The following is a 1068161-nucleotide window of genomic DNA, read 5'->3' as shown; positions in this document are numbered from 1 at the left end:
CGGCTTCATGCGTCGTCTGAGGGTAATGTAAAGTCCTGTTAGCATGGCGGCGATGCTAGAGCCGACTAGAGGAGGAACCAGGTAAAGACCAGAAGTCGTCGGCGAAGTCTGTCGAACGGCTTGGAGGTAGAGTGGAACATTGAACAAGACCGTATTGGAGATTAAGGAGGCAATAAAATTGCTTCCTATAACATTCGCAATGGGTATCGTCGAGAAAAGTCTGAGAGGGAGGATAGGACGTTCGGCTTTGCGCTCCGCAAAAACCAAGGAGACACCTGCGATGGCAGAGATAACCAGGCTGCTGATGACAAAGGGGTGTGTCCAGATGAACACATTCCCGCCCAGATTTACCCCCAGGATGAGGCCAGAGACTGTGAGGATCATGCCAAACATTCCATAAGTGTCAAAGCTTTTGAATGCTTGGCTCAGTGTCTTCCCTTGGGTCTTTGCAAGATTTGGGCCCAGGTTATCAGGGCAAGAAAAAATAGCGAGGATACCATAAACGGCGATGAAGGGCAGCTGCAAGAAAAAGGCAGCGCGCCAGCCGAAGTAGTCGCAGAGAAAGCCTCCCAAGGCGGCGCCCAGTCCATTGCCTGCTCCGTACGACTGAATTTAATCATGTTAGCAGAAAGAGACATCAGGTATTCAGTGTCGAATCGGCGGTATCAAAGTGGCGGAGGATGATTCACTCTTGAGGCCGGGAAACGTACCAAATTGAAATAACTTTGATAAATCCCCCTGTACTCGATTTTGACAATGTCACTGGTCAAGATCCCTCCAAGGGCAATCACTCCTCCGGCTCCCAGTCCACTTACCGCTCTGGCGGCGATGAAACTGCCAATACTGCCAGCTGCACCGCACCATAGCGTGCTGGCGAAGAACATGATAATGGCGAACAGCAACGCCGGTCGCCGACCGACCGTGTCCGAGACACGGCCGTACACTGGCTGAAATACCGTCGAAGTCAGATAAAAGACAGTGCTAAGCCAGGAAGCAGCATTGGAGGCCTCAAAGTATGAAGTAATGACGGGGTGGGAAGAAGCCATCAATGTGGTGTCAAAAAAAGCAATCGAGCAACCGAAAATTGTGCTCCAGAACAGAAAATGGAACCGAGGGCCCGAGATGCAGTCTCGATAGTGAACACCAGAGCGACTTGTGCGATTCCGATGGGCGAGCAAACTTGTTGTTTCAGTAGGCTGGGCACCCGTACGCTCCTCGATACCGGCTTCAATGTACGGGCCTGGCGTTGCTGTCGTATCGATCAGCGGTCTTTCGTCGTGGCTCTTCATGGTCATGCGCGGTCACTGGGAGGTCCTTCGAGGATCGGATCTGGAGTGTTGGGCACAAAAGCCAGTCACGGCCTCATAGGCAGCATATAACGGCTTTGCCGTTGCGTCAGATGTCATTAAACAGCCTCAGCCGCGGGTTCTTGGTGGCCAGGATGGATTCATAAAGCTGAGGGGCAACAACAGAACGCTTGTTGAGTGAGAGCTAAAGTGCGGCCGAACGAGGGCCTGGGATAATAGAATGCTGACCATGACCCATCTTGTTGTAACCATGATCTCTACCCGCATGGCAAGTTCTTCCTGCAACAACAGAGCCAGGATGCTCTTGCCGAAACCCTGTCGATGTTCTGATGTTCTGATGCTCAGAAATACAAGAGCCTGCGGCTTTTCCAAGACGGGCAGCCGCGAATGGCAATGAGCTGACCACGTCGAATGTGTAGATCCGCCACGGGAAGGCCGGATCCGGTACTGTGCAGAAGATCATCCCGCGGCGCCTCTTGACGCCCCTTGCATCGACTTGACAGCCGAGATTCGCCTCCAGCCAATAAGAGCCAGAACACATTATCAATCAGAGGCGCCAAAGATAGAGAGGATGGAGAAGAGCGATGCGTAAAAACGGCAGACAATGAGGCGATATCGAGAGTCAAATGACGCGACTTGGCTGCCCACACGCTGGAATAATAGTGTGGCTGCTATATCCGCGATTAGATAATGGAAATGTCTCTGACGCCCTTCTCACGGTGCTTGCTGCGGTGCCGGCGGTGAACACCTTGTTGCTTTGATTTTGGCTGAGATACAGTCTGCAGACTCGGGCCCTCACTGCTTGCCCGATGAGGAGGAGAGAAGATGAATCTGAAGGTCCCTCGAACCCTGCGTATCGCAGTCCTCGAATGTGATACCCCGCTGCCGGAGACCAAGAAAAGGTTCCATGGTTATGGTGGTGTGTTTGAGTTCTTGCTCCGATCAGGAGCCAGAGCCTTGGATCGACCTGACTTGGACCCGGATGACAGCCTCCAGTTTTCCGTCTGGCAGGTCGAATTGAATCCAGACCAGTATCCCGATCCTGCAACCATTGACGCCATTTTGATCACCGGTTCCAGTGAGTTTTGTTTGTCCTGCTGCTGTTGAGGAGCTGTTGAGAGAAGGGATTGGGATGTGGACGCTCAGACGAAAGATTCGATGCAATGGTTCTCCTGCGGTCCCAGCGATCCAACAGCAAGTAAATAGTGGAGGAACGGCCAACGCTGATGTATGAGGATCAATACAGGACACGATTCCTTTGCAGACACACCTTGGATCAACAAGTTGGTCGACTACACGGCGAAGATCCTGTCAGAGACGACGGTTCGGGTCATCGGCGTGTGTTTCGGCCACCAGATCGTGGGCCGCGCTTTGAAGGCAGAGGTCGGACGGAATCCTCAGGGCTGGGAGGCAGCAGTGAACGATGTCCAGCTATCGGAAAAGGGAAAGGAAGTCTTTGGTGTCGATAAGATCGTATGTTGTGTAACCTTGACCTGCACGGACCCTGTTCAGATTCCCCCTCTTGCTGACATGATTGCTAAACAGCGCCTCCACCAAATGCACCGTGACTGTGTTTTCTACTACCCGGAAGGCGTCGAGGCCCTTGGATCTTCTCCTGTTTGCAAGGTCCAGGGCATGTATTCACCGAAAAGGCTGCTGACCGTACAGGGCCATCCGGAATTCAACCAGGAGATCATGACAGAAATCATCAGCACGCGACATGCAACAGGTATTTTCGACGACAAGGCATATCAGGAACATATGAACAAGGTGAATCTACCACATGATGGGTTGGTTGTCAGTCAAGCATTTCTAAAGTTCTTGTTGGAATAGTAGAGATGAAGAGTCTCAGGGTTTGTTTGGATTGTGTTGATTTTGCAGTTTGCGCCTTGGTCAACAGAAATAGACCCCTTTGTAGGTGTGCAGCTACTGGTTGTAAACCGCTGCCACCACAGCAATTCTCCATGTCCGTATCCAGTGTCCAGTGTACAAATGTCCCTCGTAGGACTTCACAACTCTGGTTGCCCTTGCGATCCATGTAGAACACCAACCCTAAGAGACCATCCTATCGGCATCTGCTGCACCGGCAGGTATTCTGCCTTCTGCAAGATCTTTCTCAATTCTCTCGATCTCTTGGAAGCTTTTGGCTTTCTGAATCATCATTTCCACTCTCTTCTTCTCCGACTCGGTCAACCGTGTCCGGACACCCTTTTGGGCGGCGGGAGCCTTGCCATTGACGCCGCTTGACGAAGCGTCGAATGTCCGGCTCTTGAGTCCCTTGATCTTCGTGGCCAACTCGGTGGGTGCTTCCGCTGAGCCAAACAACTCCTGTGCCTGCTCTCGTTCTACTTGTCGCACTTTTTGAAAATCGAGGAACCGTAGTGAGGGGATTGACCAGATGAGATAGAGTCTATAGTGCTGTAGGATGATGTCAACACACGGCGCTCTTTTCTGCTTCTCTCCTCCTAGATCCGCGGTCCAGGCTTACCTCTTTCTTCGTTACTGGGTTGTCCAGTAAACTCAAGTGTGTCAACGCCCCGCAGGCCGCCAGACCCTCTAGGTCAGCAAGTTCCTTGACATGGTTTGACGTCAGGACCAGCGTTGTCAGATTCGGTATCTGTTCTGCTATCCTCTTGTCCACGCTCTGTATTCGATTTCGCGCACACAGCAACGTGTTCAACCGCGGGGAAAGAGGGAAGTTGGAGATGGCGGTAATGTCATTGTCGGTGAAGTCGATCGCATCTTGCGGGCCTGCGACGCCCAAGTTCTCGATGGTGGGGATTTTATGGCCTATACAGATTTGCACGAGGAGATGCGTGTGTGGTCAACTATGCTCTTGCAGAAATCAAAGTGTAGCATCTGCTCTTTTCAGACGTACCTCGGAGATCGAGTTCACGCTCTTTGAGGGGGTTCAGATATGACAGGGAGTTGTGGATGAGGTCCGCAGTGAGCCTCATTGCTGCGGCAGCCGTTGTCCTTGAGGTTTGGTTCAATCTAGCGGGAAAGTCGTTGCGGGTTTGGGGGACGTGATGGGAGAAATATCAAGAAATTTGCGACTGACGTGTGATTGGTCAGGAAACCATTCTCAGCCTTGTGAAAAATGACAAGGCTGAGATTTTCCGGGTACCTGTCGCTAACCTTTTGCCCAGGTTCGCTTCAAACATGAACCCATTTCCTGATGTTGTCCTTGCACAAAGATACGATCCTACGTTGCTTCGTTTCTAGGTAAGTAGATGTCCAAACAGGGGACATCAGCCTCGCTCACAAGGCCATGTGTATTTCAAGGTTAAATGCAATTTTTATGACCGGGTAATCATCTCGAAAATCCCCTTACATGGTGACCTCGACAGAAACAGTCTGTGGGAGACCTTCAGTATTCTTCCTGATCCATGGTATACCTTGTACTGTCTGTCATCTCCATGAGTTTCTGCGCACTAATGGAGGGTAAGGACCGAGGTCACCCTGGCAAGTCAGGAACCCCGCGATTGATTCTCCGCACAAGAAGTACGAGGTACAGTAAAGCGATACATATGATTGGAACACCTCGATTGATACCTTCGCCCCTGTCGCTGTACAAATTTATTCCATACAAACAGAACATCTTCCTTACCTCACTTCTCTGCTAGCAACACCCCAACAATGGCCACCGAGACACTGACGACGGAGCAGCAGCGAGCCGCCTATCTCAAAGAGGCGCAGGAAAAAGCCGTCAAACTATTTGATGAGATCGAGGAATCTATAGTCCGGCCCGGCGTCAGCGAGAAGCAACTCAGCGACGAGATCCATGAGCTTGGAGCTAAGCGCTACGATGTCAGAACCCATTGGCACAAGCGAGTCATTCGAAGCGGACCGAACACGCTGTTCCCGTACGCTGAAAACCCTCCGGATCGCATCCTCCAAACAGACGATATCGTCTTCGTGGATCTAGGCCCAGTCTTCGAGGCCTGGGAAGCCGACTTCGGCCGCACGTTTGTGCTTGGAGATGACCCGGTTAAGGCCAGGCTGCGCGACACGTTAGAGCCCTTGTGGAAAAAGGTCAAGTCGCACTTCCAGGACAATCCGGACATAACAGGCGAGGAACTATATCACTTCACCTGTGATTTAGCCAAAGAAGCAGGATGGGAATTCGGTGGCTCCCATGCAGGACACCTCGTCGGCCAGTTCCCGCACGAGCGGATTCCGGGAGATAAAGTCGAATTCTATATAACCACGGGCAGCAAGAAGCCAATGAGGCGCACCGGCAAGGACGGACAGCCATTGCATTGGATTTTAGAGGTCCATCTTGTAGACCGCGAACGCCAGATCGGCGGGTTTATGGAGCAACTCTTGACGGTCGATTGAAAAGCCCGACACCCTGTCCGAGAGCAAAGCCTATACGGGGATAGAGATATGTCACTGTTCACTATACCTACATGTCCAAGGCACGGTTGAAAGAGCTGGAAAATCCTTTGATGGAATGTCCTGTCATTTAATCTGCACCTATAGGAAATATCTGTAGCTCGGCTACGTGCTTGTATGTCCTCGACCTACAGGATATTGGAAAATGGCTGGGATCCAAAAAATTTACTGGAGACCACAAGGCTGGAGCTGTAAGGCTGATGTGGCATGTCGCTTATGTAAGACGGTCGTGGGGGGAACCAGAAAGTCTGGGGTGTTTTTGGGGCAACAGTCGCTTGAACTGCGTCCCTCCAAATATACTCGTTGCATACTTGTACATACTGTGGCATACTGTACATAGGTACTACGCACCTTACGATTGGCTGCTTGGCTGCTTCCTGGCCATCACTGGGCGTTCAAGAGCCTCTGCAAGACGTCCCACAATATCTTTTGCGCAACTGATGCATCGCTGGTCTGACAATCTTTTCTGTCACAAGCCTCATCAATGACTGAGCTCGTCCGGCCCGAGGGTGAGCCCGCCTCGCAAGATGACTTCACCGATCGCAGCATCCTCACGCGCATGCAGCGCTTTCGCACCAACCCATTCACCTTCGCACATGAAATATCACTGTTTGTCCGAGGCGTGGGATGGCGAGCCTATGACAATCCAATCGGACAGCCAGTTTTCTACCCGGGCTACACAGCGAATGTCAAGAACACGGTCATGGCGTCTCCTCTCTTGCGGCAAAAGATCGTCGAGTTGACCGAGGAGCGCTTGAAAGTTGAAGAGAAGGAACATCTCCTGGATACCACCAGCCCGATGTATTTGCCCGAGAGGGAGAAGCGAAGGCATGAAATCACGTCACAACTGATCGAGATCACCGCTGACATGCTGGATAAAATGGTTTGCAAGATGGAAAGCAAGATGTACATTCGGGCAGCTTTCTACGGGACCACGCAGTTGCTCACCAGAGCATACAGTGCGATCCATGTCTCTGAAGCCGAGGTCAGAAGACTCCGTGAAGTTGCAACACTGGCGGCCAAAAAGAAACAATCCATCATATTTCTACCCCGGCATACGAGCCATGTTGACTATGTCACCTTACACCTGGTGTGCTACCGCCTGGGCCTGACCCTTCCGGTTGTCGTCGCTGGCGACAACCTGAATTTCCCACTCGTCGGCAGCTTCTTACAAAACACTGGGGCCATGTGGATTAGGCGAAGCTTCGGGAATGATCAGCTTTATACGACACTCGTACAGTCCTACCTAGATACCCTACTCCAACAGGGACTCAATCTGGAGTGTTTCATTGAAGGCACAAGAAGTCGCACTGGCAAATTACTAGGACCTCGCTTTGGCTTCCTCAGATTCCTCCTCGACTCGGTTATTTCAGGCCGAACGGAAGACGCATATGTTTGCCCGGTGTCCTTGCAGTACGACAAAGTGATTGAGGTCGATTCATACGTCAACGAACTCTTGGGAACCCCCAAACGGAAGGAGAATCTTGCCGACTTCATCTCGGCGTCCTCTGTTCTGTCGCTCAACCTGGGTCGCATCGACTGCAGATTCCACGAGCCTTGGAGCTTGAAAGACTTCATCAAGGAGCAGCAAGCTCGTCAGACCCCGTCCGCTATCGCCGAAGCAGCTTCCTCAAGTTCCAACAGTAGACTTCGGCTGCTACGGACCCTCGGATACAGAGTCCTCTCTGACATTAATGCGGCTTCGGTGATCATGCCCACGGCCCTCGTTGGGACTGTACTATTGACAATACGCGGCCGTGGGGTTGGCAAATCCGAGCTGGTTCGTCGAGTTGACTGGCTCTGCAAACGTATAAGGGCAAACGGTGGTAAAGTGGCCGATTTCAGAGGCATGCCCACCTCTTATGTTGTGGAACGGGCTCTGGATGTTCTTGGGCCGAAGCTCGTCGGTACAGTTGATGGCCTGGCAGAGGAGACCTATTACGCTGTTGACCGCTTTCAGCTGTCATTCTACAGAAATATGACTATCCACCTCTTCATCTCAGAAGCGCTCATTGCGACGGCTCTGTACACCAAGGTGAAACAGGGAGGTGGCAGCGCGAACCAACGAATGCCTGAAGCCGAGTTGACGGACAAAGTTACCTTCTTATCGCAACTGTTTCGAGGAGAATTCATCTTTCCTGCGGGTCAAGGCTTGCGACACAACCTGGAACAGGCTATGCAGGGGTTGGTGCGAGACGATGTCCTCAGAGTTACGGAAGACTCTGAAAGAATGATAGGTCTCTCTGATGCCGAGCGAAAATCAGGCAGAGAGAATTACGACTTGTACTGTTTCCTCATCTGGCCGTTCGTGGATGCTGCGTGGCTCGGTGCCGTCTCTTTACTGGCGTTGGTGCCTCCGGCCTCGTCTGCAGGCTGGGTTGACATGCAAAAAGCTCAAAATATGGCCCAGCTTGCTGGCCGCACGTTGTATCACCAGGGGGATTTGTCTTACTTTGAAGCAGTCAACAAAGAAGCCCTCAAAAACGCCTACAATCGGTTCCAAGAAGAAGGTATTATCGATGTCGCGAAAGGTACGGAGTCAAAGGCAAAAGTCACCGTGCGGCTCGCTCCTGATTGGGCACCTCAAAGAGATCCAAGCACTGGAGAATTGAGTCCATCCGGTCGCTTATGGGACTTCATTGAGAAGATTGCACAATACCGTCGAGAAGGGAAAAACAGGCGCGATGGGGCCGCCGTCTCAACGCGTGTGCTTTCACTGGCGGCGAGACTCAACCAACAAATCTTTGCAGACGAGGCCGAACCCACGCCACACGCTGATCAGACAACCGTCATGGAACGCAGGAGACCTTCGAAATTGTGATTGATTCAGAACATGCGGGCTGGCATCACTCCTTCTCACGGTACCAATGCAAAGGATGCGAATCGATTTTGCAGGGCTGCAAAGCGTCTGCACGAAGTTTCTGCATGCCGGGGCAATACAACAAACACTTGTTTATGATTGGAGTCTTGAGTGGAGGGCCTGTCACCTCCCACCTTATTACAACCGAATACACTTCATCTCATGATCGAGACAAAAATCCCTGTTATCTTTGGGATTGTAAAAGACTCAGAGGGCTGAAATCTGAAGGTTTGCATGTTCGAAGTAATGGTGTGTCTAGACCTGAACTGAACATCCAGGTAGCTAACATGCATGAACAGGGTTGGAGACATGGCCTATGAATATCATATGTGCCAACAAATTGTGCAGCAAGATCGTCCACTTGCCAATACTACAAATGAGCTTCTTCCAATTCAGAGCCAGACCATTAGTCCGGACCATGACGACAGCGCCGGTTCAGAATACGAAGAAGCACATGCCAAAGGGTGTCAAAGGGCTCCTGCAGCGACGAGTGGTGGACCTGAGCGCGGCTTACGATCACAAGATTGGGGATCTGGATCCGCGGTTATCGTCCCTGCGTGCCTCACAGGCCCTGGACACTGCTTCCCGTCTCGAGATCGAGACTTCGCGATGTCAGCATATTACTATCCCTGTCGCGGCAGCCTCGTCTTGCTACAAATTCAGGCACAGGTGATCATATCACCACAAACGCGACGACGCTTATATAACACAGTACGACCGCCCCTAGTATTTTTTGTATACATACATATGTACATATATATAATGTGTTGGAGCTGCGTGTCGAACTCATACTTTTCCGCCTGACTTTTATCAGATTGTCAAATCCATCAAGCTTCAGAGTCCCTCAGAAGTCCAAGACACTTCTATCTCGCGTCTAAGGACATGAGGTGAGGCTTATGTCTGAAGCAAGAATGGAGCTTGACAAGTTCATATGACGCGTTATCCTCCTAAGCCCCGATCGCATCTCTCTCTGTCCCGCTACCTGCATTGACATTTGCTTTCTTATGGTGCACCGAGCAGACTTACAACCAGAGATTCTCCTATAGATGGCCGTCTTCTTTCTCAAGAATACAGCATTCAAGAGGCTAAATGTCAATGATCCAATCATCGGGCCTGCGACGTGCAAACGAGGTTGGGATCTGAGATACACGAACCTCCGAGGAGCATTCACCATATGCCACAAATGGTCTTTAGCGGGACACGATACCGCCATCCCGCGTCTACACGAGCCTTGGCCCCCAGAAGCGAATCCATACCTTGAGGTCTGTCAACCCGCGGAAGTCTCAAGGTGACAGCTGAAGAGGAACCATTAATCAGCACTGCCTCCCAAGCCTCACCAAGCAAAGCCAACCCCGAAAAGGCATTCATCGCCAAGCCGAAATACGAGGCACTTGGGAAGTCGCTTTCCCCCTCGGCTTCAGGAACCAGCGGAGAAATCGACCATCGCAGCCGTCTCTACAAGAGTTACACCGTTTAGCCATCATGTTTTGAGGGATCGCGCCGCCGTCTCATTCCAGATTCGAACCTCTTTGTCCCAGACATTGTCGTAGGTTCGTTTATCTTGATGCATGGAGAGCGCCAATAGCTTCAGCGAATGTCTGTGAAGCTGGCCTTTCGACTAGCCACACAGCAGGACTGCCGTGATGGATCATGAGCATCAAAAGTCCACTGACACCCTCGGACTTGGAGATGGGTGGACTTCATCACATCCTTCACACGTCTACTTCTGCAATATCATTGAAGACGCCGACCACAGTCGACGGGTTCGCCTATCATCTGCGCCTGCTTTCTGCTGTTAATGGTATTCAACAATAAAACATATTCAGGGATGGCGGATAAGCCTCTCATAACGCCGGAGAGCTTCATTACTATCACTCAGCCTGCGGACATGGTCAGTGATGAAACGCGCTTCGCAGTTGCATCTCATACAGCCAAGGCGAGACGTCGGAAAAGGCGCAAGGCGGTCGAATTTGAACCAGGGAGAACCATCCACAAGTTTTTGGCCTGGAAAGCACACAGCGAGCCAACTTCGCGACGCAAGCTACCTAAAGACGCCGAGAATAGAGAGCAGAGTTCTGTTGCGGTCGTGCCATACAAGAGCCCGCAGGATCACCCTGCCAACATTCTCAGCCAGGCGAGGGGAGACCCCTTTGCGCGCTACGCCGTCTCTGATATTCCTGGTCTGGTAGGCGAAGTGGTTGATCATGGTACGTTCCGGTAGTCGTCCTCGGTGATTCAACTCGTGCTTGGGAATGGCTAACCTGGTATACAAGCCGTGAGACTCTTCTGGCCCGGCTTAACTCCCAGCAAAGCACCAAACGTGGTGAATCCGGTTAACGACGCCTATATGGAGTCGATCAGGAGCTCTCCGCTTGCATTCTATGCATATATGGTTGCATCTGCCGAAAACTATGAACTCCTGAGCGGGCCCAATATGAAGACCAAGGCGTTCACCAAGCTCTGCCTCGCTTACCGCGTCGAGATGATCAAACTCGTCAATCAAGAAATTGAGGAGATGACTGGCCCACCCTCTGACGAGCTGCTTGGAGCCATCATCGTGCTTGCTGGCAATTCGGCCGGGTTCATCAACCAGGCGAGAGGGTCGTTTCTTAAAGTGGCGAAACCATCGCGCTTCCATTCACCTCTCAGGACGGCACAGTTTCTGCACGTATACAGCACCAATCCATTCCCCAGTGCGCACTCGGAAGCGTTGGTCCGGCTGGTGATCATGAAAGGCGGATGCTCCCAGATCCAATCGGTCGGGGTTGCCAGCGTGGTTGCTCTGTCAGTTTTCCTTGCGGTCAAGTGTTTGGAAGAGTGCTAATCCTCACGCAGATGCGATTTGGTCATTGCCTCACAGACCAATTCCAGACTCTATGTCCTTCCTATGAGCCCGCCCACCTTTGCGGCCGTGCAAGACCTGTCTCACTTATTGACAAAGTCAGGGATCAAGTGGGATTCTCCATATGCGGTCTGGAGTCAACTACCCCTTCGTCCGTCTGTGAGACCAGAGCTTCTTCAAACTGTTCGGGCAATGCTGGCCGCCAATACTGCACTCGACTGTTATCTGAGCAAGTATGGACCGTCCATGGTCTTTGCCGATATTGTCAACGCCCGCAACGACGCTCAATATCTCCTGCTGAGCCTCTTACCCACCACCGAAGTTGACGATGAGACGCATTCTATTTCCGAGACGTTCTCGGACCACATTTACGACATCGCCCGCATCGCCCTACGCATATATAGTAACCTGATCCTCTTTCCGATGAACCCCAGCGGCGGCACGAGCCGAATTCTCGCGGGGGCACTGCGCGAGGCAATCATGGAGAGCGAGAGGGCGAACCCATGGCAACTCTTCCCGGACACGTGTAAGCGCATGATGCTCTGGGCACTCGTGCTGGGCGGGATCCAAGTCGACGACGGCGTCACCGACGCAAACGCCGAGAGGACGTGGTTCGTGGAGCAACTCGCCGACGTCATGTCGTTCATTGACGTTCTCTCCTGGCACCAAGTCGAAGAGTGTTTGGCGGCGTTTATGTGGTTGGATATTATCCTCAACCCGACCGCCGTGGAGCTTTGGGCTGATGCGAGAAGGACAAGAGATCAGGACTTGGAAGCCCTGGAGATGGAAGGTCTGGCTCTGCGGCCGCGGGAGGGTTTGTGATTTTGTTGAGACTGACGAGTATCAAACAGACAAAAAGGAGCACGGAGTTCACCTTCCGAAAGAGGTTGGAATTGAGACTTTACTTGTTAGCCGGTTTGATTATGGCACAGATGGTTATGGTCACTGGACTGGGATCGGGGTCGGGGTCGGGTCATTGAGTGTTTGATGTTGAGTCGCCGTTAATCTCTGTTGATCTGTCTGGATACCTAAGGTATTGGGGTATCTAGGTATCACTTTCAAGCTATCGTACCTAGTGTTTGTGGGACATGGTATTCTCTTGTCTCTCGTCCCTCGTCCCTCGTCCCTCGTCTCTCTACGATTTTACATGTCCCGAGTACAGAGTAGTAGCCAGTACTAAATCACCGATATTTCATTACCTCTCCCAACACCGCCGAGGCGAGGAACCCACGTCTCTTGAGCTTTGAGCTTTGAGCTTTGACGCTTGAATACTTGGCTGCATCTACTCCGTAGTGGCATCGTGCAGATCCGGACTCGTCAAAGCCTGACTCTCTCTCTCTCTCTCTACATAGATCCCACCCACCCACCCACCTTTCCTCCACCTTCTTTCCTATCCTATCCTTTCCTGTCCTGTCCTGTCCTGTCCTGTCCTTTCCATTCCACCCCCACAATCTTGGAAACGCAAATGGCACGATATATACCCCCGTACCTTGAACCGAGTACCCGAGAATTCGGTTCGGTACGCCCGAGCCAGGTGACAAAACAAGTGGCACAGCGAAGTAATGACCAAAATACTCTGAGGTTATTCTCTCCTTTACTCGAAATTTTAAGTGTAAAACTCTGGATTTTTTCTCCTTGACACAATAACGAGTATATAAGCTATATAATGATACTAATATTAAACAATAATTCCTAATAAATGGTGGTAGAAAAGCATCTCAGGATTCTATTCGGGTAGTATAGTACGGTCTGACTAGGTATTTAGCACAGGATGCTGTGCCCCTTATTTTGTCAACAGGCTCGCGCCCTTCTGTCTGCTTTCTCCAAACCCCCCCAGTCCCCCAACGACGATCTCCTGCCCGACGGTCTACGGTGATAGATCTATTTCCGCCGTGGATCAATTGACCAAACGTTAGTAACCTTACGTACCGACTTGCTGACTTACCCGGTTGACTAACTAACGTGCTACATATCGAGTAAATTAAGTGTCTTGGTGACTGGTGACTGACTCGGCGAGTCGGGTAGAGAGAGTGTAAATAGATGATGGACTCCAACTCCAGTGGCCCACACCCGCCCCCAAAGGGCCATAATCCAGTATATTGCCGAGGGTACGTAGGAAGGTCGATAGGTTGATAGCTAGGTAGGTATGTATGTACATATCAGAAACAGACGATATCGGATTATATTATCAGACTATATTGCGGGGCTACCTACCTACCTACCTGTATCGAGTACGCCACCACCTCGCCGTCCGTGGGGACAGAATACGGGGGTATATACAATAACATTATTACGTCTTACATAATGCATATGATATAATATATACGGTTCTCAGTCAGTCAGTCACCTCTTCTCCTCCCTTGCAAAGCAAGTACGGCTCTCAGGCAAGCACGACAAGCAAGCAAGCAAAGCTTCCTCGTACATGTACCACAAGTCGTGCTTAGGTCGGGTCTTGGTCGCTTGGTGACTTGGTCTCTTGGCAGGTGGCACGTTCTCTTCGGCATATGCACTCTTCTCCTCCCTTTTTTTTCTCGAGGAAGAGATAAATCAAAAGCGAGGGTTGGCTGGCACTCTCACTTGTGAAGCTCCTCAAGAAGGGGGGCCCCCCCAAAAGCCAAGAATGGGGCGTCAAGGCGTCCACCTCCAAGCAGAGTCTTAGACACTCGTTAGAGCCTCTTGGAACTTCTTGTCCATGCAGGGCTTTTACTCGTCTGGCTCAAGGGTGGTCATCTGGAGTTATTTATCCTTGGGTTTCTTGACCCTAGTTACCCCAGTTGTCCCCGATGTCCCCCAGTGTCACCACCCCGGATCTGTATATTGACCCACGTCCACGTCCACAAAGACAAAAAGAGCCCCATCTCTGCGGGGAGGGAGATTATGAGCCATTACCACGGTCATGGTCATACTTCGAGTACCTAGGCAACTAGGGTGCCGTCCACATTTGGAGACAAGGTAGTTATGGCCCCGTCGCGTCGGTATAGTGGGCGCCGATGCTGGTATAGTGGATGTGTGCGTCTTCAAAAATCCCTTGCCTCGCCCACTTTGTTGCGCACTGTAGTGGAGGGGAAAAAAAAGGGAAAAGGGATCTGTCTGTTTGTAACAAAAACAGGCAAGAGAAAGATCCGCGAGTACTGCGTACTATACCTTGCACACTGCACACTGCGCGTTCTGGCCTTTTCTTCCTCTTGAAGATCTATCCCCCCTAAACGATCAGCCATGGGTATCAGCAAAGAGAGGGTTACGCCCATCAAGGCGAACATGAAATGTCTGTTGTTCTGCCTTGCCGTCTCAATGGCAAATTGTCAGTATGGCTTCGACACGGCCACTGTCGGGGGTTTCCAGGCCATGATTGGCGTAAGTGTCCCATCACTCCTGTCCATCTGGGATACAGCTCGGTCCCCGTACTGACACGCTGGTGGCAGTTCCTCGAAATCTTTGGATATCGTGACCCCGATTCCCCGACCGGCTGGGGTATTGACACGCAGACACAGCAGCTGATGACCAGTCTGATCAACGTGGGAACCATCGCCGGTGTCTTTGTCACGGCCCCTTTTGCCCGCTACTTTGGTCGTCGGGAGGGCATCTGGGTGGCCTCGATCATCAACTTCGTGGCCGCGGGTGTCCAGGTCGGCACGACTTCCATCGGCGGGCTCTACGCTGGCAGAGCTCTCATCGGGTTGGCCAACGGATACTTCATCACCTTTGCCAACGTCTGGGTTGCCGAGGTAGCCCCAGCCCATCTTCGTGGCCTGCTGGTCTCTTTCTTCGGAGTCTGGGTCAACATCGGAAGTGTGCTGGGCGCTGTGGCCAACAACTACTCGAAACAGCATGTGAATAAGCTGTGCTACCAGATCCCGTTGGCGACCATGTTTGCAGTGCCGTTTCTTCTGAGCATCTTCATGTTCTTCATCCCAGAGTCTCCAAGGTACCAAAACCCAATAGTCGTTGAACTGTGACAAAGGATATAGCTGAGTTTTCTTACCTCTAGATGGCTGCTCGTGCACAACAAACCCGAGCAGGCGAGACGGGCTCTCGAGAAACTTCGAGGCAGTTCTCTAGCGCCCGAGTTCCTGAACGAAGAGTATGTCGAGATGGTCCGGGGTATTGAGGAGGAAAAGGAACTGGCCTCTTCGGCTTCTTACTTTGACATCTTCAAGGGCACCGACTTGAGGCGGACCATCATCTGCTGGGGCACCATCATGTCGCACTCGGCCGCCGGGCTCTGGCTCATCATCGGCTATGGCACCTTCTTCTTCCAGATCGCCGGCGTGGACAAGCCGTTCGAGGCCTCGATCATCTCGACTTGCGGTAGCTTCGCCGGTGTGCTCGTGGGTCTCTACTTCACCACAAAGGTCATTGGGCGTCGCACCTCGATGCTCTTCGGCTCGGCCATGGCTTCGCTCTGCATGCTGGCTATCGGCGTCGCGTATGTCACGGGTGGCACGTCGAAGCCCGCTGGGTCGGCCATCGTTGCCTTCATGGTCCTCTATGGATTCTTCTACAATGGCTTCTCCGGCACGCTCAGCTGGCCCATCGCCACCGAGGTCTGCAGCTCACGTCTCCGTGTCCTCACCATTGGCCTGTGCACGGGCATCAATTACTTCTTCAACTGTGAGTGTCTTTGTTATCTGTCCATTATCAGCGTCATGTTGAATGTGCGGTGTGTGAGTGCTGATCATTCATGCCTTCCTGGCAGGGCTCACGTCTTATACCGCCCCTTACTTCATCAATCCGACCCAATTGAACTGGGGCGGCAAGTATGCATTTATATGGGCAGGGTCGAATTTTTGTGTCTTCCGTAAGTTGAGCCTGTCCCGGTCCACTTCACATATGTTTTGAATCAATCACAAAGGAAACTTTGACCAATCCCCTACCTCGAGATTTGATCACAATCCGCGGAGTCAAATACGAAAGAGTATGCACCGATCACTGACCGTCATCTCGCTTTTGTGTCGTCTAGTCTTCTTCTTCTTCCTGCTCCCCGAAATGAAAGACCGCTCTCTCGAAGAGTTGGACGAGCTCTTCCAGAACCGCGTCTCTGTCCGCGACTTCAAGAAGTACCAGTGCGTGAGCTCTGAGAGGGCACGGGAGGTCGCACTGAAGGAGACTGGCGGTGATGGGACGAAGACGGATGTTGTCGTCGAGACGGTTGAGGATGCTACTGCTGTGGCGGCGTCGAAAGTCTGACAGATGGAGAAATTTGCCAGAGAGGGGATGACATATAGGGTCGACTGCAGCGGTTCGCGGGAACTTGTCGAAGGTGGGATACCAATGCTGGGCATCATCGATGCTGTGTATTGTTCTGCTTGGTGTAGAAAGCTTGTCCATCCTAACAGGGCTCCTCTAATTGTGTCTGTGCCTGTGCCTGGTGAGTTTGGGGGCGTAGATTGCTGACTAATTAGTGCGGTGACGAGCTTTGGGGTCAATGATGGCGGGGTAAAACACATGCTGAATCGCAGTCTATCCTCGTATTCTGGGAGCCTTGTTTATGTCACTTACTAGGATTAGTGATTCTCGGAAACAACCACTGGTGCCGCCAGTTCGTCGATTTGTAACCCGCGAGCACATCATTGCGGGGCTCGACGATCTTGGAGAACAGTCTTAAAGGTCTCCCCTGAAGCTCGATTGACACGAAAACGTGACTGCATTACTCTTTGTTTGACGATCTCACTCTCTTCGGTCGCCGACTCAAGACTCAATTGAAGTGCCTTGTGCCCGCTACCCTTCCACTTGGGCGTCTCTTCCCGACGTGTATGACAACAGCTGCGAGACAATCTGCTCACAATAGACTTCGCATCGAAGTTCAAAGGTTGACTTCTCCCACGATGGCATCTCAAAAAGCATGGGCTGTGGTTGCCGGTGTTGGCCCTGGCACGTAAGTCTCGACCCCGGAATCCATCAGGAAGCTCACTCAAGTCCCATACTAACCCCGGGACAGAGGTGCCTCTGTCGCTCGTCGCTTCGCACAGCATTATTCCGTCGCCCTCCTCGCTCGAAACCGGGCAAACTTTGAGCCTGTCGTGGACGAGATCAATGCCGCCGGCGGCAAGGCCATTGGCATCAGCACCGATACCTCCGACGGCAAAAGTGTCAAGGCTGCCTTTGAGCAGTTGCAGAAAGAGATAGGAAGTGCATCGATCGCAGCCGCAATCTACAATGTTGGAGGCAGATTTGTGAGGAAGCCGTTCCTGGAGCTGACGGACGAAGAGTTTGAGAGTGGATGGGAAGCCAACGGGTAAGTAAAAGACGGGGGACACTTGATACCTTGGGAAAAGGGGAAAGATTTGCTAATGTGACTTATCATCTGATCAGTCGAGGAGCGTTCCACTTCTCTCAGGCCATCCTCCCTCTCCTTCTCAAAAACACAAACGCAGAGTACCCACCTACCCTCATTTTCACATCTGCCACAGCAGCCATGAAAGGCTCCGCTCTGTGTGCGTCCTTTGCCACTGGCAAATTTGCGATGAGAGCACTGGCCCAGTCTCTGGCAAGAGAGTTTGGGCCCAAGGGCGTGCATGTAGTTCACGCAATCATTGATGGGGTGATTGATATCGAGCGGACGAAGGAGTGGAAGTTCGACCACCCCGAGGCTAAGATCAAGCCAGAGGCCATTGCCGACTCATATTGGTATCTGCATACCCAACCCAGGACTTGCTTCACCAATGAAATCGACATAAGGCCTGCCGTTGAGAAATGGTGAAGGCAACTGTGCACAACTCGGGCCGGGTGGTATTTCGAGTCTGGCTATCTGCTCTCCGGTGGACATGAAGCCCACCTACTGGACCCTCTATGGGGAATTATTTTTTTCTTTGCTTGAGCGGACGGAATTTCGCCCGCTCTCTGCATCCCGAGCTCCTTTTGCTTTTTCAATTTAAAAAAGATTCCACAGACTCGCTCTCTTCGTCCTCCGAGAAGTGTCGGTTCCGAGGGACAGGACAAGTACGTTTCGAGTCCACCGGAGGGGTAGCAACCAGATTCCCTGTAGTGACTGAGGTGGCAATGAAAAATTTATTTATATCTGCCCTAGACTAACAGAACGGACAACATCATTGGCCCTTAGTTGTATAAATTGTGTAGTATGGCTGTTCTTTTCCACAGGGGGTGTGTCGTATTCTCACTACCGATACGCCCAAGCTCATTGTGTGTGTGTGGGTGTGTATGTGTGTGGCATCATCTCCGATCAGGCTAAACCTTTGCAATGCTTCGCTCAGCATTTCCTATAGTCGGGTTTAGCCACCGCTACTCGACATCCAGGAGAATGCAGGGGGCACTCGGAACTTCGGCCAGCGTCCAAGGGCTATACCGGACGGACTCGACCGGAGAGGAGCCGTATGTGGCAGTCGAAGTCCCCTTGCTGGAACTTTCAGACGACTGTGTCTCGGGCCAATTCAAGACGACGATGCATCACCATATTTGAAGGGAGTGGAGTCGAACGGGATGCCGGACCAAATGATACGCAATCAACTCATCTTCCCCTCCACATGGAGACCCCAGCGATCCACGGGGGGGGGGTTCGCATCGAGTGACATTGTTGCAGTCGCATACTCGCTGTTCGCTTTATCTCCGCCTCCGCTCATTCCCATTCCCCCGCCGGTGCCTCGTTCGATTCTGAAGGCTGACGTTGACAGCGACGATGACGCACCCATCAATCTCTTCCGCCGAGGCTGTTTTGTGCGCCACCAGCGCTGGATCTGTTAGGCACCACGAATCATTCAACACCATTGCCGAACAATACCCAACACTCACTTCCACCCGGGCTCCGGGCACCTGAGTCGACCTCTCGCTACCTTCCTCATCGCATCCTAGCCTCGCAGCATTTACCCCTGCCCAAACATGTCCTACCCCATCAGGGAAGGCGACTCGCCGATCTGGAATGGTGGCGTGCAGGCGAAGCTTGTCTCTGGTCAAGCAATGTCCCCTTGTCTGGCGGGAAATCTCTCGTGACAGGTCGAAGAGCTTGCATTGCTTCATCATGACGGCCCAGTGCCCTGTTCTGGTCGGCACGCGTTGCTGATACCGCAACTACCGGCTCCCCTCGTTGCGGTCGCACGCCTCGTCAGTGAATGACCCTCCTGCTCTCTAATCCACAAGTGGATTCGGTTTTCACCCGAGCAGTTCTTGATGCTCGGATTGCGCACCAACGGTAGGTCCGGAAAGCATACTGGTTATGAATCAACGAGGTGGAAACGAAGAACGTGGCATCGAGTGTGCTCGTGGAAGCAGGTCGCGGTCTACTTCTACTGTCACGTCCCCCAGGTTTTGAGAGATTTTAATTTTCCTGATTACTCTTCCATCCCCTCAATTCCCCAGATCGTCCTGCCCCCCAGACTGTGTCAGAGGCAGCATCCCCAGGTTCTTGAATATTAATCACAGTCGGCCCGCAAGCGAAGACGTACAGCAGCCATGGCCAGCAACCATCCGGACCCGCTGGTTCGACAGCATACGCACGACATCGAACTCGGTGTCTCCGATGTGCTCCAGCGCCACATCACTCGCCATGTGGTTGCGCCAAAGGCGGTGTCCCAGCGGAGGCTCAATTTTGAGCACAAACGACCGCGGATTCTGCGAGAAATGATGGCGGAAGCGTGAGTAGTCCCAACCTAGTGCTCGATCGTTTCCCCCAGATATCTTTGACTGGCCGATCTACCCAATTCCGAGTTCGATGTGCTGGGGCTAATAACAGTAATACTAGCACCGGCGTGTTCTTCTACGTGTTCCCTGGTATCGCCTCCGTGGCCTCATTCACCCTTGCTACCACCAATGGCGTCGGGGCGGCCGTGGGAATCCCGGTCTTTGGGACTCTTTTCCAGATTGGTTGTGCATTCGCCTTGGGCATCGCGTTTGCCATCATTACCTGTGCACCCACTAGCGGTGGGCACTTCAACCCGGCTATCACCATTTGTTTCGCTATTTGGCAAGGTAAGTCGAGCTGTCTTTCTCCTTGGTTGCGACCCTCAAGGTGAATTTTGGAGGAGAGTATACTTTCAGGGAGCTAACAACTGTCCAACCATTAGGCTTCCCATGGAAGAAAGTCCCCCACTACATCTTCTCCCAGATCTTTGGCGCGTTCATAGCCGGTCTGTTCCTCATGGCGTGCTACTGGCCGCAGATCCAAGCAGCCAAAGCCATCGATCTCAAAGAGCACGGAACTGCGGTCTACAATGGCGGAGTGGCCAGCATATTCTGCACGTTCCCCAACCCGGACCAGCACAACCAGGGGTACCTGTTCTTCCAGGAATTCTTTGTCGACAGCTACATCGGCATCCTGATCTGGGCGTGTCTCGACCCGGCCAACCCGTTCGTCAGCCCGTCGTCCGCGCCGTTCACCATCGGCCTGGTCTACGCGACCATGGTCTGGGGCTTCGCGGGGAACAGCATCTCGACCAACCTGGCCAGGGACCTGGGGACGCGCATCGTCGCGGCCATCTTCTTCGGCGGCGAGGCCTTTAGCTTCGACAACGGCTACTCGTGGATCTCCATCCTGGTCAACATCCCCGCCACCATCTTCGCCACGGGATACTACGAGTTCCTCATGCGCGACAGTCTGCAGAAGATCCAGAAGGGCCACGCTGAGCACGAGGATGGCGAGGAGGGCCTCCACAGGTATCTTTCCAAGGTTACCGGGATGGATATGCCGGCACCGACGACCGAGCGTGGGACGATGAATGCTGCGAATGGTATCATTGAGAAGCAGTTTTGAGGAATACAACACAAGCGCAAACACCTACGCGCACACGGGGAGGCAGGTCCGTAGATGCCTCTCAGTCATCTAGACCCGGAGGATGTCCCACGACGAACGGGTGTCATTGTCAGTTTGCCAGTTTAGCCTCTGTCGGTGTATTCGGTATTTGTACTGAACGACGAAAAGACTCTTGCATGGTGTTTGCGACTGGGGGTATACAGAACTTACAGTATCTTGGTAGGTAGGGATTTACACAGCGCCAAAAGAATTCAGGTATTGAAATATTCATAATTGTCCTATGTTTATGGAATGTATGCACGTGTGCGACACTTGTAACCTCGCTGAACGCTTCGTAGTATATATGGGTAGGTAGGCAAGTAGCGTTGCTCAGTGGCACGTAATAGTTGTGATTTGTGTGGTTGAGGCCCACAATGCCTTGAAGATTTTGTATGACTGGTGCCAAGAGGTATGAGGTAATAGGTGGTATCCTTTTAGGCGTGGTACTATATGGTGGTGCAGAGTCTCGGCCTCCAGATACTCGTAGTCGCAGCCCTCGACCTACATACCATCCATCCATCCAGGATCCAGCGTCGAATGTCAAGTGTCGAGTGTCGAGTGGCCACCAGTCACCGGTCACCGATACGGTGAGATACGCTCTCCCAATCACCTAGGTACTAGGTATCTGTAAGTAGTATGCTCTTGACTGGGTATCCTACTTGCGGCTCAAGCACGAACAGTTTCGGCATCTTTCTCTTCTCGGTCTGGTTTTAACACGGCCACTACATGTAGACTGTACATAGCTCCTGCACGGAAGGGACACCACAAGGCGAGCACGAATCTCACGGGTGGATCAAGGGAGATAGTTCTACATCATGAGATGAAAGAGGTAAGTCGGGTAGAACAGAACAGGGCACGATCTCAAAAACAAACAAAAGAGCAATGAATTTGTCCCTCGCCATCAAATCCTGCAACTCATTGGAATCGTGTCCTTGTAGACAGTCTGCCGGCGAGCGTTTCCCCCACATCCACTTTTTGTGAATAACAATGGGGGAAAAGGGGTTCAATTTGCGCCAGCCGTATACCTTGGGTAACCACGGGAAGATCGGTAGACAAGGAGATAATACTGGCAAAAACAACAGACAAATAGAATGTTGCAGAAGATTTCTTTCGGGGCAACCACCCGGGCCGCAGATGTGGGAGAGGGGAGAGAGGGAAGGGAAAGGGAAAGGGAAGAAAGGAGCGGAAGAACATGCGTTTCGTGAAGCTCGTTGAGGCGGGTTGACTTCATCCCTAGAAGTGCGAGGGAGGCATGTAGACGAATAGATCGCAAGGGGTATGACTGCCCGCACACTCTTTCCTTTACACATGGTTCTCGTTTTTGTCATTTTTTCTTTTTCCATTCAAGCCACGAATGAGACGTCCAGTCTGCAGGTAATGTGTGACGCCTTTGTCTCTATCAACTCATTGTCGTTGATAACGATCCTCATGGAAACCGTCGAGGAATGTTTCGAGTCCGATTGAATTGTTTTTTCCCCAGCCTCAAACCCCGTGTACATTGGGGACAAGGGCCAAGTTTCGCAAGTTCCGCATGCCCTACGCAACGCTCCAGTTCTTTTCTCCTCTACTCCTTGGACTTCACGGCCTCTCTGCCCTTGCCAATCCTTTCCAGGATTTTTTCCCGGTCCTTGTCGAGCTTGAGCTTCGTCACAACAACCTTGCTGGGATGTACGCCGATCGGGACGGATTGGCCGTTTGACTTCTCTCGGGACACGCGTTCGATGTGGATGAGGTATTTGAGTCGGTAGACCGAGGTGACTTTGCCCTCACGGCCCTTGTTGGAGCCACGCACGATGGTGACTTCGTCGTCCTTGCGGATCGGGATGCTGCGGACCTGTGTATTTCATTAGGATCATGGGTGGACGTCGGCCAGAGGCCACACAGATCACGTTGTGTGCGGGACCATGGGAGCAGTTCGTACATTGTGCTTTTCTCTTAGTTCCTTGCTCAGGGGAGCGCTCATGATCGTTCGTCGCACGCTGGAAGGGGCGCCGAAGTGAAGTTTCCGAGACTTGCGCCTCGACGAGGCAAGACCTGCAGGGAGCCAAGTATTAATTTCGGTTTTCATCTTGGGAGAAATACCACCAGAGGGAGAGGGCGTTCATACCATGGTTCGTCTTCGTCATGGTTGGGCGATTGTTGGCGTGGAAAAGGAATGTCGAACAACAGGCGAGATCTGAAGTCTCAATATGCCGTTGCGAATTTTTGGGGATTTTGCGGTGGTGCGAAACTTGTCGGGTGCCAAGAAATTGATTCGGGCGGATCATACGGTGTGGCTGCGCAGATTCTACAGACCGCGCTTCCGCGGTACTACGGAGGGAGTCTCGTATTCGAGTCCACCCTGTGGCCCACCTGCGCGTCAGTGGGAAGAGCGTACATATCATGCCTCGCACTTCCCGCACACGAATAGTTGCTCTGCCTCACCCCTCTGGATCGCAAGCACTTTAAAAATTAAATCGCATCGGAATCGAGGGCGCTTACCCTAGGAACACGCTCCCCCCTAACAAATAAATTCGACTCCTCTTGTCCCGCGATTCTCGCGAGGACGTGCCAGCACGGTTGGGAGATGCATCTCGGCAAGACGCAACATTTTAGAACAAGTGGTGGGCAGCAAGTCGCTATGAACGACTAGCAGTGGAGGCTCTGTGATGTCCTATCCTTTGCTCACAGTCTACGGAGCCCCCTATGAATCGCAAGAAGAGAACATGAACAAGTCCTATAACCCTGGAAGACATACATCTGCGAACAATCGCTATGCCACGCAAGCGCCCTATTCGGAGGATGTCCGACAACAACACTATGACTCCTCTGCCTACGGGTGGACAGGTCAACCGCAGCAGGACCACCCAGGTGGCACGGGTCAACGGACAACATACAATGGCAATGGGTGGGATACTGGGAGGACACAAATCCCCTCTCGTGATGATCGCACCCAGCATGCCAACTATGCGATTCATACCACACCAGGCGGTGGAGGCGATGGTGGACGCAGTTATTTCATCTCCCCATCCTCAAATATCGCAGGACAGAGCAATTCAGGTTTGAACAACCCGGCGTACGCGTCGGGATTAGGCGATGCAGTTTTACAGCAATACGGGCATCACCAGCAGCACTCAACTACAGCCTCAACTTCAGTTCAACGTTCAACTGCGGTGAACTGGGTGCGGTCCCCGATCACTACGCACAACACCTCACGGCACGATAGCAACCCACCCTCCAATTATGGATTCTGGACTGGCCCTTCCTCTCACAATCAACCGAATTCGCTGTCAGCCTCAGCAACGGCTCTGACTGGGAATGTCGGCGCCCGCTTTCAACAGGCATCCGCCGCAATGAGGGGACATGCGTCAGCTTCGCCAGTAACGGAAGCGTCTGCTTCGGTACAACAGTCGGCTTCACAAAGATCGGCCTCACCGTTCTATCAACCTCAAATCATCACGGCGCAAGGACACGGACATCCGCCCTCCACCACACCTCAGACGAACTATAGGGCTACTAACTCAGCAGCACCTAATACTCAGGAAAAAGCCAGGCAGATTGCCAACACTGGTCAGCATAGACGGCGCCCCAGCCTGGAGGCAGCGCAACGGCACGCGCAACCTCAAGCTCAGTCAGTGAGTAGCATCTCAAACCTCGTTACGCACTCAGCTGAGGAGCCTGCCCGACTTCAAAACACAGCGACACTTGAACCGCAGTCAATGCCGAGTTACATCGACCCTACCCAGGTGTTCAACCCCTTCCACAAAGAACACCAAAGGAGGCGCCAGCAAGTCGCTGCTCGAGAAGAAGCCGAGGCAAAGCGAAAGGCAGAACAAGAAGCTGCCGCAAAAATGAAAGCCGAAGCAGAGGCTATCGCAAAAAAGAAAGCTGAAGAAGCTTTGGCCGCAGCGAAGAATCAAGAGCAAGTGGCTCTTACTGCAGCTGCAGCTGCTCCTGCGACTGGTGCAGCGGAGAAAAAGACTAAGCAGACCCAAAAAGCTCCTCGCCCTTCGCAGGAGCCTCTCTCTGAGAATGAGCCTCAGCATGACAAGCACTCAAGTCCTAGAGACGACGAGGCAGACATGGCAAGTGGACTTCGGGCCATGATGGAAAAGATGCAAGAGTTTCGGAACAGAGATCCCAACCTTTTCCAAAAGCTGTGGGACGACATGCGAAAGACATCCTCAGTCCCGTCGGTAGCAATCCCGTCGCCTTCGCCCTCTCTCCAGACGAGTACTAATGCGGCTCCTCCAAACGGCCAAGATCGTCAGCAACCCTTAACGAATACAGTCGCTTCTGCTCCACTTACATTACCAAAGGCACCTTTCCAACGACCTACACCGATCCCCACTACGGAGACTGCCAGATCAAAGTCAGACGCTCTTTCTGGTTTCTCGCAGGGACCCAGGCTCAACGGATATAGGGTCGTCGTTGAAAACAATCCCGAAGGATTGCCTGACTTGGGTAGTTTCCCTGCAGAACGACGGATCAGAAGTACATACAATGGCAAGCATTCGTCGGAGACAGATGCTACGGGACAGACCACCACAAAACCGAAAACAGGCCCGGCAGCGACAAACGCGCTCCCAAATGGAGTCTTCGCTCCTACTGCGCAACAAACTTCGAACCCCACTTCAACCCCCAAAGTCCCGGCAATCGAGAAGACAGCACCACTGACACAAGGTCTCCCTCCTCGTAAGCCAAGTGGTGAGACTATGTGGCCAGAAAGTAAACGGAATGTTCTTGCAGCCGTTGCTGTCAAGTTCTTGAAGGCCAGCCCAGAGAATGAGAAGGTCGAAATCAGCCCCGAAGACATTCATGGCATGCTTGAGCAGAACCCCAGCTATATCGATTTGTGTCTGATGCTCGAGAACAAGGGCCTCAAGTTTCATAGGGGTCAGTTTGCGCGACAACTCCTCAACGAAATACCACAGCTGAGAGGCCCTTCGAAGACTCCGGTTGTTGCAGCTCCTGCCATACCGGTTCCAGGACCGGTACCAGCTCCCGAAATTTCTGTCGCGCCACGTCTACCAGCTACTGTGCATCCAGAGCCACTGCTGGTGAATGCTTCTACCCTTGCTCCTTCTCCAAACTTCAGCAAAGGTTTTCCGAGACCAAAGCCTCCTGCCTTCCCCGGCCCGCACCCTCAACCACGATACCCTCAAATGCAACGTGCAAGACCCGCTAAACCCCTCCATCAAGCTCGTCCCGAGCCCGCACCTGGTTCGAAGGAAGCAATGGCGCGAAAACGTGATTTCTCCGAGGTGGTCGACCTAACAGCATTGAGCGACAATGAAGACTACGTGATGTCCAGGAAACAAGCCCGGATTGAGAGCCCTCCCCTGGAACCGAAAGATCTATTTCAGCAGTATCAGAATCAACCATCAACTACAAATGCGTCTTCGCTTGCAGTCCCCTTCCGGGCCCCCGGCTACCCAGAGCCTCTCCGGTTCAATCCCAGCCTCCCTCAACACCAACTTGGTCACAATCCGCCTCCTACTCATCCCTCACCTCAACTCGCTCCACCATCGGTTGTGCCGCCACCTGCGCAGCACTCACACCGGTCGATCAGACTACTTGCCAAGCCTATCGATAAGAAGGAAGCTTTGCGGAAAACCTATTACGATGCGAGGACGATAGCTAGGGATATTTTGATCGCTGCCGGAAGGCATCCGACTGAGCGCCCACTCAATGCGCACATGGCAGGTCTGCTTGGGAAATACGTGGAAATGGATTCTGATCTCAGCACCTTTGACTGGAACGCGATCGATCCGGGAGGACCCCCGGTACCTCAAGTTCCTTACGCCGATGTCCCGACTGAGCCTCCACGATTCCGTCTGGGGGAAGCAGGAATTCGACGTTCAAGGGCTCATGTTCCTCCGCCGTCTGCGGCGGGTACTGCACCGAGACACGTATTACCAGATACGGCAAAGCGCAAAATGACCCCGCCCGCGTCCGCACCTGCGCCCACTACCGCGCCCACGACCGCGACCGACAAGGCCAAAGACAAAGTCGTGCCTCCTGTCGCACAAGTCCAGTCAAGACCTCAGCAGCCTCAGCCGCATGTCGCAGTCCCGCAAGTCAGCGTCAGATCACAGGGTTCTCACACTTCCCCACGATCTGAGGCTGCAGACGCGGACGAGCGACCAAAGTCTACTCCGAAGCCAATCACTCCTCTGAAGCGAAAACGAAGCCTTATCCCCTTGGACAGCTCTCCTGTTTCGGAGCGAAGGCGGTCGACTCGATCTACATCTAGTCAAGTGGCTGCCTCGGGGGAATCAAAAACAATGAGCAGTGGGCCGCTATTTCCCAGTGTGAAGAGACGAGGACGCCCTCCTGGAGCTAAAACCCTACATAGCAGTATCGGAGCGATGAAGAGGGCCGCGGTGCAGGATTTCTCTCCAATCGAGGTCTCCATTTCTTCACCTGCTTCGCCAAGCCTTCCTGTTTTCAAATGCCGTTGGCGGCATTGTAAGTCACAGCTTCACAACCTCGAGACACTTCGAAAACATGTCGCAAAAGTCCATCGACCGACCCCCGATCAACTTCGAGAAGAAGGTGGCTATATCTGCTGGTGGAAGCGGTGCGAGTACCTCGTAGATGACGGAGACGGCTCTCTGCATCCGTCTGAGATATTTGACACTCGGAAAGACTGGCTTGCGCACATTGAGGAGCACATGAAGAAAGTCGCGTCTACGCTAGGTGATGGCCCAACAACTAAGACTATTGGTAAGCAAAACAGAACAGCATCAAAACCCTTTGATGTCTCGAGATTTCTCTTTAATCCTCCCACACAACCTTCTTCGACTTCCCTCGCTAGAACTCTTTCTCACACAGATCCTCAGACCCTCCTCCGTGACAAAGCCCGCTTCCTGTCAGACGAACAGGGACGAATAACCACACCTGACGTTTCAGTCAAGTCTGTGCAAGACCACCTGGAACCCGACACGATGACGCTGCTGAGGGCCGAACACAGTGATGCAGAGAAGCATGCACAAAGAAGTTTCATGAAGACACACCGCACCGAGAAGAGCAGTCCGAGGGCTGTCGCTGAGGAAACGTTGAAAGCCATGGCGGCAAGAAAGGCCAAGATTGGACCAGGGCTCGACCGCGGCGGGTGTATCCTGGTGAATGAGGCGAGGAGGTCCACCCTGATACAAAACCCAGGAATTCAGAGGGTGGTTGACGCGGATTATTGAGGACAACTCGCGCAAGAGATCAGAGAGCTATTCATACGCGTTTAATTGCCCTGGTCAACTCCTCGCAATCTGAGACCGTCTAGGAATTCGGTGATTATCTACAACAACTTCAGTGTTGAAGCAGCCTCTTTGACAAATCTACGTCGACAGATGGGCACTACCGAATGAGGTTCTCGGAAGAACAAGTTGGCGCGTCAATCTTTGAATTATCGCTGATCTGAGAATGGGCTTTCTGTGAGCTGTGAGCCACCTAGACGAGCTTGCCGATCAAATTTCAACTTCTTTAACCTGGATCGAATCGGGGTTGACGAGAGTTAGCGAGGTATATCATGACAGACATGGACGGCTGGTACATTGACATGCCGCAAAGCATCAGAGAGCAAAGGTGCCATAGAGCTTCATCAGAGTAAACTGGACTGCAAAACATTGCTCAAGCTTTCTTGTCTCTCTTCTCGACACCCTCTTGTGCCGTCTGAGCGTTTCCGAGCAGTAGCCTTATCCTATCCCAAATCTTATCTTTTGACTCGGGTAACTAGATTTCCAGTAGGCGAGGAGATAGAGCCAGCCAGAAGAGCCCCCAGCATATAGACAGACATGGACCCCCGGGGGGGAGGAGTCCTATTGTGAAGAGACAGCTAAGAGGAGGCAGAGGGCAAAGTGAACGCATCGTGAAGATAACCTGCTTACTTTACAGATCAAATTCGTACGTGCTAGCTACCTAGGTACCTAGGTATATTATATCTACCTAGCTGGTAACTACGTAGGACTCGGTCCATCCGTACTCACTCACTCACTACGAGGCAGTGTAGATAATCCCCAAATAGACATTTCTTTTATTCATGTATTTTCAATCCTGGGTGGATCTCCCAGCGCCGTTAACGATCTCTCAGATAACGTATTATGATACCATTGTGTGTGGTGTGGTTTACATGATTCGGGTAATTTGATCTGGTCCAGACCAAAGCTCGTGGACACCGTGCTTTGCTTGGGGATCTACGCAAGATCGGTTGAGGTCTTTGGCTGTGATTCTGTATTTCGTCCCACGGTGTTTCGCTTGCGCTTTGGCTTCGGTTCTGCTCTGCTCTGCTCGTACACTCGTGCTTTTGTGGTGGATCGATATTTGATGTGGCTTCAGCTGGGGGAGATGGTTGGCGAGGAGGTATCGGGTGAGATTGGTGCCAGTCGGCTATGCTCATGATCAAGGGCCTTGTGAGCCTTTCGTTCTCCATCTCTTTTCCGCACCTCCTTTACATGGGTCTCTTGTGTATAACCTCTCTTTTACCAGTTCACAGTGACCACACACCCATCCTCGAACGCCGCCCTCCGAATCCTTTCATTCCTCTCATTCCGTTCCAACCCAAAGCCAGCCCTTTTGAGGACGAAAACCCATACACCGTGCCTAGTTCCATCCCTCCGAGCATATCTCCCCGCCCCCTTTTTTTTTAAAGTTATAATCGTCACACTCTTTCCGTCTCACCGAGCCTCCTCGCCCACAGCAGCCGGCGGTTTGACAGCACCGACGCCGGCCTTCTCGTCCCTCAGCTCCCCATTCAACTTGTCGTCACCCTCCGCGTTGACCTCGAGGAAGTGGTACAGCACAATCATCAGCATGGCCGCGCTGCCGAGGAAAATGGCCAGGCTGTACAGCTGGGCGTCTGTGATCATTTTTGTTTTCTCTTCTCCCTTGTCCTAGTCTCCGATTAGGGTTTTCTGTTCTCTTGGCTTGGGTTATGTGATCTCTTTCGTTTCTCGAGGTGTGGTTTGTCGCACAGCTCAGCTGGACACGGGGTCTGGTGAAGGTGTAGTAGGTAAAGGTCAAGACTTGGAATGGTTGTCGTAGGGGTATCGCTCGTTTTATTCAGGTGTTATCTTGCGTTCGGAGGGCGTGGGGACAACAGGCGTATGAGTTGCAGTTGGCGATGCGATCGTGAGAGGTGTTCTGGGTCAGACTTTGTAGGAATGCACCGAGCTCACACGGAATGACTGCGAAAGGTGTGTCCTGGATCCTTTTCAAGGACGTGAATATGATCTCCGCCTTGTCGCTCAATTGTGTCTCACTGTACGTTGGAGCGGAGAAATTCTGTCCGAGACAGTAAGTGAGCAAAAGCATTGCGGGCAGGGCAGCGTGGCCATTGAACATTGAAGACAAGGGTCGCTTGCTGATTGGTCAGCCTCGTCTCTCAGGTCGCCGCAAACTTGCCAAGCCAAATCCTATGAGGGAGCGCGATGCCAGCCTTGTACGAGCATCGACGAGTGTAGTACCTGTCCAACCCTCACTTGCTATGAAAAGGAACTACGCCGCATCGCCTGTACTTGTGCTAAAAAGGTACTATCGGTATATTCATCTCTCTCGAGTCGGCCATTGCTTCTACGACCCCTGCGGCAGAAGAGATGTGCAAGTTTCCAAGGAGAATCTACGCCTTACACACCTAAAAGACACTAACATGACAGAGACTATTTGAGGTATCTCAGGGCTGCTCAGATCGTCCGAGGGCTGGAGTTCGCTTGTTGCCCGATTCAAACTGCACATGTTACGGAGCTAACCCTTTGGACATATTCAAGTGTCTTGCTGTGCGTATCAAGCAGGTGTAGAAAGGAATTGATAGTCGTCACAGACGGCTCTGGGCCCGAGAACAATTAGTACCAGTTATCGACGCGGCCAGCTTCTGGAGTTCTGGGACGTGATTGTTGTAGACGCCCCGAGGAGTCGTGTGGTATTTCCTGCACAGGTGCGCAGCCGCGGCCGTTGCAATGGCATGCTGCCCCCCGTTGCCCATGAACTTTGTGTTTGACGACGCAACATGCGTGGCGCTCATGTGTTTGCCTGCCATCATCAGATTCGAGACGTTGGCCGAATAGAGGCACCGGAATGGAATGTCGTAGGGCTTCCCGTCCCTCTCGTCCCATTCCCACCAGCGGAGCCGGAAGTCGTATTTTTCGTCGCCGGGGTAGTGCAGACAGAATGCCCCCTCGTTCTGCACCACGGCATCATGGAATCGCCGGTGGCCGCGAATGTCGTTCTCCGTGAGGACGTGGTCTCCCTTGTACCTCCGGAACTCGCCCTGCGCGGGTACATAGGCGACCCAGTCGAACTCGAGGTTGGCGTAGGTCTTGGGGTCCTTTGTCTTGACGTTGGAAAAGGTGCCGTAAATGGCACGCAGGAGGAAGTCGCGGATATGCTCGCCCTGGGTGTAGGAGTCGAGCCACTGGCCGTACTCCCAAAAGTGCGTCAACGGCTTCGTCATTCGCCTGGGGACTTTTGGCTGGGACGCAGAGTTGGGAGGCGCGATGGCAGGGCCAGGACCGTTTTCAATGCCAGGCCTCGTCAGCTGGCCGCCGAGATTGGAGAAGTCCTTGGCCACCTCTGTAGCCCAGGGGACGTGCGGGAAGGTTGAAGGTGCGTCTGCCATGCGTGTGCGGAAAAACACCGTGTTGCCGTGGTGCATGGCGTTGCCATCCACCGGGGCGAGCTTCTCGCCATACTCGGCCTGCGACTCCTGCCCGAAGAGCGTCTCTGCGCCGGAGAGCAGTCCAACGATGGCTTTGCCGGAGCAATCAATGAAGATCGGCGCCGTCAAGCGCACCTCGCGGCCACTGCGTCCGTGGCGGGCGTCCACGGAGACGATGGTCGATTCGCGTTTCACCACGTTGTAGACCGCGTGTTCCAGGAAGATTGTGGCATTCGTTTCCGCCTCGAGCAGATCTCTGGCGCAGATGTCGCCGTCGGGTTTGCGCTCTGAGATCTCGTCGATCAGCGGGCCCGTCACTCCACGTGGTCGAAGTCCGATTTCCACGCTGGCGTTGCCCCCAAGATAGGGCCGATCGTGGACCAGCGCGACACGGTCTCCTAAGCGGGCAACTGTCAGAGCGGCAGCCACTCCAGGCACACCACCCCCGACAACGACGACGTCGAAGGTGCCCCCATCGACCGGATCCTGTGGCAGTCCACGGAACCTACGTCTCCAAGCGCGAGTTGCGTCGTCAATAGCCCCCGGCGGCGGGATGTCGTCGCGACTGAAGAAGAGGGCATCACAACGTCCGCAGAATCCCGTCAAGTCGTGGAGCGCCAGCCCCGTCGCGCCCGCTGCAAGTTGCACCTTTCCCGCAAACTGCCAGGACCAGTCCAGATCGTTCGCCCCAAAGACCGTGTCCAAGGTGCTCCCGTTGACCGCGAGCGTGAACCTGCCTGGATGATGGCCGGGGACCCAGTCTTTGGCACGCACCCAGACGTTGTACTCGCCCGCGTGTGGGACGGAAATCGTCGTCGTCGCGTCCGCGACCGGTCGACCATTCCCGTGCGCCAACAGGTAAGGCGAGCCCATCTCCAGATCGAACTGTGCGTCGAGGACCCAGCCTCCGTAGTCGTCAAAGCCCTCGGCCTCGACCAAGATGCCTGATTCTGGCAATTTGTCCATCTTCACTTGGTCAATCGCTTGGGCCGGTCCTCCCAGTTCGAGATCGAAGGGCTAAGTATTGATGAGCTCGAGCGATGTTTATTAATCAGCTCTGCATTTCACCAGCTCTTCCTCGCCGCTGCACCCCCCTCCGGAGAAATGAGAAATAATCCCGAGTCCTTGTCCCTTATTAGTTCATTACACGCGATGAAATGGGACTTTGTGTCACGGTATGTGTCACCAAAGAAGAAAGACAGACGTCTCTTAGATGACCAGGTTTGGGTAACTTTGAACACCTCCACCCCCAACCTCAACATCTATGTCATCATCATCATCATCATTACCTAGGCACCAAAAGCGAGAAGTGATACCCTATTGATTTCACAGTGTTTATCCCTCTCTCCTACTCATGTCCCTTGAGCTTGATTGTGATGCCAAATCCGCGAACCTCGTGGCTGGATTGGCGAGCAGTTTCGTCCAGGCGGCGCATGTTGGTTGTAAGCTCCACATTCCGTCGTCTTGAATCGGCTCCGGCTTCGGCCTATTATTCGCTCGGCGGCTAATTACTAAAGCCACGCGACAACACAGCCCTAACGGCCCTGGCACATTTGATAGCTCGGATTTCCGCTTCCCCTAGCCCTCCAATTTCCTGGCAGAAGGTATGCCAGAATATCTTGTCTATGTAGATGCACTGCAGGCAGGGTGAAACTCAAACAATTGACCAAGGACACGTGATCGCCAAATGTGACTGACAGACAAGGGCACCAGGGTTACCAAGCACCCTAGGCAATGTAATGACGAATGGCGATCACGTTACGGCCTCAGCGACCCCTCGACAATACCTAGGTAGGCTACCGGACGGCGCCAGTAGCTCTCGAATAAATATTCGACAGTATATAGTCTAGTTTATCTCCAGGACCTAGTAGAATCTACCGATGTTCCTCCATTGAGTCACAGACTCCCCCTCCCCTTTCCACCCTCTGGATTAGAGTAGAGTAGAGTAGATCCGAGCTCGTCCGTGTTGCGCTGGGAGAGATATCTGGATCTTGATCGGGTAAAAGTCGTCCCATTCCATGGGTCGGTTCAGACACACCGGACGACCTCGTCTCCGGGGCTCCTTGGATAGGCTGGCTGCCTGGGCACTGGGCCACTCTAGTGCCTGATCTGCACCGCGATCCGGTTCGTCATGAACTTGGAGATGTCGCCGATCAAGAGACACCCGATGATGGACAGCACTCCGAACGGGATGCTGACATACCACACGTAGGACAAGGCGTCCGAGTACGCCCAGCGGCTGCCAATGGTCGCGGCCTGGACAATCGCCGGCGTGACGCCCGCGACGGCGGTGGCGTTTGCAGGGACGGTGAGAAACGTCTGGACGAACGTCGCGGCCGAGGACTCGGGGAGACCGGCGTCGAGGGCAAAGGCCAGGACGCGCTCGGGGAGCTTCTTGGCCAGCTTCTCGCTGAAGACGTTGTAGTAGATGGAATAGCCGATGGAGCCGCCGACGAAGCGGATGGTGAGGGTCAGCGCAGTCGCCGTGGCGATCAGCGAGTCGGGGCACGCGGTCATGGCAATCGTCGCAGAGGGGACAATGACGCCGCCGATTCCGAACCCCGCGATTGTGGCCAGACCCACGGCAAGTCCGGCGTTGTTTGGAGTCACCGCAGCCATGCTGCCAGTGAAAGCAGCTGAGAGAGAAAGTGTGTTAGTGTCGCGTGTCGCGGACGTGCAGTTATCACACGGGTTCCACTTACTCATGAGGACGCAGGAGGTCAGAAGGAGCTCACGATTGTTCCCTTTCAGGATGGTGAGCAGGGCGTTCATCACTGACGCACCGACGGTGATGGCAATCGAGTAGCCGAGACCCTTGACGCCAACTTGAATCGGACTTGCGAAGAGTCAGTACAGTCTCGAGAGGTAAACTGCAGAGGGTCCCACATACTCAGGGTCATAGACGGTGCCGTACGTCAGAGGAGCAAAGTTGATCATCGAGTAGAAATTCATGCCCGACACAAAGGCCACTGCGAGCGCGATGGCCACGACTCGCTGGCCGGCAAAGAGATCCCTCGGGACCATGGGATACGTGGCACCTTTCCACTCCCACATGACGAAGCCGAAGATGAGCGCCGCGCCAATGAACAGCATGCACAGGACGTATGCACTCTTCCACGGGTGACTTGAGCCGCCTGACTGCAGCGCAACGAGACTTCACACAGTTAGCTAGGTCTCACCGAGCCATCACCTGCGAACAACTTACAATAGGATCACCCCGGTGATGGAGAGGAAGGCACCGACATAGTCGACTCTCTTCGCGATTTCCATCCGGGTCAGAGTGCCCTTGCGAAGAATGTGCGAATCTGGGAAGTAGAACAGGAGGACTCCGACGAAGAAGACGGCATTATAGATGCTTTGAGCCGGTCAGCACACACAAGGGTCTTCAGACAAAGTTCCCGTTGTTCTTACAAGGTAATCCACAGACCCCATCGCCAGGTCGAGTTGGCCGAGAGCAACTGGGCGTACAAGACGTATGGGAAGAAAGGGCCTTGATGGATAGTCAGTCGGTGTCCAAAAGGATTTTTGTCTCGAGCAGAAAATCCCCACTCACAGATGAAAAAAGTGACGCATGCAAGATAGATGCCACGCTTCTTGACGGGGACCAGCTCCGCAGTGCTAGAAGAGGTCAAATGTTAGAGAATGACCTGCTTCCCAGTCTCTTTTTCGAAACCGCACTCACCCAGCAAGGGCCGTAAGCTCTCCAATGGCAGCACCGCCGCCCGCAACGGCCATGCCGGCAACTCCTTGACCAAATGTCTTTGCTGTTGCGGTGACGATGAGGCCAACCAGGATCATGACGCAGCCCAGGATGGAGATATTCCGTTTGCCGAACATGTCTTGGAGGTAGCCACAGAATGGACAGACGGCGGCGAGCGCCAGGGAGTTGGCGACGGTGAGCCAGCCAGTCGAGGCTGAACCCAAGTCGGCGGCGATGTAGCTGAGAGAGCCTGCCGCTCGTTAGTGCCTCTGAACAAAGGGGGAGAGAATGTCCGAGAGTTGTACCTCCGACGAAGTAGAGAGGAATTTGTGACCCTATAAAGTCGTCTCTGTCAGCGAGCTGTTTCGAATCTTTGGGTGTGTCTGTCGCAACGTGTCAACTTACCCACGTATACGCCACACAGCGAGATGGTGGCAATGATCTGCTTCCACGTCCAGTTGACGTGTCCGTCAGAGTCGTCGCCTTTGGCAACCCGGTCCCTTTCATCTTTCACTTCGACGACGAGTTCGCATCGTGTGACAGACGGGTCGTCTTTCTCCTCCATCCTTGACTCGACGTCTTGCTGGCTGCCCATTATTGTGGGAGTATGGCTCACCGTTCAGCAGATTTCTTGGTGTTGATAGTGCTAGCCTGTTCGAGAGAGAGAGAGAGAGGAATGGGAGTGTTCAGAGATCGAGATATGCCCATATTCTGGGATGGTCCACGTGTATAAGTACATTTCGGTCCAAGCCCTCACCTTGTCGACGCACGTTGTCCCTGGCTTCCCCCATGGGGTCAAGCCCCGGCCATAATAGTTTTTAGGAGGCCTGAGCTCTGGACCGAGAGGCTGGAGCATGATGGGGACAGAACAAAGCCAGGGATCCACCCCAGAAAACACCGATTGTGCATAAATCAACAATTGAAAATTGTGGTTCTCAGAGTAAAGGGCCCTGGACCATTTTGGGTTGCGTAAGCTCAAAAGATTTGACCTCCCCGGGGGGGGGGGGCAATTTCTCTGAAGTCTACCACTGACCAATCATACATGACACGCAATATCATTGTTCCGTTCCTATCCTGCTCCAACCAATGAAATCTAACAGAGTGGATCGAGTCAGAAGTGACTGACACGAGGCACCATATTCAGCGCGAGGCGATCGACAGTGAAATGGCTGACAAACCCCCCAGGCTCCTTCTCCACCGCTGACAGTGAAAAGGCTCACTGGTCCCCCTTCCCCACAAACCATGTGGCTCCGCAAATGTCCCAGGTCTGCCGTTCCGAGGTATTGGTCCAAAGCGCTCTTCCTCTTTCGTATGTGACTCGAGTCAGTGTCATTCCGATCCTGCTCATGCATTCCAGCATGGGGTTACAAATATATCATTGACCGGCTGTGTTCGGTCGCTCAGTCTGTCCCTAGGTTTCCGGGGTTAGAACGCAGTTAGCGCGGACGGACGGACAGAACAGAAAACTTGATAAGCGACATCGCCGAGAAATGGCCAGCTTCACAGGGAAAAACATCGTCGTCACAGGGTCAGCCTCAGGGATTGGCCTCGCCATCACGCTGACTCTTGCACAGCGAGGCGCCGTGGTCTGGACGGTGGATCTATCCCCATCTCCCCTGGATGAGCTGAAGCCATGGATTGAGAAGGGACAAGTGCACTTCCAAGGCGGCATCGACGTTGGTGACCGAGAAACATGTCGGACGTACATGGCCAAGGTCGTCTCAACAGCGGGCAGGATAGACGGTCTTGTCAATAACGCCGGCATCGGGCTGGCTGAAGGTCCTATCGCCTCTGACGAGGCATACGACCGAATGATCCACGTCAATATCGGCGGCGTGTGGAATTACGGCACCGCTGCTCTCCGGGCCATGCAAGAGCAAGAGCCGCAAGGTGAATTTGGCTCGCGAGGCAACATCGTCAACATTGCCAGCGGAGCGGGACTGAGAGGTGTCAGCGGGCTCGCCGTCTACTGTGCTACGAAACACGCGGTCATCGGGTTATCGCGCGCGTGGCAGGAAGACTTTGGAAAGTTTGGCATTCGAACGAACTCTGTCGCCCCGGGTATGTTTGACCTCCTTTGATTCTTGTGGGGGGGAAATTCTATCTAACGAGGATCCCATTTTAGGTGCTACGGCGACCGCTGCCTTTGTGAAGCGGGCAGAGGAGGAGAAAGGCTTCCTCGAGACGCTACCCAGCAATCCTCTTGGGAGAGTCGCCAAACCGTCCGAGATTGCTTCATCAGTGGCATTCCTCCTCTCAGATGAGTCAAGCTATGTCGCCGGGGAAGTACTGGCGGTGACTGGAGGACACGCATAAAGACAGAGAGACGGACGGGGTTTTCGAGAATGACCAGGTCCAGAAGGCTGCTTCCAAAAGTCCATTAACTGGGTAAAACACAATGACACAATAAAAATAGACCCCATGCATTTTGGCCTCCATGTCGCACAACTCTCCCTAAGTGAGTGAATAATCAGCGTACAGCAGCAACACCAGAGCCGAAAGCACGACGTACGTCTCCGTATAGTTCCGAACTTGTCTGTAAAGGTATTGATGTGAACCCCAACCCACCCAAACCTGTAAATTCGGCCCTGCAAGGCTATGTAGGTAGTATGGGGGTCCGCACTGGCCCTACCCTTGTTATTCCCCATGAACTCCGGGATCCCAGAAGTCCCACTACCTCCAGGCTCGGCAGATTTCCTAGGCGAGCCAGCCAGGAGCAGGGATAGTAATCCTTTTCTGACAGCGGAGCACGAGTCAGGGTGTATGACTTGCACGGGGCGGGGGCAGTCAAGGGCCACTTTCACCCCTCACTTGATGGATGGAGATAGACACCCATTTTTATGTTCAAAGTTATATCTCTTGTAGAAGGCCGAGATCTTGGGAGTCGTGAAACCGGGCCTATTGTGGGCGTTTTCAGAAGAACAATTGAGGACCTCATTCCATTCTCTGACGATCTACCCTCCCCCCCGCCAGGTCTTCCGGTCTCGAGTTGTCCAATGACAAACACAGTCTCTCTCCCTACCCGACGGGTGAGGGCGTTTATACAGAGTTGTGCGTAAGCGTGTCGTGTATATTAGTGCAAAAGCATAGCAAAGCTGGCGACGATAATGAACAAAGACCGAGGTAGATCTTTCGTGGTGGCCCGAATGGACCAACCCGTGCCCATACATACATCACGTACCAGAACATAAACCCGAGGGACAAGGGAGTTTTTTGTCGACAGTCATACACACTTAGACATATACACACACATACCATCTCCTGATATCTCATTTCTTTTTAATGGTGGGGTAGAAATCCGAGAGAGACATCTTTCTCGCTTTGGTATATAATTTCCTTTGCTTGCTGGTGAACTCAGGTCTCGAGTATACCTGTATAGGACTTTCTCTTTCTCTCTCTCTCTCCCCCTCCCCGCTCGGCAAGATGATTGCAACCATTACCGACGACGACTACGAGGTCCTCGACCAATACCACTCTCAACCCCGCAAGCTCAAGATCATCCACGTCGGAGCTGGCGCTTCGGGCCTGTTGCTGGCATACAAGGCTGAGAGGCAACTCCGCAATTATGAACTGACATGCTATGAGAAGTAAGTTCCCACCAAGTCCAGTCTTAGACTCTCAGACAGGGTTGAGGGGACGTATTGAATTACTCTGTCCGAATGGAACTGACCTCCCCCCCAAAAGAAATCCAAGTATCGGCGGCACATGGTGGGAGAACAGATACCCCGGGTGTGCGTGCGACATCCCCGCCCACACCTACACCTACACCTTCCGCCCCAACCCAGAGTGGTCGGGCTTCTACTCGCGCTCCGACGAGATCCAGACATACTTTGAAAAGTTTTACGACGAGTACAAGCTGGACCGGTACGTGCGGCTGAACACCGAGGTCGTGAGCGCGACCTGGTTCGAGGACAGCGGCGAGTGTGAGTTTTTGTCACCCTTGTTCTTCTCCTTTCCCTTCCCCGTATCCGAAATGAATGTGAAGACTCTCAAAAAGTCGCTTCGTGTGCTGACAAGATCTGCCGCTTCTCTGGAAAAACAGGGGAGGTTGAGCTCAAAAACGCAGATGGCACCTTCACGGACCGCTGCCACGTCCTGATTAACGGCTCCGGCGTCGTCAACAAGTGGAAATGTGAGTAGTGCCCTGGCCACGCATCCACTCGAACCCGATCGCGGGGCGGACGTGTGATGTGTTCTTGGAGAATCACCATGAGCTAAACAACCCTCTTCTTGACAGGGCCGGCCATCGAGGGCATTTCGTCGTACAAGGGCATCCTCGCCCACAGCGCCAACTGGGACACGTCAATCGACTGGCAGGGCAAGAAGGTGGCCGTGCTGGGGACGGGATCGAGCTCGATTCAGATGGTGCCGCATCTCGCCAAAGGTAATTATCCTGATTCCTCCTTGTCGTCGATATCCTCCAAGGGAGCCTTTTTCGCTGAGACCCATCTGCGTCGTAGGAGCTGAATCCTTGACCGTCTTCGCCCGCAACATGACCTACATCGCCCCGCAGGTCGCGTCGGACGCCCAGAAGATCGACGAGAACTCGCAACCGGCCGCTGCGGTCGGGAAGCACTACTACATCGAGGCCGAGAAGCAGCGGTTCCGCACCGACGCCGAGTTCCACCTGCAGTACCGCAAGCGGCTCGAGTCGGCGCTGACCGAGATGTTCCCCATGTTCCTGCGTGGGACCAAGCTGAACGTGCAGGCGCGCGAGTCGATGCGGGCGAGCATGCTGGCCAAGATCGGCGAGGGCCACGACGAGCTCAAGCAGCGCTTCATCCCGCAGTGGTCGCCGGGCTGTCGTCGCTTGACCCCAGGCGAGGGATACCTCGAGACGCTGGTCCAGGACCACGTGCGCGTCGTGCACGACGAGATTGTGCGCTTCACCGAGACGGGCCTCGTCACCGCCAGCGGCGAGCAACTCGATTTCGACCTGATCGCGTGCGCCACGGGCTTTGACATTGCCTACACGCCGCACTTTCGCATCACGGGCGTCGACGGCGCCGTCATGCAGGACGAGTGGAAGGAGACGCCCAACATCTACCTCAGCATCGCTGCGCCAAAGTTTCCCAATTACTTTGTCGTGAATGGGCCGACGGGGAATTGGGGCCAGGGATGTGCTCTGCCTTCGGTAAGATTTGCCCCTCTGCCTCTTGTTCTGAAGTCCCTTCGTCCGTCTTTTTGAAGCCAAGTGATCAGTATTTCTAACCGTCCTGGTTCGGGGTCCCAACAGCACGAAGTCCAACTCGAATACGCCATCCAATGCTGCCGCAAGATGCAAGAAGAAGGCATCCGGGCCATGGAACCGCGCCAGGGTCCCACCACCCAGATAAACCGGCACCTGGACGCGTGGCACAAAAAGTACAGCGTGTGGGCCGAGGACTGCCGCTCGTGGTACAAGGACAACAAGCCCGACGGCCGCGTCTACATCTGGCCGGGTAGCCTGCTGCACCACCTCAAGACGCTGCGCGTCCCGCGCTACGAGCACTACGACCTGCGGTACGACGACCCGGACAACATCTGGGCGTTTTTGGGCAACGGGCGCACCGATCTCGAGGTCGCGCACGATCAGGGCCAGAACGTCGACTTGGCCCCGTATATTCGCAACGACGATACGCCGTGGTCGTTGGATTTGCCTTTGTCCGTGCCTTTGCCGGTGGCGGCGGCGGAGGAGCAGACAGAGAAGGCGAAGGATGCCGCGGTGGTTCAATAAGTGTGACATGATGTGACATTGAAGATGGAGAATAGTGGAGCTGGAGACTGGTAGATTCTTGATACAGACTTGTCTGATGTTACTTGTTGCCGCTTCTTTTGTCACGTTGTAGTTAGGCCCCTTTTCTTCCCGCGGCCTGAATCCAAACCTGAACGAACCTGTGATGTGAGACATTCATCATCCGTGGGTGTAGGTCATCATGAGTGATTGGCGACGGATAGATGCTCGTCCAGAATGTGCCTTGTGTTGCGTCGTGGTATGTCGTCCTGTATTGGCATCTTTCGTGGTTGACATTGCAGTAAAGTCTGATAGTGAAGAGTGTGAGTGTGTGTGAGAGCGGGAAGATATGTTACATATAAGTTGTACATAACACGAACCAATAGTCAGATTCATTCAAATATCCTCCTAGAAAACATGTCGATCGATAGTCGATAAACCTGCGCCGTAGCCTCACTTATTACATGTCACAGTTGACCACCCTCGAAGCGCGATTGAACTTTGACCACACCTGCTGGGAGCACCATTGCTTGGTGCTTGGTGCTTTTGTAACCCTAGGCGGCCAAACAGCTACGATACCAACTCATGGCCACATCGTCCAAGGGCCGCGGCACGGGCCAGGAATTCCTGTTGCGCGACCGCAGGGGCACACCCTGGGCAATCTTGACGCTCGGCTCGTACAGGTGCGGGTACTTGGCAAATAGGACCGGGTCGAGCAGGTACTCCTCGAGGCCCTGGCCGATCTTGAGCCGGCGGTACAGCTCGTGCGCGTACTCTTTGGTGTGGAGCAGCGTGTAAAGGTCCGGGGCGGGCAGTTTGACGGCGGGCTTGGGCCCGATCAGGGCGGTGGAGGTGGAGTTGTTAGTGTGGGTGTTGTTGGCGTTGGCGTTATCGGCGTCGGCGTCGGCGTCGCTCAGAATCGCCGGGTTCGTCTCCATGCCGAAGATGATGTCGTGGATGTTAAAGTACACCACGAGGGGTTCCGCGCCGAGCACGAACTCGGACAGGTCCGCCTGCACGACGTACGCCATGCCAATGTCGCCGCAGATCTCGTCCAGCGCCGGGTCGGCGCAGTGGTACTGAATCAGCTTGTCCCTCAGAAAGGGGAAGACGCACCAGTCGATGACGGGCGGATGTGGCACCGAGGTCTGCAGCGGCGTGGGCTGTATTGAGGGTGGAATCGCCGCAAATGTTTCGGGCCCGGGCGATACCCGCCACGCGGCCAGTTTGGTGAGCGTGTCCTGTCCGTTGGTCCATTGAACCCAGGATTCCATGGGGCACCAGGCGACCTTGATAAAGGCCGAGACGAGACTCGATACCATGCGATTGAGACTAGTTGCGGTGCCTCTTTGTCAGAAACGCTTGACGCCAAAAGGCCCGGGAGGGTGGTGGTGGTGGGGATTCAAACACGTACCTGATTATATCCGGGTTTCGTCTGTGCCCTAGGTACCGAGTGACTGCGCACATCTCATACGCATGGATATGTTCCGAGTAATTGGACCGTGGCATGATCTGCAGGTTGCGATAGATGGGGGCATGAATCGAGGGTTGAGGGGGAGTGCGTCGCACCGGTGGTGCAGCTGGTGGCGGTGTAGTGGTCGACAATGCCAAAGCCCCCGCGTCGGCGTCCCAGTTGATGTCCTCCGGTAAGGACCCGTCGTTTGACGAGACCGTAGTGTGAGCGTGCCGGTCTGCTGCATACATTTCAGTGGCAGACATTTCGGTGCATGATGAGACGCCAGAGCCTGGAGCCGGGCAAGCCCTGGGATTCAATACCGTGTTGAGTGGCGGGGCTGGCGGTGCTTCGACGTCGACAAGGCCAGCAGGCATGTTGAGGTCGGCCGTCCACGAATGCAGCCCTTCATCGTCGTCGTCGAGGCCACTCCCGCTAGTATGTGCGTCCTATGAAGAAATGTTCCATCAGCCTCGATCAGACGTGGAATGACCAGTCGATGGCTGATGGGCATCCAAACCAGAACTTACAAAGTTGTTCTCCCTACTCTCGACCATGGTATCGAGGATGCCCTTCAACGTGGCCTGGAGACTCCGCAGCTTCTTCTCCGACTGCCATAGCAGCTGTTTGAGTTTGCGGTTCTCTTCCACGAGTCTGCTGTTGCGATCACTCTCGGAACCCGAGAACAGGGCGAGCTGCTGCTTGAGCTCGTTGATTTCCAGTGTCTGCCGCGCCCGAAAGGCTTGCTGAGACAGTCGGTTCCGCAGTTTTCTGCCACCAGCGACAACGTGTCATTGATAAGTTTACCTACCACCACCAACACCACCACCACTGGCAAAAAGATCCAACAGGCAAAAGTCACTTACCGTCTTTCTGTCGCAGCGCTTGACCTCTTCCGCGTTCCGGCGGCAGCAGCAGTAGTGCCGCCCTCCGACTCGTTTAGTGAAGCCATGTAAACTCCGTCAAAGCTCTAGTAAGTGGTGATTGGGCTTCTTTTCTTGTTTTTGTGTAGTGAGAAAAGTCTTTGAGAGCTAAGAAACCGCTGGCCTGGACGTTAGAGAAAAAACACCCGCATTCCCGAAAACAACGAACGCGGGGATTTGCGGAGATGGAGACGGACACGACGGAATCTTTCCAACTTGTACTACTTGTAGGCCAAGCGAATCACATGCTTGAACCTCGGTTTACCGCTTCCGAACTTCTAATTTAGGTTAGTGCGGCTGAAGCCTCACGAGTCGTGCTCTTAAGAGCAGCCAGATTTGTTCCCTGACTCGACATTGAATATCAGGTCTTCTGCAGAGGCAACAGAGGGACAGTTGTAAAATTCAAGTGAAAAACCCAAACCAACAAAAGGCAATCTAACCATGTTCTCTTTTGGGTAATAGGTTCAGTTGTGAGCGATCGGCCGGTGCACATTGTAAAAAGGGTAACTGACGATCCGACAACTTTGTGGCCAGAAATCACATTCACATGAATGCCATATTGCAAATGCCATGGGATCCGGAGATTGCGGATCCAGGGACGGGACATCTTGAGCGCCATTGCAAAGTATAAAGCTTCCCCAATCTCCAACTAACGGAAATGAAGGTGATATGGCCACTAGCTAATCACTTGCACCTTACCTGACTCATTAACCTGCAGAGATCTCCCTCAGACGGGAGCTTTGGGAGCTTCTGCAAAGCTTCGTGACTCTGTAAAGGTAGTCGGTGTCGTCCGATCATCACTGCTGCTTCGAGTAGTAGGTGTTGGGGTAGGGCCACCAGGGCGGTCCATGAAAAAAGGATCACGTAAAAGTCATCAAGGTTCAGTGCGTCTCAGAAACAGAGTTGTACTTTCTCTTGAACTCGATCCGATGTTGGTTTGGACGTGGATGGCACCCCTGGTTCTTATTCCCTGGGCTTCCCACAGCTTTTGCTCCCTGCTGCGGTTTTGTCTCGGATGAGTGGAAGTCCGGCGGCAGGGCAGGTAGCTTTGATGGCAAACAACGTCCCCCTGTGACTGCGGACATGAGGCTTGCCCTGTCCTGCTTGCCTACCTCAGGCTCCAACGGAAACCAGAGCCAAAAGCAAACCCTCGTAACGCCGCACAAGGATGCCTCGCCACTGCAGAACGAAAAACTTGAACTCTGAGATTGTATGACGAAATGGTAAACAGATCCGGATCGGTTGAGGATACCATAAATTGAAAAGCTGGCATGGATGCATGGGTGCATGGGTTTGTTTGTCTCTGATGTCGATGGTTGACATCAACCGAACCAGTTTCGGGCAAATGGTCCGCAGCAATGGTGGCGTCATCATTCGTCACACACTGAAACCTGGACTAAAAGTGGCTGGAGGCTGTGGCGGTGCTAGGTACTGGCACATGATCACGGAGTATTCTCGGCTCGACATTTGGAGTGGCGCATGATGTGGCTGAAGTGGCTGAAACTCCCTGAAAATTGCACATGCAAGGCACTTTTGCAGCATTCCGCGTGTCCTTGTACAAGTACCCGGTACCCAGTAGACTGTTTGCTGTCTGCTGGCGCCGGTACCTAGAGTATCTAGCCTCTACCACCGTAGCAGTCAGTAGAGCAAAAAGAAACAGATACTTCTCACCTCCAGTGTTCCATCTTCCCCCCCTCTCCCAATAAAAATTCTGACCCAGATCGGGTATTCCACTCCTCTGCAGTAGTACTCGGAATGCTTACCAGAGGGTAATTTGCCATGTGGTAATTGAGCGGCCCGATCCCCCTGCATCTTCCTACCTATCTGCCTGACACTGTGCACTGGCACTGGCGTTCGTTACATCCCCTCCCTCCACTTTCACCCACTCTCTCACTCCCACTCACCACCCCCCACTTCTCTCGGATTACTACCCATCTGTGGTTATCCGTCCATGAGGTATCCGTAGATATTTGAGTCATGGAGAACCGCAGAAGCAACGCTGACAATTCAGGGTGTCACATTGCCCATGGCGGTGACGATGGGGGTGACAGGGAACCCCCAATCTCGAAACCCAAACAAGGATTATGAAGTCGTCGGGAAAGGAAAGAAAGACTCTCGGGGTTATTGGGCACCGAAGGCATGAGGGAAGCCTACGAGTATCGGCCAGCACAGCAGCAACTTCACAAGTATCCTCCCTGCTACTACTGGTGCCACCTACCCACTACCCACTAGAATCCCCCCATCGCCATCTGCATGCGCATGCGCATGTAATAATAACAATAATAATTCATACATACTGCAAGAAAGCAAGGCCTCCAAACAGAAGTACGGCATTTGTGTAACCTCCCAGCATCCCCCCCCCCCGGGGCTTACGAGTCCCTTGTAAAGAGGTTCAATACCCGAAAGCCGGACATTTGGCCACATTTTGGGGGGTTGACGAAAATACACCGTAACTCTCTTCAGCCAAAAGACTCGAGAAGAGCTGAATTACCCCAAGCAGCAGCTCCGCAGGGTTTGCCGAAGTTCGGCAGAACTCCGTACGCACTCCCTATGTAGACGATGTGATTGGGCCTTGGACTGAGTGGGTGCTTGGGACGACTCGGAAAGTCTGTTTGAGGGGAATACCCGATCCTCGGAACCGAAACCATTTTTGTGTGCGAGAGAAGGAGAAGGGGAAAAAATCTGCAATGCCACGGATCGCCGTAGAAGTTTACCCAAGCAAAGCTGAAACGGTTTTCTTTTCTTTGCCAAACAGCAGCAGCAGCCAGAAAAGAAAACCATGGGTATGGCAGCCACCCGATCTATCCGTCTAACATGCTTTTTCTTCGTCTTCCTTGTTTGCTTCCACTGAGCACGGGGAGGGGAGAGGGAAATGGAGAAAAGGGGAATTGGTGAGACAGTTGGACCTGGATGGTTCTTTGATGAGTCAAGACACCTCCAAGTCCTCCCTTTGCTGGAACTGGTTGGAAACCCGAGTACCTACCGAAGAATAAACGAGTGGTGATGGTTGTACCTCGTATTCCGGATGTACAGTAGAATGCACCAGTAATCAGCCTGAAACCCCAAGCAAACAACAGGTTAGGAGTTGCCCTCCGAATAATCGAAGGCGACGGTCGCCCTGAGTATGCACTGCCCGCAGACGCTGCTGGTTGATTCTACAAGTCCTGCTCCTTGATACACGGGAACACCATCTCGACATAATCACCCAGAGTCCCGTGAAGGTCTCGAGAAACCATCATGTGAAAGTGGGTTTGGTGGGTAGCGTGGGAGCATCTTCTTCCCAACCCTCGGCTGTTGTCGGCGGATTTGTTTTCCCCAGGATTGATCGGCGGATTCTTTTCCCCCGGGAGTTGTACCGGACACGACGGAGTAGAAGAGAAAGTTGCATAGCTTGGTCCCCTCTCATGTCATGTCTGCCTGCATAGACGTTGGAAACGGTGTGTAGATGCCCCCAGATATGCTTTGGATGCGTCCAGGTCGAGGGTGACAGCGTTGTGTTGTTTAGAGGATTCAATCTTGCTTTTTCCTTCACTGTTGGCCCCAAGAGATCAACCGACCGTACAAGAGATCAGCATCGACATCGAGATCTATGAATCCTTCAGAAAGTGTCCAAGGCACTCAGCAGTGGCACCCCCAAGCTTCACCGCTGCCCTCAACGCTTGTCGTCTGAGGTCAATAAGTCATCCATGGGCACGGCTGTTGTACCAGGAAAACGGAAGGAAACCGGAACAACTTTATGTCTTGAGTAATAGATATATTAAGCTAATAATACTAAGCTAGAGGAACTCTGCACTTGCGAGGTTCCTCAAGAGGTGGAAAGAGGGAGTCATCCAATGGACTCGACCATATTCATATCGTATCCAATCAGCCATGTAGGCGGGGGTATCGTAGACCGTGTCCCATAGTCAAGATATGCAAAACAACTGTCCGAAATGAGGCCAGTATGAAGCCGCTCACTAAAAAACACTGCGCTTGCTAGACAAAAAAACATGGATGGTGTAGTCAGGGCCAGCCCGCGACAACCTGTCCTCATTGAGGGCCGTTCAAACAGCTGGTGCCACGTCGTTGCATGGTCTGACGCCTCTTGAGCGCGCTGGCGCTGGGTCGTCGAGACTTGCTGGCACCATTGCTGTCCGGGTTGGCGAAGCGCACGACTCTGCGCTTTGCGTCGGCGTCCCGTGCATAGTGAGCTGCTGCCTGGGGGAGGTTGGACGCAGCCTCTTTCTCTTGGAGTTCTCGGAGGAAGGCGATTTGCTCCTCGGTGGTCAGCTCCTTCTTTGGTGCCAGTGCCGGGATGGTCTCCACGGGCAGGCTGAGGTCTTCGGCAGGACAAAGCAAGTCATCGTCGGAGAGGTATGAGTTGGGCTCAGCGCCGAACGGTGACATGCATGACCGGTAGGGACTAGGCATCCAGGTTGAATTGCTGCTGTCGCGGCGCATGGCGATGGACTGTGTTTGTGATGACGAGGTCGAGTTGGATGCGGTGCTGTCTGTTCGTGCCAGTGCTTGAGAACTGGGCCACGCCGAAGTGGGTGACGCGCACACCAGTGCCGTGTAGGCAGAAGTAGGCGCGTATGAGTAGGTGTTGGACGTGGTGGAGTCGCGAGAGTCTGAACGCGACATAGCTACCGATGTCATGGCTGGAGTAATGTTGGAGGTGGGCGACGAGAAGAACATTTTGCTGTCTGTGCGAGGTTGGAAGGGACGACGATGTTGATGCAAGACGCGACGGGGGTGTCGAGTTTGATATACAAGCACAGAGTTTGGGGGGCCCGTGATGTTATTATGATGGGGTTTGCTAGTGGTCGCCAGATCCGGGATTCGGGTTCCCAGTTGCGGGAGTGTGGCAACGGATGGATGGTTGCGGGTGGTGATGCAATGTGCGAGTAATGTTTGCGTCGAGTCAATCCCACGGATCAGGATCGGCTAAACGACCTGGAGTTCAGGAGAAGGCCGGAGAACGGTGACTCGGCGTGATGGGGTTTGTGATCGGTCGACTTGCCGCTGTTGCTCGTCTCGGTGGTTGGCCCGGTTCGGTGAGCGTGGATGTTGATGGAATCCCAGTGGCTAATATATGCCTCGTCCAGGGCGGCTGTGCTGGGTGCCAGGTTGCGAACAAAGGTCCTCTTGCGAGTAGGTCCTCTTCTGCGGAAGTGTTTTGAAGATCAAATGGGAAGAAGGGGGAATAATCCTGGTTATTAATGTTTGTTCGTGGACGCGAGGGTGGTAGAAGTAAATTAGTCCGTATCACTGTTTTGCCCCTTCCCCGTGCCCTTTTTCCCTTGTTTTTTCTTTTGGGCTATGGATGGAGAATGGCGAAAACCCGATGGAGCGGTGCGACCTCGGACCTAGGACGGGAAAAGAAGACAAAACCAGGGTTCGGAGAATGGCCCCCTTGGGTCGTATGGGTCGTACTTGGTAGCGTTTGTTGCGACCGGGTTGTGGGGGGGTGGGAGAGCAAGCGGCAAAAAGTTTGTCGCTTTTGGCACCGTGTTGATTCTGTGAGAATTCCGCGAGAGGCTAGCGAATTCGCGTCTGAGTGGCTGGTTTCAGACAGGTCGGAATGAGCGGACCGTTGAAGTGATGGGACGCAGGGGGTTTTCGATAGCGATGTTCGATAGTTGATAGTGTGTGATGCGGTACCGAAGGGACCTCAGGGTTTCGGTGATGGTGATCAAAGGTTGAGTGTTGCTGAGTTTGAAGAGTGTTGTCAAGGACAAGTAGGCAGACGTGGCAGGAAGAGAGGATTATAACAGCAAAGCCTGTCTTGCCCGTTAACAACCAGGAAGAAAAGGCGAAAGCCCCAAATAGGATTGATTTGTTGTCCTTGTCCGCAGCGCTGACTGTCGGTCAGTAGACCGCCTGAATAAGGGTTGGATTCTGATTGTTGTGTGAAGGGTGAATGTGACACCGAGCGCAGTCGAGCCCCCTTCAGCCAGGCAACCGAGGGCGAGTGATGAGCTAGGCTCGAGGCGCAAGCCACGGGGTTAAACGAAAAGCGTCGAATGGGAGGATCGCAAACGAGACCATGAACGTGGGTTGGACGAGAATGTATGTCTTGGAAGCTGAAGACGGAAGACGGGGGAGTGAATCAAATTGGAGCAAAAGGATTTGGCGGTGACAAGGCGGTGACAGGGGGCTGCGAGTAATACTGGTTGGGTGGCCGTGCGGGTGCAGCGGGCTCACGGAATGGGGGAATGGGAAGAGTCAGTGCTTCAAAGCCTAGAGGAGCCGAGATCTGTCCCGATGAAATCCCTAGGTTGAGCCTGGTGAGCCCCGTTGTAGGGCCCATAGAGGCCCGTGGACCCCTACAAAGGACTTTGGTAGGTAGAGTTCCAGGCTTCCAGGCCTGTTATCTTTCCCCCTAGGTCGAGTACCCCACGCCCGTTGCACCCAGTGCCCAAGACCCAGTGCCTGACTCGCCAACAAACAAGTCAATAAGGGGGGTCGCAGCTGCCCTCCACCCCGGCTAAAAGGGCATCATCGGGCCAGTACCACGCGACAAATGCCTGGCCAGGTCGAGATTCGTTCGGGTGGAACATGTCTGGTTCCTCCTATCATCACACAGAGATGCTAATTCAGGAAGTCAATTTGCGACAACCGGCAATGAAGTGATAGTGATTGAGGAGATGGGCCAAGAAGGAATCCCACGGCGATCACGACAACGACTCGTTACACGTAGGTATGAACGAGTAGGTCTCGTCGCTGTCAGACGGACTTTGTTGTCAACATTCTCTCTCACCGAACTAGCCAAAAATGAAGCAAAAGGTGCACTACCAACAAAAGTGCGATGACTCAGGCACACATTTGGGGAGCATTTTGTATGGTTGTCGGTGATGGTATACTGGTAGTATAATGCCGCATTCGGACATCCGTTGATGATGGTGATGATGAGTGCAAACAGGGATCGGGTCATCCTTTGTGCTATGTATGTACAAACGTACTACTTATTATTGTTCGACTGAGTACAGTTGATGCTGATATGCTGCTGATACCGGCCCCGGGTGATACAAGGCGCAGGCATTCTATACTCGTCACCTTGTATCACCCACACCAACACCAAACCCCCAAAATTAGTTCTGTCAACTCATTATTATTATCATTACCATTATGACGATCACAGCCTCTGTCATCTCTTCTTGACCCTTGGTATGCCCTGAGTAAGAAGTTGTCCATTAAATTATTTGCTGGCAGTGGCCGGAAACGATTACTTCAGCAGACAGCGACCTAGCGATGTCTCTCCAAGCTTTGGAATTGCTCGATGCGGAAGGACCTCGACATCTCATAATAATATATCCAAGTAGAAAGGGCCGAGAACATGGCTGAACCGGCCTTGTTCTCCGTGTCGGTTTTTTAGTATGAGTTAAGGCTTGATTATTCTCCCAGAGATGGTGTTGTGTTATACGAGTGAGTGCTTGGGCAATGACGTTGGTGGTTGCTCTTTCTCGTACTTGCTTCATCCCACGTTGCCTGTTGTTTTTCTGCTTTGTTCATTATTCTTCGCATTACGAGATACAGACAGAGTCGGTGGGATCCTTTACATGTGTCCCTCCCACTATGATCCCTCGGCAGATACAACTCTCCTAGTCAACGGCCAACACATTAAGGGAATTATATGTGACTGACTCACTCCAGGCATTCTCCAACTCTGGGGGTGAGGCACACCTCAAAGTTGCTGCCCAACTCGTCCACCCGAATAGCACCTAAAGCCTACCTACTCTAGGGCCAGCCACTCACCGGTACCCCCCAAAACCCCTAGTCGGTCGTTTCCGGGCGCCAGAAAATGAAGCTGGGGACTTAACTAAAGAGAAGGGTGTCGCGGGCAGGGCGGGGCTAGCTAGTAGTGGGTGCGGTGCGTGGGCGCTTCTCGTGGGCAAGGCGACGAAACTTCCCACGAATTCGTAGCCTCAAATGCCTCGGGGAGAGAGGGATGTGGATGCCTGAGGAATATGTGTGCAGGAACCGAAATTGTTACTGCCTGAGATATCACGGATGGGTATACGAGGAATGGAAGAATCAAGATGAGTGCGGAACCGACCACCTGCCGGGTTGGGGGTGGTTGTCGATGGATTGCCGCGCCTCATTTGGCTTCGCAATGTCTCTCTAGGGACCATCTGCGAAACCCGAAGTTTACACGCAATCTGCTACTCCGTACTACTCGTACTCCTCCACACCCACCAGATCGGCAAGGCTTTCGTTGTAGGTACAAACCATTGGGGAAGCATTGAGGTTCCCCGAGTCTAGCCCCAAGTACCTCCGCACCAAAATTTTGCTGGCAAGGTACATTCACCCCCCCTTGGAAATACCTCGGCGAGCCCCGAGCCACATGTCGCAATTTTCCTTTGATTCCTTTTTCTTCCTCTTCTCTCTTTTGCCTCTCGTACGGGGTTTCTTCTTCACTGTAACATGTGCACTCGAGTCCACACTATCGGCTCTCCCCTGCCCGTGATGGCACCAAGGGCACTTGCAGAAGCCGGTCAGAGGAGGCCAATCTTCCAGAAGGATTTTGGAATGTCACTATTTCTACCCAAAGTCGTTGCAACGACACGACGGGGAACGACAATGGTGGATCAACGGCGCAGTGCAATAAAACCCACCTCTTGAACGACGAACCCCATCCAGCCTCCTGGGTAAAGTCCCCATACTCTAACAAAACAACCAAAGGGTCCCTTGACCCATAAGCCGGTTGTACTAAAATGCCCCCAGTGCCACCACTCATCCCCCGTCAGATCCATCTCAAACCCGGTTAGATACTCCACCGCTGCTCGTTGACGGGACCCATCCTGCCCGGCTCTTTGGGAAAGATGGATTGCGTGCCCACTCAATATCGAATCTCGTTTGTTGTCCAATCAACATCTGCACTCTTGTCCTCGAGGCTTCCGAGGCTTCGTCGTGAGGGGCCCGGTTCCGAATTTTCCTCATTCCGACAGAGTTTTGAAGGCTGGAAGTTCCCGATATTATTAGTTCGGATTCTAGGGGTCCTTGCTCGTCGTTGAGACCGAGGTGCCGGACGGCATTGCTCTTCCAAAAAGCCCAGGTCCAGCTCTTCTTACCTCGATTGCGAGTATTCACAGCCTGGTCCGTGGTCGGCGCTTGGCCAGACGGTCACATCCCGCACAGAGTTTTGCACCAATGCACACTGTTTGATCAGCCGTAATCAGCACGGCATATGTGCCGCGAGTTGAACCGTTAGGCAAGCTTGGACCCGGGGACACACACAAAAACACACATGGCCAAGACGAATACGAGGTGGGTTCGCAAGGCAAAAGGCAAAATAGAGCCAGACGACCGAATGGAGAAAACCCTTTTCGGTGTTACTCAGGTTGACCGTGTCGCCATGTCGCAATTGCCCCGTCTGGTTGCCGTCAGCCAGTGCGCAACGCGGCTCGGCACCGAAGAACAGGTGTTGATGACCATTCCGACCTTGAATCACACTTTTGCACCCCAGACAGGAATTGCGAGGGTGACACATGGTGTGCATGCAGCCCATGTTTGTCAGATATGCAGGGTTTGGGGGCATTACATATGGTCCAACATGACTTGACGCGACAGCCCTGCGAGGTGCAGCTGACAGTGGCACGAGCTGAGCTGAGCCTCGTTTGCCAGCCTGTCGGCAAGCATGTGACGGTATACGACTCTGACTTGCAGCAATAACAGCAGCAGCCGGAATAATCAACACCTACCGGTTCAGGCATCATGAACCCTGTCTCGCGCCCAACCCGAGAAATGAAGTGATGCGAGGCGAACAATCATCAATGCTAACATTGGCTGTATTCGCTTTGCTTGTTCGAGTCAGAAGAGCGACCTCGGCGGCCATTTTCCGCAACTCAAAGGGCCGTGTTCGAGGGTGAGGGTGCTTACTCTCTTTCTGACTTGCTTTCGTGCGTACCGAGGCCTGCACCCACATCCATTTGCGCGCCTATTCATCTCTCTCCGGATTATTCTCTTGAAAATGCGGAGGCGCCTTGTGAGATCGAGGGGCCAAGGGAATAATGGCGAGCTCCCCGCTTTTGTTTGCTCGGCTGGTCGACAGACGCTGATAGATCTTTGAAAGAACGCCCCCGCAACTGAACAGCCGCGGACAGCTCGCATTCTCCGCATCGGAAGCAAGGTGGCAAAGTAGTCTACTCTGCATCTCGCAAGTTATGGTCGATAAGACATTTCGCATCGGATGTATGTCGTTCTCGTGATTCTGGGCCCTCATCCGATACAGGTTCGTGCTCACTCCCATTCCGGATGATCAACTTGATACTTCATCTTCGAAAAGTTGGCATCTTGAGAACAAAGAGTTGGAACAAAGAACACTGCGAATATCGGCCGAACATCGCACGGACGACGAGAGTCCAGAACGCGTAGCAAAGATCAGCAGTGATCGACCCATGGAATGCCGAGGATCGTCGTCCCAGGCTGTCCTCGCGTGACTCGGTACATACAAATTTGCCTGAGGAGCAGTGGTCTGGAATGTACCTAGTCTCCCAGCTCAGGTCTGCCCAGAACATCCCCAAGCGGCCTCGGCCTGTCGCATCAGATCGCACCACCTCACGCGATGCCGAATATCCTCTACAGTGGGCAATCGGGCATCTGGCATTCTAGATCTCTGTTCAGGCCTCTCCACGGCGCCTACCGGTACGTACCTAAGGCACAGAGTTCAACGCTCCACGTGCATTTCCACCATACAAATCCACAGATTGTAGATTGCTCCTCTCTTATTGTTTGACTTTCATGCGCGGCTACTCGGCACCTCTCCTCCAGGTCTAGACATTCACTCATTCATTCATTCGAGGTTCTCACAACAAAGGTCGCCGATGTTTGGGGATATCGATCGGTCAGGTCAGGTCAGGTCCAGACCATTATCACTGTTTTATGGGTCCTTGTACTTGTACTTGTCTCGTGGGTTGATATGAAATGAAAGAATACAACACGGCACTACACAAGCCGCTTGCGTGCCGCTTGCTTGCCTGCGAGAGACGCTGCGCGTGATGCTCTCTCCCTCCCTCCCTCTCTTTCTTTGTTTGACATGACACGGCTGGAATATCCGACTCCGGCTCCGGCTCCATCTCCACCTCTACGCTTGCGAAGCATGGGATAGGATGGGATGGGATGGGATCGCCAGGCCATGTTGTGGGAGAGACAGCTAGACAGGCCAGATGTGCCAGAACCTACTATCCTTCCTCTATTGGGTGCGCTACTCCAAGTGCAGTACTTGTAGCGTGGCGGTATGGAGATGGGATGGTCGCAGTAGACGTGTGTGTCTGTTGTGTGGCACAGAATCTGAAAATGAATGCATAACAAATATACGAACGAGCTAAGGTAAGAGGCCAAGATCAGACAAACAGAATCTGTATGGAATGTGCGGATCGAGTCTGTCTGGCCGCCTGGTTTGCTATCTGACTTGACCTACACTGACTGACTGACTGACTGTTCACATTGTTTTCGGATCACTGTCTATTCAGCATATTCAACATTGTTCAGATGGTCAGCCTGGTCCCGTATCTACACATCCAGTACATACGGTCCACAGACACAGATATATACTCGGTACATACACTAGTATATCCGTCTACATACATGCAGTCCATGAGTAAGATCTTGACAGTCAGTCCCGTTCTCTCATTCATGACAACGACAATGACAGCGACAACGACCTGGACGAAAGGATGGAATATGTCTTACACTTTCTCTGCGTGTTTGGAGTGTTCAGTACAAGGAGGGTGCTTGACGGATCCGAAATCGAGCCCTGTCTTGCGAGACACATGAGGTATATGGCTTATTTACCAAGCACTCGGTTGTAAAAGAACGTGATATAACATATTCATCCTGAGTAGTTCCTGACGCCTACATAACTGCCCGAGCTACTTGGTATCTACATAAGTGCCGAGTATCACTAAGGTATATACATACCTGTCCATATATCCTCTTGTTCTTGTGAACTCCCATCCACTTTTCATTATCGTCTATTTGATCTGTCCTGCCACTTTCTGACAAACGCACGAGTCATGGCATTTGCCATTAAAGCAGCGAGAACGCGGGATGTATGGACGCTGCTTTAATGTACCTGCAAGTACCGAGTACTGTAGTTGTACAAGGTACACGCTGTGCCTCTACCGAGCGTGGTTCGCCGCAACTATTTCCAAGGAGTCATCTCACCCACCTCGTTCATATACCGAGTACATGTTTCTATTTATGGCTCTCCGGCTTCCGCAATCATACCGCCTTAAAGAAGGGAAGGGCAGTGGCATAATACACAATATTGCCTTACGTCCGATGCATGTAATAGAAAACCTATTAATAGATCTTCTACCACAGGCCCCGATATCGACGCTTTGGAAGATCACACTCAAGGAGTCCGTTACTCGGCTTGCTCTGGAATTTTCTGGGTGGCGTATCCCACCACCCATGACCCTATTCTGTACTCGTAACGGGATGGCAAATTCCGACATTACATCCACATTCTCACGAGAGGACATCGACCGCTTTCTGAGATCGACTTTAAGCTTGGTGCATCACGGAGCAGAGGACTCAGCCTCGCACCATGACCTAGCGATCGCGCGAAGAGTGAGATTATTGTCGTGGTGTGGCATGTCTTGTCCGAGGTCTCCATCTCACAGAAAAGGCTGTGACAGTAATCGAATCATGGGGTGGTTGCGGAGCCAAAGTCCATTTGAGATCACCGTATCCACAAACGCCGATGGCGCATCGATCTTTAAGACCTGAAATCTTGGGTGCCGCAGTGCAAAAAGGAGCCAAGTTGAGGATCCTTACCAAACGCAGGTGTTGATACAGGTGTTGCTCGCGGTACCATAGTATCCACAAGTCTTCTTCACTGCCGGTCACGAGATGGTGCAGGACACCACCAGTCCACTACAGATTGGTGGCTGAACAGAGGCACGAACCTGCCCAGTCGGTGTCGTTGAATTCGAGCGTGAGCAAGTCTGTCTTCCTGCGCTAGAGCACGGATGCAGCCGCATTTAGATGGTGTCCCCAATTCAAAATAGATAGCAGTCAAAGTCAGCGACCAACAGCGGGTTCGACCGCCTGCCAATACTGTCGAGGAGTCATAGCACTCCTCAGAGGTGTGTATCTTGACACGGGTCCTGTGAAGCGTTGAGAGAGTTCGCGGCCTTCCCAGCACAAGGAACATCTGTCGTGATTTGACGTCTGATCCAACATTAATTCGGCAAAGGAGAGACATATTGTCTTTTGCATTAGGGCGATCAAAGCTTGATTAGTAGTCGTGTGCCTGCTGCTCCCTCGACCAGCCTCATATGTGATATCAACCGTGTCCTCAAGGGCACACAGATAGGAGCGCCCTGGTCTTGCGGGAACAGCATACTGGCGGAACGTACCTAAAGATGAAAGAAGTACATCAACAGCAATGAGCCATTCTTCACAAGTACTAGAGCCGCAGCAGTGATTGCCAGGTATATACGCAATACACCAACCTCCAAATATTTTTCACTTCTATTGCTGCCCAGGGGGAACGTCATGGGGAAAGTCGTGGCGTCAAATGTCTGCAAGTTGCATTCTTGTCAATGTGAGCTACATTCTTTTAAGCTGGGTCCGTAGTCAGAAATGATCTAGAGCGAATACCGTCAGGTCCAGAGGATCGTGAGGACAGAGGGTGCCATCTATTGGGAGTCAAGCCTTCAGCAGAAGTCGAGAGAAGAAGACCTTTGGGGAGAACAGACGGTGGTCACGAATCCGAGAGACATCTGTTGGAAGGATATCGAAGTAGGGAAATACACTGATTTCGAGATTAGCAAAAGGACCCGAAAAGGAGCGTCCAGGATGCGAGGCCTAGTGGTAGGTGAGTTTGTAAAATGGGTCTGAAGGAATATCGTAGTCAGATAAGAAATGGCCCCCTTCCATCATCCATCGCGACACACGCTTATGTTCTGCTAAGACGATACTCTGCTCTCGGTTGGGCACTCAAGGGGAAGAGATTGTAAGAACAACATGGGAGGATAGTGGCACGAAGGTGAAGTGATGATTTTGGTGCTGAATCTGAGCGGAACATGGCGCAGGGCATACAAGGTACCATTGAGGTTGTCCTCTCTCGTCTCGGTCGATAGAAGAACAAGACCTTGCAGTAGACAAGGCTGACGAGCACGTTCGTACCGATGTCTGTAGATCTCCGGATAATACAGACCTTGTGAGTGTTGATGGAGTCCGTGTCCGCATCTTGGAGTTGCACATCTCGGAAAGAAATTCGAGCAAGATACGAACTCACGTGGCCTGTGCTTTCCTAAATGGGATTTTGTGCATGGATAAAGATGGAATAAATTCGGAACACGGAACAAGTGCTACACAAGCGATCCGAGAGTGACGGGAAAATAAGGGGGTCCCTCGGGGTTGGGAAGTGCTTCCTTCCGGGCCACTTTCAAAGTGCTCAAGAGAGGGCAACAGGGGTCATACTTGGTGGTGATGCGCGGTGATGGCGATGAGGGAACCCAACAGATGGTGTTTGCTGGTGCCTGGCGATGCCTAGAACAAAAACCCCACCGCCGAGCCTCCAGGCAGCCTATCATCCTCGGAGCGTATTCGAATACGATCCCTGCTGGCCCCTCAGTGGCTCCTTCAACTGTAGAAGGGCGCCCACAAGCCCGTGGCCTGTCCACTCAGAGCCCTTTGCCACGGAATTCCAGGCGGCGTTAGGCCTCGTATTCCACGTATACCATGCCCAGCTGGTGATGCACTTTGCCTAGAACCGGTAACCTTCAGGTGCACCACGATAGCCTAATGTGCCAATTGCTTCGTTGAGATTGCGACGCACAAAGCTTCCCTCGGAAACTAAACCTTGTCTGATCAAGAGTCTTGCTAGTACCACATTCCCCTTGTCGTCACTGGTACGTTAGCGCATGGAAGTTCAGTGTCCCCTTGTTCCCGCGAGTTCGACCGAGAATCCGACACAAGGGGAAACAGGAACGGACGAGGAGGGAAAAAAATCACACAACATCCAAACAACAACAACTTCATCCATTCATCATTCATCTTCAATCATTTGTGATACATTTCTGCATTAATGTCATTCTCTCGTCATTCCCTTGCCTAGTATTAATCTCACCGGTTTTCCTTATTCCCTTCTGCTAGTTTCGCAAGAGCATTGGGATTTCTTTGCATCCTGCGCCGCTCCTCGACCGCGCCTGTCTCTTATCTCGAAACACTTGCACTCGCATTGCCATTAGTTGCCTATGCCTTGATTTGACCTCCATCAATCATGACGACTCCCATCGTCGGCAACATTCCAACAAACTACGATCGGAGCCGTCGAATGTCCGGTGCCTCTCCTGACAATCAAGTAACAGACTTCCCTTATCTAGACCGAACAATGTCTTCAGGTGGCGGTGCTGTGGTCGACGAGAGCAAGGAAGCCAACAGGGAAATCCAGAACCTCGCTCGCCAGTATTCCCGTATCTCGACCACTTCAGAGCCGGGATACCACCCTTTCGATGAAGCGAGTGTCGGGACAGAGGTCGATCCTAACTCGGAAAACTTCAATGGCAGGGCGTGGACCAAAGCCATGCTGAAGCTCCAGAAGCTGGCAGGCCAGGAGAATATCGGCCGATCCGCTGGTTTCGCCTTTCGTAACCTCTCGGCCTTTGGCTACACCAAGGGCAGTGACTTTCAGAAGACGGTCGACAATTATCCCCTGGCCCTGATGGATATGGCGCGAGGTCTCTTGGGCAATAAAGGTCGACGCGTCGATATTCTACGGAATTTCGAAGGCGTGGTGCAGCCGGGTGAAATGCTCGTCGTTCTTGGACCCCCTGGCTCCGGCTGTTCTACCTTCCTCAAGACCATTACCGGCGAGACGCACGGCTTCAATCTCAGTGAAGATTCTTACATCAACTACCAAGGCATAAGCTACAAACAGATGCACAACGATTTCCGGGGTGAGGCGATCTATACCGCAGAACAGGACGTCCATTTCCCCATGTTGACGGTCGGCGATACTCTACTCTTTGCAGCTCGAGCCCGAACACCGCAGAACTTGAAGCTACCCCCTGGCGTGACTAAAGCCATGTACGCGGCTCACATACGGGACGTGGTCATGGCAGTCTTTGGCATCAGGCACACCATCAACACGAAAGTCGGCAATGACTTTGTTAGGGGTGTCAGTGGCGGTGAAAGAAAGAGAGTGTCGATTGCCGAAGCAACATTGAGCAATGCCCCCCTCCAATGTTGGGATAATAGTACGCGTGGTCTGGATTCGGCCAATGCCATCGAATTTTGCAAGACACTCCGGACCTCAACCGACTTGAATGACACGACTGCTGCTGTTGCCATTTACCAGGCACCACAAAGTGCCTATGACTATTTCGACAAGGTTCTTGTTCTCTATCAAGGTCGCCAGATCTTTTTCGGTCGCACCACTGAAGCTAAGAAATACTTTGAAGATATGGGCTTTGAATGTGCCAAACGCCAAACGGTTCCTGACTTCCTTACCTCCATGACCAATCCGATTGAACGTCTCGTCCGGAAGGGTTACGAGGCGCAGGTGCCTCGCACCCCAGACGAGTTTGCCGAACGATGGCAGCAGAGCGAAGCACGACAGAAGATGTTGCAAGAGCTCGAGGCCTTCGAAGAGGCCAATCCCATTGGGGGACCCAACTTGCAAAGTTTCCAACAATCTCGTCGGATCCAACAGTCAAAAGCTCAACGCAAGTCTTCTCCGTACACATTGTCATATGGAGGTCAGGTTAGATTGTGCTTATGGCGTGGCTTCAAGCGACTTATGGATGATCCTGCCATTACCCTCACACAGCTTTTCGCCAACTGCATCAACGCCCTCGTGGTTTCTTCCTTATTCTACAACCTGCCAGCAGACTCAAATTCACTCCGATCCAGAAGTTCACTTATCTTTTTCGCGGTATTGCTCAATGCGTTTGGTAGCGCTCTTGAGATCCTCACGCTATACGCACAGCGTCCGATTGTTGAGAAACATCAACGATATGCATTGTACCACCCGTCGGCTGAGGCTTTCGCGTCAATGCTCACAGACGTTCCCTCCAAGACCCTCAATTCCATCGGCTTCAATCTGATCCTCTACTTTATGACAAACCTTCGACGGACTCCTGGTGCCTTCTTTTTCTTCTTGTTCACCTCATACATCTTGACATTTACCATGAGCATGTTGTTCCGCGTCATCGCGTCAGTTTCAAGATCTCTGGTAGAGGCTTTGGTTCCGACATCTGTCTTGATGATCGCCATTGTCGTGTATACAGGTGTGTTGATCTGTCCCTTTGAGGCAATCTCACTTCCAGATATGGTCACTAACCCAAGCATCAGGCTTCGTTATCCCTGTAGACTACATGCACGGCTGGGCTCGCTGGATCAATTACATCAATCCGACGGCCTATGGGTTTGAAAGTCTGATGGTGAACGAATTTCACAATCGTAACTATCCATGTTCGTCCTTTGTCCCTCCGGCACCGCAGTTTGGAAATGGTTCAACCACGTCCCAAATTTGTACCGTCATTGGATCTGTAGCTGGTCAGACTTTCGTCGATGGCGACGCTTATATCAACATCTCCTACAAATACTTTGCCTCCCACAAATGGCGGAACATTGGCATCTTGTTCGCATTCACGATCGGGCTCTGTATAGTATACCTGGTTGCTACCGAGACAGTGAGCGCCAAAAAGTCCAAAGGTGAAGTGCTACTATTCCGACGAGGCCACAAACCGGCATTCTTGAAAGAGCAAGCGTCTGATATGGAGACGGGAGGATCTGACCCTAATCTTGTTGCTCTCGAAAGGAGGCAGACCAAGGACGAGCAACTGACACGACAGGTCACTGCTGTGATCCAGAAGCAAACTGCCATTTTCCAGTGGAAGGACGTCTGTTACGACATCAAGATCAAAGGCCAACCCCGCCGCATTCTGGATCATGTTGACGGTTGGGTCAAGCCCGGGACCATGACAGCTCTGATGGTATGATACTTCCTCTGGAAATTTTTTGATCTCTGCTCTAACTTTCGCAACAGGGTGTCTCAGGTGCGGGCAAAACCACCTTACTCGACTGTCTCGCGACACGGGTGACTATGGGTGTGATTACGGGCGAAATGCTAGTCGATGGAAGACAACGTGACGAATCCTTCCAGAGAAAGACAGGTTATGTGCAGCAACAGGACTTGCATCTTGAGACGAGTACCGTACGAGAGGCGTTACGTTTCAGTGCCTTACTACGACAGCCAAGAGATACACCTCGAAAGGAAAAGATTGCTTATGTCGAAGAGGTTATCAAGTTGCTCGACATGCAGGAATACGCTGACGCCGTGGTTGGCGTTCCAGGTGAAGGTATGTACTCGTCAACTCAGTCTTTTCAATTCTGACTCGCATCGTCATAGGTCTCAACGTGGAACAGCGGAAGCGTTTGACAATCGGAGTAGAGCTTGCCGCACGTCCTCAACTTCTTCTCTTCCTTGATGAACCTACGTCCGGCCTTGATTCACAGACATCCTGGTCTATTCTCAACCTTCTCGAGAAGCTCACAAAAGCTGGCCAGGCTATCCTATGCACCATTCACCAACCGTCCGCTATTCTATTCCAGAGATTTGATCGCCTGCTATTCCTTGCAGCCGGTGGTAAAACTGTGTACTTTGGTCCTGTTGGCAAAGACTCTAGTGTCCTGATTGACTATTTCGAAAGAAACGGCGCTCATCAATGTCCAGCTGGTGCTAACCCAGCAGAATATATGCTCGAGGCCATTGGTGCAGCCCCTGGATCGCATTCGGATATTGACTGGTTCCAAGTCTGGCGCAATTCACCAGAGTACCAGGAAGTGCACCGAGAATTGGAAGAGATGAAGACCGAACGATCTCAAATGGTGGCCCCGATTTCAGGGAACAAGGCAGATTATTTCGAATTTGCCGCGCCTTTCATGGTACAATTCTGGGAGACGCAGAAACGGGTTTTCGAGCAATATTGGCGAACCCCGGAGTATATTTACTCCAAGCTGCTGTTGTGTTGCCTCACAGTGTGTATTACCCTTCTGTTTTGATTTGCCTGACGCTGACTGTGTTGTTAGGGTCTTTTTATCGGCTTCTCCCTCTTCAAGGCTCCCAATACTCAACAAGGACTCAATAACCAGCTTTTCGGTATTTTCATGGTGCTGGTCCTCTTCTCGCAGCTGGTGCAACAAATCATGCCTCTCTTCGTCACGCAACGCAGCCTCTATGAAGTTCGTGAGCGTCCTTCAAAGGCCTACTCGTGGAAGGCATTTATGCTATCCAACATCCTCGTCGAGCTCCCTTGGGCGACATTGGGAGCAGTGATCTTGTTCTTCTGTTGGTATTACCCTATCGGGCTGTACCAAAATGCGACATACACCGACTCTGTGGCCTCCCGTGGAGCAACGCAATTCTTATTTGTGTTGGAGTTTCTCCTCTTCAGCAGCACTTTTGCCCATCTGTAAGTATCTCTCTTCAACGAGCGCCTGTTAGGACTTCATCTCCAATTTGGATGCTAATGACCATGCAGGATGATTGCTGGGATTGCAACAGCAGAGACCGCCTCCAACATCGCAAATGTCTTGTTCTCGCTCTGTCTTCTATTCAATGGTGTCTTGGTCGGCCCTAAAGCAATGCCCGGATTTTGGATTTTCATGTACCGAGTGAGGTAAGTGACACGCCGTCCTTCTGCTGGAGTTGGAACCGAAGCTTACTCGTGGACTTTAGTCCTTTTACATACCTAGTCGAAGGACTTCTCAGCGTAGGTATCGCACACGCGCCTGTTGTATGTGCAGCCAACGAATACCTCCATTTCACTGCGCCTGCTGGTCAAACATGTGGCCAGTATCTCGGCCCCTTCATCGAACAAGCTGGCGGCTATCTCCTGGATTCGGACACTTCGCAGTGCCAATTCTGCACCGTCAACAGTACGGACACCTTTTTGTCGTTGGTGAGCATCTCCTTCGACCATAGATGGCGCGATTTCGGTATTTTGTTTGTATATATTGCCTTCAACGTGTTCGCAGCGGTGGTGATTTACTGGTTGGCCAGAGTGCCAAAAGGGAAGAAGTATGCCGGCAAGGACGCAGCCAAGAGCGAAGCGTTGGTGAAAACCCTGAGCAACGCGAGTCAGGGACAACAAGTCACCAGTGGGAATTATGAGAAGAGCCCCGCTGTGCTCGGTGCTCCTGCAGACAAGGACCGTCGCACCACTCCGTCGTCGAACGACTCGGACAGCGAGAGCGATCGATCTACCCGGGAGAAAGACTCCGCTTCCACGACAGAGAAGCGAGAAGAGGCGGTCGAAATAACAGAGCCCGAGAAAGCCCAAGGAAGTCAGAACGACACCATCGTGCCATCTGATGCGGCAGAGAGACCGACGACCGAGCGCTTTACCACGGCACCGCAGTTTTGACCTGTTTTAGCGTGTGAGGTTTAAACTTTTGGTGGATGTACTATCTAGACATTATTGTTATTGCTATTCACTGCCATGACTGCGGGAGCTGGTACAATGTTGTGCTCTGTTGTGGCATGTGTCATGTTGTGTCAGGAGGTGCTGAGACGAGCGGCGTTGGGTTGAGTTGAGTTGAGTTGAATGGAGTTTCACCTCTTGCTACTGGACTACTATCTCATTTGTCTACGCTTGAAGGGGATAGATCATCTGCTAAAGTGGTTCGCTAGTTTTGTATATATGGAAAAGCTGGGACGTCTACACAACACAACTCCTTCTTCAGCAGCTACTCGAATAGAATCCCTTTTGGAGGTATGGGTGGATATACGGTAGATGAAGGAAATGGAATGAAATAGATTAGAAGCTATACAAGGAATTCACGGGGGAGAAGTCAACTGAAGTAAAGTCAAGGACTCGGTAACTCGCTAGACAGGAGGCGGTTCCCCCCCCCTCCCCCCCCTTTCTTCACCATATCCGACCAAACTTACTTTATTGATATATTAGGTACTTACCTACCTGTGCACTCGCCCACTCGCTGACTCGCTCACTTTCTCAAATCTGGCTTACTGGCCAATTAACCAAGCCTGATCCGCGTCCTGGCCCTTGTCAAATCCAGACGCCTGAGGAAACAGGGGTATTCCTTGTCCGGGGTCTCGGCTCTGATGCGCTCACACTCGTCGTCCCAGACGCGTTGGGCGAGGTTGACGAATCCGATGCGCTCTACTACGGCGTCATCACCGGTGCCACCACCTGTCCGCTTGGCAAGGACGACGACGCAAAGATCCGCAAACGGGTTGTCGTAGATGTTGGTTTCTTCCCGGACCCAGCGGTAGTACGCCAGTTGGCCGAGGACCAGGGCGTCGTGGGCGGACGCGCACAACTCCTTGATCCGGCGGGGTCCATCGTCCACGGGGCCGCAGAGCCGGACTGGGGAGTAGATCGCGTAGGAAGGGTGGCATTTCACGAAGAGGCCCGCGCGGGACGCGACGACCGGGGCGTAGGCCCAGGAGTGGCGGGGTGGGTGGTCGAGCCACTCGAAGTGGAGGGAGACGGTGGATGCGTCGAGCTGGAGGAAGTTGGATAGTGGTGGTAGGCGGTCGGCCACGATCAGACGTCGGAATTCCTCCCAGGGGACGAGGGTGCCGTTGGCGAGCTCGACGGAGGCATCCATGTTCTCGGCCTGAAAGGTTGGGTGGTACCAATGCTGCACGCCCCTGAGTTCCAGGTAGGCCACCTCGCCGGACCAGCCGGCCCAGGACCAGCTGGGGAATCCCGGTCGTCGCGTGGACGTTGCGATGTGGAACCAGAGAAAGCTGTACTGCAGGGCGCCGTCGTCGGAAGGGGCATCCTCTTGCGCGATGACCGCCGGGAGCAAAACGCCCATGTACTGGTACAGCACCTTGGCGCGGGCCATGACGTTGAAGAGGCCCTGCATGGCTTGGATCACGTCCGAGGAGAAGGACAGCTGGCGCCGCGAGTATTCGTTGAGCTTGTAGATCTCGCGGAAGGGACTTGTCAGCGAGGTGTGCGTGTCGATGCGCCCGATATTGCTGAACGGGTACTCTCCCCAGGCTTCGGCGCGGAACACGTTCCCCCGCTGCTCCATGTAGACCTGGAGATCGGTGAAGATCAGCCGCGATCCGGAGAAGACCATCTCCTGGTACGTCCACGCCCGGGTGTTCCATGTCGACTTCAGCACCAGGGCCGGGCCGTCCGGCATGGTCCAGGTGAGCAGGTGCTTGCCGACCTTTGCACAAGGCTGCCGGCTGGGGTCCCTCTTCCTCGAGACGCCCGGGAGGCCGTGGTCTGCGCCGTTGCCTGCCGCGGCAAATATCGTCAAGGACGCGCTGCTGTAGATGGGACCCATTTTCTTGATCTGCGCCGCCTTCTCCACCAGGTTTGTCTGTGAGATGCAGTACCGGTCCACCCACAGGTAAGGGATGCCGACCTTTTTCGCGACCGTGAGAGCATCCTCGATCACGCGTGGGAGCTGCTTCGGCAGCCGGTCGCCGTCCGGGACAGACTCGCCGGATCGTCCCCAGACATAGCTCAGCGTGGCGTAGGGACATCCCTCGGGTGGCTTGACGATACGGCGCGTCGAACAGTCAATGAGCTTAAAGTGGCGATTGTCCTTGAGTGACAGCCCGTCCCATTCTCGAATGTCAGTCATGCCGCCTCTCTCGATCCAGCTCTGGACGAAGGGAAAGTCAACGTACTTCCCAACCAGGCCGACAGAATGGTGTCCCACCGAACTATCAGCTTTCGTCACAGCTCGGGATATAAAGCCTGACGACGCGCAGTCCTCTTCCAACGTGTCGAGTGAAGGCGTCGGAAGGACTGCCAGCCCTGTCGCTCTATATGCCCTGAATGCGCGAAGTGTATAAGGCGTGTTTGCATCATGCTCGGCAAGTTTGTTGTTGTGTATAGTCATGAAGAGGTAGCAAAGAGCACAGTGACTCGGATCCCATGTCGCTGGCGTGCCCAGGACAGCGACCTCCCAATTGGACCCTTTAGACTTGTAATCGTTCTCGATCTTCTTGAGGCGAGCAAGGCTATCGCTAATACCTCTGCGCAGTCCGCGGCATCGACGGCAAAGATCTTGCGCTCCTGGAGGAGTCCCAGAGATGGTTGGGGTTTGGGGATGGGCCTCGCAATAACGGTCCCAGCGTCGATAGGTGCCGTCCATGGCTTCATCGATCTGATCTGTGGCGAGGAGAAGAATCAGTCGTTGTGCCCTTGGGAACTCAGAGGAAACCGAGCGTCCCAAGGGATCATCTCAGCTGGCTCCGAGTCAAGCTGAAGGAGAAGACACAGCAATTGGCCTTCAGTACGTACAATGCGGGGCCAAGCTACCCTATCACTCCGGTCCACGTCAACGGAGCTGATGCTGGGTAGCTAAGGTCGCAACTGTCTTGAAGAGAAATCGCGGAGAACTCTGGGAGTCTCCTTGAAGAGTCGCAGATAGGCTGCACGGCGACCGAGTGAGTCTGTTAACCGGCGACGCCATATTGAGGCTTTTCAGCCAGTCATGGGGGTGGCTCATCCTGGATCTGAATTCATGGGTGTTATTTGGCCGTCATTGGGCGTCATTTGAGTGTCATTTGATCGAATTATAGAGAAGTCTGAGGAGTTGGAGCCGCAGACAACTCTGACACTTGGACATACGGCACCACGGATCAGCTGTTCACCCTACGACCAAGTATACCGCCGCTCCTCTATAAATTCATTATGCCTAGCGAAACCTATTTCCCTCGAGCGCACCCTGATGACTACTCCCTTCACCCAGAACAGCCGAACGAAGATCGAATCACTTCCGACGAGTGACAAGCCATGCCGTTGTCCAAGCTCGGTGCTTGTTCTCCCGACATGTGAGCTTGATCTTCAGATACACTGCCTTCTGCGACGAGCCCCACGGAGGTTGTCGATCACTCGGCTACCCATGTCCATCTTCTCTGTATGGGGATTATCGAAGCGAGAGCGTCGGAACGCGGGGTACAGACCGCCACAACCGTTCTCCATAACCGGGTGAAGAAGATGACGAGGTAGTACTCTTTAGTCGACAGAAATCCGGATCAGAGCCCGAAGATTTATGCGGAGAAGGTTACACTTGTGTGGAATCTAGTTGTTTGTATCCATCATGATCGCCGGCGACCGCAACCTCCAGACCAGTAACATGCTCACCGGGCAGGTACAAATGTCGTTGACATCCACAATGAGTCCGAGAATGTGCGAAGCACGTCCCCAGCCTCCTACGTGTCCAACATGGCATCCTGGTTAGCTCTCTTGTCTTTTGCGCTGGGTTCAGCGACTGCGCAACAATACTATATCCCGGTGTCAGGGACATCAGCGAGACCTCAATGCACGGCAACGCCATCCTACACACAGCCGACGTACTCGCCATACTCTGATTTTGCCTATTCCATGACCGAGACGGTACGGACCGCCACATCAGTTCAGCCAGGTCCTACCACCACCTATGCATCACCGGCTGCTTCGCTGACCAGCCTCCTCTCGTCCCTTTCGTTCACGACCTGGGGCAAATGGGATCCTGATGCCACAGACTCCGCCACGGACACGGACAACCCCTACGGAAATGCTGCGTGGACTGCCTTATGGCAGATGGCCAACCCTCCCAACTTCACCGAGACATCGGTCTTCAGCACGACCGTCTCGCCAACCCCCATCCCAACAAGCGAGCTGGTACTGCCTCCTCCGGACTACTTTGGACCTACGGACTGTTATTACTTCCCATCCGATTTTCAGTTCGGCGTTGCAGGGTCTGCTGCTCAAATCGAAGGAGCAACTGCCGACGAAGGCAAAGGCCCCTCGCTCATGGACATTTTGATCCAGGACGATCGACCAAAGGACTACGTTACGAACGAAAACTACTACTATTACAAGCAAGAAATTGAAAGACTGGCCTCGATGGGCGTCAAATACTACTCGTTCAGTCTTGCGTGGAGTCGAATTCTGCCCTTTGCCCTGCCAGGCACTCCCGTCAATCAGCAGGGCCTCGACCACTATTCTGATTTGATCGACTTTGTGCTCGAGAAAGGCATGACACCCACGGTCACAATTCTACACTTCGACACTCCGGCACAATTCTTCGCAGCCAATTTCTCAGCGGCTCAGGCGAAACCGCTGATAGGCTATTCAAACGGCGGATATCAAAACGAGACGTTTGTAGACGCCTACGTCAACTACGCAAAGATTGTCATGACTTACTATGCAGACCGCGTGCCCGTCTGGTTCACGTTCAACGAGCCATTCATCTATTCCTTCAATGGTCTGTCGGTCGATCATGTGCTCAAGGCCCATGCCCAAGTCTATCACTTCTACAAAGAGTCGATTGGTGGAACCGGCAAAGTCTCACTCAAGTTCAACGACAACTTTGGCGTGCCTCGCGATCCTGCCAATGCCAACGATGTTTACGCCGCCGACCATTTCAACTCGTTCCAGCTGGGGATGTTCTGCAACCCGATCTTTTTGGGACAGGACTATCCGGACAGCTACAAAGAGACGGTTCCAGACTATGTGCCTCTGAGCCCGGAGGATTTGGCCTACATCAACGGCACTGCCGACTTTCTGGGTATTGACCCGTACACGGTGAGTCGAACGCACTTCTTTTTTTGCACCATGTCTATTCAAGAGAACCGTGTGTCGACAGGAAGCTAATCGTACTCGCTCACAAGGCGACCGTCGTCTCTCCACCAGTCGCGGATTCGCTCGACTCGATACACGAGTGCTGCGCCAACTCGTCCAGCACATACTTTCCATACTGCGTGAATCAAAGCACCTTGACGACCACGGGCTGGAACATCGGCTACCGCTCTCAATCGTACGTCTACATCACCCCGCGCTATCTACGCCTGTACCTGTCGTACCTGTACAACACGTTCCACACGCCCATCGTGATCACCGAGTTCGGCTTCCCCGTCTTCGGCGAGGACGACAAGACCGATCTGAGCGACCAGCTCTCCGACCTGCCCCGCTCCATCTACTATCTCTCGTACATGTCCGAGGTGCTCAAGTCCATCTGGGAGGACGGGGTGCACGTCGCGGGGGCCTTTGCCTGGAGCTTTGCCGACAACTGGGAGTTTGGCGACTACACGGCCCACTTTGGCATACAGACCGTCAACCGGACGACGCAGCAGCGGCGCTACAAGAAGAGTTTTTTCGATTTGGTCGACTTTGTCAATTCGCGCACCATGCCCCAGCAACCGCAGTGGTCGGGCTGGTCAGGCTGGTCAGGCCCGCCCAGCGGACGTCACTCCTAAAGACGACCACCCTGGCCATGGCCATCCTCGATGTGTGATGACCAGTGCAAACGAGGAAAATGGAGAGCTATCTACTAGTTATTTGTACATATTACGTACCCACATACGTAGATCTAAGAGCGACTCAAAAAGCCCCCAAAGATTCTCTCCATCTCTCCAACTTTCCATACAGTATCTACCCACATTTAATAGTAAACAAGCTCGAACAGTTTCTTGGTGAGAGGTATGCAGATATCACCAACCACCATCCATGTAGGTGACACCCCTTTACGGTTGAAAAAAAAGAGGAATAACTCTAAATCGTGGTCATATGATATATGAGATGAGATGAGATGAGATGGTATATGATGATATGAGGTGATATATAATATAATATAATATAATATAATACGCGACGAATGCAATTTCCTATGCTAGACTAGCTAAATCCCAAGGACGTTGATGTTTGATGTTTGAAGGGTCAATAATGGATGGATGGATGTACAACCAAATGATACGTTTTTGCCACACACATACACAAACATTCTGCATGCTTCGTTTTCTTGTCCTGGTGTCTCTCCCCCTGGTCCGTTCGCACCTTCGACCAGATCGCCTTTCTCTGCCATGCCCAAAAAAAGAGCACAGTTTGCCCGCACTGTCCGGAACCCTTCGAGGACCCGCCTGATTCAAGGCAAATCTTTGTGTCGTTCGAGAGCTAGAGAATGCCAAGCAAGTTAAGTAGACGGCCCAAAAACCCACCTGCTCGGACCACACAAGACCAGACCAGATCAGATCAGAAGATCGAGTGGACCACAGCCTTGACGTAAGCCATGGCACCCTTCTTTTTCTTCTCCTCCTGCAGCTCAGCGATACTTTCCCTGCGCTGTTCTTCCGAGACACCCGGCCCGCTAATGAGATCGGCCTGGCCCTCGCGCATGCCCGTGTAGATGTCAATGTCCTTGATTTTGATGTACAGCGGGCGATGCTCCTTTTGCATGAACCAGGACCAGATCTTCCAGCCTAGGTAGAGGACGACGAGGAAAGGACCCGCGAGATAGTCCTGGAAGAAGATGGTCGGGTCGAGATTCGGTCCTCCGACCGGGTAGAGGGCCACGTAGAATTGGGCGGCCAAACAGACAAAGTTCATGACAGCGCAGACGTACGAGCCGTAGATACCGAAGGCAGCTTTGAACGGGAGTTCGTCGACGCTGTGTCCCTGAAGTTTCCTGCGAGAGTGCCACTTTTAGCTCGCGGAGCTCAATCACGAAAGAGTTTGCAATCACTTACCACGCAGCCCGGAAGCGAATGTGCGCGATTGCGATGCTGCCGAAGATGAAGAAAGAAGAGAGACCAGACAAGGCCAGAAGCCAGTTGAAAACGTTGCCACCTCCATTCTTGTCCAAATTGAGGAATGCCAAACACCCAAACAGAAGTTGGAGGAGGGTCACGACAACAGGCCGGCCCTTCTTGTCGACATAGGCAAACAGCTTGGGACCCATACCTGTGCCAACAGGTCAGCGGTGGTCAGATTAGACCTCAACATCATGTATCTTACCGTGTTGAGCCAATGCTTGGAAGGTCCGGGTAGAGGCAAATGTGCACGAGTTGGCGACACTCATCACCGAAATCAAAATCATGGCGTTAAATATCGACGGAAGCGCTTTGATGCCCGCCAGTTCGATAGCAATCACAAACGGGGAATGTCGACTTTCGGCGCCGGCCCCGCTGTAGAGCGGACTGTCTGCTGGCACAATAAGGCCGACTAGGAAGAGATTGATGACATAAAAGATACAGATACGCCACACAACTTGTCTCGTAGCCTTGGGGATTTCTCTCCTAGGGTTTTGGGCCTCGGCAGCAGCCAGACCAGTGAGTTCGGTGCCGCCAAAAGCAAACGAGGCTGTGACAAAGACAGTGCAGAAGCCGTGGAAGCCATTAAGGAAACCAGCCCATGGGTGGTGCCTAAAACGAGATAGCCCTGTCAGTATGTTGGTGGTAAGGAGCCTTGGACATGACCTTACCAATATCTGGCTCCGATATAACCTCGATGATCGGTGGGTACGCCGCCACAATCGATTATGATGCCTAGGATCATGAATCCGACGCAAGCAATAACCTTCATTGCGCTGAGGACAAACTCGACCTAATCTGGTGAGCAGCGAACACTGATAACCGCACATGTGGTCACTTACTTCTCCATAGCCCTTCACGCCAAAGTATTGGATGACAGTAAGAGCAAAAAGCAAGGGAATGATCCAGGCGGTATCATTGACGTTCTCTACATCCGTCCAAAAGTGGATGATCTTGCCAGGTGTCAGTGGTGATCCATGGTGGCCAGGAACATTCTCACATTGCAAGCTGCTGAAATCTCAAAAGGAAGCACCGTGAGCCAGCCAATGCCGTATTGCCAACCGCAGGCAAATCCCCACGAAGGGTCAATGAATCTGCAGATGTACATGGTGAATGCTCCATTGATGGGATACATGACGGCCAACTCGGCAAGCGCTTGCATCATGAGGTATCTAAACAAGGTCAGTTAGGACATTCTCATGCCAGAGAGGAAAGTTGATGAACTGTACATCATGCCTCCTGTCGTGAAAGTATTAGACTAGCACATATCATTTACATTGTTTGACACTCACCAATGATCATGAAGCCGATGAGCACAGCACCAGGTCCACCAGTCTGGAAAGCGCTACCACTTCCGATGAAGAGACCTGCACCAATAGCGCCACCACTGAGATCATAATCAGTAAATCCATTGGTACCAGCGAACACCGAGAAGGAGTTGATCCATGACAGGAAGTCAATGGTCGACACCAAGGTGGGACCATAGAAGGAGGATTTCTTAGGTAGAACAGGCTTACATAGCAATCATCTGCATATGTCTCCCTCTCAGATTCCGGTGCAGCTTGCCTTGGTCGGTCTCGACAATGGCTACATCGTGGGCATCGACGCTGAATTGGCGACCACGCAGGTGGTCAGCCAAGCTAGCCGGGTCGACTGCATCGGACTTCGCTCGCTTCTCAGGGTCCTGCAGGGTCAGGCTCTCTCGACGTTCGCTCATCTTGGGACTTGGATTGCTGGCACTGGAAGGTAAGAATCAAACAGAAAGAATGGAAAGGACAAGCCCAGCCATGAGGGCTGGGCCGGCCAAGATAAAGAACGACAAGCATGGAAGCTTGTGGGCAGATAAGCACATCAAGCTCTACCTCCTTTTAGCGATTCCTAGATAGGCGTTCGCGACGGGCGAATGGGCGAAGACTTTAGATTGCTGAACCTGGTCAAGGCAAGAAACTTAGCCTGGGTTTTCGAAGTCACCCCGATCTTTCGTTGGCGAGATTGCTGTCCAAGTGATTGGACACATGCGGCCTCAAAGAAATGGCTCTTCTAGAATGCCATGTGTGACTGGGTGCTATCTGGCGAGAGTGGTATCAGATACCAGGGTGATTGCTTGTAGTTGCGAGATATGGTTAATACCCTCCGACGCCCCGCTAATGTCGATACGGAAGGTACCGTCCATCCGACGAGGTTGTCGTGCCGCCGCCACGACGTGGCCCGCACACGAATGCAACATTGATGATTCTCCTGCAGATAAACGCGTCGACTTGCCGTATCTCAAGAGCAGAGGTGCCATGTGAGGCTCATGTAAGCCATAGCGATAGAACTCGTCAGCAGATGTTCCGGTCGCCGAGGAAATTTGGGTAAGGCTGAGCAGAGGTTGAGCACTTGTACTGATAGGTGTCTGACGCTCGTAACAAGGGGCATGGCCGTGATCCTAAAAGTAGCGGATAAGGCAGGCAGCTAACGGAATAGGGTGATTGGTGTTGATTATTTGCTGCATCTTGCCAAAGCAGTGAGCAATCTACAAGAACTGACGAGTCAAGAGGGATGGAAAGCTGGTAATCTGAAGAAAGGAGAGCTCAAGTGATGAGATTATCATAGAAGCGCCTCCCGTCATTTTATACCATATCATTGAGCAGGTATGTCTTTTGGGTTTATGATATAAGCATAAGGAGAAAGGAGGAAACAGTGATGGTAAGGTTAAATAAAGTACGACGAGACCCAAATAAGCTTAATTGTAAACCACTGTAGCTGTGTTAAGGTTGAAAGTTACGTACTATGGATAAAGTAGCAAGAGGAGCTCTCGGCGCCCCAGTTTATTTCCTTGATCCCTTGGCTGCAGGCGACAGCAACGACAGACTCGTCGTGTTGCTCGCTGACTTCCAACCACAGCACATTGAGTCAATCAATTACCTGCACGACCCGCATTTCATAACGGGCTGAACTTTGACCGGTTTCTCTTTACCACGACCTGACTCTCCGAGTTATTCTCCTTCCCCTTCATCCATCTCCACTCGAATCGTCATAATGGACCCCAGGGGTCTCACGTTGCGGAAGAAGCGTAAAGACCGCCCGACTATCAGCGCACCTCAAAATGCCTCTGGTCCTGGTATCGGCAGACCAGGGCCTCCGCAGAACAAATCTGGCAATACCCTGGCTGTGCCGCGAGAGCGCAACGCGCCAACCGAGACCTCTGACCTCGTCAAACGACGTTATTCGACAAGATATAATCAACTCCCTGACTTCAGCAACCTCGGGGCTCCCGCTGTCCCCGCGCTACCAGGAGCTGGTACCCTGAAGCGTCGCTCTGGAGGCGGTTCTCCACGCCGACCTGGAGCAGGATCAACCTCACGTCCTCTTGTCGTCGATAACGATATCCTCCGAGATCCGAACCTTCAACACGAACGTTATGTCACAGATCTCCTTGCAAATGCCTCAGAACAAGATATTCAGGAATATCAGAACAATCTGCAGCGGCTCAAGCATCACAACTCTCAAGAGCTGAAGCAGAGCGTCTACCAGAACAGAACACAATTCATCAAGATCAGTAAAGAGGCGGAAAAGTTGAAGGCCGAGATGGGTATTCTTCAGGGCCTTATGACCGAGCTGACCGGCACTCTGGGAACGGGGAATGGGGGAACCGCAAGCACACCCATCTCACCCGACCTGAATGGGGGTTCACTATCCAGGAGAAATACAAACAGGACGTCGGTAGCGAATTTGGAGCACATGTGGAACATTCAACTACAATCACTGTGGAAGAATATCGAGAAATCTCAAAAGTTTTTGCCAGCTACTCCTGGCCGGCATATCATTGCGGAGACGGGTGCTTGGATTGAGCTGGACTCGGCTACTTGGAAACCAAAACGGCCTGTTCATATTGTGCTTCTGAACGACCATCTTCTTGTTGCTTCGAAGAAACGTAAGCGGGTAGATCCAAATGCACCTCAACAGGGACCCGCCCCAACGAAATTGGTGGCCGAGGAATGCTGGCCACTTCAGGACATTGAGATCATCGACATGGCGGCGAGCGTAGCGAATGCCGGGGCCACAACACCAGCTGAGGAAAAGGCCATTGCCTCTGCACTGGCAATCAGATCTGGTGGACGGTCGCTCACCTACCGACACGAGAAACGTGACGAAAAGGCCAAAGGCAGTCTATTGATGGCTCTCAGAAAGGCATCCGAGGACGTTCGGAAAGCTGCCAAGACGCAGGAGGAGCAAAGCAACCCACTCCAGTCCGAAAGCCTCAACTACTTTGCAGCCCGCGATCCAGCATCGGCGAAGAACACCGAAATCATCGAAAGCATCAACTCCTCCAAGGACAAGCCCGACATCCTCATAGAAGTTGATGGCCGACAACAGAATTTTCGCTGGGTTGAGGGACAAATAGACGATTTGGACATTGAAATTTCCCTACAACGCTTCGACGAAGCTGTCGAAAAGGTCGAAAAGTTAAGAAAGATTGCCAAGAGCTTGAAGGGCAATTCGATCGCACAAGAGCTCATCAGCGTCAAGGTTGATGAGCGCGCCGGCAAGCTTGCCACTGTGCTCAGCCGGGAACTGATTGAGACTCCATCTTTCATGGAAGCCACGAAACGTAAGGTCGGCTATCTCATCCGCCTCGGATTTGAGGATCGTGCAAGAGAAGCCTACCTCAACGCTCGGAGCGAGACCCTCGTCAAAAGAGCGCGGCAATGCGTTTTCGAGGGTGATCTGCACCGCTATGTCTTTTCCATCTCTTACGTTTATTTTACTATTGTGAAGAACACTGTGCTTATATATCAAGCGGCCTTTTCACCGTTGACCATCAGCGCTTGCGTCAAATGGGCCGACACGCATTTGGAGACGTTCAACACCTTGCTAGTCAGGCAGTTGAGTGCAATTGAGAAGCAAGGAAAGTTGTGGAGAGAATGTATGGACGTGGTGTGGCAGCACGAGCGGGAGATGTTGGGCAATTCTGGTCTGGATTTTAGAGAGGTTATTGGACGCGAGCTGGAGGTCAGGGATCTGCCTAGCACTGCAAAGCCAGGTGGAAACACTCCTGCCGGCACGAAGCAGGGGAGCCGGTCAAAGTCACGGACCAGAGGTGCGACGTGAAGAAATTACATGTTGAGCGGAGAAGGCAAATATATTGGTACTCCTTTCAAATCTACACAATGGTATATGCAAAATTGCACAACTGACTCCCGGCGCTTTTCGCTCATGCTGGAATGGATAAATTTCTTCCGCATTGCCCCCTGTCGCACGGTCGCAAGCTTTGATGTTGACACGCAGGAGTACTGCGATGATGATACATGGTGTACAGATGATGAGTCCGTCCTTTCGATAGTCGTCGAGTAGCGACTTGGGCTTGTCTGAGGAGCAGGGCTCGGAAACTAGGGAGATATCGCAGGTGTGGTTTATTCGTTGATCTTTGCGAGAAGCCTTGATGCCATTAGCACACGATTTGCGTCCCGTCCATAATGTGAATTGCACGTACTCGTGATCCCGGAACAGATGGAATTCCTCTTCTCCCACTTTCACCGGGCTTCCGCCATACTGAGGAATCAACACCTTGTCACCCTCCTGGACGCTCATTGCCATCCTCTTTCCATCCTTGTCGAATCCACCGGGTCCCACGGCGAGGACCTTTGCCTCGTTCAGCTCCTTGACGCTGCTTTCGGGGAGGTAGATGCCAGCAGCTGTTCTTGACTCGGCCTTGATTCGTTGGACGAGAACGCGGTCGAGAAGAGGGACGAGGGATCGGATGCTCTTGATTGCGGTAGTCTGCGCGAGGTTGTTTGTCAGTTAACAATGATTGGGAGGGAGAGCGGCGCAAAGTGTGGTTTTTAGAAGCTTGTCCTTAGGGATGACAACTTACCATATTGACTTGATGGGAGAGATCTAGTCGAGGTCTGAGAGAGGACGGACTATGGTATATGGAAGGAGTAGAATCACACAAAGGTCTGTAAACAGATGGATCACTTTTCAAGAGGTCCTGGGGGGACTTTTTCTCGAACCATCCGCTCGTTAGACTTTCCTCGGCGGAGCTCCGATAATGATTGGACAGGAAACGCCGCAAACTTTCCAAGCTCCATCGCAAAACAAGCAAACGTAACAAACATTCTGCGCGTGTTTCACTCCACCGTCAAATACCAGCCTTGCGACGGCCTGTTTCCCTCCCCCACTTTCGGTGCGCGCATCATCTGGGTCGACAAGATGATGGACTCGGACGAAGACGATATCTACCCGGAGCACGATGAGTCGAACGCCCAGAGGCACCAGAGTGAGGTGAAGATGGAGGATGGTGAGGATGGTGAAGAGGAGGGCGAGGAAGTTGAAGAGGAAGACGACGATGTATGAGATGCGCTTCCAAAGAGACGACAAGGGGACTAACAACATCCAGGACGATGTCGACTTCATCATCGACGTCAAGGATGAGCCTAAACCAGAGCCAGGCTCAGGACAAAGTTCTCAGACGAAGCGGCTTCCTGGTCTAGCACAAACTGGCGCAGATATACGGAAATCGTCATCAACACCGACACCAGCAATGAAAGCAGGCACGCCCGCAGATATCAGAGGTGGATCCCAACCTCCCAATGATCGTCCTGGCACCGACTACCCAGCTCGACACACGTCCAAGATCGATCCGAACGGAAATCCGGTGCACCCAGCCACTGGTAAGCCCATCATGTCTACAGATTTCGATGTTGACTTTCCCTCGGAATCATCAAAACCCTGGCGAAAGCCCGGTGCAGATATAACGGACTACTTCAACTATGGATTTGACGAGTTTACCTGGGCTTCTTACTGCCTGAAACAGCAGCAGATGCCTAAAGAAGTGAAAGAGATCACACAACAAGCAGAACAGATGAAAGCGTTTGTGGAAGGTATCCCCGGAGGTGGCATGCCAGGGATGCCCGCCTTGCCAGGTGCGCCGGCAGCGGATATGTCACAAATGGCGATGCCCAATGAAGCGCAAATGCAGCAGATGTTCGCCGCAATGACGTCTCAAGGGCTGGATCCAACGACTATGGACCCTGCTCAGTTCATGCAGTTCATGGCAGGTGGAGGAGGGCCAATGATGGGACAGCCGCAACCGCCTACTGGTCCCTCTGCTTCGTTTGGAGGGGGCGGAGGAGGTGGTGGATTTGACCAAGGCGGAGGTGGAGGTGGCTTTGGTGGCCGTGGAAGAGGAAAAGGTGGGAGAAGAAATTGGTAGAGACAGTTTCGTCATCCGGACTCGCCTGTGCATTATTGATCACAACCTGCTGTTCAATAAACAGGCGTACAGGACCGGGGCGGCTCACCTGAAAGATCTTGCTTGATCTTATACGGCTCGCCATAAAGTGGAGCGAGACACGATCATCTATGTACGAACAAGAAATCATCAGTGTCAATGACAGTGGAGCCATTATTGGTCGTGTTTTTCTTTTGCGCTTTGTGTTTGAACTCAGCCTTGCGCAGTTTCGAGGCTGCGCTAAGCTACAACCACCGCCTCTGCCTTCCTCCTCGTAGAGCTGTTCACAACACCATGCCTGTAAACCCCAATGCAGCCAGGTATACAAGGCATTCCCTCCTTCAAAGGCACCATCGACTACTTCTCCAGGGGATAAGCCGACCAGGCGCGCCGGTCAGCGATATGTTGCACACCACCAACGCACCACCAGGTCACGGAAAACCCGCGAGGGAGAGGACAATTGAGGCGTCCTGCCCCCAAGAATCCACGTCGACTCTTCTGCAACGCCTGAACTGCTTCATCTAGGCAAGGATAGCGGTCCGCTACACCCGCCCTCTCACGAGCCATGGTTGGACAAAATATGTGCGATGCTGCTGGTGTACAGCCGCATGGGTCAAAACAGATCACGATCTTACCGTGAAGAGTAAAATTCCTTGTAATCAGCACTGCAGTGAGGGATTCAAGAAGCGATAAATGTCCCACGATGTCAGCGCCTTTCAGTCTCCCCCTTCCCAAATCTCACTCTCTAGCAGGCACAAAAGGAAGAAGGTAAAAAGATTCGAACGAGGAGCAAGCAACAAGCGCCCATTTCTACAATCTTCTTTCGTCAAGTCGAGGTGTCGTTTGCAGGCATCATCTCGTCAAACACAATGGCGGAATCTATTACTGGGCAGCTGGACCACCTTCGCTCGCTGCTGTCCGAGCCCGAAGTCATCCTCCCAACATCAGAGCGGTACGACTCACATACTTCGACATGGGCGGCCCAAAAGAACCTGCATCCCCGTCTCGTCGTCCGACCGGGCTCAACACAGTCTCTGTCAAAGGTCCTGCAATACCTGTCGACTTCGGACCTGGACATGGCGGTCCGCAGTTCCGGGTATGGCTCGGCCTCGGCCAGGGACGTGCTCATCAGCATGGAGGCGTTCGACGAGTTCAGCTGGGATCGCGAAAAGGAGATCTTGACACTGGGCGCGGGACAGCTCTGGAGGGATTACTATGAGAAGATGGACCGAGTGGCTCCAGAATATCACGGTATATGACGACGACGTGGAATACCCCACCCCCCTTGTTCCCTCGAAAACAAAAAAACACAATGGTGAAGTGATTGAATCTCGGCTAACTGAACATTCCTGTCTCCCCGTGATGAGGAAAATAGTCGTCGCTGCACGTACACCAGCTCTGGGAATCGGGGGCAGCATCCTCTCGGGAGGCTTCTCCTGGCTGGCCCGCCAATACGGCAACACGTCAGACCCGGCCAACATGCTCGACGCAGAGGTCGTCAAGATGGACGGGACTGTCCTCTGGGCCTCGCAGGATCCCGACCTGCTGTGGACCTTGCGCGGTGCCGGCGCGAGTTTCTGCGTCGTCACCAAGTTCAAGCTGCGTGCCTACCCGTGTCCCCAGGACATCTACGCTGGGCCCATCATCGTCCCGCGGCGCCAGCTCGCCCTCGTGGCCAGGGGCATTGCGTCCATGAACACCCGCTCGGAGATTCTGGCACCCCAGGTCTCGATGGACCTGTACGTGGTGAAGAAAGAACAAGCGGCGCACATGGGCGCGACGGAAGATCTGCTGATCGTGCAGGCGTTCGACGCTCTGGGCCGTGAGCACGGCCGGTCGGAAGAAGGGTTCAAGTGGGCGCTTGATATTCCTGGGGCGATGGACATGACACGAGTCACCAATCTACGCGGTGTCTCGCAGATGCACGGTAAGTTTGTTGGCTCTCTGCGCCCAAAATCCATCTCATAAATGCCTCATCTCGCCCAACACTTTTCTTTGCGGCAGCCCAGATAAAAGACAGGTGCAGCAGAAAGAGATACATGGCTGAGGGGGAAGTCAATCACTACATCGATGCTTTGTAAAAAAAACCCCCAAAGAAAAGAAGAAATACTAACATATCCAACCCCCAACGTGCCACCTCTACGAGGTTGGCCCAGGGGGTTTCGCTGATCAATAGAACAAACCACCGCTCTCAAAGGCCGATTCAAGACACTGTGGCAGCCCCTGATCGTGGAGACACTGAGCGAAGAAACGATCCTGGGCGCGGTGCACTGGTTCGACCACGTCGGCGCCACCGGCGACCGCTCGATCGCCAACAGCGCACAACTCGTCTTCGAGTGTCTCTGCACGCGGGACTCGACGAGCGGCGCCGGGGCATCGGCCTGGCCGCGGCCGCTGGGGATGAAGAACACGATCATCTGCGCGGCGGGGTGTGATGCAACAATTGGTGCTGCTGCTGGGGGCAAAAGCACAAAAGCCGAAGAAGGGAGTAATGGAGGCGGTGGCGGTGATGATGGTGACCACGACGACAGCGACAAACTTACCACAGCGCGACAACTCCTCCACGACGCCCCGCGCATCGTCTTCGACGGACACGGCGACCAGAGGATCCGCTACGCGCCGAACGCGCTGGAAGAGTACCATGACCTGAAAGATGTGAGTGACAATGCCAGACTCATCCCATCCCATCACATAGTTCCCGCGCTCTCTCAACCTGATAATCACACACACACACATACACACATTCATTCCCTCTCTCCACACCTCTCCCTCTTCCTGAATATCCTGAACTTCTCAGGAAACGGATAATAGAAAAAGAGAAGGAGAATCCCCACTGAACAGCACGACGACACTCTCTTCGACATCCTATTTTCCCTTGAGTTTTCCGCTATTATTCCCCCCTGTCCCTCTTTTCCCCTAGAGTACTAAACTACTTGCCTACCGAGCTCCTGAGTACTTGTGATTATTAACCTTCTTTCCGTGTTAACCCACTTCCTAGGTCTACGCCGAACATCTCCCCAAACTGCTCGCACTGAAGAAACTGCACGATCCGCGGAACAAGCTCAAGGGGCCGATCAATTACGTCTCCTGATCTCTCCCTCCAACACAACATGACCGTGACCGTGACCATGACCGTGACCATGACCGTGACCATGACCGTGACCATGACCGTGACCATGTCCCCCACATATCATATCGAAGTGTTGTACTACGAAGGCCAGGGTGAGGGCGAGGGCGAGCGTGGTTTATTGAGTGAGAGTGTATATGACATCTCTATCTCATTCCGAGGTGGACGGTGATTGTCACTGGCACTGGCACTGGCCTGGAACTGTGAATAAGACTAAGACTGGGAACTGAGACTTGACCGAGGCCAAAAAAAAAAAAAAAACAAGAACCACATCAAGACCGCCGGGTTGTTCTACTCTGGTATTTCGGAAAGGGGATAGAGGACCATATCGGAGAAAATATGTTGTTCCAGAGCTTAAGGAAACGACGGACAGAGTTTGAGAGAAAGGAAAGAGACCATCGTCTGATACAATGTCAATGCTTCAATGCTCCAATGTCTCTGAAGCTATCAAGCTATGTACCAAGGCGTTGCTGTCCTCGACTCTCATGGCCTTGTCTTCTTGCCCTGTCACCCGGCTCATGAAGCGCACCTGTCTTGTCTTGTCCAGCCTCGTCTCGTTGTAGTTACCTAAGCAAGGTGGACGCTGTGTTGGACTCCTCAGTAACTTGTAGCTAGACCTCCGAAAGCTCTTCTTGTCCTCATAACTCTCAGACCGCTTCCTCATGCAAGTGCTTCGCCTCCATAGTACACCATGCTAGCGCCGAACCATCACGGAGATTCTCTATTTCCGCCCACACAAGTATCAGCCTCTCTGACTTCTGCCGTCCCGTGCGTTCCTTGAGCATGCACAGCTACCCTCGCCCTGTCAGAGACAATTGGTCGATTGTGGATTCATCATTTTCCCACGTGGAATGTGCCCCGTACACAACGTGCAGAGACGGTACATTCTGTTGTCCCGTTCTTCCTGAGAAATACCACACCAGCTGTCAACAAGCTGATGCCAGTCCTTTCCACAGGGGCAATAGTTGCGACCATATCCGCTCTTGGTGTTGCCCATCTCTAGAACTTGGTAAGGTACACTGTCCGGATAGATGCCCGAGGCTTTGTTTAGCCGGTGCTGCAGGTAAATTAGCACATGGAACATGGCGGCACAGAATGTGCAGAGGTGATAACCATTGCCGGGCGATAGAACCTCGTGACAGTCACATTCGAGATATTTATCGATATTCCTCAAGCCTCGTATATTTTCTGCAATGGATGGCATGCCCTGCGCCTCGAATTTATAGAGCTCTCGGGAGGGATTCTCGGAGCACTCTCGACAGAGTGGAACGATTCGAGCATGATCCCATATACAAACGCTCAGTGAGAGGTAGACATCGAGAGCGCATTTCGAGCAGACCATAAACTCAGAACCGTGTAACCCGTGCAAATCCACCAATACTGGCTGTGGTCCGTCATTCTGTAGCAGCCGTACTGCAGCTCGTATCGAGTTGGTCGAAAGCGAAGATATCTCCATCACAAGCTGCAGCTGGATCAGGCATTCCTCAATATCAGACAGGGGGAGGTCTCGGATTTTCAGCCTGTGGCCAATACATTCGAAGAATTCCAAAGGCCCTTCACGGTGTATGTTAGATTTCGGTGGTAGTCCTTGATCTCGCTCCGTCAAGCCACATCCTTTCCAGCTCATTGCACCTTCGAGTTCTTTGCATCCGCCCTCACTGTGTACGGCATGAGATGATTTTACCGCCATAAGTCGTGGCATTTCTGGTAGCGAATTCTGGCATCTAACTCGCAAGTCCTTGACGCTGAATGCTAAGGTGCCAAAAGGCAAAGGTTGACTCAATGGCTCCCACTTGGGCCATGGTTCGATACCAGGAATGGTAGCTGCAAGTTCTGCAAGCCAGTGATAGTCTTTCCTATCAAAGTTCTGGACGAGCGACGACAACAGGATCGGATTGTTGAAAATGATCTGAAGGCCACTCTGCCTTGGCTTCTGTAACGTTCTCATTTCCAACACCATACCTTTGGTTCCAGATGAGACCGATTGGTTAGAAGGTCTGCCATCCATGTTGACTGTCCTTCTTTTGACAGCCTCGTCGCTTACTGTACCGAGACGAATCGGGTCGACGGCAAATGTATTCTCATGGCTCAAGCAAGATGAAGATAGCCTCGGATCGTGTGTAAAGCTTTCGATCGCTGCTTTCAATAGCTGGGTAGAATATTCTGGCAAATTGGACCTTGCCTCTTAGTGAAATGATTGGTAAAGGTGCAGTTGACAAAAGGTCAACGGATAGATTCTTTTGGACAACTGCTGAGACCATTGAGTGGCACTCAATACGAGTAGAGTGATTCTGGAGAAAAGTAATTGAGGGACCGAGAGGAGATGAGATGAGATAGAGGAGCAAAATCTACCTATTCTGTAAAGAGAATGGCCTATATCTGCTGTCAAGGCAACTTATTATGAATTTCTTTTCTGGTCAGAGCACCTCGTCGCTTGTGTCAACTCAATAACCAGCTGAATATGGCGCAGTCGGGGTCGCATGATCCACACTCTGCTGCGCTGAATGCATGATTTTGTCCATGGGGAGTTAGTTTCGAGCGTACAGCAGGGAAATTAGACATACCAGCGTATTGATTGAACCTTGGACCTAAGTCGATTGACCCAGACGTCCCTGCTCTACCGACTTTCATGCCTGAACTGATGGCACTGTAGCTTTGGGCTGGATTCACGACTTTGCTCGGGCGGTTGTGCTGGCGATGAGATGCTGATCCTGGCAGATGATGACCACCTGCTGAAAGCTGAGAACGTGAAGCTGTTGTTGGCAAACCGGAGTGATTGACACCCAAACTAGGCTGGTTTGGCAAGGCTGTCCGTTGCAAAGGGGTTCCTGAAGTAGCCAGCACATTTGCTGCCGCGGGTTAGCACAAGCAGTATGTTGGGTTCTGGCCACCTACAGATCCTCGATATCCGCGGCCTCTCGAGCGGTAACATGCCCCTCTTTTCGCTGCCACTAAGACTGCTCCCGGACCGTTGGTGTGGATGAAGTCGTTCGTGACCTTCTTGAAAGCGCCCATGTCTAGGAGCTGGCCTTTCTGCTGTCTGGGGAGGGTCTTGTGGGCGAAAGGCTTGTCCCAAGTCAACGACCGACTGCACCCTCTCGGTTTGCGGCAAGGTAGAAAAGGACTGTAATGTCTGAATTACATCGTTCTTGGCGAGTGGCTCCATCTTCTCCAACATGACTTTCTGTTTCAGAGTATCGTAGAGCTTCTGGGTCTGTGCTTGCTTCCTGCTCTTGTCCTGATACTGGTCGTAAAGTTGCGTATACTTTTGTTGCAATGATTGTACATCAGTAGAGAGTTCTGTGCACTGATTAGCGGACTCTTCGTCGGTGGATATATCTAGAGTTTCGTACGCTGATTCTGTGTCTCCAGAGCTTGGATTCGAGAATTGCCATCATTAACAGTCCTTTCAACCTCTGCATTGAGTTGGTGGAACCTGTGCGTCAGGTTTTTAGCAATGTGTTGCTGATATGCACTGTCACTCTCGTCAGAAAGGTCACTTCGCAGATGAAGCATTAAACGTCACAGTTCCTGAGCCTTTTGGTATGTCCAGAAAGAAAGCGCCGTCTGGGCACACTCCATGATGGTTGCGGGGTCGAGGCCACAAAGAAGGCTGGTCTTGAAGTCTTCGGGTGGATTTATCAGATTGCGGACTGCATCGTGGGCATTTGGTAGGGCGGTCTTGCAAACAGGACATCGACGCTGATTCCGGGGTGCTGTCGACAAGCCAGTCTTCTCGGCGCAGGGTATGCAAAAGATGTGCCTGAGACGGATTAGAACGACGGCGAGAAGCAGAATGACTGTAGGAGGAACATGCGCGCAAGTTGTAGCAATTGCCTCCGCCGTGAGTGCAGCTCGACAACTGCCCCCCTGCTGATTGTTGCACCGCAAGTGCTGCTCCATTGCTCTGTGTCGAGGAGACGAGGTATGGTGAATGGCTGAACGGAGAGTAGTTAGATGAGCAGCGGAGATATCGCAGTGTGTATAGGTATGGGTAAAAGACACGGGCTGCCGCGATGTCAGCCACTGCCACGTCTGCGCCAATTGAGCGATGACGATCAGGTTCAGTCTTGTCTGCACTTGCCCCGTGTCCTCACAAAGCACCACTCTATCTTCCATGAGATGTGCATCCTGAAATTTCATTAACGGGTAAAATTGCTTCGATTCATCAGTGGTCATCAGGTCCATATCAACCAAAGAAAAAAGCATTGCCTTGAGCATCCCTTCTGCCTCCCTTTGCGATCTCCTCAAACTCCTTCCCAGCCTTGAACTCCTTCCATACAATCGCGGGATAGATGTGCTTGTTCCTCTCATACCACCTTCGATCCACCACTTTGGTCCGTGTTGGGTCGTCATTATGCCCTTCCAGCACCTCTTGCGTCTTTCCAGGCACTCGTAACAGAGCATTGGTCTCGATGTCTTGTCTGCCTGGGTTAGTCTTTCTGACATCCGCTGTCCCAGAGTACTCGAACAGCAGCTTCCCTTCCCTACTCGGATCGGGAATCTTGTTCGCAATGAAATAGTAGAACTCATAGTGATGGGGAATGATGACTTCGCCTCGCACGAGCATCAAGTCATCGACACCCACGCGTGCCCACTGTTTCCTCGAGTCCTCCCTGCGCCTCTTCTGCATGGCACTGCTCCCACCGCCGACAGATCCTGAGCCAGAACCAGAGACGCCGAGTTGAGCTCCCACCTTTCTACACCTGTCCAAGAACAACCACACATGATCACCCTTTTTGACTCTTACGCTGCCACCTGGCACATTCGCGCCAGCCTCGTAGAATACAAAGGGGATCTCAATCTCCGTCTCCTTTACCCGATCTTGGATTTCAAGGAATTCTTTCCGTAGTCTTTCTCGTTCCAGAGCCTCAGCGGCTAGTGCCGCTTTTGTGATTGCTCGGGGAGGAGGGAGAGTCGAATTGGGGTTGGGGGTTAGTTTGCGAGTGATGGAGGATGGTTCAGGCGACGGTTCGGTTGACGGTCTCGAACTTCGCACTGCGGGCGACGAGACGGTACTTCCGCCCTCTGCGTCCTCGTCTTCGTCGCCCCCAAACGATAATAGCCCTTTGCCTGCAATCTTTTTCTTCTTTAACTTCTTACTCGGAGGTCCGTCCTGGTCGGGTTTTCGTGTCGCCGCTGCACTGTGCTTTGCAAATTAGCCCCGCCCGTGAAGCGCTTGAGAGGAAAGAAACCATGAACCACACGAGACAAGGCGGGGTGGATGGCCAGTGCCTGTGCCTCGAGAATAGCAAGGAACTATTCAACTCACCCGTCACTTTCGGGCGTCCTCGTCCTGGATCCTGCCGCTTCTCTCGCCTCTTTCTCTTTCAGTTCCAACACATCTGCACGCCTCTTACGGAAGTCCGCCAGGTTCACCAGGCCGACAGTTTGCGACTTCAGCAGGTCTTCCGCGGTAGCAGACTGCGCCGCGAAGGCGCGTGGCGTCGAGGTTCCAGAGGGGGGGTTGGACATGTTTGTGATCTGGTGGTGGAATGCGGAGGTGGTAACACATGCCACAATGTCTAGGCAGGAAAAGAGAATGCACAAACAGGTGCGCATCCGGCTCTTCTACTGAAATCTACTGTCGGTCCTTTTTCAGCCAATCAAAAACTACCAAACTCAGCCTTGCACTTTTCCGAGTATTGCGTTGCTTGAATACAACCCCCGACACCATCGATTGATTCTTTCACTTCAGATCTCATGGCGAGAAATATTGATTGATTTTCATCTTCAGAGATAGTGGTAACTATCCGTATCAGTAGTGGATTTACGACCGTGAAACAAAGCTCCCAAAACTTTTCCTACTATACAGTAACCAATTATCCATCATTCCTTCGTCAGAGAGGTTCTGAGATCCTTTACTGCAATGTAATTTGTTACCTCACATAGCATCTGATCTTCCGACATGTTCAATTCTTCTCAGTCCTGTACGTCGCGGTCAGACGACAATATACTCACCCTGGTTTTTCTCCATTCTCATAATAGTCGTAAACCTGAAGCCAGTTTCGTCATCCACATCTCCAAAGGAGTCCGCATACTTGCTGCTGAACAGACTCGGTTTCTTCTTCTCGTCATAATTGCGCCACACCTTCTCCAAAAGCTCCAAGCAGCTCTTGTTGTTAAGGAAGCCACTGTCCTTCTGGATATCAAGGCATCGTTGGCGAATCACGTCACGATCAGGGTCGTCGACGCATTCGCTGCCTGTAATAAACAAGGGCCAGAGAAGGTACACATCCGACTTGACAGCTTTGATGTACTTCAGACATTCTTGTACCCATCCACGGATGGCCAAGTCCGTACTGGGGACTTGTGGATGGGCCAAGCGCTCGGTATATAACAGCGCAGAATATCTGAAGGACTCAGATATATTCCCGAGGTCGACGCGCTGCTCATCGGTCAAGTAAGGCACTCCAAGGTTGGGGCGTTCGTGAAGACTTGAAGCCAACTGCCAAGCTAGCAAGGCCTGTCGAATTTCCCTCCATTCTCGCCAGAACTGTGTCTTCACATCGGGTTCTGTCACTTTGCTGGAGAACAATTCGTCATCCTCAGCGATCCGCATCCATCCATTGCCGTCGAACTTGCTGTAGTCAAAGTGCAGTGCCGAAGACATCGTGGGCACCGGTCGAGACACAATAGCAGGACTTTCCTCAACTGATTTGCCTTGGCTCAACACATTCAGCCTACCCAGTTTGGCGATTATCTTGAACAAATTACCGTCACAACCAGCAAGATTCTCCAGCGCCCATTCTTCGTCTGACAGGGCGGACACGTCCAGGTGGTAGCCCTGGAGCTGTCCCTCGCGATCGTTGACCGTGGCAGTCATTGCATCAAACCAGGTAAACATCCGTGTGAACCATTTCGCCTCCCTCGTATTCAACCCCGAGTCGTTTTTGCGCATGGAAAGAAGTTTTTTGACACCAGCGAATTGTGTGCGGAACTTTGCAATCCCTGAATCACAGATGTGGAATAGACACAGGATAAGCAGTGTGGCCAGAATCGAATCGTCCATCCGTTGAACAGGATCAGCGAGTTGCATATTGAGAGATTGAATAGCAATGCCTTTATGAAGGGATTCCTCACGTGCTTGCTCCTGCGGAGTCAACAGGCCTGCCTCATGCCAGTCCTCTTTCGTAAGGGTGAGGTGGGCCATGGACGACCTCCTCGCTGGATCTGTCTTGCCCGTCGATAATCCAGTTTCCCGCCGCTGTCTTAGGTTACTTGCTGCCAATGCGGCTATCGCGTGTTGAAGCGTTTCGCTCTTCCCCGCCAGCCGCAGAATCTGAGTTCGATATGGGTTGGAAGGGCCGTCAAAGGCCACAATCACAGGCGAGATGACCTCAGTGTAGTATTGTATCAAATATTGCATCCGTGGGGTTGCGCCAATAGCTGTAATACCTGCAAAGGGTGAGAGCGAGAGGCTGTAGTCGTGCAGCGACCACTGAGGAAAGCCAACCGCAGAATCATCTTCCACAATGGCACATTCGTTTTCATACGCGACTCGACGTACTTCTTCAACCTCACCGTCAAGAGCATCGTCAATGCTCTGGGGAAGGACTTGTTCCATTCCTTGTGGTAGAAGTGCCGAAACATCTAGTTCGTTGCTGAAAAGACGGTCGTCCTGTCTCTGGTAAATGGAAAACTGCCCCTGCTCAGGAAACGACCCACCAAATGGGGATGTGACTCGAGGAGACTCGGTATAAGGAGGCAAAGTAGCCGGCACACCCATCGAGTCGTGGTTTAAGACGCGTCCAAAGTATGCTGATTCGGGCGACGGTGGAGAGTGTGACATCGGTGACACTCGATCGCTCCTGCTATATACAGTACTGGGCCGTCGAAGACCGTCACCAACAGGGGCTCCGTGGACAACAGACGGTGCCCAAGACGCAGCCGTATACGGAGAGATTCTCGGCGCTATTTTGACTCCGGGCACTTCTGGTGGAGGGCTCCATGGACTAGTAGCCGTGGCATAAGAGGGCGTAATCGGAGGCGGATGAGATAGACCAAATTGGAAGGCTACGTTGCCGTTGGTGGCTGATTCTGGGGATTGCACTTCCGAGGAGATGGTGGGGCGAGCATCTGGGGAAGCATTAAGAATGTGTTGCAACTGAGGTACGCGGGAAGATGGTGGTGGTAATGTCCTCTTCTTCGGTCTGGGCGGTGAATTGGATGCGGACAACTTCTGAGTGCCAGCAATGGGTAGTGAAAGGCCTCGAAGCTTGCCTCTGCTTGCTACTCCATTGCCCCAGGTTAATTGAGTTTTGTAGCCAGCACAGTCCTTGCCATCGTCCAAGCATCGGGAGCAGTACGGTCTCCGTCGGTCGCATTGAACACTCCGACTTGTACAGGTGAAGCAGTCCACGGCCGCACCAGCAGCAGGTGCGCGTTTCCTCCTCTTCCGTGGGGCAACCACACTTTCGTTGTCTGCCGGCGCTGGCGCAACATCCTGTGGTGTGGCGAACTGAGAGCTTGACATGACCATCAACAGCGGTTGCAGTCTCGACGTGTAAGCTGGCAATTGGGGGAACAAGCAGTAGGAATGGAAGGATGTAAGGACGTCATGCACAGGCTCGAGTTCGTCAGTTCAACCTCGTTCGAATAGTGGGCGAATTCCCAAGATCCGCATTCCGGAGAATATATCGGTCAGGTCATGCGATGATAGGAATATGTGAGATTGGAGCGAAAGTAGCGAGGAAAGGAACAGGAAACAAGAACCAGCGGAAGAGATCATGAATCTAACGGCAGCCGACCCCCCATAAGGCATAGGTGTATGCACCCAGAAGAGATCTACAATGCAGAGAAGGATAACGGCGGCATAGAATCGAAGGCGTCGAATGCGTGGAAGATGGATTGACAATTGAGAGAACTGGAGAGGAGATGGCGAGATGGCTGCGGGAGTGGGTGGTGGACTCGACTCCGAGGCCAATCAAGGTGCCCTTGCGCCCACCCCTAGCAGGCTACTATACCCCTCTGAGGTGCCTCCCCGCAGGTCCCTATCGCCCTTGCGGCCGCCCTGGAGAAAGTATTGATAGGCGGTCCATGCCACCCCAAGCCAGATTTCAGCCAGTCCGCAGTTGTATCACAGCTGACAGGAAGGGAAAGACTGCCGGGGGCGGGGAGACTGTAGGTCAAAATCTCCTCACCACCAAAGTCATGATGCCATTATTACCCATTGAGCCAGTCTTCCTTGTGCGCGCTTTACGCTCTACTCGCCCTTGATATTCTCAATCGATTAGCCCTCTGACATCCTCGGCTAGACCAAGGGAACAGCACAAAACCTCACTGGGTGTGACGCTGTTATCTTGCAGACAACAAATCCGACAGGGCTGCCCAAGTCCTCCACCACTAAGATTAGAGCCTGGACAAGTCACACCACAAGACAAGCATTGGTGGAATCTGCCCTAGGCTCGCTGGCACCTCTCTCGTACAAGGCTATATTCCGTCCTCTGGGAGAGCCTTCTTCCCGCGAGCACCCTCATATTCGAATGTCATCGAGAAGAGGGAAGAACAAAGGCAGCTATTATTGCGAATGACAAACCTCGGATTGAATGAAACCCTGTCCTTGCCACCATCCCCATGTTATTCGAGGCCCGTTGTGTACGAGTAATTTCGGAGGAGCATACATAGCTTCCAGGAAGTGTGGTGGATGTCCTTTCGCGATCTGGTCTTCCTCTAGCAAGCCCCGCCGGCTCTCAGGGCCGTCAAGCCCGTGTGGTGCGTGGTCCACTCGACAAAGACGGGGTTCTCAGACACAATCCACTTCTTGGTACGCTACCCGCACCCAAGGATTCGGCTAATGTCTAGCTTGTACAAGTACAAGTACGAGTACAACATGAGGGAGGACGGAAATCAATTGCGCCGCGTTCCACTCATTTGTAGGTACGAGCAAGGCCCGCGAGAGACATTCATCTTTTTTGTGAGATCGATTACCTAGGAGGAGGAAGCCAGACATTCACTATGGCGATGGCCATTTGTCCACTCTCCACGAGTCTTTGTTGTTTGCTTCCTGCTATTTTCGTACCCCAACTTTCCATATTGGTGCAGCCACAAATGTCTTGGGTCAATCTTCGAAACACCTGGTGTCTGGTTTGCAAACGCCCAATGTAAGCCGCAAGGCCCCGCTACAGCCTCGAGGCCTCATCAATCCCATGGTCCATGCGCCGTCGGTGCCATCAGGCTGTCAGCGCCGGTGCCAAACGTGGTGCGACCGGGGCACGAAATTGCCGTCCGGGGTTTGAGTTGGGCCAACCCCATGTGCAATTCTATTCTTGCAGGGGTCTGCCGGCAAGCCAAAGCCTCGCGGACCTCTCTATTTGCGGTTCGTTGAGGACATTTGTTGGGGTTTCTGTTACATTTGTATGCCTATCCCGTACCGGGTTGTGATATGAAGTCTCATACAGGTCCGAGTGCTGTGAGTGACAGTGCTCACACCGCCTTCGAGGGGTAGGACTTGTACAAGTGGAACATCACTGCCAAGACAGCAAATTCCATATATGATTAGATCTGAGAATTTTAAAGCAGCCCAACAACTAAATGAATTGGGCTAGTGCATATTGGCTTGTATTTTGTGCATGACCGATACTATGTACCGAGTATTCGGATCGCACAGTACATACTTTGACCTTCACACTTCTCTAATGTCCCTTACAAACACCGGCATCCAGATGGAAAGCTATCACCGCTTGACTAATCGCGCATCAGCTGCCTTCATGGATCGTCAATGCCTCAAATTGATTGGCAAAGCCTCCTGTAAACTCACTCCTCTCCTCAGCCATCATCCTCATCTCCCCCTTCCTAGGTTGCCTCACACCAAGCCCGGCCACGGCTGAGACTCGTTCATCCGGCGACGGTGTCTGCTCTTTACCCAGCAAGTCCTCGATTTTCCAAGCAATCCTTTCAGCGCCCTGTCGTGCCCCGGCTAGATTGGCAGCGCCGGGACCAAGCCTCAACCCTGCAAGACCACCAGTCAAGAATAACGGGATGTCGTCGCGCCACATCAAGTCATTGGTAAGAGTAGGTAACCCATTGATGGACTCAACAGGATATTTATGCAGCATGTGCTGCAGACAGGGCACTCTCTCGACGTTCGGAGCAGCTCCGGTAGCATATATGATGTGATCGATGCACAGAGGGTCGTTATCTGGCTCCGATGACAATGTGATGGACCATGTCCGGCTTCCTGCGCACCACAATCCGTCCTTGATACGAGTGTGCGTCAGGATGGCTAGGCGACTGTTTAAGACGTGCCTTTTGAGAATCCTGTCAAACTTGGGTGTTATGCTGCCGCCGTTTCGAGCATCTTTGAGTAGCTCGAAGCGCTCTGTCGGACCGTCAGTGGCTGGTATTCTCGTTCTGATGACAGCTTACCCTGATCACTATCTGCCGACCAGAACACCGACATTTGCTGGTTGCGCACTTTGGACACCCATTCCAGGTCGACATCGAAATGCTTCAACTTATAATCTCCCCTGAGCAACAGCCATACCTTGGTTACGCCACAACAAATGATTAGGTCTGCAATTTGAGCGCTTGTTAGTCCACCACCAACCACCACAACCGAGGTTGGTAACCCTTGCTCGATTTTTTTCAGAAGATGCTCTGGAAGATAGTGTCCGCTTGCTTGGTCGAAGCAGTGGCAAACGCTCCCAACGTCCGCGCTCAGCTGAAGGTTGCTGTCGAGGGGAATGCAAGGCTTACTGCCAGGACCAACAGCGACAACGACGATTCGGGAGAAGATCGCTCCTTGGTCCGTGGTCAAGGTAAATCCTTCTGCGTTAGTCAAGCCGCCGAGATCGCCGTACTCGACATTCTCAACCTTTGCTCGTACCACGAGGTTCCGAAGCCGATATCTATCCACGATGTCGCCGCAAAAATCATTGAAGAGCGCTGCCGAGGGGGTAAAGTAATCTATCCGGTCTCGGTCATCGATCCGGAGGTGCTGTGCGATTCTTCTATAGAGATGTGAGCTCCTAACAATTGTCTCCCAATAAGTTTTCTTCTGGTACAAGCTCACTTCTGCCGCTTCTTCTTTATTCGATGCTTGCTGATCTCTTTGCCGGCCACGTTGGGAATTTCTTGCAACTCGTCCGTGCGGCAGTGGAGGTGGGAGAAGGCCAAGAGCGAATCTCTATCCCTCGGGTCCGGGTGGAAGAACAGTGGACTGCGAAGATGGTCGATCTGCAGCCTGCGGAACCTCTCCTGCCACGCTGACATCCACTCGTGAGAATGCGCGTCGAGCACAATCATCGATCTGGCCGGGACAGTGGACATGTTGCTCCTCCTCATGTTCGACTGGGTGGCTTTGTTCTGGGACCTGCGTTGTTCGTTTTCAATCGTCTCGCGCCGATTGAACCTCCTCCAGTACCGAGCATGCTCATCGTTGGTGAAGAGGGCTGAGGGAGTCGCTTCGCGCAACCGCGCCGCCACGGCCAGTCCGCACGGCCCTGCGCCAATGATGGCTACATCGTACACCATCTTCACACTGCACTTATGTATGGGGAGATGCAATGTCTGGAAAAGATATTCAGAGGAAACAGAGCTGACAAGAGGCAGATCATATCGGATGTGATTGAGGATGTTTAACGGCTGCTCTTTACGGAGCACGTGGCCGATGCCGTCCATCGCCGTGCCCTTAAGGTCCTCAAATCTCATGGTGTGGACAGTTGAGTACTCGTAAAGGCAAAAGTGAGGACCATATAACTTCGTCTCGTGCGCTTTGAATGGTTTGGGGAACTTATTCTAGGTGAAATCCTCGCTATGGCAGGTGAAAAATCCTCTTCCAGAGATTTTGTTATAATTGGACACATATAGACGTATCTATACATAATTATGGGCTTTCTTTCCTTGCGTGTAGCGGCTAACAACCCCCGCGACGGCGAGATGTGCAGTGCGGGTTCATGGCTACAATTCTCCAGGTCGTGGTCACACAAATGCGGCTTGACAACGTGTATACACCACTACACACATAAGTGTTGTTCAAGCTTAGCCACTGAACAGCGCCGCAGTATCCCAAGCTCTCATCACGACTTTGTAGTGCTGATATTGATGTTCGCCTCACCAAGCTGCTCTCCGACACAAGTCATGAACCCCTGCAAGACTGAGGATCTAGGGATGTCGGCACTGATTTCCTTACTCTCGTTGATGCTGCGAAGAAGGCAGACAATCGGTGGGAAAGAGGAGACGTAAGAGTCGGTGAATCGGCGCCGTGCTGCATCGTATCCCGAGGGACATGCTTGACAATTTGCCCTGTTTGCTTATTAGCAGAGTATTGACACCAAAGGTTATTGATCTTCGGGGAGATCCTCGAGAGGCCGGTCGAAGCATTCCACCGCTACTCTGTTAGCGCGCTAGGCAAGTTGAAGACCGGGGGTGTTGGTGAAGTAGAGGTTGCTCGTTGCGTAGAGTCCAATGAGGTCCCATCTTGCAAGGAAGATGTGATCAAGGCTGATTCATGATGGTCGGAAAAGACGACATGCCCTTCGCCTGTGGTCCAGGAGACCAGGATGGTGGTGATCTTGAGCCTCGATAGTCCCTTTCACACCGAGGCTCTACTACATGCAAGATTTAGCGAAAGCCACTAGGTATGCATGAGTTCCCATTTTCCAGGGAGTTCCTAATAGTGGCACAGTTTGCGTGAGTGCCAGGTGAGATCCGAGAAATTTTTACTCATCCTTCATGGTGAAGTCATCGAGTTTTGGGGCTGCATCGTGTCTGCGCGAATTGTACACCAAGTTGCAACTGGCAAAGTCATCCTGCAACCCAACATAGCCTTGGGCGCGCCAGGGTCAGTGCAATTCTGAGGCATCGCAGGACTCAGAATCTTCTGGCAACCCCTTTGAGGCTCCGCCTTGTCGATTTCAAGTGGTTGTGTTGATATCAAGAACAGTCATAACTGCGTCAGTAAATTGTTATTACTGCTCAGTTGATACCCAAAATGGGAGCAGCTAGCGGATCGGGGCGATGCTGGCTTTTAGACCCGAACCCACGCGAGGTTGCCTCATTCCCAACGCAAATGGGTCAATGGGAAGAGTGCCGACAGCGTAGGTGCAGGATGAAGCAGGATGAAGCAGGATGCAGCAGATGGGAATGAGGCGGTAAGAAACGAGGCGCTTAGAGTGGTGGAAGAGCATGACAATGATGCCCGAACCAGCGCCAAGGCTAATGTAAAGCTGGCATGCGCTGGCACTCGCTCACTCGCTCCTTCCACTCAACACCATGGCCAAGACCAACTGGCCTGCAGAGGAACCTGCGCCGTGGTGAAAGGAGTCGGCCACCGACCCAAAGGTATTCAAGAGGTAAGGTAATATTCAGAACTACCGCAATACCGAAGATACAGAATCGTTGAACGTGACCTATCGACTAGCTCTGGCTAGGACTACAGAGACGCTTTTTAGGGACTCCCGATGCCGTGAGAGCCTACCACCATGCAAGGCGCAGACACAGCGAAGAGTGTGGGCGGATGGATAGACTGCTTCTCCAGGTGAGATGTTTGTGGCAAATACGAGTGACTGGTAGACACAACCCGTCGTCCCAGGTCGATTCGAGCTCATTTTACTTCATGCGCACTGCCGTGCCGCTGGGACAGACTCGACACAAGTCACATTCCTCCTAGACATGCTGATCCCCTTTCTCACCGGGTCCTTGATTGAAAGGTTGACTGCAGGACAGGGTGGGGGGATGATGTATGTCGTCTGCACAAGAGTGGGCGGGCAGCACCGCACGACACAGCACAGACACGAGTCACGTTTGTTTGTGCCATGTCAGCTCTTTGAAAAGACGCTTTGCGAGCCAATCGAGGGCTATCATGAAGATATACGAGTACCCATGTACGAGGACTTGGGGCACGCTACGGAAGACATTGGCTGGGAAGTCAGCTTCAGCCTTTCAGCTTTACAGGACAACAAAGCAGGCCTCTGGGTGGGCCTAGCGAGGCCTGACAAGGCTCGATCGTGCATATTCCAAGAACAATTGGATCTGATCACCGTGAATTTCAGCTGGGTTCGAATGACGGTCAAAAAAAATAACCTCATATTAGGACAACAATTGGTTGGCAGGATCACCAATCAGCACAGATTTGGTCAAGAATATGGACCAGGTTAGGGGAGGCGAAAACCTTCACTAGAGATCTTTGATATGGATTGGATGCCGTTGGTTCGCAAAGCAGTTTGCTGGAGAGCTGAGCTTAACCGAGTGACCCGCAGGTGTCTGAGACTCGTTGAGAACTTGATGTCAGGCGTAAACTTGACAAGATCTTGACCTGTCGTTGAACCCTACGGCCCCTTCAAACATTCCGTTGATAATAACTCACAGCCACGAGCCAACAAGAAGGCAAGTAGATAGGTATTGAGAGATAATTGACTACGTCGAGGCACCCATGGCAAGGAGGAGGCGTCGTATACACGGTGATGATGATGACGATGATGAATCCGTTGGATGATGCTATTTCTGCAAGATCTCGGAGGTCGCAAAAAAGAGCAGAGTTGGGTAAAGCGGCGGTCAATGATCGGAAAAACATATGAAGGAAACAGAGGGCGGCACCCAGGCGGACTGTACGGGGTACGAGGTAAGCTTACAATGCAGGGAAGCGGCGCAGTTCCCGTGACCCCTTTTCGGTGTCAATTGATCATATTTGGATGGTAGGAGTGGTCCAGGCATCAAGTAAAGGGCAGCTCTAGGCATGGTTAGCCCCTCCCGAGGCCTTCCAGAATGAAAAAGGACAGCGGGACACGGGCTTAAGCAGCGGCTCCCACGGACGAAGGGGGCAGTGAAGCACGGACTTCCATGACTCCCTAGGTAAAGCGCTGAGGGGTTTTGGGCATGTGCTGCGCTTGGATCATTAACCATGATGGTTAACCTGGTCAACCTGGTTTAACCCAAGCACCCACGATCAGGTAAGCCGGAAGCACCTATCCAAGCACCCACCAAGTACAAGCAGCTACAAAGTACAAGTATGACGCTGAACGAGGCCATTTTACATGCTTTAAGCCCTGGCATCATCATCATCAACCAAGACTCGGAGTGACCATCCTCCGCTCTCTCGGTCTCTATCCCACACTCATTTCCTATTCTTCCAAATCCCCTCATTGATTTTTTTTTTCACAGTCGCTCGCTCGGCTCAAGGTTTTCTCGCCACTATCATCGCTGGCGCTTCCATCATTACTCGTACTCTTCTTGTTTAATCAGCAACAATCGGACCAGGAACATCCGAATTGATTAGGCGACAGTTGTCTAATCCGCAGGCTGTCACAGTGTGATTGTCTGTTGTCCACTCATTCTTCTCAACTCGTCAAGTACAAGTAGTACTTCCACACTTTTTTTCGCCTCGTTCTTCTCACCTCCACCACCTTCGTCTCGTATCAGTATTTACCGTATATTACCTGTACCGAGCACCCCCTCCCTCCCAAGAACTTACCAAGTGGGCATCGCGGTCTCCTCTTGCTCTTTTCCTCTCGTCCTCTCATTCCCCCTCTCCTCTCGCCAGGGGGCGCTCCTTCGCAGCACGCTAGACCGGCCTCAACCCTTGATCCCTGCCACACGAGCCATCACAGTTGGGTTCACGGCACACGCCCAAGCAAGAGCATGGACCAGCCTTAGTGTGGAAAAGCCGTCAAGCCATCCGCTGCATCCACCTCGCAATCCTTCTTTGTCACTTCGACCCCTTCGATACCATCAAACCTAAAAAGGCATCCACTCACACTTGGGCCATCGTCTTCTTCTTCCCAAAAAATCCATTTTAACGTTAATTGCCCCCCCTGATTTCCCTACGCTGCCATCAATTTCCCTTTCAACAACGATCTTTTCAATCCTTTGACCACACGGCTTATTGGCCACTTTTGAGCATTCTGGCTCCAGTTGGTCCCATTCTCTTCTAGCAACTTCGACCCTAGCCCAGCACCGAACGGGCAAAGGCACAGCCGCGTTCATCCACCTTCAGACGCGCGGACACGGATTCCCAGTTTTCAACTAGAACAGCCTTCTCGTTCATCGACCCTAGTGTCCACCGTCGACTCATCGTGGGCGTCGACTCATACCGGCTGCTTTGCTCCGCGACCCCCTAGTCAGAATCCACACAAAACCTTGGGGGCCTGGTCAACCACCTCGACCGAAAAACCAACATATACTCCTCGCACCCAGATCTTTCCAGCCATCGAGTTTTTTCCTCACCTTCACCACATTTTTCGCGTGATCGCAAGAGTCTGCATATTTGCAGCAAAACCAACCTGATCTCATCTTTGCCTGTCCCAAATTGAGTCGCCAGACTCAATTCAGACTTGACCCCCAGCCACCCTGTTCGAGGCCAACCACGCTATGATATTCAGCCAGACCAACATTTTCCGGACACACCTTTTCTCCCACCAACACAACACACGACCAGATCAGTCAGATATAGACCCAGATCGGGGGGAAGATTGTTGCGGACAGGGGCAGGAGTGAGGAGCGAAGAGCGTTGAACGCCCCAAGTCGGAAGCAGAATCTCGTCTATCGAGGGTATCAAAATGAGTTACCACTACGGCGTCCCGCCGTCCCATTACACCAAATACTACGGCACGTCGTCGCCGTACAGCAGCGCCGAATACGTACACTACGCGCCCCAGTACGATTCAACACCCAAAAAACACGCGCGAAGGACCAGCTACACACCCTCCCCTCGGGTCGGAGGCTGGTATTCGCCTGCGGGCTCACCACCACCGCACCATGAGCCCAACGTCCAGTATTCTGCACCGCGGGATGATGTCTATGTGAGTGAGGCAAGGGGCAAGACCCGCAACCAAGAGAGCTACCACACTTTCCCTAGCTCAAGATATCATACCCGTTCCTCATCGCGCAAGCAGAATCAGCCCATCTATGTCTACGACGATGAAGCTGAATATGCACGAATGCAGCCAAACTACGTCTACCGAGAACCAAAGTCCAAGACAAAGCATGCGAGGAAGCCAAGCACTGACACCTACTTTTACTATGGGCAGGAGCAGATCATTGACGAACAGCCAAAGCGATCGAGGGCGCGACGGGCCTCGTCCACCTCGAAACCCACACCCAAGTCCAAGCCCAAGCCAGCACCGCAGGCAACCGAAGAGGACGCCATCCGTGCCGGCATCCCCGCAGGCTACTCTATCAAGCATTGGGATCCTACCGAGCTGCCCATCATTTTGCTGGGTAGTGTCTTCGACGCCAACTCACTTGGCAAATGGATCTACGATTGGACTGTCTTCCACCACGGTGCCTCTACGCCCATCGCCGATATAGCAGGCGAACTGTGGCTCCTCCTTATCAAGTTGGCTGGAAAGATGAAGCGGGCCGAAGAATGTGTGGACCGCATCCGCAACCCTGACAAACAGGAAACCGTCGAGGACTTCATCGTCAGTGGCAAACGCCTCTGGGAGAAGTTCAAGGCACTGCTCAAGGATTGCGAACACTTCATGCTCAAGGCGGCCAAACGAGAGGGTTCCAAGACCATGGGCAAGAAGGCAGGCACCGAGTTTGTCGACTCCATCTTTGGTCGCGATCGCCACCTCGAGGCGACAGAAAAGATCATGAACCAAATCCGTCTCTGGAACATGCGCTTCGATGTCAACTGTGAAGAGACGCTGCGCAGACCCTCGGTTGCCTAGACTTGGACTTGGGCAATGCTTCTCGCATCTATCAAGAGGCATCAACGGTGGCAATTTCCATGCCAACTCCGCCACACTACACACATCCTCACCTCTCATCGCCACACATCAACGGCCAATCATCCAATATTCAACACGACTCACCATCTCTACTACTTAACATCTCCAAGCCATGGCCTCTGCGAGGCCCCTGGCGCTAATGGGTTAGGCAACCTGTAACAACATTGATCTTGGAGCATTGCATCGGAGGGTTTTCACTATGAGTCATTCTTTCTTTTTCTCGGCCCGGTCAGGGCCTAACTGTACACTCGTTGGAGTTTTCTTTCATGGGACATCAAAAGTTCTATCATGAAGCCATGATGGACGAACACATGACCACAGAATGACTCTGATCCCTGTATCAACACGTCACGGACGAGGCAGTCATGGTTCTGTTGGCGTTCTTCCTGTTTTATCGGCACAGAGATACCCCCTCATGTTCGGCTCATCAGTTTTTGGGATTGGTTTATTATTCAACATATTGCGGCTCGTCGGGAGTCTGGGAAGATCCGGGAAGATGTGGGAACTGGTCGCGGGGCTTGATCGATATTTTGCAGACAAGCCACGTGGTTCCCAAGATCAAGATTGCTGGAAGGAGGTTACCGGAATTGGAGTTTTTGAATTATGGGTATTTGCGCAACAACAATGGGGGATACTACTTCAAGGACTCACGGGACCTTGCAAGACTATGGACCACCAGATACATTGGCATTTGTTTTAATCAGGGGCTTCTGTACTAATACCAATACCATTTGATCTTGAGAGTTTTGCCTCTTGTTCCATCGAGCTTGTTCCACATTTGTTTTTTCTATGAGATTGTCGCCTCCAATTGTGCGAGGCTGGGCCAGTGTGCTTGTATCCGTAGTCGAGGGGACCGGCTTGTTATTCCTGTATGTGTTCTGGATACAGTAATGTGTCTTGTGGGAAGTTACTTGATACTCGTTGTTCTCTGTTGGTCAAAGAAGAGCCAACAGGATGGGACCGAGGGACAACGAGCGAGTTTGCTTTCTCATTCATCATCCGGATGCTCACTGCTCAGTCATGTAGCTAGTTGGTGTGTTGATTTACTCAGCAAAGTGAGCAACGCCGCAGATGATGTGGGAGACGGGTTCACCATGCACCATGGCGCCATCCATTTCCTTTCTCGCATGCGCATGTACCTCGTCCGTTGGGTGCGTCGTTTGGACGTATGCACTATGCGCGTACCCTAATGCACGGTGTGTCAGTCACGCGTTGCGGGGGCTGGGATGTGAGGGGGGAGAGGGGGATGGGGGCTACGAGGTTGGTGGTTGGAGAGGATCGAGGCGGGCGGGTATGTGTGTGATGATGAGACAGGTCTAGTTGTTAGTAAGTCAAGTGAGAAGGATGGATGGCTGGCTGGTTGGTTCTGTTCTACTATCTACAGGACTTGGAGGTACTAGGTAATGTCACCGTCATCCATGTACGAGGTATTGACTTGGAGAGTGAGGTTCCCGTGGGGGATGGGGGCTGAACCCTTCTCCTCTAGGTACCTAGGTCCCTTCCCTAGCCCCTACATACATACATATACACATGTCAATGTACATGTACATGTACTTGAATGTCACAGGTGCATTTGACATATATCCACAGTACCCAAACACAACAAGGTCGAGTACCCTGGACACCCTGAGATACAGGGCACGAGAGGCGAGAGGGCAGGAAGGTAGATACCCACATGCCAACCAGGTAATTGTGCGACTGGAGGTTAACTACGGAGAATGTACTGGCGATTGAGTTTACGGGTCATGGGGGCCTCCGGACAAGCCCATGAACTTACTGCGAAGGTATGTACCTACGGACAACAAGAACGAGTACGGAAGTCTTGGAGTTCACTACTTGATTCAGCTCCCCAACTTTGTCGGGAGGGGGCGCGATTGTGTTTAGATCAGTTCGGATCAGTTCAGGTCAATTCACTTCAGCTCGTCCAGGCGCGTGTGGCGAGAAGGGAAGACAGTGAGAGATCAGGTGCAGGAGACGATGTGACGCCTCATACCTACCCAGCTACAATGTCGGGGTGGTTCATTCAGCTACGAGTTCGAAAATATACGAAGATGCAAGTACGTTAGATAGGTAGGCACGGTAGGGTGGTAGGTGGTAGTTCAGCTTTCCCCCGGACGTGGGCATCATCATCAGCATCAGCACATCAGCATCGGCGTCAGCGGTCAGCAGCACCACCACCACCATGAGCGTCCAGCCATGTCCAACTTCCATTACCATTTCGATCAACACCTGGGATCACCATCACATCGCATCACATTACCTCCTCTGAGCGCCCACACCCATACCCAAGCTACTTACCCACCCACCATCGTGCCCCCCTCCCCGCGCGCCGTTCGCGCCGTATCCGCATTCGCCGAAAGTGTAACCAACAAACGGAAAAGTAGACCAGGCCAGGCCAAAACCAAAAGAACGCGCGTTATCCACACACACACACACACACACACACACACACACACTCACAGACACTCAAACACGCCCGCAAACATTGCGACAAACAGACTGCGGCACTGCTGGCCTGAGAGAAGAATAATTGCCTCACGGATCAGGCAGCAGTTTTCAACATGAGCTCATGCACTTCGCAAAGAACAAGCCAAAATCAAGGCAGAATACTGCGGCGAGGGATATCTGGTGGCGAAAAGAGGAAAACTGGGTATCTAACGACGTACTCGGGATAAAAGCCACAAAGGCTAGGCACAGCCACTACGAGTACAAGTACGAGTACACTGTGATAGGAGTCGAATAACAGAGTCTTAGGCGTGGTCGCCACGGGCGTCTAGAGGCAGTGAAGGGCGAGTACCTCATAGTTAGCACACACACACAGTAAAAGACTTGCCCGGATGTGGTGCCCAGGTGTGAAGGCTCTATATCTTCTAGGTATGTACTTGGTAAAGTGGTGGTTTTTGTAAAGTCAAATACCGGCGTCAATACCACGGCCGGAGAAACTCTATCTGGTATCTGGCAAGCTTGCACAGCTGGACATACTTGGACTTAGACTTGGAAAAAGCCTGGCTAGAAGCCGCCATCGCCATCGCCATCGCCATCGCCATCGAGGGTTGGTGCTGGCGAAGCCTGAGGCACATGATCCGAAGAGGGTGTCCTCAAAAGCGGCAAAAACCTCGTTGAAGTTTTGCTTCTTTTGCTTCCTCTGCCCAGTTAGTTAGAGGTATGTAGGTGTGTGTCGAGGTGCGTTCGTGTTGGACCCCTTGTACCCATCCGTCCTGTGAGTCCTCTGTCCTCGTAATGGAGGTGCGGGTGAACACGAAAGGAACATTGGGGCGCTTAGTGAGCCAAAGGCACTCCAAATGCTACCGAGGACGCCCTCTCTCTCTCTCTCTCTTTGTCTGTGTCTCTGCTTCTCAATCTTTCAGCCGGATCAGAGACGGAGACACTACGGAGCAACCTTTCAAGAAAAGCACGGAATCATTCCTTACGAGCGAGTAGAACCGTCGATGAATGAGCGGTTTTTCCCACTTCCCACCTACGCCCCTCAATCCCATTTGCTCTCCCAGTCCCAAGCACATGCAGGCCATCGTCAGCGGCTGCATCGACGATGGAGGGGGTGGAGGGGGCGACACAAAGAACGATTGGATGTCCGTCGAACCCGTTTGTTGCCGTTGGCTCGCTTGCGAGGCCGTGAACTCCGGTGATAGGTCGTCTAGACTCTAGAGGGGAGGAGAAGATGCAAGGGTGCAGGGGGTTCCCGAGAACGGGAGCACATGGCTCATTGTTGCTGGAGTTGTTGGTCAGGATTAATCAGATCTTAGATTCGGGTCCGTGCGGGAATGGATTGGTTTCTGGCATTATCATCATCATCGTCACCATCATGTTGGCGGCTGCACTCGGTAGTTATGGTCACTTGGAAGGTAGAAGCCGCTGAATCCGCGTGACGGGTAAGACCTTCTGGCCGGGCGAGTCCGTACTCGCACAAGGGGTGAAGGGATAGAGAGAGTGAGAGGGGTGACAGGCTGTGGATGGATGATGGGCTTTACCAACCAATACTGAATCACCTGTGACATGCTCCTCTCCTCTAAGTAGAAACTGAAGACTCCAGGCTCGAAGCTTGTGTGACCCCAGCCGGCGCCCTGAACTCCTTGAACCCTCCGGAACCCCTTCCAGCGACGTGCATGAACTACTGATCATGGCTGCTTGCTCGGTCCCAATGGTAGTGTGTGAAAGGGATAATCATCACACATCTTCACATGTTTCGTTGCAAAAAAAGGCAACCTTGGAAAAAGTATCCTTGTGTACTCGTACGGAGTATGCTGCATATAGATCACAAATACATACCTAGTGGCTAGTCCACGCATAATTGGAAAAGGCAATAACGCCCAGTTGGTGTGTGTATATACAAGTCCCCATATTTTGTATCTTCAGGCCGCCCGGGCAGCCTCATAAAGTCACTACGCCCCTACCCGAGTTGATTGGTGTTTTTCGCGCCTCGCACAGTTCAAGGCGTTTGGTGGCAGTCGCTACGAGTAGATAGTCGGGTACGCGAGATGGTGAAACAGTACCGCGTATGTTTAGGACGAGGAGGGCGTTCCTTTCTTCCCCTTGCCGCCCGAACTCCTAGCTTATCTTATGTCTTTGGACTGGATCGCTCGTATACGAATATTGTTGCCTTGGATAGACTCAGAATATCGCCCTCCTTTACTGGGCAAGTGTCAGCCAATCGCTTCCACACACCATCAGATACTTGGTTTTGACACTTGCGCCAGGCAAAAGAGCGGGAGAGGCGCAGAGGCGATGTTTCCCGCTTGAGACTCTTGAAACAAACGCCCCCTGAAGCTAAATTGTTGAGCTAGCATCCACGGACTGCTATTGACTCGTACCTATTATTCCATCAGAAAGGCGGCTCTTCTGCTGCGCACGTCGGTAGGCTGCAGCTCTGCTGCCTGCAACCAGACTGCGACCCGTGCTTGATTTGATGTCCGGTCCAGGCTCTATTTCCCTTGGGAACTTTTGCCCCCTCGCTCCCGTTTGGCTACCAAGTCGTAGTAGATGGAAACCAGGGTTTCACATGTACGGAAGCTGAAGGCCCGAAGAGGAGATCCTGCGCCGTGCCGCCTCACACAACGGCTTGCGTTTTGTCAAACCAAGTCGTAAGTTGACATGTCGCATGAACCTGCTCGGGGCTCACACCGCCAGTAGCGACCGATGCAAGGCTGGGAGGTACCATGCAGGGAAAAAGGGGGGGGGGGCGCCATGGGACGTCAAAACAAGCGGTTGACGCCCCCCGGATGCTTCTGCAGGTACCGCACCGGTATCTTTTTAGGGGTCCCAGGGTCCCCCCAGGGCCCAGGGGGCTTCCCCGTTTGCTGCCTCCCTACAGCCCTTCACCGCTCTTTGCCCTCCAGTCCTGTAAGGGTTTGGTAAGGTATTGGTATTCAAAGGACGTCGTACTCCATACACAACCGAACTGATGGCTTGCTTTGGATCAGGAGAATCTCGTCGGGGAATGCATCTGTCACTTTTCCCGGGTGGACGAATAACGCTCAACTTGCAGCTGAAATCCCTTCCAAAGGCACCATCAACCGCAGTAAGGGGTGGGCAGCACAGGTCGGGTAGCCAGGCCCCTTGCTGTTTGCTCAGTTGAGACCCGAATCATGCGTGGCTTACCTGAAAGAGAGTTGCATTGTCCATCCCTCTTTGCAGAGTTTTGACCCCTTTGCGAGACCAAGGATGCGAGCAGTACAACGCATACTCTTGCTAGAGGGATAAGATTTGTCTGAGGACTGACTTGTCTCATCGAGTGACCAGGTGCTTCCCTGACTGCTGTCGGTATTCTGAAGTGGACTTCGCTGGTATGGTATGAGGAAGTATGCAGCTGAAGAGGTACAGCGTGTGCAATATGGCCTCTGTACTGACCGAACAAAGATTAGACCTCTGCTAGAGATATCCTCAACATTGTGCCCACTGCTTCTCATGCCTCCATAGATCAGGCCGACGAGGCTGGACGAGGCTGAAAGACACAAACGACGCTAACTATAAACGGTGATATTAGCCGGATGCATCACGTGTGTCTACGTAACCTTTGATTGTTGTCTTGTCTGGGGAAACAACGCCGTGCCCATGTGCACGAATTCTCAAACCTGAAATCATCGCTTTCACCTTCTATTGTATCGACAGTGTCTGTTCTCTTCTCTCTCGCTTCAACAACCTATCGGCCACGCTATTCCTCCAATCCCTACACTAGTCTTTCGCAGTTGACTGGTTCAACTCCTTGTTTAATTCCGAACATGAAAGATTGGTTCTCATGATGGGCGACGGGCCTGATAAACGTTACGGTGTGGTCCTGGATGCTGGCTCGTCCGGGACCAGAATTTACATATATCGATGGCTCCCCAACTCGGTCGCTCGACTCGATCACACCTCCCTACATTCGTTGCCGGAATTGGAGACAAAGGACAAGTGGACGAAAAAGGTGCATCCGGGAGTCTCAACCTTTGGCGACACACCCGACTTGGTCGGTCCAGACCACCTAAAACCCCTCCTTGACCACGCCCTCGAACACATCCCCAAAGATGCCGTTCCTGACACACCTATTTTTCTGCTCGCGACGGCGGGCATGCGCCTCCTCCCTGACAGACAACAAAAGAGCCTCCTCCGAAATATCTGTTCTTATATCCAATCCGAGACGAAATTCTCAATACCAGACTGCGATGTTCATGTACAAGTAATTTCCGGCGAGACAGAAGGGCTGTACGGGTGGACTGCGGCGAATTATCTGCTAGGGGGATTTGACGAGCCCGAAGACCACGATCATGGCAAGGGCCACCATACATACGGCTTTTTAGACATGGGTGGCGCGTCCGCACAGATCGCGTTTGCACCAAATGCCACAGAAGCAGAGAAACACGCCAACGATCTCACCCTGTTACGTCTCCGGACCATCGATGGGGTGCCGCAGGAGTACAAGGTCTTTGTCACGACATGGCTGGGGTTTGGCGCCAACGAGGCACGACGGAGATACGTGGAGGACCTGGAAGAATCCTATGCCATTGATGGGATTCTAGAGGTTCCCGATCCATGCTTGCCGACAGGACTGCGAGTAAACTTCGACGGCACCATCATTTCAGACGACGGTCCCTCTCTGTCCAACCACTATCTACGGGGCGTCGGGAACTTTGATGAATGTCTCAGGCGGACATTTCCCTTGCTGGAGAAGGATGTACCCTGCCCAGACGAGCCGTGCCTGGTGCATGGAGTCCACGTCCCTGCCATCGACTTTGATGTTAATCACTTTGTCGGTGTGAGTGAGTACTGGCACACTACGCACGAGATTTTTGAGATGGCGCACAAGGATAAATCATACGACTTTAATACCTACCAGAAGAGGGTCAAGGAGTTCTGTGAGCAAGATTGGTCGGATATTCGGAAGGGTATCGAGGACAACATGTGGGGCAACAAAGTCGACGAAAAGAGCGCACTGGAAGTGTGTTTCAAGGCCAGCTGGCTGATTAATATGCTTCATGATGGCATTGGGATTCCCAGAGTCGGACTCGAAGACACGGACGTCTCATCACATAACGGCACCAAGGAAGTTCTGGAGGGCGCCGAGGATAAGGGGTTCCTCGATCCGTTCCAGGCTGTGAATAAAATCAAATCCACAGAAGTCAGCTGGACAATGGGCAAGATGCTTTTGTATGCGTCTGCAGAGATCCCGCCTGCCTCGGACGGGGACTTACCTGTTGGATTCGGAAGTAATGTGCCTGGGATCCCCAAAGACTTTCAGTATCCTGGTGGAGGCTTGCTTCAAGCCGCTCCAGACCACCACTCCGGAGTACCTGCTACCGACTTGCAAGAGACCAGTGGTAGTGATGACGGTGGCCAGAGTATAACGGACCACATCCACGACACGCTCTTCAACTCTGACACCCCGCACCGCCTGCCGGGATTCATCTTCTTCCTCCTCATCTTGATCATTGCGACATTCTATCTCTGCGGCCGCCAACGGCGTTCGAGGATCTACCTTTCCCTTCGACCCGCCTCCCCGTCTTCGTCCTCTGCTTACTCACCGTCGTCAACTCCGAAACTGAGGACACCGTTGAAGTTTCTCCATGCGCTACTGAGTCGCCGCAAAGGCGCTTACCATCTTGACCGAGACCGCGATCTCGAGGAAGGGACCTCACAGCAGCTCTACGACCCCAACGACTTTGAGCTGGACAACATGTCCGACGAGGACAGCACAGTCCTCGAAGCTGACGTGGCGTTCTCCAAGTCCAACCCGAGCCGACCGACATCACAGGGCAGGAACTCGCCTTTCCAGGGCAAGCGACACGGTCCAGACAGGCTGAAGCCGAACCCGATCGATCGCTCAGGACTGGTGGTCAGGACGGAGAGTCGGGAGAGCCTGGCCGGCGGCGATGCAGGGGTGAATGGACGATCCAAGAGCAGGAACGGGAGTCCGACCAGGATGTTATGACGATGAAAATATTCTGTCCTTTGTTCCGTCACTTGTTTTAACCCAAGAAAAGTTTTTATTGTTGGCTATCTATCCATACAGAACAGAAAAGAAAAGAAAAGAGAAGAAAAGAAACCTTGATCGTCATACTGTGTGTGTGTGTGGATGTATGTACCTAGGTAGGTAGCAATATCTACAGTGCCTATCTAGTATGAGTTAGGTACACATGTGTAATTGATATTTCCAACAACATCGGAACGAGAAAGGGGGTGCAGTTCCTCGTAGTCGGTACTTTGTGCGGTGTGTTGTATTCATATATATATACATATTCATACCCTCGTACACTTTCAAAATCTCACTCACTCACACACATATGTACCTACGTATGGATATCTATGTGTCCACATACATCCACATACACACATAGAGGAGGCGCATAAGTAGGGTAGGTAGGTAGGTAGGTAGGTAGGTAGGTGTACGAACAGGCACATGAACAGGCATGTCAGGATATATATATATATACACTATATGAAACATAAAGCACACATTAAACATACATCCTCACATTTTACATGATACATAATACATGATACATATACACATTATGTAATCACCAACCAACCCTAAATGGAGCATTGTGTGAGCATGCAAACATGGCAATCACGCACACAAGCAAATAAAAGAACTGATTGCAAACGTGACGTAGAAGGGGTCCTTTATCTTCCGTCTTTTATCTCGAGTCCCATCACTGGGGGAGTGGTTCGGTGTGGTGAGGTGAAAAGCTGAGAAATCATGGCGAGAGTAACGAGGATGTCGAGTCTCGAGGGTTCGTGGTCCCGCCAGCTCCGGCGCCAGTACCAGTACCAGTACCAGTACCAGACCCAGGCGCGGATCCAGATACAACGGCAGACACATCCTTCTTCCTAAAACCCATGTTCAACGGGTCCGGAAGTCTGAATTCGGGAATGCCCGTCTCCGACTCGGGCTCCCTGATGGGCCTGAGCAAGCTCGAACCCGTCCCCGCGGTCCTGTATCCCCGATCCTTTGCTCCCAGTGGCCCGTTTCCACCGTACCTCTCGTGTTCTCGGTCGCGCTCGCGCTCTCTCATAGCGGCATGCTGGGCGGGTAACGTCGCTGTGACCTCCTTGTAGAAGGTGTCCAAACGCTCCCTGTCGGCGCAAAAGGCTTCGAGATCGTCTTTGATCTGTTCGGGCGTGACAAAGTGCGAGAATCCCGAGGCGATGAGCGCTCGGCGGGTTCCCAGGACGTCGGCCGTCACCTTTGGTGTCATGGGCGGAGGGGGGACAGCGGTCGATATGGATGTGTTGGCATTTGGTGCCGTGGTCTCTACGCCCATATGGCTGGGAGCGGCAGGAGTCGATGAAAGAGGCCGAATAAGTGGTGATGCATAGGGCCCGGCGTGAGGTGATTGTACATTCAATCCGATGATCCCAGATGCTGCGATGCTCGGTGCAGAATGGGTCGAAGAGAGTGTTTGAGGACGCAGGAGCATGGTGCTGGAGGCATTGGGTGTAAGATCTTTCTTGCCGGCGTCGAACCTTGACGACGAGTCTTTTGCCGACGCTTGACGAGAATTATACAGTCGGTTTGCCAGGAGGAGGATGTCGCCTTCATCAGTGATCTGCGCGAGGACGACTCCGGACCGGTGGACGAATTGCGTGTAGCGATAATCCAGGTCTCCCCAGGAGTACTTGATCTCGACATTCTCTGGAAACTCCGAGGGCGCTTCGAGGTCGAGGACGAAGTTGAAGCGCTTGAGTATCGCTTTCTGGTAGAAGTTCATGTCAGGGGTCAGGGGTGCTTGCGGGCCGAACGACACTGCCGTAAAGTACAGGGTGCTCACCACGCTGCGGCGTGGAGGCTGGAGAGCAAGTTTGATGCGGTAGGCGGCACGAAAAGGTTCATGCTCAGGGACCTTGAACGCTTCTGCAATGGGAACTTCGACAAGCTTCAATCCGTACTTCTCCGCTTGTGTAGACCAGCTCACAATGGCGTCGTCGACCAACTTGGACGTGACATTGAACCAGGCCAACTCGAGATGATAGCAGTTCTCCGGGTTGTGAAGTCTGTCATAATGTAAGTTGATTATTTCGGGTCTGTTGGATCGCTTCCTCGTATCCACGTCGATTCGGATCATCTTGCTCAGAGTCACAGTTCGTCGTTTCTTGTCTCCCAGCGTCTTGGCCAGCTCAGAGGCAACTTGTCCGTGGTTGGCGAGATTTGAACCTGATCGTGACCTGCCACTGATCAACTCCCGGGTTGGATGCTCGGTCGCAGGGGTGGGCGGAATCGATCGATCTGAGCGTCGGCTTGCAGGAAACCATGATTGCCTCGCTTCCATTCGCTGGATGCGAAACTCGGGCTTGATGGAATAAAAATAGTTGCCGTCTTTGAAGTTGTGCTTGCTGTTGACGTGCTCGAAAAGATTCTCCTTCATAAGATCATTGCCCAGCTCAACCGCCTCTTCTCGAGTGTCAATATCCCGAAAGTTATGGACCAGCCAGTTGGTCAAGTCTTCACCCATGAAGCAACTGTAGTAAAGACGCAAGTGCCAGCGTCGAGTCTTGATCTCAATCCCATTTTCGCCTTGTAGGGCTTGGGCTAGCTTAGGAAGGCTGAAGGAGTCCCTCTCAAACTGTTCAGCTTCGGGCAGAAGTTGTGTCGTTTGTACCTCGCCGGCCTCTTCAGCGGCGATCAGCTTATCGAGCTCCGTCGCCACGAGCTCCGATGGATTGAGGGTTTCGAGATTGATCCTGAGCGGGTTTCTATCCTTTCCTTTCGTAGTGGTCGACCGGATATGAGCAGGTCTTCTCTCGTCTGGCGGCACATATCGTGCCTTTTGCCACATCTGCGTCAACGCTCGGATTCCGCGCAAATGAATCTCTTCTTCGCTTTCTTCAGCTTCGGATAGCGTGGGTCTCCAGGAGTTGACTGGTGGCGCGACTGGAATGAGCACAAATCTTGCTCGCCAGAAACGGAGAGCTTTGACATCGACATCGTTTTGCTTTCTAAAGTCAGCCAGGTATCTGTCTGCCGCTTCCCAGGGGTACTGCTCGGAAAACCCGTTGAACCGCATATCTCTTATTTTGTATGCCTCGGAGAGAATGGTTCTTATGTTGGGATAATAGGAAATCTCCTGAGGATATGGAGGCTGGACACTTGGTGGTCTCCGAATATACCTCGTCACTTGAATGCGATTTTTCACCTCAAGAGACAGCTTCTGTATCGTGTTTCCCATTGACATGACAATAAAGGACCCGTCAGGCCGCACAAGATTCGGTGTGAAGAACGACGACGTGTCGCACGTCCCGGGACCAACAGACTCGAGCAGTGATGGACCAACTACGAGCTGGTACCCATGACTAAATCTGAGGGCCAACATCTCCCCGAGGAGGATGTCGCGCGACTCGGGCTCTTCAAGCATCTCGTTCGGATTAGCCAGAATGACATGGTAATTTTCCGTATCATAATCCATTTCGAGTTCATCCTTGGTTGGAAAATCCTCAGTCGTCAGAGGCACCGACGCAGGAGTGCACAGAGATTTCCACTTGACGGTGGCGGCACGTGGTTTCCGAGGATAAAGATGCTGCCATCTGCCGAAGAACGACTCCCTTTCGGGGTGGCGCTTCAAGGGATTTGACGCGTTGACATTGCGTACGTAGGGGAGAGTACTTCTTGGGACCGAGCTGGCGATCGATGTCCCCAGCGGGCTTTCAGCCGGCTCCACGCTGTCCGAGTCGTCTGCTCCTTCGCTTCCTGAAGAGCGTGATGATTCACTGTCTGCCTCTTTGCTATAACCGAGATCATCTTTTGAAGCAGCCATATGGTTTGGAACTCGGCGGGTGGTTGAATTTGATCTCTGTGATTCAGAGAGGAGATCGTCCTGAATCTTTCGCAACGGAGTATTAATGGAGATGGGCTTTGACGGTGTATCATCTGGTCGCGCGGACATTTGAGAGTTGGATCTTTCCACGGAAGCCAGGTTCTCTTTAGGCTTCTCCCCGAGCACACTGTTCGTGGACACGGAGCGTATGCTAGCAGCTGATGTTGCTACACTCGGCCTTGAGTGGCCAAGATTACCAAACGGCGAATGCGCCTCTACATTGGTAATGTTTACTTCGGTACTGGCAATCGCACGGACAGGTGGAGCCAGGCCTCTCAAAGCATAGTTCAGCGTCCGGTTGACCTTGGATATTTCTCGGGCCTTCTTAGTTGTTAACGGAGGGCTTGAAGCATCTGCAGAGACGAGGGACGGGAGCTGTGGTCGGAAAGGCGAATTCAATGATCTGTTGGTCAATACCTTTGTCAATCCGGACCCCGATTTTGGTGCCTCTTCTGGTGCGGGCTTCTTTGGTTGAGTCGAGGAGGCCGTATCGGTCCTCACCAAGCTACTTGTCATCTTTGCGGCCTTGGATTTGGTCTCTGTGGTCGAATGTACTTGAAACAGCAGCGAGTCATATGCATCCATACGGTCGAATATGTCTCCGAGTGCTTTGGCATTCAATGACAGCAACCCCTGGGATATTCGCGTGGGCTCCGGGCCGAGACGGCTCTTGCGTGATAGCGTGGGTGAATGCGACAGACTCCTGCTGCCAGTTGCTCGTCTGCGTTTTGAGCCAGCACGCTTGTGCGAACGCGTGAGTGATACTTGCGTTTCTGCCATGAATGGGATAGTCATGTCTGCCATGCCTAACTCCATAAGCCCCATCATTTGGATCTCATACATCCTCACACGGGGTAAGAAAGGTCCCTTTTTGCGTTTTGAGGTCCCATCCACATCCTTGGCGGCATCCTCCAGAAATTTGATCTCTGCTGACTCGCCCTCGGCAGACCAGTACGAGAGGTCAACCCACTGAGGAATGCCGTAGCTCCACCCTTGAGCACTTTCGCTCCGGCCAGAAATAAAGCTTGCAAAGTACTGTGTGCTGTTTGTGGCCGCAGATGACAGTGCCGGGGAGAGCTTGCGAGGCTGGCTGGAATCGAAAAAGCTTGGACCAGATCCGTATCTGTGCTCAGGAACGGTGACTTCTTCAACGACCGAGGACAGAGATGACTCCTCCACTCCAGAAGTCCGATATTTGAACAGGGGCACCGAGTGTAATGGCATCCTGGAAAGACAAACAATGTCAATCCCAACGCCGTTGTTCGTCAGATTCTGCGAGGTCAGGTTCAACAGATCTCGGTGAACTTCGAAAACGCCGGTTCCTGCTGTGACTACCACGATTGAAACCCCGGTCCGAATCAGATCCCGGTCTTCAAAATCATGAGCAAACTGGCTGCTGGCAATATTGATGGCTTCCAATATGTTGCCCTTGAGCGCGGCGCTGGGTCTGCCAGCAATACGCGTTGGCGGTGCTTTGGCATCTTCTGATATAATTTCCTTAGTGTTCGATGTGTGTAGAGAAATGTCTCTCAAAAACACACGAAAATCCTTCTTCAGTTCGTCCAAAATTGTTGTCCATTGCGCACTGGCCATGTCGGTGACGACCACCCTATAGAAGTCCTGATACTGGCGAGCGGTCATGTTGGGTGATCCTGAGATAGGTGCTGTTTCTAGCCTCCTATCCTTGTTCCGCGCGAGTTCGAAGCGGTCGTATTCCAGACGGCCGAAAAGAACAATGCTGACCAGGTGCCGAACATCCAGGTCGGTCCATCTCTTGAAAAGCTCGGGTAGGAAGCCATTGATGACCCGGTTGAACATGATCTCACCGTTTCCCTCGGAATCAAAGTCCCACATTTCGCTGGACATTTGAATAAAGAGCACGTACCGTGCCGCCTCACTGCGGAAGACTGGGATTGTGGTGCCGGCGAAGAAAGCAGTAGGCACTTTGTGATTCCGGACATGGATAGACTTAACTGTGAGCTTGATGCTCCCCAAGTAGGTAATCTTTTGCCCGACATAAACGGTTGTCCCTGCCAACTCTTGTCCAACCAACCGCCACATGTCCGACCTGGCCAGATACGTATCTCTAAAGCTGAATTCCACATGGGACGCCGTAGAGTCCTCAAAAGACGCAGGAAATATGCGCACATACGAACGTGGTCTAAATCCGAAAGCTGTGGCAATATTACTCTTGATCGAGACTTGTAGGTTGGCCTGCTTTGCCTTGAACTCGGTGGACGCGAACTTGGTTATACAAAGGTAGTAGTCGTCCCTGCCAGATATGTCGCTAGTCTCGTTTAAAGAGCCGGTGTTGCGCCTGGAGTCGACCCGTTCATTGTTGGGCGACTGAAAATCCCGGACATCTGAGCCCTCAGTAACCGGGAAGATCTTGATCAAGCCACCTTCATGGATATCTGAGCCTGCTAGAATGGCTTCGTTGATAAGAACGTCCTCGGATGAGAATGCATCGTCATGAATCCAGAGAGATGCGCGAACTGACACGGTGTTTAGGCTATTCTGGTAGCCGGAGGCTAAGCCTGTTTGTGATGTCCCAGTGGCTCGGACGGTCGAGCCGCTGCTGGTCCTTCGATGTGCTGATATATGATTCATATTGAACGCTGAGTCGAATGTGAGGCTCTAGGGATTTCGGGCTGTTAAACTGCCGTCTTCATGTCCCAAATCGAGTTGCCAGCTCTGACGAGGTGGCCAACTCATCCTCCACGAGCGCAGGCGACAACACATCGGAGCTCCTAGACAAAGTTTTCGATGTCAGAACAGAGAACTCTATGAATAGTCAAGCTCCTCTGTCCGTATTTGTTGAGAAGTGTGTGATGCTAGGTATTGAGAACAAGATGCACAGTAAACTCGATTCGACGTCGAGACAGGAAACTGGGGCCAAGCTTGCCAAGACACCAAAAGGCTGCAAGTAGTTAGCGGCTTAACCTGCTCAAGGAAGGAGATGACGCCGCCCTAAATACAGCTCTGTGCTGACTAAAGCGGCAAGATCAGACATCAGAAACACAGCACTCTGACGCGGTCTGTATATAGAACTCTTGAGCAGTCAAGCAGTCCATGAATTCCTCGAAAGCATTGTGATGAAGCCTCTACCATACGGTCTTCGTGATGGGCTTCCATCAACATTTCGCCTTCTGCGGACCCATCCAAGGGAGAGAGGCTCGATTCTTTCCCTTCTCATTCATGTCAAAAGCCGTTGTTATTGATTGGTACAACCTCTTGTCGCAGGTTCATCTAAATTCTAAGGTACTAATAATACATGCGCTCTAAAGGGTATCGTCGCCGTGGGCAGGGGAATATCGTCACTCATCATATGTCCATCCCTCCTGTTTTCCTACCACACACTCCTCGTTTCAACATTGAGCAGCCATCTCTTGACCCCCTCACGTAACACGTTATCTTGCTTCATTTCTTGATTCAAGGCATCATCATTCATCTTGACATGTCCATCGGCATCTCGGCTTCTGTTATGCCTGGTCAAATCGTCATTGACACTTTTCACGACTTCTTCGAGAGCGCCAACTACTACTTGTCGGCAATCTGATTGGGACAACGTGGTTGGGCGACGCCAGTCTCTCGCCTTGCCGGAGCCCGATATTTCCAGTGGCAGCGACCTCACCGAAGACGTCGTCGCGGTAGACACAGTCCGAGAATGTGTCCTGGTTGGAGCGCCTGACTTCTGCCTTCCCGGCTCTGTCTCGTTTAGGACACGTTCGATTGCATCAGTAAGTGTTGTATCAAAGTCCATGACTATTTCGCTGTCAAACTGCTCCAGCTGAGTCGCTGGCGATCCTAGCTCGGCGCTGGATGATGCTCCGGAACCATGTGGGACATTGTCTGATCCGGACTGGCTCGGAGCACCTGTACCAGTATCGCCGGCGGTACCTCGTTGTGTCAGTCGTCTCAGGGTCAGACGCTGAATGCTGAAGTTCCGTAGGTCAGCAAGTAGTGTTGTGCAAACAGTAACCCATTGTTCTCCATTGTTTTCTGTGTCTGCGGGCAATCGAGACATATCATCAGAAGGGGTTGGTTCTCTTGACATGCTTCTCCTGATTTCGTCTTGAAGCTCAGTGTACGGCTTGACTCCCTGTAGTATGAAGTCTTCATGAAACCGTTTCAGGTAACCGGCAACGTTTGGAGATTTGCACCCTGTCACATCGGCGTGACGCGAATGTGTGCTGTACATTGAGCCCACTTCGTCCACACTCGCAAAAGAAGGGGATCGATGATGTATCCATGAAGGGGGAGAGGCGCCTTTCCCCTCGTTCCAACCGATAAACCCAGGAATATTGATGTCCACATCAACAACTCCATCCCTCTCATCGACTGTTAGCCGGGGGGGATGCGCCTCGCTCGGGAGCGTCGATGGTCGATACAAGCTTGTGGAATCTTCCTCTTGACCTAGCTTACTCTTTCGAAGCCGACCGGCTTCGTCAACCATTGCTTCCAAGCGACTTGGCTGTCTCCCATGGATCTGCACAGATTTAGGGGCGAATCGGCGGCGATCACTCAAGCTTCCAGTGTCAAACGAACTCGTGATCTCACTTGTTGAAGCGGTCGAGTCCTGCCTCTTGTTCCATAGTCCAGATACGTTGCTGATCAACGATCCCCAGTTCATACTCGATTGATGGGACTGTGATTGACTCACGCTGTCGCGTCTCAAGATTCGAGCAAGATCAGCGCTAGCTCCAGTCTCTTCGCTATCCACGACGGCGCCTTCAGGAAAGTAGCTGTCAACAGCCTTTGTCGCAAAGTGTGGCACGGGTGTGCCCAGCCCTGGCGTAGCTGTCGAGCTGGTTGGATTGGTCTTGTGAAAACTACCACCATTATCTCCCGGTGAAAAGACGGAGACCTGTCTCATGCCCAGCGTAAGCTCGGCGTTGGAGATTCGCGACCGAGAACTTCTGCGGAAGGCTCTAGCTATACCACTGGCGCTCTCAGACGAAGAGACACTGCTGGACAACCCAGCACCATCGCGGCGATAGAATGTGACGGTTCCATCTCGCGACTTATTGTGAGCATGGCGACGTAGGGAATCTTCATGGATGATCCTATGGATAGGCGAAGAGGAGCTGATATCAGGCGTGAGTAGCGGGGACATGACCTCGGAGGGGAGCTTCGTGATTGCATTCCGGGGCAGAAATGATGCCAGCAGAAAAATGATGCGGCGAGCCATTGATCGGTTCTCGCAGACTATGACTGTTCGAGAAGCCACGTTAGTGGGTCGAGGCCTCCCCTTGTTCAAAACTCTGAGCTGTCTTCGATACCAGTCTGGTCCTAGCCTTTCGAGCCATTCAGTATGGTTTCCAAGAAATGCAGTCAAGAGGTTGAAAAGAAAAAAGTTTTGCTGTTTATTTCCGCAGAGTCGCACAAGATAGCGTGCTTCGTCAAGCCAGTGACCCCCGTTATCAAGTCCAAGGCCCGTGTACACCCGCGGAATGCGCAGCGCATATGACACTCTCCATAGAGTATGCCTCGCGGCGCGTTGCAGCTCGGCCACCTGCGCCAGTCTGTTTGGAGACCGAAGATAGACATTGCGCTGATTGGTACGTTGTTCTGAAGGGCCTTTTGGTGCCTTTGCTGCGGAGGTGATCAGCGCCAGATTCACCTCCTGCAAAAGCTCGCCAATCTCGGACCGTGCTAGCGCCTCAACAACTGCAAGGCTCCTCAGAATAACTTCCCAGTTTCCCACAATAATATCAATGCCACGGTCAGTTAGCTGGCTGGAGGTGTCGCTAGACCACAAATACTCGGGAATTGCGTTCAGGATTGTCCAGGACGAAAAGGAGTCCGACCCATAGGAATTCGGGGTCGACGACGGCGTAAATGAGGCTCTTGATGAAGGGCGCGCCGACGACGTGTTGGAACGCACGTCACCAGGGCGAGGCAGGTAGAAAAGCAAGCCGATTGCAAAGACAGGAGTCTTTTTCTCTACGAGTTTGGGTTTCTTGCTGTGGAGGGAGCCACCCATCAGATTCTCAGGCCCATGCGACAGCGGGCTGATTGAGGTGGTGGGATCGGCGGAAGACCTTCGTCGCTGCCTCAAATCATCTTGAGCCTCAGGAAGCGTAACCGAAAACATGCGAGTGATCAGAACGGCGTCCCGTGGTTCGGGGTCAGATTCTCTGGCAGGATTGTTTTGACTCTGATTGTTAGCGGTGGTCGTAGCTGTCCTCGCTCTCAAGAGCGGAGCACGAGAAGGCGCTGTGCCAGACAGATTTGAGGTTGGTGCACGCGAACTTAGGTCGCTAGCAGGACTTCGATCGCCTGGGAGGAAGTGCAATTTTGTGCTGGATCCGGATTTGGCAGCACTGCTGACGCCAAACATACAGTCTAGCACATTGCCTAGGTGGTCCGTCGGTTCCGACTCCTTGTGAGGGCGCGCCCACGACGCCGAAGCTCCTGAAATGGTAGAGCTTCGATTCCTCGCATGTCCCAAAATAGGAATCCCCGAGCCTACACGCTGAGGTGCTCCGGCAGCAGCAGGAGAGGGGACAGGGGGGCGTTGACCCAAGTTGGGCTCCTTTGACTCCACAAAGTGGGTGTCATAGAGCAGTAAGGGACGGTCGTTGGTTCCGAAGGCATCCTGGGCAACAATGAGCCTCAAGTCTTTGGACTCGTTCAATTCCAACCCAATTCGATCATCAAAAGGTGAGACACGGGTCGTAGGAGAGCCATATGGAGTACTGGGTGGTGATAGAGAGCTGACACGTCCCTCCGCATGTGATTCCGGCCAAAGGAGACTGCGGGTGTGTGTTTCTTCCGTGGCACTCTCAAGCTGGCCACCTCTGGCATAGCCCTGGATCAGTCTCCCCAGCATTTCAACACAATCTTCAGAGTCTCAAGGGTTCGCAGACGGTTCATCACATAGGGATCAAGGCGCGATAGTAGACTGAATTGGAACAAGGGATATTGAGTGGACGCGCAAGATCGGGTTCGGAGAAAGAAGGGCGAGAGGACGACGGCGTAGACACAGACATCGAGACATGTTGTGGATGACAGAGGACGACCGTGCTCGGGGACGGTGTGAAAGGGGTCAGGGACAGCAAGGCAGCACAGTGCTTTGCTGTTGTAGAAGCTTACTAGGATGTAAGAAGTGAGTTGAACCTGTCCTGTGCCTGTTTGTTCTTTAGGAATTTGGAGAGTGGGCGACGAAGGGGGAACAAAGCGGCGTGACGGCATCATTTTCCAACTTACGGTGAAGAGCCGGAAACCAGCCGGAAGCTAACCATATCGGGTAATCCGCTAAACCGACATTGTCCGTCCCGAAATCTTCCAACCGACTCACTCTCGTCCAAACTGCATACAAGGAGATACATATTATTACCTCGTACCTAGGTACAAGCCGGATACCAGTTCTCTTGGCCCCCAAATGCTTGTGTTTTAATCCCTTGGACACTGAGTGCTATGCTGCTACGTCTGCCGCGGCTATCCAACGATGCAGCTCAACGACAATGCCTCCCTTCTCCTACAAACTGTCCTGTGCACAAAGCTCAAGAACCTCTACGTCTCCTCCGCAAGGACCGTTCCTCACACTAGGAGGAGGAGAGCAAGATGAAGGCCATGGCGCACGCCTGAAGAGCTGGATGCTGTGCTACAGGCAGGCACGGGAGGTGCGCCTGATCCAACCATCTCATTGGAATAACATGGCTACAACGAGCGCTCGACGTTCAATTCAATGGCAAATCCTCAGTGCTCAAACTCCTTTTGTTCTTCTTCTCAACCTCACATTGGTGTCTCCTTTCTTGCCCAAGGCTACCGCCTGAGGAACACAATACCTCACTTCTCTCTTCGTTTCATGATCACCTCCAGGTTTGTTTCTCTTTACTCCATTGCTCTTCGTGGTCTCTAAACCGCATGCATTTCATGGCCCATGTGCGTTCTCATCAATGCTTCACTCTAGAATGAAGGCTGCTCAGTAACCCTGGCATGGTTACTAGTACTGCCTATGACATCGTCTCCAGCGCAAGGCTTTCTGATATCTTACTTCCACCTTCTTGACATCTTCCATCTCTATCATTCTTTTCCTCCTTCCAATCTTTGATCTGAATTATTTTGGCTCTTCTCCTCTTGGTTTCCTTCTGTACTTGGTGTTTCGGCAGAAGATCTTCTATTGTGGAAGCTCGGCCTGCTTCGTACACCCAGGATCGTCGTCGATCACCATGGCTCAGTCGCCCGGCTCCTCTGTCGCCCCAGACAAGGATGTCATCGTCATCTCAGATGACTCAGATAGCGATTCAGGATCTGAATGTCAGCTAGTGTTACCAGAGAAGCCAAGCGTCAAAGCTGAGCCGGATGAGGAAGCAAATAAGACATTTCCCGTCGACTCCAATACCTCGCAGAACGAGATCACGGCGACGAGCCACGACAGTGGGTTCGATGATAAACCCCTCGCGACCTTCACTAGCACCACGACTAAATCTGAGCTTTCTGAGTTATTTCACGAACAAAATGATACCATGGCCCATGAGTCGAATGATGACGAGGAAGATTTCAAGCCGGATAAGCCCAACTCCAATTCTGGACCAATCATGCTAATTGAGCCTAGTGATGGGCAGAAGGATACGCCAGTTGCTCAACCCACGATCGAGAACCTCGACAGGGTGGCAGAAGATGCTGGGTCGCATCACGATGGTGATGCAGATGACAAAATACACAGTGGGAAGCAGGGACTAGCTGAGAGCGCGGTCGAGGACGGACACACTGACGTCGATCTTGTTAAGGCCGCAGATGATGGTTCAAATGTGCCACACCCTGACGCTAGCCAGCTGGCACGCCCCGAGTCTTTCGACGAGTACAAGACTCTCGGTCATCCAGAACAAGTGGATTTGGGAGGACCGTCGGAGCCTCCTTTCCCTCCGGAAGAAGACTTGGAGATGCACGGCCTTGAAGCTCTTCAGCAGTACAACCAGAATAAGACCAACCTTCGTGATATTGAGGATGGTGACGATGCGATTGATGAGTCCGCTTGGAACTCTGTGGGGCCGTCAAACAACCTTGTTGAAGAAAACGGCGACGAGATGGATTGGAACGCCATCATCGACAAGGACCCCGCAGCAGAAGATGCACAAGCAGCTGCGTATTTTGCCCATCGCAAGGCAGAGTATGAGAAAAAGGTGGCCGCAAAGACAAATACTAAAGCAGACGACATGCTATTCGCTACAGAGAAGCTTGCTGAGCACAGACGGCTCCGGGACATTGCAAGAAGGAAGCTTGTAGTAAACAATACTCCCACGCGAGATGACCTCCCTGCAGGTTATGAAGAGGCAGATTCGCTATTCGTTCCAGAGATTCCTACCCTACCAGGTCCTCCACCAAAGGAGGGACCAGCGCCAAAAACTCGCAACCGACTCTCCAAGAAGGAGCTACAAGATGCGATCTCTGCTGGCATTGATGCCGGCTTCGGTGAGGGTCGAAAGCCAAAGAGAAAGGCGGCGGCTTCCACAGAAGATCGTCAGCCAAGGAAGAAACGAGGCACGAACCAGAACGGCGGCGTCCCAAAGTCTTACAAGAAGAGAGGTCGGCCGCGACGGCCGAACCTGAGCAACCTCCAAAGCCTTGGACAGACCAATATCGTGGGCGCTGCACAAGCCAACGCTTCGAGACCGGACATGCCGACCTTCACGTCGTCCAACAAAGCCACGGCACTGAAAGAACTCATTGCGAGCATCCCGTCGGCTGAGCGTGGCTCTGCCAATTCGGATCGAGCGGCTGTCTTGGAGGCCACCAAGAAATTCAAAGGGCGTGGCGCCGTGAGATCAGATAACCACGGCGGGTGGAAGCTTCGAGGCATGGAGTCTTCGCTCTACAACCACCAACTTCTCGGCGCTGCCTTCATGCGAGAACGGGAGACCGGAGAAATAAAACCGAAGGGTGGTCTAGTCTGCGACGAAATGGGGTTTGGAAAAACAATACAGATGATGTGAGTCGAATATCGCAAGCGTTTGTACCGTTGCTAACTTGGGCAGTGCGAACATCCTGGATGGCAAAGCGGACGAGGGAAGTGCTATCAAAACCACGTTGATCATTGCACCGCCTACCCTGCTCAATCAATGGATGCAGGAAATGGACAAGCACGTAAAGGGGAACGCCATGGGTCGAATTCTCCGTTTCCACTCCGGTTCTCGTCTTCAAAGCAACAATATCGTCGCGGACTTGACGGCGTATGATGTGATTCTGACCACCTATGGCGAGGTCCAGAAGAGCTATCCTCTGGCAGAGCCGCCCAAGAATCTGGCGTCCGAAGAGCAAAAGAATAAGTGGTGGAAGGACTACTTCCTCAACAACGTCGGGCCGCTGCACCGGATCAAGTTCCACCGCATCGTCCTAGATGAAGCCCATCACATCAAGAACCATACGTCCAAGACCTCGATTGCCGTGCGTGCTCTCACGGGTATCTACAGATGGTGCATTACAGGGACCCCGATCCTGAACTACATCGAAGAGCTCTTTCCGTACTTCTCTTTCCTCAGGGTTCCTCATACCGGGGACTACGCGACCTTTTGCCACAACTACTGCAACAACCGGATCAATAAAGACCCAGTCAATATGGGCAGGCTTCACAATGTCCTGAGGGGTATCATGTTGAGGAGGACCCACGTGGATACGCTGTTCAACGCTCCCATCGTCAAACTGCCTGGTATCACGCACAACACCGTCCTGGTCGAATTTAACGCCGTGGAGAGGAATATCTACAACATTGTCAAGTCGAGATATATCCAGCGAATCAACACGTACTCGACATCCGGGAACCTCAACAGCAACTACGGCAACATTCTGGGCATGTTGATGCGTCTCCGAATGCTTTGTTCGCACATCATGCTGTGTCAAGACGTGTTGAAGCGCTTGTTCGTGGCGGCAGACATCGAGACTCTGTGGAGGCTGGCGGCCAAAGAAGTGTCGGCCTCTCGCGACAACGTTGCGGTGAACATGATGCGAGCTCTGAGGAAGATGCTCGTTGCCAACGAAAACACGCTCAAGACATTCCAGACCAGGGAGCTCGAAGGGGCTAACGTGACGCCAGATGTCGAAGACGATGAAAACCTTGCCACTGGTTCCGACTACGGGCTTTCCTTCCAGTTCCGAAAGTTCCTTCGGGCGTTGGCTACATCCGAGACCTGGACGGAAGTGCATCTTCGGTCAATCTGTGCCAAATGTCGCCAACCTCCCGACGAACCGGTCTGCACTTCATGCTTCCACGTGTACTGTCAAGAATGCATGACGGCCATGCACGAAGAGCGGACAAAGAGAGGGGAAGAGAAGATGGCGTGCCTCGAATGCCAGACGTTTTTCGAAGAGTCGTCCCCCTGCAGCGGCCTGAAAGAGCTCGGTTTCAACAACCAGGAGATGGCGGCCAAGGTGGAAAAGAAGAAGAGACAGCTGGCCAAGCTGACGCAAAAGGCCACAGGGGGAGCGAGAGGTGCTGGCTTCCGCCATGGTAGTGACACCTTGGATGAAAACAGCGAGGGCGAGGAGGAAGACCTGGACTGGCTGGAAGCGGGTGGCGATCTCCTCCCGTCTGCCAAACTGTTGGCGGCGAAGGCGGCCATCCTCAACTGGAAGAAGCGGGACGAGGGACAAAAGGTGCTCGTCTACACCCAATTCCTCGGGCTCGGGAAGATTTTCAGCAAGGTCTGCTCGGCCGAGGGATGGGGCCATGTGCTCTTCAACGGCAAAATGTCCCTTGATGCGCGAGACCGGGCGATCACCAAATTCCAGCACGATCCCAACATCTTCATCATGATCTGCTCCTTGAAGGCCGGCGGGGTGGGTCTGAACCTGAGCATGGCGAGCAAGGTTATCATTCTGGATCTGTGGTTCAACTCGTCCGTCGAAGCCCAAGCGTACTGCCGTGCGTTTCGGATCGGGCAGGAAAACCGGGTCGATGTGCTCCGCTTCGTGGTCAAGGGTTCCATCGACGAGGATCTGATCCGCATGCAGGAGCGCAAGGACGTCGAGGTCACGAGTGCCATTGGGCCGGACAGCATGGGGAAACGAGCCACGATCCAGCAGTTGCTCGAGTTGTTTGGCGAGGTCAAAGAGCAGGGACAGAACGAGTTCATCTTGGTGGAGGACGAGAACGACGGCCAAGACGACGCCGACGCCGACAATGTCGACCTGACCCATCGGCTGCCCCCTCGACCATTTTGAGGGAGCCTACGGGGGTCTCACGCGTCCTCGCCGAGTGTTTCATCAGTGCCGCGAGTTTGTCATCCATCGTTGATCCAGGATCGAGCACGGAGTGTTTCACGAGTTCACGAGTTCACGAGCTGATTTGGCAGCTGAACGATCACTGCACTTTCTCGGTTGGGGATGATGAATACAACGACCCGGTCTGGTCTGACATTGGCGAGATGAGCTGACGAATCTACCCTCCTCTCCTTTGACGAGCAACGAGCACAGACGAAGAAGAAAAGAAATTGACCCAGAAAAGCCCCCAAAAAAAGGGATTGAGTATTTTCAGAGCAGGGAATGGGTGGGAATTGAAACAAGGACAGAAAAAGATATCAGGGCAGACAGACGAGAGGATCGCGAAGCAGAGCCAGAGCAGAGCCGACCGAACCAGACAGGATAGGACAGGACAGAACAGACTACACGGGTGGATTGGTCGAGCAAAGTATGTCATTCATTCATTCATTATTACACAAAGCACAGCGAGTTGAACGGAATGGGAGATGGGAGATTGGGCACGCATGTGACATACATACCATACCAGGACCATACCATACAACAACACACCATACCTAGGTCGGTAACTGTCCTTGGATACAGACAGCATCACCTTCTTACCTACATAGGTACCTAGGTAGGTAGTCAACCAGTTATGAGTCATGGGAGTATGTAGATGAATGACCCTTTTTCGCTCGGACCTTGGACATCAGACCTCATAAACATTGCTCCAGGGATTGTGTATTGTGAGATGCACGCATACCCTGTACAAGGAACCTAGTACACGTAGCTGATATCTACCGTAGACTACGTCCCGGGTAGACAGAGGGAAGGAGAGAGGGAGGGAAGGAGGGCTGGTGCTGGATACCATAGCGTGCTGTGGAATAGATACGAGCTACGATGGAAACACCAGGCCATGGATGAACTAAAGAATGGAAAGATGAATGAACCAACAGACAAGACTCTCCAACAATCAGCCGAGAATGCATGGTTCAATATATCGACTTCATAATCTAAAACTTTTTTCCCATTTATTCCAGTTTGCATTCTCCAATCCAGCTTGCTCTGTTTCCATACTCGCTTTTTTCTCGCATGGTCGCCCGGGGGTATCATGTAAAGATGCATATATAGCAAACGATAAACGTGCCTGGTAGACAAAAGCAACAAACAGCTGACAACAAAAGAAAAGTCGTTGCCTCTTTTTCAACTCCATTTCCCCTCCTTGTGTGCATCTGATCACTTGGGACTGCCGGTTGTTGTGTCACCTGCGCCCAGACACGCACACCTTCTGATCATTCTTTCTCTTCCTTCATGTCCTTTTAACGATGCAGAATCCAGGAGATGATCAACGTCGCTGGAATCGAAGTCGTTATCCTGATAAGACTCCAAGCTCAAGTTCCAGCCCAAGAACAGCCACTCCCTCATCCCAACTGTTGTATCTTGATCGAGAATTTCGAGAAATTTCTCCTGGTGATTGATTGTATACTTCTTTCGCCTTCTTTTGACCTCAAGTGCTGGTCATGTTTGCTACTCACGGTCCCAACTCTTTGATCGCTTGCTTCCTCCTCTCCAACATTTCCTTTCTTACTATTCTCGTCCTCAACGCCTCACTTGCTTGTACCAGGGCATCAATGCTGATGGCGTGGTTCGTCATGTTGTGGTTGATATACGTATACACCTGCGCCGCGGAGTCGAGTGCGAGGATGGCGTTTTCATTGAGCTTCAGCAAAGCGAGGGCCAATTGAAAGAGGAACGGCGACGATGTCCCATCATGCTCATCCGAGGAGTCGTCTGCGGTGGAGTTAGGTTCGGTTTGGGGGTGTAATGGCGTCACAGGGGTAGATGGGCCACTCGTCAGACCGAGGGATGGCATCTCCACCGAGAGCGCCGTCTTGGGTTGGTTCAAGGCTTGTGGAGGAGCATCGGAACTGTTGAGGCACAGACTGTGGCGGAGAAAATGCGCGATTAGTAGAGCATTCACTGCAGAACGTTCCGAATCGAGTGGCAGACAAAACTCACATGACATCCCAAACGCGATACAAGGCCTCGCCGCCCGTCAAAACGCCCGTATACAACGACAGGAACCAATGAAACGTGCACGCCTCCAACTCAACACCCAACTCATCCAATTTGGCGCTGAGCTTGGGCAGAACTTCCGCAACATACTGCCGAAGAACCACCTGATCAGCCCGAGCCACAAGCAGGGTCGAGCTGAAATATTGACTCGGGAGAATGACATCAATAATGGCAACGAGAAGCCAAAAGCAATCTTCTGCCGTCGCACAAATGAGCAGCAAAGACGCTGTGATGAGATTCATACCTTGACAGTACCCAATGCGGGGATTGTGCAAGGAATAGGCCCTCAGCAACTCCTCCAACCTCTGGACGCCAGGCCCTTGACGGAAGAACACATTGTCGGTGAGTGTCCGGTGAACGTCCGCCTTGATTTGGCTTGCAATGTCAGGGTCGATGTCGGTGCCGTCTTGTGATCGGGCAACGAGGTCTTCATAGTAGCCCGGAATTCTCAAAGCACTTGCCCCCGAACACTCGGCCCAAATCTTTGGCCGGAGGGAGACGGGTATCCCAGCCAGAACCAGTGATTTGAAGTGCATGTACTTTGCCTTCGTCTTTGTCGAGCGCCCGAGGGTTGCTATCCCTATAAGTTCGCCGCTGAGAAGGTCTGCTTCAGGCATGTTGCTGTTGCTAGCGCGGTCGGCGTTGTTTGCCCTTTCCGCTCTGACTCGACGTAGAAAGTCGTTCCACCGGACAGCTCTTTCAGCTTGAAGTGCGTCGTGCAGTTCTGTCAGTTGCTCCAAAAGTAACTTCGCGGGGCCGGAGTCGCCCATAGAGTCGGACTCGGAATCCGGTGTAAAGTCGGCAGAGGTCGCCGTCACTGTGGAGGGCTGCGGTTCCATCACCACACTGGTGGTTGGAAGTGCCTTTTGCGAAGCAGCAGAGACCGAAATGGAGGCCTCCCGGCTTCGACGCGGTGGCGTTGTAGTGCCTGCGGCGTCCACTGAACTGACAGTGACAACAGCTCCAGCAGACGGCGTATGTGAAAGTAATTCCTTAGGCCTTCCCGAAGACAGCGCTGCGGGCACTTTAAGGTACTCTTGCCACGACTTTTTAGGTGCCTCATCATCCACTGAGACGGGCGTGATGGGTCTTTCGGCTGAGAGTTCATCAGCTGGTGCATGTTCGCCAGCTCTAAAACTAGCAATGGTTTCGGCACCGCTCAGCCTGTTTCGTCGGTGTGCTCGGACCGGAAGGCTTTGCCTTTTCCGCCGTTTCTGGTCGTAGATGAACCCGAAGCGGTCCGTCAATAGCCCGGTGCTGTCCACATTCTGTGTTGTCATGGTGGGAGGTAGCTGAGAACTTTCAATCATAGAATCTAGTTCGACAGTCGGAGGAAGGCTGCTTGCGTTTGACCCCTTCCGCACATGATTTGGACTGGCGGACAGTCGCGTGGCAGTAGGTACGCGCTTTGCTGGGGGGCGGCTTTTGACCGTCCCAGTTGTTGGGAGGGAGGCAGACGATTTGGTGGCAACCAGAGGCGGGCCCATGCGTGGTTTCGGTGCAGCCGGCTCTACCTCCCCAGGTGTATTCTGCTGTCCCAGTGACGATGCCCTAGATCGACTAGGCTGGGACTTTCCACCAAAAATTTGTGTCCACGAGGCAAAGGATCGAGTAGACTGACTAGAGCGCACACTGGCTTCATCGCTGGCCTTGGGCTTCTTGACGCTTTTGCCGCCAATGAAGTAGCTCGAGGACTGTGAGGGAGGCTGGAATATACTCTGCAGACCAGACAACTTGGAGGTGGTTGAGCTTGGTACCCGGGGTCGTAACGTGGCTTCCATATCCTGGCTACTGTCGCTCACACTGCTGTTGGCCCTACTGGGGGTTCGGCTTGCCTTGGCTAGACTCGATGCCAGGGAACCAGCCCTACTGCGATTCATGTCCAGGTCAGCGTGTGAGGCTGATGGAGGGCTTCGAGTATCTGAGACATGACCAGCCGGGAAATCAGTGTCCAAGGGACTGTTGACCACAATGCCATCCGCCATGGCTTCGCTCATCATCCCGTCCAGCAACGCAGCTGTCCGATCCACTGAGCCAGAATGGACATTCGAGTCACTTTCTCCCTGTTCCAATCTGAGCAATCTTTTCTCTACCTCTGCCGTAGGGACATTGGCCTCGCGCAGGATCTTCTTTAATTCTCTTTCCCTGTGATCTGCTCGAATTCGTAGAGCAGAAATCTCCGCATCTCTTTGAGCAAGATCGGAGGCATACTGACGGACCAATTTGACAGCACCAGTCCTGGCGATGAGTCTTTCTATGTGCTCGTCGCTAGCCAGATGCAAAGAACCGGGGATCTCCAAAGATGATCGCGGGGAATCGTCAAACAGGGCATTTTGTCTATTGAGCGAAGGGGATGCGCTTGTTAAGCCGGCCAGAGTGGCCTTCCTATCCCTTGCCTTCTGTGATATCGTACGTATGTGTTTGGGCACCGCCTCTTGAGCAACGCTTGCCGATTTTGTTTCTGCCTCTGGAGAAAACGAGGGGAACGAGGTCAGAGAAGGGTCGTCCTCTTCGAAAGATTTGGAGGAGTGTTTCGAGCCATGACGCTTGGGGGCACCCCGGAGGGTCTTGGGTTTCTTGAATTCGGCCGACTGATTGGACGTCTGTGAGGAGGACCGTCTCGACTCATTACTGCCATGTTCGGACATCTTGATGCCGGACCTGGCCCTATCGACTCGTCGATCTCTGCGTTGATCCCCCAAGCACTGCTGCCCGCATCTTCACCGGTCACAAACCAGTTGCGTAGTGTCGGGTTGCGAAAGAAGGGAACGAATGTCAAAGTCTCGGGACAGGAGCTCCGCTCATATTCTGGAGATGCAATGACGGTGGGAGTGATGACGTCTGTCTGCGGTGAGATGAAGAGAAGTCGACCGAGAAGGAGATGGCAACCGCTTTGTCGAAAAAAGAGGCGGTGGTGGACAACACCCCAAAATCCCTGATCTGATCGGACATCAAACGCACACTGCCTGAAGAGTGGTAGTATCGTTGGGCATCTTCTGGCAGCTGGCAGAAACAATTGCTCGTGTGATATGACGAAACCCACAAGTAGGAGCCAGCTGGCGAGCGGGTTGGTGCCGGGTGTTACAGGGGGTGGTGCTTGTTCATGCCACGCACATGCGGCATTGGTGAAGTTTAATCAAGCCAAAGACGTGGGTGGTTCCGGTGGCTCTGATGTGCTTCTAGTGGGCACCAAGGGGGGATGGGCGGGAGGGAGGAGTCGCAGGTGTAGCACGGAGTGGTCGAGCCAGAGAGAGGCAGAAAGCAGCGGGAGACGCAGGCGTGCGCAGGCAAGAGATCCAATCATGTGACTAACTAGCCACGCATATGATCAAGTGCCTGCAAGGGCCCGTTCACTCAAACCATGACCAACACGGGCTGCATGGAGCACACAACTGAGTTCCTTTTCCACCAAGAGAAGACCAAACATCGAGTCGATTAGCCTCACATCCGATCCCGTCCTGTTCGAACTCCTGTCCTTCACCGAGACAATCACATTTACGGTATTCCTTGGCTTGTCTGTACCACCATCAACTCATGATCATCCCCGACACAGTGGCATATCAGGCATCAACCAGACGTCTGGGCGCGCCCGCGCCCTCCAGGACAGATAGATCTAGTATTTGAGTACGGCACGACATCATGGTTGCCGAAACATCTTTAATCACCTCTTAGTCCGACACTTGGACCTGCTCCTGGAGCCTCTTCATTCTTAACCCATCCACAGAGTAACCACTGCTAGGTATCTCGACTGCCACTCTTTCGATATGGGGCAAGGCTACTCCATGACCACCCTCTCCGCGGCATCCCCCAGCATTGATGTCCCTGAGCTTGCCGACCTGGTGCATGAGAAGACCCTGGCCTCTGCCCGTTTCATGAAAAGCGTGCGCGCGAGGAGTCAGCGAGGCTTTGTGTTCGTGAAGGCTGTCATGAAACCGTACTCGTCTTTCCAAGTCCACGAGTACATTCGCCAACTTACAGAAGAGAGGAAAATCTTGGCCGACATCCCCAATGCCCTGGGCTATCAGCGAATCATCGAGGTTCCTAGTGGTGGGTTCCTCGTCCGTCAGTACATGTTCAGCTCGGTCTACGATCGGATGAGCACCCGGCCTTTCTTGGAGGATATTGAGAAGAAATGGCTAGCCTTCCAGCTGCTATGTGCGGTTCGTGATTGCCATGCGCACAACGTATACCATGGCGATATCAAGACAGAAAACATTCTCGTCACCTCCTGGAACTGGCTTTATCTCACCGACTTCTCCTCCTCCTTCAAGCCCGTGAATCTGCCAGAAGACAATCCGGCCGACTTCTCGTTCTACTTTGACACTTCGTCGCGACGGACGTGTTACATTGCTCCGGAAAGATTCACTTCGGTCAATCTGGAAGACACACCTGGAGAACTGAATTGGGCCATGGACATTTTCAGCGTTGGGTGTGTCATTGCCGAAATCTTTTTAGAAGGTCCCATCTTCTCTCTGAGTCAGCTTTTCAAGTATCGATCAGGGGATTATAGCCCCGAGCATACCCATCTCAACAAGATCGAAGACCCTGAAGTGCGAGCAATGATCCTCAACATGATTGAATTGGATCCGGAAAAGCGCTACAATGCAGAACAGCATCTCTCCTTCTACCGATCCAGGATCTTTCCGGAGTACTTTTACAGCTTTCTCCACCAGTATATGCTCGATCTTACCAGGCCTGCCACTGCTCTGAAACCGGTGGAGCTGAATCTAGGGAGCCTAGGCGAATTCGACGAGAAGATAGAACGAGTTTATTATGACTTTGACAAGATCTCTTTCTTTCTTGGCTATGGGCCAAGCTCCACGAAACTGTCTTCGCGTTCGCCTTTGACGATGAAGTCAAGTAACAAGGTCAAAACGCCGGACGCGGACCCTAGCCTTTACGACGGTAGCCTTCTCTTCCTGACGTTGGTCGAGTCCAGCTTGAGGAATACGGCAAAGGCATCAGCACGACTCAAAGCATGTGACCTCCTGGTTGCTTTTGCTGAACGACTTCCGGATGAGGCGAAGCTGGATCGAATACTACCATACATTGTTGGCTTGGTCGCTGATCAATCAGACGTGGTCAGGGCAGCAGCAATTTATGCAATGACCTCCATATTCGAGATGATTGAGGTCGTCTCGCCCATCAATGCGTACATCTTTCCGGAGTATATCCTGCCACGCCTTAAGCATTTCGGATTTGGCCCTTCAGGGGAGCCCAGCATTCTTGTTCGCTCGGCGTATGCGTCATGCCTGGCTTCGTTGGCGTTATCCGCCGAAAGAGTCCTGGACATGGTCCACGCCATCCGGGCCGACGGACGACTGTCTGCATTGCGAGAAGATGAGTTGGCTCCCCAACAGTCGTACAACGCTCTCTATGATTATGGCCGGCGCGAAATCGTGCCTCATTTTGAAGAGTCGACTGTTGCTTTAATAACAGACCCGGAAGCATCTGTCAGGAGAGCATTGCTGGGCTCAATATCCCGACTGTGCGTCTTTTTCGGCAGCCAACAGTCCAGTGATGTGATACTGACACACCTTAACACATATCTCAACGATAAGGATTGGATATTGAGGTGTTCTTTTTTCGAAGCTCTTGTTGGAATCGCCTCGTATATTGGAGCCACGAGCTTGGAAAAGTTCATACTGCCGGTCATGGTTGGGTCTTTGACTGACTCTGAAAACTTTGTCGTGGAGAAAGTCTTCCGATCCTTAGCACGGATGGCTGCGTTAGGTCTATTGCAGAAAAGTACGACTTGGGAACTTGTCGGCATGGCAGCAAGGTTCACGGTTCATCCCAGCATCTGGGTACGGGAGAGCGCGATACAGTTCATCGTCCTGTCTGCCAAGTACATCTCAGCAGCAGACCAGTACTGCATTGTTCTCCCGCTCATACAGCCATTCCTGAAGGGGCCGATCTCCGCTTTGACAGAAGAGCGGATATTGGACAACCTGAAGCGACCGCTGCCAAAGATCGTGTTTGATTCGGCCACCAACTGGGCAGCGAGGAAAGGAAACAGCTTGTTCTGGACAGCTGCAAGTCGAGATGGTGCATTGACCTTGTCCGATCCCACCACGCCGCAAAATCCGGCAGCACTCACAAAACGACTGTTGACCAGGATACCTCCCTCACAAAAAGACAAAGATGATCAAATCTCTCTGGAGAGCCTACGAAATCTCGGAATGACGGCGGATGATGAGATCAAGCTTCTTGCACTTCGAGAGTACATATTGAAAATATCCAGACACAAACCAGCTGAGGATACAGACAAGAGGTATCGGATGTTGAATAACATCATTGCTCTGAATCAGATCGATGTTACTCCGCAGAATGTCTTCTTCGATTCGCGTCAGCCCATCAGAGAGAACACGAGTGGACCTCGGAGGGCACAGAAAAGATCACGAATGGATGAGAGACACAGTCTGGCAGATGCTCTTCTGGACGCATCAACCAGCATTGACGATCATATGTCGAGACGGATCTCGTCTGCAGAGCAGTCCAGCGGAGCGGCAACCCCCTCTACCCAACCCATGGACATCCGAATTCGCAAACCGTCAGAAACAAGGTCTAACGGCACACCCACAATAGCTGTGGAAAGAGCGAGTATATCCTCCAGACCAAGCATTACAAATGGCAACACTTCGATCAATGGCGATGGGCTGTCTCTACGCCGGAACGCCTCTCTCGAACTCCGACATCGAAACAGCGGATTAAACCTGATGAATAGAACCGACTCTGCCAAAGCGGATGCCGAGATCTCGACCATTTCAGAGAACGCATTCGGCAAGGTCGAGGTTGACGGACAACTTCATCGGCGCAGTACGGCAGGTCCCTCGGCGTTGTCAGTGACGGCCAGTGTGGCCGCAAAGTCCAGATCCGTTTCACCGCGCGGCAGTGGTGCGAGGACGCCGCTCTATGAGCCCAATCATTCGTATCAAGGGAATGATGCCAATGTACTACGACTGCTGGACAATCACTTTTTGGAGAACTTCCCTATAGATCAGATGGACTTTGGCGGGAATCGACCACCCGCAGATACCAGAACACCCATCCGAAGAGCTACGGACGTGTTACAACAGAGCAGCGGAAAAGCCGCGCAGCAGGAAGAGAAGTTTCGCAGCGAGCCATGGCGCCCTTCGGGTCAATTGCTGACCCAGTTTTCGGAGCACTCGGCTGCCATCAATCGAGTGTGCGCGGCACCTGACCACGCGTTTTTCGTGACGGCATCAGACGATGGCACCTGCAAGATCTGGGACACGATCAGGTTGGAAAAGAATGTGACGGCCCGTTCACGGTACACACACCGACGCGCCGAGGGAGTCAAGGTCAAGAGCCTCTGCTTCATCGAGGAGACGCACACCTTTCTCAGCGGCGCTGACGACGGAAGCATTCATGCTGTACGAGTCGACTATAGGAGTGTCGAGGGGGGTGAGACATCACGGTATGGGAGACCGAGCCTTGTGCGGGACTATCTGATACCATCTAACCGAGCTGTGAACGATGTCAGTGGTCCTGACGGGAGTGCTGCAGGATTGGTGACGGAATACGCCGTGTGGCTTCATCACTATCGCACGCCCACCTCGCAGTCTATCTTGCTAGCAGCAACCAACAGATGTCGCATTCTCGTGATTGACATGAAGAATATGGAGATGCTCCACAGCATGAATAACCCGGTACATCACGGCACACCAACGACCTTCTGTGTCGACAGGAAACATCACTGGCTGCTCTTGGGAACGAGCCACGGAATTTTGGACTTGTGGGACTTGCGGTTCAAGTTGCATTTGCGGAGTTTCGGGATTCAAACCGACTCTCGCATCGACCGGCTCCTGATCCATCCTGCGAAAGGCCATGGTAGATGGGTTATGGTAAGCGCTGGCGGAGAGGTCAGTGCGTGGGACGTTGAAAAGATGGTCTGCCGAGAAGTTTTGCGACCGAGTACATTCAGTCCCAAGAGTGGGCAGACTCGACCGTATGAAGCTTGGTCTCCAGACGAGGAGAGCAGCGAAAAGATTCTCTCACGGTTTGCCAAGGAGGTTTCTGTGGACGGCAGCCTGATCGGACCGGAGTTCCATGCCTCATCGAACCGTAACGAGGTGTCGGATGGGTCACCTATGAAGAGAACAAGTCCACCGCCCAGTGCAGGGTCGGCTTCAATCTTTCCGATTCTTGCGATGTACATCTTCACCGACTACACTCAAAGCTCGAACCCCGACAGTCCCAACAAGCACTCGATCCTCCTGACTGGTGGTGCTGATCGAGCCTTGCGGTACTGGGATATTGGTCGACCGGAGAACAGCTTCATTGTATCGGGACCGCAATTGCATGATGCGAGCGAGGATAGCTATGCGTCGGCTGGGAGCATCAAGTCTAATTACAGATACGAAGTGTCTCATCCCTTGAGCTTGAGCGCAGGGGCGCAGATCGCCCTCGTCCAGGAAAAGGCCCACGCCAGTGAGGAAGCCAACACATCGGGGCAGTCGCCGAGGAAGACGGCGGCTTATGCACGGGCCTCAAGAGACGGTACGGCCCATATAGCTTCCAGTCCTTCGAAAAGGTCGAGTACACCTGGGCCAAATGCTACAGACAGTCAGCCTGGCACACCAACTGTGCACCGAAACTCTGGTGTCAGCGCTGCATCTGGACCTTCAACGCCCCAAGCCATCAAACCTCCTCGTAACACAATTATCAGCGCGGCACAGCAGCAATTGCTTCGAACACACTTGGACTCCATCACTGATGTGGTGATGCTGAGGAAACCGTACGGGTGCGTGGTCAGTGTGGATCGAGGCGGGAACATTTTCATTTTCCACTGAATCCGACGAAGAGGTGGCGGTGGTCGAGTTATTCTGGGCCCTGAGATGGAGCACATGAAGCCAACATGTATCACGATGCATAGTATTGTCGATGCCAGTAACAGGTCCAAGTCGAGCTGTACGAGTAGGACTACCTAGTAGTCACTTGCATAAAACGATATCTTTCTCCGTTTGTCTCGTTTTCTCGTGTATGCCGCAAATTGGATGGATGGTGTTTGGACGATTTGATGTGATTTGTCATGTCATTTCTCGTATTGTTTCGTCCCCCTCCCAAATCAGGTGAAATATTGCGTGCGACTATATACACACGATAGTTTTGTATAGATGGGTAGGTAGGAGAGCGATAACCATGAGTGTGTTCTTTTTTCCTTCTTTTTACGATTGACTTGGTGAGGATAGGGAACGGGACGGAGACCTTATATGCTTGGTATGTATATACCTAGGTACAATTGCCTGTTGTAGAGTTATATCTCAATCGTCCACGTCCCCACTCTCTACCAATCTTGAATAGCAACTCAGCTCAACTCAACTCAACTTCACCGTGGACAAGACAAGACTAGGCAAGCCGAGACGAAACGAGTTCAAAAAATATACAGCTGTCTGGGCCCATTCTCTCTCTCACTATTCCCTGTACAGCTATACACACAGACTGACCAGCTACGCCTCGACGCCTCGGCCTCGGCATCGGCATCCTGGTTCTCTTCGACCTCAAACATGGCAGATTCTCAACAGCAACAACAGCCCTCGGAGTCGGCGCCACCACATGGATCCGAGCACATCGCCCTCATTGGCGTGGGCGCCATCGGCATCTCCTTTTTGGCTCTGCACTTGACCTACACGGCCGCGCGGGTGTCGGTGTTTGACCCGCGGCCGGACCTGAAGGAGCACGTCGCGGCCATTTTGCCGTTATATCTGCCATCGACATCGCAATCGTCGGCTTCTCCCGAGTCTTCTGGGATATCGGTCGAGCAGCTCACGGTGTCGGGCCGGCTAAGGTTCTGCTCGACGCTACGCGACGCCGTGCAGCACGCGACCATCGTCCAGGAACAGGGGCCCGAGCATCTGCCCTTCAAGCAGCGGACGTGGTCCGAGGTGCTGCGCTACGTGAGCGCCGAGACGCACCTGTGGTCGTCGACGAGCGGGATTCCTGCGAGCCAGCAACTCGCGCACCTTACGACCTCCACCTCCTCCTCCCAAGGGGATGTCGGTACCACGACCACCGCGGCGGCTAGTAACAGCGATCTCTCCGACGAGACCATCGCCTCCGCCCGCTCCCGCCTCCTGATCGTGCACCCCTTCAACCCACCCCACCTGATGCCGCTGCTCGAACTGGTGCCCTCGCCACACACCTCGCCCGCCGCGACGGGCTTTGCAAAGACCTACTTCGGCAGTCTGGGCTCGATCCACCGGCCCATCACGATCCACAAGGAAACGCCCGGCTTCGTGGCCAACCGGCTCTCGTTCATCCTGTTCCGCGAGGCGTGCCGGCTGGTCGCGTCGGGCGTGTGCACGGCGCGGGACCTCGACGAGATCGTGCGCGCCAGCCTGGGTCCGCGCTGGGCCGTCGCGGGGCCCTTCCAGATGTACAACTTCGGCGGCGGCGCGAGGGGCATGCGCGGGTTCCTCGACAATATCGGCGAGGCGATCGACGCGGTGTGGAGCGACGATGCGGAAAAGGTGAGTATGCGCGATGACGATGACAGTGGTTGGAAGGACGTGGTCGTCGAGCAGACCGCGACCGCGTACGGTATGCCCAGCGCAGAGGATATTCGGAGGAGAGATCGCGGGTTGAAGGCCGTCGTGAGGGTTCAGGAGGAGCTGGAGAGGGAGCAAGAGCAAGAGCAGGGACAAGATGCCTGATGATTCGGGGAAGGCATACTGATAATCTATCATACATACATACACGCATACCAGAAGACCAAGGACCCAGAGCTACACAAAAATGCTAACAATGCCGCCACACTACTGCTACATCAGTTGACCGGATAGACCAGCTCCAAACATTGCATTCAAGTTCTGTTATGACATGCTGAAAAATGTAGATAAATACTCCAAACACATTGTTCTGGTTCCCGTTTTCTGGCTCATATCACAAAGATACTGATACTGTCCTTCTTGCTAGGCCAGGCCAGGCCCATCAAAAGGTTTCAAAGTGTCGTGGCCCTCTCGACTCGGCCAATGCAAACTCAGTTCTGTCTCGGTTGTCATGAAAATTTCGGAAAAACAAACAAACTGGTAAATCCAACAAAGCAAATTCCTGCAGGCAAAGCCGCGCCAAAATTACAGATTAACCCCTTCAAAGAAACAAAGTGGGAGACATTGTCCAAACATCGGACAGCGACGACGACAATATCAAACCTCGACACCACCACCAAAATGGCACCGAGATTGTTCTTGCCGCTTGATTCCCCACAAACTTGTTGCGCCAGAGCTCCTTGCCGTCTCAAATTCAATGCAAATCCAAATCCAAATCCAGGGTATGCAAATATCGAATCTTCAGTCTGGTACTTCATGCCTCCAACACACGGCTGAGAACTGGTCCTCGACCGGGGGGCACCTTGATGTTTTCCTCCGACACCGAGTCCCCTTTCACGCTACCAGTGCCGCTGGCAACATTCACGTGGGCTCGTTCGGCATCTTCATCCTCGACGATCTTCGTGCGATCAGGACCGCGAGTGTTGTGGTTGAGAGACTCTCGAGCAGTGTAGTTCGTGGGCGCCGTGCTTGCCATGCTCAAGGCAGTGCTGGATCGTTGGTGCACCAAGTCCGGTGTGGGAGGAATCGAGCTTCGTTCGCTCTGGGGAGTCAAATGACCCGTGCCGGCGCGAGAATCGCTGGCACCGTGGTCGACGGGAGACAAGTTCTCACTGTCTTGTCGAACATGGCCCGTCGAGGTCGACATATTAGTCTCATCGGCCTCGGCCTGCTCTTCCTCCTCGACATCAGCCGCTTCATTGGCGAGCTGAAGCCCTTCAACAGCAGCAGCACACTGTTCACTGATGTTGCGGATGATATCAGCAATAGCATCAGTCTTGTCGCGGAGATGACGATCAGCCACATCAGACATGCTGAGCTCTGAATAGCGTTTGCTAGCTCTCTTGCTGGCGGCCAGGAGCTTGTTCTCCATTTGCGGTGTAACGTCTTGGCCGTCAATAGAGCCAGACCTTGATGGTCGTGCGGTCAGTCCGGCATGCTTAAGACCTTCACCGTCCTCGGCATTTCCATCCTGCTCTTCTTCATCAGGGTTTCCTTCTCCCTCCTCATCTTCCTCCTCCTCGTACCCTTCATTGATGTACTCGGCCAACTCGGAAGCTGACCCGATGGAACGGACAATGTGTTCCATATGGTGGGTTTGGCCGGTAATCAGGGATCGAAGGTGAAGAACAACACGCTGAGCTTCATCACGTTGTCTCTGCAGGGTCTGGTTGGTATGTTGCAGGGCTGCAATCTCCTTCCGATTGCGAGCACGCTCCTTCTCCAGATCTTCGGCAATGCCCTGCTGGAGCACCAATGCCTCCAGGGCGTTGTCACGTTGTCTCTCAGTGCCAGACAGGCGTAGAGCCAGACGAGCAGCATCGTCTTTCTGTTGATCGATGAGACCAGTGAGTCTGCGGTTCTCACGCTTGTGAGACTCAATCTTGACACGCAGTTCAGCCAACTCCTTGTTGAGAGACTCGACAAAGGCCTGGAATTTCTGGAATTGCAGCTTCCACGTCTCCACTTCTTGCTCGAGGTAGTTATTCCTCTTTGCAACCTTGGCAAGCTCTGTATCCATGCGGCCTTTGAGATTGATAAAGTCTTGCCATGCCTCGAGTGCGTCTCTCGAATATTGGTTACGTTCTCGGACAATCTCATTCATGTGCCTCATGGAGATCTTGGTCATCAGGGGTTTCTTCATCGTCCCACCAAAGATGGCCTTGACGCCAGTGTTGCGGCCGAGCTTCTCGCAGACGTGGTCCATGACCGCCATCACGGCATCTTGGTTCCACCATGAGGGATCTTGAACGCTTTCAACCTCACCGCGCAGAACAATGATCTGTCCGGCGGGGATGAGCTTGCCACCTCCATACGCCGACTTGAGATGTTGGGGGACGCCGCTAATCTCGACGTCGCTATTCAGAGCCTGTGTTAGGCGATTGATCATCTTGGTACGTTGGCCAGCGGTCAAGATATTTGGAGGATGATCAGTGATGACGAGATTCCGGTCCAGGTCGACGAGAAGAGCGTCCTTAGGAGGTTGAAAGAGTGATCGGCACTCGGTGGTGATGCCCAGGATGTATGGCCCAGGCTCTTGCACCATCTCGCTGGCATTGCGAGCATGGACAACAGGCACATACAGACCGCTCCACTCGTATACTCGAACACAGAATCTGATGGTCTCAGCTGCAATGGTCAGCATCGCCGGATGGTGGCTGGTGAGGATGATGCGGCGTGTGGGCGAGACTGCTGCTTCAATCAGGCCTACGATATTGGGGATGCTCAAGCAGCAGAAGAGTGGCCACATGTTGAAGTTCTGGAATCCGGTGGGTGAGGAGGGGAATTGATAACAAAGGGCATAATCTTTCATATCGATCCGTACAAGGTCGTTTAGTCGTGGAGCAGGAAAGCTGAGGATTCTCGACACCTCCTCGGCATGAAACAGATTGGTGGCCTTGTTCCAGTGAATCCACATTCCTCGCAGGTAGTCTCCCAAGAGGTTGTACAGGGGATACCTGGAGAGGAAACTCAGGCAGTAGGGAATCCAATAGGTCTCGTCCGCGACGTCTCTATAGTCGGGCTCGGTCTTGCGGCGAAGGTCGCGAATGGTTTCGGCACGTTTCTCGTCAGCCCGTGACCAAACCCGCAGGGCAATGCCGTATAGAGTGTGCTGGGAGTCCTGCTGGAGGACGAAGGAATGGTGAACGCAGTGTGGCTGGCTTCTGCCCGTGCAGATCTCAACGTCGTGCGGAAAGCACGCCTATACGGTGGTCAGTGATTACAGTCACAGCGTGGGAAGTGATATCGACGAACCCTCATTGCGCTGTGTAAAGCTCTTGCAATCTCGTTGTCGCTCTCCAGTCTGGGACTGCTCCCCAAAATCTCCGGAAGCCAAAACTGGCCCACAGCTCCTTTCATATGTTGGATCTTGCCATGCGATGGAGGTGGTGCCTTGACCCATTGCGATGGTTCTCTTCCCACACCACAGACCATGTACGCATGGGTCAATGTCTTCGGCGTAGGCCGGTTATTCGACTTTGCGAGTGTCGAGGGAAGAGGCTGAGTGATTCGTGAATGGAGAGATGAGGTTCGGCTGGGAACCATGGCATTGTCAACTTGCTGTTCTCGAGTAGCAGGGCGATTGGTATCGCGGGTCTGAGGTCGAGCAGCCATTGAAGTCATTGATGTATGACCTCTGAGCGAGGGACCCATGGTGTCGGTTCGAGGGTGGTAGGGATGGAGATTGGTCTCAGCGTCTGAAATGGTATAGGGCCCAGGATATCAATCCTCCAGAACCTCAGCCCAGAACTGATAGGGAGCTCCAGACAACCCAGCACGCGTTGTCTCTGGATATATCCTCGTAGGAAAACCAAACGTTGTTGTTTCTCCTCAGGACGACAAACGGAGGGGATAAAAGACGTGGCACAAGTACAACCCCCGCGGTGTAAAGAAAGGAAGAAAAAATCAACGGGCTCCGACCGTTGGGAGGATAGAAAAGCACCACGGGTACTGGAACAGGCGTAGGTGCCAGGAGAGATTTGTTGCGAGGCACAATTGAAGCTCCATAGATTTCAGGAGTCCATCTGGCATTGGAAGCGAGAGAAAGCGCAACAAGAGGTGTCAGGCCAAGCCGGCCGGAGGCACATCAAGTGCTGGGACTAGCAATTGGTGGACTCCGGATATGCAGCTAACAAGATGAGGCTTGCAAGGGTCAGAAACCACTCTGGGCTGTGGAGCATCATAACCGAGAATGGGTGCCCCCCCCTTCTGTCCTTGTAGGTACCATCACAGTGAAGGCTCTTGGTGAGGTACCTTCACGCCTCATTTCTCTTCCCAGGTCAACCACAACACATACGGAGCCATCCTACTTGGGATGGAGAACTTCTCGTGAGTACCATCTTCTTTCAATACCATCTACTCACACATACAATAGGACTCCCTTTGCTTCTACCTAGCTCGAGCACAAAGTTTCCCCCCAATCCAGGTACACGAATCCGAATGGCGAATCTCTGTGCCCTGCGCCTGCGCCCGCGCCAGTCCGCCTCCTCGTACCTGACCCGTGCCCGTGGGTCTCCCTGGGCGCAAATCCTCCAACAGCCAAAAACGCTATCCTTCCCATCGCCCCCCAGGTTGGGTCTAGCCAGGAGCTGAGAGACACACACCATTCAGGTCGGGCTGTCCGCCACACAAAGAACGAGGCCGTTTTGGGGTGAGCCTACCCCTGGTGCCCTGCAGCACCCTGGCTTGATCTTTTTGCCCAGCGGCCCTCAATTTGGTTGCAACCAAACAATCCTGGCCCACTTGTCTGTGATGAGCCAGCAAAACTTGGTTGATGGCCCAAGTGACGGACGTGTGCCTGGAGCTCCATCCTGTGGCAAGCTGTTTTTGGCCACTTCCATCACCACCTGGCTGAGGCTTTTTGGGTTTTCTGGGGGTGAAGTATTGCCTCCTCCTTTCTCCTCCTCATCGGCGGCCCGAAGTGCTTGTGTTGGCTTTCAGAAAGAGTGGGGGGAGTTTCAACTTCTCTCTGGGTCGCTCTCCCTTGCTTGACTGTAGCTTGCCTTCCTGAGCTTCTCGGCTTTCCTCTGGTGGGTACAGACCACTGGATACCCCTCCTAGCTCTCCGCACTCTACGAGGTACAGGTTCTGTTGCTTTGTCTAGAAAATAGGTTGAGTTCCAGGCGTGTCGCGACATCTGGGCACGGAGTATTCTTTTTAACCCATTTGGTGGGAATTCGCCGCGCACAAGGACGAATACGAACAGTTGACCAAGGTCAATGTCACGCCTTTCGCGTCCTCGCTACTGACCACATGCTCTTTATGTCAAGAACAAGCACGCAATTGGTCTATGCTGCACTCAAGGTTTTTGCTACTCCAGTCCGCATCTTGCCAGCAGTAATGAATCATAGAGTCCGCGCGCCAACGACATAGAGAGTTACACGCCCCATGCAGCAAGGAGATGACTAGGAGAAGATTGCCGTCTGGTTTGCAATTCCAGACCGTGTTCGGATGTGTTTCACGTCAAGGCTGACTATCCAAGCCATCAGCTGCATTTACAATTCCGTCTAGCATGCAAAACATGCTCCTGTTGGTCTGTTACCGCGGATCAAGGTTTCCTGGTTGCCTGGTAATGCTTCCAGAAGTAACGCTGCACGCCTCAGGGGCTGATCTCAGCTCCCAGAACGACTGCTGCTCCATGCAGAAGAGTCCGCGGGGTTGCTGCTTGGGGTGCGTCCAATCGAGCTTCTGGGATGCCATCAACTGGAGCATTACTCGGTACGTGTCCTCGCACGCCAGAAGCCACAGCACATCATCTAGATTTACCAGGATATACTCTTTGTCCGATCCCGCTGCAAGGGAGTGGTAAAGGCAATTCATGTCGGTTGTCGGGTTACCCAATGAATCGCCACTCCAACTCGTCGAATCCCACGTGCGATCTACTTTTGAGTTCTCTGTGCCGTTAGCCAGTCCAGGTGACTACAACACGCACTCACATGGAGAAAAGAATGAGAACCAGAGGGGCACTTCGCTCTATCCGCTTGAAGTTGCTGCTGCCGCCTCTTACCCTGTCAGCAGTCTCGGCCAACTCAAGCCCACTTTTCTCACATGTGCAAGATATCGCCGGTCTCCAAGCCCAGCACTTGGCCTCAATGAACTCTGCTGAAGCCAAGGGAACATATCCCAGGGTAGGTAGGCTTCTGTCATTGACGGCTCGTTCTCTTAGGGAGGATCAAAGTCGAGTCAAGACTGAACTGGTAGCGGTGTGCTTTGAAAGGCCCGAAGGTCTTGTGGTGATTCCAGGAGCCCATTAACAGACAATGTATTTGGAGTCTGGTATGTTCGGTTCAAGAACTGATGCTGGTATGACTCGCTGGGTGGAAAAAAGTGATGAAGCTACCCAGCTCTTCTGGGAATGAATCGTAAAATGGCTGGTCGTCAATATTGTGTGGTTACAGGAATTCAACAGCAGCTATTTCGACCTACATGACTACCGCAGCAGACAATTCCACCCTATGTCTTCCCCAGCGTTCGGGTCATAATAGCGATTGCTCATGCTAGGTGGAAGTCCGCTTACCAGGAACCAACGAGTAGCCGATCTAATTCAAACTACATCGTGCAATGTGTGCGTCACATGCAACCTGACGTCTCTAATTTCATCAACGCATGATTCATTCAAAGCTATTGCTGTGTTGACACGAGCTTTTGGTTATCCTCGTTGCCTGTATTCCATGGGCGCGACTCTTGAACGAGGCTGCAGAGTGACGTCGAGTTTTCCCGGTGTGGAGTGCCACCTTCGTTATCGATAACAAAAAAGAAGACGAAGGAAATCCTGCACCATCTTGGTGATATCCGTCAATAACTTACACATCTACATGCTTCTGCAGTGCTATGCCTTGTTAGTTTTGACGATGCTATGCAGGAAACAGGAAGTGACGTGTTGTTGACCGATCTCTGTGCTATCTGGTAAGCTTGAATCTGCTGCTGTTTTTGGACCACGACTAAATCCTGCATCTTGGACAGCCACATCAATCCCATCAAATACACTTGTCCTCGATGTGGCGTCCACACATGCTCCCTGCCATGCGTCAAGCGCCACAAGACCTGGGCTCAGTGCTCAGGCGTTCGAGACCCTACTGCCTACCGGAAGCGAGCTGATCTGGCCACACCAGCCTCTGTCGATCAAGACTTCAACTTCATCACTACTGTCGAAAGATCCCTGGCACGCGCGGACGAACTTGCGCAGAGCAAGGGCATCGATCTGGTGCCCAGTGGTGTCGTACGGAAGGGGCAAGAGGCCAGACGCAAGTTTGATGTCGAGCTCGAAGAGAGAGGAATATGTTTGATCAAGGCCCCTCAAGGGCTGTCGAGAAACAAACAGAACAAGTCACACTGGGCGGCCCACGGAAAGTGCATCATGTGGACGACGGAATGGCTATGCTACGATGGCGACAAGAGAGTTTGCAACGTGCTCGAGTCGAGGACCGTTGAGGAAGCCTTTCTGAGTGCATTTGGAAAACACGCCGTCAACCGCAAGAAACGCAAGCGAAGTGACGCTGAAACAACGTCCGTCTCAGCCCCTCAGCCTGCCGATCAATCTACTCAACCTGTCACCGCCGGAGCGGTCAACGCGGGAACCCCATGTACTGGGCATGCAAAAGGAGAATCCGAATCACCTGTACATGGACTCGTCACTGATCAGAAGGCTACCGACACGACTCATGGTCCGACACGGGAAAATCCACAACGCACAGAAACTCCGCATTCGTCACATAATCTCAAGTTTTATCTTTTCAAGCCAAACACAATTTCAAAAGTGAAATGTCTGATTCCTGTTGCGCCGGAGTCGAAATTGGTCGACGTTCTCCGCAACCAGACCTTTCTGGAGTTTCCGACTTTTTATGTTCGACAGGAAGCCCCTCAGGATTTGCCTGCTCCATTTATTACCGAGGAAAGGTACAACGAACAATATGGGGCGGAAGTGACGATCAACCTGCCAACCTATTCCCCGGGGAACAAAGTAGATGAGGAAAAGCTTGCAGCTCTGGACAACATTGATGAGACGAAAGTTCTGGAGGTCCTTCAAAAGGACCTGAATGGCTGATTCTACTATGCCAGATCTATGAATTTCAAGCGAGTTTACCAGGAACAAAAGGATGTCCAGCACTCAGCCCACCACACACGGCCCACGCCTGACCATTGACGTAGCTAGCTTCGTCACTCCCCAAGAACAAGGCGACTCTGGCGACCTCATCGGCTACAGCGCCCCTCTGCAACGGATTGAGCTGGCCAATCTTCCTCTCGGTGCCCCGGGTCCGGGCTGCATCATACATGGGTTTGGTCATTCCGGTCTCGATCACACCTGGGCAGATGGCATTCACCCTTACGCCCGTTCCACTTAATTGGTAGGACATGGTCTGCGCCAACGAGACCACTGCACTTTTGCTTGCACTGTAGTCTGTGCCGCCCGCATTCGACCGGAGCCCAGCCACCGACGCAGTGCCGATGATGCTGCCTCCAGGGTACTTCTTCTCGGGACCCGTTTTCTGCATTGCGATGGCGGCATATTTGAAACAGAGGAACACACCCAGTGCATTAACCCTCATTGTGTTCATAAACGCCTCGGCCGAGATATGTTCGAAGGTATTGGGGACACCGGTAATGCCAGCATTTGCAAACATGATGTCCAGTCTGCCGTATTTCGCCAGGCATTGGTCCACCACTGCTTTGACCTGTGATTCCTCTCCGACGTCCATTTTCACGCAGTGCACCTCGCATTTGGGGTACAAGGACGCAATTTCCCGCTTGTGCATTTCCAAATACTTGTCATCATAGTCACAGATGTAGACCGCCTTCGCGCCGTTCTGGGCATATTGGTGCGCAGACGCTCGACCGATGCCGATGGGAGAGTTGCATCCTAAAGATCAGAGAGCATGAGAATTAGTTTCTTAGACACGGCTTGAGCACGTCAAGTGTTGTGTGATTTGGGCGTACCAGTCACGATGGCAACCTTTCCCTTGACTCTTGGGCCTGTTGAGCTTTCTGCGACGTGTCTGACACGAGGAATCTCTTCAAAGGTGCCCTCAGATGGTATGCCTTCCGCCAGTTGCTTGGACAGTGCCGCGAGGCGTCTCTTGGGTGCAGCCGTCATTGTCTTTTATATCTGTGGAAGACTCGAGGACCGAGGAATGGAGAGCGGATTTTCGGGGTCGCAGATTCGGTCGGCGGCGAGATGGGAGTATGGCACAGCAGGAGTTGACCTGGTTCGAGGCGCAGAGGCAGGTGTCGACTCAACTATTATTCTCCTCCTCTAGACAATGTAAAGAGCAAGCACTTTTACCGTCGAAACTAAGCACTCAATTCCGTAGGTATGAAGTGCGGGAGACTTTAGCTGTCTGGAGGATCTCCATATCTGGGGGCGGGCCCTTAGAAGAGCCGAGGCTCATCCTCTATTCGTGGATTAGCCGTCGTGGTTAGGCGGTAAAGAGGCGGCTATGTCTCGACTCTTACCTGGAACTGGGTTTCCACCGGAAGGGCCTCTGGATGCCGGGAGACAAGTACAGTATGAATCTCTGGAGTAACTCACATACACCGTGACACACCTAGAAGCAAAGGTACACGAAGTGTTTGCGCATCAAACGTCCCACCGTTTCACGTGACTATATTACATAAGCATGCTGTTGGAGAAAAAAATAATTTCGATATTCATGTGCGGAGTCCAAAAATGTAGTTCTGCTGAGCCGTTACGACGCATTGCTTCAATTTTTACACCGTGAAGAAATACCCCCAAGGCCCAAGATGTCGAAAAGAAGCGCCGAGAACCAGGAAAACCTAGAGTCCCTCAAGGCAGGGCAACGGCCAGACTCGAGCGCAAACGGTGACCCCACCCTCGACTTTGAAGATGAATTCGAAGATGAATACGAGTCGGAAGACGAGATCATGGAGGCGGGGGTTGACGGGCGACCAGACGCTGAAAGAGAAGCGGAGCAGGCGCAAGATGCTATGGATGTTGACACAAAGGAGCAGACATTTATCCCAGGCCGGTCGATACTACAACCTGGAATGTCGCTGACACCGGATCCTTCCACTTACGAGATGCTTCACCTGATGTCGACGACGTGGCCGTGTCTGTCCTTTGACGTTGTACGAGATAACTTGGGAGATGACCGCAAGCAATATCCAAGAACAGTCTATGCGGTTGCGGGGACTCAGGCTGAGTCGTCACGCGCCAAAGAGAATGAGTTGTACATTTTGCGGTTGAGCAGTCTGTCCAAGATGGATCGTGGCAATCAGACGGACTCGGAGAGCGACAGCGACGATGACGGTGACGATGAGGGCTCCTCTGACCCTGTGCTTGAGTCGAGATCGATACCGCTCCCAAGCACAACCAATAGAATCAGAGCATTCCAGCCAGCGTCTGCCAATGCCGACGTGACTCAAATACCTCAGACATTGACAGCGACATCCCTAGAAAATGGTCAGGTTCTGATTCATGACGTCTCACCATATCTCCATTCCCTCTCCACACCTGGCTACACACTGCCTCCGAACGCCTCGAAGCCGCTCAGTACCCTGCGAATGCACAAAACAGAAGGCTACGCACTAGATTGGGCACCAACTTCCTCTCATCCAAACGGCCGACTTCTGTCCGGTGACAATGCTGGACAAATATTCAGCACACAACGCACCGAGGGTGGTGGCTGGGTAACCGACACCAGGGCATTTGTCGGCCACACCGACGCAGTAGAAGAGCTTCAATGGTCACCTAATGAGAAATTTGTGTTTGCATCTGCAAGCTCCGATGGCACTGTGAAGGTGTGGGATGCGCGGAGTAAGAGTCGCAAGCCAGCTGTGGACGTGAAGATCAGCAACACCGATGTCAACGTCATGTCGTGGTCGCGCCAGACCTTCCATCTACTCGCTACTGGGGCTGATGACGGCGAATGGGCGGTATGGGACTTGCGTCAGTGGAAGCCTCAGTCAGGGGCGCCACCCGGTTCGCAGGTCAAACCAAGTCCCGTTGCCAACTTTCACTTCCACAAGAAACCGATCACTTCGATAGAATGGCACCCAACGGACGACAGCGTGGTGGCTGTTGCTTGCGCCGACAACACTGCAACTCTGTGGGATCTCGCAGTCGAGCTTGATGACGAGGAATATGGTAGAGAAGCAGGCTTGGGCTTGGGCGAAGGTGCCGAAAAGGTCCCTCCGCAATTACTGTTTATTCATCATGTTGAAGACGGCAAAGAACTGCACTGGCATCCACAAATGCCCGGCACGGTCATGGTCACAGGTGGAAGCGGTCTGGGAGTTTTCAAGACAATCAGCGTCTAGAAGCTGGAAGTAACCCAGCAGTTTGACTGTCACTGTTGAATCGATGAGGGATTATTGAGCGCAGCAAATTGGTCATTTTCATCGTGTTGGTTGACACTACAAGCCGGTATTCACTATGTTTCACCTGTCTCTTTAATCAACGGTGTCACTTCAGTCGTCCACACAGCCAGCTTGGAGTAAACATTCCATTTCCGAACTCTACAGCTAACGTTTCTGCCGGTTCCTGATCAACAGCTCGTATCTTTGATGACCCAGACAATATCCGGCCTGAAGGGAGCCTCAACGACACGGTCAGCAGCTCACAGTGACTGTTCCTTGCTGCTGATCTTCCTTTTTTTCAAATCTGCTTTGTCTTTTGTCACCGTCATCGGACCATCGTACCTTGTCGTCTGGACTCTGGACATCCTCCTGGTTGCTTTCTGGAACAGGATTCACTGCGAGCTACAACGGATCTAGCTGGAGACTCTCGATCTTGCAGAAAAAATGGATCGATTTACCCGGACCAGAGAGCACTATCTACGAGGCACGCATCGAGATTGCCCATCCGAAACGCCCTCAACACCTTCAGTGGCGGATCTCGCCTTCGATTTCGACTTCAGGGACTCGAAACTTGACTTGAGCTTTGATGTTGGAAGCCCTGTTGCCCGGGATGATTCGAAGACGAGTTCACTGACTCCAAGTGACACCAACGAGGGTATAGGAATGGCTCTTTCAGATGGATTGCCCTATCAACGCCGAGAGCATCTTGATCATCTCGCCACAAGGGAGGACGGACACAATTGCGGACGGCGACAGAACGAGTGTAGCTCGTCTGGTCCCATAGACCCGAGTGAAACACATATCAAGTTCTCTGGTCGGTGCGAGCGACCGGCCAGAAATCTCCCGCCTTGCTCCATCTACTCGAGGGAGTGGAGGAAGCGGGTTAGACTAACTGCAGCGCCGCCAGAGGAAACTTCTGACCACGTCCCAGCAGAACATGCAAACTCCTCCTTGAAAGAGACCTCCAACGATACGACCACAACCGCACCGCCGCAACAGGTTAACTGGGATGACACAGATCAAGAATCGGTACCAGTACCAGCGCCGGGTCCTAAGGACGTCCACGGGACAAACGAAGGATGGCCGTTTCCTGCCAATACTTCTCTTCAAGCGGACGGCAAGAAGCACAGAAAGCTTTTTTCCTCTACTCAGAAAGTGGCTTTTGCGGCCCAAGAAGCATTCGGACAAGAAAGCCACTCTCTCCAGCGCCGACGCGGGAGTCGAACAGGTGCCTTTAGACACAAATACTTCTTGTGCCGGCTCTTTGCACGACACTCCGAATTCGCAACCATTTCCACGGATTGGTAACGCTCTTCGCAAGCGAGTAGCGCAGAAGCAGGCCGAAGCTCAAGATCAAATTTCTCTACCGCGCCGCCCAACAGGATCGCTCCGTGGAGGAGGTAATCCCAATTGCACCCAAAAAGGTCGCCAGTGGGACAATGATCAGGATGCGCACAACCGTCGCGGACGCGGCGCGGACCACCATGAATCCCAAGGTGGTATCGCTGTTCACAATAGTTTCGTCATGTTTACTGAGGATGAGGAATATCTTGATAACATGCAACCTCCTCATTTGTTCCCAAATTGGCCAGTCCGTTGTCAGCCTCGTCACCCTGAATCCCCCCGAGATCAACCTCGTTGGCCGTATCCTCGATCACCTCAAAACCGGAACCAGCATGGGACTGACGGCTTTCGGCCACCTACGCAATCGCATCCAGACAATTTGCAGACGAGCACTCAGGTACAACGGAGGCCTACCCGGGGCACACCAAGGTATGAAAATGACAGAAAAGGACTGAGACTAGAGCGACAAACACGGGGTCCGGTTATCCAAAGACCTGGACGTCGCCCACAGAAACCAGGTCACGAAGCCTCCCACCCAACTCCCTCGTGCCAGGCAGATGACGCCACTCGTCAAGAACTGTCTGAAGAGTGCATGAGCTCACCGATGCCTTCCTCTCATGGCCCAAGACCTACACATGCATCGATCCCACCGAATCATCCTTGCTCTCTTCGCAGTGCCACCTCAGGACCACCTACGGAACGCATCAAACGATCAGAAACGGAAGATGCTCCATCCCAGACGACTTTGCAAGCAGGGCGGTGGTCTCAATCAGGACCGCGCACCCCTTCCTCGCACGCTCCCTCAATCCGCATCTCATTAGGCGATGGCCGCGTCCTCAACACGACAGAGTACAGGGCTCTGCAGGAGAAGAGGGCAGGCACAAGCGCTGTCAGATACAACGACATGAATGATCCTCGGAAGGAATCTATACCCAAAGCAAAAAGCTCCGTCGAAGAACGGCACCACGAACAATCTCCCTCCAGCAAGGACGAGAGCGGAAAAGACAAGTCCATATTGGCGGAATTTTCTCCGAGGAGGATTGAGACAGGATCTACGAAGCGAGGACTGGCACGGTCGAGTGCCGAGCTGGCGTCACTCGTGGTTCAATCGTCACCTCGTACAACGACCACCGCGCAGGTCAGTCGTCCTTTCCCCGCCGCAGACGAAGGCAAGGAAAACAGTAATGACGCACAGGAAAACAAGGCGGAGATAGATACCCCCACCACCGAAGGGACGTGGAACGAGCACGGGAACGGGAACGCCCAGGCCAAGACTGAGACCGAGTCCGAGACCGAGACAGATAGAGAAACAGAACCTACGTGGAGCTTTGGGAATCTGGGGCTGTAGCTTGAACAGAGCGAGCGCTCGGGCTGACTGTGAATGCTGGATGCTGGATGAAAGTGGGAGGCCTTTAAAGGGTTGAATGTGGCACCGTTACCTTGAAAACATCCAACACGACTTGGGAAGTAGGGCTTTGAAGACAATCAGACAGACAGACAGACAGACAGATAGGACCCTCAGCATTGCATTGTATTGCATGTACGTATGTATGTGCTTGTACATACGTCATCCTTGTCCTTTGCCTCGACGGAGCACTAGGCGCACAGTCCGGCATAGAGACACACACACACACACACACACACACACCCACACACACACACATCGAAACATCAACCCGCGTATACACAGAAACGGATTCAGCCGAGCCGGCTCTAAACCCCAAGTTGGAAGTCTGCGTGTAGGGACATGTTCTGGTCTCTAATGGCCCAAACCGTTCGCTAAAGCGCGATGCACCCACAGTCCACTCATATGCAGTCCGAAAATGAACTGGGGCTCTAGGTCGAAGAGGAGGCGGAGACGCCTGTAATAGTGCTGCAATCGTATGGTGGTCTGGCAGAGGCGGGGAAGTGGCTGATGGATTTCGGGGGAGAGGCTGAAACGATCAAGTGGCTGTAAACCGGTGGTATATATAATGCGGGTTGGCTTATGATTTTTTTGCCTTTTTCTTCCTCCCTGGAAGAATATTTCCAGATGTAAGGGCACGGATGGTGTGCCGTAGTGCTCCGATGGGGGACAAGTAAAAACCCCTTGGGGCACTTCTTCCAACAGTCCCAAGTAGGGGAGGAGGCTCAGAAGACGGTTGCACCAATATAACCACTTCGAGGTCGGTGTTCAACGCCGATCGGTCAGCTGAGTATTGCGTCTCAAAGCTGACCGCCTATGTCGCAGTCATCTCGAAAGCGCTGCTGTTCCATGTCGCGTATAACAATATGTCACTCGGGTTTCTTTGTCGGGATAATTACCAGGCTATCCCACTCCTCATGCAGAAGATGATGGTGAAGCAACAAAGTTCGGATGTGTAGGTAATGTAACGGACTCTGCCCTTTCTTCAGCCATGCTGATCTGTTGTAGACAGCATCATCGAAGCAGTAAATGCTTGATACAGACACTGGTGCCTTGAAATCAAACCAGAGTCTTCATCGATCATTCCACGACACCTGTCAAGATTATCCTCCAGAACTCGAGGTTGCTATGCCATGACCGGCCATATGCTGAAAGTCGGTCGCGATTTTCTGTTGGAGTGGCAGGATCGTCAAAACGTCCGATGTCGAAGGGCTGCGACTGGGTGTCGATTGCGGAAACACAGAGCTTTGGCTTTGGTGCGCCATATCCGTAAGGGAGAGAGTGATCTCATTCCAGAGCTCCGCCAAAGGGTCTGCGAATATGTAGTCCCACCACAAATACGTGGCCATGAGACTGGTGTAAGCATCCCAGCTAATAATATACGGCCATCGGACAATGTATTCCTGCATTTTCTGAACAAAATATCGCCGATGTGGTGTGTTTAGCGCAGCAAGACTTCCAAGTGTCGATGCCCACAGTACCAAACAGGTGTATCCCTCTGTTCCGATGCGTTGGTCAATATAAGCAGTTTCTTCCGCCCGGAATATTTCAAAGTTATCGATAGCAAGACGAAGCTCTCCAGCCAGCCGAGGTTTGACTCCGGTCGTGGGTGGCAGTGGAAACAGGACCAAGTCGCTGTAGATGAGACCAGACACGCGGCAAAGATTCCACAAGTAGTCAGTCTGTTGTGGATCGAGAGTTATCCTGGGCCGGAGACTCAACAGCTTGTGGTGAGTCGCATTCGCCGCATTGACGATATCCGTCAGATCCGGGGCGTTTGGGCGGCGCTCTCGGTAGTGATCAAGAGCAACCGTGATTTCACCTGCTGTCCTCAGGGCATTTGCCAGATCCATATCGATCTGGTCTAATTGCGTAAAGCCGGTGCCGATCACCATTGACATCATCGCAGCTTTGTGGTCAGGTTGATACTTGGCGCCCATGAGGATGGAGGGTGTGGGAAACATCCACGGAAAAGAAGGCGGCATACCGAGCTTCGTGCTGACCATCAGGTCGGCGCTGGCATCAACATTAGCAAGAATCGAACACGAAACGGACGTGTATTTGAACAGACAATTGAAGAAGTTGTACAAGTCCATACTGTTGCATTGCTTGTATCCCGCCACGTTTGATGACCAGTTCCATAAGTGCTTGGATCATAGAAGGTATAACGGTAAGTCTGGCATAGAGATGGAGATTTTGAGCAGTGGCCAAGGGTGACAGCCGATATGTTGCTGGAAATTGGGCCGGGTTGGGGTCGGTCAGGTTTCCCACCATGATCATGGCCATGATCAATGAATCGGAGGCCGGGCCCTTGAGGTTCTGGAGCTCTTTTGTCACCAGAGCTAACCCTCGAGCTTGGTGTTTTAGTCGGAGAACCTCGACGTTGTGAGGGAAAGGCTCGTTATCGGCGCCCGCGCGCACGAGATTTGCCGCAGAAGCCACTTGCAGGTGGAACATCAATGGCCATTCTTGTCCAATACGTCTCCAGGATATTTTGACCGCCGACACATCACTGGCCGAGGCGTTGGTTATTATTTTTGGATGTATACATTCGTAGGCTTTTTGGGCCTTTTGTCAGTCGTGGTGAAGAATCAACTGGCTAGAGTTCAACTCACCATAATCAAGGATTGACTGCAGATACCGCGGTAATGCCGTATGAGGGTTCGATTCAAATGGGTCGACCTTGTCTTGCGAAAGATACGAGAGCGGATTGATCTTGAAATCGGTTATCTGGACCTTGTCTTGCTTGGACTTTGAAGTGGTATTCTCATGAGTCCCTGAGCTCTCAACGATCCATTTGACCACGGTATGTCCGCGCTTTGCTTTTCTCCTCGAATGTGTCACTCGGGCGGCGTGAGCACGTGCTCGAGACTTTTCCAACGACTTCTGGCCCGCAGCCTTCGAAGGATCTTGAAACGCCACGAAGTGAAAGGTATCCTTGTCCTTTTTCTGGTCAGTCATCTCGATGGCTTTAGCAAACGCAGCAGTTTGATGATCCTTTCCGAAATAGTCAAAGAATAAGAATAGGTTGTCGAGTTACGGTAGGTTGAGGCGGTTGCTATATCTGGAACACCATATAGGGCCTAGGCAAGGCACGTGTCGCTAGCGTGGGTGGCTGTCTAGCCGTGGACTGGCTCTTCCAACATTATCTGCCATTGATAAACCCGGTTCTGCTGAGGACTGCGGGAGATTTTGAAGCGACAGAGGAAGGATTGGAAATAGGAATACAGTATCTGCTAGAGCGAGCTAGAAGACAGCTGAGCATTGGCTAGGCCGAAGCTCCTGCAGAGAAACGTGGGTTGTACTCCACGCATTCTGGGGTCGCTGTAACCCCAGTGTGCACCCACAGACCGTTATGCTGGATGCTGTTTATAAACAGAACATGGTATGAGGAGGAAGGGAATGGCGACAAGGGTCGATATGAAAGAATGAAGCCCAGAATGGTCCACACTCAGGCCGTATGAACGAATTGTTCAGTGCTTTATGAACAAGGATACGCAAGCCGCAGCCCACCCCAAGCTTAACAAATCCATTATCTAAGACGTGGAAAGTTAGTGGGTCAGAACATCTTGATGCTAAGGTCGGAGGTGTATATCTTGACTGGATTAATCATATTAATGATTGTGGTACAACCGAAGAATAAAGCCAATGGACAAGGCACAATTCTAGGAAGTGAGAATAGAGTGTAAGTCCAACAAACTGAATCCAACATCAAGATGGCTTGCACAATAGTAGTAGGGAAGGACACAGCGTGTGCCTCTCTGCGAGCCGTAGCCACAGCTTCTACCACCAGACTTCATTTGGCATAACGACCACAGCCACGGGGTACAATATGGTATTTCCCCGACCACGAAACAAGATATATATTGCTTTGCCTCGGAACTGAAGGTCGAGCGGTGATACATACCTTTTCTGGGATGAGGCCCGTTGGGAGCTAGTCTAGGGAATGTGATGGGCCAGGGTCGACCCTTTTAGCATGGCACCAGTTAGAGTGTGCTGTACCGAGGCTTGACGGAGGATTCACAAGAGCGTTTGCTAATCTCCAGTCGCGGCAAGAAAGTGAACAGAGCAGGATTGGACCTGACGAGACATGGGACGAGGATGCGAAGGAATCAAAACCAGAGAAGCAGGATCGAATGAAGGCGGAAAGTGAAATCTCGCTCTTATATGACATGGCTGTACACTAACCTATATTGTAGTAGTGCATTCTCTGTATTGACGTCCCTCGGAATCTGATTGGCCGACGCCTCGCCTCGTCTCATTTCATTCCTGCTCCGCCATTCGATGTTTTCGCGAACGCGTCTCCCTCAACTTCAGGAAACGCTTCGCATCTGGAGCAATTTATTTACAGTTATTTGTCCTTGTACTTATTGCTCCGGTTGGTCAGGACACCGTCGTCCATCACACTCTCTGCGTCCGGCTGATTTACTCCATGCGGAAATGGCTGGCCGATCCAGGCTCCCAACCTTGGTCAATCTGTCCAAACGTGGCAGGCCGAATTCCTTATTTCTACTCGGTCCTTGTTCTTCAAGATTACATTTCCTTCCTCGGTCGTTCGCCCGCAGCTTAAGCATTGAGTACCTGCATTAGCTTCATGCTCGATGCGCAAGCTTTGTGGGGAAGATGCTGAGTCTACGAGTGGTAACAGTGACCTGCATTGCCGTCCCAAAGGCGAAATGTTTCTGGGTATCCGATACTTTAGATGAAGCATCAGCCGCCGGCCTCTTCTCAGTTCAACGGTCATGTCTCTCAGCAACGTGAGGCTTTACTTTCCCGGTCATATTTCGTTTCTTTCATTGCTTTAGCCTTTCATATCGTTGCTTGTCTCGTCGAGGGCTTTCATTCTTCCACTGCTGTGGCTCCTTGGATTCATTCTCTGTGCAGGATCTTTGCCAGACCAAGCCTCCCCTCCTCTGACCACGCCCTTGCTGTTCCAAAACTCTCATTCTTTTGCGCAATATGTCTTTTGCTTCGTTTTGCGCGCCATTGCTTCTGTTTCTGGCCCTGGTAAACGCTGCACCTTTTACACTTCAGAAGAGAGGTATTTGTTGCCACCCGACCGAAAGAGATCCGCACTGATATGTCGCTCCAGCGGTTTCCCAGGATTTGTTGAACCAATTGGCCTTCTTCGAACAATACTCAGCAGCTGCATACTGTCCGGACAATAACGTGCCCTCCTCCTCCGCCAATATTACATGCGAGGCTGGGAACTGTCCTCTTGTTCAAACAGCTGGAGCAGAGTCACTACTAGAGTTCCAAAAGTAGGCCGACATTCAGTCCCCTCCATCTTGTCCTACAGCGGTCGTTAAGCACTACTGACATTATGCTCATAGTGAAGGGCTTGCGGACTCGACTGGATTCGTTGCCGTCGACCACACCAACCAAATGATAGTCATGTCCTTCCGAGGCACCACGTCATTCTCAAACATTCTCGCGGATATCAATTTGGTGATGGTCCCGTGGGACGTTTGTACTTTGTGTACCGCCCATTCTGGCTTCCTCGATTCCTGGAAGGCTGTCAAGCCACAGATTGAGGGAGTTCTCGCCAGCGCCAAAGTGACTTATCCCTCGTATAAGATTGTTGCCACGGGTCACAGCCTGGGCGGTGCAGTGGCGACGCTGGCCGCTGCTGAGCTGCGAGAGTCTGGCAACGACATTGCCTTGGTACGTCGGTAGCCCACCCATGTCCACAATTCCATTTTGTTACTAACTTTGGAACTTGAACAGTACACATACGGTTCTCCGATGGTAGGGAATTACTTTCTCGCGACATTCATCACGGACCAGTCCGGGGGCAACTATCGCGTGACCCATGCCCAGGATATCGTCCCCAAGCTGCCAGGCTACCCGATCTTCGCTCACGTGTCGCCCGAATACTGGATCACGTCGCCCACCAACGTGGCGGTGACGGTCAATGACATCCAACAGAGCTCCGGCGTGATTGATTTGGACGGCAACCAGGGCGAACTGGACAGCAGCATTGACGATCACGGGTGGTATTTTAACAGTATTGCAGCTTGTTCGCCGGGACTGGGATCGGAGCTGGCCAGGTGATTGGTTGATTAGAGCACTGGACTTGTGATGTTGATTTGTACTTGATGCTTCACCAGGGCGTCAGGTGGATTTCTTTCTCATCCAGACCTATCCGCTCCAGACAAGGAAGCAGCATCAGCGGCTGTGGATTAATACGGTCAAAAAACATGGCCACAAAGTTGGAAGTTGGACAAAAGCGACAGCTTGAGAAATGAGACGATATACGATATAATCAGAATATACCCGAACCACTTTTCCCATTGATCCCCACCTCCCCTCCTCCCAATAGCAAGGTATGCAGGCGTGCGTGGAGATGAGAAAATCAAGACTTTTAACTCCAAGCACAGAAAACCACCATCCGCAAAAATAGTGATCAGCTCAACAGCCAGCATGAAGGGATTATTCAGGAATACTAATTATGTCTTTGGATATATGGGTATTTTGGATTCAAGGCCCATAATTCGGTATTGGCTCCGGGTTCTGTTTCTTTCCTGCAGAAACCAAAACCTGCAGTCCAAGTCAAAGACGGGAGGCCAATTACGCAATCCCGGCGGTGTCTTCCATCATCCTTGCAAAACCCTCGTGCCCCTCGTAGCTTGTTGCTTGGTTTCCTTGACTTGGCTTGCATGTACTGAGGTACGTACCGAGTACTTGGTTCGGGAACTTGGGACCTTGGGAGCAATCGGTAAAGTGTGGGGTTGATGCCGGTCGGTCGGTTTTTGTTCTCCTCGCTCGCCTCGTCTCATCGTCTCCTCGTCTGTCCCCGCCGGAAGCTCCCCGCCGGAAGCTCCCCTCTCCCCCTCTGTATACTTCTTATCTCGGATCCGAGGGAGGAGGGAGACGATGAGGAGGAGGAGAAGGACGGGTGAACGGGGAATGATTGCCAATTGTTGGAGCCCTGCTGGGCGTAAAAGCGTAAAGTTCGACAGGGAGGGGGGATCTGAGATGGGGATTAGAAACCCACAGCTACCCCGCCTCGTGTTGCCCGGTGCAGAAAGGGTGATCTATCCGGGTCGACGTCAAGAGTGATGAGTGTATGTATGTGGGAGCGTGGGAGAGTGGGAGAGTGGATATGTGTTGTGTATTGCGTCTAGTCCAGTCTCACTCCTGTCTGTACAGCTGTCCTACGTACATTCACTTCCCCCAAGGTTGCCATCAATACTATCAACCCGCACCGCACAGCAACAAGAAGTGCCCTAGCTCGAAGTCATGGCGTCGTCCAATGTTGCGGCTCAGCTCACGCAGGCTCAAGTGCCAGCATTCAAGTGTCCGCCGGGCACAAAGATGCACTTCTTGGAACTCGGCGTCCTCCAGGCTGATGAAGGATGGTAAGCCTACACAGCCCGATCTTGTGGACGATTCTTACCTGACACATTTTGCGACAGGCTGCTTCGTGGTGGAAACACCAGTACCACAAGCAATAAGAACCCCGAGAACAAGCGTCGCGACTTGATTGTTCTGGCGGCTTTGATCGAATACCCTGGTGTCGGGTTGATTCTCTTTGAGACGGGGTGTGCAGAGGACCTCCAAATCGTATGTATCCCGTTGAAAGCTCTTGTGCTTGATGTGTTTGGGGTATGATGGACGAAACTCACAATCACCCTGGTCGATCTCAGGCATGGCCGGCTCCCCTGACCGATGTTTTCCCCCGGACTGTGTATGAAGAGAAGCACAAGCTCCCTGCGGCCATCAAGGCCACCGGCAACGACATCAAAGACGTGAAAGCCGTTGTGATCGGCCACCTCCACCTGGATCACGCCGGCGGGCTCGAGCACTTTTTGGACACAGATGTCCCCATCTATGTGCACGAAGAAGAGTTCAAGCACGCCTGTTGGGCTGTCGCCACGGGCGCCGACTTGGGTGTCTATCTTCCCGGATATATGAGCCTCGACCGTCTGAAGTGGAACACCTTCACAGAGGACCATCTGGATTTGTACCAGGGCATCACACTCCACCATTCCCCGGGTCATACACCAGGTCTTTGCGTGATGCAGGTCAATCTTGAGCAGAGCGGGACGTGGATTTGGACAACCGATCAGTTCCATATTGCAGAAAACTATGAGCTCAGTCATCCGCACGGCTGGCTGGCCCGGGATCACAACGCCTGGATCAAGAGCTTGAAGATGATCCAGCGGTTGCAGAGACTCTTCAATGCGAAGTTGGTCTTTGGCCATGATACGGATGTTGCAAAGAAGTATATGGGCCAGTCATACGAATGACCTCCATCGATGGGCTGGTTCAAGTTAGCAGCAAATGACCTCGATCGACTCCGCCCGTGTTGTAAAGTGCGAGGACAAGTGACTCCAATGAGACAGGGATGGTGTAGCATCAACATCGGATGTTCGTGAGCTGTAATTCTCTATGAATGGTGGATGAATGGACTTGAATTTGTCCCCTGACCCAAGACAGCTTTTGTCAGATTATCCCCAATTGCTGAGAAGTTCTTGGTGACAGTCTTGTGCTGTAGATTCATCCCTTTCTTGCAGTACCGTGCAGGTCCAGGATATCTGACAGCGGGTGTTGGTGTTTCTGCTGCCCTGCTGTCCTGCTTGAGCTCCAATTGCTACCATCAGCATCTTCTAGGCCCGTAGAGGATGAAACGCCCAGCATTTGATTGCAACGTCGCACGAGGAGGTTGGCAGTTGTCCTTGCAGGGGAAATGGAAAATAATGGGGACCGTCACATGATGTGCATGCGGTGCGGACTTTTGGGATCTTGCGATTCATGCCGATCAAGTTCCTCTGCCACATTTCCCTCGCAAACTCAACATCTCGTTCCAAAGCGGCTGCAGAGGGGCAGCCTTCGGGCGTCGAGGGCCATGAACAATGTCGGAACGGTAGCTCTGCGAATAGCCAGGACTGGCACACAATCCTCTCCTTCTCATACTCTCTTCACGCCCATTTCGCGCACATGGCTCCTCAGGTCCTTTTCCTGTCACTGCCAGGAGTCTCTTGTAATCCAGCGATCGCGCAGTGTTCTACCTCAAGCTCCTCTGCGGAAATTCCAGTCCCGTACCTTCTCGCAGTCTACGACACGCAGCTTCCGCCGGTCTCCCATTGTTCAGAAATTGAAACCCTACGGAGCCGATAACAAACCCGAGAAAGGCCTGAAATTTCAGGATGCCGACCTCAGCAGAGAGCAGATAGTATCTATCTTCGGACGCCATGCACCTCCTACTCGGTTTGCGAATCGATTGCTCCGAGTCCTCCATGGCCGCCGCCATGATGGAACGCTGGACCTCCCACTTCCCAAAGACGTCGAGTCGGAGTTGGCGAAATTTCCTCACGCCTTTGAGGACGGTTTACGTTATCTGAGGCAAGCATATCCGATTGATGAAGATGAGGCGATTCTATACCGCATTGAACGAGAAGAGGACGAACGCGAAAAGGACCATCCCTCGGTACTGATGCAGAAGGGACAAGACATCGGTCTCTACAGAGCACATAAAGCACCAGAAGAAACATACTATGGCCCTCAAAGTGGACACTATCAGGCCGAGCTGAGCGAAAGAGAGAGTGACCCGTATGGAAAGAGTGAACTGGACAGGATCCGCGCAGAAAATGAAGCCAGGCGCGAGAAAGAAGAGGCAGAATTACAGGCACAAATCGACAAGGAAATGGAGAAAGCTCAAAAGGTCCACGATGAGCGGTCTAGAGCCCTTGCCCAACGACCCGAACAAGGACTCGAAACAGCCAAAGAGCTGAGACCGCCCAACAGCTTTGAGAGATGGGTGCTCAGGGCCCGCAACCGAGCCCAGTCTAAGCTGACACTCGAATCGCCAGAGATCGCTCAGATGGGCATACTCCGACGCCTCTTTCCTTCACTCCTCCTGGTGGCCTTGTTATGTGGTGGTTCCTACATGTTCGCCCAAGCCTGGACTCGACCAAAGCAGTCCGACCGACTCTTTCCGGGTGTGTCGCTTTCAGTCGCCACCATTGGCACCCTGATTGCCATGAACGCGGCTGTTTGGCTGGCTTGGAAGTTCCCGCCTTGCTGGTCCCTGCTGAACAAATACTTTTTATTTGTGCCCGCTTACCCTTATGCACTCAGCATGCTTGGGAACCTGTTTAGTCACCAAACGTTGTGGCACTTGACCATGAACATGGGGGCGTTGGCCATCTTTGGTCTTCCTCTTCACGAAGAGGTTGGTCGCGGAAACTTTCTGTCTATTTACTTCACTTCAGGGTTGATTGGAGGGTTTGTGAGTTTTGCCCGCCATCTTGCCCAGCGCAACTTGGCCACTTCTGTTCTTGGGGCGAGTGGCTGTGTCTACGGCATTATATCAGCATATCTTGCCCTTCATTCCCGGTAAGGAAAAGTCCTGCGCTTTTTGAGATCCAGGCTTCGCTGACAGGACTCTCACAGTGACCACTTCTCTCTCATATTCATTCCCCACGAGTGGACGGATAAACTATCTTTCAACGGCCAGACAGTCTTGGTCCTCCTTACCGCAAGTCAAGTTTTTGGAGCCTTGGGCCGTCTGGGCAGATACGATTACGTCGACCATTTAGGAGGAATGGCGGTGGGTTATGTCTACGCTCGATGGCTACAAAGCAATGGACATCGGCGAAAGGAAGATACGACTAGATTGGGTTCGTGGTGGACGAACCTAGTGGGGAAAAAGCCATGAGTATATGTGTGATCTGGCGAAGAAGTTCGACCATCTTTGAGAAGAGAGCCAAAGTCACCGACGGGTGTATCATTCATTCCAGCGAAGGACGCCGAATGTGAAAGGGAGAGATTGAGCACTTCCCCAGGATCCAGAGGTCTTTACCCGGACGAACGATGATGAAACTGGCCTGGGTCTACTCGGAAATATTGGGTCACACGCAGACTTCCCACAAGAACTAGCATCCTGCGCGCCTGTACAGCTCATGGAGAAGTGTTGCTGCAATGTGCTAATCAGCTGCTCAACTCCTGCAGAATACCCACCACCCAAGTTGTGAGAGAACGATTCCACTCATGTACAAGATGTCACTACTAGATACCAACCAAGGGGGCCTGGAACGGAAGCAACTCCTTGCCTAAGGCTTTCTTCTGATTACTATAAATGATCACTGTCAGTCTCGAGCATTCTGTGTGACAGATACACTCGGTAGTCGTAAACATATCCCATTGTCGCCAGTATTTTCCTATGAGTCTTGAAGCCGATAGCGGAGTCTCTAAGGACGTTGAGCATCTCCGCCCCGCCGACGTCACAGTCTCCGATTTGTCAGTCAAGGACATTTGGGCGCAATTTCTCGCCCATTATCGTCAAAACTCCATTTTTGCTCCAAACACCATCTCCAAAGCCCATTATTATTCGCACTTCTCACTTTTTTCTTCCCTCTTGGTAATCCGTGGGCTGCGTCTGGCCCTTGGCGCCCTCGAAGCACCCGGTCCACCAAAAAGATTCAGGCGCCGTCTGTCACGGCAGTCAGTGAGTCAGTCAGTCAAGCCAGGCAGGGCTCGGACTCACACCACCCTCCCTTCTTTTCTTGTCCTACATACCACCGCATAATAAATCTCCTTTTGCTCCTCCAATGGCGGTCAGCTCTCCCTCGCAACCGACACCTACCTTGTCCCTTTTGAAAACCCTCCACCCCCCCGGGTCGGGGGCGAGCCGGGCATGGCAATCGAGCCCGCATCCAGATCCGTCCACACCGCTGCTTGCGACCGGGTCCGCAGATAAATCCGTCAATGTCTGGTCGCTGCGGGATTTCGCCTTGGTCTCGACCATCAGTGGGGGCCACAAGAGGAGCGTGAGGACGGTGGCGTGGAAGGACTTTGGGGGCAGCACCAAGGTCAGGACGAAAACGGAGAGGAGGAAACCCGTCGTGTTGGGCACCGGCAGCTTCGACGCCAACGTCGGCATCTGGGTGTGGAACGATGAGCGCAGGTGGGCGGCTTTTCGGGACGCAGGCGATCACCAACAGAATGGGGACGAGCAAACACTGCAGCAGAATGAGAGGGGAATATCCTCCGACACAGATGAAGTCGACATGACCCACGACCACGCTGGCGACGAAGATGAAGAGTGGCATTTTTCCACGCTGCTCACCGGTCCCGATTCCGAGATCAAGTCCATCGAGTTCTCGCCTCCCCACTACCCGGCCAGTCTGTTGGCAACCAGCTCAAGAGACAAGAGTGTTTGGATCTGGGAAGAAGTGGAGCCCGAAGAGTGGGAAACCATTGCAGTCTTGAGTGAGCATACGGGCGACGTCAAATGCGTCGGTTGGTGTCAAGGAGCAAGAAGAGGGAACGGCCGCAGATCAAAGCGAAGAAAACTCGCAGGTGCGGGAGACCGGGACGGGGATGTCGATATGGGAGACACAATCCCGCGATCAAACGGCGTTGTTCCGGGAACGACGAGAACGCAACAAGATATGGATGTCGATGAAGAAGACGAGGTCGACATTCTTGGCTCTCGCCCTATCCTAGCGAGTGGCTCATACGACGACACCATCCGCCTCTGGCGGGACGTGGAGGAAGAAGGCGACTGGATTTGCGTCGGTGTTATCGACAAGCACAAGGGGACGGTGTGGGACCTCAAGTGGGAAAAACACATCAACTACTCTCTCCTGGACCTGTCGCAGTGTCTCCACGAACATGACCGAGAAGTCGCCACACGGGAATTCGAAGCGGACTGGATGCCTCGCATCGTCTCGTGCTCCGACGACCTTAGCGTGCGTGTGTGGAGACGAGAACTCAGTGAGGCCGAGAAGGAGAAACGGAGAGCCCAGTCGCAAACCCAGTCTGCACCCACAGGCTTTGCGTCATCGCGCATCCCCAGCGTGATCCGCCCGATGAGTGCGATGGAGAAATGGGTCGAGGACGCCACCTTGCCCGCTGTGCATGTCCGGAGTGTGTACGCGGTGGACTGGTCGAAAAGGACGGGAATGGTAGTGAGCTGCGGCGGAGACGGCACGATCGCCGTGTACAGGGAGGTACCTACCACTGCGGCAGCCTCGACAACCGAGAACAACAATACTGCTGTCGCTGGTGGAGACGTGGGAGACGACGTCGTGATGAACGGCATCACATCACAAGCCAGTCACGCAGAGAACACCGCACAGACGGAGGCGCCGTATAAATTGCACGCCTCGAAGTGGGAGATCGTGGCCGTCTTGGAAGCCGCGCACGACGAGTTCGAGATCAACCACGTGTGCTGGGCCGAGCGGCGGGACAAAGACCGACGGTTCGACGGGGAGGAGATGATCGTCTCGACCGGCGATGAGGGCGACGTCCGGATATGGACCTTGCCTGAAGACCTCCTGTCTGCGTCAGGTTCGGTGTCTGAGTCTGACTGAGCTGTCTCGCCTCTTGAGCTACCAACTGAGCAGGGTGTGCTTGTGTGTATCTGCGTGCCGTGGATATGAGATATGAAATATGGGACACGAGAAGATGTCATCTGTCATGTCATATAACCACACAGGCTACATAGACACATAGACACATAGACAACATCTCCCATGAGACAGAGAGAGAGGGAGCTTGGAAATATCTCATGCCGTTGCCACGGGTGTGTATTTTGTCATGCATGTGTCTCCATGGCTAAGATGAGGTACAGAGATCAGAACGGCCGGCGATTTTGGCTTCATGCTATTTGTATATACATATATACCTACCTCTATATACATGTACATACATACATATGTACATAGCTCGTAAACTCATGCTCTCATGCTCTGATATCACATCCTACACCTCTACACGTCGCCCCTATACCTCCTCTGCCCTCCTCTTTCCTTGTATTGTTTACTACCGTTGCCATGAGCGAAGTGAGATATACCCTTCCCTTCCCTCCCCCTCCGCAAACTACTCGACGACCTATTTCCCCCGGTCCTATATTGTCCCAGACGGGGACCATGAGCAGGGCAGGGTTTGTCAGACGCGATCAGACGCAGGGTGTAGAGTCCTCGAGAGGACGCGGACAGATAGGAGGATAGGTGGATGGTAGATAATAGTACAGATTCGGGGTCGTATATGTATACAGGACAGTACAGATATATTGATTGTAGCAGTTCGCCTCCATCTGTTTCCACGCAGGGGACTTGGGTGTCTGAATCTGAGAACAAACCATCGCAAAGACTTGAGATAGACACAGACTCTGCGGTGCGTGATCCTTTCGACGCCAGCCTTGTCGTGTGAAGGCTTCGCAAGGCTGACTGGGCCCACTTCCCCCCCCGAGGTCAGGTTCGATTAAATGCAGACATATTAGTTTTAAACCCGCAATTTCTGTCACACCAAGACCCCCTACCACAACTAGGGCGAGCCGATCCGATTCCCATTCCGATCCCGACGACTAAATCCAGGTCCTGTCAGGTCGAACTGGCACCGGGCCAGCAGGCATCAGGACCTCGATTCGATCCTCCCTTCGAGCAATACCTAATCTAGGTCCTGTCAGGTCAAACTAACACCGGGTTAGCAGGCAGCAGGTCCTCGATTCGAACCTCCCTCCCTCCGATTCAACCCGTATAAATTTGTAGTATAACCGGTCGAGAAAAACCAACCCGAAAGGGCGAGTTTCTCTTATCACGAACCAGCAGGTTGAGCTGTTTCGTGATAAGTTTTTGCACTTTTTGTCACCTGGCATCAACTTATTTTTGTCCAGCCTGGAATGTGTGTTAGGGTTGTGGGAGGACACACTTGGCGAAGGTGTGGCATTAAGCTGATCGCCGCCAAGGTTGGGAGTGAGGCAGAGGCACCTAGTATCTAGTTGTTTCCCTTGTCATGTGCCAAATTCGATCATGGTTCAGTCTGCTTCCAGATAGGCGTCCTTCTTCTGTTGCTTCGCGGCTTTACGGGCTTGATTCATGCTGCCTCCCAAGAACTCCAGTTCCCGAGTCCTCGCAGCCAATGCGTCTTCGGTCACGTCGTCCAACACGAATTTGCCCATGTGCCCACTTCTCCATTTCTGCACAAACTGAAGAGCTGAAGACTCAAAGTCCGGCATCCCTCCCTTCTTCAGGCGACCCTGTTTCCGCGCAAGTCCCTCCAGCACAGCAAAAATATCGTTTGTCGGTTCGGAAAACATATTGTACAAAGTTGGATCTTGAAGGTTGAGGTGGTACAAAAGGTAATCGGCGATGGTCGTTGGTGGGATAATGGTGTCTTTGACATTTCCGCAAAGAGCGAGCTTCAGCATACTCTCGGCGTCAGGGACGTAGGGGACGAAGACACCTGGAGTGTCTAGCACATATACCGCTTCTCGACCATCTTCTGCGTCTATTATTTTGACGTCGCTGCCAATTTTCCTAGTCACTCCGGGTTGGTCTCCGGTTCTTGCAGCCTTCTTTTTGCCCAAGCTGACATTTCGCAACGCATTGAGGAGAGATGACTTGCCGACATTGGGCATGCCCACAACCATAAGACGGGTGCCGAAGAGGGAGGTCGAGGCATTGGCATGCGCCCGAGCAAACTCGAGGACTCGGTTGATGGCAACGCGGGATTTAACATCGGCAAAGAACGAGGTGGATGGAGCATCCCATTTCTTGATTATCTTTTCCCTCTGGTGAATGTCAGAGGACCACGCACAAGATTGTCCCTGGGGCAGCGCATACCTGCTTGTCCTCGTTTGTGAAATTACTCCCCAGATCTTGCTTGGTGTAAACTATCAGTCGTGGCCGTTCGCCGAGGTTGGCCTCGAACAGCGGGTTACGAGATACAAGAGGTGTACGGTAGTCTCGGCACTCAATGACAAGATCGATCTGCGAGATCATGGATTTCATCTTCGACAAGCCGGCCGCATGGTGGCCCAGGTAGTAGGATCTAGGTATCGACCCAAGGTGCGGGTACATTCGGCGAGGGACGAATGCGCCCATGGTGGAGGTCTGTGTTTTGGGGTTGAGGGTATGGGATTGCCGCCATTGCCCTCATCTTACCGGCTCTACGTGGTATTGGAGCATGCTGGAGGACGTTGAAGTGAGGAAAGACTTGGTGGCAGCAAATGAAAAGTGCGCATGGAGTTGGAAAAGCCGCTTACGGTGAATCATTTCGTGGAAAACTGCACTTCTTCCTTCTCCTTCATCAGGCTTCGACCCACTTCATCTTCTGCTTGTCAAACACACGCACCCATTCTTTGAGGCTGCGCCGCGGAATTACATGGACGCCACGGCCGACACTACAGGGCCTAACGATCGCGTCGCCTCTTCTGCAAAATCTGCTTATGCAGAGGGAATGGAGCGAATTTCTGTTACCGGAGGACCGTCTATCGACAACTATTTCGGTCGAGGCGATGTAGACGAGATATGGTCCCAATCCAGCGCGTCAGTGCGGGCTCTGGGACCTAATCAGGTGCGTTGATTGCTGCCTCATCGTCTGAATTGAGCATCAGGGCTGAAGGCCCCTTCCCTGGCGACTCGGCACTCACTTACAGCATGCCTCGACTCAAGCTTGGCCTCAATCAACCACCTCGCTTAATGACGGTTCTTACGGTGTGATTGTGGAAGAGGGGATGAATTACACATCTTCCCGGCATAAAATTGCACTGCATGATTCGCTTTGGACTCTCTGCCCCCTTCATCACAACAAGAGTGTACCACACAGGCTTTGGACGCGACGCCTGTCCTGTACGACAATTCTCTTTTCAGTCTAACAGAATCTTTTGCAGCCTCAGTTACCGCCCATATCGAGCTATTACACTGTCATCAGCTGTCGCGCCGTCCGACTGTGGTTTACCGTGGATAGGCGAACCAGCTTCTTCTGCTTGCCCATCCCTGCTGCCGTGAAATTGAGCCGACGAGGCGTCAACATGTCGAGGACAGCACTTGCCAGCTTTGAATCGCCAAACTTTTCCAGCCTGCATGTTTCGCCGCCTTCTCATCTCTGTTGAAGCGCCAGGTGCTCCGTCCAGCTTTGAATGCTCAGTGGCACTGTCAAACGCACAAGCGTCGTTGCACCAAGACTTTCACTGTGATAAATGCCATCCAATATCCGCACTAAGCAAAAACTTCCTTGCCGCTTGCAGAGTTGCGTTTCAAGGCACCATGTTTGGGCAAACTCCCTCCCTTCAAGGTCCGACGATCATACTGTCGGTTTGCTCGGCAAAGTATAGGGATCCTGTTGAACCGCGCTTCGCGACCGACTATTCACGGAAAAGCTCTTGGAGATTGCTCCGTGTACCGAACATGACGCACTGCAGGCAATGCGATGCGATGGAACAACAGCGCCAGCGGTGTGAGGGAGATAGGACTGGATCAAGAGAGCTATGACGCGCAAATCTAGACTGCTGTCCGCATGAGAGTGAGTTTAGCAAGCATTTTACTTGTTGTTCTTCGCCCATTTTCGAGACTCCGAGTCTCCTCGAGGGTCCCCATGTCAAGATGTGCGTGAATACAGGCTGGTATCGGAGATTCTAATTGATATTGCCGTTGCTATGATCGACTTCTGAGGCGTCGTACCATGAACATGCAACGCGAGCCTCGCTATTGGAATTTTTCAGCGTATTCCGAGTCACACGATCATTTACGCTGTGACGACGGACTACTGTGGTTACTTGTCACACTGGAAGGTAACAAGAGCGTATGTCACTTCATATCAGAATCCAGATGGTCCTGAATTCCTTCCCATGTAAGTCACGAGTGGCGACCGGTACAAAGGGGTTGGAGGTTGAACTCTCTGGGCGGATAGGTCTACAAGGAAGCACGGTCGATCAACTCGGCGTCACGCGCATGATAGGCCGATGGATATGTCCCTTGGGTCGGGAGTTGAGACTGAAGACAGCCCTGCGTTTTAAGACCGGGTAGACGCCTTGCGAGGCTAAAATTCAGATTATTCCAGGAGAAGATGACGGCAACCACCAGCAAGAACGGCCGAACCAGATGGCTGGGTACAAAGCGAAGAAAGTTGTCCTACACCTGGGTTGAGCCAGCAAGTTTGAGCGCCGGCTCCAAGCGAGGATGCGCAGTCGTCGCTGGGGAACGAAGTCTGTGTCTCAACAAACCGCGTCCCTTTGTCCATGTCATTGGGTCTTCTCGGGATCCTCTCCTCATCATAATGTGGCCTCGTAACAGAAGGACCTCGCACGATCAGCAGGCCGGAAGAAAATTGGCAAGCACCCGAGGAGTTGTGACCACGTGTGGACAGATCTGGGTGGTCGCGCGGCTATTAGGAGGATTGTTCCACAGGTCATTGTGCTACAGCATGGCCGTTTCGATCATTGCTTCGAGAACTCGACCAGCCTGATGCTAGAGGCGAAGCAAGCCGACGTCGCACAAGGGGATCAGATACAAGAGTGGTTGGCTGTTGTCGTCCCCCCTGGACAGATATGTGTTGCACCCTGGACCTCAACTGGCTCGCACGGTGAGCGCTGCTGTCGCGACCATTTTGTCTTCTCTTATCCAGCGAGGTTGTCCCTGGCTCCCGGCTCCCAGGACTATCAGGGCACAGAGAGCTTCAGAGGTTGAGGCCGGGAAAGATTTGCCCGAAAGAGGAACAATCGAAGGAAGGCGAAAGTGGGGATCGCGGGGTCAGGCATCCACCAATCATACCCGGCAGGTGGGTCACCTTCCTTATCGCCGTATCAATATCAAGCTAAACCTCTTTTGGCAAGGCTGTCCGTGCAGCCAACCGCTGGCCTTTGCATTCCGACGACCAGCCGTGCCAGCATCGTCTCTCGCTGAATCCCTCGATGGCCAGTCAAGTCGCCTCTGGATCTGGCTTCCTTCTGCCGATCCGTCTTATTCGACTTTCGGGCTCCCGGCATCAATCGAGGCAGAGCTTGTTGCTTGATAACCTGCCACGAACCACTGCAATCACCCTGGCCGGGCATAGGCCCCCCCCCCCGGTACCTGTCAAGCCATTCTACCTTGTTGAGATGTCTGGGCTGATAATAGCTCTATACACCTTTCCGATGAGCAGTGGAGTCCCCAATTGGCCACTGCCCGTCGCGATCCCTGCTTGCTCTACACCCTTTTGAGCTCACTTCTCCCTGCAGCAGACAACATCATCAAATCCCCATTTCTAATTCCCCTCCCATTTCACATCCTTTGCTGCAAGCTCAATCTTTCGTACCTTTTGGCCTGACCTTCCTACGCCTTTGTTCTACGGTTGGGTCGTGTCTTACCGCTATCCTGAGTGTTGCTTAGCCTCGGTGGTGTGACTTGACCCATTATCTTTGGTTTTGCTGGCATTTTGTCCTGTTCGGGAGATCCTCGAGATTCGCGGTCGATATTTATACCAGCGCCATTTCATTGTTCCTGGCATTGATTGTCGACAAGCGGCACTTGGCTTCTGTGCGCTTCCCGTGACCTACGCCACTTGGGCTATTGTTGGTGATTGTGACTTGCACCCTCTCCGAGACTTTGAGACTATTTCACACCCAGCCTTTGTCTGTCAAGGCTCGATCTTTTGACTCAGCCCGGTTGTACATATATTCCACCCCTCCGTTCGGCCTTGCATTTTCCTTTACCAGCTCACCAGCCATGGCGTCATTCAAGGACGAGCGAACCCTGCTCTACCTGGGTCTCGCTGTGTGCCTCGGTGTCATTACCTATCTGAGTCTGAGTCAACGTCAGAAAGAAGTCGTCTTCAGAAGGCTGAGGTTACGGGGTCGTCGTATCTCCAGTGCAGACACGCCGCCTCGTTCCCTCTCGCCGGAGAAGAAGGTGCCCAACAACTCACCACCCAAGGCTTCCGAGTATGTCAACACATTCCCGCCCCTGACCAGAGAGAACATTCCGGCAGCCGCTGCCTCGCTCCCCGAAGACCGCCGCGTGGCCCTGCTCAACTCGACATTCGACGAGAAGAACTGGATGAAAGCCGTTCTGGGATTCGACGAGGATTTTCGCAAGGCCGATGCAGACAAATACGTCTTCACTGGCTACAAGATTGAAGAGATTCGGGCTCTGGGAGATTTCCCCGACTATGCTGCCCTCAGTGGCGTCCCGCTTCCAAAGCCATACCGTGAACACGACATCAACAAAGCCCTCCCACGACCCTACCGACCCTTCAGATGGGCATATCATCAAACCATGTGTCAGTACCTTTGTCCTTAGTGGTTGTACTTCTAACTAACAGCCCGCTGCACAGCCCTCACCAAGCTAGAGCCCGACTGGTGGTTAGAACTGGAAAACACGTACGTGGCACGCATCGCCCAGCGCAAGAAGCTCTACGCCGAACACGGCGAGGCTGTGCTCCAGTGGCTGCCTGGGTCGGAACTGGCGTGCAAAGAACTCATGGAGATGGCGCTCCAGTTCCTCTGCGCTCGCTACCCGCAGTACTTCCGCCTGCACTCTGACAAGAAGACGTTCGAGAACAAGATCCTGGGCACGACACAGGACGTGTCGGCCAAGCACCCTCTGCTGGTCCTGTTGGACAACGTCCCCGAAGACTTTGCCATCACGCTGCGAAACCCGGAGACCGGGTATTACCACTTCCGGGCGGGGATGATCTGCTCGGCGCTGGGCTGGAACGTCGGGACCAAGATCGGGATGCAGTTGGCCCAGATCCACGCCCCGATTCCGGACTACAAGGAGAAGATGCAATTCAGCATGGATCGGTAAGGCTGCCACCCTCCTGGTCACTATAACGAGCTACCAAAAGTGCGACATCTAACTCCTGTCCCCCATAGATTCTTCACCAAGATGCCCTCGCCCAGACCCATCCAGCGTGGCTCGTGGGGTCTCGAAGTCGACCAGCCGCTGTACATGCCGCCCGGCGACCCGCACGAAAAGTACCGCGACTTCCAGTCTCCGGACCTAGACCTATCGCGGATCCACCTGCGGGTCGACTGGCAGACGCTGCGCCGCCTGCCCCTGTCGGGCGGGATCGTGTTCAACTTCAAAGCGCTGTTTACTCCGGTGACCGAGTTCCGCGACGAGCCGTACATCCCCAGCCTGGTGCTCAAGGTTTTGCGGGACGGCAAGGAGAACCTGATGAAGTACAAGAACACGTGGCACGTCGAGCACGTCGTGGTCCCCGCGCTGGAGGAGTACGAGCGCGAGCAGATCCAGCGGGGTCTCGTGGAGAAGGACTGGCAGCACCACACGTTGGACGAGAGTCCGTGGTTTCCCGGCTGGAAGGACAAGTGGGTCAGACAGCAGGGGTTTGGGGATGTCGAGGTGTCGAACTAGGCAGACGAGCCAGACAGACAGACAGACAGACAAGACTGGCACGGCCGCTGCAAACCGCGAGGGGGTGGTTTTTCGAGTGAAAACTATGTACAAAGGAGAGGTGTGCGTTGTTTATGGAGATTAGAAAAGAGTACTCACCACCACCACCACCAGCAAAATGACAAAAGGAGAAGAAAGAGGAGAGAAAAGGATGAAGAAGAGATATATAGCAATGGCCAGAAGGAATGCCAGCCAGGAATGCACAACGCCCCAAGTGCCTAGTTACCATTCCCCCACCGTGATCCAATCTGAAGGTACTCGACTGGCTTACTGGGTATATTCTACCATTTCACGACGCCGCTCCACCTCCACCAAAGAAGATACAAAACAAACCACATACAAATTAAAAAAAAAAAAAAAAGTTTAAGCTGGAACTAACTCGTCAATCCAAGGAATGACAAGAGACTTAAGGGAGGGCTTTTTTTTTGGGCATTCATCACCGATCATTTTTTCCTCAATTTCTCTCACCTCAGCCGGTAGCATGGCATAGCATAGCATAACCAAAGACATACATATATATATATAATCCGCATTGCGATGCGAACAGAGGTTCTCTTCCTATTTCTTTCTGTGCACGCCTTGATCATTGAGTACATACTCGATCCGCAGAGGAAAGATTATCCGCCACCTAGCCCAGCGATGGCAAGCTACAAGTCCCTAAATTAAAACATACACATAATAATAACGAATTTCGAAATCCGCAGCGATGTGGATGGACGGACGGACGGCTCTCCCCTCCGGACCCTATCGCCAGACATCTACTTCGCCATGCCATCAGGCACTCTGATCTGATCTGATCTGCAAGGCAAAAATGCTCGAGCCTTGATTCCAGGCGGTAGTGACGGGGCCCTGTGGTCCCAAGGACGGAAGTGACAAAAGAGCGACGATCGAAAAAAACGTCAGCGATTTTCCTCCCAATTGATTGGTGCCGTCGATATCACAGCGAGAGGAGAAATTGAGCATGTGATAATATTTTCTTTGCGGGTGGACATGTACAGTACATCGCAGCAAGTAGAGCACAAGTAACTCGGTACAGGAGGAGAGATATTGGTCTTTGTCTTATCTTGTCGTCCTGTTCTTCTTCTTCTTCTTCTCGATCACTACGTTCTCCGCGACACACACCACACCACACATATACACAGAGGTATAAATCAAAAGACCTTTGCTCTTGCTCCTGCCGCTTGCTACAATCCCAGTCTCGGCCGGTTTGGACCCTTTCTCAATTCTCGCTATTCCAGTCATATTTTGACCAGCAGCGACAAGCAAACGCACCCACTTCGACTTTATATTACTATACTACAAATCAGGCAGGGTCACCGATCCACCCCTTTGCACCCAAGCGATAAAGCGCACACCCAAGAGACAAGACAATGGCCATCCCCAACGCGCAAGCTCAAGCTCAAGAAAGCATGCTCGACCTACCGGGATCCATCGGGGTCACGGTTGACGATGTGATTTTCGCGAGCGAAGAGGATTCGGCGCCTGACTACAAAAACACGTCAAAGACCACCGGTGCGGGAATCCTCCTCGTGGCCAAGATATGCGACGCCCTGTCAAAATGGGGTGGCTATGGTGACGACGATGTCCGTGGCGTCGGTGACCTGGTGGCTAAAAACTTGATCACCGGCAACTCATCGCACGTCGAGATACAGTCGGGGACAGCAAAGGACATCCCCCAAAAGACGGTCGCCTCGATGCTCAAAGCGCTCCTGGACCCTACCGTCTCGCGTTCACGAAACGTGCACGTAAACTCCAATGAGCCCGTCTTGCTCGTCAATTTCGACCACCCTCCCCTGCCGAAAGACACAGACCGGGTCAACGATGTAATTGATGCAACTGTCCAGGAGCTGCAACATCAGTGGAACATTTGGCCCGTACGTGTGTACGGCTATGCCAGCCCGTTGACACCCCGGACGCAAACGGCATCCGATGCTCCTTTTAGCCAGAAAGACATGCAAAGCGCCGGCTTGTCCATAACATTGCTCAATGTTGTAAATACAAACATCGGCGGCCCGAGCATGCCCCAACTACTCGACGCGCCATGTGATGCTCCTGAATGGAAGAGGTATGTGAGGCGGGAGATATGGAGGGAACAACACCTCGTGAGTCGTGAAGTGGGCAAGGAAATTTGGGATCCGCAGGGTGACTCGCCTGCGCACGACGACAACGCATCCGAGCAATCCTTCGAAAGCGGCAGTGACGCCGAGGACGATAAATCTGTCGGCTCTGATGCTGCCAACTTGGCGACTGAGAGCAACCCGGAACCGGCTGAGGCACCGCAGTGGGATAATGAAGCAGTTGAGGAGCACGAAGATGTAGCTCCTGAGGTCACTGCTCATGGCGAAACTCAACCGCTTGCCCAACCAGAGGAGGATTTGGTCGAAATGCGCATCGACGAGGATGACGGTCAGGATGCGGGTCAAGCCCCGATCCAAGAGGAACCGTTTTCGAGGGAATTAGAGGCGCCTGAGAGACAAGTCAGACATCCAACATGGGAACGCCATGATGACAGCACCTCTCTGATCGATCTCATCAGATCCCAGGCGTCGCTGATTGCGCCTTTCGGGACGGAAGATGCAGGACAGGGCGTCGGTGACAACGAGGGCATCGAATCGCCATCCGCGGGCGAGGACGAGTATATCGTCGTTTGAGGTTCTAGTCAGCAATCTCAGGCTTGATGGCCCGTGTAGCCCGTGTAGTGTGTACTTGTTGCTTCAATCACTGATCGAACGACCCCGACTGCTGCTCCTGCTTCGACTCCTGCTTCTTGACCTGGGACTCTGCCCATTCTCGGACGCCGTCCCATTCCCCGCAGCACGTTCCATGTCGCTGTCCCCATCTCGTCTCTCGCCATTTTCCTCCTCCTCTTCTTCCTCCATAGCATCCAGCTCCGCCTGCAGCGGACTCACCCTCTCGTCCAACTGCTCCAGATCCTCCAACAACTGCCTGGCCGGCAACTTCCACAGACTCGTCCCGCAGACTCGGTCCTTTGTGAGCAGATTGTCCACAAACTCGTCCATGTGGATCAACACATAAGACTCCTTCCTCCGCTGCCTCAGTTTTCTCGAGTCCTCCAGATACGGCTCCAGGGTTTTGTACACGTCGGCCGGCTCAAAGGTCAACCGGACGTAGAACGCCGCCAGCGCCCTCAGGTACTTCCACTCCTCGCCTCCGTTTTGCAGATATTCGAGCACGATCTCCCGGTCGGGCACGAGGGTCAGGAGCTTGAATGCGAGGCAGATGAAAGGCGTAGGTTTCATGGCTACCCCATAGGTGCCGCCGATGTAGGAGAGTTCGACGGCTCGGTCGCACAGAGTCGCGGCGTTGAGTCCGAAACATTGTTCTTTCCAGTAGAGCGAATCGGTGATGCGGTCGCGCATGGCCGTTTCTAGGAGGAGGGCAGGATTCTGGCCGCGCACCAGAGGACCGCTGTAGCCGCGGTTATCGAGCGTGTTGGAGGCATCGGCACGGTGCGTCATGGTAGCCGTCTAGGAGTGAGAGAAGAGTCTATCGCTTGCCAGACAAACCAGACCTCGTGGAAGAGTCGTGTGGCTACAAGTAGATACAGCCAAAAAAGTTCGGGGATTTGCAAAGCCGCATCAACGTCCCCGGGCCAGTAATCCGCTTTTGGATTAGCGTGATGCCGCGCTGTGCCCCTCAGCGATGCACTCTGCACGACTCTGGCTGTCTGGAAGAGGATGCGCTTTCAGGTATAGATAGAGACGAGGAAAACGGAGAAACCAACAGGTATCGTTGAGAATTAAGTTTTTCTACATTGCCCTCTGATCTGCCGTCAATTACGCCTTTTGCTATCATCTCGTTACCCAAAATCCCCACCAAGCAGACAAATCAGTCTCGTATAGACCACGCCTCATACTCTTTCAACACTTGCTCTGACAAGAGTCCGTCGTCCTGCTCCGTATCCGAATCCGTCAGGCTCTCTGTAGTCGACACGCGAGTAATGTTGTATGACGATCTCGAGGCAACGGGTTGGATGGTTGGTGACAGTGGCAAAGAAGCGGCCGCCTCGCTCGCAGCTTCACGACGTCTTGCCAGCTCCTGCACTCGCTTCTGAAGTCTCGACGCTGGAGGTCTGTCAGTCCAACCCGGAATCGAGAGCAAAGATTGCGAGGGTATTGCTTACCATTTCTCTCATTCTCCACAATGAACTTGCGAGGGAAGCCGCTGATCGGATAATCACATGTGTGGACTTTGTTTGGCTTCGAGTTGGGTTGTCTCAGCCGGAGAAGGATGTATACCGATTCTTCACGGTCTCGGAGCTCGATCTCCGCATGGTAAGTCCCTTTAAACACTTTGCGAGTGTACATGTCGTCAAGGAACTTTTTGTCGAGGTCGAAGATCTGTACATTATCAGCTTCCCGTCATTGCGGAAGATAGACCCTCCAAGCCGGAGAAAGCAACTGCGTACCGTGAATTCTTCCGACGAGGTTAAACGCCTCTTCGCAATAAAGCTGGGAACAAAGTTCCCGATGATGTGGTTTTGCAGAAATTCAGCCAGAGTTTTGATGCTCTGGTCCTGGTGAGCGAGCTTGCAGCGAATATGACCTTTGGAACTTGTTAGCTACATCCTTCCCGCCTCATTGACACTCACCTGTGCAAACAAAAGCGCGATTTTGCTTGTCGCCAAAGACATGAGACTCGTCTTTCTTGAAGTAAAAGGTGCTGGCAACGAGAGAGTTTGCAATTTCAATAACCTCGCGGGACAACGGAGGCTGTCTGAGCAGCTTGTTTACCATCCCTCGAAGGTGATCCACGTCATGCTTTGCATCTAGCGGCGGTGGCTTTTGTCTGAGGTCAGGGTTGATGCGGAAATAATGGGACGCGAATTCTGTTGCCCACTGCTCGCCCACCGTGTCGCGGTAGAACTCGTGCCAGGACCATTCGGTGTCGAGGATATTGTCGATCTTATCAACCTAGAGAATCAAGGTCAGAAGAGGTATTCATCGCCGAAGAAGAATGGTGAAATGCCACTTACAAGAACGCTGAAGTAGTTTTTGATGCCTTTCATGGCCCGATAGCGCTTTCGAGAATCCCGCGGTCCTTCAGTCTGCTGCTTTCTCCTCAAATGGTCCTCTCTCGAATGGCCAGACAACTTTTCTAATCTTCGGCTCATCTCAGCGGCATTTTGACCCGTACCAAGGGAGAGAAAGATATCCGGGTGGCGCGATTCGACATCTGGCCATAGCAACCGTCGCTCTCTTTTTGCGACAATCACGGGGTTGTTGTGATTGATGGCCCCATCAAGGTATGTCCTTCCTCGCCTCACAAAAGGTTTGAAGTAGGACGGAGCTGCTGAGGTAGCCGCGGCAGCTTCCCAGACATGAAACGCTTCACTCGGGGTCCGAGCCGTCTCCAAAGTGTATCCAGGATCAGAAGTTTGCTGTCGGTTGTAGTTGGCCATGATCAAGGCTCGGTTCCCGGTGCCCGACGTAGATACCACAGCCACCTTCGTGGAGTATCTCGCAGCATTACTCTTGCCCCCGAAGAGAAGGTCGTCACCGAAGGACTCTTGCAAAACTCTGTGCAATGGGGTCGTCCTGTATTTGCTTCCGTGGTTCAAGGTCGCCAGTTTCTCAAAGATCGTGTCTGCGAATTCCCGCTCGGAGAATGCTGTTTTGCAAAGAGACCTGAATCTGCGCGTGCATTCAGAAACAGACCATTGGGCGGCGACGAGGCCGAGAGCGACAATACCACCGGTGCTAGGCGCGTCAGAATTCGTACCCGAATGGGCGCCGGCTCACTCACCTCGTTCCCACAATCAGATCGAACAGTTGCTGAATTTGAATCCCTGGCGTTGAGTGGTAGTTGTTGATACAATTCTCAATGGCAGCCAGAATCTCAAGTTCCACGATGCCACGGATTCCACCCCTTGGTCCCCAACATCAGCCTCTGACAAGAGTCTCGGGAATTTCACTTACCCGTCCAAGCACAGAATCCTCAGGCCAGCGAACTCGGGCTTTTTGGCGATTTCCCAGTTCATGGATCTCTTTCCGCCATGTAGAGGACAGCTTCCGACTAGAGTGATAAGATCATCTTGTTCCTCTCCGTGTTCTCGAATGCAAGAGTCACAGAGGATGTGGCCACACTCCAACGCATGTTCAGGCGTAGCCATCAGACATCGAAAGCAGCTCACACAACTGATGAAGTCCCGGGAAGACTTGATCTGAGACGAGAAGAACTCGGCGAGCTTCTCGTCATGTAATTTGGACACCAATTTCATGTCTGTCGAGATATGACCTTCATGGTTGCCAGACAAATCTGTTCGCGATTGTTTGTGTAGCGGATACCTTGAACGAAGCTCTTGTATAAAGGTGCTGTTCAACGCCTTCAGATTGTCTTCGATCTTCTTCAGCCAGACCTTTTCGTATGAAGAAGCCATAAGAGAAGATTTGTATGGTCCGATTTCTCTCTTACCCTTCTCGTTCTGGTGGCCCTTGTCGTGGGCGGACTTGACATTGCAGCAGTGCGGAATTCTCTTACTTGTATATTCACAAGGCATTATATCGTTGCAAAACATATGCAAGGCTGTCCGGCAGAAAGGAGCGTAGTCTTTCGGGAAGTAATCAAGCACAGGCCCTGCGAAGCTGTTATTGAGACATTTCGCCACGCCGAACAGCAGCACTTACTTACCCTGCAAGTTATTCCGGACGTAGTCCAACAGAATGCACGATGCTATCAGCGAACATAAGCCACCGAGGAGCATTTTCGGTTGGAGAAGCTCGTGACGAGTACTCTCGTGTATCGTTCTTGCCAACGTCAAAATGTGATCGCCGAAGTCGTGGGCAATGAGTTTATTACGAGTAGAAACCATTCTGAAGTCAAATGGTCGTTCAATGTCATTGGCAAAGTGCTCGAAACCCGCCTGTAGGTATTGCTGCAAGTCATCGGCGTTGGCCAGCCGGCGTTTGATGCTTTTCTCGTAGTGAGCGGTCTGACAGACGCTGACGATTTCCTCTCGGAGCTGCAAGATCTGGTTGTTGATCAAGTTGTACGTCTCGGAGCTCTTCGCGGGAATGCGAATCACGCGAACAGATCGATAGTAGCATTCAAGCAACTCGCGCGCAGACAAGCTGCGGTAATCCCCTTCGGGAGCGAAGTTCCTCGCGAGCTCTCTCAGGTCATGTTCGGTGGTCGTGATGCCTTCAACATCTCGGAAGAAGCTCTTCGTCGCGTCCTCGATCGTCCATCTCTCGTCCTTACCAGCAACCTCAACAGCGTTAAGCACGACTATCGCGCTGGGTAGGATGGGTTGATTCAGGGATTTTTCGACGCTGCGCTTTGCCCAGTCGACAAGGTACTTGTAAGTGATGTGAAGTTGGCTTGCCGCCCGTCAGTAGGCAGTCCCCTCGGCGGAGAACATACTTACTTTGGATTTCTCTGGACGAAAACAATAGCATCAGAAAAGGTATAGAGAAACCTGGGGTAAAGATTGGTGACAGCATATTCTCGAGTGCCCTTGACTGGATCGTTTGCCTTTGTCCATTCAATGGGGACAGACCTCGCAGGCATTTTCTTTCTCACTTTCCTTTGCCCTCCTGACTCTTTTGTTGCCCTTTTGGAATGTGAGGAGTCTTCCACGGCAAAAGGTACCTTTTCACCCGCGTTTAGTCCCTCACAGTCAGCGTAGAGGATCGGCATTGCGACCTCGAGATGCTCCGGATCTGCGTACAAGTGCACGCCTTCCGACGTGGCAGTCCCTTCATTGGCTCTGGAGCCCGGCACTGGGGTGTGGAAGGAAGTGCGGTCGGCTTCGGTAGATACCAAGCCGCCATGAGATACCAGGGCTTTCACAATTGTGCTTTTGCCAGCGTCTTGCCAACGTCAGAGAGCTCTCGATAGCGTATATTGAGATGACCTACAGGTGTCCCCGATGAAGGAGACAAGTTTAGGGTATCTGGCCGCCCCGCCGAGTGGCCGACTGTCCAGCATCATTTGACCGTATCGGCCAAAGTCATAAAACTCTGATTTCCTACCGTCCGAAGATTTGACGACGCCGAACCATCTTGAGTCTTGATCTTTGTCGTGTAGGGTCCTAATCTCTTGAGGATCCATTGGTGGTTCCAGAATTGAGCGTATCATCAATATCGTGGCCCTATCTTCTTTCGTATGCGCGCGGTTACCGAGATTCGTGGTTTTAGCCTTGTGGGCAGCCTGTTTTGGCCAGCAGTCGTCACAGAACGAGATGCCCGAGCAGGCTGAACAGAGCCAGACACGGACATTAGGCCGCTCACAGTCGGCACAAGCATCGCCGTTAGCCATGGTCAACGCAATGAAGAGTCGAGTCTGGTTTCCAGGCTTGACCTCAAGGACTTGCTAGAGAGGAGGAAGGTCTCTGAGAATGAGGGATACAGAAAGATATACCCTTGTTCACAAGGCGAGGGGAAGGGAGGGAGGGAGGGGGGGCTATTACAAAGTCAGGCTTCAGCCTCACTCTGAATACGGGCTGAAGGATACCATTACATTTTCAACCAATAGTGCCATGCACCGTGGTCGGCTAGTTGCAGCCACGGCCGAGTCCAGCCGTCCTCTGAATGAGGCTGACCTCTCATTGCTCAGGAAAAGGCGACCGGAAGGCAGTCGACCCAGACATGCAGACACACTAGTCGTAGCGAGATGGACGTAAAGCCTCAGCAGTCTAGGCATGTGCAGGTCTGAACCCTGCTCGCTTCAGTGTGCCGTGCGAATGTTGGGGCATACCAGGGTCTATTTGCAGGGATATTTCTGAGGCAGGGCGCATTCATGTCACCCACACAGCAGCATGTCATAGGAGCCCGGGGAAACGCTGCATGCAGGTGCGGCTGTACCATTGCCATCTTCTTGTGGTAGGCAAGTGCCTGCAAGGTTGACCGCAGTGCTTGTACCTCGTACTTTTGTTTCCAGCGAAGGACGGGCTGGGGAGAAACTAGACATTCAATCGACGAGGGGAGAGTGCGGAACGGGCCAGATCTGCCGATCGACAAGTTTAGACCTGGGGGCCCTAACTAGAGGAAGGGAGGCCTTGAGAATGTACGCGAGCAAGCTGAGCACATGGAACCAGCGATGTAACTGCGAAGGTAAACGCAAGGGTCGAGGAGCACAATTGAACAGTTGCGGGAGAAGGTGAGTGAGTGTGGCTCACAATGCGCAGAGCCGCAAACCAGTTGACCCAGTTGACTGAACCTAAAAGCGGCGTCGCCACTGTCAGCCTCGTGAGCTCCACCATTGGTTTGCCAAGAAATCAGTTGCTCCTCGCGACGAGGCTGTAAACATTGCCTGCGTAACCGGCTGGACGATGACTCTCTTACTTATGACCGGACTCATTCGAAGCCATCTCAGAAGAAGAGGTCAAAGCCAGTACTCACAAACATATATTAAATTAGGCCCCGACCAAGAATCGTCTTCGTACCACCATCACGGTTCCAATCAGCTGCATGAACATACTTGTTTCTTGGGTCAATTGGAGCCCTGCAGGGCAATGGTCCTCCTAACATCCTCGACCGTCTCGGTCATCATCTCTAGCGGGGTTGTCTGCACGTTCACATTCCTCCTGTTTCTATCGGGATATGTATTACAACAACAATCTGTGCGCTCCATACAAGAAGCCATTCGACGACCACCCGAACGAAGACCTGTGCCAACTCTGCCTCCACAGTTTCGACATGAAGAAAACGATAGCGTTCCGAGAGTGTTGGAAAGCCCCGAAGATGGCTTGCAATCTGTCGTTATCGTCGGGGCTGATCAGAACTCGGACACTGTTCAGGTGCCAGTAATCAACCAGGACCCGAATGAAGCAACGTTGGATTCCTCTCCGGAGCTGTTCAAGTCGGCTTCAAGAGATGAAACACCACTCCAGCGTCTTGCATACATGTTTGCCCTCCTCGAGCCACACCACTTGTGCTCGGCACTCCTTTTTGCGAAACAGGAACGGTCATCTTCACGGCTGTCCAAAGAACCATCCATCATACTCCTCTATCCATCCACCTGGGAGACCGAATCCTCACCCCTCTATACATCAACTTTGAGCTTCATGCGCGACGTTCAGGAACTGTACAGCCTCATCTACCACCCCGTAAGGATATACGACGCATGGGACGTTCGATCACAACTACTTGGGGAATTGCAGTGGGGTCGATGGGAGTACGATCAAGCACTGTTCTTGCGCTCGCCTGGAATGGTTCTCAATAGCCAGGCGCTGGACGCTGCATTGGCCTCTTCCGATACAAGGAAGACATGGACACCGTTGAATCCATCCTCGGGTGATGACCCAGAGCTCCTGCTTATTACTCCTGGTGGCCTTCAGAGTCCGAGGAGGGAGACAAAGAAGCTGGTTCATTCTCTGTCTGCAAACATTCCCGATACCAGCGACAATGCCGAGCACATTGGAGGATCGGATCACGAACCTGCCTATGTGCTGCTCGATAGTCGAGCTGTAAATGACGAAGAAAATGATATGCGGAACGACGAGATAAGGCGCATGTTCGCCAAAGGGACAAGCAATGTCTGTGGAGGTAGTGGGCTCTTGGAAGACAGCTTGAAATTGGCGTTGAACAGGTTGTTGTAGATAATAGGCATGAAGAGCCTTCAAACGATTGATTGAGGAAATAAAAATGCCAGACACCCTGCATGGGGAATCAAAACACTTCCATTCAAATTTCAAGTCTTCCCGTCTTTAGCTAGTGAATTTGAGTGAGTCTCCAAGTCCTCCTAAAGGTGCCTATCCTTAGGTGCCTACCAGTACCTACCTCAGGTACCTGCCCTATGTACCTATCTCAGGTGTCTACTAGTACCATACTAGCGCTAGATAAATATCGTGTATTTTATCAACCCTCCCATTGCCTACATCCATAAAAACCCGCAGAACCACGGGCTGCTCGTCCGCACCGTCACCTACCTCACGAACGCCGAGAAAGATACCTGAAGAGACAGTCGTATGCGGTTGCGGTAATTTCGGCTCAGCGTACTCGTTTGTTGGTTTCCAAATACCTAATATTACGGCCGAGCACGGATGGCCAGCTAGGCGCGCAGGGTGGCAGGCTCGCACTCCAGTGCGGCATTCCAAATAGCAACACATGCATGGCCTCTAATTATTTGGGCTTTGGCTCCGGGCACTATACAAGAGAGGGATGGTTGACAAGACGGGCTGGGCTGGGCTGACTAAGGTTCACTGGAGCTCACAATCACTTCACCACCCCGAGCGCGGTGGCTGGATGCCATTTTGATGAGTAACCAGGTGAAAGTCTCGCTTCTCCATAGGCGCTACCCGATGGATGACAGTTTCTGCAAACCACAGGCCGAGGCATCCCTGGAGCCCTTCCATAATTGGCATCGTCTATGCTTAAAAAACAACGGCCGTGGTGGCGCGGTGTCCACTCAATGCATGACGTTCTGCTCTCTAGCTGTTCGCATTCTTTGAACCATGCGGACCGGGGCAGAAGTCAACCGAATAATGACTTGGTAATGCAAGGCACAACGATGAGAAAAAACCATTGAGTGGAAAACTCGAGACCTGGTATACGAGGACTCTGTGCGAAAAGTATATCATGAGACTTCCCCTGCACCTTCGATCTACTTCTTCCTCTGCATTGCGATCCTGCAGTTCGATAACCTCACAAACAGGTCGAATACCTCTCTAACACAACACCACTTCCTACCTTTACAATGTCTACCGCCAAATCCGCCTCCTCCTTGATACCGCGTGACCCTGCGAAGGTCATGGTCATAAGAGATGTCACTCCTAATATCACGACCCTCAGTGTACCTTTCCTGCGGTTTGGGCATATCAAGATTGGCGGCCGGGGTACTTTGGTCAAGCTACAGACGGGCAACGTGGCCGTCTTTTCACCCGTTGCGCTCACCCCGGACGTCAAGGCCAAAGTCACGTCAATGGGTCCTATCAAATACATCGTCGCGCCGGACATCGAGCATCACATCTTCATCTCTACATGGGCCAAAGAATACCCCGAAGCGGAAGTGATCGGGATGGAAGGGCTGCCAGAGAAGAGAGAGGGCGATCCGGCCACCAAAGGCACAAAATTTGCACACGTTTTCTCGGCAAAGAACAAGCTTGACATGCACATCACTCCCGAATTCGACACCGAGTTCTCCTACGAATACTTTGACTCCCACACCAACAAGGAGCTGGTCTTTCTCCACAAGCCCAGCAGGACCATGATCGAGGCCGATCTGCTCTTCAACCTGCCGGCCACCGAACAATATTCCAAGGCCGGAGTTGCCGCGGGATCCGGAATCTTGACGAAGCTCTTTGCAGGCATAATGAACACCAAGGGCGAGATGACCTGGCAGAAGCGCTTTCTCTGGTACGCCGCCGCCGGCAAGGATAGGAAGGGCTTTGCCGAGTCGGCCAAGAGAATCAAGCAGTGGGATTACGACCGAGTCATTCCCTGTCACGGAGACGTTATCGAGTCTGGCGGCAAGGCCATTGTCGACAGAGCCACCGCGTGGTTCACCGAGGGCAAGCATTGATGAGGTAGCGACGGTGTAAGGTGTATCATGATGGGGCAATTTCGGTGGTGGGAGGGCGAGTTGTTTTTTCGTATTCACCTGCTTTTGCAGCTCAGAGATACCATTATAGCCTTGTTCGTCCGCTTGAAGTTGACAATGCAAAACATTAACTGAATGATTGGTGTATAGTCTGACTAATTGACTACCTGATATATCATGCTTCATGCCTGTGCTATGAGAGTGTGTCCGGCCCTCGGGACGTACACACAAAGAAAATAAAATCGACGAGCAACAGTTTCGCCCTCTAGATGAAGACGTGGTGGTGTAGGGGGTTTGTGATACCTTGTCGCTAGACAAACCGCTATAGAAAGTGAAATCCACCACAGCCACCACCACTGCTCCCTTGTGTGCAGCTAACACTCGATCTTTTAATCGCTCAGTCAGTCCGCCGCAGAGTACCATGTGAGCACTCCATGCAGAGGCTTAACTAGTTCCACAATATCATCTCCCATACCCTCTGCTGCACCTACCCAAGAGATACTTGCTCGGACTCAGTAGTACAGCGATTTCTGCCACCAGCGACAGCGGTCGTTGTCGTTGGGATCAGTAATCACGTTCAAGCCTGTCACATTCAGGTCGAGGATGTGACCCGCCTCCGATGTCATCTGGTGAGAGAAATATGCAGGCATGGTAGTGGCCCCCGCGGCATCGTTCTCGCGATTTGGGTTCCCAGTCAGGGCGAACCGGGTCAAGACCCGCTGCATGAATAGGGCGATGGTGGCGTTCACACTCGGGCCAGCCGTCGAGGGGTTGTAGTACGTATAAGCGACGTCTTGGCCGTGGTAAGCGGGCGGGACACTGAAGCGGTAGCCGTAGCCCGACGACTTGACTTTGCTGAGGGCTCCCGCGGTTTGGAGGAAGAAGGTATTGCAAGTGAAGGCGCTTTCCTGCAGCGTGAGCTCGGCACGCTCGTAGAACGAGCTGTAGGGATAGCTCCCGTTGAAGACAGGAGGGTAGAGGGTCTGGGAAACGTAGTCTGCGACCGGGGCTTGAATGCCTGGGAACGTGCTGGTGATGCTGGACAGGAAGATGGAGTTGTTGGTACTGGCTGGATCGGTGAAGTACAGCGTTTCGTGCGCGTTGAAGCCCGTCAACAGCTCCACCGATGTGTCGTAGTTCCCTTGCGTCAGCAAATTGCCTGGCAGGCCCGGCACGAAATCTCCGTCGACCGCAGGGGCAAATGTAAACGTTCCGTACGGTGAGGTGGCGACGAGCTCTACATTGGCGGCAGAGAGTGTCGCGAAGGGAAGTTCGCGTGCTTCTTGAATTGTCGACACGTTGAGGAGCCCCAGATACCTCTGCAGCAGATGGTCCTGCTCCCAGTGGCTGGGGAATGGCTCGAACCCGGGTGACTGTAGGATCACCCTCTGGAAAGGTGCTGGCCCTTTCAAACCGCCATATGCTGTGATCTGGTGCATAATGGAACCTGCTCCAGCTGATTGTCCGAATACAGTAACCTGCTTCGGGTCGCCTCCGAACAGGTGGATGTACTGTTGCACCCACTCGAGAGCCATGCGCTGATCAAGCAGGCCAGCATTGGCGGTTCCATTGGACTGAATGTTGGGCCCGGACAGAAAACCAAAGGCACCACCCTGGAATCTGCATCAGATGCGTTGAACAAACGTACAAGAACGAAAGCGTACCCTGTAATTGAATGTGACATAGACAACGCCATTGCCACTCACGTCTTCTTCCCGACTTCTCTGGATGAGCCCAGCAGGATTTCCGTCTTCGTATTTTTTACTGAAAGTAAAACCACCTCCGTACACCCAAACCATCACCGGCGCTCCTTTATTATGCTCCTTGCTGGCATTGGCGAATATCTTTCTCGGGACTATGACATCGACGAACAGGCAGTCCTCTTGTTCTGTAGGGTCGGGTTTGGGAATGAGGCTAGCATCGCAGGCATCGGTGGAGTTGATGGAGCCACCGAGCAGAGCCAGCCCACAGAGGTACCAAACAGGGTATGCTTGAGGGCAGGTACCTCCGGAGCTGCCATCCTGCAGAGTTCTGTTTACTAGAGGAGGCTGGGGCGCCGTGAAGCGAAGACTACCCGTCGGAGGCCGAGCGTATCGGATATTGGAGAAGTTATAAACGTCCAAGGTATCCTGCAATGGGTCAGTCGTCTCGTGTTGCGGATGTGCAGGGCATCTTGGCCCACATTGTATCCTATTGCTTGATGTAGTCCATAACCAAGGTCGACGACAGGCAACTTGAGGCCTTGGGCAAGACCCCTGGAGGCAACAATGGATGCCAAAAGTACTGAGAGAAGCATATTATCGACAAACTCAATTGAATCTGAGTTGTCAGCTTGCCTGTGTCTCTCGACTGAGCAATAGCAATCAGTGGTCTTTCGCTGGGCGACATCGTTGATGTCAAAGGGCTGCCGTCTATTTGTAAGAAGCAGAGATTCCTCTCTGGAGACGGACAACGGAATCAAACTCGACAAGTGGATTTCGAGAAGCACATCGTCCTGAGACCAACTGGCGTGCAGCAAGACACAACTGAACACCTCGACTTACTCGTCGCTAGCAACAACGATAGCTATACACAACAAAGGTGACAAATGAGAAAGTCCAGTCCAGGACGGGTTAGCTTTGCGGCGTAGCCAATTAACAGCTGCAGATGGAGACGCTGTAACTGCACGCATCTCAAGATGGTCAACTACTCGGTTCAAATTGGTCCAAGTGGGAAGCTAGATCATTGGTTTTCAGGAGGACGACTTCGGCGTCAGGCATCCGACACAGACCCTCATCAGTCAAGACGATTCAAGGGAGGCCATTCCTGTACATTAGCTTCGTTCAAGGGCAGGCACTTTCGGCCTGGCAATCATCATACGCCCACAGCTCGCTGTGAGAAAATGGGGTTGTGTCCCGCTCGTTGTACATAGCCTGGCTCATTGAAAGCGCCAGTCCAATGCCTAGGTTGGCCCCAATCTGCCTTAGGCGATCCGATATCCACATCCTTCGTGCTGGGCTTGTCGTAGGCAACATTCCAGCCATGAAGAGCGGCCAGATGAGGAGTTCGCCACCAGGGATTGAGGCTGTAACTATTCCTTTCAAGTGGTCAATGGAATCAGGAAACGAGTCATCCGGAATTGGTCTCAGATGGTAGTCGACGCTGAGGCAAATCTCAGTGCTCATCTGGCGCAATAGGTTGATGGTTGGGCATAATTCCTTGTCGTCCGTTATGGCCGTGATGGAAGTGGGAGTTGCGGTGGATAATAGCATTTCGTGAACCAGGATGCGCGCACCACGATAATTGTTCCAAAGTGAGGCGACATATAGATCGGGATAGGCGTCAAAAGGCATGCCTTCAAAATGACTGCGCGAGAAACAGCCCTCACAACGGCAGGCAGGACGAGGTCTGGGTAGCCAGGACGTAGGGAGCTGATTCCGCCAGCTTTGAAGCATCAAGTCGATTGGCAAAAGCAGAGAAGAGATGTCCCCTGTTCCTCGAGTCTTGGGTGCTTTATTAAAGGCCCGGACAGATGCAAGCGTCTCAACTATTTCCGAAAGCCGGTTGGCGAGGTAAACAACCTCGTAATCTTCACCAATACTGGCGTATTCTAGCCAAGCTGACCACTTCTTCAAGGAAAAGGGCACTGGTTGCTGTAGTTGATAGGCGGAGAGGACTATGAGGCGTCGAATCTGCAGGAAGATCTGAACGCTAGATCTGTCGTCAAACTGACCCGGACCACGGAAATCAATTACTGCCGCTGCGCCAAGCATATGCTGACTCCATGTCTTCATGGCTCGTGTCCCTTTGAGGGCAATAGTCTGTCGTTCACGGGGTACTGATTAGGTCTAATCATCCACACTTTGGGGGCGACTCACCTCATAGACGGCTAGCAGCATGATGCTGGCAAGAACCTCATTTGACTTTCTCTCGGCTAGATTTCCAAGTGCATGCCTACATCTCAGGATACCCAGCCCGCACAATCGGTAGCTTTCCAGTGTCCAGTGGGGGACGTTGCCCGCATTGGCATAACTGGCGAGCGCGGCCGCATGGACGATCGGAACCAGAGGTCCATCTGGTCGACTCCGAGCATACAGGGACGGGAGATATTGGAATGACCCAGGTTGAAATTTCCCGCAAGGTGTTGGAGGTTGGTGTACATACTGGGAGAAAAAGAACGACACTGCTCGGGTCACGACGTCCATGTCCAGCTGATAGGGTAACGTGTCTGGGTTTCGGTCGTTCGATTGGGAAGAACATTGCCTGGAGCTTCGATCTGAGAAAGACGGGCAGGAATGGATGGATCGGCACCCCTGATACTTGTGGGTGACACCCTTGGTTTCATCGCGAAGAAAGATGTCGATATCAGGACGATAACCAGGGCAAGGCCAGTCAGCTCTGACGCATTGGGTGCATGCCGGTCTTCTTTGATCACACTGACAAAAGTGTTATGCACGTATCTGACTGTTTGACGGGGTTGGTGGAGTTGGAATCAAGCCTTTTCTTACCTTGATCTTCCTCTTCCGGCAGTTGGTGCATGCTTTGCTGGGATGTCCACTGTTCACCATTGTCTGGGGTCAAGTATTTCAGAAGTTGATCAATCAGATTTGGATACACATCCGACTGTGACTGCTGAAGAATCCTCATGTTCGACTAGACGGTAAAGACGACGCTCTTCCCTTGGGAACAACGAGATAAATCAAGAGCGGCTTTTGAGCCGAGCGACTCGAGCGCACAGAGCTAAGTCGTTGTGGTCCAGCAGTACCCGGCACCTCATTCGACGAGAGTATTGGAGGTCTCATGCACGAGTAGCTATGCTATGGGGGCGGAGTTCCAGGGATGGACAAGCGAGCCCTCGGTTCTGGTGTTGTCCTTGCAGGTGACTTACGGACGTAAGCATTTCTCGTTGAGCAGAAAGTTATAAACCACTTGGATATCTGTAGGTCTCCCGTACTCAGAGAGACCAAGAGTGGTTGTCTGATTTTACTCAAACTGAGTTGTCGCATATTGATCCTGTGGGCTTCCTAGGCGTCCTAGTGGGGTTGGTCAAGGGTTGGTAAAGGCTTATTACATAGTACGAGGTAGAGCGATGCAGGAACGGCAGGAACGCGTCCTCGCGGCGTGGCAAGCGCGAATTGGAGAGCCTGAGGGCTACAGACCTTCTCCTCACCGCTAATTCACCACTCTTGCCACTGATATCGCTGCCGACAAAATTCATGGGAATTGTCTCTTGCCAGCCGCAGACACTCTTCTGCTCGTCTCTGTGCCTTTTGCCTCTCTAGTACTGGACCCGGTGGTCACCCCCACACTCTTTTATCTTCACCAAGTTCAGCATCCACAGATACTAAGACATGAGTGCGCTTCCGTCACCCAAAGAACGCTTCGACTACGCATGCAAACATGCGGCTGTGCTCCGGGCTCTTCTCTCTCACCCAGCTATGCATCTCACGCCTGAAGGCCTTCCTGATCGCGTCAAAACCCCCCCAACTCTCTTCTTTGTGACCGACTTTGGACTAAGAACCTACAATGACTACCTTCTTCCCATCCTTCCTCCCGATGCCGAGAAAACATCACAATCTCTGGCCCTCCAGGCTGTGGATGAAGTGAAAGAGAGCCCAGAGTTGATGAGTGATGATATGTATCCACGCATGGAAGTGGGCGGTTTTAGACAAAAATGGGTCGACGCGCAGGGACGCACAATGATGTTCAAGTCCTGCATTCTGAACACAGCCAGGCACCAATTTTTCGGTGGGTCCTTTGACTTTGGGGACGAGGTCAATGAGAAGGCGAGGGCATTAGCGTGAACAAGTAGGAGATGTGGCTATTGAACAAGGCACGCATGGATCGAGACAAGTATTTGTTTCGCTCACGCGATTGAGATCCTGGAATTCAGATCGGGTCGATCAGCAACCGGGATACGGCAGCTCGCGTGGACTCGGCCACACTTCTGTGATCAAGAGGATAGTGGACTCCCCAGCGATACACAATGGCTATGCAGAACCGCTACGGGCGGGCAAGTGAGCGAGGCTGAGAATGTCAGCCTCGCCTTGGCGTCTGGGTTGACTTTAAACTTGACGTCACAGGAACCTTGTGATGGACTTGATTTCCGGTCTGCAGCTTCTCGCTTACCAGTTTCTGCCTCCAAAACTCTCAGCCTTTCCCATCGTTGTCGCTAGCGTTTTGACTACATTCCCTGCTCTACTTGTCTGCTCCCCCTCATGGGGTTGGTGGATTGGTGAGGCTCAAGCATTCTGCCTGGTTTCGGTAGCATGTTTTCCTATCCAGATTCCCCCTATGACGTCGTGCCATGTTTCTGCAACTCGTTTCTTTGTCACGCGCCCCTTGCCTGTCAATCTCTCATGGCCAACCAGGGTCCAGTAGGACAACACCACTGGTTGGCGTGGCACAAAATCAAGGCAACGCGTGGCCAGGGTTCTCCTGAGCAAGGAATTTAGAAGACCAAGGTGAGGACAGAACGGTGATGTTGGTGGCTGGCAAACAGAGAATCCCCTGTGTCGCCTTGTTAACGCCCTAGTGTCACGGCCTCGCTCTTCATTCTTAAGTCACTGCTTCACCCTCTGCTCCGATCATTGACAGCTAAAGTTCTCCCCATCGACCTTGTTCGTTTTGCTGGCGACAGCACCCGTTCGTCTGCAACGTCCTTTCTATTCTCTCTTCAGGAAAGTCTCTCACCAATCGACCAATCTTCAAAATGCCTGTCATCTCCCGAATTGTATCTATGGGCCTGCGTGTCTGTGAGCTCGCTTTCGCGGGTGTAAGTGCAACTCTGATCGAACTCACTTTTTTTTAGCGTTTCTGATCTTGTGCGCAGGTCGTTGCAGGCATCGTCGGCTCCTACCTAGATGACTACCGCCACGGGAACGGTTGGCCCCTCGCGCGATTCATCTACATTGAGATTGTGGCCGGAATCTCCCTCCTCCTCGGTCTACTCTGGTTGCTCCCGTTCGCCGGCGGCTTCTTCCACTGTACGTTTCAAAGACCGCAATGTAGTGCCAAGGGAATATATGCTGACTCCCTGAAACAGGGCCCATGGATATCATCCTGTCCTTTGCCTGGTTCGCCTCTTTTGGGCTTCTCGTCGAATGGGCCAATGGGACCGGCTGTGATGGAGACACCTTTGACTGGAATCAAATCAGTTTTCATGGGTTCTGTGGTCGCTATCGAGCTGCCGAGGCCTTCTCTTTCTTGTCTGCGATTTTCTGGATCCTGAGCGCCTTGGTTGGCCTCTGGTTTGTCCATCGCGAGAGGCGCAAGACCGTCGCGGCTGCCCCCGTCGCTCAAGGACCGTAAGGTTGACCACCAGATCTGAGAAGGATCAGTGTGTGCTTACCAAAGCTTGCCAGATACGCACGTCGACGCTGGTACCGGCGCAGTCGCGTCTAGATGAAGTGGCTGGTCATCAAGGTGAAATACAGGATCCATCGGGCAACATTCGGATCTTGGTGTCATGCGGAACTAGCTGACGAAATCACGAACAATTTTTGTCCCTTATGTCTCAATGATACCCCCTCATGCAGATTCTGAAGCGCTTGATCCAGGGATGAAGTTCTGCCTGGCAGTTAGTTGGTGGTAATGGTGATCGGAGTGGCGACTTGACGGATGACAATTGATTTTATACTCAGCCATTCTCAAATCATCTCTTGCTGGTTCTCTCCAACTCTTGTTCATGCACTCATCAGGTACTGAAGTTTCTCTTCGCTCCCCGTCAAACGCACTCAATGACAGTTCAAAGGTCCGAGTGATGGCGCCACCGACCGTGAACGTCATGTTTGTAATCACGCCTCGCCTCTTCTCCTTGAATCTTCTCACTTTCTGGCTTCGTTCTTCTTGTCTTTACCTTTGAGCGTTTCCCGCCTCTTGCATTCTTTCCTGTACCATTACACTCTTCAGGATCCTTGTCATCTGGCGCTCAAATTGCCGGAGTCCCGATGCCCGTGTCACACGGAAATTCTTTGACTTCCGATCATCACGTCAGTGATATCGTTTTAACAAGCCACGGAATCATCTGGAGACAGTGCCCCTTTTCTCGCCGTCCCAGCAGAAATACGGATCAAGGTCTATGGCTTCGTCTTCGACCAGATCGAGATCAAGGTCCAAGAGAGGTGGGAGATAGCGATAGGCAGTTGGAGAAAAACCGCCTCAATCTTGAAGGTAACGAGCTCTCTGGCGCTGCTTTGAGTTAGCAAAAAGATCAAAACAGAAGCTCAACCACTGCGAACAAACGCCCTGCCATCTACACGGGCTTCACCCACCCAATCGAAATTCCTTCATTCAACAAGGGGTCGGAGAAGTGGATCCAACGGATTACTTACATCGAAACTTTTCAATTGAGTGGCTGGATCCTCAGGTCGGCCGTTCTATCCGGCACTAAAGCTTGTCGAGTTTGGGTTCTAGGACGATGGTGTCTTTGCAGATGTCAAACGGCCAAGTGCTGACGCCTGAACCAAGCTATACCTTAGATGACTTCGATGGTATCTCAGCATTAGCCAAGACCGACATCCTTGGTGCAGCATTGGGTAAATGCCAACGACTCAGACAGTTGGACGGGGATAAGACCAGGTCATTCGTCAAGCGAACCAATATTACTTTCAAGATTGACTGTGGTATCGCCTTACCACAGTGCACTCCCCCAAGGGGCTCTATAGAGAGTCATCCTGGATGTTTTACTGTCGTCGCATATGGGGTAAGTTATCTTGTCTGACCTCTCCCGTCCATGTCTGGTAGATTCTCTCCTATTTGCCGGGAAGTCATCTGGAACGGAAGCGGCATTGCCTTGACAGAAATTCGAGATCTCAGAGGGGCCAAGAAATGCGGACAGGCTGATGAAACCCGGAGTGATGTGCAGGGATATTCTAATGTGGGCAGTGTGGGTTGGTGATCACAAGGGCTGCCAAAAGGAGGTAAGAGGGTTGAAGATGTAGGACAATTTTTCGCACGATGATACGTCTTGTTCTTGTCCCTCTGGGGAAGGGTGACGTAGTCTTTTGAGTAAAGAAGGCTGATCAGTCTTCACAGGCTGAGGGCCATCGGTTCAATAACCCGTGGGATGCACAGTGCAGATTCCGCCGAGCAAACCAAGATGATCTCCGCCCTTGGCATCCACCCGGCATCTTGGCAAGGCGTTCCCGCTGTTACATTCTTACCCACCTGGGCGACTTCCTTTCCTCCACCGCTGTTCAACCTCCCATGCTCAGTGTTGGTCCAACTTTGACAGTGACTGCCAGGCCTTTTCAGAGTCACTGCTTCATCTCCTCCTTCAAGCGACTCGAGATTCTCTGGTGTTAAATCATCTCTAGCAGCGGGTTTCCATTCAATATTCGCTTCCAAAGGCCGCACTCACCCTCAGCTCTCTAAACGATATCTCTACCCCAGAACCCAAGAATATGCTTGCTTCTGTCTGGGGCACCAAGCACTGTAAGGTTATTGAGACTCGCCTCTGGGCAATGCCAAATGACATCTGCCAAATTCAGCCCGCAGTTCTTGTTCTTGATGAGGTGGAGTTTTCTCCGCTGCCAAGGGCTTTGGTTACAAGTGGGGAGGGCGGTCCACAAGGCTTCCACCAGAGATTCTGCCTTCCAGAAGCACCATCACGTCGATTGAACTGGGCCTATCGCACGCCATCTTCCGGGGTTCTTGAAACGCAAAACTCTCTGCGATGTTTGAGACGATGTCACCCGCACTCCATTGTGCGTTTCTCCGAACTTGATCAGCGCGCGGGGTTTTTGCGGAATGATAGACGGTCGACGTATATGAAAAGGCTGGGACCCAGTGTCCCCCCTTTATGAAAATCTCTAGCCCCGTCGAATTTCTCAGTTACTTTCCTTCACATTGGCTGGCCGGTAACTCATGAACATGTCCGACACCAAGGCTACAGACAGCTTCGACAACAGGCGCAGTACGGACCATGAGAAGTCTTCAGGTCCGGAGCGCCGGCGCTCGTCCATCGCGGATTTGAACAGGAACAAGAACTTGGACGCAAAGTACGCCGCGCTCGCCTTGGTTCTTGGATCTTTTGGCTAAACATTCAACAGGATCTCCAACCCTCTTGCTGATATTCCCCAAGAAGAGTTGTTGGCCAATGTGAGGAACCTCCAATACTCTGTACCAGCCGCAAACTGACGCGGTAGTCTACAGGTTGAAGAATTTGCAAACCGTGCCGGCATGACCTCCGAGGTCGAGCTGATAAAGAAAGGTGCTTTGGTCGCCCAGAACCCAGGCCAATTTGAGAGTCTCTCCTTCCTCACTGAGGATGAGAAGGATGCCCTCCGCATAGAGGTTTCACGCAAATGGAAACATCCAATGAAGCTATACATGACCGTCATAGTCTGTTCCATCGGTGCCGCAGTCCAAGGCTGGGATCAGACCGGAACCAACGGTGCCAATTTGTCGTTCCCGGAAGCCTTTGGTCTGGATACACCAGAAGGACAGCCGGGCTACGAAAGAGATTTCTGGATCATTGGACTTGTCAATTCGGCGCCCTACATCGGCAGCGCTTTCCTGGGCTGCTGGCTCTCTGATCCCTGTAACTATTACTTTGGTCGTCGAGGTACCATCTTCACATCGGCCATCTTTCTGATTGCAACGCCCATTGGTGGAGCGTTCTGCCAGACGTGGGAACAGTTGCTTGCCACACGTGTCCTCATGGGCATCGGTATGGGTTTGAAGGGCGCCACTACACCCGTGTTCGCTGCCGAGAACTCCCCTGCCGCAATTCGAGGGTGAGTATTGGCGTCCCGAGATTGACGCCGTCACGAGAATCCCTTATGCTCGCATCACACATGGCTGACGTTCTTATCGCAGTGCCCTTGTTATGACATGGCAATTTTGGACGGCTTTCGGGATTTTCCTAGGGACTGCCTTCAACCTAGCTGTGTGGAAAGCTGGTGACATTGGCTGGCGTCTTCAGCTCGGTTCCGCCTTTATACCTGCCATTCCCCTGGCTATTTTGGTCTTTCTCTGCCCGTAAGTCTATGCCTCACAGCTGTGTTACTGTTTTCGTTGGATCTCTTTTGCACCATGTCACCAGTTGAAGCCTCCGAGATCTGCACCTTGATGACACCAATCTAACGCTTTGCTTCAAAACAGTGAGAGCCCGAGATGGTATATCAAGCACGACAAAATAGCCAAAGCATATCAATCTCTCCTCAAACTCAGAAACCATCCTCTCCTCGCCGCTAGGGACTTGTACTATATCAGTACTCAGATCGATATCGAACACGACATCGTGGGCGATTCTACCTATATCTCACGATTTATGCAGCTGTTTACCATGCCTCGCGTCCGTCGCGCCACTCTGGCTTCCTTCACAGTCATGATCGCACAACAGATGTGTGGCATCAACATCATGGCCTTTTACTCGTCGACCATCTTTCGGGAGGGTGGAGCGTCCGACTTCGAGGCGCTACTGGGTTCCTTTGGCTTCGGCGCCGTCAATTTCCTCTTTGCCATTCCCGCTTTCCTCACGATTGACACGTTCGGTCGACGTGCCTTGTTGCTGTTCACGTTCCCGAACATGGCCTGGACACTCCTCGCCGGGGGGTTTGCATTCTACATTCCCAAATCGAGCAGTGCCCACTTGGGTGTCATTGCACTGTTTGTGTACCTTTTCGCCGCCTTCTACTCGCCGGGTGAAGGTCCTGTACCATTCACGTACTCGGCCGAGGTCTTCCCGCTGTCTCACCGCGAGGTTGGCATGGGCTGGGCGGTTGCGACGTGCCTCTTCTGGGCCGCAGTACTGGGCTTGACCTTTCCCAAGATTCTCGCAGCATTCACTCCGACAGGTGCCTTTGGCTTCTTTGCCGGCCTGAACATCTTGGCCCTGATCATGATCTTCTTCTGGGTTCCTGAAACCAAGGTAAGCTCCGGCAATATCACCGTTCACCTCAATCTGTGCGTCTGGCTAACATCAGTAACTTTTCCCCCGCAGCAACGTACACTCGAAGAACTAGACTACATCTTCGCAGTCCCGACCCGCAGGTTCATGTCATACCAGACCGGTACCTGGCTTCCGTGGTTCATCAAGCGCTACATCTTCTGGCAGAAGTCGGCCGAGCTGAAGCCGCTGTACACCCTCGACCGCGGCATTGTCAGGGATATTAGCGAGCAGCGACGCGAGATGCATGAACACGAGGAGGCGGAGAGACGCGCGAGTGTCACGCGAGAAGAGATCAAGACGGTGTGAGTCGTCAAGGCAAGAATGGGTAAGGTACCGCCGCGGGGCAGCGGAGATGGTCCCTGCGAAGTGTTAGCGAAAGAGAAGGAGAGTGATGGCGATCTTCATAAACATACATGAACCATATAACTTGGATTGACGCTGGCAGCAATTTGTTGAGGATCTGTTGTGGTTTCTAAGACAATGGTAGCAGTGGTGCATGGGAGCCAAAGCAATTGCTGTCAATTTAGAATGAATGACGAACCATTATATATGCCCCGAACCGTGCTTCATCCATTGATTACTGCTTTCTGATGATTGCAGTTTCACAAAGAATGATTAAGGTTACCACGTTAATTACCAGATTAGGTTTCTCGAATCGACCCAAGTCAATAATTATTGTTTATTATTACCCCGCGAAACGCTTTGCCGTGTCTGAAACATTTCCTCGCGCCCTCTCAAATCCCCAAACTGCTGTTCGTTGCTCTTACGCTCGCACAGGCGCCAATATAATCTCTCCCTGTCTCATGTCTCGACTTTTCTTCCTCGAGTCAACATGCCTCCGAAGCGCACAATTGGCGGTGCGCATAGATCTGCAGCACGTACGTTTCCCCATCTCCTCTTGACCTCCTCAGGTAGCCGCCATTGATAACATTTCAAAGAAACCAGACAATCCGCAGGCGCCAAGAGGAGCAGAAGGGTCGCCGCCTCCCAGCAAGGCCTCCCTGATATGAGCAGCACGCACACCTGATGGACCAATTTTCGATCCCTCTCTGTCCAGAAGGGCCACCCGACCTTCCACCGCAATCGATGCCCTCACCTAAGCCCCCAAGCGTTGAGTCGCTTCCACTCCGGTCTATACATCCAGATTCGACAGCGACTGGAAGCCCCCTGGAGCCTCTGCAACCCACACGAGGAAAACGGAAACGCGAATGCAAAGACGAGAAACTGGACAAGCGACCGCAGGATTGTTCGCAAGGGGTGGCGGAGTTGCCTCCATCCAAGGACCTTCTCAATTGGGAGAATCTGGAAAAGCTCAATAGCGAGACAGCATCGGAGATATGTGAGTGGATGGCAGAAGAAAAGGAAACAGTCTCGCGACGATCGAGCACGGCAGAGATGAACCAGGATACAGCGTCCGTGTCCTCGCAGAAAACATCTCTCTCGCTTTGCAATTACCGCCTGAATTCACTGGACCGTGCTAGAATAGTCTTTCAGCACCGATGTATTCCAGAACACCTCGAGCACAGAGTCAACGCCATCGTCCAGCCTAAGCTCGATAAAGAAAGGGAGAAACTCGTTTTCGCGATTGCAGATGACCTGTGCAATGACTTTCCTGACGTCCTGGAGGTCGCGAGTGGAGAAGATGATTGCGCCGAATTGATATATCAGGCACTGGAAGCAATGAATCGCCAGCTGTTCGGCAAAGCTTTTGCCTTTCGAAGGAAAGCAGGTCCTGTAGACTTTGCGTACCAGCACTATCGTTCTGCTAACTTGAGCTTAGAGTGGGACCCCTGCCCTGAAACCTATGGTTCAACGAAAATCCTACCGCTCCGGTGCTCCGCACAAGTCTCTCAACGACATGGGCTTTTCCGATGACCGCCCGAACAAGCGGCGGCAGGCAGAGACGTCTTACGTTTCGCCAGGGAGTGCCGAGATAACCATGCCGCCACCGCCGTCACCTCCGCCAATGCTTGACAATAACTGTGTCAAGAACGCTCGCCCGGACATTACGATAGGATTTCTCCACGCCGTCGTCGCCAAGAAATTGGTGTCGTTGGGCGCCAACAAGCTGGACGCTGAGGAGATATTGAAGGACCTGCAGTACGAACAGGAGCTTTTGTCCAGTCCCACCCTTCCCGCACTCCATATACGCTTTCCATCCATGGTCGTGGAAGGGAAGTCGTACGCGACTGGCAAGAGCATGTACGAGGCAGAGAACCAGGCCGCTGGGTCCGGAAGCTGCATGCTCGTCATGCAGGGCCGGCTCGCCGAGCTCACGGCACGTCGCTCGCCAGGAACCGACCAAGGCAAGAAGGACCCTCTCGCCTCCTCCATCACCCATGAAGGCCCCATCCTCCTGCTCTGGCTACATTATACCACGTCGCTGGAAAACGCCTGCTTCTACAACTTGCACGTCCTGAGCGTTTGTCACGCGACGATCCGGTCCACGACCAGGGAGTTCTTTAGAGCATTGGCGGGGGTCATGGGCTGGGCCAGCACCGAGCTTTTGGACGACGTCGCCGCGCAATTGGTGTTGATTTGGAAATCTACACAGACACAGAAGAAGCAGACTGTGTAATTCGCTTGAGGCTATGCCCCTTACACCTCGGGGCAGCGTAGACCTATGATAGTCAGGCCGGTTTTCGATCCGGGAAAAGAGGGTTTGTACAGCCGGACTAGATCTTTGTGTTTGTGTGTGGCGCCGACGTGGACAGGATCCTCGTACAATATATATAGATATCGAAATAGATATGTCTGTGTTTTGGAGGGATGAAGCAGTAGAAATGACCTTAAAAAAAACCAAAAGAATCACGCACGAGTTGACTACCTCGATCTCCGGTGCTCCATCTCACCACCACCACCACCACCACCACCACCAATGTATCCCCTTTTGTGCAACGACAAAGTGGGCTGGCTGTTCATCCCGGCATCATCAATCATCATCACCGGCATCCAACATCCCCCGTCCCGTCTCGGCCCATCCCATCCCATCCTATCCCATCTAGTCACCTCCTTCCCCCTCCCCTTCCTTGACGGCATAGACGCTCGCCTCGCCTTTGGCCATGTAATCGAACGACTCCTCGCTGGTCGTGGTGGCTGGCGGACTGGGCGTCTCGTCACCATTTCCGTGTCCTCCGGCTCCGGCTTTCCTGTCATCTCCTAGATGAGTCGCGCGCAGTTCTTGGCCCGCGCGACCGTAAGCGGCGTCACCATCGTCATCGTCATCGCCATCGCCTGCAGCGGCTCGCTGTCTCCCTTCCCACAGGATGCCGTCGCCAAAGCCCCAGCCGAGGCCCTTCTTGGTCCGGCGGACTTCTGACTCCACCAGCCTCAATCCAGAGTGTGCCGTCCCGTGCGATCCAGTTGGGGTTGTTGTCGTCGTCGTACCCGTCTTCGTCTTCAGGGGCAGATACCTCTGGTGCCACTCCCCCAAGAACATGCCCTCGGGGTCGCTGTCGTCGCGGACCTGCATGAACGCACGCATGTCGCTGCCGTACGCCGCGTCGATGTACTCGCCGGCCGTGTCGGAGAAGTTCTTGGCCCAGTGCGGCTTCCCGCCGAGCTCTTTCATGAGATACTCAAAGGCTTCGTAGTACGTGGCGTGGCAGGGCGGGTCGCGGCCGTAGGGCCGGTATAACGTGGCATTCAGGTATAGCGTCGGTCCGTCGGGGACGGTGGGGTCGAGGTACGCGCGCACCCCGGAACGGTTGGGCGTCTCCTGGCCCGTGTGCGTGACGCGCACCTCGACGGGACAATGCACCCAGACTCCCTTGCTGGAGACCGGGATGCGCGCGGTGGCGTCGTCGTGGTTGATCCACGCCGCGAGCCGCGTGATCGCCTCGGGGCCCTTGTCCAGTGGCAAGGCCCACTCGTTCACGAATTGAGAGTAGAGACAGTCCATGAGCAGGCCCTCGCGGGCGGGCTGCACCGCAGACATGACGAAGTTGCCCGGCTTGAAGCCGTATTGCATGCCGAAGACGAACCATTCGATCCACGGCAAGATACGCGGGAAGGTGTTGGACAACCAGAGCAGATTGTGGTAGACATAGTAGCCGAACATACCTCCATAGAAAGTGGTGTTTGGAGGACGAGTCGGGGCGTCAGTCCGCGAGCCGCGCCAGATCACGGCGCGTTGGAGGTAAGGTAGCCACCACACCCGGGTGAATTCGTCCTTGGTCCAGAGGTCAGAGTTCCACGAGTCCAGAACGGAGCTCAGGGTGTGGAGGGACTGGGACCAGGAGATTTTGAAGTCCGGCACGGCCTGGATCGTGATCTCGACGATGATGCCCAGCGCGCCCAGCGAGAGGAGGCCGGCTCGGAAGAGTTCAGGGTTTTTGGCGGCCGAACACGTGACGAACTGCGAATTGGAGAGAAGGATCGTCAGCGAAGTTATCGACTCGGAGATCAGGCCGTGCTTGAGACTCGAGCCGTGCGTGCCGGTCGAGATGACCCCCGCGACCGACTGGACGTCGATGGATCCCAAATTGGGCAGGGTATAACCGTGCTTGGCCAACTCCACGTTCAGATCATGCAGGGATATGCCGGCCTGGATGCGATAGAGGCCAGGAGTCCCGTCGACGTCCTTCTCCAAGACTTGATTGAGCTTGTCGAGGTTGACCAGCCAAGACGAGGTGCATGTCAGGTCGGACGGCGAGTGTCCGAACCCCGTCACGCAAACCCGTCTTCGACATCGTCGCGCTAAAGTGACGACTTTTTGCAGCTCGGGGATTGTCGCGGGCTGAAAATACAGCTCCGGGCGCGAGAAGAACGTCTGCGCCCAGGTGTGATGGAGATAACGAGCTCTGGGGTTGAAGGGGATCGAGTCATCGAGCCGAGACAACTCGCGCTGCAGTTTGGGGTCCAGGTTCAGAGTGGCGGTGGGACCCTGAGAGAGGACAGAGGTGTTGGGTTTCGTCTGAGGGAGATTCGAAGCCGCCCAATCCATGACTGTCAGCACAAGGCGACACGAAGACTTCTGAGCAGTCAGGGACAAGCTGACCAGGTACTGACTGATGCCTGCATCCGAGGTCGGTTTGACGGAGGCGGGCAGAAGGAAAGAAATGGTGCCAAGGAGCCTCGGAATGATCCAGACCCCGATGGTGCTGATGACGAGCGCGGTTACCTAAGCACGCTCCGATTGGCTGACAATTGACGACAATGGCTTCAGTTATACAACTGATACGACTCATACACTCATACGGGCAGTTCAATATCCCTAAATTGGTGTATCAAAGCACATATTCTTCCAGATGGAAACTGGCCCACCCCTCCTTCTTTTTGTGACACCTTGGCCAAGGTTTGCCGAAACCCCTCCATCGTCCAAATGGCCAAATACACATGCACGCCCATGAGCCCAAACCATATTCGTCCGAGTGATCGTCTGCAAAATCCCTGCACAAATCCCAATCATCAGTCCACCGTCATCCCTTTCACAGCGTGATCCCTAATTCCTGTATCACTTCTTCAACCCGTACACACAGTTGGTCGTCTGGAGAAGCTGATCTTTCAGACCTCCATTTTCGGAAGACTGATTTGATGTTTTCAGGAGGATCACCCATCACCACGTAACATGCAGGCAACAGCGGTCTGTCCTGAACCGAGGGAGATAGAACTGCAATCTCCTGAGCGACCTGTACCGCCGTCACAAACTCGGCAGGTTTTTTGGCAGACGCACCGACGAGGCTAACAAACACAATAGACGTCAGCATGACTTTCAATCCGGCGCAAAAGTACAGCTGAACTTACACGTAGAGCTCCCCATAGGTGTCCAGAATGTGGATATGGTTGGCATCGAGGTCTTTCTGAGTGAAGGGGGCAATCTCGTCCACCAAGGCTCTGACCGCTTGTTTCGGGGGCGATGCCGCCCTCAAGCCCCAGAAACCGCCAGACGATTTGGGGCGATCGTGCTCGACACGGTATAATTTGGGTGCATGACCGTGGAATTGGCTCGTCTGTTTGCGTGTTCGAGGAGCCACTCGCTTGCTCGGACGCGAGGGGAAGGCTTCCCAGAAGCTGGCGGGCTCTTCTCCTTCTGAGACTTCTTCAATCTCACCGGTGAGCCCCATGTCCATCCCAATCAATCTCGCACATCCCACATCTTCTGGGTTGCTGTCATTTCCCTTCCAGAGATAGAGCTTCCCAAACTTCGCAGATATCAAAAAGGGGAGTCCAGAAGAGAGGTTATCGGCAGATAGCTCGACCTCGTCAAAAGCCACATGACCAAGGTGTCGTCTGCCACACAGCATATACAAGGCTGCTGACTTACTCTTCCGAACTATGACAATCCCTCCAAGCGCTTGGAAGAACTCGGAACTCTCTTTACCTTGCTTTACTACCTCAAGCTTGGCGTTGTTATCGCGAGCAATCTTTCTGCAGAACAGTTGAGCATCCTCTACCGCAGCTTCGGGCACCTCGTCACCACACCAGAGATATACTTCGGCACATTTTGAGCCGCCAGATGATTCCATTGAATGCACACACAGATACATACAGTCTTCGAAGAGTATGTGTTCTTGTTGGGGAGGCATGGCTGTTCTCTTTCCGTCGCCGGACACTTCCCATATCTGTTTGCCGAGAGTCTTGGGCTTGCCCGAGGTATTCTTCTGAGACGACAAGAATGCCTGGGTGTCAAATTCCGCCTTTTCTCTGGCTTGCGGTAAGACACCAAAAAAGCGTTCAAATTGGGGCCTCAGCAAGCGACCAGACTTCGTGGGTGACGCAGGACCTCTGAAGGACGCCAATTTTCTCGTTGAAGCTTCCGGTTCTGGTGGTGGCGTCAACTCGGGCGTGGCCGCTGGCTTTTTGGAAGCAGACGAGAACTGTAATCCAAGCCCGGTAGCTCTAGAAGAAGCCAGTGAGGACGGCTTGACAGAATTATCCACTTCCAGCTTTGGTTCCTTGGGCGTGTTGATCTTGAATTTATTAGGTGTGAGAGGTGAGTTGACTGCGAGTGGAGGCGAAAGAGGTGCGCTCTTCCTTAGATTCTCGAATTGGGGAGGAGGCGATACAACTTGTGCACGATCGGCCAATACTTCGAATTTCTTCGGCGTAGAAGGCTTTGCTTGAGGCGGCTGATTGGCACGTTTTGGTGGCAATGCAGGGTTTGAAGCCTTTTTCAACTCCGCAGATTTATCGGCCTCGGCGGGAGCAGGTTCGTCCGGAACATGGGTGACCATCCCAGGGTTGGATACTTTTCTCAGCTCCGCCGACTTGCTGGCCACAGCTGGTTTGGATTTTGGATTGGAGTCTGACTCTAATATAGCCCTCGGCTTGGCGGTACTCGACTCCCTGACAACATTTTCCGCTGCTCTGCGCTTTCCAATTTCCAACTTTGGCTGCGATGCTGACTCCTCGACAGAGACACTTGGCTTATTCTCCTCAACTTCCGGTATGAGTTTGCCGGAGGTCGGCCTCGATTCGAACAGCCGCGAAGGAACAGAAGTTTTGTTGTCAGAAATGTTGGCTGTACCAGTGCCAAATTTCGACATGGGCTTCTCAATAGTACTTGCTACGGTCTCCTTTGACGATGGTCCGCTCTTTGGCGCTCTCCTCTTCGGACCCTTAGCCCGAGCCTTGGTCATATGGGTTAGCTCTGAATTTTGGTCATTCGCATTCTCCCGGGACGACAGAGTATCTCGGACTTGTATCGCGCCTCCGCCATTGGATGACGGTTCACCCAAGGGTTTAGGGCTACCACTTCGGGATAAGACGCCAGCAAGTGCAGGATTGAGACGAGCTGCAAGTTTGCTGTTTTCGGGTGCTCTCATCTTGAACGCCGACTCTGTCGCAGGAGGGGCTGCAACCAAAGATGTGTCTGTTTTTGGCCGGTTATTGCCGCTGGTGGTTTGAGGCGCTCCTTTGGTTGGCAGAATAGTCGTCGAGACGGATTCAGTCTTCTCGGGTTTAATCGCAGGCGCCTTCTGTACCGAGATCGGTGCTTGTTGGGTGAGCGTCGAGTCATCCTGCTTGTCAGGGACTGGCTTAGAGGAATAACTCTGGGGTTTCAACGCTGAGACCGCAGGCTTGATAGGCAAATCGACAGCTTTCTTGACTTCGATCTTCTCACTCGACGGGCCAGTTTTGTGCAATGTCATGCGTCTTGCCAGCGCCTCGGGAACAGCCTGAGCAGGCTTTTCAAGTGGACTGGGTGCGTCTGGACGTTTTCCGATCACACTACCCCCAGTCTTCATGGCCTCCTTCTTCTGCAGAATGCTTTCTTTGAATTCATCAACCCGCTTAGTCTTCTGTGGTCCACCCGTGGTATTTAATCCTGCCTTGCCTCTGGTGATGTTGTCTTTCAAGAGATCCGGGGCAACGTAATTCTGGGTTTGCGTCCTCTTCAGTTTTCCGAAGACGGCCCTGAATTCGGGTTCTGCGTCGCTATTGCTCGCTGGCGCTGCTTGACGCGACTTTAAAGTGGCTCTGAAATCGGTTTTTGGAGGAGTCTGTGGTTTAGGCTTCAGCATCGGCGGTTTAGGATCGGGAGAGGCGTTTGCCTGCAATGCCTCAACCGAAACTTCCCTGTCTTCGTTTGATGCTACCGTTGCAGCCTCGGGCTTATTGTCCAAAGTTGTTCCGTGTAAGATTGGCGTGACATTCCTCTTAGAAGGAACAGCAGGTTTCTCTTCCCTTTTTCCACTCCTGGGTTGCTCCGTATCCGACGCAGGTATGTCCCGAGGTTGTGACGACTCTGCTTCAACGCCTTTGGCCGAGTTTACCTCATCCGCCGCCACCGATGATAAGCCTTTCTGAGGTTCAGGCTCACTTATAATGGCCGAGTCCTTGAGAGAAGGCGAAATGAGAGGCTTAGGCCCTACAGTGGGCTTCGCCTGCACATTACCCACAGCTTCGGATGACCGCTGCTGCTGCTCTTGCTTAGCACGCTGCATATTGAGCTTCCAAGCAGGTGTCTCAGATTTAGCTGGAGTAAATTTTGGCGAGTCCGGCTTGTTGAGCGCACTCTCCAGCCAACTGGCCTTGGTGGGACTCCAGCGGCGAGGATCCATGGTTTTGGACGGACTGCGAGACAAGAGCGTCTCAAGCGGTGGTGGTGGCGTGGTTGGGCGGTTCTGATGCTGCGCTTTGGAGGTTTCACGGCCGGCTTGACTGTTCTGCGTAATGGCGGGTTCTGAATTTGCTAAGGTATCGTCTTCTGCGCGGCTCAGTGGACGAGCCTTGCTTAGCGGAATTGGTTCAGTGCCATGACTCGAAACAGGCCTTGAGCTTGACAGCGGGGACGAATTGCCATCTCGCACACCTCTAACATCTCTCGAGGGACCACGGCTGTGTCCGGGACTGAAGCCTGACGCACTAGAAACATGGGGTGGGCGAGATGTGGCAACAGAATCGCCTCGCTTCAAGCCTGCATTCGCCTGTACACTCCATCGCTTGCTCACGCTATCTGATCTCTTCATCATAGCACTCTCAACGAAACCGCCCAAACCCTTGGTGGGTGAAGGAGGACGCCCAGCGGTTGACAAAATGCTCGATGTTCTTCCCAGGCCAGGTGTGTCCGCTGTGAGCGAGGTATTGAGGTCCAAGGGCTTGAAACTTGGAAGATCCAAAGCAGGAGGTTTCGATGGTGACAAAGATACCATGGAGAGCGGCCTCACTGATCTTGGCTCTTCCTGCTTTGACAACTGTTCCTGGTCGAGGGGCTGAGCAAAAGACGATTTTGGAGGGGACGGTGGGCGAGTTGCCTTCTCGGGATCTTCCCTCGAGCGGTCCACGGAAGCATTGGAGTCTTTTGACATGCCTGGGAGTCTCATACCCCGACCCGTAAATGACGGTGCTGTCTCTAAATCTGCCTCATTCTTGCGATATGCAGCTGAACCAACACCACGATCAGCAGTCTGTCGGAACCAAGACGGGTCTTTCGCTCCTAATGAAGCTGCAATATCTTTCCGCGACACGTCATCGGTATCCTTTGGCTGACCGGGATTCTGAGGCAGGGCTGAGTCGGGTATGGAGGCGACAGAGAGCGGCCGTGATCTTGAACCCACTCCCCTAGACGAAGGTCGCTGTTGCCACGATAATGTTCCGCTCCTAGAGAGTGCAGTGGCATTCATAGTCGAGCTGGGCGTGGAGGGTTTGTCGCTTGTTGGTGGAGGTGGGAGTGGTCGAGTGAAGTCCAAGGCGGTGGCTGCAACTCGCTCAGGCCTTGGAGACATCGAGTCGGCGCGGCCAAGTGTACGGGATTGGAGCGGAGGAGGGGTGAGGGCTACAGGAGGGTCAATCCCTTGTGTGGGTTTTCGAGGACTGTCCCCGACCAGACGTGAAGATGGTGTAGGGCCGGTTTTCGAGGGAGACAAAGACCGAGCGCGTTCTGTATGTGATCAGCCTCCCATTTGTATCTTGTGGTGTGAAACTCGACTAATTAATACCTGCTCTTCTCGCCTGTCTCTCTTTTCTCGCCTGCAACATTTCCTCCTCCATCCTCTTTGATCGCTCAGCCTCCTCCTGCCCCTGCTTTGAGCTTAGACTCGCAATCCGTGCAAGGAACTGGTCGACGGACTCGGAGCCATCATTGGACGCGTCCATTTTGACTGTTCGGCAAGCGATCGGGGTTTGAGTGGGTGTCCGGCAGTTCTAAAGGTGAAGATTATGTCGCACGCTGCATTGAGAATATTCGGCTAGGAACGAGTGGCCGCCAGCTAGAACGTGTGAAAGATAAGCGAGTGAAGGCAGAAAAGAACGGTGGTTTAAGCAAGCGACCGGCAAGGGATGGGGGGGAAGTAGTGGTACAGGCCGCACAGGATAATGGTGGATTGTATCAATTGTTGATGTTTGATGCGTGGTTGCGAGAGGCAAAGAGGAGCGGGACTTCGGGAACACGCGCCCAACACGTCTCCGCAGCCAAATCCAAAACCCACCCAACCGTTCGTGGATTATTTGTTTATCTTTTCCCCCTCTTTTTCTCCGGTGACCTTCGGACTCTTGTTCCTTGTCTCTTACTCGGATGTCGTTGTAGCTTGATGGGCCGACGATGAACTGGAGATCTTAAGATGTGGGAATGGAAAAGGGTCTAGGAAGCACCAAGTAGGGCTGATCCTGCGCCCTGTCGTGGTTGGCCTCTTTGGGCTGGCCGGCAAAAGACCAATTTACGGTCTGTGCTTTTTCTCCTGACCCGCAGCTAGGTTCCATGTGGCTTTTGCTTTGCCTGTTTCCGTCGGACACGCGTGGATGGCTCAAAAATATCTCCATAGCTCAACGGCGGCTTCGCTCATGATTCCAGATTTGTTCTAACCATAGCCAGCCGTTATCCAATACTCGGCGGGGTGTGTCAGTACAGGAACAGCCGATCCCGAGCATCTTGCACCACCCAGTCTAAGCCCTTCTCCAGATTCTCACCGGTCATCGCACTGCAAGGAATAACCACCCACCGATGAGTCAATATCCGTGGAAGGTCGAGAAGCTGCGTGACTTCCTCCTTGGTCATCCCACCTGCAACATCGGTCTTGTTCAGGAAGACCAACAGACTTGCTCCAGCTAGCCGCTTGTCCTTGTTAATGAGTGTAATCTCATGGCGAGGGCTGGCATACCTCTTCGAGCAGCAGACCTTTAAGCTCGTCCTTGCAATCATCCATCCGTAGCCGATCTGTCGCGTCCACGACCCAGATGAGTGCGTCAGTCTTCTCAAAATAGTTTCTCCAGTATGATCGTATAGTCTTCTGGCCTCCGACATCCCAGATATTGAGCTTGTAACTGCATGGACGTCCATTAGTGTCTCCGCTGCGCAAACTTGTGGAGCTAGCAGTACCCCTGGAAGTCGATAGTCTTGATGATGAATCCTAGCGTCGGACTGACAGTGTTGACGTCTTCATTCATGATCTTCTTGACTATGGTGGTCTTTCCGGCGTTGTCGAGTCCCCTAGAGCACGAGTTAGACTGTTGGATGCCATGCTTTGAGGAAGATCCCTGTACAGCATCAGGATACGCATCTCTTTGTCCTTCAGCCGAGCTTTGCGCAGTATGGAGAGCATGGCGATCAATTTCCTGCGCCCAGTCGTCGCCACTGGTTGTTGGACTGCGCTTTATTTGATTTCCATGCGACAATGTGGGTGTCTGTCGGCCGCAAACCTCATTGGGCGTGAAATCAATCAGGGGTGTAGACGCCTTGCAGTCAGCTAAACGCTGGTGATTGGACATGGTCCTGTTGCAAGTCCTCTTGTGACAGCCCGTTGCTGCAGTTCCTCTGTGTCTGTGTGGAGATATCCCGCCGCTTTACAAGGACTAGGCGACTACAGATTCAGGAGAGCGACTGTCTATTGGTTCAAGTAGTGACAACCTTCAAAAGAAGGCACCATGAAGCGGTCAAGCGGCAACCCCTCAAAATGCCATGTTGTTGTGATTGTTAGGCCTTCTCTTGAGTGACATAATGTTGGTCCGTCCTTGTCACCTTGAGCGGCCGTCGCCTGTTTCCCAGCCATGGCTGAGAGTCACTCGTCCTCGGCTAGTCCTCTTCCGCCCTGGACGTGTGGTGAAGGGCAGTCTAAGTGTTCATCTGCCGTACATCCACATGATGTGTCGGACTCTGCGGTTTCAAGTCACGAAGGCGTTGCAATATCTGCCCGCGGTCTTGATAAATCAGCCAGTAACACTCCTTTGTCACCAACGCTTCACTTCTGCTTCAATCTTTCACATCCTTCAGCAGGACAGATCACACATGCCAGTGACAGTTCACAGTTAGGAGCACATGTTCAACACCACTCGGAAAAGGTAAGACCCCATGGCCCATTTAAACCCCAATCTACTCATTGTCTCATCTCACGATTTGTCCGTTTGACAATTGCAGTAGTTGTTTATTCCCTGCCAGCTCTGCCCAAGCAGCACCATGGGCTTTCACCCGGAGAAATATGGTTGTCCTACCGCCAAAAGACGATTCAGTGACGAGAGTCAAGATCGACCTGAGCTGGACTGCGATCCAGGTTGGTATCCTCTGCTTATGAGGAACATCAGTCAGCAATCGTCACGCATGTCACGGCAGTCCACACAGAATGGAGTGGTGATTCGTAGCGGAGAAGAGACCACACAGTCAGGAACGAAGGATACGGGGATGTCTTCAAATGTGCAGACAAGCGATGGAACACCGCAAACAGGAAATGTGCCATTGTGTGGACCGAGCGAATCAAAGCCCATTCCGAATGTCAATATGCCTCGTTCGGTGCCAGTGGTCGTTGACATCCCTGGGTTTGACAAGAAGGCCTATGGGCATCCGAGCAGAACAGGCCACGGACTGTCAACTAACGCGACACAAAAAAGAAACTGTGAATCAGGCCTGAACTCTACCGCTCAGGTCAACCCAGAGATTTCAATTGTGTCAGAGGTTCACCCAAAGTTGACCTCCGTGTCTGAATCGCAGTCTGAAGGTCCCCAAGCTTCGCCACCTCACGTCACCACCGCTTTAATTTTGGCTCAGTCCCCTGCCATAGACTCGACAAATGTATCGCGTGCTCAGGACAGAATGATGGGCGAGAAGATGCACGAGCACAGAACTCATAATGTTCCTGCGATAAGTCAGATGAATCCCGCAAAGAAAGCTGTGTCACTTCCTCGTCCTCAGACCTTCGAAACACTCAAGCAGGGGAGCGAGACCCCGGAGCAGGTCATTGCTCGCCTTCAAGCAGCAGGATCCCGCGAGGCATTTCAACGCATTAAACGCAAGGACCATGGTGAGAACGTTACCACCACAGCACTCGTTACCCTGGATCACCTCCGTAAACCCATCCCACTAGAGTCTCATGGACTTCAAGAGAGAGCGGCCATTGTCCCATCGAATCACGTTGCTGAGCTTGATGCAGACCACCTACAGAGCCAATCTATTCGAGTTGAGGGTCGATTGTCTAGCATCAATCCTCCCGAGTTGGTACAGGAGGAAAACATGAAGAGATGGCCGGACATGGTTGAGAAGAATCCTATGCAACAGGACAACGATGAAAATTGTGGAGAACCAGGAAGTGATAATGACTCGACGAAACCTATGGCAACCGGCTTCGGCAGACTGATCCACAGGCGCAACCCTCGAGAGGCTGGTGATGAACTCGTCGGGTGGGACGGGAAGTTCCAGCCGCCGCCGGTCGATTGGGAACACCGCGCTCATTTCTGCAACAACACCCCTGAATATATCAGTGGATTCGACCGCTGGCTTGGTGCAAATACAATGAGGACCATGTCACAGGGCCCAGAGGTCGATTTCTCAGCCATTCCGCAGGAAGAAGTACAGAATGTCGACAACCACGCCGATGGTATTGGATTTGCGCCAAAAGAGACAGTGATCAACCCCACTAATGCCGACCGCTATGGCTTCACAGTCGCCGAGCTGGGAACGGTACTTGCAAGTTGCCCACCGGACTTCGACGGCGACGCAAAATTGGATCTCTCTGATCTCGAAAATGCCCGCTACAAGGACGAAACAGCACAAGAGTTCATTGATAAACGCATGGAATACCTACAACGTGAGCTGAGGGAGTCACAAGCAACCATGATACCGCCAATATCGGTCGAGCCTGCGCATGACGCGGTGGCCAGCGGAGAGGACGCTCAACAAGATGTGCCTGGCCCTATCACGAATAAAAATATCTATCTGCGCCCCGCTGTTAACGCGGACGTTCCGGGTATGAAGGCCATTCTCAATTTGCATATTGCTCACGGCATTCGTCCTTCGGAACTGGCAGAGATTGGCGATGATGACATGTATCAGCGGCTGGAGCATTCAACCCAAGCTCGCTTGCCATTCATCGTTGCGGTCGAACGAAACCGCAAGAATACCCGCTCTAAAGCTCGCAAGAACATGAGAGTCAACCCCAACCATCCCATCCAGAATGTTGACCCTGAGTACATTGGGGTGGTGAAGGACGAACCTATCGTCGGCTGGGCTGCCGCTACAGACTGGTCCGCGTGTGATTACGTTGAAACCATTACAGCGGAGCTGGAGTTGTATGTGGCGCCTACGCACCGTAAAGCAGGTGTGGGACGGTGCTTGATGGATGCTCTGCTTGACGCTACCGACCGCGGATACATGAGGAAAGGCGGCTATGAATTTCGAGTTGCCCCAGAGACGAGGCATTTGTACAGTGCTGGGGGTGGACGAGATCTACACAAGTTGATCTTCCAGGTGCGCAGCTTCACCACTCCCATTGCACCACAACTGCTTGACCGCATTCGGGGATCTGGCCAGACACAGGATGGTGCTGTTGCTGTTCCAATAAATGGCTGGACTCGTCGCAACGGCAAAGGCACCCAAAACAAACCCCTCTTGACGAATGCCCCCAACCAAGAAAAGCGAAAGGACTACTCTATAGCCGCAAAACTCGATGATCGCGAAGATGACTATGAGGTGTGGCTGAAAGACTGGCTCGCGAGCCAGGGCTTCGAGGAAGAAGCGCATCTGAAGAAACTAGGGACGAAGAACGGAAGGTTCGTGGATGTAAGATACTTGACCCGCGAAACATGCTGGCAGCCTACGGATCATCGACTTCCAGACTTCTCCCAAGGTCTCTGACGAGCTCGACGCAAGTTGCAGTATACGACAGTGAAGGAAACGGCTGCAGAGAATTTTGTTTCACTGTCGTCTCCGAGGAGACGCATCACAGGCGCGTCCTTCCTTCCGACAAGCAAACGATCCGTTAGCCCGTTTTCCAACCATGATTTATGACTTCTTTTTCGGATACAGCAGACGTGCAAGGGCGTCACATTGCAGCTGTGCACCCTTTTCGGCGTACCAGATCACAAAGGATTTCTTTCCCACATCTCTCAGCTCGATTCTTGTTTTGAACAAGAATCGACGACATACGTTTCGAGGATGGGGAAGAAACCAAGCGACATAACACTTCACGCACCCATTGGCGCGTCGGATAGACGGATATTCATATCTCGGAGAAACAAAAAAAAAAGGCTCGTTTCACTTTGCAGAATTCACCCACATCGACCATGTCTCAATTTGACGTTCTGGGTTCTGCCCTCGGCCAGAAGAAAAAGGAGTTGAATGAGAAGGCACAACAAAGTCGGGCTGTACAGAGCTGTGGTAAACTACCCCTCAGCCCTCAAAGGACAGGCAGGAATCGTTTTCGGCTATCTTCAGTTTCTTTGATTTTCTTTGACGAACTCATGCACTACCCATGAGTTGAACATTGCACGAACTGGTCAATTGGCAAATCATGACACAGCTGGCAAGGGGTTGATGGGATACGACCTTGCATTGAAGAGAGGTTCGTCAGCTCGCCCTGACAAGATCAATGGGGGAATATGCAAGGGTGATTGCATGGATTCCAAGGCACAATCCAGGGTGACATAGCTTGACTTGCAGACAAAAACAAATTCAAAAGTGTTTATTTGCCACATGAGACTAGATTAAGCTGTCAAGCCGTGCATTAAGAACAGATTTACACGAGATCATGTACAGCAGGCTGTAGAACCAAAAAAAGGGTTGCAGATGGGAGAGTAATTGGCTACGGCTTGAAGCCTGGCCAAACAATTCGGCCATGTAATTCGCCATCACACAAGGAGAGGGGATTTTCTTCAGCCCACCGCTTTCGATGCAAAGGGGGTAAATTGCAGAAAAGGGCAAAACGAGGAGAAAGCACACACCCAAAAACGCGGGATCACGCTGTAGGTACCGTGTTTCCCCCCTACACCATCTTCCCCGATCTTTTCTGTTCAATCAGGACGCTGATCAGGGCATCCGAATAAAGGTGCAACAATATCCGAGCTTCACCCAGGCTGTTTCGGGCAAGGGCCGAAAGCCACCGACGCACGCTCACGACGCCCAAGCGCTATTGGGATCTGCCAAGCGCAGGGGAGGGCCGATATGGCCGGGCGATTGCGGCAAAAAGCGCTCGTAGGGTTCTTAAAGATTCTTGTGGAGAGAGAGCCCTAGCTGAGATAGGGTATGGGTTTTTGTTTTGGTCTAGGATGCCCTGTCTCGTGTCGCGATCAGAGAAAGCTCTTGAGGGGTTCATGCTCAAGCACAACATTTTGTCTAGTTGCCGACGATCTCGTATCCGATATCTCAGTGTATCTTCAGCCGGAAGCTTGGGCCACCACGGGCCACATCCAAAGAACAATTAGGGTGACCCCACCGCGCCCGGATGACAGGCCAAGTTTCTTGCATCAGCGAGCCATTTGCTCGGCAGAGATTTCCGAATGGTTGTTTGGTGCCTTTTCTTGGAGAATGTGAGACCCGTGATCGAGGCTACGCCTTGACCCCTGCGTGCCTGACTTGATGTGGCCTGACAAAACATCCAGATGCGTCAGCCATGGAATCTTTCGAGCCTCAGCATCTGTTTGCTGACACCAAACAATTTTGCCCCAGCATACACTCGACATCGGTGGGGATGAGTTTGGTGTAACCAAGGGATCACCAAGAGGAGGACGGAGTTCGAGATAGGCGAGGCCGGCGGCTGGACGATCGGTCAACTGGATTGTTCGGGTATGCAGGTCATCGCATCAGTTAAGCCGCATGATTGGTGCGCACCAGGGCCTTGGGCATCAACAAACATGCTTCGGGGATGTCTTTGATGTTGCACCAAACCTGGCAATGACAGCTGTCAGCGAACAAATGTCTGTATCCGAACAAAAGAGACAACCAAGAGGGCTCGAGGCCTGCATTTTTGAAGCTGAAGAATCACTAGAGTGCCCTGCCACAGCATCCTCTTGTCTCCCAAGTGTAGATGCTATCCTGGCATGGATTGAGTTTCGGACAGAAGAGGGAATAGACTTTTGTCGATAAGGAGTCCCCAAGCCCGCCGAAGACTGTTTTTGGCCAGAAGTGTTCACTGTAGGCTGCTCGATGGCGCGAGATCAGGGCGTGTGACGCGGCAAGAAGGACAAATGAATGTCGAGAACATGGTCCTTTTTGACAGGACCTTTCATCTGTGGCGTAATCCATGGTCTGCATGGCTAGTATGGTGTCTACTCTTACAGTAGCTAGCAGTCTGGGGCTAGAAGACCTCGGAGCTGAAAGTGGACATGGGTGAATTTGGGGGGGGGGGGGGGGGAGAGGGTTGTTGGTGAGCTGGGGAGCTAGGAGAGGCACGGGGGGATTGTTGATGGTGCAATTCCTCTAAACTGTACAATGTGGGATGAAGTCGAGACAAGGCTGGTCGTTGGCAAAGGCAAACAGAATAAGAAACGGCGCAGTCAGGTAGGTGTTGAGTTAGTACGAGTCGTAGTAGAAGAAAGCCAAACGTTGATGGAGAAGATACTTCTCTCAGTTCTGCGGTCCTGCGGTTCATTATCCTCATGTCATCGAGGGAAGAGTTTTCATGGATTTCCCGTCATCATCTGTTCGCCTAAATATGCCCCCCCCAAGCTTTCAGGCTCACTAGGCTTCCGCCTCCCCCTTCTGGTGCCTCTAAGGCTCCAAGCTCAAACCTTAGCTAGCTGCAACTTTGTCTTCAGTGGCCCTTGGGTGGCCCAGTGGCCCCCGAGTAACCCCTCGCGCCCAACCCACACCCACACCTCAAGGGCCCTGGACGAAGCTCGACCCCCCCGACCCGGTTCTCATGCCTTCCTCTCAGTTGAGTTTTAGTCGTGCTTCCCGCACTTTTCCACTTCGTCTTTCTTCTCTGCCTCACCCCTCCATCTTCTCGACCTCTCTTGTTCCTGCGCGCGTCCCTCTTAATATCGCAGTTCTGCTTCTGCTTTCCTGCTTCCATTGGCGCCTGCTCTTCTCGGAGTTCCTCACGTTTGCGTCTGGTCTGATCTGTGGCTTGCACTGACATTTTTGGCCCCATCTAACCACTGCGCATTTGATCCGGTATGTATAGCAAGTCCTTGATCTGCTTGTGCCTTCACCCCTCCCAGCCTCCCTCACCCCGTGCGCGAAACCCAAGAGACGGATATCGACCAGGTGCCTCGCTGTGTACGAGGCGATGCTTGCTACAAGCTTGGCATGGTTGATGGAGGTTGGAAATCCAAGGGCGACATCAACACCAACGACGACTGAAGAGCATCATCACAGCTCAGGCATCACCTGAGTCGCACTAGTCACAAGAGCCACGGTCGCAAAACCAGCTAGAATCACTGCAATGTTGTTCTTCACAGCTCGGGTGTCAACGAAGTCTCCACCTACTTCACGTCTTTCTCCATCACATCGCATGCGCTGACCTTTTTTTTCTGCCAGACTTCAGAACAACCTTCGATTCCCAAAGACTCCTTGCGATCGCTTTGTACCCTGTTGCCTTGGACATTCGCCGTTCGGGATACTCTTGTGCGACAAAAGTTGGTTCAGTTGTCAAAAAAAGTCCACATAATTTCTCAAATATCCCTTTTCGCGGCAACTTCTCTAGCAAGAGACATCTGTCCAGTCGATCTCGGTATGTCCAGCCCACATCCGCACACCTCCCGATGACCGCGACGACCGCCATAAGACAGCTCGGTGGAAATTTTGCGATAGAGGTCCACCGTCAAAAATTGAGCATAGAATCTGACTCATCTCACAGGAAGTGTACTTTAGCCTTCAAGCTCATCATCTTCATTTTCGTCCTTCAACATGTCTTTCCCTGAATACGGTCAATTTTCAAATCCCCCGCAGGAGGGTGCCCCGGGCCAAGTTCCCACTCAGGATGGAGCTGTTCCAGGGCAGCCAGTCGATGTTCCGAGTCCACAGCAATTCACGCACTCTGATGCTCCAGGTGTAGCACCGCCCGGTGCAAACACCGAGGGAAAAACCACCCTCTGGTGAGTTGGAAGATGGGTTCCACATTATCTCGCGTTGTGTTACTGACAGCACGGCTAGGATGGGAGAGTTGGAACCCTGGATTGACGAGAACTTCATTCGCAGCGTCTGGTTCTCACTTGGTGAGACAGTCAACGTCAAGATGATCCGCGACAAGTATTCAGGGTAAGTTCTGGCAAAGCCAACCCCCTCCCTCGCACGTCTCTGAACTCATGTGGTAGCAGCAGCGCTGGCTATTGCTTTGTCGACTTCACGTCCCATCAAGCTGCGGCCAAGGCCCTTTCGCTTCATGGGACCCAGATACCCAATTCAAACCGCCCCTTCAAACTCAACTGGGCCTCCGGAGGCGGTCTCGCTGATCGACGCGACGACCGTGGACCCGAGTACTCGATTTTCGTCGGTGACCTCGGTCCTGAAGTCAATGAGTTTGTCTTGGTCTCGCTCTTCCAGGGCCGTTTCCCCTCTTGCAAGTCGGCCAAGATCATGACCGACCCTATCTCGGGCATGTCGCGTGGATATGGTTTTGTTCGCTTTTCGGATGAAGGGGACCAGCAGCGCGCTCTCAGCGAGATGCAGGGCGTCTACTGCGGCAACCGTCCCATGCGCATTTCTACTGCGACTCCCAAGAACAAGGGTGGACCGATGGGAAACATGGCTCCAAACCCGGGCATGTACACGATGGGTCAGCCAGCTATGGGGTACTACGGCCAGCAGCAACCCATGAACCAACCCATGAACCAGTTCACCGATCCCAACAACACGACTGTTTTTGTTGGGGGCCTGTCTGGATATGTCACCGAGGATGAACTGCGCTCTTTCTTCCAGGGTTTTGGGGAGATTACCTATGTCAAGATCCCGCCAGGCAAGGGCTGCGGTTTTGTCCAATTCGTCCAACGCCATGCCGCTGAAATGGCCATCAACCAGATGCAAGGCTATCCCATTGGCAATTCGCGGGTCCGCCTGAGCTGGGGACGTAGCCAGAACAACTCTGGTCCAGCGGGCACGCCTTACCGCCCTGCGCCACCTCCTCCGATCTACCCCTCGATGGGCATGGCTCCCAACCACTCGTTTGGGCCCTATGCGCCTTTGAAGGTCGGTCACAGCCCTGTGCCCACTCCTCCCATGGAGCGATACTGACCTCGAGGCAGTGAAAACGTTTTGACAAACCTCGGCGCAGCAGGCGTTTCGTCCATGGGCAATGCTTTTTCCTGTTGGGGAGCGGAAAAAGCAAACGTTTTCATTTGTCAAGTCGTTGAAAGCAGCGCGCAAAATCGAAACCTTAGCGTCGTTTATCGTTGGTATGGGAGGGTGTTTGTCCAAGAACAACAGAAAAGTTTCTTTCATTTCACATTTGCGATGACCCCTGACCACCCGACTGTCCCTTAGCACCGGCAGCCGGCTGTGTACAACATGATCGAACAAACACGGCATTCGCTTTTTGGTTGAGAGTGACGATACGATACCAACGAAAACGAGGCATTAGCATGTGCTTGGGAAGCACTCACGGCAAGGGAGCGGAAGCATGGACGGATCGTTGCAAAAACGGCACCCCGGGTGGTGATGACAATCAGTTGACAGAAATGGTTCTTTCTTTCTTTTTTTCCTTTACTACTCTCCTTTTCTTTTTCAGTCTCTCATACGGGCAAAGAGGTCCTCATGAACTCCCTCAGCTCACATGGCAAAAGAATAGGGAGGTACTAAGCAACGATTGGTATTGGATGGGCTGAGCTGGTATGATGGAAACCATGTGTTGGTTTGAACTGAGTGGACCAAGACCAGACAATCATTGACACTGGCATTCGTTTGCAATATGTTTTGTGTTTTGCCATCGCCCCATTACCCGGTTCTTTCGTCGACTACTTCGTGCTGCCACTAACTAGTCATATTGTTGAAGGCTGGATGTCTCTCGTTTTGCTATGTAAATGGCTAAACTCGGTATACCTAGTGAGGGCCATATCCCGACTCAACAGTCAACCACCCAGCTTGGGTGACAACGGATTCGTTTTCCAGAGCCTCGGCGCTACGTATCAAAGACCTCGGGCTACCGTGGATTTCCCCAACTGGATTGGGGGCCGACTCATCATTTCCCCAGGCCCATTCATGTACGAGCATCACGTATAGAAGTACCGAGTAGTACATAGTCGAGAGAGTTGAGCGGCTGCGGTGGCTATTAATGAATGAACTTTGAGCTTTGACCAAATTATACATCCCTTTGTGGCTTTCTCCCACTCTCTCGATCTGCATTGATTCAAACACCATTCACGGATCCTTACTGTATATTCTACGAGTACAGTACCGAGTACCTACGTACCGAGATAAATACCCCGGCCACTTGGGTATCTGACACTGATACCTCGTACACGTGCTAGTTGGACTCGGTATATTGTATGTTTTGAAGCTTGTTCCCCCGCACGGCAGAAAGGACCAAAAAAAAAAAAAAACTTATAGGCATCAAAGGTCCCGCTTGTGTGTCTCGACATTCTTCGAGGAGAGGGGGTACAGACGCCAGAGACGAGTAACGAGAGGCACGGGAGAGAAAGACTGAGAAATCAGAGAAAACAAGGGAGAGCGAGAAAGAGAAGGCGGTCCAGAAACAACCGTACCATTCCACATCATGGCGTCCAGACCAGTTCGTATAGCAGGCAAGTACTGTCCAATCAATCCAGCAATCAGTCACTCAGTCCATCAAATTCCCCTTTCCTCCTCTTCTTGCACCCTCCACCTGCTAATAATATCTCCTGGGGGCATCGATGAACAGGCGCGTCTGGCTCCGCTTCTGACCGGCGCCATGCCATGGCCGCCTTTGCCAGGGACTACGTCTCGGATCCCATCGACGTCATCATCTCCGATTACATGTCCGAGGTGAACATGGCGATCGGGGCGGGGAGGAAGGTGGACGCGGCGCAGTCGACGGACGGGGGAGCCTCGAGCGACAACCCCCTCGGGGCCGCTGGACCTGCGTTTGAAGCTTCATTCCTCGAGGCCCTGAAGCCGGCGCTGGAAGACCTGGCCAGGCACGGCATCAAAGTCGCCGCCAACGCCGGGAACGCGGATGTGCAGGGCCTGTATAATGTCGTGGTCGAGATGGTGCGGGAAAAAGGGTTGCAGGACAAGATCAAGGTGGCGTGGATCTCGGGCGACGAGGTTCTGCCGGCCATCAACGCAGGATTGAAGAGCGGGACGTCCAAGTTCAAGAACGTCTACACGGGCCAGGTGCTCGAGAGCTGGGAGTTTGAACCCATCTACGCGCACGCCTACCTGGGCGGCATGGGCATCGCCGAGGCGTTTCGGCAGGGCGCCCAGATTGTCGTCTGTGGCCGGGTCGCGGATGCGTCGCCCGTTATTGGCGCCGCGGCGTGGTTCCATCAGTGGTCGCGGGAGAACCTGGATCAGTTGGCCAACGCCTTCGTCGCGGGCCACCTGATCGAGTGCTCGACATATGTCACCGGTGGTAATTTCACTGGCTTCAAAAGTCTCGAGGCCGGGGGTCGGTGGGTCGATATTGGGTACCCCATCGCAGAGATCTCGCAAGATGGCCAGGTGGTCATCACGAAACAGAAGGATACAGGCGGGACGGTGACGGTCCACACATGCTCGTCGCAGTTACTGTACGAGATCCAAGGACCCTGGTACTTCAACAGCGATGTCACCGCCGTCCTGGACCAGCTGTGGTTCGAACAGCTCGGCCCCGACCGTGTCGCATTGCACGGCGTCAAAGCCCTGCCGCCGCCTCCGACGACCAAAGTCGGCATTACCGCTCGCGGCGGATTTCAGGCTGAGGCCTGGTACTTCCTGACTGGATTGAACATTGCCGAAAAGGCGCGCATGACCGAGGCGCAGCTGCGCAAAAGCTTGAGGCCATATTCGGACAAATTCACGACATTGTCCTTCGCCGTCCTGGGAACACCGGCTGTCGACGCCAATAACCAAAATGCCGCCACGTGCATCTTTCGAATATTCGTGCAAGGCAAGAACGCCGGCGACATCTCCGCGCCCAAGTTCCTGAGACCCGTGATTGACAATATCATGCAGGCGTACCCAGGAGGGACATTCCATCTGGATTTTCGTCAGGGTCTTCCCAAACCGTACTTTGAGTATTACGTGACTCTGTTGGACCAAGCAAAGGTGTCACACGTGGTGCATTTCAACGGCCGAGAAACACTTGTGCCACCGCCCACCGTCACCAACGTCTTCGCGGAGAGGCAGCCAAGTCAGCCCGTCACGCAACTCCAGGTCGACCTCTCCAAGTTCGGCCCGACCGAGCGGGCTCCCTTGGGATCCATCGTGAATGCCCGCTCCGGCGACAAGGGTTCGGACTGCAACTGCGGTTTCTGGGTCGCGCGGGAGGACGAATACGTGTGGCTCAAGAACCTGCTCTCCGTCGAGACCGTCAAACTCCTGTTGGGCAAAGAGTGGGATGAGACGCGGGTGCCCAAGCTCGAGATCGAGAGATTCGAACTGCCGAATCTGAGAGGCGTACATTTCTTGTTCCGGAACCTGCTGGATCGAGGCGCCGGAAGTACCAGCACCGTGGACTTTTTGGGCAAGAATTGCGCCGAGTACTTGAGGGCACGATACGTCGATGTCCCCGTGAGGTTTTTGGCTAGAGGGAGGCTGTGAAAGTTTGCGCAACTTCTGATACGAAATCGCGCCCGTCCAGTGTTGGTTGGGAGAGGTTAAACACAACAATAGCTTCAACCCGCTTGAAAAGTCTCGATTGATTGTTCTCACCGATGTAGAATTCGGTTCTGCCGGGTTGTCTCTGTATACTTGTCACTCTTCAAGTACTAGACGCTGTCTCTACCGTCACAGGTGCCGCCCGGGCCCCAAGGTGACAAATTACTTCCCTCCACTCGAAGCGACGCGCCGTTGACGTAGCATGTTCCCGAGGAGCGAAGAGTCCGTTTGTCGGTCCCTTCAGACCTCCTTTTGCCGTACTCATGCCGTACTGATATGCGTGTTCTCTCCAAGTGAACCGGGGACCAATGCACGGACAATGAAATGTCCTGATCTACTCGGGCCCACGGGCGCGAGGCCGCAGGAAAATAGCAACTCTTAGGCCTTCCCCTTCCCGCCCTTCCTCCTCCCACCTTTCTCATTCTTCCCTCCTCCTGCTGCTGCCTGTTGCTGCTGCTGCCCTCTCTGCGGCGGCACAACCTGATATATCTTCCCGTCTTTCCCCACAATGCCCACACTCTTGCCCTGTCCCCCTGCAACGGCGGCAACCGCTTCCTGCTGCTGCCGAAGGTACTCGACCCTGACCCGCGCCTCTTCCTCTCGCCGATCCGGAGTCCCCGTCACCTTGCGGAACAGGGACTCCAGGTGCGGTCGAAAGAGAATGTACGTCGATATGCCGACGATGACGCGCACGACCGCTTGCAGGTTCTGCCGGGTGAAGTACGCTTGTAGCGCCGGGGGGATGTACGGCTCGAGGAGCGTGGGGATGTCCGGGAAGGTGAAGTTGGACATGATGGCTTGGTTGGCCTTGTCTAGTGGCGCGGCCTCTCACAGGTCTGGATGTACGCAGGTTCGTTCTATAACAGGGAGTAGCTGGCGATTGGAAGTACTCGGGGACTGTCTAGACCTGTGGTCCGCAGAGAGTTATTTGGTGTACCGAGTAGAGAGAAGACAATTGAGGTTGGAAATAGTAGCTTTCGTGCAAGCATGACGGGGTACTTGGTACCATAGCACTCCAGAGGTCACCGCAGTCGTTCTGCTCTACCCTTGTACACTCATGGAATATATGGACAACCGTAGTGCTGAACTTGCCTCTTTCGCGTCAGTTTCGCGTTCCACTTTACACGGTGCCACCACGCTGTCAAGCTCGTAAATTGAACGCGTGTACCGACTACTCACTTCACCTCTGTGTCGCCCATTTACTCGTGATGGCCTCATCGAACGATACAGAGGCGGAATCTCTGCAGAAAGTAAGCGCCCCCACCCCCCTCCTCCCAAAAAAAAAAAACTCGCGCCTCATCAAAGCACACCGAGGATTTGATGTCAAGTGGTGGAGTGTCAAGGGCTAACACCGCCCCAGAAACTTCGCTCTGCGCTATGGTTCCAGATCGGAAAAATGGTCGATGAAGAGAGTATCAATCTCGGGGTCAATGCCACACCCCAGTTCATCGGCAGTCTGATGGAGCTCGTGTGGGCACAAATCGGTACGAATCTTTTATTCTCCGGCTGCTGCCTGATGATAAAGAGATCGCTTGACTGAGAAAAAAGCATCGGTCCAGGGAATGCTGCTGTCGACCTCGAAGCGTTTGCCAAACACGCAGGAAGATCTACGATCAAAACGGACGATGTCATGCTGCTTACTCGGCGGAACGAAGGGCTAGAGCAGCTCCTCCGCGATGAATTGAAGCGTCTCGAGCAATCAAAGTCCAAGAATGATAAGGCCGGGTGAAAGAAAACATTATGAAATATTTAAAACGATGGAATGTGCTAGCACCCACCCACAGGACAAGAGGCCGCGGGTATTCGCAGATAATGTCCAGTCGACATAGCAGCATCCTCTAGCCTCTATCGAATGGGAAGGGAAGCGACATTTCCCAGTGTCTCGGGCAACAAAGCGCCTCCAACGGCTCCAAATCATTCTCTCGAGCACGCCCGCGAGGTACCATTCTCGCTGGACACCAGCTCCGGAGATGATCAAAGCAATCTCCCTGGCTTTACTTCATAACCTCGAGGTGGGCGATGAAATGTATGTATACGCGTCAGGTTCGACAAGCTTAAGAAGCCAATCGCGTCCTTTGTGGTTAGCGTATGAGAAGATACTTCCCTCTGGACCTGAAGATTCATAGTCTTCAGGCACATGTTTCGATAACTGCTCTCAAGCCGATGTTGGTCCTCAATTGCCTCTGTTTCGCTGCCTGGGTGGTACCAGGAGCGCTTCCATAAACGGTCATATAATGTCATCTATTTCTTCCACTCCAATTGCATCGATTTCTACTGAAAAGCCGCAGGTATTTCTTCAGAACGACCAGATTGTTCTCTCCTCTCTTGTCCCATTTGCTCCACGTCGTCGCCAGCGACTGCAGGTCATTTCTGCAAAATCGGGGTCTCGTTGGCAGCAGACTGGAAGCTTCGAATGACGAGGTTGAAGTCCGCCTGAAGAGCAGCGAGGATCCTGTCGTCAATGGTGGTGGACGGCATGGCAATGGCAATGATGTTTGTGTAGGTGGGAAGTGATTGTGGACGTGGCACTAGGCTACGGCTGGTGGGGCCGGTGAGCCTCAACTAGCGCCGGTGGCGCCAGGGACTCCCAGTGACGCCATATGGCTGGCCAGCCCCAGGCAGATCCTATTTTAGAATCCCGATTCCTGATACGGTCATCCTCAGCATATGGAAATCAGAAAAAGGTGATTCTCCCTTACTGCCAAGGACACTTGAGTGATTATGTAGGATACAACACTGTCTGAATGAGGCTTGGGAAACCCTTGGTCACCTCGGCTTTGCCTGTTTCCATTTCCATGTGGTGGAAGACTTCTCGGAGGTATCCAATCTGCAGATTTCTCGACCTTGCAGCTCTGACACAGATCCCCCACTGTCTGTACCTGAAGCCAGATGTGGTTGTTTTTGCCGTCCGTTCCTCTTACAGCATCCGGCGGAGCGGTTGAGGACCAATACCACGACAACGATGAAACTCTCTAGTGGAGCAGAAGAGATTTGGTGTTTTGATTCGCAGTCGACCCCAACCATGCTCACTTGGTACCAGGCTCGACCTTGATCCAGGTGAGTTTTTGTTTCTCCTTTGACTGGGTTTTAAGATTGCTCGAGGCCTCGACCAATCCACCAAACATGCACAAGGGGAGGACATCGGCCCTCTCGGCGAGGACCTTTGCCAGCGAAGCGGTGGATCGCTCGGTGACCTTCTGATTACCGGTGGACAGCAGTTGAGGGCCATTCTGAGGTGAGAGGGAACCACTGGAAGGCGAATTTGAGTCGCATGGTGAACTGGAATGCGACGTCGATCTTTGAGGGGAACTCATTCGACCAGGCGTTAGGGGCCAGCGCGGCTTTTGGCCCGATTCCGGAGGATTTGTCGGCACGTTCCACGATCCTACTCAACGGACGAACGCTCTCAGAGTCAGCGGCGAGGCTGAGTGGGACCACCTGTGGGGAAGGCGTGGGATTAGGAGTGGGATTTGGGATTATGGGTATGGGTATGGATATGCCTTGATCACAAATCCTGAGCCCAAAAACCAAGGGACGCAAATATTGTGAAGAGGAAGAGACAATCCTCATGTTGGAAGTTGAGGCCTGGGAAACTCGAAATATACAAGAGAAAAAATTACCATGAATACAGGCAAAGCGAGGGCGGACATGGCGGAGACAGAGTTGGTGTATTGAGCGTATCCTAAATGTATCGACATACACGGGTCTAGACGGGATTTGAATGGCAACGTCCAACAAGCGAGCAGCTGCACGTCTACTCTCTGGATATTCCATCATGTCCTGAGTGGCCCATTGGAGTCTGCTGCCAAATCAAGGCCCTTGTGCAACAAACACCAGCACGGTATACGGTACCTGGCATGCCGACTCCCTTTTTTCGCCAGGATATCTCTGACATCTTTTATTCATGAGGATCGTCGCTCTGTCAATACTTTAGGGGTGTACCTGGGAGTTCGAAGTGATGGAATGGTTTGAGAAGGCCAGAGGAAGAGAGGAGGATACCGCAGGGCGGTTGACGGCGCTGGAGGAGGATATAGAGGTGATTACATGGCATGGGTCGAGGCCGAAGTTGCCCGGCGGGGTCGATCTTGTCGGTTTGCCAATTCCCTCAGTGCGGCTGAGTCTCGTTGGCCCACGGCAGCTCCGCTGTGTGGCGGGCTAACCTTGAGGCTCCTAGTCGCAGCCCTACGGCTTATTAAAGTCGGCCGCGGGTGGGTTCAAGATCACCAGAGATGGGCCGGGAGCCAGTGTCAGCTCGCGTAATGCCTCCGGATGAGGAACAGCGTCGGCGACTGATGATTTGGGCGATACATCGAGTAAAATTCGAGCAGTAGAATACTCATCAGTGACCAAAATTAACACAACCAGCACAATAGAGACTTTGGTACTTGGTTCTCGGCGAGTCGGATCTACTTACCTGCCTAACGAGGAAGGGGGAAGATGAGCGCCAAGCTTTGAAGCGCACGATGATCAGGGGGCAGCCGAATCCCTCTTCTGCACTCTATACTTTGTGACTGCGTCCCCCACACAGACACCAGCCATCACAATCCTCAATTCACTCAGTTGCCCCTGAAAATGCTATCTCTGTCTATAAACACACGCGCAGGCAGTGCAGCAGCTTCACCTCCACCATGTCCTCCTGGTGCTTACGCTCCAGTGACAATTATGGTTTGCTGCCATCATCCCCGCGGACTATACGGCCCGTCACAGATGAGACAAACATCTTATATGCCAGCCAGAATCACCTGTCACGATGCTCGTTACAAGTAGCTGTCCCAGGGTCACATCTCCTCTACCTTCTTCACCTCTCGACCTACAGTTTGAACACAAACAAAACCCCTCTCTCACTGATACAAAACCGCAGTCCATCATGGTCGGACAAAAACAAGAGCAGAGTGGAGCCGACATTGAGCAGAATATTGCCCTCATCAAGGATCCTTCTCTAAAATGGAAGCCATCGACAGCAGAAGCTCTGGTCATGGTGACATTGGCCATCATCTCGTTAATGGTCAGCCTCGACGCCACTGTCATTGTCACAGCCTTGTCGGTATGAACCCTTGTCACCATCTGCAAACACTCCCCGTCTAATCTGTGGCTGCATAGACCATTGTCCAGGCCTTGAATACGACATCCACGCAAGGGTTTTGGATAGGTACCTCCTACCTCCTTGTCGTAGCGGTCACTATGCCATTCACTGCCTCCATCAGTGACATTGTCGGGCGTCCACAGACCCTATTCACTGCCTTGCTGAGTTTTACCGTCGGAACCATTCTTTGCGCCACAGCCCACAGCATCGGCATTATGCTCGTGGGCCGTTGCCTGCAGGGCATCGGTGGTGGCGGTGTCATCATTCTCTCCCTCGTCATCTTTTCCGACATTGTACCCTTGCGATTTCGACCACAATATGTGGGCGTCCTGTAAGTTCTCTGGCCTGACTGCCCCATCCCGAGCAATACCAGATCTTCTGTGCCTTCATACTCTCGTTTACTGACCTCTATCCACTCTAGTCAAGGAGCATGGGCCTTGGGAAGTGTCATTGGGCCCATCATCGGCGGTGCCTTTGCCAGCCCGACTCGCTGGCGCTGGGTCTTCTATCTGATGTTACCATTCTGCGCGGTGGGCTTGGTTTTTGTGCCGCTCTTCGTCCGCCTCAGGCGTCCCGAGGCCACCCTGAGGGAGATGCTGGGCCGTGTCGACTGGATCGGCGGGGTGTTGTTCATCTCTTCCGCTACGAGCTTCCTCATCGCCATCTCTTGGGGCGGCACCACTTATGCTTGGAGCCACTGGAGAACCCTTGTGCCCTTGTTGGTCGGCCTGGCTGGCCTGGTGGCCACCATGGTATGGGAAAGGTTCGGTGCCAAAGAGACTGCCTTCTTGAGACATTCGCTCTTCCACGTGTGGTCAGCCCATGCCATCTATTTCGGTGCCTTCGCTCAAGGCTTGATTGTAAGTTCTTGTCCCATGGCTTTCTCCATAGGTGTGGGTTCCCGTGTTGACCATTTCTACCTCTTAGCTCTATGCACAACTCTACTACATCCCTTTCTTTTTCGAGGCCGCAAAACAGTACTCTCCACTCCGCACCGGCGTCTCCCTCCTGCCCGTGCTGCTGACCCTTGTACCTGCTTCAGTGATTGTCGGCGCCGCCATCACGCGGACCGCCAAGTTCCGCTGGGCCATTACCACTGGCTGGGTGCTGGCGACACTGGGCACGGGCTTGAGCATTTCATGGGACCGGGGCACGCACACGGCCGTGTGGGCGGTGGAGATGATAGTGCTTGGGTTCGGGCACGGATTGAACCTCAACGCACTGAACACGGCATCGCAGGCAGCGTGCAAGCCCGGTGATGAGGGTCGTGCCGTCGGGATGTATGCATTCCTGCGCAGCCTGGGAATGGCTATCGGTGTCGGCGTCGGCGGCTCCGTCTTCCAGAACGTCATGAAGGCCAAACTCGCCAGCCAGGGCCTGCCCACGGACATCGCGCTGCAGGCCGAAGCATACCTCGAGGTCCTCAAGCAGACGCCAGTTGGTGACTCGGCTGCTCAAGCACGCGCCGCTGCCGTGATCGACGCCTACATCGCTGGCTTTCACGGTGTCTTCGCCTTCCTGACTGGTCTGGCCGGGCTAGCCCTGATAATCGGCCTGATCATCCAGCACTTTGAGATCAACAAGGCCCTCATCTCCGAGCACAAGCTCGTTTCCGCCGACGGCTACCACAGCCACAACAACAGCGATAGCTTCCTCAGCTGGGGCCGCGTCAGCCATGGTACCCGCAGCGGCTGGACCACCGCTGACCATTCGCGCCAGCCCAGTCTCGAGCGCGGCGGCCGCACCGGGCATCAGCAACAGCAGCACGAGGGCACCATTGTCACTGCAGAGCAGGTCTGAACGATATCTATGATAACATCACCACTACCACAACCGCCAATATTATGCCCGCGACAGAGTTACTGGCATCCGTGTCGGCAACAGAGAGAGCGATCAAAAGAGAGAGTGTGCGCGGGGGGACAGACGAGCTTCAAACCCCAGGGTCATGACGAATGAATAATGCAATGCAATGATGATACTGTATGAACTTGGACGAATTAGACGGACTCGAGGAAGAAAAGGCAGAAAAAAAGGGCACAAGGTGGAATGGCATCGTGATCCGTCATCACGATCCATTGGTCATCGAGGTTTTGTTCATGATTTAGGTAGCTAGGGCTTTTGATTCATGCTCAGGTGCACATACAAAGACACATACATACATTTCAACACTTGTGTTCCAGGAAGCGAGCCTTTGGCCTTTTCGCCCTTTCTTCTCCACCCTCCTTCTCCAATTCATCCTGCTCTTCCTCTTCCTCTCGGTAGAGAAGATGGACCCCTTGGTAGATTCGTTGATTCGATGGATCCGCCTGCAGTCTTCAGTCTTCAGTCTTCCGAGCCACTTCTTGTGAGGCTCCCTCCTCAAGCGCTCAAACCTCAAACCTCAACGTCAAACCTCGTCAGATCTTCAAATCCCCGCGCCCACGTCGACCAGGATCTTGACGTGGTTCTCCTTGTCCTCGATCAGGGTCTTGAAGCCCTCCTCGGCGACCTGGTCGAGCTTGATCGTCTTGGTGATCATGCCGGCGGGTTTCATGGCGCCTGGGCGGACACAATGTTAGTTGCGTTGCGTTGCGTTGGGCAAGCGAATGCAGGGTCGATGGATGGAATGAAGAGCATCTCGTATGTGAGGGAGAAACGTACCGGTTGAGATGGCCTTGATGACGGCTTCAAAGTCGCCGAGGGCGTAGGTGGCTCTGCGGTGCAGTTGTGGTCAGTCAATCAGCCAGTCAATCACTCGGAAGATGTCATTCCCAAGACCACAGGCGAGCTCGGGGAGGTGGAGGAGAACCACTCTCTCCATTCGCTTTGTCAGGGAGAGAAAAAAAAGGGACAACCAGACTTACACTCCCATATAGCCCCTCTCCCTAAAGACAATGTCGTTCATCTGCAGCGTTGCCCTCTTCTCCCACACGGCGATGTTGACCAGCGTTCCCCTCGCCTTGATGGCCTTGAAGGCCGTATCCACGGCGACCTGCACGCCCGCGGCGTCGAAGCCGACGTCGGCACCCTCGCCACTGGTCAACTTCTCGACCTCCTCCACGACGTCGGCCTTGACGGGGTCGATGACATGGTGCGCGCCAAACTGCTTGGCAAATTCTCGCCGGCGGCCGCTGACCTCGCTGACGATGATGTTTTTGCACCCTCTGCCGACCAGTGCCTGCACGACCGCGAGACCGATGGGGCCGCCGCCCAGCACGAGCACCGAGTCGCCGTCCTTGTATGGGGAAATGTCGACGGCGTGCCAGCCCACGGCGAGCGGCTCGATCAGCGCACCCACCTCCAAGGGGATGTTGTCCGGTAAGGGCTTGACGCAACTCTCGGGCACGACCATGTGCTCACACAGCCCGCCTCCCCAGCCACTCAGGCCCACGAAGCCGTTCTTGTCGCAGCAGTTGACGAGTCCGCGTTTGCAGGCGCGGCAGCTGCCGTCGTAGATGGTGGGCTGCACGCAGACGCGGTCGCCGGGCTTGACTTTCTCGACGCCCTCGCCCACCTCCTCGACCACGCCGCTGAATTCGTGGCCCAGCGTCAGCGGCAGCGTCTCGCCCGTGATCGGGTGCGGGTGTCCTTCTTGGGGTATCAGGTTGGCCCCGCCGAGATACTCGTGCAGATCCGAGCCGCAGATGCCGCAGAACTTGGGCGCGATCTTGACCTGCCCTGGCTTGACGGCGGGGACGGGGATCTGATCGAGCCGGATGTCGCGTTGACCGTAGAAACGGACTGCATTCATTTGCGACATGGTGGGAGGTAAAAAAGCCGGGTGACCTAAGGGGAGCCTGATAGGGAGATGTCTTTGCTTTATGACAGAGATCGATTCCAGCAAGACGGCGAGACTGGAATCTGATATACGAGAGGGGAAGGAAGAACAAGGACGACAGAATCAACAGCAGACTAACTCCTCAACAGTCGTCATCCCCATCTAAGCATCAAAGCGGCAACTCCGCTCTGCTTTCGACCGACCCGATCGACCATTGAAGTGTTTTCAGTCGCTTTCGGAATCCCGCTGGACTCATTCATTTGCCCGTTGTGCTGCAACCCCGCTCATTGCCACCACTTGTAAGACCAACACTGCTTCCGTCCAACTTGTCCCCCAGTTGCACAGTTCCCCGTTGTGTAGCTCCCCACTACTCACGGTTTCTGCCTCCGCGGGATCCTTGATTGGGAAATTCCGAAGTGAGGGGCAAAAAGATGGAGCAGCGGTTCGAGGAGGAGTTCGGGATCGTCGAGTCTGGGGAAGCACAAGGCAGGTTGACCGAGGACAATTGCCATGTGAACGCCGTCGTATTCGTTTCGCAGAGCCCCGTCTCCTTTTCTGGAGGTCGTCACACTGACACTGTCATAGTCTAAGCTAGCAAGGTTCGAGATTGGCTCACTCTAGACGGCGAGATGGTGGTGGAATGGAAAGGATTCCCAAGGTGCTTGATTGGTGGCCTGCAGAGCGAAACCCTGCATCTATTCCCAAGAATTGTTCTGCCTGAGCTTAGTCCTTGATGGTCCTCGAGGGTGGAGGAATGTTATATAAGGATCCAGGATGCTCTGGATGGAGGGTGTGTACATAGCAGCATTGAAACACTGGCAGCAATCATCTCATTGCTCGTTCTTATTTTACGCACAATGGCTCCATCGGCTGGGGAACTGCCTGCTGATTTCCTGGCCGGCAAAACAATCCTCGTATCAGGGGGTGGCATAGCTGGATTGACCTTTGCCGCTGCGATTGCCCAAACATTTCCTGCGAGTTCCTCAGGGAGACAAAGACCCCAAGTCATCATATACGAGCGAGATAGCTATGAGAACCGTATCGGACGTGAAGGGTACAGTCTATCTTTGAGAACAGACAACGATCCCGGTGCTGTTCAGGTCTTGGATTCCCTAGGATTGTACGATCTTGTAAGGGGCGTGAGTGTCAAGCCTGGGAGATCTCCAGAAGAGAGTGGTTTCTTCAACCTTTGGGATCCTCAGTTTCGCCCCTTTTTGCGTCTCGCGACACCACCAATCGGGCCAAAAAAACTCCTCGGCATGAGAATTCGCCGTAACGCTCTGCAGAAAGTTCTCGCCGAAGCCGCTATGGAGTCGGGAGCTCAAATCCACTGGGAAACGACTGTGACGGGGGTAGAGGCGACCGATGACGGTCGAATGCGAGTCACCCTCAACACTGGCGTGACTGTGACGGGCGACATCCTGATAGCCGCTGATGGAGCCCGAAGCAAGGTGCGCTCCCTGTTGAGACCAAATGACTGCCTCGATTATGCTGGTGTGTATCTCTGGTCAGGCACGGCCAAGTTTCCCAGTCACGACGACATCCCCGAGCCTGTGGACCGTGACTGGGGCGGTGTGTTGGGCGCGAATGGGATCGGGCTTTTTGTCGCGCCTGTAGACGACAAGTCTGTGCTTTGGGCCTTGAGTCGTCTTAGCCCTGTAATGAAGGAGCCATTGCGGCACCCTATTCCTCCACGGCGCCTCGACGAATTGCTGAAAGAATCAAGGGAATTGGCAACAAACTTTGCCCCTTTGGTCGAGAATTTGATTTCTGCAACGGACCCAAGAACGATCATGCAATTCAATGCGATGGATCGACCTCCATTCCCAAATCGGCCACTCAGGCATGGAACCGTGATATGGATCGGAGATGCAAACCATGCTGTGAGCCCTTTTGCAGGCAACGGTGCCAACATGGCAATAATGGATGCATGGGACCTTGCCAATTCACTCAAGAATGCTTCAACCCTTGACGAGGCAATTACTGCGTATGACAAGGTGGCCATTCCTCGAGCTTCCAGGGTTCGGAAGACCTCGCGCTGGACAATTGATCTTTTGCATGCCACAGGGGTCAAGCTGTTGGTTTACAAGGTAGTTCTTCGCCTGCTGGGATTTCTAACACGGACCGCCCAGAGCAACGGTTGACAACGTGGTGAGCATCCCGTCATGTTGTGTTGTGGCGGTTGATATGCTTCAGGCGTCAAAGGTCCTTGTCTCTTCTCGATTTAAGGCGAAGGGTCTGAATGGACCTGATCAAGCTGTAGCGGTATGCGTTAAAGGTGACCTTGGAATCCATACTCCACCAGTTCCAATCAATCTGTCCTTCATGGTCGCTCCATCTGTCCGAACTCCCAACCGATGAACAGGGACTCGGTCAATCTGTCTCTGTGTGCTCTGCCTGAAATCGACGTATCGTTCTGTCAAAGATCGATTGGACGACGCCGACTTGATTCGCTCTAATGTGGCATCCGCTGCCCAGGCGGATCGGGCCAAGCTTGCGTTCGTAACGGCGACATCTTTGTAGAAGTCAAACTGTTGTGCTTCAACGTCCGGATCTTGGTTGGACTCTAGCTCTAGAGCTCGCAAGTAACCCATCATCAGTACCGACACTTTAGCGTCCAAGAAGTCGACCGACTGGAAATCATGGATGAGATAAAGTCGAACAGTGTTCTTTTCCACCACACTTCTCCTGCCATAGGGGTCTGGCGAGATGTAAATAATTGCTTGATGCCATTCACTTGAGATGTTCCTCTCTGCAGCAAGTTTGCTGGGAAGGGCTACTGCTGCCCAACCAAAAAACACGCCCGGGTACCGCAAAAGAACATCCTCAGGGACGCCCGTCAAGTTAGCCGTCGGCATGTTCAACGTTGCTCTACTCCTGCCAGTGCCGGCGATCACCTTTCCGTGAAACCGAACAGGAAATGGTGGCACTGGACCGGATGGAGGTCCGACAACGTCTGGGCGACCCAAGGCATCGTACCCATCCAGCTGGGTCCGGGTATAAGACTCATCTCGAGTGGTGTCATACTGCTCATTCATGTTGTCAAAGCGATCCTGGACGCCACTCTGATCGTAAGCGGTGGTAGCAACCTGCTGGGCGACTGCACTTGGTTGATAGACCGAAGTCAGTTGGTTTGTCACTGTTTCCCGCGCAGTTTCAACAAACGGGCCAGCAGTCGCCGTGACGAATTGTCTTCCGACAGCTGCTGCTAATCTGATGCCTGCCTCAAGTGGCATGGTCTTGAGGGACGAGCCTCTGATCACACTAGAGTCCGTCGATGAGGACGCCAGTCGGAACACCGGGCTACCACAGAGCGTCCGCTTTCCATCAGCAGAGCATAGGACCACCCTCAGATAGCCATCGTCGGCATCGCAAGGAATGCGGAGGATATCCGTTTCCCGTGGTCGATGAGCTCGAAGCTCTTTTGGAGCCTTTCTCAAAAACTTTTTAATGTCTCTCTGCCACGCGCGTTCGTCAGTAGGATTGACCTGCTCCGGCGTTGCCCTAGTGGATGGCGTCACATCAATCCAGGTGCTTCTGGCACCTAGTAAGCCTCCGATCTTCAGACCGGTCTTGCCGGAGAAGCCTCTTCGCTGTAACCACAAAGTACGGTCGGGAGGTAGCTCCCTGTCGGAGAAGATTGTGATGGCTAGATTTGTAGACGACCCGCTGTAGTATACTATGCCAAAGGAATGCCGTAGGATCGTGTAGTGCTTGGTGGACTCGTAAGGATGACTGATCAAGCCACCAGCAAAATGTCGTACATCTTGCAAGGCTGATACAAATTTTGACTGAGATGGGGAGGGATTCGTAGCGGCTGGGGAGATAGGTGTGAGAGGGGTTGACGGCGTCGATGTTGTGCCGGGACTTTGGACGCTGTAAGTCGAAAGGCTCGTCGGTGATTGAACAATTCCAGGAGATGGATGAGGAGACTCGAAGCCAGGAGGAGACTCGAGTGACATGGCCTGTAGGATGGCAGTCTGTTCCTCCAAGCTCAGGTCTTCGGCTCCGTGAGCTCCATGAGCTCCGGTGAAGTGATTGAAGTCATCTGTCTGGACTCCTTTGAGCGGAGGTCTATTGCTGCCCTCCGCATCCACTGCTTCGGGACGATGCTTTGTCAATGGCATGTTGAAGGTTCTCAAAACGTATAGACATCAGACAGCTCCACACCATGGCATGATGCCCACTAGTGGGATTGCCAATTCCTGCCCACGATGGGACGAAGGACACTACCACCAAGGGATATGGACACTCTTATCGAAACAGATGAAATAGAACCGACAATGAAGAAGCTGGATGAATCAGGATTGGCGTCAGGCAATCTTTTGGAAGAGGATCACGTGTTCCGAGAATTCCGTGCCACGGTTAAGCACTCGCCCATCCCATTCGTGTCATTTGAGGGACGGTTCTCTCGTAGATTCTACAGGTATAGAGACAAGCAAAGTGTTGGCCATGCGTTCGAGTATCCATTTTCCTCTTTCTGATTCGACGCGGACTGAATCTCAGACTCACTCTCCATCTGTTTACAATACCCCTGCTGTTATGTTCACCCACCGTATCTGTGCCTCCTCAACATGAAGTCTGCAATATTAGGCATAGTGTCTAGGTCGCAGGGAGGCTTATACATAGAGAAATCGCGATGGAGGGCGCGAGGAGAAGGATGGCTCTGTGGCGCCTGCAGAAGGTACACGGCTCGATGGGACTCGTAGAACTCAGTGAGTAGCATTGGGATTGGGACAAGTGTGGCGCAGTCGATGGAGCATACGAGAAGGTGGACTGGGGGGTTTCTCCCATCAAACACCAATGAAACTGGTGGGGCGAATGTAGCGAAAATGTTTGTTGATTGACCCCTTGCATGACGTATCAGGGCGTCACCAAACCGGAAAATTGTGATGCAATCAATTACAAGAGAAACATTTCTGTTGGTCACCAGTGGTCCCCCGGGCTATCCAATGACCTACAACAGCCAAGGCCAGGAGAGTAAGTCACACGAATGCAATTTCAACAGGAAAACAAGGCAGAATAACAAACATGACGCGTGAAAATCTCAATCTTGATCGAGTGTAATTATTATGTACCCAGCTTGTACGCTGGTGAGGTAGTTGGTATGTAACTCGTATTATGATATCGTTGTAAACACCCACAACTCCCCCACGCCATAACATTGTGACAAGCTGTTCATACGCATTGTTATAGAAGCTTTGTGCCCATCTAATCCTCCGCCCGGTTGGCTCCGGAATGTCTTTCACAATATCAGTGGCATAAAGGTTGGAGGCGGCTAGGTTGCCCATGGACTGATTGACAGAAAAAAAATCCGAGGCGCTGTCTCATTGCCTCAAATCGTACACAGCTAGTAGTTGGTCGCAGGAGCTGTATATCCTTGCATACCGTAGCCTGGTTGGCCATACTTCGGCTCAGAAGTAACTGGCACATGGGTACCGTGCATTGTCGAGCCGGTCATACCAGTCTCGTGGCTAGGACGGTAAGCTGCTGCCGGAGTAGTCCCTGTCGCAACTTCTGCGTCACGAGTCGATGCGGTCGCGCGATTACGCTTCCAGAATGGTCGACGACCGATACCTTTGGTGTAGTTGTTGGCGGGGCTAGGTCCGTAGCGTTTTTCTTTCTTGTGGTGACGAGCCAGCAGCATTTGCATGCCTGCAGTGATCAGGAAGAGGAAGATGTTCAAGATAGCCATGGCGAAGCAGGCAGTGTTTAGACTGCACACGTATCCCCAGTCACCAGCACCCGGTGCAGCTTCGGTGTCAAGGCCGAAACCCAGAGGAGTATTGACGAAGCCCTTGCATGAGTTGGCGCCGTGACGGGTGTAGTAGGCAATGGCAGCAAAGCAGCCAACGAAGCAGATATCGAGGACAACCGCAAGGAGCGCGAAGAAAGAGACACCCCCCAGGCAGAGGGTCAAGAGGACGCCGAATATGGTGTACAGAACTGCCGCTCCAGACATGCCTTCAACAGCCTTCTCCCATGTTGGAATGCGGATGTCCTTGTCGGCCATGACGGCTAGGAAGTAGCTGTAGATACCCAGAATGATGGCAGAGGACGCAAACTCGAGAAGTCGCAAGCCTGTTTGGCCGAAGCGAAGGATGACACCGCCGATAGCCATGGTGGGTGGACGTCGATCGAGGGTTTGAGTTTCAAGCGTAGGCTTCGTCGCGCGAATAGAGGGATGATGCGAAGGAGAACAGAACACGACAGAGATATGGGGGCGGCTGGAGCCTCTTGTAGTTTTCAGCAAGGGGTCGAAGGGTCTTCTGTGTACCCTGGTCTGCGATCGTCGTGAGGAACAATAGATGGACAAGTGGGTGACGTGGTGGCGTCGATCACCAGCTGGCACCACCTTGCTCTGCTTTTCCCTCGACGCAGCACAGGGTACCAGAGGCGCTCACAATGGGGATGTGATTGGCTAGAATCGTAGCTGCGCCACAGGTATGACCTCAAAGAGAATCCACTACAATCTTGGCGCCTACGCCCCAGTTCATTTTCCCGTGCCGCCATTCGCCCGATCCTCACCACCTCATTTTCAAGCTGGCTGAAGTCAAGAATTGGCACCTGATCAACACTCCCAAAGGAGAAATGTACGCCACACACCAAAAGACCAGGGTTGAGCCATGACATGAAAACTTTGTTCGGTCAGTTCCTGCCACCCAGCACCTGTACGAGTAAGTACCAACCCCCCGCGAAACAGTTGGATCTCAATGGAAATGGAACAAAAGGTTCGAGTGGTAATAAACGTTCTTCTGGATTCATCTAATCATCAGTATTAGCACGTCTTATGGTGTTTAGACTTCGACCTGCAAAGTCAATTGCAAATATGTCCATGAAGAAGAACGTGAACTATGCCTTTGGTTCCGTGTGAAGATGCACTGGATGAAGCCTGGATTCGAAACACAATCGACGTATGACACGCATTCCATTCCCTGTCCCGTAGTGCCCGGTCACCCTCCAATCACAATTGCATGACGAGACCCGCAGTCAGTGCGCCCAAGATAAGTGACCCAAACTTCATGTCGTCCATCTTTGCCGCTGCGTTGGTGTTGGTAGGCTCGCTGCCGGCCGTCGTGGCACTCGGCGAGGAAGATGGAGTACTCTTGGGTGTGCTGCCGCTTGTGTTGTTACCTGGCAAATTGCTCTGATCATTGGGCAGAATGGTGAGTTGGAGTCCGGTGATTTCTTGACCATCGGCATCATACACAGTCTGTGAAGGCTTGGTGTTTGTGATAGATGAAGTCCCGGTCGGGAATTTGCCAGAGACACCATTCTGGATCAAGTCATCAACACCGTCTGGACGAGCCGGGAGATCGAAGCTGGTGCTAAAGTTTGATCCGCCCAATAAGTTAATTGCACATTTCGGGGGCGTGAGCGAAGTTGCTGTGGCATTGGCTTTCTCGAGCGCATCGACATCTAGTGAATTGAACTGCTCTCGAAGATTGTTGTAGTCTGGAAGAATGCTGACCGTTCCGTTGTCATTGAAGTTGATTAAGCCATAGTTGTTGGGCTCCTCGCTGTACTCGTAGATGAGCCCACCAGAGAAGACGGGTGTCATGTTCTCAGAGTACAGAACGGGGACTTCGGTGAACGTTCGTGGAGTGACCAGGTTGCAGCCGTACTCGGAGAAGAAGACGGGGATTGTGGTATTACCAAAGTCCCCAACCAGGACGTCGTAGCCAGACGACTGGAAAGTGGCATCGCCGCACCAAGAGTAAGAGTTGAGGCCGAAGAAATCAATCTTGGAGCTGGTGTCATTGTCCAATCCACATGACATGTAGTTGAAGGTCCCCATGAGCAGTGGACGGACATCAGCAGCGGAGTAGCCAACGGGGATGGGTCGCGGAGCTTGTTTCGAGATGTAATCTTTGAGGTCTCTAGTAACTGCCCTAATGTAGGCTGGAACCTCCGGGACCGAATCCTCGTTGATGACCTCGTTCCCGCTAAAGAATCCCAAGGTGTTGTTGAAGTTCATGAAGGCTTCCACGACATCGAAAACGCGCTCCAGATAGGTAGAGGAGTACGACTCCCATGGCGCACCGCGGTTCAGAGACTGGTTGGGCAATGGGCTGTTGACGTCAAGGATCATGTAGATGCCGGCGGCATTGAAGATGGAGGCGCAAGCAGAGTGGTCCAAATCCGGATCGAGATTGTAGACGCGGATAGTGTTGACTCCCAGGCGCTGCATGAGCACAGCATCTCGGAGGCAAACATCAGCATCACTCAACGGGTCGATCCCAGAGCCGGGATTGAAGCCCGAAGAACCACCAGGTTGATAGCTGCAAAATTCAGTCAGTGTCTTGCTTGTGCCTCAGCCATGGCAGTGTCTTCTCTTACGCTACACCAATGATCTGGAAACGCGTGCCATCGACACTGTTGACGAAGTCTGACCCTTGAACCACGAGCGGGGAGACAGCCAAGACATAGGACGCGAAGAGGGCGACGAGGGCGAGGAAGGTAGTTTTGAGCTGTCGAGGGGTCAGCATTCGTCTTGTAGGGAGAGGTGCCACTACCTTACCTGAGTCATGGTGACCAAGCAGTTGAGCTTTGGATTATGCAAAAGTGGTAGAGAAGAAAGCGAATGGTCGAACACGATGAGCAATGATTGAAGCGAGGGGACGGCTGGAGATAATTAGGCCAGGCGCAGATGAAGTTTCCGGAACCAGAGACGCGGCTTCAGGGACAGAAGGCGCGGAAGATGAAGAAGTGAATGCACGCCGATCAAACACCTGCAGGCGCGACACTCGTAGAAGAGCAAAGCGAAGGTGGTGGTAAAGAAATCGATAGAGCAGACGAAGAGACGGCACGGAGACGACGTACCCTATTGAGCTCATGTTTCTTTTCTCGACTCGCAATCTGCACGCTCTATCAGCGTCCGCATCCGGAGCCATGCACCTACTACAGTTAGGGTATGGTATGCCAGATTTCATGGGTACCATTCGTGATAGCTGTCTCCACTCTAGGCCTGCTCGCATGAAAAGTCCCGGGCTACCGTGGTCCACGGCTCTAGGTGCTGCCAATCACATCCTCTGCGGGAAAGTGGCGGAGGACACCAATGCTAACGGGCCTTGAGATTACCCGATGAGCGACCTGGCGCGGGAGACATTTGATTGCGTTTTTGGGTCGCAACTGGGCATCAAAAGGAGCGCATTTGTAGTGTGGTGAAAGGTCAAAGACGCAAGCCTACTGTGACACGCAATCTTGTGATACAACAACGGACGTAGCACAACATTCTACAACTGGAAAAGGTGGATGCAGCGAACGTTCAGAATACAAGCAAACACGTCTGGTCTAACAAGATCTGGACATGAGAGGAAGGTCAGCCGATGTCATACTGTGGCTTGCGTGGTCCCGCGGGTGCAGACAGTTTCGCCAAACAAACAAACCAATTCAGCAGGAAATGATGCCACTCTCCCTATGCTTTCGCAGATATTTCTAATATGGCTTCCTCACAGAAGGTGACTGGCTCTGTCCAGCCACGATCGAAGCGCATTGTCTTCTTCCACCCAGACCTCGGGATTGGTGGTGCTGAAAGGCTGATTGTCGATGCAGCAGTTGGTCTACAAGAGCAGGGAAACAAAGTCACAATCTTCACCTCACATTGCGACCCTAACCACTGCTTTGAGGAGGCACGAGATGGTCAGTTGCTATCCCCCGATGTGGTGTGCTTGCCGTAGCTAAATCATTGACAGATTGGTGAGTACAGGCACCCTCGACGTCCGAGTTCGCGGCGACACCCTCTTTCCTCCTTCATTCCTGAATCGCTTTCACATCCTGCTCGCGACCCTGCGCCAGCTTCATCTGGTCCTGTCAATCGCAATATGGAGTAATGAATTGAGCACCCTTCAACCCGATATCTTCGTGGTCGACCAGCTCTCTGCCTGCGTTCCGCTGCTGAGATGGCTATACCCCCATCGCCAACGGACCCTGTTCTATTGCCATTTCCCAGACCAGTTGCTTGCGGATCGCCGAGGTTCTGGCCTGCTCGGGCTTGCAAAAACAATCTACAGATTTCCTTTTGACCTGTTCGAAGGCTGGAGCATGAGCGCAAGCGATCGGGTAGTCGTCAACTCCGAGTTCACGAAATCCGTCGCCTCCAGAGTCTGGCCATCCCTGGCAAAATCACTGGGTGTCATATATCCCTGCGTCAATGATGGAGACAACGAGGCCAGGAAAGATGTAGAGTCACTGTGGGGCGGTCAATTCAAGCTGCTGCTCAGCATAAATCGATATGAACGGAAAAAAGACATCGGCTTGGCTATTCGAGCGTATCATGATCTCTCTCCTGCAGCCCGTCGAGGTACCCGCCTGATCATAGCCGGGGGCTACGACCAAAGGGTCAGTGAAAATGTGGAATATCATAAAGAGCTGGTGGACTTGGCCGAAGGGCTGGGTCTAACCACAGCTACTGCTAAAACAGTACCAACAGCTTTGGGAATTCCAAGCAGCATACAAGTCTTGTTCTTGTTGTCTGTGCCAGGGTTCTTCAAGGAAACTCTCCTGGAAAACGCTCGGCTCTTGTTGTACACCCCTTCGAACGAGCACTTTGGGATCGTACCGGTGGAAGCGATGCAGCACGGTCTACCTGTTCTTGCGTCAAATACTGGTGGACCATTGGAAACCATTGTCGAAAACGAGACAGGTTGGCTGCGTGACTCTGCGAAGGTGGAACAATGGACTGCCGTGATCAACAAAGTCCTGCATGAACTTGACACGGACGAACTCAAGAGGATGGGTCAGAGTGGGCGACAACGAGTCCGTGAGCACTTTACCAGGAGTAGAATGGCGGGTAAGTTCAATGATGAGATGACCCAAATGCTGAAAAGCAAGCGCAGCACTTTTCTAGAGAGGAAAGATATTGTCCTTGCTATTTGGCTCACGGCAGCTTTCGCAGCAGCATTGCTAGCCACTGTCATCAAAGCGAAGTATGGACGAGGGGACAGGAGGGCAAGTGAATTCGCCCGCGCCAGGAGAATGAAACCGGAGGCCGATCCCCAGCTAAAATTGTTTGCTGGCACAGGGCAGTAGATTAGAAATATGTACGAGGTAGACGAATAAAACACTCTACGCGTCGATCGAGAACGACGCGCAACGGGCGGATGCCAAGCTTGTTTAGACTTTTCCCGATCGAGACTTCCTCAATGACAACACTTCCAAGTTGCCACCACCACCACCGTCATTCATCCGGGCTGCCTCCAACACTTGTACGCAGACGATGCACTTTCTCTGTCTGCGCTCATCTTTAGGTCGACGTATTTTGGGCCCAAACCATGACTGAGGTGATTGTGCTATCGTCATCACCACCAAAAAGTTCCCAAGCCTCGAAGGCTGCTTCAAGATCAATAGGCACGGGAACATGGCTGGACGACGAGATTGATTTTGAAATCGACAGCTTTGAATTAGCTGGTTCGATTGGTTTTCGGGTAGACAGGCCCTCGAAGAGGAAACGCACTACTCCGGGTGCGAGTTCGCACTTGAACTCGAAACGTGCAAATGTCACCTACGAACGAAGCTCTTCAGTACCCCTCGAGATCCTTTCTAGTGACGGACCGCAGGCAGTGCTCAGCTTCGATACTTCTGTGGCCCCTGTCTCACACTCGTCGGAGCCGAAGAAGAACTCTGACTTCTTCGACGAACTTACCTTCTCATCATCAGCCCCAGAACCTTTGCCCACAGCCAAGAAGAAGGATGCGGGTGTTTTCTGGGAGCTTCTGTCAGATGGATTGGAAGATGATCCCCTCGGAGACCGCCCGTTGGTTCTGCCACAATCGACGGAGGAAGGCTATGACCACAGGACAAGCAAGCTTCTGGCTACCCTCAATCCTGAGTCTACCGACGAAAGGAGGCTTACATCGAAACCACCCGAAGCACCCAAAGCCAAATCTACGCATCTGTCAAAAGAAGTTGGAGGACCCAGGATTTTTGATGATATTGAATTCTCATCCAGTCCAGTCCTCGTTAAAAGCACCAAACCTCCCAAAATATCTCAAGTTGAAAAGGCTGTGAATGCCGCTGACCGGGCAGGGGAGAAGGCAGCAGCGCGAGATGAACGACGTGCCTTGAAAGAGGCGGAAAAGGAGAAGAAGAAGCTGGAGAGGGAGCAGAAGGCCAAGGAGAAGCAGAAGGCCGCCGACCTTGCCGAGGCCAACAAATCGCGCACGAATAAGAAAGACGCGACCCCAGAGATGATCTTGGATATGTCGAGCTTTCTCAAGGATACAAGTGTCGGCAATCAAGTCGAAGAGCGTATGAAGAACGTCCAGGTCGATGTCAACTACGTGGATGAGCAGTTCATCTTGGTCGAAGAAGGCGAGAAAGTGCGGCATGGAAGCATTGTCACTTGGCGCCGTAAGGTGAAATCGATGTACAACGACGAGGATGATCTGTGGGAACCCACCTCCGGATGTCGGATCGTGAATGAAAAGCATGTTCTAATTCACTTGGCCGCTGCAGACTTTATTGGTATCGCCGCCACGTCGCAGTCAGGGTCCGCCACCTGCGTGGTGCAGGACGAGCCACAGCTCAAGGCCAATCTGGACGCACACGTGTCGTCCATACGCAGGCGTTTCGGCGACTGCGTACCAATCTATCTCATCGAAGGACTCAGGAGCTGGCTTCGGAAGAATGAGAATGCGAAGAATAGAGCATACACTGCTGCTGTCCGTGCTCAGATGTTGGAGGCCGATGGTGGAGACTCGGCGAATATTGATCCTCCTCCATCTCAGGCCAGGAGTCGGAAGCGCAGAAAAGCGCCAACCGAGTCACTGGACTTGTCGGTAGTGACATCCGATATTGTCGATGACCTGCTCCTCCATCTTCAACTCGCCCACCAACCGATACTGATTCAACACACATCGACTCCCGCGGATTCGGCGTTTCAGATATGCGCACTCACTCAACATCTTTCTACGCGGCCTTACCGCCTGGCCCAGCTTGAGTACAATCTCAAATCTGCGTCGTTCTGTATGGATAGCGGACAGGTTCGGACTGGCGATGACCCCAAGGACACATATGTGAAGATGCTGCAAGAGGTGCAGAGGGTCACTCCCAGTATGGCCTACGGCATCGTCGAAGAATATAGGAGTATTCGAAAGCTGGTGAAAGGATTTGACAAACACGGTAACCTGATGCTTGAAGATGTTCGCAAGACTGTGAACAAAGACGGCGGTTGGAGCGATAAGCGATTGGGGCCGCAAATCAGCAAGCGACTGTACACAGTGTTCATGGGCAGAGATCCTTCATCGACGGATGGTATGTCATGATATTATTGCCGACAGTTGTACCTTGTTCTTGTATAAGCAGATGCGCATGGCGACATCAGGATTGTGGATGCGCAAAACATTGGCTATTTGTATAAGATAGCATAGCAGGGCACGATGATGCTTTCCACCTGCAATATCAAGTTGTTCGAAGAAGGCGGCGATGTAAACATGCAACCTTTATATCTGCAATGCGCAACTACCCCAACATAGCTTCGCAACCGGAGAAGAAACATTTATTGGCAAAACCGAAAATGAAAGAAGCAGATGCGACGGTTTTATTTGAGTTTACGGTTCCCGCTCATCGGCTAGGCTTTGAGTATTAGATTCCCCACCTCCACTGTCGGAACACGTCGCTTTTGTCGACGATGCCAATCCTGACGCTAAGATGAAACTGAGGACCTTGAGATGTAAAGTCGTTGCCGGGAAATCCGCCTCCGGTTTAGGCGGCCCGGCCGTTTCGGGTATAGTCGTAAGCTGGGCGCGGCGCCGCTTTTAACGGCTATAAGAACCTCGTCCCCCATCCTAATCCCTCTCCCACTTCCTTCTTCTTCTTCATCAATTCATAGACTGTACCAGCCGCTCTATAAGTTGGATCCCAATCACGTGATACCTGTAGGCAGCACTGCTGCTGCCTACCAGTGTCACGGCTATAAGTAGCCGTGCCTACTTCATCCGTAGTTCATAATCATCACACTCGTTTCCTAGTTCTAAGTTTCAACTTTTCCTGACCCTCCTCGACTTCTGTATGACAATAATCACTCGTCTACGTTATAATTGGAGTACTGTGGACGGTACTGCCCGGAATTGCTCCAGGAGGCCTGTCCTTAATAACATCTTGGCTGATTTGGTCACTATTGACGAGTTATAGAGAACCTGCTTGATGTCCATGCATGGAGTTTTACCCGCCCACATTCGTTGCCGTTCCTCGCACCATGTGCGACATTCCAGGAGAACGTGTCGTACGGTTTGTCGTCCGTGGTCGTAGGGGCACTGGTCGGTGTCGGCTTTATTGATCGAATGTAGATAGGCCAATAGGCCTATTTACCCATTGCGCATTTGTGTAATGACTGAGCTGATCGCTCGGTGGGTGCCCCTATGCGTGGTCAGGGTCCCTTTTCCAGGTCGGACCCCAAGTCGGAAAAGCTCCCGACCGTGTTTAGCCGATTCCCAACTCTGGTCCCATTCGACCTTCATGGTCTGGCGGATGGTGGATTTGGTTGTGGCTATGAGTGTCCGAAGTGTTTCCGGCTCCTGTAGTGGTTTGGCGTTCGTTCGTGCGTGTGGGCTGTAGCCCGCAGCTTCTTTCGCGGCTGCGTCGGCTACTTCGTTGCCTGGCACGCCGATGTGTGCAGGTATCCATCGGAGCTGAACCTCCCATCCTTGGTCTCGGAGCTGATCCAGTGCTCGGATGGCATCGACCAAGATGTATTGGCCAGAGGGCATTTGGGGTTGGCCATCGCTTGGATGGCAGCTTGATTATCAGCAAAGACGGTGCACTTGTCGGGCGTGTTCGTCGTTGCTTGGACGTCGAGTGCAATCTGGAATGCCATCTCGATCCCTTTCAGCTCTGCTGCGTACATGGTGGAGCTGGTTGATGTGCCCATGTATTCGGTTCTCTTTGCCTGGACACCCTGGATTTGCAGCATCGGTGCGACTGCCGCCGCACCAACATGACCGTCAATGCCGCTTCCATCAGTATTCAGCGGCGACAATGCACCTGGTCTTGGCATCCTTTGGGAACGCGGCCTGCCGCCCTAACGCAGGAAACATGTGACCTGGCTCAACTTCGGCCCAGCCTGCTCAGGCCGCCGCTCACTCTCCTCATCCTTCTCATCAACCGTGCTCAGTCCCGTTTCTGGGCCCCGCAGTTATTAGATGATTCACGCCATACTTCAGAGGTTAGGAATGATAACGAAGTCGATTGCGATGAGTCCTCTCCTGGGCCTCATCGTACCTATATAGCTACATTTCTGGCTCTGCTTGCTATGTTACACTCTGCTAATAGAGTTCAACATAGTTAACAGAGTTGGCTTCCTCTTTGTATGGTCAGGTGACTTTGCTCAGCCTTGCCAACGAGGCTGTTTTCTTTCTGCCGACCTTCATTCGCTCTGGCCTGTTCAAGCTTTACCATCCAACAGCCACATAAAGATGGTCTGCTAGGTCCATTTTACCGGGTTGACTGGCACAGTGTAGTATTCCACAAGGTACACATGGTCGGTAAATTTGTCCACGTTTGCCTGGAAACCATATCTCCATTCTGCCTTGCGCCTGAACAGCCTTCTGAATTGGTGCGTTGGAGACGTTTTGTCAATCTCAATTGTTTGTGCACTTCCGGATGTCCACGCAAACCCAACAGGATTGCCATGACCCCAGTTATTAGCCTTAAACGCCAGTGTGAGTTGGATGGGCTGGTCAAAATACCAGTCGGTCTTGGAATACGCAGTGGGATTCGCGCCAAAAAGACCGGCTTTTCGGAACCCCGTTAGCCACACAGTTCGGTCATCATGCTTGAAAAGGTTCAGGAGGGAGATTTATGGTAGCAAAGGACTTACACAATGCATTTCTGTCGCCCTCGACAGAGACAAAATTGTCCTTCGTGTCGCGATTAGTTAGGTTTTCGAGATACGGGGGCTGCTCTAAGTATCTCTTTTTGATCGCATCCGTGTTTTCTTCGAAGGAGAAGTAAGGGTCGTATGCCAGCGCGTCAAATTGCCCTTTGAGCTCGGGCTCTTTGGAAGAACCTTCCTTCTTTTTGGGGGTTACTTTCATGAAAAAGAAGGCACCAGGGAGGGATCTTGGATCGACATCCTTGAATGAGTCAGACAAGGGTTTTCCTTTGGAGTCCTTGATTTTCGGGTTGGCTCGTAGCAACTTCGACGCGGTTGCCCCAAAGGTACGATCTGGATTCTCGTCCTCAGGGTTGGTTGGGATGGTGGGAAAGTTTCCCTCATCATCGACTAAGCTGGGGGGGAGTTCAGTTTCCGACATCTTGTGATAATGGAGTGCTCCGTGATTGTTAGAAAAGGGTGAGGCGAGGCAGACATGACTACTAGATTTAATACTTGTATTCCAGACTCGTGAACATGAAGATGCAATGTAAGCGCTGGAATCAGGTTTCGACCCAGACCGGTCGAGAAGGAGTAAAAGCAAGACTACGCAAGCCACAAGCGTTTGTCACACTTTGATTCAGCTCAATCAGATTTGGTAGATTTCAAAATCTGTCCCTTGTTGCCATCTTTCCACAAGCAAGTCTCCAATAGCCAGAGAAGTGTAAGTGACCGGTATGTGACAAGCTTTGTTGTGGCTGGCTGAAAGCGTGCGGAGGCAGGTTGGTGCATTTGAACAGCTGGGCACATCAAGGGTGTGGATCTCTCGTTCGTTCGTTCAGGTCTGGACCAAGGAAAGTTCCAAGTTCGAAGGCAAGCCCCCGGAAGTATCCTTTCCCATTTCAGAGACCTGACGAACCTACGATTTTTCAGCTGTTATATTCTTACGCCCACATGCAGATTTCAAGCTATGTTCGACACAAGCTGTGACCATACAGAACGCCGCTTCCTGTCAGGTTTCAATCCAGGCTAGAACATGGCACAAGGAGTGCATGCAGCAGCAAAGAAATGCATGTGCCACACACGCAGAGAAGATATCTAATGCAAAGTCTGATGGGGAGACCCAGCTGCCACGTCCAGAATCGAGGCATTTTCCCGTATGCTTTACCATGTTACGTGATGAAGGATCTCATAGAGGAGCTTATAATTCTCGTATAGTTCACTGAGGCTTATCTAGACCATAGAGCTAGTCTTCTACAATGGATGTCATAGAAGCTAGAAGAACCTCATTGTCCAAAAATCTTCTGTTGCTTCAAAGTCCGTAATCCATGCCCAGGGCGCCAAGAACGTTCCATTGTCCAAATAGTCCTCTCCATATGAGCTTTGACATGTCACTCCCTCTTCATCATACCCAATGGCGAGTACTGCGTGGCTCGGGTACTTATGTGGAGGGGTTTTGTGCCTTTCGTCCAACCTAGTCAGCAACCATTTGCCGGACTCCCTCTTCTCGAACTGTTTGTAAGCGTCCTTGGAATAATAATGAATTCCAAATAGCACGGGATAGCCCTCAGTGATGGCCTTGCAGAGCTTCTCCTTCAAAAGCTCTCCATCCCTGTTCTTTTCTTTCGTAGCTTCATCGGCTGAGCGGTTGGCCAATTCTTCCAAAGCGTGCCTTTCTTTGGGGGAGCGTTTCTTGTCAAGTCGTCCGTACCACGCAATTTGATAGGCTTTCGCAGCAGACTTGGCGTCTTCTGACGGTTCCTTGCTGGTTATTTCAACAGCATCTGTTTTATCTGGGTTTTGTGGATACGGGCAGAGGGTTTCTTTGCATACCCCGTCCTTCTGCAAAGCTTTCATCGCACTTCTCGTATGGCAGGTAGCGTTGTCAAATTTGGCTGGTTTCTCGACTTTGCGGGCATTGTACCAGATGAAACTTCGAGAAGGATCTATGGCTGGGGGAGTCTGCCTCTTCGACATTGCCAACTCCTTGTTCAGCTCATATGTAAAAAGAGCTGCTGCTGCATTAGCGACACAGGAGTTAAGGGCAGAACCTTGGTTGTATATTTTCCCCCAATAAGCGCGATATTTGTCGCTGTCACGAAGATTTGCCTGAGGATCTGCCTCGATCCCTGGTGCAGGCTCATAGCAGAAGTCTCTCTCGTCATAATATTCTGCGATCCATCCTCTCTCGCCAAATAGTCCTTGGGGAACCTCCATAGCGGAATCAAGTCTAGTGAATATGTGAGCAAGCTCTTTCAAGATAGAGATTCAAGAACGAGGTAGCATCAATCTTGATCTTATATTTTGTTAGTTGATTATTCTCCCACTAGACCAAGGGAAACCAGTTTTCAGCCACGGCCAGGTGAATTTCCCATAAGGGGGCCTTCAGCCAGCCACGGTGCCAATATCAAAAAATATTTTAATCGGTCCTTCCAGGCCTTCTAAGCACACAGTATTAGGAGTTGATTCGTCCTGCGCCAGACGACTTGCTGCCGCTTGGGATGGTCAGTCTGGAACGCGAAGATGTCGGGTCGGCCAGATGATTGATCCATTGTGGAAACTTTGTTCGAACCCGGTACAGGAGAAATCGAAGCGCTGCCACATGTTCGAAATATGCATGGGGGGACGCAAACCACTCCGAATGTGGTGGCTGCAAGGACGGGAAACTGGGAGGGTTCGCATCTGATGGTCTCGAATTGTGCGGGGAAAGGCACCCTCAGTCTCGTTTACGCAACCAACTTAATTCATTGTTTCAGCTGCCCACAAGACATACGGATGTGCTGCCCCCGGCAGGATTAGGGAAAGCTTGTCCTGGATTGACGGCAGTTTTGATCTACCTACCATAATATTTATCGTTTAATCAGGCCTAGGGTTAACCTTACCTCTCAACGGCACAATTCCAGTGTTCCATTGATGCGATTACACCTTGTTGACTCGTTTCTTCCAGATATCCTGCTTCTCATCCACGACTGGTTGTTCGTCAAGGTCGGCATTGATATTACACCTCTGCAGAGTCTACATTGCATACATTTGCCCAGCCAGAGCTCAACGAAACTAAAATCACTATTAGGGCACAGCTGAAAAAGGTCGAGACCCTGTAAGACCCTAACACCCTTGTGATAACTATGCCTATCACGTATGCGAGCGGGGACGAAGCAACATTTTCGTGTGGCGTAGCTGAAGATCGTTCGTTCGTTACTCTGGCGCATTCTGCACATCGGCACTGAGAAGGAAACACACGAGACATGTAGCCTTGGCTGTGACACACCCTCAACTCGAAATTTTTCACGCACACCTCTGCAGCAAACCTGTCCTCCGAACATTCAAGGAAGGGCTAACTCTACAGCTACAGCGAGCGTCGACGCATATTCACGCATCACGCGCGTCCCCTTGGTCTGGTGTCGATGGTCTGGAAACCAGAATTGTAGAAGAGGAGAGACTCAGAGAACGGAGTACATGTGGCGGGCTCACCGGCCCGAACCTAAATGAGATAATCGTGGAAGCACAACTGCATCAATTCCCCACTACGGAGTAGTGCGAATGCAATTGGTGTGCTCTAGGGGCCTCTCAGCACGCCTATTAGAGAAAAGTAGGCGCTGTAACAGGCCTAGAATGCCTGGAGCTTAACTGAAAGTAGATTTGCACAACCTTCGCTAAAATGTCCGCCGTACAAGTCTTATTTTTGTTCCAGGCTCCGGAAGGCAGTCACTTGCGCAGGTTTCCTTTCTACTTTCCAAGTAGAATCTCCGTGTACATAGCACCTCTGGAGGTAGCGAATCAACCTACTGCAAGTCCTGACACCATATATCAGTGCTGTCCTTTTCCCTTCCAGAACAGTGAGTGAATGTATTTTATTTAACGCAGACGGCTACGTGTGCCATCATTTTGATCCACGCAGCACCTGGCTCAATCACGAGCGCGTCAGTCAATCCTTCAATGGCGCGCTCGAGCTCTGGAGGAAGGCTCTCCACCTCACTATCCGACCATCCCTGCATCTTCAGCATGCCCTCCATCATTCCCACCAACGAATGGCTGAGCGCGGGGACTGATTCTGACGCGTACGAACTTGCTTGTTGGTGCACGTCCACGCTCTGGAAGCCTGCTTGCTCAAAGACATCCTTGATATGTGCGGAGTCGAGCCAAGCCGTGTCAAAGGGAAGGTGCGGCGGTGGGTGATGCGGTCGCACTTGGACGGCCGCCTTCTCTATTGCCTGCATGTAGCCCAGGTCTTTCCAGGAAGTGACGAATGCTCGACCTCCGGGCTTCAGGGTACGATATATGTGCTTCGCAGCCTTTTCAGCGTCTTTGAAGAATAAAAAGCCAAAATTCGTGAAGGAATAGTCGAAGCTGTCAGATGCGATACCATCAAGGTCCTCCGCGGCCAGAGTGAGAGCCGTGACATGATCGGCAGGGATATCCCACTGCGTTCCTATTTTGCTAAGAAGGCACTCAACCATCGGGGCGGCAGCATCAGTAACCGTGAACATGAGAGAATTCCTCACCGCGGCGTCCGAAACACCCGCGAGAAGCTCATCGATGACCACCCCTGTGCCGCATGCGTTGTCCAGAATTTTGGCATCTGCCTTGATGGGTGAAGCCAGCTGCACAAGGTGAGTTGCGACCCTCCGCGTCGCGCCTCCCGTTCCCTTCTCGTAGACCGAGGCAACTTTAGCAAAGTGCTCCTGAGCCGACGACATGACCAACAGCAGGACTGGCGTTTGCGAGATGATCTGTATAGATTGTTATGTTCGAGGTTTAGGGTATCTTGGAGGTGTTCCCCCGCTCAGCTAGGTCTATTCTTATTCCCTTTCGATTCCGAGGACCTTAAATACAGTGGCGCCCACGTGCGCGGCTAAGCAGACATATTGACAGTTGTCTAGGCAGACACGTATTGCAAGAGCGGTACTTCTGGTGTCTCTCGGCATCGCCGTACAATCTTCCACGAGATGTTACGGCATTTCCGGTAGGAGAGAGAATATTCTGCCATCAAAGGAGAGGGTGCTCAAAATGATGCTACCTCCATACGATACCGTGCAGAAATACAAACTTTCCCACATCGAGAAGATCTACTTAGTATCTCCACCTAGAAAATGATCTGCTTCGGTGACAGTCGACAGCGCGACCCAGAGGTCTACGAGGAGATTTTTAGGCGTCACCCACACTGGATCCGCGCTATCTTCATTCGAACAACCAGACAAAATATGTATCACGATAACTCAGAACGATTTCAGAAAGCATTTGTTGGCGTCCCCAGAGAAGTTTGGTATACCTTTGAGAATCCGCTAGAACTCTACAAGAGATTTGATGACCTAAGAGCGCAGACGACAAGAAATCACCGAGGTATATGCTGGAGGAGCTGGTGAATAAAGTCTTCAAAGATCTCTGTCACGGCCTGCCAAGCCTTCCCTGGGACCCCTCACGTGATTCTGGGAAGTCAGCGCACACCCTATTCCTACTTATCGCATGCTGGGAGCTGTCTTACAGAGGACACCCCCAACACTGTAGAGAACTTCTGTGTTACACCTCCTGTAGCTGCCATGTATCAGTTGGCTAGCAACCTATATTCTTATATCTACCGGTGGCCTCTCTAGGAGCCCTACCACGCCGGCTCCGGACTGCAGCTCCTAGTTTGAAAAACCATCGGAGTTGACTAGTTTCCTCCTACTCTGGGAAACTTACAAAGCTTGTCAACTGCTCGTATCTATTTTTTGCTTTATTCCAGGTCTTGTATGTCTTCAGCGACTGGTAAGGGTTGGTCTTTCTTGGTTTTCTTCGCTACTCTATAGTCCACGGAAATTCTGCTCGATTCTGGTTTCCTCTTCGGACCGTGTTGGCTGCTGTTTCGGACACGGTACTCGGCCATTTCGCCGGACATATTGGAAGATACTGAACTTGTTGGATATGCTCGTGTTCGAGGTTATATAGCCCGCAATGTCGGCACACAAGTAGATCTTTGGGCAGGAAGATTTGGGCCAGAGGGGCGAAATCGATTGCTATTGCCACGCAATTCGTGACGTTCACGACCGCATGGTACTGTCTTGGGCGCGTGAACACTAGATCCCCAGGTCCAGCGATATGTATATCAAACCCAATACCGTTTATTCGTAGGTGTCTCTGGACTGATTAGTAATGTACTGTGGTGGACGAATTGATCACAACTGTTACATGGCCAGTTGTTTGTAATAAATTCTTCAGACTTTTGGGAGGAACTCTCTTGGATCAAAATCCGGAATTTTCACCCACCGAGGACCAAATTGTACGACCCCAGGCCTGCATCCTCTCGGTGGAATGCGGTTCCAGAGCCCTGTAGGCCAGCGTGTGACCATGTTGTATCAGCCGGCTCGGTCGGACGCGGCATTGAGAAACTGCCATCATTCCCCTGGGCACTGCTACCCTTGAGTCGGCAGTCTGCTTCCGTGCTGGGCAAGGTTGTGCCACCGTTTCGAATACATTCCAGAGTGTTTGACAGGTCCCCTCCCGTCTTGTGGCTGCTCTGATATTTGTAGTGGGACTTTACAAGCGGCATGTTGCGCCTCGGTTCTCATGATCTGGTTATAACGTCGCCCAGAATCCAACGCCACGACCTCTTCTTGGACATGCTGTAACTTTGTCTCCAGCCCATGTATCATCGATATGAGTTCTTCCTTCCAGCTGTCCTGGTGATCTAGCGCACGCGTCGGCTCGTGCACGCCAAGGCGGCTACTGGCCTCTGCCGAAGCCAAATCCAACGACCACGAAGACCGACTAGTGAATGATGATGAAGTTCTGTAGGCTCCGAAATAGCGTGATGGCATTGCATAAAATAACGTTCCTATAGTACCAAGTCCCAATATCCATATGTTCCCGCGACGTTATGGTCAGAACCACACCTTCTCGCTGTTTGCTGAAGGCACACGGCCGCAGCGTTTGCCATTCTCAGCGCCAGCCACTTCAATTGAGACACCTGGAGAATGGCCCTTCCGACGTATACTCCTACTGAAGCCCAAATGCGAAGCGTTGAAGCCCCCCACGAGACGAATGGAGTCTCTGTGGATGTAAAAGACGTGAATTTCGAGGAGGGTTTCCACTGAAAATATCTTTGGATTGGCCTAATTGGACGGAGTGGCATCCCCATCCACGCCTTTCAATTCCACGAAGATCCCGCCAAAAATGCCAGTCTTCAGGACAACACCCTCGCCGTCGTGAATAACGAGAATATCACCAACCGGGATCTTAAGGGGGTGGGGCTCGAGATTCGAATCCATAACGACACCATAGCACTGCTCCTCGAGCTTTTCGAAGGGAATTGTGGTCGATGGTGTCTGCTTTATCGGCGTCGATTCAGTGGTTTGTTTCGAAGCAGTCTGCTGATGATTTGCGGGGGCTTCCTCAATTTCTGTAGGGTTGGTAGTCGCATGGTCTGGTTGGAGTGGGAGGGGCTCTTTCGTGAAATGTTTAGAGTATTCGGGCTTTCGTGTTATCACTATTACGATCACCTGATCCCGAGCAACAAAACCCTTCGAAAGCCAACCTAATTTCGGCTGGTGTTGGGGGATAAAGTGTCGTCTTTCGCGGCTGCATTCGTCTCTAATTCTAGGGACCTTACCTAGGGTTAGCGGCTGAAGAATCGATGTATATCAACGTACAAATTTTTTAATGAGCTGCCGCAGTACTTCTTTACACTCGGGCCCGACGTTCTTCGAGTCCAGCGAGGTCCATAAGCTCCATTGGTTAAGTAAACGCCCTTCTTTATCGATGTCCTGAACCGTATCTTCGGCCCGTAGAGGGACTTTCTCGACTGCAAGCCGAAAATCATCGTCGGTCGCGATAATTTGCATGTTTTAACTGATTATTATGAAAAGCGCTCGATAAAAAATAAACTCGGAAAGAGGTTCTGATATCTGGGGGTGATGATAGCCTACTTGCTCTTAAATCGGAACTTTTGTGAGCAGTCATCACGAGACTGGAACAGCTCGACGGGGGTTATGATAGGCCGCTGTTGTGATTCTAGCGGCACCACGAATGAGGCCAGGACTAACTACATACCGTATATAATACCTGCTGCTATAGACATGCGCTGGACTTGGCCGGCCCGGGCTTCTTCTTTCCAGAAGTGTTTGACACGAAGTGGCTCTTTTCGTGTGGCTGTATGAGAGAAATCCATGGCTCTCGCCTCCAAGGAAAGACCAACTATATGCCCTTATTCTTGTTCTCGCCACCCAATCCTTTGTCGAGCCAGGTTGTGTTTGAAGGATTGGAGTTGCTGCTGGACATGTTGAAGGAGAAATTCGCAAGAATCCACCGGGAGCAAGAGCTATGAAATAATTTTCAAGATGTCTCAACATCAAAGCCCAATGGCTACAGGTATTAATGTCTCCCGCCCTTCGTTTAAACTAGGGTTCTTTACGTAACAGGCTGCTCTCGATCGCCTCAGAGATTCGCCGATTGAACCATGAAGGAAGAGCTGAAACTGACGCGGCCGTCAAAATAAAACAGGGCATTCTCCTTTGTTTGAACAGCATGTCAATTATTTTCCAATAATTATGCTTATATACTTACCAGTAACTGAAGTCAATGCCCCTGTCAAATCTCCTACCTACGGAAACAAGGACCTTCTCAACTCAGCAGCGGATCCAACATCTAGATATATAATATCGTCACTATAATCCAGCTGAGGAAAGTTCGTACGGACACTCTCGGTTATTCCAAGCCCTTCACTTTTTGCTCACTCGTTTATCCGTCTGGACGTTGCCGATAACTAACTGAATAGCATTTAATTTAGCTGCGTGAAGTACTGATGGGTTGTAGAGAAAAATCTGCTCTTGTAAGCCCTTGCGTGAGAATAATGGTAAGAGCCATACCTGGAGGAAATATTTTCTCTGATTAAGTCAAAGCTTGCTCCTCGACGACGAATGTATCTCGAAGGGACGGCGAATTTCAGCCAGTTTAGTAGTCGGCGATAGAAATCGTGTGCCAGCCGGCGAAGGAGAGGTGGTTGCTCGATGGCAGTAAACCGAGGTGAGTTTAGCGGGTTTATGAAACCCGATTAGTCCTCTTACCCTCTGACCCGTCGAGAGTCTAATCCATATAGGCGAGGGATCGAGACGAACGGACAGTTTTACTGAAGCCAGATGGAGGTGCCAGCCTCGCAACGAAGCTTTTAGTCCGCAGTTTCTGGGCCCCCTACCTTATGAGATAAAGATCGGAATACACAGATTGAAGCTGCCATAAATCCACTCTTCTAGTTCTGATACTTTATATAGTTTGACATTCAATCCAAGATGATGCGCAGCGATTGCACGAAGACCGGTCTGGTTTCGATATAGGTGATTGAAGAACGAGAGATTTACTTATCAGACAGTTGAAGCTTTACCGGCATGATACCACGGGTTACTCCCGTATCGACAGGTGGAGGAAGGGGAAAGCATAACGCAATTAGTATAGATAATAACAGTGGAGTAACCCTACGCAAAAAAGTTCTGACAGTACGTTCAATTCGCCGATTGTCTTTCGGTGCAAGGCGGTTGTGGGCATGTTTGTACCTTTTTCTGCTTGTGATCAAGGGGTCTGAGAAGGTCGCTGGGAATGCTTCGGCTTTCATTGGCTGGGCGAGACCAACTCATAGGTGGGCTCGGCGTCACCTCGGATACAGGATTTTCCTCATGTTCTTTTTGTTGCGGTTCCTGAAAATAACCCCGCTGTGGCTGTGTGTGTGTGGCTACCTATCCCATTCGATTTACTATTGTGTATCTATTTCGCTTTTTACCACCACCAACATCCCAAAGTCCGGGTACTCGAGCCACCGGTCGAAATACCCCGCGGCCACGGGCGTCTTCATGTACCGGTTAATCTCGTCGTAGTTGTCCGGAAGCCACACGGGTTCCCAGCTCAGCGGGCCCGTCATGCCGCCTTGCCGCGCTGCAGCCTCGTGCACGCGCTTCGGCAGGTAGTAGTTCCCAAAGTCGACGGGCGGGACCGTGTCGAAGTATAGGTGGACGTGGTACGCGTGCGGGATGTCGGCGAGGGCCAGCGTCTGGCGGACCTCGATCCCGTACCCGTACCCGAGACGGCGCTGTGCGTTGACATGGTCGATGCAGATCATCGGGTCATCGTCCTCGGGGTGCGGGAGGACGCTGATGAAGCGTCCGTCGGGCCGGAGGTGGTTGGCGATGTTGCGGAACATGGCTGTCATGCTGGCCTGATCTGCCGCGTAGTTAAGCAGCCACGCGGCGAAGACGAGGTCGAAGTCTCCGCCGGTACCGTGGCTGTCGCTGTCGCTGCCGCTGCCATTGGCATTCGCGGAGAACGGCGCGCTACAGTCCGCCACCATGAACCTGTACTTGCCAGCATGCTCGGGCAGCCTCGCCGTCTCGGCCTCCGCCATGTCCACCATCCCCTGCGACACGTCGACGCCCACGACGCTCGCGGCGCCCCAGTCCAGCAGGTGCCGCGTGAAGAAGCCCGTCCCGCACGCGAGTTCCATCACGCGCGCACCCCGGATATACGGCCGGATCAGGCGCTCTACGTTGATGACGATGGCGCGCGATATGGGCAGGTCGTTGACCGAGTCGTACGCCGCGGAGATGGAATTATACTGCGTCGTGGAGAAGTGGGACATTTTGCTTTCTTGATATAGGGGGTCGGAAATTGGGATTGAGTATATCTACAGCACGGAGATTATCGACTTATACGCATGGTATGATAAGGCTGTCAGATGTGCCAAGAAAGAAGCGAAACGACTTATACAGGAATGGTCACGGACCATGGATGGACAAGAAAGAATAATCTACAAGTTTATTGAAAATACATGAATTCTGCTGTTCTCTTCAACCTATCAACATGTCCTGCTGTGAGACCTATGGTACAGTGGTCATAAACCGACCACCATTGAATGCTATGAGACAACCAGCCCGTAATTTCAAACTGTTCACTCCGCTTCTCGGGCATCTTTGATGTAATGCACATTTGCTCGAGTCGGAGGTCCGACTGTCCTTTGTGGAATCGGTCATGCAGATTTCGTGGAATGCGGCCGGCCAGAGCCACAATGGGATCTTGTGCATCACAAACTGACCGTTGGCTTCCTAATGTTGCTTGCGGCAACTACTCCCCAGATCTTGCAGGTTGTTCCTCATCATCAGCAGGCTTTGGCTCATTAAGTGCACGTCCAGTCGTCACTTGATACGAGAAATGTCCCATTCACTGAACCTTTCACGATCTTGGACTCGTCTGGCGTTCTAACATCTGTTAGCGGATCGCGCTTGAAGGAGCATAGCCTTGGTTTACCAAACTTCGACAGTCAATTCCGTCCAAGACGTACCTACACGGTGACAGACTCGGCTACATCGGCTCCTGATGCCCTCCCTCTGTACAGTCCAAAGAATATCCCGCTTGGGAAAGAGATGGCTTTATGTACGGACGATGAATAACGGCTCCAGCAATCGCTGTGAAAACACAAATGCTATCTGACACGACTCGCAGTCGAATTCGCAAGACTACCCCTCGACGAGGCGCAGCAGAGTAGGACTTACAGCATCGAAACCAAAGGAACTCTTTGACTAGAGAGCGTGGTTTCCTCGGCCCACGGGACAAAATGAGCTTTGACCATACTGCCGGCTGGCTGGGCTGCTGAGGTGATATTTTTTTTTCCAGCCTTGATCTCATCGTAGCAGATCGGCCAACGTGCACTACAGCAGCGGAGATTGACATTTCTCTTGGTGGCAACGGTGAGGTACGTGTCGTGGCTGAGCCAAGGCCACTTATCGAACATAATAATTCCTCGAACAAATTTTGTAACAATACATTCTCTGCTCAATGTATTGTTATGCGTCATCACATCAAGCACTTCTCGCCGCTATGTACCCCTTAACATTCGGACGCTCGGAAATGGCAGCCTTCAACGCCTTCAGAGTCTCCGGGAGCGAGGCCTGGGAAAGTGTCAACATGGTAGATGGCTGGGGAAAAGCATTTCTTGACTTACCGGACCCCAACCGAGCACCTCGTCGTTATCCAGTGCCTGGAAAATGGCAAAGTCGGCGTACGTGACTGTGTTCCCCAGGAGATACGGGCCGGGGTGCTGGGAGTAGAACTTGTCCCAGATCCCGTAGTAAAGAGGGACCGTTGTGGTCTTGTACTCGGGCTTGTTCTCGGACAGGTTGGTTACCCACAGGGCCTGCGTCGGGTTTCAGTTCAGATTCACAGCCATGTTGGGGAAATAGCAGAGTCGGCACATACCCTCCAGTCAATGTAAGTGTCGGAAACAGCGTCCACCAGCCACTTCTCATAGTTTGTCGTGCCGTCGTAAGCACCCACGGACCGTGCGAGATATCTCAGGATAGGAACATGCTGGGCTAATGGTTAGGCAGAGACACAGACAAAGCCGTCGTCGTCGATAGCGGGGAACCCAGCAGAGGGCTTTGTCTAGTGTCTGATTTCTCTTACCTGGGACAAAACATGACCGTCGATATCCAGCGACGGCAATTTGCGAGTGATGGTGACGCCCTCAGCTTCGTACTTCTTGCTGAGCTCCCCCCACGTGGCGTCATAAGGATTCCGCTTGTCCTCGTACTCGATGCCGAGTTCGTGCAGGAAGAGCCTGCACTTCAGAGTCAGCAACGGGGACGGTGACGAATATACACTTGACAGAAGGGATCGGGTCCTAGGGATGTGCTTCTACTCCCTACCCACCTGACGACTTCGCCACGGCCTTTGCTGCCGAGGTCGAAATAGTAGAGGACGGGCTTCTTAGCTGCAGCCATTGTGTCAAGAATCTCTGTCGTGTGTGTCGAGTATGGACCTTCCGAACAGAAAAGGAAGCCGAAGAACAGAATGGGAGGCGGGGTTTCTGAGGAATACACTTCTAAAGCTTTGGGGACGCCGACGCGCTTTATGTACGGATCGAATCTCTCCCTCTCTTTCTCTCTCGATAGAGCAATAATTGATTATGGAATCCTCTTGCTCTCACCTGTTCCCCAAACCAATGGTTATCCGCGGACCGGTAGGAACCAAGAAAAAATACTCAAATTGCACCATCCCGCCGAGTCATTGACAACCGACAACCCGTACATATCATAGGGCGGCCCCTTGTCTTCTTGTTTTCGCTGCGGGGAAGCATCCATCAGGCTGCTTTTTGGCAGATTGAAAAAAGCAGCGACGGACCTTAGACAAATGTGGATTGGTGACTTGCCTAGAGTGGAAGGAGGGGTGGGATTTTTGGTAACATGCCCAGCATGGCCTGAACCTATTTTGGGGGAAATGTCCCACTCGGGTAGCCCACTACTCTGGACTTACAGTACCAGAGTACCTACTGCTACGAATAGTGATGGGTAAGATGCTCCGTAATTTGTGCTCGTTTCATTACCTCGTATATCTACCTCGTTTATGATGATGACCAGCTCCGTTGACGAAAGACGACGGGTCCGCGTCATGCGTGAGTGCTCACGCTCCCCTTCCACCGTCCGGCCGGTTCGGATGAACTGCGTGGAATGGTCCCTGTCGACCAGACATGAGCCGTAATTGACAGAAGTGTACGAGGTATTGTCATGGTCAAGTTGTGTACCTACTTCTACTGTTTCGCGACCTTGTCGTCCCGTACATACCTACCTACCAACCAAGATACGAAACACGACCAAAATCCCTTCTCAAACCGAATTCCCCGCAGTGCCAACTGGAACGCCGGGACTTCTGACTGTGCAGCGCAGCACAGCATGCATCCCGGTCTCACAGATACCCTTCCGGCCACCCGGCCAGGTGGTGAAGAGTGACAAGATTATCGCTTGCCCTGCTGTCAATTACTGCTACTGCTACTGCTACTGCTACTGCTACTGCTACTGCTACTGCTACTGCTACTGCTACTGCTACTGCTACTGCTACTGCCACGCCTCGCACCTTGTAATGGGAATCATCCCACACCGCCGCTTTAGGCCATGTCGCGAACCGCCCACCTGAATCGGGCAACCGAGACTTGTCGATTCTAGACATTACTCGTATTACATCGCCTGGACTGGACTGGACAGTGGCCACGACACACTTGGCACGAAAACAGGCAGCTGGGAAAGTGTCTAGCTATAGCCCTGAGAAGGGGGTTTCCTGGTTGCTTCACTGCTGAGTTCTCACTCACTGAGGCCAGGGTAAATGCTTTGGTGGGGGATAGACAACATTTATACGTCATTCCCTGGTTGACGGCTAAGAGAGTGAGAGAGTGGGTAGCCGCGTCATTGATTCTGGCAATGAAATAGAGAGGTATATAAACTCTCTCTCTCTCCCCCTCTCTCCCTCTCTCGCGTGCGGACGGCGAGAGCCAGGTATGGTTGTCACCACAAGGATAACTTTTCGCAGGGCATGGCCGGGGTTGTGTGACACATATACAAGAGGACAAATACAGATTGAGCATGAAGAGTCCGCCATAACCATCGGGATAGACGGGTATGCAATTCAACGTGTTCCTATCCACTTGTGACTGATGCCTGCTCGTTTGTCAATGTCTATCTACCTGCCTGCCTCCGCGCCTGCAGTGACCCTGATCCAACATTGACCACCAACCCCAGGTATCGCCTTTTACGCAGGCGACCCTCCCCCACCACCCGCCGCAACATCGACGGCGATGCCCTTGATGACGTCTGCGGCGCGCTCCGCCACGGCGTACGCCACGGCCTGCAAATGCGCGCCGGGGATGACGGGGAAGAGCGACGTGTCGACAACCCGCAGGTTGCGGGTGCCGTAGACGGTGAGGTTGGGGTCGACCACGCCGCCAAGGTCGAGCGGGAGCATGGCCGCCGTGCCCGAGTAGTGGAATTCGGTGCCGACGCCGTGGCGGAGCACCGACGCGATCTGCTCGCGCGTCATGTCGCGCGCGATGCTCCCGTCGGGGCCCGGGGCGAAGGCCGGCTCCAGCCCCTGCATGGGCGGCGTGGAGAGGATCCTCTGGTTGAATCGCACGGCGAGCAGCAGGATCTCAAAGTCGACGGCGTGGCTGAGCCAGTTGGGGTTGACGGCCGGGTCGTGTCGCTCGTCAGCTGACGTGATGTGCACCGTCCCTCGCGACAGCGGCCGCATGAGCGCCAGGTCCAGGCCACCCGAGTTGTCGTTGAGGATCTCGTACGCCGGCGTGGTGTTGAGCAACAGGGACGCGGCGACCATGTTGTGTTGCATTCCATACCCGACCAGGACGGTCAACCCGCTCCTGTCCGGGCTGGAGTACTCCGGTGGCAAGACAGACGGGACCAGCCCGAAACGCCCCATTGCGTCTTCGAGGAGAGAGATGTACCGGGTGGAGTTTGCCATTTGCGCGAGAGAGGGGAACGCAACTGCAGTCGAAGGTTTCGCTGTCCATGGGCCGGTTCGCGAGGAGAAATAAGTTCGTTCTGCAGCAACATCGAAGCTCGAATTCGTGAGCAGCCAGGCTGGGCGTGGGACAGATGTATTCTGGACTGTGACTGAGTTAGATCAAGTAGCAGGTAATTGCGGGATGGAGTGAACAGCACATTCTGCCACGTCGGGACTTACATGGATATGACAGATGTATCATGGCGTGATCCTGCAAGTTGTTTCCAACCCCTGGTAAATTTTGGACTAGAGGGATACCGAGAGACTGCAGCAAACTGGCGTTGCCGATACCAGATAGCTCGAGAATCTGCGGAGTGTGAATACCACCGGCTGCAAGGATCACCTCGCGAGTAGCTCCAACGAACCGTGTCGTATCGTTGAGTAAATATACGGCCTGTGCAATTGTCAGTTCTGCACGAGCTTTGGCGAATTGAACCTACTTGGACACCCACTGCGCGAACTGCCTCGGATCCTGTTGAGTTGCTGTCGAAGAAAACGCGTCCGACTTGAGCATTCGTGATTAGGTGGTAATTTGGACGACCAGCGGCCATGTCGTGGTATGCCCGTCGCGCATCAGAGCGAGTTTGATTGACAGGATCTATCGACGATGGCAAGAAGTAACTCCCAGCTGATAATCCGTCGTTGGGGTCGAAGCAGTCCGGAATATGTAGGGTATTTAGTGCTTTAAACCAGTTGCCTGTGACCATGTCAGCTTTTGTCCGCAAGGAACGCCGCAAGGCAGTCAATTACCAGTTTGCGGCCAGAAGTATTGCGGATAAGATACGTTGACCGGTCCAGCGAAGCCGTGCATGGATTCGTCGAATGTGACAGGCTGGTTCTGGACGCCATCGTAGTATCGCGGTGTGTATGTCTCGGACTTTTTGAAGTAAGGTAATAGATTCTCCCAATCCCAACCTGGATTGCCTAGTGCGGCCCAGATGTTGAAATCGTTCTGGGTGCCTCGATTCCATATCATGCCGTTGATCAAACTGCCTCCGCCGACGCCCTTGCCCATGACCGTCACACGTGGCTGGCCATCGAGCTGCTTCTGTGGAGTTGTGTTGATGTCCCATTCGTATGCTGCAGGGCGGTCACCGATGTAGACGGGTATCTCGATCGAGTCCTCGTAGTTGTCACTGTCGTCTTGTCAGTCAGCAGTACATGAATTCGGGGAGAGACATACAGAGAGCCAGTTTCGATACACACGACAGAGACGGTTGGATCCTCGCTCAGCCTCGCAGCCACCACCAGACCAGCAATTCCGCAACCCACGACAACGTAGTCATACGTGTCTATGGTGCTGTTGTCTGTATCATGTCCGATGAACGGGAAGCAGGTGACGAAGCGTGCGGTAAGAAGAGACAGCAAAACAAAGAGCTTCATTGTTGAGGATGGCGGTAGCTTTCGCCCAGGTACGAGGACAAGGAGTCAGGCACGGTAAGGGAAAGACAGAAGGGCAAAGGAAACTGGAAAGGGAATCTTGGAAAGGCTTTTGATCTAACTAGCGATATCAAGACTGAGTTCTGCGTGCGTAGAGAAACTGGAACAGTTGCTTGAGAGGGAAGGATCTGGTGGCAAACAAAGATGCAGAGAGGCGCACGGCAGAAAAGAAAAGAGCAAACAATGTACCATGTGTCTCTGGTGTTGTTGGTCATCGCCGTAGCGACAGTCACTAGTCGCGCGATATTGAAAACGCAAGACATCAACGCAGTCAGGAATGGATCCACGACTGATTGTACCTCTGAATGAACAACGAATCTGACTCCTACCACATGAACCCAGAAGTCATCATCCAAAACCAATGGCTGTACCACCTCGCTAGCACGACCGGTGGCCCTTGTGCTTTCTGGCCGCTCTCTCCAGTCGAAACGCGGCACTTTGGTGATCAAACATGCGGAGACGATGAGAAAAATCGATATTGCCCTGCCCTATCGCTGTGGTTGGTATACTCGAAGGCTGCGTATGAGACTCCTGCGGTGTAGAGATGTGCATCCGATGCAGCGCGTCGAGCACGTCAGCTTGATGGGCGGCAGGAATGTAAGTGACTGGAAAACCGTTTGGTGAATTCAATTCATAAGAAGAAACTGTATCACTTGGGCTGATCACAGCATCATTGCCAGCTTGAGAGAAACCCAAGTCTTGCTCGTGCGGACGGCCTAATGTTATCTGCGAAAACTGCGTTGGACGTATGACGGGTGTCTGGGGAGTGTGAATAGGAACAGCATGGTGAAGGGATTGCAATTGCATTGGAATAGTCGGTATATCGAGAGTCTGCACAGTGCTCCTGACTGATGGGGTTGACATGTACGAGGTCGTCCAGCTCGGCACTGCTATCGAGGCATTCCTATCCTCAGGGACATGAGATCTCCCAAAGTCGGGGAGGTTCGGAGAGCTGTGGCGCCATTGTCGTTGCTCCATTCTGTCCATCTCAGCAAAGATAGTGGCCAATCTTGCCTCAAACGCCTGGCGGTTCTTCACACATCGGTTCAGACGTGATCGCTTCTTTCTGATGCTCCTTTTCAAAGAATTTGTCAGCCCATCGGAACTCTTATGTTTTCGAGCTTCCACCAGTCTGTGTTGCGTCTTTGTTATCTCTGCCGTTAGTCGTCTGTACAGGCACTCCGCAGCGGCTATACGCTCCTGGATGTACTCTGCCTCTTGACGGACTTGAGAATGTTGAGCGGTAACCAGTGTTGGTCTCGTCGAGCTGAACGGTGTCAGATGATGGAGAGATGCCATTGCAGAGGTGTGGTAGTACTTGAGCAGGCCTCTTCAAAGACTGTAGGATAGAAGGATTGACCGATTGACTCCGCGTACGGCATTTGTGCTAGGATGCGTCTTTGACCTGTCAACTTCACAAAGAAGTAAGGCTGACCAATAGCAGCTGTGAGCACCAAGGCGGGCCAGATTGTGTATTTTTATGGACAAAGAAGCTCTGACCATGCGGAAGGTTTGTGGGTCTTGACACAATGCCGTGCGCTGCTGCCTTTGCCGAGTGTGAGTGGTGCCGGATGGCTGACTGTTCTGGGTGTATGGCGACAAGAGACTGGCCAGGAACCATGAGCCTGGAACTCAGATATTCCAGCCACCATGTCTCGCCGGCTCAGCAAATCTCCAAAGTCCAGCATCTCTGGCTGCCTTCTGCACCACCCCGACTTCTTCATGGGTAACCGGTCGATTGATTTCCGCATATCTCTTGCTCGAGGCGTCCGACTTCGAGCCTCTTTTCTCCTTGCCGACATGAGCCGTGGGAAAATACTGCTCCATGATATTCACAAAGACATCTTTCCCTAGAGCCTCGGCCAACCAGTTCATGATCTGTATTCCCTCTTGTTCTTTTCCCGGCATGACAAGATGGCGGACCAGGACTCCTTTCTTCGCGATGCCGTCAGCCGTGAAGCACAGATCACCCACCTGCCGATACATCTCTCGAATGCTTTCTCTTGCCGTGTCTGCATATCCGTCGGCTTTTAAAAGCCGCTTGCTCGTCTCATTGTTCCAGACCTTGAAGTCTGGTAAATAGATGTCGACTAAGCCGTCCATCAACTTGAGACTTTCTAAGCTGTCAAATGCGCTAGTGTTGTACACGATGGGTATATTGAGGCCTATCTCCCGGGCAGTCAGGATAGCCAGTGCGACTTGGGGCACGACATGCTCAGGCGTCACCACGTTGATATTATGCACATTTCCCACCTCCTGCAGCTTCACCATCCACTCCGCCAGCTCCTCCGGGGTCAGATCGAAGCCGATTTTCTGGTGGGCAATGTCGTGGTTCTGACAAAACACACACCTCAAGTTACAGCCACTGAAGAATATAGACCCGGATCCATTATGGCCTTGAAGGCATGGCTCTTCCCCAAAATGAGGTGCGATGGTTGATACCTTGACCGTTTCCGCCCCGATCAAGCAGTGGCCGGTAGTCTCGTAACGATTGACATTGCAGAGACGTGGACAGAGATTGCATTGACGGAGGTGGGCATAGGCCGCAGACCGTTTTTTCGCTGCCTCGGCAGAGGAGAGCAGGTGATATCGTGGGATATAGTCGTCGAGGAGGAAAGGGGGAGCCAGATGGAGCCTTCGTTTGGTGGTGTGGTGCAGAGAACCGACTTTGGAGGTGAATCGGGAAAGTATTTCTGGTTGCCTTATAGCAGATCTGGCCAAAAGTGATGTGAACATCGTGCTCCAAGAAGCTCTGGAAAGTGGTATCCCATCCTCGATCTTTTCCAGCGATTGGGATTGACTGCCTGGCGATACCTGTTGAAAGAGATGGAGAGTCTGTGAATTGATAGTCAAATGCGGGAGTGGAAGACCGCAGGACGCCACAGCCAGACGTCATCGCCTGCTTGTCAATCCACAGCGGCCACAGCCTTCTTAGTAACTCAACAACAAAGGCACACATAATCCATATGCAGCTGGAACTGTGCCTGGTGTACAGCTCCTGTGGTGCATATATTTCGTCCCTGTCCTCTTCCTCCCTCCGACGTCTTTCACAACCTCCAAGATGCGTCCCATCATCGCCATTCCCGTAACCCTCCTCCTGGTCACTCGCGCCTACACTCGGCGATCCCTCACACCGCTGGGCATCTTGACCGCAGCACTTACCGCAACGATCCACGCCCTTCATCCGTCTGCCCTCCCGTTCACTTTACTTTGCACATTTTTCCTGCTCGGCACGACGGCCACAAAAGTGAAACATGACGTAAAAGCCACGTTGACAGTGTCAAGTAGTGGAGCTTCAGGCGGAGAAGGGCCTCGCACGAGTCTGCAGGTGGTTGCGAACAGCGGGTGCGCAAGTGCGCTGTGCTTGTTGCATGTCTCGCTATTTGGAGTAGACACGAGCGAAGGCGCAGAATGTTTTGGTGGTAGCCGACAGAGCAGCAACACGTTTGCTGACCTGTTGCTGATGGGGATAATGGCCAACTATGCTGCGGTGGCTGCCGACACTCTGTCTAGCGAGCTGGGAATTCTCTCCAAATCCCAACCAGTGCTCATCACGAACCCGCTGCGAGTTGTCCCACGAGGTACCAACGGCGGGGTGACTCTTGCTGGACTCTTGGCCGGTGTGGGAGGCAGCGCTGCCATTGCTGCTACGAGTGTGGCACTCCTGCGCTTTTGTGCCGGATCGCCTTGTGACGCCCTCACTCTGTTCGCGTTATTGACAGGGCTTGGAACGATTGGCACGCTTCTCGACTCTCTCTTGGGAGCACTGCTGCAAGCCTCGGTCATCGATCGGCGGTCTGGGAAGATCGTTGAAGGACCCGGCGGCCTCAAGGTGCTTACGAGGCCCAAGACGCCCCCTGCACATGTGCAAGGGCATGGCCGAAAGTCCAGTGGTGAAGAGAGCAGCAGGTTGGTCAATTCTGGAAACGACATCTTGGATAACAACCAAATCAACCTCCTCATGGCTTCTATCATGAGTGTTTCTGGGATGATAGCAGGAGATCTTTTGTGCAGATAAAACCATGATTCAAGTTGAAGATGGAAATGATATTGCAACTTGCCACATAAATTGTGCGTTTGTGGTGGTTTTCCACCATTCAGTCCGTACACAGGCACTATTACCATATTTATCTTTCAAACGTATCCGCCTTATTCATTTTCCCAAAGGGCTCTTCACTGGAGCAACTCCAATCAATCAGATCGTCAATGTATTGCGGGTATCATGATCGTCCCAAAGTCCAAGGTCAAACAAATTCCACCATATCCCAGCCATTATTAGGCACTAGACTTTTCCATTTCCAATGTATCAAAAATCTAAAACTCCATCGTATCACGTCATATCGGGTGTTCAAATAACAAGCCATCCCAAAGACAGAACAAATAGACAGCATCGCAGACTGGCTGGTAAAGTCTTGGATAGTGCGTCGTTGGCGACATCTGCAGACTGTGTCGGAGATGTAGTCGCGGATGCGGTTTCTGACTCGGTGGTCGATTTGTGTGACGAGGTTGTTTGTGGAACAATCGTGGTCGAGTCGAGGCCGATTCCCCCGGGACCAAATGACACCGACACTCGTTCCGAACCGATGGTTGTGGTCACCTGGGGAGCGTTGGATCCAATGCGGTAAGTAGTGCCACTGATAACGGCTTCACTACCGTCGACCGAGAAAGTTAATCCTTCAGCGGTGTAGACAACAAAGGGAGAGCCAGTCGGCCCGCCAGGAGTCAACGTAGTGCTTGCCAGTCCAACGCCACCAGGGCCGAGCGATACCGACACATGTTGCGACCCAATGGTCGTAGTGAGCTGGGGAGCGTTCGACCCAATGCGATATGTGGTGCCCCCAACAATAGCCTCGGTACCAGCGATAGAGAAGGTCAGACCTTCTACAGTGTAGACAGTAAACGGCGTCGCACCACCAGGCGCCACAGTAGTGCCGGGCAATCCCACGCCAGCAGAGCCGATGGAGATCCTGGTTCCATCAACGGTGACGGTCGTAGCTGGCGCACCCTGCCCGACCCTGTACGTTGTTCCAGAGATAATCGCGACCGTTGGCCCGACGGTGAGAGTGAGACCGCCAAATGCGGTAGTAATCGTACCCGTTGGAATGGGCGTTACAATCTGCTCATGTGGAAGCTGTGATATTGTTATGGTCGTCGAAGGAGCTATAATCTTGGAGGGCTCCACAGTAAACACAGCACCAGATGCTTGCACAGTAGTGGGGACCGAATTGGGAATCGCGACGGTCTGACTCCCAATGACCACGCTAAAAGGCTGTACAATGATCGGGACACCGTTGACAGTGGTGGTCAAGGGAGCGGCTCCAGAGGCACGACTAGTCGGCGAGGCAGTCGCAAAGGGCGAGTTGAGGATAGAAGCAATGATGTTGCCCAATCGTGTAGTTGTTGGAGCTTCGACAATCAAACTTCCGCCAGTCGGAGCACTGATTGATGGGAAACTACCTCCATTGTTTGTTGCGGGAGTTATGGGTGCGTTGTTGCTGGAAGGGGAGTTTCCACCGCCACCATTGTTGACAGTGTTTTGTCCACTATCACCACTATTGCTGTCACCGTTATTGCCTCCTCCGCTGGGGGGAGGGGTGGGATTCTGCGAGGGGAAATTGAAGTTGATGTCGATAGAAGTGGTTGGCGGGGCTACCACGGGAACCGGGGTCTTCTTTGTGACGACGACAGTACTGGTATAGTCGACACTCGAGTAGACAGCCGATGAAGCTAGCGAAGCGGACACCAATGGTGGTTGAGTACTCGCAAGGGCAGGGGTTTCTCCTGGCACCACGGGCGCAGAGGATTCGGGAGCAAAAAACGGATTATTGGTAGCAAATTGAGGAATAGTCGATGGGCCTGGAATGTTCGACTCTGTTTTACTCCGGTCCTCCCCGCTGGCGGATGATGCAGGGTTATATGACGCAGCAATGGGCATGATCGTTGCTTGACAGGCAGGCAAAGGCGTGATTAAAGTCGGTGTCTCGGTCATGGACGCATTGCTGGCTGTCATCGTCACGTTGAAGCCTTCAGTGACTGTGACGTAGACCGTGGGCGGAACGGAGCCAAAGTAAGTGACTGAGCCAGTGCAAGTTGGGGATGTTGTCGAGGCATTCGTAGTACTGCCGAGATCTATACTCAGGCTCGAGTTTGTGAAAGGTCGTGTGAAAGATGGTAGTGGTGGAGGGGTTTTGAAAACGGGCGGCGCAGGTCCATTGATAGGAGTAACAATGTTGCCGGAGGAAGAAATGGTTGATGTATCAACCGATGTGGTAGCTGTTGTTTCGGGAGGGGTCGATGGACCAAAAATGGGTGGAGGACTGAGTGTAGCGACTGTCAATGAACTGGGACTCGAGCCGCGAGGGTCTTGGACTGGCGGAGGATTGACTGGAACGATTGTGCTTGTGCTGGTAACAATGGGTGGAAGGTTAGGAGGAAAGCTGAACGGGGCGGTTGTAGCAGAGCTCGGGTTCGTGTCGGCGATACTGAGAGGCGACCTAGACTCCGGTAGAGCGATTGTTGGCTCGGTAGACAAGGTCGTCTCACTGAGAACGGGATTAGATGTAGTCGGCGAAGCGATCGTGGTGACCTCTGGTCTGAGGTCTAGCTGGGGCGACGTGGTATTGGAATAAACGATGTCTCTGCGCATGAACCTGAGGGGCAGTCTCTTGTCCAAGCTCAAGGCCAAACTCAGATCCAAGTTCAGTGCACCAGAGAGCGCAACATATAGACAAACGAGCGACCACAGGGTATACATCTCGTCTTCAGAGAATAGTGTCCTTCTCTTGCGTTGGAACCCCAGATTTCAAGCGAGTGTTGGGTCCAAAATTGTATAAGAACGAACGACTGTGCGATTAAGCATTCGATGAGAGGTCCTTCAATTCCTCATGATAGCAAAAGGCGTGCGATTAGTGCTGGCAAGTTGTCCTCCTTGCGATCCACGTGTCCCAGGTCGATCGTGGACGTGGAGTGATAGCGAACGTCGGGGATTCGCAAGGCATGAAGAGATATATTCGTAGATGGTTCAGGGTCACGATAGGACGCAGGTACAAGGGCCGGTTCTCGACTCCTGTCCCCCGGCAGACGAGGAAGCAGTGACTTGTTGTGGTTCAAAACGAAGGACAGGGCCAGACGAAATGGAAGTGGACGTCTGGATTGATGTGCATAGAGTTTTGCGGTTCTGCGGAAGTAGTGGTCGGAAGAGAGGCGGAGATGGACAGACTCGACAGGGGGTGGTCAAAGTGACAGGGCTTTTCAGCCAGTCACTTACAGCCTTGAGCAGTTCGAGGGGCCCTGGTTCCCAGCATGTTCCAGGCTTTGAGAACTGGCAGACCAGGTTTTGTAAATCGCCATCTTGCGGCTTTGGCTGGCTGGAGACCCCATCAACTGTGGTGGTGGAGGACTGGTTGCCGACCAGCCGTCAGGTCAACACACGCGGTCAGTGCTGCAAGGGCACCACAAGATTGGTTGGAGCTTTGGATTGACCTGCAGCCACTGTCGCGAGATGTTAGTGGCTGTGGTGGCCATTGTGAGTCCATTGGGTGCCTATCAATGGAGACGCGAAAGCACCAAAGGGGTCACCCGCAGCTACCGTGAAGCCCGGCAAGGGGAATTTTCTTAGCTAAAAAGTCTCCTAGGTAGTACCTCCTTAAGGGCCAAGGCCCCAGGCCCCGCCAGTAGGTGCGCCGTCGACGCCATCACCATCATCTGTCCGAATGTCTTGCACGAAAGAACCGTGTCCAGGCTGCTCACTGGTTGTAACATGGCTTGTCTCCAAACCATCTTCATCTCCCTGCTTACTGTGTGCGAGGAGTTACGAGTTACAATTGTTCTCTCGGCTTTACGAGTACGAGGACTTCATCATGGTGGTTCCTATTCCGCCCGCACAATCTACCGTGCATGATGATGGTCAAACTCAAACTGTCCAGTCCCTGCACATCATCTCATCCACGCATCCCTGACTTGAGACGCGCCACGGTCCCATCAGATACTGATATACGAGAAGGATTTCCCTCTCACTCTGCTTGTACTCTTGTCTCGTCAAGATACTCTCAAAGAAGTGAGCACATGTTACACTGCTTTTAATAACCCTCCTGAGCCAGGGATCTGGTCTTCGGCGTGTGGAGACCAGAAGCAATGTGCCACATGTTCCGAGGAATTCATGTCCGGCTCCACCTGTCTGCCTTGTGGTATCAGAATCAATCATTTTCCTCGTGTTTGCGGATGCAGGTCCAGCCCAAAACGTCGCACCAGACCCTTTCGTGTGGGACACATGACATGCCCACGATGAGGCTCTCTTTCATTTCAGAAATAACACCAGGTCGCCGATGCAGTCCGCCGTTCAGACATCCCCGAGAGACAGGCTGTGTGTGACTAGATGTCTGCGACAGTCGACGTCTGTTGGGACAGTCGCGATGGCACAAACACCCAGTACCGTAGAGGGAAAGTTGCACATCCCATCTCGGATGATGCAGGGCCAAGCAAGTTTCAAGCGGGAGAATTGGGGCTCTTTCTCTTCGATCGATTCGCTCCGACATTGAGTTGAACTCTCAAGCTCGCGGGAGGCATTATTTCTGGCAAAGCCACTTCGCGCGCCTGGTGACAGACATCGCTCTTGGTAGGGGTTCCCATCAATCGCAAGTGCCGTGCAGATTTCTCGAGGTGCCAAGTCCTATCACCTTGGGCCTAACCCATCGTCTTGGGCTGCTTGTGTCGAGTTGCACCTCGCATGGGTGGGGAGACGCAGCTGTGAAATCGGAACCAGCCCATTGGCACAACGGTAGAATGTCGTTCCCATCAATCTCTCAAACGAAGAGAAACAATATCCCAAGCCTATGTCCGTGTAATTGTACTCTCGAGGAAGTGGATTGAATGCTCTCTGGGAAATTCTGACAGGAGAGGAGAGAGGGGAAAATGGTGCTGCGCATCGTGATTCGTTGTGGTGGGAGGAGCTACTGCCTAGCACCCTAGTTCCTGGTTGTCGCACATGGTTGGTTGATGCCCGGGGCTCTCCTCTCCTGCTTTAAGGCTGGTCTCAAAAAGTCACCCTTCGAGACCTTCCCCGTGGCTAGGCTTAACTCGTAGACATTGGGAGCTGCTGTTCTCTTGTCACCTGTGAATGAGACATTTTGTCCACCTCGTCGTGGTGTCGCCGACGTCCTCTCGTTTTTAGTTGCAGTCGACATCACTCTCGTTAGCAGTTCGCCTCAGTGCCAACTTGTACCACCTGGTCGGAGCCCCTCGTTTAGATCTCCGAGCACAATTGACCTGCAGACCGCGCCGCTAGACCAAGAATCAAGCTATGAAGACTTTCCGAACTATTTGAATTCCAAGCACGATGCGCTCTTCAGATTACAACCGCTTGCGGCCTTGCCCATGGTCATGTCGTCGCGATATCCTCATTATCTTCAGTCTCATACTATCACTTGGCTCTGTTGGAGCCTCAGAACCTATTCCGATTGTTGCGACAACAAGTACTGATTTCTTCGGCTACGATGGCCTGTGGTCTGCCATCAGTATACGAGTGGGATCGCCCGAACAATATCTGTCTGTATTTCCGAGCACACTGAGTCAGGAGACGTGGGTAGTAGGTCCTGCTGGCTGCGACGGCACCTCAATCTGTGAGAATAAAAGAGGAGGGTTGTTTTCGGCAAACGAGTCGTCTTCTTTCAATGCTCGAGGCTTTTTCGAGCTCAACTTCAACCCTGAGCTGGGAGGCAGCGGATATGGATATTATGGCCTGGACACTCTCTCCCTCAACGATGCGATCTCGGTCCCCGATCAAATCATCTCCGTGGTCAATGCTACAGAATATTGGGTTGGAACTTTGGGACTAGGGGTTCAACAGACCAGGTTCAACGGTTCTGAAGACATCTCACCACTCTTATCGAGTCTGATCCAGAAGCGCAATGATATCCCGAGCCGCAGTTATGGCTACACTGCAGGGGCAGCCTACCGTATGTACTCTTTGTCAGCCCTATCCCAAACGCAGTTTGCTAATGCCATTTCCAGGTCTGAAAAGTGTTCCAGCCTCGTTAACGCTTGGAGGCATTGATGCGAATCGATTCGTGCCGAATAACATGAGCTTCACGCTAAGCCAGGACTACTCACCAATTGTTGCCATCAATTCGATTTCGCTTTCATCAGGGGCCGAATCTTTACCGTCTAATTGGGATTCCAACCCCCAAACTCTTCTGGATATATCTCAAGCTGACTTGTTCACCATTGACTCGTCAACTCCATTCCTATGGCTCCCCGAACCAGCGTGCGACGCTTTCGCAAATGCGCTCAACTTGACTTACGACGACACTTTACAACTTTACCTTTTCCCAGACGATAATTCATCGTCACCCAGCGCTCTCAGTGCGTGGAATTTGACTTTCACATTCACATTGAGCAATTTGCCAGGCTCATCCGACGGGATTGAACTTACGCTACCGTACGATGCGTTCAATCTTCAGCTGACATACCCGTTTCCAAATCTGGACGCAAACTTCACCTCTCCTCCCACCAACTATTTTCCCCTACGCAAAGCAGCCAATTCCACACAATATACCATCGGTCGAGCCTTCCTTCAAGAGACCTATCTTACTGTTGACTACGAACGCAACAACTTCTCAATCTCCCAGGCCGTGTTTACATTGGATGCCGTTAGCAATGTCAACCTTCTAGCAATCTCTCGACCCGAAGGCAGCACGTGGCCAGGGCCCCCGGGAAGCGGATTGTCGACGGGCGCCAAAATAGGCATTGGGATAGGAGCTGGAATAGGAGCATTGCTTGCATTGGGAGTGGCTTTGTGGTTCTGTTTCCGGAAGAGGGATGAACCAGGAAACTCTGGCACGGAGAAGGAGAAGCGACGGTCATTCCTTAGTCGCCTACAGAAGCACCCCGACTCAAAGACCTCTGTTTCTGAATTGCTAGGTGACAAACGGCAACCAACCGAGGTTCCTGCAGATCCATCCGTTAGCCGGTTCGAACTCGCAGCCAGCACGCCAATCGAAATGCCGGCTGGCCCTGTCTCTCCGAGTTTTTTCGAGAGCAATGAAGCTCCCCGGGGATCAGCGCTTATGAGGAACGATCCCCGGAGACCGGCAGAGCTCGAACAGCAGCACTCGGCAAACAAGGCGGCTGAAGCAGCAGCTAGCGAGAGATCTGGGTCACCGGTACCCCCGTATTCACCAGCGGAGGTCAACCATCGCTTCAGCAATAGTGTCAGCCCGTATAGTGTCAGGCACAGCCGTGCGTTTGGAACTGTGTCTTCCGGGGACCAGGGTATTAGCCCAGTGGGTGCCAGCCATGATGGTCATTCGCGACAATCCAGCAATACCAATAGCAGGAGCATGTCCAGTCCAATATCACCAGAACTTACATCAAGATCCCAAGCACAACTACTGCCTGGAGGAAGTACCAGCCCGGCAACGAGCACGAGCCGTGGCAGCCTTTTGGTACCACAGCTGAACGGACGTCCTCCATCACGCTCACCCAGTTCTGGAAGCAGATTTGTCGAGGAAGGGCTGACCACCGTGACGGAAGAACGTCCCCCTGGTCCACCTGTGCGATCGAACACCCCGGCTGACAGATTCAGCTGGGAGCAGTGAAACTCGCAACAGGTGGAAGGACTGATGACCTTGTAATGACCCGAGATGCTTGTCACGATATCACTTTTATTCTACTGAGCGCGGATTATTCCAGCTGGTAAAAAGAAAAGTACTGTACAGTACTGGACAGGATACCAGTCTCACATGTACCTAGATAATATGTAAAGCCATTATTTAAGCCCTCAGTATCGAGTAGAATTTGTGCTGAAGAGTGCAAACCCAGCGTGTGGACGCAGCCAGCCCGCCCATCTCAGGCTGCGCTTGTTGCTTCTCCATCTCGACGTCACCTCCGCAACACCAAACACTTAATGGAACAAGCACCACCAGGCATTTTCTCGTCTCACCATCAGCACAATGAGTAACATGTTTTGACTGCCCTGACCGGCCCGTCTCTCCCTGACATGGATTTGTGCGTTTTGCTAGACCGGTCTTTGAGGTGAGGAGTCATGGCGCTCACCAGCTGGAAAGCTTTCCCGTTCTTCGAGGTCTCCCAGATTCCTGTTCCTGCAGACGAAGATGGTTCATATGTCTTCGACGTACGTTCTTGCCCGTCGCATAGACTTGCAGTGACCTTATGGCTGATCTCGACTCCAGAACGACGTCGTGTCACTGACGACCGGCGCGGATTCCTTGTACCTTGGTACTTCGGCCGGATCAGTTCGCATCCTTTCCCGCGCATTGAAGATTGTGCGCACCTTTCAAGCTTCGGACGCGCCCGATGCTTCAGTCACGCACCTCAGACATGTGCCCAACACTCCGTTCCTTGTGACCATTTCAGAGAACCTCTCGTCGGAACCCTCCTTGAAAGTGTGGGCGTTGGACAAGATCGAGAAAAAGACGGGGGCTCCGAGATGTCTTTGTACAATCAGTGTGCAGAATGGCAGGCGGCAATTTCCAGCGTCGGCACTGGTGGTTCTGGATGACTTGACGCAGGTGGCCGTGGGGTTTGCCAATGGATCCGTCACGGTCATTCGGGGGGACTTTATACACGATCGCGGGACCAAGCAAAGGACCGTCTTTGAATCGGAAGACCCCATCACCTGCTTGGAGGTCCGTCAAGGCGCGACAAAGGTCCTATACATTGCAAACACAGCCAAGATCTGCAGCCTGGTTATATCCGGCAAAGGCCAGGGTCAACCGGTGCGCACCGTCGACAATCGAGGTTGCAACGTTGGATGTATGACACAAGACCACGAGACCGGTGACATTGTGGTCGCGCGAGAAGATGCCATCTACTACTACGGCCCCAACGGTCGTGGGCCCAGCTATGCCTTTGAGGGCCCGAAGAAAATCGTCAAGATTTACAAGGAATATGTTGGCGTTGTGTGTCCGCCGCGCGTGGCACAGATGTCCAAGTCCAAAACATTTCGAAGGCTGGGGGGAGAGGAGATTGACGAGCTATTCAGCAGCTCGTCCTTCACACTATTAGACACCGATCTCAAATACCTTGCTCACTCGGAATCATTGCCCGCTCCGGTCAAAGAGGTCTTCGTCGAATGGAACGAACTCTTTCTGCTGACCGTGGATGGAAAGGTCCGTTTTTCAAGCTTGCTGGTTGAGTCGTTATGCTGATATTTAGAATAGCTTTATCGATATCAGGAGAAGACGCTGCAGCAGAAGCTCGAGATTCTATATCAGCGAAACCTCTATATCTACGCCATCAACTTGGCCCAAAAGTTGGGTGCCGACAAGACACAACAGAACATCATCTTCAGAAAGTATGGGGACTATCTGTACCAAAAAGGCGACTACGATACGGCGATGCAGCAGTATTTGAGAGCCATCGACAACACCGAGCCTTCACAAGTCATCCGGCGATTTCTCGACACGCAAAGAATTCACAACTTGATCGACTATCTCGAGGAACTCCATGACCACGACCGAGCAACGGCAGACCACACGACTCTGCTGCTAAACTGCTATGCAAAGCTCAAGGACACAGATAAGCTGGACGCTTTCATCCGCACTCCGGGGACGGCCAAGTTTGACGTTGAAACGGCCATTGCTATGTGTCGACAAGGCGGGTATTTTGACCAGGCAGCTTACCTTGCGACTAAACATGGTGAAAATGAATTGGTGATCGACATATTGGTGGAAGACTCAAAGAAGTACGCGGAAGCCTTACAATACATCTGGCGGCTGGAACCTGACGCAGCATATCCCGTGTTGATGAAATATGCCCGCAGTCTCCTCGAACACTGCCCTGAAGAAACGACCAAGCTGTTTGTGGAATACTACACTGGGAAATATACACCCAAGAAGGATGTCCCCGCGGTGTCCGATGTCCAGGCTCAGACAGGAGGTGGTGCATTCCAAAGTCTCTCAGCTCTCTGGAGTGTACCGTTCATGAATCGGTCTGCCAGTACTGATGCGGCGCCGGCAGCAGAGGAAAAGCCCGAGCACGACGAAGCAGGGTCCAGTGGCGATGTCGAGCCAGCTCCGACGTACACGAAACCGCGTCCGCGCAGCGCCTTTTCCTCGTTCCTTGCCCACCCCTCAGAGTTTATCACCTTCTTGGAGGCGCTGATTCTAGAGGAAAACCTCTCAAAAGAAGACAAATCGGACTTGTCGACCACTTTGTTCGAGATGTATCTCGAGGCCGCAAACACTGCAACAGGCTCGGCAGAGAAAGATAAATGGCAAGTCAAAGCAACCAGTTTAGTCGCCGACAACAAGACCGCATCATTGGATTCGTCCACGATTGACACCTCGAATGTCTTGCTCCTGTCATCACTTTCCAAATTCCCAGCTGGCACGACATTAGTACGAGAACGGGAGAATTTGTACGCCGACATATTTCGGTCGTTCACATCGGCCAAGGACACCTCTGGCGCCATATCTGCACTCAGGAAATACGGATCCAAGGATGAATCGCTCTATCCACTTGCACTTGGCTATTTCTCCTCATGCGAAGAGGTCCTCAACGCACCTGGGGTACGAGAAGAGCTCCAATCTGTGCTCCGCAAGATTGACAGGGAAAATCTCATGGCCCCGCTCCAAGTAGTGAAAGTCCTGTCGCAAGGGGGCTCAGTCACGATGGGAATGGTCAAGGGCTACCTTTCGGACAACATCTCTCGTGAGCGAAAGGAGATCCAGGCTAACCGGCGATTGATCGACTCTTACCGAACTGAAACTGCATCCAAAAAAGCAGAACTGGCGGACCTGAGTACGAAGCCGGTCGTATTCCAAGCGCGGCGGTGCTCGTCGTGTAATCGAAACCTCACTTTACCCACAGTACATTTTATGTGCAAGCACTCGTTCCATCAAGAGTGCTTGAACAAGCCGGGAATTGGCATGGATGAAAATGACAGTAAGGTGGAGTGTCCCCTTTGCAAACCTGGAAACGATACCATTCGGGCAATCCGGCGACAGCAAGTTGAAAGCACGGAGCAGCACGAATTATTCCAGGCGGCGTTGGCAAGAAGTAACAACCGATTCGGAACGGTCAGCGAGTTCTTCGGACGTGGAGTCATGGGGACGGGTCCAGCGGCAGACTGATAGTGTGATCAATATTCATGAGCCTGCAGGAATCAGACACAGCCTGGATGTTCAACGTCACCGAAGACAGGGCGACGAGCATATATAACAAATACCTGAGTGCAGAGGACTCTGATCTGCAGGAAGTGGAGCACGAGCCGGAAATATCAGCCAAGGCCACCAAGGCATTGGAGGAGGATCGAGAGTCAGAAATCGTTGCACTTTTGTGCGATCGGAAAGCTCAAATCCGACCCCTGTCTGACCGTCTGAGACCAGCTTTCAGCCGCATCAAGCGCGACCGCGGTGGGATGCGTCCAAAGCTGCTCGGTCCGATATATGTGTGAGATCAGTGGGCAAAGGGCCTCTTGTAATCAATCCATTTCTCTCGTTTAGTGGACGGTGTGCATTAGCAGAGATTGAGGTTTCTATTTGTAGGTCTTAGGGCTGGACGGAAGTGTGGGCATGCGAGACTAAGGACTGGGTAGGTGGCTGGACAAGGACAGGGCAAGCTTGTACGGCGGGGAGGGAGTTGGCGGGGAGGACGAGGCGTGAATGAGGGGTTGAGCGAGGAGAGAGTCAATTGCCTCAGTCGTAGGAGTTGGAAAGATTGAGCCCATCGACATCAATAAATATGGGCTCTCAGATTGACCAGGACAAGCACTCGACGGTGCTGAAGCGGAGAGGGATTGAATCCTTTGAGGCTCGAAATGGCAAAGATGAGTGACTGCAGCTTTTGTCATTGCAAATTTCCTGTTGGTGACTTTTATATGGTTGATGACGCGAGTGCTGGGCGAGGGGATGCCCAAATGCGAACCCCAGGCACCCCTCGCGTGCTCTACCCTTCCCATAACCCAATTACTTAGGCAGCGCTGTAGCCTTAGAGGCTAGGCTCTTAGGCTCTGGGTGCCCTCGGCGGCCTCTGAGGGGTATGAATAGGCGCAGACCCTGAGTAGAGGAGCGAGAACAAACCCTCCCGGAGGATCGTCGCACTCAAGTTTCACCACCTTTGCTTGTTTATTGTTTCTTTCCTCTAGCAGTGCTACGTCACGCCCAATCACTCTGTGGTGCTTCTATCCATCATTAGTACTCGGTACTTGGTCGCCGTCCCATCCCCCTCTCCCGCCTCTGTACTGTGGCAAAGAACAGAGAAAACACCCGAGACCGGGACGTGACCTGGCCAGGGCGTGGCGGACAGTCTCCTCTTCAGCCCTCGAAGCGCACCGAGCGAAGTGGGCGCAGTCGCAACTGCAGCTGCAGGCGTCTTTTTGCAGTCACCACCAACGGCTCCCGCAAAGCCTGAAAGGTCGGAAAGTCTGAAAGCCTGAAAGCCTGAAAGTCTGAACTTCTGAACCACCCACACAATCCACGCAATAAAGTATCCACCACTCATCACTGTACTGCATGTTTGTCCTCGCTAACACTACAACAACAATCTTAGCCATTATCCTCAAGTCCTGACACTACGTACGATATTGTCCAAGGCCCCGTGAGATTTCCCTCCGCCACCAACGGGAAACACTCTGTCTCTCTCCCTCTCTATTTTTCCGACCGCATTCTTCGCTATCGGCGTGGTCAGACAAATGCCCCTCCGGCCTCGACACGGGCTCGTGACATTGCACTTCTGTTCACTGTGAAGTCTGCAGCTGGCCATAACTCACCCACCACATCTTCCCTTACCGTCTCCCTTGACCCTCTCGTCGCCTCCGTATCACTTCTCTCACAACCATGGCGGACCCTGACCAGGCCATCGCCGAGGTCTATCGCAAGATCGAGCGAGAAAAGGCTCTTATCAATGCCGCCACTCACATGCGACAGTCTACCAACAACGCCGCAGTCCAAGCACGTGTCGACAGCAATATCCGTGATAGTAGGCGGAACATTTCATACTTGGAAGAAAAATTGGCAGAGTTACAACTCAGGCAGCGGGGTCATAATGAGGGCGTCGCTCCCCCTCCACCTGCTCACGGCGGGTCCGGGTACCAGACTCCCTCAGATTCTCGTATGCAGCAGTCACGATTTCAGCACGGCGGGGGACCGACTCCTCCTCCCAAAGACGAGCGAGGCTATTTCTCCAACGAGAGAGGCGACTATGGTGACCCTGGTCCAGGAGGATACAGCCAGGGAGGTACGGGCATGATGCCTCCTCGAGCTCCCTATGGAGACCCTCGTCCTTACAATGCTCCGGTCCCCAAAGCACGCCCGAACTTCTCGAAACTAGGTATTATTACATCCAGGTCCTCGTGAAGGAGTTTCGGGTTTACTAACACAAAATCTTCCTTCCAGACCTGATCAAGTATGACACCCCATATCTCGGTCCCAAGATCCAGCTCATGCTCTCTCAACTCGAGTTCAAACTGTCAGTCGAAAAACAGTACAAAGCAGGCATCGAGAAAATGGTGCGCCTGTACCAAGACGAAGGCGATAGAAAAAGCAGATTGGATGCCGAGGGCCGGCGCATCGAGAGTAATCAGAAAGTTCAGTTGCTCAAGCAGGCCTTGAAGCGATACATGGACTTGCACGTCGACATTGAAACGTCCGATGCTGCTGACGGTGAGTGGGCCAAGTGTTGATGCTTGTATTTCCCCGTGCAAAGCTGACTTGCATCTAGATGACAGTCTCAACGCTCCCAATATGCGAAAACCCCTGACAGGTCACCTCGAAATGCGTATTCATGCCATTAAGGATGTCGACCACGCAGCCTCGTCACGCTTTTCAAGAGGCCCCGAAACGTTCGTCATCATGAAGGTCGAGGACAACATTCGGGCCAAGACTCGGGCGACACGCACAGATAAATGGACAGAGGAAACTCATCACGTTGACATCGACAAGGCTAACGAGATTGAACTCACGGTCTATGACAAGGCGGGTGACCGACCAACTCCAATCGGATTTCTATGGATTCGTATCTCGGATATCGCGGAAGAAATGCGCCGGAAAAAGATTGAGTCGGAATTTCAACAGAATGGCTGGGTGTCTGCAGACAAAATGGCAAACGGTGGAAGCCCGGGCAAACCAGGACCTGACTTTCAATCCACACCATTTATGCCTCCGGGAGACGCTGCTGGCGCCGGCTCTGCCGCTGGTTTCGCCCAAAATTCCCAGCAGCAATTCCAACCCGTGATGATCGATTCTTGGTTTTCTCTCGAACCTGCAGGCAGGATTCATCTCTCAATGAGTTTCCAAAAGCAAACGGGCGGCAAACGGCCATTCGATATCGGCCTCAACCGACAGGGCGCTGTGCGCCAGAAGAAGGAAGAGGTGCACGAGAAACAGGGCCACAAGTTCGTCAAGCAACAGTTCTACAACGTCATGCGCTGTGCGCTTTGTGGAGATTTTCTGAAGTACTCGGCGGGCATGCAATGTGCAGACTGCAAATACACCTGTCACACCAAGTGCTATCCGAAAGTGGTCACCAAGTGCATTAGTAAGGCAAACTACGAAACGGACCCCGACGAAGAGAAGATCAACCACCGCATTCCACATCGCTTCGACAATTTCTCAAATATCGGTGCCAACTGGTGTTGCCATTGTGGTTATCTGCTGCCTCTAGGAAGACGCAACGCGAAAAAGTGTTCGGAATGTGGCCTGACTTGTCATGCCCAGTGTCAGCATTTGGTTCCGGACTTTTGTGGCATGTCAATGATCGTCGCCAATGAAATCTTGGAGACTATTCAGAGAACGAAACATCACAATAAGTCCTCGTCCGTGAGCTCTGGAATGAGCAATCGAACACTGAGACCCAATTCCGCAGCCAGACCGGGTCCCACGTCTCCCACACAGAGCTTCATCTCGGATAGCACGACCCTAACACCGCAGATATCGAACCAATCGTATGATCAGCATCAAGAACAGCCGAAGCCCTCTGCTGCTGCTATGAGCGCTGCACAAAACATGATGTACAACCAACCCCAAGCTAGCCAGTCACAGCCATTCCAACAACAGCAGCAGCAAAGACCATTGCAGCAAAAGGCCGTATCTACCGCGGCAGTGCAAGCAGCCGCCGCCGCCACGAATCGGCCGCCATCTCAACAATACAACCAATCGTTCAATGATTACAGTCCTCAAAAAGTACCTGCAGATCGTTACGCCAACGCTCGACCCCCTGCACCAGAACAGCCACACGCTTCTTACGATCCTCGAGCCTATCAAGGATATGTCCAACCGGCGCAACAACAGGCGCCTCAGCATCAAGCACCACAGCAAGCAATCATCCAATCTCAAAGACCTCAACCTCAAGCAGCGGCAGCAGCGGCAAGCTATGCACCCGCCCCCATTAAACCGGCGCCATCGTCACAACAACAAGTAGCCACGCCTCCCTCTGGGCGCGGATCGGGACCGAGAATTGGCCTTGATCACTTCAATTTCCTCGCAGTACTAGGAAAGGGCAACTTTGGAAAGGTCATGCTTGCAGAGGCTAAGAGCTCAAAGAAACTGTACGCCATCAAAGTCTTGAAGAAGGAATTTATCATTGAGAACGACGAAGTCGAGTCAACTAAATCCGAAAAGCGAGTTTTCCTGATCGCCAACAAAGAGAGACACCCATTCTTACTCAACTTGCATGCTTGCTTCCAGACCGAGACTCGAGTGTATTTTGTGATGGAGTATATTTCGGGCGGTGATCTGATGTTGCACATTCAGCGTGGACAATTCGGCCTTAAGCGTGCTCAGTTCTACGCCGCCGAAGTGTGTTTGGCTCTCAAATACTTCCACGAAAATGGTGTCATATACCGAGATCTGAAATTGGACAACATCCTCCTCACCCTGGACGGTCACATCAAGATCGCTGATTATGGTCTTTGCAAGGAGGACATGTGGTATGGATCGACGACTTCCACATTCTGTGGTACGCCAGAGTTCATGGCTCCTGAAATCCTTTTGGACAAGAAATACGGCCGTGCGGTTGATTGGTGGGCCTTTGGTGTGCTCATCTACCAGATGTTGCTGCAGCAATCTCCGTTCCGTGGGGAGGACGAGGACGAAATCTACGACGCGATCCTTGCGGACGAACCCCTATATCCCATCCACATGCCGCGTGACAGTGTTTCGATCCTACAGAAACTATTGACAAGGGAACCCGAATTACGGCTAGGCAGCGGACCCGGAGACGCGGAAGAAATCATGAACCACGCCTTCTTCAAGGGCATCAACTGGGACGACATCTATCACAAACGGGTTCCCACACCGTTCAAACCGACCATTAAGAACGAGAAGGATACAAGCAATTTCGACCAGGAGTTCACGAGTGTGACGCCGGTGCTCACACCAGTACAAAGTGGTAAGTTTTGGTTCAGTGTCCTTCTGGGTTCGCAGACAGCTGACATTATGTGTTTCCAGTGCTTTCGCCTGCCCACCAGGAGGAATTCCGTGGGTTCTCGTATACCGCCGATTTCATCTAGGAGAAGGAAACAGAAGGAGGAACAAATCCCCTCGATGGCAGTGAGGTTGATCCTAGCACCGAAATTCAATGTTTCGAGGAAACAGTTGATGGCGAGCTTGGCGATCCGCAAGATACGGGAGAAGGTCCAGTTTTGCGGCTTCGTTCAGTCACCTCCAAACCCCCAGCGATTGAAGCACCACGGGAATGGGAAGCAATGCAGTCTGGCGCGGTCGACCCAAATTACTGGCAATCGTAATGCATGCCAGTCGACGAGAAAGTAAGCATTGCTAGCACATCCGCTTCGGCGTCTCTAAGAGGAGCCGTGGTCATCACCAAGGTGTCAGAGCCACGCTCTAGGACCAAGAAAAGTACGGAATGGACTTGCATCTATATCGGGATCCAGGTCACCCATAAGCTGATGGCCCTCTGGAAGCTCTTCAGGTGGGAAAAGGACATGACGCGTGATGAGTTGGCATGAAAGTTGGCATGAGTTGGACTGAGCGTCTAGTAAAGTGGTTGGAATGAAGTGGCTGTGGAACGAGAAACGAAACATGACGGAATGGAATACGCGAACCAAAATTGGAATCGAAGCTTTGGATGACAGGCAGACGAAAACTCCAGACGGGCAATGACTGGGCAGACTTAGAGAGAAGAAAAGGGAGCAAGGCCAGACCAGACAGAAAGAGAATCGAATCGTATCACTTCAACGCAGGATCAAGGATTTGCTCCATGGGTTTGTCCTGTCATCTGCGACGTTCAACATTTGCTTGATCATGGCACCGTCAGGAGGTCTTATATACGCCATGCCTGATACCTCGATTGCGATTGCCTTGACCTTTTGCACAAGCCCAATAGACCATCGACAATAGACTATAGACCAGAGGACCAGAGGACACGACAAATAATCCCTTGGGGAGAGAGAATGAGAGAGAGAGAGAGAGAGAGAGAGAGAGATTGACAGACAGACAGACAGGTCCATCCATCCATTCAAGCCTCTCCCACCTTTAGAGTTGCGTGGAGAACGCCCGTGGCATCTTTCCTCTCCAAAGACTTTTTGACCGGGTGGGGGTCGTTGAAGATTTCGTTGATTTCTTCGAGTGTGCGGCCCTATAGGATTTCATGGTTGGTTAGTTATACCGCGTTGTTTTGATCCTGGTCTGTTCTGGCCGGGAGGGAGAGTGGGCAGGGTGGGGAGGACATGGCAAAGCTGAGAGATGACAGGAGAGAGAGAGAGAGCGGTGATTTGAGAAGTTTGGGGGGAATGAAGAAGAAGAAGAAGAAGAAATAGAAATAGACGGACGGCTAGGATAGGATAGGATAGTAATGTGTAGGCGAATGGTACGTACCTTTGTTTCAGGGAAGAAGAGATACGTGACCAGCACCTCGAAGCAGTCCCAAAAGACAAACACCAGGTAGTAGTAGTAGCCGATGTTGGAGATGGCGACACCCGTCGTGTACTGGCCGACGACGCCGGCGACCGAGGCGACGATCTGGCCGAGCGCGTTGCCCTTGGCGCGGGTCTCGGTGGTCAAACACTCGGAAATGTAAAAGGGCTGGAGAGGCGTGAGGCAGAACGAAAAGACCACGCTGAACAGGTAGATGAAGAAGATGCCCGCGTGGCCCGCCGCAGCGCCGCCGGACGTGACTGAGACCTTGGTCAAGCCCGTCACCACGGCCAGGCACAGCGCGCAGCCGGTGAAGCCTCCCAGCAGCAACGGTCGGCGGCCCACGCGGTCGCTCAGCAACGACCCCAGAATCGCGGCGATCCACGACACCACGGGGTTCAGAGCGTTGAGGAGCAGCTGCGTGTGCGGGTTGGTGATGCCTGTCTGCTCCACGATGACGGGGAAGTAGTACGACACCAGCGCGTTGCCGGAATACTGGCCAAACCAGGCAAACCCAACCACACAGATCAAGCGTCTTCGAGCTGCGGCCGTCATGAACAGGTCGCGGTAGTCCCACCAGCGCTTGTCGGAACCGTCTGAGGAAATCTGGGCGCGCATCTCTGCGAGCTGGAGGCGGACAAACGGGCTCAACCTGGAACCTTCACCGTGGTATGTGGCCAGGACGGCCTCGGCTTCCGAGTAGCGATCTTGCGCCATGAGCCAGCGTGGCGACTCGGGACAGAAGAAGACTCCCAGGACAATGTATCCGGAGCTGACCATCTGCAGCCATACCGGAAGGCGAAATGAAATGGTGCCGGACATGTACGCGGTGCCGTAGGTCACCCAGGAGGCAAGGATACTGCCGACAAAGTAGTTTGTCTCGAGGAAGGCCGAAAGAGGACCCCGCCAGTGAGGGTGAGCCATCTCGCTAACATAGGTGATGCCCGCCACGTTCAAAAACCCCTGGCCAAACCCGACAAAGAATCGGCCGGCCAAAAACATGGCCTTGGACGTCGCGGGAGCCTGGATACAAGTGCTGAAGATGACCAAGGCGGCGCCGGCAAACATCCCCCATCGTCGACCGAAGGTATCATTGAGCGGACCGCTGATTGGCAGAGCTGCAATGGCCCCGATGTTGTAGATCGCAAAGACCAGGCCAGTAGAAGAGCTTGCGGATTTTCTGAAGAGGGGCACATCAGTACAAGATCTAGACAGGGCACATCCAAGAGCCTGTAGTGGAAGGCGCGACAACACGAGTATCGACCATGAAATAAGATAGCCCGAGTACTCACAATCCGTAATAATCGAGATACTGGGGCATCGCATTGATGGCACCCATCAGCGAACCATCATAGCCCTGTAGGATGATACAGAAGTAGCCAATGGACAGTATGAGGTACAGCTTGAACATGGCAGGGGTGGTTGCACTGGGCTTGACATCCTGAATGTCGTTGGCAAGGTCGAGGACGTCGTGCTTGTGTATGATCTCCGAGTCGCCTTTGACGACTTCCACCATGTGCTCCTCAGGAGCGCCCATCTTTGTCGACGACATATCGAAACCAAGAGGGACTTTGGACTGAGTGCTTGAATGGGGACAGTAAGGTTTTGTCAGTGCCAGAACCCCGTATGGTGGTTGAGAATGAAGATCGCGGGGTGAAGTCGCTCTCTTTTGTACTCGTTCCTGCGACGACGTTCCAGACTATATGCATGATGCATTCTCCAGCTTCTCTCCAGATCCAGACTCTCCCATGTGGGGAAACCCCGTCCGTATGTAGCCTTGCATCGTTTCTGGGAAATCGAGGTCGCAGCTCGAGAACAATTCGCTGTTCTTTTCTGCCGACGTTTCTCTTAGGGCGCTCGCCAGTTTGCTTTCGTGGGAGACCCTCCAATCAGGGCAAAGCCGCCCGAAAACCGCCAAAGGCGCATGGTAAACCGCCGCTAGGATTCCCCGACTGGAAAGCCGACAGGAGATCAGAAGACTTTCTCCTTGGTTGTATTGCCCCACCGTAAGACGGTCCGACGAATGGTTCTTGCAGCGGCACTTGTGGCGAAGGGTTGTCTCCGTGCTCGGATGGGTTACGGTAGCATGGTAATAGTAAGAGGTTCGTTGCGCGTTCTGGGGATGCAGTGGATGCTCAATTCAAGCTTGTGGTGGCGGAGAGCCGCCAAGATACACTAGTCCTCTTTAGCGCAGGATAAAGCGGCCCCGGCTAAACTCCAACTTGGTTAGCTCTAATCATGCCATTTTAACCATATCATTTCGATGCTTTCTTTCAACGTCCTTGAATCCTCCTGTGGTGCTGATGGCGCATTTTCATCTGGGTGTGGCAAACGTAGTCGGTCTCCATCATGTTAGTCTTCGTTCAATCATCGCGAATGAGCCGACTTCAGCATGCGACGTTCGACTAGCCGTCCTTTGAAGGCAATCCACTACCATCTGAAGAGAGTCAGTCTACTTCGACATTACGGTGGGACGACTAGATGGCGCCACGAGCGACACATTTATCATGCGATCGCTTCTGTACGAGTACAGTTGACTAATCTAGTTTTTCGTTCCCGCTACTTTGCCCACCTCTCCAGGAGATTCATGCCAGAGAATCGGGTCTGTCCCACAAGCATATTGATTCCTTGACAAGAGAGTCGCTCCCATCATTTCAACGTCAGAATGAACCCAAAACTGGTTGCAGCAGGTTTAACCATGTGCTTCTCCCGCGTTGCCGGGCCACAGGCACCCGTCCCTAGACCGCTGACTGCCGCGTCTAAGCGGAGCAAAGTCACATCTTCCTCAACGAGGTCACAAGGATGGGCGGCTTTCTCGAGCATGTCGGCAGAGTGCCGCGTCGCTGTAAAGTTGAATGGTGGCTGGGGTGCCAACCGGACTTTATTTCTCGGGTTCTGTGCGGTGTCGACGGATTCGAAGGGATATGGCTCGTCAATCCCGCTCACCCTCACTACCGGACCTGTTCCCGAGACGGTCAGCTCTAGCCAGCGAGTGTCCATGCGATTTCCATTCTCCTGGGGGACATCGTATCGAGTCTGTAGTTGAGAAATGTCATCGACATCCCAAATGCCGAGGCGCTGGCTGCTTTTCTTGTCTGGATATGACTCGCCGGGACCACGACCAAACCACTTTACGTGGGTGATGGCTTTTGTCATCGCAACATCCACCCCCATTCGAGGGCAATGTTGAGGAGCATTACCAACCGGCTTCTCCAAGTGCACGAAGACTGACATTGCGGAGCCGTCCGGCTGAATCTGGTATGTGGTGACTGCGTGCCAGCCCCAGCCCAAGGAGGGAGGAGCAATGTATGTCTCCGTTCTCAAGGTCAGGCCGTGGGCTCGGGTCTTCTGGTCGAGAACCATGGAGCGAAGTTGGGAGTTGATCTTGTCTACACCAAAAGAGCGCCAGTGGGGAAGTGCTCTGGGCCTGTCGTTGTCCGTCGGAGGTCGCCAGAAACCGGGGATCAGAGCGTCCTTGGGGTGTGAGGACTCTGGTATTACTGCTCCAGAAGGAGTGGTCCATGATTTAAGCAGACCACGGACTCGACTGAAAGTGAATGTGGACTTTGCTGTGGAGATGGTCAGGGAAGAATTGGTAGAGTAAATTGTCGGGATGGACGGCCCTGAGCGTATAGAGATTGGAAGACGGCATCCGGGACAGAGTTGGTGCTGGAACCACGCAACTTCATACCCCTTCTGCGCCCAGGTCGTATCATCCCTCAGTTGAAAGTTCACAGTGAGTATCACCTCGAACTCAGCCTTTTGCTCAAACACGGCATCAGGAAGGCTAACAGCCCCTTTTGCACCGGGCGTAATGGGGGGAAGCTCCAGTTTTCCAGCCAGGATTATCTCTGCACTGAGAGTCATTGTCAGCAATGTTGGACCTATGAGGAGCCTTGGACAAGGGGCGATGACTCACCTTTCACCGAATCGCTCGACTTTGAATGTCGCCTCCAAATACCCAAGGTCGACAAAGTTGTAGTTATTCTCAACGACCAAGTTTCGACCCTCCAGACGAACAGAGACTGGCTGAAAAACTTTCTTCAATTCTATGAGTCCAGGTGTGGGCTCATGTTCGCTGTTGCAGAGCCCATCCATGACAAATGTCCCGTCATTGACCTTTTGCCCAAAGTCTCCGCCGTGGGCATGGAACGATTTGCCGTCCGGACGAACCTGAGAGAGGCCGTGGTTCGCCCACTCCCAGACGAAGCCGCCCTGGATGCGCGGGTGCGAGCGAAAGACATCTTCGTAGTCCTCAAGCAGACCGGGACCGTTTCCCATGGCGTGTGCGTACTCGCACATGATGACCGGCTTTGTGAAGGTGCCGTCCGCGGCGACGTCCCGGGTCGAGGCCCTCTCTACAAGGGCATCCACCTCCGCGTACATGAATGAGTAGATGTCCGTGGTGCCCATGCCGGTGTCGCCCTCGTAGTGGACCAAGCGGCTCGGGTCAAGGCGCTTGCAGACCTCGTACATTGCGACGTGGTTCTGCCCGCAGAAGGCCTCGTTGCCGAGCGACCAGACGATGACGCTGGCGTGGTTCTTGTCCCGGTGCACCATCTGCACGGCTCGATCGACATAGGCGGCTTTCCACTTCGGATTGTCCGACAAGTACTTTCTCGCCTGCTGGGATACCGTACCTATCCATCGCTCGTAAGAAGCTTCTCCGCCGTCCCAGTCCGCCGTGTTGGTCGCCACGACCTCGGAGAACCCGTGACATTCGAGATCCGCCTCGTCCATGACCCACAGCCCAATCTCGTCGGCGAGGGCATAGAGGCCAGGGTGGGATGGGTAGTGCGAGCAACGCACGGCGTTGATGTTGTGTTTCTTCATCAGCTCTAGGTCGTGACGGACGAATTCCAGTGGTACGGCACGTCCGAGCCGGGGATGGTGGTCGTGCCGGTTCACGCCACGGAATCGAAGGGACTTTCCGTTGACCGTGAGCAAGCCATTCTTGAGCTCGACTTTTCGGAAGCCGGTCGTGTGTTGTACGCTGTCAAAATTGCTGCCATCCATCAGTGTAATTTCGACATCGTACAAATACGGAGTCTCCGCGGTCCACTTGTTGGGACTGTCCATTCGTATCTCAAGGTCGACTTTCGGAGTATTTGCCCCAAATTCAGTTTCTGCATTGGCTATGGCCTTGCCCCCACGATCAGGCCTTTCGCGCAGGACCACTACCATATGCCCGCCTTTGGGGCAGTGGACGTCAGTCGTGACGCGAAGAACACCATGCTCATAGGCAGAATCGAGGTCGCCACGGATGAAAAAGTCGTCAATTCGGCATGTCGTCGGAAATGCTATGAGGTGGACGTCCCGGAAAATGCCTGCATCTCATTAATCTAGCTTTCCCCTTTTGTGTGCCCAGGACATTGTTCATACCAGAGAGCCACCACTGGTCCTGATCTTCGATGTAGGAGCCGTCTGACCACTGATAAACGCGGATCAACAGCTTGTTGGGTTTGTCGCGTTTCACCGCGGTCGTGATGTCAAATTCGACCGGGTTCCGACTGCCTTGGGCGTAGCCAATGAGGTCGCCATTAAGCCAGACGTGATAGGCACTGTCGACGCCGTCGAAGCGTAGTCGCAATTGAGCACTACAGTCCCATCCGGGTGGCACTGAAAAAGTCCGTCGATACGTGCCTGTGGGGTTCTCGTCCGGGAGATATGGCGGACAAGCTGGGAATGGGTAGACGATGTTGGTATACTGAGGTTGACCGTGGCCTTGAAGCTGCCAATGACCTGGCACCTGTATGGTAGTCCACGAGTTGTCTTGTTGACTGAAATCATCGGCTTCAAGGGGACTGCTGGCGTAACAAAAGTCCCAGACACCATTGAGTGACAGGGAGGTCTTTGGGATCCAGTAGGACCGCGGCGGCAAAGTATTTCGGCGGAAGACCGCCTCGTTGGCATAGTCTGGCCTGCATTGTTCTGTCTGCTGCGCGGTCGATGGCCCTCCGAGCCCTAGACCGTCGATTGATTCAAGCATGTCTGTGTCACAAGGAATCTGTCTGGCCGCAGACACAAGAAGAATGTCTGCGCCGGCAGAGGCAAGGAGTTTTATTTAGGGGAGACAGCGAGGGTGAAATGATTTTCGCACACGCCGCTGGCCACTGGCCAGGTGCGAGAGGCAGATCATACCGCAGGATGTCAGAGAACCAATTCGTTGTGACCGGAATGGACGAGGTCAGAGGCGAACGGAGAGGGAGGGGCCTACTGCCGGGGAAGCATTGAGGGACGGTGTGAGTGCCCCCACAGGAGGTGGTTGCATGTTGGTGTGAACAAATGAAAATCGCTGGTAGTCCGCGTCAAAAGCCGACCTGCGGTAATAATGAGTGACCAACCGGAGCAGATTTTTCTCCGCCAGAATTTCCGCCCTCGATCAAGTTAGTTTCCAACCCCGCAAATTACTATAGCAGCCAGATCAGCAACCGTTTTCTGCTAGTACCCTCTTGCTGCCCCAACAGCACCAGCGTAACCAGATCGTTTTCGGCAACTTGTCACCACACGCTCTCTTAAACACATGCCCCCAAGGCCGATATCACCAATGGTGAAAACAATCTGTTAGAGTGGGAACTATCGGGACCCCAAGTCACCGCAGGGTTTGGGCCTCGTCCCGAGCTCCACATGCGGCCCAAATCAGCCTGTGTCATCTGTCGGTAAGTCACCGATGTCCTTTGGTCAAGGACGTCAAATCGCTCATGCGGGTCCGTAGGAGGCGGCGGAGGAAATGTATACGTTCTTACCAGGGAACGACGTGCGATTTCTGCGCCGAGAGGAACTTGCAGTGCGTTTTGAGTCAAGAGACCGATTTCCACGAAGACGGCTACGAGCCCATCGTTCCTCGACGGATACATGCTCTCACACACAAGTCTAAGCTCCTTCCACCTCCAGACCTGTGCGAAGAGCTGATCAATCTCTACTTCCGCTACGTCCATGTTTCATTCCACGTCTTGTTTCACAAGCCGTCCTTCTTGGCCGCCTTCAAGAATGGCTCCCTGCCGAGAATTCTCCTGCTCGCAGTCATCGGCATGTCGGCACGCTTTTCACAGCACGAGAGTCTGATCAAGAAGCCACCGCGAGAGCGAGGTAGACCCTTCACCAAGGAAGCAGAGCGGTTGTTGAATCTACACGACATTTCCCTCACCACTATCCAAGCATGCCTTTTGCTCGGAGCCTCCGCCGTGGTCGAGGGCGAAGGTGCGACAGAATCTGTTTTCTTCAGTATTGCTTGCCGCATGGGGATGCTTCTAGACCTTCCTAACGCGCCGGTCACAACGCGGATCCAGCAGGAGCTCAATTTTAGAGGTTCGGGAACCAATGGCACACCTTTTAGGTTGGCTACAACTGACCAAGCTATAGTGTGGTGGGCGCTGTACGAAACGGACACATGGTCGTCGACGGGAGTGCGACTACCGAAGATGATGCCGCTGCGCAATGTGCCGCTGCCCATGGCCGAGAAGAGATTTCTCGAGCTTTCATCCACGGCGCCACCGAATCGGACCTATATTGCTAGCCGAGGATCCCCGACGGCGAAATCACCCGTGCCACAGGACTCGCTGATAGCGCATTCAGTAGCGGTCAACCAAATTTTCTCTCAGATCGATGCGGTTAACTCACAAGCCGTCTCCGGCGAGCTGCAAGGTGCTGAACTAACACAGGCCGTCGAACGCGTGTCAGCGGAGCTGGACTCCTGGGCCTGTAGCCTTCCCGAGAGGATGGTCAACACGTCCGAGAACCTGTTGTACTGGACAAGGCAGGGTTTCGGCAACATATTCGTCGTCCTCCACATGGACTATTGCCACCTATGCCAGCTCCTATTTTACCAGTTCCTCCACGGCAGCACGAACCACGCGTATCAGCAGCAGGGCCAGGAGCACCATCAACCGAGGAGGAGCCAGTACGCGCAAAAGTGCAGAAAATACTCGACGGACGTGTGCAACCTCATCCACCTGGCGAGCGAGACCGCAGGCGCCGAACTCCTCAACTCGATCGTCGGCCACGTCCTGGCCATCGCCTCGACCGTCCAACTGCACATTCTGCTCTTCAGCGACGACGCCGCGGACATCCAGCGCGCGCGGCGCCTGCTGGAACGCAACTTCGAGCTCCTCACCCGCTTGAAGACATTCTGGCCCTGCATCGACATATCATTTGCCCGGTTCGAGGCCTTTCACAGGGCCTGCCTGCGGTGCCAGGACGACTCGCACTTCCAGATGGACCAGTGGATGCTCAAGTTCATGCTCGAATTTGCGGCCCCTCTCGCGGAGCGGTATGAAGGCGAAGAGGAAGGGAGCCCCGAGGATAGTGTGGCCCACCAGCGCCCGTGGTCTTTGATCAACACTGCGCTTTAGCTAGGTGGGATGTACAGACAGACGCACCAGTGTGCGAAGACAGGTCTCGATGCCTGAAGAAATTTGTATATGACTGGCTGGCTTTTAAGTGTTCAGGTCCTATAACAAGCGTCTTGCTCTACCTGAGCTGGTCACCTAGGCTATGTATGATTCGGTCTCTTTGGTTCGTACAACACACACCACCTCTCGGCCACTTTTCTCCTCCGCCTTAGTACTGTACGCATGATGCGACCCTCGCCCCCTCCGGCATGAGTATGAGTATGAGTGACTAGGAGACCATTCCGCCTCTCGTCAGCGAGATCACACATGCACATGCGCAAAGGGAACAACAACTTCAACGCGGACGGGCAGTGTTGTTTCATTATAGATGACTATATCAGAAAATCCACCCTCCATTTTGCATTTCCTTGCGTTTCCTTTCCTTCCGTTCCAAGCGAGTGTGGTGTCAGATTGCCTTCCTATCTGTACTGCAAGTTAAAAGGAAAAAAGAAAAAACAAAAGAGTGGTTTCCACCCGTCAATCCATCCATCGATCGCGAGCAGCGCTGTTCCATCCCATCCCGCCCTGAAGAAAATTGTGATTTGTGACATTCACAATCATCGATCCATCCTTCCTTCCCCTCCTCCTATCTCCCATCAGCTTGCCCACAGAGACGATAGGTGTTCCGTCAAGACACCCTACAACATAGCAGGCTGGTACATACGTGCATACATCCACATATGCAGACAGACACACAGACGGTACTTCAACCCACGGTCGACGTCAACGTGGCCACAGACTCATTCTGTGGAATAGGGAGAATCGACCGAGCAGTTGTCCCAGGTGTCCCAGGTGATGTTTTTGTTGTTGCTGCTTCTTCTTCCGCCGGTGTCTCTGCTAGTTCCCGGTTCAATCTTAACCTCGACGTCTGGTGTCTTGGCCAATTTCTTGGTCGTTCCCTGCTTGGCCTCTTCTCTGGCCGCCTTTCGTTGGCTCGGTGCCCATGTATGAAGCTCTGTCCGAAGCGCTCGTAGCTCGGCGTGAGTGTTTTCTATGGCTGAGCCCCAGTCGACCACGCAGGTGGTCACTCTGGGGGCTGTCTCTCGAGGACGGCAGGGAGAGAATCGGAGTGGCAGTGTCTGCGCACGTGGAGATGGCGCCGCCGGGGAGACTGTGTTGGGGGATTTGTCCCCACTCGGCAGGGATGGGAGGTCCACCTTCTTCTTCAACGTGTTGGCGCGGCATTTCTCCAAGTCTTCAAATGCCGTTGTCGCAGAGGGTTAGTAAGATACATGAAGAAGGGAGGGGGGGGGGGGGGGGGGGGGTGGTCATATAACAGTGCGAGATGTGGGCAGGGACGGGGACGACATGTGGTGTATATGTGAACGAGATGAGTGTCTTGTGTGGGCAGGGCGGGAAGACAGAACTGCCGCTGAGGGGGATTGTCGGAACTGTACCTGTCCTGGAGAGAGCTAATTCCTGCAGAACGAGCTGGGGTTTTGCGCAAACACCGGTTGGGAACTCCCCTCCAGACTGCTGGAGAGGATCCACCTGCCGCTGGGTGGCCATCCTGGTAGCGGCGACGCACACGTCCTCTGCCACGTCCGCGGGAGGGTTTTGGGATAAGACCCCGCCGTTGTCGTACAGCGCCATGATGGCCTGGACGCACTGCAGGATCTTGTACTGGTGGTCGTAATTGTCCCACTGGCAGGCCGGTCTGGTGAAGTGAGCCGCGCCACCGCCGCGGACCATGAACTTCCAGGCTAGTTGATCCAGCCTGCGGAGACACCCGGGCACGCCGGGGTGGTTGACCACGAATCGCTGGCAGTCGAGGGTGAGTTGCCGTCGAGTTTCTTTGCCCTCCAAGTTGCCTGCTTGGTTGTACGTGTCAATGACGACGTCGAGCTGGTCCATGGCGTTTGTTTTCTTCCTCCAAGGACTGTCTGATGGATGGGGGAGACCAAATGGAAGTAGGCAAGGTGAGAGATACTTGGAGAAGACAGGGAGAGACGAGGCGATCAGATAGACACGGTGAGAGGGAAGATGAAAGAAGGAAGACCAGGCTAGGGAGGGGGGAATGTCCTGCACATATACCTTGACCCTCCCTAGGACCAACAAAACTTAGTCCTCCTCAGCTCACCTGCTCGCATTTCCATGCCAAGGTGGGGAGAGATAGCAAGCCTCGCATTCCCCAGAGTCAACACGTCACGCAGATAGCCGACAAGGTCACATCAGGGCCATTCAAGATAGTGTAACGTATCGCAGAGTCGAGTGGGGGGAACGCTCTGGAGTATGTGGAGTATATCCTGCCAATGACAGCCAGGTGGTCAAAATGCGCTATTGGGTTCGATAAAGCCCAGAGCGCGCTGTAAAACTTGGGTCACCAATCAAGTCATGTGCGCACGGGCCAGTTGAAACCATGGCAGGCGGGTGACAGCTGGATGACCAGCTCAACAAAAACGATCGGACCACGCGGATCGCCGATCAAGAGAAAAAGCGGTGGGAGAGGGAGGTAGAGAGCTGCAAGGGGAATTTGAGGGTGAGTCAGAGGAGCGAGGTATCGAGGCCTGGGGATCGACAACATTGAACAGGGCTGGTCTAGCCATCTCCTGGGTGGCAGTTGGAAGAGACAATGGGTGTCTTCAACACAGCTGAAGGAAAGTCAGTAGGCGGTAAGTGGTAGGTGATGGACGGTGGGTTGTCTCTCGACAAAACTTTTCGATTGCATCGCCAAATGACCGTCTATGCTGAACGCAGTCTTTGTCCTGCTCCTCCAAAGTGCCCCCCTATAGCTTGGCCGATCTCTGGCGCCATTCGCGTCTAGGAACGTCCTGAATCAGCCCGTGGACCCAAACCCTAGCCCATGGTTGGATGCATGGTACGGACGAGAACTTGCTCAGTGGCAGGGGCAATGACTGACAGAGGCCCTTCTGCAAGGGATGTCGAACAAAGGACCCGCCTACCTCGATCTCCCGAAACTTGCCGGCTCAGCGGGCTTGTTGTCCAGGATCTCCTCGATCTCTTGCATGGTCTTGTCGTCCAACTTCTCCAACAGCTTGAGGGCCTTGCAGTTGTCCACAATTTGCTCGACCTTGGTGGCGCCGAGGATGACAGTGCTCACGTTGGGGTTCTTAGCACACCACGCCAGAGCCAGTTGTGACATGTTGCCGCCTAGTCGTTCGGCGATGGCAGTCAATTTCTTGACCTTTTCGATCTTGGCCTTACCTTCGGGCTTCTGGAGCGATTCGATGGTGCTACCAAAGAAGTCTTTGTGGTTGGCAAACCGTGAGCCCTCGGGAATGCCGTCGTTGTACTTGCCCGTTAGGAGACCGGATGCGAGCGGCGACCAAATGGTCGTGCCGTACTTGTACTCCTTGTACAGTGGCGCATACTCAACCTCGAATCGCTGACGGTGGAAGGCGTTGTACTGGGGTTGCTCGGCGATGGGCGCGATCAAGTTGTACTTTTCAGCAATCAAGGTGGCTTCCGTAATCTGGGTAGCTGACCATTCCGACGTCCCCCAATAGTACGCAAGGTTGAGATTACGGATCACCTGAGTGAAGCCTTCGACGATTTCCTTCATCGGCGTAGCATAGTCAGGTCGATGCGCCAGAACGATGTCTACATATGGCTGTTGGAGACGCTCCAGGGAGCTCTTGAGACCTTCGACCACATGTTTCCGCGAAAGGCCACGAGTATTGGGTTCTTTTCGACCGGTGCCAAAGAAGATCTTGGTGGACAAGACATACTCGTCTCGGGGCCAGTTCAGTTCCTTGAGGGCATTGCCCATCTCAATCTCAGATTGGCCATTGGCATATGTCTACGTTTGATGTAAGTGGTACGTCCGCGACTGGCGACAAGTGCTCACCTCTGCAGTGTCAAAGAAGTTGATGCCATGGTCCCAAGCAGCTTGCAGGCATCTGTTCCGGCTTGTTAGCATGGACTTGACGACGTCTTGCACACGACCTACTCTTTCACAATGTTGCCCTTCTGCGTGCCACCATATGTGAGCCAGCCACCTGTTCACGCTGTTAGCCCGCTGAAAACCGTTGTGTCCTATGGTCGTTGATTTGCCTACCCAGTGAGAGAACCGAGACCTTCAACCCAGTAGGGCCGAGGTGACGGAAGACCTAATTGCACAGTGGAAGTCAATTAATCTGCGCAACTCGACGCGACCGACAGAGGAACACGTACCATGTCTTTGGGGTCGAAAGCGGATCGGACAGCCATGTCTGCGAGAGTTCTGGAACGAAACTGCGACTGCGGGTTGAAGATGCTTCTAGCTAAGTTGTTGATGAATCTTGGTGAGCTCGGTCGCCGCGACAATTGCATAAACCGAAGAGCAAGGAAAGTTTTTGGGAAATTCAAAATTGGAGAATGGAAAAGAGAGAGAGAGGGAAAAAAGTTGTCCGCAGGTGGAGGGGCTTCACACTACGTTATCATGACGTTTTCAGATTGGCTCCTTCTGCACATTCTGGCTGTTTACCAATCTACCCCTCGATCCACGTCGACTTGCGCGGACATTAGCTATCTACACTCCATGGTGGAGTTTTCAGTTAGGGTGAGGCGGGCCCTGGTGCCAGATGGAGTGCATTTCCTGAAACTGGTAAGTCGCAACACCAGATCGCGCATTTGCCGGAGCCAATCCCGTACCGAATGATCACTAATTGGCTGGGCCCTGAGTCTGCGCTCGCTTTAGAATTGTCGTGCTCGAGATCGCGTTATTGCCCAGAGCGAGCGAAGCCGGAGTGCGACACACGGCACAACGGCCCCCGACGGTCTATTTTACCGGTGTAAAGACCATTTGACAAGATGTCAACACAAGCATCAAGTCAGGAGTTAGGTCTTAAGGATTGGGTGGAGCTTCAGATCCCTGGTCGCTCTTCGTGCCAGGCTCTAAGAGAAGGAGAACAGTCCGTGAGGACAATGCGATTCCATATTACGAGAGGAACAATTCGGGAAGAGGCCCCTTGCCGTCTATCTCAACTTCTTTGCTGTCCAGCTGGATCGCAAGCAGCCTTACGGGTTGCGAATCGCTGGGGTTCCTCCACATGTGCATTGTCCCTCGCTGGACAAAGATGTCTCCCCGCCTAACAAGCCTTTTCTCGCCAGAATCCAGTTCCAATTCCACCTCGCCCTCCAGCACCACGCCATAGTCGATCGAAATGGTGCGATGCATGGGCGACTTGGCGCCAGGAGCCATGTCCACCACCCGACACACTGATCCGCCCTTGATGGTGATGCCTGGGTGTTTCTGCAGGTACCCGTTGTAGGCGTCCAAATCGGCGTTGCCGTTGAAGTCGGCCGGGATCGTGTCTGTTGCATACGCGAGTCCGAACCCAGACGTTGGAAAATTCGACCACGTAGGGTTGGGGGATAGTGTTCCGGCAGCAGAAGAGCTCGGGTCCGCTGGATCGGCCGTTACGAATCGTGCTACTCCGTTTGCATCGTGCGTGGTGATGTGGCGGGAAAACTTGGGCAGTCCCTCGACTTTGCTCGCTGGCTCGGTCATGGCCTTTAATTGATGTCGAGACTCTCCTCTCGGTGTTCACAATTACAGACAAGACGGTAAAGATAGAGTACAATAAATGCCAATCTATCGAAGCTGTTTGCATTTATGGGGGACAATATTGGACATGCGGGACATTATATGGTCACCCATGTTTGGTTTACAGTAACACGTGTAAAGCTGACTGCCGAACAGTGCCTGTGGACGAGGAGATTTCCGAAAATCGTGGGGCTGCGGACCTTGGGGTTCCTGCGGCAGCTCTACAGTAGCTCACTCCCGGACTGTCTCCGGTAGGTATTCAGCCAACAGTCACTCGTTGGAGTTCCGGGGACGATTACGACTCTGGAATCGAATCCTGTGCGGCGAATAGCACGATCTATCACGCGCGATCTGAGAGGGACCTGTGAGCCGATCTATGCTTGGTTGGTCCTCAATCTATCCCATGCACAAAGTCTTGGTTATTCAACAGGTGAGACTGCTCCCTTTCTAGCTTGGGGGTCCTGCGGCGTCGAGCTCACCGTCCGCTCCAAAGCTGTCCCCGTCTCAAAACACCTATCCAACTCCAGCGTGACACCCATCTAGGCGGGGAGTGGTAAGTCTATCACGAAAGATCTGGGACTCTCCCTCACCACGGTTAGCGCTCAGAGAGCATCTTTGCCCTCATCAACCTTCAGCACTCCATACTGCGGTGCTGCACCAGCGACGCCGACCTCCTTGCAATACTCGTCCCAATGTTTGAGCAGCTCTTGCAGCTTGTCGGGGTGTCTTGCGCCCAGGTCGTCCGTCTCGCCGGGATCTCTCTCCAGGTTATACAGCTGCCACGTCCCAGGGCCAAAGGGCTTGGGGATCATGACGGCTTTCCACTTGCCCTTCCGGAGGGCCTGGCGGTCGAACAGTTCCCAGCCCATGACCGAGTCGTCGCCGTGGATATATTGTTGCACCACAGGGTCTGATAGATACGGAACCCAGGACGTGCCCCGCATGGGAACAACAGCCCGGCCTCTGTAAGTGGTTCCAGGATGCTGGGTGCCTGCCAACTGTAGGAGTGTTGGGGCAATGTCCATCACGGTCGCAAAAGATCGATCCAGCTCCCCAGCCCGGGCGGACGTTAATGGCGGATACCTGAGGATGAACGGCACGCGGATCCCGCCCTCGGACGAAAAGGACTTGTAGAGTCTCAGCGGGGCCATGGCTGCAGATGCCCAGCGTGGTCCGTACCAGATGTAGCTGTTGTATCGCCCCATATTCTCATAACTATTGTCGTAATATCGATCGATGTGGTCGAAGATATTCTCCTTGACCACGGGATACGCCTCCAGCAGCAGACCCTCGGCGCCGTTGTCGGACATGAAGATGACCAAAGTGTTGTCGTACTCGCCGGTCGATTTGAGGTAGGAAATGACGCGTCCGATATTCCGGTCCATGTTCTGCACCATGGCCGCAAAGACCTCCATGGTCCGAGAGGAGAACTTCTTCTCGTCCTCGGTCAAGCTGCGCCACTCTTTGCTCAGGGGTTTATCGAGCGGAAGCGCAAAGACCTCGTGGGCCTGGGTCTCGGGCGAGATGATGCCGAGTTCCTCCAGGCGTCGCAGCCGTCTCTGTCTGAGCACGTCGGGCCCTTCGTCGTATGCCCCTCTGTAGTCTCGACGGTCTTCCTCTGGTGCTTGTAGGGGCCAGTGAGGCGCCGAGAAGGGGAGGTAGGCGAAGAACGGCTGCTCCTTTTGACCCTCGTCTCTGGCGTCAAAGTACTCCAACAGTTTCGACGTGAAGGACTCGGACGAGTAGAAGTCATCCCCCAACTCAGCCACTGGGATTGGCTTGTCGTCTTCGGCGTAAAAGGGGCCATTGCGCTTGAGTAAATCGGGCACTTTCTCGTCAACCTGGGGTTCCCACCCGTAGTGATTCGCACCACCCTGTTAGATCCCAAGAAAATGTTAGCCAGCAATTTGACGGGTTGGCCAGTGACATTCCTCGTACGGGAAGAAGGCTGAAAGACCGGTCGAACCCTCTCTTGGATGGATAACGGTCCGGTGTCATGCCGAGATGCCATTTGCCCGACATCAGGGTGAAGTAGCCGGCATCTCGAAGAAGCTCGGGCAAGGCCGCGACTCGATCATTCAGGTATCCCTCGTAACCAGGCTGGCCGACCTGGAACTCCTTAATGACCTCGATCATGGTGCCTAGCCCGGCAATGTCTGTGTACACACATGTCAGAATGATGCTACCAACCTCACCATATGTCCCGGTGCTAACGAGTCTCCGGGGCGATACTTGCGATTGTCTGTGCCGCTCAACAACATTGACCGCGTCGGCGAACACGCCGCAGCGGCATGGAAATCCGTGAGCCTGATCCCATCGCGGGCGAGACTGTCGATATTGGGCGTCTTGATCTCCCCTCCGAATGCGCCCACGTCTGAGAAGCCCAAGTCATCAGCCACGATGATCAAGAAATTGGGCCGCGTGTCCGTTGCCCGCTTTGCAGTCTTCCCGGCCATGGTGAGGATATCTCCAGGTCGGTGGCAGGTGGTCCCATCCACAGATTGAGATAAGTGGGCGTCTTATAAGATGAAGATCACGAATCCTGGTCGTGTCTGGCGTGCTGGGGCTGTCGAGGGAATCGCGGCATCTCGTTTTTCCGAAGTGGCTTGGCAACCCCTGAACGAATCTCCGCATCCCATGCGATTCAATCATCTGCCATCCGCACTTATTGTGTGGTACATAGACTTACTTGCACCAACTTCCAATGCGCAACGTCTAGGTCGTCAATCGTATTCAGCCTACCCCAAGGCTTTCAGAGAGGGTTCAGGTAGGGCGCGGCGCAGTCTCATTCCGCCCACCCGACTCACTTCCTCTATTTTCGACTAGTTGGACTTCAGCCAGGACTTACAGTTGCTGGCTTTATCTGCAGTATGACGAAGATTGACCTGATTTGGATGGGTAGTGTTGCACCTCTCTCCTTATCCAGGATCGGCGACAAACACTCAGTGAAACACGAACTATCAAGAGAGAGATACTGCGTGGGAATGGGAGGACGCGGACATCGCGGCCGAAACAGGGGCAACAGCCTTACCTTGGCATGTTTTCACTTGACCGGTCTGCTGGTGAGCTGATAGCGGCGTCGGTGGAGTATCTCCCTACCCATATATCAAAGTGGGCTATCGATACTGTGGGACTAAGATAGCCGACCAGCAGTGGTGCGCCTGATCTATCACGATCCAAGATAACGTGCTTACTACTCGCGATTCCCGTCTCCCCGCGAGAACGTCAGGCCATGGACCCTTGGTCCAATCATTGACACAGAGAAGGTGGTTCACATTCACTAAATACCGGCTGACAGACTGCAAATGCGAGACAGGTACAAGAATTGACACAAAGGGTTGCCACGGTTATGAAGCCCGACGTCGAAATCCATCTGGCTCTGATCAACATTCCCCATTAGCTCTCTATTAGATGTCAGCTCCCAGCGTTCTTCGGCCACGGCAAAATTGATGAAAGGGCGCAGTTTTACCTGTCTATGGGGTGGACAAAGCTCCTCGATGCAAACATGCTGCATTCTTTTCATGGAGGCTGTGCTTGTGCACGGACAATTTCATCCAAGCACAAATGGCTCGGTGGTTCTCGCCTCCGCACGAAGCTGATACCAGATGGAACAACCTCAAGGCTCGAGCTATCTATTTCCCGTTACTGTTTCGTCTTCTTGAAATGTTGGTCCGAATTTGCTCCAACTCTAACCTCTTCCTCTCTCTTCTGGTAGCTGGAACAATCAGTTCCTTGAAGAAATGGAACATCTCCTTGGATTTTGGGGTCCACCAACGGGAGAAACCTCTTTGTTACCACGAGGACAAAGAGAGACAATAGTCGCAGCCACAGGCCGATGCAACCCGCAAACGAATCGCCCGTGGTTGTTGTCTTCTTTTATATCGTGTCCACAGCATGAAAAGGCAGAAATCGAAACCCTTTCTGTCAATCGCCTTGCTCTCGACCGGCCCCCCCCCTTTCCACCACAGTTCTACTCTTACCCTGCCTCCAGATTTCCCGCCATGCGCGCATTAGCCTTGGTTTTATCGACCGCCGCCGCTCTTGTGGGCTTCTCAAGCGTTGTCGCAACTCAAGAAGGGCCTGAAATAACCGAGCCCGCCGTGCTGCCATCCATTGATGACGAGGTCGAGACCTTCACCCCTGAATTGACGCCGGAGGATGAGTACTTTGTCGATGAGTCAGAGGGAGCAAGGCTGGCCAAGAGGACTCCGCCTGCGGGAGTGTACATCTGCAACAACAAGAATTGGTTGGCACCATGCAACTGGAACAAGCTCACCGACTCGAAATGCTTGGACTACCCTTCGGATGCTGGTTCTTCTGTCGGGGTACGTGGAATATCCTTGTCTTTCCCCAATGATGATTATCTGTGAAGTGTTGGCTGACCTATGCTCTCATGTCTTCCAGCCACCCAATGGTTGGCAGTGCAAGATCTACTATGCCAAAGGCTGCGCAGCGACCAACGGCATGACGGATGGGAAACTCACGTACCCCGGCACAGCGAACCTGGGTGCTTTGTACAACAACTATGGCAAGCCTGCGTCGATCAAATGCAGGCAATGCCCTCAGGGAACAAATTCGCCTTGGTATGTCATAATGCTTTCCCCTTTGCCGCTTTGCCATTCAATGCTTGTTGCTAGATGGCCTCGCTAACCACGAATTCTACATTCCAGTCTCAACAACAAGGCTCCAGACTGGAATGAGGCCGTGGCTAAAGCTGGATATGGAGGTTCTGACGGACAGTGTTCATCTTGGGTATCCGGAAAGGTTGTCCACTCATCTTGTCTTCCTGCGCCCAAGATTTCCTAGGGATTTGACGTCCAGCGACGTAATGGAGCAGGAAACTAGAGGGGTTGATGACGTGCAATCTGCGTGGTAGCTCTTCTTGTGAAGCAAATCTGCTCTCGAGTAAGAATATAGAAGTCAGTCTCTGTGCATGAATGAGGTCGCTTGGAGCCAAACCTAGGATAACTTGAAGACCAGCTGGTTGCGCCCTAGATTCTTCTAAGCTTTGCGTCTGTGGTATAGCAGCGAGCCTGGCTTCATCCACCATGTGAGCCCCCACCCTTGACACCTCGCCCTCTTTCCTGCCGGACCTTTTCCCTGCCACAGACGAGTCAGCAGTGAGCAGTGAAGAAAGTCCTGTACCCACCCAAAAAAAGGTCTCCTATCAATTACACTCACGAATTCTCTCCCAACAATCCAAGGACAACCCATCCGGGTCCCACAGTTAGGGAGCAGTTCGTCTGACTAACTGATGTCCAAGATTGCCAGTGACCTGAATGCAGTCTGTCTCGGTACCACTTACAACTTCCCAGAGTCTCTGCCCACTCATCCCCTCCCCTTGTGGAGGTGACGAAGGCAGAGAGAGAGGGTAGGGTGAGAAAAGACAGCCATTCAACTTGTACAACCAGTCACGAAAACAAAAAAAAAAAACCTGGGGTTCGAACAGAAACTACCAAGGTTTCTCTCGATGAGAGTTTTTGCTCCGGAGAAGTTTTGGGTGTGCTTTTCTTTGGTTGCTGTTTTTTTTCTTTTTTTCTTTTTCTTCTTCTTTTGGTTTGCGTGTGTGAAGTAGAGTAGTCAGTACGTGCGAATGAGATTGTTAATCTTGGCGAGTGATAGACCATATTGCGACAATCATTCAGCTCGTGTTTATCATGGGAGTATCAGGATCCGAGATTGAGGCCTCGCGGGTACTGCTGAGCAGGCAGAGCCGGCTGTGGCTACGCTTGAGCTCCTCCTCGTTTCATGGCCTGGACCCAAACAATAGTTTCGAGGATGAGTCGGAATGGAGCCGTCTATTGACAGACTTACGGCTCTTTGGCCATTTGGATACACCAAACAAGTTTTAAGCCACCAAACTCTTAGTGCGGTATGGAGCAGACCTTGAACACACCACAACTAACACGGTGGGGAAAATTGTGAAGGCTAGCGAACTGCTGCAAGAATGGTTTGATGAAGACCAGTTCGGCGTGCTCCAGAATATCGTCAGGCGCCGGTCGATCGGACCCAAGCAAAACCAGAACGCACCCAAGCACAGCCACAAGATAATCACGAGCATGAATCATCTCAAGAGGTGGAGGCAGCCTCTCATCTCATCGGGAGAACGAGGCTGGCGAGACTCAAGGATCACATATCCGTGCCACATGTCGACGGCCTCTAAAGCGCCAATCCCGTCCACCCTGACGTCATGTGTCGAATGACGCTGCACCATAGTCCAGCCTTGCCATCGAACCATCAGATATCTCTCGTTACCTCTACCGAATATGCTACATGGGTCGCGATAACCAGACACCATGCCAGTAACCACCAGAAGCAAAGGTAATCAGAAGCAGACACACTTGGAGGACTTTGACTCCAAAGGGGAAAAGAAAGCCAAAGTGCATGATTCCAGGCGCAAGCGCGCACCAAATCGCACGACTGAGAGGGAGAGCGAAGCTCGATCCAAGCGCAAGCGCAAACTGAGCGACGACGACGCGGAAGCAGAAGAAACTGTGCGTCCAGCAAAGAAACCAAATCAGCAACAGAAGCAGACCTCTATTAAGCCTGACGAGGATCTAGCACCCGCCGAAACCAGCGAACCCGTAATAATCAACCGGGCGCCAGTCCTGCAGCTTTGGGGGGCTTGTGTCTCGCAGGCACTCTACCCGGATCTTCCATGGCGCACTCATCTGAGTATTGGCTCTGCGATTTCCACACTGTGCGCCATCTCCAAGGGCCGCGCGATCGGCATGATCGACCAGCCATCCCACGACCCGGCCGAGAGAGCCGAGAAAGAGAGGAAGAAACGGGCCGCCGAGGAAGGCGCCGACGACGAGGTCAACGTCATGCGTTTCAGGCTGTTGTTGAAGGACCAAGCCGCGGTTGTTTCGGGGAAACCGCACAAGGCGAACGAGGAATTGTTGAGGCACAAGTTCGGAGATGGGGACGGGTACGAGAGGATCAAGCGTGCCATGGAGGAGGCGATCAACTCTTGGAAGAACAAGGGTCAAGAGAACGAGCTTAACCTGAAGGCATTCCACATGTACGAAGAGTTCCGTCCCACGGTCCAGGGCGGGCAGGGGGGATGGGGGAGGAAGGGGGAGTTGAGGCCGGAAAAGATCAGGGAGGTGGTGACGAGGGGGTGACGAGGGGGTGATCGATATTATATACAGGATCACGAGGAGGGTTTTGTTTTGTGACCTGGTCTGGGATTCAAAGAGCGCGTTACATGGACACCTGCGGGATTAGTGGTGTATTGATGTACATGTCACTCCCTGTTGGATTGATGATGATGGTAATGACATCTTTTGATCTATCCAATGTCGTCTAACCTCGCCTCTTCCATATGATATATTCCAGAATCTAGCGAATAGTCCTCTATCCCCAACCCACTTTTTTTTGGGCCTGATAGAGGGAAACCGAAATCCTCCATCTTCACATCATCTATCCAGTATGTCACTATCCTCGACAAAAATGGCATTGCTCAGCCAGCCGGCCAGCCAGAGCGAATAGAAAGACGGATATATCGTCTACCATACTCAGCTCGACTTGATCCTCCACTCGACTCAACTGGCCTCGCCTCTTTCATTCATTCATTCTCAAAAACACTCACCAACGTGCCGACATACGGCGAGATCTCGACGTGAAACTCGTCGCCGTGCCGTATCGTGACCTTCGGTTTGCGGACGACTCCCACACCGCCGGGCGTGCCCGTGAGGATCAGTGTTCCGGGCAGCAGCGTCGTGCTTTGGGAGAGAAAACTGACCAGCTGGGCGACGGGGAAGATGAGGTCGTCGGTCCCGCAGTCCTGGAGGACGCGGCCGTTCCTGACGCCGCGGAGACGGAGTTTCGACGGGTCCGTGAGTAGGGTAGATGCAGAAACGAGTGTCGGTCCGATGGGGCACGCGCCGTCAAATCCCTTGGAGAAACACCACTGCGTCTGGGCGAACTGGGCTGTCCGGCTCGACACGTCGTTGCACGCCGTGTATCCCAGCACGTGGGCCATGGCGTCTGCTTCGGAGACGTTTTTGGCGGTTGTCCCAATCACCACGGCCAGTTCGGCTTCGTAGTCGCCGCTGTCGTCGTGTTGGGTCAGTTTCGGGAGGATGGTCGGCGCGGGCCACGGGTCGCCTAGGGAGGTGTTTGGTTTCCTTTCCAGGCGTTCAGCTCAGCTCAGGTTGACGCAGCTCCGCACTCAATGGGTGCAAGACCTCCAAACTCACATAAACACAGTAGGCACTGTCGGCAGGGCCATGTTGACTTCAGCCGCGTGCTGCTTGTACTGTTATCCCCCGAGTAGCCTGGTAAGCATTCATCCTCGGTAGCGGCCGCGGTCACTCACGTTCAACCCGATACATCGAATCGTGCCGACCTCGGACATGGCCAGAGGCGACAGGACACGATCGATGATGGCGCTGGACCCGGTCTCCCGACCTGGCGAGAGGACCGACGAGCCGGAAAAGACATCGACAGGGACATCCTGGCCCTTCCGCAGGGCAATACCGACGTCGACATCGTCGTTTTGGGGTTGTCCAATCAGGACCTTTGAGGGATCTGATCGAGGCACGAACCGGACCAGCCCTTTTGTTCGTGGAGAGAAAAGAAAAAAAGGTGAGCTGATGTGCACAATGTGACCAACCATTCCACAAAGAACTTTTTTTTCGCTTACGTTTCCATGCCCCGTTGGTGGCTGCCTTTCTTAGCATTTTCCTGTCTAGTCCTCCCTCCTCAGGACCCAGTGGCCTGATCCTGGCCTGATATATTATATACAGAAGTACAAAAAAAACAAAAAGGGAGCGACAAAGTATTTGGGCGAGGACGAAACAAAATCGGAAGAGTCTTGTTCCGATCTGATATTGTCGGGTCCGGACTATTGATTCGCCGAGACCGGATTTTGTGGGGTGCCTGGCACCTGGGTGCGTCTTCCGATGGGGATGGACTGACAATGAAGAAATGCTCGCTCACCACCTGCTGCCCCGCCACAAATGACCCTTCGTGGGGAGAGGGAACACGCTATGTATACCATTTCTCGATGACTCGGAGGAATCTACTCACTGACTGAACAAACGGACATCGAGGCGGCGGCGGAAGATATACACAACCAACTTGACTTGAAGCGCAGCTCAGATAAAGCCGGGGGCTCAACTCGTGCTGACGCACATACTTACCTACCTCCCTACATCCACTTCCCCCCCTGGTTTCGTCTGACCAGCCCAGTAGACCAACCATGGCGACCTCCAAGGGCGACAGCAACAGCGAGTACCGGCAATACCTGCCGGACTTGACCATCCCGCGGTTCACGACCATGGCGAAACAAGACGCCCACGTCTACGCCGCGGCGTTCAAGGAGTCTGGGGTCCCGCCCTGGCTGCACGCCCTGTACCTGCACTGGCTGGAACTGCTCAAGGAGCCGTTCAAGGGCGTGACCAACGACGGCACCGTGCGGCGGGACCTGTTCAAGATCCAAGACGAGGGCGTTCCCATCGACCGTATCGTCGAGGCCACGCAGGCGCTCATCCGCCAGCTGACCCCGGCCCAGGTGGCTCGGGTGTCGTACCACATCGACTCGCCCGAGTGGCGCACGTGGTCGAACCCGGAGTTCCTCCTCAGCGACAAGGGCGTGCGGCTGGACGAGCTGTCGCCGGCGGTGCGGGACGGCGTCATGGCGGTGCTCCGCGCGACGCTCTCGCCCGAAGGCTACGACAAGGCCGTGGCGGCGATGCGCATCAACGGCTTCCTGGGCGAGCTGGTGCAGGGCACGGCCGTCATGAACGAGTTCTCGTACAACTTTGTGCTGTTCGGCGAGCCCTCGACCACCAAGCCGTGGGGGTTCAGCTTCTACGGCCACCACCTGTGCCTGAACATCTTCCTGTACCGCACGCAGATGGTCGCGTCACCGTGGTTCACGGGTGCCGAGCCCAACGTCATCGACGACGGGCCCTACAAGGGCACGCGCATCCTGCACGAGGAGGAACGCCTCGGTCTCCAGCTGATGCAGTCACTGTCGCCCGAGCAGCAGCGCACAGCGCAGATCTACAAGGGGATGAAAGACCCGTCCATGCCCGAAGGGCGATGGAACCACGACGACCAGCGCCACCTGTGCGGCGCGTACCGAGACAATCGCGTCGTGCCGTACGAGGGCGTGCCCGTCTCCTCGCTGACACGCGACCAACAGAGCCTCGTCGACCAGATCCTGACCCAATACCTGCTGTACCTGCCCCAACCGGCCCGCTCGATCCGCCTCGACCAGTACCGGGCGTTCTACAACGAGACATACTTCTGCTGGATCGGCGGCTTCGCCGACCCCGACCCGTTCTACTTTCGCATCCAGAGCCCCGTCGTCCTCGTCGAGTTCGACCACCACAGCGGCGTCTTCCTGACGAACGGCGACCCGGCTAAATTCCATATCCATACTCTCCTCAGAACCCCGAATGGTGGGGACTACGGGTTCGCGTTGCGCCCGTTGTGTGAGGCGTCGGTGAGGCAGGAGTTTGTGTGGAAGGGGGATAGGGAGTGAATTATATATGTGTGTGTGTATAGAGAGAGAGAGAGAGAGAGGCAGAGAGAGGGAGAGAGCATGTTCGATGATGGATGGTTGTAGAGTAGGAAAAGTGCCATTGACAAATGACAATGGTGACAACGGTGAAAGGTTGTGCATATATCATATGATATGACATGATACGGTACGGCGAAACAATAACAAAAGAAGCCTGCTTGGGCAGGGTTCACTCAGGAAATGAATATGAAAAACGGAACATGGAATATCTTTTATGGTAGTCTTTGTATTGCACTGTATTGAACGGGGAGTAGTGTTGATGCTCTTTCTTCATGCCCAACCAGAGCACAATAGCGATGGTGTATGGTCACTGGCGTGGTCCTCTGACCCCTTCTCCTGGCTCACTACCACGGACTCTGCTCAATCATGCATGTCCACTTGCGGCGAGGTCGGACTGCAAATCTCTCCGGGCTTTCGCGTCAGACAGCTATACCAATTGATCAAGGAAGCTGGAGAACAAAGGAGGGTACGCAGGTAGCTCGTGTCGTTGTTGCAAGGACTCCCACGTGACGGGAGCATGGTGCAACAGGCCATGATTCGGCTGCATGAGTTGGGCCAGCAAAGAGCACATCGTAGAGTCATTCGCTCATGCACAGCCTTAAATCGCTCCTTGACGACTAGCCAGCTCGCGCGGTTCTTTGAGTGCCCCTCGATGATCCTATCAGCGCACAACTTCGTTCCGCAGGCATTCGATATGTTCGCGTCTCCTGTCACTATCGTCTAAACCACTGCTCCATCGTGCACTCGCCTCAAGAGAAGACGACCCGCACAGCTTGCACGGTATTTGGATGGTTCGTGAAGGTGACCACCAATGTCTTCCCCGTCTCGTCAAAGTAGGGATGAGGCACCGCTGCGTAGATGGAACTGCCCGGCAGGATCGGCGTCGCTTGATACAGCGTGATCGGGTCTGACCAGGGTCCTTCGGGCTGTTGTGCGGTTTTCAGAAGGACCTTGGAATTCATCCAGTTGTCTAACCAACGATAGAACAAAATATCAGAGCCTTCCTCCCTGTAAGGGCATGAATGAGCGTGACTTACCACAATATACAAAGAGAAAGCATCCAAAGTAGTTGGACCAGATCACCTGTCCCTGGTTGATTTGCCAGAACACACTCTCCTTCTCGCCGATACTTTTGCCGTCAAGTTTGTCCTTCTGCCATGTCTCGCCGTTCCAGTACTCGTAACAGGCGACGTTGGTGGCTTCCTCGGCAAGAACTCGAGTCAAATATACCCAGGGATTGCCTTGTGGACCGTGACCGTATGCGTAGACGTGCTCGTTCCACCGCAGTGCGCAGATATCGCCATACCATGGTTCGGATGTAGCGTCCCACCAGTATTGCGGAGGCAGACGGCTTATCTGCGGGACGGGAGGATATGCCGATGTGTCAAGAGTGATCGATGCCACACCAGCGCCCACGAGGTTGTTCGTTCCGTTGGGACGGTGGTTGAGGAGGAAGAACATGACACCTTCGTTCGGCGTGGTGGTCTCAACCACATTGGTGATGCCTAAAGCGCAAGTGGCCGCATCTTCTCCGAAGGAAGATATTAGTGGACAGAACTGTGGCGGGAAACCGTTTGGATCAAGGATGGGATCCACAACCACGAGCGGATTCTGTGTAGCGATCGCGACCGAGTCACTCGTCATCCCCCGCCACGTATCGCTGTAGTTGGCATCACTGTACAGAGTGTCTCCGTAGCTGAGGAGGACATACTGGCCGATTTGGCCCTGAAACCCGAGGTCGCGCTTGACGTAGGTTGTGGAGCTATGGACATCTCCAATAGCGTCGACACAGACAATACCTATAATGGGAGGATAGGATTTGCAAGGGGTTGTTGGGTTTGGCGGATTGACAGAGACTGGCGTAGTGTTTGTCGGCAACGGCGACGCCTGCGATAAAGATGTTAGGTGGGAAAATATGTACATTGCAAATAAGTAGCGGAGATCCATGGGTAGACGGGGGACGCCGATCCTGGCATCGCTGTATTTCCCGGCTTATGAAATATCGATCCAAGAGTTTGGAAAAGAGGGCACGAGAAAAGTGTGCGCGGCTTGGGGATTTGCAAGATCAATATATTGTTGTAGGGACGGCCAACAGCACCAGTAATTGCATATGTGATTGATAGACCCATTGTGAAAAGCAGACAGCAGATCGAGCACAATAGCAAGTGACGCAAATGGATCTGAATAGCGGTCGGTGGGCAACCGTTCATTGTTCATAGTGCATTTAAGTGACGAAACAGGATGCGGCAGAAAAATGTAGCGAGAGTACCACGCACCTTGAACCACAAGCGGTAGTGATCAGATGATGTAGGAGAACTTGAGACGCTATTGCCATCATCGTGCGGTGTGAGTTCCGATGAAGGAGACGTGAAGTCTGTCCCATGACTTGAGGATGAGATGGTTGTAGGCCCCATATCAATGTCAAGCAATTGGTTAACCGCCTCACCGGCCCATTGGTAGAGACGTCTGCGGACTCCCCGAGGTTGTTGTGGCTCCTCTGCTGCGCGTTCCATGGTGCTGGATCTGTTTGGCTGCAATCCTCTGGTCGTGTGTAATACGTGATCGAAGATTGTGTCACCGTGGCTTCAGATGATAGATTGCGTGACGCACCCCACATGTGAGGGTCAAGTGAGATGTTGCTGGGTACAAACTTTGGAATCCGTTTCAGCAGTGTTTTGCATTGTGTGCATGTCCAATGAATGGAAAGGCCTCTTTGCGCCAGAGTCCTTCTCTGGCAAGCGAGAGCCAGTTGATGGTCGAATATAAGCCGGGTGAATCGTAGTCCAATGGCGACTTGGCGAGGTGAATGAAAGGGTGTGTAGGAATATTTGGATGGCCCATGACAATATACTGAATTAGAAATGACGATATTTCACTCCGTCCTCTTCCCAATGCGTGGCAACAGCGCCCAGCTAACTGTCATTGACGCAAAAGAAATCAAAACCACGGGGTGTAGGACGACCGTGCTCAATTTCTGTGCCAATATGCCAGTGATGAAAGGAACTAGTGCGCCACCAGAGCTTCCCATCGACGTCACGACCGACAGACTGCTGATTTGGATGCTCCTGGGCAAGAGTTTGGCAAAGACAGCGGTGGCGCACGGGTAGATTGGTCCAAGGAATACACCGACAATGGACTCGGCCACGGCGTTTTCGATAATGTTTGGTACAAACCAGACTAGAAGTTGGAAAACAGCAGCCCCAATGATCAAGAGGAAGACCGCAACCTTCTCCCCGATCTTGTGAGCGAAATGGGTCAAAACAAACCTTCCCACGGTGATGCCACCCCAGAATCCAGACGTGACGTTACCGACATGGGATGGGTCACCTTTTCGGTAATGGATCAGATAAGAGATGACCCAGCCAGAAATGGCCACCTCTGCCCCCTGATAGAAACTAGGAGTAAACGTCAGGATGATAGGGCTCTACTTGTACTTGAACCAGGAACCACAGGCTACTTACAAGATGAATGTCGCTCCAAGCAGTGTTGTCCTGTTCCTGACAGCCCTTTTGAGAACCTGAACCCTTGTGACTTCACTCTGACGTGAAATGGTGCGTTCGAGAGACGAGAGTAACTGGACTGCAGCATCCTTTTCGAAGCCTCTGAAGGACCAGCCCAGACACAAGACAGAAACAAGAGAGATGGAAAGTGTGATAAAGTAGAAATGAGCCCAGCGAATGCCGCTCGAGACCATCGCTGTCGCGATAAGAGGAGAGACAATACCGCCCAGCTGACAGAAATTAGCATTGTCAGTATCCGTGTCAGGCAGGCCTAACTCACCCCATATGAACCATGGCAAAAGCCTAGGATGACAGTTCCGTTGAGTAGGTTGACAATAAAGGCATTGGTCATGGCCAGGAACAATCCCATCCCGCACCCGAGGAGATAGAAACTGAGCACAACCACAGGAAAGGGTGGAGAGCAGACAATGGCTATGTAACCGATACTCATCAACGAAGTTGCAATCATGTAGGAGCGGGCGCGACCGAGTCGAGACTCGATAAGTTGGATGACTGGCGCCATTGTAATGAAGCCAAGAGCATTGCTGACGAAAATCAAAGACACAACGGCATATCCAATATGGTAGTCTTCCTCGAGGTATGGGATCAAAGCCCCAGTAGCGGCGTCGTTCATGCCCATCAGAAAGAACATGATACTTGCTGCGGCTACCCGCCAACGATTTTGGGATGGATTGGAGATAGACTGAACAAGTGCATCGACCGCCCGATCTTGTTTTGGAGTGGGAGGTTGACTTCGTTCCAATTCGCCCGGGGTTTGAGGAAGAGACTGTCCGACAGGCGACTGATCGTGAGAGGGCAACTTGCATGGGCCGTTCAGGCGGCTTCCCCATTGTATTTCATCGAGCTCGTATGCTGTGGGCGGTACAGCAGTAATATTGTCTCGATGAATGACGGCGGCCGGGCCAGGGACAAAGGAGCGAGGCTCGCTTTCATGGGTGATGAAGGCACCGAATGCTTGTACTGTGGCCATATTCACGAGACGAAATTATGTGACAAAATGGGAGATGTGCACAAAGACTCGCAGGTAACACAGTATGGGGAAGAAGTATAAGATATAACGACTCTCTTGATTCATATAATGTCCACATGTCATCCATACATGGCGATAGTTGCATTGATAAGAGGAGAGTAGCATTTCGGGGATGCGACAATTGCAGCGTGGTGCAGCAGTAGTGTGCGGTAGCTGGACTTGAGGCTTTGGCTCATTGTGGGCCTGGGATATTTTTGACCAAACAGTGAGTCTGCTTCTGCGAATGAGAGACATCAGCCAACGTTGGTCGAGGGTCTTTTTGCAAGCACATGGTTGAAGATGGTTGATGATGAGTTGGCGGGCCGAGTCAATAGAGTTGGGGAGTGCGAATCAAAGAAACCCACCCGCCTGCGGCAAGATTTCCACATTCAACAACAACTCCCGCCCGGGCCGACTTTCATTGAGGACCTGCGCCCACTGAGTGAGGATCCTCAACACCCCGCTCGCCCTGCATAACTCTCCAAAGGAAAAAAGTCACCGCAACTTGCATCCACCAAATCAATCTTGCTCTGCTCACACCTCTGTCACCAAGTCGAACCACTCTGACAAATATTACTCCCTGTCCAGTTTCCTGCCATGTCGCGCCGTAAGACCCGCACTACCGCTGAAGAGACTCTGACTCCTCCGGAGTCTCTAGCTCCCGGCCAACTGATTGCCCGGGTTGTCAAGGCCAACGGCAAAGACCTCTACACTGTCCAGGCCCCCGACTCGTCCACGTTTCTCGTCGAACTCGAGGCCCGTTTCAGATCGACCATCTTCGTCAAGCGCGGTGGCTACGTTTTGGTTGACACGACCACCACGGCTGACCGAGACAACAAGATCCAAGGGGAAATCGTGAACATTGTCGGCGATGAAAAGTCCTGGAGGAAACAACCGTATTGGCCGCAAGAGTTCGTGAAGAAGACTACATTGGTAGACAGCGATGACGAGGACTCGCGGATGGGGAAACTGCCGCCTTCGGATGGTGAAGGCGAAAGCGAATGATTGTCCCCCTCAGCTCCTCAACTCCGCCGCAGTTGCTGGTGGAGGACTAATATGATCCACGGGTGGTGCAACAAGAGCGCACATAACCTGCAGCGCCAATTCGGCCACCACCGCCGCCGAGCTCACGTTGGTGCTCGGATATACCAGCCAGCAGTATTCCTGCACGGCCCAGTTCAGCAGTACCCAGACAGGGCCACCTGCCCTCCACAGAAGATATGGAGTTGCCCAGCCGAGATATGCAAAGAATTGGTAGTGCAGGCTCCGGGCGCACAGCAGCCCTATCACCATGCTTCCCAGCATTGTGTCCATCACAAAGGTTGGGGTGATCTTTTTCGAGATTCTCAGCTCCTCCGCCTCCTTCATGCCACCCAAGTACTTCTTGACAAACCCGGTCAAGTTGGAAGAACTGGGCTTGATCCACTTCGTCTGGCAGAACAAGAGCAGCAAGGAGGCGTGAAGGACCAGGAGGCCGACGGCAAAGTTGCGAGACAGAAAGGTCTCTTTATCCACAAATCTCCAGTTGACCGTCCACTTGTACAGGAATTGTCTCCCAAAGTCGAATGAGCGTTGGATGTAAGAGAGGCCTGTTCCCTCACCGAAGAAGGGCATGGACATGATAACATGGAGGACAAAGACATAGAGACCAGTGAAAATCCCGTCACCTGTACCAAGGGCCTGCAAGATGATAAATCCCACGGCAGGTGCAGCTAGCAATAGAGTCATTTTCACACCTAGTCCCAGTCCCCATATAACAGCTGCGCGTCCAAACTGGCGCCGTTGCATGCAGTAAATCGCGAGCCAAAGCCCCAGCGTAGCCCAACAGTCATTGAACAGCCTCAATAAGAATATAGAATGCATTCTCTTGCTCAACACCAACGGGACCAGAAGCCACGGCGGCGCGCCCACCCGTCTGTAACATGCAATCACCACCGCCAGCGTCACGAGGTATAGCCCGGCAAAGATGATCTGGGCACGGAGGATGTTGGTCCCCTGCTCGGTGAGGACGTAGAGGATTGAGTAGACGTAGAGATGGAGGGCCGGGTAGACGAGAGGGCCCGTTGGACCCGTGATTTTGGCATAGTTGCGCTCGCCCGAGAGGAACATGCGCACCTGGGCCATGTAGGTGGTGAAATCGATCTCGGTGTACGGCACCCGCCAGATGATGAGGCCGCAGAAGCCGACCTCCCCCAGTAGCAACAGGGGTGCTATCCATCTCGTGTGTCGAGGATCGGTGAGGAGGCCGCGGAGGTTCTTTACAGAGAGGTCCATTGGTGGCAGACAGACGAGGCGCGACGAAGCTCAGTCCGTAAGCAAGTCGGCAAGGAAAGGTGTCGAGAAGGGCGATGGAGGATTCCTCTCCACTATAATGAATCTGGTATCATTGCCGCCTCCATCATCATCGTCATCATCGTCATCGCCGTCGAGGGCAACGCGTACACAAAAGGGATTGTGCTCCAGTCTGCAAGAAATCAGGCTATTATCATTTTTTCTTTTTCAATCCGAGACGCGACGCAACATCTTTTCCCCATCGCCGTTCCCGATGTGGAACTCGTTGTCTCCCACCTCTCAATTAGTTCTCCCCGCACTTTTCCTCTCTCTTGGTGCCCTTTTTTCATCTCTACGACGTCATGCTCAAAAGCCTCAGTCCAGGTCGTCGATCGCTGATTTCATAGGCGATAGGGAGCTCCTTAGACCCCAGATCCGACTGCTCATACCGCGTCATCATCATGGATCTCATCTTGAGGAGACCGACTTATGGACAGGTGAGTCTCGTTGATATCGTAAGTTCCCATCAATCCCTCTATATCGGTGTTGGCTTGTCTCTCGCTATAAAGGACTCTGTGTGCATTGCTTCAGTACACACTCTCGCCCATTCAGAGCACCACGACACATCACGTCCCGTCTGTTCGTCCTCTCACGCAAGATGGCCCCAGAGGCCGAGTCCAAACCCGACCCGTCTGCTCCTCGGGCGCCTCAGGCCGAGCCTCACGACCTGAACTGCCTCACGATCTCTGAGCTGGAAGCCCTAGCCTACGAGCGCATGGACAAGCAGACACGAGACTATTACAATGAAGGCGCCGACTGTGGAAGCACCCTGTCCGAGAACATCTCGGCCTACGGAAAATATCGCATCCGTCCGAGGGTATTGCGAGACATTTCACAGATCGATACGACAGTGCAGGTATTCGGACACAAAAGTAGCACGGCTTTCGGCGTCGCACCGACGGCGATGCAACGGTTGGCACATTCGGATGGAGAAATCGCGACGGCACGCGCATGTCGCTCTCGTGGAGTTGTCATGGGCCTCTCGTCCTTTTCGACCAGCACTCTCGAAGATGTCGCCCAAGCTTGCGGGGACAACCCCCACGTCCTTCAACTATACCTGTTCGAAGAGCGCGAGCACTCCCTAAAGCTCATAGACCGCGCCAAGAAGGCAGGGTACAAGGCCGTGCTATTGACAGTCGACACGCCGATGCTTGGCCGCCGCAATCTCGAAATAAGGAACCAATTCAAACTGCCCGCCCACCTATCCATCGCCAATTTCGCGGAACAGGACGACGACACCGACACAGCGGTGGGCAAGGAGCACAGCAGGACCACAACCGCCACGGACGAGAAGAAAACCCCGTCGTCTCGCCGGCCGAAAATGCCACGCCAACGCCGCCCAAGCACGGCAGGCTACCACGACGGCCAGCGTCGCGTCCCGCCCAGCGGCCCCATCACGTTCCACACGCATGCGGCAAATCCGACGCTGTCGTGGGACGAGTCCATCCCGTGGCTGAAAGACGTGTGTGGTCCGGAGATGGAAGTCTGGGTCAAAGGGATAGCGACGGCCGAGGATGCCGAGCTCGCCGTGCGCCACGGATGCGACGGTATCGTTGTCTCGAACCACGGTGGCCGACAACTCAACGGCGCTCTCGCCACCCTCGACGCCCTCCCGGAGGTGGTGGCCGCCGTCAGAAAGCGCGTCCCCGTCCACGTCGACGGCGGCATCCGACACGGCACCGACATCTTCAAGGCGCTCGCCCTCGGCGCCGACTTTTGCTGGGTCGGCCGGCCCATCCTCTGGGGATTGGCGTACAAAGGACAGGAAGGCGTGGACCTCTGTCTGAGATTGCTGAGCGACGAGTTTCGCCTCTGCATGGGCTTGGCCGGCGTCACCAGGGTCGCGGACATTACGAGAGACTACCTCTGCAGAATCGACCGGGATGGGTTTGCGAGTCGATTGTGAAACTTGGGCACGAATCACACGAAATTGGCGGTGAAGAATGGTGAGGGAGAGAGAGTATCCCGAGCAGGTATCTGCGAGTTCATTCGGGAGCGAGCTCTACTGTCTCGACGACCTGGGTGGCAGTCGCCCTTCTCAGCTCTCCAGCAAACACCGCGATTGTCACATTTAACAAAAAACGTAGAATTTGCATGAGGGAAATCCCTAAAGGATGGGAATACCCGAAAGGAGAAAGGGGCTTCGCCATGTCATATGTCCATGTCAGCTACATTAGCCATAGAAACCAAATCCTAATCCCCATCATCTTGGGCAATTCTTGCATAAACCTCTGCCGCCAGCGCTTGTTCTTTCTGCACCGCTTGTTCCCGTAGAGCTAGCTGTCTGTGTTTTTCTGTCTGCATGTCTGCCTGTCTGTGTGTGTGTCTGTATTGCTGTAATTCTAGGAGCACATACGTACATGTCTTGGAAAGAATCTCCTTTCCTCTAATACTCATCTTTGTTGATTTTGTGTGAATTTTGCTCGTCTCGCCGTTTACCGATGGTGAATCAATTGCAGCCACCCACTTTTTTTCTCTTCGTCTTTGTTGCTCGGTCTTCGATTAGGGGTATCATCGATTCCACATCGCATGTTTTCGTTGCGCCAGGTTGTTAAAGCACCCCCCAACTCCGTGTGGCTTCACAAACTCACACAATTGTCCACGCGTCCTAGGCGTGAGGAATAGAATGTAGAGGAGTCAATATTGTCCTGAAAGTCAAGGTAATATCTTGTCCAGGTGAATCAGGACTACAGAAGTCATCATGAGGGTTTTGATAAATTCTGTTCGAGAATCAGGGTGATGCCAAACCCAATATCAGAGAAAAATATCATACCTGGATGGACGTTGCATTGATAAAAGCCACGACGGGCGCCGAGTCGCCTACCAATCTTCAATCTTTGGTGCCACAAACTTGACCGAGCCATTGTCATTGTACCCTTGTGTGCCCAGGAGTCCGCCGGTGAGTTCCCGCATAACCTGGTTGAAGTTGGTACTGTTGCGGATGTCGCAGCGCTTGCTTGCAGAAGAGGTATGGGCCACCCAAGCCGCGGTGGTTGTAAACCTCTTCAAGCACGAGGGGCAGGTGACTTGGCCGCCAATGTGCGCCGAGGACAGAAGATGTGCTTTGAAATCAGCGGGTGTCTTGAACTGACGCTTACATTTGGTGCTGGGACAAGAATACGCTTGTCCGATGGAGTCCCAGTACTTTTCAATCTCCAGCCCATTGCTCGTCGACACGATAGAGTGAGCGGGCATTCGGACGATGTGTTGGAGAGGAGCGCCTGAGTTCGGCCGCACCTTGTAGGCTGGCGGCACTTTGTCAAGCGTTCCAGAGGATGATGCCTTTCTGTCGTACCATGAGCCAACTTCACTAGAGTCGTCGGTCGGCGGTTCGGCCGTGGTAGCAACCGAATTTAGCCACCCTCTGACCAGTCCGGATTGGGTATCCTCTTTTGATGTGCCGACATCTTGTTGCGTGCTCCATGTGGGTTGGGAGATGTGCAACTTCGATATGGCTTCCGCAGCACAGTTATCAAGATCCCCAAGATCCCTTGTGACCTTGACACCGTGGTTGAACTGTTGTGGAGCGGCACTGGCATTGACTGCCTTCGAGTTTGCAGCCTCCGAGAGTGACGGGAAGTGCTCGTGTGACGCGGTCGAGATCGGTCCACCGAGGGCGTTGCTGAGCGATCGTCCTGCTTCATAACTCGCCATGTCCGCTAGAAGATCAGGCCGACTGTTGTTGGTGCCAGAACTCGTCTGGTTCCAGGTAGGTGGGTTGATAGCAAATGGATCCGTCTCTGCCTCCCACGCATCTTTCTGGATCTGACGTTCGGCTCGCTGCATCTGGAAATCCTGGAGTCTGATGACTTCACACTCATCTTTCTCGATATGTTGCATCAGCTCCGATGCCGACCTGCACTTCTGTCCACACCCAGCACACTCCATGCTCTGAGAGGAACGATGGTACTGCCAGCCCTCGTCAGCCACTGTTCAACTCGTATCTGAGAGCTGTACTTACAGTTTCTATATGAGCATCCCTGGCAATTGTACTCTTGAACTGTTTGGGTCAGCCTAGTCGATCTTTTTCTTCCTGCATTTTGTTCCATACCTCGCATGCGCAGACCGGGCAGCAGACTGTGATATCGTCAGTGACTAACGGCATGGGGCGAACAGAGGACAAGCCAACTCACTGTGGGCTGGGCTTCCGAGCTGATGGATGAAGAGGAACATGTCATTAGCACAGTCCACATCACAGAGCTTGCAGTACGAGTGTCTCGGATCTTTTTCCTTGTGCCGTAACATGGCCTGGCGGCTGTCAAAGTGCTTGAAGCAATCTTCAAAGGTGCATTTGATCTTCATGATTGAGGTTGCTGTGCCAGGGAATCACCAGCCGACCGGGTGAGTGAGTAGTGAGACGCAGGGCCACAGCGAGAGTATCCGATTTCGAGCTTGTGATCACAGAAGCAAAGGAAGAGAGAGGGTTGAGCGAAGAAGGACAGAATGGAACAACCCGAAACCAGAAGGTATTTGTATGGAAGAGGTTGATGGCAAGGGGACGGGAAAGTGAAAGAGAGCAAGCGGGGAAGAGAGCAAGCAAATTCCCGATGGCTGCTGGCAAATTGAATGTGGGCATCCAGTAAGGTGAAGCTATCCTTCTGGTCTTAGACACTTGCCTGCGTCTTGCCGACTGGTGGTGGTGCTGCTTTGTCTACATCGCACTCATCTACCAAAAAAAAGGCGTGACAAGTGAGAAAGGGTCTACAGCATCACTGAGGGCCTTGTTGTGCTTGTCTGTGGTGACAGGTTCATAAGACGCGCACTTGCTTCGCCCCATTCTTTCCCACCATAGATTTACGGTCAAGCACAGATTGTCCCTGCGTAGCCCCTTTCTGGAGAGTGGTGGTAAAGAATGTTGTGGTTCATTCATTCATTCATTCAGCCAGTCGTAACTCTTTCACACAGAGTATCCAAATTGAGTGACATCTAATGGTAAAGCTTGCCCGTTCATGTATAGACTTCTTCAGTCAGCGCATTCAAAGTCAGCCCTTCCTTAGCAATGTCTTCATCTGTGATTCGAATCAGTAGACGTCCAAAACAACATAGGGTATACCACTCACTCTGAAGAAAACATAATGGCATCTCCACAAGAGTACCCTTGACCTGACTTAGCAGTTCCTTCAGCTCCTGCACTCCCCCGGGGAAGTCAGCCCGGACTACATGGCCATACTCCACCCGGGGTGGCAGTTTGCTGGGTTTCCCTTGAGCTTCAGCATCGGCGCGCCGGTAGAAGAACTCATAGAACTCCTTGTAATCGGCCCATGTATTCACAAAGTCGTCAGGGACCGCGCGGAACGCCTTCCTGAAGACTTCGGTGTTCGTTCTCGCTCGACTGTTCCACAATGCCTGGAAAGTATCGCTGAGAGGATCTGCCACAACATTGTCTTCGGGTGAACCCCAATCATAAACATTGGGCACCCCGACGGGATCAAAGTTGGGGTCAGGTCTGAAGAAATGTTGTGGTCGGAGCAACCCCAGGTGTTTCCGGACCAGCTGTCTGCGCAGAGAGGCAGCAAAGCTGTTCGCCTGATATGGCTGGCCACTCATGTAGGATTGGATTGGCGTTGAGTCGTTGATCAGCAGAGCGATTTCACTATCGTGTGATCCGAGTTGGCTTCGGTCGTTTAGGTTGGCAGACCCTACAATGACAATTCGATCGTCCGCGATGAGACACTGTGGCCGGTTAGATATCTAATAACCCACTTGACTGGCAATATTTACCTTGGAATGGATGTATAGCTCTTCACTAACAAACGCGTCGAGCTCAGCTTCCGGAGGGCCGTCCCAAGGCACCGTGCGTATATCTTGGCCGCCGAGCATGTAGCATTCCGCCACACTGTCCCACCGACCACTTCCAGGAGTGGTCATTTGCTGGGCGGTGGTCTGGTACTGCTGGTATTGCGGGGCTTGAGATAGTTGAGTGGTCCCCGTCTTCTCACCATATTGTCCATAGCCTGCTCCCACAGCATCATCGTGTTGTTTCCGGGCGTCTTCGTATCTGACTCCGCTTTGCTGTTCGACTTGCTGCATGACATTGCCACAATTGATTCGGTCGTAGTTCCGGAGGTTGTAGAATCGAATATAATCCATGGGGTTGAAACCAGCCTGTGCAATCTTTTCCATGATACTGTGTCCACCACGATTAATGCTGTTATACTGGAACTCCATGATTGCTCGAGTGGCGAGTGAAGAATCGTCCCGCAGGTCGCCTGCAAATGCTGGCACCGCCGGAATGACCACAATGATTTTGTACTTTTCATTATTCCTGGCTGCTCGAATGATTCGTTCAACGATAGCCTGGCCGATCAAATTCTTGACGGGTTTCTGTTGATCGCCGGTGGCGGTGATGAAGAATTGATTTTCAATGTAGACAAAATGCTGACTGTTCCGAATCACATCGATGTATGCATTCTGGATAGATTGCTCGAGGGGAGTTCCATTGCTCCACGTTGTACAGCTCCGAAGGACTTGACAGGTCATGACGGGTCGTGGCTGGTTATATGGGCGCCCATAGGAGTCAGTACCACCAAGGTATTTGCCTTGAAGTTGGTGTGCTTTATCCCCAAGTCCACTTGAAACAACAGTGCCAATCGACGAGAGTTGCTGGCCCAAAAGTTTGCCCTCGGTTTTGTATTGGTCAAATCTGCCTCGGATGCCTCTTTCAGACTCGCTACCCTGTCCGTAATCACCGAAGCCTCTGCTCAACTCTTGCCCATATTCATCAAAACCACGAGCTTGTCCTGCATCGGCCTGCTGGTAAGCTTGATAGGATTGGTGCTGGTACGATGGTGGTGGCGATTGCTGTGACGAAAGTTCCGTCGGGCCTTGGTGATAGGGAGCATAAGCAGGCTCTGCACTGGGCGGTGGCGGATATCCTGGATAGGTCTGAGTCGGTCCGGTTGATGTTTGGGGAGGTGGTCCAGGAGGTGGAGGAGGGAAACTCTGTGGAAAAGCCTGGGTCGGTGGTTGTTGATAGCTCGCCCCAGTGTTCACTGGTTGCTGAACTGAGGGTACTTGCGGTGGGGGACTGGGGACTTGGCCGTAAGTACCTGTGGCTGGTTGTGGAGTTGCCTGTGGTGGAGGGCTGTACACTTGACTGTAGGGGTCAGAAGAAGCTGGATGCGATGCCTGCGAGGGAGGGGGAGAAGTTTGGCTGTAGACCCCAGCGGAAGTCTGCGATGGTGCTTGCGGCGGAGGTGGAGGCACCTGGCCGTAGGTACCTGTAGAGGTCTGAGGCGGAGCTTGGATTGGATTTGGTGGTTGAACTCCTTGGCCAACAGAGGGGGTGGTTTGACCATACTGTCCCTGCGAAGGCTGTTGGTGAACTTGTGTGCCCGAGATAGAAGCAATTGCCGCACCACCATATGCACCGGTGTCTGTTCCCGCTTGGCTTTGGTATTGGCCTGGCGTCGGTGTGTGTGGCCTGCCGGTTGTATGCCACGCCGGTTCCGTGTATGGTTGGCTTCCGGGAGGTGGTGCAAATCCACCAACCGGGGCAGGAGGTTGGGGTTGCCCTTGAGACTGTGGACGTGGTTGAGGTCGCTGACCTGGACCAGTCGGTGGGTGAGGGAAATCGTCAAGTAGTCTGTAGTAGCGTTGGTCTTTGCGGACATTGTATTTCTCGTCGAAGATGAAGTTCCAACGATCGACGAAGTGGTGGCGAAGGTCCTGGACGCAGGCTCCTTGCAGGCAAATGGCAATATCCGACCATCCCATCCTCGAGCTCTTGGTCCTGTCGAGCTTGTTCTGGAACGGTTGTGCAACATCGCTGAAGTCCATGACTCTGGCGTTATTGTAGTCCTGGCCAGGAAAGATGATATCGTTGATGTTCGAAGGATGTGCATCAGCAATTGAGTGCTGATTTGTATCCCATCTACCGAAACAGAGATCCAGGCCGCCCATGAACGCGATCCTGTCGTCAATCAAGCACAACTTCTCATGATGAGCCCAGTAGAGAACGACATCGTCCGTCACGCCATAAATTCCCTTGAGAGTATCTGCGCCAAGCTTAGAAATACCTGCAGCATCAAGCTTTAGAGCTTGGAGAGACGATATCAGGGACGATTGAGCAGTTTGAGCATCTGGGAGATGATCTGGGTGACGAAAGACTGCGATATTGGGATGTAGCTTCTCCAGTTCGTGTTTCGTATGTGCGGACGAAAGAGTCAAAGCTTGAGTGACCTCTTTATATACGATCACTTTGACCTTGACGCCACGTTGTGCTGCCCGCTGCAATGTTCGATCCAGCCTCCACTGTTCATTCTGAGTGGGTGGCCGACGAAGGTACAACTCAGGAGATAGCCACCAATCCAGGATCCAAATCGAGTGCTTTGCTCCTTCGAGTGCTTGACTAACTGCCCAGAAATAGCCACATCCGTCGACATACCACTTGACATCATTACCCGCCTTCTCTGAAGCGAAGCTGTCGTAGCGGTTTGGACCTGACGGGATGCCTTGCGGAACTGCCACACCAGGGTAACCTGCGTAACTGGCCTGTCCTGGGGGCGGCGGTCCATATTGCGTAGGGGGTCGATTGCCAGACCCTAACAAGTTTGTGACATCTGAGCCGATGTTATGAAGAGTACTATGCAACCCATCAAAGAGTTTCGACGTCAAATCAGGCCGACCTTGGGGTTGTTGAGTAGGCGGGCCTCCCGGATAGGCAGATTGACCGACCTGGGGATATCCTGTACCAGGACCTTGTTGCCCATAATACTGCTGGTTCGAGCCGGAGGCGGAGGCCGAGTAGCCATAATTCTGCGAAGAAGAACCACCAGTCTTGTACTTGTCGAGCTCGGATTTGAACTTTTTGAATGTGTCTCCCAGCATTGACCGATCAGTGCCATCTTGTCCACCCCTCCCGCGAGACTGCGAGTAGTCGTCTCCGTATGCGAGGCCGTCGTCATCCGGTTGATTTTGGTAGGACATGGTAACTAGTCGTGTACTTTTACCCGGCACTCGACTCCAAAAGGTGGGAGAGGGAGGAGGTCACAAATGGCGACCACAGGACTACCCTCAAGACTTCGGAAACGCTAGGGGTATCCAGCGGTGAACTCAAACGCGCTGCATTGTCATGGAGGAATTTGTTTCAGTCAGGGCGAGTGACTGAAGTTTCAGCTGATTCATGCCGTGTCAAGCAAGTGAAGCACATGCCAAGCTGGATTTGAGGGTGCCGGGTTCTCTGGGTGCATGGTAGAAGCCCAACCAGGCTGCAGTCAGCGTCCTCGCAACAACTCTCCACAATAACCGTGGCCCCAATAAGAAACTGGTTTCAGAGCTGCTGCGCCTCATGGCCCCGCGAAAACAGAGCACCCCTGACAAAGCTGCCCCTGGCTACAGATGGCAGTTGAAAGATGCTGCTTCTGGGAGCACCAGGCTATTTCCTCCTCGATTCACAGACTCGCGTCCTTCGCATTGGTACAGACACACCCCGAATGAAGCCACATGTCGAATGCTCTCTTCTCTCTTTCAGCGACCCTGCAACACCTGGAAACGCTAGGCGTGATGTACCTTCTCGGACCAACGGTGATGCTAAACCGCGCAATGAGATGACGGCAATTCTCCCGGATGATGGTTGATGCGGGGAGGGCAGCTTCAAGGCCCCTCTACCAAGCAGAAATACAAGTATTGACAGGTGCACATCTCCACAAGAGTCCTTTGTGGATTGGCTATTTAACTGCAGTGTCCTTTGCATCTCATTATGTCTCTGCCTCTGCGTCCTCTACAACGTCTCACTTCCACAGCTTTCAGGTCAAGGCCGAGCACTGTGTTGCGCCACGTCAGACTGACCCCGTCGCAATTGATCCGACCAGCCTCCAACATGTCTCTCGCAACTCTGGATGTGAGCTTTTGTGCCCTGAGGCCAAACGCAGGATAGCAACTGACATAACCAGGTGTCGCAACATCCAAACCTCCCCAAGTCCTCCGTAACTTTGTTCGAAGCCAAGGCGCAAAAGAAGGTGACCTTTGAAACGATTGGCAAGGAAATTGGCCGAGATGAGGTCGCGGTGGCGGCTCTGTTCTATGGGCAAGCAAAGGCATCCCCAGAAGATATCGAGAAGCTCTCGAACTATTTTGGCATTGACCATGCTACCCTTGAGGCACAATTGAGCGGGTTTCCAGACCGCGGAAAGAGCGTGGAGATGCCTCCAAAGGAACCGCTGATCTACCGCCTGTACGAGATTGTGCAGAATTATGGATATGCATATAAAGCAGTTCTGAACGAGAAGTTTGGCGACGGGATCATGAGCGCAATATCTTTCTCCACTCACGTTGAAAAAGAGGTTGACAAGGATGGCGTTACATGGGTAAGATTGATCTCGCACTTTACTCTAGCTCTGGGCTGACTCGACCAAGGCGAAAATTACCCTTCGAGGCAAGTGGCTTCCATTCACTCGCTTTTAGACTCGAAATATGTATGGGCAAAGACAAGAACCGACCTGTTGCAACTCACATACCATTGTGAGAGTGGACGAACCCAGACCACGCCAGAAATCCACGTCGAGACTCCGTTTGTTCTCCTCCTATGCCGGGAATAGCTTGGTTGTGTGTACAGTTCAACATTCCAACGCTTTGTGTGGAAAGAACAATACTAAGGGAGAACAATAATTAAGCCTCGTCCCCTTCTGCTCAGCCTTGCTGCCCGGCCTTTGTGTGGCGGTGATTACCAGCCATCAGCTACCGATTTGGGGTATGAGAGCGTGATCTCTTTCTGCTTGCTTTCAGTATTTTGGTCTTTATGCAGTATATTAGGTACAGTATTTATATTGCATTTCACTCTGATTAATCTGTCTCTGCCATACACACGTTCATTCACGTCCAACTACAAGTCACTCCTTTCAGCTCCTCAGTACCTCCACAAACAAGCCTCAACACTTTCCATCAAACACCATCAAAATGTCTGCCCAAATGTACAGCTGCATCGTCCAGTAGACGGGTGCCATTGCGTTCAATCTTCCCAAACACAGCCCCAAGCTCGATAACGGCAAAAACCCTGGGTCGCATTCTATCAAATACCCATCAAAATGTCCGCTCAAATGTACTCATGCGTCGTTCAATAGCGTGTCCCCTCGCAATGGCGGCGACCAGGGAGGTGCAGGCACCCTCTGACGATATCATCTTCGACATGCCTTCGCGTCGCGGCCGCTGGATCCCAACCAAGGAATCACGCTCTCGCCGGGCGTGAGGAGATCGCTTGCCATCTCCCATGGTTCGAGTGGTGGAGATTGACTTCGCTCGCCGTGCTGCTGAGCAGCGACATGTTCCTCCCTTTCTGTCCGTCGATTTTCAATTCGAAGATAACCCACATTTTTTACCCATATGATTGTCGCAAGACATTTTTTTTGTCAATTCCGTGGCACACTGTATCCTTCCCCTGTGGATTTTGTACGTTCGCCATCATGATTTGTGAAATACAGCGAGCAGAAAGAATTGGTGCTGGGGAGGGGCAACTCCCTCTCCTTCCACCTGTTTGTCCACTCTGCCATTTTCTGTCCTGGCTGGTCGGCTGCCAGGCGAGGTATAGCGAACATGCAAAGACAGTCTCTGTTGGACGCACTGGAGGCTTGCATATGTAGCAAATACCATTCAGTTCTATCTCACCTGTCTCCATCTTCCCTGATCATCTGCGTAGGTCCTGTTGTCATGATTTTGCACTCCATCTCGTTGCCTCCAACCCGTGAATTTGAATATAAATCTTTCCTAGCGCAACTGATCTCAATCACCTCTGTTTCAGGCTCTCGGTAACGGCATGTGGAGGAAAAAAAGAGCATAGCAGGAAATAGGACTTCGCAATGACAAACCAAACAAAAACAAAATCGACAGCTACAGGATTTGAACCTGTGCGGGCGAACCCAGCAGATAACGGAGAGCCTAGAAGGATTTTCAAGAGGCCCGTTCGAGTCTGCCGCCTTAACCACTCGGCCAAACTGTCTGTAACGGCCTGAAAATCTTTGACCCAGACACGTGGACATAATTCTGCTAAAATTTGATCATACAATATTATGATATGAAAATTAAAGCTGCTCCTAATGACATCACACTTGGCCTCATTACAGACCCAGACTCGTCCGTCGGAGCATTCGAGCTGATGGCGAAGAATACTATGATCTGAGCGACTTGCTGAAAATATCATGTGCAATCAGTATGGGATGCAGATGAAGTACGACAGCAGCTGCTAACCCAGCCTTCTCGCACCCCCCGTGCTCCTTTTCGGGATCTTTTCTCCAGCCGTCATGGCACCCTCCGATTCCGGGCCCGAGCAGGATCCTGCCCAGCGCAAGAAACTATTCGACGACTACCAGAGCTTCCTGCACACCTCGACGCTCGCGGCATGTTTCCTCGCACCCGCCCTGATCGCCCTCCCACCGCGCAAATTGGATCTCTATACCTTCTCATTGGCCGGTGCGTTTCTCGGGGCTACGAACTACCAACTCCGTGAGCGCACGGGGCTGGGGTACATGGGTCACGCGTCCAAGAGATTCGACATTGGACGGACTCCCCTCCATGATCTGGAGACTCCTGCTTCAGCACATGGAGAACAGCTTCGACGCCACGAACACATGGTGCCAGAAATAGCAGGGGATAATGGGTCCTCTGCTCTACAAATCAAAGCTCGTGAAGCTTGGGCGAATAGACAAAACGAGGATTGGAAAGAACGCCGGTTGAAAGAAGAACAGGAGAAACTCGAGCAGGGTGAAGGTTATGGGAACATGATTGTCGACCAAATATGGGAAGTCTGGAACCAAGGCGAGAAGAATGCCGACGAGTTGAAAGAGAGGGACGAGGAAGTGGTGCGGAAGCAAAATGACCGGGGCTGAAGGACTTCGATTCTTGCCTTTGTCCTATCTGCCCTGTGGTCTACAACCCGAGGTGCGATTTGATACGAATTCGAGATTCCATCCACAAGTAGGACATCTCCTTTGAGACACGGCGCGAAGCACGAGGTCGGCAGATCGTCTGCGGTACCTCAACATCACCGCCCGGCTCGCAGAAACTCGATACAAGGATCATCCACAACACTGTCTAATCGTGCTTGTAACCCGACATTGGCGTACCCCGACCAGCCTCATGCCCAGCACAGTCTTGGCCGTACCTCCTTGCATCCGCCTCAGCCTGGAAATCACGTACTTTAACGCCGTGTTTCAGTACCTCGTCACGGGCTCTTTCGCTGAGTTCCGTCTGTTCGTGGCGCTGTTTCGCCTCGCCGGCGCTGAGAATGATAGGAACGCGTGCAGCACCGGTCCGTCTGTGGAATGGGGTCATTTGAGGCCTGTTCGCCACATGGCCGGTGGTCACGCTGGCCATATCCACCTTTGGATAGGTGACCTTTATTGGTGGCGGAAAGACGCGGGTTACAAGCCGTGGTTTGTGCACTTCGCTCATATCTGTCGGTGTGTGGTCTGTCTGATTCAAATGGCGTGGATGTCTGTTCTCCGGTGACGGGTTCGGTCAGATTACCGTGTGAAAAGCTCAAGTTTGGTGTCGTGACGATGAGCGTCGATTGTTCCAGTCGACGACAGGGAGAAGGCTTAGGGTTATCGTAGCATGGCCTGAACCGTTGCATGAAAATTGGTGTGTAAATTCAATGCAGTTGATCCTGGACTGTAGTTTTATGGTCGGTGGATGATATCTAGCAACTCGCATGCAAGTTAGAGAAGAGCGGAATTTCGAGCCAGGGTACCTGGTTCAGAATTCAGTTGGGTTGCCTCTGACGTTCCAAACTCGACCGATTCGCCCATTTTATGCCAACTGCTCAGGTCGTACAGAAAAGCGGGAAAACGGAGATTGGCCCGGTTGGGGGTATGGAGGGGATAGTGTCAAGTTCGAGTTGTTCGAGTTGGGCGACACAACATGAATTTATACAGTGTACAGTGAGCCGGAGGCATGCGCAGCGTTTATCGTTGCGATTCTCCGGGAAGAAAAGGCGAAGAAAGTATCAGTATGCAACTGTTCCTCATCCTTGAAGCGTGATACAACATTCTTGGGCAATCTCCTTTCACCTAATGCTTTGACCCTCGGCGTTTCTTCTTGCTCGCTCGTCCGTTTGTACTGTTGTTATTTGACTCGGGTAGAGGTCTCTTGCCCTTCTGCGGCTGTGGATTCTTTGAGGGCGCTGAAGAAGGTGTCGTCGTTACGGGTTTTGGATCGTTGTTTTCCTTCCGTTTTTTGGTCCTGGGGCCCTTGATACTCCCAGTGGAATCACCGCTCTGTCTCTTGCGCTTCTTGTCCGTCTTGGCCTTTTTGCGCTCTTCCTTCGCCCGTGATCGTGCCTCGACTCTCTTCAGGAAAGAATCGTCCTCTTCCTCTTGTACCGGGTTATCTCGCTGGTCCTCGCCATGTTTTGGTCTCTTCCGCATGCGCTCGTTTTCAGATGTTGTGGCTGGTTGTATCTGCTCCCCAGAAACTTTCCGCTTGGGACCGTTCCTCGCCTTTACTGCGACAATAGGCTTCTCTTTGTAGAGTTGTTCGATTGGAGTGGGATTTGTGTCGACTGCGAAAAAGCCGCTGGGATCCAATAGTGGCTCAGCAGGCGTGGGGGCTTTTTGGCCAGCAGTAGAAGTAGGGATTGGGATGTCGAGGATTTCCGGCTCGGGAACCTTTGCATCCTCGGTGACTTGCTCTTCTCGCTTAGTGACTTCGGTCAAGGATTCGGTGGAAAGCTTGAACGTTGCAATCAGACTCTCAGTGGTGTTAAGACGTTCTTGCACCAGGTTCATAGTAGCACTATTGTCAAGACAGAATTTTCGCATCTCCGCCAACAGGGAAGCGTGAGCGTCGAGCAAGGCTAGGAGCGAATTGTGCTGATAGAAGAACTGTGGCCCTGGGTCAGTCTTGTACGCAAAGGCAGTTGTCTGAACTTTCCACCTACTTTTTGCCATGTTTTTTCGCCGACATCTGGGTCCATCCTGAAGGTACAGTCCGGCGCCCAGCTGGAGAGTAAAGTGTATAGACGAGTTTGGCTTTTTGGTAGAGAAAATAGTTCAAACAGTTTGATTTCTCCAATACCGAAAATGTGAGAATGGGACAGTAGATTCACCGTAGTTTTCGGTGAAGTTGCTACGGCAGAGCATACACCCTTCCGCCGTTTGCATGCCTGATCTTTGACTTCACGTCACACCTTTGTCTTCCAACTTACCATCACAGGTTCTTCAGAAGTCAACCCACTCAGAGATGGCAGAATAAAGACATGGGGAAACATTGCCCTGCTCACTCAGACGTGATGTGCACGCGCCCTGCAGGTCCTGTACTCACATAGTCCAGAGGACCTGGCGAAGAAGACACACGCGGTCCTGATGCCCAGAGGGCGCGGTTAAGACTGCAAGGACAAAGGCTAACTGTGGCTCTTGGCCCATGCTGCTCTCAAGATGGGAGAGACACAAGAGAGTCTCTCTTGGCCGTCAGCATGTTTGCATGAGGATGTTGTTGTCGTCTTGTGGAGTCGAATTGATCCAAGAGGTGTGGCAGTATTGAATGGCTCTCTATTGATGCCCTCTAAGGACATGAGTACAATATGCATTGGGGTCCATTCGAATACCGCTACTGCCATTGATCGTGCTGGCCTATTCACCGGTGGAGGCTACCCAGACTATTGTCGTTGCTCCTGCCGCCGAGACCACGGATGCACCCACCTCAACGAGTTTCCCTCCTCCCCTCCTCTTCTATCCACTCGCTTCATTTTCTTCTTCCTCTTCCTCTACTTTCTTCATCTCACTTCTCTTAATACAAAGGCTACAGCTTTGCTTGCTCAAGTTCCCTGCTGTTAGCTTCTCCTCCCTCTTATCATCCATCCTCCACTGCATCTTGGTTGCTCATTCTCATTTCCCCCTTTGCTGCTCTATTCATCGGGCCCCATCCCATTTCTAAACAACACCCTCGGAAGAACCACAAAGAGGCGTGGTCTGAAGCCCCTCTCGTGGTGACAGATTGAAGGCGAGTCTGTCCGTTCAGGAGGCTTCTCCACCGTGATGCCTGTGCCTTACTGTCAGAAGGATACTAATCAGTGAGATCCAGACTGCAGCAGCCATGTCTGACAAGCCCGCAACCCAGTCGGTCTCAAGCAATGCATATGCTGGCTATCATCAGTCAAGAATGCCGTACAATGCATCAGGCTATCCACAGTACAATGGAGGTAAGAGCTGGAGTCACTGTCTGAGGCACAAATTCCTCACCATGCAACAGCCATGAACATGACCAACTCCAATCCCCTTTCCAACATGCAGAACCTCAAGGCCACCCTGCCACCCTCTGCTTCGGTCGAGACTGAGATGAATGCAGTCAATCGTCCCGGATACAACAGCCCTTTGATGATGTTGCCGTCTGGTCAAGCCGTGCCACTCCCCAACTTCTACGGTCAGAACCAGACCTCAGCTGGAGATGCTTCCCAATTGCCCTACGTCCCCACTGGTATGTTTCCGAGCTTCATCGGAAATACCAGCATGGCAACAAGTGCTCTCCCAGGATATGGTTGGCCGTACAATCTTGCCTCCAATGTTGCCGGGTTTGATCCAGGTCGTCGAGGATCCTGGTCTTCCAATGAAGAGAATGCTTCCAACAACCAAAATGTGGCGCCGCAGGGTCAATCGGACTACTACAACTCCATGGCCTACCTGTCGACCACTCCTGCCAGCCAACACTACGTTGCTGGGCCCATTCAACCAATGAAGTGTCAAGACAACAAATCCTACGAGATGGTCAACCTTGATGAGCTCGTCAACCGTGACCCACAGATCCCTCGTGCAGTGCCCGCCATGTGGACCAACCAGGAGGAACTCAGCCTGGCCAAATGTCTTCAGAATCCCGAGGGCATTACCAACGTCTACATTCGTGGCTTCATGCCGGACACCACCGATGAAGATCTTGAACGTTGGGCTTCTCGCTTTGGTGAGATCGAGTCATGCAAGGCCATCATCGAGCAGGACACGGGAAAATGCAAAGGGTATGTTGCCCCGCCCAAGTGTTGTGCTTGCTAACAATGTCCAGCTTTGGGTTCGTCATGTACTATTCTCCCGCTGCTGCAGAGAACTGTATCCGTGGCTTCTTCCATCTTGGGTTTCAAGCCAGCTATGCTCAGGTATGTAGCACTGCCCTACTATGTCGTGGTCCTCTAACAATCCCAGAAATCTCGCAACTCCCGACTCAAGGACTTGGAGGATAAGAACTCTACCAACATTTATTGCACCGGGGTTCCTATTGATTGGAATGAATCAGTTTGAGTTCTCCCACCATGTTTACAGCTTCTACTTACCAACCTATCCAGGATCTGGCCAAACATTTCTTGCCGTATCACGCCGTCTCCACCAAGATCTGCCGCGATGCACCATCCGGAGTCAGCAAGGAAGTTGGCTTTGCAAGGTATTGAAAGATGCTTGGATCCATATGCGTGAACTTGTCTGATTGTCACAGATTCGAAACACGTGAGATCGCAGAACGTGTCATCAAAGAATTCCACTCTGTCCTCAACGAGCGTGATGGCATCAAATTGTTCCTCCGCTTTGCCGACACCAAAGCTCAGAAGCAGCTCAAACAACAGAGTCAAGAACGTCGCAACTGGCGCAGCCGCGAATACAGCTACTCGGTTGAACACACTCCATCTCCAACTCTGTCTCGATTGCAGAACGTGAACAACCACATCAGTCCGAATGGCAGTTGGCAGTCTCCGGCTGGAACTACCAATGGCTTCACTCCAGCGACGTCAGTCTCTCCGCCGTAAGTCTGGCCTTGCTGCCCAAGCTCCTTGGTCCTTCAGCCAACTAACCACGCATCCTGCAGTGAGCTTCCGGGTGTCAACAACAAGACTGCGACCATGATCCGCAACTCCACGTCGACTTGGCCAATGCAGGGGGGACTGCAGTCGATTACCAACTCCACCACTGTTAGGACCAATCTTCCAGCAGCCCATCCTTACATTGAAGTCCCGCCAAAGTCTGCGGCCGCAATTGCAATCATCCCAGACAATGGAAACATCAGCAAGAAGACCAAGACTCCAAGTCCAAAGAAGGTCACCATTAGAATTGAGCCAGCCAGCGGCAAGGAGAACTACACCGCCACCACTCCGCAATCTTGCAAATGAGCCAGCTACGCCAACGCCGCCAAGGACATCTGTTCCCGCATGCTTCCAACAATTTTTGGCGTGCATTTGTTCTTGGTCTGCTGGTACTATCCATCTTGATTCCTTTTGCTCATTCTTGCCTCGAGCATGCGCACTCATTCCCTGAAGCATGCATTTTTGCCACCTCAACATATACAAAGCATGAAAAGAGACGGCATTCATTACTCATGTACAGCAAGACATTCATCATGGTGTATCGATGAAAGGAAAAACATGGGTCAGGCAATATGTTGATAATACAGGTGTAGGAGGAGGAGCTGAGATCGGTCTAAGTCTTGACAGTTTGTATTCGCTAGCTAGCATGTAGTTACTTGAGAGACTGAACTCACAATGCATTCAGTTAACATACGGCCTGTTGCCTGTGTCACTTCCTCTCACATCTCGTTGACAAATAGTGTTGACGACTTCGGAGTGATGTAAATATGTGGTTCTTTCGAAGGATAAACGCTCGCCCAATTTCGCAGCCTTAGACTGTGCCGGTTGTGCGGGGACACGATAGACAGCCAACAGCAGAAGGGAGGGAGGGACAACTCCAGATTGCTCGTCAACTAGCCGTGTCTGCGATATGCCGACAGGTGAGAGGTGCCTGGCTGTGGAAGGTCTTGTGTGATAAACTTATCGCCAGGTTGAGCGTCAGAGGAGACGAGGCTGTGGCGAAAAAGGGGCCGCTTTGTTCCGTACACCACGTGATCATGAGTGACTACAAGCGCAGGACTGGAGTGGAGTGAGCCGAAGTTGGTACTTGTACTCGGTATAGGTATTCAAACTTGGAAGTCATTGTGAGATTTTCATGATTTTGTGTAAATGTACTTTGTTACCTAGGGTATGTAATGTGTATGATATGTACGCAGCGGTGCTACCTCTTGATGCGACGCGTATCTGGCCAGCCTCGTAATGTCACGACACTTCCCTTGTGAAAAGTGCAGCCCCCGATCGGTCGCTTGAAACCGACGCCCTTGATGCTTCCCGCGGTGCAAGAGACCGATAACTTGTTTGTTGCACCTCCGACAAACTAAAAGTGACTAGCTTGTCCTCCTCTACCGCGAAGTCTCAGGGATTGAACAATGCAGGTTCGTCGGCTTCGGCTCCCGCTTCCATTCCCGCTGACGAACTAGGTGTTTGAGCAGGAGAACTGTCCCATGTGTCCGCCTCTCTGGCTTGAGGCCACTCGTTTCCTGTCCTCATCACTGCAGCCCAGTCCAACTCTTCGGGGAACCACTTATCTCTTCTTACTGTTTTCTTGTTCCCGCCTTCCAAGGCTGCCCTTGCTGCTCTTGTACGCCGCTGTCTCTTTATCCCTTGCTGACTTGACCCGTGCAGTTCGTTTCGAACCTGCTCAAGTCGTTGATCGTGAGACACGATGTAGCGGATGTAGGGAGCGACTTCTGTCACAAGTGAGATGGCGGATGGATTATCCAGGGAGGGTGCTCTACGCCCGGGCGAGCTGGGGAGGCCGATACGGGATTCTTCCAAAAGAGGTTCGAACGCTGCGCACATTGATGATTGAAGGGTCGTTGATTCGTTCAGATTACCGAGGTACAGGCGGACGACTTCGTTCCTGTGGAATGTGTGGTCGCTCACAGCGGCAGCAGCTGGATTGGAGCATTTCCATAATGTGCTTGCTATCACGGGTGTTATTGTGTCATCGACCAGATCCATTGCGCTTCTCGCCTCATAGAGGGTGAGCAAGTCCTCCAGCGCTGAGCCATGGTTCGCCTCGGTGCTGATTGAGCACGTATCGTCCCGAACCCAGTCCTGTGCCGGAATATCCAGATTGTCCTGGGAAAAACGAATGAGATCTTCAACGTCGTCAAATTCGGCTGGCAAGAGATCAAGCCCGTTGGTGACAGTGTCTTGACTGACAATTCGTGTGACTGAGCCATCTGACATGACTTGGGACTCGCCGTTAAAAGGAAGCATCCAATCCAGACCTCCCTGTTGAGATCCGACCGTCATTTGGCACCAGAGATTGAGTTCCATGATTGACGCACGGAGATCTTGACCTTTGGTAAGATAGAGGTTCTGCAAGACTTCTTTGCTCAGAAGATGTCCTTCAGCCGCACATATTGATCCCAGAAGCTGTACAGCCAAATCCTGTTGGGGAATGTCATATCGCAAAACGGCAAAGAGGTCTAATTCGGCCATGGGCACGGAATCGACACTGTTGCATGTGAGGATGACAGGTCGCTTGGAGGTCCGGATAAGTGATTGAACGCCACTCCAAAAGGCTTTATCTTCTTCATACAGAATGTCGACCTCTTCAAACAAGACGAGAGATTGTTTCTGCGACTTGGACTTAGTTTCTTTGGTCTCTTTTACTTCGCCAATTTTGGACTGTCTGCCACCCTTTCTGCGACCCATAGTATCTGCTGTGGAATCCTGGCTGTCCGTCAAAGGCCTAGAGGTGGAGAAGACTGCGTCACTGTCCTCCAACGACAAACTTGACCTTCGGCTGGACGTGTCTTGGTGTTGAACCAAGTGGTTTTGTGTCATATCCCCTACCTTGTCTTGGATGTCCTTTGCACTTCGTCGCATACCAGGATGGATCTCAAATACCTCGAACCCAAGTTGTTGTGCCACGGCAAAAACTGAAGCAGTTTTTCCAGAGCCTGGAGGGCCTGTGAGGAGGATCGCATTCTTTCCATTCGCGATCGAACGGGTATCCTCGTCGTCTGAATATGCAATGAAGTCGTCCATCCCTTCCGACTTCCTCTTGCGACGCTTCTTGGGAGTCAGAGGTTTCGCCTTTGGTTGTAATTTGCCAGTCTGAACTTGGTGCACTCTCAGATTACTCAGCCAATCATGTAGAGCTTTTCCTTGTGGTTCTAAGACCTCTTGCCAACAATTCGGTGCATATTCATGGCACCAAAGCTGGGGTCCCGCGGCCATGCCCCTGTCAAAAGAACTGCGCGTCGATTCAACCACTGCTCCTAGCCGGGAAATTGAGGCCGATTGATGTTTTGATTGGTGGTCGATCCCATAGAGCGTTTCAGTGAGTCTAACGAGTTCTTTGCTACCCATGATCTTTCGCTCAGGTATGTGAATGGGCCTACCGTTGACATTCTGCTTCAAGCGCCTTGAAAAATTCCAAAGGATGTCTTCGTCCGCATTGACACGCAAAGAATGTTGTTTGAACTTGGGCCGCGACAGAGAGAGAGTCCAAACCGTGCCTGCACCACGTGGAGCATGACTTGGTAGTACGTGTTGGATGTTGGTCGGAGGCCAAACAGGTAAGAGCACCGGCGCATTTTTGTTGTGAACTGTCCTCCTCGATTCGAAGATAATGTCTTTCCAAGGCTTTGGTGCCTTCGACCTTGAGGTAGTCTCGTCTTCCGAGGGGTTTGCAACAGAGGATGTCTCGCTTTTGAGGTCAGACTGCTTTTGACTATTGCCTGACAGTCTTCCCAGAAAAAATGGGTGCGTTGCCTTACTCACGACAGGGTGGTGGGGTGCTAGCTTTCCCTGAGCTTGCGGGCCTTGAATGCGGCTCTTTTCAGAGTTGTGGGACAAGATGTCGTTGATCTTAGAACCGGAGTCCGGGGCCGAATATGACAACGTAACGCGCAGTGAGGAGACCAATTTTCCCTTCTTCATTTCCAGTTTCTTAGATCGACGGGCAGTCTTTTTTGCGTCACCGCTCTCCCCACCTGTGTCGGTCGTAATACTCCGTGACGCACGCTTAGGCGATTTCTTCGGCGAGAAGATGAGCTTTCCGTGACCACTTCGCATCATCTTGTTCCTTTGAGTAGAGCCGCGTTCGCTCTCCTTGGTTGAGGGGTCGTCCATTGTGTTATCAGGGGGTCGATGGTGACGATCAGGGGATTTTGTGAGGTCGATTTCAGCTGGGTTTGAAGAAGAATTAGGAGAATGTCGACCGTCAGGAGTCGTCCTTTGTGATGTGATACAACCCTCTGCGGACAATGTCGCTTGAGATAACTGAATTCTACTTCCATTGTCGCTCAAGAAAGGTCGATCAGCAACTGTCTGATCCTCAGCACAATCGTGAGGTGGTTCGATATCATCACATGTCTGTGCTGCAGCCTGGAGCTGGTCCTGCCACGTCATCTGGTTTGTGTGTGAAGTCTCTGTTGTCTCGGTGAGTGGATGCACAGAGCTGGCAGACACTCTTCGTCTTTTTATTCTAGTGTTTTCGTGTTCAAGGTCGTCTCCCTCTTCCACACACCATGTTCCACTAGGGGCAGCCTCTGTTGCCTCTGTGCGTATAACATTGCTGGGATTACAATTCTGCTCTTCATTGTTGTTGGGGGGTCCATCTTCGACTGCGCCATCCAACCCTCGAATTCTGGGGAGAGGGCATTGAGATGAGGAATCGTTGGGTGCGGCGGCTATAAACAGCATCAGCATGTGGAATCCCCGGAAGGATATGATCGCGTACCTTTCCTAAAGAACGGATGCATATGGGATCGATGTTCTGGGCCAGCGCCATAGTCAAGCAGAGTTGCCATTGACCTACAAGTCAACTTTTGGAAGACGGTGGTGTCATGAAGTCTAGATTCCGCTCAGACTAGTGAATGGACCGATGAATTCGTCGTCGATGAATCAATGAGCCGTGGCCAGCTCCCCCCTAAGACAACTGAGAGATGGTATAGGATCGAGGTGCGCGTGGTCATGATGTATAACTCGATTACCGGAAGCGCGTCCGTGACGCGATTCCCATGCCCAGAAATGGGGGGTGCACCTGTAAATGCCTTCCAGTCGCTGATAGGCTTGTTTAGGCGGAAGATCGGCCACTAAGCAGGCCCTGGTTAGGGAAGTGCTTAGCGAGACTTATTACCATTTGGGACTTGGACGGAGGAACCTCGCCGCCCTCCGCAAAAATTTTGTGGAGACCATCTCAAAACTTTTTGTCTGCACATCAAGTTCTACCTAGCATCACTACAGTACTCATGCTCCAGCCATGGAAATCTCAACACCCCATGTGCTAGCGAGACTGCCTCGTCCTGCTAGGCATGACGCCAACCCTCGTTTTGGCACTGTGTATGCTGTGCGCGACGGACTGAAGAAGCGCAGGAAAGAGATTTGCGTGGCCGTGGATGGAGACTCCCTCGGGCTGTATGAGGTACCATTACATTGTATCCTTGCACAAAACAAGCTGCTGACAGAGGTTCAGATCCAAAATGGAACGATCCTAGCCTCTTATCCCGTGCCTCCTACCACACGTTATTTTGGCCCACCATGTTCAATTCGCGAAGAATCGCTGGGGCAAATCCGTCGAAGGACATACTGTGCGACAAAGCGAGACACATTACGCATCGAATCTTTCCAGAGCTCAGGGGATGACACAGTCCGCGCCTCACAGTGTGTGAGTGTAGCATTGGATGAACAAGAGTACCCTGTCGTACTGCTTGAAGTTCTGCTTAGAGGTCGAGAAAAAGAGCTGTTGGTGGTCCAACAAAACGGTACCCTAACAAGTTTCTCTGAAGAATTGAACGCCACATTATTCAAGGGCGCTCTTTGTTCCAAACGACATCCAAACATCAAAGTACTTGCTGTTCAACATCTTACTGGTTCGGAAGCCCTGAAGACTGTTCTAAAGCAGAGGCCAGATCTGCTCAGCGAGGTTGCTCCAGCTGGTTCCTACTTGGCGGTCGCATATTGCAAAACCGAGCATTCGGCTAATCCCAACAGCGTGTTCTACGGTGTCTGGTCAGTTGAAACAATCGATCGAAATCTGGCTGCTCATAGGGTATCGATTTATCCATTGTTCGACCACGAACTGTCGTTGGGAGGAAACAACTCCAAGTCACTTTCGCCGAAGGATCGATCTTACACCTTTAACCTCAGGGCATCGCATCTATTCCTTCGTGCCGGAGAATCATTTTACTCGTATGATTTGACCGGCCTAGTACCTTCATTGTCTTCTGCCCTACACACGAGTCTGAACTGCTCTTACGAAATCATGGCCATTTCTCCCGCGTTCGCCATCTGCTCCTTTGATGAGTCAGTTCAGCTTTATGACCTCAAATTTCAGTCCGTTCAGGCTCAAATTGACGCGAGAAAGGGGAATCTCAAGCGGAAACGCATGAGAATGGCCGTCCAAGATCGGAGTGGTCCCATCGAATTTGTCGCATACTATCCCCATACTGCTCGTGTCATCGGATGGAGGCGTCATCAACTCCTTGCAATAGATATTTCTGGTAGCTCATCAAAACGACTACTGGAAACCGGAAGCAAACTTCTCCAAAACGTCGGACGCGGTGTCAGTAACCACGAGACTCTGCCTAGTGCTCTCGATGGGCGGTTGTCTGCGATCGGCTCCGCAACTATCATTCCGGAGTCTCCTGTCGGCTGGCAGCCCGTCAGACAACGCCTTGACCAGCTCGCTGGGACTGGCGATGTCGCCGGCTTCGAAAACGCTGTCATCAACGACATTCGGCAGGCTATCATGCAGTCTTCGGCTCGCGGAGGACCCAGTGAGGACTTGCCTCTGGATCGTATGGCGGTCCCAGACTTCAAGATCAACTATCTTCTGTCGAAGATCTTCCAGGTAGCCGCGACGTCAAATGCGCAAGACAACGCACCCAACCCCACAGAGACGCGATTGGAGATCCGGATACCGTCATTCAAACTCATCCTATGGTTGTGCCGGGTAGGGTTGCTGTCCGCCCAGCACCTGGGGATTGCAATTTCGAGTTCCCCTTCTGGGCCTGGGTTGACGAATGTCGGCGTACATGCGGTTGCACGAGCTCTCCTCGAGGCAGATCCGTCGTATAACTTGCTGGCAGAGTGTCTGGAAAGTGGGTTCAGTCCATATGTGGAGGAGCAAGCGGCGATAGTTCAGCTTCTCATCCAACAGGCTCTGGCTACGTCGTCTGGGGCCGCGGTTCCTGACGCAGACCGCCGAACAGACCCGGTGGAGACTGACACTCCCTTACCTCTCGCCGGCCCGCAGGTTCAGGCACTGGCCGTATCAGCGACAGACACTCCGTGGCTACCTCCTCAACTTCAAAGATCGCTAATCGAAGCGCTGGATAGACTCGGCGTTGCTGCGGCTTCAGTTATTTCCGTCAACTTAAAAGCTTTGCTCTCCCACACCGAAGCGCTGGCTCTCATTCAGTTCTTACGGCAGCAACTCTTCCAAGGCGGTCACACGCGCTCCTTTCAAAACTTGAGTGTGAACGCCGACTCTCTACCAACTGTCAAGCTCACTGCTAGTATCAAGATATTGTCAGCCTGCGTCGACACCATTGGACCTCTCGGCTTCTTTGAGACTCTAGATCACGAAGATTTTATGGGCAATATTATACCCGACTTGGTGACGGAGATTACACATGCCAGACAGAGCCTGGAAGACGTGGCGGAGTTGCAAGGGATTCTCCGCGAGACGTTGAGATACCAGGAATCTATGCGAAAGCAACAAGCTGCCGGCGCCCGTGTGCCTTTCTATGGAACTGGATTACCAGCCCCTAATCAGCGTCCGGGAGCCATCGTGACGCTGTACTCGGAGACTGCCGAGGGGGAAGAAGACCTGCAACCTGGTCCAGGTCTCCCGCTGAGCCTGAAGGTCGAGAATGTAGTCAGCGCAGTGAAGATCAGGAATGGTGGTGGCCAATTAAAACATCGGACCGTCAGGCAGAAAAAGATGCTCGAGAGGAAAAATAAAGGCCGGTACTCGTTTGAGCGACTGGCTTTGTGAGATAGGTACTCGGTAGAGCTTTGAAAATGTGATGGCGGATCCGAGGACTCTGGATAATCATGTCTTATACTCCGTAAACCTTCTGGCCATTTCAGGCTGGACTGTAGTAGAAGCGAGATATCAGATGGCCGAAATGGGACAAAAGCGTATGCAGCGGATTCGGCGTGCCATTGGCCACTGACTATTGACGGGCCTAGCCTCGTTCCAGCCCCATCGCAGCCCCATAGATGCGCATGCTGCGATCCCATGCCCCCCTCGAACCTCTCCTAACGCAGTCTTCCTTCAAATTGAGCACTCGTACCGACGACGAGATATTTCTGCTTAGACGTTTCTTCCTCGCATAGTGCGCAACTAGGCAGCCTCGGCCGTTAGACCAGAAATCCGAGGACCAGAGGGACACCCCCCTTTTGAAAGACCCTGCGCTGAGAGCCTCCTCTGGACTGTCTCCTTCGCATTGGAACGACGGAAGATTCTTCAACGGTCCCAATAGCGGCAAACCTTTGAGTCTGCAATCAGAAAAGCTACCGAGCAAATCCTCATCATATCGCCGGCCGAGTCTCTACCCTGCCCCCAAGCCTCCATGTGGCTGGGGTGTGAGGACTGAAACCTAAACCTGATCCGAGCGCCAAAAAGGCAGTTGGTTCTTGGACGCTATCACCATGGCCTTTCCCAGCGGAACTACATATCACGCCGACTCTGACGCCGATGATGAATACGAGCGAAGCGTCATGACTTCTCCCACTCAGCTACACACCGATTCAGAGACCTCTTCCGAGCCGGCCTCTAACGAACATACCCCCACGACCTTTGACAACTCGGGAGAAGATCCAAGCCTGCCCAGGACGATAATAACAGAATGGACACCAGAAGAGTGCGCTCAGTTTGTGTCTAGTTTGAATCTGAGACAATATTGCCATGCTTTTATCGGTAAGCAGCCTTGCAAGCAGCAACGGTGGGGGATGTCCGCAGGACTGACTGTTCCCAGAACATGGCATTGAAGGAGAAGCACTTGTTGCACTTAAACATGACGAACTCAAAGAGATGGGAATCGCTAGTGTGGGACACCGGTTGACCATACTCAAGAACGTTTACGATTTAAAGGTCAACCAGGACATACCTATCGAACCAGATGACTATGTCCCGCCTAGTAGGCTATCGCCTTACCGTTGGCCAATGTTATATCGCTGATTCCCTTTTTAGCGGCCGAGCAAAACCCACAGTATGAAATGGCAACCAAGGAAGATATCGATCGACTCGCGAGATCAATCCTCCGGTTACGGGACGAGCGAATCGCCCAGGCGGAGGCGCAGTTGACGAGGCTTGCAGATGACTACCGCAAGTTGCGCCAGGAGCTACTACCGGTTTTCAAGATGGCCAAAGAACGATCCGAACCTCTTCCCTATGCCCCTTATCAAGGCAATACCATCAGCCCAGAGGTGTACCAGCAAGATGTCATTTCCCCTCCCCCAGCGACGCAGCCGGTGCCCGAAAAGACGAGCCTTACACGCACATTCTCGAAGAAGCTGGGCCTCAGCTCTACCCCCAAGAACAACTCTCCAACACATATACCCAGTACAATCCATGAGGGTAGGACTTTCGCCGAAAGCAACTCGCTGGACCCTTCGGCAGCAGCAAGTCTAGCCTCAAACTCGCTAACCGCACAAATGTCAGGTGGCGTGTTAGGGCAACACCCTCATCCTTCTCCAGGAGTCCCTTCCCCGACCTCACCGCTCCCCTACCAACATCAACCACTCGCTCCTCGCTCCTACCAACGTGAAGGAGGAACCGTTAGCAGTGCTGTCCCTCGCTACGACGGTGTCGACGACCGGCAAGTTACTATCGAACGCGACCGTGACCCTCCCACTTCTGCGAAATCGGCCTCTGGCAAACTCAACCCTTCAAACAGTACAATCTCTAATGCTTCTACCCTCATCCCCTCGAGAGAACAATCCGCCTCGGTCCCACCCCAGCTCCCCTCGAGCGCCGGTGTGGGCCATACCCCGCATGGCAACAAAGATAGTGGCAGCGGAGGCGACGCTCCTTCCGTGGAAATCTTCAAGTCTTTCCGCGTGGGGCTAGAAGATCCGTGCTACAAAGTTCTCCCAGCCGCTCTCCGAAAATACAATATCCAGGCCGATTGGCGACAATATGCACTTTATATCGTGTATGGCGACCAGGAGAGGTGTGTGGGACTGGAAGAGAAGCCCCTCGCTTTGTTTAAGGATTTGGACAGAGAGGGGAAGAAGCCGATGTTTATGTTGAGAAAGTTGGGGAATGTGATGGTCGGCGACGTGCCACCAACAGCAGGTGTGGGAATGAAGCCACCACTGGGAGGTATAGGTAGCAGCAGTTTAGGGACTGCTACCACAGGAGTCGTTTCTGGAGGTGCACCCAGCGTCAGGGCAATGCCGCCTGCGCAGACGTTGCCAGGCGGAGTTTTATGATCTCGTCGGCTCTTTCATTTAGATATGTCGGCTTTAGCGAGGCTTTCAAAAGCGTCTTTGTTTTGAATCTGAAGAGACAGGTTGTTTCCATTCATGCTACGATGCTTAACAAGCACAACCAGTCGCTCGAGAACCACCTACGACTCCATGTAGAGCAAGGCATTTAATGTCCTGTACCGAGGTCCTTCCACTATCTCTTCCACGTCCAACGCCGTTCGCTATGCCATATGGTACACGAATATCCCAAGCCATCGCCTCGATTACAAGCAGAGACCTTGTCAGTCACTGTCGTCGTTGATCGGCTCGACAACATCCTTGATTTTTTCTTTCAGAAATTCCACTCCCAGCTCAACGGTGACCTCCGGGATCCTTACATCTGGTAGTCCATCTGGGCCGCCCGACCATTCTTTTGACAGTGCAATGGCGTTGTTGTTCACCCCTCCGCCATTCAAGGTTGCCGCAGCAGCTGCGCCTCCAGCTCCAGGTCCAGTTGTTGTCGTCGTCGTAGGTGTACTCGTGCCATTTGTCTTGGCATCTTTGCTTTCCTTATCCCCGGCCTGGTTCTTGCCGTCCTTGGGCATCTTCGCCCGTCGCATAACTTCGCTCATCAGCTCTGGGAAAGTGTCGCATGAGCCATTCCTGAGTAACTCGAGCGCCAATGCGCGGACGCGGTCTGTCCAGCCCGTCCGGGCGAGGCTATCTGCTAGGAGGGCGCTGAGGTCGGGTATAGCGCCCGTCTGTCGGAGGTGTTGAATGAGAGCTTGAGAGGTCGCGGGTGGTAAGGAGGTCGAGGAGCTGGTGAGGGAAGAAGGGATGGAGATTGTAGCCGCGTTGTCAGCTGATGGTCCTGAGGTCGACATTTTGTGGCTATCTCGCTATGTCAAGGCCAGAAGGTGAATGTGCGTGCGCGTCGAGATAATGTGGGCTCTAAATGTGTTTTCGTGGTAGAGAGGGGCTCAGTTGCATTAATTTTCGAGATCGATAGTCTGGCACACCTGGCCGTACGCCGCTGGTCGATCTGGGTAGTAGGAGTTACCGTCCTCCCAGGGCTGTCCAGCAGCACTACTTGAAAGGAAAGTGTGAGTGGCCTGTAGCTGTCTACAAGGAGGCGGACTTGATTCTTGAGAATGTTCCGCTCCGCACTTTGAAAATTGGAGGTGCGGGCGGACATGGGTTGGCGGAGCGGAAGTACGCAAGGTACGCTACGAATCAGAGGGCTTGTTCCCGTGGGCTTGTTGTGGGCGATTCATGGTTGTATAAGGAAGTGAATTGATTGATCATCATGAATGGCTTTCTTCCTATTATTCGTCATGAGAGGCGAAAATGTCAGACATGTGGTATGGACTGCAGGAGGGATACAGAGACATCCGTAAGAGCTGCGGGTCTTAGAGCCGGATGACTCTCAGTACGCAATCTGGCATTACGCCCCCTCGTGGCAAGGCTCAGATTCAGCCTCGCCACCTGGAAGGCAGATCTAGAGCAATACTTGTACAAGTACACGAACGGAATGGGAAGAGAAAGGCATTAAGTCAAGACCTGAAGGATTAAACCTTAGCGTGCTATCAAGCAAGTGTTTGATGCCTATTTCAAGTGCATGTAAAACTCGTGGCAAGGCAATCGTTGGGCGGTATCAGAAGATTCGACCGTCTTCTCTTTCGTAGGCTGCCAGAGGCAACGTATGTTGGTTGGGCTCAAATGACCGTCATTCGAACACGCCAAGACGGGGCTTTCTCCTGCGCTTCAAGTCCTCCAGAGGTTCAACTCATCACTTTCAACAAACGCTTTGCTCACTCTCACCCTTTTGTTACCATCTCCTTTCTGCTCCTCTCAAGGTTCTTCTTATAAGGAGCTCCTTGAACTCATTCCATCCTTTTTCTATCGTCCCGAAAACTATCGTTGCGAAGACCAGCGCTCTTGTCTCTGGTCTCCTAGAAACCACATCAACAAACCTCCGCAATCTCCTTCTCAGACCGTTTTTGATATCTCAAGGACATCAAGATGTCTGCAGAACCTGATCACGCCCATGACAAGAAGAAGGTCAACCTACAGTATGTGTCACCTTCCTCGAAACCGCAAGATGCGCTGCTAACTCAAGCTACAGTGATGCTTCGGGCGCAGAGAAGAAAGAGGTACGGATTTCTCCCGGCAACCTCTACGGTGACGAATCCCAGACTGACAGAGCTATCCAGGAACTTGATACGGCCACAGCCATCCTGAAAAAGAAGAAGAAGCCAAATTCATTGATGTATGTTGAACACTGGCAACGACTTGGTGCAGACCGGCTGACAAATGACGCAGTGTGACCGATGCTACGAACGATGATAACTCCATCATTGCTCTCTCAAACAACACCATGGAGACGTTACAACTGTTCCGAGGCGATACAGTCTTGGTCCGAGGAAAGAAACGAAAGGACACCGTCTTGATTGTCCTAGCCGATGACGACCTCGACGATGGAAGTGCTCGTATCAACAGAGTGGTTCGCCACAACCTCAGAGTCAAGCACGGCGATATCATCACTGTTCACCCTTGTCCTGACATCAAATATGTGAGTACTGTCTCATTGCACTATTTCCAGCACAGTTCTAACTCTTCGTGTAGGCGAAGCGCATCGCGGTTCTTCCCATCGCAGATACCATCGAGGGTCTGACCGGATCTCTCTTCGACGTCTTCCTCGCCCCCTACTTCCGCGAAGCATACCGACCTGTCCGACAAGGAGATCTCTTTACAGTCCGAGCCAGTATGAGACAAGTCGAATTTAAAGTGGTCGAAGTCGATCCCCCGGAGTACGGCATTGTGGCCCAAGATACTGTCATTCACTGCGAAGGAGACCCGATCCAGCGTGAAGACGAGGAAGGAAACTTGAACGAGGTTGGATACGATGATATTGGTGGTTGCAGAAAGCAGATGGCTCAGATCCGCGAATTGGTTGAGTTGCCACTGCGACATCCCCAGCTGTTCAAGTCGATCGGTATCAAACCTCCCCGAGGCATCCTCATGTATGGCCCTCCGGGTACTGGTAAGACCCTAATGGCACGAGCTGTCGCCAACGAAACCGGTGCTTTCTTCTTCCTGATCAACGGCCCCGAAATCATGTCAAAGATGGCTGGTGAATCAGAATCGAACCTGCGGAAAGCTTTCGAGGAAGCTGAGAAGAACTCGCCTGCCATTATCTTCATCGACGAAATCGACTCTATCGCACCAAAGCGAGAGAAGACTAACGGCGAGGTTGAGCGACGTGTTGTTTCGCAACTGCTCACGCTCATGGATGGCATGAAGGCGAGGTCCAACGTGGTTGTGATGGCCGCCACCAACCGACCCAACTCGATCGATCCCGCCCTTAGACGATTTGGTCGATTTGACCGTGAAGTCGACATCGGTATTCCGGACCCGACTGGTCGTCTGGAGATTCTTCAAATCCACACCAAGAACATGAAATTGGCCGAAGATGTTGACCTTGAGTCGATCGCCGCCGAGACTCACGGTTACGTCGGTTCTGATATTGCATCACTCTGCTCCGAAGCCGCCATGCAGCAGATTCGTGAGAAGATGGATTTGATCGACCTGGACGAGGACACAATCGATGCCGAAGTGTTGGATTCGCTGGGAGTCACCATGGAAAACTTCCGGTATGCCCTGGGTGTCTCCAATCCCTCTGCTCTCCGCGAGGTGGCGGTTGTCGAAGTTCCCAACGTTCGCTGGGACGATATCGGTGGTCTCGAGGGTGTCAAGCGCGAACTCATCGAGTCTGTGCAATACCCTGTTGACCATCCCGAGAAATTCCTCAAATTCGGTCTTTCACCATCTCGAGGAGTGTTGTTCTACGGTCCTCCCGGAACTGGTAAAACTATGCTTGCCAAAGCCGTGGCCAACGAATGTGCCGCAAACTTCATCTCCGTCAAGGGTCCTGAGCTTCTGAGTATGTGGTTCGGCGAATCTGAAAGCAATATCCGAGATATCTTCGACAAGGCGCGTGCCGCAGCTCCCTGTGTCGTCTTCCTTGACGAACTTGACTCGATTGCCAAATCCCGTGGTGGTTCCGTGGGTGATGCCGGTGGTGCATCTGACCGGGTTGTTAACCAGCTCCTCACTGAAATGGACGGCATGACCTCGAAGAAGAACGTCTTTGTTATCGGCGCTACCAACCGACCTGAGCAACTCGACAATGCTCTTTGCCGACCCGGACGTCTGGACACTCTTGTCTACGTCCCTCTTCCCGACGAAGCATCCCGTGAATCCATTCTCCGGGCGCAACTGCGCAAGACTCCTGTCGCTGCAGATGTGGATCTTAAATACATTGCCAGCAAGACCCATGGTTTCTCCGGTGCCGATTTGGGCTTCGTCACACAACGGGCTGTCAAACTCGCCATCAAGGAGTCGATTGCCGCAGACATTGAAAGACAGAAGGAACGAGAGGCCGCTGGCGAGGATGCCATGGACGCCGACGAAGGCGAGGATCCCGTCCCAGAACTGACCCGACGACACTTTGAAGAGGCCATGCAAGCTGCCCGGCGGTCCGTTAGCGATGTGGAGATTCGCCGCTATGAAGCCTTTGCACAAGCCATGAAACAGAGCGGTGGTAGTGCTTTCTTCAAATTCCCTTCTGCTGGTCAAGAAGCCGATGCCGCCAACGGTACTGGCTTTGGTGATGCTGGCAATGATGACAGCTTGTACGACTAAGGTGATGGTGACGGCGGCACTTGCAATAAAACTCATCCACACTGAGTTGGGGCCCGGGTGGAAAGCACGATTCTGCAGAGATACGAGGCGCAAAGAAAGTGAACGGCGTCAAGAACCATACCGACATGTGGCTCACCGAACGCATGAACATGGCAGGGGAAAGGGTGTTCTTGATAGCCGTGCTTGAAGTATGTCCCATCGGATTCATCGACTGGCCTGGCAAATTTGTATTCTACCTTCTACCTAGACAGATGAGATTGCATGCAAAATAATAGAATGGCTGACTGAGGAGCCGTGGGGTTATTATAGGTGATTGGTCCTGTCTTTTGTTATATGAAGCCTTTATCTTTTAATGCAGCCTGATGCACATCAACTAAGCCTTGTGCATGATGATGTAAACACCCAACGGCCGTTCCGGGGATGCCGCTTTTGGGTGGCTGTGGGTGGCTCCTTGATTTCTCGCCCTCCACCAACCCGTCAATCCATCTAATTTCCCGCCCTTTGCTGCCATCTCAATTCCTTTTCTCTCGCGCGACTTTTGTCGACGGTAACGATAGTATCTCTTTGGGTTCCTTCCTAGTATTTGCATTGACTATGGCGAATTATGGCATCTCCGCGCGCCTCTTGCGCCTGGGCCGTCCAAAGGTATGCCAACAGTGTCGAAACCTCGAGTTCCTTCAATCCATGCTGACTTGTTCTGCACAGCGCTTCTTCTACACGATGACGCTCTCGACGGGCGCCAGTCTCATTACCCTCTCGATGCTGGTCAATAAACTCGCTGGCCTCTATGGCATTCTTGCGCTCTTCACGGGATACCACCTATCGCCCTTCCAACTGTCCATGTACATTTACTCGACCGTCGCACTCGTCCTGACTGCCTACCTTGCACGACATATCCGAAAACAATCGCCCTTGCAGTGCCTTGCGCTGGCTTGGTTTTACGTCTTGGACAGTATCGTTAACGCCGCATATACCGCCGTCTTCGCTGCGACATGGTTCTTGGTGCTGGCACAGCATGACGCAGGGAAGACGGACAAGAAAGGACCAGGCGCATCGACTATGGACCAAGTATCGGGATTCACGGATCCACAACTCAATGTCTCGAGAGTAGAAGTCGTTGCCACACCCCAGCCTCCCATGACGGGTGGTGGTCAGGACGCTGTCGCCGCTGGGGTCCCTGCCACCAACGCTGCGGGCAGCGGAAGCAACGGCGCCCTGCAATCGGCCGTCTTGGACTCGCAAAACATGAATTCCGTGGGTGTTATTATTGCCATGTGGACCATCCGAGCTTATTTCTGCTTGATCATGCTGGCTTTCGCCCGCATGGTCATCCGACAACATATTGCCTCGAGCGGATCTAAACTGGGCGTCGACTATACCACCGCATCAATAAACTCCCAATTAGCAGAGAATCCGTTCTCTGAGAGCAGACCAGAGGGAAAGGGTTGGGGAGGCAAACTTGGTCGCTTTATGGTCGGCATTGGCCGAAGTTACTGGCTGGGCAGTGACGAAGATGATAGCTGGATGAACGGCATGGGTGGGAAATTCCGAAAGAGTGGTGTTGCTGGGGACGAAAATGGGTTCATGCTCAGTAAAATTGAGAGTGGACCTACGGAGAGGGAAAGGAGAAGACGATCGGGAACGGGACCGCCAGCACCGGCCCCAGGTGTTGTGCCTGGTGTCGCTACGGTGGAGGGAGACAAGATGACTTTGCAAATTCCTCCGCAGAACAACTGATCCTTATACCGGTACTTAACCTGGGTCAGATCTGAAAGAGAAGGGCTTCTACAGCTTGATGAAGGGAGTGGTGGTCTTAAGGGCGACCGAGGAGAAAGGGTACACTCAACACGTTGTATACAAATGGTCCGCGGGCGTTTACCATGAGGGACGGTGTTTGGCTGGCAGAACAACACATGTCGGGATGATTCCAACCTGATGGAGAGACGTGTGGAATGTACATCTATACCGAGTAGATCTAATGATGTCGAGTGCGTATACGGAATCATGGCTCGAACAGCCTGTTGCCAGGAGTGCATGTAGAGCATTTGCCTTGGGGTATCTTCTTTTTAAATCTGTTTATCACGACAAAGCTACATGAAAGTACACAGGGAACGGGGACGGACCATTGGTAGGTCCACAGGTGCAAGAGGGAGGAATAGATCATGGTGTACGAGGTAGGGTGGGTAGTCAGGTACTTGGTGTATATCAGAGCTGTTTGAACATCGATTTCCCATTTTCCTGATGGGCCAATTCTGTCATTTGAATTGATATCCCAGCACTACCAGGTAGGACTTCCTCGCATATTATGTATCGACTCATTATTCCTCCCTGACATCATCCGTGTTTTTCCCATCTGACCCCTGTCCAGAACCGCGACATCCCTATCGAGAGTCCTCTGCCCCATCAGGACCACAGCCGAAGTAATCATGCCTGCCAGCTACGACATTGGCTGCGATGCCTTATCTTACTCGGTACACCCTGCGAATTTCACCAGTCTCCCTGATAGAAGGAGCCGAATCTCCCAGAGCATACAAGAAGCACTCTCGGCAAGCTCTGCATATAGAAGTGCCATCTCTACTGTCATATCTACAGTTTCTCGTCGGAGATGACCACTTTAAAGACATGCCTGCCATCTTTCGCCTTGACTTCATGGACGGTCTCAAATGCCTCCAGACTCTGCTCAAAGGGAAAGACGTGGCTGATCAGTGACTTCGCATCGACAAGGCCTCTGTCAATCAGCGATATGGCGTCTTCGAAACAGTTGGTACTATATCTCCAGGTTCCTGTGATCGTTTTTGTCAGGGCCAAAATAACGGTGGTGCGTCGGGTCTGCAAGCCTCACCTCGCACGTTGAGCTGCTTGGAGCAAATGTCCATTATTGGAAGCCGAGGAAACTGGCCGTTGAGCAGTCCCACTTGGACGTCTATCAGAACACACCTCAGGTTAGTCTGGCAACACTTTGGAAGTGGTTTCCATCTTGAAGACGCTCACAAGTCCCTCCAGGTCTACAGACGTGGAGTCCGATCTGCATGCACTCTTCGGCGCCTGCAGCTTCCACCACAACGTCAAACCCACGGTGGAGCCCATCCACAGAGCTTAGGATGTCTTTGGCAACTCTGCTGGAATATTCTTCTGTCGTCTCGTTGGGGCGGCGGGGTGGATTGACAAATGCCTGATCCGCGCAATATGTCTTTGCGAATTCCGCCCGGTGAGGTTGTACCTCAAAGACGACTACTTTCTTCGCGGCATACCTTCAAGACTGTGGTCAGCATGCACACCAAGTACGAATAGCCTGGTCAGGACTCACGCTTTGGCGATTGCTCCCAGCAGCAACCCGATACAGCCACCCCCGAGGACCAACACAGTTTGGTTCGCCTTCAGTCCAGCTTGTCGAGTCATCTGGATAGCGATGGCAAAAGGCTGTATCGCACCAGCCTCGACCCATGAGATTTTGGGCGTCAGGCGAGCCAGTGCGGTAACCGGGACAATCTTGTAGTTGGTGAGCAAACCATCCTGCCGCCCGGGTCCCGGTACTCCGTAATACTCTATCGAGCTACAGATATTGGAAAAGCCGGTCGTACACTCTTCGCAACTGATCACATTTCAGTACCGTGGCCAAGGTCTTATTCAGGACACTCTTACGCCAAACAGGGAAGAGCCGGTTTGATCGCGGCACGATCACCAGGTGCCCACGATTTGACATCATCAGCGACCTGAATGACTTCCCCAGCAGCTTCATGCCCGATGATGAAAGGTTCTTCGATGATATCAGGGCCTGCACGGCCCTCTTTCCAGAAGTGGATCTATAAATCTCGGTCAACATTTCGATTAGCTCTGTCAAATACTGCGCACCGGTACTTACATCTGAGCCACAGATTCCCGCAGCGCGAATCCGGACAAGGGCTTTACCACTCGGTAGTGGTGAACCGGCAACGTATATCGGGCTATCCCGGTACGAATCCAGCTTCACAGGCCAGTCTTGGACGGTGATATCATTGATCCCTGAAATGACCACAGCACGGTTCTTGCTTATGTCCGCCTTGACCGGAATGGAGCCACCATTGCTTGTCGCTGAGGGAGCCATTGTAGTCAGAAGCAAATGTCCCAGGAGATGGAGGAATGATGGTGCTGGAAAAGCCGCTGGTGTGTGAACTATTTAGCGAGCAAGGATGTGTCGCTACTGCAGGAACCTTTTCTACAAATTCGCGAGGGCCTGTAGTCTTCCAAAAGATTGGGGTTTTCGACTCTTGACAGCAGCGAAGGGCGAGGCTGAAGTATTCGCGAAGTTGCCGGACGGCGTTAGCGCACGACGGGAGCGGGGAAGAAAAGACACAAAAGAGGAAAAGGGGTTGGAGACTCGTCCTTGACCTCGGGAGACTGCGTTGTAACGACGATGCTTATGACTCTCTAACTCTCGCTAGGGGCTATGGCACATGGGTACAGTATGGGTCTTGCTGCCAATGCGGTTGGATGTCCGAGCGCAATCGGAGCTTGCCACCTCGATGTTGACTCCCCTCGGCTCTCCCACTGAGTATTTGACGGGAGTTAGGAAGGATAGCCATCTTGGTAACTACCAACACTACGACTGCTTCGAATCTGCAGCCTGCCTAAAAAAATGGGAGGAGTCAAGAAGTTTCTCGATGCTTGCTGATCAGGCGTCGCTTGCTGTACGACAGCTTGGGACTATCCGACCGCCTTGCTGTGCGAGAAAGCGGGTATAGACCTGGTTCTTGTCGGCGACAGCCTCACAATCGTGGCACTGGGCCACGATGCGACGAACTATGCGACGCTGGACGAGATGATCTATCATTGCAAGGCCGTGGCACGGGGCGCAAAGTCACCCTTGTTGCTCGGCGATATGCCCATGGGCTCATATGAGATCTCGGATGAACAAGGTGAGCGTCGACATATCCAACTCTGCGTTCCATCTTGGAAGAGGCCGCAGTGCTGTGGGGCTACATGTGTCATTCCATGAGCTCTGCTGAGAAAGCACCCATTCAACCGCGACAAATACCATCAAATTGGTCAAAGAAGGCCGGTGCGATGCCATCAAGCTGGAAGGCGGCGCCGACATGGCGTCGCGAGTCAGGGCGATCGTGAAAGCGGGTGTGCCTGTCATCGGACACATTGGCCTGACCCCCCAGACGAACACCTCGGGCGCGAGTGCCGATGGGATCACAGCAGAGGAGAGTGAGAATACCCTGAAAGATGCATTGGCTCTACAAGACGCTGGGGCCTTTGCGGTGGTGCTGGAAACGGTGGCAGGACCGGCGGCCGAGTGGATCACGTCGAACCTGAAGATTCCGACGATTGGGATTGGGTAAGTAGAGCTTGAGGGGGTTTTCATCTTCTTGTGATTTCCGATCCAGTCTACTCGTCCGAACCGCTGTTGTAGGACTGACTGGTTGGCCACATCGCCTTCTCTTAGATGCGGCCCGAATACTTCTGCCCAGATTGGCGTCCAGTCCGAGCTGTTGGGTTACGAAAACTCGCTTTGTGCCGCCATGTGAGTATTCGTTTTCCTGCATCGCCCATCACCCGGGGGAAATTCTCTTTCTCTCTGTTTCTGTCTGTCTAAGAGAGACACAATCTCCTAGGGAGGAAGTGCTAATGACTACACATCTCTCCAGATGGCACAAGAAATAGGCCACCGTGGGCGAGACGTCGATCGAGGCCCTGAAGCAGTACAAACGGGACGTGTCGGCGCGCTCGTTCCCAGAAGCAAAGCATGTAAGCCACGCCACGCCACGTCTCTCCTACACAGTCTATACATGCCAATCCAAGTTCTAATCCCCTTGCTTGCTTGTTTGTTTGTTTGTTTGTCGATCTATCCATCTATCCACCGACCTCATGGACTTTAAGCCTGGCGATCCATTGCGCGAGATACATTTTTGAGATATGCTAACACGATTGGATGGTTCAAACTTGCAGGGATACGACATGCCTCCCGAGGAGGTTGCGAAGATGAAGGCCCTCCAAATCTAGCTGCCCAGTTTTGTGGCAGGGGCAGTGGCACAGTACGAGGAACGATGAGGGAATTTCTTGGAATTCTGAGAGATCAGCGCCGGATTTGTATTGTTCATATACCGTTTCCCTTCTGGTGAATTGACTAACTAATCGACTCTCCATTAGAGCGTGGAATGTAAAGAGGAGTGGATGAATATTCTATGATCCCATATCGCCAGGCTTTGTGTGTAAAAGTCTTGCGATACTATTATACCGCTTGAAATGTAATGAATACCGTTCACGCTTGGCCCGTAATGTATCCCTGCATCCTGCATCCTGCATCCCTGTTACCCTGTTGCTATGCTGCACTGCCTCGCTCAATTATAACTATCTAGCCATCTAGCTCCCTCTAGCTCCCTGGTCCCTCATGTCTCGTGCGTGTTCTTGTCCTCGGTCCTAATTTCCACGTTCAAGATCCTTTCGTGATCACTTGCCACACCAACCAAGAGACATTTTCACTTGGTGCTTGTGTACTGGGTAACTTCCCCACTGGCGTAAATTCCCACTCGTAGCCCCACTGATTCATGTCTTCGTGACTCGATTCGTCTCGTCTCGTTGCGCATTAGTGCTCTGCTCTGCTCTGCTCTATCGGTCCTGTTGTCTCCGGGGTTATACTTCCAAGGTCGGTCCTGGGCGTTGTTCAAGAGCTCAGGACCCTGTCACCCGTGCTCTTCTTATAATAGAGGGCGCCAACACTTTCGGAGAGGGTCCGTTACTGCAGCCGTCCTTCGGGAGAAGTTTGACTAGATCTTGTCGTCGAGGCGCGCGCCTTGGTCCGGCAGCTCTTGAACGGGCTTGTGAGCGCGGAGACACCAGAAGACGCAGTCCTCGAGGGGCAGGAGATTCTTCATAAAGTGGTTGTAGCGTAGGGCGAAGAAGCAGATCATGCCGCCCGCCACGGCGTCCAGGATGAAGTGGTTCGCGGTCGCGATGATGGCGATCAAGATTGAGAATGGATACAAAAAGCCGACGATCTCGCAGAGGAGCTTGGGCAGAGAAGGGATCCGAAGGACAACGCCGGTGCGGTCGGACTTGAGGAGTGGTACCGCGGGAATGGAGATCCTATATCGTTTGGTCGTGGGACCGAAGGGGAGGCGCATGACAGAGACGCCCACCAGTAGCGAGTATCCGAAGTGAAGTGAGGGCATTGCGGCTAGACATAGAATCTCAGCATTCTTCCTGGATATTCACCACATGGATGCAGCGCAGCTCCTACCTAGCTGGTTGGTCCATTTCCTCGTGTTGAAGACGCTGACAGCTCCGTCGCGTGCGTGCACCGTATCGACAAAGGCAAAGCTTCGCGCCAGCTCACCTGGCTCACCAGGCAATTTCGAGTCCGGCAACAGACGGGGAGGCATGCATGGCCAAGTGCTAAAGACACAAAATGCAAAGAGGTTGCACAGCGCCAGCGCCCGACGCCGAGATTCGTAAAGTTCCGGACCGTTGGAACTGACGGCATGATCAGACCAGTTTGAATTGACCGTAGATCGGTTGCGCGTGATGGCAAAGTAGTATAAGCCCACTAGGAAAGTGATCGTCGCAGGAAGATGGATAAAACTGTAGATCCGGTTGATCCACCACATCAACCCGGGATACTGGAGGAAAAACTTCTGGATGCTCAGTTCCCAGAATATGTGGAGCCGCTGTTCTAGTTGAATGACGGCCAGGGCATGATGACAAGCTATATCGACGGTCTGGTCGACGAATCTGACAGCCAACTGGCCCCGACCAAACTGGTAGACCTATAAAATGCATTAGTCGCCTGCGTAGTACCAGGGAGTGTCTTCGACTCAACGCCGTAAATGAGGCCCCAGTAAACGACCTCGATTAAGAAAGGAAAGCGCAAAAGCACTCTGCTGAATATTCTGTCTCGGAAGACAGCCGTGTTCGGTGTTTGAATTGTCGTCTTTAGCCCGAGTAGGGACAATTCTCTTGGACGCCACCGTTCTGCGTTGCGTATTGTCAGTGATGCGTCTCCCGTACGTGTCGAATCTAGAGCCTCGAGCCCCATCTCATGACCGACATCTTCGACGAGGACGATGTCAGACTCTCGAGTCGGCCGTGCAATGGGGGTGGTAAAGTCACGGTTGATCCATGCTCCAAGGAAAATGATAAGAGTCCCCCAGGATGGCTCGCCCAGGCCCAGGAATCCCATTATGTACCCGTGCAAGCTTCGCCGTGCCAGATAGAGTTGCGCACATTGACCGTCTTCGTCCAAAGGCCGGGAAAGGATGGGTCTGGCCTCTGAGTCGTCGCGATCGCCCACGTCCAAGACGGTTCGATGAGACTCGTCAATGAGGTTTCCGGTAACTGCCCAATTCGTGTACGATTAATTAGCACCTCCAAGGGTATCCTCAGATCCCTGCTCTTGTTTGATTGGATAGGCTACCCAGGGGTTCGCTCAGCCAGCTATTGGCCACCTGACCGCTGAAGGATTGTGAACGGCAATAAATGATGCAAAAGACAGGTAGGACAAAGGTGGTGAGCAGAAGAACAAGATCTGTGCGCAACCACCAAACAACAAACAGAATCAATTTGACCAACTTAACGCAGGTGCTCGATAGGCGCCCCTCATGACGGAGGTGCCGGAAACACAGACACTTTGAGTTTGTGAGAGTGGCCTCATCACTCTGGTACATTTGGGACAAGCGAGGCTCCACGAGAAATGCAGATGGGCATCCTCGGGCACGCGACACAAGCCCAAAGGCGATAAGACTTTGTCCATGTCGACGGAATTGCAAGGCTCCGTATGGGCATGGAGCATCCGAGTAAGGCTCGACGATCCACACCACGTCATCTACTTCCCAGGACGTCCGACTGGATGACAGCCGTGGAGCAATTGACAGCAGGGGGCCTCAAAGTCACGAAGACGGGAATGTGGGATGTGTGGTATCCGAGATACGAAGGGATTGGTTGAGGATGGGAGTAAAAGTTGGACAATGATTAGGTTGTGGTGGTGATGGAGGGGGAATTATGCATTCGTGGCACTGCATGATGCGCAGTTGGCCTATTGCCAGATGTGGCCTAGTGTCGCCAAGACGCCAATCGTCTCAGAAGCATCGACTCCGCAAACCTCGACGCCTCTTTTCACTTCCCGATTGTGTCTCTCTCCTCATTCCACACCATCTCAGTAGCTGTCAAATGACTTTGAGCGCGTTCCTCGAACTCTGTAGACACGAGCTTGCTGCAACTGCTTCCTCTCAAAACTGCCTCTGTTGCCACTTGCCAAAAGCTTCGTCGAGTCGCACCTGGGACTTGTCCTGCGCCATCGATCAACTTCGACTCGCTGCAGAAGACAGCTGCTCTCGATGCTCCCTCCTAGCCAAGTGCATTGCGTGCTACGACCCTAGTATTCTCGTTCGTGACGGTTCTTTAGACGGAACGTGGGATTTCTGGTTCGATTTGACATTGGACGGGGATGGAGACCAGTCGGACGACAATCTTCAACTTGACATCTTCACCCCTGGCTGTGAGTACTGTTCCAGCTCTGAGAGCGGGACGTTCTCACGAGCTCTTGGCTGAGTAAATGCCGTGATGTCCGTTGGGAGAGACTAACGCACCAGGTATAACTAGCGGAACCTAGAAAACACCCAGGTTCAAGCAAAACAAGACATCTACTTCCAGGAGATACGTCCTCGGCTGCGAGTTTTGACACGATCAGGGCCTGGATGACAGACTGTCTAACCAACCATCCAAATTGTCCCAAACCCTACGTCGGCAATAGTAGTCATGCCTCACGCCTCCCACGCCGACTATTGGAGGTCACGAACGGCAAAGTAGTGCTCCGTGAAGAAAGTGTGCACAAGAGACACCCATACGCATGCCTGAGCCACTGTTGGGGCCCGTCCCCTCGGCGTCCGGAGAGTACTATTCTCAAAGCAAAACGGACTACGATAGAACAATTCAAGGTGGAAGTGCCGTGGGCAGAACTCACTAAAACGTTTCAAGATGCCATAGACATCTGTCGCCGGCTACACATTGATTTTTTATGGATTGATTCCCTCTGCATTCTTCAAGATAGCAGTGAAGATTGGTCTCTGAACGCCACTGAGGTCGGTTCCATCTACGAAAACGCTCTGATCACCATTGCTGCTTCGAAATCCAAGGAAGGCTGCCAAGGTTGTTACTGTCGCACTGATGCCCGTCACCTTGCGCGTTTGGTTGATGGGAGCAAAGATGTCTATGTACGCTTGAAACCCCCGAGCTACCCAGTGCACGATTTCCACCTGGATCTGGACAACTTCCCCCTGCTAGACCGTGCCTGGGTTTATCAGGAGATGCACTTGTCAGTTCGCGTGCTGCACTTTTGCTCTCAAGAAGTCATGTGGTCGTGCCGATGTATGAGAAGAAGTGAAAGCGGCGTCAGTGATGACGATGCGACAGACCAAGTCGAGTTTTTGTCGGATTTGCACGGCTGGGATCCTTCGTGGAAGACTCTGGGCAAAATAGGACAGGAAGACCCGAGAGCATTGTGGTATCGCACCGTGGAAGAGTATACCCGTCTCCATATTTCCTATCCAAGTGACATCTTCCCAGCGCTGGCTGCCTTGACTCAAAGAATGTATAGGTTAAGACCTCATGATGCGTTTCTAGCAGGACTCTGGAAATCTACTCTCCTCATTGATCTAATGTGGCGGACTCCAGTGGGGCCACAGTCGGCAAGACCAGCCATTTGGAGAGCTCCGAGTTGGTCGTGGGCGTCTGTCCAAGTCCAGGTGGCCTGGGATCTGAGGATAGGGTCCGTTTTTGGAGTGGTGGAACTATTGGGCATCCACTGTGATACCAAAGGCCCGCCGGAGCTGGGCAATTTCTCCTCGAGTCAGGACGAGGTTCGAATTGACCTTCGTGCCCCTGTCCTCAAAGCTACCTGGAAAAGGCCATGGATTCGGAGTCGGTGGCCAGAACTTGTAAGGACCGCAGAGATGAAAGATGGCAAGATGGATGTGAATCGGTACTATCCGGACTACGACTACGACTTGCCAGGAGAGCATCATGTACCATGGGATTCAGAGGTCCTTGTCGTGCCGATTGCGACATCGACCTTGATTCCTGATAGAGTCAACAGAGATGGACCCGATAACAACCTGCATCTAGGGCTGGTCTTGCGAGCAAGAGAAAAACACAGCGTTTATGAACGGATCGGCTACGTCGAAATCGTCGAAGATCATGTCATTGTGGATTGGAGCCGTGAAGGATTCCAGTCTCGGTTTGGCCGAGTGGATGCTATACTGAGAGCGATGCCACGGCAGGAAATTACCATTGTCTGAGGCGGCAATATCCCTTGGTCAATGGCTATTAATAGACTGACTAGAAGTGCAAACTGTCGATGTGGCTAAAGGGTGCACTCATACCCCGTACTTGATATGTGCTGAGCGGTTGTTATTCAGTATGCGCTCTGATCCATGTTCTTGATACTCCAAATACCGAGTAGATGTAAGGTACTTGAACCTGCAGAGCCACGATGATTGGTTTGTCGACATCTGCGCACGCTGATTGGTGCAATGTCTGATTTGTTGATGTTCTCGTCCCCATGGGAATTTGTTCCACCCCTTTCTTTGAACTCAAAAAAAGGTCCCATCTCTTCCCACCAAAAACATCCCCTTCTCTCTCCTTGCTCCGATGTCCCTCCCTGCAGTGGCTGTCTCTGCACCAGGCAAGGTCCTCTTCGCCGGCGGATTCCTGGTCCTGGACCGCCACCACACGGGCCTTGTGTTTGGTCTCAACGCGCGGATCCACGTGGTCGTGCAGCCATGGGTGGACGGGGATCGTGTCTCGATCCCTGTGTCTGCGGCTGACACGCCGAACGGACCACATGTCCTGGTCCAGTCGCCGCAGTTCGTTGATGCCAGGTGGCTGTACCGACTCGACTGCACGGACGGGACGGTCAAGGTCGAGCAAGTCCGGGATCGCGAGGGGTCCGGGTTCACCGCCAGTCCGAACAGGTTCGTTGAGACGACGCTGAGATACGGGCTCACATATCTCTCGCACGTTGCTGGATTGCAGCATCTCTCAAAGGGTGTCAAAGTCACGATATTGGCTGACGACGATTACTATTCACAACCACAGTCACAGTCCAAGTCTTCCGAATCGGTATCGGCCAAGTCGGCGAGGTTTGCAAGCTTCGGGGTCAAGTTGAGCGAAGCACACAAGACTGGGTTGGGATCTTCAGCGGCATTGGTCACGGCGTTCGTTTCCGCAATTCTCTCGTTCTACTTAAAACATGATTCTGCGAGCGGACAACCTCAGCTGAATCACCAAACTATCCACAATCTGGCCCAGGCGGCACACTGCGCAGCTCAAGGGAAAGTTGGCTCAGGGTTCGACGTCGCCGCAGCGGTTTACGGGTCTTGCCTTTATCGCAGGTTCACGCCTTCGATTCTGGAGAATGTGGGCGAACCCACAAGTCCAGGTTTCGGCGAGAGGCTACATCGCTGTGTGGACGACTTGAACTTGGACGCAAAATGGGACGCCGAGATTGCGAGTCGTGCTGTGCAGATTCCAGAGAGCCTCTCCCTCGTCATGTGTGACGTGGATTGCGGATCGGAGACACCGGGCATGGTCAAGAAGATCTTGCAGTGGCGCAAAGAGAATCTCGACGAGGCGACGCTACTGTGGAATGCGCTACAGCAAGGTCAAGAGGAACTATGTCAAGAACTAAGGCGGCTGGTCGAGGTTCAAGGGATCGAGGATGGGTTTACAGCACTGGGGGACATTATTCTCACCATTCGAAGCCTTGTGAGGGAGATGTCGATCAAGTCCGGAGTGCCGGTAGAGCCCCCAGTGATCACAGAGCTATTGGATTTCTGCACCAGCCTCCCTGGAGTGGTGGGAGGAGTTGCCCCGGGCGCAGGCGGGTACGATGCCGTCTCCCTGATAGTGAAGAACGACGGCGAAACTGTCAAGACACTGCAAGCCAAACTGGAAGGATGGAAGAGTCAGGATGCGAGTGGAGCGACAATCGGGCATGTCAGGTTATTGGGCGTCAAGCAGGACAATGAGGGCGTCCGAGTCGAGGACCCCGGACAGTATGAAGCGTGGCTATAGAAGCTGTTGTAATCAGACCTTATTAAGTAATGTCGTCATCCTGCATTGTACCACAGCGTTGCTCTTGGGGAAATAGGAACAGGAACAAGAGGAGACAGGAACCAAAGGCAAAAAGAGGACAAAGTGGGTGGTCTGATACACGTGTGAGAGGAAAGTGTCCGGTCGGAAGTTTGAGGCTGTCACTGTGGATGATGATTGTGAGTGGTGAACCATCAGATCAGCATAGAGAGGCGGACGCCGGTTAGAGACTGCCAGGTGCCAGGAGGGGCATTCGGGGCACCCGGTTAGAGAGTTTAAGCCTAAAAGTTTCTCAGGTGCTTATAAGGGAGATCTAACTGAATTACTAGGCACCTAGGACCTACTGGGTAATTAGATGCTAACTCCTATAACTGCAGGGGCGCGCCTACTCACCGAGTCACCTACTCTAACCGTAGTAGCACCTGGCCATGCTCTCCAAGGACACTACGGGCATCCAATAGGCATCCCCACGAGAACTGGCCTCCCCCGGAATAACCCACTAGCACACGCTCTTCTGCCCTCTTCCCTCTCTTCCGTTTTCTATCCGCCCTTCACCATTCGCTGCGCCCTCTGTTGACTGCTTTACCCGTTCCCAAACAAGCACACGGTGCTGGAGATATTCTTTCCTTACCAGTTCTGTTTGTTGAAGGCCCATCAAACCATCTATGTATTAACCCGAGCCCATTGTGTCTCAGTTTCAGCACATCTCCGGGGTCGTCCGTTCCAGATTCAAGGTCCGAGGCTGCCTGCTCCGTGCTCCGTGGCGGTTTGTTGGTCTGGGCTCCTCGAACGTTACTCTTGCGACACCCACTGCGGCAAAGGCACAGGACAGGCACAGGCACGGGTTCAAGCCGGACTCCCACGCTCCCTCCTACTCCTCCACCCTCTCTCTCCTCAGCTCGCATCAATTCGATCCCCCAGTCAGGACTATCCGTGACCCTGCTTTTGCTCCAGAAACTTGGCATGGTTTTCCCATCCTAGTCACTCGCTTGACTTGGATGCATTGAACTACTTTCCTCATAACACCACCTATCACTTCTGATCAGTCCTCTACTGGCGTATCTGTTGGGTCTTGCCAATCTGTTTGCGCCTCAGATGAGGTGATGATCGTGACCTCCGACAACATCGCCGCCAACCACTCGAGCGCACCCGTCCAGGCCTCTAGTGTGCCAGCCCCAGGTAGTCCTCGGCTGCAACAGCAATCTCGTGCGCAGCAACAAGACCTCTCTTCAACCACACCCGTCGACATGTCCAACGTCTCTTCGGATCCGGCTGCCTCTGCCGATGCTCATGCTCCCTCATCATCTCCAGAGACCACGTCCTCGCCTACCAACGAGACTCAATTGCCACCCTCACTCGGTCCGCAGAGAACCGACACAAACACCGCAATGGTCCAGTCGATGAATCCCCCTTCCCCATCCGCTGCAGTCGCCGAACAAAAAATATCAAGACAGTTTTCTACCGCCATTGGCCCTTCCTCAGACGAGCCGTTGCCTACAGTTCCCGCCAAAGACGAAGCACCAGCAACAACTGCCGCAGGGCCAACTCTGACGGTGACACTACTCCTCACCTCGGGAGCACGACATCCTTTCAAGCTAGACAATAAATATTTCGCGAAGCGCAACGTCGAGGTACCAGAGAACGATCCGTTCAACCTCAGTGTCTACAAACTGAAGGAATTGATTCTGCGCGAATGGCGGGAAGAGTGGGAAGCAAAACCGTCTAGCCCGACTTCGATTCGGCTGATAAGCATGGGCAAGCTGTTGGATGATAAAGCATCCCTCAAAGGTGAGTGCACACCCCAGAAAATAGATGGGGCTATAGCATTCCGCGATCGGCTCTTTTGTATATTTACTTTGTGACTGACTTGATGCCTTCTCGGGTGTGGACAATAGACTACAAGTTCTCAGTTGACGCACCGAATGTGTTGCACATGACGATCAAGCCGCAAGACTACGTCGAAGAAGAAGACACCAAGGGCGGAAAATCCACCTATTCCACCCACCGCGAGGGTGAGACCAGAAGTCCTGGCTGTCGTTGCATCATAATGTGATGTCTGTGCCTCACTTCGTCACATATCATATGGCCCAAACGCCATGTGAAGAGGCTATGTTTATAAAAATATGAATTGGTTAAGTACAGGCTAAGGGAGCGTGCCTGACGTACGGCCAATCTGTGGTGAAAAGGACATTTTGGTCCCTTTTGAGTTTCCGATCAGGGAGGATCTACGCGCTCATCCAACATCAATGGTGGCTCCTTCAGCTTCTCTAAACTTCTTGTGGAAGACATCTTTTTCTTGTCCCGAATTCATGGCGTGGCGTTGGTGGGACAGACGGATTTTTGGCATGTTTTTCTTTACGCTGGGACTGTACAAGGACTGAGATACGGGTCCTTATTTCGTCCAGCATTTTGTCTGCACCTGCGCGCAGATGCGTGTTTGAAATTGCTTGAGACCAAAGACGCCAGTGATATGGATTGAGGAGCAGGAGTGGAGATGGAGAAGCCAACGAGACACTGGGGTGGAAGGTCAGATTGCTCTTGCACAGAGCGATCGAAGGCATCAGAGATGGGGTTGCATCGCGGCATGATAGTTGTCACTTTGCTGTATATAGAAGGGGCACAAATGGCTGTTTGGGGCACTGGGTGTGATGCGTCAAATGTGTGGCAGCCGGGAATTGAGGGACGAGACTCTGGCCGGGGGACAAGGGCGGGCAGGCAGGATCTTGCAGCATTGCAATGGAGTACATATTGCGCCTGGCACGAGGAATACACTTCTTTTCTGCGTCTCTATTTTATTTTGGGTTGAGTTTGAGCTGAAGCTGAAGTGTGAGACCCTCGCTCGTGTGTAGGTACTAGGTCCGGAGTGGCCGTACAGCATGTCACAGAGCTTCTTACTCGGTCACTCACTCATTTTCCCATCTTGTGGACAAGGTCGGGGACTTGGACTGGAATATCTCATCGTGTTGGATATGTACAATAGTACCTATGGATAGCTGGAAAGACAGGATAGACGGTGTCACCCAATGTATTCTCCAAATGAATCCCAGACAGAGAGACGGGCAGACAGGACTGACGAGGAATTGATGAGGAAGAAGTGAGGTATCGTACGATATGGTTATGCAGAGGACTGAATACCTTTCTGTCTGGTATTCCTTCCTATTTGTCTTTTTTCTCGTTCTTTTTTCTTTCTTCTTCTGATTCTCTTTGCCTGCCTGCTCAGTCCAGAGATATCACTAGTCCTCCATGCTAGTAGTGCCAAACGCCGGACTCCGCGAATCTACATACATACAGTAATACCGACTGGTCTTGCGAGAGGGTGGAGAGGGGTGGATGGGTGGATGGTGATGCCTGCGGTTGGCAGGGAGTATGGAGCGCATGGGTCTCAGTTAGCCAGGCTCAGACAGTGTCGAAGGCCGGACGTGAGCCACCAGCTCTGCTCCGTGGGTCGCCATTCTTTCTTGTTCTTCTTCCTCTTCTTGTTCTTGTCCTCGAATCGTAGGACCAGATTAGACGGCACTTGACCGAGATCAAGATCACCACTTGCCCATGCCGACCTTGCGCTCCATCTCCTCCATCCACCCAGTCCCTTGCCCGTCGCCTCCCTGGAAAGCTAACCTCATCCCGTCCTGCCCAGCGTACACATCCTCCCAGGTAATCTCCGCGTCCCGTCCCGTCAAAATCTCTTCGTGAACGCCCGCCGGTCTGCCTAGCACGGACGGCCGAAACGAGTCGGCGTCCCGCACCAGCTTCAACTCCATGCCCCGGCGCAGAGGCTCCGCGATGCCAAAGTTCCGGCGCAGGATCTGCAGCCGCGTCGCCTCCTGTGTCGCTTGCCAGTTCGCCAGGCGGGATTCCAGAGGGTGCGCCGTCGTCACGGTCTGCGTGCTCGCCGTCGACTGGGGGTACAACGAGGCGCGGAGGGTGTCGTGCAGACCGGGGGCCGAGGGAGCGCCGCGGTCAAGGTCATCTTTGGATTTGGTGCTCGTCGTGGCAGAGAGTTTTGAGGCGGTCGTGTTCGAGGTGCTGGTTGGGTGCGCTGCTGGGGGTGCGACACGGAGAGACTGCAAGGAGGAAGAGCACGGGTGTCAGCATAAATGTTTCTTGTAAAATGATATATTCCTCAGTGATCTCTAGACCATAGAGTACGTGGTACTTCTACCCCAGGGAGGTGAAACTCACCATGATGGGTGGTGCGGAATGTCAAGGTAGGTTGATGCAAATTGAGGGTAGGAAAAGGTCGGTGATCTGCTCGAGTAGCAGGTCCTGATGAATGGATTCTGAGATGTTGATTTCGAGGTAGAGGTTGAGTGAAATATGGAGATGATTAGAGAGCTTTGATTTTTCTCCCTGAGCTGAGAAGAGGAGATGCTTATGTTGAGTCTGTAGAAAGAAGCCTCATTGAAGTGAAGGGTTGCGCAGGCATGCACTGGATGTCGCGTTCTTGATACTGCATTAGACCACTTATGCTCCGAAGTACAGAATTGTACGTTGGAGTTTAATGGTGATGGCGCCACTTATCAAACTGATCATCAACAGCCTCATTGCATCGTTCTGTGACATAGAATCCATCTGCGAACAACCCTAATAAAAAACGCGTAGTTAATCGCTTCGCTGGCGTCTTGAGGAGTGCCCAAAGGGTTTACGCCTCACAGTCTATTTTACTAGAGTGGGTACGCTCAAACACAGCACTCGCTCGAAAGCCGACGGCGGCATTGAAGGCGACGAGCGAAATCGATAGCGCTCTCTCGCGGCAAAAGTCTACACCTGCAGCTGAAGAAGACAATCGAGGTTACTCTACATCCACTCAGTTGCCATGTTTAACAATTACAATAACCCTTACTCGTCTACGATCTCGGTCGACCCTATCCCCAAGCGTGGCCACAAGCGACGAGCCAGCCGTAACCCGTCTCCGGAAAGAGGTTGCTCTCCTTTTTCTGTGAACTTCGGGCTGCCAGAGGAGGCTCGAGAAGTGGCCCTCGCCCTATCGCAAGAAAGGGTTCGTCTAAGCAAGATCTCCACCGAGGAGTTATCTGGTGGAACTTCCTCACCTAGCGCACAATCCTACTCCTCGAAGCGACAGAGGCCTTCCGTTATTGATGCCCACTTAGAGCCACCACTTCCTACATACTTTCCTACCAGCAGAAGCAGCTTAACGTACGATCCTATTCGCTCTCTCGATCGTCCGCTCCCACAAGCCTCAACCAAGAGCACATTCCCTGTCGATTCGTATTTCAGCTTTCCCAAGCCCCCTATAACTCCAACTCAAGTTATTCATCTGGGCGAAAAAGCTGTCTGGAGTGAGAATGGATGGCTATCTCCAAATTATGAGTCTAACTCTTTTACAGACAAGAGACCAGGAGAGAGGCCAGGCGCCGCCAAAAGCGCCGCCGACCCTGTAATCTCTCCGCACAATCCATTATCTGGTTCCCTGCAGGCAGAGAGGGAATCAGTGAAATGCCTAAACCAGAAGCCCGGAGCAAGTTCTGCTCTAGGTGCTAGTGGAGTATCTGGGCTTCGGCGTCCAGATAATGCAACAATGAAAAGACTGCTAGGAGGGTCGACGGCAGCTAAACGGCAGACACTCGTTCCGTCTGCGCATTCGGTGCCAGTCCACAAGAAAGATGGCGACAGGGCAAGAAAAAATGAAATACTATGGTCGCCGCATTACATCAATGAAGCCAGAACACACTACTCCGGAGGACCTGGGATCAAAGCGCGAAAATTCAATGACCCATGGCAGGGTCCTACCCCTGCGAGCGCACCTGATACCAAGTTGATGGCCAGCAGGGACTTTGGTGGACTAGAGAGTCATCGTCGTCGTCGATACAATGCGGAATACCCTGCCAGCCTCCGCTACGTGGAGGAGGTCCAGGACATGTCTCCGGACGACTTTCTGTCAAAGTCTCCCGATGACTATAGTATACCGGTTATCTCGATTATGAATAACACAATATCAGAGCGAGGTAAGTTAAACATGAATCAAAGCTCTCAACTCACATCCTCGCCGTATTCTCCAGTAATAGTCCTTCGGAGTTTACAGCCTGATGACAGCAACTAATCATTCGAGTATGACAGCTCCTTCAGTCATGTCAGAACTCCTGTCAAAGCCCCTGTCTCAGAGCATTCCAAATGACGTACCCTGCGAGGACTTTGCTACGTTTCGTATGGACAGTCCGGGCAATCATAGATCGATCGCTTTGGAGGCAGGCCGGCGCGTGAATGGACGGCGGCACATTCTTACAGATTGCAAGTACACGATATCGCAAGACCTGACCGACAGCCACGCTTCAGCGCTAGTCCTCTTATATGCTCTCGCAGAGCGCAAGCCCACACGAAAGCGTCCGCCCGAGTCAAAGAAATTCGGCCTACAGGGGCTGTCGCAAAGGCAAGTTTCTATGCGTATGTCTACGCCTATTCCTATACCACGCCACCGGGATCTCAGTCTGAGTAAAGAAAAACCTCGGTATTCTTCGCTATCCGAACAAGTCATGGCACAGCGCAGTCATTAGGGTGGTAGCACCGGACGTGGCCGAGCCCCAACCGCTACGCTATGGTGGAAGAGGACTCTGACGATGGGAAACACCACGACATTTTGCGTCTGGAGCTAGAAACTCACATGAGCAGCTCAGTAGGCTGAGAGCGCTTGACTGATGGGAGTGCGGTGACTCAGCAATCATTTCCGAGCGAAAAGGTTGCACAGTCAACAACAAGAGTGGTAAGAGCATTCATAAGCGGGTTTTGCACGCTGCGTCTCAGGTTCAACTGTAGAAGTCGTTTGCAAGATGCCAACTTCTGATCCCTACGCGAGCTTGCGCGAGCCAGGCCTCGGCTGTTGCAGCCTAAGCATTTCACCAGAAGCATACACACGCAGGCAAATCCACTGCGCCGCATGAGGCTCGAGTAATCACGTGGTGACGACGAATCAGCCACTTCAGGCTGCGGCACATTATTGCCCTGCTTCTCTTCGTGACTGCGCTGCATTCTCCTTCGCGCATCGCAACCATTTCCGACTTGCAGTGTTCTTGCCAGTTTCTATTTCCTAGACACTGATACACCGCGCGAGCGCCATCCAGAGTGTACCCTCGGCCCCGCTTATAAGGACCCGCCTACCGTCGAAACATAGAGCCTAGCCGTAACAACCCACTCTGCCGCCGAACTGAGTAACGCTCACTATGTCGGTATATTCCACCTGGGAATAATCCGCCATGGTACTCGATCGGAACAGTAAATTTGGTTCCAGATACAAAACGTCCCGGCCGACATTTGACCCCCCAAGATACAGACTTTCGTCCACGAAAACGACATCGTCCTAACGGTCCATTACCCAGTGGTCCAGGCCAGAGCCTCCTCAGTATCAGCAACGAACACGGGCTGCGTCGGGCAGATGATGACACGCTACGACGGGCTCTTGGGAGCCGATCGTGCACAGAAGGTCAAAACAGGAAGAACCACGGTTGCAGCAACGCTCGGGGCTGCGGCGGCAGGAGGATCCAACGGTCAAGGACTGGGGGCTTGCCTTTTCAACGCGCACGCCATCTCCCGTGATAGAGGTATCTGTTACCCTGACAGAGGCTTTCGATGCAGTGCGGTTCCTCCTCAATGCGTTCAACTCCAATGCATCGGCGATCGACTTCGATGCAGTAGCAGCTAAAGTTACCTCTCCTCCTCACCGGCGGCCTCTGCGTCCGGCGATAGTACAAAAGTTACATGATCCGACAATCACGCCCGGAACACTATGTACTAGACTAGGCGAACCTAAAATCGAGGCTAGTGACCTCGACATGGTTTTGCCCTTACCGGCCAGGAATGCACCTCGACAACCAGATCAACCGACACAAACGGACAACAATACTTTAGTCCCATTTACTCAGCGGTATGCGCCCGGAGGATTTCATATTTGGTCTCATCGAGTCGTTAAGTACACAATATCGGAAGACCTGAGCGACCCTAGCGCTGTGTCACGCGCGGAGCTATAGGCTCTAGCAGGGCGTTGCAACTGAAAAGCCGGCAAGACTCAGTTGAAAGCATTTGATCGCACTCTCAACAGATTCTCCGCGTTCCGGAATCGAGGTGATGAGGCTCGAATCAGAACAGACACATCACCTGGAATAACTCCACCAGTCAGTGGCATACGCCCGACCTTCGAAACTCCTGCTGATATGGATGTGGGGTTGCCAACAAGCAACCTCCCAAAAGGAAGAGACTGGCAACTAAGGTCTCCTACGGCCGTTAGGATACTTCAAAAAGACAGAGATGCGGAATCCGGATGGTAGTAGTTCGATCTCCCTTAAAGATGTGACGCTCTGGACTTGACCAGGAATATACCGCGAATCCGTCGCGATCGTGCTTAGATCCATCCCCAGCGAGCATCTCGTACTCAATTGTACCTCGCACTACCTCTACCTCTCGTTCGTCTAACCTTCCTTCGACAGAACATGAGTTCGAGCCCCTCTAAAGACACCGAGAGATCATGTCAGCATGGTTTGAGACCCCGCTGCTACTCTGTCAAGAGTGGACGATTCAACAGAAATTCCTTTGGGTGACATTCGAGTATCTAAGAGAGGACTTGAAGACAGTACACTATTCGACTCGACTATCAGACTGTAGACACGGATGCTCTGTCCGATGAGTTCATCGCCAAAAATTGCGCTTATCCTCCAGCGGGACTGACAAAAGTACCTTTTCAGCATCTCAGGCCCTCGGTCCGGGCAGCCTCGTCGTCATCTTCACCGCGGACTTCTGTGACATACCTCTCAAACTCCATCGTGATGGCTATGACAGACTCAAAGTGACTAAGCTCTAGCCTCTCATTGTGGAACATGGCTAGCTGCATGGCACAGTGGACTGTACTGCGGATCTGCCGGCCGTTCAGCGGCTGCTCCGAGAGCTTCGGTACGTGGAGCTGAAGCTTCTGCAAGTCGAGGCCGACCTGTCCTTCCGGGATGGAGCGAAGCGCACTCAACCACACCTGAGCGCGTCCGTCGCGGTCCAGGGAAGGATAGTGCACGGCCAGCTGGATGCGGCTCTTGAAGGCCTCGTCAAACAAGCCGATGCGGTTTGTGGTCAGAATCAGGATTCCGTCGTAGTATTCGAGGACGCGGAGGAAGACTGAGACGAGGGCGTTGCGCTTGATGTCCTCGGTGGTCCGCCGCTCGAGGAAGATGTCGGCTTCGTCGAGGAGCACCACGCAGTCCCATTCGGTGCCGATATGTAAGACTGACTCGAGATACTTCTCGACGCCCTCGGGGTCAATGCCCATGTCGCCGCACGTGACTCGATAGAGAGGCTTCTTTGCGAGTTCTGCCACGGTCTCAGCCGTCAATGTCTTGCCGGTGCCGGGGCCGCCGTGGAGCAGGATTATCAAGCCATTGCCCTTGCCCTCGATAATATCGACACCCTTCCTCGATGTCAGGTGGACGGAAACGAGCGCCTTCACGAGGTCCTTTTTGCGTTTATCGAGAACCAATTGATCGAAGGCTTCGGTGTTCCATTTCAGCTCATTAATGTGATCCACTTGCAGGGTACCTGTACCGTTCGATTAGCGAAAAATTTGTGCCCAAAATGTGGGGGACATAAGACCACTGACGCCACTTCTTGTCCAGAAAACCAAAGCCTTGGACGTATGCCGGCAGCAGCATCAGCATCTCGTCGTGATCAGTTCCTTCGAGCTGCTCGAGAGTCTCTGATGGGATCTCGCCGGCGTCGGCTCGTCTTTGATGCTCGATGGCTTGCTGTCCTTCTTCTGGCTGATGGATAACACGATACATGTTGTAATCAATCATATATCGGTGTTGTGCCTGTAGTCTCATGTCAACTAGGGAATGCGTTACACCGACAGCATCAGACTCACTGTCCGTGACTCAAACGGCCTGTGAGGCGCGGTGTAATGAATGTATTTCCTGCCGCGACAGTCCCAGAATTTGCGGCCCCGAGAGAGTAGCTGGTCTCTTACACCAGACAGATCGAGCCTGAGTGGAAAAATCTCCAGACTATTGACGCTGACGGGTTCTTTCTCTAAGGGGCGGCGCACGTGGAGTTTGGTCTGGCGCACTTTGAAGGCTCCATTAAAGTCATGGGACCAGCAGTCAAGAGAAAGGCCATCTTGCGCCTCCTGAACTTGCTCAAGCCTGTACGCAAGCAGGATCGTGTCTTTGCGTGTGACGACGAGTTCTCCCACGCGGAACAGCTTGCTGAAATGCGCATCGCTAACAAGTCCCGATGAGAAAAGTGTCTCCGCTTCCGCGTGGTCTTTACTTCCCAGCTCCGCGATACAGCGCAGAAGCAGGCTCGTGTATCTCTGCAGTTCTGGCCCTGCGGACAGACGCACTACCTCCTGAACCTCGGCGGCGTGATGGAAGTAGAACGGAAAGGGAAAGCTCAAGCTCTCTTCATCCTGCCACCTACTGAGGATGTCGGAATTCCCGAGGACAGTAGACAAGTCGTTGACGAAGTCGGTGGATTGCAAATCCAATCTGATCGACTGTGGTAAAGCCTCGGGGCCGTCACATGGAAAGCGAAAGAAGTGTGCTTGGTTTGCGCGCAGGAATGGCTCCTGCAGGTGCGGTAGGGTGACCTGCTCAAAGAGGGCGTCGACTTGCCGAAGGTACGCGTCGCAGGAATACGTCTTGTAGATGACGATGCCGGCTGAAGCCACAAGCTCGTTGTAGTCTTGGATGCGCTTCTTACCGCGAAGCTGGCTGGCCTTGTCGTCGCCCGGGAAGAGCCTTGGAGCGTCGAGATATAGAGCGTTCTTGACGTGGCCAGAGTGGTCGGTTTGACGCCCTCGTTTTTGCTGGCAGTACACTTGGTAGATATCGATCACAGTGTAGTCGTCTTTAGAACCGAAACTATGGCGTGGCCGTTTGAAATCGTGTTCGTGTGACACCTCGGTCGCGCCATCGCTCCGGGCATCGTCGTCGTCGTCGTCGTCTTCAGACAATTCACGTTCTCGCTTGTTGCTGGGGGCGAACCTTGGGTTGGCTATCGGGGCCCCACGTCTGAAATCCATAGCTATGAAGCCTGAGCGTGGATGTGTTTCAATATCCTCTAGTAGTAGGTTGATCCTGTTAGTGAAGGAAAGATATATCAAGCTGAAGTGGCCCTCACCACCTCGAAGTCCTTAGAGCCGTAACTCGCTAAACCGCAAGGCAGACCGCTGGCGTCTCAGGTGGAGGCTGAGCTGGTGGGTGGCTTGGTTAACATGTGCAGGTGAATGCGCCTAGACGCCCGATCAGGGGATCTAGCAGCATCAAATCCCGTTCTCCATTCGACAGCCTGTAGACCTGTCACCTTTAGCCACGGGTGAATGATAGGCGCAGTAGCTGAGCACATGATTCATTGGGTTGAAAGACTGAGGGCAGAGCCTAACCCTGTACTGACAGCCTCAGGCATCCAGGCAACTACTGGCATCGGGAAGCCTTTGATTCGAGTCCTGAAATGACGCTTGTAGCCCGGGCTGGTCAACCCATTTTCAAGCTTCATTTTCTGTAATGGTACGACGGACAGTCATGATACCGATTGAGTCTCTGACGCTATTTGAATACGACGCTCCGTCTCGCTTTTCGGTCAACGGCACGAGCCCGCTTTGTTGCCTTTTTGTTGATGGGTTTAGGGCGGGCAACGAATGCCGTGAATACGCGACCCGAGGCTGAGAGATCCGCCAGTGCTGATCGATCCGAACAATAGCTCGCGATGAGGATTTTGACCACACCTCCCCGAGACGCCACCTCATCCGCAGCGAGTTGAAACATGGAAATGAAATCGCAGACTCGGGCAGGATCGTAGTTAAAGTCCTTAAACACGTCGCTCGCTTCAACCACGACAACACATTTCGACAGCTTCGAAACGACCTGAGAGAACAGAGTCCGCCACTCGCTCTCATGGTGGTGAAGTTTGAACTGTGATGCGCTTAACTTCAAGTCATTCTGGTTTGGCATCGTCGGGTCATGTCGAAGTGCTTGCGCTATCAGCGTCTTCCAGAGTCCTGTTCGATCGGTCGATTGTGGTCGGGACTTCTTACTCTCAGATAACGCCCAGATGGTGCTGGCACCCGCCGCCCGACCATAGTCGACGACGCTGACAGCCAGGTCCTTGAGTTTTGCTTCCGTCAATGGACTGCCTTGAACTACCAGCAAAGCAGAACCGTTGCTAGCTGCCCAACTCCGTATAACATTGACAAGATTGAGTGACTCCTGACCTGCGTGTTTCCAGGGTTGTCGTCGCTTGTAGATAGCTCGACATTGATCTAGTCGCCGGATTGCATCTTCACCAACACCCAACTCGTTGAGTATTTCAGCGAACTGTAAGTCCCGCAGTCTTTCCTTGTTATCAAGCACGTCGCCGGAGATTTGATGGCTCAGTGCGTGGGTGCCTAGTGTGACGTTAGGTAATTGATTGGAATTGGTAGGGTATGGTCCTTACTGCTTGCGACGCAGAACAGGCTATCAATTTTGCCTTCAACCAATGCCAACTGAGAGACAGACTTGGCGAAGGCACCGTGCAACCATTCTAGTTTGCTGTCGACAGCATTCAGACTCGTAACGCTTTGCGTCTGCATCAATGTCACACCACGGAGTTCGACTTTGGCGGCTGAGTCTGCGACCGTATCGAGTGATGCCGTACAGGCCTTGATCTGGTCGACGGTTTCCTTATAGCCAATATCATAGGGCTCTGACACTGACTTCAAAGCTCTCCACCAGCTGCTTTTCTTATACCACTTCACCGCCTTCATCAAGAATAGGATGACATGGCCGTAAAGTCTGGCAATAGTTGGTAGAATCTCCGCCGGGGAATAGAGTTTCGAGTACACCGTCACCCGCTGCAGCGATTCGCCGACAAGCGTCAGCGCTTCCGCAATCTTTGCGAACAGGCGTGCATGATCAATAGCACCCTGCTCATCAGTGAAAGGTCCTGAAGGGTAGGTACAAGTAGAACCCTTACCATGAGAACGAACTTTATGGCTCCCCATGCGAGAGCGGCGTACTCTGGATGCGACTGTGTGAAGACGTCGATCACGGAGCCATAATACATAATCTGATGCGGTAGCCGCGAAACCCATGTCGAAATGGGCCCGCCTTGAGAGTGTGAGGCTTGGTAGTCGCGGTGAGCGTTTTCGGCCACGTTGAGGACATCTTGGAGGGACGTCTGTTTGTCGATCCAGTCCTTCTTGACCTTGTCGTTGGTCACTTCTTTCTTGAAGTATTCGACGCCTTTCTCGAACGCCTCCCGGGCGACATCGTAGGTTCGTGTTGTATCACCAATGTATGCGCTTATTAGCAGCTGTGGGTCGTCTTTCGCTGCCATTGCATATCTAGTCGCCGCCGACGAGGAGGAAATATCTCGAGGGCGGCAATTATAAGCAAGAGTCAATCAACAATGATCAGTAGTCCTCAGGATGCAATCAGAGGGCAACCAGAATGCCCAGCACGTCTCCGTTTGCAGGTGTTGCACAGCCCACTAGCACCGCATACGAGCCTGCATTCACCTGGTTAAAATACTGCAGTTCAGCTACCCCTTCGGGTCGGCCAAGGCGCTGGCTGTTCGCCCATCCACGGCCGCTAAGCCCCCCCCCCCCCCCCCGCGATTCAGCCTCAAGGGCAAAAAGGTCGTGCACGTGGCTGTAATGACTTTGGTCGCTCGCAGAGGCGGATAGCCGAGAGTAATCAAGTCTTTTCATGCCGACCATAAGGGATAATTTCAGTCGTAGGCATCTGAAAGGATGATGCAGCGGATGGGGGACGGGCGTCGAGATTCCGGTCGTGAAACTGAATTTTCTCATATTGATTGTATTTGAATCACCATAGTCGACTATCCAAGAGCGTAACCTGTCTTCTGTGTCTCTCCTCCACGACTTGAGCGCTCTATCCCAGCTCTCCCTCAGCAAACTCGACTCCTTCTAACCCTTCTGTCCTAGATATCGTGTGACGCTCACAGCTCCCGCTCTCATGGTGACCAGACAGACATCCTTCATCCCCGTACATTTGCTTGCTTATCCTTCCGTGCCCAACTCTGAAGGCCCCTCGATCCCTTCCCATCACACTGTCAAGTATGATAGAGCCTGAGAGCAAAACTTCGCGTGCAAGCAAGTTAGTTTCGCCCAAGGTCACTGCCCCGCCCCATTATAGTGCGTTCGAGGACATTAACCAAGCCATCTTCTGCCCTGAGAAGAGGGATGCGTGCACCTGTGCCTGCTTGAGCCGACTCGGGATTCTCAAGGGTACGGGTGGGGTAGAGAGGCGAGTTGTTGGTAAGGCTGGCGCCCTCGTGCTCCTCTTCAACACCATCCTGCTCAAGCTGCTTCTGGATATCCCTCTTGCCATGTCCAGGATCATTCGTCTCCTCGCCCACAAGCGCTTCCAGTGGCTTCTTGACAATGCTGTTCTTCACCAGCTTCGTCGAGACAGCAGGCATGACAACCTCAGAGTCCCCGGTCTCAGTGATATCCTCCACTTTCGCGTTCCTGAGAGGAACGACATCACGTCTATCCACCTGCGTGACACTCCCTATATACGGGTGGAGTTCTTCCGGCTGTGGGCAGCCCACAGTCAGGCATTTGGTGCGTTCGCCGATGGAAGAGGGGTTTTTCACTGGCGCGGCTCCAGCGAAGCAGATGATCACCACCGACGTCGCAGCCAATTTCGTGAAGGTGACCATGGTGAAGTGAGCTGTTCTCAGTTGCGAGATCGAAAACGGCTAAGAAATCTGCGAGCCTTTGATCTGAAGACTACCAGCTTCGAAATGTGAGGATGTCGTTGCAGCAGCACAATGTCGATGGGGGAATCCGGCATGTGAACGTGTCTTGGGTTGATGACGATGCAGGTCTGTAATATTGGAGATGTTGATCGAATATGACCTTTGCTCAGGGAGATCTCTGAAAATACGGACGTTGAGGATTATATGTACATTTGAAGGTCCTCATCCATGTGCGAGGAGGTGTGGATGTCGCGATTCGTGCTCCACCTCGACCAGAGTTGTCTGCATTTTAAGTTCTTGCAGATCAAGAGGTTTCGCTGGCGCTGGCTGGTGTACCGATGGATGTGTTCGCCCCTTGCAGTAACTAGACTTTTCCAGAGTCAGGAGTCTCGGTGACTGGGGCCTGTCGACAGGGATGAATGTCTGGATCAAAGACTGACAGCCTTGGCCCCCGAGATGCGACAAATTGAGGCGATGAAATCCAGCTAACAGCCAAAGTATCTCTCCTCTACCCATCTCTTCTCATTGTCTTCGACGATCCTGGCCACCACCACCTTGATCTTAGGGAAAACTGTCATCAACCTCTTCAGGCCCCGTCGCCCAGCCATACACGTCACAAAGACAATTCTTCCCTCGGCGACCCCATGATCAACCAAAACTTTGACAGCCATCAGGGCAGCTCCACCACTCGACATTTGTGGGTCTAATAGCATGACTGTTTCGTGTTCCGCAAGATCAGGGAAGAGCTTGAGGTAGTGCAGTTCTGGCTCCCCGGTACGAATGTTGGATTGTATAAGCAGTCGTCCTGTCAGGCAGTCTGGAATGGTTCGCTTGAGCCCCGTCTCCATACAGCTTCCACCGCGAAGAATCACCACAGCAGAAACTTTGCCGGCTGATGTGAGTCCAGAATACGTATAGCCTGTTGTGGTTGTAACGTCGGCGGCGATATAGTTGTGGCAGTCAAGAGCTTTCTCGATCAAGAGTGCCGTCAACCTGTCAAAGTAGAAGACGAATTCAACCTGGTCAGTTATCGGGTTTCGGAGGATTGTTGATACCCCGACAATCTGTGGTGTTTCACCTAGGACCATGACATTTTCGGAGAGAGTATAATCCTCGACCTGTTGGCCCAGCTTCTCCAGTTCCGCGTTGTGCCTGATGGACTTCTCCTTCAAGATCTGTCTGGTCTGGTTGACGATCATCTGAATCGCCATCTTATTCTGCATACCACGGGGTACTATCAGGTCGGCAATCTCTCTTTGGGGGTCAACGAATTTCTGAAAGACGGGTTTGACATAACTGAACCACTGTTTGATGGTCCCTTCAATAGTTCGACCCCGCTCTCTCACATCACGCACGATGCGCCTCGACAGACAGACATCTGGATCTGCTTCAACGAAGATCTTCATGTCCAGTAGGTCGAGGACACGCGGGTCGTGCAGGGCTAGAATTCCTTCGAGGATCACAACATGTGGTGAGTATATCGAGACGGTCTTGTCTAATCTCTGATGTTGCTGAAAAGAGTAGATCGGTATGTCGGTTCTCTTCCCTTTCTTGAGATCTATCAGTTTCTCCACAAGGAGGTCAAAGTCGATTGATTCCGGTGAGTCGAGATCGTACTCATTTCGGTGTGCCAGAGCATTTTGTTCAGGGGTTAGCGACTTGTAGAATGAATCGATAGACAGGATGATGACCCAGGGAAGATTCAAGGACTGCACGATTTCCACCGCCAGACTTGTCTTGCCAGAACCTGAAGATCCAGCTATGCCGATTATGCTCATGTCCGCCCATGGTGGGGAATAATGTGCTTTCTGGGGGATCTCGCTGGGAACTTCTGCCTTCCGAGCTGATCCAAGGATGGAGAGATTTGTGGTACCTGTCGAGCCCGACATTCCGTTGCGCAGTGTAGAGAATTGGATTTCAATGTCTCAATGGTAGCTGTAGGCGATTCAAATCCTCTGAGCGGGATAGCTCCTTCAAGGTAGAAGCAAGATAATGATCGTTGTTAAAGCCACAACGACAGAGCCGGTATAAAACGAAACCGTCAACACCAATCGCCAGTCAGATGCAAGCTCCAAGAAGCTATGAAACCACAGATATCCTGTGCAGCGAAGTAGCAGTGAACAAACGCCCAGGTATATCGAGTAGACTTGTGAGCGTCGTTTGAAGAGTGATATCGGGTGGAGGATGAGATATGGTGGATCTCGGAACGGAATTATATTGTTCCATTCCGCCACACCACTTAACGGTGCTCTACACCAGTTTCTCCGCAGTTTTGTTTTCAACCTGCTGTAGTCTGTGTCTTTGCTTATAATGCTTCCTTCCAAACCGCTCTGACGGTCTGCCATGGACCTGGATAACTTGTCAGCAAACTGGAAGAAACTTCAAGCCACTCTAAGCACGAAGACAAGTAGCAACTCCACGAAATTGTCAAACCATGGCGTGAAACGCAAACGGGTAGTCGTGAGGCATACCGCGCCCAAGAACGCAGCAGAATTCGCGGAATCTAGGAAGAGACCACGTATCCGCGGGACTATGGCTACAGGTGGCGGCGTATCTACGAAAACACCGTCTATCCAAGAACTAGAGCAGTCTGACAACGCTCCTCGTCCACGGTTTCTTGCCAACTCATCATCGCAGGTCAATGCTGGGTTGTCTCCCGAGTACGTTTCGCATTCCCCTTGACGTCCTTTGTCCTGACCAGCTGTTAGGGTGGAAATCGGCAGGTACGTTGCTCTAGATTGCGAGATGGTCGGCGTCGGGCCGAATCCAGATAGCGAATCGGCACTTGCTCGTGTCAGCGTTGTCAATTACAATGGCGACCAAGTCTACGACTCCTACGTTCTTCCCCTTGAGCCTGTCACAGACTACCGAACGCATATCAGTGGCATATCACACATTCACATGAAAATTGCACGAGAGTTCAAAGAGGTCCAAGTGGAGGTGGCAAGGATTCTGGAGGATAAAGTTATTGTTGGCCACGCCATACGGCATGATCTGGCAGCCCTGATGATCAGCCACCCTCAACGAGATATTCGGGATACAGCTCGCCATCCACCGTATCGCAAAATAGCTGGAGGTGGATCGCCGCGACTAAAAATTTTGGTGTCAGAATTGCTAGGTTTTGAGATACAGCAGGGCGAGCATTCAAGTGTGGAGGATGCCCGGGCGTGCATGCTACTGTTTCGAAAAGACAAATCGGCTTTCGAACGAGAACATGCCAAGCGATGGCCAGCACCGCCTCCCGAAAGACATCAGGACGTGGAAGGCGAGAAGAAACCTCGTAAACAAAAGAAAAAGAAGAAGAGGAAGCATTGACCCACGCAGCCATTTGCCTAAGCCTGGCACTATGCGTTTCTGCCATGATAGCAGAACAACCCGCTGGTATGACCTCATCCGATTTATGGTGCTTCCTGCTGCTTCCTGGTGACATCGCCAATCTCTTGGTGTTAAATGCAGCCTTACAATAAATGACGAGATACGACAGAACTTAATTAAGGAATCAGAACTGACCCGGCGTATAGCGAATTCGCCTGCCACCTCTGAATCGCCAATGTCTCGATGGCGCAGCACGCGGTCTTCTCGCAGGAGTATGGCAAAGCTCCTCTTCCTATCTCTCTCTCTAAATTCCGGAGTCTTACGTTTCCTGGTCGATCGCCCTGTTTGATACCCGCGTTCAGCACGTCTTTATCCGTAGCTGAGGCATAGGCTTCCTGTTTTACTTACTCCTTACTATATGGGCCATGCCAGGCTTAGACCTCCTTGCATAATAACCCCATGGTCTCACCGTGGTGGTTTTATCAGACATTGTAACGACGTATACGTTCCATTTAATCCTTTGCGCATGCTTCTATACCACACCTACAGTCGACTTAGGTTTTCGGCAATTGGCGTCGGCCAGACATTTATCCGAAAATTATCCGGGTTAATTGGATTCCTCTTTGACGCGTCTTCAGCGACGCGTCGAAGCCTCCCTACAGTTCAAATCCAAGTCTTCCCCATCAACTCCTCACTACAACAACAGGTGACTTTGCGTATCCGGAATCATTTGGAAGTACCTGTGAAAATGTTGGCCTTGCAGCGAAACGCAAACTTTACAGACAAATGTGTTGTCAACATCCTCCCCTGCCGTATCCACCACAATGGTCCGACCAAAGTGACAAAGAGATACTGGTCGCTAGAAGCTGAGAAAGGTACTTGTCGGCACGCGTTCTCAGATATCCCCAAGGAGACGCTAACATTGGCATTCCAAGATGGTACGGCAACTTCATACTTTCGGGGCCGCAAGTTACGAGGCAAACGCATAAATATACCCTCTGGATACCAAGGTAATAAACTCCGAAGCCAGATACTTAAGAAGGCCTTACTGAGAGGGCCGTAGGGGTCGTCGCAAAGGACACCGATCGGTATCTCCCGCAGCCTTCCAAAACGCAGACTGGACCCACGTATACCGTGGTGGATGAAGATATTGAAATTGCCGAAGAAGACGACGACGACGACCCTCCCGAGCCAGTCAAGGTCTTCGAGGAGTTATCCACCTTTGAAGAGGTCATTGTTTGGGGCCATGATGCCGTGCCAACAAATGAAGATACCTTTGTGAAGGGAATCGAAGAATGGATCGCTTTTGCCGAGGCGATCCATGGTCCTTCCACGAAAAACTCCCTGCAGAACAACAGACAGCTGGTCGCCCAGGAAGATAACCAGGACATAAGTACGACCACACAAGTCTCGACTCCCTAGCCTCCTTTATCCTTTAGGTATTGTTGCTTGGCTGTAGACCACTCCTTCTTCAACCGAATATATTCCTCCGAAGCAATACACCGCCTCCAATAGCTCTTGAAGATTTCGCTCGCCTCTTCTTTCTCCTTCCGCTTCCCCTCGACATCGTCTCCGGTCCATTTCTCCAACTGTTCTCCCTCCGCACCATATTTGCGACCGCCTTTATGGTTGGCGTATCGACGGGCGCGCGTCATGCCCATTTGGATGAACTTGCGACTCATGTCCGCCCCCACCAAATCACCACGTTCCACATACGATTCGAAGATGGACCACAAGATTTCTGCTGATTTCTGCGCCAGTGGAACAGTGCGAAAAACCCAGTAAGGCAAGATAAGACTCTTGTATGGTTCAAATGACAAGACGCCCATTTCTCCTCGTGCGATTTCGTATGAGTATCGCAGTTGTAGATCATCCAATGCGGGCGCTTCCAAAGGGTAGCATGGCGGCGCTAGGCTTTCAAGTGTCGTCTTCGGCATGGTTTTCGTGAAGAGCAGGACTTGCTGGGCCTAAGGTCAGAAGCGGTTGGAGGTTGAAGAGGATGGGAACAGAAATGCAGACCACTCATGACGACACTCGACCCCAACGATGCAGGTGGCACCTTATCTGTTCCGTCTAGATCAAAGTTTGTTCCCCCCTAGTCTGTCAGCCAACATTCATCCAGACAGCCACTCTGGCGAACAGAACAGAAAATCAGGGAACATTCAATACATCTGAGAAACAAAATGAACGCGTCAGATCAAGAGATCATTGGTTCCCCCAATTCGCCCCAATGACAGTGATTCGAATGTCTTCTCTGTGCTGTCATTACCATGAGTGGTAATAGGCATCGCCGCAAGACATGCCGAGACCTCACAAAAACAAAAGCTTACCCAATGTTGAATAGAAAGATGGTCCGCTCCTAGAGTCGACGGATGATACAGCCTGAGGTAACTATGCAAGCCACAAATAGCTGTTTTGGGATAGCGACAAAACTCTCAAACTCTCTCTCTACTCCGACCAGAAGGTTTTGAAATCTCGAATTCTCAATCCACTTCGACTCTACTATTACCCTCGTTCGAACAACAACATCTGGGAAGAGGAATAGGAATGCATCAACGACCATAGAGATCACGATAACCACTGCCTAAGCGTTCAATCATGGTCCCCCCCAACCATCCAGCCGGGCAATTCACACCACACTCTTCGCCATTGCCGTCCAAGATATCTGTTGCCTGCTTGTTTGGTCGCTTGCCACAGGGCTGCTATGAGTAAGCACTCGCACCCAGTGGAGTCAGCTAGTCTTGAATGCCTTTCATGTGCTCTGTCAAGCGAGAGAGGCATTTAGCGTCCCTCCAGACCACACTCAACCAATGACAGCCTCCTTGGGTTACCGAATAAGGAACCGGCACTATCGTTTAGTGTCACTTCCTTGAAGCTTCTGCGGAGCGTACCCCACAACCTACCAGTGTTCCCTGGGTTCTGAGGCTGGATCATCGACAGATTTACCAAGGGTAAGTAAACTGAAGACTGCTTTTGTAAGCAAAGAACCTTGGCTGAATCTGCTTAGGAATGAGCAGACGGCGCGACTTGCTAAAGCAGCGAGACCGCCTACAACGCTGCCCGAGAAGCAGTTCGCCCATTTTACACAGTGTGGCATGACTATGGCAGGCACCTGTCACTTTGAGGGTAAGCGAAGCCAAGGACGCCATATCAATCACGCTTATATCACCTGAGTTGCCGTCCAGCTGATGAGAGGCCTGTTGCTTGGCCGGTTGATCGCCCCGGGATGACTCCTCCTGACAGTCATATCTGAAGTCCTTGGCTCTGGAGAGTATTTACACAAGTAACACCTTAAGAAGAGTGTCCATCGCTGACAAAGACTTGGTCGGGACAACGAAGACTTCATCCTACCGATCACGTTCCGTACCTCTCGATCTGCGAAGTTCTCGCACAATGGTGCCCTCAGCAAAATCCAATGGAGCCACTAGACAGGACCATGATCGTGGTTGGAACATGTGATTTGGATACTAGTGGGATGTCTTCTAAGTGGATTCCCGGTCGATGTGCTCCAGCCCATTCTGAAGTTCCATCCTTCTCGGTTATCCACAGCCAACTTTCTTGGTCTTGCACAGTTGCAGCGAGAGAGAAAAGGTGCTCTTCAAGGAATCATACGCGTTATTATTACCGCGTATCCTTTTCGCCGACAGCGCCTCCATGATTAAGCCGCCCAGCACATGCTACATGTGTCCCATGATCATGGCGTACCCGATCTCTCTGATGTATGCCAATACATACTTGAGGGAACAGGGGACATGAAACATGGACTCTCGAGCATTGACGCTGCCTGATCATCCGTTCCATTCGCACTGTGGCTATACAGTTCTTTCAGGATCTGGTTCTCCGCCTCTAGCTGAACAACCGTGGCCTTGAGCCCCTTAACGATTTCGAGAAGCTCGCGGTTATGCTGGGTTAAAGTCTGGAGTTGTGAATTGTTGGCAGCCAAGGTTGACGAGGCAGCCTTCAGCTGAGCTTCCTTGCGTGCCCGATACGCTCGTTGGGCTTTTCGATTCTGTGCACGTCGTCTCTTGGTGACTTTGTCAGCGGCACATCTTGTCGCATCCGTTCAGTACACGTACCTCGCCCCGAGTCTGAACCACTTCACATTCCCTGCCATACTGGTCCACCACAACAATATGCATATCACGGATGGCCCGGTCTCGCGGGGCTACTGGTGTTGAGCATGCTTCGCTCTGATCAGGGGATTCGAGTGGTGTCGAGGGGTTCAAGCCATATGTGTCGAAGGAAAGGGGCGACGCTGTGACAGAGTTCTGAGAAGAAATAATCTGTCAGTCTAGGCCGTTCGCCAGAGAGCAAAGAAGAGACCTACATCGTCCCAGCCAGAAGCGTCAGAGACGCATATCTGATCGAATTCCAGGAGCTCTCCCACCTCCAGGGAGTTGAGGTCTGCCATGTGGTGAACAAGGACGGCTTATGTCGCCTTACTAGGGCGCGTGTCAACCATGGGCGAAGAAGGTCCCTGCTTCGAAGATGCAGATCTCTCAATCTTTTATGGTGCTTGATTCGGTATTTCTACCCTCGGTCCGTGCTCAACGGGACGAGTGGCCTATAGACCAAGTAGCCACCGGTCATCGCGATGACTTAGGCTGAAACCGGTCTCTGCACCCCCTCTTAAAGATCGATCTATACAGAGTTCTTCGATCTCAATGACCGCCTTGGGTTCCTTTGGCGAGGGGCAAAGGCGTTGAGAGTACCTGAGTCTGCCTGCCCTCACTACAGACTCGAAACGAATTGAACCAGCGCACATTCGGCACAACCAGCAACGGCTATGCAGTCGGGGTGGCGTCCGAAGGCAGAGTCTACCGATCTTTTACCCAATGGAGACATGGCGTCTGAGCCAAGAAATGAACTGGGCAGGTTGTGGCCAGGGGCGTGGTGTCTGTGCGTGCATGTGGAAGCGGAGGGCGTTAAAGTGGCAATGTGGTTGTAACATTACTCGGTACTCGTACTCGCTCTTTTGACGAGGCTGGCACGGTGTTGCGTATTTGTACGAGGAAGTTGTACCCTGGCAGCCTGGGCGCTTGGGTCGGTAAGCGACGGCATCTTTGATTGCTGAAAGATATACTGCCTGATCGGGACTAGTACGTGAATGAACACCAGTTGCCAAGACCTTCCAGACACCTTTAAAGCTGAGCTTCTGGGGAATTACAGCAATCAATGGACGACCTTGATGATCTCCACGCCTTTGTTCAAATGTAGTTGTTCGCAGCCGCCATGTGAGTGGCTACGCTGGTCTCGAGCCAACGCGTCGCCAGTATCGATCAGAGATGTCTCACTCCCGCAAATACAAACTATGACAAGCTGTAGGAGCTTAGGTACGGTACCAGTCATGGCAACCGGGTCACCTCACGTCTTCACCTCACGTCTTCCTTGGTATGAATGGTACACAGGCATTGTGTTGATCCCAGCGGACAATACTCCTAAGGGTCGCGTTCCCGCAGACTGACATCCAGACACTACTCGACCTTCTCGGATGAGACGACTATTCTCCTCGGCAGGAATGCACACTACCAAAGCTAGGTGAAACTCACAAACTTCGATAGCCTGAAGTCTTGTCATCAGCCAGCGCGAAACGTCTCGCAGACGCGGTGATGAGTCTGATGAAGCGCGTCCCTCACTTCACTTACCTGGGCCAAGCTTCAAGCGGTATTTGAGTTTCGCCCTGGCGTTATCATACAGCATCATTTGCAATCCGAGATCTCTCGTGGTTGGTATTTGGCGTCTCCAGCCTATCTTGACGAGAAAGCATTCACTTTTTCTCCCGCTCAACTATTAGAGGAAAGCAAGTTTGATGTGGATGTGGTTGGTGATTACCTCGTGGACTGTGGCGAACAGGACAAGGTCCATGTCGGAGACTCTTATCGTTTGAATTCGTGGGGAAGTATACTGAACTACGTGTTTTGCGGCAGCGAAGGACATATCATGCCGATTCTCCTGCGAGGCATTGTTGGACCATCTTCAAAGCCTCGTGGTACACATGACGTGGCAAGACGCTGAAATATAACAAAGTCAGCCCCAATGGCAATCTCGAGTGTCCCACGAGGTCAAGTATTCTTATTGAGAGCATGAGAATGATCCTCGGTCGAAAGAAGGCAGACCTGGGGTTCTATCGGAGATCAGCCAGACATCCCCTGATGCTGCCATAATCAACACATCTGGCCAAACAGCTCAGACTACAAATGATCGATCAGATCAAGGCGGCACACCAAGGGTCATACCGCCGTCCACCGCAAAAACCTGGCCAGTGAGCCACGAGGATTGCTTACTACACAGGAACAAAGCTGTGCCTGCGATATCCTCGACTGTGCCCAGCCGAGGCCAGGGAGTGGCCTTCTTCATGTGCTTGATAATGTCTCCGTCCTCGAAGTTCTTGCGGGCCATACCGGTAGCCACGACGCCTGGGGCTATACAATTGATGTTGATCGAGTCCTGCGCGTGGTCTAGTGCCCCGGCGCGGGTCATGTGGTTGACGGCCGCCTTCGAGGCAGAGTACGCCACCTCGTAGGGGAATGCAATGCTGCCGGCGCAGGACGAGACGTTGACAATCTTACCCCGACTTCCCCATGCCTCGTCGACCTCCTGCTTCAGAAACTGCTGGATGGCCAAGCGATTGCACTTCGAGGTGCCTAGCAAGTTGACGTTGGCCATCTTTTGCCACAGGTCATCGTCCTCGACGGCGAATTTCCGGAACGGTGCCCAGTAGCCTGCGCAGTTGACGACGATATCTAGACGTCCGAATTTCTAAGAGGATCCGCGAGTTAGTTCTTGAATCTATCATGTACAAGTCAATCCAGCAGGGGGGAATGTGGCGTACCGCTATACCCTCGCTAAAGGCTTTTTCAATGTCTGACATGACAGAAATGTCCACTTTGAAAAACACGGCTTGTCCGCCCTGCGCGAGAATCACATCAACCGTGGTCGTCTGCAGGTCCTTTTCGAATCCCTCCGGGTTCGCCTCTGGCTTGAGATCGCAGCAGATGATAGCGACGCCCTGGTTCGCGAGGCCAAGGGCAATTCCTCGACCCATGCCACTGCTCGAGCCGGTGACGAGGGCCACTTTACCCTGCAGCGTCTTTTGCGCCATGATAAACCAACGTCGGTGCGAGTCGTACCCAACTCGATTTGCAGGGTTTGTGAAGTTGGTGGGCGGCTGTTCAAGCTTTTTAGGTATGCCACTCGTCAACGCCTTACAGTTCGACAACCGTTTATCCAGTATCAGGGCAAATGCTGACCTTGATTAACATTGATTCAAGGAAAATAAGTTGACATTCAATTTAAAAAGAGTGCCACAGACTGACAATGTGCCGTCCACGCTTGTATACTCTTGCCATGGCCAAGGGTGGAATGTCCGGGGTTGGACGGTGCCATGTATTCCCCCTGAAGATAGTCCGGTGCCCCGCCGCGGTAACTTTTGGCTGTGTTTCTTTTTAGGTATGAACATATTCGAATCACACCGTGTCATATCATTGCCCGGGGCACCAAAAATAATGGGGTAGATTGGATTTTGTGATTTATGCCGGCGATTTATACAAAAGGTTGCTGTCGATATTTCATAAGGACGAGGACCACCACGCACTGAAAATCGACAAAAGGCACATCGCATCATACCCTGGCCCTGTCCTCATCCGTCCCATACTTCAAAATACCTTCCACTAAACGTCGAGAGTCGACAACGACAGAATGCCCGACATGAAAGGCAAAGTATATGCCGTGACCGGGGCCGGATCAGGCATCGGCAGAGCCACGGCGGTGAGGCTAGCAGAGCTGGGTGCTAAAGGTGTCGCAATCAGCGACGTGAATGAGGCCATGTTGGAGGAAACAAGACAGCAATGTACGCACCCTCACCCTCACCACTGAAATGTCGACGTGAGCCTTTGTCCTCATATATACGTAGTGTTCGAGGCTGATTTGGGTGTTTTCTCAAAGGCAACCGGTATGCGACAAAAGTGACAGTGAAAAAGGTCGACGTGGCCAATCCCGACGAGGTTGATGAGTGGATCCGCGACGTCGTTCGGGATCATGGCACATTGGACGGCGCGGCAAACGTCGCGGGCATTGCGGGCGGCGAAGGGCAGATTACAGAGGAGATAGTAAGTCCTGACCAACAACCGCCACCACCATCACCATCACGACCACCATCCTGTCCCGTCTTTCTCCAGACCTCTCCAGTCCCGTCATGTCCTGACTCCTCCAAGGTCCAAAAAGACTGGGAGCGAATGATCTCGGTGAACCTGACCGGCGTGATGAACTGCATGCGGGCCCAACTCCGAGAGATCTCGCGGCCGGGCGGCTCCATCGTCAACGTGTCCAGCACGTCGGGCCTGCGAGGTCTGCCGCGCAATGCGGCCTACGCCTCGAGCAAATTTGGCGTCGTTGGCCTCACGGAGTCGACGGCCGCAGAATACGGGAAGCTGGGGGTCCGGATCAACGCCTTGTTACCGTACCTCAATCTTCTCCCCCCCTCTCTCTGTGTGGATTATATAATGAGCACAGCGCTAATAATCCGCTTGTAGAGGTCCGATCGACACCAAGATCTTCCGCGACGGAGAAAAGAAAGGCCTCTTTGATTCCGACCTCCTCAGCGCAGGCACCCTGCTGGGCCGGATGGGCCAGGCGGACGAAGTGGCCAAGGTCCTGGTGTTCCTTTTGAGTGATGATGCATCGTACGTGACCGGGGGTGAGTCATTTTCATTCATTTACGCTTTCACAACACTTCTTCCCTATTATCAAGAGCGTTCGGAAGGACTAACAAAGACTGGGAATCAGCACGCTGGACCGTCGACGGTGGGTATTCTGCCTGTGGATTCTACAGGTCTGGATGAGTTGGGCTGTTGTGGATCGATTGATCGACCATGCCGTCGGTCTACCTCCTCAACGGCTGAGGGTAGGTCGCATGAGATAAAACACTGAGCACGCTCTCAAGATCTTCAGACAGGATATACCAGATTTGGGCTGGCTAGTTTTTCCCCAGATGTTTTTCATACCATCTACATCCGGAAACACTCTAGGATTCTAGGACTCTAGGTCCTGAAGTAAATCATCCATCTATAGAGCGCGAGTCAGACAATCCTGGTTGATGTGGCCGATGAATGCCTGTGAACGGTGCTTCTCCGTCTTTGTCGTGATCGGCTTGACATGGTCCAACAGCCGCTGGAAGATATCGGAGGCTTCGAGCGCCTCCCACGCCTCTTGTGATCGAGTCCTAGAAGAACGTCTTGTTAGCATCCTATCCCGTCATATCCTATACTAGGTGTTGTGGCATGGCATGGTATGGGCAACCATGCGGTCTGAACTGTTGGTAGGAACTGCTGGTGCAACGTAACGTACCTGACATAGAGACTGACCAGACTCAAATCATTGACTTCTTTGAGGACGGCGAAACTCTGCACGGCCCCAAAGGGAGCAACCCCATTCCCGGCCGTGGCCTCGACCAAGTCGGCACCATCGGCCGCAATGCCCAAGAGCTGTTTCCTCGCGCCCTCAACGGCCGAGAAATGCACGACGCAGACGAAACTGTCCTGCCTGTCCCGGTCGGGGTCGTCCTTGCGGGTCAAAAACCCGCCGAACAGGTCGTAGTAACGAAGATCGTAGTCCGGGCTGCCGATGCCCTGGACGGTGCGGAGCAGCTTGGCGTCGTCGACCTTGCGCATCTCGGCCTTGAACTCGTCGCTGGAGACGTGGTCGAGGAAGAACCCCGTCGCGTGGTAGTAGCCCTCGAGGCCCCAGAGGGTGTCGGTCTCGCCGTCCAGGTCGTGGCCCCAGTAGTAGGAATTCGAGTACCGCTCCGTTTTGGAGACTTTGCACAGGCCGGCGAGGACTTCGCGCCACTGGGCGATGAGAAAGGAAAGATCATTTAGTACATTTGCGCACTCGATGGGCGTCCTCTCCTTTCTCCGTCCCTAAGGTTATCGGGGAGGGAGAAGGGACAGGGCTAGAGGTGAATGATGAAAGTGTTGAACATTGTTTTACTCACCTTTTCCAACGCCCCGTCTCTGCTCACCACGCGGGCAATGACGAAAAAGAGCGGTGCCCCCATTTCTCTGGTTGTCTGTTGCGCTCGCTCGCTCGCTCGCTCGCTCTTCCGATCTTCCACGTCTTGGGGTCTTTCCTGCAAGGTTATGTATCACTGTGCTGAAATGAGATTGACCTGCAGATCAGTTTGTATGCCGGAGAAAACCGAATGTTTCTATCCAATCTGATCTATAGTTATGATCTATAGTTAGTCTTGAAGACACAAGAAACGAAGATAGTTGAGGTGGCAGGGGTGGGCACAGAACTGCAAGCCTCAGCAACAAATGTCCTGACTCCCTCTAGCACCTCTGAGACACAAGTACCATGTCAATTCTCTCACCTACCTACCTACCTTCCACTGGTGTGTCGAAGATGATCCGTTGGAAACTTTTGGTTCTGATTGGCCGGACTAATTGTGGTCCCCCTGAGGAGGGGGGTTTTCCGCCCGTGAATGATCCATATTCCTCCGGACCCCAACAATCGGTGTAATTCTTTCAATGCTCCGCCAAAAAACTGGGGTGGTGGATCTTGGCTCGAGGAAACGTTTGGGACCTGTGCATATTATAAGACGTGGGGATTCAAAGGGAGGAAAGACGTGGGTTTTTTCGTTTTGTCGCGGAGTGAACGGTCGGGTTGCTTGATCTTAGCGTCACATGTTAAAGGACGTCCTGACATGAATGAAGGAAACATGGAATTGGTCCTACAAATTGACCATGTAGGGCTCGCTGTACGGTGCGGTTGGTGCTTAATCTTCGGCAGGCGATGAATCACGACCCATCTCGCCAGTATGTATGTAGAATCTGGCTCGCTGGGTTCAGGCGATCGTCTCTATAGATCTGAATACAGGAGGAGTGCGGCGACGTCCGTGAGCTCTCCTCTCACAGCCCCTCTTGTATCTCTGTCGGTCTTGGGCCCAAGTTAACACCATTGCGAGCTCTCTTTCTTAGACCCGCTGGTCATAAGAGAGAGCACAACAAGTCCTCTTCCTCTTTGTCCGTCTCAGCCATGCCGATTCGAGAAAAGGTATTCGGTCATGACTGGTCCAGTCTGTCCAGCAGCAGAAACGCATCCGCTTCCCTGCCATCTTTGTCGTAGGCGACCATGTGAAGGCACCAGCAGGGATACAGACTCTTGTCGAATTGCTCAACCTCGTCCAGTATACAAAGGACGTTCTCTCCATTCACGAACCCCTCGGCAACACCACATTTCTTCATAATCTCTCTTCCTCACGCCAAGATGAGATGACAGGTCCAGTGTCACTCTTTGCAGCATGCCCCAGACAAGAATTTTTCCGCCCGCTTTCACTCGTCCATAAGTCGACCCTGGCGATGGCCCAAACATGACGGACCGGGAGGTCGGTTCATCCATTTTTGGATCCTCTTCAACGACACGGTGTTCCAGGACCTCTACCACCGGAACCTTGATAGGGGAATCTTTCAGTCTGGCACTATGGAATAGATCGACTCTGAATGGGGGTTTTTGCAACTCGTCGAGTTCCTTTGTCATCAGCTCACACGTCTGGCATTTCGTTGCTGATTGTGAGAGGAGCAATATGGATCCGTTTTTGTGTTTGTTTGTATATGATATCGAGGCATGCAGAGGATCAAGAGTTGCCCATTGGTTCTCCAATGTCGTCTCATCAGAGAGGATGTCTATGGACAGGTCTTTACAGTGATCGCAAATGTCGTGTTTTGCGCTATTGCTGGTACCCATGCCCTAGGTACGTGATGGGCTCTAAAGGGTTTGCTTGACCTGCTGTAGAAAAGTAGACAAGAGGAATGTTCGAGATACATGAATGGCATCTACAAACGAGGCTGAGCTGACGTAGTGTCACTTGTTGCTTCCTGGCGGCATCCAGATGACTCCCTGGTAGCTGCCTGGTAGCTGCCTGATGGATTCAGATGAGACTCTCGAGTACTTGGTTGATGATTGTTACAGTCCTACATGCCTCGAACTTTTTCTCCAGAATTGTCAATGACCTATTTCATACAGGTATAACGACTCGGCGTTGCTTCCCCCCCCCCTCCCCCCCAATCTCTTAGGGGGGCGTCCACACGATTAAAGATTGTTGCTGGTTAAGAACATGCTACCACGGTGACAACAGAAATTTCTGTGATCGTTCCAGTGGATACCACGACAGGGTTGACGATAGTCGAGGAATAGGTCGTGGCAAAGTGTGCTGTGGTCACCGTGTCGACCTGACCGCAGCGAAACGTGGTATAGTTGTCTTGGTTGTGATTTATTTTGTACGTCATACATTTCGGATAATCCTGATCCTCACCGCTAATGTCGTTAGGATTTATCCGTTAGTATATGGACAGTAGGAAGACCTTGGAAAGGGGGATATTCTACCAGATGGCCGTTTTGCTGGAACATCCAGTCGTGGCACAAGACAAGCTGCTTTCAGCCTGATCGACACATTTGGTTGGGATGGCACAATCGGAAACGAATTCCCCATCGCTATCCACCGCGCAGCAGGCAATTGCCATATTCTTATTGTCGTATGCGCAGTATTGATTGGATGGACAATCGAATTCGCATAAACATGCATTGTTCAAGTCGTCAACAGCTCTGGGGATCAGAGAGGATCCAGGCATGGTGGCGTACAACGGAGGCCAACCTGATAAGCCAGTTGAGGCAATCGTCGCGGTGGCCGTTGAATAAGTCGGAACAGCGCTTGCACTGGCACCAGATACGATGGTCGCAAGAGGAAGGACACCGAAAGACAGCATATCGAACATATTGGTCAAGGTGAGGTTGAGTGCTCGTTATCTCCAAGGGTTCACACAGATGGGAGCACATGCCGGATGGTCTTATACCTTCTCTCACGTCGATTTGCCGCACAGAGGTCGATATTTGCTTGCATTCATGATTGACCTCAGCTTCAGCCTTACTATGTCGCCTCTCTCGCTCCTCACACCACCAACTCTCCAAAAGTCCACCCAATCGATCAAGGCGAAAATTCGTATTCGCTTGCGCTGGCCACAGAGTTGGTCACAATCGAATGCACAAATCGAAAGATGATGCTCGGCCAAGGTGATCTTGTACGACTGAAGGCAGAACTGATAATCAAAAAGAAGCCATCATGCATTTATCTCCTGAGACACGCAGAACTCGTTGCCACGTGGACGTTTGTGTCGAAAAGACCACATGTAAACCGCTGATGCTGGGCACTCGGCCAGTAGGTTCCCTCCTCCTTTCAAAACCAAACATCATATCCTACGGACCACTGCTCGCACGTCTCAAAGGACTTTTGGTGAAAAAGAACTCGCTAGCATCACAAACACTTGGTGACGGACAAGTCTCTATACTTCATTCACAAGCACGTTGGACGTTGGACCGCGGCCATGCCTTCAACAGCTGTCAAGGATAAATTGTTCCACTTTGTCCTGACAGCTGTCACGACAGCATTCTTCATCATGACCGCTCTATTCGGCTCATACTCGACGTCGGCCACCTCGATCTCTCTGGTCGTGAAGAGATTCAGCTCAGCGATCGCCGTTTTGAGAATCTTACAAAGCTTGACCTCTGCCTCAACCTCGTTTCTCCTCAACTATACCCTCGAAGTCATCCAGTGGACCTTGTGCAGTCGAAGAGACGGACTGCGCCTTCTGAGCTTTCTCAGCATTTCCCCAACTACCGGCTTTCCTGGTATGTACCAAGTGATCCGGAGGGGAAGATGGAAAGATTGGGATCGAGTGTGGGTGGTGGTGAGGTCAGTACAGTCCTCTAGGCAGCCCGACACCCCCTTACCCTTACGCTGAACAGGCTCATTCTCATGGCAAGTTCTTGGGTCGCTGGAATCGTCTTATTCAGTTTGTCATCCTCGGCGCATATCTCCCACTGTCCATTTCGCTCACGTCGACTGTCTAGTCAAAACCAAAGTCGCGACAGTCTACGATCCTTACTACACATTCAGTGCTACGGCTGGCGTGGGGCTGTTCAACGGATCATTGGCGAGGCAGATGATAGGTACTTTTCACGGGACCATCACATATCAGGTCCTGGCCTACTCATACAACTTTGTCACCAATACTCAATTCTCCGTAAGGTCGCCGCCCGTGGCATGCTCCGGACATTGCGACTCGTACATCTTTCCAGGCGCACTTTGGTCCTTGCAACCTCCATTCCCAAGGAATGCGCCACTTGACGCCGTCGTCAATATTGGCGTATCACCCGCGATACAATTGGACTTTATGCGCGGTCTAGGTATCGGTGACACATTTTCCCCCCAGGACTGCACCGTTTACCATGAGAACGGGGTCCGATATGGCTTGATGGTGTGTTTGGCAAAGAGCAAGCTGCACCCTGAGTCAACTATTGCTGGTGGGTGTGAAAAAAAACCCCCCCTCGCACCCACAGATCCCTCTCGTGTGCTAATCTGGTCTCGATCTGTGGCTAGGTTTGTTTTTATGCTCCGAGGTCCGTGAGGGAAGTTGTATCACGTCTCGCGTTCCATTCAGCCTCACTACGACCCTGACGGTGTACGGTCTCAGCACTTCGACAGCTTGTTCCAGGGGGAATAACAGCATCCTGTCTATTGCGGATGTCGGAAAGCCGGCAGTGCACGAGGTCGACGTCGGCGCGCTGGGCTCAGCGCTGGATTGGCTTCTGAACTCCACCGCACAGGGGCTGCCACCAGCGTCCTCCCTTATTTTCTTGTTCTCGAATGCGGCACCAGGGGCAAACTACGATGAGTGGTCCATCATCACGTATCCGTCGCTGGAGAGCATCCTCGCCTTCCCGATCTGGCAGTTCAGCATCAAAGGGGGTGGTTCCACGGCAGAATCACTTCCGCCCGAGTTCCACACCTCTGCTTCCCTGTCCAACCCCCTCGACAAGATCGTGCTCAACCAAGCGGCCTTTCTCGTCTACCTTGTCCTCCAAACGACCGTGGTTGCCTTTCTCTGGGTGGTTTTGCTCTGGCGCTGCCTCTGGAAGTCCAGCACTCCCCAATTGTCGGCATATCCCTTGATCGACTTTTCCGCCAAACTGGACACTCAATACAAGATTGGAGAGTTTCGTCCAACGTGTGACCTGAAGAAGGAAGTCGCGACCGACGCGGAGAGCAAGGAAGTCATTGACGCTTTGGTCGGGGTGATGGTACTCGATCGAGCTTTGGGCGAAGAGAAGCTTCTGCGAAATCGGATTTTGATGATGTAGCTTACGAAGCGCGCGGCAACAAAAGCCCAGCGAGGCTGTACGGTTTCGACTGGCCAGTACAAAGGCCGCTCACTCTGCACAGCCCTGAACCGTCGACCTCGCCGTCTGTATGTACTTGTGTACTCGTACAGATATCTCGCGCTTCGGAATGTAGCCCCGGAGAAGAATTATCTCCCAAATTATCTTTGTACAAGCACAAAATGCGTCCTCGGCTCCTGTCCACAGGAGTCGGACTCTCACTATCCCCTGACCATGAGTAAGAAAACTCGGTTGGACGCTTCTTCGAGGTGACCAAGTACTAAAGTCTCGATAGATCCGCTTCTCTTGTTTTCCACAATGGATCCTCAACGAGTGCTGCAATCATTCCTGGGACACCGGGGTACCTGGCTGCAATGATACATCTCTCAAGGATGCGCCCAGACAATGACATGTACAGACCAACTCACCTTCCAATCCCAGGCCCTCCAGAATGCTGATACATGTTATTCAAGACGCTTGGAGCTCAAGACCAGTTAGAAACACGGCATCTTGGATGTCTGTGTGGCGTACATTCTTGCAACAATTCCACTCTCCCACCCCGGCAAACTACCCCACAGAGCGTGTCGCTCAGTCTCGAGCCAATATCAGACTTGATTCGAGTTTTATTCGCCGTTGCGTCTACGATCCACCACATTCAGCATCGCACTGCATTCCCAGACATGGCTGTCCTCTCAGCAAACACGCTCCGCTGCAATGTCAATGGCGCCAGGCAGAGTGTAGAGATGAACGTTGAATTGGGATTATGTTGAGTGAGAGGGTGACCTCGAATTGAATAGTAGTTCGAAGGGTATTGTTGCTTCTCTCACAATGTGATTTCGTCTCATTGTGAGCAACAGATAAACACCAATTCCAAGCCCTTTTTTTTTAAAAAAATTCAGCTAGCTCTTCAAGCCCAAGCGTGCATCGTCTTGTGCCGCTTTCCTTGTCTTTGCAGCCTTCGCGCCATATTTCCTCTTCTTGCTTATCGAATTGCATCACTTCGGTCTCGGACTTTTGAAGCAAACGCTCATTGCAGTCTAAAAGCCAGCCTGCCAGCACGAACGGCTGAAGCGGCACTGCAAGACCAATCGGCATTGCGGAGAATCAACTCCGGTCTTTGAGTGCCTGAGGGTCTATTATTGCGACATGTTTCGACACCCGTCCAAAAGTCCATAATTGGAGACTCGACACTTCCAACCGAGGCTTAATTTGCAGGCTTCATCGTCTCTACCAATCACGACGGTCAGTAAATACCGAGGAAACCCACAGATGGGGGGAAAAAAGGGACACTGACTCTGCATTTCTTTGATCGATACATCAAGCCCAAGACAGGATGGCGCCAGATGGGAAAAACACTGCATGACTCGGTGGGTGGGTTAAGAATGACTTTCTCCCCAAGAAGAAATACGAAGGTCTGTGGGTTGCTGGTGTCGATACACCACCCAGAATGAGAATGACCAAGGCCGAAGGCCAGCCAGACGTCTCTCAGGCCGAATGTCACGATCCCCAAGATGTCCACGCTCTCGGTGTCGCCGCCCCAGACGGCCCCTTCGAATTGCCAGAGAAGGCCGTCGAGGTGCCCGTGGCAGGGACGCCTTCATCACACAACTCGATACCGTTGATGGATTTGGAGAGAGACATTGTCGGCTGGGACGCGGTGGACGATCCTGCTAACCCCAAGTGAGGAGCCGCCCTATACCGCTGAAGTGGGTGGGGGATGGAGTGTTGACCTGAAGTTTGCAGGAATTGGAAACGGAAGAAAAGGGGCTTTTTGATGGTGCAGGTGGCCACCATGGCGACTATCAGGTGTGTTACTCGAGACGGAAAGAGTGTCGACTTCCAGATGGGACAAAGAGCTGTGCTTACCGGTGTCTGCAGTCCCATGGCTTCCTCACTATGCGCTCCAAGTATAGAAAGTACAATGAAAGACCTCCACGAGTCGTCTCGAGTGCTCGGATCTCTCATGATCACCATCTACGTCCTCGGGTACGCCGTAGGCCCCCTGTTCCTGGCACCTCTCTCGGAAATCTACGGTCGATATCCTGTGGTCATGATCTCTTCCTGGATGCTTGTAGCATGGCTCTTGGGATGTGGCTTCGCGCCCGACATGGCGAGTCTCATCGTCATGCGCTTCCTGGCTGGACTAGGCGGATCGGCCATCATCACCATCTCGCCGGCCGTGGTGGGAGATCTCTATCCTGTGGAGAGACGAGCTTTTGGCTCGGCCATCATTGCCGGGAGCCAATCGCTTGGTCCTATCGGTACGAAGCAAATCTCTGCCAGATTCTGCGCGTGGATAATACTGATGCGATTCGCAGTGGGACCAATTTGCGGAGGGTTCATCACCGAGTATCTCACCTGGCGATGGGTATGCTCCCCTAGTCTCTTGCTAAAAGGCTCGGGCACGTTCAATTGACACCGATGCAAGGCATACTGGATCCTGGTGCTTTGTGCCGGATCGACCTCCGCAGTCCTCACCCTCTTTATGCGCGAATCCAACGCTGTCGTCCTCCTGGAGCGAAAGGTCCGAAAGCTGAGGAAGACGCTGGGTCGACCAGAGCTGGTGTCGGCTGTTCAACACCGCATGAGCGCACACGAGCTGTTGAAAGTCAGCCTGATCAGGCCGTTGAAGTTAAGTCGTGTCGAGTTGGTAATTCGATGGCTGGCTGATGGTTGAGTTTAGCTCCTGGTCAAATCCCCGATCGTCTTGTTCATTAGCATCTATGTTGCCACTGCCTATGGCTTGTTATGTGAGTGCTTCAGACTCTGCTGTCGTCGACACATCTCTTGCTTCTTGACTGACCGTGCTGCAGACCTCATGTTCACCACCCTTCCGACTGTATTTCAAGAATCCTACGGCTGGTCTCTTCAGCTCACCGGTCTCTCTTATCTTGGACGTGAGTTTGCCGCTTAATTCCCATACCAATAGCCACGAGCTGGAATCTAACAGTGTGCACAGTTGGATTTGGAACATTTGTGCGCCCCTTGCCCGCTTGACCCTCTATCGAGGTATTCTCCTAACGGCGCCACTGTATAGGCGGCATTGTTTGCTCTGATCAAGTACAACGACGCACAAGTCGTGAAGCTCATGAAGGAAAACAACGGCGTGTTTGAACGTAAGGTCCCTTGCTGCTTCTATACGTGCAGATGCCAGGCTGACCATGTTCAGCTGAAATGCGACTCTCCACGACAACATATTGTGGGATCATGCTGCCGATATCTCTGATCTGGTATGGCTGGGTAACAGACAAACGGGTCCACTGGTACGTTCCACCGAAGAGGAGTAGCGGTGTGTGTGTGTGTGTGCGTGTGCAACGGTGATTCACATTTCTGATCAGGTTCTCGGCCATCGCCGGCACCGTGCCCTTCGGTATTGGCATGTTCGGCATCTTCCTCCCCTTCCAGACCTACATGGTCGACGCCTTCCCCATGCATGCGGCCTCCGCCATTGCCGCTCCGACCGTCATGCGCTCGCTCTTTGCAGCTTTCTTGCCCCTGGCGGCGCCACCGCTCTACCAGAACCTAGGCTTGGGCTGGGGGAATACCCTGTTAGGGTTCGTGGCTCTGGCCATGGTTCCCATTCCGTTGGCGTTTTACAGGTAGAACACTTCTGGAAACACCACGATCGCCTTCGCTAATCTGCTCTTAGGTATGGCGGGAGAATCAGGAGGAAATTCCCGGTTCGTTTGTAACTCGAGGTGGTGGACAGGCGTTGAAAGATGTCGAAACTTCTCCAGAAGGAATGTGAGAGAGTGTTTCGGTATGATGTGAGGCAGCCGAGCAAAGCCTGGGACAAAGTCTCTTTCATCTATAGAAGGTAATGGACGGAAAAGCATTAGATCCGGACAAGAGAATGCGGCGTAGTATGGAATTATAATCTCGCTTTTCCTTTATCGAGACATTACTGAATCACAAATGCCAAATGCCTGTACATAACTTTTTCTCAGCCTCGTAACTCCATCCCTTGCCAAGAAAGCCGTGGAATCAGCCTTGCAGCGACGTCATCATCAGGCTGCGCCTTGCGAGGTCGTTGCTTGGCATCACACCGCCGGGCCCTTTTTCATCTTTGACGACCTCGGAAGGTAACACAGTTTGGCCGGTTTGCGCAAATATCAAACAGCGAAAACATTTGGAGCAATGTCTTGCTTGACCACGACATCTTCCACCATCAAGTCACCCTCGTGTTCCCCGTTGTTGCAGCTCAAGGATTGAAGCAACAATCTGCGTCCCTCGAAGATACCAAAGTCGGTTCAGATCAGATCAGATCCTGGGGCTTTACCCCGTCTTCGTCGAGGGACGGGTGCATGAGCTGTAGCTCTGGAGTGCCGTTATCGAGATATTACTCACCAGGTAATGTGTCATGTCCACGCCGCAGGCGGAAACCAAGGCCGAGGCCGAGGCGCTTGTGCCCCAGTTCCAGCTCGAGAGGGTTCTCAACCAAGGTGAGAGAGAGAGAGAGATGCGCCCAGTTTTCGTCGGCGAGCCGGCATCTGAGTCGGATGCGCTATTGATTTGCTCAACCCTTGACATGTTATTTGCATTCTACTCTCGCGCACATCCGTTCTGACCGAGATCTCGGGCCAGACCAGAATGGACGACGGATCTCTCTGCTCGGCAGCATCGCTGGCCGGCCAGCGCTCATCACGCTTGAACGGGCGGCGTTCCCCACGGAGCCGGAGCTCGTGTCGTCGCTCCTGAAATCTCTCATCAACACCACCAACCTGGGCGCCAACGACATTTACAGGTGGTACATGGCGAACCGGTCAATAGACGCATCATCTCCATCTTCCACCGACGCCTCGTCAACGTCACCATCTACGACCTCATCGCCCCCGATCATCCCAGACTTTAAACTCAACATGATCTACCCGTGCTCGCCACAGCATATACGGAAATACTCGGCGCAGCGTGTGCGCATGGTCACGGAAACACCGCACATCTACGCCACGCACATAAGGCCGTACATAGCCAGCCAACGCGCCGCGGGCCGACTCGACTGGGTGTTCAACATCCTCGAGGGCCGCACGGAGCAAGAAGACGTCATCGCCCGAGTCGACTGGGACTCTCGCGCCAACACGGGCTTCCTCCTGCTGCCGGACCTGAACTGGGACCGCAAAACCGTCGAGGGCATGCACCTGCTCGCGCTCGTGCAGCGACGGGACATCTGGTCCCTGCGCGACCTGAGACGGAAGCACGTCCCCTGGCTCAAGGCCATGCGCGAACAGATCGTCGCGGCCGTGATTGCCAATGTCTTCCCGCCGCGCCAGGGCCACGCCGAGCAGCTCGACCCCGACGAGATCAAGTGCTACCTGCACTACCAGCCCACGTACTACCACCTGCACGTGCACGTGGTGCACGTCATGCTCGAGGCCGGCACGACCCAGAGCGTCGGCAAGGCGTTTGGTCTCGGAAACCTGATTGCCCAGCTGGAGGGGATGCGGGGGGACGACGACGAGGCGGGCATGCACGAGGTGGACCTGCACTACTTTCTGGGCGAGGAGAATGAGCTGTGGAAGAAGTGTTTTGGTCCGCTGAAGAGGGGGGAGGCGGTCGAGTTGGGGGGTTGAACACCAGAAGGAGTTTGTAGGCTGGGCTAAGCTAGGCTAGGCTAGGCTAGGCTCGCGATCATGACATGACATGACTGGGCGTGTTCTCTCTGTACCTACCTATTGTGCCCGTGCACAGTATTGACTATTATGCCCTCATAGTAGATCAAAGGGATAGCAAGCGACAGTCCTGGCTCCCTTTTATCCCAACCCTTTGCCGACTGTTTATCTCTTCCGAAATCATGAAACAGTCTCTAATATACCTCCATCCCCATCTCCCCTTTGTAGGTTCCTCCCCTGGAACCTCACCCACCGTGCCACCCTTCATCGCCCACGCCCCAGATGGGCACGAGTCAATGTTGAGTCAGGGCTAGGTCGGATGAGCGACCACCCACCCGTTCGGTATATTTACCATAGTCATAGCCATCATTCTACGTAGGGTCAAAAGAGATTCCTAACCCCTGCTTACACACGCTCTCTCCCCCCCCCCCCCCCCCTTCTCTCTCTCTCACCCATCCGCATTGACGTCATCTCGCGATATATTATTATTATTATTATTATTATTATTGTTGTTGTTGTTGTTGTTGTTGTTGTTATTGTTATTGTTATTATCATCACTATCAAAAGGGGTTCAGCTTCTCCGTTTCGTCAGTCAGGCTACGTGGCTACGTAGGTACGACTTTGACCAGAGTAGAAGCCGTGCCGATGACCGGATACGGGTGGGGGAAACGCTGAACCTGACGGATACAAGGGGGTCGTCGAGGAGAGGGTATCAATTGGTCTTGCCCGATGAAGGATCTGCTTCGAGGAGGCTTGGAGACGTCAACCCAGTCATACGACCGAATAGGGCTGGACCAACGCCAACCCTCACTGAGCTAAAAGGGGTATTTTCAGCCTCATCGGGCCATCAGACTGACAGACAAGACTGACAGACAGCTCCGAACGACCTCGCCACGGTTGGGCAGCGGAACCTGCATGCAGGGCAACACAGAATTTTTCGCAGAGGTAACACATACGCATGGCTGTGAGACCGTCATGTTATACGACCAGGCAGTCGCCGAATAAGACTGTAGCATCAACATATGCATGCGTTGTACCCATCCTTGCATGCCTTTGCGGATGTGGGTATGTTGCACAGCTTTTGACACGTATTTTACTTTCTCGTACTCCATGCTACACCGCCCCCCCAATGACCAACTCCTCCAGGCCCGTGAGCATTGCATATCCATTAAAGAGTGCAGGGCGGTCGTCGGTATGTAAAAGGAGAGACTCTGTTCCATCCTGAAGAGTTTCGAGCTGGGCCAACTCGAACCTTTTGGAGAAGATTGAATCATGGCGAAAGAAATGAGACTCTATCAGGCTGCCGTCGACCTGGATAAAGTCTTGACAGATAACGGGATCGGATATGGGTGTTTCGGGGGCTGGGCCATCAATGTAATTGGTTGCGATCGTGGCACAAAGGACATTGACTGCCTCGTGGGCGCCGAAAAGGACGACATCGCCCGGGTTTTCTCGGATCAGCCCGGTTGGCATCAAATTCCTGGTCAGAGAGAAGACTACATCGCTTTCCTCGTAGGGGAGAAGACGGAAAATGTCCTGGTGGAGATGTTTCCCTGTAAGCCTGGAGTTTCCAAAGTTGTACCATGTCACTGATTAAGGAAGCAACCACCAAAGCTTCGGTGGGCACCGAGGCCATCAAATCCATGATGCAGAGCATTGCAACTCGAACAGTCCCGGTTCGAGGTTATTCAATGCGCGTGTTGGAAATCGTGTACATTTTCAAGGGAAAGGTCAACGCGGCAGCAAACCGGTCCAAAGTCTCCGACAGCAACGACATCGAGTACGTGCACGCTCATTTCGAGTCGACTCTCCGAGAGCACGTGCATGAAATCAACATTCAGGATGTTGGCAAGGCCATCAAGAGGTACCCTTCGCTGTCCAAGGTGTTTAGCAATCTTGGTATCGATGTCAAAGAGGCAGTCGAACAAGCAGGAAGCCTCGAGATCACCTCCATGCATCCTCCTCCGTTCCTTTGTCAAAAAGCCATGTTGGAATAGTGGCTCGTGTATGACCTATAGGTTGACCGACCTTGTCACCAGGAATTCCTTTTGACTCTGTCTACAGCCACGGGGCAAAATTCTCTTCAGCCAGATCTCATTTTGCGTCTTCAGCTGTTGCGGGACTTGCTGGACTCGCGGGACCCCTCGTTGATTGCTGCAGACGGCGGTGCCACGATACAAAAATTGGGTGGACCAGTGTGTGTGACCAAATATCCAGCATCGAATGCTTTTGGCGCCACTCCAATGAGGAATTTGAGATTTGAGGATGTCGGAACAAAAAGCAGAATTCCAAGGGTTGGACAAATATTTCGGGTCGCATGTGTTTTTGAGGGCTGGAGCATGGTGCGTAACGACAAGGATCTTGCTTTCCGAATTTGCTTGCGTAACGTCCTGTACGCATGTCCTGAGCCATTCAGTATCTCGGTAGTGTTCTGCGTTGTGGCTTTCCACAGTCCAGTCACCGATGTGGCTGAAATCCGCAACTTTCATTCTGACCCACAACTCGGACTCGCTTGGTATAGACGTGTGCAACGTGCATCCGAGGATGGCTATTCTTCGATTCAGGCGGAACATGGTTCTGTTCAAAACCGTCAGTTTGCCCCCTAGACATGGCTCTTGCTCCAACGACCGGGCCGCTTCGAGCCCTTCCTGTCTGAGGATGCCATAGAATTCGTGGTTTCCAAGGACGAGAAAAACCCGCCAAAACCGTTGACATTGTATGGTGAGAAACTCCAGGTATTTGCCATAGTCCTTGAGACGGCCAATATCGCCTGCCAGGACTAAATACGGCGACGCTCGAGGGATCTCAAAGTCGTAAGTTTGCTGGCTCTCCAGATGAAGATCTGACATATATTGAAGTGATACCGAGTGTTTGTGGGGTGCCAGGCGAGATATTGTGCTTCGGAAAAGAGCGAGGGCGACTAAGCAAGCCCGTTGAAAGGCTGATTTCCAAGATCGACCGTTTTGGCTGCTTGTTTCCCGGTCGTGAAGCGGCTCTTGCGTACCTGGGATCTTCATCAATTCTCGTTCATCTTGACAGAGATAATCGCTCTCCAAAAATAGATTTTGACGTTGTGGCCTGGTTCCTATCACGCCGATCACGTATTTCAGCTCTTCTTCTCGACCAGGGTCGAGATGCGTGTTGCACCAGGCTTCACTCAACACCATTCCATCAACCAGTTGCTCCACGCAGACAGCACAGTAGATATCTTCCGTTTCACAAAACCTCCTCAGCAGTCCCTGCAAGAGCGATGACAGACGAGGGATAGGGATCCTGGATAGCTCGGAGATATCGGTGGAGAAGTTGAACTCGTTGCTAAAGAAAGGACGAGCTGAACTGTATGCAGAACGGTCAACTATTGAATGCTTCAGCGGTTGAAGGTGGAAATGCGTGTCAGGAAATATGACAAGAGTCAGGTAGTCTTCTTCAATAAATGCTTCAAAGCGAGGATATGGCTTCTTCCAGTCAGCGTGTTGATCGGTCCATGCTGTGCGTACGAAAACATCGTTGTGGGCATTGATCAGCTTGGTGGCAGCATCTAGCTGCGAATGCGGGACACAAATACCCAGGGTCTAGTATAATAAGTTAAGCTTCTTTTTGTTTCTGTCACATAGGACTCACATTGAGTATCCGAGGCACATTGTAGTAATTCAACGCAACTTCTTCGACAACGCAAAACACAATCTTCTCACGAGCCAAGGCAGCCTGTACGGCCGCTATGACTTGAGATACGATCATGCTAAGTAGACGTCGAACCGCGCACACATTCCTTCTTGTCCTGAACCACGGAAATTTGGGTGATTGGAAGGCAATGTTATGTGGATTCTCGCTCCGCTGGGGATCTCGACAGTCTCAAGTTCCCTTTGCTAGCCTCGGTAGAGAGCACTCGGTAGGTGCACGCAGAAATGGTCGCAGGCCTGGCGGACGATGGAGCTGGTAGAGTTATATAAGAGAGCAAGAAGGGAGAAGGGGAAATTGTCTCAAACACGGTGTAACCATGGGCAAGTCCTGATTGATCCTCTTGGCGCTGACGCTCGAACCAATCAAATACCTCAGATGGCCATTTAAAGTTCCGGAAGGCTGGTCTCCGTCGAGCCAGTTGACAAAATAAGTGACAACATCCTGTGCTAAATACCTAGTCAGACCGTACTATACTACCCGAATAGAATCCTGAGATGCTTTTCTACCACCATTTATTAGGAATTATTGTTTAATATTAGTATCATTATATAGCTTATATACTCGTTATTGTGTCAAGGAGAAAAAATCCAGAGTTTTACACTTAAAATTTCGAGTAAAGGGGAGAATAACCTCAGAGTATTTTGGTCATTACTTCGCTGTGCCACTTGTTTTGTCACCTGGCTCGCCGTCCATTTGGCGACATCATTGCCAAGCAATCGTTACGGGCCGAACCTTTTCATGTTCTCCATCAAAAGGAAACGGAGGCATTCCCGCATCTTTTCAATGCGGCACTTTGCAATGCAAATGCGTCAAGCCAGACGACAGTCAACAATACTCAAGGGCCCGCGACAATCCCAAACCCTGTCCACCACCATCCCAGCCGCCTGCACGATCCTGTCAAATTCGGCCGGCGTCCTCTCCCGCCCGTTCGTCATCATCATCATGTTCAGGTCCATCATGTGCGCGGGCGCCATGGCCACGCCGTAATTAGCCAGCAACGGGGTCGCCGCTGACCTGAATTTGTCCGCGGGGACCGTGGTGCGCATCAGCGTCTCGGCAATCAACACACGAGAGGTTGGAGTCATGGAGTCGGCCACTCGCGAGAGGATCGCGATTGCGTCGTCATCGGCCCAGTCGTGGCTGAGGATGCATGCGTACGAAATAAGTATATGTATCAGCTGCAAGAGAGAGGAAATTGGCACAGTGTGAGAAGTCCTCGGCGCTTGTACTTACATGATATATCGCAACCAGTAGATCTCGGCGCCCACCACGGGGTTCTTCTTAAAAAAGTCATGCGGCGTTAGGTGGACTCTCCCTTCGACAAGCGCAGAGTGATGTTTGGTTTTCCACAGCGCCAGGCCTTGCTGAATCACATGTGGCTTGTCTTGGACGACGAGGTTGAGATGAGCGTGGTGCGCATGGAGTTGCATGCAGAATGAACCTGTCCGCCTCCATCAGCCACCAAGATACACACCTAAAACACCCGCGCACAGGATGGTGAGATTGAATGAAAAACCTACCAATCCCGCCACCAACATCCACGACCGTCGCGCCATTCGGCAGATCCTCCCAGGGGAAGTCCAACACGCAATACTTTTCAGTGCCTCTGACCTGGCCGCTGATTGCGAGGTTGAAGAGATTCTTTTCCGGCCGGGGCACCGTCTTCTGGCCGGATAAGTGCGGTCTGGATGGTCCGTCCTGTCCATCACCGTCCCCCTGTCCCTCCTCGTCGCCTTCAAGGGGATGCCTCTGCCGACTCCGTGGCCGCCAATCCACCTCCGACTCAAGCACCGTTTCGTTCATCCAGTCGAACAGGGACAGTTTCGTGCCGACGGCCTGCTGAAACGCCGTTTTCCGCGGGTCGTAGCTATTCCGAGTAGCAGGGTTCGCCAGAACTTGCGGCAGACACTCGCTGGCGGCGTACTGGAGCTGGCCCCTACATTAAAAGAACGATTAGGAACGGTGTCTAGGTCCGTGCATACCCGGGACGGCCCTCCCAGTCGCCCTGATGCCTTACCAACTGACCTCCTTTTTAAACTCTTTGTCATCCCCCTTCTTTTACGGTTTCCGTAGCTACGAGCAAAGAGTGAAACTGAGAGGACTTACTTGAGGAGGATATTTGCTTGAAACGCCGCGTCTCCAACAAGTGCGTGGGAGATGCGGTTGTTGGCGAACCGACCATCCTCGACCTCTTCAAAGACATGGTGCGACGTCAATGTTCGCATGACTCGGCCTGTTGACGTACTTTTGTTCAGCGAGTCCTTTGTCGTCAATAGATTTGTCCTTCTCTGTCGCGGGTAGACAGAGGCGCAACCCCGGGGGGGGGGGGGGGGGGGGGAGGGATACATACATAACTTCCCTTGCTCAAGGCCGGTCGTCCTCGCGAGGTCTTCGGCGCTGACTCCCCGGGCCTCGGGCTTGTTGTGGTTCAGGGTGAGCAACTCGGCCACGCGATGATCCGCGACGACATGCAACGCTCGCGCGATGAGGTACGACATGGATAGGTTGAGCAGGCGCGTGTGCGGGTCGAGCACGAGGCTCTCTATCGAGCCCAGCGCGGCGAGGATGGTCTTGACGGCGTCGTGCTCGGCATGCGATACGGTGCTGGTATCGGGGACAGCAGTCTCGATATTGGCATCGACAACTCCATTCCCTGAAGGCGACGATTCCCATTCACACGCGAGATTCTCCACCGCGGTGGCGAGGAGTGCCAACACCGCGCGGAGCTGTGCAGCAGACTCGCCAGTATTGAAGGGGGACATGTTTCAAGTACACCAGTTAGGACGAGTATCGCTCTGGCATGAACATGGGTGATCCGATGCTACCTATGTAACCTACCTACCTACCCAGTGATATCATGTATATGACGGCAGAGGGCGGTAGAGTGCGACTGACTGACTGACTGACCGACCGGCTCGCCGATCTCAACAAAGACCTTCGCGCACGGAAACGTCATTACGGGCCACGGCGATCACGCGAATATACCAGGGAGGAGTGTAGGCATGCAAATTTGGAGGCGAGGAGCACTTGGCCAACACCGACACCGACACCTAGACACTTCTACATCTGGTGCCTGGGGCCCGGTGCCTGGTACTCGTGTTGAGCGAACGCCTTGCATGCCTAGAGAATACATACCTACCTGTCGAGTCACGCGCACGAGTGGACACTGGTCCAGATAGACACGCAATGCGAATGCCATGCAGACTCCGCCCTGGGTCTGGACCGGAATCCGGATGGGGGAAGATACGAGTATCGAGTATCGAGGATCGAGGATCGAGCATGCATGCTCGGTAGACAGGGCACCTCCTGTAGGTGGTATTAGAGTGCGGGAACACCTTCCTCAAGGGGACTTACCCAGATACGTACGTACTAGGTATTTACGTACAGTACAGTACGGCATAGTATAGTATAGTACAGTATAGCATGATTTTAGCATGAGAGTACAACAAAGGGCGTACTTTGTAGATGAGTAGCTGACGTCGACAAGCGCAATTACTCGCATACCACTCGCCGCCACACTGCCCAGCTCGCCTTATGCTATTATACACTACACACTAGCCATTAACAGCAGGTGCTTCATGTGCCTCGTGCAGGGATCTAACAGGTATCTACGAGTAAAAAGTACTCGTGTGCTCGCGTGCTCGCACTCCGTGTACCGTTACCCGCGCGTCCAAGGACCCGTATAGCCGTATCGTCACTGCACTATGTTCCACTCCACTCCACTCCACCCCACCCCAACCCCACAAGGCAGAAGATCAGGCGAGGGCTCCTCCATTCCATTCCTTCAATGATATACTCCAGCTCGGCGAATCTCCCGTAAGCTGACGACCACCGACAACCCACGACGACCCACGACGGGGCGACCCAGGATCCAATACCGAGGGACTTTTGATTGCCTGTAAGGGAATGCTGATGATCAATGAGTGACGAGGACCGAGTCACGATTGACGACTGACGGGCTGGCGACTCAATAACTACTGGATCACTTTTGATGGCCGCATCTGACTAGCGGTTGGACAGGTAATTGACTGAGTGGCTAGCTGGTCGAATAACTTTGGGGGCGAGATAACCGGGCGAGCTATAGTCGCAACTCGTTTGTACCTTCAGCAAGCAAGTAGACAGGGACAGTCTATGTAAAAGCAAGTACAATGACGCATTTGCCAGATTGTATACCTATGTAGATGGATTGCGAATCTTTGCGTATTGTCTAGTGTGTATTATGTATGCACCTGTGCATCGTTGGTGGAGAAAAAGCACCAGCCTCGTCTCCTGATCGGGTCATAATCACCTCGCGACTGGCCGAGTACATGTCCCATTCCCGAAATGTCCACCACCTCCGCACACGTACAAGGTACAAGGTAATAGAGAGAAAGATATAAAAGCCGCGCCTGGTCAACCACCCGTGATCCAGGCACCTACGCATCCCGGCAACTGGCAACTAGCCCGCGACGCCCCGGTCCCCGAGTCCCTCCACTCATACATACATACGAGTAAGGCCGATCAAGGCGCGCCACTGGTGCTGCTGACTGCTGGCCAATAGATACTAGCTGCTGGGACCATGTACAAGTATGTGGAGAGAGGGGGCGGTTGACGTCAAACGTGGGTTTCTCTCCAGAGTTACCAGAGTTACGAATGCTCCGTAGAGCTGATGGAAGCATGGTCGAGTCGAAAAAGCCATGTCGGTCAAAATACCTACCTAATATCGGGTCGCACGAATATCCCTTCCGAGTAAACATCGCTTGTCTCCACGAGAGCCACAGAAATAGAGGGTCCCCGAAGCTTTGAATCAGGCCCAGCATCCAATGAAACCTGTTCATCTCGTCTCGTCTCGTCTCGTCTAGTTTCGCCTCGCCTCGTCTCCAACATCCAACATATGCACTCGCAGAAAATCCACCGTCTACTTGTCTGCATTGTCGGGGAAATGGACTGTTCGGGTTGTGAAATGACATCGCCTTTGCCGTCAGTTCCAGGAAGAGCGGTGAAATCTTCTGAACTGAGACGAGGCCCCAGAGAGCCACAACCAAAAGTAACAGACAATGACCGATTGCGGTCGAACCAGGCCAGGAAACCCCATGTGGCTTGGGTAGTCGGCTATGACGGCGCTCCGACAATGTCTTGATTCTCAAGGCCATCCCGACGCTAGCACCGTTGTGTGTGTTCAGCTGCTTTTTGCAGCTCATTGGCTTCTCGCCTTCTTCGAGGCCGTCTTGGAGTTGTGTGGACGACGGGATCGAGTGTCACATCACACGGTCATCGAGGTAGGGTAGGGTAGGACTTGAAACCGGTGTTTCGATATCGCCTCTCCGACGAAGAAAAAAAAAATTTGAGGTCAGGATGATCCCTCCGGGTTCGTTCTACCATTTGCCCCTTTCTCACCCCCTTTCTCGTCTCTTTCTTTCTTTCTTCAAACGGCCTTTCTCTATCCTGTATTTTTTTCCACCGTCTCAACCCCTCTCAGCTCCTGTCGTGCGCAATGGTACGTGTGGTGATTGTAGGCGCAGGCCCCTGCGGCCTCGTGGCCCTGAAAGAGATGGTCGAGAGCGGACACGAGGCGGTCCTGTTTGAGCGGCCGGGACGACTGGGCGGCGTGTTCGCCAGTGCAACGGCATACCCGAACCTGCACCTCACCATCAGCAACTGGGCCATGGCCTTCTCCGACTTCCCCGACCCGACGAGGCTGCATTATTCCACGGCCCAAGAATACCTGTCCTACCTCGACCAATATGCCCGCCACTTCGACCTCGACCGGCATATCAGATACCACGCGGAGGTGCGCAGCGCCACCTTGGGAGAGGACGGGGTGTGGTCGTTGGAGGTCCAGATTCAAAGTTTGACGGACTCGGAGCACTTCACTCTGTGTGTCCAGGCCGACGCCCTGATCGTCGCCACCGGGTCGAATGGACTCCCCAATACACCACCCGCATGTCTGTCGGGGTTCACAGGCCGCATGATCCATTCGTCGCAGTATGATGAAGCCTTCAAGCAAGAGGTGGCGGCGAAGAAGATGAAAGTCCTGGTGGTGGGCGGCGGAGAAAGCGGTGCCGACCTGTCCGCCGAGCTGGGAGAACTGTCGCCTCATGTCACGGTGTGGCTTCGACGGCCCATCTGCGTCGGCCCTCGCTACCTCAACAAGAAGGACGAGATGGAACAGGTGGCCGCAAACATGACGGTCGATTTCCCCGCCAACAGCTTCCTCGAGGCCGCCACGACCAACCGCATGAGCGCCGCACAGAACGTGTTTGCGTACGGCGTCTTCCGCAGGCTTCTCTGGTGCACGCCCGTGCTGAACCGCACCCTCTCACACATGTCGCTGGCCAGCACCGCCTCTGCCCTTCTACGGAACGACCAAGCCACCTATGTCACGAAGAACCAGCGCATGTGTGAGGCGCTACAAGGCGGCAAGATTGAGGTGCTTGTGGCGCCGACCGTCTCGACTCGCGGTCGCAGCTGTGAGTTTCACTCTTGTGCTGTTGTCGACGGCACATTGACGACGCAGCAGCGCGAGTTCGACGTCGTGGTTCTCTGCACCGGCTTCCGCGTCGAGTTCCCTTGGATCCGTCTGCCAGGAAATCAGAGCCTCTCGCCCAACCCTCGCTCGTGGTATCTGCACTGCTTCCCCGAGGGTTTGGGACACTGTCTCTTCTTCGTGGGCTATGCACGACCGCACCAGGGCGGCGTACCCGTCATGGCCGAGATGCTGAGCCGATACATCGCACAGCTGCTTCGGGGCGAGAGAGACTTGCCGCCCGACTACGCTGCCCGGGCCCAGCGAGACGCCGCCGCCTCGCGCGCGTACTACTCCCTCAGCCCGGATCTGCACACGCTTGTCGACTACAACGCGTTCCTGGAGAGCGTGGCACGGCGCATCGGCTGCGAGCCGAGACTGCCCGCGGCCTGCGTGCTGCTGGTCAACCTACACATGGCGACGGTCCTGCTCATGGCTGTCCAGCTATGCTGCCCGACGTCCTCGTCTCCACCACTGCTGCTATCGCTGCCGCTGCCGCTGCCGCTGCTGGCGATGATCTGGGCGGCGTCGACGGCCGGGTTCTTCGTGCTCCACGACGGCCTGCTGATCAAGTGGTGGTTCTACCCACACTGGGCCGTGTGGTATCGCCGACGTGGGCCTGGCGCCAATCCCGCGTTGCTCGACGGCGTCCTGGCCCGCGTGAACCTGTGGAAATCGACCGCCATCACTCCCGGCTTTGTGCTGCTCGTCCTCTGGTCCATCCCGACGTACTATGCCCAGCGCATCCTCTCGATCCCCCTCTTCGCGGTCAATGCGGTTCTCACTCTCCTCGGGTATCGCCTCCCTCCCGCGTGGGTTCGTCTGCTTCGCCCAAAGCTCTTTGCTTTGCACGACTGCCCGTGGCGGCCGTCGGATCTCTACTTGCCATAAACAGGCAGGAGTGGGAACAGTTGTGGAGACCAAGTTTTGTTGTTCGAGTCCCTGTTATACTCGTGAACTGATGAAATGGTGTCTCGATTGTACAAGATAGTGTCGATTCAGAAGGAAAAAGCGCGTCAAAACAGTCACACTCCAGTACCTGCGAGCAGTCCACTCCCATTATACACCGTGCAGATTCTTCCCTCTCGGGATCTCTCGAGTGAGAACCCCAGCATGATCGAGAACAAAAGCTAGTAACGCCGCCACCGTTTATGTGTCTTCTTCTCAATCCTCGCCCCACTCATCTTCCTCGACCGGGATCACGTTTCGAGGGCTTGTCGAGCTTTCCCCCCTTCATCGATGGCGCCAGCATTCAGCAGGACCTCCACCACCTCCCAATTGCCGAATCTCGATGCCCTCTCGAGAGGAGTACCAAATACGCCGCTCACGGCATTGATGTCTGCACCAGTGTTCAACAGTATCTCTACCACTTCGGTAGAGCCAACCATTGCTGCTTCGTGTAATGCAGTACGGGAACTCTCCATGGCGTTGATGTCTGCACCAGCATCCAACAGGACCTCCACCATCTCCCCTTGGCCGGCTCTTGATGCCAAGTGTAGAAGATTCCAATGTCTGAAGTCCAGAATATCTGCTCCAGCGCTTAACAGCATCTTCACCACTTCCACAGAGCCACTGTCCACTGCTTCGTGTAACACAGTAGTTCTGTCACTCTCCTTGGGGTCAACATCTGCGCCAGCATTCAATAGGATTTCTACCCCCTCCGGCCAAGCGTGTCTTGATGCCACCTGTAGAGGGGTACGACGGCTGAGGCTCACGGCATTGACATCTGCTCCAGCGCTTAACAGTACCTGTAACATTTCCGTAGAACAATAACACTCCACTGCTTCTTGTAATGGAGTACAGCGACTAGATACAGCGTTGACATCTGCGCCAGCACTCAAGAGCGACTTGACCACATCCTCATGGCCGTTTCGCGCCGCATGCAATAGCGCAGACTCATCACTGCTTCCCACGGCATTGGCATCTGCCCCAGCGTTGAGCAGTATTTGAACCGCCTCGTTGTCGCCTAGTAATGACGCCCGCACTAGCAGAGTCATATACCCATACACACTGCCATTCGGATCTGCCCCAGCCTCTAGAAGCATCTTCGTAATGTCTTTGTGTGCTGTATGTCGACTTATTGTTTCTTTGAGTGCATCATCTAGCCCTCCTCTATGCGGGTCAGCATCAAGGAGCATTCTGACCACGCTCGTATGGCCATTTTCTGATGCTATCCTCAATGCCCCGTGGCGTCCAGCACTTACATCCGCGCCTGCATCGAGGAGCAACCGCACCAGCTTTTCATGACCATTCCCTGCTGCCACGCCCAAGGCAAAAAGCGGCCGGCGTCAAATCAAGCTATTTATCAGATCTCGCCTGTCTTTAGTCTTCTCTGCAAGGGCCAGTAGTTCTAGTAGAACTCCATCAAACCCGAAAAACGTGGCACAGAGAATTGGTAGAGCTGGGGACCATGGCTCATGCATAAGCTCAGGCCAGATCTCCAAGGAACGTGCCCTGGCTGCGTTATTCAACCTCATCCAGGTGTGGAGAGTGTCTTGTTGGCGAAACAAGCGCAATATCAGTCCGTTCAAGGAGGACATTGCATTTCCAGCGTTTCTGTAGTGGTCGCACCAACACTGAGCAGCTAAAAGAGATAAGGGAAACCTCGTAGTATCCGCCCAATCCAGCGAGAGTCCGAGCTCCAAGAGGTACACCAGGTATATCTGTGCAATCTCTGCGTTGGCAGGACCACTCTGCAATGCAAAAGTCGCTGCCTTTTGCATCGTACTCCGATCAGATTCCAGGTACTCCTGAACAGAGAAGTGAGCCAGGCGGACATTTGGTGTCACTCGGACATTGTCGTATCCCCCGTTCCCCCATGGCCGATGAACCTCCTCGAGTCTTATCTCGATCAGGCCCGGGTAAATAGTGCGAATGTCGTCTGCATCATGTAGACGACGTCGACGATCCAGTCCTGCAGGCTCATTGAGGTTGACAGCAATTCCATCAATAAGCTCTGGTATTTTTAGAGGCCGGGTGGAGAAGCATAGTAGGGTTAGAATTCGCCGGGCGTCCTCCACGCAGTCTTCATCGATGTTATACAGCATGCGCTCGTATGTCTCATCCAAACCTCGTGGTAAGGAGCGGAGGCAGCGATCGAGGTGGTTTTCGCTATGAGGACGTCGCCTGAGAGACTCAAACTGACATTCGACCTACCGGAATCTAACCAAGCCTGTTAACTGGAAGCTGATATTGTCACAGAAAGCGAGTCACTTACACGCCCTGAGCCCGATCAGTGAGCTCACTTTTGATTCGTCCATGATGCTGCTGCCACCTTCGGAGTTTCGGATCGACCTCAAGTTGGCTCGAGATAAAATCGCTGATATCTTGGTCAATTCCGGCATTCTTCATGACCAGCATTTGGTTTTGATCCGGGTTGAGCGAATCGCGAATGTCTGGTTCGTCTCGGCTAGTGACTAGAAGGTGCAATCCTGGCAGTGACCACTTCCTCATCTCCTGCAACGCATTCAAGACCCGGTCCCGTTGAGCGTATCGGGGACACTCGTCCAGAGCGTCCAGCAAGATATAAACATGATGAAACCTTCGTATCAGATCTCGGAGGTGCTCGAGTAAAGAGTCTGTGGGAGGGGTCGCAACCGTGGACGAAGTCCGTATGCGGTCGAGGAGTGCTGGACCGTTGGAAAGCTGACCGGAGAGCTGTAAGAGGAGAGCCCGTAGCATTGCAGACTCGTCTTGCTTAGAATCGTCGCTAAATGTGAAGTAGAAAAAAGCAATGCCCACATTCACCATCGAGTGCTTCTGACGAAAGGTATGTTGAATGGCAGAGGCGCATAACAGCGACTTGCCACATCCCGCCGGACCATTCAGCCAGAGGAAGGATCCATCCTGCCTCAGCCATGTGGTAAAGAACGATCCATTGATGAACCACATGCCGGTGCCTGGGTGGCGCTTCGCGCACGCAGCATTGTGGTTGACACTCGCATCCGGGGCTTTGAGCCACTCGCGGACTGACGTTGAGAGCTGTGATGCACTTACATACCTGAGGAGCAGTTTGAGGTCGGCGATGTCATCTTGGGCCTTCTTTTGATCCTTGAGCTGGAGCACGTCCAGTGCCAGTGACAGGTTATCACGTATCTCGCCAATGTCTTCATCCATTTTCTGTAGCGTACTTTTGCGGAATGGGTAGGCCACTCGTCGCCCTGCGACTTTGAGAGACCCCTTGATATCACCAGCAGAACTTCGGCTTAGTTTCTTGTACTCGTCTTGTAGTTCTCCAATGGCGTCTTTACACGTTTGAATACACGACTCGATATTCTTGACGATGTCCTGCTCGTTCGGCTGAAATGTCCGCTCCCGCAGCACTGCCTCGAGGTTCCGGAATATCGTCAGGAGACCCTCGACCTTTGTGGTAGTGCGAGCCACATCGGCATCTTGACCCTTGAAGGCAGTGTAGAACTCGAAGAGAGATTCAGTCACTTGCAACCCCAATGATACCAGCCCCGCGACTCCGGTAGCAATGGACAACGGGTCTGTCATTGAGGCTGCGCTTGATGAGAACAACAACACTGAATGAGAATGACAGAGAGCGAAGATGGAGAGATGGGGGAGAGGCACAGGCGGGAGAAGAGAGCAATGCGGCGATGAGGCTGAAAAGCACTGCCCCGCGTTGCTCATTTAGCCCAACTGACCAGCCCATTACAGCCTCATCCAACAGTGTCCTTGTAAAATTCCTTTGAGACATACGACAGACTCGATATAATGCTATCCCCGAACGAGGACAGCAACGCCAGTCAAGAGTGAGAGGTCTCGGTAACATACCACGAACTATGCAGGGCCGTCACCGATTCTCTCGCTGTCAACATGGCTCTCATTCCTCCCACTCGGCTTTTGCAAGGCTCGACGACGATCATTTCCTCAGCCTCGAAGGGCAGTCCGGATAAACTCGACTGGGACGCCCACCCACAGCTCTGTTTGAGAAAAGAATCATTGCCGAGACCGCAGGAAGAAGCACACGGACGGCTCGCTCCGCAAACAAGGCACCCCCTCGTCGCACTGGGCACCGCCCGCGCCCACCAGAAAAGCTTGGTTTTAAGAAGAGAGACACGCAGGGAAATTGACGGGGTTGCCACTTCGCTGCCGCATTGCTGTGCTTTGCTCGTTTGCTCGTGGTGGTTGGCGACAAACGACGGCCAAAAGAGGTATTGCGGAGATGGGTTGGGCAATGGAAAACAGACACGATTGCAAGTTATTACCATCTGATGGTTCATTTGGAATAGCCATTGGATCAGTGGCTCTTGCTTTGAATCCACGACAGATGGAAAGGGCGACAGTCCAACAAAGCGGAGTTATATCGGTTCGACCTGTTTCTTGAGGCCTTTCCTGCCTCCCTCAGCCCTTGTCCGTCGGGATAGGTCGAACAAGAGATATCTCGATTCTGTGATTTAGAAGCCTCAAAGGGCCCTTTCACTGAGTCTTAATACCTCGACTCTCTTTAGGGCCATCTTCAGCAAGTCCTTGGATAGTCCCAACGCTCAGCCAGCGGCTAATGTTCCTCCACCGCCCCCACCACCGTCTCCTCGAAATGGTGTTCGGTCTCAGCAGCATAAACATCAATAGCTGCCAGAACAGAACCCCCGACCCTCCTATCATCGACTACCCTGCCCTTCACGTATCGGATGCGTCCTATTCCATCCAGGGTCTCATGCGTCAGCCTCCATGAAAGACGAGAGACGTCGGAGTGACCATTTGTGAGCTGCAGATTGCGGCGTTCATGAAGCTTCCCGGCTAGCGTACTCGCACAAAGATGTCATGTATAGCTCGCTAGCCTGGGCGCTGGCCAAAGACGCCATCCAAAACGGTGGACCAGGTAAGGCATGACCGGATCGACACAGACACAGGCACTGAGTGCGGGCTGCTTGAAGACCATCATCCTCTCCATGCCCAAGCCGTGGCGCGAGTAAGTCCTCCCATTATACGTCTTGTCGCCTCGGAAAAGTCCAATTGTGTTGCCGAAGAGGTTGTCGTGCCTACGAAGCCGGCGGTACCGTGATCGACACAGAGGTCATCGAAGGAGAGGTTGTTTCGATCGAGTTGGCTTCACGGCGAGCCGCTTGGGCCTGTCTCGTGTTTAGAGGCTAGGAGTTGATGCCATGTTCCGACAGGACATCGAGCAGACTGACGCAATTTGCCTCTTCGCGTGGACCAGACGATAGGTCCCCCATGGGAGTTTCCCTTGAGGATTTCTTTTGCACATGTTCTTGACAATCCAGGCTAGGACGCTGGAGACCATTCAAACCATGACTCTGCGCAGCCCGCTTGTGCCGCCGAGGACTCGTCTGCCGGTGACGGCACATCTTCCCTGGCCGCTCTCCCAGCTTCCCTCACGGCTCTTGCGCTCTGCCTTTTTCGACTCATCGCCTGGCCGTCCGTTTGCATCCTCTCCCTCTTCCTCCTCGTCATCGTCGTCTTCCCACTCGCTCATTTTCTCGCCCTTCATAAACGCCTCCTGTCGCTCATGCGTCCCCTCGATCCACTGGAATATGCACTTGTAGTCGAAGACGTAGCCGGTCTGGCATGCCGCCGCCGTGGAAATCGGATGGAGACAGATAGGACACAGGTCGCTGGATGGTGGGGGCGGGACTGTAAAAATTGGAAGGAAAGTGATGCTCGAGACCGGCGGGGTCCGTTTGGCTGGGGTGTTCTTCGTTGTCAATCTGCGCAGGGGACCTTGTGGCTCCGGCGCGGTCTTGCGAGCGAGTTCCATCCCGGAGACAACGGGAGGCGGCAATTCCAACCCTTCGGCGGCTTTGCGGGTCAACTGCCGCGAGAAATCACTGGCGTGCCACCACTCTAGGAATTTCAACGCGAAGATACTCGTTGGCAAGAGGATCCTCAAGCTTGACAGTAACCGGGGATACAGCGTGCGCGGATTCAAGAGGCCACTCAGCCCTTGTCCCGGTCTCCCGGCGGCACTCGCGGCAATGGCCTTATCAGCAGCCTCTCTGGCGGCATCAATAGCCTGCTGATCCGCCGCGCCCATCCTCCTCATCCGCGTGGCCACCATCCAAAGGAATGGGCTGGAGTATTTTGTGCCATCAAACAGGTACCCCAAGCTGAAGGCCAAGATGCTGAAATAGTAGGCGGCATTCAGACTCGGATAGACATGCCGCAAAAACCACTTGTAATACCACATGATCCTTTGTTTTATCGTAGGATTTGGCGGTAGTTCGTCCCGGTCCAGATACCTCCTCCCTTCAACTCCTCCCAGCCCTCCTCCTCCGGCACTGATCAGCAACCCCGCGGACGGGGCGATGTGGATATCATAGCTCTCGTCCAACTTGCGCTTGATATAAGGCACGCCGACCAAGACGGCGAGATTCTTCCAGACATCGCGGCCCTGGAGCTTTAGGCGCTCGCGGACCTCGGCGGGGACGGCGATCTGGGTCCTCTTGACCTCGCCGCCGCGCAGGCTGATGACCTTCTCGCGCTTGAGGCCGTAAAAGTTCTCCGTGAAGCTGCCGCCAAAGTGCTCGAGGTAATACTTTTCGACCGCGAGTGACAGCAGCGCGTACACCTCGTCGTAGTTGTTCAGCACGCGGAGCAGGTAGCGCGGGTATCGGTGCGTGAGGAGGGCGAGGAGGTATCGGATCGTGGGCGGGAGGAGCGCCGACAGCTGTTGCTCCGAGAGCAGTTCGAACAGTGACGGCTTCAGGTCGTCCACGGGCGACTGCAGCGTCGAGAGGTATTCCATGGCGGATCGAGGGTTTCGCTAGAGGCCACTAAAGTGGTAGTGGTAGGAGATGAATGGAGGGTTATATCTCGTTACTTGTGGTGTTTCGATTCAGCCGATGACACCGATATCATCCTTGTAATAATGGCAAGACCAGAAGCAGAATGTTTACGCTCAATGACACGCTGGGAACTAAAACAGATGTTGGTGGAACATGATGTGGAAGACGACCACCAACTGCGCGAGTTTTGATTTTCTGACTTGCGAGGATTCAAGCCTCGGCTCGAACTTCGGCCATAAACTGCCCGAGCCTCGTCCACAATAATACGAGGCAAGATCCATGAATATAAGTACGAATTTTAGTATGAATATATTTAGATGTTCTCTTTCTCCTTCACCTAGGTATATAATTGTCTCAATGCCCTGATAATGCCGCTACTACAACAGATAGAAGTCTTCAAAATAAACCAGGGCCGAAGATGTCCAGATCAAATACAGTCCAACTTTGCACGATTGACACCGTCATACCAGAGGATCGATCAATCAAATCACGCGTAGCTGGTCAGCAAACGTCTTCAACCGCTTGATCCTCTCATTAAGCGCGTTCCTCCTCGCAGTCAAATTCTGGTCTCGCTCGGCGTCTACGGCGCGCGTGAAGACGTCCTTGTCGACACCAAAGTCGCCCTGGAACAGCGTGTGCAGGGGCCTTAGAAGATGCCGCTCGACGACCTGGACAACGACGTTGTCAACAAAGACTTCGCGAGAGATCTGTTCGTGAAAGAGTCAGTTTTATCCGTTTTGTCCCCGTCCGACTAGTGGCCACCAAAGAATGGTTACTCACCTCGTAGTAAATGATCATCCTCTTCCCAATCTCCTCTGCTGACTCGGCGCGGCTGTCCTGGGCCAAAACTCGATCTACATGGGCCGGGGTGAATCGTGTGGCGCTCCCAGGAGTAGCCGGTGGAGGTGGCATATTCTCCCTCTCGTTGACGCTCTCCGTTCTCGCTGGCGACGACGCGTTTGCCATATACGGATACTCCTCTTCCGCCACCCGGTTGACCAAAGCAAAGTTCTTGTTTATTTTCAATTGCCGCGCCAGCTTCTCGAACCGCTTGCTCTGCGTCTGTGCCGGCTGTTTCCGATCCTGTTCGATTGCTCTGAGCTCGTCTTCGGCCTTCTTTTTCTGCTTCTCGAGTGCCTGGTAGAGATGGTCCTTCATGGCTTGCGACACACGCGTCGGCAGTGCAGGAAGCTCCTTACGCAGCACGTTCTCGACAATGTGTTCGACAAACGCAACGCATCGGCGGTGGGCATGGTCCAAATGCATTCTGGCAATGCCGTACCAGGGTTCCGAGTGCTTGCGGAACAGCAGGTTCAGGCGATTGGGATCATAACTATCCTTGAGCTCGCGGCCCCGGGTCGATTCGAGCATTTGCTGGACATAGGTGCGGAAGCCATCCCTGTCCTCGGTGAGGCTCCGCGCTGATTTGGACTGACGCAGACCGTGGCCATTCAGTTCCACTTCACGTGCAAATTCGTCGTGATCCTCTTCAATACGAGATCGCAGATAGTAATCCGGTGCTTCATTCCAGTCAGCCGCACCGTCCAGATAAGTGCCGTCTACACAGCCCTTTGCCTGAACAGCCAGACCGGTCCGCTCTTCACAGAACCTCGTCCAGATCTCATCGGCATCTGCCAGCTTCTCGTTAATCCCGTCCACCTCTCTCATCGCTTTCTGGAGGCGGTGTAAGATGTCGTCCTGGATGATCGGGAGCTGTCTGCGGGTGTGGTCATAGTAGATGCTCCTCAGACGGCCTAGCAGTGACTCAATCCCCCAATATGCTGGGTCGACCTGGCTCCATCTGCGTTCGGGAGACATAAAGAACATACGTTCAGCCTCGTCCCTCTCTGCCGTCGAGGTCTCGTTGCCAGTTTCGCGAACGCCACGATTTCTAAGGACATGCCAACCTTTGGCAAAGTTGAACTCGGCCATGCTCTCAGCGCCATTCTGGGCTTTCTTGACCCAGAAATCCTCCAAGCCGGAAGGTGACTCGACGAGATCTGGCTTCGTGATGATGCCAAAGGTCCGCTCTCCGGTGGGGTCAACCTCTTTGGCGATAGTGAGCACCGACTGCTTCTGCGGGTCGAGGTTGGCCTCTACCACAGCCAGAATCAGGGTCCGTGGCTGCTTGATCCAGTCATCGACGATGCGGCGTACCAGGTCGATATACTCGCGGCCTTCGTTGTGCGAGGCTATCAGACCCGGAGTGTCAATCAGAGTCAGCGGTTGCTGATGAGGCCTCACGACCTCGACCTTGAGCACGTCACGGGCAAATCCTCCACGCCCGCCCAGCAACCATTTCTCGGCTTCCTTGATGATTTGGCCCAACTCGGCCAGTCTCCTGGATTTGAACCGGGCATTTTGGAGGCGTGCCTGGTCGTCAGGATTCCGTCCCGTATCAGGGACTATCTCAATATTGATGGACTCGACATTCCCTGGACGAAAGCGTAGTCTGCAAAGAAATGCCACAGTTAGCTAAGAAGTTCGTTACGTCCACACCGTTTGAGGACCAGGGTTTCAGAAGACAAACCTACTCAGTGACAAATTTGGTACAAGTAAATTCTCCTCTCGGAAATGAAAGACCACTGATAGCCTCGAGGACGGAGCTCTTCCCCGACGACTGGCTCCCACAGACGACAAGCTGGGGCAGTTGGAGTTCCCTATTCACGTCGAGGTCCTTGAGTTTGTCGACCAGGTCAAACAGCCGCCTCTCCTCCTGACTCTGCAGACTCTTCACGCGATCGGTGAAGGGATTCGACACGTCGACATAGCCATTCGCGGTTGGTGTTTGTACTGGATCAGGCACGGACGTACCAAAGCCTTGCTGATAGGCCATTCGAGCGCACAAGAGAGTAGACGATGGTAAAGAAGCACGATAGATCTCGAAACAGATAGGAGATGAAAATGAAAGATTTCTAGTTGTAGGGAGAGAAAGACAGGGCTCAAGTGACGGGGATGAGCCTGAATGGACCAGCCGTGGGAGAACAACCGTTTACACACTGACAGCCTAGTACGAGGTACATGCAGTGCATACATAAACACACGTTTCCAAGGGACTAAGCCACACGTACCGGCTCCAGGTATCTTGCATGTGCCAAGGGGGGCTGATGGCCACTGCAGTTTGTTGTGTTGCCTCGCCTTTGTGAGCCAGAATTCGCCATCTTGCGCGGCCCATGGCGAACCCCATGTCGATCCCACCTTTTTCACACACGCAGAGACGCAAGCCACTTAGTGTGTTGCGTCGATAACAGAGCGACCTGGCCGTCTCCCGAACAGGCTACAGTGAAAAGGCGGAATTGGGGCGAGAAGGGAGATGATCTGCCGCGTGATTGGTGCTTTGTGGCTGATGGATACGAGGATGTGGTGCCCGGTGGCGACAGCGAAACGCTGCAGCCTAACAAATCAACGACAGACGCAGTAGGAGGGGTAGGGCAGAAGGACAAGAAAGAGGATGAGGTGATGGCTGGCGATGCGTTTCTCGATGATCTGGGCCTTTTCGATCGGTGCCTTGTTTGGGACAAAAACACAGGGCTGCTGAGGCTGAAGTGATGCTGAGAAAGAAAAGTTCGTCGAGTTGGATGCGCCCCGGCCTTGCGTTGACTGGTCCGTTGAATGCTGTCTGCCTTGACTCGTTCGGCCATCTGCATACTCGGTACACAGAACCATCTCATCATTGACCGGCTCGGTGTTGTATCCGTCAATCTGATCAGCGTCTGAGTCCTGGAGGCTGAACGTGGCGCATCTCTTGTTTACACTCGGTACAACAAAACAGCCCGACCTAAAGTTTCAATAGTACAAACTGCGCAGCAACAACGCCCTGCCTGATCGCCAAATCCACTCGAGTCTCGATCCGCCCCAACTAAATCGTTTCCAGAAGAAAATAGGCGAAGCAAGGCATAGGTACATACTTGTCTGTTATCGAAACCCCCATCACAGAGGCCTTGAGTTACCTGTGTTATGTATCGCCACCCATCATCCAGTCTCTTTTGTCTGCTTGGCCAAGAATATCGGGAAACTGACTGATTGACTGACAGAATCCCTTGTAATATCCAGCTGCTGCACTCAGTTGCTCAGTGGTGTATCCTACCGTGGTTTGACCTCATTGAAAGGACTACCGTCCATCACGCCGCTTCTTCTACAATCTCGCCAACAGACTCACCATGGTCTCCATTTCCAGCCCCATGGACATCACATACTGCGAAGGGGCACGTCTTCTACAAGACTCACAAGCAGACCTAGAGGCGATCCTGGTTCAACGTCCCAATGGCAACCTCACCTGTAAACATTGTTACCTCGTCATCGCCGACACCGGTAACCTAGGGTCCATCTCGACCGACAAGGACTGGCCACTTGTTGTGAGCTGTCATGTTCAGGCATGTGCCTCGCTGCACGATAGACGTGCTGCATACTCGTGTTATGCCTGCCTTGAGAGAGGGAAGACATCCATCGAGACCTCAGCTGCGGCGCTGAAAACCCACCTTCAATCCTGTGACCTGATCAAAGATATCCAACCTACCAAGCCTCAGCAACGGCAGGCGTCCGGCAGAGAGGAACAGGTCCCAGCTCCAGCTATCCCCGAAAGGCCGAAACGCAGTTCTCGTCCAGCACCAGCGTCGGAGCCGACGGTAGCAACGCCTGAGAGACCAACAGCTCGAAGCAACGTGGAATCAAGCCAAAACCCTAGCAGCCGACGACCTGTGCCCTCGAACCCATTCTGGCCAGCTCCAGCGGCAGCGCCTGCTGTGCCGAACAGCCCTGTCACACCTAGGCAACCTCACTCGAACGATGTGTCGGCGGCAAATTTCCCACCGCCGCGGTCGAGGAGAGAAGTCCCGGCACAATCAGTGAGAGCTAGCCAACCCTCGAATGCGCCGCTACCAGAGCAGACTGAGGCACCCCTCCGTCCTCACGCGGACGTATCAGACGCCTTCAACGTTCCAGGCGGATTTCCGCCTCACGACGCTGCCGGCCATAACGCTCGTAGTCCATTTTTCCAAGACTTTCCACCCACGCCGCCGCCGCACCGAGCGTCCATCTCGATGGACCAAACCGCGTCGCCGATCCGGAGGAAGGACGTGAAATTGGAGCCCAGTTCACTGCCGTTCGCGGAGTCCCGAGAGGATCGATCGATGCCTACGCGACCGACTCGAGCACCTCCTGCGCCACCGGTGTTGTCCGCGCCAGGGCCAGGCTCGGTTCCACGCTCTGACATGCGGCCAGCCCAGTCCGACGTGCCGCCTTTCCAAAACACTGTCAGCAACGGAATGGAACGTGGACAGGGGCAGCAAATCCCGCGCGCTGACCCCGCGATGGTCCAGCAGCTGGCAGCCCTGGGAATCAGCAGAGCCAGAGCCGAGTTTCTGCTCAACCAGACGGGAGGGGACGTCAATGAAGCGGCAGAACTTGGATTCTCGGAGCAGCAAGGTAGTCTGGCCAGTGGTAACCCATGGCTACCAACGGCGGCTACGCAGGCAATGCAGCCCGAGGTCGTTCCTGCATCTCCCGGTGTCGACAGACGAAATAGACGGTCAAAGTAAAAGGATTGGGGTTGAGGATGAGATGCCACGAATGATCTAGACGGAATTTGAGCCTACTTTGCGGAAATTTGTGTCGATATATACATATACCACATGAACGGCGCTTGTTGATGTTAAAGTATTTATTGCCCATCCCCCACGATCCAAAGGGAAGCTCGTCCGAGTGAGTGACTATGTACGAAGAAATAAAATGGTGTTTTCTTCCTTCATCTACGACTTGCTCTATGCTGCATGTTGTATGTGGTAGTCGGCCCAACAGCCCTTGTAGCCTTGTAGTCTCCCTCTATCACTCACCGTCCCTACGTCCAAGAGAGAGAGAGAGAGAGAGAGAGAGAGTGTGTGTGTGTGTGTGTGTGTCTGTGTCTGTGTCAGAGAGTGAGAGAGAGACAGACATTGGCACACCCCTCGCCTACCTACCCACCCGCTCGTCTACCTACTGTATACTGTACCTCGCATGCAGTATACCACATCCTGTATTCCCTCGCCCGCGCACCCCACATGTAGACACCTAGCGTGCCTAGGTAGATACCTTGTATACAGTATACCCCATAAACCCTTGACGTCAGGTCAGGTCAGCCCAACTCAGCTCTTCAGGGGTACGCACCAGGAACACCAGGAGATCCAAGTCCGCTCTTCAATTTTTTCACTTTTCTCTTTCCCCCTCCCTTTCTCGTACACTTTGTGGTGGTGGTGGTGGTGGTAGTGGTGGTGGTGGTGGTGTGGCACTGTGGAACCCAACCCTCCACTCCATCGCCCCAAAGACCTGACGATCATTTCGACAATCGCCGATAGAGTCCTCGAAATGGGACAAATCCCCAGATCGTAGCAAAGTATACCTCGTACAAATGAGATGAGTTCTTACTTGGAGTATAACTCAAAGCCCATCTCCACTCCTCCCTCCGTCCTGTCCCCTCTCCGTCTAAGAAAGAAAGGGGGGAACCGGGAAAGGTCCGATCATGGACTGGATTATCCGTGTCCCGATCAGGATCAGCTTGTCAAGGTTCTTTGTCTATCCTCTCACGTGCCTCTATACTGTCTATTTTGGGGAGGGTTATAGAAGTTGTGTGGTTTGGGTGTGTGGATAGGTGGGTGATCTTCATCCAGGAACTCTCGGGATGGTGGCACCAGGTGGCGTACGTCTAGGTATGTATCCCCTCCCTACCTGTACACTATACCTACCGATCTCATCATCCATACCGGGGATTTCTGTAGTTCAAAATCCCTGCGCAGGATATGTACGTGGAAAGTCACGGGGGGACCTTGAAAGTTGATGAGCCTGAGCATATTTCACCATCGGCAACCAGCTGTCTTACCTATGTACTCGTACCATGAAACTCCTAGAAATTTGTCATTCGTGTCGACCCAACAAGGATGAGTAAGGGCATAGCGAGCACCTATCTGTAGCCATCTACATTCATAGTCAGCCAGGCTGATCCTCTACTCAACCTGGTATACTCAACAACCTTCCCCACGAAAGGATTTGTGTTTGACAAAAGATTTGGAAACAGACCCGAGCAGGTTTTTTCGTGTTTCAAATAAATAAACATAATTTCCTCGACTTACTTGCCTTTCCTGCCTGAACCTTTGCTTCCTTTCCATCAAAAGCTTTCCAAATACACACGTACCGCGTACAACGTACCGCCTTGCGTGGCAGGTAAATGCTGCAAGCCTGATTCGCGGTGGCCGTACGCGCGCACTCTGCAGCCCCATCCCACCATATGGAATGCATGGTAGTGCTTCTGGCCGCATTAATGAGCCAGCCAAGGTCGAGTGCAGTTTGACTTAACCTGTCAATACCTTGTTGACAAAGCTTTGATTCCCTTAGATTCCTTACTTTCCGTCAGAATTCAATGCCGGCACCACCGGATCAGCACAGTACATTACCTGGGCAGCCTAGGCAAGCTGGGGACCTAGACTTCCTAATTGGGCTTTATACTTTATTGATACTTTTGCAGCACAGACACAAATTGCCATCCACAAGCTTGTGCGCAATTGTTGCCTAATATACCGAGTACTAGTTATTCCTCTGTTGCTAATAATTAATAGCTACCATCCATTACATGTCGCATATCCTCAGCACCCGACCATGGTGCACGGCCCGGCACAAATACAAATGCACCTGTGAGCAACAAAAACGTACAGCGACGCAGCGATACTCCACTTTGTGGGAGAATTGCCATTCCCTTCCGGTGGCCTCTGCCTCCTTGACTCTTGTCCCGCTCCTTTCCAGGTATCTGCGTAAACTGCACTACATGTGCAAGCCATGAAACCTAGTTGTGCTGAACCATTCCGTGCTCGTCAACTCGTTGCGAGGCCCAGTCACTAATTGCTAGTGACAGAAACTCCGGAGCAGCAGAACCCGGGTCCAGAAAAATCAAGGACCTTGCCTGGGCACCCATGCATCCTAGACGAGCGCAGCTGAAGTGGCGTTGATAAAACGCCGAATGGCTTCGAGTAGGTGAGCAATTCGGCCACTCACCAATGCGCACCGCCACACGAAGCGGGGCAGAGGCAGCATTCTGAGAATTTCTGACCCCGCCCCGCGACATGCTAAACTGTCTTTGACAGCAACGACTGCACGTCTGATTGACCGAATGGTCCTGCGTGTTCCGCAAAGTAGCTGAAGCCAGACACAAAAATTGCTCTGAGGGGTATCATCGAATAGAAAGCCGCCCTGTTCCGGCAAAGATGAGAAGGACCAGAAGGACCTGCTCGCCTGGGCCGGGGGTCCCCAGGCAGCAAACTGATTCCGCGCTAAGTGGTACATGGACTAAAAACAATGATGATTGGCTGTGGACGCCTAGATTTCTTCTCCTCAGTCGGTGGGCGCCGGAGTGTGCACCTCAAATTCTGCAGACCGGTTGAACTCTGGTAGAGGCGGGTGCAGCATTTCGTCGTCGGTCGACCCTGCAAAGAAGTTGTCGGGCATCACGGGCAGACTGCCAAAGTTCACCGGCGGAAATTCTCCAAAATGCTGACTGGCGAGGGCGAGTTGTTGACTGAAGAAGTCGTTGCCAAGTGCGTTGAGGTGGGCTTGGATCTCCTCGGGGGACTTGCACCCTTCACAATTGGCATGTGCAACGAGGATGGCGTTCATCTGTTGGATTTCATCCTTCATGCGCATCACTTGATCCTTGAGGTAGGCATTCTCGATGGCTTTCTCCTGCGAGTCTCGTTGTAGCCGCTCCGTCCTCTCTTTTTTGTTGATCCGGCACTTTGCCGCAGCCAGTCTGTTCTTCTCCAGCGACTGTTTTCTCTTCTGCTCCTCAGGCGAGTCTCCTTGTTCGATGGTGGTGGATGCCTTCCGTGTCGCCTTTCGCTTACGCCCAGCGGTCGTCTTCGCCGGTGTGGGGTCGGTCTCTGTAGCCTTCGGCCGGCCCTTTCCTCGTCTTCGTGGCTGTGGATCTGCTGGTTGAGATTTGGGCGACAATTTCTCCTCCTTCGAGTCGGTACTGTCAGTCGAGTTCGACCGTGGCGGAGTCATTTGACCATATCTTGCCACTGCCGTCGAGGTCTTTGGCAGTACCGACGTGATAAACTTGTCCATCTCGTAGGCATCGAGATTGATCGGGGTTTCTGTCGAAGGCTTCAAGTCATCTTCCCGCTCAAACTCGGGCCATTGAGACATGGGGTAGTCATTCGGTGGACTGTAAACTTGGTAGTCATTGAGTGCCAGAGGCTTCTGTGGCGGGTCAAAGCCGAAGTCGTCGTCTTCAAGTTGCACGGATGCGAAGTTGGAGCTGGAAGGAAACTGGTAGTCACGGAACGTGTAGCCATCCAAGTCACTGATGCTGGGGGTGGCAGATGAGATGCCTGCCGACGACAGGGCTGAGTGAGTCGCGAGGGTTGCCATGGTTGACTGTCGGAGACTGTTGTCTCTGTGAGGCGCAATACTCTGGAAAGGTTTTAGAGCTCCAATGCTCCAGGGACAATGTGGCTTGTACACGGGTTCCGTTTGGACGAGACCCGATTGGCACCTAGAGGTGTGTCCCTTTAGTTCGCCTGTTTGTCGGATGGAGGTTGTGTTTGTCTTGGACGTATCCAGAATGGTGGCACAGAGGAGGAATATATGATTGCTTTGGTAGGAAGCGGAGGGGGCTTGAAGCTGAAGAATGTTCCAGAGGGAAGAGGGGGGGAGTTTGCAGAGGAAAAAGCTTCCAGGAGACAGGTAGGGCGCGTAGCTTGGTTCGCAAGGGATCGAGTTTTATTTAGGATCAGCAATCGGTGGGTATCAACGGGGGTTGGAATTTGAAGCCAGGTATTTCGACTTGGAAACTGAGGATGGATCGGAGAAACCACAAGGCAGGCTTTCGCTCGCCGTGAACGTGTTGAGGACTGTAGGTGGACGCGGTGGGCTGTCTAGCTACACAGGTGGGCCGCGGCTTGTGGAGCGAGATGGTGAGAGGGAGAAAAGAGAGAGATCGACCGATGGCCCTAGTCGTGGCGGCGGATGCTTGACCCGGTGAGCTGGAGGAACTGCGGGCTGAGAAGTGGCTTTTATTCTTTCTGGAGTGTTTGCTTTCAGCTGGGAAGCGGCCCAAGTGGCTGCAACGCGGCAAGGGTGGAGTGGCTGATTCGAAGTTTGGAAAAACCTGGTAGGGCCCAAAGGAATAAACTTCCAGGAGCGAAACGAAGGAGGGGGGGCTTGAGGGCTGGAGAGGAGAGAGAGGATGGGCAACTGTAGGAGAGCAAATGGGAATCGCGAAGAGAGGCGCAGTTTTCCTGGAACGGCATGTGAAGGAAAAGAGCGGGATTGAGGTGTTTCTCAAGTGCGGGGCAGACCAAAAGATGCAAGGAAAAACAGGTTGGACGCATGGATGAGATGGCGTGTGATGGCCACATTGGGTGACTGACTGGAAACAAAGAGCGCAGGTGGAGAGAAACGGCCATGCAGAGCCACTGTTTGTACATACAGACACATGCAGCCACTGCAGGCCAAGTGATGGCAATAAGCGGTAGTCCGCCCAAACAAAGAAACCTCACCTCCCCCCTGTCTCGCTCTTGTGGTGCCTTGACACTTAGGTTCCTACCTATCTAGGTACTGTTTGCAGTTGGCATGGGCATGGGGCATGTCACCGCTGCAGAAGAGCGAATTACCCGGGTTACGGATCGGGGTGTCTTGATCGAGCATCTGTGCCTGCATCGATGCCGCTTCCCAATGGCCCCTCATCCCCCTCCGCTTCTCTGACCTTCTTTAGCCTCTCTAGCCTCTCTAGGCCCCCCTAGAAACTTCGTTAGGCTGCCCTGGCTCCCCCAGCCCATGGATCGCTTCCCGGCTATGTCATCGACGATCGGGCATGGAGATCGGCAGAGATCCCCCCAGTTTCTGGGTGCGTTTCTGGTCATGGGAATTCATCAAAGTGCCATCTGGCCAGGCTGATCCTCTCGCTACTGGGCGCCACTCGGGCCCTGTCATCCGTCGAATCAACACTCTGTGTAAGCACCAGCAAGGCCCTGACAGGCTCAGTATCGACGATTGCCCCCCTTTGATCGTCCTGCCTACATAAACGTCCATGTCCCATCCTACGACACCCTCGGCTACGTCAACTTGCAACGAATCGCTGGTCCCATCCTCGATCTCGAAAGCCAAAGCCTCGTGGCAGCCAAAGACGAGGAGACGCTAAAGGAGAAAGACTCAGTCGGACATGGGACAACTCCTGGTTTATCCTTTATGGCTTTAGGAGCTCGTATTCTTCGTGACCTGTTGAACAGGGACAGAACAAAGGGCACGGAAAACTCCTGTCGTCGAGGTACGACGAGGGTGACAACAATACGGTGACTTATCGGCCATGTAATCGTGTACGTCATCCTCGCGTCGATGGTGCGCATCTGTCCCGGACATGCGATCCGGACCGTGGCCACCATTTGCGTATCGCGACGCGGACGATTGAGCCGCGCAGGCAAATCAAAGATGGAATCTGCCGTTGATTGTGTCCTTGTTGGGTATCTTATTATTTTATGGTGTTCCTCCAAGTCTCAAGAGTCCCACTATTAGCCAAAGATATGCCGTCATAACTTGCACCAGGATCACCCAGATGGCCCAATTGTTGAATCGCCTTCCCCATGCTCCTTTGCTATGCTTGGACAAATCCGCGCAAACCACCCCATACTTTGTTTTACAACAACATCATCGTCAGCCCGATCAACCCGGCCCCCACCGCGGAAACAAACTCCCAGCGAGCGGCTCCCACGCTTGCGCCACTGTCGCTGTCATTTGTTGCACTGGCACTTCCACTGGCGCTGTTAGACGCCGTACCACTTGTTCCCGATCCCGTTGACGTAGCTGTGGATTCAGTTCCGCTTGCCCCAGTGGTGCCAGCACTAGTATTGTCGCTAGAATCGGCGAACGCGGTGATCGTCACTGGCATGAAAACACTATTTTGCGGTGAGTATAAGCAAGACATCCGAGAACATAAGACTTACATTTCCGACTGCGAAAGGACCGTGACGCTGGTCGTCGTGATGATTTGCGTATCAGTGTCGGTTGCCGTCAATGCATCCGCATCCGTGGCGGTCTGCGCGTTCAGGACATCTGCTGGCCCGATATATGTCTCTGTGCACGTAACGGCTGTTGTTCCTTTCACATTGCAGTCGAGCACCAATGACAAAGGATCGAAAGTCTCCAATGCCTTGAAAGTTGATGGTCCGAAGGTAATGGTAACCGCATCTGGGCCAAATCCGCATTCGCTCATGTCAGCGTTGGTGGGACACGAGATTGCCATTGTGGTCTTGGAAGCATCCTACATTGAAAGGTTAGTCTGTGCATATCCAGCAGATGGCAGAGAATATGGACATACAGAAGCAATGAGGGACCCCAAAAGAGTTTGCTCGTCCGCACCAGGAATGAGAACATTGACGACCGACGATGTTTGAGCGCTGACTGCGGTAGCCATCGCCAGCGCGAGGGCGGATTTCTTCATCGCGACCATCTTTTTTGAGGTTATACACTCTTCAGGGCTTGCTTGGGAGTTGAGTGCTTGTGGAAAGTCTATCAGATGAGGCCCAACAGGAACATATAAAAGTGAAAGACGTTGAATGAATGAAAAAACCCACAGGCGGTTGGAGAAAATGCGCACAACTCATACGAGTAGTTTTTCTCTCCAGGCAAGTTTGACCCTTTTCTCTCCCAGTTCCCGTAGTATGTTGGGGGAAATTGGCATGTGTCAATGGCGTCGGGGCCACTGTTTTCAAACTGCCCCTTTTCGCTTTGGTTCGACCACTCGGCAAGCTGTGCAGGCGCCCAAATCGACCGGAAAGTGCCCTGACCAGTAAAATTAATCGGGAAGCCGATTAGAGAGTCTCCACCAAGAGCGAAAGCGAAACAGATATGCTGCTAGCCCGACAAAACGGTGTTCGTTGGTGCCCCCCCCGGTTTGCTCAGATTCTTTGATTCCATGCTGTTTGACTGCCACTGCCCAGGACGGCGGCTGCTACCGAAAGCTTAGATTCTTGGACTGGCAGTGCGCCGAACGCATCTGTACTCGCTCGTGGGAGATTTGGCAAGACTGACGGCTGTCATTTGAGTCGATATGCTTTCAGGGCAAGCGAAATTTGACAACGGAATGTAAAAGTTGGTAGGCCGTTCAAAAAGAGTGCCGGTGAATCGTGAATTTGTGTCTGCTTGCTCCCGAGACAAGCACTTGGGCTAGACGACCCGGTTGGGTTAGACCAGACGACCGCCGTTGATACCAGGGGTTTAGCTGCAAACTTGACATCGAGGTCAAACGCAGCTATGCCGTTTTTGAATAATTACGATCATGAATAGTACCTACTCCTCGGTCCTCCTGGAGTCGTAGCAGCTAGGAGAAAAGCGCAGTCAAATGCCAAGGTTTCACCGACGATTCAGGAAATGAGGCACTTGACCGTTCCTGGTCATGCTGCTCACGTGCTCTGCCGCCGATGGGCTTCTACTCTCGGGTACAGTTGCCCGCTACCGCAAACAGCCAAGTTCGAGTAGGAATGCTTCGAAAGCTATGGTAAGCTCACTCAGCGCCAGGTTGCCTAGGAAGAGGAGTTGTGGAATCGGTAAATGGCGGGCAACAATCCGGGGGCACCGATCCAGCCGAGCTGAGTCACATGACACTGGCATGAATACCCCTGACTTTCTCTCCAGACACAGAGGTACTGAGTATGAGGCTCTACCGAGTCCCTTGTGCCTAAAAGTCTACTGAGCTACGCCCTTATACGAGCACTGTCAACTGTTGGTGGGAGTTTTTGTTTGTCCTCAATTTTAGGTGGGTATCACCTACAAGTCCTCAGAAGCCGTCCACCCACCGTCGATAAGTGGCACTACTGAGTCACTCCCAATTTCCTGGTTTCGGATGGATTTAACTTGCTGCACTCGGTACTCGGTACTCGCGAATGTCCAGATGGGTTAATGATCGTTCTATCTGACGCTCCTTGGTTTTGCTAGTTGCTGAATCTTAGGAGGCACGGTCATCGCCGGGAGCAATTCCACCTCCTCGACTCAGTAGCAATTCCTCTGCTTCTCCATCTGCTTCACTCAGACTGTGAACTTTCCTCGTGTCGACGTCCTGAGTTCCACTAATGCCTCCGTTTCCATCATGCTTGACCAACGTCTTGGCTCTGATCAATACCTTATCCAGCCATTGCTTAACGTCCTCGCATCCCCATCGGCGCCGGGGGTCTCGTTCGATCATTCCGGATACGCATTGAACAACCATTTCACCTGTACCTATTTCGTGTCCTTCATTGTCGATCTTTTCAGCAAGGCCAGTTGGAGTCCTGCCTTTTTGTAAGTCACGCAATACATGCATCCGTTCTGTACTGGTCAAACATGGCCACAATAGTTCGACAAAAATGACACCAAGCGCAAATACATCAATCTTCTCGTCCACTTGTGCGTTGGCCTTTGCTTTGCCTGTGGAATCAGCCCAGGGCGGAGGTCGATAGTATTCTGTCCCAACCATTCTGTTGGTCTTTCCGCTGCCATTTCTGTTTGTCTCGAGGCCGTCTTCTTTAGCCAACTGTGCAACAAGTCCGAAATCACCAATTCGGGGATTGACGTAATATTCACTGTAATCTTTGCAGCCGAAGCAGGATCCTACATCGTAATATCCGTCCGAGACCAACCCGACCGTGGGAAAGCTCAAGCCAGAGATGAAAATATTGGACGGTTTGATGTCACGATGTATCAGTCCTTTTGCATGGATATACTGCAAGCCGCACAAAATGCCCATGAGCAATCGTAGAGCGGGAACCAGGTGAAAACAGTGTCTGCGGATGGGGTTGCTGGGTGCACTTCTGGCGTTGGCTGGCGCTGGTGCCAGATACTGTGCGAGAGTCATGGGATATACTGACATCTGCACATGCAGTACATACACGGATTCATCCATGGCTGGATCATGTGAAGCGCTCGCCCTTGCGTTGCCATCTGTAAAAATCTCAGAAGCCCGTGCGGAGGATTGGTCATGACTAGTCTCACTGACGGATTGCGTTGGGTTGGCGACACTCTCCACGTCCTGAGCAGGAGTGTTCGGTCTACTGTCGAAACCGAAAATGATACCATCGCCGTGTTCCAAGAATTGTCGTTGGGTCGCGACATTTCGATCAACTGGTCGCGAATGTCTCGGCCGATCGGCAATGAGTCTCCTGCCCTGAACTGTGGGGCTTTGCTTGGTGATCTGGGGTGCTATTGCAGATGTCCCTCTCGGCTCTTCTATCCATGTTGCATGGTAACGGACGACGTTGTTGTGCTCGAGCTGTGCCAGGGCCTGAACTTCTCGGAGTATGTTTTCCAACTCTTGATGTCCCGATTCCCTGTAACGCTGCGACAACCGAGGGCTTAAAGGAATTTTCTTAACGGCGTATTCCTTTTTGTCAAACACGTTGTAAGCATGGTATACTCTACCAAAGCCGCCTTTTCCGAGTAATCTTAGTTGCTGAAAGCTGGACTCGTAGTGGCTGCGATGGGACGTCGGCGTAGATAGGACTAGATCACTGTACGGCGAGATATGAGTCGGGCTGTGCAGAGATAAGTTGATCAGGTCTGATGCGAGCAAGTTGGGAATGAGAGATTGTGGCTGATTGTTGACGTTGGTCGGTGGAACTTGATGTTCGAGCAATGGTCGAGTTGACCCATGGAGGAGATCATGATTCTGAACGCCCCCAAGTGCAACACTCTCGATGCCCGCCAAGTACGCCGCTCTTGTCTGCTCGTTGTCCCTTCCGTTGGCGGTCGGTATGATGCCAGTCAGTGATAACGATTGACTGAGTTGTTCGTAGAGCCTGTCCGCTAATGGCTGGACTTCCGCCGATGTTCTGGTGAATCCGGATCCTGGCCTTGCACTGTTCAGGATCTCGCAAGCTCTGCTCCTGGCAAAATCTTCGAGCAGTGCATTGAGAAGGTTTGTCCGGTGCTGGTCGACGTTGGATAAGGTATTTGTCTGAACATCCACCTCATCTGCGAAGGAGATACTGCCATGACTGGACAGTGATTCAGTGATAATGGTCTGGCCTTCCTCAATGCTTTCGATGACTTGATGTGATGGGGCCTCATCCTCCCCTGACCTATCGCTGTCAGAGCTGGAGCTATCGTCGGTAGGTCTGCGGAAAAAGGCAGAACTCATCCCTTTGATCAGAACCAATCGACCTCCCTGTTAGCAGTTGATCAAGGACAATGATCATGGCACGAAGGTGAAGCAATGCTGAAGGGATTTGGAGATGGTGGGCTTTGTGTGAAGAGACAGACGGCCGTAGATGATCGTAAGAGTTTGCCCAGTCGTCTATACTACACCGTTGATACGACCGTGTTGTAGCCTTACACGCTATGCAGGATACTGGACACCTTGTCGGCAGCCATGCATGGCTTGGCGAAGCGTGCCACGCGATTCGATGCCGTTCGGTCTCGATTGGGAAAACCGAAGGGCGTGCGCACTTTGACAATGTCGATAAGGCAGGCACCAAGAGTGAGAAGTGGTTCAGCCTCGATCTACACCAACTTGCATATGAGAGATAAATTGTACGAATGGAAGACTAAGAAGGCCTTGGATGCTCTAGCCACTTGGTAAATGAGTCGGAGAGCACGGGAGAAAGTTATTAACCATGCGCGCTAGTTATTAGTGGTGCTAGTTGATGTCGTATGATATCATACACAGCACGTGAGAGACAGTTTAGTGGACGAGGCTGTACGAAAGTCCTTGGAGACAACTTATAGACAACTTATTCGATCAACGCATTAAGCCTTTCATCGTCAAAGCAAAATCAGTGCTGCCCGTGGTATCATTGTTCCTCTGTTCGAATGCCTGCATCATTCCTCATCGTTTACGTCGAGGTCTTCAAAGTCATCCAGGAGTTCCTCCATATTGATCTGAGGCACCTCATCCTCACTGGTCTCCCCAGTCATCATGCTCATCTCGTCTGCATCCTTCTTCTTCTGATGCTTCGCTTTGTACAACGCTAATGTTTGTCTGAGCTCCACATCTTCCTCCACATCTCGCAAGAACATTTCATAGTCGGCATCCATCCTATCCTGGTCGGCCTTCTTCGGCAATAGGTCGCCCTCATCTTTGGCCATTCGCTTGAGCCTCCAGTTCCTGCTTTTGGGCTTCTTCTTTCTTGCGTAGAATTTCTTGACCAGCATCACATCTGGAATGGTCGACGAATAGTTGTGACTTTGCTCCAACTCTTCAAACTGCGGATTGTTGAAGTTCGTTCCCGTCAAGTGATAACCAAGCACCGAGTCCCCAGCATGCAAAACTCCACCGAGATGTGTTCTGCAGTAGTAGGTTTTGTCGTTGACACCGAGATCTGAAGCTCTTGCTACCGTGGCTTCTGCCCCAAAAAAGCGACCATTTTGGGTGCCTAGCGGTTCGATGTCAAGTACAACAAATTCCACGAGTTCCTGCACATCTGCAAGGCTTTTGAAAGGCGCTCGCCAGTACGTCGACGTCGGCATGTCTGTTGTCTGTAGTGTAGTCGGATCCAATAGGTTGATTGACGTGCCCACTCGGTAACAAAGGGTCAAAGGTGCAATATTGCCGATGGACTTGGCCATCTTGATGGGTAAAGCAACTAGATCGTCTTTACATATCGGTAATAGTTCGCATGAGTATGTGAATTTGTATGATTTCGTCGAGGTATGGATATCCATGGAAATAAGTTCCTGAGATTTCTTGACTTTGATCGGTGTCGTGGAGGTGAGGAAGTCGACAAACTTTTCTGCATGATTCCGTTGAGAGAAATAGAAATCGAGCCCGTCCTTGACCTCCTTGATGTTGATCGTGTCCTTGTGCGCTTGGTGTTTGAGAACCAGCTGCTCAAGGTACAAAAAGGTTCGTTTATGAGGCACCTTCTGTCGAACTTGGACTGAGGCTCGCCAAACATTGGGTGTATATGATTTCGCGCATTCGGGGCATTGTTGAAAGGCAACCACATACTCCACCTCGAAAGTCTGTTGCAGGATCGTTCCTTCATATGCCTCTTGTTGAACCGTGATCTTTACCTTGATCCGCCTAGAATGGGGTTCCGTCCAGAGGAAATTAGCATCGATGATTCGAACTTTGTTAAGACCCCGGAGTTTCCGCAGACAAAGAGCAAGCAACTCTCTACTCTCTGGAGCTGCCGAAACCCACTGTGAAGGTGGGCTTAGCCATCTTTCACAATCTCGGCAAGTGTGAAGTACACCTTCTCTCTGAATGCCTTCCGATACGTCGATCGTGAGTTTGATACAGTCATAACATAGAGCACCTGCAGACGCAGTCCCATCGATGGGAGCGCCACAGTTACAGCAGAGAATTGTCGCCGCTTGCGGCTTGTTCACTGAAGGCAGTGCGACTGGAGCATCAAGGTCCATCGACATCGTGAAGCCCCTGAATGTTGTCTGGGTACACCGTTGACACAAAATCACAGCCAAGAGAACGAGAGTGGTAAAGAGGGAGGAACAGAGAAGAAAAGGCTGAAGAATGAGAAAAAGTGACTGTCTATTATTCAGAATTCGCCTCCCGCTGGTTGAGCCCGATCGCCGCCAAGAAAATATTCTTGCCACAGCCTTACACGTGACAATCTTCGCTCTACCTTCACTTTTGAGACATCAGGCTGAAAGCTGGGTATGGGAGGAAAGCCTCGGAGGGACGGACAAATCGCCGAGGTTCGTCCTTCGCAGTCCATTACTCAACAAACGGAATTCCCTTGCCCATCTGTGTTCAATGTAATTCTCGTTGTCGCTTTTCGTCGACATGAAAGCCTGTTGTGGGAGATACACAGCCTATCTTGTGGCACCCAGCGCTATTGCCAGAACAACGGCGTTTGCAGCAAGATCCAGAGCCCCATTTTCTCCATTGGCACTGGGCCGTCGAACGGTAGGGTCTGATCAGTAGAAGACAGTCCATTTGAGCTCACAGGCAATGCAGATGTCTTCCACGGCCTTTAAGTACGGCGGATTGCCGAAAGAACTTCCCACAGATGATCCTGACGACGTCCTGTTCAACTCTCTTTACGGCGTGCGAACCATTGAGTTGAATCGACCCAAGAAGCTCAACTCCCTCAACGGCTCAATGGCGAGGAAAATACTCCCTCGACTTCGGGAGTGGGAAAAATCGCAGATGGCCAACGTCGTTTTGATAAGCGGTGCTGGCCCGAAAGCTTTCTGCGCAGGCGGTGATGTTGCAGAACTGGCGTCACAGAATAAACAGGGACCAGAAGGTCAAAAGAAATCTTCGGATTACTTTGCTCTTGAATACAAACTGGACCATCTGATTGCCACATACAGCAAGCCATACATAGCGATCATGGATGGCATAACAATGGGCGGCGGTGTCGGTCTTTCGGTCCATGCACCTTTCCGAATTGCGACTGAGAAGACCGTCTTTGCCATGCCCGAGACCACCATTGGATTCTTCCCTGATGTTGGTGGGAGTTTCTTCTTGTCTCGCCTGGATGGCGAGATTGGTACATACCTAGCCCTGACTTCTGAGCGACTCCATGGTGTGCAGGCCTTCTACGCTGGTATCGCGACGCATTACGTTGACAGCTCTGTCTTGGCACAATTGACAACTCGACTCTCCGAGCTGGTCTTTAAAGACTACGCTGATCTGAACGAACGACTGGAACTTATCAACTCCACGATCTCTGAGTTTTCAAGCTCGCTACCCTCACCTGATTCCTACGAAGCTGCCAAGTATGGGAACCTCACCGGCGCCCTACGAGAAGCTGTCGATCGGGTCTTCAAGTACAACACAGTAGAGGAGATCTTGGGCGCTCTCCAGAAGGAAGCAGAATCAGCAGACGAGAAGACCGCCGAGTGGGCGAAAGCAACCCAGAAGACCATTGCAATCCGATCACCCACGAGTCTGCGTGTCACGCTACGTCAGCTCCGAGAAGGAAAGCACTGGAACATCTCTGAGACCTTTATCAAAGAGCACAAAATGGCCAGCAGATTCATGGCACACCCCGACTTTGTGGAGGGTGTCTCTGCACGCCTGATCAACAAACCGCCCACGAAACCTGTATGGAATCCTGCCACGTTAGCAGAGGTCTCGACGGCCGACGTGGACGAATTCTTTGTCGCTCCTACGGAGCAGGAGGCTCTGCAGTTGGTGGAACCCTATGAAGGAGCACTTGATCAACACTACACAGACCACCCACATGCCAAATTTGCTTTGCCTCGGGAGTCGGATATTGAGGCTGTTGTCAAGGAGGTAGGCCAGGAAGGTTCGAAGAGGGTGATTGATGATGTGTTGAGACTGTGGAAGAACAAAGCTGGTGTGAGAGAGAAAGTCCAGGAAGTAATCGCACGGAAGACTGTCTCCAGTGACGGAAAAGCACTTCGCTGGAAGGGCGAGAGTGCTCGCCTATAGATACCGTACATAGAAGAGCTGATAGAAAATTTGTAGCAATATGAAGAAAATATCTCCCTCAAACCTATTCAGTATGGGGTATGGCTATTGGGACCGGCCACTCAGCCACTGCAAGCCACTCATTCATTATTGACCATCATTCCCGCCAGACTTTCTCCAACCAGAAATTTTTCTCCGCATTCTCATTCACCTCACCACTCACCATTTCAACTCTCACACATGTGAATGGCTTTCCCGCCTTTTTGGTCTCTTCTTCACAAGTACATTTCGCCAAAGAAAATAGCTGCCAAGAGAGAGGTCTTCTTCTTGTCCGTGCCTGCGATTCGACGAGTTTTGGTCGTTTTGACAGTCTGAGACCATGAGTTCCGAGCGGAGGAATACCTATCTCGACGCCGGATTCTCGGACGATTCCGACCAGGATGTAGGCTACGATTCCGAAGCGGCCGAAGTGTCAAAGGCCGGGAGGGCAAGTAAGAGGCGGAAAATCGAGCACGGAAGCACTGACGAGGAGGAAGAACTGGATGCGTACGATCTGAAGCGCAGACGAACCCCGGAGGAGAAGAAGAAAACGGTGAGCGGCCCCTCCGCGACGGCCCAGCCAGAGTTCGACGACCGTGACGATGTACATGAGAATGAGGAGGATGGCGAGGATGGCGAGGATGCCAAGCATGTTGAGAAGCAAGGTCGGGATGCAGAAGCGACCAACGCTACAGCAGAAAACCAAGAACTCCAGTCCGCGTCCGCGACAGGCGGGCCTACAAACCAGAAGAAACCCAAGAAATCCAAACACAAGGAGACAACTCCCGGCGTGGTGTACCTCTCATCCCTCCCCCCGTATCTCAAACCGTCTGCGCTGCGTAAGCTCTTGGAACAGCGCGGCTTCTCTCCAATCAAGCGGCTCTTCCTCTCCCCCGCGTCGAGGCACGCACACAACTCGAAAAAGAACTCGCGCCAACTCTACACGGAAGGCTGGATCGAGTTCTCGTCCAAGAAGGTTGCTCGAAGATGTGCTGAGACTCTGAATGCCACGACCGTGGGCGGGAAGAAGGGCGGCTATTACAGAGACGACCTGTGGAATATGAAGTACTTGAAAGGGATGGCGTGGGAGGAGTTGATGGCTGGCATCAGGGAGGAGAAGAGAGAGGAGGAGGGCAGAAGGGATGAAGAGAGGAGGACCATCGCCCAGGAGACGAAGCGCTTCATCGAGGGCGTGGAGGAAGGGAGGAGGGTCGAGGGAATCAAGAGAAAGAAGGCTGGCAGGAAAGGAGACCGCGAGGAGACGGGAAATTCTGGTGGAGGTGACAGTGCTGTGGATGTCAGGAGGACATGGAGGCAGACTGAGGTCAAGGGCAAGAAGAAGGGCCAGGACTCTGCTGTGCCCGAGAGGATAAGTGATGATGTGAAACAGGTATTGAACAGGATCTTCTAAACGCTTGCGCCACCTCAGAACTACCATCAAACCTCGAAGGACCGGCCCGCAAGATGTCTAACTTTAAGGCAAAAACACGTTCACATAATTCACATCATGTCATCTCTTCTTTGGGAGTCGAAGCGGATGCGCTTCCGTGTTCAAGACGAACTCGTCGAGACTCACAACGCTGGGATCCTCGAATAACAGCCAAAAGTACTTCAGCGTCTCCGCCATCCAGAAGCTTTCCATCTTGTCCGTCTGCCGTGGCTCCGCCTGCGTCACGTCCTCGATGCAAGAATACCCAAACTCTGTGCGCGTGTGCTTGCTGATGGCTTCGAACATTTCCCACGCACCTTCACGTAGGGTCTCCTCCCCAGTGATCCGGTAGAGGACAAAGATCGACTCGATCGCTTCGGGGCGCAGTTCGTAGGCACGGTCGGCGATGGCCGAGACTCCCTTGGGCAAGCGCAGCCGCTGAGACTTCGTGCGAAGGCGTTCGTCTTCCGGAAGCATTTTGTCCTGGGGACTCTCGTCCTGGGTGTTGAGCAGGAGCATGTGCTTGAACCAGGCCTTCTCATCCCATTTGCATAGAGTTTCGTCAGTTGGACACGATATGAGGTGAAACATCTCTGGCATGATGGCCGTCGCAGTCTGCTTGTACGCCCACATGCAGCCGCGGACCAATCTCATAGCCGTCTCCAGATCTTCAGGGGAATTGAAGAGCTTTGCTGCCAAAGCGAACATGCCTCCAGCGAAGCAGGCGAGGTGCTGAGTCTGAGGCGTCACCTCGGTGTGGCCCGGCCTGTAGGCCTTTAATGTACCTGCCATGAGAATGTCTTCGTTGGTAGGAGTCATAGGCTTGAAGAGAATGAACTCCTTTATGGGATCTTTGGCGATTTCATAGAGTCTCTTGTACTGCTGATTGGCGCCGCTGAGCAGCTGATATTCCTTGGGGAAATACTCGTAGACGGAATCAGCAGATGCGCCGATGGAGAAAGAAACCCCGTCACCGAACCAGCATTCTCTCGCATTGACGATGTGCGGGAAAAGGCCCGGTGCCCTTGTGTAGTTCTGCTGGCTCTCTAGGCAGTCCGAGATGCGCTGTACCGCGTCGTAATACTTGGGCTCTCCGGTCAGCTGCGTGAGCCTGGTAAACTCTAGACTCAATGTCCCGAGTTCAGCAACGAGCGTGTGGCCGGATGCACCTTCTACACCAATCTTTGACCACTTCGTGACCGGCATGTGGTTCGGAGTGTCGAAAGCACCGTACAGCATTTCACCAAGCTCTATGGCTTTGTCGAGCAATTCGGGATATCGTCCATTGCTCACGTCGTACGCACCGAGCAGCCCTCCCAGGTGCCGGATCGTTGTCTCGAAGACATTGATGGGCAGTTGGGTGGCAGTGTTGAAGTCAATGCCGACCACAGCATGGACTGCGGCCTCAAACTCGTCTTTCATGCCCATCAGCCAGAGCGTGTCTAAAGCATCTACCAGCGTCAAAGACCAATCCCCGAAAGACCTCCTATAACCTCCCGTGACTGGCGCCAGCTCATCTTGCAGCCACGCCCTCTCTCGATATCCTTTCCACGAGTGCACCATAGCCTCTTTGATAGCCTCTAGACGAGCCAGTCGAGACTCTCTAGCAAGCCCGTCCTCGGCCTTGAACTCATGTTGGATTTTGGGGAGAATTTGAACCCCTGTCGGAAGAGGAATAAAGCTGGCAATGGGGTTGATCAGATGTCCCTTCCCGGGCTTCAATGGGCGATGAGGATGGACTCCTTCAGTCCCAAACGATACCCTGGGCAGAGCGTCTAAGGCTGATCCACGAAGATGCAGGAGGAGGAAGAACAGAGTGCACGCAACAGCCACCACGAGCACCAGCCGTTGCCTGCGAACTGCCATCGCATGGTAGGCGCAACACGGTCCAATATCACTCGTACAGTGTCCCCACTAGGTCATACTGATAGGGGAGGTCTCCTTGTGTTCTCTTGCTTCTTGCCTCGTCAGAATATGTGCAGGTCCGGCCTTGTCATCAACTCTCTGATTGCGCTCTTTCGGCAGATTGAACTGGGGTCAAGAAGGATTTTGGGTCGTGGAGTCTTCATTTCAGGGCACCATGTCAGGGGTTAGACCCATTCAAGTTTAGAGGCAACGGGAAGCGAACGCCCACTTGTCTTGCCGGACCTTCGCCCGACGAGCCGTAGTTGGTGTCCTTGGACGAGAACTCTGCCTCTAAACAGCACTTCAATTCATTCCTCTCTTCATCACAAGACCTAGGCGAGACTGCATCTTCGAGTCCACGAATACGAACACCTCTAATTGCCCGAGGCTGGAAATAAATGTCTCTGTTTTCGTGGGCCACCCGTTGGCAAGACACCCTAGAATCTGGAACCCATTCGTCAACGAGCAGGCCCATTCAATCTCTCAGGCTGCGCTAAGGCAGGTACAGCCACAAGCAACGTACGCTGATCCTGCCCCGGATCGATGGGTCAGTGGCTATCGGCCGGCGGATATAGCGCCCCTTCTTGGTTCTTTCAGGCTTCAATTCTCCACCATGGTAGATGGCGGATAGCAGCCCCGGTCAATGTCTCGTTGGTTGCAAGGGCTAACCTTGAATATTTTGGATCTTGCGTCTGTCGTCGAGGTACATAATATTGTTGCTGGGTTGCACTTTTTATCCTCTTCTTCAACCTCGTCGTTCATGTCACTCGTTTAACCTCCATCAAAAGTCCCTTCGTTTGGCTGCTTCAGTAGCCATAGTCATTCGTTTGTTCTTTTGCTCGCATAATTCTATTCGGTTGCTCCTGGTTACAATAGTCCTCTTACACGGTTTCTCATTGAAGATGAAGACAAGTCAACTATTTGCTCTCACGGCTGCCGCCGTCACCGGAGCTGAGGCATACTACAAAGGATTCAATATCGGGGCCAATCTCGCCAATGGGGCCTGTCGGAGCGAGTCAGATTGGGAATTTGTCTTCAACAAGATCGCCAGCTTTCCGGGAAACTTCAAGAGCGCCCGGCTGTACGCTTCCAGCGATTGCAATACCCTAGCCAACGCGGTCCCTGCCGCCATCAAAACTGGTACCTCGCTGCTTGTTGGCGTCTGGACCGAAGACAATACCCATTACGAGGCAGAAAAACAAGCATTATTGGAAGCCATTCAACAATACGGACACGATTGGATCTTGGCCGTATCGGTGGGCTCTGAAGACCTATACCGGGGCGACACGGATGCAAATACCCTGGCGTCTCAGATCAACGATGTTCGCGGTATGCTCTGGGGTCTTGGAGCTAGCAGCAAGTCTGTTGGACATGTTGATACCTGGACCGCGTGGGTAGACCCTGCCAACACGGCAGTGATCGAAGCCGTTGACTGGCTCGGAAACGATGCATACCCCTACTGGCAGGGCGTTGGCATCGACAATGGTGCTGCTAGTGACGCATACTGGGCTGCAGTCAACCAAGTGCGAGCGGTCGCAGGAGGTCGCGATGTATGGACTACTGAGACGGGCTGGCCAATTTCTGGCGACGCTGTTGGCAGTGCAGTTCCCTCGGTCGACAGTCTGCAAACGTTCTGGTGGCAAGTTTCGTGTGCAAGCTTCAGCAGCCTCAACTACTTCTTTTACGATGTCGACGACTTCACTGCCTCGCCTAGCTTTGCTGTGGTCGACTCTAACTACGACCCTCTCATCGACATGACTTGCGGTTCGTGAGCAGTCGGGCCCTGCATGATTCAAATCTATTCAACGGGCTCATATTGAGCTGTCCAATCCTTGACATGTTTGCATAGCGTGGTGGATAGAGGGTACTTGGGAGCACCCCGGATGGAAAATAGACTCAAATTCTAGAGTATCTCCAAGCAGATACAGTATACATCTAATACCATGGCACATATCACAAGCCACCAAGCATGTATGGTTTCTTCACCGGGACACCGATTCAGCCCACCATTTCTCGACCTAACTCTTCATCCCCAGGATTCCCAACAGCTCGAGGGTCTAGTCATTAAGAAAACAAAACAGAAACCGGTAGTGAAGCAAAAACCAGAGCTCAGATCGGCAAAACTTGTAATTTTCACGAGGGAAGTCAAACGATGTCGGCCGGACAATCGATATAAACATTCGTCATCACTGCTGCTGGACTGTTCACGAAGAACTCTCCAACAGCTGGAGGAAGTTATGCTCCCTTTTAAAGATGCTTGTCATGTTGATTCTGAAGTTGTCGTCGACCATCGAATAACTCTGTCACTGTCGTTGAAATTGTACTGAGTACCGTTCAGGCAAGTGGTAAGAACAGGAGACGACCGACAGCAACATCCCGGTCCTGTCCCTCTGTACGTTTGTGGTATCTGGAAGTCTGTCCGGCCATTGATTATGTGGGGAAGGAAACAGAGGCGGAAGAAACTCTCTCTTGATACATGATTTGTATCCGTCCTTGTACTTGATATGTCCAAGCAGCAAGCGAAAAGGGGAAGTGGCTTCTAGAATTGGCACCTCGGTCCTCCGAATCGAATCGGTTCGATGAAAGGCAGCAGGTTACACCATTTGGTCGGACAGAGCGAGGCGCAGCGTTGTTCACTGTAACGTGATGGTGGAAGAGTGAGTCATTTGTCCGCTGACCAAGAAAATGCTGCTTGTCAGACAAAAAGTCTTGAATCGATTATTGGGGCATCCAAGACAATGAAGCTGCCGTGTCATTGGGTGGTGCATTTGACTTTGCTCCTGTCAGACCGAGCCGCCTGTCCCGGTTACCTCGTTGGGTCTAGATTCATCCGCCTCGGACGACGACAAGCTCAAAGTGGTTTTTCAATGCTTTCATCCCACTTCCCTCTTTCTTCTCTCTCTTCCCTTCCCATACCCGTCCCCTCTCCCCTTCCTGCCTTGCTATCAGGCAAACGAACAGCAAGGCGTCTATCACACTTCCACCTGTCCTGACCGGGGGTCACTTTGGACAGTTGTTCACCATGGTTGTTACCGTTACTACACAACCTACCCGTCAACTCGTCTCACTCTACCCGCCATAAGAACCATCAATGGCACGAGTGGGAGTCTCCGGTTTCACAGAATAATTACGTACGGTCCTATCCTCTGGCTATCAATGATGGCCAGCGAAATGTTCAATCACAATATTACAACTGTCCCATCGGCAACGATGATAACTCTTCGGCGCTCGGGTGGGACAATCTCGACGTCTCTGATGACTGCATCGGCGACGCCTGCCGCGATGAAGATACATATCAGATTCTGAAGGATGCCACGCACCATATGGGCGAGACTGCTCCTCCTCTTTCAGTTGGGGAGGTGGCGCCTCCGAGGGAGGATCCGTCCGACTTGGTGGGCAATGTGCCTCTGAATTTCCCAGAGAGCTTCTTTGCCAACCCATTCGCGGTTTCTTTCCCGGGGGATATCCCGTGCCCAGGAGCACCCAGCAGCCAATTTATGCCTGGATGCACCTCAATCTCAATCCCTAGTCCTTGTGATCTCAGCACCAAATCCTCTCCTATGACACCGGATATCGGTTTCTGCGGGGCTCCGGATGCAAACAACTCGATCAGAACACCAAAGTCGATGGCTTGCACTCCATCTAGTGCACCTGACGCTCGTCTGTCTTCAAAAGGCGTGGCGAGTGCGACGACGAAATACGGACCACAAATCCATTTCGTTGACATGGCCGACAAGAAAGGGGCTCAGCGGATACGTAACACGATCAATTCTCGAAAACATCGCCAAAACAAGCTTGACAAGATACGAGAGCTGGAGAAGAAGTTGGCAACAATTGAAGCGGAGAAGAAAAGGTGGCAAGGACGAGCAACGGAGATGGGATGGAAGCCATCTCAGTAGAAGTTTGACAGTCTATGCTTTGAATTATGCTGGTTCAATACAATTCATTCACAACACTGCCCATTGGCCTTTTTCGAAGCGTGTCTCCTAAAATCTCCAAACGAGAGAAGGGACTAGAGAAGTATCGACTTGAATTGTAGAAGTAGAGACCAGCCCCCAATTCTGATGTGATGCTCGAGGAAGACGGCAGATAGCAGTAGATGAACCTGGTCAAGGGGCATTGAGATGTCTGATCTCAGCACTGCAAGTGGGTTCGTCACGCACGGAGCGGCACAGCGGCATGTCGAAGAGAGGTTTGTGGACGGTGGCCACAGTCTTGCCCAGCCCCGTTCCTTCGACAACTCAACTCGTGGTATCGAGTGATATCACAATTACTTCTCGCCACATGTTCAGTTCCAATTAACACGGACCCACGCCTAAACATCCGTGTGTATGAACCTCTCATCATAGAGAAGATTCTTTGATATCGGTCCATCTTTGAAACTCGAAAGGGGGTATAAATTGGTTCCCCATGTCCAGGGTCAGAATCAGCCCACTTGAGCGAAAACCGATTTTCTCTTTATAAAAATCTAGTAGTATGAGCACTTGTTTAACATTTCGTCGTCAATTTTTCTTTTTGTCTTTCATTTCGGCTTGGCCATTTCTTCACCTCTCTCCTTGATGGTCTTTCGCCGCGCGTACCAGCTCCAAAGGACTTCCCAGGAAGCGACTGTGGCCATGAGAGGCGGGCAGACGAGGAGTAGGAGACTCCACCACCGCGGACTCTGCGACTTGATCTTCGCCATGACGTCCGCGATCTGGAGCTTGAGATCGTCCTTGTCGCCGTCGTTGTAGAGAACGTAGCCTTTGCCCGCGTTCGGCTTGCCGTTGTTTCGACGTTCGCACCGTGCAGCTTTCTCCCGCACGTCCACCTGGCTTTTGACTCTGTTCTCGGCGTCCTCGGGCGAGAGATGCGGGTCGCGTTCTCGGAGGCGTTGCATCTGGATCGCCGGGTCGGACACGGCGACGACGATGACGGTGCTGCAGAAGATGTCCAGGCCGGACTCGAACAGGAGGGGCACGTCGACCAGGACGGCCCAGTACCCGCGGAAATAGTAGTACAGCATTGCGCGGGCCATCAGGAACCGCACCGCGGGGTGGACGATGGCGTTCAGCTTCTTCCGGTCGCGTATCCTCTCCTCCGTGTTGCCAAAGACCCTTCTCCCCAGCGCGGGTCTGTTCAGCGGTCTTCCCTTCCCGTTCGGCCCGTCTTCATTTCCACCACACTGGGGATCCGAGGCCGGGAGGAGGAGATCGGGTGTGGTGGGACCAAAGGTCGCGACTATGCGCCGGTATCCCCATGTACCCGGTTCCACGGCCTTTCGTGCGAGCAGGTCGGCGTCAACCAAGGGCAGCGAGTGTGGAGGGGAGGACAAGATCTGGGCGCAGGTGGATTTGCCCGTTGCGATCGAGCCTGTGAGACCGATCACAAGCATCGTGTGTTTCTCTGGTGCAAAGGGCCAGCGTTACTCGAGCATAGAGCAAGTCTTGGGAAACAAGTTACCACAAACTTCAGATCAAGCGGGCACAAGTTGCGGCTCGACTTCGCTGTATGTAAATGGATGGCACTACAGCGCCTTGTTCACTCGTGAAAGCCGACAATGGCCGAGGTTGACATCGAGATCCGGTGAAACAATATTCCGGTGTCAAACAAAGTGGGCTGGCGAGGCTGATAGTTAGCCTGCAGTGGCCTGGTAAAAATCAAGTGTCAACCACATCGAATGGTGCTGTAGGCCAGCGATGGGAGAGCACTCTCAAACAAACAGCCGAAGAGTGTATTGGTTTTTTTCGATACAACGCATACATTTGGTGTTGTATCTGTCAGGCTAGACCTCCCCGCCTGCACTTTCAGTGACTCATGCTGGTAATACCAATCTTCCCTCCTGTTTGATCAAACACCGTCAAGTGAAATGGGACGCTATCGCCTGGATTGAGATCCATCAAAATCTTGGGGTTGGGTCTCACTTATTATGACCTTTCGACCCCTCATACCCATCCATCGACTTACAAGCTTTCGCCGCAGCACTTCCCAAATAAGGGCTTCATCAAACATGACTACCATCCACTTGCCGTTGACACCGGCGGAGAAATTGTTCCGGCAATGCCTGCTTGACTGCCGCGAGGAGATGAAATCTGTCCCTGGTATGAAGGATCTCGTGTTAAGGTGGACGGGAGGCTGGGTCCGAGATAAACTGCTCGGGGTGCAGAGCCACGACATCGACGTGGCACTGAGTACAATGACCGGGTGGGAGTTTGGTCAAGCTCTGCAGGCCTTCATCAAGAAGCACGGAGCCAAATACGAAGAACAAGCCGCGCAACAAGGTTTCAACTCGCAGGTCAAGGACATCCACAAGATCGCAGCAAATCCCGACAAGTCGAAACACCTGGAAACCATCACCACGAGAATGTTTGGCATCGACGTGGACTTTGTCAACCTCAGGAAAGAGGTCTACAACCACCACAACCGCCATCCACAGGTGGAATTCGGCACTGCAGAGGAAGATGCGCTCCGTCGAGACGCCACCGTCAATGCCCTCTTCTACAACCTCGACACGCAAGAGGTTGAAGACTTTACGCGTCGAGGACTGGAGGACATGAAGAACAAGATCATTCGGACACCTCTTGCACCGTATCAAACATTCAAGGACGATCCGCTACGGGTCCTCCGTCTCATTCGGTTCGCGTGCCGACTTCAGTACGAGATCGAGACGTCTGCGAAAGAGGCGATGAAAGATCAAACCATCCACGAGGCTCTCCGCTTGAAGATCAGTAGAGAGCGTGTGGGGGTAGAGATCGGCAAGATTATGGCTGGACCCGATCCCTTCACAGGATTGAAATACGTCAACGAATTTGATCTGTACTTCACCGTGTTTGCCGATCCGGCAACGTCACCGACAGATGACTCGGTCGATGCTGGACACGCAGTCATCGCTTACGATGGACTTCGAAGGATCCTAGACGAGAAATCCTCCATCTGCCTCAGCCTACGACCAAAAGAGGATCAAGCCCTGAGTTGGTTCCTCGCGGCGTATACGCCGTGGTATAAATCATCTGCAAAAGCATACCAGGCCTCCAGGGAAGGCATCAAGGCCACCAATAGCATGAGCAAGGTCCTGAAAGATGCCATCGACCTACGACCCTCCATTCTCGAAGCGGTGCAGGCAGTAAACGACGAGAAAGCCGTTCGGGGAGACGTGGGCATGACTCTAAGACAGTGTCGAGAGGCGTGGAGATCGCATGTTCTCTTCTCATTGCTGTGTGACATTGTGGAGCAAGGTTTCTCGACCGCGACGGACCGATATCAAAAGTTCGCTGCTTACCTGCACGATCAAGATCTCGAAGCCGCGCATGCCATCACTCCGATCCTCAAGGGGAACGAGATCAAAGAAGCTTTTGGCAACCCCAAGGGAGGTCCGTGGCTCAAGAACGCAGTCGATGAACTGGCACGCTGGCAGTTCAACCATCCAATCGCAACGAGGGAAGAGGCAATCGAGATGATCTCGAGCAAAAAGTCGGAATTCGGTCTCGGTTGAGGCTGCGAAACAAAACAGGCTGGCTAATCAGGGAGGCATCACGGAGCTGGGCAAAGGCGGAACTCCCCTTCTATCTCATGGATCTATCTCCGGCAGGTGTGAGGAACGCCTCCCTCTCATTTCCTTCCGGATCGCCTCGGTTTCCTCTGCACTCAGACACATCCCAGAAATTACTAGATACGTGCAACGTACCTTATTACTGCCACGAACACCACCTAGGAAAAACCCTCCAAGGGCAGCCTCGGCAAGAACCTCGGCAAGAGTTCAATCTCGAAACTAGCCAAAATAGCAGAACCCTCTTCTATACTCAGGAGTTGTAACCAATGATGGCGGAGTTACAGTCTCGCATCGAACCAAGCTCGACGAGCAGTAGCGGCAGCCGAGGAGCCGAGGCGAAGGGATATCGGTCAGGCAGTACCAGAGCAAGTGATGTAGGCAGTCTTGGACTCGTTCCATCAATGGCATCAGCACTGCAATAACAATCTAGCTATTGCTATGTGGCATGGACTTTTGAAGTGGACCTGGACCGTGGAATCGAGCAGCGTCGACTTCTATACTAATCGCCATGGCATGCGGGAGCTCGCATGAGATGAAATGAACAATGAGCTGTACAATTCTCACAACAATCTCTCCTTTACAGCTTCGCGCCCGCAAGCCTAGCAGCTCTCAGCTTGACATCCTTGACCTCTTGACGGACAGCCAGGTCGAGCATGATTTCTTCACTACCACCACCGACAACGTGAACACGCACATCTCGACTGATCTGTTCGATCCGGGCACCTCGCCCCGTCTTTGAGTAGCCGGCTCCACCCATGATCTGCTGTGCCTCTCGACACACTTTTTCCAAGCACCTTGTGCTCATCACCTTTAGCAAGGCTGTCATGCCGCCGATATTGACCGGCTTTCCTGTCACGCGTGAAGTTTCAATGATGTAGCACAGCTGCTCGAGGAATGCGTGGGCGGGTTCAATCAAGAGTCCGAATTTGGCAATCTTTGCCTTGATGGGAGGATGCTCGATCAGTTTCTTGCCAAAGGTCTCGCGATCGCAGGCGTAATTGTACGCATCTTGGGCGCAGACCCGAGCGAGGCGGAGTGAGGCAGTAGCCAGAGAGAGACGCTCTGGGTTGAAGTTGGACATGATCATGGGGAAGCCGCCGCCTTCGCGTCCAATGAGGTGGTCCGCGGGTACTTCGACATCGTCAAAAGTGATGTAGGTTGATCCTAAGAATGTTAGAGTGGGGTGGTAGTCAGAAACAGGATCAAATGTCATACCGCTGGCGTGGACGCCTGTATTCTCCAATCTTCTTAATGTGACGCCCTCGGCCTTGAGTGGGATAACCAACAGGCTGATACCTCCATGGCCTGGTCCACCGGTCCTCACCGCAGCTGTACAATAATCGCACCAGAGAGCGTTGGTGATCCATTTCTTATTGCCATTCACGATATAACGATCTCCCCTCCTCTCCGCGGTGGTCTTGATATTGGCGACGTCGCTTCCTCCGTCTGGCTCGGTGATGCCCAGACAAAATCTGAGCTCTCCTCTGGCGATCTTCGGCAGCCACCTTTGTCTTTGTTCTTTTGTTCCATAGCGCGCAATAGGCGGTGCACCGATGGAGTTGCCGCCTGAAATGCCCCATATTGGACCACACCAGCCCAGACGGCTGACCTCGTCGGTTACGATAACGGAGCACCACGTATCCCATTCGTCGTAAGGTATTCCGGCAGGCAGTTGGACACCGCCCGCATCAGCGGGATCAACGACAGGATGGGTGACCGCGAACCCGAGCTGGCAATATCGTAGACGGACATGCTCCGGCACCTGGCCTGCCTCTTCCCATTCTTGCGCATAGGGAGCGATCTCGGTGTCAATGTAGTTGCGGACAAAGGCACGGAGGCGGTGGTGTTTCTCCGTGTAATACGGATCCCCGAGATCGAGCTGAGGGAGGAGTGGTTCGGAGAAAGGAGCTGGGGCGGTGGGAGCCATTTTTGGAGTTCGATTGTGCAGTTAGGTAGGCAGCGGAGGCTCAAGCTGCCCAATGTTCCACTGGCTACATTTTTATACTTGATCTGGGGCGCCTAGGGTAAGACGCGCCACAACCTTGGAAGAAAGACGCGGGGAGAGGTGAAACTAACGACGAGCCCGAATCGAGCCTCGGCCGGATCAGTCTTGGCGAACTTGGCGAGAGTAAACCCAACTAGGAAACAATATCACGGTGGTGACATCTTTGGTGCATTCGTGTCGGATATCCATCTCCAACAAGGAAAGGCTGCATCATTATAGCCCCTATCATAGCCTCAATCATGTCGACCCTTATGTGCTGACTACTGGGACAGTACTCATCAACTCAGAAAGCGAGTGTCGCCGATGGAGGTGATCAGGTGTTGTTGGTTGCCACCCCAGGCAATGTGAGACGCGGTTTTCAATTATGGAATCTTTCAGAGAGTTCGTCGCCAATCAGGTCTTGGTCAAATCTGGCGATGACTCTGCAGATGCAACTGATGATGCTTCCGCCGATGGTACAGACGGGCAGGGCGGCGGACCCAAAACGCCTGCACAAGACGTTGATGTTGACAACAACAACAACACCCCTCGAGCCCTCGAAGTCAACAAGTCCGATTCGGACGAGACAGAGAAGGTAGTTCCTCAGAAATACCCTCAGCTGTCCAACAATCCTCCGGAGTCGCCGCCTCTTGCGCCAGGGCAGAGAGAGGTTGAGGATGATGAGGACGACTATGATCTGTCCAAGTCTTTCCACCGCACGGCGAGTCCTTCTCCGACGGCGCTGCAACGCAATAGGGGTGCACTTGTCAGCAAAGTGGGAGAGGAAGGCGTCAGCAAAATGCACAAGTTTACCCTCCACGAAACCGCCAACTATTACTATATCGTTGGTTCAGACCTTTTGGACTCGGCATTTCGGATACTGAAGATCGATCGGACGTCAGAACCGGGTGAGCTTAACATTACGGAAGATGACATCGTCTACACCAAAAAGGAAACGCAGCAGATTCTCAATGCTATTGACGAGGGCAATCGAGCAACCGGCGGGCTGAAGATCAAGACTAGCTTTTGGGGTCTCCTGGGATTCATCCGCTTTACAGCCCAGTATTACATGCTGTACGTGACCAAAAGGAGTCAAGTGGCTATGATTGGGGGCCATTACATCTATCAAATCGACAAGACGGAACTCATGCCTCTGGTAACAGCAGCATCCGCACGAACGAAATCGGACCGACACCTTGAAGAAACGCGGTTTATCGGTATTTTGAACAACCTCGATCTTACAAGGTCCTTCTATTTTTGCTATTCGTACGATGTCACCCGAACACTGCAGCACAATATCATGCGCGAACGGCAAGCACTCCAGGAGGGCCTGACAGAGCCTCACAAGCCAGACCACAACGATATGTTTGTCTGGAACCATCACCTCTTGCAACCCGCCAAAGAAGTTCTCAAGAACCCGTACGACTGGTGTCTGTCGGTCGTTCATGGGTACGTCGATCAAAGCTCACTGTCGGTATACTGGGGTAGGGTAGTCTATGTGACAATCATTGCCCGTCGATCGAGATTCTTTGCCGGCGCCAGATTCCTGAAACGTGGTGCCAATGACCTTGGATACGTGGCAAACGATGTGGAAACCGAGCAAATCGTATCAGAAATGCTGACCACTTCATTTCACGCCCCAGGCCCCGTGCTGTTCGCAAACAACAAATACACTTCCTATGTGCAACATCGTGGCAGTATTCCACTGCACTGGACTCAGGACAGCACAGGTGTCTCGCCAAAACCTGACATCCATCTTAACGTGGTGGACCCTTTCTTCAGCGCTGCTGCTCTCCACTTCGACAACCTTTTCAAGCGGTACGGAACACCCATATACGTGCTCAACCTGATAAAGGCCCGCGAACGCACTCCAAGGGAGTCCAAGCTTCTGAAAGAGTACACTCTCGCGGTGAATTACCTCAACCAATTCTTGCCGAAGGACAAGCAGATTGTGTATCATGCATGGGACATGAGTCGAGCATCGAAAAGTAGAGATCAAGATGTCATTGGCAGTCTGGAGGCAATAGCTGAAGATATCCTTCCCAGAACAGGCTTCTTTCAGAACGGCCGCGACGAGGAATCGGGCCTCCGTCTCCAAACCGGTGTCGCAAGAACCAACTGCATCGACTGTCTCGACCGAACCAATGCTGCTCAATTTGTGATTGCGAAGAAGGCTCTCGGGTACCAACTTCAGGCATTGGGAGTGATCGAGCATCCGTCGGTCGAGTACGACTCCGATGCTGTAAACCTGTTCACCCACATGTGGCACGACCACGGCGATACTATAGCCGTACAGTATGGTGGCTCACACCTGGTGAACACCATGGCCACGTACCGAAAGATCAACCAGTGGACGAGCCATTCGCGCGACATGGTCGAGAGTTTCAAGCGGTACTACAACAACTCGTTCATGGACGCGCAGAGGCAGGAAGCGTACAACCTGTTCCTTGGAAATTATGTCTTCTCCCAAGGCCAGCCCATGCTTTGGGATCTCACCACGGACTATTACTTGCACCACTCCGATCCACGATCCATGTTTGGCAAACGGCGGCCGAGTTACCGCCACTGGTACACGGACGAATACCTCGAAACGCCGCAGATGCCGCCATCGCTCTGGCCGCATGAGCTGCGCGACAGACCGTTGACATTTTTTGACGATTATTGGGTCGAATACTACCGGCCTCTATCCATATCGTCATTCCGGAAGCTCTTCTCCTTCAAAATGCGCTCGAATCTACAATATATCCCGATCAGCTCAACTTCGGCCGGAAAATACGATCTCAGCCCGTTTAGGGTGCGGACGGCGAACGACAGCGACGGAGAAGGGCATGAAAAAGGGCAGGGGACTCGCAAGGGCGTCAAGATAGTTGCGCCGTCGGACGATACTGCGTCCACGATCGGGGGAGAAACGATGGTGTCGTCCGCCGACGGACGTTTGAATTCGGCCACCCCATCAGCAATTGAGCCGACTCCGAAGCCCAGCACTCTGGGGCCTTGGCTCGACGCGCAGCAGCAGCTTCACAACGCCCTGAGAGGCCGCCGATACACGGGCATCATCAAGGAACCCTCGTTCGAGGTCCAGTCAACCTCAGTGCCCAAGATCCCAAGACTGCCAACCACCACGAGTAGTGACCTGACCAACAGCTCCCTTCTCCTTGGCCCACCCACAAAAGCCGAGCTTGCCCTTCACGCCTTCACATCCCTCATCGAAAACTCTCTCAACCCTCAGGTGCGCCAGTTGAAAGAGTACCAGCGCTACGTGGCACACCCGTCGACTATCCCGTTGGTGGTGTCCAGTGACATAGACTACTCCTCGGCGCCGCTCGAATTCCTTGAGTACCTGTCCAAGACCTCGTCCGACCCGGCCGATCACAAAGTGCTCCGGCACTTTGACGATGAGCGCGGTGCGGTGACGCTGACGATGGAGGAGAGGGCCGAGGCCAGCATCGATGATTACCTGGAGTATGTGGCGAGTGGGCAGGTGGAGAACCCGCTGACTGTGCTGGAGGAGGACGGTGGGAAGAAGCGATACAAGGCCTACAGGAAGTGGTTGAGAGGGAAGAGTCTGTTCAAACAGCGGCCCGTGGTCGGCGATGAGATGGAGGGGAACGCTGATGGTCCCGTCGTCGGCTAGACGCGTGTGTGTGCATGGTGTTTGATTCTGATGGCCATCATCATTGGGGTGGGGGAATCGACAAGCGACGGCATTTTTCCGGGGGTTGTTAGAATGGACCTTTTCTTTTGTTGTTCTGATCCTTTCGTGATACCCGTATAGATTGACATTCGCCCCTGGAAACGGAGGTTCATAGCGTGAGTTTTTGTTTTGTTCAACAGAGAAGGACCACAGGGCGATATAGTATTGACCACCACAGGAATCGAGCATTCGCCATCTCCATCTTTTCTTCGCACATAGCCAAGTATGCTATGCGCGTATTTGAACCGTCATGCGTGAAGCTTGCAGTGGCCAATTCTTGTAGCCAAACGAAAGCATATGAATCCTCAATTTGATGATACATGCATCCTCTCTAGTCTTCGAATAACCCGGTCAGATCACCCTCCTCGCTCAGCAATTTCTCCTTGATACCCGCCCAGTCCTCCTTCGCCAGGACGTCCCGCAGCATCTTCACCACGTCTTTGGTTTTCTTCATGATCTCTCGCACAGCCGTCGTGGAGGGCACGTCACTCGCGCCGTCTGTCTCGTCCAAACAGTTGCACCAGCACGCGACGCAGGCCCGGAGGATCTCGGCCCACCACTTATCCTTGACGCGCGGTGCGCACACGTCGACAACCGCTTCCAAGACGTTCAGCGAGGCGAGCGCCATCTCCGGCGCCGCCAGGACGAATGGGTCCATCAGGGCCAGACGCATCATGGGCAAGAGCGTCTGGAGATGCTTCACAGCGTAGATTCCCAGTCGCCGGAATATCGGCGGGATCTGGTTGAGCAGCAAGGTCGTGATCGGGCCGGAGATTGTGTTTGAGATGGAATCCGTCGCGGAGGACAGGTGCGACAACGACGCCATGATCCCGTGTCTGTAGAGCTTGGTGAGCAGGGCTTCCCTCGCCATCAGGTCCTCGCCCATGTTCCACGTTGGTCCGGCGTCGGGTTTCTTGCCCGTCGAGATGTCGACTCCCTCGGTGGTGGCCACTTCCAGTCTGATGAAATTTGCGTCCACGAGTGCCAGGTAAGCCGGGTACAGCTCCCTCAGGAGCAGCAAACTGTCGGCCTCGGGCGTCAGACTCGGCAGCAGCAGGAAATTCGTCTTGAGCGCGTCGACGAACACATCCGTCAACCCCGTCCGTTTCAGCATGTCGCTCTGCGTCGAGACGAGTGTCGTGCAAAGCAGACGCAGCAGGAGACACCCGTCGGATTTGTACGTTGGCGATGCGTCGTCGATCATGTTCAGAGTAGGCGGGACGAGGAGGTGGAAGTGGGATTCTATCGTCGACCTGCGCACCGGCTGTGGGAGACGCATATAGCTTTGTAAAACATACTTCAACAGGGGCGCGGTGAAGGGCGCTCGCTTCCATGGTTTCTGGACCTGTTCATCGTCGTCTATAGATGTGAGAAACCTTGCCGCACCTATCGACGGCGGCGGTCCCGGTACGAGAGACTTGCGGCCCGTTGAAGTCAACTGCGGGTGTTTTGTGTTTGTGAACAGCGGTTTGATGACTTGTGTGAGAAGGTCCAGGAGTGCGGCTCGGAGGTGGTCGTGGTCTTCGTTGGATGTGATGCCGGAGATGATGGAGTGAGCTTGTCGGCGAAGAACACCAGTCTGTGGTCGCTCATTCTCCGGCTCGAGTGAGAGGTTCTCTAAGGTTTCACTTCTATCCATGTTTGCAAGGGTCTTTGACAGGGAAGACGAAGATGGAAGATAAATTCAGTTGGCAAGACGCGCAAGGCTGCCATGTTAGGGTTACAGCCAACCAGAGCTCAGAACACACAGCCTCGTCATTGCGGGTTTCCAAGCTTCGTCCGGAGGCAGTTGGCCAGACACATTGACCCATCAACTGGCACATTTAGATGGCGAACTGAATCCCATCGGAGTGAAGCAGTATTCGCTACCCGGCATCCAAACAATTCGCATTCTTCAGATTCTCGGATCACCGCTAGACCTTACCCATGCATTTAGTGGTCAAGGCAATATCCATCTTGCGGTTTAGGCTGCACCGCAGCACGCCCAAATCTCACTCTGATCCTACCCAAAGTACCGAGTACATCCACCTACCTCTGCACATTCGATCCTGACGCCGGTGATGCTTGTCCAACTGGCATCTCTCAGGCGTCATACCAGCCAAGGCCCACAATCCGCGGCAAGATTATCATTGGACTTTCGTTCAAGGTTCCCTTTCCGCCCTCCGCGTCCCCATTTCTCGCTTCTCCCAATCGCAACGAGCCAGATGTGGGCTGAAGATAAGGAAAGGAAAAGCGCTGCAACAATTGGATAATGCAATGGCTTTTGTCAAAGGCTCAAATGCTCAAAGCTTCTACGGCTGCATCATGCTCTAGCTCACTGCATTTACTCACTCTTGATAGGCGTCTCCCCGTTACGTTTTGCCATTTGACATTGGATTCCCAGACGACCCCATCCGACCATCGCCACTGCATCGCTGCTTATGCTGGCCAGCTCGAGGGATGGCAAGCCGTCCAGGCGGTCGGTACCTGGGATGGGGCGTATCATGGATATGTTTCGTCGTTGACTAAGTCCATTTCTCACGTGTTCTTTTGTATTATTTCATAACTAACCCTGTCGGATTTCCCAAATCTAGACATTTCTGTCTTTTTCTCTTCTGAAGATGATGGCGTCAGACTGTTGATATTGATATTAGACCCCCGAGGGAACGTGTATGGCTTTGCCAATCGACGAGTCATGCGAAGATATAGTTCCACCGGTAAGTCTCGAGTCACAAAGTGTCTTCGAAGGGTTTCTGCTCACGAACGCGGTTCTGTAGAAGAGGACCACAACCAGAGACGGCGTTCAGTAGCATTGATGGATGAGGGAATTCAGCCAGAGGTGCCTGATGAACACACGGGGCTTCTCCCCAAGAAGCGCCATAATGAAGAGCAAGCACCCAGTCACCAGGAAGGCGAGCTGCTCGATATCCTTCCCGAAGACGACACCCCGACACAGAGGCTCGTTCTTCATGAATTCTGGGTCTTATTCCGAGGTTCTATACCTGTCATTTTGGCCTACTCGCTCCAGAACTCGCTCCAAACAGTATCAATCTTGATCGTTGGCCGAGCATCGCCACAAGACCTCTCCACTGCTGCCTTTTCCTACATGTTCGCCATGTGTACGGGCTGGCTGATTGGCATGGGAGGATCGACTGCTTTGGATACCCTGGCGAGTTCCACTTTCACCGGAAGCAAGAACAAGCATGACTTGGGCATCCTACTGCAACGGGCCTTCATCGTCCTGACTCTGTTCTATGTCCCCGTCGCCATTCTTTGGCTGTGCTCAGAGCCGGTGTTTAAAGCTCTGGGTCAAAGCCCTCAGTTGTCACACGACAGTTCTAAATTCTTGAGTTGTTTGATCCCCGGGGGACTAGGATACATCTACTTCGAGACGATGAAGAAGTATCTTCAGGCTCAAGAGATCATGCGACCGGGGACCTACGTGCTCCTGATTACTTCTCCAATCAGCGCGTTGTTGAATTACCTGTTTGTCTATGTGGCGGGTTGGGGCATCTTTGCGGCGCCGCTCGCAACTGGCATTGGCTACTGGCTTTCGTTTCTGGGCCTCGTGCTCTATGCCAGATTTGTGGCTGGCGGCGAATGCTGGGGCGGTTGGACCAAGAGATGCCTTCAGAACATGGGTGTCTTTGCCAAGTTGGCCTTCCTTGGGGTGATTCATGTCGGGACCGAGTGGTGGGCTTTCGAGATTGTGGCATTGGCGGCTGGCCGACTTGGAGAAATCCCTCTCGCATCCCAAAGTGTCATCATGACAGCAGACCAAGTCATGAACACCATCCCCTTTGGCATTGGAGTTGCCGCCAGTGCGCGGGTGGGCAACATGCTCGGTTTACGCACTGCCAAGGGCGCAGCACGATCGGCCAACGTGGCTGCCTGGCTGAGCATGCTCATGGGAGCTATCGTGTTGGCCATCTTGATGGGCACGAAGAACGTCTTTGCCAAGATCTTCAACGACGATGAGCGGGTGGTCAAGCTTACCGCCGATGTCCTGCCCTATGTGGCTCTGTTCCAAATTGCAGATGGATTGAATGGCAGCTGCGGCGGATCTCTACGAGGCATGGGCAGACAGCATATTGGAGCTGCCGTCAATCTCGTCAGCTACTATTGCGGCGCTCTTCCCCTGGGCATCTGGCTGGCCTTCCACGGCTGGGGTCTCCCGGGGCTCTGGGTCGGGCAGTGCATTGCGCTGTATCTAGTGGGCATTGCCGAGTGGGCGATTGTCGCCTTCAGCAACTGGGAGCACGAGGTTGACAAGGCTTTTGCCCGGATGGACAAGGACGAGCTAGTGGAAGGCGGCCATGCCACGGCGTCTGTGCCTCCTTCACCTTCGGAAAATGGCGCTCAATGAGTGAATGACAAAATAGTGCATGATAATCAAAAGATAGATAGGGTACCATAGGAAATAGATGATCAAAAGTATTACATAGATCTGGTTTTCTGGTCTTGAGCATAGATATGGAACATGATCCCCATCGCTGGCCCCGCGGGTATGGGCAATACAAGCTTCCTCTTCCGGTTAGCGTCGTTCACATCACTTGAACGTCGGACCAAAAAAAGAACTGCACATGATACGAGATTCTGTCTTCCTTTCATTCCCACTGATAAGCATCCCGCCCCGGACAATGACTTGCGTCACGCCTTCAATAATGACACACAGCATTCGCTCACGGCCTCTCTCTTCTCTTCTGACATACCGCCGGCCAAGTCCACCTGCCATTCCCCTCGCATGGACTTGTGCGCTGTTGCGGCCTTCGACCAGAACCCATCCATGCATGTGGCTCGGTCCTTTGTTCTCCTTCTGCTGATGGGCCAACCAGCCCCGCGATATGGATCGAGAGAAAATGCCCGGGCCAGCTTCCCCCCCCAAAGCCCTGGTCTCGGCCTCGCATGATTGTTCTCATGCTGTCATGATTTGGCAATTCCTCATGTCAACGCTGCGGGGCCTGCATTGATAGGGAAGCTTCTGTCGTGCCCGGAAGACTCCCGCGTCCATTTACATGCTTGGGGGGATTTTAGGTAAGAGGACAGTCCAAGTCTGCATCATTGGACACGGTCCCGAGTAAGGCGCATGGACCTGTCGGAGCTGGGAGCTATCTGCAGGAACTCAATGGGCTGAGAGCTCCTACCTAGCTCGTGGGAAGAGACAACAACAAAAAAAAAAAAAACTGCTTACGCTTGAGCTCCCAATTTCCTGCTTCGTGGGAATTTTTTTGGCTTCTCGAAAAGATCTCTCTTTACTCGTTGCTGCTCGAATCTTCGTTATTGCGTTGGGACGAGATTGACCAACTTGACCATCGAGGCCAAAAGGATGCTAATCAAGGCCTTTGCCCTACTGGCATGTGCCAGCTGCACGCTCGCCCATGGCGACCACGACCACGATCAAGCTCCCATTGAAGGACCGCACAAGTCGCTTTGGTACAACACCCTGCCAGGTGACGGTGGCACACAGGTGAGATTCAGTATGGGGGGAATGCAGCTATAGGACAAGCTCATTGACACTCTCGAAACCCAGGCCGACTCTGTCTTCTCTGGCATCTCGACCTTCGGCCGCCTCCCCTATTTCCCCTGCTTGACCAGCGACGAGGAGAAATATGACATTGCATTTCTTGGTAGGGGCGTCCCCAATCTTTTATTTCTGGGGTTTCTCTCCCCTCCCCCAAAAAAGCGATACAGGAACCTGGAAGAAGGCTAATTTTTTGCGTCGGGGTTGGTGCTTTTTGGTGACAAACAGGCGCACCATTCGACACGGGTACATCGTACCGACCGGGAGCGCGGTTTGGACCCAGCGGGATCAGGCAAGGTTCTCGACGCCTCAATCTCTAGTACGTCCTTTTTTTCGTCCCTGCTCAAAGGCTTACGTTGCGACACCGTATGTCACAAAAGGCTCACGAAAACTGGGGTTTAGCGGCGGGTATAATGTGTACGTGTGGCCAGAAACCCCTTTCCTCTTTCCCCCCCCCCTTTTCGTCCAATGAACCTGGCGGTACTCAGACATGCTGGAAACCGTGGGTTGAAAGACAACGACGGGGATACAGGGTGCTAGCAAGCAAAAATGAGTCCGCAGAAACAAGAAAAAAGAAAAAAGGCTGACAATTTGGGTGGGGGATCAACCCTACACAATACGAACAGACCCATGAAATCCAACCCCTTCAACTTCTGGGGCAAAGTCATTGATTGCGGCGACATCCCAGTCACTTCGTGAGTACAACCCTCCCCTACATTCCAACTGATGGGCCTTTGCCCTGAAAACACCACGAAACTTGTCGGTATGCTTTATTCTTGCGCATGATAACTGACGATGACGTCCAACAAAAAAGGTACGACAACCACTACGCGCTCCAGCAGATCGAGGACGGACACAACACGCTGCTCATGCGCACGCCGTACACGGCGGCGCAGGAACCGGGCATCTCCAAGGCGGGCAAGACGCTGCCGCGGATCATCACGCTCGGGGGCGACCACACGATCACGCTGCCGCTGCTGCGGTCGATCAACAAGGCGTACGGCCCGATCAGCGTGATCCACTTCGACTCGCACCTCGACACGTGGAAGCCCAAGGTGTTTGGCGGGGCGCCGTCCAAGCAGGCGGCCATCAACCACGGGACGTACTTTTACTGGGCGTCCGAGGAAGGCCTGCTGGCCAACGACAGCTCGATCCACGCGGGGATCCGCACGACGCTGTCGGGCCCCTCGGACTACGAGAACGACGGGTACTGCGGGTTCACGCGGGTCGAGGCGCGCGAGATCGACACCATCGGCGTCGAGGGCATCGTGCGCCGCATCCGCGACCGCGTCGGCACCGTCGACCCCGTCTACCTCTCCATCGACATCGACACGCTCGACCCGGCCTTCGCCCCCGCCACCGGCACCCCCGAGACCGGCGGCTGGAGCACCCGCGAGCTGCGCACCATCCTGCGCGGCCTCGAGGGCCTCAACTTCGTCGCCGCCGACATCGTCGAGGTCGCCCCGGCCTACGACACCAACGCTGAGCTGACCACCATGGCCGCCGCGGACGTCCTCTACGAGGTCATGACCATCATGGTCAAGAACGGGCCCTTGACCAAGAAGGCCGCCCAGGGCGACGGCAAGTCCGACGAGTTCGCCCTGCCCGAGCACGCCGAGGAATTGAAATAAGGTGCGAAAGAGGTGAGAGATGCCGTGTCGTGAGCAGACTGGTGTCATGGTGGTGGGCGTTCATCGTGGTGGTAGTGGTGGGCAGAGTTTATACAAGGGGGCAGTGGAGACAAGAGGGGGGATACACACACAGTGGGAGAAGGGAAGCTATATAGATGGACGGGGACATGGCCGGCCGAATAACCCAAGCGTTGATACGCTTTGCTTTGGCACCTGTCTACGTCTACGAGGCACCAAGGAGAATCTCTGCCAATGGAACGAGCTTAGACGGGAAACTCGGCAATGCCAAACGATCAAAAGACAAAACAATAACAGGGCCAGGTCAAACAAGAAGCTCTTTCCCAACCTTTCATTAATGGTCTTGTAATACATCACACAAAAGGCCGAAGCCCTAGCAAAGGCAGTGCGCGCGAAGCAGGGCACCACACCCGTCTGGCAAGTGCATGATCGAAGTTGTATGTCTATCAAACATCGCTTCTTTGTATCTTCTTGGAGGGCAGCCTACTCACGCGCCGCTTGCGTCTCCGTCCACACCCAGCAGGCTCATATTTGGTCTCACCCCTCCTCTCAGCCATGATATCTGAGAGTCACTTTCGCTGGCTGACCAAATGCTTTGTGGATCCTCCTCCTTACACGGTACTTTTTCTTCCCTGGATATTGCCCCTGTGGTCTTTGCTGGGTTGTGTAACACTGATCTATCAAGACGCAATGGATACCACCCACACCGCCCGATGTGTGAGTTCTGGGGGTTAGTTGTGTAAGGCAGGCAAGATTGTGCACCGCTCTCGATTAGAGGAAATAGTCTGGTGTTCTTCGACTGACCATTGGCTCGCCAGCTCGGGGACATGGATCAAATTGCAAGCTGTAGATTTCATTCGTCAGAATAGCAACCGAGAAAAGGGGGGATTTACACTCACAAGGTATACTTCAGATGCTCATCGATCTCCATGATGGCAGCTTGATTACCACATCTGTAGCAGTAATTGGGAGCGCTGAAAATCGTCACCACATTGCGATCCTGACTCCAGTTGTAGCCCTCCATGACCAATTGATGAGCTCTGGCAACCAGCGTCAAGCCATTGTTATGGTTGAACGCTTCTGAGATGTCTTGCCCAAATGTGTATCCAGCTCCTCTAGGACTGATGCCCCATCCGCATCGGTCATCAGGATCGCTCCACAGAAGATCACACATGGGACCTTCATGAGGAACTTCTTGGATTCGGTCAAGTGATCGGATGTTGTCGAGGGTGTCAATACTGGGAGAAAGCCCGCCATGCAGGCAGAAGATCTGGTTGTCGATCAGAGCGGTAAGGGGCAGGTAATCGAAGAGATCGGTGAAGTATTTCCAGACGTTGGCGTTGCCATATTTCCGCAGGCATTCATCGTAGAAACCGTAGACCTGGGTGATCTGCCTGGACTCATGGTTTCCGCGGAGAATGGTGATGCGGGCAGGGTATCGGATTTTGAGCGCGACAAGAAGGGTCACGGTCTCGACGGAGTAATAACCACGATCTACATAGTCTCCTGTTTGTTATTGTTAGTTTGTGTACATCAGTGACAGCATGTCTCAACCCACCCATAAAGAGGTAGTTCGTATCCGGGTTGGGACCCCCGATGCGAAAGAGTTCCATCAAGTCGTGGAACTGACCATGGATGTCGCCGCAGACTGTGACAGGACATTTCTGTTGAAAAGTCAGGCATTTGTCTACAGACTTACGCCGCGAGAAACAAGAACTCACCACTGGCTGTACGTTTGACTCTTCTTGGAGAACTTCTCTGGCCTGCGCGCACACGATCAGTCTTCTGGCGTGCACATGTTCGCAGACAATACTCACTCTGTCGCAAAGTCTTGATACGTCACTCTCCGCCAACTGTTTACAGTCCATCAAGCTCTCGATCCAACCATCGAGGGTCGGTATTGATTGTGGGTCAGTGGCAGGAGATAAGCCATGAGGCTGCGCTGGTTTTCCCACGTCAACGTCCATCTTCGTATCCATGATAGGGCGTAAACCCGTTCAGAAAGTCGAACTGGACGAACAAAGGCAAGGGATGAGGGGTGAGGTGAGGTCTGAAGGGCAATCGGGGATGTCGTGTGCTAAGGTGGGATGGCAGGTTGAGTTGTCAGTCTAGGACAAAGTAACGCAGCAGATTCGAATAGAGGACTAGCGTGTGAGGGAAGGTCGGCGTGGAAGGGATGTTGGGTGAAGTGCAGCCGGCTTCAATATTTGTCGCAGCTGCTCGTTGCACTGAGGATGGTGTTGGGTTTTGGTCAACTTGTTGCGACAATGACATGTCAGTCGAAATCCTGCCTCTCTGTAGGTACTCGGAACCAATAATCCGCTAGCCGCTTAGGTGCTTAGCCAGCTCGGGATACCTGCGAGGACAAGTTTTAAGCTTAGCCACTACGTAATAAACCTGCCTCTATAGGTACCCAGTACCTACGGGTAGATGTTCTCGGAGGTACAGGTGTGACCAAGCCCGACGGTGAATATCTTGAGCACCTTCATTCTCTTGCACCCTCACTGAGTTGCACCTCACCGACTCTATGAAAGTTTGCTCTCGCAGTGGACAAGAAGTCCCGTTTATGCATGAGATGAAAATTGAGCTGATTGGCTCTTCTCAAAACGTTGTCTCCATTCGAGTCCTGACAATCATACAGACAACATCATCGGTTGTGAGTTTTGCTAATTATGTGCCAGTCATCTTCTCGCCCAAGCATTGTCCCACTCATGCTATCGTCTGAGGCCATTTGCACGTAGGCTATATAAAGTCACCACTTCCAAACCCTCCGAACGGATTATTACCCCATCCTCCTCCACCGCCTCCTGGGAATCGTGGGCCTCCTCGAAGATTTGGAGGACCATCCCCTGGGCCGACTGGATCATACCGTGCCCCTGGAGGGACCTGAGGATCAAAAGGTTGTCGACCCCCTTGGCCACCAAACAAGGGATCGTCAAAAGTGGGATGCATGCCTCCCCCACCACGAAAACCGCCTCCAGGGCCTATCCGGAGAGGATCATGTGGGCCTAAGCCTGGAGGATAAAGGTCTCTTTCCCCGATGTTCCCAAATGGCTGGTTACCTGGTAGCATGCCGCGTGGAGGTCGATTGATTTCATATTCATCTTCAAAACCCGGTGGCGGAAAGTCTCCAGGAGGATGAGGTCTTCGAGGGGGTATCGCTAACGGATCGTCGAAAGGGTATGGCCGTGCGGGTGGAGGATGATCGTCTCGTAACGGGTCACGCTCAGGAGGGCGAGTTTCTTCATGTCGTCGTGGCTGTTCGAGGGTGGAAGTTGCTTCCTCGTACCCGGCCTTCTGGATTCCCGGAGCCAACTTCTGGATGATATTAAGTTTGAACAGTGACGCAAGATCTGTGATCCGGCCATTTGATATAAAGACATTTCGAAGTGCAGAGACGGTATTGGCACCCGGGGTTGCCTCTTTTAATGATCCTTCGGAAATGTAGTCATTGGCCTTAACCTCAAAAGAGGCAGTCTTGTCATCGCCCATGCCAACACCAAATATGATAGCCTTGCTTCCTAGTCGATTCACCTTGATAAGATACTCCATGGCTGACTGTGAATGAGCATAGCGGAAAGCGTAGGAGGAGGATTCGTCCCACTGGGAAGGCAAGGGTTGAACATCTTGGGGTTCTGATTGTGCTTCTGCAGATGGTGAGATGTCTAATTCACTGCGAAACGATAGACCCTTACCTATCTTGTGGTCTTCTCCTAAGCCGACGAGACGGAAGCCAACTGCAAGCATGCAGGCATGTGAGAACAGGGCAATGGCGGCATATGGATCTTTGATGAGTCTAGGTTGTTCCGAGGCGGAAGGCGGGGTCGGGAGGCTCTTGACCATGTAGTCGAGGATTGAGTCTGCGCTCAGGGCGCTCACTGAAGCAGGAGCCATGGCAGTGTCAGGTATCAGGGTTGATGTAGTTTTTTGACGAATAGAGAAATGCAATTGACATGTGTTCGTGGAGAGTAGGTAGGTAATCGGGTGATATGTAGCCTAGATTCTGGCCTCCAAGGACATGCGTTGTGGGGGACGCGCCCCGCCGCAAAGACACGCGCAACGCACTGCGGCCTGACATCATTCGGTTGCTGGGGGCAAGTCCTCGGCTAAGTTGCACTTGTTGAAGGGGGGTTCATGTTAACAATTGTAACATCGAAGTCCTGAGTTGACCTTTGAACCAAGATTGATGAAATTTCATTAGAATAAATGAATAATTGACATCTATTATACTTTTCTATATGCTCCCAAGCCTGGTGAGACCATCCATATGTCTACCTTGGTGATATGAGGTGGAAGATTGGTTATAACTAGTCTAACCTGGAGCATGTCGAGATGCCATTTAGGACAGGTGGTTGGGACCAGGGCTAAGAGACTGTAAACCGCAGTGAAAGAGGTTCGGAAGGTTGAAATGCAGCCAACATGGCCAAGCAGCTCTGGAGTATCGATAGGCTGTTGGATACCTTGTAGATGGAATGGAAAAAAGTGCAAGCGGAAACCGAGGCTCTAAGACAAGGCTGAAGGATGGGAGTCGTATGAAGCAACCTAGCCGAGTCTTACGTAACAAGGTTTTTCTGGAATGCGAGAAACAAACTTCAGGATCCCGACCACCACATTTTGACGCGTTCCTCTAAACAAAGGAACCAAATAAGACCCTACAGGGTTTCAACAGTCGACTCGGGTAATATCAAATGGAATGTCTCAATCGCAGTCTTCGACTCGACTTCCTTGATTCTGCTATACACAGCTGACCACATGCGACCAAGTCGATATCTGATCGGGTCAGCCTATCCTCCTCCAAACCAGCCGTACCATCTCGACGCAAATCACACTACTTTTTCACAACTCGGACTCGAGGATTTGATTTTCCCAGAGGCGGGACAGTCTACGGATATCCCTCGCACGAATACCTGCATCTTCTATGCCCGAATCCATGACAAGTTCTAGCTCTGTTGACAGAATACGTGCTGGTGCCTTACGACGAAAGTCGATGACGGGTGGCCTTTGAATCCACTCTCACTTTGCCACTGATGGGACGGAGGGATAGTGAGTGTTTACAGAGACAGTGTGAAAAATTCCCAATTTATTCTGGACCATAACCGTAAAAAATGGCTCCACGTCGATCTACGGCAAGAGGCTCAAGTGCGACGCCGGTACGCGCAGTATCACCGGCGAAACGGTCGACTCGTGCAGGCAGCGCCGCATCACCAGACAATGCTATCCCACGTCGAGTCACTCGTGGTACCTCGCAACAACCGAGTCTTGCGGCAGATGGTATTGTGAACAACCCGAGGCTGCCTGAGGTGCAACTCCAGCAATCTTATGCCTATGGATCAAGCAAGACTCCCGTCCTACCTACCCAGTTGCTCGCGCGAAGTAGGATGAATTTGACAGAGATGGCCGAAACAATCGATGTTGGAGTCGAACAAGCGCAGCAACATCTCCAGAATCATATTGAGGAAACTCAAGCAAATCTACAAAAGGACCCTCGAGCTGAAAGGGCTCGACGAAGAGCTTCTCGTGAGAACTCACGGGAAGCCTCCGTGGCGAGTGATGATGCCGAGAAACACCGCACTCAGCGAGTAGCAGCGTGGGCAAGTTCTCTAGATGACAATCGACTAAACGGGATACCAGAAGAAAGTCAAGAGTCAGTGAGGCTTGAAGCTGAAAACGATGACGGAAGCTATGAGAGCGCGTCTCGAAGTATCCCTGATGATGATTCCAACAAGGGAACAGATCCCTCGAGCTTTCCCAGCGGGATATTTGATCATAGCTACAACTATGAAAGAGGTCTCCGGAAGCCTCAGATCACGATACGAGAACGAAAAGACCCATGGTTTCGAAAGGCCTGGAATGGCAGCAAACATTCCGCCCAAGAACTTCGGCAGAGATCCTCAGACTTTTTTCATTTGATATTGGATTGGTGGATACGGTTGTGGCGGGCCAGCGGCAGGGCGATCAGAAGCATCCTAAACTCGCCCCTTGTGGCCATCTCGATGAGCATTTTCTTCGCATTGGTATTTGTCGGAGGAGCGAGCTTTCTATTATGTCACACCTACACTAATTTTGTTTGCGATCCTTTATCGACTTCCTCAGCCGGATTAACCCTTCAAAAGTTCTGTGGAAGGTGTACGCGGAGCCCCAGTATCGAATCTCTGAATCTTACCGCCGGCAACAGAAACGATCTGTCAAAGCTCACAGCAGCTATACAAAACATCAACCAACAACTCGGGATTCTTGAAACACGATTGACCGACAAACTCGACTCACAGTACGCGACAGTCGGTAAAGATATTGAGAGCCTTAAAAGGCAGTATTCAGAGCTGTCAAACCAGATGGGCGGCTTGAGACCGGGAGACGAATCGGGTACCTTGCCTGGCAATGTCCCGTCCCCCATCATTCGAAAAGTCAACTACTTTGCACCAAGCAACGGAGCCATGATCGACCTAAAATTAACCTCACCGACAATGCAGAAGCCCCGGCCATTCTTGCACCGACTGCTCTTACGGATTCTGCTGTCGGCGCATTATGTGACCAAGCCACCGCTTGAAGCTCTAACTCCATGGCACGATGTGGGAGACTGTTGGTGCGCTGCGGCCGTTGAGGGTAGCGACCCGGGACCCGAGGATGACTTGATGAGGCTTGGTGTGACAGTGACGGAGATGATCTATCCCACTGAAGTGCTTCTGGAGAACTATCCGAGCACTGGTTCACTATTGCCGGGATCGACGCCCAAGACCATCGAACTTTGGGCCGATTTTGAACACCTGGATAGTTTGGAGTGGGAGAAGCTGAACATCCGGTCGATGCAAGGCGTGACGGGAAGCCCCTTAGGGCCGACCTACGCACTCATTGGAAAAATGGAATACGATGTCTCGAACGAGGCTAGTTATACCCAGGCTTTTCCGCTGGATGTGAACCAGGGTTCATTGGCGTACCCAGCACAAAATTTCGTGGTGAGGGTGACTGAAAACTATGGCGCGGAATTCGCCTGCCTGTACAGGGTTCGGCTGCATGGCGTTCCGTTATCTGGCACGAGATCGTCCGCCGACTCGACAAGCTAGATGGTTTTGTCTATTCGCAGAGGGGTTTGGGATTGTGCTGTTTTCTGAGAAAATTGTGTGGGTTTGCCCACCTACCTACCCACCGCAACGCCACGACGTTTTGGCATGGTATGTGCCGACAGCGGAATCGGCGTCTAGAGGGGGTTTTTTGGGCACGATTTGTGGAAGAGATGCCGTGCGGACGGATGTCGTGGGTCGCTTTTGAATCCAAAGAAACGACAAAGTCGCCGCCATACGCTGAGAAGGAGACACCAGGGCAAAATCAAGTCCATGTATGTATATGAATGATAGAGGATCCCCTCCATCGAAGAACTCTGGAATCGATGAATCCAGATTTTCTTTGCCCGAGCGAACCCTTTTTTTTTAATTTCGTTATTATTGCCTTCTCGAAACCTCAATTAGGTGAGGTTGACCCGTATATTGTGTTTCGGTGTATATGCGCATGTAGCTTCTCGTCACTTTCACCTACCGACTTACCTGGGCAGTAGTGGTAGTATTGGAGGAAGTACATAGATACAAGACGGGTGGCGAGGGGATGGATGTGTGGACGTGATGAATTGATTAATGACCCCCTTTCTACTCCAGCCTCAGAGGGCGAGTATTAGTCAGCATCGCTATCACGTCGATTTGATCAGACCAACAAAAAACAAAGGCAAAGAAATACTAGGTGTGTCTAGTCCAATACGAGGTACGTCGCAAGCCACCTTTCGCCTCTGGTGCATGACCTATGAAGGCAAAGTTCGGGTTCATAAGAGTACGAGGTACAGAGACGAATGAATAAATATTTCTTATCGAGGCGCTCGTCGCGACGGCGTGATATTAATGTATAGCGTCAAACAAGGTTTTCAGAAGGCGGAGACATATATCTTCTACCAAAAGACTGTAGTCTCTCCCTTAGTCGAACAGTGGTGACTTCTCTCTTTGTCGGGTTGTGCTGCTGCCCCTCCAGCCTGAGTGTCTGGAACCTTGCAACAAGTCTTCGCGTTCCCTCCCTGCTGCGTCTCCAGCGGATAATGCCAGATCAAGTCGTGCACTTTCCCTTCGAGAGTCTCGCCGGCAGGGCCGCGCTCGACCCAGTCGTCTTTGGTGATGCCTGCTAGGTCGGCTACGGTGTCGAAGCAACGCAGGACGGTGCTCATGGGCGTGATCTGGCCCGGAAGAAGCTTGTCCAAGAAACCCAACGGCAAACCGCCCGTGTCGACGATGGCGGGACAGACCGTGTTGATGCGCACGTTGGCCGCGAGGGCGGCGTCAGATTTACCCAGTGCGCAGACGAGGCCGATGAGAGCGTGCTTGCTGGCTGTATACTGAGGGTTGGATGCGGATGGGACCAGTCCTGCCCCAGACCCGGTGACGACGATCTTACCGCCGGGCCTCGACTTGCCAGCCGCTCCGCTGAGGACTGTCATGTAGTGCGCGGCCAGCTTGATGCCGTAATATCTAACACACCGAAATTAGAAACATTTCGTCACTCTCGAGTCCATTTCCAACTAGGCAGAAGAAAATGAGAGGTGCCGTCCATAGCACAGAGATTGCGTACATTCCAGTGATATTAACAGAGAAAGTGTCCGTATTGGGCTTTTTGGGAGGCTTGTGCATGTCGTATGACAGCGTATTGAATATGTCGTCTCGATCGTCGATTCCTGCATTCAGCGCACAAAAGTCCAGCCGCTTTCCCCAGTCATAGGCCTGTTTGAACATGTGGGCCTGCTGTTCCCAGGAGGACACGTCGGTATGGACATACAAAGTGCCCGGCAGGGAGTGCTTCGGTTGGTGGATATCTGCAATGACCACATTCCATCCTAGGGAGAGGAGGTATTCCACGAGGGCTGCGCCAATGCCAGATGAGCCACCAGTAACGATGGCAATTGGAGGGCTCATGGCAGTGGTGATGGCGACATTGAGTTGAGGAATGATTGATGTACAAGTCTATCGGTTCCCTGAGACGAGCGCAAAGGGCAAAGAGGTGGGAGGAGGAGATATACTTTTCTTATATCCTGTACTTACCTGTTCTTGAAGTACTCCGGCCATCCGTTGCCGTTCCAGCAGGATTGTCAGGCTATTACCGGACCGACTAGGCCGGGTATATAATAGTCAGTCGATTGGGTCTATATTCTAGCGGACAACGGGCCACCCAAGTTGGTGACATTATGGTGGCACGCGCATCAATCTCCTGACTGTTGGCATGGAATTGGTTAGCTTTCGCGGTAGATGTGCTTCTGTGTCTCCGAAGCATCACCATTAGCCGGCTGAGAGAATGGTGATGAGGAGATAGAAGGTAGTTCGCAAGGGCAAGCATTGACATGGTGGGGTCATTTGACTTTGGTACCTGCCGTGCCATATATTTGTATGGGGCTGGCACTGGCTGATCTAAACTCTTTTTGTCAGACTGGGCCACTTGTTTTCGTCCCCGCCAAGCCCAACGAGTCATTCATCCAAAGAGTCATTCCCTCCATGCCCGCCGCCTGCGATGTGAATCTCACGACTCACCAATACTTCACCTCCAGAAATCTATAGACCCCAGCGGAATACGGCAAGAACCGGTCACTGGAGACCGAAAGGACTATACTTGTTCTTTCTTCGCGTGCTAAACAAGAGGTGGACTTGACCGACCTGAAGGACGCGGCAGACCGCGCAACAGTGAATGAAACTCCGCACGCTGCTCTTCACTCCGCAACGCAGTCTTCTCGAAAATTTTGCCAGACAACGAACATCCCGAAGATCTCTACTTCCCACACTCTCTACCCTCAACGCTGGTAAACACTTTCTTGCCGTACCCTCTCGAACCATCACCTCATCAATGACGTCCGAAGTCCCCTCGACTTCGCCGTCAAGCTCTGCTCCCGCACAGCACAAGCCTCTGGTCGTTGGCCGCACCAAACCTCAGTCTGCCACCATGGATAGCTCATCGAGTAGCGGTCCTGTCGACAAAGCCATCCCCGCTGAGGCAAAGGCAGCCCTCAACCATGAAATCGCGGCGAACGTCAAATCCAATACGTCAGCCCCCGCACCAGCAGAGGAGACTGCAACTCCGTCAGGCAACAACAAGAAGAAAGAAAAGGCCCCAAAGCAGCCCAAACAGCCAAAAGCCCCCGCAACGCCCACAGCACCTGTATCTCCCGCCCTCATTGACCTGCGAGTCGGCCACATCCTTCGCGCAATCGCACACCCTAATGCCGACTCCCTCTATGTCTCGACCGTTGCGATGGGCGATCCTGAGGGGACAGAGCATACCCAAGTTGACGAGGAGACAGGCAAGGTTGTGCGGACAGTATGCTCAGGTCTGAATGGACTTATACCGTTGGAGGAAATGCAAAACCGAAAAGTTATAGTAGTCGCAAACCTGAAACCAGTGAACATGCGCAGCATCAAATCCGCGGCCATGGTCCTGGCTGCGTCTCCACCTGCGGAAGAAGGTGCAGATCCACACGCAGCCGATCGTATCGTGGAACTGGTAAATCCTCCCGAAGGCAGCGAAGCAGGTGACAAAGTTTACTTCGAGGGCTGGCCGTATGGTGAGGGCAAGGGACCGGAGAAACAGTTAAACCCGAAGAAGAAAGTGTGGGAAGCCGTGCAACCGGGCTTCTTCACGAGTGAGGAGTGCGTGGTTGGGTTTGATGCGGGCAGGCCGGGCGTTGAGATTGAGGGAGACAAGGAGAGGAAAGGCTGGTTGATTGTGGAAGGGAAGGGAAAGTGCACAGTCCAGACGCTGAAGGGAGCCGTTGTGAGGTGAACATTTTACCAATCTCGAATCGACTCTGCCAATTGAATTACTAGAGGATGCCAGGGGTATCTGATGCGGATGGGCAAGACGGCCTTCTCTTGAGTTTGGGAACTAGGCGTCAAACAATGACCTTTTACGCGGTGGTGCATACGGGGACGAAAAAGTTTGGGCCACTGACTGCCTGCCTGCAGTGAGCTAGAGCATAGAAAGCCATGTACTAAATTCGGCGCAGTGCGATGCATTGCGTTGTATTGCATTGATTGTGTGGTTTTTACATTGACATCGCCCAAACGAGACAGCAGGAGCGTGAACTAATTATGCTCTCTTGCCAGGGAGACTGACTGACTGACTGGCCAGCGTTCAATAGGACCAGATTATCTACCTACCCTCAGGTGACATGGGAGAGCAAGAGTAAGTCTTGACCCGGATTTAAGTCTCGAGATAGACAGGCAAGAAAAGGACGAGGCTGAAGCTCAAGCTATCCGCGGATCTGTCGGTCTGGCACAGGCACCAACGGTATGTCGACGCCATTGTTAGAGAAGTAGTAATGAGCAAGGGCCAAATGATGACTTCCTGGGATATGCCACTGCCAAACTCCTCTCCGCTCCAGCCCGCATCCAACTGTATTCATACCACACATATTAAGTTCATGGGGACCGGAGGACGTGTCGTAGCATACATTTCAAGGCTTCATATGAGCCTCGCTTGGTCTTGTCGGCCCCGCAGATGGGCGAGGCCCCAAGATTCCGGTGGCTATACCAATCTATACATGATCGCTGGGTCTCTTTCCCAGACACAATACAGGTTTCGCTGCGTAAGCGCGCTTCATTTCAACAGCACAATCAGTAACACCAGAATGACAATTAGCACAACGATCGTCGTCATGCCCCAATTCTGCTTTGCCCGCTCCGATACACCCTTTAACCGTCTCTTTGCACCATCAAGCCGACCTTGGTGTCTATCCACACCCCTGTCGACTTCATCCAAGAGAGCGATCTGACCCTCGAGTTCGTCGCCCACCTGCATGGCCAAGTGACGCTGACGGCCAATAGATTCCCCCAGCCGGTCAAGCTGTTCGTCTTGTTCAGCAATCACTTGTTGGTGGTAGACGTGGATCTGTTGGTTGTCCATGCTCTCCGTGGGGTCGGGTGTATGAACGCGAGAATCCTCCTCGTCTGTATACCGGGAAGGAAAGAGCGCAGCCCGGTTCGCCTCGTCTTGGGTATCGAGTGATTCTTGCGAGGGCTCATCGCGGAAACGGACATTTTTGGCACCTTGGTTCTGCGCCGCCGCCGCATCCTGTTTCCGCAGGTTCGAGGCTCTCTGTTGGGCGGCGTCACTATGTTTGCGGGTCTTTGCTCGTTCAAAGTCTTCCTTCAATGCCGGATCATTCGGTGAAGAGAGTGTGTCTTCCGTCGTTGTAGAACTTTCTCCTTGAAACTGCCGTGACAGGTCATTGTATTGACTCCACAGCTGAGACAGTGATTCCTCCTCGGGAGAGCGGCTGGAAAGGGACTCGATGCCTTCTCGAAAGGATTCTAGTGAGCGGGCAATATTTGAGTCTTGGGAAGGATTGACGTCTAGATTTAGCGAGATGGCGCGCTGACGCTCGAGAAGAGAGAGTTTAATGTGGTCGGCGAGAAGCAGGAGCTGCGATGGATTGGACATTGTAGGTTCGGGAGAGGTCGAAGTTTGAGGCGAGTCGTTGCGGGGAGAGGCGGAGGGTCGCAGGAAGTTCCGCAGTTGACGCCAAGACACAAAAGATTGAACGAGAGAGGTTGAATGAAGATTGTAGACGTTCTATGTACGAGTAGAGAGTGTCTCAGAGAGTTGGACGAATCGCATGGACGAAGACGCTCTTTGTATAGAGAGTGCCTGGATGAAGTCAGCTGAAGCCTGGAAGAAAGAACACGAGCGGGACCGGGACGCTAGGCAAGCCAGCAAGAACCGACCTCTACTTGGAGGCGGGAGTCGCACCAGCCAAGCCCCAGGATGGTGAGTGGACGCCCAGATGCCTATACTTGTCATTAGTACATGCAAGGGCCCCCAATAGAGTCTAGGGTCCTCCCACCCGCGAAAGAGCCCTCATTAGCCTGACCTAGGCACTGTTAGGCACTGTTAGGGTCAGATGAGGCAATGGCGGGGCCTGGGCCCAGGAACAACGCATTCTTTCGCCGTCACCATCGTCCATCATGCAAAAGCCACCACATCCCGAGCCCCGAGGCGACGAATCTTGTCTCCACACGTCGTCTTCCGATTCACGTTCAACAACAAAACTGACTTCAACCAACCTGCGTCCTTTTATAAAATATGCCCCTCTGGCTGCCGAATGCGAAGCCCTCCCCTTCTCCTCCCCTAGTCCGACGATTCAACCCCGTCAACTTTCAAAATGGATGAAGATGATGTGAGATACTCTGCGGCAGGTTATGGCTCCCTGCCCTCGCCGAGCCCAATTCAGTCCCAGTTCGATACCCTCTTTGCCGAGTTCGCTCGCTCTCGTCCCCGAGTCTCACCTCCGCGATCGCCTTCCTCCCTGTCTTCCGCGCCAGTGTCGAGACCGCCGGAGAAGAAGACCATAGACCTCCGAGCACTGGACTACGTTACGGACTACGACACGAACTTGATGTGTCCGATCTGCCATGTCCCTTTTATCGAGCCGGTGGTCCTCGAATGCGATCACACATTCTGCGACTCTTGCCTAAAAGAATATCGTGAGGGAGTGTCTAGCGGCTCACGCAATCAATGTCCTTCGTGCCGTTCCTTTCTCTTGTCAACTTCTCACAAGGCTTCTCGCCTAATAGTCAACATGTGCAATGATATCCAGGTCAAGTGTCCCAACGAGGACTGTGAAGAGGTCATCGCACGAGGTTATGTCGAACGCCACGCAACGAAAGAGTGCCCACACGAGCGACTTCCGTGCCCAGACCCAGACTGTGGGAAATTGGTCAAGCGAAAGAACTATGTGGAGGAACAGTGCATCCACTCTTCACACATCGAGTGTGACTGCGGCGCCGTCATCGAGCTGGGCAAGGGTGATTGGTTGAGACACAAGGATGAAGATTGTCCAAATACTGGAGTCAAGTGCAAGCAATGTGGCCAGAGAATTTCAGCGAGGGACTATTTGAATGGCATTACAGGCCATGTTTGTGGGGCCGACGAAGACCAGCGCTGTCCCGGCCGAGGATACGGCTGCACAGAAGAGTTCTACCCCGATGATCGGGATGAACACGTAAAAGCGTGTCCACTGGCACGCATGGCTCCGTACCTCCAAAAACAGTCACAGTTGCTCAAATCTCTTCAGGAACAGCTTGCCATGGTCAAGGTCCGAAACGAGGTGCTCGAGGCTGGGTTTGACAAAATCAACGATATTGTCAACGACCGTGTCCTCCCTCATATTGGTCATTCTGACCAGTCTCAAGCTGGTGAGGCCTCGGACATTGAGGAAATTGAACGAGACCACATTCCGTCGGCCATATCTCACCGCGATCTCCTCATGCCAGCACATCTTCGCGCCTTGACACCTTCGCCAGACCCTGAGGCGTCCTCGATTTCCCAAACACAACAACACCTCCTTGCTTTACACGAGTCCTTGCGCGGGACCGTCTCGAATCTCGAACAGGACATTTCAGCCATGTCCAATGCACTTGCAGATCTCGACGCCCGATCGTCAATGCAGATAATGAACGAGACGTTGAGGATAAAGGAAGAGCTAGCCCATACCAACGCTGCCTTATTCAGTACCAGATCACAAGTGCAATGGCTACTGAACCGCGAACGGGTAGGACAACAGCAACAACAGGCCGGGCTAACACGTGGTCGCGCACCGTCGGCCCAACCCCATCCCTCAAACACAGCGTCATCGGCGAGGAGTTCGGTATCTGAAGGCACTGATGGGTCAGGTCAGGGGTCGAATCTGGAAAGTCAGCCTTCTGGGAGTGCGAATCTAGCAACAAGTCCTAGTTTCCGACCTCAGGTGCGAAGGCTCAGCGGCAGTCAAGAAAGAGTCAAATTGTGACATTGTTGTGACCGATCGTAATAATTTTCCCAACAAGTCGGTATGTCCAGATGCCGATCAGAAGAAACCCATATCAGAGGCTATATAGTGAGATATCCGTCAATCAGCGGGTCAATTCGGTACGCTTCACGCTTTACGTCCACTAGGTCCTGCAAACAGATGCGCTACTCAAATGAAAGAGCGTGTCTGACATTTACATGCGCTGAATGCGCGACGGCGAATGGAAGGGCGCAAGTTTCAAAGCACAGAGTTTCCCCAGGAAACGCCTTATCTTTGCGAGCCTTGCTGATTCGCTTGTTCTCGCTTTATGCTCGGGTGGACCTACTCTTTGTGGGGCGCGGTCTTCTGCGGTCCTCGCTTCAGCAACCAACTTGTATACCGATTACCGTCCAGGTCAACGCAGATTCATCAGGATTGGCCAGCTACATGTGAAAGGGGGAAAAGGGGGCAGTCTACCGCGATCGAGGATGGATGGCTTCAAGCACCAACGTCTGATAAGGCTCCGACAATCTGGCTAAGCACGGTGGTGGAGGATTGGGATTGGGTGGCCAGGGTGCATTAGTATACTCGTACCTCTGAAAGGCGCGGAACGTGGTGGTCCTGCCCATTGAACGAGTTGGTATTGATAATGATGTCTATGAACTAGATATACGCCATATGACTATTATGACCATGACCATGACTATGGCCATTGCCATTGCCATTCCTATGTATATCGCCATGTTTATCTGCCTGGCTTTCTCTTAGGGATCTATCACTATCTCCTACCGTTTTATCCGAATAGGTAAACGAAAGGCACGCACCTGTTGTGTAACAACAATAGAGCCACATTCACTCGTCAACCATCCTCAGCCCCTCGGACGCTAGAAATTTCATTGATTTTTGTTCTGCACTGGATTGCAACTCAGGTTGTGGTTGCTGTTCGAGTCACATACAACACAAACACACAGAGACACGCCCGTTTTGACGGTCTTCACCTCGCCCTCACCACGCGAAAAAGCGCAAAGCTTCATACATCTATATACACCGAAGATAAGTCCACGACGCAGTCAAGATGGGCCACGGCAGGACGCTCGAGTATCCCAAGACGTCGGTGAATAGGGTCAATCGGTATAATCAGCGAGGTGAGTCCGCGCAGCACGTACATAAGGAGAAAATGTTTTGGGAAGAGGGGGGGGGGCGAGCGAGCATTTCCTCTTGGGGCATTTCGCACAGAGCACGCAGAGAGAACAAGCAGATCGGAGAAGAGAAGATAGACTGATTCGATGGTCGTGTTGTGGTTGTGCTTCTTTACAGGAGGACTCCCCCTCTTAATATCTCCCCTTTCCGAGCGCTGAGAAGGGGGATAAGCACCCAAGTTTCGGCGTGATTTCTCCATCTCACTCTTTCTGCTTTTCATCGAGTTTCCCCATGGCCTCCTTATAAAGGAAAGAAAGATGCGCCGGAAAATCAACCAGAAGAAGGAAAAGAAATGGGCAGTCGGGGGAATCTCTCTTTGACCGCGTTTGCTCACAAACCCTGGCATGAAACAAACAGCAACGTACGACCTCGAACAAATCCACTCCATCATCAACACCAGCACCGTCGTCCACGTCTCGTTCAATACGCCCGACCCGTCGAATCCGTTCCCGGTCACATTGCCCATGGTCGGGGTGGCGGCGAGCTTCGAACACCCGTCGGCGTCGCTGGGTGAACCGCTCGACATCTACCTGCACGGCTACGTCAGTTCGCGGCTGATGAACCTGTCGCGCAATACCGCCCAAGCCGCGCCGGATTCGACTTCCCCTCCTGCATCCACGGCTGGCGGAGATGGAGGAGGAGAAGGGACGGCGCAAGGCCTGCCCGTGACCATCTCAGCCACCCTCGTCGACGGCCTCGTTCTGACGCTCACACCCAATACGCACGACGTCAACTACCGCTCCGCCACCCTCTTCGGGTACGCAAACCTGGTGACGTCGCTCGAGGAGAAGGTCTGGGCCATGGAGCAAGTCACGAACTCGGTCGTGCGCGACCGCTGGCGCCACACCCGCGTGCCCCCGGACGGCGCCGAGATGCAGAGCACCAGTATCCTACGGGTCAAGGTCGTCGGGGGCAGCGGCAAGGTCCGCGTCGGCGGGCCGAGAGACGAGCTGAAGGACTTGAAAAGGGACGATATCCGCGACAAGGTCTGGACCGGCGTCATTCCTGTGTGGGAGTGTTTCGGGGATCCTATCGAATACAGAGGCGTCGTGCAAGGGGATGGAAAAGAAAACCGTGTCGACAGTGTGCCCGAGCATGTGAGGGAGTTTGCGAGGGAGATGAGAGAACAGAACGAGAAGTATGCGTTGGCGGCCGTAGTGGACACAAGCCAGGATTGAAGGAGTGGCGACCGCTCGTTTCCTTTCCCACGACTATTTCAATGACTGTCCGGTCCGTTTTCATTCCCACCGAGGTGAAGCGGAGCGAATGAGAGGAGTTTCGAGTTGTCAAGGGATAGTAATACTCGGGTGTTCATCCCGCTTGCTAAGATAGAATGTCCTTGTCTCAAGCAGCGAGTCACTGTCCCTCCCTCATCTAGCAGAAGCGCAACACCAGCGTTGGGATTGACATGATGCCCATCAATCAGAAATTTATCCCTAGAATAGATCCCCCTGTTTATTGAATGCCCCGACAAACTTCCCCTCCCCATCGTTCACATCATGCAAGGGAGGTCCGGGTTCGGTTTTACGGTGTGGCTCGACTATTGAGACGGGTAATCTTCCAGAAGCCCTCCTCTCTGCTGGCTCTGCTGGCTCTGCACATGTCGTGTAACTCGGGGAACCCCGGTAATTGAAGAGATGCCAATCAAGGAGCGGCTGATGGGTGTGCCATGAGCCTGAAAAGGAGCCCGGGCCCGATGCCCACGCCGTGGGATCAACCCGAGGAATGGGAACACGGACATTTGCAGACACGTCTTTGTAAGAGGCGGTAAATGTGTCTCGTTTGTGTCAAAGGTCCCACAGTTTCAGAAGGTGGTGCCATGGGAGAGAGAGAGAGTGTGTGTGTGTGTGTCGTTGGCCCCAGTTGTGTTGGAAATCGTATTATGAGGATCGACTTTGTCCGTCTCGAGCACAGGATTGATATTTGGTCGACCCTGTTCACCGAATAAGAAGACGGGCAAGTTGTGATCCCTTGTGTTTGTGAATGAGCACCACCTCGCAGGCAAGGCATGGCAAGGTCGACGTCCTCTTCAACACCGCAACCCTCCCGTTGTCTCGTTTTGTACGGGGCGTGTGCATCGTGAACAATGGATGGACCCTCGGTTTGACATCTTGAAAGAACTCCGCATACTAGGCATTCTGCCATCGCCTCTCCATCGCAGCTTGTCTTCACCGTTCCTCACCAAGGCAACCTGCGCGCCACGACACCAAGTCATGGCCTGATCTTCTATCCCTCTATTATCTCTTTCCTTTTCGTCGATTCGCCGTTTGTCTTTTCCTTCCTACTCTCATTCACATCCAACTTAGTAGTCACTCCTTTTGTACACGTCTTTGTCGGTGCGCGGTAAACGAAAATTGGTCTCTCTGCTGTTCAAACGAATCGACCAAGTGGACAAACTGGCGCTGTCAGCTCTACCTCACTTGCGTACTTGTATATCTGAACAACTCGATCTCAAAGGCGTCCGTCCGAGCACCAAACAAGGCCATTTCGCTCACAACTCCCGAGAAACCCTCAGTCCTACCCTTTCGCAACCAACTTGTCAATGCCATCACTTCAAAAAGTCAAGACGGCCACAATGGACAAGTTGCGCTTGGCCCGCAAATGGCTCAAAGGAAAGCTGCGAGGACGACTCGAAAAGGCTCCAAAAGAGAGCAAACTCGTCATTGTAAGTTGAGGATGACATGCCTCATGCGGAACGAGTCACTGAACTGATATGTGCCGCCTGAAGGGACATCCAACTGATTTTCGACGCGAGAACATCACCTTGGGAACAGACGTTGACGGGTACAAGTCTCTGAGACGAGCACTTTTCCTACGGAACATTTGCTGATGTGTGATCTCTCAGAAACGCAGTACTCGTGGAACAGGCCCGGGAAGATGCCCAAGCGATGCACGTTGCCTCGAAGACACGGACCACAGACAACACAACAGGATAGAAGTACAACAGGCACAACACACAGGATTCTTCAGCCAAACGAAGAACAGCTATGCTTGAGGTCACGGTGAAAATGAACCCAAGCAACCGACATCTGCGGAGGAGGATAGCAGATTGTAAAGATGCGCATGTACTCGAAGAGCTCGCTGCTGGTCAGCTTGTGGTTTTCTGAGCTGTCATGCCGAGCAAGACCTTGGATAGGCTGATTCAAACAGGATAAGGGTACAAAGTTTTGTGGTGGCACTCAAATGATGAACATGGGCACTTCCTCGAGTCGCGATTTCTTGTCCTGTTCCTTTCCCTTCAACCCGACTTTTCCATTTGACTGTGGCACTGATCTGCGTGCGCCGCTAGAAGACTCATGCACCGTTGCTATTGCGCCAGAATCATCATCCAGATCCACGACAAACTTGCGCGCCGTGGAACGCTCACTTGAGCTGCCGCTAACTACAGCTTGCCTATGCTGTCGGACACTGTGGTGAGAGGTTCGAGACGTCGGTGCAGGTGCCAGACCGTCCTGCAAAGTTCCCTGCTGTTCCATGGACCCCAAGGTCGAGAGGTGACTGGAATTGTCACGTTTTGACCATGTGCGCCGTACGTGTGCATCTTCTTCGACCAGATTGCCAGTGCCGTCTTTGTTGTTCTGAATTCTAGCGAGACCCATGCCAGCCTTTGTACTGCTCGAAATCCCCTCCAAGCCAACGAGCGATTTCTTCTGTTGACTGCCACTGGCCATCAGTGGGGCGAGGCTGGTGCCGGTCCACAAGTCGTCGACGATCTTGTCTTCGTTGTCTTCGTTCTCCTCATCTTCGAGTGTTGGATCTCTCAGGACTCGTCGCAACGTCTTTTTCTGCTTGTTTTGCAAGGCAACCGATTTGAGTCGTCTCTTTGTCCTCTCAGACATGGGCGATGTAGGTTCAGGAAGGGGTTTCGGAGCTGCTTCTCGTGCTTGTTTGATCAATCGCCTGTACTCGGCATGATGCAGATGTGCGGTATATGACTGTGCGACCGTCTGGAACTCGTCTTCCACCATAATGTAGATGTCGTCCCCATCGTACCCTTCCCGCATGAGCCTGGATGGCAGTGAGAATAACGCTCCGCATAAAATCGACTAGCATCACTCACTCTGTGGACGGAGGGCCACGAATAGGAGACGACGAAGGAGCTCTTCCTAAGCATACAAGCATCAGTCACAATCTGTTCTATTCCACCTCAGTTCTCTGTTCTCCCGGGGGGAAACGCACGGCTTGGATCTGTCAAGGGAGTCGGTTTAGGGGATCGGCCCCGGTCAATCGCATGCGCGTTACCGGCTGACGACTGGTCGCTGCGCGATAGGGAAGATGCTCTCTCATGCTTGATCCGAGACGCGCTGGCCACCCGTGCTTTCTTTGCTGGCGGGAGACGGTCATCCGCCCAGGGCAAAGTGCGGGCCATGGTTCTGTGGTTCTGGAGGACTGCAGCCTGCAAAAGACCCTAACACCTGGGAAGCTCAAGGGGGATCTGCCCGTTGCGGATTGCTGTGTCTCAAAAGCAGTCTACCCGTATGCATGTCTGCCTTCTCGGTTGGACGCGAAACTCGGAGGTAGTGAGGACGTCGTCACAGCTAGGAAGTGTGAACAAACCGCATGTGCGAGGTTGGAGGCCACATTGAACGGCGGATGAAACAAAGTGCCCCGCTACACACCCTCACCACACACGTACGGGCTACGTTTCGTCCACCAAACAGTCTCTTTCAAGAGCTGAATGGTACGGCTATACCGAGTGCTCAATACGCAGATGGCTCCTGAGCCCCACCTTAGAGGTGATCGCAAAGAAGTGATTATACAAGAAACTTTGATATTTTGAGATGCCCTTTTTGCAGCCTTGAAACGCATCTAATCAGCCCAGGGTATCATTTTCCACTCACAGAGTGCTCATAACCCATATTGTCGCCACCAACTCCATGTAAACGTGGTCGGTCACGTTCTATCCCGCCCGCCCAAATGCACGTCGTAAGAAGATCTGAAATCTGCATGCGCAACTCGTAATGCACCCCCACCGATAGAACACCGTCGTTGTATGACCAATAACCTAGTTAATCAAAGCTCCTATGCCTCGCCAGGTTTCTTCGAATTGCAGCTGACAATCTTGACTTTGTCCGCGTGGAACTCTTGACCGCCATCACTCTTGAACTTGACGTCCTTAACGAGGAAAGTCCACACATCGTCGCAGAATCGATAGGTCTCCAGGTGACCCTGGGCAACTGTCAGCAGATCCATCATAGATTTGTCAATCTGATGCCGACCTTGAACGTCAATCTCGACTTGACCTTCTCTGCTAGTGTCTCAGCGATTGCGCGATCGAAGTTGCTCAGGATTTTCATAGCCAGTTGTGGTTCGATTCGGCCGTCATTGATGAGATCGTCAATGGTATCGATAAGCGCCTCGCCGATGCTATATAGACTGTCAACATCTTCTCCGGCTGGTTTTCTTGAGTGACTCGCTGGGTAGCGGGGCTATAACAACTCAACAGTCGCTGTGTCGCAAAGGGCAACCTACCTACTGCCGCGGTACAGCTCGTAATACTGCTGCGTCGCCATCCTTTTGCTCTCGTGGTCTCGTCTGTATTGCTCAAACTTTGAATACTCCCTGGAGACTATTATAGACCGAGGGGTTCCTCCTGCAACGAGATAGACCAGAGCTGAGGCGAGAGTGAATGCGGTGGGGATGGACGAGATAGATGAACCAGAGAAGTAGCCTGGATTGCCTGGCAGCCTTGGAGGCGAGGAGGGTCTGATTGGCGAAAATCATTGGCTGGAACATAATCTCCGGACTTGGCATTTACGAGGAATATGATTGGATACTTCCTGCTTCAGTCGTCATCCCCGCAATAACTTCTGGGCCTACCTTGGGCTGCACTACAGTGTAATAGTACTGGGTGAACCTGCGAGTCTCCCATTCTTTCGCAGCCGATCTGGGGCTGAAAGTACCCCCCATCTTGAGTATTTGCGATAATGAAACAACAGGCTCTAGCCCTGTCCACGGCCATCTGCTGTGGCCGGCGACATGTGTTGAAATGTACGACGAGCCAGAATCGCTTGAAGTCTACTGCGACGAGTACTAAGGAATCCGGGGACAAATCAGCTAATGCAGAGGACGTTGCGAGGAAGAAAGAAGCGTTCGACAAGCTGAAGAAGACACACAAGAGTATGGCCGACGCCGATGAGGAGATGCGACAAGCTATGGAGAATCTAGCAGGAGATGGGGGAGAAGCTGGACTCGAGCTCGAGGACGGCAAACCTGTTTCCATGAAGAGGGGTGTGCGAGAGAACATGTTCAGATATATCTGAGTTTGGTGGCTAAAACGGCAAACGACATGATCGCAGTCCTCACAAACGCCATGTGTTTGAGACCAAGTTTGTGATGAAGCTCGGACTCGGGTATCGTACAAGCTGAACAACGGAATCTGCTGAAGCTCAACAACCAGCAAAGAAGCAAAGCGCCACCCTAGCCATACAAGTTATTGATATCACGAACAAGAGCGTCCACGGAACTGCCTCCTGGACAATCGTACCACTGTCCCCCATCACGGATGCATCGAACTTTGTCTGCGAGCCTGACTGTGCAACTCTTTGTCACATTGTTCTCTTGACTCCTTTCGATGCTGGCTCGAAGCAGATCGATCCCTTCTCCCTCGTCACTGATGCATGAATTGAGCTGTTGGAAGTCGAGACCATGTTCCATGGCACAGCTCTGGACAAGGTCTCGTTTTGGGATATCCGGATACTCGGAGATCATGCAGTTGGTAAATCCGAGCCAGAGTTTGACTTCGGGATAGACTTTGGCTGCGCAAAGGAGGATAATGTTGCCCAGGCACTCGCCTGGTCCATGTTTACATGAAACCGCGTCGGAGTGAGGATCGATACTGTGGTAGAGTGAGCGATGGCTCATATCTCAGGCTGAGAGCAGGACGGCATACCTTCCAATGAATGACATTGTTAAATTGACCTTTTCATTCACTTGGATCATCGTGGGCACTATCAGCTCACGCAGGCAATCCCGTGCGTCTGGACATTTGGACATGACATGTATTTCCAGTGCAACTTTGTCTCTTGATGCCCCATCCTCCACGATGTCTGATGATCCTTGGGATAAGGTTGGGTCATAGTGGTGGTGGCAGACGAATGTAGTGCGGAAGAGGGAGAAAATCACCAGTATCGTGAGGATGGCTGGGATGACCCTTCTCACGAAGAAAGGTCGTCGAGGAGCATGTTGGTCGGGCAGAGCATGAGCCTTAGACTCGGCGTGTTTGTGTAGCGGGAGCTTTTCCTCGGAGTGTGGCGGCTGGAGAACCATGATGGGTACAAAGAGCATTCAGTGTACCGAGTATACTATTAGCGTGAGGGATGCGGTCGGGTGCAAGTGGCTTTTGCAGGTATCGTTATGTTGAGAAATGAGGGGGGAATATCGGGCTGCCTTGGCGAATCTGCTCGCCTGCAACCCCGTAGCGGGTGGCCTGCAGGGGCTTGTGCAGTGGAGTGGCAGGTACCGATGCACCATCCGGAGTACTCCGTGGCACCAAAGTGTCATCCAGGCGTCTGCCTGATGCGACAGGTTTGCGAGATGAGGTGACTTCATTTTCTCGATATGATGATATTACAACCCTCCTTGATAGATTACCGTGACAAATACAACAGCCTGTGTACCTAAGTCGTCCCTGTCAGGGTGAGGACAGGGGGGCATATTTCCAAAGGTACATGTCAAGATGTACACGTATATTACGTAGCGAGGTAGGTACATTAAGCATAAGACAGGTACCTACTCTAATTCCCCTACGGAAGGTGCCTAGGTAGGAAAGTGCCGAGTCCTTCCTCCCAAGCTGTCTACCTCCCGTGCACCCCTAATAATAATACCTACGGTGCTAGGTGATCCTTCAGGCCAGAAACCAACCGTGCCGTTATCGCAGCTTCAATTAGGCAAAATAGGTCACCTCGATTCATTTGAGGGGTTTCTTTACGTAGTACCTCCCTCTCTGCGGCCCATAGTGAGCTCCGAAAAGCGGTCGTAGCCCTGCCTTAAGGTAACCTGCCATGTGGCAGCGCAGTCAAGCGCAGTCTACTCGGTAGAGTACGAGGTATAGCAGACAGAATCAATTCGCCGGTCTAGCCCCCCAATTTTCTTCACCACCCACGCATCCGCTCCCAAGCCTCATTCACTAGCCACTGCATCTTATGCACAACAACCTCCTCCTGTTGGTCTCCGCCAAAAGCCTGTGCGCCTAAAGATGCCCTGAAACCTTTTTCAGATGGTTGCTGATTCGCACTCGAAAAAAAAAAAACGAAGCTTGAGGCTGACTTTTCCCCCTTCCCCTTCAAAGTCCCAGGGTCACATTCCGACTCCCCAGCGTCACATCTGAACCACGAGATATAGCGATCGAAACCTGTTCATTACGGGTACAATCTTCTTATTCAGGCCTGTTTCATCCATGAATCTTCACGATCTCGCTCCCGCAGCTTGATTCTCGAATTGACCTTGAAGAATTGAAAGATTTCGACAACCCTGACACCCTGCTGCTACTCGTAGATCGGCCCCGACTCATCCTTCGATGCTGACTTGGTCGCCTCGCACGTGAGTGTACAGGAGTATCAATTTGTGCACTTGTCAGCGATTCGAGCTTGCCAAACCCCCAATCCGCCACCCGACAATGTCGGAGCAAGCCTCACATCGGTCGGCCAGCAATGGAAGCCCGCCCCCTGATGATCTCGAGCACGAACTCGATGCCTTTGTACAACCGCTGCTTATTGACGATAACGTGGTACACAGCCTGGCATATAAGTTCTCCAAGGTATATGGGGAGCTAGCCTTATGCTCCGAAGAGCAATTTCTGCCTACTCCTGTCACCAAGTTGCCCACTGGTCATGAGACTGGTCAGTTCCTGGCCATCGATGTTGGAGGCACCAATCTTCGAGTTGCATTCATCGAATTGCTGGGCGACGCGGAGGAGCTGCTGCCTACAGCCAATGGAGTGGAACGATCACGTGAGACGATTCGGAATGCTCAACGTCCTCGTGTGCGACGGACGCTGGAGAAGGCGTGGCCCATCGGAGAGCATTTGAAGATGGACAAGACAGAGGACCTCTTCGCCTGGATTGGCGACTGTATAGCAGAGGTCGTTGGGGATCGGCTGACCTCAGAGATGGGCAAGGTGGATGTTCCCGACGAGCTCCCAATGGGCATCACTTTCAGCTTTCCCATGATGTAAGTCGAGACGGTGTATGGAAAGATCCAATCACTGACAAGGGACCTAAGGCAAACCGAGTTATCCGCTGCGACGTTGATGCCCATGGGGAAAGGTTTCACTATCAGTTCTGATCTCGACCTTGGATCTACTCTATTACAAGGCTATGCCCGCCACACACGCCGACAATCTCCCACAAGCTCGTCACCAAAAGCAAAGCGGAGAAAGCTCGGCCCCCTTCCCCGGCTCAAGATCACTGCCATCACCAACGACACGATTGCCACTCTCGCCTCTCTAGCATACACTGTCAAATCCCTCCCCAACTCTCGGGTCGTCGCTGGCATCATTGTCGGCACAGGGTGCAACGCTACGATTCCCATGAAGTTCTCAAACTTGGGAGAGGCCAAAGTCGAACCCATCAGAAAGAACAAACCTCATGCTACCGAGACGGTTGTGAATACTGAGATCACAATCGCCGGTGCTTGTGGCCCTTTACAGGATATCACAACGGAGTGGGATCGTCAATTGGACCTGGCGTGCGCGCGGCCGGGCTTTCAACCCCTGGAATACATGACTGGAGGCCGATACATTGGAGAGCTGATTCGCATTATTTTCTTTGACTACATGACGCGTGCCCACAAACCACCGGTGCCAGCAGCTTCTCTTCCCGCCACGGTTGTACACAGCTATAGTTTTAGCACCACCTTTGTGAGTGCCGTCGTTGCTCGAGCCCGGTCAGACTCAGAATTGGCTGGTGAACTAAAGCGTCGCATTCCTCCCCCCGAATCTTCGAACTGGGGATGGACACCGCATTCGGCCGGCGCACTCCGCAAAATTGCGCAGCTGGTTCAGGTTCGGTCTGCTGGGCTTATTGCAGCCGCCACAGTCGGACTTCTGGCTACTGTGGGCGAGATCGCACTGACAGAGCCTGGCAGCCCTGCGTCAGTTCCTGATGCGATGGTCTTGACCGACAGTAAGCCAGCATCGCCCAAGTCAAGCGTACCTTCTCTTCCACAACGTGACGCGAGAGATGGGCTGTCGCCCGCCCCCGGAGTAACAGCGTGGAAGTCAGGACCCGAGGAACTGGTTATCGCTTATACCGGCGGTATCATTCAACACTATCCCAACTTTAAAGAGCAATGCCAACGGTTTATCGACCGGCTGGTAATGAGAGCAGGTCCTCAAGACGGCGGTAAGAGTGTGTTCCTAAGAGAAGCTCGGGATGGCGGCATTATTGGTGCTGGTGTCCTTGCAGGGATGGAGACTCAGGAACGGGGCTTGTCATAACAAGCCTAGGCCTTGACGTGTGCGACATCTTCGTCGCATCTGGATATGCTCTTTTGCGACTTTTAGTTGCGGCCAGCAGGATGTAGGCACTGCCAGCCATTCGATTGAACAGATGAGACGATTGATCGACAGGAGACAAGTCTCGAGGATTCGTGGGAAAACCCCGGTGGTTGAATCATAGGGGAAATTGTGAACTCGAAGCACGCATGACGCAGGGTCAACCCCCTGCGTCTGGGAGGACTGTGAAAGGAGCTGCTGGACCGTTTAAGAAGCCTCGGGTCCAGTAGTACGGTGCACCATTAACGAGGTGGTTCCTCAATCTGTCACGGACCCCTCGTACAAACACTCCGTGCGACGGCGAGTGATGCTGACGCAGACATTCTCGTACCGAGTACTCGCACACGCTTGGAACACTTAGCGAAAGGAAAATTGGCCTCGTGGATTGGTGGCGAGGCAGGTTAGTGGGTTCCAAGGGCGCAGGCACGCAGGCTTCAACCCCGCGAGTATTAACCGAAGGATCCAAGGACCAGGTCAGGATCAGCACCAGCACAGACACCACAATGAAGGGGTCCCACGCAGGACTTGGGAGACCTCAGTGCGCGACCAAGTGTATTTTGAGGAACAAAGGCGGCCCGCTGAGTACATACCTTATCAGTACCAATATACATAGACTTCTAACAAAGGAGAGAGGTCTGGCTGGGTAATCATCGATTTGACTGATGATTACTCGAAAAAGACTCGATGTCATCAGATGAATCATGACCTCCCGATTCTGAAACGGAATGACCCCGGGAGACGATTCGACAACTTTTGGAGATCTCCGGCTGTTCTCAACGGCCAACCAGACATGAGTGGCTGCAGTGCTTGCATCAAGCTTGGACCATCTCTTTTGTGTCTGTGTGTTCATTGCCTTGAACGGGCCATCTCAGCGTCGCCGAAGTGTATCCATCAAACCGCTGCAGGTCTCAGGGTCCAGGCCAAATTGAGGCATTCTGATGGTGCTCAATGGTTGCTCCGGATGAGGTGGAAATATTCCGTCCAAACTGTATGAGGTACTGCTCGGCTGTGTGACCGGACTCGATGCTGTACTGGCTGAGGAAGGAATGCGTGAACCCCGGATGCGCGTGTACTATTAGGCGACTCGGTGAAATCGAAATTTGTGACCATTTTGCATGGGGACATTGTTGTTGGTTGGGATTGAACACGAGGATCGGTACATGTAGACGAGCTCAGCCAGCCCAAGTTGATCGACGTCTCGGAGACACGCGACCAGCACTTGGACAGCAATTCATGCGAGACTCCTGCTCCTGCCCTGTTGGGGTTTTCAGGGCTTTCCGGCTTCCTAGGCTTGATCTTCCCTAGGCACCCTCGGCACCGAGCGAATGTGGTCAGTAGGCTCCATGCTGGATACACGGGCTCTTAGCTCTTGCCCCGTCAGCTCTCGCTTTAACTCAAGAAGGGGCTGATTGACCGAAAAATGGCGTAAGGAGATCAGCCCATCCACCCTCTGGGCAGTGGGCACCACTGGCAACCCGCCCCGACCACCTTCCCCCGGTCGACGCATTTTTGGTTGCGGAATTCCTTTGCCCCCAAATTCCCCCCCAGGAGTCCAGGACCGGGTCTGGGTCTCAGGTGCCGATGGTGTTTTGGCTGGGCCTGGTGCGCATGTCGGTGTGGAGAGGGTCATCCTTTTCACGTTTTCACCTCAAGCAAGAACTGAGTGATGTGCACTGAACGGCCAACGGGCCCTCCACCATTTCCCACTCACCCGCATTTTTTGCTTTGGCTGCATGATCATTACATCGATCCCTCTTTCTTGTCCAAACCACTTACTTGTATACGACACTCGTCTTCTCGACATCGGCTCGGTCAAAGTCGAACTCGTTAACGTCGCTCGTTGCTCCTGCAGCAAAACCATCTCCCGTCGCCCCTCGGAAGCCTCTGTCTCCACCATAGTCGGTGTCGCCCATCGACTTGCTTCAACCTTCTCCGGTGCCTGAGAACCTGACTTGTCTGCTTCCCCCGTCGATTGCGAGAGGCGTACCTTGTCTTCTGCTCTGCTATGCGCAGAGTGTCGCAGAGTATCCAGTCTTAATGGGCGCAGTCGGACTTTCACCCTCTTGCTCGCTGCGCACGGGTTGCTTTACTTGGAAAGCCAGAGAAGAAACATGAGCCCAATTCCAACAATTGAAGATGTCCTTCATGTCTGGGTTAGGCGCGATGAACCAGATAATCCAGAACAGAGACCGAGTGACCCGAACGGACTCGTCCTTGAAGCTTGGGGTGGGTAGTGCCTTGTCTACCAGTCGTCGTACAATCCTCGCATAAGAAGCAGTGGCTGACAAAAAACTTTTCGGAGACAACAGCGCAGGGGTACATGGTCGGGTCACTCATCATCATGTCCTGCATCACATTGGCAAATATGCGGAAAGGTGTTTTGCTGCACAAATTGATTCTGCTCGAGGTAAGTTGGACCGATTGAACCCCTTGGGCGCTTTATGTTCTTGGGACAGTGACTGACCAGTTACGCGGGTTAACAGCTCGTCCTCGGGTATTGGCAAGGCTTCTTTATCCTGTTCAACCCACCTGTGTACGCCTGGTGGCTCTCTGTAGCCGCCATTCCGCTCAATATTTCCTGGTGGTTGCATAATGTCATCGCCTGGATGAAGTTAAAGCCTTTCCTCACCAAGACAGTCAGTCGGCTTTTTATCGGGACCGTAATCTTGGTGATACCGTATTGGATTGTCGAGATATATGCCAACTTCACCTACTTTCACAACGTCAACAAGGTCTTCTTGAAGACACGACCATGGGAAGCGCTGTGCCGGGATCCTTGGTGGATATTGGCAGCCTGCCTCCTGATATACAACATCAAGACCAAGTACGACTTGACACTAACGCAAATTGTTCGCATCTCTCCTCGTTTTGCCGTCATGCTTGGTGCCATGGTGCTCAGTATATGCTTTATTATCCTGGACGTCCTCTCGGTTACCTCGGCCCTCAAGTCTGTGTTACCGGTGGGCATCAACCCATTCTGGAAGCTGTCCTTTGTCTTCAAGTGCTTGACCGACTCGGTTGTCTTGGACGATTTCAAAACAGCTCTAGATCGACTGAGGGCATTCAAAATGAGCCGGCTTGGCAGCTTCGCTATGGATGCTGCAGACTATCGCAACAAAAAGCACACGGAGGACGTGAATGCCGCCAACAATTGGAGCACTCCGCCCCCTCCACCAACCGGGGATAAAGCCCAACCGATCGCCCCTCTGCCCATATTACCTAGCCCTGATAGCGACTATATCAAGCCTCGCTGGGAGGAGCTTAAGCATGGGCGCTCTGCCCATTTAGAAAACCGAGACTCGACAGAGATTGCTCGAAACGGCTCGAGAGATCGCGACCCAGAGGAGAATCCCTTTGACGCGATAGACTATGCCGATCCTCAACGAGAGTCCAGTGACACTCAAATGCTCAAGGCAAATTCCAGTTGGCTGCAACGGCGGTCCTCTGAAGAAACTTCTGACGCCGATATAGAATATGCCATGGCGGTCCGGTCAATGACCAATGACTCCATGGAACAACAACGCAATCGAAGCAAATCAATAGGTATTGCCAAGTGAGCTTCAGAGGTCTGCCCCGGAAGGGCACCACTTGACCATGGTTCTCCCACAGTTGTCACACAGCGCTGAGCGCATCACAGGGTCGTGACAATCTGTATTGGCCACCAAATTGTCCATGCAAAGGGTGAACCTGTCAAAGTCTGCCAGCCCAACACAGCTGTGGCAAGGCTTTGCAGAAAGGGCATGCTGCCTTCACCACCCGCCCGGCTCTGCCGTCACGACGGCAAGAGATAATGTTCAGGCAACGGACAACGCCGAGCAAAGAGCGGTACGCATCAGACCCGGCAACCAGATGCCTGACAGAAGGCAGAGGCATGGACTGAATGGACTGGCCTCGGAGCTCTGAATGAGCACGGAGCACCCAAAGCGGACTCTAAGAATGAGGAACGAAGGAATGGATCTGGGATACATTTTCCAAAATTTTATTGCAAGGATACCCCGTGATGTTGCCGACACGTTCATACATAGCGAACTGGCCTGGACTGGAAAAAAGGTAATTGCATTGGATTTATATGCCTGGACTGTTTCTTGTAGCGTTTATGTGTGGTTGCTTGTACACAAGTAATAAGCATTCAGTACTGTGTCCGTGTCTTTATGATTATGTGTACGAGGTACATGTATGTTTACAGAAGCTCGTGCACGAGTAGCTCGAGCAGGTGTTCGAGCGATACCCCCTGGCCCCGTATGCAGGGTGTCGCAATTTGACTGGTTCGCGGGCACCCAATGAAGCCCCGGCCGTTTTCTTGGCACAAGGACCCTCCCGAGCCACCCTCCAACGCAGCAGAACAAACGCGTCTCCAGGCCTGCGCGATTCCCCAGTTGATACTTTGTACAATTCAGTACTTTCTCTAATTCTTCAAACAACCCCCAACTTTTCTCCCTCGCCACGGAAGTCTGTTCTTGTCAGCATTGCGCTGGCGCTGGAGGACTTCTGATATGCCGGCAAATGTCTCAGTCGTCGAATCTCTTCTTCTGTCAGATCGATAAATCCATCCCCTATGGATGTCCTCTCGACTAGCACCCCCAACGGGGATCCTGGACCTACAGCGATATTAGAGCCCGTGGATCCCCTCGACGTCCTCGAACATATTGCCAATCTGATTGAGACTACACTGGGTGCTGCCAGGAGAGAGCTCGAAGCAGTTGGCAGCCTTTTGTCCAAAGCCAGCCGTCCCGAATCCCTCAACAAGTGTGCTCGATTTGCCACAGATCCTCAGATTACTCTCTATGCGCAAAAGGATGTTCGGGAAGAATTGGTTAATGGTCACGATGACACCCCAAGTCAGTAATGAATCGGGGCCTAAAGATAAACACTGCTAATCCATCAGCAGAAATCGAGCATCGATATACCCTCTCATCCGAGTTGTCCCCTGCACAAACGACTGTTGCCACGATCGCCTTTTTGAAACTCTCCGGCCCTCTCGATGCACGGAAGTCGATAGCCAGTCAGATTCAAGTCTTCAATCTCCCGGGCTCCTACAACATTGGTGGTGAAGCAAACACCGGCGGAGACGTTATCTCACCCTACGAAGTGGTCTACTCGCTCCTACACAACGTTCTCAGCCCATACTTTGAGGCGTACACCCGGCAGCGTGGCTCCATCAACCGAAACTGGTATGACCCCCAGGCGAAAGGGGGTATTCCTGGTGCGAAGAGAAGGATTGCGGAATTGGAAATGAGTCTCCTGCACCTGCAGCAAAACACTGATATCCCGATGATACACTTGCCCATGCATGAAGTGGTGATGGGAGCCGTACAAAATGCCGAAGCACAAGGATTGTCCCCTTCTGTGCAATTGATTCCGGCTCACGTCCTTGAGAATACCACCGTTCTGAACAGCATCCAAAATCATGTGATTGGGTGGATCAAGTCAATACAGAATATCACCAAACTGACCAAAGATGTCAAGGATGCGACACCCGCACAGACCTCTGCCGCGCAGGAAATCAATTTCTGGTTGTCATTGGAGGCTTCGTTGAATAAATTAGTGGAAGAAATAAGTCTCGACCATGTCCGTTTGACGTTGGAGATTCTCAAGAAAGCCAAGCGGCAACAGGCGGTTGTCAGTTTTGAAACCGACACCGGCTGGAGAGACGCCCTCGAAGTCGTGCGGAACTACAACACGCTCATGAGGGACTTTCCCCTGGATGAACTGTCTTCTGCAACGTCATTCCAGAAACTGGCAGAAGCTCTTGTCCTAATCTTCAATCATCTGAACAAGAAATGGAGGGTGTGCAACTACCCCATTCGCCGAGCACTCAGGCTGGTGGAGGGTATCTCGGAAGATATGAACGCTCAGATTCTTCGTCTGCTTCAAGGCCGCTCGATCATGTCACTCAGCTGGGACGAGTTTACCGACCTAATGAACTCAGTCAACCTGGTCTGGGAGACTTGGGATGATCAGATGAAGAGTTTCACAGCTGTTGCCCGGGAGATTACAAGGCGCAAAAACACCGACTTTGTGCCCGTGAAGATAATTCCACGACACGCTCAAACTCAAGAACGACTGCGGTACGTCTACCGCTTTCGGAACGACCACGAACAGCTACGTCGGACGATAATCAACGTTCTTGGATCCAAAGCCCACACAACGGACTCGACTCGACCAGCCGATGATGGTGGAGCTGCTATCATCGAGGAACTAGGAGATGTGGATGCCGTTGAGGAAGTTGCTGGAGCCTATGACATTGTCCGCCATGTGGATGTGTTAGATGTGTCTCCGAAGGGGACAGAAATTTGGGTGCAGGCTGAAATGCAGTATACTGAACGCACATCTCGGGTGGAGGATTCAATCATCACTAGGCTCAGAGATCGGTTAGGCAAAGCGAAGACGGCAAACGAGATGTTTCGAGTGTTTGAAAAATTCAACGCTCTACTGGTCCGCCCCAAGGTTCGGGGCGCTATCGCCGCATATCAGACCCAGCTTCTGGACAATGTCAAGAACGCTATTGCTTCCCTCCACGAGCGATTCAAACAGCAGTACGGTGGCTCCGAAGCACAGATGATGGCTCAACTTCGCGACATCCCTCCTGTAGCAGGGGCAATCCTGTGGGTCCGTCAAATCGAAGCACAGTTAAACAATTATATGTCCAAGGTTCAAGCGGTCCTGGGAGAAGACTGGATGCTACATACCGACGGGGAGAAGCTCGAAGCAGAGAGCAATCTGTTTCGCAAGAAGCTAACAACCAGGGATATCTATGAGGCATGGCTTAGGGATGTTCAAGCGAGGGACATCTCTGTCACCGGCAGACTGTTCTCTATTTCTCGGAGTCGTACAGCTAATGGTGCCATGGAGCTCATTGTGAACTTTGACAATCATGCCATTTCCTTGTTCAAGGAGGTCAGAAATCTGAGTTGGCTAAACTACCAAATTCCACATCGGATAGCGACAACCGCCAAACAAGCTCAGCGTGTATATCCATACGCTTTGAGCCTTATGGAGAGTGTTGCAGGGTACTTTTCCGCAGTCCGAGCCATTCAAGAAATGCCCAATATTGCACCTCTGATGGCCGGGTATGAGAAGGAAGTGCAGAGTCTCTTTGCCACCGGCATCAAACTCCGCTGGGACTCTTTCATTCACTCTTATGAACTCCACATCAAAGGGAAAGCGACTACAAATGACTCGGCTCATGTGCAGTACGTCCGTGATTTGGCTACAGCGGTCACAACTCTGCAAAGCAAGACTGCGACTGTGCGAAGCCTCGACCAAAGCATCCAGGTTGCTCTTTCTGAGATGAAGAGCTGCCCTTATACAGCCAAGAATTTCCAGGCCCAAATGGACATCATCCAGAATGCTGTGGACAAGATGAATCTGGAGAACTATTCAAATCTCTCTAATTGGGTCTCGCAGCTGAACTCGCAGTTGCGCCACATCTTCGAGGAACGACTACGAGCTGCTCTCAGGTACTGGATTACTTCTTTCACCTCCACAGACGAACAATACCCAGTCTCAGAGGAGTCAATCCATCATGTTCAGTTTCCCCTTACACAAATCGAGATCATGATGAATAACCAGACAGTTTTCGTCGATCCACCTCTCAACTTTGTCAAGGCTTCATGGGTGCTCCAGCTAGAAGACTGGTTGGAAGTCTTGTGTCACTTGCCTCAGGTCAGAGCTTCTCGATACTCGGTGACTGCAGATATCGGTTCACCGCAAGCATCCCCTTCATTCACAGATCTACCGCTGCAGAATGTTGAGGTTCTGCAGGCTGCCTACAACGCCATCGACACCAGAATTGAAAATATGGCGGTTTACCTTGAGGAGTGGTACACCTACCAGAATCTGTGGGATCTCCGGAGCGATCAGTTACATGAAACCCTGGGTGATGATCTCGCTCAATGGCACCAGCTCCTACAAGAAGTTCGACATGCACGTTCAACGTTTGACACCTCCGAGGGACGCAAGAGCTTCGGCAGTGTGGTCTTCGATTATGAGCAGGTCCAATCGAAGATTACACAGAAATATGATCAATGGCAATATGAGATAACCAGCAAATTTGGCGGCATTCTCGGCAATCGTATGGCTGAAGTGTACACTGATATGAAACGATCACGTCTCGAGCTCGAAAATCACTCCTTAGAGGCGTCATCCACTGCACAAGCCGTTGCATTCATCACCATTGTCCAACAGTGCAGACGAAATGCTATAATATGGGGTCCTGAAGTCGACATCTTCAGACAAGGCCAGACAACCCTTTCAAGACAGCGGTACAATTTTGCTAGTGACTGGCTTTCTGCAAACCAAGTGAGCGACGAATGGGATGCTTTCGAAGAGATATTGAATCGCAAAAGCAAGATTGTTGAAGATCAGACGGATGCGCTACGGGCCAACATCATTGCAGAAGACCGCGTTATCGGCAGCCGCATAGCTGATGTGGTTGCTCAGTGGACGGAGGAGAAGCCAGTTTCCGGAACAATTCCACCTGCAGAAGCTGCTGAGCTCTTACGTGTCTACCAAACTCGCATGGAGAAGTTGCAAGCGGAAGCTGAAACTGTCTCGAGAGCGAAAGAAGCCCTTGCGCTGCCATCTTCTCGAGATGATTCTTTGACTGCCGCCTTGGAAGAAGTGAACGATTTCAAGTCTGTCTGGTCCGCCCTGTCTACGATATGGGAAAGCATCAACGAGCTCCGAGAGATGCTATGGACTAGCTTACAACCACGAAAGCTTCGTCAATCATTGGACGGATTAGTGAAGATGACGAAAGAGATGCCCAGTCGAATGCGGCAATATGCAGCTTTTGAGCATGTCCAGACGGTTCTCCGCCAGTTGATCAAAGCAAACCCGCTACTGAATGACCTCAAGTCGGATGCCATTCGAGAAAGACATTGGCTAAAGATCTACAAAGCCTTGAAGCCCAACAAGAGATATTCTGAGGTGTCGATGACTCTCGGGGACGTCTGGGATCTTCAGTTAATCACCAGCGAAGCAACTATCCGGGACATCATCGTCCAGGCAAGAGGAGAGCTCGCCCTCGAAGAGTTTGTTAGACAAGTAAGGGAGACTTGGCAAAGCTACCCGCTTGACCTGGTGAATTATCAGAATAAGTGCCGGCTCATTCGGGGCTGGGATGACCTGTTCTCCAAATGCAGTGAGAATTTGAATTCCCTTCAAGCTATGCGGCACTCCCCATATTACAAAGAGTTTGAGGAAGAAGCCTCATCATGGGAGGACAAGCTAAATCGCGTCCATGTTCTGTTCGATATCTGGATCGATGTTCAAAGACAATGGGTTTACTTAGAAGGCGTCTTCACCGGAAACAACGATATCAAACACCTTCTACCCACCGAGTCCAGCCGATTCTCCAACATCAACACAGAGTTTTCTGCCGTCATGAAGAAGGTCTATAAGTCTCCATTTGTCATGGATGTGCTTGCCATTCCTGGTGTACAGAAATCCTTGGAGCGGCTAGCAGAACTCTTGACCAAGATCCAGAAGGCCTTGGGCGAGTACCTCGAACGGGAGCGAGTATCATTCCCTCGATTCTACTTTGTTGGTGATGAAGACCTGCTTGAGATCATTGGCAACAGCAATGATAGCAGCCGCGTCGCAAAGCATTTCAAGAAGATGTTTGCTGGGATATCTGGCGCCGAAGTGACCGATGACAACACGATCGCGGCCATTACTTCAAAGGAAGGCGAGGTCGTCAGGCTGAAGAAGGAGGTTTCTCTCATCAAACTCCCGAAAATCAACGATTGGCTTACAGCTCTCGACACCAATGTTAAGCAGACCTTGGCTGAATTACTTGCCGAAGCGGCCACTGCTTTCAGGCCGTTGTTTACTGCTCCTGAACTAGATGTCAATCAATTCCAAGAGTACATGACGCGATTCCCGGCCCAGATAATGATCCTCGCCGCCCAAGTTGTATGGACCGAACTTGTTCAAGGAGCACTTGAAGGTGGTGGCCAAGAATTACCAAAGCTTCACGAGTATGAAGTCCGTCTGCTCGACGTTCTGGCCGAGAGCGTGTTGCAAGACCTCCCGGCCTTGACTCGCAAGAAATGCGAGCATTTCATTACCGAGGCTGTTCATCAACGAGACGTCATTGCAAAGCTCATAAAAGCGGAAGCAAATACACCGGGACACTATCTCTGGCTTCTGCAAATGCGGTATGTTTATGACCCCAATGCAGATCTAATGAGCCGCCTTCGCATCCAAATGGCGAATGCAGACCTGGATTACGGCTACGAATACCTTGGAGTGCCAGACCGCCTGGTTCGGACACCACTAACTGATCGATGCTTTTTGACACTTACACAAGCACTTTGCCAGCGACTTGGGGGTTCACCATATGGTCCTGCGGGAACTGGGAAAACTGAGTCAGTCAAAGCCCTAGGACTTCAACTGGGGCGCTTCACTTTGGTGTTCTGCTGTGATGACACTTTCGACTTCCAAGCGATGGGCCGCATATTTCTAGGGCTTTGTCAAGTAGGGGCTTGGGGATGTTTTGACGAATTCAATCGTCTTGAAGAAAGAATCCTCTCGGCTGTGTCGCAACAGATCCAAAATATTCAGATTGGTCTCAAAAACACCACCAACGAACAGAAGGCACAAATCGACCTGGTGGGCCGTCGCTTCAGAGTCAACCCAAATTCTGGCTTGTTTATCACAATGAATCCCGGTTATGCTGGCCGTTCTAACCTGCCGGATAACCTGAAGAAGCTCTTTAGAAGTGTCGCAATGTCAAAGCCAGACAAGGAGTTAATCGCTGAGGTCATGCTTTTCTCGCAGGGCTTCAAGCAAGCCAAACATATCTCGCACCAGGTCGTGCCCTTTTTCGATCACTGTGCACAGCGACTTTCGAAGCAACCTCATTACGATTTCGGTCTGAGAGCACTGAAAAGTGTCCTCATTAGCTCCGGCGGTCTCAAGAGAGTGCGTATGCAAACTCCAGAGGGGCTTCCAGGAGACGAGAGCATCATTGAACCGCAAATCATTGTGCAGAGCATTCGAGAAACAGTGTCTCCAAAATTGATCAAGCAAGACGTCGAAACCCTTATTGAAGTCCAGGCAGAAGATTTCCCCGGCGTGGAATATGTCCCTGCAAGCATGACCAAGCTGATGGAGGCAATCAAGCAAGTGATGCAAGAACAGCACCTCACCGAAAGCGAGGCTTGGATGACGAAGATTCTCCAGTTGTATCAAATTCAAAACATCCACCATGGTGTGATGATGGTTGGACAATCTGCCTCTGGTAAATCTGCCATCTGGAGAGTTCTGCTCCAAGCCTTGCAGAAAGTGGAGGGCATTGAAGGTGTGTATCATGTAATTGATCCGAAGGTCATGTCAAAGGAAGCACTCTATGGCAGTCTCGACAGCACGACGCGGGAGTGGACCGATGGCCTGTTCACCGCCATCCTGCGCAAGGTCGTTGACAACCTTCGTGGTGAAGACAGCAAGCGGCATTGGATCGTCTTTGACGGAGACGTCGATCCCGAATGGGTAGAAAACCTGAACAGCGTTCTCGACGACAACAAATTACTCACCCTGCCGAACGGTGAAAGACTGAACTTGCCACCAAATGTTCGAATCATGTTCGAAGTCGAGAGTCTCAAGTATGCCACGCTTGCCACGGTCAGCCGTTGTGGCATGGTGTGGTTCTCCGACGACACAGTTAGCCCGTCCCTCATGATAGACCACTTTCTTCAGAAGCTCGCGGACCGAACGTTTGAGGACCTGGATGATGAGATTAAAGCAGCTGGCCTCAGTACGAAAGCTCAAGAGACACAGCGGGACGTGGTCGAGACCTTGAAAGGGTTGATGCAGCGCGATGATTTTCTTCTGAAAGCACTGTCATCAGCGGCAGGCCACAAGCACATCATGGAGTTTACAACAGCCAGAGCGCTCGGCAGTCTGTTCAGTCTGCTGGCTAAAGGATGCCGCACCATTTTGGAGTACAACATGAATCATCCCGAGTTTCCCCTGGATTTGGAGCAGACAGAGGCTTTCATCTCGAAGAAGCTTCTATTGGCAATTGTCTGGAGTTTCGTGGGCGATGCGTCTCTCAGCATCCGTAAGAACTTCGGAGACTTCCTGTCCTCGATGACGAACGTCGACCTCCCCACCCTCGACAGCTCTACTTCGCTCATCGATTACGACGTGACCCTGCCACATGCTCAATGGGTGCCATGGCAGGCTCAAGTACCGACGGTTGACTTGAACACGCATTCAATCACCCAGACTGATGTTATCATCCCTACGATCGATACTGTCCGCCATGAGGACGTCTTGTATTCGTGGTTATCGGAACACAAACCTTTGATGCTGTGTGGTCCACCTGGTTCTGGTAAAACAATGACTCTCTTCAGTGCCCTCCGCAAACTACCCGACATGGAGGTTGTTGGTCTCAACTTCTCAAGTGCAACGCAGCCAGAGCTTGTCATCAAAACATTTGAGCAATACTGCGAGTACAAAAAGACCCTCAATGGGATGGTACTGTCCCCCACCCAACTGGGGCGGTGGCTGGTCATTTTCTGCGACGAGATCAATCTTCCCGCCCCTGATAAATACGGAACCCAGCGCGCTATCAGTTTCCTGCGACAGCTCGTGGAACAAAATGGGTTTTGGCGCCCTACTGACAGAGTCTGGGTCACCTTGGAGCGTATTCAATTCGTCGGCGCCTGCAATCCACCTGAAGATGTGGGACGTCATCCCATGGGTGACAGATTCCTGCGACACGCGCCCGTGGTCATGGTTGACTATCCCGGCGAGGTCTCCTTGGCCCAGATTTATGGCACCTTCAACAATGCGGTTCTCAAGGTGGTGCCCTCATTGCGAGGATTTGCGGAGGCGCTAACACACGCCATGGTTGAGTTCTACCTGAAGTCTCAAGCTAGATTTACGCCGGACATCCAGCCTCACTATGTTTACTCGCCTCGAGAACTGACCCGATGGGTCCGCGGCATATATGAGGCTATAGCCCCTCTTGAACACCTCTCCCTGGAGGGACTGATTCGAATCTGGGCGCACGAAGCATTGCGGTTGTTCCAAGATCGACTCGTTGAACAAGAGGAGCGGGCATGGACTTCTGATATGATACGACAGACCGCCCTGGAACACTTTCCAACTGCTGATATTGACCAAGCTCTACAGGGGCCAATCCTGTTCTCTAATTGGCTTTCGAAGAACTATGTCTCTGTTGAGCAAGAACAATTACGTGAGTTTGTCAAGGCACGCCTCAAGACATTTTGCGAGGAAGAGGTCGATGTCCCTCTAGTGCTGTTCAATGATGTCCTCGAACATGCTCTGCGCATCGACCGTGTCTTCCGACAACCACAGGGCCATCTCATCCTAATAGGCACCAGCGGTAGTGGCAAGACCACCTTGTCCAGGTTTGTAGCCTGGATGAATGGTTTGACCATCTTCCAGATCAAGGTTCATGGGCGATATTCAGCAGAAGACTTCGATGACGATTTGCGGGGTGTTCTCCGCGCGTGTGGCTGCAGAGGCCAAAAGATTTGCTTCATCATGGACGAATCAAATGTCCTGGACTCTGGTTTCCTAGAGCGGATGAATACTTTGCTTGCCAACGGAGAAGTACCTGGTCTTTTTGAGGGAGATGAGTATTCTGCTCTTATGACAGCCTGCAAGGAAGGCGCTCAACGACAAGGTCTTCTCCTGGATTCGCAAGAAGAGCTTTACAAGTGGTTCACCCAGCAGATTGTGCGCAATCTACACGTCGTGTTCACAATGAACCCCCCACAGGATGGTCTCTCCTCCAAGGCAGCTACTAGCCCTGCCTTGTTCAACAGATGTGTTCTCAACTGGATGGGCGATTGGTCAGATCAAGCTCTCTTCCAAGTCGGCTACGAACTGACACACTCGATCGACCTTGACAAGCCAAATTTCTCCGCCCCTGACAGCATTCCTGTCGCATATCGTGGTCTCTCGCTCCCTGCCTCGCACCGCGACACTATTATCAATGCAATGGTGCACATACACTACTCAGTACAGAAGACCAACGAACGGTTGGAGCGTCAGCAGGGCATCGTTACTTATCTTACTCCTCGGCATTATCTAGATTTCGTTACGCAATTTCGCAAACTCTTCAGGGAAAAACGTGAAGATCTGGAAGAACAACAACGACATCTCAATGTCGGTCTCGATAAGCTTCGAGACACAGTCGATAAAGTACGCGACTTGAGAGCTAGCCTGGACCAGAAGAAGCGTCAGCTGGAGCTCAAGGATGCCGAGGCGAATGAAAAGCTCCAACGAATGGTTGCAGATCAGCGAACCGCGGAATCTCAGAAAACCACCTCCATTGAGATACAAACAGAGCTGGAGAAACAAGAGAAAGAAATCGCGAGCCGGAAGGAGATTGTGCTAGAAGACCTAGCCAAGGCGGAACCCGCGGTCATTGAAGCGCAGCGAAGCGTCAGCAACATCAAGAGACAACATCTCACCGAGGTGAGATCGATGGCCAATCCTCCATCTGGTGTCAAGCTTGCTTTGGAATTGGTTTGCACCTTACTTGGTCACAAAGTCGATAATTGGAAGGCCATTCAAACTGTTGTTCGACGAGACGATTTCATTGCAAACATCGTCAACTACGACAACGAAAAAGATATGACACCAAGCTTACGGCAGAAGATGCGGCACGACTTCCTGTCCAACGATGACTTTACATTCGAGAAGGTTAACCGTGCAAGCAAAGCATGTGGACCTCTGGTACAATGGGTGGAAGCCCAGGTCAATTACTCTGAGATTCTAGACCGCGTGGGACCTTTGCGAGCGGAAGTAGAGCAACTTGAGGACAAAGCTCTCCAAACCAAGGCAGAGGCCAAAGCCATTGAGAACAGGATCCTCAAGCTGGAGGAGAGCATTGCAACCTACAAGACAGAATATGCTGCCCTGATCAGTGAAACCCAAGCAATCAAGAGCGAAATGGCACGAGTTCAGACGAAGGTAGACCGCAGTCTACGTCTGCTCGACAGTCTGTCTTCCGAGCGTGTCAGATGGGAGGCAGCCAGTAAGTCTTTTGAGACGCAAATCCAGACCCTGGTTGGGGACGTGGTCATTGCATCGGCATTCCTGGCGTATGGAGGTCTCTATGACCAACAGTTCAGAAAGACCATGGTCGATGATTGGATGCATCACATGTCGCAGTCTGGCATTTCTTGCAAGACTGATGGCTCAGTTCTTGGATACTTGTCGTCTGCTGACGAACGACTGCAATGGCAGCGCCACTCTTTGCCAGCTGATGACTTGTGCATGGAGAATGCCATCATGCTCAAGCGCTTCAACCGATATCCATTGATCATCGACCCACCCGGCAGGGTGACGGAATTCTTGAAACAAGAGCATCAAGGGCGGAAGCTGACAGTGACAAGCTTCTTGGATGACGCCTTCACCAAGCAACTTGAAAGTGCTTTGCGTTTTGGCAATCCGATCCTGATTCAAGACGCCGAATATCTGGATCCTATCTTAACCCATGTCTTGAACAAGGAATACCAGAAGACTGGTGGACGAGTGCTTATCCAACTTGGCAAACAAGAGATCGACTTTTCAGAGCACTTCCAATTATATCTATCCACTCGGGACCCTTCAGCGGCCTTTGCCCCTGATGTTTGCAGCCGGACTACCTTCATCAACTTCACCGTTACCCGCAGCAGCTTGCGAACACAGTCTTTGAACGAGGTTCTCAAAGCCGAGCGTCCAGATGTCGACAAGCGAAGAACAAACTTGGTCAAAATGCAAGGAGAGTTTGACACAAACCTGCGGCAACTGGAAAAGAGACTTTTGCAAGCTCTCAACGAATCTCGGGGCAATATTCTTGATGATGACAATGTCATTCAAACTCTCGAAACGCTCAAAAAGGAGGCCGCGGTCATCACAAAGAAGGTGGCAGAAACGGAGGGAGTCATGGCAGAAGTCGAGCGCATTACACAAGGCTACAGCCACATTGCCAACGCCTGCAGTGCCATTTTTGCCTTGTTGGAGCAGCTTCACCACCTCAATCATGGGTATCGGTTCTCGCTGCCATACTTCATCGACATATTCAACTCAGTCCTCCATAACAACCCACATCTTGCCAACAAGACAAATCATGAAGAACGTGGCGAGATCATCCTGAAGGACATATTTGTTGAGACTTATCGACGAACGGCCCTATCTCTGTTGCAAAAGGACCGCATCACACTGGCAATGCTGTTGGTCCGCGCCTCCCCATACAGCTTTGATCGATCTGCCATGGAATTGATATTAGAAGACCGACCGCACTCCCGGGGCACTGTACCCACGGACACTCGCGCTGAGGACGTGTTGGCAGCTGTCAAGCGAATTCCCGTTTTCAACAGCGACAAGGTCGACCCCTCAAGCAAGAATTGGTTGCAGTTTCTCTCGGCCGAACGTGCAGAGCACTGTGTTCCCACCATTTGGAACGATACCGACAGCGTGATTGATCAAAACCTCTACAAATTGCTCCTTGTGAAGCTGGTCCGACCGGACAGGTTTTTGCCCGCAGCTCAAACACTAGTCGCAGGTGTTTTTGGACCCGAAATCTTCCAGGGTACTGATGACCTAGCAACGATTGTCAACCAAGTCAATTCCTCGATCCCAATTGCACTCTGCTCCAACCCCGGGTTTGATGCAAGCTACAAAGTCGATGCCCTTGTGGAGAAGCAGAATGCAAACTGCGCCAATGTTGCGATGGGCTCTGATGAAAGCGTTGCAAGTGCTGACAAGGCCATCACCAGTGCCGCCGCAAATGGTACATGGGTTTTGATCAAGAATGTCCATCTCGCGCCTCAATGGCTACAGACTCTAGAGAAGCGCCTCTCGGCACTCAAACCGCATAACGACTTTAGGTTGTTCCTCTCCATGGAGTCAAGCCCCAAAATACCCGTTAACCTGCTCCAAGCCTCCAGAACGCTCGTCTATGAGCAACCAGCGGGCATGAGAGCAAATATGAAAGACACACTGACTGTGGTATCCGACCGAGGCACCCGAACACCTGTCGAGAAGGGCCGGCTTTACCTTCTTCTCTGCTTCCTTCATGCCGTACTTCAAGAGCGACTAAGATATGCCCCAACTCTCGGTTGGAAAGGACTTTGGGAATTCAACGATAGTGATTACGAGTGCTGCGCTTTTATCATCGACGTCTGGATTGATGCAATCGCGCAAGGAAGATCGAATATCGCACCTGTCAAATTACCTTGGGATCTACTTCGAAACTTGATTACCGAAATGTACGGTGGAAAGATCGATGATGAAGGCGACTTCTCATTGCTCCGTGAGATTGTCAGCAAAGTTTTCGACCCTGCAGCATATGAAAGTGACCATGAACTGGTTTCCGCTCCTGACGAGGGCCAGGCACTCAAAGTTCCTTCTGGAACGACTATCCGCGACTTCATGAGCTGGGTGGAGCAACTACCTGAGCGAGAGCCCCCAGCGTATCTAGGGCTACCTGCAAACGCGGAGAAACTATTACTGATGGGCCAAGGAAGAGAAACAATTGGCAACCTTGCCAGGATTACGGATTTACTCGAGGAAGGAGAGCAGACCTTGTCGTAGGAGCATGGCAGCCTTTGAGTCGGCAATTTGGAAAACTGTTGGGCTGAGGTTTGATTTTCATGAAACAGAAGGTTGTTTCAATCATGACCATAGAGTGTCGCTGTCCACATGGACGATTTTCTCCTTTGTTCGAAACGAAACTGGTGTTCGCTTCGTTCATTGCAGCCGCTATTATTGAGCGCATGGCGAGAGGCGTTTGGAGGTTATGGTTTCGGGTATACCCTGTGTCGTTCCGCCGCGCTGCGGTTTCTTGTCGTAGATAGATTCCATGAAGACACTTACTTATTACATATTTTCCCCCTCCCTCGTGCTAGGTATTTGATGAATAGAAGGTTGAGGTTACTATGGTCGAACAAGGCACAACTCCCACGAGGCTGAATATCACGTGGCTATCCGTCCCCGGAAAACCTTCCCAGGCTGAACTGCGGACACTTCATTCAATGTGAACGCTGCGGGGAGATGAAGATCAAATACACCAGGTGGCCACATCTGGTCAGGTATATACGTTTCTGCTGGAGGCTAGTGCAGAAGCCTTGAGCTGAGAATCTTGCATCAATCCGGCAGCAAAAACTCGAGAGGAACGCCGAGAACGCAGACGTGAGACAGAGCCAGGATGAACTCCTCACACCCATAACTCCGACAACTGGAACTCGTCCAACAACGAGCCCGCCATGGCTGCAGTCGATGATACTCGGCGCAGCCATGATGTACACCGACCCAGCGTCGCGATACCTCAGTCTCTTCCTCCACAACCACAGACCATGACGCCAATTGCGCTTGATATGGCCTCTGATCGAACACCGGCGATTTCAATCGACCCAATTGCACTCATTACGCAGGAATGCATAACGATCACGTCTGCCATGCGGAAGCATGCCCGCTGGGCGCAGTCTTCGGTGTCAGCCATTCTGGGGGGAGGGGCCACAAGATTGCAAGAGAAGGACTTTCTACGCTCATCCTCGCAAAGTCGCCGGAGCAGCAAAGGGCCTGTGATACTAGATCCTGGCATGGCCAGGCTGAACGTGCCCAACACCTCGGACGATGAAAATTCCAGCCTGGCCAGTCGATGGGGTCTGCGCGGCCGGAAGGGCAAGAGTCTGCAGGATAACCCCTTGCTGACCGCGTTTGCACGTCTGAGAAGAGATCTGGCTGGCTGTCGAGATGTGACAGCCGTGGATGCTCCCGAATTACTGCACCCTTTTCTACAGGTCATACGCAGTTCTTCGACGAGCGCCGCGATTACTAGTCTGGCGGTGATTTCGATCACAAAGTTCTTCGCATACAACATTATCACGGTCAGATCACCACGAATCTCACAGGGGATGCACCTTCTTAGTGCGGCAATCACCCACTGCCGATTCGAAGCGAGTGACACCGCGGCGGATGAGGTCGTCCTGCTGCGTATCCTGAGGCTCATGGAGTTGATCATATCCAGACCGGAAGGCCAGCTGCTCGGTGACGAGAGTATCTGCGAGATGATGAGTACCGGCTTAAGCATGTGCTGTCAGTCAAGGCTTTCGGAGGTCCTCAGGAGGTCTGCCGAGATGGCCATGGTCACCATGTGTCAAGTGGTGTTTAGCAGATTGAAGTCGTTAAAGGTGGAAGAGATACCAAAGTCAAGGAGTCGGTCGAATACGAGAACAACTCTGCTTAGTGCTACCGAAGAACTAAAGATTGAACCCCCCATGACAGGCAGCGTCATGGGAAATGGTGAGCCAGAACGACCAAGCGTTGACGTTGACGGACGAACCAGTGTGGAAGGCGGCACTGGATCCAAGGTTTCCACGGAACCGCAGAATACGGCCGCGCCAGCGAAGGAAGATGAGTTTGACAACGTGGAGCCATACGCCCTGCCATCAATCAAAGAGCTCTTTCGCGTCCTCATTGATCTCCTTGATCCTCACGACAAAACACATACAGATGCAATGCGAATCATGGCCCTCAGAATCATTGACGTCGCCCTTGAGGTTTCGGGGCCTTCAATAGCGAAACAGCCTGTTTTGGCAGCACTGGTCCAGGACGATCTTTGCCGCCATTTATTCCAACTCGTTCGATCGGACAATATGGTCCTTCTGAACAGCTCTTTACGTGTCGCCGGGACATTACTGGCCACATGTCGACGGCTGCTTAAGCTGCAGCAAGAGCTGTTCCTTTCATACTTGGTGGCTTGTCTGCATCCCCGTGTAGACATCCCCCAGGAACCAGGCATTGATCCGTCGTTGTATGAGGGGGTACCTCAATCTCCCAAATTGGTGAAACCAGCACCGTCGCAGCCGAGCAGCGGTCGGTCAACCCCGGTGCCAATCAAAGACAGGCAGAAGCTGGGACTCGAAGGCGGTACTCGAAGGCCGGAGGCCAGAGAAGCGATGGTTGAAAGCATTGGCACCTTGGTCCGCATCCCTGGATTCATGGTGGAACTTTTTCTCAACTATGACTGCGAAGTCGACCGGCAGGACCTCTGCGAAGATATGGTGGGACTTTTATCGCGGAATGCCTTCCCGGATTCTGCCACTTGGAGCACTACCAATGTGCCTCCACTATGTCTGGATTCGTTGCTGAGCTTCATCCAATTCATGGCCGAGAGGCTTGTCCACGAAACGCCAGCATGGGCACGGGAGCGGATAGACAAGCTGCGTCTGCAACGAGCAAGGAAAAAGATCATCAAAAGTGGTGCATCCAAGTTCAACGACGATCCCAAAGCAGGTGTGGCATATCTGGTGAGGAACGGCATCATAGAGAATCCAGATGATCCCGTCCAGGTGGCTCAGTTTTTGAAAGGCACCTCTCACGTCTCCAAAAAAGTGCTGGGAGAGTTTATAACCAAGAAATCCAATGAACCGCTGCTGGTAGCATTCATCGGGCTGTTTGATTTTGAGGACAAACGCATTGATGAGGCTCTTCGGGAAGTATTGGGATCTTTCCGCCTTCCTGGGGAAGCGGCACTGATCGAACGAATCGTCAACAATTTTACCGAAAAGTACTGCAGAACCGTCTCACCCGAGGAGATCGCCGACAAGGATGCCGCCTTCGTCCTAGCCTATGCGATTATCATGCTGAACACCGATCTTTACAATCCCAACGTTGCGAAGACACAGAAGCGGATGTCGTACGAGGATTTTGCGAGAAACCTGCGGGGTGTCAACGCAGGAAAGGACTTTTCGCCGGAACTGCTGCAGGACATCTACGAAGCCATCAAGGAGAACGAGATCATTCTTCCCGACGAGCACGAGAACAAACATGCCTTTGAATATGCCTGGAAGGAGCTCTTGCTGAAGACACACAACGCCGGATCTCTGGAGCTCTGCGATACCAATGCCTTCGACGCAGAAATGTTCAAGGCAACTTGGAAACCGATCGTGGCAACTCTGTGCTATGTCTTCATGTCAGCCTCTGATGATGCCGTCTTCTCTCGAGTCGTGGTTGGTTTCGATCAATGCGCCCAGATCGCGGCCAAATACGGAGTCACCGAGGCCTTTGACCGCATTGTCTACAGCGTCAGTCACATCAGCGGATTAGCGGCAGAAATTCCTCCGAGCACTTCGTTGAATACGGAAGTTCAGGTTGGAAAGAAGAGAATCATGGTTAGTGAAATGGCCGTGAGGCTTGGAAGAGACTTTCGAGCCCAGTTAGCGACCGTATTGCTTTTCAGGATACTACAGGGTCATGAAGAAGCGGTGGGCGACACTTGGATTTACGTCGTGCGCATTCTAAGAAACCTGTTTGTCAACTCGCTCATCACGTTGCCAAAGTTCGAGCAAGATGGATTTGAAGACCTTGGTCCGATCCCTCTGCAACCACCGTCACAAGTCATCGACCGAGATGGCCGACTGAGCGATAGCGGCATCTTCTCGACGTTTACGTCGTACCTCTCAAGCTATGCCGCTGACGATCCACCGGAGCCTTCGGAGGAAGAGCTCGAGAATACCCTTTCATGTGTTGACTGTGTGAAGGCCTGCCGGCCAGACACTGTCCTGCAGCATATGGCATCACTTCCTGCTTCGCAAATCAAATCCATCGTGTCGGCTCTGCTGTCTCAGATGGAAGAAATGTCACCAGTCGTGACCGTCAAACCTGAACGGCCCATGCCCGTCACCGTCAGGGTCAACGGCCACCGCATGCCCAAAGCCGGGCCCGAGTACGATCCTGGCTCGGTGTTTCTCCTCGAACTTGCCACGCTGCTTACCCTGAGAGACGACAAAACCATCGCTGCAGCCGGAGAGCAACTCACAGGCGCCCTACAGAATGCGGTCAGAGATGCCTCAAATCTGCATCCTCTGGCTGCGTCGAGGGTTGTGCTTTACCTTCTTGAGTTATTGCGGTATAGCTACGTAAGTCTGACAGAGAAGTTCCTGTGAAGAAATCCTACTAACAAAAGGTTCTCATAGACCTACGACTTTATGCGTGCTCCTGTCGTTCTCCATGCCATATCAAGCTTCGACGACACTGTGCTTGACCGAACAGCGTCTACCATAATCCAGGGCTTCGCCAACGCCATTGGTACTTCGTCGGCCTTGCGCAACGAGATTACAAAATCTCCGGACTTTTGGTCGACGTTGCAGCGCCTCCATCAACACAAAACAGAGGCAGAGCGTGTGTTTGACATTCTAGCACGCCTTTCCACCCCTTCCCCAACAAAGTCACAAGATCAGCAAGCTTTGACGGCAGATAACTTCGAATCCGCCATCTCCCTCGCAAACGACATTGCATCCGCCGGCTCGATCGGATCCATTCAAGAAAAACGCCGTGACTTTGCCGCGAAACATGGCCGGCAAGCCAAGCCTGCGAAACCCGAAGACATTGTGGTTGTTCAGCGGGCCACCAAGGCCGTGGGGCTGATCTATCAGTTGTCCGATCGTGTCCCGGGTCTCATTGATCAAAGCCATCTGGAGAGGAATGAAGCTTGGGCTGCATATTGGAGTCCGATCTTCCGAGCCCTATGTGCGCAGTGTGTCAACCCCTGTCGTGAAGTCAGACATCGTGCGTTGTCAGCCCTGCAACGCACACTGCTCTCCGAGACTGTAGCAGACGAAAAGGGTACGGAGCAGGACCAACACACAGAATGGACGGCAATATTCGATGAGGTATTGTTCCCACTTACGCTTAGGTTGTTAAAGCCCGAGATATATCAGTTGGACCCGCCTGGGATGAATGAGACCCGAGCACACATGGGTGGCTTATTGTGCAAGGTTTTCCTGAGATATCTCGACAGGCTCAACGATATCCCACTTCTTCCTCAGAGCGAAGAAGGGGAGAGCGACGATGAACAGGAACCTGAAGGAGATATCGACGAAGGACAGCAGAAGGCGAGCACGGCAAAGGGCCAGGGCAATGGGAACAAAATGACCGATGTCTGGATCAAAATTCTTGAGCTTCTCGACCGCCTCATGAATGCCGGCACCGTGGTTGAGCACCAAGGTGACGCGCTCGCGGAGGCGGTTCGCGAAGGTGTGAAGAACACGCTTCTCGTCATGGACGGGGCGGGCTATCTCGGTCGCCAGGAACAGGCTGCGCTGGCCAGCCAAACTCCTCGCAGCCCACGTTCTCTGGACGAGAAGGGCGAGATCCAAATCTGGCCCGAGACGGTGAGGCGCCTGGATAGGTTCCTCCCGGGCCTGGTGCAGGAACTGTTTCCTCCCGAGCACGATCCGGAAGACGGTGCCCCCGCCGCTGCTACTGCTGACTCCGGCGGTGGTGGTGGTGATGGTGGTGGCGACGAAAATCGCAAACCCGCCCTGACGGTACAACCGGGCAACACCGCCGGGTCACGGCCGCAGACGCGAGACGGCCAAAAGGAGACCAAAAAAGTAGCGAGGGAGGGAGAGAAGTGAATCGGGCTCTACGGGTTCGTCACGAGTTCACGTGGATCGATCTCTGAGATAGAAGGAGAAGAAAGGGGCTGTTTTGGGGCGAAAGATATTATCTTAATTTTCTAGCTAAAATAGGTAAATCAATTTACCTACCTACCTACCTACCTACCTACCTGAACTCTTCCAGCAGGAATCGATCTACATGTAGGGTAGGGAAATAAGGGGCAGAGGAGAGGAGTACATGGACACGCGGGGATTTATTTCATTGACTTTCATTCAACTTCTTTTCCTTAAAAGTTGTTGGAAACAGACTTATTGCGAACAACCTCACTCTGCAGATGCAGGTTCCATGCGTCCAGCAAACTACTTATCATTGCCTCGGCGAGAGTCTTCAGCTTATTTGCTTGCTTGTTTGACCTTTTGGTCCCCTTTTCCCAATCAGCAATTCGGTGGCACTTGTCACGCTGTGATCCGTTGCCTCTGCCCTCGTTGCACAGCCTTGTGTATGCCCCTATTCAATCTAACCCTCGCACTCCGTAGTGCTGGTCCGTTTCCTCGCACAGTCGCAATTCCACCGCCTCCGGAATTCGTCCCCTGTCAATGTGCCCAGCTCCTTCAGAGCCCTCTGGCTCGCTCGGACTCTGACGTATTTCGCTCCTCGTCCTTTGGCCACGGCCACCACGTTCCTATGCACGATCCAAGCTGCGTGCATCACCACCCCAGACACAGCTTCATCGCCATTTGGACCTCTCAATGTGTCGTCTGGGTCGTCGCCTTGTTTCTTGTCTCTCAAGGCGTCTGTGGTGGGCTCCACCGGACTTTCCTGGACAACGAGCGAACTCTTTCGACACTGGAATTTTTGGTCAACCAGACAACGGACGTACGTGGTTGGATGTCGATTTGCAAAGGTATCGTAGGCCTCGATATCCTCAAAGAACCATTTTACATGCTTCTCAAAGAAATTCTCAATTTCGCGATAGTCGAATCCCGAGTCGACGAGCACAGCGCCCAGATAACTCTCGACGAGGTCAGCCAGGACTTTTGGTACGTGGCCTCCAAATGCCACCCGGGTCCAGAAATCGCGGTTCACGTCCTCCTCTTCCCAGGCATTCTGGACTTTGGATGCATAGCGGGCTATAACATCGTGAACACCGATGCTAGAAGCGTAGACCAGTTTGTGGAATCCCAGAACAACCGCCAATGCGGCGAGGAATTTGTTCGACACCATGGCCATTTTGTGCTCGGTCAACCATTGAGGACCACGAGTCGTGTTTGTGGAAAATAACCACCACACGCACACCCAATCCAAGCAAGCGTCACCCAGAAATTCAAGGCGTTGAAGGTCTTGAACTGGTGAGAGCTGGTCCGAGGAGTGAGTAAATGCCGACCGAGCGAGACGTGGCTGTTTGAAACGATAGCCGGTAGCTTCAAAGACTTTGTCCGCAATGTCATTTGCAATTGGGTCGTTCAACTCTGCTACCCACTGCGCCGGCTTGTACATTGGTAGGATCTCTTTCCACGAGGCGATGGCGTGGTCTGGATGTTCCACGAGTCTACTGATGGCCTTGATCCCGAGGTCGAACTTTTCCTCAGCAGGCAAGTGACGACTTGTCATGATACATGCGCCGATAGTGGCTTCGCAGACATCAGCTATGGTCTTTTTTCCCAGCGCATGCTTGCGGTGCCTGTCATTCAGTTTGATGATTCGACCTTTCTCGAGCTCCAAGAATTCAGGGTACCAAGTGTCACGCCAACGCTCATCTGCAGAGCGGATGTAGCGAAAAAGTTCGTAGTGCGGAGAAGATGCAGTGTCATAAAGCCGTTGGTTGGAGAGCAAGTCCATACGTTTACAATGCATTCCTTCTTCGTCACATGTGGTGCGGTTGAAGACTGTGATCGTGGTCATCATCTTGAGGAAGGCGTCACCGATGAATTCCAGTCGTTCATAGTTCATGGCCGCTCCCAATTCCTTCCCGTCGAGCTGTGCTCCAACTTCAGCCTCGTTCAGAGTTGGTAACCCGGTTTCATTCCTGTCACTCAGGGAACCATCCTCCTGAGTGAAAGCTTCCAATGCAAGTTCGAGAGGCACCTGGCCAAGGTCAAGCTTCGCAAGAGCCTCCTGGGCGATCAAATATCCCTCCAGTCGATGCAGGATTGAGGGCCACAGGAGACAAGCTTGGGCCACCGAGAACGAGACTCGGCCCAATTCGAGCGGTTGAGGAGCGACATGGCATATGGCTTGCCGCGTTACACCTTTCCGGGATTTCTCCAAGAAATTGCGACCTGCTATGGCAACCTTAGCGACCAACACGGGCTGATTTGGATCGTACGTCCTGCCGGTTGATTGGCCATCTTTTCTCTTTCCTTTCCATGTGCTGTCGGAGAATTCGATGATGCTGCTCTTTAATCTCTTCTGGACCGATTTTGCACTTTCCGGAATGGGATCCCAGATAGATTTTCCTGGCAAGATGTTCCCTGTGAAATAGCGGTATCGTCCGCTTCTTGGGTCAACGAGAAATGCATTGCACCATCTCTTGGTCTGCTTCTCTGCCTCTGCCGCGCTGATGGTCTTTCCCCAGCGCTGACGGCCTTCGACTTGCCCCGCTAAAAGCCCGTCCATGTCAACAACAGACTCAAAAGTCTCCTTCAACTCTCCTTTCGCTGGAGGTGCTAGCCAGTAGCTCATTGAAGTCGATTTCTCGGCGTAGACTTTGTTGAAAACGTCGTGGAACACACCGCGAAGAGTGAATTTCGTCAGTGCTTCGATCTGAGGCGGCGTCACTGCCACCGGGTCTCTGAGACGATTGAACTGGACCTGTTTCTCGATATCATCGTCTACAAAGACAGGAAATGTGGGAATGTCTGGAAGTGGAGTGCGTGTTAGCAGCAGCAAGCCATCGGTGCACCAGGAGGGTGATTTTGGCCCAACGGAGACATGGGTAACAAAAAGTGCGGTTGGCAGCGTCGGCGAGGTGGCACCACTCTCAATCCAGAAATCCGGTTTTACCTTCCTGTCGTATTCGTGCTTGTCGTGGGGGACGGCGGTTTTGGCATTGAAATTGGCTGGTTTCGCTTTGAAGAAGATGCTGTTGAGATATTCATCCACCAGTTGGGCTTTGCGCAACCTGAAAAGGCAATGCCAGGCAGCGGACCGCTTCGCGAGGGTTTTGTTTGTTCGCGCCTCACCCTTGGCGCCCTTGACGGCAGCGGTTCGCTCATCAGCCGTGGCAGGCAATATAACTTTATACCGAAACATGTTTTCTTCGACGTCGATCATCTCCTCGTAGACCTCTGAAGAGACCGCACCCACCTTTCTCAGAGACTCGGCATACCGACTGAGGAGTAGGAGCGAATTCGAGTAGTTGACAAGGACGCCAGCAGAGGTTTCGAAGCTGCGACAACTTGCATCGTTGGCCATCATCTGCTTCAGTTTCGAGCCCTGACCCAATAGGCGATCGGGTGGAAGCTGTTGACAGAACCTCCTTATATAATCATCTTGATCCAGGGCAAAATTGACCTCTGCTTCCTGGGACTGATTGCCCTTTTCGACCATGTGAACAAAAATAGAGCCCTTCATCCGTGCCCGGCCACGGCTCTGCATGTACTGAATTGGTGTTCTATACAAATCAAACCTGATCACCAAGTTGCATTGAGGTATGTCAATGCCTTCTTCCGCGACACTGGTGGCAAAGATGATGTTGATGATTCCTGTGCGGAACTTCTCCATGACAGCCTCTTGGTCTTTCCACGAACCCCTCATATTCGACTCTGGTGTGACACCCATGAGGACGCCGGGTCGTAGGTTCGGGAGAGCAAGTGATTCGAACAGGCTGCAAAGCAGAATCGCCGTCATCCGTTCCTCAACAAATACGATTGACCGAGTCGTAGCTTCACGGGCGAACCGATCCTTGAGTTCGCCATAAAGCTTCCTCACTTTGGGAGATAGATCACAACCCGAATCGACCTGTGGAGCCTTGAAGCGATGGTTTCGTATGATCGAGACGGCGGCGCCGATTGATTTCAAAGCTGCCACACGGCTCTCGGTGTCAGGCATCACCCTATAAGTCTGGGTTCGTTCAAACTTGCGAAGCATGACGGTGGATTCGTGCTCAGAGGTCGGAATAGCGTGTTGCCAGACTCTATCTGCAGCCCACGCGCCAAGTTTCCGGGAAGCCGTGTACGCGAAACGGAATGCCGGCTGCAAGTCCTCAACAAAGCCGCATAAGGGCACGAGTTGTGAGTATAGGGGAGTTTCAAATTCAGCCTCTAGTGGAGGGTACATCCATATGACATCCTCGGCTCGAGGCGCAAAGTCAAAGACGGACAGGTTATTCGTGGTCACGATCTTGCTCTGCAATAACGACTGTAAGTCCTCAGCAACTTTATCGATGTCCCGCCTCGAGTCGACAGGAGATGCCGTCATGCCGAAGATACGAGGTCTGTCCCCTTTCCACTTAACATAGTAATCTCGAATGATTTTCGAGTACGGGTGGTTCTTCTTGCAGTGGTGGGCTTCGTCGAAGATCAGCAGTGAGATCTGACCTATTTGCAGGTTGGACCTCATGAGGCACGAGTCTAGCACCGAAGCTGTGCACACGACAACACTGTTTTCAGCAAAGATTTTGTCCCATTCAACCCGTTCCCACAGGTTGTCCGAGGCCTCGCCGAACAGGGGGATGACGTTCTGTGACAGGTTGATGGAGAGGAACCGGGCCTGTTGTCGAGCAAGGTGGACGCTGTTGACAAGGAAGAAGACGATCTTTGCTGATTTGCCGTGACTTCGATCGATCAGTTCTTGTTGCAGGTAATGTCTGATCAGCAACGCCGCAATGAGGGTTTTGCCACTCCCAGTGTCGAGGACAGCGATTACGTTCTCTTCCTTTGCCCTTTCAAACAGTTCTTGTTGATATTCACGGGCTCGGTCGATAATCGCGTCAGACTGTTCGCTCTTCTCATGGCTGGAGGTCAGGGTCTGGTCGTCGTTGTTGGCGTGAGCGAGGAGATAGTTGTTGAGAGTTACCATGTTGTCCTCTCGCTCGGCATAGCCATCTAGATCGGTCGACTCAGGGTGGAATTCGTCCTCGGAGTCTGTGAGGTCGGCTGGCTGAGACTGATCCAGATGATGTGTAGAGCTGTGGACCTCCACGACAGCGAGTTCATCGGTCTGCGCCATCCTGTCGAGCGTGAAAGGAGGTTTGAGGATGCAAGAGTTAAGGAGGAAATATGGCCCGAATCGATCTCCCCATGATAGATGAGAAGATGAAAAGTGAATTTTTCCAGGGAGTGCAGGAAGAAAGACACGGTGACAGAGAGTTGGGGATGAAGGGCAACGCGCAGGCAAGCAAACGAATTCACTACATGACTGAAAAATCGGGATGGGTTTGTCTACCCGATGCCATCCTACCTCAATACATCAAATCTATCGTTGTTGTAGCAGTCACACTCCCCCTCTAACATGCACTATATGGAAGGAAGGAAGGGGAAGCGCCCATCTAGATAAAGTCCTCTGGCCCCTTAGTTACTGAGATGCCTCGTCTGTGCCAGGGATCATCCTAGTGCCTTTGAGCCGCACATTTCCGTCTGTTCCGTCTGTCTTTTCTTGCAATTTTCTGCCCCCGGGGGGGGGGGGGGGGGGGACCAAACCAACACCCTCCAGACGCACTCCCTCCAAATCCACTCCGTTCTAACGCACTCCACTCCACCTTAGCCAGGGGCCCCTCCTCAATTCCAACCACGCTCACTAGATTCAGACGAACTTCACAGCTGCAATGGGGGCTATCGTGGCCGCGTTCATTGCGGTTCTCGCTCTGGCCAGTGCTCATGGCTCTCATTCGCAAGAGGAGCTCGCCAATCCTGCGGAAGATTGGGCATTGTACCATATGCAAGAAGAACACCGTACGTGTTATCAATCGCTGGTCGAGTGGACATGGGTTTTTGACAGACACGTACAGATATCTCCAACTTTGATCCGGCCTCATTCTTTGCACTCCATGACTTCAACAACGATGGCGCGTGGACACCCGACGAAGTGCGCCGAACATATGGCCTGGACGACGAGTCTTTGATAGCCACGCCCGCCGACGCCAAAGACAGAGCCGTTCTCGACGTCTTCAAACTCTTTGACCCTCATAGCACCGGCCTTATTACCCGTGACCAGTGGCTCGAGGGCATACGATCCGGCAAGAAACTCCCAGACTCTGGACTAGGCCCAGGCCATCACGGCGACGACGAATACGAGTATGAGATCCACCACTTCGAGAAATACCATGACGAGAACACGAGAGAGGAGGATCTGATCCACCCCGAAGATATAGAGCATTTCAAAAAACACGACATGAGGGAAGATGAGGAATATCGGATACTGAGAGAACAACAACAGAGCATTGTGGAGAGGAACATCCCGCTCAAATTTAGGAGACAGCCCTGAACTTTTGCGCAGGCGTTCCTGGCTGGCTACGTGGCAGCTACGTGGCATGGAAATATCTGTAACAATACGCACAAAATAGAACTGAGGTAGACGGGAAAAAAGAGGTTCAGCCATTGGGTTTGATCTCGACATCGAATACACAATGCATGACCCCGGGCGCATATGTCTTGACTTGTTCAACGTGGACGCCAGAAGTTGCGCAAGGCCGTCGGGCTTCTCGCTGTACCAGTCCATCAATTTCTCTCACAATTCTTTCCCCTATGATGTCGATTTCCCGCATATCGACGTTCTCATGGACATGCAGCCATCCACCTGTTCCATCTTCACTCAGGCCTGTGACGATCTTGACAGCATCCTCCCACCTCGATCGCGCCGAAGGAAGGAGACCTAGATTGGCATGTCTGATGTTGAGCCGTGACGCTGTTCCCTCTCGGTTGTAGCCCATCCTTTCATACTCACATTGCATCTCCTGCAAGATCTTCCGTGCCCACTTGTTGTCTCCTAGGAAGGCTACGCATCTGACGATTGTGTCGGCCCCGCCTGAGCGATCACCCCTGGCAATCTCCTCGACAATACCCTTGATGCCTCCCGGCCCTTGCAGACTCCCTGTCTCATCAACCTGGAGTACCAAGCACCGCCATCCGTTTCTCTCGCATCCCCTCCTCAACCCCTCGATGCTCCACGGATTGATGTCCCAGCCATAGACCCGTCGCACGCCCTTTGACAGGTAGCAAGAGGCAAAGTATCCGATGCCGACGTAGAAATCGACCACATCGACGAGGCCGAGCTGCCCGTGCAGTTCAGCAGTTGTCAGGCCGGGAAACCGGGAGTGCAGGCCCAGAATCCGCGCCTTCTCGGAGATGTTCCCGCGGCTGAACATGGTGTACAACGGTGCCCAGCACTGCACGATGCCGTGGTGCTGGGTCGCGCTCGTCCAGAAAGCGGCGTCAAAGTCCTCGGCCGAAGGGTGAAGGATTCTGCCTCGGTGCTGTCGCTCGTCGAGCACGGGTCCCCAGCGACCGTAAACCGGGACCAGGCCTGAGGGATGGCGAAGGACATTCTGTCCCTTGGTGGTAGCGCTCTGCGTCGTGACGGGACCGCGGAAGTTGGTGGCGTCTTCGACGTCCTCTTCATGCTCGACCTCGGCCGCGATGGGCGCATTGATTGCGATCCGCGAGATCCCCATTCCCTTGAACCCTTTCTCGGCGATACATCGAAACAGCTCCGCCTTGTCGTGCTCGTCAAGCGCGTCGTAGAATGCCGTCCACCGCGGATTCTGCGCCGTGAAGTTTGGTGGGAGGAGCAGGAGCGGCGGGTAGAGTGTATACCGCTTCGGCATGTCTGCGATAGCTAATGCTGCGAGCGGCGGGTCATCTCCTTCACCATGGCGAGGAGCTGGAACGAAAGTCGCGTTGTCGTCTGTGGCAGTCGCAGGATCAATGCGACAACGACGACCTTGCCATTCTGTGTAGAACGCTGAAATACCCCGGACCAGTGGATTGTTCGGGGTCTTCTTGTCTTTCCTCTGCTTGGGTTTACCCTCTTGTTGCGACGGGTGATGTTGGTGCTGGTGCTGTGGTCGAGGGCTTGTCATTTCTGCCATTGGCAAACCTTCCGAAAGGGCTAATATCTTTCTCACGGTGAGGTCGTGGTGCCAATCAATGGCCCAATCTCACGCCTCGAGCCGGAGGCTAAGATCCCAATCGAGTTAATTGTCTGTACACAACACATGTAGCCTCATAGGTTCATGGAATCAAAAATTATGACGGCGGGCCCGTACAGAGCAAGGACCCAGGAAAGTTTGCAGGAGATCGACGAGAGGATGTTGTCCATTTATTAAGATGTTTGAGAAAGACTGTAGCAAATCCATTCAAGTTGCGAGGCCGGGCGTCTGATTGGATGACTGACCAGCCCAGACAGCCATCTATGTAACTACTCGGGCGAGATGCCAACGAACAAATACAACCATAAACACCTACAGGTAATTTCAACGAAGCTCGACATATGTACATGTTTCTATCTCTAGGAGCACATATCTTTCCACAACCTAGCTTACTGCTACAGCTGCCTAAGTCATAGATAGCATGATATGCCTCCAGCAACCCCAGTGCCATCACCATCAACACCACGCACACACCAGTACAACTGCTTCTACGATGTACTCTTTCCCAGACGGACGCCAGAACCCAGAACCCAGAATCTTCCCAGTGAAATCCGAGACGCCGTATTTCCAGCTCAGTAGGTCCCGACGGACTCGTATCCTCCCCCTTCCCAGAACCACTTGGGATATCCGTGTTATGCCATTCCCACCTCTCGACCGAGTGGATGGATGATTCTCAACTTCTCCGTGGAACAAATGACCAAGATAAGAAAGAGGCACTCAACGTGGTGAAGCTTTGTGAAGACGGTCGGTTTGACTGATGACAGGTTGACTCTCAATTCGCCCTGTTCTCTTTGCTTGTGCATCAGGTCGAATACAGGTGCCAAACTGATAACCCGCCGTACCCCGGTTGTGGGCTGTAGGCTGTAGGCTGTAGGCTGCAAAAGGATTTTGTATAACGACACTTTGCTAAATCAAGTTGGTATCTGCGATGTTATAGTATCCCAAAGATCGCATCCAAGAAAAATCATGACGCCCTTCATTAAATGCTTTCTCAAACTCCTTGCAAATGAGTTCGGGGCCTTTCCAACGTGGTGAGTTTTCCAGATATTCTCATCCTGCCGTGACACCGACCTCCTTGGCTTGATTGATCATCATGTTCAATATGTCCTTCTCTTCTGGTGAAAAATCTCGTTTTAGATCTGCGTCCGTGGTCAGACAGCACATATTGCTTTCCTCGAGTTGCCAAGCGCCCGGCTCTCGGATATCCCTGGGTTCAATCAGGTAGTGTTCGAATTTGCCAAACTTCTTCTGTTTCTTGTCGGCGAACTTGTTGTCCAGAAGCCAGCCGTTAAACCAAAGTGGTTTGCCATTCAAGTCCAAATGAAGAAGCTGCGGAGAGCAGATAGTGTAGTTCGAGGGCTCCGGTCGTTCCTCGGGTTCGTGCTCTTCGGGCTCTTCAGCGACCTCGTATTCTTCCGTCATCTCTTGCCCATTCTCGTCCAATTTGGGCTGACCATTTTCGTCCATGACCGGCCTCTTCTTTTTCACCATTCTCGGTTTCCTTTCTTCCTCTTTCGGGTCCTGAACGACGCCCATTGTGCCAGCGTCACCTTGATGGAAGGCATAGTCTTGATCTCCCACAAGCTCCCAACCAAGCCAGAAGGTCTCTTTGTCACCTGCAGAGTTCGTTAGTAAGGGTTACCAGAACAGAATATTAGACAAAGCCTACCGTAGACCATGTCGTAAATGCCGACTCTGCCTTCGTCTTTATTGCCGTCTCGATCAGGTCCATTCATTCTCGTTACCAGGAGAAGAGCGATAAAGTGGCGCCATTTGTCTACCACAATCACACCCGATTCCTGCATGTGACCGCTATCGCCCGTCCAAAACCGGCTCTGCTTCACCTGTCTCGAGATCGGTTTGGGCAAAATCTGCTGCAACCACCGCTTCTTCGATTCAGGCATAATTAGACGATCCCTGAAGAAAAGGGCACCAGCTTTCTGGTACGCAGGATCCTCGAACAAGATTTCCGGGTTGACGAAAAACAGACTGTCAGCATCAATAAAGATGACTTCGCGGAAGCTAGAATATAGGATTGCAAATGGCTTTGCAGCCCAACCCGCCAATTTCCAGCCTTCATCGTTGACCATCTGGGCAATGTCCCGAGTAAGCACGCCATCCAGGCTTTCCAGGTCAGAACGGTAGTCCTCAGAGAGATCCGAGTCACCCAAGTACATGATCTCGATCGGCAGTGTGCACCCCAGTTTTCGAAAGGTGGGGATGATCGTGAGCAGGAAAGGAGCCTGATCATCGCCTGCTGTCAGGACGATACCCCTACCCCCCTTTTTAAAATGGGAGTGGAGGGTCATATGATCAGGGAAGTAAGGCGCTGTCCACGGGAAGAGGAGTTGGCCGAACTTGACCAAAAAGTATCGGTACGCCTCGTAGGAGTGGATGGTCTGAGCTAGAGAGGACTCGCCAATGTCGTCGGCCGAGGGCTGGTGCTGATGGTGTCGCAGATATTGGATAACGTCGTCTCGCACATAGCTGCCACCTTCCTCATCGAACGTGAGGTGAAGCTCTTCCCAAGCCTCAAAGAACTTTTTATATTCGCGAACCCGCAGACCCATTTCTCGTAGTTTCTCCTTCCCAGTACCTTCAACAGCGCGTAGCAAGTCTCTGCCCTCCATCTCACCCGGAAGAAGACTGATGACTCGTGCGAGAGCCTTCTCGAATTTCGGGCGTTCTGAGAATGTGCTCCAGTGAGTAGATGGGTTGGTTGAACCTGAATGGCCGGATCCTTTCGGAGAATATGATTTTGGTTGTGCAGCCACATCATCCTGTTTCGAGAGAACAGGCCCTTCATCCGCGGATTCTGGCTGCAGTCGGGTCTTCGGGTTTTGCACTGGGGCCTCAACCGGAGGAGCCTCAAACCTCATCTCAGGATTTGATTTCGGATCTGTAGGGTCGTGCACAATCACATTGTCTGACGACTGCCCTTGATTGGAGGCCCCGTTTGGAGATGCTCGGAATACGGGATCATGATCTGATGATAGTTCCTTCGATCTATCGGGAGGCGATACGATTTGCGGCTGAATCGTCGAACTTGTGCCTCCAGAGGTGAGAAGATATATTAGGGGAATGCATAGGAGTACTATAATAATAACAAGACCCTGCCGTGATCGTAGACTCCGTCGTGTTGGACCAGCATATGGTAGGCCTGGAAAAGAACGCCCTTCCTTCAAGGGCGCATGCCTTGGAGTAAACATGCCTCCAGGAGATCGCATCGGGAGGGGTTTGTTGTGTTGTAGACTGTTTGAAAAATACCCAATACCCAGGATAGATGTTCAAGCCAGATGTCAACTAAGTCGATATTCCCAAAATAACAAGAAACAATGTCGTCGGTGGCGAAACACGCGTTCCAGACGCGACAAAGGGGCAGCCTTTTACCCCTTTACGCCTTCAGGGCAGACAGCCAATAGAAATAATGGGACTAGTCTATGGAATGAGATTAAAAGATTGCGCAAAGATGATCATGATGGGGACAAATTGTAGGATGCAGAGAGATGCAAAGACGGAATTCGTTGAAATGAATACGAATAATGGACAAGGGGCGTCGAGAATCGTTGGCAAAGAAAAACTTGGTCACGAAGCTGAATATCCCTTGCCTCCCCGTGTTTCCATATTAGGACTAGCGCATCTCGGTTGTCGCTTCCCCTTTCGGCTCCACTTGTTTCACTTTTTGAGGCTGCGCCATTTGCGCCATTTCCCCCTTTTTTCCTCCTTCGCATCTCTTCAAAGTTCTTCAATAATTCCCTGACGGGCAAATGAGGTAGGAGGTGGGTGTATAGGGGATGCTAGATGTACACCGCAAGACCAAACGCCCATCTCGTAATCACGGCGCCTCGAATGCACATTCCTTCCGTCGATGACCTGCATGAGATCCCCGCCATTGGGAGATCTGCGGCTAACCCTATACCAAGTACGCCGCTGCGAAGAGCCGCAGGCACTTTGCTATAAATAGCGGCCTCAATCAAATCGATTTGATTGGAAAGTACCTCCAACAGATCAGGCCATTCTCTGTTTCGGGAGCTTGGGAATCAGCAACCACACAGCCAGGCATAATACCAAGGCAGCCAGAATGATGGGCTGTAGCACCTTGACTCCTTTGGCATTCGCAATCGCTCCAACAGCGAACGGCAAGACACATGCACCACTCGCTCCGAAAGCAGCGGCAAACCCCACAGCGGGTACGTGCAGCTTCTTCGGGAGCAATTTGGTAAGCGCCACAATGGCTGCGGGGAAGAGAGGTCCTAGGAAAAAGCCCAGCAAGCCAACCATGACCGCACTGACGACGAAGTTCGGAATGAGCCAGAACATCAACTGGAGGGCCACGCTGCACAACAAGTACACGGCGACCGCGTGCTTCTCCGATCTGAACAACCGAGCGGTAACGAAACCGAGTACCAATCGACCGACGGCGATCCCGAGCCAGAAGCCCATCGATGTGAGCCCAGAGGCAAACGGCGAGCCTTTCCTGACACGCCACATAAAGGTCACGATCCAACCGCCAACACTGACTTCGACACCCACATATATAAGCAGAAACACCGAGGCAATCAAGGTTACTCTTTGCTTGACCGCCTCCAGAGTCTTGCTCTTGCCCTTTGCTCTTTTGCCACGTGGATTGAGCCTTGAAAAAATGCTTTGTTTCTTGTCGACTTGACTAGCGGCGACCGCATTATCCGAGGTGGTCGGAGTGCTTGATTCTGAGGTATCGAGGTCGGCAGTCTGAGGGTGCTCGGCGTTATAGGCCCGACCATCTGCTTTCCAGAAAGTCCCCACAAGAACTATGACCTCAATAAATGCTGCACCCACCATGAGATAGTAAAATTCGTACCACCGCCAGCCCGCTTGGGTAACTAGTGTTGTCGCAATTAGAGGAGCGAGGGCTGCACCAAGACCGTAAAAGCCATGTAAGAAGCCAAGCACTTCGTTTGGATTGGCCATGTCACCAATCCAGGCATTCCTGTAAACATAATCAGCATTCTTGACCCCAGACGATCAGTGACTTTAGCCCACCATCCGCTGTCGCCCAAGCCGTTGCCAAACCCGGCAAGAATAAACACTATTACCAAAACAGGATAAGGCGGATGAACACATATGATAGCTATGGCGCCAGGTTAGTCATGGACGGCATTTAACATGAGCGTACTCACTATAAGCGCACAAATGGGAGGTGCTCATGATCCACGCAACACCTCTTTGTCCATATATTGTATGAATGTAGTTGTTCAAAAGTGCAGACATCGTATAACCCACTATTGGCGACAGAAAGATGAGACTGATAACTGTGTAATTGACCCCGTAGAATGTTTCGAGGTAGGGTATCAAAGCTCCGTATGCACCATCATTGGCACCTAAGATGATAAAGGAATAGAAGGTCCCGAGACAGCGCCACATGTTGATTCTGGGAGAGTTCCATTTCTGTAATTGAGGCGTAGCAGTCGAGGGAGCGGGCAAGGCTCCGGCTGATATGTCCTCGTAGACAGGCGGGCTCTTTCCTGACTCCTCCGGCTGGTGAGATCTCAAGGGCATCTCCAGGACGACCGTGGAGCTTCCACACGACGAGGAATTATTGACCTGCATTCTGCCGGGTTTCGTATGTCTTGGGGGACTTTCCGAAGAGGATCGAATGGTTTGACGCTCAGCTAGATGTGCCTGAAACACGAAGCTGGGGATTCCGGGACATTTAATGTGACTGAGACATAAGATTTCGATCACAGTCTTCTACTATCTTCAGCGTCCCAAAGAAATATGCGGCAAGGAAAACATCCTTTTCATAGAGAAGAAAACAAGTCTAAGTAGATAGATGATCTCACTTGTCCGAGGATCACCCGAAGGCGGCGCGGCGGCTCGCAGGCCCTGAGGAGATGGCGGGCCGATCTTTGCGAAAGGCATATTGGGCTGAATCAGGAACATGACCTGCTGTACTCGGAATTGCTCAATGGGACGTCGCTGAATTGTTCGGTCGAATTATTCATGTCATCCACTTTGCAGGCGTCACCCAGGCGTAGCACTGGCTGGTGGCTGTGAGGAGTGGAGTGATTCCACCACCGCAGGCTATTTGGATACTTGTCATTCTTGGCATTATTACGTCGAAGCAGAAAAGCGGCCATTAGTCAATTACAGCTTGTGTCCTCATGATCCGCCGTTTGTAGCGCGGCGCTGTGGCTTGGCCCCTCACGTGCCATTTAACAGACGCGTTCGTCCACACGCGTGACGCGTTGATGCCGCTCCTGCCTCTCTCACCAATTCCACTCACCTCTTTCTTCACTAACGCCAACTTCTCAACGTGACCATCGACTCATAAGGTGATTTTTACTGTAAGCACCCTTGGTAGATTTCCGTCTACCTTCATGCCGACTCGAGAGAGTTCAACCTCAGTTCTTCCTCCTTTTCCCTACTGAACCTCGAGATCCTATCGCGAAGGTGAGCCGATTGTGAAATGGTAGCCGAAATTTCATGCCACGCCTAGTCTTGTCTTGGTCTCGTCTCACCTGACATGTATGCACTCGAATCTTTCAGCAGAAACGATATCAATTCTAAACGAGTTGAGGCAACCTCTCCCAAACATAAACTTACAAGCACTGAGAAATCCCTCAACACCACCTCACTAATCAGCCACCATCCTGGTGAGTTGGTTGTCCTCGGAATTCTGCGTGACGAAGTCACTGGTAAAAGAAAGGCCACTGATGCCCTGGTGCACCATGCACTGAAGAAAGTCTGTGGCTGCGCCCCTCAACACGTAAGCGAACAATTGGGAGGCTTGAAACAGATACAGAGCACTAGTCCAGGAAAACAGCCCTCAGAGGAAACACCGCAATCTACACTTGCCTCGCGAGAAAGCAGCATTAACAGCTGCGCACGATTCTTCTCTGCTATCAAGCTCAGTCCTCGCTCATTAAGTCCCAGAACAGAACGTGCGAATCCGCGGTGGGAATCATCTTCCGGTTTCCAGGACAAAATGATCCCTGCCTACAACGGCCCGGCCGACAGTATGTGTCATCGCAGCGATCTTCAAGACAAGCCTCGTTCCCAGGCTTGCGCAACTGCTCGTTTAACTATGTCTGACCTCTTCGATGACCGCACGCCTGAGCAGCTTGAGAAGTGCGTTGAAAAGGGCCAAGAGTTGCTGGAGAAGATCAAGCAAACCCTGGGAGAAGTCTCTGATCCAGACGTAAGCCGAATGTCTCAAGCAACTAAGAATGTCCAATCCCAAGCTATCCCTGCCAAAACGGTCATCGGTATTGTCGGCGCGACTGGCGCAGGCAAAAGCTCTATCATCAATGCCGTGCTCGACGAAGAACGTTTAGTTCCGACCAGCTGCATGCAAGCTTGTACCGCTGTTGTGACAGAAATCAGCTACAACAACGACGGAGGTGCTCCATATAGAGCTGAGATCGAATTTATCTCAAGGGACGACTGGCGGAAAACGTTGAAAGTTCTCTTCCAAGATCTCCGCGATCAGCCGGGCCAGATCAACATGAACGAAGACTCCGACTCTGCTGTCGCCTATGCTCAAGTGAAGGCAATATATCCATGGCTAACTAAAGAGGAAATTGACGAGGCACCCATCGAAACATTGATGGAGCATGAGAACGTTGCCTATCTAGGCGCTAAGCTCAGCATTGAATCGAGCAATGCTGACACGTTCCAAAAGGAATTGCAACCTTTTGTGGACAGTAAGAAGAAGACTGCTGGACTCAAAGAACGGGCAGAGCATGAGAAGGAGGCGGAGTTTTGGCCCTTGATTCGGGTTGTCAAACTTTATGTCATGGCTCCTGCTCTAGCCACTGGTGCAGTGCTCGTCGATCTCCCAGGAGTTCATGATAGCAACCAGGCTCGCGCAGCAGTCGCTAAAGTAAGTCATCGACCAGCGTACCTCGGCTTTCTTACACTTTTCATACGAGGTTTCGTTGATATTGATGTCATCGCAGGAATACATGAAACAGTGTACCGGACTCTTGATTGTTGCACCCATCACAAGAGCAGTTAACGATAAATCTGCAAAGACCCTACTAGGCAACTCTTTCAAACGTCAATTGAAGATGGATGGAGGGCTCAATTCAGTTACTTTTGTCTGCAGTAGGTCCGACGAGATCTCGGTCACTGAGGCTCAGGATTCTCTTGATCTGGCGGAAGAGCAGGCTACCATGTTGGCAGAAGAAGGAGATTTATCAAAGCAGAAGGATGTATCCACAGAGCAGATCACAGATCTTGAACGCCGAAAGGATGAAGTTGATGCTGCTCTAGATTCCGCGGATGATGAACTTGAAGTCTGGGGAACGCTGCGAGACGACGCAAGTGTCACCAGGCCCCCGAGAGAATTTCTGAAGCGAAAATTCTCAGAAATGATCAGCCACAAGGTGAATTGGTCAAAATTCACCGAGCCTGGTCCTGACGGTGACCTTTCCCCTAGCAGCGAGGAGTGTGCCGGCGATATCGGGTCAGAAGACACATCATCAAACCCCAGTGACGGTCATATGCAGCCACTTACAGACCACGATATATCAACCAAGATCGCCGAGATCACAAGAACCAAAAAAGAATTGCGCAGCGAGAAGCGCAAGATTGATAAGGAGATTCAAACACTGAAGGCTCAAATTGGAGAATTCGACTCACAGCAGGAGAGCATTTCCGCAGAGATTCTCGCACAGTGTATCAAAGGTCGGAACGAGTATGCACGACGTGTAATTGCTCGTGATTATGCTGCTGGTATCCGTGAACTAGATCAAGAGCTGGCCGACGAAGATGATCCAGAGAATTTCGACCCCAGCATGGATGCCCGCGATTACGACGAAGTGGCTCGCAATTTACCCGTCTTCTGCGTATCTTCTCGTGCGTATCAGAAGTTGATGGGCAGATTTCAAAGGGACAAAGCTCCTCCAGGGTTTCAGCACATAGAGGAGACGGAAGTTCCGGCCCTGCAAGCTCACTGCGTGCACCTGACAGCTACTGCGCGTCAAGCATCCTCTCGCAAGTTTCTTACCAGCTTGTTTCAATTGCTCAACTCTCTCCGTCTATGGGTTGCGCATGGCAATGTTGCAAATACGCTTGCGGCGATGCGGTTAGACCAAGAAGCCCAAATTCTTGAAGAGAGGCTCAACAGCCTTGATTCGGTAAGTTTTCTGCGTAACCAGTAATCAGCGCCTTTGTGCGCATGGAGATTATTCTTACTGACCGTCGCTAGGCCCTGGAAGATGCATGTGGCACAAGTGTTGATGAATTTTCTGACCAGCTTCAATGCAAAGTCTTTGAAGCGTACGCCAGCGCGACAGCGGCAGCGCAAAATAAAGCAGCCGAAATTGCTCGCAAATGGGGATCGCCTGTCAATCAGGAGAATCCAGCCGCAGGAGGTCTTCACTGGTCGACGTATAGAGCCGTGGTTCGCCGCGATGGATGCTTTACGAACCACCGAGGCTGTCACAACTTCAACGAGCAGTTAATCGAACCACTGATTCGACAACTCGCCAGACCTTGGGAATATGTTTTCAGTCGCAGCCTGCCCATCATCTTCAGGCAACTCCCGCTGATCGTAGCTAACAGGATTACCGTTTTCCACGAAGATGTTGAGGGCCACGCTATCCGCAACGGTGTCTCTGCGCTCATTTTCGAGCTGCTCAAGCAACAGATACCCGTGTATAAAGAAAAGATGAATGTCATAATCAAGGATGCGAATAGTTGGGTAACCCAGCAACAACGCACCTTCAATCGGGAGTTTGAACCCCTGATGTCTAACCGTATGCAAGAAGTTTACAACGCTTGCGCCCGTGAGGAAGGCAGAGGGTGCTTCAAACGGATGAGGGACGCAATGGAGCGGTACGTGGAGGACAAGAAGATGGTCATGTTTGATGATGTCGCCAACGACGTCCGCAAACTAATCACGCAGATGCTGAAGGAGCTGAAAGATACTTTAGTCGGCAGTCTCAAAGGCATTTCTGAAGACATCCGGAGAGAGTATACTAATGTGGTGATACGTCAAGAGATCGGACCTGAAGAGCGGCAAGCGATGCGAGACAAGGTTCTTGACATTGTCGACGGTGCCGAACTTGTTTTCGAGCAAGCCCTTGGTCTCAAAGAGGAGTCGACGCTCGAGGCTGGATTGCCGATTCAATGCCAACCAGAAATCGCCGATATGACCCCCGTGGTGAGAGAGGAGCCGGGATGGGAAATCTCACGAGCAACGCCGAAGATGGACTCGGTAGAGCCTGTACACGGGAAACCCGAACATTACATGGAGCTGGCTAATGCGTGAAGCGTCGGAGGATATCGCAGCCTAGAGGTTGAGTTTTGCGACTGGAAGCGGTGACATATATCCCGGCCAATCGACTCTTTTCCTAAGACCAGGATAGGGGGTTGACGGAATGCCGCTGTTCAACTACCTCAGTTTCCCTGAGGCAGAGAGAAAGTCAGTGAACTTCTACAATATGCTGCTGATTGCGGGACTCGGGTCGAGGTGAAGTTCGCTGGCCCTTTCTTCGTTTGGGATTGGGACTTGGGACTTGTATCCAGCGAATGGCATACAATTGTCGAATACGACCTCAAAAAGGAGGGGCGGCTGTTGGGGCTTGCAGTGCTACTGCTGCCACTGTTGTTGTTGCTGTAAGTTATATCGAGGCTATCAGGCTCCGAGGTGCGCTCCGGCTTGGTCGCGTCAGGGACAACGAGAGGATGGCATTCGAATTTCACTAGGCTGGACGAGCATGTCAGCCAGCCAGAGTCAGAGCGGAAAGGAAAAATCTCTCAAATGAGAATTAGGAGAGTTATGAGAGTGCTAGCTAGCTGGCAGCAAACACACATAGTTACATAGTTGAACTCCTCGATCCACAATCGCATTCACTAGTGCTGTGTTTGATATCTCGTCTGGATTCTCAGGTCAAATCCACCAATTTTCTACGGCGGCTTCACATCGAGTCGAGTCGGAGTGGGCCATTGCATCTCCAGCTCGTTCATCTTTTGAAAAGTAAAACCCATTATCGCTTGCCTGCCCTCCCTTCCCTTCATTCCCGCTCGGTATTATTGCTTTTGCAATAATTAAATGTGCTTCCTTCGTATATCACAACGCCGAAACGCCAGCGCTAAATATCACAAGTTGGGTGCACGTCAATATCTGATCCTTGGCCGACTGTAAAGCCTGCTCTTTATCATCATCATTGCGTGGGTGCAAGTCAAAAATCCATCCCCGATGTCCCCATCTTATCATTTATATCAAGAACCCTAGACTCTGTCAGCACGCTGAAACAAGATAGCGGGAAAAGGTAACCACTCACGAGTATTGCTTCGTCAAAGTCCCTTCACCTCCCTTTGCCAGGTCAATGGTAAACACATAGAAATTCCCCTCGCTCGTTACAACCATGACTTGGGGCGAATTGGCACTCATGGCCACCACGCTGCGTAACTGACTCGGTGGAGCACCCGAGCTGGATCGCGGCAGTCGTATCCACGCAAAGTCTCTTGACGGCTCCCACATCTCAGCGACTCCTTTCGGGAGGTATCCTCCTACTGTAGAGGCCAGATTGATTCCTACATGCTGCGACGTCCTTCGGAGGAGACCCATGAAGGTTCCGTTGGGTTTGCGGTTGGCCATTGCAGTTGGGGATTCCGCACCATCCTCCTCGTCGACCGGTTGGTCTACGAGAGTGTCACTACCTTGACTCAATCTCCGGTTTGCGGTACTGCTCATTTTACTGGGTGAAGCAGGTTCCTCTCCTTCTTCCGTTGCCCGGGTGTGTTGTGGACCCAGTTTGAAAATGTGGACAGTCTCTGTGGCCGAGGACACGCACAGCAAGGTCGAGGTTATGTTGAAGGCCATGCTGTAGATTCTGGAAGGCATGGAGCCCCTTCTAAATTGATAGAGTTTGTGTGCATCTGGAACCGAAAAGACTCGAATAATAGTGCCCTTGTCCGACGCTGTGGCCATCAGAGTTCCTTCGTTGTTGAAGATGACACAAGAAAGTGGAGACCGGTGAGCTTCCACGACGTTGATGGCTTCTAGCTTGACGGCATCGAACAGCAGAACCTCTCCGGTGGTTGGAGGGACGTGTGTGCTGTTGGGTGGAGCGTGTGAAGGTGGAGCAAAGGACGATGCCACCGCTTTTTGAGGCAGCGGGTATGCCAGGTAGCAGTTATCTTGGGAAGGAGAAAGGGCACATATAGCTGCAGGGTTTGGCGAGGTCTCAATCGTGTACAGCAGTTTCATAGTCTGGATATCATAAAGGTAGATTTGATCTTCCAGCACAATCACCAGCCTCTTTCTATTCAAGCGTACGGCGAGGACGGCGTTGGGAAAGGTGAGCTCGCAAATTATCAGGTCTCGTTTCGTGTTTTTGATCTGGAGCCTTCTCGGAGACAGGATGAGGGCCACCAGAGAGGTAGAGAAAAGCATTTCGAGGATAGCAACGTTGCCGGCATCTCGGGATTCGAAGGACTTTGCAAACGGTTCGGTGGTGAAGATGCGAAAACCTCTCGAGGTGCCTAGGGGAGTTAGGTTCATGCACACAGTGACCGAGGAATCATGGCAGTCACGTACCTACAGCCAAATGGCTGTAGTCCTGATTGAACGTCACAAAGTTCATAGCCATGGTGAGTGGTCTACGGGCGGCGCTGCTGCTGCTGCTCGTGCTACCGGTGTTCGTCCATGGGCCAGAGACTCTCTTTCGTGACTTGAGCGGAAGAGGCCGCTCCTCCGGATGTCTTGTTCTCGACCTTGCAGGAGAAACACAGATGGGAGCTCGCAGGATTTCCTTCGACAACAAACCAAAAAAAAAGAGGTCGAGCGCTGTGGATTAGTTGCACTTTTGGGTGCGGTGGAGGAGGGAAGCCTCGCTAAAGATCAGGCTCTATGGTCAGTCCAGGGCATGTGACGTCGCGTTTCCCCCACATTATGCGGCTCGCCTGTATTTACAAGTCCAAGTCCATCTCTCTAGGCAAGCACTATGCCATCTCGAAGTCACCACTTCTCAGCTGACGATGGACTTGTCAGCAAAGCCTAACAGACCCTTCCGCATCTGAGTACTACACACAATGGCCGAGGCTATGGATGTCGACGCAGTCCCCCCGCGAGGTGTCAAGCGCACGGCGGAAGAGGCAGGCTTGCCTCCTGAGGCTCCGCCTCGTATCAAGGCATGTTGGATAGACTCCGGGGCTGGGAGTACGCAATCATGCTGACTTGTGCTCTAAAAGCCTCTTGATCAAGATGTCGTCAACAAAATTGCCGCGGGCGAGATTATCGTCGCCCCCGTGAATGCTCTCAAGGAGTTACTCGAAAACTCCATCGATGCTGGATCCACTTCTATCGAGGTTCTGGTCAAAGATGGCGGCCTCAAGCTGTTGCAGATTACCGACAATGGCCATGGAATCGAGGTGCGGTCCTGAAACTGTACAAGGTTTCGGAAGCTGATATCCAACAGAAAGATGACTTGCCCATTCTCTGTGAAAGGTTTACCACCTCCAAGTTGAAGAACTTCGAGGATCTCATGTCCATTGGCACCTACGGTTTTCGAGGAGAAGCCCTTGCCAGTATCAGCCATATTGCCCACCTCAGAGTAACTACAAGGACTGCGAACTCCAGCTGTGCGTGGCAGGCACATTATCAAGATGGAAAGCTTTCCGCCCCGAAACCTGGTCAATCTTCAGACCCGAAGCCCTGTGCTGGTCGGCCGGGAACACAGATCACTGTCGAAGACCTTTTCTACAATATCCCCAACCGTCGTCGGGCCTTTAGATCGCCGTCGGAAGAATATGCAAAGGTGCTTGATATCATTACCCGATACGCCGTGCACCGCGAAGGTGTTGCGTTTTCCGTCAAAAAGCACGGTGAGACCGGTATAGGCTTCTCAGTAGCCGCTGCCGCCACCAAAATTGACAGACTCAGGCAAGCATATGGGGCAAGTATTGCAAAAGAGATCATGGAGTTCGGCACCGATGATTCACGTTGGGGCTTCAGAGCATCTGGCTATGCGACCAATGCAAACTACCATTCGAAACGAACGATGTTACTTCTCTTCATCAACAACCGGTCGGTCGAATCATCAGCTGTCAAGAAAGCTATCGAGCAAACGTACCAGCTATTTCTTCCTAAAGGTGGACATCCCTTTGTCTACCTCAGCCTGGACATCGATCCTGCTCGAGTTGATGTCAATGTACACCCCACGAAGCGAGAAGTCCACTTCTTGAACGAAGACGAAATCATTGACTTGGTTTGTGCAAACATCCGGGAAAGTCTGGCAAAGGTCGATACTAGCAGGACTTTCAAGACTCAGACACTCCTTCCTGGGGTCACACCCATGACGCCAATGAATCCGAGGTTCACGACCGGGGACCAAACTCCTGCTACGGACGACACCAATTCAAGAAGGACCTCAACCTCGAAAAAGCCCTATGAAAATAATTTAGTACGGACTGATTCAAAAATGCGAAAAATCACTTCGATGCTTCCGCCAGCCTTGCAAACTTCAACATCTCAAGACGAGACTGTGACAACTGCGGGCATACGGTACGCAACAACCGATCGAGAACAAGTCCAAATACGCCTCACATCCGTGAAGGATCTCCGAGCCGAAGTCCGTGATGCAATGCACAACGCACTGACCGAAGTATTCGCCTCTCTAACCTACGTCGGTGTTGTGGATAGCAACAGAAGACTGGCAGCCATCCAGTCGGGCGTCAAGTTGTACCTTGTTGACTACGGAATGACATGTAACGAGTTCTTCTATCAAGTTGGTCTAACTGACTTTGGCAATTTTGGGCTCATCCAGTTGGAGCCTGCGCCTAGCCTGAAGGAGCTTCTAGATATCGCGGCCGAACATCAGATCTCGATCGACCCGACCTGCGCAGGTCTGGACAAAGACCAAGTCGTGGACAAGGTATACGAACAGCTCATGAAAAGCCGAGCCATGCTAGCGGAGTATTTCTCCCTCGAGATTTCCGAGGACGGCCATTTGCAGACGATCCCACTGTTGGTGAAAGGGTATACGCCATGCATGGCCAAATTGCCCACGTTCTTACTGAGGTTGGGCCCTTACGTGAACTGGACCGAGGAGGAAGGCTGTTTCCGCACATTTTTGCGGGAGTTGGCCAGTTTCTACGTGCCCGAGATGCTGCCAGCACCGAAACCGAATCAGCAGCACACGACAAAAGGCCAGGACAAGGCGAAGCGCGGGGAGGACGAGATGCAGGATGGGGGAAGCGAGCCAGAAGCTCCTCACAATTCGCCAGCGCGAGACGACGATAACAACGACAACGATAACGACGGAGACAACCCCGATGAAGCCACAGAGAAGAGAAGGACAGAGCTTGAACACGCGCTCGAGCACGTCCTCTTTCCGGCCTTTCGGTCAAGGATCGTGGCGACACAAGGGATGCTCAAGGGCGTCGTCGAGGTGGCGAACCTCAAGGGCCTGTATCGCGTCTTTGAGCGGTGCTAGAAATATAGAATAGAATCAATTTTGTTCTTTCATTCTCTCTCTCTCTCTCTCTCTGTCTCTCTTTTTCTCCTCTCACCCCTGACGCCTTCCTCGCCCAAACTCCCCACCGTCATCTCCCCTAACACATATAAAAAAGAATCGACTCCACGGATTAAAAAAAGGCTAATTGGTCCCATTATACGAATACCACACATCGCCCAAGACACTGCGGGCGCTCCCGTCGACGTTGAGGAGCATGTTCGTCGTCGGGGTGCCGAAGGTGGTGTAGCCGCCTGGAAAGTTGCCGAACCAGGCATACCGTTCGACCCAGGTCTGGGCGTCCATGAAGCGCGTGGCGTTCTTGAGGAACTGCGCCGTGGTGGGCTGGTCGTAAAAGTCCTGGTCCATGCCGAACTCGGTGACCCAGATGGGGAGGGGGGCGGCAGCACCGGCGGGGGAGTAACTGACGGACAAATTGTAGGCTTGCGCGAGGTAGCTCTCAAAGTAGTCGATGTTGTAGGGCGACGCGTACCAGTGGATGTTGAGGAAGTCGATCGTCAGGTTCTGCTGCGTCGCGTTGCCCAGGAACTGCGCCAGGTACGTGAGCCCGCCGCCGGCGTTGGTCACGGCGGGGGCGCCGATCTTGACCCTCCCCGCGAACGGTTGCATGAAGTCGTGGTAGCCCTGGATGGACTGCGCCACGGGCATGTTGGCCGACTGGCCGTTGAAGTTGGCGTCGGGCTCGTTGAACCCGAAGATGGCGTCGGTGCCGTAGTTGGCAATGGAAAAGTTGACGTTGGCGGCCCAGATGGACGTGAGAGAGTCGGCGTCGTTGTACAAGAGAGGGATGAAGCGGTATTGGGACGAAGGGTAAATACCGACGTCGTCGCTGGCGTTGGGCAGCGAGTAGTAGTTGTACGACCACGAAATGTAGGGTGATGGGGGAGGGTAGAATTGAAGCGTGGTGACATTGCGGTAGGTCAGTCCTCGTTTGGCGGGATACGGAGTGGCTATGGGACTGGAAGACGAGCTCGCCGTTGAGACGCTCCTGGTGCTGGTCCTGCCTGTGGTAGTGATGGTGGAAGAAGACGTGGAGATCGTAGTTGAGCTGATAGTGCCCGGCCTGGACGAAATGTTCGTTACGGATGTGGACTGACTAGCTACCGTGGTTGTTGACTTCGTTGTACTAGACGATGAACTTGGAGAGAGACTAGTAGATGCACTGCTTGAGTCTGTTGGCGGTGCGCTCGATAAGATTGTCGTCGCTAAGGATGAAAGCCTTGACGTTGAGCTGGACATTGACGCCCCTCCCTCAACAGTTACGCTCGTTGTGCTCGATGAGGCTGAGGCTGTCGCCAGGCTGCTTGGAGTATTTGTTGCGTGGCTTGAAGGCGACGAAGTTAAGACAGTAGAAGCTGCTTCACTACTTGTCGTGGCTGAGAGAGACGATACATGAGAGGATGAGGACGGTGGCTGCGCTGCTGAGGACAGTGGCGAGCTTGTGGGTTGTGCCGAAGACTGAGTCGTTAGAGTCGCAGAGACTGATTGCGTTGGCGATGACGAGGAGGTACTCATGCTGGTGGATGTCAATTGTGTGGATTGTGACGAACTTGCAGGTGTTTCCGTCGTCGTCGTCGTCGTCGTCGTCGTCGTAGTGGTGCCAGAGGACGGGTTTGACTCCGTGCTGGTGAGCGACGAGCTGACTATATTGGTCGTAAAGGTGCTTCCGGCAGTCTGTTGCTTAGTCTCGCTCGTTTGTTGCTCGGTTATGCTTGTAGTGCTTGGGCTTGTCGAACTGGCCAGACTTGAGCTCGATGTCGAAACATCAACGAAGTCGGCGGCCATGGTAATTGGTATAGCTCCCTCAAGCGGCTGACTCCCAGGGAAAACCACATACAGCCGCCCATTAGGAGTCGCCGAGAATGTCGTATCCCCAAACATCAATCTTGTCCCGTTGAAAGACCATCTATAATCACTCGGCTGAGTCGAGTCGAAAAACTGGACGAGAGGCAATGTGCCTGTATTTCCGGTGGTGCCAACATCGCCATTCCCAGTTTTCAAGTGGCCATTCACAGTGAGAACAAAAATAGTAGCAACGTCTTCGTCAGGAGAGATATAAGCATTGCCACCGTTGAACGTCACATAGTCCATGGCACGAGCTCTCAGTTTATTGCCGATACCACTGACAGTGATCACGAACGGGTTTGAGGTCGGAGACGGGATTGTTGTGGTTGGCACCGTGGGACTCGTTGTAGTAGAGGGATTGAAAGACGTACTCGAAGAGGAGAATGACGACGAGGCAACACTGCTAGAACCAGATATTGAAGCTCCTGAACTCGTGGATATGGTTGACAGGCCCCCACTGGTAGTGACAGTGCTTGATGTGGTCGTGTTCCCATAGACGATGGACGAGGTAAGGTAACAACCATCGGGCAGAGTCGAAACTGTAGCGCAGTTAGTATTGGAGGATCTCGAGATCATGACCACAGCACTGACCTGATTGAGCAGCAGACAATGCTAGAATGCCCTGTAAGACCAGCAGAACATTGTCCAACCTGACGACACACTTTGTAAGCCGCATCTTGTCGTTTCCACCTCTTGTCCTGCTTCACTCACCTCTAGTTCCCGTATAGAAACAATTACCCGTCTTCGGTCGCGCTTCGACTAGCTCTGTTGTTTGGGTCCCTTGCCTGGAATGTAGGAGTAGGAATGTGGGCGATGGCCAGTGCGCCGTTCAGATGTCCGTGTCTCGTTCATCCAGATTGGCCTGCAAACTTCCTACTAAGAAAGGGGGAACCAGCAAAGAGTCAATTTGGAAGGAAATAGAAGCTTGGGACGAGTTCCAAAGCCTTTGGTTGTGTGAAATGTCTGTCCTTGAGCGCCTGCAACTGCTAAACCTAGTATACACATCCGGCTTTTTTGTCTTCGCATTCGAGAATACCTTTTTGTATATGGTACACAGACACATGGTGGCCGCTGGAAATGCTCAAGAAACGCCCATGATACGTCCTTCATGCTCCATGATGCTCTATTATGGGTATCGTTGTCGTACTGAAAGAAACGGAAATTCGAAACAGAAATCTCACTCCCATATGCCTTCAAAATCCCGGGCTCGCAGTTGGGCTGACGCCGCTCGTATTGGACGCATTGAGATACTCCGCTGGCACTCTTGGAACCCTGGGACTCTGCAACGCCGCCGTCGCTTGTCCCTGTCCTCCGGATTGCCCCCGTAAGCGTGCCAGATCTTTGATCTTGTCTTTCTCCTTTTGGCTTTCACTCTTGCCGCCTGTAAGACGCCGCATGCCTCTTCGCATTCCCTGCAGGCTGAACGCTCCTCCAGTCTCGTTGGCAGATGTTGGCATTGTCTGATATTCGGAGGGCCCTGGACCCGACAAAGATTTGGTCTGGTTGGATATAGTCATGCTTAGCGAGGGAAATGGACTGCTCTCTCCGTCCGACATAACGACCTCATCGTACTGATCAGCATAATCATCCTGAGACCTGAATGATCCGCCTTCAGACATGGGAGTCATTCCATATGAAGTTGGTTGCGATGCCGGAAATTGGTTCGCTGGAGAGGTGATTGATCTGGCATGGAGTCCAGGTCGAGTATGATTGACAGGACTCAGCGCGCTCTGGAGCATCGGCTTCTTGGTAGAATTGGGCAATGACGGTCCCGGGCCTCCCAACTCGTCGATCGAAGAGAAGGATGATTGTGTGGCTGCGGTAGAACTTGGAGACGATAGACTGGGCTGAGTTCGATGAATGATGCCAGGTAGTGGTCCGGCTTCGGTAAACCCATCCTGTACCGTCGTTGTCGATGACGTCCGCGCTAGACTCTGACGAAGAATCGGGGCAGTCTGCTCGTCATACAGTGCTGTGCTGTGTTCGGTAAGAGTGGGAAGCGCAATGGCGGACACGCCAAGCTGACTGGTGCCGGTGGGGGTTAAGACGTCGTCGCCATCCAGATCGTCGAAGAAATCATCGAGGCTGTCAAGTGTGTTGACCAAGTCACTGACATTGGCGTCTGCCGCCACTTCCAGTGACCGGATAGTTTCTGCACGACTCTGGGGGGGAAAGTATGAATCCGTGTAGCCATCATCACCTTGAAACTCAACATCAGGAGTGGTGGTTTCTTGGGTATTCAATAAGTCCGAGTCGCCGCATGTATAGAAAACAGCATGGACATTGTGTCTCGTCATGCTTGAATAGATGGCAGGTGTCGGGATAGACCAGCCGGATGAGTGGGGAATCCCGTACAGGCTTTGTGTCCGCTCATACTCTTTTCTGATAGCCTTTGCTGACCCGGAAGCCATGCTCATCCGCATGTGATGCTTTTCCATGGGCGTAGCTGCTACCTCCATGATATAGTCCATCACTTCCAGAGCTTGTGTGCAGTGCTCCGTCTGCAATAACCGCAGCAGGGGGGAAATGAGATCGGGTCCATGTGTTGTGATGGCATGGCTCTTCATGTTCACAATCGGGATTAACTCGCATAGAATGTCCATCAATTTGACTCGAAACCACGGTGTCTTGTTGGTCAATAGTCCAATCATGAAGATCAAACTTGGGGCGTCGCATGCTGGAAAGTACGCGGCCCTCATGGCTTGAATGGTGGTGGTGAGCATCTCTTGACTCGATGTTATTTCGTTATTGGCGAAACGCTGAAGAGTGGCCGAAAGAAGATCATGGCCAGCTGCGCTCGCCACCTTTGTAAGTCTCTGGGCTGAAGCTATCGTCATAGGTTCGATCTCGTCGAGCTCAAAGCTTCGAAGCCAGCGGGGTAGGTTTGCCAGGACACAGTAGAGGAGGCGATTGTCGTTCCCAACTAGTGGGCAATCCGGCAGGTCTGCGAGTTTGTGGAGAAGGAAAAGCGTCTTGTCCAAGCTGTCGGCCGACTTCAGCCCCTTGTAAAGTAGTGGCTGCAGCCCCTCAAAGCCGCCATCCCATTTTCCGGGGAGCCCCTTCATCATAGCCTCCGTAACGTCCGGAGCGGACAAGTCCAATTTGTCGAGGAACTTCTCGAGCATTCCCAATGTCTCGTAGAACTCCCTTTCATGAATGGTATTGAGGCAGGCGCATGTCGTCCAGAAGAGCTGCGGATATCTCAGGAGATTTTTGGGTTCCAGTGCTCCAATGATGACTTTGAGTGTCGTCAAGATCTCCATCGAAAAGGTCTGGTAGTCCGTGTGCTCATCGGCAATGGTGTTGGAAAGTCGTGCAAGCATATCCGCAAGCATCCTAGCATCCAGGCTGACAGAAATGCAACGAAATACTTGGAACGACCGACATGCCAAATGCCGGACAGGACAGATAGAGGCCCAGTGCAGCGCTTCTTTAGCCCAGCTGTCGCTGAAATTGTCAAACGCGAGATTGAAAATGTTGACAATTTCCGAGGTGAGAACCCCCATTGCCTGCGGTACCCGGCTAGCGCCATCGTCTTCGTCCTTCCTCGTGTTGCTCTCGTAAGTCCAGCTTATCCGAGGACTGTTGCTTCGAATTGCAGCAACAAGGCTTTCAATGTCTGACTTGACAGAGGAGAGGATCTGCGAGTCGATCTTTGTGGTTACCAATTCGTGGACGAGGTGGACCAGCATCTCTCTAGCCTGTTCCTGAACTGACGTTGTGTAGTGGTCCCAAAGGATGAGGACAGTATGAATGAGCTTGATCGCCTCATCTTTGGCCAGGGTCACCGGTGTAACCATGAGGTCGACTAGGAAAATCAGGGAGACTTGTCCCAAGGAAAGACCAACCTATTGACTTGTCAGAATGCAATCCGTTCAAAGATCTGGCGTGTCCTACCTGTTTGTTGCCCATAGGCAAAAGGGAAGTCAAATCAGCCACGTAGGGAAGATTCCTTGTATCAGGCATTACTACATCAGCATGCTTTCTGTCATTAACCATGTTCTTTGGCGCGAGTTGTAACATGAAAAATTCCAGCACTCGTGAACCGGCAGGGGTGGAAGAAAGATATACAACGATCTGCTTTGCGTATTCGACAAAGTTCTGATCGCGGCGATCGAGCGACAGGTAAATAATGAAGTCAAGAATCAGTTGCACATTTCCCGCATGAGGTCCTGTTGACAGGGCTTGCCACAAGGCTTGGACCTCGTTGTGCATTGCGCTGCTTGAGCAAATCGTGATTTCGAACATGTTTGCTAGAAGCATATACGAGGCGGCAGTTGGAGACCCGGTCCCCGGGTCGACCTGGAGCTCGAGAGTCTGCAACCAGGGTAAGATGGCGACGACCATGTTGCGCTGATGATCGTTACGTGCAGATTTATAATGGAGTGAAAACTCGGAGAAGATCATGAACGCGATGTCTGAGTTGGCCTTTGCAAGTCGCTTGGAGTATTCAAATTGGGCCAATTTGTATACAGCACGCGTCTTGTCGGAAATGCTGATGTCAAACTCTTGAAGATTGGTGCTCTTATGTTGGCGTTCATCTAGAGTGCGGATCAGATGCGCCGCCTGCATTCTGATTTCACGATTTTCGTTGCCCAAGGTGAACACAATGATGCTGAGAATTTTCCAAAACGCTAGGGGATAGTCTGGCTGTTCAATGAGAACCTCGCAAACCACAGTAAAATAGCTCTCCAGCGCCATCGAGGATTCCGTCCGGTAGCATTGCTCGATAGCATGTTCGGCAAGGACGAGATGCTCCGGATTGTGCATCAGGAGGAGCTTAAGCGCTCGTCGCCCAATAGTGTGCATCTTGTGATTGTTTGTAGCGAAAATGGTATCGATCCATGACAGCATGCGTTGAAGGTTGAATGACAGGATCGCGTTGCTGTCAGTTTTGATGCTGATCGGCCCAGCGCACAATGTCGCCATTGCGCTCAGGGCAGCTACTCGCAGATTGTTCTTCTCTTTCTCAAGTGCAGCACTCGCGTTCATCCGATCATGCAAGTCGCGGGCATGGCCGTGATTGGGATCCATCAAATTCCGCTCCGCGGAGTAGCCGCACCAGTCTTCCATCAAGGCAAATGCAGACTTCCGCGATTCGAAAGGCATCCAGCGAGACGGCGTTTTCGATCTGTTGACCCCTTCGAAGACCTCCTCGACTAACCCACAGAAATGGTATCTTAGTCTTTGGAATCGCCAATCATTCTGTACGTCATTGTCGCTTAGAAAGATACGCAGATCCCTCGTGTAATTAACGAGGTTATGCAGAATCCAGTCGTCTTCATAGATATCTTCGAAACGCAAGAAGGCCGCTGTGAGCTTGTATACATGCGTAACTTCCGTTCGTAACCGTTCGGTCTGCTGAGATCGCTGTGGGCTGCTTGGAGTCCTCTGATGGTTGATTCTCGCCTTTGCCTCATCATTGCACTTGATCACCGCGTACTGAAGCGATTCGAGAAGCGTCCGGCAAAGTTTGCGATTGATGGAACCGAGAGCAGAGACCACTGCATCACGTATGGCGTCGGGCGCTGCACCAAGCATTGGAATGATGGCAGAGAACAACGCTCTGGCAGAACTCATCTTGTCTTGTGCTGTTGCAGTGCCCTTGGAGGTCTTCCTTGAATGGGCAGCAGCATCGGCAAGCTGGCTTCGAGATTGGCCCCCTGGAGAACTTAGAGTGACGCAGGCCATGATCAGGTACAACTTCCACTGCTCAAAGAGCACCTCTGCAGATGTTGCCGAGCTTCGTCCCTGCAGACGGTACTCATACATTGCCGCATTTGCACCAGTCGTCTCTGAAAACGCCTCAACGTCATTCTGCATCATCATCAATCTGTCCGTGACTGTTCCGCGGCATAAGGCAATGGCATTGGGGCATGCATCAAATACAACGCGGATCAAATTCGGGAAAGCCTTGAACCAAAGGGTCGAATCATAGGACACTTCAGAGCTGCAGATCTCAATCAGTGTGCTTTGGCCAGGACCAGTGCGCTTATCCTTTTGTAAGCGGCTGCGTTCTGCGACATTAAGCGCATCCTCGTGCAAGTCCAAAATTACTGATGACTGGCCTTCAAGAAGTTTGATGATCCTAGATGGCACATCTTGGCCGAGGACCGAATCAAACTGAAGAACAAGTCGAAGGACCTTGACAGCAAATGCTCTCACGCGGCGAGACTGCGAGCAGAGGAAGAACAGGCCATAGGCTTCGATTTCATCCACATGCGGGATGACATTTGTCAGTTCCATCTGCAGAGCTCGCTGAGAGCCTGTGATCGAGCGATCTCTCGTTTCTGAAGAGCTTGCCACTGCCTTCTGCTTGAGCTGCTCTGTCCATATTTGTAACAATTCGAGATATAGTGTCAATGTCGCCTCGATATGCGCCGGTCCCAGACGGCCCTCGTCTGACATCGTAGAGTATTGGGAGTCATAGTGGAAGATGAAACGTGGAAAGGCGATCGCAACAGCTTGAGCGTGGCCCTGCTTTGCAATTGCTTTCAGAGATTGTGTGGCAGAGGCGGCTATATTGGCTTGCACATGAGCAGAGCCTGTGCACAGAAGGTTGATCAATGGGCTCAGGGGAATGTGATCGGTGAAGCAACGAGGAAGAGCTTGAATGGCCACGTGGAGCAGCTCATAGTACAGCTGGCGCTGATCAGTGACAGTCCCGTCCTGGCCGCGAGTTAAAGTGAATGCATCGGCGAGAGGGGTCTTTGGAGTCACGTTTGATGACAGCTTCTCATTCAGAGTAGCTTGTCCGCCAAAAGTATTGTCGCAGAGGATTGTGATCTTGCCCAAAATTTGGCAAAACTGCAAATAGTACTGTCTAGCACTTTCGTCCAGGACTGCCGTATTGACTGGAATTGAGGAGGGACTCTCGTCTTCAAAGCGCGGTCGAAGTGGCGTATCAAGGCCGAGACTAGTCCTCCTGCTCCCAGGCGAGGATGGTAGGCCATCGATGTTCTGCGATGAAACGGTGAACGCAGGGAACGGCGGCCCGCTCGCGCTATTTTTTTCCAAATCGGCCATGACAGCAAGAAATGCTCGTATTCCAATAACCATGCGTTCTGGCTCCATGTTCTCAATCTTGAGACTTCGACTGGTTTGGAACATGTCATAATGGAGGAGGGGAAAGATGATTGAGCGAAAGCAAAGGTCCTGAGCCGCAAAGCCAATGATTCTGATGAACTGGACCAATGGAGCGGCGGTGGACGGCTCAGAGACAACGTGTGTCTTTCTTCCTTGTGGAATTGTGATTTTGATGATGTCTTCCAATCGACGCAATTTGACTTGGGTGGTGTCTGCAACGCGTGTGATGTACGTCCAGACCAGCTGACAGATTGCCTGCAAAGCAAGAGCTCTTGTTGACCTGTCCTTGAGTTTGGGGGCCAGGGTCGAAATCATTGGCAGCCACTGCGCGGAGAACACATCGATAGGCGAAACGCACAAGAGCAGAATCGACACCGGAAAACCCGTATTCCAATGACGAACCTTGGCCAACATATTTCCTAAGCGCGAGTTGACGGTCTCTACAAAATCTTTCCATTTCGGTACCGCCTGAAAACACTCGGGGTTACTCGCCACCGCTGTCAGCATGCGTTCGAAGAGCTGGCAATATGCTTGCTTTACGCGAGGTCCATGCGCGTCGGAGAACAGGGCCGCAAGTGTTCTTAGAAATTCGGCAACACTGAAGGCTGATTCTCTCGTAACAGAAATGTGGAGATGGCGCATACCAAGTAGGAGCAGTTCAAGACGAGATTCGATATCTCTGGCCGTAGCAGTTCCCGGGCTCTTCGAAAAATCCACTTGCCACTGTTCTAGTTGCTGGGTAAACCGGAAAGTGACGTTGACAAAGTCAAGGCGACTCATTTGGCCTAAGACTTCACCATAGATCTTCCAATTGGCAAGTCGAATGGTCGACGTCAAGATCTGCGAGGGCTCAACCTCCCTGATCTGGGTGAACAAGATGTCCTCGAGCTTATTGGCCAGATCTTGGGTTATTGCAGCCAGACTACTTTGTTCAAAAATTGCAATCAGGACTCGGCAGAGGATGTATACTGATATTGTAGCGCGGCGATCCGCCAGCATATACTCCTGCGTGAGAGCATCTTCTGTTGAAGAGGTCTGTTCGGTGCCCACCTGGGGGAGTCCATTCTCTCCTGGAGCCTGGAGTGGTTCTGTGTGACGTCTGGGCAGTGAAGGAGGCACTGACGAATTGGTAAGTCCCATTTGCAGTCTCTGCTGGTAGACTTGCTTCTTCAAATTGGCTGCGGCGTCGCCCTTCCCCTTTCGCCAGAGCATCAAAGAATCCACCAAAGGCTTAGGACCTTGACGAGAGATGTGCCCTAGCGAAGCTATCAATTGGTCAAACCCGACATCAACGCCCGGGCCACAGGCTTGCTCCACTGGTGCAACAACATTGTCTAGCAGAGTAAGACAGTGATTGATCCTCTGGTCGGCCCGCAGCACAAAGGCATGGAAAAGATGGTAGAGAGCGTATTCACCCGGAGTACGCGGTTCCGGCTGCTGGTGGATACTCGATGAGTGATATGCGTGACCCTGATGGCCACGTCTTGTTCGAGACTGCTCCTTACGCCTCCTGTGCTGGGAGGAAGCAGACTCGTGCGCCGATGGGCCGCCATCGATCAAGGAATCAATGGAGTGCCCTTGTGTGTGGCCTGGAAATGGAGATGCTGGGCTGGTATACGTGGAGGTATTCTCTGCATTAGAGTACTGACCACGTCGATTCGCATTCGGATATCTCCCATAGCTGGGGGCGCTCAGCAAAGAGTCCGGGGTCAGAGGGCTCGTGGACGAAGGAGAGTTGAAGCTGGGGCTTCTCGAGTGCTGTAGGCCATGTATAACAGATGTCTGGCGATGATGGCCATAACTGTTCGACGTTCGCCTTTGCAAGGCCGTATCAATTGCGGACCCACCTCTTGAGCTCACAGAGGACTCTGCCCCATGTGATTGGGGTTGCACCGAGCCTGAACGCGATGAAGCCGCGACACTGGAGGGGTATGCTTGAGTCGAGGTCTGCTGAGGCCTGCCTCTCGTCACAGATGCGTCTCTCGAATGAATTGGGGGAGCGAGTTGCGGATGGCCATTAGGCAAGGGTTGGGAAACCTGTTCCGGACCAGGGCCGTCGAGGGGAAAGAGAGAGGGCTCGTTGGAAGCGGATTGAGCATCTGGTAGCATTGGACACGGTCAGAATGGGGTCATGCGCTCATGGCCAGGCTCATCTTGATGCAGAGCATCGATCCCTAGCCAAATCTTGTCGATGTGTGGAGAGGGAGAATCAAGGGTTGGGTGTTGGAATGGCAGCGGAAGAATTCCGAATGGACTTACGGTTATGCAACATTGTGCGCCCCTGTTGGCCGGCGTTGAAAAGAGGGCAGAGGCTTCGTCATTGCGCTTCTGGACCTAGAAGCGCAAAGGTTGGGAGACCGTGGACGCGGTGCTTGGACGGAGAGGGAAGAGGAAAACCGCGATGAGTTGTGGTTGAAGTTGGAATTTTAATTGCCCGCTGCGAAGGAGGAGGTACAACGACGGATACCCACCAATCACAACACACTTACAAGGCCCCTCCAACCTGGAACAGGTCAACGGGATCAAAAGAAAGGGAAATACTTGTATAAAGGAGAGCGCCCATTCTGTTATGTTTGTCTAGCGTGGGCGTAGGACGGTTTGTGAACAGACTGTCGCTGTCAACAAATTGGCCGGATTCAAGTGCTACAACGTGCGATTCGCTGTCACATGGCACAAATGGTCGAATCATAGGAGGTCCGCCTGACGACTTTTGACGATTGATTCGGCCTACGAGCCAGGCACACCAATAGGTATCTCGCGCCATGGAAACAGAACCGACTAAAGGGAGAGCGTGATGTATTTGGATGCGGACTGCAAGCGGGCATGGGATCCTGACGATCCCATTATCACGGTCCTGATGTGCCTGGCTGACTTGCACCGGCGCCAACTGTGGTGTCCTCATCTCCTTCTCTTCGTCCAGCACGAAACATTGACACTCGCGTCTTATGTACGGGGTACAGAAGTCGTAATTTCTTGCCCATGTTTCAGTTATTTTTGGGGCCGGCTCTCAGAGTGTCGTAGGTACGACACGGAGTAGTCCGGGCGGGATTGCGATAGGCTTGTAAGATGTGAAGTCGATATACGAGGGGGCGATCCTTTGCCACGGCGGCGGCGGCTACAGGGTTTGATCAGCGATCAGCCTCAAGGGTGCGAACGTGAGAAGTTAGAGGACGCGTTGAAGGCATCTTCTCAGTTTGTGCTGACTGTGTTGGGAGGCCAGGGAGGCTTACTCGTACACATAGATAAACAAGGAGGCCGCAGGTGTGTGCAGGGGATCTCCTGTGGTAGTCGTGCCAATCAATGTGAGTGGTGTGCGGGATGGATGTGGGGATGAGAAGGTCAGTTTTGTTGCCACCACATGAACCCACAATAATCGTACTTCGTATCCTGCAGTAGTCTTCGAAATTGGTATCTACAAGTGAATATGTTGTTTTTACCGTGTTCGGTTACGAGCATCAGTGGAGGGTTCCTCGATACTAGGTAGTTTCATTCATTCCTATGTGCAGTGTTGTACAAGTACTGTACTCAGTGCAGGATCTACTCGTTGCCATCACAATCAGATGCAGATGGGGCACCGCAGTCAGCCATCACGGGAATGCTACAAGCATTATGTAGTGAGCGGCGGCGAATATTGAATGCACTTACTACCCGTACAAGAGTAGAGGATAGAAATAAAAGGAAGGGCACCGTCGTTCTTCAACCTGTGCTTCGTCCAGGAGAAATTCAACTGCCGTCCTTCACCCGTTTGATCCCGCGGAGGAACCCCTCGAGGCTCCCAACTATCATCACGCCCCCCCCCCCCTTTCACCCCCAATTCCGAGCACTCGTTCCGCCTATTATTGTGCCCGGCAAGTCACCCAGTCACCAACATCACGGGTGCCGAATAGCCACCGAAGTCACTGCGCACTTGCTCGCCGTTGGTTGCTGCCTCGCGCATCGTCGCGATTCATCATCCGAACCCACCAAACAATTCCGCGACCTGACTTTGCCGTTGCACGCAGGCGGCCAAGTTTCTCCAGACCCCAGATCCTCTATATTTCTTCGATTCTCCCAATTGCCGGTTTACAAGCCTTATATTGACCCTAGACATCCTGGTTTCGGTTTAAAATCTCCTGCGCTTTCTCACCTTTATCTTTTTTCTTGCTCTACACCTTTGTGTTTCTTCAAGTCGAACCTCTAGGCGAGAAATTCAGTCGAAGGTTTCCATTTCCAACGGCGACGAACCAACCCCGATAAGGCCTCAACTAGCCCCATCGAGCATCCGCCATACTGACTCATTGGCCTCTATTATCTGAGCGTCCCCTGCTCTCGCACTCTGCTACCCCATCTCGCAGCTGGAACGCGACGCCGCCGAGCCCACACAAAGGCCAAAGCAAAAAAGGAGGAAAACACCTAGCCTGCGCAGTCTACCCCACCAAGCCACCTAACACTCTCAAGGAGGGCCCAGGTGCACACCCTGCACATCTGCGCACCGGAATCTTGGCCACATCAGGCCACATACAGTTCGCGGCAGCCCAAAGTACCCGTCGAGCCCGTATCTCCACGCTGTCCAATTGCTCACCACCGAGCGGGCTGCGGTCGTATATAAGCAGTGTCGCTCTGCTCCTTTAGGACACCTCTTTTTTGCACTTTCCGAACCAATTCGCAGACCTAATGTCAAGTGAGCCTCATCCCATACACATCCCCACCATGGCTCAGGTCGACACCCTGGACATTATTGTCCTCGTTCTGCTACTTCTCGGTAGCGTCGCCTACTTCACCAAAGGCACTTATTGGGGTGTCCCCAAGGACCCTTATGCCACATCTGCCCTCAATGGCAGCGCTTCCAAGAAAGGTTCCCGTAACATCTTGGAGAAGATGGAGGAGTCGGGCAAAAACTGCGTCATCTTCTACGGCTCCCAGACCGGTACCGCCGAAGATTATGCCTCCCGTCTAGCCAAAGAGGGCCATGCTCGCTTCGGACTGGCCACAATGACTGCTGACCTGGAAGACTACGACTATGAAAACCTCGATAAATTCCCCGAGGACAAAGTTGCCTTCTTCGTCATGGCCACCTACGGCGAGGGTGAACCCACCGATAACGCGGTCGAATTCTGGGAGTTTATGAACCAAGACCCTCCTTCCTTCTCCGAAGCCTCCGAAGATAAGCCCTTGGGTAACCTGAAATATGTTGCGTTTGGTCTGGGTAACAACACCTACGAGCACTACAACTCCATGGTCCGAAACTTGGACAAGATTTTGACCAAACTGGGTGCTGAGAGGATCGGGGCTGCGGGTGAAGGAGATGACGGTGCTGGTACCATGGAAGAAGACTTCTTGGCCTGGAAAGAACCCATGTGGGCTGCTCTGGCCGAGAAGATGGGACTGGAAGAACGTGAAGCTGTTTACGAACCAGTATTCAGCGTCGAAGAACGCGATGATCTGTCCCCAGAAAGTGACACTGTTTATCTAGGAGAACCCAACAAGAACCACCTCGAAGGCGCACAGAAGGGCCCCTACAATGCTCACAACCCGTTCATCGCACCGATTGCCGAGTCCAAGGAATTGTTTACTGTCAAAGATCGAAACTGCCTGCATTGCGAGATCGATATATCGGGCTCCGGCATCTCCTACACCACTGGGGACCATATCGCAATTTGGCCCACGAACGCAGGCATGGAAGTGGATCGATTGATCAAGACCTTTGGCTTGGAAGAGAAGAGACACAAGGTTATCAGCATGAAGGGTATGGACGCAACCGCCAAGGTACCCTTCCCAACCCCAACAACTTACGACGCCGCTGTTCGCTATCATATGGAAATCTGCGCCCCTGTCTCGCGTCAGTTCTTAGCCACGCTCGCCGCTTTTGCCCCCAACGAGGATGCAAAGAAGGAAATGACCAAATTGGGTTCCGATGCCGACTACTTCAAGGAAAAGGTTGCCTCGCAGATGCTGAATATTGCCCAGGCCGTTTCGGCCGTCCACCCTGGACCGTGGTCCGCTGTCCCGTTCTCTTGCCTTGTGGAGGGTCTCAACAAGTTGCAGCCTCGGTATTACTCGATCTCTTCGTCTTCACTTGTTCAACCCCAGAAGATCGCCATCACTGCAGTGGTCGAATCAATCCGCGTTCCCGGTGCAGGTCACATTGTTAAGGGCGTCACTACCAATTACCTTTTGGCCTTGAAGCAGAAGCAGAACGGAGATCCGGACCCATCACCTCATGGTCTCACGTACGCCATTACTGGTCCCCGCAACAAGTACGACGGTATTCATGTCCCCGTTCATGTCCGACACTCCAATTTCAAATTGCCGTCAAATCCCAGCAAGCCCATCATCATGGTCGGTCCTGGAACTGGTGTTGCGCCCTTCCGGGGTTTCGTGCAGGAGCGTGCAGAACAAGCCAAAAGAGGGGAGGAGGTCGGGCACACGGTACTCTTCTACGGCTGCCGTCGATCGACAGAAGACTGGCTCTACAAGCAGGAGTGGGAGGTGAGTTTATTACTACCGTTGATCTCAGGAGTGACATTGGTTGCTAAAAGAATATTCCAGGAATACAAGAAGATCTTGGGCGATAAATTGACCATCTTCAATGCCTTTTCCCGCGAGACCTCCAAGAAGGTCTATGTGCAACACCTGCTCAAAGAAAATGGCAAGTTGGTTAATGAACTGCTGCAACAAAAGGCCAATTTCTACGTTTGTGGTGATGCTGCTCATATGGCTCGCGAAGTCAATGAAGTCCTCGCTCAGATCATCGCTGCCGAGCGGGGCGTGGACGAGAAGAAAGCCGAACAAGTGGTCAAGAGCATGCGCAGCAGCGGCGTGTACCAGGAAGACGTTTGGTCATAATCAACTACACTCGGGACAAATAATCTGGCGAACTTGGTGGAGCGTGCAAGTGTTGTGCAGCTGGTCGGAAATGATTACCACGCAGTCGACGTCCGATATGCAGTTCGAGCTTTGGCTTTGCATTCATTCACCAAACAGGTATTCGCACTACCAAAATTCGAGGAGCGATCGGAACCGGGCAGGATAGAACGTGGAGTAGGTGGATGATGCGCACACGAAAAGAAAAAAACCAACCACAAATCGTGTCACCGAGGGGAAGATCTGCCCTCCGGGGGGTATTTCCCCCAATTCTGGGACGAAGATCGGAAGGGCCCCTTGGAAAGAATCGGAAATGTTTGCCTTGTGTGTGTCGGTGTACATCACATGGACACATCTCGCCAATTTGTTGTGGGGTTGGGTTGATTGGAACCGATGTAGTGGGGGTTTCGATGACTTTCCGCGCCTTCGGAGAGAACAGGGTCGCCACAAGAATCCTAATGTGTTCGGGGAGATTCTCTTCCCATCCCGCGGACCAATTCTTACCTCCTCCGGCCTCCGGCCTTCGACCTTGGAAGCATTATCCCTGGAGTCGTGTTCTGCATGTGGGGCTCGGGATCAACAGGACTGCTTGCTTCGCTATCATGACTTGTTTGAACGAACTGGGCGCCGACCGGAGTTTTAGACTATGGGCGAACTAGACAACTTGGGGATCGGACGTTTACTCTTTCGATGCAGAATTTCTTGTTAGTCCCAAGCGACAAGAGACGAGTGGATTTTGTTTTGTTTTTCTGGGGGGTTCCCGGGGAGGGTTGCGTCGAAGTTTGTTCCGTTGGGACTTGCATACATACTCCTCGACCACGCTGAAGGCTGGCTGGCTGGCTTGAAGATTGGTGCAAGCTGGCTTCTGTACCTATGCAATCACACTCTGGCGCAGATTAGATCGCACCAGAGAAGATCGACGGTGCTGATTCAGGCCACCACAGTCACCAGTCACTGTGACACCGTCAAAGACACAAAAAAATTGAAGCCAGACCCCCAAAATCAAATTGAAAAAAAAAAGCCGAAACAGATTCAAGAGACAGACACAGAGAGAGAGAAACATAAATAAGAATGTCCATCTACATACACACTGCTTTTTCTTCCTGGTTTGAGAAATTCATGGTCAAGTCAATCAACGAACAGCCAACAGTCAACAGCCATCGTACTCGGTAGACTCCTGCCTGCACCAGTAGATATTCCCATCTACTACTTACTCGTTCTCTTCAGTCCACGCGGACACCACTCTGTCTCTTTTTCAGTCACGTCTCCTTGACTCCACTGTTCCGGTCTGGAGGCGTACCGGAGATAGAAATCCCACATTTCATCTCATCTGCTCACTTGTCGTTTCTTCACTGTCATATCCCATCGTCGTCGTATGGTCTTCGTCCACCATCATATCATCATCATCATCATCATCATCCATGATTCACCTTCTCCCACACCCCGGTGGCCCTGGCACAGGCATCTTGCAACGCGAATATATCAGCACGCGATTCTTCTAGGAATCCCTCTTGCTCGTCGCCAGCACCTCCTCGCATTCCTCCTTCTCCAGAGGCAGTGGTTGAAGCCGATGTCTGAGCGTGCTCCAGCAACTCAACTACAAAATCCAGCGCCTTGTTCAAGGATGACAGATGAGCAGAAATCCGAGCTTTGAGCATCGAGGTTGGGTGCTGAGATAAAGGTAAATGTGGAAGCACAATGCAGATGAGATTGAGGGTCGAGATGTAGAAGGGCATTGAGAGAAGAAATTCTGACAATTTATCAGGGGATGGTTCTTCGGGCAAAGTCGCAGAAGTTGATGCTGTCGTGGAGGAGGTGGAGGAGACAGTGAACGTGGCTATATCCGGCGGGAAGAGGAGATCGACCAACGCAGCTGTTATGTCGTCCCTATCTTCAGTCGCCTCTGCCTCCGAGGTCGCGTCTTCCGGGGTCATAAGGACTGCCGCAGGATCCAAAGCACCGACCACTGGGGCCCCCTCTTCAGCCAGGCCTTGCGTTCTTGCCCTAATCCATTGTGAAAATTCCTCCTTCAGCCAGTCCACCCCTACAGCCTTCAATGACCCGAGTTGCTGCGGAGGAGCGAGGGGGATCGGATGCGGCTGCAAAGCTGAAGTGCTTCTTGTAAGCCCCGTCTCTTCATCGATCCCTGGAGCTGGAGGTTCGGTCGCCTCCAAGTCATCCTCGATTTCCGCCCAGTTAGTGCTGAGCGTGTCTCCTCGAAGCGTTTGCGCAATGACCTGTAAGCGCACGGTCGGGTCGGGATACGCGTGTAGCAGTCTTGTGGCGATGTAGTGTGCCGAGTCACGGAGAGAAGGGTAAGGTGTGATGGTAAAGAGTTGCGTCAATGTGCTTATCAAAAGGAGGAATTTGGCCGGAGAGGGCTGTGGTGTTGTTGGCGCAGAAGAGACTGCTAGAGATCTTTTGTACAGAAGAGAGAGAAGCGAATCCTGTAGCGGTGGCAGGGGTATTGACGGGGTTGCGCTGAGGGGAAATGAGTGAGCGATGAGTTTTGTCAGCTCAGAGGTGGTGAGCAGCACCTCTGCCTCAGACGGAGTCATATAGGATTGGTAAGCATGGAGGAAGATGACACCGGCTCGAGGGAAGGGAATTTGAGATGGCGTGGTCGGGTATTCCGAAGGTGCATTATCCTTATCATGGTAGGGGTTCCCAACATCTTCGTCCTCGTCTTCATAGACTAGTTTTGTAATCTCTTGGTTTGGGTCGAGTTGCATCTGTTTGCTGATTGAGAGGAACCGCGCCAAAAGGGCGTCGCGTTCCTTCAATTCTGGCGTTTGCTCCCAGACCTCAATCTCTGTCAGTCTACCAGGGACGACTCTTTTGGGCTCGCGATACTCCCGTAGACGAGCGGTCCACGACATGGAGGGATGGTCATGAGCTGCAAGCGAGGACATGTATTCATCTAGAACTTCGAGTAGCACGGCGTCAAGTAGTCGAAAAATGATGGCCTTTTCACCCTGCGAAGGCTCACTGACCCCGGTATCTTCCTCTTCAGCCCTAGCCTCGGGATCTGGCAAAGGTGCTGCGGTCGCAGGCACATCCTGTGGAAGTGTGCTCGACGACGGGCCCTCACCTTGGGTGCTGGTGCGAGGCGGCAAAGGTGGCCGTTTCTTGCCAGATATCTTCTCCAGCATGGTCAAAAATGAGAAAGTAGTCACGGTTGAGATGGGAACCTGCCGATAAGCACCCAGGGCGGCCGGCAGAGACGTGGCAAGGAAGCGACTAGGGTACTGTGTTTTGATCCTAGGGTGGAGAATGCCCAACATATTGAAGAGTGCTTGCAGCTGCAATGCCTTGACCGACACTGTTTCATGGACAGCGCTCGACTCGCCGCTGGCTTTATCAGCAGGAACAGCGGCAGGCATGCCCTGTAGGGTCATCTGTCCAAGGTGCACTCGAGGTGCTTCACCCGGGAACGTCGGTAGCTCGTCTTGGCCATATCTCTCTTCGAAGTCGTCCTCATTGTCAGAGGCCTGGACTGGATCACTCAACTTCTCTAGTTCTTCGGCAACGCGAACAACGACTTCTCTCGGATTGCCCCGTCGAGCAACGATCTCCAAGCATCGATTGGCCTCTTCAGGGGTATCTTTCAACATAGGAAGGAGAAGTTTCAACAGATCCCAACCGATTTCTTCGGCAAGCTTGCCATCATCGTCGCTGAGAAGTCTGCTCAGTGTGGGAAGGTTGTGAGGTGTCAGTTGATACTCCAACAACGTCAGGTAAGTCATGTAATCGGTGGCCGGCGGCAAGGCGGAAACAAGAGGATCGTCTGCGCCAGCTTGAGTAGCCATTATTAGAGGGGATCGTGCCCGCGTTCGGCAGTTGTCCTGGGATTCTACTAGGGTTCGACGACTGACGAGGGGTCGATCAGAGCACGCGACATGTATTGGTAGATGCACAATCAATTCTTGCAGAGGAGCTGAGGAGGCAGTGGGAAGGATAGAAGGGAGACGCAGCTCTGACCACAAGTGATGTGAGCGTAAATGTTGATGGATTTGTCATTCGACAAGCTGATGGAGGAGGGCGAGTTGTTGATGTGAGGTTCAAGTTGACGTTGACTGCCACTTTGGGATTTGTCGTCATTTCATTTCTTGGCAGCCACAAGGAGCATCGCGCACATTGTAGTATAAGTACGCAAGTAATACTTCATCCTCATCTCCCATGGGCAGTAGACTCACTCGTCCATACCTCGAATACTGTCTGCTCACTCGGCTGCCGTCTCGCTTCTCTAAAATCAAAAGGTAGATGTGTCATCGCGGTCAAACGAGTATTGTTTACCTCTCCTGAAACGCCTTGAACGAAATCACCACAATGCACTTACAGTACCTCTTATGCCATCCTGTGTTACGGTCCTGACTCTCAACCCGTGATTGCCTGGCCATGGTGAACGCATCTGTTTTGATCTGGATCCCCAAAATAGCTGAGTTGTGCGGCATTGATACCCATAGAAAGGCAACGCTAGATGCAATTTGGTGCCGTGTTATTAATCAGGTCCATACCTACGAGTACCTAGCTGAGGAGATGGATGGTCTCAACGGGTGCGAAACGTTCAATGCGAGTTCGTTCCTCGCCCTGGAGATTGATTCCCTGAGATATTCTCGGATCAAACAAGAACCTTCTCGCAAAGAGAGCGAACGCCTTCGCCACGACAAGACTCTCGCATCGGAGAATTTCTCTTGTCGCATAGAAATTTCCCGGTGTTCCGGCTGCCTTGAAATTTAATCTCCTTCACTGCCTCATGAGAAAGAAGCAAGGTGGTCTTCCACAGCTGAGATGTCTCAAAAGAAGCATTGGCAGCCCCCAGCACACTTAGCCTCAGCCAGACATGGTGTGATTGCCACGTGGGTTTCCCCAAGAAATCACGAATTGAGATTTGGGTGGCGCAAGACTAGGGGAAATAAATGGCATCTAGTGCAGCCTTCGGGCGGTGCCACACCGACCACTGGATGCGGAAAGCCCGCTCAACCTCCAAATGATACCGAATACGACGCGACGCGGACTGAAAGGGGTATGATTACTCGTACCAGGACACCCAAGCCGCGTGGGAAGATACAGGGTCAGGGGAGTCAGACAAAGTTCCCATTTTCGTCCCGCTGGAATTGGCTCTCACAGACTAATGAACATGTCGACAAAGGTCCAAAATCACATACTCGTACGGTAGGGATCATGAATTGAGTTCCGTCAGGGCCGTTTTCACAGGGGACTCGCTCAAGGAAAAAAGCACCCGGGATCGACGCAACAAACTTGTCAACTTTGTCGCAAGTTCGACGGAACTTTTGCGGAGAATAATTGACGACCCGAAATGTACCCTGGCGGATCGAGCCTCTTTCTCGCTTGTCCGCCGTCATCGATCCTGATTAGGCTTTTGAGGCGCCATCCTCGGAAAACCTGGTGCGCCCGGCCTGGAGTGGGAAGCTTAACGACGATCTCTCCTTCTTTCAGAAACCAATAGTGCCTTGATCGACGGGTGTTCTCCAACACTCCAACTATTGAACACAAAATAAGATGACCGAATTGAAAACATTCGGGTTGAATGCTTGTGGCAGCCAGTCCCCTTTAGGCACACTTGGTACATCCACGCAAGTGCAGAGAGACGTCAGTTAGCTGACATGCTTGAGGGTGGAATGCCAGGGGGTCCTTATACATTCCCGGATATGCCATGTCAACCCCGACACTGTCATGGTGGGCAGGGTCTAGAGATGACCGCTTCCCACAGAATGAGATGAAAACCAAACAAGGATGACCTCCGCTCCGGCTTAGTACCATCATTCCTACCAGCACGAGCAACAGCACGAGGACCGGGTACGAGCTGCAATATTGAACATGTACTCGCTGGACTCAGTAGACAATAATGGGACTTGGCTGATTGGTGAAGGCCTGTCAACTTGTCTCTCAACCCAAGGGGGGGCACGCGACGGTCACTCGCCTACTACCGTGTCCAAATTATTTATGGAACCCTGCTCCAGGACCAGGAGGATATATCCCACATGGCCTAGCACATACTCATACAGAACTCGTACGAGGGTGCCCTGTCTTCCTCCTGGGAGTCCCAAACAGGGAGTTCACAAACAGCCCAGCCGGAGGATTCCCACCAAGCGAGAAACCAGCGCAGTGTGTCTCAACCAACAGGAGATTCCTCTAAGACTTCCGGGTCCATCGGTATTGATCCGAAACCCCTGGTCTGGCTGAAGCATCGTGGACATGGCATTCTGGGCCACTGCCAGTGGCCACCACTGAAGATTGGCGCAGATACCCAATCAACGGCCCAACTTGTAGCAAAGCCGACATCAAGGGCAAATACAAGCGATGAAACCCTCGAGTATCTGTGGCAGAAGCAAGACCGAGATCCGGGCAGCATTAGCCACCCGGACGCACAGGGGCCTGCAAAGCCAACATCACTTGCTTTCCAAGACGACGTCAGCTTGCCTAGGGATGTAGGTAGGACTTTTGGGACGGCATCTGCCGGGAAGGAAAAGAGGCAGAAGTCCAGGGGCAACTCATTTCGACAACCTATGTACGAGGGAAAAATCGAACAAAGATCCTCTTATCGATTGCGTCTATTCCTTCGGTCTGGGGGCCCCCCTGCTACATCCTGGAAATGCAGTGGCTGAAGAAAACATGAAGAATATGACGATGGTCAGAAGAATGAAAGACCCAACAATCATTATTGAACCCACTATCGGGCCCCGCCTCGGATGCCTAAAAGCCAGAGCCCGATTGACGCCAAAACAACAATAAACAAAGAAGTGAGAAGAGGTCTCAGTAACTCCCCAACTTGTCAGTAGGATTTGTGGGACTTAGAGCCCACCGCGGAGGTTCGTAGCTCGTCATCGGGTGGTACAGCTGTGACTATTTCTGGCCAGAGGCAGCCCGATAGTCAACACCTTGAGATTGGCAGAACGACATCAGATCCCCGATCATGCGAGCATGGCTGCTCAGTCTTCACCCCTTTGGACGCTGGTTTGAATAACCCCTGGCTGAATCGCAGCCACTGGTAGGCGAACTACTTCCTACTTCCTCGAAACAAGGCAAAAATCCTGCCAGCCCAAGTCCAGCCTGGATCTCTTGGGGGGGCCAAAAGGCTCTACCCTCTCCTGTTGCATCATGGCAATGCCTGTCAATGATTCGGTCGTTTCGGCCAGAAGCCGTCTGGTCTTGTCTCTCCCCTGTTTCTCCATGTTTGCGAACCTGTCGCCAATCGACGTTGCTATCAAGGCTCCGTTCTCAACGGCCGGCCTTGCCCAATTGCTTTGCCCAATTCAGACTCTGTCCGCCCAATGGTGAGAAACCTTGAGCCCTGAACCTTTGGGGGAATTGGAGCAAAGAAGGCTCTCGATTGGCAGGCCAGAGTGTTTTCTTCCGCGACTTCTGCAAAGCACAACCCAGGTCAAGGAATTTCCCATGACAATCCACCCGGACTGGGCGAAGCTTACCTGTCCAAGTATTTCTTTTTGAGTGCTTGTTACGTTGGCCACCCTTTTTGCGCCTTGCCCCGTGCGTCTCTAAACCCTCTTGGAGCAAAATCAGGCAGTGCTTACCACCCAGGGCAAAAGCCCATTTTGTTCCAGCTGGCCTCATGTTCCCCGCCAGCCTGGGGGGCGGATTGTGGCTGGTGCCATCGCGTCGCTGGCTTGCCGAGACACCACTATCTGGTGCCACCGACCTAGACATGCACACCATGGCACCGTGGCTCTCGCGACGGGCGGCGAAACATTGTCCACACAACCCTGCGGGATTATAGAATGTCGCAATTGACAGCGGAAGACGGGGCCAAGTGTCCGCTCCGACGCAAAAGCTAATGCAGACCTTTTTCAGCTTCTCGGCTTCCTGGATCCCTGGATCTCATGAGGAGTGGGCTTCGTATCCATACCAGGGTGGAGCTGTTAACCGGCACTATTGGGTCAGGTACTCCGTCTACTGCCTCTCAATAGAGCAGATCGCCGTCACGGTTCACGAACATGAGGAAATTTGTCTGCTGCTCAGGTTCCCGCTTTGTCTCTGGATGGCCCAGAGGCGGCTGCCCTTGCATAACAGACGAACACGTCTACGACCGCATTGGCCCGCGTCTCTGACAATTGAGTTTGGTTCTCTGGCCCTGTCATGACTTCCAGATCATATCCACCGAATCTTGATTCTTTCCTACTTGAACTCATCGTGGACCGCGGACCACTCAGTCCAGACGTTCCTTTCTCGATTTGACGCCCAGTGATTCGCTCTGGTGCAGCTGGCGCGCTGTGCCTCTTGGATTTGCCCGAGTTTGACGACCTCCCAACTTCTGTTCAATCGTTGGAACCCTCGACATCAGGCATCTTTACTTGGAATAATTCTGTTTGGTTAATATTGGTTGGATATCAAATTGGGGGCCAGGAGGGAATCTGACAAAACTTGAGCGGGTAGGCAACACAACTCTGGTGGATATGTTGTGTCCAGTTTCCCCTTCAGTCCATTGGGTATTGACGCAGTACACTGACTCGGGCCCCAAGGCACTCGCGGCGGACATCTAAGTAAGCGTCGGAGGTACATTCGGTACCTGGTTGAGCGAGGCAGAGTCACTTTGGAATTCGGAAACGACATCTGAGCACGGACATTTGAAGGAGAAGCGGCATTGCAGTCACCGGGACCATCGTTCCGTCGACAAAAGCTGTGCAAGGGAGAAGGAAAAGGGGAAAACGGGCAGTCTATGCGATCTTCGAACGAGCTCCGTGGGAAACGAACCTGATGCAGCATTCACGCCCACCTCAGTTCGCTCTTTGTCCGTCCTTCAAGAAACACCGGTCCAGCCTCGACAACTCAAGATTCACCATAGAGCACCTCACTCTGCCGAAGCCAGTCGCCGCGCCCATCTGGGCATCTCTCCCCACCCCTCCCATGTCCGGTTCTCCTCCACCGGAACCTCCTGCTGAACCTGCCCAGATAGCTGGTCGAAGAAGAAAGCGATCCCGATCCTACTCTCCTCCAACTACAACATCAACAGTCGCCACGACGGCGGCAGCAGTTGCTCCCCCTGTAGCGCCGTTGGACATCGCTGTCCCTCGGCCAAGTGCGGTATCAAGAGGTGGGGAGACCATTACCGAACTCGCCGTGCAACCAGGGCCGTATGCGCTGAACTATCCGCTACCCCCTGCTCCATATCAATCTGCGTCGAGTTTACCACCGACATCCTTTGGCGGACCTTCGCCACGGTTGGCACTGAGTCCTGTTTCACCACGCGCTACTCGAAAACCTAAGGCGCACGTCGCATCGGCTTGCGTGAATTGCAAGAAGAAGCATCTGCGGTGTGACAGCAGTCGTCCATGTCGGAGATGTGTACAGAGCGGTAAAGAGGTGCGCGGATCGTGGAATTTCCCTGTCTGGTGAACCGAGCTGATGACTATTTCTCTAGGACTCCTGCAAAGATGTCGAGCACAAGAAGAGAGGCCGGCCACCGTTGAAACCAGACGACGCTTCTTCAAGACGGCAGTTTGAGGCAACACTGACTCCTTTGCCCGGGCGTCTAGGAGAAGCCCCGAGGAGATTCGGGGATCCGTCAATGTATGCCGCAGGACCAGGATATCAACCTCTTAGACCGTATAATCCACCAACACCTCGATTAGGGCAGCCGAGATCACCAGCCTTCACTTTACACGGCCCGGCATCAATATCACCGAGTCTGGCAATGGCAGAAGGCACATTTGTGCCTGCCTCGTCGAGACAATATCATGGCAGCATGGCTCCAATGCCAGGACAGGTCTCCTCGTCCTACAGCCCTTCTCAACCAGAATCAGCCTTCCGAACGCTAGGGTATGCCAGTAGCTACAACTACCCGTCCCAGCAACCGCAAATGGGACCTCATGGATATTACGCTTCGAACCCTATCTTTCCACGCCCTTCATCATCCTTGTCCTCCGAACATCTGCCCCCCATGAGCACATCCTCCGGTCTTCAGCTACCACCGATCCTACCAGCACCTCAAGGTCCGATCGACCCAGCGATTGTGCAGCAGCTTCCGCAACAAACTCTGCCGAACCCAAGAGGACAGCAGGGAAACAGAAGTGAAGGAACACAAGAGCCAGATCCAAAAAGACCGAAGATGGACATCCAGGGCATCCTAGGTCCACGAAATGAATGATTCGGACCGCCCCCTTACGTGTATGACGAGACCGGGACACGCACAAGAATCACCATCGCAATGATCGCGCATATCATACGAGGCCCTTTTCCTTTGTCGAATGAAGCAACGAGCACCTGGGTGGTAAAGCTGGAGCATATTCTTCTATTTTTCCTCACAATTTTTAAATTTCTTGTACAACTATTCTTAATCGGGTACAAAAGATGCTCCGTGCAGGACACGGGAACGGATTTGTACCTTTTCTAACGGACGCAAAGAGAATGAGCAACGGCAGAAGAAAAACCTACTTGCCTCTTTTTCCGAAAAGAGGGATAATTCCAACAACGAGACACACCAAGTTGGGCGGCGTCCAAAGTCGATTTTTTTCGACCGCCGGAACGCAACGAATCTCATATCGATGCTTTTTCGATACCCGATCTATACACAAATTGGTCAACAGTACAAGATAGAATCTACATGAAATCGGTCAGCATCGCGAGGCCAGCCCGCCTAGTGTGCCATGAAGCCCAGTTGACGGGGGCCTTTGTCACAATATGATATCCCGGATGCAACGAGCAAAGATCCACGAGCTTTTTTTCCTTTGTGGCAGGATTGTTATTTGTACATAGCCTCACAAGAAGACATTCGCAAACATGGCACCATCGCCAGACCGATCCATCTCGAGTAAATGGCAAGGGAGAAGTCGGTCAAACCACCCATGTCGGGAGACGGTCTGCTACGACAGACCGTTACCCTGAACGAGATCTCGGCCTCTCTGTCGATTGACGGATCCATTATGGCGAAAGAACCGGAGAACGATGATAAAACAGGGTATTTGGCGACTCGGGAACATGGCACGGCATGTGCCATCCCTGGGAACGCAGAGAACATTGGTTGAGGGCCCTTTTTGTCGATTGAATGAAATACGATTGTAACGGCCTCTTTTAATTGGGACGAACAATGATGGGAATGGGCAACGGGGCTTAATCCGCTCGCAGGCGGGCACATAAAGAAAGCAGAAACAGATTTAATTTTCCATTTTGAAAAACCATAAAGGTTGCGTAGCGGGATTTTTTTTTTTTTTCATTCGCTGTGATAATGGATGGGTAGAACATGGATCATCCGGCTTTACTTCAACTTTTACTAGGTGCTAGGTATAGGAAACGGCCATGGAATCGAAGGATACAGCATAGCACGGCACACAAAATATATGTATGTACACGCATACACACATAGGTACTCGCTGAGCTCTCTCTCCTCCGCTTCCCTCCTACCCAGCAGTCGCGAGAAGACCAGTGGCCAAAGCCTCGAGATCCTCCAGCGTCTGTGGTTGCTGATGCTGCTGCGCGGTGGTGCCGCGCTTGTTTTTCTTTGGGCGTTTTGTCTTCTTCTTCTCCCGATTGTGGTACTCATCGTCGTTGTCGGACGTGGACGGCGAGTCTTGGAACCATTTCCTCTGACGTTTCGGTTTGGGTTCAGGTTCGGCAGAGGAGTGAAGTCGAAGAGGTCCATCGTCTTCTGCGTCGACATCGAGATCACCCTCGTACGGAACGAGTTGGACACCGTCTCCCTCGACATCTCCGTCCCTAGTAGACTCCATGCGCTGCTGTTGCTGCTGCTGTCTCTCTCTCTCCTTCCGTTTCTCCTTCTTCTCGCGCCTCTTGCCCTTCGCGATCTCCTTGTCGACTGCATCCGCCTCCCTCGCCCTCTCGGCCTCGCGCTCCAAGAACGCCCGTCTCTCCTCCTCGGCCGCCGTGAACTCGCTTTCGTCGCGGTACGCTTTCTTGTCCTTGGGCGTGTCGCTGTCCGAGTCGAACGTGAGGTGCGCCCCCCTGCCGCGGTACTTGAGGAGCTTCTTCTTCGAGGCGAGCAGCTTCTCACGCCGGTGCGAGTCGATTTTGAGGGCGGGAGCGTCCGGGTTGGTGGAGAGTTTGATGGTTTTTAGTTCGAGGGAAGCTCTGGAGTCTGAGTTTCCTTTCGCCGAGGAAGAGTCGCTGTCGCTATCCTGGTCGAGATCTGAGTCGCCAGCAACGAAGCGGCGTTTCACTGAGAGAAAATCGTCCACCTCGTCACTGGGAGCGGCCTTGTTTTCTGCCTTTATTCTTTCGCCATCGTTGTCGCTGCCGTTGTCATCCTGGTCGTCTTCAATCAGCTTCGTGTAATGCTCCGCCAAGACGTCCTGGTTGCGCCGCTCGAACATCCGGTCGTATTTCGTCCTGACACCACCATTCCGTTTTTGTTTTGACCGCGCCTCGCCTTCAGCATCACTCTCTTCGCTACTCGACTCCAGGGCAGCCAGGAGTTGTCTCGGGGCATTTTTCTTGGCCTTTGCATCCTCTCCCTTGACGAATTTGACGCGAGGTGCGCCGGGAAGGCCCAGGCTCGCCGCAAAGGCTTCCAAGTCGAGCTTTTTCAGGTTGAATGTCTCCTTATCCTTCTGAACGTGGACACTGCGCACGTAGCTGATGAACGCTTTCTGTCCCAAGTACTTCAGTTCGGGATCCTTGAAACACATATTCTGTAACTGGTTCCGGATGGTTTGTTGCATTTTCTTTTGCCGCACATTGATCTTCTCCAAGCTAACTTTCTTTTTTGCTAGCGCATTCAGCATACCGTCTTCTTCGCTCGGGTCAAGGAATAAAACAGCCCGCCCATCGTGCTCAAACCTTGCCGTTCGCCCGACTCGGTGAATATAAGTGTCAGCGTCTTCCGGACAGTCGACCTGGACAACCCAGTCAACAGCAGGAAAGTCCAATCCGCGGGCAGCCACATCTGTTGAGAACAAGCACACATATTTACTGTTTGAGTATTTCGTGGTGATCTCAACCCGCGCCGTCTGTTTTTGCCGCCCATGCAGGTGAAGCAAGGGAATACCAGGCTGAAGGTGCCGGAATGCCTCGTAAACAAAACGAACCTGCTTGCCGCTGCTCAGGAAGACCAGAATCTTCTTTTTGACGTTTGCACGAATGAAGGACCACAAGGTATCGAGCTTATCTGCCAGCGGAGTGACGACATAGTTCTGTTGTAGAGACGTAGGCGTGGCGCTATCGGCGGCTTCGTGGACGGAGACAAATTCGGGGTCTTTCAGATTCAGTCTAGCAAGATCAGAGACCTTCTTAGTCTGGGTAGCGCTGAACATGAGAGTTTGCCTGTCCCGTGGAAGATGCTCGAGGAGAGCGTCGATGGTCTGCTTGAACCCCATGTCCATGATTCTGTCCGCCTCGTCCAATATCAGCATCTGTAAATTTCCAATGTCCAATTCCGCCGTCTGATCCATGTGCTGTAGCATTCTCCCAGGAGTGGCAACCAGAATGTTCATACGTCCCAGTCGTTCTCTCTCCTCCTGTAGACTTTTGCCCCCGATCACCAAACCAGCAGAGAAAGTGTGGTTGCGGCCAACTTTCCGCAGCACCTCGAAGATCTGAATGGCCAATTCTCGGGTGGGAGAGAGTATCAGCGCCCCCAGGCCATCGTATTCGGTCCATCTTTTGCGGTACAAGTTCTCTAGGACAGGTACCAGAAATGCCAGGGTCTTCCCTGAGCCCGTTTTTGCTGCGCCCAGGATATCCGCACCCTGCAATGCCAGCGGGATGGTCCTGCTCTGGATGGTGGTCAAGATTTTGAAGTGAGAAGCTGCGAGACCGTCTTGAGTCGCTTGACATAGTGGGAGGTCGACGAAGTTCTCTGGCGGAGGCGCAGATTTTGGATCGAAGTTGGCTACCCGTTGAGCGAGGGCCTCGAGATCTTCCTCTTCTCGTTTCCGTTTGAGTGCCCTAGGCCTCTGAAAATCTTTCCTCGGGCCCTTTGTCCCCCTCCGATACCCCTGGGACCCCATCGCAGCAATGTGAAAACTTTGGCTGGGACAATTAACGAATGGATTTCTGCCAGGACTGGCTGGGGCTCAAATTATTTTGTGGTCACATGATGAGAGGTGTTATCGATAAACGGGAGAACTTCGGCAACACTTGTCGGAACAGCTTCCTTATCAAGCAGAGCGGAGGAGCGTCTGGTGGCCGCCTTGTCCTGTTGTATTGCTGTCTCTGCGCCATTGTCGCACCTTGTTCCCAACGAAGTAATTACCACTGTAACTGCGCCTGATCAGCATTCCGTGCCGTGGGCAAAATTTCTTCCCCTTCTCATAAAGTCGCTCGCTTTTGCCACTTAGATTGTCACCAAGAGGTGAAGATCCTGATAGTCATTGGTAAGCTACATACTATCAGCCCGCCATGGCTAATGATGAGTCCGATGCTCTCGATGTACTTGAGAAAGAAGCGAAGGAATATGACAAGGTGTGTGTCCTTGACCTACGTAAGGAATATTTGGCTGACATCGGTTACAGGACGCAGAGATCGATCGTATCCTCAATGCCTTTAGACTCGATGCGTAAGTTTTGTGCCATTCCTGGTCCGCTTGTCAGCCGTTGACCCATTCGCAGCTACGCAGTACTAGACCTCCAACCGGGAGTACCTGAATCAGACATCAAGGTCGTTTATCGCAAGAAGTCTTTACTAATTCACCCGGACAAGACCAAAAATCCTTCAGCCCCGGAAGCCTTTGACCGGCTCAAGAAAGCACAAACTGCATTACTGGATGAGAAGCAACGTCAGCACCTTGATGAATGCATCGCAGATGCAAGACAACTGTTGATCAGACAGCACAAGTACACCGTGGACTCTGAGGAGCTAAAAACAGAGGAATTCAAGCAGGAATGGCGAAAAAAGACGGTCGAAGTACTGGTAGAAGCAGAGGCGCGGAGGCGGCGACAGATGAAGGCGAGAATGCAAGAAGAGGGTCGTGAGAAGGCGAAAGAGGACGCGCAGTTGGAGGAGAGAAAGCGAAAGCGTGACCATGAGAAAGATTGGGAGGAAACCAGAGAGCAGCGAATAGGGAGTTGGCGCGATTTCCAGAAGGGCGCCAAAAAGGGCGAGGAGGGCAAGAAGAAAAAGAAGATGAAGGTCCTGGGCTGATGGCTTTGCTCGATGGGGACAGGTTTGTTTATCGGCATGAACATAACGAGGCGGCGGACCTTTGATGTACCACGATTACTGGCGCATGATGGAAGGGTACGGGGAATTGGCGATATTTGCAATCGTGAGAGGCGGAATGAGCATGCCATGCTTGGAATATGAACATTTCAGTCTGGGAAGTGAAGGATGGACGACCTTCCTGACAACCGTACAATTCCATCTGCTACCAATCGTCTGCCGCAACATTGACAAAACAGTGGTTTAAATACAGTTCAACAGTCCAAGCACACAGAGTGCCGACTACGAACCCGTCCCAAGTGTTGAAAAGCGTGGATGAAGTTGCTGATGTCTTGAACGACATTATTGGTAGGATATGAACTTGCCTCGGCGCAGAGAATAGATGGTGGGGCTAAGATTCGAGACGGATCAATGGAAACAAGTCATGGTGGTGAATAGAGGTGGTGACAGAGTCTATTCTACCGGCTTCGGTCAACGACGGGGACGCAGCCTCCCGGCAGCAGTTCGTGTCAGCCTTGGGAACTCGTAACTCGGCAAGGATCATATGAGTACAAACTCTCCTTCGTAAATACCCGTGGCACCCAGGCACCCTTGGGTAATACTTTCAGGGTTCAAAGGCCACAGGCCGGGCCAGAGAAAGCCTCGTACGTATCAAAGCCCCGGGGATTCCCCCACACCATCCATTTTCTCCGATTTCTAGATTTCTTTCGGCTTCTCAAACTTCGAGGCAAAACTCGGTCCCTCCCTCTCTCCCTCTCGCTCTACTCGTCCACTGGACTGTCTCTTTCTTTTCCCGGTCTCTTACCACGTCGTCCTCCTATACATGTCGTCGCCATTATGAACACCACATCGCTGCCGCCCAAAGCCCCCATGACCAATGGAACCCTCGCCTCGGTCTCGGTCAATGGAGAAGCTGATGTACCTTCGTCGCCCGCTCCCGTCTCCCACTCGTTGCAGGAAGTTTGTGCCCTTCTCCATGCACAGGTCGCTTCGTTCCTCTCGGCCGCTCCTGAAGATGATGTGACGAGGAAAACACAAGAGCAAGCGAGAATATCCATGCGAGTTATAGAAAAGGCGCTGGACGAATATGAGTGAGCCATAATTTAGCCCCGCCGACCCTCCGCCTCCGTCTTTATGAGATCTGACCTGTTGTTTGTGCACTATGAACATAGATTTGAGAGCCTGTCTCTCTCCTATAACGGGGGCAAAGATTGCCTGGTTCTTCTCGTCCTGTACCTCGCCGTCATCCATATACATTTCACGCAACCCAAGAACAGGCGGAAAGAGTTCCCCAAGTCCATTCCCTCGATTTACGCAAAACCGCCGGATCCCTTCCCCGCCGTGTCCGACTTTGTCGACTATTCTGCGCGCCTCTACCATCTCGACTTAACCCACATATCCACAAATCCCGGCCCGGACAAGAGACAGAAGTCGCATTCCAATCCGCCCGGCCCACCACTTCCCGTGGACTCATTAGGACTAGAGGGAGGTGGTGGAGGTGATCTCTCAAACAACGGGAAGAAGACCAACGCCAACAACACCAACCACACCAACTCGTACCAAAAGACCCTGGACAAACCAATCATCACCTTCCGCGACGCCTTTGCCCTATACCTCTCATCCAATCCGCACATCAAGGCCATCTTCGTGGGCACCCGGCGCACCGACCCGCACGGGTCTCATTTGACACACTTTGACCCGACCGACCACAATTGGCCGCCGTTCATGCGCATCCACCCGGTGATTGACTGGCACCTTTCGGAGATCTGGTGCTTCCTGCGCTCCCCGCATCTCAGGGACATTGGGTCTTGTTCGAACGGCTGCAGCAGCGCGAGCGAGGGCGGAGGAGCTGCAGAGCCAGGAGCCACCATATGTACCGCGACGACCGCCCCCTTGAGGTACTGTGAAGTGTATGACGCGGGCTACACGAGTCTAGGAGGAGTGAATGACACGGTCAGGAATCCGAAGTTGCGGTACACGGACGAACACGGGAAGGAACGGTACAAGCCCGCATATGAAATGACGGCGGATGACAAAGAGAGACTGGGGAGAGAGTAAGCGGGGAAGCAGAGGTGTTGATCGAGGCTTTATCTGCCATGCCATGTCTCTCGGTTAGCCTCTCAGCCTCAGCCTTTGTGAGATGGGAGGAATGAAATCACTGTGCGGCGCGATAGATCCATCTGCGCAAAGGATACAAGAAGCGTCCTTTCCCATCCCTTCCCAGCGTGCCAGGTAGACAATATACCTCACGCCACAGGATGGAATGTACATGAAATATCACGGACCATAGAACCACCACTTGGGACTCGCAATCTAGACTAAAAGAGAACAAGAAAAAGAAACGACAGAAAGCACGTCTTAGCATTCATTGCACAAAGTAAAGTAAGATAATGTAATGTTTCCGTCTGGGATCCCGCCCAACATCAAGATCATTCATTGATACGATAGCCTTCGGAGCCCTCAACGCGGCGCACACCGTGTGTCTTCGTGATACTAGTCTTGTAGATTCTTTGGTATGGGTATGGAATCAATTCTCTGATGGTGATTCAATTGACTTTATTTTATTGATTTGAAGCCCTCCTATCCCTCCACGCCGCATATCTCAGTAGGGTACGTTGAAGCAGAGTCCCGCCCAAAATTCAAATTGCCTGATCAATGGCCCTCCCATTCCCATGGCCATTCCCTTCCTCGGCGCCGCCCGTCTTAACGTTGTTAAACACGGTTTGTTCCACCACAACGGTGCGGTCCACCAAGCTGGTGGTGATAGACCCTCCCGCCCCCCTCAGCGGGGGTTGCAGGATAATCAATCCGGTTCAGATCAAGACCTGATGAAAGACTTAAATAGGCGTCTAGTCATCGATCTCCTAGTAGGAATATCTTCGGGTGTTGATGACGTCGTCGTTGTCGTCGTAGGGCAATCAAACCTAGCACTCAACACAACTCAACACCCTGGAATGGATTGGTGATCATTCGTGGCCTCACTGGATCCGTTACTCGTCCTTTACTTGGTCTTGGTTCAAAGAGCCAAAGTATGAGTATGAGTGTGAGTATTCGCAAGAGTTTCGACTTTGTGGTCGTGGTTGTGATTCATTTGGTCAAACCTCACGTCTTTCTGAGTAAACGCTTGATCAGACCTCGCGTCTCTCGCGTCTACTTTCGCGTCGACTTGGTCAAATCTCATGTTCAGCAGAGTCGAACTCCTGTTCATTTTGACCAGAACTCCTGTCTATTGTCGCCCTGTAGGCATTTGAGTTGGTCAAATATCACGTTCATCTGAGCAAACCCCTGTCCATTGTTGCACTTTAGGCATTGAGTCCCGCAAATCCAGCATCGAATTTGTCGAGTCCCCGATTCAAAATCTCGTCGCGCTCAGCTCACCGATGGCGGCGCTGAGCCTGTGCGAGGCCGTCCGGGATGGCACTGATTTGTTCAGCCCGCGTACTGGGTACGCTTGGTGGCTTGTTTTAATTCGTCGTCGTTGGCTGCAGTATAGGCGCGAGTGTGGGTATAGGAAGATCCTACCGGGGCAAATATATTTGGCCGTGGCTGTGGCTGTGCTTGTGGACCAGAGGAATTTCGATTTGCCATGTATGTTGATGGTGGTGATAGTGGTGAAAGGGTGATGAAGAGGTATACATCAGTATTTAATTGGTGGAAAAGGATGTGACTGACAGGGCGAGGGTTGACAAAGGCAATGTAATGGCCTCCGAACGGCGCTAGTAACGCCCCTGTAATTAATCGATAATATATAGTCTGACAGGTGCCCCAGGACCGTTGTAGAATTCTTCCTCCATCAATCATTCCTGGCGTAGTCCCTCACCACGGCCGCTTGTCCATAACTTACCACTTTATCACTCTGGAGGACGTCGTGTCTATAACTCAAACTTGTTTCTGGCGTGGTGTTTGATGTCCTAATATGCCTGCTTGGAGCGTTCCCTCTCCAAATGAGCTGGGCTTCTTTGTCTACGAGGTGCACTTCGCCCACACTGAGTGGTCCCCATGCTCCGCCCTGAAAACTGCACTTCACAATCCACCGTACTTGATAACTAAGCAAGGCTGTACATCACATGGCAGGCTGACTTTCCCCACCATCTTCAAAATTTCAGATACATGAATTGTCGGTTCATCAAAAGCTTCACCATTACCCTATTTAGCCAAAAAAAAAAAGAGAACCCCTCTCGGCAGCGCTGCGCTCGCGGGCTGCGCCGCCCACCGGCAAAGCACGTTGGATTCTCCCTAACACTTACATTTATAATCTTCATCACTATCATTAGTTCCCTATACATACAGAAACCCAGCATCGATCGACAGGGTGCTGGATTCTTGTCGAGCCGCTTTGGCGTAAGGAACACCCCCTCGTCATCAGGGCCACTTTGTGCGTCAAAGTGGTGGAGATCCACGGCTGCCCTGGTGGAGAGTATGTCCAAGTAGTTAGACATGTCGAGTCGACTACATGGAAGGGTCTGGAGGTCTCGAAGCACCAGGACCGGTCCCATTGGGGGTGATGTAGGCAAACAGAGCTTCCACCTCAACCTCCGAGCATATAATGACTTGGTATGAGTCGTTCCAGTGGCTGACGTGTGTAGTGGACATGGCTCTTGATGTCATGGTTGAAGCTGACAACCTCTGGGGTCATTACTACCCGCATCATCCCGGTGTACATAGGCAGCTAGCGCGCGTCGGTGTCATGGTTGATGTAGGAGAGCCCCTTGGTGTCAACGTTGATAGCCTCTGGGTTGAAGGCCACCCGCATCATGCCGGTGTAGATCGGCAGTTCCGCTGCCAGGCGGCTGGATGAGTTCACATCCAACTCCTTCTTGGCTGCTAGTTTATGGACAGCTCTGGTGATAGCTATTTCACATCGGGGTGTGTAACATTGAAGGTAGTCTAGCTCTTTCTCTCTCCCTTGCTGCTCACCTGCAGGCTTCTTTGCTGTTGATGGTTTAGTATTTGCGGTACTGGGATCTTGCAGCGCTCTTCTTTGGTTTGGTTACCCTTTCCTTCGTATTGTCCTGGTACGATGCTATCATCTGCTGGTTTAATTCCTTCGCGGGATTTACGAATATGCCGTGCTCTCTGGGAACGGGAAAACGCCTTGTGACACGGTGTACCATATAGGCGGCCGTGGACAATGGTACGGGGTTTGACATCCTCGTGGACATGATAGATTAGGGAGTCGGTTGCTGCCGAAGAAATGGTGTTTGATATCCTTGCGGAGAACATCTGATATAACGACTGAGGTTGGTGGTCCATAGAATGTCATAATGAGAACAGGGTAATAAGTGCTTGAGGAGTCATCTTGGACGATGACTTGACGCATAGGGCGATAGAGGATATGGTAATCTTTGAAGTGTTTATCGTTATAACCTTGATGCAAGGGATATTTTGTTTGGAGTGTTTGCGAACATGAATTTGGTAGGTGTGGACCATTGCCCTCCCATGCATGCCAATGACGCCGAATCCGACTTGTAAAGCAGTTGCTTGATCCCACGTTGTGTCCTGGGTGCCCAGACAACCTGTAATGTAAGAGTATATAAAGGCACCGTTGGTGCAAATGAGACCGACCACATATGATACAACCACGACCCACCAATTCAGAAACCACCACGATGCTGACAATAGCGACAACACCGACATGGCTTCAGTTTCGGGTCGTTACCAGGGCTATGCAGCCCGGTATCGTGGAGCGGGCGTCTTTCGGACATTCTTTGCCTGCTCTTCCTTCCAACTTAGACTGTGGCATCTGCGAGCCAACATTGTCCCTGAGGAGGGAAACTTCACAGGCGCCCTGTTTTTGGGAGGAACAAAAAAAAGGAAACATTGTAGGGAGATCAGTGTTGGCCTTCAACTCTACGAGTTTGGCCAAAACCCGATCCAGGGACTCCGCCAAACATCAACCAATCCCCAGCAACCATTTACTGCGTTCGTAAACATAGAAACTCGTGGCGACCATCGGTATGACTTTGACATAGCCAATGGTCAGACCGACGAAAAACCCTCTCCAGCCTCGTTCCAGCCATATCCGACGCGCCGTTTCGGCAATAGTCAAGCGGTGGCCATCTCCAATGGCACCGCCGACTTGCATCCTCCGTCGGATCACCTCAAGTGGGTAAGAGGAGGTTTGGGAGACCAGGCCAGCTATTGCGCCCGATATCAACTCAGCCGGGGCATTCAATTGGGCGCGCCGGTAGACCTTGACGTTCGACCGGTTTTCCTCTGGTGGCGGGGCTGCAGCCGTAGATGTTGACCGTAGCACTGTGTATGGTGCTAGGATAGGATGTCTGAATATATCGCCAATTGTGTCGTGCGTCAAGAACGACATTCCGGCATATGGCAGCATACCCAGTAAGGTTGGGGAGAACCCGCGGTAGAAGTTGACAAGCCCAGACTTAGGTACGGCTCTTTGCGCCACGTTCGTGGCAGCTGCGACTGGGTTTTGATTAGTGAGATGCTCTGGGTGTGGAGGCTGTTCATGGTAGATTTGTCGACAGATTCGACTCAAAGACGAACGTGAGTCGCGCTTCGTCTCGAAAGCGAGCCGCACCCGGATGACCTCCAGAGGGTAGGTGAAGAAGACAGAGGTAATGCCCGCCAGCGACCCCGATATAAAGCGACGAAAAGGTGTTTCGTGTATTTTGTCCGGAATGATAACTGCTCTTATCTGCTCGTAGGCGAGAAATTTGATCCCGGCATATGGGAAGACCCTCAGAAGAGTCGCCGAATGTCCACGAAATAAACCCCGTACCCCTTCATACTTGTGGATATCGCGCATCGCAGTCACCACGCCGAACCAGCTGCCCGTGTACTTTGCGAACTGAGGATTCGAAGCTTGGAAGAGGATCTTGACGCGGTCCAGAGGGCCGACAACGGTTTTGGCCTAGAATTACATCAATCAGCAATGTCCTAACAAGAGTGGCTAACCCAGCGTTCTCACGTACCGCACATCCTGCCAATCCACCTGCAAGGCCCGAGCGAAGAATATACTCGAGGCTGCGTTTATCCAGCGGCTTCTGCGCCTGGGACGCAGGTCTTTTCAGTGTCATCGACGCATCGTTGTCGGGGAATAATCGTCGGTCCGGGCCCGGAGGTGCCTCGTCGAGCAACCTCGAGGCGCCTCGGCTGTCCATCTCTGGTGATTGTGAGGATTGTAATGATGTTGCTGCATGGCCCAGAGCAGAGAGAGGCATTCACAAGGGCGTTTTAGGAGGTAGTCATAGTCGAAGGGAGGAAGGAATCTGAGGGCAGAGATCAATTGGCAACAGTAGATGGCCGAGCCGAACCTTTCGGGGAGGTGGGATTTTCGTGACGTCGAAAATGGTGCGAGGACCAGCGACCAACGATGGGCGACAACCAGTGATGGCACATGTAATACATACAAGTAATTAATGAGAGAGGCACGAGAGGGAAAGAATTGGGGGCTTGAGGGGGGGAGAAGAGGCCGAGATTCCAGGGCCTCGTGGGCCTCCAGGTTCCGCTTCCGATGCCGGGGACGCTCCAATCTCGGCGATTTTCGCCTCTCGGATCTCGAAATATCACAACGGATACGAGGTATCTCGGTACTTTGACTCTGATTCTGACTCGTAACTTGGACTTGTCCTTGGGTGAGAAATATTATTATTCTAATCAGATATCCCTCCTCACAGCGATGCAATACTCATAACCCAGAAAGGTGTCTTATGAAGACTTCTCCCCTTCGGAACCGACCAAGAGCCATGCAAAAGTCATGTATCTCATGTATAATGCTCGAATGACAAGGGCCGCGCTTATTCACGGCGTAATCCATCACGAAGCCGCCCCTCCACCGCCAAACGGGGCTGTTCTCACCGAGTCGTAACGGCATAACGGTCTATTTTCTTTCTCCGAAATCTGTGTCTGGGGCTTTTAAAAGTACGAAACTTGTGAAGTTGGACTCTCCTGCTCATTCAGACGTTGCTCTGCTTTGCAAGTCAACTCGAGCACTTCCACTAACCCTTCCATTGCCACGGGAGACATCGTCCGCCTTGACGGTGCATCCAGCGGGTCCGTAAAAATGGTCTCAAGCGTGGGCACAAATGCACCTCCCTGCTCAGAACTCCGTGTCCGCGAATGCAAAAGGCTTCTGACCTTTTCTGGACTTCTGGATCGTGCTCGAGTGCTCATAGGGGCAAAGAGGCCGGATAGCCTGCTGGTCCCAAGCCAGACGCTATCGTTGCGCCGGCGGCCCTCGGCCTCCCACCAGTGCGGGTTCTGTCTGGCTGTTGGTTGTGGCATGCCTACTGCGTCTGCAGATGGCCAAGTTTGTTTTGCTGGACGGCCACGTTGTAGTAACGTCTTGCTTTGGCGACGTAGGAAAGGAATAGAGAATTTGGAATTCGAGTCGACTCGCCTCCACGGCTTTTCCGTCCAGGAGAAGAGAATGCTGTCCACACCGGCCTGAAGACTAAGCATGATGGTCTGTACCAAAGATAGCCAGAAAATAGGATGGTTGACGTAGTAGGTACTATAGCTCAGAGCGTGCGATGCGAACGGAAAGCTCCACATGAGGATGTAGACCAGAGGATAGATAAACAAGTACCGCAGCTGCTTGCGTATCGCCAATCTGGTCCTTTTGAGCGGGTCATTGGGCCCGCGGGAAGTCGTCGTCGACGCGTCCGGGTAGACAGCAGGCGTCTCCCGAGTCTCGTCCTTCGAGACCGACAGGGATCGCCGTGCCGCTGAGTTGTCCTGGAGCTCATGGATCGATGGCGGCGGCGGATCTGGAGGCGGTTGGGTTTCACCAGACCACCCACTCCCTCGCGCTTGCATATTCCTCCCTTCGGATGCTTGCTGAGTCTCAATAGCGAGATTCTGTAGCGGTCTTGAAGTAATAAAATTCACGTCATCCCAGGGTTGGCGTTGGTCTGGTGCCACAGCCGCTTCGAAAAACGAATTCTGGGTATGCGATATTGAACCTTGCGAGGGCATGGCCGGTGCCCGGTCAGTCGCCCTCCTCTCGGTCTTGCGACACCTGGTCGAATGATAAGACTGTTGTCTCCCAGACTCGTAGGACGAATCCGATGCGCCGAGGTTATCGAAACCTCGAAATTTGATGTGGACGTAAATGTATATCCAGATATACATGATCAGAATTACAGCTATGATTAGGTATCTGGGGACCCAGGACAGTGCGAGGCGATACCAGAACGGCCGTTTCGGGAGGTAGCAAAATGTTCCAACTGTAATATAGGCGTTCTTACTCTCCAGGAAGGCTAACGATGCTGCCAACAGCGGCGGGCCAAGCCACATGATATAGGTCCAGCGCCGATACCGATAGAGCCCTCCCTCTCCCAAGGTACTACCGGGTCTGAGAATATAGAGGATGGAGTGTAGAGCAATGATGAGAATGGCCATGTCGGATGCCTCGATTGCAAACACGAGCAGGAATCCACTGGCCTGGCAGAAATTCGAATTGCTCTTCACTGGGCCTCTGGCGAATACCACGATTGGAAAGACGAAGTACCATATTGCTTTGAAGGTGTCGCTGATGATGAGATACAAGACCAAGCGATGCCGGAAACTCCTTCGCATGATGAGGAACCATCGTAAGGTGACTAGAACCACGACCAGACTGACACATGCACACGCCAGTGCGGCAACCAAGATAGCATGATTTTGCGCATCGCTCAACGATCCAGTGGTAATTTTGCCAGGTTCGACAGTGTTGACAGGACTGTCTCGCCATGTCAGAGAGTGTGGCGAATGGCTCGTTGGATAAGGATCGAGGATGTCTGATGCTCGCTCCAGTGGAGAATGTCGAACCATGAGAAGAGTTTGTCGTAAGATGACGATATAACCAGCATCACTCATAATATGCTTTCATCAGAAGTCACCAGAACGAGGGTGTGTATGGGGGGGTGTGTGTGGTTTATGCGGAATACAGGGCCAGCTGAAGATATCCAAAGAAAGGGAACAATTGGCAAATCTCGTAAAAAATGGATTCTTGCCATGCGAGTCTTTGAGGTAGACGTTCACTCACACTATAGAGGGGAAGCGTCGATCATAACCAGCAAAAAGGAGATGAACCAAGGGGAAAATACTGTCAAAAAGTCCCTGCATTCTGTGAGCACCGAGCAAAGAGTTTTAGACCCACCAGGAGGAATGTTGTTGTGATACATCTGGCAAACTTTCGGTTGATCGGGAAGGGAGTGGCAGTCCGGGTAACAAGATCGGATAACAGGGTCCATGGGTGTATGAAATGGAAGAAGCTCTCGGCCACAGACCATGACGAGGGCCATGGCGCAATGGCGATCTGTGAGCGATGCTTATGATGGTCTGTGTTTGGGGTTTTCATTGGGAGAATGAAGTAGGATAGAGGAAGTATATGGATTTTACACTCCCCTAAGACCCCCCTTTCTATACACATTCCCAAAAGGGGCTAGCGTCCACATCGCCAAGCCTCGACCTGCGATCCGTGGCTTTGGTGGGTTTTCCAGGTTTCGCTACGGGCGCAGTTCCTCCCCAACCTTCTCCCAAATACCCGAAGACAAAACAGCATCAAAATATCCACGATACCCCACCATGGCGAGCAAATCCCACAGTGCCTTGAGTGCCCAACTCCATTTATTATTTGTTGATGTTTCACATGCACGCCCGACACGCCCACTATGTCGGGGACGATCCTCTACCGCAACCAAGCCGCCACTGTCGCCCTGATCGACATCCCTCAATCTATCCGCGCGGGGCAGCACCTCGCCTACACGCTTAGATCATCTTTGGCTGTGAGAAGCCCCTACCCTAGCACAGAGCCGAAGGGGATCAAGCGAGAGGCTATACTGAACACGACGACTGTCGAGGAGCAACTCTACCATGAATCTCTGCAATACGAGATTCGTGCTGCATTGATCGAGATCCGGACACATTTGCATGGTCGAGGCGAGCTTTGGTGCGGTGCACGACGCGCTTTGACCTCGCATGCTGACACGTCCGTGCCTCCATCCCCAGCCCAACCGAGCAATTTGGAATGGTCTATGAGCACTGGTCCTTCCTCTACCGCGGTACCCGTGGTTTTATCGACCACAGAAAGCCGCACCAAGTTTCATTCGCTTGAGGATCTTCAGGGTACCGTCGTCTACAATATCGTGTCGCAAACTGCGATAGTGCAAGTTCGTCATGTTGGTGACTTTCTTGTTGCCTCAGGATCTGTCTTCCTTTGGGCAAGTCTTGAACAAGGATCTCCCGCTTTCCTCTCAGCCCGTCGAGCACTGCCGCCTGAGAACAGGGCTTTCGACCTCATTTTGATGGACCCTCCTTGGCCCAATCGCTCAGTTCGCAACTCTAATGCTTACAGAACGTCCGAAGCTCAGGCCCGGGATCCGTTTCTACAAGCAGTGTGCCTTACGGGGGATTTCCTCGACCCGCAAGGTATCCTTGCCTTGTGGATCACCAACAAGTCCTCTATCCGCGAGAAGGTATTACAAACATTGCATGCACTAGATCTACACCTACACCAAGAATGGATATGGATCAAGGTCACTGCTCAAGGCGAACCCGTCAGCGAAATTGACGGAGTTTGGCGGAGGCCGTACGAGATTCTGCTGTTGTTTCGCAAAGGTCAACCTCCTAAGGCGCCCGAGCGAAAGGTCATCGCTGCGGTGCCGGACTTGCATTCGCGGAAACCCTGTCTGAAGCCCCTGTTGGAAGAGCAGCTACCTCCAAAGTACAGTGCCCTCGAACTGTTTGCGAGAAACCTGACTACCGGATGGTGGTCATGGGGTGACGAGGTGTTGAAGTTCCAACATGAGAGTCAATGGGATGGTTATGAGGGATCTGAAGTAACTTTTTAGACGGCGCTCTTCGTGCAGCTCTGGCCACTTGTAGTGTAAGCAAACCAAAAAAGGTGTTTCGGATGAGGCATTCGCAGCCTTGCCTGAGGTAAGAGGCCGAGGCTGGCTTCCGCAAGGCTGTGATGGCTTCCGCCAATCAAAATCTTCGGGTGCCTGGATCTCCCCGCCATTGACGCAATCGGCAATTGCCTGTCCCTCCATGTTTGAGTCTCATCGCCTGCGAGCCTCATTCACACACGCACACACCTTTCGCTCTTTCTCTCCCCATCTGCTAATTCTACGTGAGAAGAGACATTACCAGCAGTAACAGCCAAATGGCGACAGCGGCACAGAAAAAGATGTTTGTCCCTCTGGGTAAGTCATCCATCCCTTCGAACCAAAAAAACATCCTCAGACCATCACCTCCCCGTCTCCTAGCGGGGCCTGCTACCGAACGCCACCACTAACTAACTGCCTTGCTGTTACTAGAGAACAATCCAGAGGTGATGAGCAACCTGGTCCACGAACTCGGCCTGTCCCCCTCTCTGCAATTTCACGACGTCTATTCCCTCGACGAACCGGCCCTGCTGGACTTCCTCCCCCGGCCGGCCATCGCCCTGCTCCTCGTCTTCCCCGTGACGGGAACGTACGAGAAGTTTCGAGCAGAAGAGGACTCGGCACGCGACGAGTACACGGGGTCGGGTGACCAGGAGCCCGTGGTTTGGTTCAAGCAGACGATCGGCAACGCGTGCGGGCTAATCGGGCTGCTCCACGCCATCACCAATGGCGAGGCGCGGTCCAACATCGTCGAGGGCAGCGATTTGGAGAAACTCCTCAAAGAGGCCCTCCCGCTCAAGCCCGCCGACCGCGCCGATCTCCTCTACAACAGTCCCACGCTCGAGGCCGCCCACGCGACCGCCGCGGCAAAGGGCGACACCGAGGCTCCCCAGGCCGAGGCGGACGTGGACCTGCACTTTGTCGCGTTCGTCAAGGACAAGGAGGGATATCTGTGGGAGATGGACGGGTCGAGAAAGGGTCCGTTGAAGAGAGGCTTCTTGGGTCCGGACGACGATGTGTTGAGTCCAAAGGGTCAGGAATTGGGTGTCAAGGCTTTTCTGAAGAGAGAGGAAGAGGCGGGCGGCGGGGAGCTGCGGTTTAGTGTTCTCATGCTGGGTCCGAGTTTTGATGGATGACCTGACGACAACGACTCCCGTCGTATACATACCCATCGAGCACTTCTGGTGACGGACCTTCTCGAGTATGTCTGTGGCTGGAGCTTAAAGCATACTGAAGGCGTTTGTGCATTGGTGGACTGGGACAACCGAGAACTCGGGCATATGGGTGGATAGGACAGCACAGGACAGCACAGAAGTAACATGCGCTTGCAAGCACAGCTGACGAATGACTTTCATGACAGCACGAATGAGACTAATGGAGCCAGTCCAGTCCTGGCCGGACTGAGGTGGACGAATAGATTTTTGCGGACTCAGAGGACGTCTTTGTGTCCTTGGCCCTCAACCTCCTTTCTCTCTAATCCTTTCGTTTATATAATGTACAGTAGCGTCCTGATAAAAGCAGCTCCGACGCCGACTCCTCTTTATTGTTCGTGCTGCAATCGTCCCACAGCAGCCTCGGCCTCGACGTTTGCTCTCTCCTCCCTCTGTGCTCGTCTGGTATTTCGCACGTCCCACAACCCCTCCAAATCCATCTCGACCCGCTTGTCCTCGGTGAACATCTGGACGACAATACGTGGCGAGTCGGACCGTGAGCCGAAACCGACGTAGTCGTCTCCAGGATTCTGGTATTCGTCCTCTTCATCCTCGGCGAGCGTCTCCTGCATTTTCCTTGTCATCATTGGCGCGGCGGTAGACGCGGGAGAGACACGTTGTTCGTCTCCCTCGGCACCGTCTGTCCGCATCTGATCTCCATCTTCGTCCTCTTGCATTTCTGGCACGACGGCGTCGTCGACAGCGCCCATGTTTACGCAGATCCACCCCGTGGTGATTCCGTCGTCGGCATCTTTCATGGCAACCGTGTTCCCCACGCTCTGCGCCAGCTTCATCTTCCTCGCCTTTCTCCTCAGCTTCAATTTCAATTCGTTCCTCCCCAACAGTCCGTCTGCGTACGGTCTCAGTTTGTACTCTTTCCTGACCCAACGACAAAATCGATCGGCCGAGACGTTGAGATGTTTGACGGACCGAGCAGTGCCGATGATCATCAGCAGGTTGGAGCCCAGCGCGGGCGGCGGGTCGAGGCGCCGGAGGTCTAGGAGCGTGAGGTTATCGAGCCCGATCTGGGTCGAGAGGTGCGTGAGGACAGGGGAGAGGATCGCGGGTGGATCGTGTGGCAAGGGCGGGATTTCCTGCAGCGCGAGCAAGGGGGATATAGGCGCGGGCGGAGTGGGATCTTCGATCTGAAGGTACCACGGTATCGAAGACGACTCCGCCTGAGTTTCTGACGGGGTTTGCGACGAGCTCTGTACGCCGGACTGTTGCAAAGGCGCAAAGCGAGTAAAATTTCTGCGTGACTGGCCCAACGGCTTAGAAAGTCTCGAAGGGGCGACGGCCTTGACTGGGATCGAAATTCCAGCGAGAGAAGTAAAGGCCTCGAGGATTGACGCCCGGCAGGATGTGCATCGCACCATTGACCGGTGCATTGCTGAACACCGCGAGTTCGCACGATATTCCGACTTTGCAAGGAAAAGGGATAGAATAAGCAAGCCGACAGCGCAAATGTGACGGTCGAGGGAATATAGACTTGGACGCAAGTAATTATTTTTTGGAGAGCAATTCCCGAGAGGTAAATGTCAACGAGGCTTCGGGCTAATATTGATCCAGAGCCGATGTCACTGTCTCCACCCTGCCCCCCCCCCCCCCCATGTTCAGCCTTTCTCAACCTTTCTAGAGACTTTGAACTTGTTTATGTACAAGCACGCGATGGGGAGAAGTGTGATGTGGGCTGTTCATTATGGTATGCAGACCTTTCCAGCCCTGCACAGAAGAAGAGGACGAGGTAGAGAAAGGACGAGTAACGCTTGCAGACACGAGGCTGGCAGGTGATTAATTTGGGATGGATAAACTTCGTCTCCGAAATGGACGTGTTTGTTTCATCGACGTCCCTTCTTCGTTCTTACAAGGCAGTGTCCTGACCCCAAGTCCGTGACCAGATACTCGGTTCAGCCTTGCTATGGGGACATGTGAAAACATATCTCTACTTCTATCAAGTGGCAGACTAAAGATGCTCACGCGTTGTGTCTAGGACATCGCTCTAGGTCTCGGCACGTATGGCACTATTGACACTAGAACCTGAGGAAGAAGAAGTCTGAACTTCTGCAAAGTGGTCAGGATACTCTTGAAGGTATCCAGCTTGGCGATATGATGACTTATCAATCCGGAGTCGTTGGTGCACCCATCATACGCCAAGTGAGGCATTCGCTCAACTAAAGCTGCCCACAAACCATCCACCTTCTGCTCACTTGTATCAGAACCAAAGTTCTCGAGCACCAGAATTCGAGAATGAACAAAAACTCTGCCTCGAAGGCACCCACCCACTTTTGTGGTATTTGGCCTTCGAGGTAAGTGAAACCTTTCGCCTGCGTTGTCGCATTCGAGGGTTTTTCTCAGTTCAGGATTCTACGAGGTGCAGTCATCATTTCAAAGCTCCCATTTAAGTGTGAAAACATGGTGTACTGATGAGTCATGTAGTCAGGGACCGGTTGGCTTCATCCGAATTGCTGGTAAGAAATGCGAGAGACAAAATATATGTGGCACAATTGTGCATACTGGGGAGTGGTGAGGCAGAAGCCTCTTCCCCCGAGAATCTTGATGGAACTCGACACAGATGGACTCGTGTCCGGTAAATATGCTCATGAACAGTCTACCAAGACCACAGCGTGCTGCGCCACTCAATGACTTGCGTAGCATAAGTATACCGCGGGATGCCGTGGCAGCATCACGATAGATATTGTCGCTTTTGAGATTGCTGGTTCATGGCTCAGGTCAAAAGAGGGATTTCAGGTGTGCTTCTCTGTGGAAGTGTTTTCAGCTATAAATCCACATCCTGCCAAAGCATTAGTCCAACCTTCCGATACTCACCTGCGTTGATGAAAGAAAGAACGTCACCGCTATCCATCTTTCCAGCGTCCTGGAACCTCATCTTGCTTTGAGATATCTCTCGATTCTTCCCTTCGGCACTCCGGCTTACCCAGAACATCACCCTTCACTTCTGTCTCTGACTTCATCACAACTTCACGGTCTTGTCGATGACAACACATGTTTGCGGCACCAGCGATAGAAGCAACAATTTAATCTCTGACGAGACTGTCATCTCTGGTCCTGATCCAATCCACCTCTGTTGAGCAAAGGTCTCTAAAAGTGGAGCGAACGACACCATGCACGACACTCTGACAACCTCGTCCCCCACGCGGACCGCCTCTTCCGCGAGCCTACTGAATTCTGTGCTGAGTTCAATCACTTTCCCCGAGGGAACCGCATCGATGACATCCGTTAGGTTGGAATCAGAATACGCACCAGCTTCTGATCGACGGGCACAATATGTCGAGTCTCGTCTTGAGAGGAGAAGCAAGGAGAAAGGAGTGCTTCGCGAAAAATTGGGTTACAAGAGAAGGCGTCTTGGTGATGATCGTACATGCAAATCCAAGCTGCGCGATCGTCTGACGAGCCTAGAACAGGCTCTCTCAGCAGACACGAAGGTCCTCGAAGAGATTGACAAGAAAATGAAGCAACTTCAGGCCGAGTACATCTCGGTACAAGAGAAGGCTGCTTGGCACCAGAAGGATATCAGTTCGCTAAGTGAGCAACTCCAGCATAAAGAGGAAGATATCCGCGCCCAACAGGCCGATATTGATCAGCTGGAGAAGGAGCTGAAAAATGCCTCAGAAGGTGAAATCGCCAAAGTGGCTCGCCAAGCGGAAATCCTGGACATGAGTGACGCAGATCTCACAGCTATGGCGATCCATGCTATGAAAAACCGTGAGTTTGGGAATAAGATTGATAAAGCGGCACAAAAAAAGGCGACTTCAATCATGATTAGGGACATTCAGAGCGAAATATTTAGCAGAATGACGGGCGTCACTCCGGACGAGTTCCAAGAACTGATGCAGCAAATCCAATCGGCCAAAAATGCGTTGTCTAGCGAGAAGAAAGGGGACAAAGATGATGGAAACAGAGACAACACCGAGCACACTGAGAATGATCGCAACAGTGTTGGAGCCCCCGACGGTGAGTGCAACAATGTCGGTAAGCCGCAGGAAAGTCTCGGTGGCGGCGAAGACGAGGACGACGAGTTCATGCACCCAATCCGACGCGCACGCCAGTCATTGAACGAGCACCCCCTCGGAAAAGCAGGAAAAATGTCGGGTCCAGATGTCAGACCTCCACAAATCACCGTTTCGGCAACATGGTCCAGTGGGCAACCAAGCAAACGTGGACACGACAATACTACGGGGCCCGGTTGGTGATAGGGCCTGATGATGGATTTGATCATTGGGCCTGTGTCGAAGCCGAGTTTCCAAGCATCTTTCGGTGAAGATTTCGTTCGCGGAATACATTGACCAAGGAAAGGATTTCGGGGGTTTTGGGGGTCCTCGATTCACACAAGTCCCCGATCCCTGGCATTGATCGAGTCCCTTGGAGAAGAACACAGTGGCTGGAGAGTCCGGACGGCACGGGACGGTGACTGTGCTTTCACACTACCTCCCCTTGACTACCTACCTAGGTACGAGCTTGCTGAAAATGTTTTGGAAAAATACACATACACATCTGGGAGACAGATCGAAACCGGGAGCGGGGGTGGGAGCAGATGTGTGGCCCAGATAGATAGATAGCAATGCTGAAATCATATTCCAACAGCGGCGGCAAAGCAGCAATTCCAATTTGATATGACAATGAAATTGCGAGAATCGAAATCACATATTCGTGTCAATCAATGGTACAGATCTAGGCACAGACACAGACGAGTGGTTTGTCTCGCCGGAAAACAGTAGAATGATTTCCCGCCGCCACGTCACATCGAGTCTACAGGCTAGCTGAGGGCATTCATACATACGGAACAGACAAATAAACAGATAAACAGATAAACAAAGTTCGTCATGTGCGTTTGGTCCCCGTCGAGAGATGGAAATGGAAATACAGATAGACAGACGCTCTCAGACGATATGATATGAGACGATCCGATCCGATCCGATACGATGGTGTGGTTGTCATCAAGGCCCCGTCGTCATGTACACGTCTCCGCCGGCGCCGGCACCAGAGGGTGTTGAGCGCGGGTACTCTGCCGACGAGGCTGGTGGTCCTGTCCTCGCCCCTGGTCCGACACTCGCCCCTGCTACTGCTAGCGTCATCGGTGCTGTCGTCATCGTCTCTGCTGCTGCTGCGAAGGTATTGTTCGCAAATCCCCTGGGTACTTCACCATTGCCTGCGCCGCTTGCACTGTGGAGGTATCCAGTTTCACCAGACTGGGCATATCCACTGCGTGGTGCATCACGGGCAGCCCCCACCACGCCAGGGTCATCGATGGTGTCGCCATCACTCTCCCTCTCTCTCCGTTCCACATCCACATCCTCGCCGACCACGGCCATGGCATTCTCATCCTCGACATCCTCGACATCCTCGACATCCTCGGCATCCTCTTCCTCGGCGGACATCTCGTCCTTGCGCTGGCTCACCTTGTCGAACATCCACTGACAGACCTCCTCCTGGTGTTGCATCATGATTTGATTCAGACCCTCCGCGTCACTCCGCACAAGCCGCCCATATCGCTTGCTCACTCTCCCGCTTTCCTTCTCCTTCTTCCACAGACTGTGCCTGCCACTAACAACCACCAGTGAATTGTTGCGATACCACTGACTCACCCAGTGGTTACCGCCGGGATTGCTGATAGGGCGAATTGGCTCAGTGGAGATGAAACACACGATCCCCACGAGGTTTTGATAGACGTTGTCGTTCACCGACACCAATTTCGCAATGGCGTGAAATGCGTGGCCTGCACCCATCAGGATAATTCCCCAGGGAAAGTCGTATGGCTCGACGTAGTTTTCCCAGATGTACAAGGCAAGTTTCTCGCCTTCTTTTCTTGCAAGGTCGGTCGTTGTGGAAGCGTATTCGACATCTCTCGACGATCCATGTGGATGAGTGGAGGAAAGAAAGTCGGACTTCGTGTTCGGATCGTCGTCGGTGGAAACGGTGATGAACTCGGGCACGTTGATGTCTATGACTCCCATGCCGTGGAAAGCCGCCCAATGGACGTACGACTGTGCGCCGTCAACCTTTTGCATGCGTGAGCAGGTTGAAATAGTCAATCATGAGAAGGAAACCGGGAAGGGGCAGGAAGGGAAAGGAAGACGGAGCAACAGGAAACCGGCACATACAAGCCATGTATCATGAGGCTTCTGTACCGCAGAAAGACCATTGTGGGCGCTGAGAAGATCAGGTCTGCAGCAAATCTTGTCAGCCTTCCTTTTGAGGCGGTCCAGCGAGCCGTTCGGACTTACGAGTCATGGAATATGATCATCAAAGCTTTCTTGGTCTCGTAGTTGGGTCTGTCCTTTATATCAGCAAGGCATTCCTGATCTGCCCCGGGGACTGCGACTCACGTCGCGAGGACCTGCTGGTCAAATGATTTTGACACTGTATCGCGGTAGATATACAGCTGGGTGAACTTGTATTTATCATAGAGGTGCATGGCCTGATACCGGCGAATGATGTCTAGTTAAGACCGAGGGGGTGAGCTTGGTTACGAGGGTGAACGAAGGGCAATGAAAGCGCCTCCAAAGTCGAGCTCTTACCGTGCAATCTTTCTCCACCAAATATTCCACCGATGTGGTCCTTGGGATAGATACTTCTCCAATACTTCGACTGGACATTCCGAACCTTGGCCACGGTGTTCACCGCGTCCTGTGTGGCTGCCGTAGCTTGCAGGCGATCAGGAGGTTCACCCATCAAGGTGCGGGTGACCGCGAGGGCGGATTTTGAGATAGCACGGAAGTTGTAACCCCCTTCCAAGCACACAGCAATCCTCCCTCCAGCGAGGGACATTAGCATGTGTGTCATGTGTGCATAGCAGGGCGGTGAGACGAAACAACCACCCAGCTCATCTCCAGCTGCGGCGTCGAATCCTGCAGCAACGACGACGAAATCCGGGTCGAATTCGTTCGCAATGGGCATGACGACGTTCTGGAACGCGTACATGTAGTCACCATCGCCCATGCCTTTTGTGGGCCAGGGAATATTGACGTTTCTTTCACGGTCGTAAGTGTTGGTCATCAAGGGCCGAGGAGCAAGTTCATGGACTTACCTTCCCTCGCCAGCGCCAACGCCACAGTGATACATGTCACCCTCGTTCCCTGTAGGGTAGAACGTCCCGTTCATGTGTACGTGCAGGGATATGTAGAGAACGTTGGGGTCATCGTAGAAAGCTTGTTGACAGCCATTGCCTGAAACATGTCAGCTTGAACGTGCAAGTTTCAAGAGTGCGAACTTGGCTGACCGTGATGGACATCCCTGAAGTCTTCAGCGTCAGCTCTGTATTCCAATCCAACGAGGTGAGGACAACTGACCAATCCACGACCAGGATTTTCCTGCAATGTTCCCCAAAGTCATTCTGGCAGACCCTAGAAGCAATACAGACATTGTTGAAGAGACAGAACCCCATGGGCCTCCCAATCTCTGCATGATGCCCTGGAGGTCGGATAACGGCGATGGCATTTTTTACCTTCCGTGACATAACCGCTCGACATGTCTCAATCGCCGCGCCTGCAGATAGTTTGGCAGAGAAGAAGGATAGCTGATTAAAGTAGATTGAATCCATGTCTTGACGATCCGAGAGATCAATAAGCTCTTCGTCGGTCATTACTGCAAAGGATTCCCCGGTCATTAGCTCGGGCTCCCAGTGACGAAGTGTGTCATTGTTGAGGGGCTTACCCGCGGTCCCTTTTACTTGTTCATACTGCTCCTTCGTATGGACCAGACGGCACTCGGCCTCCGTGGCTTCACGGGCAGGTATTCGATACAGGGGCATTTCTACCACTGGAGGGTGCTTCTTGTCGTCAACCAATCCGGCTTCACAAAGCTCCTTGTAAATGTAGTATATCCGTCTAGGATCTTCCGGATGCACACCTTCGCCGGTCGTCGTTGCTACTTCGGCATGATATCGCATGCGCTCATCATAACATAGACCAGTCGGAAGCTTGGAAATCGGGAGACCACGCTTAGCTGGTGCTACAGGCTCATGGATTTCAGAAGAGGTGTCGGATAACAAGCTGTCTTCGGACTCTTCGTCCGATGGACTGTCGATTTTCAGGCGGTTGTCCATTTCCGTCGAAACGTCAGGTGTCTCTCTCATAGATGTATCACCTGACGGAAAGGCTGGCCTTTGTACCTGCGGAACGGGGTTGGGAAACTGTGTGCCGACCGAAGAATTAAATCCCTCCTGGCCCGGTGGCGGTACATGAGCCATTCTGAGGGATTTGAGTGGACGGTGAAATTGTAAAAACTGCCTTGACTTTAAGAGGCAAGCAGGAGATTGGTTAGAGAGGCTGCATAGTGGTTGTAAATGCCACGCCAGTGAATGAAAGGTGATCAAGCTTCTTTAGACCGAGCAAAGGCTAAGGCGATGTCAGTCACTCGAGTACACCAGCTATGAATGCCAGTCGACGTGATATCAAGGGGGGGCCTTTGTACATGATGGCGATTTGGTACATGCAAGTACAGCGGCCGCTCTTGGCTAGAAGCGTCAAGCTAATCACATACCTGTACTGGCACTCGAGCGACTTTGTTCTCGGATTTTGAGCTTCGCAAGCTGTGACGAAACCTCCAGCAAGAACAATAAGCCGGTAGATCACAGAAAGATATGTTAATTGACAATGGATGCTGTTTGTTGATCCCGTCACCTTTATTGGGGGCAATCAATACATCTCGAGGTGGAACGTTGCAAACGAAACCGGGCTAGGGAGTGCCAAGAGGCGGCTCACGTGACGACAACAGGAGGCCATGATCACGTGCATGTTCTTTCAAAGACCGTTTAGAATGAGCCAATCCATAGGATGATAATTTGGTTTTTGCTGTCAATACAGGGAGACTCGCATTTTCCTATCTGAGCTAGGTCGGAGTAAGGATACGTATTGGAGCTTCAAAGCAAAGCATATCACCAGATGAGACTTGATCTATGTTGCGCTTCGTCCCGTGTTTCGCCTGATCTTCTTTTTACCTCATGCAACACTAACCTCGATTTCTGAAGCCTCGTTTGGGAAGGAATTATTGGTCTTTGTAGACGATTGGTGGTATTATGGCCCGTCTTTTAAGCCTTGCCAGCATCGACCTTGGCAATGTACGCTAGATTTCCATGTCAGTTTACCAGGTCCCGAATATTCCCGATCGGATAAGGCACTCACCCAAAAGGTCGATGACACGTCGGGAATATCCCCACTCGTTGTCGTACCAGGAAACGAGCTTGACGAAGTGGTCGTTGAGGGCGATACCAGCCTTGGCATCGAAAATGGAAGAGTGGGTGTCGCCGTTCAAATCACTGGAGACGAGATCATCCTCGGAGTATGCCATGATACCTGATCTTGTCAGACGGGCTGAACGAAAGTGTCTCAAATTTGGTCTTACCTTTGAGGGGTCCAGCACAGGCGTCCTTGATAGCTTGCTTGATTTCATCGTACGAGGCTGGCTTTTCCAGGACGCAAGTGAGATCAACCACGGACACATTCGAGGTAGGCACACGCATGGACATGCCAGTGAGCTTGCCATTGAGAGATGGAATGACCTTGCCCACAGCCTTGGCGGCACCGGTGCTGCTGGGGATGATGTTTTGGGCAGCGGCGCGGCCTCCTCGCCAATCCTTGGCGGATGGTCCGTCAACAGTCTTCTGGGTAGCGGTGTATGAGTGAATGGTGGTCATAAGGCCTTCCTTCATGCCGAACTTGTCGTTGACGACCTTGGCGAGAGGTGCCAGGCAGTTGGTTGTGCAGGAGGCATTGGAGATCACGGGGATGTCGGGCTTGTATGATTCGTGATTGACACCCATGACGAACATGGGAGCATCGGCCGAGGGAGCAGAGATGACGACCTTCTTCGCACCACCCTTCAAGTGGGCAGAGGCCTTTTCTGTGGTCGTGAAAACACCGGTCGACTCAACAATGTAATGAGCACCAGTCTCCGCCCACGGGATCTCGGCCGGATCTCTCTTCATGTAGAATGTGACTTTCTTGCCATTGACAATCAAAGCATCTCCCTGGACCTCAATTGTTCCCTTGAAGACACCGTGGGTGCTGTCATACTTGAGCATGTATGCCTGAGAGGTGTCAACAAGGGTTTCGAGATCTGGCAGGATAATGGAGGGTACGTACAGCGTATTTGGGCTCAATGAAGGGGTCGTTGACGGCGACAACATGGACATCGTCGTGCTCGATACTGGAAAGTGCTATGGTTAGAGAGAGGGGAGATTTCGGAGTCCGATGAAAGTGCTGGTGTGACACTCACGCATTTCTGAAGACCTAGCTTGCTGTTAGCCATTTCGACCACGGACAGTGCTAGCTGCGACTCACAATTCTGCCAATGCGGCCAAAGCCGTTGATTCCGACAAGAGTAGCCATGGTCTCGTCAAGATGTGAAGACTACTACAGAATTTGCTAAGTCAGCCTTGATAGGAACAATCTCAATGGGAGCTCCCGGTGAAGTGAAGACGAGACAGGAAGCAAAAGCACTTGAAGGGGAGGACTGCGGACAACTCACATGAAATTTAAAGGAGTATTCGGATGTCCGGATTCAAAAGGTCGTCGAAAGAGCAACTTGATATAACTCGAAGAAAGAGCAAAGTGGTGTGACGGGAGGATGAGGAAAGCTTTTTGTTGTCCCTGCGAGGACCAAGTGGTGAGTTGAGCGATAGGTGAAGAAGAATGGTGGGGCAGATGTTGACGTTGAGGGGCAAAGCTGCCCTCCAAACCATGGGTTTTCTTGGCCGACGACAAATGACCGTCTTCCGGTCTGTCTCGAGCCTTCCGAAGGCCACAAAACGAAAATGATTGCGATGACTTACCTAAGTACCTGATAATTCTCACTTGTCTTTTCGCCCGAGGAACGATAAATAAACGGCGCCTTTCTGGGGTAGCGTGCTGTATCTGTAGATGCTGGTGCTCCTTCACCATCCCCCCAAACCTCTACGGTCCCCGATATTTATAAGATGGTCTATCCTCCTTACCCCCTGTTCAAGCACATCACAGGGTCTCCAGAAAGAAAGGCTCCAGTGGCATATGCATCAGGCATGAGTCAACCCACCGCTGATTATCACATACCTGCTCTGATGGAGAAAAAGCAGCAGCATTCAAACAGAGCTTGTTTTATCCAATCGCCTGTCTTGTCCCTACTGGTTATGCGGCACTCGCTTCGGATCATCCTATTGATCCGTGAAACCCTCCGTCGCAGCCGCGCTCTTTTCGTCCAGACTGGCCACCCACTGGCCTATCGAGCAGGATGCTTACAAGAGCAACTCAAAATATTTTCCCAGGGTCTAGCAAATCGGCTTGGGAATGGCATATTCATGAAATCGCAAAAACAGCGCATACGCAAGGGATGGCCGCCAAACATCTTTGCAGACGGTGAGCATTGATTTGCTGTTCTAATGTCTTTGCTAGAACCAAAACCGTATCTATTCCCTCAGTCCGGTTGGCGCGCCATGGTTTTTATCCGACTCAAGACTGATACGACTATTCTTCCTTCGCTCCGCCCCGACCGGCGCGCTCAGCAGCTTCGATGCTAGCTTTGTCACTCTTTGTCTCGCCCTGTCCCATACCCATCATGCCTCCAGATGCTTTCCACGGCCTCTTCAGTTCACCCACCGCAGGCTTGCCGAAGACGTGAACTTTGATCAAGTTCGACTCCAGTGCGCCCTTCACGGGGATAATGGACTGGATGAGGAGTGGGTTGGTATATTTGAGGTACAAGTGCATGAATGCCATCATGCCGATGCCCATCAACTGGCCCTTGTAAGCTGCCGACAGCTGGGTTTGATCATATTCTTGGATCGTGGTGGTGACAAGCTTGGGCTCTTCTCCAGAGCCCATGGGCGCAGGCTCGACGTATTTCAGGGTCGTGAGGTCTGCCATATAATCATCAGCCTGTATGCCCCTCACGGCACTCGTCTCTTTTGCGCACCTCGCTTCGCCTTGATCTTCAGGCCGATATAGTAGTAGAGGCCGAAGATGACCAAGTTAGACACGACGTAGAGGATCCGTACGCCCATCAGAACTTGAGGGTCATCAAAAGGTATCCGCTTCGAGACCTGCATCATCCCAAGGATGATCACCAGGTTGGTGCTGCAAACTGGTCAGTCACGGGCCTCGGGCTCCAAACTAGGCGGGAGATTCTTTACACTTGAGGATTCATGAAATTCATGGTTGAAAGGCCGTAGGGGCGATGAGATACGAGGAGAGAAAAAGAAAGAAGTGATCACGGGCACGAATCTTCTTGGAACTAAGATATCAGGGAAGAAGTTCAAACTTTTGGGGGGGAGAGGACCTCTTTCCCGCAAGGTAGTGCCAAACGGACAGATTGCTATATCGCAATTTCGTCCGCCAAGCGATTTGGAGACTTGGAGGGAAAGAAAATGAAGTGGGTGGCGGGAGGCCGCCACATCAATTGGCGCCTGGCGCAACGTAACCAGGCACGTGAGCAGAAACTGCATTGGTGCAAGGTTCTCGCTCCCTCTCTCCGCATTTCTGGACCATGATCTCAGCCTCGTGCTCTCAAGCGAGACAGAGGCACAGATTATCTCGTTTTGATTCTTATGCGAACCATGTGTCCTGCGCCTCTAAATTGCTGGAGCTTGAGTCCCAGCCTGCGACCTCCGATCTTCATCCCACACCTACGGATATGAAGTGGGAAGAGCAATCTCTCTTATCCAGTCCTGAAACTGCCGCCGTACAGCTCAGCAAGCGTCCTTCCTTGCCGTAGGATTTACAGTATGTTGCTTGACATAGCAATTGGACCACCTGTCGTGCAAGTTTTGAGCGTCCAATCTTCGAATGTGGTGCGAGATGGCGTGGTCATTGAGCCTGACAGTCATGCGTTCGGATCATCGTAGAGTTCATCTCTTTTGAGGTGCAACTGGGCGCTCAATGGCCATTCTCCATCTTCTCCTCTTTTATCCCCCCGTCGCTCAGGACCTTTACTTCAAATTTCCCGTCCGGCCCCGGTAGGGCGCCTCCGCCGGGCATGACGCTCGCGACATTCCCTTCCTCGTCGACATACTCGAACCGATAGCGCGACAGGTAGTGCGGGATGGCGCTCAACTGCGGCCCGTAGCGTGCGGTATTATCGTACAGCTCGAACAGGGGGACGGCCAGCAGTTTCATGTTTTTGGGCACGCTGAGCACCTTGTTGGGCGGGAGATGGATCAGGTAGAGTTTCTTGAGCTCTTTGGGCCGGGAGACGTGCGCGGGGAGAAATGGGTAGAGAAAGGTTTCGTGGTTCGGGCGCCACCTGGTAGTGTCATGTTAGAATTAATCGTTCATCAAGAGAGACGTCAGGGCGGGAGATGCAAACCATTGTGCGAGACAGTCTCCCACTTCCCATTCCGTGTCCCCCTCTTTCGGATTCGTGGGTGCCAGCCTCTCGTTCAGCCGCAGCTTGAAGCCTTCAATCTCATCCGCATCATGGGGAAGATAGTCCCCAGGCCTGGTCCAAGACGTTTGTTAGTCAGTGATCAAGCTGACATGACACCGAGACGGCCACCAGGAATTTTGCGCCAAAAAAAAGACGTACAGTTTGAAGAAGGCGTTTGCAATCTGCAGCATGAGGACGTGCGGGTGGTTGTGTTCGTGACAGACGAGGATGCCCTCACACGTCCGTCTCATGCCATATTTCTCATAGTGTTCTTCCAATCTCTTTAGCCTGGCCACCACCGACGGGTCTTCCTCTGGTTGGGTCTCTTTGGTTCCAAACGTGTAGTTCGACAGAGGATATAATCTGATCGTCGGTGGTTGGTTGGCCGTGAATGGAGGTGGGAGGATGGGCCTTGAGGGAATAGATTAGTTCTTGGGAATTCATTGGCTGTGGGGTCGGATTTCGTACGGATAGGAAGATTTCAATGTCGTTGTGGTGAGTGTCGACATGGTGGTGGTGTCTTCATCAGACGCAAGATGATTCACACGGATTATTCAAGGTGCGTGGATTTACAAAGGTTCAGACGGCGGGGAAGAGAACAGAAGACAGGAGCATGAGAAGGCGAACACAAATGAAACGATTCCTTGTGAACCCTTGAGATTTTTTGCTGAATCCAAAAAACCCCCGGACGGTCTCTGGCCGTTTGGATGCGCGTACAAAACTGCGCCAATGTCGCGACGCGCCCACACAGAATGCTGCATAAGATCTCTGGGGTACGCAGCCTCGCAGCCTCGCCGCCTCGTCATGACCACAGAGATGCCATCATCAACTAAGAGATGGAAACAAACGCACAAATGTTCTACGAGATCAGCAAGTCATTTTATTGTTTGAAGCGTATCCTATCTTGAGTTTGATTTCTACTATACAGGTGCATACAGGTGTATGGCGACTGTGCTTCTGCTGCCACGACTGCTGCTAGAGCGAAGACAATTATTGGAGAATTGCACTCAGATAAATTTCGGGATATACATAAAACGAGCGTCAGACAATCCAGAGAACCGCAAGATCAACGTTTCATCTTGTTATGAATGTAAGATCATGATGATGCTACATGATTTGAGTCCTGCTCCTGGTCTATAGGTGGGATGCCAAAAGAGAAATCGCTGGGTAGAACTGATACCAGAGACTGAGTGTCGCGACCCTAGACAACCTCATATCTCGGCACTTCGAGGCTGGATTGTCGCATCCGCACCGCTGAGGTCGAATTCGATACCCTGAGACATTCCCCCATACATCCACCACGAAGATTGTAGACTGGTACGTATCTGCGGTCATCAAAGCGACCGTGGACGCATACATATCAGCGGTCTGATTTTATCGTGGTCCAGCTTAATGTTCGAGGGTTTCGCTGTCCTGCGCCGAAGCCCCTTTCTCGGGATGGGTCGCCACCATCGTCACTTGACCAACTGCTGATTTTGATTCCGAGATTGGGGTTTCTCGACGATTTCGGCCGTGGCTTCGAGTCGCTTGGCCTTTGGCGTGATGAGGAACCGGCAGAATGCGGCGATGCTCCTCCGTCCTTCCCATATCGGAAGCAACGTGATGACGGTCGATGCGTAGAAGGCCCAGAGGAAGGTCACGACGATCCAGCCGATGAAGAAGTGCTTGCTGAGCACATAGCGACTACCGTACCTGTGATTTGCGTCTTGGTCAGTTACAAAGTCCTCGTTGTTGCAGAGAGAGCTAGGCAAGAACCAACGAAGGGGGGACCGTACATGGGAATAGGCCATAGGAGCACGTAGGCCAATGTCAAGCCGATGGATGCCCAGATTGCATTCCGCCTTGCTCGAAGGAGCATGGCGTGTTCATCCTCGCGCTGGACCTCCGAGGGACTCCTCATGGTCTCTTCTGCCTCGACGTGAAACTGTGGCGGGGATTCGAGCCCTGCGGTTCACATCGAGCGCGTCTTCTGCCAGTTTGATCTTTTTGAGTAATTCCCAATCATAGTTGTCTGGCTTGATGAAGGTGAACAACGACACCAGCACGACCAGCCCGAGGAGAGACATCATGCTTCCAGCAACGAGGGCGAGATTGCTTGAAAGCGTGGTAATGGAGATATGGCCCGATTCGTGTCGTGCGACCCAGAACCACGCGAGGATACCCGCGATCGACGAGATGATGGGTGAAAGTGTGACGGCGAGGAGGTTTTGTCTACGCCAGAAAATCGAACAGGCCATGGGAATGAAAGCACCGTCGACAAAGACACCGACGGCCGTGACACTAGAAGAATGTTAGGCTGCAAAGGTCCCCCAAGCCACCAAGCATCTGATAAACTCACATGAATGAGACGTTAAACCCTGCATGGTTCAATCCGACTGCAATTGCCGCGGCAAAAACAGCAGAAGCCGGCACCATGAAATGGCCAAACCGAACGAGCTGCTTTCCGGTGGCCTTGTGGTTGATGTAGGCTTGATAGACATCGTATGTCATGAAAGCAGTGACAGCCATGGTCTCGGAGGAAAAGGAGGATGTTACCGCCATGAAGATCATGGTCAGGATAGCAGCTGCACCACCGTTACCCATCACCGCCATGGCACCGTAAGGCATTGCCATGCCAGAAGCAACCTCGAAGGCGTTCATCCGATTTGGATATGTGGGAAAAGCAGGGAGATGTTCGGTCGCCGCGGCGAGAAGACCGTAAGTCGTGGCCAGACAGAATGGAATGGAAAACCACGCGATAACACCGAAGAGATAGCCCATCAGGGTGCTGGCTGGGTTGGCGGCAATGGCTTTCTGGGCGAGTTGAGGGTCGACGCTGCCTCCAAACCCAGCTCCAGCGAAGATCAGGCCCAGGAAACCTCCTTGGACACTTCTCATGGTGAGATATGACCCGTCTTGGTTGCCACCCACGGGATGTAGTTGCGCAGCTTCCGTCAGGAGATCAAACATGACGCTGGGCGAGCCGACCACCTTCGAGGTAGAGTATACCACGAAAGGAGACATCAACATGATCATGTAGATGACCACCGTATGCACCTGAACGAGTGAAAAAAGGGGTCAGAATGCTGGAAACACCCGGCGTCTAAAGAGGTCGAGTCCTTACCCATTCGGTCCAAAAAGGTCGCTTTGAGTCCTCCCGAATTCCCATCAGTCATAGGAGCGTGATAACAGCAGACTTGTGTTCCTTACCGCCAGAGAATATAGTACCACGCCGCATTTTGGTTCATTCCCGTAAGAGTTGCGAACACGACGGAGCCTCCCACGAGGAGATTGATGCCCATGACGCAGATAAAGAAGAGAGAGTAGAAGCCCAGAACGCAATGTGCTGCAGCTCCATAGCGAGTGGGCACAAATTCCAACAGCGTGTGCGTGTTTGGGGCTTTGCGCTTCAGCTCAATGACAGCAACCGAGAAGAGGAGAATTTGCACCGAAGCTCCAGCGCCGTACAGTAATACACAATGTAAGCTGGAATTCAGATTGAATTGGTGACCAAGTGGCTCTATACCCAGAAAGGCCCGGATATGCCAAACAGATAGCCCTCGGTGGTTGATGTGAGCATGGTAGCAGCCGTCGTCCAGGATGAGACGACAGCGGAAGCTGTCAAGCCAATTTTGACCTGGGGAATAGAGAGATCAGCAGGAGAGAATAAACCCAAGGACTTGACCAACTTACCGATCTCTTGCCAGTCATGAACATCTCAGACGTCTGCTTTTCGGCAAAGAAGTGGCTCAACCCCCAGGATACCACACACATGCCTATGGCGAAGAGGGCACCAACACCGATGATGTACCCATAGCCAAAACCCTGACTGAAGGGTGGCTCGATTTGATTGCCCGACATGGCTGCGAGATTCGAGGTGCTATACTTTTGGGTATTGTTCGATCCCAATAGCTATTGATGACTGTGAAAGTGACCGGAATGACCATGGTAGTTTCTTCCATCGGGTCCGGATTATATATAAGGCTTTCATAGACGCCAGACCCTATGGCTTGGATAATTGGCCCGAAAGTCATATCAAACCACAAGGCCATGTGGTACGGGTTGCTTATCGAATACCCGCGCTTATCAGTCGATGCCATATGCCTGAGAAGTCAAATAAAGGCCGAGAGGAATCGGCGCGCTTATGAAGAAAGTTTGATGTTGCTGAGTCTCGATCAGCTGCAGGTCGAGTCGTTAACCCCTACATCGTTGACGGAAAGTGGTTGTTCGTCAGTATATCAATATATCGATCACGTCTTTTCAATCTCCTCGTCTCGATTTCTAGCGAGGTAGACTAGTATCGTCAACAACAGATATGGGCGGCGGCCGGAATACCTAGCCTGTGACTTGACGTGTCGGCATATTCCCCGGCATAGCAATTGATCAGTCTGGGTAGGTGGTTCAAGCCAGCACGGACTCGTCACAACCTACAAGCGGACAGTTTATCACCGCATATCGTCTCGTATCTAGGTAATTATGTGCTGATGTTGCAGTGAGAGCTTGAGGCCGTGGAAAAATCTATTGCTATATTGTAAAAACACCCCTACTTTATGGAATATGACTAAGAACAAACCGGCCTATGTCGTCTATCGCACGCTGGGCCTCGGCCATCCTGCTCGCAAAGATCTGGAAGACGTGGAATTGACGATCGTAGATCTTCAGCTCGACGGGGACGTTGGCCTCCTTGGCCTTGAGTGCGAGGGCACGCGCGTCGTCGAGGAGAGTCTCGTTGCCTTCAATGGGGACGAATAGTGGTGGGAGACCTGTGAGATCGCCATTGAGAGCCGAGAGGAGAGGACTTGTCTTGTCTCCCGAGGGAAGATAGAGGTCGGCACACTTGTCCAGCACGGCCTAGTTGCACATGGGTTCCAGCTCGTCCATGGTCGTCATCGACTCGCTCTCGTGCTCCAGATCGATCCACGGAGAGATGGGCACGGCACACGCTGGAAGAGGGTCACCGGATTCCCTGGCGACAAACATGCTCGCCCGGGTGAGATTGCCGCCGGCCGAGTCGCCCGCAATTGCCATGCGTTGAGGGCTGATACCCTTCAACAGATCGATGCTGGGGTCCACCACAGTACTCGGGAGCGGAGGTTGGTCGTCAATGACGGATCGTCTTGTTGCGTCTGCTCATTCGTACGAGGCTCATGGTCGAGATATCGGATTGCGGCAGCTGCCGACGGTATCAGAGCAAATAATTCCCCGGCGCAGCCGAAAAAGGGCGCCGTCCTCGGGGTCTTGAGCCGCGACAGGGCATCAAATATTACTCGAGCGTCGTCGACAACAGAGGTCTTGGACGTAAAGGATGACAGCGTCAACACGTAGGCATAGCACTCTGTCACAAACAATACCATCTCACGACAACTGACCAACTGCTCTGTGTTGGCCAACATGACGGGGAAGAGCTGTCGGGCCGCACTGAGGTGGTGAAACGAGTTTCGCTCTGTATCGCCTCTGATGCCCTAGTAGTGACGGGTTAGAAGCAAGCAAGCACCATCGTGGTTGACCAGTCAGTTCGTTACCTCGATGAAACACCGTAGAATCGTTGCCAGCACAAAAGCTCCAGTGCGAGATCGGTCTGACCCGACGCGAACCTTGTGAGCCCAATCTTCAGTCCGCGGAGTGCTTGGGCATAATGCCCTATCTTGTTGTATGTACAAATCTGGAAGCGAGCTTGATTGTGGACCCTTGTGGGGTAGCTTCGCTGGCAAATATCGTGATTGGTTCCAGACGGGGTTAGTCAAATCGACCCGTTTAAATCGGGTTTAGAACACGTGGATATACGGGCTGGAATCTGTCCATGGTCCTCATTCTATATGTAGTAGACTATCTAACGAGAATCACAACAATTTCCCCTTATTTGTGTCTACACGCCGCTTACAACGAAGGTGGACGGCACACAGTTCGCAAGTGTGCCACCGCTGGAACTGACTTGGCGATGAGATCCTGATCTAAAAATCAGGCTATCAAGTAGTTTAACTAGAGTTATATTGAAACGGGGTCTAACTAGCTGCACTGTAACTGTGTGGAGCTATCGTGCACACTGGCCACCGGGGGCTGCCCCAGTTTTGTGAATACCTCACTCTCACAAACCAAACTAGACCTTTTGGTCCATGACTTGCGGGTATTGTGCTGTGTGCTATATATATATATGTATGTTGTCGCAATAATTCACTCAAAATCCTCACTCCCGTGAAGCCTCGTGATGTTGGTATATTCCTGGCGGTCGAATAGCTTTCCGATCACCCGAAACATCCAATCTACAGCATTTCGAGCCACTTGGCGGCTCTCGGGGTGTTAAGGAAAACACCGCGGGTCTCTGGCCATTGAGACCTATCTAAAGTTTGCGCTACTCCCATCAGTCTATCGTTCTGAGAGGTCTGAAGATGACTCTCTGAGTTTACGCAGATGCTGTCATACCTGGAGGTCGCTTGTGGACTGCAAGTTTCGAACAATGGCAAAAAATAGAGTGCGTTTCTTATGCGGAAATCGGTGAGGGCTTTCAGGGGATCAGGAAGGCTATAGTCGTTAGAGATCACCTCGTTGTCGCCGTACTTCACACCGATAATGATTTTGTTGTTGAAGGGGGGGGGGGGGTCACTGCCGGTTAGTATATCTTGGACCTCTTGGTCTTCGCCTTGCTTGTTGCTCATGAGAGTGATTGCCTTAGTGATCGAAGCACGGTGTGGGTGGATGTTGCTGCCTGGATAATCTCCATGCCTTGTGCCGAGTCTGCCTTGACAATGACGATTCGCTGGTACGAGTTATTCTTCCAAACCATACAATCACGCATGCCGAGAAGAGGCAGGCATTGAGCGTTGTAGCAGGTGATGATGGCGACTGAGAGCTCCGGGAAGGCGTCGGCATAGGCTTGAGCTAGGTTTGATCGCGGCCTGTACTTTGATCTGGTTCCAAGCGCGACCAGGTTCGCAGTATCTTTCGTGTAGCAGATGTAGCTATACTTGGCCAAGTGAGAATTGTTGACATGGTACCCTAAAGATCAGGCGGGAAGCTGACGGAAGGTAGAGGGCAATGCAGGGCGAGGAAGGATAGATGTCGTCCCGGTAGGCGTTACAGATCGAGAGGAGTAATGGCGGGAGAGGGAAGGTGTTTCCCTAGGTCGTAGAAGATCGTTATGAGACTCGTGGTGGAGGTCGCGGGTGGTGATGGTGTCATAGCGAATGAAAGAGGCGACAAGTTGGCTTCCCCATGTATCTATTCGGGTCCTTGCTTCTACTACGAGCAGGGAACACAGTTTGTTGTCGTCCTCTTTATGCACCCAGGCACTCCAGGAGCGTCCCTACATTTAACTCTAGTCTCGTAACGCAACAATGAAAACGCCGCTTTTGACTTCACGGGCCTCGCCCAAACGCAAGATGAGACCGGCGTAAGGCGAGTCCAACACACTAACCACAGGCGGCTGCGTCCGTCTATTTTCTTAGATACAGGTGCGATGATCCCTTTATCGCTGCGGCCCCCAGTGCTCCAGCCCCTCGAAGGGTGAGCCACGGGTAGCCCTCACCCTGGCTCACCCTTGCGAACGCGAGCAGGGGGTGAGCGCAGGGCGGCATCACCCTTGGCCAAATGGGGGTGGAGCGGCGTGCCGTTTTTACTCACCTTGTCGCAAAGGCAACGTTGGAATCTCCTTCAACCTCACAGTTTGGACTCAAGGTCCTCGAAACTTTGCAGATCTTCAACTGGGACAGGTCCCTTGCTGACTTCCAGGCCGGCTCTCCACATTGCCACATCTTTAATTATGACGGGGGGTGGGATTTGTGCGGCCACCTCAACGACGTTGTTGGCCGACTCCACTGGCTTGATCTTGAGCGCAATCTGCATTTGTGGGATAGCTTCTTTTATCTTTTCGAGGACTTCACCGTTCTTCGAGGCGGGTGCCGACTTTCCAAGGTATTCGTTGATCGCATTCGAGACCGAGGCCAGGTTTGAAAGGTCAACCTTCTCGAATTGAGCCTTCAATCTTCCTTCGTCAACCTCGACACCCAGAGATCTAAGCATTTGTTCAAGGAGCCCCACAAACTGATCCTTTTGTTCGGCAGGCGAAATCTCTGGCACCGAGCTTGTGGCTTGAGCCTCGAGATGAATTGAAAGCTTTCTTCGCTTCGGGGACTCTGGATCGATATACTGAGCATAAAACTGTTTCATATCATCCTTGGTGAGCTGTCGGATGACGGCGACATCTCTATCCACTTGGTAGAAGTTGAGATATTCACCGCTGATGTACGCCCACAACCGGCCGGTCTCGAAGTCGAGATTTTTGAGCTTCTCCAATCGTTTGTTGACAAGGCTTCGTTTGTGGCCCTCGAACTCTTCATTTGACATCGACTCAAGATCTGATTTGAATTTGAGTAAAAAGGCATTGATCCGGGTTTCGAGATAGTCTGGGTCCCGTTCGCTTTGAATTAGCACTCTGTAGCCCATCGTGGCCGCTGCAGGACGGGTCCCGCTCCATACGACGTATCCAAGTTGTTCTTTAGTCCTCAACTGATCGAACGCGGGTTCATCCGTCATCTGGCTGAACAGCTGTGCTTTAGCTCGCAGGTCTAGGTCCATAACATGGCCGATGTCCAGATAATATTCGATCGCATGGTTGATATTATCGGGATCGCCCAACGCTTGTTTGTAAACGAAGTTGCTTCCTTCCGGGATGATGACATTCCTTCGCAATAACCAGTCCGAAGGAGGAAAAGCGCGTGATTTCAACGTTGTCTCGATGAGGTTGCCGATTTTCTTGGCTTCTTCTTTATACAAGTTCCCATGTACCAGCACTTCGAAATGTGCCTGCTGGAGGAGTTCTGGAACAAACGTTCTAATGTCGTCTACCGTGATGTGCGGAAGTTCTTTTGCATAGGCGTCGTTCATCCAAGACCGTTCATTCAATAACCATCTGGTGTAGTCTCCGATCTGATAGTACGGCTGCTGATATGCCCAGTTCTTATATTTCCTGGCCATACGTTCTTTGATGATTTCGAATCGATCGGTTCGGATCTCAATCTCCCGGATCGTCGTCAAGATTTTCTCTAAGAGGACAGCCATCTTGTCGTTGTAGCCATGGACGTGAATATCAAAGCCAAGCATGTTTGGCCCGATCGCGTAGGCGAGGCCAGATATCTCGGCGTCATAAGAGTAGCTCGACAAAGCATCCTTGACGAGGTTGATGAAGAGATTTGTCTTGACGTAATTGGCAGTGTTTGCAGAGGTAACGGTGTTTCGAATCTTGATGTGCAAATTGGCCTTCGGCACCCAAAAGGTATCATCTTTTTTCCACCATAGGCGGACCTTGTCGTCATTTCGAAGCAACTTTGGCGCCTTTGCAGGTACTTTGACGTCCGCCTTCTCCACGTCCAACTTGGTAGGAATGAATTCATTCTTGTGTGGGAGATGGAGTTCCGCTATTGCGCCAGTTTCGGGATCAGTCAAAGCTTTTCGAACGTCTGACAGCACGTCGGTCGGTATTCTCTCCACTTTGTACTCGGTCCCATACCACTTTTCTTTCTGATCCCAGCTACCAGGGTACTCCTGAGACACTATCATAAGCCTGAAGTTGTCTTCGCGGAGATATTGCATAGCTTGCGCAATGGCTTGAGCATCGAACTTTCTGAACTTGCTGGTGCTGCTGAGCAGCCAGTTGCGGGGCAAACCAGGCTTCTGCAACACGCAGCTGATGGCGCTCGTAAATCGGCTTGCAGGAGACTTCTGACGAAACCTGAAATCCACTTCCGCCATATTCTTCATCTCCTCGTGCATCCAGGCAACCGGGGGCGTCGCTTTCATCATCCCAATGTACCGGAAAACAATCTTGACAACCTCGTGATAGTTTTTCAGCCCATCAGGCGTCAATCCGATGTCGATCTCGAAGAAAGCGGATCCTGGGCACACAGGATGGTAGCCAGCAGACAGGGTTTGAGCCAGACCTCTGTCTTTGAGATAAGCCAAGATGCTGCCAGGGCCTTCGTGGCCGATCAAGTGACTGATGTATCGAGCAGGCTGTGTCTCGAACATATCCTCCTCGTCTTGCCAAGGGAAACTTATCTCCAAAGAGCGTGACTCCATGACCGGCTTTGCATAGATCTCGATGGATAACTGATCTTTGCTCAGGACCTCAACATCATCCCAGCGGTTTTCAGGCAAGTTTTTGTTCTTGACTTCGGAGAAAAGCTCCACTACCCAGCTTTCCAGTTCATCAAGGGATTCGCGACCCAACACGACGAGCTTCATTCTGTTTGCAGAGTAATGCTGTTCATAGAAACGAATGAACTCATCACGAATCTTGACACCTTTCTTCTCGGGCTCGTCCCTCAGGGTCTGCAGGTTGCCTGTCGAGAAGTGATGGAACGGGTGCTTGGGATTTGAGAGCGACTTTGCCAGTTGCGATAGACGCCATCCGTCACTTTGTAGGTTCTTCTTGTTCTCCGAGTCCACCGCTCTTAACTCCCTGTCCAAAGTGTTCTCCAGAAAGAGTGGTTTGACGAAGAATTGTGCGAACCGGTCCAACGCTCCGTACAGCGGCCCTCTCGACAAGCCATTCGTTGAGCCTCCGGCAGTCCCATTGACTGCACCGTTGGAAAGGTTGTCATTTGACTCGTGCTGCGCCGCACACTCAAAGAAATAATTTGTCTGTGTGGCGGCCGTGTATGCATTTGAATGCCCAGAGTTCGAGGAGAGGTAGGAACTGTATTCGTTTTCTACGGGGTACTGTTGGGCTGGTCAGCAAGAGAATAAAGAGAGATAAAACAGAGATGGACAGTCTGCGCGTACTTTCTCAGTGCCCATGAAGAGTAGGTGCTCCACGGCATGAGCCATGCCCGGCATATCCTCCTCGTCCGAAAAGTTTCCAACATTGACGTTGAGACTCGCGCTGGCCTTGTCGGTCTCTGCATCGTGGACGAGTAGAGCCTCGAGCTTGTTAGAAAGCTCGATAACTCGGTATGATCGGTCGTCAAGGTCTGGTTTCTCCAAATCGTCTGTTATGCGCCTGACCGAGTTCATGACTGTGGCGAAGGTGCGGGTGGAAGATGCGGGAGAAGATCGAGCGGTCGAGGCCAGAGGCTTCGATGACAGTCGATGGCGGGAAGGGGATGATATGCGAAGAGGGATGAGGACCAGGGATGCCAGGCGAACGGATAATCTCATGTAGAACAACTGTCCCGTTTGAAATGATCCAGGCAGGCACAAAGAATGCGTCACGGGTTGAAGAGAGGCCAGGATCAAGTAATCATGGCGGGATTCCCAAGTTGGTGGTGGTGGTTTGAAGGGACAAGAAGAGCAAACATCTCAAACATTGGCACCTGTGGCTGCACCTGCGCCTGCGCCTGCGCCTTTCCGCCTCTGGCCGCGCATTTCAACTAAGAATCAACTAATTACGCTCCACCTGTGCAGCCTCATGCCAAGCCAAATTGAGGACCTTGGCTAGGATTCTGCCACTATTCTTTGTCCTGACCTTTGCTGGTACGATTGCGCAGAGACAGTCATGCGGCCCCTTTTCCCGGTCTTACCAAGTTCGAGACCGAAGGAACACACCCCAGAAAGGGCATTGTTCGGAAAGGGGCGAGACAAACAGCTTGGTCACGCGTGTGATAAAAGATGCAGAGACAGGACACGCAACGGCGGACACCCCTCTCTTCCTGACCGGCGCAGTGCAACCCGCCGATAACCTCGCATCTCACAGCATCATGATTGATTGAAGGGCGGTCTGTGCGAGTCTGTGTTGCCTGAACAACCCTTTAGGACGTCACTGAAAGGTCGCACAATGCCAGCGCAATGACCATGCATGCATGCCAGTTTCGACTACAATGGAAGCTCCATTTTGTGGGTTGGATCACTCGTTGCAGAAGGCTAATGGGCATTCTTGTGGACAGAATGCAGGTCCTAAATGCAATTCCCAAGCCGATCATGACACCCATGCCAATGCTTGTCGAGCAGAGAAGAGTTAGGGGTCCTGGGGTCCTACCGGGGTGGGAGAGGGCGGTGTAGCTGACGCCATCAATATCTTGTGCTTTGACGGATGAGGCGATCTTATGTTCAGACTCCAGCCACTTCAGCCTTCTCTTCGTGGAAACAGGCTGACACATTCAAAGGGATTACGTGCACTCCTGCACCTACAAACCAAAACACTACAGAAAACATTTGGCCCGAATGTCTGTATGCAAGAACTTAGATAGCAGGACTCAATGCCGCGAATTTGTTGTGCTGGTGCTCCTCAAAGAAGATTACCGGGGAAGGAGAATAGGTTCGGCTTGGCGGTGACCAATTCAACATAGACCCTGCACTTACATAATTCAGCCGTATCCTCATCACTAAACCACGTCTCTTAAATTCGGCTCTGCCACCAGGTCTGAGAGCATTACAGACCAATATGCATGCGCAATTAAGGTTGGGACACTAGCTACGAGGTACTTGGTGAAGGACCCGACATTCGAGTTTCATGATTGTGGGTCATATGATGTGAGTGCGGAGGCGACCACCTTGGTAGCATAATCGAGCAATGAGGATACGACTAGTAGTACCTCGTAATCAGCCGAAGGACGAGGGCGATACACCAAGTACGAGGCACTTGGTATACGAGGCAGTCCTCGTAAACGCCAGTGGAGCCGTCAAGGCTGAAACATCCAGACACCCAGCCTTCGATTGTCAGAGCCCCAGAGTGCGCAACTGCCAGCCACATGAAGAAATCTCTCGTGGCGATTCAAGCTTCAGTGGTTGAACTGAATGACGAGAGTTTTGTTTGCTCACACCGACGTTGAATATGACTTCTGTGAGGTCGTCATGCGAGGAGCAATTCGATCCCTAGGTTCGCACATGTGTACCGAGTAGAAAAAGACAGGTCAGGAAACAGTACCAGGTACAACCTTGTACATTGTCAAATGTTGTGCACGTGACACGGAATTGACGTATGATGCTGTCGTTATCCCGTGTACCGAGTACCGATACCTCGTAGAAAATCTCTCCAGAGTCGAGAATCACGGGACAAGGTTAACTTCGCCACGATAACGATGAACGTATCCCATGCCCAGCCATGAACCAACCATCCAATTTTGTTTACTTTGCTCCAAATAGGACTAGTGCGGGGAGGTTGGAATCTCCACTTACAGATGTTCAGCCAATAGACATAGAGGAAATCGATCTGGAAAAAGCTTGGCATTGCGCAATGTCGACCCGTCCTCCTCCCTGCCTTCTGAATTCCTCCACAACCGCCAATATCTTACATCAGTCCAGATCTGTTTCGGCTTTCTAGCCACCGACTGTCCTAAAGCCTCGTGCTGGTCAAGGCTTAATGCGATCATTCCTCTCATAATGGAGGCTGGGTTGGACAATTCAAGGTCCGGCCTCGTGGGTATATATCGCAGGGTCGCTTGCAGGTCTGTGCACTTTCCCTTTTCATTTATCCAAGACATTGCTGTGGAGGAGCTCTGATCAAATCCTTGGATACACGGCCAACTGCTCTTTCAGTCCTCTTCTGCTTTCACAATACAGTCAACCCTTACACAAGCACTCGTATCTCATCGAACCATGGCCTCATCTCGCACGAGATCCGCTGCCGTCGCGGCCGCCGCTCTCGCTTTGCTGCCATTGTCTTCTGCACTTCCAAAGGCCCAAGAAGCTGCTCCATCTCAGGGGGACTATTTGGCTTCCTGCATTGCCTCAGTCTCTTCGGACCAGAGGGACATCTGCAACCCGGATTCCGTTGCCGCCATTCAATATTGTATCGTTTCAACAGCCCCGCCTCAGTCTGTTGCGGCCGTGATAGGGGCGTTGGTCACATACTGTGCAGAGCAGCACGGACCAGCAACCACCACGTCTAGGAGCAGCACTGCGGGAGGGCGGAGTACTCGGACAAGCACCACTACTTCCCCTGCAAGCACTAGCTCACACTCAGCTCAATGGAACGACTGGTCCAACACAACAACAACAACAACAACGACGACGACTACTAAGCCGCAAGCCACGTCATCTGTTCATTGGGAAGATTGGTCAAACTCGAGCACAACTTCTTGTACATCCTCAGCTTCTCAGTGGATAGATTGGAGTTCAGTTAGCCCCGAGGCCACAGTTACAAGTGAGGCCACAGAGACGTGGTCTGACTGGGCGATCCCAACCTCGCCGGCTCCTGTGGCTCCCGAGATTACAAGCTCCGAATGGGAAGTGTGGGTTTCCGTGTCGTCGACTATCGCGCCGCCTTTAGCTCCGACATCAAGTTGGGAAGATTGGAGTTCTGCGTCGTCGACTGAAGCTCCATCGTCAACTTGGGAAGACTGGAGTTCTGCGATGCCGACTATCGCACCTACTGAAACCTCTACATCAAGTTGGGAAGATTGGAGTTCCGCTTCGTCATCTACCACACCTACTGAGGCTCCAACATCAACGTGGGAAGAATGGACAAGTATGCCCACAATTGCCCCGATCACAACGAGCTCTACAACTTCGGCCTCCAGCCACAGCACACCCACTAAGACATGGACATTTGGAGGGACCTCGTCTACTTCAGCGAGCACTTCGAAAACCACGCAAGCTTCACCTATTGCATCTACTTTTGTGGGCGCTGGCAACCAAATGGGATCGTCCGTTGGTCTACTTGTTGCAGTCGCGGTTGCTGCTGCTCTGCCTATGCTCTAAGGCCACAGCAAAAGCAGCGGCAAAAAGGTGTCAAGTGCAGGGCACTCGGCTCTAACGTCAATGGGGGCCGGCGGGTGTGAGGCACGGGGGAAGGAAGGGCGAAGATTGATTCATCGGCACTTCATTTACACTTGGATTTCGGCAGTTCTCCCACCACGAAATTTGGTTTACGACTTATGACTTGGTAATATTCGATTGAAATGCTTCGATTGTTTGGATATGCATATAATACCCCCCCAAGAGGTTGGGCTGTATGGGACAAGGATGAGAAAACGGCAGGAGAACGGGACTGAAAATGAAGATGTTTTGGGACATGGCATGAAGTTGTACAATGTGAAGGACTGACGGAACAAATATATTGCACATACATACCTCGTACATATGTTGTACTCGGATTTGGCTGTACATAGAAAGATTGATGGATATCTATATCCTCGGCTATATGTAAAGCACTCTTACCAACCAGGTTCGTTCACCACTCACATTTGCTTCCATATCTACTCGGCACATTTCAATCTCCCCTTCACAATCCGGAAATCCTTTTATGTTGTAGCAGCCAGAGCATTACCCGAGTCTATGTACCGAAGACTGTCCATCTGATAGAGAAGGCCCTCCCATTCATTCATTCATTCCCCAACCAAATCAATCAACCAACCGTGTATGGCATGATATGACATGATATGACATGAGATCCATGAGAAACCCCATTTCGGGGAAAGGTCGGGGCTTCATAGCATTACCTGCTGCATCCATCGTTTGTAAATATTTCTCCAGAGCTGGTTGGATCGTTTCTGGTTTTGCTCCAAAGCACGTTCAGGCCCGAAGCCTCGTCAGCTTGATACTGCTTACAGTCTAGTGGGCTGCTCCCGTATCTCCTCAGCTGTTGAGGTGCAACAAATCTTCTTTCTGTTCTTGGAAAATCAATGTCAGAGGACATTTGTCGCCCAATTGCAGCCGGTAAAAGTCTTTCCCTTTTGGAGATTTTGGATTTTTCTCCGGGGCCAAGAGAGGGCATGGAAAAACCAAAGAGTTTGGAGGAGTCGTCGGACGATCTTCGAAATCGACTTTTCTTTTCCCTTCTTCTCCAAATAATTTGAACGCTTTAGCCTGTGCCTGCTCTCTTTTTCTTGGTCGCTTCTTATGTAATACCTAGGTGCCTAGTCCTTCGGTAAAATGGCTACATACAAAAAGGAAGCTGACAAGAACCCGCCGAAACCGGACAAATGCCGGGGTAGAAACCTGGAAATCGTGGTCCTCGATATCAAATGATATCCACCCCCTCACCCACTCCCTCACTCACTCAATCACTCAATGAACTATGTAGGTACTCGTACCTAGGGTGGCCAGATACCGTCAGACTCGGATCGATTTCGCCGCCCCCGGGTGGAGGGGGAGAGGGGTCACCAGGGATTTTGTCCCACAGTGACATAAACATGTCCTCCATTGGCAGTGAATGGGTTTAATTTTCAATCTAGAGGGTTAAGAGATTGCGGGACGGCACCGATAGAGCGGAACCGCAAGTAGTAGAGAAAATGAGGGGAGATGGAGAGAAAAAAGATGGAGAAAACCCAAGTAAAGGGCCCGCGGAAGGATGATGACGGGGGCGGCGGGCGAGTATAAAGACAATTCGTTTTGGATGTTGCTTGGCCTCCAACAAAGTCGAGGTCACAAAAGGTGCGCAGCCAGCAGCAGATAACTTGACGTGTGTCTCTCTCTCCAGAAAAGCCTGCGATAGAGAGTGCTGTCTCTGTCTGCCATCATACTACAGACCAGACTTGACTTGACCTGATCGGATCGGATCCGCAACGAGCCTCAATTCCTACCCAGGAAACCAACCAAGATGCCCAACACCAAGACGGTCCACGTCCCCCACCTGGGCGGCATCGACGCCGCGTACCAGATGCCCTACCCCTACGACGCGTCCAAGCCGACGTTGATCCTCGTCAACAGCTTCACGACCTCGTCCGAGCTGTACCAGAAGCAGTACGCCAACAAGGAACTCACGGACAAGATGAACCTCTTGGCCATCGAGCTGCTCGGCCACGGGCAGACGCGGACCAAGTCGGAGAACTTCACATACTGGGACACGGCCATCATGAACATCCAGGTCATGGACGCGCTCGGCATCAAGAAGGCCTTTGTGCTGGGCACCAGCCAGGGTGGGTGGATCACGGTGCGGATGGCGCTGTTGGCTCCTGAAAAGGTAATGTCACCACACCCATGCCCCCGTCTCTCTCCCGGTGGAAAGTGGAAGGATATAACTGACACACATTTCTACCTCGCAGATCCAAGGTATCATCCCCCTCGGCACCTCGCTGGACTACGAGTCCGAACGCACCCGCAAACTCGGCTGCTGGGACGGCGTGGCCGCCTGCACGGGCCCCATCGACAAATGGACGAGCAAGACCCCGACGCCCGACTTCAAACCCGACCTCGAATACTGCGACTTCCTGATCGACATCGGCTTCGGCAAGGGCTGCACCCAGGAGATGCGCGAGTTCTGGCGCAAGACCATCCAGGCGAATTACCAAGGCGACGACGGCCGACGACGCGCGAGGATGGCGGCTATCAATCTGCGCGAGCGCGACGGCCTGCACGGTCGACTGTTCGACGTCAAGTGTCCAGTTATGTGGTTACATGTACGGCCCTTTCCCCCCTCCCTCTCCCAGTTTCTCCTTCATGTGTATTTGTAAGAGGCGTATCGTTCAACGCTAACACGTTGGGGTTCTGTCTCGTACAGGGCTCAGACGACCTCGTCTACAGCGTCGCCAACGCGAAGGAGGAAATCAAGCTCCTCACCAACTCGCCGTCGGCCGAGCTGATCGTGGTTCCCGGTGGGGCGCACTTCTTGTCAGCATCGCACCCGAAGGAGGTGGATAGTGCCCTCATCGCCTTTGTGGGCAAGTATGCTTGAACTCATGGCCATAAAATATCCCGCGAAGGTCGACATGCTTGTGAAAAAGACATCCAGTCATGTTTGATGCCTCGAGGGCTTTGGTGGCGTGGGCCTCTTGCCCCATCCCCTGTTTGTAGCTTCCCTGTGTCTTCTGACTGCAGGGTCCTTGTCATCGAGGTACACATGTCATCATTGTATGTAGGTGTGTAGGTATGATGTATGTATGTATGTATGTATGTATGTATGTATGTACGCACTTACTCCTAGACCCGTTAAACCCAGTTCGAAAATCAAAGCCTGGGTCCCTATTAGACTTGCACCAGTAGATGTGAATGAACATGGCGATGTTCTGCGCATCTGGAAAGAAACTTATAGCATTGTATCTTACCCTCGTAGATTTTCCTGCTGTTGTCGTTGCGGTTGTTCACCTGTGGGTGGATGGTGGTTTATTCTCGGAGGGACGTTTGTCCGGCCGGCCACCTGGTTATCCACCCACCCCCTTTGCTGTGCCAGCCTCGTGGATGCTGGATCAACGCCACACATAGTCTTTGCACCACCCCCACCGACAAGACACGGGAAAGTAGGTGTATGCAAGCCTGCCCTTTTCAACAGTTTGACGCCCGTGGTGTTTCATCTGTGATTGTCTGTCTCCAAAGTGGTCAGCTGGTGTTGCGGTTTTCAGGTGGGCGCGGTTGACGATGCATGGACTTGTTTGATTGCTGAAATGCAAAGGGTTCGTGTGCCAGTTGATCGGTTGCTTTGTGCCACCATCATCATCCTTTGTCACATCTGAAGTGCACCATATCCTTACGGAGTTGTGCGGTTTGTGTTGTGCCGGGGTATGTAGATGTTGTTGGACAGAACTGCGTTGTGCCGGGGGAATAAACGAATATCTCCTCATTTGTAGGCATTGTTTGTTTCAGGGGTTGTTTGCCTTTGGGATGTACTCTTTCAGTGTGGTTGGATCTGCGAAATGCCGAGATGTGGTGAATAGCAAGGATAGAAAGGAGCCAGATGCTGGAGATGGGAGACAAGCAATCGTGTCGACCTGTCTGAAGCATGATATATGCCATACCAAGCATAGAGAGAACCGTATCCATGGCGTAGATTGAGTACAGGTGATTCAGAAGGTCAATTGTTTGCTCTCGTCTATCGCAGTGCAACAGTAATGCAAGCCGGTGATCCAGTCGCAGCAGTCAAGACTCATGTCATCGGCGCGGCTGGTGCTAATGCGGCCGATGACCACGACAGGCTCCGCTTTTAACCAATGTTTTCCTTCTTTTGAATTCACTTTTGCCCGTCTCTGTTCATTCAGAACTGTTTTCGCCCTCTGAATATCCCTCGACACGATTCGGACCTTCTTTGTTTTCAAACTGACAAGCAGAGCCTTGAAGGCCCCTGCTTGACGACAAATTGCCAGCATCGACGGTGACGAGGTCATCTCAGCTCAGTCCACTTGTTGCCATCGAACCCAGCCATCAACTAGCCTGACCTTGGCCTTGTTGAGAATGCCCAGGAGGCAGACAGCAACCGTCCCATTCTCCAGTAATAAACACGTCTGTGAAACAACATGGAATAAGATCAAGTCCTGAACAATATGTCTGCCCTCTGAACTCACCGTCAAGACTTCCATAGCAAGAGCCCTCAAGAGTGGGACTGGAAAACAGGGACACCTCTATAGTAAGTCTCCGACTCCAGTCCCCAAAACCAATCATTACAACCATGATGAACAAATTGCCCTCTGTCAATATGCACGACGTCTCGAGGTATCGGCATAGATGCGAAGAAAAGCTTATACTTATCTGAACGGACTCTCTCAATCCTTTCCTGCATCCATTTAGCTTTGTCTGGACGTATGCTGACCTGAGGCCTTGACAGCTGCTCCAAGCTCGTGTCTATCCTTGGGAACGCAAGGAGAGCCCTGCAATCTCGTCGACCATTCGCCACTGTGTCGTGCTTCAGACGTCACTCGATGGTAAATAAAGCTTCCTGTCTCCTGATGCATGCCCAGTACTTTTCCTGTGATGAATTTTATCCCATACAATGAATGGAGTTCTTTTGGAACGATGGCATACAACGCTCGATTTGCCCTGACAAGGAGAATCGCGACCACTGTTACCCATTCCCCGAGTTCAAGGGAGGCTGGACCGCTGATTCGACTTTTGTGACCAGAATTGTTGCATCACACGTCACCCAGCCTCGCCGTCCCCGCTTGTTCCTGCATAGCCGAGCCCATGCATGCTGCACGCATAGAGCCGGAGATAGGCTTGCTTCAGCGACCGTCCACCCGCATGTCGCGTCCAAAGGATGACACGAAACCCTTTCGACGTATCTCATTGGACAGCCCTCGACCATCAACCGTGTGGGACATTGGTCGATGCATCGATGCAGGACATGTCGCATGCTGACATATAGCGTTGCGGGTTTAAAGAGACTTTGGCGTTGTGCATACAGGGACCATCTCCAGAGGTTACATGAGTCAGCATCAGGCTGTTCGTGGTACCTTGTGTACAACCGTGGCGGGATATAAAAGAGATGCAGTCTTCTGCGACCTTAGACCCTCGAGAGTAGCATTTGCATCGCCAGTGACCAACTGCCAACGATATCCCACGAACGTCACAATCTTAAATATCTGCAGAGCATTCTCGCAGCTAAAGCGCAATGTCGTTTGGGTTCGAGACAACGGGCGATGAAATAGTGGACCATTTCGAAGACCAAGTCAAGGGCAAAACCTGTAAGACCTAGAGTTTCCCGGAATCGTGTGAAGATAGCCAGCTCATGGGTATCCAGTCCTGATCACCGGTCCAACTCCAGGAGGAATCGGTGCCGAATCGGCACTCTGTCTCGCAAGAGCAAACCCCAGACATCTGCTCCTTGCCGGCCGCTCGCGACAGAAGATCCAACCTCTGATCGACCAACTCCGGGAGACCGGCCCGAACGTGAAGACCAGCTTCGTCCCGCTCGACCTCGGGAGCCAAAAGTCTGTGCGGCAAGCCGTCGAGGATGTCAAGGCACTTCTCGAGGAGGACAAAATCGACTGCGTGATCCTCAACGCCGCCATCATGGCGTGCCCGTACGGGGTGACGGAGGACGGCATCGAGACGCAGTTCGCCACGAACCACCTGGGCCACTTCCTCTTCACCAACCTCCTCCTGAAGAGCGGCCTGATCGGGTCGCGCGTCGTCATCGTCAGCAGCTCAGCATCCGAACGCGCGGCAGAATACGCTTTCCAGCCTCTGAGCGACATATCGTACGGCGGCGGCGCTACCTACGACCCGATGCTAGCGTACACTTTCTCCAAGGCGTGCAGCGTCCTCTACGGAAAGCGACTCGCGAGACTCCTCCACCACAAACACCCGGACGTGGCCGTCTTCAGCCTCAACCCGGGAAGCATCCGCACAAATCTGCAGGGCTACATGAGCGCCGACGTGCGCAGCCGCGCCATCGACGTCGCCCGACGCTACAACCCGGCCTTCACGATACCCGAGCTCAAGACCCTGCAGCAAGGTTGCGCGACTCAGCTGCGTGCGGCGCTGGACCCGACTTTGGCAGTCGACTCGGGCGCCTACCTCGACGACTGCCGGGTGACGAGGGTGGCTGTCCACGAGGGCCACGCGCGGTACACCGACCAAGTTTGGGAGTTGAGCGAGCGGCTTGTGGGAGAGAAATTCGAGTTTTAGACTAGGTCGTAATCGCAGGTTAGTCCTGGTATATACATCCCTTGTCCGGATCGGCTGAAATGGGATATCACGCGGTGTCGTCTGTCGGACTCATTGGTCCTTTACAAGAAAGCGCTTCTCTCACCTGGAGATTGAAACCAGCGGGGCGGCGACGCGTAATATTAATTGGTTTGTTGCATACCAAAGCGTGCAGGCATGTGTTGAGACAACCGATACCTACAAAGTGTTCGAGCCTTTGAAGCTTGGATCAGAAAAGCGGCCTTCGTCACGGATCATTCTTGTTCTGTATCTCCATTGAAGTTTTTTTTTTGACTCATTCAAATTCATTCCGGGGTCATAGACTGTTTCTAACCACGCGAGTGGTCTCTGCACTAAAAACTAATACTCTTTGGACATTCTCATCGCTTAAAGAATACTTGTTGCCCCCTTTGATCACGGATCCTTCCGAAAATAGTCCCATTCCACCTCTGCTTTTTTTTCTACAACGTGGAGAAATGCAGAAAGGGGACCTCACGGACGAGTTCTGGTCGCAAAACGTGAACATGATAACTGCTTCCATCAACGCCACTGCTGGAATTCAACAAGAGATTTCGACAATATGCCGGACGATAGGGCGCCAATGGACAGAGTACGGGATTGACACCGGGCCGCCTCATTAATTCTGGGACTCGATGGGCTGCTGACATTCGCCCAAATTATTTCGAGGGGAGGTGCGGTGTGTAGTTGGTCTCCTCTCGTGGATGTATTCGATTCTGCTCATGACCAGATCCCCGTCGTCCGCATCAGACTCGTTTAGTACATCTTAGAGGGTAGAGGTCAGGTTGCTGCGCTAACGGAGCATTCATTCGCCCCAGCAACGAGTATAACGCGGTGTCACCATATCAGTTGACCGACTGATACAGCAGCAGCGGTTCGCCGACATTTTCAATCTCCGGAATCGTGCATTTCAGATCGAATGCTTTGGAGAGGACAATCTTGAAGATCTTTTGGACATTGATGCTGTGGCTTGTGCTGCTGAAGATGAGACTCGCGCGCATGGCTTTTGCGAATCTTCGAGCCTGTGGAACACACGAGGTCAATATGGCTGTGCTAATCACATGGCCAAAAGTTGCTCCGACTCACCTGGTTGCTGATCTCCTCTTGATCCTCCCTTGGGAAATTAACAAAATGGTCGTACTTTGTACCGATCAAGAAAGGTATGGCAGTCTTGTTAAATCCTCTACCCTGTCTGTACCATTCTTTTATGCTATTGAGCGTTGATTTCCGTGTCAAGTCGAACATGAAAAGGATAGCGACGGCATCGTTGCAGACAAGGGGAAGCATGTTGACAAACTCTCGTTGGCCACCGAGATCCCAGATCGAGAAGGTGATTTCTGTATTGCGTATCGAGATGGTCTTCTCCATGAAGTTGACGCCTAAGGGAGCGTTAGCTGCGGGCGGCTAAATCATCAGAGGGAAGGGGAGCGCACCCAAGGTCTGTATGTAGTCTTCATCCCAGCTACCCTCGACGTATTTGACCATTAGACTCGTCTTGCCGATCTGAGCATCTCCAACCATCCCGACTTTGATGACGACACTGGATTTGCTGGACGGTTGTGACTGTCTGTTCTCTTGATATTGTGTTTGTTGATGTCCGCCCATTCCAGAACCAGGTCTTGAGGTCGGTTGCTGGTAGAGGCTTGGAGAGTTATATCTCTGATTGGAGTCACTGTCCATTGGCGGAGTCGCAGTAGCATTGGAAGTGTGAGATTGATGGCCGTTCTGGATCGCGGTAGTGTCCTCTTGTGGCTGATCCTGGTCATTGACGATGTGAGGACTGTATGCCGAATCGGCGGGGTATTCAGCGGGAGCGGTGGGATCCATGGCTGGAACGACAACGAGCGAAGGACGGACGAGACGGAAAGATGAAAATTAGCTTTGAAAGCCTGCGGATGAAGCCTTGGGTCGACTCATGCAGCGAAGATGAGCGTCGGTCTGAGGCTGCGGATGCGGTCGAAAGATGAAGTTTTGGTGTGTAGGTAAAGTAGGGTCGACAGGGAGCCCTTACATGGCGAATCAACACTCGAGGCACGCTCAACCACCGCAGACGCGTCTACGAACTCCAATCAGCGCCGAGAAAGTTACACTCTCAACCTCCGCAGCTGAGCGTGAGCGCGTTACAGTTTTGAGAGCATCCAGTCCTTCTCAATCGTATGACTATTCGTCATCATCATGAATCAAATACGATATATTACACTCGCGGCAGCGGCAGCCTGCCGTTGTCTCGATGCCTGCACTTCGGCCCCCAAGAATAACGCACAAGCTGCAATAATCGCCGTCGAGACTACCCCAAAGATGATCTGCGTTTTCATCCCCGTCTGGACCAATGCCCGTCGTCTCGCATACTTTGTGACTGTCCGCATGTAGATGCCCAATCCGCTCACCAGACACGCCAGGGAAAGGACCCAGAAGATGATCCCTAGTGGATGAGATAACCGCCTTTCCAGGGAAGTAGGCTGGCTCTTTAGATGGAAGTTGACGAATATGGCGACGGCCACAACGGCCATGTAGATGGATAGCCGGAGCCAGGATAAAAACGTTCTTTCGTTGGCACAATGGTCGCGGGCATCAGATGAAACATTAGAGAACAGAAGGGGTGCATAGAGAGGTCGCAGAAGAAACATCTGGATGGGATTCTCTGGATGGGTGCTGTATGACACGCTGATTAGGCATCTGGCTGTCCCCAGCAACCCCGTGAAGAGACTTACTCGTCAACATTGATGGTAGCACCGAAGGGATTGTAGAGGAGATGCCAGGCATCGTCTGTTGCCGGCGGAGGACTGATGTCTGGGTCCGCGGGAGGAGCCATATCTATTGTCGTTGGACTGGCAAGCACAAATGTTCTGAGTCAGTAACACACATTTAGGAATGGATATGGCTGATGCTGCATAAATACAGGAATACTTGTAAAATGGATGGAGCTCGCTCTGGATGGTTCGCAGGGCTCTAAAATGACGCAACCGATCAATGCGCGATAGCCACCTGCACACCAAGCAGAGATGACCCAGTGGGCCAGTAGCCCAGTGGCCCTAGGCCCCGATGCCTCGGCAGCCCCAAAACCACTTCTAGGCGTTGCCGGGCATGCCTTGAGCGAATAATACGAGGTTCTCCATGCTTCACTTCTTCCAAGCACACGACGGGGTATTGAGCTTGTGAGTGAGCTTGTTAGTTTATCCCAGGTCAAAACCGACCTGGATACTAGGTATTTGCTATCTGAGAGAACAAGTTGATCCCTCACGTTATCCATCTATGCCTTGCCAGATGCACTCGTTCTCAACCTGGTAGCCAGAGCCGGGCGAAGATAATGTCCTTCCCAGCGGTAGGCACCGGGAGGCACCAATAACACCTGAGAAAACAGTCAGAGCCGCCTCCAAGTCCCCAGAAGCAGTTAAGCGCAGGCAAGAACTGGTGCCGGATTTGGTCAGCGTAGCCGATAAACAATTACCATTTGGAGGCCCGTCTTGCTTGCTTGCGCACATCTGCGGAGTAACTAGTTGGCTCACCGAGCTTTATCAGTTGAGCAACCAACGTCGTAGTAATTTCAACCATATCTTCTCAACCTTGATCCAAGGCGGAAACCGTCATGATTTGCGGTGCCATCCTCCTGCCGCAACTTGTTTCTCACTATATAGCTATTCAAAGGTCCTCTGCCACCTGAGCATGCCACTTCGTCTCGTGAGCTAGTCTGTCCCAGTCACCGCCAGAAAGTATTTCTATCTCGTCTACAGGCCGGCCCAACATGGCGACGCCTCCCAAATACATCAGTCCTCTCGAACGTGTCACCAGTGTCACGAACCGAGTCTTCTCCAACTCCCTCCCAGATCCTTCGCCCATCGCCCAGGCCTCACTTGCCCGAGATATCGAGGAAGACACAGACGAGGAAGCCACGGAGACAGAGTCCGAATCAGAAAGTTCTACGCTGCGGCCTTCCACATCTGCTCCAGGAACAGGAGGATATTCATTTGTGGGATCATACCGCAGACCGAGCTTTGCTGGAGCGGGAAACAGAGCTACTCTCCTACCCCGCCTTGCACCAGAACATGAGCGACTCTCCAAGGAAGAGAGACAACGGGCAATGGAGGAGGAACGGTCTCTACTGAGAGACAACAATCTAATACCACCCAAACATCCTCAGACCGCGGGCGACCAAGGCAGTCGCAGGAGAAGCATTTTCCATATACCTGGCGGGGACCGCAAAATCCCTCGAGATGAAGAGGCAGTGCCAGCGGTGGAGGTTAACGCCGGCCTTGCAACTGAGGTCTCGCCGCTGTTAGGTGACCCGGGTCTCCCTTATGGCGGACAAGATGACGCCCAGACCATCAATCAGAAGTGGGAGGAAGCTGTGGCAGCAGGCATGATTCACACAACCTGGCAGCGCGAGGCCAAAGTAATTGCTCGGTACTCTGCGCCGTTGATGGTAACCTTTATGCTCCAGTATTCGCTCACCGTCGCGAGCATTTTCACGGTTGGACATATCGGTACAGTGGAGCTAGGGGCAGTGAGCCTAGCGTCTATGTCTGCCAACATCACCGGCTATGCCATTTACCAAGGTCTAGCCACGTCTCTTGACACCCTCTGCGCGCAAGCCTACGGATCCGGCCGCAAGAAACTGGTCGGCCTGCAAATGCAGCGCATGATCTACTTTCTATGGACCATCACCATACCCATTGCCATCATCTGGCTCTTTGCGGACAAAATTCTCCTTGCCCTGGTCCCCGAACCAGAGGTCGCTAAGCTCGCAGGCCTGTATCTGAAGGTCGTCCTTTTTGGTGCACCTGGCTATGCAGCCTTTGAATCCGGGAAACGCTTTGTCCAGGCTCAGGGGCTCTTCTCAGCCTCTCTCTATGTTCTCCTTTTCTGTGCCCCGTTTAATGCTTTCATGAACTGGCTGTTCGTCTGGAAGCTGGAAATGGGGTTTGTGGGAGCCCCTATCGCTGTTGCCGTCACAGATAATTTGCTCCCGCTAGGTCTGTTCATCTACGTCCGTTTCTTCTCCAAGACCGGTATGTCGTGCTGGAACGGATTCACGAAAAAGGCCTTGCAGAACTGGGGACCCATGGTCAAACTAGCCTTGCCAGGGGTGGTGATGATTGAAGCCGAAGTTCTCGCATTCGAAATTTTGACCTTTGCTGCCTCGTATTTCGGCACGACAGTCCTCGCCGCACAGTCTGTTCTCGCCACACTCACCTCGATCACTTTCCAGATCCCCTTCCCCCTCTCTATTGCTGGCTCCACGCGGGTTGCAAACCTCATCGGCGCCACATTGGCAGATGCCGCAAAAGTGTCCACACGTGTGACCTTCTCCGCTGCCATTGTCGTTGGTATCCTCAACGTGACCCTCCTCTCGGCCTTGAAAGATTACATCCCCCACCTCTTCACTTCAGACCCTGAGGTGGTCCGCATCGTTAGCGAAATTCTCCCTCTGTGCGCAGCGTTCCAACTATTCGATGCTCTTGCCGCCAACTGCAACGGCGTCCTCCGCGGCCTAGGTCGACAAGAATTCGGCGGTTACGTGCAGCTGTTCTGCTACTATGCCTTTGCGATGCCGATCAGTTTTGGCACGGCGTTCGGTGCCGGCTGGGGGCTTTGGGGACTTTGGACCGGTGTGGCCCTGGCGCTAGGGTTGGTGGCTGTGATTGAATTCGTGTACCTCGCACGGACCGACTGGCAGAGGAGCGTCGAGGAAGCGAGGGCCAGGAATCTAGAAAGTGGCCAGTGATTGATGGTTTACGGAACTATAAAAGTCATATTCTCTAAATACACACACACACACACTCAGAAGTGCTGCAGGTATCCTACGAGTACATGGACCTCGTCCCAGCAGATGATGACGATCTCAGTGCACAGGTACCTAGGGCGCTAGGGTAGGTAGATCTATGCTAACGAATGTCCTCTAATGAAATCGACGAAATAAATCTACTGTAAACCTACCATATTGTGCCGTGTATATAAAGCGGCTGCTCTGGTCTAGTATGATCTGATCTGATCTGATCTGATCTGGTATATATGTTGTATATGTCTACTCGGTCTAGAATTCTTGCCACAGCCTTAGCCATATCACAGCCAGACCAGGAAGCTACATACAGGTATACTCAGTATATCTATCATACATGACACTATCGACTTCCGCGTAGCGTGTAGGCTATTGTGGGTATTGTGAGATACCTACTCGCCTGATACATAGACGGTATCTCCCAACTAGCCAGGATAGACAGACAGAAAAGCAAGGGAAAGACAGAGAAAGGGGGGAGGATTAATAATTCCTCGATGCTGGAGCTAGGCAGGTTTCTTTCTCCCAGACTCCCAGGCACCTAGGCTATGGATCTCGATTTGTCTGCAATCAATTACCAGGACTGACTATAACTATCCGTTTCATCATGAGCCCTGGCCCAGTTTTTCCCCGTCCACGCCAGGAACGCCTGATAGTGAGAGAAAATGATGCTGGCTTGTACCAAATAATGCTCTTTATCCCGAGTTGTAGCGCGTTGCCACCCATTCACAAGGGTCTGAGTCCTTGAGTGGACACAATCTGAGGCGATTGCTATGTGGGAGACGTTCAATGTAGCTTGGGTTGTTCACATCCTCCGAATGTGTGTCTCGTTGGCCACTTCGCCCAACTTTCCCTGCACAAGCTGTTCCCACCAGTGGAACAGCATTCCCTCGCAAATCAGCCGGAACCAAGGCGTATACTTCAGAGCCTTGTCCTTGCCGCTCTGAGTCTCCACATCCTTGAACATCTGTCTCAGCTCCTCCGGACTCACCCACCGCGTATCTTTGACTTCGTTCTTGTTGATGTCTAACGTGACGTCGGCTTCGATGAAGAGGATGTAGTCGATTTCGTGCTCGCCCCACGTCCCGTCCGAGGGTGCAAGGTAGTGAATGCGCGCGAGGAAGGAAAAGTCCGAGATAGGCACTTGTGATGACTTGATGCCGAGTTCGTGGTGGAGTTTTCTCTGTGCAGCGCGTTTGGCGCCTTCGATGTTGCTTGCCAGCTCGCCATTGCCGGTCTCTGAAGGGTGCGCGAGAGGGTGTGAACAGCATGTGTTCGTCCACATGTCGGGGAACGTGATCTTTTCACTTGCTCTTTGCTGCAGGAGCAACTTCTTCGTCTGCGGGTCGAAAAGAAACACCGAGAAAGCACGATGTAAGAGGCCCTGGTTGATATTGGTCATTAGGTGGCAAGCCTTTTTGGAGGCGGATCCAATGGGCATGTCGTCGTTGTCGAGGACGATGCAGACCTCGTCCATGAGACGGATTTGTTCTTCATCGTAGCCGGCGAGCATGTCGTCCGGGTTGGCATCTGACGTGCCGTTGGGTATGGAGTTGGGTGCCATATCGGCGCCGATCAACGTCGTGTGGACATCGGGGAACAGAGTCGTGACATTGTCGCGGGTGATTGTTGTCGAAGCCATACTGGCTGTCTGCGAGGTAATGACTATAGGTAGGGAGTGTAGCAGAGCAGCCCGACGGAGGGTTTAGACAGGTTTCGAGGGAGGAATGGCGGGGTTGGGAAAACGGGGCTTTTGTTTGTGAAAGGCTCTTGCGGTTCTCAATGATCTGCTCCAAGGCGGTGAAGTGCGAACAAGGGAAAAGAAAATATTGCCGCAGGGAAAATTCCAGTCACGTGCCAGGGGTAAACTTCGAGATTGCGGGACAGGATGGACCGAAGTGGGCTGACAGGCACGTGATATGATGACTAGGCTGACTTATCAATAACTGTACCGAGCAGTCATCGTTGTCTGTCACTCTCTTCAGACAACTTCCCTATGTGTTCATCTCGCTTGTCATCTGCCTATCTCCCCGTCCCCATATACTGTTTCGCTTCCTTTAGGACTGTGCATTTCCCTGACCATGTCTTCAACTCGCACGATCGAAAGTTAGATCTCACGCCAGTATCCAACATGGCTCCTCACGAGTGCCGGACAGAATGGTGCTTATTGCCCTGTCAGGTCAACTCGTCGCCATGAATATTGAATGGCACGATCCTGTCGTTTGAGACCAAGCACCTAAAAACTCATGCTCTCATCGCCCTCGACTACCCAACGCGATACCTGCATGGCCTCAGGGCAGATTTGCAGTACAAGGCTATTCCGCAGCCTTACTGGTCTGAGGACTTGAATGTGCTTCGACGGCACCAAGCGCTACTGCCCGGGCCCTTGGTTGCTGAACTTCATTGGCAGAATGGTCAAAGCCGCAATGCACTAACCCGTTGCTGGTACCATCGGAAAGCTCACCGTTCTGGAATACAGAATGATCCTCTTCTTTCTTACATTTCACCGTCTGAAGAACGCCATCTCGCTAGCCAGCTTCGTATGCCTCTGTCACAGTCTGCATTCCGTAAGGCAAGTACGACGTCCCTCGCCACACATCCGCTTTTGGGCTCTCTGGTGCGGGGCCCCGCTGCTCAGGCAGCCTTGAAGCGATCTCCTTGTAAGATGTGCGCAGTGAGGACCCCATATTCTCGAGAATATTGAGGAATTTGGTTTTCTTTGAGTTCGGCGACATTTTGTCTGTCTCGCGGTGATTTAGATGTCGTGACTGATATTGCGTGCCGAGTTCTGTTGCAGTCTTATGGAGAAGTTGGTCGTCAAAATGGTTGTTCTCGAAAGTCCGAAGTATTACGACGATGATGTTGGGAATACGCCTGGTGAGTGAAGGCGATATATCCCGTCTTCTAAACACCCTCTCCAGCCCCGCCCCCTGAGACCTCTGCACAAGGTCCTGGACCATCTACCTATTTGCTTAGCTCACCAGACAAGGCCACAGAGACCTGTGGGACAACTCGAAGCCACCGCCGGTAAGGGGGCGGACTCGCTTGTTGGGAACGTCGACCAGACACCGCACTCAACCAACGCCCAAGGTTGGGTCTTAAACCTCATCAGAGGATGACATCCCCTTGAGCAGCGGCAGCCTCTGAACTATACCAACAATGCTATGTTCATTCAGTCATGCATTCATCCTAACCCTTGGACATCTATAGCCTGGAGTGACCGGTGCACTGCATTATTCGTAACACGGTATGAGAACTATCATGGCATCAGCTCAATTCCACCCAGCCCACCTCGTACAGGTTGAAAAGGACATTCCAGACGGGTTCCGAGCTCCATATTCCTCCTCCTGCTTGTCCGATAACAAACACTTGGCCGTTATGGCCCAAGCCTTCCACCCCTAGGTATGTAAACAGTCCCTCTGGCCCAGAACAAAACGTTTGATAACTCCTCACTCCTCGCTAAAGCTCGATAGGGGGTCTGACAAGTTCGGGATTGCCCCGTATTAAATCTAATCCTGGTGCATGCCAGCTCGCCATTCATACGCTGACTTCACCTTCTTCCTCTGGCGTATCGTTCCCGCCATGTGACACGTGGCTAGCGCCTTCATTGTCCGTGGTTAACTCCTCCCTTCCACTTATCTCCTTCTTTTCGTTGTTTTTGATGTCAGCCAGTATGCGTTCGAAGTAGGCCTTCAAAGTCCTTAACCCGCGCAGGTAGCCTCGGTCAATATCATTCGGATGGGCAGGCGGCGCTTGAGCATTGGGGGGAAGTTCATCCTCGCCAGTGATACAGTTTGCAAAATCCACGATCTTGATGTCAATAGGCGGCGGCCACTTTTTGCCCTCCTTTTTCTTTTGCGCCGCGATATCGATGCCGGCCCTTGCCGCCTCTTCAGCTTCTCGAGACTTGTAGGGCTCGGCATCATATAGCATGAGCAGCGAACTCGCATAGAATCTGTATCCTGGCAATCTTCGCACCATGCTCTCGAGCTTGGACAGTTTGTGAAGAATGGTGGGGATATGCCGTGCAACACTGTCGTAGCTGACACCATCATACAAAAATCTCGTGAGCGCGTCCCTGAACTCTCGACCAGCCTTCAGGTCCCGCCCATAGTATTTGTCCTCGTACGATACTTTTTGGGTTTTGGCATTAAACGTTTGCATGCCGCATATTCTGACACCCAGTTGCTGAGAGGTTGTCGACTTGCACTTGCGGCGCTGAGACTCCATCTTCTTTTTGGTGGCTTCAACACCAAATTGCCGTGTTCCCATTTTGAGATCAAGTACACAGGGCCGTCCCATGCCACTGGTAAGATCTTCCAGCAAGATGAAGTATACAACTCGATCGCCGGAAGCATTGTAAGTTTTCTGAGCCTCTTTTGGATTGGACGGGATCAAGCTCTTCGTAGCTGACTCTCTGGGTCTGCCAGTACTGTTTGAGTGAGGATTAGACACGCCGACGTCTCCCGCTTGAGACTGGCTCACGCCGTTGACTGTCGAATGACTTGAGCGGTGCTTCTGAGTATCCCGTGTCTTCTCCTGGTCCATGGCAAAAACATCGCCTCCGGTGTCAGGACCAAAATCGGTTGTATAGGCTTCGTCTTCAAAATACTCCAACCCAGGACTCTGTTTCTCGTTCACCGATTGGCGTCGACGTCGCAGACCCATTCCAGAATGACGCCTTTTCACATGTTGTCTGTTTTCTGCAACAGAGGAGGTGGACACCTCACTTCCATCAGTTTTAACTTGTTCAAGATTGTATTTGAGATCATCAAAGGCAGAGGCAGATGAAGAATACACACTAGCGCCGTCACTGGTCTGTGAGCGTGCTTCACTGGGTGTAGGTATGTGCGGTGTCTTGTTATGCGGCGTCGGTGTTTCATGGTGAACCTTTGACGGAGCAAAATCTTTTGCATCTGCATGGGGGAACGAGTTTGTAGACAGGTTACTCCTCCTCCGAGGGACGTGATGACCTTTGAATCTCGGAACAGAGCTGTGTGAGGGCATATGACGACGGATATACTGGACAGGAGGAGGGCCGAATACTTCGCGTAGAATTTTATCCTTCAAGCCCTCGTTGACAGTAGTATGTCCCCAACTGTTCGAATGTTCGGGCATTGATGGTCTGTTTGGCGATTTCTCTGCCTCTGAAAACTCCTGCGTGGAGGTATCTGGAAGATCGAAATCCTTGCTTCGCCGGCGCCCGTGATTGGGGTCCGCACTTTTGGGCCGCTCTGGCAAAGCGAAGTAATTGGAGGGGATGATATGTTTGTTCTGTTCTAGGATAACCTCAGGAATACTGCCGATTTGCTGCATCGAGTGGCTGACAATTCGTGGTTGGTCTCCAGACGAGGAAATTATTGACCTCGAGCCGATGTCGGACGTGCCTTCTATCTCTCTGGAACGGTCTTCTTGACCAGGATTTTCAGTCCTCGAATTACCATCAGGCTTTGCCTCCGAGTTCTGTGCTTGTTTTGGGATCTTTGAGAAAGTTACATTCAATACGCCAATGTATCTGTCCACCATGTCAGTCATCCCGTCTCTCTTCGATCTTAGTGAAGGATGGAAAGGGTCAGTCGAGCAGGATACATTAGACATACCTGGGAAGAAATTTGAGCATGTCCGGATGTCTTTGCTCGATCCGTTCGTAAAATTCATTCTCCCGATTGTTCAGCTGTTTGCAGACGGCGCGACGAGAAAAGCGAAATATTGTCGAGTGCCCTCCCACTTGATGCTTATAAGGTTCAAGTACAACCTTTCCCTTAGTCCTAGGCGGACCCTGAACTTCAGTTGGTCGCCGAGATAGTGTGCTTCGTTGCGTTGGCGTGGTTGACATATCATCTGTTTGACTTTGCCGGCTGATATCATCACTAGATTCAATCTCCGACTCCGAAGTACTGACGATTGCAGTTGAGGGAGCTTCTTCAAGCGGGGATAGAGCTGGCACATGATAGTCCCCGGTGCCTTCGTCCAAAGGGCGATAATTACCATGGAACATTCTCTTCTCATTCTGCGAGACGACTGATATGTCAATGTGCTCCGTGCCTCCCAACGCTTCGTTTGTTTTGTTGTCGGTTGAGAGAACAATCTCGTCTGTTGGTCTCGGAAGTTGTCGATTGTTGTTCAGATTTGGTGAGGCAACCTCTCCTGGGGAAGTGAAGCGTTCGATCTCTTCAGGCGACGGACCTGGATGTGGGTAGTAGACAGCTGCCGATATATGCTCCTCTTCAGAAGGGTGCTGGTCCTCTTCTCTCTCCTCTTCGGTGACCTCCCCAGGAGTCGCATCACGGACTGTCGCCGTGTAGATTTCCTTGCCATCATCAGATACTCTCCCCTTCACATCTGGTTTCTCTGCAAGATCCTGTTGACGGAAATAAGGATCGAGGTCAGGTCTGAGTGGAGAAGTGGCCTGTGAACTGCGTAGACTCCCTGGGCCTGTGGCATCTTGGGAAGTGGTGACGACAGGGTCAATGCGTTCTCTCGAGGGCCGACGAGCACTCCATGAAAATTTAGCATCTTGAGTAGCCGGGCTTGTTGGTCGTGAAGACGACTTCGAGGGCTCCCTGCTGCCACTAATGTGACTGAACTGGTCACCGACGTTCAACCCTTGAGAATCCGGGCCGGTTCGTGGATCGAAAATACCCATCATATGACTAGCCTTCCTGCTACGTGCTGTACCTCCAACTTCGGGGTTCTTCACTGTAGCTTCTATACTTTTGTCCACATGTGCCCTGCCACGACTGACACTCCGCTCTGTGCGAGGGCCATTCAGGACAGCACGCATGGCATCGCCTCTCTCAACCACTGTATGTTGCCCATTTTCTTCCGAAGCGGTCTCTTTCTCTTGGGCCCCTCCAGTATTCCGATGTTGTCCTGTGCTCCCCGTGTCTTGGTCTTTCCCCTCGTGGCTCTCCATCTTCCCCAATGTTACATGAAACTTCTTAGTCCATGAGTTCGAATCGGAGGCAATCCGTCTGATACCGTGGATCGTGCCAGTTGAAGGATGGGACGGCGAGGGAGGCGTATCTACATCAGTCGAAGAGTCGGATCGTCGAATCCACTCCGGCTTCCGTGGAGAGTGGGTGCGAGGAGTTTTGCTTGTATCGGGAGGAGGGACAGGATGTGTCACCATGGTCGACATATTGAATGGCGCTTTCCGCGAGGGAATGGAAGATGGAGATGTTCTTGCCCCGTCTAGGGGAGTGGAGGGCTCGCTCGGGGGAGAGACATAGTGTTCAGCAAAGATACTATCTCTTTCTGATAATTGAGGAAGATGCTCGCCCAACGTGGCTGCCCGATGAAGACTGTAGAGCGGACCTCTGCCATTGTTTGTATTCGTGGAAGGATATAACCCTTTTGTCCCCCGTGAGATTGGAATAGGCTTGGAACTGGACGAGGGACTCAGACTGGTAACAGTTGAAGTAGAGCCTGGTTCATGGCGGAGCAAAGGGTGTCCATTTACCGTCGAACCTGGCGCGGACGGTCTTCCGGCGGGAGCGCTATTTGACATGGGGAGGACATTGGGCGAGCAGTCTGCGGTCCCAACTGCTCCCTGGGTGAACGGAGGGTGGCAGGGAAGCGGTCGTGCGTGTAACGACGATTCGCTACGAATGGTCCGTGAAGGGGGTGAGAGATGAGAAGCGAGCAGAGGAGCAAACGTCGGGTTGTGCTGAGGAGGCCAACGTGCTGGGAACGAGGGTTGGAGCAGGTACAAGAGCCGGAGGAGGCGGTCAATCTCTGGTGGGACAGGGCACCAAGGAAGGGAGTCGTCCAGCAGACACGTGGAGGAGCGAGAGGCTGAGTGTCGAGAGAGACGATGATTCGGTGAGCGAGTGGCGTCGTGTTGTCTGGAATGGTTGAGGGGTGTAGGGGGGGGCGTCGATCTCGATGATGGATATATCAGATGCACGGTGCCTTATGCCAATGGCCTGATGCGTTATGATGCAGAGTACGAGGTATTATCCTGATGTTTCGTGGTATCCATGCAGAAAGTGGTGTCCTTTGCATCATATCGGAGTCATTTTGAGCGATGAGTAGATCGAAGTTTTGGTAGAGGTAGTTTGTGGTGGCGGGCAACAAACTTTCCAGGCGGCTCTCTCCTCCGTGTCTCTACCTGGGCACCCGTAGGTGTTTTCTGGAGCGCTTAGGGACTCTTAGGGACTCATTCTTGCCTATCCGTTCCCGGCCACCTCTTGGGCTTGCACCCAAGAGCTCCCTTCTTCATATTTTTCTCCTCCGCCCAAATTTTCTGTGCGACCATGACGTTGAATCATCGTCAGGCCCAAGGACTTCCCCGTGTAGAACTGTCCACTCACAGGGAATCTCGTCTCAGCCCACTTTTAGAGGGCGTCGAATGCAATTTCTACTGGTTGTTTTCTATCCGCCATTCGAAATATACTCCCGTACCTACAGTACTACATCCCGAACTTCATCTCCTCGTCCATATTTGTACAGAATCGCTCTCTCATCACGCTTTCTACCACGGCTGCACGTCTTCCACACCGTTCCTTTCTCCAAGAGATTGCCTTGACCCTTGACCCCATCGTCCCAGGGGCCCGCGGCACTTCGATTGACCATGATTTCCTGCACCTTCGCTTCGACCAATCCTCGCGCTCGGTCGTCGCACGTTGCGCTCACATGCATAAAACACTATGACTGCCGGACAGCGGAACGAGCTCTCCGTCTCCCCCCAGCGATGCTCCATCCACCATCGTGAAGCCACGTCGACCGATCCGACACGATGGCACATTTCTCATCTCTCCCTTGGAGCCCGACGTCTGGGCCTTCAGGCTCCGCTGTCCTCGAATCCGCGTCCTGAATCAGCCCAGCCAGTCTTTCCAGCTTCGAGCGATTCTCCGCTGTGGGCCCGCCCTCTGGAAGGACACGAGTACCTGGGAGGGACTTTATTTTCTTCTGTCGAGGCGTATAAGACACAAAGAGATAGAATCGTCCACAGACAACTCACCATTGGTATCCCGCGGATGTCGCATGTGGCATTTCAAGCACTCTTCTGTGTAAGATATCTTCCGCTTCTATCAGGTGGCAAGCGTTCGCAGTCTTGTTTTTCTCTTCCAACCTCAGGTGAAGACGATCAGCCAATAAAGCGAACCCGAGACGTTCCGTGCCGTGTTTTACTGTACCTATATGCGCAATTCTCAGTATTCACGGCCAGACTCCTGACACGATAGCCCTGCACTTGCATTACCGAACGACGAGACAGCAGTGTCATGCAAAAAGTCGTCTGGACCTCTTTGACGTTTCACAATTTCCCCGATTTCTTGGGGTCACTAGCTCGAGGGATTCGTTAAGAAGTCTGGAGACAATGTTTTGTCAAGGAACACAGCCGCAAGCAGCGGAGGCCAAATGATCAAGATCCAATACAGCAACTTTCTTGCGAAGCTCTTGAAGTCAGAGTGTTGAGCCCTCCACCAAACCCCTGTCCTCCAAGCAGTTTCTGCCCGAACTTCTCCACCATGTGCGTTCAGACAGCATTCTGGTTGCCTCCCGGCTGACCAGCTCAAAGTTTGGTATCAGACGAGCGGTAGGTCTAAGCGAAAAACAACATACGTGCCAACTTTTACAGGCGAGGTGGCCGAGGTAAAGTTTGGAATAGTGATTGTCTGTTCTCCACCCCGGTTCTCCTCCCCATAGACCTGATGTTTGCTCGGCTTAATTTTCAATTAGGTCGTTTTTGTTTTTTGGAGACGACTGGACTGGTATAGCAAGGAGGTGAAAACATTCCGCCCGCAAACATATACAGTTCGCGCGGCAGAAACCTCCGCGGATTGCCGTCCGTTCCCCCAGGATGTTTCTCAGGCCATTGTCATCAGGCGCAAGTGAAACCTTGATTGGTTGTGTGTTGGTTGACAATGGGGGTTTTTGCTTGATCCCATCACCACATGATACAGCGCCAGTTAAGATACGTCTCGATGAAGTGCTGAGTGGTGTCTCTGACTGACGCGCGAGGTTGGCGAGATCTATACGATTGTGGCGGAACTTCCCGTACTGTTGGTTCCCGGCCCAAACTTATCAATAATACTTTCAACTTTGACTTGTTGCGATCAGCGAAGATCTGCGAAAGCGAATAGGCACTCCTGTGGCTGTTTCACCTCGACGCTCATAATCCTCGATGATCACGATCGTGTCTCGACAGGGAGTGATTCCTACATCGTTTATATTCTTACTGGCGCATCTGGAGATCTGAAGGACTGTTACCGTCCATTTTGGTTAAGACTCAGGAGTACCTTGCACTCCTCGGTTAGATTTCTGACTGATATTTCCGGGAACCAGGACGAGGCTGTATTTCATGGGTGTTGATATACCATCACTGGTCTACCATCTAGAATAGCTTGCAGATAAATCGGGTCCGGCTGTTAAGTGACTACATGTGCTCAAATTGCAATCGTCACATGAATTGTTTCTTGTAAAGACCACGTTTGTAGTCGTCGCCGCCGATCACCTGGTACAATATTGAAACTCCAGCTGTAAGGCTGATATTCCAAGCCTGGGGCAGGACTAGTCGTAGTTAGCATTCTCGGGTTCCCTTCACCGCATCTCGGATTGCAGTTGTCTTTCCCACAAAAAATGTAACGTCCCCGTACGCCAGATATCTAGCGAGATGTATGCACTTCGCTAATTTGCGGAGTAATCAGTCCACAAGCAGGTAGAGTGAGTGCAGATAAATCCCACTGTGGGACATTGTCACGTGATCACGCGCGTTAAGACGCGTCCTTTGACATGCGCTTGAGCTCGGCACCAACTTCGTGATCCCGAACCGCTTACCGTCGCTCACCAAACATTCCATGGAGACATGGATGACGGGATTGTGGTGAAGCCTGCTGAAATAGCGGATTCGGATGGCGAGTCCGACCTCGCCTCGCCCATCAAACGACCTACCGCTCACGGAGTCGCTCAAGTGAATCCACTCCCAGGCCTGACCTCAGACTTTCACATCGATTTCGATGAGTACCTGCCTACTCAGAAGCTTTCATCCTCTGCCTCACTGCGCCCGGGCGACTTCAACCAATTAGATGGCTCTACGGATGTCATTGTTGCCCAGACAGCGACACTCTTTGGGGAAATGAAGCCAAAGAAGAGAGCTCACACTGCTTTACACGACGGTCTTGGAGAATTACAACACACGAGACCCAGTGAGAACCCGAAAGTGAAGAGGTCAAAAACGTATGGCGCAGCATCCAGGTCTCGCACTACTTCTCACAATGACAATTTGTTTGCTCCGCCCCTTGAATATTCCTCGGAACCTGGGTATTCAGAGTCTACCGATCGGGATGGGAATGCAGCAGTTCAGACAGCGTTGGGCATAGATACTATGTCGCCTCACGTGGTCATGCCGGTTCTGACCGACACAAGCAACAATTCTGGGGCAATCCCGCTTCTCGAACGACCCTTGGCTGACCCGTCCCACTGTATGACCACTTCGATGGCCTCGATGGGACAGTATCAATCCATCAACCTAGACTTCCGGGGCGCAGGTCAGGGCCTAGATGTCAACACAAACCCCTTTGGATCGTTGAGCCAGATCTCCTTTTTGGAAGAACCCAACCAAGCCGGACAGGAAAACCTCGTGAATTTGGTCGAGGTTGTTGAAGCAAGACAAACCCACATTGACGAGAGTCGGGGTATTCACGAGCCATGGCAAGACGAATCATTGCAAATCTTGTCAGAGTTGTCACCAACAAGACCGCTAGGGACTAACCCGGCTCGAATTACTCAGACAGATGGAACGGCCTCTGCGAATGGAGACGGCCTCTTCCAAGTAACTGAGATCACAAACGACATGCCTGCTCCAGCCAGCACTAGGGATATACCTACAATGCCCATGGAGAAGGACTCAGTGGTCAGAAAACGCGGACGCAAAGCGAAGAATTCTAGACTGTCTTCCAAATCTTCTGGTCTTGATGTTAATGACGATCCAGACGATGTGGGTTTCACAATCTTGGCAAACGCGACCAGATCTCGCCGGGGAACAATGGAGTCGTTATCTCAAGCATCTCAAACATCTGCGACAAATGGTTCCAAGAAGCGGAAGAGAAGGAAATCAAATCACATGGGAGAAGAAGCCGCTACAGGAGATGGCGAGTCGTCCCCCTGGAAACAGCCCACAAGCGACATGATTCTGAGCGACGAAGCTGCGATTGGACTTCCGAAAGAAGCATACAAGCCACGACCCAGTCGGTCTCGGTCCAAAATCGTTGTAGAAGACGAGACGGGACAACAGACTACAGAATCTCTCCTCATCAATCAACCGACAAGCGAGCTAAATCTCAGCGACGAGATCATGATCGGGCTACCAAAAGAAGCTTACAAGCCTCGTCCCAGTCGGGCGCGATCCAAGAAGTCCGTTGACGCGGATGAGGCTGTTCTGCCCCCACTGGCAGTTGAAGATGACCATCACACCCCAGCGAAGAGCAACAACAGTGTAGAGCAAGAAACTCCTACCGTCAGTGCAGCAAAGCCCAGCACAAAGAAAGGTAGAAAGAGTAAAGTCAAGCGTGCGAAGACGTCTGCGGCGGCCTTGCTCAAGAAAACCGACCCAATGTTAAGCGATGGTGAAGAAGACGTTGTCTGGATGGACACGAAGCCGGCGCCAGTGAAGCTGGATCTGCCACCTGACTTGAAGGCGTTGAAGAAAGAGCCTGACGTCCCGAAAAGCGAGCAAGAGCACGGACTCGGACAGGACGGCGAAGAAGCAAAAGATGCTAAGAGCAACAACATTACCATTGAGATTTCGAACCCTCCAGAGGTTAAGGACCCTGTAGTGGAGCCTAAGAAACGGGGGAGAAAGCCCAAAAAGTTGGGAGATCAACAACCGGAGCAAACGACCACTGAAGGAAAGGAGGAAGAGCGAGAGTCTCATTCAAACAGTCGTTCACCACTGGCGGAGAAGCCTAGAAACATGCGGACTGGTGTCAGCAACGACTTGGTAGAGAAAGACTTGAGAAAGGCACCCACAGTCTCACCCATCACATCTCCCGAACCAGAGGCGGAGCCGGAGGCCGGGAAAGGGGCGGTGTTGGAAGAAGACGACACCGAAGCTAACACAGGCAGAGGAAAAAAGGCGATCAGCACACCAGCAAAGCCGAAGCCAGCTGCATCGGCGTCGTCTACAGAAAAGGGACCGACCAAGCACTCTCCCATCAACCCTCCAAGTTTCAGCGGTTCGGGGAGAAAGACAATCTACCGCGTCGGTCTGTCTCGAAGGCAAAACATCCCGAGCCTCTTGAGGAAGGTGGACAGAGACAAGCCGCCGCCGAAGAATGTGGTGAGGAAGGAGAAGGAAAGTAAGAAGAAGAAAGACATGGATGCGGAGAATGAGGGCGAAGAAGGGGGAGGGCCCGGAGAGATGAGAGGGCCAGATGGAATGCTGATTGAGTGGGAGTTTTAACCCAGCTGAACGCTCCGGGTGTGGGGGGACTGGAAGTGGCTTCAACCTCGTTGCGGTATGCTCAGATATGATGATGAGACGGACGTGGACATGACGAAATGCTTGCCCTGTGTTATGGTTGAGTATATCATGGCCATGGGGATCGAGATGCGACTTACATGCCTGTGCAAAGCAATGGACTGAGTTTAGAGGACAGGAACACAGACACAGACGCTGACACAGACACTGCGGCTACGGTAGAGGTGTGTCTGTGCTTGGCCCACAAAACCGGGTACTACCACGCTATGTTACCTAGGTAGTATATTAGTTACTATTAATTTACATGACCATTCTGTGATGCGATGAGACGGGTGTCAACAAAAAGTAGATATGGATACCCCTGCCTTGCTGCACTCGTCTTCAAACAGTGCAGTAGATTTCTTTTGGGGAGGGAGGGGGGGGGGGGGTAAATTTGTCTTGTATGGTTTTGCATGGTTTGGTTCTCCGCCATTGAGTAATTGTGGTTCTCTCAAACCACCTAGTAGATAGATGGGTCTGTATCTTCTGTACTGGGTACGAGGTAGAAATGTCTCGAACCACCAACCAGCTTATGCAGGTACACCTGGCCCTACGCCGGATTCTGACTGCGCCTCTCCCTCTCTCCCTATCCTCATCCCTACCCTTGGCCGTATCCCTCTCCCATATCCCCTAGCTCTACCCCCGCCCCTGGCCTTTGTTGTTGTGAGGTCATGCCCTGGTTGCGAGGGGACAACAAGGCCGGAATCTCATCCCACGGACACGCCGCCAAGATCCTGCCCAACGAATACCCCCGGCGATCCAACTCGTCAAAGACGGCGCGACACCACTCGACGATTCGCAGGTGGTGGTGGGGTGTTCCAGCGGTGGTGGTGGTGGCGGCGGCGGCGGCGCGGGAAAACACGTGTGTCGCGACGCGGAGGGCGAAAAACACGTTTTGCGGACCCATGATGCGCGCGTCGTCGGAGAGGAAGAAGTCCATTGACTTGCATATCATGGTTGCGAGGTGGTGGTCTGGGAGGTCTGGAACCTCTGGAGGAGGAGAAGAAGGAGGAGAAGGAGGTGCGGCATCAGTGTCAGTGTCGCTTGGGTACGACTCTCGCAAGGCAAGGGAGAGGATGCTCGTGCGCAGTAAGAGCAGCATGGTCCAGTAGGAGAGATGGAGCCGGGCGATTTCAAAGGTCGGAAACTGTAGTGACGTTGTAAACACGCTCGGGATAGGCAGATGAAACCGTGCCGACACCGGACGCTCCCAGTACAGCGCTCCACACCCGGCGTGCTTGCGGACCAGTCGCTGGTACCAGGTCTGGAGTTGAGAGTGGAATGTCCTCCCTTCCTGGACGAGTGCTGTCCTCTCTGGCACGGCGGCGGCGGTGGTGGTGGTAGAGGCAGTCCTAAGTCGTTCGGCTTTCTCGAGCAGAGTCGCGATTTGAGCCATGATATCCTGTAACCGGTCAAGATCTGACTTGGGGTGTATCTTCCACGGCACGGTCAGCCAGTCGGGTCGGGCGAGAAAGATCGATTTGCGCGTGGCCAGGGCGTGGGTGATCTGTTGGAAATCGTACGAAGTAAGTGAGTGCTGGGGAGTGGTTTTCACTTTGAAGGGGGGCTAACTTACAGCGGTGGATCTGAATCCCAGGAAGAGTCGATGGCTCGATCCCGTCATATGGGACTCGGGTCCTCGAAGCTCGACTAACCTCGCCATGCCTTCGACGTGGCTGACCCATCCGCAGGTGTTCTTCCCGGAGACTTCGAGGAGCTGTGAATCCGGTCAACAATGTACAGTTCTACTCGTGACTCCAAAAGCCCCGGTGTCTGCAAGGGATGATGGACGGGAGAACGGGGGAAAGATTGAGGAGGGGAGAGGAACATGGGAGACATGCCTCGAATATCGACAAGGCCATACAACTGGCCAGAGTCTGCTCCTCCAAAAGCAGACTGTGGTGCGAGAGACTGTCCTGGAGTCGACGCAGCGCTCTCCCGTAGTTGGCCGTGCCCTCACGTCGGAGCCGCTCGTCGCCGTGTCTGCGACCCAGACACGAGAGACTCAATGCCAGGATTGCGAGATCGAGCGAGGCGCTGTTTTCCAACGACGACGGGTCGATGGCTTGGAGCCAGGAAACTTGTTGGGTCTTTTGCTCGTTCTGAAGTCTAGTGTCATGTCCTTCTCCTTCTCCTTCCTCTCCTTCTTCCTTTCTCCTGGGGATGTAGTTGGCGAGAAAGTCGATAAACACCTCCGCAAGCCCGGCGGCGTGTCTTATCCCCTCAATGTTTTGGTCTTGGGGCGTTATCCTCGCGGTCGTTACGGTGGTGCCACCCGTTCCGGAGTCACTGCCCGGCGTGAGCTGGTCAACTGAGCGTGCGTCGCCATCAACAGTGATTTGCCGCCTCAAGTCCGTGAGCGAAACCAACGGCTGCGTCCTCGTCAACAACGTCTCGCGGTCCAAGGCGCTCAGATTCTTAAAGTGTCGTTCCCTCTCATAACCCCCGCAGACACGATTGGTTTTTCGACATCGTGCACACGACGGTCTGTCTCCATCACACTGTTAAGAACCGAACAACACACCTGGCGAGGTTGAGGTTAGGTAAGGCGTGTCTTTGATTCGCGCTTCCGAGGGGTTCCTTGTCGGAGTTCCCCTTGCTACAATGGTTTAAAAAAAAAGATAGGGAATACTTGTTCGCGGGAAAATGGTGAGACGTACGTGGATCTTGCGTTTCCGGCACGTGTTGCAGCCCTTGGAACTTCCTGCGACTCCAACCATTGCTGGTTGTGGTAGAGATATCCGAAAAGGCCGGTAGTGTCAGTGTACGAGTAGACTTGATGGTAGTTTGCTCCCGTGAGATGCTCTGGTTGGGGGAGGTTCGACGCGTGTAACCACCTAGCGATATATGTACGAGGTACCCGGGGATCTTTGGGATGTCAAAGTTAATCCTGGAGCCTGACGACCGGCCTTGATTTTCGTATTATTATGCCAAGGACAAATACGAAAAGGAAGCGACGGTGACATTTAACCGCAAGTATCATTCGTAATCGTAATCGTCTGTGGCTTGGTGCTTGGATTATTGGCATGTTGGGTAAAGGAAGTGGATCTCCAGGTGGATACAAAGATACATACATATTACGAGGTAATGGAGAATTACTCCACCCCGTACCAAGCACACGAAATACTTTCCTGGCAGTAGAAGCATTGAGATTATTCCTACTGCCTGCATGCCCAAGTCACCCAGTCAATCATCCACAATTATCGCTCACTCCAAAGCCATTTCTCCCTGTTCTTCTGTATATCTCCCCTTCCCCTTTTGCGCCCACTCCTTGATACCAACGACGGCCAAACACCACGCCATTAAAACAGCCGTGAGGCCCATCATGACCGAGGCCACTAGCATTGCGTTCAGCTCATTGTCCATCATCGCATCGACCGTGTCTCTGTTCTGTATTCACCGACAAGATATCAGCATTTGACCGCCTTGGGTAGAGTCCTTTCTTACACTGGCCATGAGCATCAGACCTCCGCACATGAGACAAAACGACGTGACGAGCTCGGTTGGTGGTCGTGACGGTGATCGAGATCTCGCAGGGGCAATGTGGAGGAATAGATACGTGAGACTCCTCGCCACCGATGCTGCGGTGAGGAAGTTACCCACCTGCGAGCACGTCAGTTACCGCGTCACATTGCGGCCATAAGAAGCACAGAGCGTGCCGAGAGGCGCGATTACCCATTTGTGCATCATGGTAGATTCCGAGCTGTTTTGATGATGGCCCGCAAGAATTGTGCCTAACAGGAAGATAATCATGGCCGGGATGGGGTTGGTCGACCATCCGGGTGTCAACGTCTGCTTTTCGTTCGAATCGAGAGCGACTCTGTCTGTGCTGGTATTTTGAAACGACGATGTCCAAGATACCGTCCGGGACTCAACCATCATGCCGCACTGTAATATAGTAAGTATACTGCGCAGGCACTCAATAGATGGCGCAAACGGGGCCACTCACCAACCCACCACCAATGAACAAGAGCGATATGGCGACATGTTCGAGATCCTGCGCCGTCCACGCCTCTCCCCACGCAGAGAGATGTTCGAGAAAAACATTGCTGATTCCGTAGATGAAGATGAGTAAGCATTCAAGCCCTTCCATGGTGACGGAGCGATGCCAGTTCCGAGATGAAGCACCCGAGCCTTTGAGATTCCACGCCCAGCCAAGCCCAGACAGGGAGCCAACGAAGCGAAGTAAGGTGATGATGCCGAAGAAGAAGAAGACGCCGCCTTTGATGAAATGAGCCAAGCCGTTCAAGAGATTTTCTCCATGCTATGCATTGTTAGCGAGGTTCAAAGCGAAGTTGACGGGTGAATCTTCTCACAAATATTCCAGCCATGGTGACGATTCCAGTGCAGAAAGCAACAAATGCTAGGACCGTCATTGCCACGGCGAAAAAGCCAGACGTGAGTGCCGCAAGAGGAACAAACCGCTGGGAGGCAATCATCTCGGTCCATCTTTTGGCCCTGATCAAGGAGAAGAGCCGTCCATACCGCCTATCAACTGCGCGGCGGGGAGGACGTAGAGAAAAGTTACGCCGATTGTGCGAGTCGGTTCTTATTGAATTAGTCCCATTTCTTCGAGGCTCCCTCCGTGGTGTGAAATAGTTCTGTTCTATGGCGTGTATGTGGTCGTGATCGAGAGACTCCTCGCTTTCTTGAAAATGTCTGGCAGACGAAACAAGCGGCTGCTCTTCGTGACTCCCACCAAAGGTGGCTTTGACGGACCGAGACCGCGACAAACTTCTCATGATCCTGACAATTGACTCCAACACAGCGAACGCGGTCAAGGTCCAAGCAAGCGCATGATGTGAGCTGTTGCGATACAAGTCAGGTGTCTTGGAATTATATGCCAAACCAAAGACCGTTCCAAGGGCATGCAACCCGAGAAGGAGGATTCGAGCCGGATATACAAGGTTGGAGCGAGCCATTTCCAGCGACGCCACTGCTAGAGATTGTCAGTGTTTGGTTCCTCGGATAGATGGGAGCTACTTGCGAAGAGGAAGAGCTACTATCCAAGCCAGTATCATGAACCCGATATGAAAGTATAAAATACTGGACGAGGTAGGTTCTCTGAAGTAACTCTCCGCCGATGGTGGATGGGACATGGTCGCGTTGCCTTGGTCAACACGGACTTGGAGGTTTTGTACCATGACGGTGATCAAAATGAGGTGGCCACGTTGTTGTGAGGAGTCCTTCAGACGCGTTGGACAGGAAGAGAATCTTCATGTGAGAACTGAGAAAGATGGAATGCCGTTCACATGTAAGAATTGTGGTTGAGCATGAGTATATCTTGGTACACGTTATATATGTTTCGGAGGCAACCATCGCAATTATCCAGTGACCCGTGTCCCGGTAACCCCGGGCCCCATAAACAATGACGGGCGATTCAAAAGTTCGCATTTTGCAACCCTAGAAGGATACAAACACGTGTGCACTCAGGAACACTGGCTTGACTGGATACTGGATGACAGCAAGATGCGGGACGTGCCCAGGCTGGAAGGATCCTTGCCGCAAGGCTGTGATGGTACTAGGCCGAGAAGGGCAACATGTTGCGAAGTGTCTACGTAACTCCGTTGGGTCAAACTTTGATTGATTGATCGCTTCATACACTGTTGGGCAAGGCCAGAACGGCTCAAAACCAAGTCTACTTGGGTTATCGCAGCTTCAATCTTTGTGTCTACTCGCTATGAGAGAGGTGTTGCCGTTGCTTCACGATCCCTAGATAATAATATACCTCGAACGACCTATATAAGTAACCATCTCCGTATTATACAGCTTCAATCGCACCTAGGGCGCTATTCCTCCATCCTCACATTTGATATATCCTAATATATAAGCTAGATTGTAGTCCTTCTCTTTATCCATGTGAATAGTTAAAGATGTTGAATCTCTAGATAATTCGAGTTTATATGTCAAAACCTTTGTACCTCGTAACGGGACAGAAGGTAGGTTCGTCCGGAGACCGCCCTCAGGGGTTGAATCTCGGAATTAATCGCTCGAGGACATGTCCTGTTAGGTTTGAGGGTAGGAATGGGTTCCTTACCGAGTCTGCCATATAGTCCCTATACCGCAGTCAAAAAAGGGAGTTGTCCCCGTGACTCCGGGCCAGAACAGCTTCACGCCTCGCCTGGGGCCGCCATTGGCCCTGGCTCGAGCCTGGAACAGGTTGCGACTTACATTGTGGAAATGTCAATCAAACACTGCGGAAGCCGGGCACACAACGTAAACCATCGATTAGCCCTTGGTATTCCGATGTAGGTGGCTCCTGATCAGGTTCCTGTGCCGGCGCTAGTCACGAGCCATAGCGCGCAACGAGATCTCTGATATCTCCGAGCATCCTGGGCGCATGTATAATCAGCTTATGGGGAGGAAAAAGAGGGAATGCTTCTCACTGTTCTCTCAGAGTTTCATTTTCGGGGAACAGAGCAGACACATGGGTGTTGAATCTCCTATTGTTCACCATCGTTGGTAAGAAGGACTCGTGTGGTCCGAATGTTTGTAGCTCGGGCTCACAACTTATAGAGATCAAGCCGGCCTTGGTAATCCTCCTCCGGACATGATATCTGGACATAAGAGCGATAGGAAGACAAGTACGCAGCACCGAACTTGTTACAAGCGGGCATCCATTGGCCGAATTCATCTGTTAGAATATGCGTTAGACCATGGTCCGTGCGACGGACCAGACACGACGGCTTTCGGGGAAGCACTCACACTCGTTGTGGGCGTAGAAGCAACAAGCGTCAAAAATCAAAGAGGCACCTGTGTCGGCATCGATCGCTGAGTTGGCGTACCAGAGGTCCCCATGCACAAGCGAAGGTTTGACAGATCTGCCTTCACTCTCCAGCGGTCGAAGCAGTCGAGGAATCACCTTTTCGAACAGGGTCGGCACCAGAGTGTCGAATTCTGGATCGTGTCCTCTGACTTGCAGCTCCAGGTTCAGTGCCCACCGCATACTCTTTGTAAAGAATGTCTCCCAGCTGTCCTCCCAGTCGTTCAACTGCGGAAGATTGCCGCCGTAGGTTGTGATGTGAAAGCCAAACTTGCCATTGGGAGACTTGCTGTTCTTGTGCAGCAGAGCGAGCTGTGCACAGAACTTGTCGGGGTCAGGCATATCATCTGTCATTTCCCGGTATTCGCACAGGAAGAAGTGCGTGTCTGGATTGCTCTGATACGTGCCCCAGGCGATCGGCTTGGGTGCAAAGTTGGGAAGTATGCTGTAGATGGCTTTCATGGATTCGAATTCTCCATGTACCATGTTTCTACCCGTCTCATGGGAGAGGATCTTGATGAAAAAGGATACTTTGGTGATCGCATCCGCCAACAAGACGTCAATCCGCCTCGTGTTCGCCCAGAAACTCACGCCATGTTGTTCGGTACGGAGGATGCGACAACCTCGGGGCAGCTCGGCAATGACACTCGCATCGACATCGGGTTTGATTCTTTGATACTCGATTCCTTTTGTGCCCTCGAAATCCATGATGCCGGGTGCAGAGATACGTGCCTGAAGACTCATGCTGCGCATTCGGGAAGATTGAGGGGGGAAATAGGGTGCCGAAGCTTCTGCGACTGTCTCGGGCCGACTCGTAATCTTGCTGTTGACCTGGCAAGCCGGGTTGACTAGCCAGATCAGGGTAATCAGTGCTTATATTTGTATCAGTCTGTAGATGGTTGGTTTCGGGAGCCGCCGGAGCGGGCCAGCTAAGCGCCCAATACCTTATTTCAATTTTACCTTCTCTGCAGACCATCGAAGAAGGGCAAGGGTTTGGCTATCATTGAAACCTAGGTCTCGACATTTGTACTGTAATGGTCTGAATGGGAAAAGAAAGAGCACGGCCACGTGACTGTACAGAGGACATTGGCATGGAGGTTGAGAGGACATCAGTTGAATCATTTTAGGAAGCGCCTATTGTGCCTCTAACCCTCCTGCGTTGCATTCTTGTTGCCGTTACCCCCATAGCTGTGCAATCGCCTGTCGCTGCCCTGAGGGTCGCCTGTGCTGCCCGGCGGCATGACTTGGGCGTTGACCCTGAGGTTTGTGTGTGTTGGTGGTGGAATCCTGACCTAGGCACCCCTCACGATTTCCGACCTGCTAGATGGGCCTCTGTGCGTTGTTGCACATGCACGCCGCCGAACCTCGACCGAACCTCATACAGTATCAAGTTAGTAGTTTTCAGCCAACGAAAGGTGACTTTCATCAGTTCAGCACCGTTCCGTGCTTATCTGTTCTCGCTGCGTCTACAGCCCACTATTGCTCGTGTCCCGCTGTAGAGGCCTTGAGTATCCGGTCACGAAGCTCTTCCTTCTCAATCTGTCTGACCTCGACGCCCGCCTCTTCGAGTCGCTTCCTGCCTTGGTTGAGGCCGATGAACGTCTTCGGCTCCGTGATGCCGACATAGACCAATTTGATAGAATCCTTGAGCGCGAGGATTCTCTCCACGCACGTTCGGTTGCCGCTCAGCCGCTCGTTGCAAGGTTCCATTGTCGTGTAGAGAACCGTATTCTTGGGTAACACTCTGCCGACGTAGTCATCTGGTACGTTGTGTTTCTCAGCAATTTTTATGAGGCAACAGTGCTCGGCGTGTGTCGTGCCAGGGTCTCCAGGTCTATCGCCGGGTAATTCCAACGAGTAGCCCGTGGACAGGATCTCGCCACTGTCACCGTCGATGAGGACTGCTCCGACACAGAACTTTGTGGCTGCTGGAGGTGAAAGTTGTGCCTTCTCGAGGGCGTATTCCATGTAAGCCTCATGATCACCTACTTTGATGGTAGGGTGAGTTTGTTCGCCGGCCATCGTTGGTGAGTGAGGAAGGACTGCGGATACGTTAACAGGTTACCTCAATTGTCAATCGATCGGTACTTCAGGGAATATAGGGTCAGGTAAATGCCACATTCAAAAAGTGGGGGAGGGGGGTTGTGAATCTTCAGGAATGGGTGGACTGACCGCCGAGCCTTTGGACAAAAAAAAACGGCACAGTCTGACAGAAAGTAGACGCCCTCTCGGAATTTAGATGGTCGTTTGACAGCGAATGAGGCGGGCGTCAGAGTAAACATAGATAATATTATTATAAGGATAGCGGTGCTGTTATACCTAATAATAGTTATCTTTAAGTCGATAGTGAATTGCTCCTCGTTACTATTTCTTGTCAAACTGTGCCACTTATCTTTGACATCGGCTCGCCGCTTCTTCAGGCAGGGGCTTGGCGCCCGTGGCTACGTGGAGCCGGAGCAAACATGTAGGTAGCCGCCATCATCACCACCACCCCTGTTGCTAGCCAAAATGTGTCTAAGTACTGGCTGGTTGATTGTAGAATCCAAGCCAATCTTCTTGAGACTCAAACGCCACTCGGACACGCTACTAGAGCCAGCTGATACCCTGCATGACGGCAAGCTCCTCCCCATTCTACTAAAACGCCCAGGCTTCCTGCGACTGACTGGCTTATCCGGAACGCAACACCCGTCGTTGCGAGTGTTCATATCCTCACTTCCTGCTCTGTCGTGATGCTTCCAAAACTTTACTCTCCATACTCACCAAATTGAGTTTGCTCTCTTCTGAAAGCCAGCAATGAGACTCTCCTTCATCCAGAAAGCGTTAATCATCCCACAGTGACCCGGACGAATCAGTTTTTACACCTTAAAAGACTGGGGAAAGATGTGTGGAAGACGTGCGGAAGATGGTATGTTAGTATTCAGCAATCAGTCCCTTCAACTTTGGTATTGACCGATCTGACCATATTTCTGAAGTCAAGCAGAACATCTCATCGGAAGATCAATGAATTTGCTGCTAGCCTTATACTGCCGCAAGGCAAACAACCCTCAGAGAGTCCCTCGGTTCCAAGCACAATCGACTACGACGAGGCAGTTGATGAGAAAGGCCCCCTCGGCCTCAACTTGCTCTACACACCCTCCGAGCCACTCGTCGACTTGATCTTTGTTCATGGCTTGGGGGGTGGCTCGAGAAAGACCTGGAGCCTTGGACCCTCGATTGCGCAGAATTATTGGCCAAAGGAGTGGCTTTCAAAGGATCCTGCCTTCAAGAATGTCCGCATCCACAGCTTTGGGTACAACTCGGACTACGTCAAGCACCGGGATGATTGCTGGACAATACACAGCTTCGGGCAATCCCTGCTAGCAGATTTGAGGACCTCTCCGTATATCAGTTCAACAGATACTCAATTGATCATGATGGGACACAGCATGGGAGGCTTGGTAATAAAGCGGGCGTATATGTTAGCGAAACATGACAAGTCTCTCGATTCCCTGACATCCAGGTTCCGGGCAATATATTTCCTGGCAACACCGCATCAAGGCTCCGACTGGGCTAAAATCCTGGATCGGATGTTGCACGCTCTCTCCCTATCGCCCACTTTTGTGGAGGAGTTGAAGAAAGCTTCCGGAACACTACAGTCCATCAACGAAGAGTTCCGCCACTACTTTGATGGATTTCAGCTGTTTTCATTTTACGAGATGCAACCAATGAAATACCTTCGGTCAAGGGTAGTTGAACCAGAGTCTGCAGTCCTCAATTTGCCAGGGGAAATCCAAACCCCAATGGCCGCCGACCACCGATCGATCTGCAAATTCAAATCAAAAACGGACGGCAACTATACGAAGCTTCGTAATTCACTTGCGATGACGGTTGCAAGCATATTAGGTGAATTGGCGAAAAGAAACAAGGCGCAACAGAAGCACGAACTAGACGATCTCAGCCAACACTTGCGCATACCTCACCAACCTGAAGATGATCTTGAGCTTGCCCAAGGCTCCCAACTGCCTGGAACTTGCGAATGGATTGCACGGAAAGAGAGCTACTTGGCGTGGAGAGACCTTTCCGCAAACACACCACCTATTCTCTGGATCAGTGGGAAACCCGCCACGGGCAAGTCTGTTCTTGCGGGCTATATCATCACGCAACTTCAACAGCAAAAGTCAAACAGCAGCTACTATTTCTTCAGACATGGTGAGAATTCGAAGACTCGGCTCATCAACTGCCTTAAGTCACTAGCCTTCCAAATGGCCTGTAACAATGAACACACTCGGCGCATTTTGAGCGATTTGTACAAGGAAAACACCTATATTGACGGTGATAATGAACGCACTCTTTGGCGCAAAATATTTGTCTCGACAATATTCAGAAGCCATAATGAACCTCACTACTGGATCATCGACGGCTTAGATGAGTGTGAAGCTCCTGAGGTTTTCATCGAAGCCCTCCTTAGCCAGCTCGATTCCGCCACAAAGTTGAGAGTTCTTCTCACAGCTCGGGATATGCCGAAGATCAAGGCTGCATTTCTGAGCCTTGGTTCGCACAGATTTTGTGAATTACCAATTTCGACGCCTGATACTCTTCAAGATATTCAACTCGTCATTGAGGCAAAGTCACATTCTCTCATGGTCAAGAATGATGAGTTTCGGGCTGCGCTACTTGGGAGGGTGCTCGAAAAATCCCAAGGCTCCTTCCTATGGACCCTCCTGGTTTTAGAGGAGCTTGCAAATACCTACGGTGAAGCGGAGCTCAATAAGGTGCTTGATGACGTCCCTCGAGACATGAACTCATTATACCGACGAGTGCTGGACTCAATGGAATTGACGACTGTGGGAAGTGGAAAGAGAGTGGCCAAAGCCATCCTCACCTGGGTGGCTTGTGCTATGAGACCACTAAGCACGAAGGAGCTTACTGATGCGCTGAACTTGGACCTTGGGGACAAGTATGATGCACTCGAAGAAATTATCCCGAAATTGTGTGGCCAACTCGTTGCTATCGATAAGTTCAACAATGTCCAGATTATACACGAGACAGTCCGAGAATATCTCACCAAGGATGGATTACAGTCCGACTTTGCCGTGACCAAGCCTCAGGCGCATAAAAGGATCGCTGTGACATGCTTGAGCTACCTCACAAGTGACAGAATGAGACCTTCCAGGACTCGGAGGCGAGCATCACGCCGGCGGTCAGGTACTACCATCGAGGACTCGAACATCCAATTCTCGACGTATGCCTGCGCAGCCTTCGCATACCACCTTGCCAATGCCGACTGCGAATCACTAGATGTTCTTGTTCTTGTCTCCAGATTTCTGGAAGCCAATGTCATCTCGTGGATTGACAGCATCGCCCAGACAGGGGTTCTTACTCCGATCATTCGAGCAGCGAAAGATCTCCGGATGTATGCCAAACAGTGCAACGCACCCCCAATCTCGAAGGAAATCCAAATGATCAAAGCAGCTTCAATGGATCTTGTCCGCGTCGTCGCAAAGTTTTCTGATGTTCTTGTCAATAACCCAGGCGCTATATACACCCATATTCCCCCTTTCTGCCCCCGCAACTCGACATTGTATAAAGCCTGTCAGAGATGTCGAACAACTACACTGTCGATTAGTGGGATGTCTTACGATCAATGGGACGACCGGTTGACATCTATTGAGCTCCAAGGCGATGATTTCACAAGCATCGCTTACGGAGACGAGCTTTTTGCTGTTGGGACAGCCTCAGGACTCGTCAATCTCTACCATGCAACATCATGTGAGGAACAAAGGGCTCTGGATCATGGAGAAGCTGTTCGGCTATTACATTTCAAGCCTAAGTCTGACATCCTCGTATCCTGTGGCTTGAAGAATGTGACGGTGTGGAATAGCCGCACGGGCGATGCATTACATAGACTGTCCGCTCCCTTTCGACCTATCGCTCTCGAATTTGACAAAGATGTACTTTTGGTGGCGTCAAGGAGAAATTTCCTAACCTCCTGGGATTTGAACAACAATGCCTTACCACAAGCAGACCGACCTTGGAGTCATTCAGATGAGGAAACGGAGCAACCTTCCCCCCTTCAACCATGTGCCATTTCCTTCTCTATCGGACATCAAAAAATGGCCGTGGCATATATTGGCCAACCCGTCACAATCTGGGACCTTCAATATGACGAATACTACGGCAGCTGTGGGCGAATTCTTGCCAATGGTGAGGTCAGTAAGCATCTAGTGACATCGCTCTCCTTTAACCCCAATCCTGACATCCGACTTCTTGCTGTCTCGTACCTTGACGGTCAACTTGCCCTCCTTGATCCTTTCGAAGAGCAGGAAGTGGAATGCTTTCGAGCCAACTGCCGTGCCTTGACTTCGAGCCCGAATGGACGTCTCCTGGGGGGTGTGGCTGCATGTGAGACCATCAATTTATACGAGTTTGATACATTGAGGTTGTTGTACAGGATTAGATCATCCGAGCAGGGTATCAAACAAATAATTTTCAGCCGAGACAACTTCCATTTCGCAGACGTCCGCCGGTCACAATGCAATATTTGGGAGCCTACGATGCTGCTGCGTGACACAGTTGCAGAAAATCTGAGCGAGAGTACTTCAACGTCGGTAATCGAAGCAACTACATCGGATGATAAAGTCAGAATCAGTACCATGGTCCTTCACAGTCAGGACCAGGTAGTCATTTGCGGCAAGGATGATGGTTCTGTCTGTCTGTATGATGCTCGAACAGGCGCCTTTCTGCAACAGATTCACGAACACAAATCTCCAATCCGCACTCTCACTTGGCAGACTCGTGATAATATTACCACGAGTGTGGATGCGTCAAACGGGGTGCTGGCTTCCACTCTGATGAGGGACCATAAAGGAGGATGGATCTCAAACGAGCTTCCCCTTCAACTTCGCCTGGATTGTGGTCATGCTATCGTTCAAGTCCTGAGGTCCGAGACAACCAGTAACCTCATCCTTTCGACGCGGGAGTCGGACTATCTCTGGGACAGCAACGGAAAGCAGATTGCAGCACGGTCATATCTGGAGAAGCCGGGCATTCGACTATGGATACAGCACCCTCAATCCCAACGCCATGTAATATGTATCGAAGGGGAGGATGCCCGCATATTCTGCTGGTGTCACCTGTCGGAAGTTTCACGTCTTCAGCTGGGAGTGGATACCACAAACGTACAGTTGAAGAGCGTCCGAGGATACGATTCAGGCCAACGACGCTGGATGCTTCTGGAATTGTCGGAGCTCAATGGCTCCGCCAGAACCCGCTCCATTTACGTCTTTGACGCAACACCATTCAACCTTGAAGATGGCACGTGCCTAGGCGATAGATTGGAAAGAGAGAAAGCTGGAATCCACGGCCTCGTCGACATGGAAGTCCCAGCAGCTTTAACAAGTGAGTGTGAGAGCTCCTTAAGTGAGCCTTCCATTGGGGAACCAATGCTCCAGACCTACCAACAACACGTTTTAAAGCCTCTCATTGGCCGTCAAATCCTGGCCTTGACTCCCCACGTCTTCCATGTCATCCATCTCACCGACACGGGCAAACTTATCTTCCTAGACACCAACTCCTGGGTCAGCTCCATTGATCTCGACAATTTAGACAGATCTGTCGCGACGGCGGCAGCAGTTTCGACTCCGTGGCCACCTTCACCGCCGATCCAGTACTCCAGACACTTCTTCGTGCCTCACGATTGGTTCTCGGGCACTCGAGACATAGTCTGTGCCACGACGGCACGAGATGTACTCTTTGCACGAAACGGTGAAGTTGCCGTTATCAAAAACGGCTTGGACTATGAGGAGGAGGTTACAGTTCGAGTGTCCTCTTGAGTGATGACGTTGCATACACCCTTTGAGCCGAGAGCCGCATTGATGGATATGCTTAATAGCAAGAGGTGGTCGGGTGTCAAGGTGAGATATGTACAAGCAGGTCTTGAGTTAAACAACATTGGAGGCGCAAGGCGCAGAGCCAACAAACAGGCAGGTAGGCAAGAACAATGCATTTGGCGTCGAAATATTGCATTTGGACTAATGACCTTTTACCCGAGCAAGGAGTGAATATTTGACCTACGTCGATAGATATTGGAGCTTCTTCTAGAGCTCTGAATGCCCTTCCTCCTTCCGCGCTTCACAACACATTCTCCCTAGTTTTGTGTTTCCTGGTGGCGCCACTCCGAGCTCCCTCCCACAACATGATCAACGACTACTTCCCCCCCTTATTGGTGCTGCTGGTTGTACCTGTGCTCCATCGAGACTTTGCACCGGCGACAGAAAAGCCCAGGCCTAGATGCCCGAGTCCGTCTGCAGAGGCTCCTCGCCGGGATCGAGATATCCGCACGGATCCTCCGGGTCGTGCATGTACGGGCTCCAGCGGTCCCAATTCTCGCACATGTCTGCGAACCGCTGCGGCCAGGGCGGAGGGAAGTCGATTTTCTGTCGGTTCTCCATGATCTGGACGGCCAGGCCCGACGAGGCGTGGAAGGCGATGTGGCAGTGCATGATCCACACGCCGGGGTTGTCGGCGCGGAACGCGATGATCAGGTACCCCTTGTCCGGGAGGAAGGCGACGTCCCGGCGTGGTGGGTTCGTCAGCGTCAGGTTCGCCTTGGACACGTCGCACTCGGTGTGGTCGTCCGGGACGCACTGGTCCAGGACCGCAAAGTCGTGCCCGTGCAGGTGGATCGGGTGTTCGCCGGGCACGTACACCCCGGGGACCTTGGGCACCGGGTGCGGCAGGAGCGGGGACTTGGACTTCTTGGGCCCCGAGATGATGGTCAACTGCACCCACTCTTCCTCCCTGTCGTCGGTGTCGACCACCGCCAGCCACCCCTTTTCTGTAAAGTTCTGGTCGAGGTTCCAGAGCGTCGGCCCGCTAAAGTTGAGCCACATGGGGTTGTTGGGCACGAGCTCGAATCTGTTGACCGTCTTGTCGCACGGCCAGTAAGGGTATCCCTTCATTGGCTGGATGTTGAGGTACAGAGGGTCCACGTCTGTTCGAGTTAGCCTTCTATAGACGACCATTATGTGTAGTTTTTTTTTTTTTTGTGGGTGGTCATCTTACGGTGCCTGATACGGCCGACGGTCCAGGGAACTATTGGAGTTATGTTCCGATAGTAGGTCTCGTCCGCACACGTAGCTTCAAAGGGGTGCTTCGTGGTGCTCGGCAACTCGTCGCTGAGAGTATATCGGACGATACCCGTGCGCTCTTCAGGGGTGGGCGCGTTCGGGTCGAACGAACTGCAGTTCTTCGCCGGAGTGGTCCGGATCCAATAGCTGTGGTCGCTGCTGTAACGGTCCGGGTTCGCGTCGACGATGATGTTGTACCGTTGTCCTGGAAGGCGCTCAAGGTTTCAGGACCAGAAATACCTTTAAGCTAATTCGTTGGGGGGATGGCAACACACACTTACCTATCCCTACCACGACATGGTCAGTGTAATATGGCTCAATCGCCACAAAGTCGGTCGAAATGACCCAGAACTTGTGGTCGTCGATCGAGAACACAAACGTCGTGTCGGCAGCGCCGTTGATGAGCCTCATCAGGTACTTGACTCCCTGGTTTCCCGATCAGAAAAATGTGTGACAAGGTGGCGAGGGCGAGGGCGAGACTTGTCATTACCTTTTGGAAGAATACCTCGTTGAACTTTGGTTTTTGTGCCAGTTCGATCTGAGGCGGCCAGTGGCCTGAGGTTGCAGTTAGCCTGGATAGATTCTCTCACTCTGGAGAATAAATATACTTACCAACGCCGTTTTGCAGAATGTTGTCAACGAATATCTGTTTCCCACTCTGTTGGATGGACGCGTCCCATTTCTGATACACACTGGGCACCACTGACGTCAAGGACGTGGATGTGCAAGTCTGATGACAGTGGTTGTCACGTACCTCTTATGCAGCCAGTCGCTCATGATGATAGGATACAATTGATGGTCGTAACTTTTGGACACCGGGCCATAGACGGTGAACGGTCCTAGAGCACCGGCGGCATACTGAACAACAACACCTCAGTCCATCGGCACAGAGGATGGGAAGGGTGATATACAACGTACCTGCAAGGAGTAGTGGCTGTGATACCACGAAGTTCCGTACTGGGTGATGTTGAAAATGTATGTGAAGCTTGTGTTGGGAGCGATGGGACACTGTGTGACTGCGTTGACGCCGTCCATATAGCCGCTGTTCCACTGTCTGAAGCCATGCCAATGAATGGTGGTGCCATTGCCCGGGTTGTCACCTGTGTTGTTGCCCGTCAATTTGTTGTTGACTGTGATATGCACCTGATCACCCCAGCAAGCTTGGATCCGGGGACCAGGAAAGGTTTTGTTGAACAGCTGCACCGGTAGACGCCCAAAGCCATCAGGATCGCAGGTGGATTCTTCAAGCTCCAGGTAGTAATGCCGCACAATACCCCTGGGGCCGTCGTTCTCGTAGTCCGTGTGGATGTCATACCGTTGGCGAGTCTTGACATTCTCGAGCCAACACGTCCTGTCTGTCTTGGTGTTGCATGCTCTCCAGCCGTCCTTCTCCGGATAGTCGGGATATTCGCATCGAAAAGGGATATCTTCGAGGTCGTCTGGGGGATTGAAAATCGGGTATTTGGTGGCTTGTGGCTGAATTGGCTGAACAGTTTGCACCGGGATCTGAAGATCTGGAGTATTCTCTGGAGGATACAGTTGACTTGGGGAGTTTGTCAGATAGTCAAAGAAATAAATAATGCCCGTCCATATCTTCCGTATGGGGGCCATGTCTACAGCTGGTTCTGGCAAAGTCCTACTGTTGACCTTGAAGGAAATTGGAGCCAAAATGCAAAAGAGTGAAAGGGGATATATGAATCAGCTCTCCTACGAGCAAGAGCAAAGCCCTCCCTCTGCTCAGTGCGGTGGGTGCGCGTCAGAGCATTCCGACCCCAGCCCTGGTGGCATTTCGTGCTTCTCCCAGCCTGACGATCAACCTGACAGTCTCCAATGAGCTGTATGTCCTTTGTTCTGTGACCTCAGAGACCCGCCACGAAGGGTGATGAGACCTCCTGTGACCAATGCGACATCATCGTCTCAGACATGGGTAGACATGAGTTTAGATTGAGACAAAGGATATTTTCAGCTCGGAATCGGAGGTCGTTTGCATGAAAGTGGTTTTCAACAGGACGCCTCGACGACGGAAAAGGGTGTGTCACCCAGTCGATTTTGAAAGCGGCTGGCAGCTCCTGGGAGGCCTGATTGGCGATGACTGTAGGAGACTACATCCTCGAAGCACAAAGTGACGACCCTCGATACGAACCTGCAGATTCGGGCGGGCTGAAAAGCTCTCGTATCACATGAGACTCCTCATTACCCCTCCCTTCACAGTCTGGAGATCATCTTGCCTCCCATCTCATCCGGGCTTCGACAAGGGGAAAAGGGCAAGTCAGTGGCTAGCTGACATTAGGACCCTGATCAAGCTAGCTTTCGGGTGCTGCACTCAGCCGTTCAGCTTCTGTGCGGGGTCTCTTTACAGTCATTGCAGAACTTTTCAGAGTCTGAAGCAGAAACATCAAGAATCAACGAGCTGGTGAGCGGCCGAAGGTCTTTGAGAGTACTCGGTACACAGAGTGGCTGGCCAGAAATGCCAAAGGTGCACGTTCAGGTTGACGAAATATCTAGACGGCTATACCCGAGCACTAAGCTTGATTGGGTAAATATCATCACTCTGCAAACCGGAGCTTGGGTAGTGGACGAGCCTCGTAGGCTCGTATCCTGACAGCTCGTCACTTGTAGCTCTAGATATTCTATTTCCTCCTTAGAATCTCGACGCCCATCCACCTCTTATCCTGTAATTTTCTTCTATTCCGACCGGGCAAATAGGATTGGCAGGTGTGTCATATGCCTTGATCCAGAAAAAGAGCGCTGGGAAAGGAGGATGCAACGCATATTTACCGTCGTCAATTGACAATTCGGGACCATGTCCAGATGAGCTAGCAATACACCATTAGCGGATTAAATTTTCTACCACACACGCCCCCCCATTTGCTCCTTGCCAGAGATGTTCCAATACTCCGCCTTCGCCATCGTCCTCCGGCACTTTGCCACCTGCGCCTTCGTCCGCAGTTATACAGCATGAACGTAACTTCATTTGCGTGCCTGGTCCTATAGCCTCCGCACCGGATCGTATGCCCCAGTTGACGTTCTTAATCTTGAGTCTGAATCTTGTGATCACCCCTCACAACTTCTGAATAGCTAGGCGGGGCACCAGGCTCATTGCTTCCCGCACCCACACTTGGTCCAGCAGGCTCATTTCCTTGAGGCTCTTGGTTTGAGGGAGGCGGTGGCGCCGGTCTATTGCTACCCTGGCCGGCAGGCGGGGGAGGGGCAGGTCGATCTTGCGCCTGAGCTTGAGTGCCATAATCCCGCCGAGGGACGGTTTCATGACGGATGTAGTAGTATGTGACTCGCCCACCCTGACCTCCTCGTTCGGAATCGGGAATCACCTCATAATCAAAGTCGCGCTCGGGATGACGTGCGATGATGTACCAGGCGTGCAGAAGACCAGGGACATAGCCGAGCATGCAGAGGAGGATGTTGATGAGGGAATCAACCGAGCAGATGCCCGACTTGATCCAGACTTTAATGAATGAGAATATGAGCAGAGGAATACCACGAGCAAAGTTATGGCTAACATACCTGCAATGGGGGGAAAGAGGACGGCTATCAAAGCCAAGAAGATATCACCACATGTCATGGTAATGGTAGTTTGATTTTCCGAGATGATAATTGGCATCGATTGAAGAGGCAGCAGACGCAAAGAGTGATGGCCGTGAAGATATACCGCTGGAGCTCGGTGAGAATTTTTTCGTGTCTACTTGTACGAGTACAGAAGAAATGAGGTTGCCTGGCGATAGTGAGAGTTTGAGGGCAAAAAGGGCGCAGTCTTGGAGTCGAGTTAGGGCGAGGCTGTGAGAGGCTGAGCAATGACGTCTTTCACGGGCGTGAGGCAGGACTGCGGAGGCGGCCGGGCTGAGTCACGTGCGTCGTACTGCTCGTACTCGACTTCAAGACAGTCCAACAACTGCAGGAACCGGGGCACGGGGATGCCAAGGCTAACGGCTTGGTAAAGCCGAACAAGCCTCGGTTGAAGGGGACCGGAGCCGAATAAGAGAATGAGAATCGAGGAGGAGAAGCAGAACAGGGAAATAGCTTGATTACTTGGATATGTTCCGCCATCCACCTCGACTATTTGCGGTCCCTGGGATCTTAATCTGACTGTAACGGATCTCCTCAGTGCATTTCCTGAGATAGGCAACGCACTTCTAACGTGAGACTGTGGGATTTGTTTGATTACTTTAGGATCTGCAACCACCTCCGATCCCATTGATTTTTATATCAGCGACAACCCCCTTTTCCTCCTCTGTTCAGAGCTCTTTTACACACATTGCAAACATGTCGAGCAGTGAGGCAGCAAATCCAGACCCCAGTGTCGTCCCCCAGGACCCTGCCGAGGCCAGAGGCCAGGTCGAGCCCATCAAGCCTTCCCATCACCCGGCCTTGAACAAGGTGCCCAAGGAGGTCAAAACCACCATCTCCAAGGCCGACGAGATCATTCTGCGCATCAGCAAGTATGTGACATTCGAGATCAATGGAGCAAGGAGCGCGCCTCCACTAACGTGTTGAATACAGGTTGATCAAGACCACCGCAGGCCTGGGAGCAGCTCTGTCGACCCTCAACTATGCCATCTATCTGGCCGCATACCTCCATTCAAAAGCACCTGCTCGCGCTGCTGTCATCGCATATATCTCGCGTCTCATAGGTCGCACACCTTCGAAGCTCCCCGCCGGGGCTCTAGCCCCATCCGCCGCAACGTCGTTTCTCACGCCGCTTGGAGCTCTTATATCGGATACTCGTACCTCGCTGCGCTTGACGGGACTGCTGCCGCTCTACATCTGGATGAAGACGCTCTTGTCGAAGAAAACCTCGGCAGATATGGACCCGGCCCTTCACCGGGTTGCGTTGCTGCAATGTGCCGGATATATCGGTTTCCAGGCCCTAGAAAACGTCTACCACTTGGCCGGCAAAGGTGTCATCCCTCTGTCGGTCATTGAGAAGCGAGGAGGAGTTGCCAAGTGGGTTGCCTGGAGCTGTCGTGCGTGGGCAGTGGGAGTGGCCAGCGACTTCCTCCGCCTGTGGCGCGAGGCAGAGATCGAAAAGGAAAAGCGGGGGAGCAAATCGGTCAAGGAGAGGGAAGATTACGACCGCAAATGGTGGAATGAGTTCATGGTGGCGGCATATTGGATGCCTGTCGCGGTTCACTACAGCCTGTACCCTGCGGGTATTCCAGGCATGAACACTGGTTTGGTCGGCTTCCTTGGCTTGATGGCTGGTCTCAACAACTTCAGAACCCAATGGGCAGCAACCGCCTGAAGACCAGTGGGTGAAGGCATACTGGTGGCAGAAGTCAGTCTTACGGGGGACGGCCGGTCATGGACTGTCTACTCTGGTCGAGGATGTAATACTGCACATTCGGTGAGCACAGATACATGCATGGTATATACTTCTTTGCTGCCCACCAATACCCGGAGTTTGTGCAGGCAAAATGTGGATTATTCTTACAAAACACCATCCATTTTGGTAAACAGTGTTCAAGCCCACATTCTCCGGAACCGACTCTGCTGTCCCATAGGCTGTATTGATCCCTTCTGGAGGAGTTCCCCTGGGTGGTCAAGCGAATTCCCCGGATCCACGACAACGACTTGTCGCTGCATTTTCGGGGTATTTCCTGTTTGGGATTGCGGGCGGTTCTCGCCTCACATACGATGCAAGCCTCTCCGCAATCTACATCTGCCTGATCTTCACATCTCCAGTTTCTTCCATATCGCAAGTAACTCAGCGAGCCATGGGAACTTTATGCATGAACCCCCATCACGCACCCTTTATGCCTGCCTCTGTCTGTGGTTGTTTTGACTGCGAGACGTCGGACCGCACAGAAGTGAGTCAACCTCAAACGAACATGCATACACCATCCACTTCGACAGAGTGGACTTTAGCAAGAGGGACTAAGATGACTGCGGAAAATCAATCGACGATGGCCTGTTATTCATGCAGGAGGTTGTGTACCCGATCACCATGCTGCTGGAAAATGCTAATCTTGAGGCAGACGCAAGGTCAAATGGTCCGTCCTTACCTGAACCATCACAATCACCCTCATGTCCCTTCGTGCCGCACATGTTGCAGGGATTGACTGGTCTACCTAGCGATAAATCCCTCCCTGCTTGCCGTGTCTGCACAAAGTATGCCATGCCATGCTGCTACCCGGAGATCCAACACAAGCCAGGTCCTAAACTGGGTGAGGATGTTTGCGATTCCCTAAAGCGACTCTGTGACTTTGATCTGACTCGTTCTCTGTATTGATTGCAGGCTCGCACTCGTCCAAGCACCGAAAGCGGGTTTGCTGGCATTTGGGAGACCATTCACCAGATAGTCAGGAGGACATCCGGGAGGCAGAGGATAACAACAGCGTCAAGAGAAAGAAAGAACGTCAGAGACGGAACTTGTCCGTATGTCACGATCGTTCCAGCACGACCTCGGATACGTCGAGCCCTGAGTCGACGACGGCGCAATCCTGGGTATTGCACCATTTCCACGAGGATCAATCATACAGCATTTCGCCGCTGACCACCTCTAACAATGCGATACCCAGCGAAAGTCTAACGGTGTATGCATGGCCTGCGCAAGACAACACAAGCTACGTCTGCCGTATTCTCTGCATTTCAAAGGACATGCTCTTTAAACTGTAAGGATATCCGCCGTGAATAAGTGAAAGCCCTTACTGACACTTTTAGAACGAGCACATACTTTGAAAAAGTAACCTTTCTATCTCTCTTTCATCGACCAACATTCGACTCCATGGTATATAACCAGATACAGCAGGGCCCATCCTCAGCTCTACTCGCTGCAGTAAGCGCTATAGCTACACATTATGTGGAAGAAAAGCCCGGACTACGACTCTCTCTCAACTCGCGATATCCAGACATCTCACACGCGCCAAATCATTTCTACAAGCTGGCTTGCACAATAACCAAGGAGCAGCTGGATCAATGTGGTGACGGCAAGCCTCCCCTCGCACTTCTTCAAGCGCTCATTCTTATCACGTTTTATGAGATGATCGTTAGTGCGCGAGGAAGAGCATGGAGATCCCTCGGTACCTGCGTCCGCGTTGCACACGAGCTGAATCTGCATTTGACAGATTCACTGCTTCAAGGAAAATCAAAACTGGAGGAGAACACCTGGACCGAGTCGTGGTCGCGCAAGGAGGAACAACGAAGAGCCTGGTGGCTTCTTTGGGAACTGGACGTCTTTGCTTCGACTGTTCGTAGACGCCCAGCGTCCATACACGATGGAGAATATGCTGTACTCCTCCCAGTGAATGAAAAGTCGTGGTATGAAGGACACTACCAGTCAAGCTGTTTCTTGGACCCTGATCCTCTTCATCGAACTCGGAAGTTACTCGAAAGTGGAAACACTAATGGGAAGGCTTGGTATATTGTGATCAACTCGCTGCTTCGCGATGCGCATACAACTGCCAATCCAACCTCCCACTGCGACCGCGAACGACCCAGGCTGGATGACTCACCTTTGCTGGATTCGGGCCGTGGCAACCCCGTGGACGAACGGAAACTCGCGGTTCTAGACGATTTTATTTTGTACTTCAAAACCACGCTGCCGACGGAGCTCTCATATCAGGGCAAGTACTTGTCATTTTGCCTCTCTGGCGATTCATACGGCGAACCGACGGCGATTGAAGACTGCGACAAGCAACTTATTCACGCCATGATTCATCTGGGTAGACTCATGATTTTACATCACTACTGCATCCGAAACACTGGTTCTTCGGTCCTCAAAGGCAAGAAACTGTCGGCGTATCTGTCGCTCAGTGGTCCTTCGGTGACGCAGAAACTTCGAGCGATACTGGGCTTCACGGAAGATCAAACAGCCTGGGGAAAATATCTCGAGGCTGCTGAGGAGATCATACGCGTCGTCCGAAAAGCTTCACCCAACCACATCGGATACGGCCATCCACTCCTTGCATCTACGTTCTGGATCGCAGCAGCCACCCAGTTATTTAAGAAGGCGTTCGCGCAAGATGAAGCGGAACGAGATCTAGCTCAGTCCAACTTCGACCTCCTGAGGCTCACTCTGGACCATAGCCACAAGTTCTGGACGACGTCCGAGTTGATGGTGAAAAACATAGACACCCTGGCTTCGCGGCTTGGTGAGCTTCGAGCGAGATTGGTTGAATCTCAAGGCGATGGAGCAGACGTTCTTGGCTGTCTTGACGGGGCTGATCTTTGCAGCCTTGACGCGAGTCCGTTCGATGATCCGAATGGTGTTGAGCAGGAGAGGGCTATCCGACGTGATGGCGCTTCCGTCACCACCACGACTGGTCTTGGGAACTTGTCAATGCCAAATAACATTGACTACACCCAAACATGCACAAACCAAATACCTACCACAACCACAGTTTCGGACGACAAGCCCAGCGAGCTTGAACTACAGGCTTTCATGCATGATTTCTGCGGCGACAACTGGGACTTTTGGGGTCAAGATCTAGCCGACTTGTTTCCTGATTGCTCTCAGACATGATACATCTTCTCCGAAAGCCGGGGGAAAGGCGATAAAGACAATTCCCAGATATGCGAAACAGTTTCGCAGAATGAGTTTGGAAACCACTCAACAGGTGTGCTACTACTATTTTGCATAGATAGCCCTGTATCAATGCGATGTGTATCTACTGTCCATGTTATATCTCCGGATGTTGCTTCAGAAAGTCTTGCAGTGTGGTATGCTTGAGATCTGGATACAGCTTGTTGTCCAATGCCTTCATCATGGTTTTGCCACCGAGTTGGCAGATCTGGTAGGTATAGCCCATCCACTCCCAAAACCTGGCCAGACCGAGCTCCTGCTGACTTTTCTCAGCCGTCACAGCGAGATCTTGTAAGGATCCCAGACGGTTCAGCTTGACCGGGATCCCCTTTTCCTCCTGATATATCGCGGCGATCTGCTTGACGCTGTACTCCCAGGAACAGTATCTGTACACTGCACCTTCGCGAGACGGGTCACAGACCAACGCGGCGGTGAAGTCGGCCGCGTCTTGCTCCGTTGTGATCTGCCACTTTTCGGCGCCCGTGCCCCAGTACTCGGCGCACGGGCTGCCGGCCGCTGGGTCCCAGACTCCATGTGTGCTGGGGTCGAATACACCGTGGCCGGGAAGGGAGAAGAAAGTCTCTGCCAAGAAGCCGACGAAGATGTACATTGGCTCGATGCGGGAAGACATGGCGAGTTGGCGCTTGAATGCCAGGAAGAGATCGTAGTATACGATGTCACCGAATGACAGGTTGGACCAGTCCAGGTTCCAAGCGGACGGGACGAATCGCTGCACACAAAAGTCAGCAAATTATATCCAGTTTTCTGCATACCTGAATCGTCGCTGTTCTTGACTTTAAAGGCACGCAACCTCTGGTCGAGAAATTGCTTACTGTTATGCCCTGCTCCTCCATCAACCGCACGAGCAGCAACTGCGCATCCAGGACGAGTTCCGGCACCGGCCCATACGCGCAGATGACGGCGTCCACGCCCACCAGGGCCTTCTTGATTGCCGGCACATCGTACCATGCCTCCATTTCGTGGAAGCTCTCCAGAGCCTGCGCCTTATCCGAGGCGAGCTTGGATCTGTTCCTGGCCAGCCCGCGCACTTGGGCTCCGTGCTCTTGGAGGGGCGTGATGAGCTTGGAACCCACGTTTCCCGTGATGCCGACGATGAGGACCAACATGGTTGTTCTGGGGGGAAGGACTTGGGAGGGATTTAGTTAGTTGTCGGTGTCTGGTATCTCGGTATTGCATCAAGCGTAGCTCTGCTCTCCTGCTCTGCTGGGATGAAGCCATATCTGCCTTTTTCATCCTTTTCACCTTTTTCTCCTTTGTTTTTTTTTTCTCTTCTCCCTTTTCTTTCTGTTAGAAGGAATGAACTGCCGACACGACCTCGTGACAATAGACACGCGGCTATGTTTTGTGCGGATGCTTCGGTGTAATTAATGATCGTCTCAATTTCGCCCCCTTTTCCCCTTTTCAGCCTCAGCCTCGGCGCATGGACGGGGGGACCTTCGGGCCGATTTTTATTTCATCCAACCAACCTTTTCTTTACTAACCGTAACCATTACTGGTAGCAAGACTCACCTTTCATGCACCCATCTACCTCATGTGCTCTTCAGTTAGTTGTGCTGTCTCCCTGTCTCCATGATGCTCACGCACTCAACCTATCAGCTGGTAACCCCGTGAGAAAGTTGGAAGTGATCGATCTGTTGCGGCCGTATAAAGTACGACAAACAAGCTAGAGGCGGAAATGCTGCGCGGCGTGATGACAAATTTTGGCTGCGAACTACATACCTACTCTAGGTAGGATATGTCGTGTCATTTGGTGGCTTTTAGCGAGGAGGGGAGAGGGAGAGGGAGAGACACATGGGAGGTCAGTTGGTACCGTCGTCGCCCTCCATATAGTGTTTTATAAATCTTCATCGATTCCAAGTCAAGTCAGTTCTCCTCCGTTCTGTTCTGTCCAGCTCAGTGGAAAATTCTACTCAAGTAAATGTCAACCGCAATAGGAAAGACCGGAGGTGCCCCCACCTCACACATGTCACAAGTATTGTACTGGGGATGTATTACATATCTACAAACCAAGCTAGGTTCGCGACGAAGCCATACACGTACCTTACCGTACTCGTACTATACACGTACATCGTCACCACTCCACCTGTAGATTCTTGGAGAATGAACGCCCTTCCTTGTACTCATGCTCGGTATATTCTTTTTGGACTCTACCGTTCTAATCTGCGCTGCTCTGCACTCGGTCCCTCGGTACTAATGCCCGGCGCATTTTTGGGGGGATTACAAGGCACAAGGCACGCGCGGTCGACGGTCAGGGGGCGGCGCAAGGACCGATTTCGTCGGTGCCGGCGTACCGAGAGACTCGATCGGGTTGAGATGACCGAGCATGGAATGGGATAGGCCGTTGGTCAGGAGCAGGAGGGATCACTTGTCAGTATGGTATGGAACCATTATGCGATGTGCGGATTTGTGGATGCGTAGATCTGTGGAGAGAGGTAGGGTGACCTTCTGGGGTTGAAGGAGGGAGGAGAGAGGAGGGAGAGTACGAGGATACGCACTTCTGCATCTCTTCTCCCATATAAGACGCTTCAAAAGTCCAGCTTGATCTCTTCTCTTTTTCTTAACTTCTCTTTTGATCTCTGTTTCGCACCCACCTCTTTCTCTCTGCACACATAATATGTCAGGACCAGGATATCTGATCAAGAACGGCCGAGTCCTGACGTGGGACCAGGACCGGAAATCCTCGTTCCCCCAGCTCGACATCCTCGTCGAAGGAGGCCTGATCACTCAGATCGGGCCAGACATCAACGTCGAAGCCAAAGATGCGGCGTCCGTTCAATTCATCGACGCCGCCGACTGCATCGTGACGCCCGGCTTTGTCGACCCCCACCGACACGTCTTCCAGGCCCAGCTGCGGTCGACGGTCAGCAACCACACCCTGCTCGAGTACTGCGCACACCTCCTACAAGGGCGCATGACGTTCCTGGGACCCGAGGACATGTACCTGTCGCAGCTGTCGGGGGCCTGCGAGGCGCTCTTCTGCGGCGTGACCACCGTCATGGACCACTCGCACGTCGTGGTCACTCCAGACCACGCGAGGCGCTGCATCCAGGCCACCATCGAGTCCGGGATCCGGAGCGTGTACTGCGCGTCGCCCTTTGCGATCCCCACGTCGCTCAACCCGATGACGCTGCCGGACATGACGGTGCACCACGCGAAGCAGATCGAGCTGTTCAAGACGCTGTGGCGCCAGCAGCCGCTGGGCGGGCCGGGAAACGACGGCCGGGTCACGCTGGGCCTGGGATTCGACACGATGCACTGGATCCCCGAGGCCGAGGCGCGCGAGATCCTCGCCTTCACACGGGACCATGACGTCCCCGTGACGTGCCACGACGTGCCGCGCTACAACCTCCCCTCACTGGCATTCCTGCGCGACAAGGCCATGCCGCTGCCACCGCAGATGACCCTTTCGCACACGTGCGAGCCGTCGGCGGGGGACATCGAGTTCGTGCGCACCCGCCAGATCGGCATCGTCAGCACGCCCGAGTCCGAGATGGCCATGTCGCACGGCGTCCCGTCGGCCTTCGACTTCCACCGCAGCCCCGGCTGTCGCATCGGGCTGGGCATCGACTCGCCGGCCATCTGCTCGGGGGACCCGTTCTTCGCGATGCGCCTGGCCCTGCAGCAGGAGCGCATGCGGGCCAACGCCGCCTTCCACGCCCGCGGCAAGCTGCCGGACCTGATCCCCGCGCGCACCGACGACGTGCTGTACATGGCGACGCTGGGCGGCGCCGCGGCCATGCACATGGAGGACAAGATCGGCAGTCTCGAGGTCGGCAAGTGCGCCGACATGGTGCTCGTGCGCACCGACTCGCCCTCGATGGCCGGCAGCGTCGACTTCTCGGCCGCGCTGGTCACGCACGCCGCGGCCGCTGACGTCGATACCGTCATGGTCAACGGCGAGATCGTCAAGCGTGCGGGCAAACTCGTCAAGGTCGACTGGGACGACTTGAAGGTCAAGCTGGCCGCGAACCGCGAGGCGCTCGAGCAAAAGTTCCAGGCGGTCGATTGGGAGTGGAACAAGAATGACCTCAAGGACCTGTGGGGGGTGCGCGGTGTTTTAGAGTAGTGAGTTAGAAAGGGCCAGGGGAGATGGCGTAGAGCAAGTCACAGACCTGATGCGCTGTGAGATGGGATTAGAATCGGCTGCCGTGGTGAGCGGAGAGGCGAACGTGTCACTGTCCCTCACTTGACAGCGGTGCGAGGGTAGGAGGTTCAATAAGGAGACTACTCGGTGTAGGGGCACCCGGTCTCTTATAGGTCTCGAAATGTCCGCTATACCTCGTCCATAGGTATGTATTCAAGGAGACTCCAGCCTCGTCGAACACTCCTTAACGAGCCAACTCAACCCCCAGCCTCTTGTACCGAGTATGTACCATCAGGCTCTTCAGTCCTAAGTACGTCAGTCGATCAACTTTTCACTTCCTGTAAATATTACCCGCAAGAGAGAAAGTAGACATCAAAACCCCAAAAGAAATTAGGTATATCATTCATTAGTCTAATTAAATTCGTGATTCAACCATCCAATCCATCCATCTATCCCAAAACCCTCCATGCCAGAATCTTGGACCCCCCCCTCCTTTGATCGCTCACACCCAAATGTCTAATGGCCGGGAGATTCACTGACCACAAGCCACCAGACGCACAACCCTCAACTCGACCGGACTACACTGCGCGGCCCAATTCTCCGTGTACAGGTTATAAAAGTCGCCGCTGAGACATTGCCAGAAGGTGGTGGTCCCGCCGAGCGCGAGCGTCCGTATCCCGTCGTCCTCGTCGACCGTGCTTGTCTCGCCAGCGGGAGTGGGACTAGAACTAGAACGAGGACCCAAGTCATTGTTATTGTTGCTTGTGTCGACGGGACAGATACTCCAGCCGCTGGTCCAGATGGCGCCTGATTGCGGGGGCCCGTCGAATTGGAATTGGTAGTTCGACGCGATGTAGCCGGTCCGGTTGAAGGCGTCGTAGAGGTTGTTGTCGCGAAGGTGCAGGCGCAGGGTCGAGTCTGTGAGGCAGGACACGAGGGATAGGCGTGGCGAGGGGGATGGAGTGGGTGAGGTTGAAGGGGTGATGGAGGTGGTGCTGTCGTTGGGAGAGGGAGAGGTTGATGAGGATGAGGAGGGAGCTGGTATACTAGGTTGTGGTGAAGATGTCGATGGCGACGGTGATGGCAATGGGAAGGTTGGACTGAGGTTCAGCCGCGTCGAGACCCCACAGGCCTGCTCCAGCACTGTAGGCGGCTTTGTCGGTGTTGCGGACTGGTTCGATCCCCGCGGAGGGAAAGGAACCGGGACATTCGACGTCGGCGCCACAACCAGAGACGCTTCTGTCGCGTATGTCCCAGACACAGCGGTAACCGCCGGAGCCTGAATCTGACCGTCACCAATCTGCGACACTGGCGCCATGGACGTCGTCGACATGGTGATGGCCGTGGTGTGCATTCCTCCCTGGACCTGCCCGTCCCCGCTCTGGGACACGGCGCCCATTGTGAAGATTGGCACTGGCGGCACCTCTTGCCTCTCCCGGAGCTTGCCAGCAGGATTGGTTTCTGAAGACGGAGCTGGGGTAGAAGGCGAAGCAGGGACCGAGATATTCGTCAACGCGATACCAAACACGCCTGAAAACGTGCCTGCACACCCCGGCGGTGGTGGCTGTGGCGGAGGTATCACTGCCGTCACCGCCTGAGGTTGTGGTTGCGCTATCGGCGACGCATATGCACAACTGTACAAGACAACCGAGACGCACAAGGACCTGATCATGGTTTCTGTGGGCTGACAATACTCAGAGAAATATGGATCTCCCCTCACACACTGCGGAATAGAGTCGTTGGGAGACACAGAGAGCGAAAGTTGCAAGACGCATTAAATCCTGCCAACAAGTCTCTCTCTATTTGTACCTCAGAGAAATCCATGGTCGGCGGCTCACATTCTCCCACGTCCCGAGTCATCAGGCTGGGACATGCATAGCCTAGCAGCAGATCCAATGCACAAGGCTGGTAGAGGGTCTGTGCGCCGTCTGCAAAACACCGGTAGGAATGCCACCAAGGCCCGACAAGGCTGCCGCGCAAGTCTCGGCAAGGCTGACAAGATCCAGGGGGAGGCCGGCATTCCCTCGTCCAAAGGTCAGAGCTCCTGTGGGTGCCTGGAGACATGAATGTTTGCTAAAGATTCATTATTCGTCCATACTGTACACAATAACACAAAAGCTGTGATCATCGTGCGCTGTTCCAACATTATTCGCTCAACAAGCAACAAAACATGCTCGACCCCCGAGAATTTCCAAAAGAACCCAAACCAACCACGTAACTTTTGAAACCCAACGCACGATCCATCCCATCATTTCCCCAGAAGACGACCTAGACGGCCCTGTTGTACATTCATCAACCATTAAATGCATCCCCGTCATCGCCTGTAACCAGACAACCCCGCCCAAGACCATCCGGAACCTCCGCATTCCCATCATTTCCACCAGCCGCTTCCACAATCGTGGTCGTTGGCTTGACAAGCACTCCCCGGCCCGTCAATTTATTCCATGTCTCATCCTCGGACCTGGACCGCTCACGTGGAAGTTTCAGTCCGTCGAGTTGAACCAAGTTCTTGCAATTCTCAGCAAGCATCAACTCGATTGTGCGTCGTCGTAAACCCGTTATTTCATCAAGCACTTTCATCCAGCAAGCGTCCTCTGTCTCCGACCCCTCAGGCAGGTCGTACCGCGCCGACTCCGAAGGTGCCACTTGACCTGTCGCAGGACTATAAAATCCCACCGTCAAAGGGTTTTCGCGTAGATCAATTTGCTGCAGCGACGGAAGCCTTGACATGACCAGGCAAGTTCGCCTCAGCCTCTGGACGCGGTTCTTCGCCAGGAGCAACGTGTCCAGATGAACCATCTTTCGTAATGGGTCTACCTCCTTGATGGCGTTGAAATTGGCGTTCAGATATCGGCAGTTGGGAAAGAATAGCCCAAACCTTTCGGGAAGCTCCGAAATGCCACATGCAGCAATCTCTAGTTCGCGCAGATTATTTTGAGGCGATGCCGGGAGTTTCAACGTCCCATTTGCCACCAAGTTCGACGAAAGACGGATGTGTCGGCATTCATTAGGTGTAGACAGAACCAAATCAACAATGTCCGATTGTTCTGCCTGTTGCCTGAGCGACAAAAACTCAAGGTGATATGCCGTCTGCACCCCCTGAATGTCCTTGATCTTGTTGTTGTCGAGATCCAGATATCGAAGAGCTCGCATATGCTTCAGAGAGATCACTTCCAGTTCGTTGTGGGCAATTCGCAGTCTCTGCAACGGAATATCCATATCATGGCATGTCATCGGGAACTGCAGAGCATTGTGAGAGACATCAAGTTCTTCTAGAGCAGGCAAGTAGTGGATATTCTGAACCACCTCCAATTGGTTGTGGCTAAGATCCAGTGTCTTCAGTCGTTTCAAATCACTGCCCTCAAAATCAACTTTGGTCAGGTCGTTGTCGCTGAGTTTTAGCTCAAGCAGGCCGTCCAGATCCAGGATTCCGTCAATGTTTGAGATTTGATTGTTGTTTGCACGTAGGCTCCGCAGATGGACAAGGGAACTGAATCCCTCCAAGCTCTCCAACCGATTGCCCGACACATCGAGGTATTGAAGGTTACGGAGATGACTCCAGGAAGTTAGGTCATTAACCAAATTCTTCTCCATGTCAAGGATCCGCAAGGTGGGCGGCAAGCCTCCCAGCTGGGAAATGTTGTTTCCGGACATACTCAACTCTTCCAAGCTGGGACAGTAATCTTTCAGGCCGTGGACTGAAGAAACGCTGCCAGGAGCAAGCGTCATCTGACGGAGCTGGTCCCAAAACAGCTCCTCAGGCGCTGCGTCTGTTATCGCCTTGACTAGCTCATCCACAGCCAATGCTAGCGAGCCATGAGCTTGCCGTAGTGCATTTGGATGTTTTCTTTCATCAACGTAGCTCTGGTCGGGGTCTTTGGCTTTATCGATTTGGTGCACGGAGAAGTCAGACAGCGGAGTCAAACACAGAATGCTGGCCCCCTTGTTGCCTGCCTTTTCAAGTTTGGCGATGGTCTTTGGTGGTGCAGGAGTCACCATATCCGAGTGCTTCATGTGGACAAGACTCATCCGAGGCTGGAACCGTTCTTCATCGTCCTCTACAATAGGCGATATCGTTCGGGGTTGGAAGGTGACTGAACCCTGACTGAGCAGTTGCACTTGATGAATTTTCCTCCAGGAGTCTGTGGATCTAGGCAGCACAGCTGGTTGTGGTAGGTCTTGCTCAACGTGCTCAGCGTCGAAGTCGATCGCCGAATCATCAAGGGGCAGATCTTCTTCGCGGGGAAGGTCATCGAAGTCGTCTTCAGAAAAGTTGGCGTAGTTCACCGCCGACACAACCGGGGACGAAAACGCAATGGTAACTGCTCGAGCTTGCCTTCGGTCGTCTTTGAGCTGACTCGGAGGTTTGGAAGCGATGCCATTGTGGAGCTTCGCTTCGTGCGCTGAAGCCTTGGAGCGAAGGGAACTTCGATCGACTTCCTCGACATCGTCCTCGGCTGCCGGTACATCGCCACTTTGCTCACATGTAGGATTGACGTTGCGGTCCGGAAGCGGGGGTGGAGAGAGTTGAGATGCTTCATTAGCACCGCGTACATTGGCCCGCAACATGTCTCCTTTCTGGTCTACGGCAGTCTTTGAAAGCACCCCATGAGACTGCAACTCCCGCTGTTCGTCAATGCTCAAGTCAGGGATATCCTCAAAAGGGTCATCCTCTGTCATGGTTTTCCGATGCTGTCTGTCCGTACATTTCGAGCCGTCCTCGCTAGATAACTTCTTCACCCACACCTTCTTGTCATGATCGAACGTCATAGTTCCCACGTGGTCGGGAATCGATACGGTACCAGAAGAGATGACTCCTTTCTGGCCGGATGCAGACGACCGCGTAGGAAACGACTGCTGAGTGGAGCTGTTATGGGATTGTTGAGCGTGTGAGAGACGATCCAGTGTCAAATCTTGTTGGCCCCCAATGGTGGAACTTGAGTACTTGCGTTTCCTAACAGTTTCGGTGGCATTCAAAATGCGAATGTTTGGCGGATCGCTCTCCTGAATCTCCTCTAGAGCTGCAGGTTCAGCTTCTGCACTCAAAGACACGGCCTCACGTGCTGGTGGGAGTGTGCCAAACATCGAGGTGCTACCCAGAGCGTCCATGTCGTCTTCACGATATTTCCGCAGATAGCTTGCTGTTCTGGAGTCGTGGCGTGCATGACGACGGTCCTGGGGGTGCCGTTGCACATGCTCTCGAGACGGTGGTCGAGAGAAGTCGTCCTTCGTAGAGTCTGCATCGATATCAAGATCCAGAATGGCATCTGCATTCAGCTCTGACACGTCGGCCGGCTCTGTAATATCTGGCAGAGCAGCAACAGGCTTTGGCTTGCCTCGAGACCGAATGAACTGCATGACCTTGTTGGCTTCCTCCATGTAGTCCTTCGTGGCCAGTGATGGCTTGCGCGAATCATTGTTTACTTGGGCTGCTTCCTGCGCAAATGTGGCCAGCTCTGCAGCCAGAGCTTCTGTGAGGTCTTCATTGACCACTTGGGGTCCCGGTCCTGCTTCAACAACTTCGGCACCTGGTACTACCGTGACCCGACTGATGGAAGAAGATCTTCTCGCCGATTTCGGTCTTAAAAGATCCCGTGAAGCAAGGACTTCTGGATCTGCCTCGAACCCTTCGTCACCAGGCCGGGCATCCTTTCTCTTCTTCCCAGCATATGTGGCTGCTTCTCCCAGCTCGGGAATCTTGACTTCAACCTCGTTGGTTGGTAGCGACACCTGGCCGTCGACAAGTGTCTTTCGTCGTTTGTTTATTCTCTCTTTCTCGGCGTGGGCGATGATTTCTTTCTGCTCTGTGCTTCCCTGATCCACTTCGAGGGCGGTTTCTGTTGCGGCTGCGCCGGGGTTTGATTCAGAGACATGCAACGACTGTGACGAAAGAGATTTGAAGATTCTATCCTCCGGCTTCACTACTGCTTGTTCGACTGGGGATGGTCTGCGAATGTTTTGTTCAAAGCCAAATCCGTCAAGCTCACCCTGCCCAAATTGACTCATGCGAAACTCGGTCTCTTGTGCCTCCTCCGACGACGTAAGTGCAGTCACTTTCTCACGCGATTCGTCAGGCTCTTCAAAATGGCTCAAGATACGCATGAGCTTATTGTTCGTGTACGTGTCTCGATTTCCGAACAACTTCAAGGGGCTTCCAGAGGATGGGGGCCGAAGCTGATTCTCTGTGTGATGAATAACACTCGTATCTTGCGGCGTTGTTGGCGCACTTGCACTGAGCCTGCTTTGATCTATGCTATCATCAAGGGCTCGTGAAGCGGGGGGCGGCGAACTGTAAAACTGAAAATCGGGTCTCTGGTGCGGCTCAATTTGGGAAGGCTCTTGACTGAGGCTGAGACTCTTGCGGAGGAACGATGCTTCATTCGAACGGCCGCCACGTCGCGAATTTATGAAGCCTCCACCTGTAATGAAATCTTGCGTGCCCATAGACAAGTCGTCAGGTAAAGATTGAGAGGTCAGATCAGGCAGTGGTTCATCCTGGAAGTGTTTTTCGGGATCTTTGTTGTCCATATAGCTGATGCGGCTGTCGCTCAAGCTTGAACCCGGCCGGTCATCCTCCCTCGAAGCGGCACTTTGCAATTTACCTTTCAATGCGTGTATATCAATATCTGTGCGTAGCACTGTATCACGGATCGAGTTTTGTTTCGACACCGTGACTGGAGAAATGAACTCGTTTCGCAATTCTTCTTGACCGCTGATCGTTCGCCATCGTGGATCCTGCACATTATAGCCCCTCGGTGATGACGGCGTAGAGCGACTTTTCTCAGCACCCTCGAGGGATTGGACTCGTTGCTTCACCAAGCCTCGGAGAGAACCAGTCCTTACGAGGTCCGATGATACTGCAGACAAGTGTTGATGCTCCGCCTCTTCCTCCTCATTGACCTCTTCCAAAATCTCCAGGTTTAACCGACTTCTGTTGACTCGATAGCTGGAATATTGTTGTTCGGGAAAGGGATTGGTTGCAGGCAGATTGAACGGCTTCCGGACTGAGCCAGTCTCAGGTTGCTCGACCCTATCACTCTGTAACTGCGATGAATTCGGCTGTTTGAAAACGCCCTCTAACTTTGAAGGCGAGAATAGATCGAAGCCGTCGCTATTGATGTCTTCCCCTGCAACCAGCCGTCTCTTCCATTCTGGTGTTTCCGCCAACGAGGGTTTTTCGTGGATGGAGTGATGTTGTACTGAGTTCTGGGAATCAGAGAAAACACTTGATGTTCGGCGCGGCAGGCTTGACTGTTTCTGTGAACTGAGGACATTCGGCAGGTTGAGACTGGAGGCGCTCCGTTCGCGGAGGATGGATTTGCTGCTCTGGCGGGCTTGTCCACGACTTGATCTATGTCTCAGAAAGCTCCCGTTGGACGATTCTTTACGGATGTTGTTGGCGAGGTGCGGGATGCGACTTTGTGAGTGGGATAGTGCAACACTACCATGCTGAGGATTACTTGCGAGAGAAAGCGCAGGGGAGGATGAGCGGTGTTCAGACTTCCAGTCTTCTGACAAGGAATCGAGCCACGGCTCCATTGTGGATGTGGTTGAATGAGATATGAACAATTGGTGCGACTGGGTGTTCGCAATGGGTACCAGGATCGCGACAAGGAGCACCAGGATAATGCTCAAGCCGACGATCTGAATATCGCATACAGAAAAACAATGTAGCCTGTAACCATAGCTGAAGAGGGTGTAGAGGGTGGGTGGACTGTGTGGGAACTATCATAGAGCATGCGGGACATAAGTGGCCGGTGTGTATGAAGAGACTCGCGACGCGGTTCAGAATCATGTGTCGAGCCTCTTCCGACACTTTTGGGTCCGTTTCGGATATTTTTGCTGCCCCCACAATCACACACCGGTTTGTTGCCAGGCAACGGCCATCCTCCAATCTTTGCCAACACTCATCCCCGCCTTTCACTTCAACTGGTTTCATCCATCACTCTTGAAAGAGAGACGATACTCTATGCTCTTAGACAGCCTGGCAAAGACTCTAAAGGCAAGTTCTTACCTGCGTCGGTGCTCGCTAACCTGAACCGTCGCAGCGCACCCTTCCTCACACACCTCTCAGTCACAAGTATTCACGTGGACAAGTTCCTTTGTCGCAAGATGTCGTATCTCCCTAGAGAGGCCGTCAATCTCACTGGCGGCTGCTACTGCCAGGCCATCCGATACACTGTCAGAGTTCCAGCCTGGGACAACCGCCCTGCTGTTCCTGGTGCCCTCGAGACTCCCATCTCGTCAACCGAAAAGATCCAAACGAGACTTCCTTTGATTGACATCGACCATTGTGGTGATTGCCGACGTCAAGCTGGCTGTTTGGTTCAATGTTGGCTCATAATCCCCGTCGACTGGGTGGAATGGGACATGCAACTGAAAGAAACTGCGGGCAATGAGCAAATTCTTCGTTTGTCTACCCGCGACGCTGTTGGTCCTGCCAGTGAGACGGAAAGCTCTTCCTCGAATTATGTATCGCGCTTTTGCTGCACTGATAGCGCAACGAGGGCGTTCTGCTCACGTTGCGGTACAAACCTTACATACCTGAACCACGAATACCTTGATACGCCACAGGCATTTGTCGATATTACTGTCGGTAGCCTCGATCTGGAATTTGTCAAATTGGCAAAGCCAGACCGACATGGCTGGTGGGACTTTGGTGTTGACTGGATCAAGACTCTACTGAGAATGGGAGACGGCGGGTTTCTGATCAGACACCATACAGGTGATGTAACTCGAGCTGTGGAAGACTGAAAGTAGTGCAATAAATAAACGTTCTGGTGGTCCAGGGCGTGAAGACTACATATTTCAATCCTGACCAGGTTCAAACTCTCTTGAGTGTGCCGTATGTTGGTCATGATAGCCTTATACAATGCGAGATACTCGGAGGTGTCTGAGGTTCGGCATGTAAGAAAGGAATAATATAATTGTTAGCATCTCGTGAGGCACGACACATTGCCCGATTCGGACATTGACAGACCGAGAGACCGATCACGGCCCTGTCATTTGAAAATTGTCACCAGCTAAAGTATATTGAACTCCATTTACAAAGTGCTCCTACTTTCCCTCCGCAACGCCGACCTGCAACTCAAGCATCCAAAAGTGAAAGGGCCGCCTCCTGCCTCTCCAAGGCATCGGCACTTCCAGGAATGATCGAGCATGATGTGACCCTGCAAGCAGCTCCCCGAGGGGGAGAAACAGTCGTGAACACGCCATGGACTCGGTCCCTCATCGTAAATCCCTCCTCCTCCCTCCTCCGCATGTCGACCGAGCCATGATTTTCTGACGGCATGGCCATGATGAACAGGCGGGCGCCTTCGCCGGCCTCACGGTCGACTTCTCGCTATATCCTCTCGACACGATCAAGACGCGCCTCCAGTCGAACCTGACGACCAGCAAACATGCGTCCATCCTCCCACGCCATACCCTCCAGGGGACGTTGCGGAGCATGTACGCCGGGCTCCCGTCGGCGCTGCTCGGTTCGATGCCGTCGGCTGCGTCCTTCTTCGTCGTGTATGACGGCGTCAAGAGAGCACTGATTGATCCGACGACGCAGTCTTCTTCGCGGCAGGCCTCGACGCACATGCTGGCCTCGTCGCTCGGAGAGATCGCGGCCTGCGCGATCCGCGTGCCCACCGAGGTCGTCAAGCAACGGGCCCAGGCCGGGCTTTTTGGTGGCTCGGCCCTGCTCGCGCTGCAGGACATACTGGGGTTGAGAAAGACCGATGGCTACGCGACCATGGTCCGGGAGCTCTACAGAGGAGGCGGAGTGACTATCATGCGCGAGATACCCTTCACCATCACCCAGTTCAGCCTGTGGGAATACTTCAAGGCTTCATACTCGGACCGACAGCACAGACTCACCGGACGCCATGAAGGCTTGGTCACCGCGTCCGAGAGCGCAATCTTTGGCAGTGTCGCAGGAGGCATCGCCGCCGGGTTCACGACACCGCTCGACGTGCTGAAGACGCGCATCATGCTCGCTCGCAAGGAGGTAGGCAGTGCCTCTGCTCGTGCCGGCCCCCTCAAAGTACTGCAGCAGATATGGAGGGACGAGGGCGCGGCGGGTCTGTTTCGTGGCTTCGTGCCCCGTGTCGGCTGGATCAGTACGGGCGGCGCAATCTTTCTCGGCACATATCAATATGTCTCGAACCTGCTGGGTCCTGAAGACTCTTGATGGTTCTGACATGGTGCCGCCATCTGCGATCGACCGCACAATTTGGAGGCATCTGGACGGGTTCAATGTCGCGCCCGGAAATTAGAAAGGTTATTCATTCTATATTCAGTCCAGATCCGCCGTGTATACAAGTACTGCAACTTTTCCCTCTTCTTTTTTTCCTTTCTTTTTCTCTTGGTTTTTCTTCTCCTTGAGGACCTTCTTTCCCTACCTCTTCCCCCTTCTTCCCCCTCCCCCCCTCGGAGCAAAACTGTCAACAGCAGCATCCCAATGCACCGCACCCATTTTCATTGTTTGTAGAGATCTCTCCTCTTGTCAAATCCTGGTCTACAAATAATGCATGCATGCATGCAGGCCATCGCCATCTTCCTCACCCTCGCCTTCTCTCTAGTAGTGAACATATGTACCCAAGTCAGTTACCTGCTTGCTTGACTGTGTTTGGTATTTGTTCCTTGTGATGGTCTCCACTTGATTTTGACGCTCCGCTCTGCCATACCCTGCACAGCTACTCAAGGTACAAAAGGCTAGGAACTCCCTGCAGAAGCTCTACCGCACTACACCCGTAGTCTCCTCGCTCTCTACGTCCGTGGGTACCTGTGAAGGATGAGGCAACCTCAACTGCTTCCTGCCGTTGCTTTTATAGTACAGAACCACGTCGCCGCCCGTGCGCCACACGTGCACGCGGAGCGTGGCGAGGGTGGTGTTGGGGTGCACCAGTTGGTTCTGGCAGTAGAGTTCCAGGTACTCCTCGGGCTTCAGCTGAGATTCTGGGCTCTCTTCTGGTTCGACGGCGGCGTGAGGAGGTACATCCAAATGTTCGGTCTCGGTGGACTGCTCGCCTTCTGCTGCTGTCTCGCTAGGAGGAGCTTGTTGTTGGACTGGAGGAGCCTCAATTCTTTCCGCGATGTACGCCATGATCTTCTTCGCGCGGAGCATGCGATTCGCGTTGAGCCGAGCATTGCCATCGGGTGAAGCGATAGGTGGAAGCAAATTCTCATAGGGGTGCAGGACAAAAGAAACCTTGACGGTGTCCTTGTAAGGGATTTGGTTCTGTTTGCAACAAAGGGTCAGTGGCTCGATCCTGGGACAAGTGACACAAGAAAAGACGCGGAGAGACGAGGTAAAGAAACAAACACTATTACGATGGGAACTCACCCGGAGTAACAAGTCTCCCAACCACATCGGAGCAATCTTTTCAAGTGTGTCCACCTCCGCAGGATTTCCCAACTCACTGATCTCACCCCTATATTGGTCTGCTAATCCGCCACTTTCGGGGTTATCCTCCTGGATAATAATGGTGGTGTGCGGTGGCGGATGCAGCACCGGTGTTTCTGTTGGCGGCGGAGGAGTGATGCCTGGTGGCAGCGGTTGATCCGTTTTGGACTCGAGATGCTCATCATACTCTAGACGTATCTTCTGGACGACACCGAAAAAGTTGTCTTCTATGTTGACCTTCTCGACATCTTTCTCTGAAGACCTGACGGAGGCTGTGTCAGAAGACCTCTCCTCTGTCGATGCAACAGGCGCCTTCACTTCTGCAGACGAGCGGCTGGTCATCTTCTTGGGAAAGGACATGCCCATGCCGAACTTCTTGCCAAAGAGGCCCTTTTTCTTCTCCTCGGTAGGTGATGTGGGTGTCGAGACCAGACCGTGAGCGTTACTTTCTGTCGTTGCCGGGCCACCTCCAGGTGTTTTGGGAACCTTTTCGCTTTCCGAAGACGCCTCAGATTGACTATTTCCCGTAGCCGTAGTGGAAGAGAAATAGTCGACATTCTGGGATTCCGTCGCCGATGGCGTTGGTTGCACATGAGGGGTTTGCACTCGCGGGGTTTGCCCTAGAGATGACCGCGAAGGAGCCCCGTTGGGAGTGCGTGTGGGCTCTTCTTCTGCGGTGGGAGGAAGCGTAGCGGTCAATGGCGCAAAGCCTGGTGTAGCGGCGCCAATGGCCAACCCAGGAGTTGCGGGCACCATCGAGTGGCCATTCGATGCACGAGGCGTCACAACTGTCCCGGGCGACACCAAGGGCGTCGCGCCAACAGATTCTGGCAATTTGATGCTGGTTGGTGCACCAGGTCGAACCAGACCGGTAGGAGGAGGAGCACTGACAGAGCTTTGAAGTGTGCGCCTATAGGCTTCATCTCGAGCAACTTCTTCGTCAATGAGCTTCGAGAACAGGTTACGTAGTACCCATTTGCCGAGATTGACTGTTGAGGTTGATTGTCAGCGTCAGCTCATAGCTTTTTCGAGCCGGGATCGACCTACTTCTCTGATCCTCGCGAAAGGCAAGATCGCTGGGCAAGTCCAGCTCATCTGCGTATACTTCAGCATCAAAGCAGTAATTCTCCTCGAGCATAACTGTAATCTTTCCAGTCTTCGTATCCACGCCACACCAATTTGCAACACTTTCAGTTGTATTGACATCGGGGACAACTTCATCGAGATGACGACGGCCAAAGGACTTGATGGGAATGCACTAATTTACGTCAGTGTGCGAATATCACCTTCAGTGAAGGTGTCCCATACCTTGAGAAGATCCCACAATACTACCTCGCCCGCTGTATCCAATGTGAGTATCCTTTTCCTGTCGTTCAGCATCACATGTTTGATGAGTCCATTTTGACCCTCGATAGTCTCAGCAGGTTGGCCCCTGATAGGGACGACCAGACTCAAATCATCGGTGATCATGGCCTCCGAAGCCTTCCTCAAATTTGTCGCCGACACATTCGGGTGTCTTCCCAGGTGCTTCCTACCTGGATGAAGAGCTGTGTTTGACACGCGGAGAATGGCATTGTGAGGGATTCTCTTTTTCTGGTCGACTTCACCGTTTGTGGTGTCATTGGTGGTGCCGTTCGTAGTTGGTAGAGGCGAAGACGCCCGAGGCTCAGGGCTTAAGTGACTTCTCGCCTCTGGGCTCGCGGTCCTTTCTTCGCGAGGGGATGCAGGAGGTGTTTCAACCTCGAGCTCGGTATCGACATCGAGCCAGCGATTGACGCTTGAGCTCGAGGTTGCAGTCCAGACAGAGTCCCCGACAGGAAGCACCCGAGCAATACCATCGTGTTCTTGACACACAGCGACTGACACCCCATCATCAATTTCCATTGCACGTCGAGTATCAGTCTTGGCCACCAGACCTGACTTATCTCCCGAATAAAAGACAGCCAGATTAGGATCGTCCGAGTACATGCACCACACGCTGTCATTGTGCATGGTCAGGGTGTGAATGCATCGACCAGCCGCAATAGACCAGACCTTGATCGTCTGGTCGGAGGAGGCAGTAAGCAGTGTATCACCATCGTCGCTGATCAGGATGTCCCTGACGTTGTCTGTATGTCCAACAAGCTTAGTTATACCTTTGCCGGACTTGATATCCCACAGTCGAACGACACTCTCGGGCCCTCCGCTAGCAAGGAGAGAGCCTCTCGCGCGTAGGCAGTACACTGATCCCTTGACCACGTCCTCTACTTTTCCCAAGTTGATTTCAAGATTTTTGCCACCCCCATTTAAGTCCCAGAGACAAATCCTGTGGTCCAGGCCTCCGGAGGCAACCCAATTGGCAGTTCGATCAGGTGTTGCGAGGCATTTGATATAGTCACTATGGGAGCCGATGGTGTACGCTTGGGATGATTCGTGAGCGTGAGGCCTCCATAGTTTGACAGTGACATCGGATGAGGCAGAAACTAGTCCAAGGTTGTTCTTGACCAGGACAATATCATTGACCCAGTGGGTATGCGCCTGCACCTGCTTGCGGAATGACACAGTGCTTTTCTTGTGCTTTGCTGCGCCCGCCTCTTGTTGATTCACCCTCTGCGCCTCCAGGTCCAGATCCCATGCGCATATGACGCCATCTCTGCCGCCTGTGTATCTGTACCATGGTTCAGTATTCGTTCTCTGCGATCGGTATCAAGGGGGGGGCTGCGCACAGTATGGAACGGTCATCATCGAATGCTAACCCGTTCACCCCGAGTCTATGGCCACCCGGTGTACTAGCCAGAGGCAGTACTGCTCATCATTAGCCAAACGCACTGGAGAAGGGTGAGCAAAGACGACAAACCATAGCTGATCCTCTGGCGCTTCTTCTTGGCCATATGCAGGTGATATACAAAAGCCCCTCGATTCTCTGGCCCTTTGCGACAAACAAAATCGGCGTCTCTCAACTGGCCATTTCTGCAGGATCAAGTCAGAAGAACACTACCGTGGTCACAATTTCGCCTCCGACGTCCTTTACAGAGGTTGCAGAAGTCTGGGAGAGCTACATCGGCAGATCACGTAGCATTTAGCCTGCGGCCGTTGTGAAGTGCGGGCGATGGTGGACTGCGGATGGCACGCCAGTCAGAAGCTAGTCCTGCGAGTGCCTGTTCCAGAAGCTGGGGGCGGGACAAAGCCACAGAGCCACTCTTGGTCTTCGTGATATCAATTGATGGATTAATTAACTAATCAATACGGGCTTACATTGTCCCGAAGCAGTACTCGGTATCTTTACTTCTTTTCTTGCCCCATTGAACTCGTGACTGGCTTCAACATACCTCGAAGAGGTCTGATTTGTGGCTGAACGTTATAAACTGGTATCTACAAATAATATCGAGGCCCTTCGTAGATGAGATTTTCAAACACTCTGGTTCTCTCCAACGCGCATTCAACCCAAAGGCCCTTGGCCATCAAAAAAACAACGTAACCCATCAGCCGTCATGCTCCCAGGACATTTCAATCTTCCCAATGCGACACAATGCGATCCCGTCAAGTACTGCCGTGCGATATACTCGTATCATAGCATAGCCCTTGTTCCATCATCGGTCTCCAGTACTCCTGGCGGTTTTCCGATCCGCCAGCCTTGCCCATTACTTGGCTGGCGGCGGTCCGCCGGAGCCGGCTTCCAAAACGTGGGTGTGGCCTTCTGCATGATGAACAGTCCCATTTTCTTCTTGATAACAGACTCGTGCGTTCAACACCCAGTCGTCCTCGAGAACTTCTTCCATCGTCGCACGTTCGGCTGGGTCGATTTTAAGCATGCGGCCAATGATGTGACGGCTTTCCCGCGGAAGAATGCGGAGGAGCCGCCATGGGCCTTTGATCACTTCCTGTTTATCCCCACCGGACGTCGAAGGCCGCCCTTCATCGACGCTCTCCGAGTGGTGATGGTGATGATGCGACGAATTAGCACTGCCGTTGGCATTATCTTCGCTCGGGCTTAGATGCGAAGCCTTCCTAGGGTGTGAATCTGGGACGGGCGTGCCTGGTGTAGGCGGAGAAGCGAACAGTTTGTAAGAGTTGTCAACAAGCCGTGGCTGTTTCCATGGAAAGCGGCGAAGCGACATGCAGCAGAAAATAATCGCAAGAGACCAGATATCCGTTGCCGTTGGATCGTATTTCTTTTCTTCATACACCTCTGGAGCGAGATAAGGATCCGATCCAACAATACCTGCAAAATAATGTTAGCGCACCTCTTGATATCAAGGACCGGGTGGGTTGTCCACGAACCTGAAGCCAGTACAATTTCGTTCTCGAAAGGATATCTGAACACTGTGGCACTCCCAAAGTCAATCAACTTCATGATGCCGTGCTCGCTTACCACCACATTATCCAGCTTGAGATCGCGATGTGCCAGCCCCATGCTGTGCAGGTAGCTGACTCCGTTGACAATCTGAAGGAATGAACATGCAATCTCCTCTCTGCTCATCTTTCCTGTCATCACGATGGCAAAGAGATCGTACGGTGCATATTCCATCACCTCGTACCACCGGTGATTTTCTTGGATGATGTCCATCGTTTCGATAATGTTGCCATGGTGTAGAGTCGAGCCGATACAAAACTCTGCTGTGACCTTTTTGGAGTAGTCCTTCTCGCTTTCCCAGGAATGTTTCTCCCGGAATTGTTTGACAGCAAACGTGACTCCATCGCTGCTTCGCTTGAGCAATCTTACGGAACCGCCCGCTCCAGAGCCGAGGACCTTGCCAAATTTTCCATACTTGGCCTCAAGGCTGTGGTCATCCATGAATGGAACATTGGATGGTGGAGCTTGGTGGGGAGGTGTCCTTGTTCCCGACCTATGGCTGGACTTGCGCGAGGCTGGTACACTCGATGGTAAAGAGTCTTGCTGGTTATTGTGCTTCTTGTGGCCATGGCCGAGTCTGAAGAATCGTTTCAGTTCAGACATTGACCCATGTTTTCTCCCATCTAAGCCACTCTTCTCGCTACCACTGTCAGTGACGTGAGAATATGGATCTTTCTTGTTCGATCCAAATATCGATCCTCGCTTCTCAGCGAGATCTGTAGAACTTGATTGTCGTGGTATTCGCTCTGCCGCCGCCGCAATGGCCGGGGCCAGGGAGCCTCTTCCCAGGCTTCCGAAATGCCGCGGCTCAGGGGGTTTCTGTTGGGCTCCGAGTTGTGGGGAGGAAGGTCCAAGTTTGGGCGTTCCGACGGGACTCTGATCGGCTGGGGTAGCAGATTCGGATGGGCCTATTTCGAACTTGGCTATACGTCGCTCATGACCTTGTTCTGGCTTCGTTGGCGGCTGATCGGAGGTCCGAGGCGGGGAGACAGGATGAGAAGGTGATATCGACTGAGATAGTCTCTTGCTCTGGGAGTCTGGAGGTGGGGATGTTTGCGGAGTTATTGCGTTTTGGCCTTGCTGGCCACGGCCAGCTGCGATTGAGTCTTGCTTCCCGTCTTTTGAGCCATGTGGTGTCAAGGGAGGCGATTGAAAAGCAGAGGACATGGAGCCGTGTCCTTGTCTTACTGAACTACGAGGTGTACCCGGCGTCTCACTGTCTCTTGAAGGAACCTTGAAACCGTCTTGTCAGCTTTGATACAGTAAGATGAAAGATTCCGCGTACCCGTGAGGGAGGCATGGACACCGTTTCGTAGGCAAAATGTGCCAGGCGGCTCTCCTGCAACCGTGACTTTTGTAGAGACATGGCCAAATTCCTAATCTGTTCGTGTGCCTCGGGGCTGAGCTCTTCATTCTTTACCCCGCTAGCTTCTGAAGGACGCCTCGAATTGTCCAGAGCATCTATCTCTTCATGTTGCGAAGCAAATCGCACAGCCCCTTGCGTTGACTCTGGATTGTCTTTTTTCTGGGTGTTCTGTTGCGGTTCTTGCTGCGCTGTAGCATCTATGGTCGCCGAGTCAGCCACTTGTACCTAGATTCTGCTCTTTCAACATCTCTCCCGTACCTGCGTCTGCTTTAGAATCGTCGCCGGGTAAAAACATCGCGGACAATTTGGAGGTCATGGTTATCGGAAGATCGTGGGCCGCAATAGTGGTGATTACGGTAGAGATCGGAAGCGAGAGTGATCGACTACATTAACGAGTGGTGGTCCCTGATAGACTTTCCTGAGGACAGCAAGAACTGAGATATGGCTAGAAATGAAAGATCTGGCTCAAATGCAGGTTAGAATAGAGGTTAGAATCAGAGAACACTGTGTTGGGGTGGCTCGTCGGGAGGAACAAATGAGCTAATACGGGTAACGAAAAAGCATTGGCCGGGTCAGGACGAGAGATGGAACTCACATGCTTTTCAGTTACGTCGCCTGCGAGATTTTAATTTCTTGCCTCCGATTCATTCAACACAGTCGGAAGGACCGAGAAGAAGCGGATCTGGTGGAGCGACAGGTTCAACAGGTTTGACAGATGGGAAGGTAGGAAGTGAGACAGCAGGAGGCAGGATAGCTGGAAGCCGTCGTGGCCTGGTCTGGCATATGAAAGCGGTGTCCAAAGAACGTCAGGTACAGTAATAACAGCTGTATGCTCACTTAATAACCCAACAAGGTCTTTCGAGAGATGCGGGAGGGCAAGCGGGAGAAGTTTCAGCGACTCAGATGCAGCCACCACCACAATGACCACCACTAGCAACCTAGCGCAACGAGACAAAAAAGGTGGGATGTTCATAAATTGCCCCGCTACGCCGCTACCCAAGCCTATTGCGTCCCTTCTCAGCACATCATTAGTCCTTGCAGCGGGACAGACATTCTACCGGCTGGGTGTTTTCAGAGTTCCCCTGGTGGTCGATACTTGTGTGGTGCACACCTCCCTCCACGGCACCACCACTCGATGGGCCTAGGGAAGAGCAAGGACCCTTTTTCCATTCTGACATATGGGATAATGTCATTTAGGCTGACCAGAGATGCCAGATCGAGCTCATGAGCGCCGGGCTCGCGGGAATCCCAAACCTCAATGATGGCTATCGCAGATAGCCTTCTACCCACCTACTACCACTTCCACGCTATGACCACTCCACGCCTCAACGGACCATAGAGCGGAGCGCAGAAACGACCGACCGGCTTTGGGTTGTGTGACATCCGTTCATTTGCAGAACTGCTTCTTCCATTGCGACTAGGTATTATTATTGCTCGGGTTTTTTGCCTCCAGCTTTCTCATGCGAGGATTCCCTTCCGGCCCAGCCGGAGGAAATAATATGATGACAATGCTGCATATCATATCATACATCCACACCTTAGCTCTTCGCGACTGACGAGTCGTCCCCGTCTGCCTGAACGAGGCACAAGGTTCTTTCAGGCAAGACGTCATCTTCGTTCTCGTATTCTTTTTGCTTCCCGAAAAACGAGTTCAACTTTGTCAGGCCGAGGGACTTTTGATTTGACGATGCGCGTACAGTGACCGTTTTGCATTACATGAGCCACTGGGCCTAATTCTCTTACGCTTTGTGACCCTCCTAATCCACCGGAACCCATCGCACAAGATGACCCTCACCGAGGCAAGTTTGTCCTTGGAATTGACGCTGTCCCCACGGGGTCGCGTGGTTGTTGGATGCAAGATAGTCGAAAAGGAGATAGAGTAGTGTCCAATATCTGTCCCCGGGCTCCTGTCCATACCATCTCGGCTTTCTCTCGGCATAGCCGGAGGCAAATCCTTGTCTCCAAAAGAGATGAAATATGATCATCTTCATGCTGGACGTGCTGTTTGCTCCTGCGACTCCATGCATCTGAACGCGTTGTGGGTAAGGGCGCTCTGCCGCTGCCCATCTGAGGGTTCGGCCGATACCAAAGCAGTCGTCATCCTTGGTTCCATGGTAACTTTCTCCGCCAGTCGTCTAACCTCATACCCAAAGCTTGAGATTGTGTTGTACAAAAAGATATTGCTTTCCCAGACCCCAGTGAGTCCACAATCCTCTAGGTCCCTTTCAGTGGAGGTGCAGGATCTGCCAAATGTAGGTATCGAAGGGATTTGTGAGTATTTCATCGGTAGAATGCTCCGTCATGGGTCGGTGAGCAATGCGGGCTGAAATCACAGCCGCTCCGAGGTTTGATCTGGGTTGGCACGCTGGTATCTGTTCTGTGGTGGCTCGGGTTACGGCACAACTTTAACGCCAATCGACTTGCATTGCCACATGATACATTTGCAGAGACCTTCGAGACTTAATCCAGATAGCCGTGTCTCACTCTGTTTGATTTTTGCAATCTCGTATATGTGTTTGAGTGACACTGTCCCGACACTTTCGTGGCCTGGCCGTTGCGCCCCTTTGATTTTGCCCTTCACCTCTTTCACTCCAGCAGCTTGGAGGAGTAACCAAGATGTGTTGGGCGTGCGAATGTCGAAGCTGAAGGAGCGATCAGGACGGACTGTCACTCGAGCCGGAATGGGTACACCAGGGGTAATATGTGCGGTTCGGGCATTGAATTCCTTCTCCAGCATCAGCAAGACCATTTCTCGGCCACTCGGTCAAATATACGTACCTTGCAGAAGTCGATGCTCTTGACACCTTTGCTACCTAGCGCGGGGCCTACTGGAGGACTTGGACTGGCTTGACCAGCGCCCACAATCAATTTGACAATCTGGTCACGCGCAGGTACCTTCTTCGCCATGATGGAATTGCTATGTGCAGGTTCAATGTGAGGATTGGGTCGTGAACGCAGACGTCGACCGGTGGTAGAGGAGTCTAGCAATTTGAGTGCCAGGAACAACTATGCTCCAAATGGAGAGAAGGATAAATTAATAAGGAGCTTGAGATTGCGACGAGTCTTTTGGAAAATATTGAAGCTCCAGTCTCGATAGAGCAAACTCCGCGTAGCGCCAGCGGTAGGGAGCGCAGTTACTGGCGACTAAGCCCCGAAAGATCTAGCGCAGATTACTGACTGGCGTGCCGTCTGCATCCGCCCAGATGGCCACAAGGCACCTGGGCTTTAAGCCTGCAAAGGGGAAGCCTAGCCTTTAAATTTCTGTTAGTCAGTGGGCGGCTCTTTAAGTGCGACAACCATTTCCCCCCAAGGCACCCCTGGCACCCCATTCGCCTATAGTGACGTCGAGTTTCCCCTGGATGGCTGATGCATCAATTATTATCTAGACCTCCCCGTACATCCACAGGCTTACATTTTGCCTATTGTAACTGATAAACATCCCGTTGGTTTCCCTGCCATTCTCTTCAGACTCTGCAACACAGTACTACAGACAATATGAATTGGTTCAAGCAGCAGTTAGCCAATGTCGTGGGCACCGAGGAACCTGAATATGGGCCCTCCGCAGTCCAACCTGTGACCAAACAGGAAGTGCCCTATTCTATCCTGTCCAAGGATGATTTGCGGTGGAAGGCCATGGACCACACAAATGTCGAGACCGAGACGTTTTATTTCTATGCCGATGATGGGACGACCGCCCTGGCTCAAGTCATTTACAGCAATGTTGGGTAAGGATTGTGCAATCAGAAGGACAGGCCGCTGATGAGTACACCGCTGACCGTCAATTTGTAGTGGACTCCATACCACCGCGCAGTTCAACAGCAAAATCTTCGACTACGAAGGCCCAGGAAAACATCTCTGGTGCTCGGATCCGCTGAAAGACTACGGCTTCGACGAGCCGAAGACAAGCTTCTACGCCGATAATGTGGCTCTGGAAATGAATGAGGCGGGTGACACGTACACAATCAAATCTGCAAGAAATGACAACTGCATTGTCAACTTGACTGTTAAAAAAGCGGCACCGGGATTCCAAGTCGGTAAAGATGGCACAACCTACTTTGGCACTGATCACAAGAATCCGTGGGGCTCAATGCGACACGCTTTCTGGCTGCGGTGTACAGTGACCGGCACCATGCAGACGCCTACTAAGACGTACAATTTGGAGGGTAAAGGCACTTATATCTACGCACTTCAAGGAATGAAGCCACACCACTTGGCAAATAGGTGGAACTTTGCCAACATTCATACAAAGGACTATTCGGCCATTCTGATGGAATATACGACACCTGCCTCTTACGGAAAGACTACAGTTGGGGTTGGCGGTATCGCCAAAGATGGAGAATTGATCTTCGCTGGCGAATGTACCGCCGAACATCTCACGTCGATGCGAGAGACTCCCCACGACTGGCCCGAGCCAAGGACGATATTATGGAAATGGGACGGACAGAAGGATGGCAAAGCTGTTCATGGTGAAATCAGGGGCGATCTACCAGCCAAATCAGATCGGGTGGACGTCCTGGCACATTTGCCCGGCTTCGTCAAGTCTTTCATTGGTCATGCGACTGGCTTGAAGCCACACATCTTCCAGGTAACAAGACCCTGTGGCCTTTCCCGAACTTCTGTACAAATACTAATATGCCGAGCAGTATCTCTCAAATGATCAGCTCGAGCTGAAGATCAAGGTCGGCGACGAGCCCGAGATCTCGGAGCCTGGCAAAGTCTTCAGTGAGGCGACGTTTATCTCATAAAGACAAGAACCCGAATCAGGTTTTTTGTATTCATGACATTGCATGACTGGAATAGAAATTGGATGAGGGCAGGATAGGTAAAGCATGGTTTGAATATGGGAGATGCTTTGTCTTAAACCAGCTGTTTAATGTGTAATTCTTCGACACTCTCGTTCCATTCTTCACTGGTCTCTTTGTTCTTCACTCTGCCTTTGTCCCTCTCGCCTCACTTTCCGTTCTCCTTCTTTAAATTCACTTCACCTCTTCCAGTCGTTGATCTTTTTCAACACATCTCAATTCTGTTTCATCGGCTCATACCACTATCATCATCCACTCGAATCCTCACAACCATCTCCAGTTTCTACCTGCTGATTCCGCTCCCATACTGCCCTCCCTGCCCTTCGCTGTTTTCTCAACAGTCGCTCTCGCTTTCACAGGCACTCAAGAACTCATCATGCCAGCATCTCAACTCACCTTCCGGGGGAAGGGTTTACACGGACACACAGTTCCAAGACGGCACAAGAAAATAATCAAAGACAATATCAACTCGATCAGTAAGTTTTTCGCCCCGTCATTCCTCTAGAGTCTCATCGAATCTCTGCTCCTGTCTGTATCCAGGCTCGAAGATCAGAAAGATCGATTTGGCTGACTAGTCCTTTTTACTCTACCCAACTACCAGCCAGAGGAGATATCAGGTACTTGTCTAGCTCCGACCATCTCACTTCTGTGTCACCCATGCTAACTCGATGATGTTTGATCATACAGACGCCTCGCGCGTAGGGGAGGTATATACCGCATTCAACAAGACATCTACGATGCGACCCGCGAAGTCTTGCAGGCAAGATTGACTGAGGTGAGAGTTCCAAGTGTCCAGAGAAAAAAAGAATGGATGAAAGGAGAGGAAACAAAAGTTTGCTTGATATTCGACGTTTCTGTCTCTGCCACCGATCGTCGAGGTTTCGCTGACACAATGTCTGTCTGTGCCTTTGTTGTTTGAAAATGCAGGTAATCAAAAACCTCACTCTTGTTCTCGGTAACTCGAGTGATCCTAATCACGAGGACGGGCTTCTCGAGGGTGTCCATGGGAGGAGAAGACGGGTAGGTTGGCCACAATCTCGGCGATCCTGAGTTATATGTCGAAATCAGGTGTCAGGTACTGCTTAATTGATCAACTGACTAACTGACTTACTATCAATGGGGAAACATAGACTGTGACCACCAGAGATGTCATCTTTGTCCTTTATCGAGTGAGTTTGCTTCTTCCTCTCTCCCTTCCTTCCAGCCAGCAAGGCAGCGAGGTGAAAAGCTAATCAGACCCGGAAAATACAGATGGGTACCCCGATCTACGGATTCGACGCTCCCTATACGGGCGCCCAAGGAGGGTCGATTGTCCGCTAGAGGTAGCTTCCAACAATGCCTTGGTATCATGTCTGTCAAATGGGCGTGGAGAGTAAAGAGACCGTATGGGAGCTGTATATGTGAGAGAAAACATAAACTCGGTCGAATGGACTGGACTAGGAAACGATCGCGAACGGAGTATGATGTGGTATGAGAGTGCCTGCTGTCACCTGTACCAAATAAAGACAAAGATATCAAGAGTGGCATATCGTGTGGGACAGCGTTGAGAGATAGGGGCTACCTTCTTGCTGAAGGTTACTGTGCGCATGTGATGTGCAGTGCTATGGAGAAGATCTTGGACAGCACACCCGCTCAGAACAGAGAATTGCCGACGAACAGCAGTAATGGCATGAGATGCACTACAAGCAGATTACAGGACGCCAGAGGAGAATACCTGCCACTGGGCTGTCATTGAGGTCGCCAAACATGGTGAGGAAGATCCAATACAAATTGGGACAGTCTCATCCAGATCTGATGCTTTTTGAGGGGATGGCCACTCTTTCCACCCCGTGACTCTGATTCCACACTCACCGGTCCTTTCGACAAGGATGGAGAGGTCGAAATCTGTTCTCCCTCGTCAAAACTCACCATTAACACTTCAACAACAACTTGCCGGTCGTCTTCCGTCCCTCCAAGTCAATGTGCGCCTGCTTGGCCTCGCTGAGCGGATACACCTTGTGGATTTTGATCTTGAGTTTGCCTGACTTGATCAGATCCAGCACGCCGTTTGCGTAGAACTCGAGTTCCTGGCGCGTAACGATATAGTTCATCAGAGTGGAACGCATGATGGAGAGATTCTTCGCCGTTAGGCGAGCGATGTTGATGGGAGGAATGGCGCCCGATGCTGTTCTCGCAGAGTTAGAGACTGTGTTGCCAGTAAAGCAGACGGGAGTGTACAGAATGCAAGAAGTTTGGGGATCGTGAGGCTGGCTTACCGTTACCGTAGTACACAACTTTACTCTTTCTCTTTGCGACTTCCATGCTGCCTTCATAGGTGTCTTTGCCCACTCCGTCAAAGGTGCAGTCCACGCCCTCTCCATTCGTCAACTTCAACACTTGCTCGACCCAACTGGGTCCGCTTGTGGCCTTGTAATCAATCACATGCGTTGCACCATTCTCCTTTGCAAGAGCACACTTCTCGGGGCCCCCGGCCGTGCCAATCACGGTGCAGCCCATATCTCTCAGGATTTGGCAGAGGAGCAGCCCCATCCCTCCCGCAGCAGCGTGGACCAGGATTGTTTCGCCTTTCTTGACTGGATATGACTCTTTGACGAGCGAGAGAGCCGTCATGCCCATGAGGAAACCGCCGACCGCATCTTCATCCGATACACCTTGCGGAATTTTAATCGCTCGATCAGCCGGCACAGCCGTGTACTCGGCATAACCCCCTTGCTTTATCCAAACCACCCGATCACCCTCTTTGAATCCTAGTGAGTTGTCTCCTTGAATCTTTGCCACTGTTCCAGCTGCCTCTTGACCGGGAATCAGGGGATAGGATGCGGGGTACAAGCCAGAGCGGAAGTAGGTATCAATGTAGTTGACGCCGGCAAAGTTATTTTTCACCAGGATCTGGCCGTCCTCGAGCTTGGGTAGTGGTTGGGACTCAGTATATTCAAGAACATCAGGTCCGCCGATTTTGGAGAACGAGACCGCCTTCATTGTAGATGGGAGGGACGACATGTTGCGAGTTGTAACTGTGTTCAAGCTTAAGGGCGACGAGGGATATTGACGAAGGTTTAGGTGAGAAGTGAAATGGCCGAGACGAGTGGACGCTGTCGCTGTAGTGGTTATCTTGGTCAATGCAACTCGAGAGTGTAGAGACATGAAGCTTTTATGAGTTGGGCTTGGGCTAGCTTCGGAGCAAATGTAAATCTGTCAACGGCAATATCGCCTTCTCTGATACCGAGATAGAGGGGTTACTTTCGGGCTGTTTCCGTACGACTCGATGCCTCAGCAGATCAGATCGATACGTACCTATACGCTTATCCTCAACTTTGGCTGAAAACACGGCAATCCTCAAAATCGTCATCCCAAATTTCTAAGCATGAACCGCTCAACTCGACCTTCTCCCCGCAACTTGAGGGAGTTGGGGAGCCCCCAGCCGATATCGCACATTACCTATGTAGCACCGTAAGTAAACAATGATTTTGGTAACAGTTGAAAGTTCCGGTTGACTGGCTCTGGATGCCTTCTGTGCTTACGTTTCGCTGCTTGTATTTAAGAAGCAACGATCTTGTCCGGAATTGTGTCCCTAGATTGACCAAGCCATCCCTACTGACCGGTCGATAAGTACCTCGTACTACTTCGTCGTGTTCGTCCAAGCCAAGTTCTTAGGTACCATTTTACCCCGCGTGCCCCTCACGCCTGTGGTGGCCTGTGGTGGCCTGTGGTGGTGGATGGAATTGCTAGCAGCTTTGACTTGACTTACCGTGCCGGTTCGGACCGTAGGAGCTGCCAGTTCATCCTTGCTAGACTGCAGCTGAGACAAAGGTGCCCATAAGTTGTCCAGCGCCCCAACTCTTTGTAGGTTCCAAGGTGGACATGTTTGATCCCCTGGTTGGCATGTGAGCAAGTGAGTTCGGCCTCCTGCTGTGAAACATGTGTTGAGCAGAAATGGCTGAACGAAGGAGGTAAGTTCCGGGCACGAGGGAAGGGTTGAGGATTGCAGATTGCGCCCCCATTATATCATGCTTGGAGATAGAGCATGGCCAACCTAGCCATTGACCGGTCTTCCTTTAGCCGCTTTTCCGCAAACGACAACGTCGCACAAAAGTTCCAACTTCGCCTCGTCAAGTCAGCATGAGATAAGTGGCATATCCAGGCGGCATCTATACAGTAGACGATTTGCTGTAGTTCGTGAAACTGGACCACAAGGCGATATTCGAAGGAGCAAAAGTGGTGTGAAGGCTTGTGGCATACATTTGTATTGGCTGGACAAAACATCTGGCATGACTGTCGGGCCTTCTCTTCCCACTGTCCGCCCAAAGGTGTGAGCGAAGCTGAGTCATGCTGCACTGGTGAAATCAATCTTCCCAACAAGAAAGGATTCCGTGGCGTTATGTATGGGACAAAAGGCCTGCCATTGATAGATTGCCAACGAGGCTTGGGCAGACACCGCTGTGATGGCAAGCCTCGCCACTGGCTCTCACCAAAGCATTGTGGCCGTGCTCTTATGTGTGGCATTCGTTGCTGGTAGACGATCCATGTCAGGCACCATGCACTCATGAGTGGTTCGCAAAAAAAATGGTCTGTCAAAACAGTTCCATCCAATTGGTCCGAGGGACTAGCAGGGCCTTTTGGTAATGTTGATGGAACTTTTCGAGCATCCCACCTCACATCAGCTTCTTGCGGAAGTACGTTGCAGAGTAAGAGGTCTTCCTCAGACGTCGATGAGAGTATCGGGGGGGCTATGGTGTTGGCCCTGTCAGCCTGTGGTGTGCTAATATGCATGCTAATAATGGTAAAATGAGGAAGCCGGCCGAAGGATCGACGGTTGCGTTCATGGCGGCGTCCGAGTGGTATATCACTGCATCAACCGTCTGCCGGAGTCAAGAAATGGAGGCGAGGAGGAATGCTCGCGCAATCATGCATCGACAAAGCTGGGCCATGGTCTTGTGCCACCCTCGGTATGTCCTCAATGCATCAGTAATGGCTTGCAGACCTCAAGAGGGGTGGCCACATGCCGTACCTAGGCAAGGCGCTGTAAAAGTTCCAGGGGGATGCCAATGGGTTGCGAAGGCTCCCAGGCCAGCAAATGAGGGCAGTGGGAGGCGCAGATGGACGGGCGGCAAGGCCAGGGGAGGCAGCTAGTGCATTGGCCTTCATGCAAGAATGATGATGGTGGCATGCTGGTGGTATTGAGAGTTTGGTTAGTTTCGTGTGGGGTGTTGGTGTGCGTGGGTGCGCAGCTTCACCGTCTCATACTTGTGTGTTTGCAACGCACTCGCTTGGGTGTCCAATGGTCGTTTCAAGCAGATCAAGAGCCCTACCGATCCCAACTGCAATCATCCCTGCACAGAAAAGCCTCGTCTCCGTCCCTTGTTAGCAGAGTCTTTACACTGGATAGACTGGGGGACACCGCCATTTCCCTCGACTCCCTCTCATCTCCACTTCAGGTTTCGCCTCAAACAGAACCTCGCGGGTACCCACCACAGCATGCCCCTCCGGATCGCACGCATTTACGGCCCGCTACCGTTCCCCTCTGCCCAGCTCCATTGTTGTCCGATTTGCTTCCTAATGGCCTTGCCTGACGGACACGAAGGCTTTGTCGACTGAGGTGCACCCGGTTAACACATCTTTCAACGCGGACAATATCTCAGCCACCTGTGTAGCCTTTCGATCAAAACTACCCACGACTTCAAAGCCTTGTAAATCGCCATCTTGTGTCCCGGAATCCCTTGGATCGAGTCGATTGCGTCGCCCGCTGTTCACTGGTTGCGGACCCGGCAAGGGAAAGGTTCATCCGTCTGTTGCATATGATGTGCTGATTTCGATCTGGCCTGCTCTCTTTTTACACGACCTACGCCCACTTGCGACACGATTCGAAACGCAGCCACCCCAACTGCCTGCGCCCTACAATACGGGTTCCCTCAGGTGACGGTGCTTCGTCCAACAACACATGAAAATCGCCGCGTTTGCCCCAACAACATAACAAAGACCGTGTTCAGTAACTTTGATGTGTGGCCTGAGGTGCTTTGAAGATTTGGTATATAAGGCTGGTTGGGCTGCACGTGGGACAGCCTGGCAATGAGCGCATGCTTCTACGTTTGGCTACGAGGTTGAGTTGGTTGAGATGATGCAGACTTGGCCGCCGTCCCCCTGCGTGGAGGACGAAGAAGTGGCATTAGCGAGGGAACACATATCTGACATTACTCTAAATCAACTGAAAAACGAAAATCAACCCGCGAGCAGCAGAGGCTCAGTGGACCAATATCCCATCATCCTCGATAACAAAACTCCCGACCAATCCTGCTCTCCAACAGAGAAAGAGTTTATATCAGAAGCCCTATCTCCAGATTCTCACTCGAAACCAGCGGTCAACAATGAGAAGAGATTCGTCCTCGTGCCTTCTCAGTCTTTGGAGCCCGAGGCCGAAACGCATCTTCGACCTGAGCCATTGCATCGACCCAAATCAACAACTCAGCTCTCGGATCAGGCTGTCCCCAGAGGAAGACCTCATGTCACAAGGATACACACAGACGTCGGGCCCGGCTTGGAGGGCATGCGGACGGGCCACCGCCGTGCTCCTTCTCCCTACGCTCATACCCCTGTGGCGTTGATGGGCAATCTGTCTGCAGAGCCTCAACGTAAAAATACGTTGTTGTCACCAATGCATGCCCACGAACCGAGAAGGTCAGCCTCCGTGCACCCTAGATCGGGAGGTTTTGATCGAGATAGCAGTGACTCCGACGGTAAGTCGAAGACGACCAGAAGAACAGAGCGGAGTCGAAGTCGGGCTGCAAGGGAAAGCTTCTCCCACTCAGATAGGTCAGAATCCGACAAGGTCAAGTCTCCAAAATCATCTACGCGAAACGAAAGCCCCAATGGCAGATTTAGTCGCCGTGCCCATCGATACCGCAGCCCGGCACCGCCACCAGGAGGGTTTACCGGCTATACTTATACGGGTCAAGACCATATTACGCCTCCTCAAACTCCCAAGCTCAACGGCGACTCTGCTCGTTCATCTTTCACTGACCACGCCTCCCTCTCCGAGCAACCTAGCAAGCGCCAGACTTCATCGAGATTGACCGCTGATTCGCCCTACACCTCTTCCGCTGAAGAGAGCCATAGCCGTCGTCCACGACCAATTGAAGAGAGGAAAGTTGATCGTGGGCTCCGGTCGAGACGAAACTCGAGAAATTCTAGCGAAAAGGATGAGAGACCAAAGCTAAGCCGCACCCGATCTCGGCACAATGACATGACACTCAAAGATGAGTCGAACCAAGAGCAGTTCCCGTATGGTGAACGTCCTTACCGTGAGACCCAGCCAGAGCTCTCTGCCCGGACGACGTCAGGTATGGAGGACTTGCTCGAAAAGGCCTTTATGGCGAACAACACCAAACATGTCAACCATGGGGACAGCAGTTCTCGGCATGTATCTCCGCGAGGCTCCCCAGCAACCAGTCCTCCGCAGACACCTCGAGGTGGTGACCCACCACAAAGGGACTATTTTGAACAAACTCATAATGGGTCGAGGTCGTCAAAGCAGCGGTCTCGTCCACAGTCGATTGATGATACACATTTCAAAGACCTTAAGAATGTCACATCCCTGCTGGGAGCCGCCACACTAGGCGCTTCTCTTGCGGCTAAGGCGATCCCTGCCCTGTCTAGATCAAACACTTCGCAGTCGTTGGAGACGCAAAGTAGCGGTTCTCAGAGCAGGCCAGGAAGCGGACAGCGTTCACGAAAGCCTTCTCCAGCCATTGAAGAGTCTCAACCAGCCTATCAGAGTCTGTCTAGAACAAACTCCACAGTAAATCGAAATGACAGCGTAAATACGCGGACAACAACCTACATGATAAACGAAGAGCGCCCAGTGCCCAAAAACGGGTTGTATGCACCGTCGCCACTTGAGCCTCCTCGAACAGCATCGAGATCTTCTTCTTATTCTCATTCTCCGGAGCTGCGGCCTCCTGCGCCCCTCAGAGCCTTCTCTAGCGTGCCTGCTCAAGGGCATCAGCAACCACTTCATTTCGCTGCCCAACCGGCGCTGATGTCGAGTCCAATGAACCTGGAGCCTCCGACAACGTTGGCTCACAACGCACCCAGACCACACTCATTGCCTCCGTGTCCGCGATCGAGACCGGCTATTGGACACCATGATTGGTATACAATCCGAGATATGCCGTTCCTGGATTTCTGTCCATCTTGTATGAGTTTTCTGGGTGGAACTCGCTTTCGTGACCACTTTATACCGAGTCTCCCGAAAGAACCCCGTCGACCCATCGCTTGTGCAATGAGTTACCCCTGGCTTCGGGTTGCTTGGTTGCAATCAATCCGACAGGACAGAAAGGACCTTACGCTTGTCTGGCAAATCGCTAATGGCCCACCGGCCGGTACTAAGCCATGTGCTGGTAATAAAGCAGATGTGAGAAGATGGTATCATCTGACCGATCCTAGAACGAAAAAACCCGTGGACAACTTTGACATTTGCTCGGCGTGCGTCAGGAATATTGACCTGATTTTTCCTACGCTTCAGTTCTGCGTCTTCGATCGACCGCAGGAGAAGAAAGAGCAGGAGAAGATATGCAATCTGAACACAAACAGCCGCCATTTCTTGCCCATATTAAATGAGCTAGAGCGGCTAGCTGAACGCTCGAAGGAGACCATGAGGCACAGGGATTTCCAAGAGTTCGTGGATTTTGTTCGGCGTGTTTCGCGCAATCGGCACTGCGTGAAAGATACCCTACTTGCTACCCAGTCATGGCACTTTATTTCCGATCTTCCGGAGTTTACAATCTGCGAAGAGTGCTTTGAAGAAGTTGTATGGCCTCTCAGAGATCGACCCATTGCAAGAGACGTGTCCAAGACACTCAAACTTGTGCCTGTCTTGCGCAAAAACTCTTCACTTCGGGGAACAAGTTGCCAACTTTACAGTGACCGCATGAGACGAATCTTTCACGACGCTGTGAACCGGAATGACTTTGAGAGCTTGAAATCGGCGGCTAGATACCGCTATAACATGGAGCATCGACTGCAGGAGATGCACAAACTGTACGAAATGGATTTGCAAGCCGGTATCGATCGGAGGGCAGAAATGGAGAAGAATGTCTCCATCTGGAAGTCTATTGAATAATGATTTGATGCGAGCAACGGATTCATGACTTGGGGCACGCGGGAAAAGTAAGACAAAGGCTTCGGATACGGGTTGCTAGAAAGCAACCAAGGGCAGCTAAAAGCTGGATATGAATAACTACACCATTAATCGTTTGAGAACATCAAGACTCGTCTATTCGTGATTGAGACTGTATTCCTTGGTGACCATCTGCGGATTCACCTGTCAATGAGGTATTCGGAATGGTACATAAATGCTCCTTCATAATGGCCCCACACGTGATATTCTCGGCAGTCTCGGTTGACCTTCCCTAGTCCGTTGCCCGCAGGTTTCCCAAGCTGCGGCCTTTTGCTGCATGATGAGCTCGTCCTCCATTTACCTTGCCGCGACTGCGACACATTCAATCACTTTGCAAGCTTTTCTAGATTGGCGGGGGTTCAAGATGAGCCTCATTTACCCTGCAGGAGGCGCCGTAGCCGCATTGGGAGTTGTCGGCCTTTGTAAGATTGTCGACTGATTCTCTGCCATCAAAACCTGTCGCTAACGAGTTGCTTCTAGATATGCTCTTCAATGGCGAGGGCGAACAATTCAATGTAGGCTGCTGACCGCGCAATACTACTCCATCGACGTGCAACAGAGAACTGACTCATGCGACCACAGGTCGGGCAATTCCTCGAGACAGTGTCTCCCTACGTATGGGCAGATCTCGGTATTGGTCTTTGTATAGGCCTATCGGTTGTTGGTGCGGCATGGTAAGAATTATACGGACCTCGCTCTCTGTTTTGCCTCTTATTTCTCTTATACACCGAAGGGGGTTCACGTTTCTTCTACCATCATTGCTGACCCTCGTCTCCTACCTAGGGGCATCTTCATCACCGGCACATCTATTCTCGGCGGCGGCGTAAAAGCTCCACAGATACGGACGAAGAATCTCATCTCGATCATCTTCTGCGAAGTCGTGGCAATATACGGCGTCATCATGTCCATCATCTTTTCCTCCAAAATCAACATGGTACCTGAAGAATCACTATACACGGGACCGAATTACTACACTGGTTACGCCCTATTCTGGGCTGGAGTGACGGTGGGCATGTGTAACTTGATCTGTGGTGTCAGCGTCGGGATCAATGGGAGTAGTGCGGCCCTCGCTGATGCAGCTGATGCGAGCATGTTTGTGAAGGTATTGGTGATTGAGATCTTTTCGAGCGTGTTGGGATTATTTGGATTGATTATTGGGTTGTTGGTAAGTTCAAAGGCTGCCGAGTTCGAGTGACCGCTGGTCCACGTGGTGGCGAGCGAATATGGCAGCGCAAGGCCCCAACGAGGTACCCAGAGAAGCAGGGGATTTGCTGCTACTACCGCGGCAGGCTATCATTTGGACAAGAGCAGCTGTGCTGAAGCAGGCGGGCGAAACAAAGCTCTCGGCAAAAGGTTGAAGCCGGTGTCGCAGATTGAGATAACTCCATCACATTGGCTGGGCGGGGAACACTGGGATGGACTCTGTATATTTACGCTCTGGGAAAGGCATTGCTCTGGGGGCGTTCAAGGCTGAACGTTCAAGCGACCGTGGAGAGGCTGTGTTATGAGGGCGGTTGACAAACGATGAGATGGATTTTGGAGGTTTAAAGCTAGAGATAAACCCAGCCATGGTCAATCATGTCCAGTTGCTTCGAAATCAATGAGCACAATGGAATATGGATGACCACTCTGCCACTATACAATGCAAGTGTCGAGATTGTGGCTTGAGGTTTGGGGAGAAGCACAGTGGCACCAAATGCGGCCTGGTGCAGCCATTTATTAATTACAAACATACGTCACTGTTTTGTTGGCTTTTTTTCGACTCTCGCCGTTGAACCTCCCAGGCTTCAGCCATGTCATACGACATGACAGGTAAGAGGTTTCTGGAAGACCTCCATGTGCTGTTGCTTGCTTTCATGGCCCTTCCTTTTCTTTAGTTCCATTCTGGACAGGCGACTGTCTTCAGATGCTTTGCTGGGGCACAGTAATTTGAATCCGACCTTGTTGCATGTCTCCATGAATTGATCAACTCGACTACATGCAACTGTTTCCACTACAATGGCCCAGCCCGTCCATACGCTGGGACCTACCTGTGCCTTCTATGAGGACGAGCCTGATGACAATTCCAGCGATGGACTAACTCCGTCAAGGGTCAAAGCACAGTTCTTCTACGTCTCGTCGCTCCCAATCGATGATCCTCTCTCTCCGCTGCCGCCAGTCTCGACAGACAAGGCTACCGATCTCCCCCCTCAACCATTTTCCGTTCGAGACAATGCCGCCCTTGAAGAAGCATGGCAGACCTTTCAGAAGGGTTATGGGGCGGTCGAAGGTGAACAAGGAGGAAGCAGGAAGAAGGGGTTTGCAGAAGGAATAGTGTCATTTTCGCAGCTCCGAGATGCACAAGACATAATGGGGGAATCTCAAGCGACAAAGTCTGGCTCGTCTAGAACCAGAGGCATCTCGCGTGGCCGTCCAAAGGCAGCCCCCAAATCACCTTCGTCGGGATCGGAGGTCATGCTGGAACATGCACACAACGGTTCGAAACGTGACGAGACTCCAGTTGATGCTGAAGAGTTACGGGGGAACAACCAACTCCAACAACAACCTAGCAAAGACTCGACCAAACACAAGAGGCGATTTTCGCCCTTTCATCGCCGACACAAAGAAGGGAAAGACGGCCATGATACTCTTCCCAGGCCTGCTAACCTTGACGAGACTGCTGCATGTGCAACGCAACCCTCACAGGACCCTTCCTCTGACATCAGTGGTCGGCCATTTGCGCGGGCGCCTAGCGGGCGCAATATCAGTTCTGCGCTGACCTACGAACCTGGATTTTCGGATGGATCGGAAGCAGAATCCAGAAGTCGTTCTCGAAGCTCTGGTCGTCGTCGGAAGAAGGGCAAGGACAATGAGAAAGCTTATGTCCCTGTGGGTGTGTCTCGTCTGCACTTGGTCGAAATGCCTGACCTTGTCATGAAGCCGATCTATTGGTCCCCCATCAACGACACATCCAGCGTGATCCGGGCCACTTGGTTCTACAAAGACAGCATGTTACCTGTTCCAGCTGATGTGGCGAATCGTCTGGAAGTCGGTTACGAATATATAAAACCCTTTGGTCCTGCTTACCAAGAAGAGCTGCAGGCTTGCATCGACAATGGTGCTTCGGCGGAGATGAAGGTGGTGTACAAGCTGTGGCCTAACGAGCCGAAATCGAGCCGGCCATCCACTGCCACAGACATGAAAGAAAGCAATGAAAATGACAGGCAGCGGAAGGGGAGCAAAGATCTGCCAGAAATCATCCAGAATGCTGCTGCAGACCCTCGGAATACGCCAGACAAACGGCTTTTTGCGACCCATAGCGTCATCTACACGGATGCTCGGAATGCTCAGATATTGAAGCCCAATCTCCTTCCCTCCATCACACAAAATCGCCGACCGTTGAGCTCCCTTCGGAAAGGGAGGCAGATTGGAGTAGCAGTTGTCCGTGGGTTTGACCGCAAAGCGTGGCTGAAGATCCACCCCGACCCTAAAATGGATGTTAAAGCTGCGCACGCGAAGGTCGGAGCATATATGTCTCAGTCAGGGGATGCTACCACTCGGGGACGGCGAATGTCATGTGCAGCTTGCGAACATGACAGCAAAGCACCGAAGGTTACTGACCTTGTCTTTGTCATTCACGGTATTGGGCAAAAGCTATCGGAAAGAGTTGACAGTTTTCATTTCACTCACGCCGTAAATGGTCTTCGGCGGGAATTTAATGTTGAACTGGCAAGCGAAGTTGTCAAAGGGAATTTAAGGCATGGAACAGGCATTATGGTTCTCCCTGTGAACTGGCGATTGACGGTCTCATTCGACGAGGACGTCAAAGCTGCTCCTGAAGGCACTGAGAATAAATACGCCCTGAAGGACATCACTCCTGATACTCTCCCTGCTGTCCGGTCCATTATCAGCGACGTAATGCTGGACATCCCCTACTATATGTCACACCACAAGGAAAAGATGACCTCGGCGGTCATTAGGGAAGCCAACCGAGTCTACCGACTGTGGTGTCGCAATAATCCAGGGTTTGAAGACTATGGCAGGGTGCACCTGGTTGCCCATTCCCTCGGTTCTGTCATGGCTATGGAGATTCTCAGTCAACAGCCCACTCGACTAGGCAAGGACATCAAATTCGATCCCAAAAGGCCAAGTGAGAAGATGTTTGAATTTGACACGACCAATATTTTCAGCTGCGGAAGTCCTTCAGGTTTCTTCCTGCTTCTTCACAACTCCAATCTGATCCCGCGAAAAGGCAGGGGGAAACCCGGTATCAAAGGAGACGATCGTCAACCGGGGATAGCCAGCGAAGCAAAATATGGATGCCTTGCAGTCGACAACATCTACAATATTGTCCACAGAAATGATCCAATCTCCTACCTCCAGAATGCGTCCGTGGATGAACTGTATGCAAAGTCCATCCAGCCGGCAGTTATCCCCAGTGCCAGTGTCGGCTTCATGACACGTATCAGCCACAGCCTCCGGTGGGCCTCTGGCAGCACGGGTGATCCGTACTCTGCCATTGCATCGCCTTCCCGCCCACAACTTACGCAAATGCCTAGCACAGTGGAATTGGAGACACATAATTTCACGCGCGAAGAGGTTGCAGAGAAACGCATGTACCTGCTCAACGACAATGGGCAGATTGACTGGTTCCTCTCAGCGGGCGCCGGTCCCTTGGAGTTCCAATACCTGAACATGCTCAGCGCACACAGCAGCTACTGGATTTTGCAGGACTTTGTCCGATTTTTGGTTGTGGAGATTGGGAGAGAGCCTGGAAGAAGTCATACATTGCCGGCGCTTCGGGCGGTCAAGAGGCGCGAGTATAAGAGAGGGGACATTCCTTGACTTTGGTTGTTGCTTTGCTCTACGGATTGTTTGAAATGAGTTTCGCGTATTACGCTCTCTGTTGGTGTTGATCAAGCACGGTTGGGTTGACTCTCCAGGGCGCTGCGGAATACAGACCACAGCATCATTGCAGAAGGATCTGGGCTAGAGGCTAGAGGCTAAAGGAGCATAAAAATACTTGGACCGATGATAGGTCAGAGGTATGTGTGTGTGTGTGTGTCGCGGCGTGTTATTCTTATGACATTGATACCCCCTCTGTGCATTCTGGTGGCTATAGACAGTTTGGGTACTTGAGGTACATGAGTCTACCGGCGAATACAAGAAAGAGCTTTTGCCTTTCCGTCAATACATATTTGGGCGTGTGCATGTGCATGTGCGTATGTGATCATGATATCCTGGTATATTCCAGTCCAATCCAGTCTTTTGCGTTCCCTTTCCTCCTCCGCCGAATTTAGATCTGGATCTCGAGAAGCAATCAATCAATCAATCAATCAATACCCAAGGACCATCCCGACCAAGAGCGCGTCACACTCGCCGCCATCCTCGATATAGCCTTCTCTCTGCGGGAGGACCAACAGCCCGTTGGCGCTGGCGAGACTGCCGACGCGAGAACTCCTCTGCATGCCGGTGCTGCGCGCCACGAGGCGGCCGCCGTCGCCGGGGTCCGCAGAGATCAGCACACGGTGGTACTCGACGCGGGTCTTGTCGCAGCGCACGCGGCCCTGGACACGCACTTTGACGCGCGGGGCGCCCTGGCCCGGCAAGCCCGTCATGCGCTGGATGCAGGGCAGCACGAAGAGGTTGGCCGTGACGAGCGCGCTGGCCGGGTTTCCGGGGAGTCCGAAGATGAGGCGCTTACTATCGCGCCGGCCGGCGTCGTCTTTGATCGCCACGCTGGCAAACGTGGTGGGTTTGCCGGGCTTCATGTTGACACGGCCAAAGTGCACTTGGCCGCCCAGGGCGCGCTCGATGGTCGGTTTCAGCAGGTCCAGCTCCCCCATGGACACGCCGCCCGTCGTGATGACCACGTCGAGCTCGTGCAGCCGGAACGCGTCGCGCAGTTTCTGCTCGAGCTCGTGGTGCGGCGTGTCCCGCGCAACGCTCAGGTCCACGACCGCCTCGCACATCCGCCACCCGCGCAACAGCGTCAGCAGGGACGGTCGGTTCGAGTCGCGGATCATGCCGCCGCTCAGGGCGCCTTGGTACGTCACGTCCATGACTTCGTCGCCGGTCGACATGACCCCGACCCGGGGTTTGCGGTAGACGGGGATTTGCCTAATGCCGGCTGCCGCGAGCACCCCGATCTCGCCGCCCAATGCGCTGATCGGCGTCCCCTTGGCCACAATCACCTGGCCCAGTTCGATGTCGCTTCCTGGTTCGCGAATGTTTTCACCTTCCACGAGCTCGTCCGTGAGGATTTCCACGGTGGCTTCTTCCTTCCCGTCCGGTGTGAGGGCGGCGATGACGGTGTCCTCCACCATGACCACTGCGTTGGCATTTTCTGGCAGCGGTGCGCCGGTGGTGATTCGCGCTATCTGGCCTTTCTGGAGAGGTGGCGGTAAGGACGAGGCTTGGGCATGTGATACAGAGGCGATGGGGAAGACGCCCTTGATACTTTGCGAGGCGGTCTTGTCGGGGACGATGACAGCGTATCCATCCACTATACTCGCGCGGTAGGCAGGGACAGCCTCTGCCGCCTTGATGTCTTCGGCGGCCACGTAGCCTACCAGGTCAGGTGAGACGTCCCTCAATTCGACTGTGGGAGACGGGGAGTGTTCACAGATGATCGACACGGCGTCTGATACGTCCAGCATTGGATAAGGGGATGACCGATGCCGTGCGGTGGCACCAAGTCTGGGGTCGTTGGATTGTAGTTGAGGTCTCTCAGAGGGACTGGTGTGTGCTTTGGGGATTCTGTGCCCACCATGGCCACCACCACCACCGCCGCCATGGCTGTGATCGTGGTCGTGGCTATGACGGTGATCATGTTGATGGGAGTGATCATGATCGTGTCCGCCGGCTGTAGCACCACCGGAAGTTGACGGGCCAACTCCAGCTTCCTTTTCCAGTTTCTTGACTCCTCCTACATGGGCTGTCCTCGAATCCTGGCCCGCGGCTTGCGAGCACGCATGTGGTAACAGCTTCAACACAGCTTGGAGGTTCTCCTTGGCACCCTTGGGCGACCCGGGCAAGGTGATGATGATGGATTTATTCCTCACACCAGCCACAGGCCGCGACATCATGGCGAAGGGCGTAATCTGGAAAGAAGCAGAAAGCATGCCGTGAACAATACCAGGCGCGTGACGGTGGATCAGAGGCTCAACAGCCTCAGGGGTAAAGTCTCGCCGTGCAAAGCCTGTTCCCCCCGTCGTCACCACCAAGTTGACCACGCCGCCGCCGTTGGTGGTTTCAGTCTCGGAATCCGTCCACCCGCGGACAACCCGCTGGATCTCCAGCACATCGTCCTTGACGATCTCAAAGAGTGGCTCGTCCCATTTTCCGTTGCCGTCTTGTGAGAAGACGTCCTTGAGGATGGGAATGGATTTGTCGGTGGACGGATCGGCTGCCGCAGTGTCGGAGACGACAAGTATCGCTGGGCGGAGGAGGGGCGGAGAGCTCATTGTGATTCTTTTGACTCCTGTGTCAACAGAGGCCGGTAGCCGTCAGATTCAGAGATAATAGAAGGAGCATGGAAGTAGTGATGCCGAGGACGAGTATGACAGAGCCAGTGTGGCCAAGTTCGAGGTTGTTTGTTATATACGAGGCGCTGATGTTGCTGCGTCCAGGATAAATAATGCGGCTCCCGGAAATACAATGATCCGGATTCTCCTCATACAGGCACCAACTGCATCGACTGCCTCACCACCTCCACCACCTCCACCTCTTCGACCCTCTTGCCGGTTGTTCTGTGTATTCCTCTCTACGTGACATAAGCTGTCAGACTTTCTGGGAGGCCTTGCGAATACCCTCGTTTGTGGGTAACGGACACAGTCCATCTCCTCAGAAGCTCTCTGAAACACCCTCCAGCAATTCAACCAACCTCAAGTCTCGCATTGACCAGAGGTAAGCATCTGCCTATATGAGGCACACAACATTCTTCATCTTCTTAGTTCTCTTGCAAGAGTTGCCACTTGATCAGCCATTTGTCAACCTCCGTCATTGGAGCCTTGTCGACTCTCTCACAGGTCTTGTTAGCACCGGCGGGTAGATCCATCCTCACTATGAACTGGCTCACATCCCAAGCTCCTCTGTCCTTCTCCTCCCCTGGCTCGGGACATGCGAACCTGACAGCCGCATGTCTCTCCTCGAGCTTACCCAAACCGACACTATTCGGCGGAGAGATACTCAAGGTAACCTCTTCGCTGGTAAGCAACTATACTGCCCAGTACTGGCAACCACCAAACTTCTTCAACGCAGACCCCCCATTCTACGGCGAAGACACCAACCTAGACTTCTGCAATGTCACCGTGACGTACACACACCCAGGTCAAAATGACACTATCAACGTGCACATATGGCTGCCCCTTTCGGTCTCGGATGAGGTCTATACAAGTTCCAGAGACACCCGACCACATTATCATGGGGAGAGCAGCAATGGAACATCACCGGTTTGGAATGGGAGACTCCTGTCCCAAGGCGGCGGTGGCTTCTCCATGTGTCTTCCAGGGTTCATCTCTCATTCGGCCCTATCGCAAGGCTATGCGATATCGCGCACCGACGGCGGTCATGCACCCCAACTTCTTGAGCCGCCTGAGCCGCCTGACACCGAAACGTGGGCTATGCTCTCCGAGGGAAACGTCAACTTGTATCTCTTCCGGGATTTCGCCTCTGTATGCCTGCACGACATGGCCACCATCTCAAAATCTATTGTCACCTCCTTTTATGGCCTGGCACCAAAGTATAGCTACTTTCAGGGTTGTTCCACAGGCGGCAGACAAGGTCTGATGCTGGCTCAACGTTATCCTCAAGATTACGACGGCATATTGGCGGCCGCCCCGGCAATATACTGGCCCAAGCTGATCGTGATGCACTACTTCGCGCACATGATGATGAATTCGCTCAGTGAGTATCCTCCGGCGTGTGAGCTGGAGGCCATCACGAGAGCCGCGATAGAGGAGTGCGACGAGTTAGATGGTGTCAAGGACGGTGTCATCTCAAACGAAGAAGCGTGCGAATTTGACCCGTTCAAGCTGGTAGGGAGAGAAATCGACTGTGAGATGGTCTACGCAGACGACGAAGGAGGTGCAGAGGGAGAGCAACGCCAGCAGCAGCGATCAAATCACACAATCATCAAGATTGGCTACGCCGCGCCGCATATCGCGTGGCATCTCTGGGGCGCTGCACCAGGCTCGGTCAGAGAACCCGACTGGCATCGCCTGACGCACTCGACGCCGTTGACATCCTTTGCGTCCACGACGTGTTTCCAGGGAAATAACAGCTGCGTCTCAAACCCGAGCTCCTTGGTGCTCGATTGGGTCCGGCTCTTCCTCTACAAGGACCCCAGCCTCACCACCGCCGAGCTCGCCGAACGGATCACACTCTCCGAACTTGTCCGCCTCTTCGACCAGTCCGAGGAGGAATACCACTCGTTCATCTCGACGAGTAACCCGGACCTGAGCGCCTTTCGTGGGCGCGGAGGAAAGATGATTACCTGGCACGGGACGAGCGATGAGGCCATCATGCCAGGCCAGACAGAGCAGTACTATGAAGAAGTACTGCAGCGAGAGCAGCGGCGGCGGCAGCGGCGGCGGCAGTACACGCAGACGTCTCAGTCAGACACCACCAGTGACAACGAAGACGACGACGACGTGAGGGACTTTTACCGTCTATTCCTCGCCCCCGGTGTCCAGCACTGCGGCGGCGGCGAGGGTGCCCTTCCCGTCAACGCGCTAGGCCAGCTGAGGACGTGGGTCGAACAGGGTGTTCCCCCGGAGATACTCCACGGCGAGAGCTTCACCCGGCCCCGCGGGGACAAGATCCGCAGGCCGCTGTGCCAGTATCCCCTTGTGGCGCGGTACAAGGGCCACGGCGACACGAGCGAGGCCGAGAGTTTTGAGTGCGCCGACTCTTTCTGAGCTGAGCCGAGCGGATTGGCTGGCTGGCTGGCTGACCGACTGACTCACTGACTACTCAGGAGGAGTCTGGAGCACCAGAGAGTCTCGAGCAAAAGCAAAATGAGAAAAACAATGAGGCAAGAAACCGAGACCGTTCTGGGAGAACAAGTACAAGTACAAACGAAGTAAACCCGTCCTGTTGCATCGACATCATTCAATTAATCCTGTATTCTCCTTTTTCCCCCTTTAATCGCGGCACGTCGGGTAATAATACTTGGGCACCCACCTACAAGTAGCAGAGTATATACTCAGGCATGCATGCATGCACTTGTGACGTCCTTGGTCAACGACATGACATGACATGGCATGACATGACGAGCAATCAATCGTGCAGTGGGTGGGTGAGCCGGAAACAATACAGTATATACGTATACCCGTATGCCTACCCGGTAGGTATACATACAACATCAATAATGTACCTCCACCACCTCGTATATATATATACGTTTTTGTAATGCTCAGTACGAGGTAGATACCTGAGGTAGGTAGGTAGGTAGGTAGGTAGGTAGGTAGGTAGGTAGGTAGGTAGGTAGGTAGGTAGGTAGGTAGCAATGAAATGTCCCTTTCGGTCCTCGCTCGAACATGCCATACCATGCCATAGACCAGGTAGACCAAGCCCTAGAAGCTGGAACCTACAGTGTATAACAAAGTATCAAAGTATCTTCCTTGTACTATCTCACTTCCCTTCCCAGATCTGATAGGGAGGGCTGGTATATATATATACACATAGACATACACACACACATGTATACGCACTCACGAATACATGTACATTTGTACACTTGAGCAGATAGAAGATGGCTCACATCTGCTCTGTACAGTCCGTTTTCCACCACGCGTCCCTACACCAAGATGCCTGTTCAGAACCCCCATGGTGTACAGGGGACAAACGCCCCTTTTATCACGTATGAGCTTTTTCATGAGCCCTCCTGGGCTCCCCAAACTCCTTGCTGTTATAAATGTCATCTTGGGTGCAACCAGCACCACACAAAAAAGGCGCCTCCTCTTCCACTGGTTTCCAGAATGTAATACAGTCATGAAAAGAAGTACGTGCTGTCCTTCAGCCTCTTAACGTCAAAGTCACCCCTTTTCGGCACTGGCCTGAATTTCATGGGCAACCACAGCCATATTTGGTTGTTCTGGCTCTTCTGCCCAGTCTTCCGCTTTTGTGTTCGGAGTCTCTGGCCAAAGGCATTTACCGCAACTTGATGTGCCTTGGCGACTGGATCAGTTGCGGTTGCATCTCTCATAGTATTGCCGGTTTTGCCGACGTCGATGGTATCGTCGTCATTGTCGTTGGCGACTGAATCTCTGAGCGGATCCAGCGTGCTTGCGAGGTCGACGTCCTCAGACACTTCGCTTGCATCGAGAGCCGCATCCACGATCTCACCTTTGGCTCCCTCCATCGTCTCGGGGATTGCGCCAATGGCTGTCTCTCCCAAAGAATCCCGATGAAACAGATACTTGTCTCCATCATATTGTTCATATAGACTCGCTGCGGTCACCATCATTTGACCTTCTTCCTGTTCTTTGGGATCCTCACTGGCCATCAATTTCTTCTTTCGGATTTCTCGCAATAACTCGGCATGTCGTCTTTGCTGGATGCTCTTCGAGCCATTGCCTGCAGGGAAGACGCCCTCGGCAACCATTTGCTTGCGGTACTCGGTGATGGCCTTGCCAAGCACATTGGACTTATTGATTTGCGCTAAATAGTAGTGACCATCGTATCGCTTGTTGAATTCAGCCGCAAGCCGCCCAATGATGTCGTCGCTATGCATTCGAATGAAAGCATCTCGCAAAAGTTCGCTAAGAGAGTTGACGTCGGCGGCGTGGGTCCAAAAACTGTCGTGTACTGCAGAAAAGCTGAGACCAAGTTCGTTGGCCTTTAAAGCCGAGAGTATCATATGCGTGGCGTCAAGGGAGTGGATGAAGTTTGGAGGGAACGCCTGGAGTTGCTTTCTCTTGTTAACAGAGTCTGCTACGCTCGGTTGAGCCAGTGTGATACTCTGAAGATTTGTCTGGATAGTCAATCCCTTGTTGATGCGATACGGCTGCACCACCGGCAGCTTGAGCGGCGTGGTCCAGATGACGGGAGATCGGAACGCGGCAGATTCCAATACTTCTTTGCCCTTGGCTTTACTTCGGCCTGATCGCTCTTTGGTCTTTGGGATGCCAGAGGCTGCTTTTTCATAAATTTTTTCTTGCTGAGCCGGCGATATCGATGAGCTGATACGGTTGGCGCAATCACCCAACCAGTACTGGATTTCGTGGGCTCCAGTGAACAGTGCACCAAGTCCCCTAAAGATTTTTCTTGCAATATACGTTGATGCTTTGCCTGAAAGCCCAGCAGCTTCGACTTCGGGGATGAGGACTTCAACCTGTTTTCGCACCTGTCGAATCGCACCAAGGAAGGTGACTCCGTAAACATTGGTCATGACTGTCTGCTTGACCACTTTTCGTGTAACTTTGCCGTCAAGCAATTTTGCCAGTGAGTCACCTTTGGCAGCGTCTTCCTTGATCTCGGCCTTGACCAGCTCGCACACGCCGCTGTACACATCGGCAGGCTTGTCACCTGGTTCCAAATTAACTTGCCGGGCTCCAGCGAGATCTCCACCCAAGGCAGCGTAGTGTTGCAGTCCATTGCACGAGCCATCCTGGTGAATCGGTAGCCTCGAGACGAACTTTGTGGGATCGAGGCTTCCGAGAGCACTGGTCAATTCGAAACAAGTGGCCAGGCATTGCCACGGATCCTCTGCGGTCAGCCACCAACGTCTTCCGCTGAGAGGATTTTTAACCGAGTCATAAATGTCGTCGAGGTGGTCCATGGGAAACTGAGCCCGATCAGACAGGCTAGCCTTGTCGTAGCCGTAAACATTGGCGAGATGGATCTTGAGCCAACGCAGTCCGTCAGGACCCAGCTCACGGCCTTTATCGAACAACAAGAGCCCTCGACAATTATCGGCGCCCATTTGGTTGAGATATGGTGGGATGGGATACGCGCGACCACGGAAATCAATATTGTGTGGCAGATAGAACGTCTCGTGGAGGTAAGCCTTTGCGATCTCCATCTGGAAATTTTGGAAACACCGGTTAGAGTGGATGCCTGTTCTCTCGTTGTCCATTGCGCGCATCTTAGAGAACCATTCCCATCGTTCTTTCTGCGTGGCATTCTCACCAGGCCGTTCGATCTCAGGGAAAACTTTGTTCAGAGGTGGGAGGTTGGCGACCTCTTCGCCGCTATTCCAAGCCTCGAGCATGACCGAGAACACATCCTTGTTGATTCGCCAGCCCGTCTTGCCAAGGACGTCAACACCCGCAAAAAGCTGGTCTAGATCACCTCGACTTGCAGCAGTGATGCCGTAGTCCTTTTGCGCAGTTTCATTCTGTTTGATCCTCAGAAAAGGCTGCTTGGACTCTAGAAAGCCCCCGTCAAAGAAGCCTTTCCAGGGCTTTGGCGGGCACACCATGGGCAGTTGCTTGGCAATCAGATGTTCGGCGGGTTCGCTGACAAGGAGCCTGACAAAGTCTTCGTGCAAGGAAACCATTCCCACCTTCCGGCCATTCTGATATGCGGTAGAGTGCAAGAAGACTGGCTGAGGCATCGATAGCGTAGCGCCAGTGTTTTGGTCCTTTCTTTTGATCGTGATCTTGGCTGTCTCAAACATAAGCTCACAAAGTACAGCCCCAACCTTCCCGTGTATTGCCTTGGTCCATTCTTTGTTGTACACAAAAGGTCGAGCTGCGTGGTGTGACGAACGTCTGTGTAGGTGCGAGGAGAGCGTTACATCATGTTCGAACGGGGACTCGATAATTCCTTGTCTCTTCGCCTTGCGCACGGCATTTCTTTCTCGATTGATATTCGTCGCATTGTATTCATTTTCGAGCGTCTGTCCAAGGGACGTGACCAGCCGGACCAGCTTGACCGACTTTGATGCGCCGACTTTGCTCATGATCTGCATCAGGGCGATGGAGGTGACAGCCGCCACATGCTCTGGGGGAAGCAGCTCAAGAAATGGAGAACATTCTGCGCGGAGTTTCTGTTGTGCTGACTTTGGGCCGGGCAGGTCATCCTCTTCCCTAGCAAGTTTGATCTCTTGTTTAATCTTTTCGGCCATGATCTCATGCCACTGCCAGAGCAAAGCTCCAATTTCGCCATGGGCAAGATCCGCCGGCAGAATGCCTATGCTAGCTCTTTTCTGGAATTCGGCCTTCCAACGATCGAGCGCGGATTGAATCGCGTCTCTCTCCAACCGTCGTTGTCTCTGTGTAAGGGGATCTTCTTCTGCTGACCTTGCTTCGACCGTGGTCTCTGTCGGTTCGGTGAAAAGAGACAGCGAGCGTTTGAGCGACGACAAGCCCAGCCCTTTTTGTTCTGTTTCCCGAACATGGACTTGTTCCTTTCCCACAGATCCAACCTGCACGGAATCCAATGGCGCAATGTCGGTAACCTGTTCAGGTAGACGAGTCGAGACTTCGATTGTGCAGATTTCAGAGAGTCTCCCTAGATCTCTATCATCCAGAACATCTCGCAGACTCAGAACTTTGCTCTCCAATTGATATCTTTTTGTCATTTCCCAATAGCGACGCACTGTTCGGTCCCTCTTGGACCCGACCAGGGTTTCCAGGGCCACCTTCAATTTCAGCGCAAAAGTATGAGCGTCTGGTTCGAGGTCCGCTTTTCTCATGTGCACCTCGATCCATTCATTTATTCGTTTTTCATGGTCGGCAGTGCGACTCCATATGACATCGTCCACCATGGCTGCAAGAACGCGATTGAAGGAGTTTCGCAACCGAGAGGGATTGTTTTGACAGAAGAGGCTCAACTGCGACAGGAGTGTGAATGCCCGGTCCCATCGGTGGACTTGCAGACATGCGTCTAGGGTGGCTTCGATTTCGTCAATATTTCGCAGCTTGTTGTTGCCCGCATGATTCTCGGGATAGTCTTCGACAAGATCGGCGGCATCGAGCATCAATATTTGAGAGAGGTCAAAAGGCGACAGGTCACTTCTGGAGTTTCGCTGTGGGTTTCGAGATGTGGGATATTCTCGATTGCCGTAGGTAAAAGGGATATAATCATCGCCGCGGTCAAAGTTCTCGTGTGCGGACGCTGGGGAGGCGAGATGCCTCGATTGGGTGATGGGTGCTGGCAAGGTTTTTGACCGCGACACCGTAGGACGTGTGGTTATTGATCTGTGCCGCTGTCTGGCAGTATAGGTCTGAGCGAGGGCGGGACACAGCCACGGGAGCTGTATCCTTTCTGCCGCCTGTTGGACATACTGAAGGGCATACTTGGAATTGGCCGCAGCTCGCGTGCGCAGCATTGCGCAAACCCAGATGCAAGACCGTGGCTAGAAGCTGCAATGATAGAATTTTCAGACAAATCTATCATCACAGAAGCCCTCCGCTACACTAGATAGATGAGAAAGAAACACAATTGCGGTGATGGTACAACCTCGTTAACAGACAGAAGATGGAGTGACTTGGGAGCGCATGGCAAAAAATCATTTTGGCTTCAGGAGCAGCTGCACCTGCGAGGATTGGAGGGAGCTCTGCCGGTGGGGCCCGGCTCACGTGCCTGATTTCAGCCAGCCAATAGTACTGGAGTCTCAGCCCCACCTGGATGGTGATCAAGGAAAAAGGGATCTCAGGGTCCATCCAGCCTGACACTCTATTGAATACCAACGGTCGAAGTAGTCAGTCTACCTCGTACTCTCCCACAATCTATTGTCAATATGGCCACCAACAAGCTCGTCAAGGTGGGAATCATAGGCTGCGGCGAGATAACACAGGTGGCACACATCTCAACACTGGGTTTCCTCTCCGACTTCTTTACCATCACGTACCTGTGCGACGTGTCAGCAGAATCTCTCAGGCACAATGCTCAAAAAGTCATCAACCACATTCCCAAAACCACACAAGACCCGGTCGAGCTTTGCGCTTCCCCAGATGTTGACCTTGTCTTCATCGCGAGCTCGGATGAGTATCATGCTATGCACGTGATAGAAGGGTTAAGGCATGACAAGGATGTGTTTGTCGAGAAACCGATGGCACTGTGCTTGAGGGATGCTGACACTATTATCGAGGCGGAGGAAAGATCCAAAGGTAAAGTAATGGTGGGCTACATGCGTCGATATGCTGCAGCCTTTCTAGACATGACAAAAGAAATTGGTGGGATGGATAAGATTCTGTACGCTCGAGTCAGAGGTACATAATGCTCTTGTCTCAAGTCATTACGAGCATAAACGCTGAATGGCAGCACCTTTAAACAGATATCATCGGTCCAAACAGCCACTTTGTTGCGCAATCAGGCACATTCCCTAAGGTGTTCACAGACTTCACACCTGAAGTCGTGCAAGACAAAAATGATAGGGCGTCAGAAATAGTACATCAAGCATTGTCGGTCGAATGTGGGATACCCGTCAATCCAGAGTCGACGAGGATGTGGCGACTGCTAGGTGGCTTGGGCTCCCATGACTTATCAGCAATGAGAGAAGCCCTCGGAATGCCAGAACGTGTCATTGGCGCATCCATCAATCTTCCATTCTGGAGGTATGCCTGCTTCCCTAACACAGCCGAACACATTTTGCGTCGAGCAGTAGTTCACTGACATTCTCAGTGCAATGCTGGAATACCCCACCTTTTCGGTGACATATGAATCTGGTATCGACAACGTTCCTCGGTTTGATGCACACATTGAGGTGTACAGCATGACCAAGTCCGTCCGGGTTAAATATGACACCCCTTATATCAAGGGTTTGCCCGTAAGCATGGTGGTGTGTGAAAATGTCGACGGGGTATACAGAGAGTCGACCATCAAGCGGACTTACGAAGATCCTTATACCTTGGAAATGAAGGAACTGTACCAGATGGTTGCCCACGGAAAGGAAGTGAAGACCACGGGGAAGGACGCAAAGAAGGATCTGAAGATTTTTCAAATGATCATCAAGGCAGGGACTGGGACCCAACCTCAGCCTGGATAATCATCTCAAGGGGTATCGTCATTGCCTCGCAAATCTTAGCATCGTTCTTCTCGAGAGCGTGAGAAGGGACCGCAAACACCTCCCTTACCAACTACCAGCAAGCCGCTCGTGGTGGATGGGATGAGCAGATGAGTTCCTGGACTTAGTCTCCAAGGGGTATCGAATCAGTAGGTGGGTTTTTCCTCGGTCGTCCTCTTTTCTTTGGAGGATTGCTTGAACCAGGTTTTGTAGTCGATGGAATTAGGTTCCTCCTAGACTGTGGGAAAGGTGCAGCGGGCTCTTGTTTGATCCGAACCTCATCCACCACGTCCTTTACTCCAGCCACATCTTCTTCTGGAATGTCGTCATCTGTAACCTCTGCGCTGCTCAAGTCGCTGTCGTCGCTCATGCCTATGAGCGCCCCATGGCTGGCTGACTCTGCCCCGCTCGCCTCCTTCTGACGTTGTCGCTTCTCTTCCTCGGCCTTCTTCCTTCGCGCTCGCTCTCGTTCTCGCCCGCGCAACTTGGCCAACAATCCCTTCTTGCCATCTTCTCTGGGCGCACTCATCCTGTCCAACCAGTCGCCGTTGCCGATACAGCTTTGTAACTTAGGAGTGTGCCGTGGATCCGACACAAGACGCATCCGCGAGTCGAATAAGACCTTAGCACTAGGCTCGTCCTCGTCCACCCATTCATATTTCTGCCACTGATCCATTTGGATATCGCGCAGTTGCTTCGCGTTGTCATTCGTTGTACGATCCTTGGTCTCATCCTTGGTGTCTCTGATCTTGATTTCGATGGCTTTCGACTCTACCTTGGGCGCCGGTGGTTCTAAGCCGGGTTTTTGGCGGGATGAACCAGCATTATTGCCACCTGCAAATCGCTTCTGGTTGGTCTCATCTTCAGCATCAATGTGATGAAGCTGAGGGCGCATTTGCACAACAGCATCCAAGTAGGTGAGGTGGATTTGGTTTTGGTGGAGGGACCCAACAAGGTAAATCGGATCACGGGTGCTCTGGTTCGGTATCTTGCCACCCAGTGTCTGGGTCTCAAGCAACGGCGCAGGAACGGTAGGTTGATCATGTACAGGAATATCCTTCAGTCTGGCTTGTGTTGTGCCAGCCCCAAACCCACCAGCCAAACCAAACGAACCTCCAACACTGATCGTGCGGCTCTCGGCCATGGCTTTCCCAAATCTCTCCCCAGCAGTTTCATTGTAGTATTCGTCTTTATTCATGGGGACATCAACTTCTATGAATCCAGCATCTGGTTTAAGACGAAGGGCAGTTGGAGTCTGTCCCACTGAGGCATTGTAAGGATATTTGTACGAGCGGTGGGAGGGATACTGGAGGAGGTACAACTTGGAGGAATCGCTGGCGGCTGCCGAGAAGCTGCTTGTCAAACAAACATCGTAGGAGGCAATGACAGGATCGTCATCGTCGGCCATAGTAGCTGGACTGGCAACAGCGGTTACACGATGTGGTCGTCCGACCAGCAGCCCATCTGTTGCAAAGGAATTATTTTTCGATCCTTCAAACTGCGCAACAAAAATGATCCATGAATGACGCGCGCCAAGGCCGCAGCTTAAATCTAGTAAGGCCTGCAGTGCTGTAAGGCTGCCACACATGTATTATTTTTGGCCTCCGGCACTCGGTGGTGGTCACGTCGACTACCTCACGCACAAAATGCACATGCTACGATGAGCAAACGCTACTGTTCGGCTAGACCAGATCAAAGAACATTTTTCCTCAATCAAGGCTCAGGAACGTAACATCCCCTCCTCCTATCCAGACTACCCGTACTCACGGTCAATACCACGCTCAGCATACTGAAAGCCTTTAAGCCTCTGTACCCGTCGCGTTCTGGCAATGTGCCTTCCTCCACCTTGTCCGCCGCGATAATCCTCCTGATCCACCTCGTTAGACGCTGCCCCGGGGCAGGGAGAATACTCTACGGACATGGGTGCGAAAACTTAGAGCTGGGTTTTGCAGGAAGTCAAAACTAGGTAGTTGGGAATAACCAGGCAGCCTTAATCGGTGGATAGAGCAACGATAGCAATATGATAGAACTGTTCAGGAAGAGGTATGGCTCCGGGGAAAGGATCTGCACAGGAGGAATGGCGTCATGTAAGCGGCAAGCTAGGAAGAGTTAAGGATAGCTAAGGTTTCCCTTTGGCGACTGGCGAAGACTAAAAGTGACCATATTAAATGCTACAAGCACTGGCAGACCTCCATTGCATCCTGTGAATTGTGATCATAGATAAAGTAATCAGACTCTGTCGCGGCGCCTCCTAAACAGTCTCATGAACCGGAAGTCCAAGTTTGGAAATTTCGTATTTCGGCCAGCCCCTCCAGAACCAGCCTGGCAACATGGCTCTTGGCCGCCCTATCCTCCATACTGAAAACCTCTGGTGCCTCCAACCCTTTACTTGACCAGAGTGCTGCCTGGTCCCGCTCCTCCTGGTCCCTGCCACCAGTCTTCGGCTTTGTAATTTGCTTCCCATTAGAAAACGAGAAGTCTTCTGACCGATGGTTGGGACAGTCTCGGTGCCGGACTCTGGATGAGGCTGGATGGACTTGCTCGATGACATGGGTCACATTTTGTCGGCCACAGGAATAGAAGCGCTGAGTAGGAGGCTCGTAATGATAGCACGGAAGATGGCTATTCAGGTTTCTGGCGCAAAATTTGAATTCTCTCGGCGCTGGATGAATATTCTTGCAACCACAGTAGTTCTGGTTGGACATAATGAATAGTGTATGGCTGGCTATAAATATGCGCGAATGGGACAATGTCGCTGGATATACTGAGTGTGCGGGTGGATATAGAGAGATATTGTCGTTTGCGCGGCTGCGCCAGAGCAGATCTTGAGATAAAGGATAGAATCATAGGATCAACTTTTTTTCAACGTTGCCCCCGCACAGTATCTTCATTAGGCCCCGAGTCGGGCGCTCCTGGACTGCATGACAGTCATCAAATGACCAAGCTGTTACATTAAGCCTGTCTTGGCCTGGGAGACCCATCCTAGCCTATCCCTGTCACCCAATACATTCTGAAGTTGGTTTGGGGTTGGTCGATTGGAGCGGACGAAGCGTTCGTGTGGCCTGCCTAGGCACCGGACCTTGTTCCGTTCCCTCATTAGCTTTAGCGCTCAGTCTTCACGGACAATGACCTGTTCCAGCTCTGCTGCGAGGTCATTTGCAGAACTGAAGTCTTGAGTCCAGCACTTTTCGATGATATGGCCGAGCCATACGTTGCTCGTAGTTGGTAGAGTGTCTCGTCTCGGCGAAGTCGTTGGGTCGCCTGCATCCTTCCAGTCCTGCATGGGATCGAATTTGCAACGTTGACCGGTTACAATCTCAAACATTATTGCACCAAATTGCCCAATATCGGTCAAAATTGAGTAGCCATCCCCGTCATCGCCTTGGAGGTCCCAATGAAGGGGCATTAGTGTTGATTCTCCGAAATCAGTAAACTTGATGGTTAATTGGTCATCAACCAACAGATTGTCCAAGCGGATATCGGCGACTATAACACGTCGCTGATGGATATATGCCAGTGTCTGTGCCATGTTGATAAGCCAGGACAGTTGCGTCTTTTTTCCCGGGGGTGTTTCGAGCGCGGCCAAGTAATGTCGAAGATCACCATTCACGATAAGATCCATTTGAATCGAAGGATCAGCCGAGGATAAGTTATAGCATCGCATGATGCTAGGGTGGCTGCCGAGTCGTTTGTAGATGGCGCGCTCGCGCTCCAATGAGCCGACAAGATCAGCCAGTAGGTCATATTCGCCCTCTTTGGGGACCAGGCTTTCGTCTAATGCAACCCCTCCGTCGTCGTCGAATTCCCTGGTGAGTCGAGGAATCTTAATTGCATACTGGCCCTTCTGGATCACAATGCCAGTTCCACCTACTCCGATGATCTTGTCCGTCACTCTTGTTCCGTCCGAATGCACAAACTCGGCTAACGTCACTGATGAGTTTTCATACATCAAGGAGACAAGGAGGAGGGGAGCTGGCGGAGAAGAAAGCTGGCGCAGGCTTATTTGACCCAGAGGGAGGGAGGTTGAGGAGAGGTGTTGTAAAAAGAGTTGGTCGGTAAAAGGAGTTTCCTAGTTAGTAGTAGGTACAAGCGAACAAGTTACTGTCGACATTTTATTGGTTGGGAACTAAATAAGCTTGGCATTAGACCCTGCACCTTTCTGAAAATGCCACTAGGAGGCTATTAGGGATCGTTAAGGGGGTCGAGCCTCCATTTTAGGCCTCGCGGCTGCTTTGGTGGATGTACAACTAGGCAGCATTGCCGACTATGGAATCCCTCCGAGGTAGAAGAGACATGTTACCTACATACATACCTACTCAGTCCTTCTCGAGAAATCCTGAACATCGCTCCTAGTTGCTCACGGTACCCTTGATTATCTTTTTACCGGAGATAACCCCCCCCAAAATGAGTGGAAAATACCAAGATATTGCCCGAATAGTAGTTCGGAGGCACCAGAAAAGTCGAATTAGGATGGCTTCCCAAACGTAGACAGATACACACAAATCACGCTTCCACAAATCTCACCTTTGTATCTGATTTAGGCAAGTCTATCTATTTTGTTAATTGTGACCGATCTCTCCTTCAGACTTTCGCACTCCGTTGGTGCCGTCGCCGTCACGATCCATCGGCACACGATGTCGCAATCGGGAGGCGACCAATCAGAGCCGCGGGAGAGCGAATGACGAGACCGACAGCCGTAGCAGCAAAAATTTGAGAGGCTGCTTTTGCGTACCGGTGGTGATCGAGGCTCTTGTGGAGGCATGAGAAAGCGGAGAATAGTGCGGAAGGGCAAGATTGCTTCAAGTATTACATTTCAGTCGATTCCTCTTCTTCCTGCTCTGCTTTTCTTCGACCTTGAATGCTTCGTTGACTGTCATTCCCTTAGACCATCAAACAAGCGACAAGCGACATGGGGTCCGTTGCCAGCCCCGCAGAAGCTGGTATGTGGTTTTTCCCTGCATTTGTTTCATGGTTCCCCGCTCTGGTTGTCATTGAAGAAACTAACAAGCTCTCATTGTTGGACAGTCGCGAGAATCGCCTACCTCGCCAGCGATGTCGTTCTGTCCGTCCAGCCTTCGCTGAGCACTGATTCCGAGTTTTCATATCATTTCTCCCGATTTATCGCCAACGGCTCGAAGAACTTCGTCTCCAAGTCACTTCCCGAGATCGTTCCTGTGCGCCAGAATGCAGATCCGCTGCTCTCTGCGTACACGCCCCTCCAGGCCGGCAAATTGGTGTCGGTTACGGCTCCTTCGTCGATCCTGTTGAACTCGGTACCTCATTTGTATAAACTCGCCCAATACCCAGTTGTCCTGCATGTCTCGCTGGCAACGCCTCAGCCAGACTTCTCAGAGATCAGCTCAATAAGACAATGCGGCTTTACTTTCCTGCAGTCAGAGACACTACAAGAGGCACAGGATATTGCATTGACGGCTCATGCACTAGCTGTGAGAAGCGGGAAAGGTGTCATTCACTTCTACGACCCCAGCAATTCCGTCCAGGACAATCCAATTGCCGTCGAAAGTCGCGAGCTGGTTGAAGCACTTCTGGATACTGGTGTTAAAGCTTCGCACACGGGTGAAACAGAACAGACGCTGTATGCCAGTAACGGAAGAACTGCCACCGTCACTGATCTTGGTCTGCCAGAAGTTGCTCCTCCACAGGCATCCGAAGCGGCGCCGAGAGAGGTTCTGTCACCTGTTGCTATCCCTGCGTCATCCAACGGTCAGACCGACATATCGTCGGCAGCTTCTTCATCTTCACGACGACAGAGTTCCTCAGGCAGCACCGCACCATCGTCGCTGGCGACTACAGTCGAGACTCCGGTTTCTCGCGCTGTGAGCGCTACCGACATATTTAGCTACGCCAGTGAAATCTGGGCAGCCATCTCTCACCTCACTGGTCGCAGCTATTCGGCAATTGAGTATTCGGGACCTCCTGACGCTGAAGCAGCGCTCTATATCTTTGGCTCAACTGGAGTATTCGTCGATGTCCTTGACGCTGATGATGTCCCAGCCGATCTTTCGAGCCTCGGTATAATCACTGCGCGGTTGTACCGGCCATGGCTTGGAAGTGCTGTCCTTTTGGACTCCATCCCCAAAACCATCAAGAAGATAGCAGTACTGGAACAGATCCGGAGAAAGACTACGAAATGGGGACCTTCGTTCCTGGATTTGCTGTCAAGTTTGAACCCTGGAACTGGCGGGCAAAGTGCAATCTCTCTGGTCCAATACCGACTGGGTCAGATTGATGCGTCGACGGCATTGCAAGCACTCCGTGGCATTTTCCAAAACCTCGCACCTCCTGTCACGCCCCGAAAGCACTCCCGTCGTCGTGGATATTCCCAGGCTGCAGCCATCTCGATTCAGAATCTGAGTATTGGCCACGAGGTGGAACCCACGGTTGACAGCTTCACCCCTGAACAACCCGAGGTGGAGAATGCCTATCTCAAAATCCTTGACCAGTTATTCAGCACCAGACTTTACATTGCCAATTTGCTCGACAAAAAGAACGCAGGCGTCTCCTCTACGATTGCAGCATCACCGGAGTATGGATTTGGATCCCTGCTTGCCCGCACTGAACGCCGACAAGAATTTGTAAAAGAGGTTGAAGGAGCTGCCCGGAGCAATCAGTTTATCACGGAGTCTCCAAAGCAGTGGTTGTCTCGATGGGCACTGAACGCCAACGACTCAGCAAAAGCAAACGAAATCGCTCCAGAAGTGGTTGCGCGCCTGTCCACAGATGGCTCAAGGCTAGCTGGTTCTCTCCTCGACAAAAAGTCGTTCTTTTTCAAGGAATCACAGTGGCTGATTGGCTCCGATGCTTGGGCATATGATTTGGGCAATTCTGGAGTTCATCATGTCCTCGCCTCAGGTGCCAATGTTAACATGCTCATAATCGATTCGGAGCCATACTCGGAACGAGCGGCCGCAGATGCAATGAGACGCAAGAAGGACATTGGTCTCTATGCCATGAACTTCGGCAATGCCTATGTCGCCTCAGTGGCTGTGTACAGTTCTTACACCCAAGTCCTGCAAGCGATGATCGAAGCTGAAAGATTTAATGGACCTTCGGTTGTTTTGGCTTATCTCCCTTACAACAAGGAGTCCGATTCACCTCTAACCGTCCTGCAAGAAACAAAGAAAGCGGTCGACATGGGTTACTGGCCACTGTACAGGTGGGATCCTTCCAATGAAGACAAAGGGGAACCTTCCTTTTCGCTCGATTCCGAACGCATAAAACGGGAGTTGGAGGAATTTTTGCGCCGCGATAACCAGCTCACACAAGTGATGAACCGCCATCCTGAGTTTGCCGCAAACCTTTCGGAATCGTACGGTTCTGAGGTCCGCAAGCTGCAGAAACGCAAAGCGAAGGACGCATACGAACAGATGTTGGAAGGCTTGTACGGAGCGCCACTGACGATCCTGTTCGCTTCCGACAATGGTAATGCTGAAGGCCTGGCCAAGAGACTCGGCAACCGGGGTAAAGCTCGGGGTTTGAAGACGATGGTGTTCGCCATGGACGATTATCCTCTTGAGGACCTTCCAAACGAAGAGAACGTTGTGTTCATTAGCAGCACAGCCGGACAAGGTGAATTCCCACAAAACGGTCGTGCATTCTGGGAAGGTATCAAAGACGCTGCGGACCTGGATCTCTCCAACGTTCATTACTCTGTCTTTGCCCTTGGCGACAGCCACTACTGGCCACGAAAAGAGGACAAGATATTCTATAACAAGCCCGGAAAAGATCTGGACACTCGGGTTCAATTTCTTGGAGGCAAGCTGTTGACCGCCATTGGCCTGGGTGACGATCAGGACCCCGATGGATTTCAGACTGGGTATCAGGAGTGGGAGCCGAGACTCTGGCAGGCACTCAACGTTGCCAATGTTGAAGGACTGCCCGAAGAGCCACCGCCGTTGACCAACGAGGACATCAAGGCGGCGTCAAATTACCTCCGCGGCACCATTGTAGAAGGACTTTTGGATACATCAACCGGTGCCATCTCCGCATCGGATCAGCAACTCACCAAGTTCCACGGGACCTATCAACAAGACGATCGTGACCTGCGCGATGAGCGAAAAGCACAAGGTCTTGAGCCCGCCTATTCATTCATGATCAGATGCCGTCTACCAGGAGGTGTCGCAACTCCCTCACAGTGGGTTCAGATGGACGCAATTGCTTCGGCTCATGGCAACGAAACCATCAAACTTACCACAAGACAAACCTTCCAATTCCACGGCGTGATCAAGTCGAAGCTCAAGCCGGCTATGCGAGCCATCAACAAGGCGCTGATGACAACAATCGCCGCTTGTGGAGACATCAACAGAAACGTCATGTGTTCAAGCTCGCCCACTTTGTCCGAATATCACCAGGAAGTCCATGCCGTTTCAAAGAGGATATCTGACCATCTCTTACCATCCACCACGGCCTACCATGAGATCTGGTTGAAGGACGATACCACTGGTGAGAAGACACAAGTCGCTGGTGACGCGGTGCAAGACTTCGAACCCCTGTACGGTCCAACTTATCTCCCGCGAAAGTTCAAGATCACCATCGCCATCCCTCCCCACAACGATACGGACGTCTACGCTCACGATGTTGGGCTCATTGCGATTCGGTCAAAGGACAACGGTCACCTTGAGGGCTTCAACATTACCGCTGGAGGCGGCATGGGTGTAACACACAATAACAAGAAAACCTACCCTCGCCTAGGATATATGATGGGGTACGTCCCAGCGGACGTGGCACACCTGGTGTGCGAAAAGATCATGCTAGTGCAACGCGACAACGGCGACCGCAAGAACCGCAAGCACGCGCGGTTAAAGTACACCATGGACGACATGGGCAACGAAGTCTTCAAGTCAAAAGTTGAAGAGCTCCTTAAACCGCTGGGCATCGCCTTCGACACGCCTCGACCCTACAAGTTCGAGTCCAACATCGACACTTTTGGCTGGCTACGCGACGAAAAGGGCATGAACCACTTTACCTTCTTCATCGAGAACGGCCGCGTGGAGGACACGGCGGATTTCCCCATGCGGACGGGATTGAGGGAGATTGCTAAGATCCACAAAGGCGAGTTTCGACTCACGGGCAACCAGCACCTCATCCTGTCCAATGTAACCGACGAGGCCAAACCCGCCATTGTGGAGCTGATGAAGAAGTACAAGCTCGACAATACGCAGTTTTCGGGCATGCGTCTGTCAAGCTCGGCTTGCGTCGCCTTCCCAACCTGCGGTCTCGCCATGGCCGAGTCGGAGCGATACCTGCCGGTACTGATCAGTAAGCTCGAGGCCTGCCTGGAAGAGAACGGCCTGTCGCAGGACTCGATCGTGATGCGCATGACGGGCTGTCCCAATGGTTGCGCTCGTCCATGGGTCGCCGAGGCCGCCTTTGTCGGCAAGGCCTATGGTGCCTACAACATGTACCTGGGCGGCGGCTACCACGGGCAGCGCCTGAACAAGCTGTACCGCAGCAGCATCAAGGAGGACGAGATCCTAGAGATCATGCGGGGTCTATTGGGCCGGTACGCTAAAGAGCGCAACCCGGGAGAGAGGTTCGGTGACTGGACCATCCGCGCGGGCGTCATCAACGAGACGACCGAGGGCAAGAACTTTCACGAGAACACGGCGGAGGAGGAGAGCGACGCCGAGTAAAGAGTTTCTCCTATCCCCTTCTGCCCAATATCCGACCGTTTGTTTGGACAGCGGTAGGGAAAGAGACATACATATACAGATACCTAGGTGTATCTCTCTCTCTGTCTCTTTATGCCCAGTGCCTGATCTCTATCGCAGCATCTTTCCAGATTGGCAATCATGATTTTTCTTGCACGGCTCTCTGCATAGCACGGATGGATGAAACGTTTAGGACTTTTTTCTATCAAGTATTCCTGCGCACATACATACATGTTATCCGGTATATAGCAAAACTTTGTAGGTTTAGCGAAACAAAAGCGATGGACCTCGTCACAAACAAAATCAAAAATGCATTCACTACATCACATTAGAAGAATCATATTACATACTAGATACTATATCATAAGGTACATAGGTACAAAACGGTGTCGACTAGAGATAGTCATGTTTTGTGTCTTATGTATCTTCTAAATCATCTCGTCGAGCGAGCAGTATTCTCCTTAGCTTCTCGATCCTGCTCCGTCTCGAGAAGATGTGACCAGTTTCCTTTGACATTACTGGGGACTATTGAGACCAATATGCGGTATATGCAGACGTTCAACATTACGGTGGTCATCATCCTCTTTCTTGTCTTTCATTGCGCTTCTACAGAGTATATGACATCTACAACGTAATGTGCGTAATCTAAAAAACATCACGCTTTTTCAAAACACATGACCCCGTACCGAAAAGTGCCGTTGCTGTACCCTCGCCGCATGGCCCGGAAGGCCTGCAGGAACGCGAGCCCATCCCTCCCCTGGGAGATGGCAAACGCCCACAGGCTGGGGTTGCTGACCAGTTCCCAGCTGATGTCCCACGTCCGGGCCACTTGCTGCGAGATGTCCTTTGGCTCATGAAAGACACGCAGACCCGCGGACTCAGCCATGGACACGTACTCCTCCATGGTTTTTAGAGGGGGGAGGAGCATGCCGTCCTCGATGGGCTTGATGTCGTTCTCCATTTGCTCGGGCGTCAAAGGCGCGGACTTGAACCAGTCTGCTAGCACGAGCTTGCCGTTCGGGCGAAGCACGCGTGCAGCGTTCCGGAAGAACAAGGGCTTGTCGGGGAAGTGGGACAGAGCTTCGGAGATCCAGACACAGTCGAACGACTGGGGATCAAACCTGCTTTCCATTTTTTCTGCATCGAGTTCGAAATAGTGGACTTTGCCGTTCTTGGGCCCCAGGGGTATGAAGGCGTCTGTGCCTTGGAGGGTCTGGGATGGAGCCGCTGCCGAGTTTGAAGAGGCATCTCGGGCATCTCGGGCGGCTTCATCGCTTGTGAGGCGTTTTGCGATCTGGACTTGTCGTCCACTGATTGTAATGCCGGTCACAGTGCAGCCATTCTCACGTGCCAAATGCCGGGTAGTTCCACCGATGCCGCACCCAACATCGAGAACCGTGGAGTGGGGTGCAAGCTTGGAGATGTCGAGCAGGAGGTTGATGAGGTTAGTTTGGCCCGTCTCCTTGGTGTCTTCAGGGGTGAGGAAGTAGGCGTGATGGATGTGCTGGCCCCTGGTGTACGGTTAGAAGGACAAGCTCGATGGGATGGACACGAGAGCGAGAGTCCATGTTTCCGCTCAACAGCACGTACCACAGGGAGTAATAATAGTCTGAAGCTATTTCATAATGGTGCCGTATACGCTGTTTCAAGCTGTCAAAAGAAGAGTGCGCTTCGTATGTGGGCACTTCGTAATCATCTCCCGCATGATTTGGTTGAACGGAAGGATCTATGTCTGGCTTCTCCATTGGGTCGCCCATTGAGTCTGGTTGGCTATTACATATGTAGCAGCAGCATTGTTGGACCAGTGGCCAGTGGGATGGTTGGGAGTTTTCTGAGAGGCGGATTTTGAGCGGAGGGTGAATGTGTGAGGGAGGAGGGGGAGGGGAAGTGACCATGTCATTTCAAAAGATGCAAGGGGGGGTTGTGCGGCAATAGTCATTAATCAGCCATGTCAGACAGTCACAATACGTGCCAAGCCCTTCACGGATACTTCACTTGCACATGTCTTTTCGTCATCCAAATAATGATATTGTGATCATGATGCATCAATTGTGCCTTTATCCCTCTATAGATGTATGTTTAATGCTCATCCAATTTCCCTCATTCTCCCACTCTCTCACTCCCTTCCTGCGCTTGTAATCATGTCCCTCCCTAGTGGCCATCCTTCTCCGGCTCCTCACTCGGCCCTCTGATCTAAGCTCTTTTTAGCATACCTCGCCGTTTTTGTTGGGGCGTTCAAGTCCAATGTACCTGCTCGCTACAAAACAAGCTTTCTTGCAGTGCGCTCTTTCTCCTCTCCAAGATAGGCAGATCATAGGCGGGATAAAAGGTGGTCTGACCCGGACATCTCAAGGCGGTGACGGAACAAGATAGCGACTGGATTCTCTGGAAAGACATCATATCACGGCAACATTGTACTAGGTACGGAAGAAAATATTGGCTGGACAAGTACATCATTGACTTGGTGTGGTTCATGGGGTTTCCGTCTTCCTTCGTGTGCGACTGTTGACTGACCCGAAGCTATAGACCATTTTTCTCCATCCCTTCGCACTCTCACATTGAGTATTCTCAAGCAGCAGAGATGAGCACCTTCACCGCATCCACAGCTTCGAGCGAACTGCCAGCTTCTCCTGCCTTGAAGCAAACACATGGCAGACTCCGTCACCATGATGGCCTCAGTAACGGCACCTCGACCTCCTCTCCCAAGCTACAGTCGGAACTCACCGCTCTCCAGCAACATGTGCTGTTCTGGGACCGCGACAACGACGGTATCATTTACCCTTGGGACGTCTACAATGGGTTCCGTGATCTAGGGTTTAGCGTAATTTTCTCTATCGGATCGCTTCTCATACCCTTGTTTTTCTCGTATCCAACAGGCCTGGCATATAGCTGGTTTCCTGATCCTTTGTTCAGGATCTATGTGGGAAGTATCCACAAAGCAAAGCACGGCTCCGACACTGGCATTTTCGACGTCGACGGGCACTTCCACGCCGACAGGTTCGACGCCATGTTCGACCGCTGGGATACCTCACGATGCGGCGGACTAAGTGCCGACGAGATGTGGAACATGTGGAAGAAGAACCGACTAGCAGCAGATATGGCTGGTTGGTGTTTCGGATTCATGGAAATGTGGACAACCTGGTTGTTGCTCCAGAAGAATGGCAGAGTGTGGAAGGAGGATCTGCGAGGTTGCTATGACGGAACCTTGTTCTGGAGGATAAGCGAATTGGCTCAGAAAAGGGAATGGAAGCAAGGCTACGGCATAGGGGATTTCTTGGGAGGAATGATGAATGGAGGGACGTGGAGAAGCTGGGAAGTCAAGAAGCAACACAAGGGGCACAGGGGCGACAACGGGGGATCCCAGTCAGGACCACGACTGCACTCTTCACACTGAATCCGGATACCTCAACTATTCAAGCGCCGACAGTCTATCCAAACCTCCCGGTTACTGCGCTTCGCCGTTCATCCAGGACATTGACAATCCATACAGTTTAGATGAGATATGTCATTAAAGACATTAGAGAAGCCTGATGCAGCCAATCTCTCACCAAAACACTGGCCCTCGGAGCTTTGTTCAGCCGATGCATGGATCCCCTTCGCTTCGAATGCTTTGGCGCTAAGCGATACCATCCATGTTCAGCATCGATGAACACCAGACAATCCACTGGGCACCCACAGGAACCCACCATATCTCTGGCAGCTCACAACATTCGCCTCCTTGTATCGAACCGTTCTTACACCCCTTTCATACAGCCACAATATCTAAAGTGAAATCTTTCAGATACCGCGTACCCCAGCATGGCCTATTGGCTCTCTGCCCTCGCTGTAATCTTCCTCTTGGTCATCACTAGCAAATTCCTGGCATGGAAACGACTGCGGCATATTCCCGGGCCATTTTGGTGCGGCTGGTCTGACCTGTGGATGCTTCGCAGAGCCTTCAAAGGATCACTATATGAGGAGCTTGATCACTTATGCCACAACTATGGTGCGCAGTATCCGCTGGGGAATGAGAATGTATTCTACCCCCTTTGGATCACTGATTGAACCTCTACAACAGGACCCCTCGTTCGCATTGCACCCGGATACTTGGTCTGTGGTGACCCAATTGAAATTCGCAGAATATGGGGAGTGCGCTCTCAATTCGATCGAGCGCCATGGTTCAAGGGTTTCCAGCTCGATCCGCCGAATGATTGCACTCTATCCATACGTGACAACAATCTGCACACTCTTCTCCGATCTAAACTTCTACCAGGCGTAAGTATCTCCATCTAGCCCTGTTCACAAATTGAGATGAGATAGTACTCTGGAAAAGACGTTGAAGGCCTACACGAGGCGATCGACCAGCAAACGGCAAAGTTCGCCCGCTTTCTCGAAGAGAAGTATCTCTCGACAGAAACAGATTTCCGCCCAGTTGACTTTGCTCGAAAAATCCAGTTCTTGACCCTGGACCTCATTTCCACATTCGCACTGGGACGGACTTTCGGCTTCATGGATCGAGATGACGACCTCTACGACTATCTCAAGACGACGGAAGAGTCACTTCCCCTTATGCAAATGATAGCTTTACTGCCCTGGCTCTTGGGCTTGCTACAGTCTCCTCTCTTTAAAGCGATTCGGCCAACGCACACTGACGCCATCGGACTGGGCAAGATCATGGGTCTTGCCAAAGAAATCGTGGCCGAGCGATATGGCGACTCAAAGGTCGTCAAACGAGATATGCTCGGATCATTCGTTTCTCACGGTCTGACGCAAAAGGATGCCGAGTCAGAGTCTCTTGTCCAGATCGTGGCGGGCTCTGACACGACTGCCACTGTGATTAGGATCGGGATATTCCATGCCTCGACGTCGCCACTGGTATATCAAAGCCTACAAGAAGAAATCGATAGAGGCGTCAAAACCGGTCAGATATCGTCCCCCATTAAAGAGACCGAGGCGCGGGCACTTCCATACCTGCAGGCGTTCATCAAGGAGTGCTTCCGAATCTGGCCACCTATTACTGGAATTGTCCCGCGAATGTCGGACTCAGATGCTGTGGTCTGCGGCTATCGGGTTCCTGCCAATACAAACGTCGGCTGGAGCGCACGCTCGGTAATGCGAGATAGGCATATTTTTGGGCAGGATGCAGACGTATTTTCTCCTGAGCGATGGCTACGCGCTCAGAGTGAGCAGCTTCGACTCATGGAGAATACCGTTGAGCTCATCTTTGGTCAAGGAAAATGGGGTTGTCTAGGCAAACCTATTGCTTTGTTGGAGCTGAACAAGGTCTTTGTCGAGGCGAGTACTTGTCATCATGGAACATAGATCTGTGACTGACTGTGACAGCTTTTGCGACGATTTGACTTTACTGTGGTCAATCCAGCCCATCCTATGGACACGTTTGACTACGGCGTTATGACGCAGTCGAACCTCATAATGAAGATCACCAAGCGAAAGAGTCCAATGTAGCATCATTGATAGCAGCACCAACGAGTGGGATGAGCCGAGTGCTGACGGGGAGCAACCCACGCGGCAACTCGGCATAATCAGGGGTGGCCTGAAAATTGATGGAGCTCTAGCGAGTCGTTTACCTAGCATTCCACCTGCTTGTACAGAAACGGATTTATTCCTGGCGCCCGACTTTGCCCGGAGTCCTAGCTTTCGACCACGTTCAGACCTATGTACCTTTGTCTGCACAGCGCTCATTTGGGCATGCGAGAAATCGATGAATATCAAACAATCAAACGTCCATTGGCCCCATCAACAGTTGGAGCTCAGAGTTAAAGCCGTCCCTGGATACTGCTCCCTAGGTGGTGACTAGCCTTCCCGCGGATACGACGCCGCTGGTCGCCGAACGGGCCGTTAGCTTCAATCGTAGGCGAATCCATCGCAAAGACAGGTCACGATAACCCGCCTTACAACTTGTTGTTGACGAAGCTTTCCAACGTTCTTCTTCTCAGCGAGATCTGGAGGACCCGCAAGATCGGCTCTATGTTCAATGATGCAGGAGCCCGACGATGAGCAGCATGTTGACGATGTTCTGGTAAGCACGTTCACCCCATTATTCTTGTGGCATAATTGACGTCAGCCTCAAGCAGGCCGACACCGACGAGGATTCGGCTCTTGACCTGGTAAGTCGAGGGCGCCGACACCAGGATACATACAATAACATATGGGCCGGCATAGGGTGAAGATCAATTGTCAACTGCCTCGCTGACGTCCACTATCCGACATTTCGAGATCGAAAATGGCCATACTTACCACGCGCTCAATGCGGGAAGTCAGTACTGCTCTTTCTGGCTATCATGTTGACAGGCAGAAACTAACTGCGCGGACTTCTAGAATACATCCTGCCGAATGACGAGGTAGTCCTTCGTTTTGAGGATTGTAGGTGTACCTTTGCTGATCCGTCTATTATCAGCAAGAAAAAGACCGACTGGGTACGTCTAACCATCAATTACGAGAGAACAAGACCCAGACTGATCACAACGTTGGCGGCAGATATCCAAAATCAACACTTCCTAGCTACCTTTGAGGGCCGTGCCCAATTTGCACCGGGGGCAGATACGGCACAGCGAGTCCTCGATGTTGGTACCGGGACTGGGATATGGGCAATTCAATTTGGTACTGAACTGCATTTGTCCAGGATTGCTCGAATGGTTGCTGACGACTTGATTCCAGCTGATGAACACCCCGCAGCGCAGGTACCAGGGCCCATCTAACGAACAAACCGACCAAGTCGAACTTTGCTGACTGTCATTGCTTTGGAGGTTATCGGCGTCGATTTGAGCCCGATACAGCCTACACTGTGCGTGTGAGTGGTTGGGAAGTCTTTTGCCCCAGACTGATGACAAGGCAGTATCCCACCGAACTGTTCATTTGAGATCGACGACGTTGAACGAGAATGGACATGGTCGTTCCGCTTTGACTATATCTTCAGCAGAATGATGGTGGGCAGTTTTGCTGATTGGCCTAGTTTTATCGGCCGAGCTTACGAGTATGTTTTGTTAGTGACTCTCTTACACGCTCGAACCATTGTCGCTGACAAAAATGTGCCTCTTTGTGGTCGTCCAGGAATTTGAACCCCGGCGGCTGGCTGGAACTCCAGGACTGCATTTTCCCACTGGCGACCGACGACGGGTCTTTCCACGAGGGCCAGCCCATTTATGAGTGGAGCTCCTTGCTGCTCGAAGCTAGTGAGAAGCTGGGACGGTCGTTGGGCGACGCCACTCGTCACCGCGAGCACATGACGGCGGCAGGCTTCATCAACGTGACGGTGAAGCACTTCAAGTGGCCCTCGAACCACTGGCCCAAAGACCCGAGGCACAAGGTCGTCGGGCTGTGGACGTTGGCCAATATCGGCGAGGGCCTGGAAGGCCTGAGCATGGCACTGTTGTCGCGGGGTCATGGGTGGTCGCGAGAGCAGGTCCTAGCCTACCTCACTGGTGTGCGGAGAGATCTGCAGGACCGGAGGATTCATGCGTACTGGCCAATGTGAGTGGTTCTTCTTTCCCTTGACTATGCGCGCGCGAACAAAAGAAACCAAATCTCATGTGTCATCCGTGACAGAATCGTCGTTTGCGGTCAAAAGCCAAAACCTGCTTCGACCGCCGCCTCCTCGCCGGGGTAGGACAGGAGTATCTCGTCCATCGCCAGACCTCGACTTGAGCGCGAATGTAATGAACCCGGGCCAGTTTGTATTTGTGGGAGGCAGACATACAGACATGCAGTAACGACGGGAAGAAAAAAGTGGTCAATGTGAACGTTTACTTCTACTTCGTGTACTTTGTGGTTTGTGTACGTTGTGTTGACTTTGGTGGGCATGTTTGAGCGTCGATCTTTGCGTTACGAAGTACATGTTACATACATACCTATTCAGCGTGTCTGGTCCAGCCAGATGATATTGCTCGGATCCTGCCTGTTCCAGTTTCAGGTTTGGACGTGATGTGATGTGATGTGAATTCAGACTGATATGATATCAGTTAGGGACCTGAGTACTAGGTACATAGATACCAGGTGATCTGTATGGAAAGTCTATGAATTTATGAGGGTGTGTATGTGTGTGTTACCTAGCCACCTACATACCTAGCCAGCTAGGACCGAATAAAGGGGCGAAAGGAGCGTAGACGGGTATAGACATATGCTGGATATGTTTAGGTAGGAGAAATTCCTGAATCTTTTGTTTTGTTCTATCTCTATCTCTATCTCTACGAGTACCTCCATCTCAATCTCAACCTCAAATCTTAACCCCTGAACTGAACTGACCTTCAGACCCGTCTGTCACCCCGTCGCCCTCCACCCGTCACACTTCACAGCATCTCTCATCCTCGAGATCGTCATCGTCATCGTCATCGTGAGATCATCATCGACACCGTCAACCAAACATCCTCACCCTCTCCTCCAGGGGCAGATAGGTCCTCTCGCGACTCCTCTCGAGGAGGCCGTCGACCGGCGCGCCAAAAACCAGTTGCGAATGCAGGGTCCACGTCGCGGGGAGGTCCCACTGGGCGAGGACCCGTTCGGTGAAGGCGGGCATGAAGTCGTAGTGCTGCAGGTTGCAGCCTAGACCTTCGAGTTCGAGCGCGGTCCACGCGATGAACTGGTGCATACCGTTGGAGTGGGCGGACCCTGTGTTCCAACCAACCAGGGGGGGACAGGTTAGCACTCTTTGCACACATGGAGGGAGTGTCTCTCTCTGTCTCTCTTTTTCTCGAAAGAGACGGGGGAGATGGGAAGGGGGAGATGGAGCAGGGGAGACAAACACTGCGGAACGACATGCCCCAGCGCGGGATTCTTCCCCTTCAGGACATCCAGGACCGCCTGGTCCTCGAACCACAGCACGGTGCCGTACGCGGCGCGGAACCCCCGGAGCCTGCCCGCCAGCCCGACATACGCCTGCTCGGGCATCGCCTCCTTCAGGGCCGCGTCGCCAATGTCCCACAGCCGCTCGTGTTCCCGTCCGACCAGGACGACGGCCCGCGTCGACTGCACGTTGAACGCCGAGGGCGCGTGCGTGATTGTCGCCTGGACGATTTCGCGGATCCGCGAGTCTGGAATCGGTGCGGTTTTGGTGAGCGTGTAGCAGGAGCGGCGGGTTTGGATTGCGGAGAGGAGGGCGTTGGTCGAGGCTGTCGCCGTCGCCGTCACCGTGTCTGTGCCTGTGGCGGGGGTGGAGGACGACATTGTGGAACAGCGCCGTCAAATTCTTCTGCTAGTGATTGCAATTGTAACTGTAACTGTAACTGTGAATTGTTAAATTGTTGGACTCTGGTTGTGTCGTCTTTTGTCTAGATATGCAGCGCTTTTTCTTCAAAGCTTTATAGAAAAATCCACCTCCTGGACCTTTTCGTTATTATAGTGATATAGTAGTGATGTAGTGACTTCCCACAGACGTCGTCTCCAAGATCTCGAAAAATTAAAATCGCACCCGAACGACACGTCTGTCGGCGCCGAACGAATAGCCCGTCAATTCAGTTTCCCGAGTCAAAAGTCCTACATTGTGGATGTGTATGCGACGGGGTACATGGAGATAAAAAAAAAAAAGGTATCGATCGATCGGCTCGGCGAAGCACGCAATCCCTCCCTTCCTACGAGGTAATACCGAGTACGCGTTCGTATTGGGCCCAGAAATCAAAGTAGAGTACCTCGTACCTAGATCCTTACCTAGCTTGCCTAGCGAGCTACTAATAGTCTTTTGGGCGGTTGCTTGGTATCTTTCTTTACTTGTAGGGAGGTAAAGATGCGAGATTGGTGGCGATACACAAGCACACGAAGGTGACTGACAAGCTTTCTTCCAAGGGTCGCGGTCGCGTGGTCACTGATGGGCATGGGGGCTGCACCATGCATGGAGTATCGGGCGGCGTTTGGCACAGCCGAGCCGTTAGCTTAAGTTGTACTCTAGGTACCTACGATGCTCACCCGTTAACTCCATACGTCCTAGACACTTGGGGTTGCTCGTAGAAAACGGCGGTCGGAGATAGAAACGCGAGCCGACCAAAGTATTATTATTGACGAACGCGTGCCGTGTCTGGTACATATGTGATGGTGATACTGGTGGTGTTCTAAGATCGAGTATACGAGGCGAGGAGCCCGTACAGTATTGAGTACATCCTACTCATCTGATTCGCCTCATACAATTGTGGGGAAACACGTCCTCTGAAGCCAGTCACCCAGTTACCAATACCTGCTATCATACTAATGGGGTATGAGCCTGCCAGCCTGCCAGCCTGCCAGCCTGACTGCATCAATACAATATGATCTCGACGACATGCCACATACATAGCTTCCCCGCCTTGCGCTCTCTTACATAAAATGTCTGTCTGTGATGCCTTTCAAAAAAAACCCCCCCAGCACTGCCTATCGCCTGTGTCGTGCTGGATCCTGCTCTTGACCATCTCACAAAAAAAGCTTTTACATTGACAAAACTCGAAGCTTGCCGCTTTGACGCCCATGTTTGTTACTACCAATCTCTTCTTCAAATACCGATTGACTTGCTCGAGTTGGTCAATCGGTACCAACCCAGCCCGAACGCAGCCCAACTCAGGCCCAGCAACACGGGCGCCCCTCGCTTCTGCGGCTCGCCGTGGCTCTCCTTGAACTCGTCGTCCACCCACTTCGTGCCCGGGTACAGGATGGCCGAGACCTGCGTGGCCCAGTAGAAGCTGCTCATGAGCGAGGCCGTGAGCAGGTTGTCCAGCAGGCCCGAGGGCGTCGAGGCATTGGTGCTCCGCCAGGTGTAGTACCATGTGAGCAGGCCCAGGCCGAGCCCCGTCGACATGGTCTGGCCGTTGTGGAATTTGGCGTGCGGCGTCCACCGCGGGTTGAAGACGTGCGTTTCGTTCCAGTCGGCCAGGTAGCCTCCTGCGGCGGCGGCGAGGCCGAGGAGGGAGAGGATGATGCGGCTGGGGAGGACGGCGGAGGAGGTCGAGGTGGAGGACATGATGGGTTGAGGTGAGTGATGGGTAATGGGTGACGGGTGACTTGGGATTTAATGGACGGACGTCTCTAAAGAGTTGATGAGAGAATGGCAGAGTGGGGGAGGGTTAAAGGTGAGTTGGGTTGAGTTGAATAGATGTGATTGTGGTGAAGGAGGACGCTTGTTACGGGCGCGAAATGAATGAGATTCACGGACATGCGCAGGTCAACAGTTTGGCTCCAATGCAGTTTCGCCCAAGATGTCATGATCAGGGGTACCACCACTTTGCTCCACCACTGCCCTACCTACACTCCACAGGGGGGTTTGAAGCATGGCCGTACCAGCCGCTACAGTGTTTGTACTCGTCTGTACTCGGTACCCGTAGGCTAATGATGATGCAGGGTCCCCTACGAGGTTTACATACAACTTGACCTTGTCCCCGGCGCTAAAGTACTCTCCGTCAAGACAAGACCCGATTGAAGCTTTTCCTTAGGGCAACCCACTGCCCCTTCTCCTTTCCCTCTTTCCCCCCCGGAGGGCTCCAAAGGTAAAATCAAGCTTTATTAAAACTATACCTCGTATAACGTTACCAGTAACTAACTAAAAGGTCGGTGGCGGGCCTGAGAGGCAGTAAGAACAGTCCCCCCTTCCTTCGTCTTACCTTGAGAGCCTGGGCATGTAGTATGAGGCTCCTCACTCAATTGCACAGTACGACCACAAAGAAGGAAGAATAGGGATAGAGAACCTCCCACCCTCTCACACTTCCTCAACGCCCCAACCCCATTGTACGCTCAACAGTTCGACCTCGGAAAACATCAATCATGCCAACACGTCAATTACAAGTCGGCATCGTCGGGGCCGGCATCGCAGGCTTGTCCGCAGCCATCGCCCTCTCCCACGCCGGCCACTCTGTCTCGCTGTACGAGAAATCCCGATTCCGCAATGAGACGGGCGCGGCCATCATCATCGGACCCAATGGCACCAGGATCCTGTCGAAATGGGGCTTCGATTTTGTGAGGGCCGGCAGCCTGGATTACAGCCAGATGCGCCGCGTCAGGGCCGACACGGTCGAGGTCGACTCGGAGGAGTTCTTCACCGACATCAAGGAGCAGTACGGCGACAGGTGGCTGCTCTTCCACCGTGCCGATCTCCACGCGGGCTTGAAGGCGTTGGTGGAAGCGTGCCACCCCCAACCACCCGAGATCAACTTGGGCGTGCAGGTCGTTGATGTCGACGTCGAGACCGGTCTCCTCAAGCTGGCCACGGGCGAACAAGTCCAGAAGGACCTGGTAGTCATCGCCGACGGCGCCCACAGCGAACTCATCGCCAGTGTCATTGGCCGTCCTTACCCCGTGAGCAAGTCGCCCATGTCCATGTACCGCTTCCTGCAACCCTTTGACAAGGTCCTGGCGCATCCCGAAGCCGGCAAATTCTACCAGAACCAACCACCCGGGTTCACCACCTTCTACAAGACAGAGGTGGGCCGGCCGGGTCTGCTCCTCAACACCTACCCCTGCCGTGGTGGAGAGCTGCTGTACGTGGCGCTGGTGCACCCGACCAAACCCAAGGAGAAGGGCATCGAAGGCTGGGACTCGCCCGCCGACCTGGCCGACGTGTTGGCCGACGCCAAGGGGTTCCATCCTGCCGTACAGGCCGTGTGCGAGGGCGCCACCGACATCAAAGTCTACACACAAATGTGGCGCGACCCGATCGAGAGGTTCTCCCGCGGCAAGGCCGTCCTGATCGGCGACGCCGGCCATTTGATGCTTCCCACCCACGGCCAGGGCGCGTCCATGGCCCTCGAAGACGCCCGTGCCCTGCAGGTCCTCTTCCAAAATGTCGACGACGCGCCGGACGCCGTGCAATCCAAGCTCCAGCTCTTCGACAAGCTGCGGCTGCCCCGCGTCAGCGCCGTCCAGACCATGTCCAACAAGATGATGGGCCCGCTGGACAAGATGGTCGCAGAGGTCCAGAAGTACTATGCGGGTCCCATCCCCGGTCCCAAGGCAAAGACTTTTTCAAAGGAGTACAATGACTTTTTCTTCCTGTACGATGTCGAGAACGAAGCGAGCAAAATTGGTCAATGAAATGAAATGATGAAGCCCAAAAAGAAGAGAAATGGGGAGTATTAGATTAAGACGGGCACCGTCATCTGGATGGTCCAGGGCTAGATTAATAGAAACTCCTTCCCTAGAACCCAGTTGAAAGGGTAAGTAGAAACCTTACAGAAAAGTCCGCATTACACACGAACCCAAAAAATCCTTTTCGGAAATCCTGGCTTCTCTGATTTCTTTTTTTCCGTCCACGCGTGATAAACGACCAACACGACATACGAGGTACAAGCCTAGAATGCCTGGTGATGTTCGGCCTCTTTTCCCTGCGGTGTGGGCTCTGCGTGTCTCGCAAACAGCCTCCTCAGGCACTTGTTGACGATGAGATCGACGATCCGCGCAGGGCCCTTGGCGAGGCTGACGATGCTGAACCGTCTCACGCGGAAGAGGTAGTACAGACAGATACAGGCGAAGATCTGATGGTCGGGCAAAGCCACGGGTCAGCACGGAGAGCGTCTTGTAGAAATATGTCGTCTTGTCGTTCTACAGCAGGGGGTAAGAGAACTCACGTTGAAGACTATGTAGGAAAACCCAATGCCAAAGTTCCGCCATCTGTCGCTGGGGTAGATCTTGCTGGCGGCTAAGAACTGGTCCGCCGACGTGAGCGGGCAGTATTGGCACTGACTCGTCGCGTCGGGATTGTACAATTGTCCAGGCGCCCCGCGGTCAAGGTACGCGGCCAGGTACTGCGCGCAGGTTTGACCGGACGGCGGGTCGAACTTGGCCAGCTCGTTCTGCGCGCAGTGGACAAGGCGACCTCGGAGACCGGTTCCTGCCCAGCCGGAGATGAGGTAGGTCATGGGTGATACTCGATCTGGGAGTCATACTTTAGTCTCTGCAAGGGACGAACAGTCAGGATAGGGGCACAGAAACATACACATAAAGATCCAAAAGCCCGGCAACGCCGTCGGGCTCTGTAAGACACCGTTAAAAGTGAGCATCATACTGAACAGTAGCGTGGCAATATTCCCCGCCGTCTCCGCGTCGGGCATGGCGGCAATGATCATGTGGGCAAACGTGCTTGTAAAGACCATGAATTGGATCACGAAAAGCAGCATCAGCCCTCGCGTTTCGTTGTCCTGGTTCTTGCCAAAGACCGCAAAGTACCATGACACCCACATGACGATGGCCAGGACTATTTGGTACGGGATCTCGACGACAATGTTGGCGACCATGAAGGCAATCCACGAATATGCCTTGGATGGCCGTTCTCGGACTTCATAAAGAGATCTTTGAATGACGAATCGAGGCATGATTTGTTGCACGAGCGACGAAAAGATCCTGCAGATGTTCAGTATCAGTAGAATCAGTGTCGAGGTCTAGGATTCAACTAACGTGACAAGCATGAAAATGGCGAAGATGGTGTTCTGTAGACCCGTCGAGGTAGTGTTTTGCTTATAGAACGAAAAGCCAATGAACAGTGCAGACATGATCCCCAAAAGAAACCTGGAGGGCACGTCAGTCTCTGCGGATTTCTTCAGCGATATAGTCCCAAACTTACTTGCCGCTGATATAAGATGGCGTTCTCCAATATTGTTGAAACACGCGGTGAGTGACATGGTAGATCTGAGCGGTAAGCGGCATAGCAAATTCGGACGTCGAGGATGCATCTCCTGTAGGTGCCGGATGCTGGGCCTGTTGGATTCGATCCAGCTCTGCCTGCACCTCTTGAGCTTCAGGCGTTGTCTTCCACACTTCGCTCCAGTCCCGATCAGACTTCTTCCCGCAGATATCGAGCATATATTCGGCGGGGTTCGCATCGTCATCGCACCTGGGAGCACCGTTTCTCTCAAAGTAATCCAATAACGTTGTGGAATTGTGGCCAATGTCGCCGAAATAGATTGTCTTGCCCCCCTTCATCAGGAAGAGCAATCGGTCAAACTCTTGGAACAAGATAGCTGATGGTTGATGAATAGTACAAAGAATTGCTTGTCCAGAGTCGGCGAGCTTGCGCAGGAAGGCCACAATCGACCACGAACTCTGGGAATCTAGCCCTGAGGTCGGTTCATCGAGGAAAATGAGGAGTGCTGGTTTTGCTGCAAGTTCAACGCCGATCGTCAGGAGCTTCCGTTGTTCAACATTGAGACCTTCCCCTGGGTTCCCAACGATAGCCTCTGCAAAATCTTGCATGTTGAGCATTTTGATAACTTCTTCGACAAAGTCGTCCTTCTCTTTCTTTGTGACCGATTTCGGTTGTCGAAGATAGGCCGAAAATCGAAGAGCTTCTCGGACAGTGGTGGTCTCAAGGTGGAGGTCTTGTTGCTGCACATAGCCTGTCTTGCGCTGAAAGGAAAGATCGAGGGGTTTGCCGTTTACAAGCTGCCATGAAAGAGACGGTCAAACAAGCCGATCTAAAGACAGCCGATGTGACTTGGAAAACTTACCATATCACCTGTCAATACGCCAATCTTGATTCTTTGCGCCAGGGCATCCAACAAAGTGGTCTTACCGGCTCCTGAAGTCCCCATGAGAGCAGTCAAGGTGCCAGGTTTGACCCATCCCGAGACGCCGTCAAGTAGTCTTCGAGGCTCGCCCTTAATCTTGATGTCAAGAGTCACATTCCGCCAGGTGAAGATATCTTTCTGTGCGGGTAAAGCTTTGACTTCGTCTGCTTGCTGCTCGTGGACCGGATTGACCGACCCGACTCCCTTTTCATCAGCTTGTATTCGCTCCTCGTCATGCTTGCCGCCTAGCAAGTATGATGGGACATGCCCTCTTCTGAAGACCAAGAATTCCGCCGTCGAGGTTGTGTCGGAATTGATTTCGGTAGCGATAAAGTAGATTGCGAAGAAGAATATCATAAAGGCAAAGAGAAAGCCGAGATTGCGCCAGATGTGACTATATGAATAGCCATAGGACGACTTGACCCATGCATCTCCCGAAACCGTGGTTTGACCAGCGACGGCGCCAGCGACGGCGCATTGAAAATGGTCGTCAGTGCCGTACGGTGGAACTAAGCTGGTAGGGGCACATGGAAACCTCCTCCCGTGAACTTCATTGACAAGGAGTGCTTCGAACGCATAGGCAATTGGGTTGATCCAGGAGCTCCATTTGAACCACGGATGCATAAAGGAACGCTGCATGGTAAAGCCAGTGTCTGACGTGTCATTAGCATGGGAAGGTTTCATCGAGACAAACGCGGAGAGGCACTTACAAATGACGATCCAGAGAACCATAACACCAGCAATGGCCAAAGCGGCTGAAATTGTTTTCGTTACCGCTGCCGTGGTTCGAAAGATGGCAGACATGGTCAACATGGCCATGAAGTTGAAGAGGAAGAAGATGAAGAAATTTGACGCCTCGTACCTCAACCCCGCCAGGAAATACAGTATGATGTTGAACACGGTAGTTGTGCAGAATTTAATGGGTAAATCGGCCACGATACCTGCAACAGCCTCCGTGAACGGGTGGTAGAAGGCATATGACTTGTGTTTGGCGACAATGGGCCTTTGGCTGTACAAGGTGTTGATCTCAACAATAGACTGCAGAGCACTGAGCAAGACAGCAAAGAAGAGAACAGAGCCTTTGGCGAAGAAGCTGCCTGTAGAGAGCGGAGTGCCAAAGAAGATAGACCCTATGATTAGTGCTTGTGCGATTTGACTGAAGATGACGGCACTGAAATTTGCCATTAGCTTCATAGGAAAACGGGGAGGGCACAAACACGACTTACATAGTTGATGCCTTGTCGTTCCAGAGTCTCTGGTATGCTCGAGTCACGCAAAGGCGAACTTGCATTGGTATACTGATCACATATGGCGATTTGGGGCGCACATGATCGGATTGCATCTGCTGATGCGACTCTCTGAATGTCTGGAGAGCTTCTTCTCCGTTGGCCTCAACTTCTGCGTGTTCGGCTTCCTCTTGGGATGCCTTGTACTGAGCGCTCTCGAGCCAGTACTTTTCAAATTCCGTAGCTGTACGGGGAACCTTGTTTTCGAACCCTTCTCTGGGTCGTCTCTCGTTTGGGTTCGTAACGGACCTAGAGTGACGTCCTTAGCCAATGCGACTGACGCACCAGCCTATAGAGGCTGGAAATAACACTTACGTCAAAAAGTCGCCTGTGGTCTGTCGAGGCGGACAATGCCAGCCCATTTCTTCGAAATATGCCCGAGCTTCATCGCAAGGACCGAAGTAAATCTGTCTCCCTTCGTAGAGGACGATTGCCTTGTCGCACAGGTCGTAGATGGCCTGCGAAGCCTGGTAAATGGCGATGAGGGAAGTGAGACCCACGTAGTCTGCAGCGATTCGAAGCGAGCGAACGAATTCGAGGGCAGTTTGCGAGTCAAGCCCACGGGTAGAATTATCCCACGCCGCAATAGGCGAGCCTGTCAAGAGATGATGGGTATAGTTCCTTAGTCTGTTCCAAAGCAAACTCACCTGCCAGAGCCATCTCGGCGATGCTGACACGCTTTCGCTCTCCGCCGCTGACACCACGCACGAAATCGTCTCCAACTTTGGTGTTACGCGTGTGTGCTGAGTGTACAGATCAGTCGTAACTCTTCAATAGGGCCTTTTGTATCGTTCCGGAAACTTACACAAGCCGAAGATGTTCATCATGACAGATGCCATGTAATTGGCCCATTCTGCTCTGGGAAAGTCAAGAACTCTGTTGGATGGAGTGCGGCAGGCGGCTGCAAAGTTGAGCGTCTCGCCCACAGTCAAATGAGGGAAATGCTTTTCATTTTCTTGGTTGTATATTGCCTCGCCCTTGAACTCTTTGATGAAAAGTTCCCGAGATATTCCACTATAAGTGATTTTGGAATCGTCCGAGAGCTGTAGACCTTGGAGCTCGCCGCAAATGGTTTTGAGGAACGTCGAACAACCACTTCCAGGCCGACCCAGGACAATCAGCAGCTCTCCACTGTTAACATTCCCGTTGAAATTGCGTAATATCTGCTTCTCGGCAGGATGCTGGAAAAGCTCGCGAATGCGGATTGGTTGCATAAAGATGGAGCCCACGGTTTGCTGGAGGACCAGAGCGGATCCCTTTCCAAAAACACTGAGGTTCTTGAAAGTGAAGCCAGACCTCCGCAATTTGATGTTCTGTTGCTCCAGAAGTTGTAGAAACTTGCGGATCCAGAGGTAAAAGTTGAACGCGGGATTGTTCGGATCGAATTCGGGGGACTCAATGCCCATGCCTGCGACAGTGTCCTGTCTTTGTAGGCCATCGCTAGTAATGGTGCGAGTCCGAACCCCGGACAGGATGGTTGCGATCCTCACAAGCTCATCTTGGTTTGCTGGTTCTTCGTCGTCGAAGCGGTAGTCGTCCGTATCTCTTGTTCTTCGCGTTCGAATCGGTTCGAATCTCGGGCCTTCAGAACTGCTCGTTGTCACCTCGCGCTCCAGGGAGTTGCGGGTTGGCGGAGGAGCGTGCTCTTCGTCTTCTGAGCCCATGGTGTCGATACCTGGAGTGTTGGGCTGTCGGAAGGAATACAATGTAATGAGTAGATGAAGCTCTCTAGAAGATCCAATGGCTCTAAAGGCCTCGATTGTTTCACTATTTCGAAGTGAGATCTGTCACCCCAAGGGCGTCAATCATATAAGAAATGCTAGATAGGCAGTGACTGAGACATTTCATGAACGTAGTCGATGCTGTGGCAGTAATAATAAAATGGGAAGACTAGTGTGAAGTGAAGAATGAACCCGTACAAGGGACGGACTTCAACCATGCTCCGGGCTCTGATGTCAAATGCAGAAGGGAGGCCTCATTGGAGAAGGTAGGTAGCATTTCTCGGCTTCTGGAGCGAAGTACCAGGATGTAGTGAAATCCATGCATAAGTCGCTGGGATGCTCGAGACCCAAGAACTCGCCCAGACCGGGGTTTGCGGAAGTCCCTCTACGGTATTGGAAATCCCGCCTCAAGAACCAATTCGGGAAGGGAAACCCTTATCCCCACCATTATCGATGCGCTAGGAACATAACAGTCGATAGTACCGACAACTCCACCATATTAAATTATGAAGCGCTGATCCTAGAGCATGTTTCAATGCCAGGCACATGAATCTGTATCGGTGGGGTTATTGCCCTTGTCCGGCAAAACAACACCAAAGAAGAGAACCCAATTGGAGAGATCGGCGCTTGAAGGATCAAAGCACAGGGAAAACTGCGAGATGCTGGAGGCCTCGCATGTGCGGGCCACGGAGCAATTGTCCACTCTTCATGTGCACCTAAAGGCACTGCTAATAGACCCCAAATTGCGACGGACTGTCCTTGAGAGGTTCTTGGGACGTCGTGTTTGTTACTTAAGGCCTTACCTAATGATGCAGCAAGGATTTGCCGCTTCCTGAAAGGGCCAATTGGCAAGGTTTCAAGTGTGTCAGCATTGTTTAGCGTCGCTTACTGCGCTGCAGCAGGAACAAGAAGATTGTGTACAGGCTCCAAGGATCTTAAACTGTTGGCATAGCCAAGGCATAGCGGATGGTAATTCGCTTGTGCGCCGGGCACCAAGGATGGAGTTCCGGAGTGCAGGAGAGTATGCTGTGTTCAAGTGCTGACCAGCGTTTGACACGAACGGATGAGGATGAGAGCTCGGGAGACGATGATTTGTGCAGACTCGGACAGTTTGATGCGAGCACCGAATCAGAGAGTAAGCAGGGGTGTTTCGTATTCGCGAGGCAGAGTTTGTGTAGCTGAAGAACAACAATCAATGGCTGAGATGGAGAATCACAACAAATGTGGGCGCAGCGCAGTATTGAGTGACGACACAGTTATGCCAAGCCGCCACTTCCGAATCCGGTGGCGGGGCGGGAACTTCGTTGCTTGTCAGCCGATTGCAGCAGCTCGCATCGTAAACAGTTCTCACTCTACCTTCAGACACTCGGCAATACGAAATACGCATTCCCGCCACCACCAAAACTAATCCTATCGGCCCTTTCCTCGGGACACGATGATCAAATGTCGTTGCCTGGTCTTGGCCTAGAAGAGCCAGAAGAGGTTCACACCGTCGAGGCCACCCAACACGACCTCGCAAAGGAGACGGAATGGCGCTTCGAGGTGGCCGTGGGCAAGTATGTCCAGGTCAAGGTAAGTCCAGCTACGTCTCAGGCCACTGCTGAGCCTTGTCTAATGCACAGATCGTGTAGCTGTTGGCGGGCTCCGCTGAGCTGTTTGGGACTGAGCTTGTGCTGGGGAACACATACACCTTCACCGGCACAAAGGCTGCCATCTACACTTGGAATGGCTGCTCGTTCCAGGTCAGCGGCGATGCCCTTCAAAGCGAGTATGTCGCAGAGGAAACTCCCATGAACGAGTACATCAATACTCACTTCAGTCTCGAGAGCCTGCGGAGTCAGGCTCAGGGTACCGGGCGTGAAGGACCCCGAGTCTTGATATTGGGGCCTGAGGATGCCGGCAAAACCTCTCTTGCAAAAATTCTCACTGGTTATGCCTCTCGTTCTGCACGATCCCCAGTCGTGGTCAATCTGGATGTCAAGGAAGGCGTTATGAGCATTCCCGGCACCCTCACGGCCACTGTCTTCAAAACCCTGATGGACGTTGAGGAAGGATGGGGAACTGCGCCAATGTCTGGCCCTAACGGGGTCATCCCCGTCAAGTTACCACTCGTCTACTTTTTCGGGAGCTCGAAACCAGAGGAAAAGGAAGGCAAGGTCTACAAAGCTCAGATCAATCGGTTGGCTCTCGCAGTGGCGGGACGTAGAGCTCAAGACCCCGAAGCTAGAGAAAGTGGTATCATTATCGATACCCCGGGAAGTCTGACGACGATGAAATCTGGAAATACCATTGGCTATGACATTATTCAGGACATTGTTTCTGAATTTGCCGTTTCAGCCATCATCTGTATGGGTTCCGAGAGACTTTACAGCGACATGGTCAAGAAATTCGATGGACAACCCATCGCATTCCGACCCTCATCATCGACCACCACTGCCGCATCCGCGACGCCCGAGACAATCTCTGTCATCAAACTTGCCAAATCGGGCGGCTGCGTCGATCGCGATGAAGCATTTATGACCGCCTTCCGCGCGGCACAAATCAAGACATATTTCTACGGCAACCCGCGCCTGAGCAACGGGATTGCTCTCCAACCTCGCCATCAACAAGTGGACTTCTCTACGTTGACCGTCTGGCGCCGCGTCGGAACCACTCCAGACCCTTCAGCCGCAGCCAATTTTGACGAGGATGACGAAGACTCGTTCCTACCCGGTGGCGTGGACGATGACGCTGATGACGTATTCCCTTCTTCTACGTCAAAGGTGCCGCTGCCCCTATCTCAGATATTTGAACGCGTGGCTAGCCCGATCGCGGCGATGCGAAGTTCCGTCCTCGCCGTTATGAACTGCGACGGAGAAGCCGACCAAGAAGTTATTCGCGACAGCACTGTGATGGGATTTCTCTACGTCACAGACACCGATGAGGTACGAGGGCGAATTAGTCTTTTGAGCCCTGTTGCAGGGCGCGTACCGAACCGGGCGATTGTGTGGGCGGGTTGGCCAGAAAGTGTCATCGGGTTGGAAAGGACCTGAACCAGAACAGTGGCCTCAGCCATGCGTGGACAGTGTCGCACATTGGGAGGATTGAGCCGCTGCATCGAGCGTATACCAAAAGTCAGAGGGAAATTAGAGGAGAGAATCCAGGATAGACAATCAAAAATCTCGCGAGACAGAGGCAACCTCAATTTTGATCTAGGATATGTCGCCTGTTTTCCTGTACAGTAGTACCCTTATAGACATTCGGTTATCGGCCGTCCAACTATTTCCCTGACAATCGAGACAATATATCGGTAGAGGAGAATCGCCTGAGCCCTCCTCGCCTTAGTCTCCCTAGACCAGATCCCGCAGAATTCGCAGCAGACTCTGGATGCCCGCAAGGACATTCTGGTCCGGACCGTCGCCGGGCGTCCACCTCGCATGGGCAAAGTCGATGAGGCGCACTTCGTGGACCTTGTGCGCCCGGACATCTTCTTCTTCATCGTCGTCTTCATCTTCATCTTCCTCGTTGTCCTCGTTGTCTCCATCCCCTGCGTCTCTGGCATCCTCCTCTTCCTCTTTCGCAATGCTGGCCTCCAGCGTCTGCGGATCTCCTTCGTACACCATCAACACGCTCGCGCTGTACATTCGACTCTCCTCGTTTTCCAGCACGTACTGTATACTCTCCAGTTCCCTGATGAACCGGCGGATGAGAAACTCGGCGCGCTGGCTCTTGAATCGGGAGTTCTTTCCGGTGGTCGAGTCGTCCTGGCGGCTGCCGCTGACGCCGCCAAAATACGTCTCGAAGGCATCAACGACGTTCTCTGCCTTGAAAGACTGCCCGTAGAACTTGTTGTAGGATTTGTACCCGTTCTTGACCTCGACGTACTCTTTCTCCGCGGGGGTCACCTCGACCCCGGAGTCAGCCCACACTTTCATCCCAGCGAGACGAAAGCCTAGACTCCCGCTCGTTGTCTTCGCCGCCACGTCGTCTAGTTTCCTTCTCTTGGCCAGCGGCGCGTCGTCATCCCACAGTCTGGCACCGAGCTTAACGTCCAGCACGTTGGGGTGCTTGAAACCGGAGACGACATTCTCCAGAACGATCGCCAGGCCCGTAGAGAGTTTCTGGCCGCCGGAAGGTTTCCAGGAAGTGCGCCTGTTGAGCCCCAGTACGGGGTTAGGGGCGGTCGTCCCCTGAGCCGCAGCTGGAGCTCCAGCTCCCTGCGAAGGAGCAGCAACGCCGTCTTGAGAGGTCTGCAACAACGGCGCTACAGCTTCTTGGTCGTCATTCTCGGAGAGCGACCCCAGGAAAGTAGGCATGTGGGCTTGGAACAAAGGGTGGTCTCTGGCGGACTCGTAGAAGTCGATCTCAGCCTGCGTGCAGGGCTTGATAATGAGCGAACCCGAGGCATTGGAGCTGATGCCATCACTGTGTACGGAAGAACGTTAGTGTCACACAGAACGATAAACAGCCACATCGCGGAGGTATCCTTACTGGCCAGCAGCGGTGTGGTCGAATCGTACCAGCTCGGACTCTGAGAACTTCGCCGCGACCTTTTTGTTTGGGTGTGTTGAGCTAGAGCTCTCCATGTTGACAGCCCCGCGAAGACGATAACCTTTAAGAAGCTCGTAGAGAAGGGGAGAGACAGACGCTTTACGAGAATGTGAAGACAACCATAGGAGCCCCAAGTGCTGCCACTTCCTCACACTGGTACATGCGGTGATTCAATCGACTGGCGTGGTCACCGACAATCCTTCGAATGATTGCCGCCATCGATCGAGCTGGCCGCCAGGGTGCGGAAACGATTGGCGGAAGGGTCAAGACGCCGCTCCAGACTCGGCGCCCTTAGTCGCAGCCCACGGGTGTTGGGGGAATCTCAGCCTTGCTTGGGAGGTCGAAGGCAAAGAAGTACGAGGTACAGCCTTGATGATTGCATGCGATCGAAAGGTGCATCATGTGGCCTCTCACACACACTGCTGCAATGCGGCCTTTTGCAGATGCGGTTGTTTGCTCACCTGCCTTTCACTTCTGGCGAGACGATCAATAGTGCTTCAGCTTACAAACTTGTGCCCAGCTCTCCATTCAAGGTCGAAGTGAATGGTCAAAGCCTGCCACTGGAACCTCGTTCATCTGCGGCTCTTATTGCTCTGATCCTCGAAACCATTCTTCTCATCTCTTTACCTCTTTACCTAGTTGACGTCCAAAGTCCCGCTGGGAAAATAATGGCCCGCACTCAAGAATCACCCGAGGAAACTAACTACTCAAACTCAACACAAGATTCCAATGTGGACGTCAACGACGCCGATCTCAGACCAAATGATGCTATGAACGACGCTGAGACCATAAAACTTCCGCTGAGGCCCCGAGCCGACACGGCTGCCTCTAATGAGATTCAACGTCCTGCCCAGCCTACCCTGCCCCAACCTGAGGCCGGCGGGTACAGCGGAGATGGCAATGTCCAAGAAGATGATGAAGAGAATCAAGACTACGGCGAAGTCACCAACGAACCTCCAGCAGAGTTGAAGAAGAAGAGCAAGAAGAAGAGACGCAAGCCAGCAAGTAAACGCGGGTTGGTATGTCTTTCGATCTTACCCCCCCTTCCCAAAGTAAGAGGTATGGGGACTGTTGTGTTGATACCAATCTCAAGGGCAAACCGACCGGTTTCGAAGACTACTTTGCAGACCCTCCCCTGACACCAGAGCAGTATGCTGAGGAGCAAGAAATATATCATCCGTAAGTTTCAAACTGCATGTCTCGGGGGCCAAAAGCGACCACCACGTATGCTAATCCCGCCGGCACAGTCGTCTTTCCTTCTTGGACAGAATCACCACAGCCATAGCGCGCTTCGAGATGACTCGGAAACTCACCCCACAGCGCAGAGACGTCCTGTACAAGTACCTCATCTATGGCAGTCTGACGATAAGCCCGAATGTCGGCCAGGGCGGCCAGGACACCGAGGGCATGGACAAAACCCAGATCGCCCACGCCACGACACAAGTTCGGATCAGCGACGACCTGCGGGACCTGGGCACCGAGACGAGTCTTTACGAGGTCGACTTCCTCGGCTGCCTCAGAGGCTTCTTGAGCCGCCGCGCGAAGAACATCTTTGGCCTCGACACACGGGACGAGGTCAAAATGGTCTGTACCACTTTGGAGAGATTCCTCGACTACCTTCTGCAGCGCGACGTCTGTCCAGAATACAAGGAGGACGTACTCGCCGCCCGTGCGCTGTGCCGCAGAGCCGAGCCCGAGCTCTGGGACATGGCCGAAGCGACGCGCCGTCTGCCGGGAGAATTCAACGTGGCATGCTCGACCCTCTTCGGTGGCAGCTACGCACGCGACTACGACGGGGAGACGTGGTGGGGGAACCCAGACACCGAAGAAGCCGTCTTCGTAGGGTTGAAGCCCGACGAAGCCCAGCAGATTGTGAGGTTCGGAGTAGCCGGCGCCGCCGACGAGGAAGTCTACACTGCATTCCTCGCGGGCGTGCAGGACAATGTCCCGACGATGATGGACATCGTCCACACGCAGGAACACACGGGCTTCGCGGTCACCCGCATCGAGCCTCCCACCAGCGAATGCAAAGCCATCTACACGACGCACTCTAAGCTCTTCCGCCCTGTCGGCCGCGTATACGCCAAACCATGGAAGAACCCAGACGCGCTCCCCGAAGACCTCACCCCGTCCGAGCGAGCGGGCTCGTCCACGACCACGACCACGGGGTCAGAACCCGAGTCACAGGACGCGCAGCCCACCGAATACGTCTTCTTCATCGAGTCGATCCTCCAGTCCTACATCCGCGTGGGCACCAAAATCGAAGCCACCGTCCGAATCCTAGGCTGTGGGATCATGTTCTTCGACGACGTGCTCAACGTGTACCCGACCTTCGACGAGTTTCTGGTCAACGAGATGATGGTGGGGTGGAAGTCGCCCAAGCCGCTCAAGGGCGCGCTAGATTATATCTCTGAGGACGATGATAGTGGTGGTGACGGAGGAGATGATGTTGGTGGTGGTAATGAAGATAGGAATGTGGAAACTGGACGACAGAGTGTATGAGTCGTGCGTGGCTGCCGGCAAAGCGGTCGGTGCATATCAAGTGATGTCCACCAAGAGCAACATGACGATTGATGAAAGCATTACCAGGGTATGGCACATCCTTGCAGACGAAGACGCCCTAGACTCAGTGTGAACGTGATAAGACACTCGGTCAGTGTCGAACCGAACCATGAATGAATGACCCTCGTCGCGAATCCTCTCCACTTCTTGATACAGGTCAAACTCGAGAACTGTGCTTGTAACCAACCCCATTCCTTGATCATTCTTCTCATCCCATTCGACATGTCTGAGCACTGAGCATGAAAAATCCCATATCCCATATCGCATATACACAGCAAGAAGACATTCACAGTAGTGGAAAGGTATATTTTATGTATATGTATAATATCTCTTACCACCATGGCATACAAGTATAAAACACATTGCACGCAAAGCACCAACCGACTATTGGAGCTGCTGCTCACCGCCATGCCCGGATATTTCTCCTTCCTCGTCGAGCCCGAGTCAGCCGTCGATCCATAAATCCATTGTTCATGACGGAAAAGAAAGAAAAAACACTTGGGGCGGCGCCAGATTCCAGGATTTTCTTTTCAAAGCATGTCGCCGAGTCCCGTTTCTCCATTCCCAAGATGAGGAGCCGCATCCCAAATGTCCAATTCCTGCATAAGACGAAACTTTTCTTGACCGGCTTTCCAGTGCCTTAATATTTTGCATCTCTCCGTCTTGCCGCGGAGCTTCGTGGCCAGTCTGTCAAGTCAATCAGCCCAAATTCTAACTCAACCGGTTCAACACCTTCTTGCCCAGCATCAACACACTCTTTCTTTTATTGGTCTCGGCGTCACTGTCTGTGCCCAACGGGGCGATACCTCCATTGGCGCCCCCGACGACACTTCCTGGAGATCCTTCATCGTTTCCACTGTTATCTCTTTCCCTCTCCTTTGTGCTAGGTGTATGGCTGCCGTGGCTGTCACTTCTCTCCCGGTGCGAATGGCTCTCACTCTTGATCAGTGAAAGTCCACTAAAGTGCACTCTCCCCTTGACGGTGTCTCCAGAGAAATGCCTCCCAATTGTGTCCTTCAGTAGACTTCTGCCTGGAGCCTGTGGAGACGAAGGCGAATTGTTGGAGCTGTTGAGATTCGGGTTGGAGCTTGTTGCAGAGCTCGGATGTGCAGATCGTGGTCGTGAGAAAAATGATGTGGTATTACTGGCGGTTCCATTTCCACTAATACCTGCGCCGGCAGAGCCAGGAATTGAACGTGGCGCAGCTGAGGCGAGGGTCCCAGCACCAGTGGCCGCGATAGCCGGTAGGTTGATACTCGAGGACCACGAGCCACTTCGAAGGAGGGGGCTGGGCCCGTGGAAAGCGCCTCCTTTGGGATGCCCATTTGTTCCGGGTGGTGACTGGAATGATATACCTGAGGACTCGAAGTCATCGTCCCTCCCGTCCTGCGAAAAACTATACAAGCTTGTCGTATCTGACGTCCCTGAAAGTTGTAGGGTGACGTCCGAGCTGGGAATGGTGCTCGAATGCGCGATTTCCTTGAGTCGTTCGACCTGCTTTTTATTGGGTCTGTGATGTGAGAACTTGTTTCCAATAATCGCTCCGGTGTGGCTGATCAATGCCCTGATCACGTCCTTCTTCAACCTGAGCGCCAGGTCCAAGTTCGACCACGTCTTGTTGCGATATTCAAGCGTTGGCATACGGAACACAAAGTCGTGGAGATCCTCAAAGTTACGATCAGATTTGCCTTTGTACGAGAGGCAGACGACGAAGCTGTTGAGTTTGACATGAGCTAGCGTCATGTAATTGGAAGCACGAGACATCATTTGGGAGAGGTCGTCGTTGGCCGTGGCGGTCTTGTCCTTTTTGTCTTTCTTTCCTGTGGCACCGCGGTCCTTGCTGCCTGTCCGGTGTATAGGGAAGCGTTTTTTCTCTGTTCCTCCCTCGCTGGCGCCAAGGGCGACGAGACTTGTGGATGACATATCATGTTTCTTTGCTGATCTTAGACTAGTCGAGGATCCTTTGCGTGTGGGTTCCTTGAACACGGACCGAGTCTCAGACTTGTTGAAATGCTTGAAGAATTTGTGGTGATCCGCCGTGAGACCGAGCCCTCTGTTTTTGCCATGCAAGGAAGAGGTCGAATCCTTGTGCTTCTCGTCATAATCAAGACCATAGGTGGGCTTCAGCCTTCGTGCCACAGCACCAGGTGAAGTATTGCGAGTCTTGTCTGGACTGGGGCTTTGAAGATCTTGCTCCGACATCAACGCACTGTGCGCTTCCACGAATTCTTGATCGTCTCCGTCGTCCGTGGGTTCCATGTTCTTAACCATGAGCGGAGAAAAGTTGCCATTCTCAAAAGCATTCGATCCCACGCCAGGGAAAATGTACTCAAAGAGCTTCTTGCCAAGTTCACGTTCAAGCTGCACTTTGAGTGGGAACACGGTGACCTCAAAGTGTTCCAAGACGGGAATGCCGGCAATGGCTTCGAGCATGTACCAGTGTACCTGGACCATTTTCTGAACCCCTGCCATGCTAGGTCGTCTGTCTCTGTCTGATGCTTCGTAATACGGTCCGATGATTTCCGGGTACAGCGCGTTGGGCAGGAGATTCCAGCCTCTGATGTGTTCGACTTCCAAGGCATTGTGATTGGACCCGTCAGTGTTGTCGACTCGCTCATACGCAGCATTGCCTAGTTGAAACTCTAGGAGCGGTTCGTCTTTATCCCGCATGAGGTGCCACACAATTTCCGAGGCGCTGAGATACCATCGTAAGAGACCGCTCGATTGAGAAGCTTTCCGGTCCTCGCTCTTTTGTTGAGACGTGTTGATGGCTTTCATAATGAAGAACAATTCATCCTCGCAACTAGCAAGGTCCTTTTCAAGATTGATCCGATCTTGCCAACCTTGCTTGTCGAGATACTTGGCATGTATCTGGAAATGAAGTTTGATGTCTTCGAGCTGTCGGATGCGTTCTTGGAGGCTTTCGGCCATTTCGGGGGCTCCTCGCAGATCACTGAAGTCGGACGCGAGCATGATCTTCTCTAACCGTTCGCTTCTTGTCTTCTCCAGCGGTTCACTGTACAGCAACAGGTCTAGGACGATAATGTAAACTGCGTAGTATTGAGTGGAATCGCACCGAGCACGGACTCGAGGGAAGTCGACCCAGAGCTGGTCAATCCGGTGTTCTCTGCGTGCTGCAGCATTGGGCTCTCCGTTTTCGTTGCTCTCCACCTCCTCGTTGTATTTCAGTCGAAGGGGATTGTACTTTTCGTATCGGAGGCTTGCAGAAGTCTTCTGAATCACCCTTTGGAAACCGAAAGGTTCTAGATGGAAATCGAACATCGCCTCGAGGGAGACCCAGGGTGGCCACGACGACCCTGGAGTGTTGCCGTATCTGTTACCCGAGTAGAGATGGAGATATCTGGCCAATGTCTTTTGCGTCGCCACAAAGAATTGTGCTCCGTCCATATCAAGTGCGAAGCGACGCTGTACAAGGCCACTGACGTCGTCCGACATGCGAGACTTATCCATGATGGAGACAACTTTCAGTTGCATCCCCTTTGCAGATATGAGAACGATAGCTTTCGTGTTCTTCTCACTCTGAAGCTGTATCTGAGGAGCGATCAAACGTAGGTGATAGCTGTTCATCGCCTGGAAGTTTTCTGCAATCTTGTCACCAAGATCAGCAGTGGAAGGTCTCCGCTCGATATCGTCATTATCAGTCCCGGATGGTTTTGGGTCTTCATCTCCATCTCCTTCATGGACTTGGACGAACCGTTTCACATCATTCAGGAGCTGCTTGATCCTATCTTCTACGACAGAATCTTCGTCTTTCTCCTCGCTCGGGGAAATGATACTCGGCGTTGGCGGCACTGGCGGTTGGTTCTTCCTCTCTTGTCTACGGCGCACTTCCTTTGCCTTCGCTTGCTCATCAACAATATCGAGTATGAATTTAACGGCACGTCGTGACATGTAGTATACAAAACCTCGGCGTTGGCTGACCTGATGGCTATATCGGAGGATGATGTTTCTCAAGGAATTGTTCCATTTGAGCTGAACATTATGGATGATGAAGCGGTTGTTGAAGTCACTCGCGAACTCGTCGTGAGGGGCCGAGTACAATCCATCCATATCCATTTGAGGAGTTCCAGGTGTCTGTCCTTCCAGCTCAGGCGTAGATTTATTGACGTCTCCATTGGCGTGGGGGATATTGTCGACATGCTGAGCCTCGCCTGGGTTTGCATGGCCGACCAGACGTCGGAGACCATGTTGTAAGAATCGTCGTTTGCTTTCCAACTCCTTCTGTTGGGCGATGAGAAGCTCATGTTTGTCTCGGACTGCTCGATCCTGGTCTCCTTCTCTAACTACGAGAAGTTCGTGCTCGTTCATAATGCGCACGTGTGTTTGAAGTCTGTCTTCGAGATCATGCAGTCTAGTCTCAATCAGGTTCATCTGGACCTTTCTCGGGTCATTGTCACGACCCATGACGCAGAAGTGGGTGTCTTCATCGCCAAATGGACTCGTGCGGGACTCGTCTCCCTGTATGGCGCCCCCATGATCGGTCTGTCGAAAGTAGGTGAAACGCGGCGTGAAAGCCAATGGCAAAATCTTGGTTTCCGGATTCGACTCTGCGGGTAACACCCAGTCCAATTCCACAAAGTCATCCATATCTATCCACGACAGGTCTTGATCTGGGATGGTGAATTGAGATAAATCAATGTTCGCAGGCACTTCTTGTAGTGAAGACAGCGTTTCATCACTTGCGTTTTGAATGTCCTCTGCCGTCGTCCCTGCGATGAGTGCGGCGACAGCTCTCAAATCGGCGCGTACGAAGTCAAGTTCGGTTTTATAGATCTTCATGCCGCTGGTCCTCATCTGTTTTGCTCGCACTTTTGCCATGGTATTAAAATACTCACGGCGTTGATGCAGATCGAGCATGAAGCTGTCAATCTTGATTTTTAAGCCAGTTGCAGAGACGACATCGGCTTGATAATCTTCCGCATCCTTGTGTTTGTAGACGTGTGAGATGAAGAGCGGTGATAGCAGCAGGTTGTATTTGATCGTCGCAAGGTGCCGTCCGAACTTCTTGCTGGTCTTTCCTTGATCTCTCCAGAGGGTACCTTGTCGGACTGGTAGGGACATTACACCCGAGAAAGTCGACCACCAACTAAAGAAATGAGAAAAGAACTTCGGACTGAGATGGACACTGTTGTAGCTTTCTGAGGGCGCCGAGTCCGCACCCACCCAGTTTTTATCATAAGGTGCCGCAACAGCCAGGGAGAGGTGAACATGATGACTGCGGAAGCCACGGAAGGCATCATAGGAGTCCAAATCGACATCGTGGAGGAAGAGTGGGTTCCGCAACACTACATCGTAGTGATGTCTCGATTCTGATGTGCGGTTCCCGTCTGGCAGATCCCGTTCAAAGACGAGGCCCGCCGTCCATTGAACATTTCCCGACAATTTCATGATGACCTTTTTGAAGATGGCGCTATTCTTCGTAGAACTGCTTGTAGACACGCTGTCTGAATCGTTGCTTGCTCTCTGCTCCGGTGTATTGCGGGCTTCGTGGCTAAAGTCTGGGATGGCCAATATGAATTCACCACTTTTCACAGTCATGAGCTCCCGAGGGTCATCGACCTGGTGTATCAACCATTGTACATCGTTCCGCCAGCACATGACAAAGCCAGCACCATATCCAGTAACAATATACGGGTCTCTCGTGCCCTTGAGTCGGAGCTGCACGTCTCCGTCCCCTTTCCAATTCACAACAAGCCGCGAATGGAAGCTCAGCCGTATCTTGTCCCAGAAGCCGACCCTTTCGGAAGGGTCTATTTCCGGTTTGGTGAAGCTCTCGACGATCATCATCATATCTTGTATCACGGGTTGGTATGATGTACCCCAGGAAATGGTGGTTGGCAGGCTAGTGTTGATATCGATGACAGGCTTGGAATACGTCTTGACAGGTGCGACAGTCCTCCTGACATCAATAGCAAAGGCAGGAATCTCTTCTCCGTGTGTCCCATGCTGCCCCTTTGGTACGATTTCGACTTTAACATGCTTGATGGATTTCTCATCTCGAAATTCTTCCGCAATGACAAAGTCTGTTCGGAGAGACCAACTTGGCAAGCGAGCAGGTTGTCCCGGACGTATGGCAGGGATATGAAGAAGGTTCAGGGGATAATCTCGAAGGAAAACACGAGCTTCCCCCATATCAAGACTGAGGCTTGTGGGAATGAGCAAGCCATACTTCATGTCGTATGGCATGCCTTTGCCAATTTCATGGAGAAATTTGGGGAGGTCCGCCTCCGGGAAAGAAGGTTTGTCGATGATAAGATGGATGTCGCTGATGATCAAGGTCATTAGACCAGGGCGGTTGGGAATACCAAGAATCGTCTCGGTCTCATGGTCGTCGTGAGGAGGCTCGTCTGCGCCCATGAACAGCTGTCGCACACTTTTTACGGTGTTGTTCTGAAGACGAAGCATCCAGTCGATCCGTCTTTTCCAGCTCCGGGAATTGTGCTCCTGAAGTTTTTCCCATGCCTCCCTCGCATCTATCTTGGCATGACTGGTCAATGCGCAAACACCCTCGCGATCGTACCGGAATCGGTGTGATGCTCTGCCACGCCTTCCCCTGGAGGTAGATCGTTTCCGCGGAGTATTATCGACACTTCGGGAGCGTCGATGGTGATCATCGTCGCCAGCAGCATTGGGAGAGCCACGGCGACTCGAATGAGCTGATTGCGTTCGTAACCGGGATGACGATCGAGGCCGCCTCTCGTCAGTCATTCGCTTGACCTTCAGGCGGAAGGCATCTTCCCGAGCAAGGCGTTGCTTTTGCTCTATGCGCCCAACGTGATAGATCAGACCGAGCTTCCATTCGAACGGGTCGTCTTCCAACTCGAAACAAAGGGCTTTGGACCGAACCGAGATTCGAGGAACCTTAGCTGGAGGTACGGGGTGCTTCGCCAGCACATATTCGTTAGACCGTGTCTGGAACCGGTGTTGCAGCTGTTGGATGGCCTTCGAGGTGTTGATGAAGTTGTCAAAGACTCTGTACATTTGCAATCCATGCGGTACTCCCAAACGAATAAAGTCGGTCGAGATGTCAATGGTTTTTTCTTCGATCATGCCGTGCTGCGTCTTCTTCTTGCTGTGGCGTAAGTCGACCCTAACATTGCTAATGCTAACAATACGTGCCCATATCCGTTTGAGGTGCGGCGCTTCCGCATGTAAACGGACCAAGTCGGCTTTCATGAAAGGAGCAGACCATCTGTGTCTGCCGCCCGAGACTTGGTAGATCTGGAGCATCATTGGAGGGTCATGTGGCATATCGGCTTTGACTTGCACGTAGTGCGCCTTCACGTCGATGGCAAAAAGTTCAGCGTCCAAAGGTACTGGCAGATGCCCATGGACGGTGTGGTGATCTGCTGTTTTTGGATGATGTTCTGCATCTCGTTTGATCGGGACTGGTCCCACAAATGCCTCTTTCACGACAAAGCCTGCTACACCTATCGAGTAGAATCTGTAAAGCGAGAAGTCCAAGTAAAACGCACGAATGGAGGAGTGGATGTGGAACATTGGTCCTTGCTGATCCCTCGATGTGCTGAAAGCAGTTTCAAATCTTGGAATGGACATGAATGGCGTCGGTTCCCACCTATCGAGAGACTCAATGATGAAGCCGTCGAAACCCTTGACGTGGCATGCGAGTCGTCTTCCATCCGTGGGATCACTGGGATGATGCTTCTGATGTGAGGTGGACGGCGACACGCCTTTGCCCGACGAAAATGTTTCGTCGTAGCGGACTGAGGTACTGACTTTCCGTCCTTTTGTTTTTCGTCCTGACTCTGACTTTGCAGATGTGTAATGGGCTGACCAGGACTCAAGCTCAAAGGCGGCACCTCGTGTTTGGCCGGAGACGCTGGGGTCGATACCCGCAACCTCAAGGCTACAACCAGAACCTTCAAAGCTTGCCTCAATGAGCCACGCAGGGAGTTTCCGTAAGAAGGCACCCGAAGGAGACTTTGGAACAACAGCTGCCTCCTCGGGAGAACGGTGCTTAAAGTGCCTCACTATATTATAGATTGCTTTGCTTACTTCTTCTCGCACCATGAGGATGGAGAAAGTCCGCAAACTCCCCTGGAGGATGACAGAAACAGTTGTCGATGCGGTGAGTTGAACTTTGAGTTCCAAGGCTTCATTCAGGATCAAGTTGTGTGTTGTGCCAGTAGAAGCTTGATAATATAGTCTGTGTGACAAAACGCGGAAGCTCGACCCAAGAGAGTACAGCAACTCTCCTCCAGCCGAGTGAGAGGATTCGACGTCCAGGGAGATGGAAGAGATGGAGGAGATGATCATGTCGTACTCGCCTGGACCAGCGTGAGCAGGATTTGCAACGGGTAACACAAATCTAAGTACGGGTTCGTGGATTGAGAACTTGATGCTCGCTTTGGGAAGCAATCTTGAGATGAGACGGTGATGATCTCGAGAGGATGCTCGGGCTCGAGACTCACGGGTTCCCTGAGAGAGGGCCAACAGTTTTATTAGGTGCTGTGGTGCCAAATCGAGCGATGGTGAAGTGACGACAAGGTTGGCGAACAGGATATTTGTGTTTCTTTCGGCGACGCCCCGGTCTTGTGAGAAACTCATAGTCTTGGCCGGCAGAGTCGTCCTGATGGTGATTGTGGCCATAGGTATGTACATGATCCTGTTCGGGCGAGAATCGTCCTCATCTAGGCTCACAGAAATCGACAGAGCAGCAAGCAAGGCTTGGTGGGCAGTGTCTTCCCTCTGGAAGTACATACGATGGGCAGGCGAGTTTTGCTCCAGCCTATGCAGGTCGATGCCAATTTCGTGAATGACAACGTTGGCGACCAAGGGAAGATTGGCTTGCCTGAGGGACACAATTTCTTTCGAAATGCGCACAAAGCTCAAGCCTACCTGGATTTCCTGGACACTCTGAAGGACAGACCGCAGGAACTCTTTAGAGTCCGCCACGGTTTGGACTATAGCTGCCTCACGACTCCCGGGGTTGCCCAATTCTTCAGCCAAATCCTCAAAGGAAATCTCATCAACCGGACTCAGGACATCGTACTGTTCATCGGGTCTTGCCGCTTTTCTCCCCTTGCGGGAGAAGTGGATGAGCTCATCGACCGGTACGTAGACACGCCCACCTTTGATCGCGATTGAGGTGTCCCGGAGGCCATCACGGTCCTTGTAAAGCAGGCCATGCACGTTGATTGCCATTGCGTCGAGTATTTCGATGGGGTCACGGCCGCCAACGCCCATCTGGACGCTTTTGACCGTGAAAACCCATTCCGCCGGTTTCTGATCTCCCAAAGGGTCCTTCTTGTGTCGGAAGAGTCGTCCACGATCAAGGAGTTTCCGTCTGGTGTACACAGCCGCTGTTAAGGTGGAAATTTGCACATAGCCCACGCCAACAATTTCCGCAGAAGTGTTATAGGCACTGACATCGAACATCCGTAACAGGTGGATTTTGCGGTGCAGGCGTTTGACCTGTTCTTTGATGTTGGTCAACCTCTTCCAAAGCTGGCTTTTTCCACCAGCATGACGTCCACCTTGCCGCCGTAAATCTGCGTCTTCATCCGATTTCCCCTTGACCTTGTCCTGCGAGTCTGTTTTGGCAGAGTTGTTTTCTAGGGCGGTCGGATCGACGGTGATCTTCAGTTCTTCGAACACAATACTGATCCATGTCGGCTGCGCGAAGGTAGGTCTGCGCAAACTCAGTCCTACACCTCGCAAATCTATTCTCAGTCCCTCTCTTGGAGCGTAGGATATGTGTCGCAGACTGAAGTAGCCAATGCGCTGAATTGATATGCCAGTCGCAATGCGCAGAATCGCAAGCAGGATGAAGGAGGATAGGTAGAGGAGCAGGAGGACGGCGGCGACCGACGTGCCATTAACGAGAGGCATTTCGATATTTCGGCACTATCTGCCAATGTTCCAACACCGACCGGAAAGAGGCAACAGAGGTCAGGTGTGTGGTCGCAGGGGTCACCTCAATTCGTGGGTATGATCGCTATCGTCGAGACTGCAGTCTCTCTGAAGCCACATAGTTGGTTGTGCGTTTCCCATCACTCTTTGGATTACCCTTCGGGTCGAAGCAAATAGGTATGGGCACAAGGGCAGCGTGTGGACACTAAATCCAAGTCGAGGCCTTTGGATGCGGTCTTCGAGGCCTGTGGAGCGGACTTCAGTGCTGAGACGGTAGTGAAGTACAGGCGCAATTGCTGTAGAGGTGGGAGGCGCTTCAATTCAACAGAATCAAGTCATGCGATCGCGAGAGAGAAAGTTGCCGGCGCGGCCGGGCAATATCAATCAAAGCTCATGGTGGAGCAAGGAAGTATGGAATGTCGCGAGGGTGCGGGCCAGAGAATACGAGGGAATCCGTTAAGAAGGCGAACAGGTGGAGGATTGGATTTGGGGGGGGGTGGAGTGGGCACGCCGCTCCGGGATGAAACTCTGCGGCACATCAGTGATAATTAATATGCAGCCCAAAACAGCTATCCATTGGTGACTCAGCCTATGTCAAGGATGAGAAGGAGCAGCCTAGAACGATTAAGCTCCTGGTCTCCCGATAAAGATTGTACATATTATCCGTTTCCAGAGATCTTTGACCCCGGCATCTGGACACGCTAATGCTATAGGTCGGACTCAGCCCGTCTTCCTACCACAGTTTTATCTGAACTCCCCCACCCCCCAAAAAAGGTTCGTCAACCGCTCATTGTGTCTGTCCCCGTGTCATGACCATATTTGGAGTAGGGCTGGCGGGACACTGCTCTTGCGTCGGTGGACACTATCAGGGCTAAATACCCCGACTTATGGTCTAGGTAATTGTTGCATCCACTGCCTTCTGGTGTCCTACCGCGGCGCAGTTGGTGATCTGGTGGACGCGACCAGTCTGCGAAAGTTCCCATTTCCTAATCTGCAGTGAGGGTTGGTCTTTGAGATGCATGTTACCTGTAGCCATCGGCTTGATAAGCACCGCTGTGGTCTTTTTCGGCCAGATTTTCGGTAGCATGTTCGTCAACGCGATACCATACAAGCTCTGATCACGCCAAAATAGCTCTCAGGTTGGACGGCTTTTAGGCTCCTGGTACTGAAGCTGGACATCTTTGTCCTTTGCAGCCCTCAGAGTTGCGATCTTATCGTCCAGCACAGCAATTTCCGCTTCAACTCTCAGAAGTTTCTCTGAAAGCAAGTCCTCATACTCTTTGTCGGACAGAGATTTCATGGGAGAAAAAGCAGCGAAGCCGTTCTTTAGACGTGATGAGAGCTGGGTAATAGATGTAGTGCCATGCGTGGTATTCAACCCTGCTTGAGTCAGAGCTCCGATCACTCCGAACATGATGCCACCGGTCAAGAGGCTTCCTCGAGGCACTAACTGCTGTCAAAACGTGTTCATTCTGCTTTATTCCCGCCACTCACAGAAGTTTGCAAATACTACTCCTGAACATGAGCCTGCAATGCTACTTGCGGCGATCTTGTGCAGATCATTATCCCGGTTCAAGGCACCTGCCAGCAACACACTCCGGCAATCTGGCAAGACGTGAGCTGATGCAATTTCAAGATTTGGGCTGACACAGACAGAAAAAGGTGGTGCCAGCACAGAACCATTGTGTTGCAGAAAATGCGGTATAGGCCAGTGGATTCGTAGTCTGGATGAGAGTGCCCGCGACGCCGCCGTATGCCGCACCACAAGCTCCTGGTTACCATAGTCAACACATCAGATTGCTGATTGTTCTTTAGATAGTCTCGTGTCCCACCTGTCGCGGCTCCGACGTAGAGGGCCGGCACAAATGGCGTCCAGAAGATATCTTTCCCGGCTTTAGGATTTTCCTTGGACATGGCGCATTATATAGCTGTTGCAGCTCCTCACAAGACAAAAGCAAGACAAAAGGAATGGCACCGGCGGCTATCGAGTCCCAGTGAACGGGAACAGATGCGCCTTTGAGGTCAGAAGTGCAGGATCGCGCCAAGCCCCCAATTTGGCACGGCAGATCTAAACCCAAAATGGCATTGAGCGGGTCAAGGAAAGAAATGGCCGGACAAACCTGCCCTGCAGAGTCTCTCCTACCGCCCGCAAATCTTTCAAGGCTTTCGTACACATCCTCTGCGCCGACATCCACGAGGCGCTGCACTTCGTCTCCTATCAAACACCATCAATTCCAGGCTACTGTCTGGTTGGAGTGCGTTCGACGACGTACTTGGACTGTGACATTCGACTCGCATTTTCAAATCCAGCAGGGGACGTACATATTTAGTGCGCCTGCCGATATTTTGCAATCATGGGTATGAGCACATGGTGACAGGGCGACATTTGGCGCACAGCCTGCGCACCTGGTCGTTTCGTCAATCTCACTCGCTGACGTGTTATAGCTCCCAAAAAGAACCAAAAAATGTCCCTCGGGACCTTCTTGCAGGACGAGAGTGCGTCCCACTCGGGGTTGGTTGCAGCCGACATCAGTCGCTAACTGTTGGTAGACTATGGTTCTTGGGCCGATGAGATGGAGGACATGCCCCTGCCAAGTAAGCTCAGCGTGTACGAGATGAAAACACAGATGGACAGGGGATGCTGACTGCGTTTGTTTAACAACAGCCTCTGACACACGACCAAGCTATGGGTCTGAACGAAGAGCGTTTAGCACAACTACTGGCATGGGCAACGGCTATCCAGGTCAGTTGTCGCGTGCCATATCATTACCGAACAGGACAGAATGCTGACTGTAGACTACTGCCACCCACAGACCGACGAGATACATACCCTGCACGAGAACAACTCCCTCTCCCCACGCAACCCCCTTACACTGCACATCTCGCAAACCTGTCCTTCGATGCCACGCAAGGAGATGTAAATGATTTCTTTAGAGACTGCCAGGTCACAAACGTCCGCATTGTGGAAGACAAACAAGATCGCAAACCCAAGGGCTTCGGTTATGTCGAATTTGCAACACTGGATGGTCTTAAGGCTGCATTGGCTCTCAGTGGCAACAACTTGGCAGGTCGTCAGGTCCGTGTTAGCGTCGCCGAACCGCGTGAGTTATCATTTTGGCCTTTATGAAACTGGGACTGACCGTCTGCCTAGCAAAAGAAAGGCATGAGACCCGCGATTTCAGCGACTGGTCAAGAAAAGGCCCTCTTCCAGAACTGCCGAATCAACGCAGGGTTTCCGACAGGCCAGGAGGTTACGGCGGCCGTAGCTTTGACAACATGTCCGACGCCGGAAGTGAGAGGGGCCACGGGAACGAACGTGGCGCCCGGCGTGGGTTCGGGGACGGAGATGGCAAGGTTCGGGACTTCTCAAATTGGGAAAGAAAAGGACCATTGTCACCGGTCACACCTGGCCCCACGAGTTTAAGGGAGGGCGGGAGACAGGGAAGCAAGGAAGGCTACGGCTTTCGCAAGAATTCGCCGTCCTGGGGCGATGCAAGATCACAGGACGGGTCTCGGCCTCCACGACGTGAATACGCCGAACGACCTCCTCCCGAGAGACAACCGACCGCACCGGAACTTGATAATCAATGGCGCGCTCGCATGAAACCTGATTCTACCAAAGTCCCGACTCCCGAAGCCAGCGAACCCTCTTCTCCTGCCGCGCCGCCGGCTCCAGCAACCAGACCGAAATTGAATCTGCAGAAGAGAACTGTTTCCGAGACGGACCCCGTGGCATCACCTGCTGCTATTTCGGATGTTAAATCCAGCCCGTTTGGAGCAGCTCGTCCAGTCGATACGGCATCTAAAGAGAAGGAAGTCGAAGAAAAGCGCCAGCTTGCTCTTCGACAGAAAAGGGAGGCGGAGGAAAAAGCAAAGGCTGACAAGGCCGAGGAAAAGAAATTGGCAAAGGAGAAAGCTGAGGTGGACAAGGAGCGGGTCAAGGAAACGCCTAGCAAAGAGACCAAGGAACCCAAGGAGCCCAAGGAGTCTTCTGCTGCCAAAGAAAATGGCGAGGACACGGCCCAATCTACGCCAAAGTTTGATATTCTGCGTCGTGCTGACTCGGGCATGAACGATATGGTTGCGGATGACGAAAATGACGAGGAGGCGGAAGAACGGCCTCAGCCGACAGACGACAAAGCAGTCAAACCAAAGGAAATCGTGCAGACCCCAACGTCGGCGAAGGCCAATGGTTCTTGGAGGAATGCACCGTCTGCCCAACCCCAACCCCCCGCTACCAGCACTGCTACAGAACTGGAAGAGGACGGCTGGAGCACAGTGTCCAAGCCGCAAAAGCAACGCAACCAGCGACGATACGGTCCGTCGAGAGGAGCGGCGTCCTGAGAAAATATCAGAGTTGCCACTCCAGGGCCGTGCGAACGATCATGCAGCACATGCTGTAGCTGAAGTTTTTTGTGCGGTCTTTTGTACATCTACTCGCCTCTCACCATATCTGGCCGACCTGCAGTTTTCAAAGTACAGTCGGTGTGGGAAGGCGGATCTCGGCAATTTTGGCTATTCTCCAGTCTTCGCACCTGTTCCCAAAAATTCCAGGGATCGGGAGTCTGCTTGCTTTGTCCAGCATGGAGGAGTTTGGGCAGGAGAAGGGTCTGGAACTGTAGCCAGAGAAAGTCTGATAAGGATGGGATCGCGGCTCCGGAAAAAAATGATTTGGAGAGACAGTCTCTCGACTCGCACTCGTGTCTTTACTCAAGGCTGGCCAAATACGACAGACCACATCGCCTTTTAGATGGCTCATAGAACAAGTATTGCTTTCAGGGTGTGTGTTCGTCCTCTGTCCTCTCTGTCCCCAGCACCCACAGCATGCACGTGTCACAGCGCCTACCTTGAATGGCACAGGTAGTCAGAAGAGGCCCCCAGTCCAAATGCTTCATCTGCAATTGACTCCTACACTGTCATCGCCACTGATGAGTCGCCTGCCCAGTGCTACCTAGGAAGATACCAGGTGCCTCGTTAGTTGGGTGCGTGGGTACTCAAGTGCTCTAGATGGATCAGATCACGTGCTATTACCAATCTCAGGAAAGTGAGACGAGGTGCAATCTGGACCAATCAGTGGGAATCAAAAAATATGCCAAGGCCACAGCCAAAAAGTGTAGTCACTGGATCTCGAACATGTGAGTGAAAAAAACAGTGACCAAAGCAAACACTCTTGGTCTCTAGCGACCAGAATCTCTGCCAACCCTTCACCTAGTCATGAGATGGGGTACAGACGATGGCGAAGGGCCTGGACGACTTGATCGAGTTTCTGCTCGAGGAGATTGCTGTCAGTGGAAGTCGAGGTCAGTTTGATTTTCGCGACTCATTTTCCCCCTCCAAACCTGCATGATCCGAGGTTCCCAGTGGCGATGGGTTCCAACTTCACTTTCAACCACTGGATCCGCCCCACATCTATCCATCAACGAATGCTAACTCAAGTCTACGCGTAGGTGTTACTATCCGTGATGTTGCTCACTTCATCTCTTCATTCTACAACGACCTGGAAGATAACTCACGATCCAATGCCCCCGTTGAGCACATTGAACCAAGCCCTCCGGTTACAGTTGATTTCCCCCTACTTTCCAAGATCTGGTCCTGGTTAGGTCGGCATCCTGATGTCTCTATCGGTGAAGATAGAAGGTACAACAAGACATCTTTGACGGAGATTGAGATTCAATTTCCGAACTACGTCGACCTTGGTCCCAATGGTAGGCAAATACCCGCTGAGGACGGTGCCGACTCGGACGGGTCAGAGCAACCCGGCACAACACCAACGAAGCAACCAAGACTTCAGAAACCCCGTGCTAGTAAGGGTCCACGGATCTCTGTTAGCGAGACGCGAATCTGGCAAGCGATATGCGGTCATCCGCCAGACCTCAGCAAGGTTGTACCTCTTGAGTTCGAACTCTTGTCTCATATTGCGGCAGCAAGGTCAACTGGAATTTTACAAGGAGACCTTGTGAGAGCATCTGGCCAGGACAAACGCTCTGTACCTAAGCGGACGGACTCCCTACAAAGCAAAGGCTACATCACAAAGGAAATCGTTTTTCGCCACGGTACTCGGACAAGTCGACTGACGCTGAGAAAGTTCGCCCGACAAAATGCAGCAGACGCTGAGCCGTTCCATAAGCTCCATAGCCTCCCACAACGTGGTTCAACTTTGCGAGATGTCGTCCGCAGGATTTTTGATGTGCTGGAAGACCGCAAGCTTATATCTCAAACAAGTCTAGCAGAAGAACTGAGCCTGGGGTCTTCGGGGGAGTCCGCCATCCTTTCCAAGATCATCCGTCGGCTCGAGAAGCTGAAGTGTATCAAGAGAGTCCGAACTGCTGTCGGACCTTCTGCAACCTCTGATGACCTACGACATTTCGTTCAACTGGTGCGGCGTGCCGGCGCAGTGGACCTGGATAATTTCGACACAGAGATGTTGTCTTTGAGCCAGACAGTTGAGGAGTTGGCATCCACTTACGACCGCAAAGATCGCAACAATGGTGCCCTCGAAGTTCCAGCCGCCGAGGAGGAAGATGACGAGTCCGACGAAGCTGTTTATAAACCTGCCAGGTGGAACCCTGACCGCTTGATGCCTAATGTTATGGTTGATGCCGTACGACTTGCGGGTCAAGAGGGTCTGACGAATCTGGTAAGTCCATGTAATTCCCCAAGTCTGCCACAATACTAACAGTGAGAAGAATGCACGTAAAATGATTACTGGCGACTTTGTGCGCCGTCAACTAGAGTCTCTGTTACTCCGACTTTCATGCGAATCACTCATCATGCAGCCCCAACATTTGTGCCACTTGGCCATCGTCCGGACCACCGTGAGACAGGAAGGGGTCACGCAGTATGTCCATTACTCGTGGGATACCTTTCTACAGAAGGCTACAGACCACCATCTCGACGTTTCCGATATCCCAGGTGCTGGTCAGATGATGAAGAGGCTTGCAGAAAATGACGCTGGCTCCGATGTCGACCACCAGAACTCCCTTCATTTTGATGTTGATGAGTTCGGGTTTCCGGTGCAACCCCCTCTGGCTCTGCAGCTGCGTCACGGCCAGGCTACCTTTTTCGAGTTAATAAAGGCAGCTGCCGCTGGAGATGTCAAACAGCGCAACGGGGAACCTGCCATTGTTAAGCACGGGATGAAGATGGCTCTTACAACACGCGACGAGTCGACAGCCGTGTCCAGCACGCCAAACCGGGTTCCTAACCGGTTGTCTCACCAGCCGCAGCAGCCTACGGGACAACCGCTAAAACGCCGCAGAAATTCAGGTGATGAGAAGACAGCAATTGGCCGTCCTCGCAAATACATGCGGGGCACGGAAAAGTTCTGGCGGATGCAATTCAAGCAGGCAAGACCGGATGCTGGCACGAGTTCTGACAACCTTACAAAGGGAATCGCCCAAAATCCCTCGGCCGTTGCTTTACATGCCCGACGCCCAGCAGGTTTCGATGAAGCACTAGTCCAGGCCCTAGAGGCCAAATTGCCGATACCCATGCATCCGGAAGACATCAACGAGGACTGGGTCCGTTCGACAAAAACCATGATAGATCGTTCTTCAGAGGGCATCTATATATCTCCTAAAGGGTTTCGCTCCGACAACAGCCAGAAAGTAGCGCAGATCATGATTGTAAAAACTCCACGGCTAAAATCACTCGACTTCAACGAGAGGGACGTCATCCATCCATTTCGCTTCCTCTCTTCTAGCGCGTCACATAGCTTCCCATTCCGAAGGTATTATCCTAATCTCCCACCCTGGAGTCAAGCAGCGCCAGGTGCGCCAAGATCATCGAAGCGCCAGGCTAGAAGGGCACTCAGCAAGGTCGAACAGAAGGGGAAAACAGGCCCTAGATTGGGCGTTTTCTATGAAAACCCGCGCCTGCAGGCGCCACAGGCTCCTGAACTTCCAAAGGCCGGCGATGTTCAGCTACAGGTAAACGTGTCCATGGACACTACCGACGAAGAAACCGGACCTCTCCGTGAGAGCACTTTGTTGCCTAGAGACTCATCCCCCGCATCGATGAATGAGGTCGTCTCTCCCAAGGACGTGAGAATTGGAATTGTGCAGGCCGAAGGAGGTTCGCAACAGAGCAATCAAGAACGAGACCGCAGCTCAGTGACACCGGTGGCTCCAAGCTCGAGGCCCACCACCACCGAAACCCCTCGTATCAGACCTTCCAGAAATCGGAGGTTAACCCGCAAAGCCATCGAGTCTCGGAATTCAGATCAGCCCTCCTCCCAGCTGCCTGATGTCCTTTCTGAAGCTCCGAAAGTCCCATTCGATATATGTGCAGCAGACTCTGGATTCCAAAATGAGACATCCCTTGATCAAGAACCTGAAACACTCAGTGCAGAGGCAGTGACACATTCTATAGACCACTCGCCCACAAAGGAGCGCTCCGCAGATATCCCAGACTCGGATACACAGAAGACACAAACCCCTCACTATGCACAACATCCCATTCCCAGTGCCGCAGAAAGGGATGTTGATGCTAGTCCCAGTGTTGGTGATACAGCAGTTACGAGAATGCCTGCGGTTGAAAATGACATCACCGAGAAGCCAGCTACACTGGCTATCTTAGAGGGAATCTCCGAAGTTGCCACAACCAGAAGTCCCTCTGTGGCTGAGCGGGTGCAAGAGAGCCATCATGTCGCAGAAGAGATGGACACTGTGCACCAGAAAAGCTCCTTCCCATCTGAGGCCGACACCAGACAACGAGTCTTAAAGGCAAGTAGTGCAAGAACTGAGTCTGTTGACACAGGCGACTCTGAAGAGGAACCACAGCCAAAGAACCGACAAAGTCAAGGGAAACAGCGCTATTTCGACGGTGCCAAGGCACTCTTTCGGAGAATAGTTCTTCAACTGATTCAGGAGACATCAGGGGTCGTGCCAAATGATCCGCCTACGCTCAAACGCATCTCGTTGCCTCGCTGGCAGGAGGCTGGTGGGCAAGGTCGACCCTTGCTTAAAACAATCAAGACTGCAATCAAATCCTTGACCGAATCTCGGAGACTAAAACAGGTCATTTTCACGTTCCGAGCGAAGTCTGGGCTTATGGTTAAGCGGTCAATCATCTTCTTACCGCATATCGACCCTTTGTCTCAGGCGGTCGAAGACATGAAGCAGAATATTATCAACGCAGAACCAACTGACTATGTCCCGCCTGAGTGGCGGGGTGAAGGCTATCGCATTCCCCTCGTCAATAAAAGGGCTCCGAGCAGAACGCCTGAAGTCGAAGAGCGACGGCCCAGAAGACGACGCGCATCGACGGCAGCGTCAGACGGAACCATCGCCTCCGCCGCCAGTCAGCGTGAGGGGAGCCATACGGAAACAGCCACACCGTCTCCGGTTGTAATGCCAGAGACTCCGGCAACGGCTTTCCTCACGCTCAAAGTTCCAGCACTGGGGTCACTTCCAGTTGTGCATCTCCATAAGTGGAGGGCAGAGTGTCCAGTAAGTGCTTTACGCTCCGATACTTCCGATGCGAATCCGTGGAAATCGAGCGCGTTCCGACCCGTACGGCGGCGCCGGAGAGTGGAACAACAAGCCATGAAGACAAATGGACGTTCAATCATATGGCGAAATTTCCCCTCCTCATTGGAAGATATCCTGCAGCTTCCTGCTCTCAAGTTGGACTACGATGCCTTTCAAGCCGACGATCCTGACTGGCAACGTTTTGCCTGTGAGGTCGAGGGAGTTCGCGCCTGGGAAGAACAAGAGCCCGAGGTGGCTCTTTCGAAGCGCTCTAAGTTCGCTTTCATCAATCATTTGGTCCCAGGTGCCTTGTATGCAGGGTCAGTCGTTCCCTTGTCTGTTGAATTTAGTAAGATTGTCAAGTTCGACAAAGATGGAGTCGATTTTGAGGTTGCATATCCTCCTGCCGGATCATGGCCAGCATTTGTGAACGCCCTAAATGCACCTCCCAGTGTTACTTCCCGAATCGCAGCGCTCGACGAGACAGACTTGATATCGGCGCCACCTTCTTCCCCAAAGCGTGGCATTCGGCGGTCAAACAGACCGTCCAAGCGCGTGCTGTCTGAAGATGACCACGGCTTCGTCCGCCCACCGGCACCTAAACGCCGCAGGAAAATAGCACAGGGTCTATACTCGGCACCATCGAGACGGACTGGAATACTAGCTCTGAATGCTACACGCCAAAAGCTTCCTCGAGGTGCCAAGTGGCTGCAGACCATGCCAGAGGAAATGATTTATCGCATTGCCATTGCTGTCATTGTTGTTCGGACGATAGCTGGCGGTATGCAAAGTTTTATCAACTGGCAAATTGTCATGACGCTGTTTCCGGAGCAAAAAGAAGAAGTTATCAAAGCTCGGTGGAACACACTATCAACAAGATACAGTTCCGACATACAAAATCTCACGGATGACTTTCAGTCGAAATACTTGGACGCGCTGCAAGCGGGCGAGGTAGTGTCGGTTACCTTTGATGACATTGGAACCACAGATTGGGGCGCCATTGTCGAGTGGGCTCTGAAGAACCTCGACCATTTCAACTTGAGGCGGATTGCACACCTTCCAGCTGACCGAGATGATTTGCTGGATCGCTATACCGTGGAATTTACCCAACCCAAATACTCTCACAACCTCATTTGGGGGAACAGCACGACGAACGTCAAGGAAGAAGTCGCTAGGTCGGTTGTTTTCGGCACATGCGCTGATTCGACTATGCAACCCGGTATCCTTCGTTATCAACATGACTTCGAAGTTGAGATGGCCGCGCCAGCCCTTCGCGTGGCCAAATCATGGGTACTCGCCACCATTTTCACCCCAGAATCAGTGTTCGATGCGGCACTGGCCCAGACCAAGCTCTCCTCCCTTGGCTCAGACCAGTTTGAATGTGACGCACTCCTTTCACGTGTATTGAAATTGCTCCAAGACGAGAGGATCATACAACGGAAGCAGAGTCATCAGCCACTGGAGCAAGGGTTGCGTGTGCGCACATGGGAACCCCATAGGAAGTTCTTTGAGCGATTCGAGGAACGTTGCATGGTCACTCCCGAAGGGCTGCGTCGTGCCGTCAGATACAAAACAGAAATTCTTGACCGTGCGTTTGCTCAGGGACATAGTATGGTGATCGACAAAGAGGCAGTTGTATCTGACGGTGAGATGGTGGCAATATTGAACTTGATAGCGACGGGACGGATCAAGGTCCGACCAGGTGCGGACGTGCCCAAGACTCGCTACGGCCTGGATCACGAACGAATAGGGTACCGAACCAAAACCCTGGACAAGAAGTTGCTAGGCTTCAGCATTGAGATCACGCCGACAACGGAGTATCTGTTTGGAGGTCCTTTGTCGGGCGAATTTGGAATACGCCAGGTCCCCGTCCCACGGGGCCAGGCAGATGAACCTATGGGCTCAGTTCCATTGTGGGTCGATATTCATGGAAATGTGCAGGTGTCACTTTGGCACAAGCTCCTTGTGGGTGTGCTCGGGTTTGTCTCACAAATGCCGGGCGTGACTGCCTCACACATCTCAAGGGCTTTTGGTTTCGTCCCTGATGAAGTTGAGGTGGAGTTGATCATGCAGTGGTGTGCACAATCTGGATTCGCAAAGATGAACCCTCGAACGAAGGGATATGAGACATTGGAGTGGTGGTGGCTGTGTGTTGACGAGGCTGTCGCATAAGGGGAGATATGGGTTGATCAATTCTTTGGGTTGACGTGTATTGTGGGCGAACTTTGACAAGTACTCAGCGTTGACGTTGTTCAAGACCAACAGGACAATACGCATGAACGGTATTGATGGGATAGGAGTTCTGGGAACAGGAGTGCGCAGCTATTTCTTGTGGCGCAGGATGTTGGGTGTGGTGGCCAATGGTCTTTTGGTGGACAAGGGAGGGCGACTTGCACATGTAACAATCTCGTATTCGTGAAGATGCGCATCTTCAGGCGCTCTTGTACATTATTGTATATCACTAAGATGCCGGAGATCTTTCTAGCAGTTCACATTCCCACAGCAGTCTATGTCTATACCTCGTTAATGGTTGTGCAGCAGTATGTCTTCCATACAATTTCCCCGCATCCGCAAGATGCGCTTCTCCAAGTCTGCGGACCATTCAGCAACTCACCCTGACGGACATTCACCCACGGGCATCCAACAATCCACTCACAATCCCCAGAGGCTCGAGGCTGAGGCTTCGACCCTGCAACAATTACGCCGTGTCCGCCTTCGCGACTGATCTTGAGATTCTCCAGTGTCTTTGAAACCACTCGTTATCGGTGCCTGGCCGCGGGAGATGAGGTGCAATTGTGCTGCCCCTCCAACAGATCACGACTTCTTAACCAAGATTCACAATGTCTTATATTGTTCCAATACACCCTCCTAGCGGTGTACGCCATGCAATCAAGCTGAATTTCCTAGAGCCTGGCGTTGACACCCTTATTGTCGCGTGAGTACACTTCCAATCCCTCCGCGCCGATAGGCTATGCGCTAAAGGCACGATCTAGGAAAGCGAATCGACTCCAGATCTTCGAGCAAGGACCGGAAGGCTTGAGCCTGCTACACACGAAGACCGTCTATGGCTACGTTACCATCCTCGAGAAGCTCCGTCCGGAGTCTTCCAAGACCGACCACCTTTTCGTCGGGACCGATCGCTACCAATATTTCACTTGTTCATGGAATGCGCAGACCAAACAGTTACAAACAGAGCAGAGCTATGTGGATCTGGCAGACAAAGTCTTGCGCAGCTCGCAAGAGTCGGACAGGTGCCACGTGGACCCTACACGGCGGTACATGACATTGGAACTATATGACGGAGTCATATCAGTCCTGCCCTTTATCCAGCCTTCCAACAAACGGGTTAAAAGAGAAAGCACTTCCAACACTCAGGTCGGGGCTCTCGGTGAGCCGGTTCAGGTCAGGATCGAAGAGTTGTTGACAAGGTCATCGGCCTTTTTGGAAATGGATCCCGACTCAAAAGACAATCCGAGGCTGGCCATCCTGTGGGAAGACAACTTGGAGAATCCACAGCTAGTGATAAGAGAGCTCAAATACCGGACTGGTGGAGAGCAGGCATCTGCGGATTTGGAGAGAGTGGCCGAACTAAAGGGTGACCAACTCGACAAAGGCGTGAGCCATCTCATACCCGTCCCCGTTCCGTACGGAGGCTTCCTGATTCTAGGCGACCATGCCATCCGTTACGTCGACCGCGATTTGACAAATGTCATCACACAGCCCCTAGATGACGACTCGACGATATGGACTTGCTGGACCAACGTTGATGACCGACGATGGCTTCTTGCTGATGACTACGGCAAATTGTTCTTCTTGATGATTGAGACAAGCTTTTCCGAAGTGATCTCGTGGAGACTCGACCCTGTCGGTGTGACCTCGAAGGCTTCTTCCTTGATATATCTTGACGAAGGCTACGTCTTTATCGGATCACATGCGGGGGACTCGCAGGTTGTGCACATCGAGGAGGAAGGTGTCCGTATCGTACAGACATTCGCCAACATCGCCCCTATTCTAGATTTCACCATCATGGATCTGGGTCGAGGTGCCGAAGGGGGCGCAACCCCCGAGTTCTCATCTGGCCAAGCTAGGATAGTGACAGCCTCTGGTGCCTGGCAGGATGGTACCATTCGGAGTGTCAGAAGTGGTGTCGGTCTGGAGGAGATTGGCACAATTGGCGAGCTGTCTCATATTATCGACCTATGGGGCTTGAGCTCAACAGGGCTGGGCACTACGCAGGATACCCTGCTTGTATCCTTCGTCAATGAGACGCGAATATTCCAATTCGATGCAGAAGCCTCAGTTGAAGAAGTTGACGACTTCCACCACCTCGAACTCTCCCAACCAACTCTTCTCGCGACAAATCTTCCGGATCGAAAGCTCGTTCAGGTCTACGAGACCGGATTTCGGATCACAGATCTTGAATCGGACATGCTAACATTGGAATGGAAACCGCCCGATTCCGCAGCAAAAATAACAGCTGCAAGTGCCAATTCGGTCCATCTTCTTCTGGTGGAAGGTGGCCACACTCTCCACGTCTTCCACGTCGCCACCAGTGACGCGAAACCCACCGTCTCAAAGACCTTCCCACCAGACTCACAGATATCAGGTGTAACAGTCCCAGATACACAAAGTAATGTCTGTATTGTCTCGTTCTGGCAAACAGCCTCTGTTGCCATTCTTGACCTACACTCCCTCGACACCCTACAATCACAAATGGTTGGCACCCCTGGGACGGACATCCCACGTTCTGTCCTGGTCGCCAACGTCCTCCCTGATGCTCCCCTGACTGTGTTCGTTGCAATGGCCGACGGCACAGTCTTGTCATATTCCTTCGACCCCTTGAAGAATGCTCTATCCGGGATGACGAAGATCTTACTGGGAACTGAACCAGTTTTCTTCAAACGACTACCAAAGGATAACCAATCGGGCTTGTCCAACATATTCGCTTCATGCGAGCAACCCTCCCTGATATATTCCTCCGAAGGTCGCATTGTCTATTCTGCCGTAAACGCTGATAGTGCTTCTCGTGTGTGCAGTTTCAATTCCGAGGCATATCCCTCGGCCATCGCTATAGCAACTCCAAGCGAGCTCAAGCTGGCCTTGATCGGCACGGAGAGAACGACTCAATTGCAGACGCTTCCAATTCGCGAAACAGTGAGATGTCTCACCTACGAGCCCAAGGCCAAAATGTTCGCGATGGGGTGCGTCAGTCGAGCCATTGAAGACGGCGCGGAAGTAACAATGAGCTCGGTTAAGATCGCAGACGAGGTGAGTTTCAAAGAATTACACTCGGTCGATCTACAAGATCAAGAATTGGTGGAGTGTATCATTACAACGGGCTCTTTCGAACCGGAGAATGAATCCCGTGCCTACGGGGAGATGTTTGTGGTAGGGACAAGCCTTCTTGAGGAAAGTGAATCTGGTGAAGAGTGCCCGAAGGGACGGATACTCGTCTACGAGGTCAACAAAGAAAACAAGTTGAAGGAAGTTACTCAAATCAAGGTCAAGGGCGCATGTAGAAGCCTCGCCATGTGCGAGGGCAAGATTGTGGCGGGCCTAGTGAAGACGGTGAGTCTTTTATCATTGCATTGTGGACACTGCGGCTGACTGGTCTGTTCAGGTTGTTCTTTACGGGCTTGTGCCATCATCAACACGAGGAGATCACTCGCTCAGACTGGAGAAGCTGGCCACATACCGCACATCAACGAACCCGCTATCTCTAGCTGTCATGCCCGCCACTCCCAGAGGACCGGCCTCAATCGCCGTTGCAGATCTGATGAAATCTCTATCCATCCTTCACGTCAAGCATGATGCGTCTTCCTCAACAGGCTACACTCTGCAGGAAATATCTCGCCATTTTGCTACACTCTGGTCTTCAGCCACTGCGGCAATCATGGAAAACGAATGGGTTGTTGCCGACATGGAAGGTAATCTAACCATGCTCCGTCAGGCTAAAGACGGCAGTGGAACTAGTGGCTTCAACCGTCGGCTCGAAGTTACGGGAGAATTCCGACTGGGGGAAGTAGTCAATAAAATTGTCCCTCTGACACTCACTCCAGCACCACCAAAAGAAAACGGAAACAAGGAGATCGAGTTTTCAAATTCAGATGGACGGCGTTACGACCGTACGAAGGAGTCTGCTGCTTCGAAGAATCTGCGTGAGGGACCGATTGTCACTCCGCGGGCATTCCTGGCGACCATCGAGGGTGCGATATACATGCTCGCAACCATCAATCCGGCTTTTATGAACGTGCTGTTGACGTTACAGTCCACACTGGCCAATCGAGTACAAGCCCCAGGCTATATGCCTTGGAGCAAATTCCGAGCACTGAAGACTGAGGTTTCGGAGAAGGATGAGCCGTTCAGAGTTGTGGACGGAGAGATGTTGGAGCAGGCGCTGATGAGCATAGGCGACGACGAACTGGAAGGAATTATAAGAGAAGCTGGACTGGCGGAGGGGCAGCTGGGGGTGACTGTACAGGAGGTTAGAGGATGGGGAGAAGAGCTCAGGCGATTGTGCTAGACAAGCACGTTTGTACCATGGATTCATTGGAGGATGAGAAATACCCTAGTTCTGGTCCAGTTGCATGACTTCTTCTCCCTAGTGTGGTTGTCGGGTATCGGATGGAAATTTGGGACATCAGGGAACAGGAAGACATGCTAGAATCTCAAGAGCGCCATCTTTGTCTGGGGATGAGACCGACGACGGGTTGCGGCGTTGATTTTGCAAGAGTTGCCAAGCCCCGAATTCAACGAGGCCTGCAGCCTTCCGCTCCGCTCCGCCATGTCAACAAAGCCCGGAAACTCTTGGCATTGTCACGACCTCCGTATCCTCTTTCATGTACAACAATAAGGCGGGAAGGTGAAACAGAACAACCAAGGACAGGATAAGCGACGCTCGCTGCACTGGCACGCACGGGGCTCTGCAGTTGAGAACAATGGGGTTTGTGGGAAATTGAAAACAATCCCCAAAGACTCAAACAGACACCCGGCAAGTCGACAGGGACAATTTCACTTCATCTCAAGCCTTTACCTGCCCAAGAGCGCACTGAGGGCTTCGCTTGGCATGAGGGGGCTGGTGTGAGAACGATTAACAACAATAGGAACAATAGGATGTGTGGTCTCTCAGTTCACTTCGCTTCTGTTCTGTTCTGCGCCGCCGTGCTGCGCACCAAAACCCATTGAAACAATAGGGCGGCAGGGCGCAATTCACTTGCGCAGGAGTCACAATAGCTCCCAGCCACCTGCAGGAAAGGCCATTGTTCACATTCACATTCACTGTTACCGGCAGAGTCAATGCCATTGATAAAAACCTGAATAGAGAATAGAAAAAGTCATGAACGGAATCAATCAATAGACAGTATCTCTTCTCTTCCCCCTGCGTCTTCTCAAGCCGCCGTGTCTTTAATAAAGTCCTCTCCATCTCTCACCTACCTGCTCAAGAGCTTGATTCTTGCCATTCCACATCTCATAAACACATCTTACAAAATCATTGATCATTCTCACTTCTCCATTGAAACCCTCACAGCCTCTGCATACCTCAGCATACATCTGCATTGAGAGATCATCCTCGCTTCCTCACCACTTCTCTCCTCCTCGCTCTTACACAACCAGAACAGAACAGAACAACTCACATCACATCATAGTAGGTATCTGAACCACCGTCTCCAATCCACATTCTGCTCAGATGTACACGGCACTGTCTCCCATCCACCCTGCCTGAAGCCTCACCCAAATTCTCAACCACCATCTGTGTGCCCCTTTTTTTTTCCCATTGACCAACACTTCTCACTCCAGTCACTTACTCTCAACTCACGCAGTCAATCAGTCCACCAACCCTTTCTGCTCGACACAAGACCGCAAACCGCAAACCGCAAACCGCAAACCGCAAAAATGTGTTACCGCCAACCAATCGAGTGGAAATGCCCCGACTGCGGCAAGAAGGCGCGCGAAAACTCGCTGGCGCACACCCATTGCCCCAACAGCAGCGCGTGTCAGAAGATCCAGCTCAAGCTGCGGCCCCAGATGAGGTTCACGCGTCGTCCGTGCGCAAAGTGTGAGCCTGAACCTCCAATGCCGATGCGGCGCGTCAGGAACAAGATCTCTCGTGGCGGAAACGTGGCGCAGGTCGTGGTGATGATGGATCCGTTTGATGGGGACGATGAGATGGGAGTCTTGACTGTCAATGCCACTGCCAATGGTCCAGAGCGGAAGCAGAACCGCAACGAGGTCAAAGACAAAGATTCAATAGTGCAGCATGGTGAGAAGTTGGTCCTCAGGACACACCACGGCGAGCAGCACCCCGGAACAGCAGCACCTCAACACAAGCAGGAAGTGCACGGAGTCGAGCATTGCGCCACCGCTGCAACCCATCTTGGAGATGCAGTCATCGCAGAAAGCGAACGGAAGCTCGTCGTGTCATCCGGTGGTCGTGAGCGTCAGCGTGAGCACCGACCACTCGAGTTCCGTCCCCGCCACTGCAACAAGATCTGCCGCCCTCGCCACGCCGTGCAGGAGCACCATGGTCTCCCACTCTCCGCACCATCCGCCGCCGTCCTCAACAACTGGTTCAGGATCGTTTGAGACCTGACCCGACTTGATAGATCATTGGGGGATCTTGATACATTACATCGGCAGACAGACAGACAGATAGACAGACAGGTCATGAAAGCACCATGACAGATTGAAGGAGGGAGATAATCATCGCATCATTGAATACTCGATTGGGTGGGTGGGGCCATTGGAAAACGTCTTACCGGAACAAAAGTTAGTGACAGAGCTGGATTGTCGAGAGAGACACACGGAAGAATTTCTGGCTGGCCGGCTGGCTGGTGGTGGTCTCCCAGCATCTAAGAAGAATTTTTCTCACTTGGGTGGTGCAGGCTTGGTCACTGTGGACATGAGCCAGCTTCGAGGATAGAAACAAAGAACAAAAGGCACGGTGCGGTTGGTATAAAGAGAGAGAGAGAGAGAGAGAAATAGAGCCAAACTTCAAACAAATGCTTCATTCATATGCGAGCGAAAGGGGTGGAGTTAATTTCTTGGCATATCGGCTTACATAATATTTTTCCCTTTGCATATTAATTCCATCCAATCCAGAAACGTCATTAGACTCTGCGTTTCAGCCTCATGTCCAAGCCACAACTTCCTTTGTCACCCCATATCTGACCATTACCTCTCTCTGTGGGAGAAATATTTCAGTCCCAGCTTAATTAAAAGGAGGACCCTGTCGCCAGCCAGAACCTTTGACTTGCTGATTCGTTACCCGCCCATACTGACGTCCAGGGAAACGACATCGTCACTGTTCGTGAGTGAGGGATTCGACGGAAGACCAGTGACTCTAGAGAACCTCAAGCTGCTGTGAAAACTCATCTGATCTGACGGGGTGGTCTGTTGGGTTGCAGTTGAAGCGGCAGATTTGGGTCTAGGCCCAGACGCCGTGAGCCAAAACCTGCGATAATCTGAGCTGTTGGAGGAGGTGCAGGATTGCGCCAGCGTCAATGAACCGGAATTCAGCAGGAATCTTTCCGATCCAGGTAAATAAGGAAATCCAGGCCATGCTGACGCTTTTTGCGGTAGAGGATGCCAGGGCTCTTCAGTCTCTGGCACCACGGTGGCGGGCAAGTGTAGAAGACCAGCGACCCTCCTACCAATTCGTTTTAGAGTGTTGGAGGGGATCAAACATGGCATGACTTGCCTCTCATCGGACGTCGGGAAAAACTGTGCAACGACTGACTGGATTGTGCTCTTGTAGAATGCCGGGCTTTTTTCAATCTTTTGCCTCATGAGCCATATCGCCTGGTGAAACAGAAACGAGGGAAGTGGCGTTGACGGCCACCACAGAGTCTCCAAGGCCTTCACAAAGATTTCGGTCCACAACATGAATGGAAGAATGGCAACAGCGAGACCTTTCAAGTCACAGGGAAAGCCTTGATGATTTTCGCTCTCTGTGTGGTCCGGTCCAATGGAAAAGTTGGTCCCGTTGACTACACATTGCTCAAGAACTAAGCAAGCCAAGTCTTGAGCGTAACGGTATCCCCGGGTGACAGATAGCTGCTCGGAAGCCCATGGCAAATGTCGATCAATCTGGTCCTGGTTTCCATGTATATACGAGTAAACCTTGTCCAGTGCGGTGTTTAGGCACCTGCGCGTGACATCGCACTTACAGAGGTGATCCATGATGGAGCCTTTCCAGGAATTCATACAATAGTCTGGTGCCACTCCACACTCTTTGCCGAGATGATCCTGGCTTAGGACCAAGGCAGAAACTGCCCAATAAGCCTGTTCCTCGAACGATTCCAGAGGTTCAATGGTCTGGTCTCTGCCTCGCATGCAGACATGTTGACTTCGGGCGCGTTCGAGGTATTTCCAGGTCGTTGTGCCAGCCATAGACTGTCGGCCATAGCGAGAAAGAAGCATGTCCCGGACATCTCCAAGCATTGCTCGGGAAATTTGCATCTGAAGGGTCGTTTCGGCTGATTTCGCACAATTTATCGCACCGTGAACTACCTGTGGGTAAGCGGCGTCGGGCGTTCCATCATTTTCTCGAAAGTGGTAGTAAACGAGGAGATACAGGTCGAATGCCTCAGTATATGCTCCGAGGAGAGAAAATACAGTTGCAATGGTGTTCATCTTCGCGCCACGCTCTGTTTCGTCCTTATGCTCCGCTATGATGGTCGAGTACAAGTCGAACGCGATTCTTTTCAATCGATACATGCAGGGCATTGATGTAGAGGTCTTTCCCTTGCTACACCGAGCTGAGAGACTCTGTCTTCCACATTCCATACCTTCAGTATCTGGGTTCATGGACTCGGGCTGGATTTGTATATTATCAATTGCGTACTGTCCAGGCACGTCCGTGCAATCGCAGTGTTCCTGTTTGCGATCGGCCGTAGATATATCTTCAGAGTGTAACAAGGAACAATTTGAAGGGCGGAATGTGATTTTCAGGCACCTCAAGCCGTGAGATTCTTCCAATCCTGACTCAGATCCCCATATATCTGGGCAAGAGAGGTTACACATCAACGTAGTGCTGCTGTGCTGTGGTGGTGGTGCCGTGGAAGCTGATGTTGCGTCACTATCTGGGACTTCCGGGGCCGATGTGAAATCTCTCTTCTTATAAAAACAGATATCATGTTCCTTCAAGAGCCCGTCAAGTTGTGCGAGAGTGACAGGTCTCCCAATCAAAGCCTGCACCTCAAGTAGCATCTCGGTTCGAGTGGAGCCAGTCTCTTGCAAAAGCCGCAATTTCGGCCCAAGCATGAGCCTATCCGCCTTGGACAGTCTTGCATTGTAACGTGAAGTAACTGGGTCCTCGCTGATGAACTTTGAGTAGGGCTCATGACATAGGGTTAAGTGAGCCATAGTTGACCGATGTAGAAATCAATGACCATAGATCTCCAGACTGTTCGACTGTCTGGTGAGTACGTTCCACTCAGTAGAGCAAGATCAGAGAGTGGTGAAAAGAAAGTGGTTCGGAGAGGCCTTGATGAAGCAATTTAAAGTGCCAGCGCGTGCGAGAAGCTTCAACTGGGACCCAATTGCAGGAATCATGAATTCCAGATCCAGACTAGCGTTGGATCTGTGGAATACAGTTGGCCAATAAGAAGCAGACCCCTGGTGACACCGTCGGCGCCTCTTTCCTACTTCCGAGCGCCTTCCCCAGACTGGCAAACACGACGAGACAATGCCATGTCAAGGGGCTTGGAATAATCATATTAACCCAGGAAAAGGATAGCATCGGGCACCTCATGGCTATGGTTGAATCACAGGACCAAGACAGCGATGGCGATCATGCGAGGGATAATGACTAGGAGAAAGCGCACCGAATCAGGGCGGAAGATTTTGATCCAGAAGGAGTTATTTGAGAAGGAACCATCCAATCTGCTTGCTTGTAGCCTTTTCATATTGGCATGCTCTGGCTTTGCACCTTCCGGGACAGACTGTCAAATGACGCTTTCTTTCCTGCCACTAGAGAGCACACACACTTCTTCGACAGCCCCTGCTGAACTTCGCGCGGACTTGGAGTCAAGTATGAACTCATTGATATCCTTCAGATGGCAGCCTGGCTCTACAGGGTTGTAGAGCTACAGACTATCCATTTCGATGTCTCACATGTTCATTCACGAGACAACCAACATTGGTCCCTGTTGGTCGTGTTCATCGCGTGCTGCCAGCAGAAGAAGACTTTGTCAACAAGTCAGAAAGCAATGCCTACACCGGTGCTGTCAGATAAATCTCCCGAAACGCCGCTGTCGAATGCCCAAAGTCACTGCTTACCTCCATCGACAATCAGGGCTTGGCCGGTGATGTTGCGCGAACCCGGTCCGGCCAGGAAGCTCACCAAGGCGGCGATGTCGTCAGGGACCTATCGATAGTCAGCAGACCGTGGATGAACAAGATGACCGAGGATCAGATGCACCGAGGGTCTCTTCAGCGCGCATCGAGCTTCGACTGATCTCGCAAACGCTTCACCCTTGGCGAGTCCCTGTTCTTTGCCCATGACTTCATCAATCTGCTCCCACATCTATCAACAATTCAACGTCAGAGCTGTAGCTATGTGATTCATGAAGAAGGTGGAGCATCAAGACTCACTGGGGTGTCCACTGGGCCGGGACAATAGGCTTTGGGTCAACATCAGCGAGAAACGTTCCAGCGGAGAAGACGAGACGTGGATCCAAACCATTGACCTATGCTGGTCGGTCAGCCAAGGTCGAGTCGGACAGATACATATGTCGACGACTCTTACATTGATATCATATTCCGCCAGGTCGTAGGCCATACTCTGAGTCAATCCACGCACGGCCCATTTACTGGCTGCATACGGGGTTGAACCGTGTGACTGTTGAGAGAGACGGTTGAGTATATCAGAGACACTGTCACGAGAGCCGGAATTGCCGTATTGCTTTGTAGTTCTTTTACTCACCGGGCGATGGGCCGCTAGGGAGGCGGCGCCGATAATCCGGCCCCCTGTGCCTTGTGCAATCATTTGTCGGGCTGGCTTAATCGTTAGACGACGATAGGGGTGACAGGATCAGATATGAAGCTATACCGGCTTCCCGATAGCAGATAAACGTTCCTTTTACATTGACCTAGTCGGTTTGGGAGGTTTCATCTAGCGCGGTTTTCTTTCAGGCAGGGCAGGATTAGTTATACTCACGTTGAGAATGAGACTGAAGTCGTCCAAGTTAGTGTCCATCATTGACTTGGGGATGATGATCCCGGCGTTGGCAACCATGGTCTAGGGTGAAATGAACGACTCAGCAACCGAGCACATGATGTTCGTGGGGCGTGACCTGTACAGACCGTAAGGGGGCCCAGAGAGTCGACCGTCTCTTTCACCATCTGTCGGACTTGACTTTCATTGGTGATATCGGTGACGAAGCAGAGACATTTTCGCCCTGGAACCCAACAGCGATCAACCACGAGCTCGAAGATGATGCTGAGAGTGCCATATAGATTGGCTTGACCCTCAGATCGTCAGGGTTTGGGTTTACACACCTTTCTGCTCGATCTCTTCCCGGACCTTTTCGAGAAGCGGAGCTTGCTTTTCGAGGTCATTGATCTGTCACAGAGTAAGTCAGTTTGATATTTGTTTTTTGGAACTCTTCGGCCGCCACCGGGGAAAGACAAACCGCAACGTCCATGCCATCCTCGGCAAGTCGGAGAGCGATGGCCCTCCCAATCCCTCTTGAAGCGCCGGTGACAATAGCGACGGGCATGATTTACTCGAAGACAAAGGGCGGTCTAGTCAAAGCAAGCAGCAATAGGCATCCAATCGAACCGGAATCGTGCCTAACCTTTCACCAGCAGTAGTGAAGATGACCTCTGGCTGCTGAAATAATGTTCTTGATGTTTGCACCACTGAGGTCTGGACTTCTGATGTTCGAGACTAGGTTTGTTGTATTCAGCCGCGGGGGCACAAATCAACGAATCGGAACTATACGAACTATACGAACAGAGTGCAGAAAAGTCCCGTTTTGCCGTGGACCGTCTGGGTAATTATTACTTCGGTGCCTTCACCGGTCAGTCCAACCAACGAGTATCGATGGAGTTGCACCAACGGCAGGGCCACTGCCCCTCGGACGGGCCGATGGTGATTTTCTAAAAGGCTGAGCCGGCGTCAACATCGCCGCGTCCCTCCACACCAGAGTTTACATATTCTTTTCCGCGCCATGTCAAACTTGTCTTTCACAATTCATCAGGTGTTCAAACGGTCGTCTCCGAGTCTCCGACAGCGACAGTCCAGTAAACCACCAAAAAATGTCGGATATCAATGAACAGCAGACCCCATCTGGAGACAAGCTGGCACTCGGGCGACAGATGGTGCGGAAGTTTGCGGGGGACAAGCATGTGGACGCCGTCGCAGCTACCATGGTCCGTTAAAAAATCTGTTCTTCCCACCAACTCCTGAAGAAGAATTGCTGCTAATCTCGGGTGGTGATTGTCACACAGAAAAAGGACCACTTCTCCAAAGTCAGCGAGGAGTTCATCTCGGAAGTTTGTTGGTCTGGCTACGCGAGACCGGGGCTCGACTTCAAAGAGCGCGCCTTGATGAATATCGCCATGTTGACGGCGTTGGGGAGAGCTCCCGAGTTGCGCATCCACATCCGCTGCGCCGTCTACAATGGTTTCACCGAGGAAAAGGTCGCCGAGGCTTGTCGACATGCCATGGTCTACTGCGGCGTTCCTGCTGGCCGAGATGCTCTCATCATCGCGAGCGAGGTTTTTGACGAGCTGAGGAAAGCGGGTGACTATCTATAAGAAGGGCAGGCTAACAAGGGGTGATGTCTAGTTTTTTGGGGGGGGGCCATGATATCAAGTCATTATATTCAATCGAAACGGCTGAGTGCGGGTCACCGTTATTGAAACTGCTGCTGTTCTCCTTGACAACAAAGATTGTAAAGGTTCGGCCCAGATTCATCGTTCCCAAACGTGAACCTGGACTTTGTTTGAAGACCATCATGCTGCGAAAAGCTTGCTACGCAAAGCCCATCAAATTCAGCGGCCATAGACGACGGTTTATCACCAAGTTCGCTGGGGAAGGCGACCCGCGGAGCGTGGAAAGAACAATTAATTACTTCAGCGTGACCATGTACTTCGTTCAGCCAAAGAGCAGACGATACAAAAGAGAGTTTTCTTCATCAATGATGATATATTACTGCAGGAAGATCACAATCGTCGGCGTAAATCAAAGCCTTGTCATCCTCGGTCTGCCTTCAGAAGCGCTGGCCGATGCCACCCACCATCGAGGCCTATGTCCACTACACCGAGCATTCCACACCTCTCCCCATGTTGAAAATGGCATCTTTCAACGGACGAGCGTCGTCAGAGTCACTCAGAGCGGATATCTCCAGTCCGGGTGATAATCACAGAGGGTCTCAAAATCGCCAATGTCGTCGGGAAGCGGCGGTGCGGTCCCGTCGAGGCGCGCCTGGGCCGTGCGGTCACGCTTGCGGTTCTCGGCTCTCAGCCAAAAATACAGAATTGCCGTCGAGGCGAAGGCGACAGCAAAGATACCCAGCAAGATACCGTTGCCTTTGTAGAACTTGGGTGGGGTGTCAAAGACCTGGGTAGACATGATGATGAAGCTGTTGATGAAGACCTGCTGGATCCCGTAAACCGTGCTCCTCTTGGTGTAGCCGCCGTGAATCGTGCTGATCCAGGCGACGGCGATGGGGTTGCCCGAGTATGTGCCCGCAGCGACAAAACAGGTGCCCACGATGGACACGGTCGCACTGTTCGAGGCCAAGATGATGATGACACCGGCGAGGCAGCAACCAAGACAGGCCGCCATGGCGATGCCCCGCTGTTGGTAGCGGTCGGACAGCCAGCACGACACGGGCATCGACACCACGGCAAAGCTGTAGGGAATGATGGTGTAGAGCTGGGATGTGAGGCGGTCGAAACCAAACGCATTGATGAAGGTCGGCAGGAAGACGGCGAATGCAGCCGCGCTCAGCCCGACAGCCGAGAGCATCAGAGAACCTAGATACGTCTTTGGATCTGTGACCGCCATCCAAATCTGGCGAGGCACCACCTTTTCGCCGGCTGTGTTCTGGCCTATGAGATGTTCGGGTCAGCCGCTTGTCATCAGGGCAGAACAGAGGGGCCCATGGAGGGTAGAAAAAAAATGGAGCAAGAACATACTGGCCCGGATTCGCGCCAGGAGAAGTTCATTCTCGGAGCGTTTGAACAAGAAATGTCCGTCTTCAACCACCTTGTCTGGATAGCTGGGCAAGATGATCATGATGGCGAGCCCAACAGCGATGGTGGGAGCACCCTCAACGATGAACAACCATTTCCAAGAGGCAATGCCACGGGCATCGCCAATGTTCTTCTGGACACCGTATGCGATCAGTCCCCCAGCGAAACTGGCGATGCTGGTCGACCAGTAGATTAAACCTGTCCCGACGAGTTTCAGCGGATGGGTCGAATTCGGACTCAACAAGTTCACTTACAGCCTCTCAGCGCCAATTCGTCATGCTTGTACCACATGCTGATATACAAGAACGACAGAGGCACGATGGCCTCTCCAAAACCCAGAAGCAGACGAAGGCCAATCAGGTCGGCGAAGTTCCGCGACACCGAGAACAGAGCGGCGACGAGGCCGAACATGGTGATGGAGCCGCCGAGGACCCAGCGAGGGGCGAGAATCTTCATCAGGAGGGCCCCAGGCGTCTGAAGGACGAGAAAGCCAATATCTAGCGGAGGCAGCCGAGTTAGTCTTTCATCTGGATTTTCTTCGAACATGTCCGAACCGGGCATCATCCTGACTCACAGGTCACCATGAGGATCTGAAAATATTGGTGGTCGCTCAGTTTGAGGTCCTTCTGAATTCCCATGAGGCGTGCATTGCCGATATTGCTTCGATCCTTTGACAAAAGTCAGACCCAGGTACACGAACAAGGGGAGGATGGCATCGAGTCAGTACCAAAACACCCATCATGTAGCCGAGACCGAGCAGAGGAAGAATGGTCAGATCCTGTTTGCGGACGAGTTTTCTCTCGGCCTTCCGGTCGATAGAGGGAGTAGTCTCTTCGACGGTGCCGTCGTCGAGTTTGGCGGCCGCTCGATAAGGGTCGGGATGGACATTCTCTTCATACACCTCCGAAGACAATTTCTCTTTCTCGACCACCATCTCGTGAGCGGGCATCTTTTCACGGCTGAGCGGAGGGAGGAGGAGCGTTGACGTGGTCTACCAGATGTACCTGATTCAATCGTCAAGAAGGAGAAGACATGAGTCTTTTTTTATATGTTGACTGCTGATGACTCTCAAATATTCCACATCTTCCTCCATCGAGTCACCCTCTCCCCCAAAAGCGGAGAGAATCTGGGGCAGCAAGACCGGGGTTTGTCAACCATGCACGATGAAAAATTCCATGTTGGAACCAAGGGTCCACAGCCTTCCGCGGGCCGAATTTGAAGTTTATGGGAGCCGCCCACATCGACTATTATCCGGGGTTGAATGGCGGTGGGGATGACCCGCTATTGACCCACTATGGCTAGCTTCTTTCTCGGTCCAAGTCCTGGTCGAGGAGACTTACACGACTTGGGTTTCTAGTGTCTGGGGGTTATCCCCACGGATGAGTGCCAGAAAACCCGAGGGCCTAGGGCGAGCATTCGATGACAAGAATCATGAGGACGTGTTGGAGCCCTATTAGATATCGTCGTGAGCGATCTGGTTGACTGATTGACTGATTGACCTCGATAGTGTCCCGAGGATAATTGGACTCACAAGCATCGCAGCAAAAGTCGAGACAATTTCCCAGGCCTTCCAGCCAGAATTTTCGTTTATCAAACATTAACAACTCTGTCATGGCGAATGCTCTCTGGTCGAAAGAAGCACAGGATTTGTACAGTATACTTGGATCCTCAAAACAGGGACCTTCCCCCACACATACGAACAGTCGAACTCCTGAGCCACGGCCGAGCCTTTTGATATGGGGGATCACGGCGTCAACGGAACTTATGGCAACGACTACGGCCATTCCAGTGTCCACGCTACCAAGTCTTTGATCGGTGAGCTGCCGGCATGGACACCCCGCAGAAAGATCAAGGTCATCACCGTGGGAGCGGGCTTCTCAGGCCTCATGTTCGCCCACAAGCTGCAGCACCAGTACCCAGAAGTGGGACAAATGGTTGACCACAGCATCTTTGAAGCGAGACACGACGTTGGGGGAACATGGCTGGTCAATACATATCCCGGTGTCCAGTGCGACGTGCCGGCCCATATATACGTGTGTGATTGCCCGTCTGTCTCCGTCGTTTTGAGATGGGCGTATTCCAATGATTGCTGACAATGGAGCTCCCCGCCCGTCCACCTCTAGGCATTCCCATTCGACCCCAAACCGGATTGGGACAATTTCTATGCCTCAGGCGCCGAGATCGAAACATACATCCGCGCCACCGTCAAGAAATGGAACCTGGATCGCGACGTGAGGCTCCACCACCGCGTCACCGAAGCCATCTGGCAGCAGGAAACGGGCCGGTGGAGAGTGACAGTGGAGAAACCCGGCGGCGAAACCTCGACAGAATACGCCGACGTCCTGGTGTCAGGTCAAGGTGTGCTCAACAAGTGGCGGTGGCCCGACATCCCCGGACTGGAGCGGTTCAAAGGTTTCAAGTGCCACTCCGCCGCGTGGGATGCCGACTACGACTATTCCAACAAGAGGATCGCCGTCATTGGCAACGGCTCCTCGGGAGTCCAGATAGTGCCTCAGTTGGCCAAACTCCCCGGGACTCAGATCACGGCGGTTCAACGAAGTGCCAACTACGTCTACATGCCCCTGCCGCCGTCGAGGCTGCTGGGCAAGGAGGGAGATGACCGAGCCAACCCGCCCTTCACCGAAGAGGACAAGGAACGCTTCAGGAAAGACCCGGCCTTTCACCGTGCGTACCGCCGCAAGATCGTCCACCACATCAACAGCGCATTCAGGATGTACATCAAGGGCTCGGCCGCGAACCAGGCCGCGACCGAGATGGCCCGCAACCAGATGGCCGCCAAGCTCCAGCACGACCCCGAGCTGTGTGCCAAGCTGATCCCGTCGTGGCCCTTGGGGTGCAAGCGCATCACGCCGGCCGACGGGTTTCTCGAGTCCCTTCTTCGTCCCAACGTCGAACTGGTCAGCAGCCCCGTGACTGCTGTGACGGAGGACTCGATCGTGACCGCGGACGGGCGAGCCTTCCCGGTGGACGTGATTGTGTGCGCCACGGGATTCGACGTCTCGTTCCGGCCGCAGTGGCGCATGATCGGCCGCGACGGTGTCGACCTGGGCCAGCAGTGGGCCGGGGACGATGTGCGGTCGTACCTCTCCGTCGCGGCCAAGGACATGCCGAACTTCTTCATGTTTCTCGGCCCCAACGCCGTCATCGCTCACGGCTCGCTGCTGGAAGCCATCAACTGGACCGGCGACTACATCACCCGGTGGATCCGGAAGATGGCCACCGAAGACATCAAGGCCGTCGTCCCCAAGGGCGCCTGCGTCGACGACCTGGTCCGCTACGGCGACCGCGTCCACGAGACCCTCGTCTGGTCCGCGGGCTGTTCGAGTTGGTTCAAGCGCAACACGGTCGACGGGAGGGTCACGGCGGCCTTTGGCGGAAGCGCCTTGCTCTTCAAGCGCTTGATCTCGGAGATCCGAGCCGAAGATTTCGACATCGAGTACCGAGACCCCAACCGGTGGTCTTTCTTGGGCAGCGGGTTTACCGACTATGAGCTGGACCCCAGGAACTGCTTGTCATGGTACATTGAGCGCTAGGCTTGGCCTTTGGAGCAAAAGCGTGGAACAGGTAAACTTGGACCAGTTAATGTGTCTCGACTGGAGGAAAACATGATGGATATTCTATAGAGTCCTAGACACATATATACATATATATGTAATACCTTTGGGGAATGATTAAAGGGGGGTCAAATAGCGCTGCTTGAAGAGCGAACAATCTTCCCGTGACGGGTCGCAATATTGCCCACTTTTGGTAACCCTTCCAGTCATATATACATGCCTAGGTAGTAACATAGACCAGAGCACTTCACGTACCCGGCGAGGGCTGCGCCATGTCCCAAGCCCGGGGCATGCTTACCCACATGTCGGTCAAGTCGGAGAAGTCCAGGTTGAACAGGTCGTCGTCCGGTAGTCTGAAGGCTGGCCCGGTCAATACCGTGTCCTCGTAGTCGGGAAACCCAACCCCCAACCTCTGACGCGTTTCTGCCTCCAAGTCGTACGGGTTGGGTCTGGTCCAGTCTCGAGTGGTAGGAGAAGCATCGCGGGCGGCGGCACCGGTCGAGTTTGTGGCGGTATTGGACGGCGTGGCGACGTGCTGCGTCGGATTCGGCGTCCTTCTCCTCAACAAGCCACCACCCGTCCCCGCGGCTGACGCCCTGGGTGGTTGCATCTGTCGCCGCTTGAACAGACGGCTGACGTGGGATGCGGCAAAGGTCAAGAACCCGATCGCCCACTCGGCGGCGACGTTGATTTCCACGAGTTCCCTCAGCGCGAGCTTGCATTCCTCAAACCGTCGAGCCCCCTCCCGGCGGATCTCGGCGGTCGGAGACTGCAAATCAAAGACGTGACTCCAGCTGATGGTGAGGATGCACGAGATGCAAGTCCCAGGCAGGCGGCGCACCAGGTCGACCTGGTACATGTCCATGACGATCTTGTTGAGATTCGCGGCGGCCGCGCGCATTGATTTTTGGGACGCTCGCGTCTGGTTGGGGTCGGCCCCTAGGCTGCTGGCGCCGTCCGCCAGGGCCCGCGGCCGGTGGAGGCAGAATTGCGCGACGAGATACAGCATCGCCAGGAGGGCACGGTGGATGATGACCGCTTGCTCCGTGGAAGAGGCCGTCATCGGAACGGGAGACTGGTGCAGTAGATGGTCCGGCACCTGATCGCGCCACTTCTGCAACTCCTGTTCGCACATCTCGAGCTTTTCGAGACCGTTCTCGATAGGGAGGGTTTGACCCGACGCCTCGTCCACGGGATTGTTGTCCTGTTTGGGGTAAAGAATGCCAACGTGGCCGATGGGATTTTCCGCGTAGAACAGGTCCACGATGACGCTCAGGATCCGGCAGAGCTTGGTCGAAGCAATGCATATGGAAGCTAGCTTGGTTTCCGTCTGATCGACATGGCTCGGCGGCCGATTCGCATCCAAGGACCCGTCAGATCGCTGCAGGTCCTCCAAAGTGAGTGGAGCCACGACGAAGTCGTTGGACCGGATTCTGGGTGCCCGGTTACACCCCAGAGAAGTGATGGCATCGCGAATCAGACAGCACCACCAGATGCGTCGCCGGAGCCGCCGGACAGGGGCGGGCAGACCTTCACTGTGGGCATCTCGGTGCAGACCAATAGATTTCGCCACGGCCAGCGCTACGCTGCACCAGTAGTAGCCGTCTTTTTGTTCAGTGGGCGTCACCCACCAGGTGGTAAGAAGAGTGAGGGATTGAACGATGGCGAGGCGATCACGCTCGTAGTTGAAGTCGTACAGCAACTATACCCCTCATAAGTAACTTTCCGAGTACCACGGGCAGAGGGAGGATGAGGCACACAAACCTTTGTCTTGTTGTAATATGCTCGTCGCATGGCATCGCGGGTGAGGAACCCAGCACGCCGTACCAGCTTCACATCGGCCCAGGCGGTGGCGGAGAACATGATGGCCTGCAGCAGCAGTAGGCTGATAGTTCCATGTCGCGCCGGGTTCCTGATGCTGGCCTGGAACGAATCCCGGTCGACGAGGGGGAGGGAGCCGTGAACGAGTTCAAAGTAGTTCTTGAGCAAGTCACTTTGCAGTTCGGGATCCGGCAACGTCAAGGCACCCTTCCGGCGTAGATAGACCAAATCTTCAAAGGGACAGTCCGACGAAAATGGCCGGACGTACGGTGGAAGTTCTTGATCACCCTCATCATCATCATGCGACGTGGCTGTTGCATATAACGGGTCTACAGGGGCATTTAAGCGAGGAAGTGTCGTGTTGTTACTCGGCGACAGGGGAGACGTCAGACTCTGCGTGGCCGCCCCATACCAGTCGAAATGTCGATCTGGGGCGACAGTCTCCTGTGCCTCCCACGATTCGAAGGGTGAGTTACTATCAAGAGCGTCGCAAGGTTGTTGTACCGCTAAAGGGACATGAGACTCATTGGCCTGAGGAGGAGCCTTGATCGGGAGCCAGGATCCGGACCAGGAGTTCGCTGGCTCTTGCTCGGGCTCGGGCTCGGGCAAGGGCTCCGGCACTGGCTCGCTTGGTTCGACCGATTGATGAGGACCGGTGTGGGAGGTGGCCCAGGAAGCCACTGATCGGTTTTGACCTTTAGGTCTGCCTCGCGGTCGCCGTCGAGGGATGACACACTCGACCCGATCCAGGACGCAGTTGTAGCAGGGTTTGACGCCATCTGCGCTGCACCTCACTTTGCGGAAGCGACAGTAATTGCAGGCCACACTCGCGCGATGTTTTCTCATTGAAGACCGGTCGTGGATTCTTTGGGCATCCAGGTCACCAAGTGAGGTCGCTGGTGCTTCCGGGCCAGGGAAGCCGTTCGGTTCATCGTCTTCCATCTCGTTGTCGTCGTGTCTGGGAAAGGGGGGGGAAGCATTCACGGATGGGAAGTGGTGGTCAACATTGACACAAATGGGCTTACGACCACGAGGTACATGGGGAGGATTTCCCAAGCCATCCGCCCGAGTGGAAGTAAAAAGCAAGTTGATACGGCGAGAAAGGGGACCGCCACCCCCGCTCCCCACTTCCCACCACCCTCCTCCCTGGGGGTTCCCACGCTTTAGAACTTGGTCTTAGGGTCCCAGTAGAGTTGCCAGCAGATGGCTGGAGAGGGAGACAACCAACGGTTGGAGGGCAACGAATAACGCTACTACTTCATGGTGTGCTATCCTTCCAGCTCGAGGTTGTCTTCGCAGTACGACTCTTGAAAGGAATCTCCAATCGGATCATTTGTTTGTCCAAGTGGTAACTTAAGGTTGATTCTTCGGACCTCGGATAAATGCCCAGGGAGATTTATCAACCACTCACTGGGGGCCTAGGGCGGAGAAGGGCTGCTTGGTACATTGGTAAGAATCCTGTCTCATCCGAGTAACTATTTTGTCAGGGTATTCATGGTCATGGAGTTACCAAATGGATAGAGCCAATGTTGCCAGTGTCAGGCCTTTGTCCTGCTCCCGCTCAGAGCCTCGTCTATCATCTTTCACCGAAAGAAGACGACGTCACCCAGCTGTCCCCCCACTGAGACTTGTGTACTTCCTAGTGGCTTGTTGTTAATAATTCTCACCGTCAATATCAATGTACAGTCGTTCCCGAACCCGCTCTCCCTCTTGCTGACATTAGAGATATTAGCTGGTTCCGCTATGCCTAATCAGTAACAGTCTACTTTCTAATCTGAGCATGACTCGGCGACGATCCGTGTCACACTATTCCCAATACGCTGTGAATACCAGAAAAGCAGACTAATACCTAGGTAATAAACCACCTAAACGCTGTGGTTAGCAGCCTGCCAGCCTGCCTAATTTGAGGATATGTGAATGCTCCATTTTCAATCACTTGCTGGATCTGTGTATGATGTGATGCTGAGAGATTGGGCGCCATATGAGGAAGCTACTCTATCATCGCCTTTTGTACCCTGTAATTCCCATATTGGGTTGGGCAAGGACACAATTTCCCGAAAGGGCATATAAGGCAACTGTTTACTCAAACAGTTCCTCTGTCCAGCCACACTTGAGGCCCCTCAACGCCACTTCAGACGTGGATGAGGGGTCAACCACCGCGAAACCCTTTCCTCTGCAAGCTGGACAAACAATTTCCATGTTCTTAGACGAATGGTCATTTCCGCAGATTTCGAATCTTGGACCGATGGAATCCATGGATAAGTTCACGCTGTATTTACTTCCTCACACGACGTAAGAGCGTTGATTGAGTGCTTACTCGGGCTTAGATTATTGCGCAGTGACTGCGTCACGATCCGCGCGGGAGAAGACGATAGCAAATTCACCGTTCACGAAGCCCTTCTTTCAAAGTCTGGCTCGCCGTCGCTTCAGAAACTAGTGGAGCCGGGCTGGAAGGAATCATCAGAAGGATGCATTGACTGGAGGCACACAAGTTCCCAGACTGTTGAACGGATCCTGACTTGGCTTTATCTTCGCGACTACCAAAGTCCAGATCCTGTACCTCGAGAAATTGGACCAGAGCCAGTGGCAGATGTCGTCCTGGAAGAGCCACAGCCTGAAGTGGAACCTCCAGAACCTGCAGAACCTGACCTTCTCGAAGCCGAGGATCCAGAACTCCAACACGCGATATTCAAGTCATGTAGCATTCGTCCACTGACTCCACTGGGCAAGTGTGCTGGAGTCCCCCCCGTCGTGACTGCGCATAAAACTGCCGCCGGAGTGTTTGAGGGTCTGGAATTTCCTCACAAGGATTTCTCCTATTGGGAACCACTGCTCACCCATTTGGACGTATACAGTTTCGCAAAGTATCACCTGCTCTCCGAGCTGCAGGAAATCGCCCTCCAGCGATCAATCATTACGCTGAGGAAAATGGATTGCACGGTGGAGTTTGCCGAGCAGGAAGTCTCCAAAGCCGTTGAATTTGTCTATGCCAACATTCCCGCCGATCGAGGCAACGAAGAACCTATGAGGAAGCTCTTGTCGCAGTTTGCAGCTATAAATTACACCTCCCTCATGCACGGCAGCTTCGAGGCGCTTATTACTCGTGGCGGTGATTTCGCACTTGATCTAGCACGAAAATTATCGCGTCGCCTTCTTGCGCGAGACTCGGATGCATTGGTGCAAGACGAGCTAGAAGACCGCATACGAAATCTTGAGGCCCAGCTGCAGGAGCGCGATCGAGAAATCCAGAAGCTGAATGGAAGTCTAAACAATGCATCAGACTGGGACTGGGGCATCAGCAAGAAAGGAAAGCGGCGTTGAAGGGGCTGCTTCAATGGCATCTATGACTGTATGACTTTGTTTCTTTTCTTTCGGTACCGTTATCTACGAGGGTGGCTCTCGCCCGTTCATTGTCATCCTCTCTACCTCTTCTCCAAATATCCTGCTTCCAAGACTTCATCTTATACAACTGCGCATGAGTCGGCAATCAGACCGAGCGCGGGCCCGATACCGCATCGTAGGAACAAGTCTTTACAACTATCTTACCAACCTTCGTGAAACTGGAGCTCGTAAGCGATGTTGATCATTGGGTAGAAGATTAGGGCAAACCATTTTACATGTTTGGCTAGAGATGTCCCACGTATTCCTTAGCTTCTTAAGCTTCTTACAGAAGAAAGCGGCAGGGCGGTTTCGGGAACGACTGTCTCTAGTTTCGTCCATCACCTTGCACAAGCGGTCGAACGGACTCGGGCTCACGGACTGGAGACAAATCCAGGCCTGCAAGATTTTCAAGTATTCATCTAATGCTTCGACCGCGTGTCCTGTGTCCTCCAAGGTGGCGCATTTATTCGCGTGCCGCATTAATCGCGCTTCCACCGCTTTGCGCATCAACTGCGACCTTGAAATCTCTCACAAAGTCCCAAAGCATCTTGCTCTTCCATCCCTTCCGTTTCCATTGGTTAGCTTTGAGGGGAAAGAGTTCTGCGTACCGCTCCACAGCCTTGGAATGGGCATAGATGAACAACACGTTGTCGTCTGCGTCGGCCTCTTGGGTCTTGACGATCGTCCGGACTGTCTCTTCTGCGTCGTAACAAAACTCCGGATTCGGTATGAAGAAGGGCTCGAACTCGGCTCGAGACCGACTTTTGTTGAGTCGCGCGAGCTCCGATCCCGGGCAGATCCAGGGCGAGACTTGATCTGGAAACTCCACGTGGATTTCTTTCGGCAGGCTGAGGTGCCTAGACGGACGGATCTCGCCTCCGTGGTGACAAAGGTCGCCGCCGCAAAAGATAAAGGTGTCCGGATCCGAGGTCGTCCGCACCAAGCCTGCAAGGTGCCCAACCGTGTGGCCCGGCGCGTCGAGGAGATAGAATGAACCATCGCCGAAAAAGTCCATTGCCTTGAACTGCCCGATCTGAAGTGGAGGACCCTCATCGAAGTTGATCTCCCTGGTCTCGCGGCCTCTGTCGAAGTGGAACCGACAATGATTAGCCCAACGTGACCGTGAGAATGCCAGGAAGGGGAGAAACACGAACGCAAAATCACATTCCCGGACAGGAGAATCTTTGATCGTCGGATACCCGGGATAGAATGTCTGCTTGAAACCGGGCCCAACGACAAGCTCTGTCGACCCAGGGAAGGTGGAAGGATCTCCGATGTGATCGAAGTGCCAGTGGCTAAGAGAACGGATCAGGCACAGCCGGACATGCTGGAGGCTCTCCTGGACGCACGAACTCACCTCCAAACAATCGAATTGATCCGAGCAGGATCAATGTGGTTCTCCTTGAGAATGTCCGCTACGTGTTTCTCGGAGCGAATCTCCCACGCCGGGTTTCTCAGTTGGTCCTGGTTAAAGGGCGAGAAGTCGAGAAAGTTGGGTGGCACCCCGAGGTCGAAGAGCGCCTTTTTGCCCGTCGTCGGGCTCTCGATGAGAAAGGACCACGTGGGGATATCTGGCATGTATTGCATGCCTCGGAGAGGTGGATGTAACAAGAAACTTGCCGGCAATCTAATGATCCTTGAAGTGCAGTCGATAATGCGTACGTCTGCCACGGCACCAGATGGCGCGTTGAAGATCTTGCTTACCCCTGACGAGGCCATAACTTTGTTTGCTTAAAAGACAGACTTAGCAAAGCGCGACTTTCCGGATGATCATTCGACGTCCAGGCTGATGGGAGAATCGCAGAGGCTGTAACCTCGTTTTCTACTTGCGAGCCTCCGCAATTTACCGCAGAGAGAGATGTAAGTAGGTAAAGAAGTGGAAACGACAGAGGTCTCTGCTAGCCGGAGGAAAAGAAATAGATTCGAGACTGTGTGGGATACCTCGAGCTGCCCATGCCAGGCCCAAAACCATCTAGCGTCGTTATGTGGGTGGCATACGATCACAAATAAAGGTTCAGAATATTATATCGCCGAGGTCATTAATCGAGCTTCCGGGCCAAGGAATAAGGAGAGTTTTCTGAACGGCCATACAAAGAACCTGTCTCGTTAACTGTCTCCGTCGTCCAGTGTCAGACTTTCCTGAATTCATCCCCATGCATCTCCGAGGCGAGGGAATTCCGCTTCTTCACTCGCTATATCGTCGAGATTGGCTTCGACTCGCCACCGTTGATCTAGTCCCTGTTTCTCAAAACGAGACGGGATTTTCCGTAGCCGTGAGAGTTGCAGTATCTTTTCTACTCGAGCACACAGGAGCAAGAGATTGACTCCGAAAAGATAAAGAAAAAAAAAAAACTAAAAAAACTGGCACATTGATTGCTCTGATGTTGTCACAGACCGTCTACCGCGTGACCTCGCAGACAGGCATTGATGGCCTAGAGTCCTTTCAAGAACCCGTGCCAGCAGCTGGCAAGCATGAAATCCTGGTCAAAGTGCTAAGTGTGGCTTTGAACTTCCGAGACATCGCCATTATCAACGGCACATATCCGGTGGCGGTCAAGCAGAATGTCGTCCCCTGCTCGGACATGGCTGGTGAGGTGGTACAAGTTGGTGAGGGGGTGGTGAGTTTCACCGAGGGTGAATTGGTCACGGCACCCGTGAGCCTCGACACAGTGTATGGACCAGTCAGGGACGGTGCCGGCTCTCTCGGTGGCACAGAGGATGGCGTCCTTCGCCAATACTTGACGCTGCCGGCGAGCTCAGCCATCAGGCTGCCCAAGTCCAACCTGGGGCCCAATGAATGGGCAGCCACGGTGACCACTGGTTATACTGTGTGGAATGCATTCTACGGTTCCACGCCTCTCAGGCCCGGCGACACGGTCCTGGCGTTGGGTAAGCGGATAGGCCACGCAAGTCCAAGAAGGGGCTCTCGGTCCGCTAACATATGTACAATAGGCACAGGAGGCGTCTCCGTCCTCGCCGTTATCATCGCCAAAGCCGCTGGGGCAACGACCATAATAACCTCATCGAGTGACGACAAGTTGGAGCAGGTCAAGAAGCTCTTCCAGGTCGATCACACCATCAATTACAAGACGCACCCAGCATGGGCCGAGGAGGCGAAGACACTTACAAACGGTCACGGCGTGGATCATGTCATCGAAGTAGGCGGCGTCGGGACCATCGAACAAAGTATCGCCGCGGTGACGAACGGAGGCACCGTCTCGGTGATCGGCTTTCTGGCCTCGCTCCCGGACGACAGGATGCCTAACGTGACGCTGCAAATTCTGCTCAAAGGCGCGAAGCTTCGCGGCGTCTTGGGGGGCTCCAAGATGCAACTGGAGGAAGCCATTCGTTTCATTGCGGCGAGAAACTTGCCGGTCCCCGTCGACAAGGTATTCCCATTCACTAAAGAGGGTATCTTGGCGGCCATCAAGTATGTAGAATCCGGTCAGCATATAGGCAAAGTATGCATCAGGATAGACTAGAAGCCCAGATGAAGCGGGATAAAGTTATTTCGATGTTCTCCCCACGGACCGCATCCCAGTTCCACTTCGCCGTAGGCAAGCCATGACAACAACGCCTGTCAATGTCCATTAAATACTCCCTTTCGGAGCTCAGTAGTAATATAAAATTTACTTGTCAGAGATGTTTCCTACCGCACCTGAACGATCGGAAGCGCGGGGCAAAGAAGTTCCGAGGTTCGAGTATTTGGATCTAGCCCGAATAGGAAAGAGCGCGTCGCGGGTCTCGATTTCAATTTCCACGCCAACTGCGTTCAACACCCAGTCGAATTGATCTTGTTACCATCATTCTCTATGATCAGGGATATAGCTTTGAGCCCCTCCTATTCCTTCCGCATGACTCCCAAAATACCTTTCTTGAAGCCAACCTCCGTATATTCCATGCCCATTCGGACAACGTCACAGAGCCAACCTCCAGTCCCAGTCGCTTCTTCCACTACCCTCTCGCCCCCTCGCGGGCACTCTATACAGTTCAATCTCCCCCGAGTTTCCCGATACAACTCGAGCTCTTGGAGCCGGTGTCACCTTTCTTCCAACCGCTCGAGCCTCCTGGCATGGTCTCAAGAGCAGCCGGATTGATTCTGGGTGACAATGTGGATGCGTGTCGGAACGTAACCCTAAGATGTTTGTCGGTTCAAGTGTCGCGGTCCAGTTGTCGTGCCTCTGAGTAGCTACACTTGCACGCCTCCTGCTTACTATTTGCTCCGGCGAAGAATGGCAGGCCGGATTGAGTGCGGTCAAAAGAGAACAGGACGTTCAGAGCTCTCCTGAGAGGGCGGTGAAAGACGGTTTCGCCATGCGTCACGTCGGTAAGAGTCCCTGAGGGACCGCGCGTCGGTATTCCAACGCTGAACATTATACGTGATCATATATGGGATGTTTTGGTGTGCATGGGCGTGAGACAAGGATCAAGAGAGAGCGGAGATGTCGAGTTGTGGGAATTAGCGCATGAGGTCTATGCCCAGAGCACAAAGGTTCTTTGGCCTACACACAAGATTGCTGGGAATTCTTGTTAGATCTGATGAGATCCACTGGCCGGAATCCGGGCTTTATGCTGCCTGGATGCCAGGTCTCGAGGTGACTTCAAGGATTCCGAGTCAGCCTGTCTTTCAACTCGGCACTTTGTTTGTTCCAGATGGGCATGACCTGCGCAAGATGTCCACAACCGACAAACTCAGAATTGCTGCCACTCCTTTCCAACTCTGTTCTTGTTCTCGCCGCGCTTTATCTTGCGTCAGCTCTGTCACCAAGCGCGCATCGAAGCAACCGCTACTTGATGTGTACTTCTGTTGAAGATCCCGATCAACCGCGTTAATCTTCCACATCATGTTCAGCATGGTGAGATGGAGAGCGCCGATTCAGTGGGCCCTTGATTCTCCGGAATCTCTGGGTCCATGATGAACCCCGCTTTCGAGCGAGAAGAGGACGATTTTTGAAGATGTTGTTTGTGCGTCCTGGCCTGAGATACGGCAAATGTCCTTCGATGAGTCTCGTCAAGAGACAGAGAAGAGAAAACTAAAATCTTGTCTTCGAGGTTACTGTATCACATATGAGAGAGGCATTTACCTCCTGTTTTAACAGGGCTTGGATGTTGCGTCTGGGCTGGAGTCTGTGCACCGCGTGAGAAAGAGCGTGGGATAAATCGTGGGCCACAAGATGTACTTGGGGGAATGATGGCGAAGACGTATAGTGAGAGCTCGACTCTGCATCCTGAGAACATAGTCTCTCTGGCTCTCGCACAAAAGCCTTTACCAAGCAACCTGCATCTTGTCGTCAAGTCTCAATTCGCACATGGATCCACGGTCCGATATTGTCGCAACAAGTCTCGGAAGTCTAGCCGACTGGGTTTCAGATGAGTCCTGCAATGCCATCAACGTGTCCAAGCAAGAAAGTCCTGCAGTGTATCGGAAGCATCAGACTTTGGAAGGGAAGGGATCGTTGAGATGAACAGGACTATCGAGTATGCAGACGGGACCTCTCTCGAGTGGGGATCAAAGCTTTGGCTTGTCTGTTCTGAATACTTGCTGTTTTGTCACACGGTTCCAACTTGCTCCTAATCTGAGTGGAGATCTCTGTTTGGCGTCCCGCTGTTGGTGGCCATGATGGATCAATCTTGCTCGGCGACAAGGACGATTTTCGGTGAACTTGACGTGACGGATTACATGTGGGAACTGGTGTACTCGCTTCAACGATCGCAGATTGCATGTCGGTACAGATGCTTATGACGCTTCCAGAGGCGACATTTCCGCTGTCCCTGGATGCTGGCATGGTTCTTGGACAGCGGGACTTGCTTTTTATAAGTCTACCATCTCCTCATTGGCGTCCGAAAGCTAATAAAGAACAGGGAGGACCGCCAGAGCTACTGGCCAGTACGTGGTCTCGACCCGAACGTGATCGTCCGCTGTAAACATACAAAGGTTCTTAAGACCCGTGGAAAACCGCGAAGACCATCAGGCCGAATGTAACAATCATTGTCACAACGACTGCGACAGTGCCGATGGGGACGATTCTCCCTGTCCGGGCGCTGTGCCGTCTCATCGAGAGACTTTTACGCTTAATCATCGAGAATGCTTGTGCTCCAACGCTTGTGGGATCACACAATACCTATCGAGTAACAATTCCTCTGGGGAATACAATAACATGCGGGCTGAGAGCATGCGATGTTGTCGTGTTCCATATTTTTGGCCCCAAATCAAGGATCCGAAGCTCATCTTCCACCAAACGAAACAATGGACTTGCAGTTTCCTGTTCCCAGGGTTCCTGCCTGACGCCGTTGTCTGATCATAGGCTGTAACTCGATTCATTATGCATTTGATGGCCTATTCTGGCAACACAACTAGTGCGAGGGGCATCTCGACATTTGTAGCGGGCTGGCTGAATCGCATTGGAGAAACACCTTCCATTTTGAGCAACGCCTTCCACTCTAGGGTCTGAATATCCCCACTAACCTCACAGGTATACAAACAGATGCGGCTGAAAGCAATCGTCCACTCGGCTTGGAAATAATAATGCCAGATCGAAGCTTGATTTTGATTAGGATGCCAGGGAGTATATTAGTATATAGAGACATGTCTTGGAACTCTCCCACTCGCACCGACTTCCATCTCCTTCTTCCTCAATCACTTCCTTCTATCAACTATGGCTGCACCGCCTGAGGTCAACCTTGCAAGCCTGACAGGGAATTGGGTCCTGGTACGTATACAGCATTTTGGGACTCTGTCCACGGCATGCCTGACCACGTTCAGAACCGTGGCCTCGCCGACGACCCCGATCCAATGCTCGAATTCCAGGGTGTTCCGTGGTTGAAGCGCAAGATCATCCTGCTCGCGACCGTGACCTTGTCCGTCAAGGAGTACATCGACGACAAGGACACCACGCACATCGACCTGGACCAGACCGCCACCGGCGGCATCCAGGGCACCCGTGAACTGCGCATCCTAGACTGGAGCGAGACCATCCACCGAGATCACATTTTCGGCACCCTGAAGAGCCGCAATCGCTGGGTCTCCGACCTGAAGACGTGTGAGAGCGGCACCGGCGGGCCTCTTGACCAGTATCTGACTGAAGGGTGGCTGGACGAGAAAGTTGGTCCAAACGGGGAGGGGTTCGTCCAGAATTGGGTCATCAACGAAGAACGAGGCTGGACTGCCGAGCAGATCTGGGGCTTCACCACGATCAAAGGCCAGCGATATAAGACGAGGAAGATCGTCGTCAAGAAGGGGGATCAGCGATTGACTGTGACCTTGGCGTATGATTGGAAGGGAAAGCTCAAGGCTTAAGCTGGGGAATTTTCTGCCAGGAGGTGTTGGAGGATTGTGGGCTTTTTATGTGCCATCTCGCTGTTGTCTTTTGTTATGTGTGGGCATGTATCTCAGCACGATATCTTGTGAGGATATCCAGGCCCTGCCAGCCATCGGCTATAGCTGCCGACCTCGCATGGGCTGCCGTGGATGAAGCAAATATCGCTTAATGGAGCAAATATAACCAGCGAGTCGGTAACACTAGACTTGTCCCATGTCTCTCTTTTTTTTTTTGTCTTTTTCTTTTCTTGCTCAAAATGAAAACGGAGCAATGTCTTCAAGGTGGGGAATCCACTAGATAATTGATCGATCGATATGGACTGGACTGGACTCTCTGCCAGATTGATTGATACCCAGTGGATCTCGCAACCCGAGCTGTGGGTGGCACCGAGCAGGATTTCTTCAGCGGCGCTGGCGATATATAGAATCAAGAGAAGAAGGGAGGGCAAAAAAACAAAAAAGGCTAAAGGAGAAGAAAAGGGGACCAGAATATGAATATGTGCTCAATGTCTCAGTCAGTCCCTCAGTCGTCACTCAGGTCTTGCTCATGGCTTGGGCTTGGACTTGGCTGGGCCCCGTTTCTTTTCTTCTCCATTGCATTAGTGCATTCACGAGGAAGAGAGGGAGGGAGGAGGCAACGGGAATGTTTTGGTTGCTCGGAATAAAAACGCCAGGCTTGAAATCTTTTGGGCAGATCGTTTTTCGATTTGTCAACGAGTACCACATTACATTGCATTGCATTACCTTGGATTCTGTAGCTGCGATTGGGGAATGGGGTTTGGAGCATCTGCCATCAATTCCAAAGGTGGGAATGTCTGCGGAAGGAGACCTCCAGAATATTGCTGTGCGCATATAACACATGAATTCCACAATCGGATACTCTACTGTCCGGGCTCCTTGAGAGAGGGGAGAAAAGAATAATTATTTCTGATCCGCCTTGAGTGGTTCTGCGTGTCTGGGCCATTTCATGACGGTGGTATGTGAGCCAAAGTCACCATATCTAACCTGAAATATTCGCCATGGTATGCCATGCCACTCCTCCATGAACTTCATTTGCTCACTGTCCTCGTTGGCCGGCAACTCAGCCACAGCAACCGGTAGTATCAGCTGGTTCGGGCTTTTTACTGTTTGGCGAACTGGTAGTTAGTCTCGATCCTGGAGCACAGACCCTTCAACGCTTACTTGGCTTCGTTCATCAGTTGGTCCCAGCTGAAAATAAAAGCGCCGAGGAAGGCTCCAATAATAATGCAGATGATAATGTAGCCTTCTCACGGTCAGTTCTAACTTCATCATCGTCGCACGGGCACAACTTACCATTGTAGTACATGGCCAGCAACATGATAAAGTATGCGACACCAAATTGGACCATATGGATCAGAGACCGGATCACCTGGCGCTGCAGGAGCGTCAACCAGGGGACTCGCGGCCGTTGGTACACCGTCCGATCCACCAGCTGCGAGCTGGGTGAGGGTTGTTTCCCATTTCCAGCCTCGTGGTTCGAGGATGAACTATCTTCGGTGTGAGATCGAGTGGCTGCCGCGGCAGAAAGGAGCTTGCGGTCGCGCTTTGCAATCCAGGCATCATACTCGCGTCCGAGTCTGCGAAGAAACTCGAGGGAGATGACCAGGCAGATGACGCCGATGCAGGAGCCTGCAAACATGCCCCCGGAGGTGATTTGCCAGTCCTGAGAGATGAAGCCTGCGCCATCGTGTTAGCCATTGAAAACCCGCAAAGCCCGTGTTACTGACAAGCTCCCACAATGTACCAGTTCCATGTCATGGAGATTTTGCACGAGTTGGCACCCATGTCCATCCCTCCCATATCATGGGCGGAGGTAGTCGCGGCGGCCGCAGAGGCTGTCATGGTGCCTGTGCTGGCCATTGACATTGACATTGTTCCCATATCCATGTTTGAATTGGCGAGACAATGATGAGGTAGAGAAACTTGACAAGAGACGTGAGAGTGTGGAAAGTGTGAGATTGTTTTCACTCCAACCGTTGGCGGCAGAGAGTGCGGCTTTAACAATAATCCTCGTGAACAGAACAACAATCCATGAGATCTTGTTTGATACTCATCCAGCAAAACTTTTTAGGAGCGGGACGATCATCCCACCTTTAGCAGTACCACGCGAGACTGGTCCAGAAAGAGACCCTGTTTTTGAGCAAGTTTCTGATAGCGTGGCGTGGATGGCCGTGTCTGGGCAGCTGGCGAGAGATTCTGTGATTGGATACATGGCCGAGAACCCTCACATCTGCATACCTCCTCGTCGGTAGACACAAGCGACAGAGACCCCAAATACTTGCTCTCATTCCACCCTTGACGCTGTGTTGCCTCATTCTTCCGACCGAATATGCCCGTAGACATGTTGTACCTCTGCCGAACCCCAAGGCTCTGGGTGAAGCTTATCGCGAGGTCCATATCCCGTCCTGATGGTGCAGATTTCCAGGCCAGAGTCGGGAGGTTTCAGCCTGCAATCCACGCTGCCCTAGAAGAGTCTACGGTTCGAAGTAGTACTTCTCGCACCCCCGTTGCACAGATTTGTTGTATTTTCTCGCATTATTTTGCGATTTGCACTTCCGATTGAGCGGTGTCGTTGGATAGTCGGGAGGTATGGAGCTTTGTCCTGCGCTAGGCTGATTATGGCACTGCCAAGGTTTTCCAGGGGAAGGAGCACGTTATTAAGCCTCTATCAAGAAGGTTAGACGGATCTGTCCCTATTCCTCAAGTAGTTAGTGTCAATCAATCCGACTCTTCAGTCACGCCAGGACGTCCAAAGACTTTGCCCTTCACACCAGTGATCTCAAATCCTCTGTCATCAGCAAATCCAGGAATGGGCCACCAATATGGGGCCCCTACCGCTGCAGCAGAATCCGAAGGGCGGGATGCCAAGCAACAAGACTTGGAGCGATCGCTGCCCACCAGCCAGTGGAAGTGGGTTGAGCAAGTTTCGCAATCGCCAGTCATAGACAGCTTGACCCGTGGTAACGAGGGCAAGACTTTTCCCCTTTGCAGCGTGCCCTTCTCCGCGGGTCTGGCCGACCCCAATACTGGCATCCCTTTCGAATCTCCCCAATGTTCATTGGCTCTTGAGGTGAGAGTCTCTGGGTCCTCGCTCATCTCGACACAAAGGCCCGATGTATGTTATCGTTCAGTCAATCAAATTCCCAGGTATAAAGTCCTTCTATGTGACCATGAGTAAGTGTCAAAGAAAGTTCCGCAACGTTTGTGCTCCTCAAAGTCAGGATGAAGGTCCCCTCTCGCCTGGTGGCCCTGCTGTTCACCAGCACTTCTTTTCTTACTGCACAATGCATGACATCCTCAGGTCGTGCTGGACATGGTCTCATTGGCTATGGCATCAATATGTACTTTCCTTACTGTTGCACGTCGTGCCGCAATGTGTTGTCTGGGAGCCGGCTCAATTGCTCCGAAGTCATGGAGATGGACGACATGGGCGGAATGGACATGGGCGGTGGCGGCGACTTCATGACCATGCCCGAGTGCTATGCCACTGACGATGCCTTCCTTCAGTCGCTGGCCCTTTGCATTCACCAGCGCTGTCCCAACGACCCCAATGAATATAACCTCAAGGACTGGCAAATTGAAAAATGGTGGGCAATGAACGTTGTTGGCAGTGCTGCTGTCCAGCCAGACCCAAAGGAGTCGTATGCAGAGGCATTGGCCAAGGTGACCACTCTGCCAACGGAAACCCTAGTGGCTGGTGATGCCCTGAATCGAACAATGTTGGTGTCTATCGAAGACTATCAACCAAACTGGAACGCCAATACGATATTCGAGCACATCGAGATCCTGCACGAGCGTTACGGGTGAGTTTGCATATTAATAATCTCTTTCTGCTTACAACCTCTCTCTGACACCGAGTACAGACTAGTGGTCTTCCTTTCTGGAGTCGTTATTCCCGTCGGCTTCTCACTCCTTCGTTTTCTCCCTTTCCCAGGACGTTGGGTTACCCTCTTCAACGCTTGGATAATCGACCCTCCTGCTATCGGCCGACATCACAAAGTGCCCATATTGTGGGGACTGACCAATATGCCAACTCGAGGACAGGCCTTGTTCATCGCGTACCTGACGATTGTCAATCTTCTTCTCTGCGCCACCGGGTACTCTTCCAGACAACCAAATGGCTGGTGGCTCAACGATCGAGACCGCGAGATCCTGACCTATGTGACTAACCGAACCGGTGTGCTCAGTTTCGCCAACATTCCCCTCCTCATCCTATACGCAGGCCGAAACAACGTCCTGCTGTGGTTGACCAACTGGAGCCACGATACCTTCATGTTATTGCACCGCTATGTCGCAGGCATCGCCACTCTCCAGGCTATTGTGCACTCTCTCATCTACCTTTACATCTACAATGTGGATGGCGAGCACTCCAGCGAAAGTAAACTTCCATACTGGTACTGGGGAGCCATTGCCACCATAGGCATGTCGATTTTGCTTCCGATGTCGATCCTGCCGCTCCGTCGGATGCTATACGAGGCTTTCCTCTTATGGCACATTGCCGTCTCCGTCCTGGTTGTCGTGGGATGCTACCTGCACATCTATGATCGGTTCGGTCATCAATGGGGCTACGAAGTTTGGATCTACGTTGCAATTGCTGTCTGGGTATTCGATCGTCTCCTCCGGGTCGGCCGGTTTGTTCGTGCTGGTCTTCGTTACGCAAAGGTCACCATTATCGACGATGACTATGTCCGCGTCGACATTGAAGGTGTGGGCGGCAACGGCCATGCTTACCTTTACTTCCCCACGCTGACTTGGCGGGTGTGGGAGAACCATCCGTTCTCAGTCGCATCGACCATCCTCAACACCTCCCGCGAGGCATCCGCGTCGAAGGCGAATGTGAAACCCTTGATGGCCGATGTTGAGAAGGATGGCGGCATCTCGACGGCCGGCGTCGCCTTCAGCTCCGATGACTCTAGTAACGGAGAACTTGACGAGCATCAGCCCCAACCGCCCAAATTGGCCATGACTTTTCTCCTCCGCACCCGCGGCGGTCTCACCTCGAGCCTGCGCTCACAATGCCGAATTCCAGTGCTCGTCGAGCCCGGGTACGGACACCCCTCCGATCTCTCAGACTATCCAACGCTGATCTGCGTCGCCGGCGGCGTCGGGATCACCACTGTCCTACCACTCTTGCGCAGCCACCCAGGCCGGACCAAGCTTCTGTGGGGCATGCGCACTCCGTCGCTCGCCGAGGCTATGGAGACCCAGTTGGCAGGAGTTGAGAAACAAGTCTTTGTCGGCAAGCGCATGAACGTCCGCAATGAACTCGAGCGAGAGCTGGGCGCTTCTCCCGTCGTGGGCAACGATTGCGCCGTCGCCGTCGTCGTGAGCGGTCCGGACGGCATGGCAGACGACGTGAGGAACGCGGTGTGCGAGATTGCAAGGAGAAAGAAGGGTCTCAAGGTCAAGCTGGTCGAGGACTCCTTTTCGTGGTAGTGGTGGGAAAAGGTAGTTCTTTAGTTCTTCTCCGAGTCCGTTCAGAGGACTGACTCCCCGAGACATGGGGACGGCGGAAGAATGCCGATGCTTCATGTACACACGTACCCCATGTTCCTTCCTTCCTTCGCTCCTCTGTTCCTTTCTCCGACATCACTATCTGTCTCTCGTCGACGAAGACGAAATAGATCCTCTGTCCGCTACCTACTAAGATATCATTCATGGCTCCCTCCCTCTCTGGGCACTCGCAATTAATCCTCCATTTGTCAAAGGCAGCACAGTGCATGATGAGATAGAATATTTTGTGAGGCGACAGCGAGACTTGGAGGAAGATTCTAACGTGATGACGCGGTTCAAAATGAATGTATGCTCAAAGAACGCAAAGTTCGGGATATCTCTACATGTATACATGGGATGGTTAGGGTGTGTCCGTTCTACCTCACGTCCACTGTCTTATCCATCTATCGAGACAAATTGCTACATCACCCTGAGAACCCGATGTTGTATTGGAGCACAACCAACTCCATCCCCCAACCACTGTTAATTGCATACACAGTTGAAGGACCAAGTGAGATAGATTATCTATCCACCTCATGGTGAAGATTATCCCACTCCCTTCATTACTCTCTCCCATGCCTGGTCAGGGCCTCGCCTTACACAGGAGCGCACGGATCCGAGCAGACTTGATCTCGTTGGAAGGCCTCAGGCTCATCTGGAACACTGGCTTGCAGAGGGCCGCCTTTGCCACTCTACCCTTTGCTGTTGGGGTCGCACCACGCTTGTTGACGCCGGCGGACCTTGTTGACCTTGCAAGATCGGATAGAGGCGGCAGTTTGTTTCCCCTGTTGCCTCTGCGGATGCTGGTCGCAGGATATCGTGGCTCGGCCTTGCCAATGACACTCCCAGCCGGTGTGTGCGAGGGGGATGCCTTTGGGTCCAGCCTCTTCGATGATGACCGCCAGTTGTCCAACGCCGCTGTCAACTCCTCGGCCTCACTCTCGGTGTCGTCCGACAGGCACCCTTCCACTCCCCCTACTGTAGACATGTAGTGCCAGCCCTGGACAGCTTGTAGATGTGCACCCTTAGTGCGCATCTGTTGCAAGGCCAAGGCCGCATTGTGCTCCTGCCGCGCCCGGATCCAGAAGTCGCAAAGCGACAGTACAGCTGCTTCCTCTTCTGCAGTCCTTGGCGTAGACCGGGGCCTGTCCGCACTGCAAGCGTTGTTGTTCCTCGTAGTGGCGGCCATTGTTGAGACTGATGAGGAACAGAGGTGTGTAATAGAGGAATAGAAGGCGATGTGGCGTGCAGATCAAAGAGGGTCGTCGAGTTTCGGTCTTGGGAAGATGTTGAGGAGGCCTCCAAAGGTAAACAGTACACTTTTGTTGTAGACCTAGCTAGATGTTCGCTGGGCAGTCGCCATTTGATATATTCGAATATGTTCGGGTAGGTCCTCAGAGACTAGATTAACGTTTAGCGAGGATTGCCTCCCAGAGACTGACGACTGGGTATGTAGGTCCTCAAACCATCGAAAGGGCTGAGGACTTACTTTTGAGGCAGGACCTTTCCTTCCTTGCACCTGAAAGTCCTCATACCTCCAGCATATAGGCAGACCATATACCACACTCTGTTGTAAGATGTAGCACTCTACACATCGTCCTCCTTTCAGCCAAGTTCAAGTGAAGGTCTAAAATATCTCGCTTCTCCTTCCCGACGGATCCCCAACAAACACAAACAACCTCATCAACCATGGCGAGCTTCCCACCCACAGTAACAATTACAGCACAATCATTGGACAACAGCTCAGCAGCATCCGACAATGTCAACCACACTCGTCTGTCGCTTGAAGCGTGGATGTCCCTCTTCACCACTGCCGGTCATCACAGCTTCCTCCACAAGCTGTATAACCAGGAGGCGAGGTCATGGTATTACATCCTCCACTATCAGGGTGACCTCCCTCTCTCGGCCCTTTCGGAGGAAGGGCGACATTTGTTGGTGATGATTCGGTCCGAGAGACTAGTTGTCGAAAAGAGGGTGGGGCAAGGAGAGCGCCTCGCAGAAATGCGGCTTGAGATCTGGCCAACGAGCGCGAAAAGCATGACGAGCTGCCACTACCGTTGTTTATGGCGGGTACCCGTCGCTGTCCTCAAGTCACTGGAGGAGGTAGCTGAGAGTGATAGCCCGAAGGACTCTGGGTACAAATCAGACGCTACCCTTGACAGTGCAAGGGAGAACCTCACGCAGGAGGTGAAGGAGAATCGGCAGTGGAAAGGGAAGAGGCCGGAAGCGTGGTCGATGCAGGAGAGGTGGAACAGGCGGGAACTCGCGCAGGAAGGGGAACAAGGCCGTGGCGAAGATGAGCTTCGAGGGTTGGCAAAGGGAGACCCCGTTGGCAACGCAGGCGTGTCGTATCTGATGCGCACCCTCCCTAGTTCCTTCCACGCTATCCTCTGGAACCGCCCTTCGGTGACAGGTGCATCCTACTCCAGGTGCACGAAAAGCACGCCAGAATGCCACATACAGTTGGGGCTCGAGCGAGACGCTGCAATGGCCGCGGGGACAACAGGAGCATGGCGAAATTTTGGGAAGCTGGGCGGGTTAGAGGCGGGTGTCATGAGCATCAGACGCGAACTGCAGGTACTGCAGATGCTGGAAGATGTGGTGGTGCGGCGGCCGTTTCAACACAACAACCTGGAGGAGACACTGTGGAGCTATGCGCAACAGATGTGACGGGAGGTCTGCAGAGAATGAATCCGGCACTCCACCTCTCCTTTCCATCCACAGCCTTGCAGTTCTCGGGATCCAATCACAGCTTGACTTGGCAGCCCGCCACTAACCCAATACGGTACATTTAGACTCGACCACCGAACAAGGTAATCAGGCCTTGATGCTTCCACGGAAGATGTATGGATCAAAGGATCGAGAACAAAGCTATTTATGCCGTCGCTCTCAAAGGTCCTCGCAAAAGAAAGAAAAAACTTCAGTCTGAAATGTATTGGAGAGACTCCACTGTCAAGGTCTCATTCATCATTCGGCACAATGGCCAACAAAGGTCACGCCAGATGGAACCAAAACAATGAGAATAGGTCCGGGTACATGTCTATGAGCGTGGTCAGGTCTGTGCTCAGACCAAACATGTCCTCTCTAGGCTGGGAGTGAGTGAACTACGAGGACCTGTCTTGAAGAATATAAACCGGATACCGGCCAGCTCGAAGTGCTCAGCAGCTGTCATTGTCCTGCACGTACACCACTCCCACAGACATATAGTACAACTTCCCTTTGACATACAGTCCTTTCACAGGCACAACCTTGCTTGTTACATCATTGTGTCAACAGCGCACCCTCTCCCCCCTCACCACTCACCGCCATCACCTCACAATGGCTCCTCGACGATCGACTTCAGGCAAGAAGGCCAAGCGGCCGGCCGCAAGAAAGCCATCGGCACCCCCTGCACAAGCATACCAAAGCCTAGAATACTCGCAACACATCAAGCCGCTGGACAGTTCCGAGGTCGACCTCGATCTCGAGGCCATAAAGTTTGGGCACGTGCCAGGGAGCACACGCGGGCGAATAGAAGAGCCTGCCGATGACAGGCTGGCGGCGACGGTGGAGAATATCGCGCATCGCAGACGCGTGGTATTGAAGGCGGTCCAGCAGGAGAGAAGTGGTTGGAGAGTTGTGGACAAGGACACGCAGCCAGAGACACGCAGGTCAACTCCGGAGGCCATCTCCGACCTCAAGCAAAGTGTCCCAGTCCCGACGTCCTTTCCGGAGTCAAACATAAGGCCAGCGGTCGACGACGCGGAACCAACGGCATCGGACAGGGCGAACCAGTCTGGCCAGAAGCAAGTTGAGGGTGGTTTCCCGGAACGCACCGGGGCAGTCCGTGAGGGTGAGACCTCCGCCCTCTTGCAGGCGGTTGATTTCGAGGGAAGCCCCGTCAGCAAATGCCCCGTTCTCGAGGCTCTTGGCATCGGAGAGGAACAGGCGTCGCAAAGACTTCCCTATCCTCTCAACAACAAAGAGTTCTTGCAACTCTATGTTGCGCCGTTGTCTGAGCTGGAGATGCGCTGTGGTGAAAGACACCTGGCACAAGAGCCTACCTTGGAGCAAGGCAAGGCAAGGCTCCTTGACCGACTCGACCGCTGTGAGGAGATTGCTGCCAGGATGGTCGCCATCGTTGACGCTGTAGACAGGCAATGGGAGGGGTCGCTTCCTGTCGAGGAGGCAGACAGTAGGGGTTTCTTCCGATGCAGAAAGGCATATCGACAGCTGGAGGAAGCTGTTGAGACCGAGGCGCCCAGGCATAGCAATTGCCCCTACTGGACATATACCAGCAGACTGGCGCTGATGCGGGCGGAGAAACGGGTCGAGGAGCAGATGTGGAAGACGCCGATGTTGGTGGAAAACATCCCACGGCCAGCCAACGACCAATGACACCGGAAACATCGACCAACACCCCCACTGCTAGCGGCAGTCCGCGAAGCCCAAAGGGACATTCTTCTGAAGTCAAGCCGGTGGTGAGCACCAGAGGTTGTGGAGAAAAAAAATAGGGAAATCCCAGTTGGAATACCGGTGGCTTTGGAGGAGAGGACTCGACATAGAGAGCTCCGAGGACAAGTCACCACAGATTTGAATCAAGAGATATGTATTGTTGATGTTTGTACATAGATAAGGAGGTCTCTCTCTCTCTCTCTCTCTCTGTGCATGAGCGGCGACACCAGGCTCAAGTTGGATAGATATAGATCGACTCCTGTTGACACACGGCTGTAAGATCATCGATGATATTGCGATTTCCGCCACCAGGGCATAATGTCTTAGATTCCCAATCGCTGCATGGGAGAGTATGACTGTTCTCACAGTTTAGTCAAGACTTTTGTTAGGACATCGGATATCAGCCGAATTTTTCACAAGCCTTGAGTGTTGATCTTGAGCAGCGTCGCCTGCTACCGCTCTATATGCATCAACACTTCCAGACTCCAACTTCTCCATTTCTCCTTCCCTCGATCAGGTAGCCATCTTTCAGCCTGACGCGATCCACAATACTCGTCTTAGTGCCAGCCATTCGATCCTCAACGCTCGTGTTGGCACCAACACCGCAATCCCAATGACGGCCATCAGCCTTGTCATAGACTTTGACAACGTCCTCGCCGGCGGCGCAGACAATGTGTCGGGAATCGAACATCATACTGGTGATCGGCGAGTCGTAGGCATACGCGTCAAAAATCGTCCCTGTGCGGAGGTCCCATATCTGTTGCGCATGTCAGTCTTTTCCGCTGGCCATTTGCAGAAATGTTGCAAACTTACTCTGATACTCCTGTCAGTGCTACCTGTAACAAGATGAGTATCGTCGAACTGCAGGCATGTCACTGGTCCTGTATGGCCCACAAGACTCCTATGGACTTGTCCGCTTCTGAGATCCCAGAGTCGGACCATTCCATCGGCTGTACCGCAGGCTAGCGCTGCGTCAAAACATTGTAGAGCCCCAACAAAGTCGGCATTCGAATCTGCAGATCTTCCAGTTGGCCGCCATTGTGTTTCTGTGCTATCTACTGTCGAGTTCGCCTGAGCTGCGGCCCACAAGACATCAAGCGTCTGGACACACCGGCCTTTCACCAAATCCCACTGCCGCAGCGTCTTATCGGCTGATCCCGAGACCAGCATGTCACCGCGAAGGTGCAATGCAGTGATTTCATCGACGTGAGCCTCAAGCACGAAAAGCGGACACTCTTCCATCGCATCAGGAGGTGGTGGAGGGGGCGCGTCTTCACCTTCATTGCCAAAGCCAAGGCCGTCATCTTCATCGGCCTTGTCGTCGTCGCCGTTTTCGAGTATTTTGTGTTCATAGGGTTCGTATTTGGCACGACTCAGATCCCACAGACGGATCGTGGCATCAAGACTGCCCGTTGCCACAATGTTGTCTTCGACCTGTAAACAGCGAACGGACGCGGTGTGGCCTTCCAGAAAGCCCATGCAGCGGCCAAGATTCAGGTCCCAAACGCGCACCGTATCGTCCTGTGCTGCAGTGACCATGGTTCCGAATGGCTGGTCAAAGTCTATAGCAGATATCGAGTCATTATGAGCGGGAATGGTTTTGATTTGTGAGCCGGGTTCCAGGTGCTCGTGTAGAACCGGCATGGATCTTCTCTTAGAATATTTGGGCCGGCGCTTTGACTTCGGTGACGAGGAGGAGGGCAATTTGTCGTAGATGGATTGGGACATGAAGGAGGCATCCATGGCTTCAGACTCGGGGGTATCTACGCGAGGAGCGTTGAGGGTGCTAGTAGACTGGTCCATGGCCCCTTGCTCCTCGAGTTCCTCTTGCATTTCTTCGATTTTGTTGTCAAGTTCAAGCAGCTCATGCTCAACCTCGGCTTCGTCATTTTCAAGGTCGGCCAATCTCTCGAGAGCGAGCTTCCGCATATTGATCAGATTGCCAATTTTGTTGTCAATGTCTCGAATCTCTGTAGTGCACATGTTTTTGCGTATTGCCATCATCTCCAACCTGTGGTTGACACTGTTCCTCTTCTTCTTGAGGTGGTGTATTGACGGAGGGCCATCCTCTTCAACATCTCCAGCACCCAAAAGCCTGTGTTGCTTGGAGCTCCGCCGTCGGTGTCCTTTTCGATGTTCGGATTCGCCTTCAGGTAGAGATGCTTGAAACCCTTGAAATAAGGAGTAGGTATTTTCGGCTTCGGGAATATTTTGCAGTTGTTCTTCGGAGATGTAGGTAAGAGCACGATGCGCAATTTCGCTGGTCGACAGTTTCGCTCTGACGAGCTCAGAAGGCGCCTGCTGGGAAAAGGAGAATACAGCTCTCTGAATGCCGGGGCGTCGCATCTGGCGGGAGATGCTGTTCATCGCCGCCGGGTAGTGCGCGGCATTATTGTCTCCCATCAGGTGGCTTGCGGTCGCTGTGACCTTCCGACTGAAGGCCTCCAGCTGGCGCGTCTTTCGCCAGAAAGTCAGTCTATTATCACCATGATAGTATGGATCTCTCACGTCAAGGACCGTGCTGAGAACTGAATCGTCTCCATCTCCAGCTGGCCTGCGAGTTTGGGAGGGAGTACGACTGTGCGGCCGCGATCCGGCCATGCAGTTCGATCGCCTTGGGCGTCACTAAAATTACACAGATCGAAGCTGGACAAAAGAGAGGTGAAATGCAGCGAGGCACACTGAAGCCTGAGGCTCTGCAAGACTATGGTGCAAAATGCGGAGTGAAGATCGTATAGTTGGTTGTTAGGTGCGTCTTGGGTTTCGGGGACGCGAAGTCGGAGCTGCGAAACTCTGACGTATTTTTTTCCCAGAGTAAAACCGAACGGACGTTCCTTCGCCCACTTCGGATATCATCGCATATTGCTTTGGATTCCATCTGCTTACTTGCTTACCTGCTGACCGGGGAAATACCTCCTCTTTGATCCTCTTAAATACCCTGCCAGGTTCTCTTCCAATTTTCTGTTTCCTGTAGCGTCTCCCATAGTGGTTTCGGCAGTATATTGCGCGGAACCCGAACATAACCCGCACGCGATCTCAACATATGCCGCTTTTGGATATGGATACAGCGATAGACCTGTCGGATGCCTCGAAGGCTTTGGATTTGGCCAATATACGCTTTCAGTTAATGTTCGTGCCTGAATACCCAGCCTACAGAGACAAAGTCACACTAACTAAAGTTCAGCCGACTCGAGGATACCATCACATTTCACCTGATCGAGCGAGTTCAGTTTCCCCTCAACGCAACCATTTACGATGCTGTCGCGCTGCCCATACCTTCCAGCAATCTAGCTCTACCTGCGCAGATCTCTCTCTGTGACTATCTTCTCTCCGAAACTGAACGTCTACACTCCACTATTCGCCGATATGATGCACCGGACGAATATCCCTTCTTTCCCCAAGTCCTACAACGACCTATGCTCAAGGCCATAGCGTACCCCAAGATCCTCCACGATAACGATGTCAATGTTAATGACACCATCAAAGACAAATATATCAAGGAAGTTTTACCAGAAGCTTGCCGAAAGTTCGGGCGGGAAGACCGTGGCGAGACGAAAGAGAACTATGGCAGTGCCGCAACTTGTGATGTCGCCTGTTTGCAGGCCTTGAGCAGGCGAATACACTTTGGCAAATTCGTGGCCGAGAGCAAGTTCCAGGCGGAGACGGAGCGGTTTGTCAAGCTCATTAAAGCTGAGGATCGTGAGGGCATCGATGCTGCCATCACCAATGAAAAGGTCGAGCAACAGGTCCTGGAGCGGCTGCGCTTGAAGGCTAAGACTTATGGCAAAGATCCTTCGGTCACGTCCAACGGTGCAGGCGGAGAGGAAAAGATCAACGTCGAGGCTGTGGTGAAGATGTATGCGCAAGTTGTTATTCCCCTGACCAAGGTTGTCGAAGTGGAATATCTTATGCAGAGGCTCAAAGGAACCCAGTGGGAATGAACATGCTTGCTCACGTTTGAGGCTGGGGTTTCAGATATTCGGCCACATTCTGGACGGCATCTTTAAACTTGTCCCCAGCAATGAGGATGGCATGGCCCTGCGGTTTAATCCCCAGCTCTTGGAATGCTCGTTTCGAGTCCGAGTGCCCCTCGTCCTGTTTGGTCGTGTAATCAAAGCCACTGTGGCAGATGGCATGTCTGTGCAGGATCTCGTCCTCCGGATGGAAGTACATTGTCTCGAATGAGCCGGATGTTGCTTTCTTCTTCTTTTTCGGAGGATCGTTCTCGGCGTCAAGTTTCGAAGCAACTTCGGTGTATGTCTTGGAGAGGATGAGATAGTGGGTGAAGTTGTAGGGTTCGCCGTCTTGGATAGCCCATTCCATCTCTTCTATCAGCATTGTGTACATTGGAGGGACAACTTCGGCCGGAACATTGATCAGACGCTCGGTAAGGATCAGGCCTATCTGTGGAATCGTGGTCTGGGAAAGGAGCTCAGCCAGGGGAGCGAGCGTGGGTCTTGACTTTGCTTTAGAGAGTAAATATTGCACGATCTTGCTCATGAACGGCTTATCCTGTGTTTCTCTTAGTACGACTGCCCAATGCTCCCTTGTCCGAAAAGAACTAACCCTGTGTTCTTGGAGATTCACAACGGATAGAAAGGCGTATGCGTCCGTCTCGTTACCATCTACTTTGACTGTTGAACCCAGGGTGGGTTGCGACAATATCAGGTCGGTCAATGCAGACAAATCGAATAGCTGAGCGTCCACATCGAACAGCTGCTGAAGTAAGGTCTTGATGCCGTGGAAATCATATTCAGGCTGAGGGTCGAACCACTCGAAGTCGACATCGAGAACATCGAAATCCTGCATCAAGAATCAATAGCCGCACATTGTCCATTCCAGTAAAACGAACAGACCTCGTCGTCTCCGCTATCGTTGTCCATGTCCACGTCGTCCTTGACGACATCTTCACCGGTCTCCTGCTTCCTCTTGCTCATAATTGCGGCGGTCGTGTCCCCCGTCGGTGGAATCCGTGAAAGCGTCTGCTCTTGGATCTCACGACCCTCGTCGCGCGGGGAAAAGTGGTAGGTGGCAGATTGCCTTGTAGCCGTGCGGCTGTGTGTCGACGGCTGCTCAAAGCCTTTCGGTATGCGCCGCGATGCTTGGACAACAAAGTCTTGTCTAAAATGAATCCATCTTGTAGTTTGTCGAGTATGTCGCCGTACGCACGATGCAGCCTCTACGCATCAAATTCTCCTCAGCGGGGCATTTCACATACATAATAATTTCCATCCCCACAAAATTTTTGGCCAGCCCACCTCGGTCGCAGGCGACTCATATTTCCATTCAGATTCTCTCTTGCGCCTCAGTCCTTGATATCTCTTGTGCCCATTCGACCCTCCCCCGCGGTCATCATGGCTGTCAACATCAATGGCGAGGTCAATGGCGCCGCAGTCAATGTCCCTGCGAAGACATTCGACACCATCCTCGTTCTCGACTTTGGGTAAGTCGCAGATTTCCCCTACCCTATTCTCCAAGCGCACCAACTTACGACTGGTTCAAGATCTCAATATTCGCACCTGATAACACGACGACTGCGCGAGCTCAACGTCTATTCGGAGATGCTGCCATGCACTCAAAAGATCGCGGACTTGCACTTTCAACCAAAGGGTATCATTTTATCAGGGGGCCCTTACTCAGTGTACGAGGATGGCGCACCCCATGTTGACCCTGCGGCGTTCGATCTCGGTGTACCCATCCTAGGGATATGCTATGGACTGCAAGAGATGGCGTGGCATTTTGGCAAAAACGTGTTGGCGGGCGAGAAGAGAGAGTACGGGCATGCGATAGTCAAAATCGAGAGACATACGGGCAAGGAAGAGCACATCGATCGCCTTTTCGAAGGCATTGAAGATGATATCGAGGTCTGGATGAGTCACGGAGACAAGCTGTCAAAGCTCCCTGACAACTTCCACCCCATTGCGAGTACAGCCAATGCACCGTTCGCTGGTATCGCTAGCATGTCCAAGCCGTACTTCGGCATCCAGTTCCACCCCGAGGTCACGCACACGCCGCGCGGTACACAAATTCTGAGCAACTTCGCCGTCAAGATCTGCCAGGCTCGGCAAGACTGGACTATGGAGAAGTTCGTCGATAAGGAAATTGAACGCATTCGAGCCATGGTTGGTCCCAAAGGTCAAGTGATTGGAGCCGTAAGTGGTGGAGTCGATTCCACTGTTGCAGCCAAACTTATGCAAGAGGCCATCGGAGATCGGTTCCATGCAGTCTTGGTCGACAACGGTGTTCTTCGTCTGAATGAAGCAGAAACAGTCAAGGAGACATTGACGAGGCATCTTGGTATCAATTTGACGGTTGTCGACGCTGCGGACCTGTTCCTGGGCCGACTCAAAGGGGTCTCTGATCCTGAAACAAAGCGAAAAATCATAGGCAATACCTTCATTGAAGTGTTCCAGGACAAGGCAAAAGCAATCGCTGAGGCTGCAGCAAACTCTTCCCGAGCTGGCGACATCGAGTGGTTGCTTCAAGGCACACTCTACCCCGACGTCATTGAGAGCATCTCGTTCAAGGGGCCATCCGCCACGATCAAGACTCACCATAACGTTGGAGGTCTTTTGGAGAACATGCATCTAAAGTTGATTGAGCCTCTGAGAGAGTTGTTCAAAGATGAGGTGAGGGCTTTGGGCACCAATCTGGGCATACCCGAAGATCTCGTCTGGCGACATCCATTTCCCGGCCCTGGCCTGGCAATTCGGATTCTTGGTGAGGTTAACGAATCACAACTTAAGATTGCTCGGCATGCAGACAAAATCTTTATCGATGAGATCGTCTCTGCTGGATTATATCGGAAAATCTCGCAAGCGTTTGCCGCGCTTCTGCCCGTCAAAGCCGTGGGTGTCATGGGTGACAAGAGAGTGCATGCTCAAGTGATAGCCCTGCGAGCTGTTGAGACAACTGACTTCATGACGGCTGACTGGTTTCCCTTTGATGGCAACTTCCTCAAGCGCGTCAGTAACCGAATCGTCAATGAAGTTGATGGTGTATGCCGTGTATTGTATGATGTTACGAGCAAGCCTCCTGGCACGATTGAAATGGAGTAGGGGGTTCAGAGGAATTCTGATGGAATTCTGTGGCGTTTTATGGTAGATGGGACGAAACAGAGAGATGGCAGGGGAGTCTATCGGACGTGTTGGTTTAGAGGTGTTTGTGCCTGGGCAGGCATGGGCTTCGGTGGGGGGTCAAGGTGATATAGAGCGAGTGGTCTTTGAGTCCGCAGGCCTTCTGTGTTTGTTCATTTTGGGAAGAAGTCATAGAGAGTACCGAGTACATACACACATAGATTCACACCTGCAGAGGAACTTCACCTACAGACCAAGTATTTCCCAGGCACCGACCAACCCGGCAGCCTCTCATCTGAGACATCGCCGTCAGCGTCACGCCCTTCAAAAGAGTCGACGTTACAGAGGAAATACATTCCGCCCAGATTGACGACACGAAGCTGATTCTTTGCGTGCTCGTCTGGGGTGGGCCATTCGCAATCCTGCCGAGCCAATCAACATGCGTTGTTCCTCGCATGGAGGATCCGCCCCCGACCCCAATCAACTCTCTTCTTTGATATTCATATTATCGCAACACGATAATCAGGACAGGAACCCTTCGGAAAGATCTATTGTACAGAGTCAGGGTAGACCAGATTCAAGAATTTAGACGAAGCCCACCAGGACTGGGCGAAAAGGTGAGCCTCGTTCGTGACAACGAGCAATTGGGTGACACCTCTATGTTCATGATATGTGGAATGGGCCCGCAGTAGACAGGGAAGCATGGAGAGCACCTCGGCGTGTTTGCCACGCGATGAGGCAATTCTAGCTCGAAAATAGCAATCCCCGGTCAGTATAGAAATGGAGAACGACTATATCAGACTCGAAACTTGCCTGATCTACAACCCGGCTTCCACTCTGGTTACCAGTTTTGTTCCTGACTACGCACTGGTGACTTGGACTCTGCAAAATGGCGCCTCACGCTGAGGAACCTACCTTGTTGGGCCATCAGTCATACTCAGCCGGTCCACTGAAGACGAAGGCCCCGAATACAGCGCCTTCGTTAGACAACGAATCTACACCCAGTACTGCCAAGTTCGAAACCAAGCTGTCAGAGATATACGAACCAGGTCATGTGCAACCAGATGGCCATGAATTTTATCCCTATGACTCCCTTCGTCCACGCTTCCCTGATATCCATTGGGACGCGCTGAAGGATATCCCTTATGAAGACAAAGGCCTCCGTGGAGATCCGCGGTTTCGGAATCTTCTTGACGCTGCCGAAGATGTGTTTGACTACATCCCAAAGATAGGCACGGAGATCACTGGCATCAAGCTGACCCAGCTCACCGACGCGCAAAAGTGTGATCTGGCCCGGCTTGTCGCAACGCGTGGGGTCGTCTTCTTCCGTAACCAGGAAGATTTCGACATCGAGGCGCAGAGGGAGCTGGGAAAGTTCTTCGGCACGCTCCACCGACATGCTACGACTTCGGTGCCCGAGAAAGAAGGGCTCGAAGATGTCCATGTCATCTACACGACAGAGCAATCGTTGGACCAACGTGCTCTCTTTACGCCGACGTATCTGTGGCACTCGGATGTAAGACGGACCCCAACTCATTGTCAAGTGATATATACTGACATAGATCCAAGGTGAGCTATGAAGTCCAGCCTCCGTCATATACCTCTCTCAAAGTATTGAGCGGTCCACCACGAGGTGGTGGAGGCGACACTCTCTGGTGCTCGCAGTATGCCATCTACGATGTTCTGTCAGCACCCATGCAGAAATATCTCGAAAGCCTGACGGCGCTCCACTCGGCAGAGGAGCAGGCCCAAGGATCTCGTGCAGCTGGGAGACCCGTCCGGCGCGAACCTGTGACCACCGAACACCCCCTGATCCGTGTCAACCCGGTCACTGGGTGGAAGTGCCTATTTTTCAATCCAGGTTTCGTCAAAAAGATCGTTGGTGTCCCCAGGGCCGAGAGCGACGCCATCATTCGATACCTCAACGAACTCATCACCACGACCCAGGAGGCGCACGTGCGTCTTCAATGGGGAAAGCACGATGTTGCCATCTGGGACAACCGGTGCACGATTCACAGCGCTACGTTTGGCTTCCAACCGCATCGACGACATGGCGTGCGGGTAACCGTGACTGGGGAGAAGCCATACTTTGATCCTGTCGGGAAGTCCCAGGAGGAAGAGTACAACAAGAAATGGGGCCTGCCACAACCCAATAAGGATGGGTCAGGAAGATCAAACTACAACGACTAACCAAGTGCTAAAGGGTGTACAAGCACAGAAAGATGTCAGCAGGAATGTCTGTATGTGTGTTTGGAAAAGTTTTCAATGACTACATACGTAGGTATAGCGAACAACCACTACTGAGTCCCAAGGCTCAGGCTTGGCAACATGAGATGGACGTTCACGTCCTGATCTTCCTCGTCCCTGCACCTTTCCGCCTTCGATTCGAAGTGATTGAGTCCAAGTTGACTGGATTGCGTGTTTCAAAATGACTGCACCATCTGTCCACGAATATGCCCGTTTCCATGGCCTTGCTATTGACCATACCGCAGACGATCTCCTGGAAAACATCTCCCACCTACCGCTGCGAGAAGCTGACGAAGACCAACAGCTGCCAGACCCGGATTTCGCGGTATTCGCTGACGAATTCAGAGAGGCAAAGTTGCAGCTCACCCGCCACGAAGGCGCCGTACTGGCCGAGAGTATCCGAGACAATCACTCTATCGTGAATTGGAGCAACTTCCTGCCAGAACGTCACCGTGTGCAAAACCTGAAATTTGAGGAGCCGTTGCTTACCGGGGACAACAAATATGATGTTTGGCGTTTCAAGCGCGAAGCATCGCGTCATGTTGATACCGAACACTTATTCGAGACTTGCTCCCTGATCAGTTCTGCATCAGGAGAGGACTACGAAGATGAGTGGAATGAGATCCAGTCCGGTCGTGCGTTGAGGGAGGTTGAACAAGAGCTGGAAGATGAAAGATGGCATACCACAAAAGAGGCACTGGCGCAATTGTCCGTGTCGCTAAAGGACACATTGGACGAGGACTCAAAAGCCACCATATTCCACAGCCTTGTCCCTGCCGTGGTGAAGACTTGATCCCCAGGCCCTCTTCTTCAAGCCCAACTGACAGAATCTAGAAACCACGACCGAGATCTCTGACACCCTTGTTGATGCCAGAGTCGCCAGTGCCACAAAACCCGTCCTCTCCCGACCTGGACTTTCCGCTACGGTCTGAAGAATGCATTGACTGGGACAGTCTTCTGCTGCAACTCGAAAGGGAGATGAAGGACAAGGACCAAATACCGTCCGAAGAGATCGACGGCACGCGTCCATCAATAGCCAAAGAGATCCTAATGGAGGTTCAGGACGCGACTCATTTGGAGTCTGTAGAGGATTTGCATGTGGAAGCAGTCTGTGCATCATTCGAGAAGGATCACCAAGCAAGGAAGAACCTCGCAAATCTGCATCTTGATGTGCCAATAATCTCATCGTCCTCTCAATCAGAGCGTTCAAGCAACACATCAGTCACATTGCCGTCTCCTGTTGAGCGTGTACGGGCCTCTGGAGCGCTGGGACCCCCAACCACGGCACGAAGTAATCCCGATATCGAGATTCAGCTTGACTCAGTTGACACGGAAGTTCCGGTCAATAAACGTGAGCTTTCTCCTGAGGAGGTAATATTATCTACCACGATAAGGTCTGAAGAAGATGAGCTTGGGGCAATAGAGGACGACCTAGATGAAGAACTGCTCAAGTTCGCCGAGAAAGCGGAGAAAGAGATAGATGCCCGCTTGAGAGGTGACAAAATCACCATTCCGGAGGAGTGCTTGAAACTACCAGTGCCTCTATTGGAACCCTTTTCGGTGGCGTCGCCTTGTAGCGGTCAGGGAACCGAGCTTCTCATGCACAAACTTGAAGATATGTGCTTGCTCCCCCCAAATACGAGACCTTCGGAGCATGACGAGAAACTCAACTGGTCTCCCTTTCCAACCCGATTCACCAAGCTGGAAGTTGTCGACAGTTTAGGAGACGACAGCAACATTTGCAGACTTGTGTGCCCTCCACAAGGAGTCGTCAGGAGTGAGCAACTGCTTTGGAAACCGCCTGGGCTCCGCGTCCTCGACAAGAACGACGACAGCGACAGTGAAATAGAAGAGGACCTTGACTTACACGCAGACATGTCCAAACTGGTCGAGCCCGTTGTTCCCTTGAAGAGACTCAATCAGGAACCGGATTCGCGCCGAGAGTCGCCAACCAAGAAGTCTCATATGTTGCAGTCTAATGAAGTTCAAAATATGGTACCACACAAGACCAGCCGTGCTTCGGGCGGCTTCTCGGCGTCTCATGCGCTGGAGGCATTTCTTGATCTACGAGGAGCAAAATTCAAGAGAGTTGCACCACCAAAACACCCTGCGACGGATGAACTCGCAGACGATCCCATCCAGGCGACCCAGTCTGAAGGGGGAAACCATGTTATCTTGGAAGGCGGTCCGTCTTCACAGCCATCAGAAGCACTGGCCGAGTCAAGCCCCTCTATCATTCAGGTACCGTCAACACCAGCCGAAGCTACACACACCAGGGGAAACGACGACCCTAACCCACTTCTGGAGTTAAAGTGGTCTAGGGCAATTGTGGTCGAGACAGCGACTCTCCAGAAATGTCCTTCGCTTTTCAGTTTTCTTGAAACAAAAGGGGCCAATCAGCTTAGCATGATATGCCGAGAAATGAGCAGATCCAGCTGCAGTACACCTCCTTCTGTATCTCCTGACATCATTTTGAATCCGAGGGCGGCTCTCATATTCACAAATACACAGGCCTTGAACCAGAAAAGTCTGCCTGGACAGGGGGTCCAAGCAGGCCAAGGCATGGTCCAGAGCAGGATCCTGGGACTCACGCACGACTACACTCAACTGTTCATCCTGATCACAATGACAGGCCCCGAGAATAGTTTGTTGAAGTCACAAATCGATACAATGACCACTTTTACAGGGTTTTGTGCCAATATTTCCAGTCACCATGGTCTCAATGTGATCCCTCTTTGGGTCTGGCCAAGGAAAGGATCTCATTCAATTGAGAACACGCTGAGTAAGTTGACCTGGAATCTGGTTTGCTGCCATGGCTTTCCAGACACCGACTCGTCTCAGTCTTTGCGTCCGGAGGCAGCCACCACCAACATCATCAAAGAAGAGACTCTGTGGGAACGATTCCTGAGAATGGCCGGGCTGAATCCTATGGCAGCCCAAGTTGTCCTTGGAGGATTGAGGAAAGCAGGCCTACCTCAGACCACGTGGGACCAGAATTGGGGGTTGAGAAGGTTCGTCCAAATGCATCCGAATGAGCGCATGGTCATGTTTGCCGATGCCTTGGGACGGAAGACAGTTGAGAGGGTCAATGCCGTGATTGAAAAAAAAAATTGGGGCTCGGGATGAGAAGCACAACTTTGGCCGACGCACAATGCTGACAACGCAGGCTGAGCTCTGCCGCAGTTAGTGTGGGAGCTTCCTGGCCATACCTTGGGGTTTTGTCGCGTGTTCAGCTTTTGGGCGTGCAGTGCAGAGGATCAATCCTGGAAGCAACCCACAGAGTGATGTATGTGATGTACCGAGTAGACAATCTCTGATCTGAGGAATTGTTGATATATGGATGGATCCACAGCCGCAAGGCTGAATGACGTACTTGGTAATAGATTTGGAGAGGCGGCGAGGCGGCAACCCAAACACAGACCGCAGCATTCAACCAAAAAGACACAACTGTATCTCGTACACAGCCACTTATATCCTCGTGTAACCCTGAGTCGTTACTCGCTGAGCCTCAGTCATGCACTGATCTAATAGAGTCCACCATCTCTCCCTCTGAGTAACTACAGATCCTTAGTGTGCCCGCTCTCAGCACCTGGGGAAATAATCCCCACTGGTCGACCGTGAACAACACATCGTGGCTCCTCCACTCCGCGGCTTGACGAGGTCCCGAAACGCCTTCTCCCTCCTCCGTTACCTCTTCCCAAACACCCACCGGCGCGCTCGTGAAAGATACTTGGGGTTCCGTCACGAATATATCCCCCAGCTCCGCCTGCAAGCTCAGTCGAGCATCTACCGGGCCATTGTGCGCAGGCAGCAGAAGAAAAGAGAGAGGAGAGAAGCCAGCCGAGATATTGTCTTTCTGTTACGGCGCAGGGCTGGAAACAGCCGTATCGCCTCATTCCTGCGGCGGCGCTTGGGAAAGAGCCGTATTCTGAGGGCTATATATGGACCATCGCACCATGCTGGTGGTCGACACAGTTGGCGGGGAACGAGATCAACCTCAGCAACCGATCAGATGACAAGTTATGGCGGGTATCGGGCGCCGGGCGCAAGGAGGGAGAAGGTCAAGGGATATCTGAGGGCGGCCAATGAGCTGAGACAGACGTACCAGGCGCAGATCCAGCAGAGGCTGCAGGATAGCGTCAACGAGGCGGGGACGTCGAGAGATTGGCCGGATGTGGAGGTTGTGCGAAGTGAGAATGAGGAGATGCTTCTATTTCCCAGCTATGCGAGGCCACACACGAAGCGGAACAGCCGGCACGATGACACCGCGAGATATCCTCCTGGGACACACGAGTCTCTGGAAACGCCGCATAGCAGCGGAGACGCGGACTATTGGAAACGGGAGTGGGAAAAATACGAAGACACAAACGCCATCGTCGACGTTGATGTTCGGGGATGGATCTACTCCCCTCAACAAGGGCCGTTGAATAGGAAGAATCGGCTTCTTGTGGCGGTCGCGAGGAGACTCAGCGGCATCTACGCTCCCACACCCAGCCCCGCGACTTCGCGCCCGTCAAGCCAAGCTCCCACCAATCGTATACCACAGGATGACAATTCATCCATCTATGAGGATGAAGTTGCCGCAAGAGAAGCCGAGAATATCACCCGTCGCGGTCAGAGAGAAGCGGATGCGGCGGTTAAAGGAACTTACAGTTTGACTCCGTCGGGCGGCGGAACCCCTCGCGGTAGTCGATCGAACTCGCCAACACGATCAATGACAACAGCGACAGATTTCGAGGACGAAGATCCGGCTCAGCGGTCGACGGTGAAGCGTCAGTCGTGGAATGAACCGGCAAATATGAGCAGAGACGAGTTGTCGGCGGCGAATGAATCGCTTTTGACACGGCTCAAGCCTTTCATGTCAATGCCAACTGCACATGTGCCGGTTACCGTCTTCTTCTTCAACCAGTCAAAGTCGACTTCGAAGTCGGTGACTACAGATGAGTCAGGTCACTTCAACTTGCGAGCTGCCTTGGACTTTGTGCCTGATCAAGTCCGAGTCCTGGCTTCGGATAAGCTGTCTGCGGTGGAGGATGTCATCGTGACCGAGAGCAAGGGTGTGAGCCTGGTCAGCGACATTGACGATACGATCAAGCATTCAGGGATCAGCAGCGGTGCGCGAGAGATTTTCAAAAACGCCTTTATTCGAGAACTGGGCGACTTGACCATCAAAGGCGTCAAGGAATGGTACTCAAAACTGGCTCTCATGGGTGTTCAGTTCCACTACGTCTCGAATTCTCCCTGGCAGATGTATCCATTGCTGCGCAGTTATTTCTCCCTAGCAGGACTGCCGCCGGGCTCGTTCCACCTCAAGCAGTATTCTGGAATGTTGCAGGGGATATTCGAACCTGCTGCGGAACGGAAGCGCGGTTCCCTCGACCGAATCATGAATGACTTCCCTGAGCGCAAATTTATCCTTGTCGGGGACAGTGGAGAGGCAGATCTGGAAGTCTACACTGATGTCGTCCTGGAACACCCAGGACGGGTGTTGGGGGTGTTCATCAGAGATGTGACGACACCAGTCAAGAAGGGTTTCTTTGATCAAGCAATATCGAACACACCACCGGATTCCATGGTTTCACGAGATGGCGGACGACTCACACGATCGCCTGGAGACGCGACACCCGATGCTCCCGAGAACAGGCCCGCTTTGCCTGAGAGACCAAGATCGATGGTGGATCCCAAGGTCGCAGAGGGAGATCTCATTGACTTCACAGACGATTCGGATGCGACAAAGGGCTCTCTGAAGCCTTCTAGTCACTTGGGCGACATGCGCCAGCTTGACACAAACGGCAAATCCCATGCTCCCAATAAACCCAACAAGCCCTCGAGTTTACGGAATTTCTCTACCTCACAATTAATGCCACCCACCAACCATGAGAGATCACTGGCGTCATCAGACACCGAGACTCAGGAGGCCGTAAAGAAGAAGTCGCCTCCGCCACCACCACCTAAACCGCGGCGAAGTGGACGGACCGCGGACGCCAATGCTGGTCACTCCAATAGCGAGCCGGTGCCACAGCCTCCTTCAAGAGCGCCGTTCTCCTCGCCTCGTCAGAATCAAAGCCAGCCTCAATTCCCCTCCGACCTCACAAGACAAACCAGCTCGACGTCCATCCCACCATCCTTTACACCCACAGTCTCCCGCACGTCCACCACTGCTAGTAACTCTTCGCGAGCTGACGACGGCTATGTGGCGGTAGCACGACGTCAAATATCCTCGGCATATAATGCTCTCCCAGCGATTCGCTCATCCTCGCCTACCCGTAGCGCCACTACATCATCCGATCAAGCCGGCGTGACGAACGACAGTCGCCAGAATCCGCCCCTGCCTGCACGAAGGGCAATATCATCTTACCCAGCCGCCGCCGCACGATGGGCCACGGGCTATGGCTACCCCGGTTCTGATCCTCTCGCAACAGCCAGCGATGGGAGTTACATCCCTCCGCCTCCGGGCGCTAATGCGCCATACGACAAGAAACTGGAGATCTGGCGCAGGCGATGGGCAAGGGCCGAGGAGATCATGCATGCGCGAGGCGTGGTGTTGAAGAAGTGGAGGATCGGTACGGATGTGATGGACGAGTGCGTTGCCTTGGTGAGCCGCGAGCTGGACCGGCAGGAAAGTCACGACCGAGAAAGGCACCACAGGTAGAAGTGATTTTATGTGGGCAGGTGATGACAGCACATGTCTCTTACGAACGCAAACACGAAAAAAGGGATTTTGGGGAGGAACGGTATAGCTTCGGGCTTCTTTTTTTCTTGGACGCACATACACATATATATATAAACAAAAGCCCGGCGTTCTCTATCTACCGGTGATATCAGCGTTGTCTTTTTTCTTTTCTCTTTTCTCTTTTGGCGGAGGGGTTTTTTATTTTGTATCTCCCCATACATACATCCAGCCAGCCAGCCATTGCAATACATTGATATATCGGGAACCATTTGCTTAGTCTTCTCTGCTCAACCCTCTCTTCTCGGGCGATGGTCTTCTCCATCGGAATCGTAGATGTGAAATAATAACAGCGGCGGCAGCAATAGTCATAGCTAGGACTAGTTCCGGGTGAGATACGAAGTCTGAAGTATGCAGTATGCAAGTATGTAGTATGAAGGACACTATCGTGCTTGTTTACTACAGAATGGTACTATGGTGCTACAGAAAGGATCAATTATTGAGTTGACTGGACGACTTTTACGGATAGAGTCCGAGACGGGAATGTCTCTCTATGTGCCTTACTTATGAAGTGATCTGATTTGAATTTTTTTGTCATATTATCGAATATGCCAAAACTGTACAAATGTTTTGATATTGGCACATGTCATGTACCGAATACTTGAATCTGTCCTCGTTTACTTCGGTGCTTGTTACACGGAACACGTAAAATTCGTGCCACATGTCGTAGAGTCCTAGGGTTTCCTTCCAAGAAGGCCTCTCCTCTCTCCCTCTCTCTCTATCCCTCCATCTGTGTGTGTGTGTGTGACACTCACATACATCACTTCTTCCCCACGGCATCGCCCGTCCCACCGCTCTTACTCCCGCCCTTCGCGGCGTCCTTCTTCGCCAAGATCGCCGCCTCCTCGTCCTGCAGCTCCTTGTCGATCCGCGCGCCGCGGCTGGGCTCGTTGCCGTGCATCTTCGCGGGCGCGGTCGGGTCGACCTCTCCGGCGCGCGTCTCGGCGCTCTTGAACTTGCCGGAGCCGGACGTGTCGTCCGAGGTGGATTGGGTGTTTTGCGGGCCCGACGCGGCCAGGCGGTTCGCTATCGAGCGGCTGTCTTCTGTTTGTCGCGGCCAAAAAAAAGGGATGTTGGTTAGTAAATGTCGTTCTGTGGATTTAGGGTACTTATGCGGGAGGAAGATAAGAGAGGGTCAATCAATCATGCATGGGGAGAGAGGTCGTAAGTCGTGGTGGTGGTGGTGGTGGTCGGTTGGTCGTGACTTGGGTCGAGGGAGTAAGAAACGAGAGCAGATGACGGCCAGCGCTCTGAAGAGGGAGGCGACAGGTTTCGCTGAGATTGGTATACAGAGAAGAGCAGGTCAATCGTCTCCTGCTCTAACCCGGACCAGTCACCCATAAAATCTCCCCCAGGTTCCCTCAGTCTGGGACAGCCGTCCTTCCTCTCACTCATTGCAATGCCCATCTCACCCGTCCCGACACCCCAGCCTTTGCTGTTACTGTTCGAACACTGGGTCCCATACCACCACCGACGAACCCTCCCCGACATGCAGACACCCCGGATAGAGCACCACAAAGGTCGAAACCAGCGAGCGCGTGGAAGAGGAAGAAATAACGAAAAATATACGTACTCGAATCATTTCCCAGATGAGAATTCTTCTGTCCCTCTTTATATGCTTGACTGCCGCCCTTTTGCGAGCCCGGCGGCACTCGCTGGTCACCGGCCTCATAGACCTGGCCGGGACCGACGTTGGAGGTGCCAGACATTTTTTGGTAGAAGTATTCTTTGGATTTGGAGGAGAAAAGGTATGGCGCTCTGGAGGAGGAGATATAACTGAAACAGCAATTATATCGATCTAGATCAAGGCTCTCAATTGAAGTTGCAGGAGACTTGTCGAGGTATAATACGCAGGCTCCGTCACACAGTCAAAGTACTTATTTCTTTCTTTGATAGTACAGAGAATTTTACAAACATACTTGAAATGATTGTTGTCATTTTGTGGTCGTTCGTTGCGTAGATGGCAATTCCCATCCCAAGCATGACATCACAATCTCTTCCTCTCCTGAACACTGGAGCCGCAATGAAGTCATCGATATCTCCACCTTGAGCACTTTTCAGGGGACGTCAACGCATGAATGGAGCGGATCATGACGCCGCGACCTCAGAAGGAAAAAAAGAATGGAAATGGCCCCTAGAATATGTAGTTGATGATCTTTGAGCCAGTGGGCAATATGGCAACTCAGCACGTGCTTCGTGGCGACTCCTATTGGCTTAGCCTCGCTGGGTAGGAGGATCTACACTTGTACAGGTAGACCTCTACCCATGAATGAGGACAGTAGGGAATAAATCTGTTGGAATGACCGGAGGCTAGGCATCCGAAATTGTCCTCTCTTGCGTCTTCTATGGTGCCCGCTCATCTCGTGGCGGGGACAGGCCATGTCTCGTCCGATCGCCGAACTTCGGCCTCGCGCGAATTCATACCACGCATGCCTCATAGCAGTTGCTCCCGGAAGCCAGCCGTCAGCTTGGCTTCCCCTTCACCCTGCGGCCAACGTGCCACCTCCCGCCGGTGAAGGAGGCCGGAGCTGGCTCTGTCGAGGCTCGAGACCAGATTCTGAAACATGCAAGTCACCGCTGGAAAGGGCGCTGAAGCCACGGCTCGCTGCAGCCCAGATGAAACATGACTCCGTTTTGTAGTGAAAGTCACTGTCCGGTGAATGAAGCGCATCGAGTGGCGGGCACGCGACCTGGTGCTGTAGACCATAATTCAGCACGCGGGATGCGAATGCATGAGCAACCACTCGTGGAAAGGAATCGTGGTGTGCTGAGGCCGACTCATCTGACTGTGCCGCCGATGTACTTAGAGCCCTTTCCATCTCGTCGGACTCCATCTTAGGGTCAGTGTTGTGATGCTGCAAAGGCTTTCGATCATCTCCCAATTGTCAACTGTGCAACCTCGTCCCTCGCAGCTCCAACTTTATCAGCCACATCGTAAAGGCTTCTCTGCACCTCACCAAAAACGTAGCGCAGTAGCTGCATCTGGTGGTCTTTCTCGCTGACCGTCCCACCGTCCCGATCGCCGTAGTTGAGTCGGTCATTCAACTCTCTCTCCTTGCCGGCGACTTTCCCTTCCAGGCCTTGGACGAAATCCTCAATCTCGGTCAGAAGTTGTCGATTGCCTTGGATCATGTCTTCCATCTCATCGGTCCTCGTATTGAATAAGTCAATCAAGCTCTTTGGGCCTTGTATCTCCTCCGCATCTTCACCCGGGAGTTGAATCTTATCTCCTTGAGCATGCCCCGCCCGGACACTCCCTCTCAACGTCTGAGGATTGTTCCACCACCCGCTGAGACCTGATCCACTGTAGACACCGCTCCCGTTTAAGTTCTCATTTTGCGTATGCGCAACCTGTTGGTATTGCCGGGGCATTTTTAACCGGTCGATGGCCCTGAAAACACATTTGGCTTCCAGCTCATTCTTTTTCACACCACCATCCCGTGCTGCCACAATCGCCTCCGCGTCGTTCCCAAGCCCAGCTTCGACCTCATCCAGCTTTTGACTCACAAAATCCACACTGTTGGGCAGCATTTCTCCCGCAGCGACCACGGTTGGAAGGAGATCTGCTACCTCGGAGGCGAGTTTGATCTGGTTGAGAATGAGGGTGTCAACCGCCTCGATTTCTTTTTGTAGGTCAGGCGTAAGCTGGTCGAACTTTGTGGTGGAACGCAAGTGAGCAATATCTATCTGCGGTTGGGAGGAAGGCGCTGCTGCGGATGCATTTGCTGGTTGTTGAGCGGTTGTGGACTGGCCTCTGTACAGAACAACTTTAGGACTTGCAAACAACATGAAGGCATTGCATTGCATTGGTAGTACTTACAAACCCAGGGGAGCCGGCGCGGCAGTACTGGCTCCCAAGGTCAGGACAGGCTTTGATGCTGAAGCGCCGAAGAGCGACATGATATCTGTTAGACTGTTGAGCGTGTCAACAGTGACTTGACTTCGAGGATGAGATTTGCTTTGGCCAAAATTCTTCGAAAGGTGAAAGACGCGATGCGCGATGGAGAAGTGCGGGTTGGGTAGTCTACACTACCGTAGGCCCGTAAGTACAAATATCCTATACGGTGGCGCATTAATGCCCTCTCTGGTCAACGCTCTTCTTTTCTGCCTTCAAATTTGTTCTATACAATAGCCTCCGATCACCATTTCAAGGGCCTGATGGCTCTGTCATACGAATGTAAATCTTCACATGGGCTCAAATTCTTGCTATCCTCCAGACTTGCTGTCATAGACAGGGTGTGCCGCCATGAATGACTTCACCTAATCTACCCGCAAAGGCAGCAGGAGAGTATTGGACATCGGATATGTTTCGTCCAAAATGTGTGGCAACTACTTTGCAAACTCCCTCTGACTATACGACGGGAGCCTCTCAACTTGCAGTGTCTGGGAATTACTTCAAAAGCGTCCAATGGTTAGTGCAGAATTGCAGTGTGTCCAAGGTTTCTATCCCTGACGAATGAATAGGAGTGCAGATGGGACCTGTCTGATTGCCAACCGTTCGGACAATGGTATTGACACTTTTGTCATGTGAGTAGATGCCACCATGATACTGACTACTTACTAACCAGCATGTAGTCCAGTAGACCTCCTCGAAGAAGCCACTGAGCCACGAATACTGTCACCATATTGCACCATACAGTCGGCAGAGTCCGTCAAGGCTGTGGTCGGCTACCCATTCTTCAACCTTCAGGACCCCTCCACTACACTGATCCTATCATCCATGAAAGATCATCCAATTCGGCTGAACTCTGCTCTAACTGGCCATCTGGGTGCATCTTATCCTCTTGTCAATCCCATGACTGAGGAGTTCATCAGTCCCCATGCCCTGATCTTCAGCAGTCAAGGTGATCGTATCATTGCCGGTTCAGAATCCCTCATCTCAATATTTGACGTATCTCGACCGGGGCAGGATCCAGTTTCTTCGAGATCCACCGGCCCCAAATGGAGGAAGGCGGTCGAATACAGTGGTGCTGTCAATATGCGAGGGATTGTGTCCGCGCTCGGCGTTGAGCCCACCAGTGGTCTTCTAGCAGCCGGCACTTACAGTCGCTATGTGGGGCTGTACGATTCCTTAGGCCAGGGCGACTGCGTTGGGGTCTTCTCTGTCAAAGGAACAGGTGCTGATTTGCAGATTGGTGGAGGAGGAATCACGCAGGTCCTCTGGAGTCCCTGCGGGAGATATCTTTACATTGCGGAGCGGAAAAGCAATGGCGTCATGCTCTATGATATCCGCAAAACCGGCCAGCTGTTGGCATGGCTGGAAGACCGAGCGGCGATGACCAATCAACGCCTGGCCATTGATCTTGTCAGCACTGGTGATCAAGGAGGCAACGAAATCTGGGCTGGTGGGCTTGACGGGTTTTTTAGAATGTGGAAAGACCCTCAAGAAAATGAAGGTCCTGTTGCACCTACTTTCGAGTTCAAAGGTCACGATGGTAAGCAGATCAGTTTTCCCGCTTCTTCAGACTCAGATGCTGACATCTGCCAAAGACGCTGTCTCGAGTGCAGTCGTTCATCATGGTGGTGGTGTGCTTGCCACTTCATCCGGTCAACGATATCTCGCAATCGAAGATGAAGAAGAGCGAGCGGAAAAGGTGATGCCAGGGTACAATCTGAAGATCTGGGAATTGTGAGATGTTTGTCATTGCCAACTATGGTCACGGATTGGTCTTGATATATTGACATTGCACCCGATCTGCCCATTTCTGTAACTTCTGAGCCATCCCAGTCGTAAGCGCCTATGTTGCAGCCTTCACAGGTAAACATAATCGAATGTACCATGAAAACGATGCTGGGGAGGATTGTATCGAGAGAGAGGCCTTGGGAAGTCATTTGACGCCATACTGTTCATGGACTAGCGTGGAAATGGTGATTGGCTTGACTCTGACTTCGTTGTTCTGTTCTCCTTTTCTTCGCTCCCTCATTGCATTCCACAAGACACAATGTATGCTTTTCTGTTCAGCATGAGGGCCTGCATCACATACGTTGCGGTTCTCTTGAACTTTGCAAGACTCACGACCTGGTATATTGCGATTCGCCTGTTCCAACCATCTTTTTTGTTTCGCGTCGTTCCTCGTCACCAGAAGTGCCCTGTGCTGCATCCGACCTCCCTCTTTGCTGTCGCGGACAGGCTCTCTGTTAGATGCATCACATCAAGCTGTTCAGTGATCTGATATCATAGCGTTCCTTTCCAGGTACTCGTTAGCAGACATGTTGATAAAGCTGTCCCGAACTGCGCGACCATCTGAGACGATGCTGTCGTTCTTGTCTTTAATTTTTCATCTTTCGTGAAGCAGGCATTTCATCACGCGCCCCATCAACGGTCGTACTTGGCGACTCTGTTGTCCGCTTGATTCGCTCTTCGTTAATCTTTATGAAACCTTTCACAGCTGCGCCTTGTCATTTTCTTTGTCTTTCGCCCCCTTGTGTTGTCCACCGTCAAGACAAAGACTTCTTTTCACACAACCCCAGCAACCAAGTTCCGAGCTCTTCGCAGAGATACCCTCAAGGCCTCGAGGTCCTATACAGGATCTCGAGGCCAGGCCTGTCATCTCCGTCATTGAGAACCCCGAGACTCTCCAACCCGCAAGTTTCATTTCCAATCAAAGACACCACTTCTTCAGATTTAAGAAGCAGCCCAGATGGTAAGCCAGCTTCAATTGTTTTTATTTCTCACTCAATCGGTCCAATTCGAGCGTCAGAAGCTGGCTGTCGATATGGTCAGACCGCCCTGCCCTCACGGTGAGATTGAGGCGACTCGATCAACTCTTTTCTGAAACGATCAAGAGGGTTTGGAGTGTTCACGTTTCAACTTCAATATTCCAAAGGAAGCAGCTCATCATCTCAGGTCAAAGTGACAGGAAAGAGTCGGGGTTATCACATGTCGCTGAAACTGGGCGAGCCGTGCCGACAATATGCCAGAGACCTGACGCGGCACCGTGTGCCATCGCTCTGTCACGATGCTGCTGCGTTTGAATTTCAAACATGGCAGAACTTCGGGTGGCATCAGCGACATATTCACTTCACTTCTCAAGCGACAAAATTCTTTGTCAGTGAGTGACAATACCCGAGTGACAAGGCATGCGCAGTGACCACAACAGCTTCCACATGTCAGGGCAGTGAGTGACGCAGTCGACGAGTTACTGCCGCACCGTCACCTGAGGCATTATTCTGGCCTGCCTTCCCATTGTATATAAAAATACGTGCCTTGGCACAGTGATGTGTGGGTTTTAAATATCTGATTCCTACTCGTCTTCAATCTTGCTTTTGTAACTAACCATCTTCAAGGCTTTTACTAGCGACACAATCACCCTTCTTTACCTGATAACCCAACTCGACTCCATCAGCCATGAGCTCTCCCCAGGAACAGGGTCACCACGATCCTAAGACTTGTCCCGAGATTCAAGAAAGACTCAACAGCGAAACTGCTGTTCAAAACATTCTTCAAGTGGCCCAGCAGATTGCCCCTCCACACCGAGGGGTCTCTGAATTTTTGAACCTCGACCTTGCCGATTTGGCAAAGTCTGCGGACCTGATGGTCGTTGAGGATGCAGATGGCCTGGATACGATCTTCGAGACCGCACTGCAAGCACGCATCTTTCGCCAGGCTCTACTTCCCAACAAGCGAGGTAGAGACACAACCATACCCAGCACCCAAGAACAGCTTCGTGCCCATGTCAAAGTTCTCTTCAAGGCATTCAAGTGTGTTCCTGAAGATTGCAGTTGCCAAGATGCCATCAAGAGACCTTTCCGAAATCAGATTCATGATAATTACCTTGTCGAATGTGTTTGCTGGGAGATTCTAGAGGCATGTATCGAGCGCTCAAGGAAAGATGCAAACCTTGTCGACGCATGGGAGCCGGGCAAGTTCAAGTACAAGCGAACCAGTGATTGGACCTTTGAAGAACGATTTGACAGCATTGTGGAGACCATGGCAACTTCCAAGACCATCTGCAAACACCTCTTCGATGTCAAGTACATGTTGAAAGTCGTCGACGACCCAAGGACCAATGCTGAGCGTGTCGAGGCGAATAGAAAGCTCAACGGCCTCAAGGCTCGAGTCATGAAGAGAGGCAAGGAAGCAGAGGCCGAGGACAAGAGACAGGTCAAACGTGTCAAGACTGAAGAGAGCGACGATGAGGAAGCAGAGGACGACTTCTCGCCTCCGCCTGTCAAGCAGGGTTCTCGACACAGTCGACAAACCTCTGCTGCTGCTCCTGCTAGGACGACCCAGCAGCCAATGACCACACCAACACGTCTGCCACTCCCTGTCTTCCATCCAGCATCTGCACCTGCAAACATGTCTATGACACCACCAGCCATGTTTCGACCTCACAACTCACAGAGTCTTCAACCAAGCCCGCTTCCACATCCCCACGACATCTTTGACAACGGTCCATATCGCCGTGCCATTCCTTCAGGGATGTTTGGCAATGTCCTCCGTCCACAATACTCGCAGGCCTATGGCCAGACAATGCAGACACCGTCACCAGTGCCACGGAGCGTCATGCAACAGTACCCACCGATGTTCGCACAAGGCTATGCGACAACTTCCGACGTTCGGTTTCGGCCACTTCACACCACACCCAGCTCTCGACCCACATCCAGTGCTTCAACTAACCATACCGAGTCAGTGACTCCCAGCGACCAAGCCTCAGCGCATGGCTGGCTAAGTCAGCCCGTGCAGGACAGCTTCGGGATCAACTCTGATTACAGCTCTGGGGCATCGACCATCTCTCTCGATCCTTTTGCTTTCTCGGCCGGTGACAATCCACAATGGACACACAGCTACGACTCCGGGCTGGGCGGCTTGACTGACGCTGCCACCACCTTTGGCGAGGACAGCGGGATCATGACAGAGAGACCTCAAGGACACGCCAACATGGCGGACATTCTTGCGCGGGAAGAGGCAGAGCACACGAATGGACGCGGTGGATCGACCGAGTCAGAGCACGAAGAGGACGGAGACTACGGCGGCGATTGACCCCGTCATCCCATCAACCTCTTTTCTTCAACCAACCGTGGCCCATGTGACTCAATATCAGTCTAGCCACAATAACCCGACGACACATCTCCCGCCTCTTTTCTCTCTCTTTTCTCCACTTCGACAATACTCCTCTCCACCCGAGCTTCCAATTGTACGGTACAGAACATGCCATGTCATGTTAGCGGTGGTATGGAAGGGATAGGATCACAGCACACACACACACACACACACACACACACACACACACACACACACACACACACACACACACACACACACACATATCACAGCCTCGCTGATAATAAACCAGCAACAAACACCCAACATTGACTCAGAGAGGGTCTTTCATTGTTGCGCCGACCAAGAATTCTTTGTTTCTCTTGCTCTCTCCCTTTGTGGGAATCTGTACAACAAAGAGTCATAGACAAAAGGGACACCAGGACCTGGAGGGATGGGAATGGGGAAACGACAATGGGGGAGGGGGGAATGGACAGTGGCTACAGAACCCACATTGTGTGCGTGTGTATTTTGCATCATTGGTCTTGTCCTTCCTTTTTTCTCTTATTTGAAGACAGAGTTCAACCTAGGAACGACAAAGGCTTGGTTGGGTATCAGTGCAGAGGAAAACGGACGTACGTACATACAGACACACATGTAATAATTATGGCACTGAGCGAGCGATAACTCGAGTGGGACCTGGAAAATTGGATTCGGATCCGAATATAAACTGCAGAAAGTGTCATTTTCTATTCATCATTCGACGATCTCGTGTCTGTGTGTTGTTGCGTGTGTTTGAGATCTGTGATTGAGATCGAGTAGGGGTGCGTTAATAGTGGTAGTACTACCGTAGTACTATTACCACCGTAGTATCCAGAAAAAAATGATTCGCTTTCATCAGATTATCTTCGTAAGTAACTACACCTGTTCAATGCAACAAAGTGCGTACAGCATCAGTATAAATCTTCATTAATGTCTGCGTCCATCTGCCCTTTTTCAATGCGTCGATCGTCTTCAAGCCTTCTTCCCCCCTCCCCCTCCGCCGTCAAAGCTCAGGCTATACCCGCCGCCCTCGCCCTGAACGACCTTGAAATTGTCCGTGCTCAGCCCAAACGGCTTGAGGATGCCGTTGCCCAGATCCTTGAGTTTGCCCATCATCTCGCTGACTTCTTTCTGCTTGGCCTCCTCGACCCGGGGCGGGAGGAGCACCAGCGCGTCACGGACGGTCTTTTTGTCCGACGCAGGCAGGATCTCCCAGTACTGCGGCGTGGAGGAGAGGGTCTTGTAGTCTTCCAACGCGGCGCTCAGGTTGGACCAGGTCGAGCCTGGTGTGGAGGAGGTTTTTGAAGGTGGTGTGGGTTGGTCTGACAGGGCAGACGTTTTTGAGGACGGCGACATGGACAGGTTTGACCTCGCGCGAGCGCGGCGCAGCAGAAGCTTGACCCGGATCCGCGTGATGTCTGCTTTTCTCGAGTCTGAGAGCTGGAGATTTTTCAGTGCGGCAGATTCGTCCTCCTCGTCCGAGGGAAGTTCGACGACAGTGTCGTCTCGTTCCCCGGCCTTCCCCTGGTTTGTAGACCGCGATGGCGGCGCTCCTTCGTCTTCCGACTCAGTGTCTGAGTTTAACCGCCCGGCCCGACTCTTGCTGTTGGTGTGTCTGTCCGACGACGATCCCTTCACGCCAGTGCTCTTTTTTGTGCCTTTCTTTGTCTTCTCTTTTCTCTTGGTCGGCAGTTCTCGTTCCAGCCCGTCCAAACCCCTTTCGCAAGTCTCGACCGCGTCCTTCCATTGTTCAAGCTTCAAGTGGCAGGCCGCGATGTTGCTTTGTAGCACGGCCATCTCGTAGTCCAGATACCGCGGCAGTTCCGCTAGCGCGCGGTCGTAGGTCTGGATTGCGGACTCGTAATCTTGACGCGAGAAGAACGTATTTGCCTGTGTTTTCAGGTCGTTGGAGAGCGACACCATGCGAGATTCCTCCGCCGGGGAGAAGCGGTCTTGCTGTACTGAGTGGGCGGAATGGAACGAGGTGGTAGACGAGGTCGAGGAGCGGCGGGACCATGATGGCGGATTGGGATGCGCTTCTGTCGGAGAAGAAGATGGCGGTGGTTTTACTCGCTCAGGACGAGTCTTTGGTCCTTCTGCTTTGAAGGACATATCTGATTTCCGCCACTGTATGAAATTACCTCGAACTGTGCGAAGGGATGATCTCTCTATCGTAAAGTACCAGACCATGAAAGGGAAAAAAAAAGACAAGGCTGAAAGTGGTGCTCGACGAGGCTGTCCACGCACCCCACAGATGACGTTGCATCCTCGTGTTCGGGAGCTGAAACCCCACCAAATCCAACCTTGATCGAGATAGACGGGCAAAATCCAAGATCCGTAGGAGGAACGGGGTACATGCAAGGGGGTAGTATCGACATTCGACACTGCAGGTACAAAAGCTTGCGAGGTCCCTCGATGCAACTCTCGCCCTTCCCCTCCAGCCCCTGCCATTGAATTACAGATTGTGTCTGATTCGCGGTTGTCTTCCCCTCCACAACATCAGAGTCCTTCAACATGGCGCCGGAGAATAAAACTTCAATGCAACCCCAAGAGTACGTACCTCGCAGCCCTCGCATACCGCCTGCGTGCGGTTTCCTGTATGAAAATGCTAACCGCTGACTAGCTTCCAACCCGTCCGTGCCTGCATATTCGACATGGACGGCCTCCTCATCGACTCCGAAGACGCCTACACCGTCGTCACCAACACGATCCTGCGGGAAAACGGCCGTCCCGACCTGCCGTGGAACATCAAAGCACAGCTCCAAGGTCGACCCGCGCCCGCCGCCGGGAAGATCTTCCACGAGTGGGCCCAGCTCCCCATCTCGAGGGAGGAGTTCATGCGGAGGCAGACAGAGTTACAAGCCGAGGCGTTTGTGAATTGCAGGCCGCTCGCGGGTGTGGAGAAGTTGCTGAGGAAGCTGCAAAGAGCGCACGCAAAGAGCGACGGGGCGTCCGTCTCCCCGGACCCGGCGAACAAGAAGAAGGTTCACATCGCATTAGCCACAAGCTCACATGCGAAGAACTTTGAACTCAAAACGAGTGGGATGAAAGACCTGTTTAGTCTCTTCCCTCCCCGACATGTCATCCTGGGCGACGACCCGCGGATACCAAAGGGGAGAGGAAAGCCCCTGCCAGACATTTATCTGTTAGCATTGCAGACCATCAACGAGACCCTAGCCATAGAAGGTGAAGGAGAACGACCAATCACGCCAGACGAGTGCCTTGTCTTTGAGGACAGTGTACCGGGGGTAGAGGCCGGCAGGAGGGCAGGGATGCGAGTCGTATGGGTCCCACACCCGGGACTACTCGACGTGTACAGTGGGAGAGAAGAGGAAGTCCTTGCGGGACAAACCGGTGAGCATAAAGAGGACGATCTAGACCACACCGAGGGCGTTCCCCTCATGGGCAGTCCTGGGTATCCAGGGGAACTTATGGACGGATGGGCAGAGACGCTGTCCTCGCTGGAGGAGTTTGATTTCTCGAAATACGGCATTGAAGTTGGCGATGAGAGAGACGCCTCAGAACACAGTCAGCACACTGCCGACGGCGGCATGACGGACAAGGAATTGGAAGAAATGACGGCGTTGGCAGACGGTAAACGCCACGCTCCGGAAGAACCATCGCCTCCGCAGATTCCCAGGACGAGTTTATGATGGCACTCGGGTGTTAGAATGCAGACGAAGCGTAAAAGATAAAGAGCAAGGATCGAGCATATCAAGCGTGTAAAAGGCAGGAAAGGTATATATTGATCGCATTCCAAGATTCAACCTGACCTAAGCAATGGCGTCTCTTCCGATGCTTCCTGTCCTGCTGTTTCTTCAGGCTCGACACTAGAATTGTACTGCATCCGCCTCTTTAGCTCCTCCTTCTCCCTCCTCCTCCGGACAATCTCGAAATAGCTGCCCATGACCAGCAACGTGCCCTGCAAACACCCAGTCACGAGGTAGACGCCCCAAGCCGACCATCCTTCCGGCCCCAGCCTTGCCGCAAGGCTAGCAGCCCAGACGAAGCTGCCGGGTGTCTGAATGCACATCATCGGTATACTCAGACTCCCCACTCTCTTGAGATTGAATGTGGTATATATCTGTGGAAAGTACTGGATGCTTGCGAGCACGGCGGACGATATACCAAGGAAGTTGGCCCATGATTGTGCATGGAGGGGCGCGGCGTAGATAAAATAGAACGACAGGATCGCTGTCACCGCGGCATGCAAAATGCAGATTGCCACAACGACGAGAGCCGTGCGGTATGATGGGGCAAGGGGTGCGGTTTTCTTCACCGGGGACAGTGGAGCAGCGTCTGGTGCGGCGGAGTAGGCGGGAGGGCTGGGCTCGAAGCTGCTTGCGATGTCCTCATCGAGAGGTGTGGGAGGGAGTTGGTTCCGCGGAAAGAATATCAGAAACAAAAGTAGGCTATTAGATTCTTCGTGTCAGTGTCTCGCTCCGACGCCGAGTATGGCTTGGACCACAAGTTTGGAGGGCAACGGCAGAGGTTGTTACTCACATGACTCCGAAACAGGACCACTGCACGCCCACCTGTGCGATCCCCAGCAATCCAGCCAGACAAGCAAATCCATCCACTTCACGGCAACAAGCGACGTCGGCTCGCGATCTCGGGAGGACAAGGATGTTCGCAAATGCGCAGGTGCCGCTGGTGGTGCCTAGCAGGACGAAGTACGGAGACAGTCCGAAGGAGGAGCGCAGGCGGATAATGCGAATATGTTGCGGGAGGTAGGATATCAGGATACCGATGAGGATGAACCTATGGAGAGCGGGATGTTAGAGTCGGGGGCGAGATCAGATGGGACTGGACGGGTCAGGGACAAGACGAACAGAGAGAGGGCGAAGTTGGTGTAGCTGACTCGTGCGATTTCCTCGCAGTGCGGCTCCATGGCGGAAAGCATGGACTTGACAGCCTGCGGCAGGAAGACTATTGTGGCGAAGTCATCTTGAGTCCTTTGGGGTGGTGAGGCGATGGAAAGTGGTGAACGGGATGGTCGACAAGAGCAGATGATGTTGATGTTCCGAACAAGGCTAGGCATCCATCATCCCGCGTTAGGAGAGCAATTGGTGCTGCCCTATTGTCAAGGAACGGGAACTGCTTCCACTCCAGGTGCGCCAGCAGCTGTGGGGGCAGCTAGCCTATCTAGTCATAATTGCCGGAACTCTCTTTTGGTGCCAAGGCGGACGCTATTAACAGCGAAGGCTGACCCAGGGCTTGCCTCAACAACACCTTTGTTAATATAATCTCGCTTTCGCAGAAGAGATGGGCCGTTCGATTGGAATTTAACTCAGAGGTCCGTGTCGCGATCGACAGGAAGCAATGCAGAGGCTGACACAATGACTGGCGGTTTGGCACGACCGCCAGGTATCTACACCGTCGTGGCCTCTCTCTCTCTCTTCTTTTCTTTCCCTCGGTTCGTCTTCTTGTACACAGGTAATACACAGCTTTGGAGCTTTCTCCTCGCCCGTGTGCTATCCTGTCAGAATTTGTGGGACTTGTTCCTGGAGACAAGTTTGACCAAAAGCTATCTTTTCTGCAACACGCCTCTCAGGTGAGTGGTACAAGATTGACCAATGCAACTATGACGGCTCCAATGCTGGCCTAGATGTGTTATGTTAGTTGGCTGTAGCAAGACCGTGAAAGCAACAGCATACCTTTATACCCCCAGCAGTGAGAGAGTTTGCAACTCCAGCGCCTGTAGTCGCAGAAGCCGAAGCTACAGCCGCGGTATTTACGGTAGTAGCTCCAGCACCTTTTGCGTCACAATCATAGGTCCTGGGGCTAGAGGCAGAAATCCGCGTGTTGTAGGTTCCAGTATAGTTCTCAGTAGGGACAGTCTGTTCGTAGGCGTCACAGCTAGACAGCCATCCTTTGTACAGGGGCCTATTCAGGACAGAAGAGAGGCTGCAGTAGCACATGGAATCATAGCTGTCTGGTGCTGTGGCGATTTCTCTGGTCGGGCAAACGGTCAATAGCACATCGAACAGGCTGTTGCAAGCTTGACCGTTGGGATCAGTGGTTGGGGTGTCAGAAGCGCTTTCGTAGGCGCTAATCTCGGACGAAAAGGAGCTCACGATGGAAGCAAAGTAGCTGGACAGGCCGTCAGAGTCCGTCGGGAGAGCGGTGGATAAAGTGGTAGGCGCTGGGGTTGTCTGTCCATCTATCCCCAAGAGTTAGCTTTTCGTAGTTGTGGTCAACGGAGCGATGGAGTAGAGTTGTCGCCTACGAGTGCCAATGCTGAAAGTAAGGAGAGAAAGAAGAATGGCGATGTTAAGATACATTGAGAGTATAGAGAGGCACCAGAGAAGGAATCCTGGCCACGAAATCAGTAAAAAGTGGACAGATAACTGTGAAATTGCATCTTCAAGACTTTGAAGATCAGAAAACCAGAGGAATGGGCGTCTCTATGACTGGGCCAGAGCCTCACAGACGACAAGTCCACGATCTGCTCGCTCTGGCTGCGGAAACTTGAGAAAATCCAATGGTAAATCTTGGATTGGGGCAAGGAATACCCAATAGAAGATGCACATGTGTTTTGGGACCTTTGTAGTTCGAGTTATTTCTTAGGCTGACTCTCGTCTAAGAAATACGAAGTTCACGTAAATATGGGCTCCCACTCAGGACTTCTCCTTTACCGACCAATCCCTCTTGCTGGAGCCCACACCTACAGTGACTTCTAGACCTTTTGGGGTTAACGGAGTTGGGCATCGTTCTTCAGGTGAAGCCAAAGGATGGCAGACCTTGACAGTAGTCTGTTTCTGCTCAACCCGACCATGAGGCTGAGTCGGCAATAATGGCCCAACAGCCTCGGGTTTTCAAAGCCTGATGTAGTGGTTGCTTTGACCAAGGCGGAATAATCCTTCAAAAGCAACTGCTCGTGTTGTTGTCGTTCAATCACTGAAACTGCTTCCTTGATTCCTGTCCTCCATGACATTGCACATGTATATATCGAGCCACTAATTGACAGAGAATGGCACCAGCCTCACTGCCGGAGAACAAAGCCTTGCTACCAAACAGCAACACCAAAAGGTACGGCATCAAGGTAGACAAATATCAACAATCATTTCGCTAATGATGATGGAGAGGGTCTGGCACAGCGAATGACCCGAAAGCTGCTCAAGGAGCAAGCGATCAGCGCAGAGACAAGCGAATCTTTATAAACCGCACTCTTATATGCATCGTTGTACCCCCTGCAATTCTAGCATACTTCATATGGACGTATCTGACGTGGCTACGACCCGGAAGCAACGTCGCACTTGGTACAAGCGGAGTCGTTCCCAATGCCCAATATGTTTGGTGGTCTTGGTTCGTCATTGGTACCTTTGGGCTGAACATCTCCAACTACTGCCTTGCAGGGCTGGAACCAGCCTTGTTGGATGCATACTTTGCGAGAGCTAATGCCAACAACGAGAAATTGATTTACCACCTCGACAAGTCATGGAGTACGATCGTTGCTTGGAAGATCGTCGTAAGGTGTCTCTGGGATGCACTTGCAAACTGCAAGTGGCTTCGAGGGACCCCAGCAAGCTCAGAAACCCCAGCAAAGAGCAAGAAGCCGATGCCAAGTAGGGTGTGGGTGATATTGTTCTGTCTCAGCGTCCTGTCCTGGACGTTTGTGTTGTCCGGTTTGGCCATGAGCGTGACGACGGAGTTTGTTCGAGGCCAAAGTGCAAATGCCCGAGTTCTCGGAGTCAATGAAACAACCATGAACACTCGGAACCCACCAACGGTATTGGATGCGGCGTATCAAGGTTGGCGGTACGGGACTCCGGCGCAGATCCCGAGTTGGGGATCCCTCTACACCGAGTCGGGAAGCACACTCCTGACCAATTCATCCACACCCAATACGCTCCCTGCGGATGCCAGCCAGGGAATTTTCCTGGCCCCGCAAGCTGCAATGCCTGTTGTGGGCTCGGCCTGGGGTCTGCTACTCAAGTATAGTTGCACCCCTGTCTACCACATGGACGAGTTCAGCATCTTAAACTATCGGATCAATTCGACCAGCCCACGCTATGTGACTAACTACACCGCCGTGCCTGCTGATTTCGAGTTTATGAATTTCGGCAATGACACGGCCGGGTTGTACTACGCCAATGCCCTGGGGAATGCTAATTTCTACTATGACCTGGACATACTGTTTGGACCGTGGGCCGCCAGCCCTTCGATCAACGTGTTGAGCCAATTACCGACGTACGGCGGTGATGGCACAAGTTTGAATGCACTCGGCTTTGCAGAAATTGGCCTCATCCGAGGCATCGAAGACCTCGAAGACCTCAGTCCCAGTGCAGGCGTCGGCTACAGCCTGTACCCATTTCCGGACCAGGATGGGAACCTTCAGCCGAGTTACAATGGATTGGAGGACGTGGACTTCTTGGAGATCCTTCTGTGGCAGGGTGCATATGACAACAAAATTTCCAAAGTGATAGAACATCCCATACGAGGACTTTGAAAAAGAACACCATTTTCAAGGAAAGGACTTGCTCGCTATCGGCATACAGTGCAAGTCCTCCTCGGTGGCCGGCCGTGCTGACATCAATGGGCTTACTGGCACATTCAGCGACTTTAGTCGTGCCGACTCGAAGGCTTCTTACTTGGTCGACGTCCCTCGACTCGGCATTGGAATGCCGGCCATGCTTCTCCCGGGCATCAGAAGCAATGCTTCATATGACATATACAATTTTTCCTCTCTCACAACACCACTGCCAGTGGAATACTACCCTGGGGGGCAAGAGTACAAACTGATGGGGACCGATATCGAGTGGTTAGAGCCATTGTTTACGGCAGCGGACACGCCTGTTGAATTGAACCTCACAGGTTTTGTCACGTACACGAGACTGATGCAGCGTGCCGATCTCCAGCGTGCGCTTGAGGAGGCATACAAGCACTATGCGCTGGCGCTCATGTTCTACGGCCAGGAAAACACGGTGGATGAATGGCCCAACCCCACGCTGAATCCAACGGTGAAGCGGCCCATTCTTGTCGACGGCGGAGGTGTTCCTCCACTGCTCGTTCTTGTACTTTTTTCTATCTGGGCGTCCGGCTGCCTGGTTCTGGGGCTTGCCTACGGTCTTCGGAAAAGGCACAGCGCCACTTTTGACACGCTTGCCTTTTATCATCAGTTTCGCGAGCTCCGAAAAGCTGACCGTGAGCACATCTTGGGGCTGTCGTCTTGATCCGTCAGTACCAGGGACTATGTATTGGGCAGGGAGTTCAACGCTGGAACTCCTCGACATCAGACACTAGCATATTGGAAGGGGGAATAGTACTACTACTACTTAGTAAGTGAGGATCAAGTGAAGCAGTTTGTCGTACGGGTTTCCTACAGGTCGCCGAAACTTCCAAGTCACTATACTAGTATCCCGAGGCGTTGGGTTTCCCACTATCGTCAGACGTTACATAGGAGTGAGGAATGAAGCAGTGATCTTTATGGCCTCAGAAGTCCGTGGCGCGGTTGCGAGGAAGCAACGCAGAGGCTGAGGATCCAATCTTTACGCCTGTGCCAAAGGGAAAGGCTTTGGCAAAAGATGATCTCCCGTATCTCCCATTACTCCTCACAACTACTACTCACAGGATCCTTTCGAGCACAAAGAGGCTTTATCTCAGCTCCTTCTCCGTCAGGGCCCATACTCACTGGCCATGGCCAGCGCCACCTCCTTGACTCTGCCTGTTCGCAGCCTCCAGCATCTGCTGCTCCCTGCGCAAACGCGCGATCTCCCTCTCGTTCGCCTTGATTTTTTGATCGCGCTCACGGCGCTCTCTCTCCTCTCTTTCCTGATTGGTCTCCTTCCGGGTCGAGAACCATGTTGCAAACGTGCCGAGACATTCTTTCACCCGTCCAAACAACATCTTGAACTGGTCGGTGATGAAGTGGGCGCCGAACATGATGTCGACCAGACCGTCGATGGCATCGCAGACGAAGAAGTTGCGCCTGAATGTGACGGACGATCCTTTGACCCGGAAAACCACGTCTCGGAGCACTCCAGTCACTGGGGTGAGGTGGCCTGAGATACTCCGCAGACACGGGTCGACGAAATCCTCCGAAATGTCCTGAAAACGTCCGATCTCTTTGGCGTATTGGGACGACATGATTAAACCACCTGGGACCTTGAGTCCAGTGTCGAGATTTGCGAGCGCTGGCGTTTTGAGGCTGCCGTTCTCGTCTTCAAAAAGACATTCGCGTCCATCGAAGATATCCTAGTCAGTATTGTTAGCCAGGAAATTCATGTCTTTCCCATTGGGATGCCCACCGTATCGGGCCTTGAATTAAAATCCGTCCAGAATGCTTCATTTTTGCGTTTGCCCCGACCTCTTCGATTGTAATACCGATACTCGCTCCGTAAATTGTAGCACAGGTAGAGCCCGTGACAATTGACAAAACCAGAAGAATCACAGAGTTTGCAGGTGGGGAGGGCAGCAAGGGCTGCCCGAGTTTCATACCAAAGTGGTTCGTTGCTATCGTCAATTAAGAAAATGGTGTCAAAGGTCTTGAGGAATGCATATGGTTCATCAGGTTCCGCACTCGTCAGGGGGGCGACATATGGACGTTGAAGGGGATCTAGACCGGGCTGCAGGTGGTATAGACCCGATTCCATGGCCTCCACAGAATGCTGGAGAGCGCTTGGTCTAGTAGTTGTAGTAGTAGATGGAGATACACAGCGCCGACAAGGTTACTGTATTGGGATCGTGCTGTAGTAAGTGGCATTCTCAGCTGAAAGGGAAGTTGAAAAAGAGTTTCCTGTAAGGCTGTATGTGTTACGTGCACAGCCTCACTCGAGTCTGCCATGGCTCGGCTACTAAAGTACTAGTGAGGCAGTCAGAAGGCAGCGACTAATCCGAATGGGGGAGTTGGTCTCAACAACCAGACAACACCATAAAAGGGAGACAAGTTCGGTATTCGCCATACGGGGTACTGCTAGGAGTAAGTGCTTGATAGAGATGGAGGGCTACACAAAAATTGCCAGCTTCATGGGCAAGCACCCCGAATCCGCTCAGGTTCTGCGTTTCAGTGACTTGAATCTGCAAAACATCCTCTACCTCCAGGCCGAGATATATGGGCTGCGAGAAGACCTGCGGAAAATCGAGGCCCAGACCCAAAATGCCCCGTCGGACGATTTGAACGACTTCGCTCTGGACTGGTTCACGTTGGCCAGCACTCAAGACGAAAACGGCAGAGTCAATCAACAATGGCAGAAATTCCTGCAGCTGCGGCCACTGTTGAAGGAATACAGTATCCATGCCATTTCTTGCTTCTGGCTCTTCATGCTGTGATTGTTGCGTAGCAAAGACTGACGACAGTGATGACAAGATGAAGCAGTGATACAGTACCACCAGATGTCAGAAATGCCGAAACCCAGCACCAACGACTTGGCAGGGTTGCAAGAATGGCTGCGAAGGCCAAGTTTAGGAGCCATCTATCTCACGGGTCGGGATCGAGAGGTGTGGTCTCAGGGGACGGACCTCGTCGCCATCGCAGACAGGCCACGCTCGAACCGATTGAGGATTTGGATTGCAGATTCCCTGGTCCCAACACTACACAGTATAGGACGACATCTTGTAAGTGTTGTTTGTAGACCGTCTATCGCTCCTTTGATTTTCTGTGCCACTGACAAGTCGCCGCCTCCCAGAGGACAATTCGTGGCGGCAACTCCGAGTTTGGCACCAACTTTGCAGAATATTCCGACACAGCCATCACCCAAGCAGCGAATCTGTTGGGGACAGTGCTTGCCTCGCTCTTGCCGGTTGTTGCCATCATCGTGCTTTACCTGATAGAAGGAATAGGCATCCGTCTGGGACTGGTTGCCGTCTTCAGTGCGCTTTTCTCAACGTGTCTGTGGGTTTTGAACGATGGGAGATTGATCGAAGTGTTTTCAGCAACTTCTGCGTGAGTCGACCATACTACATACTACTATTAGGGCATGCATTTAGCTAAGAGTTGACAGGTTTGCAGCAGTGCAGGTGGTCTTTATTAGTGTGAGTGGACAATAGTATTCAGTACTACTTGTTGGAAGGACTTTCGGATGTACTTTGTACTAGTAGTTGTTGAATATCTGGTACTACTAATGAAGCATGGAAACTATGATCATATTATCAATGCGGCATGTCCCTGTTTGGGTGACATATTTCTTTCCTAAATTGGCCAAGATCGATCCAAAAGCTGCTAAACCCAATTGGTATATTTTCGTGTCGCGTTTCACCGTGCACAATGCATCTAATTTTGTGGCAAAGGTTCTGTTATTTGCATGGTATGGGTAAGCCGGCCAATCACTGGTTCCAAGACTGGAACTTTGAAATACCTACATTCAGTGTATCGATAATCTCTGGAGACATGCTGCACTCGGTGAAGGTGACCACTGTAGGGTCCGGAGAAGCACCGAGAGTTAGTTAGTACTTAACAGAGTCCCTCAGATAGTTTGATACTGTAGATAGCGTACATCCGATTACCAATGTAGTATCAATGATTGGCAAGTTGTGTTGTGGAATCTCCTCCGTCAATGGGTCATCTTGTCTGAATCCCATATACCAACCACCCGCCGACTCAGGTAAGTGCACGACTGAGTCCGTGGCTGGGTGGATGGCTTCATAATACTACTGACGAGCTAACTTCAGGCTGCGTTCAAAGTAGCATCAATGCAGTATCAAACAAATAGCATTTGGTTCCTACGAGGTTTAATTCTCCTGTATGGTACCAGTAGTACCTGGTTACGCGGGAGACCCCTTTTTCCTGTTGAAGCAGGTTGACTTTGTCTAACAGTGAATGCTACCAGTAGTGGGTACCAAGTAGGCCGGAGCTGGAGAGAAAATCCCAAAATGGCAATATCATCTGGTTGTGTATTTTTGCGCCTACCACTACTACTATAGTTAGTTGCCTGATACTGCTGATACTGTGTCTGATGCACATTGGATGCGTTTCAGATGCATTGATGCCTTCGTCAATGTATACCTAATATCCAGTATCAAAGCTGCACCTAGTGGTATACAGCAACATCAAAACCACATCACAATTAGATCAGAGGGGCATCAGAGCAGGAGCATCGAACTCATTTAGATATCATACTTACTAGTAGTACTAATAGCTTTGGCCTATCTTACACTATCTCCCAAGGACACGCATCAATCTGCTAGTCACACACAGCTCAGAAAGAACTTTGCCGAGGACGAGACAGCAATTTGAAATTGAACTTGTACTACTAGTACTTGGTAATCAACCCGCACCGAGGGTCTAGGATGTTTTCTTGCTACCAACAACAATTCAAGTACTACTAGTAGTACTTCTGTTAGTATGTATATACTTGGTATGGCTGCAACCGAGCCGAGGGTCTGGATACCACAGCCGCGGGACCCACGAGAAGCCATCCCACGTAACCCCGGCTCCTCCCCCGTACTTAGTATTTCCGAATCGGGTTCCCCGCCCTTATAGTACCTCCTGGTGCAATTTGCTTTACTTACTTCCACAGCGGTCTTATGACTCGGCGGACAGTGCGCGCAATGACACCTCCAACGCAGCGGAAATACGACATCGTGGTCTTCGGGGCCAACGGCTACACCGCCAGGTTGTACGCTCAGTACCTCGCTAAGCATCCCATTCCCGGTGTCCGGTGGGCGCTCGCGGGGAGGAATGCCGCCAAGATTGAGGCTCTACGAGACAGTCTCAAAGAGGAAAATCCAGACTGTCAGATAATACCAGGTTGGTACTAAACAACATCCCATCCAATCTCTTGACTGGTACTTATTTTTGAGGCCGAATTTACTAACTAAAGTGATTTTTCTAGATGTGCAACAATGTTCTCTCTCGGAACCCGATCTGGACAGTCTGACCAAAAGTACAAAAATCCTCGTCAACGGCGTCGGTCCGTACTCGACCTATGGTGAACCGGTGGTCAAGGCGTGCGCAGAGAATGGCACCGGCTACTTCGACTGGTCGCCAGAGACCCCTTGGATCGAAGAGATGATTGAGAAATACCAGGACATCGCAAAAACCAATCGAGCGCGCATCATCCCTGGCATTGGCAACTCCAGCGGACCGTCTTCGATCCTGGCGCACCTCGTAGCAAAGGAATTCCAGACCAGGTACGAAACGCCAGCGAGAGAGATAATATGCTCGTTTTACATGAAGAACATGGCCATGAGCCAAGGGTCCTTGAGCACCATGCACGCTGTCACCGCGCGGTACGGCACTGGCCATTACTCATCTCCCAAACCCTTCCGGCTACTGCCCAAGTCTCTGGCACAGGCACCATTCCCACAGAAACCGTGGTTTTGCGCTGCATGGGACCCGGAGCTGGGACATCTCGCATTGTCCTATCCTTCATCGGGGAATGAAGCCGTGGTTTATCGAGGCCGGTACCTGGAACCGTCAATCTTCCACCCGGACTTGGTCTATCACGAATACGCGCCTGTCAGCTCAAAAGCCGCGGCGGTCGGGGTATACCTGGCCAACAAATTAGGCATCGTCATACTAGGTAGCTTGCCTACAAACGTCTTGCGTTCGTTGATGAAGCTGGAGCCGGTGACGCCTGAATCGGGCATCGTGAGACAGGACGAGTCTTTAGACCTCCGCACGGTGGCACGAGGCGACAAGAACGCCAAGGACTTCAACGACAAAGCAATCGTGAGGGCGGATTGGCATTATGATGGTAATATGTATTATCATTCCGCAGTCCTGGCCGTGGAGGCGTCGGCCGTGTTGTTGGATCTGTGGGGGCTGGATTTTGGGTCCAGCACTGGGCCAGGGAAGCCAGGCTTCGGCTTCCTCGTCCCGGGGTGTCTTGGGGATTCTTTCGTGAAGAGACTGAAGAAGGTGGATGGCCTGACGATTGAGGTGTCGTAAATAAAGTATATACAACTGCCTTGTTTAATACCTCGATCGAGACTTGGGACTTGAGTTGACGACCAGTTAGATACGGAGATACGGGTGCTCGCTTACCCGTCTTGGCGTTAGATATCGAACTGATTCTGCAAAGTCGCAAACTAGTGGAACATAGAACTCTTTGATGTTAGTACTAAGTAGTCAACTCCCATCCAACAACATGCCGGGCCTCCTTCATACGTCGAATTGGGTGGATGGCGTCCATGCTATTCCCTCCACCGACCGAATACAGGTCATCAACCCCGCCACCGAGTCAACGATAGGCACGGTAGACGCCACATCGCGAGAGGTTGTCGACGCAATCATCAACGACTCTTTGCGCTCGTTCCGCCAAGGCAAATGGTCCCGTGCAGACGCGTCGGAAAGATTCTCTGTTCTGTCCAAGGCGGCAGTGCTGCTGCGGTCACGGATCCCAGAGTTCGTGGAGCTGGAGACACGCCAGACAGGCCGGCCTATCCGTGAGATGCGTGCCCAGTTGGCACGTATACCGGAGTGGCTGGAATATTTTGCGTCGCTGGCTCGTGTCCACGAGGGACGGGTCACACCCTTCAAGGGACCGGTCATCAATACCCTCACACGCCTGCCGCTGGGCGTGGTGGTGCAGATCACGCCCTGGAATCATCCTCTTCTGATAGCAACCAAGAAGATCGCTGCCGCGCTCGCCGCGGGGAATGTGGTGGTGGTGAAACCCTCCGAGCTGGCACCGTTGTCGGTTCTAAGGCTCGGCGCCTTGTTCCAGGAGGCCGGACTACCAGATGGGACGTTGCAGATCGTGTGTGGCTACGGCCGCGACACGGGCAGGTTCTTGTGCGAGAACCCGTTGGTGGCCAAGATTGACTTGACCGGAGGGATCGCCACGTACAGGGCCATTGCTTCGAAGGCCGGCGAGAACATGATCCCCATCACGGCCGAGCTTGGTGGGAAAGCCCCGGTATGTCTTCTCCCAAGTGTAGACGTCGAGCACGCCGTCAGAGCTGCGCTGTTTGCCAGTTTCATCGCAAGTGGGCAGACGTGCGTGACGGGAAGTCGGCTACTTGTGCACAAGGACATCTATGATCGCATCGCAGAGTTGTTGGAGAAGAGAGTCAGAGCCCTGCGGGTAGGCGATCCGCAGGACCCGCAGACACAGATCGGGGCCGTCATCTCGCAGGCGTCTCAGGCGAGATGCGCCGCATTCGTGGACCGTGCCGTCAAGGATGGCGGCAAGGTTCTCTGCGGGGGCAACGCAACGACCGTGGCGGGGAAGGGGTTCTTTTTCGAGCCCACCATTATCGAAACACATCATGGCTCCGACCTCTCATGCAACGAGGTCTTCGGCCCGGTGATTGCGCTCGTCAAATGTGAGTCGGAGGAGGACATCATTCGCGTTGCTAATGACAGCCCTTTTGCCTTGGGAGCGTCGGTCTGGACAAACGACATCTCACAGGCACACCGGATGGCGGAGAAGATCGAGGCCGGCATTGTCTGGATCAACGGACACCACCTCAATGACCCTTCGTCGCCCTGGGGAGGATTCAAGGAGAGTGGCATGGGAAAGGAGAACGGCGTCGAAGCCTACGAGAGCTATACAAAGGTCAAGAGCACCGTCATCAACTATGGTATTCCACCTGCGTGGTTCGACGAAGAGGTTGAGAATGCACGGTATGGGTGATGATGTTCTTGTTTGGCCTTGGATAACGGACATGCGTGACCTTTAACTAGACTCGATGGCATACATACACTTGGAGTCACGGGCTCTTGGCTTGTACGACCATGCAAGAGGTCAGCCTAGAACTTGAACCCGACTTCAGTCGACGCATCTTCACTGCGCTTCATGTACTTCCTTGGCTCCTACGTCTTGACTAGCTCTTCTCCGTACGCATATTTATTCTGACACAGTCACTCGTCAATGGACATGGCCCTCCTCGGTCGAGGAGCCAACGGTACCGTGTACCAATTGACCCCCGTTATTGCGGTCAAGGTCGCACGTACCGGGCTCTACGAGGAGACAGATCATCTCCACGAGCAAAAGGTTTTCGAGTTGCTGAAAAAGCAAGACCGAGCAATACCTTTTCTGGTTGAGGGTTTCTACCGGACACCGTTGAACACGTTCCTAGAGCTTGCCGACGAGGGAAGCGTGGCTCAGCATCTCAACCGGTATCAAGAGCGGCTCGGTCCGCAGGTTCTTCGAGTCACAGAGCACCTTGAACCTCTGACGATTCGACGGTGGATGGCACAGTTGTGTCTCGCGGCTGCGGGACTTGAGAGAATCGGTCTGACGCACGGAGACATTCACCCGCACAACATGCTCCTCGATAAAGAGTAGGACTTGAAACTGAGCGACTTCGACCGCGCCATAGGGATAGGAGAGGATATCCCAGTATTGACAGAGCCATTCGGGCGACGTCTGCACGATGGGGAGGACGGCGTCAGTGGTACTTATGGCAAATCGGGTGCGCACACAGAAACCTTTGCCATCGGATCTGTATTCTATACCCTCCTACGTGGACACGAGCCGTATGAGGCCGAACGATGGGGGCGTGACCACGATATTATCCTGATGGACAAGTTCGAGAACAAAGAATTCCCGCCTCTTGACGATACGAGGGAGGATGGTATTATACAGAAGTGCTGGAACAGAGGATACAGCCAGGTTCAAGAACTGTTGGGGGAGTTTCCACAGATCGACAGGCGTGACAGGAGAATTGATGATCATACACGCTCGATTCGAAAGCGGGAATGTGAGCAATGGATTGAGAGCGAAGTGGTGGACACATTGGAACGGCATTAGCGATGGCTTTTATAACCACGGCATGGACGACCCCCAGGCACATGTTGGACCTTATTTGTCCTTTGATGTCGAGCAGCCAGAGCCCCAGGTAGATTCCCCGTTGTCTTCGTGAGTGCTGTCATGGCTTCAAGTAGAGAGAGATTGGACCAGAGAAACCACGATGGTCGATGGGATAGTAGAGCGATCGAAAGAGGGACGAGGCGACAGATGTCGACGTTCAACTTCATCGGTTCTCTTCCTTCTCACCACTCGAGTACCGGCACGAAAGACACTGCGACCCCCCCTGACAACGACGGGAGATGTTGTCGAACTCGAGAGAACGACACTTGATGCGTGTCCAGACGATTGAAAGATGAGGTTCACGACGATACAGGTTCCGGGATACCTATACCAGTCAGGTAGTGCAATGCAAAACGCTGTCGCTGAAATGCATTGCCTCTGCGGCCTCGGCAATGAGGGGGACCACCAACTGGGGCTGTGGACACACGGAATCACCCATCGACACTGAGGGCTGTCTGGATCACATTTTGCTCCATGAATCAACTATCATTTGCTTCCGCAGGCACGACAAGACCCTCAAGCACATGTCTTTTTGTTCCATGGTCCATCGAGGTGATTCGAGACTCGACATTTCTCGCACCTGTTTCCGTCCATCAAATTCCTGCTGAGGCCACGAACCCGAAGGTAAGTGACGGAGTAAACACGCCACTGATTTTAAACACCCAACAACAGCTCGATGGCTTCTCCAACGACCGAGTCAGTTTCGCGCGATCGATTCATCTTTGTGTTGCCAATGTCGAAGAAAACTCTCTGGCATGCCTACTAACAGATGATTAGCACAAGTAGGTGACCGATTTCGCCTGCCGGGGCGCTGCTAGACCCATCGCCAACCCCTCCCACGCGACGGGCCTTGCCTTTCACCGACTCCAAAGCCTTCGAGCCAATGCACGCCCTAAGAGTCTCGACGGGACTGGTGAGCACGCTTGCTTTGCTGTCCGCACACGTGGCACAACAAATCGGTCAAATGCTACAACTAGTGAATGGGGGGGCCCAGTCTGGAAGAGGAGGTGAAGAAGTGATACCCGGTTGTCATCGAGGTATATAAATGCCCGGAGGTCATCACCTATTGGGAGGAGCTATGTAACCACTCCCCCCAATCGCCTGCCCGGGTGCCGCCGGGGTTGGAAACATGGCTAAGGTGCTGTCCCCGGCTCGAGCGGCCGTCTGCTTCATTACCGTCCTACAAGTCCTGTTGTCTTTCTCGTCATTGTCCCCCAACAACGGCGATTTCCACCACGGTTCTGGTCTTCACCTCTACCAAGACACGCGGTCGGTGTCGGCGAGTTCAGCACCACTGGGAAGGGGCTTCATGATGGCAGAGGCCCATCCTTTCCCACACGAATGTGTCAATAGCACGACCGAGGCGACTCGATCTTTCATCGAGTCCCTGTTCACGGCTGTTGCACTAGACAACTTTGGCACCTCGTTTGCTGCCGCGCTGTCCGATGACCTCGTGTGGACGGTCACCGGAAGCAGTCCCATCGCAGGCACGTACAGCGGCAAACAGGTCTACATCGACAAAGTCCTCACGCCATTGCGGGACGTGTTAGTGATCCTTCCCGTACCGATTGTCGAGCACATCTTCGTCGACGGGGACTGGGCCACGGTGAACTGGCGGAGTGAAGGTGTGTTTGGCAAGAATGGTGCGAACTACGACATGCAGTATGCGTGGTTGATGAGGACGGAATTGGACGACACGGATGCCAGGAAGATTGTCGAGGTCATTGGCTTCTATGACAGCGTCAAGGTCAATGCTGTCTTTGAAGGGTATGTCTTCAACACCACAAAGGCATGAGATGCGGCTGTGGGAGGAGCTTTGCCATCAGCATATATGCGTCCACGCACATGGAGGAATACGAATATTTGGGAATTTGGTGGTAATATCTTGGTTTGACGAAACGAGCGCCGCACCTTGGAATGGATAGCAGGTGCAAGAAGTGTAAAAGTGTCTGTTGACAAAGACATTAAACACGAACACGGCCCCTACAGCGCCATTGGGCCCAAGTCTCATTTGTTTCAACGGGGCAAACCCTGAGCGAGGGGAGGGAAAGTGTACAGCGCCCTCGATCCCAGGAGAGACATGACATGGAAAAAAAAATTATCAGCTGGAAAGGGATCGACTATTTAGCAACAATCAACACAACAACAACAGCCTCTGCGGCAACAATTTTTCCTTTGTTATGGGGGATTTGCATCGACCCAAGAACCAGATTAGTATATATTGTTAATGTTTTGGACAAACGAATCAACGACATTTTCAAATGCCCGGCCTGATTTGCCTTCCAAGTGCTCTAAAAATTCTCACCACGTTCTAACCATTACCGAGGAACTCGAGAGAGGAGGGGTATCTATCACTTGCATAGAATTCCGAATCCACCGACCGACACCTTATTGATGCTTTCTATCGTCCCATGTAGTCCCCTTGCCCTACCTAGTAATCCTTCTGGGCATATTTACTCCTCATCCTCAACCGCTCACCGTACTGTTTGTGGATTTGTTCAGCATACATTCATTTGTGATGGCCAAGACTCTGCCGAATCTAGGCTTCAGGGACGGAGGGAACAAACTCACCTTGAACAAGAAGAACGGGATCGGAATAAACGCAATGGCGAGAAATCCCAGGGTCGAACTGGCCCAGCCGACGCCCAGGTTCTTGTACATGGCCGAGGCGAAGAGGGGGAAGCCGGCGCCAAAGGTTGACCGGAAAAAGTCGTTTCCCGCCAACACGCTGGCGGCGTACGCCGGGTACGCGTCGGCCAGGTAATTGAGGACGGAGTTGAAGAGGAGGAAGGCTCCGATGGAGAACCAGGCGGTGCCGATGATGGGGACGATCCAGTGGATGTCCGGGCGGGCGGACCAGCCAAACCAGAACAGGCAGATGGGGATGGCGAAGGCGCCGACGAAGGACGGTGGGAGGCGCCACTCGGGCTGCAGGTCGCCCTTGTCGTTGAACTTGGGCTCGATGTATTTCCGCTGGTACCAGATGAAGGGCGGGAGCGTGAGCAGGACGCCGATCAGGATGCCCAGGAACGCCGTGCCCTCGAGACCCAGGCTGAAGCCGTAGATGCCGCTGAAGACGATGGGGAAACTCTCGAACCAGATGTACAGCAGGCCGTAGATGAGCGCGATGTACATGTTCAGCAGGAACACCATCGGCTCGGTAAAACACAGGAGGAACGGCCGGACGAGGGTCATCATGGCGATCTCCCTCGGCGTCATTTGTTCGCCGATCAGTTGCGGCTCGCACATGAGTTTCGAGTTGCCTGTCAATTTGCGGAGGCGCATCGTGCGTCGGTAGAGGATGTTGGGCGAAGACGTCTCGGGCATCAGAAATATCAAGAGGACCAGAGTGAACCCGGAGAGCCACATGAGCTCCCAAATCGTCCAGGTCCATCCTTTGGATTCTGCCGCGAAGCCCCCGACGAGTGGGCCCTACATTTGTATTGTCAGCGTAAAGGAAGACTGAACGGACGACAACATTGCTTGGTCGAGCGTCAAAGAAGGTCCTGAAATAGAGGATCAACTCACCATGGTGGGTCCACACACGGCTCCAATGCCCCATACAGCCATGCCATATGTTCTCTTTGCTGGAGAATACATGTCCCCAATCGTGGCGCCTCCAGTAGCGAGGGGTGGAGAACCCACAAAGCCCGTGATGAAACGGAACGCCATTAGCATGCCAAAGTTGGTTGCCAACGCTGTTGGAACCTGCAGGATGACAAAGAGTGCGAGAGTACCGATATAAATCGGGCCTCTTCCAGTCTGTGGCAGCTCCGATAAAGGGCTTAGGAACATTGGACCAACTCCATATCCCAGTACGAACAGAGTGAGCCCTAGCGTGGCGGCGACACGACTGACTCCGAACTCGTTGCTCACGTCCAGGATACCAGCCGTATAGATCGAAGACCCAATATAGACGGAAAAGGTCAACAGGCAGATCTCAAAGGTAACCCATACCTTCTTGACACTCCCCCAGTTTCGGGGATTCTCCGAATCGTCGGGACCGTACCAATCCACAATGTGTGCATCTCGGCCCTTTTCAGGGTCAATTATTGTGCCACTAACGGTGTTGACCAGGACATTTTCGAACTCGTTGGCTGTTGCAGCTGAGCCTGAAGAGCGGCGAGAGGGTCCCCGATGATTGGAATCAGCGTCCTGAGCGGCGGACGGCAGATCTAATTGTTCCTTCGCTTCTTCTGGGAGTATGCTCCGATCGTGATTTGATGGCACATCTTGTTGCTGTTCTTCTTCTGTGGGAGGTGTAGGTGGATCCGACGAAGACGCACTGGGAAGTTCTTTCTCTGGTTCAGGTGTGACCGTGCTGCCATGGACAGCCATGTTGGCTGATTTCTCGACGTTGAGGTATCTCTGCCATAGCGATGGATCTCGCTCCTCGGGATATTGGAGAATCCTATTTCCTGTAACGAGCCGCAATATTTGCCCAGCAACCGTATCCCGAAAGAGATCCTCCATGTTTGTTAGAAGTCAAGTCAAGGACCCAAAATCAGAGTATGTGTCTGGAGCAAAAAAGTGTTGCCTGGGGGAGACGAATCACATTTAAAAGACGTCATTAACGATTGTCATAGCCTTGAGGCGTCATGATAGATTCGGAGTTTGTAGCGTATCTGCGCGCCAACACGACTATCAATGGGTATCCAGCCGAGCAGCCGGCATCCTGAGAAGGGTATCATAGAGCGAGAAATATGCTGCCAACTATGTGATTGCATCGGCATGTGCAGTATCCGGGATCGAGAGGCCGACAAAGATAAAGGGGATCGTGCATTCGGTGATCATTCATTCGAGTCTATGACGCGAGAGTGGAGATCAGGAGTTGTATCGCAGCCTTTCGACCCGCAGCCTCGCACGTGTTCGGGGAGTGCAGATCCCATTTCCACCAAACGTTTTGTCAGCGACTCGGATTGTTCTGGTCCCGACTTTCTGATCCTCATAAGTGCCCGGGGACCAACCATGCCTTGGCAAGCTCTTTGTGAATAATCACAAACTCACATGTCTCCGACAGCGCAGGTCGCCTGAAACAAATGACTCGAATGTTGCTCTGGACCCTCTCGTTCGAATGGTGCCCCTGGGTCTGGCAAGAATAGACTTTTTCGCTCGGTAGCCGCCCAGATGTATTGAACCCCCGGGTTTGGCTGTCTGCGTACTCCTGGACTCCACTTTGATGCTACATATGTAGACATCCGGAGGTATGGAGACAACTGCCTCCGCTCAGGATCCTGCGGTCTGTGTACGATTTGTATTGCTTACTGTCGCATTCCGAAAGCATAGGCAGAACTAGGTGTCTGATATGGTGCTCTTATGTGTCGATAAGTTTCGCCTGATTTCTTGGGAGAACCTTGCGATGGCAAAGGAATGCCTCGAAGTAGTAGCGACCGGTGGACTGCTGTGTCTTTGGTGGTGTTTGTGAAAAGGCACAGATGCCTTCGGGATGCTGACTCTGACTCAGAACGGCCATGGCAGTGTAGTAAAGTTTTAACCCTGTTGCACTTCAGGTGAATTTGTCACAAATGCATTCCGTCCTCGTTGTTATCATCGTCGTCGCCTCCGAGCCGATCCATCATCTGCCGCCGCAATTCCTCGTCGGTCAGTCTGCCCCCTCCGTTCCTGGTTTCTGTTGTGCTTGTTCCAGCCTCTGTTCCAGCCTCCTCTGACACCCCGTTCGACTTCCCGTTTGTGTCTGCTTCGTGCCACTTCCCTCCTCTTCTCTCCACCTCGCGCTTCAACAGCTCTACTCTCTCCCTCTGCCGACCGATCACAATCTGGTTCTCTTGAATTGCATCCGAGCAGTCTTTGTCCCCCTCCTGTCTCGTGCTCTCTGGAATGCTTTGGTCTGACTTGATACTATCGATATATTCTTGAAGCTGTTTATTTGAGCGCTCGAGGTGGGCGATGGAGCTTTCGATTTCCTGAGCCTTGGAGTACAAGTTCTCGGCGGGAAGGTCTTGTATGGCTAGAGCGAAACGTTCCGCGGAGATGGGCTGGGCTTCGGCCGACATTTTCTTGGAGCGTCAGGTGTATCTAGGATAGAGCGGTTTGTAAAGAGAGGTCACAGAAGGTAGTCAGTCACAGAGATCTGCTATGGTAGTTGAGATCTGACAGTTGTGGTCGTGTTTACGAGGTACTGTGAGGCAAACAGTGAGGAGAAAGTGAACCCCGCTCTGGTTTTCCCCCCTGCCATGCTCGCTTCTGAACGCGCTACGCAGGCATCCGTCTCCCCATATAGCTCTGACTTCAACACGTATCTTCAACATAAGTCCCTCCTATATTTTGGCGTATAGACCGGCTAGTTGAGAATGTGAAGGCCTGATCTCTTCCAACGCCAAAAGTGTAACTCGTGTGGATACAAGGAAACAGTGTACATATACAGGATGTGTCCAAGGTCCGCACTGCAATCCAGCAATGCACCTACTGATATACCTCGTTGATAGCTCGATTGCTGATATACCCAACCTGGACAACGACAGAGGGCCCAAAATCATGCTCGCCATCCCTGCACGAACTCATGCAGTCTATCGATGACGACCCCAAAAACAGCATTGACACTATCCGCCAACACCTGATCTAGAGCCCTTACCGCCTCTTCTTCACTGACATCAAGATTAAATCGTTCCCTTACTTTGCCTACAGCGCCGCCCATACCCCCCATCTGTTCCTCCATCAGCCTAATATCCGTGACAGAGCTCTGAACCATCAGACTGAACAAGTTCAGCACCAAGGAGCTGGACTTGCGCAGGGTCGTATAGGCTGTGAAGCAGAATTGTTTGAACTGGGCGTACTGTGGTGACGCGGTGCCACCCAGTCCTTCCACCATTTCTTTGCACAATTTGATGAGTGGTGCAAAAGGCTTCGGATCACGTCCAAGAATGAAGCCAAAGTCGATGTGGAAGAAGTGGCCCGAGGGTTGAAGCAAGAGATTGTCGAGGTGGCGGTCTCCGACCCCCAGAATGTACGTGATCACACAGTATCCAGCACACGATCTTATGTATGTATCCATCGTCTCCTTGCGGACACCAAGGGGTCCTGATGCGTCAGGATTGTTGGCACGTAGATACGCTAGCACCGACCCCTTGTATTTCGCCGAGATCACTGAAAGCGCAGTGGATGGTATGAACTGGACAGCGCCAGCGGATGGCGAGGTTGCGAGGATACGGTAGGGAGTCAGTTTCAGGTCAAGATTCTCCTTGAGCAGGAGATTGTTCATCAGTGTGATAATCTGAATAACAAGCTGATCTTGCCGCAAATCATCGCCCGTCTTGAAAATGATGGGGTATTTGCCGTGTGTCTGCGTTCGCTGTGACGACGCACTCGAACTTTCAGCGGCGCTCGCGACCTTGAAATTCAGGTACAATGGTGACAGTGACGACTTGAAGACATTGGCCTCGTCGGGGTAGATTCCACACACTTGAACCTCAGGGTCAAGGGGGAGCGGTATTGGTGGCTCGATTTTGACAAGTTCATTCTTGGGATCAGCCAGTGTCTTCTTAAGCAACTCGATCTTTTGTATGCGGTTGGTCCTGCTGAACCGGATCTCCTTGCTGATACTTGACAAGATGGTGATCAGTTCACCTTGTCTCAACAGCGTCTTGCGTAAACTCGGATCACGCTTTTCTAGCTGCACCATAAAGTAGTATTCCACTCTTGCAAACACTGCACGGTTTGCGGCGCTCGTGTCACTGCCTTGGTCAACACATTCAACCATGAGGAACCAGTGCAGGTGGTTGCCTAGCATAAAATTATTGGCAGCACGGTCGATCAGAAATTTGGCTAGTGACGACGCTGGAAGCCCTTCCTCGGTACTCTCATACTTTTCAAATTTCAGGGCTTGGACGAGTTGAAGGAGGTATAACTGCAGTTCAGCGTCCCCAGCTTGTCGGAGTCGGTCAACAGCATATGCCCGGACGACTGGGTTGTCATAAGTCGGACCAAGCAATTCGAGAGCTGCATCAACATCGATCTTGGCCCACCTAGGGATCAATTCAACAAGTTGACGGACCTCGTTTGGATTCGTGAAATCGGTTGCTTTGACGACCTTGGTCAGAGCTCGTTTATCACGGCTCAGGTGCCGTCGGAATGTCCAGATGACATCTTTGTCTTGGGCACTCAGCTCTTGTGTTGGTCCATACGACAGAATCTCATTGAGTTCATCCCTCATTTTGGCATTCGGCTTTTGATCGCTATCGGAAAATGCATTCCTGTCGCTTCGGACTAGTCGCCGATGTTTGCTCTCACAAGGGTTTTCCCGTTGAAACTGCTCGGGGTCAAAGATCTGGACGACTGGGAAATCCTCGTCATCCGCCACAGATGTGCCTGGAGCGATGCCTGGACCATATCTGACTTCTGGTGGAGGTTTTGCGCCTACGGCTGAAGCCGAAGGAGTGTTTTGAAATTCTTTCATCATCTTTGATGGTTCATACCCATAATCTTCAAATATGATAGGGAAGTCCCACCGCGGGAAGTCGACATAAAGAGTGAAACGTTCTTCGTCGTCTGTGTTGTCGTCAGAATCGTCGTCAACATCAAGCTCGGCGTGTCCGTTTGCAGTCTCATTCAATCCCTTAGGTAACATTTGCGCCGACTTGCGCTTCGATGGCTTATTGGCCGAGGAGCGTTTCCGTGCAGCTTCCTCGACTTCACGGGCTTTCTTGCCAACATTCTGAAAGACCAGGTGATCTAGCCAGTCGTTCTGGGGGATCTCATTCATTTCATGTTTTTTGAAAAGCTGCTCCAGTCTTTCGAGCTCTTCCTCCTCCGGTATAGCGGGAGGGGGTTGCTCATTGGGCTTTCGACGTTTTGGGCGGGGAATGTGTGGCGTTCTTGACGGTGACTGACCATCAGCGGGTCTCCGGCGGTATACTTTGCATTTCTGGCGACCCTTCCGCAAAGTGCCATCTCGGTCGAACAATGGAATGGTCGTGCCGCCGAACGGCACAGCGTGGTCAATACTGCCGTTCTCTGGACATGGCGAGATATCCCACACAGTGATGGCAACTTGAGAGGAGGCGGGACAGTCCTTGACCAGAACAGGTAACTCCAGCCACTTATTCCAGGTTCTGTTGTTCTTGAAGAATGTATGTGGTGTTTGCAAGGAGACTCCTAACGGCTTGGATTCAGCCCATAGCTGAGCAGTCACATAAAGCTCTGAATTCGGACTTTGGACTGATCCAACGTGGCGTATTTCTGGGTGTTTCAAGAGAACAGTGTACGGGAAGGAGTGTTGTTTGCCCTCCAATGTATTGCTAGATACAAGGAATTAGTACAAAGGACCTGTTATCGGTCTAGAATTGACGGCAATGAGCAGGTAAGAATGAGAACCGATTAAGCCAGACACTCACATTCTGACACAGACGGGAAAGTCTATCTGGCGAGAGGTCGCAAAGGTGTAAGTATCCATGATGGAGCGCCAGAGAAGCCACTAGCCATGGTTTCTAAGAAGTAGCAACAGATATGTCAATGTGTACCATCTGTAGATGGTTCGATTGTTGCTAGTTGACAGAGTGAAGCCTGATGGATGAACAAGGCGGGCGTCCCTGGGGAAGGCTGTTACGCTAACCTACATTGGATTAGCGTATCTTTCGAACGCGTTGAGGTTGAGGATCAGGTAGCCGCGTCTCGTGGAGCCTCGTGCCTTGTCCTCGTCCCTCCCAATGTCCAAGGTCTTCGCCCATTACCTCGCTTCATACCCCTTCTATCGTTTATAGACCTGTGGTTGGTGTAGTGTGCTTTGTATCGTGAAGGCGTGGAGGAGAATCCTCTCGCATTACTTTCTCTCAAAGTTTAGGCTGCCCCTCGCCCACCCACCGAGTCCAATCCTTAGCGATTCGTCGCACGGCCCTTCTGGCCTCGCCCTTGCGGAATGCGCCAACCATGGCCCGTCTAAACACCCAAGCTATCTCGACTGATCCTGACAACGAGATCCTCCCGACCTCCCCAGACAGTGATACAGCTACATCGCATGCACCCCAGTCAACCATTCAGACGGACGACTCCGATAAAGAGAACGAGCATCATACCGCGGGGAATCACAAGAAGAGGAAGAGTGCTACAGTCAATATGTCAGAGAGGACTCCTGCCGACTCTCGGAAGCGAAGGAGAACAGATGTAGAGGAATCACAGACTCCTTCCGCCCAACAATACTATGATCCCGATCAAGATCCCGAAGAACGACGCCAGGTCCGCAAGGGTCTGCGCAGTCTTTACGCGGAGCTCCACGACTCCAGTACTGAATACCTTCAACCTGACTCGAATGGCCTCGAAGAGACACTCATAAGATTGGACGGAATTTACAAGAATGTCAAGCAAACTTCAGAGGCCACTATTGATTCGCGATTACTCGTCAAAACTGCAGACCTGTCTTACAGAAAGATCAACAATCTGACGCTGGGCGATGGGATGATTGGTGTTGACGTCGATGATTTCGTCACGAAATGTATCATGTTCATGAAACAGGGCAACGAACCCGAAACGGCGTATTTCGATGCGCCTACCAGCACTCAAACCCAGTCCCAACGGCGAAGGCGGCATCAGGACGCGGATGAAGAGGACGAAGGTGATACCATGAATTGGGAGTACTTGGGGAAGAATGCTTGTTTCCTGTACAACTCACGGCCTTGCCTGACCGGCTTTCTCCTTGGCCCTCTATCGGTTCAAAAGAAGATCCGGCAACAAACCCAGCGGAAAGCTCGTGAAGCTCGTACTGAGCCCACGCAAGCGGTGCGTCCGGTCGAGTTGGGCGACGAGGATCTGCAGAAGCAGGAATCAGCCAACCTCACTGAGATCTGCACCGAGATCGCACGTCTATTGGAGAAGAGTATGACTACAGGACAGGAAAATGCTGAGAGAGAAGTCAACGAAGTCGACGAGGTGCTTTCGGAACAGCAGACACGAGAGCTCCTACGGAGGAATGAAATAGCTGATAATGGCTGCGTGCCACTGTTCAACTTCTGTGTCAACCCGAAATCATTTGGACAAACAGTCGAGAATATGTTTTATGTGAGCTTTTTGATCAAGGAAGGAAAAGTCGCGTTGGTCCTTGATAGCGACGGGATGCCGACATTGGGTCTGGTACCTGAAAAGAGCCTCGCAGAGAGACAGGAAACACAGCGTAACCAAGCGATCTTCACGCTCGACTTCGACGTTTGGGAAGACATTGTCAAGACATTTGGCATCCAGAAGAGCATCGTCCCCCATCGAAGGGAGGAGAAGTATGACGACGGAATACTCGACTATGCGCATATGGAAGACGATGCTGACCGCAGAGAAGAAGAAGAAGAGGAAGAGGAAGATTCTGATGCCTATTCATGAAGTCGGGGTTATTGGGTGATGATGTGATGTTTTTGTCTTTGTACAGCGAAGCAGCCATGTGTCTGTTCTCATGCGGTGGATCAGTGTTTTCTTTGTCAAGCTTCTTGTGTCTTTCTACCGTACATGTCATGAGATGAATGGAAGGATTCGGCACATCACCAGCCGAGCTTGAGCTCACAGTCTGACTGCTGCTGGACTAGCTTGCAGGGCACGGGGTCCGATTTCCCTCGCCTCGACCGATATACTGGACTTGTGCCGTCTCATGGCACCCCTTTGGAGAAACGAGTCTGGATCCCCTGGCCGTGGACGTTGCATTAGACGGCGCAATGCATCACTAGGTTCTTTTCTCCGTCCATGTTTCCCCGCGCTGCCCGCAGTTTTCCCTGGCCATCGTCCAATGATTTCACGTCTGATCTGCACATCACTTCCCGGTCGATCCTCCGTCTCATATGCCGAATTACATGGGTCCCTGTCTCAGGGCTTCAGGTGTCATGATCCAAGGTGATGCAAGATGAACGAGCCCGGGCATAACGGCCTCTTTGCCGATCGGTTCTGGTCCGTCGGGCTGTGATACTCAGGTTGCCACGTTCCAAGGGACCATGGCCCATGATATAAGGTGACGGTACCGGCGTGCCTGTGAGGCGATCGTCCCCTTCTCCCTTGTTGCGAGAATCCTCAAAAGTCAGGCAAGCAGAGAATATCAGGATTGTCTTCTCAACGACAAGATGGAAAAATCACTACCCGCAGAACACCACGAGGATACAGAACCAGAGGTAAGCAAGGCACCTGTAGGATCCCAAACACGCCACCAGGTCTCCTGACGCGTCACTTGGTACAGAAAGTCGTGATCGAGTCTCCTTCCAGCGAAGAAGGCACCTATATCGTCGACCCTATCGAGTATGAAAAGCGCAATCGACGCCTCAACCGGCGACTCGACATTCGCATCCTGCCCCTCTGCTGCTGGGTCTACCTGCTCAACTTTCTCGATAGAGGCAATATTGGCAATTCCAAGGTGCTCAACTCGGAGACCGGGGATGACTTGCTTCAGCAGACGCACATGACGGCCAATGGCTACGCCGTCACCGTCTCCCTCTTCTCGCTCGCCTACACAATCTTCGAGGTGCCGAGCAACTATGTCATGAAGCATTGGGTCCGGCCGTCGCTGTGGCTGGGGTTCCTCCTGTTTGCGTGGGGTGCATTGACGATCGGGTTCGCTGGTGTGCAGAACTATGCGACGGTCGTGGTGTTGAGGTTCTTGATTGGTGCCTTTGAGGCCGGTTTCTTCCCAGGTAACAAAGCTCGTTTGATCCTTTCGACCTCGGTCGATCCAGCATGCTGAAACCTCTGGTTGTGGTCTTGGGGGTGATCATCACCAGAGGACAAAGACGAAGCATTGTTGATGGACGTGCCGGGTTAGGAACAGGAACACAAGACTGACAATACATCCCCACCCCCTTTTCTAGGTATCGTCTACTTCATCACGATCTGGTACCGCTACAACGAGCGCGCCGTCCGGATCGCCTGCGTCGTCGCCTTCTGCAACCTCGCCGGCGCCTTTGGAGGCGCGATCGCCTACGGGGTGGGCCACGTCAACGGCTCTGCCGGCCTGGAGGGGTTCAGGTGGCTCTTCATCATCGAAGGCATCATCACGCTGGTCTCGGCGTCGTTCTTGTTCTTCCTCCCCGACTATCCCGCCCGGGCCAAGTTTCTGAACGAGTCGGACAAGCGCTTCGCCGAGGACCGGTTGAAGGAACGAGGCGGCGGCTATCTCAGGAGCCACGCCTCAAGAAAGGAAGTCCTCGAGACCTTCTTCAGTCCGAGGATGTTGGCGCATTATATCGCATACGTGAGTGTTTTTCTTTCTATTGATCTTCCTCTTCGTCCTCTCCTGACACATATCCTACCCTCTGTTGCCCACTCTTGGGGCATGGGCTGCAAGGATGGCGCTGTCTCGCGGAAGCATCTTAGAAGGAAACCCCTGAACCAACCAAGAAAGCTAACTCCGATGTGATGGTGTATGACCAGATCGCCGACGTCGTCCCCCAAGGCTCATTCACATTCTTCACGCCAACCATCGTCAGCGGGCTCGGTTACACGTCGATCCACGCACAGCTCCTGACGGTGCCGCCGTGGTGCGTGGGCTTCGTCGTGGCCATCACGCTGTCGTACTCGGCGGACCACTTCAACGCTCGGGGCGTGCACATCACGATCGCGTCGCTGGTCGGCGCCGCGGGGTGGCTGGCAGCGGGCCTGCTGCCGCCGGACGCCTACGCGTCGCGGTACGGGTGTCTGTGCCTGGCGGCGTGCGGGGCGTTTCCCGTCGCGCCATCCATGGCCAACTGGGTCGCGTGCAACACGCCCTCGCTACTGACCATCCCCTTCGCCATCGCCCTCAACAACAGCTCCGCCGGCATCGGCCAGATCATCGCCCAGTGGATCTGGAAGGCCGACGAGGCCCACAAGGGTTACCCGACGGGCAACTTTGTCTGCGCCGCCTGCGGCTTCTTCGTCGCCGCCATGAGCGCCGGCCTGAGGCTGTGGTACGGCCGCATGAACAAGAACGGGGTAAGGGACGCCAGTGGAGCAGAGCGGGTCTGGGTCCTGTAAACAAGGGGATCCAGATATATCTATAGCCCTGGTGTACGCGTGTGGAAAGGGGAGAGGGAAGAAAAAAGAGAAGCAAAAAAAGAGCAAGTGTTTTCGTTGACAAGATGTTATGAGAACAAGGAGTACAGTAAAGGGAGCGAACACTATCTCTGTAGTTTTTTGTTTTGTGAGGTCATTAGCTATCTCTTCAACACCTGCGGTGTCTTAAGTCTATACATCCCTCCCGGTATATGTGTAGATGTCACATGTAGTGCGACATTTGTTGGTGTCTAGAAGTCCGAAAAGAGATGGAGCAGGCAGATTATTGACATGTGTGTGAGAAGCCCGAGTTCGCTCTATGCATGTTTTTCCTTCTCAATATAGAACAACCTGACCAAATTCTAGGCTTGGAGGAAGAACCGGCCGCAAGGGTCCATCTTGTTCTCTACCTCATTGTCACCAATTCCTCTGCGCTGGTCTGGTGTCATCCGTAAGTAATCTGGACCTCAAGACGAGCAGGAATATGGAGGATAAAACATACCGGGTGGATCGCAACACAGCTATCAAAATCTTTCTTCGTTGCGCCCATTTTGACGGCAACACTGAGCAAAGACATCGTTAGTAAAAGGTGGACCAGAAGAGTGACATTGGATATCTCTTCAAGCATGCCGCGCAGCAGAGGAGGGGAATTGTTAGTGGACACTCACCCAAATCCTTGCATCATCTCGTCAACTCCTCGGCCCAGGATATGTAGTCCCACGATCTCTTCGCGGGGACCTTGACACACGAGTTTAAACTCTGTCGGCTCTTTCTTTTTCTCCTCTGGCGGGTATCTAGCAAATCCATTAGTCCCGTGTTCGTCTGGGGCACCGTGTTTTTGGCGCCCGGCATCAGTAAACGTTGCTTACACGTCGTAGAACATGGCCGAAAACTTGGTATGATAAACTTTGACGTTTTCTTTGCCATACCTCTCGATAGCTTGAGGTTCGGTGAGGCCTGTGGCGCCGACTTCAGGGTGCGAAAAGACCACCGAGGGGATGCGATCGTAGTCGAGGTACGAAGCCTTGAGTTCAGGCGGTCCGAAGAGGCGATTACCTAGTTGACGACCGGCGGCGATGGCGACAGGTGTCAATTCAGCCTTGATTCTTTGTTAGCAGCAGGCTCATCCGGGTGTCCTGGAGCTTCACTACCTGTCCTGTAACGTCACCCAGAGCATAAATACCCTCGACTGATGTGTTCTGGTACTTATCCACGACAATGTGGCCCGTCTTGTTCGTTTTGACCGGGATTTTCTCCATCCCCAAACCTCTTGTTTCTGGGCCTCGGCCAATTGCCCATAACAGCTCGTTGGTGATCATCTCAGTACCATCGTTCATTATTAACTTGAGCTGCTTCTCTCGGGGGTCGGAGCCGTCTTCGCTACCAGGGTTCAATTGTATGACTTCCTTGATACCAGGATGGTTTCGATGTACGTGGATGCCAATTTCCTCATAATGCTTGGTCATGGTCTCTTGGATCATCGGATCAAATTTTCTCAAAAAGGTGTTGTGTCGGATGAACAAGTGCGTCTCAACACCGATGGCATTCATCACACCCGCAAGCTCGACTGCGATGTATCCTGCGCCGACGAAAACCATCTTCTTTGGGAGATGTTTGATCAGGAAGTACTCGTCGGACGTAATGCCATACTCTGAGCCTTTGATGCCTTCGGGCTTTGTCGGGTATGATCCAGTTGCAATACAGATATGTGGCGCCGTGACTCTGAATGCTTCGCTTCCATCTTTGGGCGTGACCTCCATCTCATGCTCGCTGATAAACGATGCTTGTCCCTTTATCAGATCAATGCCTTCCTTGGCCCAGTTATTCTCATAGGCGCCATTGAGGACTTTTATTCTGGCATCACGCTTCTCGACGAAGGTCTTGAAATCGAAGGAGTTTCCGTCGCCAAATTTGTAGCCGTAGTGCTTGCCTGCTGCGATGGCTTCGCTAATGGATGCAAAGTTCCAGGTCATTTTCTTAGGTACGCAGCTAGCACGGAAGATCAGTACATGGACCTCAATTCTTTGGGTATGAGTCTTTCTTTACCCAACGTTGACACAGCAACCTCCCGATACCCCGGCGTCGATGATACACGTCTTTGCGCCATACCAACCACTTGCTCTTCTCGCAGCACCACTTCCACCTGATCCACCTCCGATGACTATGTAGTCATATTGCTTCGTGACTGGAGCCATATCCGAGGAAGAGGAGGAGAATTGCTTAGAGAGACCTGCGAGTCTAGAGACGGAGGCCGGGGACGAAGCGGGGTTCGGCCGCGACGGTGCAACGTGCAGAGACCTTCCAGACGCCAGAATCGAAGGTCGTTCGAGGGTAGTAGCAAGTCTGGAGAGACGACCGAACCCAATTGACATGTCACGGGAAGGAGCAGGACAAAAGAGCAGGAAAGGCAGGCCCAAGGGTTTTTATCGCAATCGCGGGAACGGTCTTTATTGGAATGTCCGAATCTTGATCGCTAATAATGCTTTCGATCGGTGGGCTTCTCTGTATGCGAATGCAGTTTGGCTGATGATGTGATCATTGTCGCAGGACGATTCCTTTGAACCCCACCACAACGTTCCGCCAATAGCTTTCAATCTACGACCATCAAGCCGGGCACCCAACCGGGGCCAGGCCCGAGTGCTTAGCAAATCATGCAGCAACAGCACCAACCGGGGTGTTGGCAGCGACAAGGAATCTCTATTGTCTTTTGGCAAGATACGAGTAGGGGATAGTCAACCATAAGGATGACTGATCTAGCTGCAGACGATGGCCACTCCGTCACTTTTGGCCCAGACAGGCGTGCACCAGCAGGTTTTCTTCTGCATCTGGACACTGTGCCTTCCTAGAAGAGGCAGGTTACGATAACCCAAAGCGAGGTTGAACTTGAATCTTATTATCGCAATAACTCAGATCCGTTGACCATACAAGTGTGTTCAGAGCATCTATAACTTGGGTTTGCCTCTTGGGTCCGGCGATTTTGAGCCAATGTCGACCTGATCCCACCAAGGATATGCAGGTGGTGCGTCCTGGGGTAATTGCCCAGTGAAATTGACTGGCCTCTTCTGCAGGAAGCTCTCAACGCCCTCTAGGTTGTCCTTGCTGCCAAACAAGCCGTGAATGACCCTGGAGTCAAGGAGATGAGTGCCCTCTGCACTGTCTGCGCCTCGGTACATCAGCTCTCTCATGAGCTTTGTTGAGACGACCGAGGTATTCTTTGCGACCTCATCGGCAAGCTCGAGTGCTCGAGACAAGGTTGCTTCTGGTGTTGGGCATAGCTCGGAGAAAAGAGTGCCAAACAGCGGACTGTCCGCAGGATACACGGAGCCAGTGGTGGTCAAATGCAGCGCTCGAGAGTGCCCAATCAATCGAGGGAGGAAGTAGGAGGAGCAGGCTTCCATGACGAGCCCTCGTCTGCTAAACACGAAGCCAATCTTGGCCTTCGCATATGCGATGCGGATGGATGCTGGCAGGCACATGGTGATGCCCACACCGACAGCAGCGCCTTGGATGGCCGCGATGGTTGGCTTGGAGCAGTGGTGGATTGCCAAAGAAGCTCTCCCTCCGCTGCGCAAATGAATCAGCATCGCCTTTGTATGTTCAGTAGTCATCCTTACCCATCTCTGTGATCCACGTCACGTTCAGTCTTGGGATTCTTAAGTTGGCCCTTTTCATCTCTTGCTCCCAAGAATCCAATATCCAAGTCGGCTCCTGCACAGAAACTCCGTCCCGCACCGGTCAAGACAACAACCTTGACCCGCGGATCAATGTCGATGATTTCATAGAGCCGTTCCATATCCTCCCGCATCTGATCTGTGAATGCATTGTGTTTCTGCGGTCTGTTCAAGGTTACGAGCAGCACCGGCGTGGGAGTTGGTGAGGATGCCGGGACGTGAGAGACCTTGATCTGCTTCAGAGGTAGGGTAGTATAGGAATCCGGGATTTGGATAGGTGGGTGGGGTCTGGGAGGCATCTTGAGTGAAATGAACACGCTTGTAGGGTACCGAATGGACGAATGTGTCTGGGAAAAGCGTAGAGATGGCGGAAGACAGTGGGACTTCCTCTTTATGGGCCTTTGTACATGTCCAGTATTGTCAATTACCCTCGGTTCAATCCACGTGCCTAGGTACCTGTTGAATTGGAGAGCTTATGCGGGGCAAGGGTTAGCCGGCGGGTTACTGTGAAGGGAGCAATTGGTAATTGCAGGCCATATTACATATCGTTGATGTAGGCAGTCATCACTGTTTTGGGTCAATCCTGTAGATCAAACGTTCTTCATGGCTATCACGATGGATTGTCCACATCCTGTTTCGAATGGATATCAGCTTGATAATCTTCCTTTCTCTTGCGACAGGGGTACGCGACTCGCCGGGCAAAGGACGTAGCTTGGATTTCTAGCACTCAACAGACAGACTCTCGTGGCATTCTGTAGTAGTCGTAAGCGGGAAAGTGATCGTCGAGGGATTTGCTGGAGGACTTGATTATACAAGAGTCTTCGTGGCAAGGGAGAGTGTCTGAAGCTCTCTTAGGCGGGTTTTGCCTGCGCACATTAATTTCGGACGGCTGCTTGCGCGCAGTCAAACCACAGAAATAACTCCTTTGGAACTGTTGCCATCAAGTCACTACGCTCTCTGCGGTTGGGACCATGATGGTGGCTCTTCAGCACAACTACAGCCTCCTGACAGCGAATGCCCTAACTGACGATATCGTGAGACACTCTTAAGAGACCACCTATCGTTCAAAACCAGTCTCTAAATATTGCTACTCTGGACACGTGTCCCTAGCACGCAATTGTATCCAGCCGCAGTCAAGGAATCCCTCTTCTCCAAAGCTTTGCTCAAGGCAAAGAGGCATTGATGAAAAGGATGAAGGAGCCAAAAAATACGCGGATAAGAGCCCCGAAGGACACTTAATGGCGACATCCACCGCGATGTGCAATGCAGGGACACCGCCATAGCAAACCCACTTCTTGAGCTAGGTTGCTCCCACAAGGTCTATCATCATGTTAGCTGTTTGATCATTCCAAATGTAGGGGTTGGTTTGGGGAGAACGCACAAGTATGTCTTTTCACAAAGGGGACTGGGGGAAGCGAGGTATTTAAACAAAAATATTTGCCAAGACTTAGATCACAGTATCATCTGTGCGCTGCAGTGACAATCACGCTACGAGGCCAAGACTCACTAACAGACCCTGTCCTAGTGGCTCGCCTTGCTTACCGTATCCGAATTACCTAAGGAGGCGCCCACTCAACGACTTTCACGAATACCTAGGTACCTAGTAGTATGTACCGAGCATTGCTCAACAGAAGCTTTTTGGTTATAGTGCAAGCACCCTTCCAGCTATTTCTGTCTGGTATTCTACCTCTGCATACTAGATGTACTAATTCTATCATGCTTGAGTTTTTGGCAACCGTGCGCGGTCCCCCTTCCGAATGCCAATCTCCGATGTGGACACCATGAGGAATTAGTATGGATTAAACGAGCAGGCAGCTCATGGGTGGCTCACTCCTCTACGGGTATTCGTCACTCGCCAGGTCCTCTCAGGCAAGTGTGGACCTTACGAGTACCCTCATATGCCTGCTATTACAACTCCACCGAGTCTCAAGTAGTTAGCCGCCTTGAACGACGTCAGCACGAGGCCCTGTCTGCCTGTATCATCTTCAGGGAATACCTACAAAGTCGGCTCAAAGTAATCTTTAGTGGTGGGATTTAACCGTGTTTGCCTACCTGCACACTTCAAGGATTATGTCAAGCAATCGAAGTCTTGGGTCGCTATCATCGACAACGAGAACACAAATGTGACGAAGCCCGATGCAAACAGCACGGTGATGGCACACCAGAATCTGGGACGACTATTTTGTGCATCAAGAATTAGAAATTCGTTCAGAGCGGCAGATCTTCAGTCGTGCCATGTTCAGAAACACAGCTTCTGTTGCCCTGGTCGAATGATTTATGAAGGCCATTTGGGTTCAGCTGATTGAGCCCATCCTATTGCGGAAGCCCTGGACTCACAACACCTCTATCTATATCAATCTGCTGACCTCTGGAATTCCGAGCAAAACTCGATTGGTCGACCTTTGAGGGTTAGGATCAGGAAGAAACTTGTCTTGGCCATCTTTCTTTTACAACTCTTGCTTTTCTGGGGCAGTGGGGACCTTTCTCACTGTTGCCTGAGCCAGATACTTTGTCACCATTACAATCGAGGGTGCTGTAGCGAGGTCGATGGTTATGAGCCGTAGTGACAACTGCAGCCACTAGCTGTGCCTAGCCGCTAACGACTATGACGTAAGTCCATGATTGGAATGTTTCCCGAATCGCCTCCTATTGTTGAACAGCGAATAGTTGGACCTTGGACGCGACCTGTTACGTGTTCACTCAAGAATCCTGGTCCGGTTCTTCTCTGGCTTATAAGTGAAAGTGGCAAAGAACATGTTTGATCCAGATGTTACACATACACCTATATATCAACTCAAAGGAAACGCCTCGCTAATACCTTAAGAAGACTTCCCGCCACCAGGGACAGCCACCTCTCCATACACAAGGCTGAACTCATTCAGCCCTCCTGAGTGTCGCCTTTTCACAGGGGAATGGTCCTCCTTGCATGACGGGCTGAAACCACCGAGTGCGCACGTTATAAAATGGCTCCTGGATCCAATTCTCAATTGGGCGAATCCTGGGTGGTGGAGGATGAAGGCGATGAGAGGATCAGTTGGGACGAACGTTCTGCAGAATCGGAATCCGACAGAGAACTAAAGGCTGCTGTCCCTAATGACGAGGAACCACAAATGACGAAAGCCATACGAGAGAGACGCAAGTCTCCCAGATTGTCCACGCCGACAGCACGAGAACCAGAGTTCATCATGCCATCCTTCGCAACAAGTATCAATCCATCGGAGAAGGTCGTCCGGAGGGGTAAACCACCTGGCGGGCCAAACGTCGCTTCATCGAAGCAGCAGGCAATATCAGCACGCTCGGACCAATTGAGGCAGACACAAACACACAACAGAACGACATCGCCAGTGGTGGATAAGATCGTCCTTGTTCTGGTGCATGCTACGGAATGGCTGCTCGATATCCTAGGGCAGACGCTGAAGACCTTGAAGCGGCCCATATCTTGGCTGCTTGCGGCATATCTCTTCCTCGGCATCTTGATGCTTGTGCAAAATCTCCTAACCAGCTCCATCTATACGGCTCTGTCCCCCATGTGTCGTATTCCTGGCGTCTCTCTTCTCAATCTTCGACTGTGTCAATTTGCCTCACCACATAACGACAACCCGACTCTTCCTGCTGGAGCATCCGCTCCCGTCGAGTTCGACGCTCTGATGAAGACGCAATCTCACTTTGAAGACATTTTATCTGAATCTGCCGCAGGTGTTTCGTTACCCTTGGACATGAAAAGATCGGAGACCTCGATTCGCGATCTACGGCAGATTGTGCGGTACTCACAACTCGCCTCACGCAACGAGATGGTTCTCGAATTTGATGGGTTCATCGAGACCGCGCGTATAGCATCATACGACCTTCAGAGATTCAATTCACACGTTGGCCGCGGGGTGGACATTGTTCTGAGCACAGCGCGTTGGACGCAACGCGTGCTCGATGATATGGCGGTCAAGCAATCTTCCCGAGGCATCATCCCGGGCTTCATACAAGACAAACTTCTGGCCCCTTTCAAACCGATACAATTCACCGAGGCAAGGCTTCTCGACCAATACATCTCTCACACACGGATAGTGTCCGAAGAAATCGAGCGTCTGATCGAAGAGGCCCAAGCTTTACTCATGGTCCTGCAGAACCTCGAAGACCGGCTCGACGTAATCCACGCTATCGCGCTGCGCGACAACCTCGCCGCACAGGCTAACAAGGACGAGATCCTCTCGCACCTGTGGACTCTGCTGGGCGGCAACCGCGCGAAGCTGGGAAAGTACAACAATCAACTGACTCTTTTGCGACAAGTCGGGCAGTATCGCAAAGTGGCATGGGCGCATGTCTCTGCCACGATCCTCAAGCTGCAGGCCATGGGTGCTGAGCTGGAGGAACTGCGGACCAGAGTCTCGAGCGCTGAAGTATTGAGGGGCCACAAAGAGATCCCGCTGGCGGTGCACGTCGAGAATCTACGGTTGGGCGTGCAGCGACTCGAAGAGGGTAGGGAGAATGCCAGACGGCTTGAGCAAGGCCATATCAGACGGGTTATTGAAGGGTCAGAGCAGGGAAATATTATGGCGTTGGGAGATTCTTGAGGATAGGACCACCATTGACGATTCTTTACGACCTCATGCGACAAGTAACAGGCGCTACAGCAACAGATTTTCCACGTCGAATGCATCGGTGGTGCTTTTTGGTTTACGCAGAGTCCATTTTTCGGCGGCGAGCGGATTGCGCAATGGAATACGAGGCCGGGCTGTATAATGTAGCAAGATCTATATGTTCTGGCGTTCTGGTTGACTCTGAATTATTTGGATTTATTTTCTGTGGAATCATTTCTCACTCCGTATGTCTTCCGCGTGCTGCTGTACGGGATGGGTTCATAGGGTACACAATCACGATTGGAATATGTTATTGTAGCAAGCAAACCCCATTTTTGATCGCCGCACAGCACTCTTTGCAGTACCATTGTCTCCAAACCCATGACCCCCAACTCGCGCGATGTCCCAATTCCTTTCCTTCCCAAACTAGATCATGAGTCTCTCGACTCGGTCCTTCAGCTCGCGGATCTGAGGCATCAGATCACTCGACTCGTTGGTCGTGATGCTCGCCGCAATAACCGCCCGTGAAACACCGCAAGCTCTTCCCAGCGCCGTCTTGGAGTTAACATAGACGTAGGGCACGTTCTTGTCCTCGGCGAGGAGGGGAAGGTGGAGGAGAATGGCAAGTGGAGAGGTGTCGGCGGCCAGAACGATGAGTTCGGCGGTGCCGCGATTGAGGGTTTTGGTTGCTATTGACAGAAGATTAGGTCAGTATAACCAAGATCTAGGATCGAGGGAGGGGCCCATGGGAGAGGATTTTTTACTTTCGTTTGCGCCTTTCCTCAGCTGGCGGTGGTGAGAGGCTTGTTGAACGGTGTCCCTGCCCCCATCTAGTCAGTGCTGTGATTGGAAGGACGGCGGTCAAGTGTCTTTGGGAGAGGAAAGCAAAGACTTACAGAATCTTCTGCGACAGAGCTTCGTCGGCCAAGGGCCATGCAGCACTCGGGTTGTCGGCCATTTTTGCGATATGCGGCTTGGATATTTCGAGCTGCTTCGATAGAGCGGAAGTGGTTGATTGTAACGCAAAGTCGAGCTTGGAAATAAATGCGGATGGATATGAACAAGCGTGTAGCAAAGGGTTCCTTGCGTTGGCTCGCCCTTTGCTTCTGCGATAAACGATGTCGCACTGAACAACTTTGGTGTTGGTGTGAGTCTATCAAAAAAATAATTTCTGGGGGTCTAAAAAGTTTACGCGGAGGCGCTCAAAAAACTCGGTTGACTTTCCTCTAACAGAGGCTTGGCCAAGTTGGAGCTTCCCCTTGGAACTCGACCTTCGAAACATCATCACCCATTACCTGCTCTGCTCAGCACCGAAAAACTGTTCCATTCCTGCTCAACTCCATCATTGCCGTCAAGCTCTTTTCGCTCCGTCCGACTCTCCCTGCACCTATTCCCTATCTAGGAGCTATCCACGAGCGAATCAAGCAGACCAGTCAAGATGTCTTCTGATCTCTGGTACGTGTTTCCGGCCCCCTCATGCTGTCGGATTGCCTTCAGCCTGCGCCCACCTACCTGCATGACAAAATGGACGGAGCTACCATTTGACACTACCTTCTATCCGATTTCGTTCTTGAGATACCCTTTGCTAACATTTCTGCTTCTTTAGTCCCGTCTATGCGGTATGTCATGCTACCTTGCGCAAAATGCCACCTCATCTACCCATTCGCTTGCCTCTTCCGCTCAATGATCTTCCGCAATGCTTTCCAGAAAGCGGAGAAAGCTGACTCTCTCAATGCTGAATAGCCCTTCTTCGGCGCCATGGGCTGCACATCTGCTATCGTTTTCACCTGCTTCGGTGCCGCATATGGAACCGCAAAGTCTGGTGTCGGTATCTCCGCTATGGGTGTTCTCCGACCTGATCTCATCGTCAAGAGTATGGAATTCTGGCCTCATAGTCCGGAGACTGTTTGTGACTGACAACTACAGACATCGTCCCCGTCATTATGGCTGGTATCATCGGTATCTACGGATTGGTCGTTTCCGTCTTGATCTCCGATAACCTCTCCCAAAAAGAAGCACTGTTCACCAGCTTCATCCAACTTGGCGCTGGGTTGTCTGTCGGTCTTGCTGGTCTCGCCGCGGGCTTCGCGATTGGTATTGTTGGCGATGCTGGCGTTCGCGGCACCGCTCAGCAGCCCCGCTTGTTCGTTGGCATGATTCTCATCTTGATTTTCGCGGAAGTGTTGGGTCTTTACGGGTTGATTGTTGCGCTATTGATGAATTCGAAGGCGCAGACCGATGTCACCTGCTAGACTGGGAGATGAGTCTGAGTATAATAAGAGGGAAGAGAGGAATGGCGGCTGCGATGGAGCGCCATTGGAAGGACGGCAGATCAGAGAGTATGGAAGGAGATGTATGAGGAACGCATCGAATCGGACCAGCTATCGCCAATTCACCTCTGAAAACGATGAAAACCAACGTCAACCATCGCCAAGAACCGACAACCACCAGAACACCGACCCGAGGGGCAGCAATACCACACAGGGCTTGTCCTTGACCCCGAATACTTGTTATGTATGAATGCTAGAGCTTTTGATCAAAGATCAGGCGGCGCAATTTGATTGCTCGCTCGCCGAGCTAGGGCTATGGATAGTATAGTGTATTGAACTCGTTAATTTGCATCTCTGGAGAGCAAATCGTTCTCCCTTTATCTTCCTCGTCCAGCTGCCACAAAAGCGACCGTGGCAGGTGCTAAAGCAACCACCGGAGTTGTCTTGGACGACATCGAATTCTTCAGGGTTGTGACACGCTTGAAGAGGCGCACAGACGCGTCGAGTAGATGACTTGAGTATTTGACCAGGCATACGCACATAGGTACCTGGGGTGTACATATCCTGCATACACAGAGTAGGACGTCCATGCACCAGGTCCTTAGATACAGGGTAGATAGACAAGCTGAGGTAGTAAGAGATAGCCGCTATGTCCGCGGATGGGGTGCGGATAATAGTTTAGCAGCACTTCGGTGGATCATTGGATCCTTTCCCACGCGTCCACGTTGAGGCACATGGTTGGTTCAGCTGCTTTCGGCCTGGCATTTGCCCGGTTTCCGAAGAGGTGTATATCTTGATGTCTCGACGTGTAGTGAAGTATTCTCTTCATGCAAGGTTGACCACCGCCATGTCTCAATACCTAGGAATGAGCTGATTTTCCAGAGTGACAGAATGAGAGAGCATCTCGCAAAGGCGCAAGGGCGCCTTAGCGTCACCACGCGTGTCACACATTCCACACACCTACATGTAACAGCAGATTCCATTCCGTTGCTCGAAACAACCTCAACGTCACGCATCTGCTAGGCACTCTGCACGGGACCGTCCATTTGTTGATAATGTCCCGACGCATTCTTTCCTCCTGCGGTCGTGCTTAAATACCACGTTCCCGGCACACCCGCAACGCAATCAAAACTCCTTCGTTCTATTCACTTCTAGGACTTACACGTACCGCCACGTCTGGGCTTTGAGGGCAACACAATCGTCTTAATGGCTCCTGCAACGAAGGCTAAGAAGCCCCGGCTCGCACCAAAACCTGGAGCAGCTCCTCAAGGGGTCAGAAAGAGGGCCGCTTCTCAAGCAGCTCGCAACCAGGTAATGTCCAACGCTCATTACCCATTCCCTCCCTTTCCTACCTTTTCCAAACGTGGGAAGTCTTTGTTTTTCCCAGGCGCCAAACGCCGAAGATAAGTAAAAGCTCCATTTCTGACGCTCTGCATCTATAAAGGCTCCCAAGGACGCCAAACCTCCGCCAGTCCCGGCTCCGACGCGGGTGCTTAGATCTAACATGAAGTCTCAACCGTCCACTGGTTTGCAGAGTGGAACCAGCGGATCCGAAGCCGAAGCCGAATCCGAATCTGAGTACGGATCGGAATTCGAATTCGAATATGAATCAGAGGCGATGCGTCAAAGGTCACGAGAAACATGGAGCGAGGCAGACCTATCCGATGGATACGCCGAGAGGGTCACTGAAGAGCGAGGGTACGCGGAGGATTTCTCAAGGATCGACTTGTACCACGCGGATTTTCCCCAGGGCCTCTTGGATCGAAACGTCGCTCTATCCGAACATATACAGGACGATCCCTTCGCTGACAAAGTTCCACGTCTCGAATCAGTTCCCGTGCTCAAGGAACAGGAGGCAGAAGACGACCCTTACGGACCCGAGTGGATTATATATCAAGCGATGATCCACGAGAATTTCGGCGAGAATCCGAACCAGTCGTTCTACCATCGGACGCTGATGGTGGACATGATAATGCGAAACCTCCTCAACTACAGTAGACGGAGCGTCGAGCCCGACTGCCTCGAGTTCCGCAACGGAAAACCATGGACTTGCCCGCCAATGCCCACTCGGGCCTTCGCCCAAGGTGGCAGGTTCCTGGCACAACCAAAGCCAGAGCTTGCGGTGTGTTTCCGCAGGGAGACCGTCATTCCTGATAGACTGTGGCATGCTTTGCCGAAAGCAACCAAGATGCTTGCCTGCTTCGAGGGCGTCAACGCGGCCGGAGCCGGGAGGATATTCCATTTCGTCGCGGCCGAGGCGACGGACGGGTTGACGTCCACCAACGACAACATCGGAAGCCTCTCGAGTCTGAACGACGCAAGCCAGGCGCTCCACAACATGTTCGAGTTCTTCCGCGATGCCGGCCACGAGGACGTGTTCTTCGCCAAGGTGCGGTTCTTCTCCATGGTCGCCGGCAACGACGGCGTCTGGGTCCGCATGCATCGCGCCGTGCGCGTACCGCCACGCAAACCCGACGACGCATGCATCATGCCGACGAGGAGGGCCGAGTACCCGCTCAAATTTGAGTTTCGAAACTGGGCGCACATCACGAGGGCCAAGCTCGAGATCGGGGCCTCGGGCTGGAAGATCATTGGGGAGGCCCTGCTTGGATATGGCGTCGGGTTGCTGCGCGGGCTGATTCACGACGCGGCGCAGGCCCTCGTCGTGAAGCTCGAGCGTGATATCGTGGGGACCAGGGCGAGGGGGGATGTTGATTTCTATCGTTATGGGCAGACCGTGGCCAATGCCAGGAGCAGCAGCATCAGCTGAATTCTAGACGGCGGGTTGAAGCCGGTCAGTCGGTCATTCAGATAGCCGCAATTCAGTGTTGTGGGAGGGAGTAATGATAATATTAATATGCTTGTTATTACTGGTGTTACCGAATACATTGCTGGGTGGCTAGCTAGCCAGCTACATTAGCTAACTTGTAGTTGAGATACCGGAATATCTTATGTAGGTGGTCGACCAGGGTTATGGGTATGTTGCTACATATGTGCGAGTTACAAGTGTGCCCATCTACATATATACGAGTGCATAGTGCGTACTGCGTGCCTGGCACCTAGCACCCAGTATACACCCAAGCACCTGATAACTCGGCACGAGCTACGAGGTACATGTGTCCCATACACACATCCCATTCTCCGTGCATAAGTAGTGCAATGCAGTGCGGAATTTGGACTAGGACTAGGACTTGGACTTGGACTTATGTACCTCGTACTCGGTACTTGCATTGGCAGAAAGGGAAGGATGGGATGGTGGTGACATGCTGCATTGATGCAATGCACTGCCGACGTCCGAAGTCGGACCTCGAACCGAACCAGCGAGTGAGCAAGTCCTCTCCCACCCCAACCAGACCAGTCTAATGCAGCCCAGTCCCCGAGGGCTGTATCACTCCTCCCTAGCCAGGTAGTCCTTGTACTTGTACTTGTACTCTGTATATACGGAATTCACCCTTAGCAGGAAACAAAGATGTTGGATCGAGAGCGAAGAGAGATTATTCAAGTAGCCTGACTAGCCACTAGCCACTAGCCAGACGAGGGCCCAGCATCAAAGAACCTAATTCAAAAGAGGCTGTGTATGTATATAGAGAGTCTGCGTGGCGATAATCGAAACTGGACTGCTAGGTTGTTACCCCTCCAAACAAGTCAATGCGACATGGAGGACTTTGCAGAACCCGCTTGAAATGCAATAACAATGGCAAATCCCTCATGACCACATGTGTCTAAGTCAGGTGTATGATTCCTTGCAAGCAATGCAGATAGGCTGAGAAAAGGGTACAGCCTCGCTTTCCCAAACAGGTGGCATTATATCTGTCCCAACTTCCTCCTCAAGTTCCTTGTCTTACGCATCAGCTTCTTGTATTTATGCTTCTTCATCTTCAGGCGCCTCTGTCTCTTGACGCTGATCGCATACATTCCTTCTCTTCGCCTGCCTGGAATAGACCCGACCTGCCTCCGGTTGCCAATGATCCTGCTTCGCCCCAGCGGGAATTGTTGTTCAATCTCTGGCAGGGCAGATGAGGCGTCGGGGTTCTCAATTTCCACCACAGGGGCGCCACGGCTGGTGAAAAAGCGTCCGTTTTGAAGCTCTGCCGAGTTTTGGGGGACGTTGATCGCCACCTGCTGGATGTAGGGGTCGGTGTGATCTTGTTCTATTTCCACTTCCAGGGCCTTTGCTTGCATTTCTTCCTCCTTTTCTGCCTGTCTCACAGATTGCTGTTCGCTTGCATTGATCTCAGCGTCACTGATGGGGCGGGGCACAGGAGGGACATTGAAAGGGCGAAACCTTCGTTGCATTTCTTGAATGACTAGTCTGATGTTCCCCCCCGCAATCTGGATGGTTTGAGGCGCACCGTCAAGATGATGCGTTCGACTCGGGTCAGCGGGACTCTCATTGCGCTGCATGAGAGATTTGATCAAGGCCGCCTTCTGCTCAGCCGTATTGTGTGAAGTCTGATCTACTTGCTTTTGAGAAATATGCTCGTCGAGGGTCTCTACTGCAGAAGCAAGAGTGTAGATAACATCTTGAGATGCATTGCGTGATCGGGATTTTGGCTTTGGTTGGAAGATTTTATCGATCGCTTCTATCGATGCCTCGGGAGGTACAGGTCCGGTAATGGACATGGGTCGATGGGTCGAGAAGAAAGAGGCAACATATACATCTAGTAACGCAATCAGCTTGGGATAATGTGGTTATCCGCGCCATGCAGACCTTTGGGGTTCAAGTGTTGCAGACTAGGGACCGCGGGTAATTTTGAAGTCCAGTCATCCTGGATTTCCTTGCTGTCTGCCCTGTCTTTGGACGACCTCTTCTTCGAAAGACGCGATTCGGCGCCCGGGCGCTTCGACTCTGATCGGGGAGCGCCAACTTGTTTCACAGAGGCTGCTGGGATTGCCGAGGAACCATTGTTTGGCGGTACGGGTGGCTTCGAAGAGGAATGCCGCCGCTGATGAGCATTAGAGGTGAAGGATGCTATCGTAGGAGTGGACGGGCGAGAGGGTACCGCCGGCGCATTGGCGCAGGAGCGCGCCACCCGGCGCAGAGAAGTATTGAACATGTGTCCCCAGCACTCAGAGAGGAGATTACAAAGGGAGGGACAAGACGTCCTGAGCACGATGGCGGGGGATGAGCGAGTCTGGAGGGTGAGCTGATAGAAGAGCAGAAGCACCCAAGATCGGAGTTGAACGTGACGGTGATTGGAATGCCAAGACGATCATTTCACGGGACATTGCCACGTGATATTGGGTTTTCCTAAGCGCTGAGGCGCTAGCCGCTGAATTCGATGTATCTGATGTATCACGTGATATATCTTCACGTGATAGGTCCCTATCCGATCGGCGCGGGAGAATTTCCGCCCATCGGATGCTGCCTTGTACTTACATACTCTTATGTTCACTAGGGATATACCCACGCTGACTTATATATAATTGACACAACCCCTTCCTTGTTTCTTGTAGAGTAGCTGCTCAACCCCCCTGCTGGTCTATTGTGAGAAGGGCCAAAGAAGACTTGTCGTCACCATGTCAAAATACGTCAAGAGGGTGTCCCTCTTCAAGGTGCCCAAAGAAGATGACATTGACGCCATTCTCGCAGAGTACCAAGTCCTGCGAAGCACCGCGCAAAAGGTGTGTATTATGTGGAGGCTGTCTCTATTTCGAGTCTCAACTTCTTCTAATCTGCGGTCCGGAAACGGTCCCCCCGATTTTTTAGGATGGGAAACCCTACATCGTCTCCAACGAGGCCTCTCGTGTCATCAACTCGTCGGAAGAGCGAAGTCAAGGGTACACCGTGATCGCAGTCACGACGTTCAGGTCACGCGAGGACGTCGACTACTACGACAAAGGGTGTGCGGCGCACAAGAAGCTGAGAGAGTTCATCTCCACGAGAAGGACCGGGGTTGCAACGGTACACTTTGAGAGCGATCTTGGGCCTTCGAAAGTCTGCTTCCTCTGGCCAGTACAATTTCTCGAGGAAATATTAAAAAAAAATCGTATTACTCTTCGAAGTTCCCTGCCCATTTTACCACCCAATTTCAGCGGCAGTGATGGATGTTTCAATGCACCGATCCTACCTCGAGGTATTCCAGGCCCTCCAAGACATCCACTTCCATTCCAAGCCCAAGCTCATATACACTCTGTACATGCACATGTCCTTCTCTCACAGGCGCAAAATATTGGGCTGGTTAAATCACAACCCTGATAGCCGCAGTCTCTTGTATCTCCGGGCTGTCTTTCCCGTCAAACAAGAATTTCTCGGGCTCTGTATTTCGCCTGCGTATAGGTCGACAATGTGCTAATTCTAACAGGTTTCCTGAGTCGCCAATGATATTTACCCTATCTCTCCCATGTATGCTAGCTCGTCCCGGTTCTGTAGGAGTAGTTCGAACCTACCCGACGGTTGACCTACCCCGTTTTTGTGGCACTTTGACCGGGGTCGCGGTCGGAATCCTTTGTCATAACGGAACCTGCCTCAACAATGGCCAGTTTGGACGTGGCAAAGCCATACGACCGAGTTCCCAAATTCCCAGAGGCTGGATCTCGCATTCTGTCAAGCATAGTCGCAAGTGTCATGATATTCGGATGATTCCGAGGCGCTCTCTGCAGCAGGATCATCATCAACATCTTCTTTAATCTCCCAGATCCGGGCCACGCCTGATAATGTACTGTCGTGCCCTTCGGAACTCTCGGCATTCATGTTCTCCCGCCCCAGGCTCTGGTCGCTTGGCTCGGAGTCATCGATGTTGAAGAGTTTTGCTTTTCCGCTGCACCTACTGTCTTCGCTATCTTGTCGAATAACGCCATCACCTCCATAGAGATCATCGCTTTCTGACTCGTTCACTCGTTGTCCAGGTGCAAAGACGCTGCTGGGGCATCCATTGGATTTTGCCTCCGGACCAGGACAGCGCCAGTCAAGTCCACCAAAGGGACATGATCCAGAAAGCAAGGTACTCTGCGGACACCAAACAGGCGGATCGTGGTAATACGGACAAGCGTCTTCCCGGCCTTTCCAGAACTCTCGAAAAGCTTTTGGCTGGTATTCGAAATTGCAAAAGCTTGTCTCGAAACATCCGTCAACATACTCGTCAATATATTGCGGCACTCGGTGGTACCCCAGGCGTATCTGGCGCACGTTGTACCCGCACGCCGATAGTGCTGCATCCCACAGGTCGGCTTGACAGGAGCCCATTTCTTTCTCGGTTGGATTTTGATAGGCATAGTCGGATGTTGAGACTCCATCCTCATTTACAGAGTGGATATCTGCACCTCTTTGGATCAATAGAATGAGGCATTGGCGGACATCATCGGCGTTTTCTACTTCCCACAAGGATTCGAGCGCGAGTCGAAGACAATTTCTCCCCTGTCCATCTCGAGCGGTGATATCGGCACCTTTAGAAAGTAGGAGGTTAAACAAAGATACGGGGTCCTTGAAGTCGGTACACTTTGAGGCAAAAGACAGTAACATTGTGCGGCCTGCACTGTCTCTGCTCTCGACATCAATGAATGGTATTGGGTTGTTCAGTACCAGCCTTAGAGCATCCTGAAAAAGATGAGTGATTGCGACTTTCATAGAAGATGAGATCACCTACATCGTCAAAAGTTAGCTCGTATCTGAAGTCTGGTACGTTTACGTAGTCGTAGACTATTGGATTAGGATCCGCTCCAGCCTCCAGAAAGAGACGAACGAACTCTGTGATGGACTCCCAAGAAAGGCCAACCTTGCGTGTCAACCACATTGGCGTCCTGAACCAAAGAAATTTAGCAGTCCCATACGTGGTGCTTACAGTATTCCACTCTTGGGTCAACTTACCTGGAATGTCCAGTTGTCTGCCTAGGATCCTCGGCCATCTCGTCAACGTCTGCTCCATGCTGAATGAGAAACTTGCACATATCGCCATGGGTCGTTGTTTTAGCTCCTGCAGCAGCGTACTTTACACTATAAGCATGAGAAGCATGCGAGTCAGTCTCTAACATCCACTCACATGTAAGAGAGGAGTCCCCCTGGGATCCCTATCTCTTAGAGACCCCTCTCCAAGTGCAAGGAGCCTCCGGAGTCCTTCAACATCGCCTCGGCTCACAATTTCAAAGATCGCAGAGCCAGTAGGTACAATTCTACCAATAGAAACCACAGGGTTCAAGGAATAAAACCCATTGTCGGACTGGATCTGGTGCATATATGCAACAAGGACGGCGGGTGATTCAGCATCCTCTATGGCAGCTTTGACGATTGCGAAGAACTCTTCCGCGTGTGGACCGGTGGTAAGTTTCCCCTGCCTGGAAGGGTCGGAGCATTTCTGGAACGCCCTTTTGTTGACAGTGATGCTTGTCTTACAACCTGGCAGGACAAGCTCGATAGTGCGATGCGTTTGAACGACTTTTCCACGCTGGGTTGCAGTGGACCGTTTTGCTTTCGTTTGGTGAGCTGTCTGATCAGGAGTTTGCGAGAAGCAGAAAGGAGAAACTCACGGGCTTGGTTTACCCCTACAGTAGCAGCCGCTGAAACAAGACCGCGCATACGTTTCATGTCACGGCGTGTGATTGTCGCAGTACGTTGATTCTCTTCCTTCATTTCCTCCCCGGTCTTGGAATCCAAATCCTCACTCTGCTTGAGCTCAAACAGCGCTGATAGAAAGTATTCCAGATCCTCAATAATGGTTTCTGCTTCCTCCTCGTAGAGCATCGTGTCTGGGTTCCGGGATTCTAGTTCGCATAACCTGGCAAGGCACTTCCTTAGGTCCGCATTCATCCCAATGGGTGTGTTGGAGGGAGCAGGTGGTGAGTTGCCCTCTTGGGTCATGGCACCAGATCGTTGAGGACCAGTTAAGTGAGCTGAATTCCCCGAAACCTGGTCTTGAAGCGCTTCCAGAAGAGTGGATATGTTTTGCAATTGCGCAGTAGTCGCTCGTGATGTCTGCCCGATGTTATGGTTGACAGTTGCAACGGTGCTCCGGACCACCTCCTCTACCGAAACTTTGATGTCTTGCACATTGTCGTTGAAAGAGGAGACTTGCAAAGCACCCGTGGTCAAGGTATCTCGGATTTCGTGGATCTGTGCTCTACAGTCCAGTGTAGCATTACTGTGATATTGTAAATGGCTGCACCATTCGGCCAGGGGGACGTTCGCTGCGCGAAATATAATCACTTACCTTTGTAGAAGATTGAGTTGCAACTGCAGCACGCCGCAGTGATAGTTCAGCTTGTGCCACATGGCAGTGAGTGACTTTTCTGCCACAGTTGCCCTGACCTTCTTCCACACTCTTTGAAGCTTGGGAGTACTCGGATCATGTTGTATCTTGTCAAGGGTCTTCTCGAAGCTCGCCATGTCTGTAGTACAAGCATCAAGCAGATGTCTGATATTGTGTAGGTTAGCATTAGGATCGGCTAATGCTCTGCAGTCGCGCAGCTGTGTCAAGATATTCTGCAAGTTTCCCACGGCGGAAACAAGAGACGCTGTGCCTTGTGTCGCGTGTCGGAGTCCAGAGATCACATTGTAGAGAGATTTTGTTCCTTCCAGAGCAATTCCTACGAAGGCCAGCACACTCGCTCCGGCACTAAGAGGCTCCATAGCGGGCAGATATGGGAAGAAGAAAGCAGTTCAAGGTGACGGAGCCGTCGCAGCGCGATTGAAAAAGAGAGCATGATTTGAGACATGTTCTGAAGGGAGATTTGAACGGGCAAACTCGCTAGGATTAGGCTGATTTCTCGATACAAGTCGACCTTCATTGGGGTCCATGGAAGACGAGGCGCAGTGGCATGCAGGATGCAGGGTTGGTTGGTTGGTTGGTTGGTAGGTTGGTAGATTTGACGCCTTGCAGGTGGTGAGTTGGAGTCTTGCGGCACGGCGCATCTGTCATGTACTCAGCCCTCGCAGCTCAATCTAACCAACAACCATCTATCCAATTGCTGCTTGTCTTTTCCTTTTCGAGGTTTGCTGTGGACATGATCTTGACGTTCGCTCTACACGTGCATCGCAAGGCTGTCTAACACTCCATTCCTTCTATATAGTTTCCTGGCGCCAGATTCGTACTTGTCTTCATTACAGGCCGATAGGAGGCGAGGATGAAGTCGGGATCCAATTGAAGACCAGCCTGGTAAACCACCGTATGGACATGCTCCAGGAAATGTCCTGAGAAGGCTGACCTGCAAGGACTGTCGCTTGCTTTCCCTGTGTCTGAATGCTCCACCTCGTCGGCCGGTCGCAAGCTTGCGAGCAAGGTGTATGTGCGTCTCGAAGGCACACCAGCAGAGTCTCTTTTCAGAGACAGTGTTGGAGAACGATTTGCGTCCGTACGTGAGCTTCAGCGTATTGAACCTGCGGTGCCTTGACGCTTTAGGGAGGCCATAAGCGTCCCACGGTTTTCCGAAGGACTGGTAGATAGTGGAAGATGATAGTCGGCATATTTGATCACCTTGTCGGGGAGGGCGTGGCGCAGCATATTGTTGGTTCTTTTGCAGATGCGCTCGTAGCCGTCCACGAGAGCATGAAGCTTGGACGGACATGTAGACGAGGCTCGTCAACATCCCTCTTTTCGTGCAGAGAAATCGCATAACAGGCAGGTAGTTTTCTACCGATACCTCTCATATGCTCTCTCGTCGTCAAGGCGCCTTTTGACTCGCGATAGGACACTGGCGTCATATAGCTCGTCTGGATCCATCTCTCCCCTCAAGACCAATTTCTCATGCCTCTGTGCCTCCTCTTTTGTCACAAGAACCAAGTCTGTCAGCGGGAGTTTAACCATCTTCTGTCCTTCTTTCTCGTACTCCTGGTCGACTTTGAAGCCTTCGGCAGGTTTCCGCCATCTGACGAGAGCAAGTCTGGTGCCCAGTCCGCTAATGACACTTTTGCCACGGAAGATCTCCTCCACAAGATAAGCAACATCTTCGCGGCTCACTGGTAGTCGGAGACCGACAACATCTTGCCCGTTGGTTGACCGGACAAGTCGTTCTTCGAGGCCCAGCAAGGTTGAGAGGATCGCGTCATACATCTTCTCCCTCCCTTTGTCGCCCATCCGGTAGTCCATCGGATATCCAGCAACGCTGCAAATGACATGGTTGGCCACAGCATATCCAAAGACGGCCGGCATCGTTCCGAGAACAGGCAAGATTCTGACACGGAATTCAGGCAGAACGCCCAGCTTGTCGACTTGACCCTTTTGGACCTCTTCGTCCGCGATGGGGAGCAACTCCGCCTTACCCTCGCCGGGCTTCTCCGTCGAAAAGACGACAGGAATCCCGCTGCTGATGCCCATGAGCCGTAGCCGCCGCCTCGTCGCTTTTGATAGAGGATCCTCAATGCTAGTCGAGATGTCTCCGACCTGTATCCTGGTTGGATCACTCTTGCACCCTGCTCCCATAGCACTGATGACCTTGATGTTTCTCATCGCACAGTATTTCAACAATTCGACCTTGGTGTCAATGTTGTCAATGGCATCGACCACCCAATCCACCTCTTTGGAGCCTTCACCGTCTCTCAGCTCGAAATCCCATTTCCCCAGCAGCCCTTCAATCGACCGTGATCCCAGCAGCTCATTGCGTTCGTCGATGCGCACCCACGGACAGATCTGCTCCAACCTTTTCCTGACACAGTTGACCTTGGGCGTCCCCACGTCTGCCAGCGTCGCAAGAGCGTGCCTGTTGAGACTGCTCAGCGTGACCTGATCAAAGTCCACCACTCGGATGCGCGAAACACCACTCCTGGCCAGCGCCGCGACACAGTGGCTTCCTACACCACCGAGTCCCACGACGATCACAAACGCAGTCCGCAGCTTCGCGAGGCCCTCGTCTTTCAAAAACACTCTGTTCCGTGCCAATTGCTCGAGTATCAACTCCTCATCGTAGTCTCCCTTCCTGGCCCTCGCTGCTATCTGCGCTGCACGAGTATCTTCCTTGTCTGTCATCGTGGGACGGCTGGCTCCCCCATATTCCGTGAGCTGCATGGCATGGTGCTCGCGCGAAATCTCGGGAATGGAGGCTTTGAGCTCTTCGGTTGCTCGACGGCGGTGGATCGCGGTGGTGGTAAAGATCACCGTGGTAGCTGCAACTGCACCCAGCGTTGCAGCAAGGCCAATCTGGAAGGCTGTCGCGGAGGTATGCCTTTGGATCCATTGCGACATTTTGGACGTAGGGTGTGATAGAGACACGACAGATATTTAGCGTAGGTATATTGTGCAACGAGATGGGGGCATTATAGCATTTTGTACGTATAAGATCACGAATACACCAAGTCGCATCCTATCACGATCACTGCGCGACACATGTGCTATGAGTAGATCTGCGGATGCTTGAGCAACAGCTCTTGTACAGTACCTTTGAAAGTCTGGTAAATGCCCTCGAAAGTGTTTCCCCCACAATTTTTTTTCCCAATCATGCGATCTCCGCATCGAGTTCCGCAAACTTGCAGTCTCCCAAACCTTCACAGATCACTATAATATCTAAACGCTTTGTCAACTCAACTTGAGTCCCCTTTGTTTTGTGACGCCACATCTGACCCAAATCTGGTTCCTCTGAAGCACACCAAATCCTCGGCATCTCCACGAACGAGTGTTCGCGTCTACAACTCGATCCTGCGCGCATCAGCGCATTCCTCGTGGTGCCTACCACTACACAACTTCCGTTGGACAACGAAATCATCACAAGGGCTGCTGGCTCAAATTTCCAGCCATGGCACGCAATTCAGAAAAGGCGCAGTCCATGCTCTTCCGGTTCCGCGCCGCACAGGCTGCCGAATCTGGTCTCCTCCCGTCTGCCAGCCTACGCCGACCAAAGGCACCTTCTACCGTTGATACGGTGCCCTTGTGCGAAAAGTGGCGCGGCCAAATCCTCAGGGAAATTTCGCGCAAAGTGACAAAAATACAAGACGAATCTCTGTCCGACTTCCAGATTAGGGATTTAAACGATGAGATCAACAAGTTGATGAAAGAGAAGTGGGGTTGGGAACGGCGCATACGGGAGCTTGGGGGACCAAATTATATGCGAGGGGGAGGCACAGTCTTTGACGACCAGGGGCGAGAGGTTTCCGGGGGAGGGAAAGGGTACAGATACTTCGGAAGGGCGAGAGAGCTACCTGGTGTGAAGGAGATGTTTGAGCGGGCGGCTAAGAGGAGAGCCCACGGTGACGAGGAAGAAGAAGCAGCCAAGAAACCCCAGCTGGACATCAATCGGAGGAACCTCGACGCCAGATATTTCGGGTTTGGGCCTGACGAGGAGAATCCAACGCTTTTGAAATATGAGAGGAAGAAAGAAAAGGAGGCTGTTGAGAGGGTGGCGAAGTTGGCTGGCGCAGAAGGCGAGGATTCAGATTGGGAGCCACTACCTGGCGACGCCGGCGATGGTGTGAGATGGCGCCTGCCTACCCTGGAAGAAGTTCAAGAAGAATTGGTGGATCGACGACGCCGGCAATTGCTTGACAGGCTTGGTTGATATCACGAATGTCGTTGAGAGCAGTTCGCGACCTGAGCTGTCTATTTCCAGGCATAACCTCGGTCTCGGGTTGGAGCCCTGAGCATGAATGAATCATGCTTCCAGATCGGTATTCTGTCATACCACAGCCCTGCTATGCCTCCTCCTTTGTCCCACGAACCTCAGACAATATGTTTCTTCTCCCCGCGATCCTCTGTTCGAGCAACTCAGATGGGTTGGGGACGCCGCCCGAAATCCTCACTGCCATCTTGGCTTCTGTCGAAAAGTCTCTCCTCGACACTTTACAACTCTCCATGGATCGGAAACATGCGCCCAACAGATCGGCTACCTCTTGGTCTCGACTCAGTCAACAATAGATGTGCTGAAAGGCCACATCCCCATTCCCGCTGTTTCTCTTGACTCCAATGTTCACCTCTGAACTGTAAAACACATTGTTCTTCTCCGAGACAAGCTGCATGTTTGCTGGGATCAGTTGTGTACCACTTTTGCCAGCATCTATCGCCGAGTTGGCTTGAGTGTTGAAGATGATCTTGACGTCTCGAGTTCCTGTGCCTGAGGTGCTGAAGCCTGTGCAAGCGAAGATGACGTCTACATCTTTGTCACCTTTTGGGCCGCCGATATAACCCAAGACGTTCTGACAGAATTTGCTAAGGTAGAATGGGTCCGGTGCAGTCTGAATATTGATGTTGGCCTCATAAATTCCACCACAGACCGGGTTCACTATGTCGGGATCGATGTTGAGGGACAAGGTGTCTGAGGTGGATGTGACGTTTCGCGTGTTAAAAGTCTGTGGCCGGCGATTGATGGGATAGCGATTACTGGACGGACGAGGCACAGATGCTGCGCTGGTGAAGCTGAGCAAGATCAGCAGAAGGACGCAAAGCCGCATGGTGGGAGGATCTCTGGATCTTTGTCTCAAAGCCAGCAACAATGCACAAAGCTCACACGGGGTGACTCGGGAATCGTTGGGGCCAAAGAAGGGATGTTTGAGGTTGTTTGACAGCGTTGCAAGGCCGAGATGGAACTGGGAGAGTAGGATGTTCGTTCTTTATATGACTAGGAAGATGATCCCAGCGACCGCAGCTGAAGTCAAGCCAAGACCACCATGATGCGCAGTTCTAAAGCCGCATCAATTGTACCCATTCCTCCCTTTTTTCCGACATCTACGAGGTACCAACTGATTGTCGTCTTGTTTCTGAACCGTCTGTTGTGGCAATCCCCCGAACTCCCAGTCATTGGTTTCTTGGACGTGGTGTGGTCATACAAAGGGATGCAATGGCTCTTCCTGACCTTGTTGGCCGGGCACCAGCACCTTCAGCTACCGCGCATCGTTGGATGGTGATATCTTGTATCTTCCTGCAGTCAATATAGCCAGAATTGGAGTGGAAATTACCTGATGCTGCACAGCGTACGCAACGTTGCTCGTATCCATGTTTGCTCCTCTGCTGGGTCGCCGTTGATTCGACGACCTTGTCTGGGATCCTGTACGCTGCATCGTGCAACCACGCAGGTAGCCTTTGGTGATCCATTCAGCTCGTGATGATATGCAGGTATCCATGCACCGGTGTGTAGACACGCAGGAGGAGTTTCCAGGACAAATACCAATCCATCTACCATACAGAGCGTTCTATCCCCCTCTTGCGGAGGTGAGCCTCGCGCGTCTAGGATCCCTCAAAGTTTGCTTTTTCTGTCCCCAAATCCACGCGCCACAATCATCCAGAGGAAACGACACTCTTGAGTAAGGCGCAGTGACATGGCATTGGATCTTGGTAGGGAATTGCGCTTCATGGGTCCGCGCAGACGTGGAAATTTCACGCCTCCATCATATGCTTCGCTAGATGTAGTAGCCCTGACCGTGTCAAGGACGAGGCGAGGATAGAAGGACATTTGGTTCCGGAGGCATTGAAGGAACTTGGTCTAATTCGGCATGATGTTTTTCCCGGTCCGACTCCTTTTTCATCAGCCTCAACGCGCCTCCTCCCCCCTCAGATTCAAGAACCAAGACATGTCAAACGCGCCCGGACAGTGTCCCAAGGTCTAACCTTTGGTTCTCCCACGATGCTCTCATCTCGCAAACACATGGCCCCCGTCTCCTGCCGTGGCCATGTTACTTCCGCCGCGATCCTACCGCCGTTCTCCTCTCCAACGCCGTGCTCTGCGGCTTCTCCTCTACGTCCTGTTCACATTCTTTGTCTTTGACCTGCTCACGATTCTAAAACACCACCGCGAGTTCACCCGTAACCTCCTCGACCATGTATACACATCCCCAGCGCTTCTGCCGACGCCGCTACAGAATCAAAAGATCTTCATCGTCGCCCAGTTCTGGACCAATGCACATGTCATCTCCGAGCGATGGGGTCAGGCTCTTCTCGATCTGGTAGGAGTGTTGGGAAAGGAGAATGTATACGTGAGCATCTACGAGTCGGGGAGCCTGGACAACACAAAGGAAGTTCTGAAAATGCTGGATGATGTGCTGGCGCAGAACAACATTCCTCACCAAACGGTCTTGGATCCAACTACGCACGAAGATGAAATTAACGCTGGTCCGCTCGATGATCTGGGTGTCCCTCGGCAGGGCTGGATTCAGACCACGAGTGTGGGAACGCAATGGGGTAAAGAGATGCGAAGAATTCCATACCTGGCTCGGTTACGGAACCTATCTCTGAAGCCTCTCTTCAGGCTCCGCGACGAGCAAGGGCAAAAGTACGATAGGATCCTTTTCCTCAATGATGTCGTGTTCCGCCCACAGGACGTCCTTACACTCTTGGCCACGAACCAAGGTTCCTTCTCTTCCGCATGTGCCCTTGACTTCCATTTGTCACCAGCCTATTACGATACCTTCGTTCTAAGGGATAATGAAAGATTGGCCACAGTCCAGTCTATATTTCCCTATTTCCGTTCTCCGGAGTCGCGTGAGTCAATGCTCAAGGGTCTCCCAACCAAAGTCTCAGCATGCTGGAATGGGATGATCGCGATGGACAGCACACCTTTCTACGATGGACTTCAGTTTCGTGCACTGAGCGATAGTCTTGCCAGCAAGCATCTTGAAGCCAGTGAATGCTGTCTCATCCACACAGACATGAACCTCACTTCTCCCGGTTCCGCCGATCGGATATACGTCAACCCGTCGGTACGTGTTGGATACACCGTGGAAGCCTACAACGCCACGCACTTTGGACCTGACGAGAACTTTGTTTCCGCAACGCAATACGTCGTTGGGGTGTGGACAAATCGTGTTAGGAGAAACATTTTGCCACGCGAGACCAAGACTATGAAGGAAGTCAAAAAGAAAATGGAAAGGTGGGTCAAAGAAGGGGAGAATTCACTGGAGGATAGAAAGGAGACTGGGGAGCTTTGTATCATCGATGAACAGCATATCCTGATTTGGAATGGGTGGAAGCACGTATAACCCGTTGTCTGCGAAGCTGGCATTCTCTTCGACCTATGTTTATTGGAGGAGCAGGGTCTTGTGTCTTGACGTTGACATTGGCATTGGAACGGCAATCTAGAAGATTGGAGCATGGGTATGGCACTATGGTACATCTTGGATAGAAAAGTAAATGCTTTGAGTGAACTGGTGATAACATGATTTGGGATTCTATTTGCAGGAGACCATTGATCACAGAAAGAACCAGTGCTGTCGGACAAGATACCGGTGTGTATTTAGGAAGACCACGAGCATTGGCTTGGGAGATCATTTTTCTTCAAGGCTCACGAAGTTCCTCCGACCGTTAGATTTATCCCCTCGTCAGCTGCCATGTCATGCCAATGAGAGCTCTTGTCACGGTGTCCACAAGGATTCGATACAAATATTCCAGGAGACACGGGCACAACTCGTGGCATGGCAATTCATCACCTGGAAAATCCGCTTCAAAAGCCCAGCGGCCTCAAATCCAATGTTGAGGCAGGCATATGCTCAAACTGGTAGATGATGTCTCGGACCTCTGTGAAAGGTCAACACGCCTTCTTCAGGCAAGGGTTGTTGTTTCAGCATCATGGGATGAGTGATCCAGTCCAAGTTGTGGCCCTTTCTTTGAGGAGCCCGGGTCGATTGTTTCTGGGTTGCCCACGTTACGCAGGGGGACGGTACGCCGGGGTGTTCAAAAGGCGCGAACGCATCTGTTCCGAGGAGCGTAGAGAACCTTCCTGCGGTGATCGGAGCCCTGGGAGAACATGGATCTTTTGTTTCCACGAGACATCTACCTCGGTGCGTCGTCCAAACCAGAATCCCGTCAATAGCGACGAGGTTTTTGAGTCAGACCTGTCTCAAGGATGCTCATCCCTCCGAGGCACCGCTGGCAGCTTGCTCTTCTTCCTCGTCAATTAGGTATTGATCTTGGGAATCCTCGTTCGACGGAGCTGGCGCCTCAGCGGCAACTTTGGCAGCCGCCTCTGAACTAGGATGCGCTAATGGCGAAACCCAGGCTGACCCTCGAACGGCTGTCGTGGCATCTCCTCCTGTGCCTTTCTGAATCCAGACTTCCCATTTCTCCCAAGTCGCTCCGAATGCAGTCCTGAATTTCGTCCCTTGTGGTTGAATGTCATGCACCTTCTTGCAGGCAATCGTGATCTGTTCGTTCACAAAAAGCGGAAGGAGATTTTTGTACTGAAATGTCCGAATGGCCAAGGTGTACGGTTTCCCAACCGTGTGAAGAGCGAGAGCTTCACCGAGGATATCCAACATGAGGACAGAAGTCAAGGGGCCATGTACAATGAGTTTTGGAAGACCGTAAACCTGTCGGGTGTAGTCTGCATCAAGATGTATGGCGTGGGCGTTTCTAGACAGGGCGCTGAATCTGAAGAGTAGCGTTGGTGAAGGGATCATACTTTGCGAGTATACCGGGTTAGAGGGGGGCTTGAGTATACGCGGTGGAGCGGTCGATTTTAGACCATCTGGGATTTCCCGCATGAAGCAGAGGTATTTCTCCTCTTTAAGCACGATATTGTCCCTTCGATTCGTGGCGCGGAGACCTCCCAGTCTTCTACGCACAGGTTTCCCCTGGGCATCTACCATGGCGGGAAAGAGTGTCCTTGTTAACGTGACAAATACTTTCGCGTTCTCACTGGTAAGGTCGCCAACGAGTCGGGTGTCTGTAATTCTCTCCTTGACAGCGACGAATTTCGGCCGGGCAGTCCAAATGCTGGGAATCTGAAACTCCATATAGCCTCCGGCCCATACTCGATATTTCCATTCGTCACTGGGAGCATGGCGCTTTTCAGCACCGTCATGGCCTAGCTCATGCTCATAAGGTAGGCTGTTGAATGACACTTGATGATAGCCTGGGGGAACACTATTTGGTGGTCGGAGATCTGAAAGCGAAAGGTGGCTCTGCAGGGTTTTCCGCAGAGCGCGGATATTGAATCCATCCCAGGGGCCTTCATCAGTTGGCATGTGGCGGGTTTTCATGGATTCGAGCTGTTGAGCGAAGTCGGGAGCAGGTTCTTCCATAGACCCGGCAGCGACATGTTGCCAGCGAGTCCATATTATTCCTTGTTTGGGGATGGATCGTGGCCTAGAGGTCGACTTTGTGCGAGCGAGAGAAGACAATAACGAACATGTCCAAGACATGGGAGATTGACAAGTGGCCTACGAGGCCATCATATGGAACTTGGGACAGATCCAACTGATTGACGAGAAAAGAAACGAGTCTATTGGCACTTAGCGAGTTCAGTGACTTTGTTCACGTGATCTCGTGTCGCCATGAGTTGACCAAGACGCGTCTCCCAATGACTTGTGGCCCCTCTCATTCATGAACAGGGCGCACGACTTCTCTGACCTTTGATAATCTCAGAACTCAAACATGTCTTCTCGAAAACAAACCTTGAAAGAGACGCAAGCCTCGCAGACCCCTTCGCGATATGCGCCGTCCACACCTCATGCGCTCCGCGCCCTTCAACAACGAAGCGGAGCCAAGACGCGCTCAGTTCGCAGGAGGAGGGCATTCAGCGAGACGGTGCGACCAGACTCGGCGAGAGGTATCTTGAGACAGCTGGCTAAAATTACTGCACCCGCCAGTAAAAGAGTAATACCTACACCTGGAACTGTGAGGGGAAAAGAAAACAGAGCGCCATGGGTTGAAAGCCCGCTGAATGAGGGGGATGTCGCGCAGAATGCCAAAAGACCACGTCTGGCTCTGGATATTGACGAAAGTCTGGAGAGCATTGAAATGCCTCAACCAACCGAGGACGATGACGAGGACAGCGAACTCCCAGCCGCTCCTACACCTTCAATTCTGCCAGATGATGACGGCAAGCTATACAATCTGGATCCAACATTTACATTCCGGTCTCTAGATTACGGGAGACAAATACATTCGCCTGAACCCAGCCGCCGTATGTCTAGACGTTCCTTTCCTGCGTCAGATCCTGTCGGACAGGCCAGCTTTAATGGCGGAGACGAGGAATCTACGTTCCTATCCGAGAGAGGCAGAAGGGCGGAAACAGTCGAACCAACAGAAAATCTGTCACGTTACGACTTTGGGATGATCGACATGGATGGTTTCCATTCGGAGCTGGAAATCAGAAGAGAGTCGCTTTTTCAGGGCTTTCCAGAGAGTCTGGAGAAAACCAAAAATGATTTTTACACACCTCTTCGGGATGAGGGAGGGGAAACTGAGGCCTTGAAGGGCCTCGAGGATCTTCAGAGATCCTCATCCATAGCCGCACCTGACGAGAGCAATTTACATATCCCGACCTTTGACGATACGGACTTCCAACTGCCGGTTCCGGAAATGGAAACAACTTCAAAATATGCTCAGCGCGCTGGGGAAGCAAGACTTGTCGAAGCGTCACCATCAGGACACGATGGCCATCAACGAAAAGAAAGTCCCGAGCCAGAAGCGGATCCAGAAGCGGACCTTGAACATGGAGCTCCTCTTGATGGCTCTGTTAGGGAAGAGGCCCCACGGCCAGCACCTCAACATGCCCGTCGGAAGAAATTAAAGTTGACTCGACAAGGGGAAATGGTACCGTCCTTGCCCAGAAGCCTGATTAGACGGGCAGCCATTGAAGCACAAGCCCGGCTCGGCAATCGCCGGCCTAAACTTGGAAGGGACCACATGCAAGCTCTTGAACAGGCGACCGAATGGTATTTCGAGCAAGTCGGCGAAGACCTGGGAGCTTACTCAACCCACGCGCGGCGGAAACGTATCGATCAGAGTGACGTCCTAATGCTCATGCGTAGGCAACGGTTGCTCCAAGTTGATGGAGAGCTTGTGAAAGCTGCGAAAGAGTTGCTTCCCAAGGACATCGCTGCTGGCTTAAATCTCGATGAATTAGCGGATCAATGATCGCCGTTGGAAATGCTACCAGTTGGTGACATGGCGGACTCGTCGAGCTCTGTCAACCGGTTTCTTCTTCAACAGCATCCACATCATGAGCGTTGTGGCGGCGGATAATGAGTACCTGACGGATTAATGAGATACGATTTGTTGCAAACCAAGCGTAGACACTCACCATGTAAAAATATACTGCAAATGATTGTTCCTCAGATTGACTTCTGGGGCTCTCCCGATCGGAATCCCTCTCGCTTCTCGAGAATAGCTAACCAATAAGTCGGGAGTCATGGTCTCTTCGATCCAGACAGGGTCCGCGCCCACAACCTCTGCCATTTCGTGAACGTCGGGGAAATAGAATTTGCCATTCTCGGGCTGGTTCTTTGGCGTGAAGAAGTTCTTCTTCCAAGGCTCTCTGAGCAGTCCCGAAACGGTGATCTCGCCTCTGGGCAAGCTTTCCGGATCTCTGTCGACCTGATATTTCTTCTCTTTGCTGATCCAACCCCTGTTGACCAAGATAGTACTCCCACCTTCTCGTTCTAGAGGGGTGACCACCATGAAACCATCCTTCCCGTCCTGCGTCCTCGGCCCGATGAGCATCTCTTTATCATGTCTGAATCTCCCCGTGGCATACACTCTTCTGTAATCAAACTCATGGATAGCTTCGGGGTCGATCCTCGGCGGTAGGGGTAGTGGTGGGCGCACGAGACGATCTTCGTATCTTGCGACGAGCTTGGTCTTCCAATCCAACCGTTGGATTTGCCAGGTGCCGAGTACAAAAGCAGTGATTGGGATAAGCGAGAGTATGGCAATACCGATTTTGCTGTGTTTTTGACCGGTGCGCACCAGACGTGGAGGTGCATCAACGATTGAGACAAAGTCCTCATTGTGATTTGGTGGTGTTGGGGGCTTCTCGGTCGCAAGACGACGAGATTGGGGTTTGATGAACGGACGAGAAGGACCCCCAGTGCGCGAAAGAAGTGACCGGAGGAGCTTCAAGTCATACTTGGCCATGTCTTCTCCTCAAATGAAAGCTGTATGTGAGAAGGACAGTTGAGAGTAGAGTCACAAAATAATTCTCGGAGGTGCTCCGCGTGCCGAATGACGTCTCGTAAGATCCTCGCATCACCTCCGCTTGCACACGAAATTCGGTATCAGTAGATTCGCAATCGACGCAAGACATCGGCCATTGCGTTCCACTCTACCTTCAAGATGTTCTATAACGGAGATTTGTCGAGTGCTATATCAACAGCGCTTCACGAACGAAAGGCTGTCCTGTGCTTTGTATCTGGTAAGCTGTCCGCTGGTGCAGCCGGCAGTCTTGTTAACCGCGCTCAGATACCAGCACAGAAGCCAGCAGGGAATGGGAAACTGTCTTGAGGGATCCCTCGGTAATGCATTTCCCTCATGTCTTTGGTTCGAAATCATAAACGCTCTAGAGTAGATATCGCCAGCCGTTTCCTCACAAACTGTGGCAGTATTACTCAACGAGGGCTCTGAAGAAGCGGGCTTTCTGAATTCGATCTGCCCGATCCACAGCACGCCCGCAATCATTGTGATAAAGTAGGAGACGGCCGAGAGACTGCAGCCCGTATGTTGACAAGGGTAGGGATGCGCGAGTACAAGAAAACCTTCAGTCCGCAGAGGTGTCGACCGAGCAGTTAAAGACTCGCCTCGCCTCTGCATTTGGACAAGATGGAGGAACATCGTCCTTCCAGGACCCCCGGTATGCATCTATGATATCGCAGACAGACTGTTGCCCCGGCTGAACCGTCATAGGACACATCAATCCAAACCACAAGACGAATCTAGCGACGCCCATCAAACAGAGCCCACGTCTGGGGACCTGAACAGTGTGCAGGAGGGCTCTGGTCCGGCACAACGCAGTACCTCTACTGAATCACATCACCCTACACAGACAAGTCCACCGGTAACGCCGTCAGTGCCTGTACCTGCGGGAGAACAGGTTTACCCTACACAGCACCGTCCGATTCCGTCACCTCTCTCCTCATCAGTGCCTCGAGGACACGCCATACCTACGGATCCCTCTCCAGTCTCAGCCCAAGCCCTACCATCGTCAGGCTCCAGTGCGGAGAGTGACAAACAAAAAGCGCAAAGGGCAGATTACATCAAAATGCAACGAGAGCGCGAACAAAAACAACGCGAGGAACGTGAAAGGATCAAAGCACAGATTAAAGCAGACCGGGAGGAGAGGCGGATGTTGGATGAAATGAGGAAGCAAGGTCAATCGCCAGAGGCCCTAGGTTCTTCAACTGCCTCTTCGCATGCTAAATCAAAGACGTCAATATCAAACGCTCGAGGGGATGTGAGGGTTCAAGTCCGCACATTCGACGGTTCGACCTTGCGCAATACATTCCCTTCAAGCGCAACCATCACAAAAGAGATCCGTCCCTGGATTGACTCGGCCAGCTCGACCGCTTCACCCGCCAGGACAAGTGGCGTGCCATATAATCTCAAACTCATCCTGACACCCCTTCCGAACCGCACAATCGAAGCGGGGGAAGAAGACACTGAACTCTCCGACCTGGGTATCACGGGGAGCTGCACCTTCGTCATGGTCCCGGTGCAAGGGTATGTTGACTCGTACGCGTCCGGCGGCTTGGCTCTGGGAGGCGGGCTACTCGGGGGTGTTGTGAGTGGAGGGTACAACCTCGTCAGTGGAACGGCAGGGATGGTCTTTGGTGGTGTACGGTCACTGCTTGGGTATGGATCGGGCGATGCGGAACAGACGACGCCTACGGGCAGCGGACGTGGGAACGCAGATCAGCCTCCTGGTGCTGGTGCTGGTGCTGGTTCTGCGGCGGGGAATAACGTCCGGATTCGCACACTCGCTGACCAGCGCGCCGCAGATGCCGCAGGAAAGAGGAACCAGCAGTTTTACAACGGGAACCAGCTGAATTTCCAGCCCAACGACGAGGACCAGAAGAAAGATTGAAATTCTGGGAGCGCTGGGAAATTCTGTATAAGTCATGTTCGTCCAAACCCAAAGCTGGCCGGGCCGGGCATGTCTCTCTGGGGGGCTTTCTTGGACAATAGCTGTCACAGACCAGTAAGGACGGGAACGATTCATTCATATTGCTTTGACTCCAAACAGGACATACTTCATATCTGTACCTCATAGGTCGTGCTTATGAAGAGGTAGCTGGCTGCAATGTACCACCAGGAATGGTGTGAGTTTTAAAAGTACAAGTACAAGTACAAGTACAAGTACAGCTAGGTGCATACATATGTGTATGCGTGTTCACATTGAGATCGAGCGATTGAGCCATTGCAAAATTCAGAATGGGCGAATGGCAGAATGGCAGATTGAAAAAATACCGTCCTATCCCATCCCATCCCTTCCTATCCAGGGGGCAGCTGAGGAGAGATGGATAGATCCACGTTTGAACTTGTCGTAGTGTCCATGACGGAAGAATACAAAGTCGATTGAGTATACCTGCGGGCAGCCCCGGAGAGCGCGCTTGTTGGGACGCCAGGATTCGTCGACGACACCAAGCTTGCGTTGAAGGTCGAGCTGTTATTCTGCACTGTCTCGGTCGATGTGAATGGTTCCGTCACGGTAATCGTCGCCGCCGGCAAATTAGTCGGCATAGAAAGTGTCTCGTAGACCATCACTGTCTTCACCGCAGGCGGAGATTCTGCTGAGGTCGCTCTCGAAATCGTTGGAGACTGACTACTTGGAGGACGGATGTGCGAGATACACCATGACATTGTGGAATTCGTCCATGTTGGCCACGTCCTGCTCGGTCGGGGAACACTGTTTGTCCACACCAGCCTCGTAGAATTCGCTGGGGTAGCAGTCGGGTGGAGAACCGTAGTAACCGTCGTCACGTACAATGTGGTCCTAGCCCCGGTTGTGAGCGTAGTGGTTGTCGTTTGAGAGGCAAATGAATCGGCGGCAGCTGCGGATGTCGCGATTGAAATGGCGCTCGAGGGAAGAGGTGCAATGGTCGTAGAGCCAGTCGAGCTCAAAGTGTCTGATCCGTGGATGACAAAGGCGGAACTTGTAGTATCTCCCCACGGTTCCCCTGTGACTGTCACCAAAGGCTCCGAGCTTGAAGCCGAAGGGATCGGGTACAACGTGAGAACGACACCGGCGGTCTCAGTCTCAGTCTTATCACCAGCCAAAAACCCGTGGACTCCGTTAGCTGCAGACAAAACCGAGGGTAATTCATCCCCTCCAAAGGCGACGGTTGACCGAACCGGAGCCACAAAAGAAGCGGAAGAGACAGCGTTCTGGTCTGTCGCCGTCAAAACCCTTGAAGCGGTCAAGGCTGAAGCAAGTACCACCCCCGATGGACCCAATTCCAACGTGTGAGGGTCTGATCTGGCCCATGGTTCGTTCGCTGTCCAGGGCGTCACGGAAACGACCCGAGGTGCCTTCTGATCCCGACCGTCCAGCTCAAATGCACAAGATTGGCAGCTGGAGAGCAGCAGAGGCAGAGGCAGTCCCCAAAGGACGACTTTGGAGTACAGCCTCGCAGTATTTCGACACCAACCCGATCCGAGCAATTTCCCAGGAATAAATACTTAAGTGGCTTGAATTGGTTGGGAGCGTACAATCTCGAGCGCAAAAGGTTGGCGTTGCAGCTGTGGTGGAAGATGCCCGGCTGACGTTTCATGAGCACGATTCTATACAAACGACGTGTGTATTTATACGATGAGCTTCCACTGGAGACTGCTGTATGCTGTCGTGGTCAGTCTTTCCTGATTATGATCCGATACCAACAAAAAGAAAGATACCACAAGGCAGAGAGGGCTCAGAAAAAGGACATCCTTCATGGCTAGTCTCTATGCAGTACCAACAAATAGGCAGTGTATGTGCCGATGGCCGGTGATGAACAAACCGGTCTTTAGGTCATGGGTGTTGGCCCATGATACTGATCTCAGATTTGTTGCCGCAGATGTCACGATGTTTGTGAAAGAGGTCGATCTGACTGTTGAACAGTTGTGTTATTGAGCTGTACCTTGTATGCCTGAGCGAAGCCATGTTGTCACTCTGCCACAGATAGGGGCATGAGATTCTCCTCCAACCTTGTCAGCCGCACTTTGCGCAGAATCAAGGGCTTCATATGAATAGTAGAAGCACGAGACAAAGTGTTCCCAGGACTGCGGACCAACTGGCCAGGTCCATTGGGTTTCCCCCATTCTGATAAACAACCACGGTTCCCGGGCTCCCACCGCTTCCACCATCGCCAGACTGTCCACAACCTGGAGGTCCTCCTTGATAAGGGTCGCCGGGTGGTCCCCAGGTGTAGTAATATCCTGTCCACTGAGCACAATCCACCCGAAACCCTTGGTCATTCCAACAACATTGTCGCTTTTCGAGAGGGTTGGCCGATAACGGCGCAATCGTTATCAGAGCTGATAGTTGTACCTGGGATCTGGTCGGAGTGATAGTTGAAGTAGCGGTCCAAAATGTCGTCGGGACCATTGATGTAACAGATTCGGTAGATGTTGTCGTCGTCGGCACCAGTAGTTCTTCGGTTTGTCGAGGTAGTGGCGTGACAGCGAAACTGAATGCCGTTTGGACGAACAGAAGCAATATGAACAGTTGCATTTTGAATGTTTTCAGAGTGCTGCGACGTGCAGAAGAGCAAGGGAGAAGCTCGATCTTGAGGTTAAGAAGCAGAAGCAAAGACAGAGAGAGCTCTGCCAGTCAAGCTCTCTACTTCTGCAAAGTTTAACATGCATGGTCCGTGACATTGCTGTGAATCTGATTTGTGTGACCCAAGAACTTCCTCGGGCATCAATTGAAAATCAGACCATTCAATAAAGTTTCCTGTTCCTGGTACCTGGTGCGTGCTGGTGCTGCGTGGCTAATGTCGGTGAGCATCAGAGGCCAAGCGTGGCCGCGTCTGATTGGCTGCCTTGTTGCAAGCATTGGAGCCCACACAAAGCTGCACCCAACAGACCCATTGATGCCCTTGCATTGGTCGAGATGAGGTGACCAGAAGTTGGGGGAAGCAAGGAGTGTGATATGCTGCCGTCCAGAATGTAGCCCCTCTCTATCAGTCTCGCATGAACCGTTGGAAAGTGCCGGTCCCAAGGACTGATACGGGGTGCTGCGAGCTCCTGTACAGACAGATGCTTTTGCTGTGCCGAACGGCGTAGTCTCGCATATCGACCCGTAGATCTGGGCACTCGCTTCTGAGGCCATCCTAGCTCTCTGGATAGTGTCCGTCAAGTCAACAACATGTCTCTTTGTCTCTCAATCATTGCCCTGGGTCTGAGGCACGACATCTGCGACCAGCGAATCACCCAGAATCTCCAACGTCCTTTTGTATATCCGGGACAACCCGAGCGATATAGACATGTTCTGCGGTTGCTCATCGTCTTCCTCTGCGTCCTTGTCATCGTCTTCCGTCTCCGTCTCCGAGAGATCGTGAATCCGAGCGTCGTGACCACTGCCCGACGCGGCATTCACGGCGGCAACACGGGTCTCCTCGATGAGCGACTTGATGCGTACTTTTTCCGTCATGGAGACCTGGTAGGGTATGGTGGCCGAGCCCGTGTTATTCTCCGGGGGTTGCAGCAGGGTCGCAAACCCCTGATCAATCTTGCTCGTGAGAGAAAACACCGAGGTCGAGAAGGGAAAGGCCTCGAGATAGTTGCACGCCAATCCCGCGAGAGACAGCAGGTAGGGGATCTGGATGGTCGGGGTGCCGCTTACCCAGACAACGTCCACCAGAGGATCGACGTCGGCCACAAACTCGTCGTAGGTCGTGTAGCCCGGCGTGTCGTCTCTCTCGAGCCCCTCGTGGCTGAATTTTTTGGCATATCGCCGTGTGATCTTCAAGATGCGGTCGTCCAAGTAGTTTATGAGGGCGATCTCCTTCTGCGACCCCGGCTGCAGACGGTGCGAACGCGGGGTTGGGAGAGAAGACGTCCGGTTCCCCAGCGAGGCGGTGCTCGGCGCAGGAGAGGCTGCGGAGGTAGGAGGGGTCGGGAAGGAATGATTCTGCGGATGATCCATTCTTCTCGGGGAAGATAGGGTCGTCATGATATGATTTCTGAGTAAGTGAGATTGCTGGCTTTCAAGGTGACTTTGGTCTCGTGATGAACTGGATATGGGAAGCCATTTGCTTTTTTTTGAGAGAGATCAAAATCCCTCTCCTCAATGGCAAACGGTCTCACTCATGAGTTATATACTCATCCAGACACATAGAAACAAGGCAAATAAGGGCAATGGTAAAGTCTATCCAACGGCAGATAGTCAGACCACCCGCGAAGTCTGAAGACCTTCGTTGACCTCGTGGACCTCGTCGTCATTTGCATCCTCGGTGCGTTTCAAATGACACGATGAATATTATTTGACGCAGTTGGTGACGGCAAATACCGCCGACTTTCCCTGTGCCTGGGCCGCCTGGGTTCCGCAGACACAAGATCAGATTGAACTACTCCTCCTCTCACCAAAGCCCTGCGTTGTTGAATCTTACTACATGCGTCCACAGAAGATCCAGAGCCTCTCACGATGAGATCATATACAGCACAGTGTGACAACAAACCGTTCATGCGGTTGGCTGTGACAGGGAACCTCTGTGCCTCTCTACCAACATTGGCCCGAAACACCGAAGTTCCACGATGGTAACCTCTGTCGAGCCATCTAACAGGGGGTCAGGGGAGTTACTCATTGTGACCTCGGCGGGTTAGGGAGAAGCTGTCTGTTGTTATTAGGCTATATGTCCCCTATGTTTGCCAGAGTCTCCCCCTCTCAACGCTTTACTGCGGTGTAGGTAAACTAGCCAGAAGAGAAGGACATAAACCTTGTTCCCCATATTGTCCTTTGGGTGATTATTTCACGAAGGACAAGATGGCATCTGAGCACAGCAGCGGCACGGCAACCAAAGATATCGTAGACTCCCACATCCACCTCTACGCGGCGTCCCATATCCCGTCACTGAACTGGACCGGTGACCTCGCGGCAGACCATCCACTGAACAGACAAAACTCCCTTGACCAGTACCGCGCCGCCACACGGGATCAATCTACCAATTTGCGAGGTTTCATCTTCCTCGAGACAGATCGCAGATCGGGGCTGCAAGACAATGCATGGCAGCATGCTCTCGAGGAAGTTGACTTTTTGGTCAGAATCGCCCGAGGCAGCCCGCGAGCAGGCGAGGGTCACCGGCCTGAAGACGCCGCGTTGGTTTTGGGAATCGTGCCGTGGGCACCAGTGCCAGCCGGCCAGGCGGGTCTCGCGAATTACAACCGACAAGTCCAAGAGCGTGCGGGAAAAGAGTGGTCTCTCGTCAAGGGGTTCCGCTATCTCGTCCAGGATAAGCCCGCTGGAACGATGCTGCAGGACAAGTTCATTGAAGGGTTACAATGGCTAGGAGACCACGATCTCACATTCGATCTGGGAGTGGACGCTCGATCTGGTGGGTTGCACCAACTCCAGGAAGCATGTACGATGATGGAGCGAGTCTACGAGAACGGAAACGGCCTAGTAATCATCATCAACCATTTCTGCAAGCCTAACCTACGGCTGTCTGCCCAGGAATCCCTCGCGAACAGCCACGCGGACTTCACAAGATGGAAAGACTGCATTGAACACATGGCCCGACATCCGTCGACCTATATGAAACTCTCGGGGTTTTTCTCTGAACTGCCGGAACAGAACGACACCAGTCCGACACCTGTCACAGCTCTTGTTGAGCGGACGAGCCCCTGGGTTGACGTCGTCTTCAAAGCCTTTGGACCGTCCAGGATCATGTTCGGCTCCGACTGGCCAGTATGTAATCTCGGCGGTCCCGGCGTTGTCAAATCATGGAGCCACTGGCACGACCTAGTGGAAGCGATTCTTGCCTCGCAGAACTTGACGGCTGAGGAACGAGCAAAGATCTGGTCTGGCACTGCCATCAAAGCGTACAGAATTGACTGTTCCCGTTGCACGAAATGACCGCGGCCTGTAATTCGCAATCCTTTTCTTCGAATATTCCGTGTAATATTTGGCCTCCGCACATACATGTACATACATGCATGTCCAGTTACATCACTGAAAATTCACAAACGCTCCTCCATCCACCAAAAGGGCTGCTCCAGTAACGTAGCCGCTCAACTCAGGCTGGGCGAGGAAGAGCGCGGGCCCGGCCAGATCGTCGGGTTTCCCCAGTCGACCGAGGGGAATGCGTCCCTCCATATAGGCCTTTTTGTCGCTCCCATCCTTCAAGTCCTCGTCATTCAGCTGCGTGCGAATCGTGCCAGGCAGCAGAGCGTTGCAGCGGATGTTGTACTTGCCCAGCGCGGTGGCGGTGGACTGCATGAGACTCAAGATGCCGGCTTTGGTGGGCGTGTAGTGGCACTGCTGGGCGCCACCGACAAGTGCTGAGATGGACGAGATGCCGATGATGCTTCCGCCCTGAGGGTTCTGTTGGCGGACCATCTGCTGCGCGGCGGCTTGGACGGCATAGAAGGCGCCTGACAGGTTCGTGTCGAGATGCCGCCGGTAGCTCTGCGGCGAGATCTCAAGAAACTCCTCGAACCGGCAGATGCCTGCGTTGGAAACGAATGTGTCAAGCCGCCCGAAACGAGACACCGTCTGCGAGACGAGCTCCTGACCCGTCTCTGGAAGCGCAATGTCTCCCGAGACCGTCAGCAGGGGCACATCATGGAGGTCGTGCACAGCCATGGGCGATGATGAGGAAGGTTGCAAGCGGGACTTGATAGCGTCAAATGCTTCGGTGCGCAACGATGTGAGGAGCTTCTCTTCATCCTTGTTGTGGGAGGGCAGATAGTTGATGGCCACTTTAGCGCCGTGCGACAGGAAGAGGATGGTGATTGCTCGTCCGATCCCTGTTAATCCTCCAGTGACTGCGCAGACTTGGCCGACAAGGAGGGGCGGGAGTGTCATTGTCACTCCAGGATATGTGGTATGATGTGGTTTGGTGTAAGATTGCCTAGACGTGTATGAGCTTGCCAAGGTGTTGTTGTGTCTGAGTTTTCCCGAGCAACAGGATTTCCTTCAGCCTGTGAAGACCTTGCAAGACTCAATCAGAGTAGAGTGTCATGCAGCAGATGATATGTCCATGCTCCGATCACAATCACTTGCAGAACTTGTGTGGGTGAGTAAGTGTCCGTATGTATTGATATAAAGTCACATATAGATGGACTCGATCAATCACGAGCCTGTGTTGTTTACCTGTGGTCTCTGTTGTCTCGCGTTCTTTTCTTCGAGCATTTGGCCAGGGTCTTGCCTTCGTCGCGCAAGGAACAGAGCCAGAGTCTGTTGCTTTCTTTGAATCAGAGACGAGGGAATTGGTGAATATCTTGGGCCCCTCCTTCGGGTGAACATCCCACCGGCGATACCGAGCTCGTATTTGTCGATCGTCTTGTTGTGCCTGTCCCACTCTCTGCCCCTCTTCCTTCTGGTTTGCCTGAGAGTCCACAGCGGCCAGTTCGTACTGTCAAGTACTGTCAAGACATCTGCACGTGCTTATTGGACTCCTGTTGTCTTCATTCAGCACAGCGACACCCAAAGCTTGTTGTGATGAAGATGCCTGCTCCAATGCCATGGCTCTGTCCTTCCTTCCTGTCGCTTAACAGTCACAGCACACGCCCTCAACTTGTGAGGTGACCAACCCAAAAGAGCTTTCAGCTCTGATGAATAGCCACGGCCTGCCATAGGATTGTGGAGGCCCATATTCACCGGCGTATTTGCTGGATGCTCATGCAAGAAGTCGATAGCGAATCTCCAGTCAGCCAAGGTCGCCGAGAAAAGCCAGCCAGGGAAGCCCAGACACCAACAGATCAGGGAGAAAATTGGTCATATCAACAGCAAAGGGTTTCACCAACCTGGGACAGATCCCGACAGTGTCGTGCGCAGAGGCAGTGGTGAGAAGCAACTCCTCCGAAAAGATTTGAGAAGGTTTGATCACTTCCGGCGGCCCAAAGTTCTCCCCGTGGTTCGCCACAGCACCTCGCATGATCGATCAACTCCTGGTACCTCGCAGATATGTCTTGCCGAAACTTGAGCTATCAAACTCTCTGATGGCGAACTTGCATTTCGGTGCACGTCCTCCACAAATCGCCGACGGCAAACAATACCTCAACAATAAGTGCCGAAAGTCGTTGAGAGGTTGTCCATCATCACGAACATGACCAGTCAGTCCATTCGTCAGCAGTGATGGCAGGCCACGGGTAGCCTCGATATCCGTCTGGGCTAAAAGCTTTACATCTTCTCGTTCATTGGATGTTGGCACCCACGACCTCGCTCAAGAACAGCCTTGAGGGGCTGGCGGAACTGTTACTAACAGACTCGTTGAAGTAGTGAGGTCTGACGAGCCAACGTCAGAGGGAGAGAAGGCGGAGTACCTTGTCCCCTCGGAAGAGCGGTCCTGGCATCCTCATAGACGTGAGGCATCCTACCGTCAAATATGGAGCAAAATAGGTCGAAGGATTGGGGCTTGTTGTAACCCCTTGGTGCCCTTGTGCAGAGAGATGACAAACTTCCCCAAAGGCCCTCCAAGTTGTAGCAGAAGAAGCAGCAGTAGCCGACCCCAGATCAGGGAAATGACAGACTCGAAAGTCGCATGACTCGATCTTCCCTGATAACTGCATGTCGGCGCACGTGCCCCATGCTACGGACCGCTCACGGATCGGCCAAAATCCTATCTCGCTCATTGCAGGGCTATTATGTTCAGCCACAGCCACTACCTGGAACGGGTTGGGTGCGAGCGTGGTGGTAGGATCGGAAACCCTCAAGAGCCGAGGGATCTGTTTAGTCTGGAAACATTCCAGTAGTCCAGGATGTCCAGGCAATGAACTCCGTCCATGCCGAGAATGCGTACCTATGTACCTCGTAGGGGTCCAACGGTGCAAGGTACCTCCGAATCCTGCTTCCTTTAGCGAGGGTGGGAAATCAGGGATCCCTGTCTAGGCTCGACCATTGCGGCTGAATAGAGGGGAGCTGTGGCTTTTCTGAGCACTATTTTCCGCCCCCAACCTGGTTGATCCTGATTTGGAAAAGCTGTGAGGACTTTGCTCGCAACTTTTGCCCGCCACCATCGTCGACTTCGGGATCTTACTCTTGGTCTCGGGTAGTACCAGTTTTTCAGTCGTATGTGCGTATGTAGCTCCGTCCGAGATTGTAAGAATATCCGGCGAACTGCATGGACTAGGGCACCGGTCATAGCCGTGAAAGCCCTAGCAATGGTTCCAAGAGACGATAAGTGGCACGGTCTTTCGGTCACATTGGCTGGGCTGCTCATGCATGTAATTACTCCGACTCGGGGCATGTATGTCGAGTGTCGATTTGGACTTCTTGGACGACGACGGCCGTAATATCCGTCATGCGCCGTCCAACATACCTAGTGCAGATGTAGTAAACATCATGGTGACGAGGACGAGCAGTCCTGCGCGGCCCCCTCCGGGAATAATCGACGTGATCAATGCCCATTCCACGCGGACTTTTGGTGTGCTGTCGTTCCCACGTCCTCGGCGCCTTTGCGGTGTGAAGATCAGATCCCTCATAGGGCAAAAAACCAGTCCAAATTTGCCAGCCCAGACAGAGTGTCATGATGGCGCAAAGGTCCGGAACACAGGCAGAGAAAGCCTTGCTGCTGCCTGTCTTCCAACTGGCACTGAGACAAGAAGTATCTAAAAGTAAATGACACGGCGGTGATGGATTCTGGTTGCCTGACCATTTCTCGCTTGTCCCGGGCAGCCCATGCCCAAAACGATGTTCCAGACATCTGTGATGCCAACCAGTTATCCCCGGTCCTCCGGGTCACAGCACCCGCTGTGGAGTAGTACATATATCATATAGATGAATCAATCCCAAAATATACCTATCCGCAGTCGCTGTCGTAGACTTCATGCTCGTAGGAATCATTGTGGCTACGCCCATGTAACACTCCCTAATGCTCTGCATAAGGGGATCCCCAACACCATAACCAGATCAAAAGATCTCCAGGAAAGTACCCGGAAATAGCGCCGTCCGTTTCCCTTTCCATCCGGTGAGATGTACATTACTAGGAGACGCCTGCGCCCCATTGCTCATACGCTCCGGACTTGATGTTCCTGCGACACCAGGTCGCCGATCCGAACCTTACATCCATTCAAAAGCAGAAGTGAGTAGACTGTGACGTGTGTCGACCATAGGCATGGCGTAAGATCGTCGAGTGTGTAGAGTTTTGATTTCCCAATAGCCACCTAGGAGTGCGTGCTTTTCCGGAGGTCGAGAATGCGCCAGCATTGGTGCCGAGTGCTTCAGTATTTGTCATCCTTGGCGTCTGCAGTTCTCGCCACGAAGCATCCCGAGGGGTTGAGTGTATTGATGAAGCTCAGAGTTGCGGTCCCAGTTCAGCACAGAGATGTCAGATACTTGGGGTGCCCGCGCATATTGACGTGCAGTGAGCCCGTTGTAAATCAAAGCAACGAACGGTGGGTCATCTGCGTCGACCTGCGACCGATAGAATAATCGAATGACGTGGGCGTCCCGGCAGATTGGATCTGCCGCCGGACCGACTAGGAGTTCCCCGTTTCGTCCGGTACATCGAGAGAGGAGAACGCTCGGAAAGCTTTTGCTGTCGTCTCGGGAAAGTAGGATTCAGGGTGGAAGAACCCGACATTATCACCGGCGGCCAGATGTTGAAGGATAGCCACCGCTAGAGTACCCAGAATCGTGCCATGGACGACCACCCGAGGGCTTGGAGTCAGATGGCGATGATGACGATGCTTGGTCCGAACGCCTCTTCGCTGAATGGTTTGGACAGGCGAATCCAACCAGAACTGTCTTCTCGGTCGTAGAATGACCTCGCTGACCATATCGCTGGCATGGATCAACCGAATGCTTGTGGTACAGACAGCGGCAGACTGCATATCTTTCGACAATCTGATAGCACATGCTTGTCCTGGTCTTGGAAATAGATTCAGTAATACTTGCACAGTGGAGAGAGTTGCAGGAAGGACGAAAAACTGCCGTGGGCAAAATCACTTTGAGTCAGAAAAAGAGAAGTTTGAAATATGTGCAGGAAACAGTTGATTACACAAAGGTGAGGTGATGTAGGCACCTGGTGCTTCCAGAGTCTTATATCATGGAAGTCATAACTGTAGCCTTAGGAAGGAACCAATCAGTTGACTGATGCAGTTAGGCGGGGGGGTTAGGGAAGTAGCGACGCATGGAGTCATGTGTCGAGGGCCAAAATTGGCCCAATGAATGACAAGAAGCCGTAGATTCTTTTGAAGATGAGAAGTATTCTGCGTAGTCGAAATGGGGAACGAACAAGACAGTACATTGCCTGGGTTGGAAAGAGCAAAGAACCAACCACGCCCCCAGCCTGCCACGTTTTGAGAATAGAACCGGTACCAATAGAAACGTCGAGATGCAAGGTGTCGACCAAATAAGAATCCGGCCTGATTGTAAGGACTAGGCCCAGCAACGGCGGCGTAGGGGTTGGCATTGAGCCGGAGAGATGGGGTGGGAACTGCTGAGCACTGCGGAATGGTGTTGTTTGCGATGTTTGGACCGGGGAGACGAGGGAGTTTGGGTCCGAAACGTGGTGGTTGATCGATCACCACGAACACAAAATAATGGAACGTTTGTTCGATGCAGGAAACAGCAGCCATCCGCGTGCCGAGAGAGCGGGGACTCACATCGTCACCTACCCTGTCATGAACGAGGTCAACGTAGTGGTCCCACGAAAAGGTGCGCTTTTTTTTTCTCGATGCAGCATCTGGAGTGACTTGCTGATTGGGATGGGTCTGAGGCTGAAATAGGCTTGAACGGTTTGGGCGTAGGGTGGGCGGTGCTGAGAGGTGGTTCACGGCACGACCCAAGAATGAGGGTCTGCCTGGTTGTTAGCAGCCTGAAGTTCCCATCCGGGCCCAGAGAAACTCGAATGACCCCGGAAGAAGGGCACTAGGGACCAGCCCGATGGATGAGGGAGTCAAGTGTGTCAGTGGAACGGTGAACTGAGCAAGGAGACCATTTGTGGATGGGCATTGGCAGGGGGCGGAAGACTGGAGACTTCGAGCCAAGGTACCTGCGTAGCCCTGCGCAGGCTTGGGGAGGGATAAGATATGACTTGTGCGCAGGTAGTGAGGGACATGGGACATGGGGGTATCATTTTTCGCCACATTCGGTGGGAGAGATCGTGGTGAATCAGGTCAGCAACTTCAGTCAGAGCGATACAGAAAAAGGATAAGATTAAGAGACAGGCGATGACTGTTGGGCGATGGGATGGATGACACTGGGCGGAAGAAAGTGAGGGAGGTGGGAGGCCAAGTGAAGCACAGGTGAGGCACCAAGTCACGTGAAATCACCTGACTATCTCGGCATTCCGGATATTAGAAATTACGTCATTTTGGGCTAGTGCTGGTGGCGCCGGATGGCACCCAGTGGTATGATGGTACTGAACCTGAGTGGTCACACTAAACAGCCGCTAGAGAGCGCTAAAGCAATTAAATAGGGACCTGCTAATATGCTAGTTACATACGAAGACATACTCGTACACACTTGTACCTGCCGCGAAAATCGGTACCTGACTTGGTACTGTACATCTCGTATGCCTCACTACCTAGGTACCTAGTACCCAAGGGCAAGTAGAAGCGACCCGGAACCACAAAAGCAGAGGAACACAATGTCAGACCTTCTCGTCCCCTCCCCTCTCCTCATCTCACCCTCTTCCTTTACTACCAAGAATCCTCCTTAGGGCTGAGAGATATGACAAAGTATTGTACCTCGTACTCATGATATCTGCTCTCACACCCCCGCCCTCCCATCTTGTTGGTCGGTTCGTAATACGATAGTTTCGGGGAACCTCTCAAGTCACATCTTAAATAGTTACACACGCAGCCTTAGACTCACCCGTCTCATTCACATCCCACGAGGTATGCTTTCCTCTGTTGATCATTACGAGTTCTTAGCTTTTCCTTGTGAGCCCTGCAGGGCCCTGACTCGACCTATACCCTTCCGAGGACTACCTTTGTCGCCCAATCGGGTATCGGGTAAGGCTGACTCGATTCAAAACCTCACCGTAATAAACGGGTACAAAAATACTATGGGCAGTGTCGTGTTCTTTGCCCTTCCCCCACCCCCGTCCTTGCTGACGCTATCACCAAGTTTCCCTAATGCTGTTATTCCAGTTTACAACACACAAAGTTTTGTCTCATCTCTGCCCCTCGGAGGGGTTGTTGTTCCGCTTTTGCCTCCCGCAAGTCTTGAGGCTTAGGATCAAGTTTCAAATCCTCTTCTTGAGACCAAGAGAGAGGAAGCTAAAATATCTTCACTGACAAATCCTCGACTGGAGAAATTCCGCGTGAGGGATCTTTGTTCGGCTACACCCGCCACACCGAAGCGATATCAGGGCACGTCACCGCACGCGCAAACCTTGCCTCTCCGCCATTTCGTGGCATTAATTTGTATGGAAGAGCCAATCAGCTTCTGGATTCGGGACTGCAAAGTTCGGGATCATCCCAGCATTCATGGCCGACAGATCCGGGGGCGCAGCTTGGCCCAGGCCTTGTGCGTTTCCATTTTCCACCCCTTCCTGAGTCATGGGGACCCGGGGAAAGTTGAAAAGGTCAAAGACATCAAGATACTCGAGCTCGTTGGGGGCCGGGGTGTTTGTTCGGGTTGGGTGGTATGATTTGACGGCCGCAGCATGTGGCTGGCGGGAGATGAGAAAGTCGAGATCGTAGGCGCACCTGTTTCCATGAACTTAGCACGCATCCAATCACGTGTCAGAACCACCTTACCGGCGCATGTCGGCCAGGATTTTCACCGTCGACGGAGTTACCCTCTCCCCTGTCACTCCACTGGCTCGCTGCGACTGTCGATATTCCCCTAGAACCCGGCTCAGGATTTCGCTGTATCGTTTGGCAACGAGCCAATTCTCCCCCATTTCGGCGAGCGTCGTCACGAAGAAGTCAATGTCTGGATCCACTTCGTGATCCATGGTCGACCCGTGCACCAGCATGACCCGTGCCCCGACCCAGATGGCAAAGGCAAATGGGGGCCCGAGACGGTCCAGCAGGCCACTGAGCTTGACGAAACGACAGAGCTGACGCAAATTCTCAACAGCGGATAAACACCGCTGCATAGCGCTGTAGGACGAAGAGAAGATTGGCGAAGTCTGGCTGGGATACGCCGCAGATGAGTTCAACCGAATGACCGTCAGACAATATGCTGCATGCAGCATGATCCAGCCACAATTGGTATTTTTAGCAGGCACGTTGGATTTTAGAAGGCGTGTGATGTTGGCGAATTCGTCAGGCAGACTGAAGTGCCACGCGTTTAGGTCGCTGTCGAGGGCTCGGTACGAGCCTTGCCACTGTTCCACGTCAGTCAAAGAGCCAATGTCCACGGGCCGTTTCAGAAACTGGTGGATGTGACCAAGAATAGCCATGAGCTCGCAGTGGTAAGAGAAATGTCCATGGGCGTCGGCGATTCCTGTCGCATATCTGGGGCGCTCCGGTGGCCGAAACCATCTTGTCTCGACCTGCTTGTTTGCAGCAAAGAGATCATCTCTGCAAGGCAGGCGCCGGTCAACCTCTTTCTCGTCCAGCGCGAACTCGAAAGCCGTGGCTATAGTGGCGTAGCGATCAAGCAGGTAAACTGCCCAGAACAGCCTGCGCCGCTCTTCATCTTCGATCCAAGACTTGGGCTCGGCGAGGACAGAAGCCCTGAGGGTTGCAATCGAAGGATACATTGGCGAGGCAAGCGCAGACCCCGATTCAACCGCAAGCCCCAGTTGCACCATGCTTCTACTGATCAAAGCAAGAAGATTCCACGCTGGCGGACCATTCGTCGAACCCGTCACATCCAGCGCCAGAATGACGAGTGCTTGCAGCGCTCGGACGTTTGAATTGTCCAGGCCAAACAACTGAACACGCTGCTTGGAGGTGTCATGATAGTGTTGGCGGCCCTCGGGGGTCAATCGAGGGTCTTGCGAGAAACGTAGGGTAGTTGCAACAATGGCATGCAGAAGCACTCGGTCGGCTTCGTCGAGAGTCGAAGCTCCAAAGAGAGTGTCTAGAGTGGTCTTTCTATCCAGCAAAGGCAGCCATATATTGATGTGTTTGAAATAGAGATCCACCAAGGCATAAAGAAGGTCATATGGTGGAAGCATGGCCGAGTACTCATTGTACATGTGTGTGCCTTGAAATCCTGTGGTGGAATGCGGCGAAGTGAGGGTATGGGACTGAGCAGATGGAGTGTAATGGCTCTGCTGCGCCGCCATCTGCTGGTCTGGAGCTCCTTGCTGATACTGTAGGGAACCATGTCGCGAGGTGGGAGCATGCAAGTTGGGGTCGATAATCTGTTGCTGAAGGTCACCAGTGACATCGATGGCTTGGGTATCATACGAAACGCGCGGCCGAGCGACGTCGGAACCTAAGCCTTGCACACTGTGTCTATTGCTGGCGGAGTTGACTCCAGCATCAATGGTGCATGATTCTGCCAGATGGGCGGCCAATTGGCGACCTTGTTCTTTCAACAAAGCCTCTAGGCGATCGAGTCTTCCCTCTAGCTCCCTACCATAACCGGCTCGAAGGCCAGGCTTCTTCCGCTCTCTGTATTCACATGGATGATCATTCCGAGAACACCACCCACATGCAGGCTGAGCACGGTCGCATTTGACTTTTCGCTGCTACTCCACAAAATCAGTCTGACTCGATAGAGGATACCGGGAACTTATTCATACGGACCTTGCAGGCTTCACAGCTGTCAAACTCGGGCATTAGTGAAGATGCGCATAATTATGAAGATAAGATGAACAGGGGAACACGATGGAGCAACAGTGGAAATTGCCAGCACGTACGTGACGTTCATGGGCCTCTTGCGCTTTTTGGAGCCATCCCGATCGTCGTCTTCCCCCGACTCAGAGTCTGACGGGGTGTTGGACAACGGCCTCAGCGGGCCCAGAGAGCCTAAAGTGGTGGCCGACACGTGGACGTGGCCATTGCTTCCTGGATTATGGTCATAAAGCTCGAGCTTCGTCGTGTCCATGATCATCAGCTAGCAATTGCTGTTGGCCTTCTGTGTGCCCGTCAGGCGTGTTGGCACTGGTGGCATTGCCCCGTAAGCCGAGTTGTCGGTTGAGAAGAGGCCGAGAATGGAGAAAAAGGTTGAAGCAAAACAGAGAAAAGCTGGGGAAACAAAGTCAGCGAAAACATTGGGTCGGCGGGCCAAGTCTTACATCACTCCACCAGGAGGAGGTCACGAGAGCTTGGCATTGACTGTCAGACAAAAACACATCCGTGGATATCGTAGATCTTCTGTGAGATTTCCCTGTGAGTGCGTTGACAGACCAAATCCAAAGCTACCACCAATTTACCCCGCCACGCCTGCTACACCGAAACTGCCTGCGCCCCTTGCTCACCTTCATCCATCTCTTTCTTTAGATATGCTCACGGATGCTGCTCCTCCGGCACCACTCGGCTAATGATGGAGACAATGCATTGAGAGATCCGCGATCTCGTGCCTTGAATCCTCTGTACCTCGCTCCCAGGGAAATCGCCGTTCCGCGCCCTGCATGCCTGTCTATCACCAGGCGAGTCCATCATTGCTCCGAACCCGGGTGAAGCTGTACCGATCAGCGAAACCCAAGTTCATCGGGTGAAATTTGGTGGTGCTATTTCGTTGTATTATTTGTGCATTTCAACCCCTCTAGGACAAATCATGGCGTATTTGTTTGCCGCTGTGGTTCTCTCTTCCAAGGGCTTCCTATCTCCTCAGGACCATCTTCCTCCATAACTGAAATTCCCGAATCAAGCCCGAGAAATAAACCCAAACAGCTTGAGACCTATCATGGCGGGGGTTAAGATGTTTCCTACGATCAGAGCCGTCCGGACATTCGTTATCGAGGGGGTGGGTTCTGGCGGCGACTATCACAATGTCAAAGGTGGACACTGGCTGATTGACAACAAAATTGCGACGCCCATGTCCAAATGGGATCGATACAGAAGCTCCCGAACCTCCTTTGGCATCAATGTCCTCGGTTCCTTCTGTGTCGAGATCGAAGCCACCGACGGCACCAAAGGCTTTGCCACGGGCTTTGGTGGACCGCCTGGCTGTTGGCTTGTCCAGCAACACTTTGAACGATTTCTGCTCGGACGAGATCCACGGGACGTGAACGATCTGTACGAACTCATGTACCGGGGTTCCCTATTCTACGGGCGGAAGGGTCTACCAGTGGCCGTCATTTCTGTGATTGACCTTGCTTTGTGGGATCTTCTGGGCAAGATTAGGAACGAGCCAGTCTACAAAATGATCGGTGGCGCCACAAGAGACAGATTGAACTTTTATTGTACCGGTCCTGAGCCCGCAGCTGCACAAGAAATGGGTTTCATGGCGAGCAAGGTCCCTCTGCCCTACAGCGCCGACGAACCAGATAGCCTCAAAAAGAACATTGCGTTCTTGAAGAAGCATAGGGAAGCCGTCGGCCCTGACTTTCCTCTGAGAGTCGACTGCTGGATGTCGTTGAATGTACCCTACACTATTGAGCTCGTGTCAGAGGCTAAGAGACAGGACATCAGAATAGATTGGTGGGAGGAAGTGTTGTCGCCAGATGACTTTGATGGCTTCCAGCTATTGAAGCGGGCACATCCAGACACCAAGTTCACGACAGGAGTAAATTTTCCTCGACCAAAAGCGCCTCATATTTTCAGGACTAACTCGCTCCCAGGAACATGAATATTCACGCTATGGATTCCGCAAACTTATCGAGGGTCGCAATGTCGACATCATTCAGCCTGACGTGATGTGGCTTGGTGGCTTGACGGAACTTCTGAAGGTTTCTTCAATGGCGGCGGCATACGACATCCCGGTAGTCCCACACGCCTCTGGTCCCTACTCGTATCATTTCGTCGTCAGTCAGCACAATTCTCCTTTCCAAGAATATCTAGCCAACAGCCCCGATGGAAAAAGCGTTCTACCTGTCTTTGGCGATTTGTTCCTGAATGAGCCGATCCCCACAAAGGGTTACTTGGACGTACGCGAATTGGACAAGCCTGGATTCGGGCTGGAGTTGAATCCCAATGCACGTCTGATCGATGCGACAAATCTCCTGGGCATGAAGCCGCAGAAGTCCCTAGCAATGCCTGTGGATATCGATGGGGCCAAGGCCAATGGATCTCATGCGAACGGCGACCATCTCGCCACGCAAGCCAATGGATCAATGGTGGGAGACCATGTTGACTAAAAGAAATGATGGTTCTGGTGTGGCAAGTGTATCATTGACCGCAATAGACATTGTGGTTTCTGCACATCTCTTAAGAACTTTGCATGAATGGCATGGTATTCAACGGCGAATCTGCACGTGGCCTGCCGCTTTATGCAGGAATTAGGTGACCTAGCTTAACTTCGGGCTTAGCCTCTATATAAAAACGTGGTTAGCCTACCCAGGCAGCCAGGCCGGTACATATACAAGTAATTTACTCCCAGATTCCCCCCTCCTGTGCCAGTTTCGGCAAAAGCGCCTCCTCTCCACTCCTGACGATGGGGTTGTATTGTCCCTCTGATACACTTGGCTTAACGAAGCCCCTTTTATCACAGATGTTTACGAATCTTTCCACCTCGTCGGCTGCGAAATTCGACAGGCCAAGGCCTCGGCCGTCTCTTCGAAGGGCGTCGCGCGATCCGGAACGTGGATGTCCTCGACATTGACCTGTGGCTGTTTCAACGCGTCGATGGAGGAATCTATACTCTCCAGAGTCTCGTGTCTGGTGTGGCTGCCAGGCACGAAAGAGACAACTTTGGTGTCGATCAAGAATTGCTCGCCTTGCTTCGACAGTGCCCAGGTATTCATTCACCTGTTCAGGCGTGTCGTATCGGGCGGTTGGGATCCCGCTGTGCATCCCCGACCTGATCATCGGTTGTTCAGTGGTGGTGCTCCTCATTCATACGTTGCACTGTTCTGGCATACATACATTGGCTAGCCCAAGCAAAACCTTCAATGCCGGCCCTGTCGACATTTTTTGTCGGCTTTTTCAAATCACCCACTCGGAGGAGAATCAGGGGAGGGGGAAGAGCAATCCAGTGGACACGTGCGAAAGGCCCAGTATTGTTGAGTAGGAAACGAAGGAACATGGTATTGCGGGTTCGTCAGAGGCCCCGAGGAGGCCACATAAGGAAGGTTCTCTGGGATGTGGTCATGATTGATCAGAGGATCAAGCCCTCATAACTCGGTTGCCCAGTGTGAATCGGAAGCATTTCCCATATTACATCTTAGATCTCCGGATTCCCTCGACCGGCCGAACGCCCCTCCGCCGAAGAGGATACCCGTCCGCTTCGACCGCCGACTGTAATTTGGTCCTTTGATATATACACCCTTTTTTCTTTCGTCATGTTGAGGAGCTTACAGATCAATCCCATCGGACCATAGCTGGCAAGGCAGCTCATTTCTCTAGCCGGAAGTTGTCCCCCGACCCCCCCCCCCCCCCCACAAACAGAGGTCCGTACAAAACGGTATCTGTACACTATACTTGGTCGCACTAATCATGGGTCTCAGAGTAGTATATAGTCGCGCTCAAATTGCCAGGCCCGCTCCCAGAACTGAACTACATGTTCCTGTTGTTAGTTTCCCCGTAAACAATGTCAAATCAAAATGTCTTTCTTGTCGGTGCAACAGGAGAAGTAGGTAGACATGTCTTGAATGCTTTGATCGACCATGGCTCTTTCGTAAGTACCGGCGTCCGTTGCCTGTCCATTTTGACTCGAGAATATTTGCATTCTCATGGAGTCACCTGGAAAGTGGTCTCGAGTCTAATGCACCGAAAATTTTTCAAACGCTGTTTAGGACATTACCTGCTTCATCCGCTCCTCGTCGGAAGGGAAACCCAGCACTAGACAGCTTCGTGATCGGGGGGTTAAGGTTGCCATCGGTGATCTGAACGGTCCCCTGAAGGCTGTCGTTGCGATGCTGGAGAACTGCGACACCGTCATCTCCTGCATGTCGCCGGTGGGTCTGAAAGATCAAATCCCGCTGGTCGACGCCGCCGTCCAAGCGGGCGTCAAACGGTTTCTGCCCTGCAACTGGGGGACGCCCTCGGCCCGTGGCGGTATTTTGGCGGTGAAAGACGTCAAGGAAGAAATTCACGATTACATCTTCCAACACCGGCTGGGATATACCATCATTGACGTCGGCTTCTGGTATCAAGCGAGTCTGCCTCGGGTGCCGAGCGGCAAGTTCGACAGCGCCATCTTCATACCGATCAATGATGTCTATGCCGGCGGAGTGACCCCAAACATGCTGACGGATGTCAGAGATGTAGGGAGAATCACGGCTGAGATTGTCAGGGACGAGCGAACGCTCAACCATCGAGTGATCGCGTATGGGGACGTCTTGAGCCAGAATGAAATCCACCAAATCATCGAGGACAAGACCGGCGAAAAGCTGCAGCTCTCTACGGTTGGAGAAAGAAAAAAATCCCTCTCCCGCTTCCGAGCTCGAGGCTGACCGATTCACAGAAGACGAATGACGAAGCTCAAGCAGCGCTGGAACAGGCAAAAGCAGCACTTGGAAGCAACCCGGATGAAAAGACCAACCGGTTCTTGTTGGCCGCGGCACAATATGCCGTCACCAAATATGTTCGAGGTGACAACACGCCCGAAAACGCCAGGTATTTGGGATACATCGACGCGAACGAGCTTTTCCCAGATTTCAAGTACAGAAGTTATGCAGAGTTCATCGACGAGGTGATTGCCGGGAAGATTGAGAGGCTTTATCAAGATGTGCAGATCTGGAAACCATCGTAGCATTTCACTTGTTGATACAACGTTGTTTCTAATCTGTCGAGTGCCATCAGTCTGGAGTAAAAATTTGATAGTCTCCTGTCATGTGAAATTGCATCATGTAGTCCTTAGGCGATCGTCTCAAAGTCCCATGTTCCGGCGGCTGCACTGTTCAACGGCGGTTGGTCCCCAGACCCTCTCATCAACATGTCGAAGAAGACAGTATCGAACCCTTGAAAGGCCCAGTCATCCAAGCTCGCAGAAGCGTCGGGAAATATTTCGTTCTGCTGTTGAATAAAGACATCTTCTGACGTGGCTTGTTCAGCGTTGTCTGGGATCTGCTGTCCGCCAGATAGCTTGTCGACGGTCGATCCGGCGGATGCTGGCTGTGAGACCTGGTCAGACCTCCTTTGGCCGCCGTCCCGCTGATCTGAATGTCGACGAGGCTCAGACACGTGGAGAGATCCAAGACCCCCAATTGTAACACCGTCATGAAACACTCGAGGGTGCGATCCCTTGGACGGCGCCAGAGATGTGATTCCTTCCCGGGCAATCCGAACAGCGCCAACATACGGGATCTGGATGACCAAAACGTTGCTTTTGTCATGGTCTCCATCCTTCTCAGATGGCTGCTGGTGAGAACGAATTTTTCCCCGTGCATAACAACTGGCTTCGACCGCCAACAAATGCTTGAGCAGGGCCACACATTTCGCCGCAAGCACATCCTCGAAGATCTCCGACATGGACTTCATACATTCGAGAGCCCGCTCCACAGTAGCCCTGTCGCCTGCTCGTTGATGTGCGAGTAGATTGTGCGTTCCGTTATCCGAGTGGCTCGCAAAGTGGGCTAGAATCAACGTCATGCCTGCAATGAGTGCCATGAAGTCGCCCATCCGGCAGCAAGATGAGACTGAGCTGTAGGAGCGCATCGCAATCTGTCGAGTCAAGACCTCGCGGCTCGCGTTGACGCAGGCGAGTCGGGAATACATGACTTGTGACGCATCGCAAGAGTAAAGCATGTGCGGCAAATGAAGTTGATTCAACAACGTGAAATAGCACATCAGATCCCAAGTTCGACGGGTTTCCCACAAAGCCTCCTGGGAGTCCGATTTGAGACTGGCCAGAGTCGAAGGCCGCCAAAAACTAGACGGGAGTTGTTCAGTCATCTCGATGAGGTCTCGATCAATCTGCCGTGTCATATCTAGCGCTAGCTGAGGATCCCTAATCTCGTTTCGTGCAAGAATGCTGGCGGCCACGTCCATGACGAGTGTAGGGAGGGTCTGCTGTTTGGTAGATGTCCTCGTAGAAGGAGGGGGAATACTGGAGGGTAGACCTAGTAATAGAGACAGAAATCGTTCTATGGGCACAATGCAAGCCCACATCGCCCCAGGGTCAGGATCGATCTGATCGTTGATAATCTTGTAGCGATGCTGGCCGCCTTGATGCAAACCCAGCAGCTGTGCGGTCATGACGGCACGCCGTATGGTTATCCACGCCCTCCGAATGTTGCCACTATCAATATGGAAGAGCGCTTCCAGGATGATGTTTTCGAGGCCTTCGAGCGTACCTAACAGGGTATCATTGGTCGTGACCAAGCTGATTGCCGCCTCGGCAAGTTTCTCCATGGCGACATGGTGATGCTCGGTGAGGTCGACTATGACTTGCTTTCGTGGGATGTGTTGCAGTGCCGTAGCCACCAGCAACATTTGCCTTGCCAAGAGGACAGGATGGACGTCGGGTTCCGAGAGAGCTGATAACAGTAGTTCAGTCTGGGGTGTTTCATTCTGCCTCAAGCATGAGAAGCGGTAGTTCGACTGAGATACTTCTCGTAGCAATATCTCAACATCGCTTCGAGATGGAAGTGCGCCAAGTAGACCTTGAGTGATGTTCGCGAGTCTGTTTGAGGTCAAAGTGGAAGCTTGAACAGACAGTAGGTTTGGGATTGGCGGCGACATCATTGACTGGACGAGTTGGTCTCCATCTCCACGGTCTGTGAGATAGGCCTGCTTTGGGACTGAATCAGTATGTGTGGCGCACAGTAGAGGTGAAAGTGATTGCGAACTTGTGGTCTCCGACGCAGATCTGATATCTGTGCCGATGAGACAGCACTGCTCGTTGCTGCCGCACAACCGACATCCCACACATCTGGGTCCGTACTATCACATGTGTCGCCTAACCTATCCTGTAACGGATGCTGTCCATCGATCAGACTGCTATTGTTGTTGGCTGCGACGATTGAATCCTCGGGGATTTCTTGACTGATGCACTGCTTTCCTCGGTCGTGGCAGTTGATACAGAGAGGATCACCCGGAGAAGCGAAAATACATTTCACTTTCCTTCGTTTGCAGTCCCAGCAGCTGTGCGTGCCTTTGCGGACTTTCCGTCGTTTGATCCTATTTTCGTCCGAGTGATGCACCATGGTCGACGAGATTGTTGAAGCCCAACGCGCGGACAACTGGCTTCTCAGACCGTAGATGTGTTACATTCACCTGGGACGAGAAAGAGAGAGAGCGTAGATTTGTAACTCGGACCTAGAACCAAGAGACAGGCTGGCAGGGCTGGCTGCTTCCACCGAAGTATTTCTCTTCGGCCGAATATTTGTGGAGCCTCCGACCAATCACGTGCGGTATCTAGACATGATTATTCACCCCCTTGGTATTTTCCCCCGAACCAACGACTATCCCGCGAGATATCTCACTGACCCATGTTTACAGACAACCAAGGGGAAAAGTGGGCATACGAGCTCCGTAGGATGAACTGGGCTTCGGCGAACCTCCCAACCCTTACATATGCTCTTCGGAGGAGTCGAAGGAGAGCCCAGGAAGCTTCGGGCGAATCAAGCATGTTCCTCCTCCCAGCAACCTGATCGACCCGACCGACGAGGTCATCATAGAATGATTTCCTGGAACAGGCTCGGAAATTGGCTTCCTGTTGACGGATTGGGGTCATCGTCCCCATCAGTCTGAAAGGTATAACTGCGGTGGTGTCGCATCTTTACACACTGTTTGAACCATCAGTTAAATTCCCGCTCTCCCATACTAAATTCAATCATGGCTGCATCGCCGTTAGACTCTGAAAAGCCGTCGACCGATATTCAGCCCTCTTCGAGTGGCACGGTTGCCATCTCAAGACCAGAGGAAGATGGTCCACAAGACGGAAACCTGGACGAAGGCCCTAAGCCTTCTGACGAGCATATGCATGGTATACGTCTAGCTGCAACAGCCGTTTCCCTCCTGCTAGGCATGTTTTTGGTGGCGCTCGACAACGTGGGTCATTTTCTGCGTGATACATTTCACCGTTGACAAAGGGGTTCTTCCTAGACTATCCTCAGTACTGCCATCCCCAAAATCACGGATGAGTTCAACGACTTGAACAAGATATCATGGTACGGAGCGTCATATTTCATGACCTTTGGTGGTGGTGAGTTCTGGCCACCCATCCTCCCTGTTGCTCTATGCGATACTGACCTTTTCGTTGTAGAGCATTACCTTTCTATTCGAAAGCTCCATCGCTGATCAAGTCAGGATTCCAATCAACATGGGGTAAACTCTACAAGTACTTCCCGATCAAGCTCTGGTTTCTCATTGCAGTATTCATCTTCGAGATTGGAAGTCTCATCTGCGGTGTGGCTCCGGGACCAACCACCTTGATCGTTGGTCGAGCAATTGCAGGTCTCGGTGGAGCCGGCATCGGCGTGGGAGTCTTTACCATTCTCGGGTTTGTTGCAGCTCCAGAAACCCGCCCACAGCTTCTAGGATATACAGGAGCCACATATGGGGTTGCGGCCGTGTTGGGACCACTGATCGGTGGCGCTTTCACCGACCAAGTGACGTGGCGCTGGGTATGAGCATCGAAAAAAACATTTGGAGGGCATAGCCACTGACTGACATGCTACCAGTGCTTTTACATCAATTTACCCATAGGTGGCGTCGCCGCCGTGATCGTTTTCATCTTCTTCAAGACCCCAGACAAGGCCAAACCCGCCAAGGCCACAATGAAGGAGAAGTTGTTGCAGCTGGATCTGGTCGGCGCCTCGCTCATGATGTGCCTGATCGTCTCCTATATCCTGGCGTTGCAATATGGTGGCCAAACACATCCTTGGGACAGCAGCGTCGTCATCGGGCTGCTTGTCGGTTTCGTCGCTATCTCGGCGGTTTTCGTGGCGTGGGAGATACTTCAAAAGGAGCGGGCCATGATCGTGGCAAGGCTGGTAAGTCAGTCCTATTGTGACTAGGGTGGCACAAACAGGCTGACCACGGCGAAATCATACAACAGTTTACCAAACGTTATGTCATGGTAGGCTCAATCTTCATGTTCTTCTTTGGCGGCGCATACTTCACGATACTTTACTTCCTCCCCATCTATTTCCAGAGTGTCTTCAACAACAGTCCGATCGGCTCTGGAGTCAAGATGCTGGCGCTTATCATTCCCTTGACGATCGCCGCCATTGTGCAGGGTATTGCACTGATCAAAATCGGCATCGTCCCGTTGTTCTGGCTCATCGGTGGCACTCTGGGCACCGTTGGCTGCGGACTGTTCTATACCATGGACGCCAACACCTCGACCGGGAAGTGGATCGGCTACCAGATCATTGTAGGCTTCACCAGTGGCTGGACGTTCCAGGTCGCCCTGTCCAATGCTCAGATCCATGCGAGCCCTGAAGATATGTCGCAAGTGTCAGCCATCGTCAACTGTAAGTCTCAACAGGCCCCCTTCTCCCGCGATATATATATATGCTGACATAAATTCACAGTCTTTGTGACGATCGGGGGGTCTTTCTTCATCTCGGCCGCACAATCAGCCTTCAACAATCAATTGATACGCACACTCGCAACCACTCTCCCCGACATCGACCCTGCATCGGTGCTTACAATCGGAGCGACTCAGATCCGTCATGCCTTTACTCCCACCCAAGTTCCGGCGGTCATCGACGCGTATATGACTGGCTTGAAAGCTGTTTTTGCCATCACGATTGCCGCGTATGGAACGTCCACTATTGTTGGCGTCTTCGGCAGCTGGAAGAAGATTGACATGGCAGACCTAAAAAAGGCTGCAGGGGGCGCGGCATGAGATACATACATGCAGGACACTGCCTGTCCGCAGACGAGAGAGTTGGCGATCGAAGCGTGCCACCATTCCTCTCGATCTCTTCTGTCTCTCGGTCTCTCGCAACATCTCTTACCGCGTATATAGAAGAAGGGCATCACCTCATGTGCGTTGATACACTGCCAGATCTACGCGTCGATAACGGACGGAGACAAGAGTCTAAAAGCACCAATAACTTTTTCGTATCTATATACGTGTTTTATCTACAGTGCCCTTTTCGACTCCAGTCTCACTCTCTGACCTATTCCCTATTACGGTTGAGACATGTCTTGACTATTACCAAGTATTCACTCTTCTCAACCTTGCCATTACAGCCAAAGGGTACAAATTTAACGCTTACCCAAGATAAGCAAGCCGATATAATCATATTACGAGCAAATGGAGGGCAGATCCATTGTTTGACCCCACAAAGCATCCATGCCTCGACCCCAGAAACGTCTAATGCACTTCATCACCTCCAACTCCACCACTCCAGGGACCCCTACGCGGCAGTTGGGATTCTCAAAGGCCAGCTCCCGACCATCCACATGATGACCAGGTACATAATAATTGCCAGGGGCCCCAAGACGGCATTACGGCAATCTGATCTATCACCGATCAGACTCGAGCTATATGTCCTCGATCGCCAATCTGGCCATCTGTGTTTTTTGTTGTCTGTGGTGACGTTGACAGGGTGATCACAAACCTCCCTCATCTTTCTATTTTCGTCCAAGGCCTGCACTCGATCATATACGAAACACGCCGAATACTTGTTTCCAGGCATCACCGCAAATCCTGCAAGGCTGCAATGACGAGGTCAGAAATGGAGGTCGAAATCGCTCCGTACGAGCCGCGAAGCGTCCTCGAAACACTCCCGTGCACTTTACCCATATCGCATTTTGACACGGACGTTGACTTTGAGAGCATCGCCACTCCGATAGTACAGTCACTGGGAGACCTCACGACAGCAGCAGTAGCAGCAGCAGCAGCAAACCTCTCCCCCATGGCAATATGGCGCGACGTGTTCGCCCTGACTGGCACTATGCGGACGTTCTACTCGGCCGACTCTGTCGCGAAGGCCTGGTCAGAGACGTGCGCGTCCCGCCAGGCGTGCGACTTTGCACCTATCAAGGGATCTGCAACACCGACGCGTCTGGACAAGGATGTCGGATGGGTGAATGTCTCGTTCACATTTCGCAATCGTGGAAGCCCCGCTTCCTCCTGCCGAGGAATTCTGTCCCTGGTGCTAGGGGACGATGGGGTCTGGAAAATCTGGCTCATCAGAACCATCCTCGAGCAGTTGGAGGGCTGCGAGGACGTCGACCATCTCCCAACCGTCCAAGAAATGTCGGACCGCGTGAACGGCAATCAGCCACAGGCGAACGGCACCAACGGGAGCCATGGCGCGATGGACGGGGTTGACAGTCACTTCGACTGCGTCGTCGTGGGCGCCGGCCAAGCAGGTCTCGGCACGGCAGGCCGGCTTCAATCCCTGGGGATCTCGTACGTGGTGCTCGACAAGAACGCGCAGATCGGCGACAACTGGATGACGCGATACGACTCGGCCAGACTGCACACCGCGCGCGAGTACAACCATTTGCCCTTTGACCGGACGTTTCCACTGCCGTATCAAGAATTCCTGACCAAATACGACCTGGCGAGAGGATACAAGGACTGGGTCGAGAAATTCGGGGTCGACAAGCACATCTGGTTCAACACGACGCTGGAGTCCGGGTCGTGGGACGAAGAGCGCAGGACGTGGACACTTCACATCCGCCGCCACGGCGCAGACGGTAATTCTTCCACCCAGACCCTCACCTGCCGCAATGTCATCATGGCCACGGGCGGAGGGGGACAGGTTCCCATCATGCCGCAATACCCCGGCCGCGATGTCTTTCAGGGCACCGTCCTCCATTCCGCGGATTACAAGTCGGCCGAGCGCTGGCGCGGCCAGGCCGGCATCGTCGTCGGCACGGCGAACACGGCCCACGACGTCGCGGAGGACATGGTCGAAGCGGGACTCTCGCAGATCACCATGGTGCAGCGGTCGCGCACGTACGTGCTGCCGTGCGAATACTTCAAAGTCATTTCGGACCGGTCGTACAACGCGCATGTCCCTACGGTGGATGCGGACAGAGAACAGTACTCGGTGAGGAGGGAAAGCCCCCCCCCCCCTTTTTTTTTTCCACTTTTGGTGTTGGAGCCACTTGTCAGCTCAAGATATACGATAAGCTGACCAGCAAGTCGCAGATGCCGTATGCGGTCACGAGGCTGTTGAGTCGCAAAGCCTTGCATGGCATGGCGGCCAAAGAGCCCGAACGGTTCGACGCTCTGGAGCGGGCGGGCTTTCGAGTCGAGAGATACGGCGACATCATGTGGCATATCTGTGAGAAGTTGGGCGGTGCGTTCGCTGGATTTTTTCCTGGTGCGAGGCTGGCATGTACAGCATGTGCTCAGACCAGCCAGTCGGAGATATCATCTCCTATAAGAGATCTCGATCAAGAAGCTGACTCGTAGGTGTAGGTCATTACATGGACGTGGGTTGTTCCGACCTGATTGCGAAGGGCAAGGTACGTTATCACCCTCTCTCGAGCACTCTTTACACAGCCATTTTCACACCCCCATTTGTCTCTCGCCATCTAACGTTTTTCTCTCCCCTCAACAGATCAAGATGAAATCCAACGCCCTCCCCACACACTTCACGCGCACAGGCCTGGCCTTTAGCGACGGCACCGAGATCCCCGCGGCGGTGGTGATCCTGTGCACGGGCTTCGTGGGCAACATGCGCAGCAGCGACGTGGCCCGAATCTTCGGCGAGGACGTCGCGTCGCGCGCCGACGACTTCTGGGGCCTCGACCCCGAGGGCGAGCTCCGCGGCGTGTTCAGGCGCAACCGCCACCCGAGCCTGTACTACGTGGGCGGCACGATCGGGCATGCCAGGTACTTCTCCCGCCATGTGGCGTTGCAGGTCAAGGCCGAGTTGATGGGCCAGCCGCTGCCGCTGTATGATGGGGAGAGGAGGCCCGAGACGGGGGAGGAGTCGCGAGGAGTGTCGGATGGTGGAGAGGCGTGAGTCGGAGCAGAAGCGAGAGACGAGAGAGACGAGAGATGTGGGAGGGAGTTCAGGTCGTCAATGACAAAATGGTGGATGGATAGGAAAGTCAGACCTGCCTTGTGCCTTGTATCCAACATACATGTTACTTTAATCACCATCTCTCCCTCCCCCTCTCTCTCTCTCTCTCTCTCTCTCTCTCTCTCTCTCTCTCTTTCTCGTATAGGGGGGAAAGAAATGAGTCTTGGTTCGATCTTGTTTTCTCATATAATGATATTTTCATGTCATAATATAATCATGATCTGTATGATCTGTAGAATATGATCGTCTGATTCCCCCCGATTCTGACCATACCTGGCGGCCTGCCCTGCCCTGATCTGACCCAACGTAGGTCCCCCAGGCAGGGAAGAGACCCCGTCGTCTTCTGGGTCTGAGAAGTCACTCGAGAAATGCCCAGAGATTATTCAGACTCTCACTCAGACAGGGGTGGGCGAAGATGGCGCTCTCGAGTTCGTCGTAGGTCACTTATCACCCAGACCGTAGATGTTAGCCAAAAGGGGACAAAAAAAAAGGGCAGATGGAGAGAATGAAAGAAAGAAAGCCGTGAGAAAAGGATAGAGGGACAGACAGAAGAAAGAAAGAAAGAGAAAGAAAGACTGCAACACTTACACCCGCCCAACATGGCCAGCTGGACCATGCTCATAATCTCCCCACCCTCAATCCCCAAACAGGCAAAGCCGAGAATCTCCTTCGTGTCGGCGTCGACCACGGCCTTCATGAACCCCTTGGTCTCGTCCATCTCGAGGGCGCGGGCGACGTACGACATGGGCATCTTGGCGACCTTGACGTTGCGCGGCGGGGTGAGGGCGCGGGCTTCCTTCTCGGTCATGCCCACACGGCCGAGCTGCGGGTCGATGAAGGTGGTGCTGGGCACGAGGCGGCCCTGGATGGAGGCGCGCTCGTCGCTGTTCGCGAGGGTGATGAGGTTCTGGCGCAGGACGCGGAAGTCGTCGTAGCTGACGTGGGTTTGCTGGGGGCCACCCTTGATGTCGCCCAGGGCCCAGACACCCGGGGCCGTCGTGGCTAGGTGCTCGTCGACCTTGATGAAGCCCCTGGCGTCGACGTCGATGCCGGCGCTCTCGAGGCCCAGGTCGGCCGTGTTGGGCGTGCGGCCCGTCGCCACCAGCACGTGCGAGCCCAGCAGCGACTTGGGCGTGCCGTCGCCCTGGGTCATGGAGACGACGATCTGGCCCAGCGTGACGTTGGAGACCTCCTTGACCTCGGCGCCCAGGTAGACGTCGATGCCCGCGCCGACAAAGATGTTTTTGATCTCCTCGGCCACGTCGGCGTCCTCGCGCGGCAGCAGCTGCGGGTGGTGCTGGATCAGGCTGACGCGGGCGCCGAACCGCTTCATCATCTGCGCGAACTCGCACCCGATGGCGCCGCCGCCGACGATGACCAGGTGGCGCGGCACCTCGGCCAGCTCCATGATGGTGGTCGAGTTGAGCAGGCCTTCGGTCTTGTCGGCGTTTTTGGCCTGCAGCGGCGCGGGCGAGCAGCCGGCGTTGATGAAGATCTGGTCGCCCGTGAGCGTGAGCGGGTTGGCCTCATCGTCGGCCACGACGACCTGGAGCTGCTTGGGGCCCGTGAACCGGGCTTTGCCCATGAGGATCAGGTCGAGGTTGTCGGTCTGGCGGATGCGGGCCTCGCTGCCGCCGCGGAAGCTGTCGACCATGTCGCGCTTGCGTTTGCGCACCGTCTCCATGTTCAGCACCAGGCTGGACCGCTTGAACTGGACGCCGTAGCCCTGGGCGCGACACGCCAGGTGCGCGATGCGCGCGCTGGCCACCATGGTCTTTGTGGGTGTGCACCCTTCGTTGACGCACGTCCCGCCCACATGGGTCGACTCGATCAGGGCCGTGCGCCGGCCGGCTTTGGCAAAGGCCTGCGCCAGGGGCCCGCCGCCCTGGCCGGACCCGACGATGATGGCCTCGTAGTGGCTGTGGGTGTGGCTTGTCATGATGGTCCGTAGCGCTGCTCTCATATACTTTCTCTGAGTATGGCACAGCCCGTGGTGGGGGGGGGGGGGTAGGGGGACGTTTATTGATTGATAGATTAGTTTGAGTGACCGTCTAGATACTCGCCACGTCGTCTTGACCAGCGATGATCATGTCATTCAAACCGAGGACTAACTGAATATAGCGGGCATCTAATCTAGGGGTGAGTATTGTTTTCTGCCTTGGGCAGATGGTCTTTTTGGTTGGGAGGGGGGAAATGGTTGAGATTGGGATGCGATACGGAGTACCGAGTAGATATATACCCAAGACCTTTGCTTACTCACCGTCATCGCTTTGCTTGTGTCATCCCATGCATCCCACGCATCGACCATCCACTGAGCGACTGCCTGCATTCGGAAAGTTTGGATATTCTTGGGAACTTTTTGACTTTTACGAGACACACGAGTCGAATGAGTGAGATTTTCCCATCAGTCGCGAGCCGGAGACGGGAAGATACAAAGATATAACTCCCGCTCCGCCAAAAACATGCCTTCATCCCCAGGTATCCCATACACCCATCACTTATACAGACACAATTTACCCCCCCCCTCTTCTTCCAAAACTGTCCTTTTTCCTGGTGTCAATTTGCCCATAACATATGCCCTTGCCTTAGCCTGCCCTATCTGCCTACTGAACTTACAAGAGTTGGTACCAAAATTCCCCGTCAAGCAGTGTCTTCCTCCATGTAATCTCCATTCAAGCCATTAGCTGCGGCCATGTCGCTGTTCAGGATTTCCTCCTGCATACCTGGCACGCCGGTCAGGCCCGCAAGTTGGTCGGGTTGGTCCTTCCAGAGGCCGTCGTGGTGGACTTTCATACCTGTGATTGGGTGTTGGTATTAGTAACGCTTTTTCTCTTTCTTGAACTGACGAAAGAGAAGAAGAAGGGGATCTCAGGAGGGGTTTGGGCAAAGAGGGAGAGAGAAAGGAGGATGGAGTGGTGATGGTGGTGGTGGTGGTGGGAAAGACTCACTGGTCGGGAATGGGTACCACGAACTCCAGTCCTCCAGCATAAACACCTCCACGGTGCCTGGGTTGGACTTCGGGTCACTGCTGGTGGGATTCGGCGCCGGCACCGTCTTCTTGAGCTGGCCTTGTGGGCCGGGCGCTCTCCTGAGATTCTTCAACTTGGCAAATACCTTGAGTTGAGCTGCCATGGCCACCTCGACCATGGGACGGCCGAGACAAGCATGGGGCCCGTATCCGTGGTGGATGTACAGCGATCGATCACGCGTGGGATCGATCTGGCGCGGGTTGGGGAACACACTCTCGTCCAGGCCGGCCGCGATAAAGTCGACGTAGATTTGGTCCCCGGCCCTGATTGGGACTTTCTGGCCGTTGTCGGGAATGACCGTGTCGATGTTGGCCTTGCGAAGCAGCCCGAAAGCCGCCGGCGCCAGACGGTTCGCTTCAAGGGCGTATCCCTTGAGTTTCTCGAAATCAGCAGGGTCGTTGGACCAAGCACATCGTTGAATCTCTGGCCAGTGCTCCTTGTATTCGTCCGACAGGTATACGTCCAACATTTGGATGAAATGTTGAGCCTGCGTGGCAACAGCAGCTGCAGCGGTGGGGATGATGGTCGAGACAACCTCCTCAACCGACTTGCCTCCCTCAAAGAGCCGTTTCAGAAGCAAAGTCCCATAATCTCCGAGCAGCTCACCAGTCGTCCCCATGGAGAACAGGTCGCGGACCCGAAGGAGTCCACCAACCTTGACCGCCTCGCACACGATCTTGACAAGCTTCGAGAGTTGATCGTTCGCCGTCTTCGCACCCGCCCGCAGTTTGAACGAGCTGGCTGTGTCAAGGTCCAGGAAGACGTAGGCGAACATGATGGACAACGCGAGGTAGAGCTGGTCGACCTCAACCCCGATGGGATTCAGGTCTCCTGGCTGCTTGAGCGGCAAATGGAACATGCGCGCAACAAATATGGCATGGGACGGATTGCCGACATCGCGGCACGCGTCAAGCTGGTACCATTCGCCTCGCAGGCGCTCAGACCGGGCAACCACTAGTTGAGTGGTCAGGTCTTCGTAGAACTTCTGCACCTGTGCAAGGCCGTTGACCGGGCAATAGAGGGCCTTCTCGACTTCCTTTCGCTGCGTCGCATTGGCCGCGCTGTCCCCGCTCAGCATATAATCTTGATGAGTGAGATAGAAAGTATGTGGGCCCCAGGGCACGGAAAACGAGGCCTGGTCTCCAAGAACACCGGTGACAGCCTTCCACGATCGAATGGAAGTCGGAACTCCAATGTAGGTCGGTCGGTCGAAGTTGTAGTCCTGCTCTTTGCCGAGCTTGGTCAAGATCTTACGATTCTCTTCGGGTACTGTCAGGGGAAACATGGCATACACCGAGTTCCCACGATAGTAGAACGGCAGAGCTCGCATTAGCAAGGTATAGAAGCAACCCCCTTGTGCCACCGTCGGGTCGGATTTGACTTGGGACCAGCCCCAATTGGTCAGGTTCGCAGGTGTGTAGTCGACCGTGTAGAATCGATCTCCCCTGGTAAGAGCCACGGCGTCGGCCAGAATGGTTCGAGAGATGGTATATCCCGGACATAGGCCCGAGCCAGGCTCCAATGGATCCTTTGCATCTTCGGCAACGATACCTGGATAGAGCTCGACGTAGTCTGGATGTTCATAAAGCGCTTTCAAGGAGCGAGCGACCTCCTTGTTCTTGGTGATATCGGAGAAGGTCTTGTGAGGCTCCAGTTTGAAGAACTTCCTAAATTCGTTGAGTGTCGCCACATTCCAGGCTCGCGCCTGCTGGATACCCAAGACGTCGATGAGCTTCATCACGAGGGGCACGTTCCTGGGTCCAAACGCGCAGGCCACATCTTCGGTAGCTTCCGTCAAGATCTTGATGAGATCTTCATCCCGGAAAGTCCCTCTCTGTGTGCGTTTATATCTGCCCGAGTCAAGATCCCACTTGGAGGGATCGGGGCCGCGGTCGTCTAGCCATTTCTTCAGCTTCGGTAATAGCTCCCACTGAGTCACTGTAGTGACATCTCTGCCGGGGAATAGAGACTGGTACAGATCATTGGTCCATTTCTCATCCTTGATGCTAATGGCCGAGTGCCATCTGTAGACCAAATTGAACTCGACGCTGACTTGGTTTCCTACCCCTAAGGGGACGCCTGCGCTGTCAAATACATCAGAGAAGTTCTTCCGTGGATCCAACGTCCATGTCGAGTTCGTGCGATTGAGATTGAGAATCGTTCGCACATAGTCGTTCAAAATGATATTGACGTAGAGGCCGCACGTCACCAGTCTGGCGGTCTGAAACAGATCGTTATCGAGCTTGGCGATGGCCGCAGTGTCTTGGTCGTTCTTTGGCAGTTTGAACCGACCTCCCTCGTTGATTTCCTTGAGCTGCATGGCCGCATAGTTGTGGAAGCGGTTGAAGCAGACAATAATGGCGGAAACTCCGGGCGGGAAGCCGAGAATGCGCTTCTCGCAGAAGCTGTCTGGCTTCAAAAGACCATCCTTGAAGGTTCTGATTTGGTTCTGCTCTTCCTGGCTGCTCCCATACAGAGGCGCCAGGTCCAAATAGGATGAGGTCTTGACCACGGAGTAGTCGGTATCATCAGTGTGGAAGCAGTCGTGGATGATTATCGTAGCAAGGTAGAAAAGCATGCTAGAGATTTTGTTCGGATGTTCTCTGGGTTCGTCACCCCGGGCGAAGATGGCGTCGAAGATGACGCCAGGGTCGGGAAGCACCCCTGGCTTGAGAGTCTGAGGGGTGACGGTCCTCGCGTAATACGAACCAGCCTTGCCCAGGTGCGGGTACATGATGTTGTTGTTGGACCCGTCGGCAGTGCGATATTTGAACTCATCCCCTTGGTATGACAGGGGAGGATGCTCCAAGTTCTCCCAGAGCAACTTGATGAACTGGTTGGTCAAGTCATCCAGCGACTTTGACTCGGGAGGCAGTGAAGCTGCCAATTGGAGAATCTTCTCCATCTGTGGAAAGACCGGATTAGACATGATCAGAGGCATTCACTCCAACATTGCTCACTTGATACTGACGATCATCGACGAGACCGCCATCGAACAAGGTTGTGTCGACCAAAGAACCAAGTAGTCCAAGGTTCTCTCCTATCCGAGGTGCTTGAGATGCGACGTCCGCAAGCACTCTGGCCAGAAGGGGACGGGACTGCACTGTGGCGCCATTGATGACAGTACTGGTTGATGCAGAATTCGACCCTGCAATGCTTTCAAAAAAGCTTCTGATAGTGGTGCTGATTCGGGACCCCGTGTAGTCGTCACCCAAGCTGGACGGAAATTCGCGTGAGCCGTCCATTGCGTTGAGAGAAGTTGAAGAAATCTTCCTTTTACGCGCCATTGTTGGCAGGCAGAGGTCTCAGCTATATAGGTGAGGCCCCCGTAAGGCGTCGAAGGAACACAGGCTACAAGGACAGGAGTCAAGTCCGGATCTGGCAGAAGCGAGTGAGGTGTCGCGGTGGAAGGGGAAGGCAGCAACATCAGTAAACGAAAGGCCCAGGGAGTCTCGCAAATGCTCCCTTGAACGAATAAGACTGAGGGCTGAGCATCGAGCTGAGGCTCCTGGGCCCACTATCTCAGCAGGGGTTCATGGGGGGGCCGAGAGCTCGTGGTCTGCAATGGCGACGTCCTGATTGGCAACGGCCAGTCATGGTTACCTTCAGGCCATGGGCCCTTGGCTCGGTGACCAGCCTCGGCAGCACGCGCAATGGCGCCTTTTGATATCGCTAGAGACATTCGAGTGGAGACCAGTCAGAAAGTAGCCAGGAGTGAACAGTGTGCTTGGGCAGTAAGCAGAGGATAAGCTTGGAATAACAGTGCTCAAATATTGGCCGAGAGGAAAATGATCCAGTTGCTTTCTCGATGCTCTTAATCGAAGGATTATCCCACAACAATCTGCTCGAGAATCATCAGCTTCAGCGCCTGGAATGACCGGAGAAGAGCCATGCGACCAGTCCCGCTGCCAATTTGGTTAACTCGCTGTAAGCCCAAGGGGCCATCCGGGGGGGATTGATAGGAGCCGCTGTCTAACCAACCTTAAGCACACGCACGTCGACCAGGGCGCTTGAAACACCAAGAATGTACCTCGTACCTAGTTCCCATTGTTCTTTTGTTGCAATGATGACCGGTTGATCCACAGCATCTTGGTCTGCCTTACCTTGAGAAAGCACAGACTGTAGGTAAGACCCTGAGACCCCTGACCCCTCAGTCTTCGAAATAGAATCTTCTTCCGTTCCGCGTGTAACCGGCCGATCGCCAGTGAACTCCGGGTTCCCAACTTGGAGCACCCACACGAACAATAGGCGTCGTAACTAGGTGGCTGCGTCACACCACGAAGGGTGTTGTGGAGTACAATTTCAGCCAGCCTTCACTGTTGCTTACAGGACAAGAAATGTATGTCTTGAAGCTCACAATTGCTTCGATCCGAGATGCAATCATCAAAGGGAGAGCCATTGGGACACTCTGAAATACCTTTCGTCCGTGTCGGGAAAGTGTTGTACTCGTAGACTGCTGCAATATGACAAAAGCAGCCACCATACAGCGCTAGCAAGCGGAGCCAGCCTCGTCAAAGAAATGCAGGAGAGATCCTTTGAGGATTATTTGCAAGGATAAGGGCAGAGACTGGTAGGGCCCCTTCCAAATGACACTGGGTCCAATTACGTCCGAAAAAGTCTGGTGATCTCAAAGTTGTGTGATAGGAGTACGATAGCGTGAATGGAACCCGAGGACTGCAAAAGGCGTCGAGTTGCTCATCAAGTTTGAAGGCAGCATCTATATCAGCCGCTGACTTCAGCCCCGAAAGGAACCATGTGAAGGCAGCTGCAGGGGTGGACAAGAGGTGGCACAGGCTCTCCCCTGGCTCTTAGAAACAGGTTTGAAAGAGGGCGGTTCACACCGGTTACAAGATTGACAATACAAGTGCTGCTCAGGAGCAGAGTTTGTAGGAAGACGGGAGGGAGACGTTGTGCAAGACTCAACACAGCAAAGAACTGCTCAACAGGAATGAATTCAAGTCGATGAAGCAACATCTACAATCAAACCAACCTCAGCCTGGAATTCTCGAAGGCAACAGACATTATAGAGAGAAGATTAATGGTGCACAAAGTGAACAATGAAGACAACCAACCCACCACCAATGCAGCAAACATTGATATATTCCAAGTTGACAGAGAGACACAGATGAAAAGACCAGCCAAAATGAAAATCTGCTGTGTCAGACGCTGTCATTTGATTTGTCAAACCTGAATCCGCAGCATCCAATAGCATAGCGCCAAGATTTTCTGTCTTGGCATTAAATCGCACACGAAGTTTTGATGGACCTGTTCAACTTCATCGCCCGCCGACTGCGCTCCAGTTCATACTCACAAAATTTGAAACAATCCCAGAAATCACACTGCTGCCAGGATGTCGAAACGAGGGTACGTGGCCCAATCTTATCTATGGGCTCCCTTTGCGTCGTCGAGGACCCTCAAATACTTGTCGAACTTTCGTCGTTGAGAAGAATTACACTGACTTTCTGAAACAGCCGTGGTGGTGCCTCCGGCAACAAGCTCAAGATGACTCTCGGTCTTCCTGTGTATGTGCTTCTCGATTCCCAAATCTCAAACCTCAGGCTCCTCCGCATACCTCCCACTCCAAAGGCGACGGTGCCGCAGGCTACACGGATTGGTCTCAAGAATATTCAAGTCTTCGCCCATCAACGACAATCCCAAGCGATGTTATTTTGTGGTTAGTGAGAGTATACTGATGGAGATAATAGAGGAGCCGTCATGTCGTGTGCGGATAACTCGGGAGCGCGAAACCTCTACATCATTTCCGTCAAGGGAATCGGTGCTCGATTGAACAGACTACCCGCCGCTGGTGTGGGAGATATGGTCATGGCCACCGTCAAGAAGGGAAAGCCTGAGCTGAGGAAAAAAGGTACGTCAAAAAAACCCATTGAGCTCTGGATTCGACGGCTCACTATCGATTCAGTCATGCCCGCAGTCGTCGTCCGACAGTCGAAGCCCTGGAGACGGCCAGACGGTATCTATCTGTACTTCGAAGACAACGCTGGAGTTATTGTGAATCCAAAGGGTGAAATGAAGGGCAGTGCCATCACAGGACCAGTAGGAAAGGAGGCTGCCGAACTGTGGCCTAGAATTGCAAGCAACAGTGGCGTTGTCATGTGAAGAGCAAGACTTGTTGAGCATGGGAGAAACTTTTCGCGCCAATGGGAGGGTTTAGAAAACATATCCTAGGTCATGATGACGGAGGCAAGGACAATCCTGATGCACGTCGGCGAAAATCGAGATGATACCACAAAATTCCTGGTCATGAGCGACGGACCACGAAGAATGAATTCCAGAGAATAAAAACAATCCCTGGTTGACAGGATGAGAATCAGACAGTCTACCCTGCAAAGAATTCCGTCAGCTATGATTTTGTCTGCGCACCAATGGCACACGAATGGTCCAGCCACTTTCAAGGACATCTGCATCATTCGACTTGGGGGCTGAGATGTGGAGGACCAAAAATGCAAGTGTCAATGAATGATAATACTCGCATGTGATTGATGAGAGATCGAGTATTTCCAGCCCTAGGCATCGAAATCCGAGTGACGAGAACATTGGTCATGAATGTCGCGTGGAATTGAGTAGCCCTATTTCAAGGTACCAGGCGTCACAGATTCACTTCGGGCGTGATAGACAAATCCTGTCGTTCCGACCACTATCACGGCCAAGGGCGCTGCTTGCTATCGCTCGTAAAAATGTTCGTCTAGACAACGCCAGCCCCTCATGTTCTGGCCCCCTGTGACTTGTGTCCCAAGCATACCGGATGCCTCTCAGTACCAAAAGTATGGTTCTCGAATCGCGTGGCAAGCTGCCTCGTGCTGCATCAATCTCTTTTTCTCGGTTTCATCATGGACTGAGGGGGCGATAGTACCGACGAATACCAGCACACTGAGCGTGGATCCGCCCCAACGTCCACCCAGAGAGGCAGGAGCAGTTGCGGCTCAGCCTAATCACAAGTGCCTCGTACCAATGTCAAAATGCCCATGTTCTCAGCGTGACCGGCCCAAGTGTCGAGGATTGGAACTTTCCGGTGGCTTGATCTGTGGTAGGGGTCGTTCGGGGACCAGCTGTCATGCAAGAGCTCCCGCATCCAAACATACCTGCTGATTTGACACAGAGTTGAGGGGACTGGTTGGCACACGAAGCCCGATCCCCTTTCTGTTCAGCTGCACCTTGCTCTGTCGGTTCGGCTTGACAGTTTGAGAGGGCCCAGAAATTGGAGAGAAAGATGAATTCATTGACTGGCACGCTCGTCATGGCTTTGGATCAACCCCTCTCTTTCACTCCACAAACACCATTTGGTGGCTTGCTCTGCAGAGAGGCTAACTTGGACAGGCGTGTCAAACTCACTGACTGGGCCGGCTGCATTTTCGACTCCTCGTCCAGCCTGAAGCCGTTGTCTGCAACAAGACATGGCACTCCCCAACAGCTCTCTCCGTTTCTCCGAACATCCCAGTACGGCTAGGCCCCCTCCCCACACAGTTTCACAAAGACATTCGAGGAAGGATGGAGGCTCGCTGTTATCTCGAAACGAGGAAGATCACGAAAAGAGGTTTGCGATCGGCGAGGATCTGAAGGAATTAAGCGAGAGGCAAAAATGGTCGACCTCTGAGAGCGTTACCAAGGGAGCGCAGTGGGACTAGACCCGTCCAGATTCCCTTCCCAAAAGCGCGGTCCAGCACCTCCAGGGCGCTACGAGGGTGTGTCCACAGTGTCCACAGTCGCCAGAGTCCCTCGTGGAATCCAGGAAAGTTTGACAAGGTTTACCTGCTCGCTGGGGCTTCAAGTCAAGGATCCTGTTGGACCCCAACCCCGCGTCTGCAGAGCTGGCCGCAGTCTATCCCAACAGCAGCAAAACCCTGGCGCCCGATATGGATGGCAGACTGCAGGTGCCGTGTGGTTAATGACATTCGACCTTGTCCAAGCGTCTAATTACCAACTGGGAACTGAAGTGCGCGAGCCTCACACCATGCCATTTACCTTTTTCCGCCTCCAAATGGTCAATGAAGCCACTGGCGAATGAGCACCATCTGGGACGATGTAGCGATTGGGATTAGGTGCTCCAACCCAATACAGAACAACAACGCACAGAGGGTGAAACAAGGGTGAAGGGATATGGTAGACTGGCGCCAGCACTCCATCATGTGAGTCGTCATATTCCCCGCCTTACAAGAACAGGCTGTATTCATTGATCACTAGGTATTGTTTTTCCCTTCGAGGGGCTGGTCTACCGTTTAGCACTCCGTCCGGCTCCGACATTGGTCTGCGCTTGACAGGGCAGTGGAGCTTCTCAACCCCAGGACGATCACCACGCTTCAAACCACCAAAGACCCCGAGGACAAATGACTGTCCCAACTTCTGTGATCAGGCTCGAGATTATCTAACCCCTGAGCACCTCTAGCATGACATCAGAAAGCGCAGCATCAGCACAGATGGTCTCTTATCAACCATGAGGCTCCCAGCTAAACCCTGCAGTAATTGGCCCAGCACACCCCATCGAGACGAACGAGGGTAATCAGTGAGGGGGTCTTTGGAGACTACTGTCGTATGGGCTCAAATCGGCTTCTGCAGGGACTACGAGGAAGACCCCAAGAGCTCCAAACTCAAGCGTTCTGGCCCAACCCAATCAACGACACCACCACCCTCGACGGACCAGAGACATGTTTTCAGTGGCTGCCCCTTTAGGCTTGCATCAGTGGATATATTCTGCTGTTGGACAAGAAGCCACGAGGTCTTCAGCTGGCCTTGGCATGCGCTTCGCAACAAAGTTCCCCGGCGCATTCTTGTCATCATTTTTCTTGGGCTTCATGACAGTTGTTTGGCCCTGGCCGCCGACAAGACTTGCTTGCCACGCTTGACAGGGCTGCAGATGGTCATTGCGCTCCGAAATCTATTCGTCTTCTCCAGAAGCGTACCCACCTCTAAGCAGCATGCATCATGATGCATATCCCAGTCATCCTTGCCTGGCGCCAGGCTGATTCTCTTTGCGCTCATCTCATCCGGCCAGATTCGATCCATCAGACTGGTTCCCAAATACGAGAGATTTGTCTCCTTCGGGCACTTGGTGGGGGCCAGCCATCCCCAGACCCAAAGAACTTGGAAAGTCAGCCTGGAGATCCCCCTTCGTCCCAGCATTGTAGCCGACCAAGAGACCCTGCAACCTTCTCTTCCGAATCCCAGAGTTTTGGCTCACTGCCTTTTGAGATTCCCGACGGGGACACCATGTTAAATCCTGTTGAAGGTTGAAGCTAAACCTCGGCGGGCGAACATGCTCCGTCGAACCGGCCTCTCAGCAGTCACTCGATTCTGACCTGGATCCCTATTCTAGTTTCCCACAAGTCATTTCTCGACCAGGTGGGAGGGGTGAGAAAAAAAACCTTTCCAAGGTCCTCTTAGTCACATTAGGCCAAGCCCAGGGAGTGGCAGCTGCACGGCGACCCGCGGGTAGCCTCTGATTCCCTCCACTTGTGAAAAGTGGCAGCCACTGTGCGTTCCTGCTGCTGGTTCCCTCAGGCGAACAAGACCAATCGTCGGCGGTATGGCTGCCTTCAGCTTCCACTTCCGCAGAAAGCTCGCCTCTTCTCAACCGAATGGTTTAGCAAGCCCAATAGCCCAGACGACAAAGGTCGATGGAACTGCCGCCAGGAATCGAGGCTGAGTCGACCCGGTGTCCCATTGCCTGGTGCGTTTCCTGAACTGCAGCTCCACGCGACGCAGTAGCTTTGGAGACTGAAATGCATGCATGTCGTGACCACAAGTTCTATTCCGAGCCTCGAATTGGTACTTACTACCCATGACGCCTCGTGGCATTCCAGATTTCTGTTCCTCCCCTCCATCACACCCGTGGTCCAGCAGAGCGTCTATTATGTTGACACCTATATCCCTTGTCCCTGCTGACAATCGGTTCCGCGAATGACGGACTCAAAACCGAACCTTTGTCATACGAGCGACCCTTTCATTTTTAGTTGACCTTCTTTCTCTTCGATGTCAGTTCCTTGTTCCTCGGATTTGTCGAACCCAACGTTCTTGTGGGGACGAATGTCTCTCAGCCTTGCCCATTAATACGAGAACCTTTCCTGGAGTCCAGCACGTCTTTGTCCGACCACATTTTTCACACATTGCTGTGAGTATTGCAGAGATTTACAACGCGGAGAGCGCGTTCTGGTTGTTACGGACCATTCGGAACGTCTTCTCCATCGAATTCGGGTTTCTTTGCGCTCTTGATCTGTCAGGACAAGTACTGCTCGGGACGGTACAGAGACGCGGCTGGCTTCATCCGGCTCCAAACACCGACAGTATCTTCCAATCTGGCTCGAAGAATGGCAGGTCCTGGAGGTGGCCCGCCGCGTAAGAGCCATACAAAATCGAGAAAAGGCTGCAAAACCTGCAAAAGGCGACACATACGCTGCGATGAAACCTTTCCACAATGTCGAAATTGCACGAAACACAGTTGTCGCTGCGACTATATGGACCTGCAAGCTGCAGGAGAAGAACCCGTGAAGGGTACCACGCCACCAGATCTCTTGATGTCACCTGAACTGCAACTCCGACTCGACAACTGGCGACTGACGGGCGAGTCCCCCTTGCAGGAGCTTCAAGTTTCTGACAGGATATATTGGACACGATTTTCAACCATTGATCTACGTCTTGTTCACCACATTACGACATTATCAACTGACATGTACAATCTGGGATATAGCCCATGCACGGTCTGGGTGTCTAGAATGCCTTCGTAGGGTAGATCGTATCATCCTATACGGTTTTCAGCTGACTTTTCCTTAGGCTCATTTCGGCCGCTCTAACACATGACTTCGTGATGAGTGCGTTGCTTGCTCTGTCGGCATCTCATCTAGCATGGCAGACGAAGAACACAGACACAGTCAATCTGGCGTACCACCACCGAGGTGTCGCTATCAAAGGTCTCCATCAAGCCATTGGGGCCTTTTCGAGAGAGAATTCCGAAGCTATTCTCGCTGCCTCAATTCTCCTCTCGTGGCAGGCTACGGATTGGTGCGTTCAGTGTCTAGTAACTCTGCAACAGCTAACAGTTACCAGGCGCGGCTGGGCCTCACTCCAACAGGGAGTATCGACGGTATGTCAAACGGTGTCTTTTAACAAGCAAAGCTCCTGACCTTCTGCAGGTTCTGAGCGCGATGAGGATGTGGATACATGAATCAGAGCTCGCAAGGTACTTGGAAAGCCAGAGAACTATAGCGAGAGCAAGAACACCGGCGACACCCACAATGCCGCATGCCCAGGTGTTGAACCCTCATGATGAACTTCGCCGGATAGAGGAAATCATCACGGCCATTCATAATCTAAGACTGCGACTTTCGGCAAACGAAGAGCTCCAAGAACATGCGGGTCAACTACTTGATTACCTGCAGGACTTACAACGAGACTTATCAATTGCATCGCCCGACAAAGCGTTCAGCCGACTACAGCCACTACGGGACATGATCTTCTGGCTGCCACCCCTCATCCTACAGGGTCCTGACCCCGATCTGGGACCATTGGCTCTACTCGCACATCTTTACGGCAGTGCGCTTGCGATTGAACCACTGTTTCCAGAGATTGGGGGCGCGTACCTCGGAAGCATGTCCATTGGACCACTGGAGAAGATTCATGACATGCTGAGAACAAGGCGTGCGACACAACCCCAAGACACGAGCATCTCTCTAGCCTTATCTCTTATGGAGGTGCCAATACAGATAATGACTTCATACAGACTAAGGCAGAGACATAACAGCCAGGGGAATCAGGGCATTGAGGGCTATCACCATTCTCCGCAAGGAAGTCCCTATGTGGGCCCTCGCATACCGATTGCTACTCCTAACTCAGACAGCTCAGCTGCCCCTGTCTACCCCAATTCACCGCTACACGCGCCCGGCAGTCTGTCCATGCCCGGATCGTCATATTTCCAAGCGGCTCTGGCGCCTGTGGAACCACGGCGAGAATCGTCAATATCATCGATATCGTCGATGGGGCGTACCCCTCCCATGAGTGACCCTCGGAGCCTCGCCTCAAGCAGCCCACATGCTCTGGGTATGGTGTATGGATCTCCAGCTACACACCCGCGAAGCAGCCACGAGCTTTCAGGGTCAAGAATGGACTACTTTGGACAAATTCAAGCACCGTACAATCAATACGGCAGCATGAACATGAATACTCGGTTCGTCGCTCCTTCACAACTCTGGACTTGACGGACATCTTTCGACTGAGTATTCTTCTTTCCCACAGGACCCCTCCGGCCACTATGTCTCCGAATGTGCAACAAGGGCAACCCGACAAAGGGAAAGAGCGGCAACAATGACATCGGACCGAGCAGGGGGGCTGGACGATGACGTGAGACTGGAGATATTGAAGAGGGAGTAATCCACGATGACTAGCGAGCCATCGAATCAGGCCAGACGGGATCGCAGTGGGAACGGTAACGAAAGCCGTGAGCGGAGGCCGGTACCACTGGACGTTGGGGTTGGCAATATACCAAATACGGCGGGGAAAAAAAAACTCAATCAGCGTTTGTCCTGCGTTGTCATCTCGGTTCGGGGAGGAATGGAACGCTCTCTCTTTCTTTGACGCATATGGAGCTCGTCGATCTCTTGATTATCAAAGATCGATGATGTTCTCGGGGAGGCATTATCTGCTGATGGTGTATTCACGACGAGGTATGACTTCACCTTGCTGGCTCGGTACTGTCAGGAACGGAGTTGCTTTTGCAGTGCTGGACGGAGGCTCTTTCAGTTCAGCTTAATTTGGTTGGCCTTGTATGTAGGGAACTCCAGTGCCTCCTTTCCAACCCCAGCCACTCCTTTGTGATTCAATGACGGCTTTGATGTGCTCTCACCGATACGATATATGTTAAGTTGAAGGCTGAGTAGGGAGGTCCTCATGTGCTCATTTGAAAAAGAAGCTTGTTCGTATTTATAGGTAATTTGGGAACATCGGGAGCGTCGGTCCATGAGCCGCACCCTGGGAGTCCGGTTGACCCAAGCAGGTGTTGTTCATACCTCGTATGATAGTGTCGGCAGACTGGGACGGTATACGGTGCCGGAAGGAAACACGAGATGGAGTCTTAACGCCTGGTGTCCGAAACACGAAGGGTAGACTCCTGTTACGAGGCACGGGGGTTACGGGTCCTCGATATTGAGCAGTGGCATCGTCCCGTGGTGCATATCGACCCGCATTAGCCGAACGGGTTCGGATTCCATACCTCCACCTTGGAACACGAAGCTGTCCACGTGGCGAAGATAGTAGCGAGAATAATAGAGTGAGGGCTGAGAGCGTCATAAGCAGAACAAGTACCCTAGTACCTAGGTACTGACATGGGTCAAGGAAGCCGACCGTGGAGACATACAAGTAGCCACGCTTGTCTCCTATTCCGTTTGGCTGGGGGAACAGATCTGATGGAGACAAATCAAGCCCCGGGGGGACATTTTGCTTGGGGCATGGCAGGGGTATGTGGAAAGGGCATGAAAGAAGACCCACGGGTTGACCTGCAGAAGAAAGGATGCAGAGGGGAGGGTGGCCCAAGGTTGAGGTACAAGGTACATGCCTATCTATATACGAGGTATGTACCTCGTATTGTAGCCTCCAAATGGACAAGCATCGCTAAGTTACGGGGGAAAGGAACCTACTTGTCAGCATCATCAAACCATCCCACTTTTATTACCCCCTCGCCCCGTAGGAGCCACAGTGCAGCAAGTTGACCTGCAGGGGAGCGCAGTTTGACCGTACGAGGTCTGCAGTTAATTAACCCCCACTCTGGGGATGTTTACTTGTTCACAGATTCGTGCATATCCCAAGTTCCAACTGACCCATCGATCCGACGGCGCAGGCGTTGAAGTTCTCGCACCTGACCCTTCTGTTCGTCCGCAACCCCCTCTGAGATGGCTGAAGATGCCGCCAGTGGTGGTTGGAGCACCATCGAATCAGACGAAGTAAGCCCAACACAAGGTCCATACCCCCTTGTCGTTCCGGTGTTCCAATTCGACCGCGCATCGCATTCACGATGGAATCGCTGACAAGTTGATGTTTGCTACAGGGTGTCTTCACCTCTCTGATCGAACAGCTGGGAGTCAAGGACGTGCAGGTTGAAGAGCTATTCTCACTGAACGCAGATTGGATCCGTGCTCTGAGGTACTCCCCGTGCCCTTTCCCCTCTGCGTCCCGCGCGGGTCGTTCCCATGTGAAACTAGCCACGCTAACACCGCCCCCGGCTTGTACTTCAGTCCCGTCTACGGCGTCATCTTCCTCTTCAAATGGATCGGCCAAGGTTCAGAAAATAAAAGTGCGCCTCAAGATGGCTCCTACGATCGTACCGCAGTCGAGGACGAGGGACTCTTCTTTGCCGCCCAGACGATACAAAACGCCTGTGGTACGCAGGCTGTTCTCTCAGTGGTTTTGAACAATGACAAGTCGGTCGACGGCGCTTCGTCGGGGACGGATGGGGGAGGAGCAAGAATTGACATCGGACCTGCCCTACAAGAGTTCAAAGAGTTCACGACGGGCTTTGACCCGGGGCTGCGCGGAGAATCGCTCTCAAACTCGGAAATGATACGGACTGTACACAACAGCTTCGCGAAATCTAGCCCGTTTGTTGACGAGACTCTACGTGACCCCAACGCGGGAACCGAAGACGTGTTTCACTTCATTGCGTACACGCAATACCATGGCAAACTGTACGAGCTCGACGGGCTCCAACCCTATCCCATCTCTCATGGCGACTGCACCTCGGACGAATTCCCGGACAAGATCATGTCTGTGTTGCAAAGGAGGATTTCGAGATACCCAGAAGATGAGATCCGCTTCAACCTCATGGTCGTGTGCCAAGATCAGAGGATCAAGTGGCGCGAACTCCAGGAGCCCGGGCTGCTTGCGGAGGAGGAACGAAAGCGAGAAAAATGGGATTTTGAAAACGCACTTCGACGGCACAACTTTGTGGGCTTTACGGAGGAAGTGCTCAAGGGGGTGGTCAAGATGAAGATTCAAGATGGAACCTATGATGCGTGGATAGACCAAGCGAAACAGGCGACGGAGAAGAGAATGAGGGAGAAGCTGAGCCATGGTGCTACGTGAACTCTGTCTGACATCCGGGCTCGATGGTGGTTTTCTGCCATATCAAACGACAACAATTCCCTACAATAGGGTGCAGGCCTTGTTGATACCCTGCTTGGAACAAGTCTTCCGCAAAAAGGCATTGTGATAGACAAAAAGAGTAGATTGTGCATGTCCAATGGAAAGCAAACATTGACCAGAAAGGCAGTTATTTTCCATATTCCATCCCTTTTGCCACAGATTGGTATCACGGATTAACGTGTACTTGCAATACCCGATCGGGCCACGGTGCATTAAAAAGGAGGAAAAATTTGTGTCTTGGATGCCACAAAAAAGGGAGGAGTGGCTCTGATTGGCCGGGCGGGACTGGTGTAAAGGGCGGCATCTGATTGGTCGGCCGGCCAAATACTAAGTGCTCATCAGCCATCCTGGCCGCCTCCCACCACCACCCCCCGATACAACAGCACTCCTGCCGGACCTTCAGAGATTCTCATTTCCATTGTTTTGAATAGTTGATTCATTCATCTCCATTGACGTCTGATCTATTGTCTCAAGTCACTTGTTTCCCAGCCACCTTGTTTGAGTGCCACTCTGCCCTTTACTCCCCCCAAAACTTGCCCTTTTGCTTTCCGCCCCGAACCATCCTTTTTCATGCCATTCCATCCGCTCATCATTACACCAACATCTTCATTTATCCCTCATCACCTAGATGGAAAGTAACCTTGCGCTTCTCCATCGCGTATCCTCTTGCTTTGCACCATGTCAGCCACCGAAATCGACACTCTGTGGCGCTTTGCCTTTGGCGAATCAGCTATCCGACCCCTGCCCTACAGTTCGGAAGAGCTGGGCGACGATGGATGGCGACCACTGACGGATCCGCAAAATTTCATCCTGAATCTGGCCAATCTGAACCAACAACAACTCTACGCTGCGAGTGCTAACAATCAACTTGCCATGATAGACGCCCAGAATGAATACCTGGAGCTAGAACGCCACATCGCCAACATCAAGGGCAAAGAAATCACCAAAAACCCCAGAGATCTCCCGGCACCGGATGTCTTTGAGGAAAGGAAAGAAGCGGCGCTGTACGGTTACAAGTATGATGCCAATCGGCCAGCGCTTCTCCATGCCGGCATTCCTGGTCTGAGATCTGCCGATGATCTGACCGAGAGGGAAAAACACGATGTGCGCTTGTTCCAAGAACCCTTTGAGCAAGGCGGCTTTGTGCCCAAGGAGAGAGAGTACAAGGCCAAGCTCGCCAAAGCCAAAGATCCCCGAAACGTCGACGGCTGGATCCCCGTCGAAAAGGACGGCAAGCTCCTCATTCCACGTCAACAAACTCACCATGAAGAATACAACATCACATATGTTAAGCGCAATGTGGATGAAAATGGTGAGATTATTCGACCTCAATCGCCCGAAGGTAGCGAAGTCCCTGGTGAAACTCCCGACAAGGCCGTCAACAAACGGTTGACCAGAACTCGCTTTGATGGCAAAAAGTTCCCGCCCACGCGAGACGTGTCGGAGGCTCCGTCGACAGCTTCTACTCCAAATGGCAAAAAACGAGCAAGCCCCTCAGGAGCCGACACCAGGGAAGATACGCCTACTTCGAAACGCCGGAAGATCCATCTTACCGTCAATGGTGGCGAACAGCCCAAACCGAAGCATCCGAATCAATATACCAAAGCAAAGGAGAGAGAATTGGCTTCGACCACTCAAACCGCCCCGGTTCCAGCTAGTGTCAAACCCGTAATGCCGTCATCATCGTCATCGTCCAAGCCAACATGGCGGGAGTTGTCGCCCATGTCGAAACGCACACACAAGTGGACAGACCCGGACTTGATTGAGTCGATCAAGGAAGATCACTCGTGGTTGCATGATGACCCCAAAAGGGCAGAAGAGTGGAAGCACAAGCTCCTCAATGGCATCAATCCAGTTCGAAGCCTGAGCATGCTGCTCAAATGGAACTACTGGCAAGTGACCAACCAAGCCAAGAGACCGCGGGCGAAAAAACAGGCGGCGGAGCCAGAAGAAGCAGTCAAAGAAACCGAGGACTCCAGCGAGTCTCAAAAGCCGAGACGAAGGGTGACCAAGCCCAAAAGAGCCGAGGACAGCGAGCGATCAACACCTGCAACGACGCCGGCGCCAGAAGCCGTCAATGGCGTGGCAACACACGCGCCGAAGCTGGGAGTAAACACACGAGCAACGAAGTCCTTCCGGAGAGCACCTGGGGCGGAAAACGCCACTTTCAGAGACAAGGACTTGGAGCAAGATAAGCGCAATGGCACGAACAGTGGAAAACAGGCAGGTACAGAGATGGAACCATCATCAAGAGGAGAGGAGGTGGCGGTGGACAGAAATGGCAAAGACCTGAACAGTCACGCATCATCAACCAGAAGGCCAAGCATGAAGAGAGAAGAGAGCGACTCGACGATTGTGATCAAGGGGAATGCCCCATCGACAAGGCGATCGCTACGGAATACACGGAGATCCAGTGGCTAAGTTTGTCTATTGGTAGAAGACATCATTGGTTTGGCAACAGCACGACATGTGTATGAAGGTGTCACTGTAGGGCGATAGTTGCCGTTTCAAAGAGAATCATCCTACAGAGTCTTAGATATGGAATTTATTGATAGAGTCTCGAGTGTCTTAGTAAATAAAAGCGATGCCATATTTTTCCATGTCTGAGTAGGTATGCTGTACTCGGTACAACGGAAGCATTTGTCTGCCTTACTTGATACGGAAAAACAAGGCTGCAAGGCTGAGCTGCGGGCAAGGCTGAAGTCCAATTTCCAACCACCAGGAACAAGTCAGCAGTGGGTGGCAGTCGCCCGTCAAGTCTTGGCAGGAGCGAAACTGCGCTTCGGACATTTCACTTTGCGGACCTTTTTCCCTTTCTTCATGTTGTTATTGTCTCCTCCAAGTCCACGGCATCAAGTTCACTATCGTCCGGCCATCGCGTGAATTTGTGCTCCTTTATCTCGGCGAGTTTGTGATCTTCTTCCATTTCACAAGAAATCTCAACACTCATCTAGCATTCTCCGCTCTCCGGCTGCTAGTCCTTTCTCAGCTGCACGATCCCGAAGACGCCTCTGCTTCTCCCCTGCACGCCCTCGTCATGACCAAGAAGAAGCGTCACCATCCCGATGTCGAAGAGGTGCTCGCACGGCCATGGTGCTACTACTGTGAGCGTGACTTTGACGACCTCAAGATTCTGATCAACCATCAAAAAGCAAAGCACTTCAAATGCGAAAGATGCGGTCGAAGGTTGAACACGGCAGGAGGCCTCAGCGTCCACATGAGCCAAGTCCACAAAGAGAATCTCACCGCGGTCGACAATGCCCTCCCTAACCGAGCGGGTTTAGATATCGAAATATTTGGGATGGAGGGGATACCCGAAGATATCATCCAACAACATAATCAGCGAGTCCTGACCAACTTTCACCAAGCTCAAGCTGACCGGCAGGCGGCTTCTGGCAATAATGCTCAAAGTGCCCAGCATCCGAATGCCCCCAAGAAACCCAAGATCGAATCTGTTTCCGATATTAAGAAACGTCTGGCAGAACACAAGGCTGCCAAACTGGCTGCTGAGCAAGCCGATGGAGGAAGCAGTGGTGGTGGCACTCCTAACCCTCCTACAGCTACTATAGTCCAAGCCAAACCCCAGATAAATACGGTGAGTCGATTTAAGTCTTCACCGTGTCACACTCACTCATTCTCAAAACAGGCAGCGTCTCCAACCTACCCTGGATATCAACAACCCTATGCAGCGCCACCTACGAATGGTTCGTACAGTCAAGCCCCTTCCTTCGCCCAACCCCCAACCGCTTTATCTGCTCCGTATCAGGCGTCGCCTATATATCCTTCTGCCGCATCTCCGCCTGCTGGCGAAGCCTACGGCCAACACGCTGCAACTCCACAGCCTGGGCAACCTGGATATGGACAGATACCATACCCTCCACAGCCATACGTTCAACCGCCGCAGCCATCATTTCAGCCGCCGCAACCTTCACCGGTGGGCTATCCCCCACAACCGAGTTTCTCACCACCTCAGTACACGTCACCCTATCCAGGCCAAGCCTATCCTCCCCAACCCGCTGGACCTCCACGTCCATTTGCATCGGGATCTCCAGTCCCAGGGTTTCCTCAGCCACCCCCAGCTCTCACACAACGCTCCCATTCGCCTGCTACAAACGGTAATTTTCCTGCACCAGTGCGTACTGGCAGTGTAAGTCTACCTAGTGCTCCAGGATTGCCGCAGAGGCCCGCTTTTGGTGCTCCGCCAGTCAATGCTTTCCAATTTCAACAAATGCATCAAGGTCAGATCCCTGCTCCACAATCCCATAACATTGTGCCGCAGTACGCTCCCGGACAGACTCAAGGCAGCACAAGCACGCAAGTCCCGCCACAGGTTCCCATACCGAACCAGCCTTCTGCTGTTGAAGCTCAAGATGCCTCATCTCTTGATGACTTGATTGCAAATGCTTCGAAACAAGCTGATGCCGATGCCGCCGCCGCCGCTGCTGCTGCTGCTGCTGGCGAGGCTGTCGCCAAACCCGGAACGCCACTTGCCACCACTGCGTCGGCCACCACCAAGGACGAAGCCAGCGAAGATAAAGCTGGACCGAAGAAAGACAAGGAGAAGGAGAAACCAAAAGCAACCAGGTTGGTCTACTCTGATAACGAGACAAGTCCTGAAGAGAAGATGGCCATGTTGCCAAAGTACGCATTTACTCCTGCACAGAAAACAATTGTGGTCTAAACGATACTGTTCGATCGACCTGCGCGCCAAGCAGTGGGTAACGATCCCATCGCTCTCTTCCATCAAGACTTGATTTTGTCAATGAGACTGGAACTCAGCAGCATACATTTTTCAGCTAAGTCTTGCAGACGATACCAGCTCACGCTTCACATTATCCTTTCGTCCCTGTCGCAACACTGGCAACAAATGTAATACCGGATGGTACAAGCAAGATAGGCGTTTTTTTTTTTGGTGAGTTCACAAGGGGCAAGTCATCGTCTCATTGAGGGTGGGTGAGATGGAGGGTCACTGACACGGATTTTCGACATTTTCTTTTCGCCTTGAACAGCTATAGCAGGCGCCGCCACCATTGCATGAGGCTTGACACGATTCCACTGACCGAGCCAAAAAGGAAAGACAACTGGCAAGGCAGTGATTTTCGAGTGGCTTTTTTGTGACAGAAGGCAGCATCTAGCATATCCACGATACCAAAGCTGCTTGCGTGTAAGTGCAAGACAGGTTGGTGTCTCCTTTAGTTATGTCTCAAATACCACTTGATGTTGACTACAAACTTTGACTTGTTTGATTCTGATTTTTCCCTGCGGTCTATTTATTATTTGACTTAGTGCTGCTGCTGCTGCTATGTATGTATATATGTGACCGACCGCTCAATGCTCAACACGCCCAAAGCGCTTAGGAGAGAGGCTCGGGTGCCCATCGCTACCTAGCTATCTACACTAGACTATCGTGACTATCTACGCTATACAATGAAAAAGAAAGAGGGGGGGCAGGGGAAAGAGAGGGAGAGGGAGACAAGGCGAAAGGGGGGAAAATAACCACGCTCTCTACATGAAGACAAAGAAGGGGAAAAAAAAAAAGCATGATTTTGTTGTCCCATCCATATTCGATCGATCGATTTGAAGACTCGCTCGGTGGTTTCCCGTTTCTGATTCTCTGCCTTGAAAGGACCCGTTGCATTGCACACGCGTATGGGGACCGGGGTGGGGGGGTCGGGTAGTGAGTGAGTGAGTAGGGGGCAGGACAGGACAGGACAGGACAGGGCATGGCATCTCTCCTCTTTCCCTTCTTTCTTCCTTCCTCTTGGCCCACAACCGGGGTATCTATCTGTTCGGGCGAGACGGTGAGATAGCTACCAGCTCCCCCCAACGTTTCCCGTCGCGGCAGCTCGAATCGCTTGAATATCGTGTGTCGTTGTCATGTCACCTGCCTCTGGCCCTGCCCGCCTCTACCTCTCTTGTTTCTCTTTCTTGGACGCTCTCTCAACGACGACGTGACGACAATAGGGCAAAGATGGTTTGTTCCACGCACGGAAAAAGCAAGGGGGCCATGTTGCAATTCGCTTCGACCAGCTCAATTGATTCTTTTTTCCTCTTCTTAAAATTTCTTCCTCTCCTCTTCCGCCCCCTGTTCATCTCGGTCTCGTCATCATGTCGATTCATGTCTGGCTCCTGTCTTACATTTTGGCCTTGGTTGAATTTCTCTTTCTTCCTACCCCATCACGAATGATGTCAATTGTTTTGTATCTTCACGGCCACTCAGCACTCCCTTATTCATCGTTTCCCCACCCCAGACAGCTGAACGTAATGTAGTTGGGTCGGTTCGCTTGTTTGTGCATCATTTTCATGTCCATCTTCGCCCTCAGACCCCCATTTTTCCTTAGTTGCGGGAATGAAGGCTGGCTGTTTCCGCAACCCGAGCAGATACCGCAACTGTTGCCTCTCTCCTCATCCGGAGCCAACACCATAGCCATCCCTCAACTTGGCTCGAACCGGCGGTGCCAATCCTGCAATGAAACCTTCGAACCGCTCTTGCCCAATCAATCCGCCAAGGCCGTTGATGACCCTGGCGAAACTGGCTCGTACATCGCTGTATTCCTGTCCCTGTCGTCCTTTGAGGGGGAACTGCGCGATTGCAGAAAAGTACAAGACCAGACTCGATTCCATGGCCTGAGGATTCTTCTCCAAAATATTGTTGAACCCTATGAACGCCGAGGCCTTCTCATGCGATGTGCTTATCTTTGACATGGACTGCAAAAACGGCTCTGCGAACTCGGACAAGAAGGGTGCAAGATGATCCGCACACGGCACACCAAGTCTGCCCAATGCAGTTGCGGCGTTCTCACTTGCTGCATCAGGGACTTCTTCGTTCGTAATCATGGACAGCAGACCACGATAGAGCGGCTCGATAAGAGGCGCGATTCTGCTGGCCGGTGCTCTTGCCGCGATTTCGCCCATACTCCAGCACACATTGGCGAGGACGTTGAAACCGTTTTCGGAATCCGTGTCCGGGATGGAGTCCAAATCCAGTTGTCTTATCAGAATTGGAATCAGTTTCTCTAGGTAGGGATCCAAGCTGGGGTAGAGTGCAATCGCGCAGTCACCCAGAACCGCGTATGCGGACTGTCGCACATCAGTGGTTGCATCTTCCATACAGAAGCCCAACAGGTCGAAAAACTGAGGCTGCGAGTTCTGTACAAGTGGTGCTGACTTCTCTGGAGAAATGGCTTGGATTATCGCGCTAAGAAGATCCAAAGCCGTCACGATGAAGTCCTTGTCTGGTTGATCGACAGTCTGGCCACTGATATAAGCCATGTGCTGTTGTAGGTTTGCGTAAATGAGCTTGATGCACCGGTCGAAAATGGGGGGAGCGAACTGTGCAAAGGTATCGCCGTAAGCCATTGCGATGTACCCTAAACACCCGAGCAAGGGGAACATTTCGCGGGAGTCGTCTTGGATTTTGTTCCATCGTTGGATCAGGACAGGCATGAGCAGGTCGACAAGCTCCGGCGTGGCAATTTGTGAGCCAACATTGTCAGCGAGAGTCTGCAGGCAGTCGTACAGGATGTACATGTTTTTGTCCTTGTACCGTCTGAAGCACTCGGTGAATTGTCGTAAGATAGGTTCGACGTACGGCTTCAATTTGTCTCCAGATTTCTCCTCGAGGGACGCAAAGGAGCTAGCCCCCGCTTCCTGGACTTTCTTATTCGGATCGAGCATACGCTGCAGGAGACCCTCCATCATAGGTTCAAAGTATCGTTGTTTATCAGCTTGAGATTCCAGTCGGGCCGCCCACTCGGAGTAACGGGCCAGACACCAGCACGTAATCTGACGAACAACTGGTTCCTCGTCCGACAGCAGAGAGATGAGGAACGGAACGAGCTCGGGTAGATGAGGAGAGACGACGTCCATGCAACCTTCTGCGATGGCGCCAAGAGCGAGGACTGCGGCTTCGCGTTTCGGCCAGAGAGAGTGAGAAAGGTTTTCCTTCAGGTATGGCAGAATGATGTTGAAGACGGCCGAGTGATAGTTGACCGCGAAAACATCCAGCGCTGCGGCAGAGCATTTGCGCAAACTCCACGCGTTCTCAGGATCTTCGTCATCCCATTCATCTTCGTCTTCATCTTCGTCCTCAACTTCCCCGTCGCTGAGATCGTTCTTAGGTTGTGATGTCCCATTCGCCTGTGGCGTTCCAGGCTGACTCTCGTCCTTTTCGATTGAAACAACACCTCTTCCCGCCTTGGTCTGGGCAAATTGAGGTTTGATGTCTTCGGCACGATCCTCAATATCGGCATTGTTTTCTTCACCACCCAGTCTGAACGCATCTTCTTCTCCGTATACCATGCCCGAGAGAAGCACAGGAATGATCTTTTCCAAATAAGGCCCCATTTGACCTCGCAATTGATCTTGTTCCCCGATATTCAACCAGAACTCGGCCGCGTCCAACGCTAGATCTGGGTGATCTATCGATTGTTGTTGGGTGAGGATATAATTGACGAGTCCCTCGAGATGAGGCGCCAACATGTCGGGTCTCGCATCCACCAGTTGCACAAGAGACTGGCACACTATGCGTCTGACTTGCACGTCCGGGTCTGAGGCAAGTTGGAAGATAGTCTGCAGATAGACGTCTAACGTGGAAAATAACACTTGCGATTTTTGTGGAATAAACGACTTGAGGGTGCTGAGCGCAAAGACCCTGATCTTAGGGTTTGGATGAAGAGCAAACTCGAGCAATTTCGGCACGATGACACTCATGGGGCGTTGACCTTGAAACTCCTTGTCGAGCAGTTTTCGGTTATCCTCACATACCTTCGCCAAAGCGCTCATCGCACCTTCCTGCGTCTCTCCTGCAACGTTTCCACCGGCGTTACCGACGAGCGCCAGCAGTTCTTGCAGAATCTCAGGCCATTGCAGCAGACCGCCCTGCTGGACCGTCTCGGTGATCACAGTCCCTGCGAAACTGCGCAACTGTGAGTTCTGGTCGCGGAGAACGTTAAGGGTGGCCGCCTTAATGTATGCCAATTGATCCTTGGGAATTTGGCTATAGAACAGTTTGATGTGGTTCTTCAGGTTGACAGCGGCGGCATAGCGAATGAGGAAAAGACTGGGTGCAGCGAGATTCAGAGTCTGGCCAAGCTGCGGAGTGCTAAAGATGTAGGTAAGGTAATTGACATAATCCTTATTGTTGCGCGCATTCATGAGCATCTGTTTGCTTGGTTCATGTCCTGGTTAGTGATTTTGCTCTTCTGGAAAGTTTGGGATTGTCCCTTCTGAAGAAGACCCGCGCGGGGATCTTCTACCCCGGATTTCTTTTTTTTTTCCCCTTCTCTCTTGGGGCCTGAAGTAAAAGACAGACGACAGGAAGTCAAGACGCACCACCTCAGCTTCTTTTTGCTTGTTCCTGTCATGGCCACTTAAGGAATTTTTTAATAATTCCGACAACTGCCTCAACCCATCCTCCTCCGGTTGCCACGTCATGACGGGCACCGTTGCCCGGAGGCTCTTCGATCGAGGAAAAAGATGCGCAGTGTCGTGGTTCGGGAGGGACGTTCAAAGAGAACCGAGGAGGACAGGAGAGCCTTCACGTTCCCGCTTGTCTGAAGTGGGAACTTTGGATACAATGAGACCCGAGGCAGAATGAGGTGGGACGTTGATTGATCGTGAGTTTAGCCGACTCGTTTCCTCACAAACCTGCGAACAAAGCCCAGTCAGTTGAAAGTTGCCCACTTCTTCATCAATCATCCAAGGCGCCGAGAATTTGGACATACAGTACACACACCATCAATCACATCAAGCCAGACGGCAGTCATCAACCTCAGCAATGTTTTGACACAAAAGACGATAGGGTAATTGTGGAGGAGAATTTTGGACAAGTGCACGCAGAGCAGTTTTTGGGAGGAGGGGATGAAACGCTGCGGCATGGCAAGATCCCAGATCCAGATCGTCTTTAGCGCCCCTCTTTCCCGCCAATCATATTCTATTGGAGGCGTGACTAAGCCGGGACGGATTTACGATACACCGATGTTGATCCGTTCTCGGGCCGACGCGGCGGGTAAGAAGCGTTGGAAGGGGTCAAGGGAACAACAAAGTTGTGAGTTGTTGGACGAACAAGGCTGTGCTAACTGTGTTACGAGACACTCATCAAGCGTGCACGAGATACATACTGGGGGCCGCAAGGCTGTGCATATTATCGTCATGCTCTAGATACTACCTCAGGTCCACACCATCTTCTTCAAGGAATGACCTAGCTGCTCAAAATATCCAGTACGTTTCTTCGCTTCTTCCAACGAGATAATGGCCGACTGCTCTACCAGGTCGTTTCCTTGCTGTTCACCTTGTTCTGTGCTCCCTGTGAGAGCTCGTCGAATTTCGCCTGCCACATTCTCAGCCACCGCTAACGGTGCCTCGGCCTGAATTCCCACCACTCCATCTGAGTCTGTCGTCGCTGCCGGGATCACCTTCATGGCCAACTTTCTCGATGTTGGTGCATGGCTGGGACTCAGCCAAGACAGGATCCCTGTTCCTCCGTCGATTCGATTCTCAGACTCATCCGCCTTAGGCGCGACGTAGTTTTGTAAGGATCTCGTGTTCGTCCGAATGGTGCTTCCCTTTCCAGGATGATATATTACCACAACCCCGGCATTCAGCTCTTCCTTCATCTGCTTTTCACTGAAAGTCGACGTGATATACGTCCCGTATCGGATCTTGGAGACAGAGCGCAAGTCAACTTTCTCAAAAGAGGCAAGTTTTTCGGTGGTCCAATCAAACCTGCAACAGTACAGAGCTGCATCGGTCAACAGGATCACCGCCTCTTCGAATGGCAGGGTCCGCAGAGTGTTCTCGTGTGCGGGCGTTAGCATTGTCCACCCCTGAATCAGATCTTCGTCCTGCTCCTGTATAACCTGTTTTGCACAACTCTCAATCGCAGCTTGCCGAGCTTGATCAACAGATATGCCTGGGTCTTTACTCATCATACTGCTCTCAAAATCTTCAAACACCCTCCATGACATATTCCCAAGTAAGAAGTCAATGACTGCTTGGGAGAAATAGTCATTGACCATGTTGTTGTAGTATCGAGTCAACGTCAGGCTGAAATCATTCAAGGCTCCACGATAGTTCCGCCGCCGGGTTCGTGTGAAATCCCCTTTCAGTGCTGCCGTGGACGCATACTGCCTTGATATGGCGTCTCCGTTATCAGCCCATAGGGTGTTGAACCAGGTGGTGGTCTCATCGTGCAGTAAATCAATCTCGAACCCTTCCCTAGCCAGGTCTTTCTGCAGCATGTACTGTCCAAAAGCACTCTGTGCCACGTTGGTGCGGTCTAAGCAGTCCATACAGTTCGTACGGATTATCCCTGACTGGGTTGTCTCGATTCCGGTTCCGGAAATCACGGTCTCCCCGTAATTCTTGATGGTATCTTCGAGCTTGTCCACAAGCTTTGAGACATTCTCGAACTTCATACCGCGGCACTCGGCATGGAAATCGAACCACTCATACTGGACGTCTTCAAGTTGATTAGACTTCTGCAAGGAGTGAACCTTGTTCTCGAAAGCATCGCCGATGATCTTCTCAGGACCGTGTTTATCCACCAAGCAGACAACTTGAACTCCACCGTATCGTCGCCGAAGATCCTGAAAATGTTTCTTCATAGCTACATCATTTTTGGATGCTGACTGGTGGAGCATCGGTGTCGGCTTCAACGAATAGGGCGACTGTGAAAAGTAAAGGGGAATAGAGGCTCGCGTCTGTACAAACGATCGTATTCGCCGCGAAGGAGACCAATCTGGAGCAGACAGAATCTGTTCAGTTTCCACGGCATTGGCACAATTGCCTTCATCATCGAGGCCGCGTCGGAGGTACCGAAGGCCTGATCGCTTGACGGATCGCCGCGAAATCAGCGTGAGGAGGTAGGACTGCATGTCAGTGCTGATGCTGGCAAGACCTTGTTGATCATGATTTACGGCGTCTTGTACCCCTGCCGATTGCTGGCCATGCTCAGCGTCCACCACAGAGGCCGAGTTTGGATTCTCTGACTCTGCTTTTGTAACTGTGAAAGTCCTCTGTCCCACAAAACCTTGAATAATGGGCATCATGAATGAATCTTGCCTGGTATCCATGAATGGACCTAGGAGGTGTCGGTTCCAAAAATACTGTCGCAATCAGAACCTAACTCATTCTTTACGATCATGAACATGAACATACCATAGGGTCAAGAGTCTCACTTGAAGGAGCAGTCGCGCTCACCTCCATGGCCGCTAGCCTGCGCGTCAAATCAATATCGTACGAGAAGAAGTAACTGCCCGAGGTCAAGATCATCTTCGTCCTCCTGAGAATCTTGGGGGTCGCCTCGGTGATGGAGGTGTCGTTGAGCAGTTGCTCGGCGTCTTTGTTATGGGTTTGTTCTGGTGCTTCAATGTTGCCACTGGCTTCAGGTTGATTTGCTGCGACCGCTGCTTCTGCTTCAGGACTCGACCTGGTCCCCGTCTGCGAGGCATCACTCGTATCTACAGGGTCAGACGTGGTCCCTGAGGTCTTGCCTCCACCCCAGCCCTGCTTGGAAAACCATTGAGCAGCAAATCGTCCATATTGGCCTCGGTTAGCAATGACATCTCTGGCGATGCTGGTGGGATTTGATATCTTTTGCTGAGGGGTGGTATGTTCTATTGGAGTCTCAGGCTCTCCCTGGTCCTCTAGCCTAGTACTTTGTTCCTCCGTGTCGGTCACATCGGTATCGGTGTCAGTTGTGGACGATTCTGTAGTTTGAGACTCCAGGGCGGTGATGATGGCCAGGGACGCTGCTTTCTGCGAAGACAGGGGGAGAATGGCAACATCGGTAATGACATAGACGGGTTTGCCGAATATTTGGGCAACTTGCTCCCGTTGAGTGATTGCGATGAGAAAAGACGACGAGGCAATCGAGAGCATACCTACAACTGATCTAAGCGACTCGGAGTTCGTCGGCCAAGTTGTGGGCTTCCTTACCGACTATGCCGTGAGCTTCCAAAGGCGCTGGTTTCTTCGCCAACGCATCCGACTTCTGAAGCTCCTTGACCTGTCGGCTCTTGTAGTCGATCTGAAGAGCTTTCGGGTGCTCTGCAGGACCGTGAGCCTGGAGGACGACGCCATCAACGGCTGCCCAAATCAGCAGTCTGCGAACGAGACCCATGTTTGTACAAGGAGAGGGCAGAAGTTCTATGCAGCATAAGGAGCCTTCGCCCGTGAGCAGGCTTGTCCGAGGTCAGGATGGACCTGTGGCGGTAGTCTTATAGAAAGTGATTGTTCTTGTAAAAGTAGTGGAAGAGACCAAAGGCTTTGTTTCACGAATGGTCGCAAACCACTGACATCATTGGGCGTCATCTTGGTCAACACCATCAACAAACGAACTCTGTAAAGACAAGAGTGTCGCGACAAGTTGCACCTGACATGATGCATATTTCGGTCCAGATGCTACATTACTTCGAATCTGAGCGAGCGGATAGACGGAAGAATCATGTTACTGTATCGTTGAATTTTGGCCGCTCTATCGCAAGTGATGCATTTCCATCATTCATCGTTATCGTTACACTTTCTCAGGTCCCAGTCTGGGTCATAAACCATGGCCATCCTGCAAAAACACTTGGGCAATCATGAAGCAAAATCTATGCCCTCTACCCTTGCCGCCAATAAATCCCTTGAATCCACTCTCACCCCAACATTGGCCTTGACATCAGGGGCCGTTGCATCTCCGCCCAGCGGCATAGGCCCGTCATGGGTGAGCAGAGGGCTACCGGGAACCGCGTCGAGCGGTGCTTCGTGCAGTGCTGGCTTCTTATGTGATGCCAATTTGCCCGCTTTTTTCTTCTCCAGTGCGCTCTTTACCCAGTCTGCAACTTCTTTGTCCGCAGTGTCTGGAGTTTCACTATTTGAGAAGGCGGACTCGATGCCGGCCTCGGCGGCCTGCTCGCCTTCCTCGTCCTCGCAAATCGTGGGTGGCTTCAGTAGTGGTGCGAGCCATGCATGTCGGAGCAGCATGGCGTAGGTTGGTCTGAGTCGGGGAATTTTGTTCAGGCAGCCCCGTACAAAATCAATGGCTGCCTCGGAGAATTGATCAGCTGGAAGATCTGGAGGTTCACCATCCACAATGGCCTATCAGATTTGTTAGCAACTGGTTTCGATTGAAGGTGGGCAAGGACTTACACTAAGCTGGCTGAATATATTGTCGTAGGTTTCGGGGGGATAAGGATATCGGCCGAGTGCGCATTCGATGATGGTGAGACCGAGTGACCAGATATCGGACTGCACGCTATAGGTGCCTCCGCCAGCGCCGACTTGAGCCATGCCGCCTCCTGATATGCGTTCTGGTGCCATGTAGCTCTGGCACCCAATATTTGTTTTGGCTATTGAAGCCACAAGATTGCCGCTGACCCCAAAGTCACAGATCTTGACTTGGCCTCGCGTGTTGACCAGTATATTCGTCGGTTTGACATCTCGGTGGATGATGTTGTGTTCGTCCTTGAGGCATTTGAGCCCCATAACTGTCGACAAGGTGATTTTTTTGAGGACTCCTTCAGGGACCCCATCCCCGTATAACTTGTCCACAGAACCACCGTCCATGTATTCAATGCAGATATAAACAGAACCTTCTTGAAAAAATGCGCCATAGAAATCGATAATGAAAGGTGATACACATCGGTGTAGAATGTCCAACTCCATGATGATGGCCGCAAACTTTGAGTCCTCGAGCTCGAGGCGGATTTCTTTCATGGCCATGACAAGCCCGCTTGTCCCTTTTGTGTCTGATTGTGAATCTACCTCTTCGTCATCTTTGGGAATGGAGGCTGATGATTGCCGCACCATATTGCCTCGGAGACCCAACCCAGGGCGTCTCATCTTGGGCCGTGCGTGCCTGACTTTGAAAACCGTTCCATAATTGCCCTTACCCAACTCTGATAGCGTGTCGACCTCGTCTAAAGAAATTGAAAAGGTACTGCCACCAGCAAAATCGATACCACTCCCGTGGATAACCGCTTTGTTGTGGAAATTTAGAGTCCCCTTTTTGGTATCAATGATATTTGAGTACTTGTTGAATTGAGAGCCAGTGTCTGTCTTGTCCTCCTCCTGTCCAGCAGGGGCAGGTTTGTGCGCATCTGACAATTTCATGCCACCTGGCTTCAAACCTCGTTTTGCTGCCAATCCACCCATGGGAGGTCTGGGAGTCATCACTCGAGGACTGCCGGGAATCGGGGAAGGCGAGGAGCCAAAATTTGGCGCGTTCGGTCGTTGCATACCCGGGGGTAGTCGAAGGTTGGCTGCAGAAGAGTTCGGGGAAGGAGGAGGAGCTCCTGTCAACGCGCCGCCTACAAAAGCACCGTGCTGTTGACTGGTAAACCCTGCAGTTTGTGCTTTTGTGGGAGGTGCACCCTGCCGAGATAGGGAGAAGGCCTTCATCTTTGCCTGAATATCAGAGTTCAACCCACTCGCCCGTGAAGGCAGCGGGCCAGGTCGTCTCGCTGCATTGACAGGGCCTAGCGGGGCGGAGGAGGGGTTCATGGTAGGACTTATGCTGTTTCCTGGCGAGCCCAGCGAAGGGGGCCTGGAGGGAGATTGTGGGGAGGAAGCTGTCGGTGAAGCCATGAAGGAAGAGGTTGACTCTGAAGCTGGTTGTTCGTAGAATTTTGAGGTTTCGGGAGAGGACGGCTGTTGCGGTGATGAGTCGTCCATGGTGACTAAGAAGGTGGTGGTGATTCCCTACTTGGTTGGAGGGGTGTGTGTAGGTAATATTCTGTGGCCGGCGTGCGCATGCAATCGCGCGAGGATATGGACTCCGTCAAGGCGGCATGCGACTCGGGAGAGGAGTGACAACAGACGAAACAAGATACGAGCGTGAAAGAAAGGTCTAGACGGTGATTGACCGGTCTATACGACTCGATAGGAGGAGGGAGTGAGGACCAGTGTTCGTGAGGGCTCGTTCGGAGGAAGAGGCGAGGTGACGACGAGAGCGTGAGCCGGTGGTGGAGAAACGGGGGATGAGGCCCAAAGTTGCAATCAATTGTTGGAAGATGTTTCTTGTCTCTCGACTTCTCATTTGACCGGAAAGCAAGATGCTGGATCTGCTGAGCAACCACGGCGTTTTTTGGGCTTGCCGGGGGGTGACAAACCTCAAATCGGGAGGCAAGGCCAGGGCAGGGCAAACGGAGGGAGCGGCTAAGCTTCAGGCAAAGTTGAGCAACTGAGCTGAGGTTGGCGGATGTTTTTTTTCCTGCGCTCAAACCAGGGTGGGGATATGCCCCGAATATTTGAAGGTCAAGGTAAAAGATGAAATGATGATGTGTCTTCAGGCACAGAGATCTTTGATACAGTAGCAAAAGATAGACAAAAACCCAACCAGGCTCTTAGTGGATATAAAACGTGTCGATCAGCTTCTACGATACTCCATACGTTCAATGCAAGTCTGTGGATGGCTCGATGGGCTGGAGTAGTGGGTGTGTGGTGGACGCGTGTGTGAACAAATACCCTGTACGTGAGGCTTAGCTACGTGGGTTGAGGCTTGCGATGCATTAGTTCCATCCCTCGAGAAGAGAAAAAGTGAGGCATGAGATTTTTGCCCTGGTAGGCAGCTTGCTAGGCTGACAGCCTAGGTGTGCAGGTATCAGGGAGAAAAGCAGGGAGTGCTCTCGGTAGGCCAACACCTAAATTAACTTCCAGGCAGATAGGCAGGGCGCAAAATAGGGCACCTCCTGCCGACGTGGGAGAGAAGAGAGAACAAAGGAAGGAGCTTGGTGCGAGGTTTGTACTCGGTACAGCACACAATATGGCATTTAAACCAAACCTCATATTTGGTCCCCTCGGCGTCCCTGGGCGTCCCTAGGGCAAACCTAGCTTTGACCAGGACGAGCTTAAGCCATTCATCGCACCCAGAAATGAGCCCCCCTTGTTGGCCCCGAGTGCTCCCAGTACTCCCCTGATTGCCCCCCTGAAGTGCCTCCAACTTCCCCCTCCGACGTCATTCTACATCAGCGGATACGTATGAGGCTTTAGCCAGTGTCCAACTGAGTTGGACCATGAGCTGATCCAACATCGACGCTGTGCCAGACAGAAACGTCGACTAGTGAAAAAAGCCATAGTGACATAGCCCAGAAACCCCACAATCAGGTGTTCCTCCTCTATTATAGCATAGAATGAAGTCATTGTACATGAGAATATTGATCGTCGTCTCTTTTGTTGCCCTATCTGGAGATCGTCTCTCCATATCGCACCACCCATCCGTACACGCCTGTATCGGTACAATGTTTCCTTAACGGTCCTCGCAGCGCCATACAACCCGTCCGAGCCACGAGTCACCGTTTCCAGAACCCCATAACCAGTCAAGCAATGTCGACAATTTGAGTTAAACAACCAGATACCTCCCGATGCCCATTGTTGAAACGGTGTGTGCCCGAGATTTCAATTGGTGGCCCACTCAACCGTCTCCAGAGCTAGAAGTACCAGAATGAGTGTGGATGGCAAAATCCAAACCACATAGCTTTGAAAGAGAATGTTTGACATGACCGTGGGATACACGTTGTTTGTCTGTGTAATGGCGCTCAGCTGGAGAGCAGATGGAGCCCCAGTGAGGAGAAAAGCAACCACGATGAAGATCTTGTCGTCGACAATGCTGACTGGGACGTATTTGGCGACCAGTGCGAGAAAAGGTGCCATCAAAAGCGTCGGGAACACCATACGCGCCAGCAATGAAGCATACAGAAGCCTGCTCTCTTCCTTCGGATCCGTGATATCTCCTGGTTGATTCTTTGGGATGGTGTTTCTGGCAAGGTTTCCTCCAAGCACCACAAGAATCAGGGGCACCGCGACAGCACCACTTTGTTGCACTGCTCGAGTGGCGGAATTTGCGAGGAAAGTTCCTTTATCGAAGAAGAGATGCTGTAGGTAGGGCACAGACGCAACTATTATGGCAGCCAACATCGACCACAACGGCGGGTTCATAAATTCCCACACGCCTGCCAGGAAAGCTCGAGTCTTGAACGCGGTGTATGACATGGCTTTTTGCACCGGCTTGGGAAGGGAGTCAAAGGCCCGCCTAGACCTCATCCGAATCGCATGCCCGATCTTCAAGAGTTGATATCGTACCACGTTTCTTCCTCGATTGATGTGTCCTTGAAGGCCTCCGCAATCCTCATCATACTTTTTATTGTCGGGGTATTCCAGCCAGGCAGGATAGTCGGGGTTGTGATGAGGCTGCACCATCCCGTTGGTAGGAGTGGGCAGCAGATCCGGTGTCTCGTGAGCAGTGCCATTCGGCTGCCGGTTGGGAGAATTTCTCGATGACCTGTTGTGCGGAGTACGAGGAGTTTTGAGACCATCCGACTTCGCTGTGGTAGGCGATTCGGTGCCTATCCGAGTCTCGTCGTCGTCCTCGACTTCGTATCCATCATAGTACTCAAAATCCTCACTCATATCTCTGATTCCGTCATAACTGGGGCTCAGAAGCCGACGGTTCTCGCGGTCATCGTCGCTATACTCGCGATATTCTCCTCGTCCCCGTTCAACGCGGTCTTCCTTCTTCGTCCCACCTTCTGCTTCGGTGTAGCTGTCTGGTGGCGCAAGCAGGACATTATAGCCCCAACTCCAGCGAAGAAGTTGACCCAACTGCTGGAATATGAGTAGGTAAAGAATACCTCGAGCTCCAACCTCCTCGTCATTGTCATTGGGGACTTTATCCCAATGTAGCCCCTTGAGTGTTTTAGACAAGGATAAGACCAGCGAAATGGGCAACGAGTTGGAGTTGCCAAACACCCCCATGGCAATCACAAAGTTGGCCTGTCTCTTTTTGAACTTCATGACTTTCCCAATGGTCCAGGCGCACAGGTATGATACCAAGGTTTGAACGACAAAGATTGCCGGAATGATGGCTAAATCTACCAGCTTCTCCGCCGTGAGCTGTGACGCCAGTTTGGTGAAGATTAGGCACGGAGTAAACAGCATGACGTTCAGATTTGCCATCAACTTCTGCCCCTCCGCATCGAACATGCCTTGTCTAGCCACAATGTATCCCGGTAAACTAACGCACACCACTTCCAACACGGCTTCGAAAACAAGGAGGGTAAGATGTGCGAAGTTCGGGTGGCCAGAATGAGGAGCGGCCTTCTTGAGAATCTGCAAGGCATCGTTGGCTAAGGGTATCTGGTCACGAGAGACTAGTCCGCTGAGAATCTGTCGATTGTAGAGGGATGTAGGACTCGTAAAGTACTCGGAAAAAGGCATGCTGGTACTCTGACCCCCGAGGATCCGGACAGGCAGATCGGGGGAACCAGCAGGAGCGGGAGGGGATAGAAGACCTCGTAATATGGAAGAGATCTAAAGGGTAGTCTTCTGAAGTCGTGTTAACACAAGTCGACGGGACACCGTACGCTGCGTCAATCCGATACAATAGACCGCAATAAGGTAGAGTGAGTAAGAAACCGAGGGGAGGTTTGGCAAGTGAAGAGGTTGAAAGGAGGCCGGAGTCGGCAGGGAGAAATATGTCCCGCGTGCCGCACTACAACCACAGGAGCTGTCAGAAGACCGCTAAATGCAGGGAAGAAAAGGAAAAGAAAGAAAAAAACAAGAATACAAAGCACAGCAAGAAGGAGAAGAAAGTGGTTGCGTGGTGAAAGAAGCAACTACTGGAAGCTGAAGCTGCACGATTAACACAAGGCGGTTTGATACGGCGTGATACAGGCACACGATGACAGGTGATTGGGGCTCGATGGCCTAATTTCAAGCACAGCCCAGCCACATTTCTTGTCTTGACTGGTTATCAGCAACGCCGTCTCTCGTTTGTCATTGGCTGAGGAACATGTGCTCCGGACGAGTTGGTCTTGATTAGATGGAGTCTCTCGTCGTCATTGCATCAACGCCTCCGATCTACGGGCTACCCTCTGCTGCTCTGTCAAAACCTTTCCACAGTTTGAATCCTCCACACTGAGCGCAAAGCGCACCTTCTCCTCCGCTTAGATGGCATTTACATCTGCAGCATGGTCGACAAGAGAGAATTCAAATGAACCATACATCCCTGCTCCCGATGACTAACACATGTTTTCCGCGCTGTTAACATCTCCGAGGGCAGTCGACAATAAAAGAGCTGGGAAGTATATAAGGAAAGAGAAAGGAGGGTGGAAGGGGTCTCGTCCCGTCTCATTTGTGGATGACTCCCAAGCTTCTACACTCTTGTTTTGTTCGCCATGCGAGCCCTTCACCTTCCTGGCGTTCCACACGGACAAGAGTTCTCCTTTCGCTTTCCAAGCAACCCGCCCACTCCGTCAAACTTGGAATACACAGCGGCAGACTACCCTGAACCTCGTACCCACACAACTGATTTCTCCGCATCATCGCAACATGTCTACTTGATACGTGTCCTGCTTACTGCCTTAACTCGAGGCGAACTAACCTGGCAAGAGATCCTCGAGCCGGCGCGCTTCCAACAATACGGTGGTGCGGTCCCAGGCCACGATGTCGTAGGCGTCGTGGACAATGTTTTCACTTCTCCCAAGTCAGGATCAGAACCAAAATTCTCACCCGGAGACAAGGTTTGGGCTCTTCTCGACTTCGATCGTGATGGCGCAGCGGCCACATATACACTTGTATATGAAAAGGAGCTAAGCCTTGCGCCGAGTAACCCAAACAGCTCCACTATGGCGGATAAGAAATGGGAGGAACAACTTGCAACGCTCCCGCTCTCAGCCTTGACAGCTTACCAAGCACTTTTTAAGCACGGCAGGCTACCTCTCTCATCACCAGAACCATTGCCGCCGCCAGCTGCCTTGCGCAAAAGAGTCCTCATTCTGGGCTCCGCAGGCTCCGTCGGCCTCCCGACGCTCCAACTCGCCAAAGCATCTGGGTTTCCCGTAATCGCAACATGCAGCTCTGCGTCTGCACCTCTGATAATGTCTCTTGTTGACAAACCCACAGACACTGTCGTCGACTACACCTCTGAAGCATATACCTCCCTCCCAGCCACCTTCGTCTCACAATCTCTCCCACCAGTGGACCTAGTAGTCGATTGCATTGGAGGGGACACACTCTCTACGCTCCTCCTCACCAGCACACCAGCACTCAATACCATCATAAACCCTGGTGGACGTGTGGTTACAATTGTGGCCCCGATCAAGACCTATGGGCCCGAAACAGCCAAGGCGATCCAAGGTAACTGCTCCAGGGCTGGTGTCGACGTTGACTTCTTCGTCGTAAGACCCTCGGGAGAGGAGCTGGATGTTCTTGCGCAGTGGGTAACAGCAGGGAAACTAAAGGGATACGTCCAGGAGGGTTTCGACTTGGATCACGGAAGAGCTGCCATGGAGCTTGTCGAGGCCAGGGGACGAAGAGGCGGGGGAAAGGTAGTCTTGAGAGTGACAACGCAGTAAACTGCTTCGCTACCGCTGTGGAGGACTCATTTTTCTTTCATTTTTAATGAGCCCCTGTGGCTTCTAGAGGTAAACATATCTCAGCTCATTGAAAAGGTATCAATGCATATCCCGATTTTAAAGATGACAACAGTTGCCGCCAGACCATAGCCGCCTCTCATTTTGGACCAGCCCAGCCGACACTCGTCCTATTCCAACGCCATTCGCGTTCCCCTCCAGCATACAGCATTCCCTTTCGTAAACGCTCCGTCCTTTGTTGAGGCGCCAATGACATTTCATATGCGCCTTGCTTCGATGTCCTCAGTCCTCCTATACTCCCATACCACCGTGATCAATAGACCTCGGGCTCACCTCGTTGAAGTAGTTCGAAACTCCAAGAGCCTTCCTAAGACACTTGTACCGAATCAGCTCCTGTCTCTGTAGTGGTCTCCGGAACCTCAGGAGATGCCTTTACATCTTCGCGTTGACCCTGATCCTCGGTTGCCTCGGATATTCCCACTTTTGCCAATGCTTCTGTGCGAGCTTCCCCTTCCACATTCGCTGACTCCCTTTCCACGCGCCCTTCTTGTGTCTTCGCAACTTCATCGTCACCGATATTTTCCTGTTTGATAGCAGCTTCTGGATCAGCTGTGCCAGTGGCATCGGAATTTGCGGGAGCCGTTGAGGTAGTCGGAGGGGTGACCGACTTGCCTTCTTCGGTATCGGCCATCGCCGTATCTGAAACCGTCGCATTAGGAACATTTGGTGAGTGTTCTTCAGCATCCGGTGTAGGTGGTGAATCCGGTGGCGTCCGTTGCTGCTGGATAATTATCGACGAGTCTTCTTCAGTGGGTCGAACGGCTTCGGTCTCGTCCGCGGGTGCAGCATCTCCATCTGGCGCCTCTGCATCTCCCATCTCAACATCACCATCTGCATTTTCGGCTGGTACGCGATGGTCGGGAGACTGCAGACCGGAAGCGCCAGCAGAATCATTTAACCGCTGTTCACCATTAGCAGGGCTTGGTGTCTGCTGGTCGACCTTATCGTCCAGATCGTCGTCCACATTCATCTCATCTGCCGCCTCATCAGGCAGACTTGACGCTTGTTGCGGTGTTCCTGTCCCACTTCGGGTTTCTACACCAGAGTCATTGCCACCTACATCCATGATATGTCGGAAATTCTGCATGATGCGCCGTTTTCGGCTGGCTGATGGGTGTCCATTCAATTCCTCCATTTCTTCATCCTCACTCTCGGAAAGTTCACCGTTCTTCTGAACGTACTTGTCTGCCTTGCGTTGAGTGATGCGTGTATCTGGGTTCTGGTCCTCGTCAAGATCATCGATGGCAGCCTCGTCTTCGTCGTTCATTCCCAGGGAATCTCTAGGTACGTCTGTCATTTGCACTGAAGGCGCATGAGCGGTCCTTTTCATATTTTCCAGCACTTGGCTGAGGATTTTCTCGAGATACTCTCTCGAGTTTGCGTTTTCCATGTTTGAGGGGCGGACATCCAGCTCGTAGTCAGGAGCGTAGTACTGGGAAAGATGAGTTAGACACATTCGGCTCAAGATGGGGAGAAGCTCATACCTCATAGTAGTCGTTGTATGGAAGATTTGGTTGCATGAAATCACCCACAAGGCACCCAGTTTCGAATGCCCACGTTCTTGCGACATTTCGCATGGTGTAACCGCCGCCACCCAGAATGAGGGTAGGGAGATTGAAAGATTTGACAAATCTGACGCAGTTGGCATGTCCTCTCATGCTGAGGTTGAAACAACCCAGTCGATCACCAGAGAGAGAATCGCCTCCACACTGCAGGACAACAGCGGAGGGTTGATAGTACTCCATAGTAGCTCGAATAACCGGTTCAAAAATGCCCTTGTAGGATGAATCGTCGATGCCATCCCGAAGAGGGAAATTGACCGCGTAGTATTTGCCAGAGCCAACTCCAATATCTCTCAGCTCGCCGGTCCCCGGGAAATATTCGCCATATTTGTGGAAGGATACAGTCATGACTCTGTCAGTGGTGTAGAACGCTTCTTCCACGCCGTCACCGTGGTGCACATCGATGTCGATATATAGGACTCTTTTGTGGAATCTGAGAAGCTCGATGATCCCGAGAACGATGTCATTGACGTAGCAAAATCCGCTTGCTTCTGATTTCTTCGCGTGATGTAATCCACCAGCCCAATTTATGGCAATGTCTGCTTTTTGACGATTCAATCTGGCAGCGCCTTCCATCGAACCACCTGCGCTGATCCCGCAGAACTCGAAGAGACCGTCAAAGACAGGACAATCATCGCCGACATTGTATTTTTGCTGCTCTTTCTGGTATGAGTCCATGTTATCGGGAGTGACCTTTGCAAGGAAGTCAATGTATTCGTCGGTGTGAAACTGTGTCATCTCATATTTCGATGCAGGCTTTGCGCGGTAGATTTCCATCTTCTTGTACAGGCCATAGTTCATCACCAGCGAGTGCGCAAGTCGTATGCGGTGAGGCTTCATGGGATGGCCCGACACGTAGGCATAGTTGCCAACGTCGGAGTCGTAAAAATATGCGACTCGTTTCTTGTCCTCACGCTTGAGGGGCAGATTGTCCACAGGTGCGAATGCCATGGTGGACGTAAGGCAGCAAAGGTTAATTGGTAGAGCGGTGGAACGAGTAGCGATGATGAGTATGAATCGACAGATATAACAGGGCGTCTTTCGGGTCGTCTCAATATCTTGCCCTACTCCGTCCGTTTCTTTCTCTGGACGGAGCTTGTCAACCCGTGGGGGACGACCTTGGAGAGTAGGAGAGCCGATTGGAAAAGGCAGCGAGGATCTGATTGGCAAGGCGCAGAGTTTCTCTTACATATGGGACGCCCAGGGTAAGAGCAAATCTTCTCCTAGAGAGACAGAAAGGTGGAAAGCAGGTGGAAGCACAGCGAGAGGTGAATTATTCCATATTGCGCGAGGGCAAAAGGGCCACCCAAGGCCCATGGTTCCGTCTCCAACGATCTGCGGAGGCCAAGTTGGCTAACCGCTTTTGGGACCCGCATATTGAACGCGCAGTTCATGCTTGCCTTGCAGCTTCATATTTCCACTCAAACAGACGACCATAACCTACCTCCTCCCTGATCTCCCATCACATTGTGTTTCGAATTATTTTTGATTCTTGCAAATCAAAAAAGCCTCTTAGTATCTCGCCTCGGCATTCTTCCCTGCTCAGGCTGTTACCGGCGTACAGTTCCGCCACGAACTGACCTACATCAGGATTATCAATCTCGAGTCGGCGACCATTTTCCCTCCCTCTTACCTTCGCTGCCTATCCTCTTCGCCGTGATTTCTCTTCTCCCTCAGAATCACCATGGATCGATTTAACCGAATGCTGGCTGCGGCACATATGGGCGGCACGCAAACTGGGCAAGACACAAACTTAGTCGACAATTCAGAAACCGTCTACATTTCCTCCCTCGCCCTTCTGAAGATGCTCCGACACGGAAGGGCGGGTGTTCCTATGGAAGTCATGGGACTGATGCTCGGCGAGTTCGTTGATGACTTCACTGTCCGAGTTGTCGACGTCTTCGCAATGCCGCAATCAGGAACTTCCGTGAGCGTCGAGTCTGTTGATCCGGTCTTTCAAACAAGGATGATGGATATGTTGCGCCAGACAGGTCGACCAGAGGTGGTAGTGGGATGGTATCACTCACACCCCGGGTTCGGATGCTGGTTGTCCTCGGTCGATATCAACACGCAACAATCATTTGAACAGCTGACTCCCCGCGCTGTGGCTGTCGTCGTCGATCCCATCCAATCCGTCAAGGGTAAAGTTGTCATCGACGCATTTCGGCTTATCAACCCCCAAGCTATCATGATGGGCCAAGAACCTCGCCAAACTACCTCAAACCTGGGTCATTTGAACAAACCCTCTATTCAAGCACTGATTCACGGCCTGAATAGACATTACTACAGCATCGGAATTCAATACCGCAAGACGGGCTTGGAAGAGAACATGCTCATGAATCTGCACAAGGAAGTCTGGACTGAAGGTCTCGAGTTACCCTCGAGTTTTGGCTCAGAACGCAAAAGAAACGAAGAAGGCCTACAACAACTCGTTCAGCTTGCCGAGGGGTACGAGAGACGTGTGCGAGAAGAGAACGAGTTAACCGCTGAACAACTCAAGACAAGATATGTGGGAAAAGTTGATCCGAAGAAACACATCGAGGATGTCGGCCAGCGGTTGATTGAAGACAACATCGTTGCCGTGAACAGGCAAATGATTGACAAAGAGGCAAGTGTGGCCAAAAAGCCTGTGCAAGCGAATGGCAATGGCGCAAATGGTGCTCATCGAGACGGGCCTGATCAAAATGGAGATATGGAAGTGGATGAGGAGCTGTAGGTGATGGGCAACGGGACTGGCGCGGCTTGTAACTTGTATCTATCCGTCAGGGCATGCATGCACGGCGTTGGGCTACAGAAAGAGCTAAGAGTTTACATGCGGTCTTTGAATGACTCTGGTTTTTGAGTCAACCGGGCAAGATACGATCAGTACCTGAAGGATCGACAAGAGGTGTTACGACGTAGGAAGTGTATTAATGTGGTTACCAAAACGCCAGTTTCACCCCAGCCGGGGTGGTGATCGCCTTCGTTGGTCCTAAAGTACATGTTCTGCCCTTAAACTCCACTTCCTTGAGCAACCTCGACACCAACGGGCCTGTGGTGTCGATGCCTGGATTCCCGCTCATTTCAACGTGGCTTACGTGCGGCATGCACGCAAGGACATCTCGCAGGAGCTCTCCACAGAAGTCGGTGTAGAAGTCTAGTGAGACCCTGTATTTCTCAAACATCGGCAAGCTCGGATCAAGCTCGACAAAGACCTTCAAAGTGTGGACAGCAGACAGCTTAGACAGGCGCTTTGCCAGCAGTTTACCTACACGCCACGTCTTGGGTGGACTGGTCCAACTCGAGCCGACCACCATTTCCAGTGAAGTCACCATGGCGCGATACACAGGGCGAAGCTCTTGTATGACCGGCGCCGGGGTGAAGTCTTGGAGAGGAAAGATTCGGAAGCTTGAAGTGCTGTAAAGAATGTAGGCAGCTTCGCGGTGTGTCCTTTTGTTGGCAAGCATAATACCTATGCGGGTAGGCCTCAACCGACCATTAATGAGTCGATAGCCCGGCTTGCCGAACAAGACTAAGTGATAAATCTTGTTACGGATCTCTGCTGGCAGGTCGAGGAATGGAAAAGGGTCTCCTTCCAAAGAGATAGTACCCAACGAGTCCACGACAGAAACAAGCTCCGAGGAAATGGTCACATTGTTTTTATCCTTCGAAGTATATCTCAACTTCGTACGATCGTGAGGGATCGGAAAGGCATTCACGAGACCTTCTTTCCATGACGGCGGCATCGGGGGTTGGATTCGTAGGGTAGTGACTAGGGACAAAGCGAAGGCTGATCCGCGCGTAGTTCACCACTCTTCGAGGTGACGGCTTCATACACTCATCGTGATGGATCTTGGAAAGGAGGAAAGGAATGTATCGTCCTTACGGGGCGACTGGAAGATCATGGGCTGGCCTCTCGTGCGCTCTTGAGGAGAACGACAGTTCTGTTTGGAACGTTTTTCTGCCCAGCTAATACAACTCCTCGAACATATGATATGTCTGTGGACGGCGAGTCAAATAATTCTGGGGTGTAAATCAACTTTCTTTGTGGAAGAAAAGAGGAGAAAAGAAGAGAAAGAGGCGGAGACAGAAGAGGAGTAAATGTAGATGCGGAGCCAGAGTGCCAGTTTGCCGCGGTGGAGGCGACTGAGGCTTGTGACCGAAGATGCTTGGATGCCAAGGATTAAAAGAAGTTGAGAGTTGGGGTCGAAAGAATTTCGCTGGGCGAATGCAAGATGCAACCATCATCAGACTTCCCATTATTCCAGGAGCCCGCCTTGTACCGACGACAGTAGCTACAAGCGTTGTCTAGGACATCGACATCTCATGCCCATTTTCTCACCTTGAGGGCATGTCGATTGAGAGATGCTAAGACGTGCAGCATTGCCTCTGTTGAGGCCGCGCCACGCCCGGCCTCTGCTGCCGCAAGCACTGATCCAGATCCCGTTGCGATACTACTCCAAAGGGGATCGACCTGCAAAGGACGCAGATTACAAGATCCCCGGTATATCAAAAGATTCGCCGCAGCAAAAGGAACCCCTACGAAAAATCCCCTTCACACGACCCTCCCAAGCTTCGGATGCCGACAATCGCGGAGACTCATCGCCTATCACTCCATCAAAATCGTCCCCAAATCCGCCGCGACCTTCTGAACATCCTCCATTCGGCACCGATCCGGCTCGGGATCTCGACGATGTCTCGGCATCAGTGACTGAAGCACGCAAGAGATCTTTAAAGGATGGGGAGGGACAACAGAAAGAACTTGAGAATGAGCCAGGCGCCCCCCAACCAGAAAAAGTTGCTGCGGAACAAGAAACTCTGGGTGAGCGTGATCAGACTGCGGCAGAACAATCGCAACAACCCCTCCCTGATCTGACCAAAGGCATCCCATCGACCTTGGACGCGGAACTTCGTGAGGCAAGGTCGAAACAGAGCTCCCATGCCCCCAGCCTCAACATCACCGAAGATCCGTCGGAAGAGCTTCCGAGCGGAGCACGTGGGCGAGACCGCCGCGATATTCCTCGAGAACAATATGTCTCTTCTAGCGATCGAAAGAAGAATGCGGCGTTCCGATACATGTACATTGTCTTGGGATTGGGCACCATCGGCTTCTCCGTTTACTTGGGACGCAACTGGGCAGACGAAGAGGAGGAGAAGAAACACCCTGATGCCCCTTCAGGATGGGGCTTCAAACCTTTCTACAACAGAGTCAGTGCTCGTCTATCTTCCACCTTGAGCTATTACCGAGATCCTGTCTCGCCGAAACTCCTGCCAGACGAAGATCAGGACCCCAACTTCCGATTTCCGTTTGTTCTTGTAATAAGCTTGGAGGACATGCTTGTTCATTCGGAATGGACTCGTGAGAAGGGCTGGCGGATAGCCAAGCGACCAGGAATGGACTATTTTATCCGATATATGTCAAATTACTATGAACTTGTCCTCTTCACCAGTCAACCTATGGCGGTGGTGGAGCAGGTGATTCGAAAGTTGGATCCTTACGGCATGATTCCATTCTACTTGTTTCGCGAAGCGACATTATACAAAGACGGCGGTTATGTCAAGGTGAGCAGCCAAATACGTCAACGGGAGACTAGTCACTGACCTGAATAGGATCTTTCGTATCTCAACAGGGACCTGAAAAAGGTTATCATTATGGACACTGATCCGCACCATGTGAAGCATCAGCCTGAAAACGCTATCATCCTGCCTAAGTGGGATGGTGATCCAAAAGATCAGACGCTGGTTCAGTTCATTCCCTTCCTGGAATACCTAGCGACAATGGGATTCAGTGATGTACGAGAAGTCTTGAAGTCATTCGAAGGAACGTATATACCTGCCGAGTTCGCCCGAAGAGAAAAACTCCTTCGGGCCAAGTTTGAGGCCGAAGAAGCAGAGAAGCGCAAGAAAAGACCCAGGAAGACCTTGGGGAAACTGTCATCAATGTTGGGACTGTCAGGCCACAACCCAGATGGGATGCAGAGTCCTGACGAGGCTATGTCCGAGGGAAAGATGCTCTGGGACCAAATCAGGGAGCGTGGTCAAAAACGGTACATGGAGCTGGAGAAGCATATTCAACAGGAAGGTGCCAAATTTCTAGCAGAACGAGAAGCCGAAGAGAAGCGATTGCAGGAAGAGGCGTACAAGAGCATGAAGCCTGGTAATTGGTTTTCAGGTCTGTCAGGCAGCAAAAAGGTTGAGGAAACGGAGCAGAAGTGAGGCATGATTGACATTGACTGGGAGGAGATATGCATGTTGCACATTCCAAGCCAGTGCGGATCTTGATGGTTGGTTAGAATATTCTTGTACAAACAGCTGTGGAAATAAATATCTGAGGCAGAGAGAGGCCTGGCAGTTCGTGTCAGAGATATGAGGCGGCGAGGCCGGGCGGGTGTAAATTCAGAAGACATCATCTCTCATCGTATACACATTTTCGAGCTCCGGGCGTTAGTAGATGGGAGAGACTCTTAGTGGTTGAGGTGGATGACCTGCTGGTATTTCTAGAGGTGTGATGGAGATGGTCTGGCGAATGTTGATGTTGGTGATGAGCGTCAAGCTGAAACTGATGGAAGCCCAAACGAGTAATTCATCCGGCCCATGTTACTGTGTCTAAATGAAAGAGAGGAGAATACGGAGTTGGTGGAGGGAGAAAGGAGGTAGACGAGGTAGATGGTGTTTGATATTCCTGCTACATGGGTGACGGCGACATGGATCAAGTATACAATAAATAGGGAATGCGAGATGCAGGATGCATCTACTGGATACCTAGTCACCGGCATACATGGGTGATGGTGGTGAGGAAGTACACTAGAGATTGGGGCATGCTACTAAGAAAAGAACTGCCCGTAAAACATGGGCAGCCTGGGCTAAACTCGATTCGGAGGAGCCTCCGTCAACGTCTAGGCCAACCTCTGTACATACTTGTACGGAAGTACCTAGGCATGTGGTCTGGCACTCTGGGTCGCCTAGAGGAAACCCAAAGGACTAAGAGGACCCTGCGATTGGCAGTTGAGTCTCGCTAATAACCATCGTGGAGATGGTACCGCGTCTAATTCTTCAGGTGCCCCCTGGGACATTTAGGGGGTATTCGTGGGGGTTGAGGGCGTGAGAGGCGTGAGAGGGTACTGGGGCGCCCAGCAAAACTCAACAATAAGGTGGCTTAGTTAATTAAAGTCGACTAGGTACCTCCCTATGAGTACCTAGACACCTAATTACCTAGTACGCCTAGGTAACTTTACCGTGCCCTACCTAGCCTGCAGGTGGCTGCCACGGCTGCTTAACTGCTCCTAGCTTGCCTAGGAAACTAGACACTCGCTAGCCCTGCTAAGATTCGACTTCGCACGCTGACCACCTTGCACAACCTTCTCCGGAACTACCCAATTCGCCTTTCTCATCCATCATCTCTGCTATCCGACACCCTTAATCTTCACCCATCGCCACCGTCCATCATATCAGATTTCAGCTGAATGCCATCATCCATCACTTGACGACTCGATCGACATATACCTCGCCTATTCCCAAGCCCCCTCAACGTTGGCGCAAAAAGAAGGGAAGCTTTTCCTTCTGCCCCGTCGCGACTTGACGCGTTCATGGAGCCATGCAATATTGAGGCCACCATCATCATGTCATCCTTCTCGTGGTTTTATGTGTAGCCTTTTGATCCCTTCCTATTCCACAGTCATTCTGCTATGTCGCCGCAGATGATTCTACATCCGCCATCGAAATCTGGTTCGACCATCTCGCGGGAGGATGATATCCCCCCTCAGCCACTGGATCAAGATGTGCAGGATCCTAGTCATAAGACAGGACTAGGTATATCCCAAACCATCGGGACACTTGCAATCGACGACTCGCCCCAATCTCCTGATACTATCGGGCCAAATCATGAGAGAAGGGAAGCTGTCGCTTTTCACAACCTCCCTATCCAGGTTCTGGAGAGGTACGCCACCCATAAATAGAATAGGGCTTGTCCGACGTCCGACGTCGATGCTAACTTGACCTAGAATACTATGGACGGTCGATGCCAACAGCTTTGCGTCATTGGCTATATTGAACAAGAACTGGTATAGGGCAGCACAAAACCGAGAACTTTACGCCCATCACCTATCTCGGTGTCCATCTTATGCCTTGTCCAACACCGTCATTACCGGTCCGTTTCGGAAATTTGACCTATATCGGCTCAAGACAAAATTCGCGGCAGAGGTCCGGCGAAATCTGTTCGAGGCATATCTGCAACCTCGCCAGACTCTGATTAATCTGATATCCGTCAATGCCAGTTCCTCCGCCGCTTTGCCTGGAGCTGAAGCGTTCCGCTTCTCTTTCTCTCCAAATGGGCAATCGATTCTCGCGCTCAGTTCCTCACGGATATACGTCATTGACGCCGTCACAGATCCTATCAGTGTGCGCCATGAGCTGAAGACGATGAGACGGCCTTTGGCGGCTTCGATCACTGATGACGGCACAATATTAGCCGTCCTGTCCTCCAAACATCAAGCCAATGTATATCACTTGACGCCAAATGGCGTAAAACATATCCAGGTGCTGGTCATGGACAATCCGCCGAGGACGATCGCGTTGGCTCCCGAAGGAACAGTCCTGGCCGCTGCGTATGAGGGCGGCGTCGAAGTCTTTTCCCTCGCACCGAATGCTCTTTCCACAGACCGACGAGCTGTGAGGAGCGAAGGCGTCGATATCTTGAGCTTCTCAGGTGATGGATCGATGCTAGTGGGCAGCACCCAAAGTCTCGAAGAACCATCGGCGGTTGTCATCACTGCGCCATTCTACACCGAAAATGATCTGTCGCCAAAAGAGGTTCACAGTCGCATGTGGACCACACAGATTCTCTTTCCACAAATTAGCAGTATTTGCAGCCACGCAGAGTTGCTACAGGGCCATACAGAGGGTGACGCCAACTGGCTTTTTGCTTACGACCACACCCTCATGTCTTACCGAGCCGTCCGCACTGATGACACCCGAACCGGCGTCGCATATTTCTTGAACCCAACGACGAACAGGCGATTTAGCCTGCCTGCGCCATCAACCGCGCCCACTGCGACTGTGTGTGGAACTCTCGTTGTGGCCGGCTTCGCTGGAAGCGGTCTCTGGATTTATGGCGTCCCAGAAAAGCTGGACGTCAGTCCAGACATGGGTTCGGTCGTCGAGCGGCACGAACAACGCTTACAAGGGAGGGTTCCGCTTACCTCTGCGACGGGCCATATTGAACCATTGATGGCATATTCGCCTTCGATATCTGGAAGTAGCGAGGATATCGAGGATGACTCGCTAGCAGCAAAGGTCGACTGGCGAGAAAGCCTGTTCGTCAAATGTGAACGAATCAAGACTCTTGACGGCGCCACGGCAGCCAAATGGGTGGAGAGGTGCGAAGATAGACCATGCGCTTTCGCCGGTAAGCGGCTAGTTGTCGTGGCCCCTGGTGGTGTCGATCAATTTATGGAGGAACTCGGAGACGAAACTATGCCGGTTGACGGCTCGCGCCTCTCGATACTCGACTTTGATTATTCGCCGTCCAAAGGAGCAGACCGCGAATTGACTATCGAGGTGGGCGATAAGGAGCCGGAATTACTCATTGAACGAATGGGTGATATGGATATTGAGGTGGCAATGGAAAGAAGACGAACAGTCAGGGAACGTGCAAGAGGGGGCATGAGAGGCGGCCTCGGTCGATCCGTCACTACAGCTTCAGCGACGCCGGGATCGCGCCTGAGAAGTGTCTCTCAGGCTTCCTCAGCACTAGACATTGACGCACAAATTGCTTTGGCCAACTCAAACCCACTGCCCTCACAACCAGCCCCGTCCAATTTACACAGATCTGCCACAGCTGCTGGGTTTTCTACGGCACGGTACCCTCCCAGACCACCTCTGGCGCAGCAACAAGACACCGCCAATGCCATCTATCACCGTTCGCCTGGTCAACAGCAGGATGGTTGGGAGTCGCCACCTCCACCTTATACCACAGGGTCTCTGCATCCTCAAGCGGGGGGGACATTGGGTTCACCTTTGGTCCAGGCACGTCCGATGGCAGGGATATCCATGCCAATGGTAGGGATCCCCGAGAATGGCCATGCTCCGCAGGTTCACCCTGGCTTCGGACATGGCAGTCCCATGACTCCGCAACATCCATCTCAGCCTCTGCATTTGACTCCTCAACCGGTGCAGGTGGTGATGGACATTGCTTCCAGGCATGCCGTCGGCCAGTATGGTGCTCCAGTCACCATGAACGATCAATCATTTGCTCCAACACCGGAGACGTATCAACGTGCGACTCCAGCCTCGCAAATGCCTGTAGTGAATGCACCGTTTGTCCCGTCCGTATCTGGAGAATCATCAAGGCCGGTATCGCATGAAGGTCGAACTTCACCCTTCCAACAGACTCCAGTCTCCCAGCGGCCACACACGTCGGATCGTCCGTCTCCTCTGAACGCCCCTCTCCATGTACCGCAGTTTTCTGACGCGGCTTCATCTCATAAACCGTCTTCATCAGGATCCGTGACATTGACTGGAGCAAATTTGCAAGCGCGGCTTAATCACCCCGTCCCACCAACTCCGACATCTCTGGAACGGATGCATCTGCCACAATCCGACGGTCCTGCTCTTCATTCTGTGATTTCCCAGCCGGCACTTTCACCCACCATTCAAACCAATGGGTCATACAGTATTGTCCCCCCGACAGCTGACCAGATGGCTCATCTGGACCGTCGAGTCTCTCAAACTCTGCGCAAGCCAGTCCCGCCAATCGTCACTTATGGCTCTGCCTATCAAGGGGCTCCAGCACGGGAGTCGAGCGGCAGTCCTAACGTGCCACCCTCGCCACCTCGAGGCGTATGGGGCGCCGCGGGAATTCCAGGATCTCCGTCTTTTAACAAAGCAATCAATCTGCCCAACGGGTTGATGAGGAGTACCTCCAGAGGAAGTGGTCGTTCAATTCCAATTTCTTCATCGACACCAAATCTACACGCTGCACTACCGATACAAGACCAGCGACCTCGCATGGGCAGGCTCGACACTATTGACAGCATATCTAGCTCGTATGGGCCGGGCGAACCAGGTTCGAGGTCACACAGTGATGTGCAAGGAATGGGGCCGCCGCTGCCACACCCGCAACAAACTCCGTTCTTGATCACCCAGAGTCAACCAGTCCCACAGCCGCTGTATGAACACATACCAACTCATCGAGCCCGGGTTTGGGCTGGAAGTGACCCGAGCCCAATTGAGAGTGGGGACAGACGCGTTTTATCAGACCCCACCTCCGCAGAATCTGGCAAGAAAAAGAAAGGAAAGAGAAAGAAAGGCGAAGAGGTGCCGAGAAGTCAAACACCCATGCCAACCAGTTCGAGGCCCACCAAAGAAGGAGGCGGTGGGAAGAAGGGAGGACGATGCATCGTCATGTGAAAATCGTATAAGCATTGCCGTGTGGAGACCAAAAGAGAAAGACACGATCAGGAATATGCAGTGACAAGGTGTTCCAAGTTTCTTCTGCCATCGTTGTCTGAGGAAGGTCATGATTTGATAAACTTGACTTGGAAGCGACATGTGGACGAAATGGCTGGCAAAAGAAAAAAGAGAAGAAAGGGGGCCTTCATCTGAGTGGGTTTCCATGGCCTCATATACAGGACGAGGCTGGCATCTATGTTAAACTGGGTCTCCCAGACATATCTACTATGTTCTGATTGATTTTCGAGGGCATTCAAGGCGGAATATGCATTGCGAACAAAGCTGATCTAGCGAGACTTTGGTTTGGGTTTCTGGTTATTGGCGAGTTCCCATGGATACTGGAATCGATTGGGAATTTGAAGCTCATTTGGTTTCCAGCTGGCAAAAAAGTCTCCATTCTGGATGCATCTCTGTGAAGGTGCCAATATGGCAACATATGTAGGTACATGATGTCAAACTCCGACCACTACACCACTACACCCCATCAAATTCATACGAAAAAGAGGACCCTTCCCTCTCTTCTCGCGTAAAAGTTTCCCGACAAACGACCCCTCCAATGCCTCTGACTGGCCCGTCGGCAATTGAAAATCAAGATGGCGACAGCGAAGGAAAGAAACCGGGTGAACTCCGCAGCTCCTGATGCGGAGAGAGGGCCGATATCTGCCGACGGCGGCGGGTGAGGGACGTACGTGGGACACCCAAGACTAGGAAAGAAAGCCTATGGCACCATCTACATCATATTTAGATCACCGATCTCCCTTGAATTCGAGTCGAGGTCAGAGAGGGAGAGACAGAGAGAGACCTCGTCATCGTTTTGGTGGTGCCAGCCATTTTTTTTTTTTTTAATTCTCGGTGTGCACGCTGTGAGCAGAATCATTGTTTCACGACCCGCGGAGCAGGACACGAAAGAAAAAAGCAGGATAAGAAAAGGGTGAATAGATTGTGGAAAATAAGAAGAGCAAGAAAAGAAAGAGAGAGTCTGTGAGAGAGTGTGACAGAGAAGAAAAAAAAGGACCCAACTATCAACCACATCACTTGATTATCCCTAGCGTACGCGAGGAAAAAGGCAAGGCCAAGGCAGAACACACGCACATCTCGTCAAAGATGAAGCTCCTCTACCCGACGTCGCTGCACCTGAACGTGCAAGACCTCGAGGGCTTCTCGGTGTCGCTGCACCCGTACGACGTCAAGAAGGAGATCCCCGAGGACCTGCTCGACGCCGAGGTGCTGGTGACGTGGTCGAACGCGGCGACGAACCTCCAGCACGCGGCGCGGCACATGAAGTCGCTGAAATGGATCCAGTCGCTGGCGGCGGGGCCCAACGACGTGCTCGCGGCGGGCTTCGACCCGGCCAAGGTGACCATCACGACGGGGTCGGGACTGCACGACCGCACCGTGGCCGAGCACACGCTGGGCCTGCTGCTGGTGGCGGCGCGCAAGTTCCACGAGATGCGCGACTACCAGATGCGCAACCCGCCCGAGTGGCCGGGGCACCTGGGCGGGCCGCAGCCGGACCGGCCCAAGGGGGCGTTCACGACGCTGCGCGACGCCAACGTGCTGGTGTGGGGGTTCGGCAACATCGCAAAGACCCTCACGCCCATGCTGCGCCTGCTGGGCGCCAACGTGCGCGGGGTGGCGCGTCGGGCGGGTGTGCGTGACGGCGTCGAGGTCCACGGCGAGGACGCGCTGCCGGAGCTGCTGCGCGAGACCGACGCCCTGGTCATGATCCTGCCGGGGAGCGCCAGCACGCGCCACGCCCTCAACGCCGACCGCCTCGCCCTACTGCCCAACCACGCCTGGGTCGTCAACGTCGGCCGCGGCACCTCGGTCGACGAGGACGCCCTGTTCACCGCCCTCTCCAACAAGACCATCGGCGGCGCCGCCCTCGACGTCTTCGAGACCGAGCCCCTCCCCCAGAGCAGCAAGCTGTGGCACGCCCCAAACTGCTTCGTTAGCCCCCACGCCGCGGGCGGCAGACCCCAGGACGCCGAGAAGTTGATCGCCGCCAACCTGCGCCGCTTCCTGGCCGGCCAACAATTGCAGAACGTTATTTGAAAGTTCTCTCACGGGGAATCGAAATCAAATCAACCTGGCTAGATGCTAGAAAGCCAGATCCACCTTTCCTTGGTTGTTGTTTTTTTTTTGGTTCTGCCCGTAGCCACACCACACCCCTTGAAGGGTTTTATAATCCAAAGACGGAGGAGGGTCTCAAAAAAAAAAGTGATCCGAGGTATAAAATCGCAAGCAGGCAGGCAGGCAGGCAGATAGATAGATGTCTATTCTGACGAAATGAACAACCGAATGATGGGATCTCCACGACTCCCTCCTTCCCTACACCTTCTGTCCCGAAGAACTCAGCTGGCAATATTGTTTGTTGATTGATTTGACTAGAGATAAGAATAGAATAGGACAGCACAGATATATATTTTCCCAGTCAATCTATCTATATCCCGATGAAAAGTATATCATATGTATGTTGATGGTAATGAAAGACGTTGTACGTGCTTTTAAACCTCGAAGAAAAAGAGGGAAATTCCAACGGCTTGCTAGAAGTGCTGCTCAATATGGATCATTCGATGTGGGAGAAACCCAACCAAAAGAAAAAAGCGAAAAACGAGATAGATGGTGAAGGCGATCTTCAAAGTGCGACAACATCAAGGACAGATTGTAAAATGAACGGCCGAGTCACGACAGACTCGACAGCCAAATTCGCCCATAACCCCAGAAGGGATGAAACCCTTTTTGCCTGCGGCCTAAACAAAAGGCCGCTGCCGCTCGGATAGAGCGAGGTGTAGTGGTGATCTCTGAAAAGGCTCATCACGCAACCTGTTCGATCGTTCGTTCTCTCGCGTCAGCTGCTAAGATACTCGGCCCTGGCGCACCGAAGCTGGCTGTTCTGGGCCTCGCCAAGGCATCTTTGGAGGTCATGGCAGATGTGTGCGCTCTCGAGAGCACTGGCCCTCCAGAACAAAAGCTCGAGGTTCTCATGTGGGCGTCTTCCTCCTCGGCCCAGGCGAGGCTTTCGTCTGGAAGTAGGACAGCGCGGTCGATGCTGACGGGGAGCCCGCGGTGGCGCCCACGAAGCATAACGGCGCACAGGATCAGCTTGCTCGCGAGGTGCCACGCGCCGGAAAAGCTGTAGTTGTTCCACGGCACGCCGACACTGATACCCACACAGCCATAGCCACTGACCACCTCGAAGATGACGTTGAACGTGGAGAAACTGACAGGGTCACGCTCAAACTGGCCCGTCTCAATGGCAGTGATGGCGAAAATGGCGATGGCGATCCACCACAAGTCGTGGCCCAATTGGGATCGCAATTGGAGTCGGACAAAATCTTGCCGAGTCCAGACAGGAGTGTTGGCTGATGGGCCACCATGTGTCATTGTGATGGTCCGTCGGAGACCGTTTAGGAATCCTGTCTTCTTGTTCTCTCGCGTAGCATCGTCGTTCTCTTGATAGATTGGCAGTTCGTCCGCGAAGATGCCCAGCGACCTCTCTTCGTAAACATTCGTGTTTCGAATTGTCATCGTGACCGGAAAGGCGCTCAAATACATCATGAGAACGTAGAGGACTAGCAGCCCGGAACGCAGGCCTGGTATGGAGACGACATAGAATCCGCCACTCCTCACAGCCAAGGCTTGGAATAATCCCGCAACAATTCGAAATCCTGTTGGGAGTGAGTCTACCACCTCATTGCCAATATTGAGCAATTCGAACGCAACCCAGTCAATAGTGTTCAGAACGACCACCGAGGCCACCAACCACCAGGTCGCCGCGCTTGGGAACAAGTTCGTGTAAACCCTTCGGGGATGGTCGAGGCAGAATTGAATGGTGCGCCTTCGTCTCTGCCAGTCTGGCGAGGGATGTTCTTCTGGAATTAGCTTTTTGAACACCCACAGTATCCCTCGCAGAAAAGCAGGAAACAGGGTATTTCCCGCCAGGATGAGCAAACTAAGCGTCAGGAGGCAGTAGTAACTCCGGTTCAGAGCGACGGCGTTGGCATCTAGGAGAGCCATGCCGCTGTTGTTGAATGCGCTAATAGCGAAAAAGGCTCCAGTCCAGTAAGGGTTGAGACTACATCGAGGGTCAGTTTCGCTGTCTATCTATCCGACTGTGTCAGGTAGCTTACCCATTCTCCTGCGTCGTACTGGGACGGTTAGCGGTGAGCCAGGCACCGACACCAAGCGCGCCGAAGAGCTGAAACAGCACAAAATAGGTCGGCACAAGCCAGGAAAGCAAGCGGATTGCATCGTATTCGATTCCCCCCAGCATTTTTCTCTCCCTCTCGCTGAGATGGTGGAACTGTGAGTTCCTCCCAAGATACCCATGGAGGGTGTCAAGGTATTTGTTGAGCTTATTTGCTAGTGGACCGTCAGGGGGAAGCTCGTCCTCGATGGCCGATTCTGGCATCGAATACGGGAATTCCAAAGGCTGCGTGTTGCGCGGATGATTGTCGAGCCTCCGCGCACCAACACCTCTTCCCTCGAAGAAACTTGTACTTTGGCGGATATTCCGGGCTCGAGTCTCGGTATATTCACTAGGTGGGTGTTGGACTTTGAACCTGATGTGGCTCGCAATGGGATCGTTGGAGGTGCTTCCAGCGATCGTCCCATCTACTGACGAATTGCGCCGTACGTCGGCATGCGGACCGATGGGTTCTGGACGTTCTCGCGATCTAGACGAGGCTTTGTGCTCATCCACCTTGTGGAAATTTGACACAGGACGCCCACGAATGGCGCCAGAGGCCACGGCAGCCTCGCGTTCGTTGTCATGGACATGATCTCTTCTCGATAATGAGAGAGTCAATGTCCGAGGCCTGTGGAGGCGATTTATCCGTCGCTCTGCAAGTTCTGCAAATTTCTTTTCAAAGGCTCGTTTCCTTATATGGAGAATGGACGATGAGACGAAAATCGCCGAGCCGAAGATGATGAGAAGAAATAGCATGATCTGCTGCCAGGTATTCAGCTCCGAGAGATTGACGGTGTTCAAGCCGGCCTCTGTCATGGCCGAAACGCACAGAAAGAGACTGTCGACGTAGGACACCGACTTTGCCGGGGTGGACGAGCCCCAGAAAATGAGGCTAGACACCAAACATGTGACGATGAAGTAGAAGTAGTGCCAATTGATGAAGGAGAACTCGGAAAAGACGCCGAGGACATGTTTACGAAACAGAGCAGCGGCCCGCAGCAGGATGCTGTGTTCCCTGGCATCATCGAGAGTGACCTCGTGGGACGACGGTGGTTCTGGGGAACAGAAAGGATCAGAGAACATCCAAAAAGGGAGGTGGCACAAAGAAAAAGTTCCTTACTTTCCATGGCGGCTTCGAAAACAGGGGAAATTTTCCGCCCCTGCAGATTCAAGATATCCCAGAATCGGGATCCCGGTTATTGTCGTAACGCATTGTCGACGATGGCAACGGGGTTTCTAACAAACCAGAGAATCAATGCCTGTACTGGTGAGAAGACAAGTGAAAGGGAAAAGGGACGGGGGGAGGTTCAGAAGGTGATTCTCAAGCGGGAAAACTGTACAAAGTAATAATAATACGGGGACAGCGAAACGAAGGAACAAGACGGTCCCTGCCAAGATCCGCAAGTAACGCCAATTCTGGATTAGGTTGCGGGCCGATCGGCAGAGGGCAGGCAGAATATGTCCATGATAGGGCGGCGGGAGAGGATGGCGGGGTATTCCCCCGGTATCATACCACCCACCCATGACCCCGATCCTTGCTGGAGAAAGACAATATCTGGTCGCTATACTCGGTACATGGGTTCAGAACCACCGGAGGGGATCTTAAAAAGCTAAGTCATGTATGCGTTGGCGTAATCCTCGGGTCGATAAGAGTAGCGAGTATACCAGCCTACCTACACAACACATCGATTAGACCCTTTGACCAAAGAAACCCCGCCCCTCCCAGCCAGACAGTCAGATATTCCTCCTCGCCAACACGTTCCTTTCAATGCTGACCACCACCTTTCTTCTCCATCTCCATTGTCTTCACTATCCGGTCAAATCTGGTAAAAGATCCAAACCCCTCGATACAACAATCAACGACCCAGCACCACCAAGCTGCTGATCCCCACTCTACCCAGTGGCGCCTCAACTTTCTCTGAATGAACCACACCGCCTCACCGCCATGGACAACTACCATGACACCTAGCACCGCTGGGGCTAGTGTGTAGCTCAGTTCGGCCAGCCAGGGCGCTACGCCACCAAGGCTCCATACCTGATAGATCCACGATCCGGACTCTGACCTGAGGGACTCGCGAAAAGGAAATGTCGTAAAAATCAAGAGACAAAGTCCAGACAACGCCCATTGCCACACCCGATCTGGTGGCACGTACTTGCTCACCACGATGGCAGACAAATCTAGTTGCTTGAGGCAGAGTTCATGCATCGTGACGAGTCTCTCCCTGGCTTCCATCAGACTTTTCATGGGAGGCTCAAATTGAATAACATGTCGTCCGTAGGCTGACGAGATAATCATGTGTTCCGTGGTGATATCCAACATTTGAGCCGAGGCAGTACCGGGCGAAGGGACATGGGAGTAGTGTTGTAGGTAGAGACGAAGGGAAAGCTGATGATCTGCGTTCATGTGGGTGATGATGCGCGCCTTCATCGCCGAGACGTCAGGGGGACCGCGTGGAGTGGTAGATGCAGACATTGTGATCGAGTTCAGCTAGTGATATTATTGTAAAGAGCTTCTACCGCAACGTCGAAAAATTATTCGGTCGTGAATGGCTACACTCTCTTTAAAATGATGACCGTGACTGTGGCTGGTCGAAATGCGGGTTTCTGTGGTTGCCTAAGCGAAATTTGGAGAGATGGAATAAGATGAAGAATCCGTGATTGATTGACTGCGTCGAGCTGCGGGAGAAAATCCAGAGAACGCAGGGAAGCGCAGGCAGATCTAGCCGTTGTGGGGTTAGAGTGTATGCTGCTTTAAAGTCAGATATTGGCATCAAGTCCCCCGAAAGCATCTCTCAACCTCGACAAACCTCTCAAGACCAAGACCATCTGGTCTCCGGCTGGTCCAACGCAATGTGGAGGCCTCCAAGGTCACCATCTATTATACGCCGACTTTCACCCTCGGTGGCCATACAGAATCAAACCGACCTCCGCCTATATGAGCCACGCCATCGACCGATTTGATGGCGTCATTCAGCCCATCGATATAAACCTGTCTCGTCCATGACAAGAGTCAATATTGTCAGCATCACATCGTCAACATGGCGGCGGCAGCGGTAGTAGCAACGCGACAGCCTGATATCCAGTACTCGCCCGACTTTCACAAGTATGAAGCTCGAGTCAAGCGCAGACTTGAAACAGAAAAGACGCTTGCGACCAAGACCCTCCCTGCGGGCTTCCCACGACGATTGCAGTCAGACTTCGTATGGGACGGGGCTTCCATTGCAAAAGATTTCGATTGGACATTTGTGCTGAAGCCTGAGCATATCAAGGAATTGGAACATGCCCTTGCACATTTTAAATGTCAGTCAGCCTTGTATCTGTGGCAGGTGTGCTGACATTGTTATAGCCTTGAAGAAGCCTCTGGGTTACATTGACCAAGAGACTTTCCCTCTACCAACCCTACACGAGGAGTTACGAGGTGTCTCGCGCGAATTGCACTTCGGCCACGGATTCAAAGTCGTCAGGGGTATTCCTGTTACACGATACTCTCGAGAGGAGAACCTCATTCTTTATGCTGGTCTTTCATCGCACATTGCTCCTCTGAGAGCGCGCCAGGACAGCCACTACAATGGGGAGCCCGCCGATGTGGTCCTCGGTCACATCAAAGACCTTAGCGCAAGCACAGAGAGGGCTAGCATCGGAGCCCCCGCTTACACTGCGGACAAGCAAGTATTCCACACTGACACTGGCGACATCGTCTCATTGTTTTGCCTGAGCCCCGCAGCAGAAGGGGGCAAAAGCAGATTGGCAAGCACTTGGCGAGTCTACAATGAACTGGCAGCAAATAGGCCAGATCTCATCGAGACGCTTTCCCAAGACTGGGTTGCCGATAACTTTGGAAATCCTGAGCAGCCATATATATCCAAGCCTCTTCTGTTCTATCAACCCGCTACGACCCAGACCCCGGAGCGCATCATCTTGCAATATGCTCGAAGATATTTTACGGGCTTCGGTGCCCTGCCCCGGTCTACAGCAATCCCTCCGATCACTGAAGCACAAGCTGAAGCTCTAGATGCAATTCATTTTCTGGGAGAACGCTTCAATGTTGAACTGGATTTTCAGCAAGGTGACATCCAGTACGTAAACAATTTGGCAGTTTTCCACGCTCGCGATGGGTTCAAGGACACGGAGGAGCAGCAGTAAGACTCATTAGTTGATTACCTGAGCCATCTTGTACTAACAGTTGTCGCCAGACGCCACCTCGTTCGCCTCTGGCTTCGCGACCCAGAGTTTTGCTGGGAAACACCGAATGCCTTGCAACCTAAGTGGGCGCAACTGTACCATGGCGTCACCGCAGACACGCAGGTTTTTCCCTTGGAGCCATATGTTCGAAGCGCTAGCAATGGATCCCAGAAGGCCACTCAATAGATATCGGCCATTGGCCTCCCTCCGGCGCATGGCAAATCGGCGATGCCTTGTTCATAGGATGACTGGGTGAGAGAACGTGAGGTTTCATACTTCCTATCGCCGCGCACGACGGCTCTTGTGCATTGTTCATCTTCTATACTCCATGCATTCTATTCCTTGTAAAATAGTAGACGGGCATCCTTGGCCAGGATTATTGGGGGGCTGGCATATTGCACCATCTGCTACGCTGGGCACGTCGTTAGAGCACACGACGATCCACGCCGAGGATGGCATCTGCTACTGGGCTCAAGTGGGATGTCTAACAACGCCATACCCCTGGTCAAGCACGACAATCGTGCATCGTGCAGCTGCTGCAACATCAACAACGCCATCTGCTCAGGAAATGCGCTGAGTATGTCGCGCCATGCGATTGCGTGAGGGCTTTCTTTTGCCACGGGAGGCGACCTGAGAATGGCATATAAGAAAACCCGATCATGGACTTGTCCTCTCGTGCGCGAGATCCAGTTGCGTACCGTTCCGCTCCCGGGGAATATACTTTGATCCATTATTGACAAGATGGTCTCCTTAAAGTGGAGGAAACGAACAGACCCTCCGAGCCTTGTCCACGAGCAGAACGATCTCAACTCTACAACCTTCCTCGCCGAAGGGAATCTCAAGTATGCCGTTGAAAAGGGGGAGAACAGCAACGAGCCATCTTACCAGGAGGTGTCGGGGGCTCCCGTCGAGACGCGTTCACCTCTGGGCTATCATGTCGGCCAGGTCACCATTCTGTTCCTCAACCTCTCCAAGATGGTCGGTACTGGAGTCTACTCGACCCCCGCGTCGATTCTCAAGGGTACAGGCAGCGTCGGGCTTGCTCTGATCTACTGGTTTCTCGGCTTCATCATTGCTGGATCTTCTCTATCCGTCTATCTGGAATTCGCGAGCTACTTCCCGAACCGATCCGGCAGCGAAGTCGTGTACCTGGAACAGGCGTACCCGCGCCCTCGATACCTCTTCCCAGTCACCTTTGCGATTCAGTCCGTGCTGCTCTCGTTCAGCTCCTCGAATGCCATCGTCCTCGCACAGTATCTGTATCGCATCAATGGCGCTACTCCCACGGCCTGGGAGCTGAAAGGGGTGGCCGTCGCCGGATACACTGTGGCATTCCTCTTCGTGGCCTTCTCAACCCGGTGGTCCTACCATATCTCCAACGCCATCGGTGTCGTCAAACTGCTGACGTTGGTATTTGTTGCCATCACCGGCCTGGTAGTCCTCGGCGGAAACGTCTCTCGAGTGCCAGATCCCCATGCCAATTTCCGCGACGCATTCTCCAGCTTTGAAGGGGCCTCGACTTCGGCATACGGCGTGACAAATGCCTTGGTGAAAATCATCTTCTCCTACGCCGGCTATGAGAATGCCTTCAACGTCGTGAATGAAGTCAAGAACCCGGTCCGCTCCATTCGCAACTCGGGGGGCCTGTCGCTTCTCATCGTCGCCGTACTCTACATGCTGGCCAACATCGCCTATTTCTCGGCGGTTCCGAAAGAAGAGTTGGTCAAGTCGTCGCAGATCGCCGCCAGTCTGTTCTTCCAGCACGTCTTTGGGTCAAGCGGAGCCGTCAGGGGTCTCAATTTTCTCATCGCCCTGAGCGCATTTGGCAACTTGATTGCGGTGTTGTTGGGCCAGTCCAGACTGATCAGGGAGTGTGGTCGGTATGTTTCGACCTCCCTTGAATAAGAAACCCAAGCCTGTCCCCTTCAATGAACTAACTCTGTGCACAGGCAGGGCACCCTCCCGTTCCCAGATTTCTGGGTCAGCACTCGACCCTTCGGCACTCCTCTTGGGCCTTACTCGGTGAAATGGGCATTGACGATGCTGATGATCCTTGCGCCTCCCGCGGGCGACGCTTTCGTAAGTTAACTTCCTTAACAGAACTCGGATCTGAGACTCGATCTCTCAAAGAAAAACAATTGGCTGACCAAGTCGTCCTTCTCTTTTTGTTACTGGGTATAGAACTTTGTCGTCGACCTGGCCAACTACCCAAGCTCCTTCTTCAACTTCCTCATGGCCGTGGGCATCTACTTTGTGCGGGCTCAGCGCCGGCGGCTCAACGTGCCGCCGCCGTCCAAGGCGTACCGGTTCCAGGCGTGGCACGTGGCCGTCCTCTTCACCATCGCCGTCAACCTGTACATGCTGATCATGCCGTGGTACCCACCGACGGGCGGCGCGACGGGCGGCGACGTCAGCTTCTGGTACGCGACCTACGTGGTCACGGGCATCGGCATCCTGATCGCCTGCGCCGCCTACTACCTGCTGTGGGTGTACCTGCTGCCGCGCTGGCGGGGCTACCGCATCCGCCACGAAAAGGTGCTCCTCGACGGCGGCGAGGTCACGCACAAGCTCGTCAAGGTGCCCCTGGACCAGCTGGAGGCGTGGGACCGCGAGCACGACGCCCAGGGCCGGCTGCTGGGTTCCGAGGGCCGTCGGAGTGGCGACGAAACCGTCGTCGATGTGCAACATCGCTTCGACGGGGACGAGAAGTTGTGATGATGATGATGATGATGGTGATGATGATTTATTGGCTCTGTCATCCATCATCACTTTCTCAATCACTTGTTCTCACGCATACGTCTGCAATCTCTCTCTCTCTCTCTCTCTCTCTCCGCCTCTGCCCCTACCTCTCTCCTTCTGTGTACCTTCTTTCCCTTGGCCTGGCACCTGAGCTCTCGATGCGGCGATACAAATGCACTAGTCTGTCTGACTACATGTCTGTGTGTGTTTGTCTCTCTCTCTCTCTCTCTATCTCAACATCAACACCACAACAATGGAACTAGCTAAAATAAATACCATGTATGTAAATAGCCATCTTTCCTCCCTATCCAGCTAGCTAGTCTAGCATATCTGTGCCTGCATCACCGACCAACGATCACCGATCACTGGTGTTCAATTCAATCATGATTCAAGGGGGAACATGCATGTTAATGTGTCGCAACCTCTTTGTCTCGGCCTCAAAGCACTATACCGTCAGGATACATATGATGGCCAAAGGGGCCTTAGTCTTGAAAGTTCTGCAGGTATTTGGCGGATCTGGACGACCACAGGTGTGTCAAGTAGATGTGTTACAAGGGAACTTTATGTACATGTCAGGACGAGATACAGATGGCTCACATCAGCTCAGAAGCATTTGGCTTATAGCAACTGCGGGCAACACAGAAGATGATGATAATGTATTGCCAATTTCTGACAATCGAGTATCCATGAGTGAGATCGAGTAGTCTCGCCCCTATTAACGAGTTCCCCCTCCTGCCCTCGATAGGCTTTCACTATCTTGAATCGCCATAGCATTGCCGTTCCCCTGTACTCCGTTGCATTTTCTTGTTCCTTTAACCATATCCAACATCATAACCCATCACGTCATAGCTCGTCTCAGTGTACTCTTGCCCCTCTTTTGTAGGGATGTAATTAGTCGGCGCAGCATATCAATCTCCTCACTGGAGCGTATACATGCTGGAATGAGGATGGAACGCCACCGCGTTATAATTGACCTCGGTCATTCGTGATGAGCAGGAACTGGAGACTCCTCGACTGCAGAAATCTTGGTTCTGTCGGATTTTGCGTGTTGCACACAATCTTGCGTTTACCTCAACCATTCACGATGGACTCGCCATGTGTAGCATGTGCAAACAACAATAGCTCTGCATTTTGCGGGTTCGCCGAGTTCGCAGCTTGCGTCTCACGCCAATCCAACAAAGCCTCATGGACCGCCTCGTCACTGTCGATAAGAATGAAATCGCCATCTTCATCCCGATAACGCAAACGAACAGATCCAGAGGCAATCGAATGATTCGTGAACCGTGCCAGCTTCGCATCTATACGATCGGCCAATGATCTGAACTGAATATTGCTGGCAATGATCATCGAGACATAATTCTCATCAAAGCAGACCTTGGCTTTAAGCTGACTGGGGATATAGGGTTCCCCATCGCTGGAGGGCGATGATATGGGAGGCGAGAAAGCCCGGCCTTGTGATAATGACGGTGCATGTCCAGGTCGCCTGGGATCATTGTTATACGATGGATCATAACTATAGCCATGACCCGGCATGGGAGGCCGCGGCGCCGAGGGTAGCCCAAACTGCTGATGAGGAGTGCTTCCTCGTGATGGAGGCGCGTTGTTGGGCGAATTGTTCTGACTCCTGCTCGGAGGAGCCATCTGCTTGGCCATGTGAGCGGGTATCGGCGGCACAGTTGGGACATGCTCGGTCGAAGTATACTTGCGACTCTGTTGAACCATTGGGTGCACATCAGGACTACTCGCGGACCGCATGCGAGGCACTTGCATTGCTGGGCCAGATGACTGTCCTCGACTTCGACCGTTTGCCAGGTATGGGTTCCCACTTGTTTGGCCGTTGGGGTTTCGCGCCATGGCGGGAGCAGTATTTCGATGTGACTCCGGAGGGTACATGCCGCCGCTGACTGGAGTAGTCCCTCGGTGATAACCTGCAAATGCGGATTGGGAGCTGGACCGAGCTGAGATTGTGGAACCCGGGGGGGTATCTCGGTCAATGGGAGAGAAATACGAGCCACCGTTGAATTCATGTGGAGATGCGCTGGGAAGTCCTCGAGTATTCAATGAAAGTGCGCCTATTTCCCCGGCGGGCACCCGCATGCGGTTCGCTGACATCTGAGGGCCGCTGCCACCACTGCCTCCTGTGGCGGAACGTGACCTGAGACTCGTGCTCGAGGCATTTCTGCTCATGCTAAATTCGGAATATCCGTTTGCATCAGTCCCGCCATAGGTTGTTGAGGAAAGTCTGCTATAATCATCGTCCTCCTCTTGTGTGAGATATGGGTTTTCCAGGTTCGCTCCTTGCAAGGAAAGAAGATGGGTTTCCGAGATGCCTCTGGCCTTAGACTCCAGCATACAAGCCGACCGTTGAGTCTCAATCAAGTTGTGCCACTTTTGTAGTGTATCATCGTTTTTAAATTTGATGTTGAATGTCTCGATGCCGGACTCGCCTCTCCATGAAATTTGCAAGGAATAGCTTCCAGGGCTTGTTGTAGGGATGACCTGGGTGACATTGGCAAAATAGATTCGTCCTTTCAGATTCATCTTGGGTTTGCCACGTAGACTGAGAGCTGGTTTGTTGTTTGCCAGTCTATTCTTCGGTTTATTGGCATTGACATCCTTACACATGACCAAGATCCGGCTGAACAGGTAGATGTGATACTCTTTCTCGTCCGATCGAATCGCACTCTCTTTCATGACATTGAACGTCCCAAGCAGCAGGAGTTCACCTAAGGCGGAGATCTGCAGTTGCTTCCAGTCATCTATCCGCTCTTGCAAGTCTTGAAGGGCGTCGTCTCGAGTCTCCTTGTCAATAGAAGCATCCGCTTGCATGAGCACATCTTGAATAATGGCAATGGCACTAGTGAGATCCGATTTCAGAGTTGGGTCTTCTATTTGATTCAGCAGGTCCTGAGGAGGTCAGCAATGATGTCTCAAGTAAACTCAACTCATACATACTTTCAATAGAAGAGGGTATTTTGTCAGCCGCTGGAATGGTTTGAGGAGGAATCCGTTGAGGATAGTCGGATTCGCAAGCATCTGTTTGGTCAAGGGGGATCTTGCGGTCGCAACCATTTTGTCCCATTCCTGCTGGCAACTGGCTTCACATCTCCTCTGGTTTGCGATGAAAGGCTCATACTGCCTGAATGGATCCCTGTAGTGCACAAAGAGCTGACCCCAATTCTGTTGCTCTTCTGGCATTTCATTCTGTTGCTCGATGCGAATCAGAAACCGTTGCGCAAAGTCCAGTAGATTGTTCAGGTTGAGGAAAATGTTGTGGATGGCGTCCCCAGTCAAGGCGCCGACTTCCTCCAACTCCTTCTTCAACGCTTGCAAGTTCTGCAAGTGGTGAACATACTGTCGTTCGGTCTCTACGAGTTCTCTCAGAATATATTGTCGCCGCGTCATTGTCTTCGGCGCCTGCTCCGGAGCGTTGGATCCGGCGTCCGTTCCTTCGCGGGAATCTTCACTGTCCGTTGATGGGTGTAGTTTGCCGCTCAGTTTCAACATATCCAGCACACGGTTCACCAGTTTTGTGACTTTCACAAAACCAGTCGTATTGTCGCTATATAGATCGGTAACAGTAAAGGTGTCCGCTGCAGGGATATTCATCTGTTGCATGCATGACTTGATGAACAGAAATGCTGCTTCCTTGCCCACTCTGTCCGGTCGACTTGTATCCACGGTGAGGTCACCTTCTTCTGGGTTGGAAGCATTATAGATGGTGAGTAGCGGTAAGCCACTCCGGAAACACTGCCACAGAGAAGACACTGGATCCGTCAGACCATCTGCTTCTCGCTCTTCCATTTCTTCGAGATATGGGCGAAACCCGGGCACGCCGGACAAGCGCCGCCGAAGTTTGATACATATTTGGTAGAGCGATTCTCCGTCTCTTACGTTTATGATGTTGTTTTTGTCCAACATTGGGCCATGGTCACCATTCATGACCGCTGGAGCAGCCAACATAGTCGCCCCGGCAATTTGTGTCGCTTAAAAACAGGATATGGTTGTGCCTGGTTCAAAGGCAAAGTTGTTGACGCATTGATCAGAGCACGGTATCAGGTTATCGAGGATTCGAGCTGTCGGTGCGGCGACGAGGGGCAAAAGGAGGATGTCTCAATCCGAAGGAAAGTGCAAGCAAGATGCCTGGAAGGCGCGTATTATGGTTGGGTTTAGAGATCGTGGACGAGTTTCAGGGAGTCTCGAGAAGTAACAAGGAGCGGACCAGCGCCGAGGACGACGGCGAGGGATATCTAGAACGGGACTGTCAGGTCTGTAGGAAGGACAAAAAGCAATGGCAGCAAGCAAGGAGGCAAATGGGAAGGACGTTCATACCACCAGCGCAGGACGATTTGACAGTTTCTTTCCCCAGGTTCCACAGGGAGACAGGTGACAGCGATAGGACGACGACAAAGCGAACGAAGGAGGCGGGATGGTACGAGGCTCGCGAGCCAGTGTGTGGCTGCTATTGTTGGGTGTTGATCAACTCAATCAATGGCGGCGGTAGCAGGGGAGAGGTGTGGTTGGTGGTTGTGGTGCAAAGAGAGCCAATCAATGGGATATGAGCAAGGGATGGAAGCGCGACAAGAGGAACAGCCCCCAATGAGGATTTTCTCAGATCAATAGTGTACAGGCGTACAGCAGTACGAGCAATCAAATCAATGAGATCCAAGAGACACAGACAGTCAAGTTGTGTCTCGTCGTGGGTGGCGGTGGGTGTGATGTGCGTATGTGCAGACGTCGGGGTCTGTTGTGGCGGGATTTCTGCTCCAGTGGGAGAAAAGAATTGAGGTGTGTGGAAAGAAACAGGAAACGAGAAGCAAAGGCAGAGCGAAAAAAGCTTTCGTCTTTGAGAGCAGCCCACACACACAAACCACACCAGAGATGCGAGAGCATGTGGAGAATTGAGAAGAAAGGGCCCCCTGGTGGCAGACGCAGGTGCAGATGCAGGACTACAGACTATGCAGACTCGCGCAGTCTCCAGAGTCTCCAGAAGCAGGTAGACCAGATCGATACCAAACCGCAATGAGATGTGACAAGGGCGTGATGGGTGGTCTGCCTTTTCCTTCTTTACTCTCTCCGTACCACCGCCCGCACTACATATGGAGGACTCGTACGAGAGTGCACTGTGTCCAGCAGTGATGTCTCTCTCATCAACGGTGTTTTCCATCCTTCGTCCCAACTCGACTCGACACGGCCCGTTGCTTCTCCTCTCCTCAGCCCCCATCACCCCCGTATTACTCGCAAATCACTTTCCCACTGGGAATTCCTTCTCCCCCAAACTCCACCCCTGCTCGCCTCCCTGAATACCCCTGTTGACATTTTCCACTGGTGCTGTGCTCGAACGATTGGAAAACAATGGAACGCCCCTCAACACATCCTTGACCCATTCCCGCGGGATGGCGCCGCCATGTTCACATCGCCAAAGAACCACCAGCCTTACCTAAACAGTGCCACAAACTGTCCGCCCTTCCCTGATCGAGTCGACGAAGCTCCGCCGAAACCGCAGTTGGCGCCCAGCTGCCTGGGATGTCGCTCCAGCCGGGCTACCACACTTCTTTTCCCCGAGAGTGGCCAGTCCTAACGACTTTACCAAGATTGTTCTAGTCGCTCGCGGCTAGAAATCTGGTGGCTTGCCGTGCTACAACAACTGTCAGGGCCAAGCTCCTCCCTACTTGTCGTCGCATCATCTGCCTGGGGATGATCAGAAGATCATGACCAATGAGAGGAGGCTGGCACCGTCGATCGGGTCTGACACGGCACACCCATCATGTAATCGGTCCTACGAGTTGATCGTACGCTACCTCGTTCTGGGAGGATTTAAAGTCAAGAGATTTGAGCTGGAGGAACGGGCAGTTGATGACCGTTGAACATACCCACGTGAAGGTAAGCCCAGGTCGCGATGATGTTTCAGCATCCCATGAAGTGACAGTGAATACGGAGAACGAAGAGGGGGCGGTAAGATGAACATTCCGGCGTGGGAAGCCGTGGCCGAGTTAAGGTTAAGATATACTCGGTACGAAGGCATCTTACGTACCCAACGAGCTAGAAGAGAAGATCAAAGTCACAGAAGTGAAGAGTTTATACAAGACCCCTGGGTGCCCTCGTCTCCAATCACAATGTCTTCTGCTCGAGCCCCTAGGTTCATTCGCGTTTCGACATGTTTCGAAACAGGCTTGTACCTCCAGCGTAGTGAGTCATTGGAGTTGGCGAACACATAATAGTCGCATTCACGCTATTAGGAGGATTCTCTTTCACGCTCTGCGAGACTCGAAGATGGTTGTGGATACTTGCTGACAAGACTGGCAGGGCGTTCAGCTGCTGTTCAAGTTACTGGTCCAGTCATCCATCTACTGAGGGTTACTAGATCGATACCTCAAAATGTATACCGAGTCGCACCGGGATATACGAGTAGTTGGTGCAAGAAGACGACATCCCCCGCATTGTTCCCTTTACTCCTATTATGTCGAGAACCTCGAATAAGTCAAAAAGCCGAGGTCGGTTGGACTGTTTCTGCGCCATCGGTTATTCCCGAGTCTCTTGTGCCCCGCGACTGAACACTGTGAGAATGGTACCGAGTACAAAATAATAAATTAAGAGGCGTCCCACCGAGGGTCATATTCTTTCAGATTACATACAAAAAGAACTGCGATAGCCCCATCGGTCTCCCGAAAAAAAAAATCGATTACAACTTCAACCATTCCTCAAATCCTCTTGGCCTGATATCCGAGAATATTCATAGCAGAAATCATGTCGTACACAGACAAGGAGTATCTTCTCTCCCTGGGGCAGATAGACCCCGAGCTCAAAGCGGTTGGTCTAACGAACAGAAGTCTTTCGGCGCGGGGCGTCCTCTGACAGAATTGAAATTAGTTCCTTGAAAAAGCAAACTTACCCCCACCGGACTATAGCAGTCTTGACGACTTTAAGGCCATGGTGGACAAGCGGAATGCCGATGCCATGAAGCTCTTGGGCCCGTCTCCGCCGGAAGTCAAGCAGTCTGAGTTGGAATATCCCACGAGGGACGGTACTAAGCTGCGGGCAAAGCTCTATCAACCGACAAACCCTCCCAAAAACGGCAGCCCCTTGATCGTCATGTACCACGGCGGTGGGTTCTGCATTGGCGCGCCAGAGGGCGAGGAGCAGACATGTCGCAACTTTGTCCAGGCCTTCGGTGCCGTCTGCATCTCGGCCTCATATCGGCTTGCACCACAGTTCAAGTTTCCGTATGCGCCCAAAGACGCTTGGGACTGCTTAAAATGGGCGGCGGCCAATGCAAAGTCCTGGGGCGCCGATCCGTCGGTTGGTTTTGTCATTGGCGGCACCTCAGCCGGAGGAAATATAACGGCTGTCCTGGCTCATGTGGCGCGGGACGAGAAATTGTCTCCCCCTTTGACCGGCCAGTACCTTGCCATTCCTGCAGTGCTGCCGGCAGACGAGATCCCAGATAAGTACAAGGAATTTTACTTGTCGTACGAGCAGAACAAAAATGCACCAGTCCTGCCTGTTGCGGCGATAGACATGTTCATGCGCGGGTATGCGCCCGACCAGACTGACGGTGTCTGGTACGCTCCCTTCAACCATCCTAAAGGCCACAAAGACCTTCCGCCAGCGCTATTCCAGATTGACGGGATGGACCCGCTGAGAGACGAGGGCATCATTTATGAGCGCGTGCTGCGAGAGGAGAACGGGATCAAGACCAAGATGTATGTCTACCCTGGTCTACCGCACGGGCATTGGGGATTCTTCCCCTTTTTGACGGGAAGTAAAAAATTCCGTCAGGAACAGGTCGAGGGAATGAGTTGGTTGCTGGGAAGAGAGGCCGATTTCAGCAAAGTCATCACCCAGGCTGTGGCGGCGGGTGTGTGAAGCAGCAGCATTCAAGTGTTCGGTGTTGCTTGACATAGAACAATGACTGTGGACTCTGTCCCGCAAAAGAGGAAATATCAGACCCTCATTAGATATCATTGCTCACTTCCATGGCTCTTTTTTTTTTTTGTCGTGACAAAAGTAGACTTTTCCCTCTCTCATTTCTTTCTCTCTCTAATTTTGAATTTGATACCGTTCTTGTTCACTCCACCCACCGTCCTTGCCATCTTTGCCCGCTGTAACTCCAGCTGATCAGCAGCGGCGAGGATTTCCCGCTGCCGGGTCTTCAAGGCCTCGAGCTTTGCCACCCGCATATCTTGAAGGCGTTTCCTCCTTTTACGCTCGGCACGCAAACGACTCAGGGCGTCTTGTTCCGCTAGGAGGGCTTTCTTGGATTTGGGTTTTGAGGGTTTGTCCTTGTCGTCAGAGACGTGGATCACTGTTGTTGCCGCCAACATCTTCACCTCGTGCATTGGTTGATCTGCTTCAACCTCCACAGTTTGGTCTTGTAGAACTTCTCCAATCCAACTTCTTTTCTTTCCCCTGGTCGTCTTTTCAGGCTCGTCATCGTCGTCATCGTCAAATGTTTTCCTCGTGGCTGGCTTCGATTTTCCGCCGGTGATGCTGTCCATGCCCACCTCTTCCGTCAATCTTTCGATCTCCCTCCTGCCCTTGGCGGCTACAGTCCTCAGATACCCAGCATCCTGTGTCTTCAACAACTTGACCGCGTCGTGACTCAATGGAACACCTTCTCTCGCTCTCTTGTTCCCATCATCATCATCCCCACCAGTCTGCTTGGATTTGTGTTTCCCCAACCCCGCCCTTCCCTGGGTGATCATGCCAAAGGCGAATTCATCCGGGTGGCGCTCCTTGGCCTTCTGTGACAGCTGGGCCAGTTTTTTCTTCTTGAGGTTATAGTCCTGCGCTCGGAGGGAATAGTCCTTGTGCTTCTCGAGCAGGCCCCATTTTTCGCGGCTGGCCGGTTGCGCGCGTTCCTTGTGTGGACGCCGAGCGACGGCGTTGCGGAGAGACGACATTGTGCTTGCGGTCTCGAGAGGACGAGAGAGAGGTTGAAGGAGGGGTGGCAGGAAGTAGAAAAACAGTGATTTGTGTATGGCAACAAAAAATATTAGAGGTATTTGGGGAAATTTCGTGTACACTGCGAGTCCGCATCCGTAGCTTTCTCCACACCTGCTCCTCGAGGTCGTTCGAGCTCTGCAGATCAATTTATTTGCTCACCATTGACTACCTCAATCACGCTACTCAGACTTGCCATGAATACATCACAATTTGACCTTTAGGCTCATTCATCTAGCCACCTGCTCATATACTACACCGCAAGAACAATGGAGATGGCTCCGTCCATCATCCCCGAAGCGACACAGCAACCAACCCCGACCATCGGAAGACCACAACCTCAGAACAACCTGCACAATCCTCTTCCTCTATCCGCCTCGCAAGAAGCCGAGGTCCGCAATCTTTTTCACAAACGAGTCCGCACCAGATGTGCCGATGTGATCAAAGACTTTGCCGACTGCGCCCGCGGCCGCACCATCAGCGTCGCCTGGACCTGCCGCGAACAGCATCTGGCCATGAACAGCTGTATGATTCAATACGCCACAAAGGCCGAGGAAGATGCCGCAAGAGAAGAATGGTTCCAGGGTATCTTGGCAAGGAGGAAGCAAAAGGAGGAGGAACTTGCTGCCGTCGAGAGACGGAGGATGGAGGTGATTGAGTTGACCAGGCGGCAGGAGGAAAAGGAGAGGCTAGAGGCTGAAAGGAAAAAGAAGGAACTTGACGAGAGCAAGAGAGAAACAGAAGGGGGCAAACAGAAAGGATGGTTTTGGGGCCGGTGATGATCCTATCGAGAGATTCCCATGACGCATTGCTCATGGCAGACGGGCCGTGGTCTTCGCACCTGCTTCGGAATGGAGCATTGAGCTGGGATTGACGCCTAGCAGATCAGCTATGTTTATGATTGATCTCTCAGCAACTCCTTGGACCTTGAACCATGGAGGTTACGAGGCCATTTGATGGACGGCATCCTGCATACCGCATTTGGGAGAGAGCAGAGTACGACTCATTCTCTGTTGGAGTGTACACTGCGCCTCTTCCAGCTCTTGGAGCGCCGTTCTCGACGCCTTTCAGCAAATTCTTGCACCGCAGACTGATGATTCCCTCTCTCACACCTTCCACGAATTCGAAAGCCGCAAATTTCGAGCCCGAGAGCCCTCCGAGTTTGAACGCTTGGTACCTCATCCCTCAGCACTCGGTGAGCCGCCACAAGACGAACTCGCAGTGACGACTGTCGCCAGCGTAGCGCCAGTTCTTCACCACCTCCACAATTGCCCATTATCTCGCTCGAATTCTTGCCGGTTGGGAATCTCCATAATCTCCATTCGTGCCTCGATTTCGGTGTCTGTGTCGACCTCCATCCCTCTGAGCGACAAATCCTCCAGCTCACCGTGCCAGTCCAACATCTCATCTCTCCAATCCTGATCCTCTTCGGCCTCTTCTTGGATCTGTCGCAATTTGCGCTTGTGTCCTCGGCTTTCTGCACGCACAGGGTGTCTCATCTGCTTCTCTGCCTCACGCCGGGCCTGTCTTTCTGCCTGGATGTGTGCGCGATAGCGGGCCTCGAGGTCCCATCTTGCTCGGATGTGGAGGTAGATCACATAGGCCGCTAGGAGCCAGAGGAGGATATTGCCAATGGCAAGGAAGACTTCAAAGGGCTTTGGCACTGTATTTGCCCGAGCGATTGTCTGCGATGAAGGTCGCTGAGGGGATCCAAGGACGGTGCTCATTGTATATTTTAGCCGAACACTTGATGGCACAAGCGAGGACGTCGGTGACAACTGGTTTTGTGTGGATTTGTGGATGTTTTGAGTCTGAAATGAACCAAGTTTCTATCTGAGAGTATGGTGCCTTTTCCCAACCTATCCGAGACAGCAAGATTCGTTATCTTTTGTTTGTTGGTAGGTGGGTGCAAGGGATACAAATATACGTTCCTGAAGACCTGTTTGTCGATGGTCAGAATCGAGAATTTTAAACAAACGCAAGCAACGAAACGTTCACGTTCACGGTGATCCACGGAAACGGACGGAAGGAGATATGCAATCGACAGAATCAAGTAGGCATGTTTGATTTTACGACAGGGGTGAGCTATGAGTTGGTGTTGTCGTTGAGGATTGAGTCCTGTACCGAGAGAGCGACAAACAGATCAACCAGACATACATGTCAACTCTGGATAAACAGTAGGACGAGAGAGAGAGAGAGACAGGCAGGCAGTCAGGCAGTCAGGCATATGTACACCTATCGTTCTCTCTATCGTGCTGTCCTTGGAAGGAATGGCCCCATAGCGGTGGCGACAGTGACCTTCTCACGTGCTGCCAGTCTGTCAGCGACAACTCGTCGCTCTCCTATGTACAAATGCAAAATCGCGGCCATGATGCATTTGTCGGCTCGCTAAACCACTCCCCTCCACGCCGAATCTGGCGGTCCTGAGCACAGACAGCTGGCTAGACTCTTCAACAAAGACATCGACAGCAACAGCGATAGCGACGCTAATCCATCATTTACTGACATAGATCTATCAAGGCCTCAATCAGGGATCTCATGCCTCCAATTAGCTTCAGCTAGAAGCATTGATGGAGGCAGAGGCAGCGATAACAGAGCTCGTCGTCTTCTGGCCTCCGAAAATCCAGCTCGCGCTCAGAGTGCCTTTGTCGGTTCGTAAAATCCATCCCTCCCTTCCTTTCTTGAATTTTTTTGTGAGGGCGGACACCTGGACGACACAGGGGGGTTGTACATAACACAGGTGCATGCTGTTGTCTCCTCGCGAAAGTGAAGCATGTTGTCCATCCCACCTTTGTTGGCTCGCAGACTCACTCCCAGCAGGTCTGATCTTGCTTGAGCAACATGCTTCTTGAGTCTTTGCCTCTTTGATCTTGTCCCTCGTCTAATTGCGAAAATACAACGCTGGGAGGCCAGCCAGACTATCTTCATCTTACGGAATTGGAAGTCTGTTTATTTCTTCATTTCGGTGCCCCTGACTCTCAGGGGCACTGCTTTTATCTATCTGTGCGGAAAATGAAGCATGTTGTTCCATCACCTTTGTCGATCCACGGGAGAGGGATACTCAAGTTGAGGTGTCTTGGGACTCATGAAGCAGATGGTGTCCATGGACATGTTGTCAAGACGATTGTCGCTTCGATGCGAAATCGAGATGAGTTGATATTTAGCTTTTTCGATGCGTGAGAAAAGTCTCATAATGGGATGGTGCGCGGTCAGAGAGCTGACATCCTTCAAAAGCGACACAAGTCAAGAGGCTCCGTCGATCTACAATGTCTATATCAGGAGGTTTCAGTGAAGGGAGGTGGGTATCCGAACCATGCACCAGGATCGTCTGTCCTACAGAATCGACACAGGTTGAAATGCTTCATCGATCTACGATGTCTATCTGAGGAAGTGTGTGTCAGCGAAGGGAAGTAGGTGTCCAAACTATGCACCAGGATTGTCTATCCTGCAAAAGTGAGACAGGCTCAGAAGCTTCGTCGATTCACGACATCTGCACGAGGCAGTGTCAGCCGCCTCGCGAATTCGAGGCATGTTGAGTCTGTGCCTTTGCCGACTGGTGAAAAGCTTTATTTCTTCGGAATTTGGAAAGTTTGACGGGCGCCCGCCTCGTCAGCGTGGCGTGTTGGACGCCCGTGATTCCTGCAGAAATCCACAGCCTGTTTTTTTGGCCCTCGTTACCTTGTCGATTCGCGAGAATTCAGGTATCGAGCTAGTCGTGTTGACCCAGGCGCAATTCACCGGAGGTGCTCACAAGTCCCCCTTTGGACACAGAGATGGCTGCTGTGTAGAGTGGTACAAGGTACTCAGACAGAATGGTCCAACTGGTATGATGAATGGGGCGGAAGAGTAGGGAATGAGAAAGGTCAGGGAAGTCTTCTAGTAGTCGTAATTGATGTTGAGATTTCTATATACGGTAGCCCCATGCTTCTTGAATGGCGGCACATGGCAGATGTTGTCCTTCCTCGTAGCCACATCTTTGCTGCGTACCAAATGCCATGTATACGTGATGGGGAAAGATGACATGTATAGGCTGGCTCTTGAGGATGTTATCCACAAAGACTCCATCCCATTCATTCACCACAACAATTCATGATGCCACTTCGCGGCAAAAAGGTCAAGCGCGTCCACAAAGCTGGTTACACTTGACTCCGTTAGCATGATGTTGAGCGCGATAAACCCCCTGGGGGCAATGTAGAAGCCTCGCTCCAGCATCCAGAAATAGAAGAGCTCCTGGAAGTCAGCGGCCGCGGGACCCGCGAATTGGATGGTCAAGAGACTTCCCTTGCCCTTGACGAACATCTTCGGCGGCCGCTGCGGGTGGTCTGCAGTGTGCATGTCGTCTGTCACTGGGCTAGACGGGATCGTACATCCTTGCAAGACGCCGTGGTTAGACAGTACAGTCTCAATCGCCATCCTCATGCCGTCGCCCAGCGCGTTCAACTCGTTGATCCTCTCTTGATCCAAGAGTTTGCAGCCCGCCACACCAGCACTCATCGTGAAGCAGTTGTTATTGTAGGTGCCTGGGTGCTGAAGTGCGCCGTCGCGCGGATCATACATTTGCATAATGTCCCTCCTGCCCCCGAACGCTCCAAAGCTCATTCCACCGCCGACCCACTTGCCGAGTGTCATTAGGTCTGGTGTGACGCCCGTCTGGCTACCGAGGCCGTGGTAGTGAAGACGCGAAGTCATGACTTCGTCGAAGATCAGGAGCGCCCCGTGGTCGGTCGCCAGACGGCGGAGCGTGGACAGGAATTCGCTGCTTGCGAGGTAACAACCCCCCGACCCGAGCATGGGTTCTAGTAAAATCCCGGCGAGTGAATCCTTGGGCAGAGATTTGATGAGCGATTCAGTGCCTTGGACGTCGTTGTATGTGCCGACGATGAAGTCGTGTGGGAGGTTGATGGATGGCTTGTTCGAGGCAGTTCGTCCTGAAATTGTCGACCCGTGATATCCTGGAGTTGGAAGCGGTCAAAAAAAGGCTCCGATGCGGAAGAGCGCAGGCCTTACCTTTATTAAATATGAGGATCTTCTTCTTTCCAGTGAAAGCCAGTGCAGTAGCAAGTGCCATCATATTGGCTTCTGTGCCCGAGTTGACGAACCTGACCAGCTCGATTGCAGGAAACCGCTCGCATACAATTTTTGCCAGTTCCGGCTCCTGCTTGCTACAACCTCCATAATTCCAGCCACCCTGCACTGCGTTCTCTATCGCCTGTCTTATCACAGGATGGTTGTGTCCGTATATGCCTGCAGTATACTCGCCCAGCAAATCGGTATAGCGCCTCCCATCGACGGTTGTCAAGTAACACTCGTGTCCATGGTCGATGGTCAACGGAAAGGGATCCAAGTGTAGCACTGTCCGCGTATTCCCGCCTGGCATGTATTTGCAGGCCTCCTCATGATATTGACGAGACTTGGGGTTCGCGGCCGCGTATCCCTTTCTGAAAGAAATGAGGGTGTCACGGAGTGTCGGTCCCATGGTGTAGAGAATTCAGTAGCGTAGCTTGACCTCCTGATCACGACAAAGATGACTATTGCGCGGCTGTAAACAAAGGCGTCAGGTTGGTTGTCTCAATCGAGAGTCATCCTCGAGTATGCATTCACGATATCTTTCTTCGATGACTGACCCTACCGCCCTGTGACCAGCCGATAAACTGAGGACATCTCCATTATTGGCTGAATCTCGGCATCCACCGAGCTGTCGAAACTCCCTCGTTCCATTGGGCAGAATATGTAAGAGGTACCGAGTAGCTGGTCACAGTCAGCATTCATGTTCAAAGGCGGGGCACACCTAGGATCTATGGAGTGTTCAAACTGCCACACTGCCTTGGGAACAAAGTGTTGTTTGAGAGAATGTTAACGAGAAGTTCATACTGCCATTGAACGGTTGGCGACAGAGGGCTGAATGTTGTTCCTAAAGGAGTCAATGGTGGGTGCGGGATGACCTGAGCAAGCCCTAGAAGGAGTGCCACTTGGTACTTGTCGAATAATAGTCAAGTATTGCCTTTGCGAAACCAGTTGGCGATGTGTTTAGACGGACATGTTGCGCCTGCAGGAAAAATTAGCCAGACAATCAAGGCATTTTGAATCCAGCCAGGAGACGATGACGCTGCACGCTGCGTGGGCACTGGCACTGCCATTGACATTGACAACTTTCGCTCCTTTCTTTTCCCATTGCGAAATGCACTCCCACTCTCACGGCTCACTTCCAAAAAGAAGGTCACGAATCCTCTACCAACAGCGTATCTATCCTAGTGTTTGTCAAGCTCTCTCTAGGCCTTCGTTTAACTAATGGGCATGACAGTGTAATATCTTGGATATCTAGCCACAAACGGATTTCCCCTGCCCCTCTCCTCCACCACCTTCTGAGCCCCCAGGGCCCCCGTAGCCACAGAGCCAAGCAAGTCCAAGTCCCGCTGAGCCAACAATGAGCTTCTCAGCAAGACGAGTTTCGACCCTCAGGTCGGCCCTGCACGCGAGCCAAGATGGTCGCCGCTTCTCCATCCATCCTGAAGATGAAAACGTCTCTGCTCCGCACCGAACCCTCCGGGACCACCCAAGTCACAAGCCACATGCTGCGCTTGACAGCTCAAGAGCTTCGACTGGTGTCATATGGTGAGTGACCACGATCGTCTTTCCCCACAAGTTGATGTCTGACGTCGAGAAAGGACCACCGAACAAGCAGCGCGCCATGGCTTTCTCGAGGAGCCGCAGAAGTGGGCCAATCTAGGTCAAGGTGCGCCTGAAGTCGACGATGATATTGTGAGTGCCATTCAACATCTTGTCGGCCATCCCTATCAGCAACGACAATGAATTAGGCTTGCTCAGGTACTGATATGACATGACCGCAGGACGGCTGTTTTCCTCGCCCAACTTCGATCCCACTGACCAACCATGGACGAGAATATGGGCCAACGGCTGGCATCAAGCCTCTTCGAGCCGCCGTTGCAAAGTTATATAGTACGTTCCCCCTTCAGACCTCGTCAGTTCAAGGCTGTGATGCGCAGACACCTTCTCTCAATCAATTCTGCACTGATGCTAATCTGAGGGTACGCGAAGATGACAACTACCGCCAGGGCAAAGAGAGCCAGTACTCGTGGGAGAATGTGTGCATTGTGCCAGGAGGAAGAGCAGGTTTGATCAGAATCGCTGCTGTATTGGGCAATGCGTATCTCGGCTTTTTCATTCCCGATTATACGGCCTACAACGAGGTAACGATGTTGGAATGAAGTCGAATCCATGCAGCACGAGTTAACGTTCCTTCACAGATGTTGTCGCTATTTCGCAACTTCGTTGCTATACCCACGCCTCTCTCTGCTGCTGACGGGTACCATATGTAAGTCTGCGCGAAATAGAGTCCGTCTGTTACAGGAGGCATCTGAATCTAACAATGACCTAGCCATGCCGACAAAATCGCCGACGAGCTGGCGCGCGGTACCAGTGTCATCTTAACCTCGAATCCTCGTAACCCAACCGGCCATGCTTTGGTTCCCGAAGAGCTCGCCCTGATCCAAGATATTTGCCGGGACAGAGCAACATTGATCTTTGATGAGTTTTACGCTGGTTACAGGTAATGATGGCTTGAATCCCACACTTGCATTGAGAATGCATTGCTCCTTGAAATTCGGTCTTTTCCGAAAATGAATCTTTATCGCTGACGGATATCAGATACGACTCCAACTGCGATGGGAGCACCATCTCTGCTGCGTCTAATGTTGTAAGTACCACCTTTGACATAAGGTCGATGTTGATGACAAGAAATTTATTCACAAGTGGTTGACAGATTGACGTTGATCGGGACGACGTGATCTTAATTGACGGTCTCACAAAACGCTTCAGACTCCCGTAAGTCTCCCGAGAACCTGTACTAGGCTTGAAGGCTACAATGCTCTACCATTCCCGAAACCACCTTCGAGTGCTAATGTCAAAATCAGAGGCTGGCGCGTCGCTTGGATTGTTGGTCCGAAGGAATTTATCAAGGCGCTCAGCTCAAGTGGAAGCTATCTCGATGGTGGCTGCAATGTACCATTTCAAGAGGCTGCCGTTCCGATGCTCGATCCTCGTGAGTTTACCTGATCTGATGACCGAAACGAAAATATAGGCTTAGCCTTTCGTCATGAACGTGTTCTACGACTTCACTAACATGTATGTAACAAAAGCGAAAGTCAAAGCTGAAATGAAAGCCCTTCAAAGTCACTTCAAGATGAAACGAGACTACGTCCTGAAGAGACTCGAAGAAATCGGATTCAGATGGGGCGACCAGAACATTCCGCAGTCGACCTTTTACATATGGTTGGATTTGGCGTCGCTGGAACCTCCCTTGCCAAAGAACAGCCCGATTGACATCTCTAACGGACTGTCATTCTTTGACGCACTGGTACGATCCCTGCTTGCTTGGACACTGTTTCCCGTCTTGTAAAACCATTGCTGTGATATCTGTCCTAGTTCTTACTGGCTAACGGATGACGGCAGCTCCAAGAGCGAACTATCGTAGTCCCGGGAATCTTCTTCGACCTCAACCCAGCCAAGCGACGCGATCTCTTCGATAGTCCTTGCCATCACTTCGTTCGTATTAGCTATGGTCCCAAGATGGAACAGCTGAAGATGGGGATGGACGGAATTGAGAGAGTGGTCAAGCGTGCGAGAGGAGAGTTCGGAGAATTTGACACCGCTATTCACGATGAGCCTGAGAGCAAGAGCCCTGGCAGCCCGATTCAATTCTGGAAAGGTCAGGGTCAGGGCGAACGCTTTCAATGACTGAGTTGATGAGACAAGAGATCGCAAAATGGGTTTTAGGCGTGGTACATTCAGAGGTACAGCTAGGAATCAGATGTGCCATGGTCCCTCCAACGCCCTTGTCCTGACTAAATTCTGGCATAACATTTATGGTTGATCGACAAGATGAAAAAAAAGCAGCTTGCTCCAACACATTAGTTCTCATTTTTCTCCCATTTTCCGTCATAACCTGGCAAGGCCTCCGGCGTCGGGCAATTCGGGGAGCTTTGGTAGTTTCGGTAACTTTGGTAGTTTGGGGACTTTCGGTAACAACTTGGGAAGCTTGGGTTTGGGCAGCTTGACTTTTGGCAGCGATAAATCAAGCCCTGACGATCAATTCCTTCGTTAGCCTTTAGGACCAAATTGTCCATACAATCGGGGTTTGGGGGATCAAACTCACAGTAGTGCCAATGTCAGGTCACCGTGGATGCTGGCCTTGAGCTCAATTTCAATGTCGAGGTTCAATTCCAATCGGAGTTTCAAGCCACTGTGCTTCCGCGTTAGTCCTGTGGACATGTTTTCACCCGTAACACGGTGTTTTGAGATACGTACTCTTGGTCCATGGGATCTTTCCCGCTGCTATCCTTTGCATCGATGGGTCGTGCAGTTTCTAGGGGCTGAGAGGGTGGAGGACCTCGCCATGGGATTTCCCCACGGATCATGCGTGCGTATGTTACTGGGCCTGCCATGGACTGCGAAGGCGGCTTGATCCGTTCGAACGGCTGGAACTCTGTGATATCCCGCTGCCAATGTTGTGAGCCTTGAGAACACAAACTCTTTGGGAAAGATGCCCTGGGCCTCAGCAGGTACTTACAGGATCGGGGTTTTGCAGCCACTGCGGATTTTGCTGCTGTTCACTTGGGTGAGCTTGTGTCGGCTGTGCCCGTCTTGCGACTTGCTGCTGCTGCTGCTGCTGCTGCTGCTGCTGCTGGGGTTCTGGCCCTTCGTCGATTGACGCCATGGATTTTGCAGAAGCATTTCCCGCCTGAGCTCGGGATTGGGCTTGCCTCTGTCGTTGATTTTGTCGTCTCCGTCGTCGGGACTGAGATCTGGAGCGTGATTCGTAACCCTGGTCGTCCGCGCTCGTCGTCGACTGATCAGAGTTGCTGCGTTCTAGCCCCGGCCGACTCGGCTTCTTTCCCCCAGGCGTATTCTCGGGTGTGGGTGTTTGCTGTGGCTCCGACATAGTGACCACAAGGAGATGGAAGAGGGAGACAAGTCACGGAAAGGAAAGGACGGACTTTTAGCAGATATGGAAAGAGGAAAGGGTGGGTGTTCAAGAGGGAGAGATTGAGATTAGAGCCAGAAGGAAACTGGTACGGGGAGCAGGGTTGGTGTTGAAACGAGGGAGAACGAGGTCGGAAAAAGGCATTCGGGGAAAGAGGCTGCAACAACGACATCATCGTGACCAGGGTCTGATTTTCCCCAGACCGGTTCTGGGTCGACCTACCTCAGGGCCTGCGTTTCCGTGCTTGAAGCAGCGGGATTGTGTGTGCCATGATCGAAGATGCAGACGTCCCCAATGAAGATCGATCTGTACTCTTGACCAAGATTTTGGGCAGAAGATGCGCATTGATCAGGCCCGGCCAGGAATTCGATACTTGGAAGAATCCCGGTCAGCGGGCCCGATGACATGTGGCGCCAGCACGTATCATTGGTCGCAGAAAAGCCAAGGCGTAACGTGGTGGCGGGGCGGACCTGTGGCGTTGGTGTGGCGCCCCACCATCTCCACGATGTCCGATGCAGGATGACGCAAAGGCTGTTCGACTCGTGCAATCCGTCTCCCTCAATCAGCAACCAACACCTTTCCCCTTGGGTGCCCCTCTTTAGGCCCTTCAACAATGACAAAAGTATGAAGTAGTAGCCTTGTTATTGCACAAACTTCACAACTCCTGGAAGGCAAAGATTGACCCGTTATGGCTGAGGCCAGAACCACTAACGGCCTGAAAGGCATCAGACAAGCCTTGCTCTGCCACTACAACCACGAACATGCTCCGGTCTGTAAAGAGATCATCTCCATGCACAGGGTGACATCAATATCGCCGATTGAGGATAGGTCTGCGGTCAACGTGGTCTGTGCGTTTCCTCATTTGTATTTACGCCTCACTCCAGTATCCTGCCATGATCCCTGCCCACAACAGCCACAGTGCTGGCATCGTGATCCTCCTTTGCAATTATTGGCCAGCCAATTTGCGGCCACCTAGCGGTCCTGGCCTTTTGCACATGCCAAACCCTGTTCCCCAAGCCCCCGTTGCTGACTCTGTCGCCGATCTGTGGCGTTACACACACCCCCTCCCTCAAAAGCAGCAACGTTCGACGTCATGGGCGTGCGTGTAGAGGCACACGCGATGTAGGTCACTACTCAAGTCGTCTACGTCCTGACGTCTTGTGTGGGGTTGAAACTATGAAAAATTGCCAGCGGTGTGGTCAACCTTGATTCTCTCCCCCCGGACAATAGTCCTGGTCGTCATACGTCGAGGCCCTCTTTTTGTCCCTGTCCTCCTCTTCATCATCATCCTTCCTTGCACATCTTCCTTCTCAATCTCCCACCATGTCGTCCGAACAAGAGACGAAGAGCACTGAAGAAACCCAAATCGGCGGAAACCTCGACGCTGCTGGCTCTGCTTCAGGAGCTGCAAACATCGGAGCAAACGCTTCCTCCAAGAAGTCTGAAGAGAGACGAAAGCCCAAAAAACTAGGCCAGAAAGGTCAAGCGAACGGTGAAAAAGCAGACGGCGAAGGCGACGCAGACGGACCAGAAGAATCTCCAACACCACAACCAAAGATGGAGCCGCAGACATCAGCATCAGCATCTGCCCGCTCCGGTTCTCGACGAGGGAGCCGGGGTCGCGGTCGAGACTCGAGCGAACCCCCCAGTGAGGTTGACAGCGCATATCGAAGCGACGTCTCCCAGAAAGGCGGACGACGGAACCGAAACCGGAACAGAGGCAAGGCCCAGGCCCAAACACAGCAGCAGGGGAAGGGCGGCCTCCTCGGCGGAGGCGGCGGGCCCCTTGATGCAGTTGACGAGGTCGGCGACACGGTGAATGGCGTCGTTGACGGCGCCGGAAACCTCGTGAACGACACTGTCGGCAAAACCTTGAGCAAGCCCCACGAAGCTCTTGGAGGACTGCTGCACAGCAAAGGCGGCAAGGAAGGGGAGGGAGAAGAAGATGACGGCGAAACCAACGAACAATTGAGATTAAGACTCGATCTTAACCTAGACATTGAAGTCCAACTGAAGGCCAAAATTCATGGCGATTTGACCCTTGGCTTATTGTCAGTCAATCATCCATTCCACTGCGCGAATGCTAACGTCTCACAGGAACTAGTGCATGACCTCGATTCGACACCACCCCCTACCTCCCCTTCAAAATACCTCTACCAGCACAGCCATTACAACGAATTAGCACAACACTTGGGGAAGCTCGAGCAGGGGCATTGGTCATGTGTTGTTGTGTTTGGTTAGCTTCATTGTCAGATCGTATCATGGCGTCCCAATTTTTTTTTGACTTGTCCTGGATGATGGCGAGATAGGATGTCTGTGTATGTAATAAAAAGAATTGACGACCCAATTCTGTAGAGATTGTTCTGGTTGTATCTATACCTGGTGATGTCGAAATCCCGTGTATGCATACATATCCATCAGCCGTTTCCTGATGCTATGACGTTGGAGCGAGCAGCCCGTTGCCAAGCCTCTCCATTGTCCTTTTCACCCTCACAATCCCGCGTGATTGTGGATCGCATCACATATTAAAAGACGAAGCTGTTCGAATGCTATATCGCATTGGATTCCGAAGCTTGAGCAGACATTACCTTTTCTCCTCCGCCTTTCGAAGATGTCTCGCTCAGCCACGTGGGTTGAACGCCCTGCGCTGGAGTTCATCTCAGCCGCTCCCTCGCGGCCGGTCGTCCTCTGCGCCAGTCCCTGATCTAGATGAATGGTCTACACGAGCAAGCCAGCACACGACCTCCGATACAATATATGCACTATCTACTGCCTCAGGCCGAGCTGCTATAGCCGTTATCCGCATCTCCGGCCCGGCATGTTTGCAGATTTATCAACAGCTCTGCCCGAATCGCGGACTCCCTAGACCTCGCACCGCGGCGCTACGAAAGCTCTACGATCCCGAAACCGCACGATCCTCAGATCCCCGAGTCCTTGATACTGGCTCATTGGTCCTATACTTCCCTGCGCCCAACACGGTGACCGGCGAGGATGTACTGGAGTTCCACGTCCACGGTGGCCCCGCCATTGTTCGCTCGGTGTTGGCCGCCATAGCGAGATGTGGGCACTTGATGCACGGAAGAGAAGGAACAGTGAGACATGCCGAACCTGGCGAGTTCACAAAATGGGCATTCTACAATGGAAGATTGGATCTCACCCAGGCTGAAGCCCTGGGCGAGAGCCTCGCAGCCGAGACCGAACAACAGCGGCGATTAGCTGTCAGCGGCGCAGATGGCGGACTCGCGAAACGATACGAAGAATGGCGTACCATGTTGCTATATGCTCGAGGGGAGCTAGAGGCTCTGATCGACTTCTCGGAGGACCAACATTTCGATGAGTCGCCAGTCGAGTTTGTGGCCTCGATCTCGAAGCAGGTCAAAGCACTGAAGAGACAAATTGAGCTTCACCTTCAGAATGCCTCAAAAGGGGAACTGCTGCGCAATGGCATCAACGTAGCTTTCCTGGGGGCACCAAACGCGGGCAAGAGTTCCTTGCTCAACCAGATCGTTGGACGAGAGGCTGCAATCGTCAGCGCCGAAGAAGGGACCACTCGAGACATTGTCGACGTGTCGATCGATCTCAATGGTTGGCTATGCAGACTTGGTGACATGGCCGGACTCCGCGCCACTGGCACTGTCGGCGAGCAGCAGCAGCAGCAACTTGTCGGCGCCGTGGAACTCGAAGGCATCCGTCGAGCACGAGAGCGGGCCCTACAATCGGACGTTGTTCTGGTTCTATTGCCCGTCGAAATGGATAAAGATGGGAACCCGCAAGTCCCTGTCAACGGAGAAGTACTTGAGGCTGTGCAACAATGCGATGCTGCCGGCAAGATTATTCTCGTTGTTCTAAATAAGATTGACCTGCTCGGCATGCATGATGATCCAAGACAAGAAGGCATGATAGCCTTGCAGACACGGATCCATCAGATATTCCCAACTGTCCCTGAACGACGGATTTGCTTGGTATCCTGCAAAGATGCAACAACCAACGTGGTCGGCTCCGATCCAGGTGGGATCCAAGCATTCCTCAAACAACTAACCAGCTCATTCATGGAGTTGACGACACCGTCAGCCAGCGAAGACATTGCGGAAGCGCGACTGACTGCGGCAGAAGCGCAGTCCTACTGGACCACGTCCCTTTCAGTCACGCATCGGCAGACCACGTACCTCTCGCAGTGCTTACATCATCTCGAGGACTTCCTTGCCCAGAGCCAGTCACGGCCGCAATCTCACCTGCAGATGGATACCCCGGAATTCTCCGATTCGCCTGATTCTGCCACTGATTACCGCACTGATCGCCACAATGACCTTGTTGCTCCAAATATAGCACAGGTCGTTGGAGATGGGGATACAGATGGTGCAGTCGATATCGTGACTGCAGCGGAACATCTCCGTTTCGCCGCCGACTGCCTCGCCAAAATCACGGGCAAGGGAGGATCCGGTGATGTGGAGGACATCCTTGGAGTCGTCTTCGAAAAGTGAGTGACCATTTTCTTTTCTCAGTGACTGTTTATTGCGGTTAGTTTCCATTCCAATGGGCAATCGCTGTCCGAAAAGGGTCTTGATGGTTCAAAACAACGACATTTCGTGGTCGCACTCTGGTTCTGGGGTATCTATCTCCCGATCTGTCTGCATAAATTCTGGGGCTTCGTCTGGCCTCGAATCCGTCCTGTTGGTCCATACTTTGGGCTAGCTGTGCCCATTCAAGCTCCCTATTCCCTTCCAAGTCTCCAAAAGAATGTGGGACTATATCCAAAAGAAAGACTGCAAAAAAGAAAAACACCCAATGCCAAGAACTGCCCCCTAAGCAAAGCCCCTTCCTGAATTCCATTAATATCCCATATGTGCCTGAAACTCCTGAATGTCGTCAAACAATTTTGGCGGTCCTGCGCCTTGTTTCCAAATTATGCTTCCCAATTATGCTGCCCGAGCAAAAAGTGGTGGGATGATATACCGAATCGAGAAAAGAAAAGAAAAAAAAAACTCCGAGAAATGCCGCTAAGTGTCGATGACGGATATGTGCAGATTGCTGAGCTTTTTGTGTTGTACAGGTTCTGCGTGGGAAAATGAAGCCGTCGAGAGAGAATCACATGCTCGTCAAGAGCTGGGATAATGTCGAAAGAGTGGAAAGTGATCGAAGCCGGGATCACGCAAGTCAAGCGTCACATGTCGAAGGAATGGGTGGAGCGATGGAACACGGTTCCTGATATGGGGTCGTCGTCTCGGCGGAAAGGGAATCTTCGGGACGATTCAGTTGTATCCGCCACGACCTTGGGCAGCCTGCTGTCGATTGTATCCACCGCGACCTTGGACGACGGGGATCCTGTTGTATCCTCCACGGCCCTGTCTGTTGTAACCCCCGCGGCCTTTTTGGGGAGCAGCCGGGGTGTTGTATCCGCCTCGTCCGAGAGCCATTGTGATCGCGAGTGTGGTTGGGATGAAAAACACGAGGAAATAAATGGTTGCTTTGAGATTTGGGGCTTGAAATGAAGTTTGGTCGAGGGCGCTGGGCTCTGCGATAATGTATGGGTGTCGCAGACAAGTGGCGCGCAATCCAATAGATAAAGAGACAAAAGACAACAAGGAAATAGATGAGATGGGGCTTGGGCTTTTGGTTTCTGCTTTTTGTCGATGGGACTGGTGTTGTAGTTGTACTTCAGGACGACTGGAAAGAAAAAAACAGAAATAAGGAAAGTATGGTGTATACCTCAAATCTGGGTTTGGCTGTGTAGGTGTGCGTGTGTGTGTGTGTGTGTTGAACTGGAAACTCTGGCAATGCGCGGACAAAGGAAAGAGATTAAGAAAATAATGAGAAATGGGTTTTTTTGCTTATGAAGGAATGTGTGTGTTGATGTGTGATGGGAATGAAATATTCGACACCTCTGAGGGGGGGATGAGAAACGAGATATATATCTTTGTGGGATGTGGTGTGTGGTAATGTGTATGGTGTAAGAAGCCAGCGACCCACGTAGATGGGCCCGACGAGGAAACGGGTTAGAGTGGTGGTACACGATCAGTGAACCCTTTGGACGGATGTGACAGATCCCAGGGTTCCTGACCGCGATGAGGTAAATTTGGGGGCTGATGCTAAGTCCACACTCACCGTACTCGTACAGTAGCAGTAGTAGTAGCAGGTGGGCTGCGAGATTCGCCTGTGAGATGATGGGGGGATCCATTCAACGCATGACCGAAAGAAGGGAGAGGGAAACAGGCGACCAAAGTTCCCCTGGAGGTCTTGGGTCATCGTATTCCACCTTTTTCCCTCCCCGACCCAGCCATGCTCGTAGGGCTGACGGATTCTACTAGGAAATGGACTTTTGAAAGAAAAAAAAAAAAGAACCCAGAGTGGGAAAAAAATGGAGTCCGCAGCCTCAGGCAGCCACTGGGAGATCCTGATGGCCTTGTGGCCTTATCCTCGTGAAGGGTGAGCCCTGGGCTTTGCATTGCCCCCCTTGTCCCTGTCCCTGTCCCGTTTGCCGTCCCTGACACGAGGAAGGCCAAGCAAGGGTATGGAACCATTCAGATGGCACAAAGGGCGCGGGAGGCGTCATGTTACACTTCTCAGTGGGCAGTGAACAAGCGAAGGGGAAAGTCGGTCGCCAGAATCTTTGGGTTGGTGTGCTAAATTCAACGATGTGAGTCGACGGAAAGACGTGCGGCGTGGCTTTTAGGGCTGGCTAAGGCTGCAAAGACATGCATTAGCACGGATAGCTGAGTGTTGGGATAGGCCAACGGTGTAGCTTGAGTGGGGAGTTGATGGTGCTAGTGCTCACACTTTGGGTGGAAAAAGAGGTGGTAAGGAGAGGCTAGGCTATGAACGCACTAGATCATCTTGGCTGCCGAATCATCGTTTGCCCTCTGCGCACCCGTTCCCGCACAAACACATTCCCACCCATCACACACCAAGGCGCAGTTCAGGGAAGGAGGGAAATTCTCCTTTTGGACGAGGAAAGTGTCCCTTCCGGTCCCCCTCATCCAATCACTATCCTCATTATCGCGTCGTTCATGCGGTAGTATCTGGGTAGGTATCCCGTTACACTTGCCTCGAGTGGTCTGTACCGAGTACATGGATCATACTGGTCATTTCTCGCCCGTGTAGGCGACCAGACTAAAGAAAGGGAAATGCAACAGCAGACGGCAATTGAACCAGGATCCGTTGTTTCCATGACGTGCTTCCATAGGGGAAGGGGTGCAAGACTACTATGCGATACGCGAGTATCAGAGTCACAGACAATCTGGTCCACGCACCTTCCTGTATTGCAAAAGGCAACCATGCATTGGCGAGCTAGTAACGTGCGAACTTGGTCACCTCACCTCCCGTATATCCAACCACAAGTACAAGTCTATCTAAGAAAAGGAATGAGCACATGGACAGTCTCCACAGGCGATGTTAATGCCTCGAATGGACGATACCGGATGCATGATGTTCCGTGCTCTCAGCGAACCCACATGACGAATGGACCATGCATGTCTCTCTGGGCGACGAGCAGTTGGTGACGACAATGATGGCAACCACCACAAGTTCCCTTCCCCTCAATATTGTTGCACATGTGATGACTGACTCCTCACCGATATTCCCAATGTTCCCAACTGCGGCTGGGCGGGGCGCAGCGGGCCGGGACTGGATTAACCTTTGTTCCGACTGGCCTATTGTCTTCCTCAGCACGCTCACTCCGAATCAGGCAGATTTTGTTATAGACTTGCGAGGCAGACTCTCATAACCCCGTGTCCCTTTTGTCGGTCAATCGACTATTCGATGTTCTAGACCCGCCTGGCCTGACACCCCACTTGTCAACAGGAGATATCTCAGATCAGAGAGCCTAGGATACCACTTCCCTACCAGTGTGTTGATCCGTGGGGAATTCTCCGACAACGTGGGAAGTAAAAATAGAAACGCTCCCTCATCACCCGCTAAACTATGTTGAGACTAGCACCGTTTGATCCAGATTTCCAATTCGGGATTTTTCTCTGCCTGATGCGTGTCGATAATCGTCCTCGCTTCCTCTGATCAGTAACTCCCCGCGACGGATATCCTTACTCCGGCTAGTTCTGCGCGGGAGTCGCAACCGCCATAGTCACCTCGCGGCCTGACTTCGATGCGGCCTCCCCGACTCTTCCGGTGACTGAACATCATCTCATCGAAGACAGACTGGGCGGTCAACGACCATTACTATCTCTCTTTGAAAGATATCGGCCTTTGAGCTCATTTAGGTAAGTCATCGGAGTGGCCGACCGGCGGCGGAAGCTAGCCAATGACTACCTCTCTCTATGCCCCTCGACCACAAGGCTATCCTTCGCCCGAGTCATCTAAGTTTCTATATCGTTCATCGGGCATATGAATCCCTTGCTCAACCTCAGCCCGGCCCTTTTGGCACGAACAGTTGCTTTTTTCAGACTAGCTCTTTCATGAATTCCAGTCACAATTTGTCCTGTTCCAAGAGGGCCATATGTGACGGGGAGCAGCATCTCCCCGTGGCATTGACGGCGGAGCACCCAGGTCAACCTTGTTACCCCTTGTCATCCCTTGGTAGAGAGGTGAGAACAGCTCGGTATGAGGTCGATCCGGGTTGCAGCTCTACAACAAACCTACTCCGGATGCTGCCCATCCGAGGGCAACGGGGCCATAACGTCTTGTACTAATGTTGACTCGATGAAACTTCCCTGTGAGTGGACAATATCAAAACCTCAAATTCTATTCCGGCATGGCAGCGCTCTCAGCTGTGGAATCTAACAATCCCTCTGGGTCTGCCTGGGAGCTTCGAACGCCGCTTTCAGCTGTGACTGGTCGCTCTGCTGGCATCACATATGTCGCCGATGAGACCGGTCCAGGATCGCATATGGCATCGCCGACACGGCCTCCACTGAACGGTGCTCGGACCGTTCTCTCAGAGCATGCCACGAACTCCCCCACTGCCCCTGGCTGTGAGCACGGTGGCAGCAGTCAGCCTTCGCTTGTTTAGGGTTCAGACCACAGACGCCAGTGGGCCTCATCGTGGTGCCCCTGGGCATGATGGTCTAGGAACCCCGGCCGTGAGAACCGACTGTCCACTCACATGTGCGATCTCATCATCCCCGTTCAGCTTCAGCGACTGCGGCCCCCTGAGCCCCACACGACATCCAACGCTGTCGACATACTCGGTGTGAATATGCCGACGCATCACTCTAGAGACTCGTGGAGATCCTTGGAAGTGTTCAGAGTCAGGCTTTCTGATTGCGTAGGGGCTGTCTGTTCCGGACCCCTACCCCGGATATCCAATTGATCTCTCTACAACACGTTTGGCCCTTGTCGGCGCAGTTGAAGTTATTGATGTCAAGAAAATGGTATCCACCAGCCGACTCTATCACATATTTGCATCCAGAGTCGCCGAGCACCGCAAAATCTCGGTGGCCCTCGTTGTACGGTTTGACAGGGTCTGAAGGACGAGAATAGCGCATTCTCAAAGCCCACAGGACTGCGAGTGGCTTCTCTTGAATGCTGATTGATTGTAGCCAGATTCTCGAGAAAACTTTGACTTCTGAGCCCCGAGGCTTTTGGTCGATGGCCTGGACTTCGACAAGGTGCTTTCTCTCGGGCGGTCGACCTTCCGATACCATCGACAAGACAATGAACTCCAAAATAGAACATCTTGACCTCTACACGACCGAATTTTGTCCTCATTCCTTTTGAAGCGGCTTCGCTGGCGGAATGATGAGGTGAAGGACCCGGGTGCCGTGCTCTGACGAGCATATGCGCATTTTGTCTCGCATGCCGGAGAACGGCTACCATGGACGAGGAAGGTCAGTTTGACGACTGCGGTGCACCTCGCATTTCGTGCATCCTCGAACAGCATCCTGAAGACTCTATAATCAGGTTACTAGAAGACGGAGGACCACGACTACAACGGGAGAATTGGCCATGACCCCAAGTGGTTGATATCTCCTTTTTCGTCGTTGCATGGCCCGTGTGGAACAGGCTGAAGAGCAAGGGGCAGTTAAAATTGAATTGCGCCATGTTGCGACACGACTTCATGCAATGAAGGTGCTCTTCACGGACTGTAGGACCAGCTTCGCGCCCGAGAATTGGGTAAGTCTCTCTATGGTGATGCTGACTATCGAACAGTGCTATGGCGATGTCTACTTCCATCTCAATGCGGAGCAACGTTGACCTTGTCGCCGCGCATTGGTCCCGTCCCTTGACACATCGCATTGTACTCTCATCAGTGTCCTCGACCATGATATCAGTTAAGAAAGAGCCAACACATCTGTCCACGGCGACTGTGAGCACCATCAAGAGAAAGTGAAGGACACGTGCTTCGATATCCACATATGTGCCCAGCCTGGAGTCCAAGGGGGTTGTTGATGCCCATTGGAATGCGGTCCGTGTACGTCTCGTCCAAACACTCGAGCAATCACAAAACCCATGACCTTGATCAACCTTTTACACACCTGGACTTCCCATCCTTGATTGAAGATCCCGATCTGTTTTTTTTTTTTTTGCGACCTGACCACAGTCACTCATTTACCTCCCCTGGCTATTTCCAGCAAGTTTTAGTCGTTTCCTTTGCTCACACACACGATGCGAGCATTCGTTCCCTCCCTTCTCGTTGCAGGCGCGACAGCGCAGAGCATCAGCTTCGTCTATACCGCGACGTTTACCGAGACGGCCTTTGCCTTTGTCACCATCACGACATGCCCGTGCCCGACGAGCACGACGGGCTTGTCGACCCTGCAAACGACGACTCCCTTGACGACAACAACAGCGACAACGTCTGCGACCACTACCACGACCACGACCACGACCATTAGTGGCCCGATCCTGCCTCCCGACACCATCACGTCAGCCTCGTCGACCATCACCACCTTGCCCGGGTCCAACACCCCTGGAAGTTCCATCTCGACCCTGTCCACGATGACGACGACTTCGTCTTCGGGAATCCCCGTCGTGACCAACGACGCTTACATCAACGCCGTCCTGCGCCACCACAACATCCACCGGACCAACCACTCGGCGGATCCGCTCGTGTGGTCATCGAGCCTGGCCGACACGGCTCGACTGATTGCCGAGACGTGTGTCTATGGACATGACACGTAAAGAAAACCCCCCCCCCTCCTCTTCCTCCTAATCATATCCCATATACATCCCATGCTCTTTTCCCTTGACCTCCCCCCCTTCCTCCTTCTTAACTAACATCCCCTTCTCTCTTTGGGGAAAACAGAACCATCAACGGCGGCGGCTACGGCCAGAACATCGGGGCCGGCTACCCGGGCACACCGCTGGGCATGGGTCAATTCGTCACCGAGGGCCTCTACAACAGCGAAGTGAACAACTACGTCGCGTACGGGACGGAGCCGGACGTCAGCACCGTCGGCCTGTGGGGCCACTTCACCCAGATCGTGTGGAAGGCCAGTGCCGCCGTGGGATGCTACACGGCCGACTGCACCGGCAGCAGTGGGGGACTGGTCAACGCGGGGCCCCCGATCTCGCCCTTCTTCACCGTCTGTAATTACGCGCCGGCCGGTGAGTATAACCTGTCCATATCTACCTACATATCCACGAGCCTACCTGCCTGCCTGCCTGCCTGCCTGCCTGTGCCTGGCTACGTGCCTGTAAACTATGTAGTATCGAGAAAACCAAACCCCCTTCCCCTTCCCTCTTCCCACCAGTCCCAGTCCCCAGCGGATCTGGTTCCTAGCGAATATTCGACTCGAGCTAATGTTCCCTCGATTACCGTCAAACAGGAAATCTCATCGGATCGTTCGCCCAGAATGTCGGCGTGTCGATCGGTCTGCCGACAGTATTTGGGGATTATTGATCCTCTGAAAAACACGCCGAGGAGTGGGGAGGAGGAGAGGGAAGAGGAGGAAGAGGAGTGACTGCCTGCTGTGGTCGTGGGAACTGATTTCTTAACAATTAATTAATTGATTGATTGATTGCTCGCTTGCTCACCTGACTCAATATCCAGACTCATACGAAAAAGATCTTGATAGCGTTACATCCTGGTCTTCGCGACTCATCACATCGTCAATATCCTTATCCTGTCCCTTATCCACCCCGCGTACTTTGGACATGTCCTTGGATGACTCGTGATAGCGGCGTTCCCTGTCTTGATCTTTCTCAGCCACGGCTGCCATGTCCACCACAGGTCCCTCTTCAAGGGGCGGCTTTTCGTCTTCTCCCATAACACACCCCCCATTCTCACCAGAGCTCTCCCGGGCCGACTTTGCCTCCTTCAGCTCCCGCGCCCGAGTCTCTCGTTCTCTTCTCTCGTCTCTCCATTTCATGCCCCGGAAATACACCACCCAAAGCATCGGCGACGTCCCAATTAGACCCAAACTCAAAAAGGTAAAGGTCCAGCCTCTCCCCCAGGCATCAATCATGGGTATCACGGCAGCCGTGGCGCCTGCCCCCAGGCCGCACCTCGTTAGGTTGTTCGCTGCCGTTGCCGTGGCAGGCGCTCTAGGATAGAAATCGACTAAGAGTGTGCTGGTCACGTTGAACGCGATCGACATGCTGAAACTCGTGAAGAAGAGGACGACGAGCAGTGCCGGGAGTGGCCCATTCACATCCAAGATCCAGCCAAACGCAAGCACCAGCACTGACGTGAAGTAGACGGCAGGAATGGCAACCTGCAACCTCACCTTTTCAATCGGGAAATTGCTGAGGTCCTGGTTTCGCCCCTTACGAATCTTCACTCCAAGTTTCTTGCACCAACGGGCGAAATTGCGGTCCAATAGTTGTCCATTTGTGAGGGCAGCACAGAGGGATCCACAGCCGAAAGGAATAAAGCACAAGCCGATCTGAAGTTCGTTGAAGCCAAATATCGCTTGCAGCTGGGATGGTAAGGATGCTGTGACGTCGTAAAAAGCTGCAAACAAGAACGCGTTGTAGAAGAGAAGCAGTGCATTCTCCTTGTCCATGATGATGTAAAGAGATCGCAGCGGGTTGGGGAAACGCAACTTCTTTTTCCTCCGCGTCTCGTTTTGAGGCTGTTCGTCTTTCACCGACATCTGGTCCTGAGGACGCAGCTTCCGAGCTTTGCGGATTGCCAGGTAATTCATCAGAGACATATTCCAGCCTTTTGGTGGGATTGACCCGTTGCCGACCTGAGTGCGAGCTATTCAGGCGGTCAGTAGATCAGTACGATCTTTCTTCAATCATGCAGCGTACCTGTCTCGGGAAAGAAGATTGCGAAAACGACCATGAACGCAGAGCCCATAATCATCAAAAACCAGAAGATGGCCCTCCATCCCAGAAATTCAGCGAGCACACCTCCAATGACGGGACCTATAGCTGGACCAAGCAGAGATCCCGCAAGAGTAAATCCCATATATCTGCCTCTTTCTGCCGCAGTGGCAACATCGGACACAACAGCGCTACACATAGCAATTGTGGCGCTAGAACCGGTGCTCTGGAAACAGCGCAAGACAAACAGCGCCGCATAACTGTTCTGAAGTGCAAGGCCAATGTTGGCGAGAATGTATATAGTAAAACAAACTATTTTGCGAATTAGTGGAAGCTTGAGCCCGGAGACCAATGTTCATACCGGCATACGCGGGACGCCGACCTGCAGCATCAGCGAGATCTCCAACAAATGTAGGGGCAAGGCCTTGGAAGATCTGGTAACGAGGGTCAAGTCAACTTCCAGCGCGACCGGTCTACGGGGGGGGAGAAGATAGCGTACCATGTAAGAGGTCAGAGTCAAGTTAATCAATGAATCGGAAACATGCAAATCTTTCGCTAATGCATTCAGAGCTGGGAAATAGATCTGTCCGGATACAGGAGAAAAGAACCCAGCCCACGACGCCATAAACACTATGAATAGTTTTTGATTCCTTGTAAAGACCGAATGGACTGGTCCACCAGCAGTATCGGTGGCTGTTCTTTCGACCTGGACGGTATCTGGTAGCTCATCTCGAGTGGTGGGTATCCTCTCGAGGGGGCCATGGTCATTGGATTCGGATGCTTCACTTTGCGACGGTGATAGCCGCGTCTCGGCGCATGGAATAACGCTTTGTAGGTCTTGGTGTTTATGAGACCCTGATGAAAGGCTCTTGTCTCCTAACGGTGCTTGGACCTGTGAGCCATGCTGATCCGTATCAAAGGAGCCTCTCGACATCAAGTCCAGCCTGCGTGCTCGGTGCGAGCAAGAAGAATATCTGCCAATGCTTGTCTCGTGGGTTCGGTGGGGTCGATCGGGTATCTCGACTGTTACTCTAGGCCTTGCCTATCGCCCTCGAGTGATCGTGGGTCAGTCTCTTGGCGATGGATCTATATTGCTTGTAGACCAAGAGTCCAAGAACGCCGAGACAGAGAGGGAGAGAGGAATGAGAGGGAAAAGAGATCCAGAACTCTCCCATAGCATCATAGTGGCAGATAAAAGGGTTGACAAGGACAGAGGAAAAGGTAGAAGGGACATTAGCCGGTCGCGGAGGCCCGTCAAATTCCTCGCCATGTATTGGCTCACTGGTCAGCTAGTTGGGCGGGATACCCAACCGCAGCCCTAGCGGGACTGCAGCAGATTTTGGGCTCCGTGGTTGATGCAATGATAGATTCATGATGATATGGTGGTACTGAGGAGTGGGAATTGGTGAGAGAGGAGGTCCCGATGAGAAATTCCTGTCATTATCGTCATTCTGCACGTGAACGAACCATTGTGCACCAGAATGAGAATGTTGGGGGTTGTCATTACAAGATTATGACTCGCTGTGGGGGTGCAATGGGGGTAGTGGGGGGTTGCCTCAGGTTTGCCGCTTGAGCCGATCAGCCGGACAGACTCCGATTCTGCAATCTCTGCCACCTCTCACACACCCGCTGCCCGAGAATAGGCATTCTGTGGTCCTCCCTGACGCCTACGGGGGTCCCTCCCACCGCCTCTTCTCCAATTCTACAGCCTTTCTCACTTGTATCTCCACACGCGCGTTCTGCCCGCTCACCGCCCTCGCTGCGCTCATCGGCGCGTCGACGCCGATGTTCGCAATTGCCAACACACCTCCAACACAGCTCCGCAACAACCCCGGGCTGTCCACTATGTGAAGCCTCGCAAATGAATGCAGAGACCTCATTCTGATCCTCGTCCTCGTCCTGGTCCTGAACTGCAGAAGCATCATGCTGGTGGACCCACTGTCGCAGGCTTGACCACCAAACAGCCTGCGGAAGAGAGCAGAGATTTGACCTTTTACCCAGCCTATGCCTTCAAGGCGTCTGCAACCTGGTCGAAATGGGTGAAACTGACCTGTCTTGACATCCACACCGTGTTGGAACGCCATGAGAAGTTTTCTCAGGTCACTACCCCCCTAGCGGCTGAAGGTAGCGACATCCACGGCCGACAGAAGGACCCGCCGTTACTCCTCTTCTACCTCAACCATCCCATCCAATTTGTTCAGGTGGTTGGTGTAGTGGTCTCACTGGAGGACTACTTTGAGAAGTTCTGGCTTTTCAAGATTGATGATAGCAGCGGAGCCGTCATCGATGTGACATGTCCCAAACCAGAGAAGAAGCAAGCCGATCTGAACACCGGACCAGGCAACACAGGGCCTAGGCGCGCAACAGGAGCTGTGAAGCCGGTGGACCAAAATCCAACTTCGAAACCAACGTCCCATCCCAACTCGGGAGAAGATGAAGAAATCGATGAAGACGCACAGCTTCAACGCACCCTGTCGTTTCTCGATATCGGATCCACCGTGCAAGCCAAAGGCACCCTCTCTACATTCCGCTCCACGCGGCAACTCTCCCTCCTGCGTCTGAATATACTCTTCACCACAAACCATGAAATGGCATTGATCGCCTCACGCACACAATTCCTCCTGTCGACTCTCTCTAGACCCTGGGTATTGACACGGGAGCAACAGAGGAAACTGCGCGACGACGCACACCGCGAGCGGAACGACGACATTGATCGGGCCAAGAGGAGGAAGACGCGGGAGGCAAAAAGAAAAGAGAGAGAGGAAAGGCACCGACATGTCATTGAGAAGGAGTATGACATGGAAGAAATACTGAGAAAGAAGGAGGGGGACGAGGCTCGAAAATGGGGACAAGCGCTCAAAAGGGACCAAGCGAAGAACATCACGTCTGCAAATTGAATTGATGGGATCCGTCTTACGTCCGGGTTTCCTTGCTGGTTTGAGCAGTAGTGTTTATTCCGAGTATCGCATAGTTAAAAAGCACTGCTGTCAGGCATGAAGAGTTCTGGCTCTGTCTCAGCCTAGTAACACCACCACTATCTCCAATGGCCAAAGTAGCATAGTAGCAGAGGACCGAAACCCCGAACATTTAAAACGAAAAAGTTTTGAATATTCGTCAATGTACAGTACAAGAAGGCACCATCCACCAAGCTCTCCTCCTGTGAACCATGGATGCCGCTCGACGCTGATCGACTGTTGTTGTTGATGACGACCATGTCGCCGATGAGCTGGAACCCAACAGCTCGACCTGAACCTCGTCCAGCTCAAGGAAATATGCCCGCCCTCCTTCTGACGATTGAGTAGTTGCGATCGAGAGAGGTCGAGCTGCTTCCCTTACCTTTGGTCTCTTCTCAACTATGCCATCCTCGCTTGACGAACAGCTCTCCACGGCACGTCTATTTGCGGTTTTCCACCATTACTCCACCAAGCCGTAGCGTGATTCCAACCAACCAGTAGATGGAAGACCTCTCCCCGATTTCTCAAATCAACCCTATGCATAATGAATTCTTTTGAGTAGAAACACACTCTCTATCCCGCGTTTCCGCGTGCTCGAATCGAAGGCTCGAAGTGCGATTCTCAGATCCATGGTTGCCAAAATCTGCTGTGATCTTGCATGGACGAGAATCGGGAGAAAAACAAACGGACCGCTTTTTCGTGGCGCTGTAAATGCTAAACAGGTGGCTTTGCTCACGCCGGGGTATCAATGCACATCTTTCCTTCTATCCATCCCCACAAGCGGCCGTCAGTCAGATATTAGTGTAATCGAATCGTATTATGTTGTACACATGTTTTTGATCGGGAGTATGTGTCTTTCACGCGGCGCTTTTGTCCGGTGATCTCGATCGTCCTCGTTCGATGCTTGGCTGCGACTTCTGCACGGGGGGTGAAGCGGGATTAGATGGTGGCGATGATGGTCCGTCGTTCTCGAGAGCGGCAAGAGCACTGCCAAAATGTCAGCTTTTTAGGTGGTCCTAATCATGGGTCGTATGGGCTTACCTGAAAGCATTCGTGCTAGACTCATCCTTCTTCTCCTTGTCTTTCTGAGCCGGTGGTGTTCCGGTGCGACTACTTGTAGCACTGTCGTCTCCTCGCCCCAAAAGACCACCAGGTCCCAGTCCACGACGCCCACTGTTGGTCCGCCCACCCATCAAGCTAGGCGGGCCCAGTGGACCGGGACCAGACGTATGGCTTGGGTGGCGGGCGTTACGGTTACCCAGCTTTCGAAGGTCATCGGTCCCCACTCGATTCGATGTATCAGGAGGCGGGACTTGTCCTCCGAAGCCGCTGAAGCTTCGAGCATCGCCACGACCCATTGGCATCCGGCCTCCACCGCCACGGCCGCCGGTCTGGCTCGCAAGTCGTCTAAGTTCGTCCTCACGTGCCTGGCGTTCGGCCTCCTCACGAATCTCGGTGATGGTCTTAGGACCTTTGTTGTCTTCCTTAGAGGCCCATCCCTTGGCTCGTAGGTCAATAACATCCATCAGCATAAATCTGAGACGGCTCGGAAGTTCTGGCAGGTCAATCATGGACTTGATGCGCTCGAAGTAGAGGTCCATCCTTCCTTGCGCCTTGCTCTCCGGGTTGTCAAGCTGTTTGCCGACCGTCCGCAGCAAGCTGGTCAAGCTCTCGATTTCGGCTTCATCAGGGGTACCCTCATAATCCACGAGCTTCTTGACGCACTCATGCATGATTCGCTCGGTCAACATGGACAACTTGAACAGTTCACCAATAAATTTGACGAGACCGAGACCACGGCGTTTGGCGGCCGCAGCGATATAGTATTCGTCCGACAGCATGACGGCTTCTTCGGATTCCCCTTCAGGTCGGGGTGGTAGATTGACCTTCCAACCACGTTCAAATTCTTCTTGACAGCGGTTGAGCAGGTATTTTCGGAACAGGTTACCACCAGTCACGACATTGCCGTTCTTGTCCTTGATTCCCTCGTCTCTGATGTCCGGACTCATGCTCTCCAACATGCGTCGGCAGAACGAAGCGTACATGCCTGCCCAATGAGCTTCATCAGTGGCCTTCTCAAAAGTGAGCTGAATAACTTGACGCAGCGTTCGGCCGTCAGTTTCGTGTTTGGATTGAGCCGCAATGTCCAAAATTTGGTCCGATATTCTGTCGAACTTTTCAGGGGTCATCTTGTTCAAAAGTGCCTTTGTCTTGCGCTGCACAGTCTCAGGATCCATCAAGCCGTCGCCACCAGGAGCAGGGCCGGAAACGATGGGCTGAGTGAGACTCCTTGGTTTCCATCCAGTAGATGAGGTTTCAAGAGCCGTAATAGACATACCAGCAGTAAGAGGCATGGACTTGTTTTCTTCCTGATGTTGCTTAGCATTTTGCTTTGAGCGCTTGCTCTCAGCACGGGATCCTCCGCGGCTTGCACCACTGACGCGCGGAGAACCAGGAATGGGCCCAAGAGGATTGTTGGAGGGCGTTCGGCCACCCATCGAAGGCTGCATTTGACCTCCTGGGCGACCAAACTGAGCAAATGGATTCGCACCCATTCCCCCACTCCTCAATGCGTTCGATGCGGCGAATCGCTGCTCTGAAGTGGTGCCTGGGGGTAGAGTCGGTCGGTTGACTCCGCCACCAAATGCACCCATAGGACCACCAAAGTTGCTCATAGGAGGGGGTCCGCGAGCCGAAGTACTGCGGTTTCCCATGCCCGAAGGCGTCCTGGCTGACGCGCTCGGTCGAGCTGAAGCGTCTCCATCGCCCAGCGCATCTCGAATGCGAGCATCCCAGTCAAGAGTGGGCTTCTCCTTGAACACGCTCTGGAACTGGAGCAGAAATTCCTTGTTATATTTGAACCCCCGATCCGCCGGGGCATTTGCGTTCAGGGCAGGATTGGGCGAGGCAATGTCTGATGGATAAACAACCTTGGAGATATCACCAAGCTTCTTGGCAGACTGCAGGGCTTTCAGAGTTGCACTTGGCTCAGGAGGCTCCACAGGTTTCTTGGTGTCGAGGGTCAGGTCAGCAGCCTTGGTGCGACGTCCAGGAGCCTTTGCAGGAGGAGGCATCGAGACGTCCGAAACGGGTGTGGCAGTTCCACTTTCGGCGGGAGTTGTCGGACCGGCGGGACTTTCAACTGAAGCAGGTGTACCGAATGGATTGGGCTTGAGCTCAGCAAAGAGTTTCTTGCTGGCTTCATCTCCTGACACCCCTTCGGCTTTTTCCTTTTCACGGGCCTGCTCTGCCTCTTCGGCCTTGCGCTCCAACTCCTTCATGTTGGCCTCATAAGCCGCGGCCTCTTCTTCTTGCTTCTTTCGCTCGGCCTCGCGTTGAGCAGCTTTCCTCTTCTTGTATTCTTCTTCACGTCGAAGTTCTTCTGCTTCTCTGGCGGCCTCTTCGGCCTCCATTTCAGCAGCAAGAGCATCTAGATCAAGCTCATCTTGTTGCGCTTTGGTCGTCGCTGCCTGAGTCTCTTCAAGTTTTTTGGCTTCGGCCTGCTTGGCAGCCTCAGCCTTCTCTGCAGCTTCTTTGGCCTCTTTCTCCTTTGCCTCTGTCTTCGCCTGAGCTTCAGCGGCCTCTCGTTCGGCCAACGCTGCAGCTTCTTTTTCCATCTCCGCCTTTTCGGCCGTTTCCTTCTCCAATCTCAGCCTTGCTTCATCTTCTGCGATCTTCTTTGCAACGGCTTCCTGCATTTGCTTCTTCACCTCTTCAGCAGTCTTTGTGCTGACACTTTCTGTTCGGCCGTGAGCATTGTCAGCAGCGCTGGCAGTTCGACTCGGAGGCGTGGGCGCAGATTGTGGGGGAACTGTGGCTGAGACTGGAGTCGGGTTTGCGGGCGATGCAGGTGATTTGTTGAAAGAGACAACCTCACCGGCAGTATTTTTGATCGTGATGGCGGCACTCTTCTTTGGAGGAATGGTATAATTTGACTTTTGCGAAGACACACTCGGGGCTCGATTAGCTGGATGTGGAGCCCCGGCAGGACCTGGCGTCGGCGGTTGTTGGCCAACGCTGGACCCCGGTCGATCAGGAGCAGATATTTGAGAAGACTGCCTCGACATCGAAGGCGGCGGTCCGCCTTGATTGCTGTATGAAGGTTGCATACCGGGTGCATACATACCCTGGTTGAAGTGCGGGCGAGGAGATTGGGGTTGCATGTTGTATTGGGGATTGTATTGAGCCTGCATGGCTCCTGGGGCATACATTTGCTGCAAATACATTTGCTGAATGCTAGGATCAGCTTGGGTCATGGGGAAGCCCTGTGCTCTTGTAGTCAGAAAGTGTTCTGAATAACGTTCAAAATTGCCAGACTCAGGGGACAAGTCAGGATAGGGAAGTACATTGGGAGCATTTGGAACAACTTGAATAGGGGCCTGCGCAAGTTCGGGGACAACTTGAACAGGTGGAGGCGCGAGATCGGGGCGGTAGTAGTCCGAGGCTGGATCTTTGCTGTAGAAAGTCGATCCTTCCTCAGGTCCACCTCTACCAGGACCTTTACCGCGACCAGCTCCGCGCCCGCCACGGTTCCGGCCTCTTGTAGGCTTCCCTCTCTCTCTTGCGGGTTCTCTGGCAGGGTCACGGGAAGAAGGAAACTGTGGGTAGTTCTTTACATGTTGGGGTCCCATATAATATCCATTGGGCTGGGTCTGCATCCCGGGTTGCACCATGTGTATTTGACCTCCCATATTCGGGGTTCCTGGTTGAGCGTTGACGAGAGCTGGGCTTCGGGTGCCCATAGCGGGGGATCCTTGGTAGGGTAGTGGTTGGCCGCGGCCTTGATATCCAGCTTGGAATGAACGTCCGTTCGAAGTAGGTCGAAATTGTTGTTGGGGAGAGAAATGCATGGGTTGTTGCTGGTATGGAGGGTTGAATCCTCTCCCACGACCTGGACCACCAGGAAAGCCACCACGAGTCGGACCCGCTGGGATCCCTGGGCCACCAACGTCGCTGTGGATTGACTGCGAAGAGCCTCGTCTCATGTGCTCTTGCTGAGGTCCAAACTGTAGTTGAGATATTGGCCGGGCCATACCCTGCAGAAAATGTTAGACTGGAATAAACAACATCAATTCAATCTTACACTTGGGTCATTCTGATCGCCCGAAAGCTGTCCGAATGTATATCCGTTCCCTTGACCCTGAAAACCAGTAGGAGGGCGACCACCACTGACAGAAGCAGGTTGAGGAATTGGTGATGGGGAACTTGAAGGAGAAGTCGCGCGAGGGTTCAGCTGGCTCACGCTGAGATTTGACGAAGTTTGATGGGCCAACGAGGGAGGTGTACCCATGGCAGGCGAACTAGCAGGGTTTGCCACTCCCAACGAACCAAACTGAATATTTCCCGCCTTGTTTTGAGGTCCTCCAGGAGCACCACCATTTGCAGCGAAGCCAGTGGCGCCAGCTGGTGTGACTGTCATCGACGGCTTGCGGGTGTGATCAGGTAGAGATACGTTTCCGTTGACAGAAGGGATGGCAGGAATGGTGGGATTTCTTCCATTTACAGAATCGCTATGCCCATGGGCGGGCGGAGCGCCTCCAACTGCTGCAGACATGTTGGTGGGCTCCGATGCATTTGGTGAAGGAAAAAGAGGTTTGGAGGCGGAGGGAAACGAGGTTCGGCCTTGATTAGCCAAATTCGACCCAGTCGCAAATTGAGAGGCTGTGGATTGTTGTGCGCCTGCGGCAGCGGCGAAGGAAGGTTTCGATCGAGCAGAAGAGGACTGCTGAGGATTCGATGTCATCAGCGGTGATGAAAAGTCTTCAGGCAACGATTAGGATATGCGAGGTTGACTGGCAGGCTGAAACCTAGTGGATGACAAACGAAGCTCTGAGTGAAGTTGGAAAAAAAAGTTCCCGAGCCCGCAGGTGATTGTAGGTAGCGAAAGAAGAATCGAGGGCTAATGAACCACTTTGCGGCGACTGTCTCGAGTGAACGGAAGCCGCTCTTGTGCTTGTGTGGAGGATGGCGAAGAGGGAGGAGTGTTTGTGATTCTTTTTTCTTCTGAGAGGAGATTCACCACGCAGGCAGATTTCCGGGCCTGTTCAGGACGAGGAAACCGCGGCAATGGACGACAATAGCGTACCCTGCTCAAGAGGGACGATAAGACACGACAACAGACGTCGTTGACGATACCAGAGAAGCCTCACGTAAGGGTGAGGCGCAACTGGAATTTGCTGAAGGGGGTGGTATGAAACTTTGAGCAAGAGAAAACCGCAGTTGGGAAAGAGGCGGTTCAAGGCGCTCTCTCCTTTCTACGAAATTTTTTGGTCAGTCCGCGGCTTGGCAAGGACCTGCCAGGACGGCGAATGGCCCAGCGGCCCAACTCAAATAATGGCAGGTCCAGCTGGCTGCTTAACGCCTCGTAGGCGCAACCCGCCCGCAATCTTACCATCGGACTGCCTATCACTCGCTATTTAAGCATCAATTCTCCAGCAATCCCGGGGGCACCTTGGGCTGCCACCACAACTAAGTTTTCTCGATTTGTTCCATGACACCCTGATCATCATTCCTGTTCATCATCCAGTTTTCTCCCAATCACTTCCTACCATAATACTTCCTCCGCCACCAATCGCTCCCCCTTTTGTACTCGTGCCTTTGGGATGTATTATCCACGCTGGCACACTCACCCCTCCGACCGTCAGATGATGGCTCGGCCCTTGGGATCATGGGCGCCGCATTGCCGTCCATAAGCGAGTCCGGTCTTGTCCACTGTCGACTAGATGACGATATTATTATTATTTGGGCCTGGGGCTTCATCTGGTTTCTTCTGGTGGTGCTGCCTCACAGTCCCAACGCTTATCATGAGGCTTTCCCGTCTCGGATGCATCCTCCTCCCCTGACAAGTCTCAGAAAAGTCCGCAGAGCGGAATGTCCCTCATCCCTCAGTTTTCTCTCTCGTCTTGTCAACACAAACATCTGCGCCTCGGTGTACCTACGAGGAGTTGTGAGGAGATTGTGATCCGGCAAAGATGATTCGCGTTCTGCGCCGCAATTATTATCTCCAACTGACTAGGAACCCCCTTTCGGCGAGAAGGCGCTCCTTACGCCCTTTATGTCCGTGCCAGCTTCTTGGTGTGTTCGTCAGTTCTTCTAGCGGCTTTACTCGATTCTGACACATGCCGAGAGACCAGGGGCTCCTCTGGTTCGCGTTGGATGTCGGCATATTCGGGAAAAGTGATACTCAAAAATAATACCACTGGATATTACTTGCATGGTTGATGCGCACATGTTGATCCGCCCTGTCAGCAACAAAGTATTGGCTTTTTGACGACGGACATTTTTCTGCGCTAATATGCCCAGAGGCGATCGTAACTGCGCGAGCCTCACATTCACCAAGAAACTGATTCATTTGCCTTCCCCAGACTGTGTGCATCGGACGCGTTGTTCTGCTAGTAATCGGCCTACATTGAGTTAGCCATTGAGAATGGCTCGAGTCGATCACAACGTACCCAGATATTCAGCTCAGATTAATCGGATTGTGCCATATGGTTTCTGTAGATTCGAGCACCCGCCGAACGTTAGGGAAACAGCTATCTTGTTTTCCAAGAGTTCTAGTGGGCGTTACCAGAAAAGCCAGCACGCCCAAATTTTGCGGGCTTTACGCACCGTTGTCATTTAACTCCATCACATCGTGAGTAAAACAGCAAAAGTCCCTCCCTCAGTAGCCCAGCGCCAGGCTCAAGAACACGCCTTGTGTAGGAGCATCTACAACTCTGCCCAAATAGAAATGAGTAGCTCGTAGACCAATATTAAGCTTTGGTCCCTTTCTTTCCTTTTTTTGAATTTTTCTGAAACAGCTCCTCGGGAGGTTCATCCAAGGCTTTACGCTTCCCCTTCTTTGCGCCTCCTCCATACTTTGCTTCCAGATCATCAAAGAAATTCTGAGCCCTGTTTTGCTGACGCTGTTGAATCAAGGCTTTGAGCGCATCATTGTTGTCCCCGCCTGCCTTCGACGACTTTTTGCCAGAGTCTTTCTTGCCGAAGAGTTTTTCCGCGACTCCTAGCTCCTGGGCCATTTCTCTTGCTTCTGCCTCTTCCTTCTTTGCATTTGCCTTCCTCCGGTTCCGACTTTTCCTATCCTCCTTGGTGTAACGACTGTAGGCTTTGACGTCGCCTTGGGCGATCGCCTCATCAATGATCTTTCTGAACCGGTCCTCGTCCGCCACAACATCGCTACACATGACTCTCTCAAAGACTGCATCCATATCGCCCTCGCCCTGCTCATATGCGGCCAACACGTCTTCTTTCTCTTCTTCGCTACCCTGATACTCCCTCTTTACTTGTTCAATCATATCGCTCGTCACCACGTTCTCTGTCTGTTCTCGGAAGAAATCTACCCAGTTGAAATCATCGTCGTCAATGTTTGCACTCTCAGCCGTGTTACCCGTGGCATCGTAGCGTTTGCGTCTTCGCTCGTCACTGAGGATGGCATAGGCAAATGCAATTTGCTGGAAGGCTTGGTGTGCGGCTTCGCGTTCTTCGGGCGGAGCCTTGTCTGGGTGATGTTTGAGGGCGAGTTTGCGATATGCGGATTTGATTTCGTCAGAGGTAGCAGTTTCAGAGAGGTGCAGGACAGCGTAGGGATCAATTTGGGGAGGATCGCCGACAGTGAGATCTTGACCTCCGTCTGAGGTGGTTTCGTGCCCGTCAGATTCAGGCTCCAGGGCAGGTTGCGGCTTCGATTTGGCTTTCCGAGGCATGGTGAGAGGAGGCAGGTACCGAGCGTTGAGTGTGAGTGTTTCAAGGGCAGTAGAATACCAGAATGATAAAGAGAAAATGTAGATTAGACGTGTGGTGAGACGAAGACTGTAGAGGCAAGACAGCAATGGATCTAAAGCCTCAGGGAAGAGAAGTTGGATTGAAGTTCAAGGGAATGTCAGGTGTAGAGAAGACCTGGTGGAGGGTCAAATCGCAGGACGCGCCGCACAGGCTTGAGCGTGTTTTTTCCCGATTGCTAACGATCGACGTCATTGCTAAACATTTCCCTCCCTGTCTCCTTCAATGGCAACTTGAGACTAAAGTCACACTTAGTAAGTGCCAAAGAGCCCTAATTATCACCAGCTAGGAAATGAGTAGAATTTCCCTGTACGGAATTTACAGGTCTCCTCAATATAGAAGCCTCACAATTTAGTCTAACTTGACTCTTTTCTTTTCAGGCACCCGAACCAGCTTGCTTTGACAAAGCTTTCGATCCACCACCCCTGGGTGACCCCCTCTTTTACTTTTGCGTTTAGGTGGTTGACATGGCCCTAAGGGAAGACCATGCACGCTTGCAACCCAACATCCTCCTAAAGACGCGCACAATTGGTCCTCTGCGTCTTCCTGGCCTAGATCATTACCGTCTTCCTCGCGCAGGGCACATGCTTCACCTACTTTCAATTGGGGATTTATCACCCAGATCTCGTATTCAATCAAGCTTGTGTGATCTTGGCCGCATCCCCCCAGTGCTTCGGCCCTTTCAACTATCCACTGATCAGTCACTTTGACGCGCTTGCAGGGTGCTGCGCATCTTGGCCTCAACTCGCTGACAGAGGCATGACCATTTCCACGACTGAAAAGCGGAACAGGCTTTCCAGCTTGTAAAGCCGCATGATTGAGAGAAGCGGGCGAAGGTCTTGCTTCAATCCATCCCCATCACTTTAGCCAGCCAGGGTTTGATCTTCGATGGACTTACATGTGTTTATTGAGTGAAGTATTTTCCTTATAAAAAGCCCTCCTACAACTCTAGTCTTCTCCCCGTCCATATGCTGCTGTGTCCTTATAAATCATACACACTTGTGTGAACACCGTAAATTTTACTGCCACACATTCTACTGGGGAAGAAATCAATTAGTGAGATAACTGAGCTTTACACCCAGGATGATCCAGTCGTATCTAGGTTCTTCAGGGTTCGAAGAGCGCCGTGTACGACATCATGGCACCGTCACGACGTTGAGACAGACAAAGCTTTCCAAGACTCCTCCTTCTGGAGAAGCCGCCGAGCGCAAACAACACTCTGGCAATTCGGAAACGAGCAAAACGGCGAAGGAGACAGCTCCCAGCTTCATGTTCATCCCCATGTCAGCTGAGCCTGGGGCAAGAGCACGAATTCGACCTGAGCTTCGAGCTTCGGCCAAAGCACATGTGATGCATGATTACCAGCGAAAGACGGCCCATCAGAGAAGCGCGCATTGGAAGATGTCGACGCCGACCACCTACAGTGTCACCCCGAAAGAACCATCGCCAGGAATGCCGGACACGGAGGTAACCGGTCAGCCCTTGGTGTTACGCGAGCGGATGACGATTCGGAAGAAAGACAAGCGGTCAAAGCAAAAGGTACAAACGGTATCAACCGAGTTCCCATCTTCTGATGAATCTGGTCAGTCGTCCCAAGAGGAGACCTCTTTCACGCCGTCCCACAGGATTGCCTGTTCCCAGTTCATTCACTACGATCCGCCCTCGATTCCCCGGCAACCACGCGGCAGTAACCTCATGGACGTCTTCTCCACTCTGCCAATTCAAGTTCAACCGTGGGACGAAACGTTGATCACACGGTGGCTCAATTACGACCGGATCCCCTGGTGCCCCGTCAACGGACAGTCTCAATGGGTGCCCTTTATCACCCATTCACCGATGCTCCTACACACAAACCTGTATTCCTGGGGCATGCACTGGCACGGCAAACTGACCGGCATCGACCAGGACGTCTTTCTGTATCAGAACCCCCGGATCCTGGAGCACAAGATTGCGGCCATCCAGATGATGAATGCGCACCTGGTCTCATCGACTGTGGTCACGGACGAGGCTCTCGCAGCAGTCTCCATGTTCATCAACGTGTCGATGCAGTTCCTGAACCGCGACGAGGCCGCAAGGCACATGGCTGGCCTTGAGGCCTTGGTGAAGCTCCGGGGCGGTCTCGACGGCCTCTCCAGGATGGGAACGGTAGGGGTCCTTTTACAACGAATCATAACGTGGAACGATCTTTTCTTCGTCGAACTCTTTGGAGGAAGTCTGCGCTTCTCGCTCCTGCCGCGTTGGGAGGCGGCGTGGAAGTCGGTCTATGCCCCTATCGCGGACGACCCGGTCACACACCTTGAACCCTTACAGGCACGCTTTGCAGGAAACCTCGCGCGGGAGATCACGACGCTGCTGCGTGAGATCCAAATCGTGTGCAACGATGTCCAGGCCCGACCTCTAGCGACCCTGACTACGCTGGAACGGACAATGCGACATGACAATCTCTTCCGCTTTGAGCGCCGGCTGTGTCTTGCGACCCGGATAACGACGATCCAGGAGCACATGTACACAAACTTGCAGGCCGGCAGTGACGCCATGTGGAGGACCGTGGCCTACGCCGCGCTGATGTATGTCCACCACCACATCCGTGGACATGCCCTGCACTGGTCCCAGTTTCCTGCATTGGTCGTGCAGCTGCGCAACGAGCTGTCGTTTGTCCAGGACGATAATTGGGACGCGGTGCCGGCGCTGAAGGTGTGGGTCCTGGCGGTGGGTAGCTGGGTGAGTCAGGGGGAGCAATGGATCGTCTCTCTACTCGCAGACGCCTGTCGAGCCCAGGGCTGTACCTCTTGGAGTGAATTTGACGGGATGCTCAAGGAGTGCGTACATATGGGGAGAGAGGATGAGAAGAAGTTCAGAAAGGTCTGGGAGGATGTCATCAGGTTACTTTGATTGGGAACGCGAAGTAAGCAGCCAGAGTTCGACTGCAGAAAACGTGTGTCATTCACAGGATAAATTGCTTAAATAGTTAGTCAGCTGTCGTGAGTCACCAGAAAACTACCCACAAGTAGTCTTCAGGTTAATCGTCCAGCCCTCAGAGCCATTTCCCTTCTGCAGTAACCGAAGCCTCCTGAATAGAGTGTAGATTCTTTCCACCTCGATCCGTGTTCTGCGAGTAACCCTCTGAAAGTGGCATTGTGTCCTGGTCCCACGTGAACATGCGCGAATATTATAGAAAGGCGAGGCTGCGCGGCTGAGGATGTCTGTCACAGGTCTGGAGAAGCTTCTTTGCCTGCATCTGGTATCATTGGAAGCCTGCCCAACCATAGAATTGTTCGCCGGCTCGTGCAAAGACAGCTTCGCGAAGCAGGTCATTGTGCCAGCCCCCTTCGTTGTTTCATTCAGTCACACAAGACTGAGGGTTCGGGTTCGTCATCTAGGGGTTCCTCCAGGACGATGATTTCGCGACATCACTCCGAAATGCGTAGCGGTGTACTAAGCCGGGTTCGTTGCTCCCTCAGCTCGATGCTGTTTCTTGGGTCAGAGGCACCAGTAACCTGCTCCTGTTTAGAGCTGGAACTGGGCAGAATCGTCGCTCTGTAGGGGGACCTTTCGAAAGGCCCGAGGTCTCTGAGGAAAACGTCCTTGGTATAATATTATGACCAAAGTTCCATACTCGAGAGTGTTCTGGTCATCAGTTCCCTCGTCCAATAAGATGGAGCCAGAAATAGCTCCTGCGGTAAATCCGTTTCGGGGCTATACTCGCAGCCAATGATAGAAATTTCAACCACGTATGAGCCGTTTCCTAGCCAAGCAAGTTTCCCAGAAGCACGAACAAAGTAGCCATGAAGTGCATAAACGTCGAGGCGGGGTTCAGTCTGGGAGCACTGTTGGGACCGACCAAGATCCCTGATACGGTGGAAAATGCACTGGCGGCACCGGAAGTCACAGTGGAGAATGCTCCACTGACCACTGAAGTAACAGTTGAGTAAACGCCAACCACACCAGAGGTCACAGTCGAGCAAACCCCACCACCGCACGGGTTGCTATAGATGGTGGTTACGGTTGTGACACTATTTGGCTGGGTAGTGACAGTGACGATGCTATTGGGTACCGTGGTGACGATGATAACACCTCCACCAGTAACAGTAGTCGAGGGTGCCGGGGTGGGAGTCGGTGTGATCGTAACAGTAGATGGATGAATTGTGGTTGTTTGAAGGGTCGGCGTCGAGGGGAAAAAAGGAGAGGAGCCATCACAGACTTGACCAGCAGGGCAGCAACCTGGTTCACCATTCCGATTTTGCCAGTAACAGACATTGGGATAAGCACAGCAGATTTGCTCAAATGTACTGTCACCCGCACAATATGGATTTTGATCCGTGCCACAGGAATTCTGAGCAACTGCAGCGGGCAGGCCCAACAGACACAGGAGTGCCACAGTGGCCGCCAACACATTGGGACCGGCCATCCTGGCTCTGTGAGGGTTTTGGAAGGGGAACGTCAGCCATGGCGAAAAATGGGAAGGCTGGGAATATTTGTAGCATTCTCGGAGGCGCGTGGAAGGTCAGGGTTGGCATGAATTGGAGCTAGAACAGTAGGTCAGCAGTTGGCCTCACAATGGGGACAGGACTTGAGCTCCTTCTTCCTCAGGCTCCGGAAATATCCAAGGCGTTTCTCGACATCAGCCTTGGGACCTTTGGACGCTTGTACTCCATCTACTGGGAGAAGTTGGCATCGACGACCAAGGGGGCCAATGACGGTGTCGAGGAGGGGTTGCTGCGTGCAAACTAAGGAGTTGGAGATGCATGAAGGCGCAAGCGTTATGACGGAAGGGTCACCAAAGGAGGATTGGCACCGACGTTATTGGAGGGGTGCGTGAGAGCTTATGCTAGGGCGCTTTGGGCGCTACCTCGGCTGGTGGCATGCATGACATGCGTGGACATGCTTCTGAAGGGAAGGGCACTCAGGCAGTGTGAGAGGTAGCTGGCCTTGCTGGGTAGCAACGTAGGGCTCGCTAGGCAGTCTTGAAGCTTAAGCAACTCTTATCGATAGGCCAAGGACCCCCCAGACCCAAGTTGGCCCCTGGTGGCTGCGTGGCTGGCTCCCTCTATCACCATCTCCCCTCAAGCCTGGCCCAGCGCCCCACAAACTGAGTCCCCTTCCTGTTGGACATGCGACTTCTCAACACATCAAATGTCCGCATCGTCATCGTGGTCAACGATATACCCCTCTGACAGATTCTCAAATGCACTCGGTCCTGCCATGTATACACACAGACCTGCTTACATTACGAGCTGGGACAGCGCTATCTCCTCGCTGATGCCCCATCTGCCTCAAGACCGCTCAACTTGACTCCTGGGCAGAGAGGCTGTGCTTGGTTGATCATTGGTCGCCCGCCATCTGTCCCGCCTGCGGCCAAGAGTGTCAATCCCACTGGCAAGCGCAGGCGATCCATTCGGACTGCCACAGAAACAACAAGCCAACCTGTTGTCCATTGCTCTTAACATTCGCTTCATGAGGCACACATACGACCTCTGTCATATCCCTGGTGTAAGTCAGTTGCATTGCTCTACTATCCCCTACTCCCGCAAAGAGTCCTTTTCACCGCCGTAACTCCATGGATCGACCGCCTTCGAGGTCACGAGCTCCCATGAGCCTGGAGGCATTGCTTGATGAAGAAAACAGAGAAGTTTTAGCTGCCCTGGATCGAAAAAGACCCTCTAGTCCCATTCCCAGATTCAAACCTCCGAGAACCGCCACTCCGCCGCCAATCCGCAGTATGCTCGACGTCGATTCTCCGACTCCTCGACACGGCTCCATCGCGGGCATTGGCGTGGGAGTCACGAGCCCCCATTCATCGAGAAGGCCGATGAAAGAACTCGACCCCTCAGATCCCAGTAGCTGGACCTCTCCTCATTCCAGCAAACCGAGCTCTCCCGTCCTTACGAAGGCCTCTCCGGTGACCACGCGACAACGTAACTCCTCAGAGACGGAGCGGCCAGTGGGACTTCCCAAGATAGAAACGGATGAGAAGCGAGGGTTTGAGGGAAAATATCAGTTTGACATCTCCGCAATACCTTCATCTTCGTCTGCATCTCGATCCCCTCCAGGTTCGAAGAGGCAACGTGAGGGATCTGGCGCCGCCATGGCCGCTGCTTTGTCAGGAGATCTCGGTGCCCTACATGTAGGCGCATCAGGAGGGACGCATGGGAGACATAATTCTACTGCGGCTGCTGGTGTTAGTTCAAGATCGCCATCCTCACGTATTCGAAAGCCTGATCCCTCAAAGGCAGGATTCCTCAGCCCCACAAGCCCAGCGGGTCCCTTGACGACGAACTCAGGAACTGTTGTGGACGATCAGGCACACCTACGATTGTCGTCGGGTAGTTTCTCGACCACGACTGAAGACTCGGAGGAGGGAATTGATAATCTGGCCAAGGAACGTGTTGCGGCCGAGGAGGAAGCCCTGGATGACAGTGATGAGGATGCTATATCTCACAGTAGTGACGAAGACGAGACTAGGGGTCGGTCGGAAAGACGAAAACTGTCAACCACCGCCGAGATAGTCGATGCAAAGCCTTCTGATACGAATGGTGCTTCGTCACCTGAGGATGCTAAGAGAACCTCACATTCTCAACAATTCGTCAGGTCGTTACTTGAACCCTCCATTTCCATCACCAGTCCCACTGGGGAAAATGTGACCGACCAGAAAGGCGGCACGAGTACACCTCTCAGACGGTCGTCTGTGACGTCCGCAGAGGATGATGACGAAGAAGCCGCTATCAGGAAGGCCAAAACTCTGGCGCTGAATATATCGCCACTCGACTCGACAGTGGCTGACCGACACGTGCGGATCATTCTGCGAGGGAACTGGGCCCATTTCTACCAAGAGGCGGAAGTTGGAAAAAGAACGGCAAGAATCTACCTCCTTTGCAGTGATCTAAGTGTCGAAGCAAGTTATGCCATGGAATGGGTTGTGGGCACAATGATGAGGGATGGAGACACTCTCCTTGCCATCTACGCGATAGAGGACGAAAGCGCCGGAAAGACCAGCGAAGCTGAAAGAGAAGTACTGACAGCCGAAGGGACCAAGGCTGGCAAGGACGCTTCCGACGTTATGCAGACCTTGACGCGCCAGACAACCCAGGGAGGTGGCACAAGTTTCGGACTGGGGAAGGAGTCACAGTATATCCCAGCGACCGAAGTCGAGAGCCTGACTGGTAGTGTCGACGCAAGAAAAGTCTCTAAGAAAGAAATGGAGCGTCTGAAGGCTATTGAGGGCCTGACACAGGACTTTGTCAAGCTGGTCCGCAAGACGACACTGCAAGTGAGGTGTATGGTGGAAGTCATCCATTGCAAAAGTCCAAAACATTTGATTCTTGGAGCGGTATGTTTGCCTGATTGTGTACATGATCATGTCTGACTCTCTTCCAGATTGACCAACTCGACCCTACTCTATGCGTTGTGGGCACACGTGGCCGCAGTTCTCTTAAGGGCGTCCTCCTCGGATCCTTCTCCAACTATCTCGTCACCAAGTCCTCGGTGCCCGTCATGGTTGCGCGGAAGAAAATGAAGAAGAGCCACTCAAATGTTCGCATCAGTAGCGCTAAAATACGTTTATCCAACAATTTAACAGCCAGCCATCTGCCTCCGAAACGAAGGGGCTTGCAACAGGCGAGAATTGACTAGCGGTCAAAGATGGGTTCGCGACAGAAATACCTGGAGAAAAAGGCGGCGGAATCACAAATTAAACAGAAGCAAACGCAAAAGAGTCGCAAAATGCATTGGAAGGAGCAAGAAGCCAAGCTGGAGCGGCTTCAGGGAAGAATTGATTAGCAATCAGAAAAGGAGAACCAGAAAAGGTATTGGGAGGTGAAACAGGCCAACTGGGAAAAGGAGAGACAGAATGACGATATCCAAAATGGGAAGAGGACGGCAACGTTCGAAGATGCTAAAGGCACGAGCGAGGGAACAAGGACCTCGACGCTTTTGGAGGGCACGAATTTCAATCAGCCATTACTCTCCAAATCATCTGTCGAAAACGATCAAGGCGAGGCGAGCACTTCGAACTCTTTTCGCCGGAACCTGTCCTTCGTACACCTTTTCAGCCCGATGTTTCTGTCGCGACCTGAGAACTAATAGGCAGCAGAATGGATGGGGCTGTCAGAAGAAGGGGCCCAACGAGTATTCCCGCGAGCGGAATGGATCTGCCAACCAGGCATGTGGTCACCAGAGATGTGCCAGGGGGATATGCCAGACATGCAGCGTGCAAGGTGCAGTGACAGTGGAGCACGAGCATCAACATGAAAGAGGATCAACGGAACCTCAACCGACAGCCGAAAATTGGAAATGACGATTGTGAATGAATTATATGATTGTTGTTGGGTGTTATTGGGCGAGATGAATCGGTGTTCGAACGCTTCATCAACACTGGAACAGCCAAAAGAGTATGAAATAAAGGACAGCCAGATATTCAATGGCAATCCGATTCCCACGTGTCTATACGTCGGAGTAATAGGTTTCCATATCTGACTTTTGCACATCCTTCATTATGTCGTAGAGTGCATTTCTTCGTCCTGCGGACCGTGCGTAGAGTCAAGAGATCAAGGAAACTCAGTTGTCTGGGTTGGGTGGCCTCTCTGCTGTGCTGGTAGCATATCGAGTCGTTGTGGGCCAAGGCCAAGGTGCCGAGACCGATATCGAGACTGAAGCGGCAGTTGTGTCTGTACCCGAGGACAGGGACGACGACGGTGGGAATGTCCAAACCACATTCCCACATTCTGACAAGTTTGTGGTTGTGGTCCCCGAAGGTTCCCATGGCCCCAAAGGAGAAGTCAGTGGTGATATTTAGTGGTGTGGTGTGGTGTGGTATCAGTGATAATATGCCGGTAGTGTAGGTAGTGTCACCGCGAGACATCGACCTCCATCATCCTCTTCTTTGGATTTCGCGGGAGAGCCTCCTGCCGCCTCCTCTCCTCGGGCGAGATGTCGTCGACGTTGGTTACCCCCTGCACGACCTGGTTGGGATGTCCCTCCTTGGCCACGCGGAGAATCTCCTCCTCCAACCCCGGCACGTACTCCCAGGGCACGCCGGCCGCGTCCAAGATCTTCAGGCTGGCCGAGTCCTGCACGAACGTGCCGGGTTCGCGGGCGCCGAAGATGACTTTGCGGATTCCTCCACCTGATGTGCTGTCGCCGGTCGATCCCGGAGGCGGTGGTGTCCTCGTCCTCGTCGCAATAATCCGCTGCACGCAGGGTATATTCCCGCTGAGGCGTTTCCCGCACGGCTCCAGCGTCGTGTACAGGTAGACGTTCTTCTCTGGCGTGAGGACCTCGCGGCCGAGTTCTGCGAGGTATTCCAACGACGAAGTCTCCGACGAAGGTGTCTCCGAAGGCGTCTCCGAGGAGAGAGAAATCCCGTGCTCGCGCGCGAGTTTCGCCAGCGCATTCTGCTCCGCGTGCGTATTCCCCTCGAGTTCCAAGGTATATCCCGTAGCGAGGACCTGGCCTTTTTCTCTTTCTTTTTCTTCTTCTTCACCAGCGCCCCCTCTTTTTCTGTCAAACGCCACAATCACGCATCCGACGCGGAAATTCGTCGGTTTCGGCGGCGACCGGCGCGCCAGGGAGAGTGCATGGCGCAGGTAATGCAGGTGTGTGGACAGCGAGGGTTCAGCAGGGTTGCTGGTATTGGTGTTGGTGGGCATCTTATCTCCCCCCGTCTCTCTCTGCACGACGACGTAGGACTGGAATGTATGGTCGTATTTGTGCACGCTAACGCTCTAGAGTAGTCAGTCGTTGTATGTTGTGATCGCAATGTGACATGAACTCATGCCTTGCAGAGAAATCAGGTGTTGATGGGAATGCGGGGGCAGTGATCGAGTGTGACTGACATATGCACCCCACATTGACAAGGCTGATACTGAGACGCATAAGGCTGAGAAGTGGGAGGTGCTTTGATGTCCAGATATCAATTCAACACGTCGCCTGATCTGATCTGACCTTACAGGTATAGCTAGCCTCAAGAAATCTTTTTTCTCCATCACCTCGCTCACATTTACATGCAGAAAGAAACAGTGGTATCATCCTTTTTGAATCCAAACGCCCCCTTGGCTCCTCACCATTGTCCCTGTCGCTTTCCAGCCTTGTGTTTTGGTTCTTCCCTGGGTCCTTGTGCAGCCGGACCATTCTCCCTCCATTTCAAGTTGAGAAAGAAAAACAAAACCTCCATGCCAATCCCCAGATTAACATACTGAAAGTACTCTCGCAGCAAGAAAATTCCCGTCCAACTCCCTGCCTTTAACCGATTTGGTTGATCAAGACAGCTCAACTCTTTCCGTCGTAAATTTGACCAAATACTCAAAAAAAAAAAGAAAAAAGAAAACGACTAGATTCATGCCTCCGACGCCAGTGTATCCTTGCTGGTTGTGGCTGTTGTTGGAGATTGAGTCAAGCTTGATGCCCCCATCAGAATGGCCAATTGGTCAACCTCGCTCTCAGTGGCAGCTTTGGCCTTTTCGCTGCTACTTGCCGCTTTGGGGTCTTGCTGTTGCCCCGTGTGCGTTCTGTTCTTCCTCTCCTGGACATTTTTCAACAACCCAGAAAGTTCCAACTCCAAGTCATTCAGATCCACCACTTCTTTGCTGATGGTCAGCTTCTTCTTATATATTTTCAGCATTCGCGTCGCCTGGTCGGTTGCCATAGCCAAACTTCCAAACTCGGAGGCTTGGCTCATACTCTGTCGACGTCCTTGGGCCGCAGCTTGAGCCCGCAGGTCAGATGGGATCGACGGCGGTCTTCGCAATCGACCGTTATTGGCCTTTTGCCGTTGTTTAGGCGTGGACGGCATCGAGGCAGCTGTTGCCGGTGGCGACGGTGAGCGCTCTGCCAATGGCGTCCTTCTCGACTCAAGGTCCTTATTGATGTCTGCTCGAGACTTTTGACTCCTCAACCTTGGTGCCACTCGTGGCGGTGGAGAGGGTGAACGTCGAATCTCTGCTTTCTCACCACTTTGTGAATCATTGTGCTCACCAGGGTGTCCAGATTTCCTCGTTGGCGTTTCTTCAAGGTCTTCCAGGGACGTCGCAAGAGCAAGTCTCGATGTCTTGCGCTGTAATCTCACCGGCGAGAGAGATCGAGGAGTCGAGGGTGACGCTTGCCCATTCGCCCCTAGAAGTTCTGTTATGTCACTCTTCGTCAAAACCCTTCGCAGTGGCGGGAGTGACGAAGGCGTGGGTTTGGCCACTTCAGTCTCGTCAGCCGCCAACCCCAAGCCTATAGCTTGGCCCTGAAGGAGGGTCGGTGTCAGTAACAAGGGTGTTATCTTTGAGATGCTCCAGATCATGATAGTGCCGTCTAACCCAGTAGTTATGACCGTACATCGAGAGCCAGGACTCGAGTTGTCGGGTTGTTCGAGGAGAGCGATATCACTCACTCCCTCTGTGTGTCCAGATTCCCGGGCCAGCAGGCTGAAATTCCTTTCACTGTAGATTCGGATAGATTTGTCCATAGAGCAGTATCCGATCAGCATCTTTTGATCCGCACTGTCCGGGATCGAGGAGCTGACCATGGCATTCAAAAACACCGTGTCATCGCTGTCTGCATCTCCGACCTTGAAGGACTCAAGCAAGGTGCCAGTAGAGATATCGACAGTTGTGACACGACGGTCCATGGTCGATACGAACAAGGTGTTGTGCGCTGCCATCGCCATCGACAACGGGGTGCCTTTAAGTGTCAACACCTTGGTGGAGAGATAGGCCACGGCTTTCGCTCCCTCCGGCTGTCGGAGCATCCGCTCGCGAATGATCAGAGACCGGTCTGTGGAACAAGACAGTAGTTTCTGCCCATCCTGGATGAACATGACTTGATTGACGGATCCAACGTGGTCATCCATCGTCTGTAGAAGCTCAAAGGAATCGGCGCTGACGTGAAATAATTGTATCATCCGATCTCTGCTGCATGTCGCAACAAGCGATGCAGTCTCGAGAATGTCGATCGAGGTGATCTCTGCGCTGTGCGCCCTGATGGTATGTGCAATTTGCCAATCGCGGCTCTTGATCAGTTTCAACAAGCCAAAACGATCGCCAGCAATGAAAATATCATGAGGGGAGAGAAAACGCATCTGGGTCAGCTCATTCTCGAACTCGTCGTCTCGTGACTCGGCCACGTCAGGCTGCAGATTCTCTTGCTTCAAGAGTGTGCCATTGGAACTCCAGAATTTGATTTCTCCATTCTTCGAGTAGGTGAAGAAATTGCCTTGAGCAGCAGAGTCTGGAAGTGTCTGAACTCCTAGAATGACACTTTTATGAGCTGCAAATGTGGGTTGAGGTTTATCCCCATCCTCGGAACCACGACGTTGGATTTGCAGACAACCATCGTTGTTGAGAGTAATCGTGTGGTCAGTGAGGGATCCTATCGCCACCAAACTTCTTTCCGCTTGGTCAAGCAAGCCGAGCGAGCGGCGTATGGATGACAAGCGAGGTTTCCGCGACGAGAGCTTGGAAGGCGATTTATTCTCCTCTTTCCGTAGAAGGTCAAAATTCTCGCTGTGCACGCCATGAGGTGTCCCCACCAACAGTCTCCTATCTTCCGAGACGAAGGCGAGGGAAGTGATGCAGAAGTCCAATTTCCGCAAAACTTTGAGCTCCAGCACGTTCTGAGAGATGTCGACCAAACAAATCTGTCCAGTTTCTGTACCAATCACGACGTTGATTTCATCGATCGATACGACACATGTAAATGTGCTGTCCACCATTGGCCCCAGCAGAACATTGCGGCTTTGCAATGGTACGGGTCCGGGGCTTGACGGAGGTGCTTCGGACGCACGGTACCGCAATCTCCTGGTAGACGACTGTTTTCGCGCGCCTTGTATCTGCCAGAGTCGAACACACCTCGTTCCGACGGTTATGACATGGTTGCCACACCAGGTCATATCAAAAATGTTGGCAGTGCACTTGTTCGCCGAATGCAAACTCAGCTGGCCGGTTTTGGCATTACAGGACCAGACAAACAAGAATCCATCCTTGTAGTCGCCCAGGGTGGCCAAATGCTTCGTGTCAGAGCTAAAAGCTATGCACCTCAGGCCGTACGTATGATCCGTGATGATGGAAGTGGGTACCTCACAGGACGCTTCGTCAGCTGTTGAAAACAGCAGAACCCGAGGGTTGTATCCAGCCTCCCCTACTGCAAGCCAGTGGCCATCACGGCTCAGAGCCACACAGGCTGCGGTTTTGATGCGCTCCCTTGCTGTCCAAGTCTGCCCTGATGACTCGTCTACCCACTCGCGGGCTGCGGAGCCACCGGTATAATCCTCCAGTCCTTTTCGAGGAGTAAATGTGCTGATCCTCCTCCTGGACGGCGTGGTAGCCGGCGAGCTTTCATAATGAGAAGTCGGAGGGTTCAGTGAGCCCGCAGTCGGTCGAGCTTTGAAATATCGGAGTGCAGGTGTATGGTCCAAACCAAGCCTCGCCAACACGGCTACTGCGCCCGCACAATAGGCGTACGAGCTGGTCTTGGGACAGCATGCCAGCCCACTGGGACCATTCGTGGTTGTCCCAATCACCCTCTGCAGTTGTAACGCATAGTCTGTAGAGCGGGCTTTGCGAGGTAGTCCGAAACCGGCTTTAGGGATGGGTGAAGGGAGCGGGCTCGAGCGGAGGGAGGGGGACTGGTTGTTCAGCCTGCTTCGAAGACTATATGGCTGTGAGGACATGATTCACATTGCGGGTCATATGTCGCTTCAGGACGAGAGGAGAAGCATCGGGTGCCGACGGTGAATAGGCAAAGTAGAGACGACAAATGCCCAGCCGCAATCGTCATTTAATCGCGAAATTATCGGCGGTGTGGTCTCGCAGGGGTCGAGTCATCCAGGGCCGTCAATACCACTCCTCCCACTAAAATAATGTTCACTCGCCCATGGAGGTGGCCTGCAACCGAAATGAGCGAAGCAACTCGGTGAAACGAGTTGGAAATGGTTGTTGTGAAGATCATGCATTGATGGTGGTGGTTGAACGCACTTTCGCAATCTCGTGTTTACATTCCTTCCCGATACGGGAAAGGCAGACGACGCCACTTTCCTCAGCCTCATAAAGTCTTGGCTGTGGCGCTGTTTTCTACAGTATAAAGCTCAAGCCGGGACATCTACATAGAGTCAAAACAATGGGCAGTTGGCAGTGTCGATCAATTGTGAAACCATTACATGTGTACGTTGTCATCAGTAAATATACAAGTCCGTAGAATCAAAGTCGCCAACGTCCTCCTCTCCAGTCCCGCCCCGTCGCAAGCACAATTGACGTTCAAGAGTTCTCAAAAAAGTCGCTACCACAGTCGTAGACAGCTCTCAAGAGATCCACAACATTCTCAGGAAAGTCAAGGATGCTATCAAGCGTGAAGCTGAAGGACCCTGATATGGACCAGGCTGCCTGCGATCCACAAATCGTAGGCTCAGACCTCGTCACATCTGTGAGCCAATACACAAAGTCGTCGGCCTTGAACAGGAAAATCGGGGTCAGGAGGAGAATGGTCTCCGGTTCGTGGCGCAGGATCCATCTGAACAGGACAGTGAATTGATACCAGTTCAATTCCTGTTGGGTGGCAGGTGCTGAAGCGAGTATGTCGGCCTTTTGGGCTTTGGACCATTCGGTAGCGGTGGCTTCCGCCAATCCCCAAGCATAGTCGTGGTCCTGCATTGAGAGTTAGAGAGAAATCTGCACTGTGAAGAATAGAGAGATGGTTGGGGCACGAGATAGACACAGCAATAGGCGTACCTGTCTTGTTGTGTACGTCCCATCTCGCATGCCGATGAAAAAGTCCCTCCACAGTGTGGTACCAGGATTTCCACCAGTGTCCGTGCTGAGACCGAGGGCCATGGCACCGCCGCGTTGGATGGCCTCGACGATGCCCGTATCTACGTAACTGATCCAACTGTTCGGGGCGCCGAGGTTCTTGCCGATGAAGAAGGTGATGACTCCCTCAATGGCGCGGAACTGGTTGGCAGAGTTCAAGGGACCAAACCATTGACTCTCCATGTATTGCACGAATGCCAAGCGTTCTTGCATGGTTGAAGACTGGATCTGGTCGAACGTGCAACTGAGTGTCTGCTGGCAAGCTGGCCATCCAGCCTGGCGCGTTTCGAGAGATGGTATCGCTGAGCCCATGGCTGTCGCGAGCAGAGGCGCTACCGCCACAAGTGCTTTTGAGAGACGCATGTTTAGTTGCCTGTTCTTGTGCAAATGAGAGAAGAAGCAAGATGTGACAGGCTACTCAAAGAAAGATGGTGCCTGTAGGTACTTTCCAACACAGGCGGGAACCATGGTAGGTTTTAACCTGCACAACCTCCATTTTGTGTAACTGATCTATTTTGCACCTCTACCAACAGAGGCATCTTTTCTGGATGCGGGCGGTGTAAGCGAGAAGAGAGCAAGACAGAGGAAATTGCGATAACAGGGATTTTAGCGAACAAGGCTCCAACTTCGTCTAAGGACCGATCTATCTCAAGTTGTCGACTCCACGGAGGGGCTGGCGCGACAGCTAGCCCGGCTACTTGTAAGTTGGGTTTCTGTACTCGGTAGTGGCAGCTATGGACAGTGAGCTCCTTGGTCACAGAGAGTATCTTGGAAAATGTAGGCTGAAAATTTGACTGACGAGCATGAAGTCGATTTGACAGGCACTTTAACATCTCGATCTCGTATTCTCACGAAGGTTACACAAAAGAATGACGACGTCGCACGGTTCGGGCCCTCGGAACGGCACGACGAGGGGTGGTTGATAGGCGAGAACAGCTGTCCTGTGCGGAAGACGAGCCCAAGAAATGTGGCTGAAACACCCCAGGCTGGGGCTACACCAAGCTCAGGGGAGTAGAACTCAATATCTTGGGGTGCCTAGGTACTCTCTTTGTCTCTAGAACAGGGAAGTCAATTTACAAGTAATCAATCATTTCAGGCCTTTGCTCGTCGCAATAGCAATAGCGCTGAATATCGCAGTGAGACATGCACTATCTCAAAGGGCCGGAGAACGCCTCAAGCAACGAACCTACCTACCTTTCCCTCGTTCTCTATAACGTGTACGTAAACTCAACGAATACTCGGCGCTGTTCATCCGTGCCTCATTTCACAGACAAAGACACTATTGCAGAAGTGGCGGGGTCTACAGAGGACCTGTTACTCGATTTTCCTAAGCTCCTTCGGGGGTGACTGAGCCACGGTTCTCCGGGTATTGGGGCGAATTCCAGGAGGAGAGTACTAAGGCGCATGCACGGGGCATTGCACGCACGACTTTGAGGATCCCACCCGTGATGCTCACCTTAAAGAGCCGTGACTTATTGAGGAATTGAAGACACCATCGCCGTTGGATCTGGTCGGGGTTCCAGGGATTGTCGAGTCTGGATGGACGATGATACGTTGTTGCAGTGCGCGCCCTTGACAGTCATGTATGTGGCATGAGACGCAGCACGGTCTTCTCAGTTGCACATTGACCACAGTAGTGACTTTCAATCACTCAAAGATGCCAGGTAAACCATGTTGGGCCATTGAGGTAGTGAGCCAGCACCAGCACCAGCTGCGATGTCAAGGCTGCACAAGGCTGATTGATGACCACCACCAAGGAGCCACAGGAGCGGACTTGTAAGGGTAAGAATAACGAACCGAATTCGACTGCCGTTCTACTTGCCCCGGCGAGTTCCGACGATCAAGTAAGCGCTCAGGCACTGTATTGTCGCTCTTATTATTGTAGGGTTCTCACTCCCGATCCTCCCGACGTGAGATGATTTGTTGATGGCTGTCAAAGTAGTTGATTGCGGGGGAGAAAATACTTGTTAGTTGTTGCGTGACTTGGCTGCTTGGGCAATAATAATCAAGGGCTGCTGGTCATTCAGTCAGTCCGTCACGGCCATACCACAAGGGAAAAAAAAGGAAAAAGTTATGATTGGTGGAGGTGGTGGTGGTGGCACCAAATAGTGGCATGACAATGACATATGCCGATCCTCCTCACTCCGCAAAAACACCCAAGCACCCAAGCAACAAACAAGCACAAGCACAAGCACCTGATGGCAATCACTCCACTTATCGACTGATTATTTACAAGCACGCAAAGGTACATACTACGTGAGTACTCCGTAGGAGAACTCTTAGGTGGGTAGTGACATTATTGCACAGTGGTACACACGTCTTGCGGCATTTTCCACGTTTGTTGCGCTTACTTTCTTGTCCCCCGTACTTGTAACCTGCGGTACTTGGTAGAAGGATTTGGGGGGGTGGTATGATCATGACACCAGTGTGGTGTGCTTGCTTGCTTGATGTCCTTCCCTACCCTCCGCAGCCCTTTGCACTCTGGGCCGGAACACGTATGGGCTGAAAAGGGGAAATGAAGGGACAAGAGTATATAAGGGGATGGGTTGGGGCTGGCTCTCCAGTACCTTTTTTACAGATTCACATCGACATCAACATCGACAGCAACAACCCATTGCATTCCGTTGTAAATATAACCCTATTACTTTGGGCAAGACTTCCGGAAAAGACAACAAAAGCGGCTCCGCCTACGAAACGAAATCAATAGAATTCACTTTTGAGATAAAATATCATCGACGACCCAAAGCAAAGGGTCTCGTCTCGACTATATCAGATCCATTACCACTTCCACTCCCGCTCCCAACACCGAAATCTAAACAAAACATATCAAAATGACGACCCCTCTCGTCTGGAGACCATCGCCAGTGTCCATGGCACGACACAACATGCAGTTCGCCGGCTTCTTCACCGCCTTCATGATCCCCTTGGGCCTGTTCATGTGGGGTGTCCGCGACCCAGCCAGCGTCGCCGAAGCCAGGAAGAGAGCCGCCCGGTTTCGATCGATAAAAGCATAAAGAATGAAGGATGGAGCCAGGGAGAAAGAACACCATGAACTCCTGAATCATCATCATCAACATCAGAAAATAGACAATGGGTGTCGATGGAGGAAGTGGCAGGCGGCACCTTTTGGTCCGTCTTGTCCTATACCTGCGCTATGTGCCAGGTAGGCGTTTTTAGGTCTCGAGGTCGAGATCAAGGTCAAGGTTTAGCAATTGGAGTCGGTGGCCTCTCAGCATGTATATATCATATATATCAAATAGGGTATAATATATATACCCCGAACTGTGCTTCATTCGTCCCATTCCATTTTTGTTCAGGTATAATCGCAGGCTGGGTTCACCGCCGCTGTTGACGTTATGGAACTCTCGTCCGCCTGCCATGCTCTCTCCCTTCCAATCCTTTTTCATTCTCACCGTATTGCTTTCTAAGCCACCCGCTCGCGACTCGCCCTCTTTTCACCTCGGTCTACCTTTCGGTTCAAGGCGGCTTCTCCTTCGTCCGGCCTTGGCAGCGTCAAGCCCAACCATCACCAGTTCTGGATCTTCAGAGGTCTTCCTCGCCCTTGTGGAATGTGCCTCTTTCTCACGACGGCTTGACTCTGTCGAGGGTTCTTTATGATCGATTCTGGGTTCAGTAGCCCATGCCAAGATACGTGGTCGACTCCCAGACCTACTTGCACATGCACGGAGGCAATAGTCTAAAAGAGGCTCCGATGGCGTCGGAGGACCTCTCCGCGGAGGTCTTCGCCCGAGAGGAATGTCCCAATTATCCTTTTCCGATGCTGTTGCCTTCCAATAAAAAAATAAAAAAAATACCGGATACCGCTTCATTGAAAAGAGATGGGTGGGTCTAGAAGTGGAATACATTGCCGACGTCCAGTGGAACACCAAAGCATTTCAGAATCTCGTGACAGAGGAGGACGCCAAGGATCTACTCGAAGCCCTGAGCACGAATCAGCTGAAGATTGAGACGTTGACCGATTTGATCGTCGGTAAAGGGACCGGCTTGATCGTCTTGGAATACGGGGGACTAGGCACGGGCGAAACTTGCACGGCCGAGAGTGTCGCCGACTATGCACAGAAGCCTCTGTATCGCGTGACATGCAGAGACATTGGAACCGAGCCCGTCGAAGTCGAGAAGTACCTGGAGACCGTGCTTCGCCTCGGCCATCGCTGGAGTTGCGTCGTCCTCCTGGACGACGCGGACATTTTCCTGGAGGAACGGACACTCGCGGACCTGAGACGGAATGCTCTCGTGTCCGTCCGTCTTCCTGCGCGTCCTCGAGTACTACAACCGGTCCTCAAGTATGCAGGTAGGTAGACGTGGATTTATCGAGTACAGGCACAGAGGCAGAGGGAGAGGCGACCCGGATCAGGGTTCCGCCAAACCTCCACTGTCACGAACAAGGCTCTCAACCCCTTATTGCGAATCTCTGTGCGCTTTTTTCCGAGGGGCTGGCTTTCACAGACCACAGATCGAAACGTACGTACATACTTGGAAATGTTCGGCTCACTGCGGAACCTCGCTCTTGTCGCGTCTCTTTGGCTGGACATGATTACATACCTCCAGACTCCAGACTCCAGACTCTAGTAACAAGTAGTAACAAGTAGGCGGGTAGGTATCCATCCCCTCTGGAGCCTGAACTCTGGACTCTGGACTAGTAGTAGTAATCGGTACCTGTACTCGTAGTCATAGCGTGCCTGGTGAACGGTGCACGGTTTTGTCTCCAAATATAAACCGACCACTGCACGCAACCGTCATGCTATAATGCAATGTGGATGGTTTTTCTTGGACTGGCGTGGCTGGCGTGACTCGGGCTGGGCGCTTACTTGTCCTCGTACTGCCCTACTTGGGCCCTCCCTCGCCTCCTGGTCTTGGTGTAGGTACCTAGGTACCTACATAGATACTACAAGGAAGAACTAGGTAAATAAACCAGCCTATTCGCTCGCAGGATGATGTCATTGCCACGTGTTTTCTTCTTCTTCTCATTCTTCGCCTTTTTTCGTCTTTCCCTAGCTCCCAAGGCTCCCTACAAGCAGGCAAGGTAGGCAGCATTTTACCTTCTGGCTATTACCTACTCGCCGGTCGCCGGTCGCCGGTCGCCTGTCGCCTGTCGCCCTACTTGCCCACTCGCCCACTCTCCATATTTGCACTCGGACCTTTTCACCCACAAAGCTGCCAAGCAGCCAAGCAGCCTCTCGGCTACTCTCCTCCTGGGAGTAAATAACCTTCCTGGTCCACGGCTAGTACAAGTAACGGAAAGAGATAGAAAAAGATACACGATCGGGAAACACGAAAGATGAATGGTGGATGAAGGTCGGCAGAGCCTTGGCTGTCATCTCTGTATCTCCCCAAGTGCCTGTAGGTACACGTTACTGTCGAGCTGGTACTGTTGGTATAGAAGGAGTACCGAGTACGAAATTTTGGCAACAAAACTCTTTCTCTCTCTCACATAGACGCACAGTTCATAAGTGTTTGGGGCTGATTATTCGCAGCAGGATGTAACTAGCATGGGTATCCAGAACTGTACTTTTACTGACCTCGGCAGGTAGGTCGGTAGGTAGAGAGATAGATAGGCAGATACTCGGTCCCCGCTCGTCGTGATCAACCCGAACCTCGCTCCGGGATGTCCCAGATAATAGGTCTTACTTACCGCTCTCTCACTTGCTCACCTCATTCCTTTGGCTAGAAAATGTATGAGGTATGTATGTAAGCCTCCATATTAGTTCCTAACAAATAGCCCCCCAGGTCGGGAGAAATATCCCGCAGGCGGGCGAGGGCGATGCGGTGCGGTCTGATGATGGCTAGGTACGTCGTGCCCATGTCCACCACCTTACAGTACTGTATATCCGGCGGACATGTCAACGTGAGGGATGGTGGTTCGATCCGTCACGCTTGGTACTCGGTATGCTTGAGCCAAGACATTTTACCTCCCCCACTACCAAGCAGCTCTTGGGCTGGCGCTCGTATTGCCTTTTGGAAATTAACCGAGAATGGAAAATGGTGACTGGCACGTGGGATGGGTCCAAATGGGGGGGGCCAGTGGGCACACCAGTGGTGCGGGATGCGGATGCGTTGCGTGTGAGCTGGTGCATGTTCAAAAAGGGAGCAAGAAGCGAGTACGTCTTGGTCCATGCATGGCAAGAGAGATGCCGATCAATTGCTGCTTTTCTCCCTACAGGCGAAAGCGCAAATACCACCTTGGGCAGCGCTATCGAGATAGTGATACAACCCCATTGACGAATAAAAGGGCTTCGGAGTATCAAAGGACATAGTACGGAGTAGATGCTTCAAGCTAACCCCACCCGGATGCCCAGTCTCTGGGCGTATTACCCTTGCTTCTCGTAATTCGGCGGGGCAGGGCGAATCACAAACGACATCGAGGCGGGACGTCTGGTTGAAAAGGGAGAGTGGGCATGAGTGGGCGCGCGCGGGTGTGGTGGGATAGTGCGGATGCATGCTGACATGATCCCCCCAATGTCTTGGGTGCTTGGGAAAGTCTTGAGGCTGCGGCAAGGGGTCAAGTATACCTGCCGCTTGGTGAGTGGAGGGTTTTGGGCAAGGAGGTGTAGCAGCGTGATAACTTACTCGGTCAACTTGGTGACTTGGTAGGCATGCACCCTTACCAGACCAAGGTCGAGTCGATGTGCTCGAAACGTCGTCGCACAGTCAAGCCCACGTGTGTGATGAGCATCCCTCCTTTGAGTTCCTCGCTTGGAGAACGCCGGGGGCGCTCATCCCCATCGGGTTATTCTTCGGTGCTCACTTTTGGATAAAACTGAAGGTTTCGAGGCCCCGGGTAGACAGAATCCCAGCCCGTGTCCAGGGGTGTGAAAGTGAGAAGATGAGAGCCCAGAGACGATACTGGCAAGGTGCATCAGTATTAGACTTCGTGATATACGAATACTTGTGCCCTGGTTCTGGGAGCTCTTCGCGAGGGGCGGTTAAAGTAGGTGCACATCCCCGGTTGCCCTAGGCGTAGCCTGCCGGGTACCTCATACAAAGCCTAGGGATATAGTGATCATCCCTCGGGACCGCCCCTTGTTGATAGACATGGGCCGTCGCTCGCCCAAACAGGACAACGAGCAAAGGCCGAATCTCCAGAACCGAGCAGCCGTGGGAGTCCGTCATCGAGTAAAAGCATTTGTTTGCTGAAGCCGGAGTGAATTTCCAAATTCTGGGATGAATGATTCCTTCTGCCCGTATGGCCGGCCGGGAATTATAGAGCTCAAAATAGTTTTGACAAGGCAACAAAGGGTAATAGAGACGACCAACCCCTGGCCCCAGCGTCCTGGTAGGGCAGCAGCTGAGCAGCAGCTGAGCACCGAAATGTTCCCCGCGTTCGCCGTCCTAAACCCCTCGATCATTCCGGGCCAGGGAAATCCTGTAGCGGAACCGACCACGGTTTACTTTGGGGATCGGACGCCTCGACGCCTCTCTTGAGTCAACCAACTGCGAGGGCCGGGGACCTCGCCTGTCGAACAAGGGAACAAAAAGAAAGAGAACTAGCTTTCCCAAACTCTTTTTGTGAATGCCGTCTTCAGGCAATGGTCTTTTTAAGTTTGCGTACCAGAAAGGCAGTGCTCGGGAACGGCATCCAGGGTGTAGTAGTTGGTCTCTCTGCGAAATTGCGAGAAAGATGTCGGTGTACTTTGATGGAGGTATCACCTTGTAGTACAAAGATTATTTGATGAATGTTTCAAACCGGCACGGCGTTGCCGGCCTGCCACCCTGTTGATCCGTGCGTCCTTTGAACCGCTGGTATTCACATTCGCAAGGCTCCTGCGAAAGCTGTCGATAACCCATGTAGAAGGCATGCAAAAGGGCTTTACTCTCCCAGTTCTCCTTCCATAGGGACCCCCTTTTTTTCCTCCCTCCCTAGGGAACCCCTAGCGTACCACATGTTCCATCAAAGTGTAGTCGTGCAGAATACCAAAAGTTATTCCGTCCATGCTCGCGCGGTGCGCGCCTTCGCTCGCTCAAGTGCAATCGACAAAACCCAAACACAAAAAAGAAAATCCAGCCCGTGTAGGTAAGTAGATATTCAAGACCTCTGTAGAACGCCAGTTGAAAGTTGCATCCCCTTTCCATTGCCCGTTGGTGATAACGACTATGCTACAAGGAATCCTCAAACGAGTGTAGGGCAAACTCCGAGTTGAGGTCCACAGCATTCTTATCAAAATAGCATTCTGGTCCGTTGTAAAGCATATTGTCGTGGGTGGAGAAGGCATCGAACTTGTCGAACTTGTCTGGCATCAGCATCTCGCTGAAGGACTGGTCTTGACATGATCGCAGGGCGTTGAGCTCTGCTGTCAGTTCGGCGATTCTGCCATTGAGCTTCGAGACCTCGTCGGCTTGTCTGGTATATGACTGTAGCAGGTCTTGGTGCTTCTCATGAAGATCTTCCAATTGGCGCTCAAGGCCCTTGACATGTTTTTCTTTCCTCTCGCGGAAGGCCCGTTGAGATGCGCGATTTTGAGCACGTCGTCGCTGTCATTGAAGTCAGTAAACCTTGCCAACAGAGTATAGTGGGTAGTGGGAGACGAACCAGGTGCATGTTTGGAATGGTTTCCTTGTCCTTGGCTGTGGGGGCTGAAGTGCTGCCAGATCGTCGTCGTCTTCGGTCGGTCTGATCAATGGCTGCGGCGTTGTTGTATTCAACGGGGATCTTGTTCGTCTGATTCGCGGGATAAAACGATGCCGGCGTTGTTCCATATGGGAAGAGGTCATACTGCATGGGGGCGTTGTTGAACATGATTTGACTCATCTGCTTCGGCGAGGATTAGCGGTCGAAGGGTTCCATACGGTGGGGGTGGACTTACACGAGGCGAGTTGGGACTTGACCCTTCAGAGGTGCTGTCGAAGTATTGTCCGGCGGTGAAAAGTGATTGACTTGGTGATTGACTCGGGGAGCTCACAAAGCCAAAGTCCATGTTGATATTTCGATCCCAGATCGACGTCATTCGAGGGACCAGGTGGTCTGAGGACGAGGTCTTTATCTTTTCTGGGACTCTCAGAGACCCGGATCTTGAACTTGAGTAAGCGTCGAGTATGTAAGATTGAACAACCCCAAAGAAATATTCTTGGACTGTGTTTGGTATTTCATCAATGTCAGATGCGGTGGAAAATCGATGGACTGGTTCAAGGGGATTGAAGATATAATTCGCCTTTGGGGGGGGGGGATCTGGCTAGGGCTATCCAGGGCCCAGCGGCGCTAGAGGGGCATACGAGGATTAATTGTTCTGCCATGGTCTTAATCCGCATGAGAGCAAGCACCCCGGTATCGTTAGCCCCGAGAATCACGAACTGATCGCTTGCAGGGGGTGGATTGCTCACTTGTTCAGAGAAGGTTGCCGGGCGTAGCGGTTTGGCAAGGGCCATTGGAGGGTCACCTTTGAAAAGGGACGAGTAGGGTTGACCGACGGGAAATGTACGGGCAGCAACAGGCGCAGGCCCAAGTTGACGTTGCTAGACTGTCTTGTCTGCCTGGCAGCCAAACGGACACCTTACGCCGACTACCAAAAGAGGTTTGGCGCCGCCATCAAGCCCTGTTCCCAAGACTTTTGGAAGCAGGTTAGAAGCTTTCCACCCTGAGGTCAGCAATTCCGGAGTGGACCACCGGCAGGGTAATGCTTCAGAGAGAGGCGCAACGTGACTGGTGGAAGGCCGATGGAGAGCCTAAAAGGCCGTGATGGCCCTACAAGCCTGTCCTTGTCAGCCAAAGGCGGGGGCCAAAAGAGTGTAATTGGGGGGAGAGCAAAGTCATCATCACCCCGTTGGAATGAGCGATGCTCGGCATCAATCGCCTTGTTGGGGACCCAGTGCAAAGGCACCAGCGACCAGTGGTGCGCAGGCATTATTGGCAGGTGCAGCAGATGGCAGGTGCACAGGAGAAGCTCGGACCAAGCGCTGTTTCCTATTACAGAAGGCGCCCTTGCCCAATATAGGAATAGCCTAAAAGTATAGTCGACTACCTCTGTAGGCATAGCTTGCATCTGACCACCTGCCCCCATGGAGACCCTCTGACTCTCTATCCATATCCATGTTGGTGGAAAGGTATCTCAGGTACAATAATACATTAATATGTATCGACGATCTTCCTAACATCCCACGATGGACCCGAAGCTTGTTGCTGTATCTACGAATAATGCCACAGATGAGTCTAGTTTCAGGGATTGAGCTTGTATGAGAATGCCTCGCGGATATCATCAGTCCTCGGGTGAGTGATTAAGCTCTCGTGGGAGCGTCAAGTCTTTCAAGGACCGAGAGAGAGCGAGAGAGAGAGAAAGTATGTGCTGGTGCTCTGAGGAGCAATCGTCTTCGATAGACCGTCGACAAGCCCATCATCAGCATCAGTCATACCCACAATCACGCCAACAGCTAAGTCAACAATTAATGACCGCAGAGGGTTGTGTGTTGCCGGATATGTCTTTACAATACGCAGAACAAAACCCACCCCGCGCATCTCCCATGCAAACGGTCGCTCATGTAATACAATTTTTGCTGACCGATATTTCTTTGGCCTTTGTTGGTGCTGCGTAAAACGTTTCCTAGCTAGCCACGTCAAACACGATGCATGGGAAGTGCGGCTGTCTTGTCGAGATTGGAGGCGTCTGGACTTCGTTCGATGCATGGATCTCCCTCTGCCGGCCCGTTGACTGGTCCGCTGGACATGGCAGTCTCTCAACGTTGACGCTGCACCTGACGGTCAGTTTCATTAGCGTCGACGCCACAAACTCCTCGAAATGGTAAGTGCCAGGGTGTGGTTCTTGAGTTCGTCATGCCGCATGGACGCTGGGGAACAATACGGACCCTGCCCACCACTCCGGAGCCTGGTGCGGATCCCTCTTTCCGAGGGCCCTTGACCCAAGGGCGTAATCGGTAGAGATTGATGTGATTGGCGTCTTCACTTCTCGAAAGATGGGCCGATCGCGAATCTGGTGGTTGAGCAGTCCAATGATCACTCTGTTTGGAGCGCCGTGGCCGGACTGAGGTTGGGCTGATGCAGCAGTGAACCCCTGCCATGGTCCCGAGAAGCCGACAAGTCATGTGCACTACCTTGCGCTCTTCGTAAAAGCAGCGTCAGTCTCGGCGGGTTTGAGCTTTGCAGACCTGGGCAGGTGCCAAGAAGGACACATTCTTAATGAGGCAATTGCTCTTATCAGCCTGACATGAATCTCGTCTTCTTGGTATTTTGTTGCCCAGCCGCTGTTTTGGCAAGCAGTTGCGGAACAAAGCAACTCGAACCGCCCCAACGCGGGCTTCCAGAGAGAGAGCAATAGACATTTCCGAAGGTTATGCTCCATTACTTGTTGAGTTGAGACTTGATCGGCGTTCCATTTCCGTGGACGTGGAGTTGCTGACACGGTGCTGCTGCCTTACGTTGTCTCAGTTTTGGGATATTCAGCAGTTGTCTTAGCAGCTTGGTGCTTGGTAGGGGCCGCTCGGACCGTAACCACGAGCTACCGATTGAAACCCACACTCTTCAGACCCTTAGGAATGATGATCTGCTTGAAAAGACCACCCGTAACCACATGGCATGATGTGGTCATCTTTGCAGACTCCTGTGATCGGCATTTTCATAGCCGCAATAGGCAATTTTTTAAGGCACCTACTCAAAGCGGAAGTGAAATTGTATTTTCTTTTTGCTCAAGTTGGCTGCGCTGCTGCGGTACCTGGTGTTCGTTTGCATGCGCTGAGAATAACGAGACCGATTTAGAAGGAGCATTTTTTGTAGAAATATCAATCCTTTTAGATGATCAATCAGAGGGCGAAATCCCACTCGGCGCTGCTCTTCAGATGGAATACATGGCTCACGGCACACCAGGTATTCAGAAATGTGTAATCCAGCATGTACCAACTAGGTACACGGTACTGAGATGGTTACAACTGAAGATAGGTAAAGTCAAATCGGTTCAGTGCCCGGTGTGCCCGTATTATAATCAAGTGAATAAGGCAGTCCTCGGGTCTCAAAGCCGACCGCCCCTCTCCTACGGGCTTTTTTTAGACATCGGCTAGGGACGAAGGTGATATTATGTATATTGTGACTACTGACCAATAAACTGGGAACAATCAGATACGAGTATCTGTGTTTCCTCTGAGGCTCAGCTAGGTACCTTCCTACTGTAGGTACCTTGTACATGGAGCTTACCTCTCACAGCCAAGTGCACCCTTAAGGAGATTTCTTAGGTAAAAGGTTACAAAGTACGGCGCCGAACCGGAAGAGCGAGCTCCATCTACGAATCTGCAGGTACACGACCTCGGGAGAAAATGGAGTCGGGATTGAGGGGGATGGATTCTCGTCCAAGTGCTAGGAGTAGCGCTGCAACCGTTCTCGGGACGCCAGCACAAGCCAGTATTTTTCCGTGGCGTTTGAAGTTGTTGCCTGAGAATTGTGTACCAGTTACGCAGATACAGCCCATGCTGTACGCACACGACTAGTATGTAGATATGTCGAGGTGGGTGTCCTCAACACCAGATGTTGTATCCATTCTCGCAGTGGACTTCATCCGCTAGGCTCTGACACGAGTCGTCCTTGGGTTATTTTCATCGACCGAACTCTGCTTGATGATTTGGCCGGAGAGGGACGGAGTGTGCTGAATTTGTCTCGGCATTGATCTTGGGTTAACTGACCATGATACGCGTGAATGCCCACAGCCATCACATATTCTGTAGCGCTCTGCCGCGAACTTGGCAGGAGATATTGCGCCATGTTTGACGACTATTGAACTGACATGACCTGTCACTCTATCTTCTTGTGAGAGTGGGCACGAACTGGTTATGACATACAGAGCTGAATGATGGAGACGAAGATTTCTTCCATCCCCATCCACCACTAGTTACTAGCCGGCATTGTTCCAGAGATCAGCCGATCACCGCTACTTGTGCCTGGAATGAGAAGGTCGCGCCGAGCAACAACTGGGTTCCGACTGCTTCTCCATATGCCGGTTGATATATCTTGCATTGATCCGATGGATGGTCACATTGTCGAATTTTTTCAGTGCATCGTATGGTAGGTGTTGCGAGCCCTGTTTCACGCGGGAGAAGGGTGAAAGATTCATGATCTATACATTGGATTTCCAGTGCTGCACAGGCCCTATGAGGTTATGAGCCGTTGTAGGTTCTGCAGTATGGGAGACGACCGTTGGGGATGTAACCCTGGAGAAACAACTTTTGAATTTTCTGGATACGCTGGGGCACTTACAGACTTCATGCTGGCATCAGGGGTCATAGACGACGAGGTGGATGGTTTGACCTCACTTTGACTTTGACTTTTGACTTTTTCACGAATCGTCTCCGGCCTCGTGGCAGACCCTGTTGGAAGAAGGTTGCACAACATCAGGGGTCGTCCACGAGGGAGTGACGGCAAGATCCAAGATGGACTCCAACCCCAGTATGGATGAGTGTCATATTTACTCATAGGAGAGATCTGGCAGCGAGGTTCAAGGCTGAACAGCTCTTCGCTTATGTACAGTACGTAGTGTACATGATCAGATCTCTCTATCAGGGTAACCCGATTCAGTTGAGTCTCTAGCCTTGCAGCCCAAAGGCCACACACAACAAATACTGCTAGCGACCTAAGAATCTCTCTTCTTACTGTCGGGAGACCATTGAATTCTACCTCGTACTGTGCGCAGACACTTGCACCAACAAGTACAAATACATTACATGGGCTTCTGCCAGTTGACGAGCTGTGTTACAGTACATGCCTCGACCGGTATCCTCGCATCCCGGGTACCCGAGGAAACAAATGAGTTGGTGACACAGGCGACGGTGAAAGCGTAGTACGAGGGATTGGCAAGATGAGAAGATTTCCGATGATTGTGAAACACTGAAAAAACGTGGTGAGTGCGTGGTGCTGTTGAGCGGCCCCTGAAATGATGCACATGGGTATAACCACGAGTAGGGACCCCCCAGGCTCTACAAATCATACGAGAACTTGTACAACAAAGGTACTAATAGGGGGGTTGGGGGGCGTGCTAGAGCCCAGAAGAGCGCCATAAGGAGCCCCAGAAGGGTAGATCCTGCCCTTATTCAATCTGCTGGCGCATGGCCGGCCCCTGTTAGGCCTATCGTTCTAAGTCTCCTCTAGTGCCCTTCTAGACCATATTGGGGCTCTAGCGTGCCTTTAGCGATGCCTCTTGGGTGCCTCTCCAATTCCCCCCTATGATCCACTGTGGAAGCTGTGGCATCTTCAGCAGCCACCATCTTCGATCTGCATCCCCCCCAACACCCTTTTGCGTGCACTTCCAGGCTCCCATAGGCTACTTAGCCCCCTTCAGAGTCTCTCTAGGCTCCTCTAAAAGGGTTTCTACCATTGGCACCGGCTCCCTCCTGGACGGGTAGAAATCACGCCCCGTGTCTCCCCGTCCATTCACAGCCTTAGCGATCAGGTCCTTCCAATTCTAATTGCTGGAGCTTGCAAAGCTTTCTCTCCACCACTCTCTTCGCCCACGCTTCAGCCAAACCTGCCGTACCACCAGCTCCTGCACCTCCACCGTGCAACTTTGCACTTGGACGCATCCAACACCTCTACCATACTCCATCTGATTATCACCCTCATCTGCACCGCGACCACCGAGGGTTGCACTTTTGTGAGCAAACATAGGAGAGTCGTCGGAGGCAGCTGTGTCGAATTCTTCCTATCGTCGATATCTCATTGCTATTACTGTCCTTGGAGGTGAGTTTCAACTGATATTGGGGCCTTTGATCTGCCAGGCCCTGGGGCGGCAGGACTCAACATATCTAGTTGCTAACCATGACATTTTTGGGAATCAGGGGCCTCGTCTCCTTCAAATTTGTATCGCCGAGCTCATCCCGATCCCTTCCTTCCACGCCATAAACCTCTCCAGGCTGAGCATGATTTAGCCACGACCAATTGGAAGAGACATTTTCGACCATATTGCACTCAGACCATCAGCCCGACCGCTTTCACGTCTGAGAACCGGGCGACCTACGCGTTGCCACGATGGGCTGCACCGGATCCAAATTAGATCCGCGGGAAAAGGAGGCCGCGCAACAAAACGCGAAGATTGAACGTCAGTTACGTGCAGATAGAAGAACAGAGTCTCGGACTGTCAAGATCCTGCTGCTAGGTATGCGACCATGGTATCGGTTTGTCGTCTCTACTATGGTCAACTGACATGGGTGTAGGTGCGGGTGAATCGGGAAAATCGACAATCATCAAGCAGATGCGCATTATCCATTCTAGTGGATTCCAGGATGATGAGCGCGTACAGGTCAAGGCCGTCATTTTCTCCAATGTCGTTATCGCATTCCGCGTCTTGTACGAGATCATGCAAGATGAGGGGATTGAATTCACGGACGAGTCCAACGAAGCTTATGCCGAATACCTTGAAAATGTCAATGCCGACGTCGATGCGCATGAGGCGTTCCGCGACAAGAGAGTCAAAGAGGCCATGATTGCGCTGTGGAAGGACGCTGGTGTACAAAAGGCCGTTTCCAAAGGCCACGAGTTTGCGCTTCATGATAATCTGACCTTTTACTTTGACAACATCAATCGCATGTTCGAACCCGACTGGCTACCCAACGATCAAGATATGCTCCATGCCAGACTCAGAACGACTGGCATTACTGAAACCGTCTTCGAGCTCCAACAACTGACGTTCCGCATGATGGACGTGGGAGGACAAAGGTCAGAACGTAAGAAATGGATTCACTGCTTCGAAGGTGTTCAGTGCCTGCTTTTCATGGCCGCCTTGTCTGGATATGACCAGTGCCTGGTGGAGGACGTGAATGCCAACCAGATGCACGAGGCTCTGATGCTCTTCGAATCATTGGTCAATGGAGAATGGTTCAAGGACAAGCCCATTATCCTGTTCCTCAACAAAATCGATCTCTTCCGGGAGAAGCTACCCATATCACCACTTTCGGCACATTTCCCCGATTATACTGGCAAAGATGCCGACGAAGAAGCGGCCAAGCAGTTCTTTGCCAACAAGTTCCGATCCATCAACCGCAACTCCAACCGCGAAATCTATATTCATTTCACCAACGCAACTGACACCAATCTTCTCAAGAAGACCATGGAAGACGTGCAGGATATTTTGATTCAGAAAAACCTTCAACGACTTGTTCTGTAATGTGGCGCCATCAAAAAGTTTTCTGGCTGGGATTCCCCGCCGCCTGTCTTTCGATCTCGGTGGCACAGTACAAGGCGGAATTCACGCAATGGTCTATTGGTCGGATCAAGTCGGGATATTTCAGTGTCGGCTCGACATTTGTTACATTTTCCTCGGCGGTGAGGTTTGCAAGACACAGGCATATCTATCCATCAAAAAGGAGGCAATACTATCTTCCGTTTCATTATTGCAGCGTTGGCGTATAGGAAATGCTTTTGAGGTCAGCAACGCCCTTTGTTTCGGCCTACCAAAACCCTTCGACAGGATCGGTCAGCGATTGCTAGGATAGTGGGAGCTGCACAGCAACTATAGACACGAGGACGGAGGTGGCTTGACCTCCAACTTGCTGGACCGTGTAAATGGCATCGATCAAGCATGCCTTCTCGTGGCGCTGCAGGTCACCCTCGACAGGCAACTACAACAGTGGGAAGGTCTTGTTGGAAGTGAGGGTGGCCAGCACAGTACAAGTGACTCGACTGCGTCGACTGACAGACTGTGTGGGAAAGGGACATGGAAACAAGAGATGTCTGGAAATGCATCAATGGATAGGAGTGTCTGAGATGGCACTTGGAGCTTCATTGGGATGCGCCCGTGCAGACAGGGCGCCGCACCCACTTGTCATGGATTTTCCCCCCCTCTGCGGGATTTCTTGCTCTTCTTTTGTTCGGTCTCGGTGTTGATGTTGCTGATGGTTGTGGCAGTCATATTGCGAGCTGAAAAGGTCAATGATATTATATCTCACCGTGATTGCCTGCCATTTTATGCACAAGTCGAAGCCTCTCTCTCACACGTAGCTTTTTTCGTGGGTTCTTACCTTCCAACCCTCGACCCTTTTTCAGTGTTAGTCAACTCTTCGTCTTTCCAATGTTGTCGCTTCTCACTTGCAGAGCATAAAGCGGCACGGATTCTGGTCTTCAGGTCTTCAGGCCTGTCGATCTTGTCTGAGTCTTGGTTGTTTCGTTCCGTTCCGATCCACCTTTGGCGTCCGCGCCGGCTGGGGTCATGCACTACCATACCGGTGTCCGCAAGTCGATTGTCACTACTTTCCAGGTAGGTTCGTCGGGAGGTATATACGCCCAGAAAGCCGAGGTGATGAGCTGATTAAGTGGCGAGAGAGACGCCGTAGCTATGTAAGCACAGCCTTGGACGGGTGGGTAGATAGTACAGCGTTGTTGTGTAGCTGGCAGAACGTTGTAGACGTCAGTCAAGGTTTGGACTTCACTTACCTGCTCGGTGTGAGAAATCCGTAGAGGACCCATCAGTCAACCAGTCAGTCAGTCAGCAACCGTGCGTCAGAAGGCGATCGTGGAGAATCGGATGCTTTTTGACTTGATTTGTGTCCTCGCTACAAAATGCTTGGACCTTTACCGAGTAGGGTGATGGGGTACCGAGTAGGTACGAGCACCACGAAGTCCGGAGTCCTTACTTCAGGTATTTAGTACAAGCATACTTTTTTTTTCGTCGACCCGCCCGTACGCACGCACGCACGCACGCACGCACGCACGCACGCACGCACGCACGCACGGCTGGTGGGGTGAATGCGTGGATTTAGTGGTGAAGCGGATATACGTTTCCACTACCGAGTACTTCTACTTGAAGCAAAGCCCTTAGGCACGCAAGGCCAGAAGCAAAGGCAGAAGGTGGCAGATATATTACCCGAATCCTCAGTCCTCAGTCCTCAGTCCTCAGTCATCAGTCATCAGTCATCAGTCGTAGTCAATCCCTAATTCCAAATTCCCCGGATTCTCGGGTTGTTGATTCCCGGATCAGCCAACGAGATGAAGATGATTCAACGCTTGCATGTCTGTCTACAAAGGGCAAATGATAAAGGGACAAAAGGGGCAGTGATGTGCACTATGTACCTGCTAGGCTAGTATGGAGTATTCAGGAGCCTTGGGATACAACGTAATTGTGATTGCGACTGCGACTGCGACGGCGATTTGGTAGAGACGATATGATTGATTGACCAGTTAACTAAGTAATGCGTACATTGACCAAGTCCAGCGAGCCGGGTGTCTGAACCCAGGATTCCTCAGACTCTGTCTGTCAACAACACCTCGTACTAGCAATGTCTCCCAGTATATCCCAAGCAAGACACAGCTGAATAACCAGGTTTGAGGTCCGGAGAAGACACCTTGCGGGGCCGGGGGTCATGATACGGAAACGAGTGATTGAATAGCGTCGGTGGCGTGGTGGCAAATGCATAGAAGATGAATACTCGGGAAGACGCAGACAAAACTCCAGTAAACAACCAATTCACAAACAGCGGTTTCGTAGTCAATACCCAGCGTACTGTGTCATCGTCCCATCCTCTTGAACACAGGGACTTTCTGGTATTCTCTCTTTCTTTCACTTGTGATCTCCCTTGATCTTGTGGTACAAGTCACTGGCGAGGGAGGTACTTGGCCTGCGCTGCTCCGACATTCTCCGCCCACCGGTCGCCTCGAGGCCAAATATACTGTCCTTTCGAGTCACGTCGCTGGCGACGGCCACGCTGCCCTTTCTGGCGTTAGCCGTGGCGGCGCCTCCCTCGGCCACCGCGACGCTGGATCGGCGATGTGCGCCATCGGCTGCTGCTGTTGCTGCAACGTTCTGCACTGCCTGCGCAGCCGCCGCGGCGTGTTCGTCGAGAACTGCCTGGGAGGCTCGTCGGTCCGTCTCCATGGCGTTGGAGGCCGCACTGTGACGTCGGTAGAATCCGCTGTGCCGGCGCAGGAACTCGTCGTACGTGGGATTGGCCTTGTATCCCGACCCGCCTGTGAGGGCGTGCGGCATGGTGAAGGCGCCAGACATTCTGTGTGAGGTAAGGAAACCTTAACCTGAATAGAGTCCTGAACTGTGATGTGGTGGTGTCTGCCCTTGCACGGTTACATACACCCGCTTGCTAGATTGCGGACCGGGGTATAGTGCTTACCAGGGACTGCGAGGTGGGTATAATATGCACTCAGTGCAGCGTCCACCGAGACAGGGTGATCCCACTATCGTTTCCGGGATCGCGAAAGTGGAAC

At 52.6% G+C, this 1068161-nt stretch overlaps 392 protein-coding genes and 1 non-coding gene across 393 annotated transcripts in view; 193 read left to right on the top strand and 200 right to left on the bottom strand.

The window, feature by feature from the left end:
* Positions 1–1289, bottom strand: part of Z517_05150 (uncharacterized protein) — a gene marked incomplete at both ends in the record, with an annotated part of 2003 nt that extends 714 nt beyond the window's left edge. The window contains 2 exons of the mRNA XM_013430477.1: positions 1–606; positions 711–1289. The exon at positions 1–606 is cut by the window's left edge and continues 714 nt beyond it. Coding sequence (XP_013285931.1) covers positions 1–606; positions 711–1289 — 1185 coding nt within the window. The remainder of the gene's footprint in view (positions 607–710) is intronic.
* An 843-nt stretch (positions 1290–2132) lies between these two features.
* On the top strand, positions 2133–3140 carry Z517_05149 (uncharacterized protein; the record flags this gene model as incomplete). Its single annotated transcript, XM_013430476.1, has 3 exons — positions 2133–2385; positions 2554–2780; positions 2853–3140. The coding sequence occupies 3 exons, from the start codon at positions 2133–2135 to the stop codon at positions 3138–3140; spliced, it is 768 nt and encodes a 255-aa protein (XP_013285930.1).
* A 219-nt stretch (positions 3141–3359) lies between these two features.
* On the bottom strand, positions 3360–4264 carry Z517_05148 (uncharacterized protein; the record flags this gene model as incomplete). Its single annotated transcript, XM_013430475.1, has 3 exons — positions 3360–3725; positions 3796–4097; positions 4186–4264. The coding sequence occupies 3 exons, from the start codon at positions 4262–4264 to the stop codon at positions 3360–3362; spliced, it is 747 nt and encodes a 248-aa protein (XP_013285929.1).
* A 682-nt stretch (positions 4265–4946) lies between these two features.
* Z517_05147 (uncharacterized protein) lies at positions 4947–5648 on the top strand (the record flags this gene model as incomplete). The annotated part of the gene is made up of 1 exon (XM_013430474.1): positions 4947–5648. The coding sequence occupies one exon, from the start codon at positions 4947–4949 to the stop codon at positions 5646–5648; it is 702 nt and encodes a 233-aa protein (XP_013285928.1).
* Positions 5649–6189: 541 nt separating this feature from the next.
* Z517_05146 (uncharacterized protein) lies at positions 6190–8526 on the top strand (the record flags this gene model as incomplete). The annotated part of the gene is made up of 1 exon (XM_013430473.1): positions 6190–8526. The coding sequence occupies one exon, from the start codon at positions 6190–6192 to the stop codon at positions 8524–8526; it is 2337 nt and encodes a 778-aa protein (XP_013285927.1).
* A 1867-nt stretch (positions 8527–10393) lies between these two features.
* Z517_05145 (uncharacterized protein) lies at positions 10394–12229 on the top strand (the record flags this gene model as incomplete). The annotated part of the gene is made up of 3 exons (XM_013430472.1): positions 10394–10772; positions 10839–11349; positions 11401–12229. 3 exons carry the CDS (start codon positions 10394–10396, stop codon positions 12227–12229), a joined length of 1719 nt encoding a protein of 572 aa, XP_013285926.1.
* A 2394-nt stretch (positions 12230–14623) lies between these two features.
* Z517_05144 (uncharacterized protein) lies at positions 14624–16594 on the top strand (the record flags this gene model as incomplete). The annotated part of the gene is made up of 5 exons (XM_013430471.1): positions 14624–14761; positions 14830–15332; positions 15396–16018; positions 16104–16205; positions 16368–16594. 5 exons carry the CDS (start codon positions 14624–14626, stop codon positions 16592–16594), a joined length of 1593 nt encoding a protein of 530 aa, XP_013285925.1.
* A 638-nt stretch (positions 16595–17232) lies between these two features.
* On the top strand, positions 17233–18107 carry Z517_05143 (uncharacterized protein; the record flags this gene model as incomplete). Its single annotated transcript, XM_013430470.1, has 3 exons — positions 17233–17282; positions 17346–17642; positions 17720–18107. 3 exons carry the CDS (start codon positions 17233–17235, stop codon positions 18105–18107), a joined length of 735 nt encoding a protein of 244 aa, XP_013285924.1.
* A 1703-nt stretch (positions 18108–19810) lies between these two features.
* Positions 19811–21107, top strand: Z517_05142 (uncharacterized protein; the record flags this gene model as incomplete). The annotated part of the gene is made up of 3 exons (XM_013430469.1): positions 19811–19992; positions 20100–20326; positions 20422–21107. The coding sequence occupies 3 exons, from the start codon at positions 19811–19813 to the stop codon at positions 21105–21107; spliced, it is 1095 nt and encodes a 364-aa protein (XP_013285923.1).
* A 1603-nt stretch (positions 21108–22710) lies between these two features.
* Z517_05141 (ribosomal protein L24) lies at positions 22711–23214 on the bottom strand (the record flags this gene model as incomplete). The annotated part of the gene is made up of 2 exons (XM_013430468.1): positions 22711–22980; positions 23068–23214. 2 exons carry the CDS (start codon positions 23212–23214, stop codon positions 22711–22713), a joined length of 417 nt encoding a protein of 138 aa, XP_013285922.1.
* Positions 23215–23794: 580 nt separating this feature from the next.
* Positions 23795–28324, top strand: Z517_05140 (uncharacterized protein; the record flags this gene model as incomplete). Its single annotated transcript, XM_013430467.1, has 1 exon — positions 23795–28324. The coding sequence occupies one exon, from the start codon at positions 23795–23797 to the stop codon at positions 28322–28324; it is 4530 nt and encodes a 1509-aa protein (XP_013285921.1).
* Positions 28325–29797: 1473 nt separating this feature from the next.
* On the bottom strand, positions 29798–29989 carry Z517_05139 (uncharacterized protein; the record flags this gene model as incomplete). The annotated part of the gene is made up of 1 exon (XM_013430466.1): positions 29798–29989. The coding sequence occupies one exon, from the start codon at positions 29987–29989 to the stop codon at positions 29798–29800; it is 192 nt and encodes a 63-aa protein (XP_013285920.1).
* Positions 29990–30933: 944 nt separating this feature from the next.
* Z517_05138 (uncharacterized protein) lies at positions 30934–32739 on the bottom strand (the record flags this gene model as incomplete). The annotated part of the gene is made up of 1 exon (XM_013430465.1): positions 30934–32739. One exon carries the CDS (start codon positions 32737–32739, stop codon positions 30934–30936), a length of 1806 nt encoding a protein of 601 aa, XP_013285919.1.
* A 1131-nt stretch (positions 32740–33870) lies between these two features.
* Z517_05137 (uncharacterized protein) lies at positions 33871–36068 on the bottom strand (the record flags this gene model as incomplete). The annotated part of the gene is made up of 9 exons (XM_013430464.1): positions 33871–34409; positions 34476–34609; positions 34664–34927; positions 34979–35128; positions 35185–35263; positions 35327–35391; positions 35456–35723; positions 35779–35808; positions 35879–36068. 9 exons carry the CDS (start codon positions 36066–36068, stop codon positions 33871–33873), a joined length of 1719 nt encoding a protein of 572 aa, XP_013285918.1.
* An 895-nt stretch (positions 36069–36963) lies between these two features.
* Z517_05136 (uncharacterized protein) lies at positions 36964–37789 on the top strand (the record flags this gene model as incomplete). The annotated part of the gene is made up of 2 exons (XM_013430463.1): positions 36964–37534; positions 37599–37789. The coding sequence occupies 2 exons, from the start codon at positions 36964–36966 to the stop codon at positions 37787–37789; spliced, it is 762 nt and encodes a 253-aa protein (XP_013285917.1).
* A 1107-nt stretch (positions 37790–38896) lies between these two features.
* Z517_05135 (uncharacterized protein) lies at positions 38897–41189 on the top strand (the record flags this gene model as incomplete). Its single annotated transcript, XM_013430462.1, has 6 exons — positions 38897–39060; positions 39158–39396; positions 39516–39605; positions 39711–39857; positions 39934–40607; positions 40710–41189. 6 exons carry the CDS (start codon positions 38897–38899, stop codon positions 41187–41189), a joined length of 1794 nt encoding a protein of 597 aa, XP_013285916.1.
* Positions 41190–41740: 551 nt separating this feature from the next.
* On the bottom strand, positions 41741–43591 carry Z517_05134 (uncharacterized protein; the record flags this gene model as incomplete). The annotated part of the gene is made up of 4 exons (XM_013430461.1): positions 41741–42518; positions 42601–43088; positions 43170–43410; positions 43506–43591. The coding sequence occupies 4 exons, from the start codon at positions 43589–43591 to the stop codon at positions 41741–41743; spliced, it is 1593 nt and encodes a 530-aa protein (XP_013285915.1).
* A 4000-nt stretch (positions 43592–47591) lies between these two features.
* On the bottom strand, positions 47592–48239 carry Z517_05133 (uncharacterized protein; the record flags this gene model as incomplete). Its single annotated transcript, XM_013430460.1, has 1 exon — positions 47592–48239. The coding sequence occupies one exon, from the start codon at positions 48237–48239 to the stop codon at positions 47592–47594; it is 648 nt and encodes a 215-aa protein (XP_013285914.1).
* Positions 48240–58779: 10540 nt separating this feature from the next.
* Z517_05132 (uncharacterized protein) lies at positions 58780–63928 on the top strand (the record flags this gene model as incomplete). Its single annotated transcript, XM_013430459.1, has 7 exons — positions 58780–60787; positions 60852–61495; positions 61549–61861; positions 61912–62540; positions 62592–62974; positions 63044–63181; positions 63241–63928. 7 exons carry the CDS (start codon positions 58780–58782, stop codon positions 63926–63928), a joined length of 4803 nt encoding a protein of 1600 aa, XP_013285913.1.
* A 610-nt stretch (positions 63929–64538) lies between these two features.
* Z517_05131 (uncharacterized protein) lies at positions 64539–66650 on the bottom strand (the record flags this gene model as incomplete). The annotated part of the gene is made up of 1 exon (XM_013430458.1): positions 64539–66650. One exon carries the CDS (start codon positions 66648–66650, stop codon positions 64539–64541), a length of 2112 nt encoding a protein of 703 aa, XP_013285912.1.
* Positions 66651–67726: 1076 nt separating this feature from the next.
* Z517_05130 (uncharacterized protein) lies at positions 67727–69741 on the top strand (the record flags this gene model as incomplete). The annotated part of the gene is made up of 2 exons (XM_013430457.1): positions 67727–69070; positions 69157–69741. 2 exons carry the CDS (start codon positions 67727–67729, stop codon positions 69739–69741), a joined length of 1929 nt encoding a protein of 642 aa, XP_013285911.1.
* Positions 69742–70513: 772 nt separating this feature from the next.
* On the bottom strand, positions 70514–72787 carry Z517_05129 (uncharacterized protein; the record flags this gene model as incomplete). The annotated part of the gene is made up of 9 exons (XM_013430456.1): positions 70514–70946; positions 71008–71221; positions 71276–71682; positions 71742–71863; positions 71913–72023; positions 72071–72242; positions 72300–72309; positions 72363–72457; positions 72588–72787. 9 exons carry the CDS (start codon positions 72785–72787, stop codon positions 70514–70516), a joined length of 1764 nt encoding a protein of 587 aa, XP_013285910.1.
* A 1304-nt stretch (positions 72788–74091) lies between these two features.
* Z517_05128 (uncharacterized protein) lies at positions 74092–76164 on the top strand (the record flags this gene model as incomplete). Its single annotated transcript, XM_013430455.1, has 1 exon — positions 74092–76164. One exon carries the CDS (start codon positions 74092–74094, stop codon positions 76162–76164), a length of 2073 nt encoding a protein of 690 aa, XP_013285909.1.
* Positions 76165–76466: 302 nt separating this feature from the next.
* Positions 76467–76930, bottom strand: Z517_05127 (uncharacterized protein; the record flags this gene model as incomplete). Its single annotated transcript, XM_013430454.1, has 3 exons — positions 76467–76491; positions 76547–76833; positions 76928–76930. The coding sequence occupies 3 exons, from the start codon at positions 76928–76930 to the stop codon at positions 76467–76469; spliced, it is 315 nt and encodes a 104-aa protein (XP_013285908.1).
* Positions 76931–77265: 335 nt separating this feature from the next.
* Z517_05126 (uncharacterized protein) lies at positions 77266–78268 on the top strand (the record flags this gene model as incomplete). The annotated part of the gene is made up of 2 exons (XM_013430453.1): positions 77266–77403; positions 77453–78268. The coding sequence occupies 2 exons, from the start codon at positions 77266–77268 to the stop codon at positions 78266–78268; spliced, it is 954 nt and encodes a 317-aa protein (XP_013285907.1).
* An 887-nt stretch (positions 78269–79155) lies between these two features.
* Z517_05125 (uncharacterized protein) lies at positions 79156–81377 on the top strand (the record flags this gene model as incomplete). The annotated part of the gene is made up of 4 exons (XM_013430452.1): positions 79156–79537; positions 79662–80213; positions 80463–80941; positions 81285–81377. 4 exons carry the CDS (start codon positions 79156–79158, stop codon positions 81375–81377), a joined length of 1506 nt encoding a protein of 501 aa, XP_013285906.1.
* Positions 81378–82218: 841 nt separating this feature from the next.
* On the bottom strand, positions 82219–83421 carry Z517_05124 (uncharacterized protein; the record flags this gene model as incomplete). Its single annotated transcript, XM_013430451.1, has 1 exon — positions 82219–83421. One exon carries the CDS (start codon positions 83419–83421, stop codon positions 82219–82221), a length of 1203 nt encoding a protein of 400 aa, XP_013285905.1.
* An 851-nt stretch (positions 83422–84272) lies between these two features.
* On the bottom strand, positions 84273–85316 carry Z517_05123 (uncharacterized protein; the record flags this gene model as incomplete). Its single annotated transcript, XM_013430450.1, has 4 exons — positions 84273–84479; positions 84556–84713; positions 84767–84888; positions 84940–85316. The coding sequence occupies 4 exons, from the start codon at positions 85314–85316 to the stop codon at positions 84273–84275; spliced, it is 864 nt and encodes a 287-aa protein (XP_013285904.1).
* Positions 85317–85602: 286 nt separating this feature from the next.
* Z517_05122 (uncharacterized protein) lies at positions 85603–86888 on the bottom strand (the record flags this gene model as incomplete). The annotated part of the gene is made up of 2 exons (XM_013430449.1): positions 85603–86557; positions 86686–86888. The coding sequence occupies 2 exons, from the start codon at positions 86886–86888 to the stop codon at positions 85603–85605; spliced, it is 1158 nt and encodes a 385-aa protein (XP_013285903.1).
* Positions 86889–87354: 466 nt separating this feature from the next.
* Z517_05121 (uncharacterized protein) lies at positions 87355–89889 on the bottom strand (the record flags this gene model as incomplete). The annotated part of the gene is made up of 1 exon (XM_013430448.1): positions 87355–89889. The coding sequence occupies one exon, from the start codon at positions 89887–89889 to the stop codon at positions 87355–87357; it is 2535 nt and encodes an 844-aa protein (XP_013285902.1).
* Positions 89890–92110: 2221 nt separating this feature from the next.
* On the bottom strand, positions 92111–94064 carry Z517_05120 (uncharacterized protein; the record flags this gene model as incomplete). The annotated part of the gene is made up of 3 exons (XM_013430447.1): positions 92111–92733; positions 92781–93364; positions 93427–94064. 3 exons carry the CDS (start codon positions 94062–94064, stop codon positions 92111–92113), a joined length of 1845 nt encoding a protein of 614 aa, XP_013285901.1.
* A 4844-nt stretch (positions 94065–98908) lies between these two features.
* On the top strand, positions 98909–100024 carry Z517_05119 (uncharacterized protein; the record flags this gene model as incomplete). The annotated part of the gene is made up of 1 exon (XM_013430446.1): positions 98909–100024. The coding sequence occupies one exon, from the start codon at positions 98909–98911 to the stop codon at positions 100022–100024; it is 1116 nt and encodes a 371-aa protein (XP_013285900.1).
* Positions 100025–106340: 6316 nt separating this feature from the next.
* On the top strand, positions 106341–108506 carry Z517_05118 (uncharacterized protein; the record flags this gene model as incomplete). The annotated part of the gene is made up of 1 exon (XM_013430445.1): positions 106341–108506. The coding sequence occupies one exon, from the start codon at positions 106341–106343 to the stop codon at positions 108504–108506; it is 2166 nt and encodes a 721-aa protein (XP_013285899.1).
* Positions 108507–109275: 769 nt separating this feature from the next.
* Z517_05117 (uncharacterized protein) lies at positions 109276–114999 on the bottom strand (the record flags this gene model as incomplete). The annotated part of the gene is made up of 1 exon (XM_013430444.1): positions 109276–114999. One exon carries the CDS (start codon positions 114997–114999, stop codon positions 109276–109278), a length of 5724 nt encoding a protein of 1907 aa, XP_013285898.1.
* Positions 115000–115738: 739 nt separating this feature from the next.
* On the bottom strand, positions 115739–119224 carry Z517_05116 (uncharacterized protein; the record flags this gene model as incomplete). Its single annotated transcript, XM_013430443.1, has 1 exon — positions 115739–119224. The coding sequence occupies one exon, from the start codon at positions 119222–119224 to the stop codon at positions 115739–115741; it is 3486 nt and encodes a 1161-aa protein (XP_013285897.1).
* A 1342-nt stretch (positions 119225–120566) lies between these two features.
* On the top strand, positions 120567–124554 carry Z517_05115 (uncharacterized protein; the record flags this gene model as incomplete). The annotated part of the gene is made up of 2 exons (XM_013430442.1): positions 120567–122326; positions 122373–124554. 2 exons carry the CDS (start codon positions 120567–120569, stop codon positions 124552–124554), a joined length of 3942 nt encoding a protein of 1313 aa, XP_013285896.1.
* Positions 124555–126103: 1549 nt separating this feature from the next.
* Z517_05114 (uncharacterized protein) lies at positions 126104–129296 on the bottom strand (the record flags this gene model as incomplete). Its single annotated transcript, XM_013430441.1, has 2 exons — positions 126104–126515; positions 126592–129296. 2 exons carry the CDS (start codon positions 129294–129296, stop codon positions 126104–126106), a joined length of 3117 nt encoding a protein of 1038 aa, XP_013285895.1.
* Positions 129297–130412: 1116 nt separating this feature from the next.
* Z517_05113 (uncharacterized protein) lies at positions 130413–135464 on the top strand (the record flags this gene model as incomplete). Its single annotated transcript, XM_013430440.1, has 1 exon — positions 130413–135464. The coding sequence occupies one exon, from the start codon at positions 130413–130415 to the stop codon at positions 135462–135464; it is 5052 nt and encodes a 1683-aa protein (XP_013285894.1).
* A 714-nt stretch (positions 135465–136178) lies between these two features.
* Positions 136179–137324, top strand: Z517_05112 (uncharacterized protein; the record flags this gene model as incomplete). Its single annotated transcript, XM_013430439.1, has 1 exon — positions 136179–137324. One exon carries the CDS (start codon positions 136179–136181, stop codon positions 137322–137324), a length of 1146 nt encoding a protein of 381 aa, XP_013285893.1.
* Positions 137325–137973: 649 nt separating this feature from the next.
* Positions 137974–140873, bottom strand: Z517_05111 (uncharacterized protein; the record flags this gene model as incomplete). The annotated part of the gene is made up of 2 exons (XM_013430438.1): positions 137974–140421; positions 140475–140873. 2 exons carry the CDS (start codon positions 140871–140873, stop codon positions 137974–137976), a joined length of 2847 nt encoding a protein of 948 aa, XP_013285892.1.
* A 3202-nt stretch (positions 140874–144075) lies between these two features.
* On the top strand, positions 144076–145263 carry Z517_05110 (uncharacterized protein; the record flags this gene model as incomplete). The annotated part of the gene is made up of 2 exons (XM_013430437.1): positions 144076–144125; positions 144183–145263. 2 exons carry the CDS (start codon positions 144076–144078, stop codon positions 145261–145263), a joined length of 1131 nt encoding a protein of 376 aa, XP_013285891.1.
* A 25-nt stretch (positions 145264–145288) lies between these two features.
* Positions 145289–146310, bottom strand: Z517_05109 (uncharacterized protein; the record flags this gene model as incomplete). Its single annotated transcript, XM_013430436.1, has 2 exons — positions 145289–146076; positions 146154–146310. 2 exons carry the CDS (start codon positions 146308–146310, stop codon positions 145289–145291), a joined length of 945 nt encoding a protein of 314 aa, XP_013285890.1.
* Positions 146311–146957: 647 nt separating this feature from the next.
* Z517_05108 (uncharacterized protein) lies at positions 146958–148493 on the top strand (the record flags this gene model as incomplete). The annotated part of the gene is made up of 1 exon (XM_013430435.1): positions 146958–148493. One exon carries the CDS (start codon positions 146958–146960, stop codon positions 148491–148493), a length of 1536 nt encoding a protein of 511 aa, XP_013285889.1.
* A 483-nt stretch (positions 148494–148976) lies between these two features.
* Positions 148977–149840, top strand: Z517_05107 (uncharacterized protein; the record flags this gene model as incomplete). The annotated part of the gene is made up of 1 exon (XM_013430434.1): positions 148977–149840. The coding sequence occupies one exon, from the start codon at positions 148977–148979 to the stop codon at positions 149838–149840; it is 864 nt and encodes a 287-aa protein (XP_013285888.1).
* A 640-nt stretch (positions 149841–150480) lies between these two features.
* On the top strand, positions 150481–151224 carry Z517_05106 (uncharacterized protein; the record flags this gene model as incomplete). Its single annotated transcript, XM_013430433.1, has 1 exon — positions 150481–151224. One exon carries the CDS (start codon positions 150481–150483, stop codon positions 151222–151224), a length of 744 nt encoding a protein of 247 aa, XP_013285887.1.
* Positions 151225–152384: 1160 nt separating this feature from the next.
* Positions 152385–154242, bottom strand: Z517_05105 (uncharacterized protein; the record flags this gene model as incomplete). Its single annotated transcript, XM_013430432.1, has 3 exons — positions 152385–153297; positions 153353–153839; positions 153897–154242. 3 exons carry the CDS (start codon positions 154240–154242, stop codon positions 152385–152387), a joined length of 1746 nt encoding a protein of 581 aa, XP_013285886.1.
* A 1998-nt stretch (positions 154243–156240) lies between these two features.
* Z517_05104 (uncharacterized protein) lies at positions 156241–157335 on the top strand (the record flags this gene model as incomplete). Its single annotated transcript, XM_013430431.1, has 4 exons — positions 156241–156322; positions 156374–156542; positions 156615–156945; positions 157009–157335. The coding sequence occupies 4 exons, from the start codon at positions 156241–156243 to the stop codon at positions 157333–157335; spliced, it is 909 nt and encodes a 302-aa protein (XP_013285885.1).
* Positions 157336–158523: 1188 nt separating this feature from the next.
* Positions 158524–159533, top strand: Z517_05103 (uncharacterized protein; the record flags this gene model as incomplete). Its single annotated transcript, XM_013430430.1, has 3 exons — positions 158524–158642; positions 158700–158847; positions 158931–159533. The coding sequence occupies 3 exons, from the start codon at positions 158524–158526 to the stop codon at positions 159531–159533; spliced, it is 870 nt and encodes a 289-aa protein (XP_013285884.1).
* Positions 159534–160132: 599 nt separating this feature from the next.
* Z517_05102 (uncharacterized protein) lies at positions 160133–161944 on the top strand (the record flags this gene model as incomplete). Its single annotated transcript, XM_013430429.1, has 2 exons — positions 160133–161622; positions 161680–161944. 2 exons carry the CDS (start codon positions 160133–160135, stop codon positions 161942–161944), a joined length of 1755 nt encoding a protein of 584 aa, XP_013285883.1.
* Positions 161945–162836: 892 nt separating this feature from the next.
* On the top strand, positions 162837–164603 carry Z517_05101 (uncharacterized protein; the record flags this gene model as incomplete). Its single annotated transcript, XM_013430428.1, has 1 exon — positions 162837–164603. One exon carries the CDS (start codon positions 162837–162839, stop codon positions 164601–164603), a length of 1767 nt encoding a protein of 588 aa, XP_013285882.1.
* Positions 164604–166048: 1445 nt separating this feature from the next.
* Positions 166049–167117, bottom strand: Z517_05100 (uncharacterized protein; the record flags this gene model as incomplete). Its single annotated transcript, XM_013430427.1, has 2 exons — positions 166049–166804; positions 166857–167117. The coding sequence occupies 2 exons, from the start codon at positions 167115–167117 to the stop codon at positions 166049–166051; spliced, it is 1017 nt and encodes a 338-aa protein (XP_013285881.1).
* Positions 167118–170717: 3600 nt separating this feature from the next.
* Z517_05099 (uncharacterized protein) lies at positions 170718–172367 on the top strand (the record flags this gene model as incomplete). The annotated part of the gene is made up of 3 exons (XM_013430426.1): positions 170718–171270; positions 171325–171793; positions 171866–172367. The coding sequence occupies 3 exons, from the start codon at positions 170718–170720 to the stop codon at positions 172365–172367; spliced, it is 1524 nt and encodes a 507-aa protein (XP_013285880.1).
* Positions 172368–173776: 1409 nt separating this feature from the next.
* Positions 173777–175057, top strand: Z517_05098 (uncharacterized protein; the record flags this gene model as incomplete). Its single annotated transcript, XM_013430425.1, has 1 exon — positions 173777–175057. One exon carries the CDS (start codon positions 173777–173779, stop codon positions 175055–175057), a length of 1281 nt encoding a protein of 426 aa, XP_013285879.1.
* Positions 175058–175120: 63 nt separating this feature from the next.
* Z517_05097 (uncharacterized protein) lies at positions 175121–175885 on the bottom strand (the record flags this gene model as incomplete). Its single annotated transcript, XM_013430424.1, has 1 exon — positions 175121–175885. One exon carries the CDS (start codon positions 175883–175885, stop codon positions 175121–175123), a length of 765 nt encoding a protein of 254 aa, XP_013285878.1.
* A 370-nt stretch (positions 175886–176255) lies between these two features.
* Z517_05096 (uncharacterized protein) lies at positions 176256–176734 on the bottom strand (the record flags this gene model as incomplete). The annotated part of the gene is made up of 2 exons (XM_013430423.1): positions 176256–176491; positions 176551–176734. 2 exons carry the CDS (start codon positions 176732–176734, stop codon positions 176256–176258), a joined length of 420 nt encoding a protein of 139 aa, XP_013285877.1.
* Positions 176735–177004: 270 nt separating this feature from the next.
* Z517_05095 (uncharacterized protein) lies at positions 177005–180686 on the bottom strand (the record flags this gene model as incomplete). Its single annotated transcript, XM_013430422.1, has 7 exons — positions 177005–177340; positions 177403–178126; positions 178173–178295; positions 178346–179003; positions 179058–179746; positions 179794–180238; positions 180287–180686. The coding sequence occupies 7 exons, from the start codon at positions 180684–180686 to the stop codon at positions 177005–177007; spliced, it is 3375 nt and encodes a 1124-aa protein (XP_013285876.1).
* Positions 180687–181881: 1195 nt separating this feature from the next.
* On the top strand, positions 181882–182967 carry Z517_05094 (uncharacterized protein; the record flags this gene model as incomplete). Its single annotated transcript, XM_013430421.1, has 1 exon — positions 181882–182967. One exon carries the CDS (start codon positions 181882–181884, stop codon positions 182965–182967), a length of 1086 nt encoding a protein of 361 aa, XP_013285875.1.
* Positions 182968–184064: 1097 nt separating this feature from the next.
* Z517_05093 (uncharacterized protein) lies at positions 184065–184889 on the top strand (the record flags this gene model as incomplete). The annotated part of the gene is made up of 1 exon (XM_013430420.1): positions 184065–184889. One exon carries the CDS (start codon positions 184065–184067, stop codon positions 184887–184889), a length of 825 nt encoding a protein of 274 aa, XP_013285874.1.
* A 530-nt stretch (positions 184890–185419) lies between these two features.
* Positions 185420–187203, bottom strand: Z517_05092 (uncharacterized protein; the record flags this gene model as incomplete). The annotated part of the gene is made up of 3 exons (XM_013430419.1): positions 185420–186520; positions 186572–187036; positions 187090–187203. The coding sequence occupies 3 exons, from the start codon at positions 187201–187203 to the stop codon at positions 185420–185422; spliced, it is 1680 nt and encodes a 559-aa protein (XP_013285873.1).
* Positions 187204–187729: 526 nt separating this feature from the next.
* Z517_05091 (uncharacterized protein) lies at positions 187730–189533 on the bottom strand (the record flags this gene model as incomplete). The annotated part of the gene is made up of 4 exons (XM_013430418.1): positions 187730–188707; positions 188765–189097; positions 189145–189350; positions 189395–189533. The coding sequence occupies 4 exons, from the start codon at positions 189531–189533 to the stop codon at positions 187730–187732; spliced, it is 1656 nt and encodes a 551-aa protein (XP_013285872.1).
* A 704-nt stretch (positions 189534–190237) lies between these two features.
* On the top strand, positions 190238–190690 carry Z517_05090 (uncharacterized protein; the record flags this gene model as incomplete). Its single annotated transcript, XM_013430417.1, has 1 exon — positions 190238–190690. The coding sequence occupies one exon, from the start codon at positions 190238–190240 to the stop codon at positions 190688–190690; it is 453 nt and encodes a 150-aa protein (XP_013285871.1).
* Positions 190691–191598: 908 nt separating this feature from the next.
* Z517_05089 (uncharacterized protein) lies at positions 191599–192197 on the top strand (the record flags this gene model as incomplete). Its single annotated transcript, XM_013430416.1, has 3 exons — positions 191599–191661; positions 191719–191872; positions 191932–192197. 3 exons carry the CDS (start codon positions 191599–191601, stop codon positions 192195–192197), a joined length of 483 nt encoding a protein of 160 aa, XP_013285870.1.
* Positions 192198–194759: 2562 nt separating this feature from the next.
* Z517_05088 (uncharacterized protein) lies at positions 194760–197088 on the top strand (the record flags this gene model as incomplete). Its single annotated transcript, XM_013430415.1, has 6 exons — positions 194760–194887; positions 194939–194987; positions 195042–195625; positions 195708–195869; positions 195993–196761; positions 196834–197088. 6 exons carry the CDS (start codon positions 194760–194762, stop codon positions 197086–197088), a joined length of 1947 nt encoding a protein of 648 aa, XP_013285869.1.
* A 780-nt stretch (positions 197089–197868) lies between these two features.
* Positions 197869–199360, top strand: Z517_05087 (uncharacterized protein; the record flags this gene model as incomplete). The annotated part of the gene is made up of 2 exons (XM_013430414.1): positions 197869–198516; positions 198563–199360. 2 exons carry the CDS (start codon positions 197869–197871, stop codon positions 199358–199360), a joined length of 1446 nt encoding a protein of 481 aa, XP_013285868.1.
* Positions 199361–199783: 423 nt separating this feature from the next.
* Z517_05086 (uncharacterized protein) lies at positions 199784–201727 on the bottom strand (the record flags this gene model as incomplete). Its single annotated transcript, XM_013430413.1, has 1 exon — positions 199784–201727. The coding sequence occupies one exon, from the start codon at positions 201725–201727 to the stop codon at positions 199784–199786; it is 1944 nt and encodes a 647-aa protein (XP_013285867.1).
* Positions 201728–202211: 484 nt separating this feature from the next.
* Z517_05085 (uncharacterized protein) lies at positions 202212–207321 on the bottom strand (the record flags this gene model as incomplete). Its single annotated transcript, XM_013430412.1, has 3 exons — positions 202212–202464; positions 202528–207106; positions 207165–207321. The coding sequence occupies 3 exons, from the start codon at positions 207319–207321 to the stop codon at positions 202212–202214; spliced, it is 4989 nt and encodes a 1662-aa protein (XP_013285866.1).
* A 742-nt stretch (positions 207322–208063) lies between these two features.
* Positions 208064–208763, bottom strand: Z517_05084 (uncharacterized protein; the record flags this gene model as incomplete). The annotated part of the gene is made up of 4 exons (XM_013430411.1): positions 208064–208276; positions 208323–208485; positions 208541–208651; positions 208705–208763. The coding sequence occupies 4 exons, from the start codon at positions 208761–208763 to the stop codon at positions 208064–208066; spliced, it is 546 nt and encodes a 181-aa protein (XP_013285865.1).
* An 851-nt stretch (positions 208764–209614) lies between these two features.
* Positions 209615–212281, top strand: Z517_05083 (uncharacterized protein; the record flags this gene model as incomplete). Its single annotated transcript, XM_013430410.1, has 1 exon — positions 209615–212281. The coding sequence occupies one exon, from the start codon at positions 209615–209617 to the stop codon at positions 212279–212281; it is 2667 nt and encodes an 888-aa protein (XP_013285864.1).
* A 3990-nt stretch (positions 212282–216271) lies between these two features.
* Positions 216272–217594, top strand: Z517_05082 (uncharacterized protein; the record flags this gene model as incomplete). Its single annotated transcript, XM_013430409.1, has 3 exons — positions 216272–216459; positions 216518–216622; positions 216679–217594. 3 exons carry the CDS (start codon positions 216272–216274, stop codon positions 217592–217594), a joined length of 1209 nt encoding a protein of 402 aa, XP_013285863.1.
* Positions 217595–219250: 1656 nt separating this feature from the next.
* Positions 219251–221077, top strand: Z517_05081 (uncharacterized protein; the record flags this gene model as incomplete). The annotated part of the gene is made up of 1 exon (XM_013430408.1): positions 219251–221077. One exon carries the CDS (start codon positions 219251–219253, stop codon positions 221075–221077), a length of 1827 nt encoding a protein of 608 aa, XP_013285862.1.
* Positions 221078–221512: 435 nt separating this feature from the next.
* Z517_05080 (uncharacterized protein) lies at positions 221513–221926 on the bottom strand (the record flags this gene model as incomplete). The annotated part of the gene is made up of 1 exon (XM_013430407.1): positions 221513–221926. The coding sequence occupies one exon, from the start codon at positions 221924–221926 to the stop codon at positions 221513–221515; it is 414 nt and encodes a 137-aa protein (XP_013285861.1).
* A 416-nt stretch (positions 221927–222342) lies between these two features.
* On the top strand, positions 222343–222863 carry Z517_05079 (uncharacterized protein; the record flags this gene model as incomplete). The annotated part of the gene is made up of 3 exons (XM_013430406.1): positions 222343–222384; positions 222495–222618; positions 222694–222863. 3 exons carry the CDS (start codon positions 222343–222345, stop codon positions 222861–222863), a joined length of 336 nt encoding a protein of 111 aa, XP_013285860.1.
* Positions 222864–224335: 1472 nt separating this feature from the next.
* On the bottom strand, positions 224336–224704 carry Z517_05078 (uncharacterized protein; the record flags this gene model as incomplete). Its single annotated transcript, XM_013430405.1, has 1 exon — positions 224336–224704. One exon carries the CDS (start codon positions 224702–224704, stop codon positions 224336–224338), a length of 369 nt encoding a protein of 122 aa, XP_013285859.1.
* A 1297-nt stretch (positions 224705–226001) lies between these two features.
* On the top strand, positions 226002–228017 carry Z517_05077 (uncharacterized protein; the record flags this gene model as incomplete). The annotated part of the gene is made up of 4 exons (XM_013430404.1): positions 226002–226178; positions 226235–226548; positions 226639–227077; positions 227145–228017. The coding sequence occupies 4 exons, from the start codon at positions 226002–226004 to the stop codon at positions 228015–228017; spliced, it is 1803 nt and encodes a 600-aa protein (XP_013285858.1).
* Positions 228018–228621: 604 nt separating this feature from the next.
* Z517_05076 (chlorophyll synthesis pathway protein BchC) lies at positions 228622–229956 on the bottom strand (the record flags this gene model as incomplete). Its single annotated transcript, XM_013430403.1, has 3 exons — positions 228622–228755; positions 228858–228910; positions 229061–229956. The coding sequence occupies 3 exons, from the start codon at positions 229954–229956 to the stop codon at positions 228622–228624; spliced, it is 1083 nt and encodes a 360-aa protein (XP_013285857.1).
* An 875-nt stretch (positions 229957–230831) lies between these two features.
* Positions 230832–232118, top strand: Z517_05075 (uncharacterized protein; the record flags this gene model as incomplete). The annotated part of the gene is made up of 1 exon (XM_013430402.1): positions 230832–232118. The coding sequence occupies one exon, from the start codon at positions 230832–230834 to the stop codon at positions 232116–232118; it is 1287 nt and encodes a 428-aa protein (XP_013285856.1).
* Positions 232119–232226: 108 nt separating this feature from the next.
* Positions 232227–234101, bottom strand: Z517_05074 (uncharacterized protein; the record flags this gene model as incomplete). Its single annotated transcript, XM_013430401.1, has 1 exon — positions 232227–234101. The coding sequence occupies one exon, from the start codon at positions 234099–234101 to the stop codon at positions 232227–232229; it is 1875 nt and encodes a 624-aa protein (XP_013285855.1).
* A 1223-nt stretch (positions 234102–235324) lies between these two features.
* Positions 235325–236095, bottom strand: Z517_05073 (uncharacterized protein; the record flags this gene model as incomplete). Its single annotated transcript, XM_013430400.1, has 1 exon — positions 235325–236095. One exon carries the CDS (start codon positions 236093–236095, stop codon positions 235325–235327), a length of 771 nt encoding a protein of 256 aa, XP_013285854.1.
* An 843-nt stretch (positions 236096–236938) lies between these two features.
* Positions 236939–238504, bottom strand: Z517_05072 (uncharacterized protein; the record flags this gene model as incomplete). Its single annotated transcript, XM_013430399.1, has 3 exons — positions 236939–238256; positions 238315–238445; positions 238496–238504. The coding sequence occupies 3 exons, from the start codon at positions 238502–238504 to the stop codon at positions 236939–236941; spliced, it is 1458 nt and encodes a 485-aa protein (XP_013285853.1).
* Positions 238505–239417: 913 nt separating this feature from the next.
* Z517_05071 (uncharacterized protein) lies at positions 239418–241005 on the top strand (the record flags this gene model as incomplete). The annotated part of the gene is made up of 2 exons (XM_013430398.1): positions 239418–239616; positions 239684–241005. 2 exons carry the CDS (start codon positions 239418–239420, stop codon positions 241003–241005), a joined length of 1521 nt encoding a protein of 506 aa, XP_013285852.1.
* A 242-nt stretch (positions 241006–241247) lies between these two features.
* Z517_05070 (uncharacterized protein) lies at positions 241248–243239 on the top strand (the record flags this gene model as incomplete). The annotated part of the gene is made up of 1 exon (XM_013430397.1): positions 241248–243239. One exon carries the CDS (start codon positions 241248–241250, stop codon positions 243237–243239), a length of 1992 nt encoding a protein of 663 aa, XP_013285851.1.
* Positions 243240–245395: 2156 nt separating this feature from the next.
* Positions 245396–246227, bottom strand: Z517_05069 (uncharacterized protein; the record flags this gene model as incomplete). Its single annotated transcript, XM_013430396.1, has 2 exons — positions 245396–245706; positions 245792–246227. 2 exons carry the CDS (start codon positions 246225–246227, stop codon positions 245396–245398), a joined length of 747 nt encoding a protein of 248 aa, XP_013285850.1.
* Positions 246228–247060: 833 nt separating this feature from the next.
* Positions 247061–248002, bottom strand: Z517_05068 (uncharacterized protein; the record flags this gene model as incomplete). Its single annotated transcript, XM_013430395.1, has 1 exon — positions 247061–248002. The coding sequence occupies one exon, from the start codon at positions 248000–248002 to the stop codon at positions 247061–247063; it is 942 nt and encodes a 313-aa protein (XP_013285849.1).
* Positions 248003–249636: 1634 nt separating this feature from the next.
* Z517_05067 (uncharacterized protein) lies at positions 249637–250482 on the bottom strand (the record flags this gene model as incomplete). Its single annotated transcript, XM_013430394.1, has 1 exon — positions 249637–250482. The coding sequence occupies one exon, from the start codon at positions 250480–250482 to the stop codon at positions 249637–249639; it is 846 nt and encodes a 281-aa protein (XP_013285848.1).
* Positions 250483–252873: 2391 nt separating this feature from the next.
* On the bottom strand, positions 252874–253602 carry Z517_05066 (uncharacterized protein; the record flags this gene model as incomplete). The annotated part of the gene is made up of 2 exons (XM_013430393.1): positions 252874–253365; positions 253411–253602. The coding sequence occupies 2 exons, from the start codon at positions 253600–253602 to the stop codon at positions 252874–252876; spliced, it is 684 nt and encodes a 227-aa protein (XP_013285847.1).
* Positions 253603–255503: 1901 nt separating this feature from the next.
* Positions 255504–256382, bottom strand: Z517_05065 (uncharacterized protein; the record flags this gene model as incomplete). The annotated part of the gene is made up of 1 exon (XM_013430392.1): positions 255504–256382. One exon carries the CDS (start codon positions 256380–256382, stop codon positions 255504–255506), a length of 879 nt encoding a protein of 292 aa, XP_013285846.1.
* A 1216-nt stretch (positions 256383–257598) lies between these two features.
* On the bottom strand, positions 257599–258519 carry Z517_05064 (uncharacterized protein; the record flags this gene model as incomplete). Its single annotated transcript, XM_013430391.1, has 5 exons — positions 257599–257688; positions 257742–257933; positions 257996–258106; positions 258203–258356; positions 258449–258519. 5 exons carry the CDS (start codon positions 258517–258519, stop codon positions 257599–257601), a joined length of 618 nt encoding a protein of 205 aa, XP_013285845.1.
* Positions 258520–260317: 1798 nt separating this feature from the next.
* Z517_05063 (uncharacterized protein) lies at positions 260318–262468 on the bottom strand (the record flags this gene model as incomplete). The annotated part of the gene is made up of 5 exons (XM_013430390.1): positions 260318–261189; positions 261266–261479; positions 261526–261782; positions 261836–262221; positions 262269–262468. 5 exons carry the CDS (start codon positions 262466–262468, stop codon positions 260318–260320), a joined length of 1929 nt encoding a protein of 642 aa, XP_013285844.1.
* A 435-nt stretch (positions 262469–262903) lies between these two features.
* Positions 262904–263824, bottom strand: Z517_05062 (uncharacterized protein; the record flags this gene model as incomplete). Its single annotated transcript, XM_013430389.1, has 1 exon — positions 262904–263824. The coding sequence occupies one exon, from the start codon at positions 263822–263824 to the stop codon at positions 262904–262906; it is 921 nt and encodes a 306-aa protein (XP_013285843.1).
* Positions 263825–264157: 333 nt separating this feature from the next.
* Positions 264158–265261, bottom strand: Z517_05061 (uncharacterized protein; the record flags this gene model as incomplete). The annotated part of the gene is made up of 1 exon (XM_013430388.1): positions 264158–265261. One exon carries the CDS (start codon positions 265259–265261, stop codon positions 264158–264160), a length of 1104 nt encoding a protein of 367 aa, XP_013285842.1.
* A 325-nt stretch (positions 265262–265586) lies between these two features.
* Z517_05060 (uncharacterized protein) lies at positions 265587–266543 on the top strand (the record flags this gene model as incomplete). Its single annotated transcript, XM_013430387.1, has 1 exon — positions 265587–266543. The coding sequence occupies one exon, from the start codon at positions 265587–265589 to the stop codon at positions 266541–266543; it is 957 nt and encodes a 318-aa protein (XP_013285841.1).
* A 330-nt stretch (positions 266544–266873) lies between these two features.
* Z517_05059 (uncharacterized protein) lies at positions 266874–269279 on the bottom strand (the record flags this gene model as incomplete). The annotated part of the gene is made up of 1 exon (XM_013430386.1): positions 266874–269279. One exon carries the CDS (start codon positions 269277–269279, stop codon positions 266874–266876), a length of 2406 nt encoding a protein of 801 aa, XP_013285840.1.
* Positions 269280–271859: 2580 nt separating this feature from the next.
* Z517_05058 (uncharacterized protein) lies at positions 271860–274119 on the top strand (the record flags this gene model as incomplete). Its single annotated transcript, XM_013430385.1, has 2 exons — positions 271860–272478; positions 272534–274119. 2 exons carry the CDS (start codon positions 271860–271862, stop codon positions 274117–274119), a joined length of 2205 nt encoding a protein of 734 aa, XP_013285839.1.
* A 446-nt stretch (positions 274120–274565) lies between these two features.
* Positions 274566–277617, top strand: Z517_05057 (uncharacterized protein; the record flags this gene model as incomplete). Its single annotated transcript, XM_013430384.1, has 3 exons — positions 274566–274655; positions 274714–275652; positions 275704–277617. The coding sequence occupies 3 exons, from the start codon at positions 274566–274568 to the stop codon at positions 277615–277617; spliced, it is 2943 nt and encodes a 980-aa protein (XP_013285838.1).
* A 17-nt stretch (positions 277618–277634) lies between these two features.
* Z517_05056 (uncharacterized protein) lies at positions 277635–277940 on the top strand (the record flags this gene model as incomplete). The annotated part of the gene is made up of 1 exon (XM_013430383.1): positions 277635–277940. The coding sequence occupies one exon, from the start codon at positions 277635–277637 to the stop codon at positions 277938–277940; it is 306 nt and encodes a 101-aa protein (XP_013285837.1).
* Positions 277941–279321: 1381 nt separating this feature from the next.
* On the top strand, positions 279322–282992 carry Z517_05055 (protein kinase C-like; the record flags this gene model as incomplete). The annotated part of the gene is made up of 4 exons (XM_013430382.1): positions 279322–279814; positions 279880–280146; positions 280205–282871; positions 282931–282992. The coding sequence occupies 4 exons, from the start codon at positions 279322–279324 to the stop codon at positions 282990–282992; spliced, it is 3489 nt and encodes a 1162-aa protein (XP_013285836.1).
* Positions 282993–283960: 968 nt separating this feature from the next.
* On the bottom strand, positions 283961–285895 carry Z517_05054 (uncharacterized protein; the record flags this gene model as incomplete). The annotated part of the gene is made up of 3 exons (XM_013430381.1): positions 283961–284080; positions 284320–285538; positions 285651–285895. The coding sequence occupies 3 exons, from the start codon at positions 285893–285895 to the stop codon at positions 283961–283963; spliced, it is 1584 nt and encodes a 527-aa protein (XP_013285835.1).
* Positions 285896–287007: 1112 nt separating this feature from the next.
* Z517_05053 (uncharacterized protein) lies at positions 287008–290347 on the bottom strand (the record flags this gene model as incomplete). Its single annotated transcript, XM_013430380.1, has 3 exons — positions 287008–288214; positions 288278–289685; positions 289741–290347. 3 exons carry the CDS (start codon positions 290345–290347, stop codon positions 287008–287010), a joined length of 3222 nt encoding a protein of 1073 aa, XP_013285834.1.
* Positions 290348–290985: 638 nt separating this feature from the next.
* Z517_05052 (uncharacterized protein) lies at positions 290986–292709 on the top strand (the record flags this gene model as incomplete). The annotated part of the gene is made up of 3 exons (XM_013430379.1): positions 290986–291017; positions 291074–291666; positions 291721–292709. The coding sequence occupies 3 exons, from the start codon at positions 290986–290988 to the stop codon at positions 292707–292709; spliced, it is 1614 nt and encodes a 537-aa protein (XP_013285833.1).
* Positions 292710–293488: 779 nt separating this feature from the next.
* Z517_05051 (uncharacterized protein) lies at positions 293489–294602 on the bottom strand (the record flags this gene model as incomplete). Its single annotated transcript, XM_013430378.1, has 2 exons — positions 293489–293943; positions 294146–294602. 2 exons carry the CDS (start codon positions 294600–294602, stop codon positions 293489–293491), a joined length of 912 nt encoding a protein of 303 aa, XP_013285832.1.
* Positions 294603–295647: 1045 nt separating this feature from the next.
* On the bottom strand, positions 295648–296918 carry Z517_05050 (uncharacterized protein; the record flags this gene model as incomplete). The annotated part of the gene is made up of 5 exons (XM_013430377.1): positions 295648–296508; positions 296557–296608; positions 296659–296707; positions 296767–296818; positions 296883–296918. The coding sequence occupies 5 exons, from the start codon at positions 296916–296918 to the stop codon at positions 295648–295650; spliced, it is 1050 nt and encodes a 349-aa protein (XP_013285831.1).
* Positions 296919–297627: 709 nt separating this feature from the next.
* On the bottom strand, positions 297628–298200 carry Z517_05049 (uncharacterized protein; the record flags this gene model as incomplete). The annotated part of the gene is made up of 1 exon (XM_013430376.1): positions 297628–298200. One exon carries the CDS (start codon positions 298198–298200, stop codon positions 297628–297630), a length of 573 nt encoding a protein of 190 aa, XP_013285830.1.
* Positions 298201–298838: 638 nt separating this feature from the next.
* On the bottom strand, positions 298839–300692 carry Z517_05048 (uncharacterized protein; the record flags this gene model as incomplete). Its single annotated transcript, XM_013430375.1, has 3 exons — positions 298839–300110; positions 300175–300392; positions 300515–300692. 3 exons carry the CDS (start codon positions 300690–300692, stop codon positions 298839–298841), a joined length of 1668 nt encoding a protein of 555 aa, XP_013285829.1.
* Positions 300693–302237: 1545 nt separating this feature from the next.
* Positions 302238–303042, top strand: Z517_05047 (uncharacterized protein; the record flags this gene model as incomplete). Its single annotated transcript, XM_013430374.1, has 3 exons — positions 302238–302561; positions 302641–302819; positions 302907–303042. The coding sequence occupies 3 exons, from the start codon at positions 302238–302240 to the stop codon at positions 303040–303042; spliced, it is 639 nt and encodes a 212-aa protein (XP_013285828.1).
* Positions 303043–304532: 1490 nt separating this feature from the next.
* On the top strand, positions 304533–305363 carry Z517_05046 (uncharacterized protein; the record flags this gene model as incomplete). The annotated part of the gene is made up of 1 exon (XM_013430373.1): positions 304533–305363. One exon carries the CDS (start codon positions 304533–304535, stop codon positions 305361–305363), a length of 831 nt encoding a protein of 276 aa, XP_013285827.1.
* A 443-nt stretch (positions 305364–305806) lies between these two features.
* Positions 305807–306923, bottom strand: Z517_05045 (uncharacterized protein; the record flags this gene model as incomplete). Its single annotated transcript, XM_013430372.1, has 4 exons — positions 305807–306368; positions 306441–306499; positions 306560–306798; positions 306887–306923. 4 exons carry the CDS (start codon positions 306921–306923, stop codon positions 305807–305809), a joined length of 897 nt encoding a protein of 298 aa, XP_013285826.1.
* Positions 306924–307444: 521 nt separating this feature from the next.
* Z517_05044 (uncharacterized protein) lies at positions 307445–308734 on the top strand (the record flags this gene model as incomplete). The annotated part of the gene is made up of 1 exon (XM_013430371.1): positions 307445–308734. One exon carries the CDS (start codon positions 307445–307447, stop codon positions 308732–308734), a length of 1290 nt encoding a protein of 429 aa, XP_013285825.1.
* A 788-nt stretch (positions 308735–309522) lies between these two features.
* On the bottom strand, positions 309523–311286 carry Z517_05043 (uncharacterized protein; the record flags this gene model as incomplete). Its single annotated transcript, XM_013430370.1, has 3 exons — positions 309523–309743; positions 309811–310660; positions 311050–311286. The coding sequence occupies 3 exons, from the start codon at positions 311284–311286 to the stop codon at positions 309523–309525; spliced, it is 1308 nt and encodes a 435-aa protein (XP_013285824.1).
* A 359-nt stretch (positions 311287–311645) lies between these two features.
* On the bottom strand, positions 311646–313264 carry Z517_05042 (uncharacterized protein; the record flags this gene model as incomplete). Its single annotated transcript, XM_013430369.1, has 3 exons — positions 311646–312168; positions 312235–312503; positions 312554–313264. The coding sequence occupies 3 exons, from the start codon at positions 313262–313264 to the stop codon at positions 311646–311648; spliced, it is 1503 nt and encodes a 500-aa protein (XP_013285823.1).
* Positions 313265–313900: 636 nt separating this feature from the next.
* Z517_05041 (uncharacterized protein) lies at positions 313901–314308 on the top strand (the record flags this gene model as incomplete). Its single annotated transcript, XM_013430368.1, has 1 exon — positions 313901–314308. One exon carries the CDS (start codon positions 313901–313903, stop codon positions 314306–314308), a length of 408 nt encoding a protein of 135 aa, XP_013285822.1.
* A 9-nt stretch (positions 314309–314317) lies between these two features.
* On the bottom strand, positions 314318–315577 carry Z517_05040 (uncharacterized protein; the record flags this gene model as incomplete). The annotated part of the gene is made up of 1 exon (XM_013430367.1): positions 314318–315577. The coding sequence occupies one exon, from the start codon at positions 315575–315577 to the stop codon at positions 314318–314320; it is 1260 nt and encodes a 419-aa protein (XP_013285821.1).
* Positions 315578–316232: 655 nt separating this feature from the next.
* Positions 316233–317540, top strand: Z517_05039 (uncharacterized protein; the record flags this gene model as incomplete). Its single annotated transcript, XM_013430366.1, has 1 exon — positions 316233–317540. The coding sequence occupies one exon, from the start codon at positions 316233–316235 to the stop codon at positions 317538–317540; it is 1308 nt and encodes a 435-aa protein (XP_013285820.1).
* Positions 317541–318454: 914 nt separating this feature from the next.
* On the bottom strand, positions 318455–319936 carry Z517_05038 (uncharacterized protein; the record flags this gene model as incomplete). Its single annotated transcript, XM_013430365.1, has 4 exons — positions 318455–319543; positions 319596–319634; positions 319686–319711; positions 319768–319936. 4 exons carry the CDS (start codon positions 319934–319936, stop codon positions 318455–318457), a joined length of 1323 nt encoding a protein of 440 aa, XP_013285819.1.
* Positions 319937–320581: 645 nt separating this feature from the next.
* Z517_05037 (uncharacterized protein) lies at positions 320582–324562 on the bottom strand (the record flags this gene model as incomplete). Its single annotated transcript, XM_013430364.1, has 3 exons — positions 320582–320643; positions 320695–321307; positions 321356–324562. 3 exons carry the CDS (start codon positions 324560–324562, stop codon positions 320582–320584), a joined length of 3882 nt encoding a protein of 1293 aa, XP_013285818.1.
* An 892-nt stretch (positions 324563–325454) lies between these two features.
* Z517_05036 (cyanate hydratase) lies at positions 325455–326038 on the top strand (the record flags this gene model as incomplete). Its single annotated transcript, XM_013430363.1, has 3 exons — positions 325455–325475; positions 325528–325941; positions 325991–326038. The coding sequence occupies 3 exons, from the start codon at positions 325455–325457 to the stop codon at positions 326036–326038; spliced, it is 483 nt and encodes a 160-aa protein (XP_013285817.1).
* Positions 326039–327451: 1413 nt separating this feature from the next.
* Z517_05035 lies at positions 327452–327566 on the bottom strand. Its single transcript has one exon. It is a non-coding gene; the product is annotated as a tRNA-Ser (tRNA).
* A 301-nt stretch (positions 327567–327867) lies between these two features.
* Positions 327868–328452, top strand: Z517_05034 (uncharacterized protein; the record flags this gene model as incomplete). The annotated part of the gene is made up of 1 exon (XM_013430362.1): positions 327868–328452. One exon carries the CDS (start codon positions 327868–327870, stop codon positions 328450–328452), a length of 585 nt encoding a protein of 194 aa, XP_013285816.1.
* A 205-nt stretch (positions 328453–328657) lies between these two features.
* Z517_05033 (uncharacterized protein) lies at positions 328658–329017 on the bottom strand (the record flags this gene model as incomplete). The annotated part of the gene is made up of 1 exon (XM_013430361.1): positions 328658–329017. The coding sequence occupies one exon, from the start codon at positions 329015–329017 to the stop codon at positions 328658–328660; it is 360 nt and encodes a 119-aa protein (XP_013285815.1).
* A 617-nt stretch (positions 329018–329634) lies between these two features.
* Positions 329635–330539, bottom strand: Z517_05032 (uncharacterized protein; the record flags this gene model as incomplete). Its single annotated transcript, XM_013430360.1, has 2 exons — positions 329635–330447; positions 330504–330539. The coding sequence occupies 2 exons, from the start codon at positions 330537–330539 to the stop codon at positions 329635–329637; spliced, it is 849 nt and encodes a 282-aa protein (XP_013285814.1).
* Positions 330540–331657: 1118 nt separating this feature from the next.
* Z517_05031 (uncharacterized protein) lies at positions 331658–333704 on the top strand (the record flags this gene model as incomplete). Its single annotated transcript, XM_013430359.1, has 7 exons — positions 331658–331763; positions 331814–332570; positions 332615–332705; positions 332752–332841; positions 332892–332986; positions 333038–333340; positions 333404–333704. The coding sequence occupies 7 exons, from the start codon at positions 331658–331660 to the stop codon at positions 333702–333704; spliced, it is 1743 nt and encodes a 580-aa protein (XP_013285813.1).
* A 1089-nt stretch (positions 333705–334793) lies between these two features.
* On the bottom strand, positions 334794–338108 carry Z517_05030 (uncharacterized protein; the record flags this gene model as incomplete). The annotated part of the gene is made up of 1 exon (XM_013430358.1): positions 334794–338108. The coding sequence occupies one exon, from the start codon at positions 338106–338108 to the stop codon at positions 334794–334796; it is 3315 nt and encodes a 1104-aa protein (XP_013285812.1).
* A 553-nt stretch (positions 338109–338661) lies between these two features.
* Z517_05029 (uncharacterized protein) lies at positions 338662–341400 on the top strand (the record flags this gene model as incomplete). The annotated part of the gene is made up of 2 exons (XM_013430357.1): positions 338662–338823; positions 338875–341400. 2 exons carry the CDS (start codon positions 338662–338664, stop codon positions 341398–341400), a joined length of 2688 nt encoding a protein of 895 aa, XP_013285811.1.
* A 659-nt stretch (positions 341401–342059) lies between these two features.
* Z517_05028 (uncharacterized protein) lies at positions 342060–343844 on the top strand (the record flags this gene model as incomplete). Its single annotated transcript, XM_013430356.1, has 3 exons — positions 342060–342327; positions 342386–342547; positions 342601–343844. The coding sequence occupies 3 exons, from the start codon at positions 342060–342062 to the stop codon at positions 343842–343844; spliced, it is 1674 nt and encodes a 557-aa protein (XP_013285810.1).
* Positions 343845–344122: 278 nt separating this feature from the next.
* Z517_05027 (uncharacterized protein) lies at positions 344123–344704 on the bottom strand (the record flags this gene model as incomplete). The annotated part of the gene is made up of 1 exon (XM_013430355.1): positions 344123–344704. The coding sequence occupies one exon, from the start codon at positions 344702–344704 to the stop codon at positions 344123–344125; it is 582 nt and encodes a 193-aa protein (XP_013285809.1).
* Positions 344705–345842: 1138 nt separating this feature from the next.
* Z517_05026 (cell division control protein 48) lies at positions 345843–348524 on the top strand (the record flags this gene model as incomplete). Its single annotated transcript, XM_013430354.1, has 4 exons — positions 345843–345892; positions 345946–346089; positions 346143–346392; positions 346446–348524. 4 exons carry the CDS (start codon positions 345843–345845, stop codon positions 348522–348524), a joined length of 2523 nt encoding a protein of 840 aa, XP_013285808.1.
* A 594-nt stretch (positions 348525–349118) lies between these two features.
* On the top strand, positions 349119–350261 carry Z517_05025 (uncharacterized protein; the record flags this gene model as incomplete). The annotated part of the gene is made up of 2 exons (XM_013430353.1): positions 349119–349169; positions 349230–350261. The coding sequence occupies 2 exons, from the start codon at positions 349119–349121 to the stop codon at positions 350259–350261; spliced, it is 1083 nt and encodes a 360-aa protein (XP_013285807.1).
* Positions 350262–351110: 849 nt separating this feature from the next.
* Z517_05024 (chlorophyll synthesis pathway protein BchC) lies at positions 351111–352608 on the bottom strand (the record flags this gene model as incomplete). The annotated part of the gene is made up of 6 exons (XM_013430352.1): positions 351111–351307; positions 351367–351447; positions 351516–351775; positions 351832–352116; positions 352167–352327; positions 352387–352608. The coding sequence occupies 6 exons, from the start codon at positions 352606–352608 to the stop codon at positions 351111–351113; spliced, it is 1206 nt and encodes a 401-aa protein (XP_013285806.1).
* A 376-nt stretch (positions 352609–352984) lies between these two features.
* On the top strand, positions 352985–354034 carry Z517_05023 (3-methyl-2-oxobutanoate hydroxymethyltransferase; the record flags this gene model as incomplete). The annotated part of the gene is made up of 4 exons (XM_013430351.1): positions 352985–353090; positions 353201–353419; positions 353556–353844; positions 353953–354034. The coding sequence occupies 4 exons, from the start codon at positions 352985–352987 to the stop codon at positions 354032–354034; spliced, it is 696 nt and encodes a 231-aa protein (XP_013285805.1).
* A 1239-nt stretch (positions 354035–355273) lies between these two features.
* On the bottom strand, positions 355274–356685 carry Z517_05022 (uncharacterized protein; the record flags this gene model as incomplete). Its single annotated transcript, XM_013430350.1, has 3 exons — positions 355274–355683; positions 355747–356272; positions 356326–356685. 3 exons carry the CDS (start codon positions 356683–356685, stop codon positions 355274–355276), a joined length of 1296 nt encoding a protein of 431 aa, XP_013285804.1.
* Positions 356686–358198: 1513 nt separating this feature from the next.
* Positions 358199–359797, top strand: Z517_05021 (uncharacterized protein; the record flags this gene model as incomplete). Its single annotated transcript, XM_013430349.1, has 1 exon — positions 358199–359797. The coding sequence occupies one exon, from the start codon at positions 358199–358201 to the stop codon at positions 359795–359797; it is 1599 nt and encodes a 532-aa protein (XP_013285803.1).
* Positions 359798–360149: 352 nt separating this feature from the next.
* Positions 360150–361574, top strand: Z517_05020 (phosphomevalonate kinase; the record flags this gene model as incomplete). The annotated part of the gene is made up of 1 exon (XM_013430348.1): positions 360150–361574. One exon carries the CDS (start codon positions 360150–360152, stop codon positions 361572–361574), a length of 1425 nt encoding a protein of 474 aa, XP_013285802.1.
* Positions 361575–362839: 1265 nt separating this feature from the next.
* On the top strand, positions 362840–363645 carry Z517_05019 (uncharacterized protein; the record flags this gene model as incomplete). Its single annotated transcript, XM_013430347.1, has 2 exons — positions 362840–363380; positions 363488–363645. 2 exons carry the CDS (start codon positions 362840–362842, stop codon positions 363643–363645), a joined length of 699 nt encoding a protein of 232 aa, XP_013285801.1.
* A 1480-nt stretch (positions 363646–365125) lies between these two features.
* Positions 365126–365774, bottom strand: Z517_05018 (uncharacterized protein; the record flags this gene model as incomplete). Its single annotated transcript, XM_013430346.1, has 2 exons — positions 365126–365653; positions 365772–365774. The coding sequence occupies 2 exons, from the start codon at positions 365772–365774 to the stop codon at positions 365126–365128; spliced, it is 531 nt and encodes a 176-aa protein (XP_013285800.1).
* Positions 365775–366405: 631 nt separating this feature from the next.
* Z517_05017 (uncharacterized protein) lies at positions 366406–368101 on the top strand (the record flags this gene model as incomplete). The annotated part of the gene is made up of 3 exons (XM_013430345.1): positions 366406–366889; positions 366938–367555; positions 367668–368101. The coding sequence occupies 3 exons, from the start codon at positions 366406–366408 to the stop codon at positions 368099–368101; spliced, it is 1536 nt and encodes a 511-aa protein (XP_013285799.1).
* A 2174-nt stretch (positions 368102–370275) lies between these two features.
* On the bottom strand, positions 370276–372600 carry Z517_05016 (uncharacterized protein; the record flags this gene model as incomplete). Its single annotated transcript, XM_013430344.1, has 3 exons — positions 370276–371117; positions 371179–371389; positions 371443–372600. 3 exons carry the CDS (start codon positions 372598–372600, stop codon positions 370276–370278), a joined length of 2211 nt encoding a protein of 736 aa, XP_013285798.1.
* Positions 372601–373123: 523 nt separating this feature from the next.
* Positions 373124–374894, bottom strand: Z517_05015 (uncharacterized protein; the record flags this gene model as incomplete). Its single annotated transcript, XM_013430343.1, has 3 exons — positions 373124–373962; positions 374013–374481; positions 374532–374894. The coding sequence occupies 3 exons, from the start codon at positions 374892–374894 to the stop codon at positions 373124–373126; spliced, it is 1671 nt and encodes a 556-aa protein (XP_013285797.1).
* Positions 374895–375677: 783 nt separating this feature from the next.
* On the bottom strand, positions 375678–376244 carry Z517_05014 (uncharacterized protein; the record flags this gene model as incomplete). Its single annotated transcript, XM_013430342.1, has 1 exon — positions 375678–376244. The coding sequence occupies one exon, from the start codon at positions 376242–376244 to the stop codon at positions 375678–375680; it is 567 nt and encodes a 188-aa protein (XP_013285796.1).
* A 524-nt stretch (positions 376245–376768) lies between these two features.
* Z517_05013 (uridine kinase) lies at positions 376769–378172 on the bottom strand (the record flags this gene model as incomplete). Its single annotated transcript, XM_013430341.1, has 1 exon — positions 376769–378172. The coding sequence occupies one exon, from the start codon at positions 378170–378172 to the stop codon at positions 376769–376771; it is 1404 nt and encodes a 467-aa protein (XP_013285795.1).
* A 454-nt stretch (positions 378173–378626) lies between these two features.
* Positions 378627–379598, top strand: Z517_05012 (uncharacterized protein; the record flags this gene model as incomplete). The annotated part of the gene is made up of 2 exons (XM_013430340.1): positions 378627–378943; positions 378992–379598. 2 exons carry the CDS (start codon positions 378627–378629, stop codon positions 379596–379598), a joined length of 924 nt encoding a protein of 307 aa, XP_013285794.1.
* Positions 379599–380346: 748 nt separating this feature from the next.
* Z517_05011 (uncharacterized protein) lies at positions 380347–381020 on the top strand (the record flags this gene model as incomplete). The annotated part of the gene is made up of 3 exons (XM_013430339.1): positions 380347–380473; positions 380534–380608; positions 380662–381020. The coding sequence occupies 3 exons, from the start codon at positions 380347–380349 to the stop codon at positions 381018–381020; spliced, it is 561 nt and encodes a 186-aa protein (XP_013285793.1).
* A 2272-nt stretch (positions 381021–383292) lies between these two features.
* On the bottom strand, positions 383293–384009 carry Z517_05010 (uncharacterized protein; the record flags this gene model as incomplete). Its single annotated transcript, XM_013430338.1, has 3 exons — positions 383293–383622; positions 383675–383866; positions 383926–384009. The coding sequence occupies 3 exons, from the start codon at positions 384007–384009 to the stop codon at positions 383293–383295; spliced, it is 606 nt and encodes a 201-aa protein (XP_013285792.1).
* Positions 384010–385808: 1799 nt separating this feature from the next.
* On the bottom strand, positions 385809–386700 carry Z517_05009 (uncharacterized protein; the record flags this gene model as incomplete). The annotated part of the gene is made up of 2 exons (XM_013430337.1): positions 385809–386357; positions 386431–386700. The coding sequence occupies 2 exons, from the start codon at positions 386698–386700 to the stop codon at positions 385809–385811; spliced, it is 819 nt and encodes a 272-aa protein (XP_013285791.1).
* A 596-nt stretch (positions 386701–387296) lies between these two features.
* Z517_05008 (uncharacterized protein) lies at positions 387297–388518 on the top strand (the record flags this gene model as incomplete). The annotated part of the gene is made up of 5 exons (XM_013430336.1): positions 387297–387447; positions 387543–387706; positions 387812–388056; positions 388130–388400; positions 388429–388518. 5 exons carry the CDS (start codon positions 387297–387299, stop codon positions 388516–388518), a joined length of 921 nt encoding a protein of 306 aa, XP_013285790.1.
* Positions 388519–388661: 143 nt separating this feature from the next.
* Positions 388662–389652, bottom strand: Z517_05007 (uncharacterized protein; the record flags this gene model as incomplete). The annotated part of the gene is made up of 3 exons (XM_013430335.1): positions 388662–388818; positions 388944–389515; positions 389590–389652. 3 exons carry the CDS (start codon positions 389650–389652, stop codon positions 388662–388664), a joined length of 792 nt encoding a protein of 263 aa, XP_013285789.1.
* Positions 389653–392974: 3322 nt separating this feature from the next.
* Positions 392975–394790, top strand: Z517_05006 (uncharacterized protein; the record flags this gene model as incomplete). Its single annotated transcript, XM_013430334.1, has 3 exons — positions 392975–393278; positions 393501–393953; positions 394030–394790. The coding sequence occupies 3 exons, from the start codon at positions 392975–392977 to the stop codon at positions 394788–394790; spliced, it is 1518 nt and encodes a 505-aa protein (XP_013285788.1).
* Positions 394791–396255: 1465 nt separating this feature from the next.
* Z517_05005 (uncharacterized protein) lies at positions 396256–398411 on the top strand (the record flags this gene model as incomplete). Its single annotated transcript, XM_013430333.1, has 10 exons — positions 396256–396488; positions 396639–397069; positions 397127–397176; positions 397237–397449; positions 397492–397558; positions 397622–397705; positions 397768–397784; positions 397846–397924; positions 397978–398071; positions 398147–398411. The coding sequence occupies 10 exons, from the start codon at positions 396256–396258 to the stop codon at positions 398409–398411; spliced, it is 1533 nt and encodes a 510-aa protein (XP_013285787.1).
* A 757-nt stretch (positions 398412–399168) lies between these two features.
* Z517_05004 (uncharacterized protein) lies at positions 399169–400375 on the top strand (the record flags this gene model as incomplete). Its single annotated transcript, XM_013430332.1, has 2 exons — positions 399169–399250; positions 399393–400375. The coding sequence occupies 2 exons, from the start codon at positions 399169–399171 to the stop codon at positions 400373–400375; spliced, it is 1065 nt and encodes a 354-aa protein (XP_013285786.1).
* Positions 400376–401686: 1311 nt separating this feature from the next.
* Positions 401687–402411, top strand: Z517_05003 (uncharacterized protein; the record flags this gene model as incomplete). Its single annotated transcript, XM_013430331.1, has 2 exons — positions 401687–401969; positions 402017–402411. The coding sequence occupies 2 exons, from the start codon at positions 401687–401689 to the stop codon at positions 402409–402411; spliced, it is 678 nt and encodes a 225-aa protein (XP_013285785.1).
* A 15-nt stretch (positions 402412–402426) lies between these two features.
* Positions 402427–404152, bottom strand: Z517_05002 (uncharacterized protein; the record flags this gene model as incomplete). Its single annotated transcript, XM_013430330.1, has 2 exons — positions 402427–403986; positions 404036–404152. 2 exons carry the CDS (start codon positions 404150–404152, stop codon positions 402427–402429), a joined length of 1677 nt encoding a protein of 558 aa, XP_013285784.1.
* A 752-nt stretch (positions 404153–404904) lies between these two features.
* On the bottom strand, positions 404905–406857 carry Z517_05001 (uncharacterized protein; the record flags this gene model as incomplete). The annotated part of the gene is made up of 5 exons (XM_013430329.1): positions 404905–405235; positions 405329–405536; positions 405616–406031; positions 406202–406328; positions 406446–406857. 5 exons carry the CDS (start codon positions 406855–406857, stop codon positions 404905–404907), a joined length of 1494 nt encoding a protein of 497 aa, XP_013285783.1.
* Positions 406858–409568: 2711 nt separating this feature from the next.
* Z517_05000 (uncharacterized protein) lies at positions 409569–411491 on the top strand (the record flags this gene model as incomplete). The annotated part of the gene is made up of 1 exon (XM_013430328.1): positions 409569–411491. The coding sequence occupies one exon, from the start codon at positions 409569–409571 to the stop codon at positions 411489–411491; it is 1923 nt and encodes a 640-aa protein (XP_013285782.1).
* Positions 411492–411799: 308 nt separating this feature from the next.
* On the bottom strand, positions 411800–412645 carry Z517_04999 (uncharacterized protein; the record flags this gene model as incomplete). The annotated part of the gene is made up of 1 exon (XM_013430327.1): positions 411800–412645. One exon carries the CDS (start codon positions 412643–412645, stop codon positions 411800–411802), a length of 846 nt encoding a protein of 281 aa, XP_013285781.1.
* A 243-nt stretch (positions 412646–412888) lies between these two features.
* Positions 412889–415097, bottom strand: Z517_04998 (uncharacterized protein; the record flags this gene model as incomplete). Its single annotated transcript, XM_013430326.1, has 2 exons — positions 412889–413726; positions 413818–415097. 2 exons carry the CDS (start codon positions 415095–415097, stop codon positions 412889–412891), a joined length of 2118 nt encoding a protein of 705 aa, XP_013285780.1.
* A 1753-nt stretch (positions 415098–416850) lies between these two features.
* Z517_04997 (uncharacterized protein) lies at positions 416851–418311 on the bottom strand (the record flags this gene model as incomplete). The annotated part of the gene is made up of 1 exon (XM_013430325.1): positions 416851–418311. One exon carries the CDS (start codon positions 418309–418311, stop codon positions 416851–416853), a length of 1461 nt encoding a protein of 486 aa, XP_013285779.1.
* Positions 418312–418833: 522 nt separating this feature from the next.
* Z517_04996 (uncharacterized protein) lies at positions 418834–421187 on the bottom strand (the record flags this gene model as incomplete). The annotated part of the gene is made up of 3 exons (XM_013430324.1): positions 418834–419058; positions 419132–420803; positions 420886–421187. The coding sequence occupies 3 exons, from the start codon at positions 421185–421187 to the stop codon at positions 418834–418836; spliced, it is 2199 nt and encodes a 732-aa protein (XP_013285778.1).
* A 1324-nt stretch (positions 421188–422511) lies between these two features.
* On the top strand, positions 422512–423888 carry Z517_04995 (uncharacterized protein; the record flags this gene model as incomplete). Its single annotated transcript, XM_013430323.1, has 1 exon — positions 422512–423888. The coding sequence occupies one exon, from the start codon at positions 422512–422514 to the stop codon at positions 423886–423888; it is 1377 nt and encodes a 458-aa protein (XP_013285777.1).
* A 2815-nt stretch (positions 423889–426703) lies between these two features.
* On the bottom strand, positions 426704–427741 carry Z517_04994 (uncharacterized protein; the record flags this gene model as incomplete). The annotated part of the gene is made up of 1 exon (XM_013430322.1): positions 426704–427741. The coding sequence occupies one exon, from the start codon at positions 427739–427741 to the stop codon at positions 426704–426706; it is 1038 nt and encodes a 345-aa protein (XP_013285776.1).
* A 2263-nt stretch (positions 427742–430004) lies between these two features.
* Positions 430005–430817, bottom strand: Z517_04993 (uncharacterized protein; the record flags this gene model as incomplete). Its single annotated transcript, XM_013430321.1, has 3 exons — positions 430005–430263; positions 430312–430628; positions 430686–430817. The coding sequence occupies 3 exons, from the start codon at positions 430815–430817 to the stop codon at positions 430005–430007; spliced, it is 708 nt and encodes a 235-aa protein (XP_013285775.1).
* A 1494-nt stretch (positions 430818–432311) lies between these two features.
* Positions 432312–434477, bottom strand: Z517_04992 (uncharacterized protein; the record flags this gene model as incomplete). Its single annotated transcript, XM_013430320.1, has 1 exon — positions 432312–434477. The coding sequence occupies one exon, from the start codon at positions 434475–434477 to the stop codon at positions 432312–432314; it is 2166 nt and encodes a 721-aa protein (XP_013285774.1).
* Positions 434478–435157: 680 nt separating this feature from the next.
* Z517_04991 (uncharacterized protein) lies at positions 435158–436708 on the bottom strand (the record flags this gene model as incomplete). Its single annotated transcript, XM_013430319.1, has 1 exon — positions 435158–436708. The coding sequence occupies one exon, from the start codon at positions 436706–436708 to the stop codon at positions 435158–435160; it is 1551 nt and encodes a 516-aa protein (XP_013285773.1).
* Positions 436709–437258: 550 nt separating this feature from the next.
* On the top strand, positions 437259–438704 carry Z517_04990 (uncharacterized protein; the record flags this gene model as incomplete). The annotated part of the gene is made up of 1 exon (XM_013430318.1): positions 437259–438704. One exon carries the CDS (start codon positions 437259–437261, stop codon positions 438702–438704), a length of 1446 nt encoding a protein of 481 aa, XP_013285772.1.
* Positions 438705–439062: 358 nt separating this feature from the next.
* Z517_04989 (uncharacterized protein) lies at positions 439063–440133 on the top strand (the record flags this gene model as incomplete). Its single annotated transcript, XM_013430317.1, has 1 exon — positions 439063–440133. The coding sequence occupies one exon, from the start codon at positions 439063–439065 to the stop codon at positions 440131–440133; it is 1071 nt and encodes a 356-aa protein (XP_013285771.1).
* Positions 440134–440232: 99 nt separating this feature from the next.
* Z517_04988 (uncharacterized protein) lies at positions 440233–442017 on the bottom strand (the record flags this gene model as incomplete). The annotated part of the gene is made up of 1 exon (XM_013430316.1): positions 440233–442017. One exon carries the CDS (start codon positions 442015–442017, stop codon positions 440233–440235), a length of 1785 nt encoding a protein of 594 aa, XP_013285770.1.
* A 941-nt stretch (positions 442018–442958) lies between these two features.
* Positions 442959–443828, top strand: Z517_04987 (uncharacterized protein; the record flags this gene model as incomplete). Its single annotated transcript, XM_013430315.1, has 1 exon — positions 442959–443828. One exon carries the CDS (start codon positions 442959–442961, stop codon positions 443826–443828), a length of 870 nt encoding a protein of 289 aa, XP_013285769.1.
* A 1250-nt stretch (positions 443829–445078) lies between these two features.
* On the top strand, positions 445079–445955 carry Z517_04986 (uncharacterized protein; the record flags this gene model as incomplete). The annotated part of the gene is made up of 2 exons (XM_013430314.1): positions 445079–445090; positions 445140–445955. 2 exons carry the CDS (start codon positions 445079–445081, stop codon positions 445953–445955), a joined length of 828 nt encoding a protein of 275 aa, XP_013285768.1.
* Positions 445956–446578: 623 nt separating this feature from the next.
* On the bottom strand, positions 446579–447430 carry Z517_04985 (dephospho-CoA kinase; the record flags this gene model as incomplete). The annotated part of the gene is made up of 1 exon (XM_013430313.1): positions 446579–447430. The coding sequence occupies one exon, from the start codon at positions 447428–447430 to the stop codon at positions 446579–446581; it is 852 nt and encodes a 283-aa protein (XP_013285767.1).
* A 615-nt stretch (positions 447431–448045) lies between these two features.
* Z517_04984 (uncharacterized protein) lies at positions 448046–449527 on the top strand (the record flags this gene model as incomplete). Its single annotated transcript, XM_013430312.1, has 1 exon — positions 448046–449527. The coding sequence occupies one exon, from the start codon at positions 448046–448048 to the stop codon at positions 449525–449527; it is 1482 nt and encodes a 493-aa protein (XP_013285766.1).
* A 634-nt stretch (positions 449528–450161) lies between these two features.
* Z517_04983 (uncharacterized protein) lies at positions 450162–451511 on the bottom strand (the record flags this gene model as incomplete). Its single annotated transcript, XM_013430311.1, has 2 exons — positions 450162–450748; positions 450800–451511. The coding sequence occupies 2 exons, from the start codon at positions 451509–451511 to the stop codon at positions 450162–450164; spliced, it is 1299 nt and encodes a 432-aa protein (XP_013285765.1).
* A 442-nt stretch (positions 451512–451953) lies between these two features.
* Z517_04982 (uncharacterized protein) lies at positions 451954–455202 on the top strand (the record flags this gene model as incomplete). Its single annotated transcript, XM_013430310.1, has 1 exon — positions 451954–455202. The coding sequence occupies one exon, from the start codon at positions 451954–451956 to the stop codon at positions 455200–455202; it is 3249 nt and encodes a 1082-aa protein (XP_013285764.1).
* Positions 455203–455593: 391 nt separating this feature from the next.
* On the bottom strand, positions 455594–456901 carry Z517_04981 (uncharacterized protein; the record flags this gene model as incomplete). The annotated part of the gene is made up of 1 exon (XM_013430309.1): positions 455594–456901. One exon carries the CDS (start codon positions 456899–456901, stop codon positions 455594–455596), a length of 1308 nt encoding a protein of 435 aa, XP_013285763.1.
* A 1035-nt stretch (positions 456902–457936) lies between these two features.
* Z517_04980 (uncharacterized protein) lies at positions 457937–459607 on the top strand (the record flags this gene model as incomplete). The annotated part of the gene is made up of 2 exons (XM_013430308.1): positions 457937–457958; positions 458019–459607. 2 exons carry the CDS (start codon positions 457937–457939, stop codon positions 459605–459607), a joined length of 1611 nt encoding a protein of 536 aa, XP_013285762.1.
* A 960-nt stretch (positions 459608–460567) lies between these two features.
* Positions 460568–462393, top strand: Z517_04979 (agmatinase; the record flags this gene model as incomplete). Its single annotated transcript, XM_013430307.1, has 6 exons — positions 460568–460708; positions 460772–460868; positions 460991–461081; positions 461165–461179; positions 461389–461457; positions 461577–462393. 6 exons carry the CDS (start codon positions 460568–460570, stop codon positions 462391–462393), a joined length of 1230 nt encoding a protein of 409 aa, XP_013285761.1.
* Positions 462394–463182: 789 nt separating this feature from the next.
* Z517_04978 (serine/threonine-protein phosphatase PP2A catalytic subunit) lies at positions 463183–464390 on the bottom strand (the record flags this gene model as incomplete). The annotated part of the gene is made up of 5 exons (XM_013430306.1): positions 463183–463255; positions 463311–463917; positions 463970–464075; positions 464133–464174; positions 464229–464390. The coding sequence occupies 5 exons, from the start codon at positions 464388–464390 to the stop codon at positions 463183–463185; spliced, it is 990 nt and encodes a 329-aa protein (XP_013285760.1).
* A 763-nt stretch (positions 464391–465153) lies between these two features.
* Positions 465154–466305, bottom strand: Z517_04977 (uncharacterized protein; the record flags this gene model as incomplete). The annotated part of the gene is made up of 2 exons (XM_013430305.1): positions 465154–466058; positions 466107–466305. 2 exons carry the CDS (start codon positions 466303–466305, stop codon positions 465154–465156), a joined length of 1104 nt encoding a protein of 367 aa, XP_013285759.1.
* Positions 466306–467516: 1211 nt separating this feature from the next.
* Z517_04976 (uncharacterized protein) lies at positions 467517–469472 on the top strand (the record flags this gene model as incomplete). Its single annotated transcript, XM_013430304.1, has 1 exon — positions 467517–469472. One exon carries the CDS (start codon positions 467517–467519, stop codon positions 469470–469472), a length of 1956 nt encoding a protein of 651 aa, XP_013285758.1.
* An 869-nt stretch (positions 469473–470341) lies between these two features.
* On the bottom strand, positions 470342–471353 carry Z517_04975 (uncharacterized protein; the record flags this gene model as incomplete). The annotated part of the gene is made up of 2 exons (XM_013430303.1): positions 470342–470912; positions 471013–471353. 2 exons carry the CDS (start codon positions 471351–471353, stop codon positions 470342–470344), a joined length of 912 nt encoding a protein of 303 aa, XP_013285757.1.
* A 919-nt stretch (positions 471354–472272) lies between these two features.
* On the top strand, positions 472273–473205 carry Z517_04974 (uncharacterized protein; the record flags this gene model as incomplete). Its single annotated transcript, XM_013430302.1, has 1 exon — positions 472273–473205. The coding sequence occupies one exon, from the start codon at positions 472273–472275 to the stop codon at positions 473203–473205; it is 933 nt and encodes a 310-aa protein (XP_013285756.1).
* An 816-nt stretch (positions 473206–474021) lies between these two features.
* Z517_04973 (uncharacterized protein) lies at positions 474022–474864 on the bottom strand (the record flags this gene model as incomplete). Its single annotated transcript, XM_013430301.1, has 1 exon — positions 474022–474864. The coding sequence occupies one exon, from the start codon at positions 474862–474864 to the stop codon at positions 474022–474024; it is 843 nt and encodes a 280-aa protein (XP_013285755.1).
* A 721-nt stretch (positions 474865–475585) lies between these two features.
* Positions 475586–477211, top strand: Z517_04972 (uncharacterized protein; the record flags this gene model as incomplete). The annotated part of the gene is made up of 1 exon (XM_013430300.1): positions 475586–477211. One exon carries the CDS (start codon positions 475586–475588, stop codon positions 477209–477211), a length of 1626 nt encoding a protein of 541 aa, XP_013285754.1.
* Positions 477212–478734: 1523 nt separating this feature from the next.
* Positions 478735–479568, top strand: Z517_04971 (uncharacterized protein; the record flags this gene model as incomplete). Its single annotated transcript, XM_013430299.1, has 1 exon — positions 478735–479568. One exon carries the CDS (start codon positions 478735–478737, stop codon positions 479566–479568), a length of 834 nt encoding a protein of 277 aa, XP_013285753.1.
* Positions 479569–480965: 1397 nt separating this feature from the next.
* Z517_04970 (uncharacterized protein) lies at positions 480966–481326 on the top strand (the record flags this gene model as incomplete). Its single annotated transcript, XM_013430298.1, has 3 exons — positions 480966–481055; positions 481119–481174; positions 481236–481326. 3 exons carry the CDS (start codon positions 480966–480968, stop codon positions 481324–481326), a joined length of 237 nt encoding a protein of 78 aa, XP_013285752.1.
* Positions 481327–481569: 243 nt separating this feature from the next.
* Z517_04969 (uncharacterized protein) lies at positions 481570–482394 on the bottom strand (the record flags this gene model as incomplete). The annotated part of the gene is made up of 1 exon (XM_013430297.1): positions 481570–482394. The coding sequence occupies one exon, from the start codon at positions 482392–482394 to the stop codon at positions 481570–481572; it is 825 nt and encodes a 274-aa protein (XP_013285751.1).
* Positions 482395–483412: 1018 nt separating this feature from the next.
* Z517_04968 (transcription initiation factor IIA subunit 2) lies at positions 483413–483903 on the bottom strand (the record flags this gene model as incomplete). The annotated part of the gene is made up of 3 exons (XM_013430296.1): positions 483413–483559; positions 483610–483757; positions 483863–483903. 3 exons carry the CDS (start codon positions 483901–483903, stop codon positions 483413–483415), a joined length of 336 nt encoding a protein of 111 aa, XP_013285750.1.
* Positions 483904–484317: 414 nt separating this feature from the next.
* On the top strand, positions 484318–484653 carry Z517_04967 (uncharacterized protein; the record flags this gene model as incomplete). The annotated part of the gene is made up of 1 exon (XM_013430295.1): positions 484318–484653. One exon carries the CDS (start codon positions 484318–484320, stop codon positions 484651–484653), a length of 336 nt encoding a protein of 111 aa, XP_013285749.1.
* Positions 484654–484810: 157 nt separating this feature from the next.
* Z517_04966 (uncharacterized protein) lies at positions 484811–485659 on the bottom strand (the record flags this gene model as incomplete). The annotated part of the gene is made up of 2 exons (XM_013430294.1): positions 484811–485228; positions 485283–485659. 2 exons carry the CDS (start codon positions 485657–485659, stop codon positions 484811–484813), a joined length of 795 nt encoding a protein of 264 aa, XP_013285748.1.
* Positions 485660–487007: 1348 nt separating this feature from the next.
* Z517_04965 (uncharacterized protein) lies at positions 487008–488828 on the top strand (the record flags this gene model as incomplete). The annotated part of the gene is made up of 2 exons (XM_013430293.1): positions 487008–487561; positions 487613–488828. The coding sequence occupies 2 exons, from the start codon at positions 487008–487010 to the stop codon at positions 488826–488828; spliced, it is 1770 nt and encodes a 589-aa protein (XP_013285747.1).
* Positions 488829–491226: 2398 nt separating this feature from the next.
* On the top strand, positions 491227–492442 carry Z517_04964 (uncharacterized protein; the record flags this gene model as incomplete). Its single annotated transcript, XM_013430292.1, has 2 exons — positions 491227–491292; positions 491369–492442. 2 exons carry the CDS (start codon positions 491227–491229, stop codon positions 492440–492442), a joined length of 1140 nt encoding a protein of 379 aa, XP_013285746.1.
* Positions 492443–493440: 998 nt separating this feature from the next.
* Positions 493441–506450, top strand: Z517_04963 (uncharacterized protein; the record flags this gene model as incomplete). The annotated part of the gene is made up of 2 exons (XM_013430291.1): positions 493441–493723; positions 493774–506450. 2 exons carry the CDS (start codon positions 493441–493443, stop codon positions 506448–506450), a joined length of 12960 nt encoding a protein of 4319 aa, XP_013285745.1.
* A 671-nt stretch (positions 506451–507121) lies between these two features.
* Z517_04962 (uncharacterized protein) lies at positions 507122–512278 on the top strand (the record flags this gene model as incomplete). Its single annotated transcript, XM_013430290.1, has 2 exons — positions 507122–510778; positions 510836–512278. 2 exons carry the CDS (start codon positions 507122–507124, stop codon positions 512276–512278), a joined length of 5100 nt encoding a protein of 1699 aa, XP_013285744.1.
* A 499-nt stretch (positions 512279–512777) lies between these two features.
* Positions 512778–517430, bottom strand: Z517_04961 (uncharacterized protein; the record flags this gene model as incomplete). Its single annotated transcript, XM_013430289.1, has 1 exon — positions 512778–517430. The coding sequence occupies one exon, from the start codon at positions 517428–517430 to the stop codon at positions 512778–512780; it is 4653 nt and encodes a 1550-aa protein (XP_013285743.1).
* A 595-nt stretch (positions 517431–518025) lies between these two features.
* Positions 518026–518684, top strand: Z517_04960 (uncharacterized protein; the record flags this gene model as incomplete). The annotated part of the gene is made up of 2 exons (XM_013430288.1): positions 518026–518152; positions 518209–518684. 2 exons carry the CDS (start codon positions 518026–518028, stop codon positions 518682–518684), a joined length of 603 nt encoding a protein of 200 aa, XP_013285742.1.
* Positions 518685–518790: 106 nt separating this feature from the next.
* Positions 518791–520278, bottom strand: Z517_04959 (uncharacterized protein; the record flags this gene model as incomplete). The annotated part of the gene is made up of 1 exon (XM_013430287.1): positions 518791–520278. One exon carries the CDS (start codon positions 520276–520278, stop codon positions 518791–518793), a length of 1488 nt encoding a protein of 495 aa, XP_013285741.1.
* A 1119-nt stretch (positions 520279–521397) lies between these two features.
* On the bottom strand, positions 521398–523556 carry Z517_04958 (uncharacterized protein; the record flags this gene model as incomplete). The annotated part of the gene is made up of 2 exons (XM_013430286.1): positions 521398–521963; positions 522017–523556. The coding sequence occupies 2 exons, from the start codon at positions 523554–523556 to the stop codon at positions 521398–521400; spliced, it is 2106 nt and encodes a 701-aa protein (XP_013285740.1).
* A 799-nt stretch (positions 523557–524355) lies between these two features.
* On the bottom strand, positions 524356–525936 carry Z517_04957 (uncharacterized protein; the record flags this gene model as incomplete). The annotated part of the gene is made up of 3 exons (XM_013430285.1): positions 524356–525316; positions 525370–525457; positions 525507–525936. The coding sequence occupies 3 exons, from the start codon at positions 525934–525936 to the stop codon at positions 524356–524358; spliced, it is 1479 nt and encodes a 492-aa protein (XP_013285739.1).
* A 916-nt stretch (positions 525937–526852) lies between these two features.
* Positions 526853–530605, top strand: Z517_04956 (uncharacterized protein; the record flags this gene model as incomplete). Its single annotated transcript, XM_013430284.1, has 3 exons — positions 526853–528211; positions 528288–529469; positions 529541–530605. 3 exons carry the CDS (start codon positions 526853–526855, stop codon positions 530603–530605), a joined length of 3606 nt encoding a protein of 1201 aa, XP_013285738.1.
* A 1011-nt stretch (positions 530606–531616) lies between these two features.
* On the bottom strand, positions 531617–532931 carry Z517_04955 (uncharacterized protein; the record flags this gene model as incomplete). Its single annotated transcript, XM_013430283.1, has 2 exons — positions 531617–532824; positions 532880–532931. 2 exons carry the CDS (start codon positions 532929–532931, stop codon positions 531617–531619), a joined length of 1260 nt encoding a protein of 419 aa, XP_013285737.1.
* A 442-nt stretch (positions 532932–533373) lies between these two features.
* Z517_04954 (uncharacterized protein) lies at positions 533374–535775 on the top strand (the record flags this gene model as incomplete). The annotated part of the gene is made up of 3 exons (XM_013430282.1): positions 533374–533476; positions 533546–533712; positions 533760–535775. The coding sequence occupies 3 exons, from the start codon at positions 533374–533376 to the stop codon at positions 535773–535775; spliced, it is 2286 nt and encodes a 761-aa protein (XP_013285736.1).
* Positions 535776–535937: 162 nt separating this feature from the next.
* Positions 535938–538335, bottom strand: Z517_04953 (uncharacterized protein; the record flags this gene model as incomplete). The annotated part of the gene is made up of 2 exons (XM_013430281.1): positions 535938–538198; positions 538251–538335. 2 exons carry the CDS (start codon positions 538333–538335, stop codon positions 535938–535940), a joined length of 2346 nt encoding a protein of 781 aa, XP_013285735.1.
* Positions 538336–538852: 517 nt separating this feature from the next.
* On the bottom strand, positions 538853–546854 carry Z517_04952 (uncharacterized protein; the record flags this gene model as incomplete). The annotated part of the gene is made up of 2 exons (XM_013430280.1): positions 538853–541507; positions 541557–546854. The coding sequence occupies 2 exons, from the start codon at positions 546852–546854 to the stop codon at positions 538853–538855; spliced, it is 7953 nt and encodes a 2650-aa protein (XP_013285734.1).
* Positions 546855–549434: 2580 nt separating this feature from the next.
* On the top strand, positions 549435–551570 carry Z517_04951 (NADPH-cytochrome P450 reductase; the record flags this gene model as incomplete). Its single annotated transcript, XM_013430279.1, has 2 exons — positions 549435–551213; positions 551274–551570. The coding sequence occupies 2 exons, from the start codon at positions 549435–549437 to the stop codon at positions 551568–551570; spliced, it is 2076 nt and encodes a 691-aa protein (XP_013285733.1).
* Positions 551571–553003: 1433 nt separating this feature from the next.
* Positions 553004–555397, bottom strand: Z517_04950 (uncharacterized protein; the record flags this gene model as incomplete). Its single annotated transcript, XM_013430278.1, has 1 exon — positions 553004–555397. One exon carries the CDS (start codon positions 555395–555397, stop codon positions 553004–553006), a length of 2394 nt encoding a protein of 797 aa, XP_013285732.1.
* Positions 555398–560474: 5077 nt separating this feature from the next.
* Z517_04949 (uncharacterized protein) lies at positions 560475–561714 on the top strand (the record flags this gene model as incomplete). Its single annotated transcript, XM_013430277.1, has 2 exons — positions 560475–560930; positions 560989–561714. 2 exons carry the CDS (start codon positions 560475–560477, stop codon positions 561712–561714), a joined length of 1182 nt encoding a protein of 393 aa, XP_013285731.1.
* Positions 561715–562963: 1249 nt separating this feature from the next.
* Z517_04948 (uncharacterized protein) lies at positions 562964–565528 on the bottom strand (the record flags this gene model as incomplete). The annotated part of the gene is made up of 1 exon (XM_013430276.1): positions 562964–565528. The coding sequence occupies one exon, from the start codon at positions 565526–565528 to the stop codon at positions 562964–562966; it is 2565 nt and encodes an 854-aa protein (XP_013285730.1).
* Positions 565529–565919: 391 nt separating this feature from the next.
* Z517_04947 (uncharacterized protein) lies at positions 565920–566660 on the top strand (the record flags this gene model as incomplete). Its single annotated transcript, XM_013430275.1, has 3 exons — positions 565920–565982; positions 566033–566076; positions 566129–566660. 3 exons carry the CDS (start codon positions 565920–565922, stop codon positions 566658–566660), a joined length of 639 nt encoding a protein of 212 aa, XP_013285729.1.
* An 888-nt stretch (positions 566661–567548) lies between these two features.
* Positions 567549–568736, top strand: Z517_04946 (uncharacterized protein; the record flags this gene model as incomplete). The annotated part of the gene is made up of 2 exons (XM_013430274.1): positions 567549–567769; positions 567851–568736. The coding sequence occupies 2 exons, from the start codon at positions 567549–567551 to the stop codon at positions 568734–568736; spliced, it is 1107 nt and encodes a 368-aa protein (XP_013285728.1).
* A 2611-nt stretch (positions 568737–571347) lies between these two features.
* Z517_04945 (uncharacterized protein) lies at positions 571348–573805 on the bottom strand (the record flags this gene model as incomplete). Its single annotated transcript, XM_013430273.1, has 3 exons — positions 571348–571610; positions 572598–573555; positions 573617–573805. The coding sequence occupies 3 exons, from the start codon at positions 573803–573805 to the stop codon at positions 571348–571350; spliced, it is 1410 nt and encodes a 469-aa protein (XP_013285727.1).
* A 754-nt stretch (positions 573806–574559) lies between these two features.
* Positions 574560–576503, bottom strand: Z517_04944 (uncharacterized protein; the record flags this gene model as incomplete). Its single annotated transcript, XM_013430272.1, has 1 exon — positions 574560–576503. The coding sequence occupies one exon, from the start codon at positions 576501–576503 to the stop codon at positions 574560–574562; it is 1944 nt and encodes a 647-aa protein (XP_013285726.1).
* Positions 576504–577300: 797 nt separating this feature from the next.
* Z517_04943 (uncharacterized protein) lies at positions 577301–578479 on the top strand (the record flags this gene model as incomplete). Its single annotated transcript, XM_013430271.1, has 1 exon — positions 577301–578479. One exon carries the CDS (start codon positions 577301–577303, stop codon positions 578477–578479), a length of 1179 nt encoding a protein of 392 aa, XP_013285725.1.
* A 314-nt stretch (positions 578480–578793) lies between these two features.
* On the top strand, positions 578794–579651 carry Z517_04942 (uncharacterized protein; the record flags this gene model as incomplete). Its single annotated transcript, XM_013430270.1, has 2 exons — positions 578794–578833; positions 578948–579651. 2 exons carry the CDS (start codon positions 578794–578796, stop codon positions 579649–579651), a joined length of 744 nt encoding a protein of 247 aa, XP_013285724.1.
* Positions 579652–580055: 404 nt separating this feature from the next.
* Z517_04941 (uncharacterized protein) lies at positions 580056–581114 on the bottom strand (the record flags this gene model as incomplete). Its single annotated transcript, XM_013430269.1, has 1 exon — positions 580056–581114. One exon carries the CDS (start codon positions 581112–581114, stop codon positions 580056–580058), a length of 1059 nt encoding a protein of 352 aa, XP_013285723.1.
* A 1734-nt stretch (positions 581115–582848) lies between these two features.
* Z517_04940 (uncharacterized protein) lies at positions 582849–583937 on the top strand (the record flags this gene model as incomplete). The annotated part of the gene is made up of 1 exon (XM_013430268.1): positions 582849–583937. The coding sequence occupies one exon, from the start codon at positions 582849–582851 to the stop codon at positions 583935–583937; it is 1089 nt and encodes a 362-aa protein (XP_013285722.1).
* Positions 583938–584681: 744 nt separating this feature from the next.
* Positions 584682–587932, bottom strand: Z517_04939 (uncharacterized protein; the record flags this gene model as incomplete). The annotated part of the gene is made up of 8 exons (XM_013430267.1): positions 584682–585743; positions 585846–585909; positions 585969–586016; positions 586071–586182; positions 586263–586714; positions 586772–586910; positions 586964–586977; positions 587034–587932. 8 exons carry the CDS (start codon positions 587930–587932, stop codon positions 584682–584684), a joined length of 2790 nt encoding a protein of 929 aa, XP_013285721.1.
* An 840-nt stretch (positions 587933–588772) lies between these two features.
* Positions 588773–590072, bottom strand: Z517_04938 (glyceraldehyde-3-phosphate dehydrogenase; the record flags this gene model as incomplete). The annotated part of the gene is made up of 6 exons (XM_013430266.1): positions 588773–588807; positions 588867–589037; positions 589087–589771; positions 589827–589890; positions 589960–589973; positions 590025–590072. The coding sequence occupies 6 exons, from the start codon at positions 590070–590072 to the stop codon at positions 588773–588775; spliced, it is 1017 nt and encodes a 338-aa protein (XP_013285720.1).
* A 1110-nt stretch (positions 590073–591182) lies between these two features.
* Positions 591183–591870, bottom strand: Z517_04937 (uncharacterized protein; the record flags this gene model as incomplete). Its single annotated transcript, XM_013430265.1, has 3 exons — positions 591183–591574; positions 591631–591791; positions 591848–591870. 3 exons carry the CDS (start codon positions 591868–591870, stop codon positions 591183–591185), a joined length of 576 nt encoding a protein of 191 aa, XP_013285719.1.
* A 719-nt stretch (positions 591871–592589) lies between these two features.
* Positions 592590–593588, bottom strand: Z517_04936 (uncharacterized protein; the record flags this gene model as incomplete). Its single annotated transcript, XM_013430264.1, has 4 exons — positions 592590–592956; positions 593020–593151; positions 593239–593490; positions 593548–593588. 4 exons carry the CDS (start codon positions 593586–593588, stop codon positions 592590–592592), a joined length of 792 nt encoding a protein of 263 aa, XP_013285718.1.
* A 945-nt stretch (positions 593589–594533) lies between these two features.
* Z517_04935 (uncharacterized protein) lies at positions 594534–594937 on the bottom strand (the record flags this gene model as incomplete). The annotated part of the gene is made up of 2 exons (XM_013430263.1): positions 594534–594771; positions 594855–594937. 2 exons carry the CDS (start codon positions 594935–594937, stop codon positions 594534–594536), a joined length of 321 nt encoding a protein of 106 aa, XP_013285717.1.
* A 7-nt stretch (positions 594938–594944) lies between these two features.
* Z517_04934 (uncharacterized protein) lies at positions 594945–596088 on the bottom strand (the record flags this gene model as incomplete). Its single annotated transcript, XM_013430262.1, has 2 exons — positions 594945–595359; positions 595418–596088. The coding sequence occupies 2 exons, from the start codon at positions 596086–596088 to the stop codon at positions 594945–594947; spliced, it is 1086 nt and encodes a 361-aa protein (XP_013285716.1).
* A 176-nt stretch (positions 596089–596264) lies between these two features.
* Z517_04933 (uncharacterized protein) lies at positions 596265–596919 on the bottom strand (the record flags this gene model as incomplete). The annotated part of the gene is made up of 3 exons (XM_013430261.1): positions 596265–596544; positions 596610–596695; positions 596752–596919. 3 exons carry the CDS (start codon positions 596917–596919, stop codon positions 596265–596267), a joined length of 534 nt encoding a protein of 177 aa, XP_013285715.1.
* Positions 596920–597606: 687 nt separating this feature from the next.
* On the bottom strand, positions 597607–598451 carry Z517_04932 (uncharacterized protein; the record flags this gene model as incomplete). Its single annotated transcript, XM_013430260.1, has 2 exons — positions 597607–597909; positions 598140–598451. 2 exons carry the CDS (start codon positions 598449–598451, stop codon positions 597607–597609), a joined length of 615 nt encoding a protein of 204 aa, XP_013285714.1.
* A 2260-nt stretch (positions 598452–600711) lies between these two features.
* Positions 600712–604065, bottom strand: Z517_04931 (uncharacterized protein; the record flags this gene model as incomplete). The annotated part of the gene is made up of 2 exons (XM_013430259.1): positions 600712–603771; positions 603835–604065. 2 exons carry the CDS (start codon positions 604063–604065, stop codon positions 600712–600714), a joined length of 3291 nt encoding a protein of 1096 aa, XP_013285713.1.
* Positions 604066–606585: 2520 nt separating this feature from the next.
* On the top strand, positions 606586–607689 carry Z517_04930 (uncharacterized protein; the record flags this gene model as incomplete). The annotated part of the gene is made up of 1 exon (XM_013430258.1): positions 606586–607689. The coding sequence occupies one exon, from the start codon at positions 606586–606588 to the stop codon at positions 607687–607689; it is 1104 nt and encodes a 367-aa protein (XP_013285712.1).
* A 1840-nt stretch (positions 607690–609529) lies between these two features.
* Z517_04929 (uncharacterized protein) lies at positions 609530–610603 on the top strand (the record flags this gene model as incomplete). The annotated part of the gene is made up of 3 exons (XM_013430257.1): positions 609530–609892; positions 609975–610328; positions 610430–610603. The coding sequence occupies 3 exons, from the start codon at positions 609530–609532 to the stop codon at positions 610601–610603; spliced, it is 891 nt and encodes a 296-aa protein (XP_013285711.1).
* A 2643-nt stretch (positions 610604–613246) lies between these two features.
* Z517_04928 (uncharacterized protein) lies at positions 613247–614265 on the top strand (the record flags this gene model as incomplete). The annotated part of the gene is made up of 2 exons (XM_013430256.1): positions 613247–613319; positions 613376–614265. 2 exons carry the CDS (start codon positions 613247–613249, stop codon positions 614263–614265), a joined length of 963 nt encoding a protein of 320 aa, XP_013285710.1.
* Positions 614266–615146: 881 nt separating this feature from the next.
* On the bottom strand, positions 615147–616128 carry Z517_04927 (septum-promoting GTP-binding protein 1; the record flags this gene model as incomplete). Its single annotated transcript, XM_013430255.1, has 3 exons — positions 615147–615323; positions 615388–615680; positions 615735–616128. The coding sequence occupies 3 exons, from the start codon at positions 616126–616128 to the stop codon at positions 615147–615149; spliced, it is 864 nt and encodes a 287-aa protein (XP_013285709.1).
* Positions 616129–616481: 353 nt separating this feature from the next.
* On the bottom strand, positions 616482–617113 carry Z517_04926 (uncharacterized protein; the record flags this gene model as incomplete). Its single annotated transcript, XM_013430254.1, has 2 exons — positions 616482–616953; positions 617013–617113. 2 exons carry the CDS (start codon positions 617111–617113, stop codon positions 616482–616484), a joined length of 573 nt encoding a protein of 190 aa, XP_013285708.1.
* Positions 617114–618043: 930 nt separating this feature from the next.
* On the top strand, positions 618044–620023 carry Z517_04925 (uncharacterized protein; the record flags this gene model as incomplete). Its single annotated transcript, XM_013430253.1, has 1 exon — positions 618044–620023. One exon carries the CDS (start codon positions 618044–618046, stop codon positions 620021–620023), a length of 1980 nt encoding a protein of 659 aa, XP_013285707.1.
* Positions 620024–620879: 856 nt separating this feature from the next.
* Z517_04924 (isopentenyl-diphosphate delta-isomerase) lies at positions 620880–621716 on the bottom strand (the record flags this gene model as incomplete). Its single annotated transcript, XM_013430252.1, has 1 exon — positions 620880–621716. The coding sequence occupies one exon, from the start codon at positions 621714–621716 to the stop codon at positions 620880–620882; it is 837 nt and encodes a 278-aa protein (XP_013285706.1).
* An 886-nt stretch (positions 621717–622602) lies between these two features.
* Z517_04923 (uncharacterized protein) lies at positions 622603–622809 on the bottom strand (the record flags this gene model as incomplete). The annotated part of the gene is made up of 1 exon (XM_013430251.1): positions 622603–622809. The coding sequence occupies one exon, from the start codon at positions 622807–622809 to the stop codon at positions 622603–622605; it is 207 nt and encodes a 68-aa protein (XP_013285705.1).
* Positions 622810–623611: 802 nt separating this feature from the next.
* Positions 623612–627215, bottom strand: Z517_04922 (uncharacterized protein; the record flags this gene model as incomplete). Its single annotated transcript, XM_013430250.1, has 2 exons — positions 623612–625589; positions 625675–627215. 2 exons carry the CDS (start codon positions 627213–627215, stop codon positions 623612–623614), a joined length of 3519 nt encoding a protein of 1172 aa, XP_013285704.1.
* Positions 627216–630884: 3669 nt separating this feature from the next.
* Positions 630885–633479, top strand: Z517_04921 (uncharacterized protein; the record flags this gene model as incomplete). The annotated part of the gene is made up of 1 exon (XM_013430249.1): positions 630885–633479. The coding sequence occupies one exon, from the start codon at positions 630885–630887 to the stop codon at positions 633477–633479; it is 2595 nt and encodes an 864-aa protein (XP_013285703.1).
* Positions 633480–634134: 655 nt separating this feature from the next.
* Z517_04920 (uncharacterized protein) lies at positions 634135–636256 on the bottom strand (the record flags this gene model as incomplete). The annotated part of the gene is made up of 5 exons (XM_013430248.1): positions 634135–635043; positions 635113–635243; positions 635365–635825; positions 635925–636037; positions 636197–636256. The coding sequence occupies 5 exons, from the start codon at positions 636254–636256 to the stop codon at positions 634135–634137; spliced, it is 1674 nt and encodes a 557-aa protein (XP_013285702.1).
* A 487-nt stretch (positions 636257–636743) lies between these two features.
* Positions 636744–638680, bottom strand: Z517_04919 (uncharacterized protein; the record flags this gene model as incomplete). The annotated part of the gene is made up of 6 exons (XM_013430247.1): positions 636744–636926; positions 636984–637139; positions 637212–637424; positions 637486–637800; positions 637853–638475; positions 638584–638680. 6 exons carry the CDS (start codon positions 638678–638680, stop codon positions 636744–636746), a joined length of 1587 nt encoding a protein of 528 aa, XP_013285701.1.
* Positions 638681–640039: 1359 nt separating this feature from the next.
* Z517_04918 (uncharacterized protein) lies at positions 640040–641007 on the bottom strand (the record flags this gene model as incomplete). The annotated part of the gene is made up of 2 exons (XM_013430246.1): positions 640040–640170; positions 640242–641007. 2 exons carry the CDS (start codon positions 641005–641007, stop codon positions 640040–640042), a joined length of 897 nt encoding a protein of 298 aa, XP_013285700.1.
* A 768-nt stretch (positions 641008–641775) lies between these two features.
* Positions 641776–642321, bottom strand: Z517_04917 (uncharacterized protein; the record flags this gene model as incomplete). Its single annotated transcript, XM_013430245.1, has 1 exon — positions 641776–642321. The coding sequence occupies one exon, from the start codon at positions 642319–642321 to the stop codon at positions 641776–641778; it is 546 nt and encodes a 181-aa protein (XP_013285699.1).
* An 858-nt stretch (positions 642322–643179) lies between these two features.
* On the top strand, positions 643180–648110 carry Z517_04916 (uncharacterized protein; the record flags this gene model as incomplete). The annotated part of the gene is made up of 2 exons (XM_013430244.1): positions 643180–643204; positions 643228–648110. 2 exons carry the CDS (start codon positions 643180–643182, stop codon positions 648108–648110), a joined length of 4908 nt encoding a protein of 1635 aa, XP_013285698.1.
* A 453-nt stretch (positions 648111–648563) lies between these two features.
* On the bottom strand, positions 648564–651017 carry Z517_04915 (uncharacterized protein; the record flags this gene model as incomplete). The annotated part of the gene is made up of 7 exons (XM_013430243.1): positions 648564–649270; positions 649342–649611; positions 649688–649832; positions 649922–649961; positions 649997–650098; positions 650161–650264; positions 650325–651017. The coding sequence occupies 7 exons, from the start codon at positions 651015–651017 to the stop codon at positions 648564–648566; spliced, it is 2061 nt and encodes a 686-aa protein (XP_013285697.1).
* Positions 651018–652435: 1418 nt separating this feature from the next.
* Positions 652436–652986, bottom strand: Z517_04914 (uncharacterized protein; the record flags this gene model as incomplete). Its single annotated transcript, XM_013430242.1, has 2 exons — positions 652436–652869; positions 652929–652986. The coding sequence occupies 2 exons, from the start codon at positions 652984–652986 to the stop codon at positions 652436–652438; spliced, it is 492 nt and encodes a 163-aa protein (XP_013285696.1).
* A 698-nt stretch (positions 652987–653684) lies between these two features.
* Z517_04913 (uncharacterized protein) lies at positions 653685–654663 on the top strand (the record flags this gene model as incomplete). Its single annotated transcript, XM_013430241.1, has 2 exons — positions 653685–653860; positions 653922–654663. The coding sequence occupies 2 exons, from the start codon at positions 653685–653687 to the stop codon at positions 654661–654663; spliced, it is 918 nt and encodes a 305-aa protein (XP_013285695.1).
* A 1482-nt stretch (positions 654664–656145) lies between these two features.
* Z517_04912 (uncharacterized protein) lies at positions 656146–657882 on the top strand (the record flags this gene model as incomplete). The annotated part of the gene is made up of 1 exon (XM_013430240.1): positions 656146–657882. The coding sequence occupies one exon, from the start codon at positions 656146–656148 to the stop codon at positions 657880–657882; it is 1737 nt and encodes a 578-aa protein (XP_013285694.1).
* Positions 657883–658039: 157 nt separating this feature from the next.
* Positions 658040–659069, bottom strand: Z517_04911 (uncharacterized protein; the record flags this gene model as incomplete). The annotated part of the gene is made up of 2 exons (XM_013430239.1): positions 658040–658672; positions 658776–659069. 2 exons carry the CDS (start codon positions 659067–659069, stop codon positions 658040–658042), a joined length of 927 nt encoding a protein of 308 aa, XP_013285693.1.
* Positions 659070–660577: 1508 nt separating this feature from the next.
* On the top strand, positions 660578–662029 carry Z517_04910 (uncharacterized protein; the record flags this gene model as incomplete). The annotated part of the gene is made up of 1 exon (XM_013430238.1): positions 660578–662029. The coding sequence occupies one exon, from the start codon at positions 660578–660580 to the stop codon at positions 662027–662029; it is 1452 nt and encodes a 483-aa protein (XP_013285692.1).
* Positions 662030–662579: 550 nt separating this feature from the next.
* On the bottom strand, positions 662580–663719 carry Z517_04909 (uncharacterized protein; the record flags this gene model as incomplete). Its single annotated transcript, XM_013430237.1, has 1 exon — positions 662580–663719. One exon carries the CDS (start codon positions 663717–663719, stop codon positions 662580–662582), a length of 1140 nt encoding a protein of 379 aa, XP_013285691.1.
* Positions 663720–664339: 620 nt separating this feature from the next.
* On the bottom strand, positions 664340–669586 carry Z517_04908 (uncharacterized protein; the record flags this gene model as incomplete). The annotated part of the gene is made up of 1 exon (XM_013430236.1): positions 664340–669586. The coding sequence occupies one exon, from the start codon at positions 669584–669586 to the stop codon at positions 664340–664342; it is 5247 nt and encodes a 1748-aa protein (XP_013285690.1).
* Positions 669587–670159: 573 nt separating this feature from the next.
* Positions 670160–672224, top strand: Z517_04907 (uncharacterized protein; the record flags this gene model as incomplete). Its single annotated transcript, XM_013430235.1, has 2 exons — positions 670160–670777; positions 671355–672224. The coding sequence occupies 2 exons, from the start codon at positions 670160–670162 to the stop codon at positions 672222–672224; spliced, it is 1488 nt and encodes a 495-aa protein (XP_013285689.1).
* A 546-nt stretch (positions 672225–672770) lies between these two features.
* On the bottom strand, positions 672771–676309 carry Z517_04906 (uncharacterized protein; the record flags this gene model as incomplete). Its single annotated transcript, XM_013430234.1, has 6 exons — positions 672771–673274; positions 673380–674428; positions 674487–674697; positions 674748–676086; positions 676145–676223; positions 676276–676309. The coding sequence occupies 6 exons, from the start codon at positions 676307–676309 to the stop codon at positions 672771–672773; spliced, it is 3216 nt and encodes a 1071-aa protein (XP_013285688.1).
* Positions 676310–677059: 750 nt separating this feature from the next.
* Positions 677060–679454, bottom strand: Z517_04905 (uncharacterized protein; the record flags this gene model as incomplete). Its single annotated transcript, XM_013430233.1, has 4 exons — positions 677060–677640; positions 677700–679005; positions 679058–679335; positions 679397–679454. The coding sequence occupies 4 exons, from the start codon at positions 679452–679454 to the stop codon at positions 677060–677062; spliced, it is 2223 nt and encodes a 740-aa protein (XP_013285687.1).
* Positions 679455–681530: 2076 nt separating this feature from the next.
* On the bottom strand, positions 681531–682045 carry Z517_04904 (ribosomal protein L11; the record flags this gene model as incomplete). The annotated part of the gene is made up of 2 exons (XM_013430232.1): positions 681531–681863; positions 681917–682045. The coding sequence occupies 2 exons, from the start codon at positions 682043–682045 to the stop codon at positions 681531–681533; spliced, it is 462 nt and encodes a 153-aa protein (XP_013285686.1).
* Positions 682046–682633: 588 nt separating this feature from the next.
* Positions 682634–683883, top strand: Z517_04903 (uncharacterized protein; the record flags this gene model as incomplete). The annotated part of the gene is made up of 3 exons (XM_013430231.1): positions 682634–682863; positions 682928–683723; positions 683782–683883. The coding sequence occupies 3 exons, from the start codon at positions 682634–682636 to the stop codon at positions 683881–683883; spliced, it is 1128 nt and encodes a 375-aa protein (XP_013285685.1).
* A 978-nt stretch (positions 683884–684861) lies between these two features.
* Positions 684862–685260, top strand: Z517_04902 (uncharacterized protein; the record flags this gene model as incomplete). The annotated part of the gene is made up of 2 exons (XM_013430230.1): positions 684862–684960; positions 685177–685260. 2 exons carry the CDS (start codon positions 684862–684864, stop codon positions 685258–685260), a joined length of 183 nt encoding a protein of 60 aa, XP_013285684.1.
* Positions 685261–685850: 590 nt separating this feature from the next.
* Z517_04901 (uncharacterized protein) lies at positions 685851–686940 on the bottom strand (the record flags this gene model as incomplete). Its single annotated transcript, XM_013430229.1, has 2 exons — positions 685851–686104; positions 686196–686940. 2 exons carry the CDS (start codon positions 686938–686940, stop codon positions 685851–685853), a joined length of 999 nt encoding a protein of 332 aa, XP_013285683.1.
* Positions 686941–690052: 3112 nt separating this feature from the next.
* Z517_04900 (uncharacterized protein) lies at positions 690053–693055 on the top strand (the record flags this gene model as incomplete). Its single annotated transcript, XM_013430228.1, has 1 exon — positions 690053–693055. One exon carries the CDS (start codon positions 690053–690055, stop codon positions 693053–693055), a length of 3003 nt encoding a protein of 1000 aa, XP_013285682.1.
* Positions 693056–693682: 627 nt separating this feature from the next.
* On the top strand, positions 693683–694307 carry Z517_04899 (V-type ATPase, C subunit; the record flags this gene model as incomplete). The annotated part of the gene is made up of 2 exons (XM_013430227.1): positions 693683–693786; positions 693896–694307. 2 exons carry the CDS (start codon positions 693683–693685, stop codon positions 694305–694307), a joined length of 516 nt encoding a protein of 171 aa, XP_013285681.1.
* An 803-nt stretch (positions 694308–695110) lies between these two features.
* Positions 695111–697936, top strand: Z517_04898 (uncharacterized protein; the record flags this gene model as incomplete). The annotated part of the gene is made up of 1 exon (XM_013430226.1): positions 695111–697936. The coding sequence occupies one exon, from the start codon at positions 695111–695113 to the stop codon at positions 697934–697936; it is 2826 nt and encodes a 941-aa protein (XP_013285680.1).
* A 491-nt stretch (positions 697937–698427) lies between these two features.
* Z517_04897 (uncharacterized protein) lies at positions 698428–700557 on the bottom strand (the record flags this gene model as incomplete). Its single annotated transcript, XM_013430225.1, has 1 exon — positions 698428–700557. The coding sequence occupies one exon, from the start codon at positions 700555–700557 to the stop codon at positions 698428–698430; it is 2130 nt and encodes a 709-aa protein (XP_013285679.1).
* Positions 700558–701157: 600 nt separating this feature from the next.
* Positions 701158–703011, top strand: Z517_04896 (uncharacterized protein; the record flags this gene model as incomplete). The annotated part of the gene is made up of 1 exon (XM_013430224.1): positions 701158–703011. One exon carries the CDS (start codon positions 701158–701160, stop codon positions 703009–703011), a length of 1854 nt encoding a protein of 617 aa, XP_013285678.1.
* Positions 703012–704084: 1073 nt separating this feature from the next.
* Positions 704085–708371, bottom strand: Z517_04895 (uncharacterized protein; the record flags this gene model as incomplete). Its single annotated transcript, XM_013430223.1, has 1 exon — positions 704085–708371. One exon carries the CDS (start codon positions 708369–708371, stop codon positions 704085–704087), a length of 4287 nt encoding a protein of 1428 aa, XP_013285677.1.
* Positions 708372–708782: 411 nt separating this feature from the next.
* On the top strand, positions 708783–710030 carry Z517_04894 (uncharacterized protein; the record flags this gene model as incomplete). The annotated part of the gene is made up of 3 exons (XM_013430222.1): positions 708783–709254; positions 709320–709599; positions 709667–710030. 3 exons carry the CDS (start codon positions 708783–708785, stop codon positions 710028–710030), a joined length of 1116 nt encoding a protein of 371 aa, XP_013285676.1.
* Positions 710031–710172: 142 nt separating this feature from the next.
* Z517_04893 (uncharacterized protein) lies at positions 710173–711456 on the bottom strand (the record flags this gene model as incomplete). Its single annotated transcript, XM_013430221.1, has 1 exon — positions 710173–711456. One exon carries the CDS (start codon positions 711454–711456, stop codon positions 710173–710175), a length of 1284 nt encoding a protein of 427 aa, XP_013285675.1.
* A 1701-nt stretch (positions 711457–713157) lies between these two features.
* Positions 713158–713997, bottom strand: Z517_04892 (uncharacterized protein; the record flags this gene model as incomplete). The annotated part of the gene is made up of 1 exon (XM_013430220.1): positions 713158–713997. The coding sequence occupies one exon, from the start codon at positions 713995–713997 to the stop codon at positions 713158–713160; it is 840 nt and encodes a 279-aa protein (XP_013285674.1).
* Positions 713998–714957: 960 nt separating this feature from the next.
* Z517_04891 (sulfite reductase (NADPH) hemoprotein, beta-component) lies at positions 714958–719701 on the top strand (the record flags this gene model as incomplete). The annotated part of the gene is made up of 2 exons (XM_013430219.1): positions 714958–714988; positions 715074–719701. 2 exons carry the CDS (start codon positions 714958–714960, stop codon positions 719699–719701), a joined length of 4659 nt encoding a protein of 1552 aa, XP_013285673.1.
* A 673-nt stretch (positions 719702–720374) lies between these two features.
* Positions 720375–721476, bottom strand: Z517_04890 (uncharacterized protein; the record flags this gene model as incomplete). Its single annotated transcript, XM_013430218.1, has 2 exons — positions 720375–721230; positions 721310–721476. 2 exons carry the CDS (start codon positions 721474–721476, stop codon positions 720375–720377), a joined length of 1023 nt encoding a protein of 340 aa, XP_013285672.1.
* An 824-nt stretch (positions 721477–722300) lies between these two features.
* Z517_04889 (uncharacterized protein) lies at positions 722301–723113 on the top strand (the record flags this gene model as incomplete). The annotated part of the gene is made up of 1 exon (XM_013430217.1): positions 722301–723113. One exon carries the CDS (start codon positions 722301–722303, stop codon positions 723111–723113), a length of 813 nt encoding a protein of 270 aa, XP_013285671.1.
* A 404-nt stretch (positions 723114–723517) lies between these two features.
* On the top strand, positions 723518–725164 carry Z517_04888 (uncharacterized protein; the record flags this gene model as incomplete). Its single annotated transcript, XM_013430216.1, has 4 exons — positions 723518–723704; positions 723777–723973; positions 724019–724987; positions 725042–725164. 4 exons carry the CDS (start codon positions 723518–723520, stop codon positions 725162–725164), a joined length of 1476 nt encoding a protein of 491 aa, XP_013285670.1.
* A 532-nt stretch (positions 725165–725696) lies between these two features.
* Z517_04887 (uncharacterized protein) lies at positions 725697–727193 on the top strand (the record flags this gene model as incomplete). The annotated part of the gene is made up of 10 exons (XM_013430215.1): positions 725697–725738; positions 725794–725826; positions 725882–725975; positions 726038–726060; positions 726117–726135; positions 726197–726319; positions 726377–726399; positions 726466–726503; positions 726555–726692; positions 726770–727193. The coding sequence occupies 10 exons, from the start codon at positions 725697–725699 to the stop codon at positions 727191–727193; spliced, it is 957 nt and encodes a 318-aa protein (XP_013285669.1).
* An 876-nt stretch (positions 727194–728069) lies between these two features.
* On the bottom strand, positions 728070–728878 carry Z517_04886 (uncharacterized protein; the record flags this gene model as incomplete). Its single annotated transcript, XM_013430214.1, has 2 exons — positions 728070–728323; positions 728458–728878. The coding sequence occupies 2 exons, from the start codon at positions 728876–728878 to the stop codon at positions 728070–728072; spliced, it is 675 nt and encodes a 224-aa protein (XP_013285668.1).
* A 1291-nt stretch (positions 728879–730169) lies between these two features.
* On the bottom strand, positions 730170–730634 carry Z517_04885 (uncharacterized protein; the record flags this gene model as incomplete). The annotated part of the gene is made up of 1 exon (XM_013430213.1): positions 730170–730634. The coding sequence occupies one exon, from the start codon at positions 730632–730634 to the stop codon at positions 730170–730172; it is 465 nt and encodes a 154-aa protein (XP_013285667.1).
* A 797-nt stretch (positions 730635–731431) lies between these two features.
* On the top strand, positions 731432–732697 carry Z517_04884 (uncharacterized protein; the record flags this gene model as incomplete). Its single annotated transcript, XM_013430212.1, has 1 exon — positions 731432–732697. One exon carries the CDS (start codon positions 731432–731434, stop codon positions 732695–732697), a length of 1266 nt encoding a protein of 421 aa, XP_013285666.1.
* A 257-nt stretch (positions 732698–732954) lies between these two features.
* Z517_04883 (uncharacterized protein) lies at positions 732955–738115 on the bottom strand (the record flags this gene model as incomplete). The annotated part of the gene is made up of 11 exons (XM_013430211.1): positions 732955–733137; positions 733231–733535; positions 733599–734002; positions 734057–734167; positions 734223–735040; positions 735106–735818; positions 735876–736336; positions 736392–736700; positions 736767–737046; positions 737099–737194; positions 737257–738115. 11 exons carry the CDS (start codon positions 738113–738115, stop codon positions 732955–732957), a joined length of 4539 nt encoding a protein of 1512 aa, XP_013285665.1.
* Positions 738116–739615: 1500 nt separating this feature from the next.
* Positions 739616–741204, top strand: Z517_04882 (uncharacterized protein; the record flags this gene model as incomplete). The annotated part of the gene is made up of 2 exons (XM_013430210.1): positions 739616–739744; positions 739804–741204. 2 exons carry the CDS (start codon positions 739616–739618, stop codon positions 741202–741204), a joined length of 1530 nt encoding a protein of 509 aa, XP_013285664.1.
* Positions 741205–741501: 297 nt separating this feature from the next.
* On the bottom strand, positions 741502–742737 carry Z517_04881 (uncharacterized protein; the record flags this gene model as incomplete). Its single annotated transcript, XM_013430209.1, has 2 exons — positions 741502–742576; positions 742643–742737. The coding sequence occupies 2 exons, from the start codon at positions 742735–742737 to the stop codon at positions 741502–741504; spliced, it is 1170 nt and encodes a 389-aa protein (XP_013285663.1).
* A 633-nt stretch (positions 742738–743370) lies between these two features.
* Positions 743371–745204, top strand: Z517_04880 (uncharacterized protein; the record flags this gene model as incomplete). The annotated part of the gene is made up of 3 exons (XM_013430208.1): positions 743371–743721; positions 743796–743881; positions 743950–745204. The coding sequence occupies 3 exons, from the start codon at positions 743371–743373 to the stop codon at positions 745202–745204; spliced, it is 1692 nt and encodes a 563-aa protein (XP_013285662.1).
* Positions 745205–745975: 771 nt separating this feature from the next.
* On the bottom strand, positions 745976–755137 carry Z517_04879 (uncharacterized protein; the record flags this gene model as incomplete). The annotated part of the gene is made up of 1 exon (XM_013430207.1): positions 745976–755137. One exon carries the CDS (start codon positions 755135–755137, stop codon positions 745976–745978), a length of 9162 nt encoding a protein of 3053 aa, XP_013285661.1.
* A 1156-nt stretch (positions 755138–756293) lies between these two features.
* On the bottom strand, positions 756294–757072 carry Z517_04878 (uncharacterized protein; the record flags this gene model as incomplete). The annotated part of the gene is made up of 4 exons (XM_013430206.1): positions 756294–756604; positions 756653–756763; positions 756813–756929; positions 756991–757072. 4 exons carry the CDS (start codon positions 757070–757072, stop codon positions 756294–756296), a joined length of 621 nt encoding a protein of 206 aa, XP_013285660.1.
* Positions 757073–757844: 772 nt separating this feature from the next.
* On the top strand, positions 757845–759502 carry Z517_04877 (uncharacterized protein; the record flags this gene model as incomplete). The annotated part of the gene is made up of 2 exons (XM_013430205.1): positions 757845–758259; positions 758310–759502. The coding sequence occupies 2 exons, from the start codon at positions 757845–757847 to the stop codon at positions 759500–759502; spliced, it is 1608 nt and encodes a 535-aa protein (XP_013285659.1).
* Positions 759503–760391: 889 nt separating this feature from the next.
* On the top strand, positions 760392–766800 carry Z517_04876 (uncharacterized protein; the record flags this gene model as incomplete). The annotated part of the gene is made up of 3 exons (XM_013430204.1): positions 760392–760458; positions 760606–761795; positions 761845–766800. The coding sequence occupies 3 exons, from the start codon at positions 760392–760394 to the stop codon at positions 766798–766800; spliced, it is 6213 nt and encodes a 2070-aa protein (XP_013285658.1).
* A 668-nt stretch (positions 766801–767468) lies between these two features.
* Z517_04875 (uncharacterized protein) lies at positions 767469–771151 on the top strand (the record flags this gene model as incomplete). Its single annotated transcript, XM_013430203.1, has 3 exons — positions 767469–767563; positions 767622–770196; positions 770249–771151. The coding sequence occupies 3 exons, from the start codon at positions 767469–767471 to the stop codon at positions 771149–771151; spliced, it is 3573 nt and encodes a 1190-aa protein (XP_013285657.1).
* A 1370-nt stretch (positions 771152–772521) lies between these two features.
* On the top strand, positions 772522–773211 carry Z517_04874 (uncharacterized protein; the record flags this gene model as incomplete). The annotated part of the gene is made up of 1 exon (XM_013430202.1): positions 772522–773211. The coding sequence occupies one exon, from the start codon at positions 772522–772524 to the stop codon at positions 773209–773211; it is 690 nt and encodes a 229-aa protein (XP_013285656.1).
* Positions 773212–773889: 678 nt separating this feature from the next.
* Z517_04873 (uncharacterized protein) lies at positions 773890–775992 on the bottom strand (the record flags this gene model as incomplete). The annotated part of the gene is made up of 1 exon (XM_013430201.1): positions 773890–775992. The coding sequence occupies one exon, from the start codon at positions 775990–775992 to the stop codon at positions 773890–773892; it is 2103 nt and encodes a 700-aa protein (XP_013285655.1).
* Positions 775993–776896: 904 nt separating this feature from the next.
* Z517_04872 (uncharacterized protein) lies at positions 776897–778349 on the bottom strand (the record flags this gene model as incomplete). Its single annotated transcript, XM_013430200.1, has 9 exons — positions 776897–776995; positions 777050–777154; positions 777223–777251; positions 777311–777317; positions 777377–777628; positions 777788–777868; positions 777934–778028; positions 778129–778192; positions 778263–778349. The coding sequence occupies 9 exons, from the start codon at positions 778347–778349 to the stop codon at positions 776897–776899; spliced, it is 819 nt and encodes a 272-aa protein (XP_013285654.1).
* A 541-nt stretch (positions 778350–778890) lies between these two features.
* Positions 778891–779391, top strand: Z517_04871 (uncharacterized protein; the record flags this gene model as incomplete). The annotated part of the gene is made up of 2 exons (XM_013430199.1): positions 778891–779004; positions 779083–779391. The coding sequence occupies 2 exons, from the start codon at positions 778891–778893 to the stop codon at positions 779389–779391; spliced, it is 423 nt and encodes a 140-aa protein (XP_013285653.1).
* A 574-nt stretch (positions 779392–779965) lies between these two features.
* Z517_04870 (uncharacterized protein) lies at positions 779966–781783 on the bottom strand (the record flags this gene model as incomplete). The annotated part of the gene is made up of 5 exons (XM_013430198.1): positions 779966–780690; positions 780778–781032; positions 781089–781331; positions 781409–781502; positions 781562–781783. The coding sequence occupies 5 exons, from the start codon at positions 781781–781783 to the stop codon at positions 779966–779968; spliced, it is 1539 nt and encodes a 512-aa protein (XP_013285652.1).
* A 787-nt stretch (positions 781784–782570) lies between these two features.
* On the top strand, positions 782571–784388 carry Z517_04869 (uncharacterized protein; the record flags this gene model as incomplete). Its single annotated transcript, XM_013430197.1, has 2 exons — positions 782571–782867; positions 782958–784388. 2 exons carry the CDS (start codon positions 782571–782573, stop codon positions 784386–784388), a joined length of 1728 nt encoding a protein of 575 aa, XP_013285651.1.
* A 268-nt stretch (positions 784389–784656) lies between these two features.
* Positions 784657–787172, bottom strand: Z517_04868 (uncharacterized protein; the record flags this gene model as incomplete). Its single annotated transcript, XM_013430196.1, has 2 exons — positions 784657–786111; positions 786174–787172. The coding sequence occupies 2 exons, from the start codon at positions 787170–787172 to the stop codon at positions 784657–784659; spliced, it is 2454 nt and encodes an 817-aa protein (XP_013285650.1).
* A 1255-nt stretch (positions 787173–788427) lies between these two features.
* Positions 788428–789551, top strand: Z517_04867 (uncharacterized protein; the record flags this gene model as incomplete). The annotated part of the gene is made up of 2 exons (XM_013430195.1): positions 788428–788522; positions 788558–789551. The coding sequence occupies 2 exons, from the start codon at positions 788428–788430 to the stop codon at positions 789549–789551; spliced, it is 1089 nt and encodes a 362-aa protein (XP_013285649.1).
* A 523-nt stretch (positions 789552–790074) lies between these two features.
* On the bottom strand, positions 790075–791330 carry Z517_04866 (uncharacterized protein; the record flags this gene model as incomplete). Its single annotated transcript, XM_013430194.1, has 2 exons — positions 790075–790906; positions 790969–791330. 2 exons carry the CDS (start codon positions 791328–791330, stop codon positions 790075–790077), a joined length of 1194 nt encoding a protein of 397 aa, XP_013285648.1.
* A 662-nt stretch (positions 791331–791992) lies between these two features.
* Z517_04865 (uncharacterized protein) lies at positions 791993–793093 on the top strand (the record flags this gene model as incomplete). The annotated part of the gene is made up of 2 exons (XM_013430193.1): positions 791993–792500; positions 792564–793093. The coding sequence occupies 2 exons, from the start codon at positions 791993–791995 to the stop codon at positions 793091–793093; spliced, it is 1038 nt and encodes a 345-aa protein (XP_013285647.1).
* A 3174-nt stretch (positions 793094–796267) lies between these two features.
* Positions 796268–796908, top strand: Z517_04864 (uncharacterized protein; the record flags this gene model as incomplete). The annotated part of the gene is made up of 2 exons (XM_013430192.1): positions 796268–796321; positions 796375–796908. The coding sequence occupies 2 exons, from the start codon at positions 796268–796270 to the stop codon at positions 796906–796908; spliced, it is 588 nt and encodes a 195-aa protein (XP_013285646.1).
* Positions 796909–798107: 1199 nt separating this feature from the next.
* Positions 798108–798837, bottom strand: Z517_04863 (uncharacterized protein; the record flags this gene model as incomplete). The annotated part of the gene is made up of 3 exons (XM_013430191.1): positions 798108–798193; positions 798244–798627; positions 798678–798837. 3 exons carry the CDS (start codon positions 798835–798837, stop codon positions 798108–798110), a joined length of 630 nt encoding a protein of 209 aa, XP_013285645.1.
* A 1524-nt stretch (positions 798838–800361) lies between these two features.
* Positions 800362–802386, top strand: Z517_04862 (uncharacterized protein; the record flags this gene model as incomplete). The annotated part of the gene is made up of 2 exons (XM_013430190.1): positions 800362–800753; positions 800814–802386. 2 exons carry the CDS (start codon positions 800362–800364, stop codon positions 802384–802386), a joined length of 1965 nt encoding a protein of 654 aa, XP_013285644.1.
* A 640-nt stretch (positions 802387–803026) lies between these two features.
* Positions 803027–803632, bottom strand: Z517_04861 (uncharacterized protein; the record flags this gene model as incomplete). Its single annotated transcript, XM_013430189.1, has 1 exon — positions 803027–803632. The coding sequence occupies one exon, from the start codon at positions 803630–803632 to the stop codon at positions 803027–803029; it is 606 nt and encodes a 201-aa protein (XP_013285643.1).
* A 500-nt stretch (positions 803633–804132) lies between these two features.
* Positions 804133–805113, top strand: Z517_04860 (uncharacterized protein; the record flags this gene model as incomplete). The annotated part of the gene is made up of 1 exon (XM_013430188.1): positions 804133–805113. One exon carries the CDS (start codon positions 804133–804135, stop codon positions 805111–805113), a length of 981 nt encoding a protein of 326 aa, XP_013285642.1.
* A 648-nt stretch (positions 805114–805761) lies between these two features.
* Z517_04859 (uncharacterized protein) lies at positions 805762–806820 on the top strand (the record flags this gene model as incomplete). The annotated part of the gene is made up of 1 exon (XM_013430187.1): positions 805762–806820. One exon carries the CDS (start codon positions 805762–805764, stop codon positions 806818–806820), a length of 1059 nt encoding a protein of 352 aa, XP_013285641.1.
* A 526-nt stretch (positions 806821–807346) lies between these two features.
* Z517_04858 (uncharacterized protein) lies at positions 807347–809478 on the bottom strand (the record flags this gene model as incomplete). The annotated part of the gene is made up of 2 exons (XM_013430186.1): positions 807347–807634; positions 807691–809478. The coding sequence occupies 2 exons, from the start codon at positions 809476–809478 to the stop codon at positions 807347–807349; spliced, it is 2076 nt and encodes a 691-aa protein (XP_013285640.1).
* A 457-nt stretch (positions 809479–809935) lies between these two features.
* On the top strand, positions 809936–810818 carry Z517_04857 (chorismate mutase; the record flags this gene model as incomplete). The annotated part of the gene is made up of 2 exons (XM_013430185.1): positions 809936–810006; positions 810062–810818. The coding sequence occupies 2 exons, from the start codon at positions 809936–809938 to the stop codon at positions 810816–810818; spliced, it is 828 nt and encodes a 275-aa protein (XP_013285639.1).
* Positions 810819–810828: 10 nt separating this feature from the next.
* Z517_04856 (uncharacterized protein) lies at positions 810829–811814 on the bottom strand (the record flags this gene model as incomplete). Its single annotated transcript, XM_013430184.1, has 3 exons — positions 810829–811389; positions 811444–811680; positions 811734–811814. 3 exons carry the CDS (start codon positions 811812–811814, stop codon positions 810829–810831), a joined length of 879 nt encoding a protein of 292 aa, XP_013285638.1.
* A 417-nt stretch (positions 811815–812231) lies between these two features.
* On the top strand, positions 812232–813935 carry Z517_04855 (GMP synthase [glutamine-hydrolyzing]; the record flags this gene model as incomplete). Its single annotated transcript, XM_013430183.1, has 2 exons — positions 812232–812320; positions 812381–813935. The coding sequence occupies 2 exons, from the start codon at positions 812232–812234 to the stop codon at positions 813933–813935; spliced, it is 1644 nt and encodes a 547-aa protein (XP_013285637.1).
* A 907-nt stretch (positions 813936–814842) lies between these two features.
* Positions 814843–816143, top strand: Z517_04854 (uncharacterized protein; the record flags this gene model as incomplete). The annotated part of the gene is made up of 2 exons (XM_013430182.1): positions 814843–815469; positions 815523–816143. The coding sequence occupies 2 exons, from the start codon at positions 814843–814845 to the stop codon at positions 816141–816143; spliced, it is 1248 nt and encodes a 415-aa protein (XP_013285636.1).
* Positions 816144–816381: 238 nt separating this feature from the next.
* Positions 816382–819326, top strand: Z517_04853 (uncharacterized protein; the record flags this gene model as incomplete). The annotated part of the gene is made up of 2 exons (XM_013430181.1): positions 816382–816981; positions 817035–819326. 2 exons carry the CDS (start codon positions 816382–816384, stop codon positions 819324–819326), a joined length of 2892 nt encoding a protein of 963 aa, XP_013285635.1.
* Positions 819327–820212: 886 nt separating this feature from the next.
* Z517_04852 (uncharacterized protein) lies at positions 820213–822852 on the top strand (the record flags this gene model as incomplete). Its single annotated transcript, XM_013430180.1, has 1 exon — positions 820213–822852. One exon carries the CDS (start codon positions 820213–820215, stop codon positions 822850–822852), a length of 2640 nt encoding a protein of 879 aa, XP_013285634.1.
* An 838-nt stretch (positions 822853–823690) lies between these two features.
* Z517_04851 (uncharacterized protein) lies at positions 823691–824639 on the bottom strand (the record flags this gene model as incomplete). Its single annotated transcript, XM_013430179.1, has 2 exons — positions 823691–823974; positions 824504–824639. 2 exons carry the CDS (start codon positions 824637–824639, stop codon positions 823691–823693), a joined length of 420 nt encoding a protein of 139 aa, XP_013285633.1.
* A 1162-nt stretch (positions 824640–825801) lies between these two features.
* Z517_04850 (uncharacterized protein) lies at positions 825802–826830 on the bottom strand (the record flags this gene model as incomplete). Its single annotated transcript, XM_013430178.1, has 2 exons — positions 825802–826684; positions 826751–826830. The coding sequence occupies 2 exons, from the start codon at positions 826828–826830 to the stop codon at positions 825802–825804; spliced, it is 963 nt and encodes a 320-aa protein (XP_013285632.1).
* Positions 826831–827386: 556 nt separating this feature from the next.
* Z517_04849 (uncharacterized protein) lies at positions 827387–828563 on the top strand (the record flags this gene model as incomplete). The annotated part of the gene is made up of 3 exons (XM_013430177.1): positions 827387–827457; positions 827506–828365; positions 828421–828563. The coding sequence occupies 3 exons, from the start codon at positions 827387–827389 to the stop codon at positions 828561–828563; spliced, it is 1074 nt and encodes a 357-aa protein (XP_013285631.1).
* Positions 828564–830278: 1715 nt separating this feature from the next.
* On the top strand, positions 830279–831913 carry Z517_04848 (uncharacterized protein; the record flags this gene model as incomplete). The annotated part of the gene is made up of 1 exon (XM_013430176.1): positions 830279–831913. One exon carries the CDS (start codon positions 830279–830281, stop codon positions 831911–831913), a length of 1635 nt encoding a protein of 544 aa, XP_013285630.1.
* Positions 831914–832927: 1014 nt separating this feature from the next.
* Positions 832928–834067, bottom strand: Z517_04847 (uncharacterized protein; the record flags this gene model as incomplete). Its single annotated transcript, XM_013430175.1, has 1 exon — positions 832928–834067. The coding sequence occupies one exon, from the start codon at positions 834065–834067 to the stop codon at positions 832928–832930; it is 1140 nt and encodes a 379-aa protein (XP_013285629.1).
* Positions 834068–834469: 402 nt separating this feature from the next.
* On the top strand, positions 834470–835608 carry Z517_04846 (uncharacterized protein; the record flags this gene model as incomplete). The annotated part of the gene is made up of 2 exons (XM_013430174.1): positions 834470–834507; positions 834579–835608. 2 exons carry the CDS (start codon positions 834470–834472, stop codon positions 835606–835608), a joined length of 1068 nt encoding a protein of 355 aa, XP_013285628.1.
* Positions 835609–835718: 110 nt separating this feature from the next.
* On the bottom strand, positions 835719–836846 carry Z517_04845 (uncharacterized protein; the record flags this gene model as incomplete). Its single annotated transcript, XM_013430173.1, has 3 exons — positions 835719–836367; positions 836459–836716; positions 836788–836846. The coding sequence occupies 3 exons, from the start codon at positions 836844–836846 to the stop codon at positions 835719–835721; spliced, it is 966 nt and encodes a 321-aa protein (XP_013285627.1).
* A 2082-nt stretch (positions 836847–838928) lies between these two features.
* Positions 838929–841131, top strand: Z517_04844 (uncharacterized protein; the record flags this gene model as incomplete). The annotated part of the gene is made up of 3 exons (XM_013430172.1): positions 838929–838987; positions 839042–840377; positions 840457–841131. The coding sequence occupies 3 exons, from the start codon at positions 838929–838931 to the stop codon at positions 841129–841131; spliced, it is 2070 nt and encodes a 689-aa protein (XP_013285626.1).
* A 454-nt stretch (positions 841132–841585) lies between these two features.
* On the bottom strand, positions 841586–842550 carry Z517_04843 (uncharacterized protein; the record flags this gene model as incomplete). The annotated part of the gene is made up of 2 exons (XM_013430171.1): positions 841586–842152; positions 842206–842550. The coding sequence occupies 2 exons, from the start codon at positions 842548–842550 to the stop codon at positions 841586–841588; spliced, it is 912 nt and encodes a 303-aa protein (XP_013285625.1).
* A 343-nt stretch (positions 842551–842893) lies between these two features.
* Z517_04842 (uncharacterized protein) lies at positions 842894–843843 on the top strand (the record flags this gene model as incomplete). Its single annotated transcript, XM_013430170.1, has 3 exons — positions 842894–843185; positions 843264–843494; positions 843569–843843. 3 exons carry the CDS (start codon positions 842894–842896, stop codon positions 843841–843843), a joined length of 798 nt encoding a protein of 265 aa, XP_013285624.1.
* Positions 843844–845443: 1600 nt separating this feature from the next.
* On the top strand, positions 845444–846785 carry Z517_04841 (uncharacterized protein; the record flags this gene model as incomplete). The annotated part of the gene is made up of 2 exons (XM_013430169.1): positions 845444–845642; positions 845728–846785. The coding sequence occupies 2 exons, from the start codon at positions 845444–845446 to the stop codon at positions 846783–846785; spliced, it is 1257 nt and encodes a 418-aa protein (XP_013285623.1).
* A 199-nt stretch (positions 846786–846984) lies between these two features.
* On the top strand, positions 846985–848475 carry Z517_04840 (uncharacterized protein; the record flags this gene model as incomplete). Its single annotated transcript, XM_013430168.1, has 1 exon — positions 846985–848475. One exon carries the CDS (start codon positions 846985–846987, stop codon positions 848473–848475), a length of 1491 nt encoding a protein of 496 aa, XP_013285622.1.
* Positions 848476–848718: 243 nt separating this feature from the next.
* Positions 848719–849129, top strand: Z517_04839 (uncharacterized protein; the record flags this gene model as incomplete). Its single annotated transcript, XM_013430167.1, has 1 exon — positions 848719–849129. One exon carries the CDS (start codon positions 848719–848721, stop codon positions 849127–849129), a length of 411 nt encoding a protein of 136 aa, XP_013285621.1.
* A 1654-nt stretch (positions 849130–850783) lies between these two features.
* On the top strand, positions 850784–851449 carry Z517_04838 (uncharacterized protein; the record flags this gene model as incomplete). The annotated part of the gene is made up of 1 exon (XM_013430166.1): positions 850784–851449. One exon carries the CDS (start codon positions 850784–850786, stop codon positions 851447–851449), a length of 666 nt encoding a protein of 221 aa, XP_013285620.1.
* Positions 851450–852085: 636 nt separating this feature from the next.
* Z517_04837 (uncharacterized protein) lies at positions 852086–854127 on the bottom strand (the record flags this gene model as incomplete). The annotated part of the gene is made up of 3 exons (XM_013430165.1): positions 852086–852136; positions 852226–853086; positions 853183–854127. 3 exons carry the CDS (start codon positions 854125–854127, stop codon positions 852086–852088), a joined length of 1857 nt encoding a protein of 618 aa, XP_013285619.1.
* A 1046-nt stretch (positions 854128–855173) lies between these two features.
* Z517_04836 (uncharacterized protein) lies at positions 855174–855668 on the bottom strand (the record flags this gene model as incomplete). The annotated part of the gene is made up of 1 exon (XM_013430164.1): positions 855174–855668. One exon carries the CDS (start codon positions 855666–855668, stop codon positions 855174–855176), a length of 495 nt encoding a protein of 164 aa, XP_013285618.1.
* Positions 855669–856147: 479 nt separating this feature from the next.
* On the bottom strand, positions 856148–859063 carry Z517_04835 (uncharacterized protein; the record flags this gene model as incomplete). Its single annotated transcript, XM_013430163.1, has 2 exons — positions 856148–858908; positions 859005–859063. 2 exons carry the CDS (start codon positions 859061–859063, stop codon positions 856148–856150), a joined length of 2820 nt encoding a protein of 939 aa, XP_013285617.1.
* A 473-nt stretch (positions 859064–859536) lies between these two features.
* On the top strand, positions 859537–860973 carry Z517_04834 (uncharacterized protein; the record flags this gene model as incomplete). Its single annotated transcript, XM_013430162.1, has 1 exon — positions 859537–860973. One exon carries the CDS (start codon positions 859537–859539, stop codon positions 860971–860973), a length of 1437 nt encoding a protein of 478 aa, XP_013285616.1.
* A 725-nt stretch (positions 860974–861698) lies between these two features.
* Z517_04833 (uncharacterized protein) lies at positions 861699–863580 on the top strand (the record flags this gene model as incomplete). Its single annotated transcript, XM_013430161.1, has 4 exons — positions 861699–861746; positions 861812–862262; positions 862437–862819; positions 862999–863580. 4 exons carry the CDS (start codon positions 861699–861701, stop codon positions 863578–863580), a joined length of 1464 nt encoding a protein of 487 aa, XP_013285615.1.
* A 424-nt stretch (positions 863581–864004) lies between these two features.
* Positions 864005–865793, bottom strand: Z517_04832 (glutathione-disulfide reductase; the record flags this gene model as incomplete). Its single annotated transcript, XM_013430160.1, has 6 exons — positions 864005–864037; positions 864101–864161; positions 864267–864392; positions 864468–864697; positions 864750–865587; positions 865645–865793. The coding sequence occupies 6 exons, from the start codon at positions 865791–865793 to the stop codon at positions 864005–864007; spliced, it is 1437 nt and encodes a 478-aa protein (XP_013285614.1).
* Positions 865794–866540: 747 nt separating this feature from the next.
* Z517_04831 (uncharacterized protein) lies at positions 866541–867568 on the bottom strand (the record flags this gene model as incomplete). The annotated part of the gene is made up of 2 exons (XM_013430159.1): positions 866541–867162; positions 867213–867568. The coding sequence occupies 2 exons, from the start codon at positions 867566–867568 to the stop codon at positions 866541–866543; spliced, it is 978 nt and encodes a 325-aa protein (XP_013285613.1).
* A 2664-nt stretch (positions 867569–870232) lies between these two features.
* Z517_04830 (uncharacterized protein) lies at positions 870233–871834 on the top strand (the record flags this gene model as incomplete). The annotated part of the gene is made up of 1 exon (XM_013430158.1): positions 870233–871834. One exon carries the CDS (start codon positions 870233–870235, stop codon positions 871832–871834), a length of 1602 nt encoding a protein of 533 aa, XP_013285612.1.
* Positions 871835–872266: 432 nt separating this feature from the next.
* Z517_04829 (ribonucleoprotein-associated protein) lies at positions 872267–872798 on the bottom strand (the record flags this gene model as incomplete). The annotated part of the gene is made up of 3 exons (XM_013430157.1): positions 872267–872529; positions 872605–872660; positions 872737–872798. The coding sequence occupies 3 exons, from the start codon at positions 872796–872798 to the stop codon at positions 872267–872269; spliced, it is 381 nt and encodes a 126-aa protein (XP_013285611.1).
* Positions 872799–873598: 800 nt separating this feature from the next.
* Z517_04828 (V-type proton ATPase proteolipid subunit) lies at positions 873599–874092 on the top strand (the record flags this gene model as incomplete). Its single annotated transcript, XM_013430156.1, has 2 exons — positions 873599–873713; positions 873767–874092. The coding sequence occupies 2 exons, from the start codon at positions 873599–873601 to the stop codon at positions 874090–874092; spliced, it is 441 nt and encodes a 146-aa protein (XP_013285610.1).
* Positions 874093–875316: 1224 nt separating this feature from the next.
* Positions 875317–876880, top strand: Z517_04827 (uncharacterized protein; the record flags this gene model as incomplete). Its single annotated transcript, XM_013430155.1, has 2 exons — positions 875317–875421; positions 875555–876880. The coding sequence occupies 2 exons, from the start codon at positions 875317–875319 to the stop codon at positions 876878–876880; spliced, it is 1431 nt and encodes a 476-aa protein (XP_013285609.1).
* Positions 876881–877914: 1034 nt separating this feature from the next.
* Z517_04826 (uncharacterized protein) lies at positions 877915–879167 on the bottom strand (the record flags this gene model as incomplete). Its single annotated transcript, XM_013430154.1, has 2 exons — positions 877915–878771; positions 878822–879167. 2 exons carry the CDS (start codon positions 879165–879167, stop codon positions 877915–877917), a joined length of 1203 nt encoding a protein of 400 aa, XP_013285608.1.
* Positions 879168–879630: 463 nt separating this feature from the next.
* On the top strand, positions 879631–880309 carry Z517_04825 (uncharacterized protein; the record flags this gene model as incomplete). The annotated part of the gene is made up of 2 exons (XM_013430153.1): positions 879631–879735; positions 879821–880309. 2 exons carry the CDS (start codon positions 879631–879633, stop codon positions 880307–880309), a joined length of 594 nt encoding a protein of 197 aa, XP_013285607.1.
* Positions 880310–880657: 348 nt separating this feature from the next.
* On the bottom strand, positions 880658–883672 carry Z517_04824 (uncharacterized protein; the record flags this gene model as incomplete). The annotated part of the gene is made up of 6 exons (XM_013430152.1): positions 880658–881647; positions 881697–881850; positions 881918–882036; positions 882090–882514; positions 882574–883163; positions 883254–883672. The coding sequence occupies 6 exons, from the start codon at positions 883670–883672 to the stop codon at positions 880658–880660; spliced, it is 2697 nt and encodes an 898-aa protein (XP_013285606.1).
* Positions 883673–884672: 1000 nt separating this feature from the next.
* Z517_04823 (uncharacterized protein) lies at positions 884673–886220 on the bottom strand (the record flags this gene model as incomplete). Its single annotated transcript, XM_013430151.1, has 1 exon — positions 884673–886220. The coding sequence occupies one exon, from the start codon at positions 886218–886220 to the stop codon at positions 884673–884675; it is 1548 nt and encodes a 515-aa protein (XP_013285605.1).
* Positions 886221–886767: 547 nt separating this feature from the next.
* Z517_04822 (uncharacterized protein) lies at positions 886768–887526 on the top strand (the record flags this gene model as incomplete). The annotated part of the gene is made up of 1 exon (XM_013430150.1): positions 886768–887526. The coding sequence occupies one exon, from the start codon at positions 886768–886770 to the stop codon at positions 887524–887526; it is 759 nt and encodes a 252-aa protein (XP_013285604.1).
* A 346-nt stretch (positions 887527–887872) lies between these two features.
* Positions 887873–888415, bottom strand: Z517_04821 (uncharacterized protein; the record flags this gene model as incomplete). The annotated part of the gene is made up of 1 exon (XM_013430149.1): positions 887873–888415. One exon carries the CDS (start codon positions 888413–888415, stop codon positions 887873–887875), a length of 543 nt encoding a protein of 180 aa, XP_013285603.1.
* A 1215-nt stretch (positions 888416–889630) lies between these two features.
* Positions 889631–890935, top strand: Z517_04820 (uncharacterized protein; the record flags this gene model as incomplete). Its single annotated transcript, XM_013430148.1, has 1 exon — positions 889631–890935. One exon carries the CDS (start codon positions 889631–889633, stop codon positions 890933–890935), a length of 1305 nt encoding a protein of 434 aa, XP_013285602.1.
* An 867-nt stretch (positions 890936–891802) lies between these two features.
* Z517_04819 (uncharacterized protein) lies at positions 891803–892975 on the bottom strand (the record flags this gene model as incomplete). The annotated part of the gene is made up of 1 exon (XM_013430147.1): positions 891803–892975. One exon carries the CDS (start codon positions 892973–892975, stop codon positions 891803–891805), a length of 1173 nt encoding a protein of 390 aa, XP_013285601.1.
* Positions 892976–893327: 352 nt separating this feature from the next.
* Z517_04818 (uncharacterized protein) lies at positions 893328–894815 on the top strand (the record flags this gene model as incomplete). The annotated part of the gene is made up of 1 exon (XM_013430146.1): positions 893328–894815. The coding sequence occupies one exon, from the start codon at positions 893328–893330 to the stop codon at positions 894813–894815; it is 1488 nt and encodes a 495-aa protein (XP_013285600.1).
* Positions 894816–894830: 15 nt separating this feature from the next.
* Positions 894831–895814, bottom strand: Z517_04817 (uncharacterized protein; the record flags this gene model as incomplete). Its single annotated transcript, XM_013430145.1, has 2 exons — positions 894831–894930; positions 894982–895814. 2 exons carry the CDS (start codon positions 895812–895814, stop codon positions 894831–894833), a joined length of 933 nt encoding a protein of 310 aa, XP_013285599.1.
* Positions 895815–896495: 681 nt separating this feature from the next.
* Positions 896496–897756, top strand: Z517_04816 (uncharacterized protein; the record flags this gene model as incomplete). The annotated part of the gene is made up of 2 exons (XM_013430144.1): positions 896496–896526; positions 896549–897756. 2 exons carry the CDS (start codon positions 896496–896498, stop codon positions 897754–897756), a joined length of 1239 nt encoding a protein of 412 aa, XP_013285598.1.
* A 738-nt stretch (positions 897757–898494) lies between these two features.
* On the bottom strand, positions 898495–899157 carry Z517_04815 (uncharacterized protein; the record flags this gene model as incomplete). The annotated part of the gene is made up of 3 exons (XM_013430143.1): positions 898495–898609; positions 898657–899062; positions 899109–899157. The coding sequence occupies 3 exons, from the start codon at positions 899155–899157 to the stop codon at positions 898495–898497; spliced, it is 570 nt and encodes a 189-aa protein (XP_013285597.1).
* Positions 899158–901032: 1875 nt separating this feature from the next.
* On the bottom strand, positions 901033–901797 carry Z517_04814 (uncharacterized protein; the record flags this gene model as incomplete). The annotated part of the gene is made up of 1 exon (XM_013430142.1): positions 901033–901797. The coding sequence occupies one exon, from the start codon at positions 901795–901797 to the stop codon at positions 901033–901035; it is 765 nt and encodes a 254-aa protein (XP_013285596.1).
* An 837-nt stretch (positions 901798–902634) lies between these two features.
* Positions 902635–903723, top strand: Z517_04813 (uncharacterized protein; the record flags this gene model as incomplete). The annotated part of the gene is made up of 1 exon (XM_013430141.1): positions 902635–903723. The coding sequence occupies one exon, from the start codon at positions 902635–902637 to the stop codon at positions 903721–903723; it is 1089 nt and encodes a 362-aa protein (XP_013285595.1).
* A 93-nt stretch (positions 903724–903816) lies between these two features.
* On the bottom strand, positions 903817–904674 carry Z517_04812 (uncharacterized protein; the record flags this gene model as incomplete). Its single annotated transcript, XM_013430140.1, has 1 exon — positions 903817–904674. The coding sequence occupies one exon, from the start codon at positions 904672–904674 to the stop codon at positions 903817–903819; it is 858 nt and encodes a 285-aa protein (XP_013285594.1).
* A 3614-nt stretch (positions 904675–908288) lies between these two features.
* Positions 908289–908642, bottom strand: Z517_04811 (uncharacterized protein; the record flags this gene model as incomplete). Its single annotated transcript, XM_013430139.1, has 1 exon — positions 908289–908642. The coding sequence occupies one exon, from the start codon at positions 908640–908642 to the stop codon at positions 908289–908291; it is 354 nt and encodes a 117-aa protein (XP_013285593.1).
* Positions 908643–911176: 2534 nt separating this feature from the next.
* On the bottom strand, positions 911177–913770 carry Z517_04810 (uncharacterized protein; the record flags this gene model as incomplete). The annotated part of the gene is made up of 4 exons (XM_013430138.1): positions 911177–911468; positions 911520–913411; positions 913470–913485; positions 913583–913770. The coding sequence occupies 4 exons, from the start codon at positions 913768–913770 to the stop codon at positions 911177–911179; spliced, it is 2388 nt and encodes a 795-aa protein (XP_013285592.1).
* Positions 913771–914571: 801 nt separating this feature from the next.
* Z517_04809 (uncharacterized protein) lies at positions 914572–915964 on the top strand (the record flags this gene model as incomplete). The annotated part of the gene is made up of 2 exons (XM_013430137.1): positions 914572–915393; positions 915449–915964. The coding sequence occupies 2 exons, from the start codon at positions 914572–914574 to the stop codon at positions 915962–915964; spliced, it is 1338 nt and encodes a 445-aa protein (XP_013285591.1).
* A 1391-nt stretch (positions 915965–917355) lies between these two features.
* Z517_04808 (uncharacterized protein) lies at positions 917356–918519 on the top strand (the record flags this gene model as incomplete). The annotated part of the gene is made up of 3 exons (XM_013430136.1): positions 917356–917442; positions 917561–918172; positions 918232–918519. The coding sequence occupies 3 exons, from the start codon at positions 917356–917358 to the stop codon at positions 918517–918519; spliced, it is 987 nt and encodes a 328-aa protein (XP_013285590.1).
* Positions 918520–918623: 104 nt separating this feature from the next.
* Z517_04807 (uncharacterized protein) lies at positions 918624–920914 on the bottom strand (the record flags this gene model as incomplete). Its single annotated transcript, XM_013430135.1, has 2 exons — positions 918624–920498; positions 920558–920914. 2 exons carry the CDS (start codon positions 920912–920914, stop codon positions 918624–918626), a joined length of 2232 nt encoding a protein of 743 aa, XP_013285589.1.
* Positions 920915–921545: 631 nt separating this feature from the next.
* Positions 921546–923565, top strand: Z517_04806 (uncharacterized protein; the record flags this gene model as incomplete). The annotated part of the gene is made up of 6 exons (XM_013430134.1): positions 921546–921761; positions 921816–921915; positions 922020–922336; positions 922394–922705; positions 922771–923188; positions 923249–923565. The coding sequence occupies 6 exons, from the start codon at positions 921546–921548 to the stop codon at positions 923563–923565; spliced, it is 1680 nt and encodes a 559-aa protein (XP_013285588.1).
* Positions 923566–924403: 838 nt separating this feature from the next.
* Positions 924404–926653, top strand: Z517_04805 (uncharacterized protein; the record flags this gene model as incomplete). Its single annotated transcript, XM_013430133.1, has 4 exons — positions 924404–925729; positions 925831–925981; positions 926104–926150; positions 926246–926653. The coding sequence occupies 4 exons, from the start codon at positions 924404–924406 to the stop codon at positions 926651–926653; spliced, it is 1932 nt and encodes a 643-aa protein (XP_013285587.1).
* Positions 926654–927070: 417 nt separating this feature from the next.
* On the bottom strand, positions 927071–928652 carry Z517_04804 (uncharacterized protein; the record flags this gene model as incomplete). Its single annotated transcript, XM_013430132.1, has 2 exons — positions 927071–927156; positions 927302–928652. 2 exons carry the CDS (start codon positions 928650–928652, stop codon positions 927071–927073), a joined length of 1437 nt encoding a protein of 478 aa, XP_013285586.1.
* A 701-nt stretch (positions 928653–929353) lies between these two features.
* Positions 929354–933029, bottom strand: Z517_04803 (uncharacterized protein; the record flags this gene model as incomplete). The annotated part of the gene is made up of 3 exons (XM_013430131.1): positions 929354–929508; positions 929662–932647; positions 932703–933029. 3 exons carry the CDS (start codon positions 933027–933029, stop codon positions 929354–929356), a joined length of 3468 nt encoding a protein of 1155 aa, XP_013285585.1.
* Positions 933030–935457: 2428 nt separating this feature from the next.
* Z517_04802 (60S ribosomal protein L23-A) lies at positions 935458–935859 on the top strand (the record flags this gene model as incomplete). The annotated part of the gene is made up of 2 exons (XM_013430130.1): positions 935458–935608; positions 935663–935859. 2 exons carry the CDS (start codon positions 935458–935460, stop codon positions 935857–935859), a joined length of 348 nt encoding a protein of 115 aa, XP_013285584.1.
* A 4349-nt stretch (positions 935860–940208) lies between these two features.
* Z517_04801 (uncharacterized protein) lies at positions 940209–941945 on the top strand (the record flags this gene model as incomplete). The annotated part of the gene is made up of 3 exons (XM_013430129.1): positions 940209–940474; positions 940525–940834; positions 940884–941945. The coding sequence occupies 3 exons, from the start codon at positions 940209–940211 to the stop codon at positions 941943–941945; spliced, it is 1638 nt and encodes a 545-aa protein (XP_013285583.1).
* Positions 941946–943631: 1686 nt separating this feature from the next.
* On the top strand, positions 943632–944820 carry Z517_04800 (uncharacterized protein; the record flags this gene model as incomplete). The annotated part of the gene is made up of 3 exons (XM_013430128.1): positions 943632–943682; positions 943787–943881; positions 943974–944820. 3 exons carry the CDS (start codon positions 943632–943634, stop codon positions 944818–944820), a joined length of 993 nt encoding a protein of 330 aa, XP_013285582.1.
* Positions 944821–945558: 738 nt separating this feature from the next.
* On the top strand, positions 945559–947301 carry Z517_04799 (uncharacterized protein; the record flags this gene model as incomplete). Its single annotated transcript, XM_013430127.1, has 1 exon — positions 945559–947301. One exon carries the CDS (start codon positions 945559–945561, stop codon positions 947299–947301), a length of 1743 nt encoding a protein of 580 aa, XP_013285581.1.
* A 616-nt stretch (positions 947302–947917) lies between these two features.
* Z517_04798 (uncharacterized protein) lies at positions 947918–949561 on the top strand (the record flags this gene model as incomplete). Its single annotated transcript, XM_013430126.1, has 2 exons — positions 947918–948475; positions 948527–949561. The coding sequence occupies 2 exons, from the start codon at positions 947918–947920 to the stop codon at positions 949559–949561; spliced, it is 1593 nt and encodes a 530-aa protein (XP_013285580.1).
* A 1724-nt stretch (positions 949562–951285) lies between these two features.
* Z517_04797 (uncharacterized protein) lies at positions 951286–954042 on the bottom strand (the record flags this gene model as incomplete). The annotated part of the gene is made up of 1 exon (XM_013430125.1): positions 951286–954042. The coding sequence occupies one exon, from the start codon at positions 954040–954042 to the stop codon at positions 951286–951288; it is 2757 nt and encodes a 918-aa protein (XP_013285579.1).
* A 1007-nt stretch (positions 954043–955049) lies between these two features.
* Z517_04796 (uncharacterized protein) lies at positions 955050–958003 on the bottom strand (the record flags this gene model as incomplete). Its single annotated transcript, XM_013430124.1, has 3 exons — positions 955050–956987; positions 957040–957764; positions 957820–958003. 3 exons carry the CDS (start codon positions 958001–958003, stop codon positions 955050–955052), a joined length of 2847 nt encoding a protein of 948 aa, XP_013285578.1.
* Positions 958004–958461: 458 nt separating this feature from the next.
* On the bottom strand, positions 958462–960537 carry Z517_04795 (uncharacterized protein; the record flags this gene model as incomplete). Its single annotated transcript, XM_013430123.1, has 2 exons — positions 958462–958962; positions 959014–960537. The coding sequence occupies 2 exons, from the start codon at positions 960535–960537 to the stop codon at positions 958462–958464; spliced, it is 2025 nt and encodes a 674-aa protein (XP_013285577.1).
* A 1722-nt stretch (positions 960538–962259) lies between these two features.
* Positions 962260–964077, bottom strand: Z517_04794 (uncharacterized protein; the record flags this gene model as incomplete). The annotated part of the gene is made up of 1 exon (XM_013430122.1): positions 962260–964077. One exon carries the CDS (start codon positions 964075–964077, stop codon positions 962260–962262), a length of 1818 nt encoding a protein of 605 aa, XP_013285576.1.
* A 959-nt stretch (positions 964078–965036) lies between these two features.
* Z517_04793 (uncharacterized protein) lies at positions 965037–966215 on the top strand (the record flags this gene model as incomplete). The annotated part of the gene is made up of 1 exon (XM_013430121.1): positions 965037–966215. The coding sequence occupies one exon, from the start codon at positions 965037–965039 to the stop codon at positions 966213–966215; it is 1179 nt and encodes a 392-aa protein (XP_013285575.1).
* Positions 966216–966600: 385 nt separating this feature from the next.
* Positions 966601–968806, bottom strand: Z517_04792 (histone deacetylase RPD3; the record flags this gene model as incomplete). The annotated part of the gene is made up of 2 exons (XM_013430120.1): positions 966601–967725; positions 967778–968806. The coding sequence occupies 2 exons, from the start codon at positions 968804–968806 to the stop codon at positions 966601–966603; spliced, it is 2154 nt and encodes a 717-aa protein (XP_013285574.1).
* A 733-nt stretch (positions 968807–969539) lies between these two features.
* Z517_04791 (26S proteasome regulatory subunit rpn11) lies at positions 969540–970571 on the top strand (the record flags this gene model as incomplete). Its single annotated transcript, XM_013430119.1, has 1 exon — positions 969540–970571. One exon carries the CDS (start codon positions 969540–969542, stop codon positions 970569–970571), a length of 1032 nt encoding a protein of 343 aa, XP_013285573.1.
* Positions 970572–970773: 202 nt separating this feature from the next.
* On the bottom strand, positions 970774–971580 carry Z517_04790 (uncharacterized protein; the record flags this gene model as incomplete). Its single annotated transcript, XM_013430118.1, has 1 exon — positions 970774–971580. The coding sequence occupies one exon, from the start codon at positions 971578–971580 to the stop codon at positions 970774–970776; it is 807 nt and encodes a 268-aa protein (XP_013285572.1).
* Positions 971581–972199: 619 nt separating this feature from the next.
* On the top strand, positions 972200–974050 carry Z517_04789 (uncharacterized protein; the record flags this gene model as incomplete). Its single annotated transcript, XM_013430117.1, has 2 exons — positions 972200–973396; positions 973445–974050. 2 exons carry the CDS (start codon positions 972200–972202, stop codon positions 974048–974050), a joined length of 1803 nt encoding a protein of 600 aa, XP_013285571.1.
* Positions 974051–975519: 1469 nt separating this feature from the next.
* Positions 975520–979240, top strand: Z517_04788 (uncharacterized protein; the record flags this gene model as incomplete). The annotated part of the gene is made up of 2 exons (XM_013430116.1): positions 975520–975770; positions 975835–979240. 2 exons carry the CDS (start codon positions 975520–975522, stop codon positions 979238–979240), a joined length of 3657 nt encoding a protein of 1218 aa, XP_013285570.1.
* Positions 979241–980386: 1146 nt separating this feature from the next.
* On the top strand, positions 980387–981337 carry Z517_04787 (uncharacterized protein; the record flags this gene model as incomplete). Its single annotated transcript, XM_013430115.1, has 1 exon — positions 980387–981337. The coding sequence occupies one exon, from the start codon at positions 980387–980389 to the stop codon at positions 981335–981337; it is 951 nt and encodes a 316-aa protein (XP_013285569.1).
* Positions 981338–982099: 762 nt separating this feature from the next.
* Z517_04786 (uncharacterized protein) lies at positions 982100–985947 on the bottom strand (the record flags this gene model as incomplete). The annotated part of the gene is made up of 3 exons (XM_013430114.1): positions 982100–983360; positions 983416–984529; positions 985416–985947. 3 exons carry the CDS (start codon positions 985945–985947, stop codon positions 982100–982102), a joined length of 2907 nt encoding a protein of 968 aa, XP_013285568.1.
* Positions 985948–986512: 565 nt separating this feature from the next.
* Z517_04785 (uncharacterized protein) lies at positions 986513–987842 on the top strand (the record flags this gene model as incomplete). The annotated part of the gene is made up of 3 exons (XM_013430113.1): positions 986513–986774; positions 986821–987613; positions 987668–987842. 3 exons carry the CDS (start codon positions 986513–986515, stop codon positions 987840–987842), a joined length of 1230 nt encoding a protein of 409 aa, XP_013285567.1.
* Positions 987843–988397: 555 nt separating this feature from the next.
* On the top strand, positions 988398–990371 carry Z517_04784 (uncharacterized protein; the record flags this gene model as incomplete). Its single annotated transcript, XM_013430112.1, has 3 exons — positions 988398–989536; positions 989606–989735; positions 989838–990371. The coding sequence occupies 3 exons, from the start codon at positions 988398–988400 to the stop codon at positions 990369–990371; spliced, it is 1803 nt and encodes a 600-aa protein (XP_013285566.1).
* A 1095-nt stretch (positions 990372–991466) lies between these two features.
* Z517_04783 (uncharacterized protein) lies at positions 991467–994358 on the bottom strand (the record flags this gene model as incomplete). Its single annotated transcript, XM_013430111.1, has 2 exons — positions 991467–993302; positions 993351–994358. 2 exons carry the CDS (start codon positions 994356–994358, stop codon positions 991467–991469), a joined length of 2844 nt encoding a protein of 947 aa, XP_013285565.1.
* A 2784-nt stretch (positions 994359–997142) lies between these two features.
* Positions 997143–998261, top strand: Z517_04782 (uncharacterized protein; the record flags this gene model as incomplete). Its single annotated transcript, XM_013430110.1, has 2 exons — positions 997143–997205; positions 997266–998261. The coding sequence occupies 2 exons, from the start codon at positions 997143–997145 to the stop codon at positions 998259–998261; spliced, it is 1059 nt and encodes a 352-aa protein (XP_013285564.1).
* Positions 998262–998419: 158 nt separating this feature from the next.
* On the bottom strand, positions 998420–999298 carry Z517_04781 (uncharacterized protein; the record flags this gene model as incomplete). The annotated part of the gene is made up of 1 exon (XM_013430109.1): positions 998420–999298. One exon carries the CDS (start codon positions 999296–999298, stop codon positions 998420–998422), a length of 879 nt encoding a protein of 292 aa, XP_013285563.1.
* A 309-nt stretch (positions 999299–999607) lies between these two features.
* Z517_04780 (uncharacterized protein) lies at positions 999608–1000117 on the top strand (the record flags this gene model as incomplete). The annotated part of the gene is made up of 1 exon (XM_013430108.1): positions 999608–1000117. The coding sequence occupies one exon, from the start codon at positions 999608–999610 to the stop codon at positions 1000115–1000117; it is 510 nt and encodes a 169-aa protein (XP_013285562.1).
* A 474-nt stretch (positions 1000118–1000591) lies between these two features.
* Positions 1000592–1001065, bottom strand: Z517_04779 (uncharacterized protein; the record flags this gene model as incomplete). The annotated part of the gene is made up of 1 exon (XM_013430107.1): positions 1000592–1001065. One exon carries the CDS (start codon positions 1001063–1001065, stop codon positions 1000592–1000594), a length of 474 nt encoding a protein of 157 aa, XP_013285561.1.
* A 2347-nt stretch (positions 1001066–1003412) lies between these two features.
* Positions 1003413–1004814, bottom strand: Z517_04778 (uncharacterized protein; the record flags this gene model as incomplete). The annotated part of the gene is made up of 2 exons (XM_013430106.1): positions 1003413–1004290; positions 1004346–1004814. 2 exons carry the CDS (start codon positions 1004812–1004814, stop codon positions 1003413–1003415), a joined length of 1347 nt encoding a protein of 448 aa, XP_013285560.1.
* A 948-nt stretch (positions 1004815–1005762) lies between these two features.
* Z517_04777 (uncharacterized protein) lies at positions 1005763–1008092 on the top strand (the record flags this gene model as incomplete). Its single annotated transcript, XM_013430105.1, has 11 exons — positions 1005763–1005950; positions 1006004–1006097; positions 1006187–1006295; positions 1006395–1006546; positions 1006604–1006671; positions 1006735–1006905; positions 1007004–1007052; positions 1007119–1007180; positions 1007270–1007397; positions 1007495–1007712; positions 1007808–1008092. 11 exons carry the CDS (start codon positions 1005763–1005765, stop codon positions 1008090–1008092), a joined length of 1524 nt encoding a protein of 507 aa, XP_013285559.1.
* Positions 1008093–1008506: 414 nt separating this feature from the next.
* Positions 1008507–1009296, bottom strand: Z517_04776 (uncharacterized protein; the record flags this gene model as incomplete). The annotated part of the gene is made up of 3 exons (XM_013430104.1): positions 1008507–1008597; positions 1008663–1008853; positions 1008925–1009296. 3 exons carry the CDS (start codon positions 1009294–1009296, stop codon positions 1008507–1008509), a joined length of 654 nt encoding a protein of 217 aa, XP_013285558.1.
* A 1365-nt stretch (positions 1009297–1010661) lies between these two features.
* Z517_04775 (uncharacterized protein) lies at positions 1010662–1011442 on the top strand (the record flags this gene model as incomplete). The annotated part of the gene is made up of 2 exons (XM_013430103.1): positions 1010662–1011389; positions 1011436–1011442. The coding sequence occupies 2 exons, from the start codon at positions 1010662–1010664 to the stop codon at positions 1011440–1011442; spliced, it is 735 nt and encodes a 244-aa protein (XP_013285557.1).
* A 442-nt stretch (positions 1011443–1011884) lies between these two features.
* Z517_04774 (tRNA modification GTPase TrmE) lies at positions 1011885–1013819 on the top strand (the record flags this gene model as incomplete). Its single annotated transcript, XM_013430102.1, has 1 exon — positions 1011885–1013819. The coding sequence occupies one exon, from the start codon at positions 1011885–1011887 to the stop codon at positions 1013817–1013819; it is 1935 nt and encodes a 644-aa protein (XP_013285556.1).
* Positions 1013820–1019892: 6073 nt separating this feature from the next.
* Positions 1019893–1021190, top strand: Z517_04773 (uncharacterized protein; the record flags this gene model as incomplete). Its single annotated transcript, XM_013430101.1, has 2 exons — positions 1019893–1020404; positions 1020533–1021190. The coding sequence occupies 2 exons, from the start codon at positions 1019893–1019895 to the stop codon at positions 1021188–1021190; spliced, it is 1170 nt and encodes a 389-aa protein (XP_013285555.1).
* A 78-nt stretch (positions 1021191–1021268) lies between these two features.
* On the bottom strand, positions 1021269–1023433 carry Z517_04772 (uncharacterized protein; the record flags this gene model as incomplete). The annotated part of the gene is made up of 4 exons (XM_013430100.1): positions 1021269–1022431; positions 1022485–1022811; positions 1022861–1022933; positions 1022999–1023433. 4 exons carry the CDS (start codon positions 1023431–1023433, stop codon positions 1021269–1021271), a joined length of 1998 nt encoding a protein of 665 aa, XP_013285554.1.
* A 931-nt stretch (positions 1023434–1024364) lies between these two features.
* Positions 1024365–1025396, top strand: Z517_04771 (uncharacterized protein; the record flags this gene model as incomplete). Its single annotated transcript, XM_013430099.1, has 1 exon — positions 1024365–1025396. One exon carries the CDS (start codon positions 1024365–1024367, stop codon positions 1025394–1025396), a length of 1032 nt encoding a protein of 343 aa, XP_013285553.1.
* Positions 1025397–1026310: 914 nt separating this feature from the next.
* Positions 1026311–1031007, bottom strand: Z517_04770 (uncharacterized protein; the record flags this gene model as incomplete). Its single annotated transcript, XM_013430098.1, has 3 exons — positions 1026311–1026440; positions 1026495–1030489; positions 1030537–1031007. The coding sequence occupies 3 exons, from the start codon at positions 1031005–1031007 to the stop codon at positions 1026311–1026313; spliced, it is 4596 nt and encodes a 1531-aa protein (XP_013285552.1).
* A 2197-nt stretch (positions 1031008–1033204) lies between these two features.
* Positions 1033205–1034155, bottom strand: Z517_04769 (uncharacterized protein; the record flags this gene model as incomplete). The annotated part of the gene is made up of 1 exon (XM_013430097.1): positions 1033205–1034155. One exon carries the CDS (start codon positions 1034153–1034155, stop codon positions 1033205–1033207), a length of 951 nt encoding a protein of 316 aa, XP_013285551.1.
* A 1159-nt stretch (positions 1034156–1035314) lies between these two features.
* Z517_04768 (uncharacterized protein) lies at positions 1035315–1037123 on the top strand (the record flags this gene model as incomplete). Its single annotated transcript, XM_013430096.1, has 1 exon — positions 1035315–1037123. The coding sequence occupies one exon, from the start codon at positions 1035315–1035317 to the stop codon at positions 1037121–1037123; it is 1809 nt and encodes a 602-aa protein (XP_013285550.1).
* Positions 1037124–1037976: 853 nt separating this feature from the next.
* On the bottom strand, positions 1037977–1038639 carry Z517_04767 (uncharacterized protein; the record flags this gene model as incomplete). The annotated part of the gene is made up of 1 exon (XM_013430095.1): positions 1037977–1038639. One exon carries the CDS (start codon positions 1038637–1038639, stop codon positions 1037977–1037979), a length of 663 nt encoding a protein of 220 aa, XP_013285549.1.
* Positions 1038640–1039788: 1149 nt separating this feature from the next.
* Z517_04766 (uncharacterized protein) lies at positions 1039789–1041860 on the top strand (the record flags this gene model as incomplete). The annotated part of the gene is made up of 2 exons (XM_013430094.1): positions 1039789–1041558; positions 1041606–1041860. 2 exons carry the CDS (start codon positions 1039789–1039791, stop codon positions 1041858–1041860), a joined length of 2025 nt encoding a protein of 674 aa, XP_013285548.1.
* Positions 1041861–1043074: 1214 nt separating this feature from the next.
* Z517_04765 (uncharacterized protein) lies at positions 1043075–1043875 on the bottom strand (the record flags this gene model as incomplete). The annotated part of the gene is made up of 1 exon (XM_013430093.1): positions 1043075–1043875. One exon carries the CDS (start codon positions 1043873–1043875, stop codon positions 1043075–1043077), a length of 801 nt encoding a protein of 266 aa, XP_013285547.1.
* A 686-nt stretch (positions 1043876–1044561) lies between these two features.
* Z517_04764 (uncharacterized protein) lies at positions 1044562–1047879 on the bottom strand (the record flags this gene model as incomplete). Its single annotated transcript, XM_013430092.1, has 1 exon — positions 1044562–1047879. The coding sequence occupies one exon, from the start codon at positions 1047877–1047879 to the stop codon at positions 1044562–1044564; it is 3318 nt and encodes a 1105-aa protein (XP_013285546.1).
* A 583-nt stretch (positions 1047880–1048462) lies between these two features.
* Positions 1048463–1049374, bottom strand: Z517_04763 (uncharacterized protein; the record flags this gene model as incomplete). The annotated part of the gene is made up of 2 exons (XM_013430091.1): positions 1048463–1048849; positions 1048934–1049374. 2 exons carry the CDS (start codon positions 1049372–1049374, stop codon positions 1048463–1048465), a joined length of 828 nt encoding a protein of 275 aa, XP_013285545.1.
* Positions 1049375–1051842: 2468 nt separating this feature from the next.
* Positions 1051843–1052025, top strand: Z517_04762 (uncharacterized protein; the record flags this gene model as incomplete). The annotated part of the gene is made up of 1 exon (XM_013430090.1): positions 1051843–1052025. One exon carries the CDS (start codon positions 1051843–1051845, stop codon positions 1052023–1052025), a length of 183 nt encoding a protein of 60 aa, XP_013285544.1.
* Positions 1052026–1052389: 364 nt separating this feature from the next.
* Positions 1052390–1053331, top strand: Z517_04761 (uncharacterized protein; the record flags this gene model as incomplete). Its single annotated transcript, XM_013430089.1, has 2 exons — positions 1052390–1052618; positions 1052865–1053331. The coding sequence occupies 2 exons, from the start codon at positions 1052390–1052392 to the stop codon at positions 1053329–1053331; spliced, it is 696 nt and encodes a 231-aa protein (XP_013285543.1).
* Positions 1053332–1057126: 3795 nt separating this feature from the next.
* On the bottom strand, positions 1057127–1057944 carry Z517_04760 (uncharacterized protein; the record flags this gene model as incomplete). Its single annotated transcript, XM_013430088.1, has 3 exons — positions 1057127–1057501; positions 1057560–1057778; positions 1057834–1057944. 3 exons carry the CDS (start codon positions 1057942–1057944, stop codon positions 1057127–1057129), a joined length of 705 nt encoding a protein of 234 aa, XP_013285542.1.
* Positions 1057945–1063979: 6035 nt separating this feature from the next.
* On the top strand, positions 1063980–1065114 carry Z517_04759 (uncharacterized protein; the record flags this gene model as incomplete). Its single annotated transcript, XM_013430087.1, has 2 exons — positions 1063980–1064106; positions 1064165–1065114. The coding sequence occupies 2 exons, from the start codon at positions 1063980–1063982 to the stop codon at positions 1065112–1065114; spliced, it is 1077 nt and encodes a 358-aa protein (XP_013285541.1).
* Positions 1065115–1067502: 2388 nt separating this feature from the next.
* On the bottom strand, positions 1067503–1067928 carry Z517_04758 (uncharacterized protein; the record flags this gene model as incomplete). Its single annotated transcript, XM_013430086.1, has 1 exon — positions 1067503–1067928. One exon carries the CDS (start codon positions 1067926–1067928, stop codon positions 1067503–1067505), a length of 426 nt encoding a protein of 141 aa, XP_013285540.1.
* Positions 1067929–1068161: the final 233 nt, after the last annotated feature.

The sequence above is a fragment of the Fonsecaea pedrosoi genome, assembly GCF_000835455.1.
Source record: "Fonsecaea pedrosoi CBS 271.37 unplaced genomic scaffold supercont1.3, whole genome shotgun sequence".
Taxonomy (NCBI): Eukaryota; Fungi; Ascomycota; class Eurotiomycetes; order Chaetothyriales; family Herpotrichiellaceae; genus Fonsecaea; species Fonsecaea pedrosoi.
This window is presented reverse-complemented; position numbering and strand designations above follow the sequence as displayed.